Source organism: Giraffa tippelskirchi, chromosome 14 (genome assembly GCF_054371585.1).
Source record: "Giraffa tippelskirchi isolate mGirTip1 chromosome 14, T2T-mGirTip1v1.2.pri, whole genome shotgun sequence".
Taxonomy (NCBI): Eukaryota; Metazoa; Chordata; class Mammalia; order Artiodactyla; family Giraffidae; genus Giraffa; species Giraffa tippelskirchi.
In genome coordinates, this window is record NC_137288.1 from 34,347,194 (window position 1) to 35,262,012 (window position 914,819).

General features: G+C 42.2%; 7 protein-coding genes, 16 long non-coding RNA genes, 2 other non-coding genes and 3 pseudogenes across 58 annotated transcripts; 13 read left to right on the forward strand and 15 right to left on the reverse strand.

Annotated features, from left to right (window-relative positions):
* Window positions 1–67,088: 67,088 nt before the first annotated feature.
* On the forward strand, window positions 67,089–67,195 carry LOC145534996 (U6 spliceosomal RNA). Its single transcript, XR_014075163.1, has one exon. It is a non-coding gene; the product is annotated as a U6 spliceosomal RNA (small nuclear RNA).
* A 102,452-nt stretch (window positions 67,196–169,647) lies between these two features.
* LOC145534590 (uncharacterized) lies at window positions 169,648–211,094 on the forward strand. The gene is made up of 3 exons (XR_014074781.1): window positions 169,648–170,062; window positions 207,794–207,923; window positions 209,817–211,094. It is a non-coding gene; the product is annotated as an uncharacterized LOC145534590 (long non-coding RNA).
* LOC145534591 (uncharacterized) lies at window positions 173,987–183,213 on the reverse strand. Its single transcript, XR_014074782.1, has 5 exons — window positions 182,981–183,213; window positions 182,252–182,286; window positions 181,578–181,919; window positions 177,957–178,122; window positions 173,987–177,191 (listed from the first exon to the last, which is right to left on the reverse strand). It is a non-coding gene; the product is annotated as an uncharacterized LOC145534591 (long non-coding RNA).
* On the reverse strand, window positions 205,833–324,142 carry GALNT1 (polypeptide N-acetylgalactosaminyltransferase 1). Of its 3 annotated transcripts, XM_081562426.1 has the most exons (13): window positions 295,516–296,144; window positions 287,600–287,685; window positions 270,373–270,515; window positions 260,723–260,897; window positions 238,748–238,914; window positions 232,814–233,021; window positions 227,895–228,065; window positions 225,661–225,778; window positions 224,021–224,201; window positions 222,859–222,998; window positions 214,078–214,176; window positions 213,472–213,606; window positions 205,833–207,213 (listed from the first exon to the last, which is right to left on the reverse strand). In XM_081562426.1, the coding sequence occupies exons 1-13, from the start codon at window positions 295,519–295,521 to the stop codon at window positions 207,067–207,069; spliced, it is 1,776 nt and encodes a 591-aa protein (XP_081418552.1). In that variant the 5' UTR covers window positions 295,522–296,144; the 3' UTR covers window positions 205,833–207,066. The 3 variants fall into 3 exon arrangements, with proteins under 3 accessions (XP_081418552.1, XP_081418553.1, XP_081418554.1); XM_081562427.1 differs by lacking the exons at window positions 287,600–287,685; window positions 295,516–296,144 and adding an exon at window positions 323,990–324,142; XM_081562428.1 differs by lacking the exons at window positions 287,600–287,685; window positions 295,516–296,144 and adding an exon at window positions 323,990–324,102 and having other exon boundaries at window positions 260,723–260,891.
* Window positions 324,143–342,783: 18,641 nt separating this feature from the next.
* On the reverse strand, window positions 342,784–384,919 carry LOC145534604 (uncharacterized). Of its 2 annotated transcripts, XR_014074792.1 has the most exons (3): window positions 382,336–384,919; window positions 382,102–382,228; window positions 381,064–381,188 (listed from the first exon to the last, which is right to left on the reverse strand). It is a non-coding gene; the product is annotated as an uncharacterized LOC145534604 (long non-coding RNA). The 2 variants fall into 2 exon arrangements; XR_014074791.1 differs by lacking the exon at window positions 381,064–381,188 and adding an exon at window positions 342,784–342,963 and having other exon boundaries at window positions 382,102–384,919.
* On the forward strand, window positions 353,968–359,501 carry LOC145534613 (uncharacterized). The gene is made up of 2 exons (XR_014074801.1): window positions 353,968–354,197; window positions 356,903–359,501. It is a non-coding gene; the product is annotated as an uncharacterized LOC145534613 (long non-coding RNA).
* Window positions 384,920–408,488: 23,569 nt separating the features above from the next.
* LOC145534601 (uncharacterized) lies at window positions 408,489–411,729 on the reverse strand. The gene is made up of 2 exons (XR_014074788.1): window positions 411,189–411,729; window positions 408,489–410,114 (listed from the first exon to the last, which is right to left on the reverse strand). It is a non-coding gene; the product is annotated as an uncharacterized LOC145534601 (long non-coding RNA).
* On the forward strand, window positions 411,526–434,332 carry INO80C (INO80 complex subunit C). 3 transcript variants are annotated; one of them, XM_081562462.1, is made up of 5 exons: window positions 411,526–411,715; window positions 425,827–425,937; window positions 427,169–427,280; window positions 428,208–428,275; window positions 433,943–434,332. In XM_081562462.1, the coding sequence occupies exons 1-5, from the start codon at window positions 411,560–411,562 to the stop codon at window positions 434,072–434,074; spliced, it is 579 nt and encodes a 192-aa protein (XP_081418588.1). In that variant the 5' UTR covers window positions 411,526–411,559; the 3' UTR covers window positions 434,075–434,332. The 3 variants fall into 3 exon arrangements, with proteins under 3 accessions (XP_081418588.1, XP_081418589.1, XP_081418590.1); XM_081562463.1 differs by lacking the exon at window positions 411,526–411,715 and adding an exon at window positions 411,819–411,869; XM_081562464.1 differs by lacking the exon at window positions 411,526–411,715 and adding an exon at window positions 424,901–425,643.
* Window positions 432,441–434,076, reverse strand: LOC145534606 (uncharacterized). The gene is made up of 2 exons (XR_014074794.1): window positions 432,976–434,076; window positions 432,441–432,840 (listed from the first exon to the last, which is right to left on the reverse strand). It is a non-coding gene; the product is annotated as an uncharacterized LOC145534606 (long non-coding RNA).
* A 4,264-nt stretch (window positions 434,333–438,596) lies between the features above and the next one.
* Window positions 438,597–449,863, reverse strand: LOC145534598 (large ribosomal subunit protein uL23 pseudogene; annotated as a pseudogene). Of its 2 annotated transcripts, XR_014074785.1 has the most exons (4): window positions 448,796–449,863; window positions 446,959–447,734; window positions 440,369–440,782; window positions 438,597–438,885 (listed from the first exon to the last, which is right to left on the reverse strand). The product of XR_014074785.1 is annotated as a large ribosomal subunit protein uL23 pseudogene, transcript variant X2 (transcript). The 2 variants fall into 2 exon arrangements; XR_014074784.1 differs by lacking the exon at window positions 448,796–449,863 and having other exon boundaries at window positions 440,369–443,391; window positions 447,025–447,752.
* An 11,204-nt stretch (window positions 449,864–461,067) lies between these two features.
* On the reverse strand, window positions 461,068–462,459 carry LOC145534608 (uncharacterized). 2 transcript variants are annotated; one of them, XR_014074796.1, is made up of 2 exons: window positions 462,376–462,459; window positions 461,068–461,737 (listed from the first exon to the last, which is right to left on the reverse strand). It is a non-coding gene; the product is annotated as an uncharacterized LOC145534608 (long non-coding RNA). The 2 variants fall into 2 exon arrangements; XR_014074797.1 differs by having other exon boundaries at window positions 461,068–462,001; window positions 462,376–462,453.
* An 89-nt stretch (window positions 462,460–462,548) lies between these two features.
* On the forward strand, window positions 462,549–472,225 carry LOC145534602 (uncharacterized). Its single transcript, XR_014074789.1, has 2 exons — window positions 462,549–462,643; window positions 470,649–472,225. It is a non-coding gene; the product is annotated as an uncharacterized LOC145534602 (long non-coding RNA).
* Window positions 472,226–485,277: 13,052 nt separating this feature from the next.
* LOC145534612 (uncharacterized) lies at window positions 485,278–501,691 on the reverse strand. Its single transcript, XR_014074800.1, has 3 exons — window positions 501,577–501,691; window positions 497,813–497,914; window positions 485,278–486,573 (listed from the first exon to the last, which is right to left on the reverse strand). It is a non-coding gene; the product is annotated as an uncharacterized LOC145534612 (long non-coding RNA).
* Window positions 501,692–507,269: 5,578 nt separating this feature from the next.
* Window positions 507,270–507,342, forward strand: TRNAE-CUC (transfer RNA glutamic acid (anticodon CUC)). The gene has a single exon. It is a non-coding gene; the product is annotated as a tRNA-Glu (tRNA).
* Window positions 507,343–508,957: 1,615 nt separating this feature from the next.
* On the forward strand, window positions 508,958–516,685 carry LOC145534610 (uncharacterized). Its single transcript, XR_014074798.1, has 5 exons — window positions 508,958–512,113; window positions 512,378–512,484; window positions 513,205–514,053; window positions 514,990–515,105; window positions 516,441–516,685. It is a non-coding gene; the product is annotated as an uncharacterized LOC145534610 (long non-coding RNA).
* A 5,518-nt stretch (window positions 516,686–522,203) lies between these two features.
* On the reverse strand, window positions 522,204–526,644 carry LOC145534596 (uncharacterized). Its single transcript, XM_081562461.1, has 2 exons — window positions 523,843–526,644; window positions 522,204–522,374 (listed from the first exon to the last, which is right to left on the reverse strand). The coding sequence occupies exon 1, from the start codon at window positions 525,024–525,026 to the stop codon at window positions 524,394–524,396; it is 633 nt and encodes a 210-aa protein (XP_081418587.1). The 5' UTR covers window positions 525,027–526,644; the 3' UTR covers window positions 522,204–522,374; window positions 523,843–524,393.
* ZNF24 (zinc finger protein 24) lies at window positions 524,683–561,877 on the forward strand. Of its 4 annotated transcripts, XR_014074783.1 has the most exons (5): window positions 524,683–524,769; window positions 526,638–527,136; window positions 527,371–527,518; window positions 529,379–533,184; window positions 534,589–534,976. XR_014074783.1 is itself a non-coding variant. In XM_081562451.1 (4 exons), exons 2-4 carry the CDS (start codon window positions 526,717–526,719, stop codon window positions 560,610–560,612), a joined length of 750 nt encoding a protein of 249 aa, XP_081418577.1. In that variant the 5' UTR covers window positions 524,683–524,769; window positions 526,638–526,716; the 3' UTR covers window positions 560,613–561,877. The 4 variants fall into 4 exon arrangements, 3 of the variants coding, with proteins under 3 accessions (XP_081418577.1, XP_081418575.1, XP_081418576.1); XM_081562451.1 differs by lacking the exons at window positions 529,379–533,184; window positions 534,589–534,976 and adding an exon at window positions 560,431–561,877; XM_081562449.1 differs by having other exon boundaries at window positions 529,379–534,976.
* Window positions 532,366–547,314, reverse strand: LOC145534819 (small ribosomal subunit protein uS2-like; annotated as a pseudogene).
* On the reverse strand, window positions 552,319–599,146 carry ZNF397 (zinc finger protein 397). 7 transcript variants are annotated; one of them, XM_081562430.1, is made up of 6 exons: window positions 599,092–599,146; window positions 597,336–597,829; window positions 596,936–597,077; window positions 593,402–594,442; window positions 554,082–555,163; window positions 552,319–554,000 (listed from the first exon to the last, which is right to left on the reverse strand). In XM_081562430.1, exons 2-6 carry the CDS (start codon window positions 597,747–597,749, stop codon window positions 553,422–553,424), a joined length of 3,258 nt encoding a protein of 1,085 aa, XP_081418556.1. In that variant the 5' UTR covers window positions 597,750–597,829; window positions 599,092–599,146; the 3' UTR covers window positions 552,319–553,421. The 7 variants fall into 7 exon arrangements, with proteins under 7 accessions (XP_081418556.1, XP_081418557.1, XP_081418558.1 ...); XM_081562431.1 differs by lacking the exons at window positions 593,402–594,442; window positions 596,936–597,077; window positions 597,336–597,829; window positions 599,092–599,146 and adding exons at window positions 562,039–562,220; window positions 563,043–563,109 and having other exon boundaries at window positions 552,319–555,421; XM_081562432.1 differs by lacking the exons at window positions 593,402–594,442; window positions 596,936–597,077; window positions 597,336–597,829; window positions 599,092–599,146 and adding exons at window positions 562,039–562,262; window positions 563,043–563,109 and having other exon boundaries at window positions 552,319–555,421.
* ZSCAN30 (zinc finger and SCAN domain containing 30) lies at window positions 563,227–590,990 on the forward strand. 10 transcript variants are annotated; one of them, XM_081562439.1, is made up of 6 exons: window positions 563,227–563,312; window positions 569,137–569,368; window positions 577,101–577,623; window positions 577,898–578,036; window positions 585,700–586,627; window positions 589,310–590,990. In XM_081562439.1, exons 3-6 carry the CDS (start codon window positions 577,219–577,221, stop codon window positions 589,353–589,355), a joined length of 1,518 nt encoding a protein of 505 aa, XP_081418565.1. In that variant the 5' UTR covers window positions 563,227–563,312; window positions 569,137–569,368; window positions 577,101–577,218; the 3' UTR covers window positions 589,356–590,990. The 10 variants fall into 10 exon arrangements, with proteins under 10 accessions (XP_081418565.1, XP_081418564.1, XP_081418570.1 ...); XM_081562438.1 differs by lacking the exon at window positions 569,137–569,368; XM_081562440.1 differs by lacking the exon at window positions 563,227–563,312 and having other exon boundaries at window positions 569,350–569,746.
* Window positions 599,147–599,279: 133 nt separating the features above from the next.
* Window positions 599,280–685,367, forward strand: LOC145534599 (uncharacterized). The gene is made up of 6 exons (XR_014074786.1): window positions 599,280–599,550; window positions 600,715–600,978; window positions 602,287–602,369; window positions 664,977–665,137; window positions 672,598–672,716; window positions 684,316–685,367. It is a non-coding gene; the product is annotated as an uncharacterized LOC145534599 (long non-coding RNA).
* Window positions 628,860–629,554, reverse strand: LOC145534820 (high mobility group protein B3 pseudogene; annotated as a pseudogene).
* Window positions 685,366–893,899, reverse strand: MAPRE2 (microtubule associated protein RP/EB family member 2). 8 transcript variants are annotated; one of them, XM_081562457.1, is made up of 10 exons: window positions 893,627–893,899; window positions 892,666–892,758; window positions 828,158–828,219; window positions 821,301–821,372; window positions 756,915–757,042; window positions 725,794–725,939; window positions 722,842–723,055; window positions 700,452–700,591; window positions 694,784–694,942; window positions 685,366–686,899 (listed from the first exon to the last, which is right to left on the reverse strand). In XM_081562457.1, exons 5-10 carry the CDS (start codon window positions 757,033–757,035, stop codon window positions 686,825–686,827), a joined length of 855 nt encoding a protein of 284 aa, XP_081418583.1. In that variant the 5' UTR covers window positions 757,036–757,042; window positions 821,301–821,372; window positions 828,158–828,219; window positions 892,666–892,758; window positions 893,627–893,899; the 3' UTR covers window positions 685,366–686,824. The 8 variants fall into 8 exon arrangements, with proteins under 8 accessions (XP_081418583.1, XP_081418586.1, XP_081418581.1 ...); XM_081562460.1 differs by lacking the exons at window positions 892,666–892,758; window positions 893,627–893,899 and adding exons at window positions 856,492–856,555; window positions 858,020–858,048; XM_081562455.1 differs by lacking the exon at window positions 821,301–821,372.
* Window positions 701,268–705,990, forward strand: LOC145534611 (uncharacterized). The gene is made up of 2 exons (XR_014074799.1): window positions 701,268–702,802; window positions 705,739–705,990. It is a non-coding gene; the product is annotated as an uncharacterized LOC145534611 (long non-coding RNA).
* Window positions 774,725–778,997, forward strand: LOC145534605 (uncharacterized). The gene is made up of 2 exons (XR_014074793.1): window positions 774,725–776,331; window positions 778,277–778,997. It is a non-coding gene; the product is annotated as an uncharacterized LOC145534605 (long non-coding RNA).
* Window positions 774,726–791,126, reverse strand: LOC145534600 (uncharacterized). The gene is made up of 2 exons (XR_014074787.1): window positions 787,212–791,126; window positions 774,726–776,417 (listed from the first exon to the last, which is right to left on the reverse strand). It is a non-coding gene; the product is annotated as an uncharacterized LOC145534600 (long non-coding RNA).
* Window positions 791,508–800,860, forward strand: LOC145534603 (uncharacterized). The gene is made up of 2 exons (XR_014074790.1): window positions 791,508–792,459; window positions 800,184–800,860. It is a non-coding gene; the product is annotated as an uncharacterized LOC145534603 (long non-coding RNA).
* Window positions 842,068–856,118, reverse strand: LOC145534607 (uncharacterized). Its single transcript, XR_014074795.1, has 2 exons — window positions 849,636–856,118; window positions 842,068–843,693 (listed from the first exon to the last, which is right to left on the reverse strand). It is a non-coding gene; the product is annotated as an uncharacterized LOC145534607 (long non-coding RNA).
* Window positions 893,900–914,819: the final 20,920 nt, after the last annotated feature.

Consider the following 914,819-nt stretch of genomic DNA (forward strand, 5'->3'; position numbering starts at 1 on the left):
GAAGCCCTTCCTTCCTCTCCCTCCCTTATCCCTTCCCCTCCTTCTCCTTTTTCTTACCATATTTTAATTTTACCTTTCCAGAATTTCATACAAACCATATAATAAACACTTTTCACATAGATTAGTTATGACTTTCTAAAACTTCACATTAATGGAAAGAAATCGTATGTGCTTCTTTTGTTGCTTATTTTGCTGGGTTATATTCCATTTTATTGTTATTCTGCACTTTGCTTATTCATTCACCTGTTGATGGACATTTGACTGTTTCCAGTTTTTGTCCATCATAGATAGAGCTGTGATTAACATTCTTATACAAGTCTTTTTGTAGCCAGTGTTTTCACTTTTCTTGCATAAATAAGAGTAGAATTTCAAACAGCATGTTTAACTTTGTAAGAATGGCCCAAACGTTTCTCCAAGGTATTTGCACCATTTTGAATTCTCATCAAGAGAGTATGAGGGTTCTATACAGTTCTGCTAATATTTGGTGTTGTCAGTCTTTTAACTTTTGAACCATTGTAATGGATGTAGAGTAGTATCTCTTTGTGGCTTCAGTATTCACTTGACTGGTGAATAATGATACTGAGCACTTTTCATGTGCTTACTGGCCATCGGTATGACTCCCATTGTGAAGTGTCTTTTCAGATCTTGTCCACTTGAAAAATTATCATTTTTGTTATCAAATTGTATGAGTTTATTATATATTCTTAATAAAAATCTTAACTATTTTCTTAATGGTATCTTTTAATGAACAGAAGTTTTAATTTGGATGAAAGCTAATTTGTTAATTTTTGTTATTTTTTTTGTATGGTTATTGCTCATCTAGCCCTAAATCATAAGATGTTCTCCTATATTTTCTTCTAAACAGTTGGTAATTTCATTTTGATGTTTAGATCAATGAGCCATCTCAAATTAATTTTTGTGTAGTATGAGGGAGGGGTGTTAGTAGTTTCAGCAACATTTGTTGTAAAGACTTGCCTTCCTGCATTGACTTTATCTAATACCTTTGTCAAAACTAATTTAATCATTAGCTGTTGGTATATTTCTAGACTTTCTAGTCTGTTGTATGGATCTATTTGTCTACCCTTATGTAGATACCATACTGTCTTTTTATTTAGTAGAACACATAGCTTATTTATTTATCTTTATTTATGTATGTATTTATTTAATAACTTTTGGCTGTGCTGTATCTTTGTCACTGTGTGCGGGCTTTCTCTCATTGCCATGAGCAGGGGCTACTCTTCATTGTGGTTCACGGTCTTCTCATTGCAGTGACTTTCTTGTTGCAGAGTAAAGGCTCTAAGTGCACGTGCTTCAGTAGTTAGAGTTGGCAGGCTCAGTAGTTGGCAGCTGGCAGCTGGCAGCTCAGCACACAGGCTTAGTTGCTCAGCAGCATGTGGGATCTTCCTGGACCAGGGATTGAACCCATGTCCCCTGCATTGGCAGACGGATTCTTATCCACTGTACCACCAGAGAAGTCCACCATACTGTCATAATTTCTATAATTTTGTAATAAACTGAAGTTAGGTAGTGTAAGTGCTCCAGCTTTGTCCAGCTTTTCCAGCTTTGTCTGTTGCAAATCCTTGTCTTTTCCACATACATTTTAGAATTGTCCTGCCAATTTCTAAAAGAAGCCTATTTACACTGAGTTGTAGGAAGATCATTGTGGGGAGAATTAATATCTTAGCAATATTGAATTTAAATCCATAAATGTAATCTATATCTCCATTTATTTAGGTCTTTAATTTATTTTTGCAATGTTTAGTTGTTTTCACTGTACAGGGCTTACATGTCTTTTATGAAATTTATTCCAAATATTTTATGCTTTTGATGGTATTGTAAATGAGACTATTTTAAAATTCACTTTCCCAATATTTGCTGTTAGTAAGTTAGTATGACTTAGTTAAACTCACACATTAGTTTTTGAGAATCAGAGTTAAACTCATAAATTAGATCCAGGTTGTTTTTTGTAATTGATTCCTTAGTTTTTTCTGTACAAATGATCATGCCACCTGAGAATAAGGGTATATACAGTTCTTCCTTTTCAACTTATGTGCCTTGTGTTTATTTTTCTTCCATTATTGAACTGGCAAAGACCTCCAGTACAATAAAAGTGGCAAGAGAAACGTACTTTCTTTCCAATATTAAGGAAAATATGTATAGTGTTTTACTATTAAGAATTAAGTAGTTGTAAATTTTTTACAGATACATGCAATAAAATTAAGCAAATTCTCCTTTGTTCCTCATATGCTGAGGGTTACATTTTTTTTTTCATAATGAATGGGTATCGAATGTTGTCAGATGCTCTCTTTGCATCAGTTGAGATCGTCTTTTTTTTTCTTTACTACCTGGATATGGTGGGTTACACTGATTGGTCTTTGAATTGTTAACAAACTTTGTATTCCTGGGATTAAATCATAGTTTTTCATGATTTATTTATGTATAGTTTAATTTAATTTATATTCATATAAGGTCTTTGGCATTAGGGTTATGCTGGTTTCATAAAACAAGTTGGAACTGTGCCTTTAGCCTTTGTGTTCTGAACGAGTTTGTATAAGATTGGTATTATTTCTTCCTTAAATGTTTGATAGAATTTATTAATGAAATCATCTTATGCTGAGGTTTTCTCTGGGAGTTTTTGATAATAAATTCAATTAATAAATATAAAGCTACTCCAATACTCTACTTCTTTTTGTAAGTTGGTATTAATTTTGGTAAATTGTATTTTAAACTATAATTTGTTAAAGGGCCTTTTCTAAGTAAAAAAGAAAAGGCCATAGTAGAAAAAAGAAAATATATATATGAAAAAAACCTCACTGGTAAAAGTAAAAAAATAGTAAAGGGAGTGGACTAGCCACTTAAAAAGCCAGTATGAAGGTTAAATGACAAAAGCAATAAAGTCAGCTATAACTACAATAAGTAGTTAAGGGGTACTCAAAGTTAAAGATGTAAAATAAGACATCAAAAACATAAGATGTGGTGGTAGAGTAAAGATTTATGGTGCTTTTAGAATGCACTCAAAGTTAAGGACTATCAGCTTAAGATAAACCACAATATATATGTCAATATTTTGGAACTTTACCCACTCCAGTATTCTTGCCTGGAGAATCCTGTGGACAGGGGAGCCTGGTGGGCTGCAGTCCATGGGGTCGCACAGAGTTGGACATGACTGAAGCGACTTAGCATGCATGCATGCATTGGAGAAGGAAATGGCAACCCACTCCAGTATTATTGCCTGGAGAATCCCAGGGACAGAGGAGCCTGGTGGGCTGCCGTCTATGGGGTCGCACAGAGTCGGACACGACTGAAGTGACTTAACATGGTAACCATAAGTCAAAAACCTTTAATAGATACACAAAAGTAAAGAGAAAAGAACCCAAAACTAACACCAAAGAAAATCATCAAATCACCAAGGAAGAGATCAAGAGAATAAAAGTACAGAAAAGAGCTACAAAACTACCAGAAAATAATTAACAAGATGGCAATAAGTACATGCCTAACAAAAATCACTGTGAATGTAAATGGACTGAATGCTCCAGTCAAAAGACATAGGATGGCTGAATGGATAAAAAAGACAAGACCCACATATATGCTGCCTGCAAGAGGCTGTCTTCTTATCTAAAGACACACAGAGACTGAAACTGAGGACTTGGAAAAAGATATTCCATGCAATTAGAAATGAATGGAAAGTTGGAACAGACAAAGTAGACTTTAATATAAAGTCTATAATAAAAGACAAAGAAGGACATTATATAATAATAAAGGGATAAATATAAGGGGATATAGTATTCATAAACATATCTGCCCCTAATATAGGAACACCTAAATATATAAAGCAGATGTTAACAAACATAAAGGGAGAAATTGACAATAATACAATAATAGTAGGGGACTTTCACACCCCACTTGCATCAATTGAGAGATCATCTACTCATCCAATAAGGAAAACTGTCCTTAAATGACACATTATACTAGGCAGAATATATAGAATATTCCATCCCCAAACTACAGAATACACATTCTTTTCAAGTGTACGTGAAATGTTCTTATGGATAGAACACATGATGGGCCACAAAACAAGTCTCAACAAATTTAAGAAGATTGAAATCATATCAAGCATCTTTTCTGACCACAATGATATGAAACTGGAAATCATTTAAAAGAAGAAACCCCACAAATATGTGGAGACTAAATAACATGCTACTAAACAACCAGTGAGTCAACGAAGAAATCAAAGGGGAAATTTAAAAATACTTTGAAAATGGAAACAACTTTCTAAGATCTATGAGACACAGCAAAAACAGTTCTCAGAGGAAAGTTCCTAGTAATACAGACCCACATCAAGAAACAAGAAAAATCTCTAGTAAACAATCAGATTTTATACCTAAAGGAACTAGAAAAGAAAGAATAAATAAAGCCCCCAAATTAGTAGAATGAAAGAAATAATAAAGGTCAGAAGTAGAGATTTAAAAAGTAATAGAAAAGAACAGTGAAACCAAGAGCTGGTTCTTTGAAGAAGATTAAAAAAAAAAGATAAACTTTTAGACACACTTATCAGAGAGAGAGAGGCCTTAAATAAATAAAATCAGAACAGAAAGGGGAGAAATTATAACTGATATCACAGAAATCCAAAGAATCATGGCACTACTCTGGACACCTGTCAACAAACTGGACAACCTAGAAGAAAGATCAATTCCTAGAAACATACAACCTTCCAAGACTGAATCAGGAAGAAACTGAAAATCTGAACAGACCAATTACTAGTAATGAAATTGAATCAACAATTTAAAAAATTTCCCAACAAACTGAAGTCCAGGACCAGATGGCTTCACAGGTAGATTCTACTAAACATTTAAAGAAGAGTCAACACCTATCTTTCTCAAACTACTGAAAGAAAATTAAAAAGGAAGGAATGCTTCTGAACTCATTCCACAAGGCCAGCATTGCCAAAATCTGACAAGAACACTAAAAAAAGAAAGAAAAGAAAAGAAAATTACAGGGCAACATCCCTAATGAGCATAGATGCAAAAATCCTTAACAAAAGATTAGGAAGCTGAATTCAATAATACATTAAGATAATCATACACCATGATCAAGTGGGATTTAGTCCACTGATGCAAGGATGATTCAATATCCACAAATCACTCAACATGATATACCAATTAACAAAATGATAAAAAGTATATGATTATTTCAATAGATGCAGAAAAGTCTTTTGACAAAATTCAACACCCACTTATGATAAACTCTCAGTCCAGTAGTATACAGGAAACATATCTCAACACAATAGATGCTATTTATGACAAACCCATAGAACAATCATACTTAATGGTAAAAAACTGAAAGCATTTGCTCTAAGGTCAGAATCAAGTCAAGGATGCCCACTTTTGCCACTTTCATTCAACTAATAAGTGCTAGCCACAGAAATCAGAAGAAAAAGACATAAAAGGCATCCAAATTGGAAAAAAGAAATAAAATTGTCACTGTTTGCAGATGAAGATATGTAGAAAACCCTGAAGACTCCACCAAAAACTATTAGAAATAATAAATTACTTCAGTGAAATTGCAGCATACAAAATTAACATACAGAAATCAGTTACATTTCTATACTAATAATGAACTATCATAAGGAGAAATTAAAAAAATGATTCCATTTACAATTGTATTAAAAAGAACAAAATACCTACCCAGAGTGGTAAACACATGTACTCAGAAAGCTACAAGACACTGATGAAAGAAATTGAAGATGACACAAACAAATGGAAAGATATGAGACTCATGCATTGGAAGCACTAATATTATTAAAATGATCATACTACCCAACACATCAATAAATGCAATGCAATTCCTATCAAGATACCAAAAGCATATTTCAACAGATCTAGATGAAATCATCCTAAAATTTGTATATAACTCAAACAGACCCTAAATAGCCAAAGCAACCTTGAGAAAGAAGAATAAAGCTGCAAGTATCACACTTCCTGATTTCAAACTATACTATCAAGCTATAGTAATCAAAAAATATGGGATGACACAAAAACAGACACATAGATCAGTGAAATAGAATAGAGAGTCCAGAAATGAACCCATGCTTATATAGCCAATGCAAAGAGTTGGACACGACTGAAGTGACTTAGCAGGTGTGCATGCAAGCTACAATGCAGGGGACAAGAATATAAAATGGAGAAAACATAGTCTTTTAAATAAATGGTGTGGGAAAACTGGACAGCTTCATGTTGGAGAATGGAACTAGACCATTTCATCATATATAAAAAATTAATTCTGCGTCTCCATTAATTCTACATCTGCCTCTCTATTCCTGCCTCGTGAATAGGTTCATCTATACCATTTTTCTAGATTACAGATAGTTGGGTGAGATGGGGGGTTGGGAGGGAGGTCCAAGTGGGAGGGGATATATGTGTACATTTGGCTGATTTGCTTCATTGTACAGCAGAAACTAATACAACACTGTAAGGCAACTATACTCCAACAAAACAAAACAAAGTGAGCCATAGAGCTTCATTTTACATAGAGGCAACTTTGAATTTAATATATTTGAGAGCCAAGTGCTAACAGAATGACTGGTTCTTCTTCTGAAAAAAAAAATCAAAATAGATTAAAGACTTAAATATAAGACCTGAAACCATAAAATTTCTGAAGAATATATAGGTAGTATGCTGTTTGAAATCAGTCTTAGCAATATTTTTTGATATGTCTCCTCAGGCAATGGCAACAAAAGCAAAAATAAGCAAATAGGATTACATCAAACTGAAAAGCAGAAATAGATGTTTTTCTGGAACTCTCTTGCTTCTTCGATGATCCAGCGGATGTTTGCAATTTGATCTCTGGTTCCTCTGCCTTTTCTAAAACCAGCTTGAACATCTGGAAGTTCACCATTCATTAGGCAAAAGCAAATAAAAACCACAATGAGATATCACCTCACACCTCTCAGAATGACCACTGAAAAATATAAGTGTCAAGTAAGGATGTGGAGAAAAGGGAAGCCTTGTGCACTGTTGGTAGTAATGTGATTTGGCATATCTGCTGTGGAAAAAATATGGAGTTTACTCAAAAAATTAAAAAGAGAACTACTATATGATCCAGCAATTCCACTTCTGGATATTTATTCAAAGAAAACAAAAACACTGATTTGAAAAAAATACATACACCCCAATGTTCATTTATCATTATTTACAATAGCTAAGATATGCAAGCAAACTAAGCATCCATTGATAGATTAATGAATAAAGAAGATGTGGTATACACACAGACGGACACATACACATACATGCAGTGGGACATTGAAGTGAAACGTCGCTCAGTCGTGTCCAACTCTTTGCAGCCCCATGGACTGTAGATTACTCAGCCATAAAAAGAATGAAATCTTGCCATTTGTGACAACATGGAAGGACCTAGAGGGTATTATGTAAATGAAATGTCAGACAGAGAAAGGCCAATACTGTATGATTTCACTTATGTGGAATCTATAAAACAAAACAATTGAGCAAATATAAAACAGAACAGACTCATAGACTACGGAGAACAAACTAGTGGTTGCCAGAGGGAAGGAGTGAGGAGATGGGTGAAATAGGGCAAGGGTTCTGAGAGAGATACAAACTTCCAGTTACAAAATAAATAAATCATGGGCATGTGATGTACAGTGTAAGGAATACAGTTGATAGTATTGTGACTGCTTTGGTGACAGATGGTAACTAGACTTATAGTGGTGATCATTTTGTAATGCATAAAAATATGGAATCACTATGTTGTACACTTGAAACTAATATAATGTTGAAAGTAAATTATACTTCAAGAAAAATATATAAAGCTATTCAGAGATTCCATTTCCTTTTGTGTTACTTTTGGTAAGTTTTCTCTTAAGCAATTTGTCTATTTCATCTGAATTGTCAAATTTATTGGCATAAATTATTTAAAGTAGTATGTCTGATTTCATGTGTGTAAAATCTGTAGTGATATCCTCTCTTTAATCTTTACTATTGTGGCTCTTGTTTTGGGTAAGGATCAAGCAAGCACACTCCATTCTGTGCCTCCACTGAATGTTACTATAAACCTAGACAGAATGCATGGAGCACCTATAGGAAGACTGAAAGTGAATGTGCGTGTGCTCAGTCACTAAGTCATGTCCAACTCTTGGCAACCCCGTGGACTAGTAGCAGCTAAATGGAGAAGACGGCTTGAAGCACCAGTGCACTAGATGTGAGTTTACCATTTTTGTTCCTTTGTTATTTACTAGCCTGAATGTATGCCTGGGATGTAGTATGGAGTGCATGTAGAGAGAGCTCCAGGGAAGCACTTTAGTTCTGGCTGATCATCAGGAAACCCCCAACACCCAGAGAGAGAGAGACAGGATGTGGAATTCTCTCTGTTTTACTTCTTCTCCCCATTTCCTTGAGCCCCAGCCCTCAAGCCTTCCTGTGGTGACAACAGCAAAGGCCATGGCAAGAGCCAGCAGAAGCTAAAACTCTGAGGAAGGGGAACATTCCTCCCCAGTTTGACCGATCCCTGTTGCTCCTGTCTTCTGCCACTTGACCAAAGATGGGAGCAGTCACGGAAGTCACCCAGTGAAGTCACTTTCTGGCCATAAAAGTAAAAGGGGAAACCATAGGTAACTGGAAAATACTGAGGAGATTGTGGAGAGAGGAGGCACTCTTTCTTAATTTTATAGGAAAATCCCATAAAGTTGTATATGAAATTCTGGGTTCACCACTGGGCTCTGCGTGCATGGGTCTGTTCAGTATACCTGTGACTTTGAGAACTGAACTAATATACAATCAACCAGGGTCCAGATGACCTCTGAATGGTACATAATCAGGATCTATCCAAATGGTACTGCAAGGGCTTTGTAAACTGAATTTACATTTGAACTATAACCCATGGAAGGCAGAGTGAACTTGTAGCCCAAACATAAGCAAGTCTTTTGCCTAAGACAAAAAGAGGTCTGTTCTCCATAGAATTTAAGTAAGATCTAGAGTCTCATTACATAATATTAAAATGTTCCAGGAGGCAATAAAAAATTACTTGATATATTAGAAAACCAGGAAAATCGCAACTCACAAGGCGAAAGAGATCAACAGACTTCAAAACTGAGATTGGCATAGATGTTGGAATGATCTGAAAACAACTTTAAAGCACCTATAGTACAAATGTTCCAAGAAGCAATCACGAACACTCTTGAAAAGTAGGAAGTTAGCAAAATTTCCCATGAAGGGCTAGGTAGTAAATATTTTTAGGTTTTTCAAGCCATTTGGATCTGTTCCATCTGTTCAGTTCTAGGAAAACAGCCATAGAAAGCCATAAACAGTACATAAACAAATGGATGTAGCTATTTTCCAATAAAATTTCTTCATGGGATTTGGTCGTAGACTATAGTTCACCAATCCCTGCACTATAGCATTTTAAAGATATTCTATATATTTACTGAGCTTTTGTGTCTAGTTCAATCAATTATCAAGAGCAGACTCTTAAAATCTTTCACTGTGATGGTAGGATTGCTTATTTCTCCCTTCAGGTCTGTTAGTTTTGCTTGAGGTTATTTTGAAGCTCTGATATTAGGTGCATAAAAACTTGTAATTAGAAGAACAGGCAAGAGCAACCCTTGGACCAACAAGAGTCTGTGCGCCCCTGCATCCTGGTGTCCAATACCTACATCTCACTGCTGTCGCCACTGTGCCCAAGAGAAAGGCTGAACGGGATGCTAAAGAAGATAAAGCTAAGGTGAAGGATAATCCACAGAGAAGATCTGTAAGGTTATCTGCTAAACCTGCTCCTCCAAAGCCAGAGCCCAAGCCTAAAAAGAACCCTGCAAGGAAGGGACCCAAAGTGAAAAAGCGGAAAGCTGGCATGGATGGGAATCAATTCAGTTCAGTTCAGTCACTCTGCTGCTGCTGCTGCTGCTAAGTCGCTTCAGTCGTGTCTGACTCTGTGCGACCCCATAGACGGCAGCCCACCAGGCTCCCCCGTCCCTGGGATTCTCCAGGCAAGAACACTGGAGTGGGTTGCCATTTCCTTCTCCAGTGCATGAAAGGGAAAGTGAAAGTGAAGTCGCTCAGTCGTGTCTGACTCGTAGCGACCCATGGACTGCAGCCTACCAGGCTCCTCCATCCATAGAATTTTCCAGGCAAGAGGACTGGAGTGGGGTGCCATTGCCTTCTCCAGTTCAGTCACTCAGCCGTGTCCTACTCTTTGTGACCCCATGGACTGCAGCACACCAGCTGCAGTGTCATATCTTTTTGCCTTTTTTGTACTGTTCATGGGGTTCTCAAGGCAAGAATACTGAAGCAGTTTGCCATTGCCTTCTCCAGTGGACCACGTTTTGTCAGAACTCCTCACCATGACCCATCCGTCTTGGGTGGCCCTACATGGCATGGCTCATAGTTTCACTGAGTTAGACAAGGCTGTGGTCCATGTGATCAGTTTGATTAGTTTTCTGTGATTGTGGTTTTCATTCTATCTGCCCTCTGATGGAGAAGGATAAGAGGCTTATGGAAGCTTCCTGATGGGAGAGACTGACTATGGGGGAAACTGGGTCTTGTTCTAATGGGTGGGGCCATGCTCAGTAAATCTTTAATCCAGTTTTCTGTTGATGGGCAGGGCTATGTTCCCTCCCTGTTGTTTTGCCTGAGACCAAACCATGGTGGAGGTAATGAAGAAAAGGACAACCTCCTTCAAAAGGTCCTGTGGATGCACTGCCACACTCAGTGTCACCGACCCCGCAGCAGGCCACCGCCGACCCACGCCTCCACTGGAGACTCCTGGATGCTCACAGGCAAGTCTGGGTCAGTCTCTTGCGGGGTCACTGCTCCTTGCTCCTGGGTCCTGGTGCACACAAGGTTTTGTTTGTACCCTCCAAGAGTCTGTTTCCCCAGTCCTGTGTAAGTTCTGTAATCAAATCCCACTGGCCTCCAAAGTCAAATTCGCTGGGGGTTCTCAGTCCCTCTGCCAGATCCCCAGGTTGGGAAATCTGTTGTGGGTCCTAGAACTTTCTTAACAGTGTGATAATTTCTTTGGTATAATTGTTCTGCAGTTTGTGGGTTGTTTGCTCGGCGGCTCTATGGTGGGGTTAATGGTGACCTCCTCCAAGTGGGCTTACACCACAGGCTGTGTGACCCACAGCTCTGTCCCCAGATCCCCTACCCCTGCGGCAGGACATTGCAGTCCTGCACCTCTGCAGGAGACTCAGAGTTCTGGCTCAGTCTCTGTGGGGTCTCTGGGTCCTGGTGCACACAAAGTTTTGTTTGAGCCCTCCGAGCATCTCTGGCTGCTATGGGGTTTGATTCTAAATGCTATTTCTCCCCTCCTACCATCTTTCTAGGGCTTCTCCTTTGCGCTTGGATGTGGGGTATCTTTTTTTTGGTGGGATCCACCATTCTCCTGTCGATGGTTGTTCAGCAGTGAATTGTAATTTTGGAGTTTTCACAGGAGAAGATGAGCACATGTCCTTCTACTCCACCATCTTGCCCGTATTCTAGGATGGGAATAAGCCAGCAGAAAATGGAGATACCAAAATAGATCAGGCATGGAAAGCTGTAGGTGCTGGAGATGCCAGGTGAAGTGTGTGCATTTCTGATAACTGTACTTCTGGTGACTGTACAGCTTGAAATACTATTTTTTAAATCAAGTTTTATAAAAAATGCAGAATTTTGTTTTACTTTTTTTTTTAAAACTAGGTTGTTAGCACACAGGACACTCCATTGGTTTTTTGGGGAAGGGCACATGTCACTAACAGAAGCTGGATTAACATGGGGAAAAAAAAATCTTTCCCATCTAGGTTTGGGAGACTTCCTCTTGGTTCCCAGGAAAGAGCAATTCCTTGATGTTGACACACATTCGATACCTTGGTATGAAGGCCTTATGGTGTGGAAAATTTAAATCAGTTTTTATGTCCTCTTCTCCCTCTCCACCTATAGCGTAGACTTGACTCCCCTAAACCCAGAGACCTATTGGAAGCCGACCCTTCCCCAAATTGGTTAACAGTACACCAGGCAGTCTGGACTTTCCAGTGGCACCACTGAAGTGGCCTCACTCGAAAGGGCAGTGGTTCCTTTTTTAGATTGTGGATCCTCAGATTGATACTTTAGCCATTTTCATTCCCATTTCCTGAAAGTCAGGGTCAGCTTGTGAAAAGTTGTTAAACAACATGCTAAGTGTAAAATGTCAACCTTCACTCTAAACTCTCCTTGTTCAGAGCATCAGATGAAGATTTCATTGGGTTTTATAGTGGCTTTCTGATTTTGGTAGTCCACTGAAAAATGGAGTTTGAAAGTTGTTGTATACTGTTAGCAGTTGTCTGCCTATGTCCTGTTTGAAATACTGTGATTGTTAATGAAAAGTATCTTTAAGCTGGATACAGTTTGGCTTGGGAAAATAAACTTATAATTGTTATATTGTTCTGATGGATTGACCACTTTTTAAAATGGAAATATAGTTGAGGTACAACATTATATAAGTTACAGGGATACAATATAGTGATTTGCAATTTTTAAAGGTTATACTCCATTTATAGTTATATTGGCTATATTTCCTGTGTTTTACAATATCTCTTTTTTGCTTATTTTATACATAATAGTTTGTACCCCTTGAAAGTGAAAGTGAACGTCGCTCAGTCGTGTCCAATTCTTTGTGACCCCATGGACTATACAGTCAATGGAATTCTCCAGGCCAGAATACTAGAATGGGTATCTTTTCCCTTCTCCAGGGGATCTTCCCAACCCAGGGATCGAACCCAGGTCTACCCACATTGCAGGCGGATTCTTTACCAGCTGAGCCACAAGGGAAGCCCAAGAATACTGGAGTGGGTAGCCTATCTCTTCTCCAGCAGATCTTCCCAACCCAGGAATCAAACCGGAGTCTCCTGCATTGCAGGCGGATTCTTTACTAACTGAGCTATGAGGGAAGCCCCTTGTATCCCTTAATTCCCCTGTATTACCCCTCCCCTTTCCTTTTCCCAGATTATTACTACTAGTTCTCTATATCTGTGCATCTGTTTTCTTTTTCGTTACGTTCACAAGTTTGCTATATTTTTTAGGTTCCACATGTAAGTGATATCATACAGTATTTGTCTTCCATCTTCCTCTGTCTGTATTGACCTTTCTATTATTATGAAATTTCTTTCTTTATCTCTAATAATATTCTGTCTTAAAGTCTATTTTGTCAAATATTAATATAGATACTTCTGATTTCTTTTTTTGGAAGGGTGGGTTAAAAAACCCATAACATTAAATTTATCATCTTAACAGCTTTTAAATTCAATCGTGTTGAGTATATTCACATTGTGCTACAGAGCTCTAGATCTGTTTCATCTTTCAAAATTGAAACTCTACACACATTAAACACTAATTTCCCTTCCCTTCTCCTTTGCCGTTGGAAACTAACTTTCTACTCTCTGTTTCTATGATTTTTGACTACTTTAGATATCTTATATGATTGCAAGTATACAGTATTTTGTCCTCTTGTGACTGGCTTATTTCAGTTAGCCTAATGTCCTTAGGGTTCATCCATGTGATGGTATGTTACAGGATTTCCTTTTTCAAGGGTGCATAATATTCCACCATGTAAACCACACCAGGTTTTCTTTTTTTTTTATTGTTAATTTATTTATTTTAATTGGAGGCTAATTACTTTACAATATTGTGATGGTTTTTGCCATACAGTCACATGAATCAGCCATGGGTATACATGTGTCCCCCAACCTGAACCCCCCTCCCACCTCCCTCCCCATTCCATCCCTCAGGGTCATCCCGGTGCACCGGCCCCAAGTGCCCTGTCTCATGCATCAAACCTGGACTGGCAATCTGTTTCACATATGGTAATATACGTGTTTCAATGCTATTCCCTCAAATCATCTCACCCTTGCCTTCTCCCACAGAATCCAAAAGTCTGCTCTTTACATCTGTGTCTCTTTTGCTGTCTCACATATAGGGTCATCATTACCATCTTTCTAAATTCCATATATATGTGTTAATATACTGGGTTGGTGTTTTTCTTTCTGACTTACTTCACTGTGTATAATAGGCTCCAGTTTCATCCACCTCATTATAACTGCTTCAAATGCTGCATAATATTCCACCATGTAAACCACACCAGGTTTTCTTTATATATTTGTATGTTGATGGACACTTGGGTTGCTTTCACCTCTTGACTACTTTAAATAATCCTGCATTGGACATGGGTATGCAAATCTCTCTGAAACCTTGCCCTGAAATCTTCTGGATATACACTGAAAAGTGGGATTGCTGAATCATATAATAATTCTAGTTTTCGTTTTTTGCGGTACCTCCATAATGTTTTCCAATATAATTGCACCATTTTATAGTTCCAACAACAGTGCACAAAGGCTCAAATTTCTCCACACATTCACTAACACTTGTCATTGTCTGTTTTTTTGGGTTTGTTTGCTTTTTAATAGTGATCATCCTACTGGATGTGAGATGATATCTCATTGTGACTTTGACTTTCGTTTGTCTTATGATTAGGGATATTGAGCATCTTTTCACATGCTTGTTGGCCACTTCAGAGTTCTTATTCTTTCTGTTTGCATAGTGTATTTCTTTCTATCCTTTTACTTTTTTATATGCTTTTATTTATTTATTTATTTTTGGCTGTATTAGGTCTTTTTTTTTTTCTACATGGGCTTTCTCTAGTTGCAGCAAGTAAGGGCTACTCTTCGTTACGGCGTGCAGGCTTCTCACTGCAATGGTTTCTTTTGTTGTGGAGCATGGGCTCTAGGGTGCTTGGGCTTCAGTAACTGCAGCCCAGGGGCTCAGTAGTTGTGGCTCCTGGGGTCTAGAGCACAGGCTTAGTAGTTGTGGTGCATGAGCTTTGTTGCTCCGAGGCATGTGGGATCCTCCGGGACCAGGCATTAAACCCATGTTTCCTGTATTGGTAGGGGAATTCTTGACCACTGAGCCACCAGGGAAGCCCCATCCTTTTACTTTGAATCTATTTCTTTGTAAAGTCCTTTTTTTTTTTTTTGGTAGTGAAAGTGATAATCACTCAGTCGTGTCTGACTCTTTGCAACTTCACGGACTGTAGCCTGCCAGGTTCCTCCATCCGTGGGATTTCTCAGGCAAGCACACTGAAGTGGGTAACCATTTCCTTCTCCAAGGAATCTTCTTGACCCAGGGATTAAACCTGGGTCTCCTGAATTGCAGACAGACTCTTTACTGTCTGAGTACACAATTTGGTCTTGTATTCTTTAGTTTTTAATCCAGTCTGACAATCTCTGTCATTTAATTGGCATGCCTAGTGTATTTATAGTTAATGTGATTATTGATATTAAGAAAAGCCATCTTTGAAGGATTAGAGGGCAGACTGTCCTAGGTGGCATAACGACCCCTTGAAGATGTCCATGTTCTAATCTCCAGAACATGTCCATATGTTACTTATGGCAAGAAGGATTTCACCGATGGGGTTAAGTTTACTGACCTTAAAATGGGAAAATTATCCTGGATAATCTGGGTATGCCCAATCCAGCTACACTGTGAAGAGTGTGAAAGGGATTGAACTTGGAGCTGCAGGCTTTGAAGATGGAAGAAGGAAGCCTCAAGTCAATGAACGTGGCAGTGGAACTGGGAACAACTCTCAGCTTACAACCAGCGGCAAGGCATGAACCTTAGTCCTGCAACTGCAAGGAACTTAATTCTGTCAAAAACCTAAATGATCTGGAAGTGGATTCTCCCCCACATCCCCAGGAAGGAATGCAGCCTGTCAATATATTGATTTTGGTCCAGTGAGACCTGCACAGGACTTCTGACCTCCAGAACTGGAAGATAATAAATCTGTGTTGTTTTTAATTCACTAAGCTTGTTGTAATTTGTTGTGGCAGCAATAGAAAACTAATACAACACATATTTTGGAGTCATCCTCTCCAAGATTCCTTTCTGCATTCCCCTCTAACCTTGCAATTCTTCTACTGGCCTCAAACTCTGTTTTGTGTCTCCTTCAAGCCAGTGTATCCTTTGTGTCTCCCTCAGGCTGCAGCACTCTTTGGCTGGAGTTGCTCATGGATTGCGAGTTTTGCCCTCAGGATAAAAATTCACATCCTCACAAATCTCAACAACTTCCATTCATCTTTCAAGTGTACTCTCCTCTCCAGCTTCTGCTTTCTTTTGGTCAATCCCTAAGCCCTTCAAATAATTTTTTAAAATCTTTCGCTCAGATTTTTGAAATTTTATCTTCAGGAAGATTAGCCCACCTTTACCAAAAGCTAGAACCTCACTGTGCTCTTCTGCATCTTTTTAAGTTTGTAATTTTCTATTATTAGAAAAAAAGGACACAAAAGGACTGCATGGAATATCTTAATTTTTCTTATTTGCAGTAATTCAAAGGCCAAAAATTATTTGCCTCCCCTTAATATGGCACTTAAAATACAATAAAATTAATAAAAAGGAAAGTTTTCAAAAGTTTTTATATGGTAGGGGTGGGAGCTGGGGAAGAACGATCTTCATTTCTATCCCATAGAAGGAAATGCAAAACTACAGCAAAATTGCCCTCACTTCACATGCTAACAAAGTAATACTCAAAATTCTCCAGGCAAGACTTACACAGTACATGAACCTAGAACTTCCAGATGCACAGCTGGATTCACAAAAGGCAGAGGAACCACAGATCAAATTGCCAACATCCACTGGATCATAGATAAAGCAAGAGAATTCCAGTAAAAATCTACTTCTGCTTCATTGGCTATGCTAAATAAAGCCTTTGACTGTGTGGATCACAACAAGCCGTGGAAAATTCTTGAAGAGATGGAAATACCAGACCACCTTACCTGCCTCTGAGAAACCTGTATGCAGGTCAAGAAGTAACAGAACCAGACACAGAACAACGAACTGGTTCCAAATGGGAAAGGAGTACAATAAGGCTGTATATTGTCACCCTGTTTATTTAATTTCTATGCAGAGTACATCATGCAAAATGTTGGGCTGGATGAATCACAAGCTGGAATCAAGACTGCTGGGAAAAACATCAACAACCACACATATGCAGATGATACCACTCTAATGGCAGAAAGCAAAGAGGAACTAAAGAGCCTCTTGATGAAGGTGACGAAGGAGAGTGAAAAGGCTGGCTTAAAATTCAGCATTCAGAAAACTGAGATGATAGCATCCAGTCCCATCACTTCATTGGCAAATAGATGGGGAAAAAGTGGAAACACTGACAGATTTACTTGAGCTCCAAAATCACTATGGATGGTGACTGCAACCATGAAATAAAAAAATGCTTGCTCCTTGGAAGAAAAGCTATGACAACCTAGATAACATATTAAAAAGCAGAGACATTACTTTGTTGATAAAGGTCCATATAGTCAAAGCCATGGTTTTTCCTGTAGTCATGTATGGATGTGAGAGTTGGACCATAAAGAGGTGACTAAGCGTGGAAGCACGTAAGAATTGATGCTTTTGAACTGTGGTGTTGGAGAAGACTCTTGAGAGTCCTTTGGTCAGCAAGGAGATCCAACCAGTCCATCCTAAAGGAGATCAGTCGTGAATATTCACTGGAAGGACTGAAGCTGAGGCTTCAATACTTTGGCCACCTGATGTGAAGAGCCAACTCACTGGAAAAGACCCTGATGCTGGAAAAAATTGAGGGCAGGAGGAGAAGGGGACGACAGAGGATGTGATGGTTGGACGGCATCACCGACTTCATGGACATGAGTTTGAGCAAGCTCTGGGAGATAGTGAAGGACAGGGAAGCCTCGAGTGCAACAGTCCATGGAGTCGCAGAGTCGGACGCAACTGAGGGACTGAACAAGGAGGGAAGAAAACCTTGTTTATGGGTTTAATCTACCACATGCAGTTTCCCACAGTCACCAGCAGGGGGAAAAAGTAGTTTCCTTTTTCCGATGGATCCGGGCTCCTCGAGGCTAATTCCTTAACCGAAGGGAAAGAAGGGAAGAGCGCCGGGGAGAGCTCGGTCAGTGCTCGGAGGGGACTGGCCTAGAGCGGTCACTCGAAAGGCGAGGACCTGCGAAACCGAGTATACATATTCCCAGCAGCTCTGTCTTTCCAGGCACACGGAGTAAGTTGGCTGGAACTCCCCGTGACCGCTCAGCCCGGCGTGCAGGGCTGAGGCAGCGCAAAGCCTGCTCCAGAGCGGCCGCAGCGGCGCGGGCAGGAGGGGTACCCAGGTGGGGCCGCGCGCCCTCCGCGGGGGGACAGGTGAGCCCACCCCCGAGTCCGAGAGGGAGTCAGGTGAGCGTCCGCCCGGGTCCGCCGGTGACCAGGTGAGCCCACGTCCAGGGACTCTGGGGTCTCGGTCAGAGTTGGGTCGTAGGACTCAAGCAGCCAGTAGGCAAAATGGGTTGAAACGGAGAGCGAAGCCGGCTGGTGATTCGGGATACCTGTCTGGGCACAGTTGTATCTTGCAGGGCGGGGGTCAGGGGGTCGGAAAGGACAGTCTTCTGCCAAGTGGGTTCACAGTATTAACCTTAAAAATAAACTCTACACCTGAGAGGCTGTGTGTGAAAGGGACCTGAGTGTGGTCATTTGATTAGCGCTGCATGTCCTGCCCTCCAGGACCTTGGCTAAAGTGTGTGTGTTTAGTAACCAGTTGTGAAACCTGGGTCTGTGCTCCAAAATAACCGCGTGGGCAGGTGATGAGCTGCGGCCGAAAGGAAGCAGCCTCACTTTAGGGGTCTTTAAGATTGAAAGTCAGAGGGTGCTGAAGCAGCGGAGAGCGACTGGAGACGGAAAGCCAAGAACAGAAAGATGAGCAAAGATGTGGGCAAGCAAGAAAAGGAACCGCGTGCAAACAGCCGGGTGGACACCCCAGCTCGGGGAGGCGCACGGGTTAGCCGTAGGAGTGTGTCAGGACTGACATGTGTCTGTCGAGAGCCTGACCCTGGACAGACGATTGGAGTCAGAGGAAGGAGGTCTTTGGTTAAGAACTCACTGGTTATTGCTGGTGATCATGGTAGGAATAGAAACGTGTGCACCTTGTCAGCAGCAAGTTTTCTTCTGACAGATAATCAAATGTACAGATTTAATTGGATTAGGAGATAAACTGCCAGGTGCTGTGTGTTTCTACACCCCGATGAACATTCAAAGAGGACTCTCTGGAAATGCCTTTCATGTAAATAATAATTAGAATTCAAGATTAAAGTGTTGCAAAACAACATAAAGATTTTTTATTACTGTCTTAATAATATTGCATGTAGCAGCAGTAGTACTCTAATTATATTTTAAAATATTTCAAGAATGTGTTCTTTTTAAGATAGCTAATTACAAGTTTAAAATAGACAGGATTCTAAAATATTCCAATCCTTTGAAATATATGCAAAAAGTCAAACAAAACATTTGCCAAGCTCTACATGAAATGAGTGAAATCATAACATAGCCAAGTTCAGCTACTTTTCAGAAGAGATGTATTATGCTACAATGCAGCCATTTCCCCTATCCTTGTATTTGAGGGTGGAGGGTTGTATTTGTTACTGCAGATTTGATCAGTGTGCCCTAGTCAGGCCTGCGATACCTGTCTGTCCTTCCCACTTCTCAATTTACTAGTCCTAGGGTCCTCCTATGCACAGCTGTTAAAAAACAAAACAAAACAAAACCAGTCTTGTGTTTTAAAACTTGCCTGTTTGCTTGGCATTTAAGAAAATTTGGAACAGGGAGGAAAGGCTAATGAATCAACCTCAATTATTGGCAAAGGGATCGTTTGACTGAAAAAGCGGGCTTGGAGGAGGATGTGGTGACCCTATTCGAACTTTACATACTATTTCTTCCTAAATGGTGAGGAATTCAGGATAGGCACTCAAGCATCGTTTTGACTGAAAAACATTAAAGTCTTTTCTCAGGAATGGTTTACATGGAAGTATTGATATCAAAGAACCTCTTAGCACTTTCTCATAAGCCCCAGTGAGTGATGTCTAGTACCTCTGAGGCACAAAGTGTTTGTCACTAAACCTTTGCCTTGAATCTTGCCTGAGTATATCTTATACGGCTATAATGGAATTGGGGCTTCCCTAGTCCGGAGAAGGCAATGGCACCCCACTCCAGTACTCTCGCCTGGAAAATCCCATGGACGGAGGAGCCTGGTAGGCTACAGTCCATGGGGTCGCTAAGAGTCGGACACGACTGAGCGACTTCACTTTCACTTTTCACTTTCCTACACTGGAGAAGGAAATGGCAACCCACTCCAGTGTTCTTGCCTGGAGAATCCTAGGGACGGCAGAGCCTGGTGAGCTGCCGTCTATGGGGTCGCACAGAGTCGGAACGACTGAAGCGACTTAGCAGCAGCAGTACCGCAGTCGGGAAAGAAACTGCCTGCAGCACAGGAGACGTGGGTTCCATCTCTGGGTCGGGAAGATCCCCTGGAGAAGGAAATGGCAACCCACTCCAGTATTCTCACCTGGAGAATCCCATGGACAGAGGAGTGTGGTGGGCTAAAGCCCATGGGGTTGCAAGAGTCGGACATGAGTTAGCAACTAAACCACCATAATGGAATTTAGTGATTAATCAGATTGTGTGCTATAAGTTATATTAAAAAAATTAGAAATATTGTGTTGTGGACTATGTGATTTCTTCTGTTAGTTGTTCCCACTGAGCCTGTGTCACTGAAAAAGCCAAATAATCATTGCTTAGGTAAGATAGAGGTCTGTCTATTTTTTGATGTGTAAATATTCTGGAAGTCGGCAGTCTTTGGTTGTTGTAGCAGCTCTGCTGTCTCACCAGGGACCTAATGTCCTTCTTTCTTTCTGTTTTCCTCAGTGTGTAGCTTGCATTTGCCAGGTTGTCTCATGGTTGCAAGATGACTGCTAAAGTTCCCGTTGTCACATCCACCTTCTAGGCAGGAGCAAAGAGAAAAGGGAGAAGGGCAGACGGCACCTGGTAGCTAAGATTCGGCAACTTCCACTATTTAGTGACAAGTATCTTGCCTGTCTATATTTTGTGGTATATGGTCCACAAAGACGGCTGCCAATAATTCTTGTATGCTCATGTCACCAGGCTTCCCTGGTGGTCCAGATGGCAAAGAATCTGCCTGCAATGCAGGAGACCCAGATCCGATCCCTGGGTCAGGAAGATCCCCTGGAGAAGGAAATGGGCAACCCACTGTAGTATTCTTGACTGAGAAATTCCATGGACTGAGGAGCCTGGCAGGCTACATACAGTACATGGGGTTCCAAAGAGTCAGACGCAAACGAGGGACTAACAGTTTCAGTTTCATGTCACTTTGCCCATCAAGGAGTGGAGTCTATTTCTTTTCTCCTCATGTGAGGGCTGGTGCTGTGACTTGCTTTGACCGATAGAATGCATTGAAAGGCCTTACTACGCCTTGTTGTTTCTTGGGATCCAGCTGCTGTGTAAAGAGACTTGGGCTAGACAACTAAATGATGAGCAATCACTTGAAAGGAGGCCCGGCCAGTCCCCAGTTATTCTATCTACTCCAGCTGAGGTATCGATCGTGTGCATTAAGCCATCTTAGTTGTACCAGCACCAGCTTAGCTCTAGCAGATACCACGTGGAACACAAGAACCACCCAGCTAAGCCCTGCCAACCCACAGAATTGTGAGAAATAATAATCACTGCTGAATTCTGAGGAAACATAATTAGCTGGCCTCCTATCTCCAAATGCCAGGATGGCCAAGAAGTGAGGTTCATTAGTTGGGTCCTTGGCTGCACTGAACATGGTAGAAGTCTGTTATCATAGACGAAGGGGATGGCTAGCCCGGTGGGGGAGGGGAGGGAACAGTTGTCCACAGTCACCAGTTGCCTGGTGGCAGCTTGGGACAGAAAAGCCATCGATGGGCTCTCAAGAGCAAGGTCCTATGGGATCATTACTCTGAGACTTTGGCATAAATGGGATTGAACCACATGGGTGGGCTCTGCCCCTGTGTTTGGCCTCGACCCTCTTTCTCTGCTCCAAAGCTCCTGTCCTGAATGATGTCAGGCTGCCCCAGCCCCCTCTCTGTGCACCTTGTGAGCTGGCAGCTCCCCTCTACTGGCAGACTGCCTGGCTCCTGTTCTCAGAAAGGAGGTCTGATGGAACCAGATCTCCGTCCAGCGAGGCCACTGCAGAGTCACTGCTGTCCTCTGAGTTGGCTGCCCATCCTTTCCCCCAATCCCTCTATCCCTTACCCAGTCAGCCTTGTCAGGAGAGGGCCATGGCCCTTGAGTTCTAGAAGAACTGGATCAAGTCCTGGCTACACACTTTTCTGGCTGTGTGATCCTGAGCAGGCTTTATTGCTCTACCTCTGTTTTCTCACCTGTGAAATGGGGTTAATGGTACCTGCTTCATAGGGTTATTGTGAAAATTAGAGAGAGTGCATGGGAATACTAACGTGTGCTCAATAAATGGCAGCCATTACTGTTGTCTTAACTTACATAAGCTACTGTGTGCTCCCTGTGTGGAATCGATGATCTTGAAAAGTTGGCTATTGATCAAATGATACCGTCCCATAGATGTCTGTCATAAAATGAGGATCATTTTCCACTGAAAAGTTTATTTTTAATGCTTTTACTACATTTAAAAACTTCTTTTCAAAACTTTTTTCAAAATCATGGATTGAGAGGAACATTATCTAATTATATACCAGAGTTAGCCCAAAGTCTCCCCATAATGTATTGTCTGTGCCTGGTTTTGCTCTGTCGGGGGTAAGTGGAGAGGCTGGAAGTGTGGGGTGTTTGTTCCTCTGTGTTCTATGTCACGTGATCCCCCAGTGCAGCTTTCAGGTGGGGCTTAGACTGCCACCCTGGGACAAAGGCAGCTTGAGAGAAAAAACAGCGATATCTGGGTGCTCTTGAAAACACACTTTGAATTTGTTTTAAGCTGTGCCTTAACCAAAGGTATGCTGTGATCTTCCGTGTGGGGAGGGTCTTAAAAATATTGTAGAGTGGATTTTCTCATAATTGCTGTGGGCAGGGATGCTGCAGGTTGTTGATGCATGTTTTGATATTTTTTGTAGCTTTTATAGTGAGGACAGGCTTGCCATTCTGATTCTGATGGACCTTTAAAATTACTGCTTGCATTATATATTACTTCCATAAAGACGAATTCCTCACAGAGGACTTTTTGCCCTTCCTAGATTGTAAAACACTATATAAATGTAAGTATCACTATAATTCTTTAAGTTAGACACACCTTTACTTGGTTATGACATTTCTTTTTATAACACCTGAGGGTCAGGTGGTACCACACGTAGAAACTGATGAGTAATTTTGTGAGCTTGAGGCTAACGTGGGCTCTATAACCGCTAGGCAGGGTATCCATTCAGACCTTAGTGCAGTATATTGGTATGAGGCAAGGAAAGCAATTGCTTTTCCTAAAACAGTTTTTAACTTATTTATAAGCTAATCTACTCATATAAGGGTCAGACAGCTCAGGAGGGTATAAGACCTCCCTCCTAATACCGCCCCCCACCGCCCACCAGAGGTAGGCATCCACTAAGAGTCTCATTCTCCAATTAGCAATTTTCTGTGTATTAACAAACATATACATGCATGATTTATTTCTATTTTAACACAAATGGTGTCATGCTGTATGTATTGTTTTGTCATCTTTTTCTTATCTCTAGGCCTGGAATGTGTTTCTACTACAGCATACATAGCTCCATTTCATTCTTTGTAACTGCTCCTTAGCATCCCCTTGAATGTCAGGACCACAACTGATCAATCCTATATGATAGACATTTCCAAATAGGCTGTATCTAAAACTAAATAAACACTTCACTAGACTTTTTAGAGTGTTGTTAAAATAATTTTTACTAGACTTTATTTTTTACAGCAGTCTTAAAATCACAGCAAAATTGAGCAGAAAGTGCGGAAATTTCCCTTATAACTCTGTCCTTCCCTCCTCCCACTGACGCCCTCATTATCAACAGCCCTCACCAGAGTGGCACGTTTATTACAATTGATCAACCTACATTGACACATCATTATCACCTGAAGTTTGTAGTTTACAGTAAGGTTCATTTTTGGTTTTGTACGTGATGTGGGTTTTTACAAATATATAATGATAAGTATCTGCCACTATAGTATCATACAGAATAGATTCCCTGTCCCTAAAATCCTTGGTCCTCTGCCTAGTCATTTCCCCTACCCTTCAGTTCCTGACCACTACTGATCTTTTTACTGTTTATAGTTTTTCCTTTTCCACAATGTCATATACAGCAGTCTTCCTTATCAGAGAGAGATACATTCCAAGATCCCCAGTGCATACCTGAAACCTCAAATAGTATCAGGCTTCTACTAAGTTTCCTCCTGTACTGATGGACTGGTCCCACGTGCAATGTGGGTACACTAGTCCAAGGGTGATTCCCATCCCAGGAGGACAGAGCAGGAAGACATAAGTTTTCATCACACTACTCAAAGCAGCACACAGTTTAAAACTTCACCTCATTTGGGTAAAATAACAAGGAGTGCTAGATCATTTGGTAAGGGTATGTTTGGTTTTGTAAAATAACTGCCAAACTATCTTCCAAAGTGTCTCTACCACTTTGCATCCCCACACCAATGAATGAAAGTTCCTATTGCTCCACACCCTTGGTAAAATTTCTTATTGTCAGTGTTTTGGATTTTGGCCCTCTAATGAGCATGTGGGCTTCCCTGGTGGCTCAGTGGTAAAGAATCTGCCTGCCAATGCAGGAAACTCAGGTTTGATCCCTGGGTCAAGAAGATCCCCCAGAGAAGGGCATGGAAACCCACTCTAATATTCTTGCCTGGGAAATCCCATAGACAGAGGAGCCTGGCAGGCTATAGTCCATGGGGTTGCAAAGGAGTCAGACACAACTTAGCAACTAAACAATACCGCTGCCAACATGAGTATGTAGTGGTATCCTGTTTCCATTTGCAATTCCCTAACAACATATGACATTGAGCATCATTTCATATGCTTAATTTCCATCTCAATAACTTCCTTGGTGAATTATCTGACCATATCTTTGGCTTGTTTTTTAATTGGGTTGTTTATTCTTTTATTGTTGAGTGTTCTGTTTAATAGTTCTTTACCAGATAATATCTTTGGCAAATATTTTCTCCCTGTCTGTGACTTGTCTTCTCATTTTCTTGACTAGAATTTTTTTAACTACTGAAAAAATCATGTCCATTGTACCAAGTGTTACAAAGCAGAGATATAGTCAGAAAAACTCAATAATCATCCCTGTCTCTAACTGTGATATTGGCAGTGACTAATCTGAACAGTTCAATTTGTAACCTTCTCCCCCTTTCTCTTTGCTCAAATGTGTTCGTGTATGTGTGTTTATGAAAATGTATGTGGGTTTCCCCTATATTTTTGTTCAAGAATAAGCCTCTTCTCTATACATTTCTCCATAATTTTCTTTTATCCCTTCCTGCTGAACAAATTACCACTGGTATATTTCTTGGCAAATATGTATAAATTTAACGTTCTTTTTCATGACTGTGCAATATTCATTGGTACAGATATAATGTAGTCAGCCATTCCTCTAGTGTGGATATTGAGGATGTTTCCAGTTTTATTTTTTTTCCAGTATAAACAATGTTGGCACTTTTATTCTTGTAGGATAAATTCCCCAAAGTGAGTCTCCTGGGTCAAAGGTGATTTGTATTTGTAATTTTATTGGATATTGCCAGAGAACTTTCCAAATGATTATAAGGATCTATACCCTCACCAACAATGTGTAAGAAGTGCATTCCCCCACATCCTCAGTGCTGGATGTTAGCAGTCTTTAAAAAACTTACCCATTTGTTGGTATTGCTTTAATTTACATTATTTTTATAATTAGTGGCCCTGGGTAGCTCAGGACAGGTGTGTGGGTTGGTTGTTCATATCCTTTGCACATGTGGTTAATAGGCTTTAATGTTATTGTTGTTCAGCCGCTCTGTCGTGTTCGACTCTTTGTGACCCTGTGGATTGCAGCCCGCCAGGCTTTTCTGTCCTTCACCATCTCCTGGAACTTTCTCAAACTCATGTCCATTGAGTTGGTGATGCCATCCAACCATCTCATCCTCTGTCGTCCCCTTCTCCTCCTGCCTTCAATCTTTCCCAGCATCAAGGTCTTTTCTAAAGAGTCAGCTCTTTACATCAGGTGGCCAAAGGATTGTAGCTTCAGCATCAGTCCTTCCAATGAATATTCAGGATTGATTTCCTTTAGGACTGACTGGTTAGATTCCTTGCAGTCCAAGGGACTCTCAACAGTCCTCTCCAACACCATAGTTCAAAAGCATCAATTCTTCAGCACTCAGCCTTCTTTATGGTCCAACTCTCACATCCATACATGACTACTGAAAAAACAATAGCTTTTACTATACGGACCTTTGTTGGCAAACTAATGTCTCTGCTTTTTAATATACTGTCTAGGTTTGAAATAGCTTTTCTTCTAAGGAGCAAGCGTATTTTAATTTCATGGCTGCAGTCACCATCCATAGTGATTTTGGAGCCCAAGAAAAGTGGCCTTTAAAAAGCTGGAGTAGAACAGAGCAGGCAGTACAGGCACCAAATCTGTGGTGTCAAAGGGTAGAATCACATCCTCTGGGCAGCTGCCATTATCACAGTAGGATGGTGATGTCCACCATTAGCACCTCCTCCAAAAGGTCCGTATAGTCAAAGCTGTGGTTTTTCCAATAGTCATGTATGGATGTGAGAGTTGGATCATAAAGAAGCCTGAGCACTGAAGAATTGATGCGTTTGAATTATGGTGCTGGAGAAGACTCTTGAGAGTCCCTTGGTTTGTAGGTTTAATTGCAGATTAAACCAATCAATCCTAAAGGAAATCAACCCTGAATATTCATTGGAAAGACTGATGCTCAAGCTGAAGCTCCAATACTTTGGCCACCCAATGCGAAGAGCTGACTCACTGTAAAAGACTCTGTTTCTGGAAAAGATTGAGGACAGGAGGAGAAGGGAGTGACAGAAAATGGGATGGTTAGATAGCATCACTAATTCAATGGACATGAATTTGAACAAACTCTGGGAGATAGTGAAGGACAGGGAAGCCCGGCGTGCTGCAGCCCACAGGGTTGCAAAGAGTCGGACACAATGGAGTGACTGAATGATAATAACAACAACAACCACCACCTACCTGTGTCCCTGGGTCACCTCTAGGGCTTCTGGGTGGCACAGCTCCAGGGGCCATGTTCACCTGGTGAATGGACAACGGTGGGGGAGTGAGAGTCCCCCAGGCTCCCAGGATTGTGCCACTGAGCTGTGCATTGCCAGCACTCAAGAGGTGCACCATGACCTCCGTGTGATTGTTGGTTTGCCGTCTTTGCAGACTCCATGCTTACTAAACTTTGATCCTCAAAGCCTAGTATAGTGCCTGGTACATAATGGGGCCTAATTGAAAGTGCCAGCTGATGGAATGAATAGAAGTGTCTTCAAGGGCTGACAGGCCCCAGAAAGTGCTAGGTGAAGGTGATGGCTTGTGAGTGTGTCTGTACATAAACATCAGGCATGCGGGCCAGCCTTCAGGTAGGGACTGCTGCTCAGAAGCCCAGCCCGGGCATGGAGAAGTGCTCCACAGGCCCGAGGACTCCACCCCCCGATGTTTTACTCACTTCTATCTAAGATGTGTGTGTGGTCAGTTGCTCAGTTGTGTCCGATTCTTTGTGACCCCATGGATGACTGTAGCCTGCCAGGGCCCTCTGTCCATGGAATTCTCCAGGCAAGAATACTGGAGTGGGTTGCCAGTCCCTTCTCCAGGGGATCTTCCTGATCCAGGGAGCGAACCTGGTCTCTTGCATTGCAGGCAGATTCTTCACCATCTGAGCTACCAGGGAAGCCCCCATCTAAGACAGTGGCCCCTAAGACCCCTCTCCGTTGTTCTCTCTCTTTCTGACTTTCTGTAGGAGTCACTCTCCTTTCCTGAGAACACCTTTCCACCCACAGCTCGATGGCTTTTTGTACACAAGGTCAAGGATTGCATTACAGGAAGCCAATTATTCCCCAGAGTATTTCTCCCAGGGACTGTGGGTGTGCAGACCAGCCATTGACTTATGTGTGGTTTGAAGGAAACTGGCTGAACCCCAAAGACCGAGCTCAGAACAGTCACGATAAGCTATTATGGGAAAAGGAGCTAAGTGTGTACAGGTTGGTGGGAGTGGGAGAAGTGCAAGGTGAGTGGGTGGGGGTGGGGATCAGAAGTTGAATGGACAACAAAAGTCATTTAATTCATTTGTTAATTTTCTCCCATTAATTCATGCAACAGATTTTAGACGCGTTCAGGATTCTCAATCTTTTGGAGGTTAGGAAATTCTCTTGGAATTGGGTGAAAGGTATTGACATCTCCTCTCTTGAAAGCACCCCCTATATACACAAAAGGCTTATATACAATTTGCTGGGGGTGGGAGGGCTTCATCAACTGCCAGAGACCTCTAAGTTCCTTGGTTCTTTGCCTCTGGTCCCAAAGGAGGAAAGCTATCCTAGAGGTATCTGACTTCTTAAAGGACTATTACCACATTATAATTACTTTTCTTCCCCCAAAGCTAATTAAAGCTCCCACAAAGCATTGAAATTTACTGAGTTGAGTCACGATGGAACCATAAGGAGGCTGAGGATAGAAGTGTCTGTTGCCAGAAGCATATGAATGCCAGGTGAATATTAGAAAAACCTTATAAGAAAGATAAAAGGCAGGGTTTTCACTTTGAACTTGAAAAACATCCACCCTGCACAGAAGTAAGTGGCCGGAGTCAAACCTGACAAAAACAAACAGAATTCAGAACTATAATCGTAGGGGTTTAGAGATGTGAGGGCTTCTCATGAGGTGAATGATCCATTTACCCTCAGGGCCCTTGTACATTTATTCCATGCTTTTGTCATGTTTTCCTGTCGTGAGCCTCAACATCCTCTTTATCGTCATTTGATAGGAAAAGACTTTGCAGGGCACCTGTCCCCAGAGGCCAGGAACCCCTCTTGTGAAGGCAGTGAGCCTGAGGCTGGTACAACCACGAGGCCAGAAGAGGTGGCTGGGAGGTTGGGGTAGGGTCTTCCTCTCCATGGAGGGACCTTGGTTTCCATCCTAAGGTTTTCAAAAAGTCTTTCCACTCACAGGCCTTGACTGTGAGTGCGACTCTTCTCACAGGGGTCATTTCCCAAGGATTTGATTTTCTTTTCTCAACTGTCAGAAACACCTTGGGTATCCAGGGTCTCTAAACACGAGTTTCCTAGATTAACAAAGTCAGTCCTTTACACCCATGGCTTCTGTGCCTTTGAACAGAAATCATTCCAGAAACACATGTTCTCTCCTTACTCAACTGAATGGACTGTCTTGTTTCGAGGGGATAGAGAGTGACCCCGGCAACTGCTGTATGTTAATTCCCTGGGAAGGAGCTCAGGTGGGCTTAGAAGAATTCCAAGCAGTGGCCTCCTTGCCACGTTGCCTCCTCACCGAAGAGCAAACGCAGGTGTGGGGCTGCAGACCTGGAGGCAATTTAATGTGCCTCCTCTCTTCAAAATGTGATGTGCCTACTCTCTTCAAAAAGGCAAAAGCAGTCTTTTCCTATAATGAACAGCACTTTTTTTTAAATTCCCCGACCAGGAATTGAACCCCAGACCCTGGTAGTGAGAGCACAGAGTCCTAACCTCTGGACCACCAGGGAATTCCCAAGAGCACTTTCTTCAGTACCAGAAAAACCCACCTTTTCCTTTTTCTCTGCCATTATCCATGACCTTAGATTTTCCGCTGGTATCCCTGTCTCTTGTTTATGCCTCTACCACAGCGCAGCTCTTCAGCCCACCTCACTCCTATTGAAGTGGCTAAAATATGCAGGAGAGGCATCCCTCACAGTCGTCAGGTTTTATCCAAAGCTCACCTTCTGAGCCGAGCACACTTTTGCCGACATACACAAGACTACAGATCTTCCGCAGCTTCCTCCATACTTTTTTTTTTTTCTCACTGAATTCCAAGCATAGGGACTATTAGAAATTGGGGCTTTAGCATTCTGAGGCTGAAAGTCTCATGGAGTGCTGTGTCAATTATTAAGCTGTGGTCTCTCAGCTGCAAACCCATGCTGTGCTGGATGCTGGGGCAGGGTCCCTGCAAACTGCGTTCTAGCTTTTCCTACAGACACCCAGTTCAGCTCAGTTCAGTTCAGTCACTCAGTCATATCCGACTCTTTGCAACCCCATGGACTACAGCACGCCAGGCTTCCCTGTCCATCACCAACTCCTGGAGCTTGCTCAAACTCCTGTCCATTGAGTCAGTGATGCCATCCAACCATCTCATCCTCTGTCGTTCCCTTCTCTTGCTGCCTTCAATCTTTCCCAGCATCAGGATCTTTTCCGATGAGTCAGTTCTTTGCATCAGGTGGCCAAAATATTGGAGTTTCAGCTTAACATCAGTCATGCCAATGAATTCAGGACTGATTTCCTTTAGGATTGACTGGTTGGATCTCCTCGAAGTCCAAAGGACTCTCAAGAGTCTTCTCCAACACCACAGTTCAAAAGCATCAATTCTTCGGTGCTCAGCTTTCTTTATAGTCCAACTCTCACATTCATACATGACCTCTGGAAAACCGCAGTTTGGACTAGATGGACCTTTGTACGCAAAGTAGTGTCTCTGCTTTTTAATATGCTATCTAGATTGGTCATAGCTTTTCTTCCAAGGAGCAAGCAAGCATCTTTTAATTTCATGGCTGCAGTCACCATCTGCAGTAATTTTGGAGCCCCCCAAAATAAAGTCTGTCACTATTTCCATTGTTTCCCCATCTATTTGCCATGAAGTGATGGGGCCGGATACCATGATCTTAGTTTTTTTGATGTTGAGTTTTAAGCCAGCTTTTTCACTCTCCTCTTTCACTTTCATCAAGAGGCTCTTTAGTTCTTCTTCGTTTTCTGCTATAAAGGGTGGTGTCGTCTGCATATCTGAGATTATTGATATTTCTCCCAGCAATCTTGATTCCAGCTTGAGCTTCATCCAGCCCAGCATTTCACATGGTGTACTCTGCATATAAGTTAAATAAGCAGGGTGACAATATACAGCCTTGACGTAGTCCTTTCCCAATTTGGAACCAGTCTGTTGTTGCATGTCCAGTTCTAACCGTTGCCTCTTGACCTGCATACGGATTTCTCAGGAGGCAGGTAAGGTGGTCTGATATTCCCATCTCTTTAAGAATTTTCCACATTTTGTTGTGATCCACACAGTCATAGGCTTTGGCGTAGTCAATAAGGCAGAAGTAGATGTTTTCCTGGAATTGTCTTGCTTTTTCGATGATCCAATGGATGTTGGCAATTTGATATCTGGTTCCTCTGCCTTTTCTAAAACCAGCTTGAACATTTGGAAGTTCAGGGTTCAGGTACTGTTGAAGCCTGGCTTGGAGTTAGGCTCTGCCAATAGGGGGCACTAGATAGAAAGAGCAAGGCTGCAGGAGGAAGGGGCTTGCTCCAGCCTCTTTCTCTCTGTTTGTAGTTCCTGTGAACCTCACTCCAACAATGGTTGGTCACCCTGGCAGTTACAGTTCCTTCCAATGAGGATCCTGTTTGATCCTGTTTGTAGTTTTCCCAACACTTGCAAAGACAGACTCATCATACCCGTTGGCAAGATTCCAGCACCAGTGTCTCCTCCAGAAATCTGAGTTTCAGGGACACTGGGCCTCCACCCAAGCACACAGCCTCCAGCACCAACTGATCAGAGCTCCCTCCTCAGAGTTTTGGATCCCAGCTCTGGATCTTATCCTTCTCTGAGCTGCTCAGAAACACCAGTATCAGTGGAAGCAACTTGCCCTCTTGTATCTGAGGAAACTAGTCTTCCCTTTCCGGAGAACTTATTCTTTAATAGCACTTTATTTTCTAAATAATGGTTTGGACCATGATTTTCACTGAGGTAGGAGTGATGGATTAGTGAAAGTTGGTCAGTCGTGCCCAACTCTTTGCAACCCCATTGACTATACACTCCATGGAATTCTCCAAGCCAGAATACTGGAGTGGGTAGTCTTTCCCTTCTCTAGGGGATCTTCCCAACCCAGGGATCGAACCCAGGTCTCCTGGGTTGCAGGCGGATTCTTTACCAGCTGAGCCACAAGGAAGAGTGATGGATAGGGGGAATAAAAGCTTAGACCCTTTTCTTGCTCAGGGGGAGCCCCATGTCTCTTCTAGCAGTAGACTCCTTTGCTGTCTTCAGACAGACTCCTGGTTCTGCAGTGACCATTGGATACAATGGCATACATTGAATGCAGTCATGAAAAGTCTCTTTCTCAGTGCATTGGTTCAGGTTTTGCAAAATGTGACACTTTTGAGAACCTGGAGAAGGTTAGGTTTCTTCCCAGTCACCAACATTTTTCTTTCTTTATTCTTTTTTTAAAATGAGTGCCCATAGCATTAGAATATGCAAAAAGAGTCAATGTGTCCATTTATTTCTGCTTCAAATCAGGGGCACGCACTCCACTTATGAGGAAACTGGCAAGTGACACTAAAAAGATCCATTTTATCATCCTTGTACAACTGCCCTAGAGAAAGAGTGCTTTGAAATGCATTTATCTGAGAACACCTCACGTTGTCCACTGACTCCATGGTCTGATGATTCCTGTCACGACTCACTTTGAAATGGACAAGTCAATCTTCAGAAAATATATAGTGTAGTCAGACATATTTGTCCATTGAAATCTTTGCCTTTGGCTGTGCACTGAGCCAATCCATCCCTGAAAACCTCTCTCTCCCAAGCAGGGCAGTGGTCAATGGCTCTCACAGTGAGAGGCTGGACCTGCGAAGAATTTGATGCACTGTCCTTTCCAATCTTTGATGCCTTCTCTTGCTTAAGTTTGCTTTTTAGCAGAGCCTGAAACAAAGACTTTGCAGCAGACAGTCGATTTGGGAGGTGATTCTGAGAGAGGAGAGAGTGAGTCAGAGAGGAGTGGGAGTTCTCTGTCTGGGTAGAGGGCTCAGTTCTGTTTCAGTGCCTTTCAGAGCTGTCTGTGAGGGCCAGAGCCCAGAGCATTTCTCCACTGGCTCCTGTTGCCCAGTGGTTGAAAGCTCCGTGGTCTCTTCCCTGTCTTGCATCTCTGGGTTGCAGGTAGAATGGGATGGTGTGGGGAAGTGGAAAGGTGTGGCATAAGCCAGAGGGCTTGTCACAGCTTACTTGAAGCTATCCCCTGCAGCTGCAACTCCAGTTAGAGGGGATGGATGCAATGGACATGCTCATCAGAGGTGAGCAGCTGTCTTCACAGCCAGAACACCTCAGATCAGATTCCCAGCTCCATCACTTATTAGCTGTGGGATTTTGGTCAAAAAGCCGAACACCACTTTCATCATCAGATGTTCTTGTCCCCTTGGAGATAATAATAGTATTGTTACTGAATGCAAGTTCATATGCCCAACACACAGTGAGGCCAACAAAACTGAAACATAGGCGTTTGGAGCAGAGAAAGGTTTATTGTAGGGCCACACAAAGAGAATGGGTGACTAGTGCCCCAGAAAACCCCAATCTCCTAGAAGGGTTTCAGCAAAGCATTTTAAAGACAAAATGAGAGAAGGTCGTGGTTGGTGATTGCAACCTTCTTGGTGTTGGGATCCATGGTTCTTGCAGCTGTCCTCATAGCTCAGGTCCAGATGTTCCTGTAAATTTCTAACAAGACAAATATTTTGCAACTGTTTTGCAACTTCTTATCCGTATGAATGGGAAGGGTCTCTGAATGACCTTTATGACCTTAAAGGTCAGAGCCTTGAGAATGGGCTCTCCTGTATATTACAGGTTATAGACACTCTTCTTAACTCCAAGCAAAGGCAATAAGAATACTAAAGTTAAAGTAGAAGAAACTGATCTAATATGGAGTGAGATTTGTTCTTCCCTGTTACGATGCTTTACCTCATGGAAGGTTGTGCTCAATAAAGATTAGCTATGGTTACCCAACAACAGTCTCCTAGTCTAAATCGTGTCCAGAGTTCCCTTTTCTCTTTCAAGGTGAGCACAGCCTCTCCGTGTTTCCATTATTTTTCTTGGGAACTGTGGAGCCCTGTGTCAGCACAAACTGATGAAACACACCTTCTGTCTCATGCCGCATTCCTCAGGGTCTTGCAGCTTAACTGCGTCTCCAAAGACTCCCACGTGGCCTCCCTTCTGCTTTCCCATCCCTCTGCTTCTCCACCTTACTGCCATGTTCCTTGTCTGGATACAGACGGGCCTCTGAGCTCAAGCCCTCCATGTGCCCTCCTGCTGCTGTTGGCTGCACCCCTGTGGGGCTGGTGTCACGTTGTAATTTCTTCAAAAATTCCCTGCAACTCCCTGTACTTTCTTGCAAGTGCTGATATAAACCTTTCTCTGCCAGAATCTGGTAACATTCTAATACTGCCAGAACTTAGATTAGTGTCAACACTTCTGTTGACCTTCTAAAGACAGATAAGCTGAAGTGGTTCAGCTAATGTCAGCTTTCAGGGGCCTAAACTTTCCAGATTGATGCCACCACTCTAGAGTTTACTTATTGCTAGGAAAAAATGTCATATCTTCTGGAAAACAGTGAAGTTTTTTCAGATGGTAAGAGTCATGTAAAATTAAGCTACTATTTTATTTTTACTTTGTTTGCCAGGATGCTCTGAGTTTGTTTGTTTGTTCCAGTGTAACATTATACTTCATTGCTGTTTTCTGGTATATCTGTATTTTCCCCCGGTAGGTCTTTGTATTGTAAGCTTACTCAAATCCTGTTAGAAGCAGTGTGTAAATAGAAAGTGATGCATGAATTGTTAGAATTGTCCCCATTAAAATATACAGTTACTGTTGGTTGTTTGGTCTTCCTGCGTATAGCACCTTTCAAAACCAAGATTTCTAAAGTCTGTTACACAAGATGCAATAGTTTCCATTCTATCGATTGTTTAATAATTCAGAAGACACATGACATTTTCTGCTGGTTATCACGTCTAATGCACAGGCTCCAGCATTAAGAGGAGACTCACTGAGTCTTGTGACTCAAGTGCTTGTTGAATTTCTGGTGTGATTTGATCAGACTTCTGCTGATGGCTCTATTTCTGCTAACTTATGTGCCTCTGTGTTGGCTTTTTCTCTAGGCTGGCTTCCTTCAGCAGGGGTAGGGGCTGCTGGTTGCCTCTGATCGGGCCCTGTGCTTTACTCTGCTTGGGCCACACCCAGAGGGAGCCTGTTCCTAAACCAGAGAACAAGGATATTCTAACTGGCCTGGACTAGTCAGACCCTGCCTGCAGCTGTGACCCCCCACAAAGTCCCCAGGAGCTCCACAGCAGGGTGGGGGTGGAGTGGAAGACAGAGAGGGAACTCTACTGCTTACTCCATCTGACAGGGCCAATGAAAAGAGAACAGGGGAAGGACATTTACCTACTGTGAGAAGAGCTACTATAAAACTGTGTGCACATGTATTTATTTGGGATGAACAATGCTAGATTGTACCTTGACAGATCTTGTAAGTTCTATCAAAACTCTCCCACTCTTGTTGGCCTCCAGAAAAAAATTTGTCTTGAGATGCTTTTAGAATGGGGCAGGTGGAGAACTTCCTGCAATTATGTTTCTTGCATATGTCATTTCTCTACCAGACATTTGCAGTTTTGTAGGATCCATCAACCAATTGATAGTGGGTTTGAGATGTAAGTTTACTGTGTCAGAGAAGGAGAGGTGGGTTCCATGTGCCCTGGGAATTGACTGGTGCTTGGCTCAATGTGTCCACCAATTGCTTTACAGGAGAAAGATTCTTAGAGGAATTAATAGATTTCTGCAAAGAGGGCTCAAAAGGGTTCTGGATACTTTTCTTTTTAATTAATCAAGGAATATTCCACTTCTTTATAGAAATAACCATTTTCTCTCCCAGTTCCTATATTTTCTGGTATCTGGTTATAATTTATGTCTGAAGTAGGCGATTCATAGAGGACCATCAGAATTTATGGAAAAGAAGAAATGCTGTGAGTGCACACACAAGGACACACACACCCTGACCCACAGGCAACTTTCCTTCACATTAAGCATCTTTTTCATTGCTGGACTGTGGGTAAAGACAATGGCCTCTGTTAAAGGCCTTTTCCTGGAGAAGCACTGTGACTTTCGAGTTCCCTTGGCCATATGCTGCAGCATACGCGTGTGTTCTTTGGGGTTTGAGAGTAAAATGACTTGAGGGTAGAGCGATGGGCATGTTGGCTGGGGGAGGATGGAACAAGCTGTGCCATTTCTTTACCCAGATGTCCTGAGAACCTGTTCACTGCTGCGTGAGGCCAGGGGCTTGGAGGGAAGTACAAATCATGGTGGCTTTGTCTTCAGCAAGGAAAACCAGGCCAAGGTGGCCCGAGGTTCTCTCTGTAACAGGATCGGTGTGTGTGTTATTCTAGGTGTTGCTGTCATCCCTTCAGTAACTACTGTCAACCACTTAACACCTCTCCCCACTTGTCTTCACTTATACCTCAAAAAGCAGAAATGAGAAACTTGAAAAGGCCGTTTGTTGAATCCAGTGTGTTTCGGGTGATGACACGAGTGAACAGGACTGTTTCTTGCCTTGAGAAACACTGCTGCAGTCCTGTGTCGATGATAAAGGCAAATCTCCACTCAAGTGGAGCCAGTTGGTGAAGCTGTGCGTGGGCACTTCTGTGAGTTTACCAAGGGTGGTGCCGAGGAAGACAAGGGGAGGACTAGGAAGGGCAGGCTGCGGCTGGGGGGCCAGACACATAGAGGGCTCACTCTCAAAGGGAGTGGTCAACCGTTCACACGACAAGGTGCCAAATATTGCGGGTAGCTCTGGATTGACTGGGCTGGAACATGACCTGAATCTTGGTTGAAGCTCTGGTTCTTGGAACCCAGCCCCAAATCAGGGCCTTGTTTGTTTGGTTTCTTTAATATTTATTTTATTTATTATTTATTTATCCAGCTGCACTGGGTCTCACTTGTGGCACGCAGAATCTTTGGTCTTCATTGCAGCATGTGGGGTCTGTAGTGGCGGCATGCAAACTCTTTAATTGTGGCATATGGGATCAAGTTCCCTGACCAGGGATCGAACCTGGGCCCCCTGCATTGGGAGCACAGAGTCTTAGCCATTGGACCACCGGGGAAATCCCCAGGGCCTTGTTGATCAGGGCCCTGAGGCAGAAGCTTCATCATTAGAATATTGTGACTACTAGAATTTCTAGAAAGACCTTCGGGTAGGGAGATCTGCCTAGGAGAGGAGTTTTAAACTTAGCACAGTCTGGTCTTTAGCAAAAGCTGGAAGATTACTCAAAGGCTGTGGAGTACACCCACAGCTCCACCTGCCAGAGATTAAGCTGGGAATGTGGGAATGCTGGTCCCCAGACCCAGAATGGGGCCAGCATCCTGCAGCGATGCTTTCACTTGACTGTAGTCTCAAGGTCGGGCTATCACCCTGATGTTGATGAGGGCATTCACAGCCCTTGCTTTACAGGCACCCTCAGGAGAAGTGTGACCTACTTGAAAAACAGGAAACTGGCACTTCTCAGCATGAGACTTATTTTTGTCTTAAGGACTCTGTGAATCAGGTAAGCTTCTTGCAGTGTGGGAAGTTTCTTAAAGTTAAATGTGAGTATTCAACCTGTGTCTAGGGCTTTGTAGTATACATTTTCATGTTTACTAATTCCTGGCTCTCTTTTACTCCTTTATGCTTGTTTCATTACTTCTTTTTCACCTACTTTTGCTTATGTTACCTTGATGCATTTTATGTACACTTTTATGTTGCCTTCCAGTGATGTGCCGGAACATTTGTGGTTGTTAAATATTTCGGCATTTTATGAGCCACAGCTGATAGCTTGCAATATGCCATAGTGGGAATATTTACACCATGGATATAGGCAGACACTACAAATAGGCCTTTCTTTGCTTCCAGGGAACTAGTTTACAAGCATACTACTGTTTATATCTTATCTAGAAATGGTGGAATCTTAATAAATGTGTTTTAGGACCTAGAGATGGTCATACTAAGTGGAATGTCAGATGAAAACAAATATCATATGATATTGTTTATATGTGACATCTAAAAAAATATAAAAATGAACTTATTACAGAACAGAAACAGATTCACAGATATAGAAAACAAACTTATGGTTACCAAAGGGAAAAGGAAGGGAGGGATAAATTAGGGGGTGGGGATTAGCAATATATAGCAAGTATATTTTATATACTACCGTATATAAAATCAGAGAAGGCAATGGCACCCCATTCCAGTACTCTTGCCTGGACAATCCCATGGATGGAGGAGCTGGTAGGCTGCAGTCCATGGGGTCGCTAAGAGTCAGACATGACAGAGCGACTTCACTTTCACGCACTGGAGAAGGAAATGGCAACCCACTCCAGTGTTCTTGCCTGGAGAATCCCAGGGACGGGGAAGCCTGGTGGGCTGCTGTCTCTGGGGTCTCACCGGGTCAGACACGACTGAAGCGACTTAGCAGTAGCAGTATATAAAATAGATAAACAACAGGGATCTACTGTATAGCACTAGGAACTAAATTCAATATCTTGTAATAAACTATAATGGAAAAGAATCTGAAAAGGAATATGTATGTATAACTGAATCACTTTTCCATACACCAGGAACTAATACAACCTTGTAATCAAGTATATTTCAATTAAAACATTTACTATGTTTTTAAAAAGTACTATGAAATTATCTATCTTATTTAAATATTGCATATGTTGGGACTTCCCTGGTGGTCCAGTGGTTAAGACTTTATCCATTCATCCACAACTTGGGGTGCGGGTTTGATCCCGGGTAGGAGAACTAAGATTCCTTATGCTACACAGCATGGCAAAAAAAATAAACAAATTTTAAAAAATATTGCTTTTAATTTTAAATCTTAAGAACAGTGGCACTGTTTTGGGTCCAAAAATGTTTCTAGGGTAAATAAGTTTATGAGGTTGTTTTTTATTGATGGCGAGGGAAAAATGGGATTCATCCAAAACATGCCTTCTACTCAACTTGCCTGTGGTGCAGCTGTTCTGTAAAGGAGGATATTTATGTACATGGATGTGGTGACAGCTGTTTACATTTCTATTTGTCACATTTTGAGTTGTACTCTGGTAGAGCTAAGGTTTTGGTAAATCTAGCAGCATTAGAAGCAAGTTGATATCCCATTCAATGTGCAATGGTTGCTAAGGGACCATTCAGTGCAAATTAGAAGTAATAATAGCTCTGGTTTAAAAGGGCAAAGAATTAGGGCTGGGAAGGGAAAATGACTCCCTACAGAGGACAAGGGTTTTGCAGTGACAAATGTTGGCCGCCTGCTCAGTTCAGGGACAGAGAGCCGAGGAGTGGGGACAGAGCAGGGATGGGGACAGCTGCATCACTCCTGGCAGGTCCCAGGCTCCTCTGGTCTCCGTTTGCCTTGGAGTAAGTGCAAATAGCTGCAGAAAGCATGTTTGTTATGTAGAGTTGACAGCCCAGCAATTGCAAACCACAGCGACAGCATGAAAGATAAGAAGTTCTCTGACAGTAAGATGGCAATTCCTGGGCCACAAACAATGATACCACTGGAAAACACCCCCAAAGCTGAAGCTCTCCCAGAGGCATTGCAGCAGGACAGTTCATTGACCACAGTAGAGCTGACGATGTCTGCGCGCTGACTGCCAGGTACAGGACCTTGCTGGTAAACACTTCCTTGTATAGCCTATTCTCACAACAGACTAAGAAACTGGCACAAAGGTGGCTGAAGTCACTTGCCCAGGGTACTCAGTGATGAAGAGAAGGAGCCAGGATTTGAGTGTCTGCTCTCAACTGCTCAGATCAAATAGAAAGAAAGATTTGCATGAATAATGATGGTCTGAAATGTGGTGATCAGGGCACAGGGAGCAGGTAAGTGAAGAGGGAGGGTGTAAGAAAGGTAAAAGAGAGAGACCAGTGGCAGACTGATGGATGGAGACAGAACTGGGCCCAGTTCCCAGCTCAGGAGACCTAGAGCCTTGAATCAGAAGGAGACAGAACCCACATAGAAAACCTAGACAGATCTGCTCTCTACTGGCCAAATAGCACCATATATCAGGCTGTTGCTGAGGCTATATACTGTTAAAGGCAGCCATGGATGTAGGAATTGAGGGGTTACTTTGGTTTAGAGCACTGTAGAGGGGACCATGCATGCTGAGCTGCATGTCTGGAATAATGACCTGTAATCCAAGAGGTGGATTCTCATCACATAGAGGACTTTCTTGAGCAGGAGAATGGGACAGGGATTCAAAGATCCTAAAATAGGAGCAAACCTAGAGAAACACTGATCTTACCCCTAAGGGAGCAAATGGGAACCTTTATGTCACTGGAACAGAGTGACTGCCAAAAATTGATTTATATGAACTCTATCTTTGGGTCTTGCTGCTGCTGCTGCTGCTGCTAAGTCGCTTCAATCGTGTCCAACTCTGTGCGACCCCATAGATGGCAGCCCACCAGGCTCCCCTGTCCATGGGATTTTCCAGGCAAGAGTACTGGAGTGGGTTGCCATTGCTTTCTCCTTTTGGTCTTGAGGACCATTATTTCTTACCAAAGAGCAGCAGACACTGGACTCTTTACCAGCTGATAAGAATCTTTGTGGCTTGCTGGTCAAGTAGTTATAGATTAAACCACCACACAAACACACTGGGGCTAGACTTTGGTTGAGGAGCTCTTGGCTGCACATTGGACAGAACCCTGACTTTTGCTCGATGTCTTTGGTGTTTCCAGATCCAACAGCACCAAAGGCAAGTTCTGGCTGCCAAGAAGGGAGCTGCAGGGTTGAAGCATCCTCTCCCAGCCTCCTCCCACAGGACCAAGTCCTCACCAAACAGTTTTCTCTCTCTTTAAGAAACAATTTTTTTCTTTATATATATATATATATATATATATACACACACATATATATATTTCATTGAAGTATAATTGACTTACAATGTTTCAAGTGCACAGCAAGGTGATTCTGTTATAAATATACACATAAACTAAATATACATATAAATATACACATATATTATTTTTGAGATTATTTTCCATTATAGGTTATTATACGATATTAACTGCATTCCCTGTGATATACAGTAAACTTTTGTTGCTTGTTGCATATCTATTTTTTAAAATTAGAAATCTAGCAAGGTATCATTTATATGCCACAAAAATGTACCTGTTTTAAGTGTACAATTCAATGGTATTTAGTACATTTAAAGAGTTGTACATATACTGTGATCTAATTTTAGAACATATCCATCATCCCCCCAGAAAGAAGCCTCCTGCCCATTTGTGTTCACATCCAATTCTTACCTCCAGGCCCAGGCAACCACTGATCTGCTTTCTGTCTGAACAGTTTTATATGCAGATGAAATAGGGGATGTTTTCCAAACACAGCATCTGCCCTGCACTTGGGATGAAGCAAAACACAGACCAGTTGACGATTTTTCATAGTCTCAGAAAAATAAAAAAATTCAGTAACTTTAAGGCATAATAATTTAATGTGTTAAAAGATGCAATAACCTACTGCTTTTTGTCTTTGAAGATACTCTGTGAAAGATCAGTTGAGAATTGCTGGCTGACTTGAAGGTTCAAACTTTCATGTTGCGGGATGATCATAGCGCTGCCCTGGAGACTGTAGGGTGCGTGCCTAGATTTGTTTGTTCCCATTTTTTCTCTGAAATTCATATCATTCATTTAACTTGTATTCTGGGGGGCTTCTCAGAGTAAGAACTGCTATTACAAGGCAGATTTCTTGAGGAAGTTGGCCCAGTGTTTGAACCCCTCAGAATCGGGAAGCTAGAACATCACAGCCACATTTGAATCTTGCCGTGTGTCCTGTAGGATCGGGTGGCTATGTGTGGACCCTCCCTCTCCTTTCTCTGATAGACTCTTTCTTTCCTCCTGCAGTTTCTCCTCTCTCCCCTGTGCTGTCGAGTTTTCCCTCACCGTTTGTATCAGGATGCACACCTGCCACAATTCTTTCCATTTACAAAACCCCTACCTTTGACCTGGCTTCCTCTTCAGGTACTGCCCATCATCTCTGATTTCCTTTTCAGAGAATCATTGAATGGAATTGTCTAAGATAGTTATCCCTGCTTCTTCTTCAATTCCCTCTTAAACTCATTCTGGGCAGGGCTTTGCATCTGACTTTGGGCTTCCCTGATAGCTCAGTTGGTGAAGAATCCACCTGCAGTGCAGGAGACTCAAGTTCAATTCCTGGGTCAGGAAGATCTGCTGGAGAAGGGATAGGCTGCCTACTCCAGTGTTCTTGGGTTTCCCTTGTGGCTCAGCTGGTAAAGAATCCACCTGCAATGCACGAGACCTGGGTTTGATCCTTGGGTTAGTTAGATCCCCTGGAGAAGGGAAAGGCTAACCACTCCAGTATTCTGGCCTGGAGAATTCCATTGATCTATAGTTCACGGTGTCGCAAAGAGTTGGACACAACTGAGCGATCCTTCTTTGCATGTGACACTCCACCAAACTGGCCCATGGTGTCATTGCCAGTGACCCTATGTGGCTGACCCCATAATTTACCCTCAGCCTCTCAATGCAGCTTATCAGTTGCATTGACACCTTGATCCTCACCATCCTGAGGTTCTCTCTTCTTCTAGACCCTGGAACATCTCTGTCACTTGGCTTTTCATGTGCCTCAGTGGTCCTTCCTGTTCAGTCTGCTGTGTTGGCTGCTGCTCCTCACATCTCCAGCATATCTGTGGAAGAGTCCCAAGGCTTTCTTCTCCTTTTCTCTCCTTGGCTTGGAACCCTCTTGAGGTGATCTCATGCAGGATGGTGGGTACTTTAAATACTATTGCTCCTGACTTCCAAACTTGTATCTCTAACCCTCCCATCCTAAAATGATGGGAGTTCAAGAGAATTGTTCATGGAGATGCTAGAAATGTGAGAGGGCTCAGTGGACCATGTTCTTGGACCTCATCTCTTCTTCTTTGTACTCCCTCACTTGGTGCTTTTATCCAGTCTTATAGATTTATTTTAATGAAGTCCAGCTTATCAGTTTTTCTATCATGGATCATGCTTTTGGGGTTGTAAAAACTCATCTCTAAACCCAGAGTCACTGTAGATTTTCTCGTATGTTTTCCTCTAGAAGTTTTGTGGTTTTGCATTTTACATTTTGGTCTGAAATCCATTTTGAGTTAATTTTTGTGAAAAGTGTAAGGAAGTCTGTATCTAAGTTTATTTTTTATATTTTGACATTCAATTGTTCCAGCAATTGTTTTTGTTGAAAAGACTATCCTTTCTCCACTTAATTGACTTTGCTTCTTTGTCAAAGATCAGTTGACTATACTTGTGTGGGCCTGCTTCTGAACTCTTTATTCTCTTCCATGTTTCATAACTTTAAATATCGCTGCTGAGGCTCTTCAATGTATATGTCTAACCTGGACTTCCTCTCTGGAGTCCAGACATATGTATTCACTGCCTTCCTGTACGTCCACTTGAATGCCTAACAGGCATCTCAGACTGGCCATGTCCACACGTAATATGATCTCCTTCCCCACCATCCAGTCTGTTTCTCCTCTCATCTCCATGGCAACTCCATCTTTCCTGTTGCTTCCATCAAAAATATGGACTTCTCTCATCAAATAGGTCAAGAAATTCTATTGTTTCTACTTCAAAATGCATCCTGAATCCAACCATTTCTCATCATCTGCACTACTACCATGCTGGTGCAAGCCACCATCATCCCTTGCCTGGGTCACTACAGCAGCCTCCTTACTGGTCTTCCTGCTTCTGACCTTGCTTCCCAATAGTCTATTATCCACAGAGCAGCTGCAGGGATCCTGGTAAAGTCAGATCATGTCACTCTTTTCCCCAGGCCCCTCCAGTGTCTTTCGTTTGAATTCAGAGTAAATTCCAAAGACCTCATGGTAGCCCCTATGGTCCTTTATCACTAGTACTACCCACTCATGTCTCCCACCTCACCTCCCACTGCTCTCCCTTGTTCACTCTGCTCCTGCCATCCTGGCCTCCTCCCTCTTCTCCGAACATCCTACAGAGGCTCCTGCCTCAGGGCCTTGGCATCAGTCTCTCTACCAGGTATGTTCTTTTCCAAGAGAGTCACAGGGCCTACTTCCTCACCTCGTTCAAGACTTTGCTCAGAAGTCACCTTCCTTTTTTAAAAAAATTATTTTACTGAAGTATGGTTGATCTATAGTGTTGTATTAGTTTCTGGTGTATAGCAAAGTGATCCATATATATATGTGTGTGTGTGTGTGTGTGTGTATGTATGTATGCATATGGGCATGTAGGTGTGAGGGATCTCGTGGAGGCCAGAGCTGGGATGGAGTTGGAAGAGTCTGAATGGGGCAAGTCTGCTAAGGGTTCAGGTGAAGGAATACTGAGGGTACCCTGCAGGCCACTGAGGAAGCCTCTCCCAGCCCTCAAGACACCAGGGCTTGGATGACCCCTCAGAGGGCATCAGCAGCTAGCAGGGTTGACCTTGAACCCTCCCACTTGTCCAGCTCCGTCCAGCCTGTTCTTCTACACCCCACCTCTGCCCAGTGGAGACCCAGAACCAGTGGAGGGAGGGGAATAGGTGCTCCAGGCAGATGCCTCCCCATCCCGGGAGCCTCGAGCGAGCCTGGCCAGACAGGGGAGGAGGGGGCCATGCTGGAAGTTGTGAGGTGGACTAAGCTAAGGGCAAGGCCTGAGACATACCAGAATATCACCGAGGGAGGGAAAAGAGCCATTCCACCGAGCATGGCTGACAGCAGTGGCTACGGGAGATAACAGCGTGTTATGTGAGCTCAGTAAAACACCTAAGGGAAAAGAAACAGTGATCGAAGACTGAACTTGCAGATCTAAATCCATGTACAACAGCATAGAATCACCTTTGCTTCATGAGATAGCTTTACTTAAGATAAAGGGAGATAAAAAAGCAGAAAACTTAATTCCCTAAAAATATTTCAGATGTTGCTCCAGCTTTCTTTAGGACAAAATTTAAATCACTAGGCGGATTATTTAGTGGCTCAGATGGTAGAGAATCCTCCTGCAATGCAGGAGACCCGGGTTTGATCCCTGGGTTTGGAAGATCCCCTGGAGAAAGGCAGGGCAACCCACTCCAGTATTCTTGCCTGGAGAATCCCCATAGACAGAGGAGCCTGGCGGGCCACAGTCCATGGGGTTGCAAAGAGTCAGACACGACTGAACGACTTAGCACACACAGGTGAATTTGTGCTCAGAAACATGTTGAGAAGCTATAGATCTTGGTCTCGTCACCGTGTTCTTTGGTTTCCATGGGCACATTCTGCCCATTAAGCAGAGACCTTGCTCCTGACCTGAGCTCCCATCTCATTAAAGGAAGCTTCTCAGTCCCAGATCATAAAATCATAGTTTTAGAGCTAAAAGGCATGGATCGGTTTATGATGCACAAGAAGTGGCAAGCTCAGAAAGGTGGATGGTTTGGTTAGGCTCACACAGCAGGTTGGGGATTGTGGTAAGCAGAAAAACGGCTCTGAAGATGTCCACATCCTCATCCGCAGAACCTGAGATGATGCTCCTTTTCAGGGCAAGCAGGACTTTTCAGACGTGATTAAGTTAAGGATGTTGAGATGCAGAGAGAATCCTGGAGTACCCAGGTATAATCACAGGGGTCCTTATAAGCAGGAGGCAGGAGGGCCAGAGACAAAGAGAGGGATGTGGTCATGCAAGCAGAGGTCAGAGTGATGTGGCCATGAGCCAAGGAATGCAGGTGACTTCTAGAAACTGAAAAAGGCAAGGAAACAAATTCTCCCCATCACCTCCAGAGGAATTGCAGCTCTGCCAACACCATGATTTCAGTCCCACAAGACTCATATCAACCATCTGACTTACAGAACTGAAAGATAGTAAATCAGTGCTATTTTAAGTCATTCAGTGGGGTGGTGTTTTGTTAAAGCAACATAGGAAATGAATCCAGTAGTAAAGCCCCATTAAAGCACCCACCTCCTAAGCCCTGTTCTCCTGGCCTTCCTGCCGCAGTTCTGAGCTGGTGATGAAGCAGGTGATTCCTTGAGCAGATGGAAAGCCCCACAGGGCCCTGGCTTGAGCCCTGTTCTGTGACAGAGGCCTGGCAGGTGATGGAGGGTCTACTGGGTGGGGAGCCTCTTTCCAACGGATGTGGCCATTTCAGGTGTGGTTCAGACAAGGATAGTTGCCAGAGTTTTGAGACCTAGAGTCCAGGGTGGTCAATGCTTGAGAGTTGCAGAGGCCACTGAGGGTTCTGTGCCTATGTGGACTTGGTGTCCAGAGGCACCCTGGAGTTGAGGAGCAGGACTTCACTGGACAGGGCTCCTGGGTTGGAGCCAGGGCAGGAATGAATGGGGTGTCTGGTGGGAGGGCCAGATCTGCAAGGATGTGTGAGTGCCAGTGATGGTCACTGGTGTTAAAGGCAGCAAATGAGACTTGGGGGATGAAGTGGTCAGTGTAGGCCACTCAGCCTGGGCTAGGCAGGGAGGCTGGATGACCAATCACTTCCCTTTCCAGCTGGGACTTCTTTAAGAACTGAGGTGGGGCTGGTAGGGATGGAGGAACGGGATGTCAGTGAAGGGAGCTTCTGGAAGTTGACCAAGACAGGGGCAGTGGAATGAGACAGACCCATTATTCTGCCTACCACAACCCCCAACTTGCCATGTGATCCTAACCAAAGTGCCCAGCTCTCTGAGCCTGCCTTGTCTTGTGTATCATAAAGAATGGATGGAGGCTGACCTTTCCCGCCACTCTTATAGACGAATTTAATGGTCACAACAATATACAGCAAATTCAGTGTCCTGCTGCTGCTGCTGCTGCTGCTGCTAAGTCGCTTCAGTCATGTCCAACTCTGTGCGACCCCATAGACAGCAGCCCACCAGGCTCCTCCGTCCCTGGGATTCTCCAGGCAAGAACACTGGAGTGGGTTGCCATTTCCTTCTCCGATGGGTGAAAGTGAAGTCGCTCAGTCATGTCCGACTCTTTGCGACCCCATGGACTGCAGCCTACCAGGCTCCTCCGTCCATGGGATTTTCCAGGCAAGAGTACTGGAGTGGGGTGCCATTGCCTTCTCTGAATGTCCTGCTATGGCTGTAAAATAAGATCACATTTCCTTTTAACTGTGACCCTTCAAATTTCCTTCAAATTCCAATAGCTCAGTGGCCCCAGTCTTACCTAGATACTGGAATAACCCGGGGAGCTTTGGGCAAGGGCCTGTGGGCCACCCCACAGGGGTCCTACCCCTGACGACTTGTCAGGAGGCAGCCTGGGCACTGGAATTTGGAGAAGAGCTTGAGGGCCCTGCTAGTGTAGCCCCGTGAGCTTATCACCTGTAAGCTGATCTCTCCAAGGATCCCCCAGCTGTGTCCTGGGTTCCCCTAGGGCTTGGGGCAGGGCCCCCACAGTTTCTAGCACAGCCTCCTGACCATGCCGCTGGGCCCCTGCCTGCCACTCTGGGAATCTTGGCCTCAGGAAATGGTGCTCTCCCTAAAGCTATGGCTCCAAGTGTAAGACTGGCCCTCTTGTGAAGTGGGGCGGGGCACCCAGGCCTTCCCGAGGCCCTGGGACAGTGGATGGGAAGCAGCCAGGATGAGGTGGCTGGCAGGGCCCAGGGGGCCAGGCCTGTGCTCGGGGACCCTCACAGGGCCACTCACTCCCCTGCCAGAGGGACCAGGCTGTCCCCTGTCCAGCCGTGCTCTGGATATCACCAGCACTCACAGAGCAGATCCCAGATCTGTCAACCAGCTCTAAGGTCTGACCCGAGCCCCACCTTCAGCCCCAGGACAGCGGGAAGTACACTCTCTGGAGGGAAGCCCGCCCTCACCCACAGTTCCTGGTGGCCTCCAGAGACATCTGACAAATGTACAACTTCTGCCCTTCCAGGTAGCTGGGCCTCAGGAGTCTGAGTACCCTGTAGGACAGTCTCCTCTGGCGGTGAGCAGAGGGCAGGATTCAGGACTGTTTTCTTCACCAAAGGACTGCTTGCTTGGGCATCCCATGTGGCCCAGTGGTAAAGAACCCGCCTACCAGTACAGGAAACATAATGAGACATGGATTCAATCCCTGGGTCGGAAAGATCCCATGGAGAAGGAATTGGCAACCCGTTCCAGTATTCTTGCCTGGAGAATCCCACGGACAGAGGAGTCTGGTGGGCTGTCCACGGGGTCGCAAAGAGTTGGACACTACTGAAGTGACTTAGAATGCAGGGAAGCCAGAAAACAACCACCCCAATAGCTCAGATGATAACAGGCAACGGTTCACAGACCGAGTCCATCCAGACAATGGCCATGTATTTCCCAGAGAAAGTCTTCAGGAAGGAGCCCTTTCTTGTGGGTGCAAAATACTCACAAAAAATGAATATTTATAGAGGATGAGAAAAAAAGGACAACAAACTTCAATTTTAAAATGCTGAAAAATGCCTTCAAGAGCGCCAAGTCCAGGGAAATGACCTAATATTTTTGTTGACAGCCTGATAAATCTCTATGTTTTTCCCTATTTTTTTTTTGTGGCTGCATGCTCTTTGATCACCCATCATATTCTCTGGAGAGAATCAAAAGATAAACACGTTCTGTTTGGCATAATTTCACATTAGCATAATTTCCTTCAGCCTGATTGATCAAAATTCATTGCATCTGGAATGACAGGCTTGAGCAGGGCAAGATGTGTCCGATACTTCCAATGGGATCTGATATGTTGGGATACAGAAAACGTGTGACTTCCATGGAGATGTACATGCTCAGTGTTGGGAGTATTTACAGGTTTTTGTCCTAGAAACACAGAGGTTCTGATAAAAGTTTATCAGAAAAGAGAGAAAAAAACATGGTATGTTTATAATTGTCTGCACTTTAGTCTGGAGACTGTTCGTGACAGGAGAGAATGGCCGTTCTGATTGCTGTTGATGAGAGCTGAATCTTCTGCTTGTAATTCTACACATCTGGTGAGGCAAGGAATTTTCCAGAGACCAGCTCCTGGCTGGGTACATTTTAAACCTTGTTTATCCTTCTCCCCATAGTGTTCTGTTGCTGGGTGCCCGAGACATATTCTTGTTATAATATGGCCCTGGGTCCTCAACGTTCGTGGCCAGGCCTGAGGAGCCTGCCCAGAGGATGGCAAGACCCTTCTTGGGGAACATTCTTGTGCCAGGGCAGTAACTTAGCTACACATGGAAATGACTGCAAGCCACCACCTAAACTAAATGCCTCCCCAACCTTATTTCCCATGCTGGACCCCCCAAATGCCGTGGCCGTTCCTCTGTCACCTGGCCTGTAGGAGAGTATGACATAGGGGATTTTGGAATGCACGTAGGGAGTGGTCTTATGCAATGATGGTAAAATATCTTAGTTTAAAATATTTACAGAAACATATGACTGTGTTTCCAGGGTCTGCAAAGTGACCTGGCGAGAGAACGGCCCTGAAGCTGGAGCTTCAGAGGTGTTGTTGGCTGAAGGCACTGCCCCTGTGCTGTGCACATGGTCCTCCAGACCTGAGCAAGGGGGACTTGTTTTATATTTGAATAGCCAATAGGCTATTAAGAATGTTTTCCCTATAACAAGGGACACTGCCTCAAAACTTAAGCCTCTACTGTTTGGTAGCCAGAAAACTATTATACTTGAAAATTTAAAGTTTTTTCCAGTGTCTAGAGTCCCTTGGACAGCAAGGAGATCAAACCAGTTGACCCTAAAGGTAATCAACCCTAAATATTCACTGAAGGACTGATGCTGAAGCTGAAGCTCCAATACTTTGGCCACCTGATGCAAAGAGTCAACTCATTGGAAAAGACCCTGATGCTGGGAAAGATTGAGGGCAGGAGGAGAAGAGGGTGACAGAGGATGACAGAGGTGACAGTTGGAAGGCATCACTGACTCAGTGAACATGAGTTTGAGCAAATTCCGGGAGATAGTGGACAGGGAAGCCTGGTGTGCTGCAGTCCATGGGGTCGCAAAGAGTCAGACATGAATTAGTGACTGAACAACAACAATTCATTAAGAGTTAATTTTTTTTTCATCCAGAACTAGCCATTTCCCTTTTTATATCCTTAAGGACACCTTGCTGATATTTTAGTTATCTGATGTCAGTCACTAAATGAGTGTTTTGCAAACTGAAATCTATAAGTCCTTGAGAATTTTAAAATGCTTTGTTGGGTGAAGTGGTAAAAAATTCTGGGAAGGTTTGGTGGTTTCTTATAAAACTAAACATGCAATTACCCTACAATCCGGCACTCTCACTTGCAGGCTTTCATCCCAAAGAAATGAAAATTTATGTTCACACAAAAACTTGTACATGAATGCTCATGGTAGTTTTATTTATAATATTCCCCAAACTTGAAACAAACCAGATGTCCTTCAACAGGTGAATGGTTAAACAAACTGTGTTGCATCCATACCACGGAATCCTAGCCAGCGATAAAGAAAAGAACAAACTCTTCATACACACTATACTTTGGATGAAGCTTAAGGGAATTATATTGAGTACAAAAGCCAGTCCTAAAAGGCTGCATACTGTATGGTTCCATTTACATAAGACTCTCAAAATGACCGAAATATAGAGATGGAGAAGAGATCTGGGGTTGCCAGGGGCTTGGGGATGGCGTGGGTACAGCATAGAGGGGCAATGTCTGTGGTTATAAAAGGGTAGCTCCAGGGATCCTTGTGGTGGTGGGACTGGTCCCTGTCTTGACTTTGGTGGTGGAAGTTGCTCATGGGATAAACTTGCAGGGAACTAAACACACACAAAAGTAAATGCAAATAAGTGAGTGCATGTTAAACTGGGTAAATCTGATTCAGATTGGTACTTTGTCATAGTTGTTGTCAATGTCAGTGTCCTGGCTGTGATGTTACTATAGTTTTGTGAGATGTTGTTACTGCTGGGGAAACTGGGTGAGGGATGTGTGGGATCTCTAGGTATTATTTCTTTTCTTTTTTCTAAAAAAATAATTTTATTTATTTTGGCTGTGCTGGGTCTCCATTGCCCTGAGGGCTTCTCATTGTCATGGCTTCTCTTGTTGTGGAGCGTGGACTCTGGGGCACTCGGGCTCTAGTACTTGCAGTGCGTGGGCTCAGCGGTTGTGGCTCCCAGGCTCTGGAGCACAGGCTCAGTTGTCGTGCACAGGCTTAGTTTTTCCGTGGAATCTTCCTGGACCAGGGATCGAATGCATGTCTCCTGTTATTGGCAGGCAGATTCTTTACCACAGAGTCACCCGGGAAGCCCTTGGTATTATTTCCTATAACTTCATGTGACTCTGCAATTATCTCAAAACAAGTTTAATTAAAAATTATGTGAATATTTCAATGGTAATAAAAAGACAAGTATCAGTACATTCTGGATGATCCGAGTGACCCCTTTATAGCCTTATAAGCTAGTTCCCCAGTGGATCATCAGTGCTTTCTTTGGAATGAATGTTTATTGCTAGTCACTTTGCACAAGTAACAACATCTTGGCAAGAACAGAATCAATGACAAGCCTCCCCAGTGAGCAGGCCAAGTGTCAGAGAAAGATTTTGCAAGGCAGAACTGAAAAACATTCTTATTGGCTCCCTAGGGTTGACAGTATTATTGTAATGCTAGTTAAACATGCAAGCTCATATACAGATTTCTAACTGAATATAATAAAAACTACAAAACCAATAAAATTCAAATTAGTGCCATTAATTTACTGTGATGAATGATGCTGCTGTGTTGAAACTAACTGGTTGATTACAAAGTGGCGATTATACACACACTGCTACAGGGCTTGCCTACTATTTTTTTTCAGAACTGGTGCTCCTTTGCTTACAACTTGAACTTCCTAGGGAGCCAGGGCGCATGTTGGAAAAGGCCTCAGATCCTCTGGGATAAATATAACAAGGGCCATTAGTTCTTAATCTTCTTAACAGCACACTTTCGTGCTCAGACATATCCTGGTCCAGCTTGGTTAGCTTGTTTCCTGGCCTTAGCAAATACGAGGATTATTTCTTCAGGCTGTCCCCTCGTGAAATGACCACAGAGAATCTGACAATCATGGGAAGATTGGGAAATTACAAAAAGCAGATACAGAAACGAAATATTTTAGCGATTGCGAGGAAAGGGCACAGAACTTCTGAGAAAATCACAGTCCGACTGCCCAGCACACTGAATAACGTTCATTATAATGATGCTTAGTGATGGATGGAAGGCTGAGTTAAGTCGAGAGTCTCACGCTTGGGAAGACTGGGTGGTCCCACCTGGGAAGACTGGGTGGTCCCACCTGGACCCTCATGTGTATTGGAGTTCTGGTCCTTGAACAAGCACACTTCTGTCTTCCGCAGACCTGAGCATCCATGGGCGACTTGTTCCCAGCAGGGAGAAGGCAGACTCTGTGGGCACCTGTGCTTGAGCTTGTGTGTTGGGATGGGATGGGGGAGGGAGATGGAATTCTATGACATGCAGAACAAATGGCCTCACATGTGACTAATTGTGCCCCCTACTTCCTGGGCTCTCAGGGCTGCTGATGATTGTTCCCCATTTCAGGATTTCAAGGTGGCACATCCGACCATTCAAGCTTTCATCTTCACACCTCTTCATGCCTCTTATGACAGATAATTACGGCTGAGGATGAACACCAACAGGAAAGCAGACCTCTTATCTTCACGTTAGGCACTTCCACCAACATTTTAAGACAAATTATTAATAACCGTGCTCGAGAAAATGGTACCAGCAGAAGCTTCTGAGATATTGAATTGTTTTGTGACTGTGGAAGAAAGAGGGCCATTTCCATGACAAATAGGGGAACTTTTATGAAGTGATTAAATATTAATTTATCCAACAAATATTTATTACATGCCTTCAGTGTCCAAGATACCTTATTAGGGACCACAGGGTACACAAAGCCATACATGATTCAGTTCCTGATCTAATGGAGTTTATAACTTGGGAGTTTAAAATAAGATTTATTGTTCCAAAGTCCTACCATATAAAGACATGTCAAAAATGTAGGTCGGTGACTTCCCTGGTGGTCCAGTGGTTAACCTCTGCCTGCCAATGTGGGGGACACAGGTTCGATCCCTGGTCCTGGAAGCTCCCACATGCCGAGGGGCAACTGAGCTGGCCTGTGTGCCATAACTACTGATCCCACGCTCGCAGCCCATGCTCTGCAAAGAGAGAAGCCACCACTAGGAGAAAACCGCAGAGCACAACAGAGAATACCTGCCACTTGCCGCAACTAGAGAAAGGTCCACGGGCAGCAGTGAAGACCCCCAAATAAACACATAAATAAAATAAAAAAGAATTAACTATTAAAAAAAAGAATTAGCTATGCAAAAATGGAGTTCAATCTTAGTGACTGAGGAGGTGAGAAGCGGGGATGTGTAATGACAAGGCACCCCTGAGCTGCCCCAGGAGGATGAGCAGTGCAGTAGGGCAGGAATGGGCAAGGGCATGCCCCATGGAGGGCATGGTGTGGGCAAAGTGGTAGGGGTAGGCGGCGAGGAAGCAGTGAGTTTCTCTGGACAGTGAAATCCTGATGGGGGAGTAGCTGGAGATGGGCAGAGACCAGATTGTAAAGCACTTTTAAAATACCAGGCTAAGCAGTTAAGCTTTATTCTTTGGGAAGTAGAGTGACCAGTAGAGGTAGTATTAGTGCCTGTGTGACAGGCCAATAAAGGGAAAGACAAGTTGCTGGGGCAAGGGATAGCGACTTTATTTGAAAAGCCAGCAAACCAAGAAGATGATAGACTTGTGTCCCCACAAAACCGTCTTGCCTGAGTTAGAATTCAGGCTTCGTTTATACTAAAAGGGGAGGGAGGAAAGTGAAATATTTCCTGGGTCCCATCAGCCACCAGAGGGGGTGTGTTAATTTCCTCCTCCCTGCAGTCATTCCAGGTGGGTCTGGTCAGGTTGTTTACTAAGCAAAGGTATTTTAGCTTAATGCTCATTACCTGGGGAGGCAGGTTTCCCAGAGATGGGCCATTATGTATAATTTAAGCTTATAGGCAACATCCCTTTAGTAATTAATTTATAGCAGAATATAAAGGTTTCTTCCCTATTACCTTTTGGAACTAATGTACTAAATTTATCTTATCTGCAGGTTGACTTTTCACAATTTTGAACTGATCCTATGTAGTTTCATGAGATGTGCCTTGAATCTCCCCAGAAGGTAACCCACACCTGTCGGTGAGTCTCAAACCTATTGCTAGAGTTGGTCAGGACCCTAACATTGTGCCTAGCGCCCAGTAGGAGCACAGCAAATGCAGATGTTTATAACCGGGGTTCCTATGAAAGACCAAGCTCAAATCAGACCTTCCTTTATTGGTTCATTAACTTGGCCAAGTATGCTGAGCCCTACTATGTGCAGGAGCCAGGCCATGTCTGTGGCTGTCAGCCTCCATGACCTTCCCCTTCTGTGAACTCCTCTTCCTCTCCCTTGTTTTCCTCACCAGTAAGTTCTTCCTTCCAGAGGTGGAGGGAGTAGAGGTTCCCCTTCTGGGTGGGATCTGGATTGACCACCAGCAAGCAGAGGATTGAGGGTCACCTTTGTGGGGAGTAAGCCATGATGTCTAAACGTGTCACCATGAATGAAACACCATCGCTGGTGCATATGACAGCAACAGCAGGTACTGCATCGGGAAAAGGGGAGAGGGGGGCGTGGGGAGGCCTGGGGAAGCCTGGTCTCTCTCTGTGCCAGGCACAAGTTCTTTACCATTTCACCTCATGCCCGTCATGGCCTTCAAGTGAACGCGGCACTATCACTCTGATTTTAAAGATGGAGAAACTTGTTTTCACAAGGACTATGTAATGTTCCCCGGTTACACAGCTTGTGAGCTGGATTTGAACCCAGAACATTCTGGCTCCAACGCTCAGGCGCTGGCCCAGCCCACACTGTTAACCTCTTTACTGTACCTTAAAGACAGATAACATCCGACCACCATGGCCTGAATGGGTACGCGGTTCACCACCTTACTTCCGGTGCTTAGCACAGGATCAGGCACACACTAGTGAGCGTGTTAGTCTCTCAGTCGTGTCCGAATCTTTGTGACCCCACGGACTGCAGCCCACCAGGCTTCTCTGTCCATGGAGCTCTCGAGGCAAGAATACTGGAGTAGGTAGCCATTCCCTTAAAAACTCACGAAGTGTTCGTAAAATGAATATATAAGAATGCATAATTTCCTTAAACAATCATTCTACGACTAGCTTGCAACAATGTCATGTTTTATTGTTAGTGCTCACTCAGATTTCAGGGGTAACAAATATGATCCTATCCTACTCTGCCTGTAAAAATGACCCCATGCAAAGGCCAGGACAGGTTTAATAGCCCCATTTTGCAGAGAAGGAAACTGAGGCTTAGGAAGTTTAAGTGACTTGTCTGAAGTCCCAGCGTAAGGGCATCAGGATGTAGAATTCAAACGCCTTGTTTTTTCTTTTCTTACTTACTTCTCCACAGCTGTGCCTCTTCCTCTAGTAATGAGGTAGAAGCCAAGGTGCAGAGTCTTTCTTTCCTCATTAGCATTCTTTCCAAAACAGGCGCCAGTGGGCCCATCCTATAAAATGCCATAAAGCAGACTCTTCCGTCCTGCTCTGGAAGCATCTGTGAGTTGTGCTCTGGAGGCAAGGGGAGAAAATGTATTAGGTTCTCTAATATGATAATAATATAAAAGAAATTTATGGTGCCCCAGAGGGAGAGAATTACAAATGGATGAAAGGTGACTATTTAACGTAGAGGCTTTATTTTAAAGGGGTATAAAAATAAATAGAAGAAAATAGAGTGCAAGTAGAACCTGCAGAAAATGGAAGGTGGATGGGCCTTGTTTCACGGCGCTCCTGCTGTCCCTGCGTAATGATGGCCATTTTTAACATTTCCAACTTCATCATTTTTCAAGTAGCTCCACCATCTCTTGCTTATTTGCCAGTCCTCAAGAGATTTCAAGAACTCCAGGAGTGCATTTGGGGCTGTCTTCCTTCCCTTACTTCACCACCTCCCTTAAGGTTCTGTGGTTCTTCCTGAAGTCAGACCCCAGGCCAGGCCTGTGAATGGCAACTTGTGCGCCTCCGAGTCCATGATGCTATGACATCTGCATGACCAGCTGGGGGCGCTCTGTGGGCAGGAGCCATGTCCCAGGGAAGCCAGGATGTTGCAGACCCTCACTTTACCTGCCCTGGTCTCTGGTGCCTCCCCTTCCCTTCTACTTCCCCTCCCTCGCTCCTGGGCAGGTTGTTCTGAACTCTTCCTCTGCCGGGGGATACCCACGGGCCTGCACCCCGGAGGCACAGCCAGGGTGGGGTTCTGCCCACCACCGTCTTGTTGCAGGCCTTAGTCTGCTCTGCTTGACCCATCTCAGCCCTGCCCTGGGGGGAAGCTGCCAGGACTCTCTGAGCAGCCATGTCAGCCCTGAACTCCAGCTGCAAATTCTGCTCAAGTTTCCTCAAGTCCTGCTCCACTCCAGACTTCACTGTCCTCAGGAGGCCACTAATCTTCCACCTACAACAGTCTCCCTGTCCCTGGTGGCTCAGATGGTAAAGAACCCACCTGCAACGTGGGAGACCCAGGTTCGATCCCTGGGTTGGGAAGATCCCCTGGAGAAGGGAATGGCCACCCAGTCCAGTATTCTTGCTTGGAAAATTCCACAGACAGAAGAGTCTGGTGGGCTACAGTCTGTGAGGTCGCAAAGAGACATGACTGAACGACTAACTCTTTCACAACAGTGTCCACCTGCTACAGCTGCTCTTTGATCAAACTAAAGCATCTTTTCCCCTTTATCCTCTGTCTGCTGCCCTCTCAGCCTGCTGGTTTCAGGGTCCCCCATCCTGCAGGTGTTTTGAGAGTTTTGCTCTCAGCATTTTTGACTCCTGTCTTCACTTTGACCTCTTGTTGACGCAGACAAGCCAGGCAGCCCCATCTCAGCATGGGCGTGGAGGAGACGGTGGTTCGGGCCGTGAGGGGTGGGGTGAGGATGGAAGGGCCCAGGCAGTGAGGAGACAGGAGGCTGGTCTTGTCTTCATCTTCCTGCAACATCGCCCCTCTCCACTATTCAGGCCTCCCCTGCTCCTCCTGCCTGGACTCGCCCTCCAGCCCAGCAGGGCCTGGAGATTCCCGCAGGCCCATCTCCTGTGGTGGTCTCCTCTCTCCCCTGACCAGGGTGGGGCCCCTGCCTCTCTGCTGTTCCAGCTGAGCCCCCACGTGAGACAGGCTTCTGACTGGGGGTGGAAGGCCTGGCTCAGGGCACCTGGAGGATGTGCCAGGGGGCAGGTGCAGGGGCTTCTGTGGACTGAGGCTCTGCCTCTCCTTGGCCCACACTTTGGTGGCTGGTTCGTGGGGACCAGCTCTCCTAGCAGCCTGCAAACAGGCAGGGCGTGGCTGCAGCCACCAGGTCTGTTTCTCGGGGTCGCACAGAGTGGCCTCACCCCCTGCCGCTGTCCTGCAGGGCTGGGGTTTGACCTCCCCATGCCATTGCCTCACCACAAGGCTTTTGCTTCAGGGCTCGGCCTGCCTCCACGTCCCTTAGTTTTTCAAAATACTCCATAGGGTGCCACACATGCTCACAGTCAGACATGTGGATAAGCACTGGGAAACCTTCACTTTCTTAAAACAGAACTCTAACGCAAACTCACTTGTGCTGTTTTTCAAAGACCAGATTGTCGTGTACAGAATTTCCATTTCTTCTGAGTTTAGCTTGAGCCTGGCTGCAGGGGGACACGGCTGACATGGGGTGTCTGGACTTGCTGGGGTGGGGGAGCTTCTCCCAATAGCCGGCAGCAGGCAAGGCCTGGGCTCCCTGACAGGTCTCTTTTCTCAGAGGCCCTGTCCTGGGCCCCGAGAACACAATGAATTCTTAAAAGGTGAATGATTCCAGGAGATACAGGACAGAAAAGTGAAAGGAGTTTGGGAGAAAAACTTATTTGGGGAACGTTTGCCTTCGAGGCCCCTGCACACATACTCAGAAACAATGGTGAGAATTCAGGTCACTTGAAAGAGCCCTTGTGAATTTTTTAGGTCCTTTAGGCAGGAAAAGGGATTTTTTTTTTTTCCTTCAAAACTATTCAATCTTAGGGCTTCCCATGTAGCTCAGTGGTCAAGAATCTGCTTGCCAATGCAGGAGACCCAGGTTCGATCCCTGGGTCAGGAAGATCCCCTTGGGGATGAAATGGCAATCTACTTCAGCATTCTTGTTTGGGAAATCCCATGGACAGAGGAGCCTGGTGGGCTGCAGTCTGTGGGGTTGCAGAGTCGGACATGACTTAGCAACTAAACAATTCAGTTTTGTTTCTGTGTAAAATGTGGGCATAATATTGTTATTTCTTTTCCTCCTATTTGGGGAATCTGTGGGATTCTTGTCTTCTTTCATTGACAGAAAACCATGTCTTATCGAATTTCTACAGTTTTACTTAATGTCTAAACTGCGTTCAAAGCCTGTTGCCTTCTTGAACAAGGCCGATAGTCTGCATTATTGGAGCAGAAGTAGAATGAGCAAGGCCTCAGTTTATTCTCGTGACAATCCATGATTTCTGCAGAGTTTAGCCGTCAGGGGGTCTGGAGGAAAAATTTCAATAGGTCACCTTTGGGCAAATTGAACTTGGGCCCTTTTAAAAAAAAATTCTAGACAGACCTCATTTCATTTTGTAAGAAAACCTAGAAATGATTCACTGAAAAGAATCCACATAAAAATGATATGTAGGAGTTTTTGAATAAAAATAAGCCATAAATAAGTAATAAATCCTCGATAGGCCCATTGAAAATGGATAGCAATAATGTTGTGTTTACTGCCTCATTCCCAAAGCACAGATATTTATTATAATTCAGGGCAATTCATTGTACTTGTCTGGCATTTATAAAATTCTCTTCATAGTATTAGAGTAAGAACCCATTTCCTAGGAAGTATTGTTGTAATAAACTGTAATTAGTGGCTTGTAAACAGCCGTAATTCATTTTTGGAAGGAAAAGGCATGTGGACAGCTAAATATTTGTGAGCCGGTCTGCTCTCTCGAGCATTTCCATCAGCTGCACGCCCACCTGGACGCTCACCTGGAGCGCGGGCTCGTGCGGGACGCAGCCGGACTCCTCAGCTGCAGTCTGCCTTTCACGGAGACCACTGGTTTTTCCACTACTTCCCCGGAAGACGGCCCCCGGTCCCAGCGCTCCATCTCGATGCAGCCTCTGTTGTTTTACAGCGTGCTCGTCCGGATACCCAGCGAGAGGCACTCTTGGCGACCTACCTGGAAGAGGAAGCGGGGCAAGAGCCCACCGGCTGGGCTCCCCACGACACGGTGTGAGACCTCGGGCTACAACACGGGACCCGGGCGCTGCTCCGACCCCTCGTGTCTTGTGTTGCAGCCGGAGGGACGCAGGTCCGCAGCAGAGCCTGCTCCCCGCCCGCGCGGGACTCAGCAGCGGGAAGGAAGGTGGGTGTGCGCTCTACAGGGTGGCCTGGGGGCTGCCCCGCTCAGACCCCTTCTTGGTCCGCGATCAGTCTCCGTGCAGGGCTTCATTCACCCCTAGTCCGCGTTGGGTCCCTCGTGCCGTTTGCCTGGGGCGCGCAGCCTGCTTCGATCTGGGCTTTGACGCTTTCTGCTCCTAACACGCAGCATCACCCAACCCAGCTCCGGTGACCACAATGAGGCTTGAAGGGCCTCAAGAAAGTTTCTCCCCCAACTTCTCTCGCATTGGTGGGAAAGCCCACCGTTAAACCCGCGTTCCCATCGGTGGACAATAGACATTGCTTTTTTAGTTGTTTCTTAAATGTATTTTTCTGCAAGGTGGTAGATTAAACCATTGCAGGCATCAGCTGAGTTTCATTGATTACATTCCTCTCCAACATGGCAGGGACTTGAGACGGAAATGGAATCTGATGGTGGATTTCAATAGGGGAAAAGCTCCAACAGAGGACCCTCCAACTGGAGGTGGGAGGCATCAAAGGCAAGCGCCTTCACCATCTCAGCACAGGCTGGAGCTGGGGACACGGGGTCCAGAGAGTGACTCCTGCCTTTACAGCTGGGGTCTGTGGGTCACATTTCTGCAATGCACCTGCCCCCCCCCCCCAAGTAGTGGCTTTCAGCCAGATCTGAATCAATCCCCCACCCACAACTGGGTGTGTTTCTTCCACACCCACCCAGTCCTCAGTACAAATCATCTGTTTATTCCTTCACTCTTTTGCTGGCCTCACGGTGCTCATAAAGCCATCTATTTTAGAAGGAGCTTACTAGGTTTTAAATGTAATAGGTTCTGTATTTTTCCTTCTCTTGACTGATTTGGAGGGCAGTGGAATAAAGTGAGAGACTATACTGAAGGGGAAACCAGGTGGCTGAGAAGGTTGAGATGAAATGGTGGTTTTCAGCTGGTCCTGGAATTCTTCCCAGGCAATGCGTTTATTTAGGAAAATACCTTGGGATGGAAAGTGGTTTGTTAGACATCATGGAATCAGTAGAAACATCTAGATTGCCTTGTATTAGCAATGAACAATTCTTTGGAGGTGGGAAGAACAGAAAAGGAAGGAGAAGCAAAGAGAATAGGTCACATGGAGGGGGTTTTATTGTGCAATCTGAAGTTGTTTGCATGGCTGAAGAAGAACCCAGCCTGTATCCCCTGGTGTTCACTAATGTCTGTTACACCCGCAAAGGCCTCGTCTGAATGCTGTTTTCTGTTAGTTTCTTGGTTTTGTTGGAACTTGGCTCAGTTTCACGTTCATGGCACATGTGAGGTGGCCTGCTGATTTGTAAACTGAACTAATTTAGGACAGATGTTAGTTTGGAGAGGCATGCTCATCCTTTGAGAAATTTAAGAAGCCTTAGTGGGGAGGCATGGTGGTTCATTTTATGTGTCAACTTGGCTGAGCAGCGGTGACCAGATATTTGGTCAAACGTTATTCTAGAAGTTTCTGTGAAAGAGTCTTTGTTGAATGAGATTAACATTTAAATGCATTGACCTCGAGTAAACCAGTAACCCTTCCTAGGGTGAGTTAGCCTCATCCATTCCTTGAAGCCTTACAGAACAAAGACTGACTTCCTTTGAGATGGAAGGAATTCTCCCAGCAGACTGCGTTTGGAGTTGAATGACAGCTCTTCTCCGAGTCTTCAGTTTGCCAGCCTACCCTGCAGATTCGGAATTTATTAAGCCTCTACAATCACATGAGCCAATTAAAAAAAAAATCTCTCTCTCTATATATATGTGTGTGTATACACATCCTACTGGTTTTCTTTCTCTGGAGAGCCCTAACACAGGAGAGGATATCAGATTTCCATAGATAGAGAATGAGGGGGTCTGAGACAATCTTACCTAGATTATTTGTGACAGGAAGACTCTGCTGATGTAGAGGTGAAGACTTATTTTTTTCTTAACTGATTTCCAGTTTAATTCCATTGTGGTCAGAGAACATATTTGGTCTGATTGCAGTGCTTGAAATTTATTGACTTGTTTAATGGCCCGATAAATAGTCTGTATTAGTGAATATTCCATGTACACTTGAAAAAATATGTTTTCTGCTGTTGTTAGGTGGGGTGTTGTATAAGTGTCAATTAAGAAAGCTTTGTGGATGGTGTTTTTCATATTTTTTGTATGCTTATTAATATTTCTGTCTGCTTATTCTAAAGATTACTGAGAGAAGAGTGTTGAATACCCAAGTAAGATGAAGGATTTGTTAGGTTCTGTCACTTTTTTTTTTTTTTAGCTATTTGTATGTGAAAACTTGTTGGGTGCATATATTTAGGATTGTCATGTCCTGTAAAACCGATCCTTTTATCATTATGAAATATTCCTCTTTCACTGGTGATTATCCTTGTCTTGAAGTCTACTTTGTTATTAACATAGCTGCACCTGCTTTGTTCTGATTAGCATTTGTGTAGCATGTATCCTTCAACCTGTGTCTACTTATATTTAATGTGTAACTCTTATAAAATATATTTGACTCCTTTATTAAAAAATACAAATCTTCTATTAGAGTGTCTAGTTCATTTACAGTTACTATAATTACTCATATGGTTGGTTTAACTATTTTGTTCCTATTTTCTATTTGTTCCATCTGTTCTTTGTTTCTTGTTTCATGCTTTCTCTTGAATTAATCAAGCTCATTCTGGTGTTCCATTTTGTCTCTTTTATTTGCTTTTTAGCTATACTTCTTGGCAGATAGATAGTTAATTTAGTGCCTGTTCAAGGGGTTATAGTATGAAGCCTTAAGTTATGACAATTGATCTTGAATTCAGTCATACCACTACACAAACAATGTAAGAATCTTACAACTGTATTTAACTTTATTTCTTATTTAGTGCTATTTTTGTTGTATATTTTACTTATATATTTGTTATAAACCCTCCATACATTGTTACTGCTTTACTTTAAATAGTCAATTGTTTTCCAAAATCTTTCACTTTCGAAATAGTTACAGACTCACAGAAAGTTGCAGAAGTAGTAGAATCCTGTGTATCCTTGACCCGTATTCTTTTAGTGGTAACACATTACCTCTACACAATATCGAAACCAGTAAATTGATATTGGTACCATACTGTTAACTTTGCCTAGTTCAGATTTCACCAGTTTTCAATAATGAGTTTGTATGCATGTGTATGTATGTTTCTATGCAGTTTTACCACACGTATAAGTTTGTGTTAGTGTATAATCAAGATATAAAGCTGCTGCATCAATACCAAGGAACTCCCTTGTGCTACCCCTTTTATAGACACACTCCCCCTCTCCATTCTCTGTTGTCTGGCAACCATTAATTTGTTCTCCATCTCTGTAATACTGACATTTTGAGAATGTTGTATAAGTGGGGTCATACAGTATGTAATCTTTTTAGATTGGCTTTTTCCACTCAGAAGGATGCCTCCAAGAGCCATGCAATATGCATCATATATCAGTAGTTTACTCCTTTTTATTGCTGAGTAGTATTTCATTTCACCAGAGTCTGTTCCCTGTATACCCGTTGAAGGACTTTTGGGCTATTTCCATATTTTGGCTATTTTGAATAAAACTGTTATGAACATTCACATACAGGTTTTTGTCTGGGCATAAATTTTCGTTTCTCTGGAATAAATGTCCAAGTGTGTGACTACTGGGTCAATATAAGTAGTGGGTCAAATAATAAGAATATATTTAGTTTTATAAGAAATTGCCAAACTGTTTTCCAGATTGGTTGTCCCATTTCACATTCCCAGTAGCCATGTATGAGAGATCCAGTTTCTTCACTACCTCACAGCACATATTATTTTTATTTTAGTCATCCTAATAGATTTGTCGTGATGTTTCATTGTGGTTTTAATTTGCATTGCTCTAATGGCTAATGATGTTAAACAACTTTTAATGTTTGCTTGCCATCCGTTAATCTTTTCAGGGAAATTTTTGTTAATGTCTCTTGCTCATTTTTCTCATTGGATTGCTTACTTTATTACTGTTGGGTTTGTGAGTTTTTAATATGGTCTAGATACAAGTCCTTACATAGTTTGCAAATATTTCCTTCCAGTCTGGGGCTTGCCTTTATCCTCTTATAGCTCAGTTGGTAAAGAATCCGCCTGCAATGCAGGAGACCCCCGTTCGATTCCTGGGTCGAGAAGATCTGCTGGAGGAGGGATAGGCTACCCACTCCAGTGTTCTTGGGCTTCCCTTGTGGCTCAGTTGGTAAAGAATCCACCTGCAATGCAAGAGACCTGGGTTTGATCCCTGGATTGGGAAGATCCCCTGGAGAAGGGAAAGGCTACCCACTCCAATTCTGACCTAGAGAATTTCAGGGACTATATAGTCCACGGGATCGCAAAGAGTCAGACACGACTGAGCAACTTTCACTTTCACTTTTCATGGTCTTTCATAGAGCGAAAAAGTTTTTAATTTTGATGAAGTTTAATATATTAATATGTTCTTTTAGGAATTATAGTTTTGATGTCATGACTAACCACTAGTGATGCTGAATTTAGCACTAGGTTCCAAAGAGTTTCTCCTATGTTTTCTTCCAAAAAATCTTACAGTTTTACATTTAAGCCTATGGCTCATTATGAACAATTTTTTCTATTAGGTGTGAGGTTTTGATCAAGATTTTTTGTTTTGTTTTGCCATTTGCTCCAGCACCATTTGCTGACTAGACTGTCCTTCCTCCACTGAATTGCACTTCGACTTCTGTCAGAAAATGTTGGGCACGTTTGTACGAGTCTATTTCTGGGTTCTTTATTCTGTGTCATCAATCCTTGTGTGCATTCCTCCAGCAGTACCACACTGTCTTGGTTACTGTAGCTACATAGTAAGTTTAAAAATTCCTCCCACTGTATTCTTCTTGTCAAAACTGTTCTGGTTCTTCTAGGCCCTTTCCTTTTCCATATACATTTTAGAATAAGCTTGTCATCCTTTGTTTTTAAAAGAGAAAACGTAAAATAGTCTTTTATGTTTACCCATATCTTTACCATTTCCAGGACTACTTCCTACAGGTCTAGGTCTTTATAGGATCATTTCCTTTTAGCATTTTTTTTTTTTTTTTTTTTACAGTGTAGTTCTGTTGGGATAAATTTTAGTTTTGTCTGAAAATGTCTGTGAGTTTCCCAGGTAGCTCAGTGGTAAAGAATCTGCCTGCTAATGCAGGAGATGCAAGTTCAGTCCCTGAGTTGGGAAGATCCTCTGGAGGAGGAAATGCCAACCCACTGCAGAATACTTGCCTGGAAAATCCCATGGACAGAGGAGCCTGATGGGATACAGTTCATGGGGTTACAAAGAGTTGGACATGACTTAGTGACTGAGAGCACACATACACACAAGTCTCTCTGATTTATTTTCATGTTTGAAGGATATTTTAACTAGGTATAGTGTTTTAAATCAACTAATATTTTCTTTTAGCACTTTGAAAATGTTCTACGGTCTAGTGGTTTCCATAGCTGCTGATGAGAAGTTAGTCATTATTGATATTGTTCCCCTGAATGTAACATGCCCCCATCCCCACATTGACTGGGTTTTTTTTAAATTAGTTTATTTTCTATTTTTTAACTTTACAATATTGTGTTTGTTTCACATTGACTGTTTTAAGATGTTTCTCTTTCTCTTTGGTTTTCTGAAGTTTGACTATAATGTGTCTCATCCTGTTTGGGTTTCACTTAGATTTTCATATGTAGATTGACATATTTCATTAGTTTTTGAAAAATTTCATTTACTATCTCTAAATATATTTCCTCCCCATTCTGTCTTCTTCTGGGCCTCCATACATATATATTGGACTGATAGTGTCCCCAGAGGTTCTTGCTTCTTATAATTATTATTGTCTCTATGTAGTTCATTTTGGATCCTTTGTATTGACATATCTTTGGTTTCACTGATCAGTTCTTCTGTGTCCAATCTTCAGCTAAACTCTCCAATGAATTCTTTATTAAGATATTGCATTTTCAAATTCTATAAAGAATTATTTGGTTCTTGTTAAGAGTTTCTCTTTCTCTTTTGGAATTTGCCATCTGTTCACCTATCTTATATATTTTTCTCTTAATTTGTTAACATATTTATAGTAGTTATTTTTAAGATCCTTATTTAGTAATATGAGGATCTGAATCATTCATTTGTCTGCTTGCTGTTTTCCCTCTTGATTATGGATCACATTTTCTAGTAATTTTTTCTGAATGCTGAATGTTGTAAATGAGCCATTGTAAAGACTCTGGGCTATATTGTCTTTACCTAAAGATTGTTAAGTTTTATTCTGTCAAGCAGTTAAATTACTTGCAGAGTCAGATATTCTTGATCTTGTAGTGCTTGGTGTTAGGAAAATATGTATCTGTTCTTATTTTGGGAAAGAGTAGAGCAAGTCCTCAGGAGAAGGAACTGGCGCCCCCTCTCCAGTGCTCTCGCCTGGAGAATCCCAGGGACGGGGGAGCCTGGTGGGCTGCCGTCTACGGGGTCGCGAAGAGTCAGACACAACTGAGCGACTTCACTTTCACGTTTCACTTTCATGCACTGGAGAAGGAAATGGCAACCCACTCCAGTGTTCTTGCCTGGAGAATCCCAGGGACGGGGGAGCCTGGTGGGCTGCCGTCTACAGGGTCGCACAGAGTCGGACACGACTGAAGTGACTTAGTAGCAGCAGCAGAGTAAGTCCTCAGGACCAACAAAGAATGCCAATTTTAGGGTCTAGGAGCTCATATGGATGTAGTTAAAAAATGGTATAGACACAGGTTTCTGTGAATTTATCGAAAGAGGATCTCTTCCGATTCTAGTCTAATTCCAGTTATTTTAGATATTAAGAATGTTCTGGTTAGAGGTCTGAAATCTTGACCTGTTCTGACACATCTCATTAGTCACTTCAGGTGATTCTCACCATAATTCTTAAATCTTTGTATCACAGGTTCTTGTATTACAAATGAGAAAAGCTTGCAAATAAGTTATCCACAAAGATGTTTGTTGCACCATTGTTTATAATACCAATAAAAGGGAAAATAACCCAAATTGCTGTCAGACATGATCAATTAAATAATTTAACCATAAATTCTATACAACAGAATGCTGTACAAATAATATATCTATATTTAAGGGCAAAGGAAATGTGTCCATTCTATATTATGTGAGAAAAGTTTACTAAACAGAGTGTGTAATATGATCCATTGTCCATTAACAAAATATTAGAATGTATAGAAAAAAGTATGCATATATACACATATTTTTTAAATTTTTTATTTTATTTTTTAAGTTAATTTATTTTAATTGGAGGATAATTACAATATTGTGATGGTTTTGTCATATGTCGACATGAATCAGCAATGGGTGCACATGTGTCCCCCCATCCTGAACACCCCTCCCTCCTCCTTCCCCACCCTATCCCTCTGGGTTGTCCTTGGGCACCAGGTTTGAATGCCCTGCTTCATGCATCGAACTTGCACTGATCATCTATTTTACATATGGTAATATACATGTTTCAGTGCTATTCTCTCAAATCATCCCACCCTTCCCTTCTCCCACAAAGTCCAAAAGTCTGTTCTTTACATCTGTGTCTCTTTTGCTGCCTTGCATATAGGATTGTCATTACCATTTTTCTAAATTACATATATATGCGTTAATACACTGTATCAATCTTTCTCTTTCTGACTTACTTCACTCTGAATAATAGGCTGCAATTTCATCCACCTGACGCAAATGTGTTCTGTTTTATAGTTGAGTAACATTCCATTGTGTATATTAGCACAGCTTCCTTATCCATTTGTCTATTGATGGATGTTTAGGTTGCTTCCATGTCCTGGCTATTGTAAACAGTGCTGCAATGAACATTGGGGTACATGTGTCTCTTTCAATTCTGCTTTCCTCAGTGTGTATGCCCAGCAGTGGGATTGCTGGGTCGTATGGCAGTTCTATTTCCAGTTTTTTAAGGAATCTCCATGCTGTTCTCCATAGTGGCTGTACCAATTTGCATTCCCACTAACAGTATATACACATATTTTTAAGAAAACATTATCTCAAGAAGTAAGACAAGTGCTCGCTTCGGCAGCACATGTACTAAAATTGGAACGATACAGAGAAGATTAGCATGGCCCCTGCACAAGGATGACACGCAAATTCGTGAAGCATTCCATATTTTTTGTATGCAAGACATCAAAAGAGACACAGATAAATAGAACAGTATTATGGACTCTATGGGAGAGGGCAAGGGCGGGAGGATATGAGAGAATGGCACTGAAGCATGTAAATTATCATATGTGAAACAAATCACCAGTCCAGGTTCGATGCATGATACAGGGTGCCTGGGGCTGGTGCACTGGGATGACCCAGAGGGATGGGATGGGGAGGGAGGTGGGAGGGGGGTTCTGGAGGGGGGTTCTGGAGGGGGAACACATGTACACCCGTGGTGGATTCATGTCAATGTATGGCAAAACAAATACAATAAAAAAAAAAAGAAGACAATGAAATATTTTAACTTTGTTGTTGTCATTCAGTCACTAAGTTGTTTCTGACCTTTGCGACCCCATGGTCTGCAGTATACGAGGCTTCCCTGTCCTTCATTATCTCCCAGAGTTTTGCTCAAACTCATGTCCATTGAGTTGATGATGTCATCCAACCATCTCATCCTCTGTTTCCCCCTTCTCCTGCCCTCAATCTTTCACAGCATCAGGGTCTTTTCAAATGAGTCAACTCTTTGTATCAGGTGGTCAAAGTATTGGAGCTTCAACTTCAGCATCAGTCCTTCCAATGAATATTCAGGACTGATTTCCTTTAGGATTGACTGGTTTGATCTCCTTGCTGTCCAAGGAACTCTCAGGAGTCTTCTCCAGCACCACAATTCGAAAGCATCAATTCTTTGTCACTCAGCCCTCTTTATGGTCCAAATCTCACATCCATACATGACTCCTGGAAAAACCATAGCTTTAACTATATGGAGCTTTGCTGGCAAAATGATGTTTTCACTTTTTAATATGCTGTCTAGGTTCGTCATAGCTTTCCTTCCAAGGAGCAAGTGTCTTTTAATTTCATGGCTGCAGTCACCACCCACAGTGATTTTAGAGCCGAAGAAAATAAAGACTGTCACTGTTTCCATTGTTTCCCCATCTATTTGCCATGAAGTGATGTGATCAGATACCATGATCTTAGTTTTTTAATGTTAAGTTTTAAGCTAGCTTTTTCACAGTCCTCTTTCACCATCATCAAGAGTCTCTTAATTCCTCTTTGCTTTCTGCCATTAGAATGGTATCATCTGTATATCTGAAGTTATTGATATTTCTCCTGGCAATCTTGATTCCATCTTGTGGTTCATCCAGCCTGGCATTTCACATGATGTACTCTGCATAGAAGTTAAATAAGCGGAGTGACAATATACAGCCTTGACGTACTCCTTTCCCAATTTTGAACCAGCTGGTTATTTCATGTCCGGTTCTAACTGTTGCTTCTTGACCTGTATAAAGGTTTCTCAGGAGACAGGAAAGGTGATCTGGTGTTCCAATTTCTTTAAGAATTTTCCAGTTTGTTGTGATCCACATGACCAAAGGCTTTAGTGTAGTCAATGAAGCAGAAGTAGATGTTTTTCTGGCACTCTCTTGCCTTTTCGATGATCAATGGATGCAGGCAATTTGGTCTCTGATTCCTCTGCCTTTTCTAAATCCAGCTTGTACATGTGTAAGTTCTCAGTTTACATACTGCTGAAGCTTAGCTTGAAGGATTTTGAACATTACTTTGTTAGCATGTGAGATGAGTGCAATTGTACAATATTTTGAACATTCTTTGGCATTGCTTTGGGGATTGGAATGAAAACTGACCTTTTCCAGTCCTATGGCCATTGCTGAGTTTTCCAAATTTTCTGGCATATTGAGTGCAGCACATTTACAGCATCATCTTTTAGGATTTGAAATAGCTCAGCTGGAATTCCATGACCTCCACTAGCTTTGTTGTAGTAATGCTTCCTAAGGTCCACTTGACTTCACACTCCAGGATGTCTGGCTCTATTTAAAATTTTTAACTTTAATTTTTTAATATTTTCATTGAGGATCCCCAACACCGTACATTGTTTAATGATTCATTAATAGGATTCACAGAGTTCAAAAAAGAAGTTATACTCATGGTTATAGTTTATTACAGCAAAAGGATACATATTAAAATCAGCCAAGGGAAAAAGCACACAGGATGGAGTCCAGGAAAAACCAGGACAAGCTTCCAGTTCTCACCCAGTGAAGTCACACAGAAAGTGCTTAATTCTCCCAGAAACAAGATGCGACAATGCATGTGCAGTGTTACCAACCAGGGAAGCTCATAACTGCGTAAGATCGCTGAGTCTTGGTGTCATGGGACACCAAGGTCCTGGGGCACATAGGTATGCAGACCCCACATCCCATAATCACATTGTTAGCATAAATGATCTGGTTTGGCCCAAGGCTTCAGCCATATAAAGACACTCTTATCAGGCAGGGTACTCCAGAGGCTGAACAGACCAACTCTAAGAACTGGGCCAAAGGCAAGTCTTGAAAAGCTTGAGAATGTGTGGGTTTGAGCAGCCCAAGTCTGCTGACTTAACGCTTTTTAAAAAATAATTAATTAATTAATTTGGCTGTGCTGAGATCTTTAGTTGCAGCATGTGGACTCAATTGTGGCATGTGGAATCTAGTTCTCTGCCCAGGGATTGAACTTGGGTCCCCTGCATTGGGATCTCAGAGTCTTAGCAGTTGGACCACCAGGAAAGTCCCCTGCTGAGTTAATTCATTAGTGCATGATACTTATCTTGTTTTCAGTGTTTTGCAATAACCACACATTGCTTTTATCTTCACAAAGTAATTAATTCCATTCTGCAAAAAAGGAAATACATCAGAAATGTTTGTTGCTGGCCTTCTAATATTGTTTGATGTCACCAAATTCAAACTCATCTGTAACAACTTTTTGAGCTGCCCAAAGTGACATCTCAATGACTATAGATGAAACATATCATTATGAATAACTTTCCTTGCCAAGAATGATCTGAACTTTACAAATAGTCTCATGAATTTATACCAGAGAAGACTAGGAACCAACTCTCTTACTTCATTTAGAAGAAAACCTTAGTCCACGGTGCCAAATGCTTGGAAAATCACAAACAGCTACTTAGGAAGGTGATTGAAAGAAGTGTTTGTCTCCCTAGCTACTGGAAACTCATAATTTAAAACCACTTAGTTCTGGTGACTGTGTTGAGAATTTAAGGATCAAGGATTTCAGAAACCTGGCTCACTGAGAGACTTCATTTGCAGACCATTTTGATCATGGACTCAGATTGGTCATGAGCAAAAATACTCTCTCATCCTTTTCAGTCATTGCCATGTTTTCCTGGCTAGAAAAGAATAGAAGAGATGCTTACTGGAGGCAAAGTTCTGTGCCAAACACTTAGCTTATATTCAACCTTCACAACAACTTTGTAGACTTTATGTTAATCATCCCCACTTTATACAGAAAGAAACCGAGAATCTGTACAAGTCTCAGGACAGGGACAATGGGACAAAAATGAAATAGAGTTCTCTTTGTTATGATGTTCAGTTGAAGAAATACCAGTAAAGCTACACATTTTGAAATTCTCACAACCCAGCAGGAGTGGCCATTTGGAAACTACCTCTCATGTCCAACTGTCATGTTTCACCATCACGGAAAGGACATAAGCATATCAATATTTTAGGATAAATTTTTTTCTATCTCAAATAGAGAAAAATGGCATAATCTAAAGAAAAGTCTTAAAAAAAGAGAATAGTACTAAGAAATATTCTCTTAGTGCTTGACAAAGTGTGAAGTTGACAGTGCTTCCTTAACATTTTGAATTTAAATCTGATTGTGAGCTAAGTTTCAAGGGGGTGACAAATTCTGAACAAGTCGATTGAAACTCAGTAAACAGTTACTCCATCCGACTCCCCAGCAGTTAATTATAGCAAGAACCCTGCTTCCACGGAAGTGTTATTATAATAAATTATAATTAGTGGTTTGAAGCAGATACTTTTCCCTTTAAAAAAAAAATGTATGTACCAGAGTTAAGAACTTTGTTGGAGCTGTACCTTTTGAGTTAGAAAAGAGTTATGGGAGAAAATTGGTTATTCTTTTGCCAGCCAAGAAAACCTGTCAGTCAAGACTCTGAGTCAAGAACTCCAAATATTCGAAAAGGAGAGAATGAACCTGGTAGAATGTTCAGGGGTGGGAAAAGCCCTTGGCGCCTTGGCAAATGTTCCGCCTTGCTTAATACCGAATGCTAATTGATGGATCTCTACTGATTGCTGTTGGTTTTAAAGCTGCCTTCAGATTAGGCTTTCTCTGCCGCAGAAAATGTGGTAATTAAAAAGTGCTTTAATATCACCGAGAATGGGCCCAAGAGCAGCATAGACGGCTCCATGAGCTCCAAAATAACAACAGATATGGGGCTGTGGAAAGAGCTCAAGGTAGGTAAATGGCTCCGCACACCAAGTTTTAAACAAAGGCTCAGAGCTCAGCAGAGGATAATTTGACAGCCGGGAGCTTCCTCCACAAGGCTCCTCTCTTCCCTCCACGCAGGCTGCCTTTTCTCCCTTCCTGTTGCCTTTCTTTCCCTTTGCTCTTGGAACTTCCTTCCATTGCTCTCCTGGAGCCCTGGATTCTACTGTCGCTAATGGAAACTTTCTGCAGCACCATACCCGCAAAGAGCTTGGCCAAATCCGATTATTTCTAGAGTGATGGGAAATAGGAGTAACCCAAGGGTGGGTAGGGGCTGGGTATTTTGTTGGCTCTACCCTTCCCTCCCATTCTGTGCCCTCAAAGCCTGGCTTCTGACCACTTCTATAGGGTGTATCAGCTGTTGTTGTTACAGTGACTTAACAGTCACTGAGTCGTGTCCGACTCTTTGCAACCCCATGGACTGCAGCACGCCAGGCTTCTTGGTCGCTCACATTCTCCTGGAGTTTGCCCAAGTTCATGTCCCTTGAGTTGGTGATGCCATCCAACCAACTCATTCTCTGTCTCTTCCTTCTCTTCCTGCCTTCAATCTTTCCCAGCATCAGAGTCTTTTCCTGTGAGTTGGCTCTTCCCATCACATGGCCAAAGTATTGAAGCTTCAGCGTCAGTCCTTCCAATGAATATTCAGGGTTGATTTCCTTTAGGATTGACAGGTTTGATCTCCTTGCTGTCCAAGGGACCCTCAAGAGTCTTCTCCAGCTCCATAGTTCGAAAGTATCAATTCTTCAGCGCTCAGTCTTCTTTATGGTCCAACTCTCACGTCCGTACATGACTGCTGGAAAAAGCATAGCTTTGACCTTTGTCAGCAAAGTGATATCTCTGCTTTTTAATACATTGTCTAAGTTTGTCATATCTTTTCCTCCAAGGAGGAAGCATCTTTTAATTTTATGGCTATAGCCACCATTTCAACAGTACATGAACTGTGAAGAGAATTCCAGAAAAATGTTTGCTTCATTGACTATGCTAAAGCCTTTGATTGTGTGGATCACAACAAACTGTGGAAAATTCTTAAAGAAATTGGAACACCAGATCACCTTTCCTGTCTCCTGAGAAACCAGTATCAAGAAGCAACAGTTAGAACCAGACGGGAATAACAGACTGATGCCAAATTGGGAAAGGAGTACATCAAGGCTGTATATTGTCACCTGGCTTATTTCACTTCTATGCAGAGTACATCATGAGAAATGCTGGACTGGATGAAGCACAAGCTGGAATCAAGATTGCCAGGAGAAATATCGATAACCTTAGATATGCAGATGACACCACAGTTATGGCAGAAACTGAAGAAGAACTAAAGAGCCTCTTGATGAAAGTGAAAAAGGAGAGTGAAAAAGTTGGCTTAAAACTCAACATTCAGAAAACTAAGATCATGGCATCTGGTCCCATCACTTCATGGTAAATAGATGGGGAAACAGTGGAAACAGTGACAGACTTTATTTTGGGGGGCTCCAAAATCACTGCAGATGGTGACTGCTGCCATGAAATTAAAAGACGCTTGCTCCTTGGGAGAAAAGTTATGAGCAATCTAGACAGCATATTAAAAAGCAGAGACACTACTTTGCTGACAAGGGTCTGTCTAGTCCAGACTATGGTTTTTCCAGTAGTCATGTATGGATGTGAGAGTTGGACTATAAAGAAAGCTGAGCGCCAAAGAATTGATGCTTTTGAACCGTGGTGTTGGAGAAGACTCTTGAGAGTCCCTTGGACTGCAAGGAGATCCAACCAGTCCATCCTAAAGGAAATCAGTCCTGAATATTCACTGGAAAGACTGATGCTGAAGCTGAAACTCCAATACTTTGGCCACCTGATGGAAAGAACAGACTCATTTGAAAAGACCCTGGTGCTGGGAAAGATAGAAAGTGGGAGGAGAAGGGGATGACAGAGGATGAGATGGTTGGATGGCATCACCGACTCAATGGACATGAGTTTGAGTAAACTCCGGGAGTTGGTGATGGATAGGGAGGCCTGGCATGCTACAGTCCATGGGGTCACAAAGAGTTGGACACGATGGAGCAACTGAACTGAACGGTTACCATCTGCAGTGATTTTGGATCCCAAGAAAATGAAATCTGCCACTGAATCCCTTTTGTTGACTCCACTCTTCCCTTGCATTCTGTGCCCTCAAAGGCTGACTTCTGATGACTTTTATGGGCTGTGTCAGCTGAGTGTTATCTTATTCTCTGGCTTCTGGTGATATCAGTCAGTGGATGGCAGTAGCAGCAGATTAGAGGATGAGAGGGGGAAGTGGTGGAGGTATTTATTCTCTGCCCTTGGCCCAACCCAGCAGCTCAGCTCCCATCAAGCAAACCCTCTGCCATGGCTGCAGCTCTCATTGGGGTCTGGTAACAGTCCCCTCCCGTTGCCTTTTGAGGCTTGGGGATTTAATGCATCTCCTCTATGTCCCTTGGTTCTTCTCTGTGCTTCTCAGTTCCCTTAACTCTCCTGTCTGTAAATAGTCCCTTCTTTAAATTCTCTTCATTTGGAGCAGCTGTCAGCTGACAGGACCCTAACACATGCCTGTAGTAACTTAGGGCCTTGCTGCAGAAGCGATTAAGGCAAGCATCAGGTACCTTACTAGAGAAGGCAATGGCAACCCACTCCAGTGCTTTTGCCTGGAAGATCCCATGGATGGAGGAGGTGATAGGCTACAGTCCATGGGGTCGCACAGAGTCGGACATGACTGAAGCGACTTAGCAGCAGCAGCAGCAGCAGGTACCTTACCATGTGGGAGGATCAGTGGTCACCTGACTCTCCCACAGCCAGGTGCTGCCTTCTGCTGCCATGCTTGGGTTCCAATGAGCCTGTCTTCCTGTAGCCTTCCCAGGTTCCAGGTTACGTATATCATGGGGCCATGATCTTGGAAAGGTCGAAAGGAACAAACATTTGGGGTAAAGAGAATCTTGCTACAGCCCTGTTTCTTTCTTAGTCTGGTAAGCTTCTGGCTTGTAAGTGTTACCCACCAGACCTTGGTTTTCTTGCCTCCTTTTCAATCCCTATCTCTGTTCCATTTATTACCTTCAGAATTGCTCTACCGAAACTCATTTTTTTAAAGTCACCAAGTTCTAGGTCACAAAATCCAGGTAACACAGTCTCCTTAAGGCTGGTCTTTACTCTCCCTCCCTAAGCTCTAGATAAGTTGTATATTGAATTCCTGATTCCTGGCTTTGTGTGTGTGTGTGTGCACGTGAGTATGTGCATGTATGTTGTGGAAGTAAAGGTGTATGTATTTCTTTATTGTTCTATATCATATAGTGGTCCCTGGTCTCTTTGCTCAATTTTGACTTACTCTGGGGGCACAATGAGGCCTCAGTACTGTTCCTTATATATAATAGGACCTTATGAAATGTTGGATCCTGGGGGGCTATGGTCCATAGGGTCTCAAAGAGTCAGACACGACTGAGTGACTACATATGCATGCACCCGATGAAATGTTAGTTGACCTCTGTGTCAAGCAGAATAATGCTCCCTCCAAAGATGTGCACTTTCTCATCCCAGGAAGCTGTGACTATGCTATATTATATGGCAAAGTATAATTAAAGTTGATGGAATTAAGGCTGCGGATTTGGTGACCTTAAAATTGGGAGAGTATTATGAATTATCTTAGTGGGCCTGATATAATCACAAGGGTGCTTAAAAGTGGGAGAGAGTGGCAGAAGGTGAGAGTGATGTGATGTAAGAGGATTCAACCTCTTTTACTGACTTTGAAGGTGGGGGAAAGGGGCACAAGCCAGTGAGTGAGGGCAGCTTCCAGAAGCTGGAAAGAACAAAGAAATGGATTCCCCTCTAGAGTCTTCAGAAAGGAATGTAGTCCTGCTGACACCATGATTTTGACCCACTGAGAGCTGTGTTAGACTTCAAATTCTCAGTATTGTAAAATAATACATTTAGGGACCTCCCTGTGGTCCAGTGGCTAAAAATCTGAGCTCCCAATACAGGGAGCCTGGATCCAATCCCTGGTCAGGGATCTAGATCCCACAGGCCACAACTAAAGATCCTGCATGCCTCAACTAAAACCTGGAGCAGCTAAATAATAAATAAATAAATGAATAAATATTTTTTAAAAAAGAAGATAATACATTTGTATTGTTTTAAGCCGCTAAGACAGTGACAATTTGTTATAGCAAAAACAGAAAATAATACAAGCACCATGCAGAACTATGCACAGGACAGGAACTGGCAATAAGGACCAAAATGAATCAATCATGGGCTCAAGTCAGGGTGGGCTATCATGTGTGCAGTGGCAGGACTCAGCTCAGCCTGGGGTTTTGGCCAGAAATACAATGGGCAGGGGGTCCTTAGACACTCACAGGGCAGGAGTTTAAGTCACTCACCCAAACTTTCTTCAGCCTGAAGGGAGCATCATGGTGGGTGAAATGTGGTTGTACGTTCATGCGTGGGGTGTGGGTGAGCGTCTGAGGTGGATATACTGAGAGGGCTCTTCCTTGGAAAGACTCCCACACCCATAGCACTTGTAAGGACACCTTCCACGCTGGCCTTATGGAACATGTCACCCCTCATCACAGGCCCCTCCTCTGCTAAGGCGGGATCGGCGCATAGCTTAAAGCCACCAGTTTACATACTCTCCATGACTCTGGTGTGACATTGATAGCTTACGGTGAATGATGTTGGATTCACGATCTCTGAAGGAGAAGATTTAGCTTCGGGACCAGGGACCAGACTTGATCACTCAAGAGCTTTTGTATAGTAGAGTTTTATTAAAGTATGAAAAGAGACAGAGAAAGCTTCTGACACAGACGTCAGAAGGGGGATGGAGAGTGCCCCCTTGCTAGCTTTAGCAAGCTGTTTACGTCTGTTAGAAAGTTATTGATCAGATAAGAGAGACACCTCAAGGCTGACAGAGTTTCACCGGGCCCCTCTCCCACAATATACATTTTTGAGATAGGATGGCATGAGGTGTGTCATCTCCCAGCCATAAAACAATTGATATGAGGACTCGTTTGTCGAGCTATTATCAGCCCAAGGTTTGAGAAAAGAAACCAGGAGGAACCATTTTGAAGAAAGGCAAATTCCAAAGCAAATACATAGTTTCATTAACACAGCTTAAGAAAAAATCATTTCCATAGAGAGCTTGTTCCCTCCTGCCGTTTAAGGGAAAGATAAAAAAATATATGACACTTGCAGCCTATTTCCTCTGTTTGGAGACCCCTGGCCTTCCTGCCTGTTACCCGCTCATTATAATGTAGGGAGAGGAACTGGGCCACAGACTGTCTTTCCCAATGACCTGAGCTAAAATAACACCAGGGGTTGGGTAGGGGGCCACAGAGGAGGCGAGGCCATGGCAGGCTTCACCATGTAAGCCAAAGAGGGAGCTAGCATCAGGAGGGAGTTGGGGGTGGGGGATGGTCGGTTATGGACGGAGGGATGAGGAGAGACTGAGGCCCACAAGGCAGTAACAGAGAACAACAGCTCCTCTGCTTCCTCAGGACCCAATGGCTCCCACCTCTATTGCCTGGGATGCCCAGATGTGCCTCAGCGTTTGCTCTTAAGTTCCTGTAGGATCACTGTCTTACGTGCCAGCTATACTCTAAATAGCCTGTGGTTTAACAGACCAGTATCGTGTAGCTGTTGGAGCTTTACAATAAAAGCAATTCTGGGATGGTTGGATGGCATCACCAATTCAATGAATATGAGTTTGAGGAAACTCCCGGAGATGGTGAAGGACAGCAGAGCCTGGCATGCTGCAGCCCATGGGGTCATAAAGATTCGGACATGACTGAGTGTCTAAGCAACAACCACTAAACTATGTGTGGGCCCCTAAAGTTGACAGCACACTTTATTTGGAACCTAGAGACCAACAGCAGCCATAAGATGATTGGAGACAGAAGAGAGGAAGTGGAGGAGGAATGGGGAAGTTCCCCCACTCTGATCCCTTTTACAACCTTTTGTCCACGGTTTCCAGAATGAGAACTGGGTGTCCACTGTCCTTTCCCCTTGGATTTAGTAGTTCCACAAAGTCTGATGCCTGAAGGCCATGGTATAATATCATGATCTGGGGTTATAACTGCCTGGGTCTGAATTCCAAATCTTTAAACCATGAGATGTGGAATCTTGAGCAAGCTACCTAGCTTCTAGCATAATTTTAATTTCTTCATTTGTAAATGGGCAAAAGAATAGCAACTATTCATAGTGTTGCTGTGAGTGAAAAATGGATTAATCCATATAAATGGTTCATCACAGCAGCTGCCATATAGGATGTGATCAGTGTCGTAGGTTGAATTGTGTCCCCCAAAGATATATGTAAGTCTTAATCCCTGGTACCTGTGAGGGTGCCCTTATGGGGAAATAGGGTCTTTGCAAATGTTCAGAATCTTAAGGTAAGACCATCCTGAATTTAGAGTGGACTCACTGTCCAATGACCAGTATCCTCAGAAGAGAAAGGAATGGGAGATGAGGGACACAAACATAAGACTTTAGAGATACAGGGAAGAAGGTCATGTGAAGAAGGCAGAGATTGAATTGATGTGGCCCCAGCCAGGGTCTGCCAGAGGCTGTCAGAAGCTGGAAGAGACAAGGACGGATTCTCCTCGAGAGCCTTTGTGACACTGTGACCCGGCCATTATTTATCTTGATTTTGGACTTCTTACCTCCTTAACTAAGAGGGAATGGATTTCTGTTGTTTTGAGCTACCTGGTTTGTGGTAATTTGTTACAGCAACCCTAGGAAACTAATGCAACCAGTGTGTTTTCTTTTGCTATTTTAAAGGGAAGCCATGTCCATACATGGAAGAACGATAAAGGTGGTGTTCAGCTGAGTTGGTAGCAGTGTCTTGATTTCCTGATGTCCTGTGTTCATTTACAAGAGAAGGATGACAGGCAGGATAGACAGATTCACCAAATTGGTCTTACTTTGCTTCTTTTTTATTGTTAATATATATTTTTTCTAGTTTTATTGAGCTATAATTGACATACATCACTTGCAGAAGTTTAAGGTATACAGAATAATGGTTTGACTTACATGTATTGTGAAATGATTACCTCAATAAATTTAGTTAGCATCCATCATCTCATAAAGATACAATAAAAAGAGAAAGCACATAAAATTTTTTTCCTTGTGTTGAGATCTCCAGGGATTTATTTTCTTAACAACTTTTGCATATGTCACAGCAGTGTTAACTGTGTCGTCACGCCATACATGACTTGTCTGTGTGTATTTATCTAGTAATTGGAGGTTTATCTTACTTTGATTCTTGTCTTAATTTGATTCCTTGAAGAAACAAGGAAAATGCCATAGTAAGTATTTTGACAATGGTATCACTTCATGGGAAATAGATGGGGAAACAGTGGAAACAGTGTCAGACTTTATTTTTTGGGGCTCCAGAATCACTGCTGATGGTGACTGCAGCCATGAAATTAAAAGACGCTTACTCCTTGGAAGGAAGGTTATGGCCAACCTAGATAGCATATTTAAAAGCAGAGACATTACTTTGCCAACAAAAGTCCATCTAGTCAAGGCTATGGTTTTTCCAGTGGTCATGTATGGATGTGAGAGTTGGACGGTGAAGAAAGCTGAGCGCCGCAGAATTGATGCTTTTGAACTGTGGTGTTGGAGAAGACTCTTGAGAGTCCCTTGGACTGCAAGGAGATCCAATCAATCCATCCTAAAAGAGATCAATCCTGGGTGTTCGTTGGAAGGTCTGATGTTGAAGCTGAAACTCCAATACTTTGGGCACCTCATGCGAAGGGTTGACTCATTGGAAAAGACCCTAATGCTGGGTAGGATTGGGGGCGGGAGGAGAAGGGGACGACAGAGGATGAGATGGTTGGATGGCATCACCAACTCGATGGACATGGGTTTGGGTAAACTCCGGGAGTTGGTGATGGACAGAGAGGCCTGGCGTGCTGCAATTCATGAGGTCGCAAAGAGTCGGACACGACTGAGCGACTGAACTGAACTGAGAGTAGGTTGATTCACCCAGCACTTCCACGGAGGCCAAACTAGAAGACTGGACGGAATAGCAGAGACATTTATTTGAAGGTAGAACCTTCAAATAAATTAGTGAGGTTAGTGAGATTTTTATACTGTTTTTATAACTTAATACTGTTACAAAGTTAGTGAGTTCAGTAGACTCAGTAACTAGAAGGAACAAAATGGGAATTCAGATTCTGTCAGAAAAAGATTCTGCTCAACTCCAAGATTTTGGCATGAACTACATCCTGGGAGTAAGAAGGAACAAGAAATATATCAGTCAGCATATCAACTGAAACCATGTCAAATCCTCTTAATCTTTTTTTGGATTAAGATGATCTGAAATTGAGAGTGCCTCTTAACTCCCTACCAGGAGCAAAAGTAAATCCTCTTTGGAGGAAGATAACAGTATCCAGGCCTCAAGTAATATCTGATTTTTTTTTATATAACATGTCTAGTGCTTAAAAATAATTACTTGGATACAAGAAATAAGACTATATGACCAAAAATAAGAGAAGCAATGGACAGTAGAAACAGGCCCACAGGAGATTCAGATAGTTAATACATCAAATCTTGGATTTAAAATAACTCTTCAAGGAGTTAAAAGATGCTATTGAGAATTCTAGGTAACCCAAGAAAAATGGCAGATGCATATATCCAAATCATTGCATATATCCTCCAAAAAAGTATGCAGATCAATAAGAAGAACAAATAAAACCACATGTAACAGATACCTTTAGGGTAAGCAGTAGACAGAAAAACATGACAAACTTCAAATAATCTGTCAGTATAAAAATCAACCCTAAATTCCACCAGAGCCATCTCCCTAGGTTGCACCACAATCCTCTGAGGGAAGTGGTTTGGGAGAATATTTAATAATGGGTCATTGAAGAAAGGCAGAAAAATGATCAAGAAAATGAAAATAAGATACCAAAGATGTAAAGGAGATCATGGAGAAAGTGGTTGAAATAGAAGACAGGCAAAGCAAATCTGACATAGAGTCCCCAAGGCAGAAAAACAAACATTATTATAGAACAAATGTTTAAACTATAATCCAAGAAAATATTTTAGGGAAAAAAAAGCCCGAATCTACATGTTGATAAATGCTACTGGGGACCTTGGAAAATTCATCTAGATGGTAGATTCCAAGAAATAACAGTGAACTATTAGACTTCAAAGATTAAAAAGAGAAAAAATCATCAGGGTCTCCAGGCAAAAAGACTTTCAAGAGACTTAGACTAGCATCAGACTTCTCAAGAGCAACGTACAAAGCAAAGCAAAAAAAGGAAGGCACTTATAAGAAATTCAAGGAAAGAAAAGTGTGAATCAAAAATTTTACATCTTCCCAAGCTTTCTTTCAAGTATTAAGGCTATAGAAGAAGAGTTTAAAACGTTCAAGAACCGGGAGAATTCTATATTCAACGAACCCTTGCTGATTAAGAATGAGCTATAAAGGGATCAATGGCAACTCACTCCAGTATTCTTGCCTGGAAAATCCCATGGATGGAGAAGCTTGGCAGGCTACAGTCCTTGGGGTCACAAAGAGTTGGACACAGCTGAGTGACTGAGCACATAAAGGGATCAAGTATATAAAGATAAAAACAAAACCATGCACTTATTAGAAGAAAGTATGGGTATTTATAACCTAGATATAGGGAAAGACTTTCTAACTATCACTTAAAATATAGTATAATAAAATAAATGATTGATTCATTTAACTACATTTAAAAAGAAAAAGCAAACTTTGCATGGTATAAACACAAAAAACATATAAGTAAACAATGAGTTACAAAGTGGGAGAAGATATTTCCAACATTTATTACAGATAAAGAGTTAGTAGAGAGTTAGTCAAAGAAGTCAACAGAAAAATAGACTAAAGACAATTCACACACAAAAAAAATATTCAAAATCACTCATAATTAGAGGAATGCAAAACTACTATGAGTTACTGTTTAATTGGCAAATGCTATCAGGTTGGCAAAAATTAAAAAATATAAAAACATACTGCTTGTAATGATGTGGACAAATAGGAATATTACTAGTGTGAGTGCAAAAGCTTGCACCTTTATGAAAGAGAATTTTGCATATCTCACAAAACTACACATGAGTTTGCTTTGTATCCAGCTGTCTCACTCTGTAAATTTACCCTAAGGATACACATTCAATAATTTGAAAATGCATATATAAAATACTATATATTGTAGCATTGTTTGTGATTATAAATGTTGGAAATAACTCAGGTATGTAGAGAAGATTGGTTGAATAAATATAGGACATCCATACAATGGAATAATGTACAGCTGAGAGAAAGAGGGAGAGAAACAGAATATCTTCAAAGAAAGGAGAATCTGAATTGCCTCAGGATTTCCAAAGACAACTTGGATGCTTAACTCAGTAAAACCAAATTCTGAAAGAAAATAATATTAGATCTAATTTTATATCTAGCCAAGCTAATATTTTAAGTTTTGAGAACAAAAATAGAGACATAGTTTAGCATGTAAGAAATACCCTTAGGGACTTCCCTGGTGGTACAGTAGAGAAGAATCTGCTTGCCAGTGTAGAGGATGCACATTTGATCTCAGTCTGGGAAGATTCTACATGCCGTGGAGCTAGTCCATGCACCACAACTACTGAGTCCATGCACCTAGATTTTGTGCAGCAAGAGACGCCACCACAGTGAGAAGCCCAAGCACCATAATGTAGAGTAGCCCCCACTCGCCACAACTAGAGAAAGCCCACACACAGTAACCAAGACTCAGAACAGCCATAAGTAAATAAAATTTGAAAAGAAATACCCTAAAACTACTTCAGAAAAAAATACTCAAGTTGTTTTTTTCAGCAAAATAAATAAGTTAAGAAAATCTGAAAGAGCCAGGAAATAGAAGCAAAGGAGCCAATGAAGATTTATTTTTTTCATTTTTAAAAAATGTTATTGATACATTGATCTGCAATGTTTTGTTAATTTTTACTATACAGCAAAGTGATTCAGTTATACATAAATATGTATATACACATACATTCTTTTCCATTCTGGTTTATCACAGGATATTGAATATCCTATACAATAGGACCTTGCTGTTTATTCCTATAGAGTAGGACCTTGCTGTTTATTCATCCTATATTTATTAGTTTGCATCTGCTAATTTTGAGCTCTCAATCCTTCCCTCCCCTACTCCTCTCCCTCTTGGCAACCACAAGTTTGTTCTGTTTGTCTGTAAGTCTGTTTCTGTTTTGCAGATATTTGTGTTGTATTCTAGATTCTACATGTAAGTGATATCATGTGGTATTTTTCTTTCTCTTTCTAACTTACTTCATTTAGTATGATAATGTCTAGTTTAGTTACATCCATGAGGCAGACAGCATTATTTCATTCTTTTTTATGACTGAGTAATATTGCATTGTGTGTATGTATATATATACACACACAGACACTACATCTTCTTTGTCCATTTAACTGTTGATAAGCATTTAGGTTGCTTCCCTGCTTGGCTGTCGTAAATAGTGCTGTTGTGAAAATGGGGGAGGGGGGTGCATGTATCTTTTTAAATTATAGTTTTGTCTAAGTATATGCCCAAGAGTGGGATTGCTGGATCATACAGCAACACTATTTTTAGTTTTTGAAGAACTTCCATACTGTTTTCCACAGTGACTGCATCAATTTACATTGCAATCCACAGTGTAGGAGGGTTCCCTTTCCTCCACACCCTCTCTAGTCTTTGTTATTTGTAGTTTTTATTTTTTTTCGAGATCACTTACACTTTATTAGAATTAGGAAAGAGGGTTTTTTTGAAACTTTTTTTGCCATTTTGTGTAGCTTTTTTTTTTTTTTTTTTGGTTTCTATGGAGTTTTTTTTTAATTAATTTATTTTGTAACTGAAGGATAATTGCTTTAGAGAATTTTGTTGTTTCCTGTCAAACCTCAACATGAATCAGCCATAAGTATACATATACCCCTCCCTTTTGAACCTCCTTCCCACTTCGCTCCCCATCCCACCCCCTAGGTTAGTACAGAGCCCCCGTTTGAGTTTCCTGAGCCATACAGCAAATTCCTGTTGGCTATCTATTTTACATATGGTAATGTGAGTTTCCATGTTACTCTTTCCACACATCTCACCCTCTCCTCCCCTCTCCCCATGTCCATAAGTCTATTCTCTATGTCTGTTTCTCCATTGCTTCCCTGTAAATAAATTCTTAAGTACCATTTTTCTAGATTCCATATATATGCGTTAGAATACAATATTTATCTTTCTCTTTCTGACTTACTTCACTCTGTATAATGGGCTCTAGGTTCATCCACCTCATCAGAACTGGCTCAAATGCATTCCTTTTTATGGCTGAGTAATATTCCATTGTACCACCATTATATTCCAATATACCACAACTTATATGCAGAGTACATCATGAGAAATGGTGGGCTGGATGAAGCACAAGCTGGAATCAAGATTGCTGGGAGAAATATCAATAACCTTAGATATGCAGATGACATCACGCTTATGGCAGAAAGTGAAGAAGAACTAAAGAGCCTCTTGATGAAAGTGAAAGAGGAGAGTGAAAAAGTTGGCTTAAAGCTCAACATTCAGAAAACTAAGATCAATGCATCTGGTCCCATCATTTCATGGCAGATAGATGGGGAAACAGTGGCTGACTTTATTTTTGGGGGGCTCCAAAATCACTGTGGATGGTGATTGAAACCATGAAATTAAAAGACGCTTATTTCTTTGAAGGAAAGTTATGACCAACCTAGATAGCATATTAAAAAGCAGAGACGTTACTTTGTCAACAAAGGTCCATCTAATCAAGGCCATGGTTTTTCCAGTAGTCATGTATCGATGTGAGAGTTGGACTATAAAGAAAGCTGAGCACAGAAGAATTGATGTTTTTAAACTGTGGTGTTGGAGAGGACTCTTGAGAGTCCCTTGGACTGCAAGGAGATCCAACCAGTGAATCCTAAAGGAGATCAGTCCTGGGTGTTCATTGGAAGGACTGATGTTGAAGCTGAATCCAATACTTTGGCCACCTGATGTGAAGAGCTGACTCATTTGAAAAGATCCTGATGCTGGGAAAGATTGAGGGCAGGCAGAGAAGGGGACGACAGAGGATGAGATGGTTGGATGACATCACCGACTCAATGGACCTGAGTTTGAGTAAACTCCTGGAGTTGGTGATGGACAGGGAGGCCTGGCGTGCTGTGGTTCATAGGGTCGCAAAGAGTTGGACACAACTGAGCGACTGAACTGAACTGAATAATGAGTGAGTGATGTTGAGCATCTTTTCATGTGTTCATTAGCATCTGTATGTCTTCTTTGGAGAAATATCTGATTAGGTCTTTTCCCCACTTTTTGATTGGGTTGTTTGTTTTTCTTGTATTGAATTATATGAGCTGCTTGTGTATTTTGAAAATTAATCCCTTGACAGTTGTTTCATTTGCTATTACTTTCTCCCATTCTGAGGGTTGTCTTTTCACCTTGCTTATAGTTTCCTTTGCTGCAAAAGCTTTTAAGTTTAATCAGATCCCACTTCTCTACTTTTGCTTTTATTTCTGTTACTCTAGGAGATGGGTCATAGAGATCTTGCTTTGATTTATGTCATTGAGTGTTCTGCCTATGTTTTCCTCTAAGAGTTTGATAGTTTCTGGTCTCACATTTAGGTCTTTAATCCATTTTGAGTTTATCTTTGTATATGTTGTTAGGAAGTGTTCTAATTTCGTTCTTTTACATGTAGCCGTCCAGTTTTCCCAGCACCATTTATTGAAGAGGCTGTCTCTGCTCCATTGTATATTCTTGCCTCCTTTGTCAAAAATAAGGTACCCATAGGTCCATGGGATTATTTCTGGGCTTTCTATCTTGTTCCATTGGTCTATATTTCTGTTTTTGTGCCAGTACCATACTCTCTTGATGACTGTAGCTTTGTAGTATAATCTGAAGTCAGGAAGATTGATTCCTCCAGCTTCATTCTTCTTTCTCAAGACTGCTTTGGCTATTCGGTGTCTTTTTTGTTTCCATATGAATTGTGAAAGTTTCTGTTCTAGTTCTGTGAAAAATGCCGTTGGTAATTTGATAGGGATTGCATTGAATCTGTAGATCGTGTTTGGTAGTATAGTCGTTTTCACAACATTGATTCTTCCTACCAAGGAACATGGAATATCTCCCCAACTGTTTATGTCATCTTTTATTTCTTTCATTAATGTCTTATAATTTTCTGTGTACAGTTCTTTTGTCGCCTTAGGTAAGTTTATTCCTAGATATTTAATTCTTTTTGTTGCAATGGTGAATGGGATTGATTCCTTAATTTCTCTTTCTGATTTTTCATTGTTAGTATATAGAAATGCAAGTGATTTCTGTGTACTGATTTTGTATCCTGCAACATTGCTATATTCACTGATTAGCTCTAGTAATTTTCTGATATTATCTTTAGGGTTTTCTATGTACAGTATCATGTCATCTGCAAACAGTGAGAGCTTTACTTCTTCTTTTCCAATCTGAATTCCTTTTATTTCTTTTTCTTCTCTGATTGGTGTAGCTAGGACTTTCAGAACTATGTTGAATAATAGTGATGAAAGTGGACACCCTTGTCTTGTTTCTGATCTTAGGGGGACTGCTTTCAGTTTTTCACCATTGAGAATAATGTTTGCTGTAGGTTTATCATAAATGGCCTTTACTATGTTGATGTAGGTTTTTTCTATGCCCATTTTTTGAAAAGTTTTAATCATAATTGGGTGCTGAATTTTGTCAAAGGCTTTTTCTGCATCTATTGAGATTATCATATGGTTTTTATCTTTCAATTAATACACCATTAATATGGTGTATCACATTGATTTCCATATATTGAAGAATCCTTGCATCCTTGGAATAAACCCAACTTGATCATGGTGTATGAGCTTTTTGATGTATTGCTGAATTCTTTTTGCTAAAATTTTGTTGAGGATTTTTGCATCTATGTTCATCAGTGATATTGGCCTTTAGTTTTCTTTTTCTGTGTTATCTTTGTCTGGTTTTGGTATCAGGGTGATGGTGGCCTTGTAGAATGAGTTTGGAAGTGTTCCTTCCTCTGAAGTTTTTTTGAGAGTGTTTTAAAAGGATAGGCATTAGCTCTTCTCTAAATGTTTGATAGAATTCTCCTGTGAAGCCATCTGGTGTGGGCTTTTGTTTTTTGGGAGATTTTTGATCACAGCTTCAATTACAGTGCTTATAATTGGGTTGTTCATAATTTCTATTTCTTCCTGGTTCAGTCTGGGAAGATTGGAACATTGAACTTTTCTAAGGATCTGTCCATTTCTTCCAGGTTATCCATTTTATTGCTATATAGTTGTTCCTAATAGTCTCTTATAAAATCCTTTGTATTTCTGCATTGTCTGTTGTAACCTCTTCTTTTTCATTTCTAATTTTGCTGATTTGATTCTTCTCTCTTTGTCTTTTGATGAGTCTGGCTAAAGGTTTGTCAGTTTTGTTTATCTTCTCAAAAAACCAGCTTTTAGTTTTATTAATCTTAACTGTTGTTTCTTTCATTTCTTTTTCATTTATTTCTGCTTGGATCTTTATGATTTTTTTCCTTCTACTAATTTTGGGGTTTTTTGTTCTTCTTTTTCCAGTTGTTTTAGGTGTAAAGTTATGTTGTCTATTCAATGTTTTTCTTGTTTCTTGAGGTAGGATTGTATTGCTGTAAACTTCCCTCTTAGAACTGCTTTTGCTGCATCCCATAGGTTTTGAGTTGTCGTGTTTTCATATGTAGTTTTTTTAATGATGGTCATTCTTACTGGTCTGAGGTGGTACTTCACTGTAGTTTTGATTTGCAGTTCTCTAATAATTAGTGACGATAAGCATCTTTTCAGGTGCCTATTGGTTATCTGTATGTCTTCTTTGAAGAAATGTCTATTTAGGTCTTCTGCCCAGGTTTTGATTGGGTTGCTTGTTTTTTGTTACTGAAATTATATGATCTGTTTGTATATTTTGGAAATTAAGCTCTTGTTGGTCATATCATCTGCAGATATTTTCTCCTAGTCCATAGTTTGACTTTTCATCTTATTATGGTTTCTTTTGCTGTACAGAAGCTTGTAAGTTTGATTAGGTCCCATTTGTTTGTTTTTACTTTTATTCCTATTGCCTTGGAGGACGGTCCGAAGAAAACATTGGTATGATTTATGTCAGAGAATGTTTTGCCTATGTTTTCTTCTAGGAGTTCTATGTGGCATGTCTTATTTGTAAGTCTTTAAGCCATTTTGAGTTTATTTTTATGTATTGTATGGAAGTATGTTTTAACTTCATTGATTTACATGTGATTGTTCAGCTTTTTCAACACCACTTGCTAAAGAGACTGTCTTCCCCTATTTTATAGTTTTGTTTCCTTTGTTGAAGATTAATTGTCCATAAGTGTGTTTTATTTCTAGTCTATTATGTTCCATTGATCCAAAGTTCATTTTTGTGCCAAACCATGCTGTTTTGATTACTGTAGCTATATAGTATTGTCTGAAGTCTGGGAGGGTTATGCTTCCTGCTTTGTTCTTTTTCCTCAGGATTTCTTTGGCAGTTCTGGGTCTTTTATGGTTCCATATAAATTTTAGTATTATTTATGAAATATTATTCTGTGACAAATGTCATGAGTAATTTGATAGGGATTGCATTAAATCTGTAGATTACTTTGGGTAGTATGGCCATTTTAACAACCAATGAGACTTGTTAAATTTAAATAAATGTTGAGGAATAACATTAATATAATATAACCTCTACTATTATTTATATTACTTTAGAAATTAACATAACTTTGTGTATATCTCATAAACATGTTGGTAATATTGGAAGAATTTATGCTTCTACATTGTGGAATGGAGTAAGTTATTTCATAACTATTAGTTTCATTTGTTATTACTAACAGTATTCATGGGCTTCCCTCACAGCTCAGTCGTAAAGAATCTGCCTGCAATGCAGGAGACCCAGGTTCAATTCCTGGGTTGGGAAGATTCTCTGGAGAAGGAAATGGCAACCCACTCCAGTGTTCTCACCTGGAGAGTCCCATGGACAGAGGAGCCTGGCAGGCTACCATCCATGGAATTGCAAGAGTCGGACACGACTTAGCAGCTAAACTACTACCACCAAGAGTATTCATATTAATGGAACTGACAATTCCAGACAATTGGGACATGAGTGGTGGCAGGGATGAATAAGAGGAAAAGAGAAGCTTGTTAAATTTCTTTTCCATTTCAGGGGATAAGTTAAAGATACTAATGAACAGAAATATACGTATAAATATGTGCTTTAAGTTTTAAAGGAAAACTGCTAAAAGAACAAAATGGAATACGCAAAATCCAATCAATCTTATAAAAGGAAGGAAAGGAAAACATACTAAAAAATTGGGGCTTCCCTGGTGTTATGGTGGACAAGAAGCCACCTGCCAGTGCAGGGGACGTGGGTTCAATCCTTGGTCTGGGAAGATTCCACATGCCGTGGAGCAACTCAGTGAGTGCGTCACAACTACTGAGCCTACACTCTGGAGCCCACGAGCCGCAACTACTGAAGGCTGTGGGCTTACACCTGCGCTCCACCACAAGGGAAGCCACTGCAGTGAGAAGCCCATGCACAGCAACCAAGAGTAGTCCTGCTCACTGCAGCTAGAGAAAACCCCCACACAACAACAAAGACCCGCTGCAGCCAAATAAATACATTTTTTAAAATATTAAAAAATTATAGTAACTTTGAAAGAATGAAGCAGAACTTTTAATTAATATATTAAGTATGAATATAAGGCAAGAAGCATTGTCTAGGATAAAGTTTTTTCATATTGATATGTTACATTTCAATAAAAAGATTCAGTAATCATATGGCTAAAGATACAGTTTTAAAATATAAAAACCTGGTAGATTTGGAAAATGCAAATCAAAACCATAACCAAATACCATTTCATACACGATAGGATAGCTATAATCAAAAAGACAATTACAAGTGTTGGTGAGAATGTAGAGAACTTGGAACCCTCTTACATTCTTTGGTGGGAATGTAAAATGGTGCAGCTGCTTTGAAGAACAGTCTGGCAGTTACTCAAAAAGTTAAATATAGGGTTACCATATGACCGAGCACTTTTACTCCTGGGCATATATCCAAGGGAAATGAAAACATATGTCTACACAAAAATTTGTGTGTGAATGTTCATAGTAGCATTATTCATAATAGCCAAAAAGTGGAAACAACCCAAATGTCCATTAGCTAATGAAAGATAAATAGGAGATAGTATATCCATATAATCAAATATCATTTGGCAACAAAGAAGAATGGAATACTGATCCATGCTCCAATATAGATGAAACTTGAAAACATTATACTAAGTGAAAGAAGCCAGAGTGACAAAAGACCACATGCTGTATGATTCCATTTATACAAAATAGCTGCTGCTGCTGCTAAGTCACTTCAGTCGTGCTCAACTCTGTGCGACCCCATAGATGGCAGCCCACCAGGCTCCCCCATTTTCTCCAAGCAAGAACACTGGAGTGGGTTGCCGTTTCCTTCTCCAGCGCATGAAAGTGAAAAGTGAAAGTGAAGTCGCCCAGTCGTGTCTGACTCTTAGTGACCCCATGGACTGCAGCCTACCAGGCTCCTCCGTCCATGGGATTTTCCAGGCAAGAGTACTGGAGTGGGTTGCCATTGCCTTCTCCATACAAAATAGCTAGAACAGGAAAATCTGTAAAGACAAAAAAAAAGTAGATTAGTAGTTGCCTAGAACCAGAGAGGTTGAAGGGAAGTACAGAATATGGACAATGGAAATATTCAAAATTTAATGTGCTCATGGTTTGCACATCTCTGAATTATACTAAAAGCCATTGAAATATACACTTTAAATGACAGAATTATATGGTATGTGATTTGCAGTTTAACAAACCTCTTATAAAAGCAAATCCTAAAAGAGAAATATAAAGAAATATTGGCAAAAGTACAGATAAAAAAGCAGTTGTATTGCAAATGTTTAATCATGCATGCACAGTAAATTATTCGGTAGAGCATTTAATATGTCCATATATGTCCACTCATGCTGAAGTGGGGCCTGACCTCAGCAGCTTTAATATCACTCCCACTGATAGAGTTCAAAGGCTATGGTTCTTCCTTTTTTAAAAAAATAAATAATTAATTTTGGGGGCTGCGCTGGCTCTTTGTTGCAGCCAGTGGGCTTTCTCTAGTTGTGGTGAGCAGGAGCTATTCTCTAGTTGCGGTACTTGGGCTTCTCCTTGTAGAGGCTTCTCTTTTTGTGGATCTCAGTCTCTAGGATGTGTGGACTTCAGTAGTTGCAGCATGTGGGCTCAGTAGTTGTGGCATGCAGGCTTAATTGCCCTGTGGCATGTGGAATCTCCCTGGACCAGGGATCAAACCGGTGTCTCCTGCATTGGAAGATGGAATTCTCAACCACTGGACCACCAGGGAAATTCAAGGCCATGGTTCTATTCCCAAATTCTGATACCAGTTTACTCTGGGCCCTGGGGAGAATCACTCTACCCCTCTGGACCTTATTTTTTCACTGGTAAAATGAGAAGGAAAGAGACCTTCCATAATGATCTTAGTGGAAGCGACTTTCTTATTGATCATTTAGAAGCTTCTGTTCTCATATCCCATGAAGACCTGCGAGTTTCCCTTGATGTGCTGTTTCTCATCAACTCTGTGACATTGGCACAAGTCCTGACTTCTCCCAGTCAGAAGTTAGAGCCCCATGCAGCCAGCAGCAAACATCTGCACTGTGCAAAGAGAAAAGACAAGACAGTCTGTTCATTTCACTTGGTAGAGGCCATTGTCAATCTGGACCTATAATATGTTCGTTTCCATTTTTAAGGGATAAATTTGTCTTCTAATTAAGGCATTGTCTTTGTGGTTACATTCAAGAAATTTGACTCTTACCAGTATTTCCTTATTTGCATTTTCCTTTCTAAGGATCCTAGGAGTTCTTTCAAAAAATTGTAAGCCACTTTGATCAAGTAGGTAAAGCCATAAGGGAATTTGTTACTCTGCATTTAACTCTGACCAGTCAGGCAGAAATAGGGTGACAAGGTGGAAACTGGAAAAAATGAACTGAAAGGTCAGTGTTGTAGCATAATGGAATGAATGTGCTATTCAGAATCAGATCTGGATTTGAATCTCAGTTCATCTTGGTGAATCTCGGTTCATTCTTACTAGATGTATGACTTTGGATCTGTTCAACAATCTCTTTGAGCCTCAGTTTTCTCAACTGTAAAATGGAGATAATATTCTTTACCTTACAGAATTGTAAGAATTAGAGATAATAATGGTAACTGTTACCATTTCCAAGGACTAAATGCAGGAGCCACTTATAACAGCTACTTACTGCTCAAACGCACGGTGCTGAGGCACACTCTCTACAGCATGAAAAACCATGTATTTGTGAATACCTCTGATTGCTAAAAATTTCATCCTTCTGTCTAGATGAAATATTCAGTCCTTTAACCTTCATCTGTTGTCCTGGTTTTATTGTTTGAATCATTGTCATCCTCGTAATAGACTTTAGATACTAAAATACATCCCACCCCTGACACAAAGTGTGCCATTGGCTAAGTACTCCCACCCCTGGTACCAAGTGTTCTCTTGGCTAAGTACTCCCCATGGTCTCCATTTTTCCTTGTAGGACAAGGTTTCCAGATTCCCCACCATCCAGGATGTCAGCTTGGTTGACAGCCACTGTGATTTCCAGCTGAGACCACTGGCTTAAAAATGGTCTGATTAACACATGATTAAGACTGTTTCCTTTCTTGGTAATTCTCCCGGAGCCTTGAGTGTCATTAGCTTGTTTAGCAGCCTAGTCGTATCCTTTGTTCTTATTGAATTTGCTTTTATTTGAAACCTGTTAAATTTTTCAGATGGACTTTTTTCAGAGTCAGGTGCTTGGTCCTTTTTTTAACCTACAGTTAGTTGTACACACAAACATGCACACACATGTGCATATATACACTGACTTTTTCCTGCATTTTCAGATGAGAAAACAGAGGTTAAATAGTTTGTGTAAACATATATATTTCTAAATGTATGTGTATATTCATTATATTCATTTAGATGAAGAGTTACAGAAAGTACTAAACACAGCATTAAAATAACATTGAAATTTAATATTTAAAATTTAATATTTATTTTAATATTAAATTTAATATTTATAACATAAGTTTAATAATTTTATAATAATGTAAGTTTAATATTTAATATTTTAATATTAAATTTAATATTTAACATTGAAAATTTGCTATGAATCATCACTGACTTTTTATCCCATTTTCAGAGGAGGAAACAGAGAGGTTAAAAAGCTTGTGCAAATTTTCACAGCATGTGTGTGTTGGAACTGGAGCCCAAGCTGATACTCTTGACCACTGCTCTATACTGACTCCTGACGTGGCACCAAGCTCATGCACACACACAATGGTACCACTTCCATCAGAGTTGAGGATGCCACTGAAATGCAGGTCTTCTTTAGGTCACAGTCTTTCCAGGTCCTTATCTGTACTGTGTCTGGTTGGGTTAGAGGATTTCTTATGTTCCTCTCAGCTCCAGTATTCTGCATAAATCCACCAAGACTCTAATCACAGTGTGGAAGAGAAGTTAATTTTTAAATTTTCTTTCCCAGAAAATTGCGTTGAGCTCACACACAGAACCTCACATTTGCCCCTATTAAATTTCATCTTATCAGATTTGTTGGGGGTGATAAGAGCTTCTGGAATCAGTGTTTCCATAGCAGCCACATTGCTGGCCCTCCAACTTGACAGCAGCATCTCTGGGCTGATGCTCAGATTCTGTTGGCCTTCTTCCAAATCACTGGTCACACATAGCCGCCCACACTGGCCTGCCAGGGCCTTGCTTGGCCATTAGAAATGCTTCTGGGACATGGGGACAATTCTGCATTCTTCGGTCTCCAGAACTGTTTTAATGATGGGTCCCCAAATGTTCTTTCCTGGAATAACCATCTAAGATGCAAACCCAGAGGAACCAGGACAACAGTCTCTGGGTCACAGTGACCCTGAGCAAGTCCCTTTACTCTCTGACTGTGGCCAGTGGGATCAACTTTGAGGAGATTGTGTGTGCTCCAGGGAAGAGGTGGGGTGATGTTGAGGGGACAGGAGAAGCTTGCTTGCACCCCACCCCGCCACCCTGTCCTCTGCAAGTTCAACCCCACGATGACCGTGTGGGACACTTTCCCTTCCTCAGCAAGTTCCTTGTGCCATTAGATCAAAAGCGTCACTTCTGGTAAGAAGAATATGTGGGGACTTTTATTCCTGGCCTTCTTTCCTCCAAACCTGAGCAAGAACCTTGTCTTTTCTCTGTCAACACATATTCCTTGTCTGCAAGGAAAAGAAAAATTCTTTTCATCATCGGATCTATTTTTTCGGTCATGCCCTGTCTCTGGAATACAAACGCAGACCAAGCTGATGCAGTGTTTGACTGATAGAGAAACTCTGGCACTATTTTGGGAAAGCTTGGAGAAAATCTCTTCTTTGGTTCTGGAGATTTTTCTTTCTCATTGACATTAGATAGAATGAATAGAACAATTGTCTTTTTCTTAAGTGATTATTCAGTGGAAATGTTCATTTCCAGGACATGTGCTGTGAATCTGCAGCAAGGAAAAGTACATGCAGTTGTGCAAATTTCCTCTTAATTTCCCCTTTTTGTTTTGAAATGATGCTTGCTTGTTGAAAAACGTTTGTAGTCAAGGCTGGGGGGAAGCTTGTCTCACTGTGTCTCACATTGAGGGAAGAGCATTGTGATTAGATGTCACCTTTAACCTAGAATTTCTGCCTTAAAGACAGAGGTAGAAATAAGATGGGATTCCTTGCTCCCAAGAGAGGTGGTGGAGACCCAGCCTCTGTTAGAGCCCTCTCTGTTTTCTTTGGGGGTAGGATGGGGTGGGTGTACTTAGTTGCTCAGTTGTGTCCCACTCTTTACGACCCCATGGACTGTAACTGGTCAGGCTCCTCTGTCCACGGGGATTCTCCAGGCAAGAATACTGGAGTGGGTTGCCATGCCCTCCTCCAGGGGATCTTTTTAACCCAGGGATTGAACCCAAGTCTCCCTCATTGCAGGCGGATTCTTTACCGTCTGAGCCACCGGGGAAGCCCTTTTGGGGTGGGGGGAGGTGTTTGTTTTGTTCTCAAAGACAAGTAAGCCAAGACATTTGCACATTCTCACATTCAGACAGAGGAAGCTGTAACTAGATAATGTGTGAATTTTATAGGACTTGCCTTCCACAGAAAGTCAGAGCTAGATACCCTTGGTCTGCCTTCTGTCTCCCAGAAGCCTGACTTTCTATCCCCTTGTGATAAAAAGAATGAGTGTGTGACCTGGCTCAGACACGGATGACATCCTTAATTTTGACAAGTCCTAAAATAAGCACAAAGAGTTTATGTGCCTTAATGAGGGTCATGCAATACTGAGGTCAACTCCTGACTCTAAATCCAAAGTTCTTTCCACGTAGTCTCAAGGGCCAGGTCTCCTTCAGGTTAAGAGCAGATAGAAGCCACTCAGGTCAGGGTTTCCAGGAAAGGCTTCCACTGACCTCAGGTTTCCTCTCTAGCCTGGGCACCCAGCCTCAAGGGTTCTGGGGGAGAAGATGAATGAAAAAAGATATTTGTGCCGAACACGCCAGCTTTGAGCTCGGTGTAAGCAATACTGTTTTTCCTCTTGTAGCGAGGATAATAAAGAACCCGAGGTTCGTTTTGGGCAGCCTGTCTCTCTGGACATCTGTGACCAGCCACTGCTGAGAGCACGTCTTCCATTTGCCATCATGTTGCTCTCAGTACAAAACAGATTCCGTTCCAACTTAGTGAACTGTGGTGACAGCAGTTATTCTGGTTTTCGAGCTCTCTTTGGTTCATTTCTTCTGTTGATTGATCTGTCTTTCATCACTGGACCTTCCTTCAGCTTTGCCTCCCTCTTGGTCCGGTGAGGACACCTTCTGGAGCAGATCAGTTCATAACCCTGTGATTGCCCACCCCTTGTCCCTGACTCACCACGCAGATGTCTTGCCCATGCCTGGCTCTGACCACAGCAGGGCATTCCCACCAGATGTGCTGTTGATCAAGAGGCCCCCAAAATGAATCATTTGGAAACCTTTTGAGCTGGAATCCCTGGCGAGGCACTGGGGCAGCCATACTTCCTCACACCCTTGGACTGACCACAGCCCAGCCTGTCCAGCTGCTGCTGGCGGCAAGCCTAGGGAGCCCATTTTCCTGGTGACAACGGGACTTGGAGACCAGCATTCCCTGAACACTGTTTCAGGTGTAAGAATAGGTGTTCCTGAACTGGTTGCCATCTGTGCTCCATATTTGCAGGCGTTTTTACCTTGATCCAAGAATAAGTCATTTCCTCTGCTTGATCTTACTTTTCATGGTAAATACAACCCTGGTGAGAGACTGAACATACATATAGATAATGGCCAGACCAAACGCAGCAATGGAACTCTGACCCACAACCCCTGCAGCAGAAAGGCCAGCCCTTGGACGTGATGACAGCTTCCTTTTCTGTTGTGGTTGTTGTTGAAATCACCACTCCTCTTCACCCTACCCCTACCCTCCCACTCGGGACCAACTCAAAACAGCCAAATAAGCTCCCCCAACAAATCCCACAGGACGCCCCACTTCTAGTTTGCTGCCTCCAGCTTTCCCATGCCAGCAAACTCCAATTAGAGTGTACCTGAAGCCTTCCAGTTTTTCCACTGTAAAGCTTTCCCACTCCCCTGCCTGCCTTTGAGTCTCTGCCAAACCCAAGAGATGGTGGCTGACTGACTCCCTTGCCACGGCAAGCTCTGAATAAATAGCCTCTGCCTGTTCTCTTTCAGGAAGCCTTTGTTTATTTCCACTCTGGGTAAGCCATCCAGCTCTCCAGCTCCTGCCCCCTCCTACCCTTGACTGCTCAAAGGGAAGATATCCTCTGTAATGGAAAGGGAGTGATGTTATGGTGATGGGCTCCATTTCCCTTAAAAGAACACAATAAAATGACAGCAGAGGAACAGAAAAGCATCTTTTCTCCCCCTTAGTGTTTAGCTTTGTCTCTGCATTACCCACGCAGACGTTAAAGGAAAGTAGCCACCCTGGGGCTGAGGCTCCACTGAATGGAAAACTCAAGGATTGAGTTTGAAGGATTTGAAATCCCCTGAAATAAGTGCCCTTTTGTACTTAGAGCTGCAGCCCCACCCCATCCCCCATGTCACCCACCCCCTCATTTTCTTTTCGGATACCTTTCTTCTAGCGCGGGATTCACGCCTATGGAGAGCTCCTTGGTCCCTCTAGAACCTCCGATTAGCAGCAATTAAAAAAAGGTCTTCCAGCAACTTGACACTTTTTGAAATGCTAATTGATGCTAAGCAGAGCCATCAGGCTGTCGTTCACACCTACTCAGTCCCTGCCCCCAGGCTTTTTTGCATATTTGAATCAATAAGTTTCTAAACCAAGGAAGTGTGAGATATGCAAATAGAGTGCTCCCAACCACCCTTGCTGCGACTGGTACCCGTGGAGACCAAGAAAATCCCCGCAGCCCGCCCCTCTCCCCCGGCAGTGCTTTAGCTTCTTGGAGTGGAACGCTCCGAGCTTCCTGGGCGTGACCTCTGTCCTTTGTTAGAGCTTTGTTCCAGTATTTGCATAAACTGGTTGACAAACGCTTGGTCCAGTTGCCTGAGCAATGAAATGGTTTAAAATGACACCAGTGTGTACAACGTGTGAAAGAAAGGACGCAGAGATGAGACTGCTGAATTAGGTACAGAACTAGTTGATGTCCCCAGAGCAAGAAAACCCTAAGATGGCAGAAACCATTTATTAGTTGTCTGTCAGTGGGTATATAATGTCCCACTGTGATGACAGAATGCCAGAAGTGTGCCAAACCAGGTTACATTTCTTAGAGCAGCAGGTGACCCTTAGGCCTGTCAGACAGTGATCCTGTTAGGGGAAACACACTGACTGAAACCACCCACCCCCACCCCCGGCCAAGCACCGTAGTAACCATTTGCCTGAGTTGTTTTACAACAGGAGGTCCTGGAAAGGAACACGGAACTAATAAGCCACCACCAACTGGAAGAGTTTGGAAAAGGTCAAAAGGAGACACCACGTGTCTGACCACCTCCCAGAATCCTTCTCGCTGGCATCCATCTTGGCTGAGTAATGCATGTGCCACCAGGAAGGACTCTTGAGTCAGAATGAATGGCCAAAGACAACCCAAAACTGACCCCAATTACCATAAAACCCGAGGCTGTGTGCCACGTGGCAGAGCACTTCTCCTGGGTTCCCTTACCCTACTGTTCTCCCCCCAGGCACCCCTGCCCAATAAAGTCTCTTGCTTTGTCAACATGTGTGTCTCCTTGGACAATTCATTTCCAAGGGTTAGACAAGAGCCCACTTATGGGCCCTGGAAGGGGCCCCTCTTCCTGCAATAATCCCATAGGAGTTTGAAGGGGCATGCAGTCATCTTTTGCCCTTACTTTAAAATAGTTCATGCTTTTAGAGATGGTCCTTGAAGGGTAGCTATTCCCAAATAGGCTTCTTTGGCATAAGGATAATTGGGAACTGATTATTTTGGAGAAAAGGCAGATACAGAAGAAGCTCTAAAAGCAGAGTAGAGGACTTCCCCGGTGGCCCAGAGGTTGAGACTCTGCACTTCCAGTGCAGGGGACCTTGTTCCATCCCTGGTCAGGGAAGTAAGATCCCACATGAGCCCTGCACACCCAGATGTGTTTTAAAATTTTTTTAAAAAATGAAGGTCAGAGTAGAACGTACTGTTTGTACTGTTTTGTACATTGATGGGGGAAATCTCCATTTGTAAGAATGTCCCCCTCTCTGTATCAGGAAGAGAAAGACTAAATCACAAGAAGCTCTTACCAGTGTGACTTAAATCTGCGTAACAACCTTACCCATGTTTGCTGTGTTTTTCCTAGGAACCTCCCATAACTTGTCTTCTACCCACCATCATCTTTCTTTTGTCGGTAGCTGAAGATGGTATTAAGGTGGTGGTTTGGGCCATTTCAGGGGGTTTTTCCCAGTTTTCCTGGGTATCCCCCATTATACATTTGGTATCCATGTTATTAAACTTCAGTTTCTCTTTTTAATCTGTCCTTCATTACAGGGAGGGATCTGTCTCAGAAGCTAGAAAGGAAGATGAAAAATTACTTTTCTCCCCTACATCCCCACCCCAGGGCAGCCCAGCACCTGCATGAAGCTGTCCTTATAACCCGTCCTTGCAACTGGCGTTGCCTCCGGCCCTGCAGGCCACAAGCTCCTCTCTCCTGGGCCTTCTTGTTCCCAAGCCCTAGTAAAGTAGTCCTTCTGACAATGATGGTCCCCTTTATCAAACGTTACTAAGGTTCCTGTAAGCCCTCTTCTCAACTAAGCCTCAACCCTGGCCTTCTGAGTCCTTCCTTGGGAGTCACCACTAAGTCAGTTTAGAGAGAATACCCTACACCTGATATTCAATCAAGTTCTCCATCCTCAACCTTTGATGTTCCAAGTCCTTGGCCTGCCTTTAACAAGGATCCTGTTAGCTCAATTTGATTTCGGGTGCTCTTGGCCTGCAGTGGCTTGGAGCAAGGCTTGGGTTCCCAGCCAGAGACTGGGAACAGGTCACAGCAGTGAAAGAACCAGATCCTAGCCACTCAACCAGGAGTCAGTGACAAGGGCCCTGGCCCTTCAACTTTGCAGAAAAGAATTCCCACAGAGACAGAAAGTAGTGAAACAAGTAAAGTTTATTAAGAGGAAAAAAGAGTATAGTACGTGTGGATAGACACACATGCAGACTCAGAGAGAGTCTCTTAGTCACCTCGTGGCAGTGTGAATTACTTTCATGGAGCATTTCTTCTGGGTTTCCTTTGGCCAATCATTTTTGATTTGTCTGGTTCACAATCAGTATTTGGTATTTCTCAGGATCCTCCCAGGTATGCGCATGCACCTCTTAGGCAAGATGGATTCTACTGAAGAGGCCTGTGGGTAGCCTGGCATTAGTTAGCATCACTCCCCTTTGACCTCCAAGGAGCTTTTCTACTCATGTGTGGGTTGAGAAGGTCTCCTGACTTCGAGAATGAGAAATATGTGGCCTGGGCAGGGCCCAGCCTCCTCCCTTAATTGTCCTGCTATTCTCATCTTGGAGTTCCGGTCCATAGGGAATGAATCTTCAATCACTTTACCCTAGAGGTGGCCCATCTACTTCCTGCCTCATGTTTAGCAAGAATCCCCCACCCTTGATGTCTCCTCTTAGTAATTTTCTGCCCACTGGCCCCTTCCCCTGCTTCTTGGCTAGAAATCCCCACTGTATTTGCTGGCTATGGAGTGGAGCCCCATCTCCCTCCCTCCCTCCCTCTCTCTTATTGCAGTAGTCTTGAACAAAGTCTTCTTCACTGCTCTAACAAGCATCAGAATAGATTTTCCTTTATCTCTTCTACAGGGCAGAACTCCTTCTGCTGGGACTTGGTATAGGTGGCTTTTAGGGCTTATAACAGTACTCCCCAGCTGGCACCCTGGGATAGAGGAGAATGGAGCTATTGCCTTTGATCATCACAGTCTCCCCTTCAGCCCCTCTTGATAGTGCCAGCCCCTCTCCTTGGCACAGGATTCAGGCATGGGCCATTCCTTGGACACAAGCTTGTCCACATGTGCTGGTCCTGATATATAGACAGTGGCAGAAAGAAGTCTCTTCTGTTGAGGTTGCCAAACAGGGAAGATGCTAAATTGAGGCTTTGTCTCCATCTGCTCAATGGGGGAATCCCTCCTGCGGTTGACCAGAATGAAGCTGAGATGCAGAGGGCAGGAGGGTACCAGAGGGAAAGGTCCTGAGGGTGTCCAGCTGGCCCGGGACATTTCTGAGGCCAGGCCATTCCCTTTGGGTCTGACTTGGGATTTTTGTCACTAGTAGCTGGAAGCCCCGAGAACAGCAGGGCAATGGTTCAGTTACCGCTTTGTACAGTCCCCAAACTACCCTCCTACACCTTACTCATGGGGCCCCAGAAGCACATCCTGTGACATTTCCTGGCCCCTCCCAGGTGGCACAGGGGTGAAGAATATGCCTGCCAATGCAGGAGATGCAGGTTTGATCCTTGGGTTGGGAAGATTCCCTGGAGAAGTGGCAACCCACTCCAGTATTTTTCCCTGGGAAATCCCATGGACAGAGGAGTCTATGGGCTATAGTCCACGCGGTCACAAGGAGTCAGACATGACTGAGTGAGCATGCAAACACGCTTGTACTGTCTGAGACAGACTTGACACTGAGCAAGTCTGAGCAGGCCCTGGCTTTCCTTTTCTCTTTACAGCTGCTCTGTGCAATCTCTCATGATAATACACCAAGGCAGTGTTTTTCAAATTTGAGCAAAGAACAGTCCCCATGCAAAGAAAAAAAAGAAAGGTAACAGACCCCCTGTATGAATTTAAGTTATTTTTATACTAAGTGTAAACATGTAACATATGCCCATGGCTATATAAAACCAAAATAAAATTTCAACTATAAAACCAACAAAGCTCATTAAAAACAATAATTTAACAACAGATTATACTTTGCTAAAGCCACATTGCTAATATTGAGTTATTATTAGAAAATGCACTCCATTTTGTTAGTCCTGATTTTAGATAGGAAATAAATGGTGGGAGAAACTCTTGGGCCAATTTCTGTTTCCTAGCATTGTAACATTTCCATTTCATTGTGATCTTCCAGAAGGAGGCAGGCACATCTGGATCTGAGATGGGAGTTGACTCCAGGTTTCCCTTGAGGTTCTGAGAACCCAGTTTGGAAACCCTGGATTGTGAGGTGCTCTAGTGAACTGGGTGTCACTGATGAGGCCCCTTGAGAATGAGGGAGGAGGCCTGCCAGCAGGCACATGGCCCTGGGCTCCTAAAACTCTTGCTTCTTTGCATTTTGGTCCTAGGCTGTGCTGTGCATAGTTGCTCAGTTGTGTCCAATTCTTTGCACCCCATGGACTGTAGCCTGCCAGGCTCCTCTGTCCATGGGGATTTTTCAGGCAGGAATACAGAAGTGGGTTGCCATGCTCTCCTCCAGGAGATCTTCCCAACCCAGGAATTGAACCCAGGTCTCCCGCATTGCAGGCGGATTCTTTACCGTCTGAGCCACTGAGGCAGGCAGGTGTAAATGCCCCCTCACAGGGCATGGCTGCCCCACATCCCATTGGGAGAGCAAGAGGGTTCTTGTGATGATGCAAGTGCTCTCAGCATTTTGAATGGATAATGGAAGAATAGGAACATATTGAAAAAATGTGAAATAGTGGAAAAACAGAACAATGTCTTTTTTCCAGAACTGTTAAAAAAAAAGAAACTACTGAGAAGAAACAGGCCTGAGGTCCTAGGAAGGAAGATAGGTGCAGAGAGGGGTTATTCCAGCACCCCAGTCCCCAGCCTTGAATCCTCTGCCTTCAGCCCCCAGAACTCCCAGTTCCTAGATCCTTGGGCTCCAGATTTAAACTCCAGCCCCAGCCCCCAGCAGTCAACATCCCCATTACTTTCTGTATTCTCAAAAACTTTATCCTATTATAAAGGACTTAAGCTTCATTCATCACCAAACACACTTCTTTTTTTTTTAAGTCCTTTTTTTGTAACAAAGGATATGTATGATAACTGCAATTAAAAACTTAAAAAATTTTCCTGTAACCATAATGCCTTCTTCAATTTTTCTGAAAGAAAATAATGAAAAATAACATTTTGGAAGTGCATGTCTTAGTTCTTCTATGTTTAATAATCACTTATGAAAATTTATAATGCATAGTATGATATATCATTTGGATAAAATACATACTACTCATCATTGTAATCATACTCCAATTCAGAAATGTTCAAGTTTAAGAAATATTTAAATACTTGGAGTATTACTGACATAGGAAATTTTTTTAAAGTTTTAAATTTCAGTTATTTGATGATATATTCCTTTGTGAGTTTTGACATAAAGTCGGAAGGAGTCCAGAGCATTGAGTGAATTGCTGTAACCAATCTCCTCCCATTCCTATTTACTTATTGATATGAATAAGAGTACTTACATCACTGAAAATGAAAAACAGGAGTAAAATCTTTGCTGAATTCTATCTCATTCTAGTCTTAAGTACTGTGAGGGGCCACTTCTGGCAAATGTAAGATCAGACTCTCTTTGAAGCCTCTTTCCTTCCCGCCTCCTCTCAGTAGAGTATTATTGCTCTTTTAATTAAATCAGTATTCAGTGTTTGCATTATTGCATGTGTGCTCAGTCATGTCTGACTCTTGCGACCCGATGGACTGTAGCCCTCCAGGCTCCTCTGTCCATGGGATTTTCTGTGTGAGAATATTGGAGTGGATTTCCATTTCCTACTCTAAAATATTATTCATGGCTGAACCAGCAGTGGCTATGCTTATATTTCCTTTCTTGCGCAATATTTGATTTTTTTTTCTATTTCTTAGTCTTCTACATGCCTAGTCCTAAACTCTGCTATGGAATGAAAAGTCTGCTTTCAGCATGATTAAACACATCACATGTAACCACAGTTTCCCTTTTTTCTTGGACATATTCTCCAAGATCTCCCCGCTCTAGTATGGACTTTGCTCCTTGTATCTGTTACTCAGCAGTCACCAGAGACTAAGGAGGACTCACCTCCATGTTGTCTGGGAGAGCGTCCTTGTCTCTCTCCTGAGCTGGATCCCAGGTCTTTGGTCTACCTTTATATTCAGTGGAACCCATCTTCACTGGCTTCCTGGGAAAGCATGTCAAATAAAGTCCTTATTCTTCTCTAGGTCCAGATACCAATGTTAGGTAGTTAGAATAGGAAAAAGGAGTCCAAAATGGTGGTGGCTAAAAGACAAAGAAAGGAAGAAACCTGTGAAAATGAAACAAAAGAAAATCCGAGGACCGGAGAGAGAACCTCAGGTGAAACTAACGGCCCTCTGTCTAGCCCAGTTTACATAGGGCAGGCTCAGGGGGAGGAGACAAAACATTTAAAAGAGGAGCCAAGAGGGACTGAGGCCTCTCCTTTGTGGTTGGCCTGCCCTCATGCCTCGAGGCTGTACAATCCTTTGCTTGCTGAATAAAACTGAGCTGTAACACTGGTCTGCCATTTCAAATCTTTAGTGTGGCAAGGCAGAACTGAGGAAACTACACACTCCCCCAATACCAATATTCAGGAAATAGAGAGGACGGAGAGATTATTGACATCATAGAGATGCAGTCGGCAAAATGAATCTAGAACATGGGCAACATAAAAAAACAAGTCATAAAACAGGTCATACAACCAGTTGTTTCAAGAAATAAATTTCAAGAGGGAAAAAAGCTTTTGCAAGAAAATAATCTGTACAGAAAGTAGAGGAGAAAATGATAGATTAAAATATTTAAAAGAAAGTTTGCAATATGTGGATCTTACATGGATCCTGATTTAAACCAACTATATTTATAAAAAGTCTGTGACATCTATGAAGCAACTGGAAATTTGAACATTGGATTCTGATGATAGTGTTCAATTTTATTTTAGATGTAAGTTATTCTTATATTTTGAAGTGCTTATCTTTTAGAGAGGCCCACTGATAAGCTTCCCTGGTGGCTCAGATGATAAAGAATCTGCTGCATTGCAGGAGACCTGGGTTGGGAAGATCCCCTGGAGAAGGGAATGGCGACCCACTCCAGTATTCTTGCCTGGAGAATTTCATGGACAGAAGAACCTGGCAGGCTACAGTCGATGGGGTTGCAAAAAGCCAGACACGACTGAGTGACTAACTGATAGAATAGGAGGGTGAAACGTGGTTAGGGTATCAATGAAGCAAGAATGACCATGATCTGATCATTACTGAATCTGGTTGTTAGGGTAAGATGGGAATTTATTATATTGTTGTCATCTATACTTTTAAATATGTTTGAACTTTTACACAATAAATAGGTTTTTTACAAAGAGTCACTGTTTTTTCCCCCAGACTTAAGTGATACCTCAGCTGGATATGAATGATAAGATAGAAATTCTTCTTGCTCAGAACTGTGGATGGGTTTCTCCACTGTGAGCTTTCTAAAGCACAGTAAGGTTGCTTTCTGAGAGGTCTGATGTTTCTGTGAGTCCTGGGTTGTTTAAAGTCTATTTTTCTCTCTTTCTATTAGTTTTTAAGAGCTTCCTTTTTGTTTTAAGAGTTTCCTGTTGATTATTTACTTTTGTTCTATAATTTCTTAATCATATGACTTAGTATAGGTCTTGTTTCTCTCTATTATACTAAGAATTCAAAAGGACCTTTCAATCTGGAATGTTTTGATCAAGAAATTGTATTTTTCTTTGATAATTTTTCCCATACCATTTTCTTTGTTCTTTCTGAAATTCCTATTATTTAGACACTGATCTGATGCTATTTTTATTGGGATCACATTAAACATAGATAAAATTAGGAGGAATTGACACTTTTATATGGTAGATTTTTCTCATCTCGTAAAAAATGTGTCTCCATTTATTTAATTGTGCTTTCAGTTTTGTCAGTAGAGTTTAAAATTCTTCTACATACTGCACATTTTTAATAATCTTATTCTTAGCAACTTTTCCTTTGTTTCATGTCATTTTGAAATAGAATCTTTTGTTCTGTTATGTTTGCTAGCTAGTTATTGTTGCATGTAGGAAAGTAATCATATTATTTAAGTTTTTTAACCAGTTTTCTTAATTCTCTTATTTCTAATAGTTTTAGTTGATTATATTGGTTTTTTCAGGGATACGTCTATATCATCTCCAAATGAAATTAATTTAAGCTCTGCTTCTTTTTAAACCTCTTTCTTTCTTTTTAGTCTTTAAAAATAGCTGCTGACAGTGGGGTATTATTATTATTATTATTCTTTTTGGTGTGTTGCTACATTTCCTTTTCTAGTTTTTCATTTTGGAGTATTCTTTCACTGTTGATAGGTGATAATGAATTCTGTTGGTTATAGTACAAAGCAACATGTTCCTCTGTCTTCTGCATTTCTTACAAATTGACAGCCAGAGGTAGAAATTGGACTAGATTCAAGTTTAATTCTTTCAGCACGACAGCAGAAAACACATAAGGTCTGGTTGTCTTTCTTTTTGTGATCATAGCAGTCACTAGTGCTCAATGCCTGTATTCATTCATTGGAGTATTGTGAAATGGTGATAATTCTGACATTCCTTTTTAAATATTTAAATAGACTCTTAACTTTAGAATTGTTTTAGATTTACAAAAAAATTTTTCAAAAATAGTAGAAGAATTCAGTGTACTGAGTTTTCCCTATTTTAACATTGTACACCACTCTGATACACTTGTCACAACCAATGCATCAGTACTGATGCATTATTAGCGTCCATACTTTAGTCAGATTCCCTGGGTTTTTTCCTAATGTTCTTTTTCTGTTCCAAGATCCGTTCCGGAATATCACAATACATGCAATTATCATGTCTTATTCTCTGCTAGTGGGAATGCAAAATGGTACAACCACTTTAGAAGACAGTCTGGCAGTTTCTTATGAAACTGAACATAGGCTTACCATATGATCCAGTGATTGCACTCCTTGGTATTTACCCAGATGAACTGAAAACATATCCATATAGAAATCTGCACATACTTATAGCAGCTTTATTCACAATTGCCCAAAATTGGAAGCAACCAAGATAACCTTTAAGAAGTGAAGTATAAATAAATGATATATCCTTACAATGGGGTATTATTCAGCAATAGAAATAAATTAGGTACAAATTCATAAAAAGGCACAGAGAAAACTTAAATGCATGTCTGGCTCTACTCAGTTGTGTCCAACTCTTTGCAACCCTGTGGACTGTAGCTCACCTGGCTCCTTTGCCCAGGGGATTTTGTAAGTGAGAATACTGGAGTAGATGGGCTTCCCTGATAGCTCAGTTGGTAAAGAATCCACCTACAATGCATGAGACCCTGGTTTGATTCCTGGGTTGGGAAGATCAGCTGGAAAAAGGATAGGCTACCTACTCCACTATTCTTGGATTTCCCTTGTGACTCAGCTGGTAAAGAATCCTCTCCTGCAATACAGGAGACCTGGGTTCGACCCCTGGGTTGAGAAGATCCCATGGAGAAGGGAATGGCTCCCCACTTCAGTATTCTGGCCTGGAGAATTCCATGGACTGTATAGTCCATGGGATTGCAAAGAGTCAGACACGACTGAGTGACTTTCACTTTGACTGGAGTGGGTTGCCTTTTCCTTATCCAGCCAATCTTCCCAACCCAGGGAAGCCCCCTTAACTGCATATTGCTCAGTAAAAGAAGCCAATCTGAGAAGAATATATGTTATATAATTCTAACTATATGACATTCTGGAAAAGGCAAAACTAGGGAGACAGTGAAAAGACCAGTGGTTGCCAAGGTTCAGAATGAGGAAGGGAGGGAAGAATAGAAGGAACACGGGATTTTTAGGGCAGTAAGGCTATTCTGGTTGATATTGTAATGGTGGATACAATTATTGCATATTTGTCGAAGCCCATAGAATGTACAACACATAGAATGAACTCTAACATAAGCTATAGACTGTGGTTTATGAGTCATATTGCCTTATAAATTGTACCACACCATTACAAGATGTTCAGAATAGGGGAAGCTCTGTGTCTCTGTGTGAAATATATGGGAACTCTGTAACTTTCTGTTCAGTTTTCCTATAAACCTCAAGCTGCTCTAAAACAGAGTCTATTAATTAAAAAATTTTTTTCATCATTATCCTAATTTAGTTAATTAATCAGTTACTTTATACCTATATGGATTCATAGAGTCCTATTTTGTCCCATAAGTTATGTCATTATTATTGAGAATGAAAATGGCATTCCTGAGTGCTGAGAACTAGTCTGATGTTTACAGCTGGGCGTCAATGTAAAGCTGGCCTGGTGCTCACATCTAGGCTGTGTATCCTCTTCTGTCGGACACTAATAATCTCACAGAGACTAACATCAGACAAGGCCACTTCGAGACCATAGCAAATTGAGACAAAACAAGGCCACTTCATAATTTTATCTGCTGTTGCTGCTGCTAAGTCGCTTCAGTCGTGTCTGACTCTGTGCGACCCCATAGATGGCAGCCCACCAGGCTCCCCCGTCCCTGGGATTCTCCAGGCAAGAACACTGGAGTGGGTTGCCATTTCCTTCCCCAATACATGAAAGTGGAAAGTGAAAGTGAAGTCGTTCAGTCGTGTCCGACTCTCTGCGATCCCATGGATTGCCGCCTACCAGGCTCCTCCATCCATGGGATTTTCCAGGCAAGAGTACTGGAGTGGGGTGCCATTGCCTTCTCCATAATTTTATCTAGGCAAATACAAAAACAAAATGCAATCCATGAAAATACCAAATATCCCTGTCTCCCAGCTAATATAAGTGACTGCTGCTTTTTGACTATTACAGCCTTATCCCCACTCTAGTCTGCCCTCCCCAAGGAAACATTTGTTGAGGTACCAATCATAGAAACGTCTCCACTTCCTGACAGTGTGCGATCCAGAGTGAATCCCATGTTCTTGGACACTTCCCAAGCCCTCCAAAACAAAAGCCAGATCCTGCAGTAATTTCTTCTGACATCCTCTAATTGAGATACGCCATGTTTACTTATAGGCTTCCCAGGTGGCACTATTGGTAAAGAACCCACCTGCCAATGCAGGAGACATAAGAGACGTGGGTTCGATCCCTGGGTTAGGAAGATCCCCTGGAGGAGGAAATGGCAACCCACTCTAGTATTCTTGCCTGGAGAATCCTGTGGACAGAGGAACCTGGCAGGCTACAGTCCATAGAGTCACACAGAGTCGGACACGACTGAAGTGACTTAGTACACACGTATGGTTACTTATGCTGTGTATTCACCCTCACTGTAATGAGTAATAAAACCAACTGGTTCAACTATAGGCATTGGTAGCAACTATCATCTATTTTAACGCTTAAATTGTCTCAGGTTTGGCCTATAGGCCAAAGTCCTCTTGACATATCCTTATTGTTCTTTGAAGGGAAGCCCTGGTGTCTCAGAGGTAAAGAATCTGCCTGCAATGTAGGAGACCTGGGTTCTATCGCAGGGTTGGGAAGATCCTCTGGAGAAGGAAATGGCAACCCACTCCAGTATTCTTACCTGGAGAATTCAATGGACAGAGGAGCCTGGTGGGCTACAATCCCTGGGGTTGCAGAGAGTCGGACATGACTAATCGACCACTATATTGTTCTTTGAGCACTTCCCTACTATCTGGCACAATCGGATGTTCCAGACTCATCTTGTAGGTTCCCTGTCCCAGCTCTGGAATCAGACATTACTCTAAGGAGCCCTGGTTTCTTTCAGTTGGGAGTGGTATTTAAAAGCCAAGATCTGGGAGCTAAGTGTGCTCATTGCTTTTGGGGTGCCACTGCTTCCAGGTGTGGCCAGAGTTAGGGAATATGTGTATCTGCTTTTATGTAGATGCATAAAGACATTTGCATCTATATTTCTCTCTGTGTTTATTTCTATATATATATATGACAAAATGAGTTCACATTGACACTATAAATTTCAGCACCACAGGATTCATTTTATTTTTTCCTTCCTTATTTGTAACTTACTTTTCTGTCAGTGAGAGACCTGAATTCCATTTCCCTTAATATCTATGTATGTATATAGCTGATCTCCCCCCTCTGACTTCCCTCTGACACCCTCCTCTTCTCACCTGGGCTCAGAAAACCCGTGCCATGCTGTCCCCCCAACCAGACATCCTCCCAACCCCAACTGGGCTCTTGGACACTGCCCTGAGCCACCATGACTTCCTCCCACCTTGCTCTGCCCCAGTTGTTGCCTTTAAGATTGAATTGGCAAGAAGGCAATGAGGAAGAAGTGAAGAAACACTTTTATATATTATCTTTAAAGTTAAAAAAAAAAAGAAGAATAGTGTCAGCCAATTTGTTCTAGGGAAAAAAATCTGCCTAGGATAATAGGCAGTGTGTGAGTGCGTGTGTGAGTGCCAAGTGGCTTCAGCTGTATCCTACTCTGTGCAACCCTATGGACTATAGCCTGCTTCCTCTGTCCATGGGATTCTGCAGGCAGGAATACTGGAGTGGGTTGCCATTTCCTCCTCTAGGGGATCTTCCTGACCCAGACATCGAACCTATGTCTCTTAGTGTCCTACACTGGCAGGCAGGGTTTTTTTTTTAAACGGCTAGCACCACCTGGAAGCCTGACAGCTTGTATATTAAGCATTTTATTTTACTTCGCACGTTAGTTAAAGCATATGTTTATATTTTATTTTAATGTATGTTTGTGACCACCTTTAGTGTTTGTATAGTATAGAATATATTTCAGGGATAGGCCCCAGTTTGCAGAGACAGGTTCACTGCAGTGGCACCACCATAAGAACTCTGAAGTGCTGGTGCAGAGATGGAGAAGTGCCTTCATCTGAGAGAGCAGCATCGACCTGGGGCCCTGCTGGGGCCAAACCTACAGGTGTGGTCAGAGGGGAAGGAAATGCTTATGTTTAGGTGGTGGTGATTACAGGTGGGTCTGGAGTGGGGAGGCTGGTGGTCCTGATAAAGAAAAAATTCTTCATGATATTTGTTAAAGATGGTAAAGCAACTGTTATTTGGGACCGTGATGATAGATGACTTCGCTGGTGGCTCAGTGGTAAAGAATCTGCCTGCCAATGCAGGACACATGGCTTTGATCCCTGAATTGGGAAGATCCCCTGGAGAAGGAAATGGCAAACTCCTCCAGTATTCTTGCCTGGGAAATCCCATGGACAGAGAAGCCCAGTGGGCTGCAAGTCCATGGGGTTGCAAAGAGCTGGACACGACTTAGCGACTGAGCACAGATACGCATACGCATGACCACAGGTATAGGGACCACCGGAATGGGATTCTGCAGTGGAAAACAGATTGGACTTAACTCTGAGTACAGCTCAGGTAAGTGGAAATTCAGGGCTTCTCCAGTGGCTCAGGCAGTAAAGAATCTGCCTCCAATGCACGAGACCCAGTTTCGGTCCCTGGGTCAGGAAGATCCCTTCTCCAGGCAACCCACTCCGGTATTCTTGCCTGGGAAATCCCATGGATAGAGGAGGCTGGTGGGCTACAGTCCATGGGGTCGCAAAGGGTCAGACATGATTGAGTGACTAACACTTTGACTTAGAAGTGGGAACTTATAGCCAAAGAGCAGAGTGGGAGGCAGTGCCTGGAAAATTATTAAGAGGAAATATCAGGGGTAAGAGGGGACTCGGAAACCCGCCTAACAGAATTCTTGCTGAAGGCAGGCCAGGGTGATCAGACGGCACCTGGGAAATGAGGGGGATGAGGAACCTGATCAGATATCCAGATTGGGGGTGTCTCTTGCTAAAGCTGCATTTTAGAAAGAAGTGCCGAGATGGGCTTGGAGAAAGTTCAGGAGCCTGACTAAAGTTTGGTCAAGCAAAGAATTTTTGTCAGCGCTCACTGAATCAGTCTGGCCCACGAAGCCTGTCATAAGGGATTGTTCCCCAAATTCCCACCCGCTCCCACTCCCACCGCTGAGCCACTATGGTCCCACCTCACCAAGAATGCCTACGGGTCACCATTTGATTGTTGATTCAGTCAGATGAAGCTCAGATTCTTCCCTGCCAAATTCAGCAAAATGAATACTGATAAAGCGTGAATTAGCTGGTTCGCTGACAAAGCTACCTCCCAGTGCGGCATCCCAGACACACAGACCTACTGTCCCCAGAACACTCTTGTGGTCCCACCTCTGCCCCTTTGCTGAGGCTCTGGCTCCCCCGGGCCAGAGTTCTGTGGGGTTTCTGGAGCCTTCTTTCCTCTGTCCTCTCTTTCTCCTTCCTCTAAGAACTGTAGTTTCTTTTTCTGAGTGGCCATTGTCTTGACAATAGACAGAATTGCAGAGCTATTGTGACTGCCGCAGCGGGGAGGACCGAGGGGGTGTGAATCTGCTCTAAGGAAATAAAAGCCTGTCCTAAAGTTATGGCTGAGAAGTCTACTGGAATCTGAGCAGGTTCCTCAAGGAGCCATTCATGTTGCGAGGAGGCTTAGAGGAAATTGTGTATTTTATTGGCTGCTCTGGATACCCGCTTGGGTGAATTAAGGGCTGACCCACACCTGTTACTTTTACTGTTATTTGTCGGACTCATCCCCTGGCTCTTGCCTCAGAGCTCAGGCCTCTCTTGCCCCGTTTCCCCCCTCGCCTGTCTCCTCCATTCCCGTGTGCTGGTCCCCCAGGCCTTGTGGGGTGTGTGTGAGTGTTAGTCACTCAGTCGTGTCCAACTGTCTGTGACCCCATGGGCTGTAGCTCACCAGGCTCTTCTGTCCGTGGAATTCTCCAGGCAAGAATACTGGAGTGGTTTGCCATGCCCTTCTCCAAGGGATCTTCCTGACCCAGGGATCAAACCGGGGTCTCCTGCATTGCTGGCAGATCCTTTACTATCTGAACCCCATGGTAGCCAGTAGTAAACCTGCTCCCTTAGCCATCTCTGCCCTCCCTGTGTTCCAGTCCAGCGAGGCCCTCCCAGCATCTCTGCTGCCCACAGAGGACAAATGGGCACCCATGATGTTTGGAGAGATCTTTCCATTACTAGAGGCATGCTGACTGTTCCTTCACCCCACCCAAACCCCAGAGCACCCAACCCAGACTCCTGGACAGTGAGAAGGTACTTCTGGGTTCCCCCTGTCTCTACGAGGGCCTTTCAACTTTCTTTTTTTCAACTTAACAGGATTTCCAAGGGCATATGAAGGCAGTAAATTTTGCCAGAAAACATACATTCTTCTGATCTCACTTGCTTCTGGGACTGTCTTGACAGGCTGTGATTTGTTTTTTTGTGACTAAGGAGCCACAGGCTGGGAAGGCGATTTGCCGTCTGCACCCAGCTGAAAGGGCAGTGCAGGGAGCCTGTTCTTTGCTGTGACCTTATTGACCCACCCAGGGGGCCTGTGGGCAGGTGGTCCTCACAGGCTGTGAGTGTTCTCCTACCCACAGACCAGTGCCTCCATTGTTTGAGCTCTTTCTAGGAGCCAGGCTCTGTGCTACGTGTTTTGTTGCTAAGTTTGCCATCTCACATAGTCCTTACAACAGCTCTGTGAGGCGAATGTCAGCAGCCCCATCTTCCAGGAGAGACCTGAACGTTTAGATAAGGTCCACAGCCAGGACTGTAGGCTGTGTTGTTGGACTCCGGCTCAGGTCCACCTGGACTCATAACCAGTAGGTTAGCCCAGCTCACAACAGCACAACCACCACCAGCCTTACAAAGTGGGAAGACAATTTGGTTATAGTGCAAAGCATTAGGGGTTCAAATGACAAATAGATTGTTGAATGCAAGCCCATGATATGGTTTAAAAAATCACCTTCACACAGAAGGTGTGACGCTCCCATCTAATTTCTGTCCCTTGGCTGTAACATGGACTACCTCTAGCCCAGATTCTCTAATGGAATTTGAAGGTTTAAATTTCTTCTGCTGTCCAGGACACCATCTCATAGGCCCCAGAATCCATCCATCCTTAGGAGTCCAGCCCGAACAAACTCTAATTATGACCCTCTCAGCCTTCACCCTGGGATCTCCCAGAGTCTTTGTAGGATCTTCTTTCATCCCCACCTTGGAGCATATTCTTGTTCCTCCTTCTGATCTTGATGGGAGTGCCACTGGGTATGGCTGCTTGAAGCAGGATCTTAGTTCCCTGGCTGGGTATCAAGCCCAGGCTGCCTAGTGAAAACCAGGAATCTTAACTCCTGGACTACAAGGGCCAGTGGACTTGAAACAGGACCTCAGTCCTTGTCTTCTTTAAAGAAAGAATTCAGCAAAGAGAAGGTAGTGAAACAACTAAAGCCTTTATTTGAAAAAAAAAGGAGTGAGCTCAGAAAGAGAGTCATGAGCTTTGGGGGGTAGCTTAAATTGTTTATTTGGGGGCAGCTTTCCAGATTCCCTCTAGCCAATCATCTTGCTTCATCTTGCTTTGTGGTCATATTTGTGCGTCGCTGGTGGCTCAGATGGTAAAGAAGCTGCCTGCAATGCAGGAAACCTGAGTTCAATCCCTGAGTTGAGACGATCCCCTAGAGAAGAGAATGGCTACCCACTCCATCTTCTTGCCTGGAGAATCCCATGGACAGAAGAGCCTGGTGGGAAAGTCATGGGATCACAAAGATGCGGACACAACTGAACACCTAACACTTGGTCTGACTCAGAGCCCTCTCACTGTGAGCACACATCTTTTAGCCAAGATGGATTCCAGCACGAGAGTGTCTGGGAGGTTCGCAGGACATATTATGGGCTAATGCCCTCTCCCTTCTTTGACCTTTGAGGAACCTTTTTTTTTTTTTTTTCTCATGTTTAGCTGGGGAGATGTCCTTGACCACAAGATTGAAAAATGTGTTCATCTTATCTTTTCACTCAAGCAGAGCTCAGCTCCTCTTTGCTCCTGTCTTTATCTTTCCCTTGAGGTGTCCGCAGGAGACAAGCTCCAGCAGCTCAGCCTGGGGCCCCACCGTCTCCTGTCTCACTTCCAAGGGTGTGATGGTGTCAGAAGGGCTACGCTGGTGCTTCCTGTGGGATCACCATCTAACTTCTCGGTCTTTACCTTAGTCTTCCAAGACTGTAACTAAAGACTATACACACTAACTTCCGAGTCTTTCAGTCTGTGAAAAACGAAAGACTGGGTGCCAAATATGCCGCAAATCCACCCCAGCTTTTCCTCTGCTCCTATTTTGATCATAGGGAACTACATTTCATGGGCTTCTTTACCAGTGACCTCTGGTAGGCTTGCCAAGGGAGGCCTGGCAGAAAACTGAAGGGAGGGGAGGAAATTCCCTATTGCTTTCATCCCCCTCCCTCTCTCTCTGCTCTCGAATCTCAGCAGTGGCTGTGTTCCCTTTGGGGTTCCAGCTTCTGCTAGGCAGCCCCTCCCTTTTGGTCCCAGCTCCCATGGGGCCAGCTCACAGTTTCAGCATCTGTGGGAGATCTGGTTTTTAGCCCCTGTTTACACCCTCTGCTCTCACGGGCCTTGGCATGTTTGTGGATTCCTGCTGTGGCTAATCTCTGCTTTTCTCCTGTTTTCTGTTGAATTTCTCTGCACTCCTGTAGCTTTATCAACTGATTCCCTGTATTAAATTCTTCTTTTCAAAGACCTAGACAGATTTCTGTTTTTGTGGGCAGACCTGACTCTTACCAAGTGCTTCGTGAACCACACTGCCTAGACAAAGAGGCTCTTGTTCCTCTGCTCCTCTCTGCCCAGCTTGAAAGTGAGAAGGAAGTGAGGCTCATTTCTTTCTTTTTGAGATCTATATTTTTTATGATTATAGAAGTTGTCTATTAATGAGAAAGGCTCTGAGCGTCAGTAATGAGACCCTCCACTCAGACACTTAGGACTGTCTCCCTTCCCCCAGATCCTCAGCTTTTGCACAAGAGGGTCAGGTGAACATCTGCAGCCAACACAGTTCTTATTCCCGGATGACAGCAGCCTGGCTGGGAGATAGGCTGCAAGCCCTTCCTGATGAGGTCATGGCTCAAAGCTTCAGTTCACTGGGCATGAGCTGCCTGGAAACACATGAATGCATCAAACCAGGCGCTGGCAGCGAGAGGTGGGTGGGGGATGGGGCAGAGGGGAGAGTCCTGGGTGGAAATGTGCAAATGCCATTTGCTAGGATGAAGACTTTGTCTCACAGGGTCTCTGGGAAGCAGGGAGGGGATGGGTGATGGAGAAGAGAGCAAGAGTGTGATGCAAATCAGCCTTATAACCCTGGAGACCCGTGCAGTTGGTGCGTTCAGCAAACAGGGAAGCCTTTCCTCTATGTGTTATTTATTTCTTCTAACGTGTTACTATAGTTGTGATACTTTGTCAAAAAAAAAAAAAAATGCTACGTTTGAAGGGGAAATTCAGCCAGTTCTCTAGCAGTAGGAGAGAGGAGAATGATGTTGAAAGAAGAAAATCTCCTCTTAAAATCTGGCAGGTACTGTTGAAGGTGGCTCTCCCCATGTTACCACAAGGCTTCTTTCCTGATGCTCAGATGGAGAGAACTGAGCTGTTCCAGTTCTTTGATTCTTTGTGTCAGAGGAGTGGAGCTAATTATAAAATATCCTTCCATATACTCTCTGTTGAAGGATGACACTCTGTTTTTCTCTTCTCAAAATGCAGACGCGGCTGATCCATTTCATTGCCTGCCCCAGCTGTGAAGTGCACATTCTGGATGCTAAATGTTATGTTCTGAGATCAACTTTCCTTTGAGAAAAACTTTTCCAAATAGTAGATGATGCATCCTTCATGTTTAAGAAAGTGACATGCAGCAGGCAAAGATAAACTGGGGCTGAGAGAATTCTTTTCCTGCCCTGAAACCCTGAGACCAGTACTCTGAGAAGGGTGAGCCTTCTGCTTCTGAGTTCTTGAGGAAGGTGGGAGGGAGAGAGGGGTCACCTTCCTAAGAACTGCACTCTGGCCCAAGGGAAAGAATCTATATTTCAAAGCCCTGACCCAGACTTGTAAATTGAATCTCTTAGCTGTTTGATAAGGGTTGAGAAGGAGCCTCTTCCTTTGTGCCCTGGGCATGGTCTGGACAGAGAAGAATGGGCCAAAGGGCCCAGCTGGTGCTCAGCACAGTGATGAAGAGACCCATGGGAAACACTATCCACCCCCACGCCCCTGCCCCCCGTCTGTTGCTATACTGTTTTGCTTCTGGAGATTATTACTCATCACTGGGAAGTGTGTGTGTGTGTGTGTGTGTGTGTGTGTGTGTGTGTGTGTGTGTTGGGGGTGTGGAGTATTACTGCCCAAAGACTGTTGCAGGGAACTGAGTGAAGTGGGGTCAGCGGCTCAACCCCACCAAAGCCATGTGTGATAGACATAGTGTAGCGGGGGGGGGCAGCCGTCCCAGCGGCACGTCCAAGCGGCAGTCCCCGGTGGAGGAGCGGAAGGCCATGGGGGGCTTAGAGCCACATAAAGAGGCACCAGCATAGTGAGGCTGGACCATGGTCTGTGTGAGACCAACATCTCTTCTTTCAAAACGTTCTGTAAGCTCTGCCTGGTGAGGTCAGTGTACAATTGCCACAAGTTCTCCTAGAATTTAATGAAGGGCTATTCTAGAAGGGTCCATTGGTCATGATAATTAGGAGGCATTTCCCCCCAAAACCTATGCTATTAAAGTGAGTTGATATAATAAGTAACTACTTGGAATAGAAATCCTCCAAACCCACACTATCAAGAAAGTAATTTACATGGCAACGGAGAGTAAAATGGTGATTGCCAGAGGTGGGGTGGGAGAGAATGGGAGATGGTCAAAAGATACAAGCTTCCAGTTAGAAGATGAGTAAGTCTTGGGGCTCTAATGTACTAGCATGGTAACCATAGTAACAATGCTATGTTACATACTCAAAAGATGCTGATAGATCTTACACATTCTCACAGCACACATAAAAGGTAATCATGTGAGATGGTGGAGGTGCTAACTAACCTTATTGTGGCAATCATTTGCAATATATATATGTATCAAATCATCACATTGTATACCTTAAACTTATACAAAGATATATGTCAATTATATCTCAATAAAGCTAGGGGGGAAAGAAAATAATTAATAAGAAATTTCCCAAACCCATGCTATTAAGAAAGTGAGTTAATATAATAAATAACTACTTGAGGAAAAGTCCCACCCCACATGTAGCAAATCATTATTTGGAAATTTTGGAGTGTGGTGAAGAAAAGAAACTCAACAACAAAATTTAAAATCTTAAAGGACCTCAGGTTATGATGGACTTTAATTCTATGAGCTAGGAAATACAACAAATTAAAATCTCATTCGTGGGATTTATTAAGAACCTTGTCCAGGAGCTTAAAACTAGCCCAGTAATGAAATGATCATCCACCCAAGCAAGAAGGACGATCGAACTGTTTCACAATTAACTGAGGGCTCTGGCATCAACCACTTCGATTTCCTATCAGTATGAAATTCTGTGCCAGATGATAATGCTACAATTGGTCTTGTGGAAAGGACTGAGGCCTTTGTGGGAGGAGGAGCATCAAGGCAATCAGGACAACAGGGAGCACTTGAAGAGCTCAGAGAGACACATTTACCAACCAAAGTGGAAGTATTTTAATGTTTTGACAACCTAAATGCCCATGTTGTTATGTATCATCTTGGCCCTGCATGCATCTATTCAATAATCCATCATATCTGTTCATCTTCCACCCACCCACCCATCCATCCATCCACTCATTCAGTGTTCCATCTGTCTATTCAAAGCCTGTCCTAGAGATGTTTCCTCAGGGGATGTGGATCACAGTGGATAATCAGATGAGTGGGAATGATTCTTATCCTTGAGGCGCTCACAAGCTATTCCTGTTATTTGTGGGAAGCATGTGTTTTAGCTGCTGCCATGTATCCTACTGTGATAGAATTATGATGAATTTTCATGGAATAACATTAAATTTATAACATTTCACAGAGCTTGTGCTTATCATTTTATATTCCTAGCTATCCTATGAGATGAGTGGAAGCACATTTTATAAACAATGGCACTTAGATACAAAACCATTAGTGATGGCCAGAGGGGTACAGAGTCAGGAATTTGGCCAGTGGACTTTTATCATAGGTGGAAGTGTGTGGAATCATTGCCGAGTGATGGTGGCTTCAAAATATGAAATCTCCTGTCTTAACATTGCTGCTGTCTGACAAACTGCACAGCCAAGAGTGGATGATCTCAGTTTTTGTGGTTGAGTTGACACTCCGGCTCTGCAATTAGCCAATGTTTGGCTCATGGCTGGTTTGATACAGTAAGAAGGAAGGAAAGGAGGATCCATTGAAATTCAAAAGTTCCCTGTGGTTTGAATGACAAATTTTCATATAAAATACAATGCAACAGCTTCAAATGAAGAAAGGGCTTCTCAAGTTCTTTCAAGAACCTACTGAACCAACATAGATATCCAGTGTTCCCACTGGCGATTTGTGTGTACTATGTCACTTCAGTCATTGTCCAACCCTTTGTGACCACATGGACTGTAGCCCAGCAGGCTCCTCTGTCCATGGGATTTTCCAGGCAAGAATACTGGAGTGGGTTGCCATTTCCTTCTCCAGGGGATCTTCCTGACCTAGGGATTGAACCCATGACTCTTAGGTCTCCTACATTGGCAAGCAGGTTCTTTACCACTCACACCACCTGGGTATTTTCTTTTTTCTTTTTCTCCAAGTCAGGAAGAATGGCTACTTTTCAGTCATCTGAATCTTTCTGTACTAACTGTGACAGACTCTCACAGATAAAGTGGCTGCCTCTGGCTTTGAGGGTGAATGGAAAAACACGTTCTTGTAGCTGAGTGAAAGAATACTTCCCAGAAGTTGGTTAAGCTTGAGTCTATTTTTAAGTTGTCAGTAGGGAATAACCTATAGAGTATTTATAAGGGAAAAATAAGATTTACTGTCCTCCTTTCTCCCTTGAACTTCACTGAAGGTTTTGGCTAGAGAAGAAGTAACTGCAAGAAGTGTGTCCTGTCCTGGGGAGATTTACAACCAGAACCTGACCAGCAGTGAATTAAGCTAAAAGTACCTGGTCAAAAAGCAGAAGAGTTCACTTGGGTTATTGGTCATTCAAGAGGTGAAATAATAACCGAGAATTATGACTCCCCTGTCACACCTCCCTGAAATGGGTCAGTACCTCCTGTACTCAGAGGAAAGGCAGGTATATCTTTCTACCAAAAATAAAATAGGTTCCGATATTGTTTATGATGGCTGAACCCACAGAAAGGTCTGTGAACAGAATAGATTGTTCGTGCACAGACCATCAGAGGCTTTCATTGCCTGTGAGAGATGTTAGCTGAGAAAAGGTCCTGGGATACCTGCCCTTGCCCTGCTGCCTGTCCAGCCAGGAGTGGACCCTGGGAAATATGGGACATCGTGGTCTGTAACTGGGAAGCAGCATAGAAAAGAGGCAGCACCAGGCTCAAACAGGAGATGGTTCCACCAGCCCTGTCTGCTACGTGTACGTGGCCACCTTGGGCCTCTGAGGTCCCCACTGTCCCTTGTCCTCAGGTTGTCCTGGTTAACTCCCTCACATTCTTCTTACTTCCTCCACTTGAATCCCATAAAGTCAGGGTCTTCTACCCTAGAAGGAACCTGAGGTTATATGAACCTTAGGCATTACAAAGCATTCTTATTACTTACATATTTCTGGTTTTAAAACCATCTCACAACTTAGAGGCTTAAGACAACTATTTGCCCATGATTCTGTATAAGAATAGTAAAAAGTGGCCCCAACAGCTTGCAGCTAGAAGCTGTAGTGTGCCTGAATGTATATAAATAATTTTCACAGCATTTAAACAATACTCAGACAAGGCCATTCATTGGCCATGATGCAATAATATAGAGCAAGACTATTTTGTGATCATGCCTGAAACTATACAGAGGCAAGGACATTCTGCAACTCTAAAGTAATTAAATATCTCCTTCTTCTAGCCGATAATGAGTTACCACTGACAACTGTAGTCCTACTTTAATCCTCCTGCCCCCTGATAAAAATTATTAAGAGATCCAGTCACAAAGCTGGCCCCATTTTCTGAAAGCACCCAATCAAAAACTGGCTTCAGCTTCCCTAAATGCTTTATGAAATCACACAGCTGACACCCAAATCCTATAGTAAGCTCCTACTGCTTCCCCTTCCTACGTCCTCTGGTGTACACTATCTCCTGCTATAGTGCTCGAGATAAAGCTAACTTTGCCTGACAACAAGTGTGTTTCTAGTGGTCTGTGACATGTGGGTCAATAATTTGGGCTGGGTTCAGCTGGCTGATTCTTCTGCATCTGGAATCTCTTGTATGGCTGTGGTCATCTGGCAGTCAGCTGGGATAGGATGATGTGAGATGGCTTCACTTGCATGGCTGGTGGTTGGGCTGGCTGACAGCTGAACCATACATCTCCAGCAAGCTAGCTTAGGCATCTTCACATGGTAGACTTATGTGGTATAAAAGGCAAGTCCCAATGCCTGATATGCCCCTCTGCTCAAACTATCCTTTCTCATGTGCCATCAGTCAAAGCAAGTCACATGGCTAATCCCAGAATCAGTGTGGGAGGATACCACCAAGGGTGGAGAAACAGGAAGAAGTAATTGAGGGCCCATTTCTGTAATAAACTACCATAGCACTGAACACACAGTCTCATTTAGTCCTCACAAATGATGACACTATTATCCTAATTTTACTGATGAGAAAATTGAAGTTTAGAAAAATTTGAATCTTGACTAAGGCCATCAGGCTAATAAATTTCAAGGCTGAAGCCCAGAACCAGATTGCTGAGTTGTATTTCAGAGTTCCTCTCCCCAGAGTCCTCACTGCAGAATTGCATTGTTGCTTTTGTTCTGCAGGGCCCTTTGAGTACACTTTGTGACTGGCTTTTTTCACTTATTGTAATGTTTTCAGCTTCATTAATTCCTTTTTCTGGCCAAATAATATCTCATTGTATGGATATATCATATTTTGTTTATCCATTCATTAGCTGATGGGCATTTGTTTTGAAGCCAAAAGGAGGAGACTCAGCAAGTTAAGCTGTGAACCTTACGTAATAATGTCATGTCAACCCATTCATGCATTTTACTGGGGCACTTGGGTAGTAAGGCTTAAACATCTCAGTCTGCAAACTGCCTTCTCTCCTCCAGTCTGAGGCGGAGATGCATGTCCCAGGAGGCAAGGACAGTGAGTGGGGGCGGCGAGGTCATGAAGGGCTCTATTGTATGGGACCTCCCCCAAGTGTGAAGCAGTGTTGTTCCCACATTGAGGAGTTTCCCACAGGACCCCGTCTGGGGCCAGGCTCTCACTTCAAGGGCACAATTTTATTGCCGGAACATCTGGACATAGCACATTGAATCAATCAGGAATTTCTTCTGCCACCAGATCAACAACTATGGCCCTAATACAATTAGGAAAAGATTTTCTAAAAATACAGATTTGATCAGTTTCTGGTTTTTGTTTTTGAGTTAAACAGAAAAAGCCTAGAGTAGGGGCTGAGAAGGAAGAAAGGAAATAATCTCTATCCCAAAATTATTCCATGGCAGACAGCAGGAAGTGTTAGGTGTCTATGAGAACTGACAGGGCTGCAAAAGCTAAGATTGATTGGAAGTGGCAGAAACTAGAGACAGTTCTTTGAAAAAGATTATACAAAGCAAAATAATCATGCATTTAAAAAACATATGTTCCTAGAATTAATTGTGAAAGGTAGTGATGAAAATGGCTGTCAGGATGTGTCCTGAGGTCTTCTTGCTGAACTGTGCTCCAACCACAGGGAGATCCCTGAGTTCAGTCACCCCCATAGGGTTCCCCAGAGGTATCAGAAGTGTCCCCAGAAGCTACCATCTTAACAGGGTCCTGAGTGGTCTGAGCATCCCATTTCCAAATCATTGTCCTAGAGGCCACCTCAGTTCTGCCTTCTTCTGATGACAGTGTTCATTTCTGAAAGTAGAAGTCACAGGAGAATGCTTTGGGAGGGAAATGGATTAGTCCTCACCTAACGGGAAAATTTGACACATTTCACTTAACACGTTTGCCCAATTTAGGTCAAAGGATATCAGTTCAACTTGTTTGAGTTGCAAAGCCCTCCAAGGAGGCAGAGTTATACCATTTCTACTGGAAACTAAGGGATATTCATAGGTTGACTATGTTATAGTGTATTAATTTCCCTGAGAAATAGAGCCAACAGGATATATATGTAAAGAGATTTATTATAAGGAATTGGCTTATATGATTATGGAAGCTAAGTAGTTCCAGTCCAAGTCTGAAGGAGGAGAGCTGATGATATAACTTTCAGTCCACATCTGAATCCAAAGGCAGGAGAAGACCAGTGTCAGCTCAGAGAGAGATGGAGCAGTTTTGTTCTCTTCTAGGCCTTAATCTGATTGGATGAGACCTACCCACACTGGGGAGGGCAATCTGCTTTACTTCTACTCATTCAGATTGTAATCCCACCCAGAAACACTCTCACAGACACATTCAGAATAGTGCTTAATATTTCTAGTCATCCCATGGCTCAGTTGACACATAAAATTAACGATCACGTATGCTATTTCACATTTCAAAATAAAGCAGATCTAAACGTATTCGGTTCCTCTTATTTAGTTAAATCTGGTAAAGAACCCTCAGGTATAGAAGTCTCTGAAAAGACACCTCAGTGCTGTACTTTTTCTTGGGTGGGCAGGCTGGTGATCCTGGTGTTCCTCCTCTTTCTCACCATGGCTACTCTGCTTTGTAACACTACAGCTTCTTCACATGAATGTCTCCACCGTCAGACTGTGAGTTCCCAAGGCCAGGAGCCTGGTCTATGCTGTTTACTCAGAATCACTAGCCTGGTATGGTGCCTGTCACATAGAAGGTGCTAGAAAGTACACAATAAACTCTTTTGGAAATTGAACTTGATCTTTGGCCCATGATATTGGTATGTTTGAGTTGACTTCCCCATCCCCCACCACATCTTGGCAGGACAGGTTTATGGCATTATGTGAGCTTGGTTTGACAAATTAATATGAAATACTAAGTGAAACTATTGACATTTTATGACAGAGAAAGCATTAGAATGAAATGAGACTATAAAATAAAATTGTAGCAAATGACTAATAAAGAAGGGGCTCAATTTAATAAACAATCTTTCCACAATTTCTTTTGTTCTGGTGAATTGTGACAGCAGCTGCTGATTTACAACAGGCTGATTCTGACCAAATCTAGCTCAGCTTGTGATGAAGAAACATAACTCAATATTACGTACAAGATATGGTTCATTGTTTTTTGTTTTGCACCAAATGTCACTGAGGCATTCAGAAAAATGTTAAAATACCTTTCATGGATGATTTTTCTCCAGTAAATTTTTAATCACACCAAATAAGCAATAAACAAAATGCAGTTATTTCCTCTATAATTAAATTGACTAAATTCACAAGTTCATCACATTAATTAAACTAGCGCTCACCCAATTGTAAAATTACAAATGCTGGCTTTCTCTTGAGCTTTAGATGGTAGCTTTTATTAGTTCATATATTTACACATATACAGGCTATCATTTGCCCTGAACTGCTTTAGATTTGTTAATTTTGCAACAAATCCTTTGTTAGGAAAAGAGTGAAATTGAAGTAATGTCTGTTCTTTAACTGAAGTGCACAGCCAAACCTGTTGCAGCATTTTTTTTTTCAGTCAAATGCCAGCTGTGTCCCTATAAATAAAGCCAATTTCAAAGTCATAGGTAACCTTGAACTTTTAGAGAAAAAGTATGTATATTTTAATTCATTTGAGCCTGGATATAAATGATTTCATGACATAATGATGCAAAACCCCAATATTCCCAGAGACTGATTATATTTGATTCCAAAGACCCAATGATAATACGGCGTAATTAAACACATGGGGGTGTGAGTGTCTTTGAAACACATTCTCTGCAGGGAGGACGAAGAGAAAAGAAATAGGATTTCTGTTTTTTAAATGAGACTTTAAGAATGTGAATCTGCTTTTCAAATGTTTGGCCAAATCATTCTCTTATCTCCCTCTCAAATCCCACATGAAGTTAGTTTCATAGACTCAGATTGGGAAGCTGAGTGTAATTCCCAACTTAGAACCAGAATCTTCTTTGTATTGCTCTAATTGCAGGCAGCCTCTCAAGGCAGCCTTTCCTCTATTTGAAGGTCTGATTGCTGGAAGCATTTCTTTATGTTGTTAGAGCCTTAAGCTGTAGGGTCCCTGTAGAGCCCCATAATCATTTGACCTTGTTTGGTCTTGTCTCTGTAATTCAGAAAAAGCCCTTCTCACCCCTAGAAATGACTTGAATCTTGCTTGTATGTTTTTCAGACTACTTCTCTCCATTCTGTATATCATAGCCTTGGCTGACTCAAGCTTGTCAAAACCAGTTTTAGAATGTAAGTCACAAATTCATTTCTACAAAATTACTGAGTAGCATGTGTCAGGTTTTTGCTTATTATAAAGAGGTCATTCATAAATGTGTAAGACGATAGCTCAGCCTTCCAGTAGTTTCCAGTTGGGAATAGAAAGATTCTGCATATTTCTGCAAGCTTCTTTTCCATGCTACCCCTGTCTCCCTCTAAGGGGAAAGTTGTGCCTGTGGTTGAGTGGATCCCAGGTTAGTCACTGGAACCTGTTTTACCAGAGGGACAGGTGGCTGAGACTTAAAAGATACCACCCATTTGTGGTGCCCAGTCTGTCTTCCCCATGGCAAGACTTGGAGCCTAGTGACAGGCCACCCATCCACTGTTTCTCTGTTGTGTTCACTCTGGTAAGTAGACTCTGCCCTTTTGAGCCACTCCATTTCTCTCTGTCTGTCTGTCCATCTGCCTCTCTCTCTGCACTGAGGTGTAGGTGGGAAGAGCAAGTGTCCCACTTTGACAATGAACCAAATCTGCCTACTACTGAATTTTCTTAGTGGGTTCTACTTTGTAGAACAGAAGCATTGGTTCACATTTAATCCTGGCACTTTATTCTCATTCTGCTATTATTCTTTATGCAGAGATTTCTCAGCCTGGCCCTGGTGAGGAGGATGGGGGAGGAGAAGCCTAATACAGACTTTCTTGGGATGCTGTGCCTCATTCCATCAGGTGAACCTGAGAGCCCCACCCAGAAATCCCAACACTCACACATCAGGCATGATAGGAGTACATATCCTTAAAAGGAGAGCAAAAACAGGGAGTTTCCCAGGTGGGAGATTGAGAGTTGAAATAGAAGTGGTAAGGTGAGGGGAAGGAAAGGCTGGAACTTTCAGCAGCTGCAGCTGGAAGACTGTGGAGGGAGATGGCAGCCTGCGAAGGGGTGGGAGAAGCTGGAACATCCTCAGAAAATGGTAAGATCTCAAGTTCGGTTGAAACATGAAGGAGAGAGTGGGGAGAAGGAGGCCGGAAAGAGGAGATGGCCAAAACACAGAGCACTTGCGTTCCAGGCCAAAATTTTCTGCATGCCTTGGTAGGCAATGAGGAGGTGGTGATGGCTAGGGTGTTGGGATGTGGAAGTGGTCCCCTCACATATGATGACAGAGCTGGATGTGCGGCCAGAGAGGAGGGAAAGGGGAGGCTGAGCAACTGCGAGCCCAGTGAAGAGGCTCTCACATGTAACACCCAGATGTGGTGGTCCATGGAGAGGGCCATGCAGAAAGAGTTGCTGCAAACCCAGGTTGGACTCATCTGTTTAGCTGCCATGTCAGACTCTTGGTTGACATTGGGTCTGGCACTGACTGAGATCATCAGGTCTCGTTTATCACAGGAATTCTTTCAAGTCTTCCCACACTCATAATTTACAAGTGACATGGAAGATGTCTGTGTAAAGTCTGACCTTCACTGAGTTGTGCAGATTCATCTTTTTTAGTGTTAACTTGACATTCCTGACTCCCAAGATAACTCTAAATCTTCACTCTGTTGTCTATCACTTTATCTCTTTTTCCCAGCTCTGTTTTGTCAGAAAATGGAATAAACATCAAAGTTATTGCTAAAAATATTGACAAGATAAGCACAAAGACAGACACCTGGAGCTCTATTTGGAAGCCTCTCTAATAGCATCGTGGACTTCCATGGTGGCTCAGACAGTAAAGAATCCACCTGTAATGCTGGAGACCCAGGTTTGATCCCTGTGTAGGGAAGATCCCCTGGAGAAGGGAATGGCAACCCACTCCAATATTCTTGCCTGGAGAATCCAATGGACAGAAGAGCCTGGCAGGCTACAGTTAAAGGGGTTGAAAAGAGTCAGATACAACTGAGTGACTAACACACTAATAGCATCAAAACCATTGACCAACAGACTGCAGGAGCCTTGCTTTCCTGGAAGCAAATCCACCACCAGCCTCATCATGCCCAGGTGTTAATCATTTCATTCCATAAAAGACTTAGAAGTGACATCAAAGACCGTGCATTCTCCTGGTTTCTGGGCTCGCTAACACCAACAGTGATGAGTGAGAATAAGGGTCATGTGACACTGTTGTTCTACTGCTTTTACAAAGCTGCTCTTTCTTTTTTTTAGGATATTTTCATTTTTCATACAAGTAGAATTACTAGATCATATGGTAGTTTTCCATAGTGGCTGTATCAATTTACATTCCCACCAACAGAGTACTCTTGTTCTCTTTTCTCCACATCTTCACTAAAATTTGTTATCTCTTGTCTTTTTTATAATAGCCGTTTGAATAGGAGTGAGGTAATATCTTTTTGTGGTTTTGATTTGCATTTCTCTGGTGATTAATGATGTTGAGCACCTTTTCACGGAACTGTTGACCATTTGTATGTCTTCAGAAAAAAATGTCTGTTCATTTCCTCTGCCCATTTTTAATTGAATGGTTTGGTTTGGGCATTTTTTTGCTATTGAGTTTGTGTGAGTTCTTTATATTTTGCATATTAACTTTTATCATATATTTGATTTGTAAATACTTTCTCCCACTCTCTAGGCTTCTTTTTCATTTTACTGATAGTTTCCTATGCTGTGCAGAAGCTGTTTAGTTTGATGTGGTCCCATTTGTACATTTTTGCTTTTGTTGCCTTTGCTTTTGGAGTTAAATCTAAAAAATCATTGCCAACACCAGTGTCAGAGAGCTTATCCCCTAGAAGAAAATGCAGAAGTTTTATGGTTTCAGGTCTTTTGTTCAAGTGTTATTCAAATTTGAGTTGCTTTTGTGGAGGAAATGGCAACCCACTCCAGTATTCTGGCCTGGAGAATCCTATGGACAGAGGACCCTGTCGGTCTACAGTCTACAGGGCCGCAAAGAGTTGGACACAACTTTGTGACTAAACCACCACCACCACCACCATGGTATAACATTTATTGTTGTTCAGTTGCTAAGTTGTGTCTGACTCTTTGTGATCCCGTGGATTGCAGTGCACCAGGCTCCTTGATTCTTCACTTTCTCCTGGACTTTGCTCAGATTCATGTTCATTGAGTAGGTGATGCTATCTAACCATCTCATCCTCTGCCTCTCCCTTCTCCTTTTGCCTTCAGTCTTTCCCAGTGTGAGGGTCTTCTCCAATGAGTTGGCTCTTCACATCAGGTGGTCAGAGAATTGGAGCTTCAGCTCTTCCAGTGAATGTTCAGGATTGATTTCCTTTAGGATTGACTGGTTTGATCTTCTTACAGTCCAAAGGACTCTCACGAGTCTTCTCCAGCATCATAATTCAAAAGCATCAATTCTTCAATGCTGTCAATGGTCCAGCTCTCACATTCATACATGATTACTAGAAAAACGGTAGATTTGACTATATGGACCTTTGTCAGCAAAATGATGTCTCTGCTTTTGTATACGCTGTTTAGGTTTGTCATAGCTCTTCTTCCAAGGAGCAAGCATCTTTTAATTTCATGGCTGCAGTCACTGTCTGCAGTGATTTTGGAGCCCCCAAAAATAAAATCTGTGACTGTTTCTACTTTTCCCCCATCTATTTGCCATGAAGTGATGGACTGGATGCCATGATCTTAGTTTTTTTAATGTTGAGTTTCTAGCCAACTTTTTCACCCTCGTCTTTCACCCTCATCATGATGCTTTTTAGTTCTTCTTTACTTTCTGCCATTACAGTGGTATCATTGGCATATCTGACCTGGAGCTGACTGCGGCTCAGATCATGAGCTCCTTATTGCAAAATTCAGACTCAAATTGAAGAAAGTAGAGAAAACCACTAGGCCATTCAGATATAACCTAAGTCAAATCCTTATGATTATACAGTAGATGTGATGAATAGATTCAAGGGGTTAGATTTGATAGACAGAATGCGTGAAGAACTATGGACAGAAGTTCATAACTTTGTGTAGGAGGTGGTAACCAAAACTATCCCAAAGAAAAAGAGATGCAAGAAGGCATGGTGGTTGTCTGAGGATGCTTTACAAATGGCTGAGGAAAGAAAAGAAATCTAAAGGCAAGGAAGAAAGGAAAGGTAAATCCAACTGAGTGCAGAGTTCTAAAGAATAGCAAGGAGAGATAAGAAGGCCTTCTTCAATGAACAATGCAAAGAAATAGAGGAAAACAATAGAATGGGAAAGACTAGAGATCTCTTCAAGAAAATTGGAGATATCAAGGGATCATTTCATGCAAGGATGGGCGTGATAAAGGACAGAAAGGTATGGACCTAACAGAAGCAGAAGAGATTAAGAAGAGGTGGCAAGAATACACAGAAGAACTATATAAAAAAGGTTTAGTGACTGGGATAAACATTATGGTGTGATCACTCACCTAGAGCCAGACATCCTGGAGTGTGAAGTCAAGTGGACCTTGGGAAGCATTACTATGAAGAAAGCTAGCGGAGGTGATAGAATTCCAGCTGAGCTATTTCAGATCCTAAAAGATGATGCTGTTAAAGTGCCACACTCAATATGCCAGAAAATATGGAAAACTCAGCAGTGGCCACAGTGAAAGGTTGCCGCTGCAAGCCGTGTGCTATGCCAGGATTTGTGACCTCCAGAGGAGAGGATTTCAATCTGGCGACAGAGACCAGGCTTGACCACTGGGGTTTTTTGCGTAACAGAATTTTGTTTAAGTATAAGAGAGATAGAGAAAGCTTCTGATTTAGACATCAGAAGGAGGCAGAAAGAATCCCCTCTTGCTAGTTTTTGGCAAGGTGTTATATGTCTGTTTGCAAGCTATTAATCAGATAAGAGAGACACGTCAAGGCTGGGGAGTTTCCCGGGCCCCTCTCCCACAGTATATGCATTTTTGAGATAGAACGGCACAAGGTGTGTCATCCTGTATGATAAAGCAGTTGACATCAATACTGGTTTGTTGAGCCATTATCAGCCCAAGGTTTGAGAATAGAAAAAAAGTTAGTCTTAGGTGAAACCATTTTGAAGAAAGGCAGATTCCAAAGTAAGTACATAGTTTCATTACCATAGCTTAAGAAAAAACATTTGCATAAGAAAAGTGCATTGGTTAGCTCAAGGCAGAACCAGGTGTCCTCAACACAGAATTAAAAGAAGCTTCTTTTAATTTTATGTAGAGAAGGAGAAAACATCCGCCATTTGCAGTTTATTTCCTCCTGCCACTTGGGGACCTCTGGCCTTCCTACCTGTTACCCTCTCAACAGGACTAGAAAAGCTCAGTGTTCATTCCAATCCCAAAGAAGGGCAATGCCGAAGAATGTCCAAACTACCATACAGTTGCACTCATTTCACATGCTAATAAGTTTATGCTCAAAATCCTTCAAGCTAGATTTCAGCAGTATGTGAACCAGTATGTGAACCAGTACTTCCAGATGTACTGGGCTTAGAAAAGGCAGAGGAACCAGAGATTAAATTGCCAACATTCATCAGATCATAGAAAAAGCAAGGGAATTCCAGAAAAACATCTAATTTTGCTTCACACAGGCTTTTGACTGTGTGAATCACTTACAAACTGCGCAAAATTCTTAAAGAGATGGGAATACCAGACCACCGTATCTGTTTCCTGAGAAACCTGTATGCAGGTCAAGAAGCAACAGTTAGAACTGGACATGGAACAGCAAACTGGTTCAAAATTGGAAAAGGAGTATGACAAGGCTGTATATTGTCACCCTGCTTATTTTACTGATATGAAGAGTACAATCATGTGAAATGCTGGGCTGGATGAATCACAAGCTGGAATCAAGATTACTGGGAGAAATATCAACAACTTCAGATTTGCAGATGGTGTAAGATAGTGGTTTAGTTTCATTCTTCTGCATTCTTCTTTTGGTTTTCTTAGTACCATTTATTAAAGAGACTATCCTCTCTGCACTGTATATTCTTAGTTCCTAATTCATTGACTATACACACATGGGTTTATTTCTTGGCTCTCTATTCTGTTCCATTGAGCTATTTGTCTGTTTTTATGCCAATACCATGCTGTTTTCATTACTATAACAACTTCCAAGTGCCTCTCATTGAATTCATCTCAAGTAGCAGGAAATAGACAGTTTGGATTTGTTAAACTTACATGGTGAATTGTGTCCAATATGTCCAATGTACCACATTGCAACACATACCGTTTTCAGTTTAATTTGGCAACTAAAATCTAAAAGAGTGTAAAAATATGAGACGTTTAATCATTTGTTTCTTTTTATGACTTGTTATTTTTTAAATCAAGCTTGCCTATTTTTAATTTAGCAAATGATTAGTTTAATTAGGAAGCTAGCAATCGATTCATTTATTAACCCTATGTTACTTGACCCTGTGGTTCAATGACCATAGCTTGATACAGGGAGGAACTGCCTCCTATACAGAAAACTAACCCACAGAGCACATAAAGCCAGTAAAGAATTTTTCACTGTAGTGTATGTAATGCACAGATACGTTATTGTGGTAATTCTAGTATGTGTGCAATTTGAACATGATGGTGATATGAAGGATTCTTTTTAACTTCATTGCCAATAAATACAACTAGCTCTGAACTGTATAAAATTATGAAAGAATATACTGTCAACAAATGTGGTTTCAAGTTTGTTTTGTATAGGAGAGCGTGTTCTAATAGCACAGTTGCAATGATGGAAGAATATTTTGGAGCAGTCACCTGGGTTAAGGAGCTTGTGAATTAATGCACTGTTTCCTTTATTGAGAAAGTCTTGTTATCAAAACAAACAAAAAATCAGGTGACCTAAATACTGTACTTAATAACTAATTAAGAATCTGTAAATTACATAAATTCAAGATGCATTAACATGGAAACAACTTAAATGTCCATTGATAGATGAATGGATAAAGATGTGGTAAATGTATATTATGGAATTCTACTCAGCCATAAAAAAGATCAAAATAATTTAAGTCAATACTGAAATGAAAGTGAAAGTGTTAGTCACTCAGTTGTGTCTGACTCTTTGCGATCCCTTGGACTCTAGCCCACCAGGCTCCTCTGTGCATGGAATTCTCCAGGCAAGAATAGTGGAGTGGGTTGCCATGCCCTTCTCCAGGGGATCTTCCTGACCCAGGGTCTCCTGTGCTGCAGGCAGATTCTTTACCATTTATCTAAGTCATTCTACTTTTATGTGATGTATGGATGTGGAACATAATCTTTTACTGTATGCTGAGGTACAATGTTTGTTGTGGGGAAAATTCTTTTGGAATATAATGCAGAACAAATTCATCATTTTCTTATAGATAAGGAGTCAGTTTGAGCCAGTGTTTAACGATGTAAACTAGACTCCAGACTTGCTGAGTTGTCTGATCTCTTAGAGGTTTTTAATGATCTTAAAACTTTTACCCAAAAAGAAATGCAACAAAGAATCAAAACTCAGAAATAAATTTAGGATTTCTGTGATTTTTATGACCTGTCTCAACAACAATCAGGAATGTAGGTGGTAGCCTATTACTGCACACTCATGCTCCTATGAAATTTATTTTCCACCAAAAGATAATGTACAGGTAAGAATCTATGGTTCTGGAATCTTTTTTTTCATCGAAACATATGGATAATTTAAATTGAAGTACAGCTTTACAGGATAAATTGATAACACTGGCTAAGATTGAGGACTGAAGATGAATCTTGAAAATACATCATTATTTGCTTCATTTTGGATACAAGTTAGAAATGAATAATTTGAGTCTGCTAAACTCTTCTGCCATTCACACCCCTGTGAGTCTGCTTTCTCTATGAGAAGTATCATGGCAACAAAGCAAAAAAAACTTTCGGGGCACATTATCATCTGTGAGTAGTGTTGCCATCAGTCCAAATGAGGTTAGATAAATTAATAAAGAAGAAGCAGGCTGAATTGTCACATTAAAAACTTTAAATATTGATGTCCATGATTTTTGTTCAAACTGTGTGCTGAGGCATTTAATATGGGGAATCACTATCTCACTGACAACTTTCTGATGAGTTGTGATTATGGAATACAAAAAGTTATTAAAGTAATAGCAATTCTCCACATTCATCACTTATATACACACATTCAGTGAAAAACAGCCATAGTTGAAAAAATTATTTTCACGTTCCATATAGTACATTTGTTTCTACTGTGTATATTTCAATGTAATTGTATATGCATGGAATCCAAGGAAAAATTTACACTTATATGCTGTTATGTCTGGTTTTGTATCAGTTAACTTTTTTGGTAATTCACTTTTTTTGTATTTTACAAAAGTATTGGTCAACAATATATTGGAAATTAAAAAACCAGTCTTCTCTCCCACGTAGATGAGAAGCTAAACAGGTATAAAACTTCAAGGGCCGACATCTTTTTCCACAAAGACCCACTTTTCAGCATTCTTATCCCAATTTCTCTCCCATTTATATTTTTTGGCTGGTTATAATGTTATATGCAAATATTTCAATATATGTCTCTAACCATAATGACTTAAAAACTTTAACCGTAATATGATATTCAATAAAATAAGACAAAAGTGAAAGTGTTACTTGCTCAGTTGTGTCTGACCCTTTGTGACCTCATGGACTGTAGCGCATAAGGCTTCTCTGTCCATGGAATTTTCCAGACAAGAATACTGGAATGGGTTGCCATTTCCTTCTTGAGGAGGTCTTCCTGCCCAGGGATCAAACCCAGGTCTCCTGTGTTGCAGGCAGGTTCTTTACCGTCTGAGCCACCAGGGAAGCCCAAGTAATCCCTACTATTAATAGTATCCAGTACCTGGTTTGTATTCACTTTTCCCTGATTATCTTGAAAACATATATTTGTAGTTGGTTTTTCAAATCAGGATGCAATTAAGAGCCATATAACGCATTTGATTGCATTGTCCCAAGTCTCCTTTAATCTAACAGTTGTCCTTCTCTTTTTTAAAACTATAAGCTTATTGAAGAAACTGGGTCATTTGTCCTGTAGAATTTCCTGCATTTCTGAATTTGGCTTATAGCTTTCTGGAACTATCTGTTAACTAACACTGTTCCTCTCTCTTTGATCGTTTCCTTTCCTAGGAGTAGAGTTGAGGGCTTGATCAGACTCAGGATTCTTTTTCCATCAAAATTACTTCTTAGGTGGTGCTATGTCCTTCTTATTGCATCACCCCAAGAGACAAGGTTCTCCACTTTCAGTGACATCAACTCACATTGCTCTGCAGGTTTCGTTTTTCACCCGATTCATTCAAATACATTCCATTGACTTTCTTTTTTTTTTAATAAGAAAGTTTTTATATTTAAGCTTTATTTCTTTGCTTATGAATAAATAATAAGTTCAGACACTCCAGAATTCCAAAAGGACAGAAAGGTAAGCCAAGAAGAGATTTTCTTCCATATTCTCATCCAGCCACCCAGCCACTTTTCCCAAAGGCAACAGTGTTATCAGTTTCCTGTATATCTTTCCATAAATATTTTATTTGTAAGCGTATATATATTTTGTTTTCTTTTTCTTTTTTTACACCCGCTGCAGATCCATGTCAATGTATGGCAAAACCACTACAATGTTGTAAAGTAATTAGCCTCCAATTAAAATAAATAAATTTTATTCAAAAAAATAAAATAAAAGAATTTATATCAAGGCAAAAAAAAAAAAAGAAAACACTGACTTTCACTGAATGGTTAGCAGCCATTAATCATTGCTACCTATCCGTTTTTCACTGGGGATTTGCAAAATGGTGATTTTCTACTTATCTCATTGCTTCTTCATTTGTTAGCTTGAATGGCTTTCTGTAGAAATAAATTTTGTTTCTTTACTTGGTTATCGTGAAATATAGCCTGTAGAGAAAAGCAGGATAAAGCTCAAGTCTTTCTCATGCTTTATTGGTTTTCAGAATAACAAGTTTGTGCCTTATCTAAGGTGATCAACTAGTTTTGGGGTTTTTCTGGAATATTAATATGAACTCATGGATTTTAATATATTTCATGTCTTTTGAAACATTGTCATTATTCAGATGGTCACATTTGGGCCATGGGAGCCTTTTCAAGTTGGCCCGTGCGTCTTTGTTTGTCATGATGCTTTGAGATCTGTTTTCAAGCAGGACAAGATGGCCCAGGCTCATCTTATCCACTTTTGGCCCCGGATCTGAAATCAGCCATTTCTCTAAGGAATCCTGGTTCCTTTTAGTGGGAGTTGGCATTTTAGGGCCAAAGTATATGTTTTACATGCCTAATTTCTTTAAACACTTTTCTTATGGAAAACTCACCAGGAACGGAATATATTGCAGTTTGTGGCTGAGGCCGAGGCTTTGCTTTGTGAGTCAATGTATATGTCACCTTCAGGGGCCCCCCAAGGAGAGAAACCTGGGTCTCCTGACCTGAGGCCAGAAAATGACACTTGTTCTGTTCAGTTCAGTCACTCAGTCATGTCCGACTCTTTGCGACTCCATGGACTGCAGCACGCCAGGCTTTCCTGTCCATCACCAACTCGTGGAGCTTGCTCAAACTCGTATCCATCGAGTTGGTGATGCCATCCAACCATCTCATCCTCTGTCATCCCCTTCTCCTCCCACCTTCAATCTTTCCCAGCATCAGGTTCTTTTCCAATGAGTCCGTTCTTTGCATCAGGTGACCAGAGTGTTGGAGTTTCAGCTTGAGCATCAGTCCTTCCAATGGATATTCAGGACTGATTTCCTTTAGGATGGACTGATTGGATCTCCATGCAGTCCAAGGGACTCTCAAGAGTCTTCTCCAACACCACAGTTTAAAAGCATCAGTTCTTTGGCGCTCAGCTTTCTTTATAGTCCAACTCTCACATCCATATGTGACTACTGGAAAATCCATAGCTTTGACTAGATAGACCTTTGTTGGCAAAGTAATGTCTCTGCTTTTTAATATGCTGTCTAGGCTGGTCATAGCTTTTCTTCCAAAGAGCAAGCGTCTTTTAATTTCATGGCTGCAGTCACCATCTGCAGTGATTTTGGAGCCCCCCAAAAAAGAAAGTCTCTCACTGTTTCCATTGTTTCCCCATCTCTTTGCCATGAAGTGATGGGGCCGGATGCCATGATCTTAGTTTTCTGAATGTTGAGCTTTAAGCCAACTTTTTCACTCTCCTGTTTTACTTTCATCAAGAGGCTCTTTAGTTCTTCACTTTCTGCCATAAGAGTGGTGTCATCTGCATATCTGAGGTTATTGATATTTCTCCCGGCAATCTTGATTCCAGCTTGTGCTTCTTCCAGTCCAGCGTTCCTCATGATGTACTCTGCATGTAAGTTAAATAAGCAGGGTGACAACATACAGCCTTGACATAATCCTTTCCCAATTTGGAACCAGTTTGTTGTTCCATGTCCAGTTCTAACTGTTCCTTCTTGACCTGCATACAGATTTCTCAGGATGCAGTTAAGGTGGTCTGGTGTTCCCATTTTTAAGAATTTTCCACAGTTTGTTGTGATCCACACAGTCAAAGGCTTTGGCGTGGCCATTTGTACCACCCCTGAAACATCTAAGTGACTTCCTTCATTCATCCAAGGAGTACTGTGATGATTGCCTATTATAACTATTGTTTCAGGTGCCAGGGAGGTCTTTATCCTTGCTGCCATGGAGGGTGACATTCTGATGAAGGGACATTCATGTGCTGGGGTGTGGGGCTGTTTTTCGTACAGGGTGGTCTGAGAAACATTGAAGCAGGGTCATGCCAGAAGTGAGGAAGGATGCCAGGCACAAGTCTGGTGGAAAAGTGTTAGGACAGAGGGAACAGCCAATGCAAGGCTCTGAGTCAGGTGTGTGCTGTCCGTGATTTCTAACACTGGAGACACTGACAAATTCCTCACTCTCCAAGGTTTCAGTATTTATCAGTTGCAAATACTTTGTCACAGTAAAAACTTACAGCTTGCAGCTTTCAATAGTGATCTTTTTATTTATTTGAAATATTTTTTTAATTTATTTTTTAATTGGAGGGAAATTGCTTTACAGTGTTTAGTTTGTTTCTGCATGCAACAACGTAAATCAGCCATAGTTATACACATATTCCTCCCTCTTGAGCCTCCCTCCCCTCTCCCCATCCCCACCTCTATGTTATCACAGAGCGCAAGGCTGGGCTCTCTGTGTTATGTAGCAACTTCTCATCAGTCAGCTGTTTTACACATGATGGTATATATGTCGATGCTACTTTCTCCATTGGTCCCACTCTCTCCATCCTCCACTGTGTCCACAAGTCCATTCTCTATCTGCATCTCCATTCCTTCCCTGCAAATAGGTTCAACAATACCATTTTTCTAGATTTCATATAATATATGTGTTAGTATATGATATTTGGTTTTTCCCTTTCTGACTTAACTTCATTCTGTATAACAGGCACTAGGTTCATCCACCTCACTAGAACTGACTCAAATTCGTTCTTTTTCATGACTGAGTAATATTTCATTATGTATATGTACCACATCTTCTTTATCCATTCATCTCTAGATGTACATCTAGGTTTCTTCCATGTTCTGGATATTGTAAATAGTGCTGCGATGAGCATTGGGGTACATGTGTCTTTTAGATTTGTGGCTTACTCAGGGCATATGCCCAATAGTGGGACTACTGGCCCATATGGTAGATTTATTCCTAGTTTTCAAGGAATCTCCATACTGTTCTCCATAATGGCTATATCAGTTTACATTCCTACCAACAGTGTATGAGGGTGTCCTTTTTTCCACATCCTTTCCAGCACTCATTGTTTGTAGAATTTTTGATGATGGCCATTCTGGCTGGTGTGAGGTGATACCTCATTGTAGTTTAGATTTGCATTTCTCTAATAATTAGCAATGTTGAACATCTTTTCATGTGTTTATTGGTCATCAATAGTGATCTTTTTTATGGCAACTTTTCTGCCATCACATCTTGATGTCTTGCAAGATACACCATCTTTCCCCCTCCCCCAATACTCTTATTCCTAAAAACAACTGATCTAATTCCAGAAGTCATAGGTGTTTGTGGCAGAACAATAGAAAGCCCAAAGAGAACATAGAACAAAATAAAATTAAAACAAAACAGGAGTCATCTGTGGCCCTCCCCCCACACCCCCGCCCCGCTCCTGCTCAGAATTAACCTCTGTGATACAGCAGAGGTAGCCATCCCTTCATTCTTTAACAGAAGCGCATCCAGTGGTAAGTTCTGGAGCCTGTCTTCCTACATTCAGACGTGGTCTTCCATAGCTGTAGAGATTTCTACCTATTAACCGCTTAATACTTCTTTGTCAGAGCACAAGTTTCTTACTGAGCTTATAACCAGCTGGCTCAAATTGTCCCTTCAGGCCTAGGGGGGCAGTCCCCATGTGCCCCATACCCCCAACCTTCCCTGTCTCCTGCGGCCATGCCACTGGGTCCTGCCATTTCCACATCACCAACTGGTTCTTGCTTCCTGGTCAGACAGAAGTGACGAGGAAAGTCTGTCCTTAACCACCATCATTTCCCCTTCCTATGGAGAGAGGCCGTGGGGGAGGGGTGGGGAGGCAAGCAATATTTCAAAGGTAACAGTGCAGCCAGGATTTAATCAACTCTTCTTAAAAGAAAAGGGTTCATTTCAGCGTAAAGTGGAATTTTCATTTACTGGGTTTGCTTTCATCACCCGAGGCTGCATGTGGTATTATCACAGAGGACCTGCTCGTTTGCTACGTCTCATCCCAGTTACCTGAATGCTGGTCCATGTGCAATATTCTTAACAAATTTAGACACATGTGGAAGAAAGCAAAGAGCACCCAAATGAGCACAAACAGGCCCCAGGTGTTAAGATTACCGCAAATCCTTCTTGGGGAAGCAATACAACCCACAACGGGTACCTTGATCCTAAAAAAAGAGTACCTTTTTAATATGAAAATGTTTAAAGTTCATTCTCTGTCTTAGGTAGTGTGCTGGATATAATATATAAATATATTGTTGTTGTTTTAGTCACTAAATCATTTCTGATTTTTTGTGATCCCTTGGACTGTAGCCCGCCAGGCTCCTCTGTCCAAGGGATTTTCCAGGCCAGAATACTGGAGTGGGTTGCCATTTCTTCCTCCAGGGGACCTTTCCGACCCAGGGGTCGAACTCAAGTCTCTTATGTCCCCTGCGTTGGCAGATGGGTTCTTTACCACCAAGCCACCAGGGAAGCCCCCACTGGAGCAGGTAGCCATTCCCTTCTCTAGGGGATCTTCCCAACCCAAGGATCAAACTCACATCTCCTCCCTGGCAGGCAGATTCTTTACCACTCACTGAACCCCCAGGGAAGCCCCAGTATAAATATGTACTATTATTTAAACTTACACCATCCTATTTCATAGATTTTTATGAGATTGACTTTAAGGTTTAGAATAATGAGGTTTTTTGTTTTTTTAATTGAAGGGTAATTGCTTTAGCAAAAGAATATTTCTGAGAGACAGCACAGAAAGTGGTTGGAAGAAGGATTCTGGCACCACATTGTCTGGATTCAGCCTCTGGCTTTGCTGCTTGTTAGCTCTGTGAGCTTGTGGAAGGCAATAGGCAATCTGTGCCTTAGTTTCTGCATCTGTGAAATGGGGATGATGCTAATAAGAGGACCCTGTGATTGAGCAGAGACAGACCTAGCACGGTGCTAGCACAGAGCAGGTGCTCAGCCCACGGTGGCTGTGCTGAGAAATCTGAGCTCTTCATGGGTATTAACCTTGACCTTCAGAACAACTCAGTTAAATGTGTACTATCACCACCCCATTTTACAGAGGGCTTAACTGAGGCACAGATAGATAACTAGCCCAAGTCACACTGGAATGTGACACAGCTGGCATCCAAACCTGGGTGGCCCCATTTCAGAGCTCGTCTACAATTTCTGATATCATTCAGTTCAGTTCAGTTCAGTTCAGTCGCTCAGTCGTGTCTGACTCTTTGTGGCTCCGTGAATCACAGAACACCAGGCCTCTCTGTCCATCACCAACTCTCGGAGTTTACCCAAACCCATATCCATCGAGTAAGTGATGCCATCCAACCATCTCATCCTCGGTCGAACCCTTCTCCTCCTGCCCCCAATCCTACCCAGCATTAGGGTCTTTTCCAATGAGTCAACTCTTTGTATGAGGTGGCCAAAGTATTGGAGTTTCAGCTTCAACATCAGTCCGTAAAATGAACACCCAGGACTGATCTCCTTTAGGATGGACTGGTTGGATCTCCTTGCAGTCCAAGGGATTCTCAAGAGTCTTCTCCAACACCACAGTTCAAAAGCATCAATTCTTCAGCGCTCAGCTTTCTTCATCGTCCAAATCTCACATCCATACATGACCACTGGAAAAACCATAGCCTTGACTAGATGGACCTTTGTTGGCAAAGTAATGTCTCTGCTTTTAAATATGCTATCTGGGTTGGTCATAACCTTCCTTCCAAGGAGTAAGCGTCTTTTAATTTCATGGCTGCAATCACCATCAGCAGTGATCCTGGAGCCCCCCAAAATAAAGTCTGACACTGTTTCCACTGTTTCCCCATCTATTTCCCATGAAGTGATGGGACCAGATGCCATGATCTTAGTTTTCTGAACGATGAGCTTTAAGCCAACTTTTTCACTCTCCTCTTTCACTTTCATCAAGAGGCTCTTTAGTTCTTCTTCACTTTCTGCCATAACTGTGGTGTCATCTGCATATCTGAGGTTATTGGTATTTCTCCCAGCAATCTTGACTCCAGCTTGTGCTTCTTCCAGCCCAGAGTTTCTCATGATGTACTTTGCATATAAGTTAAATAAGCAGGGTGACAATATACAGCCTTGACGGACTCCTTTTCCTATTTGGAACCAGTCTGTTGTTCCATGTCCAGTTCTGACTGTTGCTTCCTGACCTGCATACAGGTTTCTCAAGAGACAGATCAGATGGTCTGGTATTCCCATCTCTTTCAGAATTTTCCACAGTTTATTGTGATCCACACAGTCAAAGGCTTTGGCATAGTCAATAAAGCAGAAATAGATGTTTTTCTGGAACTCTCTTGCTTTTTTGATGATCCAGCGGATGTTGGCAATTTGATCTCTGGTTCCTCTGCCTTTTCTAAAACCAGCTTGAACATCTGGAATTTCATGGTTCACGTATTGCTGAAGCCTGGCTTGGAGAATTTTTAGCATTACTTTACTAGCGTGTGAGATGAGTGCAATTGTGCGGTAGTTTGAGCATTCTTTGGCATTGCCTTTCTTTGGGATTGGAATGAAAACTGACCTTTTCCAGTCCTGTGGCCACTGCTGAGTTTTCCAAATTTGCTGGCATATGGAGTGCAGCACTTTCACAGCATCATCTTTGAGGATTTGAAATTCAGCTGGAATTCCATCACCTCCACTAGCTTTGTTCATAGTGATGCTTTCTAAGGCCCACTTGACTTCACATTCCAGGATGTCTGGCTCTAGATGAGTGATCACACCATCATGATTATCTGGGTCATGAAGATCTTTTTTGTACAGTTCTTCTGTGTATTCTTGCCACCTCTTCTTAATATCTTCTGCTTCTGTTAGGTCCCTACCATTTCTGTCCTTTATCGAGCCCATCTTTGCATGAAATGTTCCCTTGGTTTCTCTAATTTTCTTGAAGAGATCTCTAGTCTTTCCCAATCTGTTGTTTTCCTCTATTTCTTTGCACTGATTGCTGAGGAAGGCTTTCTTATCTCCTTGCTATTCTTTGGAACTCTGCATTCAGATGGGAATATCTTTCCTTTTCTCCTTTGCTTTTCACTTCTCTTCTTTTCCCAGCTATTTGTAAGGCCTCCTCAGACAGCCATTTTGCTTTTTTGCATTTCTTTTCCATGGAGATGGTCTTGATCCCTGTCTCCTGTACAATGTCACTAACCTCTGTCATTACCCACTGCTTAATCTACCTAGTGTCCCTGCCAGACCCAGGAGCCTGCTTCTTTTGAATACTTTTTCTCCCTGTGTGTTAAACTCAGACATGGATACAGTTCTCAGTTTAAAATGAGGCTTTCTCTGCCCCCTCAGTCCTCTGGGGCTGTGGCCCCCTGTCCTGGTCTGCGTTCATTTCTCCAACTCCCCAGACCTCTGGCTTTCATGAGAGACTCCCTGGATGCATCCTACCTTTGCCTCCATGCAGGAAGCTGCCAGCAAGAGTTAGGTTATGAAATGGGTGTCTACACAGAGAATGTCTTCCCTGTCTGCCTGCCATCTGTCAACATTTGCCCCTTCTTTGCTTTGTTCCTTTTCTGGAAAAATACTCAGCCCTAGTGCTAATGACATCATCCTTTATTTGTATCTGTAAGAGATGGCCCCTTTCACAGAGTTCTTACCCCAGGTGCCCAGGCTCCTGAGCCAGAGGATTGCACAGGGACTGAGCATGGCAGTGCCTGGTCACAAAGGAAAGATGCCTGGCTTGGCATCAGCTTTGTTTTGAATGAATTTATCCAGAAGCTGCTTTGAGCTGGGACTGGGAATAAATGAGGAAGTTCCAGCCTGCTTTTGCCACAGTTGCATAGCAGGATCCAGGGTACAATGCAGGTGTCATAGTGGAGGGTGTGTGGAGGTCAGGGACGGCTTCCTGGAGGAGGGGACCTGAGCTGAGTCAGACCCACGTTTGAAATGAGGCTTCATTGTTCCCTGACTGTGTCACACTGTCAGCCTCTCCGGCCTTCTTTCCTCACCCCGTAGATGGGGCTGTTGTGAAAATGAGACGTGTTCAGTATGCGGCACACAAGGGTCATCTTATAAATCACAGCAGGTGGTGCTGTTGTCAAAACTGTTGTTCAGTTGCTCAGTCGTGTCCGACTCTGCAATCACATGACTGCAGCACTCCAGGCTTCCCTGTCCTTCACCATCTTCTGGAGTTTTCCCAAGTTCATGTCCATTGCATCGATGATACTGTCCAGCCATCTCATCCTCTGATGCCCTCTTTTCCTTCTGCCCTCAATCTTTCCCAGCATCAGGGATGTTTCCAATGAGTCATCTGTTCACATCAGATGACCAAAATACTGGAGCTTCAGCATCAGTCCTTCCAGTGAATATTCAGGTTTGATCTCTCTTAAAATTAACTGGTTTGATCTCCTCGCTGACCAAGAGACTTTCAGAAGTCTTTTCCAACACCAGATTTCAAAGGTATCAATTCTTTGGCATTCTGCCTTCTTTACATATCTGCCATCAATGACACTGGTCATTTTCTAATAACATGCCTTCCTCATATTCTATAGGGCTTCCCAGGTGGCAGTAGTGGTAAAGAATCTGCCTGTTAATGCAGGAGACACAAGAGATGTGAGTTCAGTCCCTGGGTTGGGAAGATCCCCTGGAGTAGGAAGTGGCAACCACTCCCGTATTCTTGCCTGGAGAATCCCATGGACAGAGAAGCCTGGCAGGCTATAGTCCACGGGGCCGCAAAGAGTCAGACACAACTGAGTGACTGAGTACCTCATGTTCTATGCAGAGGTTATGTTCACTTCCAATATCAAATCCCAGTCTACATGCAAATACAGCTCTTTAAAAATACATTATATACAGAAAAGCAAGGTTTTAAAGAGTGTTGTAAATGGATTTCACCACAGACCATTTCACACAGTCCCTGCCTCACTGACCTCTTGACAAGTCTGTCAGGAGCCCCGTTAAATGTTTGAGGATTTGCAGAACAGGAATCAGACTTTCTATCCCTGGTTCCAACTTCCATCTTGAGCAACAGAAAAGATATTCCCTCCACCTTTAATGTATTAAAGTGATGTGTGATTATGACCATGGTGGAACATTCTTGGTTCCCTGAGATCATATCCTAGCGTTGATTCTTTTATAATATCACCATTATTTCTCCACCGAGCCAAGCCAACTTGCTGAGATGCATGGTATAAGCATGTCATTGCATTAAACAGACGTTTTCCCCCTTGGCCTTCCATAATTTATATCTTAAAGAAGACAAGTAGCTGTCCTACCAGCTAATTAAAAATACCGGGTCTCACAGATGAGACTTAAGGTTTTTATTAAAGTGTACATTTGCTACCTTGACAGTTTCTAAGAAGCAAACATTTCTACTGCTGCAGATCTAAAGAAACAAAGTTACTCGGCTGTGGGGAATACACTTTGGAAACAAATGAATCCATGAGTCTCCCCCATGATGCCACTGTCCTTGGTACAGAATCAGATGATAAAGTAGGATGATTGCAGAAAAAATGCAGATTTTCATTAAATGAGGGAATTGGAAACTTCTTGATCTCAGTATCAGCCTGTGGTCCACATATTTCCCCCAGTTTATCAAGGAGGAAATTTTTTGGACTTAAGTACCAGCCATCCCCTCATTAAGTGCAGAAAGACTTCACCGAGCAGTTCTCAGACAGAAGCCCGTCCCAGACAGAATCCTGACATGACTGACAGTTACAGACACTGTGGGGGTGCAGTCACACTCCGCTGTTCTGTCCCCAAAGTCCTCTAAAGACAGTAGAGAGACAACAAAAAGGCATAAACCCTAAAAGGTAAAGAGACTAGGCCAAGAGATCACAGCAGCAAAAATTTGGAATCCATTCTCTGAGTGGTCACTGACCCAGCAAATGCAGGAAGCTGCAAGCTAGCAGGGAGCAAGCTGAGAAGCCAGCCTTGTCAGCCCAGAGCCTGCGAGACTCACAGGAGAGGCATCAGGAAGCTGAAAACACAGATGTAGCTACAACTGGAGAAGAACAAAAAGGCCCCTGACAGCCGGGAGCTGGCCTGGCCCTCACAACAAGGCCATGATATTCTCCTGTTAACAAAGACAGTTTCCTAGGACACATCTAGCAGACAAGGCCACTGGATGATGTGACAGATGAAGATAAAAACAAGGCCATCCGACAGCCACGCCTGAACATCAACAAAAACAAGAACAGCCAGGACCTGAAGAATGTTCCAGGACTCCTGTTGTGGCTCAGAAAGTGACTAACAAGGTCATCTAACAGTGACGCCTGAGCATCAACATAAACAAGAACAGCCAGGACCTGAAGAATGTTCCAGGACCCCTCTTGTGGCTCAGAAAGTGACTAACAAGGTCATCTAACAGTGACGCCTGAGCATCAACATAAACAAAAACAACCAGGACCTGAAGAATGTCCCGGAGACTGGTCTTCTGGCTCAGAGAGTGATTGAAACTTCTTTACTGTTTACAGTGCTAGCCCTCCTCCTGACTCCCACGTAAGGCTCATTAAACAATCACAGGATTGCCCCTCCTGTCCAGACAGCATGGGATCCGGAGCAAAACGCACTTTCCTGAGCCCACTTCCAAATCACCCATCTCAAGTCCAAATCATATTCTAAGTTCTTCCTGACACTCTTCCAGAGAGCCCCCTCAGTTTTCCACCTGTCAGTCTCTCTCGTTTCAACAAGACACTAAACTCAACTCTGTTTGACTTGTAAGTGTCCTCCTGGTGGTCTTTGATGAACATCAACAGGCCCAGACCCAACTCTCTGTGCCATTTCAGGAAGCCGGGGTGGCTGGGTGCCCTGGAGAGACTGGACCCCAGGGAACTGAGGCTAGGGGAGCGTCAGACCCTTCTAAAGAAAGGGCTGATTCTCTAAAGTGGGCCTTCCAGGACTGATGACAACATAGCAAGACTACCATGGCCCTCCCCCAACCTGGTTCCCAGAAAAGACAAAGCAAAGAGAAAAATCAGAAATCTCACAGGAAACAGAGACAAAAAGCGAAAAACAGAATGTCTAAAGCTGGAGCATATTCTTCACAAAATAAATTACATGGAAAAAAGAGTCAGAAGGAGAGTTATACATTAAGAGAGACTTAAGCGCTTTATCAACCAACAGGGAAGTGTGGTGCTTACGTGGAATCTGATTTAAACACACCGTAAAAATAAAGCCATTGATGAAATGTAGGGTTCAGAACAAACCTGTCCCAAACGTGCCATTTTTGCATGAGGATTCCTTTGAGCTAAAGGCAATCACAATCCTACAGGTTCAAAAGAAACTACTGCCCCTCCCTTAAGCACCTGGAAGAATTTAAATTGGAAATTTTTCCCAGAAAAGAGTCATCACCAGCAAGAAATTTTATCCAAGTGTTCCCATCTATGTGGTAGAGCAAACATCGAATTACCAAACACATGCTCCTCTTATTGTTTTGTGAGTGAGCTTCCAGTCTCTGGAAGCCCCATTCCTTAGTGCCAGATGGCACATACCTCATTTTACCTGTCTCTGAACCTCTCATGTATGTGTGGTTGAAACCAAGTAGGACACTCTGGGGCCCTCCTGGGTACAAAAAGCCTTTCTGCATCCCGTGTTTCTTGTCTGTCAGAAAAAGGTTTCAGCCTCCCAGACCTTCCCTGAATTCCAAAGGGCAGATTCAGTCAGTTACCAATAGGGAAGTGAGGGAATGCAGAAATGAGGGGAAGATGGTCAAGAAACTGAAGTGCGGCAATACAGCAGGGTCCTAGCTCCTCCTTAAGGGAAGTACAGAGCCATCTGATACACGTCTCTTGAGTTCTTCTGTAGGAACAAAGGTCCCCACCCAGGGGGAGAGTGGTAATTTCAGGCTGAGCTCAAGCACCTGGATCCCAGATTGGTCAGAACCAAAAGGCTCATGAGTGAGATTCCTGAAACACCGCCCTGTTACCTCACCACCAACCAATCAGAAGACAGTCCCACACTTGCATCCCTCACCCCAAATGTCGCCTATAAAAACTCTTCCGTCAAAGCCATGCGAGAGTTTGAGTCTGCAGCATGAACTGCCTGTTCTCCTTGCCAGACCCCACAGTAAGCCTCTCTCTGCTCCAGACTCCAACATTTTGGTTTGTTTGGTTTGTTTGGCCTCACTGTGCATCGGACACACGAACTTGGGTTTGCTAACAGGATCTCTGACCCTCTTGTGTATGTGAGTTTCTGTATGTACAAAATTAAATTTTTTATTTTCTCCTGTTAATCTTTTTCACATCAATTTAGTTCTTAGACCAACCAGAAGAATCTAGAAAAGAATCTGGGAAAGTTTTCTTCCTCCCTGACAGAAACAGTCAGGGAAAGATGGCTATTGACAGTGTATTTGATATTATGAGAGAATTATCATCAAAAGTTTCTAGATGTAGTCATTGTATTGTGGTTATAATGACATAAAAGATTCCTTATCTTTCAGAGATACATATGGGAATATTTATAGGTGAAACACTTTGAATTCTGAAATTTGCTTAAAAACAATCATCTGAGGATTGGGGTAAAGATGAACCAGGACTGGCAGATATGGAACTGCCAAAACTGTATGGGAGATACTAACAGAATGATAAACGTCTGTACATCTCCCATACAGTTTTGGCAATTCCATATCTGCCAGTCCTGGTTCATCTTTACCCCAATCCTCAGATGATTGTTTTTAAGCAAATTCCAGAATTCAAAGTGTTTTGAATTCTATAAATATTCCCGTATGTATCTCTGAAAGATGAAGAATCTTTTTGGAGGAAATGCAGGTGGCAGCTCTGGGTCAGATCTGGCCTTGGAGGGCAGGGGGGTGGCTTGCCCTTGATGCAAAGGAGCCCTCTGGTGACCCAGGTGACAAGTGGGAAGTGTGCCCCAGGACAAGGGAGTGATTCCTTTTGTGGCACCTGAGTTGCTGGTAGACTGGAGGGTGGGGTTGGAATTTGACTCCTGGAGGCAAAACCTGGAGCTCAGGGTTTTCTCTAAGGGCTGTTGCTTAAGGGTCTGTGACTTAAAACAACTCCCTGCAACGACATTAACTTGATGTGATTCTTGGGGGAAGAAATTCTTCATCGTAAAGTTCACTCAGACCCAGAGGCAGCTTGAAACAGAGAGCGTTCTTTTTTATTCGCCAGGAAATTTCCAAGGGCTCTACTGCTTTTGAGCAACTTATCTTGTTTTTCATATTTTTGTGAGACTTGTTGCTTTAAGCCTCTTTGATGTATGATATTATTCCATCTTAGTAATAGAGTGTAGAACCTTTATGCTTTACAAATAATGGGCTTCACCAAGTACGCGTAACTGGGGACTCTTTTAATGATGGCTGGATGGAAAACTGGCTAATAAAGATCTGTTTTCTAAAAACAGATAATTACCAAGGCAATTGATTCACCAGGAAAGGGCGCAGCAAGACAGTCCTGAAAAATAGGCACAGGCCAGAGTCACATCTTCTGAGCTTTCTGGAGTAACGGCCCCTTCAAGAATCTAATGGAAGATATGAATGCCTCGGAAAAATGCACAAAATGCTCACTCACACGTATTTTATCCAAAATCTTAGAAGGTTCGCAAGCTGGAGGAAAGCTCAAGAACAAGAACACAGAGCTGGGAGGAGGCGATGGATCATTTACATCACAAAAGAACTCTGCTCCCAAAAAAGATTTGCTCTGGGCTTCAAAATACCTTCTGGTGTATTCCAATTGGTTTGTTTGCTCTGCAAATATTTCATTTCTATGAGACTTTACAGTAAGACACTATTTAATGAGTTCAAGCCTACTTCCTTCACAGATCCATTAACGGAACAACAAATTCTTTTAACAAGTGTTTATTGTGTCCCTTTTCTGTGCCAGGCCTGGGGGCCACAGAATAGATGCAGTTTCTTCTGTCTTGTGGAGTAGGAGAGCAGCTGAGCAAGGGAGTGAGTCTGGATTGTTCCTGGCTGTGTCTCCAGCACCTAGGACAGCTCTCAGTACTAGTGATCGGATCAATGTAGGAGTGAATACAAGGGCTTCCCTGGTGGCTCAGCTGGTAAAGAATCTGCCTGCAATGCAGAAGACCCCGCTTTGATTCCTGGATCAGGAGTTTCCCTGAAGAACAGATAGGCTACCCACTCCAGTATTCTTGCCTCGAGACTCCCCATGGACCGAGGATCCTGGCAGGCTACAGTCCCTGGGGTTGCAAAGAGTGGGACATAACTGAGCCACTAAGCACAGCACAGCACAGGAATGAATATAAAGCTAAGTACAAAATACCGTGAAGAAAATGAGTGCTAGAGTGGTGGTCAAAGGGTGGGGGTGGAAGGCAGAAACCTCAGTGGAAGGAGGTCAGGAGGAGTCAGGGAAGGGGTCCCAAGAAGGAGGAATTTAAGCTGAGCCCTGAAGGATGAGACCTGGGGCAGAGCATTTCAGAAGGGAAGACCAGTGTGTGCAAAATCTCCAGTCAGGAGAGGTGTACCTTGGTGAGGACACGTGATGGGCCTGGACTGTACGAAGGACCCAGAGGACTTCCCTGGTGGTCCAGTGGTAAAGAATCCGCCTGCCAATGCAGGGAACCCGGGTTAGATCTCTGGTCTGGGAAGACTCCACATGCTGCAGGCAACTAAGCCCAAGTGCCCTAAAGTCCCTGTCTGCAACAAGAGAAGCCACCACAATGAGAAACACACATACCACAACTAGAGAGTGGCCCTTGCTCACTGTGACTAGAGAAAATTGCCCACAGCAAAGACCCAGCACAGCCAAAAATTAATTAATTAATTAATTAATACATATATGCTCGGCCGCTCATTCATGTCTGACTCTTTTTGGCCCCATGAACTGTAGCCCACCAGGCTCCTCTGTACATGGGGATTCTCCAGGCAAGAATACTGGAGTGGGTCACCTTTCCCTCTTTCAGGGAAGCTTCCCAATCCAGGGACCGAACCCAGGTCTCCCACACTGCAGGCAGATCCTTTACCATTTGAACCACCAGGAAAGCCTAAGAATACTGAAGCGGGTAGCCTATCCCTTCTCCAGTGGATCTTCCTGATCCAGGAATTGAACCGGGGTCCCCTGTGTCACAGGCAGATTCTTTACCAGCTGAGCTACCAGGGAAGCCCCACATCCATCCACGGTGCCCCCAAACCACAGATGACATGAATAGAGCTCTTTAGGTGCCCTGCTGGAGCCCCTCTCCATACTTGAGGGGAAGGGGACCCCTCATACTAAATCTTGGCCCTTTTTATGTCCTGGATGAGGTGTGGGTGGGAGAGTCACAGGGCTTCTGAGGTTGTCCTGCATCATGGGCTTGTGTCCCACCCAGGAACATGGGGCAGCTTGTGAATCTGCTGCCTCTGCACTACCTTCGATCATACTGTTACATGTGTATTTACGGCCCTTTGTTGTTGTTGTTTAAATTGGAGTATAGTTGATTTACAATGATGTGCTAGTTTTAGGTGGACAACAAAGTTAATCAGTTATGAGTGTGTGTATACATACACACACACACACACACACACACACATACACACATATATATATCCTTTCTTTTTCATTTCATTTCTTTTCCCATGTAGGTTATTCCAGAATACTGAGTGTAGTTCCCTGTGCTATATAGTCGTTTTTTCAGTCAGTTTATCACTCAGTCATGTCCGACTCTGTGAACCCATGGACTGCAGCACACCAGGCTTTCCTGTCCATCACCAACTCCTAGAGCTTGCTCAAACTCATGTCCATCGAGTTGGTGATGCCATCCAATCATCTCATCCTCTGTCATCTCCTTGTCTTCCTGCCTTCAGTCTCTCTCAGCATCAGAGTCTTTTCCAATGAGTCAGTTCTTCAGATCAGTTCGGTTCAGTCGCTCAGTCATGTCCGATTCTTTGCGACCCTGTGGACTGCAGCATGCCAGGCTTCCGTGTACGTCGCCAACTCCCAGAGCTTGCACAAACACATGTACACCGAGTTGGTTATGCCATCCAACCATCTCATCCTCTGTCATCCTCTTCTCCTCCTGCCCTCAATCTTTCCCAGCATCAGGGTCTTTTCAAATGAGTCAGTTCTTCGCATCAGGTGGCCAAAGTATTGGAGTTTCAGCCTCAGCATCAGTCCTTCCAATGAATATTCAGGACTGATTTCCTTTAGGATGGACTGGTTGGATCTCCTTGCAGTCCAACGGACTCTCAAGAGTATTCTCCAATAGCACAGTTCAAAAGCACCAATTCTTTGGTGTTCAGCCTTCTTCATAGTCCAACTCTCACATCCATATGTGACTACTGGAAAAACCATAGCTTTGACTAGATGGATTTTGTTGGCAAAGTAATGTCTCTGCTTTTCAATATCCTGTCTAGGTTGGTCATAGCTTTTCTTCCAAGGAGCAAGCATCTTTATGGCTGCAGTCACCATCCGCGGTGATTTTGGAGCCCAAAAATGGAAAGTCTCTCACTGTTTTCATTGTTTCCCCATCTATTTGCCATGAAGTCATGGGACCAGATGCCATGATCTTCATTATATGAATGTTGAGTTTTAAGCCAACATTTTCACTCTCCTCTTTCACTTTCATCAAGAAGCTCTTTAGTTCTTTGCTTTCTGCCATAACTGTGGTGTCATCTGCATATCTGAGGTTATTGATATTTCTCCCAGCAATCTTAATTCCAGCTTGTGCTTCATCCAGCTCGGCATTCTGCATGATGTACTCTGCATATAAGTTAAATAAGCAGGGTGACAATATACAGCCTTGATGTACTCCTTTCCGGATTTGGAACCAGTCTGTTGTTCCATGTCCAGTTCTGACTGTTGCTTCTTGACCAGCATACACATTTCCTGGGAGGCAGGTAAGGTGATCTGGTATTCCCATCCCTTTAAGAATTTTCCACAGTTTGTTGTGATCCACACAGTCAAAGGCTTTGGCATAGTCAATAAAGCAGAAGTAGATGTTTTTCTGGAATTCTCTTGCTTCTTCTATGATCCAGTGAATGTTGTCAATTTGATCTCTGGCTCCTCTGCCTTTTCTAAATCCAGATTGAACATCTAGAAGTTCACAGTTCACATACTGTTGAAGACTGGCTTGGAGAATTTTGAGTGTTACTTTGCTAGCATGTGAGATGAGTGCAATTGTGCAGTAGTTTGAACACTTTGGCATTGCCTCTCTTTGGGATTGGAATGAAAACTGACCTTTTCCAGTCCTGTGGCCACTGCTGAGTTTTCCAAATTTGCTGGCATATGGAGTGCAGCACTTTCACAGCATCATCTTTGAGGATTTGAAATAGCTCCCCTGGAATTCCATCACCTCCATTAGCTTTGTTCATAGTGATGCTTCCTAAGGCCCACTTGACTTCACATTCCAGGATGTCTGGCTCTAGTTGAGTGATCACACCATTGTGGTTATCTGGGTTATGAAGATCTTTTTTGTATAGTTCTTCTGTGTATTCTTGCCACCTCTTCTTAATATCTTCTGCCTCTGTTAGGTCCCTACCATTTCTGTCCTTTATTGAGCCCATCTTTGCATGAAATGTTCCCTTGGTATCTCTAATTTTCTTAAAGAGATCTCTAGTCTTTCCCATTTTATTGTTTTCCTGTATTTCTTTGCATTGATCACTGGGGAAGGCTTTCTTACCTCTCCTTGCTATTCTTTGGAACTCTGCATTCAGATGCTTGTATGTTTCCTTTTCTTCTTTGCCTTTTGCTTCTCTTCTCAGCTATTTGTAAGGCCTCTTCAGACAACCATTTTGCCTTTTTGCATTTCTTTTTCTTGGGGATGTTCTTGATCATTGCCTTCTAACAATGTCATGAATCTCTGTCCATAGTTCTTCAGGCACTCTGTCTATCAGATCTAATCCCTTAAATCTATTTCTCACTTCCACTGTATAGTCATAAGGGATTTGATTTAGGTCATACCTGAATGGTCTAGTGGTTTTCCCTACTTTCTTCAACTTAAGTCTGAATTTGGCAGTAAGAAGTTCATGATCTGAGCCACAGTCACCTCCCAGTCTTATTTTTGCTGACTGTATAGAGCTTCTCCATTATTGGCTGCAAAGAATATAATCAATCTGATTTTGGTATTGACCATCTGGTGATGTTCATGTATGGAGTCTTCTTTTGTGTTGGAAGAGGGTGTTTTCTATGACCAGTGCGTTCTCTTGGTGAAACTCTGTCAGCCTTTGTCCTGCTTCATTTTGTACACCAAGGCCAAATTTGCCTGTTACTCCAGGTATCTCTTGACTTCCTACTTTTGCATTCTAGTCCCCAATAATGAAAAGGACATCTTTTGGGGGTGTTAGTTCTAGAAGGTCTTGTAGGTCTTCATAGAACCATTCAACTTCAGCTTCTTCAGCATTACTTGTTGGGACTTATACTTGGATAACTGTGATATTGAATGGTTTGCCTTGGAAACGAACAGAGATCATTCTGTCGTTTTTGAGATTGCATCCAAGTACTGCATTTTGAACTCTTTTGTGACTATGAGGACTACTCCATTTTTTCTAAGGGATTCTTGCCCACAGTAGTAGATATAACGGTCATCTGAGTTAAATTTACCCATTCTAGTCCATTTCAGTTCACTGATTTCTAAAATGTTAATGTTCACTCTTCCCATCTCCTATTTGACCTCTTCCAATTTACTTTGATTCATGGACCTAACATTTCAGGTTCCTGTGCAATATTGTTCTTTATAGCATCATTTACTTCCATCACCAGTCACACCACAACTGGGCATTGTTTTGCTATGGGGTTTGATTCTAAATGCTATTTTGCCCCTTCTTACATCTTGCTGGGGCTTCTCCTTTGCCCTTGGATGTGGGGTATCTCTTGGTGGGATCCAACATTCTCCTGTCGATGATTCTTCAGCAGCAAGTTGTAATTTTGGAGTTCCCACAGAAGAAGATAAGCACACATCTACTCTGCCATCTTGTTCCCAGCCCATAGTAGCTCTTTATTAGTTATCTATTGTATATACAATAATGTGTATATATTAATCGCAGTGTCCTAATTTATCACTTCCTCCCACATTTCCCCTTTGGTAACTGTAAGTTTGATTTCAAGATTTGTGAGACTGTTTCTGTTTTGTAAATAAGCTCCTTTGTATACTTTTTTTTTTAACTAGACTCCACATATAAGTGATATCACAGGGTATTTATCTTTCTTTTTCTGCCTTACTTCACTTAGTATGATCATCTCTAGGTCCATCCGTGTTGCTGCAAATGGCAGTGTTTCCTTCTTTTTTCTGACTGAGGGATATTCCACTGTATATATGTACCACATCTTCTTTATCCATTTTTCTGTTGATGGACATTTAGGTTGCTTCCACATCTTGGTTATGGTGATCAGTGCAGTGAACATTGGGGTGCATTTATCTTTTTGAATTATGGTTCTCTCCAGATATATGCCCAAGCGTGGGACTGCTAGATCATATAGTATTAGACAGTATCATATAGTATTAATGGGGCTTCCCTGATGGCTCGGAGGGTAAACAAACTGCCTGCAATGTGGGAGAGCTGGGTTCGAGAGGAGTTGCTTCCCAGGTGGCACAGTGGTAAAGAATCCAGTGCAGGAGAGTAGGTTTGATCCCTGGGTCAAGAAGATTCCCTGGAGAAGGAAATAGCTATCCACTCTAGTATTCTTGTCTGGGAAATCCCATGGACAGAGGAGCCTGATGGGCTGCAGTCCATGGGATCACAAAGAGTTGGACATAACCTGGTGACTGAACATGAGCAAAATAGTAGAAAAGAGAAACAGTGTTGGCTTTCATGTGCCCTGCCCAGGTGCAGGATTTAGAAAGGGAATAGGAGGAGGTGAGAGCAAATTTGAACCCCAGGATACCATGGGGCAGAAAGCTCAGGGAATTGGCATCCAAGCAATTTCAATGATTCTCATTTTGATAAGAGGATATTTTGCCTTGGTGATGTTGGAATGGGCAGATCACACACAAAGATATTAGTTCCTTGCTCCCTCTCTGAGCCTCATTCTAAGGAGTGAGTTTGAGGGTAGATTTTGGGAGTAGTGTGGAAACTTAGAGCCAGGGAGGGGAGTTGACCAGGGTTGTGGCAGGTAGTAGGCAGCCAGCATAGGTGCTAGAGGAGAGGAGGAGCATCACCAGTCCCATGATAGGACCGTCTGGCAGGTGGGGCAGGGCTGAAGGCTGAGAAATCAGTGAGATGCCATTCCTGCCATCCAGGTGGGAGGCAGGAACCTTGGGGTGTCCTCAGGATCAGAGGACGGGCTGGGCCTGAGGGCCCAGGGAAGTCTGTTTGGGGGAGTTTCTTAGAGCCGAGAGAGGGAAGGCATGTGCAGGCAGCCGGGCAGGCCTCTTAGCAGTCTTGCTCACTGCTTTCTTTGCTACTTGGGACTCATCAATACAAGCATCGTGTAGGCCTTGGACACTGGCCCAACCATCTCAGGAGGGCAGAGAGCCGCCCTTCTAGGAGTCTTCCCAGCAGCATCCTGCCCAGGCCAAGAAACAAGACAGGAAGGAGGCCTGTAGTTACTCTGGGTCATGCGGTTATCAGTGGTGTGCTGGTACAGGTTAGCAACCAGCTCTTTGAAGAAAAAGGTTGGGGGTGGGGGTTGCTGGTTTGCTCCCACCAATTTCAAGCATCAGCGTAACCTTACTAAACACCATTATATTGATTGTCCTTTCACCTGTCCATAAAAAAAAAACAATCAATAGGCAATCTAAGAAAGAAATGGAAAATTTTATTCAAGCCAACCTGAGCATTATAACCCGGAAGACAGTCTTTCAGAAAGCTCTGAGGAGTGTTCTACCCATTGGAGTTCAAAGCACAGTTATAAGGTTTTTGAGACAAAGGATTATATGTCAGGTGATATGTTGACAGTTTGCAGAGAGCTGCACGTACAAGGTGACTAGTGGGTCATCTACATCTTAAGATCAAGAAGCAAAATGAAAAGTGAAAGTGTTAGTCGCTCAGTCATGTTCAAGTCTTTGCAACCCCACAGACTGAAGCCCTCCAGGCTCCTCTTTCCATGGAGGGCTGGTTAATGCAGATACACAGCACAAGCTAGAGGAGAGGGAGGAGGCCTGAACGCATATAGCAAAAGGTTGTGTTTAAATTTTTCTTGTCTTGTCATAAAACGTACGTTTTATTTCAACATCATGGATGTGAATGACCTCAGGGACATAGCTGGTATTACCCGGGCCAGGTCTGTTGGTCGGATGCGCAGCAAGTCAAATGCTGAGACACCGAGGTTCACAGCAGAGAAAAGGTTTATTCACCAGGCAGCAAGTGAGGAGACTGGAGAACAAATCCCAAGTCTGACTCCCTGCAGGCAAGGGGCCTGGGATATTAATGAGATAAACCTGAATGTGGGGAGTGTGGGGAAAGCTAACTGGAGCTGAGAAAAAGGTGAAGTGAAAGTGAAAGTTGCTCAGTCGTGTCCGACTCTTTGTGACCCCATGGACTATACAGTCCATGGAATTCTCCAGGCCAGAATACTGGAGTGGGTAGCCTTTCCCATCTCCAGGGCATCTTTCCAACCCAGGGGTTGAACCCAGGTCTCCCACATTTCAGGCAGATTCTCTACCAGCTGAGCCACAAGGGAAGCCCAGAAAAAGGTGAGGTAATGGTCATTTTGCGCAGGTGAAATAAGCTACAGACTTCTCCATGGGAAGTGTTCAGAAATCGGTATGGTCCATACTCTCTGGGGGTGGAATTGGGGCCCACTGACATCAGAAAGTCACTGAGGGGCTTCCCTGGTGGCTCAGTGGTAGAGAATCTGCTTGCCAATGCAGGAGACACGGGTTCTATTCCTGACCCAGGAAGATCCCACATGCTGCAGAGCAACTAAGCCTGTCAGCCACAACTATAGAGGCTGTGCTCTAGGCCTGGGAGCCGCAGTTACTGAAACCCATGTGTCCTAGAGCCCGTGTTCCACAACAGAAGAAACCACTGCGATGAGAAGCCCTCACAGCACAGCTGGACTATAGCACCTGCCTGCTGCAACTAGAGAAAAGCCTGCACAGCAATGAAGACCCAGCGCAGCCAAATATATAAAAAAGGTCACTGAGCTGCCACTTGCTCCTGTCCAGATGAAGCGTCAGTGGTCTTGGCCAATCTTCACTGGCTCAAGCTCAAAGTGGACATAGCTGAGTCCAAGTTTCTGCAATTACAACTTGGACCAACATTGTCTTGTTGAGGCTACGTGAGGCTTGGAGGATGTGCAAAGTTTTGTGAAATCAACTAAAGAGAGCTTGATGAGCGAAGGCAGGTTACAGGTGTGATGCATCTAACTGATGACTACCCTCTGTTTCAATAGTAATACAACAATCATGCAGTAATGAATTTTAGAGATTTTTCACTTTCATTTTTAGGATGTGTTTACTTTTAGGTTTACATAATTTAAGTTTTAATAATAACTGTGGAAGAACTGGCTTCCCTGGTGGCTCAGACAGGGAAGAATCTGCCTGCAGGAGTCCCAGGTTAGGTTGCAAGTTTCCAGAAAATTTAATAATCAGACCTTGAGAGGTGGTACATGCCATTTCTGATACACCACTGCTGATGCTGAAGACGGGTCCTAGTTCTTGGCATTAAGAGCCCTTTTCCCTGGAGCTTTCCTGCAACACACACAGCTTTCCACCGTGGGGAGGCCTTGTTTCCACCGAGCAAAGCTGCAGAGGGCAGGAGATACGGCTGGGGCACTCCTAAGAAGAGCTCAGAGCAGGGCCAACCAGACGGGCCTGCGAGAGGAGCATCTTTCCTATAACACAGGTCCAAGAATTGTCAGATTTTTAACCAAAGAGAACAGGAAAACTCATTTAAAACTTGCATTTGTAAGTGTCATTTGAGCTGGAATGGCTACGATAAGACAATGTATTGGTGCTAAAATTAAAGTGAAAATTAAGCACACGCCTCCCTATTAGTCAGCAACTTTTAAGGCTATCTTATTTTGAAGTTCAGAAAAAGAGCTAAAGAATCTATTTAAATGCAAATGTGCCATAAAACCGACTAACAGCAATGCATCTTCAAAACGCTCTCAGCCCTTCTTTCAGCAGGCTCTGCTCATCATACTGTTGTTATTTTTCCAATGTAGAAAATAATCTCGCTCAAGAAGGCGGGTGTCATGGCAGAGCAGCTGGTGTCATTACCTGGGGTTTGGGAGGCCCTGGCTGGGGGGCAGGGAATCTGGGGCCTCTTTCGGGAGTAGTATCAGCTCACGTGCCCCTGTGTCTTCTGGGCTGAGCAGTGCAGAAGCCAGGCAGAGCATCCACCTGGCAGGGCTCTGGACTCCGGGGGTTCTTCTGCCTGAAGTTTCCTCCCCGTCCTTCCTAATTACACTGCTGCAGAGGAGCCAGCCCTTACCTCTGTGCTCCATTCAGTGGGAGGATGTGGTGCCTGGACTCAAGAACTGAATCAGACTCTGCCCAAAGGGAGGCAGGCATAGCATCTGACTCAGAGGAAGCCACCTGCGGATGCTGACCACGGGCCCACGGGCCCAGTGCAGGAAGGAGTCCAGGAGGTGACTGACCATCACTGTACATGAAACCTGTGTCTCCTGCGGGGCCCTCCTGGACACCAAAGTCCCGCTGTGCCCCCGTTTCTTGGTTTGTAGAAAAAGCGTTAGTCTCCGAGCCCTTTCCTGAATTCCAAAGGACAGACTCAAGCAGTTACTAGTTAGGAAAGTAAAAGAATGCCGAAACAAAGGAAAAGCAGTGAAGAAACAATAATTCAGTGATAAAATGGAGCTTTAGTTCCTTCTCAAGGCATACGTCATAATCTGACACGCATCTTTGCGTCATTCTTTAGGAACTAAGATGGAAGGCGGTGCCTACATGTTGAGCACAACACTCTAGACCCCAGACCCTGAAAGGCTGATGATGAATAGGATTCCTGAAACATCATCCTGTTACCTCACTACCAGTCAGTCAGGGTAAAGTCGTGGTCTTTGCAACCCTCATCCCAAATGTTGCCTTTACAAACCTTACACCCTACTCAGTCAGTGAGGTGGATCTGAGGCAAGCCTGTTGGTGCCGTCTTGATCAATAACTCTTTCTTTTGCTCCAAACTTTGGGCTACCCTAATAGCTCATTTAGTTAAGAAGCTGCCTGCAAGGAAGGAGACCCTGATTCTATTCCTGCGTAGAGAAGATCCGCTGGAGAAAGGATAGGCTACCCACTCGAGTATTCTAGGGCTTCCCTTGTGGCTCAGCTGGTAAAGAATCTGCCTGCAACGCAGGAGACCTGGGTTCAATCCTTGGATTGGGAAGATCCCCTGGAGAAGGAAAAGGCTACTCACTACAGTATTCTGGCCTGGAGACTTCCATGGGCTATATAGTCCATGGGGTCACAAAGAGTCAGACACAACTGAGCGACTTTCACTTTCATACACTCTTGGTGAGAATTTATGACTGCTCTGGAAAAGTCTGACTGTTTCTCAAAAAGGTAAGCTTAGAGTTACCATGCTGCTGCTGCTGCTAAGTTGCTTCAATCATGTCGGACTCTGTGCGACCCCGTAGATAGCAGCCCATCAGGCTCCGCCGTCCCTGGGATTCTCCAGGCAAGAACACTGGAGTGGGTTGCCATTTCCTTCTCCAATGCATGAAAGTGAAAAGTGAAAGTGAAGTTGCTCAGTCGTGTCTGACTCTTAGTGACCCCATGGACTACAGCCTACCAGGCTCCTCCATCCATGGGATTTTCCAGGCAAGAGTACTGGAGTGGGTGCCATTGCCTTCTCCGAGAGTTACCATATGATCCAGCAATTCCACTCCTAAGGGTATATGCAAGAGAAATGAAAATGTACGTCTGCATCAAAACCTGTACACAATTGATTATAGTTATTCATAACAGCCAAAAAGTGGAAACAACCCAAATGTCCATCAACTAATGAATGACTTAATCAAATGTGATGTATCTTTATAATAAAAGATTGTTTGACCATAAAAAGGAATGAACAAAAAAAAAAAAGGAATGAACAATCTGCACATGCTTCAACATGGACAGACCTTGAATATATGATAAAGAAACCAGTCACAAAGACCGTGTACTATATAACTCCTCTCATATGAAATGTGCACTACAGACAAATCTGTTGGACAGAAATTACATTGATGGTTGCCTAGGGCTGAAGAGTTGGGAGGAAATAGGAAGTGATTGCTGTGATTGCTAATGGATTCAGAGTTTCTTTTTGATGTTTTGATGCGTTCTAAAATTGATTGTGGTGATGGTTACCCAACTCTAAATATACCAAAATCTATTGAATTATATACTTTAAATGAGTGACCTGTGTGGTATGTGAATTATATCCCAATAAATCTGTTACATTAAAAGAAAATACTTTGAAAATGAAAGCAACAGGGCTTGGAGATTTTAAAGTACAGCTTTAAACTACAAATTCAGTTCTTAAAATTGTTGTAGGACTGACTTATCTTTCATGTGGTGGGTGAGTTTGGATAGCTTGTGGTTTTTGAAGATTTGACCTATGTCATGTAGTCTGTCAAATTCATTTGCACAGAAACATTTTTATTTTAAAATCTGTGAGGTTTAGAGTTGTATTCACTTTTTCATTCCTGATTTGGTAATTTCTGTCTTCTCTGTTTGGCAGTCTGACTAGGGGTACGTCAGTTGTATTAGTCTTTCAAAGAACGACCTTTCGGTTTCACTGATTTTTCTCTGCTTGTCTATTTTCAGTTTCATTAATAACTGATTCTTATTATTCCCACCTCCAACTTACTTTGGGTTTATTTTTCTCTTCCTCCTTCCCACCTCCTCCCTCATTTTTTTATGGAAGAAGCTTAGATGGTTACTTTAAGATATTTCTTATTTTGTCATATAAGCATTTCAGGCAATAAATCTCCCTCCCACTTTAGCTACATCCTACAAATTTTGATATGTTATATATTGGTTTTCTTTCATTTTAATGTAGTTTCAATTATTTAATTTTCTATTTTAATTAATTTAAGTTTCAGTTAAAGTATTTTCAATTTAATTTCCTTTGAGATTTCTTTTTTATGTGTGTTGTTTCTTTGGCAGTGTTTGGAAAATTTTTAGTTATCTTTCTGTTACTGATTTCTAATTTAATTTCATTACAGTCAGAAAGCATAGTTTGTGTGATTTCAGTCCTTTTAAATTTGTGAAGGTTTGATTTGTGACTCACAATACAGTCTGTCTTGGTAAACACTCAATGTGCGCTTGAAAAGACTATGTGGAGTGTTCTATCAATAACAATTAACTCCAGTTAGTTGATGGTTTGTTCAGTTCTATCCTTGCTAATTCTCTGTTTATGTAACATGTTACATACAGAAGAGTGCTTCTCTATGTAACACATAAAAAAGTAGACAGAGAATTCTTGCCTGGAGAATCCTATGGACAGTGGAGCCTGACAGGCTACAGTCTATGGGGTCGCAAAGAGTCACACAGGGCTGAGCAACTAACATTTCACTTTTTTCAGAGAAGAGTGCTGCAGCTTCCAAGTTTAATTGTGGATATTTCTCCACTCACTTGAAAAGACCCTGATGCTGGGAAAGATTGAGGGCAGAAGGAGAAGGAGTCGACAGAGGATGAGATGGTTGGATGGCATCACTGACTCGATGGACATGAGTTTGGGTAAACTCCGGGAGTTGGTGATGGACAGGAAAGCCTGGCGTGCTGTGATTCATGGGGTTGCAAAGAGTCGGACATGACTGAGCGACTGAACTGAACTGAACTGAACTGCCACTTTTCTGCTCTGACAGTTTTTGCTTCTTATATTTTAAGCTCTACTCTCGGGTGTTTATACATTTAGAAGTGTTTTCTCTTCTTGGTGGATTGATTCTTCTAACAATTGTAATGTCTCTCTTTAACTCTGCTAATTTCTTTGCTCTGAAGTTTACTTTGATATTACTATAGTTACCCTTCTTTGGTTCGTTGGGGTTTCCAAGGTATTTTGTTTTTTGTTTTTTTTATACTTTCTCTTTTTAACCTACCTATATTATAATAGGGGCTTCCCAGGTGGCACTGGTGGTAAAGAATCCACCTGCCAATGCAGGAGATGCAAGAGACATGGGTTTGATCTCTAGATCAGAAAGATCCCCCAGAGTAGGAAATGGCACTCCACTTCAGTATTCTTGCCTGGAAAATTCCATGGGCAGAGGAGCCTGGCAGACTTCAGTCCATGGGGCCACAGAGGCAGACACGACAGAGCTCACATGTGAAGAGAGTTTCTTAAAGATAGCAGGTACTTGGGTCATTTTAGAAAAATCCATTCTGCCAAACTGTTTCTTGAATTGACGTGTTTACCTTATTTACATTTAACATAATTATTAATATGCATGGATCCCAGCCTCCCCTTTTCGTTTTCCATTTGTGCCCTCTATTTTTCATTCTTCTGTTCCCCTTGCCTACCTTTGTTTAGGATACTTAAATTTTTTTGGCTGTGTGGGTGGGATGTGGGATCTTAGTTCCTGGACCAGGGACCCAACCCCTGCCACTTGCAATGGAAGCAGAGTCTTAACCACTGAACTACTAGAGAATTCCCTTAAAATATTTTTAGTATCCCATTTTAAGTTATCCAATATATTTTTGACATTATCTCCTCATATAATTTTTTCAGCGTTGGGAGAGACAATTTTCTCTGAGCTCCTTGCTCTCCTACATCTTTTACTGGGCGTGCAAAGACTGCAAAGCCCTGGCCCCTGTTTTGCCTGGGCCATTTCTCCTCACTGGGTTGGACACAAAGGGCGGAGGATGCTGGTGGGAAGATGGTGGCCTGCGCGGAGGAAGAAAGAAACCCTTGGGCCCACGCACCAGGCGCCAGTCGCTGGGAGCAGTAAGTGGCAAGCTCAGGTGTAGACCCTGGAGGAGTGGAGACAGGAAACTGACCGTGTCTCTTTCCTGCTGCTCCCACTGTCCACCGGTGGGAAGGGCTAGCTCCACTGAGCGCCCAGCCAGGGGGGAATGAGGCGTCCTGGTGTAAGGGACTCCCATCACTGTATTCCCTGCCTCGTGTGCGGGTGAGACTCCTGGGTCCATGTTCTCCTGGAGTAAAAAGGCCTCCGAATGCAAAGGACAGGGTTCTGGCAAAGTTTGCAGAGGGGCATGAAATACTCAGTGGCCGTGTGGGCGAGGTCCTGTGGGTCAATCACTGTCCTGTGGTTGTGACTTCTAGCACGGAACGGAGGGTCAGAACCGAGGTGTTCTAGTCTGCCTTCCCATTGGGTGAGTGAGGGAGGGGATTCTCCTGCCTGGGGTCACCATGTGTACAGGAGTGTTAGAGGTACATCTAGGCTACGTCCCGGAGAAGGCAATGGCACCCCACTCCAGTGTTCTTGCCTGGAGAACCCCAGGGACGGGGAGCCTGGTGGGCTGCCGTCTATGGGGTCGCACAGAGTCGGAGACGACTGAAGCGATTTAGCAGCAGCAGCAGCAGGCTACATCCTCCCCTCTCTAAACCATCCGTGGTGGTCCAGCAGAAACAATACAGAATTCCAGCTATTGGAGAAAACAGTTTTAAAGATTTAATGGCTGCCACACTATGCAGAGGCATTTCCTAGTATAACAGTGCCACCTGCTGGACAAGCTACATACTACACTTTTTGTTTTTGGATTTGAGGATGTAACTGTACAACTGCGCTCAGTTGTGTCTGACTCTTCGTGTCTGACTCTTTGTGACCGCATGGACTGGAGCCCTACAAGCTAGGCTTCAACAGTATGTGAGTTGAGAACTTACAGATGTACAAACTGGATTTAGAAAAGGGAGAGGTACCAGAGATTAAATTATCAACATCCACTGGATCATAGAAAAAGCAAGAGAATTTCAGAAAAGCATCTACTTCTGCTTTATTGCCTATGCTAAAGCCTTTGACTGTGTGGATCACAACAAACTGTGGAAAATTCTTAAAGAGATGGGAATACCAGATCACCTGACCTGCCTCCTGAGAAATCTGTATGTAAGTCAAGAAGCAATAATTAAACTTGGACATGGGACAACGGACTGGTTCCAAATAGGGAAAGGACAACGTCAAGGCTGTATATCGTCACCCTGCTTATTTAACTTATATGCAAAGAACATCATGCAAAATACCAGGCTGGATGAAACACAAGCTGGAATCATGATTGTTGGAGAAATGTCAACAACCTCAGATATGCATATGATACCACCCTAACAACAGAAAGTGAAGAGGAACTAAAGAGCCTCTTGATGAGGGTGAAAGAGGAGAGTGAAAAAGCTGGCTTAAAACTCAACATTCAAAAAACGAAGATCATGGCATCTGGTCCCATCACTTCACGGCAAATAGATGGGGAAAAAGTAGAGACAGTGGCAGATTTTATTTTCTTGGGATTCACAATTACTGCTGATGGTGACTGCAGCCATGAAATTGAAAGACACTTGCTCCTTGGAACAAAACTATGACAAACCTAAATGGCATATTAAAAAGCACAGACATTACTTTGCTGACAAAGGTCCATGTAGTCAAAATTATGGTTTTTCCATTAGTCATGTATGAATGTAAGAGTTGGACAATAAAGAAGGCTGAGTGCTGAAGAATTGATGCTTTTGAACTGTGGTGTTGGAGAAGACTCTTGAGAGTCCCTTGGACTGCAAGGAGATCAATCCTGAATATTCATTGGAAGGACTGATGCTGAAGTTGAAGCTCCAATATTTGAAGTTGAAGGCCACCTGATGGGAAGAGCTGACTCACTAGAAAAGGCCCTGATGCTGGGAAAGATTTGGGCAGGAGGAGAAGAGGGCAGCAGAGGATAAGATGGTTGGATGGCATCACTAAATCTATGGACATGAGTTTGAGCAAACTCTGGGAGACAGTGAAGGACAGGGAAGCCTGGCGTGCAGCAGTCTTTGGAGTCACAAAGATCAGATACGACTTAGTGACTGAACAAAAAGGACTGTAACCTACCAGGCTCTTCTGCCCATGAAATTCTCCAGGTGAGGATACTGGAGTAGGTTGCCATTTCCTCCTCCAGGAGATCTTCCCAATCCAGGGATTGAAACTGCTTCTCCTGCATTGTTAGGCAGATTCTTTACCACTGAGCTATCTGGGAATCCTATTCACATCTCAGCAGAGCCCTAAATGAGCCTCTCAACCGCCCTGGAGCCTCAGGGTCCTTATTGATGTTCAGTCATTAAGTTGTGCCCAACTCAGTGACCCCATGAACTGCAGAACACCAGGTTTCCCTATCCTTCACTATCTCTCTGAGTTTGCCCAAACCCCTGTCCATTGAGTCAGTGATGCCATCCAACCTTCTCATCCTCTGTTGCTCCCTTCTTCTCTTGCTCTCAGTCTCTGCCAGCATCAAGATCTTTTCCAATTAGTCAGTTCTTTGCATTAGGTGCCCAAAGTTTTGGAGCTTCAATTTCAGCACCTGTCCTTCCAATGAATATTCAGGACTGATTTCCTTTAGGATGGACTGGTTGGATCACCTTGCTGTCCAAGGGACCCTCAAGAGTCTTCTCCTACACCACAGTTCAAAAGCATCAGTTCTTCAGCACACAGCCTTCTTTATGGTCCAACTCTCATATCCATACATGACTACTGGAAAAACCATAGCTCTGACTAGATGGACTTTGTTGGCAAAGTAATGGCTCTGCTTTTTAATACACTGTCTAGGTTGGTCATAGCTTTTCTTCCAAGGAGAAAGTGTCTTTTAATTTCACGGCTGCAGTCACCATCCACAGTGATTTTGGAGCCCAAGAAAATGAAATCTGACACTGTTTCCACTGTTTCCCCATCCATTTCCCATGAAGTGATGGGACCAGATGCTATGGTCTTAGTTTTCTGAATGTTGAGTTTTAAGCCAACTTTTTCACTCTCCTCTTTCACTTTCATCAAGAGGCTCTTTAGTTCTTCTTCACTTTCTGCCATAAGAGTGCTGTCATCTGCATATGTGAGGTTATTGATATTTCTCCTGGCACTCTTGCTTCCAGCTTGTGCTTCATCCAGATGTACTCTGCATATAAGTTAAATAAGCAGGATGACAATATACAGTCTTGACATACTCCTTTCCCAATTTGGAACCAGTCTGTTCTATGTCCAGTTCTAACTGTTGCTTCTTGACCTGCATACAGATTTCTCAGGAGGCAGGAAAGGTGGTCTGGTATTCTCATCTCTTTAAGAATTTCCTACAGTTTGTTGTGATCCACACAGTCAAAGCCTTTGGCATAGTAAATAAAACAGAAATAGATGTTTTTCTGGAATTCTCTTGCTTTTTTGATGATCCAATGGATGTTGGCAATTTATCTCTGGTTCCTCTGCCTTTTCTAAATCCAGATAGAACATTTGGAAGTTCATAGTTCACATACTGTTGAAGCCTGGCTTGGAGAATTTTGAGCACTACTTTGCTAGCATGTGAGATGAGTGCAATTGTATGGTATTTTTGAGCATTCTCTGGCATTGCCTTTCTTTGGGATTGGAATGAAAACTGACCTTTTCCAGTCCTGTGGCCACTGCTGAGTTTTCCAGATTTGCTGGCATATCGAGTGCAGCACTTTCACAGCATCATCTTTGAGGATTTGAAACAGCTCAGCTGGAATTCCATCACCTCCACTAGCTTTGTTCATAGTGATGCTTCCTAAGGCCCACTTGACTTAGCATTCCAGGATGTCTGGCTCTAGGTGAGTGATCACACTATTGTGGTTATCTGGGTCATGAAGATCTTTTTTGTATAGTTCTTCTGTGTATTCTTGCCACCTCTTCATGGCATCCTGTCCCATCACTTCATGGGAAATAGATGGGGAAACAGTGGAAACAGTGTCAGACTTTATTTTTTTGGGCTCCAGAATCACTGCTGATGGTGACTGCAGCCATGAAATTAAAAGACGCTTACTCCTTGGAAGGAAGGTTATGGCCAACCTAGATAGCATATTTAAAAGCAGAGACATTACTTTGCCAACAAAAGTCCGTCTAGTCAAGGCTATGGTTTTTCCAGTGGTCATGTATGGATGTGAGAGTTGGACGGTGAAGAAAGCTGAGCGCCGCAGAATTGATGCTTTTGAACTGTGGTGTTGGAGAAGACTCTTGAGAGTCCCTTGGACTGCAAGGAGATCCAATCAATCCATCCTAAAAGGGATCAATCCTGGGTGTTCATTGGAAGATCTGATGTTGAAGCTGAAACTCCAATACTTTGGCCACCTCATGCGAGGGGTTGACTCATTGGAAAAGACCCTAATGCTGGGTAGGATTGGGGGCGGGGGGAGAAGGGGACGACAGAGGATGAGATGGTTGGATGGCATCACCGACTTGATAGACATGGGTTTGGGTAGACTCCGGGAGTTGGTGATGGACAGAGAGGCCTGGAGTGCTGCAATTCATGGGGTCGCAAAGAGTCGGACACAACTGAGTGACTGAACTGAACTTCTTAATATCTTCTGCTTCTGTTAGGTCCCTACCATTTCTGTCCTTTATTGTGCCTATCTTTGCATGAAATGTTCCCTTGGTATCTCGCATTTTCTTGAAGAGATTTCTAGTCTTTCCCATTCTATTGTTTTCCTCTATTTCTTTGCATTGATCACTGGGGAAGGCTTTCTTATCTCTCCTTGTTATTCTTTGAAACTCTGCATTCAGATGCTTATATCTTTCCTTTTCTCCTTTGCCTTTTGCTTCTCGTCCTTTCATAGCTATTTGTAAGGCCTCTTCAGACAACCATTTTGCCTTTTTGCATTTCTTTTTCTTGGAGATTGATGGTCTTGATCCCTGCCTCCTATACAATGTCAAGAACCTCCGTCCATAGTTCTTCAGGCACTCTGTCTCTCTGATCATGGCATCTGGTCCCATCACTTCATGGCAAATAGATGGGGAAACAGTGGAAACAGTGACAGACTTTATTTTTTTGTGCTCCAAAATCACTGCAAGTGGTAACTGCAGCCATTAAATTAAAAGACGCTACTCCTTGGAAGAAAAGTTATGACCAACCTAGACAGTGTGTTAAAAAGCAGAGCCATTACTTTGCCAACAAAGGTCCATCTAGTCAAAGCTATGGTTTTTCCAGTGGTCACGTATGGATGTGAGAGTTGGACTATAGAGAAAGCTGAGTGCTGAAGAATTGATGCTTTTGAACTGTAGTATTGGAGAAGACTCCTGAGAGTCTTTTGGGCAGCAAGGAGATCCAACCAGTCCATCCTAAAGGAAATCAGTCCTGAATATTCATTGGAAGGATTGATGCTGAAGCAGAAACTCCAATACTTTGGCCTCCTGATGTAAGGAACTGGCTTATTTGAAGAGACCCTTATGCTGGGAAAGATTGAAGGCGGGAGGAGAAGGGGACGACAGAGGATGAGAAGTTGGATGGCATCACTGACTCAGTGGATGTGAGTTTGAATAAACTCCAGGAGTTTGTGATGGACAGGGAGGCCTGGCGTGCTGCAGTCTGTGGGGTTGCAGAGTCGGACATAACTGAGCGACTGAACTGATTTGCCATGAAGTGATGGGATCGGATGCCATGATCTTCGTTATTTGAATATTGAGGGATTTGGTCTAAACAAGCCCACCCTATTACATCCGTAGGTATTTCCCCCAGAGGGTGCTTTGCTCACAGAATCCGGCACCTTCATCTTGCATCTCTGGCGGGAGTCACCTCTGGTGAGAAAGACTCCATGAAACACACAAGAGCTACCTAGGTTTGTGTAACGTGTAGTTTCCCAGACCTACAGGGCTGTCCATTTCCCGCAGAACACCTTTTAAGATGCCATGATATCCAGGCTGGGAAACTCCTTGATGGCCTTTGTTCCATTCTAGCCTTGTAGGGTTGGGTCCTTTCCTGCCCCCTTCTCCCGGCCAGGCTCTGACTCCTGGGACCCTAAGCGCATGGTCCCATGGGGTGTGTGCAAGGGCTGGGCTGAGCCTGAACCACCATGGCCTCCCCAGGAGCCTAGATCAGCTGCTCAGTTTTAAGCTAAGGCTAAACCTCCTCCCCCAGGACAAAAGGGATGTGGGGAGTCTGATTTCCATAAAAGCAGGGTATAGTGAATGCCATCGAGACGGTTAAACGCATTTCTCCAGGACCTACTGTGTGCCAGGCACTGACTAGGTGGTCACTTTGGGGCACATTTTCTCCTCGAAGAAGTTCTCACTGCTTTGGAAGGTGCAGTATTGATCCAGGAAGGACATTGCCCTGTCTGGCTCATCGTTTCTGTGGATCAGCCACACCTGGGGGCTCATTCTCCAGCACCTCCCTCCTCAGGTAGTGCAGGACAGGGTCTGAGCCAGGCTGAGTAAGGACAAACACAGTGGCACAGGGGGTGGGGTGAGGGTGGGTGTTGGAACTTGGGAAGAGAGGTGACCATTCACTGCTGTCCTGGTGTCTGCCCCCAGCCCTTGTCTGTCTCACTGAGGTCCTGCTAAATCACAAAGGCTGATTTCTCCAGAAGCTGTTGTCTCCTAGCTTCTCACTGTTAAAAATAGGTGGAGAGCTGTAGAAATCCAACAACTTGAGATTTGAGAGACAGTTCTAGTCATTTGGCACATACACGCTACTATATACAAAATAGATAACTAAAATAGGGACCTACTGTACAGCATAGGGAACTCTACTCAATACTCTGTGATGGACTATATGTGAAAAGAATCTGAAACAGTGGATATATGTATATGTATAAATGATTCAACTTCCTGTATGCCTGAAATCAACTCAACATTGTTAATCAGCTATCCTCCAACAAAAACTTTTAAAAAATTGATGTATACCATTGATGCTTCTGAACTGTGGTGTTGGAGAAGAATCTTGAGAGTCGCTTGGACAGAAAGGAGAGCAAACCAGTCAATCCTAAAGGAAATCAGCCCCGAATATTCTTTGGAAGGACAGGTGCTGAAGCTGAAGCTCCAATACTTTGGCCACCTGATGCAAAAAGCTGACTCATTAGAATGCTGGGAAAGAGTGAAGGCAGGAGGATAAGGAGATAATGGGGGATGAGATGGTTGGATGGCATCACTGACTCAATGACAGGAGTCTGAGCAAGCTCTGGGAGATGGGGAAGGACAGGGATGCCTGGTATGCTGCAGTCCATGTGGTCGCAAAGAGTCGGACACGAATGGGTGACTGAACAACAACTAGTCATTTGGATAGATATTTGCTCTAAAGACCTGTAATGTCTGTCATAATTAAAGTCAGGTGTTCCCTGGCAGATTCATTCCTGTTAGAAGCAAATTATTTCACAGACTTCAAAAAAATAAGTTGCTTATTTCCAGTGGGTTTGGAGGCATTCAGAGATGTTACTACAAAGTCTTGAGGATCCTCGCCACTGGAATCCAAATTCCTTGTTAGGCTGACAAGCAGCATGCAACTAGGGGTGGGGTGGGCTGCCAGAGTCTCTCCCACTCATCAGGAAGGGTGATGTGGCTAGGTTTCCAGGGTTAACTCAGAGCCTTGGGCCTCGCTCTGGAGTAACCAAATTCTGCTGGGGTTCTCAGATGTAGGGGAAATGTATTTTTCACTTTGGGATTATCTCATTCTGGCCTTTTTTCTTTTCTTTCTTTTGCCAAAGTGTTATCTTATAACTCTGTAAATCGTAGATGATAATGCAAAATGATTCCTATCTAAAGACATGCAAATAACTTTTCATGTTATTTGGGAGCTGGAGAGAGAAGCTCCCTTCGCCCCTCACCCCTACCTCAACCCGGGAGAATTTTGGATCCACTTGCAGGTTAATTTCAATGTTATAATATCCCTCAGGGGGGGCCCCCAACCTCACTCCCACCATTACACCCCCAGCAGCAGCGCTGGCAGAATCCTGGGGTGGTGGGAGGGAGGCGTGGGAGACACGGTGTTTTTTCCGGCTTCCTGCGCCCACCTCTGCGGAGCTCTTGGCAAGGGGTCCCCGACGGGGCCTGCCGATGTTCAGGGGAGCCGGGCTTGGCGCCCTAGAGGGCGGGCGGTGAAGACCTTCGCTAGTGCGCCCTGCTGGGTGGGTAGCGCCGTCCACCTACCCAGCGCCAGGCAGGGCCCTGGGCCGAGGCACCCCTGCCCGGTGAGTCTGAGTTGCGGGGATGAAGCGCTGATGAGAACTGGGGTCTGGTTGCTAGGTGGCGTGAGGGGGAGTCCAGGAGGAAGGACCTGCAGGAGGGCACCCAGGTGTTTCCATTCCAGGCCCTCCCGCAGGCACTTTGATCTCTCGAGATTCTGCAGGCACTTTGCTCTCTCGAGATTCTGCGGGATCCAGCTTCCTCTGGGAAGACCGGCGAAGGTAGCCGTGCCTTGGGCAGGACTCTGGCCTTCTCTGAGCCTCCCTCCGACCTCGCTGTATTCCAGCCTGGCCTCTGCCTCAGGACTCCACTTACAACCGCCAGCAACCCCTCCTTCACCAGGCCCACCCTTGGCCCTCAGGTGACCTTCGTGGTGTTCAAACGCGAGAACATTCCCTGATGGAGGGGCCTGGGTGAAGGGACCCGCTCTCCCCTCGCAGAGTGCTGGCTGTTGGGCTGGTTTTTCAACGAGAAAGCAACACGCTGAGGCTATTCTTCAGAGGAAAGACTCCAGAAGTAGGAGTGATATCTCCTGGGACGAATTCGAGACACCTCACAGCTGCCGGCAGCAACAACTGACCCCAAGGATGTGGGTGAGTGCCTGGGATTCTTTTTTTTCCCCGCATATAAGTGTGTGTGTTTGCACGCGTTTGTTTCTTTTTTCCCCCTAAAAGCTACTGCGTGAAGTGCATTAAAATGACTAATCCCTAGCTTTTCCTGGGTAAGAGCGTTCAGGATGGGCAGCCCAAGGTGCATTAGCGCCAGCTGTAACTTGTGTACTCATTAGTATGCCTTGGGTTCTGAGAGTAAGTGCCGTCTTCCCCTTGGGACTGGCTTGTGCTATGATGAAGGAGATTGGCTGCAACTGGATGGTGGAGGATGGCCAAGGCTGATAACCCCGGGTATTTTTTTTTATCAGGTGGGCTCCCATTCAGTTCTTCTGAATTCCTCTGCCAACCTGACATACCTTATTTTTTGATTTGAGAATTTGGGGTTGCTGCAGACATTGGCATTTCCAGATATAGGCTTTGTGCCCCTGTAACGTGTGCTGGTATCCTAGGCTTTGGTCCCTGGGTCTCTGGGCATCCTAGAAAGTGATAGGCTCCTGGTATTCATGTATGAAGTTCTTTCCCCTGACTGAGCATCGCATGATCCTGCCCTTGCACCTCCTTTGGGACGAAGCCTGGTTCCTCCTTTCTGGGACTCTGGGAAGAACTGCCACTGCAGTGTGGCTCTGATAGGTGGCATGAGTTAGATTCTGTACTGAAGAGTCTGGGTAGAGGCACCCAAATGCCTCGTTAACTAGTTATCTGTTGGCGCTGTGCTTTACTTAGCTTCTTGCTTTAACATACCAGATCAAGAGGTCATCTTGTTAACAACTTGTGGCAAACTTGCTTTGACATGGTGTCCTAAGATTGAGCAGGAAAAAGTGGGAATGTGAGGGTGAGAGGGTGGTGGATCCTGATTTGATGTGACACAGCAGCCCACGTCTAACACTGAGATTAATTACTCAAGTGGGATCAGGTTTATAGGCAAATAACAATTACAATAGTAATTATAAATATTATGCATATAAATTATAATTTTAAATTATAAACAGTATCATAAATTGTGCATGTATCTAAAAAGTAAACAAGCATGTAAGCAGTAAAAAGAGAACAATAGAAAAATTATACAACCTGAACAATAGAGAAAAAACAGATTAAAAAATAATTTATAAAACCCTTATGGACCTGTGGATTATATTAATAAAAACAGATCAAACACTTGTTTAACTGGAGCCTCAGAAGATGAGAAAGAGTGCAGGGTTGAAGAGGTATTCAAAAAAATTATAGCTGAAAATGTCCCAAATTTGAAAAAAAGATAGTCTACAGATTCAAGAAACTGAGCAAGTCCCCAGTATGATAAGCCCAAAGAAAGACAAACCAAAACATATCACAATAAAAATTCTTCAAGCTAAAGACAAAGACTTCTTTATCAATTACAGAAAAATGACCCCACATCCATAAAGGAAAAATAATTCAAATGACAATGGATTTCTCATTAGAAATCAGAGGCCAGAGGAAGTGGTACAACATTTTTCAAGTGCTAGAATTGTCAACCCAAAATTCTATATCCACTGAAAATATCCATTAGGAATGAAAGGTAAATTAAGATATTCTCAGATGAAAAAACACTAAGAGAATCTGTTACCAGTAGAACTACTCTAAAAGATTGGCTAAAGGAAGTTTATAAAACAGAAAGTAAATGATAAAAGGAGGAGTCTTAATACCTACTTTATATCTTACACAAAAATTAAAAAAAAAATCAAAGAGTTACAGTTATGAGACTCTTATCTGTGTGACCTTTAATCTGGCAATGATTTCTTTCTTTTAGTTAGTTTTTTAAAAAATTTTATTGGAGTATAGTGTTGTGTTAGTTTCAGGTGTACAGCAAAGGGATTCAGTTATGCATATACATATTAATTCTTTTTCAGATTTTTTCCCCATGTAAGTGATTATAGTATATTGAATAGAGTTTCCTGTGCTATATAATAGGTCCTTGTTGATTATCTGTTTTATACATAGTAGTGTGTGTGTGTCAGTCCCAAGCGCCTGATTTATCCCCCCTCCTCCACATTTCCCCTCTGGTAACCATAAGTTTGTTTTTGATATTTGTGAGTCTGTTTCTGTTTTGTAAATAAGTTCATTTGTATCATTTTTAAAAATGAGACTCCATATATGAGTGGTATCAGTTATTTGTCTTTCTCTAGCTTCTCTTAGGGTGATAATCTCTAGGTGCATCCATGTTGCTGCAAATGACATTGTTTCATTCTTTTTTATGGCTGCATAATAGTCCATTGTGTATGTATGCCACATTTTCTTTATCCATTCCTCTTTCAATGGACATTTAGTTTGCTTCCATGTTTTGGCTATTGTAAATAGTGCTGAAGTGAACATAGGGGTGTGCATATTTTTTTTTGAATTATGTTTTTTTCCCCAAATACATGCCCAGGAGTGGGACTACTGGATCACATGGCAGTTCTATTTTTTTAGTATTCTAAGGAACCTTCATACTGTTCTCCACAGTGGTTCTACAACAGTGGTTGTACCAATTTACCTTCCCACTAACATTGTAGGAGGGTCCCCTTTACTCCACATACTCTCTAGCATTTATGGTTTGTAGACTTTTTGATGCTGGCCATTCTGACTGATTTGAAGTGATACTTCATTGTAGCTTTGATTCGCATTTCTCTGATAATGATGTTGAGCATCTTTTCATATCCTTTTGGCCATCTGAATGTCTTCTTTGGAGAACTGTCTATTTAGATCTTCTGCCCATTTTTTTGACTAGATTGTTTTTTGACATAGACTTGCATGAAATATTCATAAATTTTGGAGATTAATCCCTTGTCAGTTGCATCATTTGCAAATATTTTCTCCTATGCTATGGGTTGTCTTTTTGCTTATGGTTTCCTTTGCTGTGCAAAAGCTTTTAACTTTAATTAGGTCCCATTGTTTTATTTTGTTTTTATTTTCATTACTTTAGGAAGTGAACCCAAAAATATATTTCTGTGATTTATGTCAGTGATCTGCCTATGTTTTCCTATAGGAGTTTTATAGTGTTCATCCTTTAGGTGTGTACTAAATGTATGTTTATTTCTGTGTATGGTGTTAGAGAATGTTCTGATTTCACTCTTTTACATGTAGCTGTCCAGTTTTCCCAGCACCATTTTTTGAAGTGACTGTCTTTTCTTCATTGTATATTCTTGCCTCCTTTGTCAAAGATAAGGTGTGTGGGTTTATTTCTGGACTTTATATGCTGTTTCATTGATCTACATTTCTGTTTGAGGGCCAGTACCATATTGTTTTGATGACTGTAGCTTTGTAGTATAGTCTGAAGTCAGGGATACTGATTCCTCCAGCACCATTTTTCTTTCTCAGGATTGTTCTTCAGGATCTTATGTGTTTCCACACAAATTTTAAAAAATCTGTTCAAGTTCTGGGAAAAATTCCAATTGGTAATTTTATAGGGATTGCCTTGAATCTATAGATTGCCTTGGATAGTATAGTCATTTTGACAATATTGATTCCTCCAGTCCAAGAGCATGATATATCTTTTCATCTGTCTGTGTCATCTTCTATTTCTTTCATTAGAATCTTACTGTTTTCAGAGTACAGCTCTTTTGCCTCTTTAGGTAGGTTTATTCCTTGGTAGTTTATTCTTTTTGATGAGATGGTAAATGGGACTATTTCCTTAATTTCCCTTTCTGATCTTTCATTGTTAATGTATAGGCATTAAAGAGATTTCAGTGTATTAATTTTATATCCCGCAGCTTTACCAAATTCATTGATGAGCTCTAGTAGTTTTCTGGTAACATCTTCAGGATTTTCTGTGTACAGTATCATGTCACTAGCAAACAGTGACAGTTTTTAGTTTGTCTTCTATAATAAGTCTTGTTCTTTTCCAATTTGGATTTCTTTTTATTTCTTTTTCTTCTCTAATTGCCATAGCTAGGAATTCCAAAACTATGTTGAATAAAAGTGGCAAGAGTGGCATCCTCATTTTGTTCCTGATCTTAGATGAAACACTTTCCACTTGTCACCATTGGGAATGATGTGAGTTTGTCATAGATGACCTTTATTATGTTGAGGTAAGTTCCCTCCATGCCCACTTTCTGGAGAGTTTTTGTCATAAATGGGTGTTGATTTTGGTCATAAGCTTTTTTTGCATCAATGAGATAATCATATGGCTCTTGTTCTTCAGTTTGTTAATGTAGTATACCACATGAATTGATTTGCAGATATTGAAAAAAATCATTGCATCCCTGGGATAAATCACACTTGATCATGATGTATGGTCCTTTTAATGTATTGCTGAATTTGGATTGTCAGTATTTTGTTGAGTATTTTTGCATCTATGTTCATCAGTGATATTGGCTTGTAATTTTCTCTTTTTATGCTTTCTTTATGGTATCCGGGTGATGGTGGCCTCATAGAATGAGCTTGGAAGTATTCCTTCTTCAGCACTTTTCTTTGAAGTGGTTTCAAAAGGATAGGTGTTACTCTTTTCTACAGGTTTGATAGAATTCACTTGTGTATTCTGGACCTTTGTTGGAAATTTTTAAGTCACTAGTTCAATTTCAGGACTTATGATTGGTCTGTTGAGGCACTCCTATATCAGGTGCATATATATTTACAGTTGTTCTGTCTTCTTGGATTGATCCCTTGATCATAATGTAGTGTCCTACTTTGTATTTTGTAACAGTCTTTATATAAAAGTCTGCAGTGTCTGATATGCTCCAGGTTTCTTTTGATTTCCGTTTGCATGATATACCGTTTTCCATCCCCTCACTTTCACTCTGTATGTATTCCCACTCCATCCTGTATGAGTCTCTTGTAGACAGCATACATGTGGGTCTTGTTTCTTCGTATCCGTTCAGCCAGTCTATGTCTTTTGTTTGAGGGTGTTTAATCTGATTACATATAAGGTAATTTTTGATATGTATGTTCTGACTGCCATTTTGTTACTCATTTTGAATTTGATTTTTGTAGGCGCTTCTTTTTCCCCCTTCCTGTTTTGTTCTCTTCTCTTGTGACTTGATGACTGTCTTTACTGTTGTGGTTGGATTCCGTTTTCTCTTTTGTGTGCTTTTCTACGGTAGATTTTTGGTTTGAAGTTACCATGAGGTTTTAATATAGCAGTTTATACACAGAGAAGATTGTTTTAAGTAGCTAGTCTTTTAATCTCAAATGCATTTTTAGTAATCTGTATTTGTACACTCCTTCTCTCATGATTGCTTGTTTTGGTATTATATTTGTGTGTGGATGTTTTCCTACCACGTTTACTTTATGTTTGCCTTTACTGGTGATCTTTCCCATTCACAGTTTTCCTATTTCTAGTTGTGGCCTTATTTTCCCACCCAGAGAAGTTTCTTTAGCATTTGTTGTAAAGCTGGTTTGGTGGTACTGAATTCTCCGAGTTTTTACTTGTTTGTGAGACTTGACTTCTCTGTCAAATCTAAATGAGAGCTGTGCTGGGTAGAGTATTCTTGGTTGTAGGTTTTTCCCTTTCATCGCTTTAAATATGTTTTGCCACTCCTTTCTGGCCTACGGAGTTTCTGATGAGAAGTCAGCTGGTAACCTTATAGGGATTCCCTTGTATGTTATTTGTTGCTTTTTCCTTGTTGCTTTTAATATTTTTACTTTGTCTTTAATTTTTGTCAATTTGATTAACATTGTCTCATTGTACTCCTTCTTTAGTTTATCTTGTATGGGACTCTCTGTGCTTCTTGAACTTGAGTCAGTGTTTCCCTTCTCATGTTAGAGAAGTTTCCAGCTATAATCTCTTCAAATATTTTCTCAGGCTGTTTCTCTCTCTCTCCTCCTTCTGGAACCTCTATAATGTGAATGTTGGTGTGTTCTATGTTTTCCCAGAGATCTCTGAGACATTTCTTTTCATTCTTTTTTCTTTATTTTGTTCCACAGCAGAGATTTCCATCACTCTGACTTCCAGCTCACTTATTGGTTCTTCTGCCTCATTTATTCTGTTATTTCTTTCTTTCTTGTGTATTTTTCATTTCAGTTATTGTTCTTTTCTGTAAGTTAGTTCATCTAGGTCTTTACTAAGGTTAGTTATTCTAGGTCTTTATTATTTCTTGTGTCTTCTCAATCTGTGCCTCTATTCTTTTCCTGAGATCTTGGGTCATGTTTACCATTACTACTTTAAATCATTTTCCGGTAAGTTCCCTATCTCCATTTCACTTAGCTGTTCTTGTGGATTTTTACCTTGTTCTTTCATCCGAAACATATTTCTCTGCCATCTCATTTTCCCTGACTTTCTCTGCGGTCTCCTTTCCACAGGCTGCAAGATCACAGCTTCTCTTGCTTTTGGTGTCTGCCCCCTGGTGGGTGAGGTTGGTACTGGTGCTTGTGAGGTTTCCAGTGGGCGGGACTGGTCCCTGCCCACGGGCAGGTGGAGCTGGGTCTTGTTCCTCCTGTAGGCAGGGCCGTGTCAAGGGGTGCCTTTAGAGGTAGCTAGGTGCTCAGGAAGCCTGTTTGTGATGGATAGGGCTGTGTTTCCTGTCTTGCTTGTTGTTTGGTCTGAAGCATTCTAGCATTGGAGCTGTCAGGCTATTGACTAGGCCAGGTTTTGATGCCAAAATGGCAACCTCACACCAATCAATATTCTCTGTGGCCTCTGCCACCTGTGTCCTTGGCTCCCCCCTACCGGTAAGCCACAGCTGACCCCTGCCTCCCCAGGAGACCCTCCAAGACTCGCAGGTAGGTCAGCCCAGGATCCTATGGAATTACTGGTTTGTGTGGGGACCCAGCATACATGAAACCTTGTGTGTATCCCCAAGAGAGGAGTTTCTGTTTCCCCCCAGTCCTGTCTAACTCCTACAGTCAAAACCCACTGGCCTTCGAAGCCAAATGTTCTAGAGATTCCTCCTCCCTATGCCAGTCCCTCAGGCTGTGGAGCCTGATGTGTGGGGCTCAGGACTCTTACTCTTTTGGCGAACCTCTGTGATATAATTATTTTCCAGTTTGCGGGTCACCCACCTGGTGGGTATGGGATTTGATTATGTCACAAAAGCGCCCCTCCTACCATTTTGTTGTGGTTTCTTCTTTATCTTTTGAAAATCTCTTTTGGTAGGTTCCAGTCTTTGTTCAGTCATGAGTTGTGATTTTGGTGTTCTCCTGAGAGGAGGTGAGCTCAAGTCCTCTTCCTGCACCATCTTGTCTGGAATCAAGGGGCTGCTTTTAGTTTGGGTACCTGCTGCCTCTTTCCGCAGGGTGTGCTGGCTGTTATTCCCTTCATCTGGGGTGTGCAGGAGTGGTGGCCCTTGCACACCCTCAGGACAGCAGGCGTAGCACTTGGCACCTCCTTGCAGGCCTCGCACAGGCAGCTGTGGCTCACACACTCCCGGGCCAGCCTCTGGATCCTGCAGTGGTGGTGGCGACTCGCGCCTGCCCCCAGAGCTCCTGTAGGCAGTGTCTTGTTGCTTGGGAGCACTCATGGGGAAAGAAGCTCTTACAGTGGTCCTACCCCTCTCCTCATACACCCCCCCCCCAGAATGGCACCCAGCCTCTCTGGCAGGCCCAGACCTCCCCCGAGTACACCCTCAGTTGTGACTGTCTAGCCTCTTCAGGCTGTTTCTGGTTCTCTTCCCAGTACTGACCTCTGAAGCCTGAGCTTCAGCTTCCAGCTCCCATCCACCCCCAAAAGATGAGCATTTCAGTCTGGGGAGCGCAGGGCAGTGCCAACTGCCCAGGCAAGTGCCAACCTTGTGTGCTGGTTGCTCTCCATAAACCAGTTGCTACGCTCCCCTCCTAGGCTCTGATGTTCCCTTCCATCCGGGTTGATCTCCCCACTGGTGAGGGGACTTCCCAGGGTGTGGGAACCTTCCCTCCTTCACAGCTCTCTCCCTGGGCTGCAGGCCCTGTCCCGGTTTCTTTCTTTTTCTTTTTCCTTTTGTTCTACCCAGTTATATGGAGGTTTTCTTACCTTTTTGGAAGTCAGAGGTCTTCTGCCAGCATTCAGTAGATGTTATGTATGAATTGTTCCACTTGTAGATGTATTTTTAATGTTTTTGTGGGAGGAGGTGAGCTCCACCTTCTACTCTTCTGCCATCTTGATCCCACCACTCAGCAGTGGTTTCTTAAACATGACACTAAAAGCATAAAGACCAAAAAAAAATAGATACATTAGATTTTATCAAAGCTTTAAACGTTTGTAGTTCAAAAGGTACTATCAAGAAAGTAAAAAAATAACCCATATAATGGGAAAAGATTTTCAAAGTATACAGCTGATAAGGGACTTGTGTTTATAATATAAAGAACTCTTCCAATTTAGTCATTAAAAAAAACCTTAAAAATGGACAAAAAATCTGAATAAACATTTCTCTGAAGAGGATATACAATGGGCCAATACTCAGCTATAAAGAGTGTCAACATCATTAGTCATCAGAGAAATGCAAAGTAAAATCACCATGAAATAGCACTCCACACTCACTAGGATGGCTGTTATTAAAAAAAGGCAGATAATAGCAATTGTTGATGTTGTCAAGAAACTGAAAAACTCATACATTGCTGGTGGCAATGTAAAATGGTGCAACTTCTTTGAAAAATAGTTGGCAGGCACTCAAAAAAATAAACATTGAATTATTGTATGACCCATCAATTTCACTTCTAGAAAAATGTCCCACAAAATTTTGTACATAAATGTTCATAGCTGTATTATTCATAATAATCAAAAGTGGACTCAACCCAAATGTCTGTTAAACTCATGAATGGGTAAATCAAATGTAGTATATCCACACAATGAGATATTATTTGGCAATAGAAAGGAATGAAGTACTGACACATGTTAGAGCATGGATGAATCGTGAAAATGTAAGCGAAATGAAAGAAGCCAAGCAGAAAACACTGTATACTGTAAGATTCCATTTATATAATATCTTCAGAATAGGCAAATCTGTAGAGAGAAAAAGTAGATTAGTGGTTGCTTAGGACTTGAGGAGCGATGGCTAAAGAACTTGAGATTTCTTTCTGAAGTTATAAAAATATCCTACAATTGTGATGATGGTTGCACAACTTTGTTAATATATTAAAAACTAGTGAATTGTATACTTGCAATGAGTAAATTGTATTATGTGAATTACATTTCAATAAAGCTGTTACCAAAAGAATAAAAGCATCTTGGAACATCAGTAAGGAAGAAAGAAAAACAGAAAGAGTAAAACTATGGGTAAATACAATAGATTTTCCTCTTCCTCTTTAGTTTTCTAAATTATGTTTGGTTGTTAGAGCAAAAATTTTTACATTTGCTGATGCTGTTCTCAGTATATTTAGAGAAAATAGCTATGACAATCAAAATGTAAACGGGAACAGTAAAAGGGATCAAAGGGAGGTAAAGTTTTTTTTGGTAAGCAAATCACATGAATTTCTCAATGTTCCTATAAAGGTCTTGGACTCCAGAGACTGAGAAATTAATATTCAGTAAACATGGAGAATGTTTGTTTTCACTTCCCTCAGAAGCTAGCTCTGCAGGCATCTGTTTCCTTAGTAGTAGAGCTAATTGCTTCCACCCAACAGCCTCCTTTTATCCCCCCAGGAACAAAAAAGTTACATTTCAGGATAAATATCTAGGTTTGAGCATTGTTTTTTCAGGTAATGGCTTTTGAAATTTCAAAAGGGATGAAACCCAGGACACACAGACATTTGTACATTGTAAAAGTTGAGAACTGGGCTTATTTGGATCTTTGAGATATTTACTTCAAAGTGTAAGAGTTAAGACATTTCCAAGGAGACTCTCTTAGAAAGGGAGAGAGGTAGCTGCTCTTTCTGCATGTTAAATGGCCAAAATTCACACCTCTGTGTTTCTCGCTTATAATGTAGACTTTGAATGTGTCTTAGTATTTGAACTGGCTCTCATCTTATTGACCTGACTCTCATTGAGGATACAGGAGAAGCACATGCTTGTTATTTTCTGTAAGGTCAATAATAAGAAATCTAATCCTGATCTAAAAATCTCATGTGTACATTCAGGACACAATTAAAGAGGATGAGTGTTAAAAGCATAATGCTTCACTTGAACTGAAAAATGTTAACCTCAGTAGACTGATGTTATATACATATAAATAGTATAGTATCTTGAGCAAACTGCTTAAAAAATACCATACAAAGAAGTGCATTAAAAAACTATAAGAAATTAAAAACTCTAGAAAAGCAGAGACGTTACTTTGCTGACAAAGGTCCATCTAGTCAAAGCTATGGTTTTTCCAGTAGTCATGTATGGATGTGAATGTTGGACCATAAAGCTGAGTACCAAAGAATTGATGCTTTTGAACTGTGGTGTTGGAGAAGACTCTTGAGAGTCCCTTGGACTGCAAGGAGATCCAACCAGTCCATCCTAAAGGAGATGGGTCCTGAGTATCCATTGGAAGGACTGATGCTGAAGCTCCAGTACTTTGGCCACCTGATGTAAAGAACTGACTTACTGGAAAAGACTCTGATGCTGGGAAAGATTTAGGGCAAGAGGAAAAGAGGGTGACAGAGGATGAGATGGTTGAATGGCATCACCGACTCAATGGACATGAGTTTGAGCAAACTCCAGGAGATAGTGAAGGACAGGGAAGCCTGGCGTGCTTCAGTCCATGGGGTCGCAAAGAGTTGGACATGACTGAGTGACTGAAGTAACAGTGGAAGTCTAAGACCTACAGGATGGAATTCTGGTTTCCAGTTCCACATGCAAGGAGCTTGAAAGTCACCATCCATTCTAACAATGTATAAAAAGCTGAACAGACTGGAAAATCAACACTTCTTGGATCCATAGAAGGACGAGGACAGGGCAAACCACTGCCCCAAGATTGAACAGTCAAGTGAATACAGGAAGTTGCAGTTTACCCCTGCTTACCAGAGGAGTAGACTCATGAACAGAATTCACTGCGGGAACCGGTGACAGGATAGAAAAATCTGAACTGTGATTGCTGGAGGCTCGGGGTGAACAAATCTAAGAGTTAAAAACTCCAGGGCACCCAGGCACAGAGGGACCTCCACAATACTGTGAGATTTACCCTCAGGAGCTCAATCAGATCCCCACAGTAAATATCAGAGAAAAATTACCTCAGGGCATCTGGCACAAGGGGAAAAGAAACCATTTTGAAATATGCCAAGAAATCTGTTCTTCTTAACAAGACCTACCCTCAGGGGAAACTAACAAGTTATTTTGTGGCATATCAACAAGCTGATTCTGAAGTTCATATGGAGAGACAACAGACTAAGAACAGCCAGCACAAAATTGAAGGAGAAAAACAGGATCACAGGGGACTGATTCCACCTGACTTCAAGACTTATTATATAGCTACAGTAATTAAGACAGCGGGATATTCGTGAAAGACAGATGGATAGATCAATAGAACAGAATCAAAATTAGAACCCCATAAGTATGGTCAACTAATCTTGGACAAAGAAGCAAAGGCAATACAATGGAGCAAAGAGAGTCTCTTCAGTAGTTGATGCTAGAACAACTGGACATCTACATACAAAATAAAATGAACCTGGACACAGTCCTTACACCTGTCACATAAGTTAACTTAAAATAGATCATAGATCTGTTCTATTTTACTTATTTGTGGCCATGCTGGGTCTTCGTTGCTGCGTGGGCTCCTCTCTAGTTGTGGCGAGTGGGGTTGCTGTCTAGTTGTGGTGCGTGGGTTTCTCATTGCAGTGGCTTCTTCTGTTGTGGAGCTTGAGCTCTAGGGTGCGTGGTCTTTGGTAACTATAACACGTCGGCTCAGAAGTTGCGGCTCTCGGGTTCTAGAACATAGGGCTCAATAGTTGTGGCCCATGGGCTTCGTTGCTCTGTGGCACGTGGGATCTCCCTGGATCAAGGATTGAACCTGTGTCTCCTTCATTGGCAAGCAGATTCTTTCCCTTTGAGCCACCAGGAAAGCCCTGGGTCATAGATCTAAATGTAAAATGCAAAACTGTAAACCTCCTAGAAAATAACATAGAAAACCTAGATGACTTTGGATATTGTGGTGCCTTTTTTAGATAGAACAACAAAGACATGATCCATGAAAATAATAATTGATAAGTTGGACTTCATTAAAGTTAGAAACTTCTGCTCTGTGAAAGACAGTATCAAGAAAATGGGAAGACAAGACATAGACTGGGAGAATATATTTGCAAAAGACACATCTAGTAAAGGAATGTTATCCAAAATATAGAGAGGGAATTTCCCTGGTGGTCCAGTGATTAAGACTTTGCCTTCCAATGCAGGAGGTGTGGTTTCGATACCTGGTTGGGGAGCTGGGATCCCACATGCCTCATGGCTGAAAAACCAGAACATAAACAAAACAGACAGTATTGTAACAAATTCAATAAAGACTTTAAAACATATCTTAAAAACATAGAAAGAACTCTTAAACTATACACTGATAGCACACAGAAAAAGAAAACCTGTATATCAATATCCCTCATGGATAAAAGTTCCAAAAACTTTTAACAAGACATTAGCAAGCAGAATTCACCAATCTGTAAAAGAATTCTACACCATGACTAAATGGGATTTACTCTAGGGATGGAGTGCTAATTAAATATCTGAAAACAGTGTAATACACCATTGTGTTTGTTTCTTATTGCTGTCATTCATAACAACACAAACTAGTGGCTTAAAAGCACAGATTTGTTGTTTTATATAGCCCTAGAGGCCAGAAGTCCAAAAATGGGTTTTACTGGCTTAAAATCAAGGTGTCGGTAGGGCTATTTTCCTTTCTGGAGATTTGCAGGAATAATTTTTTTTCCACCTCTCCTAGCTTCTAGGGGCTGCTGGCATTCTTGGCCCATGGCCCCTTTCCATCTTCAAAGCCAGCAATGTCCAGCTGAGACTTTCTTACATTGCTCTAACACAGACTGCTGCCTCCCTCCTTTGCATTGAAGGAGTCTTGTGATTGCATTGGGACTACCCAGAAAATCCAGGATCATTTCCCCATCTCAAGGTGAGCTGATGAGCACCCTTATACCCACCTGCAAACTTAATTCTCCTTGGCGAAGCAAGTGAATATAGCCACAGGTTCCAGGGATTAGGACATGGTCATCTTTGGTAGTCATCTTCTTGCTTGCCTATAATTAGCCTTCTCATTGCCTGCTTTTTGGGCCTGTCCTGGGCTTTTTTCCTTCACCTAAGTATTCCCTGTCCACGCTGCCCTGCTCATCAGCTCGCTGACCTTGTTTCTCTCCCAGGGCCTCTCCCACTGCCCGCTTGCCCCGTGGCTTGCTCTTTTGTACCTTTCAGGCTTTGGTCAAATACTCCTTTTTGAGGTCAGCTGACCACCTGCTGTTGGATGGCTCCTTTTGCCCTGTCACTTTGTCAGCTCTTTTAGTTTTCTTCAAGGCACATTCTTTATTTTGTTTCACTTGTTTTTTTATCTGTCTCCCAACCTCCCTTCTCTTGTGAGTTCTGTGAAGGTGGGGAGTTTGCATGGAGTCCCTGAATGGTGTGGGACGTAGATGAAACTCTCAGTGTATATTTGGTGAATTAACAAATGACAATCATCTGCAAACCTTGAGAACAAATTGCTGTTCTTGATGACATTCTTGCCTCCTTTCTGTTTCATGTCCTAATGTATTGCCAGAACTTCCGGAACACTGTTAAGTGGTAATGGTGATAGCAGGCATCCTTCTTTTGTTTGATTTAAATAACAAAGTCTCTAGGGTTTTATCATTAGATATAAATTTGGCTTTTGGTTTGGAAACATTTAAGTTAAAGTACAAGAGTACTTCAAACCAAACATGTTAAACACTTGTTTTGCAACAAGTGTTTGGCTTACTAGTAATGTTTTATCAGCCATCTACTGTCCAATACATTCATAGCTTTTCTCTCAAACCTTAGTTAAATTTTGAGATAATCCCAACTAAGTTGAAATGAATGCTTCTTTTAATATAATGGTGAATTCTTTCCGTTTATCTTCTGTCTAGGAGTTTTGAATCTGCAATCATGAGGGAGATTGGCTGAGAATTTTCTTTTCTCTCTTTTGGTTCCCTGTTTCAAGTCCAGCTCTTTGTCACTAAAGCTGCCTGTGGCCTGTAGATCAGTCTTTTCTGGAAGCCACACACTCAGGGTGCAGGGTAAAGCCAGGTGGGCTGGGCTGCGTAGAAGTGCTAAAGAGTAAATACTGACTTGTTTCTTCTCACTTTTTGCAGTTTTATTTTTATTTAATTAATTAATTGACTTGGCTGGGCTGGGTCTTAGTTGCAGCATACAAACGTTTAGTTGGAGCATGTGGGGTCTAGTTCCCTGACCAGGGATCAAACCCAGGGATCCTGCATTGGGAGCTCGGAGTCTTAGCCACTGGACCACCAAGAATGTCCCACTTTCTGTAGTTTTAAATGTTTCTTTGCTAGAGTCAAATCAAGTCAGGCATTGGTTAAGGAGGACCAGATTTCCATTCTTCTGGACTGGGTCCTCTTCTAGCTGCCTTGTACACTGGGTCCTTGGTGTGGTCTGGCACATAGCTGGGTGCAGCTGCCCCCACCACAGGCTTCAGTCCCAGCAGAAGCAAATAATGAGTGCTAATGAGTGCAGCAGAAGGGAAAAATCATTTGTTAATGCCGTCTCTGTCGAGGTGTCTTAATTCCCCAGTGAGGCAGGCAGTGCACATATGACAAGACAGGCCCACAGAGATGAAGGGCCTTGCTAAAGGTCCCTCAGCTGATAAATGGCCCATTTTGAATTTTTTTAAATTAATTAATTTATTTTAATTGGAGGCTGATTACTTGACAATATTGTAGTGGCCCACTCTGAATTTGAACCTGTGATTGCTATGCTGTGCTTAGTTGCTCACTTGTGTCCGACTCTTTGCGACCCCATGCGCTGTAGCCTACCAGGCTCCTCTGTCCATGGGGATTCTCCAGGCAAGGATACTGGAGTGGGTTGCCATGCCCTCCTCCAGGGCGTCTTCCCAACCTAGGGATCGAACCCAGGTCTCCCACATTGCAGGAGGATTCTTTACCATCTGAGCCACCAGAGAAGCCCGTGAATACTGGAGTGGGTAGCCTAGCCCTTCTCCAGGGGATATTCCTCATCCAGGAATTGAACCAGGGTCTCCTGCATCCCAGGCAGATTATTTTCCAGCTGAGCTACCAGGGAAGCCCGAACCTATGGTTATCTGACCTCAAAGCCTGTACTCTATCCACAAGGCCACTGTCTCTTTTCACAACTGACCCTCTCACTTTGGCCATACAGATGTTGTGAAGAGACTGTGTCCCTCACCTTCTCCGCTCTTCCGATGGCACATGCAGTACAATATTGCCTGCTGTCCTGAAATCTGGCAAAGGCCCAAAGCTGAGGACAGAAAGCGAAGATTCTTTCTGGTCCATGAGGCAGGAGCTGAGACCATCAGTCTTGCAGGGAAGTTTCTGTGTGTGTGACCCAGCCCTTCTTCCTTGGGACCTTCAGTAGCTCAGCTCCAGTGTCTGAGGGCGGGGGCGGGGGGTGACTTTTGAGGGATGTCAGTCTCTCCCTCTCCTGAGTGTGTCCCTCTTGGGTAGAATGGGGTGCTTGCCTGGAGGGGAGCAGGGCAGTAGCCCAGCACCCTGGGCTCATCTGCTTAGGCAGGGCCTTGCTGGGGTTCCCTCCGCCACCTGAATAACAGAGAGAGTGTATGGTGAGAGCTGCCTGGGGAAAGCCTACCTGGGGGGTCCCTAGTTCCTAAGAGTGAAGAAGCAAGACGGCAAAGGAAGGAACCCACCACCCCGGGTGGGTTCCCCTATGCATGCAAAGCCTCCAACATCACTCACCAGAGTGATACACTTGTTACCAAGGGTGACCCTACATTGACAAACCATAATCACTCAAAATCTATAGTTTACCTTAGGGTTCACTCTTTAGTGGTGTATATTCTGTGAGTTTGGACAAATGCATAATGACATTTATTCATCATTATAATATCATAGAAAGTATTTTCACTGCCCTTAGAGTACTCTGTGCTCTGCCTGACCCTCTCCCTGTCAACTACTAATGTTTTTATTGTCTCCATAGTTTTGATTTTCCAGGATGTCATTGTATTTGGAATCCTACATGAGGTAGCTTTCAGATTGGCTTTTGTTCACCTAGTAATATGCATTTAAGGTTCCACTATGTATTTTTTTTTAAGGGCTGAGTAACATTCCATTGTTTGAATGTACCAGAGTTTATTCATTCACTTTGGTTGCTTTCAAGTTTTGACAATTGTGAATAGACCTACTGTAAACATCCTTGTGGGGGGGTTTATGTGGACAAAAGTTTTTAAATCCTTTGGGTAAATACCAAGGAGAATGTTTGCTGGATGGTGTGTTAACAATATGTTGAATTTTATAAGAAACTGCTAGACTATCTTCCAAGTGGCTGTACCATTTTCATCTCTCAGTGTATGAGAGTTCCTGTTATTCTCTCTACTCCCAGGATTTGGTGCATTCATTTGTGTGTGTGTGTGTGGAACAAAACATAAAGTTTACCATTTTCACTATACTTTAGTATTAAGTATATTCACATTGTTGTGAAAATCCCCATTAAACAGCAACTCCCTTTTCTCCTTTCCTCCAGCCCCTGGTAACCACAATTCTGCTTTCTATTTCAGTGAATTTGACTACTTAGGTATCTAAGTGGAAACACACAATATTTGTCTTTTTGTGACTGGCATATTTCACTTAGCATAATGTCCTCAAGATTCATCCTTGTAGCAGGTGTCAGGATTTCCTTCTGTTTTGAGGCTGAGTAATAATCCACTGTGTGATTATGTCTACATCTGTATCTGTCTCACATTTTATTTATCCATTCACATTTGTGTTGTTTCTCTCTCTTGGCTATTGCTAATAGTGCTTATATAAGCACGGGTGTGCAAATGTCTTTCTGAGTCTCTGCTTTGTTTTGGATATATACCTATAAATGAAACAGCTGGATCACATGGTAGTTCTATTTTTATTTTTTTTTGAGGAATCTCCATACTGTTTTACATAAAGGTCACACAATTTTACAATCCCACCAACAGTGCACAAGTTCCAACTTCTCCACATCCCTGCCAATACTTGTTATTTTCTGCCTTGTTCATATTACCCATAGTAATGGGTGTGAAGTGATATCTCATGTGGTTTTAGTTTGCATTTTTATGATGATTAGTGATGTTGAGCATCTTTTCATATGTCTGTTGGCCATTTGTATGTCCTATTTGGAGAAATATCTCTTAAAATTTGTGCCCCGTTTTAGTTAGGCTATTTTATTTTTGATTGATTTGTAGGAGTTCTTTACATATTCTGGATGTTAACCCCCCCTTTTCAGATAATATGCTTTTTTACAGATGTTTTTTACTCTCACTCCACAGTTGGCCTTCCATTCTGTTGATCTTGCCCTTTGACACACAAAGTCTTAAAGTTTGATGTAGTCTTGTCTGTGTCTGTGTTGTTGTTTGTTCTTTTGACGCCATATCCAAGAAATCATTGCCATGTCCAATGTCATACAGTTTTTCCTGTTTGTTTTTTTCTAAGAGTTTTAGGTCTAAGTGTTCCAGCCAAGGTTTCCAATATTATGTTGGAAAAAAAAGTGGTAAGAGCAGATATCCTTGACTGTTCCTGATCTCACGGGAAAAACTTTCAGTCTTAGTTGCTGTGGCTTCTCTTGCTGCAGAGTGTGGACTCTTAGCATGCGGGCTGCAGTAGTTGTGGTGCACGGGCTGAGGTGCTCCACTGGATGTGAAATCTAGAATCTTCTTGGACCAGGGATCGAACCTGTGCATTGGCAGGTGGATTCTTAACCACTGGATCACCAGGGAAGTCCCTCTCTTTCATTTCTAATTTTAGTTATTTGAATCTTCTCTTCTTTCTTAGTTAATCTCACTAAGGATTTATTAATTTCATTGCTCTTTACAAAATCCAACTCTGTTTCATTGATCGTTTTCTATTTTTCCATTCTCTAGTTTATCTCTGCTCTAATCGTTATTATTTTCTTCCTTTTACTCTTTTTGGAGTTTTATAGGTTGAGTCATTTTAGGATTCCAGGAATAAATCCCACTTAGTCATGGTGTGTAATCCTTTTAAAGTTCTATTGAATTATGTTTGCTAGTATTTTGCTAAGAATTTTTGCATCAGTATTCATCCAGGATATTGGTCTATAGTTTTACTTTCTTGTAGCATTTTTATCTGGCTTTGGTATCAGAGTAATGCTAGTCTCATAGAATGAACTTGAAAGTGTACCCTCCTCCTAAGTTTTTGGAAAAAGTTTCAGGAGAATTGGTATTACTTCTTTAAACGTTTGGTAGAATTCACCAGTGAATCTAGATGGTCCTGGGCTTTTCTTTTTGGGAGGCTTTTGATTACCTCTTCAGTCCTTTTACTCACTGTTGGTTTGTTTAGATTTTCTGTTTCTTCATGATTCAGTCTTGTAAGGTTAAGTGTTTCTAGGATTTTATTTTTTTCTTCTGGGTTACCCCAATTAGGCACAATTGTTCATAGTTTTCTCTTATAATCCTTTCCCCCTGTGATTGTCATGCCCTCTTTTTTCATTTCTTTTATGTATTTATTTATTTTTGGCTGCACTGGGTCTTCATTGCTGTGCATGGGCTTTCTGTAGTTGCAGTGTGCTTCTGGCTGTTTCTCCCTTCAATTCTATCAAGGTCTGCTTCATATATTTAGGAGTTTCAAAGTTTGGTACATAAACATTCATATCTGATAAATCGTCTTGGTGAACTCACCCCTTTTATGATTGTTCAACATCTTTCTTTGTCTTTTGTAACAGTTTTTAAAAATTTATTTTTAATTGAAGGATAATTGCTTTACAGTATTGTGTTGGTTTCTTCCAAGCACTGACATGAATCAACCTATCTTAAAATTATGACTGTTTTAAACTGATAACATCTTAAGTTGCAACTCTATTCCTTTATAGCTTTACCTCACACATTTTGTATTACTGATGTCACAATTTACATGTTTAAATATTGTGTACCTAGTAATATAGATTTATGGTTATTTAAATTTTTGTCATTTAAGTTCTCTGCATTAACATTACAATATTAGAAGTTACTGTATTTGTTTATGCATTTAGCTTTATTGAAGAGCCTTATGATTTCCTACAGCTTCATGTTGCTGTCTGTCTCTTCATTTCAACTTGAAGGACTCTCTTAGCATTCCTTATAGAGCAGTTCTAGTGGTAATGCAACTCCTCAGCTTTTATTTATCTGGGAAGGTCTTAATTTCGCCTTCATTTTGAAGGACAGTTTTGTCAGATGCAATATTCTTGGTTGAGTTCTTTTGGTACTTCAAATGTATCATACTACTTCCTTCTGGCCTTCAGATGTTCTGCCAAGAAATCTGATAATCCTATGGAAGCTCCTTTTGTATGTGATATATTGCTTTCCTCTAACTGCTTTCACGATCTTCTGTCTTTGTTGTTAGACAGTTTGATCATAATGTGTGTTGATGTCATCCTCTTTGGATTTACTTTAGTTGGAGTTCTTTGAATTTCTTGAATATCTATCTTCTCAGATTTGGGAAACTTTTGGCTATTATTTCTTCAAAGAAACTCTCGGCCCCTTTCGGTCTCTCTCTTCTCCTTCTGAGAATCCCTTGATGTGTATATTGGTCACCCTGAGAATGTACCATAAGTCCCTTAGGCTCTCTTTGGTTTTCTTCATTTCTTATTTGCTCCTCCGACTCAATACTTTCAAATGAACTGTCTTCACACTTGCTTGCTCAGTCAAGTCTGCTCTCAAACTCCTCTATTGAATTTTTTAGTTCAGTTATTGTATTTTTCAGTTCCAGAATTTGTTTGCTTAAAAAATGGTTTCTATCTTTTTGTTAATATTCTCATTTTGTTCATTAATCATTTTCCTAATTTAGTTGTTTGTGTTTTCTGTTAGTTCACAGAGTATCTTTATAGCAGTTATTTTAATTTTTTTTTTTTTTGGTCAGGGAGCTCATAGATCTGCATTTCTTTAGGGTTGGTTTCTAGAGTTTTATTTTGTTCCTTTGGCCCACATTTTCACATATCTTTGTATACCTTATACTTTTTTTTCTGGGATTTGAGCATCTGGAAGAAAAAACCACCTCTCCCAGTCTTTGTATACTAGCTTTGCACAAGGTAAGGTCATCACCAGTCAGCCTTGCTGTAGTTTCTAGGATCTCTCAGTTTTTATCTCTTGCTCCCCTTGGTGTCTTCCTGCAAAACTGCTGCTCTAATAGGTTGCTTGCCTTCAGTTTCAGCATCTTCCAAATTCTGGTACTGATCCTGTTAATGCTCTGAGTCAGACAAGAGAAACCAGTCCTTCAGATGCCCCCAAGCAAGATGGAATCTTGGCTACATAGTCGTAGTAGCAGTGTTAGTCGCTCACTCACGTCTGACTCTTTGTGACCCCTTGGACTGTAGCCCACCAGGTTCCTCTGTCCAAGGGATTCTCCAGGCAAGAATACTGGAGTGGGTAGCCATTCCTTCTCCAGGGGATCTTCCCAATCCAGGAATTGAACCCGAGTCTCCTGTACTGCAGGCAAATTCTTTACCATCTGAGCCACCAGGGAAGCCCCAGTGGCTACATGGCCCACTCTTTTGTTTTCATCCTGAAGGAGGAGCAAGAGTTTCCTCTACGCCACGCTACATAAAGGAAGGGGCGTGAACAGGTGCATCAAATGAGAATTTTCCTATCCCTTTTGCTGGCGTTCCTTCTTGATCTTACAGTAGTCTGGGTTCCGTAGCTTCTCAGTTGGTCTCTAGAGTTCTCACAGAGGTTCTCTGGTCTATATACTATTGTTAACTCAATGTCTTTGTGGGGGGAGGTGGGCCTGTAGGTTTCTAGTCCACTCTCTTGCTGATGTCACTCTCCAGTAGTTGATTCTTTTTTATGAATAATATTCCATTGTATGGAGATACATTTTATTCATCCATTTATCGGTTGATGGACATTGGGTTGCTGCCATTCTTCGGCAATTATGGATAATGCTGCTATGACCATTTATGAACACATCTTTGTGTAAGCATGTTTTCAGTTCTCTCAGGTATAAACCTAGGAATAAAATTACTGCATCTTATGATCATTCTATGTCTAACTTTTTAAGGAACTTGCCAAATGTTTCCCATGGTACCTGAACCATTTTACATATCTGCCAGCAATATGTGAAGGTTCTGATTTCTCTATATCCTCAGCAGAACTTACTGTCTTTTTAAAATAGTCATCCTAGTGGGTGTGAAGTGGTATTTCGCTATAGTTTTGATTTGCATATCCCTGATGGCTAATGATGTTGAGCATCTTTTCATATTCTTATTGGCCATTTTAATATCTTTTTTGGAGAAATGTCTATACAAATGCCTTGCCAATTATTTAATTTGATTATTTGTCTTTTTATTGTTGAGCTGTAAGAGCTTTTCATAGATTCTGGATAAAAGTCCCTTATTAAATATATGATTGACCAATATTTTTCCCATTCTCTGGTTTGTTTTTTACTTTCTTGATGGGGGCCCCTGAGAACACAAAATCTTTATTTTGATGAATTTCAATTTCTGTATTTGTTTTAATAGAAATAGTGCTTTTAATTCATACCTAATAGATCATTGCCTAATCCAAATTAATGAAAATTATGCTTATGTTTTCTTTTAAGAGTATTATAATTTTAGCTGTTACATTTTGGCCTTGTATCTATTTTGAGTTAATTTTTGTATATAATAAAATATATTGGTCAGACTTCCTTCATTTGCATATAGATATCCAGTTGTCCCACCACCATTTGTTTAAAAAACTACTCTTTCTGTTAAATTTTCCTGGCACTCGTGTTACAAAATCAATTGACCATAAATGTAAGAGTCTTTTTGAATGGACTCAATTCTATTTCATTGATCTACTTGTCTGTCCATATGCTAGTCTCACACTGTCTTGATTACTGTAGTTTTGTAGTAAGGCTGAAAATCAAGAAGCTTACTATTCCAACTTTTGTCCCTTTTTTCAGGATTACTTTGGTTATTCTGAGTCTTTTGAGTTTCTTTATGAATTTTAGGAAAAGCTTTTTTCTGTCAAAAAAAAAAAGGCACTTGGAATTTTGGTAAGAACTTACTGAAATTGTAGCTCAGTTTGGAAAATAGCACCGTTTTAATAAGTTTAAGTCTTTTGATTCATGAATATGTGATTTCTTAAGGTCATCTTTTAGGTTTTTGTCTTTAAAAAGTTTTCAATGTATAAGTCTTGTAATTTTCTGTTAAATCTATTCCCGAGTGTTTCTTTTTGATACCATTTTATTTTTTTTTTTGATACCATTTTAAATAAGTTGTTTTCTTAATTTTCTTTTTGAATAGTTCATTGCTACAGTATAGAAATACAACTAATTTTTGACTATTGATCTTTTATCTTGAAACCTTGTTGAACTCATTATTTCTAATATTTTTTGGTGGACTCCTTAGAGTTTTCTGTATACAAGGTCATGTCATCTGCAAATAAAGATAGTTTTAATTTTTCTTTTTTAAGCTGTATGCTTTTTCTTGCTTAAATGCATGGGCTAGAATCTCCAGTACAACGGTGAATAGACATGGCCAGATCAAACATCCTTGTTTGTTTTCCTGATCTTAGGGGGAAATCATCCAGTCTTTCACAGTTAAATATCGTGTTAGCTGTGGATTTTCATAGAGGCCCTTTGTTATATTGAGGAAGTTCCCTTTTATTCCCAGTTTGTTGAGTGTTTTTTTTTTTTATCATAAAAGGTTGTTCGATTTTATCCAATGCCTTTACTGCATCTATTGAAATGACCATGTGGTTTTTGTCCTTTTTTCTTTTAATATGGTGTATTATATGAATTTCATATGTTGAACCAACCTGTGTTCCTAGGATAAATCCCACTTCATCATGGTGTGTAATTCTTTAAATATGCTCCTGAATTTGGTTTACTAGTATTTTATTGATATTTTCATTGATAGTCATCGTAGATATTGGTCTTTAGGTTTTTTACTTTCCTTTTCTTGTGATATCTTTGTCTGGATTTGGTATCAGATTAATGTTAGTCCCATGGAATGAATTGAGCTGTTTCTCCTTCTTCTTTTATGGGACAGTTTGTGAAGGATTGGTGTTAATCTTTCCTTAAATGTTTAGTGGATGTACTGATTTTAAATTGTGTTTTCCCAAAATTCATGTCTACTGAGAACTTCAGAAGGGGACCTAGTTTTGAAATAAGGTCTGTGTTAGTTTCCTGGAGCCGCCTTAACAAATTCCCACACGTTGTGGATTCCTGGTGGTCCGGTGGCTATGACTCCATGTTCTCACTGCCGAGGGCCCTGGTTTGATCCCTAGTTGGGGAACTAAGATCCCACAAACCTCATCGTGCAGCTAAAAACAAAGAAGCAAAAACCCTTAACATACCACACACTGAGTGGCTTAAACGATAGAAATCTGTACTTTGTGGGCTTGGAGGCTAAAAAACCCAAATCAAGGGGTTGGCAGAGTTGATTCTTTCAGAGGGTGGTAAGAGGTAGCCTGTTCCTTGCTCCTCTCCCTGGCTGTGTTACCCTGAGGCCCTCCTCGGCTTGCGGAGGGGGTTCCCTGTGTCTTCTGCGGAGGGGTTCCCTGTGTCTTCCCACGCAGAGGGGGTTCCCTGTGTCTTCCCACGCGGAGGGGGTTCCCTGTGTCTTCCCACGCGGAGGGGGTTCCCTGTGTCTTCCCACGCGGAGGGGGTTCCCTGTGTCTTCCCACGCGGAAGGGGTTCCCTGTGTCATCTCACGCGGAGGGGGTTCCCTGTCTCTTGCCACGCGGAGGGGGTTCCCTGTGTCTTCCCACGCGGAGGGGGTTCCTGTGTCTTCCCACGCGGAGGGGGTTCCCTGTCTCTTCCCACGCGGAGGGGGTTCCCTGTGTCTTCCCACGCGGAGGGGGTTCCCTGTGTCATCTCACGCGGAGGGGGTTCCCTGTGTCATCTCACGCGGAGGGGGTTCCCTGTGTCATCTCACGCGGAGGGGGTTCCCTGTGTCTTCCCACGCGGAGGGGGTTCCCTGTCTCTTCCCACGCGGAGGGGGTTCCCTGTCTCTTCCCACGCGGAGGGGGTTCCTGTGTCTTCCCACGCGGAGGGGGTTCCTGTGTCTTCTCCTGCGGAGGGGGTTCCCTGTGTCTTCTCCTGCGGAGGGGGTTCCCTGTGTCTTCTCCTGCAGAGGGGGTTTCCTGTGTCTTCTCCTGCGGAGGGGGTTTCCTGTGTCTTCTCCTGCGGAGGGGGTTCCCTGTGTCATCTCACGCGGAGGGGGTTCCCTGTGTCATCTCACGCGGAGGGGGTTCCCTGTGTCTTCCCACGCGGAGGGGGTTCCCTGTGTCTTCCCACGCGGAGGGGGTTCCCTGTGTCTTCCCACGCGGAGGGGGTTCCCTGTGTCTTCCCACGCGGAGGGGGTTCCCTGTGTCTTCCCACGCGGAGGGGGTTCCCTGTGTCTTCCCACGCGGAGGGGGTTCCCTGTGTCTTCCCACGCGGAGGGGGTTCCCTGTGTCTTCCCACGCGGAGGGGGTTCCTGTGTCTTCCCACGCGGAGGGGGTTCCCTGTGTCTTCTCCTGTGGAGGGGGTTCCCTGTGTCTTCCCACGCGGAGGGGGTTCCCTGTGTCTTCTCCTGCGGAGGGGGTTCCCTGTGTCTTCCCACGCGGAGGGGGTTCCTGTGTCTTCCCACGCGGAGGGGGTTCCCTGTGTCTTCCCACGCGGAGGGGGTTCCCTGTGTCTTCCCACGCGGAGGGGGTTCCCTGTGTCTTCTCCTGCGGAGGGGGTTCCCTGTGTCTTCCCACGCGGAGGGGGTTCCTGTGTCTTCCCACGCGGAGGGGGTTCCCTGTGTCTTCTCCTGTGGAGGGGGTTCCCTGTGTCTTCTCCTGCGGAGGGGGTTCCCTGTGTCTTCCCACGCGGAGGGTGTTCTCTCTGTCTTCCCATCCTTTTCGTCTATGTCTCTCTCTGTTCCAGTCTCCCGTTTCTAGTAGGACATCTGTCATATTGGATTAGGCCCCCCCTGATAGCCTCATTGTAACTTGATTGCCTCGGTAAAGACACTGTTTCCAAATAAGGTTGCATTCTGAGGTGTTGAGGGTTAGAGTTTAACATATCTTGGGTGGACACGATTCAACCCATAACAGTACCTTTGCAGATGCAGTTAAGAGGTCAAACTAGATTAGGGTGGGCCCTCAGTTCAGTGTGTATATATATAGATATAGATATAGATATAGATATATAGTGTCCTTATAAGAGGAGAGACAGTCCCAGAGTATGATGCTATGTGTAGAAGAGGGTAGAAATTGGAGTGATGCATCTATAAGCCAAGGACTGCCAGCAAGAATAGAAGTGAGGAGAAAGGCATGAAACAATTCTCCCTCAGCCTCTGTTCTCTGTCGTACCTCCTTCTGAGTATCAAATGCATGTATGTGATTATCATGACTTTTCCTCTTTTTAAAAAAAACGTGATTTTATTAAATGATATATATAATTTTTATAATTAACAGATTCTTTATTAAACGGAACCACATAATGAAGAACTAAGAAGAAATAATTTTTTATGCACATTGTAAATTTGTTACAGAACAATAGAAACAAATAGCAATTACTGGTTTACTCTTTCAACAAGTACATATTTATTCTCTATGTTCTAAGCATTGTATTTGTCATTAAACACTATCAGTGATGTTTGGGGACAGGACTGGAAAAGGTCAGTTTTCATTCCAATGCCAAAGAATGTTCAAACTACTACACAATTGCACTTAACTCACACGCTAGCAAAGTAATGCTCAAAATTCTCTGAGCCAGGCTTCAACAGTACGTGAACCGTGAACTTCCAGGTGTTCAAGCTGGATTTAGAAAAGGCAGAGGAGCCAGAGATCAAATTGCCAACATCCACTGGATTGTTGAAAAAGCAAGAGCATTCCAGAAAAACATCTACTTCTGCTTTATTGACTATGCCAAAGGCTTTAACTGTGTGGATCACAACAAACTGGAAAATTCTTCAAGAGATGGAAATACCAGACCACCTGACCTGCCTCCTGAGAAATATGTATGCAGGTCAAGAAGCAACAGTTAGAACTGGACATGGAACAACAGACTGGTTCCAAATCAGGAAAGGAGTACATCAAGTCTGTATATTGTCACCCAACTTATTTAACTTATATGCAGAGTATCTAATGCAAAATGCTGGGCTGGATGAAGCACACGCTGCAGTCAAGATTGCAGGGAGAAATATCAGTAACCTCAGATATTCAGATGACACCACCCTTATGGCAGAAAGTGAAGAAGAACTAAAGAGCCTTCTTGATGAAAGTGAAAGAGGAGAGTGAAAAAGTTGGCTTAAAACTCAACATTCAGAAAACTAAGATCATGGCATCCAGTCCCATCACTTCGTGGCAAATAGATGGGGAAACAATGGAAACAGTGAGGGACTTTATTTTTGGGGGCTCCAAAATCACTGAGGATGGTGACTGCAGTCATGAAATTAAAAGATGCTTGCTTGCTCCTTGAAAGAAAAGTTATGACCAACCTAGACAGCATATTAAAAGGCAAAGACATTACTTTGCCGACAAAGGTCCATCTAGTCAAAACGATGGTTTTTCCAGTAGTCATGTATGGATGTGAGAGTTGGACCATAAAGAAGGTTGACAGCCAAAGAATTGATGCTTTTGAACTATGGTGTTGGAGAAGACTCCTGTGAGTCCCTTGGACTGCAAGGAGATCCAACCAGTCCATTCCAAAGGAAATCAGTCCTGAATATTCATTGGAAGGACTGATGTTGAAGCGGAAACTCCAATACTTTTGCCACCTGATGTGAAGAACTGACTCATTGGAAAAGACCCTGATGTTGGGAAAGATTGAAGGTGGGAGGAGAAGGGGACAACAGAGGATGAGATAATTGGATGGCATCACCGACTCGATGGACATGAGTTTGAGCAAGCTCTGGAAGTTGGTGATGAACAGGGAAGCGTGGCATGCTGCAGTCCATGGGGTCTCAAAGAATCGGACACAACTGAGCAACTGAACTGATACAGCTTATCATTTAGTGGTAAAATAGGGTAAATCCCCAGATAATTAAATGATCAAACATTTTGCTAAAGCAACAAAGGAAAAGATTCTAAGTGAATTAAAGGGGTGCCTATTTGGAATTGGCATGGTCAGTTTAGGAAAGCTTGATAAGGAAGGGGCATTTATTTAAGATATGAATAATAAATGGAAAATAGCTGGCAGATGTAGGATTTTTTAGTATAATAAAGGCACAGCACATGTAAAAGCCTTCATGTGAAAAAGCTTGGTTTGTTGGGCAAATTGAAAGACCAGGGTGGCTGGATCATAGTGATCAAAAAGGAAAGAAGCTGAAAATGATGTTGAAGAGAGTGATAGGCTTTTCTGTAGATGATGCAGTTTATTATTAACACAATTGGAAGCCACTAATTTTTTTAAAAGAATATTTTAAGCTGTAAATTTTATAAAAATCTAGCTCTTCCTCAAGTTTTAAGATTTAGCTTATAATTTTTCTTTTTATTTTTCTATTTATAAGTCCATCAAAAGTCTATCAGCTCTGGGAGTTGGTGATGGACCAGGAAGCCTGGCATGCTGCAATCCATGGGGTTGCAGAGTCAGACATGACTGAGTGACTGAACTGACTGACTGATGCAACTTTAGCAATCTTTTTAAGGGGCTTTTGGATGATGAGTGTTTCATTTACAAACTTAAACATCTTCAAATATTTAAAATGTCATTTGATACACATAATATTTTATTTTAATGGAATTATATAGTTGATTTTGCAATATTATTTTAGTTTTGGGTGTACAGCATAGTGACCCAGAATTTTTATAACTTATATTTCATTTAAAGGTATGAATTTTTACTGTATTCCCTGAGATGTACAATATCTTTGTGGCTTATTTCTTTTGTAAATAGTTCTTTGTACATCTTAATTCCCTATCCCTTTTGCCCTTACCTCCTTTTCTCTCCCCCGCAGTAACCACTAGATTGTTCTGTATATCTGTGAGTCTGTTTTTATTACATTCATTTGTTTATTTTTAGATTCCATTTATAAGTGTGTGCTTGCTTACTTGATTCAGTTGTGTCTGACTCTCTGCGACCCTATGGATTGTAACCCACCAGGCTCCTCTGTCCATGGGATACTCTAGGCAAGAATACTGGAGTGGGTTGCTATGTTCTCCTCTAGGGGATCTTCCCAAAACCTGCATCTTTTGCATTGCAGATGGATTCTTTACCCATTGAGCCACCTGGGAAGCCTGTTTATAAGTGATAACATACAATATTTGTCATTTTTTGTCTGACTTTTTCATTAAGCATAATGCCCTCCATGTCCATGCATGTTTTTGCAAATGGCAAAATTGTATTCTTTTTGTGGCTGTTGTATTCCTGTGTGTGTGTGTGTTCATGCACAGACACCACAGCTTCTTTATCCATTAATCTGTTGATGTATACGTAGACTGCTTCCATAAATTGGCTGTTGTGAATAATGCTGCCATGAACACTGTGATGCATGTGTCTTTTTGAAATTAGCGTTTTTGTTTTCTTTGGATTAGATTGCTTATTTCCAGCTCATTTAGTTCTTCTGGGGTTTTATCTTATTCCCTTGTTTATGTTCCTGTCACCTTGTTTTGCCTAACTTGCTATTTTTATTTCTGTGTATTTGGTAGGTTAGTTACTTTTCTTGACCTTGGAGAAGTGGCCTTTTGTAGGAGGTATCCTGTGGTGTGTCCCAGTGGGGCACTACCCTCTCATCACCAGAGCTGTATGCCCTGGGGGTGCCCTTTATGTGGGCAGCTGTTTGGCAGAACCAGGTCAGGAGGTGGCTGGCTGCTGCACTAGCGCTGGCCCACAGGTGGGCCGAACTGGGTTCTAGCATGAGAGACTGTGGGACTGGGGCTCCAGGATCTAGTAGTAAATGCCTTTTGGTGGGTGGGGCCAGGTTCTGATATGGTTGGCTGCAGGGTTCAGGGTGTTTCAAAGCTGGTAAATTATTCATCTCTGTTTCATTAGGGTTTTTTTTTTTCTTTCAGATTTTTCCCCTTAATCTTTTGTTTGCAACACATGCCTCTGTATCATTATTCTAACTTTCCATGTCTCTATGAAATTAGGTGAAGCAGTTACCTATCCTGGCCTTGAAGGTGTGTCCTTTTTAAAAAATATATGTGTTTGTGTAGATATATATTTGGCGGCACCAGGTCTTAGTTGCAGCACGAGGGTCTTCATTTTTTGTTGTGGCGTGCAGGATTTTTAGTTGTGGCATGTGGGATCTAGTTCCTTGACCCGGGATCAAACCTGGGCTCCCTGCATTGGGAGCGCAGACCTTAACCACTGGACCACCAGGGAAGTCCCCCTGAAGATGTGTCTTTATATGGGGAACATCCTGTGCAGTCTACATGCGCCCAGTAGCTTTGGTGGAGAGCTGGTTCTCAGGTGAGCCTGGGCTGCCTCTCTGCTCAGGGCGTGCTGGGAGCCACCCCTTCGGTGGGAGCTGAGACTGGATTTGGAAGGGCTAGAGCTAGAGCCAGGTGCCAGCTGGGGCTCCTCCGATGCTCAGTGGCCGTCACTGCCCACTTGGGGCCAGGGCTGGGACCTCTGGGGATGGAGCTGGAGCCCCAAGGGAGATGGGTTTCTCCCAGGTGTGATGGCAGTCTCCATCTCAGTTTAGGACATGCCTGAGAACTTGAGGATACACTTCTGTACTTGTTTCACTTCTCCCCTGCTGTGCATGCCTTGGTGAGAGGCTGGGCAGAGGAAGGAGGGGTTGATGCTGCACCACTAAGCTGGCTCAGCCCCCTCCCATGTGTGCCTGAGGCACGTGCTCCAGCAATGCTTGTCTCTGCCCTGGAGCTAACTTCACTCTCTCCTGTGTGTGTGTGCCAAAGGCTCACTGGCAATGGCTGTCTCCAGTCTGGTCAGAGGTAGGGCTGGGGTCTGAGCCGGCCCCAGTTATCTCCAAGTGTGCATACGCTCACTGCAAACGGCAGCTTCTGCCATAGTGGGGAGCCACATCAGAGGAGGAGGGGCTGCAGCAGGAGCCCAGTGTGGGCTTGGGGGTGTGCTGGGGTGGTTCCTGAAAGCTGACCAGCACCCCAGTTCTCCTTCTGCAGCCTTCACACTGTGATCAGGAATAAGAAGTCCAAGTGTGTGCTCTCTCAAGAACGGGGATCTCCCTTTCCTGTAGTCCTCAGCTAACTCCTGTGGTGTTCAGACCAACTCAAAGGGCTTATCTTCCTGGTGTCAGACTCGAGGGCTGGGATGCCTATTATGTGACTGGAACCCCTCACTCTCCAGGGAGGTCCCCTGAGCCTCAGGTCTCCCCCCTCCTCTTCTGTGCCCCCCACTAGGGGTGCAGGTCTCCACCAGATTGCCTCTCTTCCCTTCTTACCAAGCTCTGTGTGGGCTTTCTTTACAGCCTTGGTTGTAGAGGAGCTGTTCTGTTAGTACCCAGGTTGATTTCAGTGGGAGTTGCTCTATGCTACTGCTAAGTCACTTCAGTCGTGTCCGATTCTGTGCGACCCCACAGACGGCAGCCCACCAGGCTCTGCCGTCCCTAGGATTCTCCAGGCAAGAATACTGGAGTGGGTTGCCATTTCCTTCTCCAGTGCATGAAAGGGAAAAGTGAAAGTGAAGTCGCTCAGTCGTGTCTGACTCTTAGCGACCCCATGGGTCTGCAGCCTACCAGGCTCCTCCATCCATGGGATTTTCCAGGCGAGAGTACTGGAGTGGGGTGCCATTGCCTTCTCCGAGTTGCTCTATATGTAGTTGTAATTTTGATGTGTTTGTGAGAGGAGGTCCAGCAAAAAACATGTTTAAGCGTTCACATTGAGGGCTTTTCTCTTTTTGATAATGATTTCATAATGTTCGGGAGGGGAGGGGATTGGATTTTTTTCAAACAGACTTGTATTCTAATGATTTCCAGCAAGTGCCATAAATCTACCTCACATGACTGTGTCATTAAACTGCTGATCTATGTAAAAGCAGGCCTCCTTAAAGAGATGGCATCGTCCTCTCACCGTTTACACTTGAAGGGACAGAATCAGTCAATTCCCCTTTGATTTCCTTCACAAGGCAGCAGACTTCCTTACCCTCCCTTTTGCTTGTAGATGTAACTCCTGTGACCATCCCAGCTTTATGCAGATCTTTAATTCTCCAACTTTGTTTAGGCACAAGACCTAAGCTCCCACTCCCCAAACTATTAGGTTGGTGCAAACAAAATTGCGGTTTCGGGCTATAAATTTTGAATCATTGTAACTAGGCTCAGACACACCTATATTAATCAAAATAGGAACCATTACAATCAATACATTTTTGCCAATGAGAAGTTTATTCTTGTAGCATAAAAATCTGTGCTTCGGGATTCAACGAACTCTTGGAAAGCATTTTCTGCATCCTGCTGGTTGTGGAAGCATTTTCCCTGCAAAAAGTTGTCAAGATGTTTGGAGTGGTAGTCGATTGGCAATAGGTCAAGTGACTATAGCTGATGAGGCAAAAGCTGGTAGCCCAATTTGTTCAACTTTTGAAGCTTTAGTTGTGAGATGTGTGGTCGGGCATTGTCATGGAGATCGGGCCCTTTCTGTTGACCAGTGCCAGCTGCAGGTATTGCAGTTTTCAGTGCATCTCGATTTGCTGAGCATACTTCTCAGATGTAATGGTTTCGCTGGGATTCAGAAAGCTATAGTGGATCAGACGGGCAGCAGACCACCAGTGACCATGACCTTTTTTTGGTGCAAGTTTGGCTTTGGAGCTTCTTCTTAGCCCAACTACTGAGCTAGTCATCACTGGTTGTCATAGAAAATCCACTTTTTATCGCACACATCACAATTCGCTTAAGAAATGAATCGTTGTTGCATAGAATAAAAGATATTTCAAAACAACTTTATTTTCACTCAGCTCATGAGGTACCCATTTATTGAACTTTTTCACCTTTCCAATTTGCTTCAAATGCCGAATGACCATAGAATGGGCAACACTGAATTCTTTGGCAACTTCTCATGCAGGTGTAAGATCAGCTTTGATGACTGCTCTCGGTTGTTGTCAACTTTTGATGGCTGGCCACTACGCTCGTCTTCAAGGCTGTCATCTCCTTTGCAAAACTTCTTGATCGTCCACTGTACTGTACATTCACTAGCAAATGTTAACGAATTACATACAGGGCCAAATGTGTAGTTGATGTTGCGAGTTGTCTCTGCTGCTTTAGAAGCCACTTTGAACTCAAATATGCTTTTTGTCTAACGTCCTTTCCATAGTCTACAATACATATAAAATAAACAGCAAGTAATGTCATTAGCAAAAAACATAAAACAGGAAATGTGCATTAAAAATGATGTATAACAACCACATTTATTTAAGAATGTACTCCAATATCAAATGACAAATTTCAACAATGCAAAAACCGCAATTACTTTTGCACCAACCTAATACAGTTCATCCTTGGAGAGGAAGGACCTTCATATGCAGCAGTATATTTGTGGCTCAAGTTTATGTATCCTTTTCCCCCCATTTTTTCCCCCAGACTTTAGGGGTTTTCCATATTTTCTAATTTACATGTAATAAAAGCATATAAATATATAGCTCAATAAACTTTGAATATTTATGCATATTACCATTATGTAAACCAATTTATAGAATAGTTCCATCATTCTAGAAAGTTCTCTATTGCTCATTTCCACCCTGTGCTCATCCAGAGGTTACCACCCTAGATTTGTTTTGCCTGTCCTTGAACTTGATATAATGTAATGTGTCTAGCTTTCCTTGTTCAATATTTTTTAGACTTATCCCTGTTCTACCAGAAATTCACTTTTTAAAATTGCAGACTGATACCTCAGTGTATGTTAGTTGTTAAGCTGTGTCCGACTCTGCGACCCCACGGACTGCAGCCCCCAGGCTCCTCTGTCCATGGAATTCTCCAGGCAAGAATACTGGAGTGGGTTGCCATTTTCCTCTCCAGGGGATCTCCCCAACCCAGGGATCAAACCTTGGTCTCCTGCATTGCAGGTTGCTGCTGCTTTACTGTCTGAGCCACCAGGGAAGCCCTTAAATATACCTTTATTTTGATTATTCACTACTTTGTGGATGGATATTTGAATAGTTTCCAGTTTGGAACTATGAGAATATTCTTGCACAAATCGTATTGTGGGCACAAGCCTTTGTTTCTTTTGGTTGTCTCTGTGGAAGTGGAGTCAGTGAGTAAGCATATATTTACCTTTATGAGGAGTTGGTAAGCTGTTTTCCAAGGTGACACTATCAAGACACTTGCACAGTCACTCCGCATCCTCACTATTCAGGTGTGCAGCGCCATTTCCTTCTGGTTTTGTTCTGTGTTCTCTGACGCTGTGCTTCTTTTCCTGTGCTAATTGTACATCAGGACAGCTTCTGTGAAGTATGTATTCAAGTCACTACTTTTTATATTGTGTTGCTTTTGCAGTGGCTTTTAAAAGTTGTTTTCCTGTGTACAAATCCTTTGTCATTTGTATGTATTACAAATATTTTCTCCTTGGCCATAGCTTGCCTTTTCACTTTAATAGCATCTTCTTGATGAGAAGGGCTTAATTTTGGTAAAGTTTATTTTTTTGGTCACACTGAGTGGCATGTAGGATCCTACTTCCCCGATCAGGGATGAAACCCATCAGTGGAAACACAGCCTTAACCACTGGACCACCAGGGAAGTCCCATAATTTTGGTGAAATTTATCAGTTTTTATCTTTTATGGTTAACATCTCTTGTGTCCTGAGATATCTGCCTATTCTAAGAGTCATGGAGATGTTCTGTTTTCCTCCAGGAGATTTGCTTTACCCTTCTCATTCATTTAGATCTATGATCCACTCTGAGTAAGTGTAGGTTGTGTGAAAGCATCAGTGTCTGGTGTTTTCTCATTATCTCATGGGTATCATTATTCCAGCTCCAAATGTAAACACTTCCCCTTACCGAATTGTTTGTTTGTTGAAAAGTCAGTAATTATGTGTGTGTGGATCTATTTCCGGACTTGGTTCTATCCACTGATCTATTTGCCCTAACTTTAGTATCACACTCTCTTAATTTCTGTAGCTCTAAAGCAAGTCATACAATCAAGTAGTATGAAGTATTCCAACTTTTTTTTCTTCCTTCTTCATGGTTTTCTTGGCTCTTTTGTGTCTATTCCATTTCCATATATATTTGCCAGTTTCTACAGGAAAGCCTCATATTTTAATTTCGTTGACTCTATAGATCAATTTGTGGCCAACTGAGATCTTAACAGTATGTAGCTTTTCAATCTATGAACATACTGATTACAGTTTTCTGTAGAAACTATTCTAGTTTCTCTCAGCAATGTTTTGTAGTTTTATGGGTAGAAGTCTTGTACATCTCTTGTTAATTGCTTTTGAGGTATTTGACATCTTTGATGATAAACTGCATATTTAAAGTTTAATTCTCAACTGTTTGTGGCTAGTGTATAGACAGTACAAATGAGTTGCCTCAGGTCCTGCAAAACTGTTAGTTCTGGTAGATTTATCAAGCACACTTCAAGAAATCAGAGAGGATGACCAGTGTCATAAGACATCTGATTTTCCAGAGTAAAAAGGGATTCGCCCTTTGTATACCTTTTTTCAGTTATCACCTCAGAAACACTACCTTCTTTCTGATTTCCTTCTCCTTTGAAGAACGTGTAATTCTGGAGTTAAATTTTTTCTTGGTATAGTTCTTGAAAAATGGAGACAGCACCAAATCTTTATAGAGGAACCTTTGTTTTTCAACTGAATGTAGAACAGGGAAATGAGGACATGGCCTACATGCTGCCTCTTATTTGCAGAATGGTGAACAAAGTACTATTTTTCAAGATCCCAATTAGACCAGAAAGACATATTAAAATGGGTTGGGACTGAGTAGGGTGAACAGATTTGTGAGATTCGAATTATCCTTAACTGTCACATTTATGAATTATTCCCTGGTCAATAATCAAATCTTTTCATCATCTTTTTCATTCATTCCTTTCTTCTCAATTTAATTTACAACAGTGAGTAGCACACTGCCTAATCTACAAATAGCTATAAACAACAGGGATCCATTTTTAACTTCAAATAAAACCAATATAAGGCACAACTATTCAGGAATATTTTATATTTTCAAAGTATTTAGGAATTCTTTAATTAGAAAAATAAAGGCAATGGGATTATCTATCAGGTTCTAAAAGTACCCATGAATGAAATCACTCACATCCCCCTCTTAAAAAAACACAACAAAACCTTAAATCACATTGTTGGTAAGTTTTCTTACAGTAAGAAATAAGACCAACCTACACTAGGTACAAAATCCTGAAATTCTGAACATGAAAATAATTTACTGATTAGACACCTGGTTTATTCAAGCATAAGGCCTACCAAAGATAGAATGAACACAGCTCATGGAGTAGGGAAAAAACCCCATCCAGCTCTTGCTTTGTCTTAGATTTCCTGGGGACAGAATTTACGCATTCTGTACTACAGCTTCACGCTACAGCAGCCACGTGTGCTTGATTTTAACTTGAATATGGTATGAGAAACTTCCTGTACACTCAACTAGGCAAGTATCATTAGTGATGCAACTTTCAGAAACAGTCTTAGGCACAAGAAATAGCACTGCCTGCAGCGAGAGTCTCTGATAAAGAAAATAATATGATTAAATATAATCTTACAAATAGGAAGGAAAATACACGTAATTTTTGCCAATGGATTGCCTCACATATCAGGAAAAATGTTACAATTAGATTTTCTTTCCATGAGATTAAAACATTAATTGATATTCAACTTTTAATTGATCCTCAGGTTATCTTGTATTTAAAATCAGAACAAGAAAACCGATTTACCCTAAGTGGAATTTAGGGAAGAAATGCAGGCCTAATAATATGGAATAATAGCTGCACTTCTTTGGCTAACTCATTAAAAAATGCCAATTAAAAAAAAAATGCCAATTAAACATTTTCAGTCGGATTTTATTAAAAAAAAAAAAGCAGCAGATCAACATTACAATTCAAGAACCTAATCTAAATATGCACTTGACAATGAAGCACATCCGAATATGGAGTGAAAAAATTTTTCCAAAAAACCATCAAACATATCATCTCCAAATACCCAAATTATAAATCACTTCTGCAGGCCTTTTGTTGAGTGGAATCATAAACAAAAAACAAGATTTATTGCTGTGAAAACAAATCTGTAGTACAGTAGTATGAATCTTGGGTGTTAAGTAAGCATAATCAGTTGAATCAAGTTAGGAAGTTGAAACTCTAATAAGAAATTTGTGTGTGTGTGAGGAAAGTCTGTAAGCCAGTTGACCCAAGAACAACTGAGATATCTAACTTGTTCGGTGAGACAAGATACCACTTTAAATCTCCATTTTTTGAAGGCAATTAAAAATTACAATTCCAACAGCCCACAAACCAAAAAAAAAACAAACTGTAGAAAGCAATTAAAACTACGTTCAAAGAGCCACTTTTTTCAGCTCAATTTCAGCACCCCAAGGAAAAAAAAAACATCCATGACTATCACAGATGAAAACAGAATGAATGTCATTGGAATCAGTTATTTTTCCCCACTGAGGTATAAAATCTATATAGAAATTTGATACTATACTATAACAAATTGTACTTTTCATAGTTCTGTTTTAATTTCCTTTAAACCCTGTTTAATATAGTTTGTTTTTTTAAATTGTTGTAAAAATGTTTTCATGATTTTGAATCTGGTTCCAGTTCTTTTTCATTTATTTTTATATCAGTATTTAATGTACTGGCTACCAGTTCTAATCAGAAAAAAAACTTAGACATCTCTTCATTATGACTGCACATTCAGCAGAAATCACCGATGTGCAAGCAAACCATAAAAGGTGCAGCTCTCTGGAAAGCACATTTCGTAGATTGTTTCAGTCTGAGTATTCTTTACGATGATTCTTGATGAACGACTCTTTCAATCTTGTAAACATCAGTGTGCACAGTCTCGCTACTACGTAGTTGCACGTCCTTGGACAGGAAGGCTGGTTCACAGCTAGTGGAAGCGAGGGCAGTCTATAAAGTTTTAATGGCTGATAAACCTTACATCCTGCAGAAGGAAAGCACTTTTCCTTTTTTTGCTACTTAAGAATGTGGCAGAAATGTATGCTGAGGTAGCCCAGTCAGTCCTTACGTTTTCCTTTTTTGTGTAAATTTGGTCTCAGAATATTTCTGGAAGGGTGACGTTTCGAAGAAGCCACTGCTGGGACCGGCTTCCATTGCAGTCTCTGATGCTGGGCACCTGGCTGTCCTCGTCTGTGGCTTTATCCAGGCACTGGTTACTGTTCACATGCTGCAGGGTCAATTTCTGAAAGAGACAGGATAGAAGTCTTAATGTGAAAGTGGAAAACAGAAACCAAAGCACCTCCAACATCATACTTTTTGTGATTATGAAGTTCCTCTGTAGAAAGGTGTTTTGTTTTTGCAATATGAAATACAGATTATTTAAGACATTGGAGGAATGTATCTATGTAAAGACAGCGACGCTGGGGGATGGCACAGGGACTATAGTGTATTACGCTAGAGTTATGATCAGATGACCTCAATTCTAAGTCCCAATTCTGCCGTAAGCTCTGTAATACTGTGAGAAAACCCCTTTTTGTGCTTTGATTTCCTAAAAAAAAAAGATGTTATTAGTGATTCCCAATTTAGGATCCTCAGCATGTTTTCCAAAAGGTATTTCAAAACTGCTTCATTTTCCCATGAGAAGCCTGTTCAAATTAACTCTGATTCCAAACTTCAAGTTCTTGGAAACTCAGGTCCTTCTGAAGTCTTGAACTCATAAGGTTTATAAAACAGTCCTTAATAAGTGGCTGACAGATGTGGCTATGTATCTTCCTCTCTACTTGTCTGTGTTCCAAACCTGATGCTGTCATGTTGATTTTTAGGAAAATTTAAAAAAAGCAGGACAGATGGGCATTAAGAGACACATACTGACCATACTAATGAATATGATACCAAGCCCTGGTAAGCAGAAGAACTCCAACTATGTAGGAATCTGCATTAAGTGTTGTCCTAGTAAGTATATAAAACTATAAGGAAATGTGTTTATTAACACATCTGTACTCACAGCTCTTTTAATATAATTCTTTCACCTGGAACATCTCATTTTCACAAGGCCTCTGTTTTTTAAAATTTATTTAATTGGAAGCTAATTACTTTACTATATTGTGGTTTTTGCCACACATTGACATGAATCAGCCACGAGTGTACATGTCCCCCATCCTGAACCCCCCTCCCCACCCCATCCCTCTGGGTTGTCCCAGTGCACCGGCTTTGAGTGCCGTTTCATGCATTGAACTTGGACTGGTCATCTATTTCACATATGGTAACAGACATGTTTCAGTGCTATTCTTTCAAATCATCCCACCCTCGCCTTCTCCCACCGAGTCCAAAACTCTGTTCTTTATGTTTCTCTTGCTATCTTGCATATAGGCTGTCATCATTACCATCTTTCTAAATTCCATATATATATGCGTTAATATACTATATTGGTGTTTTTCTTACAAGGCCTCTTTTGTACCTGTTTGAACTTCAAACAAAGCAAAACCTGATGACTGTCTACCATACAGCTACCTTAGCTTTCAGTCATTTCTTCTTCTGTGTTGTGGCCCAAGCGGAAGCTGACAAAGGGCAGTGCACACTCGCAGATGTCACAGTTGACTATCAACGCTGACTTCAGCATTAGATACTTAATCCTTATAAATGCTTCAGAATAAGACGTGGAAGAGTCAGCATGGCTGTGGCTGGTTTTACTTTTTTGCACATGCCGTGTAGTTTATGTGTTGAGGGGATGGGCTCTGCAGTTAAGACATTTCTGGAGTGAACCCCAGATTTGTCACATATCCACAACATGCCTCAAAGCAAAAACCTGAGCCCCAGGTTCCTTATCGATGAAATGGGGAGACATACTTCTCGAGGCATGAGGAAACATTAAGACAGTGTGCAGAGTGCGGCCAGCTCAGAGGCACTCGCTGTTGGAACATTCCACAGCGTCCTGAGCAGCTGCGAACGGTCTGGCTGCTCCGAGCCGAAGGTCCCGACGCATACCACTGCTGCCAAGGCCTTCGGTTGTGTGTAGGACGAAAACAGAGCACTTTAAAAAGAACCCCTCAAACATTCCATAGGCCCTTCAAAGCTTCTCTGGGTGGCCACCTTCATCAGGCCCATTGTCAGTATTAATGAAAGTAAAAAAATGCATTATTTCACTTATTTAGAATCATTAAAATAAGCTTGTTAACAAAGAAGTTACTGATCCATGCTGGGTATTTAACTGCTCAAAATTAAGACAGAATCCCCATAATTTCAGGGGGCTATCCTCCCTTCAGGAGACCTGGCTGCTGACTGCAGGGCAGAGTTCTGGGGCTCGTGACCCTGTGGGGACTGTGGTCACTGTACACAGCAGAGGTTCTGCCAGCACTGACCAGCATCTGCACAGAAGAAGGGTTATGAAGGCAATGGTAATTGTAACCTCTGAAAGGAGGCTAAGCTATAGTTATCATCATTGCATAAAAATTTGCTGCCCTCTGCCTCTAAATGTAACTGTGATAAAATGTACATTTTCATTCCAGAAAGGACAGCTACAAGCAGTCAAAGCAAAAGAGCTAAGTATCATAAACTCTGCAATATGTAATAGAAACAACTTAAAATATGTAAGAATATACACATTTAATAAAAGATAGTATGGCATTGTGCAAAGGATCCTTGTTCAAGAATCCCAAGTCTGTCTGAGATCTGGTAACACTGTTTACCTGCTCTGTGACCCTGGGAAATTAATTTCTCTTCTGGGCTTCAATATTTACATGTATTAAACAAGGTCCTGAATTTTATTTCTAGGGTTCCTTTGAAATCTAAGATTTCACAACTTTAGGTTTAGATGATACATTACTGATGTAAATGTTATTTTTCCAGAGTGCTATTTTCGACTGGAGGCAGCAGAACTCTGATGGGCCGTCCGAAGCTCCCTGTGCAGTAAGCCAAGTTCTGAGACCCCCAATGCAGCCTAACTCCTCCTCTGCCCAGTTCTGCCATCTCCCTTTTCACAGGTGTTGATCTAAAGGGTGCTCCCTAATAAACATCCTGAACACTAAGCTTGACCTCAGAGTGGAGCCTGCCTCCAGAAAAACCCAGCCTGCTTGCAAAATGCTCCAGGGGTTTTAAAACCTTACACTCGTAACTGGTTCTTTCAAAGTATCCTAAATCACCTCAAGTACCTTAACTTCTAATCATACATTTGCTTTTTGAAAAACTGTTTTGGTAGACTATATAGGTTATACACAGTCTGCCAAAAGCCATTCCCCCCACTGCCTCTCGGCTACATCATACCATAAAGACTGGAAAAGCAAATGCCTGCCTTCCCAGCCTCCCGTGCAGCTGGGGGATCACTCAGAAGTAGTTCTAGCTCATGAGACCTAGCAGAGACCGCTGCAGAGGATCCAGGAAAAGCTTTGGCTTTCCTGATAAAGAGGAATTCAAGGAGCAGTGTACCAGTTGTCTTCTCTTCTTGCCTTGAGTTGGGAGTGATGGTGACCACTGTAGCCACCTTCTAGTGGCCACAAGAAAACGGCTGAGAATATTGCTGCAATGTTATCCCTGACAGCACTGTGTCACTGAATCCACACCAGAAGCCACTTACCTCCAGACTTAAGGAAAAAAACCCATTACTTGTTCATGCTACTATAAATAGGTTTCTGTTACCTATTTAAATATACTGTCATTTTTCAATATACAATTGGGAGGCTTTTTAAAATATTTTGGTTTCATAACAACTGTTGGATGCCACTGATATTTACTGTGTAGAGTCAGAGATGCCATATATCCTGTACTACCTAGGGCAGCTACACCCAACATGGCAACAGCATACACCATGGAAAACTCCAGAATACTCAGGCCACTTTCAACAGGCATATTAACTGAGCTAGTGCATGCACACTCTTTCTCATACATACATATACATGTATGTATGTGTGTGTGTGTATATATATATTATCTGTAGCTTGATACTGTGAAGGGAGACCCAGGATTTATAAAACATGGTCTCTGCCCTCTAGGATCCAAGTAATAGAGGAGAAAAAGACTGGTAGACAAACATTAAGGTTGGTGCAAAAGTAACTGCAGTTTTTCATTGTTGAGCTCTGCTATTTGTTATTAGAATACAGTCTTAAATAAATGTGGTTATGTTATACATCATTTTAAAGCACATTTCTTGCTTTGTTTGCTAATGACTTATTACTTGCCGTGTATTTTATATTATTCTAGACTAGGGAGATGACATTAGACAAAAAGCAGATTTAGGCAATTTTCTTATTCGAGTTCAAAATGGGTTGTAAAATAGCACAGACAACTTGCAACATCAACAATGCATTTGGTCCAGTAACTGCTAATGAACATACAGTGCAGTGATGGTTCAAGACGTTTTGGAAAGGAGACAACAGCCTTGAAGATGAGTGCAGTGGCCAACCATCGGAAGTCGATAACACCAATTGAGAGGATCATCGAAGCTGATCCTCTTAACAACTACACGAGAAGTTGCTGAAGAAAATATTGACCATTCTATGGTTGTTCAGCATTTGAAGCAAAGTGGAAAGTTGAAAAAGCTCGATAAGGGGTGCTTCATGAGCTGATCACAAATTTAAAAAAAGCTATTTTGAAGTGTCGCCTTCTCTTATTCTATGCAACAACGACAAACCATTTCTCAATCAGATTGAGAAGTGCAATGAAAAGTGTATTTTATATGACAATTGGAGATGACCAGCTCAGTGGCTGGATCGAGAAGAAACTCCAAAGCACTCCCCAAAGCCAAACTTGCACCAAAAAAAGGTCATGGTCACTGTCTGGTGGTCTGCTGCTGGTCTGATCCACTACAGCTTTCTGAATCCCGGCAAAACCATTACATCTGAGAAGTGTGCTCACTCAGCCCATGATGAGATGCACTGAAAACTGCAACACCTGCAGCCGGTACTGGTCAACAGAAAGGGCCCAATTCTCCATGACAATGCCCGACCACATGGCACACAACTAAGGCTTCAAAAGTTGAATGAATTCAGCCACCAAGTTTTGCCTCATCCGCCATATTCATCTGACCTCTCGCCAACCAACTACCACTTCTTCAAGCATCTCGACAGCTTTTTGCAGGGAAAATGCTTCCATAACCAGCAGGAGGCAGAAAATGCTTTCCACGAGTTTGTTGAATCCTGAAGCATGGATTTTTATGCTACAATAAGCTTATTTCTCATTGGCAAAAATGTGTTGATTGTAATGGTTTCTATTTTGATTAATAAAGATGTGTTTGAACCTAGTTGTAATGATTTAAAATTCACGGTCTGAAACCACAATTACCTTTTCACCAACCTAATAACTAGAGAAGCACAAAATCACAGGGGTCAGAAACAATTATAATTAAGACAGAGAGATCTTAATTTCTGGCTGGGAGTGATGTCAACTCTGGGCCCTCAAGAACAGGTAGGATCTGTCAGGCAGAGGGAATAGTATGACCTTAAATATAAAGTAGGAAAGAACAGGATATGGTCATACAATAGCTGGTTGAAGATGAAAGTAGACCAGGATGTGTACGTGACACAGCCAAAGTCAAAACTTGGTTTGGATCTCGTTTAAGGGGTAGGATGAAGCCATAGAGTGAAGCAAGCAGAAGAGAGAAAGCTATGAGAAGAAACTGAACAGTAGTGCATCTACAGGCAACAGGTGAAAGGATTTAAAAAAGTATCTGCTTAGCAGTCGTAAATGCTACAGAGAAGTTAAGGACAAGAGATGAGAAAGCTCTGGCTTTGCATCCAGGAGCTGTTTCTGCAGTGTCAGGCCAAGGCAGGAACCAGGGGTGAAGAACCAGAGGCCTGAGTGCCAGCCATTCACTCGCTGCCACACAACACAAGAGAAGAGTAGGATGGTATGTAGAAAATGAAGTAGCAACAAGTCTGTCCCAACGTGAAGAAGAAAGCCAGTGCTGGAAGCAGAAGAAAAAGAACCAGAGAAACACATCCTGAAGATGCTGATGTTGGCTCCAGAACAGTAGAGCACAAGCATCAGCTGGGAGGTTAGTCAGGTATGAGGAGAGGAAGGAGGTTTACTGGAGAGGCTCTGAGTCCTCTCTGTGAGCACCACACACGGGCCGTGGGGAGGCGGTGCAGCTCCAGAGGAGAGCAAAGATAAAGTTACTGAAAAACAGAAGGAGCTAGAGAATTTCATTAATGAAACCTACACGTTTAATTCAGTAATTTTAAAAGCCTACTTACTGTTCCACTTCCACCAGACTGGACGGCAAAGCTTGAGGACATACAGAGGGAAGAGTGGCTGTGTAGTAACACCAGGACCCAGGGACTGGAGTCAACACTAATTACTGGAGAGATTACAACGTGTGTGTGTGTGTGTGTGTTTTTAACTTATATTGCTTTTCCTGTCAATTTTAGGAGTATAAGAACAATTTCATCTATAGTATGCAGACTCCATAAGAATTCATTCTTTTAGGTATACAGTAGTTTAAATAGTATACCCTATAACACACAATTTTATTCCTATATTTATTCCTATTTTCAACTGGAATATAACTTACCACCGGGTCATACTCCCAAAGCTGGTTGCCTTTTAGGTGGTGGCATTTGAGCATTGTGACTGGGCCATTAAGTTTGGAGACATCCAAGCAAAGGTCATCTGTTCTAATTTCTTTGTTGGCAGTGTAAGAGAAAACCTGATAAACAAAAATGCACATATAAGCTTTAGTAGCAAAGTAAGTTTTATGTGCCCAAGGATCTGGCAGGGAAAAAACAAGTGTTGAAAATAAATGCTTTTTGAACTTTTATTAGTATAATAGAGAATAAACGACTCAGAAAAGCCACCACTGTTTTCACAGAGGAGAAGAAAAAATGACCTTAAGTTCCTGTATACACTGAGTTTATTGTTAAGGGTTGTCATCTGTTTGACTAAAAAGGGCAAAATAAATCTCATGTACAACAATGTAAATATGGTTCTCACAAAGGGCCGTTTACAAATGTTTCATTTTAAAAACAGTCATTATATTGAAGGCTCCATTCTTCTAAAGGTCTTTATTATTTGCTCTTTAGAGGTAGGAAAATATTTCCTGAATGATGTCATGAGACAAAAAGGGAAGATTAAAACAAATCCAAAAAGTATCCCTTTAAAGCTTTACTAAAATACTCACCTGATTACCTCCCATACCGTGACAGTTAAAAATCCCAACTTTTTCATTCTCTTTTCTAGCCATGTTATCTAGACACTGATTTGTTTCCACATTTCGTATCTAGGGGAAAACGAATAATGAAAGCACCACGAGTTAGAGACATTCACTAGACAGACCCATACAGATCTACACACACATTAAAACTGATCCACACTTCCCACTAAATCCTTAATTCCTGAGGCAAGATCTATGAGTTGGGGGGGAACATCATGGCCTAAGATTCTGTGGTCTAAAAACCTCTTAACTATTTATACAATTTATATAATAATTTTTGTGTTTCAAGGAGAAATCCTTTAAGTTCTTTTATCCCAAGCTGTTCTGGGATTTGTATTTAACTCAGTAAGCTCCACTTTGCCTAATAATTTTAAAGCAACCAAACAACTCCCTGTGTACACTGTCTGCCACCATGATAAGGGGGCAGCACTTCTGATAACTACTTTGATGACTTCTTAGGAGACTTAAGGTGGATATTTTCTAAGCAGAGAACCTAGAACTTGGCTTAACTGGGAAGCTTAAGCATACTGCAGTGCAAACACCACTCTTCTGTTAGATATTTGTCAATTACTGTAAAAAGCTGAATCAGTCATCAGAATCAGGAAGAATATTTTAAGCACTGTTCCTTGATATTTGTTTCCCTCTGAACCACTGTAGTTTAAAAGCATATGGCATATGACCCAGCAATCCCACTGCTGGGCATACACACCGAAGAAACCAGAATTGAAAGAGACGCATGTACCCCAATGTTCATCGCAGCACTGTTTACAATAGCCAGGACATGGAAGCAACCTAGATGTCCATCAGCAGACGAATGGATAAGGAAGCTGTGGTACATATACACAATGGAATATTACTCAGCCATTAAAAAAATACATTTGAATCGGTTCTACTGAGATGGATGAAACTGGAGCCCATTATACAGAGTGAAGTAAGCCAAAAAGAAAAACAACAATACAGAATACTAATGCATATATATGAAATTTGAAAGATGGTAACGATAACCCTATATGCGAGACAGAATAAGAGACACAGATGCATAGAACAATTTTATGGACTCTGAGGGAGAAGGTGAGGGTGGGACGTTCTGGGAGAATAGCATTGAAATATGTATATTATCATATGTGAAACAGAACACCATTCCATGTTCGATGCATGAGACAAAGGCTCAGGGTCGGGGCAATGGGATGACCCAGAGGGATGGGATGGGGAGGGAGGTGGGTGGGGGGTCCAGGAAGGGGAACACATGTAAACCCATGGCTGATTCATGTCAATGTATGGCAAAAACTATTACAATATTGTAAAGTAATTAGCCCCCAACTAAAATAAATAAATTTATTAAAAAAAAAAGTAAAAAAAAAAAAAAAAAGCATATGGCAAATTAACAGACATTTGTAAAGCCCCAAATCTGTTCTCATGCATTATCAGGTAAGCCAGAAGAGAAATGTGTGACAAACTACATGCTATGTAGATGGAAAGCAAGTTGTGTGTGATAGATAACATGGCAGTAAAGCTAAAACCACAAATAACTCACTTATTTCAATAAACTTGTGCTGTCTGCATATTATTCTATTTTAATAAGGCACTAACAAGTCCAGATGCATTTTTTTTTTTTTCATATAAAGATACAATAGTCTAAGTATGAATAACTATTATTCCTAGAGGGTCAGAATAAGAACTGGGGCTTTGGCCTAAGAGGGGGCCTGTTTAAGTCCAAATGATCCAGACTCTCTGAGGACAATTTCCTAAGAGTGATAAGTCAGCTCTATGCTGAGGCTGGTTGAGACAGGGCATCCATGTACCTACTCTGGAGTCCAGCACAGAGTAGACTCAGAAACAGTAATAATCTGCACTGTTGACTTATCACCAGTCACCTCCATCTAGCTATTCCATCAAAACCTCCAACTCAGTTCAAGCAAATACAGGATTTTCCAAGTCTTTAATCCTAACATTTCTTCACCTGAACATTTTAACATAACCCTGCCACTCCTGACCCTGAGGAGACTCCTGGGTATAACATATCACATCAGTCTCCAGGAATTCTTTTACTGCGTAATACACATCATCTTTTTATCCATTATTTTAAAGCAGAAACCTATTACCTCCTAAGTACATTTTATAAAAGGTTTTATACTTAGATACAAATATGCATGAAAGACACCTTTCTGCACCTCAGTGGGTAGTCAGTTAATACTTGATGATCATGGCTCTCTTAAGTGACAAAAATTTAGTTCCAATTTTGACAAGATGAGTCTTTATCTCATATGTCCATATAAAACGATTATTTCCTTATACTGTTGAAAAAGTTACCAATTGTTAGTCTTACATTTTCTTCAATTTTTTTTCCTTCAAATATAGATGTAGAGGTTTCTGAAGACAAGTGGTAAATGTCACAGAAATGATTACAGAAAAACCAACGTTACTGTCAGCTTATCCCTCTCACATGGAATGATCTTTTGGTAAATACTTACCTTTTACCAAACTGAATATGAATCAAAATTTAAAAAGTACAATTCTCCCCAAATGTAACTGGACTTCCTGTTACTCTGTAACTATTTTATATATCAACTTTAGCAATTCTGTTACCATAACTGATGTTGCTAACAATTACAGCAAATAAAGTACACTTACTCTACAATAGGCGTTGTTCTGTGAGTTTTACCTGTAACGTCTTATACTATTTTACATATTTTACATATTTCTAAGAACAATTCTGGATTGTTTTCTAACATGAGAGATCTGAGCCTTCATCCCTTGAGGATACTACTAACAACTAGATGTGAGAAGTAGAGTTCTCCAAGGATTGCAAACCACGGCCTCCCAACACCTGTCTTGGTGACAATGAACCCTGATCAGCAAGAAGTGGCCCCACTAAGACGGCTGGTCAGGGACTGAGGGTCAGTCCTCTACTGGGGCTTGATGGCACTGCTCCAAAGCACAGGGAAGCCTGGGGAGAAGCCCCGCACACTCAGTGAGAAAGCACTCCTGTAGAAGGGCAGCTGTGATGCTTGGTACCTGGGCAGAGAGGATTCTGTCTGGCTTAACATATAAGTGGCATCTCTTAGCTGCTCTCCCAAGCAGTTTTCCCATATGCTGATTGCTAGAGAAGACACTTTTCAGGGAATATCCTCCTCCTTTGTAGGAATACATGTGGGCTACCTCACCTACGGAGTGTATGAGATGATTTTTTGAGGACATGAAAAAACCAGGATGACTAGGGGAGAGTTTTGGGAACAGTTCTATCCTTTATGATGTCAAGAGGCAGTAGATCATTTAATAGGTGGTTTGGTGGGAGTTAATTTTGGAGCCTTTGGAAGAGGAAAAAATTAGGGACAAACATTTTTAAAGAAATGTTGGATTAGATGTTCAAAATTGTAATTCTATATACAGCCTTAAGACTACGTAACCAATCACCTGCTTTCCAGTGAACTATGGAAGATAGAAATGGTGGTGATATATATTTGTTTCAATGTTCATGCTGGAATGGAAATAGGTACCAGACTTGTTTACTCAAAATATGACACTTAAAATCATAATGATATCTGAAGTATGCGGTCTGGGGCAATGGCCACACTTTCAAGGTGCCTGGAGGCAGATGGGTAGGCGTGAGAGCTTAGGGTCGGGGGACGTGCAGGGCTGGGCCTCATTACTAGCCACGTGACCTTGGCAGGTCAGTATTCTAAGACAGTGATTCCCAAAACTACAATTTACACAACAACAGTATTTGCCACTAAACAAAGGATTTTGTGATCAAGTATGTTCGGGAAATACTGGATTAACATCACCAACTCAATGGACGTGAGTTTAAGCCCTGGGAGTTGGTGATGGACAGGGAAGCCTGGCGTGCTGCAGTCCATGGGGTCGCAACGAGTCAGACATGACTGAGTGACTGAAATGGATTAAATTTAAATAAATTTTCTTTACTGAAAGACTTCTCAAAGCCTTTTAATAGACTCGTGGTAGGGGTGGGGACTGAGGTACAGAAGAATATAAGGCAATAAAGAGCAGCATTTCCCAAACATTTTTGGCCATAAAATCCACCTCTCCTCCCCTAGCCCTTGCCTTTCTAACGAGCACCTTGAGAGACATCAGACATCAGCAGGAGAAGTTGCTGTAAAGTCTCATTTTCTCATCTGTAAGTGAGGTAACAGACACAGACCCTGCAGAAACTGACACCCAGTAGTAGGCCCACAATAGCCACTGATTTTCCTTCCTTAGCTTAGGTGTACACAGCTGTCACTAAAATGTTATTTTCTACCTTACAAGTTGATGATCATGAATGTGAATGAAACCAGGCAAGAAATCAGAGCCTCAGTTTCTTGGTTTCTGCTATAGTCTCCTCCAGAATTCTGGCACCTCATTAGGGGGGACAGTGTAAGCAATTAAAGGTATTTTGGGATCTACTTCTAAGGAACCTAGACTTACTTTTTCACTCTCTGCCATCAGAGTCATGAGAGTAATATGGCTAGACATGAGAAAAGAAAGTATGAGTATCAGTGGTTATGAGCACAAGCTCTCAAGCCAGACTGCTGTGTTCAAACCCTGTCTCTTCCATTTTATGGTTATGACCTGAGCCATGTTGCTTAAACCATTTTTTTGTGCCTTAAAGAAATGACTTACACGTAAAGTGGGGGATAATAGCACCTTTCTCAAAGTGTTGGAAAAATGAGTTAATATTCATAAAGCACCAGACTGGTGCTTGACATAAAGTTCATGCTCAGAAAATTTTAGGGTGGAAAAGCAAATGATCAGTCCTTAAGACTGGTTAAACTATAAAAGACTGGATTATTTGCTTTCCGTGGCTATTGTTTAGACAGTTCAACTCCGGGATTAACAATGATTAGATATCACAATGAAACACATTTATTCAGTTTCAGGTCCTACCAGAGCTATAATTACAGAGCCAGATTTCATGAACCCAGACACACTAAGTGTACAACTTCTGATTTCTCTTTCTGCTCTAAAATCCTTGACTTCAGGTTTCCTTGGGCCCTTACAAGATGACAAGTGATCCTTGATGGGCTAAGTTCTAGTCTCTGGGGAAGGAAAGCTCACACATGAGGAGCTATGATCACAAGCACAAGCTCCCTGGCTGCACTGTGGCGGGTGATTGTAAACAAGCCCAGTCCCCAAACCAGCACTTCACCCAGGACAGCGTGGCCTGGTATGAAGGGCATAAGTGCTTAAAACCAGCTGTTACTAAGGCAATAACAAGCAGGCCAGAGAGGGTAAAATCTGTTCTTTATACACAAAGCCAGCTGGCAAGAGGCAGGTAAAGGGCAAGCTTGCCTTGGCAATCAGCTACTGTGGGTTAGACAAGTGGCTCTTTGTAATACGCCTGTATTCTGACCTAGCTAATAATGCCTAAGTGTTGTCCAAAACTGGGTCAGTTCAAAGAAAGAAAATAAAAAAGCTCCTCAATCTTTATTCTAAAGGTGCTGTGCTGTGCTAAGTCCCTTCAGTCATGTCTGACTCTTTGCCACCTTATGGACTGAAGCCTGCCAGGCTCCTCTGTCCGTGGGATTGTCTAGGCAAGAATTCTGGAGTGGGCTGCCATGCCCTCCCTCCAGGGGATCTTCCCAACCCAGGGATTGAACCCTAGTCTCTTACATCTCCTGTACTGGTGGGCGGGTTCTTTACCATTAGTGCCACCTGGGAAGCCCCATTCTAACGGTAAGCAACTGCTATCAGTCTTCCCATGGCACACCCATGCTAGTCATTCTTTGACTGGATGAGGCTACAGCAAAGGGAGCAGGTGCTCACTAAGGAGGCAAGGAACTCCGCATACCCCTCATGTGTTTGAGGTGACTTCCTTAAATCACAACAAAGTTCAGAGGCAGGGAGCTCACTTCAGCCCTGAAGCAGCCTGGGTAACTACCAAGGACAGACACGGGCGTCCACGCTTGCCCTGGCTCTGGAGATGCTGTGACCAGGCAGCTCCTCACTGCCCTGCAGCTCCCCTGTGATCTATTTGCTCCACCGTATCCTATTAATCCTTTTCTATTTTACGTCTTCCCCTCTTTCCCCAAACCCCCATCACCAACAATCCCCCTTCACTCTCAGCCAACACTCTTGTGTTCAGCTGAAGAATCAAGTCACCAGACAGCTCTCTCTCATGTCCACCTCAAAGTTCCAGCTTCCAGCCCTCAACCCACAGTTCACCTGACTTGGGCCCACCCCTCTACCTTCCTTCTTGGTGCAGTGGAGGATTGCCTTCTCCCCTCAACCATGTCCCGACTTGTGCATCGGAGCTCACCACAACCCCCCTCCATGTGACTCCAGCCATCAGTGGCTCTTTTCTAGCATCTTCAAATTATCTCCTTTGTATCACTGCTATCAGAACAGTTTCATCTTAGTAAAAATAAAGAGAAAAACCCTTCTTTAACCCCATTTACCCCTCTGGGTACCACTCACTTCTCTGTTCAGCTTTACAGCACAATTTCTTGTCCACACTTCTCATCTCCACTTCTTCTCCTGATCTCCTGTGAAGCCATCAGAGATCCTGTCCCTCCCAATCTCCAGGGGAACCCGCCTGACACAGTGAGAGGGAGCTTCTGGACAACGTCTCCCTCACCAACCCAGTGGCCAGTTCTCAGGACTCGTCTTCCTCCCTTCTCTGCAGTGCTCCATACAGTCGATCTCTTCCTCTTTCTTAAAGCAAGTCCTTCACTTACTGGCACATCATGCTCCTGGGTATCTTCCTATTTCAATGCCTGTTCCTTCTCAATCTTCTTAGCTGATTCCCTCTCACCTTCACAATGTCTAAATTGTAGAGTTTTTTAATGTCTTATTCCTCATTCCTTCCCTCTTGTCCATCTACACTTACTCACCCCAAAGTGCTCTCATCAAGTTCTGTGGTTTTAAAAACCACTTATACACTGACAACCCCTAACTTTAGATCTCCATCCCAAACTTTCATCCAAACTGCAGGTTTTTTTTTTTTTTAATGCAACTACCTACCTAAAGATAGGAAACCATAAACAAAACCAAAAGACAACCCACAAAATAGGAGAAAATATCTGTACATGATGCCATCAACAAAGGATTTAGTCTCCAAAATTTATAAACAGTTCATGAGGCTCACTATCAAAAAACTGACTCAATAAAAAAATGTGCAGAAGACCCAGACAGACATTTCTCCAAAGACACACAGATGGCCAAGAGGCACATGAAAAGATGCTCAACATCACTAATTACTAGGGAAATGTAAATCAAAAGTACAATTAAGTACTACGTCACGCTGGTCAGAATGGCCACCATTAAAAAGTCATAACAAGTACTGGAGAGGGTGTGGAGAAAAGTGACTCCTCGCTATACTGGTGGGAATGTAAACTGGTATACTACTGTGAAGAACAGGATGGAGATTCCTCAAAACTAAAAATAGAGTAGCCATATGATCCTGTAATCCCACTACTAGTCATATATCTGGAGAAAACTATAATTTAAAACATGCACCCCAATGTTCACTGCAGCAATATTTACAATAGCTAAGACCTGGAAGTAACCTAAATGTCCTTCAACAGATGAACAGATAAAGAAGATGCAGTAGATATATACAATGGAATAAAAAAGAATGAAATAATGCCATTTGCAGCAACACGGACGGATGCAGAGATTATCAAGCCAAATACCAAATGATATCACTTATATGTGGAATCTACAATATCACACAAATGAACTTATCTATGCAACAGAAACAGACTCACAGACACAGAGAACAGATTTGTGGTTGCCGAGGGGAAGGTATAGGAGAGGGATGGATTGGGACTGTGGGATTAGTAGATACAAACTATTATATATGGAATGGATAAACAACTGTAGAGCACAGGGAACTATATTCAATATCCTGTGAAAAACCATAATGGAAAAGAATACGAAAAATAATGTATATATACATATATGTATCACCGAATCACTTTGCTAAAATGGTAGAAACTAACACAACATTGTAAATCAATGATATTTCAATACATTAAAACAGAAACCGTCCACATCTCCTGGTGCTTAGGAGAAAAATTCCTGCTAGAAAGAGACTTGAAAAAGTAACAACCGGTCCTCCCACAGAAAAAGGTGAGAGACTGAAGTACTAACATCAAAACCTCAAAAAGGCAAAACTGTCAGGGTTGAGGAGACAGAGACCCCTCCGTGCAATTACTCAGAAGCTTTGAAAGACCAGGCCTGAGAAGCATACCTGAGCTAGAAGTGAACTAAGTCTTTATACAACTGCAATCCAGCCCCACTGAGCTCAATCTCTGTTACGGACTGAACTGTATCCCCTCAAATTCACATGTTGGAGTCCTAACCCCCATTACCCTCAGAATGTGACATCATTTGGAGACAGGTTCTTTACAGAGGGAGTCAAGTTAAAATGAGGTCATTAGGGTAGGCCTTAATCCAGTATGATTGGTGTCCTTAGTAAAGAGGGAAGATTTGGAGTCACATGTGTACACAGGAGAACGCCATGTGAAGATGAATATTTCAGTTTGTTAAAGTAAGTCTATTGAAGACACCAATATAACAAAAGTCTAACTGTGAAAGGTGAGAGGTAGAGCCTTATTTTAATAAAATGTAACATGATAAATTAATAAGACTTCAGGTTATGAGGCAGACTGCATCAACTAACAAGGACTTTTCCCATACTTGAGTTTAAATAATTTTAACATACAAGTACTCCATTGTTAGAAGTTTAACCTCTATTCTTTTTTTACAAATCAGTGAGAACCACACAGAATACATTTTTTTTTTTACCTCTCCCAAAGAGAAATAGTGACGTGGAATCTGAGAATCAGGATAAATATTCTCTAGGTACCAAGAGAATGGTCTGCATTGGAGCTTGTGCCTTAGACCAAGTCTTGATGCTATATCTCCATAATCTACCTTTGTAACACCTGGTAAAAGAAATAAGTCACTGAATTATTAATGTTCTGTCAGGTAATACATTTCTATTTATATATTGCATCTAACAAGCCAAACAGGAAAAGCAATATCATTTTGGTGACATACCACAAATCTACCTCCCAAGGTATAAAACAAGAAAATAATGTTTTTCAAAGAAAAATTAAATTTATATGAGAACAGTTTACATGCCACTAACAATACACACTACTGTAAGTTACCTGGGATCACAAAACTTTAATATTTACTAAGGCAAAAACAAAGATCAATTTTGCCCAAATATGAAGCAGATGTTAAACAGAGCAATTGTTTCCAGTCAGGTACTTCTCACATAGCTCCCTAAATTGTGCACCCATCCCCCTCAACCCTCACCCTCGCCCCGGACAGTCTCGTGGTGACTGGAAGAGGATAGAATCATAATGTCAGGGAGATTTACAGCTGATGGAACAGCTGTTGCCAAAACTCTGAAGAGCAGATAAAAGCTCCTGGGGCTTTGCACTGGCCTTGAAATACTTGACTATTTCATGTAAATGTTAAATGTTGTGGTTAGGTTTAAAAAAAAAAAAAAGAACATGAAAAGCACCTGGACTAAAACAGTAATTTCTGCAATACTGGATCATGTATTATTATTGTTCCTTTGTGTGTGCTATGTCGCTTCAGTTGTGTCTGACTCTTTGCGACCCTATAGACTGTAGCCCACCATGTTCCTCTATTCACGGGATTCTCCAGGCAAGAAGACTGGAATGGGTAGCCATTCCCTTCTCCAGGGGATCTTCCTGATGCAGGGATCGAACCTGTGTCTCATGTCTCCTGTGATGTAAATATTATACCAGGCTTTTGTTAAGCACTTTCTATACTATATGTAATTTCATTTATTCTTTACAACAACCTCTGAGGTTAAGTGTCTCGCCTCTGCTCAAAGCTTCTTTTCCACCCCTTCTAACCCCTCCTTAGAATGCATTAGGATCAGACCAAGAAAGTTTGTCTTGTGTTTCTAATGCAAAATAATGCTAACCTGGAGAAATTATATAGAAGAAATTCTTGAACTCATCCATCCACACTTCTGCAAGTCGTCTGTTATTTTTATTGATAATCTGCCCTGTGCCTCCTGGAAATGTGTAGGGTGTAGCTTTCCGAAAAACATGGCCAACATGTGAGCAAGTAACAATCTCCAAAGTTCCTCCACACTGCCAAATCTGGAAACAGCCGCAAAGAAGACCCGTTTTAAACACCAACAGTTAAAAAAATGTTCACATCTACTGAATTTCATGGCTGGAATTTCACAGAATCAAGGGTGTATGTACAGTGGAGCTCCTGCTACATGGTCCCAGAGTCAGTGCTTCCTCAATTTTTGGTTCTGATCAAACCAGAAGTTGAAGGTTAAATTCAGAAAAGACCTGAGGTCCAGAGCAGTGTTTTTTCTAACTGCAGTCCATCAATCTTATAAGGGTCATAAAATTCAAATTTGATGAACTGCCACCAGCACTTGGCAACAAGGACATACTGTTTCATGAAATGTTTACATTATGGGTTGTGTGTATACTGTATTTATTAATATGGTTCATGGTCAAAAAAGTTTTGACCATGGAGTGTTCAGCCGGAGCCCAATCTGTTCATCCTTCTCCAAACCTGTGTCACAACCTACACATTAAACAGAACCTAGAACTCTCAACTTGTGGATTACTCATGAGTTACTCAGTGGCCAGTGAGAGCACAGTCTAGTGTCTTTGTGAGCATAAAAACAAAAAAAGGGGTAAAAGAAAGATCATTAAGTGTGGTTTCACATCTTTAATCAATTATCCTTCTACTCCTTTCAAAATACATTTTTCTGTAAGTTAAAAGTCTATTTAACTGTAGACTATTTTCAATTACAATACTTTTTGAAAAGTCTTGACTTTGTTAAATACTCAGTGTGCCTACTTTAACGCTTTCCCAGGATCATAAAGTGATACAGCCAAACAGGATCTCCAAGATGCTCTGGAGTCCAAACTTCTCCTCTTATAAACAGCAAGGTGATCCACCAGGAATGCAGTGAGCTAGCAGGGTTAGACTTCTACAGTTCACTGTGGTTTTCACAATAAGCCATGTGTCTAAAGTTCATTATTTTCAGAAATACACATCATTCTAAAAATAAGTTGATTTCTGTGAACATGAAATGCATAAGACTTAAGGCTGACTGGATTAAATTAGACTAATTTCAAAGTTCTTTTGCCTTTTTCTTTTTATTGAAAAACAGAAAGCTGGTAAAGTGGCCAGGTTTAAATAAGAGAGAACAATTCTCAGACCAGAAGGACACAGCATATTAAAGAAGGTAAAATTATGTTTTTGGCAGTTAAGGAACAAAGTAGCATTTACGAACTACATGTTATTTTTATTTACTTTTAGAGTTTGAATTACTTCCTTGAAAGTAAAGACAACTGGGGAATCCTGTGTAAATTTTACAGGTGGACTACTAATATAACTGAATTATTTGCTTAAAATACTTTAGAATGAACCTTTAATACTATCACCAAACTTTTTATGGGCTGAAGGCTACGAAGTCTGATTAAACTCATATTAAATTCACTTTTTATTTTTTCTTTAGAGAGAACAAAAATATTCAAAGCATATTCATATTTGAGGTTATACAGGTTACTTTTTTCAAAGGGAACTTACCCTAAAGGAAATTTCTAGGTTTTCTCCTCCCCAAATATCCATTCCAGCATCATATGTTCCAATTTCCTGAAAGTAATCTCTGTCTATTGAAAAAAGGCCTCCTGCCATTGTAGGTGTTCTGAAATTCAATCATAATACTATACTGTTAATTGCAACAATTTAAGGTTTACTATCAGTTTTTGTTTTTAAAAGTAGTTTCATAACTGTTTATAACTATGGAATAAATGCCGATTCTCACATTCTTCAGAAACTTTTCACAGGCCCCAAGGGCTTTGTTTTTATGCTGAGTTATTTGGTTTCCAGATATGACCTGCACCCCAGTCACGCTCTCACAGCTCCTGCCTGGACACCCTTCCCTGCCTGGTCCCAAGGGCTCTTACTGTCTTCAGTGCCATTCTTGATCCTCAGGTCCTGACTGAGCTTCCACCCTAAACTCCTTAAGTTGAAGCTATTTCTTGTAATCTTCATCTGTCTGTGACACACTCCAGAGTTTCGAGCAACTAAAAATGTAGTTGACCATGTTAACCAACCAGACTCACGTCAGCAGCTCTAGCACACCAGGTTTTAAAGGGTGGCAAATACTGCAAAGATGTACGATTGAACAGGACAAAAACAGTGCAGCTCTTTTCCTGAACTTTAAGGGAGGAAATGAAGTACAGAATAAAATCAATATGTTCCTCCTAAGGGGATCATCATCCTGACCAAGTACAGTAAATTCTCTGCCACAAAACATGGCTCAGGTATGCGGAATGGGTGGGAACAGGTTGAATTAAGCAGAGAAATGATAACAAAGGAGGATTTAAATAAATGAATACCAAGTACTGGTTTACCTGAAGAATGAGTATGAGAGAAAAATGGGTTCCAACTAGGGAGAACGTAATTAAATTCTAGGGACAGAGGATATATGGAGATACTAGTTTAGGATGAACTGGCCACCTACATAACCCCAAAACATACTCATTCCATGCACTGGTGAGGGAGGTAGCATTTGCTTTTACAGAAGAAATAGTTGTTTCCACCAAGAAGTTAGGACTTAGTTTGATTTTAGAAGACAAAAAAAGAACGAGAAAGCCTAGTATCTTAGGAGTTAAAGAAAATAGGCTGACACCCAGCATTATCCTTCAGTGCAGGGGTTTCCTGACCTAGGTTTGACATCTAATTTACCTAGAACTGTTATGCAAACCCGTCTGTTTATGCATGTAAAACAGGCATTTATACAGGTATCCCTGCCTACCGCCCTACCCCCCAGTTTAGGGAAGACTCCTAGCTTTTATCAGGTTTTTCAAAGAAGTCTATCATTCATGAAATGTTTAGCAGCCCTTGGTTTAGATGCTGATTTGAACTGTCAGCCAAAGAGTGAAAAAGTCCTTTACTGGGAAAGTAGGAGAGAACTTGGGCTGACTAGAGACAAAGAGCATAGAACTAGTGAAACCTCTCTCCAGCTGTCAGAACTAGACTCAATTCAAAGGCAGACAGATCTGGGAAGCCTAGGAGAGGAGAAGGCTAAAAAGCAACTCTCAATTACTACAGAAGCAATAGGCTGATGCAACCAGAATAAATCCTAGGATGGCTCAGAAGGCTCAAGGTCTCTCTCTAAAGGTCCTCAATAGCATGAAGCTTTTTATCCCTTTCTGGAAAAAAAAAAAAAATCTATATAAGACCAAATATAGAACAAAAGAAAAAGCAGAAATGCATTAATGGGTATCCCTTTTATACTTTTGTCAATTCTAGTTATTTTTATACTTGAAACAAGTTTTTTCTAACCTTGTCAGATGGTAGATATCTGAATTTAAAGTCTTACATCTTATTACCCAGTTTTAGGCAATATTTTCACATCCTGGCACTTATAATTACTGAAGGGATGGTTTAAGTTAAATATTATTATCCCTAGTGACTGAATTAAAGCATAAATTACAGATGTGCAAACTGTTGTTCATATAGGAATGAAAGAACATATGCATGCCACTATTATTTCTCACAGGCACTAGATTTATAGAAATGAAAAATTTGAACTTATTTTTTTACTTAAAAAAGAAATCCGTCTTTGAAATAATGACATTATTTCAAATAAATAATAATGATATTATTTCAAATAAATGAAAAATGGCTCTTAACTTCACATATGGTGAACAAATCCTTTCAAAATACATTTAAAATCCTTCTAATGTGATTCCTGAAGCTTCACAATCCCCTGCCAGTAACACTTTGGGGAAAACGTCTGACGAATCAATTACCTCACAGGAAGAGTTCGATCACCTTTCCTTCTGTCCATTTCTCTTTGGGGAACGGGATACCAGCGAAAGTTGAGCTTCCAGTTGAACCCGCCATAGGTCATGTCAGAACCTGCCATGTACTCGAAAGTGTCATCACTGATTACATCTATGATGGGACAGACCACTGTCTTCCTGGAATCATAAAAGCAGATGAAAAATCTTTGAAAACTTTCCTTTTTGAGGTCTGTCATAACAACTACATAACAAGTATATACTAAGTGTTTTTAAAATAAAAATGCATTCTGTAATGTTAAGGACAGTGGTGAAAAAAATCCCCCACTCTATCCTACTGAGCTAGCATCATTTATCCTATTTATTTATAACCCATTGAAAATAACCTTCCACCCCTTTTCCATTCAGACTTTTACACTTCTTGCCACATGAAAAGTACTTCAAATATTTCTACAGTATTAAAAAATAACACTTTTAATGACTACATATTTAACAGTTTTAAGCTAATAACTTTCTTAAAAAATAGACTTTTGGACATTTGTGTTTCTTATAGATTTCTGCTATTAAGAAACTAAGGGATCATGTTCATATATATATTTTCACTTTTGCTTGAAGAGTAAACTTCTAGGAGTGACACTAGTGAATTAGAGGAAAGAATTTTTTGTGGCACTGCTCATTACTGCTTTCCAAAAGTGTTTTATGTATAGGTATATACAGCTTTCTTATAATGTCATCAACTTTGGATGCTATTTTCTTGCAATTGTGTAATTATAATAATGTTAAATAGTATCTCTGGGTTTAAAAAATTTATCTTTTCTAATCATTAGAATGAGTACTTTTTATTGCAGTTTCTATTTCTTCATATAAATTGTCTGATCATACACACTAAAAGTTTTTCCTTTTGGTTACTGTGATTTTTATGAACCTGAAAAACCACACATGGCCACAGCTCCTTCTAAGGAACACTGCCCCTCTCAGAGCCCTTGGGAGCCACATTTTAGAGTATCCTCCCCATCTGACTGGTGTCTTATTTAAGAAATCTTTCCTTACTCCCAAATCATATTCTCCTATATTATCTTCAAAATGAATTACATTTTTGCCTTTCACATTTGTCTTTAGCCTTCATGAAACTGATTTTGGGTTTTCATGCAGCAAGTATCCAACTTTGTTCATTTTCCTTATGGGTGACCAACTGTCCTAGTGCTACATATCTCAGTCTGCTGTAATCATAAGGGCCAGCTCTGTCATAAGTCAAGTTTTCACCATAAACACGGACTGGCTCTGTTTCACTAGTCTAATCCCTGCATCAATACATCACTGCCACAATTAAACAGCTTTAAAATAAGTCTTGATAGCTAGTAGGACAGGCCCAGCTGTACTTGATTCTTCTTTTTCACAGGTATTTTAGCTATTTTTTAAAAAAATATGTATTTCCATATAAATATCAGCATCAGCCAGTTTCTCCCAGAAAATTCTGCTGAGATTTCAATTAAGAACACAGTGAATTTACAGATCAATGTAGGGAGAAATGACATTTTTATATTGACTTTTCTATCCATTAACATTATCCTTCTCTCTGCTCAGATTATTTTCCAGTGAATTTCAACAATTTTCAATTTCATGCATCATTTGTTAAACATATTTCTAATCAGAGCCTATGATTCCCATTGCTATTATAAATGGTATCATTTCGTTTCTTCTTTTTACATTATATTTTCTAACTATTCCTGCTGGTATGGAGAAAGCAACCGACTTTTCTATGGTGATTTTATATTTGGCAACACTGCTAAATTCTTATTATTTCTACTACTTTGTGTATAAATTACTTTTCTTTGTAAAAAAAACATCATTTGCAATTGATAGCACCCATTTTTTTCCTTTCCAATTCTTACACCTTTTATTTCTTGTATTATTGCAAAATCTAAAGCTTCTAATAATACCGAGTAATATGAATAATTCAGGGCATCCTTATCTTGCGCAAAACACTTTCAACATTTCTCTGTTATGTTTGCCAGTTAACATGTGTGTGTTTAGCTATCCTTTTTAAAATTTGTAAATTTCCATTCTGTAATAGTTTACTAAGTATTTTAAATCATAAATCAATGTTCACTTTAATCATAAATGAACATTTTTTTTCCTGTATCTACTAAAGTGATTATAGAGTTTTAATGACAGGGTTTTAATCACAGTTTCAGAACTATGTTAAAAGGGTCTACTATGTGAATTGGTTTTGTAATATTAAACTAAACCAAGTAGTAATGATATGTTATCTATACATATATACCGATATGTTATCAGTGGTCCCCCACTTTTTTGGCACCAGAGACTAGTTTCATGGAAGACAATTTTTTCATGAAACTGGAATGGGGGAAGTGTGGTTTGGGGATGATTCAAGTGCATTACATTTATTGTGCACTTTATTTCTATTATTATTACATCGGCTCCATCTCTGATCATCAGGCATTAGGTCGTGGAAATTGGGGACCCTTGTGTTATATATATACATATATATATATCGGAGAAGGCAATGGCACCCCACTCCAGTACTCTTGCCTGGAAAATTCCATGGATGGAGGAGCCTGGTAGGCTGCGGTCCATGGGGTCGCGAAGGGTTGGACATGACTGAGCGACTTCACTTTCACCTTCCTGCATTGGAGACGGAAATGGCAACCCACTCCGGTGTTCTTGCCTGGAAAATCCCAGGGATAGGAGAGCCTGGTGGGCTGCTGTCTATGGGGTCGCACAGAGTCGGACACAACTGAAGCGACTTAGCAGCAGCCTATACGTATATATTGATATGATATTAATAAATCCCAGTTGGACTCAGTTTGCTGGTGGTGTGAGATTTTCGTATTAGGGTTCACCAGTGGGTTTGAATAATTTTCCATGTACTTCTTTTCTGATTTCCTATCAAGGTTATACTAGTTACATAAAACAAGTTGAACTGGTATCCCCTTTTTCTGTATCCTGTTTACAAATTCTTAGAAGAGATCTGTTTTCCCTCCTTCACCCCATATCAAGGTTGAAACAGCCAGGTTGCCTTTGGTGTGATAGAATTCACTTCTCATTCTAACCCAGAAATACAGACAACAGAAGCTTAGCTTTATGCAGATATTTGCCATTTGTCTTCACACTGTAGGCAGGGCCCTGGCCTTGGCTCCTATCCTCCCATCTGTTTGTCTTTCAAGGTAGAAGATCCATATCCCCTAAGTTCAGCAGGAAACCCTACAAGTGAAAGCTGGCTTTAGTGTCTGGACTACTTACTTGTATGCACTTCGTTCTGAGAGCTGCAAAATTTCTTACTTTAGTGCCAACTTGGTTATGCACTTAAAAATGTGTTTTGTATTTATCCAGAATTCAGCTTTTTCAGTTGGAAAAGTTATTCAGGATACCTGATCTACCAAACAGCCCAATTGGAAGTTGTTGTGGTTGTTATTTCAGGCAATTTCCCTTTCATATTCTGTCATCACTTCACACTGTTTTCTCCAAGGGTCTAGGCTTCCTGCTTCATAAAGGTTACAGACTGTCTTTACACAAGAAAACACTTCCTGAATCAGTCATCTGTTATATACAGAAAACAATTTACAGATATCCTATGTCTTCTTCAGGCAGTGTTCTCCTTCCTAAAGCTATTGTATCTTCTCATTGCCCAGTTAATTCATCTTTGAAAGGGGAGAGATGTAGGTCCAGTATTTGCTTACAAACAGAATAGATGCAATGACAAGCTCCCACTATGCTCAACTTGGGGGCTTCCCAGGTGGCACTAGTAGTAAAAAACCTGCCTGCCAGTGCAGGAGACATAAGAGACTCGCATTCAATCCCTGGGTCGGGAAGGTCCCCTGGAGGAGGGCATAGCAACCCACTCCAGTATTCTTGCCTGGAGAATCCCATGGACAGAGGAGCCTGGCAGGTTACAGACCATAGGGTCACAAAGAGTCGGACACAACTGAAGCAACTTAGCATGCACACACGCTCAACTTGACTAATAAGAGTTTACCCTGCTGAAATCTAAATCTTAATGTTAAGTTGACACAGCCAGCCTCTGGTTCAAACTGCAATGACAAGCAGAAATGCAACAAACCTAGGTCCTGCAGAATGAAGTTAGGTTTTTTCTTGATGTCTAGGAACTAAGCCAGAGCCCAGCAGTAGGCAATTCTTTGAAAACTGCATCATGAAAGACTACAACCATGAGCTTGCACTGCTCCCAATGTTCCACCTGTATTAGCCGAGATTACAGTGCTTATTTTCATATACAATCAAGCATTTCAGGGGCAACATGTATCTCATCACCCCCTTTAACTCTGTGCTACAGGCTGAGAGATACAGCCTCAGTAAAGATGCAGACAGAGAGGAGATGATCTGCCCGCACCCTCGTGTCAGCCTTAGAGAGCAGGGATGAGTACAGGGCTTTATCCTACCGCCCCTGAGATAAGTGTCTATCTGTTCTGCTCCTGTTCTGTGAAGAGAGCAGACAGGAAACATCCTAACAACACGTGTCCTAACCCATCCTCACTAACAAGGCAGTCTGCAAACAGTGCTTCCAGGCTTTAGAATGTGGTCTTCACATTTAGTCTAGAGCACTCTTCATAGGGCTGCTCAGGTGGCTCAGTGGTAAAAGTCCAGCTGCCAATGCAGGAGACGTGGGTTCGATCCCTGGGTCGGGAAGATCCCTTGGAGAAGGAAATGGGAACCCACTCCAGTATTCTTGACTGGAAAATCCCATGCATAGAGGAGCCTGGTGGGCTACAGTCCGTGGGGTCACACGAGTTGGACACAACTCAGGAACTGAGCACAAGCACTCTTCATAGGTATTTAAAAGGAAAACTCAGATGAAAGTATTTTTATATTTATTTTAAAACAGAATTTTGCAACTTACCATAGTTTAACACAAAGGCACTGAAAACAATTTATAAATTCCATAAAATTACCTGTCATGTTTGATCCTGGCTAAGAGAGGCTCCAGCCACCCCACTGTGCACTCACAGTGTGCGTCTAAAAAGGTGATCACTTGGCCTTTAGACACAGCAGCACCTTTTAACCTAGCTCTGATCAATCCAGACCGCTGTTCCATTCGAATGACGTGAATGGGTACTTTTAATTTTTTCACGTAACTCTCTAGAGGTCTTTTTAAAAAGTCTGAAAAGAAATAAAACAAATTAAGAAAATAACACGCAAACCTGTAAGCTGGCATTATCCAGGTGGAAAGCAACTTTGGATCGCAGTATTCATTCCATGTGTATTTACTGAGCACTGTAAGTGAGGCTCCCTGACTCTCAAACCCAGTTCACCCAGGAAGGCTTTTTATCTCCTGAGAGAATGTGCCAGAACTGCCTCTCCTTTGTTACGTGAGGAATTAGGGGAGAGCTTCTGGGCTCAGGTTCAGTCAAAGGCATGTTACCACATTTCTTGAAGGAGCCTTCTGTCAGCTCAATTCTTTTTTAATCACGCTTAAGTATCAGGAACAGAAAGAAGGTAGTTCAAGAGAATTAAACCCAGACCTCAATAGAGAGAAGGAACGAATACACAATAGCTGTTAAGAATTCAGAAAACTGTGTGGTTTCTTCAAAGACAGGAGCGAATTGTCTTACAGACTGTCACAGTCTCTGACTATGCAGTTCTTGCAGGAGGTGGGGAGTGAGGTCAAGCTAGAAGAGAATGCTGGGCTGTAGCTGCAAGACCAAACAGAAACCTTAACAGACAGTTTGGTCCAAGTAAAAGAGCTTTCAAGACGGAAGGGCAACTGAAGAGAAAAAGAGAAAATCAGCAGCTATCCTGCAGAGTTCAGAGAGAGGCTGTGCCCTTAAGTCAAAGATTTCCTGCCTCCAGAGTACATAACTGACTTTAAACAGCAGACAAGGGGGACTTCCCTGGTGGTCCAGTGGCTGAGACTCTGCACTCCCAATGCAGGGGGCCCAGGTTCACTCCCTAGTCAGGGAACTAGATCCCACAAGCTGCAACTAAGGATCCTGCATGCTGTAAGGAAGACTGAAGATCCCATGTGCAATGACTATAACCCAGTGCAGCCAAATAAATAAATTTTAAAAAGAAAAAAGCAGAAAAGTTTCCACTTCCTCAAGGCAAAGAGAAGTCGCAGATCAGGTTAGTTTGTGGTAGTTATGCCAGAGAAGCAACGGGTGGTGGGCAAATGTCTTTCCAATTTGTCCCCATACAAGAAGTACAAGGACAATCTCTCCAGGGAAGGAAAATCTTGACATGGAGCTACCAGGATGCCTATGACTACCTCTGTCCCATGGGATCTCCATAAGGGCAGTTGGGTATATTAAGGGGGTAAATTCTAAATGTGGGAACCACATTTAGGAAGGGCTTCCTACATACTGGAGAGGGAAAGACAAATAGGAGTGAAATGGTTCTTGCTCACTGTAAGTGGTAAGACCTGACTGATTCAATAATGGAATAATCAGGGCTGTGAAAACAGTGAAAGAGAAAAAAGGCCTCTATGTCCACTACACCAGAAAACCTATTGTTTCCATGTCTGCTAACACCTTTTCTAAAATATCTGGGCTAAAAAGAGTATCTGAAAAATACGGGGAGAACTCCTGCCTGATAACTATGATTTTATGAACCAGAAAGCTATAATTTGATTCTGAGTAAAAAGGTGAGGGTGGTGCCAATCCCGATGAAAAGCAACATTTTACAGATGTCTGTTTAGTATAATGCCAGGCTCTTTACAGACTTTATTTCATTTAATCCTCATAATGACCCTATGAGATGTTATTAAACCTATTTTAGACATGAAATTCTAAGGCTCAGAATATTAAACGAACTGATCAAAATGACACAACTTATTAAGGGGTAGATCCAAGAGTCAAATCAGGTCTGCCTGACTTCAAAGCCCATCTTTTCACCCACAGCAAGAAATCCTACAAGGGAACAACCAAGGGAACAATTCAGGACTGTGGAATTGCCCGACCTGATACACATTTAAATTGCTTTATGTTCAGAGTTTGATGAATCACATGTGATGAGGTATGAGTTATATTCTAGTACCTTAGACCAGTCAAGTGAGACTGTGTCACAATGCATCTCCCAGAAAGTCTTTCTTCCAGAACTAGACAGTTTGAAGTGCTTCTTAAGAATCAAAGCAATCTAATCCCTAAGTCCTGTATCTTTGAAAGTTATGATACTCTGTCCTGTCTGTAACTTAAATGAAAAATGCATGGTCTGGTAGCTCAAAAAAGTTGCTATTCAACAACTTTTCTTGGCATTTTATTTGACATCTTTGTGGCTCTCATGCAATATGGCTACAAAATAGGTGTCTTCCTAACAGCTAACAGAGAATTATGTGCTCAGGACTAGGTGGGGGATTAGAAACTATTTATTCAAAACTGATTTTATGAAAATGAAGCCATGGGGGTTAATTGATTATGATTAGAAGATACAACATTATCTAAAAATAAGGGAGAGTGTTATTTATTAGATATCTTTACAGCTATTAGTCTATAAATGGATCCCAAGCCATCTCTACCTCAGGCAGTGCGAGGGTGGCAGAGTAAAGGTCAGGGAAAATTTCACTGCTCCCAGCAACAACTGAGAAATCTTAGCCAGAACTCTAAAGAGCAGTAGAAAGAGCAAGGAATTTAGAGTGTAATATTAATAAACCTGACTCCTAATCCCTACTTAAATAAGAACCTGTTTCCTTTTGAGTAAAATGAGAAAAACAATAGCCATGTCAGACTAAGAACATTGTATCAATTCTAAGTCTTAAGATACCCTTCTGAGAGGACAACTGCATAACTTTGAACATGAACTAGGGATTCATCCAGACTTCGTCTTTATTACAGATCCTGTAATAGTAAAGTTATGACAGACACGAAGTACATAGCAGTTAAGAGGTTTAAGCCCTAGGTTTATGGTTAAGTCTCATTTTGCTCTAACAATAAAATAGGGGTAATCATAGCACCTACTTCATACTTAATAAATGGAGTTGCTGATGTCTCAGAAGGTTAACTGTGAAATCCAGGGCCCTGAGGCCATGAGCAGACTACACATGCTACACAACCTAGTCAGGAACTCTCTGTAGACGAGGGGAAAAGACAAGGATTTGATTGGTGATTGCTCTTTCCTTCCTTCACTGAATATATCTGGACTGCTTACTATGTACCAGGCACTGTGGACACTGGGGAGAAAATGGTGACAGACAGTCCTTCTTGATGGGAGTTACAGTGCCTGCCTGGGGGGTGCTGTGGAGGACCGAGTGTTCTGAGAGGTGTTCAGTGGGACATGACCTGGTCTTGGGAGGTCAAGGAAGGCCTCTCTAAACGTAACTTGGCTCTGATGAAACATCTGAGCTGAACTGTGGGGACAGGGTGGGCAGGGGAATTACAAGATGAGACTGGAGATGCAGGCAAAGACCAGGTCATGCAGGCCTTAGAGGAAAGCTGTTTGCTTGTTTTTAATTAAAGTATAGTTGCAGGCCTCAGAGGAATGATTTTTTTTTTTTTGAAAGTATAGTTGATTTACAATGTTTTCAGGTGTACAGCAACTGATTCAGTTACATACATGTTCTTTTTCAGATTTTTCTCAATTGCAGATTATTACAGGATACTGATAAAGTTCCCTGTGTTATATAGTAGGTCTTTGTTTCAAGGAAAGGTTTTCATCAGAGAAGTGATGTGGTCTGGTCTGCATGTTTAAAAGCTTCCTCCAGGGAGACAGTGTTTATGGGGAGACTAGTCTATTTCATCAGCCAGGTGAGAAATAATGGTGCCTTGGCTGGGCCTCTTGAGTAGGAAGGGGCAGACTTAGAGAGCTGGCTCTGGTTCTTAGGCCCATAGTTACCACCTAAACAAGAAGGTCAGACCATTCTCAGTCTGGGCAGCAAGACTGCAGCTATGACCACAACAGCACAATGCCCAGTGGTTCCCAAATATCAGAAGTGGTGATCAGAACACCTGAGGCTTTCCAGGCAAGAAGATACAGAAGAACCAAGTTCTTTGTGAGGGCTGTGCAGTGACACTCAGAGACCTGCTCAGTGACTAAGAGCCCGGCGGAGCAGGGAGGCAGACACCTGCCCACGCGTTTCCAATTACAGGTTTACACAGGCCATGGTGATTCACAAGGGCCTACATGAGGGAGGAAAAAATAACTGGGATACGTGACTTTCTTTGCCACTTCAGGTTGTGGACACATGGATCTTTCTGATTAGGCTACATCCCACAAAAACTTACTATTTCACAGCCTTCTCAGGCCTGCAACAAAATGATGGAGAAAACAGGGGAAAATGTGAAAACAAATCATCTCATCTGAGGAAAAATCTCTCTCCTTGAGGAACATTTAATTTCACAAGTTTCAACATATAAGTAAGTCACTCGGAGGACAGAGATGTTTTTATATATCGCTGCTAAATTACTTTGGTTAGTTTTCTAAAGTGAAGTCACTCAGTTGTGTCCGATTCTTTGTGACCCCATGGACTGTAGCCTACCAGGCTCCTCCGTCCATGGGATTTTCCAGGCAAGGGTACTGGAGTGGGTTGCCATTTCCTTCTCCAGGGGATCTTCCCGACCCAGGGATCGAACCCAGGTCTCCTACATTGTAGGCAGATGCTTTACCATCTGAGCCACCAAGCTCCCTAACCCTGATTTTCTAAAAGAGGGATTAATTAATTCCTAGCTAACAATTATTCAGGTGAAATTTATATGTCTACTGTCAATAGTAATTATTTAAGTATGGAATTCTTAATTTATAACACTCTCATTCATTTTGACATTAATTATAGTATATATTATTATTAAATGTTTTATGTAATTATAAACTATCTCCTTGATTAGATTAAGAAAGTAAGCTACAAGGCCCTTGAGACAGCAGGGCTGTAACTTATTTATTTTTACCTCTACAATCTGGCAAAGGAAGAAGATTTAAACTGTTATCAATGTGCAAATTAATCCCAACAGTTAAGACAGGAAGTAATTAAATTTCATCATGCTTAAATGTATATGTTTAGTGTGGGCACAGGAAGGAGAAGGCATAATACTTGACTAAACTATCTTAGCATATGCAATGAGAGATTAGGTGAGAAAGGTGGAGATAACAACAAAAAAAGGTTGAAAAGATGAGTCATGAAGTTTCAAGCTGCTTAAGGAAGAAGAGCCATTTTCTGTAGTTTCCTCCAAATTTTTCTCATGTGAGTATAGGAATATTGGGGAAAGCACATGACACCAATGATCCTAAACAGCTGTGCTGTGAAAAACAAAAAAGCCCGTGAAAAATTCTGAGATTTGTGGAAGAATGTCCGGGCCAGAGCCATTGCAGAGACTCGTCATGAGGTCAGAGACATACTATACACCACTTTCCCACAAGCCCCTTCATCACCCTTTTGTTCACCCTTTTATAGACCACGCCTGACCTTGGGAATGGAGAAAATGGGAAGACCTAGGAAGAACCTGGAGAACCTGGACTCGCCCAGCTGAGGCTCTGCTCTGCTGGCAGGGATGCTTCCCACTGTCCATGCACTAAATCTCTCTTCATGGTTCTAAATCAGAGCCAGTCTTTCTCCGACTCCGGGCTGAGCTTCCCACAGAGAAAATCCTGACAAAATTAAGTGGTTTTTTTTTTCTCCCCCACTGTTTTGCATAAATTTTTACACAATTATCTCTTTTTAAAACATGATTAAGATGTGACACAACCAAATGCTAATTAAAGTAATATTTTAAGTTTCACAAGGGTGTAAATTGTTTGCATATGTGAATGAGTCCAAATGTCATAAATAACTTTTAGGATAAATTAGAAGCTTGTATAAAATTATTAGGTTAAACTGATAGCAACTATCACTGATAGCAGCTAGCTTTATAAGCACTAATGACAAAAGGTGTAGTGTATTATTGGCATTAAAATGTAAAATTTACCTCTTTCACTGGCATCATCTACTAGAACAATTTCTTCTAGCATGTGTCTTGGTGAGCGATTAATGACGCTATGGACAGTTCGCAGAAGTGTGCTCCAAGCCTCATTGTGGAAAACAATCACCACACTGGTTGTAGGAAGGTTATCTGGATATACCTTTGTTTTACACCTGGAAACAAAGCAAATGCCTTTGTAAAACTGTTAAGGCAGCAAAATCAAGCAACTCAGACTAGGAGGGGTGACAGAGGAATAAAGGCAGTTGGCTCTAGTGGTGCAACTCTCAGTAACTTCTCATTTATTTAGGTTTTGGTTAATGTTGCATTTAATAAAACAGTACCTAAAGTTATATATGCTTAGACTAAAACTATTTTAAAGATGTTAATCATATTCTTAAAATCAGGCACCTCTCCTGATATGTCTTCTGTTGATTCATTTTAATGGAGAATGTACTAAGGCCATATCACTAATCCTAAAGTGAATGGGTCTCAAGAATCCCATTAGACAAAAAATCAGAACCACTACAGGCTAACAGTTGAATAATCTAAACAAAAGATTCCCTTCCACAAAGGAAGTGAACTAATATTTACTGAGTATCTACTAAGTACTAGGCACTGAAGCTTCCTAATAGTTTTGTGAGGTACTTGGAGCCACAATTCACAGATGAGAAGCCAAGGACGGACCCAGGGAGGGAGTGGCAGGGCCTGACTGTGAGTTTCACAATCCTGATGCTGCTGTTGCACAACGTAATTTCAGCACACATCTTGTTCAGTATAGACTGTGTCTAGAAATGTAGTCATCAGAAAAGACCCAACACACCCAAAATATCTGCACACAGAATCAATAAACTAGTTCTACATGGTCTTCTCTTTCAGTCTTGTGCTAGATGAAACCACTAGAAACAGACTACCCAGCACAAGTAACCAGACATCAAGGCATGTGTTTCAGGACATTCTAAAGTCGCTTAACTGAATCATGTTAAGTCATAAGTCATATTGTTTCACAAACTAATTCTACTTATTATTATGAGAATTAGGAAACAGAATACAGCCATGGTGACCACAAAGCTAGCTTACAGAAACAACAAATGGAACAAAATCCAGTGAGACTCAGAGGATGATTAGGTAAATCTGCCATATACAAACAGTACTGCTAGCTGGGACGCCAACTGGGTGCACAACCGGGAAGCCAACAGGAAGATGGTGGAAAACTCGGAGGTGCCGGCTCTGCAGAAGAGGAGTGGTAAGTCAGATTTATTACCAGGATGACAGGTTAAGGAATTAAATTCTGAAGTTGTATGGAAAGGAAGTAAGACTACGGAACACTGGAAATAAAGAAGACTAAAATGGAAATCATTCACAGCAGGATGGAAGAAGCAGAAAGCAGAGTGAGTTTTAGGACCCAGAAGAACAGATGACAAGAAAGGTAACAATTTCCTAAATCAAACAACTGAATTTAATCATTCAGAGAAATACAAACTCACAAACATTCTCCCAGGACTCCCTGGTGTTACAGTGGGTAAGAAGCAGCCTGCCATTGCAGGGGACATGCGTCCCATCCCTGGTCTGAGAAGATTCCACATGCTGCAGAGCAACTAAGCCCATGTGCCACAACTACTGAGCCCATGCTCTAGGGCCTGTGACCACAACTACTGAGCCTGCGTGCTGCAGCTACTGAAGTCTGTGCGCCCAGAGCCTGCGCTCTGCAACAAGAGGGGCCACCGCAGTGAGAAGTCTGCACACTGCAGTGAAGAGTAGCCCCGCTCATCACAACTAGAGAAAGCCCTCCTGCAGCAGTGACGACCCCATGCGTAGTAAGTAATGAGTGCATAGTAAGGAAGTAGTAAGACCCCCAAATAATAAAATAATAAATAAAAAAATAAACGTTATTAAAAAACCCACATGATTTCATTAAAAAAAACAAACAAACAGAAAACAGAGAACATATGGGAAAATCTTTATAAATGATCACAAACATGTAAACACACATACACACATACTCCCCTCTACCTGGGAAAGCCATAAAGCACTTAAGGAGAGTAACCAGCGACCCAGAGAGGCTTTCAGCATTCCAACTAAAGTTTCTCCCCTGAAGGGGCCACCTATCCTTGTGGGGTTGGAGGGAAGGTAACCCTTTGGGGGAAGGAGACACCGAGCTAAGGTTGAGCACAGGCTGTGTTATGAAGCTGTTTTCTTCCGCTGTGTCCCAACTGAACCTTTCACCCTTTGGGATGAAAAGGCACGAGTGGAAGGCTATGCTACCTTAAAAGGAAACAAAACAGAAAGACCACACACAGTCTTAACAACAGGGTGTGGGTTAGGAAGAGAGGGAAAAGAAGAGTCTTAACTTTTTACTGAAATACATAAACAAGTTGACAACTGTAAGTATACAGTTCAATGAGTTTCTACAAAGTGAATGCATCAAGGAGTCAGCACCCAGAAGAAGAAATAGACCATTACCAACCCCACGGAGGCTCCCACTGCACCCGTTCCCAAGGTGACCACTCCTCTGGACCGCTAGCATTACAGATGAATTTTGTCTTTTTTTTTTTTTAACAATTTTATTTAAAAGGAATAATACAGAGCAGTGGTTCTCAGGGCTTCCCAGGTGGGCTAGTGGTAAAGAACATGCCTGCCAATGCAGGAGATGCAAGAGATATGGGTTGGATCCCTGGGTCGGGAAGATTCCCTGGAGGAGGGCATGGCAACCCACTGCAGTATTCTTGCCTGGAGAATCTCATGGACAGAGAACCTGGGGCGGGTAACAGTTCATGGGGTTGCAAAGAGTTGGACATGACTGAGTAACTCAGTACACACATAAGATATGGGAGCAACCTAAATGTCTACCAATAGATGAATAGATAAAGAATATATATAATGGAATATTATTCAGCCATAAAAAGAATGAAATAATACCATGTGCGCCAACATGGATGGACCCAGAGATTATCATTGAGTGCTAAGTTGCTTCAGTCATGTCTGACTCTTTATGACCCTATGGACTGTAGCCCACCTGGCTCCTCTGTTCATGGGATTCTCCAGGCAAGAATACTGGAGTGGGTTGCCATGCCTTCCTCCAGGGAATCTTCCAACCCAGGCATAAAACCAGTGTCTCTTATGTCCCCTGCATTAGGAGGCAGCTCTTCACCACTAGCGCCACCTGGGAAGCCGAGAGATTATCATACTAAATGAAATAAGTCATAAAAACAAAGACAAATACCATATGCTAAGTCGCTTCAGTCGTGTCCGACTCTGTGCGACCCCACAGACGGCAGCCCACCAGGCTCCGCCATCCCTGGGATTCTCCAGGCAAGAACACTGGAGTGGGTTGCCATTTCCTTCTCCAGTGCATGAATGGGAAAAGTGAAAGTGAAGTCGCTCAGTCGTGTCCGACTCTTAGCAACCCCATGGACTGTAGCCTACCAGGCTCCTCCATCCATGGGATTTTCCAGGCGAGAGTACTGGAGTGGGGTGCCATTGCCTTCTCTGGCCATATAATATCATTTATAAGTGGAATCTAAAATATGATACAGATGAACGTATCTACAAAATAAAAACAGACTCACAAAATAAACCAAATAAATACCAAAGAGGAAAGGGGGTGAGAGAGGGGTAAATTTGAAGTTTCGGATTAGCATATACAAACTACTATATATAAAACAAACAAACAACAACATCCTACTGTATAGCACAGGTAACTATATTCAATGTTTTATAATAAACCATAATGAAAAAGAATACTTATATAAAACTGAATCACTTTGCTGTACAACTGAAACACAACATTGTAAATCAACTATACTTCAATAAAATAAAATTTAAAAAGAGCCATTTTCATATGGACCTATTTCTGAGCTTTCTATCTTATCCCACTAATCTACATATCTATCTTTTTGCCAACATCATACTCGATTACTGCAGCTTTATAGAAAGTCTTTGAATTGGGTAATGTATTTCCTCCAAATTTATTCATCATTTTCAAATTTATTTTAGTTATTCTATTTCTTTTGCCTTTTCAAATAAAAATTTAAATCCCTTGCTCAGATTCTGAATGGAATTTCACCAAACATCTATTGAGGGAGAATTGACATCTTTTTTTGATGGGTTACTCTGCATCTATTTAAAAAAAATTTATTTATTTTTAATTGGAGGATGACTGTTTTACAATGTTGTGTTGCTTTCTGCCATACAACAGTGTGAATCAGCCATCAGTATACATATGTCCCCTCCCTCTTGAACCTCCCTCCTATCCCCCACCCTGATCCCACCTCTCTAGGTTGTCACTGAGCACTGGGTGAGCTTTCTGTGTTATACATCAACTTCCCACTAGCTAGCTATTTTACATATGGTAATGTATATGTTTTAATGTTACTCTCTCAATTTGTCTCTCTCTCTTCTTCCCCTACTGTGTCCACAAGTCTCTGTGTCCTGCATGTCTATGTATGTATCTATGTGTTCCTGTCCTGTAAATTAGTTCCTCAGTACCATTTTTCTATATTTCATATATATGCATTTATATATGATATTTTTCATGCTGACTTATACTTCACTCTGTATAACAGTTTGCAGATTCATCTTCCTCACTAGAACTCAGATTTATTCCTTTTTATGCCTGAGTAATATTCCATTGTACACATACACCACAACTTTCATCCATTCATCTGTCAATGGACATCTATGCTTCCATGTCAGGATATTGCTTCCATATCCCGACTATTGTAAATAGCGCTTCATTGAACACTGGGGTATATGTGTCTTTTTGAATTATGGTTTTCTCAGGGTATGTGCCAAGTAGTGGGACTGCTGGGCCATATGGTAATTTTATTCCTAGTTTTTTAAGCAATCCCTATACTGGAGAACTGACATCTTTTATGTTGAGTCTTCCAACAGAGCTAGAAAGTGAGGCTTTAGTTTCCTCTCTCTGCTGCACATTTCCCAAGACTGTATCTGTGTTTCAGGTCAAACTGTGGGAAACAGAAAAAGAAAAGCAATGGGAATTCTACACATGCTCTGGAGACCAGAGTTCTTCTAGTCAGATGATTTCCCTTCCTCAGATGTTTAGTTGCTTCCCTGGCCACTACTGTGTGTGGCTGTGTGCCTTGACAATATCGCCTAGGGGCTGAGAGTATAGGGAAGATTAAAAAAAAAAAGTTAAAAAAAGCGACCCTTAGCAGACCCTCTTTTTGTATCTCAGACCTGAGAGGGCTACTTCTGGGGCTCTCTTCCTGTACCCACAGTGCACTTCTGAGTTTTGGACTAGTACAATTTTGAGAAGAAGTGGAGAGCAGGCATCCTTTGCTTGCTTCTGACTTTAGCAGGGAGGAGTCCAGTCTTGTTCCATAAAGTGTGATGTGACATTAGAAGCACAATCCATAAAAGAAACAACTGATAAATATGATTTCATCAAAATTAAATTTTTTTGTGCCAATGAGCACATTCTGTACCTAAAAGTACCATTAAGCCATTAAGGAAATGGCAAACACAAGCCACAAACTAAGAAAATATTTGGAAGTCACATGTCTGATATTTATAATTTGTCCTGAATATATAAAAAGTTCTTGCAACTCAGCAACAGGAAATCAAATAATCCAACTTACAATGGGCAACATATTTGAAAAGACATTTCATTAAAGATAAAAAAATGGCTGATAAGTACATAAAAAGATCCCCAGTATCATTAGAGAAACCCCAATTAAAACCACAATGAGGTTATCACTTCATACCCAGTAAAATGACTATAGTAAAAAAAGACAGTAAAAAAGAAGCATCGGTAAGGATGTGGAGAAACTAGAACCCTCATACACTGCTGGTGGAAGTGTAAATGGTGCAGCTGCTCTGGAAAATAGTTTGCCAATTTCTTAAATAGTTAAAGAGTATCATAAGACTCTGCAATTGGGAATTTGCCCAAGAAAAACAAAAACATATATCCACACAAACTCCTGTATACAAATATTCTTAGTAACGTTACTCATAATAGCCAAAAAAGGGGAACAATTCAAATGTTCACCAACTGGTGACAGAAGTAACACCCACACAGCTGAATAACACTGGGCAATAAAAGGAACACAGGAGACATGCCACAAATTGGGAGAATCCCAGAAACACTATCCTCAGTCAAAGAACCGAGACACAAAGACTTCACATTATGTGATTCCATTTATATGAAATGGCCAGAGAAGGCAAGTCTATATAAATAGAGCACATTAGTGATAACTTGAACCTGGGGCTGGGCGTGGGAATGGAGCGTGACTACAAACGCACACCGGAGACTTTTTTGGGATGAATGGAAATTTTCCAAATGAGTGCAATTGTGTGCTCATTTCACGTGCTAGCAAGGCAACGCTCAAAATCCTTCAAGATAGGTTTCAACAGTATGTAAACCTAGAAATTCCAGATGTACAAGCTGGATTTAGAAAAGCCAGAGGAACCAGAGATCAAACTACCAACATCCCCTGGATCATAAAAAAAGCACGGGAATTCCAGAAAAACATCTACTTCTGCTTCATTGACTATGCTAAAGCCTTTGTGTGGATCACAACAAACTGTGGAGAATTCTTAAAGAGATAGGAATACCAGACCACCTTACCTGCCTCCTGAGAAAACTGTACGTAGGTCAAGAAGCAACAGTTAGAAAGGGACATAGAACAACAGACTGGTTCCATATTGGGAAAGGAGTACATCAAGGCTGTATGTTTCATCCTGTTTATTTAACTTATATGCAGAGTACATCATGCAAAATACCAGGCTGGAGGAAGCTCAAACTGGAATCAAGATTGTCAGGAAAAATATCAATAACCTCAGATATGCAGATGACACCATCCTAATAACAGAAAACAAAGAGGAACTAAAGAGCCTCTTGATGAAGGTGAAATAGGAGAGTGAAAAAGCTGGCTTAAAACTCAACATTCAAAACACTAAGATCATGGCATCTGGTCCCATCACTTCATGGCAAATAGATTGGGAAACAATGGAAACAGCGGCAGACTATTTTCTTGGGCTCCAAAAATCACTGTGGATGGTGACTGCAGCCATGAAATTAAAAAGAGTTTGCTCTGTGGAAGAACGGCTATGACAAACCTAGACAGCATATTAAAAAGCAGAGACACCACTTTGCCAACGAAGGTCTGTATAGTCAAAGCTATGGCTTTTCCAGTAGTCATGTATGGATGTGAGAGCTGGACTATAAAGAGGGCTGAGTGCCAAAGTACTGATGCTTTCAAACTGTGCTGGAGAAGATTCTTACGAGTCCCTTGGACAGCAAGGAGATCAAATCCGTCAATCCTAAAGGAAATCAGTCCTGAATATTCATTGGAAGGACTGATGCTAAAGCTGAAGCTCCAATACTTGGGCCACCTGATGCAAAGAGTCGACTCACTGGAAAAGACCCTGATGCTGGGAAAGATTGAAGGCAGGAGGAGAAGGGGTGGCAGAGAATGAGATGGTTGGATGGCATCATGGACTCAATGGACATGAGCTTGAGCAAATCCAGGAGATAGTGAAGGACAGGGAAACCAGGTGTGCAGCAGTCCATGGAGTCGCAAAGAGTCGGACGTGACTGAGCAACTGAACAACAAACTTTCTTAGAGCGGCGATACCAGCATAACTCTGCAAGTTTACTAGTTATTAATAAATACTTAAAATCACTGCATCATACCCTTTAAATGGGTATATTTTCTGGTTCCAGGAAAGATGGAGGAGGTGCGCTCCACTCTGTTACTCCCAGTGGGTGGAACCGTAACTCCTGGACAGAACGCATGGAGCAGCTGTTTGAGGGGACACCGGAATGTGAATGGCAGCAGGTCAACTGGCAAAGGAGATGGGAATTTGAAGCTCCATACAACCAGTGGTGAGTTTTCCCTTTTTTTCCCTCTGGTATTGGCCAGGCTGCACTCAAAGGCAACTCCAGAACTGGAAGTGTGCACGAGAATCACAACGAAAGAGCCCTAAGAGAAGCTCTTTCTGGTCTGAGAGTTACCCCATCTGTAAACTAGGCATACTACCCACCAGGGTAGTAATGTGCACAGCCCATTACATAATAAACACTCAATAAGTGGTATTATTGTTAGTTCTTAATCATCTGAGACTAATTATATAGGATGAAATTGCCAAATTAGATGCCTTGAAATTGTATTAATCTTCTTTCCTAAGATTACACATTACAACAGTTATTCTTTGACTGTTAATTCTATTGAATTCTTCTTGACACTGGAACAATGTTCTTCTTTGCTACAGTTGCCTTCAAAAACGTGTCCTTGGAGATCCTATAAGGTGGTAAATAAAGGTTCTGCTGCAGGGTGACCTGATGCTCCAGCCATACGAGGAGTTAAGCCTACAGCTCAGACAACCAAGGCTTTTCTGGATTCAGATAAAGGGGCGAAAAGGCTACTCTCTAGGCGCTGCCCCACACTACTCCTCTTCCACCTCTGGGGAACTGGTCTGAAAAGCACCTGTTGGCCAGCTGTGTCCAGCTCAATGGAGGGGTACTTAACTATCAGTCTGATAGTTCGCATTTAACAGTGCACTGCGAACACACTTGAGAAGCCAGACAGTGAAGAGTAAAAGAGTGAAGATGGAAAAGCATGCTTCGAGTCACCTTTTCCTGAGAATTGCACTGGGATGGAGAGCTCATTTTCTGGACAGAGACCTTCTCTGCATCCTAGACCAGCGAGTATTCAAAGCACTAGAGTCTTCCAACAACCCCTCCCGTTAGTGTCCTGACTGTACATATAAGGAACCTGAGGTACGGAAAGGTCAAGGAACTTGTCCAAAGCCACAAAGCCAAAAAACAGCAGACCCAGATGTTGCCGGTATCAAGACATTTATGAGAAATTCATCTAGATACAATTCAAAAAGTGAGAAAAACTAACAGTGTAGATTAAGAAGTTCCTAGTATATGCACAGGAGCAGTTCCACAAGGACAGATTGGAGGGTATGGTGACACAGCAAAATTTGAGATTACAACTGGAAATGTCCTAAAAGTGAAAAATAACATGACTGTTTGGATCAAAAGGACACTATATACACTGAGCACATAGATAAATTTACACCTTGACAGACACTACAATGGGCCCAGATCTAAAATAAAATTCCTGGGCCCAGGAATAAAAATAAAACTTGCAGCTTCCAACCAAGAGACAGAAAGACATGAATACTAAAAATTTTACCAGTTGAAAATGTAGCAATTAGTATTGCAGGAAAGAAAAAAATAAAGATGATAAGCAAAATATGATTTATTATATTGAACTTTTTATAAAGCTATCATTTCTGTAAGTCAAAAATGAATGAATATCAATTTTATTTGGTTCAACCTTAAAGAAGTCTAAATATATCAATAGTCACAATAAATGTACATGCATCAAATTCAACTATTAAAAACAAAGATTATTAGAGTGATTTAAAAATACAAAATTCAGCCATTTAATAGAGGTACACCTAAAATAGAAATCATACAGATGGCTATAAATAAAAAAGGAAAAAAAGAAAAAAGATGCACCAGGAAAATGTTAAACTAAAAGTGACATAACAATATCAAAATCAGGAGGAAGAAAGTCAATAAAGATACAGTGAACACTAAGTTTAAAAAATACACATGCATACGCACACACACATACACACAGTAAATTGTCTTAAATGCATCCAATGCAGCAACCTTGAAAAATAAACTAATAGAATGATATAGAGAAACTGTCAAATCCACAATCACAGTGGAAGTTTTTAATACAACTTAAAAAAATTGCACTTTCTAGATCACAAAGGAGGTTTCAACACATTTAAAAAAAATCATCTTTATGTACAGATCATTAATCTAGGAATCAATAATAAAAATAATGAGAAAGTCAGAAGGCAAAAGGAAATGTACACAGAAAAATTTTAATGTACTTCTAAGTCATCCTGGGTTAAACAGAAATCAAATGGAAACTACAAACTACTTGTAAATGAATAAGGATGAAAGAGCTGGCCACAAATGAAGCAACTAAGCAAGCAGGCACTACACATAAAACTAGCAGGATGCACTGACTTGATTCAAAGATGTAAATTTAGTCTTTAATGAATCTATTAGAAAACAAAAACGTTTTAAATTACCAGGTTAAGCGTTTAATTAAGGAACTGAAAAAACAGATTAAACACAAAATAGAAGATAATTATATAGAGAACAAATTTTTAAAAACTGGATAAGCAAAAAGGAAAAGCCACTCCTCTTTTAAAACTTAAAAAAATTCAAACCACTAACAAGACTTCCTAAGGAAAAAAGAGAAAAACAAATAATATTAAAAATGAGAATAGATACATAATTACAGATCTAGTAAAAATGTTTTAAAATCATGAGGTACCTAAGATAATGGTATGAACAAAACAAAAAAACCAAGCTTTCCAGTTCATCGTGAATCACCCAAACTATAATTGTGATTTGGCTAACTAAAGATCATAATCTGTAAACCTTTCCAGTGTTCTCTGGAATTCATGGTTACTGTCATTAGCAAAATTCCTTATATTCACAATCTCTTCATTGAATATTCCCACCATATTCTACACTAATTAAAATATCCCCTAAGAATATTGTTTCCTGAGTGTTCTTTCAAGAGAAGCCTGGCCTTTTTCAACACTGTTGTACCACTGAGTCTGGAGGTGGGGGGTAAATATCTCCCTTGTTCCTCACTGCTGTTTCAAGAGTATGTTTCTCCCTCCTCCTGAAGAAGTTTCAGGTCCTTTTAAGACACTGCTACCAGAAGCTGCCAACCCACCCTTGTTCAGTCATCTGTCACGTTCCTGACCAACTCTGTCACTAGTCTTGTCATCATACTCTTGGTCATTCTAGTTTCCACAAAGTTGATTTTTTCAATAGCTGGCCTCTCAGATCTGTGCTCTGCTCTGCTCTCCTCCACCGTATCACCCACTTACTTTCAATGCTATTCCCTTACATCACATCATTACTGATACTCTCCATTTTAAGCATCCCAATCTCTGGTCACCACTGCTCTTCCACCTCCCATCCCCCCTCCCTTCCCCTGACATCCAGGCTTATTCCAACTCAGTTACTCCAATAATTCCAGATCTTTATCTTCCTTCATTGGGATCTCCAATCCAGACCCTTCCATCCTCTCACTCGCTGTTACCCTCTTCATGTTTTCCCTTTATTATAATCATCACCTTGTATCTCTCCCTATTCTATCTCACTAGCTTGGCATTATCCCAATCCTCGCTAAATCCAACTTTCTGCTGATTTTGTACCTGCACTGGGGCTGCTGAATTAATACAGAAAACATATGAGCATGGTGACTGGTCTCATTTTCAGTTTACAAACACAAACGTCAAGTAGGCTCCTGGCACTAGCCAGTATTCCCACTACAGTTCCTAGTTAACCCCTTCAAGCTGCTGATCTCCAGAGTCCCAATACCTTTCCCACCCTCCTCACACACAGGTGTAACACTTGTTTCTAATTTCACTGAAAATGCCATCAGATGAGGATTTCCATACCCTCATCAACACACTGACCATCCTGTAGGTATCTGTGATCATAAACATTGAGCCTCTTTCCTGTTATACGGGGAAAGTCTGAATTATCCCTGTTCCTTTCCTGTCTGAAACCAATTACATGGCTTCTCATCTACTCAAGTTCAGTGCTCTTGCCATAACTCTCCCAAACTTCCCTCAATGGGATCATTTCTATCAATATAGAAACATGTACTATATGCCCTTGATTGCATGATCCCCCCCAGCTTACTGCCCCAATTCTCTTCTTCCAACTACTACACCTCAAAAGGGCTGCTGTACTTGCTGTCTCCACTGCTTCCCCTCCCACTGAGTTTCTCCCACTCTTTTCTCATGTTGATTTTATGTGAAGAATAACAGTGTAAAAAAAACAAACATAAATTTAGAGCGAATGAGCTATCACAGAGCAAATGCTCATGTAATCATGACTCAGATGAAGAAATAGGAACACAGTGGGCACCTCCCAAGTCCCTCTTGCTCCTGATATCTTTTCTTTCCTCTCAAAAGCACTCTTTAGTTTCTCAGAATATATCTTCCAGATACAGTAGATGCCTCTAGGTAAGAGTAGCCTCCAACCTCTAAGCTCATTTCTCTGGGTTTTTATCTTCTCTCAGATTTTGGCTCTGTAATTCTTCATTACCTTCTAATCTCTGCCTTCTAACCTCTGGACATTTTCAAGCACATGATTTTTATGTATTTTTTCCCAACTCTCTATATGTTCTCAACTGGAGAGTTGGTCCAGACCACCAGCCACTATAGAAATTGAAAGTCTCCCCATTCTTTTAAATCATGATTTCATTCCTATTACTCCAAAGGAACAATTCTGTCCAATAACCTCCACACACTGAAATCCACTGGTCAATTTAGATGTCTCACCTTACTTCACCTCTCTCAGTAGATTTAACATAGTTGGCCAGCTCCTCCTTGAGACATTATTTCACCTCTCCTCAGCCTTTTGCTAGATCTTCCTTCTTTTCTCAATCTTTGACGGCTGGAACCCTAACCTCTTTTTCACCTCATCCACTCCTGGTGGATAATGGCTGGATATCTCAACCAGTACCGTGTCTTTAAATTCTCTTGTTCCTTAGTGACTCCAGCTGCAACCTCTCCCCTGAACGCCAGGACTTTATAAATATGTGCTAACAATTCTTGATTTCTATTCCCATATTTCTACTCTCCTCTTCTTTCCATCTTGGCAAAAAATTATCACTATATGTAAACTATCACTATAATTCAGATAGCTCATCAGGTCTGTTTTTTTCTTTTGCTCCACATCCAATCTGTCAGCATTGACAGCTTCTGTCTTAAACATACAATCAGAATTTGAAAAGTTGTTCACCTTGACCATGCCTCTATTAATCTTACTCATGCCACTCCTATACTCTGCATGAATATCTCATCCACTGCAGCTGGAAAACATAAACTGGTGAAACCACAGTGGGAGCAATCTTTAAAAACATCCTATGAAACTTAAAGTGCAGTCCTCTCAGCACAATTATTTCCTGTCTCTGTGAAACTGACCATAATCCATGGTAACAAATACATTTTATGGTAATCCAAAACATATATTCTGAAACAATGATTAGTGAAAAATAAACTTATTACATGAAACATACTCTGATATGTTCTATTCTATTTCACTAATTAAAATGCTAACAGGTACTCACGTTGTGTATGAAATACCATTAAAAAAAAAAATTAAGGCCTAAGGTTTTCTAAATTGAACTCATATCCATTAATAGCTGAAGGGTCATGACCTGCAATTTAGGTTTTTTTATTTCTTTTAATTTGCTTTATTTTTTGGCTGTACCACACAGTATGTGGGATCACAGCTCCCCACCCAGGGATTGAACTTGTACCCCCTACAGCAGATGCTCTGAGTCTTAATCACTGGACCACCAGAGAAGTCCCACAACCTACATTTGGAAAGCCCTGTTTCAGAGAAAACTTTCACATCTGTACAAGAGATGTAATAACATGTTGGCTTAAAAAGGATATTTACAGATACTTTGTAACTTTAAAATATATACACTTAAGTTAAAGCACAATCAGTAAACTGTGATGCATATTCACACAATGGACTTCTACAAAGCAGTTAAAATGAATAACCTAGAACTACATGTAATGACACGGCCAAAGTTCAAAATCAACACTTAAACAAAAACAATTTTAAAGTTGTAGAAGAATATGTAAATATGCTGTACTAGCATTTGTTAAAACTATGAAACTATACTATATATTATTTAGGTAGGTAGGTAGACAGAAAGACATGCAGCAGTGATAAATGCAAAATATCAGACCTACAGTTACAGAGGAATGGAATATAACTGGGGAGGGATACACAAATGGTTTCAACTGTAGCTGTAAAGTTTTACTGCTAAAAACAAAATACAAAGAGAATATGGCAACTTATTGAGATTCAATAAAGTTAGTGGTTGGTACAAAGCTTTGTTATCTCCTACAGCTTTCTGAATATTTAGACCATTTCATTCAAAAAGATTAATAGTTAAGAGACCACCAGTAAAACTGGAAAATGCAAAAGAAAAAACTTCAAGATAAGTATTTTAAAACTTTTTTTTTTAACTATATCATGTATGTCTTAGGGCAACAGATAAAAATTCAGGGAACTCACTAGACTTGTAAAACAAAAAAATTTACATTTCATGAAATGAAGTGAAGTCGCTCAGTTGTGTCCGACTCTTTGCGACCCCATGAACTATAGCCTACCACGCTCCTTCATCCATGGGATTTTCCAGGCAAGAGTACTGGAGTGGGTTGCCATTTCCAAGTAGAAAACCACACTCTAAGAGGATACAGATACAAAGAATAAGATTTGGGACTTCACTGGTAGCCTAGTGGTTGAGAATATGTAGGGGATGCAGGTTCAATCCCTGCTTAGGGAACTAAGATCCCACATGCCAAGGGGCAACTAAGCCTGCATGCTCTAGAGCCCACTCATTGCAGTGAAGACTCAGCACAGCCAAAACAACAACAAACAGTAATAATTATATTACAATCCTGTTTACAAAATTTTACTTAACTGAAACAAAATATACATTAGCCTTGGAACTATTTATAGAATTATAACAAAGCCACTGCAAACACCTGAAAGAATACAAAACTGTAAGTCTTAAAAATTGTAAGCAGAGCAGTTTTCAGAAGTTCATCAAAATCATCTGAAAGAAACTTATCTGAAACGGGAAAACAGAATTCTGTAGATTTTGATCTGTTTCCAGAATTTTATCTAATATTAGAAGGAATAGTTAACAAAATGAGAAAAAAAAATAACTTTCAGTAATTAGGTCAAGAAAGAAGGGAATAAGAAGTCAGAAGACCTAGATTTGAGCCTGATTCAATCGTCCTGGGCTACAGCAATCTCTCTGAGGCACTTACCAGCAGCCTGCAGCATGGGACTAATAACTTTTTAAACCAAATTAAAATTACTTTAAAAACTAGAAAGATGAAAAGGCTATTGTTATACTAAACATCTCACAACTATTTCTGTGAATAAAAAAGTAAATTGCAGGGTTTTATGTCTATATTTTTAAGAAGTCAGAAAACAATGGCAAGCACTTAGTACTTAAAAATTTAACAAATAAAAGAAATTCAAAAGAATAGCTGAAAGACAGCCTAAGAGTTCTCCCTGGAAGTAGAACAGAAAGATGAGAAAAGATAAAAATAAAAGGGACTAAGAGAATCAATGCAGGTAGTCCAAAGCCTGGCTAATAGGAGTTTCAATTCGAGAACACAGACTGATGGGACATATCACTTGTATGCTTAGTAGCTTCTGACTCTTTAAGACCCTTTGGACTACAGCCTTCCAGGCTCCTCTGTTCATGGGATTCTCCACGCAAGAATACTGGAGTGGGTTGCCACTTCCTACTCCAGGGGATCTTCCCGACCCAGGCACTGAACCAATATCTCCCAAGTCTCCTGCATTGGCAGGAGGATTCTTTACCACTGAGCCACCTGGGAAGCCCAATGGGACATATAATAGACCTGTCTAATAAGCCACAACTCACTTGACTTCAAGGATATTGGTACAAAACACCTTTAACTTACCAATCTACAGGGAAGAGAGGAACAATCAATGGTACCAGTGATGCAATTAGCAAAATGCAGGCTCAGGAAGGACATAAGGCGCTGTGAAAGTGAGTGAGTCACTCAGTCATGTCTGACTCTCTGTGATCCTATGGACTATACAGTCCATGGAATTCTCTAAGCCATTATACTGGAGTGGGTAGCCTGTCCCTTCTCCAGGGGATCTTCCCAACCCAGGTCTTCTGCATTACAGGCTGATTCTTTACCAGCTGAGCCACAAGGGAAGCCCATAAGACACTTTACCTGGTCTTCAAATAATAAACCATGAGGGTAAAACAGAAGAGGGAACCTACAGACTGAGAAAGACTTGAGAGAGATACCTACCAGTTGCAATCCTGATACAAACACTATTTAAAAAGGCAAATATATGACATAACTAGGAAATGTAAATACTAACTGGGTATTTCAGGTTACCAAGGAATCACTCACTATTAATATATTTTGAGGTATGAAAAATGGTACCATGATTTCTCTTCTTCCCTGATTCTATGAGTCCAATCTTTCAGAGATACATACAATAATATTTACAAATGGTATGTCTTTGTCTGGGGCTGGGGAATCTGCTTCTCATCTCACTCACCTGATTGATCCCCCAAATCCACAAACCATGTGGGCTTCTCCAAAGCACCACCCCTCTCATGTCAGCTGGCTGACCCCAGAGTCAATGATCCAAGTGAGAATAACAGACCAAACTGGAAACCACAGTGTATTTTATAACCTCTCCTTCATGGATCACAGCTTTTTTGTGGCAAAGGGGCTTGCATAACTCAGTGATGCTATGAGCCATGCCATGCAGGGCCACCCAAGACGGATGGGTCATAGTGAATACTTCTAACAAAATGTGGTCCACCGGAGGAGGAAATGGCAACCCAATCTAACATTCTTGCTGCAAGAATTCCATGAACATATGAAAAAGCAGAAAGATATGACACTGGAAGATGACACTCCATCACTTGTACTGTGTTCTGCTGATCATACAGACCAACCCTGGCACAACATAGAAAGAGACATCCAGAGAGTAAATACCAGGAGATGGAGATTGTTGCAGGATATCTTAGAGGGTATAAATGAGGCTACACAATAGAACTTTCAGGAATTATTGAAACAAGGTGATGAATACATTAGGGTTCACATTATCTCTATTTTGTATATATTTGAAAATTTCCATAACAAAAAGCTTTTCAACAAAGCTTTTAAACAAAGAATAAAGGCACACAGATGGAATAAGGAGGTTTAAGGAAAAAAAAAAGGCTCTTCAGTGGTAGTAGTGACTTTGTGCCACTTCTACCTGGAAGCAGCCTAGTCCCACAGAGACCCAATGGTTGCCAGAAAGACTGTTTTAGCAGCTGGACTAGCAATCCAGCACAAAGCAAGAGTTTTTCAAGTCCGAGAGTTCTCATTAAGCCCCAAACTTGGTGTACAAGCATAAGTATCACATCATTTAAACACTGATCTCCATAGCATAAAGTTGTTCACTCTGCAAAAACTAGTGCTTATAATACAATTAAAAACTACTCATTAATAAAAGTATCTTCAAGAACCACATAAAATACTTTTAAAAAACACTTAATAAAATGTATTGATAGCAGTGATGTATTTAGGGGAATTATTAAAGTACAAAAACCCCTCTCCTATAAACCCTCTCGTAATAGTTAAGGTTCTTTTAAACATCACTGAATCTAACTGAGACTTTCTTGAGAAACCTACCTTGCTTCAATAACTATTCAATTATTCAGAAAGTACAGTTTGTGAAAATCTAAGTTTATAATGAAACTTCTTTTGACTGATGTCCACTTAACCAGTTTGCTATATGAACAGATACTCTCCATCCCCTTAGTTTAATTTTTACAGGCACAGTCTTCAATGGTTTCCTTATTCTGACTTTATTCAAACCCGTGCCACGTAATGATAAACCATGACTGCCTTCTCTGAACAATTTTTAAAAAAATTCTCCCTGGAGTATCTTTTCATGTGTTTGTTAGCCATCTGTATGTCTTCTTTGGAGAAATGTTTGTTTAAGTCTTTTTCCCACTTTTTGATTGGGTTGTTTTTCTGGTATTGACTTGTCTGAGCAGCTTGTATATTTTGGAAATTAATCCTTTGTCAGTTGTTTCATTTGCTATTTTCTCCCATTCTGAGGGTTGTCTTTTCACCTGGTTATAGTTTTCTCTGCTGTGCAAAAGGTTTTAAATTTAATTAGGTTCCACTAGTTTATTTTTGTTTTTATTCCCATTACTCTATGAGGTGGGTCATAGAGGATCCTGCTGTGATTTATATCATAGAGTGTTCTGTTTTCCTGTAAGAGTTTTACACTTTCTGGTCTTACGTTTAGGTCTTTAATCCATTTTGAGTTTATCTTTGTGTATGGTGTTAGGAAGTTCTCTAATTTCATTCTTTTACTTGTAGCTGTCCAGTTTTCCCAGCACCACTTACTGAAGAGGCAATCTTTGTCCCACTGTAATATTTTTGCCTCCTTTTGTCTAATATCCTTGACTCCTTGCCTCCAAAAATATGGTACCCATAGGCATGTAGATTTATCACTGGGCTTTCTATTTTGTTCCACTGGTCTATATTTCTATTTTTGTGCCAGTACCATACTGTCTTGATGACTGTAGCTTTGTGGTATAGTTTGAAGTCAGGAAGGTTGATTTCTCCAGCTACATTCTTCTTTCGCAAGATTGCTTTGGCTATTTGGGGTCTTCTGTGTTTCATTATGAATCGCAAAATGAAATTCTGTGAAATTCAGTTCTGTGAAAAATTCCATTGGTAATTTGATAGGGATCACACTGAATCTGTAGATTGCATTTGGTAGTATAGTCATTTTCACCATATTGACTCCCTGGAGTTAATGACTTTTTTTCTTATGATGGTTTTCTATGTAATTATTACTAATTTTTCATTCCCTTCTCCATGTTTTGTCAGAACTCTCCACCATGACCCAACTGTCTTGGGTGGCCCTGCACAACACGGCTGATAGTTTCACTGAGCTACTCAAGGCTGTGATCCATGTGATCATTTTGGTTAGTTTTCTGTGACTGTGGTTTTCATTCTGGAGGCCATGGGATTGCAGTTCTTGCTTTTTCTGTCTGCTCTCTGATGGATGAGGATATGAGGCTTGTGCAAGCTTCCTGATGGGAGGGACTGGCTGTTGAGAAAACGTGTCTTGCTCTGCTGGGCAGGGTCATGATCAGTAAATCTTCAATCCAATTTTCTGCTGATAGATGGGGCTGTGCTCCCTCCCTGTAGTTTGGCCTGAGGTGGACCAGTCCTGGAGTCTGCAGTCTCCATGACAGAGATAGAGGCTCTGTGATAGGGCTAATGGCAACAGGACTTATGTCAACACGGCATGCATCCCAGGACTGCTGCTGCCCATACCCCTGACCAGGAGGCAGGCCACTGTTGGTCCATGCCTCCGCAGGAGACAAAACATGGTCCACTGGAGAAGAGAATGACAAACCACTTCAGTATTCTTGCCCTGAGAACCCCATCAACAGTATGAAAAAAAGGTAAAAAGATATGAAACTTGAAGATGGGCACCGTCTCTGCAGGTTAGTAGATGTCCAATACTCTACTGGGGAAGAGCAGAGAAATAGCTCCAGAAAGAGTGAAGAGGCTGAGCCAAAGTGCAAATAATGCCCAGGTGTGGATGTGTCTGGTGGTGAAAGTAAAGTCTGATGCTGTAAAGAACAATACTGCACAGGAACTTGGAATGTTAGGTCCATGAATCAAGTAAATTGGATGTGCTCAAACAGGAGATGGCAAGAGTGAACACTGACATTTAAGAATCAGTGAACTAAAATGGATGGGAATGGGCAAATTTAATTCAGATGACCATTATATCTACTACTGTGGGCAACAATCCCTTAAAAGAAATGGAGTAGCCCTCACAGTCAACATGAGTGCAAAATGCAATACTTGGGTGCAATCTCAAAAACAAGAGAATGATCTTGGTTTGTTTGCAAGGTAAACCATTCAACATCACAGTAATCCAAGTCTATACCCCAACCACTAACGCCAAAAAAGCTGAAGTCGAACAGTTCTATGAACAACTACAAGACCTTCTAGAACTAACAGCAAAAAGAGATGTCTTTTTCATTATAGGGGACTAAAATGCAAAAGTAGGAAGTCAAGAGATACCTGGAATAACAAGGAAGTTTGGAGTACAAATGAAGAAGGTCAAAGGCTAACAGAATTGTGCCAAGAGAATTCAATGGTCATAGCAGCACCCTCTTCTGGCAACACTAGAGACGACTCTACACATGGACATCACCAGATGGTCAATATCGAAATCAGAATGACTATATTCTTTGCAGCCAACAATGGAGAAGCTCTATACAGGCAGCAAAAACAAGACCTGGAGCTGACTGCAGCTCAGATCATAAGCTCCTTATTGCAAAATTCAGACTTCAATTGAAGAAAGTAGGGAAAACCACTAGGCCATTCAGGTATGACCTAAATCAAATCTGTTATGATTATTCAGTGGAAGTGACAAATAGATGCAAGGGATTAGATCTGATAGACAAGAGTGCCTGAGGAACTATGGATGGAGGTTTAAAACACCGTACAGGAGGTGGTGACCAAAATCATCCCCCAGGAAAAAGAAATGCAAGAAAGCAAAATGGCTGTCTGAGGAGGCATTTCAAACAACTGAGAAAAGAAGAGAAGTGAAAAGCAAAGGAAAAAGTTAACTCAACTGAACACAGAGTTCCAAAGAATAGCAAGGAGAAATAAGACAGCCTTCTTAAGCGAACAATGCAAAGAAATAAAGGAAAACAATAAAATGGGAAAGACTATATTTTCAAGAAAATCAGAGATACCAAGAGAACATTTCATGCAAAAATGGGCAAAATAAAGGACAGGAATAGGACCTAACAGAAGTAGAAGAGATTAAGAAGAGGTGGCAAGAATACACAGAAGAATGGTACAAAAAAGGACTTAATCACTATGGTGTGGAGACTCACCTACAGCCAGACATCCTGGAGTGTGAAGTCAAGTGGGCCTTAAGAAGTATTACTACGAACAAAGCTAGTGGAGGTGATGGAATTCTAACTGAATAGTCAGTCTTCGCTTCTTCCAAGCTGCTTAAAGTTCTGAACTACCCTTTCCATGTTTGAGAGTTTTCTGTGATGTCTAGTATTTCTTGGTTATCTATCATTAAAAATGAAGGCCAAAAAACTGACTGTAAGCTCTAAGTATGTGAGGCTTTCTGACTATAGGTCTCCTTCATTGGAGTGATCAGGCTACTGTCATTAAATTGGAGAGTCTCTGATGTCAGTGTCTGCAGTTGTTTTCCTTTTCTCTAGGGCTAGTCTAATTCTATTGAAAAAGACCCTCCAATCTCTTGCCTGGAGGGAAAAAGTTCAGCTGCTGGCATTACTGTGAGCCACAGAAGGCAAGGTGGCCAAGGTGGTCTCAACAGCTAGAATGTTCACTTTTTCCACCTTTCTCTGTACAGTTCCCTTGCTTTTAACAGGGCCTGTTGTCCTCTAGTCCAGATACTTTGTATCATATGGCACAGCTGGGCATTAGGTGCTGGTAGGAGTGTAAGTTGGTACAACCATCTTAGAAAAATGTGCTAAAGCTATGTAAGTGTATACCCTATTCCTTTCCCCAATATATACACCAAATAGAAATGAGAGCCTAGGTCTTCCTAAAACATTCACAGAAATATCACCATAGCCTTTATTCATTATAGTGAAAAAGTGGAAACAATCCAAATATCTATCAATGTGTAACTTATGGTATATTCACATAACAAATCACCACACTGCAATGGAGAACAATAAGTTTCCGATATATGCAACAACATGGATCTCAGAGACACCAGAATATAAACAGTATAGATTCATCTATAAAAAGGTCAAAGAAAGACAAAGCTAATCAATGTTTAGAGATCAAAACAATGGTTTCCCCTGAGGTTGGGAGTACTGACTGGAAAGGAACATAAGAGAACTTCTAGAGGTGATGAAAATGTTCTATAATTTGATTTGGACGATGATTAGACAGGATAACATGTATGTAGCAATTCACTGATCTGTATGCTTATGACTGTATACTTCATTGTTTTAAGATACATACAACTTAAAATGATCCTTTATAAAATTGATTATATAAATGCTTTGATAATAATGAGATTTAAAATCCCTACTAAATCCATCAAGATAAACAATTATCTTTCAAAGCCTAAAACACATGGTCCCAATGATCTCTAGAACTTGAGATATTATTTTATCAGCATTTAATTATTTAAGTGGGGGTTGGTGGTAAGAAGTAACTCAGCAATGTAACATTCATTTCAAGAATAGTCAACACCAAAGTGCAATTTACTGAGAATTCAGAACATACTTTTCATTCATATTAAATACTATCAGGACCACACTAGGTACTTACCCTTCTAACCTAACATCTGGTAAAGATCTGTTGAGTGCAATCATCTCACTTGCCATTAAATTGAACTGATTGATTTTAAACATCTCTTTCATCTTTTCTTGATCCTCTTTAGGAATGACGACTGGTTTCCCCATTTCTCCAGGACCTTCATGAGGCTTTAGTACTGGCTCTAGAACTAAGAATAAGGAGGAAACTTAACATTAATTTTATAGCAATTCAATTAATTCATGTTTCTGCTGAATAATATTTATGTTTAAACTATGCCCTCAACGACCAGAGCCACCTCTGAGCCCATCCTCTACCAATCTGGGACACAGCCTAGGGGCTGCCCTGTCCCCTGCTTCCACACTGCGTCCTGACTCCAGACCTTGTCACCATGCACCACTCATGTGAATCACTGCATGGCCTTGGCACTCCCATCTCGAATATTGTGGCCACAGTAACTTCTCTAAAGCATAGTCTTCATTGTGCTATTCTCATGGTCTCTGGGAGTCAAATCTCTATAATAAGAAATTTAAGTTTCCAAACCTACCACTTGCTGTGCTCTCCACTTGCCAGCCCCCATATGCTCACCCTCCCGTCAAGAAGCACCTCCTGCTCTCCTCTCTGTGCCTCATGTCTATTTGTGCCGGTGCCTTTGCTCACACTGGCCTCCTCCCTTGGCATCTCCCACCTCTATCTGTGCAACACCAAACCCACACTAGTCCTTCAAGGCCCAGCTAAGACGGCTTCTCTCCTGCAGCTCTTCTGCATCTCTCTCGAGTGACTGCTTACTACTTTTGATCACATCATTTCATCCAGGGCTCTATGTCTCTAATCAATTGTTGTTTCTGCTTAGTTGCTCAGTCATGTCTGACTCTTTGTGACCCCATGGACTGTAGCCTGCCAGGCTCCTCTGTCCGTGAGATTTCCCAGGCAAGAATACTGGAGTAGGTTGCCATTCCCTTCTCCAGGGGATCGTCCTAACCCAGGGATCAAAACTGCATCTCCTGCATCGGCAGATTCTCTATCACTGAGCCACCAGGAAAGTCCCTCTAATCAACAGCTCTCCCTAATTATGATTGCTAAACATGCCTATGACACCCCACCTAGCTAGATTATGATTTCTTTTTTAGCTGGAATTTTTTGTTCATTCATGTACCTTCTGTGGAGTTTAGCAGTGTTTAACAGGCACTTTATAACTATATGCTAAATTAATACATGAGTACAAGTGTTATTCAAAATAAATCAAAATGAAATCCTAGAATTAACAATAGAAGACATTATAATAAGCATTATGCAAGGTGGAACATCAAGAAATGTAATTCTAATCAGAAGTAATGTTATCTCTTAACATAGAGTTGTTCCTCAGTATCCATGAGGGCCTAGTTCCAAGACACCCGTCACTCTGCCCTGGATACCAAAATCTGCAGATGTGCAAATCCTTTATATAAAAAGGTATGTGGCACAATCACCCCTCCGTATAATCCACAGATACAGAGGACTGGCTGTATTAGTAAAAAGAAGACTATTTCTGACCAGCAAATCCCAAATCTTGTTCCTAGTTATGTACTTTTGAGATAATAAAGTGTTCGAAGAAAAACATGTTCTAGAATATATTAAATTTGAAAAAATTGTGTTCAACATCTCACCTAAAAGGGATGGATGGAGAATGAAGTGAGGGTAAGAATGGGCTGAAACTATCTGTTTATACATTACTGATTTTTTAAGCTGAAAGTTTTATTCTCCTGCAGTGTGTTTTTAAGGCATCCCTCAAAAGTCTCTGGACAGAAATGTCTGAAGACATCAAGGTAGTAAACGAACCAGCAGTTCTCTTCAGACAGGCTTTGTCTGACTGAGAACAGCTCTTGTCTGCAAAGCTGGCTTACAGGATGACTGTCCAGAGCAGGTACAAAGCAACCTATCCATACCAGAGCTGCAGAATATTACTCACTATGCCTTCAACGTAAAACATAAACAGAACATAAAATCTGTTTTAAAGAACTATCAAGGAAAAAATTGTGTATAATAATTTTCCCTATTCTCAGAAGCTCAGAAACTGTGATTTCAGGAAGTTAAAATATTAGGAAATAACTTGAAAAATCATAGGAAACTCCTGTAATACAATTTTAAAAAACAAATCCAATCTAGTATTTGCCAAGTAAGCTCTTTAAATATAAGAATTTAAAAAAATTTCTCAGCGACAAAAATTTTCAATGACAAGGATAATAAAAACTATAAGTACAGAAGCATAATGCCCATATAAACCTTTAAAACTTAACCATAAATTATTAAACTCTCAGAGTCAATTGCTACTTACCTGTCTCTGAAAATAAAGAGCAATGAACAGATTTGGGGATTGGGACACTCAGGGGTCAGTACAAAGCACTGGAGTTCTGGAAGTCACACTTACCTTTTGTGCATGGCACAGACAAATAAAGAGTAGGTGGGAGACATCTAGTGGGCCTGGTTATAAATATCCTTCAGTTACCTGCGCCCTATTTTAGTATAAGATGATGCTTTAAAGAAAAGTTAAAATGGAAACATTCTCAAACTGCTCAGTTTTTAAATGTTTAATTGAGTATTAAGTTATACAGAACACCATCTATAACATATTTTTGCCTGGGGCAAGGTGAGGTGGAGTAGATTCTGAATGTAATCAAGCCCCTGGACCCACTTATCAATTCACAGGAAATACTACTGGGGACAGAGGACATGATTAAAAAAAAAAACAAACCATTCAGTTCAGTCCAGTTCAGTCGCTCAGTCGTGTCCGACTCTCTGCGACCCCATGAATTGCAGCACGCCAGGCCTCTCTGTCCATCACCAACTCCCGGAGTCTACCCAAACCCATGTTCATCGAGTCGGTGATGCCATCCAACCATCTCATCCTCTGTCGTCCCCTTCTCCTCCCGCCCCCAATCCTACCCAGCATTAGGGTCTTTTCCAATGAGTCAACCCTTACGGAACGCAAATCCTGACTGTGGAAAACTGGAGAAAAGAAAACAGTTTCTTCTTCTTCAACAACAACCAAAAAAGTGGGGTGGGGAGGACAAAAAAAAAGAGGTACCATGTATCTATGCCACAAGACTAGCTTTGCATTGACAGCTGTTGAAGACATGATAAGTACGTGGAAGTCGCTCAGTCGTGTCTGACTCTTTGCGACTCTATGGATTATCCAGTCCATGGAATTCTCTAGGCCAGAATACTGGAGTGGGTAGCCTTCCCCTTCTCCAGATGATGGGTATATGGGAGATCAATTTTCCGTTTTCTCTAATTTTGTTTATGTTTCAAATTTTCCATGAGGATTGGGAGAGTATGAAGAGGCACTCAAGAAATTACAGTAAGAACTAGTAAGTATAAACTTGATTGGTTATAGCCTAAGAGACTGTATGACCAGAAAATTAAAATCCTGCCCCATCCTAGTGAACTCCAGCCTGGAAGTCTTAAAGAATTGGGCAGAACTGTACAACATACAAAATCTTCCTGGCTGCAATACTTTACAAATTTGATCAGCTGGTACTTATTAACAACCTGAATATCTAGTGTAATACCCACATTACATACTTTAACCTACTGATACACGTGAGTTTTCAGAGTCACATTTAAAATGACCATTAATCAAGTCTTGTAACTACTACTTACAGAACCCACCACAACACCTGAATTTAGAAATTATAATATCCTGAAGAATTAAAGGCAGACCAGTAAACTAATTTTCTTTGGCAAAGGTGCCAGGATAAAATGCAACTAGTTAATGAATATTTTTATTACTAACACACTTGTAGTATTAAAAAGCAACTAACAAAAAAGATGGTAAGTATTAACTTCTCTTGTTTTCTACTTATCAGTCTTTCATGTAAATTAAAAAAAGAGATCAGTGAAACTTGTTTGAAAGCAATGGAAATGGGTTTGGATATTATCATTTTCCTGAATTGAAAAAACAAACTTTCTTTGGCCTAAAGTTTTATATGTAGATCATTTCTAAGAATCAAATCAGCTTTGACAAGGGGGTAACTAAGTGTTGTTCTGAAGTATTATGTGAAAACACAATAGTAACATTTTACTGTATACTTCAGTTAAAATTCATCTACATGACAAGGTAGAGAAGTTTCATTTCTTAGAAAATTTAATTATCAAAAAAACCACAAGTTCACTCTGACTGCTGCCAAATGAGACTTACATATACAAACCACATGACATACCTTAGCTTTAACACATCTTACAAATTTCTACAATTTGTATTTTCTCATGAAAGTAGAATAAACCCTGGTGGCTCAGTCATAAAGAATCTGTCTGCAGTGCAGGAGACCCAGATTCGACCCCTGAGTCAGGAAGATCCCCTGGTGAAGGGAATGGCTGCCCATTCCGGTATTCTTACCTGTAGAATCCCATGGACAGACGAGTCTGGTGGGCTACAGTCCATGCGGTCACAAAAAGTCTGACATGACTGACTAACATTTTTACTTTTTCAAAGTTACATGATATCCATTTGGGAAAATAAAAGCTAAAAGCATTTCTCCCAAACAATTTTCTTAGATGATTATCATTTTTCCTGTTTTTATGCACTATATTTCACTTACTCCAAAATATTTTTCCCGTATTTTAATATCTCTGAAATTGAGACCTGGCTTACAATAATAATTGAAATGTTTCTGCTTTTTTAGTGTTATATAAAATAATAAGTATTATATAAACAAAGCAAATTACCTAATTTTTTAACGTCAAAATATTACTGCATATAACAAAATTCATTGATAACTCTCTGCTACCTCAATACCTGTCAGTTTCAACCCTTATTCCAATTTTATATTCAATTCATTTGTAATGTGTACAAATAAAACTCTAAATACACTAAAAGTCTGTAATAGTTTCTGAAAGCCTTTACTAACAATATTTTTAAGTTTTTAATCATCTAAAGTTTCTTCTATAAAATATGTTCTCAAAGTCTTCCTAATGTTTGACAACTGAAATAATTCTAGCATAAGTATGTAAAAACTTGAATAATCAGTATTTTAGTAATCTGAAAATCACATACCATGCTGACACAAAGGATTAACTCCTACTTGAAAGTGTATCGGTAAAAATACTGAATGTTCTATGCAACATCCAAATCCATAAACTGAATGAGTTAATTCTAACAAGGCAGAGGAGTTGCAAAAATACTCCTAAGACATAACTTGTATTAATTTTATTTTTCCAAGGGGAATTTTATCTAATTCTCTAGCAAAAGAAGAATTTTCCTATTCTCAGAGAGTCTGGGGTATAAAATACAAGCAAATATAAAACTATGAGAGAGAACTGCTCAAGAATAGAAAATAAAACAGAATAAAATCAACCCTGTGTAATCACCAGACAGGCCTGCTTGTACCTGATATAGGTAAGTAACAAGTACATGTAAGACCCTAGGATAATCTGATGAGCATTATCATAGGGATAATGAATCCATTCTGCTTAACTGCACACAACAGTATAAAGAACAGAATTTGGTAAATTTCACCAAATTGGCGCTCTAAAGCAGCTCAAAGCAGTTCAGAATGCAGGTCCTTACAATACTGAGACAACTGCTCTGGAGTGTCACATCTGCTCATTGTTTAATTTGGTTTTTCAAATGCCACAGAGAACGAAGATCCTGGAGACCTTCTGTGTTCTAACAGAAGAGACCTATATTCTTCCAGATCACTGACTGTACCTGCTAATTCCACTAAGAAGGTCTACATCCTTGATGCCACCGCCTGTCAACCCTCTCCCAACTACTTTAGTGAAAGATCTCTTCATCGGCACCACAATTTCTCAGCAGCCGAATATTGAGAGCAGTAACAACCTTAGGGTTCCTACACTACTTGGGACCTCCTAGCGCCCACTGCACTGAAAAGTCCCATCAGAGCAGATTTTTCAAACTGTTCTTGCTTGGCAGCCATTGTCCCCCTTCCCTTAGTCATTTCCCCACTCTTTCCCTTCAATCCCTTGAAACACAGTTTGAAAAATGGATGCTCTAGGGCCCCAGTCTGGAATCACTGGCCTCTCATAAGTCTCTCCCTTCAGCTATTAACTCACCTCCTGGCATCATACTGCTCAGCTTTCTCTCATCACCACTGCTGACCTCTTTCTCAGTCATCCACACCATCTTGCTATTTCCACATAGTAAATATCAAGTTTCCTCAACACAGAGGTCCCATCCACCAGACGTAAAGCCGACTCTCCCACAAGGCCCACTAAGCTCACAACCCTCAGCCGCCTTCATTCTCCTTTTTTCAGGAGGTGCTGTTGTCTCTCATGGCGCCACACTGCACTCTCAGACCATATCTCCTTTATTCTGTACTTCGATACTTTGCATAAAAGCTACTCCTTTTCTCTGATGCTCATGTCACTAGTGGTTTTCAGAAGCGCACTAACCTTAGAATCCTCTTCAAGGATAAACTTTTTCTTATGGTTTTGATACCCCACTGTCTCCTCTGCCGAGAATTTGTTCTTTCAAGTATTACTTCATTCCTTTATATTTTAAACCTCTTCAAAGTGCATAAAAAATACGTCTGTACACAGAAAACCAACTTTTTTCCATTCCTTTCTTCTAACTATTGTACTCTGTGTGTGTCAAAGCGTCCTAAAAGAATAAGCTACACACCAGTTAATATGAAGTCTACTGGCACTGAAATGGCACTTTCTAGGGTAATGAGAAACCCCATTAGGAAATGTATCACAACCACTTCTTCATCTCAGGTGAAATCCCTGAACAAACATCCATCACTCCTGGATTTCCATGACCCCACTCCCTCTGGACTCTCTGCTGCCCCTGACTTCCAGAAGCCTTCTCTCCCCTTGCTGGCCCTCCATGATCCTCTCCAACTCTGCCTGTCTCTCCCGCACACTCCGGAGCCCAGTGCCGTCCCCAGGCTCCACCCCAGCCACTCTTTGCTGCAGACCCCCGCTCCCAGCAACTCCATGTGAAATGCTCCAAACACAACTCGTCCTTCTGCCTTCCCACTGGAGCCGCTCTGCCTCTGGGGCCCCTCCTCATATCAGTTTACCCAAAGATGGAGACCTGAGAGTCATGGGAGACTTTTCCCTTGCCCTATTACCTACATTCAGTGACTCTCCCTGCTGTGTGAAGTCCACTATCTACAAACTTCCCATATATTTCATTTCCTCTCCACCTCCAGTGCCATTTTAGTGTGAGCCCCAAGAACTTTTCCAAACTTTCCCAGCAGTCTCACAACCAGTCTCAGATGTCTCATTCTCTCCCAGTACATCAGCCAAGTGGCCATTCTGTTCTGAAAGTCGGGATCCCATCAGGTTACTTGTTCCCCTCTTTAAAATCCTTCGATGGCATGCCTCGCCTACAGGCTGAAGTGCAAAACCCTCGGCATGTTATAAAATGCCTTCTGCGACGTGGTCTCTGCTGACCTCCCAGCCTCGTCTGTGCTCTCTCCTCACGCTTTCTTATCCATCAACTCTGTTCTCACATGTGCTTATTTATCTTGTGCATGCCTTTCTCCTTTGCTTGGGATGTATTCCCTTCACCCGTCAAACCTAACAAACAACCGTGCACCCTGATACTTTAGCCTGAGTGTTACTTCCCTGCAGCACCTTCTCAGAGGCCCCATGGTGTTCCTTTCCTCCCACACACCTCTAGTGTGCTATCTACCATATCACTGAAAGTGAAAGAGAAAGTCACCCAGTTGTGTCCGACTCTCTGCGATCCCATGGACTATACAGTCCATGGAATTCTCCAGGCCAGAATACTGGAGTGGGTAGCCTTTCCCTCCTCCAGGGGATCTTCCCAACCCAAGGATTGAACCGGTATCTTCTGCACTGCAGGAGGATTCTTTACCAGCTGAGCCACCAAAGAAGCCCAAGAATACTTGAGCGGGTAGCCTATCCCTTCTCCAGCAGCTCTTCCTGACCCAGGAATTGAACCAGGGTCTTCTGCACTGCAGGTGGATTCTTTACCAACTGAGCTATCAGGGAAGCTAACGTATCACTATTTGTCTATCATTCTTCCTCTCCTGTTGGATTGGGAATTCCCCAAAGGGAAAAACTATTTTGTACTGTTGAAACGTGTATCACTAGCACATAGCACATTGGCCAGCACACAGCAGAGTTTACAAAACATTCACAACAATTGGTGAAGACCAAGTGTGTCTTGTCCCACTACAGAGGTCCCGGTCTGTCTTATGATTGTGCCTTTGCATTTAAGATAGAACACCGTGAGTTCCCACTATAAACAGCAACAGGTTAGGGTGGAGTGAGGGGAAAGTTAATCTGTTCCATTTGGGAATATCCTGGTTTTTTAATGGTGAATAGCAATACCCACCCTCTGATTTAAATGTCGACAGTTACAGCTCTAACATCAGTTACAGAGGCAGGGTCTTGTCACACAACAAACTTATCAAGCAGCAGGGCCTTAAAGGAAACCAGGAAAGTCAACAGATAGGCTGATCTTGTATAGAAGTATATCTTATTAAAAATTATGGGGAAGATAAAAATTAAAAAGTTAGGGGTTAGCCTAGGTATTACTAAAGTTCAGTGTTAGCAACTGAGACTAATTTTAGGCAAATTTCCCATAAAATAAACAGAACTGGTTACATAATGGGGACGATAAAAATTAAAAAGTTAGGGGTTAGCCTAGGTATTACTAAAGTTCAGTGTTAGCGACTGAGACTAATTTTAGGCAAATTTCCCATAAAATAAACAGAACTGGTTACATAATCCCATCTATAAAAATTATAGTACGTAGGCAAGTAAGTTTTACATTAGAAATTTTAAGGGACCAGGTACCTTCATTATAAAAGTGTAAGATACTTAAATATGGCTGTATATTCAAATAAAACATTTACATATAATTCCTAAAAATAGAATTATTGTTTAGCCAGATATTCTATAACTAACCAGACAGAGTGCATGGCCCAGAATAGCTAAATTACTGACTTACAATGCAAAGTCATTTTCATTTTGTTTAAAAATAAGTAAATACAAGGAGGCATTTGTTTTTTGGTTTAAATACAGAGTCTAAAATGGAATTTTTCAGGTGTCTCCTTCCTTTTCCATGCCAGAGACTGCAGTGTTCTCAATGCAGCACTGATTTTATAGTCTGATCTTTGCATAAGCTCTCCCTAAAAGTGCTAACTGGAGCTATCGACAGCATTAACAAAATGAACTCACCAGACCACATCTACCTAAAATACCTTCTTCTCTTAGGACTGAGATAGGAGGGCTAGAGAACTCTCTCTCATGCCTGATAATGCAATTTTAACACTCCATTCAGCATTATGACATTAGGCTAATCTCCTGTGCAGTTTTGGTAGTCCCAGCTATGTGATTCCCTACATTATTTGGTAATACAACTTCCAGAAAATTAACTACGTTTAACACTGAACACACGAATTTAGCAATTCTATACATGACACTTTAATACTGTTAGAAGACCCCACCGGAGAACTGATAGGAATATGATTATCATACATAGAAAGCCGGGGATTACTATTAATCTAAAGAATGTCAATGTATGGCAAAAACTATTACAATATTGTAAAGTAATTAGCCCCCAACTAAAATAAATAAATTTATAAAAAAAAAAAAAGAATGTTAAAATTCTATAGTTCCCAAATTAGTTAGTACAAACAAGTAACATATGTATCAAAACAGGCCCATTATTATAAAATGTCACTCACCATCCCCAGCAGGAAGTCCTCTCTCTTTTTTTTCATCACATTTGTTGCATTCACTGAAGTAAAGCAGCAGGAACATATCCAAGAGTACCCAAATCAAGGAGGTGGCTAGGACCACCTTGCAGTATGCAAATTTTCTCATGGCACTTTAAGTCAAATGCAAAATTTTAAAATATATATATATAAATATACAAAGATCATGAAAATTATTCCAATCCAGTTTCATCAGAAATCACTTTCATAACCTACAGACAGAAAAAGAAAAAAGATTAACTAAAAAATTCAGAACCTAAAGCACAATCGCAAGATTAACTTAATATTAATATGAAATTTTACTATGAAGAATAAGTTTTAAATCACACTTCAAAAAATGCTTGTAAAATATTAAAAATTGATAGTATCAAAAACATGCAAATAACTCCTACAAATCAATATACACAATAAAACAGAAAAATGGGTAAATGACGCAAACAAGCACTTTGCAGAAAGGAAACCGGAAGAGCCAATAAACAAGTAAAAATGGGCTCGATTCACTACAATTAGGAAAATGCAAATTAAAACAGTGAGTGACTATCTCATATCCATCAAACACGTGGGGCTTAACTGCGTTCTATTCAACTGCTATATTAAACGCTCAAGTAAAAGCTAAGCCACTAACCGCCACAGGGGTTTAAGAAATCAGCAATTCCCAGTCCATTTCAAACACTCCCACTGAGTTCGCATGGTCTAAGGATTTATATGAGCTCTCCCAGTACCTGTACTACAGCACTTTAATTGGAGTGATTCTTGTCCCTCTGTTCCACTGAATCCCATTCTAAAAATGCTAGTCACCAGCCATTCAGCAACAGACTCATGGAAAGCGTAAAAGGGCATCGAGAGATCTGAGGCCTGGACTTGGCTCTGACAGTAACTGCACAGACTTCCCCGAAGTTTCGTTTCTATGTGCCCCACCCCCACCCCAATCTGTTACAACATCTTGGGTAAATGACTGGAGGGACGGTCACCAAATCTGGGACAGCTAGATCGGGAACACTCCTGGCACGTTGGCACTCGTCTGGGGGTGCACTGGAGCAGTCCCAGGAACCTCAGACAAGGAGTCATCGCATGGAGCCATGGGCACCAAGGCTCAAAGGTGCGTGTCAGTGCTGACCGGGAGACGGAAGGACCAAGTGCACTTCGGGTGGACGGAGGAAACACTTGGCACAGTTGCCCCCCACTGAAAGCCAAGTGCAGATGCTCTGAAGGGCTGGGGTGTTACCAGGGAAGCCCAGGAGCTTCTTACAAGGGCAGTTTATGTAGCATGAACCCGGGACAGACCAGAGAGTTTATCTATGAAAAAGATAACGGTTCTTTCCCACCTCACGAAGGGGCTAGCCAGCAACCTGAAAAGCACCCCCAAAACACTAAGTGACACTTGTAACTGTGAAGTGTTATTTCTGCTCACCTCTCTGGGGACTCGGATCTCTTGCCTATCGGCCTCCTTCCATCAAACCAACACTTCCCACTTGTACCCTGAGAACAGGGGTGCCACTGTAGGATTCTTGCCTCAAGTCCCTCACACGTGGTGAGCAACCACTACTAACTCTAGTGACTGGGGTGAGGACAAGGCCAAAAGGATTACAATGCGCAGTGTCATGAAACAACAGCTCTCTCCAGGGAAGCTGATATACCGTGTATTTCAAGCCACTTCACATGCAAGGCTGCCTCTCTTGGTCACTAGCAGAGCAAGCAGCCTGCCTGCTGGTGCGCTCTCCAGGACGCGAACGTGGCTCTGTGTTCTCAAACTCTGCTGAGTGTTATTTCTTTCAAAGCTTAAAAGCAAGTCTTTATAACTCTGTACCCATCCCTGTTTAATTTTTCCAAGGCAGCACAATTAGATTCTAAAATTGAAGATGAAATGCAGTGGGTGTGTGTGTATTTGGAAGGAGAGCAGTACAGAGAAAGCAGGAGGTGCAGGGAGAAAGGAGAATAAAGAGGAGGCAAAAACCTCTGAAACCTTGGGCCAGAGATTCCTCAGATACTAATAATAAAATGCACAAATCATTAAAAAAAAAAAAAGACTGGAAGTTGGACTTAATAAAATCTGCTCTTCAAAAGACAGTTAAATAAAAAACAAGTCACATATGGGGAGAAAATATTTACAAATGACTCATCTGATAAATTACTTGTACCCAGACCACATAAAAAACTTTCCAAATACAGTGTTTAAAAACCCTAATCCAATACAATGGGCGAAAGGTTTGAACTGTCACTTCACCGGCACAGCAATTCAGGTGGTAACCGAGCACAAGAAAAGATTTTCTCAACATTGTTAGCTATAGCGTGTGTGCACTCAGTCAGATCTGACTCTTTGCAATCCAGGGACTGTAGCCTGCCAGGCTCCTCTGTCCATGGGATTCTCCAGGCAAAAATACTGGAGTGGGTTACCATTTCCTTCTCCAGGGGATCTTCCTGACCCAAGGATCAAATCCATGTCTCTTGTGTCTCCTGCAGTGGCAGATGAATTCTTTACCACTAATGCAACCTACTAGGGAACTGCAAATTAAAAACACAATGAAACACCATTATGCACCAATATAAACAGCTAAAGGAAAAAAGAAAACTACCAAATGCTAGCAAGAACAGCTGTAACTGGACCACTAACAGACTGCCAGTGGAATGCAAAATGTACAGTCTCTCCGGAAAACAACAGTTTTTCTCCCATAAGAATCTTACTTAAGAGAAAGGATAATGTATGTCCACACAAAGACTTGTACACAACCTTTATATCAACTTAATCATAACCATCAAAATCTGGAAACAATCCACACGTCTACCATCAGGTGAATGGATAAACAAATTGTGGTACTCTAAACAGTGAAGAAGTCTACTTCAACCCAGAAATCCAGCAATCAAAAAGAACTCTTGATGTACATGCAACAGCACTGATGAATCATAAGCCTTATGCTTAGTGAAAGTGGTCAGTAACAAAAGGCTGCATTTTGTATACTATATGATGCCATTTATACGAGACAGAAATCAGATCAGCCATTTCCAGGGGCTTGGAAGAGTAGGGGACTGCCCTCAAAGGACAGTGAAGAAACTTGTGATAATGGGAAACACTCTACTCCCAGCTTGTGGTGGTGGTCATACAACTGTGTCCATTTGTCCAAACGGGTATGACTACACTTAAAAGGGTGAATTTTACTGTACATAATAAATTCAACCTCAATAACCTTAAAAATAGGTAAATATAGAAGAGGTGAGGATCCTTCAAAAAAAACTACTTAAATTTTAGGAGGATAACTGTTGTATATTTCTTCAAGTACCTTAAACACTATCACCAACGGGTTAAGTACCCTCCCAGTCATTCAGAATAAATCAGTGGTATGTCATGTCTTTTTTTTTTTTAAGTAATTGTATTATACCTACATATTCTCAGAACTTTTGGAATGAGTTCTGGGTACATGATTATAGTTTTACAGAACCAAATAAAAATTTTTATACTATTTATTTATTTTTATTTTTGCCTGTGCTAGGTCTTCGTTGCTTTTCGCAGGCTTTCTCTAGTTAGGGTGAGTGGGGGCTACTCTGCAGTGTCCTCCCTTGCTGAGGTGTGTGGGCTCAGTAGTTGTGGTGCACAGGCTGAGTTGCTCCAAGGTGTGTGGAATCTTCCTGGACTAGGGATCAAACCCATGTCCCCTGCATTGACAGGCAGATTCTTATCCACTACACCACCAGGGAAGTCCAGGTATATCATGGTTTAAAGCAAGTGTAACATCTGCTAAGCTGCTGCTAAGTCGCTTCAGTCATGTCCGACTCTGTGCGACCCCATAGACGGCAGCCTAACAGGCTCCCCCATCCCTGGGATTCTCCAGGCAAGACACTGGAGTGGGTTGCCATTTCCTTCTCCAAGTGTAACATCTATTTTGACTCAAATATTTTAATGTCTTAAATGTCCCTACAGGAGGAAAAGACTGAAATGTTCGTGACCATAAAGGGGTAACATGAGAGATCTCTGTGGTAATGCTGCTGAGATTTTTTTTAAATTAAACTAATATGCTCAACAGACATTCTAACCTCTCTTTCCACCACAACCACCAAGTATACTGTCTTAGACAACAAATACCTTAATGATCACTTCAAAAAAGGCCTGATATCCACAAAGCTGTCAGAATGCCACATATTGTTTTACACTCGGAGAAGGCAATGGCAACCCACTCCAGTACTTTGCCTGGAAAATCCCATGGACGGAGGAGCCTGGTAGGCTGCAGTCCATGGGGTCACTAAGAGTCAGACACGACTGAGCGACTTTGCTTTCACTTTTCACTTTCATGCATTGGAGAAGGAAGTGGCAACCCACTCTTGTGTTCTTGCCTGGAGAATCCCAGCGACGGGGGAGCCTGGTGGGCTGCCATCTATGGGGTCGCACAGAGTTGGACACGACTGAAGCGACTTAGCAGCAACTCTTTAAAGAAGAGACAGAAAATAGATACAGGCTGAGGTGGCTTCCTGGCTCATGATTCTGACTCTTGCTCTGCCCACCCTACCCCAAGGACTTCTGCTAACAGACCTAGTCCCATGGGCAGAGGACAGCCAAATGACCTGGCCAGGCCAACCACAGGCCCTCAGCCCTTCACTTCCCGTCACAGAACTGGAAGCCCGTGCTGACCTAATGCTGCAGTCAGCTACGCTGCCCATCATGGACAGAAAGCCAACCTGCAGTCCAAGAGTGTGAGCCCAAACAGAGGCACGCAGGATGGGAGGAGGAGGGTCCTGTAGTGACTGAGCCCCTGTCTCTTCTTTGGCTTTCATGACCACTCAGGAATCCTTCTAATAATCCCCTTTCCCGATTATGCGAGTTTGAACGGGGTTCCTGACACACACCTGGGATGCAGAAGTGGAGGGGGCGGGGGGCAGAGACAGAGGAAACCTATAAAGTCAGACAGGCTCTGGGGCACTTGTGAAGTTCCTCTCTACTAGTCAGAACAATTACACATTATGAGGCACACTATGCTACTTGAAAGGACACTGAATCGCTTATAAATGGAAAAATCTGAGACTTGCTTTTCTTCTAACACTACATTCCTCCAGCCCATTCACGCTGCATGCGGTTGTCAGCTCCTTTTCACCACTGTGTACTACTCAGTTGGCTTATATTAATGTGATCATACACTATGGGGCTAATCACAGTTTATCCCTTTCATGCTCAATAGGCATGAGGCTATTTCTAGGTTTATGCATGTTTCCTGGTACACATGTGCCAGGGGTCAGCAAACTTCTGCAAAGGGCCAGACAGTAAACATTTTAGGCTCTGTGGGACATAAGATCTCTGTGGCAACCACCTGAATCTGGGGTTGTACCACAAAAGCAGCCATGGTACATAACCAAGTAAGTGTGACAGTATTCCAATAAAACGAAGCTTATTTATGGACATTAAATTTGAATCTCATGTAATTTTTAAATTATGAAATTATTTCTTAACCATTTAAAGATGTTAAAAATCTTTAATCCGAGTCGTCACAACCCTGATCTAGAGTACATACCTAGGGATATTAGGTCATGAGACTACACATATTTTCAATATGACAACATATGGCAAACTTGCTTTCCCAGATGTCTAAAGCAAAATGAGAGCTCTGGATGTGTTATGTCCTTGGCAACACTTATTGATGCCAAACTATTTAATTTTTTGATAATCTGGTAAGTGTGTAATTTAATTTGAGTTTCCCCACCATCTCTGACATTTCCATTTCCTCTTCCTAATGTCCCCTCTGAAATTTATTCTACTGGGTGAAGTTGTTTTGTCTTTTTCCTATTAGTTTGTGAAGATCTTTATACAGTCTGGATTCTAATCCTTGTCAGTTACATGTACTACAAGTATCTTTTCCCAGTTTATAGTTTATCTTCTTAATAAGAGGTGTCTTTTGTAGTTCATATTTTCCATGTCTTAAGAAATTTTTCTCTACCTAGAGATCATTAAAAATATTTTAATGTCTAGAAGTTTTAAAGTTTTACCTTTCCAGTGTAAGTACAGATTCAATGTTATTTTCTTTCATATGGATAACCAATTGTCTCAGTACTGTTTATGGAAAGTTCAATCTCTCCCTAAAAGTGTGCAATGCCAACTTTGTCATAAGTCATGTTTCTGAGGTTCTACATTCTGTTCCACTGGTCTGCTTATCCCTACCACACAGCATCTTAATTATAGCTTTACAACAATTCTTGGTACCCAGTAAAGCAAACATTCTCACCTTTTACTAGTTGAGGAGTGCCTTGGCTACTTCTGACCCACTGGCCTTCCTTAGCTATGCTGACCATTTAATTACTTAAAATGACATTCCATCTACTGCAAAAGAAATCCAGTAGTTAAAAATGCTTACATGTCTATGGTGGAATAATTTTACTGTTCTGAAAAAATAAACCAATTAAAAATTCATAGAAGTCATAAAAAAAGAAGTTGGTGATGAAAAGAGGAATTAAATGCAAGAAGTCAAAAGAAAAGTTCTAAAAATGTTCTTCAAAATGACATTATTAAAATAAATGTATGGTATCTAACCTTTATGTCTACTACATTGTTATTCCTTTAAAAAAAAAAAAAAGACCAGTATTTTAGAGTCCCAGTCATTCCATGCTGCCTGGATATTTACTCAGTCTTGGCCAACTCTGTTCTTGATACCATGTCAGACACTGTAGATGGTAGAAGCATGAAGGCAATGATCCACACCATGGAAACTGTTATCACACTATTAAATACCAGGGTAAGAGACACACCATTCACATTACAAAAGAGAAGCACCAACTCAGGAAACCTGGCAGGAAAAAGACATCCAGATAGGGAAGTTTCTAAACAGGTTTTATCAGACAGTGTAAGATACTAAACTTTGCTGCAACAAGGTCTTCTTAAATTTTTTCTACAGATGTTTTGTTTCTCTTTCTCCTTTAGCTAAAATTCTTTAAGGGCTTCCCGATGTCCTGCTGTTTTGTTCTGAAGAACACCATTTGTAGGACTCATACCTTACAGTTCTCACTAAAGAAATCCCATGATCAAGTAAGTTAGGGAAATGTTACTTCCTCGATTTGCTCTGAGAGATTCATTCTGTATATTACTGCACCAAAGGTTCTATGAAGCCCTGCATTGAGGGAAGCTGTGTGATTCTGTTAACTCAGAACTTCTCAGATTCAAGCATGGAATCTTCCCCAACTACTCTGTCTTCCTCTTCTGCATAACACAAAGCAGTTTTCAAATAGCAATAAATAAACTAGTGGAGACTGGCTTGAAATCCCGGAACCAGGTAACTTTTAAGCTATGAGTTATTTTCTTTCTGTAAAACTATTTCTGAAAGCTGCAAAATGACTAAAAAAAAAATAAATCCCACTGTGTTTAAAAGCCTCTCATGAGGCTGACTTTCACAGAGAGGTCAATGTGTAATTTTGTAACATATTAATTTAATATTGTTAATTTTGTGATATTTTGATTTAACATAACATGTACCTGTATATAGTACAAATGAAAAGTGAAAGTGTTAGTCGCTCAGTCATGTCTGACTCTTTGCAACCCCATGGCCTGTAGTCCACCAAGCTCCTCAGTCCATGGAATTCTCCAGGCAAGAATACTAGAGTGAGTTGCCATTCCCTTCTACAGGGGATCTTCCCGACCCAGGGTTCGAACCTAGGTCTCCTGCATTGCAGGCAGATTCTTTACTGTCTAAGCCATCAGGGTTTGTGGACAAAATGGGAAATCCAAAAGTCACCATTATATATAAATCCCTAAAAGAAAAGAATCTAGAAGTGAAATTCCCTTCAGGTAAGTGAAATTTGTTAACTATTTCTACTATCAATTTTTTTTTCAAGTGTGGAGTATCATATTCTACAGAATATATCATCATTAAATTTTGCATTCAGCAAATGCAACATTATTTTGTGTGGAAGTCTGTGAGGAAAGAGTTAACACAGCATGTGTCTTCTACCCTGTCCATGCTAAGCCCAGGGGGATGCCTAAGGCCATGGCAATGACCCCTGGCCAAATGCTGAGAAAGAAACTCCTGGAATGTTATCGGTTATTTGTTAAGGATGTTAGAGATGGTGAGTCAGGATGTACCAGGCTGTCAGCATTGTTTAAAGAAACCATCAAGATTTATGACGTGCACCTGGTATCTGGTCTGGGGCCCAAGTCTCAGTTGCCAAAGCCGGCCACATGGCAGGAATACGCCTACGTGACCAGCTGGCTACCAACAGGAACTCTAGGCTGTAACACTCATGTGCTTCCTTGACCAGACACGTCTTGTACATGTCTCTATCATTCACAGCTGGAGGGGAACTCGTGTTCCTGTGATCCTTACGGAGGGAAGACTCAGAAGTACACACCTGATCTCTCCAACATTCACCTGTTTATATCTTTTTTCTGCTGTTCTTGCACTGTATCTTTGGCTGTAATAAAAATACAGCTGTGAGTAAAACACTGTGTTGAGTTGTGTCAGTCTTTCCAGCAAATCAAACTAGTGGGCAGTCACAGGACCCCCAAAACCAACACCATAATACCTACTTCTCTCATTCCTTTTCAGAAGCTGCATGATCATAAGGACGATATCCTTGAATGAATAAATCAGTGTACAGCATAAAATCTAAGACATAGACCTGAGATTACTGTCTTTAAAAAGGTCTGGTTGCAATGTTAGTCCTTGGCTGGTGTTTGGGAACTTGAGTGACAGACAGTATCCTACGCTGATATAAATCTTACCTTAAATGATAAGCGGGCCTCAGTGTGCTGAAACTGCCTGTACAAACAATATGGTTTATGCAAAACGTCTCTTTTCCTTTGGGAGCCTGAAATTTTGGTACATGCTAGGCAGAAGGTGCCTCCATTACCAGGTTCGATAAAAACACTGGCATTGAGTCTAATGAGTTTTCCTGGTTGACAACACTTCATATGTGTTGTCAAAATTCACTGCTGGAGGAATTATAAGCTTACTCGGTGAGATTCCACGGGGAGAGGACTCTAGGAAGACAGTAACTGGTTTCCTCCAGATTTCACTTCTTCCCTTTGCTAACACCACTTTGAATCCTTTTGCTGGAATAAATCTTAGCTATTATTCAGAGATCATATGCTGAATGCTATGAATCCTCCTAGGCAATCACTAAACCTGGGGATGGTCTTGGGAACATTCAACACAATCAGCATTTTAAAACAGAAGTGATGGTCTATTAGGCCAAATGCTGAAATTCACATTTCAATTCCAGAACGTATTAATATCAGTAATGTGCTTCTAGAAATTTTACTTTATTTGCATAAACCTGGGCCTCTTTATTCCTTGAATGAGAAAAACATTCCCACGTCACAGTCCCTGAATTAAATGCAGTAATGCACAACACACTCACAGTAAACACTCAGTAAATATTAAATAGTAATTCTAAAGGCTCTTTCTTAGATGAAACAAAAAAATCAGGGACATTTTACATTTGTACTGATGCATCTGGAGTCCTGCAAAGAGCAGCTCAGAGACAAACTTGAACCTTCCACCTTCCTAACACTGGCGCCATGAGTACTTTCCAGTCCACACGTCAGGATTACTGGTTGAACAAAAGCAGGTTAAACCCTATATAATAAGTATCTTTCTATTTCTAAACCTGGTCTTCATTTAGCCTTCAAACTGCTTTTGTGAATGAGAAGTCAATGTGCTAATTAATTAGTACCACACGTGGCTATGCTTGATGGTTGTATTTCTCAAATTACTATGCTAGGATTTTAGTACAAGCCACTTTCTGGCATGTATATGAGGCATCAAGTCCAATCAGGGTAAGTCTGAACATGCGCCACTGTAAGAGCAAATCCCAATGTAAAGAGAAGTCCAACCCTGAAGTCATTTACACCCAGCGATCAACTTACCCCAAAGTGGCTTTTCAAATGAATTCACATCCCAAATCCACATGTCCCACATCTCCTGCTGAAAAATAAATTTCCTAAAATCAGTTTATTACAGAATAACTCTATTCTCCCCGCTTTACTTCAGCCACCCTATTCCACTGGACTAAGTGCCAGCCACCACCTGAGGATGAGGACCAGGTCTTACTCAGCTACTTACCCCGCGCTGAGCACAACACCTGGCACAAAATGTGTGTTCAGTTAATGGTTATTACGTGAATAAGTGAGTCAATGAGTACAGTATTTCTGAGATCCAACACCAAGCTCAGTGGAAATATTGTAAAAAATCTTTCCTCCTCTTGGAAATGTACAAGGATATTAACTTCCCCGGTGGGAAGGCCAAGGACTCACAGATAGTACCTGTGGCAGACACTGTTCCATATCCCACCCCCAACTCGTGTTTTTCATGGCATTAGACCTCTAACTGAATTCAAGTGATCATTCTCTGCTAGACTACCTATTCTTGACTGGTCCCAGCCAACTGTGACTGTTCCACTCTTCTTGCCAATGTAAATAACCACATCTCCACCAGTAGGATCTGAGGGGAAATCTGTTGGGAAGCATTCAGGAAAAGTTACGCTCCCTCATAGAGAAGCGGAAGGAGACACTATTCTGCCTTTGGATACTGTTCGCAGAACATACTGAGAAGTGCTGCAGCCATCTTGGGGGCCTGACGGGAGCCAACATCAACATGCTAAGGATGACAAGGTGAGAACACAGAAAGCAAAAGGGACCCTGACTGTCCCCCGGGGCCACTAACAGACTAATCCTGAAACTGCATAGGGCTGGACTTCTTGTTACCAAAGGGATAAAGCTCTGACTGTTTAACTGGATATTCTGCAATACTACAGTCAAAAGCATGCCAATACATCACTACGCAACCTATAATTATTGATTTAGATAGCTATGTAGCCTGTGAAGAAAAAAATGAAATGTAAACCAGTGGAGGATCCAAATTAGGGAATCTACTTTTAAAGGAGATTCCACAGAAGGAGAATTTCAATATAAATATAATAGCTGCAAGATAGAACCTGGTGTGTTACATACCCATTCTTAACAATCCTTAAGCCTATCAGAGAATCACACATCCCTAATTCATTCAGACTTTAATAAATAACAAGGATGTACAAGACAAACACTGAGTAGTTTGACGTACATAAACACGAAAAGGGCTCAGTTTCTGCCTTCAATGAGCTTGCAGTTCAGAAGGACAGATACTATTAGTAAGTTTGTATGACACTTCACAATTGACAAACTGCTTTTCTATTTCTGCAACAGGTGCCAAGTTACAAGGAGCTACAGCGCACCAAGGAGAGAAAATGGTGAAGGAGAACGACTGGGGATTTGGAGTGAGTTAGGAAAAGGCAAAAGGATATTTCAGGTGGGCAAAACAATATGAGTTAAAATAGGGAGGCAGAAAAATCAAGGGACTTCTGGGGACAATGAACAGAAAAGTGGGGAGATGTGGTTGTGTGTTCAGAAAAGGGAAATCTCATTCTATTTGAGACATCAAGTAGAACGAGTATAACAAAGAGACTTGTCTTGGTAGTTAGCATATTTGGGTGATGTCCTCTCACGCTAAGGCGTTTGAAGAGCAATGGTCAGGGGATGTTTCCCCATGGTTTTAATTTTATCTGTTGAATTCAAATGCCAACTCATCACAACAGAACACCGTGGTTTCAGAAAATTTATATCTTTCCTCCTGACCATGAACTCAGATACAAGGAAATACACTGCCACCATCAGCAATGGAAAAACCAGAGATTCTGGAGAGGAGTTTCTGGCAAGTAACGGATCTAGGAGAAACCTCCTCCAGCCCAGAGGCCCACTTTATCTCCTGGCCACAGAGCCCCCAAAGTCTCCAAGGGGAGTTTTGTTTCACATTTTTGCCAGAACATCCATCTTAGCCCTGAGTTCCGCAACGCTGCCCTCTTCCCTTCAAATTATCCCTCTCTCACTCTACTGTTTCCTTTACTACCTTCTGTGCAACAAGTCTTCACTTTCTGTGTCTAACTTCTCAAATTCGCAACCCAATGTGGTCTGGCTTCACATCAATGAAACTTTTTTTTTTTTTTTAATCAAATCACTACCAAGGTAGTTAGTTGGTTCTAACTACCAAGACAAGTCGCTTTCTTATATTTATCCTACCTGATGTCTCAGCCTCTTAAATTATTAATATCTGGGGAACAGACAAGCTGTAAATAGAACCAAACTTCTTCTTGTCTTGGTTCCAGGGTCACTCCTTGCTCTCCCACTTTTCTTAACATGCTCTGCAGTCTTCTCTGGCTCATCCCCCTCTACCCTGGATGTGTCTGCAGGCTGACACTTCACAGGTCCCTGGGGAATCCACCAGAGGTGGATCAAGTTTTTCATATTTAAGCTCTAAAAATCTCATGAAATGTCTGAGGACAACAGAAACTCATATACAAAATAGCATCTGCACTAAGTCATTCTTTATTTTGTCCTAATGCTTTCCTTTCCATTCTAGCACAAACACTAATTTACAATGTAATATGTATTAATTATCTTGTAAGCCTCACAAGAGCAGAGACTTTATTTTAATGCTATTACTATAGCACCTGGAATAGTACTTGGCACATGGCAGAAGAAGTTAATAATTACTTGGTTAAATGAACAAAAATACCAGAAAGCAACAGCATGTAAGAAGGAATAAAGGTACCTGAAATGAAAGCATTTTAAGGATGCTGTGTTTAGGTTTAGGGCAGAGATATTTGATTAATTTAAGGCCTTTACGATTAATATTTTTTAAATTAAAAGATAACTAATGAAGTAAAAACAGCATGTATAATTAAAAACCAAACTGAAAATAAGGAGAAATAATAAAACCAGTCAATTTAGAATAAAAGAAGGAAATTTAAAATGATTTAAAAAACCCACAAATATAGAAAGCACAAAATGGCACAAATAAATCCCCATACATAGGTAATTTAAATAAAGATAAAAAGCCTAACTGTATTCATGCCTAACTGTATTCATTAAAAGTTATCAGATTGGATTTTTTTCAATAAAAGCTATGTAAGGATTCAGAGCAGTTTACAGAGCAGTTAAAAGTGAAAGCAACCTTACCAAAGATATACAGATGGCAAACAAACATATGAAGAGATGGTCCATGTACCAGTAAAATATAATTCAAACAACAAAATACCTCTATACATGAACTACAATGGCTAAAATTCAGAACATTGACAATATCAAATACTGGCAAGGAACTCTCATCCAACAGGAACTATCATCTACAATGAAGTTTGCGGTGGCTGTTCGGTTGCTAAGTCGTATCTGACTCTTTGCGACCCCATGGACTATAGCCTGCCAGGCTCCTCTGTCCACGGAATTTTTCAGGCAAGAATACTGGAGTGGGTAGCCATTTACTTCTCCAGAAGATCTTTCTGACCCAGGGATTAAACCTGCGTCTCCCGCGTTGGCAGGCAGATTCTTTACCACTGTGTCACCAGGGAAGCCCTTCCATGAAGTTTCCATCTGAGAAACTTATGCAGAGAAAGATATGCAGAAAAGTATACATAAAAGTAAGAACTGAAAATGTCCACAGCTTGTGGAAAAGAGAAAACTGCAAATCTGAGTTCAGTTAACCCCAAGCAAAATACAAAGAAAATACAAAAATACAAAGAAAACCACAACGAGAGCACATCATATTCAAACTGCTGAAAACTAAAGATTCAGAGAATATCGTAAACCAACCAGAGGAAGAAAAAAAAAGACAGCATCACATACAGAGAAAAAAATGGATGACTTCTCGTTACATGAAACAAAGGCATTTTCAGATAAGAAAAAGCCAAAACAGCTCATCTCTCACAGACCTGTATGCAGGCCTGTGAGAGATGCAGAAGGAAAATGAAACCAGATGCAAACGCAGACCTGTAAGAGAAATGAAGACTATCAGCAACGGTGAATACCACTAAATATAAAAGCCTGTATTTTCTCCTCTTGATTTCTTAAAAGAGATGGTTGATGAAAAGAAAAATTCTAACTTTATATTGTACAATTTATTAACATACAGATGAAGTTTAAGACAAAATTAGAGCAAAGGACAGTGGTGGGAGGAAATGTAACTATATGGTTGCAAGGGACTTACCTTTTACACTTAATAATACAACCTAGCATCTATTCATGATATTTAAAACAAAAACAAAGAAATGGTAGGAAACTAGAAAAAAGAATGAATTTTGTTAACCTGATAAGGTTATCTGCCCTAAATCTACAGTAAACAAAACGCTTACTGGCGAAGTGTTGGAAGCATTCCCTTTGAATGAAGTTAGGAAAAGGTCAAAAATGCCTTCTATCACTTTTTCCTCTGAACAATGTACTGGAATTCCTATTCAGAACAGTAAAACAAGAAGAAATAAAGGATTTAAGAATTGGAAAGAAAAAAACAGAGCAACTACAAAGGAAATGACAGAAAAATCCAAAAAAATAAAAACAATTAGAAATAATGAGAACTTTTACCAAGGTTGCTGGATTCAAGAATGACATACAAAATTCAACTAAAAATTCCAAGAAAATTTCTTAGAAAGACCTTTTAAAATATGAAGATATAGCATGCTCACAAATGGAAGATTTATTAGAGAAGTAAATTATCTCAGCATTAATCTACATAATTAATACATTTCTAAGAAAAATCTCAATATAGTTTTTCAAAGAACTTTAAAAGCAGATCCTAAAATCAAACTGAAGGGCAAAGCCACAAAAGATTTTGATTTTTTGTGGCCAATAAAAATTTTGAACAGCAAGGCAATGGAACTCTGACTGCTACATGTCAATCAAGCTATAGGAATGAAGTCAGTGTGATCGTGGGCAGAGGCAGATTAAAAAATTAATCAAATAGAACAAAGTCCAGAATCAGACGCCCTTGAGCATACAAATGGTACATGACAGAGGTGGCACCACAAATGTATGAAAGGGATGGACTATTTAATAAACGTTCATCCACATGTAAAAGTAAAATTCCTACCTCAAACTTTAAAAGAAAATGAGGCAAAGTATCTGTAAGTCCTTGGTTACAGAATAATTTTTAAATGAACACTCAAAAAGCACAAACCATAAAAGAAAAAATAACTACTTTATGGAAATTAAAAATTTTTAATACAACTGAAAACATCACAGACATTTAAATGATAAGCCAAAGACTATGGGAAAATATCCACAACAGAAATAATCAGCAAAAGATTAGTGGTGGTGGTGGTTTAGTCACTCAGTCGTGACCGACTCTTTGTGACCCCATGCATCGTAGCCCACCAGGCTCTTCTGTCCATGGGATTCTCCAGGCAAGAATACTGGAGTGGGTTGCCATTTCCTCCTCCAGGGGATCTTTCCGACTTAGGAATCGAGCCGGGGTTTTCTGCATTGTAAGCAGCTTCTTAATCGGAATGTATTTAAAAACTTCTCCAAATCAAAATAAAAACACACAAGTGAAAAATGGCCAAAAGGTATGAATGGGCAAATCACAGAAAAGGAATCATACATAGCCAAAGAACATGAAAATATACTCAACCTCAGTAGTATTCAGGGAAATGAATTTGACTTCAACAGATTAGCAAAAACACAAGTTTTGTTTTTGTAAGGTAAGAAAGGTAAGGGGAAGAAAGGTAATAACCTAAAAATGCATCAAGAGGAAAGTGGATACATGAACCGTATAACAACACTACACACAGTTCAAGTAGAATTATATGTATCAATTGGGTAAATAATGCTGAATGAAGGGAAAAAGTAATCTGCAGGATATGCACAGAATGTTCCACTTATACACAGTTTTAAAAGATACTAAAATAAGACACTGTTTATGCACACAAACATATAATGTAAAGACAAAATAATATGCATGAGAATAATATACCACATTCATATATGGTTAATTCTAAGGAAGAAGGGAAGGGCTTCAACTATAATGAACTTTTTTTTAAAGGTAAGAGACCTAAAATTTTGGCAAGTTGCTAGATGCTCCCTGAATATCTGCTTTCCTCTTGTCTCTTTTCAAACTACTGTACTGTGACTGGCAATTTACATATCCTGGCCTGCCACACAGATTAAGGTAGCCAGTAAGGATTAATTTTGGAGAAGGAAATGGCAACCCACTCCAGTATTCTCGCCTGGAAAATCCCATGGACAGAGGAGCCTGGCAGGCTACAGACCATGGGATCACAAGAGTCGGACATGACTTAGTGACTAAACCACCACCAAGGATTAATCAGAAATCACTGGGCGGGGTATGGGAAACGTACTGAAAGGGAACTGACTTCACTGCCCAGAATGTAAACATGAAGAACGGAGCTAAACCGAATATTAATACTAACTGACACAGAATCAAATAGCGAAAAATGTAAAGATAAGACACAGGGAAAAGGTGAGTTCATGGCTGTTCCTTGTCTTCTGCTACTGTACTTTTCTGTATGTTTAAAATCTTTTATTTAAAAAATATCCTTTACTTCTCAGATATTAAATAGGGATTCTTAAATGTCACCCATAGGCAGATGTTGACCCACAGATCAAGCCAAAATGCACAGGCAACATGTATACGCTGAGGTGGCCAAGCAGAGTGGATAAAGAATTCACTAGAAACTGGCCAACCAACCACACTCCAAGAACGCAGACAGTACTATGCTATTACCACCAGCACTGCTACTGCCAGTTTGGATAACAAACAAGACTGTAAGATCCCAGAGTCTCTTGGCTCTGGACCTGGGATGAGAAAAACCAAAAACATTTGCAGAGTAAGTGGAAATCTCTGTTGTCATTCCCTTTTCCTATTTTTCCTTCTCCCATGCATTCCCCAGAGCTCAGTGCCATACTTTTCCTCCTCCTCCATGGAATCATCTGGAAAGAGAGAAGGGGGGAAAAATAGCAAAGGACAACAGAACCCTCAAATGAAATCTGGCTTTTATGACTGCAAACATGAAGAGGCTTTTAAGAATTACTTCACTTAAAACACTGTCTGATGTTACTTGGATGTTAATTTTAAGTGACCTTTTGAAATCGAAAAAGTTTTAAATTTGCTCAACAGACCAAAATGGAAATCTGGGATGGAGGTAGGCATCAGACCAAGATAATGGTCTGAAATATTTAGTTACCATTAAAACAAAACAGGAAAACAAAAACAAAAACAATACCCTTTGTTAATCTATTACTGTGTTACAGAAAGATGGTATTCCAGTTAGTCATGAATTCTACTTCACAGATTTATTCCAGGTCCACACATTACAGGACTTCCCTGGTGGCTCAGTGGTAAAGAATTCTTCTGCCAATGCAGGCTTCTTCTTGGGTTGGGAAAATCCCCTGGGGAAGGAAATGGCAACTCACTCCAGTATTCTTGCCTGGAGAATCCCTGGGACAGCGAAGCCTGGCGGGCTACATAGTCCATGGAGTCGCAAAACAGTCAGACACAACTTGGCGATTAAACAACAAGCACCAGAGATTATAAGACATGCTCTTCAGATTCTCCCCTTAACCAGCCAGCAATGTGGTATATCAGGTTTTGTGGGGAATTTTTCCCCCAATCTGGTTTCTCTCTAACGCCACTTAACCTCTTTGTTGCTTATATTGTTTCTGCATTTTCTCTTGCTGTTTTTATTCAACTCTGGCCCTTTGCCTTTTGTTTCTGTGAATAGCTATTTTCTACCTCACTCTCTTAATTTAGTCTTCTAGTTTCACATAGCCTCTGCACTGATGCTACTTAAGATCCACACTAGGAGATAATACCCCAAGTGTATTTTCTTGTAATTTTTTTCAGCTTTTTGGGAGCAAACACAGGATTTGCTTTCTGCTCTCAGAAACCCCCAAAACCACTGCAATTAGGATATTAACCATTTAACAATACAATAGAAAGTTAACAAGGAAATTGTTGAAAAAGTCCCTGAAATAACTCTTTTTAATTCACATCAAGAACTCAAAACATTACTTCTGCACTATTTTTTAAAGTTCCACTTAATTCTCAAAATTATATTCTACCAAAACCTCTAAACACTTGAGTCATCACTCCTTTCCTTATGATACACACTGAACAGTTACACATTTTTCTTTATTATTGACAAAAATATGACCAAAGGTAAATTTTCTACAGATGATATTTCTCCATGTCAGAACTTAAGAATTAAGTTCATCAATAAGTAGAGTTTTCCAAACATACTATGTTACTTAAGCCTAGATTTAGCTTCCTCCTTACAATCATAAATTCAAGAAAAATAACTATAAAATATTTAAGATATGTTTAAACATTATCTAAGAACATAACTTTTAATGAACATAAAATAGTTTTATAGGCTTAATGAAAAGTCCTAACAGTACTGCAGGAAACAGTTAAATTTAACAGCTTTCAGTCTGCATTTTGCTGTGCTGTTAAGGATAGTACTGCCCTGCACATGCTAAGTGATTAACCAAAAAGAACAGCAAAGTAGTCTTAAGGGAGATGAACCCTTTACCTAAAATTGCAAAGATTTTGGTTTTATTATAAAGGACTCTAATCTTGAGAGAGCATAAAGAAAAGAAAAGAAAAGAAAAAAAAAGGAGGGGGGAGAGAGAAATAATAAAAACTAGGTATTGCTTTATTTCTTAAGAAGGGTTTTTTTCACAAAAACCAAATGTAACGTGTGGATCTGTTTGACTTATGAATCAACAAGCCAACTCAAACGGACACTAAGGGACCACTGGGGAAATCCGACCATGGACTGGGTAAGATGATATTAAGAAATTGTTGTTAATTTTATTAGGAATAACAGTGATACGGCTAGATGTAAAAATATTCTCACTTTTAAAAGATCCACTATGAAGACTGTTAGAAGCAAAACAGCATGATGTCTCGTATTGCTTTAAGATACTTGGGTTTCTAATGCAACATCTTAAATCAACTGTGCTACGATAAAATTAATTAAAAAAAAAAAGATCCTTGGGCTTGGGAGGAGGGTGGTGGAAAGAATTGAGAGGTGAAGCACACGTGGCAAATCTTAACTTTTGCTGAATCTGGAAGATGGAAACCAGTGTCAGGGGTTTGCTTTACTATTTCCTCTACTTTTAAATATATTACAATTTTTTGAGATATAAAGAAACAATTTTTAACTTTGTTTCAGATAGCTAAAAGCCGATTTAGAGTTATGAATAGATTTAAAATCCTACTTTGGCAGGCCAATTATCGAAACACTGGTGTTTTGTGAACAAAATCAAGTCATGAATACATTCATTCACTTAACTTCAATATAATAAGCACCTATGTACTATATGCCAAGCATGTAACCAGACCATGCGAAAATAAAGGTGAGTTAGGCCATGTCATTATCCTTAGGGAGGAGACAGCTAACATGAACATCTGTGATCAGGATACTGATGGTACGAAAGGAGATTACAGAGAACAGAAGCCACAGACACAAGATTGAGGGGAAAACTGTCTGAATGGGTTTTATCATTTTTCAGCTGAAAAAGCTGATATGTCATGAGTTTCAGGGGTGAGCAACATTTAGAGAACTGAAAGGTCTAAGAGGTCAGAGAAGAATCTGGAGAGTAGAACATAAAAGCAAAAGATGACAGAGCTCTGAGAAAGGAGTTCCCACAATGCTACATGCTACAGAGGATGGTTAAGTGATACTGGAAGCTGTTTTTGTCACGTATTTAGCAAGTTACACCAAGTCTGGTGATTTAAACATGACACTAAAACATCAGAGGGTCTCACAAACTGTGCCAATTAAAAGAAATTAAACCTTACTCAGCACTTCAGGTAAGGCTATCTCAAACCTTGCTATCAGCCACATTAACCACATGCTGTGCAAGGCTAGATAAAAAAAATACCTCAAGTTCCCAAAGCAAGAAAGGTTATCCTTTCTTTTAATGGAAATTTAGGTTGTAAAAGGAGAATGAAGGCAGAGCCACAGTTACTGAACTTTTAACTTTGTGCTAAGCACTTTCAGGACCACTATACAACAAAATCCTCCCAACAAGCCAAAGAGCTAGGAACCATTAAGCCCATCATTGAACAGGTAAGAAACCTGATGCTCTAAGGTAGGTAGGTAATTTGGCCAACACAGACTCTGTTAAAGGCCAGAACTCAAAATCAGTCAAGTCCCAGTAAACATGGTAAACCCATACATTTATATTCTTTATTGTCCACCTTTGGAAGGTACATTCATGGAATCACATGATAATGTCTTTTTTGCTATCTTAGTAATCTAGTTTGTGAGATCTGTCCATGTTGATTTATTAATAGTTCATTACCTCTGGCGCCACAGAGCAGAGGTTGGCGAAACACTATTTTTATAAATAAAATTTTGTGGAAACACAGCCACACCCATTCTATTTGTTTATGTATGGTTTATGGCTGCTTTTGCTCTACAATAGCAAAGCTGAGCGATTACAACAGAGACTGCACAGCCTGAAAAGCCTAAAATATTATCTGGCCCTTTATAGAAAGTTTGCTGACCTTGGCCATAGAGCATTACAAGAGTATACTGCATATTATTCAACTTTTATAATTTTGTCAATGTAATTTTAATTTACATTTCCCTGTTGACAAATATTTAGTGGCTATTCATTTTTTTAATATGAAAAGCTTTTCCTCTCTATTGCTCATTTATCTTTTCACATTAACATGTATGTGTGCTGACATATATACATATATATTACTGCGACAAAAAAAATCTGTTAGTTGTATGTGTTAGAAATAACTTCTATTTGTGCACTTGTGACTTGTCTTTACACAGTTTTTTGTTCTTTTAGTTTATTTATTTATTTGGCTGAGCCAGGTCTCAGCTGCAGCATGTGGGATCCCGTTCCCTGACTAGCGACTGAACCTAGGCCCCCTGCACTGGGAGCGTGGAGGCTTCCCCACTGGACCACTAAGGAAGTCCCAACACACTGTTTTCAACAAGAAACAAAAGATCTTAGTTTTAATACAGCCCAATTTATTAACCTTTTCCTTCAACAGCTGTGCTTCTGGAAACTAGTTAAGAAAGCCTGAAATCATAAAGCACCCTCTGAAGGCTTAAGTTTTGCCTTTTACAAGTTTTTAATCCATCTGGAATTTTTTTTTTTTTTTAATATGGTGTGAAGTAAGACACTATCTCCCCTCCTCACTAATTTCTTGGCTTTTTTTTTTTGGTGCCATTCCGGTAGCGTGAGCTCCAACCCCAAGCCTGGTGAAGAGTGGACGTGTGGTTATCATTTCCCAGGGAGGACCGCTCACCCTTCCAATGAAAGACAACCTGAGACGGGCAGTCCTCCTTGCCTCACATCTACTGTCCCCACCCATGCACTGTGCCACAGGTTTTTTTAGTTTTTTCCTAGTTTATCTACCAACATCTTTTAGGGAATTTCAGCTTTATACAAGGGTCTCTGGACCTAACTTCTCACTTTGCTTGATCCGGAGACTCTGTCTAGACAGTTTCCCCATGGTCACCCTGAAAACCCAAAGCTCCAGGCCTCCAGGGATCTACAGATACCAGCACCCCGGCACAGCAGCCATAATCTCATTAGCTTACCTCCCTGGATTCAAAATGTCTTGTTTTTGGCTTCTGAGGAGTTTTCCTTACTTGCTTGTCAGTTCATCTACACATTTAAAAGGCACTCTGAATATCTGATTCAGTATTTGTAATGTTTCATAAGAGGAAACATTCTTTTTTTTTACTCTCTAATTTGCCACACTGCCAGAAACTGAAGCCTCTATACATTTTGAATAGTTTGTTGCTGAGTATCCTCCCCCAGCCAAGAAATGTACCTCTACTTCTAAAACCCAAAAGAAAAATGATTCATTTGATTAACAAAAACATACCAAACACTGTTCTACACACTTGGCATATATCACTAAATAAAGATGAACGCATTCAAACACCCTAAGTGGGAGGAGAGGTACAGACAGTAAACAGTAAAACAAGCAAACTGAACTGTATCCCAGGAGCAATGGAGAGAAGAAATAACAATCCTTAAGAAGGATCTAGAGTAAGGTGGGGACTTCAACCTTAAACAAGGTAGCTATTACTAAAACATTAAGTATTTCCACCACATACCACCAATTAATTTTTACTAGACATACAATTATAAGAAATGAGTATTTTCCTCTTCTCTTGATGTGAAGTAGGATGCTAAGCAGCCTACAGATATGTTAATATTACACAACTGGATCCACTTCAAAGAAACAGAGGTACACTCTAATATTAATAGTACACTCTAATATCAATAATTGGAGATGCTGCTTAACAAGTTATTATGCTACCTATTCAAAAAATTAAAGTAAATGAAATTTAAAAATAAACTTATGATATCCAAGCAAAATAGACACTTTAACATTTACTGAGAGAATGGTTAAATGAGAATCATCCTTCATACTTCTAAAGATAATTAGGAATCAATTGCTATCACTAATTAGGCAGTTCTTCTGAATGTTAAACCTACTAAAGAAAGGAATTTGCCCAATTATATTTCATTCTATCTTTTATGGAGATGTGCCCTATTTACAACTCTTTAAAACAGGTTTTTCTCTTTTCATAAGAAGAATCACATATAAAGTTGAGTCAGTAATTAAATCACACCTTTAAACACTGAACTGCAAAACTGAGACTGTACTTTCCAGTCCTGTAATTATCTTCATTGCTGTTCTCTGTATCCCTCAATCTTCCCTTCCATCTCCTAAAAGGTAGACAATAAAGCTAGAGTTTATAGTCTATATAAACACTGTATTATAATTATAAACAATGGATGATCTCCTTTTTAATGATACTGGTAATAATGATGGTAATGGACTAATGTTCCAACATGGTCACTTTACTTTGTCTGTCAGAGAAAACTCCCAAAGGACAGGATCTACAAAACAGAGAGATGGGATTTACTTGTAAAAAAGAGAAGCTTTAGAGGAACCTGTAATCCTTCTTTAAGATAAAAAATACTAGAAACAGTTCCACATAATAACAAAACAGACCAACTTGAGAATGTTTCCTGAGGCAAAGTGAAAGTTGCTCAGCTGTGTCTGACTCTTTGCAACCCCATGGGCTGTAGCCCTCTAGGCTCCTCTGTCCATGGAATTCTCCAGGCAAGAATACTGGAGTGGGTCGCCATTCCCTTCCCCAGGGATCTTCCTGACCCAGGGATTGAACCTGTGTTTCCTGCATCGCAGACAGACTCTTTACCATCTGAGTTACAGGGAAGCTCCTGAGTTACAACAGCATTTTAAACACAGCAGTATAATAAAGCCAGCTGATGGTGATGCTGCTTATAGCACTGTCCAAGGCTTTCCTGATAGCTCTGTTGGTAAAGAATCAGCGTGCAATGCAGGAGACCCCAGAGACCTCAGTTCGATTCCTGGGTTGGGAAGATCGGCTGGAGAAGGCATAGACACCCACTCCAATATTCTTGGGCTTCCCTTGTGGCTCAGCTGGTAAAGAATCTGCCTGCAATGCAGGAGCTGGGTTCAATCCCTGGATCGGGAAGATCCTCTGGAGAAGCGAATGGCAACCCACTCCAGTATTCTTGCCTGGAGAATTCCATGGACAGAGGAGCCTGGCAGGCTACATTCCAAGGGGTCACAAAGAGTCAGACATGACTGAGCGACTTTCACTTTCACAAGCACTTGCTGGCCTCTTGCCAGCTGCCTCTCTCCTCCAGTCTCCCGACCATGAGAATTTCTCCTGTATTTGGCAAGTAGAATTAGGTTATGTTACCTTCTCACTTTGTCTGATTACATATTGGGCCCTGATTGAATTTTATTTTACCTACTCTTAGATGTATAAAGAAAGCAACTTGTTTTTTAAAAACCTGGGTTAGGTAATGTTTAATGGTATACATATTTCTATAAGGTTGCTGCAAATTTCAGTAAAATTTCTTATTATTGGAAAAGTAAACCTAAGAAAATAAGGTCTCTAGTTGCAATTAATCTTTTTTTTTTTAATAAAAACAAACCAATGATCATGTATTTTAGGGAAAACAGCCTTTATAAAATTCTAGTAGTGCATGCTAAAACATAGTAAGCTATGCTACATTAACAGCCATTAAATAAAACACTGACATTTAACTATGGTACCAAGTGGTTCAGAGCAAACACACTATGCTCACTCTCTTCACACAATGTTCTCATTCTGGAGGTATCAACTCCTTGGCCAATTTAGCAGCTTAGCCACGGAATGAGAAAGAAAGTGAATTCAGGGGTCCTGGGACCTAACTCCCAACACAGATGCACTGTTCTACACACTTGCTATATATCACTAAATAAAGATTAACGTATTCAAAACCCCTAAGTGAGAGGAGAGGTACAGACAGTAAACAGTAAAACATAAGCAAACTGAACTGTATCCCAGAAGGTAGTAGGAGCAATGGAAAGAAGAAATAACAATCCTTAAGAAGGATCTAGAGTAAGGTGGAGACTTCAACCTTAAACAAGGTAGCTATTACTAAAACATTAAGTATTTCCACCACATACCACCAATTAATTTTTACTAGACATACAATTATAAGAAATGAGTATTTTCCTCTTCTCTTGATGTGAAGTAGGATGCTAAGCAGCCTACAGATATGTTAATATTACACAACTGGATCCATTTCAAAGAAACAGAGGTACACTCTAATAACCCATACAGTAACCCATACAGCTGTAACCCAACACTGTAACCCATACAGCTCTCTTTATCTATACATTGAAGCTTGGTTGAAGATAAATTTGAGACACACTCCTGCTACTAAAAAGTTACAAAACCATCCACCTACAGCAGCAGATCTTAAAATGGCAGCAGTCCAGGGACCCCATCTGGGGTGGGGGTCCTCAAGATCCTTTCAAGAAGTCTGCAAGGTTAAAACTAACTGAATACTAATATCAAGTCACCATTCTCCTTTCACTCTCATTCCACCAGATTATATAGCTGAGTCCAGAGGATAGGGGACATATGATATTGTAAAAGACTGAATAGGGAAGAAGATCGGAGAATCCGGCTGTGAGAAGCTGGACAATGAGATGTGCACAAATGTAACACTTTCACACTTCTCATTCATTTTTTGCTTTGGAAGACAGTTATTTTTTTAATACATTTACATTAACATGCAATTGGTTTATTATTTTAAATCAATTAATGTCTTTAAAATGTCTAGGTTATCTTTAATACGATAAACATTAAGAAGTATAATCCACAAAAGAAAAAAATCTTTGAGGTCCTCAGTAATTTTTTGGTATAAAGGGGTCCAGAGAACAATAATATTGAGAGCCACTGGTCTACAGAATAAAATCCAAAATTTATAGTGAAACATTTCATACTTACATTCATTCCACAAACACGCAGCAGATACCAGCTGTATGCTGGGCTCTAGGTGCGAGGGACACAGCAATAGACATGACAGACCGGCTCCTGGCCTCACTGGAGCCAAGTGTCGGGACACAGATTACAAATAAAAAATACACAAAAAGCGTCAGCTAGTAAGGAGCGCTCCGAAAATAAATAAAAAGGATAGGTGCTGTGTTAGCAAGGGCCTGAGCAGTTCCTCTCTGCCGGGTGACCAGGAAAGGCTTTCCTGCGGCACTGCCACTGAGGAGGAGACCGGAAGCCACAGACGCGCCTGGAGGAGCGCTGGGGCCCCTGCCCCGCACGAGCTGGCCCGCGTCAGCCCCCAGTCCGCACCTCCCTCAGGGGCCCTGCCTGCCACCACGCCCAGGCTCCAGCGCCAGGCTGTCTCTTGCTTCTCCGTCTCCACGGGTTGACTCCTCTGTCTGAAACGGCCTCTGCCTGTCCATCTGCCGGATTCATACACCACTCAGGACAGAGCTCCGTGAAGGCCGAGGGTTTGTATTCCTGGGACCCAGGCGGTGCCTGCTGACACACGGCTGGGGCTCGAGGAACGGCTCCTCAACCTCCTCACACCTCCCGCTCCGCACACCTCTGCTGACGTCATCACGCAGGTGTACGTTTGTACGTCAAGTCCAGTCTCCGACTGTGGGTCCTGGCAGGCACTTTTGAACTCACAGTGCGGAGCAGCGTCTGCTTCACCGAGCTATGGAACAAGTGACTACATCACTGAATCAACTTTTAGTCTAACTATAGTTTTAGGTCTTATCTTTAACTACAGCAGGAATTATGCCTTACCTTTCTATCATCTACAGAATCTAACACATCACACACACTCCAAAAATGTTCACCAGATTACTGAATTTCACCTGCAAAGCACTTTATGAACTTCAGAGCCACTCTGTAAAAGGCAACACTCTCAAACAGGCATATCATTTCCCTTATTCTGTTTTTACCCTAATGTGCAAGTGGTATCCACGACACGGGTCTCAGCTCCTGGCTCAGCGCTTAAGCAAAGGCTCTTTGTTAAGACACCAGACTGTAGTAAAAGTCAGCCAAAAACGGAAAGTTGAGTAAAGTGGATTCAGCATTCTAGCTGGCAACTTCACAGAGCAATCAAAACAGTAAAAGATGACCCCCAAATTATTCAGTTTAGAAGGGTGTTAGGTCTTATTGTTTCTCATCAACTGAGCTGATTTCTGTTATGTGAGCTGAGAGGCGGCTCCACGAAACGGCAGCTGTCTGCATCACAAACCCCCTTAACCCCACCATGTTCCTAAGTTTGTCGTTTGTTTGCTCATGAACTTTTTTAGTAGTTCTCTTCAGTTGGCTATCCAATGTATTCTACAATGATAGAAGAGCAGGTCTACTTCACATTATATTGTCTATCAGTTTTATTAAAACATCATTTAAAATTGGCTAAGCTAATGAAACAAGATATAAAAATGCTGCCTGAAGTAGCTATCAGAGCAACATTTAAGTTTTAAAGTGATGTGACCAGCCATCATGCTCAAGAGGTAGCTGGTTCCATTTATTTCCATTAGCAGTCATAATTAAAGGGATTCTCCAAAACCGTTTGATTACTAGTTAATAAAAGTATTTAATTAAAAAAAACTATAGTGACAGGGATGTATACAGCAGACTTTCAGAAACTAACACATGCTGGGAACTTCCCTGGTCGTCCAGTGGTTAGGACTCCATCCTCCCAATACAGGGGCAGGAGTTCAATCCCTTGGTCAGGGAACTAGATCCTACATGCCACAACTAAAAGTTTGTATGTTGCAACTAAGACCGGGTGCAGTCAAATAAATAAAGTAAATATATAAAAATAAATAACAAACACATGCTGCCTGTTCTTCCATGTGCCCCACAGCAATGGAATATCCACAACACTGACACAGGCACATTCTCAGTTGTAAAGGGCTCATTATCTACACTGTAGGTTATAAATGTCCTCTGCTTCTTTTCAGTCCCTTTCCTGTGAGGCCTTTCAAGGCTCATTAGAACTCTCAGGGCATTTCCAGGAGAATAAAGAAATTTAAATCTAAACTAACAAAATTTGCAGCAGGACAGAAACTATGACAAAGATTTAAAAAAAAAAAAGAGAAACCTTGCTGGATGGAAAACTGGGAAACAATTTAGGATACAATTTTCTGGAATCATTTATTTCCCCTATCAATGCCATTATTTTTATGACCACTATGAATAACTGATAGCAGTTTTAAATTACACTGACTAAATACGCCTAGAGAAACCTTCAGAAGGGCAATTTTTAAAGGTTGAGGTTTTGGTCCTGCTATATGGTAACAATGTATCAGCATCTCATTGCATATAAATGCTATGTATTTTCATTTGTAACAGGAGGAGCCTGTACTAAATGTACACTAAGATTTCCTTGCAGGGCAAGCTTCACACACCTGTGACCTGTGGAGTCACATGGGGCCCCACACTTGGAAGGGCTCCACATTTGGTTTAATGCTCTGCTTTCACAGTCTTGAAATTCTAAATGGTTTTTAGTAAGAGGCCCCACATTTTCATTTTGCACTGGACTCAACTCACATTATATAACTACTGCTATTCCTTGGTGGTGTTAGTGGTAAAGAACCCGCTTGCCAATGTAGGAAACCTAAGAGACACAAGTTCGACCCCTGGGTCAGGAAGCTCACCTGGAGGAGGGTACAGCAACCCACTCCAGTATTCTTGCCTGGAGAATCCCATGGACAGAGGAGCCTGGTGGGCTACACAGTCCACGGGGTTGCAGAGAGCTGGACACAACTGAAGGGACTTAGCACACATGCTATTCCTTTAAATTCTAATACTCCATGAAAGTACACCTCTACCATTCCAGGCACAATGAAGATTAAAAAACAAACACAAACAAAAAAACCCCTGAAGTTACCTATGTTCTATTAGTTTCAGAATAATGACCTTCAGAATAATTTTCTATCTCTATCAAAAAGAATCAAATGTACACTGAAGATAATTCAAATGCTAGGGACTCATTCCATTTTTAAATATAAAAAATGTTAAGTATTATTTGAGATGTCATTATTACAATGTACTCCTTCAAAGAGATAATCTTAAGGGATTAATATAAGCAAAGAGTAAGCAGCTGATTATAATCAATATAAAAAATCAATTCACTTTGTCTCTTAGTCACTGCTCTCTCCCAAATGCTTCTGACCATATCTGTTTTTTTCACCTTCCATATTAAAAAGTAATTCTGAGGAAAAAAATTTTAACAGTCCCAACAGCACTTATGATTTCAAGAATTAAAATTTAGTTATAATTAGTCTAAACAAACTATGATGTATAGCAGTGTTTTCAACTTATAAACCTAACGCATAATCTAACAGAGCAAACAGAGAAGAGTTCAGTGAAAGCAATGACAGGTGCCAGGTAAAATCATCAAAGAGAAAACACCGTTTCAGAGAAGAGGTCTGAAAAACAGCTATTTCCAGATCCCATGAGATAGGCTGCAGGAGCAATGCTGTATTAATCTCAAGTTATCCCCTTTATCTGATAAGCTGACAGCACTTTAACTGATCTGAATTTTTTTGTATAAAAATTCCATTTCAGCCTAAGATTACTGTGTATTCCCTGGAGCACCACTAATTCCGATCAAAGATAGAGAGAGGCAGGCAAAAGGTAAGTAAGAAGATTTAAAGTAAAACAAAAACACCATCACAACAAACAAAGACTATCACATAGATAATGTCCAAAAGAAATCTTAGTTTTGCTAAAACTAGGTAACTGGATTTCTGGATAACTGAGGTTTGTAGTGAGAAGGCTATATGACATAAAGCACTGTACATACAGAAATATGTATATTATAAACTGTGTATATATATTGCTCTTTACTTTCTTTGCTTTTAAAAACCTTTAACTCTGCACACTAACAGGAAAGCACTGGGAAGTTCTTACAGGAAAGAGTATCTGAATTTGCACAGATGGTGCCCCTACCATGGTAGCACTTAGTTAGGGCGAGGGTGCCGGCCTTCATTTCCTGTATCTTGACGGAAGAAAAAAGCGGGATGATGCAGCCAGCAGTCCTCTCTGCCATTCTAGTCAGTATACTTCCTATCTTCAACAAGGATCTTCATTACTGCATTTATCACACAACAGTGCTACTATTCACTTACATCTCTCTCTGCCAAATTGTGAGCTCCTTCAGGGCAGGAGTCACATTATTACTCCATTTTTGTGTTTTCTCAATACCCAGGACGGTACTTGAAGTGGGATGATGATTAAAAAACGTTTTAGTAAACAGACACATGAATCTTTGTTTAGTTTAGCTGAAACAATTAGTGGAATAGGGACAAATAGGCATGAAACGAAAGGACATTCTGAGAGGTGACTTACTTGCCTTTCATACCAAGGCATCATGACAGCCTTAAGCAACAGAGTTTACTTTCAAGATACACTAAGCAGATCGTGAGGGGTCCACTGTTTGAGTCGCCTTCTGCAGTTACAGAACCCCCATTTTTTGCAAGGCACATGGACAGCTAGAGTATGGATACCTTTCCCAGTCTCCCTGCAGTGAAGTTCTAGCTGATATAAGAAGTCTTGTGCACCTTTCCTGAGGTGTCCAAAAAGGACTGGAGCTGAGGGCAGGAGAAGGGGGCAACAAAGGATGAGATGGTTAGACAACATCACCAATTCAATGGACATGAATCTGAGCAAAAGCCGGGAGATGGTGAAGGACAGGGAAGCCTGGCGTGCTGCAGTCCATGGGGTCAGACACATCTTAGCAACTGAACAACGACAACATGCATCCTCTTCTATTCTTCCTCCATCCTGCTTTGTGGAATATGAATGTGACAGCTCAGGCCACGAGGATGAAGACTAGACCCCGGGAAGGCAGAGAAGAGAGCTGGAGCCACCAAGGTCCCAGAGACCCATGGAGCTGCCACGCCTACCAAGAGCTGTCTATGCCCGGACTTGGACCCGAGAGAGAACAGCTTTTCTTGCCCCAGCTACTCTTGTTCTGGGTCTTTGGGACAAATACTCCTAACTAATTCTATCCTACAGGATATGCAAGGAACCCAGGACTCCCAAGCCAAGCAAAACAGAAGTGACCAGAGAGCTAGGCACACAGAAGCAGAAATGCAAAGACCCTCGGCGGCTAGAATTGATCTAGTCTCTTTTCTACTCTATTCTGGCTTTGTAATAGGCTCAGAGCCTCTGACTCAGTCTTGGAGGTTAAATCCTCCAGAATAGAGAGGAGCTAGCTGGTCTCACTTATCTTTTCAAGCCAGGCCTCATGGAAGCCTTGCTGCCTTGCCTTGGTCTGGTGCACATTCCTGAAGGCTATAAAATCATGACCAACCAAGAGCACCTTGGAGCAGAGACTGGAGGGGATCACACAGTTTCTTCCAGAAGATGATATAAATATGGCTGGTGCTATGACTGACAGGACTCATATGGCATGGTCAGAATCTAGCAAAAGACATAAACAAAAGAGATCTGATATAAAATCCTGAACCCCAGTTGAAACATTCTAGGGGTCTGAACCAGGATTTTACCCATGTCAGAATTCAAATCCAAAATGTTACTTTTTAAAAGATGAGGGAAAGGTCTTCCTCTAAAGAGAAGTGAAGCACCTACAACTATCCTGCCCATTCCCTGACCCACCATATCACCTGAGAGGCTACAGTTACCCTGCCCATCCCCTGACCCACCACATCAGCTGAGAGACACAGAAAATCTGTCTTTTCCAGAAACAGCCAGGGATCTGATCTCAAAACTGGAATTTCCTCTCTTGAGGACTTTTCCTAAATAACTTGTCTGAAAGTAGCTTTTAAATAAACAAGAGCTAAGAAAACAATGAGGTTAATTTTAATATCATGACCTATACTTGTTCCATGAGAGGAAACAAGTTTTGAAGCGTAAGCTGTTACATATAAAGCTGAAAGGCAGAAGAGATTTTCTATTTGTCTCAATACTGTGATAATCATTTAGTGCTATCCACTAAATACTTCTGGTTCCCTTGGCAGGCAGCTGGTAGGTTTGCAATTTTCCATCCCCTCAAAATATGGGTTAGCCATATAACTTGCTCTGGCCCCTGATATGTGAACAAAAATGACGCAAAGAAGCTTTAAGAGACAGTGCACAATTTGCCAGCTCTCTTCCTTCTGTGACAGTGCTGGCAGCACTTAAGACAGTAACTGCTCCCTCAGCTTGGCTCCCAGAGAGGGAGAAGGCAGAGTCCCCAGCCAACTAATATATAAGCCACTGAGATTTGGGGGCTGTACATTAGTACAGCATAACTCATCCTACCGTGACGTGTACAAATACAAATGCTTAAACAGTCATAATTGTTTGGACACAGCTGCCAACAGAAAGATTTGTTTTCACAGTGCTATAACTTCTTTTGATGCTTAAAAAACAGTATTAAACAAACAAATGCAGACAACTGAAACCTTAAAGCAAGGGAGACCTAATTTAGCTCCAAAGTTTAGCTGGGAAGAAAAATCTCTACTAGAAGAGCCAACTATAAGCACTTAAAAAGCTACGGCTTTAAGACTGTCAAAATGTTGGTAATTACTGAAGTGAGAAGATGAATATATGGGAATTCATTATACTATTCTACTTGTGCATATATTTGAAATATTCCACAGTAAATGTTAAAGAGAAAGAGAGATGGTGGCGGGGATACGAACAATCTGAAGAATCTTAAAAAAAACTCCAACAAATTTTTTAATAAATAAAAGTGCTACTGGTTTTAAGCCCTTGGAGAGTTGGGGTGGGTGGAAGAGTTTTTAAAACACTGTTAAAAACTTTACTGGTGCTATGTACATACAAGCCACAGAAACACAGAGCCTCGGGGCTACTAGACTATGACAGAAATCTAAGATGGCTCACTGTTTAAAAAAAAAAATCCTCAATTCCTAATTAAGTTTAACTAGATACTTTTCATGGGCCCCAAAATAGAGGATGTTTGAGATGGAAAGTACTTGGCAGCTTGTTCAGGGCAACTTCTTGTCACTGCTGACAGGAAAATTTAGTTCTGTGACATCCGTGCGTGTGTGCGTGCATGCTCAATCGCTTCAGTCGAGTCCACCTCTTTGTGACCCACCCCATGGACTGTAGCCTGCCAGGCTCCTCTGTCCATGGCATTCTCCAGGCAAGAATATTGGAGTGGGTTGTCATGCCCTCCTCCAGGGGATCTTCTCAATCCAGGGCTCACACCCACATCTCCTGCATTGCAGGCAGATTCTTTACCACTGAGCCCCCAGGGAAACCCGTGACATAGGTACTTAAGGGCAAAGCACAAACTATAACTCAGGTCCTCTGACTCTAATTGATGCTATTTCTTCCTTCCCAGGCTAGCAGACCAGCCTGGTTTAACAGTATCACGATAGTTTTACTTTGAACATCCAGCAGAAGGAATCTTGTTATCTCTTCCCATTGCAATTCTGCATTATGACATCTGCCGAGATGCCATTAGCTGCAAGTGAACAGAAATGACACCTCAAACTGCTTAAACGTAAGGAAAATTACTGGCTCACATAGCTGTTATTCCAGGGGTAGGGCGGAATTCAGGATTGGCTTAGCCTAACAACTCCTGCTCCATTCCTCTGCAATTCTTTCAGCCACGTTCTAGAGCTGGTTTCCTCGAGTTTGATGACAAGATCGCTTTAGCAGCTCAGAGCCTCATAGTCAGATCTGACAACATCTACACAAAGAGATGGGCCTCTTCCCCATGCCTTGGACAAGGAAAAAAGTCTTTCCCAGAAGCGTCTGCACACTTTCCTCAGCATAAAAGGGGAACGTGCCTATTTCTGAATCAGTCCCTAGCAAGGGGTATGGGACTATTATGACTGCCTTAGATTACTCAGGGCCACTGACAGCCACACAGTGAGGAGACAAGAAGCCATGACCGGGAGAGAACTGCGCATCAACACAGGCACAGCCAGTGATTCCTAATCTAGAGCCAAGCAGCCTCGGGAAGCTGAAGAACTCCCTCACTAACTTCCTGAACACATTATATAAGTGGTGTGTGCGTGAAAGAGAGAGATATATGGTATCACCTTTTAAAAATCTGCACATAAAGTTAATAAAACTCAATTTTATTTAAAAGCATTAACTCATTCATAATTTTTTGAACAGCACAGAGGCGAGGCAGCACACACTACCTGGGTTTGTACCTGGCTCTTGCACGTTTTATCAGGGAAGTTCACACAAGTGGTTACCCACATTACAAGACTCTTGTGATGATTAAGGAAGCAGCATGTGAAGAGCTGATATCAGACGGGATAAACTGTATTGAGCAAAGCACTAAATAAATTCTAGCTATTATTTGTCTCCTACAAGTAAGGTACTACAATGGGAAGAACTGCAAAAACATTTCTGAGGTAACAATGGTTTGTAACATAAATTTTACGTGTATAACATTGTATCTCTACCTCTATATACCCTACAGGGTGCTCACCACCAAAATTTCAGCTTCTATCTGTCACCATACAGTTGATCTCCTTTATCCATTTTGCCCTCTGGTAACCACCACTCTGTTCTCTGCATAAACGTGTCTGTTTTGTTCATTTATTTTGGTTTTCTGTGTTTTTTAGATTCCACATATGAGTGAAATCAAACAGTATTTAGTCTGACTTATTGCACTTAGCATAATACCCTCGAGGTCCATCCATGTTACTGCAAATGGCAAGATGTCATTTTCTTCATGGCTGAGTAGCAATCCATTGTGTCTATATACCACATACTCTTTATCTGCACAGCTGCTGATGGGCATTCAATTTGTTTTCATCTCTCGGCCATTGTACATAATGCTGCGATGAATGTAGGCATGCATATATCTTTTTGAATTCAGTTCAGTCGCTCAGTCGTGTCCGACTCTTTGCGACCCCATGAATTGCAGCACGCCAGGCCTCTCTGTCCATCACCAACTCCCGGAGTCTACCCAAACCCATGTCCATCGAGTCGGTGATGCCATCCAACCATCTCATCCTCTGTCGTCCCCTTCTCCTCCCGCCCCCAATCCTACCCAGCATTAGGGTCTTTTCCAATGAGTCAACCCTTCGCATGAGGTGGCCAAAGTATTGGAGTTTCAGCTTCAACATCAGACCTTCCAATGAACATCCAGGATTGATCCCTTTTAGGATGGATTGATTGGATCTCCTTGCAGTCCAAGGGACTCTCAAGAGTGTTCTCCAACACCACAGTTCAAAAGCATCAATTCTGCGGCGCTCAGCTTTGTTCACCGTCCAACTCTCACATCCATACATGACCACTGGAAAAACCATAGCCTTGACTAGACGTACTTTTGTTGGCCAAGTAATGTCTCTGCTTTTCAATATGCTATCTAGGTTGACCATAACCTTCTTTCCAAGGAGTAAGCGTCTTTTAATTTCATGGCTGCAGTCACCATCAGCAGTGATTTTGGAGCCCAAAAAAATAAAGTCTGACACTGTTTCCACTGTTTCCCCATCTATTTGCCATGAAGTGATGGGACCAGATGCCATGATCTTAGTTTTCTGAACGTTGAGCTTTAAGCCAACTTTTTCACTCTCCTCTTTCACCTTCATCAAGAGGCTCTTTAGTTCTTCTTCACTCTCCGCCATAAGGGTGGTGTCATCTGCATATCTGAGGTTATTGATATTTCTCCCGGCAATCTTGATTCCAGCTTGTGTTTCTTCCAGCCCAGCGTTTCTCATGATGTACTCTGCATATAAGTTAAATAAGCAGGGTGACAATATACAGCCTTGATGGACTCCTTTTCCTATTTGGAACCAGTCTGTTGTTCCATGTCCAGTTCTAACTGTTGCTTCCTGACCTGCATACAGGTTTCTCAAGAGACAGGTCAGATGGTCTGGTATTCCCATCTCTTTCAGAATTTTCCACAGTTTATTGTGATCCACACAGTCAAAGGCTTTGGCATAGTCAATAAAGCAGAAATAGATGTTTTTCTGGAACTCTCTTGCTTTTTCGATGATCCAGCGGATATTGGCAATTTGATCTCTGGTTCCTCTGACTTTTCTAAAACCAGCTTGAACATCTGGAAGTTCACGGTTCACGTATTGCTGAAGCCTGGCTTGGAGAATTTTGAGCATTACTTTACTAGCATGTGAGATGAGTGCAATTGTGCGGTAGTTTGAGCATTCTTTGGCATTGCCTTTCTTTGGGATTGGAACGAAGACTAACCTCTTCCAGTCCTGTGGCCACTGCTGAGTTTTCCAAATTTGCTGGCATATCGAGTGCAGCACTTTCGCAGCATCACCTTTGAGGATTTGAAATAGCTCAACTGGAATTCCATCACCTCCACTAGCTTTGTTCGTAGTATATTTCTAAGGCCCACTTGACTTCACATTCCAGGATGTCTGGCTCTAGGTGAGTGATCACACCATCGTGATTATCTGGGTCGTGAAGATCTTTTTTGTACAGTTCTTCTGTATTCTTGTCACCTCTTCTTAATATCTTCTGCTTCTGTTAGGTCCATACCATTTCTGTCCTTTATCGAGCCCATCTTTGCATGAAATGTTCCTTTGGTATCTCTAATTTTCTTGAAGAGGTCTCTAGTCTTTCCCAATCTGTTGTTTTCCTCTATTTCTTTGCATTGATCGCTGAGGAAGGCTTTCTTATCTCTCCTTGCTATTCTCTGGAACTCTGCATTCAGATGGGAATATCTTTCCTTTTCTCCTTTGCTTTTCGCTTCTCTTCTCTTCCCAGCTATCTGTAAGGCCTCCTCAGACAGCCATTTTGCTTTTTTGCATTTCTTTTCCATGGGGATTTTCTTGATCCCTGTCTCCTGTACAATGTCACGAACCTCTGTCCATAGTTCATCAGGCACTCTGTCTATCAGGTCTAGTCCCTTAAATCTATTTGTCACTTCCACTGTATACTCATAAGGGATTTGCTCTAGGTCATACCTGAATGGTCTAGTGGTTTTCCCTACTTTCTTCAATTTAAGTCTGAATTTGGCAATAAGCAGTTCATGATCCGAGCCACAGTCTGCTCCCGGTCTTGTTTTGTTGACTGTATAGAGCTTCTCCATCTTTGGCTGCAAAGAACATAATCAATCTGATTTCGGTGTTGACCATCTGGTGATGTCCACATGTAGAGTGAATGTCCACTTTTTGAGTGATGTCCATGTGTAGAGTGAATGTCCACTTTTTGAGTGAATGTCCACGTGTAGAGTGATGTCCACTTTTTGAATTAGTGGTTTTAATTCTTTGGGTAAATACTCAGAAGTGGGAGAGTAGATCATATGGTAGTTCTAGCCTTAATCTTTTGAGGAACCCCCAAACTGTTTTCCATTTCCACCAACTGACATTCTCACCAACTATGTATGAGGGCTCCCTTTAAGAAAATCATGAAAAATTTTGATATTGAAAAGGAGACATTTCTTTTTAGCTGTCTAGCATCCATCCTAATTTCCTTTTGGGAGAATTACCACTTCCTGCCTATATAATCTTGCTGAGACTATAGCAGCATATGTCTACCTCAGGTTCACTGCTGATCTCGATACAAAAATATAAAGGGGCAGACCTCCCCCCTCTTTGTTTCTCTGGTGGAAACCTTTTTCCCTAGTTCTGCACACTTTAGCATTTAAAAGGTTCATGTTCATAATGAAACTCTATTATAGCTCAACAGTATGTAAAGTTGAGTGAAAGTGTTATTCACTCAGTCATGTTTAACTCTTTGTGACTCCATGGACTGTAGCCCACCAGATTCCTCTGTTCATGGAATTCTCCAGGCAAGAATACTGGAGTGGGTTGCCATTCCCTTCTCCAGGGGATCGTCCCAACCCAGGGATTGAACTTGGGTCTCCTGCACTGCAGGTGGATTCTTTGCAGTCGGAGCCACCAGGGAAGCCCATAGCACGTAAGGGCAGAGATTATCCAAAGGTAGGAGAAAAGTATAAGTTATCCAGATAGGTTGTTTTAGGTTTAAAGTCCTCAACAAATTTTCCTGGAATTCTACTTTTACTATGCTACTCTACATCACTAGATTCCAGGCTACTTTGATCCATCTTCTTATTTCCACCTTCCTGCCCAATCTGAATCTCGCTCCTGTATTTAGCTCCCATTTTGAGTCTGTGAAGAAAAGAAGTTTTTAAATTTCAGGGCTCAGAGAAACCCATGCTAAGTGACTTTGTGCTGCTTTCTGCTCTGACATATCTATCCTAACTTCTATATCTAACATCCAGTGTTCTAAGTTCTCTCCCAAACCTCTCCTGTTTTCCCAGGTCTCCACAGCACCCTCTCTCTCCAAAATACACACTTCTTACCTTCTTTCATTTCTCTAAATACAACCCAAATTAAACTTTTTAAAAATGCCTACTGAAAATCACATGCAACTGGGAGTTTCTTTCCCCTACAGCTTAGTTATTATGTCTCTCTGTAATATTCTAATTTACAAAAAGAAAGCTAAGGCAACTCTCATCTGACCCAGAAACATCTATGACTTCTATCTGCAAGTGAAAAAAAATACTGGGGCGAAAGAATTACTTTTCATTGTATAACTTTTGGTCCTGTCAGGATATTTTACTATGTAAACGTTAACTTCTATTCAGAAAAAAAATTTCCATTACTTAATAATGCAAAAAAAAATGACTTTAGTCTCATTACTCTCCAAGTAGTATTTTTATGCAGGAACATGTGGACATCAGATGGAGAGAAGAAAGCATCCCTAAATTTATAATCATTTTTGTTTAGTTTTGTTTGGAGGGTGCCAAGTCAACAGGCAGCAGCTTGTTGCCATAGGCTTATGGTCCAGTTACTAAGCCAGCCAATGGTCTTCTACTGCTGGAAGTTTAAGGGAAATCTGGAGACCTTCACTGAGCCCCTGACCTTGCAGAAAGTGATACAGGCAAGGATTTCTAGGTGTCCAGGTGATAGCCTGACTGGGTTAGTCACTGCCACTTCTCAAAAGTCTGGGAGCTGCTAAGAAATGAGGACAGAATAGGTCAGGGCTGGCAATCAAGCCTCGCCGACAGTGTTGGTAAAGTGAATCGCAAGTGGACCCCATCAGTCTGCCCTAAGAAAATGGATCAGTCCCAACTTTCTTACATGTTATTTTTTTACATTCTTTGTTATACATGAGAGTATTCTACGTAAGACATTTGCCATATTATTAAAAATAGTGTATTGTAATTGTTAAGCTTGAACTGTGGATTAGTCAAAATCTGTTGCTTCATTTAGGCCCCACCCCCGAAGTATCCTTATATTGAGACTGATCTTCAAGACACCACTTAACCTTCCCCAATGGGTTGAGTCAGCACTGGATTCACTACCCACTTCCAACCCCTCCATCTTCTGTTGCTTGCAACACTCAAGTTGCCTTCTAACACTGTCTTCCTCATCAACTTCTATCCTGTGATCTGTCTTCTGTCTCAGAGCCTGACACCAACCTGCCTATTGATATCTTACATGATGCGTGTGTGTGCTCAGTCGTGTCCAACTCTTTTGCAACCCCATGGATTGTAGCCTGCCAGGCTCCACTGTCCATGAAATTCTCCAGGCAAGAATACTGGAGTGGGTTGCCATTCTCTTCTCCAGGGGATCTTCCCGACCCAGGGATCAAACCTGGGTCTCCTACATTGGAGGCAGATTCCTTACTGCCTGAGACACCAGGGAAGCCCCTACCTTACACGATCCTTCAGCCCAAACCAAACCCAGACACAGACCACACCTGGCCACACTCTCCCCATCTGGTGCACACACTCCTCAATCCTCCAAACCTGCCCTTCTCCACCCGCCCCTGAGCCACTTCCTCTTCCCCCATCCCACTTCCCACATGCTCAGCTACTAGCCTAGAAGTCATACAACCTTTGTAATAACACCCTCCTGACACAAAAAATCCCTCACCCACTGGACCTTTCAGCTTTTCAGTCCAAACCCCAGGCCAGCACCACTGTTTCATTCTGCTACGACTTCCAGGATATTAACATTACAGAGAAAGTCCTGACAACAGGCTGAGTAGGTCCACTGTAAACCCGCCTCACCAGCCCGGCCAGCCATGTGTGCACACCCTCTTGACCACGTGTGCATATGTCACGCCCACGTGTGCACAACCTCACATCCATACGTGCACACCCCCTTGGCCACACCAGGTAGCCCCAGCCCTGACTCCACAGTCTCTCTTCCCGAGACTCACAGCCCTCTGCTCCACTCAGAGCCCTCCCCACCCTCAAGGGCCGTGGCTCTTCCTTGGCACACTTGACTGCTTCCCCTCCTACAGCCTCAGAAGCCTTGTTCCACACACTTTCCTCCTGTCTCTCAGACTCACCAGCCCTTTCTCCTGAGGTAACTGTCAGAGGTGATGGCTTGGTCTCTCCCCAATAAAACAAGATTCTAAAAAAAAAATGAACTGTCATTACTGAAAAATCAGGACTTTTCACTTAAAAAGATCAGGATTCCTGGCTTCTGTGGGAAAAGAGAGCCCTCTGCCCGAAGGTGGGGCACACCCAAAGAGCAAAGTCCTTAGAGCTGACGACTGGCCGACCAGGCGCCCTGTTCTGCCAGGCAGCCGCCGCCTCCTTCCTTACCCTGTCAGCCCCGGGCGGGCCCCTTCTCTCACAGGCCACCCCACTGCTTACACACAGGCTCTGCTACCCACCCCCCACCCCGGTCCTAGAGGTCACCCCACCCAGCTGCCCCCATCTCGCTTCCTTGGGGAATTGGCTCCCCTTGCGGCCACCACTTCTCACCGTGTAATGGGATTTCTGCTGTCACCTCTGCTGGAACCGCAGAGAGGCTCTCTGGGTCCTTCCACCCAAGAGCACCGGAAACCGAGCACTGGACAGTCGCTCCTCACAAGGCCGCCCCCATGGCTCTCCTGACTTTGTTCTGTTTCTCCTCCTGACCTTCCAGTGATCGGGCACCTGGAAACACCTCTGAGTGCCATACAGACCCCACAGTGAGCACGCTCTCCCCGTAACACTGCCACTGGCCAGCCCAGGCCTTAGAGTGTCTCTCAGGGAAAAACTCAATCCAAACCTAACCACAGTCCTGCACCTCCAAAGGTTCACACGCGAACCTTCGTATTCAGCATTACCGCTCACTTAAGAGACCAATAACTGAAGGTCCCTACCTCTGCTTAGGAGGTCACAGTCTAGAGGGAATACAGATGGATAAACTGAGCGTCAACACGACATAACGTGACAGAGATAAAAGCAGCATGAAGGGGAAGGCCAAGGAGGGCCCGGGCCACCTGCTGAGAGAAACACTAGCGCCGTCCTCGGCCTCACACACACCCACCACCACCACTGCAGCCCAGGCCTCCTGCAAGTCTCCTCACTGGTTTCCACGCCTCTCTTCCACCCATCCTGCCTCCTGCTCAAAACCACGCTCCCCACTGCAGCAGGGTGATCTGCCTAAAATCTGAAACAGAGCTCTCTCCTGCTCAAAGCCTTCCAACAGCACTGGGATTAACATCCATCGTCCTATCACCCAACACCGATTTCTCTCCCTGTATCTCACCTTCCTTTCCATTGCACCAGTGGCCCTTCAGCTACACTGATCTTTCAGTTCCTTAGGGTGAGCTCTCTTCTGCTGCCTGACTTCTGCACACACCATTCTTGTTACCTGGAACCCTCTGGCCCCCACTCTCTGTACTTAAATCTTTTCTGACATCTGGATCTCAACTGGAACGTTATTTCCCCATCATTTAGTTTGTTTTGAAAACTCTCATAATTCACTTAATTATCTTTATTTTTCTCTATCCCATTAGATTGTATGATCAACAAGCACAGAGATCATGTTTTTTTGTTCACTGTGTATTTACAGTATCTGGCACTTAGCAGACAATAAATATTTGCTCAGTGATGATGTAAAAGGCTCTTTCCTTCTCTGAAGTCCCAAATGTAAGCATCCCCTTGGGTTCGTTTCTCAGCCCTCTCTTCCATTCCCTGTTTTCATTATCTCCATGCTGCTCACGCTCATCTGTACCTCCAGAACTGACCTCTCCTGCCAAGATCAAGCTCCACAATTATGATGCCCGCAGGACAGTTTCAGGAGTCCCTCTCTGGCACCTGCAGCTGAATGTGTCTCAAGACACACTCAGCAACTATCCTCAGACAAACTCTCCCATCTTTTTGCATTTCTGTTAATGATGACAGAGGTCCATCTAGAGGTTAATGATCTAGAGGTCCAGTGACTGACTTCTCTCTTTCCTTCACTCACTGACAAGAACAACTGATTCCACCTCTGAAAATGCACCTATATGTTCCTGTACACATGGTCAACTAACTGATGCATTAGCCTCAGGTCCTATCTCTGGTCTGAAAATAAAAATTACCCAACTACACACATATCAAAGTTGAATTCTGATGTCAATAAACAGTCCCATCAAAATCAATGGCTCTCTACTGTTCTCCAAATAATGCGATCTTCTTCTGCTTGGCATTCTTGTCTGCACTATCCTAATCAGGCAGACTACCGAGAGTTTACTGGTTAAGACCATCAACTCTGGAGCCAGACTGTCATGTAAAGGCACAGAAACAGGGATGAGTGCAGACCCCAGCTTCACCAACTTCCCTGGGCTGTAGTCCCTTCATCCTTCATCTGTACGATGGGATAATGAAAAGAGTATTCACCTCCAGGCTCTGTTACTAGATGAATTACAATGAAAACGAAGTAACAGACAAAACAACAGATTAAATGAATTAGTATACATAGAGCACTTAGAGTAGTGCCTGGCACTGAGCAGTGCTGCAAGCATTGTGCCCCGTGTGTGTTTTGTAGCACCGTCTCCAGCTGTCAACAGCCTACATCCCAGTCTATCTCAATCAACTTGCTGTTCCCCTGATACTCCCCAAGCTTCCCCTCGTGAGGTGAGAGCCCGCAACAGCAGCTCATCAACACTGGCTGGTAAGCCGCCAGCACCGCACCCCTTCCTCCAACTCAGAGCATTTCCAGTCAAAAGCTCCTACCACCAAGCCCCTTTCTCTCCGGGGCGTCCTTACAGTTCAAGCCCTGAAATGCGCCAGAGGCTGCTTGTCGTAGGGCTCCAGCTCTGCACAAAGACGCCCTACCAAGCAAAGACGTCTACCATTAACCATCTTCTTCGTCCCTCTCCTTTCTCACCCCCCTCCCAAGTTTCACATCAGAGACCATCTTGCAACCCTTCTCCATGCTGAGTGGCAAAGCTGTCTTTGTTCTCTCATGCCCCTGATTCTGGGTAAAAGGTGAAATTCTCATGCCTGCTGTCCTTGCAACAGTCCTATTTCATTAGGATGTGTTCTCTTTGCATGGAAACACTTAAAATAATTAAAACTAATTCTGCAGTCTGACTATGAGCAGAATATGGACTTCTCTCTGAAGCACTCAGATCTCACTTCACCCTCTACAACACCTGCACACGGACTTGTAAATACTAGTAAAATGTTTATTGATAACTCCCTAATTCCAAGAGTGGAAAAATGAGATTACTAGAAAATTTCACTCACTCTTTAACCTTAAGAGAAACAATAAATTATAAACTGCAATGTACAATTTCCAAAGACCAATTCAATAACTTAGCATGTGGCTTTACCAACAAATGCAAATTCTACTTCTTTTTATAACTAAACTGATACTTAAAACTTTTTTTTTTTTTAACAAAAAGGAAGTCATAACTGCCGAGGACACAAAAATCCAGCAAAAACCATGACATCTAAACCTAAGGAACGGTTTGCACTTCAAGGCTCCCCAGAAGGCTTTATCTAGTGTCCCTCAGTGTTTGTCCTATAGCTAAGGTTGTCGACCAAAAGACTACATACCAGAAACCTATGCTTAGACATCTTTACAGAACCCAAAACAATCATACATTCTCCATGTAACATTAAAGTTACAATGACTGTAAAGGATTCTTATAAACACACATAAGAATTTATTCTATAACTTAAGACATTTTATAAGAACCCTAAAAGTTAAAGGGGAAATAAGACATGTAAAATCAGAGATGCACTCTGAACTCTCACTGCTAATGCTACATCTGCCCTAAAACATTCCTTCTCCTTAAGGACTAAAAGGGTTTCACATTGAAGATGTCCCTACAGAAATACAAGGAAAATGGCAGAGGAGAGCCTGAACTGAATGACTGATCACTGACTTCTGATTTCAAAAAGAATCAAGTAGTGATACCCTAGGCAATGCTAGTCAGTGCGGTCCTTAGACAACAAACTGCTTGTACATACTCCACGAGGAGTGAGTACAGAGACTGAGTAAAGACTCAGAAACTCGAACAGCAACGTTATAGACCTTTACATCTACTGAATCTAAAACTACAAAATTGGAAGTTATATATTGTACATATTTTATTTCATTTTTCTTGTAATACATTTTTTACATATGTTAGAAAAGAACTGGCCCAGGACAAAAGGAAAATGTTAAAAAACTTGTCATCAGGGACATTTGCTTCGGGGAAGAAACAAACATAGTAAAACCCGTAAATGAGGAGAGAAGGCAAAACCTCAGTCCCTGAAGAACAACACAATGGCGAATACCCTGGGTCTTATCTTTGCCTCGTATATCCTGGACTTGGAGCTGAAGGAGCTGGCCAACTGGAAATGCTAACAGGCACAGACCAAATAAAAAAAAAGAGCCTAACAAAAGCTTGCTCTCTCTAGCCAAAGGACCAGAAAAGGGACATCCTAGCAAGACAGAAAACTCTAGGGGGAGAAAAAAAAAGTCACTCTACTTCAGACAAACACCGTAGAAAAAACTGTGGCCCACCCAGGCCAACAAAGGTAAGTTACAACAAGCTCAGACTTCCATATACTCACCAAGCTGTAACAAGGCACCCCAACCCCCTCCACAATGGAGTGGTGCTGAGAAGGCCAAGTAGAGAGCCCAGGCTTTCATCTACATCAGCTGGTAACAAGGCACCCTTTCACACCATGTTCCCTGAGAATCCTGGACCTCTAACCCCACCTGGCCGTAACAAAACACTCTACTTCTTAGGTCAAGGGAAGTCAAGCGGGGAGCCTGTACTTCTACTACACCTGGCAGTAACAAGGCAGCACCACATGGCACCCCCTACTCCTGATGGAGAGGTGTCAAAAAAAAAAAAAAAGCCAGCTAAAATGAAGGCTTAAATAAGATCCAGAATTTCATAGCATATTGTGAGAATTTCCAGGTTTCAATTAAAAAAAAAAAAATCACTCACAATACCAAAAGCCAGGAGGACCTTAAACTAAACGAAAAAGACATTAGCAGACACCAACACTAAAATGACAGAGATAGCTGGATTATCTGAGAATGATTATAATGCAGCTATGACAGAAATGCTTCAACAAGAAATTTCAAGCATGCTTGAAATTTAAAATAAATAACCTCAACAAAGAAAGAGGAGATACAAATAAGAACAAAATGGAAATTTTAGAGCTGAGAAATACTGAAATAAAAAGTTGATGAACTCAATAGCAGAATGGAAGGGACAAAACTAGAAGATACAGCAATAGATATTACTCAATCTGAACAGTGGAAAGAAACTAGAGAAGGACTGTCAGCCTTAGGAACCCGTGGGACCATAAGAAAAGATCTAACATCTAAGTAATTAAGAGTTTAGAGAGAGAGAAGAGAGTGGACTGAAAAAGCACTCAAATAATGGTGGGACTTCCCTGGTGGTCCAGTGGCTAGACTCTGAGCTCCCAATGCAGGGGGCCTGGTTTCAATCCCTAGTCAGGGAACTAGATCCCGCATGCTACGGGTAAAAAAAAAAAAAAAAAAGATCCTGCATGCTGCAATCAAGATTTAAGATCCCAAGAGCTGCAACTAAGACCTGGTACAGCCAAATAAATAGATAAATAATTTTTTTTTTTGATAAATAATTTTTAAAAAAGAAAAGAAATAATAGCAAAAACTTACCGAATTTGGCAAAAGACATAAACCTACAGGTTCAGGGAGTTGAGTGAATGAAAACAGGATAAACCCAAAGAAATCCAAACCAATATGTACTGCAACTAAACTGAAAACTAGAAATAAAGAAAAAGTCCTGAGGATGGTGAGAGATAAATGATAACTTAAATACAGAGAAAAACCTGCAAACAGAGGGTTTCTCATTAGAAACCATGGAGCCGTATGACTTCCCTGGTGGTCCAGTGGTTACGACTCCATGCTTCCAGTGCAGGGGGCATGGGTTCGATCCCTGGTCAGGGAGCTAGGATCCCATGCTGCACGGTACGGCCAAACAAAACAAAAACAAGAAAACAGTAGAATAAAAAAGGCTATAATTTAGAAAGACAGGAAGGAAGGAAGAAACCATAGAGGTCAGAGGTAAATGGTACAATAGCTTTTAAATGCTGAAAGAAAAGATCAACATGGAATCCTGGGCTTCCCTGGTGGCTTAATGGTAAAGAATCCACCTGCCAACGCAGGAGTCACAGGTTCCATCCCTGATCTGGGAAGATCCCACATGTTGTGGAGCAACTAAGCCCATGTGCCACAACTATTGAAGCCCGAATGCCCTAGAAGCCATGCTCCACAACAAAGAGGAGCCACCACAATAGAAGCCCGTGCTCCGCAACTAGAGAGTAGTCCCGATCTCTGCAACTAGAGGAAAGCCCACACAGCAACGAAGACCTAGCACAGCCAAAAATAAATAAATAAAAATTAAAAGAAAAAAAAAAAAACATATAGTCCTATACCCAAAGAAAATATCCTTCAGGAATAAAGAGCAAAATCGAGTCATTCTCAAATGAAGAAAAACTAAGACAATCTGTCACCAGCAGACATACCCTTAAGAAAGGCTAAAGAAGTTCTTAAAAAAGAAATAATAAGGGAAGGAATCTTGAGACATCAGGAGAAAACACATACGCAAAAATATAGAAAAACAGGTTTCCCTTCTTCCCTTGAGTTTACTCGTTTATGTTTGTGAAAGCAAAAACTATAACAGTGTCTAGGGTGCTTATAAATGTTTTGAGAAGAAATGTATACAATTGTATTAAATGAGGGCAGATAAAGAGATGTACAGGGAAGTAAGGGTTCTGTGCCACATTTGAACAGGTAAAAGGATGACACCAGTAGACAATGATTAGCTACATATATATAATGTAATACTTAGAAAAAATATACCAGTAAAAACATTTTTAATTAAAAAAAAAAACATACAAAGAAATACACTCAAAAAAACAGTATGTGTGTGTGTCCATGTGCTCAGTTGTGTCCAACTCTTTGTGATTCCATGAACTATAGCCTACCAGGCTCCTCTGTCTATGGGATTTTCTAGGCAAGAATACTGGAATGGGTTGCCATTTCCTTCTCCACAAAAACAGTATAGATAAATTAAAATGGAATTCTTAAAAAAAAAGCTCAAGTAACCCACAGGAAGCTGGGGGCAGAGCAGGAGGGGGGCAATACTCAGAGAAACAAAAAAATGGAGGGAATAAACAAAAAGTTAAATGTCAGACTTAAGTTCTAACATCAATAATTACATTCAATGTAAATGGTCTAAATGCCTCAATGAAAAAGACAAAGATAGCTAAAACCAGTTAAAGAAAAACGACCCTACTATACACTGTCTACAGGACACAATTCAAACAAAACAGTTTAGGCAGGTTGAAAGTAAAAGAATGGAAAAGGATATATCATCCAAACAATAAAAGGAAAGCAATAAAAGAAGAAAAAAGAATAGTGGCTATGTTAATATCAAAGTAAAATTCAGAGCAAAGAGAATTACTAGAGACAGAGAAAGACGTCATCCAGTGACAGAAAGGGTAAAGCCACCAAGAAAACACAGCCACCCTAATGTGTATGCACCAGAGAACTGCAGAATATGTTAAGCTAAAAACTGATGTAACCTAAAAGGAGAAACAGACAAGGGCCTTCCCTGGCAGTCCAACAGTTAAGACTTTACCTTCCAATGCAGAGGGTGCAGGTTCAGTCCTTGGTAAGAGAGCGAAGATCCCACATACCTCGGGGCCAAAAGACCAAAACATAAAACAGAAGCAATACTGCAACAAATTCAATACACACTTTAAAAATGGTCAACGTTAAAAAAATAAAAAAGAAACAGACAAATCCAAAAATATAGTTGGAGACTTCAATACTCCTCTCTCAAGAGCTGACACAACACGTAAGCAGGAAGGTACAGAGGAACTCAACACCATCAACCAACAGGATCTAATGAACATTTATAAAACACTCCAACAGCAGAAAAAACATTCTAGTCAAGTGTCCACAGAACATATACCAAGATGGAGCATACTCTGAGTCATAAAACAAGCCAAAACAAATTTAAAAGAACTGAAACATACAGAGTTTGTTCTCCAACCACAACAGGATCAAAGTAGAAACCAAAATCAGAAAGAAAATAGTACCATCTCCAAACACCTGGAAGCTAAACAACATACTTCTAAATAGTCCATGGGTCAAAAAAGTTTCAAGGGAAATAAATACATACATTGAACTGAGAGAAAATAAGAATACAACATAACAAAATTCATGAGACACAACTAAAACAGTGCTTAGAGGAAAATTTACAGTGCTAAAAGCCCCCATGAACATAAAGCCAAAAAGTCCTTTACAAATCATTAGTAACTAGAATTAAACAACATACAAAAGAGATAAAAAACCAAGTGGGATTTATCCCAGGAATGCAAGGCTGGCTCAATTAAAAATCAGTCAAATTAATCCATCATATCAATAGGCTAAAGAAGAAAAATTACATGACCATAAAAGTCAATGCACAAAAAGCACTTAAAGAAATTCAACACCTATTCATGACAAAAACTCTCAGAAAGACAGGAATAAAAAGGAACTTCCTCAACGTGGTGAAGAGCATCTATAAAAACCCTACAGTTAACACTAAACTTAACAGTGTGTAGCATAAATGCCCAACAATCAGCTTTTTTGGTTATACAATATAAATGCCTAGCATTAAGCTTCAGATTGCATCTGAAGACATCCATCTTGAATAAATACACTGCCAGATATACAAGATAAACAGCCAGGCCACCTCACCCATAAAATTCGGTTTTTTGGTTTTTTCTTTAAGAGAACTGTGTAGATTAGATAACTGACCATTTGACGGTTTGCTTTTCCCTTCCTGTGTCCTAATTCTTGCTCTTACATTTTACATTCACCAACAGAGAACCCACAAAACCCCAGGAACCTCAGCATCAACCACAGTGAAAGCAGAAGCCCAGTCAGCACTCTCTACCCGCAATCCCACTGTGAGGCTTCAGGCGGGCCATGCACCCTCCTCCAGGACCTGTAAGTAATAAACCTTTTCCTTTCCAAGTTCCTTGATGGTTTTCACTGAGGTGTGTCTTACAATCATGGTAAGAACCACCAGGGCCAGTCCAGACACAACCCTGGCTCCAAAAGGGGAAGAGTCTGGGCGGGGTCTTACCAGAGGCCCAGGTGAATGCCCTCGGTCATTTCTAGCCATTGGCATCACTATGGACTGGATGAGACTGACCCAAAACATAGCGAAAGACTGAATGCTTTCTCCCTAAGATCAGGGACAAGGCAAAGATGTCTTCTCTTACTATTCTTCTTAAACACAGTACTGGAAGTTTTAGCCAGTATCAATAAGAAGAGAAAATAAACAGCACATAGATGGAAAAGGAAGAAATAAAACTGTCCCTATGTAGACAAGACATGGTTGTCTATTTAGAAAATCTCAAGGAATCTACCAAAAAACTCCTAAACTAATACACGGGTTCAGCAAGACTGTAGCATAGAAGATCAACATAAGGAAGTTATAATAATATGTCTCTATACTAGCAATGAACACATGGATCCCCCAAAATTTTAAACAGCAGTTGCTCAAAATACAAATACTTATACATAAGTCTAACAAAAACCCAAGAAAATTTAACAAAACATAGACTTGTATGACAAAACTACACAATGCTGATTAAAGAAATCAAAGATCTAAATAAGTGGAAAGACATACCATGTTCATAGATTAGAAGAGACAACATAGTTTTTCCCCCCAAATGATATACAGGTTTAATGCAATTCCTATCCAAATTCCAGTAAGATTTTTTTGTAAATATAAACAAGATTATTCTACAATTTATATGGATAGGCAAAGGAATGAAAAGCTAATACAACTTTGAAAAAGAAGACTGAAGTGGGAGGAATCATTCTACATCTACTTAAGACTTATTATATCCCATGGTAACCAAGACTATAATACTGGAGGAGGGACAGACACATAGATCAATAGAACAGAATAAAGAACCTAGTAACAGACTCACACACATATACTCAACTGATTTTTTTGCAGATACAAAAACAATTCCATGGAGGAAAATGTTGTCTTTTCAACCAACAGTGTTACAATAGCCAAAACCGGAAACAACCAGATGCCCTTCAACAGGAAAATGTTTATAAGAATCAAAAAGTACATCCATATTATGAAACACTACGGAGAAGGCAATGGCAACCCACTCCAGTACTCTTGCCTGGAAAATCCCATGGATGGAGGAGCCTGGCGGGCTGCAGTCCATGGGGTCGCTAAGAGTCGGACACGACTGAGCGACTTCACTTTCACTTTTCACTTTCACGCACTGGAGAAGGAAATGGCAACCCACTCCAGTGTTCTTGCCTGGAGAATCCCAGGGACGGGGGAGCCTGGTGGGTTTCCGTCTATGGGGTCGCACAGAGTCGGACACGACTGAAGCGACTTAGCAGCAGCACTCAGCAATAAAAAGGAAGCAACTATTGATATACACAGTACTTCTCTTAGTCTCCAGAGAATTATGCTGGAGGGTAGGAGGGAGAGGTGAATTCTAAAAGGTACTTACTATATGATTCCATGTATAAAACATTTTTGAAATGACAAAATTATAGAAATGAACAGATTAGTGATTGTCAGGCCTTAAGGAGTGGATAGAGTTGGGAGGGAAGAGGGTATGGTTATAAAAGAACATGCAGAAACCATGCAGTGTTGGAAATGTTCTCTATCTTGACTGCATCAATGACACCGTCACAGTGGCTGATACTGCACTACAGTTTTACATGATACCACTGGGAGCAACTGGGTAAAGGGTACATGGGATCTTTCTAGATTATTTCTTGTAAATCCATGTGGATCTGCAACTACGCCACACACAAAAAAGTTTAATTTAAAAAAGCCCAAAACTGGACCTTCACTCACTGCTCTAAGATTCATTACCCAAATGTCAACACTTCAGAATAGGTCTACCTTTGTAACAACCCCTTATCAACCTTGGCTTTGTGGTCGACTGAGGATGCATAGTTATAAATGTAAAACATTACGCCTACCCTCAAGCACCATACACTCAAGTAGCAAGACAAACACAGGCATAACTCAACAGTGAAAGACTTCATAAAGGAGATGGGATTTGAGCAAATCCTTGAACAAGAGACAGTACTTCCACAAGTGGAAGTGGAGAGGGGGACATCCTGGGAAGAAGAAATCACATATAAAGATGCGGAGCTAAAAATAAGCACAGTACCTATGGAGAAAGGGACGTGTGCATTGTGAAATAACAAAAAAGATGAATAAGCAGTGTGGGGTAACAATGGAAGGCTCCCAAAAGCCAGAGCGAGGAATGCAAATGTCACTTACTGAAGGAAGACTTCTTCACCAACCCAGCCAACCAAAAGCAGCAGCTCCATCCACTCCCCCCACCCCCCCCGACCCCCCGCCCCAGTCTCTCCGGCATCCTTCACCTTTTCTTTCTAGCAACCAGCACAAGTTGTAATTATCATGTATTTACCTGCAGGTTCATCTAATGCTGTCTCACTCCAGTCATCTTGAGAACCTAGCAGCACTGGATCTGATACACAGTAACTGTCTAGTACATATTAACTGAGTCAATGAACCCACAGTAGGTACTTACTCCTAGTCCTCTTCTATGCAGCTGCCTGTCTTCTTTCCTCCATTATCTGTCCCTCCATGCAGCTTGGTCCCTCTCTGACCGGCTACCTCTTTCAGCACATCCCTCCTTTTTCCTTGCTCCACCTCAGCCCAGTTCTCAACCCATCATAAAAATAAAAACAGTATATTTTAAAACAGGGGTTCACATTTGCAATGTTATTAACACTCTTTTGAATCTCAACCAATTAAGAACCTATCCCAAGAATCTGCTACTGAAAACAAAGTACTACAGTTACAGGTTGTTACAGAAGCATAACAGATTCATATATTACATAAACAAACAAGTAAGAGCTGTTCCTGTCATAGCCTTACTTTCCTGAATATGAGAAGCTTTGCCCAGAACTGATGATCCTATCTGGTCTATGGAAAGCTGTCCACTGAAGACAGCCAGGACAGTACTCCTCAAAGCTACCAAGGTTATACAAAACAAGAAAACCTGAGAAACTGCCACAGACCAAAGACTGAGGAGACATGACTTGAAATGCAATGTGGTGCCTGGAGCCTGGAACAGAAAGAGGGTATTAATGGAAAAATTGGCGAAATCCAAATACAGTCTGGAATTTAGTTTAAAATCAAAAGATACATACACACACACACATGCATATATATATGGTATCAACATACAATTAAGATTCAGATTTATAAATATTATATTATTAAAAAGAGAAAGAGATGGGGCACGCAAGTAAACCAGGAAATGAAGCTTAGGTCAGGGTAGCTAGGGGCTTGGAGCTGAAAAGCTGTATGTAGGTCCACCCTCATTTTGCTTCTGGTGTTATGCTCTTACCTGATGCCCTGAAAATTACTTGGCCTGAAACTGCTTGGAATTAACTAGTTTTGACTTCAGAATAGGCTCATTAATATACGCAACAAGCATTTATTGAGTGCCTACTGTTTACAGGCACTGTAAAGTCTTTGGGAATACACGGCTAGAAAAGACACAGAAACGGAAGACAGCCTCTTTGCTCTCATAAAAGCTGACTCTAAGGCAGGAGCCAGGCATTTAACAAGTATCTGTGTAAATGAGGAGTGTTCCCAAGCCTTTCAAAGTTGGCTTAGGAGTCCTACCAAACAATCCATCAGGACGTTTGCTAAACCCAGTTATCACTGGTGTTCTGAATAAGGCCTTCAGTGTGAAATCAAATCACTTGAGATCTGTTATCTGTATCACCTGTGACCTGCTAAATCATTTTAACAGATACTCATTCAGCTGATGTGGTTTGTGACCTGAGATTCAGCATTTCTTCCAAACTCTCAGGCGACAGAGATGCTGCTGGATCACAAACCACACCGAATTAGCAAAGCAGTGAAGGTACCACAGAAAACATCCCTCAAACTATCATGTAAAATGCAAGCTCCATAAAGCCAAGGACATTTTGCCTCTTATTCACCACGGTATACCTGCTGCTGCTGCTGCTAAGTCACTTAGGACTTAAAAAACTGTGCCTTATACACGGATAGCACTCAATAAATATTTACTGAATAAACAAATGGATATATGGTCTTAGACTAGTTCAACAGTAGCCACTGGTCACACGTGGCTACTGAACACGTGTAATGTGGCTCATGAATTTTCAAAACTTCAATTTAAATTAATTTAAATAGCCACATGTGGTTAGTGGCTACCATAATGGCCAATCTAGGTCTAGATACAGATGTGATGTTAAGAGCCCTTGTAATAAGACCTAGGTGTGAATTCCAGCTCTCCTGCTTTAGCTTGTGACCTGGGAAGTTACAATTTCTCAGGGCCTCAACTTCTTCATTTGTGAAAGGAGGACAAAATACCCACCCCACCACCCCACCCCACCTCCAGCCTCTCAGGGTTCTTGGCAAGAATTGTTACAGGTCATTGTATTAAGCATAAAGTATCGTCTCTGCCCTCTAGAAACACTTCACAGTCACAAAGACTACTCTGACCATCGCCCACACTTGCCAGAAAATACCAAGCTCGCTTGGTTAGCTGAGTGGCTCTGTGAATGAGGCCAAGGTCATAAGTTCGGAGGAGGGGGGAGGTTCACGTAGCAAGGTTGACCAGGTAAGAAAGGCAATGACACTGCAAATCATCACAATTCCTGGCAAATCTTAAAATGGGCTTTGTATTCATTATGGATGAGTAAATGACATTTCATTCATTCATTCTTCCAGGAAGCGTTGCCACATTACCTAAAGCCCGCTACTTCCCATCCACAGACATTTGCTAATTCAGGGCCGGGTCCTCTTCGCGGGTAGAGGGCCGGGAAGCCCCCACCTCCGGCCGCCCGCGTGTCCTCCCCTCCTCCGTCGCGCCGGCCAGGCGAGGGTCAGCCTGGCACCGCGGCTCCAAGTACCACACCGCCGGACCGAACCAGGGGCCATATTTAGCTGTATTTTTTGGTCAATAAAACAAACTTCCGTCTTCTAAAGAAAAACGGTCCCAACTCAATGTCAAACTAGGACGGAAACTCGCTGCTCGCCGCAGCTGCCAACCAGAGACGCCGCGTGTCCAGCAGCCCCCGAGTCCCCGACCCGGACCCCGCGCCTCGCGCGCCCGCGCCCCGGCCACGGCCGCGCCGGCCACAAAGGGACGGGAGACGCGGACGCGGCCGGGCCTCTCCGCCTCCGCCCGCCCCGCGCCAGCGGCCGCGGCTCCGGGACGGCCCGGGCGCGGGCGGACACTCACCTCGCTCCGCGCGCGGCGGCGGCGGCGGCAGCGGGCGCTCCTCGGGGCCGGCCCCGGCGGTCGCGGCGCGGTCCCGCGGGCCGCAGCGCGGGCGCTATTCTCGGGCCGCCGTCCGCCGCGCCGCCTTCTCGGCCACTGCCGGCGGCTCCCCCGGCGGGCGGGCGGGCCCGGCGCGGGCCCCGCCTCCGCTGCGCCCGCCCCCGCCTCCGCGCCGGGCCTCGCGGGCTCGGCGCGCTACTCCGGGCCGCCCCACATGCCGCCGCCGCTGCCGCTCGCTCGGGGCCGCCTCAGCGCGGCGGGCCGGGGCCGCAGGGCCACCCGCGCAGGCCGCTTGGGCGCGGTCCTCCCCGCGCGCGCGGCGTGCTCGCGGCGGCGGCGGCCCGTGCGGCTGCGCGGGGGAGGCGGGGGCGCCGCGCGCTCACCCGGATGCGCCGCCCCCGCCCCTGCGGCGAGCCCACCCCGGGGCCGCGGCGCTTCCCTCGGGGCCCTGGAGGTTCCGGCCCTTCCGCGCCTCTGCCCCCTGCCGGCTCGACCCGCGGGGACGCGCGGAACCCGGGCCCTGGAGCGAGGGGTCCCTGGGCGAGAGGCTGGGGCTGCGACGAGCTCGGCCGTGCCGTCCGGTCCGGTGGTCTCCACCTGAATCTGGGCACGGACAAAGGGGCCGCCCCCGCCGCCCCAAGTGAAGCACAACTCGGGTCGTTTCACGTCGAGCAGATCGCGGGGTGGGAGGAAAGGACGGTGCCCTCACCGCGCCGACGAGATCCGCGGACCGACCCCGGGCCGAGCCCAGGGCTGCTCCTGACCCGCGAGCGGCGGAGGACTCAGAGCTGGAGGACGGTCAGCGGCCCCTCGGTCCGGCCGTGCTGAGCTCTGCGGCCGGCGCGAGGGATGCAGGAGGTTCTGGACCCAGGGTGGGCGGTGAGAGGGAGGCCCCAGACCGGCACAGCCGGAAGAGGCAGCCAGGCCTTGGGGGTACTGAACAGCCGTGGCCCCCCGCAACTCGGGTAACTGGGGCAGTGTCTCCCGCGTGGTGTTGAGAGGGGCCCTTCCACTTGTGCCCCCCTGGGAACCACTCCTCCTTGGCACTAATTCCAGTACCTTGCTGTCCCTTAATCTAGAGAAGACGCAGCCTGGTCCTCTGTCACTCATAGACATAATAAATTTTCTACTTGAATCATTCAGAGGTTTTTGTAAAGTCTTGCTTGCCAGCCAAGAGTTGGAATGATGAAGCTAATGTTTATACTTTTTATTTTTTAAATAAAGGTATGTTCACAGAAAGAACCAAAAGGCTGGAAGCGAATAATGTTACGGAAGATTGTCTCTGGAATTTACTATCCTATTTTGTGCTTTATCTACATTTTCCAAGTAGTCTAAAATAAAAGTTTAAAGTTGCTTTTTAAAAGTACTTACATAATATTTTGAAACGAAGTGAATCATGATTGGTCTGTTAATGTACCACAAGGAAACTTCACTTTGAAGTTTGTATCTTTTTTAAAAATAACCGTATTAAGGGAAAAAAAAAAAAACTATCCCCCCGGGCAAAAAAGAGTTGCAAATTGTGTATCTGATAAAAGAATTGTATTCAGAATATATAAACAACTCTTATAACTTAATAAAACTAATAATCAAATTTTAAATGGACAAAAGAGTGGAATAGGCATTTTACCAAAGAAAATATTTAAATGGTCAACTATAGCATGAAAAGATGTTCAACATCATTAGTCACTAGGGAAATGCAAATCAGAACCACAATGAGAAAGCTCCTCACACCCACTATAATGACTGTAATAAGACTGAAAATAGCAAGTGTTGGTGAGATGAGAAATTAGAACCCTGATCTACATTTCTGATGGGTATGTGAAATGGTGCAGCCACTTTGGAAGTTGATTTAAAAGATTCTTTAAAAATTATACATAAGAGTACCACATGCCCCAGTGATTCCACTCCTAGGTGGAAAAAAAACCTGAGAATATCTTCATATAGCAAGTTGTGTATAAACTTTCATAGGAGCATTGTTCACAACACCCGAAAGGTGGAAACAGTCCAGATGTCTGGCAACTGGTGAATGGATATGCTAAATGTGGTATATGTATACAGTGATTGCTATTCAGCAATAAAACAAAATGAAAGATACATAGAACATACATGGAAGGTACATACATCTCAGAGGAACCTCAGAAACATTAAACTAAGTGGAAGTAGCCAGGTGGGTGGCGATCATGGGTAAGGTTAGGCAGTAAGCATATGTCAGCATGGTGAAGGCAGTCTTGGGAGTGGTTAATGGGGATCATAAGCAGTGGGGAAGTTGCCTTGCTTTGGATCTGGTGAAAAGAGCAGTACATTTGAAGCATTTTGTAAGGGGCATGGGCAGGTTCAGTTCAGTTCAGTCGCTCAGTCGTGTCTGACTCTGCAACCTCATGAATTGCAGCACACCAGGCCTCTCTGTGCATCACCAACTCCCGGAGTCCACCCAAACCCATGTCCATCGAGTCCGTTATGCCATCCAACCATCTCATCCCCTGTCGTCCCCTTCTCCTCCCGCCCCCAATCCTACCCAGCATTAGGGTCTTTTCCAATGAGTCAACCCTTCGCATGAGGTGGCCAAAGTATTGGAGTTTCAGCTTCAACATCAGACCTTCCAATGAACACCCAGGATTGATCTCTTTTAGGATGGATTGATTGGATCTCCTTGCAGTCCAAGGGACTCTCAAGAGTCTTCTCCAACACCACAGTTCAAAAGCATCAATTCTTCGGCGCTCAGCTTTCTTCACCGTCCAACTCCCACATCCATACATGACCACTGGAAAAACCATAGCCTTGACTAGACGGACTTTTGTTGGCAAAGTAATGTCTCTGCTTTTCAATATGCTATCTAGGTTGGCCATAACCTTCCTTCCAAGGAGTAAGCGTCTTTTAATTTCATGGCTGCAGTCACCATCAGCAGTGATTTTGGAGCCCAAAAAAATAAAGTCTGACACTGTTTCCACTGTTTCCCCATCTATTTGCCATGAAGTGATGGGACCAGATGCCATGATCTTAGTTTTCTGAACTTTGAGCTTTAAGCCAACTAATTGTTGTATTAGTTTATTGATGTCTATATCCAAAAGCCCCAAATGCTGAGAGCTTACATAGTTCCTTTCCGGCCTGCATTCTGTGTCCTTTAGGGGGTGGCGGTGGGGGTGGGGGACTTCAGCCCAGGCTGAAGAAGAGTCCAGAACAGCACACAGTTCCTCTTTGGTAGAGACAGTAGAAGGGCACATGGCAAGTTGCACACGGTCTCCTAACATTTCTCCCAAGTGTCATTTTCATATATGTGTTTCAATGGCCAAATCAAATGACCTGTCATATGTAACTTTCAAAGAAGCAGGGAAATGCAATAAATCCCAACATTGTCCCCAGAAAGCAGAGAGCTGCAAAAATCTGGATTATAATGTTAATTACTATCGTAAGTATCAAAATTGGAGGATAACATTTTTTAACCTTTTATTTTGAAACAATTATGAATACATAAGAAGTTGTAAAAACTGTACAGAGACACACTTCATACCCTTCACCCATTCCCCCCAATGGTTTCTTCTTATAACGGTTTCCTCTTATAACTTATAAAAGCTATAAACTTTTAACTATACTTAAATATCAAAACCAGGAAACTGGCATTGGTACAATGTGTGTGTATGGTTGTGTACCATTTTATCACATGTGCAGATTCTCTAACAATCAAGATACAGAACTATTCCATTACCACAAAGATCTCCTTCACATTCTTCCTTCATAGTCAACCCCATCCCTCCCCCACCCACACCCGCTAACCCCTGGCAACCACAATCTGTTTTCCATCTATAATTTTTTTTATTCAAGGATGTTATGTAATAGAATCATACAGTATGCTACCGCTTGAGACTGGCTTTTTCTTTTTTGTCTCTGCCAGTTAAGGATGGACTGTGGGCCCTCCATGTTGCCCACAGCCTTCTATTTTTAAAAAAATACTTTTTATTTATTTATTTATTTGGCTGCTTCTGGTCTTAGTCATGCCATGTGGAATCTTGTGTGTGGGCTCAGTAGTTGTGGCACTCGGACTTAGTTGCCCTGGGACACGTGGGATCTTATTTCCCTGACCAGGGATCAAACCTGCGTCTCCTGCATTGGAAGGCAGGTTCTTAACCACTGGACCACTAGGTAAGTCCTATTTTTTAATGTATTTTTTTAAACAGCATAATACACTTCCATAAGTTTCGGTCATTTTGTTTCTTTTTGCTTGTCAATTGGTCTGGGGTGAAAGTGCTGGCTCCTCACGTGGTCTTCTCTAACACCACCCCAGCAGTGGGTAGAGGGGTCATGAGTGGTGCCTTCTAATGTTAGGGTGAAGGTAGGACTCCCTCTGTTCAGCCTTTGGTTACCTGGGGCAGAGGTGAGGTCACTTCTTTTTTTTTTTTTGCTGCAGCCTTTGGCTAGAATAGAGTGAAATGAAAGTCGCTCAGTCGTGTCCGACTCTCTGTTACCCCATGGATTGTACCCTGTCAAGCTCCTCTGTCCATGGGAATTCTCCAGGCCAGAATACTAGAGTGGGTAAGCTTTCCCTTTTCCAGGGGATCTTCCCAACCCAGGGATCTAACCCAGCTTTCCCGAATTGCAGGCAGATTCTTTCCCATCTGAGCCACCAGGGAAGTCACAATAGGGTAGTTCCTGGTGTAAACGTTTTCTACATTGCTCCTTTCCTGGTCCTTTGGCTAGTGAGAGCAGGCATTGCTTTAGTTCAGTTCAGTCGCTCAGTCGTGTCCGACTCTTTGTGACCCCATGAACCGCAGCACGCCAGGCCTCCCTGTCCATCACCAACTCCAAGTCCACCCAAACCCATGTCCATCGAGTCGGTGATGCCATTCAGCCATCTCATCCTCTGTCATCCCCTTCTCCTCCTGCCCTCAATCTTTCCCAGCATCAGGGTCTTTTCCAATGAGTCAGCTCTTCGCATCAGGTGGGCAAAGTATTGGAGTTTCAGCTTCAACATCAGTCCTTCCAATGAACACCCAGGGCTGATCTCCTTTAGGATGGACTGGTTGGATCTCCTTGCAGCCCAAGGAACTCTCGAGTCTTCTCCAACACCACAGTTCAAAAGCATCAATTCTTCGGCGCTCAGCTTTCTTCACAGTCCAGCTCTCACATCCATACATGACCACTGGAAAAACCATAGCCTTGACTAGACGGACCTTTGTTGGCAAAGTAATATTTCTGCTTTTTAATATGCTGTCTAGATTGGTCATAACTTTCCTTCCAAGGAGTAAGCATCACCATCCTCAAGAAAAAGAAATGCAAAGAAGCAAAATGGCTGTCTGAGGAGGTCTTACAAATAGCTGTGAAAAGACGGGAATCGAAAAGCAAAGGAGAAAAGGAAAGATATACCTATTTGAATGCAGAGTTCCAAAGAATAGCAAGGAGAGATAAGAAAGCCTTCCTCGGAGATCAATGCAAAGAAATAGAGGAAAACAATAGAATGGGAAAGATTAGAGATCTTTTCAAGAAAATTAGAGATACCAAGGGAACATTTCATGCAAAGATGGGCTCAATAAAGGACAGAAATGGTAGGGACCTAACAGAAGCAGAAGATATTAAGAAGAGGTGGCAAGAATACACAGAAGAATTGTACAAAAAAGTTCCTCACGACCCAATCACGATGGCATTGTTTAGGGTTTTTTGAAAAATAGTTCTGTTGTGCTCCTGGGTTGCCAGCTTCTCCAGTCCAAGATGTACAGGGCAAAACAAACCAACAGAAAACAACTCAGGGAACTTATTATCTTGTCATTCCTTGGATCCCAAAGTCCTTAGTCAATTGCTTTCTCTCTGCCTTTCAGAGTTTTCTCTTGTTTGTTTCATATACAATGTCCAGGGCTTTTACCTGTTCTTAGTGGGAAATGCACTCCAATCAAACTATGAGACAGGAACCAGAAGTTGAGAATAAAGGTTTAAAACCTAAATTAGAGCAGATTGCAGATTATTCCTATTAAAAAAAAAAATCACTCCCAGTTTCTTGCATTTCAGTAGGCTTTTATGAGTCAGAGAGAAAAGGCAAGATTTATTGCTGGTTTATTAGGAATTCTACACATATACTCTGGACATTTACGTGGGCTATAATCTCATATGAGAAATAATAGAGGAAATCTTGAGAACTGCCAGATCATAGACACAGTGGAGTCTGAGGTCAGCAAGCATGAAGGAATGGAAAAGCTGAGACAGCCAGTTAGAAGAAGCAGCTGAAGTTTCTGCAAGTGAAATAGGCCTTGCACTGAGAAGCCTCAGAATATGCCATTTGGGCACATAGTCAGTGAAGGTGAAGAAATCAGTGACAGAAATGAACCTAAGACACTGAAAATAAGAGTCAGACAAGTCATCAATATGATTTTTTTAAGGTTAAGGAAAGCAGGAGACAGGTTAGAAGCTAAAACCAAAGTTAGAAACAAAAATCATCAAGGGCAATGGGAGCAAGTCAGTTGACAGTAGATTTGAGTGGGCAGCCATCACTTGAAAGGAAATCAAATGGAATGAATCTAAAAGGAAGAAAAATTGAAAAGACGATGGATTTTCCATTCAAAAGAGCTAAGTAGAGTAAAACAATCCAAGTTTTAGCACGTGTGAATTCATGGTATTATTAGATGACATTATCATCTAACGTTATTGTTAGATGACATGAGAAAGACTCAGTGGAAAAAAACTTGATAGCTAGCACATAGTGGAGGAGGAGACTGCAGGTCTTTTCCAGCTAAGAATGGCTTTGATAAATTTATAAAATGCATTTTTTTGGTCTCTTCTTTCCCCCAGTCATAGCTTGCCAGTCTTGCCGGGGATCAGTCAACCTGGAGAATTATTTACACATTTTAGCAAAGGACTGAGGCACTGCTTTTATAGATTTAGATCCAAAGGATGTGGTAACAGAAGCTTAGTGACTAATAGCAAAACCCTCACAATATGCCACACCACCTGGCTAAGTGACCCTTGAGATAGTTTCTACTAGCTCGGAGGATTCTGAATACAATCCGTCGTACACTGCCCTGCCGTGTTGGTCTTCCTGAAACACCAAGTTCATAAAACCGCTCTGTCCACACACATATTACTCAAGCCATCCAAGCCCTTCACAACCTGGCTGATTTCCACCCATCCCAGCCCTCTTGCCCGCAGCTCACTCATAAGTATTCTCTGCTGCAGTCACACCAGCCAGCTCACTGCTCCCTCTCTCCAGATTTATTATGCTCTTGATTTTTTCCTTGCCTTCTTTCCTCCGCCTATCTTAGTCCCTAAGGATTCTTTTCCAGTGCAATCTTCTTTACCTTCTACCTCTTCAGTAGAATCAATCTTCTCTCTCTCTTTCTTTTTGAATTCCTATCATCTGGGGCATTTTTTTTCCCCACGCAAATTAGCTGGCTCATGATATGGTATCTGTAATGTTTTATGTGTTTGTGGTTTATATCAGCTCCTAGACAGTATGCGCTATACTTGGCACATTTTAAATGTGAAAGTAATATATACATATATAAGATATATACATATGATAAAAAAATTCAAATAGGATAGAAAGATATGAAACAAAGGCTCAAATTCTTTCGGCCCAACAGCATCCTCAAAGATAACTACCTTTGACTGATTCTTTCTGGTGGTGGCCACCCAACCTCTCCTGATGGAAATCTCCCCTACTTCTAAATAATATAGTTCAAATTCTTGATACATCAACTTTAGACAATTGTGTTTATCAACTCTTGTGGTCATACAAATAATCCCCAAATAGTGGTTTACAACAAACACTTACTGCAATCTCACAAGTCATTGGTTACCACCATGCTGGACTTAGTTTGGCTTGGCTTAGTAGTGGGTCTTGGGCTAATGGAGTGTCATTGATTATTTGGGATATGATTTTCCCATGGCAGAGGGCCATAGCTGAAGAGAAACAGCTGAAACACGTGTTACTTCTGAAAGCCTCTGTTCAGAGCTAACCACTGTCATCTCCACCCACATTCCATTGTTCAAAATAATTCACATGGCCAAACCCAGGGCTCATGGGGATAAAGGAGAAACTGTATGCCCTTCAATCTTTCCCAGCATCAGGGTCTTTTTCAATGAGTCAGTTCTTTGCATCAGGTGGCTGAAGTTTTGGAGCTTCACCTCCAGCATCAGTCCTTCCAATGAATATTCAGGGTTGATTTCCTTTAGGATGGACTCGTTTGATCTTCTTGCAGTCCAAGAGACCCTCAAGATTCTTCTCCAGCACCAAAACTCAAAGGCAAAAGGAGAAGAGGGTGACAGAGGATGAGATAGTGAGCTAGCATCACTGACTCAGTGGACGTGGATCTGAGTGAACTCTGGGAGATAGTGAAGGACAGGGAAGTCTGCTGTGCTGCTGTCCACGGGGTTGGAAAGAGTCAGACGTGACTTAGCGACAGAATAACAGCATACACGCCCTGTGAGGTAGCATGACAGAGAGGGTGGATGCATAATCCACTACATAGAAGGAGCAAAAATTTGGAAACAACAACATCTAACACATGCAAGTTTTTATTGATTTCCACTTATCAAAGATTAGGAATTGGGCCTATTAACCCCATCTCTGTCCCCCTCCTCTTTTCAATACTTTGTTAGTTGTGTTATAAGTACTTCTTCTACTAGCTTACTTTATAAACTTTAATTACAAAGAGAAACTGCTTTCTGGATCACTCAACTTCAGGTAGTGTCTCACAAGAGTCTTCATTATAAAAAAAAATGAGGATATGTACACACTTATACTCTTATATCCTCTCTTCTCTTTACATCTCATAATAATTTACATCTCTAAATACATTATAAAGGTTTATAACATTTTCCTTCTGTTCTGGAACTATAAGTAAATCTTCCATGCTTTGTGTATAAATTGATTTAAAAAACTAAAATCCAATAGACAGTGCTTGAAATATAAAATTGTGTACATATTATTTTCTGTAGAATCAAGAAATCTAAGTAGACCTGTGGAGAAGGAAATGTACGTACACTTTTCCTAAACATGTGTAGCTTCAAAAATAATATTTCAAAAACCAAGATTGAATATTTTATTTTCATTACACTCCATATGCTAGTGAGAATCATGTTACATTTGTTTTATATAGGCTGTGATTTTGCTATGGAGATTTTTTTAGAAAACTTCCGTTTGCCTTACTTTTCTCTTGTTAACAGAAGAAACAATCACTGTCACTCTATCAGTAAGTTTATGTAACTTTTAAAATAATACTTGTTTCTTAAAGTGAATTCATTTTCTTATCGAATGCATTTGTTTGAAAGTCTTACAACTAGTTAAATAGTTAAAAGTCTTCTATTTTATTTTGAAACGATTATCTTTATACCTGCTGTTCAACAAACAGCCTAGGGATTCTCTTTATTGGTGTTCTGAATTGTGGCCATTATTTTTTGGATTTCATATCTTCATCTTTTTTTTTTAAATTGGAATGTAATTGCTTTACAATGTTGTATTAGCTTCTGCTAGACAACAAACTGAATCAGCTATATGTATACATATACCCCTTCCCTCTTGAACCTCCCCCACACCCCTCTGGGTGAGCTGAGCTTCCTGTGCTATATAGCAGCTTCCCAAAACTAGCTAGCTATTTTGCACATGGCAGTATATATATGTCAATCCTACTCTCCCAATTCGTCTCACCCTTCTTTTCCCTCCCTCTGTCCACATGTCTGTTCTCTACTTCTGCATCTCTATTCCTGCCCTGAAAACAGATTCATCTGTACTATCTTTCTAGATTCCATACATATGCATTAATATACGATTTTGTTTTCTCATTCTGACTTACTTCACTCTGTATGACAGACTCTAGGTCCAACCACATCACTACAAGGACCCAATTTCTTTCTTTTTATGGCTGAGTAATATTCCATCGAATATACATACCACATCTTCCTTATCCATTCATTGGTCAATGGACATTTACATTGCTTCCATGCCCTGACTATTGTAAATAGTGCTGTAATGAACACTGGGGTACATATATCTTTTTGAATTATGGCTTTCTCGGGGTATATGCCCAGTAGTGAGATTGCTAGGTTTGATCTTTATTTTCTTAAAGTATATACTCAAGTGATTTTTTTTCCATAAAGGGAGGCAAATGTTGAATTCTTTCAGTGTGGCTTGCAGACTAGTAAACTGGCTAGATATAGAATTCTATATTCCAAATGACTTTCTGTTAGCATTTTGAAGGCATTGTTCTACTGTATTCCAGCCTAAGCTGAAAAATCTGAAAGCCACATGTGAAAGTAAAGTGAAAGTTGCTCACTTGTGTCCGACTCTTTGTGACCCCATGGACTATACAGTTCATGGAATTCTCCAGACCAGAATACTGGAGTGGGTAGCCTTTCCCTTCTCCAGGGGATCTTCCTAACCCAAGGACTGAACCCAGGTCTCCTGCGTTGCGGGCAGATTCTTTACCAGCTGAGCCACCAGGGAATCCTTCAGCAAATGAGTTGTTTTTGCTCTCAAGAAGCTTCCAGAGTTTCCTCTTTAACTTAGTACAGTCAAATTTCATAAGAATATGTGAGTCCACAATAAGTGCTGTTCAAAAAGCAGTCAACTGTTTAACCAACAAGCATTTTTGATATCCTATTACATGATCAACAGTGTTAAAGACATGTGCAGCACGTACAAGAGAAACACAGTTATTTCTCAGAGAGCTTCAATGCATAGGAGTACGTTTGTGGTCGGGCATAAATTTTACACGACTCTTACATAATGGATTCTTAAATAAGCCAAGTTGCATTCAGTCATTTATTTTGTGTTTGATGAGGCTGTGTACAATAAAACCTATTTATTTTTCCACCTTTTGGTAAAAATATTAAATTCTGTGACTTTGTGAGGAGGAAATAAAGTTAGCCATTCCTTTGCTCTATTGCCCCCTTTGGCTGAAAGCTACCTTTTATTTTCCTGTCTAACGTTCCCTTTTCTTCTAATCTTCTTCCATTACTGTCATTTAAAAATAATTATTAAATATGTTAAATATTTAGTAAATGACTATACAGTTGAAATTCATTCTTTTTATTCCCTCTTTTTGGCTTCTCCTGCAACTTGATCACATTTATAATGAGCTTCTTGCTGGCTTGGTTTTTCTATTGCTAATACTTTCTTACAGGATCATAGCACTCACATCCCTTAACCTAGGTATCTATACCAGCAAAGAAAACAAAACCATGACCATTTCTTTCCTTTTCTTGTGGGTATATTCCTAGATCACTTAGACCAGTGGCCCCCAACTTGTTGGCACCAGGGACTGGTTTTGTGGAAGACAATTTTTCCACAGATTGGGAGTGGGGTGGCAGGGAAGGCTTCAGGATGATTCAAATGCATTACATTTATTGTGCATTTTATTTCTATAATTATTACATCAGCTCCACCTCAGATCATTGGGTATTAGATCCTGGAAGTTGGGGACCCCTGACTTAGACCATGAAGGCCAGATTCCTGCCATTACAGTGAGTAATGACATGATCTCCTTTTAAAGTTGATGAGAAAAAATGAAATATGATTGGAAAAAAAGGCCCAAGATTGTTTTTCCTCAAAATAAAGTGAGAACACTACCTTCAAATATCTTTAATCTGTGTCACCAGTTTTTTTAAGAAAAGACAACCAAAGAATATTTTAAAGAAATAGATACTAAAAAGCATGGAGAAAGAACTCACTTCTTTTATACTAAAGGCTTGAGGTATCTTGAATTCGTATTTCTCAATCATTAGTGTGATTCAGACTCCTCTGGAGATGCTTGTTAAAAGTAGGATTCTCTGGGTCCCACTGCCGGAGTATTGTGGAGCAGGAAGAGCAGCGTCTATCCACTCCAGATCTGGACATCTTCCAGGAAATTTTTTGAGATTTTTAGGCTAGATCTTGACCTAGCAGTTTAAAACCTGAAGATCTGTATTGCAAAAGAACAGCTGAATGCTATTGCCAAACAGTTGCCACCCACCCCACCCTCAAAATGTGTTGCGTATTCTGAAGACTTTGCCATGTTTATCTTTCTTTGCATATCTGTTAGTGACTCAGACAACTAACTGTTGTTGACTAAGTGAGACAAGGTAGGACGTTAATATTTTCCTTGGGGAGTTTTCTCAACATCCCTTTCAGACAAATGATTGGAAGACAAATCTTGAAGCAGAGGAGGTTGAAGCCTGAACAATGTACACATGTGTCTTGTTGTTGTTTGGTGACTAAGTCGTGTCTGATTCTTTGCAACCCCATAGACTGCAGCATGCCAGGCTCCCCTGTCCTTCACTATCTCCAGAAATTTGCTCAAATTCATGTCCATTGAGTCCGTGACACTATCAAATCATCTTATCCTCTGCTGCCCCTTTCTCCTTTTGCCTTCAATCTTTCCCAGCAGAAGACAGAAGAAGGCAGAGGAGGCAGGAACAGATTGTGCTGTGCTTAGTTGCTCAGTCGTGTCCTCCTGTTTACAACCCCATGGACTATAGCCCTCCAGGCTCCTCTGTCCGTGGGATTCTCCAGGCAAGAATACTGGTGTAGGTTGCCATGCTCTCCTCCAGGGGATCTTCTCAACTCAGGGATCAAACTCAGGTCTGCCACATTGCAGGTGGATTCTTTACCGTCTGAGCCACTTCACTCAGTCATGACTGAGTCTTTGTGATCCCATGGACTGTGGCCCACCAGGTTCCTCTGTCCATGGAATTTTCCAGACAAGAATACTGGAGTGGGTAGCCATTACTTTCTCCAGGGGATCTTCCCGATCCAGGGATCAAACGCGGGTCTCTTGCGCTGTAGGCGGATTCTTTACCCTCTGAGTCACCAGGAAAACCCTCTTTCCCAGTATCAGGGTCTTTTCCAACAAGCCTACACCCACATAAATTACATTCTTATGAATGTGCAACAGACTTTTTACTTTAGAGATTAGGTAAAAAGGAGATGAGACAGGAATGTAGGAGCTTCCTTCTAATACATGACTAATCAGAAAATCTTCTAGCCATGAAAAAATAAAATAATTTGAAAGTCAATGGGAAAAATCAGATAAAATATTAGGATTTTGGTATACAGAGAAACTATATGGTCATCAAATTCCTACCTTTCTGGATGTTTTATTAATAATGTCCTCCCTAACACATCTACCAAGAGGTCATCACCTCAGACTTTAATTTCACAAAGTATTGAGAATTCAGTGACTCCAGAAGTCACTCATTCCACTTTTGTTATAGCTCCCTTAGACATTTCTGGCTTACACTGACAGAAAATCTGTGTCCTTTAGTTTCACCTTAACATCAATTTTGTCTGACATTAAAACAGTTACACTATCTATTTTTGTGTTTTGGATATTTTTTTTCCTGTCCTTTTGAGACAGGAAGGGGACAAAACACATTTAAAAGAATGACATGGCCCAAGGATATGACATAAACCCATTAAAAGCAACTAGTTCCAGGATGGCGGATGAACTGAATTTCACTTGCCCTTGAGCCTCAGTATACCCTCATTGTAACACATCAGCATGCTAAAAGACACAGCCACAGGGGCCATGGGCACAAAGGTCAAAAAGTGAGCAGTGGCCGGATTCCTGAAAATCCCCACCCCTTTCCCAAAGTAACTGGAATACTCCTCCCACTCATCAGCCTGTGAAATTACCCACCCCTACAAAAACTGACAACCCCATACCAAGGGGCCTCTTACCTCTCTTGCCTTCCCTCACTCTGTCTATGGAGTGTGTTTCTTCCCTGAATAAACCTTTCACTTTACTGTGGCTCACTCTTGAATTCTTTCCTGCCCAAAGCCAACAACCCACAATTGGCAGCCATCCCATGGATTCGGACATGGCCTGGTATGTGACCATCCATCCTCTCCTGCCCCACTCTTTGCTGCACCACTTTAATTTTCAACTTTCTGTGTCTCATGTTTTAGGTATGCCTTTTGAAAATGACGTATAACTAGAGTGTAAAAGTAAGCAGCAAATTTTGTATTCAAGACTGAATTTATTCTATTTAGAATTATATTTGAATCTAGTCCTACTTTTATTTTATACTTTCTTGTCCTATTTTCCTGATTTTGTTTCTGCTGTCCTTTTTTTGTCTCTTAAAAAAATTCATTCTACTTTTCTCCTGTCACTTATGTTTACCCATCTAACAGTTTAGAGATTATAATACAATATTTCTATTTCTTTTAGAAAGTCTAACAATGTTTAGATTCACTGATACTTTTACTGATGTATCTCTGAGAAATTTCTAGCCAAATCCTTTGCCCAAATTTTAAAACAAGGGTTATTTGCTTTTTTATTATTGAGTTGTAAGAGGTTTTTACGTATTCTAGATATAAGTCCCATATCAGATATCTGATTTATAAATATTTTCTTTCATTCTGTAGGTTTCTTCTCACTTTCCTGGTGGTGTCCATTGAAGCACATTTTTTAAAGGTTTTGATGAAGTCCAATGTATCTGCTTTTTCTGTTGTCATGTGTGGTTTTCATGTCATATTTAAGAAATCATATAACCCAAGGTCACAAAGACTTACTCCAGTGTTTTCTTCTAAGAATTTTGTATTTTCTGTTGAGATGATTATGTGGTTTTGTCTTTTATTCTATTAATATAGTGTTTTACATTGATTATTTTTCATATCTTAAGCCAACCTTGCATCCCTATGAAAAATCTCGGTTGTTCATGGCGTATAATCCTCTTTATATGCTGTTGAATTCAGTTTGCTAGTATTTTGTTGAGGATATTTGAGTCTATACTAAGGGATTTTGTCTGCAGTTTTCTTATGATGTCTTTGCTTAATTTTGGTATCAAGGTAACACTGCCCTTGTAGAATGAGTTGAGAAGTGTACCATCTGTTCTAATTTTTGGAAGAGTTTATTAAGAATTGGTGTTAATTCTTTCTTAAAAGTTGGTAGAATTCACTAGTGAGGTCATATGGGACTGGATTTTTCGTTGTGGAAAGTTGTTTGGTTGGTGTTTTGTTTGTTTTCTTTTTGTTTTTGTTTCACTGATAATTCAATGTCTTTACTTCTTATAGTTCTATTCAGATTTTCTCTTTCTTTTGGACTCAGTTATGATAGTTTGTGTCTTTCTAGTAATTTGTTCATTTTATCTAGTCTATTGACTTTTTAAAATTATTATGGTTTTCTAGATTTATTGTTCTCCTGAATGCCTGGACTTAAGTGATAGAACATTCTACATTGTATTCCCTTATAATCCTTTTTATTTCTGAAAGATCAGAAACAATATCCCCACTTTCATTCCTGATTTTAGTAATTTGAATCTTCTCTCTCTTTTCTGTTTGACAGTCTAGCTCATATTTTGTCAATTTTTTGATATTTCAAATAAAAAAACCTTGTCATTTTGTTGATTTTTCTCTTTTGGTTTTATATTCTTTGTTTTATTTATATTCTCTCTAGTTTCTATGATTTTGTTCCTTCTGCTTGTTTTGGGTTTAATTTGCTCTTCTTTTTCTAATTTCTTAAGGTAGAAGATTAGGCTCTTGATTGAGATTTTTCTTTTTTTTAAATATAGATGTTTGCAGGTATAAATTTCCCTCTAAGCCCTGTTCTGTTTGTGTTTCATTTTTACATTCATCTCAAAGTATTTTCTAATTTCTCTTGTGAAATTTTCTTTGACCCATTGGTTATTTAGGAATATATTATTTAATTTTAATATGTTTATAAGTATCGTAAATTTCTTCTGTTATTGATTTCTAATTTCATTCTACTGTGTTCAGATAACATTTTGTATGATTTCAATATTGATTTCTATTATTGAGGCTTGTTTTATGCCTAGAATATGCTCTATTCTGGAGTATGCTCTATGTGCACTTGAGAAGAATATAAATTCTGATGCTATTAGATAGAATGTTATACACATGACTATTGGGTCTACTTGGCTTATAATGTTATTTAAAACATCTACTTTTTAACTGATCTTTTGCCTATTCTTGAAACTATTATATTTTTCATTTTCTAGAACTTCTTTTTGGTCATTTAAAATTATCCTTGGTTATTTTTCTTATTGCTCTTTTTCTATAGTCATATTTCTCTCCCCTTTTTATTTCTATATACAAATTAAGCAAATTTATTTTATAGTTAGTATATGATACTTCCACTTAACAGAAGTTTTTGTAGATTGAGTCTTCTGTCTGCTCTCACTTGGGTTGCCTTGTTTTCTTGCATATTCTGTAGTACTTGAGAGTGAGCTTGATCTGGAAATTCTTTAAGGTCTGACTTCACGTTTTCACAAAAGGTTTGACTTGTTTCTCTAGGTGCCTGAAATTACTTTAACTTTTTAGACTAAGATTTTTTAGAACCTTGTAGATAGTTGCTGCTGCTGCTGCTAAGTCACTTCAGTCGTGTCCAATTCTGTGTGACCCCATAGATGGCAGCCCACCAGGCTCCTCTGTCCATGGGGGTTCTCCAGGCAAGAATACTGAAGTGGGATGCCATTTCCTTCTCCAATGCATGCATGCATGCTAAGTCACTTCAGTTGTATCTTACTCTGTGCAACCCTATGGACAGTAGCCCACCAGGCTCCTCTGTCCATGGGATTCTCTAGGCAAGAATACTGGAGTGGTTTGCCATTTCCTTCTCCAGTAGATGGTTGAATACAGGACAAAACTCATATGAGGCTGACTGAGACAGACTTACACACTGTACCAGACAGACTTTTACCAGGTAGACTTACTTCACTACTTACCAGGTAGACTTTTCTCTCTCTACCCAAATCCAAAGTCAACATGTCTCCTTGTTGTCTTTTTCATTAGGGTGGATTTCTTTGTAATTTATCATTTTATCAATGCTATGTTCCTTGGGGGTTCCCAACGTTACACAGGGTGTCCTTTTAGATTCTACACTTGGTCAGGCCTTGGATTTTGGCTTGTTTTCCTATCCTGAAGGACTACCTATTGAAAGATCAGGGTCACTTGGGCTGCTGGTCTCAAGGTAAAAGCCAACCTCAGGGCTATCTTCCCTCCCTGGATTTAACTTTCATTTCATTTTTGGCTTGTGAAGCATTTTTCCTGCAAGTTCAGTAGTGCATTTTTAAACACATGTATTTTAAAATTATATTCAGCAGTTTTAGTTGTATCTTTGGGATGGTTATTTAAGGTATGTAGTTCATCATACTGCCCCATATTATCCATTAAGCCTTAGAAGCACAGCAACTTCTACACTTCAGAGAAAAGAACATATTAAAAAGTTGTTACTTACGGGAATTCCCTGGCATCCCAGTGGTTAGGACTCCATGCTTTCATGCTGAGGGCACAGGTTTAATTTCTGCTGGGGAACTAAGATCCCACAAGTCGCACAGCAAAGCATTCCCCCCCGCCCCCCTAGAAAGTTACTGCTTTTAACTACCTTCTGGATGCATCTCACAATCTGAAAAGACACTGCTTTAAGGGGAAGTTCTTGGGACATAACCAGTCACACTGCTCACCCTTAGTTTCTCCACTCTTGTGTCTACCCAGTCTCCCTGATATCAAGGTCTCAGGTCAGAAAGACAGTTCCCAAAGCAGAGAGCAGCAGGATGAACCAATATGTGAGGTTAAGCAACAGTAATAGACTGGCAAGCGGAGGGTCAGGAGCAGGGTGATAGTTGTATAAATGTGAGTGAAATGTGAGCATCAGAGTGAGGGACCAGGGCCATGGCTGTGTACAGTTAGGATGCCACAGGAGAGCCCTCCAATATTTGAGATCAGTTTCATGTCTCCTCCACTCCTTCAAGCCATGCCTCTATTTACACATCTTTCAAATCATGACATGAGAACTGCCACTATGAACATTGCTAACAGAACCATATCCCCCCATGGCAGATGCTGTCACCCCATTAACAGAGTCAGCCAGGACTGCCTGAGTTTTGCCCTGTTGATTCATTTAGAGCCATTATCTAAAAATACTTAATAATAATTCATATCTCCCCCATTTCTTATTGGATGTGTTTTTTTAAAAAATCTGAGTATATAAACACACATTTATCACTTCAATTTGTTTGTTTCATCCTTCCAGTCTAGCCAGCAAGAGCTTTTAGTTCTGATTCTGTCTTCTTTAGTATGTACTGTCTTTCTTGTCATCTGCCAATAGGATGAGTACTTCACTGTCTAGTCATCCAAATCACTGATAAAACATTAAGCTAGATCAAAGCTTACCTCTTGAAATTTCCTTCCAAACTGATGTTGACACATTACTCAATACCCTTTGGGTATGATTGTTCAACTGATTATTAATCCACCTAGTTGGACCCAGAACAAGTCTGCATGAATGCCACATATGTTCTTGTCAGTAGCCTCATTACAGGCACACATTTTGCTGAGCTACCAGTACAATAAACATCTTGAAAGAGTGAAACAAAACAAGTTTAACAAAATTTGTTCTTGGTGCAACCATGTCCAAGCCTAGCAATCTGTGTTGCCTTTTTAAGTGACTCACCAACATCATTTTATTAATCCACTAGAAAAATGACCCAACACTGTCATCAAATTTACCAGTTTGCAGTTTGTTTAGACCTTCTTCCTTATTTTGAAGATTAAAAAAAAATTATTTTAATTAAAAAAAATTTATTTATTTGGCTGTACAGGTTCCTAGCTGCAGCACATGGGATCTCCAATCTTCATTGCAGCATGCAAGATCTAGTTCCCCAACCAGAGGTCAAACCCAGGCCCCCTGCATTGGGAGCATGAACTTTAAGCCACTGGACCACCAGGGAAGTCCTTCAAAAACTCCATTTATATCCATTTAAATCATTTAGCTTGCCTGGTTGAGCTCCTGTATACTGTATTATGTAGAAAACTTTAAAATGAGGTCTGAAACATCAGCTTATGCAAAATTGAAATTTATTTCTCTCTTACATAAAAGCTGAGTAAGCACCTCTGGTTGTTATGGCAGCTTCATAACAATCAGGAGCTCCTCGTCCTTCTCTCCTGTTTCCGTGGCATTCTTAACCTGCAGCTTCTATTTCACGGATTAGGATGGGCATGCCTGCTCCTGCTCTCACTTCTTCATTCGAGCCAGTGGGAAGGCAAAAAGGGAAGAAGGAGGGGAGGACATGTTCTTTCCTTTAATGTGAATACTCCAGAAAGTTCAGACATCACCTTTGCTTTATGTCGCTGGTCATAACTTAATTGCATGGCCACATCTAACTGAACAGGAGCCTGGGAAATAGCCATCTTCATTTTTGATGGCCAAGGACCTCCCTAGGTTTACCAAGGTCTTTTCTAGGAAGTCCTGCATCCTAGGAATCCCTGCAGACCTGGGAAAAAAGAGAGGCCTGGCCACTCTATATCTAACTAAAACTCGGAGATTCTAAAGAAAGAAGGTGTGTGCGTGTGCTCGGTCAGGTCTGACTCTTTGCAAACCCATGGACTGTAGCCTGCCAGGCTCCTCTGTCCATGGAATTTTCCAGGCAAGAATATTGCAGTGGGTTGCCATTCCCTACTCCAAAAGACCTTCCTGACCCAGGGATCAAATCTGTGTCTCTTGTTTCTCCTGCATTGGTTGTGCTTAGCCACTCAGTTGTGTCTGACTCTTTGCTACTCCATGGACTGTCGCCGGCCAGGATCCTCTGTCCATGGGGATTCTCCAGGCAAGAATACTGAGTAGGTTGCCATTTCCTTCTCCAGAGGATCTATCCGACCCAGGGATCGAACCCAGGTCTTCCGCATTGGCCGTGGGTTCTTAACCACTGTGCCACCGCGGAACCCCAAAAGAAAAAAGGGGGAGATGATTACTGGTGGACCACTAGGTCTCCCCCTCACTCTCCAATTTGTTTTATGGATCCACTATTTCTTCCTATATGTAGCCTGCCTTTCCTTCTTTTAGACTGCAGATTTTCCCCTGAAATAGAAACCTGAAGCAAAATAAGTGTTCAAGAGTCTGCATTGTCCTTATTATCCAGCAACACCGCATCTATGGTCCACTCTCCCTTCTCTTCCTCTGAACATTTGTGTAAGTTCCTTTAACTGATCTTGGCATTAAAAAAAAAAATCACTCAGACAATTCACTAAAGAATTTATTAAAATGGCAAAGAAGGGCATGAACAGATGATTCACATCACTAGTCATCAGGAAAATGCAAACTAAACCCACAATGAAACCCCACTATACACCCCCTAGAATAACTAAACTTTAAAAAGACAGATAGTAGGGACTTCCCTCCTGGAGGAGGGCATGGAAACCCACTCCAGTATTCTTGCCTGGAGAATCCTCATGGACAGAGGACCCTGGAGGGACACAGTCCATGGGGTTGCAACGAGTCTGACATGACCGGGAGACTAAGCACAGCTAAGCACAGACACTTCCCTGGTGGTCCAGTGACTAAGACTCCATGGTCCCAATGCAGGGGGCCTGGGTTCAATCCCTGGTCAAGGAATTAGATCCCACATGCTGCCACTAAGAGTTTGCCTGCCACAGCGAAGGTTGAAGATCCCACGTGTTATGACTAAGACTCACTGAAACCTAAATGACTAAATATATTTTTTAAAAAGACTGATAACAGTAAGGAGTGGTGAGAATGGGACACACCTGGCCTTCTCATACATCACTTTGGAAGACAGTTTGGCTGCATCTTAAGGAGTTAAACACACACAGTATGACCCAGCCATTCCACTTCTAGATATTTGCCCAAGAAAAATGAATGCTTATGTTTTTCCAAAGACTTGATCATGGATGTTCACAGCAACTTTGTGCAGCTTTATTTGTGATAACCATAAGCCTGTAAATAACCCAAATGTCTTCTGTCAGCTGGTGAATGGATAAACAAATTGTGGTGTAGCCACGCAATAGATGCTACTCAAGCAAACAAAAGAACAAACCACTGACTTTTGAAACAACATGGATGGATCTGAAAATCATTACACTGAGTGAGAGAAGACAAGAGTTAAAAAAAAAAAAGAATATATGATCCCATTTATTGTAGGATCTCATTTGTATAAAATTCTAGTAAATACAAATAACATAGTGACAGAAACAGATCAAAGGTAACCTACGGACAGGGATAGTGGGAGGGATGGGTGACCAAGGGACATAGGAACTTTTCAAGAGTGACGGAAAGAAATGTTCAGTACCTTGACTGGGTGTTGTTTAATTTCACCGTTAAATATGTTCAGATTATACCTGAGCAAAGCAGTTTTAAGAAAGTGAACTATTTTTGGCAAAAATAAGATTTGGTGTTAGAAGTTAAGATAGCAGTTAGCCTTAGCCAAGCATTAGGGTTGGGGTGCTTAATGATTAGAAAAGCCACGAGGAGGTTTCTAGAGGTGCTGGCTGTATTCCGGTTATTTTTTAATCTGGGTGCTGGTTACATGGATGTGTTCAGTTGTGAATATGAATGAGTGATACGGTTGTGATTGTTGTGCTTTGGGGTATGCATGCTGTTGTTCCATAATGTTTACTGAGGGAAAAAAATCAAGCCCTGTCTCCACTGGGGCTTTGTTCTTCCTGATAGTGTTCTTACACATCTGTCTAACCGTGCAGTCATCCTTGGCTCTGCGTCCTTCTTTCCCTCTTCTGTGTGTATGTTTTCAAAAAGACTGATCACAACTCAAGAGTTCAGTGAATTAACACAGCTTTCTTGCAGGTACGTCCTTATTTACCCACTAGAACAATGTGGGATTATTTATACCTGGATGAGGGCTTCTCCTGGAGAAGGGCATGGCAACCCACTCCAGTATTCTTGCCTGGAGAATCCCCATGGACAGAGGAGCCTGGTAGGCTACATGCACACATACCTGGATGAATTCAAAAACCAATTTGAGATCATGGACTATAAGCTTCTTGAGTGCAGGTGTTGGATTCCAATATCCAGAATAGCTCCTGAAAGATTATACGTGCTCGATGAATACACTGATTTCATGAAGGTTGCTATAAATTTTCTTGATACGTAAATACATGTTTCTTTTGAATAAAGTAAGGTCTTCCATCACATTCTACTTTTGAATTTCAACATATCAGTCTTAGTTAACTAAAATTATGAATTTACCTTATTGACCATTTCCTCCACATTGGGGAAACTGAGGCCATAAGCATTTTGCTTCTCAACCACTTTCCTCGTGAGAGTCACTGAGAACCTCTTGCCTGCTTAGTCTTCTTTCCATGTCATATTTATTTTCTTTCCCTCCATCCTCATTCATATTTTGTATAAAAACCTCTCAGGTACTATTTGAACTTTACTCATAAGTGCATAAGTTATTGTATCTATTCATTGTTTAAAATTAAGATTTATTCTGCCCAGTAAACTTTTGAATCGTTATTGTCTTTATTACTGTGTCTCTTTATTTTTAAAAAAACTAATAGGCTTAAAAAAGAACAAAATAACTACTAGGCTTTCCTTTAGAATCTTCCTGAGCAGGTCAGCTAGTCTCTGGGCAAGACTGTTCTTCTCTATCTTTGTGGGGTCCATTTCCCCTCTAGTTAGAAACACCTCATCCCAGCTGTTTATGTGAAGGTCCAGAGTGCCAAATGGGCTCATACTATCTGGTAGAAAACCACTTTCACAATAAATTTCTCTCCCAAAATCCCATAGACAGCTTGTGAGAAGTAACAACAATACCATGCATATTCCTTAGGTCTTCAGTCTCCTGCCTAATCATTTATAAATATTGAAAATTCCCTCTGACCTCTTTTAAGCTGGGCCACTTGTTTTTCTGTAAGTTAGCTGATGTGGACATCTGTGAGTGGGTCTGAGATGATATCCACTCAACTTGTGCCATCTAGGAAGATGCCTTGGTCATGCCTGGATCCATTCATTCATATCTGTCTATCTATTCTGTGTTTGTTTCTGAGGAGGTCTTATAGCTTCTCACTCAGTTTCTCGGGTACTACCCTGGTTCTTCACTTTCTTCTCTGTTGCCTTTTTGTTCTAGTCAACAATACTTTGATTCCAGCTTCATTTCCATTCACTTTCTCAGGATCTTACATTTTCTAGTCTCTTTTCTTTCTGGACTGTATATTATTTCTTCCAATGATCTAGGAATTTTACCTCTTCTCTCAAGTGGCATCAGAATAATATTAAATTAGTCTTTGGTTATGGAAAATATGAATTTAGAAATATGAGCATCCCTTCTAAAAAGGGGATTGATGTTTGCTGAAGGAGAAATAAGGACGCAATCTCAGGAACCTTTGTTTATTCAGGTGCAGTACGGAAAATTGCCTCTGCTCCAGCATTTTTCCAAAGCTCATGAGTTACACAGCTCATTTCAAAACCAGCCCAGGTGGACTCAGATCAAAGGTCTGTGCAGACAGCTTCTGCTGTGCACTGGTTTTCCCTCCTGACGTCATTCACTTTTTGCTTATTGTCACTCAAGTTCTGAGGAGATAAGAACGCTTTCAGATGTGGCCTTTATCTTACAAAATGAAGCCCTAGCTCCCATGCATGCATATGCCTCTAGGCTTGTGAACACTAAATAACCTCACAGAGCCACAAGCACAACTTTGGAGAAGACAGAGGAGTGCCTGCCCGGCTGGAACCCTGAAGCACTAGCTTCAGGTGTGCACACTAGTGTGAGAGAATGAGTTATACACACGCAGAGCTGAGATCTGAATGGAGAGAGAGCACATTGATGTTGTCTCTGAGGCCTGCCCCACCCAACTTCGTCACTTATTATTTACTCTAATGGAGAGAGCGCACATTGATGTTGTCTCTGAGGCCTGCCCCACCCAACTTCGTCACTTATTATTTACTCTAACTGAAACTTTCTTAAGCTTCCTTAGACTATCTGTGTTTCAGTCTCTAGTAACCAAAAGAGCCTTGGTCAGTACATGTGCTCCCTACACCAGTGGGATCCTAGATGCCCACAGGCTTTGTCAGTAACTAGACTTCTGGGAGGCGGGGGTTGGATCTAGACCTTCCAAAAGGAAGCGGGGGAGAGAGAAGAGGGTGGTTCCACTAACAGGTCAGACATGTGGCTTATTCTTCCATATTCTGGCCCAAGGTCAACCTGGTAAACCAAGTGCTGGGTAGCACCCTGCAGACCTGCAAGGCCTGTGCTTTCCCAGGTTCAAGACCGAAGAAAGAGCCTGGAGTCAGCAAAGGAGATACCAGTGGTTTGATGGATGGGGGGAGCTTGCATGTCTGAGCAAGGTCTTGCAGAGACACCCCACCATGTATGGAGGATGACAGGCAGGACGTGGCAGCAGTCAGCTCCCAGGGGGAAGGGGAGATTACCAGTTATAGGGGAAATGATGTCAGGTGGGTTCATTAGTCACCAGAGAAAGTAGCAGAGGGGCCTGCCCCTCACCGCCCCTCTGATAAGAACAGTCACCAGCTGAAAGCAGGCAGGAAGGTTGGTCAAGTGAGTAGGGTATAGGTGAAGCAGGCACTGGTCAGGTAGGGTATTTACAAAGACCAAGAGAACAGCTACCTTGAGTGGCCTGACCACACACCAAGTAATCAACATCTACAAAAAGCAAAATGAGAAGTGTTCCCAAGCTATAAGCAGAACTTTACCCATCTTTTCAAAGCCCATTGTCTTCCCATTTCTAGGGGAAGTACCCTACAGAGGTGCTGTCTGCTCCAGCCATGAGGGACTCACCTTCCCCTCTTCATCTCAATAATAAACTTCTTTGGGGATTTCAGGTACTAATTCATTCTGTTGTATTAACAACACTGTGAGGTCCTCCAACCCAGTGGCTCAGACAGTAAAGAATCTGCCTGCAATGAGGGAGACCCAGGTTCAGCCCCTGGGTTTGGAAGATCCCCTGGAGTAGGAAATGGCAACCCACTCCAGTATTCTTGCCTGGGAAATCCCATGGACAGAGGAGCCTGGCAGGCTACAGTCCATGAGGTCGTAAAGAGTCAGACTGGATTGAACGAGTAACACACACATGTGAAATAGTAAAACCAAGCAGCACCCTGTGGGGCTCCAGGGAACAGAAGTCTTTCTGTCCCCCATTTTCTGCTTGCAGGGGATGGACTCCAGCCTCCATGACCTTCCTTGACTTCTAATCAAGGGAGGAGCAGCCAAGAAAGCACCTGAGGCTAGATTTAAGGAACTAGAGAAACTCATCAAAGGTCTGTTGAGTTCAGTTCAATTGCTCAGTCGTGTCCAACTCTTTGTGACCCCATGGACTGCAGCATGCCAGGCTTCCCTGTCCATCACCAACTCCTGGAGTTCACTCAAACTCATGTCCATTGAGTCAGTGATGCCATCCAACCATCTCATCTTCTGTCGTGCCCTTCTCCTCCCACCTTCAATCTTTCCCAGCATCAGGGTTTTTTCCAAAGAGTGAGTTCTTCACATCAGGTGGCCGAAGTATTGGAGTTTCAGCTTCAGCATCAGTCCTTCCAATGAATATTCAGGACTGATTTCCTTTAGGATGGACTGATTGGATCTCCTTGCAGTCCAAGGAACTCTCAAAAGTCTTCTCCAACACCACAGTTCAAAAGCATCAATTCTTTAGCACTCAGCTTTCTTTGTACTCCAGCTCTCACATCCATACATGACTACTGGAAAAACCATAGCTTTGACTAGACCTTTGTTGACAAAGTAATGTCTCTGATTTTTAATATGCTATCTAGGTTGGTCATAGCTTTTCTTCCAAGGAGCAAGCGTCTTTTAATCTCATGGCTGCAGTCACCATCTGCAGTCATTTTGGAGCCCCCCAAAATAAAGCCTGTCACTGTTTCCATTGTTTCCCCATCTATTTGCCATGAAGTGATGGGACCAGATGCCATGATCTGGCATCATCGAGGCTATCTGAGAACAGATTAGAGAATTGCAGGGCCTGCCTACATCCTTATCTTATCAGCAGCCTCCATCAACCTTGAGTATTCATTGGAAGGACTGATACTGAGGCTGAAGCTCCAACACTTTGGCCACTTGATGCGAAGAGCCCACTCATTAGAATATATCCTGATGCTGGGAAAGATGGAGGGCAGGAGAAGAAGGGGACGACAGGGGATGAGATGGTTGGATGACATCACCAACTCAATGGATATGAGTTTGAGCAAACTCCGGGAGATGGTGAAGGACAGGGAAACCTGGCGTGCTGCAGTCCATGGGGTCACAAAGAGTTGGACACCATTGAGCAACTGAACAGCAACAACCACCCATGAACTGTTGCTATAAGACTCCTCATCAAATCCTCTCAGGTTGGGGACACACAATTTTGAGGGCAAGAGCCTGCTATGTCCTCCTTTGCCTGGCAAAACAATAGAGCTATTCTTTTCTGTTTCACCCAGAATTCTGTCTCTAAGACTCAATTCTGCTCCTGTGCAAAACGGCCAAGATTTCAGCATCAGCAGTACTATTACAGTACCCCTGTTGCATAGGTAAGAAGAAGTGAAGTGAAGTGAAATTGCTCAGTCATATCCGACTCTTTGCGACCCCATGGACTGCAGCCCACCAGTCTTCTCCATCAATGGGATTTTCCAGGCCAGAGCACCAAGAAGGAGTTGCCATTTCCTTCTCCATAGGTAAGAAAACTAAGGCATGATGAGAGGCAGTAACATGCCCAGGTCACAGGACTGCTGACTGGGGACTGGGATAGGAGCCCTGCTTTGGAGCTGGCCTGGCAAAGAGATTCAACATGTCACCAGAAGCCCCTTCTGAGCTTGCTGTTATCCTCTCTTTGTGGATTCCTTTTCAAGGCCCTAAGTGGCAGACTAGTCTCAGTTACTGAACTCCACTTCCCCTAAAATCCCACCAAATTATAGTGTACAAATAAGGAACGTGTCCACCCATGAGGAACATTAAAGACAACATTGGATGAGAAATTTGAACACATTAAAAAAAAAAAAAAGATTAACAGAAAGGGGAAGGAGAATTGATTTAAGAAAGTTCAGAGAGACGCTGCTGAGGGGAGGGAGGCCTTGCTCAGAAACCCAGCAGGCACCTCTTAGGTGGCCTCAAAACCATGAATGAGGGGGTGGCGGGCTGCCTCCAGGCCAGGGGGGCCACCAGGTTGATTCTTCCCTTAATTGTCTCCATCCTACACCACTTCCCTCAAATGGGCAAGGAAAGGTTACTCTTTTGAGAAACTGTACCACAAGGGCTTACCTACTTCATGTTCCTACAACTTGTGGACAGTCCGCTGTGCTGTGTTGAGATTCTCTTTTTTTTTTTCATTTTTTTAATGTTGAGTAAATCCCCTCATTCAACAGAGTCAAAGAAAATGTTCATTCACTCTCATAAGCCAAGACACAAAGAATTCTCCTTGCCTGGATGTTTTAAACACTTTTTAAAGCCTGGCCTTTTGGGGACTGTGTTTCTTGTCAGAAGTTTGAATACAAAGGTTTAAAGACCAGATTTGATGTTATTACCACATCAACCTTTGTATGATTTAGTTCGTTATCCCCACCACGGGTACTTTGTTTTTCAGCTTTATAGAGATATAATTAACATACAACACTGTGTATTGGGGCTTCTCTGGTGGCTCAGATGGTAAAGAATCTGCCTGCAATGAAGGAGACATGGGTTTGATCCCTGGGTCAGGAAGATCCTCTGGAGGAGGAAATGGCAAACCACTCGAGTATTCTTGCCTGGAGAATCCCAAGGACAAAGGAGACTCGTGGGCTACAGTCCATGGGGTTGCAAAGAGTCAGACACAACTCAGCGACTAACACACACTGTGTATGTTTAAGCTGTACAATAACTATATATATATATATACAGATACATGTATACATTATATATGACAAAGCGCTTACCACAGGAAGGTTAGCTGACACATCCTTTCCCTCACATAATCCCCATTTTCTTGTTGCTAATGGTGAAAACATTAAGGCTCTACTCTCACAGCAACTCTCAAGTAACACAGTTCAGTATTGTTAACTGCAGTCACTGTGCTGGATCTTGGATCCAGCAACATACTCATCTTATGACTGAAAGTCTGTACCGTTTGACCAACATCTCCCCTTTCCCCCCATGAAATTCTGACTAAATTTTGAACCTGGGCTCTGCATTTTCATTTTGCACTGGTCCCCATGAACCAGTGGTTGGTCCTGTGAACCGCCAAGGCTCAGGTGTTGGGATGCAGGGTGCGGTGGTGGCTGGAGGTCGCCTGCAGGCCTGGCCACAGGCGAAATCAAGTGGCAGTGAACACTGAACTATGAGACACATACACTCCCCTCTGCCCTGTCTCCACAGCACAGACAACCACACATTTAATACCTCTCTTACCCTAATTTTTCTCCTAAATTTCCCCACCTCTTATTACCTTATTTAGGTTAAGAGAATTCTCAACGCCCCATCATTCATGTCACCTTGTTCTTTGATTCCAGTAATCCCTTGACTGCCCATTTTCCCCATTCATTTCATTCATTTCTTGGTTGGGTTTGTCAGCACAACTCTTCCTTCCTTGATGGAGTCTCTTCTGGAGAGTCTGCATGACCCAAAGGAAAGGCTTCTAGAAACTTCTAGAAATTTTTGACAGTAACCCCTAGAAAAGCCCCACTACTCTATAATAAAGTTCATGCTCTCTGAAGTTGTGGTTAAATACAAGTAGCACCTTCCACTCAAGATCACCAGATACTTAAGGAAGCCCTCAATGTGAGAGTCAGATGGCAAAACAAATAGGAGGGAAAAGAGGAGCTCAGGAAGTTTATCATGACATCTCAGAGCATGTGAGATGAAGAGAAGATCTAAATGCTTCCAGATTGGTGGGGGAATTACACAGAAAGAATCAGGAAAATAGAAGTGGACTTTATAAAAAGGTAACACTGAGACCTAGGAGAAAATGATGCTGTTGCTTGTGTTGTTCGGATAATTTTCATCATCATGGATCTTCTGGCCATTTGCTCTGTCATCACTGAGAACTGAGAACTGAGGTCCCCACAGCACTTATGAACATGACCCCTCCTTTCTGCTCCAGCAGTGTTTGTTTCATGGAGTTTGGACTTCTGTGGCTCAGTCCATATTCATTTAGAATCCTTTCATATGTTTGGATAAGTCACCTCCTTATCATTATGCAATACCTCTCTTTATCCCTAATATTATTTCTTGTTCTGAAGTCTATTTTATCTGATATTAATAAAGGTACTCCAACTTCCTTCTGGTTACTGTTACATGCTTTATATCTCTCCATAGTCAAGGCTGGATATTGTCACCCTCCTTATTTAACTTATAAGCAGAGTACTTCATGCGAAATGCCAGGCTGGATGAAACACAAGCCGGAATCAAGATTGCTGGGAGGAATATCAATAACCTCAGATGTGCAGATGACACTACCCTTCTGGCAGAAATTGAAGAGGAACTGAAAAGCATCTCGATGAAAGTGAAAGAAGAGAGTGAAAAAGTTGGCTTAAAACACAACATTCAGAAAACTAAGATGATAGCATCTGGTCCCATCACTTCATGGCAAATAGATGGGGAAACAGTGAGAAATTTTATTTTGGGGGGCTCCAAAATCACTGCAGCCATGAAATTAAAAGCCCTTTGCTCCTTGGACGAAAAGCTATGACCAACCTAGACAGCATATTAAAAAGCAGAGACATTACTTTGCCAACAAAAGTCCGTCCAGTCAAAGCTATGGTTTTTCCAGTAGTCACATATGGATGTGAGAGTTGGACTATAAAGAAAGCTGAGCCCTGAAGAACTGATGTTTTTGAACTGTGGTGTTGGAGAAGACTCTTGAGAGTTCCTTGAACAGCAAGGAGATCCAACCAGTCAATCCTAAAGGAAATCAGTCTTGAATATTCATTGGAAGGACTGATGCTGAAGCTGAAACTCCAATACTTTGGCCACCTGATGTGAAGAACTGACTCCTTGGAAAAGACCCTGATGCTGGGAAAGATTGAAGGTGGAAGGAGAAGGGGATGACAGAGGATGAGATGGTTGGATGGCATTACCAACTCAATGGACGTGAGTTTGAGTAAACTCTGGGAGTTGGTAATGGACAGGGAAGCCTGGCATGCTGCAGTCCATGGGGTCGCAAAGAGTCAGACATGACTGAGTGACTGAACTGATACCTCTCCATCTAAGCACATTTAATGTGATTATTGATATAAGGTGATTGGGTTAAATTCTATTTTGTTAGTTGGCCTATTTTCTGACTGTTCCTTGTTTCCTTTTTCTTCTTTTTCTGCTGCCTTCTCTGGGGTAATTTGAACACTTTTTATGACTCCATTTTATCTCTTCCATAGAGAAGATTAATTAAAAACATTTAGTAGCCACTGTAGAATCTAATGGGCTTCCCTAGTGGCTCAGACAGTAAAGAATCTGCCTGCAATGTGCGAGACCTGGGTTCCACCCCTGGGTTAGGAAGATTCCCTGAAGAAGGGAATAGGTACCCACTCCAGTATTCTTGCCTGGAGAATCCCCATGGACAGAGGAGCCTGGTGGGCTACAGTCCATGGAATCACAGAGTCAGAAATAACTGAGTGACTAACACCTCCACCTAGAGTCTAATACACACATAAATATATACATGTAAGTATGTGTGTGTATATATATATATATATACACACACATATAGTGGACTGTATACACTTATATACATATATATATGAAATTAATCATCATTTACTTTGGAATAATAATATAGCACTTCATAATTAATATAATGACTTTATAACCATATATTGTCAATTTTTTCCCTCCTATTTTTTGTGCTATTGTCATACATTCTACATATATTTTAAACATGTAATACATTACTATTTTGCTTTAGGTAGTAAGCTATACCTTAGAGTAATTAAAAATATGGAAAAATAATTTTATTTTACTTTATTTATTTCTAGATCTTCTCGTTTGTTTCTGTAGATCCAGTTTCAGTATGATATATTTTTTTGACTGAAGAATTTCCTTTCATATTTCTTACAGAGTAGATCTGCTAGCAATGAATTTTCTCAGGTTTGTCGGAGAAAGTATTTATTTTTCCTTTTATTTTTTGAAAAATACTATTGCGGAGTATATACAATTCTGGGTTGGAAGCTTTTTCTTTCAGCACTTTGACAATATCACACCTCTGTTTCTTATTTTCTTATGAGAAGTCGCCTGTAACTTTTATTTTTCTTCCTTTGTAATGCTTGTCTCTGACTGCCTTCAAGATTTCCCCTTCGTTTATGTTTTCAGTAATTTTAATATGATACGCCCTATGTGTGTGTGTGTGTGTGTGGTGTGCATGTGTGTGTGCTTTTTGTTTGGATATTTATCCAATTTGGTGCTCTCTGAGGTTTTTCAATCTGTGATTTAGTGTTAGTTGTTAATTTTGGAAAATTCTCAGCCATTGTTTCTTCATATATTTCTTCTGCTCCTTTCTCACTCTCTTTCTTCTTATTCTGGAATTCCAATTATGCATAAGTTAGAATGTTCTATAATGTCCCACATGTCCTTGAATGTTCTGGTCCTCCCCAGCCCCTACTCACTACTCTTTTTGTCTATTTGTGTATCAGTTTGGGAAATTCCTAGTAACCTATCTTCACGTGGACTGCTTATTTCCTCAGTGTGGTTGAGTCTACTGACAAACCATTATCACTGGTTTTTACTGCTGCTTTTCCTTTTAAGCATTTCTATCTGATTCTTCTTTATAGTTTATTACAGTTTCCAACTCTGCTGAAATTATTCACTTAAACTTGCATGTTCTCAACTTTTTCCATTAATCATATATTAATCAGAGTTATTTTAAAAGTCCTATTCGTTCCAACTTCTGTGTCATTTCTGAGTCTGGTTTTGATCATTGCTTTGTCTCTTGGGACTGTTTTTTGTTTTTTTTCACACTTTTTAATATGCCTTATAATTTTTTGTTGGAAGCTGGACATCCTGCACAGAAAAAAAAAGGACTGAGGTCATCATTTTTATGCCTGGCAATGGGCATGTCTTTCCTTCAGCAAGGGCTTTAGTACAGTGATGAGAAGCCATGTAGACAGGCGTTGGACTGGGTTGGGGATGAACTAGGGCTATGATTACATTTTGCACCACAAGCTGCAAATTCCAATAAGGGACTTTGTAGTTTATGGGTTGGTTTACCAGAGGAAAGTCTGTTCAAGTCTGAACTTTAGGTCTTTCTTTTATATTTTGCCTCATTTAAGAGGGTCTGTTTGAACATTTCATTTTTTTCCTGTCCCTCTCCCAGTAGTTGCTCTAGCATGCATGGGTGCATGCTCAGTCATGTCTGACTCTTTGCGACCCCATGGACTGTTGTCCGGCAGGCTCCTCTGTCCATAGATTGCCATTTCCTTCTCCAGATGATCTTCCCAACCCAGGGATTGAACCAGTGTCTCCTGCGTCTCCTGCATTGGCAGATGGATCTTTTACCCACTGAAGCACCTGGAAGCCCCAGTCTGCTCTAACTTATTATTTAAAATTTGTTAATATAAAAGAGAGAGTGTATTCTAGGTTTCCAATGCTGGTCTAATTGGGCCTCACAATCAAGCATGTACCAAATTCCTGGAACTAGGGTGGAGGAGTGGCCTTTCCAGTTTTCCTGCCCTCCCCCTGGTGGAGTCGTGGGCCCTGCACAATCCTCTCCTCCCACAGGAGGGTCCCTGTTCCCAGCTGCAATGAGTTTTCACTGGTGCCCTAAGGAAGCAGTGCTTGTTGCCCTCCTTCCCCTTGCTTCCTGTAGACACACACACACCACAGATTATGGCTTTGATTTTATTTGAGATATTGAGAGGGAAAGGATCTAGGCCATTTTTTGCCTCTCCCATAAGGGCTGTTATAAAGGACATTATCAGGTCAGTGGAGAGTTCCGATATGTACTGTAGATTAAAGTATTTCGTCAATGTTAAACTTCCTGAACTGGATAACTGTACCACAGTTACATAGGAAAAATTACCTTATTCTTAGGAAATCTACACCAAAGTATTAATATTACTAGGTAAAGCAGTATGAGGCCTGTAACCTCTTCTCAAATGATTCAAAACAGATGCTAACTGCTGCTAAGTCGCTTCAGTCGTGTCCGACTCTGTGCGACCCCATAGACGGCAGCCCACCAGGCTCCGCCGTCCCTGGGATTCTCCAGGCAAGAATACTGGAGTGGGTTGCCATTTCCTTCTCCAGTGCATGAAAGGGAAAAGTGAAAGTGAAGTCGCTCAGTTGTGTCCAACTCTTAGCGACCCCATGGACTGCAGCCTACCAGGCTCCTCCATCCATGGGATTTTCCAGGCAAGAGTACTGGAGTGGGGTGCCAGATAGATCAATATTAATAGATGGAGAATAATGAAATAAACATAGAAAAATGTTTTTTTTAAATGGGTGAATTAGAGTATAAGATAGTTGTCTGCATCACTTAATTGCAACTTTTTTGCAAATTAGAAGTTATATTTAAGTTAAAAGTTTTTCAGAAGAATCAGTTTGTTCCACACAGGATGTAAAGGGCTGGGTGCAACATCACTCCCATCCTTACAAAAAAGAAGGGGGGCATGCTTGAAATGCAGCAGGACCCTATGGTCCTTGCCCCTCATCTCCTCAGCCTACCCTTTGCCTATGGAATAACTTTAGCCAAAGAATAAGTTTAATCAGAGAAGTGAGAAAATGTAGAAACAAAGGAAAACAAAGGAGATCACATAATAAAAATGTAGTCATTAAGCAAAGTCAAGGATGTTTAGTTCCTTCTCAAGGGCAATAGATAATATTCTGAGCCATATCACTTGAGCTGTCTTACAGATACTGAAATGCTCACCGGGTGGAAACAGCTAACTACATGATGACTAGACTGTAGCCATGACATAAGCTGCCACAATTCCAAGAATTGGCCTCAAGGAAATGAGAACAAACTGATCATGGAACTGCAGATTATCTGTACTTGAAGCAATCAAGATGATGCCAGTCAAACCATCGATGACCAATTTCAAGATGACTGTCAGAGATGAATGTGCTGTTTCTGCACGTAGCCCCCTCTGTCTGTCTATAAATGCTCTGGCCCACTGATTATCAGTGGATGGGAGTTGGCCTTTGGACAGCTGTCCACCCTCCCCACCCCAGCCCCAGTTGCTGGCATGCAAAATAAAGCAAACTTTCCTTTCTACCAACATGGCCTCTTAATTGGCTTTTGAGTGGCAAGCAGCCGGACCCCACGTTTGGTTATAGGCTAACTTCAGATTCACAACTTTTTTGAAGTCCGTTGGAGAGCTGAGGTTGCACAATAACCATTTGACTCAATATCCAAGCAGAGACGTCCACCTGCAGGGAGAGAGGAGACTCAGCCATGCACTTACCTGGGGTGGATGGAATTAGAAACAGTAGTCAGAAGAGTTCAGCTTGAATGATTGATGTGTTGAGGAAAGGCCAGATATGAGTTGATGGGACAGTGCTTTCTGTTATTGGTTTTGTTTTGTTGCTGATAGTGATGTTACACACTTTATGTTTATCGGTCATTAATATTTTTTTCTTTTGGGCATCATCTTTGTCCATTTCTCATTCCAGTAATCTTGCCTGGAGAATCCCATGGACAGAGGAGCCTGGCAGGCTACAGTCCATGGGGTTGCAAAGAGTCAGGCATGACTGAGCAACTATCACTCACTCACTGTTTTACAAAAGCTAGTCATTTCATCATAGATAGTCAGCCTTCAACGTTGCAAATACTTCCTCCATCTATCACATAATTTTGTTTTTTGATGAAGAAAAAAATTTACTTTGCCTTATATTTTATTTGTATTTCTTTTCCTTCATGTTACTTTCTTCTTTGACTTTTGTACTTAGACAAACTTTTCATAATCTGATATTATTAATATTTGTTCATTTATTTAACAAATATTTTCTGCTTAGCTAGTATATCCTAGAAGCTTTCCAAGGCACAGGGGATAAACAGTTAAGAATCCTGCCTTCTTGGAGCTTGTATTCTAGACAGTAAACAAAATAATAAAAAACTGATATAACATTTTAGGAGTATGGTTGATTAACAATGCTGTTAGTTTCAGATGTACAGCAAAGTGGTTCAGTTATAAATATACATGCATCTATTCTTTTTCAAATTCTTTTCAATGTGGTAAAGCTTTCTGTCATTCAGGTGAATCTCTCAGTCAAGGTTCCAGGGGAAAAAATCCAGTTAAACCACAAAGAACGATCTAGAACTCTGAAGCTAGAAACAGCAGGTGCGGTCACTCCCCTGAAGGGACTCTGTGATCAGAATCTGGAGATGAAAGGAATGTGGTATAGCTGGGAGGAGAGAACTTTTTAAAAAACATCTAAGCATACAATGTTTCAGATGTACAGCAAAGTGATTAAGTTATAGATCATTATGTTTCAGGTTCTTTCTATCATAGATTATTACAAGATACTGACTATACGTCCCTGTGTTATACATTAGGTCCTTGTTTATTTTATATATAGTAGTGTGAATCTGTTAATCCCAAATTCCCAATTTATCCCTCCCTCTGCTTCCCCCTTGGTAATCATAAATTTGTTTTCTATGTCTGTGAGTCTATTTCTGTGTTTGGGTGTTTTTTTTTTTTTGAAGTATAGTTGATTTACAATGTTTTGTTAGTTTTAGGTATACAGTATAGTGATTCAGTTATGTGTATATATATATGACTTTTTAAGACTTTTCCACTTATAGGTTAATATAAAATATTAAGTATAGTTCCCTGTGCTATATAGTTGGTCTTTGTTGGTTCTCTATTTTATACAGATTAGTGTGTGTATATTAATCCCAGTCTCCTAATTTATTCCTCCCCAACTTTTTCCCCTTCAGTAATCATGCTTGTTTTCTATGTCTGTGAGTCTATTTCTGTTTTGTAAATAAGTTCAATTATATCTTTTTTAGGTTCTACATGTAAGTGATATCATATGATATTTGTCTTTGATTTATAATAATTACAAATATTTATTTATTACAATTTTATTTATATATAATAATATTTAAATGATAGTTATATAATTATTATATAAATATTATTAAAATTATAAAATAATTATAAAATATTATTTAAATATTACACTTACTATAATAATCTCTAGACCCATCTATGTCATCTGAAAATGGTGTTACAGTAAGTCCCCTACATACAAACCTTCAAGTTGTGAACTCTCAACTTTCAAAGATGTGAACATATGTTTGCACGTCCAGTTACATAAGTTAGTTCACATGTCTGGTGTACATTGTTACCTGAGTGCATCCTCTGCAAGTAATTGTGCTTTTCTGTACTTTACTGTACAGCACTGTATAGAGTCCAGTAGTAGAGTATCTTTATTTCAAGTCCAGGATGTCCAGAAGCAGGTATAAAAACAGCAGTGATGTGGCTGGTACTGCTAAGAAGTGTCATGAGATAACAATGGCAACAAAAATGAAAATAATTGATAGAGTGGAGCAAGGTGAAAAGATGGAATTGGAGGCCTAGCAAAAGGATGTAGAGAGACAAGAGCAAGAAGAAGTAACCGAAGAACCAAAGAGATTCACGACACAGGAAATGGCAGGAGGATTTTCTTCATTCGAGGAGGTACTGTTAGCTTCTGAGGCACAGGAATCGAATATAGAATGGTACAGGAAAGTTTGCATATGGCAGCTGTTGAGAATGCAATCCAGTGCTACTGTGTCACCCATAATGAGAAAAAAAGAACTATGACCCAGTCATCACTGGATCATTTTTTCAAGAGGGTAGATAGAGTTGAATCCAGCAACGAACCAGAACCTGTGCATCAATGCAAGGTGTGTGTGAAATTGCAGCTTGATTCCATTTCCTGTTGCTGACAATCCTTCAGCTCTGCCATCTCCCACCTCCTCTCCCTCCTCCAGTCAGTAACTCTTCTTGCCTGTTCACTCAATGCCAGCCCCTGTATGCCAGCTATTGTACTGTACAACTTATTGTACTTTTCAAGGTACTGTACTGTAAGATTAAAAATGTTTTCTTTATTTTTTGTTTGTTTTTTTTGTATTATTATGCACAAAGACATTACTAAAATGTTTAGTTTTTATATATTATTCTCATGAAAAGTAATATAAACCTATTACAGTACACAATTCACCTGCCAATGCAGGAGATGCAGCTTCGATCCCTGAGGCAAGAAGATCACCTGGAGAAGGAGAAAGCAATCCACTCCAGTAATCTTGCCTAGGAAATCCCATGGACAGAGAAGCCTGGTGGGCTACAGTCCATGGAGTCTCAAAAGAGCTGGACATGACTTCGCAACTAAACGACAACAACAGTAGTATGGAGCCAACTGTATTAGTTGGATATCTAGGCTAACTTTGTTGGACTTACAGATTGGACTTATGAACACACTCTAGGCATGGACCCTGTTTGTATGTGGGGGAATTAAAGTACTTCATTCTTTTTTATGGCTGACTAATATTCCACTGAATATAAGCACCACATCTTCTTTATCCATTTGTCTGTCAGTGGACACTTAGGTTGCTTCTGTGTCTTGGCTATTATGAACATTGCTGATATGAACACTGGGGTGCGTATCTTTTCAAATTAGTGTTTTCTTGTTTCCCAGATATATGCCCGGGAGTGGAATTGTTGGGTCATATGGTAACTGTATTTTTAGTTTTTTAAGAAACTTGCATACTGTCTTCCGTAGTGGCTGCATCTATTTATATTCCCACCAACAGTGGAGAAGCGTTTCCTGTGAAGGAGAGAACTCTTGATGGGAACTGAGATTTTCTGTCTGGAGCTGCAGCCTGCTGAGAAGACCCATAGCGAAGGAACTTGGGGGAAAACACCTAGAACTCAATCTTTCCCTTCCTCCCATTAAACTCATTCTGACCCCTCCCAGTTGGCCGAACCCAGGGAGCCAGGGAGCTGGTCAACACAGGCTGCCTCCTGGGGCACACAGCATGGGGGGGCAGGCTGGGGGTGGAGCCAGTGGAAGCCGTACTGCACCCACCAACCTGGCAGGTGGGGGCCAAAAAGCACAGAAATTAGAGGATGTTTTGGGTCTTGAGCGTTTCTAATTAATCACATGCCTTTGGACAAACTCCTCTTTCTCTCTCTGATTCTGTTTGTGCATTTATAAATGCTGATACCACTGCTTTCCTTGCAGAAAAATTGTGAGTCTTAAGTGAGATAAAGTATGCACATAAACTACTTGCCCTATAGCTAGTTTTCAGTAACTGAGACCTTTTTTTAAAAAAAACTGGAATAATCATTATCCTAAGAATAACGGTTAGTATATTAAAATATCAAACTCTCCCTGTAAATATGCCAGAGGTGGGTATCCTACAGCAAGGATGGCTGGTGAGGTTAAAGTGGGAGAGACACTGTTTACCAGGAGTGTTCAGTTCAGTTCAGTCACTCGGTCGTGTCCGACTCTTTGTGACCCTATGGACTGCAGCACACCAGGCTTTCCTGATCATCACCCACTCCCAGAGCTTGCTCAAACTCATGCCCATTGAGTCGATGATGCCGTCCAACCATCTCATCCTTGGCCCTCCCCTTCTCCTGCCTTCAATCTTTCTCAGCATCAGGGTCTTTTCCAGTGAGTCAGTTCTTCTCATCAAGTGCCCAGGAGTATTAACACGCTCCAACCTTTGTGTGTGTGCTAAGTTGCTTCAGTCGTGTCCGACATTTTTCGACCTGTGGACTATAGCTCCCAGGCTCCTCTGTCCATGGGATTCTCCAGGCAAGAATACTGGAATGGGTTGCCTTGCCCTCCTCCATGGGATCTTCCCAATCCAGGGATTGAACCCAGGTCTCCTGTGCCTCCTTGTATAGAATAGGCATGAAAATGGAACCTGTTGGATGTTTCTTGTAAAAATGAATGCAAAAACTTAATGCAGAGGCTGGCTCCCATAAGACAATAAGTATCCACACTTTTACTTAGTAGTGGAAAATAGGGTGAAAAACTAAGTAGCTAAAAATAGAAAAATGGCGAATTCATGAAATGAAATATGAAGCCATTAAAAATGATGTCTTATGAGAATATATTCATGATCTTTTTGCAGACAGAGATCTTTTAAACAAGTCACAAAAAGCTCAAACCAGAAAAGATGGATATATTGAACTTCATTAAAATTAAGAACTCTTATTCATCAAAAAATACCATTAAGAGAGGGAAACTGCAGAGTAGGAGACTCATATCCATTTTATAGAGCTTCCCAGGTGGGGCTAGTGGTAAAGAACCTGCCTTCCAATGCAGGAGACACAGGAGATGAGGGTTCAGTCCGTGGACTGGGAAGATCCCCTGGAGGAAAGCCTGGCAACCCACCCCAGTATTCTTGCCTGGAGTATCTCATGAGGAGTCTGGTGGGTTACAGTCCATAGGGTGGCAAAGAGTTGGACATGACTGAAGTGACTTAGCATGCACATATGCATCCATTGTATAATATATAAAGAAGTCCTACAAATAAATAAGAAAAAAGCAGGCAAACAAATAGAAAAATAGTCAAAATATCTGACCACGCACTTCACAAAAAAGATATCTGAATTGAAAAGGTGCTCGAATCCTTAGTCATCAGGGAAATGCAAGTTAAAATCACAAAGAGAAACCACGCAGGAGAATGACTAACATTTAAAAGCCTGATCATACCAAGTGTTGGTGAGAATGGAAAAAACTCTCATATGATGTAGGTAGGAGGGTGAACTGGTATATCGCTTTACTATATAGTAGGCAATATCTGCGAAAAATAAAACACACGATTGTCAGAGGATGTAGAGATTCTACTCTGGGATGTGTAACCAAGAGAAACAGGTGCTTATGTCCAGAAAGAGACAGGCCCAAGAATGTTGATAGCAGCTTTACTTATAATAACCCTAAGTAGGAAAAAACACAGATATCCATCCATAAAAAGATGAGTAAGTAAAGGTTGATATCTTCAAACAATGGGATTCTGTACAGCAGTAAAATAAATAAATAAATAAATAAACTACTGGAATAGTCAGAAACATGGATAAATCTCATAGAGCTAATATTTAGTGAGAGAAGTCAGCTACAAAAGAGTACCTCTGATATGGCTCCACTTATACAGCAAGATCAAGAACAGGCAAAATTGAATCTGAAGAATACATGTATATATGTATATATATCTGAATCCCTTTGCTGTAAACCTGAAACTAACACAACACTGTAAATCAACTATATATCAATAAAAAAAAAAAAGAAAAGGCAAAATTTGAGGGGGCAAAAAGGAGCCTTCTAAAGTGTTGGAAATATTTTATATAGAGGTCTGGATGATGGTTATGTGGGTTTATACACACATCAAAGTACCTCAATCTGTACACTGATTTGCGTACTTGTTAAATATAACAAATACATCAATAAAGCAGTAAAGTTCACGTTATTGTACAGCAGAAGCTAACACAACATTGTAAGCAATTATCCTCCAATTAAAAAAATTTTTTTTAAAGAAGAGGAAAAACTGATATTTACAAGAAATTCTAATGATATGGGGGAAAGATTTGGTATAATGCGAAATTAGAATCAAAATACGACAGAGAGAATAAAAATTTTAATGCACAGCTGTAAGAAAATACACTGAAAGTTTGCCTATAGGTCTTTCTGAGGGTGGGATTAAATATTTTCTTCATGCTGTTCTAGGTCTGCAAAATTTTCTTCAGTGAACATGAAGAATTTATAATTGGGAAAAATTATCTTAAAGAATTGAAATGCCTTTTTAAAATTTGCAAGGCAGAATGGAAAGGAAAGAAACAGCTGGCAAAACAGCATTTATGCTAAATGCTTTAATATAGCTGTAATTGCCTGATTTCCAGGCTTTAAACGTAATTTTAAAATAGGTCATATAGTCAATAACTTTGAATTGGTTAATTTTTTTCTTATTCTTTCACCTCAGAGGCAAAACTCAAAGGAATAAATGGATCTATAGCTAAGTAGATAAATGTATTTGAGACTGAAAGGATTTTATTGTACATTTTTATTGCAGCTATTTTCTCCTTTCATTTTGGCTATTAATGTGCACAGCTGAATTGAAGTCTAGACCTTTTTGGCTTTTAAATACTTCAGCGGAACTCCCAACTGTTAATAATAGCCCAGGTCTCTCCCTCATCTTTGAAGGCATGGGTTCTGAGTACTCATTCATTTGAGGTTAAGTGGGCGATTATGATTGGAGAAAAATACCAAGTGTGGGGAATGCAGGAAGCTGTCAGGCCTGGCTGGACCTCACCTGGGGCAATGTACTCAGTCTTGTCGCCCTGTCTTTGTGGTCCTAGTTTAGTAGTCGCCAAGTCATCTCTGATGCTTTGAGACCCCACACACTGTATTCTGTCAGCTGCCTGTCTTGCTTGCTACTAAAGCCATGTTCTCAACAAATCAGAGCACATGATGGAGCCTGCCAGAACTGTGGTGGCCAAAAACCCAACCAGATGCTGAGCTGCTTGCATTGTTTTCCTGCTAAATGTGCCCCAACAGACTCAGGCCCCTAGGCTAGATAGAAAGGACCTATCTCATTAAAACTACAGCAAGAAGACATTGGGGAAAGGGGAGAATTCAGGCATCAGGGTCTTGCTGCCCAACTGCCATTTTAACGTCATTGATTCATTAAAAAAACCCACTTATTAGACACAAGAAGTTCAACCTAGTACTCTGTGACAACTAGAAGGGTGAGATGAGATGGGATGGGGTAGGGTGTGGGAGGAAGGTTCAAGAGGGAGGGGACATATGCATACTTATGGCTGATTCTCATTGTTATATGGCAGAAAGCAACACAACATTGTAAAGCAATGATCCTCCAATTAAAAATAATTTTAAAAAAAAGGTTTATTAGAGCTCCTCTATTTTCCAGGCACTGGATGCTGGGGATAGATCAGTGTTAACTCTGTCCTCCCCACCCAATTCATAAATGAAGTTCTAACTCTCAGTGCCTCAGAATGTGCCTTGTTTAGAGTCAAAATTCCTTTACAGAGGTGATTAAAGGAGGTCATTAGAGTGGGCCCCAATCCAATATGAGTGATATGCTTATAAGAAAAGGAAGATTTGGATATAGACATTGACACCAAAGGAAGATGGTATGAAGACGCTGGGAGAAGACAACTATCTATGAACCAGGGAGAGGCCTGAACGGATCCTCCCTTTATGCCCTTTGGAAGGAACCGAATCTGCTGACACCTTGATCTTGGACTTCCAGCCTCCAGAACAGTGGGAAAATACATTTCTGTTGTTTAAGCCCCAGTCTGTGGTACCTTGTTAGAGAAACTAATACAGAAGGAGGAAGATACAAGGCCCACATCCTATTGGAACTCACTTTAAAAAAATTACAGAAAACAAAACTCTGGGAATTCCCTGGTGGTCCAGAGGTCAGGACTCCATGCTTTCACTGCAAGGGCCAAGGTTCAATCCCTGGTCAGGAGATTAGGATCCTGCAAGCCTCGAGGTGCAGCCAAAAGGAAAAAAAAAAGAGAGAGAAAACAAACCCCTTTCTATTATGGACATCTTCATTCTACATAAAGTAGAGAGAATGGTACAATAAACTCTAAGGTACACATGGCCCAGCTTCAGTCATTATCAGCACACGACCAATCGTCTTTCTTTTCTATTTCCCCATTCCCTCTGAATCTCTATCTATTATTTTAAAGCAAATCCCAATTACTGTATGACTTCATCTGTAAATATTTCCAAATATGTCTCTAAGAGATAAAAGCTCTATTTGAAAAACAGAACAATACTATCATCATACATTAATATTAATTCATTAATATCATCTAACATCCAGTGTTCAAATGTCTCTGATGGTCCACAAATAGGGTTTTTTTTTTTTTCCCAGTTGATATAATGAAGTCAGGATCTAAACAAATTCCATCTACACCAACTGGCATTTTACATTATATGGCATTTTTAATTTCCCCTCTGTGCGTACTAAGTCACTTTACTCGTGCCTGACTCTGTGTGACCCTATGGACTATAGCCTGCCAGGCTCCTCTGTCCATGGGATTCTCCAGGCAAGAATACTGGAATGGGTTGCCATGCCCTTCTGCAGGAGATCTCCCTGACGCAGGGATCGAACCTGTGTCTCTGACGTCTCCTGCATTGGCAGGCAGGTTCTTTAACACTTGCACCACCTGGGAAGCCCTGCCCCCTTTTTTTCTTGCTATTTACTTATTGTAGAAATGTTTTTTTCGGTAGAGTTTCCCAGATTCTGAATTTGGCTGCCTGCATCATTGTGGCATCGTCTAACATGATCTGTTGCTTATCTTTTACAAACTGGTAGCAGGTTCCAGAGTCTTGATGAGACTCAGGTCAGTTATTTGACAAGAATACTTTGAAGGAGGTACTCTGAGTTTTCTGTTACATCCCATCATGAAGCATATAGTGTTTTGGGTATCTAGGTTTTGGATTGCCCTCACGGCTCAGCAGTAAAAAATCGCCTGCCAACGCAAGAGACTCGGGTTTGATCCCTGGGTTGGGAAGATCCCCTGGAGAAGGAAATGGCAACCCACTCCAGCATTCTTGCCTGGGAAATCCCATGGACAGAGGAGCCTGGAGGACCACAGTCCACGTGGTCTCAAGAGTCGAACAGAGTGACTAAACCGCCACCACCACGACCACCACCACCCCCCCCCACACACACACATGCTTATTGTTTTTAAAGTAAAGAGTAAATTAAAGTCTGTTGAAGTTATTAGTTATTGTCAAGGGAGGAAATGGGACGGAGAGAGACAAGGGTGGAAGCTCGACCTAACCATGGTGTCTTGTCTTATGGTTTTGACTTTGGTACTGTGCACACCTGCACACTGTTTAGTTCACTTAACAATATATCCTGGTGATCAGTCTAGAACATTTTATAACGACCCTCTTCACCCCTTTTTATAGCTCCAGAGTGTTCCATTGCATAGATGTACATTCTAGTTCTCTCTTGATAGAATATTGAGCTGTTCTACAGCAGAAACCAATAAAACATTGTAAAGCAATTTTCCTCCAATTAATTTTGGTGTGGACTATTCAAAAACAAGATTAAATTGTATAATTTATTACAGAAAATAAATTTTTAATAAAGCGAAAAAGAAAATTGAGCTGTTTTATTTATTACAGTGTCATAGTTAATATCTTTATACAGATAATATTTTTTATTTCTGCCAGTATATCTGTGTGAAAGATTCTCAGAAGAGGGTTTGTTGTGTCAAAGGGTAATTACAGGTGTACTGTTGCTAGATATTAGTAACCCCCACCCCCTTCATACATTTTTTTTGCACACCAGTCAGCAGAATGAGTCAGTTCTTACATTGCTTCGTCAACAGAGTATCTTTTCCACTATTTAGATCATTTGACAGAAATAAATCTGACAGGGAGAAAAGTTATCATGATTTTAATTGGTAATACTGTTACTATGGGGCTTCCCTGGTGGTTCAGATGGTAAAGAATCTGCCTGCAACGTGAAAGACCCAGGTTCGGTCCCTGGATCAGGAAGATTCCCTGGAGAAGGGAATGGCTACCCACTCCAGTCTTCTTGCCTGGAGAATTCCATGGACAGAGGAGGCTGGTGAGCTATAGTTCCCGGGGTCCCAAAGAGTCAGAAACGACTGAGCAACTAACACTTTCACTTTCTGTTTTCACTTTTCTGTTATTGTGAGTCGGACTGGACATCTTTTCAAATATTTAAGGACATGGAACATTGAAAAGACTTTCTCTCTGTGAGCTGCCTTCATAACTCTATCCCACCTTTTCTATAAGATTATTGGCCTTTTTTTCCCCTTAATATTTTAGAGTGAATTTACTTTTGAGAAAGAAGGTAAACAAATAAATGTGATAGATAAATAAGAGGAATCTGGCTCAATAAATTGATAAATTCTAAGAAGGAAATGAATAGACAGAGAACTGACAGAGTGGAAGGTGGTCCTTTAGTTGAAGAGGTCAAGAGAAGCCTACTGGGGAAGGTGACTTAAAAAAAAAATGATGTGGTGAAAAGGGAGGCAGTATTTGAGCATTTACTCTTTACTTATTTATTTTTGGCAGCTGCTGTAGCACGTGGGATCTTAGTTCCCCCACCAGAATTGGAACATGCACTCCCTGCACTGAAAGGGCAGACAGGACCACCAGGGAAGCCCTGGAAGGTGACTTTTTAAGAGAAAATTAAGAGAAGCAGGTACATGAAGAGTAGATGAGCCCAGAGGTAGATTAGTGAATGAGCCAGGCAGGGAGAACATCATATGTCAAAAATCCTGAATTAAGAAAGAATTTTAAATGTTCACGGAATAAGCAGAAAGCCAGATTGTTTAGCATCACCCTTGTTGTTCAGTCTCTAAGTCGTGTCTAATTCTGTGACTTCCACGGACTGCAGGACACCAGGCTTCCCTGTCCTACACTGTCTCCAGGAGCTTGCTCAAACTCATGTGCGTTGAGTTGGTGATGCCATCCAACCACCTCATCCTCTGATGCCCCCTTCTCCTCTTGCTTTCAGCATCACCCTTGGGAAAAGTGAAAGGAAGGAGGGTGAGGGGAGATTCTGAAATTCTAGGGGTTTCTGTTTTATGAGGAGTGTTGGTTATATGTCTGTGTTTATTTTGTGAGAATTCATTAAAGCATACACTTAGGATATATATCATAAATCAGTAAAAAAGAAATTCCCAAAGAAGAAGCTGAGGGAGACAGAAAGAGGACTCAGTGAAGCAAAAGCCCATTGAATGAAGGAAGAGGGGAGAATGAAGTTGGAAGCAGAGGGAAGGGCTCAGGGGATGCAGGGCTTTGGAAACCAGAGGAATAGTTTAGTTTTCTTTTCAAGGGTGGAAATTGAGAGGTTTCAAACAATAGACTGCATGTGGAAAGTAACACAGAACTGAAAAATCAGGGCACCAATTTTACTTCAACCTTCTGTTTTTGAAAGGTAGCCTTCGGTCCCTTTTCGTGATCACTGCCTCCACAAACTACCCCCTGCGGATATGACACCTGAACAAAATAGTGAGATGGGATTCTTGAATGTTTCACAAAAATAAATTTTTCTCCTGTTTGGGATGTGCAGCTTTACCTGTGCTGAGAGATCCCCTGACTGTAGGATAAAGGGCATTAAACTCTGGGTTGTGAGGCACTGGTCCAGTGCTCCATATGGGAAGGAGATGAAAAACTACATCCCCATAAGGAGAAAAGAGGAAAAATACTGTTTTTAAAATTAATTTTGATACCACTTTTAAATGGGAACAAGTGGGAAAATGTCTTTATATATTAATGTATTATTTTTGGCTGCACTAAGTCTTTGTTGCTGTGTGCAGGCTTTCTCTAGTTGCGGCAAGTGGGGGCCACTCCTTGCTGTGGTTTCTCCTATTGCGGAGCGTGGGGTCTAGCTGCACAAGCTTCCGAAGTTGTGGTGCACGGGCTTAGCTGCCCTGTAGCATGTGGGGTCTTAGCTCCTGCCCAGGAATCAAACCGATGCTCCCTGCATTGGCAGGCGGATTCTTAACCACTGGACCACAAGGGAAGTCCAGGAGAATGTCTTTTTGAAAAAAGACATTCATCCTTCATTTCTTAAATTTATATTCAGTAAAATTGACCTCTGTGTGTATGAAAGTTGAAAGTGGAAGAAGTTGCTCAGTTGTGTCTGACTCTTTGTGTCCCCATGGACTATACAGTCCATGGCATTCTCCAAGCCAGAATACTGCAGTGGGTAGCCTTCCCCTTCTTCAGGGGATCTTCCCAACCCAGGGATCAAACCCAGGTCTCCTGCATTGCAGGCAGATTCTTTACCAGTTGAGCCACTAGGGAAGCCCAAGAATACTGGAGTGGGCAGTCTATCCCTTCTCTAGCTGATCTTCCTGACCCAGGGATTGAACCGAGGTCTCCTGCCTTGCAGGTGGATTCTTTACCAGCTGAGCTATCAGGGAAGTATATATAGTATATATGTGTGTGTGTGTATAGTATGAGTTTTAACATATCTGTAGATTCATGTAATCACCAAAACAATCAGAATACAAATAGTTCCATTACCCCTGAAAACTGGCTCTATGGCTCATTTGTCCACCAACCATTCCCCTTATGCCTCAATTCCTGCAGCCACTTTCCTCTTATTGTAGTTGGCTTAATTCCAAAATGGCCTCCGTGAACTTCACCTCCGGAGGTATAACCTATATCATCTCCCCAATCTCGGGTGTGGGAATGACCTGTGACTTACTTCTAGCTAGTAGAATACGGCCAGGATTATTGGATCTTGGTCACTTTCTTGGTTAGGTTGTTATGTAGCAAAGGTCACTCCCACGATCACATTATATTATATAACAGTTCTTTTTAGCAGATTGGAGCAAGAGACACTCTTTTACAAGAGACACACTTCTACTTTAAGTTTGCTTTAAAAAAGCAAACTATCCTGCACGACTGTCTGGGAGGAGGGCTACGTGGCAAGAAACCCAGGACCTGAGGATAGCCTCCAGCCAACAGCCAGTAAGAAGCCAGCACCCTCAGTCACAGAGCTGCAAATGAATTCTGCCAACAACCTGAATGAGCTCGGAAATGAATGCTCCTTAGTTGAGCCTTCACATAGGACACAGCCTGACTGACATGTTGATTTCAGCCTTGTAAGTATAAGACCTGAGTATAAGACTCAGCTAACCAGAACTCTGACTCCTGACCCACAGAAACTGTGAGATAATTATGCATTGCCTTAAGCTACGAAGTTTGTGGGCATTTGTTAGGAAGCAATAGAAAACCAATAAACTTCCCTATAGTGTTGCCTTTTCCAAATGTCATATAAATGAAATCACATGATATGCAAATTTGGGGACCAGTTTTTTAAATTCAGCATAATACTTTTATGATCATTCTTTTTATTGCTAAAAGGTATTCTATTACATACAGACACCACAGTTTTTTTTTTAATCATTTACCTGTTGAGGACATCTGAGCTATTTCTAATTTTTGGCAATTATGAAAAGAGTTGCTACAGACATTTGTGTACAGGTGTTTGTGTGAACATTATTTATTTGGGGTAAATATGGTTGCTCGGTCATAAGGTAAACATGTGTTTAACTTTATAAGAAACTTTCAAACTGTACGTGCCTATACCATTTTGCATTCCCCCTAGCAAAGAATGAGGGTTCCAGTTAATCTTTATTACCATCGGCACTTGATATTGTCTTTATTTTTTTCAAAAGCTGTCCAAATAAGGGTGCAGTGGTTTCTCATTGTGGTTTTAATTTGCATTTTCTTAATGTTATTGGTGTTGAACATCTTTATATGTGCTTATTTGCCATCTTCACATCCTCTTTGGTAAAATGTCTAAGTCTTTTGTTCACTTTTTTATTGAATTGTTGAAATCGTCTTTCACCATTGTGATATTAGATACGGTTTTTTGTTTATTTTTATAGATGCTTTTTAACAATTTAAATAATTTGCCTTCTACTTCTACTTTGCTCAGGGTTTTGTTTTTTTTTTTCATAAAAAGATATTGAACTTTTCAAGTAGTTTTTCTGCATTAACTTATATAATTGTGTGTGGTTTTTCTTCTTTGGCCTGTTCATATGGCAGATTATGTTAAATGATTTTCAAATTTAAACCATTCTTGCAGTCTTGAAAATAATCCCATGTAGTTGTGGTGAAGTATTCTTTTTATTTCTGGAATCAGTTTGTTAGTATTCTGTTGAAGATATTGTTTCTATGTTAATGATGGATGATAGACTCTAATTTTCTTCTCTTTTTCATTGACTCAAGAATGAACCTAGACTACACATTCAACTTTATGGTACTGCTTCCTTAAGTTTCTTCTTTACCATGATCTCTGTGACATTTTCTGGTCCCCCGGGACCTCTACTGGTCTTGTGACTGGAAAGCTGGAGTTTGCATTTCCCTACTCTATGGCATATTTGGGTCTTCCCTGGTGGCTCAGATGGTAAAGAATCAGCCTGCAACGCAGGAGACCCGGGTTTGATCCCTGGTCAGGAAGATCCCCTGGAGAAGGGAATGGCAACCCACTCCAGCATTCTTGCCTAGAGAATCCCATGGACAGAGGAGCCTGATGGGCTATAGTCCATGGGGTCACAAAGTGTTGGACACGACTGAGTGACGAACACTAACTTATCCTATGGCATAGTTCTGACTGTGTCTACCTCCAAAGCCAAGCAGGAGGAGCGAAGATAGAGATAAAAATCAATGCAAATGATTCCTATGCTCTTGGAACTATGGTCCCTTTGGTCAGAGAGAAGGATTCTGTTCCCTCGTAGTTTTAGGTGCCTGTTCAGCTGCTGCTGCCATTGCTGTCACTATCACCAACATAGTGATGCCTTTGAATTTTGGTACCTAGAGGTTTAGGTGGAAAAGACAGAAATAACTAAAAACATGGGGGATTCCCCCTAGTATCTCTGAGCTTTATGGGTCCTCTTACTCCCTCTCAAACAAGAAAGAGAGAGAGTCTTTTAGAGATCTTTTTTGCCACCCCTAGTACACAGTTCCAGGTTTCATCGCCTTTAATTACAGACTAAGGGACATTGGAGTAAGAAAAGATACAGGAAATTCATCCATGAATCTATCTTATTTGGAGTTTTTATTTTCTTATGCAATTTTCCTATTTTTTTCCTCCAAAATCTTTAATAGCTCCTCCATATATTTTTTCTGTCATTTTTAGTTGTATTCAGAGGAAATAACAGAGCAAAGTGTGCTTATGTCATTTTAACTGAACTAGAGTGGAAAATGGCTTTTGATATATATAGTAATTTATTCACAGAGTGGTTGAATCTGCTGTGATGCTTCCATTAATTGAAACACTTCCACCTTGGGGAATTCTCTCTTTAAGAGATTCTAATGAATTCAAGGATGGTTGAATACCTACAAACCAATCAATATGATACACCACATCAATAAATTTAAGAATAAAAATCTTATGAACATCTAAATAGATGCAAAAAAACTCTTGACAAAATTCAACATCTGTATATGGTAAAAATTCTCAACCAAGTGGGTATCAAAGGAACATTCCTCAACATAAGAAGAGCCATATATGACACACCCACAGTTATCACCATACTCAATGATAAAAAGCTGAAAGCATTTTCTGTAAAATCAGGACCAAGACAAGGACCCCCACTCCTGCCATTTTTATTCAAAATATTGGAAGCCCTAGTCACAATAATCAGAAAAGAAAAATAAATAAAATGAATCCAAATTGGAATTGAAGAAGGAAAACTTTCACCGTTTGTAGAGGACATGATGCTATGTATAGAAAACCTGAAAAACACCACTAAAAAAAATTATTAGGACTAACAAATAAATTCAGTAAAGTTGCAGGATGCAAAATTAATATATGGAAATCTTTTGTGTTTCTACATTAACAATGAACTATCAGAAAAAGAAATTAATAAAGCAGTCCCATTGTATCAAAAAAAATAAATAAAACACCTGGAAATAAGCATAACCAAGGAGGTAAAAGATCTGTACTTGGAAACTATAAGACACTGATGAAAGAAGTTGAAGATGGCATAAATGGAAAGACAGATCATCCTTGTGGATTAGTATTGATATTGTTAAAATGACCATACTACCCAAAGCCATCTATAGATTTAATGCAATCCTTGTCAAAATACCACTGGAACTTTTTTCACAGAACTAGAACAAATAATTCCAAAATTTGTAGACCCCAAATGCCTTGAGAAAGAAGAACAAAGCTGGAAGTATCATGCTCCCTGATTTCAAATTATGTTACAAAACTACATTCTTAAAAACAATATGGTGCTGGCACAAAAACAGCCACATAAATAGAGGCAATATAATAGAGAGCCCAGAAATGAATCTTCACTTATATGGGCAATTACTCTATGATAAAGGAGGCAAGACAATATCTTCAAAAACTGATGCTGGCAAAACTAGACAGCTGGATGGAAAAGAACCAAGTTGGACTACTTTGTTACTTCATACACAAAAATAAACTTAAAATTGGTTAAAAGCTAAATGTAAGACCTGAAATCATAAAAATCTTCGCAGAAAATATAGGCTGAATACTCTTTAACCCTAGTCTTAGCAATATCTTTTTGTATATATCTCTTCAGGCAAGGGAAACAAAAATAAACAAATAGAACTACTTCAAGTCAAAAAGTTTTTGCACAGGGAAAGAAACTATCAACAAAATGAAAGCACTGCTTACTGAATGGGAGAAGATATTTGCAAATGATATATCTGATAAGGGATTTATGACCAAAATATACAAAGAACTCATACACCTCAACATTTAAAAAAACCACACAGCTCTAACAGAAAATGGGCAGAAGACCTGAATAAACATTTTTCCAAAGAAGACATACAGATGGCTAACAGGCACATGAGAAGATGCTCAATATTACTAATTATTAGGGAAATACAAATCAAAGCTACAATGAGATATTACCTCATACCCAGTGGAATGGCTATCATCAAAAAGACCACAAAGGATGTGGAGAAAAGGGCACCCTCGTGCACTGTTGGAGGGACTGTAAATTGGCATAGCTACTATGGAAAACAGTATGAAGTTTTCTCAAAAAGTTAAAAATAAAACTACCATATGATCCAGCAAGTCCACTTTGGGGTATTTTTTTCAAACAAAACAAAAACACTAACTCTAAAAGATACACGTACCCATACGTTTATTGCAGCATTAGCCAAGATATGGAAGTAACTTAAATGTTCATTCTTGATAGATGAATGGACAAAGAAGATTAGATAGATAGATAGATAGATAGAAGATAAATATACAATAGAATATTACACAGTCCTTCAATCCTATAAAAGAATGAAATCTTGCCATTTGCGGCAACATGGATGGACCTAGAGGATCTCATTCTAAGTGAGGTGAGTCAGATAGAAAAAGGGAAATACAGTACGCCTTCATTTACATGTGGAAGCTAAAAAACAAAAGAAATGAACAAATATAACAAAACAGAAATAGACTAATACGTACAGAGAACAAAAGGTGGTTGCCAGAGGGGAGGGGAAAAGAGAAAAAAACAAACCCCCAAGATGGTAACTATAGGAGGTAACGATGTCTAATTAGCTTGATTGTGATGATCACTTTACAATGTGTATTTATATGAAACAACCATGCTGTACACCTTAAATGCATTTTTTTGTCAATTATATCTCAATAAAGTTGAAAAGCGAAAAAAAAAAATGTATCCTTCACCTGGATTAAGCTCCTCTCTGCTGGTTAAGATCACGCTCAGTTAGGAAACACGGAAGGGGTGAGGATGGGTATGGATGACCAGCTTTTTCTTCCTTGTCTCCTCATCTTGTTTCCCTCTACTGCACTGTCCAGCCTCTACCTTCTCCTGGTTGACTCAAGGAGAGAGGAAGATAAGGGGAAGAGAGGAGTTTTTACTAGATCTGTCCTACTGTCATCTGGTTTGGTGCCCTGTGTGTGTGCGGCTCATGTTCAAATGCTAATCCCCACATCCCCTACACATAGACACAGGTCTCTTCTGTGGTTTGCAGTTTTCTGCCCTGGACTGTGCTTCCTCCAGCAGGAACCTATGACTCTTTCCTGGTTCCAAAGTGCACCCTACATAAACCCTCTGTTGGGTTATCTTACTCCCCCGGGATGGCCTCTGGGCAGAGTCCTGTTCAAGACTGTGCTTCCTCTTGGGAAGTTCAAGGCTGACCCATGGTGAGACTTGAGTTTCTTTGTCTCTGGAAGTGCAGCTGGTTTGCCTTCTTCCTCCACCAGCGAGAAGTGAAGTGAAGTTGCTCAGTTGTGGATGACTCTTTGCTATCCTGTGGACGATAGCCTACCAGGCTCCTCCATCTATGGCATTTTCCAGGCAAGAGTACTGGAGTGGGTTGCCATTTCCTTCTCCAGCGGATCATCCCGACCCAGGGATTGAACCCAGGTCTCCCACATTGAAGGCAGATGCTTTACCCTCTGAGCCACCAGGAAAGCCCCAGGAGAAGCTTTGACTACCATGTCTCACCCTTAGATTTTTCTCAAACATCAGCCCCTCACCTTTCAACAGACATGTGACAAATTCTCTGTCCCACTCTCTGCCACCACTTGCTGGGAAATAACTTCCAAAGAAAGGGCTCCCATTAGTTTTACTTGATCTTCTCTTATAGGTCCTAGAAAGAGGACTTGGGCTAGTGGCTTCTTTTGTAGGTATAGTCTCTTAGTATGCAGAGCACTGGTGATGCAGCCTCTGTTGTTACTGATGTCAGGAAATGTCTCATTTGCCTTCCTCGTATGCACTCAACTTAAGAATCTTCTGCATGACATATTTTTCAAGTTGAAGGTTCAAGGCTTGGACCCAACCCCACACTCATGGGTCCTGTTGAATTAGCTCAGGTCCAATCCCTATCTGTGTGTGCTCAGCCTTCTTTCCTGGGCCTGAGCAAGGATCTGGGTTTCTCTCCCTTACACTCTTCTGGCCCTGGCTCTTGGCCTGCCTACCACACATACCAGCAGGTCTCCAGTGGGCCAAGGAGAGGAAGGAGGACCCTGAAAGCAGCAGCTGCATGGTTCCTTTGCTGGGTCAGTTTCCACCTCATGATGCTTGGACATTGCTTTTGTAACAGCATCTAATGAGACTTGGTGCCTTAGCTTCTCATTAATGCTTATATCCTCAACTTCAGAGTGTTCAGACCATGATTTCTGGTCTAGTTAGCAGTTGTGCAGCCTGATTATTTGATAACCTTGGTATCTGCTTCCTGTGCTCAGCTTTGAATCTCAATGCTGCCTCAGAGGGTTTTGCTCACGATAGTAACTAGAATTCAGCAGTTACTCTCTGTCGAGTGTGTGCTGAGAACTACTTTAGGCCCTTTTATGTACACTAGCCCATTTATTTCTCCCAAGAACTTTGAAAGATAGACTACTGAGATTCAGAGAGGGTAAGGAACCTGCCCAAGCTCTCACAGCACAGCTAGCTCATTAACAGACTTGAGAATAACACTTAATTCTGCCTGATTTCAGAGGGCATAGTCTTTCCTTTGCACCAGATTCAGGACTTTTTGTTCAGCAAGGGGTTGGAGAGGAAGCTGAGTTCTGGGTGTTTTCTTAGCTGTTTTCACAAGCTCCCCCTGATCCTAGTGAGTGGGACAATTTCCTTAGGGTAGGTGTCTGGTTTGCCCCTGCCTTGCCTCTGGGGCGCTAACAGTCCCACCTGAACCACTTCTCAACTCAGTATTCACAATTCAGCTCTTGTCAAGCCCCTTGCATAAGGACAAGTTCAACTTGTCCACATTTCACTAAGTAAGCCAGGTATGTTCCATGGAGAACATTGTACTGATGTATTTGGAATTACCTAACTTGGTGAGAGAAGGTGCTAACAGAATCAGAAGAGATTAAGAGATTTAGAGGTGTGCTGTGATTGTGCTTAGATACTCAGTCGTGTCTGACTCCTTGTGATCCCGTGGACTGTAGCCCTCCCGGCTCCTCAGTCTGGGGATTCTCCAGGAATACTGGAATACTGGAGTGGGTTGCCATGCCTTCCCCCAGGGGATCTTCCCGACCCAGGAATCGAACTGGGGTCTCCTGCATTGCAGGCGGATTCTTTACCAGCTGAGCTACCAGGAAAGAGTGGTGGCAAGAACACAAAATGGTACAAAAAGGTCTTAACGACCTGGAAAAAGCACAATGGTGTGATCATTCACCTAGAGCCAGACATCCTGGAGTACAAAGTCAAGTGGGCCTTAAGAAGCATTATTACAAACAAAGCTAGTGGAGGTGATGCAATTCCAGCTGAGCTATTTCAAATCCCAAAAGATGATACTGTTAAAGTGCTGCATTCAATATGTCAGCAAATTTGGAAAACTCAGCAGTGGCCACAGGACTGGAAAAGATCAATTTTCATTCCAATCCCAAAGAAAAGCAATGCCAAAGAATGTTCAAACTACTGTACAATTGTGCTCATTTCGCATGCCAGCCAGTTAATGTTCAAAGTCATTCAAGCTAAGCTTCGATAGTACATGAACCAAGAACTTCCAGACCTATAAGTTGGATTTAGAAAAGGCAGAGGAACCAGAGATCAAATTGCCAACAAGTGTTGGATCAAAGAAAAAGCAAGAGAATTCCAGAAAAATATCTATTTCTGCTTCACTGACTACACTAAATCCTTTGACTGTGTGGATCGCAATAAACTGTGGAAAATTCTTTAAGAGATGGGAATACCAGACCACCTTACCTGTCTCCTGAGAAACCTGCATGCAGGTCAAGAAGCAACAGTTAGAACTGTACATGGAACAATGGACTGGTTCAAAATTGAGAAAGGAGTATGTTAAGGCTGTATATTATCACCCTGCTTATTTAACTTATATGCAGAGTACATCATGCAAAATGCTGGGCTGAATGAAGCTCAAACTGGAATCAAGATTGCTGGGAGAAATATCAACAACCTCAGATATCCACCCTATGGCAGAAAGTGAAGAGGAACTAAAAAGCCTCTTGATGAAAGTGAAAGAAGAGAGTGAAAAAGCTGGCTTAAAACTTAACATTCAGAAAACTAAGATCGTGGCATCTGGTCCCATCACTTCATGGCAAACAGATGGGGAAAAAGTGGAAACAGTGACAGATTTTATTTTCTTGGCCTCCAAAATCACGGCAGATGGTGACTGCAGCCATGAAATTAAAAGATGTTTGCTCTGTGGAAGGAAAGCTATGACAAACCTAGACAGTGTATTAAAAAGTAGAGACATCACTTTGCTGACAAAGGTCCATATAGTCAAAGCTATGCTTTTTCCAGTAGTCATGTATGGATGGGAAATTTGGACCATAAGGAAGGCTGAGTGCTGAAGAATCGATGCTTTCCAATTGTGATGCTGTAGAAGACTCTGGGACAGCAAAGAGATCAAACCAGTCAATTCTAAAGGAAATAAACTCTGAATATTCATTGGAAAGACTGATGCTGAAACTGAAACTCCAATACTTTGGCCACCTGATGTGAAGAGCAGACTCACTGAAAAAGACCCTGATGCTGGGAAAGACTGAGGGCAGGAGGAGAAGGGGACGACAGAGGACGAGATGGTTGGATGGCATCACTGACTCAATGGATATGAGTTTGAGCAAACTCTGGGAGACAGTGAAGGACAAGAAAGCCTGGTGTGCTGCAGTCCATGGGGTTGCAAAGAGCCGGATACGACTTGCTGTTCTTCAGTTGCTCAGTCGTGACTGACCGTTTGCGACCCCACAGATTGCAGCACACCAGGCTTCCCTGTCCTTCACCTTCTCCCAAAGCTTGCTCAAACTTATGTCCATCATGTTGGTGATGCCATCCAACCATCTCGTCCTCTGTCATCCCCTTCTCTCCCGCCCTCAATCTTTCCCAGCATCAGGGTCTTTTCCAGTGAGTCAGCTCTTAGCATCAGGTGGCCAAAGTATTGGCGCTTCAGCTTCAGCATCAGTCCTTCCAAAGATTATGCAGGGTCTATTTCTTTTAGGATTGATCGGTTTATCTCCTTGCCATCCAAGGGACTCTTCAAGAGTCTTCTCCAACACCACAGTTCAAAAGCATCGATTCTTTGGACACAACTTAGTGACTGAACAACAATATCCAAAAGTATTCAAAATACATCAACACAGTGGATACAAAAGAGATGTGGCTGTTTAAAAACACAGACGTTGGAGAACCTGGGGCTGGAGTTTTGCTCAAACAGGGCAAGTGGGGAGGAATGAGATGTGGAATGTAGATTTCCTACGAAAAGTGTGGGGGAGAAGTGACTTTGCTGAAAAACCTTGGTAGCTGTGGGTAGCCATGGTAACGCAGAAACGTCGTCTGAATTATGAGGAAGTTCCTATAGGTTGGACTTTACCAGAAGGAAAGGAGATGGCAAGTGAAGGGGGAGGGGAGAGGAGGTGAGAGGGAAGTGCTGGGCTGAGAGGAGAGGGAGGGAGAGAAGCGGCTTGTGGGGGTTGGGGCTGCGACCAATGGAAGGGAAGGGCTGGGAACCACATCCAGGTAGGGAGCCATCTCCAAGGGTTTTCTCTTATTCTTGAAAAATTTCTATAACTGAAAGTAGAAAAGACTGGTGTGGTCCTGGCAGGTGAGGTTGCGTCCTGCCTCTTGGATTCAGACTCTGTCACTTAATCAGTGGCAACTGTGGCCATGTCTGCATGACAGGAGCTCCAGCAAGCCTCGCAGATTCTCCCCAAGTCCCTTGCAGCCTGGTGCTGGGCTGGTGTCAGCTAAGCGCTGACCGAGTTCTGGAAGGCTCTCATTCAGAAGTTGCCTGGAGGAAACAGGTCAGGCTCTCTTATTTGTTTTGAGCTTCAGCTCAAGCAAATAAAAAATAAACCAAACAGGAAGTAAAGTGCTGTGTCAGAAGTACTTCCAACCCTCTAAGAGCAAAACAGCAAGAGGGCACTTGCCACCTGCAAGGAAGTGCTGGGCTGCAGGCAGGCTGCTGTCCTGGCGTGGGAGGGAAGGAAAGGAGACCAGGGACAAGCAACAGTGCTGTCAACAGGCCGGGTCTGAAGCGGTGCAGGCTTTACCAAAGATAAAAACAAAAACACTGAGGTCAAGCCCCAGAGCTGCCACTTAATAGCTATGTGGCTTTGGGCAAGTTGCTTAACTCTTTCGTGCTTCCGTTTCCTCATCTGTAAAAGAGAAATCATAGTAGCTCCTGTCTCACAGGCTTGCTGAGAGAATTGCAAAGAATAGAGTGTTTAAATAATAAGCACTCGATACCCAGGGATCCATGACTGGGTGTGTGATTACTATAACCCGCCTGAGGAACCAAGGTCAGGCCCTTGGCTATCAGGCAGGGTGTCACTGAACATTTGGAGTATCAGGCATTGCTGCCTTTCATTCTTCTACTGTGATCTGAGGCCTTGATATTGGAGTATGTGGCACCTACAACCCAGCTGCACAGAGTTTTGTTACATCTGGAGTTAGATAACTATACCATTGCATGCTAAGTCGCTTCAGTTGTGCCCAACTGTTTGTGACCCCATGGTCTGTAGTCTGCCAGGCTCCTCTGTCCATGGGATTCTCCAGGCAAGAATACTGGAGTGGGTTGCCATGCTCTTCTCCAGGGGATCTTCCTGACCCAGGGATCAAACCCACGTCTCTTAAGTCTCCTCCACTGGCAGGCAGGTTCTTTACCACTAGTGCCAATGGGGAAGCCTGATTATACCATTAAGTCCTATTAATTTTTACTCATTTTCTTAAGAAAAGTTAAATTTGGTTAAGAAAATGTAAACTTAAAGACTTGGGCTTTCCCTGGTGAGACCTGGGTTCGATACCTGGGTTGGGAAGATCCCCTGGAGAAGGGAAAGGCTACCTACTCCAGTATTCTTGCCTGGAGAATCCCCATGGACAGAGGAGCCTAGCAGGTTACCATCCAGGGAGTTGTCAAGAGTTGGACATGACTGAGTGATTAATTACACATATGCAAACTTACAGACTTGGAAAAATGTCTATCAGTTCCCACAAGTGGAAGAGCTAAAATAGTAAAATGGTCAATTTTTTCAGAAAGATGAGCCCTAGAACAGGAGCTCATTTACTCACCTCTCTTCTTGTTGAACTTGAGCCAGGAGATGGTCAGACCCAGAGCCCCTTGAGGGCCAGGATCAGACTGGTTCATTTCCTTGGTCCCCAGCGCACCACCAGGCACGTGGTGAGAGCTCAGTAAACACTTGATAAATGGAAGGAAGGAGAAAATGTGAGAGCTCACCCCCACAAGCTGCATCTCTCTTCCCAAAGAGAACCCCTTCCTGCAACTCCATCAGCTGAATCCAGCACCTGTGGCCAAGTTAGTATACAGCTAAGGTGTCCTGCAAGAGAAGGGAATTTCCTGATATGTTAAGTATGTTAACACGAACTTTGGTAATAGCCAGTTGGCTCAGTCCAGGTTTTAAGCTTGAAAATCAGGCACTCCCAAATCTCCATCCTCTCTGAAGGCTAGGCTTGGCCTCCTTCAGTCTCCAGCTCTCAGAATTCTTTTTTTTTTTAACCAATTGTTGTTGTTATTGTTGTTTTGGCCACACCATGTGGCTTGTGGGGTCTTAGTTCCCCAACCAGAGACTGAATCTGGGCCCTTAGCAACTGAAGCGCTGAGTTCTAGCCACTAGACCACCAGGGAATTCCTCAACATTCTTTTTTTTTTTTTTTTAAATATATCTTTTTTTTTTTTTTTTAACATTCTTTATTAGAATTGTTATCATCAGAAACAAACATTCATTGAGGACCAGCTATCAGAAGCAAGACTGGATTCCGAGGATTCAGATAAGGTGGTCATAGCTCAGTACCTGACCTAGGGCATTTAGAATCTTGTGTTTGTTAGCTCGTGCTGCATAGCAAACCATCCTAAAATGTGCTGGCTTGTAAAAATAAACATCTACTGCTTGTTCACAATGAGTTGGCTGGGATAGTTTTTGTGACCAGGACAGCTTAACTGGGGCTGGACGATGTAGGATAGCCTCGCTCACACATTTGGCAGGCAGGTTGGTCTAGGATCGCTCATCTTTGGTAGGTCAGCTGAGGGATCCATCTCTTCTCCTTGTGTTTTCTACCCCTTAACTGACTAGCCCAAGCTCCTCACATAGTAGTCTCAGGATTTTCTAATGTTCCATTGGCCAAAACAAGTTACATTTACATTTAAACTCAGACTCGAAAGAGTGAAGACACAGACTCTGCCTCTTGGAGGTAGAAGTGGCCAAGGCAAGTCACATGGCAAAGGGGCAACATCTAGGCAAGGGAGAAACTATTGTGGTTGTTTTGCAAATTATCTACCACAGGTCTTATTGGGACAACAAGGGTGATTCTTGAAAACATAAATAAGAATATGAAATAGCACAGGATATCTGCCAGGAAAACTGCACAGAGGAACACAGACCTGAGTTGAAAGGAGTGATAAAACTGAGATTGGATGGAGGTCAGGGAATATTCCAGCTGGAGGGAGGAGCATGGATGTGCAAATGCACTTGACCTATTCAGGCGGGCAGTGAATGTCCAGCTGTGGCCACAACGGGGAGCTCACTTAAGAAAAAGGGAAGAACTAAGGACACCAGTGTAGTCGAGACAGAGTCTCAGCACTGGCCAGGGTCTTGATGTAAGGCATTCGGGCTCCATTCTCTAAGCAGTAGGGAGTCATGCAGGGTTTTGATCCAGGGCCAAATGACACTCTACTCTGGAAATGGTGTGCAGATGGAAAGGAAGTTCTCTGATTTTGCCATCCTGCACAGATGCACAGCATGCCACGTGATCAAGCACCAGAGGGACTTTTCGGCAGTGGGTGGAGTGGAGTTCTTTGTCGTCAGGTTTTGCTTTGTTGTTGTTATTGTTTTTTACTCTATGTGTACCTGAGTCACCCCACCATCAAAATGAAAACACTCCTATATTTACTCTCTAGGGTTATTTTAAGGGTCGAATACGAGAATGTATGTAAAGTGTTCGGCACAGTGTTTGGGTTTTGGTAATGATACAGAGCAGAAAGATTTGGAAAGGGAGTCATGATGGGCAGGAGAAAAGCTTGTGTGTATTTGGGGTTACTCCCCTCAGAAGATCCCAGAAACCCTCCATCTACACAGGGGAGATCCAGCCTGTCTGCCTCTCTAGATAAGCTTTCAGCTCTCTTCTGGGTGGAGGGGCAGGCCAGGGGGTGGGGAGGGAAAGGGAGAACCAGGGAACTGGAAGTGCCTGGGAATATGGGTGGGGGGGACACAAACAGTCTCACAGAGCACCAACACCAGGAAAGACCACTCTGAGACCATGACCAAGTGAGACAGCACAGGCCACTTCATCCCTGTGACCAAGCACAGGGAGCCCAAAGTCACCGTGCCACCCACACACTTCCAAAACCCCCTCTTGGCTAAAATGAGTGACTGCTGCAACTTTGCCAAGCACAGCTTTATCCCCTGCTCTAGTCAGCCCTCCCTAGAGAGAAGATATTTGTTGAGAAAATCATAGAATTGTCTCACTTTTTTGTGCAATCCATTGCTTTCTCGGATCCTCCCTGATCACCATCGAAGCCCAAATTCTACAATAGGTTCTAACACCCTCTTATAGAGATATGCCACACTCCCCATGGTGTACATGTTCCCTCAGTGTGTGTCCCTGGGGGATTTTGGCTGAAGTTCACTGACATACTGTTCATCGTTATGAACACTTTCTGTCCTAACTGCTCTTTTTTTGGATACACTGAGTGCATTAGTTACAGTTCTTTGGAGAAGCAGAAGCAATAGGAGATACTTACATTGTATATAAAACACAAAAATACATAGGTAGGTAGGTGGGTAGACAGATGTGTGTGTGTGCGCGTGCACACTCAGTCACTCAGTTGTGTCTGTCTCTTTGCAACCCCAGGGACTGTGGCCTGGCAGGCCCCTGTCCATAAGATTTCCCAGACAAAAATATTGGGGTGGGCTAGCCATTTCCTTCGCCAGGATCTTCCTAGACCAGGAATGAAATCTGCATCTCATGCTTAGAAGGCAGATTCTTCACCACTGAGCCACCAGGGAAGCCCCAAACACATAAATACAGAAGCTTATTTTAGATAGATACACAAGAAGGTAGGTAAGTAGTTAGATAGATAGAGGAAATTTATTATAAGGAATTAGCTCATGAGAATATAGAGGCTGACCAGTCCCACAGTCTGCAGTCAGCAGATTATCTGCAGACAGCAGGTTGGAGACCCAGGAGAGCTGATGGTGGAAGCTCTAGCCCCAAAGCCAGCAGGTTCCATACCCAAGAAGAGCTAGTGTTTCAGTTTGAGTCCAAAGGCAGGAGACCAATGTTGCAGCTCAAGGGAATCAGGCAGGATGTGTTTTTTCCTTTGTCATGAGAGGGTCAGCCTTTCAATTCTCTTCAGGCCTTTGATTGATTGGGTGATACCCACCCATACCGGGTAGGTGGGGAGCCCTCTGCTTCACTCAGCCTGCTGAATCCAACATGAATCTCATCCAAAAACACCCCCACGGACACACTCAGAGTGTTTGACCGAGTATCTGGGCATCCTGTGGCCCAGTCAAATAGACGCATAAAATCAACCATCACACTGGGGTTTAATGTTGGCTAAAGACCTAAAGAAAGGCCCGCATGCAGCCAGTGTGCTGAAGGGGTGGACCAATGAACAAGCAGATGCTGAATCAGGCAGGACCCAGCGTGACCACCGCAGACATGTCTAATGCCTTTGCCCCAGGTTTCCCAGGTGACAACCTGCCTGCCAGTGCAGGAGACATAAGAGATGTGGGTTCGATCCCTGGGTCAGGATGATCCCCTGGAGGAGGGCATGGCAACCCATTCCAGTATTCTTGCCGGGAGAATCCCATGGACAGAGGAGCCTTGTGGGCAACAGTCCATAGGGTCGCCAAGAGTCAGACACAACTGAAGCGACTTCAGACGCATGGACTGTGTTCCTATGTTTGAAAGTTTGTCATAGGGGAAGTTTTGTGCAGGCACAGTGTTAGATAGAAAGCACATGCTGGTTTAGAGACTGTCTGCTTAGCCAGATAGTCATGGGGCCCTGGAGGCAGAGGGTGTCTCTGAGGCCAGGACCCAGAGGAGCCTTCCTTAGGGGTATCTCGGTCCACACAATGGAAGAAGGCTTAACGAAGACACCTGGGAAATTTGGACAGGAAATGGGACATGAGCTGGGAGGGTCAGGGTTGTCCAGCAGGTAGGTGCCACACTCAGGGCCTGCGTCCTGAATGTGTGACCTGTGCAGTAACACAGTAGAGGTGCCCCGTGCTTGATTCAACGTTCTGCTTCTCTGGGTTAGAAACTGGCAGTTGAGGACCTGCTACTTTCTCTTTTTTTGATGCAGTTAAATTATCTCAGTAAATTTAAAAGTAGAAATGTCAACCCCTCCTCCCGCTAAACGGTAGCACCTTGTGTGTGGCTCTCATCCTTGTCAGAGGTGGGGGAAGCAGACGGGGAGGTATGTTGAGGGTGAGGCAGAGCCAGGAAGTGGCCAGTGGACACAGACGGTGGAGGAGGCCTGGCTCCGGGAAGTTCTAGGGGAGAAATGTGTGGGTTGCTGAGACTTGCCAGGAATTCCATCACAATTTTCCACATCCCCTCCTTGTTATATCTACTTTATGCACAGAGCAAGGCTTCAAGACACAGGAAATGGCTGCATTCAAGCCCCAGTGGAGAATTTTTAAGTATCTGGACTTAAACTAGTCACTGTACCATTTACTTGGTCAATTTTAATATAATATTTTTCCATTTGGCTTTGTTACCACCTTGTGACAGTATTGTTTTCCACTAGTTGGACTGCATATGAATCATGGATTTGTTTTAGCACAGTTTTCATGTGAAACTGAATTCTGACAGCCAACTAACCAACCTGCAAATCTACTTTTGGAACACAACTTGTTTGTAAGCTGAGACTGTGTGTGTTTAAAATTAGTAGAATACTGTATTGCAAAATCGCAAAGACAGTTACAAAGCAAGAATGCCCTAAATATATCCTTGGGAGAATTACAGAGGTAAGCAGTCTCCAAATAGGCCTCAGTAATTGGCAATGGTGACGACGGGGGCACTTTTGGGTACAGGGTGACTTTGTGCAATTTTCAGAGTTTCTCTTTTGTGTAAGGCCATGATATCGTATTTGATTCCATGCCATTTGGTGAAGTCACTGGAACCAGATTTTAGTGTCTATTTTGACAGTTGGGAAAACCGAGGTCTTGGATAGAAATTCCCCTGGCTGGTCCACAGGCCAAGGGCGCACGGGAGCTGAAGGAGCTGTGAGAGCTTTGCCCCTTAAGGATTTCAGGAAGCCAAGGATGCCTCCTTGCTCGAGCAGCCCTCTTTTCCACTCTGATCTCTGATTTTTGCTTGCTTTTGACTGGTGTGTCTGGGCTAAGATTTTTTGAGAGTAATCTGTACATATTCTTGGTATTATTGTTCTCCAGTCTGTGAGTAGCCCTGCGAGTGTAGGATTTGATTTTATCGTAATTGTGGCCCTCCTGCTGTGTTGTTGTGGCTTCTCCTTTGTCCTGGGATGTGAGGTAGCTTTTCTGGTGGGTTCCAGTGTCTTCCTGACGATGATTGTTCAACAGCTAGTTGTGATTTTGGTGCTCTGGCAGGAGAAGATGAGCGCACGTCCTTCTACTCTGCCATCGTGAACCAGTCTATCTACACACTTGTAAATCCTTCCTATATTTTCCCTCTTTCCGGTTTCTCGCTTGAGCTGGGGTTGCCCTGTCCTCATTCCCCTTGGGAAGGATGCAGTGGACAGGAGAATAGAGTAGCTTCTAAGACTCTGTCTTCCAAAGGTCTGTGCGTTCAGGTCAGACCCAGATTGTCTAGAATAAAACACAAAGTGTGTATTTCCCAGGTAGACAGAGTCTCCTGGGGCTGGAGAAAGCTGATCTGTTTAGTAGCTGAACCTACTAGGCCACAAATTGGAAATGGCTTTACTTTACCTTTCCCTGTCTTTAAACATATTTAGCTGAATTTCTTTCCTGGCTCCTTAACATCTCAGGCTGACTTTTTCTTGGAGGGTGGTAAACGTCTAGGGCCAATTTAAAACAACTGAAAATGCCAACCTCCCTTCCCCCGCATCTAATCCTAAATCTCTTGCTCAAGGCTGGCATCCCAGCATCGCAGGGAGAAAGGGGAGTGGGGGAGGTCTCTTTGCACTCCTCTCCTCCACCTCTCCATCAGCTTGAGCAACTAAAGGCGACTTTCCTCTCTGGTCACTGGTAATTCTCTTTCAATTGACTGTCCCATTTGAATGTCCGTCCTTCTCTTTCATCGGGATATGAGGGGCCAGTTTACCTCTCTAGTCGGATCTGCAGAGATGCCCTTGAGGATGCGCGTGTGTGGCAGGGAAGGCAGGAGAGATGAGGCGATGCACACACAGGGCTCTGTGGGGGCCTGAAACCAGCGAGAGCTGCGCTGAGATGCTCAGCATCCTCTGGAGGTGAGGCTGTGCCCTAAATATACCCTTAGGAGAATTACAGAGGGAACCAGTATGTGCAAGGTTTGCACCTTCCCTGCAGAGTAAAGGCTGGAAACTGGAGACCACAAGCCAGACCTGGTTGTAGAGACATCTTGGTTAGCACGGTGCTGTGAGCAACTTGAATGTCACTCCAGTCTGTCATCAGCCCATGTTCTTCAGAGTCCAGCTCAGTGGGCCCCACTCAGGTCCACTCACAGCCTGGATCCTGAAGGCTTAGAGCCTGTGACCTTGCTTGGGAACCAGGAACACAGGCTGCTGCGGCCCAGATGCCACCCTCCGAGGCACCCTGGGAACAGATGCTGCAAAGGAGCCCAGGTCCTAAAGGGCCCATCTGGGGACAGAAGACGAGAGCCGGTTCTCCCCCACCATACACACCCTGGTACTGTGTAACCCGGGATTAGGACATTCAGCAAGGACAGCTTGTGTTCTCCACCAGCCAGGAAGATCTGGGGCCAGGAGCCAGCAAGTAATTAATCACTTCAATCAAGTAACTTTTCTTTGCTGACTTGAGTTAGTGAGAGAAAAAATTAGAAGGCAAAATTAACAATTTATCAAGTTATCTTATTCCTCATGCCGAATGTCACCCATCCATTCAAACGTCTATCTTTTGTGGTCATCTTCACCATTATTTAGTCTTTGCTTTTAATGAATGAACTCATTGATCCATCTGTTCTTTCATCCATTCATTAAAACCAAGCACTCACGACCTGCCTGTGATAAGGACTTGGGATAAAAACAAGCAAACCACCAAAAAATAAAAATAAAAAATGAGAAAGCACCCCATCCATGGTTGAATCCACAGCCAGAGGGAGGAGAAGGTACGAATCTCAGAAACACGCTCATCTCCTCCATAGGCAGACACATCCTAAATCATGACCATTCTGCTTCTTCATCTAGAAGTTACTTATTTATTAGCACCTCAATGTGATGGGAGCAAACCGGGCTTCCCTGGTGGCTCAGATGGTAATGAATCCGCCTGCAATGCAGGAGACCCAGGTTTGATCCCTGGTCAGGAAGATCCCCTGGAGAAGGGAATGGCAACCCACTCCAGTATTTTTGCCTGGAGAATTCCAGGGACAGAGGAGCCTAGTGGACTACAGTCCATGAGGTCTCAAAGAGTTGGACACAACTGAGCGACTAACACTTTCAGTTTCACTGTGATGGGGCGAATCAGTCCAATGGCCACTATCTCTGACCTCCAACTTCCCATCAGAGGGACATGGGGTGGAAACGATTGAATCGGAACTGGTGCCTTTCTGCCTGAGCAAGAGAGAGCACTGCGGTTAATGGCTGGTTGCATGTGTGTATGTCTGTGAGAGTGTGTGTGTGTTATGTATGTGTAAGTGTGTAAGAGTTAGTATGTTATGGGTAATTGTGTCCATTGTGCACGAAGTGTGTATGAACATACACGTGTTATGTGTATAGAGGTATTTATGGATTGGGTTGGCCAAAAAGTTCATTCAGATTTTTCCATTAGCTGTTACAGAAAACCCAAACTTTTTGGGCCACATATTTTTGTGTATAGAGGTATTTATGGATTGGGTTGGCCAAAAAGTTCATTCAGATTTTTCCATTAGCTGTTACAGAAAACCCAAACTTTTTGGGCCACGTATTTTTTGCATGTATGTGTATCAGGTGTGTGTGTGTGTGTGTGTGTGTGTATTTTTTGCATGTATGTGTATCAGGTGTGTGTGTGTGTGTGTGTGTGTGTGTGTGTGTAAGATATTAATACAATGCCAAACCCAGGGACAAGGTGGGTCATGGAGTGATAAAGGCTTCTCAGCTCCACAGCACAGAAATGCAGCCTAGGGTGGGGCTGCAGGTTCGGGTTTGGGTTAGGGAAGGGAATGGTTAGAGTTAGGGAGGCTTGGGTTGGGAGCATCTTCCTCTCTCCTCTGGTGGGGTCAGCTCCAGGGGCCTCCGAGAACGTGGTTCCTTCTCTCTGTGCAGCTCATGTGTCCCTTATGGGCTGAGGCCCGGCTCACACACTCCTGGAGGTCTGGCCTGATCGAGCCTGAGTGCCCTGCATTCCATAGAGCACCGTTGGGAACTTGGGGTGGGAACCCTGACTGTGGGGGGCTGCCTGTTTCCAGAGGTGATTGGGTGCTCCTGTGGGTAGGCTGGCCCAGGTCAGAGGGCAGGGCAGGCCTGGAAAGGTGGCCCCCCCACCCCATGGGGCTGCTGGAACCTCCAACTTCGCGTCTCCTTCACTGGGACACCATCTGAGACTGCCTGACTCATAATAAGAATGCTCACAACACCTGCCATGATGCCGTTGGGGGGAAGCCTGTTCTCCAGAGTTCAGGGCTGTGAAATACAGGGCCAAGTTATGAGGAAATAGCCAGGGAATCGGGGTGGCCTGTGAAGCTAACAGACAACTGCTGACCTGGCTCAGGTCTCCACAAGTGCAGTCCTGGGTCAGGGGAGGGGCCTGGCAAGGGGGAGGGTGGCTTGGGAGGGGCAGGGAGCTCAGCCCCGCACAGCGGCTCCTGTGAGGTCACCTTGGTGGTCTGTGACAACGGGAGGTGGGAACAACCCCAATCCCTCCATGTAGGAGAGACAGTAAGATCCTATTTCCTGCTTGCTCCCTGAAGTGAGTCACACTGTGGAAGTGAGAAAGAGGAGCACACATCTCTCCAGACACTGTTTTCCCTCTATGAGACTCAAAAGTTGGGGCACCAGGCTCTGAGAGGCACATGATGTACGGGCAAGGAGGAGTGGCCGGGCATTGAAGGGCAATCCCAGGCTCATAACCAGGTCACCTCAGCGGGTGAGGTCACACTTAGGAAGACCCACAGGAGCTATTAGTGGCATCCCCTGGATGTTTCCTTTCAAGTGATCGCTGTCTGCTGGCCTGGCGGCCTGCAAGGACATCACGGAACTGGGGAGCCCAAAGCATAGCAGGGGCCTGGGGTAGGTGAAGGAGAGAGACCAGCAGCCCCATCCCAGGGCTGAGCTGAGGATGGCTGGGACGCTGCACGTGACATGCTGGGCGCAGACCTGGCATGCAGGACATCCTCAGGATATAGAACCCCTGGAGACTCTGCACATTTGGTTCTCAGGCTGAACCCACGCTCCTCTACACTTCACCAACTGGCTGAGCAGAGTGAAATGGAGTTGTGTATTCTGGTGGCATAAAATCACAACATAACTTACCCTGACATAGAGAAACAGGGAAAGAGTTTAAGGTTGCCAGGATTCCAAATTTCAGGAGTGATTCAAAACACATTTTAAAACAACGTTTATGCTGTTTACTTTTTCCTAGTAATTTTGCTATCTAAGATGTTTATCAGTTCCAACACAGGATTTGCAGTGATGGAGCCCTGAGTTATGGTCATTACAGGATGGCTGCACTAAAGAAATGCTGTATTTGAGATGCAACTTTCTTGAGTGAAATCAAAAGTTTTCTCACCCAGGCTCTCATTTGAGTCTGTCACTTTCCTTGGATATGAGATTATATCTAGGTGTCTGCATCCAAATGTGGTATGATATTGTCAACCAGCCATTATCTCTGAATGAGGATTTCAAACACTTTTCCAAGTCTTTCCGCAGGAAATCAGTGGCACACTTGAGTTACGAAAAACTCATGAAAAAGGTCTTCCCTCGTAGCTCAGTTGGTAAAGAATCCACCTGCAGTGCAGAAGACCCCAGTTCGATTCTTGGGTTGGGAAGATCCCCTGGAGAAGGGAAAGGCTACCCATCAGTATTCTGGCCTGGGGAATTCCATGGACTGTATAGTCCATTGGGTCGCGAAGAGTCAGACATGACTTAGCGACTTTCACTTTCACTTTCATGAAGGATTCAATAAAGGAAGAGTTTAGAGAGGAGTGGTTGGGTGTCAGGAAATCAGAAGGGAGAACACAGTTCCAGGGGCTGTTTCTGAAGGAGAAAGCCTCACAGAGCAGGCTTCCTTGAGGGGACCTGGTGTTGGGGCCAGTGTGAGGAAAGCAGGAGAGACTCCATCTTGAAGCCTGTCATCCATCTTAAAGACAGGATGTGAACTGGGCCTGAACCCTGCCCAAGAGTGAGGAAACCATTGCTAGTGAAAACCAAGTCTCCTGGAGACTTCCCTCCCTGCAGATGACAAACAGATTGCAGTTGAGGTCAGGCTGCCCATGTTAGATTAACCATGGAGACATCCCCCCTCGATGTATAATCATTTTTCCCCATCTTTAACCTTAATTGTTTGTTCTCCTAGCACCTACTTGTAAAACTCAATCATATACAACAAAGAGGTTGCTAACATGTAACCAGTCATGTAGTGGGGGGTATAAAACTGGGCCTCTCAGAAACATCAGGGTCCTTGTTGGGAACTGATTCCCTTTGGATCCGCTGGCATAATAAATTGTACTCCACTGTCCTGAGTGTCCTTCAAGGTGTGTTTTGTGACTCTGGATTCCACAACACTGGGTCCTCTAGTTGAGAGTTATGACCTTGCCCTGAAGGAGCTAAGGGAATAAATACCCAACATCACTCTCCCCACCTACCTCCTGCTCAGGATCCCCGTTGGCTAAACTCACCTGGGCATGAGAGGGCTAGAGAGAGAACCCTTGATCTGGGTCAGGCACATCGGCAGAAGGCAGGAGGAAGAAGAGTAGAAGACAGACTTGGAAGATCATCAGTCCTACGAGGGTGTGTTTTCCAATTTCAGATGCACCTATTTGGGATTAACATATAAAGGGGGTAACATCTGGAGAAAAACTGAAAAAACAACCTGAGTGGCTGGTGAGCTGAAGTTGCAAAAACTTCAATGTTGGACTTCTAAGGCTAAAGTGTTATTTTATCTCAAACCAGATTTTGATCTTGTTGCTGTTCAGTCGCTAAGTTGTGTCTGACTCTGCAACCCCATGGACAGCAGCACGCCAGGCTTCCCTGTCCTTCACTATCTCCCGGAGTTTGCCCAAACTCATGGCCATTGAGTTGGTCAAAAATATAATCACAAAAAATTCACATCAACACAATGTCAGTTAACTAGCAGTATGACCTGGTACCCCCTGAAGTTGGGGGTGGGTGTATGAACTCATTAGCTCTGACACTTAGGATCCGGGGTTCAGGGCACCTGCTGTATATTATCCAGTCTTAGGCTGACAGTTGGTCTCCAGGGATTAGGTAAGAAGGGAGTAATACACAGACACACAGTTGTGCTTGATCCCTCTGGGACGAGAAGTGAAAATGCAGTGTCTACACGATACAGGGCTGGGCTCTGTGGTTAAGGAAGTTTCTGAGAGTCACTGTCCTTTCTGACTCCTGATTGCCAAGAACTGGTGGGACCTAATGTCCAGTCAGCCCAAGTTACGGCAACAATAAAAGAATGAGGAAGGCGACAAAGAAAGGCAAGAAAAGGGAAGAGAAAATAAATAGTCAGGAGCCCCGGGCCAAGGCAGAACCACGAGCAGAAACAAAGAGACACTTGAGACTGTATACCCAGAGAAACGAGGATCAGAAGAATGGGGAACTGGAAAACAGCGAGACAAGACGGTATTTAGAGACTTCCTGGGTTTTGGTGGTAAACGTGTTTATTTTAACAATTGCTAATAGCTTGGGTTTGGGCCATCAGAATCAAAGTTCTCTGCCCTTGGAAATGCTGACAAACTCTCCAATGATGGGAATGACTATCAGCTTTACTATTTATTTTTGAAATGAAGGCATATTTTATTAATGAGCTTTGATTAATGAGTTCTAAAGATTTTAAAAAATAAAATGTGATGAAGCAAATAAAAAGGTGGTTTTGGAAATTTACATTCTAGTAATTAATTCAGCTTGGGGACGGGAGTGGATAGTTTTCGTGTGAGGCTATGTCTGAATTAGACTCCAGTGGATTTCCAGGTCAAGGGCACGATGTGAGGCCTGGGGCATGGAACAGTACAGGGTTGGGCCCAAGGAGTGAGAGCCGAGGCCAAGCACAGAGGGGGCAGGACAGGGCCAGGGCTTGTAAAATATGAGCATGAAACTTGCTCTCTCCACCTCATGGTAGAGTATAATGAAAAGGAGGCAGACAGGCTTCAGATATTAAGAGATACTAACTTCAGTCATCTATGCTTTTAGAGTAAAAAATCAAGCCCGCCATTTTGCCAACAGGAAAACCCGGCAGTGTTTAGGAGATACGCAGAACCGACATAGAACGCGTGCATTCATTTATGAGAGCAAGTTGTACATGAAAAGATGTTTTCCCTCGTATTTGTCTCCTGGTAGAATCAATGCTGGATGAGCAGACACTGTGAAGTAAGAAATTCGTATGCCATTTACTAGGATGACTAGCCCTAAATCAACCTTCCAGCAGGTGCTTGAGGCAATATAAGATAAGTAGTTTATAATATAGTTAGAGAGAAACATATAGAAAAATCATGAGAAGATAACACAAGGCAGAATTTCACAAAGGGCTCAGCTGTGTAGCTCTGGCTGTCAGGGTGGCAGGAATTCAGGCAGCCTCGGGTGGTGTTGACAGATTCTCAGGGAAAGCAAGACAGATGCCAGCTGGGCCTGGAAGGATGGAAAGAATCTGCACGATGTGACAGAGAGAATGTAGTGCTTGAGGGGTGGGGGCAGCGAGGCCACAGAGGAAGGTGTGCGAACCAGCTGCATGCAGGGCTCAGGCCTGGCTGGAGGTCCTGTATAGGGGGCTGGGGGTCAGCGTCTGGAAGAGTTAGTACTAATTCTCAGAAGTCATTGCTTTGTGCAATGTCTGGGTCAAATCAGAAAGAGGCTCTTGGTGACTTCAGCCCCATAAAGTACCATTAGAGCATCATTCAGATGTCAGTTTCAATCTTCCTGGGAGCTGGCAGGGATGATAAACAAAAAGGATATTGTCTGCTGTCGGTGAAGATGCTGACGCCAACATTAGCAACCGGGATTGCCTGTTGTCAACATTTTCTGTATTGTTATTTTTTTTTTTTTTAAATCACCACCCCAAAGCCTCAAAATAGCCACAGACAGTTTCACTGGTGAATTCAATGAAACATTTAAGGAATAAATAATACACAAAGTCTTCCAGAAAATCGAAGCGGAGGGAATACATTTAAATCCAATCTGAGGTCGGTGTTACCCTAATACCAAAACCAGGCAAAGACATGACGAGAAAAGAAAGTAGAGACGAACTATGAACACAGATGCAAAACTTCTTAACAAAATTTCAGCAAATCAAATCCAACAATATACTAAAAGGATAATACATTCCCACCAAGTGGGATTTAATCCAGGAATTCAAGATTGGCTTAACATTCAAAAAGTACTCAATCTAATTCCTCATATTAACAGACTAGAAGAAAAACTGTATGATGACCTTGTGTTGTGTTGTGCGTGTGTGCTCAGTCGTATCCAACTCTTTGCGACTCCATGGACTGCAGCCCGCCAGGCTCCTTTGTCCACAGAATTCTTCAGGCAAGGATACTGGAGTGGGTTGCCATTTCCTCCTCCAGGGTATGATGACCATAATAGATACATAAAAAGCATTTAATAAAATCCTACTCCCATTCCTGATTAAAAACTCTCAGTGTACCAGGAATAGGAGGTAACTTCCTCAACTGATAAATACCCCACAGCAAACTTCAGACTTCATGATCAAAGACAGTTTCCCTCTGTGATCAGGAATGAGACAAGGATGTCTGTTCGCATCCCTTCTGTTCAGTATTGCACTGGAGATTCTGATCTGTGCAATAAGCAAAAAAAAAAAAAAAAAAATTAAAAACTTGACTGGCTCAGGCCTGACACTGGGCAGGGCCCCAGGTCCTCCGGGAACGCCTCTAATGTCCTCCAGCACATGACTGGATAAGATGTTCACTCAAGCCAGCTTGACCACTATGTAGCTGGCCCCCTTCCCCTATCCCATTTTTCATTCTCTTGGAACTTCAGTTTTCTAAGGGATGGAATGGGTATATTAGCACTCCCCTGCAGATCTATCATGAAGACTACATGGACTAAGTATGTAAAAGTAAACCGCAAAGGGCCATTCCAGTGTCTGTTTTTGCTACATTCATGCTGAGTGCTGGGGAACTACGTGATCTGCTAAGAATGCAGGCAGGTACATGTGGGGGGTTGGGATTTGAGGAGCAAAGTGTAGAGAAGGAGGGGCTGGGGCTAGAGGTGTGGGCCCTCGCCTAAGCTGTAGCAGGACAGAGCCAGACAGGAGCCGCGCTGGGGCACTGAGCTGGGCTGGGCCTCTTCTCCTGGGGGGTGGGGTGGGGCCTGAAGGCCAGTGGGAAGAGAGGAGGGGGCTCCAGAGCCCTGGATCAGATTTGTTTAGGGGTTCTCCTCCTTACTGCTTGACTCCCTTTGCTGACCTTCAGAAGCTCCCTTCACCCCTAAAGAGTGAGGTGAAAGCGTAGTCACTCAGTCATGTCCGACTCTTTGAGACCCCAAAGACTGTAGCCCACCAGGCTCCTCTGTCCATGTAATTCTTTAGGCAAGAATACTGGAGTGGATTGCCATTTCCTTCTCCAAGGGATCTTCCCAACTCGAGGGATCAAATCTGGGCCTCCTGCATTGCAGGCAGATTCTTTACCATCTGAACCACAAGGGAAGCCCACCTCTAGAGGCTCCTCCTAATTCAAAGGAAAGTAATCTGATGAAAATAATCCACAGTGGGACACCAGGGGCGATGACTCAACACTTGACCTCTTTTGGGAGTATGTCTTTTAAAAGAGCCCAGGACAAAGGCGGCGCCTAATGTGACTCACCAGGAGCCTGGGGAGGGCTAGGGCCGGGCTCCTGCCCAGGAGGTATTTTAGGTCACAGTCTCTTAGTCTTCTGCACCAGAGTCTCCTCCTCTCAGACTGAGTTGCCTGCCTGCCTGCCTGCCCTGCAGCAGGGGTGGGGGGAGACCTCAGGAGAGGATGAGGCCACCTTGCCAGAGGAAGCACCAGGAGTGGGGGAAGGGTGAGGATGCGGAGAGGATGGACAGATGTGGCTAGTTCACAGCTGTTATTGGTAGGGTGAGGCGGACTAGGCGATACAAAAGCAAGCCAGTCTGAAACAGTTTGCCACAGTGAGTCAGTTCAGTCATTCAGTTGTGTCCGACTCTGCAATCCAATGGACTGCAGCACGCCACAGACTGGGACTTAAAGCCAGCCTAAAACCAGTTTGGGACTCGAACCCACATGACTGGGACTCAAACCCAGCCAAAACCCTGCTTGGGACTTGAACCCACGTGGCTGGGACTCAAACCCAGCCAAAATCCACCATACCTGGTTTCAGGACCTGATGAAGCTCAGGTTCTTGATGTCTCATTGAAAAAATAATTCAGTGATAGACAAAGTGACAGGTAAAAAGTGGATTTATTCAGATACAGAGAGAAGCGCACTCCACAGACACAGTGTGAGCCATCACAGAGGGTGACTGTGGCCGTGAAATGTGGCAAGGTTAGTTTTTATAGGCTGGGTAATTTCACATGCTAATGAGTGGGAGGACTATTCCAACTATTTTGGGGAAAGGGCAGAGATTTCCAAGATTTGGGCCACCACCCACTGCTTGGACTTTAAAGAGTGCCTTGGAACTGTCATGGGACCTCTGGGTCTGTCATTTCACTTGCTGATTCAAGATCAAGGTCTAGTCTTGTCAGAATTGTGGCCACATTTGATTCTAATCAGTTTATGTTGTGTCCTTGGGCTATGTCATTCTTTCAAAAGTTGTGCCCTGCCCCTTTCCCTCCTGCTACAGGTCTGCCCAGCCACAGGAGAGTGGCTGGGAGGGCTGGGCTGGGGGCTAAGGAGGGAGATACTGGCATGTGTGCTTTTGTCAGTTTGCAGCTGTGCATCTGGGCCCAATGGGAAGAAAGCAGATCTCCATCGCTCTCAGAATGAGTACCTGATTAAGTCCTTGTGTGAAGGAGTTGGTTTGTTAAGTCCTGTCTGACTCTTTGTGACCCCATGGACTGCAGCACACCAGGCTTCCCTGTCGTTCACCTTCTCCCAAAGCTTGCTCAAACTCATGTCCATTGAGTCAGTGATGCCATCCAACCATCGCATCCTCTGTCGTCCCCTTCTCCCACTGCCCTCAATCTTTCCCAGCATCAGGGTCTTTTCCAATGAGTTAGCTCTTTGCATCAGGTGGCCAAAGTATTGGAGTTTCAGCTTCAGCATCAGTCCTTCCAATGAATATTCAGGACTGATTTCCTTTAGGGTTGACGGGTTTGATCTTGCAGTCCAAGGAACTCTCAAGAGTTTTCTCCAACACCACAGTTCAAAAGCACCAATTCTTTGGCACTCAGCCTTCTTTATGGTCCAACTCTCATATCTGTACATGACTACTGGAAGGAAACAAACTTTTAATTGAGGAATTGTGAATTACAGAGCTCCAGGTCTGGGAACAAACACTTGTCCTGTTAGACAGCTTCTTCTGACAGTGGGGAGCTGTAGGGCCTTGATTCGGCCACCACTTGGCTCAGCCAGTCCTCCTACATACCTTGCATGGTTTTGAGAAGCTGTGTCACTTCTGAACATGTGGCAGTTGTGGAGTGGATCTAAGGTGCAGATCCTGAAGCTTTAACTTTAGAAAACAATGAGGAATAAAAGAGTGTCTTAATCCTCTTTAGTTGTGATTAAAAAAAAAAATCCAGGAAGGATGACAACTGATCATCGCTCCAGCTCTTGTTATCATCAGTAACAACATCCTAGTAGTACCACTCAGGTTTAGGGCCCCCTTCCCTCTACAGAAGCTGAAAATGCCAGGTCCTAATTTTCCAAGTCTCTTTTGCAGCTGGGGTCTGAGCACAGCCAAAGGCTCCATCAAGCCAAAGACTAAGCCCAGAGTTTGATGCAGTGGAGCGTTGAAGCAGAAGGCGGGCAGCCACCTGCCTTGTCTGGCTGGGCACAGAGGAGGTGGGTTTGTGTGGCCAAGCAGTGAGGTGACTTGCCTGCAATGGCTCAATCATTGCCTCCTCCTTGGCACCTTTTGGACTCGGACCATTTATTCTGGTAGCTCAGACTTGCTGCCTTGAACATAACGCCACTCTGGACCCAAAAACTCTTCTTGCAAATTTCTTTCACCCACTCTTCCTAAGCCCTTCAGCAGTCAGCATCCTTGCTCCAGGTGAGCCTCTGCACTTGAAGCCAGACACCGATGGCCCACACGTATACATCTGTTGCTTAGTGTCCACCATGCCAGAAACTATATAGCAAAGGAAGCACTTCTTACGAGAATCAGAAAATGAGCCAAGAGAGTTAAAGATGAAAGTGATCTTAGAGATTAGCTCTACTTCAGAAATGAGGACTTCATGGTCCAGAATGATTTCACGCTTTGCTTGAGGTTTCCCTTTATCATGATTTCTGCCACACTCCACTGCCTCTCGTCTTACTAGGGGCATTTATTTGGCAAACGCAGTAACTTATTGTAAAATTCAATGAAAAGTTCCTTGATCATTTGGAGTAATTGAAACTCTAATTTGCTGCTAGTGGGAAGGTAAATTGGTACAATCACTTACCAAAACTATTGGCGAGATTTATTAAGCCTATTATTAGCCTATGACCTAGCAATTCCATTCTTGGTATTACCAACAGAAATGTGTGCATGAGTGCATCAAAAGATGTGCACAGTGTTCATAGCAGGGTAATCCAACAGAACCCCAAAACCTTGGAAACCACCTAAATGCCCAGCAGAAGGATGAACACATTGTGGTATACTCTCGCAATGGAAAAGTATACAGCAATGAAAATGAAGCACAGCTGCATGACTGAAATTTTGAGTAGTGGGGAATAGAAGGGGTTGGCAATGGGCATAAAACAGAGGGCTTTTAAGGCACTGATGATGCTCTACTTCTTGAACCAGATTGCCAAAATTCATCTTGCTGTACACTTATGATCTGAATAATTTTGGTATGTGAGTTATGCTTTAATAAAAATGTTTATTTTTATTTTAATCTCTGAAAACTCAGATAAAAAAGATTGGCTAATTCATTTTAGAGATGAAGTCAAAAAAAGTTACAAGACTTAAAAAAAGAAAGTCCTTGATTCACCAAACGAAATCTCCAAAGTGCATACACCGAAGCACATGCCCTGGCCCATGAATGCTCACCCAAGGCCTCACGCACGGGCATCTGTGATGATTTTAGACATACTTCTAACACCTTTGGGGATCTGTCACTTTAGTCCACAGCATATTAAAAAGAGACAATCTGCTAAGCATATGGATGTGCTAGGAGAAAAATCTAAAGCCAACTCTTTAATGGCAGAAGTGAAAAACAGAAGGCGAGCACTCCAAGTGAGTATTGGTACAGGGCCATTCAGTACAGGGCAAACGCCTTACACACCAGCTCCAACTCACAAGAAGTTCCTTGTCTTAGAGTGGCACACAAACGTTCAGATGCTCCATTCACACAGACGATTCCCAATCCTTACAAAAAGTTCAGATCCTTAGCGCAAGTAGGTGGGGGATCAAATGGATCATTTCAGAAACTGCCCCACAATGGGATCAGAGTTGCAAAGGTGAACGTGCCAAGGGCTAAGGTGAGAGGTCAGGAGCCATTCTGCACTCAGATTCAGGGATAGATTCAGAGCGGCCATGGCAGGAGGTGGGGTGAAGTGGGGTGGCGGGGCTCCAGGAACCCTGAGATGAGCAAGATGGAGGCCAGGGCAGCTGGACTTGGTCAGCACACATTCAAGTGTGGGCTCAGGATGGGAACATATGTACACCCATGACTGATTCATGTCAATGTATGGCAAAAACCACTACAATATTGTAAAGTAATTAGCCTTCAATTAAAATAAATTAATTAAAAAAAAAATGTGAGCAACATCACATGTTCCATTTCTGCTCTTCCAAATAACGGCAGGTGGAAACCCCATCAGCTCTCAGGCTTCCTTGGGCAAGGTGGGGGTGGGGGCTTCTGTGCCCCCACAGCTCTTGGGGCCTCCCAGTACCCCACCAAGGAGGAAGGTGGCTGCTGCTGGCCCTTTGCCCGGAACGGTCTCCCTTCCTCAGCTGGCCAAGTGCTCTTCTGGCCCTGCCCCCGTCCCCAAGCTGGGCACACTCTGGGAGCCGGGCTGGCTGGTTCACCGGGCTTGGAGCAGGAACAGCAATGTCTTGTGAGGACGTGGAAGGAAGAACACCTGGGAGGAGACCTCAGCTCCTTAGAGCCTTCTGAGGATTTCTTTGCAAGCTTAGAAAATGAACATCTCTGGGCCTCTGTATCATCACTGTTTTATTCTACAACCAACTGTCCCCAAAACTTTTGGACTGACTGTCTCCACTGCTACCTCAAAGTACAAGTACAGCTGATTCTGACAGAAACAAAATGTCATGGGTGAGTAAAAACAAACAAAAACCAACGACGTCACAGCAGAATTAGGAACCATGACACACAGGGAAAACTGAAGCGGGCTGACATTAAGAAGGCAGGTGTTGCCACAGCCCAGGGATTAGCAAATTTGAGGTTTGCAGAGAGCAAAATAGGGAGGCAACCTCAGAGACACAGAATTATAGTAATCACAATTGTTTTCTTTCTCTATAATATGCACAAAGAGTAAATGTTAAAATGCTAAGTAATTCATTTTAAGTAATGGGTGGGGCCTCTGGTAAGAGACGAGGGCAGGACCAGTGCTCAGAGAAGGGGTATGGGGCTGATCAGGATGAGAAAATATCATCCCCGGAGCGTGACACTAGCCCTCAGAACTAAAGGGAAGAACCCCACTATTTGGGGAGACATATGTCAGCGTTTTGGGTCATATTTGCAATGTCAAATTAGTGTTTATATAACATGCATGGGTTTAAGGAGTAATTCAAGAAACCATGCTGTTGTTGTTATTTAGTCTCCGAGTCATGTCCGACTCCTTGTGACCCCATGGACTGTAGCCCGCTAGTCTCCTCTGTCCATGGGATTTCCCAGGCAAGAGTACTGGAGTAGGTTGCCAATTCGTTCTCCACCAGTAAACACAGGGGCCCTGAAAACTATTTTCTCTCATTCAGACTTTGCAAAGCAATATTACCTATTGAGGTCAAAATTCAGAGAGGAGACTGCATGAGCCTGGGGCTGCCAGGTGTGACTGTGTGACAGGTGCAATGCCTGACTAGAGGGGTTGCCATCATATCATAGTCGATATGAAAGGTGCATCCAGAGTTGAGCTGCGTGCAGCCTGCCCACGGGTACATGGCAACCCGGGCAGGCCCACAGGATGCCGGTATGATAAGGCCCTCAGCAGATCATCACTGCGGGGCGTGCAAAGCTCTGAAAACACTGATGGAGAAGAAACTGTTTCTGTCCAAGTGGGCCTAAAATCCACACTACACAACGTGTCCTGTGATGGAAGAAATAGGCGGCTGGGAGCATGTCCTTCAGGGACATCTCACTTGGTTTAAAGGTGGGAACAGAGAGATCAGAGGTGATTCCTGGGAGATGACGTCCAAAGAACAAATCCAGATAAGGCCATGACCCTCTCCAGGGGGCTCAGACTTCTGGGAGCCCTAGGTTATTTTGGCCTGCACACCTCTATAGTCTGGGACAGGCACTGCACGCTCTGCTCCTCTCCTGGTGGCTGGGAGTTGGGGATTTTGAGGGTCTTGACTGAAACTTCAAGATTTGTGTCAAGGAGCAGCCAACTGGAGCAGCCACTGACCATACAGAGAGCAACACCCATCGTACTTTACACAAGTTATCAAGAGAAGACAGACAGCGTGTCCTCCATCCTAAGCATGATCCCAACACCCACCATTCTTCCTGAGATTGATGAGACGATTGAGTAGATAACATTACATCTCAGGTGAGCTGTGGCTTAAAAGCTCATTAAGTTGAGCCTTGAACAACATGGGGGCTGGGGAGGAGGAGGGGAAGGGGGAGCCCACCCACGTGCAATTGAAAATCTGCCTATAACTTTACAGGAAGCCCTCCAGATACACAGAAGAACTGTACAAAAAAGATCTTCACGACCCAGATAATCACGATGGTGTGATCACTCACCTAGAGCCAGACATCCTGGAATGTGAAGTCGAGTGGGCCTTAGAAAGCATCACTATGAACAAAGCTAGTGGAGGTGATGGAATTCCAGTTGCGCTATTTCAAATCCTCAAAGATGATGCTGTGAAAGTGCTGCACTCGATATGCCAGCAAATCTGGAAAACTCAGCAGTGGCCACAGGACTGGAAAAGGTCAGTTTTCATTCCAATCCCAAAGAAAGGCAATGCCAAAGAATGCTCAAACTACCGCACAATTGCACTCATCTCACACGCTGGTAAAGTAATGCTCAAAATTCTCCAAGCCAGGCTTCAGCAATACGTGAACCGTGAACTTCCAGATGTTCAAGATGGTTTTAGAAAAGGCAGAGGAATCAGAGACAAATTCCCAACATCCGCTAGATCGTCGAAAAAGCAAGAGAGTTCCAGAAAAACATCTATTTCTGCTTTATTGACTATGCCAAAGCCTTTGACTGTGTGGATCACAATAAACTGTGGAAAATTCTGAAAGAGGTGCGAAAACCAGACCATCTGACCTGTCTCTTGAGAAACCTGTATACAGGTCAGGAAGCAACAGTTAGAACTGGACATGGAACAACAGACTGGTTCCAAATAGGAAAAGGAGCACCTCAAGGCTGTATATTGTCACCCTGCCTATTTAATTTATATGCAGAGTACATCATGAGAAACGCTGGGCTGGAAGAAACACAAGCTGGAATCAAGATTGCCGGGAGAGATATCAATAAGCTCAGATACGCAGATGACACCACCCTTATGGCAGAAAGGGAAGAAATAAAGAGCCTCTTGATGAAAGTGAAAGAGGAGAGTGAAAAAGTTGGCTTAAAGCTCAACGTTCAGGAAACTAAGATCATGGCATCTGGTCCCATCACTTCATGGGAAATAGATGGGGAAACAGTGGAAAGAGTGTCAGACTTTATTTTTGGGGGGCTCCAAAATCACTGCTGATGGTGACTGGAGCCATGAAATTAAAAGACACTTACTCCTTGGAAGGAAGGTTATGGCCAACCTAGACAGAATATTGAAAAGCAGAGACATTACTTTGCCAACAAAGGTCCGTCTAGTCAAGGCTATGGTTTTTCCAGTGGTCATGTATGGATGTGAGAGTTGGACGGTGAAGAGAGGTGAGTGCCGAAGAATTGATGCTTTTGATCTGTGGTGTTGGAGAAGACTCTTGAGAGTCCCTTGGACTGCAAGGAGATCCAACCAGTCCATCCTAAAGGAGATCAGTCCTGGGTGTTCATTGGAAGGACTGATGTGGAAGCTGAAACTCCAATACTTTGGCCACCTCATACGAAGAGTTGACTCACTGGAAAAGACCCTAACGCTGGGAAGGATTAGGGGCAGGAAGAGAAGGGGATGACAGAGGATGAGATGGCTGGATGGCATCACTGACTCGATGGACATGGGTTTGGGTAAACTCCGGGAGTTGGTGATGGACAGGGAGGCCTCGCATGCTGCGATTCCTGGAGTCGCAAAGAGTCGGACACGACTGAGCAATTGAACTGAACTGAACTCCAGATACATGGTTCCACATCTGTAGATTCAATCAGCCAAGACTGTATTGTTTCGTTGTTCAGTTACTAAGACGTGTCCGACTCTTTGTGACCCCATGTATGGCAGCACACCAGGCCTCCTTGTCCATCACCAACTCCCGGAGCTTACTCAAACTCATGTCCATCAAGTCAGAGATGCCATCCAACCATCTCATCCTCTGTCGTCCCTTTCTCCTCTTGCCCTCAGTCTTTCCCAACATCAGGGTCTTTTCCAATGAGTTGACTCTTCACATCAGGTGGCCAAAGTATTGGAGCTTCAGCTTCAGCATCAGTCCTTCCAGTGAATATCCAGGGTTGATTTCCTTTAGGATTGACTTGTTTGATCTCCTGGCTGTCCAAGGGACTCTCAAGGGTCTCCTCCAGCACTGCAGTTTGAGAGCATCAACTCTTCAGTGCTCAGCCTTACTACTGTAGTATGTATTTATCAAAAAAAAAAATTTATTGTGTAAGTGGCCCCACACAGTTCAAACCCATGTTGTTCAAGGTCAACTGTATTTATTCTTTTTATTTACCATTTACTAATTTGGCTCTGCTAGGTCTTAAGTTGTGGCACACAGAATCTAGTTCCCTGATCAGGGATTCAACCCAGGCCCCCTGCATTGGGAGTATGGAGTCTTAGCCACTGGACCACTAAGGAAGTCCCAACTGTATTTATTCTTAATTATTATGTCTTAACTGGGATCAAGACTCTGACTAAAGATACTTAATTGGCAGCCACAGTGAGGGCACCAGCAGCTTTCACGAAAGGAAAGGTGGCATCAGTGAGGGACACAGTAGCCATGGGTACCAGCAAGAAGGCTGCAGAGGAAGTCCATAGAGAGGTCTCACGCTACAGCAGATGTGCCCTGCAAGTTCTCTGGAAAAACTGGGGAGGGGGCTTAGGGAAGGCTGAGGCCGTGCCTCCACATGAAAGCTAGCAGAATACGGGTCATCAGTGTTCACATATCTCCTCTCCAGCATGTGTGAGCCACATCCAAGGGCTTCCCAGGCAGCTCAGTGGTAAAGAACCCACCTGCCAAAGCAAGGAGACATAGGTTCAATCCCTGGGTCAGGAAGATCCCCTGGAGGAGGAAATGGCAACCCACTCCAGTATTCTTGCCTGGAGAATCCCACGGACAGAGGAGCCTGGCCAACAACATTACATAGGATCGAAAAGAATTAGACATTACTAAGCACACACAGGAGACACACCCCTGGCAGGGCGTGGAGTCCCTGCATGTGCCCACGGTGTGCAGTGATGGCACTGCCAAGGTGGACGTGGAACAGGTTTCTCTCCAGCCTGAAGCTTCCACTCCCTTGAGTGTTTGGGCTCCTGCATTTCTCTCCCTCTCCTTGTTCCTCATCATTTCCTGCTGCTTGGCCTTGAGATCCTTGAGAGCTCTAGACATTGCCACAGACAGCTTCTGCCTGACTGAGAAGACAAATCTAATGTCTCTGTTCCCCAGCTAGACTGGGGGCTTCCTGAGAGCAGGGACTACTCTGTTTTGTTTGTCCTTGTCTCCATCCTCAGGGCTGGACATGTTACAATTGCTTCATAGATACTGGATGACTAAGAGTGATGGGGAACACAGAACAGAGCTTTTAACCAAGCCAGAGAGATGGGGAGGGCTAAAATAACAGAATGTCAGCCAAGACAGGAAGGGTGAGTGGAAAGAAATGAGGGTGGGGTGGGGAGAAAAGCAACTTCCAGGCAGAAGTGGTAGCAATGTGGGTGAAGGCCCTGAGGGAGGAGGGAATACAGCTGATTGGTGGAAACGACGAAAGTGAAAACTGGACTGGAGAGTAGGGAGCTGGTGAGAGGCAAGGTTGGAGAAGGGGGTAGCTCCCTGAAGGCCTGTTAATCCATGCTGTGGACACTGGACTTCACTCTAGGGACCAGGGGAAGCCACCAAAGGGTTTCAAGCAGAGGGCATGATAACACATGCACATTCTACTGTACAAAAGGTCAAGTGGAATTGCAGGCGGGAACTGGGTTGGAGGGACCACAGGAATCCAAAAGATAAAAGGCAACGTGGGAGTCCTAGAGAGAGAGGATGGTGGCTGGAGTGGGGTTACAGTGCGGAGGTGGCCGAAGGGGCGGAGTCAAGATGATGTCCAGGTTTCCAGTTTGAACAACTGGTGGATAATGGTGGCATTTATTGGGATAGGAAACAGTAGGGAGGAGTGTGTTTTGGAGGAGCAGGGATTAAGACAAATTCTGTTTTTGCCATGTTGACTGCGAGATGACTGTAGGCATCTGAATTCATATCCAAGTGGGGAATTTTATATCTGGATATGCATCTTTGGAGAAAGACCCAGATAAGAGATGTAAATCTGAAAGTCATCTGCATTTAGATGGCACCTGACCCACTGTGAGTTGGTGAAATGTCTGGGGAGAGTACAAAGTGTGGAGGGCAGAGGGCCTTTAACCAAGCTGCTGCTGCTGCTGCTAAGTCGCTTCAGTCGTGTCCGACTCTGTGCGACCCCATAGATGGCAGCCCACCAGGCTCCACCGTCCCTGGGATTCTCCAGGCAAGAATACTGGAGTGGGTTGCCATTTCCTTCTCCAGTGCATGAAAGGGAAAAGTGAAAGTGAAGTCGCTCAGTCATGTCCGACTCTTAGCGACCCCATGGACTGTAGCCTACCAGGCTCCTCCATCCATGGGATTTTCCAGGCAAGAGTACTGGAGTGGGGTGCCATTGCCTTCTCCGTTAACCAAGCAGTAAGGAACTATTAATATGTAAGGACTGAGCAGGAAGAGCTGATTCCAAACCTGACTAATCTCTAGAATCACCTGGGAAATTTTAAAAACCTATCTTTGGAGGAGGAGTATGTCTAGTGTGGTGTATGTGTGTTCAGTTGTGTCTGACTCTTTGTGACCCCAAGGACTGCAGCCTGCCAGGCTCCTCTGTCCATGGGATTCTTCAGGCAAGAATACCTGAGTAGGTTGCTATTTCCTTCTCCAGGGGATCTTCCCAACCCAAGGATCAAACCCATGTCTCGGGAGCCTTCTGCACCAGCAGGCAAATTCATTACCACTTGGGCCACCTGGGAAGTCCAGGGAGCATGTCTACATAACCTATATTCTGAAAAAAAATATAGTGTGATTAGAACCCATTTGGTAAAAGAAAAAAACTGTCAAAGAATCAGTGGTTAGAAAATAGGGGGAAAAAAAGGATGGTGGTGTTTCAGAGTCCCAAGGGAAGGAATTCAGGAAGAAAGGGATGAGACAAAATCAGGACTGAATTTTGTGCTGGGAAGCCAGATGGTAACGTACACACTTGTCTGACTCCTTGGAAGCAGGGGACAGGTGTTTGAAGTCAGTAAACATTTATGATTATGGGGATTATGGGAAGGTGCCCAGCAGAGCACACTGTGCTCAATGCCCTTTGGGAGGCATGCACAGGGTGGGCACAAGGCAGGGGGAGGAAAACGAAGGGGCATCAGGTGGCAGGGAGCTTTTCACTGGAAGTAGCAATCTGAACTGCAGCATTCTTAGGAAATAGTGGAAATGAAACTATGAAGAATTATGACAATGAATGTACACTCTAGGCAAAAGTTAGACCAGGCCAGAGCACAGAGAATTAAATGTTCAGTATGAAACAAGAGAAGGGGGCAGAGCCAGTTATTAAGAACCGTATGTTGTTGTTCAGTTGTTCAGTTGTGTCCAACTCTTTCCAACCCCATGGATTGCAGCACGCCAGGCTCCCCTGTCCATCACCAACTCCCAGAGCTTGCTCAAACTCATGTCATCGAGTCAGTGATGCCACCCAATCATCTTGTCCTCTGTCACCCTCTTCTCCTCCTGCCTTCAATCTTTCCCAGCATGAGGGTCTTTTCCAATGAGCTGGTTCTTTGCATCAGGTGGCCAAAGAATTGGAGCTTCAGCTTCAAAATCAGTCCCTCCAATGAATATTCAGGACTGATTTCCTTCAAGATTGACTGGATCTCCTTGCAGTCCAAGGGACTCTCAAGAGTCTTCTCCAATACCACAGTTCAAAAGCATCAATTCTTTGGTGCTCAGCTTTCTTTATGGTCCAACTCTCACATCCATACATGACTACTGGAAAAACCACAGCTTTGACTAGATGGACCTTTGTTGGCAAAGTAATGTCTCTGCTTTTTAACATGCTGTCTAGGTTGGTCATAACTTTTCTTCCAAGGAGTAAGCATCTTTTAATTTCATGGCTGCAGTCACCATCTGCAGTGACTTCGGAGCCCAAGAAAATAAAGTTTGTCACTGTTTCCATTGTTTCCCCACCTATTTGCCATGAAGTGATGGGACCTGATGCCATGATCTTAGTTTTCTGAATGTTGAGCTAAGCCAACTTTTTCACTTTCCTCTTTCACTTTCATCAAGAGCTTCTTTAGTTCTTCACTTTCTGCCATAAGGGTGGTGTCATCTGCATATCTGAGGTTATTGATATTTCTCCTGGCAATCTTGATTCCTGCTTGTGCTTCATCCAGCCCGGTATTTTGCATGATGTACTCTGCATATAAGTTAAATAAGCAGGGTGACAATATACAGCCTTGACATACTCCTTTCCAAATTTGGAACCAGTCCATTGTTCTATATCTGGTTCTAACTGTTGCTTCTTGACCCGCATACAGGTTTCTCTGGGGCAGGTAAGGTGGTCTGGTAGTCCCATCTCTTTAAAAATTTTCTATACTTTGCTGTGATCCACACAGTCAAAGACTTTGGTGTAGTCAATGAAGCAGATGTTTTTCTGGAATTCTCTTGCTTTTTCTATGATCCAGTGGATGGTGGCAATTTGATCTGTGGTTCCTGTGCCTTTTCTAAATCCAGCTTGAACATCTGGGAGTTCTCGGTTAATGTACTATTGAAGCCTTGCTTGGAGAATTTTGAGCATTACTTTGCTAGCATGTGAAATGAATGCAGTTGTGTGGTAGTTTGAACATTCTTTAGCATTGCCCTTCTTTGGGACTGGAATGAAAAGTGACCTTTTCCAGTCCTGTGGCCACTGCTGAATTTTCCAAATTTGATGCTATATTGAGTGCAGCACTTTCACAGCATCATCTTTTTGGATTTGAAATAGCTCAGCTGGAATTCCATCACCTCCATAAAACCTTATATGACAAAGTAGAAGGCCCCTGAAGAACACAGGTGATGTGATTAGCTCTGTGATCTAGTTAGACCATTCTGGAAACCAGTATGAAGGGTGGCCTGCAGTCAGGGTGGTATCGGAAAAGACAAAAGTTCAAACTGACATAAATATGTCACAGATATGGCTGTGTGACATAACAGTGTAAATCCAATATAAAATAAAAAATTAAATTAAAAAAAAAAAAGTTAAAACAAAACAAAAAAAAAGAGTGTGTGTGTTGCAAGGATCCAGATGAGAGTCAATGGATTCACCACGATAGGAACAGAAGTGAGGGGGTCGTTACCCAGAATGAGAAGAGAGTGGACCCAGGAGGCCAGGATCACCACCTAGGTTCTGGCTTAGGTGACTAGCTGGTTGGAGGTGTTAGTTACTGAAACACGGCATAAGGAAGACTAGATTTAGGTGAAGAGGGGGTGGAGATTGGAGCACAGAAGAGAACATTTCAACACTGGTAAGCCATTCTTTTCTCTAAAGGAGAAAAGACATTAGTAACATTACTACTAGTTTCCTAACTGTTCTTTCTCTCACCTTTAAGTCATTCTGCAGCCTATTTCTTTCAAATATCCAGATTCACAAATACCCCTTTCCTGTATCAGAAAACAGCAGCTTCAACCAGTTACTACAAGTTCATTCATTTTTTATTTACTTCATTACAAAAATGGGTATACTATAACGACGACTTGCAAGGTACTTGTGAACCTGGGAAAGAAAAGTGAGGAAAACATAACTGGTTTCCCCTCATACAGCTTATGTTCCAGCACAGGCCAAATAAATTAGCCTACCAATTATAAACCAGGTAACTTATGCCACAAAACTTTGAAGAAATATAAAGATAGTACATGGCTAGTAACTGAGGGGGAGGGGGGGGTGTTCCACTTAAGTTTATAAGCAGGTTTTAGCCCATCTGTGAACTTTTTAATGTTTGCTTGTACACTTGCAGGAGGAAGTGCTGAGGGGGAGCTCAGATGCTCAGTGGGGCCGGTGACCCCTACAAGGTTAGGAGCCACTCTACCCTTCAAGTTTATCTGGGCACCATGAAACACAAACTTCTGCGCAACAAGGCTACGACTAAGGGGAGAGCCAGGAACCTGGCAGTACTGGTCCACAGACAATGCCCTTACTTGTATACTTACAGACAACAAAAGGGATCGATCTTCTGACTTGAGAAGAGACAACGTGATGATTAACTTTTTAAAAATCCACTTAATCTGAACAGATCGTGGGATGGTCTAATCCTCCATCCCTGGGGACGTCCAAGCACGTGCCCGGCGTCGGAGCGCGGGAGGAGCTGCACTCGGCCCTGGCAGACGCGGTCCCACCCGGAAGGAACAGACTGCTCCGAGCTCCGCCTTTTAGATCTGGCCCAGAGAGAAGTAACGCACGCTTTCCGAGTCCGGGCCGGGTTTTCAAACCATCGAGACGGAAGTAACGGCGGGCCGGAAGTTTCAGGGCCTGCACCGGGACCCGAGTGGGGAGGGGGGGAGGAGCGAGGCTCAGGGTGGGAATGGCGGCTCAGATTCCCATTGTGGCCACCACGTCCACTCCGGGGATAGCCCGGAACAGCAAGAAGAGGCCGGCCAGTCCTTCCCACAATGGCAGCAGCGCCGGGGGCTACAGCGCCAGCAAGAAGAAAAAGGTGTCCGCCTCCGGCTTTGCGCAGGTACGCTGTCGCCTAATCTGCGCGTGCGCGGAAGCCCACCCCCCTCCCCCGCCCGGCCCAGGGGGCGGGAGGGCGCATGCGCGGGCCCGAGTGGGTGGGGCTCAGCGAGGCTGGGCGTTTCGTGTGGGCGGGGCCGTACGGTCACACCTCTTTGGTAGGTGCGGTCTCTCTCTGTTACAACTGAAACTTTTTTCCCCACCCTCTTACTTTGGCTACGTGGGGTTTGATTAAAGAACCACCCGCGTTGCATTGTCCAGAAGGAGAACAGGGGAGGTGGGGAGGCTGTTATTGCCTTAATCGTAGGGCCACCTCTTCCCGTCGAAGTCTCGTTTGGAGCGAGGCTCCGGACTTGTTAATGTGAGTTTCAATTAAGCAGAAGTTCGCGTGTGTCTCACCTTGGTCCAGTCTTCAGACATTTACCAGATGCCTCTGAGGTGCAGAGCGCCCTAATGAACCGTGTGGAGGAATATAAAGATGTATTGCTACGGATGGTTTCCCTCATCCTCAGGAAAGTGCTTTTTTGACCTTTAGTTTCCCTACCCCAGACTGGGTTTGGTCTTACCTCATGGGGTTGTTATGAGGATTCAATGAGATCATGGTCGTAAAGCTCTTGAGCACAGCGCCTGGCACGACTTCACCGCATCTGGGCGATCCGGGCTCCACGATTGCAGCACAAGAGTAGTTTGGTTAAATAAGTGTTTTTCTTGGCTCCCGTATTTTATTTAAAGCCGTGAGCGAGCAAAGATGGAGTGTGTTACTTTGTGCTCTCCAACACAAGGTGTAGCATCCTTCACCCAGAAGGATAGTCTAGCTATATTAGCTGTCTATGGCTTTCTCCATTGGTAATTAATGGTGCACTTTTTTCCTTTTAAAATATTTATGTATAATTTGCATACAGTGAAATGCCAAAATCTTAAAAGTATAGACCAGTGACTTTACATATGTACCCACCTATGTGGCCACCATCCAGATTAGGATAGAGAGCATTTCTAAGAGCCCCAGAATATTCCTTGGTGACCTTTCCAGTTGGTACTCTCTTCCCTCCCAGCTGAAGGTAATTGCTACTCTGACCTCTCCCGCCATAGACTGACTTTGTCTTTTTGAGCAGAATATAAATGGAATCATACAGAGCATAGGGCTTCCCTGGTGGCTCAGACAGTGAAGAATCTGGCTGCAATGCAGGAGACCTGGGTTCGATCCCTGGGTTGGGAAGATCCCCTGGAGGAGGGCATGGCAAGCCACTCCAGTATTCTTACCTGGAGAATCCCGTGGACAGAGGAGCCTGGTGAGCTGCAGTCCATGGGTCACAGAGTCGGACACTACTGGATGACTAACACTGTTTCCTTTCTTACAGAGCATATTCTTTTGTATGTGTTTGGATTTCTCTGTGAAACAGTGTTTCCCCATTTCCTTCTCCAGGGGATCTTCCTGACCCAGGGATCGAAACTGAGCCTTCTGCATTGGCTAGCGGGTTCTTTACCACTGAGCCACCAGGGAACTAAAGTATAAGAGTTCTTTATATATTCTTGGCTGGAAGAGGAAATGGCAATCCACTCCAGTGTTCTTGCCTGGAGAATCCCATGGACAGAGGAGCCTGGTGGATTACAATCCAAGGGGTTGCAAAGAGTCGGACCCGACTGAAGCGACTTAGCATGCATGCACTAGCACGCATGGAGTTCTTGGCTAGATATATGCATTGTGAGTACTTTCTCCCAGTATGTGCTCAGTGCATTTTGATATCCAGCTGTGCCAAGACCAAAGAATGTAGTCAGTACCTATTGAGAGGAATGATTGTCTTGACCCAAGGTAGCACTGCTCATCAACTCCCACCACCACAGCAAGCTTCAGAAAGTGGATGAACACCTTCAGGATGGGGGGATTTCCAGTAACCCCACTGGGTGGACATCACAACCTTGCTAGTCTTAGAGCTGTCAGTAATGGGAGGGGCTGCCTAGGTTCTTCCTGTGGGTCTCCCCCATCTCAGCAGCCTCAGCCCACTCTCGGGCTGGAAAGAGAAGGGCATTCCCTGGAATAGTGACTTCTTTGTTCACCTCTTCCCCGCTGGCATTTAACTAATGAGGTGTATAGCCAGTTACCTGACTCCCACCCTCAGCATCTCACGAAGGAAAAAAAAAATTGTCTTCTGTCTCCAGAAGTCTTAGATTTTCCCCCTGTTCTAACATTGTACTAGGGCTTCCCAAATGGCTCAGTGGTAAAGAATCTGCCTGCAAGGCTGGAGACGGGTTCAATCCCTGGGTCGGGAAGATCCCCTGGCGGAGGGCATGGCAACCCACTCCGGTATTCTTGCCTGGACAATCCCCATGGACAGAGGAGCCTGGCAGGCCACAGTCCATGGGGTCGAAAAGAGTCAGACATAACTAAACCACCACCAACAACAACATAGCATTGCATCCTTGTTCCCTGCTGCTGCTGCTGCTAAGTCGCTTCAGTCTTGTCTGACTCTTAGCAGCCCCATGGACTGCAGCCTGCCAGGCTCCTCCGTCCATGGGATTTTCCAGGCAGGAGTACTGGAGAGGGTTGCCATTGCCTTCTCCTCCTCGTTCCCTGGTGCACAGCAAATGCAGGCGTTAGCATAGTGCTGCTCTGAGGGCTGCCTTGAATCTTCCTAAATTGTCCTCAGCCTTCAGTTGTGTTTCTGTTGAGTTCAGTCAGCAAGTATTTATATCTGTTCTGTCTCCAGCAGTATGCTTAAGTTATTTCAGTGGATTATCGCTTGTCTCTGCCCTCCCAAAATCCTTCCAGGAGGAGAGAATGACCTACATATATTGTAGTAGTTTTCTTCTGCTATTGTAACAGATGACCACAAACTCTGTGGCTTAGATAACACCTGTTTATCAGTTCCTGGTTCTGTAGGTCAGAAGTCTAGGCACAGTGAGATAGGTTTGGTTCCCTGTTCCCTGAAATCCGAGTGTCGCCTGGGCTGGTTTGTTGGGTGGATGCTCTGAGGGAGAGTCTTTTTTGAGCCTTATTCAGATCATTGGCAGAATTCAGTTCTGTGCAGTGGTAGGACTGAAGTCCCTGTCTCCTGGCTGTCAGTTTGTCCCCGTCCACGTTCTTTGCCACATGGTCTCCTCCATCTTTGAAGCCAGCTGTCGAGAATCTCTTTTGTGTCTAATCGCTCTCACTCCCCAAACGTATCTGACTTCTCTTGTCTCTGACTCTGAGCCCAGCTTTAAAGAGCGTATGTGATTAGGGCAAGCCCACCAGGATAGTCTCCTTTAAGATCAGCTGACCTGAGACCTTAATTTTATTTCAAATGTAAGATATATGTTGCATTTCCCTTCAATATATCACAGATCCCTGCACAGTGGTACATACGTTAGCGTTTGCCTAAAAACGGGGTCAAGGTATGTATACACCAGAGACCTGGAATCTTAAGGGCCACCTCTGAATTCTATCATATATCTGAAACAGGAAAATCTCATCATTTCTAACCATGTCCCAAAGCCAGTTATGGTCTTGGTGCCTCAGTGGTGGAACACAGGAAGATGAAGACTCAGAGCCAGAGATGGTCACCAGAGGAGGAGAGGTGGAGAGAAGAGGGACTAGAGGTGGCCTTTGAGGAGTGGATGGTTTGACTAGGAAAGGCCTTCCAGGGTCGGAGCTATGCACGAGTGTCAGAATGCTCAAAGCGTTATCAGTGGAAAATGAGTGTTTTTCTATATGAATGATCATAGTCCTTGAGTTAAAAGGAACTTTACAGATCTTTCAGTATCTTAAATTTCCCTACTTCAGTCATTTCAGCTATTTTGTGTCTTACAAAAAAAAGTGTCTGTTAACCTTTCATGGGATTTAAAAATTTACAAAGGACACTCACATAGACATTAGAGTGCTTTTTGAAATTAGTGAAAATAACTTGATGGATTCTTAAGGTGGGTTTTACTTTTCCGGAAGGTGCATGCTTTTACTGAAGTAAAATTGAATGAATGGATGAAATTTAAAGGGCTTTCTGCTTGGAAATCCTCAGGGGTTGAAGAGAATATTTTTTTATCTAAAAGTATTTGGAGCAAAGCATTTATAGATGTCTCATTTATGTCAGCCATGTAAAATGATATTAAATACTTTGAGTACTAAAACAATTTTGTTTTATTATTTCATCAAGATGAATCTTTAGTTCAACAGAAATCATTAGTGTTTGTGTTTGCCAAGTAGTACATCTGTCACAAAACTATAATTCTTCTGTTTGGATTTAGATTTTCAGTGTAACTAATGTATTTATTGATTACTTACATTATAATTTGGAAAGTGCCACCTCCCATCCATTCTGGTCCTGATACTTTGAAAATGACTAGTGTTAAGTTGGGTTGAAAAACAGATACACTGTGCTAAAGTGAAAGAAATTGTGATAAATAATAATAGAAACATTTATTGGGCACTTACTATGTATACCAAGTACCCTTCTAAGTACTTTCTAAGTGCTATCTCATTTAATTCTCAGAACAACCCTCTGAGAATCGTTATTCTACAGATAAAAAGACAGAAGCATAGAGAGGTTAAGTAACTTTTTTGTGGTCACACAGCTGCCAAGTGATAGAGTCAGTGTTGCGACACAAATGGACTACCCAGAATCTACATTCTTTTTCTTGACTGCCTCTCTTACTGCTCTCCATCTTAGAAGATGTAATTAGATCTCTAATATAACCATATCCCAGATGCAGAGAAATGCTTTGGGGGTGGTGGAAGATTTTATTAGATCAATACAGGGCATTTTTTAAAATTGGAGGAGAATTGCTTTACGATATCGCCTTAGTTTCTGCTGTACAACAGTGTGAATCAGCTATTTGTTGTTAAGTCGCTTACTGGAAAAATCATAGCTTTGACTAGACGGACTTTTGTTGGCAAAGTAATGTCTCTGCTTTTTAACATGCTTTTTAATCAGCTGTAAGTATACATACATCTCCTCCCTCTTGAGCTTCCCTCCCACTCCTTCCCCCATCTCACCCCTCCATGTCATCACAGAGCACCTGAGCTGAGCTCCCTTTGTTGTACAGTAAATTCCCACTAGATATCTATTTTACATATGGTAGTCTATGTGTGTATGTGTGTTAGTCACTCAAGTCATGTCTGACTCTTTGTGGCTCCATGGACTGTAGCCTGCCAGGCTCCTCTGTCCATGGGATTCTCCAGGAAAGAATACTGGAGTGGATTGCCGTTCCCTTCTCCAGGGGGATCTTTCTGACCCAGGGATCCAACCCAAGTCTCTTGCATTGCGGGCAGTTTAATACCAAGCCACCAGGGAAGCCCCATAGTAGTCTATATATATGTCAATGGTACTCTCTCGATTCGTCCCACTCTCTCCTCCCTCTGCGTCCGCAAGTCCTTCTCTATGAATACAAGGCGGTTTATATTTTCCAAGTGGCTATTCAGGTTAATAAAATCTACAGAGAAACCTAATTGACCTATAAACTAATAGGTTACCTAATTAGGTAATAGGTTACCTAATAGGCTGATTTATGATGGTGAAGCAGTTATCATAACATCTATGTAAGTTGAGAGGCAACAGTTGCTTCTTTAGAAGGCTAGTGCAGAGTACAGGTGACAGTAGACTCTTCTGTCATTGGAGGCAGCTTGAGAACACTGTACTGACTTGATCTATTCATTTAGAAAAGTAACCATTCTACCCCACCTTTTGAAAAACTCATATTGTTAGTTTTCCTTTTTTCTATTTTTAAAGTGGCCATAAAACACCAGCCAGTCTTCTTCCTCCACAACTATGATAATTTGTGTTTTCTACGTGTAGATACAGGTTTTCATAAACCGTATTTGGTGTATGACATTGTGGGCCCTGCTTTCAACTTAGCATTGTTTTCTGGCCCTTTCTCTATGTTGACAGTCTTCACAAGGAATTAAGTGCTGTTACTTAATTGCCTTGATTGTATGTTAGATTGCATCTCATGTTTTTGCTGTTTCAAGTAATAACCCTACAGTAACCCTGCAGTTGTAGACTAGGCTCGGATGTTTGAATGTAGGTTGATATTAGATAGATGTAACTGAGCATTGGGTTCTTACATGCTAAGACAGAAGACATTTGTCTCTCTCTGTGTAACCACAGAGAGAAGGCCCCAGTTACCCTTTGGTCTGAGTCAGGACCCTGTGAGCTGCCCTGGAGACACGAAGCTGGGTGATTGGGATCTCCAGTCAGGCAAGCTCAGGCCTGGCTGATTCTGGAGTCACTTAGGAGCCATCAGGTGTTCCTTTGTTGGCAGGCTGGGTTTCTGTTCCTTGGGACTTCAGTCCAGTTCAGTTGCTCAGTCGTGTCCGACTCTGCGACTCCATGGGCTATACAACACACCTGGCTTCCGTGTCCATCACCAACTCCCAGAGCTTGCTCAAACCCATGTCCATCAAGTTGGTGATGCCATCCAACCGTCTCATCCTCTGTCGTCCCATTCTCCTCCTGCCCTCAGTCTTTCTGAGCATCAGGGTCTTTTTAGCTCTTTTTGTGCTGCAAAGAGTGGACACCCCTTAGGGCCAGGCGTCACTTCTTTCCTGTTCGCAGGGTGTCATGTCTTCAACAGTTCAGTTCTAAAGTCTCTTAGCGTTAACAGTGGTCTAGTCATATGGAAACTATCCATCATTTTGAAGCGTATTCATCACAGCCCTGCCTCATGGACTCGATCCTCTCCTGGACAGAAGGTCTCTCCCTCTCATCTCGTCACTAACAGACCCAGGCATCCAGCTTGGCAGAAGCCCAGGGTAAGGGAAGACCAAGGGTGGAGTACCACAGAGGGTGGACTTAAAGGGGAAAAAAAGGCAGAGCACCCAGCCCTGGGCCCAGAGCCATGTTTCTTTTGCACCTGCTCAGAGAGGGAAGCCAGCGGTCGCTGTTTCAGGGGCAGGAAGCGGCCCCGGGTTGACAGTGGCCCAGTTGGTGTCAGGATGGTGGCCTTTCCTGTCCCCTCCTCAGCTGCTGGAGATCTGGCCCGTGGACGGGGAAGCGGTGAGGATAAGATGATCAGACAAACAGGAGGGCTCGGTGGTTCTAGAGTTGGTGCTGGAGCGCGGCATCATCAATCCCTTCCTGCTGCTGGAGCAGCCCGTGCAGAGGCCCCTGCCCTCTCCTCCCACCACCTCCCTCCCTCTGGCCGCTGGCCGCCTCCCAGGTGGGGTCCCTGCCCTCCCGACCCACGTTGGCTGCAAGGCACCTCCTTTTCTCAGCAGCCCAAGACCAGCGAGGCATTCCTGCCACATCCTCCTGGGCCTCCCAGGACCTGGGAGCAAACAACCCATATCAAAGGGATGTTCTGTGTTCCCTCCCGGGATTTCACTGTGCACCCAGCACCTCTGAGCCTCCCCTCTTAGGAGTCGGGGGCTTCCCAGGTAACGAACCCCGCTGCCATTGCAGGAGATATGAGAGACTCAGGTTTGATCCTTGGGTTGGGAAGACCCCTGGAGGAGGGTATGGCATCCCACTCCAGTAGTCTTGCCTGGAGAATCCCACGGACAGAGGAGCCTGGCGGGCTACAGTCCACGGGGTCGCACAGAGTCGGGCAGGACTGAAGCAGTTTAGCACACATGCACGCACTAGGAGTCAGAGAAGAGCCGACACAGAGGGGAGGCACGCAGGCTTCCAGCAGTTCTGGTCCAGAAGAAAAAGCTGACGCATCCGCTGAGGACGGTGCCCTGCGAGCCAGGCATGTTCCGTGGATGGTTCTGGAATCACCAGCAGAGCCCTCTGGGTCTGGTTCTTCATTGCCCTCTAGTATCTCCTCTTTGCTTCTGAGCAGTTCCATTTGTTTATTTTCTCCCAGGTGGAAACAGCATTATGTAAGCAGTATTTTCTTTATGAAAAACGCAGTGAAGTTGAAACTTAAAGTGAATCTGGCCCCAGGAAACCTCTTTCACATTCCACCTGTTTTTCTCGAGTTGGTCCCAGCTGGCTGGGCTTCTCTGGTCTGACCTGCTGCTCACTGCGTAGTTCTTAGAGTTGTTTTTCTGTCTCTCCCTTAACATGGGCCGCCCTATAGGCCCTGTGTCCTGACAGTCCACACCCACCGGCCTGCTCCTCGCTGGTGTCATGACCCCCAAAAGCAACGCCCTGCTCATTAGCAGCCACTCCCCGGTCCCCTGTCCTGCCAGCTCCTGACAACCCCTGACCTACGCTCCATCTCTGTGAATTTGACTACTCTAGGTGCCTCAGTTAAATGCAGTCATACAATAGGTGGCCTTTTGTGTCTGGCTTCTTTCAGTTAGCATAATATACTCAGGGTTTATCCATGTTGTACCATGTATCATTACTTCGTTCCTTCTTATAATTGTAGAATATTCCACTGTATGGATGAACCTCATTTTGTTTATGTGCTTATTGGTTGATGGATATTTAGGTTGTTTATACTTTTTGGCTATTATAAATAATGCTTCTATGAATATTTATGTATGAGTTTTTGCATAGACATTTGTTTTTAATTCTCTTAGCTAAGTACCTAGGACTTGAATTATTAGGTCATATGATAATTCTATGTTTAACTTTTGAGTACCCACCAGACTGTTTTTCAAAGTAACTGCACCTTTGTACATTCTCACGAGCAGTGTGAGGGTTCTAGTTTCTCCACATCCTCACCAACACATGTTATTATGCCTTTGAGTAGAGCCATCCTGGTGGGTATGGAGTAATATTGTAGAGCCATCCTGGTGGGTATGGAGTAATATTGTGATTTTGATTTATATTTCCCTAATGACTAATGATGTTGAGCAAATTGTCCAGGTTTGGCTAGTGGGAACCTCTTCAAACTGACTCACGTGTCTTTTACTTTACCTCTGTCATTTTTCAAGTGCCATAATGGACTGAACGGTGTTCATTCAAGATGCCTTTGTTAAAATCCTAACCCCCAGCATGCCTCAGAAAGTTACTGTATTTGGAAATAGGGCCATTAGGGAAGTAGTTAACATTAAATGAGGTCATAAGGGTGGAGCCCTAATCCAACTTGACTGGTGTCCTCATAAGAAGAGAGGCGTGTATACAGAGGAAAGAGGGCACAGTTAGAAGACAGTCATCCAAAAATCAGAGATGTGTGTCAGGAAAACCCAGCCCTGCTGCCATCTTGATCTTGAACTTATAGTCTCTAGAAACTTAAGAAACGTAATTGCTCTTATTTAAACCACCCAGTCTGTGGTATTAATATTTTGTTACACAGCCCTAGCAAACTGATTCAAGTGATTTCTTACCTGCCGGCACCAAAAACTCATGATATACTTTCTTGCCCCAGTCCTGGAATCAGCCGTTTCTTCAAAGATCGCTTGTTCTTGGAGAACAATACTTGGAAACCGGGATCTGAGCACTGGTGTGCCTGTTGTTTGTTGACTAAAAGAAGATGCACAACGTGAGAGTTGTGAGTTAAGTTTTATCTGGGGCAAAATGAGGACCGCAGCCCAGGAGACAGCACTTCAAATAGCTCTGAGAAACTGCTCCAGAGAGGTAGTGGGGAAAGGTCAATAAATAAGATTTTGGTGAAGAGGAGTTCCATGCAATCAAATGCTTATCTTATAAAAGGTTTTCCGCTAGTTAAGAGGAGCTGATGTCACCATGAAGGGATTTAGTGCTTTTCTAGATATGAGGAGGTGCAAGGATTGGAACCATGAAATCAGTTCCTGAAAAGATGTATCTAAGGAGCTGTCCACCAGTCTTCCTGGAGCACAGAAGGCCTCATTGCTGTTCTCCACCCTGAACTCCCTTCAGGGCATGTGCAGCCGCAGCAGCACAGGATTCAATCCTCTGCAGAGGCAGATGGCAAATGCCCTTGGCAAGCACCAATTTGTGGTTGACATGTTCATTGTTTCTAGCCGTCTCCATGGAAGAAATTAGGAAATGTAAGGGGTCATGTGTGTGAGCGTGTGTATGACTGTCCCCCATGCCTCTGTATCCATTTCTTTTTATTATTAGTATTTTTAAAAAAATTTTGGCTGCCCCGGGTCTTCATTTCAGCATGTGAACTTTCTCCAGTGGTGCGCAGGCTTCTCTTATTGCGGAGCACGGGCCCTAGAGCTCGCAGGTTTCAGAAGCTGCAGCTCGCGGACTCTCTAGCCGTGGCACGTGGGCTTAGTCACTCTGGCACGCGGGATCTTAGTTCCCCGATCAGGGATCGAACTCACATCCCCTGCATTGGAAGGTGGATTCTAAACCACTGGACCACCAGGAAAGTCCCCATTTCCATGTTTATCTTTCTGTGTCTATGTTAAACCCATGAATTCATATCGCCAACCTGTGATTTCAGTCCAGTAACATGCGGTTCATTCTAGCTGTCCCTCATTCCTTATTTGCCTCATCTTAGAACTACTTAGAAGTAGTTTCGGAACTATTGACCTGTACTCTTGGGAGAAACAAACCTCCCAATTGTTCATGGTTCTTTTTGCCTCTAACCTTGAGTTATATGTTCGGAATACTGTGTTCATGTCACTAACATTATTTCTCCCTTCCTCCCTTTTAGTGTGTCTGTGTTATTCATTCAAACCTCAGGTTGATTTGGTTTCTTGTTTGCATTCCATTTTTTCTATCTGCTTCCCCACGCTTGTTGGATTTGTCCGTCTATTTCTATGTGAAACTGTAACATGGCTCAAAAGGTGAAAACTACAGACAGCTATACTTGGAGAAGTTTACTCCTCTCGTACTTCCACCCTGTTCCCTTGCACCCACAGGTAACCAAACCCAGTCATTTCTGAATTAGCCTTCCTGTGTGTCTTTGGGTTTGGCCGCTGCTTCCCATCCAGAGGCGATTCCTTACAATGAACCCCTGAACATTTATGTCTCAAAAACGGATGCTGGCAGAGTTATGCTGTGTGGTCTTGTTCCTTAACTCCAATCAGTTAATCAGCCAGTGATTATTTGGTGCTTCTCTGTGCTAGGTGCTTGGTTAGACGCAGGCACGGAAGACTGGGCCAGATGGTGAAGCTGGATGTCTAGGCCCCTGTGCCTTCTCACTCTCAAATCTGCCCCTCTCCTCATCTATTCACCTCTTTCCTCTGTGTCTCCTTGTTCCGGTCTGTTGTTCCCTGCCTGTTTCACAAAGCTGCTGGTTTGTTTCACTGACTACTTGCATGCTGAGTCGCTTCAGTCATGTCTGACTCTTTGCAACCCCATGGGCTGTAGCCCACCGGGCTCCTCTGTCCATGGGATTCTTCAGGCAAGAATATTGGGGTGGGTTGCCATTTCCTACTCCAGGGGATCTTCCCAATCCAGGAATTGAACCCAGGTCTCTTACGTCTCCTGTGTTGGCAGATAGATTCTTTACCACTAGCACCACCTGGGAAGCCCTTCATTGACTAAGGAAGACTTAAATACAGCTGTTAATCATGTATCCAATTTATGATATTACTCTTACAAATAGTCAACACAAAATAGCATTGACAACTGGCCAAAACTACACGAGGTAATGTTGGTTACTGATTAAATATGATGGGAAAAAATAAATCTGCATCAAATTGGGTCTCCCAAGACACTTATATTAATACCTGCGGAAATTTTATGACCATGAAGGAAAAATCACAAGGTTAATAGAAGTTAGTTACATACAAAATGCTAGATCTAGTCTTTCATGTAAAATTAAAACTGACATGAGCTAATCCCGATGGAAATTTTTATGAAGCATAAATAAAAAATGGAAAACATTGAAGACTGTTTATGCTGACAGAAAATGACTCCATGGGTTTGGGGACCAGAAAAATACAAAACACAGGAGGGAGGCGGAGGGGGAGGCTGGAGAAGAGGCCAGCATTTGCGCCTGATCCCAAGGGTGGTGGGAAGCCCTGGGCAGCTGTCAGCAGGGGACAGACATCAAACGTACGTCTATCAGTGTGTCGCTGAGTGTGCTGCAGAGAACGCAGGGGGCCTTAGGCCTCCTCTGAACCCCAGAGCTGAGGAAGGGCCAGATAAAGGAAGGACCGCGGGAGGGAGGGGTGGAAAGGAGAAGAAAGAGAGCGAACGATGGCTACAAATGGTGAGGAAAGGATGAGGAATCGGAAGGATCTTAGTTCTTAGAGAGTGGACATCTTGGAGGGGAGAAAAGTTAGAAAAAGCCGTGAATGGGGGGTTAATGAGGGGAGGGGCCATCCGGATAGCAGAGGAGTCGTGAGCAGAGGAGAGGTTGCACAGGCCAGGGCTAGGGGGAGGGACCAGGGAGGGGAGACCCTGGAGAAGAGACTGGGAAGTGTCTGAGGAGAAGCCCTTCAGGGGACTATGGCAGCAGAGTGAGTGGACCCCGTCTCCCCTGCCCTCCTTCCCCCACATGGAGGCCATTTTAGGGGGGCCGGTAGGGGTGGAATCTACACATACAACCAGAACTCTCGTACACTGCTGCTAGGAGTGTGAAAGAGGGCAGCCCATTTGGGAAAGTGGTGTAGCAGTTCTTATCCCTGGGTTGGGAAGATCCCCTGGAGGAGGAAAATGACAACCGACTCCAGTATTCTCACCTGAAAAATCCAGTGGACAGAGGAGGCTGGCAGGTTACAGTCCAAAGGGTCACAAAGAATGGGACAGGACTGAGCGACTACACACGCACGCACGAGTCAGTTTCTTATAAAGTTAAACACGTACTTACTGTGTAACCTGACCATCCCACATGTGGGTGTTTACCCAGGAGAAATAAAGACATGCATCCATGCAGAGGCTTGTACAGAATGTTGCTGCTAAGTCACTTCAGTCGTGTCCGACCCTGTGCGACCCCATAGATGGAAGCCCACCAGGCTCCCCCGTCCCTGGGATTCTCCAAGCAAGAACACTGGAGTGGGTTGCCCTTTCCTTCTCCAATGCATGAGAGGGAAAAGTGGAAGTGAAAGTGAAGTCATGTCCGACTCTTAGCGACCCCATGGACTGCAGCCTACCAGGCTCCTCCATCCATGGGATTTTCCAGGCAAGAGTACTGGAGTGGGGTGCCATTGCCTTCTCCGACAGAATGTTGACAGCAGCTTTATTTATAATAGCTGAAGGCCGAAAGCAACCCACATTTCATCAGCAAGAAAATGGTTAAACACACTGTGGTACATCCATACAGGGGAATACTACTCTTAAGAGTGGTATACAAATTCTGTGGAACAAACCACCAGTCCATGCTGTGATATGGATAAACCTCAAAAAACTTTATGCTGGGCTAAAGAAGCCAAACACAGCAAGCAGCACATGCTGTCAGATTCTACTCATAAAGTTCTAGAACAGGCCAAAGTAACGTGGGATTCAGAACAGCGATGGACCCTGAGGGTGGAAGATACTGACCAGGAGGGGGCCTGAGGGAACTTTCTGAGAAAGATGGAAATAGTCTGTCTCCACAGGGACCTGGGTTACACCAATGGAAACATTTGGCAAAACTCATGAAACCTACACTTAAGATCTGTGCATTTCATTGTATTTAAATTATGTATCCATTAAAAAACAGTTTATTGCAGTCTGGGAAGATTGGAAATTGCAATACAAATCAGGAGTGATTTTTGCTTTGGCTTGTTTTTTTTCTTCTTGATTCTTAGCTTAAAAGGCTTTTTGTTTTGAAGTCCGGGAGCCTGCTTGTCAGGGCACTCTCTGCCGCAGCAGCTGACCCAAGGCCCCCTGCCTCCTCTCCGTCTATTCTCCTTGCTCAGAATGCCCGAATTCTATCGTGCCCTGAAGCGTACCAGCACCGGCCTGGGTTCTCCGACTGGAGACCCTTCAAGGGACTGGATCTTTTCGGTCTTAATGTCTCAAGACACAATTTAACAAGATCAGAGGAGTAGGGGCCACGCGTGGTGTCACAGGGATGGTGGGGCTTTGGCATTGGCCCCAACTGGATTTGAATCCAGAGGCAGTCACTGTGGGGCCTTGAACCTATCCACCTGAGCCTCAGTTTTCACCTTGTTGTGGCAGGACACCTGTGCTTGGCACACAGAGGAGCCGGGAGGTCTGCCAGCTGGGGTCACAGCTGCCTGCACTGTGGCCTCTGCACAGACAGGTGCGGTTGCCAGTCTGGCAGGTTCTCCCCCCGACCCCACCCCATGCAGACCACCCACTGGGGCTCTAGACGCACTGTCTCCTCTTGTATGTCTGGTGCTGTCATCTTACATCTTGTTGAGAGCTGAGTTAGGGAGCTCAGCTAAAGGACACTGACCTCATACTGTTCTTACTTTGTTTTAAGGGTATCAATATGGACGGTGTGAGTGAGAATAAGATGGTGCCCTCCGATTTTAGCACAGGACCCATGGAGAAAGCTGCCAAACCTTTGCCATTTAAGGATCCCAACTTTGTGGTAAGCATTTAAAGTGAAAGTGTTCCTTGATCAGTCGTGTCCGACTCTACCACCCCATGGATTGTAGCCCACCAGGCTCCTCTGTCCGTGGAATCCTCCAGGCGAGAATACTAGAGTGGGTTGCCATTTCCTTCTCCAGGGTTTCTTCCCAACCCAGAGATTGAACCCGGGTCTCCTGCACCCTCAGGAGCGTCACTACACTCTGAGCCCCAGGGAAGCCCAGAAGCATCTAAGGTGTTTTATAAATGAAAAACCAACCAACCATGCCTCAGCCTCTGATCTCACTCGGTTGGTCTGCAGCCCGGGCAGCGCTGGTGGCCTTTCTCCTTCAGTCTGCATCACCACACGCTCTGCCGGGGACTGTGGTTTGAGGTCTAGGGGCAGGAGAGCCCTTCCTGTGGCTCTCCCAGTTCCCAAGGATTTTGTGGAATTCATTCAATGATACTGTTTTTAGGGTGTCATTTCCAGGATGATTGCTTGCCTGCCTTTTTTCATGAGATTTAGATGAGGCGTGCAGTAATTAACTAAAGGAGGAATGCTCCTCATTGGTTTCTTTAGGTACTTCTAAGGTCCTGTGCTATCAAGTAGATATAGACACCTCATCCTTCTGTTCTTGAGGGGTAGGATAAATTACATGATTCTGATTATACCATTACAGTTTATTTTTCACTAATTACCTTTGAAAATATAGCGTTAATAGTGCCTGTAACTTTTGTGTTCTTTCCATTTCATTTTGTCATCTTCACAAGACAAAAAAGAAAAAATATTTCCAGAAGGCTTGCTGTGTCATGAAGGAGGCTTCCTTGGGTTTTCCTGGAGCTCCAGTAATTTACAAGGCGGGGACTGGCCCTCAGAAGGGAATTGAGAGATGTAGTCGTGTGTTTAAATCTAACTTTGTAGTAAACTTATCTTAAATTTGTGAGAAATTCATGAGTGAATTCCATAAAGTTAGACCCAATAAAGGATATGATTTTCTATGTGCATATTAAAAGAGTAACCCTTTATTTCTATTCCATCAGCGACTAACTCGTGTGTTTTAAAAATCCAAAAGCTGTGTTTTTTTATGAGTAAGATTAAGGTATATGGTGTAATACTTTTTTTAAAGCCTTAGGGTACACTGACTTGATTGAATGAAAGGTTTATTACAGTTATGAATAAGCATAAATGTCAGATTCTGAAATGATCGTCTCCATTGATTTTTGTTTCTTCTAATCCACACTTGCGCCTCGAGCATTCTGGCCATGGTGGTGCAGTGGCTGGCAAGAAGAATAGAACCTGGAAGAACCTGAAACAGATCCTGGCTTCTGAAAGGGCATTGCCATGGCAACTGAATGATCCCAACTGTGAGCTGTCTAGACCCTCCTATGTGTTCATAATGTTCAGACTAGGAAACTTCTTATAACAAACCCACATTATCTTATTGTGTTTGCATTCATAGAGAAACACTTTCTAGCTTAGGAATTTTACGATGGTATCAATATAGGGAGATTATGTGTGTATTTCCTCATAGCTTTATACTCTGTGTTGAATCTGTGTGTGTTGGTATTGTCATGGATGTGTGGTTTTTAGTGTCACTGTTAACATTTCAATCTGGAGAAGCAAGTCCAGATATGATGATATGGGTGTTGCTGTTAGACAAACTGCTTATTCAAAAGTCTACTCTTAAAATGTATTTGCAAGTAAAAGGTTGCCCAAGCTTTAGGAGGGTTTCTCATCACCAGCTTAAATGCCTGCTCTGTTTTACTCTCTGAGCCAGTGTTTTTCAGAGTTAACGCTTTATACTACAGTATTTCCGAATGTCTGTTGTATGTTCTGCTCAACTTTAGTGGAAAGTACAAGTTCAAAATTCCTTCCATCTCCTGCTGCACGGCATGTCTTTCATGGGGGTGACTCAGATTGATGACAAATGAGCTAGTCAGATGCCTGGGTGTGGACATTCCGGTGTCCGGATGCTCAGATCCAATTAGTGGGTTGTTTGACACCTCATCACCGTCAGCCCGTGTAGCCGGAGACTGTGAAAGCAGCTGGTGGGCAGATGAGCTTTCTGGTGGTTCTGCTGGAGTGGGGGTTCCCCGAGGACAAGGCAGAGCTGTACTTGAGGCCTGTGCTTGGCCTATGGCATCCTGTATTATTTCCCCAGAGAATTCTCTGAGCAGTTAATCACAAAGTAAAAAGTTTGGGAATATTATCAAGCAATATTTTTAGGGAAAAAGGGGAAGGGACCTGAATGCTTTAAAGCCAGTTTAGTTATCTTCTTTTTTTTTTTCCAGACTTCAGTATTGATGCTCCTCCATCCTTTAAACCAGCTAAGAAGTATTCTGATGTTTCAGGTCTTCTTGTGAGTATCATCATACCTCTATGTCGTATGACACTGAACCGAAAAGGAGATTTCACTGTACCCTCTATTTAGACAGTGTTGAATAGCGACACGGAGAAGGCAATGGCGCCCCACTCCAGTACTCTTGCCTGGAACATCCCATGGATGGAGGAGCCTGGTAGGCTACAGTCCATGGGGTCGCTAAGAGTCAGACACGACTGAGCGACTTCACTTTCACTTTTCCCTTTCATGCACTGGGGAAGGAAATGGCAACCCATTCCAGTGTTCTTGCTGGGAGAATCCCAGGGACGGCACAGCCTTGTGGGCTGCCGTCTATGGGGTCGCACAGAGTCGGGCACGACTGAAGCGACTTAGCAGCAGAATAGCGACACTGGTCCTGCCTGGAGCCCGTGTGCTGGGAACAGGTGATGGGTTTGTACAGAAGCGTTTATGCAGTTATTTAAGAGTGGCAGCGACCTAGAGTGGGGACTTCCCAGGTGGCTCGGTGGTAAAGAATCTGCTTGCCACGCAGGAGACACGGGTTCGATCCCTGGGTCAGGAAGATCCCTGAGAGAAGGACATGGCAACCCCACTCTGAGTATTCTTGTCTGGAGAATCCCATGGACAGAGGAGCCTGGTGGGCTACAGTCCATGGGGTTGCAAAGAGTTGGACATGACTTAGCAACTAAAAGGTAGCAGCAGCAACCAGGGGCATCTGTGTGGGCAGCCTGGAGCAGGCATTGCTCCAGAAAGCAGGAGACCTGAGTATTACTTTCCTTTCCTCTCCTTGTTAACTGTATGAGATAACATGAAAGAAACATTTTTTTTTTTTGGCTGAAGTGTAAAAAATTCCCTGCATCTTAGAGATGATTGGACTTAAAAAAAAATATTTAAACTTCTCTAAAGAGGCACTACAGTAAAGATAGTGATTTTCATATTTATTTTTAAGCATCAGAATCCCTTTTCCAAATGAAAGCTTTTACAGAATCCCCTGGAGCCCACCTGCTCACTGTGGCCCCCTGTGGATCTGGTCCTCGGTCCTTCTGCCCACTCCCCACTGCAGGGAGCCCTGTGGTGCTTCTAGGGGACACAGTTTGAAAACCAGCAGTGTGGTTCGATGAGTGGGACTTGGGCAAGTCCATGAACCTCAGTGTACCGCAAGAATCTTGTTTCCTTATTTTCAGAATGTGGATGAAGTATAGAAGTTTCTAGAACTTCTTCATGCTCTTTAATTATTATTAAATTTGGAAGGTGGGCTTCCTCTCATAACTGTGGAAATAATGAGACACTTCATTTTTTGAAGCCCATATACCTCATTTAAGTTCTTTACTTTTTTATGAAAATATATGACTCCAACTTCTGTAACAAACTAAATTAACGATACACGTTTTACACTAGGAAAGACTTTTTTTTATTAGTTTTCCTCTCTGGGTTAGTTGTATGTTTTTAGCTTGTCTTCCAGAGAGGAGCATATACTCTTCAGACTTGTTAACATAGACCTTAAATATAATGAGCCTAAGAAACAGGGAGAGTAGAAGCGTGTGGGGGGAGGGGAAGGGAGTGGTGTGTGTGGGTTGTGTGTGTGGTGGGCTCTTTCTTTCGTCTGCTCATGGGCGTGTATCTCTTCCGAAAGTTCCCCTGGGGAGCTTCCATTTGAGAGAAATGTAGTTTTAGGCTATCTCTTGTCTCCTGCTAGAAAATAGTTGCCTTGTATATTTGACCCATTTTAATAGTTGTTTATGGAAGGAGAGCCAGTCTTGCACAGGTTATTCTGTTCTGGCCCAAAGTGGAAATTTCTCCCTGTCCCATTTTGTGCTGAGCTTGTAGCAGCCATGGTTTATGACTTGGAGGGTGGTGCCTTAGAACATAGCTTTGTCCTCACCGTTACTAGGCAGCTCATCTGCCAGTGCAGTGGTTTTTACACGTTAGGAGGCATTTTGTTCATGTTGAAAAGCATTGTTCCAGGCCCCTTTATGCCATTGGCAAAGGACTTGTCATGTTATACATAACCTTTTGCTTCACTGTATGTAAGAATTAAGACATTCTGAATATACAAAGAACCCTACCAAATCACTGAGGGGCTTCCCTGGTGGCTTAGATGGTAAAGAATCTGCCTGCAGTTTCGGGTTCAATCCCTGGGTCAGGAAGATCCCCTGGAGAAGGGAGCAATCCCATAGAATAATCAGCTAAAAGATTATGAATAAACAATTACAAGGAGGAAATGCAGATGTTCAGTTTCACTGAAACTGATAAATAGATGTTTGGTTTCACTGATAGTTAGAAACAAGACCCATTGGATAGGGGAGAAATGAAGACATTTGGTTCTATGCCTTGTCACCAACATACAGAAATGGAAGTCCTCCTATATGGTTGTTTTGAGACGGGAGTTACATTGGCGCATATTCTTGGGAAAACAAATGGCACTACCTAGACAGAAAAGTAGAGGCCTATAATGTAACAACTTGTCTTCCAGCCAGTGCCCTGGAGAAATAGTGTGTACAAGGAGCTTCATGCAGAAATGCTTACGAGAAAACATGCAAGCAAAACATTGGAAACAACATAAAGGTCACCCAGGCGGGGTCAGGGGTGAGGGGGCCTCCCAGGTGGCGCTAGCGCTAAAGAACCCACCTGCCAATGCAGGAGACTTAAGAGTCTCGGTTCAACCTCTGGGTCAGGAAAATTCCCTGGAGGAGGGCGTGGCAACCCACTCCAGTATTTCTTGCCTGGAGAATCCCACAGACAGAGGAGTCTGGTGGGCTACAGTCCATAGGGTCACAAACACTTGGACACGACTGAAGTGACTGAGCACGCATTCACTGTAGGATTGGGGTCAGGGGTTCATCCTGTTCTGTGAGGTTGATATATAGGTAAAAACATGGATAAGCTTTTAAGATGTGGTACAAAGCAGTGTAAGTGCACAGTACTACCTAAGTAAGTAAGCGCCCTTGGAGTAGGTGGAGTGGGGGTGGGTGCAGTCTGGACCTGTGGCCTGCTGCCCTGAGGCGTCAATACCCAGTCACTGGGCACTTCTCTGGCGTGTGTGTGTGTGTGTGTGTGTGTGTAAGAGTATATATATATATAAAGTCTGGAAAGGTGCCCACCTAGCAGTGGTTTCCACAGGGGAAGATAAAGGACTTCTTGTTGCTGTTTGGCCACTAAGTCATGTCCAACTCTTTTTGACTCCATGGACTATAGCCCCCCAGGCTCCTCTGTTGATGGGGTTGCCCAGGCAAGAACACTGGAGTTCTTGTTGCCATTTCTTTGGTGATCTTCCCAATTCAGAGATCGAACCCAGTCTCCTGCTTGGCAGGCAGTTAGAGATGTAAAAGGAGACTTTAGTCTTATTTGCAATGTTTTTCTATGTTTTTTTTAAGAGGAGAATATGTTCACCTGCTACTTGTATAAATTAAACTTACGTAATTAAAAAATAAAGCCGGGCTTGTGTTTACACTGACCCGTCTGTACCAGTGAGGGGCTGTTTCCTTGTGTGGGGGCCTGGCTGGAAGGCCCACAGGGTCACACCTGTGTTGAGCCCTGGTTACAAGGCTGTGGAAAGTGCTTTGGCCCTGGGGGAGGTGGGGGCCAGCGTTTGCTGCCCGGCTCCCTGCAACAAGGGAGGCGTTAAAGCCGCTTGCTGCCTGCCCTCCGGGAAGGGGGCCTTGGCTTCATTCAGGCTGGAGGGACGGAGTCCAGAGGAGGACAGACCACAGGAGTCCAGCTCCCTGCTTGTTCATCCCTGAGGGGTCACCGGACTCCTTCCCTCTGTTCAGAACACTCGGTCAGGTCCGGTCTGTGCAAGTTTACATCAACCTTCCTGTTGGTGCAGCAGTACCCTGAGTCCCACAGTAGCGGTTCAGCAGCCTTCCTGGCAGTGAGGCCTGAACTTGGGCGGGCCGGCTCGGCATAGTTTGGTGGTGGGAGTAAGGCAGCCGCAGAGATGGAGGCAGGCCAGGGCTGGTTCATCCGCGAAGGCCAGATGATCAAAGCCAGATGCACTCACCGGCACCTCTGCTGGGAACTGCGGGGCAGCCTTCCCTGCCAGTCAGTGCATCTCACTGCCTCGTGGTCCCTCTGAAGGGACCCGCTGCTGTTTTTCTAGTTAAGCCTTCCTTTACACAAAGGAAGCGTCACTGAAGGAAATGTGGTAGAGAGAAGCAGTCGCTAGATTAAGCCAAAGGATCAAAGGTTTGTTTTGCATAGAGCTTTAATTAATCTTAGCTTTTTAGGAATAATCTCAGTTTCCTGATATGCAGACTTTAAACACCTTAGGAAGCTCCCCGTGGTGGAACTGAGACTTTTTAGACATTGAGAAACCCATGACTCAGTTCTCTTCAGCTTGTTGCCTCTTCACCCAGCCTCCCTCCCTCCTGAAATCATAGCATCGCTGGGCGTCTGGGTCCACACAGTCAACCAGCGCTGGCACAGACAATCCACACTTGAGTAATTGGCTGTTATCTGTCTAGACGTTAGTGGCATCTTTTCTAATTTCTTAAAGGAACTTCAAATGACTCACCTTCGTGTTTTCTGTTTCAAAGTCTGTAGGAGCCGTGTGCCCTGAGGTAGACAGTAAGTGAGTATTTTCTCCACTTTGCATATGGGGAGAACAGACCAAAAGAGAAGTTTGATATGTCAGCGGAAACAACGTCCCTTTTCCATACTTGTCCCGATCATTTGTTTGTTCGTTCACCCACTCAGCCCTCATTCATGGGACGAGCACTCACCGTAGGCCCACTGTGTGCTCTGCATCGTGCCGGGAGACAGTGCAGCTAGGATCCGGTGATAAGCAAACCACGGGGTTCTTGCCTCGTGGAGCCTCATAGCCTAGACTTCAGTCAGAGTCACGCAGATAATAAATGTAAAAGCAACAGAGATAAGCATTCCACCGGAGACAGAAGTGCTGAGATGAACACCAGGGTGAGGTCCTGACCCACCTACAGGGGCAGGCAAGGCTTCCCAGATGATATGACTTTGGGGGCTGAGCCCTGAAGGTGATTGCTGAGCAAGGAAAGGGCAAATGGACAGGACAGGAAGGAAGGTCTCAGAGCCAGGGTAGCTGGAACCAGAGAGTGTGGGACACGTGGCTGAGGAAGAGGCTCGGGAAGGGGGGCGTCCCAGGCAGTGCCTGAGGAGCCTTGCTGTGGACTTGGGCCTTTGTCCTGAGAGCAGAGGGAAGAGCTGTTGAGAGATTTCATGAGAAAAGACATGATCAGAATTGCAGGTTGTGAAGATGCCCCTGGCTGTGGGTGAAGATGGCAGTCCCTCCCAGTGGAAGGGGGTTGGGTGGCCATCCCAGCCCTGCAGGGGAGCCCTTCGGGGAGCCTTGGGAGAGGCCTGGGGCAGGGGGGCAGCAGGAGAGGAGCGCCCTTGGAGTAGGTGGAGTGGGGGCGGGTGCAGTCTGGACCTGTTGCTTGCCACCCTGAGGCGCCAAGCAGAAGAGTCCCCCAGTGTCTGCTGTGGTTATTCCCCTTCCTTCCTGTCTGTACCCTGAAGCATCTCTCAAGTCTGGGAAGATTAATGTGTCTTTCCCACAGTGAGCGATTTGGCGTTCTTGGTGACAGAGTCAGACATGATGAAGATACATTGATGGCACTTTGAGTAAAAACCAGAAAACTAGTTTTTAACTTGAACTTGAATCTCACTGCCAACAGCACCTTTTCTGCCCTTCTCTCTGTCTGTTTTCTCACCTAGGCCAACTACACGGACCCGCAGAGCAAGCTGCGCTTCAGCACCATTGAAGAGTTCTCTTACATTCGACGGCTGCCGTCCGACGTGGTCACGGGCTACCTGGCCCTGAGGAAAGCCACGAGCATCGTTCCCTGAGCCTGGAGAAATGGAGATGAGGTGGAAAACCATTTCAAAAGGCAGACTTTGGGCTCAAGATTTTGTTTTATGGAAACAAACTCCTGCTGTCAATCTGGAAATGTCAGTGCTGTGCCTTGGAAAGAATGTTTGGCTTTCATTGAAGGAGGTTTTTTTTTTTTTTTTTCTGTTTTCCCTCCAAGTGTGATATTTCCTGTTGAATTAAATTATACTTCAGTTATTGCCTCAAGTAAAGTTGTTTGACAAGAAAGTAGAAAATTGTGCTTTTAGTTTAACCCAAGTAAGTCCTCCAATTTTGGCTTCAAAGCTATGGAGTCTCTTAGAACACATTTAAAGACTCTACGATGCATCCTGACAATAAGGCTGGATTATCCCTGATTCCTGTGACTCCAGCTTTGAGTGCGTTCATCTCTGTCTCTGATCAGAATGCTTGGAAGAGGTCCAGAACTGGGGCTGGAGAAGAAAGCACAGAGGAGCTCGCCCTGCCGCACTGGCTCAGTCCTCACCTTGGGCCTTGGTCTCTGAATCAGCCTCTCTTCTCGGCCTCCAGAACCTGTTGGTTAAGCCACTGACTGATCTGCGGCATTTAGAGCAGCCTGAGCCGACTAAAACACTAGCCTTGGCCTGTTTCTGGAGGTATGAGGTGTGACCCTCGTCACCCCTTCCATGAGGGCGTCTGTCCGGGCACAGGAAGCCACCCGCTTCCCCTCCTCCGAGAGGAAAGCACTCTGGAGCCGGGAGGAGACGGGCTCCGAGCCCCATTCCCCCAAGTATCTGTGGTGGGACAGTGGAACCAGGCCTTGGGGCTGGCTCTGCTTTGGAGGTTAGGTCCCCAAGTGCCTTTCCTTTCTTAGGGAAAGCCCCTCTGGGTGGTGGTGTTTTTCAGTTGCTAAGTTGTGTCCAACTCTTTGCAGCCCCATGGACCTCAGCACGCCAGGCCTCCCTGTCCATCACCAGCTCCCAGAGTTTGCTCAAACTCGTGTCCATTGAGTCGGTGATGCCATCCAACCATTTCATCCTCTGTCGCCCCCCTCTCCTGCCCTCCATCTTTCCTAGCGTCAGGGTCTTTTCCAATGAGTTGGCCCTTTGCATCAGGTGGCCCAAGTATTGGAGGAGAGAAAGGAAAAACAAGGCCAAGAGTCAGCTGGGGGCTGCCTGCGGGGCTGGCGGCAGCTGCCCGGAATCCTGTGTCATTCAGCCCCTGCCCCGTAGCTGGTGGTGGTAGGGGGGAGGGGTGCTGTGTGCTTCCCCCTCCCCCATGAAAAGGGACTGGCTGACGGCCAGGAGAGCAGGGACCTTCCCTAAGCCTGTGAGCCCTGAAGCACTCAAGGCTTCACTGAGGCACTCAGTGCTAACAGAAGCATCTGAGGCCTCACCACCCCCACCCCGGCGAGCCCTAGTGTCTGAGCCATAGATCAGGGGTGGGGCCCGAGAATCTTCATTTCTAACTAATGAGACTGATGTTGCTGACCCAGAAACTGCACTTTGAAACCTGCCGCCGACACAGTTCTCTGCAAGGCCAGAGGCTGCTCCCTAGGTTCCTGCACTCAGCCTGGGAAACCCACATTTCTGTTGAACACAAGGAGCCAGTGAGTCAAGGGACCTTCCTGCCCCACTTCCACTGTCTGTGACACACAGAACACCTGGGGCAGGTGCACTTCTTTTCCAGGAAGATCCCCCATTTGGCTAGTGGCCCACTATCCAGTTTTAACCACGTCTAGAAATGGCAATTCTAATCATTTTTAACCCTGCTTGCTGGCCGCTACCTCAGTCCTGACTTCAGACTCCTCTGGGCCACGTCCAGGAAGAAAGAGGACCCCCACCCGGCACATGTCCATGGTGGGGGCCACAGACCCCTGCGGGCCTCTCAAGCTTGGGGATGGGCAATGGATGTGTGCCGCCAGCTCTCTGGAAGTCACCTGGACCCGTTAAATACAGATTCCTGGGCTGCATCCTAGACTTCTAAGCAATGCAGGGACTGGGGCCCGGGCATCCGCATTTGACCAGTATCCCGTTGTGACTGTGACGTACAGGAGAGTGAGACGGCCTTCTTCTGCAGCCAGAGGGGAAGCACGTGTGCCGGACACCTGGCTCCCTTCTTTCCTGTTCCCCTGCCAGGTCTTCCTTGCCAGCCCTTATTTTGGCCAGAGAGCTGAGTTCTGAAGGTCAGGTCACTTCTGTCACCCCAAGCAATGGTGATACAGGCTGAGCCAAACTAAGCTTCGGGCTGTGAGCAGCTCCAGGGAGGAGTCCTCCTACCAGTTCTGAACAGGCAGGTAACCTGGTGCCGAAACAGCCCTCGCTGTGCACGCCTGGTCCAGTGTTCTCAGTCCTGCTGTATGTTAGCATCACCTCTGCTGTGGGCAGGGGTCAAAGTACACAGGGATTGGGATTCAGCTGTTCTAAGCCAGAGGTAGGTAATACAGGAGGAGGGCTGGGCATGGCGTTTATTTTAAACTCCCCAAATGAGTCTGTTGTGCAGCCAGTGTTGAGACTCTTGCTGCAACTACAAAGAGAGTATTTCCCATGAGATATGTTTTCTAATTCAGATCAGCCGTCTCTGTGTACCCCAGGGCCATGGGCGGTTTGGAAGGGGGTTCCTATGTATGTGTGTGTGTCTGTTCAGGATTCCCAGTCAATCCTCAAGGAAATCAACCCTGAATATTTATTGGAAGGCCTGATGCTGAAGTTGAAGCTCCAATACTTTGGCCACCTGATGCAAAGAGCCTACTCGTTGGAAAAGACCCTGATGCTGGGAAAGATTGAAGGTGGGAGGAGAAGGGGATGACAGAGGATGAGATGGTTGGATGGCATCACCGACTCGATGGACATGAGTTTGAGCAAGCTCTGTGTGTTGGTGATGGACAGGGAAGCCTGGTGTGCTACAGTCCATAGGGTCGAAAAGAGTCAGACACAACTGAGCCACTGAACAACAACCAGCCCTGGAGTCAGAAACTTGAATGTCACTAAAGATTCCTCCCTCTTCCATATTTATTCCTCATGTTCAGCTTGGACCCAAACCCTGATCCTTTTCTCACACTAATCCTTTCTCTTCTATCAGCTCCGTTCCTACCCAACATCGCCTGTTGCCTGGACATTCTTGGTATCCTTTTAATTGCTTTTTCCAATAGTCTGACCCCCACCCCTCTGCCCGCAGAGGGCTTTTCCACATCTTTGGATGACATGTGACTTTGTGCATCACGGCACATCCACTGGTGATCAGTCTGAGATACCTTGTCAGTTCTGGCGCTGGCCTGTAGTGTTCAAAGGATGAACTCAGTCCTTTAAAAGAGAAAACAAATAGCTGAGAAACCAGGTTGTTTTCATAAAACCAACCTGAGGTCCAGTCTGCTCTAAGTTTGACTCTTCCCGGTATCTGACACTTTTCTTTGAGAGGAGAAGAAAGCCGTCTATTACTGGACACAGTTTAGAATGACCTGGAATGTTGGGCAGATGCTTTCCAGAGCTGGGGGCAGTCTGTGTGGATGAGGGGTACCCATCTCCCAAGTAAAAGCACGCATCATTCTGGATTTTGGATGTGTTTTGTAATTGGGCCAAAAGTATTATCAGTGAGATATCTGTCCCTTCTGAATCTGGGGCCATCAGAAAGCAACATGAGCACTAAATGCTGTACCCAGCAACCTATAACTGTGAGCTGGTCTTAACTTAGCAAAACTGAAAAGGAAGGAAAGAAACTGGGAGAGTACAGAGTAAAGAAACCAGAACAAAGAGGACAGATACCCTGGGGAGAGACTGAAAATGTTGTCCTCTTAGAAATGTAAGAAATGATTAGTAATATTTAAAATAATGTTCTATCTGGTAGGAATGTGCAGGCCTTATTTGGATTCTGATTCAAACAACAACAAAAAGATTTTTGAGACAATTGGAAATTTGATATTTAATAGTTTTTAGGAACTCATGACGGAGAAGGCAATGGCACCCCACTCCAGTACTCTTGCCTGGAAAATCCTATGGACAGAGGAGCCTGGTAGGCTACAGTCCATGGGGTCGCTAAGAGTGGGACACGACCGAGCGACTTCACTTTCACTTTTCCCTTTCATGAACTGGAGAAGGAAATGGCAACCCACTCCAGTGTTCTTGCCTGGAGAATTCCGGGGACCACGGAGCCTGGTGGGCTGCCGTCTATGGGGTCGCACAGAGTCGGACACGACTGAAGCGACTTAGCAGTAGCAGCAGGAGCTCATGAATATTCTGAGTTGTGATTATGGTCTTGTAATGTTAAAAGAAAGGATTCATATCTTTTAGAAACACATACTGAAATATTTATGGGTGGAATGATGTGCTAGCTGGGATTTGCTTCAGGATAATTCAGGAGACAGGAAGGGGATGGGAGTAGTGTTGAAAGAAGATTGGCCAGGAGTCAGTAACTGTTGGGGCTGAGTGGTAGGTACACCGAGGTTCATTATACTATTCAACTTTCATAGGTGTTTGAATTTCTTTATAATGAAAAGTTTTTTTAAGAATGACATTTTTATTACTAAAAATTGTGATGATTTCTTACCTAAATTGGTGGTCTGCATGAGCATAAAGGGGCTTGTGGAAACTGAAAGTTTGAGAAACTCTGCTAAATGCTGTACGGTCTTGAATAGAGGGAATACCCAGTTCCCAAAGCATTTCACAAAGGATGGATTGTAAGAAAAGAATCACAAGTCAGAGGAAGTTGTCCTCAAGATGTTGTTAATAGAGGTCTTCCTTGTGGGTTCCGTTGGCCTGGAAGGCTGTGAGAGTATTTCCCATGTAGGGGCAGGCGTGGAAGTGGAGAAATGAAAGACATCAGCTTCTTGATTCTTCTAGGGAATAAATAAAATATACCAGAATGGGTTTGGGATGTGTTAAAATGACTATGGTTTGAGAAAATAACTGTTGATAAACTTCCTGGTAGACTCTGCAATGTTTAGACATCCATACAGAGATAGAAATTAAATCATCAGAGAACTAAGCACCTGAACAATCTGTTTTAGTTGAAGGAACTACTTTCACAGAATTTTAACGGCATTTATGCTTTTGTGCCTGTATTTAGGAATTGTACTGAAACAGGTGAGGAGACACAGTCCTACCAAAATCTCTATTGCATCTGCTGCAGAAATATCCCAAGGGCCCCCCACTGCCTTGTGGGGTGAGCTTTCTAGTTTGGCCCCCAAACATGGAGCCTCATAGTCTGGGTTTGAATCTTATTTCTACAATTGACTAACTCTCTGGTCTTGGGCAAATTACTAACTTATTCTCAAAGTCTCAGTTTCGTTATCTGATCATTGTCATCCACCCAAAATGATTACCAGATCAAATGAGAAAATGTCAGACGAGCATTTAACTCAGGGATTTCCCTAGTGGTCCACTGGCTAAGACTCCACGATCCCAAGGCAAGGGGGCCTGGGTTCAAACCCTGGTCAGGGAACTAGATGTCACATGCCACGGCTGAAGAGCCTGCATCCCACAACAAAGATCGAGGATCCCAACTGCCACAACTAACAGCTGGCGCAGCCAAATAAATACTTTTTTTTTTTTTTTTAAAAAAGAGCATTTAACGCAGCCCCTGGCCCACATGCCCCGCTAGTCTGAATGCTGGTCCTCACCTCCCCCTGGTCTCTGCATTAAAAAGGTGAATCTTTTCCTGACTTGTTGTGTACACTCTCTGCCTGATTCTTCTGTCTCTTTTCTTTGGCTGCTAGGACTCCTGGACCCAAATTTGCAGCCTGCTTGCAGTAACTGAACAGCATCATCTGGTAGACATTCCTGTGTCTTCATCTTATTATTCCTCCATCACTCTTTTCCTTGTTCTCTTCATTGCCTATCTTGGTCACTTCTTCCATCCTTTATTCTGTGTGTTTTTATAAGCTGGCTTAGCTTTTTAATGGAGCAAGGGAAGGTGTAAGTAACTAAGTAAATAAGTGATCTGTGGCTGAGGCCAGGAGAGAAGAGGAGTCATGGGAAGGGGGAGATGGAGAGGACTCTGAAGGGCCAGCTCCTCCAGATGGGGCAGGGGGCAATAAAAACCGCCCACTGGACCACTTTGAAACCATTCTTGCTTTATGCCTTCCCTGGTATTCACCATGTCTGCTATCAATGTGTGTTGTAATCCTGGGCCAGGAAACCCTTAAAAACAAAAAGGGGGACTTCCCTGGCGATCCTTCAAGAACTTCATTCCTTCCAGTGGTTAAGAATCTGCCTTCCAATGTAGGGGAATTGGGTTCGATCCCTGGTCAGGGAACTAAGATGACACATGCCGTGCGATGCGGCCAATAAAAAAAAAGGGTAGGGGGGCAAGTTGCCTACTTGTTTTAGGATTCGGTGGGAAACTGCGGGCATCTCTCTTCCCACTACAGACACGGAGCCCTGGATTCAGCCCGGTTTTCTTCCATGACTCGGTGGCCTCTGTCCACTGGTGATCCTGTTCCAGCTGCAGACAAAGGCCTTCCTGGGAAGAGGCAGCGTTTTCCTGGCCAACAGGATGCTGATTGCTGACAGGCACACAGTGTGCACCAAACATGCCGCTCTCCTCCGCTGGGGCCAGGAAGATGAGTCAGCTCCACTGGCCCCGGACCTCAGAGTCTTGGGTCTTCCCAGTGAACTCGGAGGGCACAGCCTGGGCTTTTGCAATGTGGAATATTGCAGGGGCTTTTGTTTATGGGATCCAGCTGAGGCCTTGGTGACTGATATCTCCCCTAATAACAACTGGGGAGGAAACTGCTAGCGAGAGATAAAGATAAGAGAGCTTCTGGTGTTTTCAACACCAGACCTTGAAAATGAGGTGTCCCCAAAGCTCCCACTAGCAGAATTCCCCCAAACGCTTTGCTTGCCCCCCTAGAAGTTTCTGTTAAAGAGACAACAACCTAAGTATTAATATTTGTGCCCACTCATTACCATTCTCTCTGAAATTTGATGCTGTAGTTTCTAGGCTTATGGAGTGGCAGGCGGCCAACCTGTGCCTCGGTGTCAGTGGCACACGTGGGTACAGGGTCAGAGGAGGAGGGTAGGGCGGGACTCCAGGGAAGGAAGGTGTACGTGGGGACTGGGGGTGCATGGTGGATCTGGGGGGCAAAGGCAGCCTTGGCAGTAGAACTGCCCAGCCAGGGCCCTCTGCAGAGAACACTGTGGACACTCTCTCAGAAAGCTAATGTCATGTGTCTACAGGGAGGTTCGTCCTTTATTTTGTAAAAAGCCTTTTTATTTAATTTACTTCCCCCCCTTTTTATCTTTTTTCTCTAATTTAATGAGTAAGGGGGGCAAAAACCCCCCTACATGGGCTTCCCTGGTAGCTGAGCGGTAAAGCATCTGCCTGCAATGCAGGAGATGCAAGTTCAGTCCCGGATCAGAAAGATCCCCTGGAGAAGGGCATGGCAACCCACGCCAGTATTCTTCCCTAGAGAATCCCATGGGCAGAGGAGCCTGGTGGGCTACAGTCCATGGGGTGGCAAAGAGTCAGATATGAGAAACCATGCATGGTATATTGCTAAGTGAATTTTAAAAATCACAAAGCCATAGACAAACCCTATTTTAAAAAAATGATTTATTTTTGGCTGTGCTGGCTCTTAGTTGCAGCATGCAGGAGCTTTAGCTGTTACAAGTGAATTCTTATTTTCGGGATGCGGGATCTAGTTCCCTGACCAGGAATGCAACCCGGGCCCCATGCATTGGGAGCACAGAGTCTTAGCCATGGACCACCAAGGAAGTCCCCAAACCCCATTTTTATAGTAACAACAGAAAAAAAAAGTCAGTGAGAAAGACTGTGAAGTGATTCATGCCAAGGAGTTGACAGCTGCTCCTTTGGAGAAGGGAGTGGATTTGGGGGAAGGAGTGATGAAGGAGGGGAAGTTTTCACTCTGAAATTTAGGGATTTTTGGAGAGAACACAAAGTAATTTTATTTTTTATTTATTTATTTTTTTACATAGTGAAAACTTTTATATTTGGAATTAGCCAGCTGGACTCAGTTTAGATGATCCCAATTTTGTTGGCAACATCCAAAGCATCATAGTCAGGAGCCAGTCGAACATATGCCTTCTTCTCTCCATCAGGCCTGATCAGAGTATTGACCTTAGCCACGTCAATGTCATAGAGCTTCTTCACAGCCTGTTTAATTTGGTGCTTGTTAGCCTTGACATCCACAATGAATACCAGTGTGTTGTTGTCTTCTATTTTCTTCATGGCTGACTCAGTGGTGAGGGGGAATTTGATGATGGCATAGTGGTCAAGTTTGTTTCTCCTAGGGGCGCTCTTCCGAGGATATTTGGGCTGCCTCCTGAGCCGCAGTGTTTTGGGCCGCCTGAAGGTGGGTGATGTCCGGATCTTCTTTTTCTTGTGGCTGTGGACACCTTTCAACACTGCTTTCTTGGCCTTCAAAGCCTTTGCTTTGGCTTCAGCTTTAGGAGGGGCAGGGGCTTCCTTTTTCGCCTTCGGCGCCATCTTCATGAAAAGGCACAAAGTAATTTTAAAAGGGCAAAAAACTCAATTTAGGAGCTCTGGGTGGGGAGAATTCACTTTCCTGCAGAACTCAGGTTCATCCTGGAGGTTGGACGCTCCTTCCCAGGCTGCCTTGATCCACAAGGAAAGCCCCCCTCCCCACCTGGATGACGCAGGACCCTCTCTGCCCCCACCCTCTACTCCAAGGCGGGGAATGCTGGCTCTTTCTCACAGCACAATGACTGTACCTAACAGAGTGCAAATGTTATTTCCATTTAATGCCCACGACAATACGATAGAGATGCCACAATATGCCACGATAGAGAAGAACGCCCACTTTACACTGAGGAATCTGAAGTCCAAGATGAGAAACTGCTCAGCTACTGGGAGTCAGCAAGGGCAGTGAGCCAGGCTCCTCTATCCACATGCAGGGTCCTTTCAGCCCTGCATCCTCTGGTAGGAGAAGGTTGGCCTGGAGCTACCTGAGGAGGGCAAAACGGAGCACAGAGACTGCCTGGGTGTACCACCAGAACGCAAAATGACCAGGCCAGGACTGTTCTGTGGTGATTAGCTCTCTGTGTAACATGCCTCAGCCACAGGTGTGTGTGTGTGTGCACGCTCAGTCATATCTAACTCTTTGTGACCCCATGGAGTGTAGCCCAGCCAGGCTCCTCCATCCATGGAATTTTCCAGGCAAGAATACTGGCATGTGTTGCCATTTCCCCCTCCAGGGGATCTTCCCAACCCAGGAAGCAAACCCATGTCTCCTGTATCTCCGGAATTGGTGGGCAGATTCTCTAGCACTGAACCACCCGTGAAGCTCTCAACCACACTGCCCAGATATTTAGTAAAACAGCAGTCTAGATGTCCCTGTGAGGATATTTTTCAGATGAGATTAGCATTTAAACCAGTGAACATTGGATAAAGCACTTTACTCTTCATAACATGGGCTTCCTCAGTTGTGTCTGACTCTTTGCGACCCCACGGACTATACAGTCCACAGAATTCTCCAGGTCAGAATACTGGAGTAGGTAGCCGTTTCCTTCTCCAGGGGATCGTCCCAACCCAGAGATTGAACCCAGGTCTCCCACATTGCAGGCAGATTCTTGACCAGCTGAGCCACCAAGGAAGCCCAATCAGATGAGGCAATTCCTTAAAATCAATCTCTCTCTACATATACATACTTACACCCCACTGACTCTGTGTCTCTGGAGAACCCTGACCAACACACTTTCTCTAAAGGAGACTGGGTGGACACACGTCTTCTAAACTACCTTCCACGGGCATCACCACACCGGCAGTGAGGCTTCTGAGACTCACATGCTTCATAAGTGATTGAGTGAAAACCAACAGTTATGCTGAAAATGCTCGATGGCTTTGCTGGATAGGATATTTATTTAAACTATTGTTTTGTTCCTGTCTGAGTCACTGAATCTAATGGAAAGGAACAGAAATCATCTTGATTAAATCAAGGGTGGGTGGGTAGGAGGGACGAGTGGTGAGGTGCCTTCCTTTTCTGAAAAGTCTGTGACCCAGGATTATTCCAGAAACTATACCTTCTGTTTTGTCTTTTAAATCAGAGTAAATGGGGACTGCTGGGGCCAGCAACACAGCTCCAAGGCTGGCACTGTTTCCTTTCACCTCCCATCCTAGGTGCAGTTTCCTTCTGTAAGGAAGGGCCCAACCCCATTCTGTCTACACACCCCTCACCGCAGGCAGAAGCTTCCTGTTGCCATGTACACAATGCTGAGACCAGCGTGAACACATTTAGCTACTTAGCAGAGTTTGCATTTTATGAGAGTTGGGAGAAGAACCCAGAAACAGCTCCTCATCAGAGAGCATCACTGCTTCCATTTTAATTATGATGGAAACTGAGGCCCAGGGACGTTGGGCTATCTGCCCAGGACTACACAGGAGTCATGGTCTGAGCTGGTCAGAAGGCTGCCGGGAAGAAGAAGGGGATCTGGGAGGATGTGCCCTGGCTTCTCTGGAATCGCCACTCACCAAGCCTCAGCCCTTCTCAAGGAGTAGAGCCTGATGGAGGGATGGAGACTGGCATCCTGGCTTCTCCTCAAAGCTATGACCCAGATATGGAAGAGTGCTTCTTAATTCTCATTTGGATTTCCGGCCTAGTGTCTCCTTTCAAAAAAGTTGAGTTCAACACCACATTTCATTTCTCACAACATGGTGAGCTCATTCCTTGTCCCCTACGGCAGTGGTCCCCAATGATTTTGGAACCAGGGGCTGTGCCAGTTTTTCCAGGCACCAGGGTTGGAGATGGTTTTGGGATGATTCAAGCACATTACATTTATTGTCCACTTGATTTCTATTATTATTGCATCTGCTCCACCCCAAATCTTCAGGTGTGAGATCCTGGAGGTTGGGAAGTCCTACCCTATGGGTTGGAGAGTTCCCTTATCCCTCTGCGCTCAGCTTAGCAGTTACCTCCCCCAGAAAGCTTCCTTGTACCTTCCCTGCACCCACCCTCCACAAGTGCCCCTTGGAGTCCTGGCAGCCCGTAGGCTGAGCCCTTTCAGGGCACGGAGGCTGACACTGAGAGCATCTGACACGTGGTAGAGCTTGGTAAATATCTTGTTGGCTAAATCATGGAGATAGTAGAAGTAAATGCACCAGGAAATATTTCCTTTTAGGGAAAAATGACTAGAAATTCCTACTCATCTTGCCTGATACATAATGGGCATTCAATGTTTATAGCCTAATTCTCAAAAATGAGAAGGCTGTGTTCAGAATAAATAGCCTCTGACTTCAGCTGTGTTGTGGGGATAATAGGCAGTCTCACTGTCATTTCTGGGTAAAAACGTCAACGGCCATGAAGAGAATGCTTTCAATTTTAAGTTTTCCTTCCATACGTTTTCTAAAACCACCATAATGCCTTGTTGCTTTTCTACAATCTAGTAATTAGCATAAAATTTAGCCCCCAAATTGGAGGGTATTACAGGTATTTTAAACTTTAAATTCAATATGGCAGGATTCCGGGGGTCTGCCAATTATCTAGAAAAATAAGATCCACCTGGTCTCAAATTTTCCAGTTAATTCAACAAATTCAAAACCACTTGGTTTACATATTAGGCAACACCGTGTTTGTTCCCTTTTCATTCATTCATCCGCTCCCGTGGGGAATGGAAGTCCCCTGCTGTAGGAGGGTTGAAGGTGCTCAGGAAATAAGACATCAATAAGCAAGGAGGAGAAGGTCAGAGGACTTCTCTGATGGCTCAGTGGTAAAGAATCCACCTGCCAATGCAGGAGATGCAAGAGATGCGGGTTTGGTCCCTGGGTCAGGAAGATCCCCTGGAGTAGGAAATGACAACCCACTCCAGTATGCTTGCCAGGAAAACCCCACGGACAGAGGAGCCTGGCAGGCTACAGTCCTTGGGGTCACAAGAGTCGGACACAACTGAGCACATACTCACTGATGGCCTATATGGGATCTCTCACCTCAGAAATTCAGAAGTCCACCAGGGGGTGGATACAGTGCACCAACCAAACCTAACAGCATAGACTTTCCATCAAATGGTGCCGTAACAGTCAAGGTAACCCAGGTCAAAAACAATACAGATAATGCTATGATCAGGGGAGGGGCCCAGTAGGGATGGGATAGGCTAGATCTTGAGAAGGAGGCAGAAAGGGAAAAGGGCTGCCTTAAGTATGAGAGATTTGCTTTGGCTAATACCTGCCATTCCATACAGGCTGTAAGAATACATCTGCAGTATTCTTGACGAGTGAAGGCTCAAGCAACAAGGTGGGATGGACAGGGGCTGGCCCCTAGGCCAAGCAGGAGGAAAGGCAGCCCCGGGCCTGGGGCTGTGACTCAGACAAGAGGAATGCCGCTCAGGCCGCCTGCAGCTGTGATAAGGAGGACAGGATGGGGCACAGCAGGGGACATCCTGGAGCAGCCTGGGGGACCTTCCAATTGGGGGCGCACAGGCACAAGCCCAGGGCCAGAGAGAATTCCGGCCGGCGTGCCAGGCAGAGGCCTGGAGGGCAAGCAAGGGAGAAGAGTGGAGATGGAACCATCCATCACCCAGGTGCAGTGGACGAAGGGAGGGAAGCGTCGCTGAGGCCCCGTGTGCTGTGCCTGCAGCTTCCTTACAGACCTGCTGGCTCCGCCTTCCTGCCCTGGAGCCCCTGAGCTGCCCCGGACCCTTCCCAGCCTGCCCTCGGATGTCCCCCTGCTCTGCGCCTTCTAACCCTTGGATCCAAATCTCAGGCCTGTTTCTCCTACCAGCCATGTTTGTGCCACATCTTTGTAATGCTTGTGCCTTAATTTACTCCTTTCAGTGGGCTCCCATTTTAAACATGGCCTCTGCCTGCTAAGCAAATACCCTTGTTCGTAAATTACTCCCACCTGAACCACCTCTCCTTCCCTCTCCACCCTCAAACTCCACACAGAGGATCCCGGGCTTCCTTGCAGCATGATCAAAACCCTTCCTGGGCATCCACTTACCAGAGCGCTGGTGAGACCAGGCAAAGTGTGCAACTTCTTTCCCCTAGGAAGCAATCTCATTAGTAGGCAGTTTAAACCACTTATGAGGGTTTCCCAGGTGGTGCTAGTGGTAAAGAACCCATCTGCCAGTGCAGGAGACATAAGAGACATGGGTTCGATCTCTGGGTCGGGAAGATCCCCTGGAGGAGGGCATGGCAACCCACTCCAGTATTCTTGCCTGGAGAATCCCAGGGACAGAGGAGCCTGGTGAGCTATAGTCCACAGGATCACAAAGAGTTGGACACTACTGTAGTGACTTAGCACGCGTGCATGTAAACCACCCATAGGCCCCTGCTTTGTCAGGGTTCTCTGTGTTTTTCCTTCTGTCATGGAGTCTGATGCTCAGACCCCTTCCCCTTCAACCTCTCCTACAAATGCCTGGAGTTTCAGGTTCTGGCCCATCCTCCAGTGAGTTCCCTGCTTCTCCAGAAAAGGAAAATATCATCATGTTAACACCCATGGTGGTAAGCCATGTTGATAGTTTGTACCTTGATGTATGTGATGAGAATAACACTTCACCTCTGTCGTTTTCCTTCCAAAACCCAATAAGCTCAGTCTAATTATGAGCAAAACCTCAGACAAATCCCAACTGAGCAACACTCTCCAAAATAACTTACCAGCACTCCTTGAAACTGTCAAGGTCATCAAAAACAAAGGAAGTCTGAGAAATTGTCACAGTCAGGAGGAGCCAAAGGAGACATGATGATGAAATGTAACATGGTGTCCTGAATGGGATCCTGGAGCAGAAAAGGACACTAAGCAAAAAATTAGGGAAATCTGAATAAGGTTTTGCTGTTCAGTCACTAAGTCATGTCCGACTCTTTGTGATTGCATGGACTGCAGCATGCCAAGCTTGCCTGTCCTTCACCATCTCTCTTAAATTTGTTCAAATTCATGTCCATTGGGTTGGTGATGCTATCTAACCATCTCATCCTCTGTCACCTTCCTCTCCTCTTGACTTCAATCTTGCCCAGCATCTGGGTCTTTTCCAGTGAGTTGGCTCTTGTATGGAGTTTAGTTAATAATAATTCATCAGTATAGGTTCATTAATTCTAGCGAATATATATAAGTGTAACATACAAAGTTAATAATCAGGGAAACAGGGTGTGGGCTATGTGGGAACTCCTGATCTTTGCATTTTTTTCTGTGAATCTAAGACTGTTCTAAAAGAAAAAGTTCATTTTAAAAAAAGGCTTTTTTTGAAAAGTCATTCTACAACCCCTAATACAGCAGCAGCTGCTGGATCCTTTATTACTAAAGTGAATCTTACTTACTGATCCTAAATGCTGCCTTTCAAACTAGATACTTTATCATGCCTATATCAAAGGTATGGTTTTTCCAGTAGTCATGTATGGATGTGAGAGTTGGACCATAAAGAAAGCTGAGCACTGAAGAATTGATGGTTTTGAACTGTGGTGTTGGAGAAGACTCTTGAGAGTCCCTTGGACTGCAACGAGATCCAACCAGTCCATCCTAAAGGAAATCAGTCCTAAATATTCATTGGAAGGACTGATGCTGAAGCTGAAACTCCAATACTTTGGCCACCTGATGCGAAGAACTGACTCATTAGAAAAGACCCTGATACTGGGAAAGATTGAAGGGAGGAAGAGAAGGGGACGACAGAGGATGAGATGGTTGAATGGCATCACCGACTAAAGGGACATGAGTCTGAGCAAGCTCTGGGAGTTTGTGGACAGGGAACCCTGGCATGCTGCAGTCCATGGGGCCACAAAGAGACGGACAAGACTGAGGGACTGAACTGAACTGAAAGTATCACTAGTACTAAATGAAAACTCACCCACTTTAGCCTTATTTGTTGTTTAGTCGCCAAGTTGTATTCGACTGTTTTGCGACCCCATGGACAGTAGCCTGCCATCCTACTCTGCCCTACTCAGCCTGTTCATGGGATTTCTCAGGCAAGAATACAGGAGTAGGCTGCCATTTCCTTCTCTAGGAGATCTTCCTGACCCAGGTTTCAAACCTGCATCTTCCACGTTGGCAGGCAGATTCTTTACCGCTGAGCCATCAGGGAAGCCCTTAGCTTTCTTTACTTCTATTTTAGGTATCTACTATATACTCCAAAAGAACTATTATTACTATGTCCTTTAAAAATTCTGGTTAGACTTATTTCTGATTCAGAAAGTAATATATTACTTGGTAAGACTTGAAAAGAAACTGTTGGCAAAATTGTTCCTCCCATAAAAAATAGTACTATTTGCAAACTTCTCTTAAAAGTATTTTTGGAAATGACTCAGAATGCTTCCTGACTCCACCACATTCTACCTTGTAGAAACTGTGATAACGAAGCAGTAATTTCCAGTAATAGCTAGGTGGCTTACATCCCAATAAGATGATTCCATATCTTGTGCAAATTTGAAATCTGTTCTCTTCTTTCTTGGAGCAATTTGTGAAGTTATGAAAGCATGTTATTCTGATTTCATCCATCATATACTTCTTTCGCTGTTGTTGTCTTATGGAGAATGGGAGGATTTGAGAAGGGGAGAGAGGTGTTATCAAGTTGAAATTTGGGGAGAAGCTTTTCTTGTTCTCTGAAGAAATATCTCGAACATAGTATTAGTGCCTTGGTTTGCTCAAGAGTCCCTTGGACTGCAAGGAGATCAAACCAGTCAATCCTAAAGGAAATCAGTCCTGAATATTCATTGGAAGGACTGATGCTGAAGCTGAAACTCCAATACTTTGGCCACCTGATGTGAAGAACTGACTGATTGGAAAAGACCCTGATGCTGGGAAATATTGAAGGCAGAAGAGGGCAACAGAGGATGAGATGGTTGGATGGCATCACCGACTTGATGGACATGAATTTGAGCAAGCTCTGGGAGTTGGTGATGGACAGGGAAGCCTGGTGTGCTGCAGTCCATGGGGTCGCAAAAAGTCAAACATGACTGAGCGACTGAGCTGCTTGCCTATGTGTGTCACAGAACACATTATGACACCACCATGAGATCAAGTTATGAAAGGCTCTGTAAGATAGAAAATAAATGGGCTGGCAAATGCCTTTGAAAAACTGCAATATGTACTATGAACCCTATCATTCAGTCCTGCCCCATCACTGAAATCCCAGCTTCTGCTGGTTTTGTTTTACCTGCTATCTTTTCAGCTTTCTTGTCTTTTGAGCAGTTTGCTCACGTCCCCTCCACTGGTAACTAGTGATCAAAGGAGTCCCAGTTTAAGTAAAATCTGACCAGTCTGCTCATATTTGGAGTTCTTAGCACTGCTTACTTTCATGAAACAAAATCTTCAGTCGCCCAAAGCCTTTGGCAGCTCCACATTGGCTGCTTACACGGCACAGGGTCATCCCGAGACAGGCAAGTTGCCTGCTTGGTTTCGCCACCGTTCTGTAAACTCTGCCAAATGTTTGCACACAGATTCACTCCCATGGTGATCAAGCAGAGTGTGTGACTAGGACTATTTCCACCATGTCTCAGCACCAGGCCTGACACAGAAGTGAGAAGTCTAGACTTGGAGGCTGAGGGTCGGGGTCTGAGCTTCACACCTTTACCTACTAGACAGGGGAAGGACAGGTTACAGGAATGCTCAGAAACCTTAATGTGCTCATCCGAAAATGACGGTTATAATCCCTGTGTGTTGCGGAGCTTGTGTGCAATTTTACATAATTGTGCTTTGTGAAGTGCTACAGATATGAAATGCCTTTAGTCTTCACAGTGTAAAGTCTACACAAGATGCTTCCTGAGCAAGCTGAGGTAAGGTGCAAGCAGTTTCAGAACTGTCAGTTTCATCACGATATTAAAAATGTAATTCTTCAGGCCTTTCATGCCACTTGGCTACCAATTGAATATTAAAAAGGAGCTTGAGAAAACCATAGCTGATTGGCATTTGCGGAAATGTTACTGAAGACGTAGGCTTCACTGTTAGGCAAGAAAGCTCTTGAATTGGTGGGCCAGACGCAAACTTCACAACCTGTCCACCTATCCATCTAAGAGAGAGAAAAGATGGGTGGGACTTGACAAGCTCTTTCAAAGGTCCAAGCCTTTGGGGCAGGAGAGTTGGAAGCTAGTAGAAGTGGCTGGGCCCCTCTGCCACTAACCAGTCTGTGGTTGTCGCCAGAGCTGTTCAGTCTTTTCATTCTCTGAATGGTATCTTTCAATGAACTGAGCTTTAATTTTGCTTTTATTGATCTTTATTTTTCTTGTACAGTTAGCAGGGTTTTGTGTGGGTGTGTCCTTAGAAATCTTTGCCTACCTTGAAGTTATGAAGGTATTTTCCTATGCTCGCTACTAAAAGCATTTTGGTTCCCTTTTTTGTTTAGATTTGTTATCATCTTGAATTATTTTGAGTATGACGTTGGGGTTTAGATAAATGACATGTACACATCATTATGGTATCACACAGAGTATTTTTGATGCCCTAAAACCCCTCTGTGCTCTGCCTATTTGTCCCTCCCCTCCCCCACAACCCCTGGCAACCACTGGTCTTTTTTAATGTCTCCACAGTTTTGCCTTTTCTAGAATGTCATACAGATGGACTCACATGCATTATGTAGCCTTTTCCAGGTTGGTTTCTTTCACTTACTAATATGCATTTAAGGTTCCTCCATGTCTTTTTTTTTTTGGCTGAGCTGAGTCTTCATTGTGGTGTACAGGCTCTCTTTTTTTTGCTGCACACAGGCTTTGGTAAAAAATTATTTAGCCATCCTAGTGGGTGTGAAATGATAACTCATTGTGGTTTTGGTTTGCATTGCTCTAATGACTAACAATGCTGAGCACTTTTTCTTTCGCCCATTGGCCAGTTGTATATCTTTGTTGGGAAACGTCTGTTCAAGTCCTTTGCCCATTTTAAAAATTGGGTTCTTATCTTTTTGTTGTTGAGTTATAAAATTCTTTAGATATTCTGGTTGCTAGAGTTTTATCAGATATATGATTTGCAAACACTTCCTCCCATTCTGTAGATGGTATTTTTCCTCTCTTGATAATATTCTTTGGTGCACAGAACTTACAAAATTTTGATGAAGTTCAATTTATCTCTTTTGTTGTTGATACGTGTGTTTTGGTGTCATATCCAAGAAATCACTGCCAAAACCAACATCACGAAACATTTCCTGTATGTTTTCTTCTAAGAGTTGTAAAGTTTTAGCTCTTACATTTAGGTCTTTAATCCATTTTGAATTAATTTTTGTATATGATGTGAGGTAAAGGCCCAACTTTATTCCTTTGTATATGGATATACAGTTTTTCTATTGCTAATTGTTAAAAGGGCTTCCCTGGTGGCTCAGTGGTAAAGAATCCTCCTGCCAATGCAGGAGACGCAGGTTCAATCCCTGGGTTGGGAAGATTGCCTGGAGGAGGAAATGGCAACCCACTCCAGTATTCTTGCCTGGGAAATCCCATGGACAGAGGAGCCTCGTAGGCTACAGTCCACGGGGTCGCAAAGTCAGACATGACTTAGTGACTAAACAACAATTGTTAAAAAGCCTGTCCTTCAGAATAAGAGACACAGATGCATAGAACAGTCTTATGGACTCTGAGGGAGAAGGTGAGGGTGGGACGTTCTGAGAGAATAGCATTGAAACATGTATATTATCATATGTGAAACAGAACACCATTCCAGGTTTGATGCATGAGACAAAGGCTCAGGGCTGGGGCAATGGGATGACCCAGAGGGATGGGATGGGGAGGGAGGTGGGAGCAGGGTTCAGGGTGGGGAACACATGTAAACCCATGGCTGATTCATGTCAATGTATGGCAAAAACCACTACAATATTGTAAAGTGATTAGCCCCCAACTAAAATAAAAAAATTAATAAAAAAATTAAAAAAAAATAAAAAGCCTGTCCTTTCCACATTAAAGTGTCCTGACCCTTGTTGAAAATCAACTGACCGTATATGCAAGGCTTTGATTTCTGAACTCTCTACTCCATCCATTGGTATACATATCTATTCTCATGTCAGTGCAAAACTTTTGATTTCAATGGCTTTTTATTAGGTTTTGAAATCAGGAAATGTGAGTCCAGCAACTTGACTCTTATCAAGATTATTTTAGTGAGTTGGAATTCCTTAAGAATCCATCTGAACATTCAGCTGCATTTCTACTTCTGTAAAAAAAGAAAATGCCATTGGGATTTTAATAGGGATTGCATTGAAACTATGTTGCTTTTGGGGAGTACTGTCATCTTAACAATATTAAGTCTTCCAATACATGAAAATGAGATATCTTTCCACTTATTTAGGTTTTTCCTTTCTTTCGACAATGTTTTCTAGTTTTCAGTCTGCAAGTCTTTTGCCTCCTTGGTTAAATTTATTTCTAAGTATGTTATTCCATTTTATGCTACTTTAATGGAATTGCTTTCTTCGTTTTATTTTCAGATCTTTCATTATTACCATCATAAACATGATTCCAATACCCCCATAAACATAATTCCAACATCTCTCAATCTGACCCATTTTGTCAAATGGTATTTTTTAATTTCATTAAAAAATTTTTGCACCATATAGAAATACAATTTATGTCTGACCTTGCCAAATTAGTTTATTATTAATTTATTGTGGTGTATAGGTTTATTATTTATTTATTATTAGTTTATTATTAAATTATTACTTTGACCTTGCCAAATTCACTCACTAGTCCTTGACAGCGTTAATTCTTTCTTTCCAGTTTATATGCCTGTTATTTTTTTGCCCCACTGTCCCAGTGAATACTGATCTCCAGTGCCATGTTGAAGAGAAGTGGTGGGAGTGGACAGCTGCGCCTTGCTTTCCCTCTTAAGGTGAAAATTCCAATATTTCATCATTATGTATGGTGTTAGGTATAGGACTTTTGGTGGCAATAGTGGTAAAGAACCTGCCTGCCAGTGCAGGCAACTCGAGAGACATGGGTTTGATTCATGGGTCAGGAAGATCCCCTGGAGAAAGGCAGGGCAACCCACTCCAGTATTCTTGCCTGGAGAATCCATGGACAGAGGAGCCTGGCGGGCTACAAAGAGTCAGACATGACTAAGACAACAGCACACACGCACATCAGCAGTCAGGCTGAGTTTTCTTTTATTCCTTGTGTGCTTAGAGTTTTTATTATGAATAGGTATTGAATTTTGTAGACTGCTTTTCCTGTATCTACTGAGTCAGTCATATGATTTTTCCATTTTATTCTGATAATATGATGAATTATATAAATTAATATTTTAAAAATAAATAACCTTACATTCCTGGGGGGAAAAAAATCCTAGTTTTTGGTCATGCTGTATTATCCTTTAAAAAATGCTGGGTTTAGTTTGCTAATATTTTGTTAAGGATGTTTGTGTCTATGTTCAAGAGGAATATTGGTCTGTGGCTTTCTCTTCTTATAATGTCTTTGTCTGGTTTTGGTATTAAAGCTGCCTGGCCAAAAATTTTAAAAATTGGGAAATGATTTTCTCCTCTATTCTCTGAAACAGTTTGTGTATAGTTGGCATAATTTCTTCCTTACAAGTTTGATAGAATTTACCAGTGAAACCATCTTTGACTGAAGTTTTCTTTACAAAAGGTTTTTAATTGCACTTTCAACTTTTTAAATCAACATCAGATTTTCTATTTCTTCCTGTGTCAGTTTTGGTAAGTTGTGTTTTTCAAGAAATTTTTTCCTTTTAATCTAACTTAGTATTTGCTAGTGATAGCCCCTCTTTATTCCTGTTGTTTGAAATGTGTGTTGTCTCTCTTGTTAGCCTACTCAATCTGGTGTTATTTTCTATCAGCCTCGAGGAAACTGTTTAGCATTTCCTGTAGTGTGAATTTGCTAGAGATGACTCAGCTTTTATTTATCAAAAAATGCTTTCATTTTGCTTTAATTTTACAAGATATTTTAGTATAGTTTATAATTCTAAATTGCAGGCATTTTTCTTTCAACACGTAAAAGATCTTGGTCCTTTATCTTTTGGCCTTCATTATTTCTGATGAGATGTATAGCTTAATTGTGTGTGTGTATCATGTGTCTTTTTTCTTCTGGCTCCTTTTGAGATTTTTTTCCCTTTAATCTGTCGTCAGCATTTTGATTACAAAGTGACTGGGTGTGACTTTCTTACATTTATTTTGCTTGTAACTTGCTCAGTTCTTGGGTCTGTGGGTTTGTATTTGTTTTCTTTTGTTCAGTCATTTAAAGCCTGGCTGCCTCCTGCCCACATTGTCTTCCTCTATTGTGGGTCTGCTCGTCTATCTCCAACACCAGACTAGGCGTTTGCCTCAGCTGGGGCTATCGGTTCAAAAGTGGGGGTAGGGGTTCATTCCTACCTGAAATTCAGTGAATCAGGGCTTCCTTGCATCTACAACCTATTCACCAAATGATTCTTTGCTCATGTAGATTTATTTTGCTCTAACCATGGTAATGAAGGCCTTTTGCCTTCTCATTCATCATAATCCTGAAAAAAAATTCAGGGTTAAAAAAATAATTTAAAAAAATTATTCCTATTCCCTCATTCTATATATTAATACATGAGAGATGGTACTTCCTGCCTCATAGAAGTGACGTGTGGCCATGTGACTTGACTGACCAATGAAATGTGAAGTGTGACTGTTTCTGGGTAGTATATTTAAGTCTGTGTGTGACTGGACATGGCCACTGCCCTCTGTGTGGTAAGCTGAAGGATGCCCCTTTCCCGCAAAGATGTCCTCTTAGGGCCCGCATGTGTGCTGTGCCTGCAGTCACTTCAGTCGTGCCGCCTGACTTTGTGTGACCTTGTGGACTGCAGCCCGCCAGGCTCCTCTGTCCATGGGATTCTCCAGGCAAGAACACTGGAGTGGGTTTCTATTCCCTTCTCCAGGGAATCTTCCTGACTCAGGGATCGAACATGCAACTCCTGTGTCTCCTGCATTGCAGGCGGATTCTTTACCACTGACAACCAGGGTAAAGAATGCCTGGGACGTGTGAATATATTACCTCACAGACGGAAAGGATCTTGCAAGTGTGATTAAGGTAAGGATCATGAGATAAGGAGATTATCACAATGTAATCACAGGATCCTGAGGGAGGCAGGAGAGGCAGAATGGGAGAAGACGTGATGACAGGGCTGAGGTAACAAAGAGACTTGAAAATGCCCCACTGCTGACTCAGAAGACAGAGGAAGGTGCACAGGAAGCCTTGAGGAGCTGGAAGGGAGGGAAGCAGACGCTTGCTCTAGAGTCTTGGGAAGATAAACAGTCCTGCCAACCTCTTGATTTTTAGCCCAGTGAGACCCATTTCAGACTGTGACCTTCATCACTGTAAGACAATAAATTTGCATTGCTTTCAGCCACTCAAGTTTCTGGTAGCTGGTTATAGCAGCAATTCCCAGATGGCTCAGTTGGTAAAGAATCTGCCTGCAATGCAGGAGACCCCGGTTCAATTCCTGGGTCAGGAAGATCCGCTGGAGAAGGGATAGGCTACCTACTCCAGTGTTCTGGCCTGGAGAATTTCATGGACTATATAGTGCATGGGATCACAAAGAATCGGACACGACTGAGCGACTTCCACTTTCCAAGAAACAAATACATTCTGTCCCAACTACAGCAACGCTCCAAGTTGAGGAGGCTGTCAGCCTGCTTTTCTGAGCAAGTGACACAGAGCCCAGCAGAGCCCCAGCTGATCACAGCATGTCTGGAGAAGGAGCAAGAAGTAAAATTCTGTCCTTTTAAGCCTCAGAGTCTTTGCAGATATCTACTTTTACAGCAGAGCTGTGTGTCAGGACCAATCCCACTTAAAGAATGTAACTCTGTATGGTTTTGCTGTGGGACTTGAAAAGTTTTTTCAGTGGGGCCTGTGAGTTTAGGCCGCAGGAAGTGATGAAATATTGGGACTACTCCGATGGGAACGTCAGGAATGGTTTCGAGTTAGTTCTGCTGAGGACCTAGTTATGTCGTGGCTCCTTATACACAGAGGACACACACCGAGGTTCAGAACGCTCTGCTGTTTCTCCAACAGAGAGTAATTGAAAGGAAGATCTCTGTAGGCAGGAAACCCAGGGGACAATACAAGGTGTGAATGCAAGTGTACTTCAGGGAGTTTTGGCAACAGCCAAGAAAAGTGACTACGGGGGAAGAAAACTGGTGGAGAGAATATAGCCTCTTTCAATCAGTAATGAGTTTTGCTGGATGATGCTGTTCAGAGGCAGAGAGAGCTGAGGTCTTCACTCTGCTTTTGTAAGAAGCAGTCAAACGACAAGGGCAAAAACAAAACACAAGCTGAAAGCATAGGCTTCTGCGAGCAGGTATGTTTCAGGGTCTCTCCTGGGACCCGCACACATATAACCTGATAATCCCTTTGCTTGTCTGTAGACAAGGACAACAAATGTTCCCTAAGAGCAATTCCAAAATGTTAGAATTCTATACTGTGTAATGTAAATTATGACTCTGCAGTTTGCAGAAAGGATAAAATGTGTCTACTACATCAGTTTCTAAGGACATCAGTTTCTAAGGCCGTAAGGAGTGTATTATATTTTTAGAGATTTCTCTTAGGGTCGAGGAGTACCAGGCCTTGAAAATATCTAGTGAACCATCCAATCTAATGCCCTGTGAGGGCAGGATCATCTTGACACTGACTCTGGGTCTAGAAGGAACCCAGGGGTGGGAGTGTGTTTTCTAGGTTCTGAAGTGAAAAATTCGAGGATCTGGACTGAGTCTAGAGACCTTTCCTAGAGGTGGGGTTGAAGGCAGCCAAGCAGGGTGTAACTAGAAGAGTGTGAACCAAGACCCTCAAAGGGGAGTGAAGGGTAAAACAGACACAAAGGCAGAGAACCACCGTGATGGAGAAGGGATGAGCCACTGAGAAACAGACGCTTGGGACTAAAAATAGGAAGCTGGAATCCAGCCTGGAGACTGAGTGGGGCGCCCGGTGCAATAAAGCCCATTTTCATGAAGTACTGGTCTCCTGGCCTGGGGCTCAGAAAACCAGAGTTGAGGGGACTTCTTGAAGATTAGTTGGAGGAGGACCTCGATCCCTGTGGGCATCTGTCGTCTCTCCACTCTGCTTGTGGGTCCCTGAAAACTTCATCCATGAACTCTTGCTTATCTTATCTGCCTCAGGGCCTTTGCACTGGCTCTTCTTTCTGGTGAGAAGGCTCTTATCCCACTTTCAACTTGACCCTCTCCTGCTCTTCTGCCTTTTCTCAGTGTCCCTTCCCCCAAGAAGCCTTCTCTGACCACAGTTGTAACCTGCTCCACCCATCCTATTACTGCCCTTCTCGCATTTTCTTTCTTTTTTTCCTTCTTTGACACCTATCTGACATCTGCTACACAGTGCAATTCACTGATCTACTCTGTTAGCGGCTCATGGTCTATTTCCTCCTGCTTAAGTGTGAGCTCCATGGATGGAACTCTGTCTGAGTGGCTTACTGATGCATCTCTAGTGATGTTCTGGCCCAGTGCAGCTGGGGGTTCTACGGATACCTGTTACATGGGTGCAAGGGGCTTCCCTGGTGGCTCAGATGGTGAAGAATATGCTTGCAATGCAGTTCGATCCCTGGGTTGGAAGACCCCCATGGAGGAGGGAATGGCAACCTGCTCCAGTATTCTTGCCTGGAGAATTCTATGGACAGAGGAGCCTGGAGGGCTACAGTCCGTGAGGTCGCAAAGAGTCAGACGTGACTGAGACTAACACGTCCACTTCCACATGGGGGAAAAGGACATTTCCAAATATTATCCTGTTGACAATAGCATATTCCAAGTCACAGGTCATTTAGGGCCCAGCTCTGCCTTATATAACACACGTTAAGGCTGCCAGCACTAAATGGGAGCGTTCTGATGCCCATTTGTGGCCTCCAGCTAAGTAATTTTTAATCTCCTTTTAAAATACCGTGACCTTCTCCCGAAGCATGACTCCTTTTGCCCCTGTCCCGCCAGGGGCGGAAGCAGAGGCCCACTTCCGTGGCGGGGAGAGCTGGCTGCAGAGGGGCAAGAGCAGCAGGCCTCTAATTTTTGTCACAAGGCACTTGATGACTCTTTCAGAGTCTAGGTTTAGAGACAAACACCAGGGAGGCATAGTGCCAGAGAGAGAGAGATGGCTGCAGGGTGGCCAACCCAGGGGCCGGCTACGCCAGGGGCCGGCTACCCCAGGAGGCACACAGAAAGGTGGGGAGGTCAGTCTCCTCGCACCCCTTCCTCCTGAGAGCTCCTCCCTCCTTCTCGGGGCTCCACCCACGTGGGCATGTGCAAACAGCACACAACCTCATGGGTGCCCAGTGCTCACTGTGTATCCTCCTTGTATGGGCGTGGGAAGTGGGGAGGGGACGCCTGGCTTCTCACAAGCAGGCCAGTTGGCTGTCTGAGATACACCATGGCCTGCGCCTCCCTCCCATCCGGCTTGCTTGGCTGAGGATGAGCACACAGCTCCTGAATCTGCACTTCAGCTCAGTTTGGAAGGAACTTGTGCACCATAACTTGCCCTGCTGTCAGCTGAGCTTTTGTCTCGACAGGGCACTCAGGGCACACTGATCCCTTTAGGGCCCCGGCCCCCACCCAGAGCAGCAGACACGCTTCCTGAGCAGACATGAGCCAAGATGATGCTGGAGAGTCCTGGCCTTCTTCCAGGTTGGGAAGTGGGACACCAGTTCCTGAGGTGCGGCTGTGACTGAACTGTGCCCCCCCCCCAAATTCATATGTTGAAGTCCTAACCCGCCATGTGATTGTATTCAGAGATGGGACCTGCGGGAAGGTACTAAGGTTACATGAGGTCATGAGGATGGGTCCTGATCCCACAGGACTGATTTCCTATATGGAGACACACTAGGGAGCATTTCTGTGTGCATGCACCGAGGAAGGGCCATGTGAGGTCACAGCAGCAAGGTGGCTGTCTGCAAGCCAGAAAGAGAGCCCTCACCAGAAACTGACGCTGCTGGACTTTGATCTTGAATAACTGGCCTCCAGAACTGTGACAAAATAAATTTCTTGTGTGTTAAGTCATCCACACACTGGGTTTCTGTTACGGCAGCCTTGGGCGGACTAATACAGGAGCCACCATGAGACTGGCCCAGAATAGCCTGATCCAAGGATCCAGGCCCTGGGGCCTCTGACTCTGAGGACAGCCGTCCTTCCTGTGGTTCCCTGACCTAGCGCTGCAAGCCTGGGCAGGCACTTGCCTGTTCTCCTTTCCATCACTTGCTGTGTTCACTGAGAATTTATATTTTGGTCTTTGAAGACTCTCTGGAGATTAGTTTTGCTTTTCTCCCACAAGCTGATAATCATCCCTAGAGATCATGTTGCAGCCTGCAGTAATACCTTCCTCACAACCCCTCCTCCACCCCAGGACACTGTTAGGAGACCAGAGTGCTCATCTCCTGTGGTTGTCCCTCAGGGACCCTGAGCAAGCTCAGGGCGACCAGGTGGAACTTACAGGGGGTGGGCTCGGGCAGGGGCAGGCTGGTCTGCTTGGAGAAGAACACTGAGGACTGCACCCTGGCACAAGCCATGCCCAGGGCCTCCACACCGCCTTCCTGTTGCCCAGGGCAACTGGGGAGTCGCAGTTCCCAGGTGAGGAAGGCAGATTACCTGCAGCTGTATTTCCATTATAGACACTTCGGGGCTAAGGCCGAGTTGGGTCAGTTGGTTAAATGAGTTGATTTAGCCTATATTGAGGGGAGGAGAGGGAAGAAAAAGAAGGATAAAATGGAGGAGGAAAAAGGGTCAGGAAGAAAAGTGGGGACTAGGAGTCGCAGGATCAAAGCAGATATGTCAGATCCTGCAGAGCCAGGCAGGGAGGGGACAGAGGCAGCTCTTGGACAAGTGACACCAGAGTCACCTCTCCAGGTGACACTTTGGATGACAAGACATGAGTTTCCAAAACTCAAGAGCTGCTACATTCCCAACCCCCTTGTGGACCTAGTCGCGCAGGAGGATATTTATGGAGGAAAAGTCTTTGAGAGCCTGGACTCATTTTGGATTGTTTGTGAGGGTTTTTTTTTTTTCAGCCCCCTGTGTTTTTGAGAAAGAGGCACAATAGTCAGGCTGACATCATCTGGTGTTAACGAGAACACTATAAACATTTCCACTTTGAGTCAAGCCAAAGCATTATTTTACAATACTACTTAACCATTTCTTCCAGCATTCACCTGATCAGTACAGATGTCAAGCGAAGGTTCAAAATGAAAGAAACCAATGTAGTAAGAAAGAAATGAATTTATGGTGATGATAACAATAACAACAACCTCCCGGTCCGGCTAAGTACACAAGGTTCTGGACTTCTTCCAGGGGCTTCCACAGAGCAGAGGAATGTTTTTGCTGTTCACTTACACAGCTGAGCTGGCCCGCTGCCACGACAGTCAGCTTTGTTTATTTGGTTTTCACTTTTCAGGCTGAAATACAGTTCTGTCTTGCTTTTCCTGCCTCTCGGGCTCTCTGATGTTTTTAACTAGACTCCTTTCTGCTCATTTGCAGTAAGACTCCTTCCCCTGGGACTGGTGATGCTGAGAAGCGCTGCTGGGGGGGCCAGGGCCTGTATGGACCTCAGGTCTGCTTGGTCAGGTCATAAATCAACAAGAGTTTCTAGTTAAAACTTTGCCTGCAAGAAAGTTTTACTTCTGGAGAGCGCTAATTTGTGTTCTGAGCTCGATGTGATTTGCTTGTAAGCCCAGTGGACTGCTTCAGCTGGGGAACGTGCACCCGGTCAGCCTCGTCATCACAACCACGTTAGGCGGTTCGTGGTCTCACTGGCCTCTGTATGCCCTCAAGATGTCAGTGAGCTTTCCCCAGTGGAGACAGCCAGTCGGGGAGCTGACTTCAGGTCTGTACCCACACGGGCGCTTCTTGGGCCTGCTCAGGCCCAGAACAACACTGGGGGGGAGGGGATGGGTAAGACAGATCAAATGCAATGCATCTAATAAATAAATAAGCCCATTATACTACCTGGGAAGCCCTGGTGGCTCAGCTGTTAAAAAATCCACCTGCAATACAGGAGATGCAGGTTCGATCCCCGGGTCGGGAAGATCCCCTGGAGAATGAAACGGCAACCCACTCCAGTGTTCTTGCCTGGGAAAATCCATGGACAGAGGAGCCTGGTGGGCTACAGTCCACGGGGTCGCAAAGAGTCAGACAGGACTGAGCGAATAAACAACAGCAAATGTTACATTAGAAAGAGAACTGCTGTGGAAAAGATACAAACAAAGCAGGGATAAAAGGTGTTGGATGTTTTGGGTGTGAGGAGGGAGCTTATAGATCAGGATAGAATGCCAGTTTCTTTAAAACTTAAACATGCAATTAATACGCAATCTAGGGATTGTACCCTCAGGCGTTTCTCCTAGAGAAATGAAAACTTGTGACCACACAAAAACCTATCCATGAATCTCCATGGTAGCTCTACTTGTAAGAGCCCCAAACTGGAAATAACACAGTTGCCTTTCATCGACTGAAATATCAAATGAACTGGCGCTTCCTCACTTTGGAACACTACTTAGCAAGGAAAAGGGACTAACCATTGATACCCCCAGGCACCCGGAGGAATCTCCAAAAATTATTCTGAGTGAAAAAGTCAATCCCAAAAGGTTACATACTATACAATTCCACATAAAGAACATTCTTGAAATGACAACGTTCTAGAAATGGAACACAGATGAGTGGTTTCCAGGGATCTGGAGGGGGTGAGGCCAGAGGGGAGTGTGTGTGGCTATGAAAGGGACAGCAGGAAGATCCTGGCAGGGCCAGAGATGGTCTGTACCTTGACTGTCGATGCTGGCGTCCCAGGTGTGTAAGATGTAGGTGTGTAAGACATCACCATGGCAGGTAAACAGGGTAAAGACACAGATCTTCCTGTATGATTTCTTGTAACTACAAGTGAATCTACAATTGTCCCACAATAAAAAGTTTAATTAAAAAAAATAGAGTGGCCCCAGTGGGCCCACTGAAAAGGTGACATTTGAACCAAGACTTGAAAGACTCGAGAGATGCATTTATCTGGTGGACACTCTCTCTGGCAGAGGCCCTACTGCAGAAGAGAATGTGGCATGCGGGGGTAGAGGGCAGGCCCCAAGGGACAGGGTACAGAGGTGAGTCAGAGAGGGAGCTAGGGTCTGCCGGGCACGGTGAGGTCCCGGGCTTTCACTCCTGGTGGTCAGGGGAGGTTTGGATGGTTCTGAGAAGCAGAATGATGTGGGCTAACTTCCCCTGTAATCCACTCCTCTGGCTGCTGCGTGGAGACTAGACTGAGGGTTGTGGGGGGAGCGCAGGGAAGAAGCAGGGAGGCAGTGAGGAGGCTGCTGCAGACTCCCTGGATGAATCTGGTGTCTCCCCTGCTCTGGCGGGCTCTGTCTGTGCCTCTTCTGGTCATGTGTACATGCAGATCTTTGGTAACATAAGTAGGAGCTTCTTACGTTTCTTCTTAGAAAACCCCAAGTCTGCACTGGGAACCCAGAGAGCATGTTGACAGTGGAGGATGAGAATCATGTGGGTAAAAATGAGGGGCCGCCTAAGGACAAGGAACATCAGGCTGTAACTTAATCATTAGCCTCCAGGGCCATGGGAGGCAGGTCTGGGAGCCTGGCAGTTTAGAACAAAACCCCCCTGGATGGTCGAGTGTCTGCATATATGTCCCTGAGGTAGGAATGCATTCATTTAACAGGAGGTTTTGAGGACCTGATATGTGTGGTGACCAGTGCTCAATATCAGAGGTAGAGCTGAGGAATAAAGCAGGCATAGCTCTTATACTCACCGTGGCAAAAAAAAAGTGAGCAGATGAATAAATAAAATAGAGACAAATCATAATGAAAGTTATGAAGCAAGTAAAGAATGGGGGAGGTAGCATCACTGACTCAATGGACATGAATCTGAGCAAACTCCAGGAGATAGTGAAGGACAGGGAGGCCTGGCCTGCTGCAGTCCACAGGGTCTCAAAGAGTCAGACATGACTGCACAACTGAACAACAGCAAATGTCAGATAAGAAGGTGACACCTGGGTTGAGACACACAGTGGGATTGGCAGCTAGGTAGAGTCCCCAGCAGAGGGAGCAACCTTGCGAAGGCCCTGCATCAGGGAGGTGGGACCAGATCCAAAGACGCCAGCATGACACCATTCAGCCCGGTCCCCACCTGGCCTCTCCCTGGAACAGCACTCCGTATCCAGGACACCAGCCATACACTCTTGCCATTTCTCGTACACAGGGTGTCAACTTGGCCTGGCTAGTGCTTCAGTAGTGCCCGAGAAACAGCTGTAATCTCACTGTGAGCATGACAGATACTTTCCTCTGTAACAGACCAGATGCTGGGAAGTGTGCGAAATTGTGGGAAAAAATAAAAAGGCTGTCTTTTAAAAATCCAAGTCTATAAAATGAGCCTGCTTCCAAAGCCACTGACCCACACATGGCACGACCATGTGGCCCAGGAGAGAAACTGGCAGCCAGGCTGGTGTGCCAGGCTGGAAACAGGCGTGGGAACTGTGAAGACAGAAGCAAATTTGACCAAGGATCCACACCGCATTTATCAGTTTCCTAGGGCTGCTGTAACCAAGTGCCACAAACTGAGGGGCTTAAAACAACAGAACTTTCCTCTCACAATTCTAGAGGTTAGAAGCCTGGAATCAAGTTGTCAGCGGGGGGTTTTTCTCTCTGAAGTCTCCAGGGTCGGATCCCCGCTCGCTTGTCCCAGACCCTCATGGCCCCAGGTGTTCCTTGGCTCCTAGGTAGCAGCACTCTGCCTCTATCTTCACGCAGCTGTCTCCCCTCTGAGTCTGCCTGTCCTGTGCCTTCACACGGTGTCCTTCCTGTGTGTCTATCTTCACATCGTCTTCCAGTCACATGGGACATGTGCGTGTGTGCCAAGTCGCTTCAGTCGTGTCCGACTCTTTGTGACCTCATGGACTGTAGCCCTCCAGGCTCCTCTGTCCATGGGATTCTCCAGGCAAGACTACTGGAGTAGGTTTCCATGCCCTCCTCCAGGGGATCTTCCCGACCCAGGGATCAAACCTGGGTCTCCTGCATTGCAAGCAGGTTCTTTACCATCTGAGCCACCAGGGAAGCCCCTTGTGTAAGTAGTAGGGAGCCATTCATTCCTGAGCAGGGCAGTGAAGTGGGAAACAGAGAGTGTCTGGGACTGGGCAAGGATGAAGGGCACACAGCAGGAGTCATCTGGAATCGAAGTAGAGGGGAAAGTTCAACAACAGGGACTCACTGGACTTCCCTAGTGGTTCAGTGGTTGAGGATCCGCCTGCCAATGCAGAGGACACAGGTTTGATCCCTGGTCCGGGAAGATTCAACATGCCGTGGAGCAACTACGCCTGGGCGCCACAACTACTGAGCCTGCTTCCTGCAACTACTGAAGCCCAAGCACCCTAGAGCTGTGCTCCGCAAGAAGAGAAGCCACCGCAATGAGAAGCCCGAGTTCTGCAACAGAGGAACCTGCTTGCCATAACTGGATAAAAGCTCGTGCAGCCACAAAGACCCAGCGCAGTCAAAAATAAATAAATAAATAACTTTAAAAGAAAAGAAATAAAAGAAAAAAGAATAGGGAATCCTCGATGTGAGGCTGCAGATCATCTGATGGTCTGAGCCCGGGGAGATGAAGATGAACCTTGGAGCTTCTCTTTAGGAGAGACTAAGACTTAAGGAAAGATGAGTTGGCTGGTGATGAAAACAGGAGCTTAAAGGAAAACCAGGGAAGAAGGGGATGGTCAATGGCTTCAGACTTCGCTGGGGACAAGCTTGTGGTGCTTCCAGTAGGAAAGCCTTTCCTTCCAGATGTCCCCTCATCCTCCTGAGGGATGACTCTTTGCCCTGCTTCCAGGATCCCGGAATGCCTCAGTCTGCCCTGAGGACATTGTGGCTTCTGAGACCAAGGCTGGATGTCCCCCAGGCCCTCTTCCCTTGTCCCCATCCAGAACAGGGTAAGAGGAATGGGCTGAAAAGGAGGAGAGCTGGAAAGGACCCAAGGAAGGTTGTCAGACTGAACACCTGAAATGGCCACAGTCCTGGTCCACAGGCTGACCTCCACATTCTCCTGAGACCATAGAATCCATTTAAAAGAGGATAGCAAGTATATAAATCATGCCTGCCCTCACAGGACACCTGGAAAATATTTATATTAAGCCTCAATAACAATCAAGTCAGGAATACATTTAGACTTCTTCAATTTAGACTCCAGTTCATTCATATGCTTGTTGCTAAATTAAAAATTTCAAATAATTTCCTGCTATAAAAATATGAGACATATTATTCAGAGAAATTTTTCAAATCCAAGAGTTGAAAACTTAGGAATTATTTCAAAATGTCTTTTGCAAAACTTTTCTGTTTCTGATCATATTAATAAAATGTCAAAGTCACATTATTGTGAACTATTATTTTCCTACACTTGATCTTAGCCAAAAGATCAGTTTTTCTAAATTTGATTTTACTTACTAGCACTGATTCATAGTCCAAATGATAATATATCATGCTTAAAAATACTAAAATGCATTTCTTTAAAAATAATTGTATGTGGTTATACTTTCAGCTACAAAGGAGTAAAGAGATCAACAAAACTGCCCCACTAAAATAAACCATAAAACTGGACACAACTGTAAAAAACCCCATCATTTTGGGGCTCTGAAAATTTAACCACAGGCAAACATGCATGCTATGTCACTTAAGTCATGTCTGACTCTTTACGACCCTATGGACCATAGCCCACCAGGCTCCTCCATCCACGGGATTCTCCATGCAAGAATACTGGAGTGGGTTGCCAAGCTTTCCTCTAGGGAATCTTCCAGAGCCAGGGACCGAACCCGCATCTCTTAAGTCTCCTACATCGGCAGGTGAGTTCTTTACCACTAGCACCACCTGGGAAGTCCAAGCACACATGCACATAACTATGAAAAACTATGGAGACACAGATAAAAACAGTGAAGCTACCTGGCCTTCTTGCCTGGAACTGACTCCATCCACCATCCCAACCCAGTCAGCCTGTTCTTCCAGGATAGTAATGGCCTTCACTTGATCTGGAGTAGAGTAGAAACCCACAGTCCACAGCAAATGGGAAAAGTCTGCAGATCTCCTAGCCTGAAAACCTGCGGTCTTGGTTGGGATGAGTTTATAAGACTGGCCAGAAATTGAATAGGAAAATCCTGGAAATGAGATAGCTACTGAGATCCTGGTAAGCATTTGACATAACCCTGGCTGTCTGGTAGCCTGTGTGCATGCACGGTGGAGACCCAAGAGGGCCTGGTATTAAAGTAACAGCAAGGGTAGAGTTGAAAATTGACAAATTTGAATACATCCCCCAATTCAAACACAGATCTACCAGCAGAGGGTGGTGTTTAAGCACAACTGCTGACCAATCATTGAGTGGCCATTAAGCTATACAAACACAGAGGTGACCCCAAAGAACCCAGACCCCCAAAGGAAAAAATACAAATAAGAATTGGAAAACTGAACTGAATTGTCAACTGATGCATACTGTGGGGTAACAGATTCTGCAGATCAAGTTGCATGTTACAAACAAAAAGCAGTACAATTAAGAATCTCAGAAGATGAAAAGAAAACCTAATCTAGATTTCTTATAATATCTGTAATATCCAATATTCAAGAAAAAATTTACAAGTCATGCAAAATAACAAGAAAGTGTTACCCATACTTCGAGGAGAAAAAAAAGTCAACGGAAACTTTCTTTGAGTGGCCCAGATGTTGGATTTAACAGACAAAGACTTCAAAGGTATTTTAAGTATTTAAAAAAACTACAGGAAACCATATTTAAAGAATTTCAGGAAAATATTATTAAAATGACTCAACAAGTAGGAACATCAATAAAAATAAATAAATTTTTTTAAAAGGCCAAATGGAAATTCTAGAGTTGAAAAATAGAATAACAAAATGAAAATTTTATTATATGGGATCAGCAGTAGATTTGAAACATCAGAAGAAGAAATCAGTGAATTTGAAGATGAATCAATAGAATGTTATCCAATCTGAAAAACAGAGAAAAAAGATTGAAGAAAAACAATCAGTCTCAGAGACCTATGAAGCAACATCAAGCATATCAACTGCAAAATGGGAGTCCCAGAAAAAGAGGAAAAAGAAATAGGAGCAGAAAAAAAATTGAAGACATAATGGTTGAAAACCTCTCAAACTCATAGATCGTAACATACCATTGAATCCCAAGGAGGAAAAACACAAAGATATCTTCACTTAATCACATCAAACTCTTCTAACCAAAAAACTAAGAGGAAATCTTGAAAGTAGCAAGAGAAAAACTAATCATACATAGGGGAACAGCAATACAAATAATGGCTAAATCTCATCAGAAAAACTGGAGGCCACAGAGCAGCAGGATGATGTGTTTAAGGTGCTGAAGAAAGCAACTGTCAGCTGAGAATTCCATACCCGGCAAAACACACTCAAAAGTGCAAGTGAAATGAAGATATTCTCAGAAACACAAAGACTGAGATACTGTGATGCTAACAGACTTAAATTACAAAAAATACTAAAAGAAGTCCCTTAGGAGGGAAGAAAAGTACTTCAATTGGTAGCTTGAATCCACAAGAAGAAATGAAGACTAGAAATGGTAAAAATGTGGGTAATTATAAAAGACTTAATGAATATATATTGTCTTTTTTCTTCTATTATTTCTTTAAATGAAATAAGATTATATAAAGCAAGCGTATTTTGCAGTTTATAATGTATATAGTTGGAGCAATATATATGTAACCCTAACAGCAGAAAAGTGAGGTAGGGAGAAAAACTACATTAAAGAAAGTTGCTATATTTTACTAGGTTGAGTTAATATTAACCTGAGGTAGGTTGTGCTATGTTAAAATGCACATTGTGATTCCTACAGCAAATACTTAGACAATAACTGAAAAGTATACTTTTAAAAAATCAACCAAGAATTAAAACACTATACAAAATTCTTTGTTGAATACAAAAGAAGGGAGTAAGAAGAAATAAAAAAGACACAAGGCATATAGAAAACAAAGAGGAAAGTAACACACATACAAATTCAACCATATTAGTAATTACAGTAATAATAAATATTCCAGTCAAACATCAGAGATAGTTAGACTGAATAAAAAGCAAAAACCAACCATATGTTGTCTATAAGACACAGGCTTTCAAGTCAAAGTCAAATAAGCTGAGAGGAAAATAAGCTGAGAGGAAAAGGATATCTGTTCTCAGCATAATAATGAAGGTTTTAGCCAGTACAATGAAATAAGAAAGATCAACCAAATGTACCATATGCACATTGGAAAAGAAAAAGTAAAACTGTTTTTTATCCACAGACAGCATCACTCAGAATGTAGAAAATCTCAGGATACAAGATTGATATATAATATATTAATTTTTCCTATAAACTCACAATGAACAGTCCAGAAAGTTAAGAAAATCCCATTCATGACAGCATCCTAAAGAATAAAATACTTAACAATAAATATAACTCAAGAAGTGCAAGACTTGTACACTAAAAAGGGAATTTAAAGAGAATACAGGAGAATTTAAAGATATAAATAGAGATATATTCCATCTTCATGGACTGAAAGAAGCAATATTATTAAGATGGCAGTTCTCTCCAGACTGGCCAACAGGATCATTATCTAAATCTCAACAGAATTTCTTGTAGCAAAAACAATTTTTTAAGAGGAGAACAAACTTGAAGGACTCACACTACCTGATTTCAAAACTTATTACAGAGCCACAGTAATCAAGAAAATGTGCTATTGGCATGAAGATCAACATACAGATAACAGGACTAGAACTGAGAATTCAGCAATAAACCCTTATATTTATGTGTGCTGTGCTTAGTCGCTCAGTCGTGTCTGACTCTTTGTGACCCTATCATCTGTAGCCCGCCAGGCTCCTCTGTCCATGGGGATTCTCCAGGCAAGAATACTGGAGTGGGTTGCCATGCCCTCCTTCAGGGGATCTTCCCAACCCAAGGATCGAATCCAGGTCTTCAGCATTGCAGGCGGATTCTTTACCATCTGAGCCACCAGGGAAGCCCTTATGTTTATAGTCAATCAGTTTTCAACAAAAGTACCACAGCAGTTCTGTTCAGAAAAATGACCTTCAACAAATGTTGCTGAGACAACTGGATATCCAAATGGACAGACAGGAACTTAGATCCTCAATTCATGACACATGCAAAAATTAACTCCCCAAATTAATTACATGCTTAAAGTAAAAGCAAAACCTATGACTTCTAGGACAACATTGTATGAAATCTTTGTGACCTTGGGTTAGGTAAAAGAGTTCTTAGATGAGCTTAGTCGCTCAGCCGTGTCCGACTCTTTGTGACCCCATGGACTGTAGCCCACCAGGCTCCTCTGTCCATGGGGATTCTCTAGGCAAGAATACTGGAGTGGGTTGCATGCTCTCCTCCAGGGGATCTTCCCAACCCAGGGATCGAACCCAGGTCTCCCACAGTGCAGGCGTATTCTTTACTGTCTGAGCCACCAAGGAAGCCTAATTAGACTTCATCAAAATTGAAAACTTTTGCTCTTCAAAAAATACAATTAAGAAAATAAAACAACAAACCACAATCTATGGAAAAATAATTGCAATCTATGATAAAAAAATTTTTATCTAGAATGATATAAAGGAGCTCTAACAATTCAATAAGTCAAAAAACTCAATTAAAAATGAGCAAAAGATTTTAACAGATATCTCACCAAAGAAGAATTCAAATAATTAATAAGCACATGAAAACATACGTCTAACTCAAAGACTTGTACGTGGCTGTCTCTAACAGTTGGGTACCAAGGGGCTGACTCTGCCCCTGTTCTTGCTTCTAGGGCTTCCTGAAAGGAGAATAGCATCCGGATGTCCTGTCCCTGAATGGATCTGACCTACACAAACTAAATCTGTCATGAGTCGTGGTCGTAACAGTGACAAGAATGACACTCTTACATAATCTATTTATTCCTGGCAACCATGGCATTCTACCCCAGTACAGACTGCCATTGATGATGTGCCATTGATGTTATCTGAGACTCATTCACCCAGTGGGTAAAATTCTCCCCACAACTGGTCTCCTCTGGCCACCAAGTAAGCTCCTCACCTCACCTGCATAACCCAGCCACTTTCTCACAGTCTGACAACATCCCAAGTGGAAATGGCCTGAGCTACCTAGTCTGTCATTCCCGGGAGGAAGCATCTTGAGTGGTTGAGACTCAGCATTCTACTCTCCTGACCTCTGTCTTTGAAACAAAAAGATTGATATCATATCACCCTGATGTGTCTCATAAAGAGAAGAAAGGAGAGAGAAATGAAGCATTTGCTGTGACTGGAACTCCACTGCCTGGGCTTATTAAAAATCAGTGCAAAACCACAGTAGCTGAAGAGTGGGGAGAAATGTGGTATATGGAGCTTTGCTGAAAAGAAGGAATTTCTCTCATGGGACAGCTTGCTTGGAAATAGAGGGAGCTGGAGTTTAGACATGTGATTCTCATTACCAGCTCCATCCTTTCAGACAGCAGGCAGATATAATTGGATCCAGTTCTATTTTAATTATAATTCTTTGGCTTTAAAGAACTCGCCAGTGGAAATCTGCAAGCCACCACAAACGCCGCCATTTCAAATTCCCTGGATTCTCATGTGGCCTGGACGGCCTTCTGCAAGGCTGAGGCCACCCGCCACAATTGATGTTTGTTGTTGTTACTGGCCTAAGGTTTTCTCCCAAACAAAAGATGAACTGATGCCTTCCCTTTTTTCCGCCCTTGTTCTATTTTTCCTTTCGAAGCGAAGAGAGAGACTTTTCAGAATTTGCTAACCCTTCCCCTTGGGAAAAATAGGAGACAGAAGGAAAGCTTTTGTGATGAATGACAGCAGAGGCGGTGCCCAGGGCTTCTTTGGCTCCTCCTGGCTGCCAGAGGGACTCCCCTCCTCCCTAGAGCCCCGGTTTCATGAGGAAGCACAAGCTGGGAGCAATGCTTGAAGCTAGACAGGCCCGTCCTCAAGTCAGACGGAACAACCAACACTGAAACTCCTGGAGTGAACGCTCAGTTGAGCTGCCTCCCACTCACTTTCTTTCCATCAGTCTCTGCCTCATAGACGTTCTTGGCAGAGTTGGGCAGGAACCCTGGCAAGATGGGTCCTGAGGGAAGTGCGGAGGGTGGAGATGCCCACACAGCCTCCAAGAGGGACCCCTCCTCCCATGTCCCTGAGAGAGGAGCCTGCAAGTGTCTGGGGTCCTTGTGTCTGTCTTCTGAACTGGTCACAAGGAAGGTGGGTGGCTCGTTGAACATGGCCTGCACGTGGCAAAGGCGGGACGAGCCTTTCTTTTAAAGCTGAATAAATCAATATAGGGAGCACGACCCACAACTGTGGTTGCAGCCACAGCTTTATTTTACAGTAAAATTAAGATAAAACAGTTATGAGTCTGCCTCAATGCTTTGCTTGCTCTGATTTGCCCTGCACTCAAATGTCTTACTCAAACCCCCAATAATATAATTCAACAAGCCTTAAAAAGTCACTTTGGGGTGAAAGCAGAACAGTATCTGGTGTTTCCTTTGTGACTGGTTGGTTCCTTTACATCCATGCACAGGTAAAAGTGTGCAATGTGTACACACACACAGAGAAACACAAAGGACAAAGCACTGCTAGTTTAATAAAAATGCACAGGAGAGTTGCACATTATTAATAATACAATTTTAGAAAAAGAAAATATGAGTGAGGAATACTAACGTGATAGCATTTGGAAATGGTTTCCAAGTTAACCTCCTGTAAAACCTCAGGAGGTTTTACAAATAAACAACAAGCAGCAACCAGCAGGTGTGGATCACCATGTGAGCATACACGAGTCAGCAAATTCTGGCAATCGGCTATCTTGAAGAAAGGAAAGTTTACAGGTAAACTCTGGTTTACAAAAATGCAGTTAAGGCCTGGAAACGATGTGTAAGAGACAGGTGTGAGCCAAATGAAAACAAGATTTTGCTCTTCTTTTTGTTTTTTATTTTTAAAAATTTTCCCTCTTCCATGCAACCCCTAATAAATCTGAACAAATGAAGCCTGATATTCCTTAATGTTTCAAAAGAACAGATAAAATGAAATCATCAACACCTCATTCAAAAATATTTTTTTCTTGGGTTTGTGCTCTTGTTCAGACCAGTGTGATTCACATCCAAGTCAACTGGCCTCTTTGTAAGTTGACTCCCAGTGGGGGACGCTGGGGTCCCTCCCCTCATCCTGATGCTGTTTTCCCTCCTGGCCCCGGGCCTTCCTGGCAAAGGCACATGAGCAACACAGTGCCAGCCACCTCACCTGTGGGCCAAAGACCTATCTTTATCATGGGTTTACAGTCCTATAATTTTTAAAAGTTCCACGGTGACTTTTCCTATCACAACTAAATCCCTGTTTAGAGAGAAAAAGGGAGGATTTCACCACCACCCTTCTACTCCAAACATACAGCCAAGGCTGGCAAATCACACAAAGGAACTTCTCAGTTTTCCTTGCATCTTTCATATCTCTTTCCTTATGATTAGGGGTACTGGAAGACTTTTCCCTGAAGCTTCTTATGTATTGCTATACGTGTTCATGTTCAGTTGCTCAGAAGTGCCCGACCCTTTCGACCCCCTAGACTGTTATCCTGCCAGGCTCCTCTGTCCACGGAATTACCCAGGCAAGAATATTGGAGTGGGTTGCCGTTTCTTACTCCAGGGGATCCTCCTGACCCAGGGATCAAATCCAAGTCTCCTGCATTGGCAGGAGGATTCTTCACCACCGTGCCAGTATTGGGTTGGCCCAAAAGTTCATTCAGGTTTTTCCAAAACGTCTTAGGGAAAAATCGAAACAAACCTTTTGGCCAACTCTATAGAACTTGAATTCCTTCCAGATATTGCTATTATTTGCTTCTCCCGGCTGCTGTCCCCAACCACACACCTAATGGAGGAAGGGGCTTATGGTAAGCCAAATAATGGGCCCCTAAAGATGTTTGCATCTCAGTTTATCCCTGGAGTCTGGGATGATGTTAGGTCCGTGGCAAAGCAGAATCAGGTTTGCAGATGAAACTAAGGTTGACAGTCAGCTGACCTTAAAATAAGGAGATCACCTTGGATTATCCTGGTGGGCCCAGTGTAATCTACAGGTCCTTAACAGTGGAAGAGAAAAGCAGAAGGGACAGAGAGGGAGATATAGCCACAAAATAAAAAATGGTCAGAGCCATGCAACATTTCTGACTTTGAAGATGGGGGAAGGGTACCATGAGACAAGGAATGTAGGTGGCCTCTAGAAACTGGATGAACCAAGGACAGATTCTCCCCTAGGGCTCCAGAAAGGAAGGAAGGCCTACGGACACTTTAACTGTGACCCACGAACACTGGTTTTTGGATTTTGACCCTCAAAACTGCGAAGTAAGGTAATAAATTTGTGTGGTTTAAAGACACTAAAGTTCTAGTTATTTGTTACAGCAGCAACAGGAAACTAATACAGAGCTAAACACTTTACTTCTAGTCTTTCCCCTCTAATTCCACCTTGTAGCTTCATGCCTAATGGTCCACTTCAAATTCTTATGAGTGTGCTAAGTTCCTTCCGTCGTGTCTAACTCTTGTGACCCCATGGAGTGTAGCCCGCCAGGCTTCTCTGTCCATGGGATTTTCCAGGCAAGAATACTGGAGTGGGTTGCCATTTCCTTCTCCATCAAATTCTTATAATTTTATTTTAAGATGTCATGTTATAATAATAATGCCAAAGGAATAATTTCTTTAAAAATAATATCCTTGTTTAGTGGAAAGGCGCACCCAAGTATTTAGAGGTGAAATTACATGGTGGCTGGGGTTTGCTTTAAAATATTCTCATGCAAAGACCAAGCTGTGAGGAAACAGATGAAGCTAGATTATTGTTGATGATGGTTGAAGCTGGATAACACATTGGCACTCATTACATTGGTTTCTCTATTTGTTGTATGTATTTTCATATTCCCATAATAAAAACTTGAAAATATGTAGATGGAACAAAATTTAAAATCCACCTTCATAGGTAGCTATTTTATTGTAAGTAAGCTGGTGGGGTTTTCAATGGTTTTTCACTTACAGTTTAGTTCATGCATGCGTGCTCAGTTGCTTCAGTCCTGTCTAACTCTTTGCAACCCTGTGGACTGTAGCCTGCCAGGCTCCTCTGTCCATGGGATCCTCCAGGCAAGAATACTGGAGTGAATTGCCATGCTCTCCTCCAGGGGATCTTCCTGACCCAGGAACCGAACCGGCGTCTCCTGCGTCTCCTGCATTGCAGACGGATTCCTTGTGGCTGAGCCACGAAGGAAGCCCTATTTTATGAGATTCCTTTATTAAACTTCACCTGCACTAGAGAGGCATGGAGAAGGCGATGGCACTCACTCCAGTGCTCTCGCCTGGAAAACCTCATGGACGGAGGGGCCTGGTTGGCCGCAGTCCATGGGGTTGCTAGGAATCGGACACGACTGAGCAACTTCACTTTCACTTTTTACTTTCATGCATTGGAGAAGGAAACAGCACCCCACTCCAGTATTCTTGCCTGGAGAATCCCAGGGATGGGGGAGCCTGGTGGGCTGCTGTCTATGGGGTCGCACAGAGTCAGACACAACTAAAGCGATTTAGCTGCAGCAGCAGCAGCAGCAGCAGCAGCAGCAGAAAGGCAGGGCATGGCTCTGGGCTCTTGATTTTGACCTTATTTCTGAGCAAGAAGAGAAGATATTAAACCTAAGGCACACAACAGATACAATGTTACTGTCTTTCTCCTCTGGGCCAAAAGGTGTGGAGGGCTCTGATAGTCAGAGGAGTGAGGGCAGGGCCAAGGGAGTCAGGGGGAGCAGGTAGACAGGCCATCCTCAGGGCCTGGCACTACTCAAGCCATCCCTGGCATCTTTCTTCCTCCCTTCTTCAGGATTTGTTTTGGCCCTGAAGACTACACACAATTTAATCAGTTTCAAACTCATCAGTCAATTCTAATGCAATCTGTTCTAAACTCCAGATTCTTTTTCACATTTAGTATTTATAAAGTAGGGGTGCATTTCATAATCGATGGTATATATATGTGTGTGTGTGTGTGTGTATGTATGTATATATATTTGTTCCTGTTCTTGAAATAGGCATCTGGGAACATAGTAAAGCCCAAGACTGAGGACATAAGGGTTTCCTTCCTACAGAACTTACAGTCGTCTCAATTTGTTGACTGTTCTTTGACATTTGCGTAAGGCTCTGTGGTAGCCTTGTATTGATGTGGTAGCAAATTATCACAAACTTCATGGTGTAAAACACAAATACGTAATGATTCTGGAGGTCAGAAATCTGATATATGGTTCCTCCTAGGCTAGATAAAAATCAAAGCCTCAGCAGGCTGTATTCTTTTTTGGAGGTGTTAGGGAAGAGTCCATTTCCTGCTCACTTGGCTCATTGGCAGAATTCAGTTCCCTGCAGTTGTAGACCCCAGGCCCCTGTTTGCTTGCTGGTCATAAGCTGAGGGTTGCTGTTGACTCCTATAGGCCAGCACCTTCCTCCTCTTGGGGGCTCCTTCTTCTGTCTTCGTCTCTGAGAACAAACTGACAAAGGACTTGGCGTTTTCCATGATTCTGTGGTTGGTAGCTTCCTACAGCTGCAGAATCAATCCTGCAGGGTGATCACTCAGCGACTGGCCCTACAGATGGTGTGGTCAGAGTTACAGCCCCAGCTGTAGGTAGGGTTTAATCACATCAAGTCATCACCCTTCTCTTGAGAGGAATCTGACATCCTGGCTTCATTAAGGACATTTGGAAAAGAGAAAAAAAGATGCACTGTGTGTGAGACAAAGAATCTAAAGACAGCCCAGAACCAGACAGACGTCAGACTTGTCAGCAGCCTCTACTGACAGGAGGATCATGGAATGATGATTTTGGAAGTGTTGTGGAAAAAGAGCTTTGAACTAGAATTTTATGTCCAGCTATATTGCTTTTTTTAAAAATATATTTATTTATTTGGCTGCGTTGGGTCTTAGTTATGGCACGCAGGATTCTCCTTGCAGTGCCTAGGCTTCTCTCTAAATTGTGGTGGGTGGGCTTAGCTGCCCTTCATCATGTGGGATCCTAGTTTCCCACCCAGGGATCAAACCCATGTCCCCTGCATTGGAAGGCAGATTCTTAACCACTGGACCACCAGGGAAGTCCCCTATATTACTATTTAAATGAAGTAAAGATATCCCCAGACTCACAAAGTCTACAGAGTTTTACTAGATTTAAAACAAAGCAAAACAAAAAACCCTTTTGACAGCAATCTTGGAGGAGAAATTTTAGCAAATAACTAAATATAGAGAGGAACTTTGGAATAAGTGGCAGAAGAGTGAGTGTATGATTTGGTGAAGTTAACTGTTGTAAATGTAAAATATACTATTGTGTAAAAAGGCAAGAGCTTCCACTTTGCTTTTAAATGAATATCCTCTTAAACATGAATGAGAAACCAGAAATCACCTGACAGTTGGAGACAGCCTTTAACATAAATACTGGAAATCAAATAAACAGATAAAAAAATAAAAGCTGGAAATAAAGACAATGCAGAGAGCAGAATAAGTTTTAGAAAGAGGGGAGAGTGAGAACTAAGGGAAGAGAACTATTAAAGAAACAATTCAAGAACGTAAAAGCTACTTATGGGGACTATTTAAAATCCCAAGTTAAGAAAATAAAGGAAGGAACGTTTGCTTCCACTCAAGGTTAAGAGTAACAGAGACTAGATTCTATACTCCTGTCTCAAGCCAACAAACCAAACAAGACACAGTGTATGAAACAACAGGTTTAAAGACTACAACCAGACCTCAGACAACGAGGAACATTAACCCGTGAGACAAGAAGCAAATCAGGTGAGCCCTGTGACTGTCCAGCTTCCTGCCTGGAGAGAGTTTCCAGGCTGCAGTGCAGGGAGAGGGAACCCTGGCAGCATCTAGCAGTCTCCCTGAGTCCGGGAGCTGAGACTCACAGGGAAATCAAGGTGCCTGGAGTGCTTAGGACAGAGAGAATCCCAGAGATCTGCAGAGGGTCACCCTTGGGTATTCAGCAGAGAAATGACCAGCACAGGATTCAGAGAAAACTATCTAAGGCTGGGGGACAAACCTATCTGAAAGGATTGGAGAACAGCAGCTGGCACTGGCACCCAGCAAGGAACAGTACTGATTCCCACCAGCCAGACTGGAAAAATTCTTAATTACAGAGCATTGAGCAGAATACTCAGGAAGGCCTTGCCTCAATAAGGGGAAAAATTAGCCCTAAACTAGGCACCTTTCCTTTTGCCTTCAATCTTTTCCAACATCAGGGTCTTTTTCCAGTTGGCTTTTCACATCAGGAGGCCAAAGTATTGGAGCTTCAGCATCAGTCCTTCCAATGAATATTAAGGGTTGATTTCCTTTAGGATTGACTGGTTCAACCTCCTTGCAGTCCAGGGGACTCTAAAGAGGGTGGCAGAGGGTAAAATAATAGATGGCATCACCGACTCAATGAACATGAGTTTGAGCAAACTCCAGGAGATAGTGAAGGACAGGGAAGCCTGGCGTGCTGCAGCCCATGGGGTCACAGAGAGTCGAAACCACTGAGTGACCAAACAACAACAAAACTCAGCACGACTCTGGACCTACAAGATTATAAAACTAAGACTTGAAAAGCTCAGACTTTTTCTAAGAAATACAACTGCATCCCAGACAAATGTTACCAATATTCACAGAACAACAATGACAACAACAAAATATGTAGCACCCAACAAAGTAAAATCCACAATGTCTGGTATCAAAACAAAAGTCACCAGATGATGAAAGAATCAGGAAACTACAAGTCACAATAAGGAGAATAATATATCAGTTGAAACCAACCCAGAACTGACAGCTGTTATATTAAGCAGATGAAGATACTAAGACAATTATAACTGTATTCTGTATGTTCAAAAAATTAAATAGAAATATGAGATATATTTTTAAAAGACCTAAATCAAACTTTTAGATTAAAAACTACAATGTATGAAATGAAAAATGCACTGGATAGTATTAATGGTGGATTAGATTTGACAGAATAAGAAAAAGAAGACCCTCAGTGAACAGTGGGACAATTTCAAGCAACCTAACATATGTAAGTGGAGTCTTCACAGCAGAGAGGAGAACGGTTGGGTCAAAAAGATACTTGACTTAATCATGTCTGAAATTTTTCCTAATGTTTTGCAAACTAGAAATCCAAAGAGCCAAGGAACTCTATGAATCTCAAGCATAAAAAAAAAATGAAGAAAATGATACCAAGTCACAAAATATTAGGAAAAAAAATAGGGATGAGAAAATCTTAAAGGTAGCTGGGGCAGGAGGTGGGCAAAAGTTATGTACAGAGAGACAGAGTAAGAACCACAGAATTCTTACTGAAAACAACATAAGCAAGAAGACATGGAGCAGTATCTTTAAAATACTGAAAGAAAAAACTGTTGACCTTAACTTCTACATCCAATGAAAAAGTATCTTTCAAAAAATGAAGGTAAAATATAAATGATTTTAGACATACAAAAGCTGAAAGATTTCATCATCAGACTTGCACTATAAAAAAATGTTAAAGGACATCCTTCAGACAGAAGAAAAGTGATGTCAGAGGTAAATCTGGACCTACACAAAGGAATTAAGTGCACCAGAAATGGTAACTACATGGGCAATTATATAAGATATTTCTTATTATTTAAATTTCTTTAAAAAACAGTTGATAGCTTAACAAAAGTAATAACACCGTGTTGTGGGGTTTATAACAAATATAAACAAGTTTTAAACAAGTATAAATTGAATGACAAATGCTAGGAAGGGAGAAGCATAGGTATCATATGTGAAAGGATCTAGTATCACTACAAGACAGATTGTAATAAGTTAAAGATATATGATGTAAACCCTAAAGCAACCACTCAGATATTAGAGGAGACAAGATTCATGAACTTGAAAATACAATAGAAACTATCCAAAATAAAACATATAAGAGAAAAAAGCCTAAAATGAATGAAGAAAGCGTCAATGAAATGTGAGATAATGTTGAGGGGTCAAATACACACACAAGTCGAGTCCCTGAAGATGAGGGGATAGAGGGATTGGCAGAAAAAAAACTCTGTAAAAATGATGGCCAAAACTTTCTAAATTCGATAAAATTATAGGCCTGCAGAACTAAGAAATTCAATAAAATCCAAGCACACACAAAAAAGAAGTTACACCAAGGCACATCATAATTAAATTTCTCAAAAGCAATGATAAAGAGGGAATTTTAAAAATAGCTAAAGGGAGAAAAAAGACACATTACACAGAGACAAAGAATGACAGCAGATTTCCCACTGGAAAAAAAAAATCAAGATAGAAGACAATGTAGCAACATCTCTAAAATACTGAGGAGAAAAATCCATCAACCTAAAATTCTTTACTCAACAAAAGTACCTTTCAATAAAAGAAGGCAAAACGAATCCTTTTCCAGACAAACGAAAGCTGGAAGAATCTATCACCAGTAATCTGTACTAAAGAAATACTTAAGGAAGTCCTTCAGGCAGAAGGACAGTGATAACCAGATGGAAAACTGGATTTATTCAAAGGAATGAAGAACATCAACAGTAATTGTATGGGTAGATACTGAAAAATGTTTTCATCCTTTAAATCGCATTATAAGATAATTGACTGCTTAAGCAAAAATAATAACCATATAATGTGAAGTTTAGAAATAAAATATATGACAACAAAGGCACAAAAGCTGGAGGGATGATATGGAAGTATACTTTGTTTCAAGGTCATATAATATATACGAATTAGTATAATATCACTTGATACATTAAAGATGTCTACTCTAAACCCTAAAGCAAGCTCTAAAACACATGACAAAGAGTTATAGTTAGTAAGGCAACAAACAAGATAAGATAGAATCATAAAAAAAAAAATCCTCATTCAATCTCAAAGAAGGCAGAAAAAGAACAAAGAACGAACGGGACAAATAGAAAACAAATATCAAGATGAGAGACTTAAACATAACCAATAATTTACATGAAATGTAAATGTTCAGATTCTTTGGATAAAAAAGCAAAACCCAGCCCTATGCTGCTTCTAAGAAAAGGAATTATATTAGAAATCAGAGAAAGATCTCAGGAAAACCCAAATATCTAAAAGCTAAATAGCACACTCCTAAATGACCCATGAATCAAAAAGAAGTCAAACAGAAAATTAGAAAATATTTTGAAGAGAATGAAAATGAAAGTATAGCATATCATAATTTGTGGGATACTGCAATAGGAGTAATTAGAAGCACTAAATACTGGTATTCGAAAAGAAGAAATGTCTCAATTCCGTTATGTCCGCTTCCAACTTATGCAACTACAAAAAGTACGTTAGAGGCCCTAATTTGTTCATCTTATAACTGAAGTTTGTACTCTTTCCCCAATAGCTCTTCTTTCCCCCAACTCCCCAAATCCTGGCAACTAGCACTCTATTCTGTCTCTCTGAGTTTGACTTTTTAGATTCCACATATAAGTGATACTATACAGTATTTCTTTTTCTATCTGATTCATTTTACTTAGCACAATGCATTCAAGTTTCATCCAAATTGTCAAAATGGCAGGATTTTCTTCTTTTTCACAGCTGAAAAATATTCTATTGTAACTTTTCTGGGTCATATAAGACTCTATTTTTCCATCTCTGTGTTTAATATGGAAACAAAAATAAAATTAGATGAAAAATGTATCAGTTCATCCATTGGTGGACACTTCGGTTGTTTCCATATCTTGGCTATTGTGAAGAAAACTGCAATGCACATGGGAGAGCAGCTATCTCTATAAGATCTTTATTTCAGTTCCTTTGGAAATATACCCAAAAGTGGAACTGCTGGATCATATATTGGTTCTATTATTTTTTTGTGGAAACTTCATACTGTTTTCCAGAGAAGGCAATGGCACCCCACTCCAGTACTCTTGCCTGGAAAATCCCATGGACGGAGGAGCCTGGTAGGCTACAGTCCAGGGGGTCGCTAAGAGTCGGACACGACTGAGCGACTTCACTTTCACTTTTCCCTTTCATGCACTGGAGAAGGAAATGGCAACCAACTCCAGTATTCTTGCCTGGAGAATCCTAGGGACGGCGGAGCCTGGTGGGCTGCCGTCTATGGGGTCGCACAGTCAGACACGACTGAAGCAACTTAGAAGCAGCATACTGTTTTCCATGTGGCTGCACCAATTTGCATTTTTACTAACAGTGCACCAGGGTTCCCTTTTCTCGGCACCTACTTCTACATTTGCTCTTGTCTTTTTGACAATAGCCATTCTAGGTGTGAGGTGATATCTGATTGTGGTTTTGAGTTGCATTTTCCTGATATTTGTCATGCTGAGCACCTTTTCATGTACCTATTGGAAAGCTGAGGAATCTTAAAGGAAAGAGCTGAAAACAAAAAATCCCAAGAGATACAAGTGGAAGAAAATGGAATGTAAAATTAGAGTTTAGTCTGTAGGTCAAATTATAGGATTCTAAAAGCAAGTGTCATTGATGCAATTAAAGTATACATAAAAGATCACCATAGGGACTTCCCTGGTGGTCCAGTGGCTAAGATTCCACACTCCCAATGCAGGTGGGGGTGCGGTGCCCAAGTGAGATCCCTGATTAGGAAGCTAGATCCCACATACTGCAGCTTGCATGCCACAATTAAAACTTCCAATTGCCACGACTAAGCCCAGGTGCACCCAAATAAATAATTAAAAAAAAAAACCCCACAGCTTTTGAAGATTAATGAATTATGCAGGTATGTACACTAAACATATGAGAGTTGGAAGCTGGGTTGGGGTCAAATGCGAGTGGCGCTCAGAGATGGGACTAGACAGGAAAAGCAAAACGGAGCTTATGTAGACTGATGAAGACAATATGGGTTTATAAGGAGTGTCTCTGCCCTTCTGAAGACAGGGAGAGAAAGGTTAGGCCTCTAAGAAATGCAGTGCTTAGAAAATAAGAAAATAATTCAAAAGGTCAGCCATGTGGAAACAACTTGAAAAGGGAACTTCTTTATTTTCTCTTCCCTCCCTGCTTTACTGTCTCGCCCGGCACGAAGGGAACAAATCAAAGGGGAAATAAGATTCATTGCAATTGGATTATTTTTAAATGGTAATTTAATAATATTTCCTCTCAAGGGAGTAAAAGTATAGTGCAGGCTGAAGCTGGCACTTATCTAAATTTCATTTCACTCATAGCAAAGTAGCAAGAGACAGCATGATTTATATACTTCTATCAGAAAATTGTGAGAAAGCCTTTTAGCAGTAGCATCCTACCAAGAAACAAAGCGAGAATGCCACAAAAGCACCTTCAGTATTTCCTTCATTTGTAGGATGAGGTCATTCACCGTCTAGCTCCTACTGACCAATTTCAGGCTCAATTTCTATCCCACCCATGGTGAAAGCAAAAGTGAAAGTCGTTCAGTAGTATCCAACTCTTTGCAACTCCATGGACTACACATTCCATGGAATTCTCCAGGCAAGAATCTTGGAGTGGGTAGCCATTCCATTCTCCAGGAGATCTTCCCAACCCAGGGATCGAACCCAGGTCTCATGCATTGCAGGCAGATTCTTTACCAGCTGAGCCACGAGGGAAGCTCAAGAATACTGGGGTGGGTAGCCTATCCCTTTTCCAGTGGATCTTCCCGATCCAGGAATCGAACCGGGGTCTCCTGCATTGCAGACGGATTCTTTACCAACTGAGCTATCATGGTTACTTAACTTCACCCATCAGACTGACTCATTTTTCCACCAATAGACCTTGAGATTTCCTGACCATCTGCCTGCGAAACATCCCTTGAGTGGGAAGTCCACCCAGCAGCGTCCTGCTCGATCCGTACCCATCTGCTGTGATCCTGTCATCTGTCTCTTATCCTAAGTTAACGTCTCATTTATGAACTGCTGGAGCATTTACTTTATACACCGTCCTTTGACAGACAGTTATTTCCTTTTAACATCTTGAAGATATCATTCCATTGTCTTCTCGATTCCATTGTTTCTGTTTAGAAGTCAACTATAAATGTACAGCTTAATATCTTTCATTAATTTTTGAAAATTCTCAATTATTAACTCTCCAAATACTGCTCTGTCCCCCACATCCTCTTCCTTCCTTATGAGACTCCTCTCTGTAACTTTTTGTCTTTTATCTTCACGTCTCAATACGTTATTCTGGATACTGTCTTTCAATCCATTAAAAACTCAATTAATTCTCTCTTTAGCTCTCTATGCCACTGTTAAGCCCATTCACTGACTTAACTAATGTGATTGTTGAATCTATAGTTCTAGAATTTCTCTTTTTTTTTGAAGATGCTCAGTAAATGTTTATCAAATGAGTTGAAAGGAGATTGCCAAACTCCACACGATGCCACAGATGTAAAAATGCGCAGAAAAACACCCACAAACGAACCTTCACAGTGTCTTTTCCACATACTTCTTTCACTTATATACTTAATATTTTGTAATATTTACATTTGTTTTCAACAGCTTTTGTACTTTTATGGAATAAAATGGATTTCCCAAAACTTTATAAAGTGCACATACAAGCGTATGACCTCCTAATGGCTTAACTTTTGATTATTTCCTGGGAACCAATCAGGTCCAAGATCAGAAACCCTCACATAGAGAAGAACCTGGAGCAATGGACAACAAAACATGGTTGCTTTTTTTTTTTTTTACAGTTTATATTTCTCTGTCAAAATTCTCAGTTTCATCTTTCATCTCTTAATGAACACAGCAAGCATAATTATTTTTAAGTCTGAGTGTTATAACTATATCCTCTGTGAGTCTCTGCTTTCTGCTGGTTGGTTTTGTTCCCTTGTGTGCTTGGTTAGTTTTTTTTTTTTCTTTCAGGTGAAATTAACATCAAAATAACCATTTTAAAGTATTCAGTTCAGTGGCATTTAGTACATTCATAATGCTGTGTAATCACTTCCTCTATTCAGTTCCAAAATGTTTCCATCGCTCCAACAGAAAACCCTGGGCCCACGGAGCAGGTGCTTTCATTTCCCCTCCCCCACTGTCTGGCGACTACCCATTTGCTTTTCGTCTCTATTTATGTCCTTATACTAAATGGATTTCTTACTGGCAGCGTGGAATTGGGTCTTGCTTTGCTTGGGTCCCTTTCCTTGTACGTTCATCTGAAAATTCTCAAAGCAATGTCTTACTTAGTCGCTCAGTTGTATCTGACTCTTTTGGACCCCATGGACTGTAGCCCACCAGGCTTCTCTGTTCATGGAATTTCACAGGCAAGAATACTGAAGTGGGTTGCCAGTTGCTTCTCCAGGGGATCTTCCCGATCCAGGGATCGAATCCAGGTCTCCTGCATTAGCAGGTGAATTCTTTACCACTGAGCCACCAGGGAAGCCCCCTCAAAGCAATAAGCTGGGGCAATCATTTGTTTCCTTTATCACAGGGATCACTGTCCTCTGTTGCCTGATGTCCAGGCTCTTGGCAACCATTGTTTCATATATTTCATCCATTTTTCCTTTTTTTTTGGTTGTTTCAGGTAGGAAAGTAAATACAGTCTCTGCCAGTCTACCTTGGCTAGGGGCAGAATTCTGCTGCCTTTTGAAAACAAAATTTATGTGCTTTGGTTCAGCAGTTAAATTCATTCTATTCAATTTTAATTTTTGTTTTGAGGCATGCTGTCATTTAATCACGTTTTAACAAATCCTGACATTCACCATAGCTTGTATTGTTATAAAATATGCCCAAGTCTTCCACGTTAAGCTTCCTTGCCCGCAACCAGCAAATGCCAGTCTCCACACCCTCTCTTCCCTGGGAGCTAGAACAAACAGCATGTGTTCATGAACTGCTGAAGGTGTCCCTAGTCATCAGATACACTCCTACTTTAGCTGGCCACTCTCTAAAATTGAGACCATCACCCTCACCAACGCTTAGGATGTCCATAGACCCCTTGGGCTCTAGGCAAGCCCCTTAAAGCTCTGGGGCAGGGAGGGGGAGTTGATACTCATTTTTAAATCCAACATAGTTAACTTTCATGTGTTAGTAGATTTTTAAAAATAATTTCCATTTATATGAAGATTTTTTGAGTTTTTTCTCCTCTTTCCTAATCCTTGAAATTATTTTTTTTCCACCAGCCTATAGCACTTCTAAGTAATTCAGATGCTGTCCAATCCCACCTACCGTTCCTGGGGTGGAACTTCATCTCAGAACCACTGGTGCTGTAACATACATGTGATCAGTTGCCATTACAGTCTGGTCAGAGGTAAAACTCCATGAGCGTCCCTACTTACAGGCTGACTAGATATCACCCTGGCTTTAACATGCTATCACCAAGGGGCATTTAAGTAAAAAGTAGGCTTTTAGTCATGCACCCACCTTAGAAACACCTTCCTTGGAGCTATTTCTCCATCTGGTTACTTATGAGTAACCAAAGATCCTCTTGTCGTGGCAGGTCTAGTAATTTAAGTTGTTGTTGTTGTTGAGTTGCTCAGTCGTGGCCGACTCTTTGCGTCAGCCAGCGTCAGCCAATCGTCTCATCCTCTGTCACCTTCTTTTCCTCTTGTCCTCAATCTTTCCCAGCATCAGAGTCTTTTCCAGTGAGTTGGCTCTTCGCATCAGGTGGCCAAATTATTGGAGCTTCAGTTTCAGCACCAGTCCTTACAGGAATATTTAGTGTTGATTTCCTTTAGGATTGATTGGTTTGAGCTCCTTGCTCTCAAGACTCTTCTCCAGCACCACAGTTCAAAAGCATCAATTCTTTGGCACTCAGCCTTCTTTATGGTCCAACTCTCACATCCATACATGACTACTGGAAAAACCATAGATTTGACTATAAGGACCTTTGTCAGCAAAGTGATGTCTCTGTTTTTTAATAAGCTGTCTAGGTTTGTCATAGTTTTTCTTCCAAGGAGCAAGTGTTTTTTAATTTCATGACTCCAGTCACCATGTGCAGTGATTTTTGGAGCTCAAGAAAATAAAATCTGTCACTGTTCCCACTTTTTCCTTATCTATTTGCCATGAAGCAATGGGACCAGATGCCATGATCTTTGTTTTTTGAATGTTGAGTTTTAAGCCAGCTTTTCAACAACAATAATAAAAACTTTAAATTTCATTCTTGGGCTGGGTTTCCCATCACACCTGCAGGGGGAAACATTCTAATGCTTTTCTCTTTTCCCTCCAACCTCTTTTATGACTTTCGCCCCACCCTTGGCTGTGACCACTTGCAGGGTGGAGGGGAAGGAGTGGCAGGAAGTGCTTGTACAACTTGGAATTTCGTGATGCTCTGACATCAGCCCTCCCCATGAAGCAAGTCCTTTCCTCCCTGAGGTATTTTTGTGGATTCTTCAAAGATCTCCTAGTCTCTGGGGATCTCTTTCCAGTCTGTCACTCAAGACTCCTTCCTCAGCCTCTAGGTGTCTGATGGAGCCTCAGAACAGTGGGGTTCTGAGCGTTGGGGAGCCTTCTCGTTTGGGATACAAGCTGACCCCAGGCCAGCTTTCTCATGTGAGTGGCTGAGCCTGGCTGGTCCTTAGGAAACACACACGTCTTCCCTCGGTCATTTGGGAAAATAGCACCTGGGTCCAAACTGGGCTGACTGACGGGAGCCCTCTTCTCGGTCCTGCTGCGCTTCAAGGCACATGCAGTGTGTGAAGGGTTTACTCATGGCTGCTTTGTTCTAAAGCAGGAAGGCAGCAAAAATGCCAGGAAACAGAAATGTCTTAAGGGGAAGGGACAACCTGACCAGCTGGACACGTCAGTGAAGGTTCGGCCTCCCTTCCGGCCCAGAAACGCTGCCCCATCTTAGGCTGAGAAAGATTTTGTTCCAGAATAGAAATGAAAACATGTGTATACACCAGGTATACACCTGTATTCATATCTAGAAACCCGAATGCGAGTAGAGGTCGTGAGGACTCCTCTGGACACCACTTGCCTGGGGCTGACTCCCCAAATGGCTAAGCCACTGCACCCAGAACTGAAACCACTCAGAGGAATTTAGCACAAAGAGCTGTTGACCAGGTGTCGCGGGGTGGGGTAGGGTGGGGTGGGGTTTGCCAGAGGAGATAAACAGAAGAGGGAAGTTATCAGGATTGAGTCACTAACCCGCCCAGCGGGTATGGCAGGTCATATCTGAGAAACTCAGAGCTTGCAAGAGCCTCCTGGAGATGTTCAGTCTGCCCTTGGCAATCCCACTTGAGTGTCACAGATGAAGAAAAAACAGTGATAATAATAATGGTGGGGATGGGGGTTTAGTCGCTAAGTCGTGTCTGACTCTTGGGACCCCATGGACGGTATAGCCTGCCAGGCTCCTCCGTCCATGTAATTTTCCAGGCCAGAATACTGGAGTGGGTTGCCATTTCCTCCTTCAGGGGATCACCCTGACCCAAGGATTGAACCTATATCTTCTGCATTGCAGGCAGGTTCTTTACCAACTGAGCCACCAGGTGAAGCCCCAATAATAATAATACCTGCATTTTTTTTTAAGCACTTCCTTTTAGTGTAAGCTATTTCCTAGGTGCTTATGAAACACTGTCTTATTTGTTGTTACCTCCTTTACTTCTCAGGACAATCCCACGCGGTAATTGCTCTCATTGGCTTCATTTTACAGATGAGAGCACGAAGACTCCACGAGGTCCTTTCACTTCCCCAGGTGCCAGGGCAGGAAGGGCAGCACCAGGAGGCAGGCCTGTGCACATGACCCTGTGATTCCCCCACACCAACACACTGTATGGCAGAAGAGCTCAGTTGGAACCAGGTTTAAGATCTGCAAGGGCAGTGCAGACCTTTGCCACACTTCAGATTCAGAGTCCATAAGCAGTGTCGTTGCTTTGGAAATATCAGATTGAAATGCCCAGGGTACAGTGTGAAGATGAGGCCACCAAGGGAAAAGTAGAGGTGTGAAAGCGTGCCAGCCATATTCACCAGAGCCCCAGGGGTCCTGCAAATCAGTCCTTTTTGAGAAATGGAATATTTGCTGCCATAACAGGAAACAAAGATGTCACAGTCGTCAACTCCAGTGTGAGTTCCTGGGGCCTAAGGGCACTCAGGGCAGAAGATCCCCTGGAGGAGGTCATGGAAATCCGCTCCAGTATTCTTTTTTTTTAATTATTTACTTTAATTGGAGGATAATTACTTTACAATATTGTGGTGGGTTTTGCCATACATCGATATGAATCAGTCACAGGTACACATGTGTCCCCCTATCCTGGACCCCACCCCACCTCCCTCCCGTCTTCTTGCTTGGAGAAAATCCCATGGACAGAGGAGCCTGGCAGGCTATAGTTCATAGGGTCCCAAGAGTCGGACACGACTGAGCGACTAACATTTCACAAAGCACCTTTAGATCTCCTTATATTAGGGCACCAAGAATATCTGATTCCATCTCTGAGTCAGATTCCATTACACCAGTTAAGCTGTTTCCTATGCCTAAAAACTAGACTCTATCAATCCCTTCCACTATTTAACACTCTGGGTGGTTGTCATGATGGGGAAACATCCCTAAACCCAGGGGTTGTGTTCATGAAGGAGGAAACAGACAGAGCTGGACTCCATCTTAGGCCAGGCTGAGAACATTAGGCTACATGCATGGTCACCCTCCCAATGGACTCTGAACTTTGTGCCCAGTGTCTATAGAAATGGCATAACAATGGAAAAACAGACCTCCCCTCCCCCACCGTATAAAACAGCCTTAGGACTTGTACTTGGACTCTCCTTTGCCTAAAAGAATATGTTAATTATCTCTGTAACAGAACAAAGTCATAAATTCCATTATGTGTATCAGGATATGACCACATTGATAAATGTCCACTGTTTATCTAGTCTTATAACACAGGAATGATGGGGTTATTGTGATTGTATTTACCCTTCCTTTGTTTATGTAAGTCTCAAGGAATTTGGGGTGGTGGGTTCAGACACGTGCATGTGAGGTATAAAAGATTTTCACAAAAAAAAAAAAAAAAAAAAGATTTTCACAAATGCTGGTTGGGGTCCTTGGCTAAGGTAAGACTCTGCCTTGGGCCCACCAGTGTAATAAACTGCACTCTACTACCTGCATTGTCCTTCTGAGTGAGTTTGTTTCCCAAAACGCATGGCTACAACATTCATAGTAGGGTTAGTAAAACACACACACACACACACCGTGACCCACACCACACGTGCCCCAGACCCCAGGGGGCCCTGGAGGATGGGGGTGAGTCCCAGAGGAGGATGATCACATTGCAGGTTGTGACTATTTTTTAAGTCAACACTTAGCAGGCCTCCAGAGGGGGAGCTGACCGGGCCGACAGGTGTGAGACCAGGGGGAAGAAAGACGACAATCCTGGCATTGAGGAGGACGGGCCAGGAGAGGAGAAGAGGTGAGAGACCAGGGAGCAAACCCGCGGAGAAGCGGGAAGGCCTGAAAGAAAGCACCAGTCTCTGGGAGGGAAGGGCTCTGGACAAGGAAAGGCCTCCGTGAGGAGAGAGTGAACTACACCTGAGAAGGTCTTGGGTTGTGGGGTGGGTGGGGGGCAATGGGCAGGGGGCTGACTGCGTGAAGGTCATGGGCCTGTTAGGGGAAGCACACTGGTTGAAAACACCCACCCTGGCCAGACACCATAGTAACCATTCGCATGAGTTGTTTTATGACAGGAGATCTTGTTGAGGAATACGGAACTAATAAGCCACCACCAACCAGAAGAGTTCGGGAAAGGTCAAAAAGAGACACCGCGTGTCCGTCCACTTCCCAGAATCCCTCTTGCTAGCATCCATCTTGGCTGAGCGATGCGTGCGCCACCAGGAAAGACTGAATTGGAATGATTGGCCAAAGACAACAGAAACTAATCCCATCACCATAAAACTCGAGACTGTGAGCCACGCGGCAGAGCTGTTCTCTTGGGTTCCTTTACCCTACTGCTCTCCACCCTGGTGCCCTTTCCCAATAAAATTTCTTGCTTTGTCAGCACATGTGTCTCCTCGGACAATTCATTTCCCAGTGTTAGACAATAGCTCAGTTTTAGGCCCTGGAAGGGGTCCTCCTCCCTGCAACAGGCCCTTGAGGGAACAGAGCAGATTTCAAGGGACAAAGAAATGTGAACAGACCTCAGAAACTGCCCAGTGTTTGCAGGCAGAGTGTTGACTACGGCCTCGGTTCTGCTGGTGTAGAATTTCCTACATTCTCACAGCAGCCCCCACCGCTTTCCCCACCCCCGCCCTCAGTGCCCCCACAGTTGATGCGCAGTCCACGCCACCGCTTGGCCGCATTCAAATACACCACCCCCAAGCGTTCCAACCTCTCCGAAGGAACACCCCAGCTCATCGTCTGCAGGACTCCTTGGGCCGATAGCACGCCCTCCAAATGGGTTATTTTTGTTCCCTCTCCCAGTTTGTGTTCCCATGAGATTGTGAGTGCTTAAATCATGACTTCTTCATTTGGTATCCCTCCAACAGCTCCCTGACCCCAAAGACAATTGTTTAGATATTAGCAGTAGTAGTTTGTCAACTCGACCAAGATGGGAGTAAGTGGTCATCCCTGGCCACAGCCAAAGGCACGAGTGAAACAATGAATTTGAAAATCGTATTCACCTTGCGCCCTCTTGTGGAGAAGTAGACAAAAAAACACTGTATTACCACCTTGGACCATTTCACCTTCTCCTAATTATAGTGATAATACAATATTGAGTTAAAATATATTTAAATACAAACATGGGCTTCCCAGGTGGCGCTAGTGGTAAAGAACCCGCCTGCCAATGCAGGAGAAACAGAGACCCGGATTCAATCTCTGGGTCAGGAAGATCCCCTGGAGGAGGGCACAGCAGCCCACTCCAGTATTCTTGCCTGGAGAACCCCATGGGCAGAGGAGCCCGGTGGACTACCATCCATAGTGTTGCAGAGTCGGACACGACTTAGGCGACTTAGCACACACACAGAGAAATACAAATATATCTTTCAATATTTAATTTTAATATCATCATACATTTAAATGATGACTCTAAATATAGGTATAATACAAAGTTAATCATCTTCTCCATTTTATGATTTTGTAAGTATTGTTCACAGGTGAGCCAGAAACTATTATATATTTTCCTTCTGGCGATATCCTTGTATGTTTTTGCTCTTGGAAGATCATTACATAGCTTCATTTTTTTATTTGCTTAGTTTTCTAGGTGTTGTCAACATGAATGGCCAGACTCTCTTGATGAAGCTGTAAGGGTCTCTCAGTATATTGTTAAACAAACATGGAACCTTCAACAATACTATTGTTACTGAAACTGAGTAGGAAGGTGGGGAAAAATAGGTGAAGGGGACTAAGAGGTACAAACCTCTAGTTACAAAATAAATAAGCTACAGGGATAGAATATAAGGCATAAGGGATATAGCCCACAATTTTGTATTATCTTTTTGTGAGGACAGATGGTTACTAGATCTATTGTATAATCATTTCATAATGTATGCAAAAGTCAAATCACTATGTAGTACACCTAAAACTAACATAACATGGTACCTTAACCATATTTCAATAAAAGTTAAAAATAAATTAAAATTTTATTTTTTTATTAAAGTATACTTGATTGATAATATCATGTTAGTTTCAGGTATACAGCATAGGAACTCAATATTTTTGCAGATTATATTCCATTATAGATTATTACAAGATAATGGATATGCTAAGCAGTATATCCTTTAAATTAAAATATTTTAAAATAAAACTGACTGGAGCTATCCTCAGTGCTACCACTTAAAATGAGATTATTAACCCATCATCTGGTGCACAGTTAAAATCCTGAGATCCCACACTGGCTTACTTTTCACTCTTTTGATGAATAGAAATTCTGAATTTTAATAAGACAAAATTGTCATTTTTTTTTCCTTTTTTGGTTAGTGCTTTTAGTATCCTATTTTTAAATTCGCTCCCATCTCCTTACCTTGAGTATGTTTTCCTATGTTATATTCCAAAATCTTCATAGTTTTGCTCTTCACATTTAGGTCTAATTTCCAAGGTCCTCTACACTTGGAACTCTGCATTCAGATGAGATGCATCTGAATGCAGAGTTCCAAAGAATAGCAAGCAGAGATAAGAAAGCCTTCCTCAGCGATCAATGCAAAGAAATAGAGGAAAACAACAGATTGGGAAAGACTAGAGATCTCTTCAAGAAAATTAGAGATACCAAAGGAACATTTCATGCAAAGATAGGCTCGATAAAGGACAGAAATGGTATGGACCTAACAGAAGCAGAAAATATTAAGAAGAGGTGGCAAGAATACACAGAAGAACTGTACAAAAAAGATCTTCACGACCCAGATAATCACGATGGTGTGATCACTCACCTAGAGCCAGACATCCTGGAATGTGAAGTCAAGTGGGCCTTAGAAAGCATCACTACGAACAAAGCTAGCGGAGGTGATGGAATTCCAGTTGAGCTATTTCAAATCCTCAAAGATGATGCTGTGAAAGTGCTGCACTCAATATGTCAGCAAATTCGGAAAACTCAGCAGTGGCCACAAGACTGGAAAAGGTCAGTTTTCGTTCCAATTCCAAAGAAAGGCAATGCCAAAGAATGCTCAAACTGCCGCACAATTGCACTCATCTCACATGCTAGTAAAGTAATGCTCAAAATTCTCCAAGCCAGGCTTCAGCAATATGTGAACCGTGAACTTCCAGATGTTCAAGCTGGTTTTAGAAAAGGCAGAGGAACCAGAGATCAAATTGCCAACATCCGCTGGATCATCAAAAAAGCAAGAGAGTTCCAGAAAAACATCTATTTCTGCTTTATTGACTATGCCAAAGCCTTTGACTGTGTGGATCACAATAAACTGTGGAAAATTCTGAAAGAGATGGGAATACCAGACCATCTGACCTGTCTCTTGAGAAACCTGTATGCAGGTCAGGAAGCAACAGTTAGAACTGGGCATGGAACAACAGACTGGTTCCAAATAGGAAAAGGAGTCCGTCAAGGCTGTATATTGTCACCCTGCTTATTTAACTTATATGCAGAATACATCATGAGAAACGCTGGGCTGGAAGAAACACAAGCTGGAATCAAGATTGCCGGGAGAAATATCAATAACCTCAGATATGCGGATGACACCACCCTTACGGCAGAAAGTGAAGAAGAACTAAAGAGCCTCTTGATGAAGGTGAAGGAGGAGAGTGAAAATGTTGGCTTAAAGCTCAACGTTCAGAAAACTAAGATCATGGCATCTGGTCCCATCACTTCATGGGAAATAGATGAGGAAACAGCGGAAACAGTGTCAGACTTTATTTTTTGGGGCTCCAAAATCACTGCTGATGGTGACTGGAGCCATGAAATTAAAAGACGCTTACTCCTTGGAAGGAAGGTTATGGCCAACCTAGATAGCATATTGAAAAGCAGAGACATTACTTTGCCAACAAAGGTCCGTCTAGTCAAGGCTATGGTTTTTCCAGTGGTCATGTATGGATGTGGGAGTTGGACGGTGAAGAAAGCTGAGCGCCGCAGAATTGATGCTTTTGAACTGTGGTGTTGGAGAAGACTCTTCAGAGTCCCTTGGACTGCAAGGATATCCAACCAGTCCATCCTAAAGGAGATCAGTCCTGGGTGTTCATTGGAAGGACTGATGTTGAAGCTGAAACTCCAATACTTTGGCCACCTCATGTGAAGAGTTGACTCATTGGAAAAGACCCTAATGCTGGGTAGGATTGGGGGCAGGAGGAGAAGGGGACGACAGAGGGTGAGATGGTTGGATGGCATCACTGACTCGATGGACATGGGTGTGGGTAGACTCCGGGAGTTGGTGATGGACAGAGAGGCCTGGAGTGCTGCAATTCATGGGGTCGCAAAGAGTCGGACACGACTGAGCGACTGAACTGAACTACACTTGGAAATTATTTTTGTGTATGGTGTGAGGTAGGGACAAAATTTTATTTTTTCTATGTAGGTAATTAATTGATCCAACATCATTTATTGAAAAGACCCCTCTTTTCTCACTGTTCTGCAGTGCTATTTATGTCATCATGTAACCATGTATGTGTGAATCTATTCTTGGAACTTTTAATCTCTCCCATTAATATGTTTATCTATTCTTACATTAATACCACACTTTTTTAGTTACTGCAGACTTTAAATACATCCTAGCAGCCAACAGAACAAGTCCTACCACCTTATTCTTCTCCTTTGAGTGTCTTGGCTCCTCTTCAAACAATTCAACATCAAAAAAACAAACAAGCCAATTAAAAAGTGAGCAGGAAAAAAAGAAAACAAATGAGCAAAAGACCTCAACAGACCTTTTCTCAAAGAGGACATTCAGACGACCAACAGACACATAAAAATATGCTCAATGTTGCTAAGCATCAAGGAAATGCAAATCAAAAACACTATGAGATATCACCTCACACCTGTCAGAATGGCTATCACCAAAAAGAACACAAATAACATATGTTAACAAATGCTGATCAAGATATGATCAAAGGGACCCCTCATACACTGTTGGTGGGAAGGTAAACTGGTGTAGCCACCGTGGAAAGTAGTACGGAGCTTTCTTTAAAAACTAAAATCAGAACTACTATATGGAATGGAGAAAGATGGTACTGATGAACCTATTTGCAGGGCAGCAATGGATAGAGATGAAGGCAGAGAACAGACTTGGGCACATGGTGAGGGGAAGGAGCGGGTGGGGCGAAAGGAGAGAGTAGCATGGAAACGTTTACATTACCATATGTTAACTAGATTGCCGGTGGGAATTTGCTCTATGACTCAGGGAACTCAAACCGGGCTCTGTAACAACCTAGATGGATGGGATGGGGTGGGAGGTGGGAGGGAGGTTCAAGAGGGAGGGACCGTAAGTAAACCTGTGGCTGACTCATGTTGATGTATGGCAGAAACCAGTACAATATTGTAAAGCAACTATCCTTCAATTAAAAATTAAGTTAAAAAATAGAACTACTGTATGACCAAGCAATTCCACTCTTGGGTATATATCTGGAAAAAAAATCACTAATTCAAAAGGATACATGTACCCCAATGTTCATAGCAGCATTATTTATAATCGCCACGGCATTGAAGCAAACTAGGTGTCCGTCCACAGTGCCATTTGCAACAACATGGATGGACTTGGAGAGCATTATGAAGTGCACTAAGTCAGACAGAGAAAGACAAATACTATATGCTATCACTTACATGTGAAATCTAAAAAATTCCACAAACTAGTGGATACAACAAGAAAGAGACAGACTCACAGATACAGAGAACAAAGAAGTGGTTACCAGTGGGGAGAGGGAAGGCAAGAGGGGCAAATTAGGGGGGGTTAGAGAGTAAGAGGTACAAACTGTTATGTATAAAGTAAGCTGCAAAGATATATTGTACAACACGGGGAACATAGCTAGTATTTTATCACTATGTGTAGAATATAATCTTCAAAAATTATCAGTCAGTATACTGTATACTTGTAACATATATTACTTTGCCGACAAAGGTCCATCTAGTCAAAGCTATGGTTTTTCCAGTAGTCACATATGGATGTGAGAGTTGGACTATAAAGAAAGCTAAGCACTGAAAAATTGATGCTTTTGAACTGTGGTGTTGGAGAAGACTCTTGAGAGTCCCTTGGACAGAAAGGAGATCCAACCAGTCAATCCTAAAGGAAGTCAGTCCTGAATATTCCTTGGAAGGACTGATGCTGAAGCTGAAACTCCAATACTTTGGCCACCTGATGCGAAAAACTGACTTGTTGGAAAAGACCCTGATGCTAGGAAAGATTGAAGGCGGGAGGAGAAGGGGACGACAGAGGATAAGATGGTTGGATGGCATCACTGACTCAATGGACATGAATTTGAGCAAGCTCCGGGAGTTGGTGATGGACAGGGAGGCCTGGCATGCTGCGATTCATGGGGTCTGAAAGAGTCGGACATGACTGAGCGACTGAACTGAACTAAACTGAACTATATCCTCAAAATTCATCCAGGTTGTAGCATGTGCCAGAATTCTCTCCATTTTTAAGGCTGAGTAACATTCCATTGTATGTTTATGCCACGTTTTGCTTATGTATTCATGTTTGTGGACACTTGTTTGGCTTCCACCTTCTGTGAATAATGCTGCTATAAACATGGATGTACAAATATCTTTTTAAGACTCTGTTTCCAATTCTTTGGGGTATAAAATCACAAGTGGAATAGTTGCATGATATAGCAGCTCTATTTTTAAAATTTTTTGGAACTATAGCATGTTATTTTAATTCTTATATTATTATTTTTAAGTAATGGGGAAAAGTTATAAATATTACAGAGTATATCTTGAAATAATTTTATGGTACAATATATTAATCCAAAACAAAGTATTTTATATAGATCCCTGCTCTATATCAAAATTGATGAATTTTTTTTTAAATTTCCAGGTAATTTTGAGTAAATTTAACATGTTAAGGTCAAAGGTGATCTCTAGTCAGAATAGGTTGGGAAACATTGGATTAGCTGAAATACTAAATTTGGAGCAAGAAGCAGATAATCAGTGCAGCAAGTGAGGAAGAGCAGTTAATCAGGATATATTCATTGCGTGAGTATTCGTGTGTGTGTTTTTGGTGGATGATGCAGAAAAGGAGCCTGGTGGGCTGTGGTCTATGGGGTCGCACAGAGTCGGATACGACTGAAGTGACTTAGCAGCAGCAGCAGCAGCAGAAAAGGAATGAGACATAGTCCTAAAGGAGCTTAGGATCAAGTGGATTGGGGTGGTGGAGGAGCCATGTAATGCATCAAATATGGAAAGGAAATTTCCACTCAGAACACAATCAGGGCTAAACACTTGCTACAGTCAAGTTATTCAGAGACATGAGAAGAAAACATCACCATAGAGTAGGGAGATTGGAAGAAACTGTGTGGTGAAACGAGCTGTGTCTCAAATTTGAGAATATAAGAAGAGACACTTAAAGGCTCAAAGAATAGCCAAGCAGTAGCCCAGTGATACAAGACAGGAGAGACCTCTGGTTCTTCCGCTTCCATGTGCAGCCTTCTACACAGCTTTGAACTTCCATACATCAATGAAAGAACTCTAGTTTGTCCTGTAACAAAATATGCTTTTCCATCTTAAAATTAAAGTTCTTACCTTTCTCTCGAAATGTGGAGGTGCATAGTTTCAACAGGCACTGTGTCCACCACTGGTTGTATTAACCAGTCCTCAAATTCAGGCAGAGTCTCAATGAATATTCTGTGACCATAAGAATAAATTGTAAAATTTCAATTACCTGTATGTAAAATAAAACTAGAAAGGAGATAGGAGAACAACATAGTGTATTCAATAAACACACATATATGTAACAAGAATTTGTATGAAGCCATTCATTGGGGCTTCCCAGGTGGTGCAGTGGTAAAGAATCCATCTGCCAATGCAGGAGAAACAAGAGACGTGAGTTCGATCCCTGGCTCGGGAAGATCCCCCAGAATAGGAAATGGCAACCTACTCCAGAATTCTTGCCTGGAAAATCCCATGGACAGAGGAGCCTGGTGGGCTACACTCCATGAGGTCGCAGAGTATGAGCACACACACACACACACACCTGCCGTTGTTTCTATGCTTTGTCATGAGGCTGTCAATGGTACCCATCTCTTCGTTCTTCCTTTGCCCAGTCCACATCATATTTTCCCCATCTTACGCCAGAAATTTAGCTGGTTGAGGCTCATTACCTACTAGAGGGATCCAAACCTTTACTTCCAAGAGGGTTTGAGTCTTCAGTCCTGCCTTTCCTGGTTTCTATAGTTTTCCAGTACCTTTCACTATTAGGCGAGGAAGTACTAAGAAGCAGTCTCAGATAACTCCCTGGGTTTCAGACACAATCCTCCTTGCCTGCATTGTGTAGTAGGAGCCTACGCTCAAGCACCTCATCTAGAGTAACTCCTTCTCCCCCTTTTTTTGGTCAGTTGGTGGCTAGTATAAAAGGTTCATAAAGAAGTCAGAGTGCCAAAGAATTGATGCTTTCAAACTGTGGTGCTGGAGAAGACTCTTGAGAGTCCCTTGGACAACAAGGAGATCAGATCAGTAAATCTTAAAGGAAATCAACCCTGAACGCTCACTGGAAGGACTGATGCTGAAGTTGCAGCTCCAAAACTTTGGCCACCTGATGCAAAGAGCCGAGTCACTGGAAAAGACCCTGATCCTGGGAAAGGTCAAAGGCAGAAGGAGAAGAGGATGACAGAGGATGAGATGGTTGGATGGCATCACCAGTTCAATGGACATGAACTTGGGCAAACTCTGGGAGACAGTGAGGGACATGGAAGCCTGGCATGCTGCAGTCTATGGGGTCACAAAGAGTCAGACATGACTTGGTGACTGAACAACAAAAACAAATAAGAGGTCCAAGCTGTCCAGGAGGCAATCTCACTTTCCAGTGGAACCATTCTCCACTTTCAACTGAGCCATTGTATCTGTGGTTGGAAACATCCCTCCACTGGGACTAACGACTTCCAAACCAGCATTGTTCAAAGCTTCTGGGGAAGGAAGATCATTTCTGCAAATGGGTTATTGAGTTTAAGAGTGAAAGGAGCCACTCCCACTTCCACCCCTTGATACTCACATCCATGTGTTCTGGCTACGGGAGAGAGAACAGCACAGAACAGTCACTGATTCAAAGCGTGAAGCCTTCCTTGTAAGACAGAATCCCATTGTTCTGGGGTGTTGTCTCCCAACTGGCACCACAACTGAATCTCCATTCCAACTTTCAATCAGACCAACCGCTCCAGGTGATAGGGTGTGGTAAGACTATTTGATTCAATGGGAATAAGCCAATTATTCTATTTCCTTTGCTGTGAAATGAGCTCTTTGACAAGAAGCAAAAGTGCACAGAATATCAAAGTAGATAAAGCATTCTATAAGTACACAGATGGGGCGTGGGGCTCAAGTGCTATGTTCAGTTCTCTGAAGGCAAATCCATATTCAGGGTCATGTATATTCCTTGGCAATGAATCTGCCTCCTCTATGAAGAAATGAGTCCAGGGTAACCACAGCCCCAGGGTGGCTGGTTGGTCCCCCAAGGGTAGGGATGCCATCTGAGATGCTTAGCATTGACAGCATTGCTGTCTCACTGTCGACACATTAAACACTCAGCAGTAATGCTTGCCAGGTCAGTCTTGAGTAGGTACGGTCTGTGTTTTTGAGCCCACACTTGCTTTGGAGCATGCACTGGGGTGACTGGGGTAAGCGACCGACTTATATATACAGATGTCATTTTGTCCCGTTGGTTATTCGGAGCCTCCTCTGCGGTGCAGTCATGACTCACTGTATAGAGAGGAGATGCGACACCATGGCAGTGGATCTTGCTGGAAGGCTTCCCTCTATAGAGTGCCACGGAGTCCCTCACTGGAGGCAGTGTATTATGACCCTGCCCTGTGCCCCGGGGGGTGCAGGAGGGTTCTGCTACAGGGTGAGCCACAGGCTGAGCCAGCACCCCAGGACCAGGCAGGGAAGCCTTTCCTCTGTCTTACAGGGAAGCCCTTCCTCCAGCGCCCCCTACTGCCAAATTGTAACATCATATTTGCAGATAAAGGGAAAATAGAAGGCCAATGTCAGGTTTACAGAGCAGGCAAAGAAGGGTGATGTCAATAAAACTGCTGTATGGCAAAGGTATTGAATCAGGTTGAATAGTGTCTTCCAAAAATCGTGTCCTTCCACCTGGAAGCTCAGAATGTGACTTTATTTAGAAATGCACAATTTTTGCAGATGTAATTAGTCAGCATGAGGTCATATTGGATTAGGGTGGGCTTTACATCCCATGAAAGCTTTGAAAGGAGATGAGACAAGAAGCTACGCTTAGACACAGAAAGAAGAAGGCCATATGATGACAGGCAGAGATCAGAGTGCTGCAGAGATCCAGCAACCATCAGAAAGTAGGAGAGGCAAAGAAGGATTCTTCCCTAGAGCCTTTATAGAGTGTGACCCTGCCAACACCTTGATTTCAGACTCTAGCCTCCAGAACTATGAGATAACAAACTCTTGCTGTTCATAGCACCAAGTTTATGGTAATCTATTATGGCAAACCTAAGAAACTAATACAGCACCAAATGTCCAGTTTCAGTTTGTGGAGAACCAACTCATAAATAAATACTTGGAGCCCATGCCTAGGGAGAGTGGCGAGAAGCAAGACTCCATGTCACATAAATAGTATGCTAAACACCCAAGGTCACAGCAGGCTCTGAAGCTCTACCATTTATCTCCCTGTCACAGGACTCTGCAGTCTCCCCAGATATGATTTTCAGTCCTGTATGAAATGTATTGTCTTCATCTCTTCACATTAAACTGTCATAAAGCCATTATGCTTTTATTCCAATGTATGTACCTGCAGCAACTCTCCGACCTAGTGCGCTCTCCTCCTCGTGATTACCTGTCTTCTCTGGTAACTATGCCTTTAAATCTGTCTGAACAATCTTTGCTGAATTTCAGATTTAGCATTTTGGCTGTGTCCTTCATCTCCTTCAGATCTTACCACCCTGGACTCCCACAACCAGTATACATCATATTGCATATCATTTCCAGTCCACTCTCATAATCTCATTGCTAGCAGGAAACTGACCCATGTATCAATGTGATTCTCTTCTTTTTCACTCATGTATTAATGGAGCATGAATGAAGTAGAGATGAGTGTCCCAGCTACCATAAAGGGAACAAAGGGCACAGGGGAAAGGGAAAGGGAAGTCGCTCAGTCGTGTCCGACTCTTTGCGACCCCGTGGACTGTAGCCTACCATGCTCCTCCATCCATGGGATTCTCTAGGCAAGAATACTGGAGTGGTTTGCCATTTCCTTCTCCAGGTCACAGGGAGCCCAAGGGTGAACGGGACACACACCTTGCCTGACATGTACAGGAGTGAAGTCGACATACCTTGGAAGATTCCAGCCTTCTCCTGGGGGATGGCTGAACGGCGGTGACAGTCCAGGAAATAAGGAAGGAAAAAGGGCGAGAGTGAGAGGACTAACTCGTGTTTAGTTTAACGTGCCTGTGAAAGAAACAAGCAGTGATGTTTGATAAGCACTCAGCTCTGTGAGGAGGAGGCTCAAGATATAAATTGGAACTGATTAGCTTAGAGATGGCGTTTGAAATCTCAGTAGAAACAGATGAACTGGCCCACAGAGTCTACAACATGAAAAGTGCAGGAATCAAAGACAGAACAATGGGGAACACTCTTAACACGTGCAATTGCAGAGCAAGAGGAACCACTGTAAAGAGTGTTCAGAAGAAGGAAGAGAACCTGAAGAGAGAGGAGCAGTGAAAATGAAGGGCAGAGAGTTCAAAGTGGAAGAAGTACCATAGTTAATAATGTGAAATGCTGAGACGATGAGAACTAAAGAAAGTAAATTAAATTTGGCAACAAGGAAGATGAATGAGGGAGTGAGGGTGGAAGCCTTCATACAGAAGGCTTAAAGGGGAATGGGAGGTGAAATTATATTTATTCTCTATGACTGATGTCATAATATACATCATACACAAATTGGTCTACAAGACCTAGAACGGACAAGGGCAGTCTCTTCCCCAGCCCCTGCACCCCAGGAATGCATCCACCTTCAACTCTTACAGCTACTTCTATGGGATTTACTTATGCTTTTAAAATAACCTGTTAGCACGGATATTTCCTTTTTATATTTCATGTTAAGTATTATTGATTAGGGGCTTCCCGGTGGCTCAGCAGGTAAAAAATCCACCTGCAATGCAGGAGACACAGGAGATGCTGGTTCGATCTCTGGATTGGGGAAGATCCCTGGAGAAAGAAATGGCAACTCATTCCAGGATTCTTGCCTGAAAAATCCCACGGACAGAGGAACCTAGAGGCCTACAGGCCCAAGGGTTGCAAAGAGTTGGACACGACTGACTAAGCACACACACACATTCCTGGTTAAGTTCACATTATGGAAGACAAGGACTTAGCTCTCTTCTATATCCACAAGCACCTTCATCACACAGAATTCCCCTCCCTTCAACCCCAATCCTCCCATATACTTCTAATACATTTTGGTTAGATCAGAATTCAGGGCTTACATTACTATGACTATATAAATATTATCCATAGCTAAGCCTTCTAATATGCTATAATCAAATTTCTTGTGTACCATTTTGTCTACCTGGATCTAATGATAAATGATAACATTGTTTTCCCCTCTCTGCTTAGCCTTCTATCTGCCTATCACTAATTCTTCTCTGACTTTCAGCCAGAGGATAAATCTCAGCACTGGGACATATCAAGACAAACACACTCGGTATCCATTGCACCCCTTTCCCCCCTTGAGGGCACATTCCTTGAGCTCTCCATCCCTCAGCTTCTTGACTCCAGACTGCCACCTAGGATCTCCTTTCATCCCCTCTTAGGAATTTCCTTAATTTCACCTATGTTAAATTCCCTAGCCGTATCTTCTTACTTGGTTTAGTCTCTTTTTGGTAGACTTCCAACAGTCTCCTGAAAAAGGATGCATGGGAGGTAAACTTTTTTTATATATATTTAGCTTGCCTGAAAATGTCCTTTTTCTCACTTTGAATAATGATTCAGCAAAGTGTTTACTTATTTTAATTTTTTATCATTATTATTATTTTAGCCACATCACTCAGCAAAGTCAAGACCTTTAGTTCCTTCTCAAGGGCTATCGATATTCTGAGCCATCTCTTGTGAGCTGTCTTATGGATACTGAAAGCCCTACCAGGTGGAAGATGTTAACTATGAGATGACCAGACTGTAGCCATGACATAAACTGCCACAATTCCAAGAATATGTGTCAAGGAAATGGAAACAGACTAACTGTACCTAAAACAATCAACATGATGCTGGTCAGACCACCAGTAACCAATTTCAAGATCACTGAGCCGACTGCTGTTTCTGCATGTAGCCCCCTCCCTCTGTCTATAAAAGCTCTTACTCCCTGTTTGTCAGGTGGGAAGTTGGCTTTTGGATAGATGTCCACCCTCTCCTTCAGTTGCCAGCATCTGAAATAAAGCAAATTTTCCTTTCCACCAATCTGATCTGTTTATTGGCTTTTGGGCAGCAAGCAGCCAGATCCCACCTTTCAGTAACGTATCCACCACTCTCTGGAAATCACAGTTCCACTGTAAGCAAATTCCTTTTTATTTCTACAGCTAAATTTCTTGACCTAACCCTTATAGAAATATGGCAGCTTGTCTCTAACACACCTGGTTAAGGAAAAAAGCAGGTATGTTCACAGATAGAAGCAGAGCCATACCACTAAAATCTCCTAACCAGGTAGAAAGCAAATATCCTGGGATGAAGGACTGACGTGATGAAGGAGAATAGGAGGTTGAGGAGCTGCTGCTGCTGCTAAGTCACTTCAGTCGTGTCTGACTCTGTGCGACCCCATAGACGGCAGCCCACCAGGCTCCGCCGTCCCTGGGATTCTCCAGGCAAGAACACTGGAGTGGGTTGCCATTTCCTTCTCCAATGCGTGAAAGTGAAAAGTGAAAGTGAAATCCCTCAGTCGTGTCCGACTCTTAGCGACCCCATGGGCTGCAGCCTACCAGGCTCCTCCGTCCATGGGATTTTCCAGGCAAGAGTACTGGAGTGGGGTGCCATTGCCTTCTCCGGGTTGAGGAGCGACTGTCTCTAAATGTTACTATAAAGGGATTGCTCTCTTCCCTCACTGTGTTTCAGTTCAGTTCAGTTCAGTCACTCAGTCGTGTCCGACTCTTTGTGACCCCATGGACTGCAGCACGCTAGGCCTCCCTGTCCATCACCAACTCCCGGAGTTTACTCAAACTCATGTCCATCAAGTCGGTGATGCCATCCAACCATCTCATCCTCTGTCGTCCCCTTCTCCTCCTGCCTTCAATCTTTCCCAGCATCAGGGTCTTTTCCAACAAGCCAGTTCTTCGCATCAGGTGGCCAAAATATTGGAGTTTCAGCTTCAGCATCAGTCCTTCCAATGAATATTCAAGACTGATTTCCTTTAGGATGAACTGGTTGGATCTCCTTTCTGTCCAAGGGACTCTCAAGAGTCTTCTCCAACACCACAGTTCAAAAGCATCAATTCTTCAGCACTCAGCTTTCTTTATAGTACAACTCTCACATCCATACCTGACTACCGGAAAAATCATAGCTTTGACTAGCCAGACCTTGGTCAGCAAAGTAATGTCTCTGCTTTTTAATATGCTGTCTAGGTTGGTCATAGCTTTTCTTCCAAGGAGTAAGTGTCTTTTAATTTCATGGCTGCAATCACCATCCGCAGTAATTTTGGAGCCCCAAATAATAAAGTCTGTCACTGTTTCCACTGTTTCCCCATCTATTTGCCATGAAGTGATGGGACCAGATGCCATGATCTTAGTTTTCTGAATGTTGAGTTTTAAGCCAACTTTTTCACTCTCCTCTTTCACTTTCATCAAGAGGCTCTTTAATTCTTCACTTTCTGCCATAAGGGTGGTGTCATCTGCATATCTGAGGTTATTGATATTTCTCCTGGCAACCTTGATTCCAGCTTGTGCTTCCAGCCCAGCATTTCTCATGATGTACTCTGCATATAAGTTAAATAAGCAGGGTGACAATATACAGCCTTGACGTACTCCTTTTCCTATTTGGAACCAGTCTGTTGTTCCATGTCCAGTTCTGACTGTTGCTTCGTGACCTGCATACAGATTTCTCAGGAGGCAGGTCAGGTGGTCTGGTATTCCCGTCTCTTTAAGAATTTTCCATAGATTGTTGTGATCCACACAGTCAAAGGCTTTGGCATAGTCAATAAAACAGAAGTAGATGTTTTTCTGGAATGCTCTTGCTTTTTCAATGATACAACAGATGTTGGCAGTTTGATCCCTGGTTCCTCTGCCTTTTCCAAATCCAGCTTGAACATCTGGAAATTCATGGTTCACGTAGAGCCTGGCTTGGAAAATTTTGAGCATTGCTTTGCTCTTTCTCGTGTGAGATGAGTGCAAATGTGCAGCAGTCTGACTCTTTGTGGCCCCATGGACTATACAATCCATGGAATTCTCTAGGCCAAATACTGGAGTGGGTAGCCTGTCCCTTCTCCAGGGGATCTTCCTGACCCAGAAATCGTACCAGGGTCTCCTGCATTGCAGGCAGATTCTTTACCAACTGAGCTATGAGGGAAGCCCTCACTGTGTTTATCAGTAGCTTATGAAATTTACAGGGAGTTTAATATATTTACACAGGAGAATCATTCAGATACAGAGTACATTTGATATTTGTTTTCACATAATCTCACAAAATGTCCAATTTTGTGCTATATGATTGTATAGTATTGACTAAAGCATCTCATTCAGCCTCACATTCAGTCTACCAAAAATACCCCTCAAATGTCCACATAAGCCACTGTCAAACCTACTCATACTGTTTCTTTTTTTAATTTCTCCAGTGACACACTATCCACCCTTGTCAACATATCATGCAACAAACAGCAGCCTTCCAAATGTTTCCTAAATCTGCCTCCATCCTCTCCCCCTCTACATTTGTTCATTCCTCCATCAGTTGCAGCCTGTATCCTTGCAAGAGCTTCAGAGCTGGTCACAGCACCTTGAGTTTGGTCTCCCTGCAAACTATCCTTCACATTGCCATCAGAGAGTTCTATCTGAATTGTAGATATGCGTGAGTCACCCACTCAAGACCCTACTTAAAATTTTACCTGGCCTGCCAAGTCTTTAAAAACTAGATCTCTGCTGATTTCTTCATCCACACCCTCAGTCGTCACTCATACCTTAACATCCTTGAATCCAACAAATCTAAACATTCTGCTTAAGGGACTTTCATGGTGGTCCATAGGCTAAGACTCCATGCTCCTAATGCAGGAGGCCCGGATTCAATCTCTTCTCCTTAATTAGTCTACCAGTTACTAAAGAGAAAGAATCTGTATCTTAAAAAAAAAAAAAAAAGAATGTATATATGTATATAATTGAGTCATTTGGGCATAACATTGTAAAGCAACTGTACCTTAATAAAAAAATAAAAAGAGTCTGTATCTTACACTTGAATTCCCAGTGTTCACCATGCATCTGGTGAACAGATAGTTAATGCTTGCTCTACTGGGACATTGCTCCTGTTCATTTCTTTCCACTCTACCTCCAAATGTTAAAAAAAATAAAAGGCAAACAACAACAACAAAAAAAAACCCTATCAAATAAACTATTATCAGCAATCTTTTACATTTGCTCCTTTTTTAAAAAAAACTTTAGCTTCTTGGATCTGGCTATTTGGTAGAATCCTAGCTGATGAACTCACAGCTGACTTCCTGCCAAATCATATGGTTTTTCACAGTTTCTTCTTCTCCTTGCAGCTTTTGACTGCTGCTCATTTTCTCCTTAAGCCACCTTCTATGACTTCACACTATTGCCAAGCGCTGCCTTTGAGGAATTGATTCAGAGTCCTCATTGCCTTGAGTTATTTAACCTACCCTCCACCACGATAAATACATCCCCTTGTACACTTTTGGGTTGTCTTTCTATTTGTGTTAGCAGTTATCTCAGCAAAAATCTTATCCCCTGAAATAACCCTGGAGAAGCAGGAATTTCTTCCAAAACACAATTCTTCAAAATTAATATCACAGTAGGTTAATTAAAATGTAAGTTTCAGAAATTCCTTGGTGGTCCAGTGGTTAGGACTCTGTGCTCTCACTGCCGAGGGCCTAGGTTCGATCCTTGGTCAGGGAATTAAGATCCTGCAAGCCCCATGGAGCAGCAAAGAAAAAAAAAAAGTAAAATTTTCCCTAAACCCCCTAGATTTGGTATAGACTGAGTAAACTAGCCTTCTGTCTCATCACTTCAGACTCCAGTACTAATATACCTTTCTATTTTCTTTTTATTGGCAGCACCAAAGCCACTTGTGGATCTTAGTTCCCTGACCAGGGATTGAACCCAGGCCCTCGGCAGTGAAAGCCCAGAGTCCCAGCCACAGGACAGCAGAGAACTCTCAGGTTTGTTTATTGTAATTGTTGTTTTCCTCATACCAAAAGGTTTTTTTTTCCCGTTTTTGTCACTTATTTTCAAGCATTGCTGCCCTCTCTCTAATCCCCCACTTCCTTCTCCAAGTATATTTCCAAGAGTCCCTACAGCAACTGGGTGGAAGAGGGAGCCAATATGTGGGACTATCACCTTGTAGCTCATTTAGCCTGAAATTTATTTTTAAATTTGCTCAGGATCACCTGAGGAAATATATACATATATATTGATGCCAAAATATGTATGTGTGTGCACAGGTTCTCACCTTTTCAAAGGCTATTAGGTTCTCTTGTCAAAGTGCTACCTGGTGAGGCAGGGAATACAACTTTATTCAGAGAGCCAGCTGACACAGAAGATGGCAAACAAATGTCTCAAAACAACCATCATGTTGACGTCTGAATACCAGGTTCTTTTATAGATCAGAGATTGGGGGAGGTGAGGAAACAAAGTGAAAAGGCCATTAATCTTGCAAATATTTCCTAGAAGGGCAAGTGTCAGGCAGGGGATGTGTGAATTTCTTCCTTCCTACCACCTGCATATGGACAGGGATCTGAACAAAGGCCCTTTAGTATACAGTCAGGCAGAGGGGCTATATTCTCTGAGGCAGGCCATTATGCATGATTATAATAACAATTGCAAGGACAAACAAGTCAAAGAAACAATTCGAACATGAAGTCAGAATTGGTTCTTCTCTGCAAACAAATACCTGGAGAATCCCAGGGACGGCGGAGCCTGGTGGGCTGCCGTCTATGGGTCGCACAGAGTCGGACACGACTGAAGCGACTTAGCAGCAGCTGCAAACAAAAGCCTAGGGTTGGGGAGTGAGGCCAATCAAACCCATTCCTTACCAGGATACTTTGGAGAAGGGCATGGCAACCCAATCTAGTATTCTTGACTGGAAAATCGCATGGACGGAGGACCCTGGAGGGGCTATAGTCCATAGGATCGCAAAGAGTGGGACACGACTGAAGCGACTTAGCACGAACCCACCAGGATACTTGGAGCGCAGCCAACCTCAGGGGTGCAGATGGCATTACAGAAAGTTGTGCATAGCGGTGGAACGCACAGGAGTCTCCTCCGTGACCTTGGCCAAGTCACGGAAACTATAAAATGGGAATAACCCTACTGGGTTATTGAAGAGCAAAGGATATGATGTAAGTAAAAGTACTCTAAGAAGTAATAATGCTGGTTTCTTTGAACGGGAGTCCAGAGCAGCTGGGTTCCCACCTGTTGGGCGTTTTGCTCTTCCCTCTCTGGATGAGGGAGGGGGCGGCCTTGGCTTGTTTCCATGGCAACCACTCCGGATCCCGAGCCTCACCCCCTGTCCACCCCGGGGACCGGAAGCAATCAGTCGGGGGCTTCCCCGGCTTCTCCCCCAAAACTCAGGGCAGTCTTTCCCAGGCCGGAAGTTAGAGTTGAGGTCTCTTCGCGCTTCGAGGGCTCGAGAAGAAGCGACCATCACGCAGGGGGCGGGGAAAGGTCGCCCGCGGGCCTTGGCGCACCACCAGGCAGCCCCCCCACCCCTCCCACCCGCTCTAACCGGTCACCCCCTCTTCATACCCTTCACAGCCCAGTATCCTCGACTACCCCTTCTTCACGCCGCCCTCGCTTCCCCGGGGCCCCCACCGCGTCCCCGCACTACGGGCCTCCCACCGCGCGTCCGCGTTCCCCCTCTTCTTGTCCTCCCCCGGCACCCTGGGGCGCCCGACCCCCGACCCCAAAGCTAGATCTCCTCGCATCACCCCCCGCGCGCTTACCCGCCTTCCCGCGCACCCCTTCCCCCCGAACCCCCTCGTGTGACCTCACCGAGTCGGTCCCCGGGGGAGGAAGGTGTCCGGGGATCGTCAGGAGCCGGTTCATTAGAGGAGCTATTTCCAAGAGAGTGCCTTCGAAAAAGATCCCCGGATGTGGGGCTCCCGGCGCAGCCTGCCCTCCAGGCACCGGGTTCATTAGGGACCCTCGCGCGGTGCTGAGGGTTTGGTTTCCTGGGTGGAACTGAGAGCAACTGTGGCACAGATTCGGCTCCAAGTGCGGGAGACGCGGGATGCGTCCCAGTGGCCACGCCTGCGACTTCCAAAGGATGCTTTAAGCTTAGGGCCTTCCCCTAGATGGCTCCTGACACGTGGCCTCTAACCCCTCCTGTCGCTCAGGTCTCCACCCGATTCTGTTCCAGCCTAGTATCATCTGGGTCTGCTGCTCCTTCCCTTCACCAGGACCCTGGCCATCGCTGGCCGGCGCAGCACCGCAGAAAGTGTGGATGGCCTGAACTCAGACCCCAGCCCGGCTCCTCTGCTTTGGTCTCTGTTACCTACCTAAGCTTGCCCTGGCAGGTTCCTCACCTACCACATGGAGATGAAAAGAACCTTACAGGGCTTTTGTGGGGATTTAAATACTGTTGTTGTTTAGTTGCTAAGTGGTTTCTGACTCTTTTGCCATCCCAAGAATTGTAGCCTGCTAGGCTCCTCTGTCCATGGGATTTTCCCGGCCAGAATACTGGAATGGGTTGCCATTTCCTTCTCCAGGGGATCTTCCCAACGGAGGGATGGAACCCAGGTCTCCTGCATTGGTAGGGGGATTCTTTACCACCGAGTCACTGGGAATTTAAATGAGTTGGTTATTCGTTAAGATTTATTAGAAGAGTGCTTGGCACCTAGTAAATTCTCTGAGTGTCATTGTTACCCTTTGTGGTGGGGCATCTCACTGTGTAAGGTTGTATCATGTATTTGGTAACTTCCTTGTCTCTTTCCTGCTCGAGTATAAGCTTTATCTAGCCACACCAGGGCTTTGTTCAGGTGACTGCCATAGCTTGAGTGCCTGGAAGAGTTTTCAGGTGAAGTGGGGAAAAACTGGTAAAGAGAAAATAGGGGCACATATAACATTTCTAATTAGTCATCAGTTACTAGTGATACATATACTAAAATGCTAAGGTAAGTGTCTCCCTACCCTCTTCCTGCTAACAAGCTAGTGATACTTGGAGCAACTGTTGCTCCCCATACATCACTATGTTGCTGGCGACTTTGTGATTTGATGCAATGTTTTCTATAATTTATTTGATAATAAATTGCGAGATATTTTGCTGCTCTTTTTTTGACCCCAATAAGTTGAATCCTTGGGACATCTTTAAAGGAAATAATTTGAAAATTAGCATGTTTTATGGAAAATAGTCTATTTTTCTGAAAATGTGCTTCCAAGCATTGTTTATAATAGTAAAAATTAGAAATAATCTATAATAAAGAGATTAAGTAAATAAGATAGATATTACAGATGAGCAGTAGACATGAACATGAACACATGGAAATACATTAAGATGGAGGAATATGCTTTTTTCCTCTGAATGATTCCTTTAATGCCAAAGTAATATTGTTTTAAAAGTTAGTAACATCGAAAAAAAAATCCATGCAAAAGTAGTCTCATGAGTCTGTTCCTTAGCACTCCTTGCAGCAGGCTAAAAATAATTAGTTGGCCCTTTGAGCCTGTCCCAGAGTCATAAATTTCCTCAGGCTTCCCTTATTTCTCTTCTCCAGGAGTTCCTCTGCAACTCTGACTGATCTCTTATTGTAATATGTAGTCAGCCTCCTGGGCATGATTTTCAGAATAAATTGCAAAGTATTCATGAAAGTGAATGCCTCTGAGCCCTTTGATTCTCTTAAATAAGGAGGTATTCTTTGAAAGCGTGGCTTCCGTTAAGATTAAGGATACTTTGGGTACAATCTTAACATTTCTAGTCTTAGCTGTGTTCTGAAAAGCATTTGTCTTGTTTCCACTTGTCTCTTGAATCATATTGATGGAGTGTCTGTAAGGATCGGAGAAGGCAATGGCACCCCACTCCAGTCCTCTTGCCTGGAAAATCTCATGGATGGAGGAGCCTGGTAGGCTACAGTCTATGGGGTCGCTAAGAGTCGGACGCGACTGAGCGACTTCACTTTCACTTTTCCCTTTCATGCACTGGAGAAGGAAATGGCAACCCACTCCAGTATTCTGGCCTGGAGAATCCTAGGGACGGCGGAGCCTGGTGAGCTGTCGTCTATGGGGTCGCACAGAGTCGGACACGACTGAAGCGACTTAGCAGCAGCAGCAGCAGCAGCTGTAAGGATAGTTTCACCTCCTTGAAGATTAAAGCCTAGCGGTCCCCGAGCTATTCCCAGTCCAGATGTCTGCAAAATTGAGAGTCGTCAAAACTCCTTCCACAAACTTCAGGGGACCCTGACTGCCTTGTGTTAATGAAGGCAGACCTGTAATATGGCCTCCGGCCGCCGCTGGAGCAGCTTCTCCGGGCCCTGAGCCGGCTCCTCGAGCTTTGCCGTCAGTGGCTGAGGCCCGAGGTGCGCAGCAAGGAGCAGATACTGGAGCTGCTGGTGCTGGAGCGGTTCCCGGCCATCCTGCCCGAGGAGCTGCAGACCGTGAGTAACAACCAGAGCACAGAGAGGACGCTGTGGAGATGCTCCAGGAGCTGGAAAAGGAGCACGATGGGGAGGCTGAACAGGTGAGAAGGCGGCGGTGGGAGTGAGGGGCGAGGTGCAGTCAGGAGCCCGGGCGCATCATTGAGGGTCGAGCTCCCAGACCGTACTCCACTTGGCACAACCCAGTGTATAGTGTGGAGAATGGACTCCCGGCTGTGCCCGAAATCAGGACGTGTCTCTATTTTTTTCCTTCCCCTTTCCAGTGTCCCAAGATAGTTTCTTCATTTTATCCTCAAGTCCCAACCCGATTCCCTTCTTCAGCCTTGGCTATATCAAACTGTTTCTAGGTCTTTTTTGGACAAAAGGAGGACATGCTTGCAAGGAAACTACAAACTTGTGAAATCGCTGAGGAGATACCATGTCACCAGCCCAAGTCTGCAGAAAAGCAGCTGCGGTGGGCGTTGAAGAAGCTCTGCCCCTTCAGACAAAATGGCGAGGGGGGGTCGTGGCCCCATCATGTGACTAAGTCATCATTCTAACTTTTGTTTATTGATACTTGTACTAAATCTTGCTTATTGCTACCCAGTACCATGTTGAATTCCTCTCCTTCAGTTGCTCCTCTGTTCTCCAATAATTTCTTGTCTTTTAGGACTCTCTTTTCTTCCAGACTTTCCTCAGTCTCTATCTTTTTACACCTACTCACCATTCTACCTTTTGCACAGAGCTTTTCATCTTGATCGTTGACTGCCTCATCAGTATGTAAACTTCTTTTGCCTTATGATCTTCTCAGTATTTTCTGCCTTACCCTCTCCATCCTCTAAAATCTCAGGTGGCTCCGTGGTAAAGAATCCGCCTGCCAATGCAGGAGATCTAAGAGACAGGGGTTCCATCCCTGGGCCAGGAAGATCCCCTGGAGAAGGGAATGGCTACTCACTCCAGTATCCTTGCCTGGGAAATCCCATGGAGAGAGGAGCCTGGTGGGCTGCAGTCCTTGGGGTCACAAAGAGTCAGATATGACTGAGCACGCATGCACAGCACCATCCTCTACATTGATGTTATATTGCAAACATGCTAGCTCAAAAATAATCTGTGTTCCACTTAAATCATTCTATTTCCTTTTCCTTCCCTCTGAACAAAGAAATGATTACATTTTCTTTTCTATGTACTATTTCAGATAGAGACACCAGAACTAAAAATGTGAAATCTGCTTTAAGACAAAAGACTTCTTCAGGCAAATAACTGCATTATAAAGTTTCTAGAATTGATACTTTTGAACTGTAGTGTTGGAGAAGACTCTTGAGAGTCCCTTGGACTGCAGGGAGATCCAACCAGTCCATCCTAGAGGAGATCAGACCTAGGTGTTCATTGGAAGAACTGATATTGAAGCTGAAGCTCCAATACTTTGGCCATCTCATGCAAAGAGTTGACTCATTGGAAAAGACCCTGATGCTGGGAAGGATAGCGGGCAGGAGGAGAAGGGGACAACAGAGGATGAGATGGCTGGATGGCATCACCGACTCGATGGACATGAGTTTGGGTAAATTTTGGGAGTTGGTGATGGACAGGGAGGCCTGGCGTGCTGCAATTCATGGGGTCGCAAAGAGTCGGACACGACTGAGCAACTGAACTGAACTGAACACTCTTCAAGTGAATGCTCCCCAGAGTTTCACATTTAGAGGAACCTGTGAACAAGACAGAAAATTTGAAAGAAGACAGGGAAACTGTCCTCGAAAAAAACAACACAACTGTGGGGAATGTGGCAAAGTCTTAGTCAGAGCTCAGCCCTTAATCTACATCAGAGAATCTACAGTGGAGAGAACCCTTATACATGTGAAGTGTGTGCAAAGTCTTTCAGACAAAGTACAGTCCTGATCCAGCATCGAAGACTCAATACTGGGGAGAAACCCTGCAAATGTCATGAATGTGGGAAAGCCTTTAGTCAGAGCTCAGCTCTTAATCTACACCAGAGAACCTACAGTGGAGAGAAACCTTATACATGTGAAGTGTGTGCAATATCTTTCAGGTGAAGTACAGTTTTGATTGAGCATCAGAGAATCCATACTGGGGAGAAACCCTTCAAATGTCATGAATGTAGGAAATCCTTTAGTCAGAGCTCGAATCTTCTCATTCATAGCAAGAAACTTGCTGGAGAAAAAGTTCCATCCATGTTGTGAGGGAATCAAAGCATTTATTGAGAAATTTTTCTCTGAAGGGAGAAGACACAAGGCACTTATACTCTTTTAGTATAAATTGGTAGTTTCGGTGGGCACCAGTTTCCTTTCAAGGGTTATTAAAGCCACAGGAGAGAATGTGAATATTTTCTGCCAGCAATGTTTACTTCTCTGCTTTTCAGTACAGTGTCAAATCAGATGTCTTGAGATTCTCAAGCTATACAGTCCCATCCCTCAGTTCAGTTCAGTTCAGTTCAGTCACTCAGTCGTGTCCGACTCTTTTGACCCCATGGACTGCAGCACACCAGGCTTCCTTGTCCATCACCAACTCCTGGAGCTTGCTCAAACTCATGTCCATTCAGTTGGTGATGCCATCCAACAATCTCATCCTCTGTCATCCCCGTCTCCTCCATCCCTAGTGCAGCTCTTAAAAAGATACTCTCAGACACATTCAACTGTTTACATTATTAATACAAATAATAAACTAGTATGTTCCTTTTTAGACAAGTACATTTTTCCCGTTGAGAAGGAATGTGTGAGTTGGCATATAAATGGATATTCTCCATTTTATTACTTGAACATTGGAGCTGTCAGACCAAAGATTAAATTAGTTTTTGAAAAAAATTTCCTGGGAATTCCCTGGCAGTCCAGTGGTTAGGATTCATGTTTTCAGTGCCATGGGCCTAGGTTCAGTTTCTGGTCAGGGAATTAAGTTCCCACAAGCCACACTGTATGGCCAAAATATAAAATAAATGTCCTATTTTATATTCTGTTTTTGAATTGCTCAGTCATGTCCAACTCTTTTTGACCCTATGGACTATAGCCTGCCAGGCTCGAGGAGACCAAAAAGAATGTGTACCTCAAGACTTAGGCTGAAACGTCCAGGATCATTGTTAGGAAGCAGGTGAGTAAAGGGACTTTAATCATCTCTTAAGGAAATTCACAAGAACCTACATACTGTTTTGTTTGCATTTTTTAAATTTAGGTATAGTTGATGAATAATATAAAGAGCCTACATACTGTTTATGATACCAAGGGGTGCTAATATGCTAATTTTTTATCAAGTTTAGCCCAAGTCATATTAATTCTCTGGTTAGATAAACTAGCACCTCCTACTTATTAGGAGATCTATGTAAGTGCAAGATAACTCAAAGTATCCAGCAACACCCTTTAAGGATTTGTTATTCTAAGATAATATAATTCACATCACTGTTGGGTGGAGAAGTTCCAAGTATTCACAATGAAGAGAATGTAATCTTGCAAAGTCTATGGCACAACCAAGTGAAGGACACTTGCCTCAGAATACTTGATTAGAAAAAAATAATTGTGTAGAATTAAATATTTTTCTTGTGTAGAAAAAAATAATTATCTCCTTTACCATTTATATTGGAAATATCTCAGTGGAAGTATTAAGATAGTGTTACATGTCATCAGGGAGTGGTATAACCATAATAAGTGTTCTAATAATGAACAGTTTTCTGTGTGTCTAGAGATTGTTGAAAAGCAGAAGATCTGGAAGATAAAATCCAGACAAGTATCTGGTGAAGGGACTGACAAAGAGTCTTCTCTTTGCCACTAACACTTAGGACAGGCCGTGATGAGACTGTCCCAGCAGTCCTAGAAGAAGATTTGTTTTCACTTTTTTGGCCACTCTGTGCGGCATGTGGGATCCTAGTTCCCCTGACCAGGGATTGAACCTGTGCCCTTGCATTGGAAGTTCAGAGCCCTAATCACTGGAGCACCAGGGAAGTCCCAGTCCTAGAAGGTCTAAATGGATTATATAAGCAATAAGTCCTGGATGGCTAGTAAATAATATTATTTTATAATTTCTATCTTGGATTCAACATGCATCCTTTTATAAAGCTATTTGCTAAATAACTATAATTACTATTATATGCTAATTATTTGGGCTTCCCAGGTGGCTCAGTGGGTAAAGAATCCACCTCCAATGCAGGAGATGCAGGAGACGTGGGCTCAATCCCTGGGTCAGGAAGATCCCCTGGAGGAGGGCATGGCAACCCATTCCAGTATTCTTGCCTGGAGAATCCCATGGACAGAGGAGCCTGGTGGGCTACAGTCCACAGGGTCAAAAAGAGTCAGACACGACTGAAGTGACTGAGCATATGCTAATTATTTACTTCATTGATTCCTGACATTTTAACCTCATGGATGTGTCTTATTATCTGGATCTCTTACTCAAGTTCAAATTGAAGGCTAAGATTAACTTGTTTGTCTTCAGATGGAGGACTGATTTTATTCAAAGTCTACAATGACATGGGGTGGCAGCTAAAATAAGGAACTCTACAGTCAGAGCTAATGATCAGCTGGATAGACATCTGCGGTCTTTTCTTATACAGCTCTGCTGGCTCCAGTCTATTGAAGAAGGACTTGTCAGGATTGTAGGCAGAATATCTCCACTTGGACATGTCAGTGAGGCTGCATCAGAACTGAATTAGTCCATTAAATGTTGCTTTTGATTCCTTGGCTTTTAGCAGTCTTGCAACCCAGGTGGTTTTACAGTTTGATTTCTTGATAGTCATTCAACCAGAAATGATTAGGATAGGCCAATAATGATAATTCCACTCCGCCTGGAAGTAATTTTGATTTTGTGTTGTTGCTCAGTCCCCAAATCATGTCTAACTCTTTGTGACCCAATGGACTGCAGCCCATCAAGCTCCTCTGTCCCTGGGATTTCCCAGGGAAGAATACTGGAGTGAGTTGCCATTTCCTTCTTCAGGGGATCTTCCCAATCTAGGGTTCTGAAGCTACAACTCTTGCATTGGCAGGTGAATTCTTTACCACTGAGCTACCAGGGAAGCCCAGTTTTGATTTAGGCACTGGCATATCACTCAATTTAGGCCAATGAGACATTAGGGAAAGCCTGCTGCCTGGCTTCTGGAAAAGTTTGCTTTCTTCTAAAAAAGAGACATAAAAAAGAGATGATACTTTTCAGTCTCCAGATGTTCTTGTGACTGGTTATGTTAGCAGGCAGTGCTGCAAGACCTGGAAGATGCAGCTGACCCAGGTGGAAGGAAGAGGTAAGAATACTACAGATAAGCAGGACTAAGCCCTGAAGTCCCACTTTTCATATACTTACACTAGAAGGACGAAAGACTCTGTCTACCTTAAGAAGTCAGGGTAAAAATCAGAAGATCAATTTAAAACCAAAATAAGTAGAAGAGAGAGAATGATAAAAGTAAAAAACAGAAGCTCTGGTTCTAGGCAAGATGTAGTAAGCATACTCCAACCCTGTCCCTTTCCAAAGAGAGAGTCCCACAGTTGTTGTCCAGTTGCTCAGTCGTGTCTGACTCTTTGCTACCCCCTAGACTATATAGGACACCAGGCTCCTCTGTCCTCCACTATCTGCCAGAGTTTACTTAAATTCAAGTCCACTGAGTCAGTGATACTATCTAACCATCTCATCCTCTGCCACCCCTTTATCCTTTTGCCTTCAGTCTTCCAGAGCATCAGGGTCTTTTCCAATGAGTTGGCTCTTCCCATCAGGTGGGCTAAGTCCCAGAGAATCCTGGACAAAGATCACAGAGTAGCTCCCTGAGGACCTCTCAAAGTGAATAATAGAAACCAGACTAGGGAAGAAGACTAGAATTTCAAGTTCCACTGAATTTACCCTTTTTTTTTCCTTTTTGGTATCACCTGGCCTAGACTCAAAGGAAGCCTGAAACCCAGAAGTGCCCACAGAGAACCCCAAGGGATGGGAAACGGGTTCTTAAGGGTCAGAGAGCATAAGGGAAGTTCCATATCTTTTTTTCTTCATTCAACTTCTCTCCCTGTGACAGTGGCAATGATAGCAGCACAGCAATGACAGAGGACATGGGGCAGGCACTTTAAGAGAGAGGGGAACACTTCATTCTGCTCAGAGGAGCTTTGGTCCCAGAAGCTTGGTGCCAATCCTCACTGCTTTTATTTATTTTTAAAATATTTATGTATTTGACTGTACTGGGTCTTGGTTGTGGCACACAGGATCTTCGATCTTCTTTGGGACATGTGGAGTCTTTAGTTGCAACACGTGAACTCTTAGCTGTGGCACAAGGGATCTAGTTCCCTGACCAGGGATCAAACCCAGGCCCCCTGCACTGAGAACTCGAAGACTTAGCACTGGACCACCAGGGAAGTCCCAAGGAATAAAATTTAAAAATGGATAAATTGGAGTTCATCAAACATTTTCCTCTGTCAAACACTCTATTAAAAGAATATAGAGAGATATAATTTTTAATCGTGATTTTCCAGATTCATTCTTTATGTACCAAATTTTGGTTTTAGCTCAATATTTCTTTAATTTAAAAATTCAATTTATTCAAACTAAAAAAATCATATATATTAGCTCCAGCTGCTATAACAAAATATCATACACTGGTGGCTTAAATAGCAAGTTTGTTCTTACAGTTCTGGAATTTGGAAAGTCCAAAGTAAAGGTGTTAATTTGGTTCCCTGTCACCCTGCTTATTTAACTTATATGCAGAGTACATCATGCAAAATGCCGGGCTGGATGAAGCATAAGCGGGGATCAAGATTGCTGGGAGAAATATCAATAACCTCAGACATGCAGATGATACCACCCTTATGGTAGAAAGTGAAGAGGAACTAAAGAGCCTCGTGATGAAAATGAAAGAGAAGAGTGAAAAAGCTGGCTTAAAACTCAGCATTCAAAAAACTAAAATCATAGAATCTGGTCCCATCACTTCATGGCAAATAGATGGGGAAACAATGAAAACAGTGACAGACATCATTATCTTGGGCTCCAACATCACTGCAGATGGTGACTGCACCCATGAAATTAAAAGATGCTTGCTCCTTAGAAGAAAAGCTATGACAAACCTAGACAGCATATTAAAAAGAAGAGACATTCCTTTGCCAACAAAGGTCCGCCTAGTCAAAGCAATGGTTTTTCCAGTGGTCATGTATGGATGTGAGAGCTGGACTATAAAGAAAGCTAAGCACCAAAGAATTGATGCTTTTGAACTGTGGTGTTGGAGAAGACTCTTGAGAGTCCCCTGGACTGTAAGGAGATCAAACCAGCCCATCCTAAAGGAAATCAGTCCTGAATATTCATTGGAAGGACTGATGCTGAAGCTGAAACTCCAATATTTTGGCCACTTGATGCAAAGAACTGACTCACTGGAAAAAAACCCTGATGCTGGGAATGACTGAAGGCAGGAGGAGAAGAAGAGGATGACAGAGGATGAGACTGTTGGATGGCATCATCGACTTGATGGACATTAGTTTGAGCAAGCTCTGGGAGTTGGTGATGGAGAGGGAGGCCTGGTGTGCTGCAGTCCGTGGGGTCTCAAAGAGTCAGACACGACCGAGAGACTGAACTGAACTGAATTTGGTTCCCAGGTGGGGGCTCTCTTCCTGGCTTGCAGATGGCCATCGTTATGCCTTGTCCTCACATGGTAGAGAAACAGAGGAAGCAGCCCTGTGTGTGTCTTTTATAAGGGAACTAATCCCACCCTCATGACCATATATAAACTTAATTACCTCCCAAAGTGCCCAGCTTCAAATATTATTACACTGTGAGTTAGGGCCTCAGCTAGTGAGTTTGGGAAGTGGGCACAAACTTTCAGTCCAAAAATTATATGACCCAGCAATTCCACTTCTAGATATTCACTCCAGAGAGATAAAAACTTATGATCACAAAGCCAGTCCACTAATATTTATACTGTGCACGTGTATTAGTCGCTCAGTCGTGTCCAACTCTTTTGCAACCCCATGGAGTGTGACCCCATGCAATCCCAGGCTCCTCTGTCCATGGAATTCTTCAGGCAAGAATATTGGAGTGGGTAGCCATTCCCTTCTCCAGGGGATCTTCCTGATCCAGGGATCAAAGCCAGGTCTCCTGCATTGCATGCAGATTCTTTACTGTCTGAGCTACCAGGGAAACTCTATTTAAAATCGCCCAAATCTGGAATTAACCCAAAAGTCCTTCAATGCTTAACTGGACAAACAAACGATACCTACAGTAAAATCCTACTCAGCAATATGCAGCAATAAAATGAAATGAACAATTGAGACACGTAACAACGTAGATGAATCTCAAAGTTATTATACTTAATGAAAGTTATGTAAAAGGTTAAATACTTTATGATTCCATTTATATTACACTGTGTAAAAGTCAAAACTATTTTGATGGATAATAAACCAGTGGTTCTGGAGGAGGGCATGGCAACCCACTCCAGTATTCTTGCCTGGAGAACCCTATGGACAGAGGAGCCTGGTGGGCTACAGTCCAAGGGTCACAAAGAGTCAGACATAACTGAGTCAACTTGGCATTCACACATGCAAACCAGTGGTTGTCATGGGTTATGGAGTAGAAAAGTTGTAAGTACATCTTGAGGGAGATTTGTGGAATGACAGAACTATCATATATTATGATTTTGGTGATAGTTTCATAATTTATACATGTATTAAAACTCTTAGAGCTATCTGCTAAAAGCAGAACTAATTTTACTATTAATTTATTTTAAAAAGAGAAGAACCCCATGAAATAAAAAACAAAATAATAGAGCAAATAAACAAAACCAAAAGTTGTTTCCTTTAAAGATGAATAAAATTGATAAACTTCAAGCAACACATATACAGAAAAATAAACAAGACTACCAATTTCAGGAATGAAAAAGGAGACATCACTACTGACCCTGTAGACAGTATATTAAGGGAATATTATGAACTTTATGCTAATACAGCTGACAGCTTATATGAGTTAGATAAATTTCTTGAAAGACACTTTTCTTTATATCTCATTGAGATATAAATGAGACTACTTTCCCTTATATCCCATTGACCATGAACTGAATCATATGACCATTTCCAGCTAGGCAAAGTGAGTTCACAGCAAAGGGAAACAAATAAGTCATGAATTGCTTAGCTCAATCACAACTTATTACCTATGGCTGAGCACAGTGTTGTTGTTCAGTTACTCAGTTCAGTTCAGTTGCTCAGTCATGTCTGACCCTTTGTGACCCCACGGACTGAAGCACGCCAGGCCTCCCTCTTCATCACCAACTCCCAGAGCTTGCTCAAATTCATGTCTATTAGAGTCAGTGATGCCATCCAACCATCTCATCCTCTGTCATCCCCTTCTCCTCCTGTCTTCAATTTTTCCCAGCATCAAGGTCTTTTCCAGTGAGTCAGTTCTTCATATCAGGTAGCCAAAGTATTGGAGTTTCAGCTTCAGCATCAGTCCTTCCAATGAATATTCAGGACTGATTTCCTTTAGGATGGACTGGTTGGATCTCCTTTCTGTCCAAGGGACTCTCAAGAGTCTTCTCCAACACCACAGTTCAAAAGCATTAACTCTTCAGCTTTCAGCCTTCTTTACAGTCAAAATTCTCACATCCATACATGACCACTGGAAAAACCATAGCTTTGAGTATATAGACCTTTGCCAGCAACGTAATGTCTCTGCTTTTTAATACGCTGTCTAGGTGTGTCATAGCTTTTCTTCCAAGGAGAAAGCATCTTTTAATTTCACAGCTGCAGTCACTGTCCATAGTGATTTTGGAGCCCAAGAAAATAAAGTCTGTGACTTTTTCCTTTGAAAGTGAAAATGTTAGTCAATCAGTCGTGTCCGACGCTTTGTGACCCCATGGACTGTAGGCTCCTCTCTCCATGGAATTCTCCAGGCACGAATACCAGAGTGCGTAGCCATTTCCTTCTCCAGGGGATCTTCCTGACCGAGGAATCGAACCTGGGACTCAGAGGATGGGGTTTCAAAACCAAGGTTGATAGTCCCTGCTCTCAAATGAGTAAATTAGAGAAGAAAAACTCATTGTGATTTTATTTACTCTCTCAGAAAGAATTAGGAATGATAGAATGAATCCCAGGCAAAGGGTTTTGTTAAATTTTAACATTTTTAATCTGTTCAAGTACTTCTGTTTGATGTGTATGTTTTTAGTTTCCCAGCATTAACTAGATGTAAAAACACTTAAAGCAAAACAAACAAACAAACAAACACTTAAAGCAAGACAAAATAAAAGAAAAATGCCTTGAGCTAGCTTTTATTTATTTATTGCCTTTTAAAACTTTACTTCGACATAGCTATACTTACAGAAAACCCACCTGCCAGTGCAGGTGACATAAGAGATGCAGGTTCAATCCTGGGTTGGGAAGGCCCCCTGGAGGAGGGCATGGCAATCCACTCCAGTATTCTTGCCTGGAAAATTCCATGGGCAGAGGAGCCTGGTGGGCTGTGGTCCATAGGGTCACAAAAAGTTGGACAAGACTGAGGCGACTTAGCATGCATGCAAGCACACTTAATACATACAGAAATACACTCATATTGGTTAATAGAATGCAATTTAACTTATCCTACACAATTTGGGCCAAAGAACTTGGTACATGGCTTGCTTTTAAAAAGAAAGAAAAAGGATTTTCAATCTGGTTTATTTTTTATCTATTACAAATGTATATACAAGATCCTCCATCAAATGCTTCTAAAGCACACAGCATGAACCTTGAGAAATTAAATTTTGGCTTGTCTCTGAAAAATAACATGAGCTAGCTTTTAGAGTCACCAAAGAGAGAACGGTTGGGAAGAGCAGCCAAGTAGGTTGGTGGCAATAGCCAAGTAGGAAAGAAAAAAAGTGAAGATTTTAGAAACTTCCTAAATGAAGAGAGATGAGTCATCAGAAGTAGCAGGGGTATTGGGGGGCAAAGCTCCAGTCAGAGAGTAGAGGAGTACTATACCATCAGCTGCTAACTCGTGAGCTCTCTCATTCACCAGTCCAGCAGACTGAGGGCTCTTTGCAAAGGGAACTTTCCCGAAGAGGCAGAAAGCTGAAGCCTGAGGATCTTGGAATGCTTCTGAAAGGCTGGACCTGCACTTCTAACACAGACCTTAAACAACAGGGCTCTTTCTTTGTGGTTTCTGAGGCCTGACATGTGACCTAGTAAACGCAGCAATCTGAGCAACCCACACTTTATTCATTTAATCAACAAATATTTACCGAGTTCTCTAGTCAATCCTAAAGGAAATCAACTCTGAATATCCTTTGGAAGGACTGACACTAAGCTGAAGCTCCAATACTTTGGCCACCTGATTCAAAGAGCCAACTCATTGGAAAAGACCCTGATGCTGGGAAAGATTGAAGGCAAAAGGAGAAGGGGGTGGCAGAGGATGAGATGGTTGGATGGCGTCACTGACTCAATGGGCATGAATTTGAGCAAACTCTGGGAGATAGTGAAGGACAGAGGAGCCAGGTGTGCTGCAGTTCATGGGGTCACAATCAGACCCGACTTGGCGACTGACCAACAACCATGTACCAGGCAGTCAGTATCCTGGGATTAATATGTGGAGATACCGTGGTGAATAAGACAGGCAAGGTCTCTGCCTATATGGATCTTATGGACAAAAGCAAAACAAACAAACAAAAAAATAGAGAAGTGAATAAATGAGATCACTTCTACCCAGCGCTATGAGAATGGGGAGGCTTCCAGGAGAAAAGGTGGTCAGGAAGGCTGAGGATCCAGACCACAATGAGCCTATAGAGTTGGAGAGTGGGGGTGGGGGCAGGGAACAGACTAGTGGGGTCTTACAGGAAAATGTAAGGAATGCCATAATTAAGGCAGTAGGGGAAGATTCCCCTGGAGGAGGAAGTGGCAACCCACTCCAGTATTCTTACCTGAAAAATCCCAAGGACAGAGCAGCTTGGCCAGATACAGTCCATAGGGTGGCAAAGAGTAGGACACAACTGAGCAACTGAGCACAAGGAGGAGTAAGGTGGTTAGGGATCCATCAGATGTCTTTAAATAGAGGAATGAAGTTGTCTGATTTCTGTTTTTAAACGATCACTTTGGCAGCTGCTTTGTAATATAAACTGTCAAGCCTCAAGTCAGAAAATGACCACGCATTCTTCAAATTCAATGTGAGCTCACTGCCAAAGCTCTTGGTTAAGAGTCTCATCTTGTTTCCCTGACAAGTAAACTGGTCATAATAAAGTTCTGTGGCATAGCAAGTAGGAGGCAAAGGTGAGTGTCATGCCTTGGTTTCAAATCTTGCTTCCCGCTTACCAGTTATGAGCACTCGGCAAGCTATTTACTTGTACCTCGATGATCTCAGCTGTAAAATGGGAATAACAAAAGTTCTTACTATCTCAGCGTTGTTGTGAAAATGAAATTACATGTAAAGCACGGTGACAGTGCCTGGTACAATGTAATTAACATTCATAAATATTCATAATACTTCTTTCAGAGAACTACTGTGAAGATCACATGAGATAATGCGTGTGAAGAGGCTTATGAAACCGTAAGACTGTCTTAGTGGCAGAATTCTTTCTTTTCCTTGTCTTTCAAGCGGAACCCAGAAGGCTAGGATACCGGGGGAGGGAGGCGCGAGGCCAAGCGCAGCCTCAAAGCAGTCATTGTCGTTGGACAGCCCTTCCCCCTTCCCGGAGCGCATCTCCATGGCAACGTGGGGCTTCGCCTCCCCCCGCCTCCTGGGGCCCACAGACCGGAAGCAGTCCGCGCCGGGGGCTGCTGGGAAACGGCTTGTTAGCGGCGTTTCTGCGTCGGCCGAAGACAGCGAAGCGGCTGTGGTTCCCGAGCCCGAGGTTTGCGCGAGTTGGGGGAAGGGTGTGAGGGGGACGCTGGCCTGGGGGCTGCAGTCTGCTTGGCAAGAGTCAGCGAAGAAGCCTGGCGGGAACCTTCCTCGGCTTCTTCCAGAGGCGCGGGGGACAGGCCGCGGTCTCCGTGCCCGGCAGTTGTGGGACGGGCAAGGGAAGACAGAAAGCCAGATCGGGCCTTCAGCACCCTCGAAGAGTCCTCCATCTCTTGTGTCCTTCGCGACCCCCGACTTCCCCTCCCCCATCGGCCGGTTTTGTTCTATTTCGAGGCCCTGGCATCTCGCGGAGAGTTCTGGGATTCTTTTCGGGCGGAGGTGGGAGTGGGCGGGTCTCGCGCGGGGCCTGCCGGGACTTGTAGTTCAGCCGGCCGCGGGCGGAAGTGCCGCGGCTCGTTTGCTGTTGTGGCCGGGTGGCATTCGGTCTGAGGAAACCCGCCTGCTGCGAGTGCGGGGAAAAGGGGCTGACGTCGTTGGGGTGGGGGCGCGGTTCGCAGCAGCACTCTGCAGGAGTGCGTGGGGAGGTCACCTGGGTCGGGAGTCTCCGCCCAAAGACGGTCGGGACCGCGGGCCTGCGCTTCCCGCACCTCCTCACATCCCACCGCCAGGGTGCTGTTTGAGAACGTGAAAGGAAGAGAAATTTCTTTTCTATAGAATGCTTGAGCCGTAGTAAGGTAGGGTCTTGGAATAGAAACAGATCTATAGGCCAAAGCTACCTGTTTATAAGGCCGCCACACTCCAGAGTGTTTAATTAAACTTGTGTGTATGTTACCGATAAGGTCTTTTCTGATTCCTAGTTTTGGTAGGGTTACAGGAAGATTTTGGAAATGATTAGCTTTCATAACCTGGGGCCTGAATGGGTACACTGAGCAGCTGCGTGGCTCATTCTTAACGGGTTGTAGACAATGGCATGGGCATGACTGTGCAAATACCAAGGAAAGGATCAGAAATAGCACAAGGTTTCCATGAAGGTAATAGCTGGGGAGATTGTGAGTCATCCAGTGTCAGCGGAAGAATCTGCACCACAAAGGTGTTTTGAGGTGCTTTTTTTCCCTAGAATTTGCTGATTAATGCCTGTCGTTCCTAATTTAAAGGTATTTATGGTGTGGAGGGTAACTGAAAAATAGTTAAATTTTATGGCACATAGTGGTTACTTTTTTCCAACATTATTATCTGTTCCTGAGCAAGTGAATTTTTTTTAACGTATATTTAAAGTCCTAGGAGTTCTTAAACATTTAAAAAATAACCCTTAAACGTTTTGTGAAAAAAAATTTTTAAACAGATAATAAAAAAGCAGTCCCTGCTTTTGAGATGACCTAAGTATGTCAAGGAACACCAGTACTGAATTGTAGATAATGTGTTCAAGGGTCAGATGCATTTGGGTAACACTGAGAAGGGCTGGTTCTTAACTTGGATTCTTTTGATTGTTGAAATAGGTTTTGTTCATCATAGATTGGCAAACTTGATCTCTAAAGGACCAGGGTAGATATTAGGTTTCTCGTGCCCTATAGTGCCTACTGCAAGTACTCAACTCTGCTATTGTAGTGTGAACAAATGAATAAAATTATTTATAGAGACAGACGATTTAATTTCATGTCATTTTCACATGTCATGGAGTGTTCTTTTGATTTTTTTCCAACCATGTACAAGTGTGAAAACTATTCTTAGTATACGCATTGTATAAAAATGGGCAGCAGGCCAGATTTGGCCATGAGCTGTAGTTTGGAAACTTCTGGTTCAGGTTATTGATTGGAATTTTTAATCTAGTAAAAGAATACATTTTTATTTCCTTTAATCAGTCTGTGTCCAGGTTCTTAGAATATTTAGTCATTTATATATTTTTCATTTCTTGTGCCTCAGGAGTGCCTGTGAAGAAAACTGGGTATTTCCCTAAGGTATCTTGCCTTGATTGTCTTTCCTTGAAGTATTATAAATCAGGATGTCTGCACAGTCAGTGGAAGAGGATTCAATACTTATCATCCCAACTCCAGATGAAGAGGAAAAAATTCTGAGAGTGAAGTTGGAGGAGGATCCTGATGGTGAAGAGGGGTCAAGTATCCCCTGGAACCATCTTCCTGACCCGGAGGTTTTCCGCCAGAGATTCAGGCAGTTTGGATACCAGGATTCACCTGGGCCCCGGGAAGCTGTGAGCCAGCTTCGAGAACTTTGCCGTCTGTGGCTCAGGCCAGAGACACACACAAAAGAACAAATCTTGGAGCTGGTTGTACTGGAGCAGTTTGTTGCCATCCTCCCCAAGGAGCTACAGACTTGGGTTCGAGAGCATCATCCAGAGAATGGAGAGGAGGCAGTGACAGTCCTGGAGGATTTAGAGAGTGAACTAGATGACCCTGGACAGCCAGTAAGTTTCCCGTGTTAGGAGCACTGGCATAGCAGTATTCACAGCTTCTTAATTAGTTCCACTCAACTAAATTAGAATTGTGTTTATGCTTCCTCTCCCCCACCCTTCATTATTTATGCTGCTTTGCCCTCTAGGCCTCTGCAGCATATGTTTTCTATGATTTCTCTGGTATGTGTTTTAGTTTTGATTCTCACCAAATTCCTTCTCAACTGAACCAATTCCTGTCATTTCCAGGTTTCTCTTCGTCGACGAAAACGGGAAGTGTTAGTGGAGGAGATAGTATCCCAAGAAGAAGCTCAGGGATTACCAAGTTCTGAGCTTGATGCTGTGGAAAACCAGCTCAAGTGGGCATCCTGGGAGCTCCATTCCCTAAGGCACTGTGGTGAGGACCAGAACTCCCTGTGGGTTGGAGAGTGAGAGTGTGGACCTTTTGTCCAGAACTCTGCTTATTTTTACTGGGAGCAGGGAGGGGGAATAATCACCTTCACCTGATTGCTTAGACATAGACACATTGTAGCATTTCTTTTCTTATGTGATAACAGTTGGTTTGCTAACCTTGGGTCTTTTATTCTTCAACATAACATCATCAACCTTTTCTTTGCTTTTATGTCTTTCTTTGAAGGCCTGCCCATTTCTGGTGGACATTTGGCTTACTCTGAGCCATAACCCACCTGTAGACCAGGTCCCTCGGTATTGTTTAGTTGCCACCTGTTTCATATCCTTCCAGTCTCCTACCTAGTCCCCCTGGTATAATAAGCTTACCTCTTCAAATCTAGTTTTTTTGTTGGTTATCACCAAAATCTTTTTGAATTTTCAGCTTTTTTGTTTTTTCTTCAACATAAGTACAGAAAAATTAAATGGAAAGATCATTCACTAATGCCATTCTTTCCCAGCATCTTGGCAGTTAATGCCACATACTTATTTATTTTGATACAATCCCGTATATTCCTAAAACTGCTAGATTTCTTTTTCATATTTATATGAATTAAAATGAAAGTTTGTTTGCGACTGCTTTGGGCATCATTTCTGAGGTAGTTGAAGGTAATGCTAGTGTGAGCCAGATGAGTTCTGAGTAGGCTGCCTCTCTGAATTATAGGGTGTTCTTCTGTGCAGTAAAGTTTGAGAACCAGTATCTTTGGTTGTTGGAGGTGGCATCTTCCTGGGTAGCAAACTTCTCCCTTGCCTGAACTGTAGAATAGAATAATTCTCACCTCATTTTAGCATTCTGGTCTTTACCACACTTGGGAACTCAATTCTTTCTGTGCCATTTGTCTCCTTCACACTCACTTCTCTGTTATTCAGATCTCCAGACCTCACTAATCTCCTCTGACTCTTCAGTGTCTCTTTGTCAGCCTTCTTTTCTATCTGTCTCTTTTCTTAACCCTTTGTTACAGACTTGCTCACTATGTACAAGTTTTTTGAGTGCTTCTGCTCACCCTTTAGTAACTGTTTATTCATCAAAGCTTGAAGTTTCAGGAACGTCTTAAATGAGACTTGCTCATACCACTCCTGCCTACAGGTAGATTCACTGTGCACGTCTAACAGGGCTAGAAGTCACAGCTTTTCTAAATACCATGACAGATACCAAATACAGCAAGTTATTTTTACAGGAAAACTTCAGTCATTAAAAGAGCCTTGAATTTGTAAGTGTCGTGTCCCAAGTTAACACAGGATGCTCCCAGCTTACCTTCAGCTGCTTCTTGTCAAGACTGCTATATTCTTGTAGTCTAATCTTGGCTTTGACCTGCATTGTCTTGCTCATTTTAGAAAAATCACTGCCTGACAGATTGGTTACTTGCACTTTGTATTTTGATGTAATCTCTCCCTTTTTCAAAGCAAAACAGTGTGATTTCCTGATGGCAAATTTTGATTTATTTTTCTGACCTTAGCTGCATCTCTGTGTCTCCTAACAAACTTAGACTCTCTGAAACAGCTGCGGTTTTTCCACCCTTCGATTTTTGACCACCACTGTGTAACCCACTCCCTGTGCTACCACTCACTAGGGTGCAGCATTTTAATTCCTCATATGTTCTCATGCTCTCACCTCATTAACCTCATAATGAGTTGTTTTCATTTTTTTCTTTTTTGAGACTAGGCAGTATCATCACCAGTTTCATAGTGCTGTTTATAGACATATACAAGCTGTTTACTTCCAGTTCATTTTTTTAAAACTTCTTTTTTCTTAAGTTGTCTGTCCTCCCAGAATAGGAAGTGAGTGATTTACATTTTCTGTTTATTTCAGATGATGATGCTAGGACTGAAAATGGAGCTCTAGCTCCAAAGCAGGAGATTCCTTCAGCAGGAGAATCTCATGAAGTTCCCGGCACTCTCAATATAGGTGTTCCTCAAATCTTTAAATATGGAGAAACCTGTTTCCCTAAGGGCAGGTTTGAAAGAAAGAGAAATCCCTCCCGAAAGAAACAGCATATATGTGACGAATGTGGGAAACACTTCAGTCAGGGCTCAGCCCTTATTCTTCATCAGAGAATCCACAGTGGGGAGAAACCCTATGGATGTGTTGAGTGTGGGAAAGCATTCAGCAGGAGTTCCATCCTCGTGCAGCACCAGAGAGTCCACACTGGAGAAAAACCTTACAAATGTCTTGAATGTGGAAAAGCCTTTAGCCAGAATTCTGGGCTTATCAATCACCAGAGAATCCATACTGGGGAGAAACCTTATGAATGTGTTCAGTGTGGGAAGTCCTATAGTCAGAGCTCAAATCTTTTTAGACATCAGCGAAGACACAATGCAGAAAAACTTCTCAATGTTGTGAAAGTTTAAGAAATTAAAAAAAAAAGTCAGCACTCAGGTCTTTTTCTTCTGAAATGAAGACAAAATTAAAAACATGAAATGACATAGTTTTCCTATAGACTATTAGAAAATCCACTGGGAAATGTAGAAAATCTTCACCCACTATTATTATCTTGAAAGGAATGGTGTCATACCTGCCTAGAAACTGAAATTTTAAACTTAATTCAGGTGTTAATGCCTAATCTTCCATGTGATATTTCTTATTATTTTTCCTAATGATGAACTACCTGATCTTTGTCCCTTTGTTACAAAGTTTGCTTCTTAGATATATTATTTGTGTTGGTCATCGAAATGTTCTTTGCAAGGATACATTCCCTTCTACTTTGAAAAGCAACATAGGAATTACAAAATCTGAAAACTGAAATCACTTTTTCCAAATTTACCTGTTTCCTTTTACCTAATTTGAATATGCATTTTTGAAAATAGAAGATAAAAGGTGACCAAAAACCAGAGTGAAATGAGCCTTAAAACTCAGATAAGAAGTGACGGTTGATAAAACATCAAAAAGTGAATGGGACACCTAGATTGGGGAAGACTGACAAATACTTTGATCCCAAAATTGAAGTGTATCAAGAATTTGTTCTAGGTATAATTATCTGCCTGCTGGAAAACTCAAAAATAGCTCATCCTACCTGTAATTGAGAAGCAACCCACTCATGAAAATAATGTCCTCTCATGTATCATTAGAAAGTGAACAGTCTAAACAAACAGTTGTAAAGCTATGAAGGTAGAAATTATAACACTAGGGGAGGATCTGTAGTGAATGGCAGTGTTGAAGGGCAAATGTAAACAAGAGTAATGGTCTGTCTTGGCTTTTAGAAAACAAAAGACTTGAAGATCCAAGTCACTGTTATTTTTCTTTCATTTTTGTTGAGGACAGGACAATCCCTGATAGGTGGGGAACAAGGTATCAGGTTTTTGATTTTACTCTTTTGGTACAAAAGGGTTGAACACCAAGCTAACAGAGCAGCCATGCGTTTATTATTAAATTTTCTACCGACAAGGCACTGTGCTAGGTACTGTAACCCTGCCATGGGTAGGTAGGTATTCTTCCACTGTAAATCACTGGGGGTTGGTATAAAGCTGTTTCCTGTGAGTTATCCTCTCCCCCCTCCCTCCCAGTCTAAGCAGTCCTGGGATGGGGGGTCACCTCTGAGACTTCCTAGAGCCATAGTTCTCTTACCAGGGTGTTGTATTGGGGAAAGGAAGACTCAGCTCAAAGAGCTAGCCAGCTCGTCAGCAGTCTTCAGAGGTGAGTCCAAGATAACTATCACAGTTTGGAAGTTTATGGGTCTTTTATAAAAAAAAAAATAATAATCTCGAGTAGTATTGAGGTTGTACTTAACATATTAGGTTGAATAGATTGTTCTATTTAAAAAAGAACTAGGCTGTTAACAACTAGTTTATTATCAGAGTTGGTGGAGCTTTTTTCTTTAATTTTAAGTCTTAACACATTTTTTAAAAAATGTATAAAAGTAATAACATTGTAGTAGTAGGATTATATACTCCTTGGTTGAGAATCCCAAATACTGTGGTTCTGTTTAGTGGAAAACTCTGAAAGTTAAAAATATATAGAATATATGAGAAAAGGCTTTTTTATAGTGGGCATAATTGTGTGGAAAATGACCCATGTGAATAAAAATATTACATATTTCCAGAGTTTGGGGTTACATCTGGTGCTTGGATCAAATTAAAAAACAGAAGGTGCGATTTGCATGAGCCTGTTAAAAAGCAGAGTAATAAATGCAAGGCTCTCTGGTGGAGAAGTGAGGCGGAATGGAGCTTGTTTATAGATTTTTTGATAACAGTTAATTATAAGAAATGTGCTTTATAGATTAAGATTTATTGAAGTATAAATATGTAGTAATGATATAATGTATTTTAAGTTATACAAGAATATGTAGGGACTTTTGTTTGGGTCTTTATCTCTTTGTGGCTGAGAGGAAACAAGTCAGTGTCCAATAAAGCTATGAATTCCTCTGCTCTAAGATAAAACAGTCTTGGGTTGATTGATTTATTTATAACTGGCTTCTTTCCAAGTAGGTTCTGAAGTGGCATATTTGGAATACTGCTGGGATGACAGAATTCTTTTATCAGAGTAGGTAAGAAGGGAGTAACCTCTTGGTGGCTCAAGTTTCATGGTTGTTTAGATCTTCTGCCTTTCCTGTATACAAAGAAGCTTCCCTGTGATACATTTGTCATAAATGCCAAAGATGTTTGGTGTAATGTGAGAACTTAGAAAAAGGTATTAGAGTTGGCAAATGTGAGTTTGTCTTATCATCTCTGATACCTGTGTGTTGTTTCAGAAGGATTCTGAGACTAAGGCAAGGCTCTGGGGGAAAATGGACTGGACCCCAGAAAACTGGGTGACGATACACATTAAAAGGAAATGATTGTCTGTGTACTCCCCATCTCTGGTTATCTCTTCAGTGCTTTGTGATTTCGTCCGGACTTTGGTTTATGTCCACTCAGATGTTCATAGTTGGCAATTCTGGGGGGTGCCCAGCCTTTGATGAAGTGGTGATCTAGCATTGCCAAGCAGTGGCATCTGTTGGGTTAGCAAATGAACAGTCATTATTAACGGCAAGCAGACTGCTTATGCCTGTCCAATAGCCACTGAGCACTTGCTCATTACTGCGAAATTTTCTTGTGGTTTTCTTGGAGGTTGAACTCTACATATTCACACCCAGTTGGCACTTGATCATTTAGCAGTAGGTCTGTCACATTTGTGTAAGTTGCAGGGAGGGTTCTATGTACTGAAATAATCTGCATGCCAGTCATTGGGTTAGACACTACCCATCTCCCTTAGATTTGTAGACTAGGAAAGCAAGATTTAGAGATCACGTGACTTTGCATGTGGCCAGTTAGAGCTAAAACTCAAATCTAGTTCTGTGAACTCCAGGGATGTATTTTTTTTCACAATGCAATGAATGATGGCTATTAAACCTTGATTGGTAAATTTTATGCTTTTATCTTATGGTTAACAAATACAAAGGCTATTAAAACATACTTGTTTGACTTTTCTACAGTTCAGAAATACAAAATGAAAAAGGACATTTCTTTTTATGGTCTAAATTGACAAGTAATAATTATTTGGTTTGCTCTTCTTCCAGACTTAGGCTTATACATAATTAAGCAAAAATGTGTTAATAGCTGACACTTGTTACTGTACACAGACACTGTTGGAAGCGCTTTACCATGGATTAACTCTTAATCCCCACACCAAGACCATATGAGGTAGGTACATACCCCCATTTTACATGTACTGCACTGAAAATTGCCTCCTCACCCTCCCACTTGGATGTAGACTTTTATTTTTTTATGGCTACATACTAACCCATTGCATCAATATGCTATAACTGGGACTTCCCAGGCAGTCCAGTGGTTAAGACTAGGCACTCCCAATGCAGGGGGCACAAGTTCAATCCCTGATTGGGGAACTAAGATCCCACATGCCACACCGCGCAGCCTAAAAAAATATGCTGTAACTTATTAGACAACCCCTATTGGTAGGTAATTTCATTAGTTCTTTTTTTTTTTTTAATTACAAATAAAAGTAGAGTTAACATCCATATATATTTTGCTGCCTGTGGGTATTTCTGTAGCGTAAATAGCCAGAAGCGGATTTATTGGGTCAGGAGATGTACATATTTAACATTTGGAGAAATACCATGAGAAAAATTGTACCACTTTGCAACTCCATCACTAGTTAGAGCACCTCTTTGCCTACACTCCACCAACCCTGAATCCTTCAATGTGTTTGCCACTGTGATAGGCAAAAATACATCTTTTTTGTGTTAATAAGGAGAATTACCTTTTTATACTTTATTTGCAATTTGCATTTCCAATTGTGAATTGCATTTTCCCATTTTTAATTATGAAAATATAAATGACTGCCATCTCAGTGTACAAAACTTTTATATATGAGTGAAGAGAGACCCTTTTCTCCAGCATTTCCTATCACATTCCACTGCCCACAGTTTAGTATGCATTCATCTAATCTTTCCATAATTCCCATGTGAATATGCATATACATATAAATGCAATTTTTACATAAATAGGATATATATATGTATTGTTCTGCAGCTTGCTTATTTTTGTCTCGAAAACCAATCCTGAGGTCTTTAAATCTCCTTAATGGTTGAATAATATTCAATACTATGAAAATACCATTATTTAACTGTTCCCTTATTTTTTCTTTTGCTATTACATTGCCAAGTAAACATCTCTTTAATATTTTTATGCATGTGTGTGAGTATTTTTTTAGAATGGAGTAGAAGGTAGATTGTTGGGTCTATCAGATTGTTATCAGATTGTCTATCAGAGAACAATCTGATAGTAGACCCACCTTAGCCGTCCCAAAGGCCTTCATGACTTTCTGTTTTCACCAACTGTGTGGAAAGTGCTCATTTTCCCATAAAGCTTTACCTGCACTTGATAATTTTTATCTGATGGGCAAAAAAGAGAAAAAGGATCATTTTACATTTTCCTGATTAATGGCGAGGTTGAGGTTATTTTCATATATTTATTAGCCGTTTATAGTTTTATCATGGATAGTTTGTATCCTTCACCTGCTTTTCTGTTACGTGTGGATATATGTTGTTTCTGTTCAGTATCTCTTTCCCCATTTTGTGATAACAGAATAAATATTGTGGGGAACCCGTTCCCTGTGGCTTAGGTGAGTACATGACCAGGTCAGGCCTTCCTGAGTCCCACAGCTCCTTAGCCACAGTGATTAAAGAATGGACATGTAACCCAAGTCAGGCTAAAGAATGCCCTCAACGGAACTTCTGCTGGAACTCTTGGAAAGAACGCTCGACAGAGATCCCACGAACTAAGGACTGTGTAAGCCTGAAAATTTGTTCTTTGTGGAAAGAGTGAGGGGAAACTCAGAGGCTAGCAGAAAGGAATGAGAGCTAAGTTCTGATGTCATTTTTCTGGAGGCCCTAGATCCAGCTGTGCCTAAAGCCTGCCCTACCTCTGGACTTTAATGTTTTGTGAGCCAATAAAGTCCCTTTCTTGTTTAAAATAATTGAATTGGGTTTCTGTCCTGATTAATATAGGTTATTTGTATTTTCTTACTGATTTGTAGAAAACCTTTGTAATTTTAAATTCTAGACTTATACTTTATGCACTACCTAAGTTAATAAAATTAGCATGGCCTTCCATGATTTGGCCTCTGTCAACCTCTGCCATTGGTTACTCTACTCTTGTCTACACCACACAGCACATACATATACTTTAAATTCCAACAATAACTAAACACTGATGTTGGGAATGTCTGTAGATAAAAAAACATCACACAGTCAAGTCCTTGGCATTTCTCTTCCCATCCTTCTTACAGATTTATTAGCTTGGGACCCAGACTGGGGATTACACTGCTGAGTCTATGCTGTACCCACTTCCAGCCATCACTCTTAGGGAGTTCCCCTCAAGCACCCCCTGTATGTGACTTGGAACTCTTTCCCATGTCCTCCATTCCCCCTCCTCCCCCCGACGTGGTTTTCTGGGGTCCTTTTTTTAAATTTTTCAGGCCTGTGGGTTTGAAGTTGCTCAGGCCCAAGACTGCCCTGGGGTTTTATCTATTGCTTTTGAAAACTACAGATGGCAATAGGAAAAAAAAAAAAAGCATGTGATGAATGGTAAGGAGAAAATAACTAGGAAAGAGGAGACCACAAAACATCAAGCAGGAAATGGACTGCAATTTAGACAGGTCGTATAGGGAAGACTTCATGAATAGTGAAGTTTGAGAAAAGATACAAGTAAATGTAAGGAAGCACTCTGAGACTAGAGGAAAGATGTTCTAGGCATGGGAACAGCAAGTGTGAAGAATTTGATGTAGGAGCAGTGCCTGATTTGAGCAAGAGACAAGGCCAGTGGGGCTGGAGCAGAGTGAACATGGGTGGATGTAGTGGGTGAAACCAGAGAAAGGAGGTACGGGTGGAGAGTAGGGCCAGAGGGCCAGAGGGCCAGATTGTGGAATACTTCGTTAGCCATTGGCGAGAACTATGAATGAGATAGAAAACTATTAGAGGTTTTGGGCAAAGGAGTGTAATGAGTAGGTGCTGAGAATAAAGTGTCCCAACTAGTTTCTTTAAATTCATAAAAAGTGTTCTCTACATGTGTTTATGTAGATCTATAATATACTATTAATATAAACTAATATATAGCTACATGAGAAAAGCTTAGAAATAAAAAGCATTCCAAAAGTCTTCCATGAGTCCACAATCCTAGTATTATCCCATTAACAGTTTTACGTTGTGTCTACACCTATAAAAATGCACTCTGTATACCTGTCCCTGTCTCTACCTATTGTACTGTGTTTACAACAGAAAGAAAAATCTAGAAAGCAGTAAACAAAGTCCATATCTTGGTTTCTTAATCTTAGTGCCACTTTTCCTCTTAACTGTGGATCAACTGCTTCTACCTGAGGCTGCCCTCTCTGTTGGGTCTAAGCCACCCTCTCAAACCTACTGAAAGGCATACTCCAGCAATCCTTACTTCTTGCATTATAAATTTTTCCTCTCTTTGAATTTTTTGAATTAGCATGCAAATATCCTTTTATAAAACCATTACAAAATCCTTCAGACCAAGATGACTAACCTGCCTGAGCAAGTACAATATTAGATAAAATGTATCAGAAGCAAAGAATAGGAGACAGGAGATCCCTGAAATGGGAAATGCAAAGCAAATTTGGGGCTTCCCTGGTGGCTGAGATGGTAAAGAATCTGCCATGCAGGAGACCTAGGTTCAACCCCTGGGAAGATCCCCTGAGAAGGGAATGCAACCCACTCCAATATTGCCTGGAGAATTCCGTGGACAGTCCATGGGATCCCAAAGAGGGACACGACTAAGCAACTAACACTTTTAATTTTCACTGCCTGTGGCCTTCCAGGCCACAGCACAGGGAGGGAGAACTCAAGCAGAACCTGGCAATCTCCCTCAATGAGAAGATGGAGCAGGGGGCTCTGACAGGTTAAGGGGCTAGCTTTTGCAGGGTAGAGTACCAAAGAGGAGAACTAAACGTTGGAGATCTGCACAGGGTCCTTCACAAGCATTCAGCTGAGTGGAAACTATCTGAGGTGGAGGAAAGAACCATCCAGAAGAATTAGAAGGGGAATCACTGGAACTCACAAATGGCCAGAAATAGTACCATCAGGCAGAGCATAAAGCCTTAAAAGTGACAGGACATCTGTTAGACCTGTGGTTCTCAAAAGAGGGCAGTTTTGGCACACACACACCTTCCCTGTCCCCCCACCCCGCAATCTTACAGGAGGCAATTGGTGATTTCTGGAGACAGTTTTGGTTTTCACAGCCAGAGGAGATGAACCTATACTGGCATCTAGTGAGTGGAGGCCAGAGATGCTGCTAAACATTCTATAATGAATCATCTGGCCTTAAATGTCAATAGTGCTGAGGCTGAGAAACTGTGGGTCCAAAATGTAGTCTTACCTCCACAAGAGAAAAATGAACCCTAGACAACAGTGCCTGAAAGATACTTAATAGCAAGACCTAATAGGATAAAACTGTTTAAGTAATTTAAACACATCCAAGAACAAAGTTCAAGAATATATATATATTAAAAATACTTAGCACCCAACAGCATACAATACACAATGACTGGCATCCAATAAAAAATTGGGGAACTCATGTCATGCAGAGAAGCAGGAAAATGCAACCATAATAAGAAAAACCACTCAAGTTGATCCAGAAGTGACAATTAGACAAGCTCATTAAGACAGTTATTAAACTATTCCGTATGATCAAGAAGCTGTGGAAATACAGAACATGCTCAGTAGTGACATGAAATCTAAGAAAAACAACCAAGCTTTTGGAGATGAAAGCTACAATATCAGATTTTTTTAAAAAACACAGATGGGATTAATTGTGGATTAAACACAATAGAAAAAAAAATTACCGTAGGTAAGACATAGCAAAAATCAATCAAAATGAAAAAAAAGGAAAAGAAAACACTGAGAAAAAATGAACAGAGCTGCGGTACAATATCAAGCAGCCTAGTATGTATAACGGTAATTAGAGTTCCCGAAGGTGAGGGGAGAAAGGAACAGAGAAGTATTTCAACAAATTATTTCTGGGACACAGTTTTTACAGGTAAATTTTTAGCCATGAAATATATTAGAAAAAAAAGTCTCGATTTAATTACTTCAGCTTCCACTTTAAGAAACCAGAATAAGAATAAATTAAGCCCAAAATAAAGAGAAGAAAAGAAAGACTAGATTGGAAATCAATAGACAACAAAAATAAGAAATCAATTTCTATACTCTATTTCGACCAAAAGCAACTTTTTAAAAAGAACAAGATAAACTTCTAAGTCAGACTGATCAGGGGAAAAAAAAAAGATGCAAATTATATCAGGAATGAGAGGTGTGACATTACTGAATATTAAACTAATTCTCCACATAAAGAGTAGTAATCAAGTTTGCTAAACTCCATATGCTGGTTCCAATACTAACTTATTGTTTGAGTTGTCAGCAGTATTTTGCATAATTGACATTTTCATTTGGCTTCAGGAACAACACGCTTGGTTTTTCTCTACCTTGTGGGACGTTTCTTCTCAGTCTCAATGCTGGTATTTCCTCAACTCTCTAGCCTTCAGTATGTTGGAGTGCCTGAGGGGTCAGCGTTCACGTCTCTTTGGTTTTCCACCTATGTTCACTTCTAGGATCTCATCTGGTCTTAGGTCTTTACAATTAGTACCTAGGACTCCAAAATCTATATTCCAGCCTTGACCTCTTCTCTGAATTACAGGTTCATAAATCCCTTTGCCTACCAGATATCTCCACTTTGATGCCTACTTTAATCTGGGTTCCCAAGAAAACAGAGCCTAAAATTAAACCTTATTGTTAATTCTTTATTGCATGTGTGCGTGCTCAGTTATGTCTGATTCTTTGCAACCCCCTAGATTGTAGCCAGCCAGACTCCTCTGTCCATGGGATTTCCCAGGCAAGAATACTGGAGTTGGTTGCCATTTCTTCCTCCAGGGGATCTTCCTGATCCAGGGATGGAACCTGGATCTCCCGTGTCTCCTGCATTGGCAGGTGGATTCTTTTCCTCTGTTGGAGTGGTGCAATCTCAGAACATGATGACTGAAGGTAAATGGGTAGTGAGGCAGGGAAAAAGAAAGGTACAAGTGGGTGTTACTGTGTCTACAGTCAAGGCACAGCTGTTTGCATAGTTTCACTATCTTCAGAGTGCATGTGGTATGAACTAGGTCATCTCACCATGGCGTAGGAGGAGGGAGATGACTTTTCTTCAGGCTCCCCTCAGTTTCCACCATAGAACATCAACTCCACACTCCCAGGTGGTATCAATGAGCCCCTCCAGCAGCAGCCACTGGGAAGTCAGGATCCAAGACAGCACAGGGGGAATGGCGGGCCAGAGATCCAGGGGGAGTCTGGCGCTGCAACCTCAAGAGTGGATGGTGCAGGCAGTCTTCTTAGAGGGTCATCAGTATCAAAGAGCAGAAACCCTGGCCCTGCAAATAGGTTTATAAGTGGAGCTTGGAACAGTGATTCATTAGGCATCTTCAACCTAAGATGCCCCAATCAAACATTTAATTTCTCCCCAAACATGTAGTTTTCTTGTATCTTATATTGCCATCTTATAAAGTGGCAATTTTATCCTCCCAGTTGCTAAGGCCATAGCCTCCCCATCTCCCTGCTTTACTCAGTTCCCCACAAGGCAGCCAGATCATAGAAACCAGACTATACCATTTCTCTGCTCAAAATCCTGTTTCTCCTTGCTCTGTTTGAATGTCAAAGGAACATTGTGTCTGCAACTTCAGTTCAGTTGCTCAGTTGTGTCTGAATCTTTGCAACCCTATGGACTGCAGCACGCCAGGCCTCCCTGTCCATCACCAACTCTTGGAGTTTACTCAAACTCATGTCCATTGAGTCGGTGATGCCATGCAACCATCTCATCCTCTGGCGTCCCCTTCTCCTCCTGCCTTCAATCTTTCCCAGCATCAGGGTCTTTTCAAATGAGTCAGTTCTTCCCATCCGGTGGCCAAAGTATTGCAGTTTCAGCTTAGCATCAGTCCTTTCCATCCTCTTAATTTCATGGCTGCAGTCACCATCTGCAGTGGTTTTGGAGCCCCCCAAAATTAAATCTGTCACTGTTTCCACTGTTTCCCCATCTACTTGCCATGAAGTGATGGGACCAGATGCTATGATCTTAGTTTTCTGAATATTGAGTTTTAAGCCAACTTTTTCACTCTCCTCTTTCATTTTCATCAAGAGGCTCTTTAGTTCTTCTTTGCTTTCTGCCATAAGGGTGGTGTCATCTGCATATCTGAGGCTATTGCTATTTCTCCTGGCAATCTTGATTCCAGTTTGTGCTTCATCCAGCCTGGCATTTTGCATGATGTACTCTGCATATAAGTTAAATAAACAGGGTAACAATATACAGCCTTGATGTACTCCTTTTCCTATTTGGAACCAGTCTGTTGCTCCATGTCCAGTTCTGACAGTTGCTTCTTGACCTGCATACAGATTTCTCAGGAGGCAGGTCAGGTGGTCTGGTATTCCCATCTCTTTAACAATTTTTCAGTTTGTTGTGATCCACACAGTCAAAGGCTTTGGCATAGTCAATAAAGCAGAAATAGATGTTTTTCTGGATCTCTCTTGCTTTTTTGATGATCCTATGGATGTTGGCAATTTGATCTCTGGTTCCTCTGCCTTTTTGAAATCCAGCTTGAACATCTGGAAGTTCACGGTTCACATTACTGTTGAAGCCTGGCTTGGAGAATTTTGAGCATCACTTTGTTAGCATGTGAGATGAGTGCAATTGTGCAGTAGTTTGAGCATTCTTTGGCATTGCCTTTCTTTGGGATTGGAATGAAAACTGACCTTTTCCAGTTCTGTGGCCACTGCTGAGTTTTCTAAATTTGCTTGCATATTGAGTGCAGCACTTTCACAGTATCATCTTTCAGGATTTGAAATAGCTCAACTGGAATTCCATCACCTCCACTAGCTTTGTTTGTAGTGATGCTTCCTAAGGCCCTCTTGACTTCTCATTCCAGGATGTCTGGCTCTAGGTGAGTGATCACACCATTGTGATTATCTGGGTCATGAAGATCTCTTTTGTAAGTACTTTTGTGTATTCTTGCCACCTCTTCTTAATGTCTTCTGCTTCTGTTAGGTCCATATCATTTCTGTCCTTTATTGTGCCCATCTTTGCATGAAATGTTCCCTTGGTATCTCTAATTTTCTTGAGATCTCTAGTCTTTCCCATTCTATTGTTTTCCTCTATTTCTTTGCACTGATCATTGAGGAAGGCTTTCTCATCTCTCCTTGCTGTTCTTTGGAACTCTGTATTCAAATGGGCATATCTTTCCTTTTCTCCTTTGCCTGCAAAGTAAGTTGTCTGCAACTTACTCCTAAACAATCCAGGAAAAAAATTGAAATATATATAGAGATATATCTGGGTAGATAGAGTAGGTAGGTAGATAATAATAAAGCAAATGTGATAAAATGATATTTGGGGAATCTGGGGGAAGCACATATAGGAACTCTTTGTACTCTTCTTGCAATTTTTCTGTAAGTTTGAAATTATCTCAAAATTCAAAGTTAGAAAAAACCATAGCCCTGAAAGGGAGAGAGCAAATTACTAAAAGAAAGTCAGGTAAGGTGCTGTTACTGAGAAATTTTGGGGCAGGGAGAGGGAGGAGGAATATTGAGAAAGCAATTATAAATATCCCTTACAGCCATATTTAAAATGAAGATGTAGAGCTATGTTTATGATATAGGAATATTTCTGGTACAACAATGGAAAATTTTTCATTTGCCACTGTCAATATGATTTTTAGAACAAAGTACACATACATGTAATATGGCACTCATCAAAATACTCTTGGTCTACTCTTCTCATCAGGTGGCCAAAGTATTGGAGTTTCAGTATCAGTCCTTCCAGTGAATATTCAGAGTTGATTTCCTTAGGGTTGACTGGTTTGATCTCCTTGGAGTCCAAGGGACTCTCAAGAGTCTACTCCAATACCACAGTTCAAAAGCATCAGTTCTTCGGTGCTCAGCCTTCTTTATGGTTCAACTCACATCTGTACATGACTAGTGGAAAAACCATAGCTTTGACTCTACAGACCTTTGTCAGCAAAGTGATGTCTCTACTTTTTAATATGCTGTCTAGGCTTGTCATAGCTTTTCTTCCAAGGAGCAAGTGTCCTTTAATTTCATGGCTGCAATCACCATCCTCAGTGATTTTGAAGCCCAAGAAATTGTCACTGTTTCCACTTTTTCCCCTTCTACTTGCCATGAAGTGATGGGACCAGATGCCATGATCTTAGTTTTTTGAACGTTGAGTTATAAGCCAGCTTTTTCACTCTCCTCTTTCACCCGCATCAAGAGATTCTTTAGTTCCTCTTTGCTCTCTGCCATTAGAGTGGTATCATCTGCATATCTGAGGTTGTTGATATTTCTCCCAGCAATCTTGATTCCAGCTTGTGATTCATTCAGCCTGTTTAGTGTAAGTGTTAAATGATATTGTATAGATTCAGTCTGCCTGCCAGAGAACTGGATTCCAGTTTTTTGAAAGAAGTTGCTTTTAATGTGCCCTGGAGGCTCAGCTGCAGCTCCTTGACAGCTGGAATGATCAAAAGCCTGAAGGGTGTTCTAGGGAGATGTGGAGAGATGGGTGTGTCAACATCCTTGGGAAAGCTAGCCTCTTGTTCTAGTTTAAGAAAGGAAATCTTCCTCTGTAAGGAACATAATCCACAGCTTCCATAAAATTAGTTGGGTAATGTATGGTCTTTTTCTATTACCTTGAAGAGATTGTGTGAGATTGGTTTATTTTTTTTCATTTACTGTCTGGAAGTATTCCCTGCTGAGATGTCTGGTTTGGAATATTCTTTATAGGAAAAATTTAAATTACAGATAATGTCCTTAATAGACATAGAGCTCTTCAAATTTTATATTTCTTATTATGTCAATTTTAGATTCATTTTCTTATCTTCAGGTAAAATTATTAATCATATCCTTCATATTACCCCTGTAATGGATGTAGATCTGTGCTGATGGCCACTTTTGCATTCCTTACATTGACATACAGGACTTTTCTCTCTTTCTTGATTGGTTTTGCTGGGAGAATATCAAATTTATTCTTTTCCAAAAAATGAGCCTTTGGCTTTATTTTCTTTTTAAAATGTTTGCTTTCTAGTTCATCAATTCATGCTCTACTATTTCCTTCCTTCTCTTTTTAAAAATAAAAACAACTTTATTTTCCCTAAACTTGATTTCCATTTTCTGTTTAAAGTCTATGGTAGAGTGGTTTAAAACCACTCAGTGGTCTTCCTTGCCCATTCCAGAGCAGTGGGAGCTGCAGACCAGTCTTCAGTGTCGGGCTGCATACTCCAGTCTTCAGGAGGGACCTGCTGAGTAGGCACCCAGGGCACCTGTACACCGCAGACCAGTCTGGGATCTCAGGTTGAGCAGCAGTAAACTCAGGAGCTAGAGCTGTCCATTCACACTGAAATGCCTCCTTGGTCACAGCCTTTTCAGCAGCAGCCTGCTCCTCCTTTTCAATCTCTTCTGGGTCTGTGTGGAAGCTGAGATCAGGTGTGACCTCCTGTGGGTGTTCACGAGAGATGGTGTACGAACGTGCACAACTTCCTAGACCAGCACCCATCACCTCAGACCCACTGAGTGAGCTCCCCTGTTGTTGGAAGGAATGGCAATGCCCGCAGAGCGCAGAGTTGAGTCTGTGTTACGCAGAGCAGTGGTAGGCAGGTTAACCTAAGAGGTCTCTGTAAGAGGCTGGTGGGCAGCCCTAGGACCAGTAACCACCGGAAGTCTCCACTCCCAGAAGACTGCCTGGATCTGGTGAGTGAAATCTCCAGGAGTGACACAGTCAGCAATAGGAGTGGCCTCAGGGCAGCAGCAAACTTCAGCACAGCTTGGTGGCCAGTATGTCTGGAGGACAGGACACTGACATTAGCTGAGTTTTCAGTGGCATCGACGGCATGGCACAAGCTGCCAGAACTTTCTCACAGATTCTCTTCAGATTTATGAGGTAGACGCCATCACTTTTGCCTTTTGTAGATTCACTGTTCCATTTGGAAGTCAACCTAAGTTTCTCCTAAGTGGGTTCCTTATGTAAGGAATTTTCTTTTTAAAATAGTTTAATTAATTTATTTATTTGGCTGCACCAGATCTTGGTTGCGGTGGCACGCAGGATCTTTAGTTGTGGCATGTGAGCTCTTAGTTGTGGCATGTGGGATCTAGTCCCCTGACTAGGGTTTGAACCCAGGCCCCCAGCATTGGGAACATGGCATCTTAGCCACTGCGCCACCAGGGAAGTCCCTATGTAAAGAATTTGAGGACCTCTTCTTCCTTCTTTTGCAGGACATAAAGGGCTCTGGATATTGTGAGTATTTCTCTTTAAATTATGATGAGAAACCAGAACAACCCATATGAATCTCTCTCTACTTTCCCTCGGGGCTTCCCAGGTGGCTCAGTGGTAAAGAATTCACCTGCGAAGCAGGAGATGCAGGTTCAATCCCTGGGTTGGGAAGATGCCCTGGAGAAGGAAATGGCAACCCGTTCCAGTATTCTTGCCTGGGAAATCCTATTGGCAAAGGGGCCTGGCAGGCTACAATCTATGGGGTCACAAAGCGTGACTAAACAGCAATAGCTACTTTCTTTAGATTTACTTGATATTCTTTTTCTAACTTCTGGTGATGGAGACTCAAATCACTAAATTTTAGCCTTTTCCTCTCCCCCTAATACATGCACTGAATGCTATACATTTCTGTTTAATCAGGAGGGACCAGGACTTTAGTTGTATCTTACTTTATCTCTGTGGATAAAGTTGTATTTCATTTTATCCAGATAAAAATACATTCTAATTTCCATTGTGTTTGTTTCTTTTACCCATGGGTAGTTTAAATTGTTTTTCTTCATTTCCAAAGATTTGGGAATTTTTTAAATGTTTATGCTGTTGATTTCTAGCTAATTTTATTGTTGTATGAAAACATATGCTAAGGCTATGCTAATAGGTAGTCACTAACCAGATGTAGCTATATAAATTAATTAAAATTAATACAGTTCATTAGTCACATAATTTAAGTGCTCAGTAGCCACATGTGGCTAGTGACTACTGTATTGACTCTGGTGTCTATTGTATTGAACAATTCAGATGGAGCACAGAAAATTCTGTTGCATAGCCCAACTCTAAATGATTTCAGTCTGACAAAATTTGTTGAAGCTTGCTTCACAAACCAGCATATGCTCAGTTTTGGAAAATGTCCTCAGTGTACCTAAAAAGAATCGTTTCCTGCCATTATTGGTTGCACTGTTATCTGTATGTCCATTAGGTAATTTTATTAATCATATTGTCCAAATATACTATATTCTTAGACATTTTTTCCTGCTTGTTCTCTTTTACTAAGAGATTTGTGTAAGTCTCCTACTAAGATTGTAGGTTTACCTTTCTCATTTTAGTTTCATCAATTTTAACTTTATATACTCTGAAGCAAAATTGTTAGGTGTATACACGTTTAGTGTATTTCTATTTTCTTGGTAAACTGACTCATCAATAGTCTTCTGGGAGTGGAGACTTATGGTGGTTACTGATCCTAGGGATGCCCACCAGCCTCTTACAGAGAGAGGCCTCTGTCCATTTTATCTCTAGTAAGACATTTGCTTTAAAGTCTGCTTCTTGTCTAATATTGGTACAGCTATTAGCAGGTTTCTTTTGGTTAATGTTTGAATAAAATGTGTTTTTCTGTACTTGTATTAATATTTTAAATTTCCTGGATTTTGATAGTTTTGCCTGTGTGTGTGCTAAGTTGCTTCAGTTGTGTCCGACTCTGCAACCCCATGAACTGTAGCCCTCCAGGCTCCTCTGTCTATGGAATATCCCAGGCAAGAATACTGCAGTGGGTTGCCATGCCCTCCTCCAGGGGATCTTCCCAACCCAGGGATCGAACCCCGCAGTGTATGTCTCCTGCATTGATAGGCAGGTTCTTTACCCACTGAGCCCCTGGGGATCCCCTTGATAGTTGTATCTCAAGTAATATGATTAATTTAAAAAAATTCTAGTCAAGAATCTTTGTCTTGTGTCCACTTGCATGTAACATGGGCTTCCCAGGTGGTGCTAGAGGTAAAGAAACCAATTGCCAATGCAAGAGACGTAAGAGACGTAGGTTCAATCCCTGGGTTAGGAAGATCCCATTACTTGTCGGGAGCCGCGATAGGCATTACTGACAAAATGGAGGCATGGCCCCAACCCCCTCTCCTCATCCCACAGGCACGGTCCCGGGATGAAGGAGTTAGGTCTTGTGATTCTGACTTGTCCTTTCTTTCCTCCGGTTGAGTTGGCTGGAAAGAATGTTATAATCCATAAAGTTAACTATTGACATTTGTTCAAGGATCTTTACAAAGAATGCTCCAGGATGAGCACATAGGCTGCAGCTTGAGACCATGGGAAACATTGTTATCTGAAACCTGCCTGTAAGGGGAATGTTTATGGCAAAAGAAGTTTGCTGAGGTTAGAGGTTAGGAATAATTAAGAATAGTTAGAAGCTAAAAGTTTAAGGTATGTTGTAGTGTTGGCATATTTTACTATAGCCTATGGAAACTAGGTATTTTAGAGATACTAATAGCTAAAAGCCTTTTTAGGAGATGATGAGCTTAAGTTACTAGGGGATAGCAGGATTTAAAGAGATAAGAAATAAATGAGGAATGTAATATACAGCCCAGAGACAAACTTGAGTTACAGTGTTATCACAAGGACACTTAAGAGGGAACTCTGAAGGACAATGATTTATGGAGACAGTAAATATGGGTGAGGGGAAACTGAAGATGTCATACCTCTGACCTAATGCTTTTGTAAAAGTATAAAAGAAAACCTGGGGCTTCCCTGGTGGTCCAGTGGCTAAGACTCTGTGCTCCCAATGGAGGGGGTCCAGATTTCGATCCCTGGTCAGGGAACTAGATCCCACATGCTGCCCTCACACTGCAACTGGAGAAGGTTATACACCACATCGAAGACCCAGCACAGCCTAAATAAATAAAGTAAAAATGTTTAAAAAAAAAAAGAAAAAAGAAAACCTGATGCTTAAAATAAACATGCAGCCCAGTGCTTTGAGCGAGAGACTGCATCATTTTCTCCGCCGACACCGTCCATCCTGAGGGAACCCCTGGACCAGCTGGAGCAGGACTCCGGCAATTACTGGTGTATTTGGGCTTACACCTATCATGTTCCTGTTTGTTTTCTATTTATATTCTTTTTCTCTTGCCTTCTTTGAGATTAATCAATAGTTTTTATTACTCCATTTTACTTTTTGTTAAATTGATAGTTATATTCCTCTTTTACTCTAGAGATCACAACACGCATCCTTGGTTTATTGGAACCTAATATAAATGAGTACTTCTACCATTTCCCTGAGAATGTACTTAGATCCTGACTTTAGGCATTCTTACCTTTTCTTATAGTCAATATTTGTTTAGATTTACCTTCAGATTTATACTTTCCATGGCTCTTCATTTTTCCTTAAGTGTTCTCTTGTGCCTGAAGAGCTTCTTTTAGTATTTTTTGTTTGAGTCTGTGAGCAATGAATTCTCTCCTTTTTATTTGTCCGGAAATGTCTTTACATTGTCTTTACTTTTGAAAATTATACTTCCAAGATATCTCATTATCTTCCGGCTTTATGTTGAGACGTTAAGCCTCAGTCTATTTGTTGCTTCCTTGAATATAATGACTTCCCCCCTTCTTAATATTTTCTCTTTTCTTTGGTACTATGTTAGGCATGATGATATTCCCAGCTATACTTTCTTTGTAGTTTTTGGTGTCTGCGGTGCTCCTTTAATGTATGACTTGATTATTCATGAGTGTTGGAAAATTCTTGACCACTCTTTCTTTAAATACAGCCTTTGTTCCATCATCTCTTATTTCACTGAGATTCAAATTTTGTGTATGTTAGGCCTTTTTGATGACTTAGTAGCTAGCTCAGTTCATTCGCTCAGCCGTGTCCGACTCTTTGTGACCCCATGGCTTATAGCTAAGTTGTGTCCCATCGGAAAAGACCTTAATGCTGGGAAAGATTGATGGCAGGAGGAGAAGGGGGTGACAGAGGATGAGATGGCTGGATGGCATCACCAGCTCAATGAACATGAGTTTGAGCAAACCCCAGGAGATATTGAAGGACAGGGAAGCCTGGCGTGCTGCAGTTAGCAACTGAACAAGAAGGTTTGTTTTTTTACCATAGCAGGTATGATTCCTATGCTCTCTTCTGTATCTTCTATAACATGTTTTTCTTCCATGTTTCAGTCTTGGTGTTTTCTACTTATGCATCTCTCACTAACTAACATTTCAGTGTATCCAATCTGCTGGGTACATCATGTAAGTGGGATCATAAGATATTTGTCCTTCTGTGTCTGGCTTATTTCACTTAGCATGATGTCTTCAGTGTTCCTCTATGACATAGTGTGTATCAAAATTTCCTTTCTCTGTAAAGCTGAGTAATATTCTATTGTATTTATATACCATATTTTGTTTATTCATTGTCTGTCAATGGACATTCAGATTGTTTTCAGCTTTTGGCTATTGTCAATCATGCTGCTATGATTAGTGTACAAATATTTGAGTCCCTTCTTTCAACCATTTTGTGTATGTACCCAGAAGTGGAATTACTGGATCATATTGTAATTCAGTGTTTAATTTTTTGAGGACCCACCACACTGTTCCTACAGTGGCTACACCATTTTACATTCCCATCAGCATTGTGCAAGGGTTCCAATTTCTCACCAACAATATTATTTCCTTACTTCCTTCTATCCCTCCTTCCTTTCTTTCTTAAATAATGGCTATCCTAATAGGTATAGAATGACATCTCACTGCATTTGGTCTGCATTTCCCTAATGATTCATGATATTGAATATCTTTTTATATGCTTTTTGACCATTTTTATAACTTCTTTGGAGAAATGTCTATTCCAGCCATTTGACCAATTAAAAAATCTGGTTAGTTATTGTTGAGTTGTAGTGATTCTTTATATATTCTGAATATTAATCCCTTATCTGTAAATCTATGGCTGTTTCATGTTGTTTGGTAGAAACAAATGCAATACTGTAAAGCAATTATCCTTCAATTAAAAATAAAAAAAAAATTTTAGATCCATCTGTATATAATTTGCAAATATTTTCTCAAATTCTATGGATTTCCTTTTTCATTCTGATAATAGTGTTCTTTGATGCATCGAAGTTTTTAATTTTGATGAAATCCACTTAATTCTTTTGTTTCCTCTTACGTTGTCATATCCAAGAAATCACTGACAAATCCAATTTACTCCATGTTTTCTTCTAAGAGTTTTGTAGTTTTAGCTCGTATGTTTAGGTCTGTGATCCATTTTGAGTTAATTTTTGTACATGGTGTAAGGGAAGGGTCCAAATTCATTCTTTTGCTTGTCTATATGCAGTTTTCCCAATGTCGTTTATCAAGAAAACTGTCTTTTTACACATTGAATGGTCTTGACACCCTTGTTGAAAATCATTTGACTGTTTATGGGAGGGTTTATTTCTGGGCTCTCTATGCTCTACACTATTCCATTGGTCTATGTGTTTGTCTTTATGCCAGTACCACACTGTTTCTGTTACTGTAGTTAAGTTTTGAAATCAGGAAGTGTGGGATTTCCAACTTTGTTCTTCCTCAAGGTTGTTTTGGCTATTGAGGGCTCCTTGGTATTCCATGTGAGTTTTAGGATGGATTTTTCTGGGTCTGAAAAAATTGTTGTTGGGGTTTTGATAGGGATTTCACTGAATCTGTAGATTTCTTTGGGTAGTATTTACTACTATCTATTATTTAGTGTATTTAACACCATGGAGAGTCTTCATTTATTGGTGTCTAATTTCTTTCAGAACGTTTTGTAGCTTTTAGTGTATAAGTTTTTTGTTTCCTTGGTTAATTTTATTATTTAATGTACTTAATACCATGGGATGTCTCTTCATTTATTGGTGTCTAGTTTCTTTCAGATGTTTTGTAGCTTTTAGCATGTCTTTTGTTTCCTTGGTTAAGTGTATTCTTAAGTATTTTATTATTTTTGATGCCACTGTAAATGGAATTGCTTTTTTTCAAGTTGTTTATTGTTAGTGTATAAAAACACAACTGATTTTTGCATGTTGATTTTGTACCCTACAAATGTGCTAAATTGATTTCAGTTCTAACAAGTTGTGTGTGTGAGACTTTAAGTATTTTCTGCATATAAGGTCATGTTATCTACAAAGAGATATCATTTATATCCCTCCTTTCATTTATTTTTCTTCCTAGTTGCTGTGGCTAGGAGTTCCAGTGCTATATTAACATGGCAAAAGCAGGCATTCTTGTCCTCTCAGAGGAAACGTTTTCAGTGTTTCACCACTGAGTAGATGTTAACTATGAGTTTTATATGTATGGCCTTTATTATTATCCAGGTATTACTCCTAGATTGTTGAGTGTGTGGGTTAAGTCATGAAAAGGCGTTAAATTTTGTCAAAGAAAATTTTTTTTGCATCAATTGAGATGATCATGTAGTTTTTACCCTTTACTCTGGTAATATGATGTTTTACATTGACTGATTTTCATATGTTAAACCATCCTTGCATTTCAGAAATAAATTTCACTTGGTCTTGGTGTATAATCCTGTTAATGTGCTATTGAATTCTGTTTGGTAATATTTTGTTGAGGGTTTTTGCATCAATATTTATAGGAGATATTGATTTGTAGTATCTTTGTCTGGCTTTGATATCAGGTTGATCCTGGCCTCATAAAATGAGCTTGAAAACATTCCCTCCTGTTTTTTGAAGGCGTTTGAGATGGATTGGTGTTTCTTCTTTACATGTTTGGTAGAATTCAACAGTGGAATCATCTGGTTCTGGGCTTTTCTATGTCAGGAATCTCCTTACTAGCTATGGTTATATTCAGATTTCCTATTTTTGATGATTCACTTGGTAAGTGTGTGATTCAGACTGTGATAGTGGATATCTGAATCTTCCAGTGTCCTTTGGTTAGATTTCTTGGCCATTTGCCTTGCTAGCTTGAGCATCAGCAAATGCCAGGGGAATCAACTGGCATAAAATATCTAGCCTAATTCTCTTTCCCTTCCCTTTTTACTTTATATACTTCACTATTGTTTAAATTTTTACCATAAGTAGTGTTATTTTTGTAACTCAGAAATGACCTAGTGAGCAAGCAGATTTAGAAAACTGGGGGAGAATGAGCAGTGTAGGTTGGCTACCAGTTATTTTATCTGGATGGCAAGGTGTTTAGTAAGGAATTCAGGACGATGATATCATGAGTGTGTCAAGTTTATGAATTTTAAGTTTACCTGTAGGACACTAGATAGTAATGTGTAGTAAGCAGTTGGCTCTTAGTGTTTATCCTCAGGAGAAATAGCTAACCTTCAGATATAAATTTTATCATTGTATTTTTCTTAACTTTTAAAATTCCCCCAAAACAGACGATAATCGATTATATGCTTTTCCCCTCCTACTCACTTCTCACTTCACCCCTACTCACTTCTCAACCTATCGTCATGTCTATGCCATTTAGCTCCTCTACTTCTGGACCTCGTGATTTTATTTCTAGACTTCCAAAATGGTTTTCCTTTCTGCTCTTTCTTCCTTTTTAGACTTTTCTGAAAGCAAGATGATGATCATGCCATTCCCTGATTCACAGATCTTAACAGCTTTCCACTACTTTGAGAACAATATGCAGAAATATGAAATCTATTCCAACCATACCTAGTACTTTTGTTTTACAGATGACACTAAACTCCAGAAAGTTGAAGTGGTGTCTGCTTATTTAGCATCACACTTAACTGGCTTTTCTCCTACTTCATTTTAATTTCCACTTTATTCTTACTCTTTTAAGTACGTTTCAGTCATTATTTTCCTTAACACTTAAGCACAAGGGCATCATTATTTCTTCAGTAGCACTCAATGCAGTGTCTGACACTGAATATTTATTGAATTAGTGACTAAGCACCATACTCTACATCATTTCTTGTATTCTTTCACTTCTGTGCCTTTCTTGACTATTCCCTCCCTGCCCATATGCCTCTACTCCCATCTTCAAAATTCAAATCTTGAGAACTCCACAAAGCTTTTCCTTTCTTTCCAATCACAACTGAACCCTACCTCCTGTGAGCTCTTATAAGCATCTTGTCTACCTTAATGATTCTATTGAGCCATGTTTTCTGCATATGTCAGCCTTTATCACCATACAATTCATGATTTCTGGGGACAGTGTATTCTTTGTGTATACTACAAAACCTAAAAAAAAATGTCTTGCACATAATAATTTAACAATGTGTATTAAAATATTAATTGGATAATTATGGCGGAGTCAAAGTAAACGACAGTAGCAGAATTTTAACAGATGTTTAATACCAGAAAGACAAGTTTTCTTACTTTTAAAAAACTGTTTTTCAGGTTGAAAATATCAAGTACACACAGCCTATTATCAGTATGTATGTCAGAAATCAACAAACAAAACAAAGTCTGATGAATGTTGCCATTAAAAAAAGATCAACAGATTTTTTTACTTGTAGACAGAATATGCTATATGAATTAGTCATGAAGTTTGTTACTTTAGCTAACATTTTGTTCAATCTACAGATGACAAGAAAAACATAGTAGTAATCTTCATACTTTAATATATGGAATTTAAAGCAATTATTTTATATACTCAGAAGCTGAAATTAAATGGTAGTGTTGACGTAATTTCAAACCTCTAAAGTTTATGGATGGGCTGCGTTATTAAGAGCAAAACAAATTCATGTTTGCTGTGAACATCACAGAAACTTGAAAACTCATGCCCACTAGGAAGAACAAAACTTGGCCAAAAAAAAAAAAATCTTTCAGAAAATGGGGCAGTAGAGTTTTGTAGTTAACAAGTTTAATACCAGACTAGCATAACATGTTCACACACAGAGAATTTAATAGCTAGAATTAGCATAAAGTAGAACTCTCCAGCTGTCAGGAGATAAGTGGTATGCCAATTATCAGAGTGAATGAAAGATAAGGGAAGGGTTTAAGTTTTCCCTACATTCTCTAAAATAACTTCTCTGCCACTGGTGATCTGGGCTCACTAAAGGTGTGAGATTATAACACTAATACATTTCTTTTTGAGCTCTGATTACACACACCACCACACTGATTTTTACAATATCTGGTTAACATTCTGCATTAACACTGTTAGACATTTCTTATAATGATAAAAACTTTCCTCTTGTGGATTGTATTTGGTTAAAAGACTAGAGCTTTTCTTACATTATAGCAGACAGAAATTTTTTTCCATTGTTGATGACATTCAGTAAAATTTTTTTCACATTAAAGATTTTTCCTCTACCCACAGGATTTGTTCTCAGAATTTTTCTTTGGTAATGTCTGAGCTCTGAGTTAAACTTTTCATTACAAAAATTGAATTACTATGTTTTCTCTCGTATGTGTGTGTGTGTGTGTGTGTGTTTAATGTCGCATGAGAGCTGAACATTGATTAAAACCTTTTTCATAATCAATAGCATTCTTAAGATGTTTTTCTGGCAGAACATCTCCAGTACTGAATAAAGTTGGTGTATACACTAAAGGTTTTCCAACATTCAAAGTGTCTTCCCCAGAATGAATTTTCTCATGATGATTAAGATCAGAGAGCTGGCTAAAACTTCTACTGCACTGAACGCACCTGTGGGGTTTCTCTCTCACGTGGATTCTCTGGTGTTCAGTAAGATCAGTGCATGTGCTGAAGGCTTTTCTACACACATCACATTTATTTGGATTTTCATTTGCGTGGATTCTTTGGTGGTTAATGAGATCAGAGCGCCGACTAAAGCCTTTGCCACATTGATCACATGGGTATGGTTTCTCCCCAGTATGGATTCTCTGATGTAGGACGAGAGCTGAACACTGACTGAAAGCCTTCCCACACTCATTACATTTATATGGTTTTTCCCCAGTGTGGATCCTCTGGTGCTTGATAAGGTCTGAGTTCTGACTGAAACTTTTGCTGCACTGTGTGCACGGATATGGTTTTTCTCCAGTGTGAATTCTCTGATGAAGAATAAGGTCAGAACTCTGACCGAAAGCTTTCTCACAACAATCACAATGATAGGGTTTTTCTCCAGAGTGTACTCTCTGATGTTTAGTGAGGTCTGAGCTTTGACTAAAACTTTTATTGCACTGATTACATGTGTATGGTTTCTCTCCAGTATGTATTCTTTGATGTTTCACAAGGTCTGAACGACGACTAAAACTTTTAGTACAATCACTACACGGATAGGGCTTCTCTCCAGTGTGGATTCTCTGATGCAGAATAAGGTTTGAGCTTTGACTAAAGGTTTTCCCACACTCATCACACTCATAGGGTTTCTCACCTGTGTGAATTCTATAATGTTTAATAAGGTCCGATCTTCGACTAAACATTTTACTACACTGGTTACAGGGGTAAGGCTTCTCTCCGGTGTGAATTCGTTGATGATTAATAAGATCTGAAAGTCTACTGAAGGTTTTGCTACACTGATTACATGGATAGGGTTTCTCTCCAGTGTGAATTCTCTGATGCAGAATAAGAACTGAGCTCTGATTAAAAGCTTTCCCACATTCATTACATTTATAGGGTTTCTCTCCAGTGTGGATCCTTCGATGTTTAATAAGGTCTGAGTTCTGACTGAAACTTTTGTTACACTGATTACATGGATACGGTTTCTCTCCAGTGTGGATTCTCTGATGGAGAATAAGATCTGAGCTCTGACTGAAGGCTTTTCCACACACATCGCATTTATATGGTTTCTCACCAGTGTGGATTCTTTGATGTTTTATAACATCAGAACTCTGACTAAAATGTTTGTTACACTGGCTACATGTATAAGGCTTCTCTCCAGTATGGATTCTCTGATGTTTAACCAGGTCTGAGCGCTGGCTAAAACTTTTACTACAATGACTGCATTGATAGGGTTTTTCTCCTGTGTGGATTCTCTGATGTATAATAAGATCAGAGCTCTGACTGAAGGCTTTCCCACATTCATCACATTTGTAAGGTTTTTCACCAGTGTGGACTCTTTGATGTTTAATAAGGTCTGAGCTTCGACTGAAACTTTTAATGCACCAACTACAAGGATAGGGTTTCTCCCCAGTATGAATTCTCTGATGCAGAACCAGGGCTGAGCTCACATTAAAGGCCCTTCCACACTGATCACATTCATAGGGTTTCTCCCAGTGGGTTCTTCGATGCCTAATAAGGCCTGTACTACAAGCAAAGCTTTGCCCACATTCATCACAGTTATGCTGTCTTCTTTTAAAGAGGTTCTGATCCTTTTCATTGAATTTATCCCCAAGTCCAAAGAATTCTCTGCATTCAGAATCCTGGAGAACATCATTTCTGGGGTTGCCAGACTCTTGAGTCAATGGTTCAATTTTTGCTGTAATTTCCTCCTTGGAAGCCATCTCTCCAACACTGGCCTTAGTCACACCATCTAAAACAATAAACAAAATATAGATGGAACATGTTCTCCATACTGTAAGAAATTTTAAAGTGAAAAAGATTAGTATTTTTCTATGAAATGTCACAGTATAGGAGTGCTCCAAAACACTGAAAATTAATAAATAATGAATAACTGATTATTAAAGTGGCTTCTCAGATATGTTCTGCATATGTTTGTCACAAGAAGAGATCTGTGAATACTGAAATCTAATTACAGTAATTAGGAAAGTTTGACTATTTAGAGCTAATACATAAGCAACTTACTGATATAAGTAAAGTATGCAGTATGAATGAAAACTTCAGTGAGGGAGCTGGAGGGAAGTAAAAGGGAAAAAGAGAAGGAGGAGGCAGTGGCAGCCAGGCGGTCACTGTGAGTGTATACCAACCAGGCTGGTCACGAGCTGTCCAGGGGAAAGAAAGAAGCATCAAGCCCAGGAATGGTTGGGAAAGAAGCCTGAATTTTCAAAAATAGGTCTATGTAGTTCTCTACCTCTTTTGTCTTGATTATTAGAAGAAAGTGACCAAGAAAACATGATCCTTTTGAGAACAGCTATATTCAGTGACCAAACTTCCTTACTAAGGTGTGTAAACCAGAAAAAGATTAGGGAGGTAGGATCAGAAATCTCTTTTGAGTTGATTTTTTAGGAAGTTATTCCTATGCTCAACAATACCAGATGTCTGTAATGGTAGAGAACATGACAGCTCCACAGAAATTCTTGAGACTATCAGCCCATTCTTAAGAGGCGTTTGCTATAAAAGGTACGTCACTGTCAGACTGCAAATGGTCTAGATAGCTAAAAACATCACAGAGATTAATTTCAAGGGCTAAAATCCAAAATCCCAAGCCTCCAAGTGGAGGTTTATCCTCTTTGTCAGAGGCAAAGGGTACTGGAAAAAATAAAGTATTGGGGTAAATCTCAACGGGCATGAATGTCTCATGGAGTTTACAGTATATATGTAGAATTAAAATATATGGCAAAAATAGCATAAGAGGAGGAAGGTAAATGTAACCAAAATATTACAAGGTCTTTGGATTATCCTAGAAATAGTAAACTAAGATAAACTGTAATAAATTAAATATGTATGTTGTGATTTCTAAGGCAGCCTTTTTCAAACAGGGTTCCACAAGAAAATATTATGAGTGACTATTTTCTTAATTCTCCCAAAGATGGTAGAGAGCTAGTACATCAATAGATGTATAGGAGAAACATTAATATGTTACTTACAGTGAATGCCTTAGAGCATTTTGGCTTAATTGTCTCACAGAATCACATTTGAGAAAGCCTATTAGTGAAAGCTATAAGGTGACAGGTAAGTAATAATACAAGGATGTATAAACAATAAGCTGATAGAGAAAAAAATGGAAAAACAAAAAACTTGATAATGTAAATAAATCAGGCACGTGAAGAGAAAAAAGAGAAACAAAAAAGAAACAAAAGATGGGATCAAATAAAAACAAAAAATAAGATAGTACATTTAAATCCTAACATCAACTATGTTACTTGTAAATTAACTACTTTAATAAAAGGCAAAGAAAAACTAATAGCTAACAGCATACTTAATGGTTAAACATTACATGGTTTTCTCCTGGGAAGAAGGAAGGAAAACAAGAACATGTTATCACTTTTATTCAACACTGTACAATTTCTATTCACTATTCATAGACAATGCAAAATAACATGAAAAATAAATGAGATATACAAGAAAGAAGTCAAACTATATTACAGATTATGCAATCATGTATACAGAAAATCCTAAAGTGTCTTTAAAAAGTTACTAGAACTTGTAAAAGGTTTTAGTGCAATACACAAAACCTGATTGCATTTCTGTATACTAGCAATGAATAATTAGAACCTATAATTAACATTTTCTCAGTTGCACTAAAAAATGAAATACTTAGAAGCAAATTCAACAAGGTATGTGCAGTATCTGCATAATGAAAACTATAAAACATTGCTAAGAGAAATTAAAGACTTAGAAATATATGCCATCAACTACAGACAGGAAGATTTTATATTGTTAAGATGATAAATTCTTCCCAAAGTGATCTGTGGATTCAATGCAACCTCAATCAAATTCTCAGCAGGCCTTTTTGTAGAAACTGACAAACTGATTCTAAACTCTGTGTAGAAAGAGAAAGGTCTAAACAATTTTGAAAAAGAACAAAACTGGAGAGCTTACACTACTTGATTTCAAGCTTTACTACAAAGCTATAGTAATCAAGGTAGTGAGATACTGGCAAGGATAGACATATCCATTAACTGAATAGAACAGTCTATAAACAGATCAAAATATGTATGTACAAATGGCATTCAACACAGTTGCCAAGGTAATTCAATGGTAAAAAAGTAGTTTCTTTTCAAAAACAAGTGTACAAACAAGTGTTACAAGTGGATATCATAATAACAAAAATTAACTCTGAGTCTGTTCTTTACCTATTGAGCCACCAGGGAAGCCCTTCCTTATACTATACACAAAAATTAACTAGAGGGGCTTCACTGGTGGCTCCGTGGTAAAGAATCTGCCTGCCAATGCAGGAGACATAGGTTCAACCCTGATCCAGGAAGATCCCACATGCCATAGAGCAACTAAGCCCGTGCATCACAACTACTGAAGCCTGTATGCCTAGAGCCCATGCTCCACAACAAGAGAAGCCATGGGAATGAGAGGCCCATGCAATGCAACTAAAGAGTAGCCCCCACTCACCATAACTAGAGAAAAGGCTGTGCAGCAACGAAAACCCAGCATAGCCAAAAATAAATAAATAAAATTATTTTAAAAATTAACTAGAAATGTAATATAAACCTAAATATAAAACCTAAAGCTGTAAGACTTCTAGAAGCAAAGTAAAGCATAGATGACCGAAATTAATACACACAACTGAGAAAATAAATTTGTGTTGTTTAAGCCACCCACTCTATGGTTTTGGTATGGCATCCCTAGCAGCAAATACAGCATGTTTTTGAACTTTATACATTTATGGAATCATATCACATATATTCTATGACTTTTTTGCTCAACATTATGTTTGGAAGATTCACCCACAGTGCATTCATGTTCACTACTGTAAGGTGACATATACCACAAGTGATTTATCCATTCTTCTTCAATGGATAAGAACATTTTGCTATTTCAAACAATGCTGATATGAATATGCTGGTATGTCTATCCCGGTATACATATACAAGTGCTTCCCTTGGTTATATAAATTTAGGATCAGAATTGTTGGGTCTTCAACTAGATTTTTCCAAAGTGGTTAAGCCACTTCACACTTCCCTCAGGTGTATATAGTTCATATAGTGCTATATTCACATAGTGCTATATTCTAAGCAACATAAAGTCTGGTCCTTTTTTAACTCACTGCCATCAGGCTTTTATCTCTGTAACTCCACCAAAACTGTACTTATTAAAGCCCCTAATATGCTCTATCTTAACAAACCCAATGGTCAATTTTCAATCTTATTCTTGATTTATTTGACATAGTTGATTACTCTCTTAAATCATTTGCTTTCTTTATGCTAACTTACTTTTCTCCTATTCTCCATATAATCGTTAGAGTGATCTTTACATGGTATCCTGTGTAGAGTTCCACTGGTTTCCTATTTCACTGGGGATAACTTATGATCTGGTCCCTTTTTTTTTCTCTGTGCCCTCATTTTATTTTACACCACGCCTATTACCTGTCTACCCCAGGCTTGCTCTGTTCCTGCTATATTTGTGGGGCTCTGACTTTTGCTATTCCCTCTTCCTGGAACTCTTCTCTGTCACATGGCTTATTCTCTCACTTTGGTTATACCTCTAACCAATTCTTACCACCTCAGAGAGGCACAATGCTTGGTGGACCTGCATTTTTTAGGGAACAGATACCATAGTAAATGAGCTGAAATGACCAATCTGAGTAATTTGTAAGGTTGCTACTTTTGAGAGAGACTCAGTACTCTTGCCTGGAGAATTCCATGGAGAGAGAAGCCTGGCGGGTTACAGTACATGGGGTCGCAGAGTGGGACATGACTGAATGACTAACAGTATAATAAAAAACAGTTCTATAGTAGGACCATGTTGCAATGCAAGCTGTCCTGTCACATGACCTCATTAACCAGGATAACCAATGGTATTGGAAGTATCAGGAGCAGTCACGGTTGCTGTATGGAGACTCTTGAAAGCCTCTGTAAGAGAACCACAGTGAAGGGACTTCCCTTATGGTCTAGTGGCTAAGACTCCATGCTCTCAATAAAGCGAGTCTGGGTTCAATCCCTGGTCAAGGAACTAGATCCGACATGCTGCAACTAAGAGTTTGCATGCCACAACTAAAGATCCCACATGTCACAACTAAGACCTGGCACAGCCAAATAAATAAAAATAAATATTAAAAAAAAAAAAGAACCATAGTGGAATAAGGCCATACTCCTTTCTACCAACAATTTTCTAAGTGAAAAGTAGATCTTGGCTTGCTCTTGAGCACTATTAGAGACTTAATGCTTGACCACAGGGTACCAAATAACTATTACAAAGTGACCACTGTGTACTAGTTGTTATTTGATCCATCAATTCATAGAACTGAACATATAAACCAGTATTCCATTATAAAAGCAAATCTGAAAGACAAGTAAATTCCATGTGCTGGTAACTCAGATTCCCATACCTGTTCCTATTGCTCCACTACCACACCCCCTCAACCTATATTCATGGTCCCATGGGATTTGCCTATTACCAGTTAACAGAGGAGGAAAATGTACAGATGGGCCTGCCCAGTGTATGGGCACCAGCTTACACCTCTACTCAGGGGTGGCCTCAAACACGCTGGTAAAGGCAAATCCTTCCAGTGGGCAGAATTTCAGGTATATACATGGTTGTCTACTTTCCATGTCTACTTAGGCAACATAGCCTAAGATACATGTATTGACGATTCATGGGTAGTAACTGATGGGTTATCTGATTACTCGTTATTGTTGTTGTTTAATTGCTAAGTCGTGTCCAACTTTGTGACCCCATGGAGTATAGCCTGCCAGGTTCCTCTGTCCATGGAATTTCCCAGGCAAGAATACTGGAGTGGGATGCCATTTCCTTCTCCAGAGGATCTTCCCGACGCACCGATCAAACCCGCATCTCCTGCATTGGCAGGCGGATTACTGGTGAGCCACCAGGAAAGCCCATCTGATTACTTAGGCACCTGGGAAGAATAAGACTGAACAAGATGAGAAATAAAGATTCTGGAGGAAAAGTATGAAGATGAACCAAAGCATGAACCACTAATATGTTAGTGGCTCATGTGAATCCTACCAAAGGGCATCTTCTGTGGAGAAGCCTCTCAATCAGATGGACATGGCAATCCATATTATGATGTCAATCAGCCTTTTTACCAATGCAGTGTTTGCCCAACGGATTCATGCACAAAGTGGTCACGGCAGCATGGACGGAGGCTATATAAGGGTGCAACAATACGGACCTCCACTTATAAAGGTTGATATGCCTAGAATCATTTCTATGTGCCCAAGAGGCCAACTGCTAAGGCCCTAATAAGGTACCATTCTCTAGAGAGAAACTAGGTAGCCACTTGGGGACAGATTCACTATACCTAACCCCTTTTATTATGAAGAGGGCAACCATTTGTTTTAAAAGGACTACATACACAGTCCAGATAAAAATTTACATTGACTTAAGAGAATGCTGTATTTCTTATCACAGTATTCTATATACTATTACCTCCAAAGGAGTCATTTTACAGGGAAGGAAGTTCAGCAGTGAGCTCATACACATATAACTCATGGGCCTAGACTAGATGAAGAACTCTGTGCCACTGAGATGCTGGCAGAAGATAACAGCGATGTGGAATGGGTGACAGAAGATAGTTCTATCAGCTTAGACTTTGTGTAGGCTCTTCTCCATCCCTTGTTGATTTCTATAATCCTGCCTAGCCTCTTCATGAAATCTGAATTATCCAATTTGAATGAGCCATCTGTTTCCTGCCATAATTATGATACATTCCCCATAACCATTATCAGTATCTGATACTATACTGTGAAAGTGAAGTGAAAGTGAAAGTTGCTCAGTTGTGTCTGACTCTTTGCGACCCCATGGACTATACGGTCCATAGAATTCTCCAGGCCAGAATACTGGAGTGGGTAGCCTTTCCCTTCTCCAGGGGATCTTCCCTACCCAGGGATCGAACCCAGGTCTCCTGCATTGCAGGTGAATTCTCTACCAGCTGAGCCACAAGGGATACTTTACTGTATATTTATATATTTCCTTTCTCCGCAACTAGAATGTAAACTCCTTGAGGGCAAAGGCTTCTTTGATTAGTTCACAGGTAGTATCCCCAGGGGAAATACAGAATACTGACAGCTTGGTGGTGAGGTGATTATAATGGGAAAAATGGAGGAGAGGAAGGAATGCCAGGAGAATCTGATTGCAAGAATGTACAATAAAGCCATGAGCTTGGAATACAAAAGAATGTTTTTTCCTTTGTGAAAAAAGAGGTGGCACTGCCTAATACAGGGAACGGTATTGGCAATGAGAAACACTAACAGCACCAGAAGATACTAACATAGCAAAGTAACCCCAAATTGCCCCCTCCCCCAGCCATTAAAAAAGATACACACTACTTCTCACCTGATAGGTGTTCTTAAGACTCATAACTGAACTGAGTCTCCATAGACTGCAACTGGACATGACATCTCAGGGAGCAACTGAAGAATTACCATTTCCTCAGTGAGCTTTTCTTGTTCACATAGAAGTCTGGGGCCTGGAGGCAACTGGACACCATTGGACTTGGAAGGGAATCACTGCAGAGACTGAAGATATAATTTCTGAGACTAGACCAGCAAAAACATCCTCTGGATATAAAAGACGTTAAGGAGAAAGTAAAATCTCATTTAACTTTCAAGTGCTTTTCTTTCAAATTTACTATGCTTCCTCCCTCATCATCCAGCAGACAGGGTTAGTTAGGGAAGTCCCCTTTGGACTTCCTTTCCATATAGGTTACCACAGAGCATTAAGTTGAGTTTGCTGAGCTATACAGTATGTTCTCATCATACCTAATTTTTTTATTATCCATTTTGCACAGTGTATCAATAGTGTATATCACCCGTCTTGGATATGTAGTCTCCATTCCAAGTCTAGAGATTTTAAAAAATAATCCAAGGGTTAATGCTACCAAAATAAGGATATAACGGGAAACATAAGGCAGGGGAGGGAATTTCAGAATTCTGCCTAGCTGTTAGCTCTGTTATTCACTGCCCTTCCTACACCCAAATGACACTACTGATACATCATTATCATCACCTGTTCCTCCCTCCTTCTGTTCTCACACTCACACCTTCGTCGGCTGATTAGTGCGGCTGCATCCAAGCTTCTGGATTCCACTCGCTTCCAAAGTTTCTAGCGTTCATTCAGTAGAGCCCAAGGCCGGTCAACGACTGGGTACCCAAACCACACCAGGCCAAGCACCGACCAGCTCCCAGTGCCCAGGAGCCGCGCCTGGGGGCCACGGCGGCAGCCTCGACTCCCTATAGACTCAAGGAACCGTACACGGTTCCCTGGCGGCGCTGCAAGGCCGCTGGGCAGCCCATATCGCCCGAGTTCCTCTGCCATCCGTGAGCCGACATCACCCATACCTTGACGCGTTCTCCAGGTCGCCGTCAAGCCTCCCCCGGGTAAACCAGCCGTAGCGCCGTCCGCTCTAGGAATCTGGGAGGCTTGCTTAGCTCTATGGCCCGAGGCCTCGCACGCGCGCACGCGCGAGGCGGGGGCGGCGAGGTGGGATGGGTGGGGGCGGGGAGTTGCCGAGATTTAACCCCTGAACATCCGCGGAACTGGCCTCAGCTAGGGGCCCGGCTGGCCCTGTCTGCCAGTTCTTGACGTAAATGTCGGAAAACATCTTTCGAGTAAGTTCTCTGGGGCAGGGTAGGTTTTCTGACTACATAATGAGTTCTTTAATTATCTCTTTCTCCTTTGTTAATCTGTCTCCCCCTACCCCACACCCTGTCTCGAGTCCCCAAATCTGTCAATCAGATACGCACTGCGAGCTTCCAATCTAACTTTCTTCCTGTCTCTCAGGTTCCCCCGCCCCAGAACACTGACAGGCCTCTATTAAATTTCTAATTGCTGGGCCACACCCGTTTCCGACTCAGTAGGTCTGCCGTGGGGGCGCATGTTCTCAGGTGATCCTGGGGCCACACTTTGAGAACTACTACCTTAAAAATAGACAGTGCTCAGAAATTCATCCCTAACTTGCTAGAAAGCTGCATTTTCATCTACTTTGCTGTTAAGAAAGGCCATGAGGGTCTCTTTCTAAACTGTTTGCTTGCCAATACACTCCTCGTCGTGGCTAAAGGATCAGGGTGAGAAGGACCTAAAAGGGGGCGGGAAGAGGGCATCAGGGTAGGAAAGGATATTGCTGTGTCCTTGGAAATATCTTGGGAAATAAGAGTGAGGGTGGGAGGGGGTGGATACAGAAATAGGAAATAATAGAAGTATTGAGACCGGTGAGACATGTGAGTTAAGATGTCGGAAGAAAAGGTATAGGTTTGGGAAAATGGTGGTTGGCTGAAGTGATGATTGAGGTAGAGGAAGAGGACTTTGTCTTTCAGCCCTAGAACCTGTTCCAATTTATGAAATCTTAGGGATGTGAATGAGACCCTGATGAAATGTAAGGAACATTATGTAAAAACAAATGTAAAGACTCCTTGTTTGGGTCCAGCACTTCCAAGTAGGGAGTGCATATGCTTTTTTTTTTTTTAAACACAGTGAGGTATAACAAGTATACAGTAATCAGCAAATATTTAAAGTATACAATTTGGGGAGTTTTGTCCTATGTATACAACTGTGAAACCATCACCATAATGAAAATTATGAACACATTCTCCAAAGTTTCCTCCTTCCCTTGGTAATGCCTCCCTTTGTTCTCAGAGCCCCCAACCACTATTCTGCTTTCTGTTATAGTTAGCATTTTCTAGAGTTATTTTATCTAGCATTTTCTAGAATCTAGAGTGGACTCAAACCGAATGCACTCTTTTTTGCACTCAAACTTCTTTCACTAAGCATTATTATTTTGAGATTTAGCTATATTGCTGTATCAGCAGCCCACTCCTCCTTTTTGTTGCTGAATGATATTCCATTGGATGTACACACCACAGTTTGTTTATCCATTCACCAGTTGATGGGCATTTGGGTTATCTATAGTTTTTTTCACTATTAGGAATAAAGGTGCCATGAACATTTGCGTACAGGTCTTTGTATGGACACAATCTCTTCAAGGCATCCTAGACTTGGTATCATCAACCTCAGAACTCCTCCAGCTTCTGATCATTCCCCAGTTTGAAAGCCACATCTACATTTTTAGGTGTTTGTTCAGCACCCCATTTCTAGTACCACAAACTGAGTGGCTTAACCCAACAAAAATTTATTCTGTCACAGTCTGGAGCTTAAAACCCAAAATCAAAGGTGTTAGCAAGGGCCATGATCCTCTGAAGGTTCTAGGGAAGGACTGGTTCCACCCCAGTCTCCTAACTTAAGGTGCTTGCTGGCATTCCTTGGCCGTGCCATGCAGCATTTGGGATTTTAGTCCCCTGCCCAGGAATGGAAGCCATGCCCCCTGAAGTGGAAGTGCAGAGTCAACCCGCAGACGGCCAGGGAAGTCCCAGTCGTTGGCGTTCTCTCCCTATAGAGATTGTTGGTAGAAATATGGATATTAAAGGTGACTCTGGCAAGGGCTCAGCAGGAAATGAAAAGCTCAGAAGTGGAATCCTCTGTTATCTTAGAGAATACATATATTGTCACGAACAGAGTTTTGCTAGAAATAATGAGCATTAAAGATACTTCTGGTGGGGGCAAATTCTCTGGTGGTCCATCCGTTAGGACTTGGCACTTTCACAGCTGGGGCCTGGGGTTCAATCCCTGGCCTGGGAACTAAGATCTCATAAGGCATGTGGCATGGACAAAAAAAACACCCCAAAACAAACAAACTTCTGGTGACATCTCAGAAATGAAGAAAACATTATTGGAAGCTGGAGAAAAAGGTGATACTTGTTACAGAGTAGCAGGAACTTGACTGAATCATATTCTGCTGTTGGACAGAAAATAGAACTTGTAAGTGATGAGCTTGGGGAGTTAACTGGGGATATTATCAAGCAAAAGGTGTAAAGTATAGCTGGATGATTTCCCTTGCTGATAATAGTAAAAATCTGAGAGGAAAGAGATAAATCGAAAAGGAGTCAGTACTCAAAGATTTGGAAGATTCTCAGCCTACACAGATCGCATGCTCCGGAGACAAGGCCATTGGTGTAGCTGGACAACCTTTCGGTGAAGAGGTTAGATGGGTGATTCATGGACCCAGTCAACCATCTCAACAGAAGCCAGGAATAGAAAGGGGGCTATCCATAGGGAGGATCCACGGAACAGCCTTGTATCCAGCTGTGTGCATCCCTCTGATATACACAGAAGACCAATATGGTTCTCACCAGAAACACTGCCAGCTTGGACTGAATTTGACAGAGACAGGACAAAATAAAGAAAGACTGTCAGACTTTTGGGATTCTATTGGGATTCTACACACAGACAATGGAGTGCCCAGGGGGTCTACACACAGACAATGGAGTGCCCAGGGGGTGGGTCCACTACTGAGGGTTGAGAAACCAAGACCACCTCAACTGAGAGTGGCTCCGAGGCCAATGGGACCTATGTGGCCCAGAGACTGCAGTTGATAGGGATTCCACTGGCCCAGTAGCTCAGCAGGTAACTCAGCTGGTAAAGAGTCTGCCTTTAATGCAGGAGACCCCTGTTCGATTCCTAGGTCAGGAAGATCTGCTGGAGAAGGGATAGGCTCCCCACTCCAGTATTCTTGGGCTTCCCTGGAGACTCAGCTGGTAAAGAATGTGCCTACAGTGCGGGAGACCTGGGTTCAGTCCCTGGGTTGGAAGATCCCCTGGAGAAGGGAAAGGCTACCCAGTCCAGTATTCTGGCCTGGAGAATTCCATGGACTGTACAGCCCATAGACTCGCAGAGTCAGACACAACTGAGCGACTTAACTTCTCTTCCACTGGCCCAGAGGGCATTTCAAGCTACAGAGTAGTTTGGAAACTCTAAGATATTTGGAAATTAAACAACCCATAGAAACAGCCTATAATTCAAAGAAATCACAAAAGAAATTACGTTTTATACTGAATGAAAATGAAATGCAACATTTAAAATTTTGTAGGGTGTAGCTAAAGCAGTGCTTAAGAGGAAATTTTTTAGCTTTGAAATGCCTATATTAGAAAAGAAAACCTTGTATCAGTAATATAAGCTTCCATCTTGAGAAACTTGAAAATGAAGAGCAAACTTAACAGCCAAAAGAAGCAGAAGGAAGGAAGTAATGAGTCAAGTAGTAATAAAACCGAAAGCAGGAAAAAAAAATCAAACCAAGGGACTTTCCAAGTGGTTCAGTGGTTAAGACTCTGCACTGCCAAAGCAGAGGGCCCGAGTCCTATCCCTGGTCAGGGAACTAGATCCCTTGTCCCGTAACTGAAGATCCTACTCCATCAGAGAGCCTGTGTGCCACAACTAACCAGGGTCTCCTGCATTGCAGGTAGATTCTTTACCAACTGAGGTATCAAGGAAGTGAATAATCCTTCACAATCTCTCCCAGAAAATAAAAAGGGCCATTAATTACCCTGATACCAAAGTGAGACAAAAATATCACAGGAAAAGAAAACTACAGATGAATATCTCTAACAATATGGGCACAAATATTCTCAATCAAATATGAGTAAATTAAATACATTAATATATTAAAAAATTATACATCACGATCAAGTGGAATTTATCTTAGTAATACAAGGTTAGCTTAACATCCAAAAATAACGTATTTAGAGAGTTAAATACTTTACTCTCAATAATTTTCACCAATAATAGAATGTGTGAGTATTGGCATAATCACACAATATATTCTTACTAGAAATGAGAATGTACAGTGTACATCTACAGAAAGCAATATGAATTTCACACACAGTGTTGAATGAAGGCTGAATCAAGAGAGTGCATATTGAGTTCCATTTACATAAAGTACAAAAATAGGCAAGACTAACCTATCACGTTAAGGGTTTAGTGTATGTATGCTATGGTCACTCAGTCATGTCCGACTCTTTGCAACCCCACGGACTGTAGCCTGCCAGGCTCCTCTGTCCATGGGGATTCTCCAGGCAAGAATACTGGAGTGGGTTGCCATGCCCTCCTCTAGGGCAGTTTCTATCTTTTAGGGCCAGAGGAGGGTAGCGGCTTGAGGAGACTGCAGGAGGCACTTCTGAGGATGGATAATACTGTTTCTTCATCTGAGTGCTAGTAACACAAGTGTGTTCAGTTTGTGACAATTCAGTAAACAGTGCACTTATTTACTTGTAAGATGAGCATCACCTACTGATACTACTTGGTTGGTCTACATTAAGAGCATGACAACATAGACTAAATGTACCATTTTTTATTGTAGGGTTTCATCTTCCTGAGACCTATCCAGTCTTAGTCTCTCCCCATCAACTATTCCTCTATTCTTCTATCTTCAATTTTTCTCCCCACTCACTCTTTACCTTTATTCTACAAACATAATTAGGTTTCTGATCTCCTTAGAAAACAAACTCCTTACAATCCTGTTGCCTTGACCAACGAGTTTCCTCTCTTTTTCCTTCCTGCATTATTACATCTCTAGGAAGGAATTATTATCTATTCTCAGGGCCTTACCATACACTTCTTAACCCCAGGCAAGGACATTCCGTAGGTAACATCTCTCTGGCCCTTCTTCTGCCCTTCACCTTAATTCTAGCATCACCTTAGTTAGCATCTTCTCCAGCTCTCTGTAGCATCTCCAACTCACTTGTTCCCTTTCCTGAGAGCTCTCCTGGCTTTTATGATGTTTGAACTAGCTGGGCCCAGCTTCTCTGAGAAGCTCCTCTTCTCTACCAGCTCTACCCCTTCCTTCCCTCATATACTACTATTTTATAATTCCTTGTTTCTTTTTACACAAGATCTTCCTTGGTAATGTCTCTTCCCTATCTTTAGTCATATTTTCAGATACTCGCAAATCTTGCTAAGCTTACATTTTTAACCGCCTGTCCTCTTTTATCTCTTTTGTCCTTTAATCCTGTCTACAAAGCACTGTCAGATACTGCCGCAGAATCACAATTCTGGCCATGTCACACGTAAATGGCCTGCACCACTAACTGAATGCATTCCTGATTCCTTAGCAGGGCATTGGAAACTCTCCAAACCTGATCCCAACCCATCCCTTAGCCTAGGATCCGGCCAGCCAAGATGCTGGGCTAATTCCCGAGCGGGCCCTGAGCTTCTCACAGCTGTGCTCTCGCTCCTGCCCCTCCCTACCTGTTAGGAAACACTGCACTCCTAAATCTCCATTTTACTCCGTCGGCAGCAAGGCTCAGCTTGAGTACCGCAGTCTGAGAAAATTATTGACCTTCTACTGCTGGGTCCCGGATCCCCACGCCCTTGCAGTCGACGGTGGGGTGGTTCTGCACTTTACACTCGCGCCACGCTGGGGTAAGACCCCTTCCCCTACTCTCCGCCCTGTAGCTTCGAGAACTGTCCTTGCAGACAGCGTGTTCGCGGTGTGTGAATGTGATCTGGTCCTCTGCCCCAGATTTACAGATGGTCGGTTCTATTTTTAATCTCCTTGATGCTACACTAAGCTCTATCGCTATTTCTATCTCTGTTTTCCTCTTACAGTCTCCCGTCAACCGTTTTCGACCTGGGGCGGTCCCCACCAGGTCCCACCCAGAGACCCGCTCCTTCTTTCCGGCCCCCTCAATGGTCCTCTGAAACCCGCCGCGCGCCCGCCACAGAGCTGCAGTCCTCCGGGCGGCCTAGAGGGGCGCGCCGCCCTCACTTCCGGCGCACGCCGCCAGAGGTCATTCTGCCCCTCACCTGGGGTCAGTCCCCGCCGCCGGCGGAGCGAAGGGTGAGTGAGGCGGCGCGGCCCTGAGGCCCCGGGTTCTTCCCAAACCGCCGCTGTCCGGCCTCGGCCTGCCTAGGCCCCAGGCAGAGCATGCGGCTCTGCCAAGTGGCCGCCCCTCATCGGTGCCGTCTGGCCGCCCGCTCTTCTGTCCGGCGGCGTATCCGCCCGTCGGTCCATTCTTTCATGCGTTTGTCCGCTTGCGGTTCATCCACCCGCCTTTGCATCCCAGGACTCCGCGAGCACCAACCGGCGCTTCCTGTGTGCCTGGCCGCTGACGGAGGAGTCGCAGGGGCACAGATGGAATCCTTCCTCCCGTTTCACTCGCCCAGAGTTCGTTCTTGTGTCCTATCTCAGCCGTCCTTCTTGACTTCCCCAGTCTAGGTTAGATTTCTAGGTTAGATTTTTTTTTTTAACCAGCCACTCTCAGAGCACTTTCTACTCTCCCCTTTGTAGTTCTTTCACGATTAAATCAGGTAATTCCGTGCTCTTTTTTTTTCCCCTCTTTTTTTTAACATCTGCCTCTCCCTACTGTTTTTAAGTCCCTGGTGGCTCAGTGGTGAGGGCTCCATCTGCCAATGCATGAGATGCAAGAGACGCTGGTTCCTGCATCCCCTGGAGATCCCCTGGAGGGTTGGGAATATCCCCTGGAGAAGGAAATCTCGTGGATAGAGGAGCCTGGAGGGCTACAGTCCATGGGGGAAGGGGGTGGTCACAGGAGTCGCAAAAGTCTGACACGACTTAGCAACTCAACAACCACAATGCAAGGACGTTGTCTCGCTTGTAACTCTTTGCTCAGTACCTGCACAAAGTAGGAACTCAATAAATATTGTTAGAGAAATGTATGAAAACACAGGCTCTCCTCAAAAGTGCAGTTGGTTTAGTGGAGAAGGCAGATGTGAAAGGGCAGTTCAGCAGGGTACCCATCTAAGAGTATGGACTCTGGAGTCAGACCATTTGGTTTCGAAACAGTCCAGACTCCTTAGTAGCCTTGTGACTTGAGACAAATTACATAAATTCTCTGTTTTTCTTCTGTAAAACTGTAGAATATAGGGTACTATAAAGATGAAATGAATGAAGACATTTAGAACAGGTAGCCGATTCTTGACACTACAGTGAAAGCTCAATTAGTGTTTTCTGTTACAGTTCAAGCAGACAAGGTAGATACTTTATACTGCAGTAAGCAGGAATGTCCAAAAGTGCCCTGGACGTCCTTGGGTTTCGTGGACTAAGAGCTACCTGAGACCAGGATCTCATCTCCCAGAGGTGCTTCCGATCTGCAACTGGGTCCCTTAGACAACTCCATAAACAGCTGACACTTAAATTCACACTTCTGGTCCAAAGCAGTCAACTTATGCCCCTTGCTGACAAGGCTGCTTTCTCATATTTACACTGTAAGAATGTAGAAGGAGCACTCCCTTGAATTACCTTCCGTCAATTCCCTGGTGGTTCAGTGCAGGGAGCATGGGTTGGATCCCTGGTCAGGGAACTAAAACCCTGCATGCTGCACACAGCCGAAAAAACACAAAAAACAAAAGCGCAAAACGAAAGGAGGAAAAAAAAAACAAAACACCGGAATTCCTTTCTATGGGATAATGGGAGAATCAGGGGACATATGCTGTTTTTACTCACCACTCGGTAAGTTTCCCCAGTAAAGCCTATTGTGTAACCCATGCCTTCGGACGTGAAATCTGCGTTTCCCTTATTCACTATGTGTTGAGTGCTGTATGCACGATGTGTTGAGAATCTCCTCTGGGCCAAGTGTTTTAAAATGCAACTTTTATTATTATTCAGTTATGGGGAGGTCAACAGATCAGGAGATGATTGGCATGAAAAGGTAGTTTGTTACAGGTCCCAAAAGAGCAGGGGCATGCCTGGCCCACAGAGCCACTTGGGGAAGCACCAGGGTCAGTTAGGAGGTGATATGAGCGGAAAGTGGGCAGGAGCCTTTATTGTGTCGTGTGGCAAGAAACAGGGCAAGGTCATCAGGTTTAGGATTGGCTACTTTGAATAATTTCAAAGTAGGGACAGGGCTCTGAGGCATAAGGATTTCCCTGATTGATAACCTGGTCCTGAGGTGATTAGGGCAGGGGAATGGTGGTCCTGGATGAGAAAACTCCCTGGAAGAGGTGGTGGTGTGTGGGCTCTGGATTGGTTGCTTGGTATGTAAAAGGCATACCTGCAGGCAAGTTTGCTATCTCTTGAAATCTGCCAGCCCTGGAAAGGGCAGTCCCTCCAGTGTTGACAAGGCCATGGATGTCAAAGCATCAGATTAAAAAAAATGCTTAATATACCAAGCAAAACTCGAAATGTTTATGTTATTTCCAATTCCTGTAATACCTCTGTGATGAAAGCATTGTTGACTCCATTTTTAATGGAGAAGAAATGGAATCTCAGAAAGGTTTAGAAAAGGAGTACGTCAAGGCTGTATATTGTCACCCTGCTTGTTTAACTTATATGCAGAGTACATCATGAGAAACGCAGGGCTGGAAGAAACACAAGCTGGAATCAAGATTGCTGGGAGAAATGTCAATAACCTCAGATATGCAGATGACACCACCCTTATGGCAAAAAGTGAAGAAGAACTAAAGAGCCTCTTGATGAAAGTGAAAGAGGAGAGTGAAAAAGTTGGCTTAAAGCTCAACGTTCAGAAAACTAAGATCATGGCATCTGGTCCCATCACTTCATGGGAAATAAATGGGGAAACAGTGGAAACAGTGTCAGACTTTATTTTTTTGGGCTCCAAAATCACTGCTGATGGTGATTGCAGCCATGAAATTAAAAGACGCTTACTCCTTGGAAGGAAGGTTATGACCAACCTAGATAGCATATTTAAAAGCAGAGACATTACTCTGCCAACAAAGGTCAGTCTAGTCAAGGCTATGGTTTTTCCAGTGGTCATGTATGGATGTGAGAGTTGAACGGTGAAGAAAGCTGAGCGCCGAAGAATTGATGCTTTTGATCTGTGGTGTTGGAGAAGACTCTTGAGAGTCCCTTGGACTGCAAGAAGATCCAACCGGTCCATCCTAAAGGAGATCAGTCCTGGGTGTTCATTGGAAGGACTGATGTTGAAGCTGAAACTCCAATACTTTGGCCACCTCATGCGAAGGGTTGACTCATTGGAAAAGACCTTAACGCTGGGAAGGATTGAGGGCAGGAGGAGAAGGGGACGACAGAGCATGAGATGGTTGGATGGCATCATCGACTCGATGGACATGGGTTTGGGTAAACTCCGGGAGTTGTTGATGGACAGGGAGGCCTGGCATGCTGCGATTCATGGGGTTGCAAAGAGTTGGACACGACTGAGCGACTGAACTGAACTGAATGTCACATAGCTTGTAAGAGGCTGCATTATGATTCCACATTGTGGGGTCACTGGATTCCAAAGCTGGTGCTTTTCCTGTGGGCTAAGTCATCTCCCTGCAGTATGAGAAATGGGGACTTTTTGAGACCTAATTAGGCATTTAACAATGTTGACCACTGCCTGTTTTAAACTCTCCTTTCTTAACTGTAATGACACTCTTTCTTTTATATATGTAACACCTACTATGTACCACACATTGGATTGGGTGATGGAGACACAGTGGGGAGCAAAAATTCTGTCATTTTTGAGATTGCACTCAAGTACTGCATTTCGGATTCCTGTTGAGTAGGAGGGCTACGCCATTTCTTCTAAGGGATTCTTGCCCACAGTAGTAGATGTAAAGGTTATCTGAATTAAATTCGCCATTCCAGTCCATTTTAGTTCACTGACTCCTAAAATGGCGACTTTCACTCTTGCCATCTCTGCTTTGACCACTTTCAATTTACCTTGATTCGTGGACCTAACATTTCAGGTTCCTGTGCCATATTGTTCTTTATAGCATCAGACTTTACTTCCATCATCAGTCACATCCACAACTGGGTGTTGTTTTTGCTTTGGCTCAGCCTCTTCATTCTTTCTGGAACTATTTCTCCACTTTTCTCCAGTATCATATTGGACACCTACTGACCTAGGGAGGTCATCTGTCAGTGTCAAATCTTTTTGCCTTTTCATTCTGTTCATGGGGTTCTCACAGCAAGAATACTGAAGTGGTTTGCCATTCCCTTCTTCAGTGGACCGACCACATTTTGTCAGAACTCTCCTCCATGGCCCGTCCGTCTTGGGTGGCCCTACATGGCATGGCTCATAGTTTCATTGAGTTAGACAAGGCTGTGATCCATGTGATCAGTTTGGTTAATTTTCTGTGATCTGGTTTTCATTTTGTCTGCCCTCTGACAGATAAGGATAAGAGGATTGTGGAAGCTTCTTGATGAGAGGGACTGGCTGTGGGGAAATCTGGGTCTTGCTCTGATGGGCGGAGCCGTGCTATTTGTAAGGCCTTTATGTAAATCTTTAATCCAATCTTTGTTCATGGTTGGGGCTGTATATATACTGACAAAATGAGAGACGTTCTCTGAGGGAAAGGAACATGATTCTCTTTCATGACTTCCTGACTGGCCCAGGGTTCTCAAGCCTGCCTACACATCAGAATTGCTTGCAGACTGTTTTACAGATCTAAAACCCCACCCACGAGGTTCTGGCTCAGGCTGGGGTATGGCCCAGGAATCTGTAATCTGTCTTTGAGTGTAATCAAAGACAGGCTCACCTTGGCTTAAGGGCTTTGGAGATTTTTTGTCTTTAATTTTTATTTTATATTGGAGTATAGTTGACATAGGACTTCCCTCATAACTCAGTCAGTAAAGAATCTGCCTGCAATGCAGGAGACCTGGGTTTGATTCCTGGGTCAGGAAGATCCTCTGGAGAAGGAAATGGCAACCCACTCTAGTATTCTCGCCTGGAGAATCCCATGGACAGAGGAGCCTGGCAGGCTACAGACCATGGGATCGCAAGAGTCGGACACGACTTAGCAACTAAACCACCACCACCATAGTTGATTAGTGGGCTTTCCTGGTGGGTCAGATAATAAAGAATCTGCCTGCAATGCAAGAGACTTGGGTTTGATCCCTGGGTCAGGAAGATCCCCTGGAGAAGGGAATGGCTACCCACTCCAGTATTCTTGCCTGGAGAATCTCATAGACTGAGGAGCTTGGTGGGCTATAGTCCATGGGGTCACAAAGGCTCAGACAGGACTGAGTGACTAAGCATGTATATATAGTTGATTAAAAATCTCGTGTTAGTTTCAGGTGTACAGCTAGGTGATTCAGTTACACGTGTTTGTATTGTATTTCAAATTCTTTTCCCATTTAAGTCATCATAGAATATTGAGCAGAGTTCCCTGTGCTTTACAGTAGGTCCTTGTTGATTATCCGTTGTTTTTGTTTTTACTTTTTAAAAACTAGTCAGGGGAACAGGATCAGATCTGCAACTTGAAGAAGTCACTGTGGTTACATTAGAAACAGACTGGGTTCTCGTACAGTGTGTCAAGGATAGTTGCTGAAATGAAGGTGGTGCTGGTGGTGATGGGGAAAGGTAGATTCTGGAGATAGGAAATAAAATCAATAGGACTCAATTTGAATTAAATATAGGAAGAATGTGTTAAGCATGCCTCCATGTTTCTGGCAGTACAGCCAGTTGGTTGTTCCTGCTTTTTGAGGGGGATCTTCCTGGGAGAGGAACAGGTTGGGGTGAGAGGAATCATCAGTTGATCATGGATGTGCTGAGTTTGAGGTCCTTTTGAGAAATTCAAGAGGATTTGTGATGGATGTGAGTCACAATGGGCAAATAGAACTGGAGTTCAGATGGGAGGCCTAGACTAAAGGTGGATGGTAACTGAAGGTAAGGATGAGATTGCCTGGGAGAGACTGAGAGCAGTGGTGGTGGGCTGAGGGCTGACCTGTGGAACTCTGATGTAGAGGAGGGTGGACTTGTGAAGGGGATGGAAAAGGAACAGTGACAATGCTTCAGCCACACAGTGGAGGACAAGTTGGTGAGGTGTAATATTTGTGCATTGTCATGGAATTTCTTAAATGTCAATTGTAAGAAGAACTAAAGAAATGTATTTAATATTTTCCAAATACCACAAAATTAAGAAGGAAGATATCCCTAAATTTCTCTTTGTTGAGGTCTCTCCTCTTTCAGTATTCCTTATTTCTGCCCAGGCTCTGATCCAGGACTTTTTTCCCTGGCTGCACATCAGAAGCATCTATGGCACTTATTGGAGTCTCACCCATGGAGATTCTGATTCAGCAGATCTGTCCTGAGATCTGTGCTCCATGGTTGATTCTGAGCCACAGCGCGCTGAGCCTGGCCTTTCTGAATCACCTGCAGTTTCCTCAATAGGCCACATCCTCTTACACCCACTGCTCCTTGCTTGAATGACCTTCTTCTACCGCTTTACCCAGCTCACACATGTCAGGCTACGCTGAGACGATCTGCCCAGGCAGGCAGTTCTTCCTGGTCTTGGTCATCTTTCCGGGCTACCTTGTCTGCTTCCCTCGATCCCTGGATGTATTGCACTGTGTTTGTCTGTCACTTTCCTGTACTAAACTAGGAGTCCTTGAAAACAGACCTTCGTGCCCTGAGAATGCTGATCAGTACACTGCCTAGCATATAGCTCAAGTATTGTTGAGATAATGGATGAAGGAATGCATTCCTCTTTTCTTTGTGCTGTCTCAGAACCTTGTGACTTAAAGTCAAGGATAAACCTTCCTTTTCTGTGCATCACTGTGGCCATTCTCCATGACCTTTCCTTAACAGATTCACCCTCGTTCTTAATTTATAGTATCAACCTAGATTGTCCTGGGCATTAACCCATTCTGTAATTTTAAAAAGCCAGTGCATCAGAGTTGGGCTACTCCTAGGTTCATGTCTTGACTCTGCTGTATACCAGTTTGGGACCTTGGGCAAATTACTTAGCTTTCGTGAACCTCAGTTTCCTCATCTGTAAAGTGGGGATGATAATGCATACCTATTAGTGTTATTTACACTTCCTGATAAAATTGTATTTGTAAAGTGCCTGGCCCAAGGTAGGTTTATTAAGTGTAGGTTCCCTTCTTTGGGAAGTTGTTGTTTAGTCGCTAAGTTGTATCCAACTCTTTGTGACCCCATGGATTGTAGCCCGCCAAGGCTCCTCTGTCTATGGGATTTTCCAGGCAGGAATAAATGGAGTGGGTTACCATTTCCTTCTCCAGAGGATTTTCCCGACCCAAGGATTGAACCCAAGTCTTCTGCATTGGGGGGCAGATTCTTTACCACTGAGCCACTCAGGAAGCCCCTCTTTGGGGAGACCCCATGGCTTAATAGAAAGAGCTAATAAATACTCTGGTTGCTGAGCACAGTTGTGCTGCTTGCTGGCTGTGTGTCTTGGGTCCCCTTAAGATTCTCACCAGCCTCATTTGGAAAATGGGCACAATTATGATTGTCCTTACAGAATTCTTAGGGAAGTTATATTAAATTTATGTTAAGTATCTAGCAGGTGCTTGGCATCTAGTAGGTGCTCAGTAAAATGGTGCTTATTATTCTGAGAAGTAATAATACACTAGAGTGTTTTTTCCTGCTTTCCATGATCTGTGAGCACTACTTACTGTCCCCAGTGTTGTCTCTAACATGGTCACCAAAAGTTGAATTTATTTCAGTGATACTTAACATTTTCCATTTCACATCCTGAGAAAAATCCTGAATCATCTATGAGTGTATCATTTATACGAAAGTTCCCTTCTCGTCAGTTTTCTTTAAGGTGCTATGCTCTGTGGCACCTGGTCTAAAAACTGCTGAATTTATATTCTAAACACATTTTTTCCCCCTGTGTGACATTAGCTTCATCCACCTCAGGAGCTCCCTGGAGAATCAGAACTCAGAAGAAATCTCATAGACACAGACCTCCATCTGCTCACCGCTTTGGCTAGGCAGCCTTTTCAGACTGTCTTTGCCCAGAATGGCAGGGAAGTCTGCAGCCTTGGCCTACTGTGCTCCAAAAGGGCAGGAAAGACTAATCGTGGTGAAGGTCAAAGAAGACTGTGTTTGGGGGCAGGACTTTGGCCGTCAGGGAAATGCCTGTAGCCAGGAGGCCTTCCGCCAGCGGTTCAGGCGGTTTGGCTACTCTGACTCCGCAGGGCCCCGGGAGGCCCTGAGCCGGCTCCGCGAGCTTTGCTGTCAGTGGCTGAGGCCCGAGGTGCGCAGCAAGGAGCAGATCCTGGAGCTGCTGGTGCTGGAGCAGTTCTTGGCCATCCTGCCCCAGGAGCTGCAGGCCTTGTTCCGAGAGAACCGACCAGAGAGCGGAGAGGATGCCGTGGAGATGCTGGAGGAGCTGGAGAAGGAGCTTGACGAGCCACAGCAACAGGTGAGAAAGTGTTTTGTTGGCTTGTTTAACTGTTTGTAAGTTAATGAGAAAGCCATTCTAAGTGACTTGACTGGGCTACCAGAGAATGATAAAAATCTTTGTCTTATGGTTTATTATTTGTCCACTAGGATCAAGTCACTAGCGCTTTTGCCTTATTGTTCTCTATCTAATCATTTGATTGAGTTTCTGACTCTGGCTGGCCTGCCCTATTGTTCTAGGGGTTTTCCTCTTGTGTGTCCTCAAAATCATAGTGTTGGTACTTGATTACTCCTAGGACACAGCTCATGGCCAGGGAATGACCTGGAAGGAAATGACATCTGTGGGAGCACTGAAGTCACTGAGTATCCAGCTCCAGCCCTTGGAAAACCAGGGCAAGAAGGAGAGTCAGGAGCGCCAGGCTTTCTGTGAGAGAGGTGAGGAGCCACAGTCCATGTGGGGTTGAGGATGGAGGTGAAGCTTTAAATGCGTGGCATGGGGCATTTTCTTAATGACTGCTGCTTGTGACTGTCATTAAATGTTGTGGGAAAGCCCCCTTACCTAGAAATAGTCTTCCTTTGGCTCTGCCTGCTGCTGTTGCTGTTGCTGTTAAGTTGCTTCAGTCATGTCTGACTCTGTGCGACCCCATAGACGGCAGCCCACCAGGCTCCCCCGTCCCTGGGATTCTCCAGGCAAGAACACTGGAGTGGGTTGCCATTTCCTTCTCCAATACATGAAAGTGAAAAGTGAAAGTGAAGTCGCTCAGTCGTGTCCAACTCTTCGAGACCCCATGGATTGCAGCCTACCAGGCTCCTCCGTCCATGGGATGTTCCAGATTCCAACATAATTTCTAATTCTGGGTTAAGAATTAAGGTCTCAGGACTTCCCAGGTGGTCCAGTGGTTAAGAATTCGTCTGCCAATGCTGAGGACACGGGTTCCATCCCTGGTCAGGGAAGATGCCACCTGCTTCACCTAAACCAGTCTGCTACAACTACTGAAGCTCATGCTCCACCACATGAGAACCACCCCAATAAGAAGCCTGTGCACTGCAACTAGAGAGTAGCTCCCTCTCACCACAATGAGAGGAAGCCTACATACAGCAGCGAAGACCCAGCATAATAAAAAAATAAATAAATAAAAAATAAATAAACTTAGAAAGAATTAAGGTCTCTAATAAAAATTCTCCAATAATACCCATAATATTCAAAGACCAATATTCTGTTTTTTTAATATTATGGTCCTACTGTCAAGGGAATCCCTAAGATGGAGAAGAATAATGTATCAGTAAGAGAAATTACATAGTAGCTTGAATAGGGAAAGTTTAGCATTAAGAATTATTAACTATGACGGGATAAATTACTAATTAGTTTCTAAAACCCCTATTAAGTATACAGAAATAACACATGTAGGGAGTCTCCAGGATTGAGGTAGAGCACCCCAGAAAGGAACCAGTCTGCAAGAGGGTGCCACATCCTCTCCCTCCCCTGGCAGAGCTGAGGTCCAGACCTTGTTGAAGGGGGCACAGCTGTGGCCCACTGAGATGTTCCCAGAAGTGCTTGCTGGCAGGCTTGCTGGGAAACTGCTCTTTGGGGTTCAACGACAGCCATTCACAGGTTGGGGGAGAGTGTTGTGTTCTAGGGGGCAGAATTCACTGAGATGCCACCCTTTTGAGTGCCAGGAGCCCCCCATGGGGAAGTGCCATGACACGGAACTTGCTTGAAAGCCACCCTGAGGGATGGTGCCCTGCACATTGCAGGGAGAAAAAGAGAGCACACCAGAACCAGGAAGGGAAGCCCTTCCTCCTCCAGTGTCTGTTTGGCTCCCTCTACTGTTAAAGCTCACATCGTGTCAGCCTGCCAGGGAGAAGTGTGTCACAGGCAGGGCATTGAAGGGTGGGTTTGAAGCTGACCAGAGGGCTTTGATTATGTTATTGGCAAAGTCATCCCTATGGGCAGCACATACATCAGGCTTATTAACTTGTTTTCACAAACAAGTTTATTATACTCACCTACCCTTCCGATTTCATCTTTACCAAACAATCTTATTAAGTTCCCATGAAACTTAGCTATAATAAAAGAGTGCATTAGTCTAGTCTGGTCTGTGTGACAGTTACATTACTCATTCATTCTTTTTTTTTTAAATTTTTTTTATTTTTTATAAATTTATTTATTTTAGTTGGGGGCTAATTACTTTACAATATTGCAGTAGTTTTTGCCATACATTGACATGAATCAGCCATGGGTTTACATGTGTTCCCCTTCCTGGACCCCCCACCCACCTCCCTCCCCATCCCATCCCTCTGGGTCATCCCATTGCCCCGGCCCTGAGCCCTTGTCTCATGCATCGAACATGGAATGGTGTTCTCTTTCACATATGATAATATACATGTTTCAATGCTATTCTCCCAGAACGTCCCACCCTCACCTTCTCCCTCAGAGTCCATAAAATTGTTCTATGCATCTGTGTCTCTTATTCTGTCTCGCATATAGGGGTATCGTTACCATCTTTCAAATTCCATATATATGCATTAGTATACTGTATTGTTGTTTTTCTTTCGGGCTTACTTCACTCTGTATAATGGGCTCCAGTTTCATCCATCTCAGTAGAACCGATTCAAATGTATTTTTTTTAATGGCTGAGTAATATTCCATTGTGTATATGTACCACAGCTTCCTTATCCATTCGTCTGCTGATGGACATCTAGGTTGCTTCCATGTCCTGGCTATTGTAAACAGTGCTGCGATGAACATTGGGGTACACGCGTCTCTTTCAATTCTGGTTTCCTCAGTGTATATGCCCAGCAGTGGGATTGCTGGGTCATATGGCAGTTCTATTCCCAGTTTTTTAAGGAATCTCCACACTGTTCTCCATAGTGGCTGTACTAGTTTGCATTCCCACCAACAGTGTAAGAGGGTTCCCTTTTCTCCACACCCTCTCCAGCATTTATTGCTTGTAGTAAATCTATTCATTGTATGATGATAAAGTTAGGTTTATGAGGCCACAAGGTCAAGGGCTAGCTCTCAGTTTTTGGCAGTTCACCAAAGGAATTCATGCGTGTGTACATTGAGACCTCCTGGGAAACTCCCTTCCAGGTCCTCTGACACATCATTTGCCAAGTGAACCATCTTCTGCATCCAGTAGGACTACATTCAAGTGGATATTAAAAATCATCTCCTTGAGTCCTCTGCCTTAAAGTAGGTAAATATCTAAATCAGTTAGAGTAGATTATTTCTATTTTAAGGTCTTGAGGAATGAGACTGTCTTGTAATTTTTTAAGTCTTTCTTGGTTTTTTCATTCCGATATTTATTGTGGGCTGAATTATGTCCCCCTGCCCTCAATTTCTGTGTTGAAGCCCTAGCCTCCAGTACCTCAGAATGTGACTGTGTTTGAGATAGAGCCTTTAAAGAATAAGTTAACATGGGATTGTTAGGGTGATCCCTAATCCAGTATGACAGTGTCCTTATAAGAAGAGGAGTTTGGGACATAACACAAATTGAGGGACAACCATATAAGGACACAGTGGAAAGAAAACCACTGCAAGCCACAGAGAGGTAGACCTGGGGGCGGGGGGCGGGGAACCTGTCAACACATTGATTTTGGACTTCCCACCTCCAGAATTGTGAGAAAGTAAATTTCTGTTGTTTAAGCCATCCAGTGTATGGTATTGTGTTATGGCAGGCAGACCAGCCAACTAAAACAATCTTAAACTTCTTCCCTGGGTCAATATGAACTACTTTCAACTTTAATTCCATTTTATTTTATTTGTTCAGCAGAGTCCTCATAAAACACAACCTATTCTTGAAGGCAATGAGTACACCGCCCTTTAGCTTTGTTTTAACTAAGTGTCTCACTGCCTCTGATTCTGTGTTCCATCTGTCTGGTTATTCCCCTGGACATGCTTCAGGTTCTCCACATTCATTTGAACTACAGGGATAAAAAAATAAAATACTCTAATGAAGATCTGATTAATTTATAAGGTAGATTCACACCCCTCTTATTTGTTGCACTTTGCAGCTTTTTATTGTTTGCTCTTTCACAGTGGTATTACACTGTTGACTCAATCAACTTATAGCCACAGTGATTCCATCTTCTAGCCTTCTTCATCTTCCATTAATGCCTGGCCCCTAAGTATATGGCCTTGAATGGCCTTTACTGGATTCCCAGTGAATCTTGTTATGCTGATCTCTTTTTTAGTCATGAGGGTTTCACCTCCACTTCTGAAGGATTAATGTGGATCATTTCACATCTTTCACCTAGATCCTGAGGTCTAAATCATTGGAGGAATCCACTCTGACAGGATTTGTAAGAGTCACCACGTCATTTTTACAACCTTACACCCTTTGTTATATAATATATAATGTAATTTTCCTGTAGCTTCTTCATTAGCCTAATAGTATGTCTTGCAAGAAGAAAAGTCTGGGATGGAGATTTGAGTGCAAGTGGTTTGCTGAGAACATGTTCTTCAGAACTCTGGATGGAGTGAGAGAGGTAGGGTTGCTGCTGCTAAGTCGCTTCAGTCGTGTCCGACTCTGTGCGACCCCAGAGACGGCGGCCCACCAGGCTCCCCCATCCCTGGGATTCTCCAGGCAAGAACACTGGAGTGAGTTGCCATTTCCTTCTCCAATGAATGAAAGGAAAAGTGAAAGTGAAGTCGCTCAGTCGTGTCCGACTCTTCGTGACCCCGTGGACTGCAGCCTACCAGGCTTCTCTGTCCATGGGATTTTCCAGGCGAGGTTAGGAAGGGACAAGATCAAGAAACCTAGGCTTGGCTTAATCCATGTGATGGGGCTTTGGAGGGATCCCCCTGGAGCATAATTGCACTGCTGAGTTGTCCCTTCTTGAGTTGGGGTGGAGGACGGTGAGGGTGGAGTAATTTCCTAGGCCGGATGGCTTTCATCTGCCAGGGCAAGTCTCCAGAGAAGGGGGCAGCTGTAGCTCATTAGGAGCCAACAGTTGCAGCAGCTGAGGGAAGGAGGCACCATATTGGTGATGGTGATTTGGGTGGGCAGTGGAGCATCATCTTTATAGTGTTACCCTGTGCAATTAAGTCTGAGTCCCTAGGTAAGAGGATTTTAGAACATACAGGGCATTGAAAAGGTAGGGAAGTAGTGGGGTGGGGTGAGTGGATGTTATATAGAAGAGCTTTTCTACAGGGAAACCTATGCCTTATTTCTCTTCCACAGTGCCTCCTATAATCTGTACTCTTCCCTCCAGCCTCTGGACTTTGGGCTTTATTGTGAATTATCATTCATTCTTGGGAGATATTAATTAGATTATTTGGCTTATTTTTGTACAAATATTTCTAAATATTCAAGTAGTCATTTGTTATTCTACTTTTAATCTTTCATTTCCATAAATTATCCTAGTTAAATGTTTATCCTAATATTTTTATATAATGAACATATATAGTTGAAAGAATAAAAGTCTTGATATTTTCCTGATCTATACATCTAAGGTCAGGATCTTTCACTGGTCTCATGATTTGACTTCATGTAATTACAGAACTTGAAGAGATATTTTCAGTTCACTTCAGTTCAGTCGCTCAGTCATGTCTGACTCTTTGCAACCCCATAGACTTCAGCAAGCCAGGCCTCCTTGTCCATCACCAACTCCCAGAGTTTACTCAAACTCATGTCCATTGAGTCAGTGATGCCATCTAACCATCTCATCCTCTGTCGTCCCCTTCTCCTCCCACCTTCTATCTTTCCCAGCATCAGAGTCTTTTCAAATGAGTCAGCTCTTCACATCAGGTGGCCAAAGTATTGGAGTTTCAGCTTCAACATCAGTCCTTCCAATGAATATTCAGGACTGATTTCCTTTAGGATGGATTGGCTGGATCTCCTTGCAGTCCAGGGGACTCTCAAGATTCTTCTCCAAAACCACAGTTCCAAAGCACCACTTCTTTGGCGCTCAGCTTTCTTTATAGTCCAACTCTCACATCCATGCATGACTGCTGGAAAAACCATAGCCTTGACTAGATGGACCTTTGTTGGCAAAGTAATGTCTCTGCTTTTTGATATGCTGTCTAGGTTGGTCATAACTTTCCTTCTAAGGAGTAAGAGATATTTTAAATCCTGTAAATTATGTAGCTGTTCTAATTTTCACAGCTCTAATTTTGTCCCTACAAAATTTTATTGCCACTTTATACTCTTTAATAATTTGATCTATTTACTACTTTCAGAAAATTTCTCGTTGGGTTGTTACTTCTCTGACTTTAACCAAGTTGGTGCTTATTATTCTTCATCCTTTTTTATATATTATGCTTTTATTTATAATTTTTCCCTTTTTGAACAAGCACAGGCTTGATTAAGTTTCTGTCTAAGATCCAAGAACAGTGTGAATTTGAGTGTTCCATCCTAATCTAAGAGGCAGTGTCATCCATCTGTGATTTCTGGTGAGGAGTGAGGGAAAGGGAAGCTGGATAGCCCTCTGCTTTGGTCAGGTAATCATCATGAGACTTTATTGTTGTGTTTGAAGTATCATGAACTGCAAGAATATCAGAAAAGGTATTTATTTTCATATAAAAACGTGCTTTTTTACAAAAATAGAACACAAATGTTTTTTAAATTATTTTTTTTCTCAGTGCAATTATAGCCATACTTCCTTCCAATAAGGAAGGCAGATAATGTGGAGGGAAAACTGCAAATGTTGATGTGAAGCATCTTTGGTTGAATCCTAACTCTACCAGTTATTAATTCTATGACCTTACATCGGTGACCTTCCTTGGTGGGTTAATGATAAAGAATCTGCCTGCCAAGAAGGAGACCTGGGTTCCATCCCTGTGTCAGGAAGATCCCCTGGAGAAGGAAATGACAACCCACTCCAATAATCCCATGGACAGAGGAGCCTGGCGGGCTACAGTCCATGGAGTCGCAAAGAGTCAGACACGACTTAGCAACTAAACAACAGCAACAAGACATATCAATGATATAGCCTCTCTGAGTCTTCATTTCCTGATCTGTAGAATGTGTATAAGTTTAGAGGACTTTGGGGAGGTGGAAAGTAACTTAACAGTTTTTCAGATTTTCCCCATGCAAAAAGCTTAACAGTTTTTCAGATTTTCCCCATGCAAAATAATTCAAGTTACCTCAGCCATCATTTAGTAGCCTCCTGTTTTGAGTTACCAGAAATCTAGAAACAAGAGGGCCGTGTTATGTGAGAGCTGAAGGTTTGGCCCCAGGCAGTCGTAGCTGCCTCTCCTTTCCAACCTTCTTTGACCGTTTATCAATAAAAAAAGTGTACATGGAAGACTCCCACCAGACTCCTGAATGAGTCAGGAATTCACAAGATTCCTTTTATTATGCTCTGCATATCGTATTTTATTTGCTTGTAATTATTTGATAATTAAGAACTTGACCAGAATCTGCCATTTACCTTTGCACCACCTGTTTGTGCGTGTGTGCTAAGTTGCTTCAATCATGTCTGACTCTTTGCGACTCTATGGACTGTGACCCTCAGTCCATGGGATTCTTCAGGCATGAATACTAGAGTGGTTTGGCGTGTCCTCCTCCAGGAGATCTTCCCAACCCAGAGATCAAACACGTGTCTCCTGCATTGGCAGGTGGGTTCTTTACCACTAGCGCCACCTGGGGAGCCCTTGCACCACCTACCTCTGTTCAGTTCTAAACCTTGAAGTGTTTTCTAATTGTATCTTCTGCTCTCCTGTTTTTCTAGGACTAGATTCAAGACTCAGGCATCTTTAGCCTAGTTGTTCTATCTCCTCTTTTCCTTTCCCTCATTACCTAAAAACACACCTTCTCCTGAACCCAGGACTGTCTCCCAGCTTCCTGCTCTCTCACTGCTACCCCTGTTTACCACTATCTCCTTTAGCTAATGTCTTTCCCTGTTCACTATCTCTCCTTTCACAGGCTGACTCTCATTCTAGTCTGTATTACTCTCTGCGGACGGGCACCTCTCACTACCCCAAGTCACTTCTCTTAATTCTAGATTTGGAAGCTAATTTTTAAGAGTTTTCCTTCTAATAGGTAAATACCTATTTCACTTGATTTCTTTTCTATTTCTATTCTCGCTATAGTAAGTTTTTTTTCTTCCAGCATGGGGAGCAAATGACACTTGCATTTTCTATTCACATTTTTAGATGGCAAACTGGTGGCTGACAGAGTATTGACAGCAAAGCAAGAAATTATTGAATGTGTTGCATCAGCAACCACAATACCTCCAAGACGACTCCCTGGGGGAACTCCTTCAGGACAGATAGTTGAAGAAGCTTTGGGAGGTCTGGACAATTTTGAGAAGCTGAAAGGAAGTGCCTCTGGGGATAAACGGAGTCAGCCCCCTTCCCAGGAAATACGTGTTAGCCTGGCAAGCTTCACCAAGGAAGTCTCCACAGAAGACAGCCTCTCGGAATGTAATGAAAGTATAGGAAGTCTCAGCCTGAACTCAAACGCTGTAACACAACCGAGAATTCTCGCTGGGGGTAAGCTCTATGAGTGCCTGGACTGTGGGAAAGCCTTTTGCCAGAGCTCAAAGCTGATTAGACATCAGAGAATTCATACGGAAGAGAGACCTTATGCATGTCAAGATTGTAGCAAAACCTTTAGTCTGAGCTCAGACCTTGTTAGACATCGGAGAATTCATAGTGGTGAAAAACCCTATGGATGTTGTGAATGTGGAAAAGCCTTCAGGGGCAGCTCAGAGCTCATCCGGCATCAGAGAGTTCACACTGGAGAGAAGCCTTATGGATGCAGTGAATGTGGGAGAGCTTTCAGCCGGAGCTCAGCCCTTATTCAGCATAAGAAAATTCACACTGGAGACAAAGGCTATGAATGTACTGAATGTGGTAAGGCTTTCGGTAGAAGCTCTATACTTGTTGAACATCAGCGAATTCACACTGGAGAGAAACCTTATGAATGTAATGCATGTGGAAAATCCTTCAGTCAAAGCTCAGCCCTCACCCAGCATCAGAGGATCCACACTGGGGAAAAGCCTTATGAATGCAGTGAATGTAGGAAAACCTTTAGGCATAGATCAGGCCTTATGCAGCATCAGAGAACACACACCAGAGTGTAAGTCTTTGGGTAAGAACTGTACAATTGTGAAATACTAGGAATTCACTTTGGGGGTGAGACTCCACAGAAGATAAAGGTTTTCTGAGAGCAGAATTCTTGTCCTTCCAGTGCAATGAACTGTTGTAAGAGTAGATCCACAGAAGGATGTTTGTTGAAGTATTGAATGGGTACCTTCACAGTAAACCTGGGGTTAGGGAAGAGATCCTGAGAGAGCTCCTTATAAGATGGTCTAGGAGGTGATGCCTCCAATGGCAAGGATCCCCGCCCAGGCAAGAGCATCTGTATTTGGCAGGTGAAGGCACATGCTGAGAATTATCCAGTTCTCTGAAATGTTGCACTGTTAGGTTGTGAAATGTTGAATTATGTACTTCCTGAATCAGTTTAGTATTATCTGGGGAATGGTGGCGCATTCTCCTCCCACATCGGTTCTCTCCTCAGCCCTGGCCTTCCTGCTGAGGTCAGTTGGGGTCTGCTTCTTTACTGAACACCTGGTATTTATCATTCATCAGGGGTAGACATGGCCATTGCATCTCGAGTTAAGGTCTAGTGAGTTTTATATATATATACACACATACATACATTTTATATATATATATATGTGTGTGTGTGTGTGTGTGTGTATGCTCAGTTGCTTCAGTCATATCTGACTCTTTAAGACCCCAAGCTCCTCTGTCCATAGGATTCTCTAGGCAAGAATACTGGAATGGGTTGCTATTTCCTCCTCCAGGGGTTGTTCCTCACCCAAAGATCTAACCTGCATCTCCTGCAGCTTCTGCATTGCAGGCAGATTCTTTACCACTGAGCCACCAAGGAAGCCCTATATACATATGCATATTCAGAAATATAAATACACACATATATATTCATATATGTGAGTATGTGCGTGTATGTATGATTCTGTTGAAATGCATGGATGGCAGGGGATACCTAACCTGGTCCATGAGTCACCAAAGGCTTCCTGGATGTAATGAAATCTCAGCTGAGACAAAAGGTGGGGTAGAAGTTAGCCAGATCAAAGTGAGAAGGAAGAGAACGTTACAGGCAGAGGTTATCATATGTGCGATGGCATGAAGAGAGGATCTTGAGACATCTTTTCTTCTGGCTCTTCTCCCTGGCAACAATTTGTTCTCCTGGCCCCTGGTTCAGAAGCCAGGAGAGGTGTTGGTTCCTCTCTTCCTATTTAGTCACTGAGTTGGGTGGCCAATCCCAATCTCTTGAAGTACTCAGAGAATTAGCGTGATGGGAGACTTGGCTGCAATGCATGAAAAAGGCATATTTGTACACCAAGGAAGAAGTACATATGGGACACTAGAGGGACAGTATGGACTGGAGTGTTTGTGTCCCATGACCTTGGGGCCCAGAAATGGGAAGCCGACAGGAACACGGGAGTAGGAGGTCTGTCTTCCCAGGCTCCACTATGTCTCATTCCCTGCTTGCCCCCCTCTTCCTCAGACTCACAGATGCTAAGCTACTTGAGGGCAATGGATATTTGTTGAATCACCCTCTCAGATTCCTCAAAACTCTACTTCTCTAATTTTTGTCAGTTTTAATTAACTCACAATTAATTGTTGAGGGCAGTTAATACCTAAGAGAAAGTCTGAGTCCTCTTCTAGGATACCCTGATTTCCTTTCCTGACGCTGTCACTTCTGAAGAAGACATGGTGATCAAAGCTGTTGTGGTAACGGGAGGTGGGACTGGGGGGATGGCCTTTGTGTCCAGGGGCCGTAGGATCACCAGTGAGGTCAATCAGATATCTAAAGATTTTTCAGATGGATAGAGCTGCCTTTTCCTGTAGGTGACAATCAAATGATTTCATGTTTTTAATACAATTGAATATTTTTTCCTGATTGTGAATTGTAAATGTTGATACTACAGAAAATGAGAAAGTATAAATCATCCAGGATCCCATCATCCATAGAAACATTGCTAACATTTTAGGGTACTTTTTATTCATTTTTTTTAACCCACCAACCCTACTATATATAATATACACACACATGTATTTTTTCTTGGTAATAATCTTGTCTGGTGAATCATTCTTAGTAACTGATTTTTAACATTTATACTTTTGAATATATACTTCAACTGTTCGTTAAAAAATTTCTGGTAGTTGATTTACAATATTGTTAATTTCTGCTGTACAGCAGTGATTCAGTTACGTATCTATATATTCTTTAAAATACTCTTTTCCATTATGATTTATCTCAGGATATTGAATATAGTTCCCTGTACTGTACAGTAGGACCTTGTTGTTATACTTCAGCTATTTAGTATGAGAATATAATGCAAGATGTCTAGTAATAAAATTTTTGAGTTTTAAGTTTTACTTTGAAGTTGATAACTCAGTAATAAGAAGCACAATAAGACAAGTGGAGATGTGCTGGGGGGACAGGGGAAGGAGCTGTGGAAGGCTGGGAGCTGGTGATCTCAGCTTTGATTCCATGGCCAAAACGTGTCTGAGATGCTAGCTAGTCCCTGGGGATGCAGTTCACCAGGTGAAGCCACAAAATTGAGGGGACATCTGGAGCTACACTGTGGTTGAAAGAACATGGAAATCAGAGCAAGTCCCCTCTGTGAACACACATGCCCTGGATCCACCACAATCAGGACACTTCCCCACCCCCCTTGGGAGCAAGAGTCTGGGAGAATGCCACAGCTTTCCCCTCTCCTCTCGGCAGGTCCTTAACAGAATCACATGGGAAGGAAAACCCCATGACCCTCTAGATCTGCCATCGTTCGTGCCTGCCAAGGAGACAGCTGTGAATGATAAAGTTACTGAGCAGCAGTGTCTGGTTCTGGCCCGTCAGAAAGCAGGGGGTGGGTCTGGCTACTCACCCTCCCTCTTGACTTTGCAGAAATGTTCTCCAGATGAGTTCCTTCTGCACGGAAATGACTGGCAAGTCTCCCTGCTCTGAGGATTCACTTTAAGGGGCAAAAGAAGCAAAGCTGTTCACAGGGAAGCTAAGACCAAGGTCAGACGTGTTTAAATTTCTAATTCTCTCATCTAGACAGTGTTAACTAGCCAGTGGACGGGAGGGAGAGGTAGAAAACTGGTATTAAGCACTGTGCCTACATTCCACATCTTTTAAAATCCAAGAATCTGTGCAGGATCCATTTAGGGTAAACAGTGGACTGCCTCTCCACCCCAAGAAATGAGGGCTCTGAGCAGAAAAGAAACAAATGGGTTACTTTTCCTCCAGCAACTCTGGTGAAGGAAAAAACAGTTACCTTTGACATCTACCTTATTTGGTACCCATCCCCCCCATTTCATGAACATAAGACTGTTGAAGCTTTAACTCTTAAAGAGATCACCTACTTCAGCTCCTTTGGACTGCGGGTCCAGAATTATGAGGTGACTTGCTTGTGGTGCAGAATTCATGGAAAAGCACCAATGAGAACAGAAGTCTTCATGTCAAGGCTACTGTTCTTCACAGAAATTTATAATTTGCAGACTTTTTTGTACACTACTGAGGTGAATACATCTGCCATTGTCATTTACCAGTGAGGAGTCACAGATAGTTAATGAATTAACTAACCTCCAGGGACTCAGAAGGCACAAAGATGCTATAGAAAGCATGTGCTTTTCTTGGTGTTTTTCAACTATCCTGGGCCTCCATTCCCTTTTAAACTTTTTTTCCCTCCAACTTTAGAAGTTTGAGATACTTATTATAGGAAACGTTGGAAGACACAAGCACAAGAAAAAAATCCCCTATAATCTTATTACTCAGATATAACCAGTATGGCAAATCAACTTATATATATTTCCAATATTTTTAATGCGTGTATTTTTAAAATGAATCCTATTGTACACAGTCTTGTGTTTTTACTTAAGATATGCTTTGTCATTTATTATTAATCAGCATCACTTTTTTAAACAACTTTGTATACATTCATGATGGTTTCTAAAACATGTTTCCAGGTAGAATTTTAACAAAAGGCAACATTTAAGGCTTCTGGTGTTGATTGCCAGACAGCGTCTAATTCACACCTCACCAGCAGCATCAGAGTCCTAATTTCCCTGAACCTTTAAGTTTTACGAGGGGAAAAACAGTGCCACCTCAACTCTTGCTTTAATATACATTTTTAATTCTAGCAAGTCTAACATTTATTGTCCGTTGGCATTTATACTTTAATGACTTGCCTATTTAAGTACTATTTTTTCTACCGGGACCTTTTCATGGGGAGATGGTACACAGAAGTGGCTCCGTGGATATGTTCTGGATTCCTACTGCCTAGGTTTCCAGTCTGACCTCACCACTCTGTAGCTACCTGATTTTGAGTAAGCCATGACCCTAAGCCTTCATTCATCTCATCTGTAAAATACAGGCTGTCTGAGAAATAAAGCATCTATACAAAGCCTTTGCACGTACCTATTATGTTTCTTACCAATATCCGTTAAGAACTCTCGAGTATCTGACTTTTGTAATATACGTTGTATCAATTCCTACTTATCATTTATTCTACCCGTTTCAGTTTGATTGGGTCTGCCTCTGTGGAAGAGGAACAGTTGAATCGCTTTACCATGCTATTCTGTTACATGTAACTGCTCCTTTTTTACATTCTTTCCAAGCCTGGGCTGTAGCCCTCCCACCATTCTTACTGGTTAGTACAAGCTCCTGCCCCAGTAGGAGCATTGCTGCTAAGTCGCGTCAGTCGTGTCCGACTCTGTGCGACCCCAGAGACGGCAGCCCACCAGGCTCCCCCGTCCCTGGGATTCTCCAGGCAAGAGTACTGGAGTGGGTTGCCATTTCCTTCTCCAGGGCATGAAAGTGAAAAGTGAAAGTGGAGTCGCTCAGTCGTGTCCGACTCAGTGACCCCATGGACTGCAGCCCGCCAGGCTCCTCCGTTCATGGGATTTTCCAGGCAAGAGTACTGGAGTGGGGTGCCATTGCCTTCTCCAGTAGGAGCATTACTTCTCTATTTATCCTCATGAAAACCCTTCTTCCTCCTATGTACAGGACACAAGATTCCCAAAGGTTTGTATTTTCGGTAAGGTGCGTGATGTGGTCAGTCACATCAGTTGTGTCCGACTTTGTGACCCTATGGACTGTAGCCTGCCAGGCTCCTCTGTCCATGGAATGCTCCAGGCAAGAAGACTGGAGTGGGTTGCCATGCCTTCCTCCAGGGAATCTTCCCTGACCCAGGGATTGAATCTGCATCTCATAGTCTCCTGCACTGGCAGGCAGGTTCTTTACCACTAGTGCCACCTGGGAAGCTGTTATACCTCCAACCTATCAGAAGTTTTAAATAACATGTCTTCCTGTTGCTGACTAAACTATATACCCTTCTGCATTGCGCTGAGAAGCACCTGTCTGAGGAGACATTTCCTGCTGGGTCCCTCAAAAGAGGGCAGTCTCTGGATGGACCACGACTGGTACTGTTACTTCCCTTTGGTGTGGTCTTTGACAAACTTCCCAAGACTTTGAGATACTTCTGATAAAAAGACAGAACTGAACACACGTGAGGTGCTTGGAGAAGAAAAAAAGACCCAGCAACGGACAAATATTTTTTAGCCCCTGAGATGAGTGCGTGCACTATTGTGGAGGCACAGCCCCAGAGACAACAGGGCAGCATAGCAGCTTCTGACCCAGAGCCTTGGGACTTAGACGCTGAAGAGGTCTGTTCCAAGAACCAAAGGAGTCCTTATGCCTGCAAGGGAGAGATCTGAAACTCCAGGACTCTTCTAGACCGGGCTCTTTCTGGCCCTCCTGCCCTCCCCCACATGGAAGGTCTCGCCTCCAGGATGGACAAGGAAACTACCTATTAACCCTTACCCTGGGATCACACAAACCAATACAAAGCTCCTTACTGCCCTGTGTTCCAAAGACTCCAGGTTTTGTTTATTGACAAACTTTTCCACTGGTTCATGTTTTAACTACAGGCACTGTAGTAAACAAGATTCTGGCTACATCCATGTTTCTTTTATAGTCAGGAAATCTACTTCAGAAGGAACTCAACAGCCATGCTCTACATAACACAGCCTTTTCCTTTTCTCAGATGTGCCAGACTTTCTTCCTGGTGGCCTGCCTCCCTGGCTAACTCCCACTTATCCTTCAGGTGATTTTCTCCGGGGCCTTCCCTGACCCGAGGTTGGGTCAGGTACTCGGTACCGTCACACAAGCGCTGATGGAACCAGGATCACTGCCTGTGTGCTTTGTCCGTGAAACTGCAGACGGGCTCACTGTCCTCTGTGCCCCTTGTAGCAGCCACTCAAAAAACAACGGCTGGGATAACTTAACTTGTATTTTCTCTTCAGTCTCACTTCTGGCCTGCCCTGGGCTCAATAAGTCACTGATGAAACTGTTCCCGTCTTGCTGCCCTGCCACTGGTCTTAACTGGTCAGTAAAACCTTTTGCATTCCTGAGAAAATGTCCCTCATACTCTCCATGCCATCCCCCAAATCTGGCCCATGGATCATCAGATGCATTGACACGAGTCTGGGTTGTTGTGCCCTCTTTGTTACGTTCTCATAGAAAGTGAGATTTCAATGTTATAATCCCATCTCCCGCATCTCCTGAGGATTCCTAATGGTAAGAGAAAAGCTGGAAGCAACGATTCTTCCGCCTGCTGTTCTGATTAGTCACAGGAAAAGCTTTCAGGGGACAATGTGCACACTGGGAAGTGCTGTACAGTCAGATGACTTGAGACCTGGCACTTTATAACCACCTCTGTGGAGTTCTACTCCAAAGTAAATGAAACCCTTCTGACCAACAAAGATAGAAGCCTGACTGAAATATTTACAGTATTAAATGTATTCACAAGTCACTTTACAGTGTGGACTCTCTGATGGCGCATGAGGACTGATCTGTGCCTGAAGGCCTTGCCGCACTCACTACATATGTAAGCCTCTTCCCCGGAATGGATTCTCTGATGCTGCACAAGGGCTGAGCTCCTTTTGAAGGTTTTGCCGCATTCGTTACACTGGTAAGGTTCCTCTCCACTGTGAATTCTCTGATGTCTGATGAGGTTTGAGCTCAGGCTGAAGGCTTTTCCACACTCGTTACACTCATAGGGCTTCTCTCCACTATGTATTCTCTGATGAGTTATCAGCTCTGAGCTCTGCCTGAAAGCTTTTCCACACTCGTTACATTCGTAAGGTCTTTCTCCTGTATGAATTCGCTGGTGTCTGATAAGCTTTGAGCTTTGGCTAAAGGTTTTCCCACACTCATTACACTCGTAGGGTTTCTCACCAGTGTGAATTCTTTGATGGATAATGAGATAGGAACTCTGACTGAATGCTTTGCCACACTCATTACATTTACAAGCTTTCTCACCGGTGTGGATTTTCCGATGTCTAATGAGGGCTGAGCTCTGGTTGAAGGCCTTCCCGCATTCGCTACATTCATAGGCTTTCTCACCGCTATGGATTCTCTGATGAATAATAAGATAGGACCTCAAACTAAAGGCCTTCCCACACTGGTTACATTTGTAGGGCTTTTCTCCAGTATGGATTCTCTGGTGTTGTGTTAGAGAAGAATGCTGTTTGAAGCTGTGCCCGCAGATGTCACATCTGTAAGGTCTCTCTTCTGTAGGAACTTTCTGATACGTTACAGAGTTTGTGCTTAGAATCAAGTTTCTCTGGGGCTCAGGATGGTCTCTGTTTCCTAGAGATTTGTGTGTGAAGATTACTGGACTAAAAATGCCCCCCTGGGAAAGGGATCTTCTCAGTGTCTCCCCTGGAGCACTCCCTTGCTGCCACTCTAAACTGCTTTTGTGCTCACTGACTCCTCCAAATGAAGGCTCCTGGGAAAATCTCTGTGATTTCTCTCCTGAAATGTCCTTCTTTGTTGCTGATTCATTGTTCTCACAACCTGAAATGGTAATAGCAAAAAATAACTTATTTCTCCAGTCACTTTCAATACTCCCTTTCTAAGTTAGAGAAAATAGATGCTCCTGCCCTCAAAGATATAGCTGTCTGCATGTACCTTTTCTTTCTGGTCAAAATAGGGTCCCTCCTCCTCTCTAATACTAAGGCCTACATCCACAGTTTGAAATTTATCCTTTCCTGCCTCCTCTGAGACTTCAGTAGATCAATTATTCACTATTCCGCTCCTACTGTTCTGATCTCTTTCTCCACTGACTCCTGTTCATCAGCACTTAAATAAATTCAAGTCTCTCTCATCTTTTTAAATCAAGCTCCTTGCTTATACATCTCCCTCATGCAACCTCACTCCCACCCAGAGTAAAGCTTCTTCTAACAGCAGTCTGTACTCATCCCCATTCTCTAATCTGGTGTCTGCCCTACCTGTGCACTCTCCACCATGCCCTCATCAAAATCACCAACTTCATAGCTGCTTAACCCAATGGCTACTTTCTGGATCTTGGCTGGCCTCTCTGTAGCACTGACACTGTGGACCACACCTTCCTTCCAGAGACACTCTCTTCCAAACACATTAGCCTGATTTCTATGGCTGTTCCTTCTCAGATTCAGTGTCAGTCACTTGGACATGAGTTCCTCAGAGTTCTGTTCTGAGCTCTCACATATCCTCAGTCCACCAACTACCTTCTCAGAGTCAGTCACTGCTTAGGCTATATGTTAATGTCTCCCCAGATCCCCAGTTCTAACCCAGTTCTCTTAAGCTCCAGACTCTCATATCCAATGCTAGTTGGCGATGTTACTTATAAATATTTGACAAACACCAAAATGTCCCAAATTAAACTTAATCATCAGATGTATTTTTTCAGCTGTGATCCTCCCCATCTCTCACCTCATCCTGATTTATTCCCTGTGGCCACTTGGATACAACTGTCTCTAACCAGACTCTGCATTGCCTTCCTCAAATCCATTCTCCCCTCTGCAACTGAGTCCTAAAACACAGATCTGATCATGTCACTCCCTCATCTAAAACCCTGCAGCTGTACCCCACTGCACTGTACAAACCAGTTAGGATGACAGACACATTTTCACAACCTGTGTGCCAATTTCCCCTCTAGTTTCTCTCTCTCTTCCCTAGGAATTCTCTCTTCAAGTTAAATCGAATTCCCTGCAATTCCCAGAATGGGTTGTGTTCTCTCATCTTTAGGACTTTGTGGTCCTTGCTTGTGTGACACTGTAATATGGTAAATATGTATTTGGCCTCACCCCCAGTTCCTGGCACAGAGCTTTTAAAATCCCTGCAGTTTCATCTGTGGTGGAGAGGAGAGGATACTGGAGCTTATGCTAATGAGTTGACTCTTGGAGGGCAAGGGGGGCTGGTTCCCAAAGGTTCTCCAGTTTGACTGGAGGGTCAGAACTTTCAGCCCCACTCTGAACATCAGAGAGAGGGACTGGAGATTGAGTTAATTAATCACCAATGGCCAATGATGTAATTAATCATGCCTAACAAAACCTCCATAACAACTTAAATAAAGGGGTTCAGAGAGCTTCAGGGATAGTGGCGCATCCCAAACTCCAGAAAGAGAAGCTCCTGTGTTCATGCCCCTTCTGGACCTTGCCCTGTGGGCCTCTTCATCTGGCTGGTCATCAGTATCCTTACAATGAACAGGAAATGGTGAAGAAGGTGTTTCCTGAGTTCTGGTAGCCATTACAGCAAATTATGAAACCTCAGGATGTGGTTGTGGAACCTCCAAACTGCAGCCAAACTGAACAGAAGTGTGGGTCATCTGGGGACTCACTACATGTGAGACTAGTGTCTGATGGAAGGCAGGGGAGGGGGCAGTTTCTTGGGAATGAAACCTTAACCTGTGGGATCTGCACTGGTTCTGCAGTTTGTGTCAGAAGAGCTTAACAGGGGGGAAGACCCCACATATCCAGTGTCAGAAGTGTTGTGAGCAGAGAAACAATTTTTTCCTTTAGTGTGGAAGCTCCTCCTCCCACTTATTTACCCAGCTTAGCTCTACACATAGTTCATGTCTTAGCTGAGATGTCTCTCCTTCCAGGAAGTACTCCTTGAACCTCTGAAGTTGACTTGGGTCCCTTTATATGTAGTAGGACCCAGTATCTACTTTTATTCTATAATTTACTACCTGGCACTGTTATTATAATTGCCTTTGTGCTTGCCAACCACCCCATCTAGACCCAAAAATTCCTCGAAGATAGAGAACCACTGCTCACCACAGTACAACACGTATTAGCACCCTATTAAGTTATGTAATGAAGGAGTAAGTGAATAAAGAACAAACTGACACAAGGAGGGCTAAATGCAATTCACCAGGACCACTGAATACAAAGCTGCAAAAGTGATCACCTCCTTTCTAGAATAATAAAGGTGAGGTTCACCTGGAGTGTGCTGTAAAATGTAGCTAATTCCCTATCCTCGAGCCCAGAGGCCTGATAAGTTTCCAGATGAGTTTCTATTTCTTACCACTCTTGGGGGAAAGGCAAGGTTCCCAGGGCTTCAGCTGTTTCTTTAAAGGCTGGCGTTGAATATGTGTAAACTCTTGGGCTGCTCCAAGACAGGTCAAATCCTTCCATGGCATTGCTGGTCCCTGTGGACTAGCTGGGACCTGAAATTAGTAAAATATGGTTAGCTTTGTGAGAAAACCCCTAGGGAAAGTGCTTAAGAGGTTAACAAAGATATCTCCAGGGATGATGAGGGATAGGGACAAAAGAACTATTAAGGACAGAAATGGGTATGGCCCTACTAGTCACTTCAGGGTTATGGTTCAGTGGAGATAAATTCTCATCCCATTCTTATGATGATGCCACATGCTCAAGTCTGTACATTCCTTTCCCCACAATGTATCACATCTCCCTGTTCCCACCTGCTGCCCGGGATCATCGAATTCCCTCTCCAGATCCTCCAACAGAGTCACAGCTTCCTCGCCGCTCTTTGGACTATGCTGCTGAACCCAGATCTGCAGCTCCTCGGGCAGGATACTCAGGAACTGCTCCAGCACCAGCAGCTCCAGGATCTGCTCCTTTGTGTGCAACTCTGGCCTGAGCCACTGATAGCAAAGCTCCTGGAGTCGGCCCAGCGCCTCCCGGGGTCCCGGTGTCTCCTGGTAGCAGAACTTTCTGAACTGTTGGCGAAACAATTCTTGGCAGGATCGGGTACTCCCATTCTGCTTAAGTTTCTGACCCCAAGAACGGCTTTCTTCTACTTTCACTAGTATCAGCTCTTGTTCCTGAGAATTCTGAGGTACTGGGGTTGAAACTGCTCTGGATTCCACAGCCATTGTGGGCTGACACAGCTTAGCGTGAAGCTCACCAAAACTGGGTACTGTACTTCAGAGTTTCTTTGGGTAATCTCTTCTTTCTTGAGGGATATAAAACCACTGTTAACTTACAGCAATGAAAAAAAACCTCTAAGAACTTGTAATAATAAAGATCAGTCATTGGAGTAACATATGGAGTGGGATCAGGGTGGAGACCGTAATAAACAACTGACAAAACTAAAAAGCACTCAGCTCATTCAATGTCTCTCGGTCTGTAGAATTCCTACTACATTTATACTATGAGGAATTATTTTAGAGGCAAAAGCAAGCAGCATTAACTTGAATCACATATTGGGAAATTTCCTCTTCAATTCTCTTTCAATCCTGATCGCATCAGGGAGAACAGCCTGTCTTTAACATCATCTGTAAAACTTGTGAAATTCTCCTTAAAATACAGGCTTCAGACTTCCATGGGTAACCGTATCTAGCTAGGATTTGATATGCTTTTTAAAAATGTATTTTTAGTTACCTTCTACTTATGGCAAATTGTGGTGCTTTTCATCTTAGGTAGTAATAAAACATTTTTTAAAATTCACATTAAACACGAGTTGATTTTAATGAAAACATCATTGGACATTTGCCATTTGATCATATTTAGTATCTGATGCACTTCCTCAACAAACACTGAGGCACTTGTTATGGGCTCTGTCCTGAGCAAGGTATTGGGATACAAAGGTTTTCACTCCTCAGTAAGAGTCTACCCAGGAATTAACCAAGAAGTATTTGTTAAATGCTTACCATGTGCTCAAAAACACGTCAGATATTATGAGACACAAAAGCAAAAACGTTAATCTAAACTCTCAAAATGCTCAGAACTCACTGGGGAGTAAACATTTTAAAAAGTGAAATATGGCAACTAATACTTTGCGTTTTAAATTTCATAACGATCGATCATGATCTGATTTTTGGATGGGAGAATTTCGATGGAAGGGTATGCCCTTGAATTAGTTAGGACAGATCAGTACAATTTAACCCTAATCTAACCTACAGTTAACTTTAGAGATCAGATTATTTAGCCTACAAATCTGTAATTTACCAGCCCCGTCGCACTAGCCTTTCTATTTTTATATCTTGCGTAAATCGCAGCATCTTAAGAGTCACAGCGGAGGGGGAATAATTGCCCTTTCGGGGCTAGATTGCTGGCCTCCCCTGCGTCCCCAGGACACTCGGAGATGCCGCCCCGACAAGATGCCGAGACCCCGGGATGCTCAGGCGGAGCAGCGGGAACCCTCCGCCCCGCGCCCGCCGCCCCAGCCGAGCGCCCTCCGCGCCCTCCCTCCGCCTCGGGTCCCACGTCCCTCACCGCGAAGCCCAGGAGCGGCCAGAGCGCGAGCCGCGGACCTGCAGCAGAGAGCCACAAAGACCGGAAGTTCCCGCCCGCGGCCTTCCGCTCGCGAGTCCTCCCGAGCCTCCGTCCGCCCCGCCCCGTGCTCACAGGCAGCCAATCAGTGCGTGGATCTGGTCCTCCCACCGCTTTCCGGTAATGCCCTCGGGACCCGAGGAGCGTCGACGCCCGGGCAAGGATGCTCTAGGGGCGGGGGTCCCTGTGGGAAGACGCCACAGCCCGAGGGCACCGCTCGCCGCCTCGGTCACCTCCATACTAGATGTCTTGTCGCTCCCGAGTCATCTCACCTCCAGTTTTTCAGAAAATAATTGGAATTTTCCTGTAATTCCTGTGCATTTCCAGTACTGCCGACAGAAGCGAACGTGTGAATGAACTGGGCTGAACAAAAAGTAACAACCATTTATAGTGCTCTTCCCTGTGCGTATCGTGTGAGCCTTACAAGTGCTTTGTGCGGTAGCTGTTTATGCCCACATTACAGCCATAGACTCTGCCCTAAGTCAGGGAGCTGGTGGCCAGAGACGCCGAAGTCGCTGTATTTCAAGGACAGGGGTCCCAGACTTGGCGGCTCTAATAAGGAATTTTTTCCATTTTTCACTGGCTTTAAGTCTTAGTGTTTAAGTTTTTCTTTGGTTATTCAGTAGATTAAAAAAATGCCTCCTTGTTGATGTTTGGTAGAAACCAGCACAACACTGTAAAGCAATTAAAAATCCTTCAATTAAAAATAAATTAAAAAAAATACCCCTGGTTGTTTTCATTTGCATTTCTTTTAAATTAGTGAGCTTAATGTATTTTCCTTATATGTGTAGTGACCATTTATGGTTCTTCAAAGAAATGGCTTTTCCCATTTTTAAAACAGGTGTTGCTATTTTTGTTTCCTATTTGTGAGAGGATATCAACTCATTTGTCACAAATAGTTCCCCTTTGAATTGTATTTGTTTTGTAAATGTTAGTACAAAGTGATACATGGAGAGAAACAACTTCTCTTTTGTGAGCTAAGACGAAACACATATTTGAAGAAAAAATATTCATTAGCTTGCAGAGTGGCTCGCTAAATAATTCCTAATCATAGTGCACAGACTAGAACAATTTTACAAAGCAAGAGAACAAATAATACAACTTTATACTTCAGCTGTTGCTGCCTAACAAACCACTCCAATACTTAGTGACTGAAATAGCAGGTGTTTTATTGCTCACAATTCTGTGGTCGGGAATTCAGACAGGGCTTAGCAGAGATGCTTTATGAGGTGTCAGCCCACTTAGCTTAATTAGGACTGGAAGGCCCAGGATGATGTCACTTGCCTTGTTGGGTCTTGGTGCTGCCTTTTGGCTGGAGTCAATTGATTCTTCTCCATAAAGATTCCTTGCAGTGGCCCATCATTTGGGAGTTAGCCTAGACTTTCTTACCTGGTTATAGAGAAAGAGCAAATTAGCCAAGATGGCAGTGATCAGGCTCTCTCGCCCCACGTTTTGTAAATAATAACTTTGCATGTTTATGTAACAGCTGAAATTGTTTGTAGCACTGCACGTGTGCCTCATGCCTATATAAGCACCACCTGAAAAAGCCCTTGGCATGCATTACAGCTGGTCCGCTGGGTCAACCATGAGAGAATGCAACATGTCTGCTGCTGCCTTGCTGCTGTCGTGCCAATTAGGAGAGAATAAACCTATCTGCAGTTCCTACGACTCCTCGCATCTTCTTCCAGCTTTCCCGTGCCTTGCCGATCGTGTGTTCAGCGAACAGCGAGACAGGGGTCCTGGTTTCCAACAGGAAGGAAGGAAGGAAGGCACGGCTCCTTCCTGTGAAGTGAAGAAAGAAGGCAAGATGCTTGCTCTCTTAAGACCTAGGTCTGGAACTGACATTATATTATGTATTCTGTTGGCAGGACTAGACGCATGGGAAGGCTCTTGAAATAGACTCTGCATTTTAAGAGGAAGAGTAGCTAGAACCTAGGAGGAAATATAGGCAGTTATCATTGCATTGTTATGCATACTTGAGAAGCCTACTATTTAGGAGGACAACTATTGAGAGAGAAGAAATACTCTGTTGCAGTGATAGAAAACCTTACTAAATGTCCTTAATGTTTAAGCCTTTTTATTATCTAACTTAGCTAGGTGCGTGGAGGTCAGGTCATCCACAGGGTTGGTTAATTCAATGGCTTGACAACATTGTCAAGGACCCAGGTCCCTTTCTTCTTTTTGCTCTTCCATGTTTAAGTGTGTTCGCATGCTCTCCAGTCTGGCTTCCCTTATGGTCCTAAAGTGGTCTCTGTTCCAGATTACAGGTGACATCCAGGGGCAGGAAAAGGGGTCACGCTTATATTTTATCTTTTTAAGACTAAGGAAAACCTTCCACCCCACCAGCAGATTTTCGCTCATGTTACATTAGTTAAAATTGCTTCACCTGTCTATGCCTATCACTAACAAGAGAGTGAGGCCTCCAAGATGAGTGTATACATGCTAAGTTGTGTCCGACTGTTTGCAACCCTATGGACTGTAGCCTGCCAGGCTCCTCTGTTCATGGGATTCTCCAGGCAAGAATACTGGGGTGGGTTGCTATGCCCTCCTCCAGGGGATCTTCCCAACCCAGGGATCAAACCCGTGTCCTTGATGTCTCCTGCATTGGCAGGCAGATTCTTAACCACCAGCAACACCTGAAGCTTGAGCCCTCCAAGATAGGCTTGGCCAATTGAGATTCATGTCCTAGAGCTGAGCAGAGGGCAGCCTCTCCTGAGAGACACAGTCTGGGGAAGGTGAGTGAGATTAGGTTTATGTTAAAAAACAGAAAAAGGGGACAGATAGATGAGTGATGACTACAACAAGAACATCTACTTTAGTAGATAATCTTATTATAAGTAATGGGCCTTTATTGGTAAGAAAGTGAGACCCTAGGGAAAAAATTCAAATCCCTGTCATTCCTTACAAGATGGCACAGACATTTAAAATAAAAACCATTGACTTAGTTGCAAGAGATGTAGGCTAAAGATTTATAAGAAATTCCCAGGGTTTGTTTTAAATGCCCAGTGGGATGGCATCTGATCAGTTTAAGAGCTTTGGTGGACAATCTCCACTTACATGGTGTCTTAATCCATTTTGCTGTAACAAAAATACCATAGACTCAGTGGCTTATAAACAACAAAAATGTACTTCTTACAGTTCTGGAGGTTGGAAAGTTATGACTGCAGCATCAGCAGATTCAGTGTCCTGTGAAGACCCACTTGTTCACAAACTGGTGATTGGTGAGTAAAGCTATTCATTCAGTTAAGTCCAACTGCTTGAATTATGTGTCATTTAACAGTACTATACTTTGTGGTCTTCATCAAGTGAGATAAGCTTAACTGTAAACCACTCCTCAGTCATAAAGATAGAGAAAATGGCTTCTGATGCTTAAAGGAAAATGGATCATTCTTTCTTTCAGCAAATAATTATTGAATATTATTATATGTGAAACACTGGTAAGACAAGTGAGAGATTCAAATGAAACAAAAGATAAGCTTCCTCACTTCACTTATAACTGTAACTCTTAGAGTATAAACTCAGTGAGGGCAGGGGTTTTGTTTTTCCGTTGTTGTCTCGTCAGTAATGACTAGCATAAAAATACGCAAGTATAGGTGCTGGTTAAGGTAATTAAACAGGGATTTTTAAATTTGATTAGGTGGTGTTTGACTGAGGTGGCTCTAGTGCCTTGGCAGCCTATATAAGCAAACTAAAACCTAAGCCAGAGTTTATTTCTGTAAATGCCTCAAGATTAAGAAGCAAACTTAAGAACAACTAATCACAGCCAACCAACTAGGCTTTCTCACATGAGGCCATCACTTAAGCTTAAGCATCAATTTCCATGAGTTGCTTCCACATCTGCTCTTAAGCTCCCAGCCATTTTCAGTTTGGTGCTGCCCGATTTGCTTCGATGTTTGCTCAAAGAAGGGCTTCCCTGACAGCTCAGTTGGTAAAGAGTCCGCCTGCAATGCGAGAGACCTGGGTTCGGTTCCTGGGTTGGAAGATCCCCTGGAGAAGGGATAGGCTCCCCACTCCAGTATTGTGGCCTGGAGAATTCTAGGGACTGTATAGCCCATGGGGTCGCAAAGAGTCAGACACAACTGAGCGACTTGCACTTCACTTGCTCAACGAAACTCTTCAAAATTTTCATGAACCTCACTCAGCTTACCTTTTAACAATACCACAACTAGTGATAGTAATGGAAGGATTCAAAGACATAGACTGTTCAGAGAGGAACATTTTGAATAATGTACTTGGGCTATTTTAATCCAAGATTTATTTTAGTCAAGTTTTGACAGACATACGGACAGCAACCGTTGAAAGAAGAGTTTACTGCTCAGACACCCAGAGGACGGGAGGCACCGCATGCCACACAGGCCCACATGGGGTCGCTTACAGGGAGAAGTGGAGAGAGCTGGGACTAACCCTTGTTACGGTGCTGAGAAGCAGCCAGCTAGGTGGGGATGTCTCCTGTTGCTAGTGGGAGTGGTAAACAAAACACAAAGTTGATGCTCGTGATTGCAGGATTTGTGATAGATTTCCAGCTGCCTGATGGTGGAGCTGTTTGTTAAAACCTTGGGTTATTAGTGTGGCTCCATGACTCCAAAATGCCAAATCATTAATACAGAATATCCAGAATAATTGTTGCACTATTAAATTCTATTACTGTTACTATTATATCACCAACTTAGCGTTGCATTCAGTGTTTTTTAGAGACAGATAACAGATGGATTAACAGAACAAGACAATGCTTATTTGTAGCACCCAAGACAGTAAACAAAAGCCTTATTTACTGAGTTGTTTCTCTTTGCCTCGATGTCAAAGCCCTTGAGGTTGCTCATGAGGCGCATTCTTGCATTTACCATGCCCAGAACAGAGTTCAAGTCATAGAAAGGCTCTTACTATTGTTTTACCTTTGTTTCCCTTTATGAATCAGCCACAAAGACAAATCTCATCCTAGCTCTTAATCCTGCCAGCCACTTCAGGAGGATCTTCCACCAGGATTCTGTTCTGCCTTAGGGATAGTTCAACAAAAAAAGATACATTCTAAGATTAGGAAAGAAAAAAGAGCAATGATTTTATAAATGAATGGATTCAATTCAGTTCAGTCGCTCAGTTGTGTCTGACTCTTTGTGACTGACGCTGACTACAGCACACCAGGCCTCCCTGTCCATCACCAACTCCCAGAGTTTACTCAAACTCATGTCCATTGAGTCAGTGGTGCCATCCAACCATCTCATCATCTGTCGTCCCCTTCATCTCCCGCCTTCAATCTTTCCCAGCATCAGGGTCTTTTCCAATGAGTCAGTTCTTCGCATCAGGTGACCAAAGGATTGGAATTTCAGCTTCAGCATCAGTCCTTCCAGTGAACATTCAGGACTGATTTCCTTTAGGATGGACTGGTTGGATCTCCTTGCAGTCCAGGGGACTCTCAAGAGTCTTCTCCAACACCACAGTTCAAAATCACCAATTCTTCAGTGCTCAGCTTTCTTTATAGTCCAACTCTCACATCCATGCATGACTACTGGAAAAACCATAGCCTTGACTAGATGGACCTTTGTTGACAAAGTAATGTCTCTGCTTTTTAATATGCTGTCGTAACTTTTCTTCCAAGAAGCAAGCATCTTTTAATTTCATGGCTGCGGTCACCATCTGTAGTGATTTTGGAGCCCCCCAAAATTAAGTCTGTCACTGTTTCCCCATCTATTTGCCATGAAGTGATGGGACTGGATGCCATGATCTTAGTTTTCTGAATGTTGAGCTTTAAGCCAACCTTTCACTCTCCTCTTTCACTTTCATCAAGAGGCTCTTTAGTTCTTCTTTGCTTTCTGCCATCAGTGTGGTATCATCTGCATATCTGAGGTTATTGATACTTCTCCCAGCAATCTTGATTCTAGCTTATGCTTCATCCAGACTGGCATTTCACATGATGTACTCTGCATACACGTTAAATAAGCAGGGTGACAATATACAGCCTTGATGTAATCCTTTCCCAGTTTGGAACCAGTCTGTCGTTCCATGTCCAGTTCTAACTGGTGTTTCTTGACCTGCATACAGATTTCTCAAGAGGCAGGCCAGGTGATCTGGTATTCCCATCTCTTGAAGAATTTTCCACAGTTTGTTGTGATTTTGGAGTCAAGAGCTTTGGCATAGTAAATCAGAAGTAGATGTTTTTCTGGAACTCTCTTGCTTTTTTCAATGATCCAGCAGATGTTGGCAATTTGATCTCTGGTTCCTCTGCCTTTTCTACATCCAGCTTGAAAATCTGGAAGTTCAGGGAGTAACTGAAAGGACAAGTCTGCTAAAGAAGCTGAATGAAATATTTTCTAATGGTTTTGTGGGTAGGAAACTTTAGAGTGAAGGGGAAGCTTTTCTTTTTTAAAGCTGTAAGAGTTGGGTGTTAAGACGTTCATGTCATTTCATTATAACCATTATCTGTGTTAAACTGGATGTGTTTAAAAATCTAATTTGGTTGTCTTGAACTTGTATTATTTGCCTAAATTCTTTTGTTGTTGTAGTAACCATGATTAGAAAGAAATTGAGGGTTTAATTGAATTTTTTTTACAGAGTGGTGAACTTCTTGAATATTCATTTTTCATGTGTGTGGCAACATCTAATGATAAGTTCATTTCTTTTAATCTTGTTAGGCAGCATGGTGGGAAATGACTGATTTATACACTACCTCTGGGGAGGCTTCCCAGGTGGCTCAGTGGTAAAGAATACACCTCTAATGCAGGAGATGCAGAGATGAGAGTTCAATCCCTGGGTCAGGAAGATCTCCTGGAGCAGGAAATGGCAACACACTCCAGTATTCTTGCCTGTAAAATCCCATGGACAGAGGAGCCTGGCGGCTCATGGGGTCTCAAAGAGTTGAAAACAATTGAGAGCATGGCGTGCACGCGCACACACATTAGCTCCAGGCTTTCTGAGCACGCGCACACATTACCTCCAGGCTTTCTGAATGCCAAAATATACCTTTATGTTTAAAACATTTTCAGGAGGTGCAATTCAATTTGCTTACTTCTAGGTTTGTCTTGCTTTTACAAATTCATTATTTTATGGGATTATACCACTGCAGATAATATTACTTTCCTTATAAATGGCTATTTTGTTTGGTTATACTAAAAAGGCCAATTGAATACCTTTTGGTGGAACTGTCTTTATTTTTATAATATATCAGTTTGAGATTTGCGGTGCAATGGTAAAGAACCTGCCTGCCAAGGCAGGAGATGCAGGAGACCTGGGTTTGATCCCTGGGTTGGGAAGATCCTCTGGAGGAGAGCTTGGCAACTCACTCCAGTATTTTGCCTGGAGAATCCCATGGAGGGAAGAGCCTGGCAGGTTGCAGTCCATGGGACTGCAAAGAGTAGGACATGACTGAAGCGATTTAGCCCATGCACATACAGAGGCTACAAGCTGACTTTCATTTCTGGATTTGGACGTGTTACCCAAAGGACACCAGCACTTTGGGGAGTTTGGGACAAGTAGGTGTGTGCAGAAGAATGTAATGGTTATGAATTCAGCTTCTGGAGTGAGACTGGGTTCAAATCCCTGCTCTCTCAGTGATTAACTCTGTGACCTTGTACAAGCTTTTTAAATTTTCTATGCCTCCATTTCCTTTTCTGAAAAAATGGTTGTAGTTATATTACCTACCTCATAAGGCTGTTGGAATACATTTAGAACAGTGCTCAGTGAATGTGTATTGTTGGTATTTGGGGAAGGAGAGACTGACTTGATAAGCAGTATGGAAGCTGGCAGAAGAAACATTTCTGCAGGTCTGGATTTGCCTGTTTTATGTTTTGGTTTTCTTGACCGTGAGGCGTGAGGGATCTTAGCTCTCCGATCAGGGATCAAGCCCGAACCCCCTGCTTTGAAGGCAAAGTCTTAACCACTGAATCGCTGGGGCAGTCCCTAGATTTGCCCGCTGGTAATAATTATTTAGGGTCTTTGTTAAAAATACATATTACTAGGCCTTAAATTAGAATACCTCAAGATGATTCAGGGTGCTAAACCTTGTTTGGATTCCCAGGTGGCTCAGTGGTAAAGAATATGCCTGCTAATGCAGTAGATGTAGAAGACATAGGTTTGATTTTAGGGGGAAGATCTCCAGGAGGAGGAAATGGCAACCTACTCCAGTGGGTTGGAAAATCCTGGAAAATCCCATGAACAGGGGAACCTGGCGAGCTGCAGTCCATGGAGTCACAAAAGAGTTGGACATGACTTAGCGACTGAGCACACGTGCACAGGGATGACTCAATGAATTTATATTTTTGACAAATACGCCAAATGATTCTTATTATCAGACTAGGTTGGGAAATTGTGATGTGGTAGATAAGAGTGTAGACTTCAGAGTCAGCCACATGTGAATTCTGATCTGTTCATTAAAGAACTGTGTCCAGATTTCCACCAGGAACTGTTTTAGTTTCTGCGTGTATAGCAGAGGCTAAAACCAATGAAAATCTCTGTTGATTTTTGTTCTTTTAGATCCTAGAGTCTATTGGGATTCCTACTGTAAAATGTCAGCTGGGGGCCTGGCTGAGTGACTTGAATGAACAATTTAAACAATAGAAGCTTTCCTATCCCTTGTCACAAAAGCATTATGAGTTCATTAAAGGAAAAAATAAATCAGAAATTATGAACCATAGTCCAGTGAGCTCATGTTGGAGAGGGAAATCCTTAGCTGTGCAGGGGCCTAATGTTCATATTAAGTAAAAGAATTTAGAATAGAAAAAAACAAAAATGGTGGCATTGGTGGTTTGTTGGTGGTAAAGATGTCCAAGTGGTCTTACCTTTAAATGGGAAATTGAGCCACTTAACCACAGAAAAGCAATTATGACCAGATAGAGTTTCCTTTGATTTTGGGCTTCTCTATGTATTGTCTGGTTGGTTAGTTGCCAAGCCTAATAGGTTGACAAATCTCTTCAAAATTGCCCTTTGAAAGGGAAATTATGGCAGCTGAATCTGAGTTTTCTTTCTCTAGGACAGTATGATCAAGCCCAGGAATATTTTCTCTTTGTTGAAGGCTTCTTGTAAGAAGACATATTTATCCTTGAAAATAGTTCTGCTGTCCTCATGTCAGGGGATACCAAAAAGTACTTGTCAGTGGTTTGAACTGGAGCTTGATTTAACGCAGCTGGTGGCCTGTCTCCCTTTAGGGTCAGGGCAGAGGCAGGGACTCTATTTTGTTTAGTTTGTTTTTCAGTAATATTAAAGAAAACTAGGGTTATGACTCATGTAAAAATGCTATTTACTTCTGTTTTTAAAAAAAAACATATTAAAGGTGAAGTATTGCTTTCTTTGAATCTCTTGAGTGTCTGTGCTTTTATCCCTTGATTTTCAGGTTCTGCATTTATCCTACAATGGACGAAGTGGCTTACTACTCTTTCTACTTTTTGTATTTATGCTTTATGTACAGTGTAAAAAACAAACACTGAAAGCAGAAATACATTTTGGACATTACTGTTGGGACAATGGGGGCATTCTTTCCAGTGACATTTAAGACCTCTTTAAGAGCCGAAGTTACCACATGTTTACACATCCTAAATGTGTTGCACATTACCATAACCACTGAAGGAGGTCATACTGAAGAATTTTAAAGCTGTAATTTACTTTTATATTTAAAATATTTATATTTAAGTACAATTGGGGGAATTATGGAAGCGTGGAGATAAGGATACATACTTTTTATTTATTAATCCCAGTTTTCTCTTACCATTCCCATGAAGTTGAATCTTAGAAGATAGTGATCTTATAATCACCGAATTCAATGTCTTCTCAATCCTTAACTTTCCTGAACTCTAGTATTTTGTCATTAAACCCTATCCTTCGGAGAAGGCAATGACACCCCACTCCAGTACTCTTGCCTGGAAAATCCCATGGATGGAGGAGCCTGTTAGGCTACAGTCCATGGGGTCACTAAGAGTCGGACACGACTGAGCGACTTCACTTTCACTTTTCCCATTCATGCACTGGAGAAGGAAATGGCAACCCACTCCAGTGTTCTTGGGACACTCCAGTGTCCCACTCCAGGGACGGCGGAGCCTGGTGAGCTGCCGTCTATGGGGTCGCACAGAGTCGGACATGACTGAAGTGACTTAGCAGCAGCAGCAGCAGCAGCCTATCCTTGTTTGTTTTTTTTTTCCAGTTTCTAGGACACTATTTTTTCTCTCCTGCTCCAGCCACACTGTGCCTGGTTGGCTCCGCTTCACTGCCTGCTTCCTGCCTCAGGCTTCTGCTGAGCTCCTCTTCATCACTTTCCATGTATATCCCCTTTGTTGGGGGGCTGATTTCACTCTTCTCATACATAAATGATCCCCTGATTTGTATATGCATTCCTGTCTTGTTTACTAAAGGAAAACTGTTTCTCCATTCATAACACTGTTTCTCCATTCATGACACCAAATGTATGGGTTTCCCATACCAAGCAGTTCTCCAGTTCTCTGCGAACGTAAGTTATTAACAACTAATACAATGTAATTCAGTTCTGACCCTAACTACCCAGTCGGCACAGACCCCACAGGTTAAGGGTTGAGTCCCACAAGACTGACCCCAACTTGAGACAACAAGTTTAGTGGGTTCCCAGCTTATCCACATTTCTGTCTGACTTGGCTATAAATTAGAGGTTTGCACAGCTCCCCCTCAGGTTTAATAATTTGCTCTAAAAGCTCACAGAACTCAGGGAAATACTGGTTTATTATAAAGAATACAAGTGAACAACCAGATGAAGAGGTATATAAAGGGAAGTCAGGAAGAGTCTTGAGTGTGGGAGCTTCTGTCCCCATAGAGGTTGGGTTGTGTCACCTGCCAGTAGCTCTCTGATCCCATCATTTAGGGTGTTTATGGAGCTTCCATTATATCAGTCAGTTCAGTTGCTCAGTTGTGTCTGACTCTCTGAGACCCCATGGACTGCAGCACACCAGGCTTCGCTGTCCATCACCAATTCCTGGAGTTTGCTCAAACTCGTGTCCATCGAGTCGGTGAGGCCATCTAACCATCTCATCCTCTGTCGTCCCCTTCTCCTCCCGCCTTAAATCTTTCCCAGCATCAGGATCTTTTCCAATGAGTCAGTTCTTCACATCAGGTGGCCAAAGTATTGGAGCTTCTGTTAATAGGCACAACTGATTAAGTTATTGACCACTGACAGTTGTTAATAACTTAATCCCTAGTTCCTCTCCTCTCCCTGGAGGTCACTGGGTGAGGCTGAAAATTCCAATCCTCTGATCATGTGGTTGGAATTAGCATAAACTCAGGTATAGTTGAAAGGGCTTATTATGTAACAAAAGGTACTCCTCTCACCTCACCACTTGGGAAATTCCAGGGCATTTAGGCGTTCTGTGCCAGAAACTGGAGATGAAGACCAAACATGTATTTCTTATTATATCACAAAATTATATATATGCTGTGCTTAGTTGCTCAGTTGTGTCTGACTCTTTGCAACCCCATGGACTGTAGCCCACCAGGCTCCTCTGTCCATGGGATTCTCCAGGCCAGAATACTGGAGTGGGTTGCCATGTCCTCCTCCAGAGGATCTTCCCAACCCAGGGATCAAACCCAGGTCTCGTGCATTGCAGGCAGATTCTTTACGATCTGAGCCATCAGGGTAGCCCCAATACTGTATCAATGCCCCAAATCTTTTTTTTTAATATTTATTTACTTGGCTACGTCTGGTCTTACTTGTGGCACACAGGATCTCTCTTACTTGCAGAGTGTGAACTCTTAGTTGTTTCATGTGGGATCTAGTTCCCGGACCAGGAATTGAATCTGTGGTCCCCTGCTTGAAGAGCAGAGTCTTAGCCACTGGACCACCAGGAAAGTCCCAAGCTCCAAATCTTAATTTCCAACCTGTGAGGTGTGAGGACATCTGTCGTGGACAGTTCACCAAGGCTTCTACATTCATACAGCCAAATCAAATTGGACTACCTTCCTCCATTTTTAATCTTATTAAAATTAATTATTGTGGAATTTTTATAGTAGAATAATTACTTCTTGCATTTTTTACCCTCACATATCATGAGGAAGTAGAAATTTTAGGGTCAGTGGAAGGGACTAGGAAAAATCGGTCATTTAAAAACTTTGGTCATATTGACTCATCATTTGAAATAGCTCAGATTTGTCATCTTTTCCTTTTTACTGTCTTAGTTCAAGCCTTTATTATATTTCTAGTAATAGCTTCTTAATTGATCTCCTTGACTCACATCTGCCCTCTTATTCCCATGCATCTTGCAGGTTGCTGCCAGACTCAACATGAATCTGATGATGTAATCATCCTCTTAATTTCTTTTTAAAATTAAAAGTCCTTATTTTTAGAAATGATCCTTAAAAGGAAGTTTTTATTACCCTTTATTGCTTTATCTGGTAAATTTCCTTTTTTTTTTTTTTTAGCGAGCCAAGCTAGCATCATCACTATGGTCATCATCACTTTGACAAACATGTAACATGTCTAGACTGCTTGCATACAATTAGGGTGCAGGAAGATTTAACAATTGGTCCTTCACTCACTGACTCAGGCAGCTGTATAGTAGCCCTGGAGTGATGTTGTGTGATTGTACTTCTTCCAGTTCTGGGCTACCATACAGTCCACAGTGAGTCTGAGCTGAAACTGCACACAGGAAGATAGTGTGCCACAGAAATCTCCAAGTTTCACATGAAATTCAAGTTCTAACCTGCCTCACACTTGACACATTTCTAAGCTTACTGGCTACCCCCTTATATAATTTTAAACAGGTCTCAGGTCAATTTTGCAGTTAAACAAGTACAGTCAGTTTAGCTTTGTGTTTAAATAGCAACAGATTTCTTAGTCTCCTAGGAAACTGGGTGGTAACTAGGAACTCAAATAATAACGCTTTAAATAGAGAGCATGTCAGGATCTCTTAAATCTTTAAAAGCAATGACAGTTAATTACCAACTTATGTAGGTAAACATGATGATGACATTGCAGAATGAAATAAAGTCTGCTGATTACTGAATCTAACCAAACCAAACCCAAACAAATAATTGTTTATCCTTATTATCTAACTTGCCCAATACTTTTATCATAATTTTATTATTCTATAAAAGGGTCATATGCTAGAAACATCCTACAGGTATAATAAAATATATGAAAATGTTGAATGTCAAACAGTACTTATGCTATGGGATAAATTCTTCTGTTTTTACCAAGTCATATACTTGTACAAAAAATGAGTAGTACATCAACTGACCTTAAAACCCTCACTAGTTGTTTGCAGTTGTTTGATCATATTATTATTGTTAGTCTCTGTGTTAACAATATGGTTATATAAAAAGGGTTAGTATCATAAACTGTAAAAATTTATCACATATTAATCATGTTTATTATTACAGACTGAAAAGTCATCACAAGTGTTTATAAGAGCTGTTCCAGAATACTCAAGCATTTTTCGATTTCTTTTATTTCAATTTCTTTCCCAAGCTCCCTTGTTCCTTTACCTCTTTCCTCTCTGGCTTGGCAGGAACCTTGCTCGTTTATGTTGTGTTACACCTATTGTGAATTAACAAGCAGGTGATAGTTAGCAACAGTGGTAGCACTGGATCTAGCTGTCAGATGGTTGAAACCATCCAATGACCTCTACCGTTTTGGGCGTCCAGTTGGTTGGAACTAATAAAGTAGCTAAATCTTTGTTTACTCTGTCTCCCGTAAAGTTCTTCAGTTAGTCAGTCAGTCAGTTCAGTCACTCAGTCATGTCCGACTCTTTGTGACCCCATGGACTGTAGCACGCCAGGCCTCCCTGTCCATCACCAACTCCTGGAGTTTACTCAAACTCACATCCGTCGAGTTGGTGATGCCATCCAACCATCTCATCCTCTGTCATCCCCTTCTCTTCCTGCCTTCAATCTTTCCCAGCATCAGCGTCTTTTCAAATGAGTCAGTTCTTTGCATCAGGTGGCCAAAGTATTGGAGTTTCAGCTTCAGCATCAGTCTTTCCAGTGAATATTCAGGACTGATTTCCTTTAGAATGGAATCTCCTTGATATCCAAGGGACTTTCAAGAGTCTTCTCCAACACCACAGTTCAAAAGCATCAATTATTCAGCGCTCAGCTTTCTTTATAGTCCAACTCTCACATCCATACCTGACTACTGGAAAAACCATAGCTTTGACTAGATGGACCTTTGTTGGCAAAATAATGTCTGTGCTTTTTAATATACTGTCTAGGTTCATCATAGCTTTTCTTCCAAGGAGCAGGCGTCTTTTAATTTCACGGCTGCAGTCACCATCTGCAGTGATTTTGGAGCCCAGAAGAATAAAATCAGCCACTGTTTCTACTGTTTCCCTCTCTATTTGCCATGAAGTGATGGGACTGGATGCCATGATCTTAGTTTTCTGAATGTTGAGTTTTAAGCCAACTTTTTCACTCTCCTCTTTCACTTTCATCAAGAGGCTCTTTAGTTCTTTGCTTTTGGCCATAAGGGTGGTGTCATCTGCATATCTGAGGTTATTGATATTTTTCCTGGCAATCTTGATTCCAGCTTATGCTCATCCAGTCCAGCATTTCTCATGATGTACTGCATATAAGTTAAATAAGCAGGGTGACAGTATACAGCCTTGATATATTCCTTCCCTGATTTGGAACCAGTCTGTTGCTCCATGTCCAGTTTTAACTGTTGCTTCTTGACCTGCATACAGACTTCTCAGGAGGCAGGCCAAGTGGTCTGGTATTCCTATCTCTTTAAGAATTTTCCACAGTTTGTTGTGATTTTGGAGTCAAAGGCGTTGGCATAGTCAATGAAGCAGAAGTAATGTTTTTCTGGAACTCTCTTGCTTTTTTGAGGATCCAACAGATGTTGGCAATTTGATCTCTGCCTTTTCTAAATCCAGCTTGAACATCTGGAAGTTCACGGTTCACGTATTGCTGAAGCCTGGCTTGGAGGATTTTGAGCATTACTTTGCTAGTGTATGAGGTGAGTGCAATTGTGCGGTAGTTTGAACATTCTTTGGCATTGCCTTTCTTTGGGATTGGAATGAAAACTGACCTTTAGTAGTCCTGTGGCCACTTCCGAGTTTTCCAAATTTGCTGGCATATGGAGTGCAGCACTTTTACAGCATCATCTTTTAGGATTTGAAATAGCTCAAGTGAAATTCCATCACCTCCACTAGCTTTGTTCGTAGTGACGCTTCCTAAGGCCCGTTTGACTTCTCATTCCAGGATGTTTGGCTGTAGGTGAGTGATCACACCATCGTGGTTGTCTGGGTCATGAAGAACTTTTTTGTACAATTCTTCTGTGTGTTCTTGCCACCTCTTCTTAATATCTTCTGCTTCTGTTAGGTCCATACCATTTCTGTCCTTTATTGAGCCCATCTTTGCGTGAAATGTTTTCTTGGTATCTTTAAGTTTCTTGAAAAGATCTCTAGTTTTTCCCATTCTATTGTTTTCTTCTATTTCTTTGCACTGATCACTGAGGAAGGCTTTCTTATCTCTCCTTGCTATTCTTTGGAACTCTGCATTCAAATGGGTATATCTTTCCTTTTCTCCTTTGCCTTTTGCATCTCTTTTTTTCATAGGTATTTGTAAAGTTCTTCCTTGGTTCTAAATACTCAGGAGAAATAGACAGGGGATTTTTGAGACACTGTCCTGTTGCATGCTGCCACCTCTTGGCCAGATAAAGTAGGGCAGCTTTTGTAGGATCACAGAGGAGTCTGCCTTGACATTTCTCATTCCCACTAACATTTAACATTTTCTGAATATAGTACTTTGGATTTTCAACATCTAGAGGATTCATCAAATATTTTAATTATAAAGAAAAATCTTATAACATCCAAGAGTGAAAGTAAGAAACCAGATAATCTGAAATGCTTTCCATGGAGTTATACAAGGATGCTGTAAAAGAGTAAACTCTGAGTTATATAAACAGAAAGAGAATTAGCCTTGGAGAATTTTACAGTGAAACTCTTAAGCTTCAATTTGTGCTATGCTTATTCAGTCTTACAATTTGTAATCTCTTTTTAAAAGTCATGGATACATAAACCCAAATGACTTTGGTCTAAATGAAAGAGTGGACTATGTAACAAGATCATTAATATAGTGAATTTGTGGTACAACACCTAATTTTTTATATTTAATTAACAATGTTTATTAATCATCAGCAAACCAAACACTTTACTAGATTCTGTGTAACTACTGTAATGAATAGAAGATACAGGGTCCTGCCTTCTGGAAATCTGTCTAGAGACTGGTGTAGAGACATCAACAGAATTCTAGAACCCAGTAAGGTGCAGTAAACCAAGAGTATTTGGGGAGCGAGGAGGAGGAACTCTAAATCCCAACTTGGATTATGGGATATAACAGACAAAACAGATTAATGTAAATATTCTTTTATCAGTGTGCTAGTTTGCAGTTGACAAATACAGGCTTAAATTTATGTCTGCATAACAAAAAATGGTTTAACCCCCAGTTTTAATGTATTATCAGATTTCTCTCCAAAGTGTATGTTATTCACTGTAAATTTTCCTTCATTTTCTTCCCTCAAGGAAAATATTTAAATTTGGAAAAATTGTGTACTCTTTCCATAGTTAAGATGTAAGTCATTTAATAACTAACACTTAGCCAGAAATGAATGACTAGAGGCTATGAGAGTGTTGTATACTTATAATCTCTCTGTTGTTGTTTTAGTCACTCAGTTGTGCCCGACTCTGCAACCCCATGGAGCCCGCCAGGCTCCTCTGTGCGTGGGATTATCCCAGGCAAGAATACTGGTATAGTTTGCCATTTCCTTCTCCAGGGGATATTCCTGACCTAGAGATCAAACCTGTGTCTCCTGCAAGTCTTCTGCATTGTAGGCAGATTCTTTACTGCTGAGCTACCAGGAAAGCCCTATAGTCTCACTTGCTTTAATACTTAGTGTTTTAGGAATGATCACTTTTTTATGATCGTGCTGCCCTTCCATTTTATAATTTAGGTTACTGTTCTGTTAAAAACCCCTTCTTTAAATTGATTTTTAGCTCTATAGGTCTGTAAGCTTTGAAAACATCATGCCTTTCAGCCTTTTTATTTATGTGGCTGCCCCATGCAGCTTGCAGGATCTTGGTGCTCCGACCAGGGATTGAACCTGGGCCCTCAGCAGTGGAAGCAAGGAGTCCTAACAGGACTGCCAGGGAATTCCCTCCCTTCAGCTTTTAAATTTATTTTGTTTAGAATGAAAGGACAAGTTTTGCCAGTCCAGAATGAATCGACAAGTCAATGACTGAATGAATGACTGAATGAATGACTAAATAAGTAAATGAATAAATAGATAAATAATCCTGCACAGTACATATGTATATAGACAAAAAATTGGTGGAATATTTCTCTCAAATTTGAGTTTGCTGCTGTAATGAACTGGAACTCTTTGGTATTTCCCACTTCTTATCTTCTATTGCAAAAGCTGCTTCCCCCCTCTGCCAATTGCCTACCTTCATTGTTGTCTTTTTAAAAAATATTTGTCTCTAAATAGTGTGGCATTTCTAGACTTCAGAATTTTATAAAATTCAGTTGTTCATGTCTTTAAAATTTGCTAAATACTTTTATTATTGTCCCTATTTTTTTTAATATTTATTTTTATTTATTTATTTGACTGCGCCAGGTCTTAATTGCAGCATGTGGGATCGAGTTCCCTGACGAGGGATTACACCCAGGCCTCCTGCATTGGGAGCATGGAGCCTCAGCCACTGGACCACCAGGGAGGTCCCTATTGTCCCTATTTTAAAGTAAATTTAATTTCTTAGACTGAGTGGGAAATGAGTGTGACATCATCTTTTGGCACTTTGATTCAGGGGCTGTTGGTAGTATCTTAAGACTCCCAGTCTCTGATTAGGTGTTTATCAGAATATTTTCAGTCTATATGAGTTGCTTGGGATGCTTGTTAATGGAGGTTAAAATGAATAAAACAATCCTTTCTGAGTCTGCTTAAGAGTTGTTTTTAATCCAATATTTTGAACAGATAAATTTTTGAGTGATTCAAAGCAGTAGCAAAAAGTATAAAATGAAAAATTTTCCTTATCTACTCAGTTCTCACCTATCTGCCTACCCTCTGGATAGCCAACATAAGTGGTTTGTTGTATGATCCTGGGAAGTATTGAAGGCGGGAGGAGAAGTGGACAACAGAGGTTGAGATGGCTGGATGGCATCACTGACTCAATGGACATGAGTTTGAGCAAACTCTGGGAGATGGTGAAGGACAGGGAAACCTGGTGTGCTACAGTCCATGGGGTTGCAAAGAGTCAGACATGACTGAGCAACTGAAAAACAACAACAGTGTCTCATTACAGAGTTTCTTCATATACATATAAGTATATATGTATACTTATACATACATATACATACATACTTATACATACATACATATACATATATGTATATACATATACATACATATAAGCAATATATTTCTTATTTTACCCCTTTTACTCAAAGGAAACATACTGTATATTCTGTTTTCACTTTGCTTTAAAAAAAAAACTAATACTAGTTTTAATAATATTTTTCCGTATTATTTAGCTAAAGAACTTTTTCCTTTTTCACAACTGCATAATATTCTGTCATGTAAAAATGTACTGAACAACTTAATCAGCTTTCTACTGATGGACATTTAGGTCATTCCCAATATTTTGCTCTTACAAACTGTGCTATAGGAATAACCAGATATATTTTTAAATACAATTTTTGATCTTATTGTTTTCTGTGAATATTTTCCTTCATTTACTCTTCTTTTTTTCGAGTTTTTTTTTTATTTTGTTTTTGCCATGCAGAACTTTTTGATTTTATATAGTCAACTTTGTCAATTGTTTCTTCTGTGGCTTCTTTGGCATCATGGTAGGGAAAGCCTTCCACACTTCAAGGTTAAAAAGAAGTTTCTATTTTCTTCTAGTACTCTCATTGCTTTATTTCCACATCTAAGTCTTTTATCCATTTAGAATTTTCCTGATATAAAATGTGGATGTAGCCTTTTATTTCCAGGTGCCTGTCCAATAGCTACAGCACAATTTATTGAATAGTCCGTCTTTCCCTAACCAGTTTCTGATAACATCCTGTTCATATACTAAATTTTCATGTGTATTTGATTTATTTCTTGACTCCCTATTCTGTTCCTCTGGATTTGTCTGGCTACATATGTGTCAGGTTTTCTAACTGGCTTTTGATTAATTAAACTACGTTTTTTCCTTTTATTCAGTGAATAATGTGCTGTGCTGTTGTGCTCAGTCGCTCAGTTCTGTCCAATTCTTTGCAGCTCCATGGACTGCAAAGGCTCCTCTGTCCATGGGTTTTTCCAGGCAAGAATACTGGAGTGGGTTATCATTTCCTTCTCCAGGGGATCTTCCCCACCTAGGGAGGGATAGAACCTGCATCTCTTGCATCAGCGGGTGGGTTCTTTACCACTAGTGCCACCTGAAATAAGATATTTTTCTTTTGATCAATGAATAATATGGACAGTAAACATCTTGTGCTTTGGGAGGTATATTTGGATTCCCCAGGTAGACTGAATAAAGTCAGAGGATAGATCTGTCCATGCCTACCCTTGCTTAGTGTCTAGTTCTTTTGCTTTCATCCTGCAGGCCAATGTTTTCTTAGATATGTTGATGAGATGCTTAAAACATTTATTTTATTAGTCATATAGGCTTCTTAATAGTAGCTGTATAATTTGGACATGAAGTAGATCATGTAAATAATCAAAGATAAAAAGAGGACTTGATCTTGCCTAGCTCTACAACAAAGGAAAAATCAGAAATATGTGAATAATCACTTGGTACTCATACAATAATTTTTCTTACAATGTATTGTTTCAGTTATTTCTTGCTGTAACTTGGTAGATACCATTGTTGCATTTTTGGATGAACAAACCCAAGGCACAGATTGGTAAGATGAGCTCAGATTCATACAGGGAGTGGTGGAGCCTGGATTTGAATTTAGGTAGAGCTTTTTCTTTGTTTTGCTTTTGAGATAACTAGATTCACAGGAAGCTGCAAAATCATACAGAGAGGACCTGTGTACCTTTTACCCAATTCCCTCCAATGATTACATAAGATGTAACATTACCACTGGGGAAACTAGGTACATATATTGTGTTTTACACATATATATTTTTGAAACAAATTGAAGGTTTGTGGCAACCTTGAATTGAGTAGGTCTATTGGTGCCATTTTCCCAACAGCATTTGCTCACTTGGTGTCTCTGCATCACATTTTGGTAATTCTTGTAATACTTCAGACTTTTTCAGTATTACTGTATTTGTTGTGGTGATCTGTGATCAGTGATCTTGATGTTACTATGGCAAAAAAAAGTTACAACTCGTTGAAGGTTCAGATGATGTTTAGCATTATTAAGCAATAGAGTATTTTTTAAATTGAAGTATAGTTGATTTACAATGTGTTAGTTTCTGGTGTACAGCAAAGTGATTCAGTTACATATATACACATATTCTTTTTGATATTCTTTTCTGTTATGATTTATTACAGGATGTTGAATATAGTTCCCTGTGCTATACTATAGTACCTTATTGTTTATATACTTTATATATAATAGTTTGTATCTGCTAATCCAAAACTCCTAATTTATGCCCACCCCACCCTCTTTCCCCTTTGGTAACCATAAGCTTGCTTTCTGCGTCTGTGAGTCTGTTTCTGTTTCATAAATGAGTTCATTTGTGCCATATTTTAGATTCTATACATGTGACATCATATGGTATTTGTCTTTCTCTGTCTGATTTACTTCACTTGGTGTGATAATCTCTAGGAATATCCATGTTGCTGCAAATGGCATTATTTCATTCTTTTTTTTTGCCAAGTAATATTCCATTGTATATTTGTACCACATGTTTGTCCATTCATCTGTTGATGGATATTTAGATTATCTCCATGTCTTGGCTATTGTAAATAGTGCTCCTATGAATGTTGGGGTGATGCATCCTTTTGAATTATAATTGTCTTTGGATATATACCCAGGAGTAGATGTGCTGGATCATACAGAAACTTTTATTTTCAGTTTTTTAAGGACGCTCCATACAGGATATACCAGTTTACATTCCCAACAACAGTGTTGGAGGATTCCTTTTTTCCACGCCCTTGCCAGCATTTGTTATTTGTAAACTTTTAAATGATGGCCATTCTGACAGGTGTGAGGTGATACCTCATTGTAGTTTTGATATGCATTTCTCTAATAATTAGCAATGTTGAGCATTTTTTGGGTGCTTTTTGGCCATCTGTCTTCTTTGGAGAAATGTCTGCTTAGATTTTCTGCCCCTTTTTTGATGGGTTGTTTGGTTTTTTATTATTGAGTTGTATGAGCTGTTTGTATATTTTGGAAATTAAGCAAGCCCTTGTGAGGATCATGGGTTGAAAATATTTTCTCCTAGTTTATAGGTTGTTTTGTGTTTTGTTTATGGTTTCCTTTGTTGTACAAAAGCTTATAAGTTTGATTAGGTACCATTGTTTATTTTTGCTTTTAGTTCTATTACCTTGAGAGATTGACCTAAAAAAAACATTGGTTTGATTTATGTCAAAGAATGTTTTGCCTGTATTCTCATCTAGGAGTTGTGCAGCGTCATGTCTCATATTTAAGTCTTTAAGCCATTTTGAGTTTATTTTTGTAAATGGTGTGAGAGTGTGTTCTGAATTCATTGATTTATGTGTGGCTGTCCAGCTTTCTCAGCACCGGTTGCTGAAGAGACTCTCTTCATTGTATACTCTTGCCTCCTTTGTTGAAGATTAATTGACCATAAATGTGTGGATTATTTCTGAGCTATCTATTCTACTCCATTGATCCATATTTCTGTTTCTGTAAATAATAAAGTATTTTTAAATTAAGGTGTACATTAAAAATAATGCTGTTGCACACTTAATAGACAACAGTAGGGTATAAACATACCTTTTATATGTACTGTGAAGCTAAAAATTTTGTGATTGTCTTTGTTGCCAGTATTTGTTTTATTGCAGTGATCTGAACCCGGGTCTCCTGCATTGCAGGCAGATACCTTGCCGACTTAGCTATGAGGAAAGCCTCAAAAGCTAAGATTGATAGGAAGTGGCAGAAACTACTGGTGGTTTTATGTAACCATAATATGGTATTAAAACTAGAAAACTGACAGTGGTACAATGTGTGTGTACAGTCCTATACCACTCTATAACAGGTATAGATTTGTGTAACCAGCACTACAGTTAAGATACAGAACTATTACGTTGCCATAAAGACTTCCCTCATACTGTTCCTTTACAGGGAAGATCTCCTGGAGAAGGAAATGGCCACCCACTCGAGTATTCTTGTCTGGAAAATCCCATGGACAGAGGAGCCTGGTGGGCTACAGTCCATGGGGTAGCATCCCTTTATAGTCACACCCACCCCAACCCTAACCCTGGTAAGTGCTAGTCTGTTCTCCATATTTTTAATTTTGTCATTTTGAGAGTGTAATATAAGTGGAAAGATAGAGGATGTGAACTTGAGGACATTTTTTTCACCCAGCATCATGATCTTGAGTGCCATCCAAATTGTATGTAGTTTTGGTCGTGGTTTTTATCTACTGTGCCAATCTCTGTTTAAGTGGTGAGTTTAGACTGTTTTCATTAATGTGACTGTTGATATGTTAGAGCTTAAGCATTCCATTTACCTTTCATTTTCTGTTTGTTCTCTGTTTCTCTGTTTTGCTTTCCTGTGGGTTGCTAAAACATTCTTTGGAATTCCATTTTAATTTATCTATGGTATTTTGAGTGTATGTGTTGGTATAGCTTTCTGAGTGCTTGCTCTAGGCTTTATATTACATATACATAACCTATCATGGTCTACTCTTACTGGCCTTTGTAGTTTGAAACCTTACCTCCTCTGTTATAATGTAATTGTCAACTATTTCCTCTACTTACATTAAGAACCACATCAAATAATGTTATAATATTTTTGCTTCAACCATTAAACACAATTTAGAAATCTCAAGAGGTGAAGGAACATCTATTGTATTTACCTAAATTTTTATTCTTTTTTGTTCTTCCTTCCTGATGGTCCAAGTTTCCTTCTTTTATCATTTCCTTTCTGATTTAAGAACTTCTTTTAGCCAACAAATTATCTTACTTTTCTTTCATCTGAGAATGTATGATTTTCCCTTTATCTTGAAGGATAGTTTCATGGATATAGAATTCTTTTCTCTCACTACTTCAAAAATATTTAGCATCTTTTTATATGTTTTTTTTTTTTTAATATATAATGGCCCAGGATTTTAGTGGTGCTTAGCAGAAAGAATAGGGAGAGGTACGTTTATGCCATCTTGTCCACAACCAGAAACCCATGGGACAGTTTTTAGCATTTAATATTGTTTGTATTTGAATTTGGAAAATGAAGACTTCAGGAGTTACCCAACATGTAGTTGATTTTTTTCAAGTATTCTAGAATTATTGTCAGTGATATTAAAGTTGTATCTCCTGAAGCCACCGGAAAATGATGTCGAGAACAAAGCTTAAGATATTGGATGCAAGCTCTAGGTGCATTTCTAGGAAGTGTAAAATAATTTATTTACCAACAGAAAAAGACACTAGAGTACAAATAAAAATGTCAGCTGAATATGTCCAGTGTTTGTCGCTTATTCTCTTTTGGACTGAGTACTTTCTGGGGGCTTAATGAAATAGCCCTTTGTGAACGGAAAGGACTCCTTTCCAAAATTACACGTGCAGGGTTTTAGTGAGACACACAGTCATTAGTGTTGATTGCAGTTTTGTAACTCATATTACCCAGGGTATTTAGCTTGCTTTGTTAGTGTCTAATCTAGTGCCAGACTCCCCAAAGGCCCCGAATTTGGCAAGGCCACAGTAAGATGAAATGCATAGCTGTTTCTTAAAAAAAAAAAAAAATGAAGTCCAAGCTGTTCTCTAAGTTTTAAGCTTAGATTTAATCAAGTCCAGCCAAAATTATTCCACCCAGGAGCTATTATCACATTCTTCCTTTTGAAAGCATCTGAAACCACGGAATTGTTGGCAATTGCATCCAATCCTTTAGAAACAAAAAATTCTTATAGCCTCCCAATTCGTAACTCCAACTTCCTTTTCCTGTTTAACGTCTTTATGGAGTTATTTAGGAAAAAATAAAAATATTTGAATTTTAATTTGTAAACCTTCAATTTAATGCAAAGTAACTTTCTGCTAATGAAAAGGATACTGAATCCACAAGATACAGTAATTGGAAAACTGGCTTATAAAGGATTAATACGGATTTCTCTCTCTCTATTCCTCTGTCTCTTTAGTTAGAAAAAGAAAACATAAGAATGAAACCCCAAGACATAATGGCAGCAACCTCAGACTGACTTTAAGAGCTATCAATTTTTATATAGTTAAATGTTTTTTGAGTTGAAAAACTTAAAGTTGGACTAAGCCATAACCCCCCTCCCAAATCCATATCTGTTTCTTCACTTTTTTAGAAATAGATGTTTACATGAAAAAAGAAACACTTAAAGATGTATATGTTCTACTTAAACCTTGTCAGAACTATACACGGTGTTGTTTGAGATCTCTTTCTGTTTTATGGCCACCTGCAGCCTAGTAAACAGATACCTTTAACTTGGTTGGACAGTTCCTATTAGGGAAGACCTTTTAGAGCTGATCGTGAGTGGTACAGGATGTGCTTATTCTAAACAAAGTTGAGAAATACATGGACACATGCCTTTGGCTCCGTGTCACATCAGTACCATTTCTCTTTCCTGAGTTCACCATTTCTACCTGTCCTGAGGCCTGGTTCTGCTTTCACATGGCAGTGAACAGAGTTTTGCTAACATTGGCTTAAGGTGTATATACAAAATGATTTAAGTAGGGTATGATTCCTCCCAATCTTTTTTGCTTTTTAAACATGATCTTTGGAAGATAAAAAGATGCTCTTCTTCTTTGACTCTGCCTGCCTGAGGCTGATGGAAAGAGTTAGTTGGCACGCCATGTTGAAGGAGTGTGGACTCCTGGTCTGTGCTTGTTTGGTATACACGTTAGGCATTTTATGAATTATGGAAGCAATTCTGGGAGGAGAAGGGCTCTGACCTGAACAAATCACTGGAGTGCAGCCATCCAGGGGTCTCAAGGGAAGAGCTTAAGCTAAAGGCCTTCCCTAGTTGGGCCATCAATCCAAATCAAGCAGTAAATTGCAGGTGGCCATCTGCTTGCTTAATCATGGGCTTCTTTTTTCCTTTGGGTTGGTTATCATTGTCTGGTCTGACCACTTTTACTAATTAGCTGAAGCTTGATCATTAGGTGAACCACGGGTTCATTTTATCCTGAATGGAATATGGGTTTAATTATTCTTCCATTTGGTTTAACCACTTGAGGGAAAATGTTATTTAGAATCTGGGTTGATAGTTCACTTTTGCTGAGTACATTTGAATACTCCCAAATGAATTGCTTTATTCCTTTTCTAAACTTGACAGTAAAATGGTCATGTTTACAGTTCCTGTTTTTTTTAGAGCTAGATAGTATACTTTGATGTTTATTAAGTTTATTAAATAATGCATGTATATCATAAAGGATCTAGTTATATGGTATAAAGGCAAAGTTTAGATAACTGGTGTTAAGAGTTTGGTTTTCACCCTTTTACTATGTTTATACAAATATGAGTATGAGATGAACTCAGAATTTAAATGTAACAGATGAAGCTCTATGGGAATATTTCTATAATGTGTTGGGATGGAATATGGGAGTGAAGAAGGGGAGCTTCGAAGGCAAGGTGGAAAACCTGGAAGCTTAAAGTCAGATTTGAAGTGCATTAAAAGTTGAAATTTCTGAAGATGATAACCAGTTTGGGAAACTGTTTATAGTTTTCAAACAATTAAAGGTTTACTTCACTAAGCATGGAGTTTTCAAGGTCCATCCATATTGTAGTGTGTCTTATGCCATTTAGGAAAGGAATTCCAGGGTCATGGGGACCTGGAATTATTCTAGGATGAGGATGCTTTGTGTGAAGCTAAGTGGAGAGGAGGACCAGAGTTGGGGCTCAGGGCGTGATACGGTGCATCAGGAAGGGCATTGTGTTACTTATTGAAGCGAGTAATTAGAAATGTTGAACTGCCTAACAATAGAGGGAAGGTTGAGTGTCTCCCCTTAATAAGAAGCCGTAAACCACTGAAAAGTTTAACCTTGGAGGCTATATAGCAACATGGAAAATGTTTATTGTGTATAAAATCCAGTGTGACGTGTTCAGGTTGTAAAATTGAATGGACGCTATGACTTTAACTACATAAAACATCAACTCAAGAATATCCATTTCTAGGAATTTATCCCATCAATATACTTTCATATCTACATAAAGCTGATACCAAAATGTTTGTTGTGGCAGTTTGTAGTAACAAAAAAGAAAATGCAAGCAAGTGACTTGATATTTTATAGGGACTGGGTAAATTATGCTACATCCACACACTGAAGTAACATGCAGTCATTAAAAAGAATGAGACGGCTTTAAATACCAATACGAATGCATCTCCAAGAAATATTTTAGGTGAAAAAAAAAAGCAAGGTGTCAGGTTGTGTGCAATGATTTTTCTTCATTTTTCCAAACATTCTTTAGTGATTTTGTAACTTAAAAGGAAGACTGAGGAAATATGAATGCCTAAGCAGCCCTGAGAGGGAGGTTTCATAAGCTCTAACCACCTCTTCTTATGTTGAATTCTGGCACTCTTTAAATTTCAGCACACTTGTTCATATCACAAGAGTTCACTGTCCCTGTTATGTTCAGAGGCAGAGTGCTGTGATTTGGCTTCTATGAATACAGTCATTTAAACATTGACCATGTCTGTACATTATAAAATGATGAAAAATATAGTTTCTGAACCTCATTATTGGATTGCATGATACAGCTACACTCAAGAGAGAAGACTGAATTGTAGTGAAATCTCTGGCTTTGGCTAAGATTTCCCAAATGATTCATTTCTGTTAATGATTTCTGGCACAGTCTTATGAAAAAAATGAAGCACCTGGATGCTTTTTTTGGCTTTTCTAACTGAGTCTTAGCTTGCAATGTTTTACCTATTGATATTATACTTCCTTTTATACCAACCTTTCTGACTCTTGATGGCTGCTGCTGCTGCTGCTAAGTCGCTTCAGTCGTGTCTGACTCTGTGCGACCCCATGGACTGCAGCCTACCAGGCTCCTCCATCCATGGGATTTTCCAGGCAAGAGTACTGGAGTGGGTTGCCATGTCCTAATAGAAAAATTAAGGCAGATGATTCCTAAAACAGAAGGATCTGGGATTATTTTGAAGAGCCTGGGATATTGAGGTGATAAAATCAATTGAATCTTCTGAGTTTCTTCATTCTCTGTGTTCTGGAAGATTCAGCAGACTCATAAATATCTATCATTGGTCTGCTGGGCTATATAGGGCATTTCAAGGGCTAAGCTGGTACCATTTCTTATTAGGAGCACCTATGGAAGTGTCAAATTATTAGTCCATGTTAGATATCCAGTTTCAATTTCTCCTAGTTCTTGCATTTCAGTATTTTTTATTTTTTCCAAATTCTTGATAATAATTACATAAATTACTTTTTCTGCACAGATGAAAAGGAAATGACCCTAGATTGATTAAATTTTATTCCAGGGACAGGCAAATTGTTTATGATTATAGTTTCCTTAATTGGCACATAAACTAACTTTTAACTGTGGCTTATCTCCTAAAAGATATGATTCATTAAAATTGGAGAAATTCCTTTGATTTATGCATGCAGGTTTCATGTGCTTTTTGCCGGTGCTTCAATCAAATTAGCAAGTAATCTAGTTGCTAACGTATGCTTACTAATTAGAACGGTGTTCTAATTAGTTTGGGATGGCAGCTCCTGCATATAAACCCAGATAATAAGCTGGAAAAAGAGTGTTATATTTTTGAATTGAATTGTTGTCTCAGACCAGAATTCTGTTGTATTTTTTACCTTCTATTTTTTGAATTTGAAATCTTTCTATTCTAGAATCAGTACATTCTGTATATTTAATCTGCAAACTTTGCCATTTTCCCCCTCCAGGAGGTTGTCTGATTGATAATGGAGAGAGTAAGACAATTTTATAAGCAGAGTTCCTGACTGGTTTGAAAATTATGCCTTTTCCCTTGTAAAATTTGGCAGGCAGCAGAGTATGGTAGAAAAAACAACAGGGATTTGAAGTTAGGCCAAGGTTGGAATGCTAATGTACTAATTACTAGTTACTTTCACACAAGTTACTAGATGTGTACATTGGCAAATTAAAGCTTCCTAACACACAATTGCTTCAAATATAGAGTAGGCTTATAATCTTTGTCATGCTAGGAAATTATGAGACATAATAAGAGAATACATGAAATTCTGGCATCTGTAATTTTCAGGTTGGCCTTCATTCAATAAATAACAAACTACAATCTCAATATCTCTTAAAAATAAATCTTCTTGATGACTTCTTATTAATTTATTTTTTACTGCTCCACTGCTACATGAAAGATCTTATTTCCCCACCCGGGGATCAAACCCATGCCCCCTGCAGTGGAAGTGAAGGGATTCTAAACACTGAACTGCAAGGGAATTCCGCTTGATGACTTCTTAATAAAAGGCTACATCACAGAATATTGTGCTATAGTAAAAGAATAATTGATATTTTATCATCTAAAACCCCCTCTTATTCTGTATTTCTGCTTATCTATTATATAATAATGATGATTAATGGTTATTTGTGTAACCCTGAGTCTAGAGGATTCTCCCAAATTATTAAAAATAGGGACTTCACATGATTTCCTCTTTAAGCATTTTCACTATGTTCCAATTCCTTAAAAATAAGTAATCCAGTTGATTGGGTTTCCTTTTGGTTTCAGGCAAAAATTCCATGGTTTAATACTGCATATTTCAACAATGATAAATACATATTTGAAAACTATCTGTTGATTAGAATATAAACTTCCATAATTGTGCCAGATTTATTGAAATTGTGCCAGTTTATTGAAAAATACTAAGAATAATATAGTAATATCACCTATTATCCAGTACTTACTATATGCCAAAGTCTTGCATGTTTCTTTTTTTTTAATGTAATGTTGTTTATTTAACTTCAAAAACATTTCAGCATTCTAAACATACCCCTCCCAAAAATAACAGAACGTTGCAGATCGTGTTTAGTACAGAAGGTTCTTGAACTTTCACTGGTGCAGTGGCTCTTGGCTTTGCTGACAATGAAGAGTTCTATGGTTTTTTTTTTTTAAAAAAAAAAACAAAACAATTTAAAACTACCACACTTCAACTAAAAAGGATCCAAAACACTTCTCATGCCAGCTGTCTCCATCCCCCCTTTTCCACAGCTAAGAATGGCAGTGGGATGCTATGTCACTATATACAAAAACAAGACAACCCAAAGCTGAATGGATGCCCACTGCAGTGTCCACAGGTCCAGCCCCACCCTGCACGCCCTGAGCTACGGCCTCTCCGGAAGGCATCGCCCCCACAGCCTCCACACCAAGCAAGGAGCGTCAGGAGTGTGTCTCGGTTGCTCTGTTCTTTTTACAAACTATAGATATGTACAGTTGAGAACTTGGGATTTCTAGCCAATGACCATAAAATTAACACACCACCTTACAAATTGAAAGAAAAAATTGCCAGAAACATCTTTAAATGCCTTGTCACACCAACAGCAAAGTGCACAGAGTGAGGAGAACACGAGAGCCTTTTCGTTTTAAAAATGTTTGGAAATGTGTACAGCTTTGATACAGTTTCCGGGTGCTCCAGACACCCATGGCCACTTCCTGTAAACCACTGACAATTGCTAGAGCGCTTTGAGAGACTACGATATGATCATGATCCAATTGGGTAATTAAACCTAATGAGGGCAACAGACATGTGTCGGGTGAGAGGTGTGTCAATCACGACGCTCCCTACCCTAAGGTATTCACAAGGAGACAGATCAACAGTTTTTTTTTCCTCCTCCTCTTCTTCCTCCTCATCCTCTTCGTCTTCCTCTTCCACCTTTTTCCCAGCAACTTTAGCAGGACCCTTGGCACCATCAAACTTCCCTCTAGACTTAGAGTCTGCGACATCCTTCTCATACTTCTTCAGCTTCGCTGCCTTGTTGATGTGTGGCTGCTTCTCACTGTTAAGTTATTCCACATCTCACTCAGCTTCTTTGCCACATCTCCAATAGAGATGCCAGGGTTTGTAGACTTGATCTTGGGGTGGAATTCAGAGCAGAATAGGAGAAATCCAGACAGTGATCTCTTGGGGGCCTTAGAGTCCTCCTTCTTGCCTCCCTTAGCTGGTCCATAATCCTTCCTTTCCCGTTCATACCGCACTTTATCCACCTTTACCATTTCATCAAATTTAGACTTCTCTTTCCTGGACATGGTCTTCCACCTCTCAGAATTTCTTGGAAAATTCAGCAAAATTGACAGGGGCCTCCGGGTTTTCCTTCTATGTTCCTGTCTGCACGTCTGCACAAAAAAGGCATAAGCACACATCTTGCCCTTTGGTTTCTTGGGATCACCTTTAGCCATCTTGACTGTATTATTCGCTAGTCTGGGCAGTGCAGGGCACGATGCGCGGCTCAGTGCTCCCCAGCCTCGCCCTAGCTGCCTCCACTAGAGCCCAAAGTCTTGCGTGTTTCTTAATCTGATCTCAGCATCTAATCTTGGCATTAACTTGGACACTAGAGATGTATAGTATTAGACAGTTTCACAGATTAAGAAAGTCAGAGAGGTTAAACAAATTGTTTAAGGTCACACAGGAAGTGAGTGGCAGAACAGACTTGAACCTACAGCTGTCTTACTTAGCCACCTTACTCCAAAGCTTGGGCTCTTAACCTCCATGGAACTCCAGACTGCCTTTTATAACTGGCTTCTCTGCAGTCTTTTTCTTATGCCTTGTGGTCAAGCCCCATTCTCTGAATGATTCTGCGTAGGAAAATGAATTGTGGCTTATTATTATGTGAAAGACCCTGATGCTGGGAAAGACTGAAAGCAGGAGGAGAAGGGGACGACAGAGGATGAGATGGTTGGATGGCATCACTGACTCAATGGACATGAGTTTGAGTAAACTCCGGGAGTTGGTGATGGACAGGGAAGCCTGGCGTGCCGCTGTCCATGGGGCCACAAAGAGTCAGACATGACTGAGCAACTGAGGTGATTATGTGTTCTCATATGCAAGTCAAAAAGACTATTTCAGCAGGAGGGAAAATGTACTGGCAAGGAGCAAAACTGTGCCACATCTCTGAGCTGATGGGTACAAAGGCCACACCATCTTTAACATCACTGTTAAAGACAAAAGGTACTCAAAAGTGTGGAAAGTCCGCAGTGAGTCATTTCCCTTTATCAAGGCCAGAATGTAGTAATGGGAACAGTACCTTTCACACTCAGTAGAAAATAAAATCAAAGAATGGGAAGGCTTGCTGCTAGTAACTGCAGAGAGATGACCTGGCAACATGAGCCTGTGATGGAGAAGGATTCTAATCTCTCAGTGGAGGTACATTTCAAGTCGACAGCCATCTAGAATGTTGTACATGTGGTATGTCCTTTTTTTCCTGGGCAAAGGGTCCAGCAGCATTGTCAAATTTTCTATGGTATTCATAATCAAAATACTGTTAAGAGTGAGCTCATCTAAATTTAGCCTTACAGAAGTGATTTTTAAAAAGATATAAAGATGGAGTTGAAGATACTTTCTGGGGATGTAATTATGTATGGTTTTATGTTCACCACTCCAGATAAAGAGCTAAATTAGGGAATATTGCCTAATGTTTAAGAGCAGTAAGTTTTGGAAATCAGTGAGTGGGTTTGAATCATTGTCACTGTCCTAGCCATTTTTAACTTCTGAGGCTCAACTTTCTCATCTGTAATGTGGGAATAGTAATATATATATACATATATATATATTTAAAAGTAATATATATATATATATATATCAGTGAGTTGTTATGGATATTACATGAGGAAACTTGGATTATCTATGCAAAGAAAAGTATGAACAAAATAGAGCAAACAGGTTCTATACAGGTTCATAGATATTCAGTAAATGATTATAGTCAGAGCCCCACAGCTTTTATTTTAAAACTTGAAACAGTTTAGTGAATCCAGCCAGTGTCCAGAACACAGGAAACAGAACAATAAGAGTAACTTAGTTTAAGTCAAGGGAAATGAGTTTTCAGCAAAACTGAGGCAGGAGGCGTGAGAGAAGGCAGCGGGTTTGCTGTGCTTGAAGCAAATCTCCAGGTTACCATGGGAAGGCTGGGTGGAGGACTTAGGAGTCATCTGATTGAGCAGTTGCTGGAAATACGTGATGCAGCTTTGCAGTTACTTCAAATCCAAGAGTGGGTCACACACCACAGTAACCATGTTCAGATGCTTCAGGGTTTAATTATGTAAACAACTTCTTGAGGGGATATCCCAACTGCTTGCAAAGCCATGCCTCATTTATTATTGTCATGAACACACACGAGTCCTCATGTTGAAAAATATATTAGTTTATAATTGGGAGGTAGGATGGGAGATGGAAACAAAAGGCCTTGGTAGCTGAAAATGCTCCAGAGGTTCCATTGCTCTTACAACAGTTATAAGACAGGCAGGCACAATCCTTCAAGCAGTAACGAGGCTCCTTCGCAGGTCAGTTTTCCTCAGCCTGCTTTTAAAAGAAGGTGTTAAGTATAAAAGAAAAGTGCCTGCGCAATAAAATTTAAAATTTCCCAACAGAAATTGAAAAAAGAGAAAATATTTTTTTTTAAGAGAAAATATTTTTAACGACAATTAGCAATCTGGAAAACTTGAAGTTAGTAACTAAGATTTTGCTTCCCCCGTGACTTAGCAATAGAGAACCCACCTGCAAAGCAGGAGAGCAGCAGGAGCCGTGGGTTTGATTCCTGGGTCGGGAAGATCCCCTGGAGAAGGGAATGGCAACTCACTCCAGTATTCTTGCCTGGAGAATCCCATGGTCAGAGGAGCCTGGTGGGCTGCAGTCCATGGGGTTGCAAAAGAGTCAGATATGACTTAGCAACTAAGCAGCGATTAATATTTTAAATTAGTTATTTCCTTGATGTAGTAATTTATATTAAACTTCCTAGCATGGAGCATGGTATATAGTAGGCTTCACATGTTTTTCTTCTCCTCTGCCTTTTCATATCTTTCCTGTTCAATGAAAACTTCAAAGCTGTTAAGGACCCCAGTCACAATACCACAGTGGTGTCTTATGTGATAAAATATCTTTTTTTTTAAACTCACAAATATATCCTGCCTAAGATTTGTGTGTCCTCTTCAGAGCTAAACATTCTTTGTTCTCCCAGGGTATGAAATCTCTTAACAAATAGAAATAGGACTTTTTTCCTCTGCAGTAAAGGCCATAGAAAAGTTTATGGAGTTGTCCTTGGCTTTTATGAATGGGATGTGAAAATAGCCACTTCCCTTTCCCAGAGGGCGTTTCAGAGAAAACCTCTTTTCTCATTCTACAATACTTACGTTCTAAATCCTTACACAAAGCTATTAATTTATATTTGCTGATTTGACTGAATGTATAATCTCAGCCTTAAAGCATTTCAAGTTCTTTTTGGCAACCACAGGAAGTTTCCATGTTCTGAAAGGGAATGTTCAGTTTACTTTTTTAATTATGTGGTTTTAACCCTATCAAAAGAGGTAAGTTTTGATTGAAAGGAAATCTAGACAATATGATGGGAGGGTGAGGGAGAAGCAAATGCTGAGGATTTTTTGGCAAGCAGCAAGTTAAACTTGCCCTCCCGTCCTTGGTGGTATCAGAACCCCAACAGCCAGGATGTGTTTACTTCATTCAGATTTAAAGAGGTAAATTCCAAACCTCATAGTAGTATCCTATTACTTATAGTGACAAACATCATCACTTTTCATCCAGTGAACCTGTAATTTTGTGTTCTAAGAGAACTTTGGGGTAAATTTTTATTTCTGTAGTCATTAATTTTATATGAAATATGATAATTTTCTAGTGTTTTCTCTTGTTTTTTTTAAACAGCAAATTTTTGTAGCACAGTATTGTCACAAATTATCCCTTAGAGGACACAGTAACTTCTAGGCTTATAGCAAATTGGGAAAAGATGCTGGATAAATATCCAGAAAACTTCATAAGGTGTCTGAGAACATCCAATGCCAGCATGGAGTTGGGACCCTCAGCGTCTCCCCGTGTTTCCCTTGTTAGAAGCCTCACATAGGACTAGAATGAACCTAGGATCCACTCGGATGAAGACTAGCAAGAATAATCTGCTCTGGGTACCAGTCAGACTTGCGGAGCTTCCGGAGTCCCTGAAAGGGTGGATGGGTTTTTTTTTTTAAGAGTTCTTAGTACAGTTAAAACCTCACAGGAGTGGGTGGCAAGCTGTGGTCTCTGTGGTCAGACTGCCTGGGTTCAAGTTCTAGTTCTCTGGTTGTACAACCCTGGGAAAGTTGCTCAACGTCTCTGTGCCTTAGTTTCCTCATCTACAAAATGTGTGTGTGCGCGCTCAGTTGTGTCTGACTCTCTGTGACCCCATGGACTGTAACCCTCCAGGCTGCCCTGCCCATGGAATTTTCTGGGCCAAGGGTACTGGAGTGGGTTGCCATTTCCTACTCCAGGGGATCTTCCTGACCCAGGGATGGAACCTGCATCTCTTGTGTCTTCTGCATTGGCAGGCAGATTCTTTATCACAGTGCCACCTGGCAAGCCTATCTATAAAATGGGAAGGTGATAATAGCAGAGTTGTTTCCAGGATTAAATAAAATAATTTTTAGAAAGTCGAATAGGACCTGGGACATAGTAATGGTGCATGTTTAGAAAAGAAAATACCAGAGAAGGGGAAGATCAATGTAGTCTAGAGCAAGAGGTGATAAATTATGATCCATAGGCCAAATCTGGCCTGCCTACCTTTTTTGGTCAATGAAGTTTTATTGGAACACTGCTATAGCTGTTTATTTATGTGTTGTCTGTGGCGGTTTTCATGATAAAACAGCAGAGCTTAGTAGTTGTGACAGAGACTTAATGGCCTGCAAAATCTAAAATATTTAGTATTTGTCCCTTCACAGAGAAAGTTTGCGGGCTCTGAACTACGGTCTTCATTCTTTCATGTTAGTGCATTTCCCTTATTCAATAGTAAATGCTTTCGCCACAGATCCAGCAAAAGTACTTCCAGCCACTCTTCCTCTCTCCAAATGCGTGAGAGTCTGTAGGTCATGAAACTCCCACGAAGCAGCACATTATACCAAGCCGCCAGGCCGCCCATGTCACAGAATGAATTGTGACTGGCTCTTTTGTGGTGGTACTGTGGACCATTGAGGCTAATATGACAATTACCTTCTGAGTATTTATGTGAGATAATTTAATTTTAGAGCTCATAAACAAGATCAGAGTTATGTGGTTTAACAAAAGGTCTCCTTATGTGTACTACTCTTGCCAAAAACATGATGAAATCCTGAAACATGGCAAACTTAATGTGCACTTTTAGATTTACATGTGGCAAACAGAATTGAGTAGTGTATCTGTTCATAAATGCTCCTGCTGCTATTGGGAGGCACTTGGGAAACCTGGATAGTTCTATTCAATATGAACATGATTTTCTCCCTCCATGGGGGGCCCCCTCCCCATAAATACACTCATACCAAAACCCTGCAGGCCACTTTTCTGTTTAAAATTTTTATGTTCCATGGCAAGTATACTCGTCTTTTCTCAGCATCTTGCCTATTCATTTTTACCTGACCTTACTTATGCAGTCTGCTTATTCTGATAAGAAATCCTGTCTTCTTCTTGTTGTTGTTAATTAATTAATATTAATTTTTGGCTGCACTAGGTCTTCGTTGCTGTGCGGGCTTTTCCGTAGTTGTGGGCAGCGGGGGCACCTCTTTGTTGCGGTGCATGGGCTTCTCATTGGAGTGGGTGCATGGGCTTCTCATTGGAGTGGCTTCTCTTGTTGTGGAGCATGGGCTCTAGGGAGCACAGGCTTTAGTTGTTGCTGCATATGGGGCTAGTGGTTGCTGCTCACGGATTTAGTTGCACGAGGGCATGTGGAATCTTCCTGGACCAGGGATCGAACTTGTGTCCCCTGAAGTGGCTGGTGGATTCCCAACCACTGGACCACTAGGGAAGTCCTGAGCTTGAGGCTGCCCTGATGCTGTGTCTTCCAGAGGCTCCCAAAGCACAGCAATATACAAGAAAATTTAAGTTTGTACTGGTACTGGGTTAAAAATTAGATTTGGTTTATTTACCAAGATTTTCAAGTAACTTTCAAATTAAAAACAACCTTTTTTCCCTTTCAATCCAATTTGAAAACACCAGGCTCAGTCATGCCTATTTGTCAACGGGAATAGAACTAGTAGAGGAAAATGTGTTCGAATTAATTCATAGTTATTGAGAGATGTACAATCACTCAGCAATGCACTGGTGATTAGGAGCTAGGTTCATTTTTTTTTTTTTTAAGGGGCTGGGTTTATTACCTTTACTGATATACAGCAAATTCCACAAGTGATAAGTTTCATTCAGCAAGTACTTGTTTAAAACAGATTCTGTGCAAAGCTTGTGTGGCCATACTTCTTTCTAAAGATATTTTATTATTTATTTATTTATTTTTGGCTGCAGCAGGTCTTAGTTGCAGCATGCTGGATCCTTTCTTGTGGCGAGGGGCTTCTCTCTAGTTGCAGCATGGGTTCCAGAGCTCACAGACTCAGTAGCTGCAGTGTGCGGGCTTAGTTGTCCCATGGCATGTGGAATCTTCCCAGACCAGGGATTGAACCCGAGTTCTCTGCATTGGAAGGTGGATTCTTAGCCACTGGACCACCAGGGAAGTCCCATACTTCTTTAAATCAATTATATTGGAACCAATGTTTTAAGTACCTGACTATAGATTTGAATAGACATTTTAACAACTTTGATTTTAAAATAATACATATATAAGCACTTAATCACTGTAAATATAATAGCATGTATGAAAAAAGGGTAATAGTCATCTTATGAAAAATGCATACTGTATAAGACCTCACTGATAATTAAAAGAACCAGACCAAAATAAGGTATTTTTTTTTACTGACAGTTTGGCAAAGATGAAAAAAGTTTGATCATATTCCATGTGTTGGATGTGAGGGGAAATGACTACTCACACACACTGTTTGTGGGAGTTTAAATTTGACAGACTTTTTTGGAGGGCAGTTTGGCAACAGGTACAAAAATTTATTCCTTTGACTCAGCAGTTCTGCTTCTAGGAGTTTATTCTATAGATATACCTACACGTTCAAAAATATGGGCAAATGATATTCACTCCAGCATTGTTATAATAGTAAAAAGCTAAAAGCAATGAAGTTTATGGTGTGTCTCTTCTGGACTGAATTATCCCCCCCAAATTCCTGTGTTGAAGTTCCAACCCCCAGTATCTTAGAATGTGACTCTATTTGGAAAAAGGGCCTTTAAAGAACCAATTAAGTTGAAATGAGATTATAAGTTGTTGTTCAGTCGCTAAGTCGTGTCTGACTCTTTGTGACCTCATGAACAGCACGCCAGGCTTCCCTGTCCTTCACTGTCTTCTGGAGTTTGTTCAAATTTGTGTCCATTGAGTCGGTGATGCTATCTAACCACCTCATCTTCTGCCACCCCCTTCTCATTTTGCCTTCAGTCTTTCCCAGCTTCAGGGTCTTTTCCAGTGAGTTGGCTTTTCACATTTAGTGGCCAGAGTACTGGACCTTCAGCATCAGCATCAGGCCTTCCAATGAATATTCAGGGTTGATTTCCTTTAGGATTGACTGGTTTGATTTCCTTGCAGACCAAGAGACTCTCAAGAATCTTCTCCAGCACCAGTTTGAAAGCATCAATTCTTCGACGCGCAGGCTTCTTTATGGTCCAACTTTCACATCTGTACATGACTATTGGAAGAACCATAGCTTTAACTAGATGGACCTTTGTCAGCAAAGTGATGGCTTTGCTTTTTAATATTTAGTCTGTTTGTCATAACTTTCCTTCCAAGGAGCAAGCGCCTTTTAATTTTGTGGCTGCAGTCACCATCCACAGTGATTTTGGAGCCCAAGAAAGTAAAATCTTTCAGTTTCCAATTTTTCCCCATCTATTTGCCATGAAGTGATGGAATCAGATGCCATAATCTTAGTTTTTTTAATATTGAGTTTCAAGCCAGCTGTTTCACTTTCCTCTTTCACCTTCATCAGGAGGCTCTTTAGTTCCTCTTTACTTTCTGCCATTGGAGTGGTATATCAGCTGCGTATCTGAGTTTGTTGATATTTTTCCCAGCAATCTTGATCCCAGCTTGTGAGTCATCCAGCATTTCACATGATGTATTCTGCATATATTAATAAGTTAATAAGTTATATAAGCAGGGTGACAGTATATAGATTTGTTGTACTTTCCCAATTTGGAACCAGTCTGTTCCATGTCTGGTTTAACCGTTGCTTCTTGACCCACATATAGGTTTCTCAGGAGACAAGTAAGGTGGTCTGGTATTCCCATCTCTAAGAATTTTCCACAGTTTGTTGTGATCCACACAGTCAGTGGCTTTAGCATAGTCAATGAAGCAGAAGTAGGTGTTTTTCTGGAATTCCCTTGCTTTCTCTATGATCCAATGAATGTTAGCAATTTGGTCTCTGGTTCCTCTGCCTTTTCTAAATTCAACTTGTACATTTAGAAGTTCTTGGTTCATGTACTGCTGAAGCCTAGCTTGAAGGATTTTGAGCTTAACCTTACTTGTATGTGAAATGAATGCAATTGTACAGTAGTTTGAATATTCTTTGACATCATCCTTCTTTGGGATTGGAAAGAAAACTGACCTTTTCCAGCCCTGTGGCCACTGCTGAGCTTTCCAATTTTGCTGACATATTGAATGTAGTCCCTTAACAGATCATATGGGTGAGGGAGCTCTAATTCAATATGACTGATGTCCTTGGAAGACGAGAAAGACCAGGGGGCACGCACAGAGAGGAAGGGCCATGTGAGGGCACAGTGAGAAGGCAACTGTCTGCAAGGTAAGGAGAGAAGCCTCAGGAGAAACCAGACTTGCTGGCACCTTGATCTTGGACTTCTAGCCTCCAGAACTGTGAGGAAATAAATTTCTGTTGTTTTCAGCCACCCAGTCGGTGTCATTTTTTTATGGCAGTCCTTGCAAATAAATGCAGCCTCCATCTAATGAAGTACTATGCAGTTTCAACATAAAGCATATTACCCTCCCATTTATTGGATTCAAACTTTTTTTTTAAAGATACACTATGGTATGCTTGTCTGGAGAAGGGAATGGCAACCTACTCCAGTATTCTCTCAGGCTCCATGGACAGAGGAGCCTGTGCAGCTACAGTACATGGGGTTGCAAAGAGTCAGATATGACTGAGTGACTAACACACACACACATTATATGCTTGTATATCCATAAGCATTTTGTAGTTGTTTTGGGGGAAAGGCCTCCTAGTGGGGCTTGGTGAGAGAGACTTTTAGCTTTCATTATATACCATTTTCAACTGTTTGAATATTTTTATAAGAGCTTATAGGTTTTATAATAATAAAGCATCTGATTAAAATAAAAAAACAGCATTCTGCCTAGAATATGAATATTATCTGACAAATGAGGGATGGAGTACAGACCTTCCACCAACATACATAGTTACAGAATAATGTTTGTTTTGTTGTTTTTTTCCCATTGAAGTTCGGCATCAAGGAATTTATCCTAAGGGAATGACTAGAGATAGGTAAAATGGTGGGTGTCCTAAGGTGCCCACTGTAGTTTTGTTTATGAGAATGAAATACTAGGAATTTAAACAACAGGGTGTGGTGTAAGACCTAGGGTTAGGGTTCAAGAATAGGTGCTGCCTTGACATCTGAAACTGGATGTGGGGAGGGGCTTGATGGCTTAATTGCAGGTCCCCTCCCCCACAAATTCTGTTCCCTGGGATAAGGTACATTGGCCCAAGCCCTTCCTTATCACAGGGCCAGGCACAGTGCTGCTTATCCCTGAATAGTGGGCTTCTTCAGTTCCCCGCCAGTGTGCAGAATTGTTCAGACAAGTCATTGACACCCCCCTGCAGAAGCCATGGGTCACCTCACCCTCTTGTTTCTATGGAGCTTGCTTCCCACAGACCTCGCTTGTTCACTCTGTTTCTGCGGGCAGCCCCAGGCAGTTCTGCATGGTGGGCACCATGTTCCCTGAGGCTGTGAGTGTATAGGGCTGATAAACTGCTGTCCATCTCATCTGTCCAGTGTCAGGCATCACATATCCCGCCATCCCTCTCACCCTAAGGCAGGAATCCTTCCCTCATCAGTGGAGCAAAGAGGAGATGAATAAAACACACAGGACTGATGAAACAAAGGACACTACACCCCAAAGCAAAAGGCTATACAGTCATTAAAAATCTTGTAAAATACTTGAGAGTTGCTCAGTCATGTCCGTATCTTTGAGACCCCATGGACTATACAGTCCATGGAATTCTCCAGGCCAGAATACTGGAGTGGTTAGCCTTTCCCTTCTCCAGGGGATCTTCCCAACCCAGGGATCGAACCAAGGTCTCCTGCATTGCAGGCAGATTCTTCACCATCTGAGCCACCAGGGAAGCCCAAGAATACTGGAGCCCAGTATTCAGTATTTCATGAGCTATCAGGGAAGCCCTACTTAATAATATGTAAAACTGCTTATAGTATATTGGGCTTCCCTGGTGGCTCAGACGGTAAAGAATCTGCCTGCAATGCAGGAGACCCGCTTTGGATCCCTGAGTTGGAAAGACCCCATGGAGAAGGGAATGGCAACCCACTCTAGTATTCTTGCACAGAGAATTCCATGGACAGAGGGGTCTGGCCAGCTACAGTCCATGGGGTCGCAAAGAGTTGAGCACGACTTAGCAGCTAACACACACACAAAACTGCTTATAATATAGTAGGCTTAATAAGTAAACATTTTGAGATTTTGTGTCATTGTCAATATCTTGGTGGTTTTGAGAACTAAGTGGACAGAGGAGGCAGTTCGTGGAGGAGCAAGAGAAAGCCCCCAGGACTCTGAGAGTTTGATGAATGGTGTCAGACTCTTGAACTGAAAATCCACGGAGGTCACTTCTTGCTCTGATGCATTGACTCATCTGAAAAATGAAGGGGTTGGAACTCTTCCTTTTTTATCTCTAGGGTCTCTAGTAGGTGAAACATTGTGGTTCTTTAAGATTATTTTCGAGGAGAATTGCATTCCAAGCTGCAGTGTTAGAGGCACGATGCAGTTCCTTGAGTATAGTGACTGTACTTCTTGCATTGACACAGGGACCAGGGCCTCTTTTAGGACTGCTTGTGTATGTAAACACACACCCAAGGACACATGAACAGGCTCTTTTCAATTCTCTCTTGGTCTAGGAGAATATAATTACCTGCACACTAATATGCCTAGTCAAAAATTGGCTCCTGGGTCTCATGAAACCCCAGGACCATCATTACACGTGTCAGAGCATTCCACAGTGTTGATCGGGAAATGGTACTCTAGGAATACAGCTTCAGAAATAAGCCCCAGCTTCAGGTGACTCCACAGGGAGGAAGCCCAGGGAACAAACAGTTCAGCCTTCGTCTCTTTCCTCCCGCTGACCTCCTGCCTCAGCTCCATGGGCTGAAACAACTACCATCCAGAAGGCAGGGAAGCCCACTGGTGCAGCTCAGAGGTCAACCACCTGGGTGGAAAATTGGCACAGTTTATAAAATTGGTGCAGAGATTAGGGTGGAAAGACGACCTGGAGGGGCAGATGAAGTGATCCAGAACACAGACCCATCTGAGTTTGGGTGGAGGCCTTGCTGTTTCTGAGCTGTGTACCTTTGGGCAAGTTATTCAGTCGACATAAACTTCTCTCCCATGTGTAAATAAGCTATCCCGGAGTTGTTGTCGGGTTTAAATGAGCTAATTTACATAATGCTCTTTGTATGGTGCTTGACTTGTAGAAACCAACGATAAATGCCAGCTATTTCGTTGTCATCACCATATTATCATTGTCATCCTTCTCCAAAGAGCATGTTTTTGATGCACGACCACCCTGGGTTTGATTTCAGGGATCTATTGACTGACACAAGGATCCCTTAGGAGCTGCTCTGATTCCTTGCAGAGGGAAAGCAGCGTCTTGTGCTGTCACTTGGCCCAGCATTGTCCCAGTCAGCTAGATTTGGGAACCCCAATTTGATTCCTATCAGAATCTATCAAAATGATCCTATCACAAAAAGATATTGCTCACTTTTTTTTTTTTTAAATAATTAGAGGAGAACCAGGATTTCTAAGCCTCCTAGCAGAGTACATAAAAGCCTTTCACGAAAAAAGATTTTTATTTCATCTCAAGCCAGGGGAACAGAGTTATTGTCAAAATGATCTGATGTTTTAGATATAAAAAGTTAATTTTTTTCTTGTGATGAGAACTTGTAAGATCTATTCTCTTAGCAGCTTTCAAATATGCAATGTGGTGTTAACTATAGTTGTCGTGCTGTACATTACAAGTCACCCCCAGGACTTGTTTATTTTATAACTGGAAATTTATATCTCTTGACCCCCTTAACTCCCCTTTTTGTTTTTTAATTTTTCTTACACAAATACATAACGTTTCAGAGTGTGATAATCTCTACTGTCTGGTAATAAATTTGGCAAGTCCATCAGATGCAAAATGTCCCCATAGTTGGAAAAAGGATGATCACTTTAACACATTAACTACCACAGTCTTTGGAATAGTTTCTGAAAAACTGTGTGTGAACTTTTTTTGTGGAGCCTGTCGTGCAAGTCACTTTATTTTTGTTTAAAAGTGTGATTTTTAAACTTGTCTTTAGAAAAGGTGTCTGTGCATCTCACAATAAAGCGTGAAGTGAATAAAACATGTACATTTCATCTGATGGGAAAACATTACCTTCCTGACAGTGAGTAGAGCTTAAGTCATCACAGAAGGAAGGTGTGTGAGAGAATTTTTTAGAGTAACATGTCTTCATAATTATGATTTCTTGGATTGTGGTTACTTTTATCATAACAACCATATACTGAAACCTCAGTCTTGGACCATGTGAGATGAGCCAGTGAAAAGTCAGGTTTCTGAGCCTCCAACTGAGCTGTCCTCCATTCAGAGGTTGGCAACTAAAGTTCTTGTTACATAACCCCAAGCTTCTGTAGTAGCAGCATCCCATGATCTCTCCATGTTCCCTCATAGCATCAGGAGTTTATGGAAAAGAACTGCAAAAAAGCAAAATGGCTGTCTGAGGAGGCCTTACAAATAGCTGGGAAAAGAAGAGAAGCGAAAAGCAAAGGAGAAAAGGAAAGATACTCCCATCTGAATGCAGAGTTCCAAAAAATAGCAAGGAGAGATAAGAAAGCCTTCCTCAGCGATCAATGCAAAGAAATAGAGGAAAACAACAGATTGGGAAAGGCTAGAGATCTCGTCAAGAAAATGAGAGATACCAAGGGAACATTTCATGCAAAGATGGGCTCGATAAAGGGCAGAAATGGTATGGACCTAACAGAAGCATAAGATATTAAGAAGAGGTGGCAAGAATACACAGAAGAACTGTACAAAAAAGATCTTCACGACCCAGATAATCACGATGGTGTGATCACTCACCTAGAGCCAGACATCCTGGAATGTGAAGTCAAGTGGGCCTTAGAAAGCATCACTATGAACAAAGCTAGTGGAGGTGATGGAATTCCAGTTGCGCTATTTCAAATCCTCAAAGATGATGCTGTGAAAGTGCTGCACTCCATATGCCAGCAAATCTGGAAAACTCAGCAGTGGCCACAGGACTGGAAAAGGTCAGTTTTCATTCCAATCCCAAAGAAAGGCAATGCCAAAGAATGCTCAAACTACTGCACAATTGCACTCATCTCATATGCTAGTAAAGTAATGCTTAAAATTCTCTAAGCCAGGCTTCAGCAATACGTGAACTGTGAACTTCCAGATGTTCAAGCTGGTTTTAGAAAAGGCAGAGGAACCAGAGATCAAATTGCCAACATCCGCTGGATCATCAAAAAAGCAAGAGAGTTCCAGAAAAATAGAAAACATCTATTTCTGCTTTATTGACTATGCCAAAGCCTTTGACTGTGTGGATCACAATAAACTGTGGAAAATTCTGAAAGAGATGGGAATACCAGACCATCTGATCTGTCTTTTGAGAAACCTGTGTGCAGGTCAGGAAGCAACAGTTAGAACAACAGACTGGTTCTAAATAGGAAAAGGAATACGTCAAGGCTGTATATTGTCACCCTGCTTATTTAACTTATATGCAGAGTACATCATGAGAAACGCTGGGCTGGAAGAAACACAAGCTGGAGTCAAGATTGCCGGGAGAAATATCAATAACCTCAGATATGCAGATGACACCACCCTTATGGCAGAAAGTGAAGAAGAACTAAAGAGCCTCTTGATGAAAGTGAAAGAGGAGAGTGAAAAATTTGGCTTAAAGCTCAACGTTCAGAAAACTAAGATCATGGCATCTGGTCCCATCACTTCATGGGAAATAGATGGGGAAACAGTGTCAGACTTTATTTTTGGGGGGCTCCAAAATCACTGCTGATGGTGATTGCAGCCATGAAATTAAAAGACGCTTACTCCTTGGAAGGAAGGTTATGACCAACCTAGATAGCATATTTAAAAGCAGAGACATTACTCTGCCAACAAAGGTCCGTCTAGTCAAGGCTATGGTTTTTCCAGTTGTCATGTATGAATGTGAGAGTTGGACGGTGAAGAAAGCAGAGCGCTGCAGAATTGATGCTTTTGAACTGTGGTGTTGGAGAAGACTCCTGAGAGTCCCTTGGTTGGACTGCAAGGAGATCCAACCAGTCCATCCTAAAGGAGATCAGTCCTGGGTGTTCATTGGAAGGACTGATGTTGAAGCTGAAACTCCGATACTTTGGCCACCTCATACGAAGAGTTGACTCATTCGAAAAGACCCTAATGCTGGGAAGGATTGGGGGCAGGAGGAGAAGGGGACAACAGAGGATGAGATGGTTGGATGGCATCACTGACTCGATGGACATGGGTGTGGGTGGACTCCGGGAGTTGGTGATGGACAGGGAGGCCTGGCGTGCTGCGATTCATGGGGCCGCAAAGAGTCGGACACGACTGAGCGACTGAACTGAACTGAACTGTTGCACCTGGGGACCCAGGGATAATATGTTTCCAAGACTTCCCTGCTTTAGGAAGGTCAATTGAGAAGAAAGTTTTCATTTCATTTCATTTTTTAATTTGAGAGAGTACTAGTTATCCCACTGCCTTTGTTAGAACTGCTGAGGGATACACTGCCCTTTCCTTTTTTACTTTAGACAGTTAATAACAGAATGATATAAGGAAGAAAGTAAAGGTGAAAAATGAAAGTATGTCAATATTGCATATTCTAAGAATTCAAAATGCTTTTCATAATGTATAATAATTTCATATAATATCAGATTTAAAGTGATACGCAGATTAGTCCCATTCCCTCACCCCCCCCCCACACATAAATACATATAGCTCATGTGCCAAAAGGAAAACCAGTCATAGTCCTTAGAAATGATGGTGGTTTGGTTAACTAAAAACCCAAGTACGTCTCAGGTCTCAAGCATATTCAGTGGCAAAACTGAAATGCTGTGGAAAATCAACTCCAGGAGAGCATGAGAGATAGTTCCTAACTTCACCACAGGGTTTTTTTGTTTTTTTTTTGTAATGGAAATCTATAGTAGTGATTCATACAGTCTCCAAATTGCAAATTGATTTTGTTCCAAAAGTTCACTTGTAAGGCAGTTGTCATCGCTCAGAACTCATTTTTCCATATAAGCAATGTTATCCTGTTAGTTCCGTTCCCAGGCTGATTCCTGAAAGCTTATGCAACATGTGTGCAATTAATTAAACAGTGCAGCTCTAGACTCCCAGATTATCAGTACCTGAAGGGTCTTCAGAGATCTTCAAGTTGAGTAAAAACATGAACTCATACAAAGGGTGGGAGGAGGAAAGTGACTTGTTTGGGTTTATCCATCAGAGTCAGGACTGGATCCACATCTGACTTCCAAGCTGTGACCTTTCCAGTATCCTCTAATTTATAAAATTAGGCCACTGCTTAGCTGCTGTATAGCTCTAAACAGGTTGCTTCTGAATAAATATATGTCACTAGATCACTTAGAAAGTGCTCTCCCTCCTAGTAGACTCACAAAATCTTCACCACAATCCTGTGAAGATGGTAGAGCAGATCATCTTCCCATTTTAAGGGTAAAGACATGGAAGCTCCAAGAGGTGAAATAAATTGTCTTTTGACACACAATTAGCAAGTGGAGGACTTGGCACTCCAACTTTTCTGAGTCTGAGGCCAGTGTCTGCTCCTCCGTTGATGTTGTGGCAGGAGTTTGGCCCAGGGTTTGCTTGTCCAAAATATGTCCTGAGCTGGGAATGTCCTGGAGCTGAGGGGCACCTGCCAAGGGAGGCTGCAGGGTTGATACGGCAGCAGAGAGAAGGAAAGGGAATGGGAGGGGAGGCCAAGGGCTCTGGTGGTTTTATCTGTTCAGTTCAGTTGCTCAGTTGTGTCTGACTCTTTGAAACCCCATGGACTGCAGCACGCCAGGCTTCCCTGTCCATCACCACTCCTGGAGCTTGCTCAAACTCATGTCCATCAAGTCGGTGATGCCATCCAACCATCTCATCCTCTGTCATCCCCTTCTCCTCCCACTTTCAATCTTTTCCAGCATCAGGGTCTTTTCAATGAGTCAGTTCTTCACATCAGGTGGCCAAAGTGTTGGAGTTTCAGCTTCAACATCAGTCCTTCCAGTGAATATTCAACTGATTTCCTTTAGGATGGACTGGTTGGATCTCCTAGCAGTCCAAGGGACTCCCAAGAGTGTTCTCCAACACCACAGTTCAAAAGCATCAATTCTACAGTGCTCAGCTTTCCTTATGGTCCAGCCCTCACATCTACATGTGACCACGTGTGGTAGTTGTGTAGCTCAGGGTGGTTCCCAGTGCCATGGTGGAATGTAGGTGGTCCTTGGTGGCTAGAGGTTGAAATAAATGGCTGAGTTGTGCTTGTTGATCTGCTTGCTTTCCCTTAGGAACTGCCTGTATGTAAAGATGACCATTAATATGTGTGTGTGTGTGCTAGGTCGCTTCAGTCATGTCTGACTCTTTGTGACCCTATGGACTGTAGCCCGCCAGGCTCTTCTGTCCATGGGGATTCTCCAGGCCAGAACACTGGATTGGGTTGCCATGCCCTCCTCCAGGGGATCTTCCTGACCCAGGGATTGAACCCACACCTCTTACATCTCCTGCATTGGCAGGTGGGTTCTTTACCACTAGTGCCACCTGGGAAGCCAGACCTTTAATATATCATCCAGCATATGGCTGACAGTTTAAGTTTTTCAGGTTGTGTGGATTAGGCCATAGCACCTTGATATAATTAGGCACTTATTAAGGATTTTATGTAAATCCTTATTGAATTAACCTAACTGGAATTAGGTGAATAAGCTGAAACTCCAATACTTTGGCCACCTCTTGCGAAGGGTTGACTCATTGGAAAAGACCCTAATGCTGGGTAGGATTGGGGGCGGGAGGAGAAGGGGACAACAGAGGATGAGATGGTTGGATGGCATCACCGACTCGATGGACATGGGTTTGGGTGGACTCCGGGAGTTAGTGATGGACAGAGAGGCCTGGCGTGCTGCAATTCATGGGGTCGCAAAGAGTCGGACGCGACTGAGTGACTGAACTGAACTGAACTGGAATTAACATAAAACTTGTTTATAAACATGAAATGGCTACAAAGTTCTTTAAAAAAAGAAAAAAAAACACCAAAACCAATCCCCCTTTAAAGAGCAAGTGCTTATTTGGGCAATATAAACTAATATGTTTACTAAGTCTCCCTCTGCAGCTTTATGGATTTTTAGCCTCTACCTTTTTAGAAAGAAATATTTACCTATAGAAACAAACCTGATGAACCTGGAAGAAAATTGATTGCAGCTACAGGTTTTTAAAAACTTGGACATTTTTTGCACATTCTGGATGTAATTTTTAAAGTTCCTTGAAAGGGGGAGAGAGAGAGAGAAAAAAAAAAAGACATTCGGAAGAGTGTGTGTTTCCTATGGTGTGTGTTATGGCTGCTTGCCACTCACCCTTCAACCTGCTGGATAAATAAAGGTGTTGGCAGATGTGGGTGTGGTTAGGGGTATGTTTGTGAAGCTTCGTCCTGCTTGTTCAGTAGTAAAGATGGGGTCAGATTCCAGTCTACAGTGGTGGACTGGGGTGGGGGGAGAAATAAAATCTGTAATAGCAGCCTGTGGTCTGGAGGCTCGCTGCAGACCTGGAAATGGTTCCAGAACAACGTCGTGTTTCAATGCATTTCTAAGTATTATGTCATGTCGGAATTTAATCTGCATTCCTCAGTGCTTAATTTTCATTGCGAGGGTCTGTTTGCTCACTGATGCTTTCAATTTATCACCCTCCTCTTGCAAAATGTAGCACTCAAAGTTGCCGATCCTGTTAATGTCAGAAAAGGGAGGGGAAAGCCCACATGGCAGGATGTGGAACTAATTTATGAACTGATGGAAGGCTGCCTCTGCCTTCTCCTTAATGTCATTTATTTTATACCCCCTGCTTCTCTGTCCCACTGTTTTCCTCTAATTTTTAAGTTTTTCCTGTTCTATATTCCTTTTACTTTCTCTAACTCTTACCTTTCTCTGTCTTCAGACTTCACCTCATCTCCTAGTTCTCTTTATACCTCCTTTAGGTATAATCCTTCCTCTCTCACTGTCTCTTCTTATTCTTTAAACCTCAGGATTCTTTCCCATTCCTTCTCCGGAACTCACTCACAGTTAGCCCCGCTCACCTACTATCTTTGGTTTACTTCTTTTCTTTTCTTTGTCCATAGTAGTGCTCCTTATTTTTAATTATGTCTTGTACTCTAGGAAAGAGATGTTGGTTCTACCTTGTGGGCTCTATCCTAAGAGGCCATTTGAGAATAGGGGATAATCTTCACAATCTCTTGGTCTAGGATTACTAAACCATCTCAAAGACAGTAGAAAAAAGCGGTATGCATCCAACATGTTTGCCACACTTGTATTATAATTTCTGCTAATAATAACTATGTAATGATGAGTTACCCCTACTTTCAGTCTTCCAACTTGGTTATATACTAGTTCAAACAAATGTCATAGTTTCTATTTTGGAGAGGCAAGGCAGCACAATATTATGGGAAAAGCATGGACTTCTGAGTTAGATGTGAATTTAAATTTTGGTTCTGTCCTTAATTAGCACTGTAACATGGGCAAATTATTACCAGCATTATTGTTTTTTTTAATTATGAAGTATTTGAAGTTCAGAAAGCTGTGTATACAATAACATGTTTAGCCACCATTGTAATTTTGTCAGATCTTATCATTGTGCCATACGGTATTAATCTCCCTTCTTTTTTGTTAGGAAATAAAACGTTATAGCAATTACGTAGTCACTCTGATTTGGAGTTTCTTTTACTCTGAAATGAGTCTAATTATATCTCTGTCCCAGACTTGTGAGAATTAAACAGCATGACATATCTAAAGTGTCTGCCATATTTTATGTACTTAAAAACATTAGCGTTCTTATGTTGACAATAAATCACTTTAGTGGCTTTTTAGAAACTTAATATGCATTTCTTTTTAAAGACAGCATAATTTTGCTAACTCTGTGCAGTCCCTAGGGCCTCGCTTGTTGCTCAGTGGTAAAGAATCTGCCTGCCCAATACAGGAGACTTCGGTTCAATCCCTAGGTTGGGAAGATACCCCAGAGAAGGAAATGGCAACCTACTCTAGTATTCTTGCCAGGAAAATCCCATAGACAGAGGAGCCTGGTGGGCTATACAGTCCAGAGCGGTTGCCAAAAGAGTCAGACTTAGTGACTAAACAACAACAACAGTAACAGGTAGTCCCTAGCCTTGATTTTGTTTCAATAAAAATAAAGCTGATTTTCTCTATCGCTGGTTTAGAAAAATAATCCCTATTTAGTATTTCCTGAGTCTAAGTGTTTTTTTTTAAATGTTAAAATTTCACAAGTATTTAAAATTTAAAATACCAACTAGTTCCTCATTGAATGCATTTTTAAAACTAATACTTTATGGTCACTTGGCTACTTTGTAAAGAGTGACAAAGTGATTTTTCCTGGCGCATGAGGGTTGGAAGACTTTCTCAGTGAGTTCTCCAGATGTTGGGATGAGAAGTGCTTCCTTTGGTAGCTGGTTGTTCTGCAGAAGCTGCTGCCCTAAAATAAGGGCAGGCAGATGAGGAAAGAATGCCCCAGTGCAGGAGAGGATGGCACATCAGTGAGGCATGATTGCCAGGGACCCTGGAAGATCCCTGCCGAGAAAATGCCCAGGCTGTGCGAACCCAGCCAAGCAGTGGAAGCACTGCCTTGATTTTCCTGGATTCTAAATCCGGTCCTGATATCTAGCCTTAGACTCCTACTCCCTTAAGATAGTCTCCCTCCTTTGACCTTGATAGTTCAGTTCCATTTATTCCTGAGCTCTTGCTAAGTATCCGGCTCCAAAGGAACCATGCAAGGTGCTGAAATTCAAAAATGGATTAAGCAGACAAAAAACAAAACAAACAAAAAAGAAAAAGAGATTTCCGCGGCAGTCCCGTGGTTATGACTCAGAACTTCTAATACAATGGGTGTGGGTTCGATCCCTGGTGGGAAAATTAAGATCCCACATGCCTGCCGCATGGTGTGGCACCCCTCCACCCCAGTTAAACATGTTGCCTGCCCTGATGGAGCATATTAGTCTGGTAGGACAGCTGGTCATACGAACCTGCAATGAGGATTCTGTATGATCTGGTACAATAATAGCAGACTGTTGGCTGTCTAGAAGAAGCACGTTTCTGCCCAGGAACAGGGGTTCAGTTCAGTTCAGTCGCTCAGTCGTGTCCGACTCTTTGCAACCCCATGGACTGCAGCACACCAGGCCTCCCTGTCCATCACCAACTCCTGGAGTTCACCCAAACTCATGTCCATTGAGTTGGTGATACCATCCAACCATCTCATCCTCTGTCCTCACCTTCTCCTTCTGCCATCAGTCTTTCCCAGCATCAGGGTCTTTTCAAATGAGTCATCAGGTGGCCAAAGTATTGGAGTTTCAGCTTCCGCATCAGTCCTTCCAATGAACACTCAGGACTGATCTCCTTTAGGATGAACTGGTTGGATCTCCTTGCAGTACAAGGGACTCTCAAGAGTCTTCTCCAACACCACAGTTCAAAAGCATCAATTCTTCAGCGCTCTGCTTTCTTTATAGTCCAACTCTCACATCCATACATGACTACTGGAAAAACCATAGTCTTGACTAGATGGACCTTTGTTGGCAAAGTAATGTCTCTGCTTTTTAATATGCTGTCTAGGCTGGTCATAACTTTCCTTCCAAGGAGTAAGTGTCTTTTAATTTCATGGCTGAAATCACCATCTGCAGTGATTTTGGAGCCCCCCAAAATAAAGTCAGCCACGTTTCCACTGTTTCCCCATCTATTTGCCATGAAGTGATGGGACTGGATGCCAAGAACAGGGGTACCAAAACCCATTTCTGGACTCAAAACCACCTGTACCTGCTGTAAGATTTCTCCCTTGAGCTGCTAGCCTGCCCACCACTATTCTTCACTCTGCTTTTACAGGACTGACCCATCAGTGGCCCTAAGTATTCTTTCGGGAATCTGGCTGCTGTGTTTTGTCTGGTGCCTCCACTGGCTTTCTCTGCTGAGGATTTAAACTGTGTAGCCTGCATCCCTTCCCTCTGTGCCCTCTCATCTCACTCTGACCTCATCTGTACACTACTTCCTAGTCTCCATTCTTAACACGGAAAATTAGCCCATGTAAGAGTCAAGGTTATGGTCTTCCCAGCGGTCACATACAGTTGTGAGAGCTGGACCATAAAGAAGGCAGAACACCAAAGATTTGATGCCTTTAAACTGTGGTGCTGGAGAAGACTCCTGAAAGTCCCTTGGGCAGCAAGGAGATCAAACCAGTCAATCTTAAGGGAAATCAACCCTGAATACTGGTTGGAAAGACTGATGCTGAAGCTGAAGCTCCAATAGTTTGGTCATCTGATGCAAATAGCTGACTCACTGGAAAAGTCCCTGATGCTGGGGAAGATTGAGGGTAAAAGGAAAAGAGGGTGACAGAGGAGAAGACGGCTGGATGGCATCACTGATGCAATGGACATCAACTTGGGAAAACTTCGAGAGACAGTGAGGGGCAGGGAGGCCTGGCATGCTGCAGTCCATGGGGCCACAGAGTCGGACACGACTGGGCAAATGAAGAACAACAACAACAAAGAGTCTCAAATCTCTGTCAGGATTTGCATCCAGTGTCCTGGAGTCCCTGCATAAGAGCTCCTTCCATGAAAGCTCCTGGCCACATATTTGAAAGGATGATGAGGAATCTGCATTTTTAATAAACACAGTATGGTGATTTAAAAAAAAACATCTGCAAATTCTTTGACATTCATCCCATCGAAAGATGGAATCTAATCCCCTGCCATTTTTCATTTGATTTGAGAGAACAGAATGTGGTAGAATGGCAGTGTGACTTAAAAGGCTAGGTTAGAAGAGGTGACATAGCTTATCACTGGCTCTCTCTTGGGATGTTGGTGTGTATGACCCAGATGCCATGTTGTGAGGAAGCCCAGCCCACACAGAGAGGCTGTGTGGCTGTAGCCCAACTAAGGTCCCAGCTGACAGCTAACTTCAGCCAAATGAGCTGTTCCTGTTGAGTCCTGATCAAATTGTATTTAAGACACGAGCTTTTGCAGTGGTTTTCGATGTAGCACTAGATCATCAGGGGACTTCTCTGGTGGCCCAGTGGTTAAGAATCCACCTGCCAATGCAGGGAACACAGGTTTGATCCCTGGTCCAGGAGCTATGATCCCACATGCCACAGGGCAACTACATCCACGAGCTGCAACTACTGAGCTCCTGTGCCACACACTCTGGAACCCAGAATAGTCCCAACTGGCCGCAATTAGAGAAAGCCCACACTCGGCAATGAAGAGCCTATATGGAGAGACAAAGAACCAGCACTGTTAAAAATAAAAAAAAATAAAACTACTAAAAAGTAGATCATCAAAACACATAATAAACAAAATTACTGACCATGTTGAGTTATTTGTAAGATAGCTGAAACTTTCATTTTGCATAAAGAAGGCAAAGAAAGCAAAACTCTTGCTTCTTGGCCTAGAATTGGTTGATCATCTATGAATGACACATATTTATAACATTCCTTGCTTTGTTTTTATTATTTAAATTTTTATTTATTTTATTATTATTTACTTACCATTTTTTGCTTTCTTTAAAAATTTATTTTTAGTGGGAGGATAATTGCTTTACAGTGTTGGGTTGGTTTCTGCCATACAACAATGTGAATCAGCCGTAAGTACACCTATGTCCCCTCCCTCTTGAACCTTGCTCCCAACCCCGCCCCACCCCTCTAGGTTGTCTTGGAGCACCAGGTTGAGCTCCCTGTATTATGCAGCAGCTTCCCCCAGCAATCCACTTTATATGTGATAATGTGTATGTTTCAATACTACTCTCTCAATTTGTAGAACATTCTTTTGAAGAACCAAACCCTCTCAACTTTTGTATAGAACTGACTTGTCTGTTTGCAGTTAGTCATACGTCTCTGTAAAAGTGACATAATTTCAGTAGGTTTGAGTATAAGGAGTCTCTAGTTTCTTACATGTTATTTTTTTTTTGAATAGCTTTTTGAGGTATAATTGACATTCGATAAGGTAGTATCGATACATTTTGACATATGTACACAGTGGTGAAGTCATCATTACAATCAAGATAATGAACATATTCGTCACCTCCCAAAAGTTTCCTTATGACATTTTGTAGTCTCTCCCTCCTGAGAGATGAGGCAGCCATATTGATCTGCTTTCTGTCACTGTAGTTTAGTTTGCATCTTCTGCTGCTGCTGCTGCTAAGTCGCTTCAGTCGTGTCCGATCTGTGCGACCCCATAGACGGCAGCCCACCAGGCTTCGCCGTCCCTGGGATTCTCCAGGCAAGAATACTGGAGTGGGTTGCCATTTCCTTCTCCACTGCATGAAAGGGAAAAGTGAAAGTGAAGTCGCTCAGTCGTGTCCGACTCTTAGCGACCCCATGGACTGTAGCCTACCAGGCTCCTCCATCCATGAGATTTTCCAGGCAAGAGTACTGGAGTGGGGTGCCATTGCCTTCTCCGTTGCATCTTCTAGCATTTCACATAAATGGAATCACATATATTATTTGTCTCTCTTCATTTAACATAATTAAGATTCCCCCTTTTTGTTATGTGTATCATTGCTTCGTTCTTTTTTATTGCTCAGGAATATTCCATTGTATAGATATGTCACAATTTGACCATTCACCTGTGAATGGGCATCTGTGTTGTTTCTAGTTTTTGTTTATTACACAATAGAACTGCTATGAACATTTGTGCACCATCTTTTTTTTTTTTTTTGCCATTCCATGAGGCTCATGGGATCTTAGGTCCCTGACCAGGGATTGAACCCTGGACCTTGACAGTGAAAGTGTGGAGTCCTAACCACTGGACCACCAGGGAATTCCCCACACCATCTTTTTTACTGTAGCTTTAGAACTCTTAAAATCAAGTAGTGTTAGTCCTCTAACTTGGCTGTGTAAAAACACTTTTTCTATTGTTATTCTAGATCCTTTTCAGTTCCATATGAATTTTAGAACCATCCTGTCCTTGTCTGCAGAAATCCAGCTAGGATTTTGATAGGATTGTGCTGAATCTAGAGATCAATTTGGGGAGAACTGCCTTCTGAATAATTGACTCTTTTGACCTATAAACAATGAGCAGACCTCCAATCATTTAAGCAGTCTTTAAATTTTTCCAGCAATGTTTTATAGTTTCAGTGTATGCCTCTTGTCCATCTTTTTCTAGATTTTTTTCTTATTTTTGATGCTCTGTAAATTATATTTTATTTGACATTCAGTGATTCATCACTAGTCTATAGGCACATAGAAATACAACTGATTTTATATATTGTTTATATCCTTCATATTGTTAAATTCACTTTTTAATTCTAGTAGCTTAAAAAATTTTTCTAGGATTTTCTACATGGAAAATTCTGTCATATGCAAATGAAGACACTTTTACTTTCTCCTTATTAAGCCAGATGCCTTTTATTTCTCTTCTTGCCGTATTAGCCTGACCAGAATCCCCTTGGGCATCCCATAGATGGCTTCTCCTTCAGTTCTCCCCGCCCCACCCCCTGTGCCATGGTCTAGGATTTCTCCAAGTCAGTATGTGAGGTAAATAACAGGGCTCACCTCATTCGCTTCCTGTTCGTCAGGCATCACTGTCTTCCAACTGTCTCATATCCAGATCTTGAAAACCATTTTCTCATGTATTCTGTCTGTTTTTTGCTTTTATTTTTGAACCTTTCAGGTGGAAGGGTAAGTCCAATCCCTGTTACTCCATGATGACTTGATATGGATGTTCTCATATGTAAAAAATTCATTTTCAGGGCTTCCCTTCTGGCTCAGTGGTAAAGAATCTACCTGCCAATGCAGGAGACACAGGTTCAATCCCTGATCCAGGAAGATCCCACACACCGCAGAGCAACTAAGCCCATGTGCCAAAACTATGGAGACTGTGCTCTAGAGCCTGTACCCCACAACAAGAGAAGCTACCACAATGAGAAGCCCATGCCCCGCAACTAGAGAATAGGAGAGTAGTCTCCACTTGCCCAACTAGAGACAGCCCACCCGGCAATGAAGACCCAGCACAGCCAAAAATAACCAAAAATAAAATTATAAAAAATTCATTTACAGGCCTTTGATTGTGGAGTTCAGTATTCAGTTTACTTATCCTAAAATTTATCTTCTTTCCCCCTTCAGACACCAGACCTGACATTGCTTTCACTAAGATAGTGGAGTGTTGTAGTTAAGAGCTCAGATTTTATTTCTTTTCATAGGACTTAGCCACCTTCTGATATACTATATGATTTGTATTTATTTAATTTGTTTCTGTCCTTCTCCCTCCCAATGAGTGCTGGAAAGGAAAGGAGTTTTATCTGGTTTCTACTGAGAGTCAGATTCTTGCTTTGCCACTTTTACTAGCTGGACAATATACTTAGCCTTTCTCTACTTCACATTCATATAAAATGGGAAAAATAGTGCCCAGCTCCACGTGCTGTTCAGAGGATTAAGTGTGTTATGTATGGCATTTAGAACAATGCATGGGATATAGTCAGTCATTGTTCTTAGAGTTGTTTTGGAGTAGTCCTCGCTAGAGATTGGACAGGTAACAGGAAATGACAAATGCAAGCTCAGCTGTCTCAGGTCAACCACAGGCCAGTACATCGGGTGTGCACTGGAATGATGCGCTTAAATACACTATTAGATTACACGCAGATGTAATAGCTATCCTTTTCTGAATTAAAGAAAAATTGAGCATTGACTATTAAATTAGTAAAGGGGTTCTGATGACCTAAAGGAAGTGTGCAAGAAAATTGTGTTGTTTGTAACTCTCAGTTTATCATCAGAAAACTGGAGATATCTGAAATTCTGGTGCCCAGGTATGTTTTAGAATTCAGTTATTTTTAGATTTTAGAAAGAAAAAGGTGCATATATATTTTATAACACATAGTATTTTATATCCCAGTGGAGCCTGGGGTAATGCCCCCAAATCAAACATATTAACTTATTTTGCAGCAGAATGTATGAATGCTCACACTAAGTGGACAAATAAAGATTGTAAAAAAAAAACAACAACCCAAAAACCCAGTTTTGGTTCAGATTAAGTTTTGCCACCAAAAGAGTTTCCTGTAAACTTAGGAAAATGCATTTGGGTTTTCAGAACCTTAAAATTTTAGAATTGTGGACCTTTCATCTTAAAATTTGGGGGAGGATTAAATATATAAAGCACCTGAAACAGGAACTCCATCTGTGTCCAACTCTGCGACCCTATAGACTGTAGCCCTCCAGGCTCCTTTGTCCATGGGATTCTCCTAGGCAAGAATACTTGAGTGGGTTGCCATTTCCTTATCCAGGGGATCTTCCCAACCCAGGATTGGACCCCGGGTCTCCTGCATTGCAGGCAGATTCTTTACCGTCTGAGCCACCAGGGAAGCCCCCAATTATCACCATTGATATTCATTGTATCAATATTATTAGTAGGATAATGTTGCAGTAGGATAGTAGTAGTAATTATTTCAAGACTGTAAAAGTCAAGGCCTGTTAGAAATATTACCCAGTTCCCCTGATCCCTCAGGCTTGATTGAAACTGTGGATGATGTTTTAGGGATGGTTTAAATAGAAACAAAGGGACTGGGAGGCTCATTTTTTGAGGTCTTTCTATATGTTCACTGGGGGATGAAACAGAGAGGCTGGTGATAAGTGCAGGAAGTGGAGGTGAGTCGAGCCCTAGGTAGCACTGGTTCCACAAAAACTGTTTCCTCCTTCCCTTTCCCCTTCTCCTTCTCCTTCATTGACTCAGTCTTGTGACTATCATCTCATAAAACAAAGGAAGTTGCTTCAACCATGGGCTAGAGGTTGAGGTTCACAGGTGGGGAGTGGAAGCCTTGAACAGAGGGTTTTTGATCCGCTGAGTAAAGAGAGCATTCATTAGAGCCTGTACTGGGGAAGGTGAGACAAACTGCTTTAGCATGTTGATGCTAACACAGCTTTCCAGTTACATTTCAGTCATTTATTGATTCGGAAGCACTTTGTTTTACTTTTCTTTCTGGGGTTTAGGTAATGAACAACTGACCAACATGGGGGTTGCTAGGTTAAGGTAGATTCCTAAGGAAACCAGTAGATTTGCTATTATTCTAGGAGTCATCTTGCCTTGATTGAGGGTAAGATGGTATCTGAAGTCTTTCCCCTGACGCCCGGTGCCTCAGAAATGTCATAGACTTTGGAGTATTTTGTATCCTCTCTCCTCATTTGTAAGTACGGGCAAGTCATTTAACCTCTCTGAGCCTCAGTTTCATGAGACATAAAGATGAAAAGAACAACAGGGACTTCCCTGCTGGTCCAGTGGCTACAAGTCTATGCTCTCAATGCAGATTCCTGGTCAAGGAACTAGATCTCACACGCCACAACTAAAGAACCTGCCTGCCACATGGCAGATCTGCAACTAAGACCTGGTGAGACCAAATAATTAAATAATTGATTAATTAAAAAAAAAACAAAACAAGCCAGCTTCCTTAGAGTTGTGAGGGTTAATTGTCCAAGAATGTACCTAGTATATTCTCCACTGCATAGCGTAGGCCCCATAAAAAGGAGCTATATCATCTGTATACTTTCGTTTTTTTAGAAAATTTCTATTTATTAAAATTATTTTTTTTTACTGTGCGAGGTCTTCATTGCTGCACCTGGGCTTTCTACAGTTGCAGCAAGCAGGGGCTACTCCTCTAGTTGGTTTGCATAGACTTCTCACTGCAGTGGCTTCTCTTGTTGCAGAGCATCAGTTCTAGGTGGGTGGGCCTGATAAGAACATGCTAATAGAATGATCATTTGAAGATTCTTATAGGTTAAAAAATGATGATGAATTGTAACAAATATATTGCTCTGGTGGAGGATTTTGGTAATGGGGGAGCCTATGCGTGTGTGGGGAGAGAGGGTGTAAGGGCAATCTCTATACTTTCTGCTCAATTTTGCTGTGAACCTAAAACTGCTCTTAAAAAACTAAGGTCTATAAAAAAAGTAAGAAAATTATGATGATGTGGTAACTGCAATAGCAGCTATAGAGATAGTCAGCATTGTATGGTAAAACAGATTATTTCTCAAATAATTTAGAACATGATGCTGCTGTGGAAAGAGCCTGAGACTCAGTAACAGAATACCTGGCTTCCAGCCCGGGTTTTACTAGTTGTATGATCTTGAACAAGTCACTTAATCAGATTTATTTTTATTGTCAGTAAAATGAGGATTAATGATGTAGACTTTGTCTACCTCCCAGGACTGGTATGAAGATCAAATGAGGGAAGCATTTTGTAACACTCTTAATATGTCGGAGAAGTGACATGGTTTTGTAAACTGATTCTTCTCTTTGTCTTTTTGGCAAAGAGACCTGGGGTTTTGATCCAAGGGAAAAGAGTTAATCACAGGGTAATAGCCTGCGTTCCATAGGAGAATCCTTCTCCTCATCCTACCAAAGCAACTTTTTGGTTAGAGGCAAGGGAATACTATCACTGGAAGCAGTGGGGAGACAATAGGCAGGGAGGGGCCTTTAAAAACGAAGTAAAATGAATAAAACACAGAGAAATTCCCTATTTTCCCCTTTTTCATTTAAGACCTAGCTCATTCCTCGCAGAGTATACCTACTTCCCTCCACCTGCTGGGAATTTCATTTATGTAAATTTTTAAATTTCCATTTCAGTTGAGTTCAGTCACTCAGTCATGTCCAACTCTTCAGACCCCATGGACTGCAGCACGCCAGGCCTCCCTGTCCATCACCAACTCCTGGAGTTTACTCAAATTCATGTTCATAGAGTTGGTGATGCCATCCAACCATCTCATCCTCTATCGTCCCCTTCTCCTCCCGCCTTCAATCTTTCCCAGCATCAGGGTCTTTTCCAATGAGTCAGTTCTTCGCATCAGGTGGCCAAAGTGTTGGGAGTCTCAGCTTCAGCATCTGTCCTTCCAGTGAATTTTCAGGACTGATTTCCTAAATTTCCATTTATATACATCAAAGTAAGAGTGTCATTGTTTGAAAAATAGAGAATGCTTGTTGCTCTGTGCACTGACTGGGCAAATTTCGCTATTGTAAGCCCAAACCATAGTTTTTTCTTCCTGTACTATATTGTCAAAGTATTTTATCCCAAGGGCTCTCCTTGTTATAATAGGCCCTTGGAAAGGTAGCTTAGAGTTTCAGTGACACTGCATGCTAAGTCACTTCAGCCGTGTCTGACTCTTTGCGACCCTATGGACTCTAGCCCGCTAGGTTTCTCCATCCATGGGATGCTCCAGGCAAGAATACTGGAGTGGATTGCCATGCCCTCCTCCAGTGAATCTTCTTGACCCTGGGATGGAACCTGCATCTCTTATGTCTCCTGCTTTGGCAGGCAGGTTCTTTACCACTAGCACCACCTAGGAAGCCCAATTTGACTTAATTACTGAAAGGACCTGAGAAAGGTGACCTGGTGTTGACTTATAAAAAAAAAAAGCACAGTGTGAGAGCTGCGAGTTAAGTTTTACTTGGGCCAAAATGAGGATGGCAGACCAGGAGACAGCACCTCAGATAGCTCTGAGAAACTGCTCCAAAGAGGCAGGAGGGAAAGTTCAGTGTGTATGTGATTTTGGTGAAGGGAGAATACATGTGATCAAGCACATACTTTTCCCGAAGTTTTCTGCTAGTCTAGCGTAGCTTTCTGCTAGTCATGAGCAATAGTTGTCAGCATGAAAGATTTTAGTGTTTTTCTAGATATGAAGAGAAACAAGAATTAGGCTCATAAAATCAGCTCATGAAAATATCTAACTAGCTGAAGACTTACTCTGCTAGTTTTTCCCTGAGCACAGAGTGCTTCATTTCTGCTCTCCACCCTGAACTCCTTTCAGAGGATGTTGAAGGTCAGCAGCTGAAACAGCACATGATTTAATCCTTATAGAGGTAGATGGCAAGTGCCAATGGCAAATGCCAATTTGTAGTTGACACTGGCGCAGTGGCAGGAGCACGGGTGTGGAGTCATCAGACCTGGCTTTGAATACTGGCTCTGCCCCTTGATAGCTTTGTGACATGAAAAGTCAAGTGACCTGTCTGAACCTCACCTTCCTCACATGGGAAGTGAGGATAATACCCTTCTGCTTTTTAGGGTGGTTTATAATGGGTATGAATAGCTTAGGACAGTACTCAGTACAGGAATGTTATTTTATTATTATTTAGAGGAAAGCCTTTGGAATTTGAATCCAGCTGTGGGCTAGTGGGCAAGTCATTTAACCTTCCTGAGTACCAGTCCACTCAGATGTGACAAGGGGATCCCAGCAATTCCTTCTACCAGGGTTATTCTGAAAATTACAGATGATGGAATTAAAGTTCTAGGAAGTGGTGGGAACTGGCTTTGTAATGCTACTTGTTCAGTGGCTGAGTTTGCAGCCAGAAGAACCTGGGTTTAAACTTTAATTCTGCCACTTAGCCCATTTGAACTATATTTTCCTTTTGGAGAAATGGAACATATTCCCAGCATAGTTTTTGTGACGATTAGAGATAATGTATAGAAAACGCCTGGCAGTTTGGTAAATTGCTCAGTAGATGCTAGGATTATTACTGTAATATACAGTATAAGGAAATCACTAGGGTCTGGTTTGCTAATTGGGATTCTTCCTTTGCTGGAAAATATCCAGTAACTGACAGGGAAGTCTAAATTTTAACTCTTTCTGGACTTTTGAGCACTGCAGCAATGGAGAAAGTGAGTTCTTGACATTTAGCTCAAGGAGGCCGGCAGATGGCCTCCGATCTGGAGGCTCAGTGGGAAGAAAACAACGCAAAGGTTTTCAAGCTCATGTGACAGTGGGCTCTGTTCTCACCCTCACACCTAAGAAAGGTCCGATAACCTAGAGGTTTATATTTGAAGGTTTGTATAACCTGAGTTTATATGTGAAGTATGGGGCTTCCCAGGTGGCACTAGTGGTAAAGAACCCGCCTGCCAGTACAGGAGACTTAAGAGATGAGGTTCGATCCCTGGATTGGGACTATCCTCTGGAAAAGGAGATGGCAGCCTACTCCAGTATTCTTTGCTGGGAAACCCCATGGACAGAGGAGCCTGGCAGGCTACGGTTCATAGGGTCACAAAGAGTTGGAGACAACTGAAGTGAATTAGGGTGGATATCTGAAGTATAAGCTTTAAAAGAGTGGCTCTTATTTTTTCCCTTTTAGAATATGGTTTGGGGGAATTCCCTGGCGGTCCAGTGGTTAGGACTCTGCACTTTCACTGCCGAGGGCTTGGGTTTGATCCCTGGTTGGGGAACTAAGATCCCAAAAGCTATCTGGCAGAGCTTAAAAAAAAGGAAAGATTAATTGTATATTGAGCCAGAAAGCTAGACTGTTGGTCCAGGTAACTCAAACCAGACATTTGTCTGAAATCTGAGCCAATAAGATTGAATTTAGTCATATAATTTTAATGGTTTTCCAAACTGTTTTTCTCTCTGTGGAGATCCAATTCAAATATATAATTGCCAGTTAATAGTGCAGAATGTTTTTTGACTTGCAGTTTCACAGGCCAGTTTGCCTGTGGAAATTATTCAATATAAGGCCACTGTGTGACCCTCTCTTATACTCATAACAGAGGATCTTTCTGATACCTGAGTAGAACGACAGTTAGTTCTCTTATCCCCAACTGACTATCTTATCAGTGAAATGATTGTAAAGTGATAATTACAAAGTTCCTCTGGAATCAAGACAAACAGTTAAAAACTCTAAGTTTCAGGATACATCATTGCAACCTGAATTATTTGAACATGTGAATATTTAACAAGACCTCAGCTCAATTTACTGGACCCAAGTAATGGGTCTTAGGGTTGCTGTCACAACATATCATAAACCGGGTGGCTTAAAATAACAGAGACTTCAGTTCAGTTCAGTTGCTCAGTCGTGTCCAGCTCTTTGCAACCCCATGGACTGCAGGATGCCAAGCTTCCCTGTCCATCACCACTCCTGAAGCTTGCTCAAACTCATGTCCATCAAGTTGGTGACGCCATCCAACCATCTTATCCTCTCTTGTCCCCTTTTCCTCCCACCTTCAATCTTTCCCAGCATCAGAGTCTGGAAAAGTGAGTCAGTTCTTCCCATCAGGTGCCCAAAATATTGGAGCTTCAGCATCAGTCTTTCCAATGAATATTCAGGACTGATTTCCTTTAGGATTGACTGGTTTGATCTCCTTGCTGTCCAAGAGACTCTCAACAGGCTTCTCTAGCACCACAGTTCAAAATCCTCAATTCAAAAACAGAGACTTACTGCCTCACAGTTCAGGAGGACACAAATTAAAGTGTTGGTGGGATCCTGTTCTGTCTGAAGGCCTGGGGAAGGGGTTGTTCAAGGCTTGTCTCTTCACTTCTTACAGCCTCAGGCATCCGTTGGCTCCTGGATCGTCACTCCAGTCCTCTGTCCTCATGTGGTTTTTACCCTGTGTGTCTTCACAACATTTCCCTCTGTGTATGTCTGTTTCTGTGTCCAAATTTCTCCTTTATATAATGATGCCATTCATGTTGGATTAGGGCCCACCCTAATGCCTTTGTTTTAATTTGATTACCCCTGGAAAAACCCTATTTCTGGAAAAAAAAAAACAAAACAGCCACATTCTGAGATACTGGGGGTAAAGACTTTGACATCTCTTTTTTGGGAGACACGATTCAACCCTTAACAATGGGCTTGGGTTTCTTACCAAAAAGCTCATGAACTTTTCACTGTTTACCCTGTGACTAAGAGGCTCTCTAATAATCTCTCCCTCTTCATCAGATGCATCTTTTGAAGGCATGAAACACTCACAAATTTCATAGGCTATGGTTCTTGCAGAATTTTTTGTAAAATAACAGAGTTCAGTTGTATGCACGCATATATGACTTAAAATTTGGGCTTCCCTGATGGCTCAGCAGTAAAGAATCCGCCTGCCAATGCCGGAAATGTGGGTTTGATCCCTGGGTTGAGAAGATCCCCTAGAGGGGGAGGGCATGGCAACCCACTCCAGTATTCTTGCCTGGAGAATCCCATGGACAGAGACTGCTGCTGCTGCTGCTGCTAAGTCGCTTCAGTCGTGTTCCACTCTGTGCGACCCCATAGACAGCAGCCCACCAGGCTCCCCCGTCCCTGGGATTCTCCAGGCAAGAACACTGGAGTGGGTTGCCATTTCCTTCTCCAATGCATGAAAGTGAAAAGTGAAAGTGAAGTCGCTTAGTCGTGTCCAACTCTTAGCGACCCCATGGATTGCAGCCTACCAGGCTCCTCCGTCCATGGGATTTTCCAGGCAAGAGTACTGGAGTGGGGTGCCATTGCCTTCTCTGGGACAGAGACTGGTGGGCTACAATCCATGGGGTTGCAAAGAGTCACACAACTAAAGTAACTGAGCACACGTGCATGACTTAAAATTTACGAAGTTGGCAAATGTGAAGATGCTAATGCAAATTATTTTGTTGACTAAGTTCATAAAAATCCATGGTCAATAGAGCAGAGCTAATGTAGAAAAGATTTAAGAGGAGGAGGATTTAAATTGGAGCTTGATGTGAGGAAAAGAGGTATTTACATTGTTAGAGAGATTGGGGAAAGCAATCTAAAAAGGAACCATGACGTGGATTTTAGTCAATAAATATTGCCCTGTGTGTCTATAATCTAGGCACTTAGAATATCTCAGTGAATAAAATACAAAAATCGCTGTCCTCATGGAGTTTATATTCTTGGGTGTGTGTTTGTGTGTGAATGTGTGTGTTGTGGGAGGACACAAAATAAACAAGTGAGTAAATTTAGAAGGTGATAAGTACTTTAGAGAAAGAAAAAAAATGCATGAAAGGGGAAAGCGGACTGGGAGTTTGGGGAGGAGGTGGTTGCAATTTTAAGCAGGCATTCAGGCCTCACCAAGAAGGGAACTGTTGAGCAAAGACTTGAACCAAATGAGGGAACCCTGTGGCTCTCTAAGGGAGGAACATTCTAGAAAGAGAAGCACTGATGCAAAGGACCTCGGGGAGTAATGTGCCTGCGATGTTCAAGGAACAGCCAGGTGGCCACTGTGATTGGATCAGGTTGTGCAAATGGGGAGAAGAAGGAAACCAGTCCATTGTGAGGGCTTCTGTTTTTATCTGATTGACATGGGAAGTCTGGGTAGTCCTTACAAAGTTAAAGTGGAGGAATGAAATGATATGACTGATGTTTATGGAGGATCTCCTTGACCCTCCAGGAGGCAAGGTTAGAAGCAGAGAGAGAATTTAGGAGGCCATTAGGTAACCCAGGTAAGAAATAATGGAGCCTGGATCAGTAGCTCTAAAGTGATGAGGAAGCAGACTGGTTTCTGGATATGCTGTTTCTTGATGGCTTTCTCACAGCCAATAGGATTTTCTGACAGATTGAATGTGGCAAGTGAGAGTCAAGTGTGACACTGAGACTTGTGTTGAGCAACTGGAAGGATGGAGTTGTCATTAGCTGAGAACAGGAAGCCTTGTAGGGGCAGGATGTTTGTGGGGGTGGGGTTGGGAGAAACTGGAGCTTCCATCTGGGACCCAGCAGCTTGAGATGTCTACTAGGCATCCAAATGGAGATATCAAATAGTGGTGTATAGAAGTCTGGAATTCAGCAGAGAAGGCGGAGCTGCAAATATAAATTCGAGAGTCACTGGAATATATAGATTGGATGAGCTCTCCAAGGATGTGAGCAATGATGAAAAAGACATCCAAGGACTCAGTCCTGGGACCTTCCAAAGTTAAAGGGAGAAAGCAGAAAAAGAGGCTGAGGACGAGGAACCAGTGAGGTAGGAGGAACAGCAATAGGATTTGTTTGACTATCTGAGGGTTAATAAATAATCTGTGGAGACAGGACAATGGATAAAGTGATAAAAGGTGTTGAAGACCAAGCACAGAACCTGGATTTTTTTTTTTTAGATGCTGAAACTGAGGCACAACTTGACAAAATATTTGTCTAAAATGACTTCATGGCAAATATCTCCTTCTAATCTCAGTCCTTTGATTTAATCAGAATCTTCATGGTTGAGAAAAATTTCATAATGTACAAGGTTTAGAAATATGCATCTCACTCTACCATGGAATCTGGTAGGAGAGGGAGTTTCATCCTGAGTTGTTTAGAATAATAGATTCTCCATCTATTCTGTGTGTATGTATTTCTGATCAATGGTGGTTTAGAAAAGCTTCCACAGAGCCACCAAAGCTCACAGGTCAGTATTACTTTCTTCAAACATAGTTTTACTCATCAGGTTGATAAAGGAATGGCTGCAGGCTTGAAAGCCAGACTTAAGGAGAGAATTTCCTGAATACTGTTCCTGATCTCATGCTTTTTGGGTTTTGTTGAGATACTTTGTGTTTGTTGACCTTTGACTCAGGACTTTGGGTTTTCTTTTTGCAGTACGAAATTAAAGGCCAGTAGATTCCAAAGGAGACTGAAATATCTTCAGAAATTCAAGTGTGATGTGACAGAGGAAGGCATGGAAATTCAACAGTGTCCCTCAGGAGAGATGAAGACTCAGAGATGGTGGTTTGGCACCTCCTTGGGCACACAGATCTCAGGTGGGTTATCCCGAACTTGGAAAAAGACTTGAGCCTGGAGTATAACTTTCACTGATTTTTGTTTGTGGCTCTTGGATAATTGGGAGAAGGAAATGGCAACCCGCTCCAGTATTTTTGCCTGGAGAATCCCGTGGACAGAGGAGCCTGGTGGGCTGCTGTCTGTGCGGCCGCACAGAGTCGGACATGACTGAAGTGACTTAGCAGCAGCAGCAGCTTGGATAATTTGGAGAAGGAAATGGCAACTCACACCAGTATTCTTGCCTGTAGAATCCCATGGACAGACGAGCCTGGCAAGCCCCAGTCCATGGGGTTGCAAAGAGTCAGACACAACTGAGCGACTAACACTTCACTTGGGTAATTGCTTTTTACGTTGGTGCATCAAAGAAGTAACTAAGAGTTGGCATTTAATAGCCTTTGAAACTTGTTTTTAGATATTTTTTGGGCCTATTTCTCTGTTGCTTTTTTGATCTAAACTCTCAAACTCTTTCAGAACTGAAGCAGGAAATTTAGATTTAACCTCAAGAGGCAATGTTTTGTCTTGTGTCTCCTCTAATATAATACAGATGTGAGGATGGCTGCATTTTACTTGAACACTTATTGAATTTCTGCCTTACTCCTTTCTCTTTCTAATGGGAAACAGTCTAACTCCAGCCCTCATTAAACTCAGAGAATCCAAGTTGTAATCTTGAGAATGTACATGGAGAGAAGACACATTTAGGTTATTTACTTAGATTATAAAGCCTTAAGCTGCCTCAGTATTTGAGGAAAAAAATCTCCCATCCAAGAAAAAGACACTGAGAAACAAAGAAAAATGTTAAAGGCTGAAAAAGTATTCGTTTAAGAACTGAAAAAGTGGCCCTCCAAAATACTCTTCTTTGGCTTGAATGAGTGTCAGTTCAGTACCTGGACAGTCTGTCATGTGATGAGATGTCTTTTTGAACACTCTACATTCTAGAGTGACAATGCCTGTATTTTCTATCTACAAAGTTAGTTCTCCCAGATTGCGCTATTCCGGAAAATTGCACAGACTGTCCGAATATTTCAGCAACTTTGAGGTTGCCATCTCAGCTCTCTGCAGCATATACCCTCTGTAAGTCAGCTGGGCAGAGAAGAGCCAAACATATCCAGTGACTGTGGTATGGACATGAAACCCTGTTCCTTTCGCCATAGTACTACACTTAACTATAGTACTGATCCAACAAGCTGCAATTTTTTTTTTTCAGGTTGGTGGCAAATGTATTTAAGAGGGAAAAATTACTTCATTGTTTAGTTGCGAAGTCCTGTCCAACTCTTTTGTGATGCCATGGATTGTAGCCCACCGGGCTTCTCTGTCCATGGGATTTTCCAGGCAAGAACACTGGAGTGGGTTGCCATTTCCTTCTCCAGAGGGGTCTTCCTGACCCAGGGATCAATCCTGCATCTCCTGCATTGGCAGGTGGGTTCTTGGCCGCAAATGTATTTAAGATGAAAAAAAAAAATACTTCATAGTCTGGATGTGTAATGTGAGTTCATCTATATGGTTTAGGAATGGTTTCTTCAGTGGCCCAGTGACCTGAGCTGCCTCATCTAGTCTAAACATGTGTCACAATTATGCTTGTACCCGATTTGGATGTACTCAATTACAGGCTTTCTTGTTGACTTGTGTTATGGAGGAAAATAAGCATGTATCCACATCCTCAGACCAACTGCTGGTTTATTACTCTGACAGTTAACAATGAATCATGAAACAGAGCTGTCCAAAGACAGAATGGTGGTCTTTCCTGGGATATAGTGAGCTCTCGGTTGGTGTAGCCAGGTGACAGATGTGACTTTGGCATGCAGCCAGGTGATTTCATGGCAGAGGTCTTAGAAAGAGACTCATGACTGAAGGAGCAGTCCGTCTAGATGACTTCTATGTTCCCTCTCACTCTCAGGTGCTTTGATCAGTGTATTTGATTCAGTCCTTTCAGGATTGACAGTATCTGGTTATTAAATGAACACTTTGGGGTCATGTTTACATCTGGTCCATTAGGAGCCAGTGAACCAGCTAACAATTACATGTGTGCACTTGGCCGTGGTGTGTAGAATCAGTCTTCTGTGGGAGGAATATTTAAAATCACTTTTTGGTTTGGCATTGACATTTTCTTTTAAATTTAAATTTTCTATCATGTGCTCGTTAGAAATGCTGGGCATCTGGTTTAGAAAAAGTCCCAAAACAACCTGTGTTAGCTGGCACTTCTAAAGTAGTAGAAGTTTATAAATATTGGGTTAGCCAAAAAGTTCATTTGGGGTTTTCTTTCTTTTAAAAAGTATTTATTTGACTGCACTGGGTCTTAGTTGCAACATGTAGGATCTTAGTTGCTGCATGTGGGATCTAGTTCCCTGACTAGGGATCCAACCTGGGCCCCCTGCATTGGAGCTCTGAGTCTTAACCACTGGCCCACCAGGGAAGTCCCCATTTGGGGTTTTCCATAAGATGTTATGGAAACAAACAAACAAACCAGAGTGGACTTTTTGGCCAACCCAATATATGACTACAATAATAAAACCAATGGTCATGTGCAGTACCACTACTGTGGCAGAATGCAGTTTGGTGTATCTGGTCAAGAACTACATTATCTTCTAATAAGACAGTACAATATTTTTATTATTGTCACTATGGTACACCTTATCATTGTGGAATTATATCTTTATTTTTTCCCTCCTCCTGATCCTGCCACCTTTATTTTTTCCCTCCTCCTGATCCTGCCACGTGTTCCTTCCTTTTCATAGACTTTGCATAACATTTATATGTAAATTTAAGCCTAAAAAGGGGAACTAGAAGGCGCTAGAGGAAAGAGTACAGGACTGTTGATTCAGATTGTTCTGAGTTTGAAACTCTGCTGTGACACTCAACAGCTATGTACATAGTTTCCAATTTCTTCTTAGATTCTTTAGGAAAAAACTCTGGGCTTTATGAGATTCTGCTTGATAGAGGTCCAGAGAGACATCTTTCATATGAGGGACTGATGTTCCCAGCTGGGCCTGGGGGTCATTAGTGAGAACAAGGCACAACAAAGTATTTGAGAGGCCACACATCCTTTGGCATCTGTGTTATTGTCTTGTCCCTTGTTTAGTGTTTGGTAAGAGATCAAAAGTGGAAGAGAAACCAGGGTGTGCTCAACAACACAGATCTTGACATTCTTAAAAGATAGTATTTAGCTCAAATACTTCTGTGTGGCAAAGATGAAAGCATATTAGAATTCTGAGAATTTTTGTGATGACCAGAAAGTTTTCTCATAGATATTTGTTTGTTTTTCTTTATATCTCAAGAAAATCCCTAAGAAAGATGTTTTTTTTTGAAGCTTTGCTTCTTTGGGTGTCTCCTGCCTCCTTTTCTTCCTTACTCCAAGGGCAGCCTTACTCCGTGTGACACTTTGACCAGGCAGCCCAGACTCCTTACGCTCACATCTGGTGTTGCCTTCTCCATTGTGTCTGTAGCATCTCAAGGCCTCACTAGTGTGGTTTCCCTGCAAGGGCTCTTCCAAGGTGGAGGTGTGAGTTCTCGAACCAAGCTTGCTCTGACCAAGTCAGTTATACATATACTGCACATTTAGTAACTGCCCATCTTTTGAAAAAATAGCTTCAGGCTTCAGGTGCTAGGGATGGCCAAAGTTCTTTCAGGATGTCCTTCCCATATTTGATAATCCTGTATTAAGATTTGGAGCTTCAATGGGTTTGTGTATAGAAAATTCTCAAAACTAAAGCTCCTGGATGCAAGGAGCTTGAATTTAAATCATGTGGCTTGTGTGTTTTGACATTCATGCCTGCTAATCATCACAAATCGTTGTGTAAGTTTACTTACGGAGGACCTAGCAAAATATACTCTGAATCATGTGATGTTGCTGTTCTAATTTATAATTAGTTTATCATGGTATAATATGAAAGTGAAAGTGTTAGTTGCTCAGTTGTGTCTGACTCTTTGCGACCCCACGGACTATAGCCTGCCAGGCTTCACTGTCCATGGAGATTCGCCAGGCAAGAATACTGGAGTGGGTTGCCATGCCCTCCTCCAGGGGATCTTCCCAACCCAGGGATCGAACTCAGGTTGTCCACATTGCAGGCAGATTCTTTACCATCTGAGCCACCAAGGAAGCCCGTAAGTCATACAATTCACTAGCAGCATCAGAAGGGCCCTTATGTATGTGATTGTTTTTGTCAGACACACTGAGCTAGTGAATTCTTTGGTGTCACATCACAGCGGGAAGCTCAGTGCTGTTGGAGAAGGCCTGTGGTTAAAACTGATCTGTATTCAAACCATTCCACTTGATGGGCAAGTGGCTTGGAGTTGCGAAAACTCCCAGGGGATCCTGGGGCTGGAGGTGGATTCAGAGGAAGGGCAGGGCTGGCCTGGCCCTTGGGCTGAAGGGCACAGAGCCTTAGGAGGTTGAACGACAGCATCTAGACCAGAGTTCAGGTGGGGTGCCAGACTAGGTGAAGGAGCAAACCAGAGGAGAGAGAGGAAAACTGGGCATGAGGCTACAGCAAGGTATCTACCTGAGGCCACTAAACCAAGCAAGTGGGGATACAAGGCAGGCAGGAGGCAGAGCACAGATCACAAGGGCCCTGGTCGGGGTCTGACAACCTAGCTAATTGGACAGCTGTGTGTAGCCAGCTTACCCCTTAAGACAATGAACATGTCTTAAGGCAAATGCCAGAGAATTGATGCTTTTGAATTGTGATGGAGAAGACTCTTGAGAATCTCTTGATCAGCAAGGAGATCAAACCAGTCAATCCTAAAGGAAATCAACCCTGAATATTCATTGGAAGGACTGATGCGGAAGCTGAAGCTCCAATTCTTTGGACACCTGATGAGAAGAGCCAACTCATTGGAAAAGACCCTAATGCTGGGAAAGATTGAGGGCAAGAGGAGGAAGGGGACGACAGAGAATGAGATGGTTGGATGGTATCACTGACCCAATGGACATGAGCTTGAGCAAACTCCGGGAGACAGTGAAGGACAGGAAAGCCTGGTGTGCTGCAGTCCATGGAGTCGTGGGGAGTTGGACACAACTTAGCGACTGAACAACAACAAGGCAAATGCACTATGCAGAAGGTTGAATCACTGGATACCCTAACCTTGAATCCTTGGGATCCCTGGGCTCCAGATCTGACTATTCTGATTTTGGGAGAATGAGCCCTGAAAAGTGATAAGCCTGGCTTAGCCCCAAAGAAGCTGGGAAAATCTGACCCTTCTCAACTCTATCTTCCCTCACCACCCAAATAAATAGCATACCTCATAGCAGGTCTCAGGGATTGTCATGGTTAATGGAAAATGCTGGAAAAGAGATAGGAAACTTTGGTCTTTTACAACTGGTTTGAAGCTTTACAATCTGGCAGCTAAAGAAAGCATTGAGTCTACATTCCCTGTTATCTGCTTTTACTATTTGGCCCGCAATATAATGCATTTAATGCATGTCTACTCTTGAATTTTGGTGAGGGCCTCTAAATATTAGAAGTTAACAGTGAGGAGGACAGGGGCATTTTAGTGGAATAAGTCACTAGGTGGTCTTGGTTTCCAGTCTCATTTCATTAAATGATGGTCTGCTCATTTTAATTTGTAATACAAAGGAGCTATTGAAGCAGAGGAATGTTTTCATGTTCTCATATCAGAGCCAAATGAGCAAAACATTAACAAATAGCAGTAGTTCAAATGGTTTCCTAATCAGAAAAAGTCATAATTCTCTATAATTTTCTCATTCTGATTCCTATTTATATTTTCTGTGGAGGCCAATTTGTGGTTGTCATAGCAATTCCTTTTTTCTATATGAAACTGACATTATGATTTTTATTATTTGTACATTGTAGCAAGTCAAGATCTATGGCAATGTAATTTAAATATTTTCTTTTAAATAATCAGAATAGATCATTTAACCTTCATGTCATTACCCTTAATGTCTTTTGACCTCTGAATTATAGGATTTCTTAGGATTCTCTTTTGATGGAGCAAAAAATAGTCCCATGGATAGGGTGGTTTGAAGACAATGAAAGGCTGTGAGTCGTGGTAGCCACCATTCTTCCCTTTGCTTTTAGCATCTTCAGCGGCTCTGAAGCCATTGGGTATTCTGATCATGGCTGTACACAGGTGGTCCTGGTTAAATACCAAAAATATTTGCTGGATTTTTTTCCCTTTTCTTTTGCCCATTGTTTTTATTTCCTTCCTTATGCTTTCAGATTTTTTCCATTCAGTTTTCATGTACTGTTTTGATTCCACTAAAATTTTTCTATTAGAAAATCTTGTTTGAAACAGGCAATGATCCAATTCTTATCTAATCCATTAGCTTCTCAGAATTTACTATATGTATCTTTTCTGTGGCTTTGATAATGTTGACCAGTCAGTCCTCCTTGAAGCTGTCCCCTCTGTTTTCTTTTTCTTTTTTTCTCTTTTTTGTCCTTCCATTTTCCCATGCATCCAATACCTATGTCATGCCCAGATATTGTGCAGGGTCGTGCATTGTTCTGATATCTGGTTGGGCCTTTCCCAACATCTCCTAAGCTCTTCTTTAGTACCTGCTCCAAAAAGGAGCCCCTCATCCCAGGGTCTGCCTTGAACAGCTCCAAGTTCCATATTCACTTCCTGGGTGAACAGCTCCGGGTGCCACATTCACTTCCTGGGTGAACGGCTCCAGGTTCCACATTCACTTCCTGGGTGAAAAGCTCCGGGTGCCACATTCACTTCCTGGGTGGGCTTATTCACCCTCTGGATGCCACCTGTTACTAGAGAGGGCTAACACTCAAATCCGTACCACTGGTTTGGACTGCTCATCTCCACTGCAGTTCTCTGTTTCCAAAGAGCAATGGAGACAGTGCAAGACTTCTCCACTTTCAGGACCTGCCATCTCACACTGGGTTCAAACCTTCTCCCCCAGTTCCAACATGGCTATTCTCGACTACCATAGACACTACTCTCCTGCCAGTTGCCAAGCCTAAAGCCTTTAAATCTTTACTCTTTTTCATTTCCTATATTCAGTTTCATATGAATTGCCACTGCTAACTACTTAACAATACGTTTTTGATCCCAGGTTCTATTTTTACTGTCACCTTCTAATATTATAGGTGAGGCCATGGAGCTTAGAGTACTTGCCCTCTTCATCAGTTGCCACATAGAAAAGCTGAGACCTGATTTTCTGATTCAAATGCAAATCCCTGGTTGAAAACCAAGGCTCTAGAACAGTAGTCCTCACACTTAATGGTTTTAGACCCTCACTAGACTCATAAATATTGAAGACTCCAAAATACTTTTATTTATATGGGTTATAGTGATATTTATCATATTAGAAACTTAAAATTGGGAAGTTAAAAATCTCAATTCTTTTAAAAAAGCAATAATAAGCATTACATATGAATGTAGAATGTTTTATTCAAAAGCACCTATTTTTTTTCAGAACAAAAACAGTGAGAAAAGTGGTGTTTTACATTTTTTTTTTCCAAATCTTCTTAAGGTCTGACTTAGTAGAAGACAATTGGACTGTTAAACCTGCTTCTCCTATGACATCATACATTCTGTAATACCCTGCTCGCTGTACACTGACTGGTGAAAGGATGGGAGTGAGAAAGGCAGGTAATGTCTTAATCTCATGATGGAAATGATTTTGATCTCAAGGACTCCCTGAAATGGTCTTGGGGATCTCCAAGTGTCTCACGACCACATTTTGAGAATCATTGGCCTAGAGGGTTGCTAAGTCTTTTTCTGACTCAACATTTTCTTGTTCTTTTCATGACATTGCCATTTTGGTTTTGAGGTTTATATAAAAAAAATTCCAAGTCAAACACAATCACATAACTAGCATCTAATATATTGAGAAAGTCAATCTCTGAAAGCTTGGAAACACATATTATGAAGTGGTAGTTTTTTAAAACTCATGATGTTAAATTTCCACGCTCATGACCAAGAGGTCACATTTCATTGTCTTCTCTAATTCTGTGTTCCCATCTCTCTAGTCCTTATGACCACCTGGATTGTAATTTTAATATAAACCTAAATTTTTGTTATTTGTGTAAATGGAGATCAAAATGGATATATAGGAAATAACTCTAAACTGTACTACTGCACTTTTCCCCTTCTTTATTTGGTAACCAACCATGCCTTGAATTTTGCTCTGTGCTCAGACTGTTAGATGCTGGGATATTAAATTTATAGACATGATGTCCCATCCCTGAATTCATATGATATGAACACAAGCTTAAACACCAGTGATCACAGTGTAATGTATTAAAAGACCTAACTCCTTCAAGAGAAACCTGTGATGACTGCCTCCTTCTCAGGAGAACAGAGAGAGTATCTCCTATTCACATCAAAATTCAGGCATGATTGAGAGACATACCACCGCCACCACCACCACTATGGCTGTTACTACTACTACAAATTGCAGCAGTCAACAATGTACTGAGTACAGGCATACCTTATACGTATTCTGGGTTTGCTTCCAGACCATCACAATAAAGTAGCTACAGCAATAAGGTGAATCACACACGTTTTTTGGCTTCTCAGTGTATGTAAAAGTTAAGTTTATACTACATTGTAGTCTATTAAGTGTGCAACAGAAGTATGTCTAAGTAATGTACATGCTTTAATTAAACATATTTTATGGCTAAAAAATGCTTACCATCATCTGACAAGGTTGCCACAAACCTTCAATTTGTTAAAAACTCAATTATCTGCAAAGTGCAATAAATTGAAGCACAATAAAATGAGGTATGACTATACTGATTATGTGCCAGGGACAATGCTAAGCTATTTGCATGCATTATTCTATTGATTGATTGAAGTATAGTTTATGTACAATGTTGTATTAATTTCTGCTCTACAGCAAAGTGATTCAGTTATATGTATGTATTATTCTTTGTTATTTTTTTCCATTATGATTTATCATAGAATGCTGAATATAGTTTCCTGTGCTATACAGTAGGATCTTGTCATCTATCCATCCTATGTATAGCAGTTTGTATCTGCTAATCCCTAACTCCCAATCCATCCCTCCCCTACACCTTTTCCCCCTTGGCAACCACAAGTCTGATATCTGTGTCTGTGAATCTGTTTCTGTTTTGTAGATAGGTTCATTTGTGTCATGTTTTAGATCCCACATATAAGTGATATCATACAGTTTTTGTCTTTCTCTGACTTCACTTAGTATGATAATCTCTAGATCCATCCATGTTGCTGTAAATGGAATTATTTCATTCTTTTTCACAGTTGAGTAATGTTCCATTGTATATATGTATACATATATATGTATATTCCATTGTGTATATCTACTTTATCCACTCATCTATCAATGGGCATTTAGGTTGTTTCCATGACTTGGTAATTGTGAGTAATGCTGCTATGAACACAGAGGTACGTGTATTTTTCTTAATTATATTTTTGTCCAGATATATGCCCAGGAATGGGATTGCTGGATCATATTTTTAGTTTTTTGAGGAACCTCAGTGCTATTTTCCACAGTGGCTGCACCAACTTACATTCCCACCAACAGTGTAGGAGGGTTCCCTTTTCTCTACCCTCTCCAGTATTTGTTATCTGTAGACTTTTTAATGATGGCCATTCTGAGTGGTGCGAGGTGGTACCTCATTGTCATGCATTATTTTATTAAATCTTTATAACAACCCTCTGCAGAGGCAATTTTCACTCACCAATAAGTGTATTATATACCTTCTATGTATCACTTCAGGGGGCAAGATGCTAGGGATGAAATGTTGAGTCATACAGATATAAGTCTATGTGGTCATGATACATGGAGTTTAGTAGTGACAAGGTTAGTTCAGTTCAGTCACTCAGTCGTGTCTGACTCTTTGCAACCCCATGAACCACAGCACGCCAGGCCTCCCTGTCCATCACCAACTCCCAGAGTCAACCCAAGCCCATGTCCCTTGAGTCGGTGATGCCATCCAGCCATCTCATCCTCTGTCGTCCCCTTCTCCTCCTGCCCTCAATCTTTCCCAGCATCAGGGTCTTTTCAAATGAGTCAGCTCTTCGCATCAGGTGGCCAAAGTATTGGAGTTTCAGCTTCAACATCAGTCCTTCCAATGAACACCCAGGACTGATCTCCTTTAGAATGGACTGGTTGGATCTCCTTGCAGTCCAAGGAACTCTCGAGTCTTCTCCAACACCACAGTTCAAAAGCATCAATTTTTTGGCACTCAGCTTTCTTCACCGTCCAACTCTCACATCCATACATGACCACTGGAAAAACCATAGCCTTGACTAGATGGACCTTTGTTGGCAAAGTAATGTCTCTGCTTTTTAATATGCTGTCTAGGTTGGTCATAACTTTCCTTCCAAGGAATAAGCATCTTTTAATTTCATGGCTGCAATCACCATCAGCAGTGATTTTGGATCCCAGAAAAATAAAGTCAGCCACTGTTTCCCCATCTATTTGCCATGAAGTGATGGGACCAGATGCCATGATCTTAGTTTTCTGAACATTGAGCTTTAAGCAGACTTTTTCACTCTCCTCTTTCACTTTCATCAAGAGGCTCTTTAGTTCTTCTTCACTTTCTGCCATAAGGGTGGTGTCATCTGCATATCTGAGGTGACTGATATTTCTCCCAGCAATCTTGATTCCAGCTTGTGCTTCCTCCAGCCCAACGTTTCTCATGATGTACTCTGCATATAAGTTAAATAAGCAGGGTGACAATATACAGCCTTGACGTACTCCTTTGCAAATTTTGAACCAGCCTCTTGTTCCGTGTCCAGTTCTAACTGTTGCTTCCTGACCTGCATACAGGTTTGCCAAGAGGCAGGTCAGGTGGTCTGGCATTCCCATCTCTTGAAGAATTTTCCACAGTTTATTGTGACCCACACAGTCAAAGGCTTTGGCATAGTCAATGAAGCAGAAGTAGATGTTTTTCTGGAACTCTCTTGCTTTTTTGATGATCCAGTGGATGTTGGCAATTTGATCTCTGGTTCCTCTACCTTTTCTAAAACCAGCTTGAACATCTGGAAGTTCACGGTTCACGTGTTGCTGAAGCTTGGCTTGGAGAATTTTGAGCATTACTTTACTAGTGTGTGAAATTAGCCAAATAATTTCAGTGATAAATATACAGAGGTGGTTATACACTGTGCTGAATGCTTACGTATGTAACTATTATTTATTGAGCACCTATGGTATGCTAGGCTGTGGGCATACAACAGGGCTACCATCATTATCCCTGTTCTAGATGAGCAAACTGACACAGTTCAGTTCAGTCGCTCAGTCGCGTCCAACTCCTTGCGAGCCCATGGACTGCAGCACGCCAGGCTTCCCTGTCCATCACCAACTCCCAGAGCTTGCTCAAACTCATGTCCATCGAGTCAGTGATGCCATCCAACCATCTCATCCTCTGTTGTCCCCTTCTCCTCCTGCCTTCAATCTTTCCCAGCATCAGGGTCTTTTCCGGTGACTCATTGGAATGAATCACTGGAAAAGATCCTGAGCAAACTGAGTAAGTTTCAGTAAATATTAATAGCTGGAGAACTTACTAGACTTCAAAGATGGGTTCTTGCACACTGCACTGCTAGCTGAGGCACTGAGTGCATGTAGGGGTGTCATGGAATGGACCACCTGTGGGGTCCCCGTCTTTGCCATGGTGTCATCAGGGGGGCTAAGGCAGAATGTGCTGGTGGGTCTCACCAGGTGGTTGAAAGCTAAGATCATGAGGGATGTGGCAAGGCTAGGTTTTCTCCCTGGACATTCAGAAGTTGTGAACACGGAGAAAGGTAGATAGTATGATTTCTATGTTGAAAGGCAAGAGCGAGTCCAGTGAAATATGTTTTTAAAATTATCTGAGCTATTTTTAAAACTGTATCCGAAGCATTTCCCGTAAACCTTCCTTTGGAAATAGCCCAGGTTTTCTCAGTATAAGGAAGGCAGTTTCAGGAAAAGGAAGTTTGGGGGAAAGAGCAGCACAAGAATAGGAAACTTTTAGAGATAATGGTGACTTTTAACAGCTGCCTGCTTACCTGGACACAAGCTCATTTGTTAATTTCGACAGTGGAGAGTGACCATCACGTCACTGTGATGGTGCGCCTCTCTATGGCTCTGTTTCCCCTAACCCACGGTCCTCTGTGCATTACAGGGCTTCCGGAAAGCCAATAGGAATTGACACTTGTCCTGTGCACGATGTCAAAAACTGTCATGGGACTTCCCTGGGGGTCCAGGGCTAAGACTCTGCGCAGGGGGTCTGGGTTTGATCCCTAGTCAGGGAACTGGATCCCACATGCCACAACTAAGGGTTTGCATGCCACAACTAAAGATTCCACATGCCACAACTAAGATCAAAGATCCCGAGTGCCTCAACTAAGACCTGGCGCAGCCAAAGAAATAAATACCTATTAAACAAACAAAAAATGGTGTCATGTCCACTGCAGAAGGTGGGGTGAGTATCTGATCATTTCTTTGTTATGAGTGAAAAGAAGTACCAGTAGTGAGGTGGAGGTGGTGAGGCCACGCCATTACTGTTGAGAGGGGGTTTTTATGAAAGTTGGGTGTTGTATGTAAAGGGGACATCCCCATGGCCTCTACTTGCTCACTCGCCCTGGGAGGGAGACCCTGAGTGGTGGCAGGGTGGGTGGACAGGTCCATTGGCTGGAAAACTAATAAAGGAGAGGGCAGGAGGAAAACAGAGATCATTGTTTAACTTGTGTTGAAAATTCACTTTGAACCTGTATGCATTTTGTTGTTGTTCAGTTGCTAAGTCATATCCAACTCCCTGCAATCCCATGGACTGCAGCACACCAGGCTTCCCTGTCCTTCACTATCTCCCAGAGCTTGCTCGAACTCATGTCCATTGAGTCAGTGATGCCATCCCACCATCTCATCCTCTATCGCCTCCTTCTCCTCCTGCCCTCAATCTTTCCCAGCATCAGGGTCTTTTCTAATGAGTCAGTTCTTTGCATCAGGTGGCCAAAGTATTGGAGTTTCAGCTTCAGCATCAGTACTTCCATTGAATATTTAGGACTGATTTCCTTTAGGATTGACTAGTTTGATCTCCTTGCAGTTCAAGGCACTCTCAAGAGTCGTCTCCAACACCACAATTCAAAAGCATCAATTCTTCAGTGCTCAGCCTTCTTTATGGTCCAACTCTCACATCCATAAATGGCTACTGAAAAAAACATAGCTTCGACTATACAGACCTTTGTCAGCAAAGTGATGTCTCTGATTTTTAATATGCTCTATTAAAACATTGACTCTTCCTTATGTCATTGCTTAGGAAGTGATCTCAGAGCAAATAAGCAAGTGAGAAAAAAGCAAATTAAGTCTGAATATGCATGAAAGTGACATTTCAATGCCAACAACATATTTTGGACACTGACTAGCAGTCATGGATAGCAGCCTCTAAAAGTAGAGTTTTATTTCACATTTGACTTTTCTCCACTTGCCTCCAAGTTAGGAAAAATATACCTAGCTCTGGGAACTATCCCTGCAGGGAGATGGGTTTTTGCTTATTTTTTGGGAATCAGAATTTTTAAAAAATATTCATTATCTTATTTATTTGGCTGTGCCCAGTCTTAGTTGTATCATGCAGGGTCTTTAATTGTGGCATGTGAACTCCTAGTTATGGCATGTGGGATCTAGTTCCTTGACCAGGGATTGAACCCGGGTCCCCTGCATTGGGAGTGTGGAATCTGAGCCACTGGACCACCAGGGAAGTCCCGGGAATCAGAATTTTTTAAGAACCAGATTGGGCTAGCTCATAGTCAGGCCACGTGGTCACTGGCAACCAGAGGCTGAGTGCCCCTGGGTTAGCTGTCTTCCGGGAACCCTCAGCTGAGGTTGGGCGGGGGCGGGATCCTGTGGTCTAACATACAGCTTCTGGGGTTGCCTCTGCAGGGGTGATGGGAGCAGTGAATAGTGAAATGTCTAGTACCAGGGCGGCAGTGCTACCGGGTCTGTGTTACCTCCCTCACAGGACCAAAATCAGCAACACTATCGGTTAACTCCCCACCATGTATAAGGTACTTTATACATAACTCCAGGTCACAGCATTTTCAAAACCTGTTCTCTTTCTTCTCTATATGGTTATTTGTGAAACTATTTTGCAACCTGTGAAAGGTTTTATAGATCCAGTTAAGATTTTTATTAAAATGTTATCCCCCTTTTCCCTGCAGACTTATGTTTGGACTTAGTCCACAGACAGATGGTATGTTTCCTATCTCCAGGATCATTCTGAGGGTATGGGAGTGTGGGACAGCCAACCGTTTCATATTTGCAATCTACACTGAAAACTGCCCTGTCAGTAATTTGTCAAGGATAATCGAAAAAAACAGAAACTCACGTGTCAGATCTCACAGTGCTTCTGAGGGAAAACCGTAACACCCGTGTGCTGTTAGGAAAAGGACTGGGTCCTGATAAGAGCGTTCACCTGTCCAGTGCTGGTCAGTCACACAAGGTCACGCTCTCTGCCTTGCAGTGTCTGCCTCAACTTCCATGGCAAAGAGTTGAACCTGTAGCCTTCCACCCTCCACCCTCCATCTGTTCCTCTGGATACTCTGCATCCTGGGATGAAGCCCAAAACTCCGGGAGCTATTTCCACCCACAGACAGTAAACTAGTTTTTGGTCCTCAGTAAACTAGTTTTTACTGAACCGAGCCTCAGCTTTGTGTCATTAGGGCTAGTCCTGATGACTAACAGGAACAGACCAGTAAGACCATTACTGTACTGGCTGGGAGATGCTGTGAAGATCAGGTTACCTGCATCGTTAATTTCTTAGGAGGAGGAGCTATGGAGAAATTTCTCTCAGGCCTATGTAGCTGTCCTCCTAAGCAACAGATTTGTTTTCAGCTTATGGACACTTTTTTTTTTTAATTGGAGGGTAATTGCTTTACCATACTGGATTAGCTTCTGTTGTACAACAACCTGAATCAGCTATACGTACACATATATCCCCTCCCTCCCACCCCCATCCGACCCCGCTAGGTCATCACAGAGCACCGAGCTGAGCTCCCTGTGCTACACAGCAGCTTCCCACTGTCAGTTTTTCACATGGTAGTGTGTACATGGGACAAGCTACTCTCTCGGTTCATCCCACCCTCTCCTTTCCCCGCAGTGATATGGATACTTGTGAGTAACGATTACTTCCTCTCTGTGCTGGCAAGTAGGAAGATCGGAGGTATTTTACCCCCTTGGCCCTAGTATAGAAGACCTTGGGGCATGTGTGAGGCTACTGACAAACTTCTGGCTGCATTGTTCTCTCCTTCCCCCGATATCTTCCTTAGGTGTAATATACTGCTTTAAAAATACGTAAATGGATTCAGTTTACTGTTTATGGGCTGAGGCAGGTGTGGATTCAGAATGCCTCTTTAGAGTAACCGAGGGACAGTGACACGATATTGTAGTAGTAAAAAGTCACTACTGACTGCTGCATTTTGCCCACGGTTAGTGCTCAGTTTTTTCAAACAATTAAACTGGAGGAGAAAAACGAAAAACTCTTCCCTCCCCACTGTCTTCTTTTGGCTTAAAATTTTCTTTTGGTTAATTCTGAGGTAGAATTACCAGCTTTGTTGGATTTACGTTTTACATTTAAAGAGAGGCTGTGTTTGGTAACTTTTTCTTCCCCTGAGGAGACAGGTGAGTGAGTCTTTGAACATATGCATCTTTCCATTTAAAAAATGTGACCAGGAATAAACAATCTTTCTGTGCAGCAGCAGCCACTTCCTTCTCTGGTTTCCAGGGCATTGTTTCTCCAGAGGACCAACATTAGTAGGTCAAATTACCAAAGGTCTTCATGACCAAAGGTCTTCAAATGACCACAGGCTTTTTGATGGTGTCTGTGTCTATAGGACAGGAAGGTCCCTGAACCTGTCTTTGACAGAGCTTAGCCTGTAAGAGACAAAACCGAAACTCATTCTCTGTGGTCTTTCTCTGACATAACTTTCATGCTGGTAAAAAAAAACTGTTCCATTGGTAGGAGGTCACATTTCATCCATATAATATATGTATCAGATTGGAAGAGAGTGTCCTAGTAGTAAGCTGTGAACTTGGATTAGGCTAAAATTCTGAATACATGGTATGGAAACTTTTCATTACTTCTGTAATTTCTAAAGTCTCATTTAAATGATCAGATCTGACCAAAACATTTAGTGAATAACATAAACATATCTTACAAAATTTTTTAAAAAGTTATAACATACAGGTAACCTTTAAGACTGAAAGGAATACTGTAGTGTAAAACATGAAGGACTCTTGCTACACGGAAAAAAAAAATGTCTACTTTTTTATTTTCTGAAAAAGAATACGTTTAGCTACAGGGCTAGTTTCTAATGAATAGTATAAATTCAAAGGTACATTAATATGCTGGGTGTACATGTGTGTGCTCTGTCGTGTCTGACTCTTTGCGACCCCAAGGACTACAGCCTGCCAGGCTCCTCTGTCCATGGGATTTTCCAGGCAAGAATACTGGAGTGGGTTGCCATTTCCTCCTCCAGGAGATCTTCCTGACCCAGGGATCAAACCCTGCACTGGCAGACGGCGTTTTTACTGCTGTGCCACCTGGGAAGCACACATTAACATGCTGTTGCCCTTTAAGGTCAATTTACACCCCATCTTGATAAAATCGTTACAAACTACAAAGAGAAACCTGTTTAAGAAATTAAAAACGTGGCAAACTAGAAAAGGTTCAACATTTTCTGTCAGTGGAAAGAGAGAAAAAGGCATTCAACAAATTGGCTCCAGCTGGGCCTTCCATTTTTGTTCGAATCATAAGCCCAACACAGGAGACAAGGCCTTAGCAAAAGCACGTTCTGTGTGAACTCCACTGATCACTGATCCAGGTCACAGCTTGGGAGAGGGGTCTGCCCTTGAGCAGTCTCATGACCGGAAGCCTTGGTGCCATCTGAGGGTCCCCAGGGGTTCAGTGGACTTTACACTTTGCCATGTTAGGCAGTGAAGCCAGAACTCTTCCAATGAATGGAGAATAGTCTCTTATGAGTTCTTGGTTTAGTCAGACAGGAGCTGTTAGACATCCAGGGAGAAGGTGTTCTTACACTTGGTGCTGTTTGGTGATACTGTGTCAGGGCTAAGTTGGGTCAGTGAATATTTACTTGTAATAGCAGCCTCAATGGTCATGGTGGCTCTGTTCTATCCATTCAGAGGAAGAATGAGAAAGGCCAGACATGAAGGTGTGTTTAATTTTAGAGAACCAGCATCTTGTGGAGTGCATTAACTTTTTTCCCTTCCCTCTGGACTCATGGGCTTACCCATCATACCAAGTAGGAACACCTCAAATTTTTATCCATGATCTCAGATTTAATAAAATGGAGCAAATATGTTATTTTACCACTTTTGAACTGTTTAGGGGCTTCCCTGGTGGCTCAAATGGTAAAGAATTTGCCTGCAATGCAGGAGACCTGGGTTTGATCCCTGGGTTGGGAAGATGCCCTGGAGAAGGGGAAGGCTACCCACTCCAGTATTCTGGCCTGGAGAATGCCATGGACTGTCTAGTCCATGGGGTCGCAGAGTTGGACACAACTGAGTGACTTTCACTTTTCACACACGTGCTCTAAGCATGTGTTTGACTCAGTGGGTAAAGAAGCCGCCTGCAAGGCAGGAGACACAGGAGACACGGGTTCAATCCCCGGGGTCGGGAAGATCCCTTGGAGGAGGAAATGGCAACCCACTCCAGTATTCTTGCCTGGAGAATCCCATGGACAGAGGAGCCTGACAGGTTATTTGTCCATAGAGTTAGACACAACGGAGAGACTGAACACAAACAAACAAGCAAAACCCCATTTCCCAACCCAAGTAACTATGGCTCAGGCTTCCATCACAAAAGTACCCTGTGGAATAATGTGTGAATTGAGAGCAGTGGTGATAGCTCTGTGATTTTCCTGCTTCAAGGGCCTAAAGGCAAATGAATGGGGAAGAGTTGCCAAGGGCAGTACAGACACAAAACTGGCCTCTAGGTGGTGCTTGAAAGCAGGGTCAGGAAGGCTGGCATCCTTCGGGATGAACTACAGTAATCTGCAGGCTCCTGGGCAAAGTCTTCTACAGACTGTCACCTGTTCTACAGGGTATCCAGGGGGGCACCAGGCCAGTTTGAATACATTTCTTCAGTTATTCCTGCAAGGTGTGTATTCCATTTATGTCTGTCAATCATCACTGTTAAAGTCAGCAAACTGGAGGAAATACACTTAATCAAATAGCCTTTGCCAATTGCAGGTCATTTTGCCACAAAGCTTTACTTCAAAACATCTACTTGCTTTTGCCCAGCCCCTGTGTTGTCCAGATGGGAATGAAGCTTTTGTTGGCTTGCAAGTGGAATGTTTCCTAAAGGAGGATTCTTAGTGAAAGTCGCTCAGTCATGTCCAACTCTTTGCGACCCCATGGATTGTAGCCTGCCAGGTTCCTCTGTCCATGGGGATTCTCCAGGCAAGAAAACTGGAGTGGGTTGCCATGCTCTCCTCCAGGGGATCTTCCCAACCCAGGGACTGAACCCAGATCTCCCACATTGCAGGCGGATTCTTTACCATCTGAGCCACCAGAGAAGCCTGTTTTTTAAAAAAAAAAATTGTAGAATTTTAAAAAGGTAGTATAGCTGCTACATTTGATTTAAATATTAACCTGTAATTCCCGCTAAAACATTTGCCATCAATAAAAACAAGCCACCCCCTCCCCATGTAAACCATGTGGACTTTGTGAAATTTACATAAAGAACCTGTTAGTATAAACATGCTCACTCAAAAGGAAACCTGTAGCGTAAAAATTTAAGACTCTATAGAACCAGGCTGATTTTAACATATACTTTTTTTTATTAAATATGTAAAAAGATAAACGCAAGTCAAGTTATTCACATATTCAGAGACAAAAAACTATTCTACCATGCGACAATAGATGGGTAATGTAAAATGAATGTGATACATCTGAATAAGACCTTTTCATCTATTATGTCATTACTTATCTATATTTATAATTAACAATACATATGTTTACATTCCTTTCAGTTTACATTTAATATATAACAAAAGCTTTATGGTGTACTATTTAGTAAAAGTAATCTGAATGCATATTAAACCTTAATGGAATAATGGAAATACTCACCAGGGAAGGGAGGAGTTCCTGGTTCCCTTCTGGAGTTTACTTCTCTCGGGTCAACGGGATGTGTCTTTTGTCTTTTCTTTTTCTGCTTTTCTGCTGTTTTCTCTTTACCCCCTGCTTCAATCACTTCCTACCTGATATGAGCAGTGGACATACTATAATCAGCTGTGGCGAGTGTGAAGTGGACACTAAGACCCAAGTCCAGCGGATGCTTCTCAGCCCAGCATGAGGATGTGTGACGAGGGCGGGGGACATGGAGGAAAGCCCGCACTGGCTGCTGAGATGAATGATGGGGTACAGTCATCGGGGAGAAAGGAGCAGTCCTGGGAAATGAGAGGTGAGCTGCACAGAAGCTGGGGTGCAGCCAAAGAGGACTGAGAAACTTAGCTGTCAAAGACTCTCCGAGGCATCAGTGATGTCCTGTGCAGTGGAAGACATCCCAGATGGAGACAGGGAAGTACATAGCTCCTCTCTAAGGAAACCAAGAGTCTGCCCCGAGACGCCGGGAAGGAAGCGGAAATAGGATGACTGGTCAAAGTGATCTTTGCCAGGTATCTGGCCAGTATGTTAATAGGCGAGAAAGTCGGGGATTTAGGGAGGAATGGAGTGGCTGAGTGTCACTGGTGAGGCTTATGCACACTACCCAGTAATCACCCTCATGATGGGAGTGTGGGTCCTGCCCTACCTGGCACTGGGTGTTACTGACGTGTCCAGGGCAAGCAAAGAACCGCCCGGGAACCACTGAAGTGTCACCTGCAGGGAACTACTTACTGTGCCTCTTCACCAGAGCTGTTTAAAAAGAAGGAAAGTCACTCATTGAGTGCGACAGGCTTGGGAGAGGACACGCCGTGAAGCATGATGCTGCGATGCTGCGTATAGCACGACCACGCCCTGCGACCAGGTGTGGGAGGACGTCACCGCAGAGAGCCAGGCCGGATTCCAGCCTGAGAGAAGCGAGCGGTTGCTCAGGCGCAGAGCAAGCAGGAGAGAGAAGAAAGGGAAACCAAGCCCCGCGGAACAGCTGTCCACTTCTGCAGCGTCCTGGAACAACCTCAAAAATACAAGCAATCCTTTTCACGTGTAACTCGATAAATACCACTCTGCTGCCAAAGATCTGAGAGGACTCCTTTTGGTGGAAAGCTTCAAGGCTAGAATTTAGAATTCATATTTCATCAGTTAATAAAGAAATGTCAAAGCTTTATGAGACATAATTCAGAAATTTATTTGAAGCTTTTTCAGTTAAGAGGAAAGTAGGGGGGCACACACTTGTTTGTTTTTTGTTGCACCTGCTAAGTCAAATACCAAGTGAAATGAATGATCCAGGGAGGGAAACCATCTTTCAAAGGAGTGGTTGGGGGGGTGGGAGGGGGGGAGGCAAAGATTTGGTAAGATACTAAGAAAATGTGCAAATATTAGTTTAAAAAAAATAAGGAATGCTTTTAATCCATTCATGTTTCCTCTATTTATGAATTGCCACGGTTTAGCGAAGGTCAATGACAAGAAGGGCCATCGTACTGAAGAGGGGGAATTCCTTATTCCTGAAGGCATTGGGAGTCAGATTTTTCTGTGCTGTCTTTCCAGTGTCAACACCAGACTTCAGAAGCAGGGTTCTCCCTTGGGCTTACACTCCTATCATAAGGTCGTCACTCCAGGCCTTCCAGCAAGTGTGTGGCACGCCCAGGGCTGCACACCCTGAAGTCATTCTTTAGGAGGAACCCCCTAGTGTGGATGACAGGGTTGGGGCTAAATCCCACACGAAGAGGCAGGAAGGACCTGTGCCCGTGTAGACCCCCTCTGACTGCAGACACCCGATGACAGCTTTTGGGGAGAGTGGCTGCCCACCAAAGAGGACCCTGAGAAAGAAAACAGCATGAGAACCTGGGTGGGGGGAGGAGGCAGGGCAGGGGAGGGAGGGGCAAGCAGTTGGAGGGCCAAGTCAAGATGGTGTTCTCCTTGAGTGAATGTCTTTCAAAACTAACAACATACTGTGTGGTTGTCTAACATGCTGATGGATGAACACTGCTAGGCCCTGAAGTCCTAGTTTTGATTCTTTTTATCTTCCCTTTCGTTTGTGAGTGGAGGGAGAAACTGACTCTCTGTTTTTCCCCATGAAACAAGTCACTGTCATATGGCTTTCGTATCAAGTTATCTCTTTCCCTTTGTTCCAATTTATCATTTGACCAAATTTATGTTCACAGAGGTTAGACTTGCAAACATCAAAGCACCACAAATGTGTGTGACATCTAGTGACACTGGGTTGAGAAATGCCAATATAAATACCATATATCAAATTACCATTGTTTCACACCAGGATAAGAAGGGAACGGTGGTGGTGGTGGTGGTGGTGGTGGTAGGGTTGGGGGGAAGTTGTTCTGGAAAGAAATGCAAAGAGCAGAACCAATCTCAAGCAGCCAAGTGGGGAAGTTGAAGGTATGTGACCCCCGGGACGTCTTGGGGAGGCCGCCCATGGCCGCTGCTAGTGTGTCTTGGCAAAGGAAATGGGAACCGAGCGCAGTGCTGGCGTGGGCGCTGGCGCGATGATGTAACAGCAGACTGGGAACAACTGGTTTCTGATGAGCTTGAGGCCACACGTGTTCCAATTCTCCGGAAGAGAAGTTCCCACCAAAACGCAAGTGTGGAGAGCTGCTGGGACGGTTCAGTACTCTTCCTGCTGCTGGGGCTGCTGTTCGTGGACTTGCTCCTCTGCTTCCGGCTCCTCTGGGTGGCCCTCCTGTGGAGGGACAGGGGCCAGGGGGAGGTTTCAACTGATGGAGCTCATGGCTGGCGGCCCCCCCGTGTCCCCGGCCCCACCGTGACTGCGCGGCACGGCGTCTCCATGGCGTGAGCTACACGGAGCCTCCCTGCTCCCAGGAGCCGAGGCGCACACAGGGACGCCTTCCCGTCCCCCGCCCCTTCAAAGATTGGACCCTTCTAGAGCACAGCCAGCAGGCTTTGTGCACTGCCTTTTCCTTCTATCCACTTTGGAAGCACAGCTTCACAGAACGCACGACATACTTCCCCACCCTCCGTAAGAGAGGGAACCAAAGGACCCAGGAGTGTTATGATAACCAGGGGTGAGGCTGCTGTGACAGGGCACTGACCCCGGGACCCCGAGGGTGACTGGGACTTCCTGTCTCCTGCCCTGCTCTGTCTTCCTCCTCACCTGGTAGCGTGTCTGCTTGAAGCAGACCCTTTGTTAGAACCTGTTACTCCTCTGATGTGGAGAAGCTGCTTGTCAACAGTGATTAGGTAAAGAAAAGGGTGACAGCCACGGTTCCGGGCTGCCCCCGGCCAGGCGGTTTCTCCATCAAGGGAGTGCAGGAGTTGAGCTCCTTCCGACCATCTATTTTGGGTACGTGAGGCGTTTTTTGCTTACTTTTGATGGTTGAGGTGTTCCTCCACTTGGTTCCAAATGACCTACTTACTACTTGCCTTTAACCCAGGGAAATACATCATGAACACCAACTCGGGGGAATACCAATCTTGGTCAACCATACCTGTAAATCTTTTAATTTTCTGACCTCTCAAATAATAATCAGCTCTTTGTTACTCAAACAGAGGGAGTGCAGCTGATCAACAGGGCCGACTGTTGCCTCCAGAATGCACAATGCGGGAGCGCCCACTGGGACACACAGACACACTCGTCTTCTCTCACACTTTGCATACCTCCTTCCTGTCTGGCCCTATTCCCTTTAGCCCAGGACACATCTCTCAAGATACAACTCAAATACAGCAGGATCATCTCCCCAGACCCCAGAGCCAGGATTCTTTTTCCTTCTTCCCGCAACATTTTGCTTATGCCTTGGCTGTAAAACATCAAAGTTTTACATCAAATTGTAATTTTGCTTATCTCAAGCCTTGTGGCCTCATCCAGTGGATCCTGAGGCTCCATAAGTTGGGACAGGGCCTCATCATCTGTCAGACCTCACATGTGTGTACAACTCTTGTGCACATGTGTCAGGAGGACATCAGAGAGGGTGCCACAACAGATGAGCCAGACTATCAGCCAAGTTCACGTGCCACTTATCTTCTGAGAGGCAGCGTTAACGTCAAGGTTATAAGCATGGACCTGGAGTTCATCTCCCAGATCCATTATTTACAAGCTGAGTGACTTTGGGTGACTTAACTGCTGGGTGCCTTGGTTTTCTCATCTGTAAAATGGGCGACAGACCAAAAGTGCCCATTTAACAGAATTTTCAATGAGTGTCACTGGTAAGTGAATCAATGGAGTCACTCAATTCGACAGAGGGCTCTGAGTTAACATAGGTAAAGTGCCTAGAACAGTGTTTGGCACATAAGTGTGAGCTGTGATTATTTTTTTCTTGGAAGGAGAAAACTCGTTGGAATATATTTTAGAAGTAAAAAAGATTTTTTAAAAAGTAATCTTTTCTACAACAGGAGGAGAAAATGATGCTGTATTGAAGACTCAGGTTCAAATCTAGCACCATCCCTTGCTGGACTGGAGTCAAGATGCACATGAAATATTTGGTCTCCCTGCAACCACACCTATCATCACACCCAACACGGCTCCACCTCCGAAGACCCTGATCCTCCTCTCTGCCCACATCTGCTGTCCTTCGGGACCCCTCGGCTCCTTAATCCCTTAACTGCTGCGTCCTTTGACCTCAGAGCCCGGAGCCCTCCTTTACTCCAGGCTCTGCCAGTTTGTCCCCGGGCCAGCCCCACAGCATCCTCCACATGCCTCTGTACCCTCCTCTCTGCACAGAGTTAGAGCCTCACGGGCAGAGGCGCCCTCCCGGGAGCAGAAGAGCATCTCCTGCTGGGATGGGACAGGGAGGCCGCCACTGGCCGCCTCCAGCCCGGGAGCAAAGAAGGGAAGTCCTGCTCCTGGGAGCTGACCGGGGGTGGTGGACCAGGGACCCACGTGTCGGCTCTGCTGCACGCTCCTCCCCATGCCTCTCTTACTGCCTTCACCCCAGAACAGGTTGCTCCTCTGAGCTTTACATCCATGACTCATGCTTCCATCAGGGTACACACTGCAGCTCTCTGTGTCTCTGTGTGTGTGTGTCTGTGTCTCCGTGTCTGTGTGCACGCCTCCGCTGTCTGGCTACAAGGCTGACTTGAAGACTCAAGCTGACTCTACTTGACGTCTCCAGCTGGACTCTGAGCCTCTGAGTCCCCCAGGGGTTAGAGATGTTGTTTGATTCATCACCCTAACTTTAAAGAGTTAGCTTCTTCCATATCACATTGCCCAGACTTCAGCTGGTGTGAAGTGTGCTTTTCTTATACAACTGTTTTTGTGTGTTAGGCAGTTGGTGGGAAGATTGCAGAAATGAGGCTCTATCTGACAGTTTACAGAAAATCCTGTCTGCTCACACCAGGACTGGGAGTCAACTGTGGGATGACGTATTTAATCCTGGACTGGAAGTTGGAAGAGGTGGATTCAAGGAACCGTGGGCCTGTCACACCAGCGGCAGGCCCAGAGACCCACTCACTGGGTTAGGCCCCTCCCCAGGCCTGCTTTCCACACTTGCTGAGCAAGGGGGTGGGTGTGATGTCCCGGCCGAGGCCTCGGGTCTCCAGCTGGCTGGGGGCAGCCCCTCACTCACGGGGCGCCCCTGAGAGGTCACACATCTCATTGGCAGGAGCCTTGGACCCCAGAGCACTCTTCTTACGGGGTAACGCGGGTGTAAAGAGCAAACATCCTGCGCTACCAACGGATTGCTAACGCCTGGGGTGCAAATGAAGGTGCCCTGAAGGCCTAGCAGGACGCACCGGTCACACATCACCACGGGGAGCTCCCAGCCCGCTGGGCCATGGAGGTGCTCACGCTCAAAGAGGATCTTTCTCTTCTGCCCCATGAAAGAGGGAGGAACTTAAACGCACAGTCAAGGAGGCAGCCAAGCGAAACCTAGGCCAGATATGTGACTCAAGCACTGGGGCGCCACCTACTTAATTAAGTCTAACACTTGCATGTCAGTCCATCACCGCCTCCTAAATGATGAGCTGTCAGCGGCTGCTTTGGAGTTCCTTCTTCTTTCAATGATAACAGAAGTAGAAGGGAGCCACAAGTCAGCCCTGGAGGGGGCTCCAGGCTACTGTAGGCGGGGCGAGAGCGGGGGCGCCTCCCACCTTCCTAGATGGAGGCTCAGCCGCCACCCCTACACCAGCGCATCCGGCTGTTCTTTCCTCCGCTTTGTTCGTGCTGTTTCCTCTGCTGAAAAAACACTCCCCCGTCCCTCACATTCCTTGTCATCTTTCAACGTCCACCACAAATGTCATCTTCTCTGTGAAGTCCCGGCTTGTCCCTCCAGGCTGTCTTTATGTGCACCCCACACAAGTTTATTTATGTCTCCATTACCGCATTTATCACAGCCTGACATATTCCAGTCGGTGGTGTCCACGTTCTGCCTCTCTCGCCAGGGCGGCAAGCTCTGCGAAGGCAGGGGCTGTGTCTCGCCTTCTACATACCCAGTGCCCTGTCCAGTGACAGAATGCAGGCTGAATCCAAAACACGTGGGCGGAGGTGGGGAGGTAGCTTAAGCCATTCTGCCCAAAGTGGCTTCCGGGACAGGACCGCAGGAAACACGCGCCTCTGTATTAGCAGGCGACCCTCTGTTGACAGAAGCGCAGGGCAGCAGCTACCCAAGGACTAAGCCTAGATACCTGTGGCCCCAAGCCAAGTATTAAAGATTATGAGAATCATCAAGACAGGAACTGAACAGCTAGCTGGCCATCTGCTCTGGAAACTTCCATGAGGTTTCTACGACTACAAAGTGAACTGCCTCTGTTTACTTCTACACTCAAAACTCATCTGCATGTCTACATCTTCCAAACATGTTATTCGAGGATCGGTTGATTATGAGAATCAAAGACCAGCCAAGGTGAAACAAAGACTGAGGGAGGAGACCTCTCCACCTGCAGTGCCGACGCAGGGTCCGTCTGTGGTTAACTGCAGAGCAGACCCTCAGCGCAGCCTCGGATTCCTCAGCACCTCTCCCACTTCCAGGAGGAAGGCAACCAGAAATCTCCGCCTCTCGGAGGTGCACAGAAGTCAGGCCAGCGGCAACAGGAATAAAGTGCTGGCATTTTTTTCCCTGACACCATACGTGGCGTGGCTGCATGTCCAGCCAGGACTGAAGTGTGTGAATGGCCTGAAAACAGGACGCAGTGTCAGGGTGAAGCACAGTGGGGAAAAAGGAGCTTTCTGGAGCTTTCGGGGTGGGTGCAGTATATTCTAAACAAGTATATTCTAAACAAGTACATTCTAAACAAGGACACCTGGGATATTCCAGTGGATCCTCTATAGAACACTCAGCATAGCCTGTTTCTTTTGGAGCTGTCCAGACCCAGAGTTGCATGAGTTGTTGTCCTGGAATGAGAAAAATTAAGGCAGCAACTGTGTTTGAAGTTGCTGAGCACATTGTTCCCCAAGTGACACCTTTCCTGGGCAAGGGTTGAAGCTTTTTTTTTTTTTTTTAAATTATTTACTTTTGGCTGTGCTGGGTCTTTGTTGCTACGTGCAGGCTCTCTAGTTAAGGTGCACAGGCTGCTCCTAGTGGTGACTTCTCTTGCAGTGGAGCAGGAGCTCTAGAGCACAGGCTCAGTAGCTGTGGTGCATGGGGTTAGTTGCTCTGAGGCAGGAGGGGTCTTCCCAGATCAGGGATCGAACCCACGTCTCCTGCATTGACAGGTGGATTTCTTTACCCCTAAGCCACCAGGGAAGCCCAGGTGGAAGCTTTTTAAAGGCTCACTCCCTTAATGGTAGAAGCTGGATAAGCTGGGAGGTGGCCACAGAAACAGGATTTGTTATGCTCAGGGAGGGAGGCAAACCTCGGTGGGTCCAGGGTGTCTAGATGGTTCTTTAGGAAGAGAAGCAGAGAGCAGAGCAGGATGACCACTCCTGAGCCCCTCCCCGTCCACTGCTAAGAAGCGTTATGTGTATACGTGTGTGCAGTAAGGAAAAACCCTGCAGTGTCCGGGCACCCAGCAGTCACCCCCATCTTGCTATACAGAAACCAACGTTTTTTTTAAAAATGGGTCTTGTCACATTCTAAACGAGGACACCTGGCATATTCCAGCTGATCCTCTATGGAAAACTCAGCACAGCCTGAAGTGTTTCTTTTGGAGCTGTCCAGACCCAGAGTTGCATGAGAAGTTATCCTGGAATGAGAAAAATTAAGGCAGCAACTGGCTTTGAAGGTTTTGCCCTGGTCACCCACACACGTAGTTTGTGTTGTCTGTCTTCTAGACTCCAGCAGCCTGGTTACTGCCTCTAAATCTCTTCCTGGACTTTGGATGCTCCTCAGCACACACCCAGAGAGGCCACCGTCTCTCTCTCCTCCCAACCACGTTTCCCTCTCTCTCCTCCCAACCACGTTTCTCCCTCTCTGACAACATCATCATCGCCTCAGCCAGAACAACAAAGGTGGCTTTGGTGATGCTGCCGGCCAGAAGAAAATGGACGTTTTCGATGGATGCTGAATTATCAGGAAGCCCAGCGGCCAGGACAATACTTTTGAAGGTGCCAAACAACCAAATGAGATGAAGGGAGTTGTTTGAGAAAACCCAGGGAGGAATTTGACTAATTCCTGCTTCACATACAAAACACGGGCAACTCAATACTGTCAATTAGACAAAGTCTATCCTATAGTTCTCCTGTGTGGTAGTGCCTTCACTTTTGCCCTCCCCCACAGCACCCAATATACTGAGAAGCGGGAACACAGTCCTTAAGATTTTGGGGCTCTGAGTTAGCAAAATCTGGCTAGTGATGGAGCGTACTAAGGTGGATCACTGGACAAGTAATTTTATCTGTGATGCAGAGATAAGTAATACATGACGTAAAAGGATGTGGTGAGAAATGTATTTAGAACACGAATGTAGTATCTAGCATGTGCTAAATGTGCAATGTCAGCTATCACTACTGCTCCTATTTTAAAGGCGTTCCTATTTAAAATATTCCCTGTTTAAAAGGTGGCTCAGGTTTGCAGAAGGGAGGGCATGAACTCAGTGCTCGAGTTCAAAGGCAAATTATGATGCTTACTTGCTTGGGAATGTTCTTTAATCTCTCTGCCGCCTTAGTTTCTCTCATCTGTAAAATGGGATAACACTTGTATCTACTTAATTCTCTGGAGAATTAAAGGAGCTGACACATGTAAAGCCCTTGGCTCCTCCCCCTCATCTCCTATCCCAAGAGTTTGTGGAAAGGCCCTGCTAATAAACCCATTAGTCTCAATGACTGATGATGTGTTGAAATATTACTTCTTTGAGGGAAGGCAGGGTATGTGTTCACTGCCTATGCAGAATGGCTCACTGAAGCCAGACCTCAGCAAGTTGGTGCTGGTGTGTATGCTGGAGGGGTGGTGGTGGTAGAAGTGGTCTAACAGAAGCTGAGTATGTAGTCATGGAGGAAGACACCCCTGAACTCTCTCCCTGAGCCAAGAGCTCTTGCCTGGGGCCAGCCCTCATGTCATTAGCCAGGAAGTCGGAGGCCCTGCCAAGCCTTAATTTGGAGTTTGCTTTTGGTGCTCCTACACAAGGACCCCTTCTTGGGACAAGATCTGGCTGGAGGTCAGGAGCAGAAGGCTTTTCCTCCTGCTGGCAGCGTGGTGGGAAGGTTGCATCCTACAAGATGCCCTGCTCCTGTGAGCGGGCACCACCCTGGATGGCAGCCGCACAGGTCACTCCTGCTCACGGAACCACACAGACGTCATCAGGTTCTGCCTCAAACAAGCTTGTGAAGAGAATAACCACAATTCATCTAACGCCTGATGCACGACAAAGCAATCTGTACACACAGAATGTCATGGAAATGCCACTCTGGGTGGTGCAGAGACACTGGCAGAAGGACACCTGCCACTGCCTGGCTCCCCTGCCGTCCACTGCGCCCAGAGGGGCCTGGCTCCCCTGCCGTCCATGCCGCCGCCCTCCGGAAGGCGAAGCCCCACTGGGCTCCCAGCCCCGCTGCCGGGGCTTCTCCTGCCCTGTGCAGGCGGGTGTGCGGTGACCTGCCCTGGGCACTGCCGTTCATCCTGCCCCTTCCCCACCTTGTTCCCGAGACTACTGCTCCTCCGCTGCTTCGCACACCTGCTTCCCATCCCTGGATGGAGCCACCGCCTGGGTCCCCCCCTCAGCACATTCATTCATGGGGAGCAACCCTGGGCCTCCCCGCGGAGGAGGCCGTCCCACGATGCTGCTCGGCGCTGGCGATGAGTAACCAAGACAACCAGCCAGGAAGGCAAAACCAGATGGCTGTGGGGGCTGACTGGGATGGGAAGAGCATCGAGATTAATGTTTCCTTTCACCACGCCCTGCTCTGTCATGAAGAAAGAAGAATCTCTACACACTTACTGCTCATTTGCTCGGGGAGCTGAAAACCACTTGAGGCTGCGTAAGCCTGTTTCTCTCGACCGAAGGCCCCTTGGCCCCTCCCCCCATGATCGGCGACCGTCCACTCCTCTCTTCCGGGATTTAGGAATACAAGTCCCCTTGACAGGGTCAGTGGGTGAGGGTCGTGCCGAACCCTCTGGGAACATCGCAAGCCCCAGCCAAGCTCACTGAGCCCCAGGGCGGTCCCTGAGGGTACAGCCATCACTGCGCCATGACCAAGAGCATCACTCTAGACCAAGAGCATCCGCGCTCTGCTCACACTCACGTGTTCGTCCGAAGCGTAGAGGACGTCCATTAGTCGCTGCACGAGGTCGTCGTTTTCCTGCCCGTGTTCCTGGCAGAGGAGCTCAATCTCTCTCAATTTTCCGAAGTAGAAATCCCTTTCTTTTTCCACGCCTTCCAGGGCAAGTTTTAACGAATGTACCTGGCAAGGGTGAGGAAGGTGGAAAAGAAAACCCTCAAAAAAGACAGCATTAAGAAATAAGTGACCAAGCATGCCTGCGTATAAGGATGCGAAGCGTGAAAGACAGGCAAAAATGACGGATGTGCAGGTCCGCGGAGAGACAAGGGGCTGCTCCTGGAGCCCGAGCCTGGGCCCGGGAACCCAACTGCAGCAGCACGTCTGTCACTCCTGTCAGCTGAGCGCTTATAATGAGCGCTCAGGCCTGGGGATCCTTCGTCTCGAGACAGTTCCACCTGGGCTCCGGGTCAGCCTTCCTTTCCCGCTGACATGGGCTGGGGCACACCTTCCCCCCAACTCACTGGTCCGCTACAGGGAGGGGGGATGAGAGAGCAGGGGGAGGGGGCAGGCTGCCGACCCTCCTTTCTTTCTTCACGTCACTCACATGGAGAGCCGCCCTCAGCTTCGAAGCCCCAGTTCGTAACCCAAACTGGACAAATGCTTCTACGGGGAGCCAGGGGCTTGGCTGCACAGGGAAAACTGGGCGAGATTAACAGCAGGCTGAGTGGATCTGCCTCAAGTCCTCTAGGCCTCGCTTCGAGCTCATCACAGGAAAGGTGATAGTGTGGAAGCCCCATTCCCTCAGCAGAACAGTCCCCCATTCCCTTTTTTCTCCCTTGGTGCTGGTTCAGGGGCCTCCCAGCTTCTCACGGTGGTAAAGGGAAGGGGGCAAGTTATGAGGCCGAGTCTGACAGAGCCATCACCTGGGGTGAAGAAACCCGGAAGGGCGTGCAGACAGACCTGGTCTCAAATTCCAGGCTGCAGGCCCAGCAGCCTCACACAGGCCCAAACCATCACCCTTTCCTGTCCTTAGAGAATCCCTCAATTTTTTTTTGAATGCTTTGAGCAGTTATAAATTTATGCAAAGAACATCTGTAGAAGTAAAATAGGTCTTTCACGGTCCTCCTCAGGTGTAACCTCTCTCTCACTATATGAAAAATCACCTTTAACAGGTTTCCAAAGATAATACTTGGAGTGGAAAATCTCTCTGTTTCTAGTAACTCCAGGCCTTTGTATGTGCTATTTATCTGTCTGGAGTTACTGATTCATTGAAACAGATCCTCAGCACATGCAGTGGCCCTCTCCTCATGTACTTGGCAAACCTGAATCCATCCAGCAAGACTCAAGGGTACGGGTCTTCCTCAGAGTTAACCCCACTCACTCCCTCACGCAGCTGCTCACAAAGCAGAGGAGGAGGGACTTCCCTGGTGGGTCCAGTGGCTAACACTCCATGCTCCCAACTCAGGGGGCCAGGGTTCGATCCCTGGTCAGGGAACTAGATCACAAAGGCCGCAACTAAGAGTTTAAATGCTGCAACTAAAGATCCTGCATGCGGCAACGAACACCCAGTGCGGCCAAATAAATAAACAACGAAAAACAAAAAGGCAATGGAGGATCATCAGCTTCTGACTTTAACTCTTCTTTCTGATAATACTATGGCATTGTGGCTCATGCTCAGTCGTGTCCGACTCTTTGTGACCCCATGGACTGTAGCCCGCCAGGCTCCTCTGTCCGTGGACATTTATAAAAACTGAAGGTAACCCAGTTGCCTGAATTCCAGGAAAAAAAAAAAAGAAAACCCTCTTGACTCTGGCATCCTCCTCCCCAGACCTGATCACAGGTCCATCTCAAGCCTGCACTGGTGTCAGCGGACGGGTCTGTGGAGTTCAGGAATCTGCTGACTGCCAGGTCCCCCTCCCTGGACCAGGCAAGAAGGGTCTCTGGATGCCTCTACCCCATGGAAACCATAGGCTCGTCTGCGTCTCGACTGGTGTGGTCTGCGCAGTGAACCAAGAGCTGAGGCTCAGCAGAAACACCCAGCCCAGGTCGGCCTATGCAGCGATTCCATGTGCATCAGGTTATACGAGCAGCTATAAACATTCCCTGGTAAAAACAACAGGAGTTAAAATACCCGGTGAAATGTCAGTTGGCAAAGGGGATGCCATTTTCACAGTCCCACTCCAATGTGTCAGAGCAGGAGCCTAAACGGTAGAGGGGCCAATGCTAGGGATGCAGCCTGGAGAAGAGTCAAGTTCTCTTCTCCCGATTCTCCACCACCCAGGTGTCCACATACTGCCGATCTGCCCAGCCTTCCAGTCTGAGCCACAGACAGGGTCTGCGAGGGCTAACCAGGCCCACTCTCCTCGCCCCGCGGTCCCCAAGCATGGCAGGGACCCCACCCCACGGCCCCTGATTATTTCAGTCAGGTCTTTTCCTCCCCTGATTCATTTCTATCACTGACACTGTCTGGCACAGTGGTGCTTTCAGAGAATGTCAGTGGGGACTGCCCACATCAAGGCACGACACCGAGTACCTGAGAATTCTTAAAGTCCATGACGCTTGTCACCTTGTCTATTACCACTGCTATTCGCTCTTTGGCCTGGGCACTGTCACTCAGCCCTTCCTTGTCTTCCTGTCCTCAGTTCCAACACAGTGATGCCTGTGTGCGGCTCCCCACCAGCTTCAGGGGGGCACCTTGTAGGCTTTCGGGACAGAAAATGGAGGGAGCACTAACACAGCCTTGGAAGTACAGCTGGAGGAGGTGCTCAGTAAGCAGTTGGTGAAAGAAGGCTGACAAGGTAGGATGTATCCGACCTTCCCTCCGGGGGACAGACGGAGGTATGGACACAATACTCCTCCATGTGTGTGCATCAGGGGCAGCCGGGGGTGAGGCCTTTGGAAGTAGTGGAGGAATTACAGCCGGGGGAGGAAGACCACTGGAACATACTTCTCTCTGTTCTGTCTTCTTGAGAGTGGTGGTATGGATAGAAGGACAGTTTAGTTTCCCTGGTGGCTCAGCGGTAAAGAATCCACGTGTCAATGCAGGAGATGTGGGTTTGATCTCTGGGTCGGAAAGAGCCCCTAGAGTAGGAAATGGCTACCCACTCCAGTATTCTTGCTTGGGAAATCCCACAGACAGAGGAGCCTGGTGGGCTACAGTCTATGGAGTTGCAGAAGAGCTAGACAAGACTTAGTGACTGAGCATGCACGGTTTAGCTGAAGCATCGCAGACGGCATGGGCCCTCAGGGCTCTGGGTGAGCTATTGGGAGCCTAGAACCAGCCCCAGGAGAGGAAGTGGGGCTGTTAGGTGCACGCTGTACAGCCAGAGGGGCAGGTGGGATTCAAGGTTCCCAGGCAGTTCTACTTTGGGTTAGAGGGTTGGGAACCTGGGTGTGGTAGAGGTAGATGACAATGAGGAAGCATGAGATAATAAAGCTATCAAGAGAATCTGAGTCCCTAAGGAGAAAGGGGTATAAATCTAAGGTATTACAGACCCATGCCTGACCCTCTTCGCGTAGAGCCTCAGGCATGTGGCCCCAGGCTAATTAGCGCTGGCCTAACCACCTCCTATCCTGGAAGAACTCGTTAGGGACATGGTAGAAGGGCTCAAACTGAGAATCAGCAGGTAATCAGAACTTTCCACAGTTTCAAAACCAAAGTCCTACTCACCGGATGACTTAAGGTTTTACCTTTTTCATTAAAGTGTTCAGAATTGTAAAGAAACACCCTCATTAGGCAACTGCTGGCTTTTTAACCAGATCCTTGTTTGCAAATATACAATTATCTCAAAAACTGTTTCCAGACTCTTGCTGGCTCATCAAGAATCAGATTAATCACTGGGATTGGCCCAGTGAGTGGCTGGGAACAGCCTGAGGACCTGGAATAAAGGCTCCGTCCCAGCAGTGGGGGTGGGCTTGTGTGCTTAATCACTCAGTCGTGTCCAACTCTGTGACCCCATGGACTGTAGCCCACCAGGCTCCTCTGTCCATGGGGATTCTCCAGGCTAGAATGCTGGAGTGGGTAGCCTATCCCTTCTCCAGGGGATCTTCCCGACCCAGGAATCAAACCGGTGTCTCCAGCATTGCAGGCAGATTCTTTACCAGTTGAGCAACCAGGGAAGCCCAGGGATGGGGGTAGCCGGGATAAAAGACTCTCCTCCCAACTCAGGGCGAGGGTGGGTGTTTTCTACACTGGATCTTGAGCTCCCAGTTGTCATATGACTTTTTTGTTTTGAAGTTTGCGATTAGAGTAAGCTATTTTTTTTCTTTCTTTCTTTAAATTGGAGGATATACTTTACAATGCTGTGATGATTTTTGTCCTACATCAGTATGAATCAGCCACAGGCATACATGCGTCCTCCCCCCACCCACCACCACCACTTCCCTCCCAACTCCATCCCTCCAGACTATGAGAGCACTGGTTTTGGGTGCCCTCAGTGGGAGTTTGATGTATGTCATAACTTTTAAACTATGTATGCCATCCTGTGCTAAGTCGCTTCAGTCATGTCCGACTATTTGCGACCCTATGGACTGAAGCCTGCCAGGCTCCTCTGTCCATGGGATTGTCCAGGTGAGAATACTGGAGTGGGTTGCTGTGCCCTCCTCCAGGGGATCTTCCTGACCCAGGGATCGAACCAGTGTCTCTCCTGCGTTGGCAGGCGGGTTCTTTACCATTAGCACTATCTGGAAAGTCCCTTAAGCTATGTATACACTTAGGCAAAGTTAGCTACTGTTGGTTAGGAAGCATATGTAAGCTTTCATATTGAATATTTCAAAGACAGCAGAGCTCGGTTACTGCAATCCCAGGGATAGTAGATAAAAAAGAAAAGTTCCAATTCACTGTGGCCTTTCTGAACCCCCTCTCCTGGGTTCAGTGCTCCTGTGTACTTTCACTCCTGTGGGAAGGGCTCGGTGTTTGGCTTTTGCTGGTGAAACAGCTGGTGGGTGTGTCTGTCTGTCTGTAGGTTCAGTGAGGGAAGGGAAGTTCTCTGTCTTGCTGTCACTATACAATCAGCATCAAACACAGTGTCTGTCACACCGAACAGGCTTAACTGATAGTTGCTGAAAGAAAGGAGGAAGGGAGGGAGACTAACCCTTGATGCCTGTAACACAATCTAGACTGGCTCAAAGTGGCCATGGTCTAGCCTGGAGCTCCTAACAGCACTGAGGTGTGTGTTTGTTGGGTGGGGATGGGTGGCGGGGGGTTGGTTAGCCTGCCCGCTTGCATTTACCTGAGGCTGCCTCATCTGTCCTCCTGTCTCAATGTATTTTTGTTGTTGGTAGTAACTCAGTTGTGTCTGACTCTTTGCGACCCTATAGACTGTAGCCCGCCAGGCTCCTCTGTCCACAGGATTTCCCAGGCAAGAAAATGGAGTGAGATGCCAGTTCCTTTTCCAGGGGATCTTCCTGACCCAGGGATTGAACCCACATCCCCTGCTTGGCAGGCAGATTCTTTACCACTGAGCCACCTGGGAAGCCGTTCTCTCAATGTGCAGCTGTGAGATTTGTGACTTAACATCTTTTATTGACAATAGGCCACTGATTTTATCCACCCCACTAGTTCCTTTCATTCTGACTCGATTGAAGCCACTGGTTCCCTCGCCTCCCCATCCCAGGCCCAGAGGGGTCTGCTCATCTCGCCCTCACACCCCCGTCACTGCTCCCACAGACTGGGCAGGGGATGCTGAGTTACCTGTTCATTAAGCTGTATGACCTGCGTTTCTAAGTCTTTATCAGATTTGGATGCTGAGCCGCTGGACGAAGCCCTTTTGGCTGATGAGGGACGAGAAGGTGTGGATCCTGGTTTAGATGCTGGACTTGATTTAGCCGCACCTGAAAGTAACCAGAATAAATTATGAGCACTGGCAACACGAGAAATGCTTTTTCGGTTGACAGCAAAACTATGATAACAAAAGGAATTTACTAAAACATACAAGAGATAACCGCCAGCTATCCCTTCCCAGCACAGTATGTGGATGCTAAGTCGCACTGGTTGTGTCCAACTCTGCACGATCCTATGGACTGTAGCCCGCCAGGCTCCTCTGTCCGTTGAGATTTTCCAGGCAAGAATAGTGGAGTGGTAAAGAATCCGCCTGCCAAGCAGGGGATGTGGGTTCAATCCCTGGGACAGGAAGATCCCCTGGAGAAGGAAATGGCAACCCCCTCCAGTATTCTTGCCTGGGAAATCCTGTGGACAGAGGAGCCTGGCAGGCTACACTCTATAGGGTTGCAACGAGACAGACACAACTGAGCGACTACCAGCAACAACAAAAATACATTGAGACAGGAGGACAGACGAGGTGGCCTCAGGTAAATGCAAGCGGGCAGGCTAACTACCCCCCCATCCCCACTGAATGAATACTGAAAGGCCCTTCTCCAGGGGATTTTCCCGACCCAGGGATTGAACCCGCGACTCTTACATCTTCTGCATTGGCAGGTGGGTTCTTTACCACTCATGTCACCTGGGAAACCCCTCCCAGCACAGAAGTAGCACAAACACACTTAGGAAGAGTGTACGCGATAAAATGAGAGAGTCATCCTGGGCAACTTAACCCTTCTGAGCAGTTTTTCCCTCAAGTGACATGAGATTAATGCAGTTGTCCTTTTTCCCTCCAGAGAGATAAGAATAACAAATACAAAGGGATTTCAAGTTTTTTTTTTTTTTTTAAGAAGGAAAGATTCTCTGATAAGCTCCAAGCATAATTGAATTTCTAATACAGATCTTATAACAAAGTAACACTTCAGGAGAGACATCAGTGCAAATGTCTATTTTTTCCCTTTTTTAATGTATACCCTAGTTTCAGCCATTAAACGACTCTAGGAGCCATGACATCTCTGTAGCAATGGGCACTCCTGGTGCCCAAGTCTTGGTTTCTAAATGTTATTCTGCAATAAAAGGGCTTCTTGAGATATGGCTGACTCCAGGGGTGGGCCTGGAACATCTTATGTCAAAGAGCAAGGATGTGCTCAAGAATTTCGGTCAAGGAGACAGGGGCCAGATGGAAGGGGCTCCGAACTAGCCACACTCAGACCATTTTGCAAGCCAAAAAGAATAATGGCTGTAATTGTATTACAATATACTGAATAAACAAAAATCTAGTCCATGTTGAGGGGAGTGGAGAGGAAGGATCTAAAGATCTTTACAGAACACTGACAGCTAGGAAATTGCTAAAGAAATGCTATAGAAAAATCACCATTTTGCAGTACACTTAACAGATCCAGGGAAGTTTCATCAACTGACTCTTAAGACATTGAGAGGTTTTTGGAGAACCAGATAGCAACACATGTCAAGTCGTTATCCTGTAAGTTGCTTATAACGGGAGAAAGATATGCCTTTACAACAGAGAAGCCTAGGGGTTAAGACAGTAACCAAGTTATTCAGTAGCATCACTAATAATGACAGAAACTGGCAAAAATAAGACCACAGATGTCCGGCAAGACCTCATCTACCTGAAGCTCAGCTTAAAACAGGCTCTCCCTATCTAGAACTTGACAGACATAGAAAATGGCTTCTGCAGCCAAAACAGAAGGCACAAGGTAAGCAGTGAAGTTTATACACTTCACGGGTTTAGAAATTCAGAGTCATCGCTGAGGACCAGCCACTCCCTCTTCCTCTGAACAGCTCAGTCTCGGTGCTCCCACTGGCCCAATTCTCCACCACAGTCCACCCATCCCCTGGCTCTTGGGGGGCAAGAACTCATAACTCTCCACTCTGTAGGCTCTGCGCTGATCACAATACTTGGCAGAACATATATTTGGTTAAGGAACAACTGTTTAAATAAATACAGGAACAAGTAAATAAAACCTGGTTATATGGTTTCCAACTTTACATTTTATTTCCAACTTTACAGTTTATTGGTACCAAGAGGTGAGAAAAAGGCAAGGGGTTATACAGCAAGCTAACAGCAACAAGTTTCAACCAATCTTCTAATTACAAAGTAGCAAACAGGGAAGACTATAAAATTCCTATCTGTCTGTCTTCAGGTGCCGGAAGTCATCAGTGAGAGGTGCCAAGTCATACACACCCTCGAGAGGGCATTGACGGTAACATACCCTTTAATATACATGCCTGTTATAAAGGAGAAAAAAAGAATTTTCTTCTAGAAATACAGGGAAATGCCTAATATGCTGAAAATGAGAATGTTTAAATTAGGTATGACTGAAGAAGTTTGAGTATGCACACCTTTAGTTACCTGGAAACCTCACTTATGCACAGGACCTTCCCAAGTGTAGATAGTGGACGGCCTGGTTTGTGATTCACCAAAGCTGCGAGGAGCCTTCATCTCGGTGGAAGCCCAGATAAAACACTCTTGGACATGGCTTCCATGTCCCACTGACCAGGTTCTCTAACTCCAGGCCAAGCCAACAGGGTAAGGAACGCAGCACAGAGAACAGCAGGGAAGGCAGGGCAAGGATGCATGGACCTGGCAAAGAGCCTTCTCCAAGGGCGGCCACCAGCCAGCCTCGCTGGGGAAGTTGCTGTTGACAAATCAAGTTACTGCAGATCTTTTCATGAGCTGTGTGTCATATTTTAATATAAGGAAAGTCTAACAGAAAGCAGCTCAAAGACTGTCCATGACCAACCCCTTTTATTACCAGATACAGACTTTCTAAGTGCCTACCATGAGCCTTGTGCTTCTTCGATGGCTCAGTGGGTGGAGAATTCACCTGCAATTCAGAAGACACAAGAGACCCGGGTTCGATCCCTGGGTCAGGAAGATCCCCTGGAGGAGGAAATGGCATCCCACTCCAGTGTTCTTGCCTAGAGAATCACATGGACAGAGGAGCCTGGCGGGCCACAGTCTATGGGGTCGCAAAGAGTCGGACATGACTGAGCAACTGAACACCAGAGTTATGAACCCTGTATTGGAGGTCCCTGCTCTAGAGGAGCTCATAATCGCATGGGAGTGATCATTTAAGAATGCTCACAGACAGAAAGACAAATAGCCTATGTCATCACTGACATGTGGAATCTAAAAAGTAAAGCAAATGAATGTATAAATATATTAAAAAACAAAAAACTGCCCAGGCATGGCCACTCTTCAACGTTCTCAAGAACAAGGCAGTGTTCTAGACATGATCACAGTGTGACTGGGCTGCATTCCCTCTGCTGAAACTCCTCCCCCTTCTCCTTTGAGTGACTGAGTCGAACATCCTTCGGGTCTCAGCTTAAATGTGGCCGTGCAGGGAGGCAACAGGACCCAAACACCCTCCACACAGTCCCCATCAACTAGAGCGGTATAGAGTGATTTATTTAATGCCTGCTTCTCCCATTAGAGGGCTTCCAAGGTGGCGCTAGTGGTAAAGAATCCACCTGCCAATGCAGGAGATCCCTGGGATGGGAAGATTCCCCTGGAATAGGAAGTGGTACCCCACTCTGGTATTCTTGCCTGGAAAATTTCATGGACGGAGTAGCCCAGTGGGCTACAGTCCATGGGGCTGCAAAGAGTCAGATATGACTCTAAGCGACTGAGCACTCCCATTAAACTCCAACAAGGTAGGAGTTGCATCTGCTTTGTGTTCTCAGGGCCAACCACAATGCCTGATCCAGAGGAGACACTTGATAGTTAAGCTTTTGTGACTCATGACAGGACTCCTGGGAGAGGCAGGTATCCAGAGGACAGGTCCCAGGGGAAGCTCGAGGAGCTGATGGCAACTTCAAGATCACTGACAGCAAGAGCCAGCACTATATGAAGGAAACCAAACAAAACCCACCAGCCTCCCAGAGACAGAATCTCTGACTGGGTTTCAAGGTCACCTTCTATCATCACTTAGGCCCTTCAGAGATGGAATCAGGACAGCAGTTCACCTGGGTAAATTCAGTCAGTAAACAGTTAACTCTGAGTAGGGAGGAGCAAGGTGGTTTGTGCTGGGCTGTCCAAATCTGCCATGTTCTCGTCCATGCCTCTCCTGAAGAGAACAGCCCTGTGGAAGGGGTTTCCCTAGAGAGCGACTGACCACCCCAGCTCTCCCCCTGCCAGGCAGGCGTCCCTCAGCAGGTCAGCACCTGGGATAAGGCTGGTTGCAGGAGCTGAATGAGGTCCGTTGGGACACACGTTCTTCTACTCCATCTTACCAGTCTTATGTAAATTTTAAAAGAAAAGCACAAAAGGAATAGAAGTCGGTTGCTTGTAAAAGAAGGTTGTGTGTGCTTGCGTGCTTAGTTGCTCAGTCGTGTCCGACTCTTTGCAACTCCACTGGACTGTAGCCGGCCAGGCTCCCCTGTCCATGGGATTTCCCAGCAAGAATATATTTTCGGGACATCATCAAATGCAGCTTGCAAAAAAAACCCTGAAGTGTCCGATAAGAAGTTAAAGTAGAAGACATCAGGGTAAGCCAGAGCCCTGTAGAAGACCAAGTTATCAGGGAAGAAAAACTAAAAATAAGCAGAGGGAGCAGGCTGGGAGGGAAACGGGGTCATGGGAGATGCGGGCGGCTCACAGCAGAGGCCAGAGCGGCTGCCGTCACTGGCGCTGTCCCAGTTCCAGCTTTTTCCTGAGGAAACACATCGCTTGCTGCTGACAAGAGTCCAACTCAACTGTGGTTCACAGGTCTTGGCACTCAAGTGCCAGCTGTGATTCACAGACCCTATAAACTGGCCCAGTGCATGCAGCCTGGAGGTCTCTGAGATGAAAAAGATGAAGGCAGTGAGAGTCAGACCTGGCATCCCCCTGCTGCTGGGTGGGGAGGGGACGGTGGAGAAGAGGGGGCTTAGTCCACGCCCCACTCGCTGTACTTGCTTCCGGGGGGATGGGAGCAAAGCTTCTGCCTCCACAGTCCAAACAAAGTAAAGAAGGGAAAATAAATTCGAAAATGTAAAAGCTCAATTAAGTAATTAATACTTGAAATTTAAAATTACAAGGGTTTTGAATTCTGATTTAAGTTGTTTGGCAAGAAACTGATAATAGAAATAAACGTCTGATGAATGAGGATACATCCATGAGGTCGGCACCAGTTAACTGTACATTTCTACCTTCCAGTGAATAAAGGCAAAGACATGAAAGAACGGGAAAGACATCGGGAAGATCTTAGCATCTTCAGAGGTTAAAAGTTTTTTTAAAAACCACACAATTAAAGCTCATTTTCAAAAGGATGTAAACTGAGCTCTTTAAATCCTCACAGGCTGCAATCTGATATGGATGTAACTGACCCCTCATGGCTACCACGTGATCAACACACACCAAGAGACACTAAAGGCTAAAATACTAAAGTTTATAAAGATGAAAACGAAACCTTGTGTTCGCTGTGTTTAATGCTTTCATGGTTTAACTTTTTAGAATAATAGTAGACAATATCCTGTGTTATATCACATTCATTAGACAGTTAAGAACTAGGTTTTTGTTTGTTTTAAAGTCTTGCTACCTTCTATCATCTTCTGGGGTGTACTCAGCTTGTGGGGTGACAGATATTCTTTTCCTGGGCTGCAATAAGGATGTTACCAGAAAACTGTACTGCTATCATTAATACTAAATTTCACACTGTTACAATACTTTTATGTAAGCTAACATTCATATTCCATTTTTGTAAAGTGACCCAAGGATGTCCTTGATAAGCATCCAATCGTGGCTTTAGACACAGGGGTTCTCAAATGCTCCTTCATGCTTCCTCAAATGCCCCCAAGTCCACTGCTGACTTCACTTCTGTGCCTTCCCATGCCTCTCTGCTCAGTGATGCTTACATGGAAAACATTTACATAATAGCTTTCAAAGAGAGTACAGCTACTTCGGCAAGAATACAAATACAGATTTTTTTTTTTCTTGCAGCTATCAGACATTTCAATTTTTTTGTGAGGCTGCATTTGATGATGTCCTGAAAATATAATGAGAGGTAGCTTCATCTTACAAGAATCATTTTTCCCTCAAGCTTTTTTCTGTCTCCTTAATTTCCCCCTTCAAAATAGAAAGGAGTTTCAGAAGTGGAGGAAACTAGACATAAATTCTGTACAAGTCCCTATAATTCTGATTTGACCCACTGGATAGGGATATGATTTACAATGCTAGTCTTTGAGCAGTTGTGTCTTAATTAATGCCTTTAGGAGTTGGGGTATAAATATGATTCTAAGACATTTTAAACCATAGTTGTAAAAAACAAAGAGTGGCCTGATTCACTGTCTTAGTGAAGCCAGAACATTGCTGTGTCTAAATGTCAGTAATTAGTAGCTTGCTTAATGTTTATGGAAAAATGCTCCAAAATTTTAGGCCTATGAGGCCCAATGAATTCATAACTAAGAAGCAAATAAAAGCACTTTATCCTTCTTTATACTTGGCTTTATCCTCTGTGGCCGGGGCTCTGGTGGAATTTAGAAATTCTTCTCACATAATCTGCCATATTCTTTCTGCCAAAATCCTAAACAGAGGAGCTAAAAATATGACATTAATACTGTTGACAAGAACCACAGAGACAGTAAAGAAACACACCGTCACTCAGGAAGCAACCACTCTCCTGTTGTCCCCAACTTCTTCCCTAACTTGTGAGCACCCCCCCAACACACACACACACATCCACTTCCTTCTCACTTAATTAAAAAGCCCACAGAGGCGGGGTGCAGATGCAATGGGTTCAGGGAGTCAAAGGTACAAGCTTCCAGTTATAAAAAAAGTCCCCAGGATGTAATGTACGGCATTAACTATAGTTATTAATACTACAGTTAATAATACTGTATTACATATTTGAAAGATGCTAAGCGAATAGGACTTAAAAGTTCTCATCACAAGAGGAAAACAACTTGTAACTCTATGCAGTGATGGTTGTTAGCTAGGCTTACTGTGATGACCATTTCACAATATACACAAACATTGAGTCATTAACGTTGTACATGTGAAACTAATATAACATTATATGTCAAATATACCACAAGAAAAACAAACCCAAACCCCACGGAACAACTGAAACATGACTGAAGCTATCTCGTACCGACACTGATTAATCGTTTGTGGATGAACCTGACATCACTTCCTTATTCCCTTTAACTTTGGCAAATAGGTGTTATTGTTTAACTGAGATAATGAACCTGGTTAAAATAAATAATTAGGCCACTGCTGGGGGAGATGGCATGGGGTGGGACTGATTGAAAACAGAGGATCCCCACAGGAAGAGGATCTCCCAAGTGACTAAACTGACACCAGAGCTGTCACACTGTGGAACGACTAACAAGCTCCCACGCAACCCTGACCATCGCAAACACAAGATCTAACACTTTCCTTCGAAAACGCCTCTACACCTCCACTTTGTATGTTCTGTAATCTGCTCGGCCCTAAGGGTGAAAAAAAAAAAAGCACCTCAGTGGCCAACGTTTTGTCCAAATGGAACCTTAATAGGGGTTCTGGGGTGCCCTGATTCATGAGATCATTGACAGGTTGGTTCTTTTACTCTCCAATGAGTAGTTCAGAGGCCTTACGGCTTCTGTCCCACCAGGGCAGCCAGTGGCAAAACTGGGCTTTTCCTTTTTGCCACTTTGGTGTCAGCTTCTAAAAGTTGGGTGGCTCCACCTCTAAGCAGCCTGGGCCGAGGCTCCACAGAGCCAAGCCTGAAACACGTCAATCCTGCAGAAGGAAGACCTGGTATGAACACCATGTCCTTCCTCTTGCCCAGGGAGGCGGTGGTTAAGAGCTGGGGCGGGGGCCCTGCATCCTTCGGAACAACCCTGGCTCCGCTGCCAGCTCACTGGCAGGACTTTCGCTGCCACCTGGACTTCTTTCTGTCCTACACAGTCAGTAGCAGTCCCTCCTTCCCAGAGCTGGGAAGAGTACCTGGGTTAATCCGTGGAAAGTTCCTACCCAGGAGCCTGGCACACAGTAAACCAACACACCCTATTATTATTATTATTACTCAGCAAATGAGGCCTGATTCAACTAATGACGAGAAAGCACACAGGCTTCCCACTTCTAGATGCCAGCAAGATAAAAACTGAACTGCTGAAATGATAAGGAAATGAGACTCATTTTATCTAAAGGAAATCTTTATGAAAACGGGTTTAACCCATAACCCACCGGTGGGCTCCCAGGCCTAGGTTCCCCCATTCTGTATTCTGTCTTGAGAAACAGTAGACCAGAGCCCAAGTCTCTGTGCTCCTTCTGAAATTACCCCGATTCATGCATTCCTGTCACAAATATTTACTGAACCCTGACTGCGTTTCTGGCAAGCTACAGGCACTTGGGATAAAACAGGGAATGAAACACAAAGATGCCAGTCTGTGTGGAATTCACATTCTATCAGGGGGAATTTGATAATAGACGATAATGTTAATAAATTAGTAAGTGACATGATAAACCAGAAAGTAAATGCCACGGGAGAGGCAGGGCCAGGCAAGAGTAGGGAGTGCCGGGTGGGGCTGAGAGTGTGGCAGTTCTGAACAGAAACTTAATAGAAGGCCTGAAGTTCAGGATTATCCATCGTGTAGTCCCCTCCAGTCTCAAGCCCTTGCTCAGACCCAGAGGACCTCCCTGAGTCCCTCCAGAAGGACAAGGGTCACAACCCCAGTCCCCTAGCTGGCAGCCCAGTAGGGATGCCAGGGGGTGGGATCCACACTGGGCATGCGTGGGGCTCACCTGGGCTCAAAGCCTCCCTCCTCTCCGAAGCTGACGTGTGTTTGGAACAGCCCCTCAGTTCAAGCTTCCGGGATCCCTGGAAGGGACATGCCACTTGCAGGAGTCACCCCGACTTCTTTAAAGCCCCAGTGGGAAAGTGCAAGCTGAGCAAAGACCCGAGACAGGTGAAGTTGGCTTTCCAGGACAGCCAGGAACAGAACATTCCAGGCGGAGGAAAGACCCAGCCTCACCTGGAACGGAGGGAGTTGGGGGTACTGTGGGAGGAGGGAGCTCGAGAGGGACTGGAGGGCGGCCGCCTGACCTCAGAGGTTACCGGCAGGAGGCCGGCTTTTGTTCTGAGGGAGAAGGGCAGGGTCCTGGGCGTGACGTGGGTTGCAGGCGGCTCTCTCCACCTGCCGTGTGGACAACAGACTAGTGGGGCTGAGGGTGCACAGAACCAGGTGGGCGGCTACTGCAGTCACACCTGGTGTGAGTGGTGAGCGCCCAAGATGAGTGTGAGTTTGGGAAAGCATTCACAATGCGACAGTTTAGAAAACCCTTTGATACAACCTAAAGCACCAAACATCTGGCCATTGATCACAACTTAGGTTTTCCATCGTTCAGTTCAGTCCAGTCGTGTCCGACTCTTTGCAACCCCATGGACTGCAGCATGCCAGGCCTCCCTGTCGATGACCAACTCCCGGAGTTTACTCAAACGCATGTCCATTGAGTCAGTGATGCCATCCAACCATCTCATCCTCTGTCGTCCCCCTCTCCTCCCGGTTTCATCATTAACAACAACTAAGAGGTCTGGGATCAACAGCATCTGCTATTGGCTCCACGGGGAGGGTAGAAGGACAAGGCGGCGGTGACAAGAGCCATGAGTCAGCCGAGGTCCCTCCCGGCCCACTGCTTGGAGCCATCCCACAGCGTGCTAACCGGCTCTGCCCTGGGAGATTGTGCCGGGGGACAGCGCCGACAGCCCGGGCCCGAGCCCCAATGCCCAAGGCCTCCTCGACCAGTGATCACCAAGAGGGGCGAGCAGGCCTGACTCCGCCGGGAACGTCCAGCTAGCATGAGCATTCACAAGCTGAGTTACTTCTGCCCTGGTTACTGTCCCTGCTGGAGAGGATGTGCTTATTTTTAGCCATCATGTGATTCTCCAGTATTTTCCAGGCTCTGCTTGAGTCACTCCGGTTTCGGAGAAATTTTCAGAGCAGGGGGGAAAATGCAGGAACGCCTCTTCTTGAAACAGCTTCAATAGTAAAGATTCTGACTTTATGCAGTTATTTGAGCATGGTATATATTTCTTTTGATAAGCTGACTTTTCACATCCCTCACATCCTGGTAGAGAATTAAATGTGCTTTGAAATGCATAAGGTGCCAATCAATTACTATCTTATTCTAACAAGTTCAAATTCTTGTTTTGAAATTGTTCTCAGAGCAATTTCTCTCTAGAAGGAGAGAAGCTCCCTTACCCCTGTGAAACAACATGCACCAGCATTCCGATAATAGTTGAGGGGAACATTCCCTTGCTTGTTTACTGCAGCAATAAGGAACGCTGGTGGCTGAACGAGCCCAACAACCCCAGTCAGCCCACTGAGAATAAAGACACATGGTGTCACCATGACAACTGCAGTGTCACATGCACTCCTGGCATACAGCAATCATTTAAGCCAGAAGCTTACAGACTAAGATGGCCATTCTGGGGAACACAACTACTTATGTTCATTCTTTATGATGTTCAGTCAGCGATCTATTGGCTCCACTGACAAGACCAAGCGTTTCAGGTTGTCTTGTTGATGGTGATAAGTTCACTGTGCTCCATTAACACCATCTTACTGGGACTCTCTTGCAAAGACAGAAACAGACTGAAGCCACAGAGCTGCAGGAGCTCAGGGAGGTGAGAACCAGAGCGGAGCTCCACTCTAATCACCTATTCTCCTCCATTCCATTGATTCCTGCTCCAGGTCAATCCTAAAGGAAATCAAGCCCGAATTTTCATCGGAAGGGCTGATGCTGAAGCTTCAATACTCTGGCCACCTGATGTGAAGAACCAACTCATTGGAAAAGACCCTGATGTTGGGAAAGATTGAGGGCAAGAAGAGAAGTGGGTGACAGAGGATGAGATGGTTCGATCACATCACCGACTCAATGGACAAACTCCAAGAGATAGTGAAGGACAGGGAAGCCTGGCGGGCTGCGGTCCATGGGGTCACAAAGAGTTGGACATGAATGAACAACCACCAGGTTTTTGCTTCTACCACCCAATGACCAAGCCAGAAACCTGTGCATCATCTATCCTTGGCTTCCCCTGTTCTTTATTTCTCATATCACATTACCATCAAGTTTTGTTGATTAAACCTCCTTAAAGTCTCTATAACCCACATGGCTATGACTTCTGTTCAGGCCACCCTCCTCTCCTACATGGTCGGCTGCAACAGCTTCTTGGGTGTTGTACTTAAAACCTTTCAATGACTCCCCAGAATCCTCATAATAGACTGTAAACATTTGTGACTATAGAACTTCAGGCGACTGCACCACTGTGCTCTTTACCTCCTGGCATATCCACTCTCCCTGAGAGCATGGGTGGGACCTGTGGCTTGCTTTCGACCAGCAGAATATGGGAAAGGTGATGGAATGTCACTCTCATCACATGGAATCCCATAGGATTCTCTCTCTAACTCTGTTTGCTGGCAGGCACACTAGAGACTCACCCTCCTGGCCTTGAAGAAGTCAACCTCCACCACAAGCACCCATGTTGGAGAAGCCCACGGGGTAAGGAACTGCAGGTGGCCTATGGGAACTAGGAGTAGCTGCCAGCAAGGAACTGAAGCCTCATTTCTGCAGCCTCAAGGAAGCTGCCAACAACACAAGGGAGTTTTCCCTAGTTGAGCCTATGATTAGACCACAGCCCCAGCAGATGCCTGGATTGCAGCCTGGTGAGAACCGAAGGCAGAGAACAAAACAAAGCTGTGCCTGGACATTAGAGGCTGTGACACAATACAAGAGTGTTGTTTTAGGCTGCTAAGTTTGTAGTAGTTCTGCAGCAACAGGACATGAATACTGCCTCTTCACACATGATACAAGGGCCCTGGCTCACCTCTGTAGCCGGCCTCACATCTCAATGTCCATATGGAACAACATGCACTTCACTCAATACAGCATGTTCTTTCTTTTAAAAAAATTATTTATTATTTATTTTTGGCTGTGCTGTGTCTTTGGTACTGGCTGCCCATGGGCTTTCTCTACTTGCAATGAGCGTGGGCCACTCTCTTTTTGCAGTGCTCCAGCTTCTCACTGCAGTGGCTGCTCTTGTTCGGAGGCTCTAGGGTGCACAGGCTGGGTAGCTGTGGCTCCTGGGCTCTAGAGCGCTGGCTCAGTAGTTGTGGCGCAGGGGCTTTAGCTGCCCCGCGGCTCGTGGGATCTTCCCTGATCAGGAATCAAACCCACGTCCCCTGCACTAGCAGGCGGATTCTTAACCACTGAGACAACAGGGAAGTCTGAGCATGCTCTCTTTTGACTGCAACATTCTATTCTGTTTGTAAGGCTCTTTCCCATACCCTTCACCTGGCTAACTCCTACTCATTCGTTAAGTGTTAGTCAAACCTCATGTCTTCCAAGAAGCCTTCCTAGAGTACGCTAGGCCAGCTCACGTGGTCTTCTTCCTACACACCCTGACTGCACTTACCTCACTTTAATGCTGTTGTCTATTTAGCGCCAGACTTCCTCATAGGCTGTAACTTCCTGATTCCCTGTCTATTTCCAGAACCTCTCACAGTGCCTTAAATAGCTGTTGAAAGACCGAATGAGAATTCAAGTAGAGCTTTCACAAAAGGGCAAGGAAGCCAACAAAAAGAAACTGTTGTTTAAGAACTATTTCTGAGCTCCTGTGCAGGGCACTATGCCATTTTCTGAGCTACGGTGTCAGGGGCTCCTCAAGTGATGGAGATGATTGGCGAAAATGTCCAAACAGCCACGTGCTGGTGTAAATGCTGCATTCTCCTTGATCCACAGGGACACTGGAGTGGTTCAGTTTAAATCAATTCAACAAATTCTACGTGAGAACCTTCTATGTGTCAAGCAATGTGGAAACAATGATTGAACAAGACAGAACTGGTTGATAGTTTGGTTCACCCAATTCCATGGGGATCGAGAGACTTCTTCAGGTCAAAACCGTCTTCAGTTCCCACCCAAAGTACCAAGGGACAAAGAAAGGCACCAGTGATGAAGAAAAATAGGTTCACTGGTGATTTGTGATATTCTGCTCATGGAAACAAACAAATGCTAAGTCACTGCCTTTTGAGGTTTGACAAGCTTTCCTGTGAGGCTGAGAAGCCAAGCGCCAAGTTATTTATACCTGAGGAGAGAAAAGGGATGATCCATCACGGAAATGTGTGGGGCTGAGTTCCAGAACTGATGAGTATTTCAGCACGTACAGGGAGCAGCTGTGTAAGAATGACCCAATGCTGGTGATGAAAGGACCCAATACTGTTTAAAATGGGGCCAGGGAAGACCACCCTGGTGGTCCAGTGGTTAAGACTCTGTGCCTCCACTGCAGGGGGCATGGGTTTGATTCCTGGTTGGGGAACTAAGATCCCACATGCCGTGCTGCACAGCCGAAAACAGAAAAGGACCAGGATGGTCTGCTTCCCAGATGAAGATGGGGTGACAATGGAGGCCCTCACCCCCTCCTGACAAGTTCCATGTGAGGCCACAGAGTGTGACATACTGAAATTCGTGCTGGTTTTGTCCAAGGGGCTTACTCTTCACTTTGAAGTCACCCAGATCATCTGCTCAGAGAATTATTTGAAGGATCAAGAAATCAGAGATTAGTAATCCCACGAACCTAGCGCTCAGTTTTCTGGGCTTAATACACATTTCTGCTTTGGGGTTGATAGGAGGCCTGGAACAAGTAGCTGACTGTTTGTTTCCTGCATTTACAAAAGTATATAAAATATAGTAACTCTCATCCCAGAGCCTATTCCAAGGATGAACAGTAATGTTTTTGAACTTTTAAAAATTATTGCTGTTTACACTGTTTACAATAGCCAGGACATGGAAGCAACCTAGATGTCCATCAGCAGACGAATGGATAAGGAAGCTGTGGTACATATACACAATGGAATATTACTCAGCCATTAAAAAGAATACATTTGAATCAGTTCTATTGAGATGGATGAAACTGGAGCCCATTATACAGAGTGAAGTAAGCCAGAGAGAAAAACACCAATACAGTATACTAATGCATATATATGGAATTTGAAAGATGGTAACGATAACCCTATATGCGAGACAGAATAAGAGACACAGATGCATAGAACAGTCTTATGGACTCTGAGGAAAAAGGTGAGGGTGGGACATTCTGAGAGAATAGCATTGAAACATGTATATTATCATATGTGAAACAGAACACCATTCCAGGTTCGATGCATGAGACAAATGCTCAAGGGCTGGGGCAATGGGATGACCCAGAGGGACAGGATGGGGAGGGAGCTGGGAGGGGGGTTCAGGATGGGGAACACATGTAAACCCATGGCTGATTCATGTCAATGTATGGCAAAAACACTACAATACTGTAAAGTAATTAGCCCCCAACTAAAATAAATAAATTTATTTAAAAAAAAATTCATATGACTATTTAAAGCAGCACTGCCTAATAGGAATATAATAGGAGCCATGTAAGTAAACTGCTTCTGGTAGCCACATTAAAAAAATCTTGAAATTAATTTTTAATACATGTAGAATATACACAATATATGCAAATTATCATTTCTACATGTAATCATTATAAAAATTATTAAGCTAGTTTTGTATTTTTCCCATACCAAGTCTTCCAAATTCAGCATGCATTTTATACATACAGCACATTTCAAGGTGGAATAAGCACACTACAAGTGCTCAAAAGCCACTGTATAATACAGCACTGATTTAAAACAAAAGTTATAACATTGTCTTGTGGCATTTATAATGTATGTATGTTTATAGTATAATATGTATGACAGGCAAAACAAAGAACACTGGAGGGAAGGGTTGTCAGGGTTCCACATTTTACATAAAATGGTATAAAGTACACTGTGAAAAGGCAAGAATATATACGGTAATCCTTAAAGCAACTACTGAAAAAAATTAATGCAAAGAGATACTGTTAAAAAGGCAGTAGATAAAATAAGGTGAAATACTAAAAAAAATTTTTAAAATTCAGAAGACAACAGGAAAAGAGAAACAAAAAAACAGAGGGGACAAGCAGAAAACAAATGATAATAAGGTAGCTCTAACTCCAGCCAAATCAATAAGTACATTAACAATGGACTGGACACTCCAATGTCCACAGACTACCAGAATGAATAGAAAATGCAAGACCCAATTACATGCTGTTTATAAGAAACATACTTTAAATATCAAGACAAAGATAGGTGGAAATTTACCTATATGGAGAAAGATACAGCAGGCAAACAGTAAGCATAAGAAAGTTGGAGTGGCTATATTAATATCAGATAAAACAGACTTTAAGACAGAGATATCTTTTACCAAAGATAAAGAGGGGCACCTCATAAAATACAAAGGTCAATTCATCAGGATGACTCAACAATCAGAAATGTCTATGAACCTAACCACAGAGCCCTAAACACAGGAAACAAAAACTGCTCGAATTAAAGAGCTGCTGCTTAATATTCCATTGTGTATATGTACCACAGCTTCCTTATCCATTCGTCTGCTGATGGACATCTAGGTTGCTTCCATGTCCTGGCTATTGTAAACAGTGCTGCGATGAACATTGGGGTACTTTTGGGGTAACATTGGGGAATATTACTCAGCCATTAAAAAAAATACATTTGAATCGGTTCTACTGAGATGGATGAAACTGGAGCCCATTATACAGAGTGAAGTAAGCCAGAAAGAAAAACAACAATACAGTATACTAATGCATATATATGGAATTTGAAAGATGGTAACTATAACCCTATATGCGAGACAGAATAAGAGACACAGATGCATAGAACAATTTTATGGACTCTGAGGGAGAAGGTGAGGGTGGGACGTTCTGGGAGAATAGCATTGAAACATGTATATGATCATATGTGAAACAGAACACCATTCCATGTTCGATGCATGAGACAATGGCTCAGGGCTGGGGCAATGGGATGACCCAGAGGGATGGGATGGGGAGGGAGGTGGGTGGGGGGTCCAGGAAGGGGAACACATGTAAACCCATGGCTGATTCATGTCAATGTATGGCAAAAACTATTACAATACTGTAAAGTAATTAGCCCCCAACTAAAATAAATAAATTTATATAAAAAAAAATAAAATAAAAATAAATAAATAAATAAATAAATAAATAAATAAAGAGCTGTTGCTGTTTAGTAGCTAAGTTGTGTCCGACTGTGAACCCATGGACTGTAGCCCTCCAGGCTCCTCTGTCCATGGGATTTCCCAGGCAAGAACACTGGAGTGGCTAGCCATTTCCTCTTTCAGGGGATCTTCCAACCCAGGGATTGAACCCACATCTCCTGCATTGGTAGCTGAATTCTTTACCACTGAGCCACCTGGGAAGCCCAGAATTAAAAGGACACATCGATAATTCCATAATTAATGTTAATGCTCTCTGCAGCAACTATTAGAACTTGATAACCACTAAAAAGAAAAAGCAGTAAAAACATAGATGATCTGAATAACACCATCTACTACCTTGATATTGATATTTCTAAAACACCATACAACCAACAACTGCAGAATGCATATTCTTTTCAAGTGACAGTGACCAAAACAGACCACATTCTGGTCCAGAAAATCAAGATCAGAACAGGGATTTTAAAAAACCACTGTAAACTGCTACATTTCACTGCTCCTCCTAAAACAAATTAAATTTTGTGGGAAAGTAAAAGCAACTCTTCTTTACCCAATGGTGACTGGTGATGCTTACTTAGATTACAGGTACTCAAAAAATATGCAAACACTGGTAAATAAACACAATCGCTTTGTTAAGGTTGTATCAACAGCCTTCAAGAACCCCAAATTAAAGATAATTGAGAGTGAGAGTATTCAAATACTCAATACAGTTTCTGAAAAATGCTGTTCGGATTTATTTAAATCTCCATTTAGGAATTTAATTATGATCGTTCAAATGCTTTATTCTATTCTATGTCTTAGGTTGCTTCCTTTTTGAAATCATTTTTCTAGTATTTCTGTTTAATCTTATTTTGAGGCTGGAATGCTAAAGTCCCTAAGGAAAAGAGAAAGCTCAGAATCAATTTCCATAGAAACTCTAAATCCATCACACTATATTTGTATATGGGAGTTTGATTTAAGTACATTAATATATGTGGATTTGCAACATGTCTAAGCTGTGGTTGCTATAGGAACCGCAACTTCAAATTTCCTTTTAAGTTTAGTAAGTGCTCACACATAAAAACTGATCCCCTGAAAGATATCTCAAGTTACAGATACGGCTCACAGCAATAAATTTATAAACATGACTCACGATGATATATGCACTTAATAGATATCTGTCATTATGAAAATGTGCATTTTAATACACGTTCCTAGTTGGTAGACCAAAAGCAATTCAAGATGCAATTTCTCAGGATGGAGATAGAGTAAGACTTTGCCAGGCAGCCATTCATTCTTAGCAAAAGCCTGTGCCATGTTGAAGCTTTCTATAGCCTAGCTAAGTCATCCAAATACACAGACACCAACAAGCTCTATAGCTTCTCTGAATCCACAGAATATCCTGTTGTCTGTACTGAAATGACAAAAAAATCTGGCACATTCTCACAGAGACAGAATGCAGCGAGCATCTGAAGTGCATCTATTTTGCACACAAGCAAATAACCTACGGTGCATGGCTGTGTAAGTGCTCTGTATGATGGAAAAACATCATTTTTTTCTTCCCATGTAGACAGTCCTTTCTTAATTATCAGTGTGGATAATCCATCCCATGATCACTTTTTCCAATCCTAACATGGCCTCTTTGCCATAAGGCACACTGTGGCGGCTCCCACATACTGCTCTTCATGTATGATAGTCAGGACCTGCACGTTAGCTTTAATATTAGCTTAAGGAAGTATTTAGAGAGAGATAAAGCCACTATAAAATGGACCAAATATTTCAAAGCCAAAGTGAAAAAAAAATAATAAAGACCATCTCCTATTTTCAATTATACCAGACATTGCTTGTTTTCACTAATGCAGATAATTAAGAAATGACCAAGGCTTAGAGGTGGAAACAAATTACTTCTGAGTGTTACTAACCTGGCATCACTGTGAAATAACTGATGTAGGTAGGTGAACTTCCCAGACAGCTGGGGGCCCACCTCATCAAGCAGTTTAATTTGTCTTAATTTTTTTTTTCCTTTCTGGCCACACAGCACAGCTTGAGGGAATCTCAGCTCCCTGACCAGGAACTGAACATGGGCCATGGTAGTGAAAGCCCAGAATCCCAACCACTAGGCCACCAGGGAACTTCTTGTCTTACATTTTGGATGGACAAAAATCAGACTTACGTACAAGAATGGCTTTGAATGGCTTTAGACAAGAGGCAGAGAGGCCAGTTTAGAGATTGTAAAACAGTTTATGGGAGAGATGACTATCAAGAGAAAATTAAAACTTTAAGAATTAGAAGGGAACCAGTACATGCTGGTATTGTGCGGATCCTGTGGACGACGGACACATGGCACTCTGTGATTCAGCAATAAACAGGCTGCTGGACCACTGAGAACATCCTAAGTTTTTTTTTGGTCTCTTCTTTTACTGATACTCATACTTTCTATTGCTATCACTGTACCCCTTGCCCTAATAAGGTACGTACTGAGAAACCATACCCCTATGTTTGTTATAATTCTATCCTAATTAAGAAAGAGCAAATAAAGTGGGTCAAGAAATACAAATTTCCAGTTATAAAATAAATAAGGCATGAAGTTATAAAATACAGCATGGGGAATATAGTCATGCATATTGTATTAGCTTTGTATGGTTCAGATGGTAACTAGAGTCACTGTGGTGATCACTTTGCAATGTATACAAATGCCAAGTCTCTATATTATACACCTGAAACTAATATAGTGTTGTATGTCAATTTAAAAAAAACAAAAATCAAATAAATAAATGTAAAAGAAAGGGCAAACACTCTGGGTAAGTATTCTAAAAACTCTCCCTTTCTAAAGTATATGAACTTGATAGCACAGATTCTATACCTATTCTGATTTTTTAGAATATTCTGGCTTACATTTTCTTGGCTGCTTTCCCAAGAGTTGGACACATGACCCCTAGGGGAAAAAAAATGCTCTCTCACTGTATTTATAGGAGTCTTTCTCCTATGACAGCTTTTAAAACAACGTTCTACCTGTCCATGGTGACGTATACATGTGACATATACCTGGGCTATCATTTTTTCAGTGTAGTTTTACTACCCCTCCATGTCCAAGAGTCAGGACATGGTTCATAAAAAAGGGGACGGCTGGTCTGATTCCTGGAAATATCCTTTCTCCTTGATCAGGACCAGTGAGGTGAATGTGGTCAAGGCATCAGGAACACAAGTCTGAGGAATACTGCCTTCCCGAACATGAGAAACCAAATTTACCATCTGTTTCCCGAGCTTTGTCACCCGAGAAGTTAAGCTCTGGAAACAATATTATTTCTCTTCCAGGTTCACGGACATTCTTTCTATCAAAATGGCAGAAGGTTCTCTGTGGCTTTTGTGAAAGACAGATGAGGGAGTTCCTGGAAAGCAAGGCCAAGGCAGCACAAGGACAATTCTTTTGTAGGGGGTTGGGGGTGGGTAGGGGGTTGGTGCCAGTTTAAGGACACGTCATGATTGCAGAAGAAAAATGTTTTGAGGCCTGTCCAGTTCCACTGCTGAAAACTTGAAAAAGTAGCAGCTGTGATTCAAGATGAATCAGTACGTCATTAGCAGTTGCAGAAAAAGGGCCTGAGGTCAGCACTACCAGCTGCTCTTGGTTTTCGCACCTCCTTGTCCCCCCAACTCCATCTGCCTGTGTCTCCCCGGCTCCGGAGGAGACACAGCACTTCCCTTCTCGATTCTGGTCCGAGAAGAATGACAGCCTCTGATCAAAGCTGAAGGCCAATTTAAACCACCATATATTTTGGTTCCCCAGTTTCCCTGTGGCTTCATTTTTACCCAACCTCTTCCAGCACTTCTGTCCCTCCAAAAGGTAAACACATTCCTTTCCTCTCCAAACCTCTTTCGATGGCCCTGACCCCACTTTTTTCCCTCCAGCCTCAGGGTCACGCTCCACCAGCTTCCCCTCTAGTGTCCTACTATAGTCCTTCTCACAGAACCTTTCTCCCCTCTTACAAATCTGCGCCTTGTGCCTTGTCCGAAAAGCAAACAAAATCAAATCGAGGACAATACCATTCTCCCCTCCAGTCTAACTTTCTAAAGCATCTGTCAGCTCTTCCCCATCAAAATAGGGAAACATACCATCAACATGTTTTTATTTTCCTCCACCTTTTTCCTGACCTTTTGGTGAAGGCAGAATCTCCTCTCTGCACATCCCTTTCACAGCTGTGTATACCACCCTTGTTAAGCCACTGCCATCGAGGTAGATGGAGTCAGCATTTCAACAGACCGATTTTGCTCAAGGACAATTAATCACCTCCCAGGAGCCAGATTTCCTCAACCTATTTTCAGGCTTCATCCTATTTGAGCTCTCTGCAATTGATACTCAGCGCTGTTGGTGGTCCCTCTTGCTAGAAATGTCCTATTGAGCTGTTTTTTTCCCCTGATGTTCCTCCTTTTCTCAGTTTCCTCTTGTTTTCTTCTTGCCCTTAAGTGTATGTGTTCCCAAAGGTCCGTGCTTCATTTATTTATTTACGGCCGCGTTGGGTCTTCGTTGGTGCGGTGAGCAAGGGCTTCCCTTCGTTGCGTTGCTCGGGCTTCCCACTGCAGTGTCTTCTCTTGTGGTGGAGCACAGGCTCTGGGCACATGGGCCCTGTAGCTGTGGTGCACGGGCTTAGGAGCTTGGAAGCATGTGGGATCTTCCTGGACTAGGGATTGAATCCATGTCCCCTGCCCTGGCAGGTGGATTCTTAACCACTGGACCACCATGGAGGTCTCTTGTCTTTTTTTTTTTTTAAGCTTATTTAATTCTATGGCTTCAAAGTTGGGATTTTTATGCTGTCTCAATTTCCTTCCTTCGATTCCTTTAACCCATTCCTGGACCCATCACTCCACTAAGAGACCCCCAAGTTGAAACATCCAGCGGACCCTCCCAGTCCTCAGTGTACTTGACTCCTCAACAAGTTTAGACACTGATAACTGTTCTGCTCCCAGATGCATTATTTCCTCATTTCTTTCCATCTTTCTGGCACCTTCTCTGCTCCCAGGTGAGTCCCTCCTTTTCTACCCAAACATTAAATGTTCAAGTTCTTCGGGGACTCCCCCCTTCTCACTCAGGACTAACTTCCAGCCTCAATTACCTGGATGTGGGAGACTCGCCAAATGTTTACACTTCTTGAGATCCAGATGCCTGTGCACACTGTTCAGTAGTGCACGCACGCATGCTCAGTTGCTGAGTTGTAGCAACCTCTTTGTGACGTCATGGACTACAGCTCACCAGGTTCCTCTGTCCATGGGATTTTCCAGGCAAGAATACTGGAGTGGGTTGCCATTTTCTTCTCTAGGAGATCTTTCCGACCCAGGGATTGAACCTGTGTCTCCTCCATTTCCTGAATTGGCAGGCGGATTCTTTACCACTGAGCCATCTGGGAAGTCTTATTATAACCATTTTTAATCATTCTGATTAGAGATTGGGCATAAATAAGGAATTTGCATTCTGACAAAATGAAGGTTACTGAATTAACAAGTGTAAATGCTGGTTTTCAAATGGAAACACATGGTTTCTGAGGGGTTCATTGTTTTACTGTCCAGCACCACAGCTGGTGTTTATAATAATGACCCTCATTTAACAGGAACACATTCTGCTTGGTAAAGTCTGGTTTTTTTAGGCAGGAATGTTTGTAACATGTTTTAGAAAGATTTTTCTCTAGAAGAGTTAAAACATTTTTTAAAGTTCCAGGTATTTATCATTAGTGACTTCACTTTTGGGCAAAGTTGGCTAAGTGAGGTCTTGCTGAACATGGTCCCACAAAAACTGGCACTGCCCACACAGGAGACAGGATGGATTTTTCATGAATTTCCTCTGAAGGATTATAGATGATGATCCATATTTAAAAGTGTTAACAAGTTCATATTCTAGACTCTACTAGCAGCAATTAAACAATAAAAATATGTCAAAATCTAATCAGATTACTTGAAATTTCTCAAAAAAATAAAAAAAGGAAATGCAATCTATCCTTGAAGTTGTATAGCTTCAGTGACATCAAGTAAATAGTTCTGCCTTTTTAATAGTTTAAATCCTGATTGTTAGACTTATTACTAGGAAGATAAATGCGGTCAAACAGACAACAATAAAAATCATCCAGAGGTGTGAAAATACTAACTGCTGGGAAGAACCAAGCAAACACAGGACAGCACAGGAGGGCCTGAGGCATTTTCCAACATGAAAGTGACTCTAGAATGACACTGTTCCAGTACCTGCTGTGGGGGAGTTGGCATGGTGGGACTTCTTGGGCAGGTTGAAGATCTGTTCGCCGGGGTCGGGAGGAGGAATTGCGTCTTGCCCTTGTCGTGCCTCTACGGGGTCATACTCCTTCCCATCGTAGTTAGCATCGTAGAACTTCTTAAACCACTGGATAAAATCCAGGTTGTCCTGGAAACGCCCTTTCACTAGCTTCTCCACAGGAATTACCTGCAATATAAAAGCACTGGGTGAGTCACAATCCCCAGGCTGGTTTGTATTTAACACAACTGAAGAGCTCCCGAAACAGAACTATTTCCCTCTGTGTCTGCAATTCACATCTACTGGCCTCTGCCCTAGCGTCTTAGCCAGTGGTATCCCAAAATTCACAGAATTTTTCATTATACTAAAGAAAATTTAAAATGGTGTAGCTGATTCTCCTGGGATGTTTAATACATCTGAACAAACCATAAGTTAAATTAAAAGGTTGTAGCTAATTCGCCTGGTATATTTAACACATCTGAACAAACCTTCCAAAACAAGGAATACCCTGAGATGTCAAGAAGGGCGGAACCTCTTCATTGAATGTTTATTGCCAGAGCATCTCCCCCTAAAAACATCTGCGTCTGGGATGTTGTGCTGTTCCAACACACACAGCTCAATGGGTTTTCCTTATTTCTTTGTAACACTTGGTCCAGTTGTGTTGGAATAAGCTCTTAAACTGACTATAACTATTAGAGAGTACCAATGAATAGGAACCCAAGTCAATGAAAACACACACTAATCTCATGGTTCTTCTGAAACAAAAGGAGCTTTCATGGAACTTATTTACAATGTAGAGACACAAGCATAAAATAAAAGCAACTAACCACAATACAGGGCACAGTCATTCATGGGCTACACAGGAGCACAGTTAATGTGCCATGGGTGGGTGGGGGTGCAGAGGAAAAGAGAAACGGATTCAGGTGAGGGGAGTCACAGAAGGCCTCCTAGAGGAGGAGACTCAGCATTTATGTCAATTTCTGAGACGAAGCTAGCTTTTCATGGAGTACTTTCCTATTGGTAACCTAAAAAGCCAATCAGTATTACCTTCAGAGGTCTTTTCATTGTACTATCTATAAATATTTTCTATTAAAAATAAATATTGTACTATTAAAATAAATAGTGTACTATTTATAAATATTTTCTAACTTTTGTTTATGCTAATGCTGTGATTATTTTAGAAAGTGCCTTCTTGGAGCATAAGGGCCTTTAATTAACATGCTACTGTATTTTGCTTTCTGCCAAACATGAACACGTATCAACAGTTTTAGATGCTGTTGCTGCATTAGCCAGTCAAAGCAGGCACTTAGTTCTGTTGACTTAATTTTGCATTTCCTATCAAAATGAAAGTCCTGAGGTCATAAGTCCAAAATCAGAGGTGACAAGCAAATATCTGTACAGGTACTTCTCCTGTGCTGTCACAGGCTAGGACCAACACGGACAGGGACACTGTCTCTACACCAGGACCTTTGGGTAGAATCGTAGCATATGAAGCTGGAGAGGCCAACGAAGGTCATCAAGGTCACTGTCCCTCCAGTGACAGTGTTTAAGAATTTTATCTTCAACATGCTTTTCTTTTTAATCTTCAACATTCTTACCAATGGCTAACCCGCTCTCTGTGTGAACACTTCTACGGATATGAAGCCCCAATTTTGTTACACGGCAAGTTCCGTCAATAAACCCATGAATGGGTGTCTCTTTTCTTTTCAATCCAGAAACTCGTACACAGAAATAGTACAGAACTGTACAGAGAAATGATGCTAATGAGGAAAGAGACCCTGCACAGCTGTTTTTTTAACTTGCTATTTTATATTGGATTATAGTCAATTAACAATGTTGTGATAGTTTTAGGTGCGCTCTAAGCTCTAGTTTTGAATAAATACACAAGGAGCCAAGTTGCAAATTAACCACAGCAAAGGTCATAAACTTGAAAATGATTCAAGAGGTTGAAATGTATAAGAGAATATATGTTTTGCAATAATGAGAGGCAAAAATTTTCTTAATATTTTGATAAGAATGCTTTGATTATATGCTTTGAAGACACTCATTGCATTAAATTAAAAATATATACAGTTCAGCAAACTTAGAATTCTGTTTTCTTTTAACCTCTCTTATAACCCAATATTTAATTTTTTTATTTTCATAGCCTATTTATTACTATGCAAAGAAAAGTTTTCCATTTCTCCCTTGCTTCTCTCTTTTTTCCTTATTTAAAATTCATTTCTTTCCAACTTATTCCCTCCAAGAGCTATATCCTAAATAAAGACTATGAATTTAATACGTATATGAACTGAATGGGCTTCAGCAATAGTCCTTATGAGGGGAAAAAGGACTCTAGCCTAACTTCATTTGTATCACGCCAGGACAAAATTTTTAAAGTTCAAAGGGGGTAAAAGAACATTTTATGGACAATGAGTGAGAATCTGAGTACATACACGGGACACTTGGGACAGGTAGTCCCTCACTTTAACTTCATAACCACAGGGACTGGGGTTCCAATCCCATTTTACAGATGGGTATACTCAAAGACTTTAAAAAACTTGCTCAAGTCATGGTGCTAAGATTCAAAGCCATGTCATTTCTATGGGATTTCATGATTTCTTTAAAGAAACAAAACATACGAAGAGCCACAGTGGCATCTGGCAAACATGAAAATTTCTCACCAGCATGTGAACACAGAATAACAACATTTTATCATTCATAATTTCTGCTAGAGTTTTTTTGTTGAATGGCTACAAGTTTAGAAATCTCCTTAGATGAAAACCTCAACCAGGTATGAAAAGTGAGGGTTGTGCTTTATGCTGTATGTACAGAACTCAGCCTACAGATATCAACATACAGCCCTTTGAAATGTTTTTGGATTTTTGCACAAAAAGAAGTTTAAGCAAAGATGATGCATTTTACGGAGGTAGAAATCTGTCTCCTACCTTATCAACATTCATTCGCTTGAACGATGCTTGCAGAAGCTTAAAATTGTGAATGTACTCATGCTCCAATTTCGCTTGAAATTTTACTTTCTTCAAACTAATGCAGCCTGGGAAGAGCATGTCCATGAACTGGCAGTAGGCTGCTCCTGAAGAGAGACAAGGACAAGATGGGTGTGAGTCTGAGGGTACCACGTGTGACTGAGGGGTGCTGGGCAGCAGGGAGCCCCACATCCTCAGCCCTCCTGCTATATGCTCCTCTCCTCACTGCACCCACACCTCCTGGTCCACCAGGGCTGGGTGCTGGAGGGCAGGGATGTGTCTGGATGCAGCTCCTCCACTTCCTCACCCCTAACCACTGTGGTACAGACGCTCTTCACGACAGCAACACCAGATTCCATGAACAATGAACAGAACTTCATTCTTTAACATGTAAGGAAATCAGGGTAAGAACAACTCTTCTTAGCTTCTCTCAGAAAAAAAGGAGCATATTTTTCCTTCCATCGAGCTGCTACTGGCTCCAAATCATTAACATATATAAGAGAAAAACAGCCGAAAATGTCTACATGAGCAAACTACAGGAAATATGGAGCTCAGAAAAAGAATATGTATACGACACCCAAGCTGTTTTATATCCATCCTGCAAAAGGTGAAACTGTTTAACTAAGCCATCTAATATCAAAAACAGTTGTGTACTGATTTAATCCCAGTCCAGAGCAATGGGGTTCCTATATTAACATGAAGGATGGAGACATGGAAACTCTGGAACTTACAGAAGTTCAGAGTCATGCTGTTTATGACTGAGAAATGAAAATAATAGACATGTCTGATGAGTCCCCTGAGGAAATAGTCATAGAAAAAAGGGTTCATTAGTAAATCTTTCATATACATCTGTATGTACATTTTTATGAAGAACTCTTAGATCATGACAATTTCAACTAGAAAACTGCAGAAAGATCACACATACTAATTCCTATCTTCTTACCAGTAAAGGCTAAAGGCATTTAGTAAAAAAATTCCAAGTCAGAAAGATTATTTTTCTTTCACAAGTAGGAAAAGCAATTGAGTGGTGAGAATGGGAACAAATGGCCATTTATGAGTTCTCTTTGCTTCTGCACTTCTCCAGATCTCTCAGTCTGTTCCTATAATATGCCAATGATATGCCTTTTTGAACATAAAGGGCTCCCCTCCATCCACTGGTATCAAGGTTTTGTAAGAAGCCTTTCACTCTGTTTGAGAAACTCTCCCTTACACATGAAGAGACCACTTGGTCTCCTATGTCAAATAGAGGCTGAGCATCCTTTACTGAGATAGGAATCCAAGAAAAGAGGGAAGCACAAAATGTTAGTTGCTTAGTCGTGTTCAGCTCTCTTCGGTCCCATGGACTAGCCCACCAAGCTCCTCTGTTCATGGGATTTTCCAGGCCAGATACTGCAGTGGGTTGCCATTCCCTTCTTCAGGGGATCTTCCCGACCCAGGGATCGAACCCGGGTCTTCTGCATTGCAGGCAGATTCTTTATCGTCTGAGCCACCAGGGAAGACCTATCAAGGATCTAGGGGCTGCTAGATACAAAACAGTGAGGCAACTCATTATTTGTAGGTAAGACTATAAGGTGGTAAAATAGAGGCCACAATAAGTTATCACCTCCAGAATCTTTACATCTGTGATGCCTCCTTGAGACACCAATACCCCGAGTACAAAACTGGGATTCTGTAGTCAAGCAGATGGGTTCTCTTAAAAACAAGACAACATAAAACAAACCAAAACAAAATACACTGGAGGAAATAAGCATCATGACCCTGAGGTGGGTGTTCTTACAGCTGTCATCCATTATCTGGGTTTTCCTTTTAACGTGCCACCAGATGGAGCCAATACCAATAGCCACTCAACATGATTTTTATAGAAAAGGGTATGTCTAAACACAAGTGTCTCATTACCTGCTATTTAAAGAGTTATTTTCACTTCTGTAGTGTTTAGCATAAAGTTTACTTATGGAGACATCAGTATCCATGCATTCTTACAAACCTATCAAGCAAATCACTCATTTTCCAAATTCGAAAAGTAACAGCAGCTTTTGAAGGAAAAAAAAAAAACAACTTGCATACAGAGTGTGAAGCAAGGAATGAAAATCATCTCCATCTCATCATCCAGAGAAAACCACTGTTAATATTCTGGCACAAACCATTTTATTTTTTTTAAAAAAATCTAACAGACCATGATTCCCTTTCCGGATCATTAAATATTCTCTACTGACATTTTTAATGGCCTTCTGATTTTTATATCATGCTTAGCAACCTTCCCAAGCCAAGATTACATAAATATGCATGTGTATTTTCTTTAAGTACTTTTATGGTCTCAACTTTTACATTTACATTCTGAATCCATGTGGAATTTATTTTGGTCTATGATGTAAAGGATGGTTCTAATTTTAGTTATTCCAAATGTTAGTGAAAATGGCATTTTTGGCTCCCCAGCAATTGGACACCTTCCCATCTGACTGGATGCAACAGGGCCTTGCCTCCCACCACAGCATCAAAGGTGGGCGGACAGTCCTTTCCCCACACCCAGCCTGTGACTTAGGCTCTGTCTTTGGACGCTCTTGCCTGGGTTTCCGAATCTTGAGGGGGTGAGTGAAACATGCAGGTGAATTTGGTCATGGTGACCGCGGTGGGATCTAGCAGAAGCTGGAGCAGCCCAGCATCACCCTGACCATCCCAGGCCAGTGGCTTGAGCGAGGCTCTCTTTCTAGTTTCTTAGCATCTTTTGCTTGCTGTCATCTTCTGAGCTTGGTTCCCCAATGACTCTGACCTGCCCAGTATCGTTTCTGTAAATCTGTCTCTGCTTCAACTTGCCACAATTATTTTCTGCCATTTTCCAACCCCAAATGCTGACTGATAAAGTTAGGGAGGTATTGAATACCATCGTTTCATAAATAATATATACTCTTCCCCCGGAGGAATAACTGTTTTTGCTCTCTATGACTTTTCTAATACATGCTCTTAAAAGTCTCTTCATAGTCTTTTTTTTTTTGGGGGGGGGGTCCTGTCCCTGTGATAGTTGCACACTCTTCCTGGTGGCTCAGTGGTAGAGTCCTGCCAATCTGTCTGCCAATCTGTCTGCCAATGCAGGAGACCTGAGTTTGATCCTTGGGTCGGGAAGATCCCCTGGAGAAGGAAATTCCCAGTATTCTTGTCTGGGAAATCCCATGGACAGAGCCAGGGGTTACAGTCCATGGGGTCACAAGAGAGTCAGATATGACTTAGTGACTAAACAACAACAATCACATGTATTACTACATGTAGAATAATTTCTCCTCTCCCTTTCCTCAAAAATTTCTCAAATTCTGTTATGCATTTATTCTTTCTATTTTTGAATTTGTCATTCACAGCACGAAGAAAATAGATTTTCTTTTGAAAGTAGTCATTCATTATGTAGTGACAGAGCTTTATTGAAATATCATTCATATACCGTGAAGTTCAATCTTCTAAAGTGTATAATCCAGAGGTTTTTAATATAGTCACAGAATCATGCCTCTATCACCACTTTCTAATTCCAGAAGATTTTCAAGATTTTCACCCGCCAAAAAAACCCCAGTCACGTTAAGGCCACTCTTGACTCTCTCCTCCCCCAGGGCCATGGTAATTAAGCACTAAATCAGTTTTCAGTTGCTATGGACTTGCTTACTCTGGACATTTCATATAAATGGAATCACAAAGTATGTGGCCTTTGTATCTGGTTTCACTCACTTAGCAAAATCTTTCCCAGGTTCATCCAGGTTGTGGTATGTGTCAGAACGTCATGTTCTTTTTCTGTGGCTCAATAATACTCCATTGTATGAATACAACATATTTTATTGATTCAATCATCAGCTGATCAACATTTGAGTTGTTTTCATTCTGGGGTTATTATGAGCAATGCTGCTACAAACACTCATGTACAAGATTTTGCATGAACACAAGTTTTCAATTCTCCTGAGATATACCTAGGAGAGGAAAATGGCACCTTTGTGTTTAACATTTTGAGGGACAGCCAGACTGTTTTCCAAAGCAGGTGCTCCATTTCACAATCCCACCAGCAATGTATGAGGGTTCCAGGTTCTCCAGATCTTCACCAACATTTACTGTCTTTTTGATTCTAGTCATCCTAGTGCATGTACATTTTTGATTTCCCTAAAGACAAATGACGTTAAACATCTCTTCCATATGCTTTTTGACTATTTGTATATCTTCTTTGGAGAAATGTTTATGCAAATCCTTTGCAAGGGGTGGGGTTAGTTGCTCAGTCATGTCCAACTCTTTGAGACCCCATGGACTGTAGCCCACCGGGCTGCCCTGTCCATGGAATTTTCCATGCAAGAATACTGGAGTAGATTGCCATTTCCTTCTCCAATGACAATCCCTTGCTCATTTTTAAATGAGGTTAAATGTCTTTTATTGGTGAATTTAAGAGTTTTTTCCTACATTTCAGAAACAAGTCTTTTATCAGATATTTGCTTTGCAAATATTTTTTCCTGTGTATTGTCTTTTTCTTCCTTTTTTAAAAAAATATTTATTTATTTAGGCTGCATCGGGTCTTAGTTGTAGCACACAGGATCCAGTGGGATCTTCGATCCTTGTTGTAACACGCAGGATCTTTAGTTGTGGTATGGAGAATCTTTAGTTGCGGCATGTAGGATCTAGTTCCCTGATCAGGGATTGAACCTGGGCCGCCTGCATTGGGAGTGCAAAGTCTTAGTCACTGAACCATCAAGGGAAGTCCCTGATTGTCTTTTTCTTGATGATATCCTTTGAAGCACAAAATTTTTTAACTTTGATGAAGCACAATTCATCCATTGTTTCTTTTGGTAATTACTTGGCTTCTGTCATATCTAAGAAATCACTGCTTAATCCAAATGCATAATGATTTCACTTACTTTTTTCTAAAGTTGTTTAGTTTTAGTTCTTACATTTAGGTCAATGATACATTTTCAATTATTTCTTCTATATGTTGTGCAGTTTGGATCCAAACGTCATTACTTTGCACATGACCATTCTGCTGTCCCAGCACCATTTAATTATCTTGGCACTCTTGTTGAAATCAATTAATGATACACACACACACACACACACACACACACACACACACACACACACACACACACACACACACACACACACACACACACACACACACACACACACACACACACATATGGTTTAGTTCTGAGCTTTCAATTCTATTCCATCTATATACCTATCCTTGGGCCAGTAACGCCGTCCTGATTACTACAGGTTTGTAATAAGTTTTCAAATCAAAAGTAGAAGTCTTCAAACTTTGTTCTTCCTTTTCAAGATTCCTTCAGCTATTCTGGGTTCCATGAATTTACCTATTAATCTTAGAATCAGCTCAATTCCTGTGAAAATGTAGTTGAGATTTTGACAGGGACTAAATTGAATCTAAAGATTAATTTGGGGAGCAATGCCATCTTAACAACATTAGGTTTTCCAATCCACAAACAGGAGATGTCTTTCCACTTAAGTTCCTCCAACGATGTTTTAAAAGTTTTTAGTGTATGTCTTACAATTCTTTGTTAAATTTCTTCCTATTGTATTCTCTCTAATGCTATTTTACATGGAACTGTACTCTTAATTTTATTTTCAGATAACACTAATAAGGTTGATTTTGGGATACTGATCTTGTATCCTTCAATTCTGCTTATTAGTTTTAACAGTTTTTTGTTGGTTCCTTAGGATTTTCTATATACAAGATCATGACTCTAGTTTTACTTCTTTCTTTCCAAGCTGGAATGCCTCATTTCTTTTTCTTTCCCAACTGCCCTGGCTGGAACCTCTAGAAAAATGTTGAATCAAAGTGGTTAAGAGTGGACCTCCTGTCTTATTCTTGGTCTTTGTGGGGGAAACATCTAGTTATTCACTTTAAGTATGATAATCTTTGCAACCCTAAGGACTGTAGCCTGCCAGGCTCCTCTGCCCATGGGATTTCCCAGGCAAGAATACTGGAGTGGGTTGCCATGCCCTCTTCCAGGGAATCTTCCTGACCCAGGGATTGAACTTGCATCTCTTATGTCTCCTGCATGGGCAGGCAGGTTCTTAACCACGAGCATCACTTGGGAAGCCCAAATATGATAATAACCACGGGTTTTTCATAGGTGACATTATCAGATTGAAAAGGTCCTTTCTATTCCTAGTTTTAGTGGTTTTAATCATAAAAGGGTATTAAATTTTGTCAAATTCCTTTTTTAATATTCACTGAGACTATCATGTGGCTTTTGTCCTTTATTAATACTGAGTACAACATTACTTTTCATATGTTAAGACAACCCTGCATTAACCCCATTTGATCCTAGTATATAATCCTTTTTGTATGTTGCTGGATTTGTTCTGCTAGCATTTTGTTGAGGATTTTTGTGTCTATATTTGTAAGAGATACTGAGCTATAGTTTTTGTGTGATTTTTTTTGGTTTTGGTATCAGGGTAATACCTCACAGAATAAATTGTAAAGCATTTCCTCTCTTATTTTTTGGGAGAGTTTTTAAAGGATTGGTGTTAGATTTTCTTTAAATGTTGGTAGAATTCAATGTTAGTTAGTTCTCTGTGGTTTTATTGGGAGAAATCAATGCATAAAATAATGCATTTGTTGTACCATGTATATATGTATATATACATAAAGTATAAAAAAAATATATACCAACTACCTTTTCAACTACCATGGAGATAACAAAAATGTTTTCCTCCTTTGATTAACATTAAGTTTCTTCAATCATGATCATTGATTTCCTAATGTTGAATCATCTTTGAATTCCTGAACTAAGTCCTACTTGGTGTTCACAAAGTTTTCATTACAGTGCTGGCTTAGATTCACAAACTCTTAAATGAGATTGTGTGCAACATTTTTTGTGCACTTTTGTCTTCTTTTCTTATGGTTCTTTTAAGTTTAAAGAAATAAGTTAAAACTATGGGAAACGGTCCACATTTTTGAGGGTCTAGAAGCCTGAGCACTAAAGTTAAAAAAAAAAAAAAAAAAAAAGATCTGGTTAGAATCCTTACTGCACATCAGCTACTGGTACATCCTTGGCTTTTCACACCTTCCCTACTCATTTCATGTGAACAGCAAAGAAGCTGACTAATTTCTTCAATAAACAATGAATTAAAGGATAGATTACATTAGCATTTGCAGTAAGTTCAAGTTATGTTATATGATCACTTAGGTATAACATAGTATGTCATTTTCTAGAGTCAAAGGAGGCCCTGAGAATTTTTTAAAACTATCTTACTGATTTTGAAAATGTTGCTAAAGAATTGTTGCTACTGCCTCTGGGTATGTCCATTTGGATATTTTCAACTTCCATTCCTCAAATCTCTAGTGCTTAAAAGAGACGTCATGAAAAAGATACCTTGACATTAACTGTTGCTGCTAAGAAGATCATCAGTGGTTCTTGTGGGGCAGGAAACCACACTCTGGCATAACTTAAACAAGGCTGTCATGTTCTGATTCCCATCAAAGGTCACCCCTCCATCTGTGCTCTGGATCCCATCTCCCCTCACCTTCTCATGGATGTCACTACTGCAACTTTCCTCACTCTCCTGCAATGTCAATTTCTCTCCATATGGCCTTCGTTTTTTTTTTTTTTTTTTGATGTGGACCATTTTAAAGTCATGTCCAACTCTTGTGACCCCATGGACTGGAGCCCACCAGGCTCCTCTATCCATGGGATTCTCCAGGCAAGAATACTGGAGTAGGTTGCCACTCCATCCTCCAGTGCATCTTCCTGACCCAGGGGTCGAACTTGGGTCTCCTGCATTGCAGGCAGATTCTTTATCAACTGAGCTATGTCTTTATTGAATTTGTTACAATATTGCTTCTGTTGTACATGTTGATTTTTTGGCCATGAGGCACCTGGGCTCTTAGCTCTCCAAGCAGGGACTGAATTCACATCCCCATCACTGGAAGGTGAAGTCCTAACCACTTTAGCGCCAGCAAAATTCCCTGACTATTCTTAATGTGTGCAAACATGCTCTAGTGTCATATGATTTTGACAAAATAAGATTTTAAAAACCTCCTTAATTCCATAAAATCTGTTAGTTTGTTGTTGTCTAGTCCCTAAGCTGTGTCCAACCCTTTTGTGATCCCATGAACTGCAGCTTGCCAAGCTCCTCTGTCCATGGGATTTCCCAGGCGAGAATACTGAAGTGTATTGCCATTTCCATCTCCATAGGATCTTCCCCACCCAGGGATTGAACCCATGTCTCCTGCATTGCAGGCAGATTCTTTACCACTGAGCCACCAGGGAAGCCCCAATCTTTTAGCTACTATGCCATTTATTTCCTCCTATACACCGCAAAACTTGACAAAATTGTCTCTGTTTTCAATGTTTACCACTCAAACCAATTCAATTGTCTTCCAATCTTACTATAGACGTTACCAAGGTTATCAATAGCATCTCTGTTACTGAGTCTAATAGTCATCTTTTTTTCTTCATCCAGCTCAACCTCTGAACAGTAGTGGGCTCTGGTGACCAGTACCTCCATCTTGAAAGTCTGTATTTTGTTCCTTAATTAGACAAAACAGGTACCAACTAACTTGAAAATTCAGGAATCGCTGCCATTGTCCTAAAAGTCTAGCCAGCCACAATTTAGGATGTTGCTCACCTTATTGACAGGTGTAGAGATTTGGGGGTCATTTCATTCATCCCACAATAATGTGGCCTACATTTTACACAGATCTCACTTTCATCAAATTATGCCAAGGTTGCCATGACTCATGTACTGCCCCTTGCTAAGGATACACCAGTGGTTCCTGTGAAACCATCACAAAATCCAAACTCTTTCCCTGGCCTGCAGTGCCCGGTGACCAGGTCTCTGTCCACCGCTCCTTGGAAGCTCCTTTCTCACTGGCTTCCTTGTTATTCCACGTCCTTGCTATTCATAGCAAAGCTTAGAGGTCACCTCCTCAGAGGCCATCCCTGACCACACCATCTGAAGTGACCCCTGAGTTACCTGACCACCTCATTTAGTTTTATGTCTGGTATTTTATGGTTAACTCATATGTTGGTTTGTGGAATGCAAGTTTCAAGAGAGTCTGCATTTCAATCTGGCTGGGTCCCCTCTGTATCCAAGCCTTTAATGTGGTACCTTGCACAGTGTGAGTGTCAATAAACATCTGGTTAATGAATGAAGGTCTACGAGTTGTAGCAGCTGAACCACAACAAGGGCTGGTAAACAATAAAATTCTAATGTTACCAAAGTCCCAGATAAGAGGCATTACTGGAAGAGTTGCTATCTATTTTTTTTTTTAAGAATTGATGGGGTATAAATATATTAAAGACCAAACAAAAACCTAATCAAAACAAGAGCTACTCTGGAAATCAGTCTTCAGAAAAGTGAAAAATGAGCTTTAAAAGGCTAAATATTAGCTATCACACCAAGGTAAAAGCAATACAAACTGTAGGATGCTGTGCTTACCAAGACATTAATTATGATGGGCTTGCTCGAAGCCCATTGGCTCAAGGTGCTACTGCAGTTTTATGAAGGTCAATGAGACTCTGGAAATAATCAGGAAAGCAGAATAAAGGAAAATATTCTGCCTTTGTACAGTGCCATGCTATGCCTGCACCTACAGCCCTAAGGATAATTTCAGTTGCAATATATCAAAAGTGACATAATGGAGCTGAAAAATTGGGGAACAGGAATTCAAAATGAACATCTGGGGCACGGTATGAAGGCAGAACTCAAGAATGAATATTCAGACTCAAAAGACTTGAGGATGTATAATTTAAGTCTATGAAATCATGAAGAGCATGAGAAGACAAACAATCTCATTTTTACCAGATCCCAGGAACCTAGCAGAAGAATATCAGAATAAACTGACATTTTTTTAAAAGGAAAATTTCAGATAACGAAAGAGAAAGGAAATATTATTCAATAAACTTATGGGTTGTATTATGTCAAGAAATAGAAGGAAAACACCTACATTTGTGTAAAATCTGGAAAGCTTTCCTATCTATTTGAAACCTTCTGAATCCCATGGAGGTAAGTATTTTAAATTATCATCATCCTATTTTATATATTTGGGAACAGGCTCAGAAAGTCACTCTGCTAACAAAAGTAACACAAGAGGAATTGACAGTCTGCTCTGAACTCCAATTAAAAAATTTTTTCTTCTTTTCTATGCTGCTTCTAAGAATTATAAAATTTAAAGGTTCAAAGAGAGCTTAGAAAACTTGCTAGATTATTTTATAAGGAGTGACAAAGGAAAGAGAACATATGAACGAACCTTTCAGACTGATGGGAGGGGTGTCAGCTGTGTTTCCTCATAGGAGGATCTTGGGCTGGACAGATAGCTCATTAATCTGCCCCAAAGCCATGATTTTATATTTTAGTTTTTATATATTTTATATATTTAGATTTGTATATTTATTTATTTATACATACTCCTAATAACTTTATTTTACATATATAGTGTACACACGTGTGTGTGTGTATATATATATCTCCTCTCCCAATAATATATTACTATTCACTTTTCTGCACACCTGTAACACAACATTGTAACTCAACTATTCTCCAACAAAAATTAAATGAATAAATTTCTATAGTCCTTGAAAAAAAAAAAAAAACATTATTGCTGTCAAGATTTCACAGTACTTTCCCAGAAATGGGACACAATCTGTGGAGAAGACATCAAGCTATATTTGGTTTGGCCATGAACAGCTACTCAAATTGCCCATCTGATTTTCTCCCAGGCCAGGAACCCTTCTACAGAAAAGCCTATGTTACTGAGGTATTCAGTTATCACTTTCCACAATCTTACTTCGTATCGATGGTCAGAAGCAAAAAAAATGACATCTATTTAATGGATACATCTGTGCAATTATACCTTTAATTACAGAAATCTTTAAAAAGCTTATTTTCTCAAATTACTATCAGTGAAGACAGAGGAGGGGGTGGGAAGGATAGAAAACCAGACTATTGGTCCTTGGATCAAAGCCTCGACCATCCTGAACGGACTGTGACATGTCATCACACCCTTCTAAGTCAACAGTATTCCTAGCTGCAAAATGTCTGGTCTGGACAGATCTCTAAGTCCTAAAATTAGATGATTCTCTAATTCGCAGTCCATCACCAACTTGTCTTTTAAGGGACACTTTATATTTCTGCTAATTAGGAGACAATAATGTGTTTCATCCTCATATGACTAAGACTTTTGCCAGCGTGCCTGCTTATAGCCATTGCCATCTTTTGCTTGGTTGCTATAGGAGACAGGAGTATGTAGCTGCATCTGCAGGATGCTCCCTGGAGCACCCACTCATGTCCTTCCCATCCAGGTACCCTTCTTTGAGCTCTTGATATTGATACACTCAGCAACATAATCGTAATTTCTGTCATCTTCTGCAGCTGACTATTAAATATCTTTCCCATTAGAATACTGTTTTTACACAATAATCACAAAATCATCCCTGCTCTGTTTCTGCATTCAGCCCATCTTTCCTTGAACTGATCTCACCGCAGAACTGCATCGGTTACCAAAGCCCAAACCTCATGCTGGAGGCAGTATTCCCTTTGGGAAATCAGGGCTTCCTAATGAGCAAAGTGAGGCTGCAAAACACAGGGTTACAGATTTCCATCACATCAGCAGAAACCACGCTACCTACACAAACAACAAGGCTTGAAGACTTTAATGGGAACTATGACACAATGCTTTGAAATGTGAACATTTTAAAGGAATTTAAAGTTCCCAATTTCAACTGCATTTTTCTAATCCAACAAAAATGTGCTGAAATTGGTAGTAGCCCCGTGCTGTTTTCATAGGCATCTTTCGCATTCCTGGCATGAACAGCAGCTTCATAGCTTCAGTTACATGGTATTATTTAACTCTGTGAAAGTGAACTTAGGACACTGTCTACTTCACCTGCCCCGAGTCACAGATTCACAATTAGAGATCCGGAATTGAGAAACTTGGTTTCAACTGGGTTTGCTCCCTGGAATTCTCAGGGTCCTCAACTGAGCTTCCTGCTTCTTCCTTCTGCTTGGAGTTATGTCAGAAAGTTTTAATTCATATTTTAAACAAGCCTCCAAGACAAATAACTTTCAAACCGATTCCTTGAAGAGGAAAAGGAGTTGGAACCAGCAGGAAGACTTCAACTCCCGCAGACAGAGATGGAGAAGGCTTCTATGACTTACGCTGGGTGCTAAGAGCACTCCATCCATGCCCTTCTCCACTCAGGAAGCTGTCAAAGGATATTTTCATCTTTTCTTTTACAGAAAAAGAAATAAGCCAGCAATCATTATGCCAACAGATGGATTTTTAAGAGTATCATCAGATATATTAAAAATCCTTATCAAACCATATCATTGGGCTTTCATCTGATACATGTCCTCAAGTTTTACTGATTCCTATGATATAAAACCTTTTTAAGAATCTTATAAGGCTGCAGAAAATAGCAGTTAAAGATACCAAAGCGCTTTGTCTACAACCTGCCTTCAAAAAACAGGAGTAGTTTTTATAAAGTAACTGTTGTATTAGTCGCTCAGTCGTGTCCAACTCTTTGTGACACCATGGATGGTAGCCTGCCAGGCTCCTCTGACCATGGGATTCTCCAATCAAGAATACTGGAGTGGGTAGCTGACCCAGGAATCAAACCCGGGTCTCCTGCATTGCAGGCGAATTCTTTACCATTTGAGCCCTTTTAAAAGTGAAGTTGCCTTTAAATCAGATTTTTATTAAGAAACTTGCAGAACAATGTTAAAAGCTACACTCTCCATAGAGATAATCAATCAGATATTAAGATCAATGTGTGTGTGCGTGTTTAGTTGCTTAGTCTTGTCCAACTCTTTGCCACCCCATGGACTGTAGCCATCAGGCTCCTCTGTCCATGGGATTCTCCAGGCAAGGATACTGGAGTGGGTAGCTATTCCTTTCTCCAGGGGATCTTCCCACCCCAGGAATCAAACCTGAGTCTCCTGTGTCTGAGGCACCAGGGAAGCCCCCCAAGATCAATGCAGTGAGTTGATTTAAAAGTGGTTCTTCATCAAAAAATCATGGAAGAATGAAGACTGTTTTCTTCTTACAGTAGGAAATTTCAATACAGTAAAAATCTACATTTGGCTTCCCAGGTGGCACTAGTGGTAAAGAATCTGCCTGCCAATTCAGGAGACTCGAGTTCAATACCTGAGTTGGGAAGATCCCCTGGAGTAGGAAATGGCTGCCCACGCCAGTATTCTTGCCCGGAAAATCCCACAGACACAGGAGCGTGGCGGGGTACAGTCCATGGGGTCCCAAAGAGTCAGCACAAATGAGCCACTGAGCACAGCACAAAAATCTACACACCAAACAGCACTTGATTAAGACTTAGGTACCAATATTTGCATTTAGAAGTATATTTTAGAGAAATAGATTATGACAGATAGAAATATGTAATACTCAGGATAGAACTGGTATTTTAAGAGTGGTAAAATAAAATCATGAAAATAATTTTCATAGACATTAACTGTAACTCTCAGTTGAAAACTGGATGCAAAGAATGCTAATGTCTAACTGGACTATTTTCAGTTGTTTTATTCAATGAAATCATAATTACCCTGTACCTTACCATGTTGCACTTGAATGCCTTAGGGAAAAACACAAAACTTCAAATCTGCCTACTGATGCAGACAAGGACTCAGTCAACTGACACAAGAAAGAAATGGCAGGTGAAGAATCATCGTGTTGGTATAAAAGGTTTCCTTTTACGACGACCTGGAGCTGGGTGCTTGGTTTCACTTCTCGTTTCTAACACCAGTGACTTCCTTTAGGGTAATGCACTCATCAAATTTTATCCAAACAAGCTGTCTGACATAAGCAGCTTCATACCATAAGCTCTGGCCTCTACATGGGAATCAGGAATGCAGGAATAGGAGAGGCACTCGGAGCGCAGGCAGGAATGGTGGCGGGACAAAATGTCACCAGCCCTGAGATACTGAAAGTGGCAGCGTGACGTCCCTAAGGCCAAAGGCCGAGAATAGAGCTGAAGTTAGAATCTGGCATTCCAGACAGGGGAGGAGAGGCAGCAGGAAAAGCTTTTATTACAAATGAAAAACAAGGTAGAAAGATACACGTGAAACCCATTCTGAAGGGGTCACTTTTCTCACCAGGGTAATCAAAACAGAAAGTTTGGTAAAGCTGTAATATCAGAGGATACAGTTTCTCTGACTGTGCCCTCATCTATTTTCACACATTTGTTTGTACTACGTCCTCTAATGGACAAAAAAAAAAATTTTTTTTAAGTACTGAAATGACATGAGTGACTATGTAAAAGGGCAAGATTTGTATTTTTTTAAAATAGAATATTTTAGTTAATTTATTTTGGGGGTTGTGCTGGGTCTGTCTCTAGTTGCGGAGAACAGTGGGCTACTCTCTAGTTGCGGTGCACAGGCTCCTCATTGCGGTGGCTCCTCTTGTTGCAGAGCACATGCTCCAGAAGCAGGGGCATCAGTAGCTGCAGCAACAGCTGTAGAACGTGGGCTCAGTAGCTTCGGCTCATGGGCTCTAGAATACAGTCTCAGTAGTTGTGATGCATGGGCTTGGGTGCTCCATGGCATATGGAATCTTCCTGGACCAGGGATTAAACCTGTCCATGTCCCCTGCTCTGGCAGGTGGATTTTTACCCACCGGAGAAGTCCAAAAGGCAAGATTTAAATTAAGAAAAGATTTAGGAGGTAAGAATCTGAAAAGCTGGATTTCTTATCTAATTTCTGTGGTTACAAAGAAATGCCCATCTGGAAGGTGCTATAGACGGATGTCGCTTGATTTTTTAATCAATGAAAAAAATCAATAAACCAACAAATACTTATTGAGGAATATGATTTTACTCTTAAAGGACCAAGAAATTTAGTTTTGAGAGACCAGAGAAACATACATGGAAATTTTAGCAAAAGTACAAAACAACTCTAAGAGTTAAACTATACGGCAGACACACAAGGATTAAAGGAATTAGTTCAAAACGTCTGTCCAACTGTTAATGTTGTTCAGTCACTCGGTCGTATCCAACTCTTTGCAACCTTATGGACTGCAGCACGCCAGGTCTCCCTGTCCTTCACCATCTCCCAGAGCTGACTCAAACTCATGTCCATAGAGTCAGTGATGCCATTCAACCATCTCATCTTCTGTCGAACCCTTCTCCTCCTGCCTTCAATCTTTCTCAGCATCAGGGTCTTTTCCAATGAGTCGGCTCTTTGCATCAGGTGGCCAAAGTACTGGAGCTTCACCCTCAGCATCAGTCCCTCCAATGAATATTCAGGACTGATTTCCTTTAGGATGGACTGATTTGATCTCCCTGCAGTCCAAGGGACTCTCAAGAGACTTTTCCAACACCACAGTTCAAAAGCGTCAATTCTTCAGTGCTTAGCCTTCTTTATGGTGCAACTCTCACATCCATACGTGACCACTGGAAAAACCATAGCTTTGATTATATAGATCTTTGTAGGCAAAGTAATAATGTCTCTGCTTTTTAATATGCTGTCTAAGTTGGTCCTTTTCTTCCAAGGAGCAAGTGTCTTCTAATTTCATGGCTGCAGTCACCACCTGCAGTGATTTTGGAGCCCAAGAAAATAAACTGCTCAATAAACTCCCCCAAAAGAGTAATCAGTATTATCAAATAGATGAAGTCAAGTCAAACTTGCACAGTCATGTCCAGACCTCAAGGACCTTGACTTCCAATGCTGAGGTTACCGGTACTCAATGACCTTAAGACTTTAAGAACACACACATTTTGCTGAATGAATAGGCTGGAAGGTAGCATTGGGAATGGTCCTCAGAGAGGCATTTCAAGCAAAAATTGGGAATTACAACAGCTGGTCAAAGTTTGGGCCAACGTAGGCTATGCGGAGGGAAGTAAAGGGGGAAGATGCTGGGAAGATGGATTGCAGCCAAACTATTCAAGGCTTTAAAAGCAGCAGCTTAAGTTAATTTGGTAGATAGTAGGGGAACCAATGCTTATTTCTAGGCACAAGTTTCTTCAGAGGAGAGTCCCTTAAACTGTGCCATTTTTAAGCTCCAATTTTAAGAATGTATCTATTTTAGGGGCAAATGAGATTAAGGATAAGTGACCTAAAGCTGTCCAATGACAGATGAATGGATAAAGAAAATATGGTATATACAATATCTATACAATGGAATATTACCTGGCCATTAAAAAGAATGAGATTACCACACTAAGTGACAAGATAGATAGGATATCACTTATATGTGGAATCTAAAATACAACAGAAATGAACTTATTTATGTAACAGAAACAGACTCATAGACATAGAGAACAGACTTGTGGTTGCCAAGGGGAAGGGAGTGTGGAGTCTACTGTACAGCATTAGAGAACTATATTCAATATCCTGAGATAAGCCATACTGGCAAAGAACATGAAAAATCATATATATATGTATAACTGAATCACTCTGCTGTACAGCAGAAATCAACAAAATACTGTAAACCAACTATACTTCAATAAATACTTTTTTGAATCCCTAAATCTTATAAACCATCCCAATTTCTCAGGAAATTTCTATTAAACTATTGCTCATATTGGTCTATCAACAGTACCATATGCAGGCCACTGTGTGACCTCCATGTGTCATATTTGATGAAGAGACTTTTAGTAGGTGTGAACAGACCAGCACAAACCCGCAGTCCATTTCTACACTATGGATCACTCACTATGGATCAATGTCAAAAAGGTTGCCTTTTTAATGGCTCAAGTCACTGTCCCTGGGACTGGGGCCTGCAAGGTTCTTCCCAGATCAAAGCCATTTTACCTCCTCTCCTAGGCTTGCAGCTGAGGGTTCCTTCCCTACTGCCAGCCCCCCTCATTCAGTCCACAAGCTCTCACCAACACCAATACCATCATCGACACCAACACCACCCTCTCCTTTCCAGAGGTGACAATCTTCCCCATAGCTCCCTGAGAAGAGGCCTGGAAGCCAGAGAGAGCCCAAAAGGCCAAGGTGGTACCAAAGGAAGCCCCCAGCATTGCAGAGGAAGTACCATGTCACATTCACGCAGACCGTGATACACAAGACAGTATTTTTCTATAATACACTGCTTTCTGCATATTTCCCAGGTTAATCCTTTTCCAGGCAGAGGAACCAGATCAAATTACCAACATCCGCTGGATCATAGAAAATGCAAGAGTGTTCCAGAAAAACATCTACTTCTGTTTTATTGACTACACCAAAGCCTTTGACTGAGTGGATCACAATAAACTGTGGAAAATTCTTCAAGAAATGGGAATACCAGACCACTTTACCGGCCTCCTGAGAAATCTGTATGCAGGTCAAGAAGCACCAGTTAGAACTGGACATGGAACGAAAGACTGGTTCCAAATTGGGAAAGGAGTACGCCAAGGCTGTACATTGTCACCCTGCTTATTTAACTTATATGCAGAGTAGAAATGTTGGGCTGGATGAAGCACAAGCTGGAATCAAGATTGCTGGGAGAAATATCAACAACCTCAGATATGCAGATGACACCACCCTTATGGCAGAAAGCGAAGAAGAACTAAAGAGCCTCTTGATGAAAGTGAAAGAGGAAAGTGAAAAAGTTGGCTTAAAACTCAACCTTCAGAAAACTATGATCATGGCATCGGGTCCCATCACTTCATGGCAAATAGATGGGGAAACAGTGGAAACAGTGACAGATTTTATTTTCTTGGTCTCCAAAATCACGGCAGATGGTGACTGCAGCCATGAAATTAAAAGATGCTTGCTCCTTGGAAGAAAAGCTATGACTAACCTAGACAGCTAGACAGCATATTAAAAAGCAGAGACATTACTTTGCTGACAAAGGTCCGTATAGTCAAAGCCGTGGTTTTTCCAGTAGTCATATATGGATGTGAGAGTTGGACTATAAAGAAAGCTGAGCACCAAAGAATTGATGCTTTTGAACAGTGGTGTTGGAGAAGACTCTTGAGAGTCCCTTGGACTGCAAGGAGATCCAACCAGTCCATCCTAAAGGAAATTAGTCCTCAATGTTTACTGGAAGGACTGATGCTGAAACTCCAATACTTTGGCCACATGATGTGAAGAACTGACTTACCGGAAAAGACCCTGATGCTGGGAAAGATTGAAGGCAGGAGGAGCAGTGTTCGACAGAAGATGAGATGGTTGGATGGCATCACCAACTCGATGAACATGAATTTAAGCAAGCTCCGGGAGATGGTGATGGACAGGGAAGCCTGGTGTGCTGACTGAGCGTCGCTAAGTCGGATACTACTGAGCGACTGAACTGAACCCTTTTCTAAGCACAATTCTTGTATTATGCTGCTGCTGCTGCTGCTAAGTCACTTCAGCCGTGTCCGACTCTGTGCGACCCCACAGAGGGCAGCGCACCAGGCTCTGCCGTCCCTGGGATTCTCCAGGCAAGAATACTGGAGTGGGTTGCCATTTCCTTCTCCAGTGCATGAAAGGGAAAAGTGAAAGTGAAGTCGCTCAGTCGTGTCGGACTCTTAGCGACCCCATGGACTGTAGCCTACCAGGCTCCTCCATCCATGGGATTTTCCAAGCAAGAGTACTGGAGAGGGGTGCCATTGCCTTCTCTGCTAGTATTATGAGGATCCCAAATTAGTATGAGGAGTGTACAAGTATTTACTTCTGAGATTCAATCCTAGAAGAAACTGAAAGAATGAAATTTAATTTTAAAACAAAAGAAAAAAAGGCAAGAAAGAAGTTTTCTTTAAAAACATTCAATTTTTTAATATTACACTTAACTGTAATTAAGTGTAATTTTAAAGTTGACATACACCGTGAATTGTCAAACAAATTTATAATCTAAAAGAAATCAAAGTGGAGAAGTGATCTTCCTTTGGGGAATGCTAGGAGAAACTGTGGGAAATTTTGCCATCACGAGTTTCACATTGTCAAATTGGGACATTTTGTCAAATTTGACAAAATTTGTCAAGTTTCTCATTGTCAAATTGGTCTAGGATAAGACCAAACTCTTGGATAAGAACAAACTCCTGACCCAATCTGTGCAGTGATGGTTATTACTTGGATAAGAAGGAACTCCTGACCCAGTCTGTGGCGTGATGGTTATTTTAAGAGTTGCCAAACAATCCTTCTGTGTCTAGGTATGTCATTCTAACATGTCCAACATGCCCAAACATTTGATGATGACTTCTGACACTCTTTTTTTTTTTTTAATAGTGTCTACATGGCTGATAAACTGTAAACTTAACAACAATTCAGGGAAAAACTAGGTTAGAAAAAATATTTTCCTTTGAAGAACAGTAGAACTTGAAGACGCATGGCTTGATCATCTCAGCTGTGGAGGAACTGGATGGTCTACCACTGCTTCAGATATGCAGAGTTCAGACTGCTCATTCATGCTGTAAGGCCGTCCAGTGGTGACAAGGGCTGGATGGCCACCACTTCTGTCCAGGGACCTTGCTTAACCTTTGCTTTGTACTCAGGAAAAGCTGAGAAAAAAAAGGAACGTAAATGCTCCGGATACAAATGTGTCAAGGAGAACTTTGGTAGTAAAGGAATGGGTCCTTACTAGGTATCATCTGCCTTCTGACACACTATAGGCACTCACTAAATATCTGCTGACTTTAGGAATACATAAAGCGATATGTTAGAACATCAAAAAATAGCTAAATAGTCATTGTTGTTCAGTCACTAAGTCGTGTCTGACCCTTTGCGACCCGATGGACTGCAGCATGTCACGCTTCCCTGTTCTTCACCATCTTCCAGAGTTTGCGCAAGTGCCTGTCCATTAAGTCGGTGATGCCATCCAACTATCTCATCCTCTGTCACCCCCTTCTCCTCCTGCGCTCAATCTTTCCCTGCATCAGGGTCTTTTCCAATGAGTTGACTCTTCACATCTGGTGGTCAAAGTATTGGAGCTTCAGTTTCAGCATTAGCATCAGTACATTTACTCAAAACCCCCAACTTTCTCTTTTCAACCTGAACCTAGCTTAGACAGCGTTTCAATTAAACTCCATTTCAGAAGCATTTATTAATCAGCCACTAAATCCACATGGCTGTTTGTCCAAAGATTCAAGAAGCTTTTTTAGGCTGACATACCCTGAATATTCACTGAAAAGACTGATGCTGATGCTGGGGCTCCAATACTTCGGCCACCTGATGCGAGGAGCCGACTCATTGGAAAAGACCCCGATGCTGGGAAAGACTGAGGGCAGGAGACAGGGGCGTCAGACATTTTCTGCCTAAAATATCCTTTTGCCACCTTTTACATTTGATCAGAAATTCCTTTTTCATTAAGTTTAGCCAAGCATCATCTTCTTCATGGAGTTTTTCTGTTCCCAGTACAGAATTAGCTGTTTCACTACAATGGCTATGAAAGCCAAGTAGTAAGTTGGACTTGCATTTTAATTAGCCATCTCTCTTAGCTGATTGCTGGGTAACTCTTTACCAGCTCTTTAAAATGGGGGATGGGGTCCAATTCATCTTTCTACTGTGCTGCCGCAGGGTCCACTGTGACTGTAAACTACTGGCAGCTCTAGAGTTTCCTTTATAGAAGAGGTTTAGGGGCTGCAACCTGGCTGGAAATGGGAAACAGATATGAAAAGAGGCTAGAACTGCGTGGAGACAGATGACTATTCTTTTTTTTTTTTTAATTTTTATTGGAGTATAGTTGCTTTACAGTGTCGTGTTAGTTTCCGCTGTACACCAAAGTGAATCAGCTGTATGTTTTTATATATCCCCCCTTTTTTGGATTTCCTTCGCAATTAGGTCACCGCAGAGCACAGAGTAGAGTTCCCTGTGCAGGTTCTCATTAGTTATCTATTTCATACATATTAGTGTGTACGTGTCAATTCCAATCTCCCAATTCATCCCACTGCTCCCTCCCGTCCCCCTTGGTATCCATATGTTTACTCTCTACATCTGTGTCTCTAGTTCTGCTTTGTGAACAGGACGATCTATTTTCCTAGATTCCTCATATATGCATTAATATATTTGCTTTTCTCTTTCTATTTCACCCTAGATGACAGTCTCTAGGTCTATCTACATCTTGGCAAATGGCACAGTTTCAGACAGCCATTCCTAAATGTTGCACCGGCATGTCCCTTTTGTACAGGGCTAAGCAAACATCAGCTTTTCATAAGAAAGGAGCTGGAGAAGGACTGACAGGCGCCCAGCACAGCTACAGCAATACGGGCTCAGTGAACAGAATGAAATGCATGGGAAACAGTGATTCCTTGAGTCACACATCCTTTGAGGGACCCAGTATATATATAAAAAATTATTCTAGAAGATGTTCTTTTTCTCACTGAGGAACTGAAGATGTTATTAGTAAGTATCCTCGCAGCTCCAAGTTTATTAAAACAAGCCTGGGTCCAACATAAAGGAAGGGCTACATGCCTGGGCTTCAAACGTGCATGTGTGTGTCTCTAAGGAGCCATTACTCTGGTTACCGCCCCACTGACCAGGGATTATCCCAAGAGACCTGAATCAGAGCAGGTGGCAACATGTCAGAGCCCTCTAGCCTTGCTTAGAGGGCAAGAGAGTTTAGAGCAGGAGCAGAAGAAAGGAGACCAGGTAGGGAAAAGAGGCACCTCCTCCCCCACCCACTCTCAGCAGGCAGAGTAAAAAGGAATTTGAGGGACTTCCCTGGTGGTGCAGCGACTAAGACTTCGCACTCCCAATGCAGGGGACCCGGGTTCAATCCCTGGGCAGGGAACTAGATCCCACATGCGGCAACTAAGACCAGGTGCAGCCAAATAAATAAATATTAACAACAACAACAAATCCCAACCCATTTTTTAAAAATTCTAAGATCGAGAGCAAAAACTTGTGCGTTTCTACTAGCATCTCACTACCTTTGCTAAGAAAGTTCTTGATAATGATACCAGGTCACAGTGTACAACCCGCAGAATACCAGCTGTGTCTCATTTCCTCAACTAGTAACTGAAAGGGTGAGGACATGAACTTCTAACTACTCTGTTCCTAGAGCCGATCAGTGGGCATCTGATAAATGGATATGTAAAAAAAATCAGAAACATGCACGAACACACACACACAGACACCCTCTCCCACTTCTACAGCAGCCACACACTTAACAAGAAGAGAATAAGATGGTGATTCAGGGAGGTTCCAACCAGCATCTGCCGTAAACACTTGGCTTCTTTGGGCTTTTATCCTCTTATATAAAACAGGAATAAAAAAGTCCCATTGTTCTTCTGCACACAGTTGTTACAAGAATTAAAACAGACAATATATATAAAAGCACAATGAAAATGCTGAAGAACGATACATAAAAGTTGAGGCCTTATGACATCATTTTGTCCCTAACGTATAAAACCATGCATTATGTGGCTGGTTAAAAATAATAGGAGCTATAAAAATGAATAGGATGGAATGGAGTTGTTTCAGCTATGAAATATGAATCTCCAAAATGCATGTTTTAGACTCAAAGGGCAAAGAATCAAAGAACAAAATGAGGTCCTTGGCCTCCTCCTAGCAAAGTAAGGGGATGAACACATTCCTAAGATCCTCGGGTTTATCTACTGAAAAACATTCAAGGGCTTCTCCAGTCCTTAAGTCTTTCCCCAGATAAACATACGAGGTGCTTAAGTAATCACAAATTCATTTATAAAAGGAAATGACTATTTTCCCCCAATTTTATACTCTTCCTGTTAAAGTCTTTAGATGATTTAAGCTGAAGAGGAGAAAAAGGAAAGAAAAAAAAGCAATATAAATATAAAATAATTTTTCATGAAGACTACATCCATCATATAAGTAATTACCATCTTTAGGAAAAATCAACATAACTTACAATATGTTAGAACATACACTTTTTTCCTTATGATACTTGTTTTATAGATCTTGGTGAATGATTTCAAAATAAACATATCATTATGCTGAGCATCTTATCGTAAAGCAAAGACAAAAATCAGAGAAGGGGCTCTGAAGGTTTCTGAAGTCACAATTCTGAATCACAAAACTCACCATCTCCTTGGGCTCTAGCACTGAGTCCCATACCCTTCACTAAAATTTCTGGGGACTCAATACTGAGGGCTCCAGGCTTAAAGCTGATGAAGTCAGTGCTAGGGATTTGGAGGTTCATTCCTCAGTCGAAGCACTCTCCTCTCATTGGTATCACCTCCATCACCTGACCCATCCTACACCTCTTTTGATGACCTGCCCACGGTACAACAATTCTCATCTCTAGACTCACACCTATGGACCCATTCATGGTTTCTGAGCAGGTGAAACCCAGCAGTCTTAACTACAGTCAATTAAAGAAAAAGATCTGTACCCAGGGGGAGATTGCATGATAAAGTTTGCGAGTTAGCAATATACTTACTAAGAACCCAGAAGACTGTATTCATCTATGACATCTGGGAATTTTCTCAGATAAGGGAAAGCAGTTAAGAGATGAAAGCATAGGATTTAATTAAGGGTACTGCTTTATACAAATTCCTACAATTATTAAATTTTGTGATATTATTGAGAATTCTCAAAGGCAATCATGAGCTAAAATTTCTAATAACATGTCACCGATTTGCTTTGTTCTCGTTAAGGCACTATATTAAGTTCATAGTGATTACATGTTCCTTGATTTTTTTGGTTAGTATATAAACAGCCAGCCTTCATCCCAGGTGACCTGTCTGCCCTGTCTTACCTTCCCTAGTTGATGGTGTTCATCTATACCTAGGAGGGACTCCAGGAGAAAGGGATAAGAACTGAGAGGACACATGTGTACCTACGACCCTCTGGAAAATACTAATGGAGTGGCCTGACACCTCTCTAGTTAAAGATCTGAGCAGTTACCACTGGCTTCCTGGAACTGAAAATATTTGTTGCATTTCTCCCAAAGAAATGAGCAATTCCACGGTTTCCTGAGAAAATCCCAGATGTATGCAGTTTCTTCAAAGAAACAGAGTAAAAACAACTTTCAGATACTCATATGACATCATCAGGAAAAACTCTACATTCCTCTTAGAGAAACAACACCCTTCATGTATTTAAGGGCTGGACCTAATAAAACACACATTATGCTACATCCTGGTCACTCCACGTGACTCAAGAGGGAGGGTTTCTGAGGTGTTTCCCAAACTTTGGCCATTCTAAGGCGTCCAGGCAGCACCCACTTCATCCCAAAGAACCTGAAGGAAGGTGCATCTCCACAGACTCACTGCGTCCCGCCTCTCCTTGGCAGGCTCAAAGCTCTTCCAGAACAGGATGACTGCGTGCGCTCTCTAGTTTTTTTAGGGACAGTGCCCTGCTGTACTGAGCCCTTAGTGGACCACGACTCCATCTTATTAATCCAGGTCCCGGGGGCCTAGACCAAAGAAGGGCTCACAACATGTGTGTCAAATAAAAGAAACTGGGTCATTTGTGGAGATGTGAGTGGACCTAGAGAGTGTCATACAGAGAGAAGTAATTCAGAGAGAGAAAAACAAGTACCGTGTGTTAACACACATGTGGAATCTAGAAAAATGGTACTGACGATCTCACTTGCAGAAATGGAGACAGATGTACAGAACAAATGTAAGGGTACCAAGGGGAAGAGGGGAGTGGAAGGAACTGGGAGACTGGGATTAACACACATACACTACTGATACTATATATAAAAGTGAAAGTGAAAGTTGCTCAGTCATGTGTGACTCTTTGTGACCCCATGGACTATACAGTTCATGAAATTCTCCAGGCCAGAATACTGGAGTGGAGTAGCCTTTACCTTCTCCAGGGGGGGTCTTCCCAAGCCAGGGATTGAACCCAGGTCTCCTGCATTGCAGGCGGATTCTTTACCAACTGAGCTATCAGGGAAGCCCAATACTATATATAAAATAGATAACTAATGAGGACTTCTCAGGTGGTACAGTGGTAGAGTCCATCTGCCAATGCAAGAGAAACAAGAGACGCAAGTTCGATCCCTGGGTCGGGAAGATTCCCTGGAGTAGGAAATGGCAACCCACTCCAGTATTCCTGCTTAGAGCATTCCATGGATAGAGGAGCCTGGCAGGCTACAGTCTATGGGGTCACAAAGAGTCAGACATGACTGAACAACTGCATGCTCACACACACACACCATGAAATCACACCATATAGCACAGGGAACTCTGCTTAATGCACTGTGGTTACCTGAATGGAAAGGAAGTCCAAAAGGGAGGGGATACATGTATATGCATGGCTGATTCATTTTGCTGTAGAATAGAAACTCACACATTGTAAAGCAACTATAAAAAAAAGATGTTGGAAAAAAAATTGTCAGAACTGAATACCGTAATGAGACAAAGAGATGGCCGATTGCTTTCAATATCAATACACATGTACGCGTGTATGTATGTACACACATACACACAACTATATCATCCATCTACGTTTGGGGCAGCTGGATAAATAAAGTTGAGTGCATACACACTTCCCACTGCGGTATTTAGCATTATAAAATGCAAGGAACAGAAAAGCCCAACAAAAACACCAATTTATGTTTATTTTTGGTAACAAAGGATCAAATATATATATATATAAACAAACACATTTAGAAGGAAAAGACACTACTATATTCCATATTCTGCTCAAAAAATAAACTCCTTTCAAGTGGCACATTAGTGGAGACATGGAGTGCATTACCCACTGCAGCAGCTAAACCCTACTCTGAATCTCCCTCCCCTGATTTTTCAACTCACTTTTTGGCCCCCTGCTCTCCAATTAGTTAGCTTGCTGAGACCAAGTAAACAGATTTTAAAAACCATCTTCAGCCAAATAAAATCAGAGAAAAACTATGGGCAAAACCCCTAAAACTCCACCTCTATGTAATACATCACAAATATGAATAATATTCCACTGTAATACAATGACATCTGCAACAACAGTTAACACAATCCAAGATGACTTAACTTTCTGAAAGCAAGTAACAAGCAATGATATTCTATAAAGCTAAGCAAGCTCTGGAGCTACCAGACACCGACAAAATATCCTTACTTGGTTTCAGTTCAACGAGAGGAGGTCTACTAAATTTAGACTCTGAGCTGATTTCATCAGCAACCTGTCCTCCTGACAGAGGTCTCTGCGGACAGGAGGGAGAAATACCGCGGTGGGATTGACTTATTTCATAGGCACAGACTGCAGCCCAAAACGGTCACAAAGCGCACAGGTCCTGGGCATGGCTGACAACCACACCTCTAAATCCTGCAGTGCTGCTATAAAGTTCAGTCCTTTCCGGGAGCCATCAAGGACTCAGAATGGTCAGTGTGACTATGACACAACCAGCTGGACTCAGGAGCTTTCCTGGAAGAAGTAAACACCCAACACTTGATCCAAGACAAAGCTGGAAACCATCTAGAGCGAGAACACGAAATGAAACTGAATCAAATCCTGATCATTTTTCTGTCTCTTTTTAAAAAAAACTGCTAGTCAAGAGAAGACCTAAAATTTTTTCATTCTAAAAAATGGTTTAATTCAAACTACACTTTATTCAAATCCTATAATGCTCAGGGAAAATAACTGAGCTGTTATACCCAGCCTGGGGACAGGCTTGGCATCTGAGCATCAGCAGTTTGCTTGTCCTGTGGAGGGAGAGGGGAGGAGACAGGAGATGGGGGAGAAAGAGAGGACAGTCTGCAACAGACCGGGGCGAGGGGGTGTCGCTGGTCAGCTGCTGGCTGGCCGGGATCGGGCAGTGACTCGGTCGTGGACCCAACAGCTTGGCTGCCTGCGTCCCAGTTGAGGGGACAGGACTGGGGCACAGAGAAATGGCTGTCAGAAACAAGTCTCAAAAGGAATTCATGTGTCAGAGCAGAGGATTGGGGGGGCGGTGAAGAGGAAAAGGAAAGGGGCATTCCTTTCACTCCCAACCACCTCCCTGCCTCATTTCTCTTTGCTTTTCTGCTTCAGACAGTTCGCTACCTCCTCTATCTTCTCCAAAATGGTATTTCTAGTTACTAAAGTGAATTTCATGGCTTCTTAGCACCAGACTGTCCATCTTTCTCTTTTTTAAATAAAATTTTTTTTTAATTTTCTGTCTTAAATATACACCCATTCTCTCTCTTAAATCCCTTATAAAATTCTATCCAACTGGTTTGAGCCAGTACTAAGTAAAACCAAAATGTGTCACTCTGCAAAAAGCCCTAGAAATTTTATAAAGCAGTTGAACTAAAACAAACAATATTTTTAAGCCAAACTAATCTGGTATTTCATGTGGTTCAATCCCCCATCCCAACATGGGAAATCCACAAATATTCGTTTTCAAATCAAACGTAGATGAGCCATATACTGTCATATTATTAGGCCGTATTCACACCCATTGACAGTCTGTCCTTCATTAATTAACGTAGTCCAGCTTTTCACTTGAAACATAAAGGTTGCTGCTCACAAGACATGACGCAAACTAAAGATGCATATGACTATATAACCCAGATTTCATGTTCAAAGTCAATTTCATAAGGTTACATCCCTGGGATAAAATAACAGGAAAAGAACAAGTCCTTTTCATCCTTTTGCAACTTACTACAATGTGTTTTAAAATGTTAAACCTCACACCATCTCTCCTTTATTAAAGCTTTAAAAATGCTTAGATGGAAACAAATGAGATGATATAAAGGTAGAAAATTCTGCAGAAAAAAATGCACACATGTGAAGCATTATGTCAGCTAATCATGAGCTAAAGAAAAGATGAAGTTAGTTTTAATGTTAGCTGGAGGGAGAGCTCTTAGCTGGAAATAAAAAAAGAAATAGGAGATAATGCAAATGGGGAAAAAAATGCCAAAGGGGGACTGACAGTATTGGAACATACGTCTTTAGGAAAAAGAGTAAGGGACAATTTTACTGAACAAGAAAAAATATCAGTTAAAATATGTGAAGGTATTTTGTGTGTTTTTCCACAGCTTATGACTAAAATAAAATTATACATAGTAAACTAAAGTGAAAAGTAAAAGAAAAAGATATTATCCAAGAAATCGGACTACTCATAATAAGTGTGCTGAGGACAAATCACTAAGGTCACCAATATCTGGTTTTGTTCTTATCCTAATGACACTGTCCTCCCTGCCTGCACTGTCTTCTAGGACAAAGAAGGATATAAATAAATAAGTTCATAAATAAATAAAATGATAGAATTTCCTGCCAAATGCCACTGTTGAAGACAAAATCAAAGACTAAATTATAAATAAGGAAATTGTGCCAGGTAAATTTTGGATATCTTTACTGCTGGTGGTTTGGGGTTCCTCTAAAATGCACGGCAAGCTCTTAGCTGCAGCCCAGAAGTACTTGGGGTGCTTGTTGGCCGGCACACTTTAGGCTTTGCACATCCAGAGATGCTGATTTAGAAAGTCAAGGATCCCAAAAACTGGCATTCTTAAGCAGCTCCTCAGAAGATTATAAATGCCCTTAGTCCCCAGCTTACACTTTGATGAAACTACTGCCTAAAATCAAACACCTGCTTCTCTACTATGGGGATTAACATGTTTGTTTGTTTGCTTTTTGAGGAAAAAGATACAACATATTTGGTAGCCAGTGAGTTACCCTAATGAAAATTATCTGTTCTCATGATCAAAATGGTTTCCACAGGTTTCATCAAGCCACACTGGACGGCAACTTAACTATATATGATTAGAAAACGCACACCAACCCTTTAATTAACTGTACAAAAGCCCTTCACAAATGCTGCTAAAATTTTTACTGAATTTGCTTTATGAGAAATTTAAAAGATATGCAAAGAAATTATATATACATATACAAAGAACAGCTAGATACACAAACACACACACATATATATACACACACACACACTCCAGCATTTACTACTACTGTATCTAAAAATTCTAATTTGTTTTTCATTTCATTTGTCTGCAAAAACTCCCACAAATGTGTTAAACAGGAAGCTCCTCTTGGGCCCCTTCAACACTTTAGACCCATGACTGGCAATTTTCTCTATGACTGTTTTTTCTTATCTCCTTCCTTCCCTGTGTTTCTTTGTTCTGGATAACCAACCCCATGGCCCTTATCCACAGGTACACGCAGCCACTTTATGGGAAAGATACACAGTTCTGTCTTTGCTCCACAGCTGTTTCAAACTGATTTTCATTCATCCTAATATGAGCACTTCTGAGGGAAGAATATGTGTCAGGCCCCGTGGAGAAACGGACCCACAATTACAAATGTAAAATGGCCTTTGTTATTAATAGAAAAGGGATGGCTGATAAAAACACTGTTGTTGTTGTTTCTTTTTACCTCCAGCAAATTAAAAACAAAATATTAAGACTTCCCTGGTGGTACAGTGGGTAGGAATCTGCCTGCCAACGCAGGGGACACGGGTTCGATTTTTGGTCTGGGAAGAGCCCACAGGCGGCCGGGCAACTAAGGCCCTGTGCCACAACTACCGAGCCCATGAACTCTGAGCCCGTGCTCCTCAACAAGAGAAGCCACCGCAATGAGAAGCCCACACACCACAAGGAAGAGGAGACCCCCCACTCACTGCAACTAGAGAAAGCCCACACACAGCAACAAAGACCCAGCACAACCAAATACATACATAAATACTTTCTTTTAGAAATAAAATAAAATAGCAGGGTGCTCCAGAACACAGAGCAAGAACAGCACCAGAAAATCTGAAGTGGAGATCTGCAGCTGAGCAGGATGCAACAGGGGCCATTTCTGTCATTGCTAGAGTCATTTCAATAGCCGAACAACACATTCTGGGGCGTCATCATAGTCTAAGTCGGCGTTTCTCTAGATTGTACTAAAGGGTAAAGAACTGCTCGGTTTGCATCCATTATTGACCTCACAAATCAGAGAACTGATGCTTGAAGCCTGGACACAGAGCGGGTGGGTCAGGCAAGGCTGAGGTTCTGGATACCCTACTGTCTTGCTCATGAGAAAATGACGATGGGAGAAGAGGTGTCAGTAAAAGGGAAGTTTGTATGCTAGTTGACTCTGATCCAGCCTAGATGCAGAGAAGCCAGAGTGTCCTCTCTGGTGGGGGCTGACGGCCCAGCATGAAATCTGTCTACACACGACTCACAGGATGTCCTGCAGTGGCCTCAGCACCGCTGCAGCAGCTCCACCTGAAGACGCTTCTGTATCGATCATGTCTCACGGGATTTCACACGAATCCATCTCGGGAATATTTTCTAGTCTCTAATACCATTTTGGGTCAGAGCCAGAGGCAGAGAGGAAATCTCTCACCTATTAGTTCAGAAGAAGAAAATACTTCCTGTTCTGAAAGGAAGACTATGTCTCTGCTAAATACTCTAACCTAAGGACAAATTACTTCACTAGTGACATGTTCTTTAACAAGCCTCCACTTAATCACTGAAATCAAATGTTTTTTCTTTTTAAAAAAGTTTAGCTCTACATGTACTCCTTGCACACCTACTTCATAGTAGGCAGGGTGCTGCCTCAGACACTTGACAAAGAATAAGACACAGTCCTGCCCTCAAGGGCTCTGGGTACCTCCAGGGGAATAAGAGCTGGACCTTCTAACACAGCGTGGTAGGCATTATTCTGGAAGGGTGGTGGGAACGGTGCTCCAGGAACACCATGAAGCCTGGGAGGTCTGGGGAACCCTTCGGAGGGGATGACAATGGAGATGGACTTTAAAGTGTGAATGAGATTTTACTGCAAATGAAGAGAAGGGGAAAGACCTTCTTGGCAAAGGGAGCATGAAAAAAATCCACGCGATGCAAAAGGGAAGGAGTCTTTGGGGACAAAGAGTATCGTGGGGCAGAGGCGCAGGGCAGGGAGATGTGGACCATGAAACCGAGGAGATAAATGGCAGCCAGAGGGAAAGGACCTTATCAGTCACGCAGAACAGCACATTTTATCCTGTAGGAAGGACAACATGGCAGCGCCCGGAAGGTTTATAAGAAAGGGTTTTGCAAGATCCAATCTGCATTTTTAGGAAGAGATGTGTGGTGGCTTACCGGGGGAGAGGGGGTGACAAAGAAAAGGCTGGGAGACCAGTTACAGAGCTTCAGCGAGATCATTCATAACACATTTTAGGGTGGCTCGATGCTCTTTGGTGAACATCATCATTTTCCCCCATATGTTCTTTAATTATACGTGAGGTTTTCTCCTTAAATTATCTATTGAAGCTGACATATATTCCTATTCCAAATACATCATCTGTGGTTTATAAAATCACATTCCACATGAGTAAACGTTCAGGTAAATACTTAAAAGAATTCTCTTACCTGAACAAAGCTGTTCCACTTTCGTGTAGTTTAAAGATACTATGTCATTAACCCAAGCGATGATGTCATGTCTGCTCATAGTCTCTTGGGTTATCGAGGTAGAATACACATTGACCGCCATTCCCCAACTAGAAAAAACAAACAAATAACATTTATTTACCTACAAGGGAAAAAATGAACTCAGAAAGATGACAGACATCCATTCAAGGTCTGGATCCCTGGCAGAACTCTAATACAGTTAAAATTCATACATGGTTCATGCATCATCATTTTATACCTCCCTCAACTTGACTCAAATGTTGTTCAGGCTCTGAGATTCCTAATCTCTCATGTAATTTAGTGTCTCACTTAGAAGATGAGTTGGGAACAATTTTTTTTTTTAATATCAGCTTTAGAGAAAAGGAAATTTCCTTCAGAAACAGGATACATACATGTTTCATTAGAAATAAAAAATCTTCACCAGATAGTCTCTATCCCTAAAAACTTTGGGAAAAAAAAATTATACAGAAAGTATTTGGAACTGACTGCATGAGTCCTCCCTTCATCTCTGACTGTTAATACTCTCCTTCTGACCATTCCATGACACCTACTATTTCCCCCAACTTTTCTCTGGAGGGGCACACAGTGGCTGCAGAAAAAGTTAACAGAAAAGGTTTGCTTTGCTTAAAATACTTTGATAGCTATAGTTTGGTAAAATTGGTTTCCTCTTTCTAATTAATAAACAATATGTTTAGGGTAGCTTTAGATTCACAGCAAAACCGAGTGGAAAGTAGAGTTTTCTCATATACCCCCTCATCTGACAATCTCCCTACCAGCTGGTACATTTTTGTTACAATCGGTGAACCTACACTGATGCATTCTCATCAGCCAAATTCTACAGTTTTCATTAGGTTCACTCTTGGTGTTGGATATTCTCTGGGCTGTGACAAACACACATTGACATGTATCCATCACTGCAGTATCACACAGAATCCTAAAAAAAAAAAAAAATCCTCTCTGCTCTCGATTCATCCTTTCCTCCCACCATTCCTGGCAACCACTAATCCCTCTTACTGTCTCCATAGTTTAACCTCTTCCAGAAGGTCGTACAGTTGGACCCATACAGTACATAGCCTTTTCAGACTGGCTTCTTTCACTAGTGCACATTGAAGGTTCCTCCATGTCTTTTCATGACTTGTGAGCTCACTTTTTTTTGCACTGAATAATACTGCACTGTCTGAATGTATCACTCACCTACTGAAAGACATCTTGGTGGCCTGTAAGTTCTGGCAAATATGAGTAAAGCTACTATAAATATTCACGTGCAGGTTTTTGTAAGTTTTGATTCATTAGGATAAATACCAAAGAGCACAACTGATCTGGGTCATATGCTAAGAGTGCAATTTTATAAGAAACTGCCAAACTGTCTCCCAGCACGGCTGTACCATCCTGCATTCTCAAGAGCCATGAGTAAAACTTTCTATTGCCCCATGTCCTCATCAACACTTGGTAGTGTCAGTATTTTGGATTTTGGCCATTCTAATAGGTGTATACTGGAGAAGGAAGTGGCAACCCACTCCAATACTCTTGCCTGGGACCCATGGGCAGAGTAGGCTGGCGGGCTATGTCGTCCATGGGGGTCACAAAAGAGTCAAACGTGACTTAGTGACTCAACAACAACAACAAAACCCAACTCTTTAGAGACTTCAAAGTGATATTCTGTTATCCTTTTATTAAATTCAAGTCTAGTTGACTTACAATGTTGTATACATTAAAGTGATTCAGAGATATATACACACATACATATATATTCTTTTTCAGATTCTTTTCCATTATAGATTATTGCAAGGTATTGAATATAGTTTCCTGTGCTATACAATAGGTCCTTGTCATTTACTTAATGTATTCTAGTGTGTATATATTAATCCCAGACTTCTGATTTATCCCTCCCCCAACTTTCCCCTTTGGTAACCATAAATTTGTTTTCTATGTCTATGAGTCTGTTTCTGTTTTGTAAATAAGTTCATTTGTATTTTTTTTTTTAAGATTCCACATGTAACTGATACTATACAATATTTGTCTTTATCTGTTTGACTTATTTCACCGAGTGTGACAATCTTTAGGTTCATCCACGTTCCTGCAAATGGCAATATTTCATTTTTTTAATGGCTGATAATGTATCTACCACATCTTCTTCACCCATTCATCTGTCAATGAACACTTAGGTTGCTTCCATGTCTTGGCTATTGCAAGTAATGCTGCTATGAACAATGAGAAACAGGTTACCTTTTTGAATTAAATTAGAGTTTTCATCTTTCCTGTACATATGCCCTGGAGTGATATTGCTGGATCATATGGTAACTATAGTTTTCTTTTTTTTTGATCCTATGGCTTGTGGGACCTTAGTCCCCCAACCAGGGATCCAAATCTATGCCCCCTGCAGTGGAAGCAGGTCCTAACAACAGGACCAGCAAGAAGTCCTTATTTTTGTTTTTTTTAAGGAACCTTCATACTGTTCTCCATAGTGACTGTTCCAATTTACATTCCCACCAGCAGTATAGGAGAGTTAGTTCCCTTTTCTCCACAGCCTCTCCAGCATTTATTATTTGTAGATTTTTTGATGATGGCCATTCTGACTGGTGTGAAGTGATATCTCATCATAGTTTTTACTTGTATTTCTCTAATAATTAATGATGTGGAGTATCTTTTCATAGGTCTACTGCTCACCTATATATTTTCTTTGGAGAAATGTCTATTTAGATTTTCTGCCTATTTTTTGATTAGGCTGTTTATTTTTTGATATTGAGCTGTATGAACTGTTTGTATATGTAGGAAATTAAGCTCTTGTTGGTTGCATCGTTTGCAAATCTTTTCCTCCATTCTGCAGGTTGCATTGTTTATGGTTTCCTTTGCTATACAAAAGCTTGTAAGCTAGAGTAGGTCCTGTTTATTTTCGCTTTCATTTCTACTACCATGGGAGACTAACCTAAGTATTGCTACAATATTATTTCAGAGAATGTTTTGCCTATGTCCTCTTCTAGGAATTTTAAAGTGTCATGTCTTATATTTAAATCTTTAGGCCATTTTGAATTTATTTTTGTGTATGGTTTAAGACTGTTCTAACTTCATTGATTCACATGTGGCTGTTCAGGTTTCCCAACACCACTTGCTGAAGAGACTGTCTTTCCCCCACTGTGTACTCCTGCCTCCTTTGTTGAAGACTAATTAGCCACAGGTATGTGGTTTATTTCTGGGCTGTCTACTCTGTTCCACTGATCCATATGTCTGGTTTTGTGCCAATGCCATGCTGTTTTGATTACTGTAGCTTTGCACTATTGTCTGAAGTCTGAGAGGGTTATGCCTCCAGCTTTGCTTTTTCCCTTCAGGATTGCTTTGGCAATTCTGGGTCTTCTCTGGTTCCACATAAGTTTTAGGATTATTTATTCCAGTTCTGTGAAAAATTTCACAGGCAATTTGACAGGGATAGCATTAAACCTGTAAATTGCTTTGAGTAGTATGGTCATTTTAACGATATCAATTTTTCTAATCCAAGAGCCTGAGCTACCTTTCCATTTCTTTGAATCATTTTCCATTTCCTTTATCAATGTTTTATAGCTCTTAGCATGTAACTCTTTCACCTCCTTGGTCAGGTGTATTCCTTAGTTTTTTCTTTGATGTGATTTTAAAAGGTTTTGAACTTTCCCCTTCTGATATTTTATTGTTAGTGTAAAAAATGCAACAGATTTCTGTATGTTAATCTTGTACCTTGCTGAATTTGTTTATTGGTTCTAATAGTTTTTGTGTGGAGTCATTAGGGTTTTCTATAAAGAGTATCATGTCATCTGCACATAATGACAATTTTACTGCTTCCCTTCCGACATGGATACCTTTTCTTTTTCTCATCCAATTGCTGTGGCTAGGGCTTCCCATATTATGTTGAATAGAAGTGGTGAGAGTGGGCATCCTTGTTGTGTTCTAAAATTCAGCAGGAAAGGTCTCAGCTTTTCACTGTTGAGTATTATGTTGGCTGTGGGTTTCTGATAGTTGTTATTATGCTGAGATCTGTTCTCTTTATACTTATTTCAGTGAAATATCATGAATGGATGCTGAATTTTACCAAATACTTTTTCTGCATCTACTGAAATGATTATTTGATTTCTGTGTTTTCTTTGTTGATATGATATATCATATTGATTGTTTTGCATATGTTCACCATTATTGTGGCCCTGGGGTAAACCCAACTTGATCATACTGTGTGATCCTTTGTTGAGGACTTTTGCATCTGTATTCATCCAAGATACTGGCCTGTAATTTTTCTTTCTGGTACTATCTTGGTCTGGTTTTGGTATCAGGGTGATGGTGGCTTCACAGAATGACTTTGGGAATGTTCCCTCCTCTTCAATCTTTTGGAAGAGTTTGTCAAGGACTGGTGTAAGTTCTTCTTTGGATGTTTGGTAGAATTCCCCAGTGAAGATACATAGGCCTGGAGTTGTGTTTGCAGGGAGGTTTGTTTGTTTGTTTTGTAATTACAGATTCAATTTCACTTCTAGTGAATTCTATCTATCCAGATTATCTATTTCTTCTTGATTCAGTTTTGGTGAGCTGCATGTTTCTAGAAACTTGTTCATTTCCTCTAGCTTGTCCAATTTGTTGGCACATAACTGTTCATAGTATTCTACTGTGACTTTTTATATTTCTGTGGTATTGGCTGTTATTTCTCCCTTTCATTTCTCATTTTGTTTATTTGGGTTTTCTCTCTTTTCTTCTATTTATTCTTGATTTATTAGCTAGAATAATTCTACAGAGAGAAATTTCCTGATATTGATCATATAAGAAAGGCAAGATAGATGCCTGATTCTTTCCCTATAACTTCAGATTCTCAAAACAAAGAGGTAAGTTTCCTAATAGTCTCCAAACATGACCAATGAGGTTTTTATTTCTGAAGTGTAATTATGAACTTACAGATTTAAACACATTTTATACATAGTTTATATCACTGGCTTCTGAGTTTTTTCTGACAAGGTTCTAGTAGTCTTTGCTAACTTCCCTGCCTTCTGGTATGAGAAAAAGCTTCAGGCTTAACTTGTACATTTGCTGCCTTAGACCTAAAAGCAGTCATTTCTCCAAGAGTTCCTTATTCCTTTGGTCACAAATACTAGAGACAATATTTTTAAGCACAACTATATACAATAGAAAAATATAGACATACAGATTTTACACAAAAATCTACACATTATTAAAGTTGTTTTTGAAATTCTTATTAACTCTAAAGCAACAAAAATCAGCTTTCTACTTAAAGTGCTAAGTGACAATTTTATTTTATAGGTAAAGTATAAAAATAAACATCCATCCATCTTCAGAAGCACCCTCATCTCTAAATTTTCTTCCCCTGAAGATGTGAAAAAACTTAAGACACTGGCATCCCCACAAATGTGACCACAGTTACTGCCTTTCCACAACATTATTAAAAATGCTTTTAATTTTTTGCTTAATAACTTCTATTGTTTTCCTTATTATTTAGCATACAAACCATTTGCTTTTAATTATTAGTCAATTTAAAAAAAATCAACCATGTAAATTATATAAAACTTCAGTAAAAATAATTCAACATTTAAAATGGTTTGGAATGTCTGGTATAATTTTCATATACCGGCATAATTTTTGGCAGTCCATGTACTTTTCTAATGGCTTTGCCTGCACGTAGTAGGGAGAAGCTTTTGCTTTAAGAGGCAACGTACTACTGGAGGATGAGGCACCAAGGCCCAGAATTGTGCCAGAGGGCGAAAAGCCAAGTTGGGATGAAATTTTTGCTCTAGATGATTTAAACACAAAATTAAACGCAAAGCAGGGGACACACAATCAGATCTGTGTTTCAGAAAGATTATCCACAAGTAAGTGAGTAAAGATGGTCTGTGGTTACATAACAGAAAGAAATGCAGAACAAAAGGACAGGTTGAAGAGTTATGATAGCTTTTTAAAAAATCCATAAGAACGGAGAATCAAGTCATTTGCTACAGGTTCTGTCAATGAATCACACTCTTTTCTGCGTCTTTATCGACAACGTTCACCAAAGGACAACAATTCTTTTCTACTGAGACATCCGGTGCACAAGAGCAAGTAAAGCATTATCTGCCTTCAAGGAGCTCATTAAGATGACTAGGTTCAACAATAGAATAGCAGCTGATTTTTGCTTTAGTAAAACTTCAGTTAATTATTTACTAGACTCACACTCTAACCTCAACCACATCCCCATCCCCACCGGACACAACAGCAGTCCCCAGAAACCCTGAAGTAAGAACATACATGTGTTGAGGGACCTGTGGGCAAACACAGACAGAGGACAGAGCAAGAGTACGGGTGGAGCAGTCAAGGTTAAGAGTGTTTTCTGACATTTTCTAAAATAAAACAGTAATGATGCATCACTTTGCCGACAAAGGTCCGTATGGTCAAAGCTATGGTTTTTCCAGTAGTCTTGTACGGATGTGAGAGCTAGACCATTAAGAAGGCTGAGTACCGAAGAATGGATGCTTTCAAACTGTGGTGCTGGAGAAAACTCTTGAGAGTCCCTTGGACTGCAAGGAGATCAAAGCAGTCAATCCTAAAGGCAACCAACCCTGAATATTCACTGGAAGGACTGATGCCGAAGCTGAGGCTCCAATACTTTGGTCACCTGATGTGAAGAGCTGACTCATTGGAAAAGACCCTGATGCTGGGAAAGATTGAGGGCAGGAGGGAGAAGGGGATGACAGAGGATGAGATGGTTGGATGGTGTCACCGACTCAATGGACATGAGTTTGAGCAAACTTAGGGAGATAGTGAAGGACAGGAAAGCCTGGCATACTGCAAACCATGGGGTTCCAAAGAGTCTTTGCAACTTAGCAACTGAACAACAATATACCTACTTCAAACTAATACCAATGGAATCAACATAGTTCATTTCTATTTACCATCCATGCTGATGGAATATTCTTATAATCTATCTTCTCCATATTTTACCAAGATACTTCTAAATTCATTTCAGTTTGTGGTTATCTTTCACCTCCTCTATTAGTTCCCCATTCAAATGTGTGACACCTTTAGATTCTGCAAGGGAGAGATTGAGGTCCAGATTTCCTCTGTGCAGGGAAGGCAGCTGAAGTAGAAAAAGAATTCTATTTCTTCTCTGCCAGTCACTCTTTTCTCCCCCTAATTCCTTCAGAAAAAGAAAACTTTCTACAGGTGCAACTTCAATACCTTTAAGCTGAAATTATTCATCTGACTCAACAATTCACAAATGAGAATTTATATTTCTCCAAAGGTTAAACTCAAGGCTGGTGGAATTTAATAGTCTTAGCTCTTAGGTAAACATCCACTAAAATCTGAAGATTTCATTATAATTTCTTAGATGCCAATCTATATTACAATATCAAGGTGAAAGTACTGGTATCTACTTATTCATCAGATATGTTGTATAGATAACAAAGGAATTTTTCTATCATTTTATAGTTAAAGTGGTTCCCTGCTCCCATTTTGACTCTTGAAAAAAAAAAATCCTATGAGGGGAGCAGGGCAGGAATTGTATTCTTTGTGGCTAAACGTGGACTTCTAGTCTTTTTGAAGGACAATTCAAAATATTAATTTTCAAAATTTTACTGAGTAATTTGCAAAGACTCAGGCAAGTAAAGTAAATGGCTAAGAAAGGTAAGATAACATTGAATGCTACAGAATAAAGAACCAACGTACTGTGCAGGGTTTATTCTGTTTGGCTCTTCAGCATGCCTGTTCCAGGGAAATTACTGTTTATTCTTCGATGACCTGACATCTGGTCTCTAGGACAAGCATTTCTCTCTGTGTCACCCTTGTAAAAAAGGAAGTCCAAGCCCTGTCCTCTAATTTGCGGCTTTCAGTTGGTACTTTAACTAGATCACTATGTGTTTAAAACCTGGTAAGTACAACAGCACTGAAAGTAGTAAGTAAGAGACAATTTCCTAGCACGTCGGTCTCTGGGTCACACATTTTGATATGGCATTAAAATTTCATTTTAAAATGAACTTGCACAGCAGAAATTAACACAACATTGTAAACTAACAATATTTCAATGAAATAAATTTTTAAAAAATGAATTTGCACCCACTGCTCCTTCTTGAAAATAAACGAATAATCACCACATAGTTTATACACAGTGTATAGTTTATATACTGTTTCTGGAAACGTTCAAATGCCTTTCTGGGAAACTGGCACTATATATATATATATGCGTGTATATATATAATCTATAATGTTATATATTATATTATAGCAGCTAGTATATAATATATATATAATATTGTGTACACACTATATTATATACATATTATATATATGTGTGTGTATATATATATATACACACACATATATACATACATATATATATATTTTTTGCAAGTGAGAGAAAGAAAAACACACAGAAAAATGAAAATCCCTTCCAGCAGGTGAAGTCACATTTCTGGCTTGTCCATGGATAGTGATCACTGACACATGTGCCTTTGGAAAAAGGCCAGCCTTAGCCTGAGGGCCAGTATGTTGATTTTGCCCCATTTCACCCTTATGCATGGGCTTCCCAGGTGGCACTAGTGGTAAAGAACCCACCTGCCAATGCAGGATACATAATGAGATGCAGGTTCAATCCCTGGGTCAGGAAGATCCCCTGGAGAAGGAAATGGCAACCCACTCCAGTATTCTTGATGGAGAATCCAATGGACAGAGGAGCCTGGCAGGCTCTAGTCCATAGGGTTACAAAGAAGGGACACAACTGAAGCAACTTAGCATGTATGCACCTTGTATGCAGCATTTGGGGGTGGTGGCAGGACAAGTGCACTAAGTTTATGCTCTGCAGCAGTCACTCAGCCACACAAATCAGAGACTGCATTTCTGCTTACTGAAACAAAAGGAATTTTATGTAACTAAGTGGGACTTGAGTTTGCCTACTGAACAAAGCCTGGATAAAGATTTGGCAAGCCCCAAACTATGGAAACCAAAACATGGATTCTACCCCCTCACCAGTGATCGGCTCCCAAACCAATGACAAAGTAGTCCAGAATTTTGTCCAAGAACAAACTGGGCCAGGTTTGTGAATTATTCCAGAGGAGGGCCTCTTCAAAATGTGACAAGCATATAAAATGTCACAGCTAACAAAAACTGGAATTATTTCTTACATAATTCATTCTGTCTCTGTACCCCGCACTTACAAACAGACCACTTGTATACATTTGGAGGAAAACATGGTGTTTTTCCAGCAAGGCTCACAGTAGACCAGGTGTCCCAAGATTCTGGCTCTAGTGCTGCTGTGGGTGTGTGGCTGTAGGGAGAGGGGCTCAAGAAATTAATTTTGGGATTGAGGCATGTGGAACCTATTTTGATTTTGATTTTTTTTTTTTCACAACTACCATCTGAGTATGCCAGGCTTCCCAAGTTTAGATACGACCATCTGCAGAAGAATTGCTTTCCTTAAGTGGTTAACTTCTGTTTGCCGCTCTGTAAGAAGGCCCAGTTTGGCTTGAAAGTGAAAGCCACTCAGTCATATCCAACTCTTTGTGACCCCATGGACTATACCGTCCATGGAATTCTCCAGCCCAGAATACTGGAGTGGGTATCTTTTCCCTTCTCCAGGGGATCTTCCCAACCCAAGGATCAAACCCAGGTCTCCCGCATTGCAGGCGGATTCTTTACCAGCTGAGCCACAAGGGAAGCCCAAGAATACTGGAGTGGGTAGCCTATCCCTTCACCAGCAGATCTTCCTGACCCAGGAATCGAACCGCGGTCTCCTGCATTGCAGGCAAATTCTTTAGGAACTGAGCTATCAGGGAAGCCCTGAGATTTACCCCCAAATGTGTTTTGAAGCTGGACATTTAAAAGCCACCTACCTCTCCCACCCTGACTTAAGTTATTTTCTTTATTTCATTCCCTGAGGGAGTCTATACACAACTGGAAACTTTGTGTTCAACATAACATGTTCTGTAAACTAAGCTCCCCGTTGCCATGGCGATATACTCTGTTCACACAATTTTGCACTGAAAACTATACTCATATCTGTGACCGTCTTTCTTCACTCTCTCGTAACAATCTGTATTTTCAACATGCTTCTCCATCACTGGGGGAAGTAATCCACCTCCACCAGCCTAAGATCAACACACGCAATCCACCCTTTACCCACGGACAAAACAAAGGAAGTGAAAGTGATGATCGCTCAGTTGTGTCTAACTCTTCGCGACCCCATGAACTGTAGCCCACCAGGCTTCTCTGTCCATGGGATTTTCCAGGCAAGAATACTGGAGTGGGTTACCATTTCCTTCTCTAGGGGATGTTCTTGACCCACAGATCAAACCTGGGTCCTCTGCATTGCTGGGAGACTCTCTACAGTCTGAGTCACCAGAGAAGTCCAACAAAACAAAGAACAGATTGGAAAGGATGAATGAAGAAGTGGTATTTTCCTTTCCCATGAGAAATACTTCTTTGAGCTTGGGAACATGAGGATTTCTGAAGTCCATATAATAATCTAGAACCCAAGGGGTCGCACAGAGTCGGACACGACTGAAGCGACTTAGCAGCAGCAGCAGCAAGTGGTTTCTTAAGTCATAAGGTACCAACGGTTCATAGGAAGCCATGTCCCACTAATCAAAAACAGCTCTGACGTCTCCACATATGTCAAGGTGGGAGAAGCTCCTGTGAGTCACAAGAACACTTCCTTTACTAATCACTGGACTTAAACTTGGTCAAGGTCAAGGCCTCACCCTGAATTCCCATTCCACAACGTGTTCTCTAGTTCACATTTTTAGGATGGTCAAGGTTGGCCTATTCTGACATGGCAGGTAAAGGGAGGCGCATTATTTCAAACACACTTATCAATCATGATTTTTTTCTAAGAATCTTCTTGGCGTCATCCTAACAGAAAACAGCCATCTTGCAAACGCTTCTACGTACCCACAAGTAGATCAAGACAACTGCTGATACAAAAATGAGTATTTCCTTCTCCTACAAGTGCCCTGTTTCTAAAATACAGTAAGTTCCCAACATACACGCCTTCAAGTTGCAAACTTTCAAAGATGTGAACACGTGTTCTCATGTCCAATCACATAAGTCACTTCTCATGTCTGGCTTACATGGTCATGTGCGTGCATCCTTTACAAGTGGTTGCACTGTTGTGTACTTTACAGTACAGTGTGGTATAGAGTATGGTGGTACCGTATCTTTGTTTCAAGCCCAGGATGTCCAGAAGCAAGCGTAAAAGCAGCAGTGATATAACTGGTACAATTGTAATTTTCAAAGTACTATAAGATTAACAATGTTTTATTTTTTGTGTTGGTTTGCTTTTTACGTCATTATTTATGTGAGAAGTATTATAAACCTATTACTGTACAGTACTGTATAGACAGTTGTGTTAGTTGGGTACCTAAGCTAATTTGTTGTACTTGTTTTGTTCAGTCGCTCAGTCGTGTCCGACTCTTTGTCACCCCGTGGGCTGCAGCACACCAGGCTTCCCTTTCCTTCACCATCTCCCAAAGCTTGCTCAAACTCATGTCCATTGATTTGGTGAAGCCATCCAACCATCGCATCCTCTGTCGCCCCCTTCTTCTCCTGCGCTCAATCTTTCCCAGCCTTGGGGGTCTTTTCCAATGAGTCAGCTCTTTGCATCAGGGTACCTGGGCTAACTCTGTTGGACTTGCAAATAAACTGAACTTATCAAGGCGCTCTCAGAATTCCTTCGTGTGTAGGGGACTTCCTGTAAGCTGAAAACATACACTGAAGAAAAGAAGTGTATATTTATACCCACTGATCAAATACTGAGACAAAGGAAGAAACTCCAAATGCTGTTCATCAACCTGTCGGGGCTGAAGAGCTTGGGTCCCCCGGCAGACATTCACTTAAATGTACGTGTTTTCCTCTGAAAAGCCTTGTAACAACAGACCTAGACTCTGCCTGAGTGCCTACTTCCTGGCTCCCTCCTCACAAAAGGCTGATGTGGAATCCCCTGGGCTGCCCCAGACAATGAACTGGGCATCCATCGGGAGTGACTTGTAAACGTGTCCCCTGAACCAGAAACTTCCCAGCCTTTGAGCTGCATACAATTCATTCTCCAGATTCAATACCGTCGTGTGTGTGTATGTGTGTGTGTGTGTGTGTGTCTGTGTGTGTGTGTGTGTGTGTGTAAACGTTTCACCAAGGAAAGACTATCTCCAGATAATTCTCAATTCATCACTTGCTCTTTATTTGTGACCCAGAACATGGTGAGGGGTGGGGAGGAATAGGGAGGCAGTATTTGGCTGGGGAGGGAGAGCAGGATGGAGGGAGTCTGGAGTCACAGAGGGTCTCCGAAAGACAAGCCTTGACAAGGTAAGAGGCATTCTGGAAATTGTACTGGGTTTCATTGAAGATTGGGTATTAAGGCTTCCATTTAATTTGTGGAATAATTGATGGCTGAGTGGATTCCAGGGCTGGGAGGGGAATTGAAGAGGTCGTGTATTGTCTTCTTGTTTTATTGTCTTCAGGTAATAATAACATGCTGAAGCCACCATGGGCAGATGTAAATGTTTTATATTTACAGGGCTCTACTACTCTCTTATGGGATAAGATAAAGAATGGAAAACTAACTCCTCCAGGCACCAAACCTGAGCGGGGGAGAGGCCTGAGGGCAACGCTGACTTCAGACAAGGATGGCGGAGAAACATCAAGGTATGCCCACAATTATACGACGCACAGACTGGATTAAAACACAGATACTGAAATATACCGATCTTTCCTCAAAATTAGGCTATTCACAATTTAGAGCTTTTTTTAAAAATTGTGAATAGCCTAACTTTGAGGAAAAATCGGTATATTTCAGTACAATTTAGAGCTAGTGAAGAAAACCAGTGTAAAAGAATTTTAATACTAAGCTGCTTAGAGAAACATTGGCAAAAACATGAGTTTTATCAGAAGGCCCAAGAGCCTGCTCTTGATGTCAGGCTCTTTTAGACGCCCTACCACTGCGATTATTAACATGCCCTTCATTATCATTCACTGTTTGATGATGCTTTTCACGTGGGCACAAAGCTCCATGTCATCGCAGTATATGCCTACTCCAGCTAATAACTGCCACCTCTCTCAGCAACAACGGAACAGAGAATAATACTCTTTTTTCAGGGTGTCCATCCCATTTACCACTAACTGTTCCTTTTTAAAACAGAGATTAAGCTCCTTCCTGCCATATCACCAGATATTCCAAGGGCAATTTTTAAAAACTAGGATATGATTAAAACACACAGATTTCCCCAATCGTCTGCAAAATGAGATTTTCTACTAGCCTTGAAAATCAACCTCCATTTTAACAGCCTTGTCTTTACCTGGGTGAACCCCATCAGGTACTATTCAGTACATGGTTTCTTAGCTTGGCTACCCCCCAGTAACTGCAAAAAAAATGAAACAGAAATGCAACTTTCAAAATAGCATATACATACATGCATAACTGAAGCACTGTGCTGTGTATCTGAAACTAACACAACACTGTAAATCAACCATACTTCAATAATTAAAACAAAAACAACCCCAAACCCACTCCTCCTTGGCTCCAGCCTCTAAAGTTCAGAGAGTGATTGTTTAGCTTGATGGAGACTTTGAGGTCAGGCTGAAGGACTGCAAGACAGAAAGCATTCGTGTTCATTTATTCAGTCAATGTGTGAAAATTGCATGCTAAGTAAAATTTTAATTTTGTTTTTTTTTAAAAAGCACATACATGTTTTGGGTTTTTAAATTCATAATTAACAGTCAATAGCTATGGCCTTGAAATGACTTGGAAACTTGGCTCTTACCCAAGGAATGAAGAAATTTGGGAATTCTTAAAAAAGTTCTTTGTGGCATTCATAATGTTCATGGCCATGAATGAAATGTAACTGCATATAATGGAAGCAAAGAAAGTCTAAGGCCTTAAACACACCACACACACGGCATTATTTCTTCATATGGTCAGAAATGCAACTGATTATAAGGGATTACATTTGCCTAAATGTCCATCTGTTTCTAACAGTGGGTGGCTTGGTCCCTGCTCTGAAAATAGCTTCCATGACCTGCAGCTCATTCCCATGCCACAGGCTTGGCTGGCCTCCGCAGGGCACCAACTTTTGCCCAGTCCCCCCACCTCCCCCTCAACTTGGCTCTCAGTACATCCACTCGGTCTTGACCATATGCCTTCTGTTTACTTTCCCAGTCCTACTTGGCCCTGTTCCCTCTCCCCCTGACCTTAGCTCTCTCCCAGAATCCTAAGCGTTTGCAGTCAGGTCCCCAGCCTGCCTACCCAGCATGACCCTGGGTCCACCATTCAGGGTTGCTGCCACCATGGGGAGGGGCGGTCATGTTCATCTGTTAACACTCCCCTGCCCCTCCCACCCTCCCCACATAAAACTGGGTGCATCAGACATAGCAGAAGCAGACTGAAGTAAGTCAGAAAGAAAAACACCAATACAGTGTATTAATGCATATATATGGAATTTAGAAAGACGGTAACGATGACCCTATATGCAAGACAGCAAAAGAGATACAGTTGTAAAGAACAGACTTTTGGACAGACTTTTGGAGAAGGCAAGGGTGGGATGATTTGAGAGACTAGCATTGAAACATGTATATTACCATATGTGAAGTAGATCACCAGTCCAGGTTTGATGCATGAGACAGGGTGCTCAGGGCTGGTGCACTGAGATGACCCTGAGGGATGGGTTGGGGAGGGAGGTGGGAGAGGGGCTCAGGATGGGGGACATATGTATATCCATGGCTGATTCATGTCAATATATGGCAAAAACCACTACAATATTGTAAAGTAATTCGCCTCCAATTAAAATAAATAAATTAATTTAAAAAAAGGGAGATGTAGCAGGAGAATGTGTGGTGACCACATCAACACGCCACCAATGCCAAGCAAAGTCGGGTGTGGGGCAAATTTTGTTAGACGTGACCTCCACCTCCTGGTTCTCAACTATTTTGTGCTCTTGGTGGTACTGGCTCCTCCTAGGGTACTTACCATTCTCAGGTGCTTCACTTCCCTAAACCTCCTCATAATAAAAAAAAAACAAACGAGGGATGACAGCTTCACATTGTCCCTAATCCTTTGGGATAACTGTGCTCAAGGTCTTACTTGAAAGAAGAGGCCGTTCCCAGCACTTGGCACGCTGGGCTGCATCGCATGCTTCAGGTTCAGCTCAAACGTCCCCTCCTCAGTGAGCCTTCCCTGACCTCCCTCTGAAGTGGCCTCCTCCAGGGACCCCTCCACCACACTGTTCTTTCCTCCATGGTACTAACACAATCTGTTGATTCTTTTGTTGGTTTACTGTCTCTCCACGACCTCGTGCCCCCATAAGGTTAGCTCTACGAAGGCAGGTTCTTTACAGAATCTATTCTGTTACTGTGTGCCTTCTATGTCTAGAGGAGTGCCCGGCACGTACTGAAAAGTGCAAGTGAAAGCATTTGTCGCTCAGTTGTGTCCAATTCTTTTGACTGCATGGACCATAGCCTGCCAGGCTCCTCTGTCCATGGGATTCCCCAGGCAAGAGTATTGGAGTGGGTTGCCATTTCCTTCTCCAGGGGATCTTCCCGACCCAGGGATCGAACCCACATCTCCTGCATTGCGGGCAGATTCTTTACCGTCTGAGCCACAGTGTCCTGTCTTGAGGCATGCCAAGCACATAGTGGGTACACAGGAAGTAAAACCTGAGTGGATGCATGTGAGGAGGATTTCGTGGGGAGGAGAAAGTTACACAGTTCCTGATATCATACCAGGTAAACCCACTGTTCATACATGTGTCTAGTGCTGTGTGACATGGTCAGGAGAGGAGAAATCCTGAGTGGATTAAATCCTTGAGTGGATTAAAGGTCTCTGTTGTCTGATGTCTAAAAGAAAGAATGCAACAGAGAAACATGCCATTCTTCATGCCTCCAGTATGAAATGCACACTCACTGTGTGTACATATTTCAGCTTCATGAGAGCCCTGATCAGGGGCACTGGCTGCCAACCCCAGAGCTACCACCGACCAGTCAGGTGAACTTGTGCACAGGTGCCTCACTTCTTTGGCTCTCCTTTCCTTCTCAGGAGTACATAGCTAACACTCACCTTCTCAGTCTTCACAACAACGCTATGTGACGGGGACAGAGCTTACGCCACGATGCGGAGAAGTTACACAGACAGGGGGAGGGAGGGTGAGTCACTCCCCTGGTCACAATTATCAAACTCAACAGCTGGGATCCGGGCCGAGGGCTGATTCTAGGATTCCTGCCCTCAACCAAGTCCCTTTCTGCTCTCGAGTTTTATTATGTCACGAGAGTTAAGTGAGAAAAAGACAGACCTCCAAATGAGAACACAGTTGTGGTCTTTCCCTGCCACCATTCCTGATTTTATTTATATTTTTAATTGGAGGTTAATTGCTTTACAATGTTGTACTGGTTTCTGCTTACCACAACGTGAATCAGCTGTAAGTATACACATAGCCCCTCCCTCTGGAGCCTCTCTCTCACCACTCCCCCATCCCAGCCCTCTGGGTCATCACAGGGCACCGAGCTGAGCTCCCCGTGCTATACAGCAGCTTCCCCCCAGCTATCTGTTTTACACATGGTAGTGTACATATGTCAATATTATTCTCTCGGTTCATCCCACCCTTTCCTTCCCCTGCTGTGTCCACAAGTCCATTCTCTATGTCTGCATCTCTATTCCTGCCCTACAAATAGGTTCATCAGTACCATTTTACCAGATACAATCGTGGCCTTGAATAAAACTATTTTTTTCCTTTTTTAGTGTTACCAAGGCCTCACTGTACATTTTCCCTTTAACCAAGATGATTTTTTAACATAAGTTTCCCTGAAGAAGAGCTTGAAATGGAGAGATTTGGTGACTAGCTTTACTCAGTTTAATGCTGGGAATGGTTTTTGGCTCAAAAGCCTACCAGCTCTAACATAAAAAGCATGCTAATATTTTAGGAATCACCATCTTTTACATTTCTACTTACTGCACATCCTGGACTCAGGTCTCTCAATTTGCTTTCTGTGGTAGCTTAGACAAAATGGATAGAGGCCACATACACGATTGCTGCTTATAATTTTTTTCAACTAATAAAAGATTTCAGATGGATGTCCTGACTATGTGTTTAGAGAAATCAATCTCTTAAAAACAAACAAAAATGACAAATCTCTTGGTATCTCACTCCTAGAGATCGGTGCCTATCCAAAGGTTTGTATTTACATTGTGGCAAAATTTGTTTTTAAACTCATGAGAACATTCTGAAATGCAAAGTGAAGTACCAATAAAATTAAGCCTAAAAGAAGGAGGGAAGTACAGGCCACTGTTCCAATATGTCCCAGTGAATTTAATTCTAAAATGGGTGATGTACACTCACATACCCCCAACCCTCTTCATGCCACCCATTCTTAATTCTTTCCTTAAGTTTCTTAAATATGACCTTTGGTTGACAAGGTACGATGGGCTTCTACCTCAAACCCACTCCACAACCCCAGAGGACATCCTGTGAATTACGTCCAAGACGGCTGCAGGTCATGAGCACAGGAAATGGAAATGTTGGTTCAAGATTAGTAAAGTTCAGCCAAACTGGTGTAGCGGTGGGGAAATACCATCAAAACTAGGAACACTATTTCATCACTAGTTCCCCAAGCCATCATTCCCGAAACTTCCCTTCCCAGGTGAAATGATTCATTTAGGCCAGAGAATAGATTTCCCACTTATCGGTCCACAGCTCCACCCCAGAGTCAGAGTTCATCCTTCTCCCCCCCGCCCCAGTTTCCTGCTACTCTTGTCTGGGCAACCAGACACCAATCCCATCTGTCTTGTACTGGAGTAGAAGAGGGTTTTTTTCTTTTTTTAAGGCAATACCATTTATTTATGGGAATGAAGAAAGGGTTGATAGACTTGCATCAAAAGACCCAGAAGCCCCTGACAAAAATCAGTTTGTACACACACACACACACACACACGCACACACACTTCATTTGCAATACCTCTCCGCTTTCTTGTCTGCTGTCCTGACCCAGGTCAAAGGTGAAAACATTTCCAGCATCAGTATAGAACCACTGTAATTCTCAAAAGGAAGTATAAAACACTGAGCATGTGCATAAAAAGTGGCTAAGAAGTGTGCCATGTCCAAACTGAATCCGGTACAGAAATACCAGAGGGACAGACATGGTCAGACCTCTGGGGCTGGGAAGAGTGGATGCATAGCAGTTTCTTGAACTAGAGCTTCCTTTTTTTTGACTCTGCAGTACTACGCTATGAGGACTCACGAGAGCAAAGGACAAAATTTAACATACTGTTGTAGTTTAATAAATGTGTGGGATTCCAGTCTCTGCTGAATTTGGAATGTTTTGTTAAACCTGGGATAAAAATGGAAAAGTAACAGCTGATTAATGAGCATTCAGAAATAATTAAGGAAAAGGAAATTACTTACAAGACCATATAAACTACTTGACTAAATAACCAAAGATGTTACTGGAGACAGGAAGGTCTAAAGGCATTTGGTAAGTAGATGAAATTAGTGCTACAGTGAATATGTGTTAAAAGTTACCCAGTATATGAGTCAATGTGAGGTTTTCAAAGTGCCTCCCCATTCTATCTCAAACCCTAGTTTCTAGGTTCCTAAGATTAATTTAACTTAGAGACTTTGAAATATATTTTAAAAATTAATCTGAATCAGCAGTTGAATGTAATAATCACTTCTGCAGGGGGCAGGGGGCTCCCCAGGCGACTCAGTGCTAAAGAAACGACCCGCAAATGCAGGAGACGCAGGTTCAGTGCTTGGGTTGAGAAGATCCCCTGGAGTAGGAAATGGCAACGAACTCCAGCATTCTTTCCTGGAAAATTCCATGGACAGCAGAGCCTGGCGGGCTATAGTCCATGGGGTCCCAAAGAGTCAGAGACGACTGAGCACGGCAGAGGGCACACCTAAACCAAAGACCTGATACTACACTGGCTGCCCCAATGTCTCAAAGACCGGTTTACTTTACATTACTTCAGTTTTAGCTCTTGTTATAATGTAACAAGCATAATAAACATAATTAATATCATAAAAATATTGACTCCATATATTTTTGTGTGTATATACACTACAAGGGAATAATCCCTATTTTAAATTAAGGTTTAAAAAAATCATAATAGTTTGGTAAAACAAAACAAATTCAAGGTAGAATGCTCATTAAAAAAAACTATTTTTTTTAAAATAGTCAAAGTGTTATTTTAAAAAATATTTTTATGTTGAAAATCAGTACCTTTTTAGTAGAGAAAAAGTAGAGACTAAAGATAAAAATTAAAGACCTTTTAAATGAGAGAAGTGAGTGTGTGTATTTTATACATGTACATTTATAAAAATGATTACACATGCACACACACACATGTGTGTTTGTGTCTGCTCAGCAGTAAAGAATTCACCTGCAATGCAAGAGACTCAGGTATGATCCCTGGGTTGGGAAGATCCCCTGGAAGAGGAAATGGCAATCCACTCCAGTATTTTTGCCTGGAAAATCCCATGGATAGTGGAGCCTGGCAGGCTACAGTCCGTAGCCTTGCAAAGAGTCGAACACAACTGAGTGACTGAGCACACACATATACCCTAGATTGAATAGCATCACCCCCTCCCCTAGAAATCATGCCCACTCAAAACCTCAGAACGTGATCTTATTAGGAAATACACTTTGCAGATTTAATTAGCTGAGATAAGGTTAGAGTCTTAAATTCAATGACTTGCATTCTTTTTTTGTGTGTGTGCGTTAAGTTTTATCTGGGGCAAAATGAGGACTTCAGCCTGGGAGACAGCACCTCAGATAGCTCTGAGAAACTGCTCCAAAGAGGCAGGGGAGGAAGGTTAATATATGTGACTTTGGTGAAGGGGGACTTCAGAGCAATCAAGCACTTATCTTACAAAAGATTTTCTGCCAGTCAAGAGGAGCTGATGTCACCATGAAGGGATTGAGTCCTTTTCTAGATATGAGGAGATGCGAGGATTGGGAACATGAAACCAATTCCTGAGAATATCTGACTTTCTGAAGACCTGTTCCACCAGTTTCCCTGGAGTACAAAGTGTCTCATTCTCGACCCTGAACTCCCTTCAATGGCATGCAACGACTTGTATTCTTACGAGAACATTGTGTGGAGACACAGAAAGACACAGACACACAGGGAAGGAGGTCACGTGATAACTGAAGCCACGCGGCTACAAGCCAAGGAACGCAGAAGGAGACCCGGCAGGAAGAGGCAAAGAATGATTCCCCCTCAGGGCCTTCGGAAGGGAGCACAGCTCGGCCAGCACCTTCATTTCAGACTTCCAGCCTCCACAACTGTGAAGGAATGCATTTCAAGCCATCAGTGTGTGCCACTTGTTAGGGCAGTCCTAGGACATCAATACAATACTTACACACTTTTGTACTCATCAGCTTGTTTCTCTTAACACATTGTGAGCATTTTCCATGTCTTCTCTGTGTGTAGCATCCGCACTGATATGTCAGTGTTCAGATATCTCATAATATACCTGATTTCAGATTTTCTGTTAACATATTTAATTTCTTGAACTTATAGTTTGGTCACTTCCTCTCTTTTTCAGTTGATTATTATTTCAAGACAACAGAACTGATGGTCAGTTAAATGCTAACCATGATCAAATCATTGGTGACTCATGTAAAAAGACTTGGAAGTTCTTCCATGTTCTAAAATTCTTTGGGTGATTCTGGAGTGAGCTTTAGCTATTTGCTAGTTATTGTTCTTAAAGCCGAACGGACAGCATCAGTTCTGGGTTCCCTTGTTAACAGGAAAGGAAGCAAGCAATCATCTCTTTAAAAAAAAAAAAAAAAAGGCATGTCCTTGGCCATCGTAAACTAAGGGAATCACAGGATGTCCTGTCAAATGGTATTTGGCTTCCTTTCAAGGAACAACCTCAATGAAAGCAAAAAAGAACCCTCTCAACTCTCAACTGATACTCTGGTGGCTTGTAACTTGCTCAGTCCTAAACAGAACACAGAAAACAGTCATCTATGACCAAGAAAGCAAGAGATTACTGCCATTATGGAAGCTGTAACTCATCTGAAATCTGGCCTCATGGTTTTGCAATAAAATGAGTAAGTGATAGATGAAAGATGTTGCACTCAAAATTTACTAGAAGACCTAGGGCATTTGTGAAATCATAAGTGACCTTTATTTCATGGTATATTTGGATTTTGAAACATATGTGGTTAAGAAATTTGGTTTTTGGCTGCAAAGATTCGGGAAGCCAAGCATTCCCTTTTAAAAATACAAGGGTCCTCAGCTGATCCTTTCAGGTAAATCTAGGACCTTACTGAGCTTATGGGGCTTACCTGGTGACTCAGATGGTAAAGAATCCACCTGCAATGAAAAAGACCCTGGTTCAATCTCTGAGTTGGGAAGATCCCCTGGAGAAGAGAATGGCTATCCACTCAAGTATTCTTACCTGGAGAATTCCATGGACAGAGAAATCTGGTGGGCTATAGTCTATGGGGTCGAAAAGAATCAGACATGACTGAGTGACTTTACTGAGCTTTAGCTTCCTAGTTTCTAAATTCTATTGCTACTTGAGGCAACTTCTCCTTAAGGGTTTTGAGAAGTCAGGAGCCAGTCTGGGCAACAAGAACAAAAAACGTCAAATGAGACAGAATGAGGAGTGAGCAAGAGGTGGGGGAATGTTAGCCTAAGAATTTAAAAAGGGGGGCAGGGAATGGCATGTAATGCTTTGATTATCCTGAGCAAAATTTATGAAATACGGAAATGGTTCCTTGCTACCTTTAAAGAGGAAGACATTTCTACCCACATCTTCCTTTTAATTTCAATGGTGTGAAATTTGATACGGTGTTAAGTACAAAGAAAAGACTATCTACAGAACTATAAGGTTCACAGAATTAAAAGAGGATCTCATATATGTCAAGACCTTAAAGAAAATATAGCTTCAAAATTTAACTCTTTCATATACACTTTTAAAATGGCTTTAGTAGTTTTCCCCTAAGTTAAAAATAACTTATTCAGTTATTATTTTGAATTTTATTTTAATATAATCATTTAGTATGTACTCACTGAGAACTGGACCTAATTTCCAGAAAAAGTGTTGTGGATAAAGAACAGGTAGAAACACTGACTCCTTTTCTTAAGAGGTCTATATTCAGGTTAAGAACACAGGACTCAAACTCACTGAAATCTAAGTCAAGACCATATTATAGTAAAATAAACCACCTAATCTTTTTTTATTAAAATAGGTAAAAGATCTGAACACACACTCCATTATGAATGTACACAAATGGCCAATAAACACACAAAAGACACGGATTATCGTTAATGATCAAAATATAAATTAAAATCTCAGCAGGATACTTGTCCACATCTGTAAGGATGGCCAACTTTAAAAGACTAACAATGCCAAGTGTTGACAAGGATGTGAAGCAACTGGAACTCTTCTATGCTTCTGGTAGGAATGTGAAATGGTACAACCACTTTGGACAACTATTCCTTAAGTTGCCTTAAGTTTCTTAAGTCTCTTAAACAGCAGTTATATTGCCCAACCATTCCACTCCTAGATATTTATTTCAGAGAAATGAACACATTTGTTCCACAAAGATTTATACATGAATATTCATAGAAGTTGTATCCATAATTGCTAAGAACTGAAACTAGCCCAAATGTTCACAAGCTGGTAACTGATAAAATATGGTATAGCCATTTTACTTTGCCTACAAAGGTCTGTATAGTCAAAGCTATGGTTTTTCCAGTAGTCATGTAAAGATGTGAGAGTTGGACAATAAAAGAGGCTGAGCGCTGAAGAATTGATGCTTTTGAACTGTGGTGCTAGAGAAGACTCTTGAGAGTCCCTTGGACAGCAAGGAGATCAAACCAGTCAATCCTAAAGGATATCAACCCTGAATATCCATTGGAAGGACTGATGCTGAAGCTCCAATACTCTGGCCACCTGATGCAAAGAGCCAACTCATTGGAAAAGACCCTGATGCTGGGAAAGATTGAAGTCAGGAGAAGGGGACGACAGAAGATGAGATGGTTGGATGGCATCACTGCAATGGATAAGAGTTTGAGCAAACTCCGGGAGACAGTGAAAATCAGGGAAGCCTAGTGTGAGGCAGTCCACGGGGTCACAAGCAGTCAGACATGCCTGAGCAGCTGAAGAACAACAAAGCCATACAATAGAATACCACTCGGCCACAAATCAGGTGGCCAGAGTACTGGAGCTTCAGCATCAGCCCTTCCAATAAATATTCAGGGCTGATATCCTTTGTGGCCAAGTCGTATTCATCCACGCTGGATCAATCTCAAAATCATTATGCCAAGTAAAAGAAGTCAGACACTAAAGAGTACAATCCGTATGATTTCATTTATACAAAATGTAATGTAATCTAGGGTGACAGAAAGAGCAGTGGTTACTTGGTGCTGTGGACAGTGGAGCTATGAACTGCAAAGGATACCAGGAATCTTTTGCGAGTGATGGCTTCAAGGGTATACATACCACCAATACTCACTGAATCATTATACCTTAAATAGATGCAGTTTACTGTATATAAAATCAATTGATTTTGATCAATTCTTAATCAAGTTGGTAAGGTGGGGAGATCACAGTATAATTTGTTTGAATTTTTTCCATACTGAAGTTGGACTTTTAATGAACAACTGCTATGTGTCAGGTATTGTAAGAGGTACTGAGGACACAAAGATCACAGTTTATGCAGACAGGGTAAAAGAGTACACTGAAATGACAAACAACAATACTAGCTAATATTCTGAAAGGCATTTACTTTGCACCATTCAACTGCTTAGTATACTTTATGTTCTGCATCTCATTTAAGTCCTCATTAAGAACTGTGAAGTTGATGCTATTATTATTTCCATTTGCACATTAGGAAAATGAGGCTTAGGGAGGCTAAAAAATTTGCCCTAGATGACACAGTTTGAAAAGGGTGGAGCTGGGATGGAGAATAAGTCTGAGGCCAGAGCCCAGGCTCTGCCTGCTACCCCTTCCTGCTTCTCTTGAGCAGCAATCTGGGACTCCGAGTGCCCCAACTGGTCCTAATGGGAGGTAGACCACGTTCTGAACGGGAGGTGAGGAGGCGGTGACCCTCAACACACAGGCTGGAAGTATGTTCAACTGTTACTCACACTGACATCTTACAGTCGGTGATCCGACAATGCTATCTTTCTGTGAGAAATTCCAGGGAGAGGGGTACTGGCTTCCCAAACACCAAACCTGCTTTCCCATTTATTGCTGTGTTGCCAGCCCCGCTAAGGGATGTTGGAAAGGCTGACTCTCTTGTCCTCAGCCTCCTTGCCTAGGGGGCTAATGACGCTCATCTCTCTTTCCTTCTCCCTGGAGAAGACGTGATCGAGGGACAGATGTACTAGGTTCCCAGAAACAGAGAGAGCCAGGGAACCAGGGGGGTGGAGGTGGGGCTGACTCGTCCCCCCCAAGACGCCCTCATCCTGCGCTCCCCCCCTACCCACACAGCACCCACCAATCGCGCCCTCTTCCGCTTCCTCCTTCTCTAGCAGAGCAAAGGCTCCACAAGCTTTCTGTTTCATGGTTACTGCCAGTGAGCGGCAGGTCCCGATAGCTGGGATAATGTATTCAAAGCTCTCCTTTTGTTTATTCTTAATTGGTCAGTCTCCCTGCCATCCACTCAGCCTTCACCCAGATGGGAGGGGGAGGGGCAGGGGCTGGGGCTAAGGAGGGCTTGTGAATGCAGATGGCCTGCTTCCTGGCTGGCGTCTAGCACCATCACGGGTTGGGGTGGGGGCGGACATCAAGGCCAGATATCACTCAATAACTTCCATAAGGTGGGGAGTCAGACTCAGAAGTGGGGGCAGGATGGGGGTGGTGTGCAGAAAACAGCAGTAGAGTGCCTAAAAAAAATAGCCAAAACCTGCAATCGCACACTTAAAGGCCCCTGCACAATACCTGAGACACACCAGGTGCTCAATAAATGAGGAGAAAAACATCCAAAGATTGACAACGATCTTTACAGAGGATTATTTTGCAGTCAGAGCAAGATTCATGTGGCATACTAAGCAGACTGGCCACATCACAAAAAACACCGACTGCAGCTCTGACAGACTCTGGAGAAAACGAAACAAAATATGGACTATGCATTGGCTCCGTGTGAAACCTCAAGAGGCGGATGCCGCAGCCGCGTGTAAGAATGGTACTTGGGTCAGGCAAATCTTTATCATCATCCATGTGATTTCAGCAAGGATATTTTGAGATGCTTCCCAATACCTTTCTGCATGTAAAACTCAACTGTGAAAAATCAAAACTCATTTAATTTTCAAACTGCCACTAAGGGGTTAAGTGAAACACCACTGTTTGATTAGGGAGTGCATTTTATATAGTTTCCCAATTTTTTTTTTTCAAACATAGAAAGGGACCCAGGGACCCATCATCTGTCCAGTTCCACTGTGACATGTGTCCAGTTCCACATGTGTTAACATTCTTCCATTTTCTGCATGCCCATTAAGGAAATATGAATATAAACATTTTCTTTACATAAAAGTTAGTCTACTGCACTAATTTTAACATAGTGATGCTCAATAAAAATACCATAAAAATTGGAGGAGCAAAAGAGATAAGCATTTTATTCTTCCTCAAGTGAAGAAGGACCACGTATGTCATTCAACAATGCTCAAACCTATGCCACGGGGCTGTATTAAAACTTATACAGAGGTCATAGTAGGGAACACACACACTCAAACATGGTTTTTATCTACCGATGCCATTACTGAAAACTCCTGAAAACTGTGGTGGTGGTTTTGTCGCTAAGCTGTGTCCGACTCTTTGAGACCCCATGGACTGTAGCCTGCCAGGCTCCTCTGTCCATGGGATACTCCAGGCAAGAATACTGGAGTGAGTTGCCATTTCTTTCTCCAGAGGATCTTCCCGACCCAGGAATCGAACCCAGGTCTCCTGCACTACAGGCAGATTCTTTACCAAATGAGCTACAAGGGAATTTTGCCCTTGCCAAGTTATCAGAACAAGACTCACAGAATTACTTTCCTGGGGTTGGCGGTACCTTTCCATCTCAGATTCCTCCAGTCAAACACTGCCTTCCTGCCTGTTGTCCCCAAGACCTAGAGGCTTTTCAAGAAAGGGCTATGCATGATTTATCTTTTTTTTTTGGCTGTGCCATGTGGGATCTTAGTTCCCTGACCAGGGATTGAACCTGTGCCCCCTTCAGTGGAAGCATGGAGTCTTGATCACTGGACCACCAGGTAAGTCCCCTGTGTGACTTGTTTTTGAATTCAAGCGCCCAGCTCAGAGTATAACATATAGAAGGAACCTGGTGAGTCTGCTGAAAGAACAGATTTTTAGATGACTGGAATTCTGGCTTAAATTTTAATAAAGCTGCAACTGTATAATTATTTACAGAGTGGAAATTTAAAAGATTTTATTATCGGCAACCTGAAAACACGCTCTGGCTTTCTAAAATGACAAAAAGGAAGTAGACGTGGGAGGGGGAGAGGGGCCCATGTGAGTGGCTGTGCTTTCTCCTGATTTGAAAGTGAAACTGTTAGTCCTAAGTCATGTTGTGTGTGACTCTCTGTGACCCCGTGGACTGTAGCCCACTAGGCTCCTCTGTCCATGGGTTTCTCCAGGCAAGAATACTGGAGTAGGTTGCCATTCCCTTCTCCAAGGGATCTTCCTGATCCTGGGTCTCCTGTATTGCAGGCAGATTCTTTACCGTCTGAGCCACCAAATTCGAGCCTTGCAGGGAACCACGCAGAGGGCTCCTGGATGAGGGGATACTACTGTTTGTCATCAGAGTAGAACTGTGACATTAAGAACGCCTCCCTGAGATGTCATTGCCACTGTGATTTTAGACAAATTATCTCTCAGGGCTTTGCCAGGGCAGGCTGACTCTTAAAAATGAAAAATTAATGTTATAAAAGAAAATCAAACATGACTTCTAGGAAAAAATAAAACGGATCACGGAAACCCAAGGTGTGCCTCGTAGGAAGAGCACTGTCATTTTAAGAATGACTTAACACCAAGTGCTGGCCATAAACCTTAGGACCAACTCTGTGCGTGAGATCCCAAGTTTCATAGACTTCTGCCAATGTACACTAAATATTTACAATGCTTACTCTTCATTTTCAAGCCTCTCACCCTATTCCTCTTCTGTTTCAAGTCATGGCACAAACCTGGCTCTTTAGCACATTTACCTGCTCAAAGCAAATGAGGTCTCTAAGTAACAAAAAGACTGAGCTCTCATTACATTTCCTTTATGAGATAATTACACAAAAGCATCTATCACAAAAAGCAGTCATCACGTTGACCATCCTATGCACCTATCACCACCTCTCGATCTTTTAGAAAAAGAAATAATGCTTTAAATAAGTGTGTCCTGGTTCAAGTGAGTAAGATCCTAATTAGGCTGGGGAGATATGACACTGAAAATGTACAAGTATTTTTCTCAGTAACCTACTAAGAAATTATTTCTTGGTGGCCTATAAAACCCTGTTTCATCTTTACTGCAGTAATGAGTTATTTCCATTAAAATAAGTTATCTTTGGGGATGCATCTAACAAAAACATGTTTAGGAGCCATGTCTCTGATAGATGCTATGAGGCAAAAGCACATAATTTCAGTTTTTGCCTATGTGAACTGTAGGCTTCCATTTTGCATTCTCTCAACATAAATTCCAAAGGTCAAAAACTAGGAGATGAACAATCAGAATTTTCAAGTGAGCTAGAAATGAGGTTCCTGTGATACCAATGGGGGGTGTGTGGAGTGTTCCAAGACAAAAAGTTGCTGGAAGAGTGCTTAAGATACTAGATGAGAGACATAAACACTCCTGGGTATATATTAGGAAAAAGCAAACACTAATTCAAAAAGGTACAAGCAACCCAGTGTCATAGCAGCATTATGTACAACTGCCAAGACGTGGAAACATTCCTCTGTCCATGGACAGAGGAATGGATAAAGAAGATGAGGTATACACATACAATGGAACAGTACTCAGTCATAAAAAGGAATGACATTTTGCCATCTGCAGCAACATGGACGGACTTGGAGGGTATTATGCTAAGTGCGAAATACTGTATGGTATCACTTATCTGTGCACTCTAAAAATAAACTAGTGAATATAAAAAAGAAGCAAATTCATAGATACCAAAAACAAACCAGTAGTTACCACTGGGGAGAGGGGAGGAGGAGGGGCAACATAGGGGCAGGGGGCTGAGAGGCACAATCTGTTAGGTACAAAATATGCTCAAGGATAGATTGTACAACACAGGGAATATAGCCAATGTTTTATAATAACTATAAATGGAGTATAACCTTAAAAAATTGTGAATCACTATATTATCTACCTGTAACATATGTAATATTGTACAGCAAGTATACTTCAATAAAAAAGGATACTAGATGAGTATGACACATCCACTTTAGAATTCTAGAGGTTGGTATCTGAAATATAGCCTGAAGTCAGAAAGAATGGAATTATTCTAACATACATATCCTAACAAATTTCATTGTGGAAAAGACACTGTTCACAGGAGAGGAGTAAATCAATTCCTTTAAAGTAAAATTGACAAAATTCGAAAGTAAAGCAATCCACACCATCTGGGTTAAACTCTCAGTCCGTACCAGAAACTGCCATCGAAGGGATCACTTTCCAGCTGTAAGAAAAATGGCACCGGAGCCCTGAGGGGTATTCTGAGCAGTGTCATCAGCTGGCATTAAATGACTCCTGAGGATCCTTCACAGCAAAATACCAGACACTCTGCCTCTGAGTTTGGGAGGATTGAAAGAGTGTAAACTCTATACAGCAGCCACCCTTTTAGCCTGGTAACTGTGAAGTTGGCATCTGTATAGCAAGAAGCCACCATCTGACCTAAGTACCAATGCTGTTATGGGAAGAAGCTGCACTGATTGCTTCTACTGAGGGAAAATGCCTTGAGCCAGGAACATCTGCCTACCTTGTCCTGAGCCCTACAACAGAGCCGGAGAGGTCTCTCTGTTAGAGCAAATGAAGTGTTCCCTAGGAATTCTGGACACTGAAGGGTGGGCCACTGGAGGATTCCATTTTCCCTTCAACTCTCACTGCAAAACAGGAGCTCGATTCCAGCATGAGCTCGATTCCAGCATGCACTTCCGTTCTTATTACGCTGTCTTTCAATCAACATGCTTTCAATTTTCAAGTTCCGGTCACCCTGCCTGCCTACCAATGCTCCTATCCCACGGGAAAATTCTATCCAATGAAAATTCTGATTCTACAGCCTCCACTCCTTTCACCCAAATAGCTTTCTCCAACAGGATCTTTTAGCTTCCTACAACATACTGGCCTTGAGGGTATCTTTTTCTACTTTGAGTCACTCTGGGCTCAGAAAGCACAAACCACTTGTGCTATCAGACCAAGCCAAACATTCACAACAAAGTAAACCTGTTACAGAATGAGTGGCTCAGACATCTGACTTTGCTACAACTCAAGGTCCTTCGAGGGGCATCTGGCAGAGAGCGTGGCCAGAGTGAGATTCTCAAGCATTTGTCAAATTAATCCTCCAAACCACACAGAATATTTAGATTAGTCCCACTATTTCCCCCTCCACTAATCTGAGGGATTATTCACTGCAGCTTCAAGAGGTCTCTGTGTATACAGGAAAGATACTGAATATGGAAATCAACCTCCTAAATTCAGAGGACCATCTCAAACCATTGTTCTGCTAAGACGATGCTCCCGTAAACAGATGAGACCAGTGGCAACCACTGCTGAGCAGGGGTGAGCCTCTCACCAGCGGCACCCGGAGGACCATCTCCTTTAACAGACTCTCCGACAAAGGACCCTGAAAAGAAGTTCAAAAAATGGGTGCCTAGGGCTTCCCTGGTGGCCCAGTAGTTAAGAATCCCCCTTGCAATGCAAGGGACACCGGTTGATTCCTGATCCAGGAAGATCCCACATGCCTCAGAGCAACTAAGTCCATGCATGCCACAACCACTGAAGCCTGTGTGCCCTAGCGCCTGTGCTCTGCAACAAGAGAAGTCATCTCAAAGAGAAGCCAGAGCACTGCAACTAGAGAGTAGCCCCCACTCGTTGCAACTAGAGAAAGCACGTGCACAGCAACGAAGACTCAACACAGCCAAAAAGAAAATAAATACACTGGGCACCTAATAATTCAGGCAGTTTCCCTGGTGGCTCAGTCAGTAAAGAATCTGCCTGCAAAGCAAGAGACCGCCTGCAATGCAGGAGACCTGAGTTTGATCCCTGGGTTGGGAAGATCCCTGGAGAAGGAAACGGCAAACCACTCCAGTATTCCTGCCTAGGAAATTCCATGGACAGAGGAGCCTGGTGCACTACAGTCAAGGTATCTAGTAACCCTTTAAAAATACTAAGAAAAACATTAAGGACAAAAATCATTATTTTCAAAAATCTCCTAAGACAGAAGTAAACCCAGATGATGCTAACAAATACCTAATGGAGATGCATGAAGGAGACTTCTGCAGTCGCTGTTTGGGGAAATGTGACCTGAAATCTACATTCTGGTTAAAACGAGGCGTGTTACAATAGCTTCTATTAAACAGAACATGCTTTTGCAACTATCTTCTGCACACGTATTTGTGGGCACATACACATATATCTCTTTTTGTCTGCCCTACCACGAGCTCATTTTTCAAAACTAGCAAAACTGGATGTCAGAGTCAAGGTCTTAGGCTTAAGTTTTCGCTGTGTTTTTCTTTATAGTCCATTGCCTCGGGTCGAGTAATTTTTTTAAGAATTCAGAAACATATGCTACTGTAGTTGCATGTTCAAATATCCATGTGGAACTAGTCCTCTGGACTTATACATTCATTCTGAAAAGCCTGGAGTATGCAAACAAAGATGCGATGCGGTGGGCAGAAGGCCAGTTAATAAATCTCATCTATGAGCATCTGCATGAAACAGCGCTATAGGGAGTCGCCTCTCCAGGGAGCGCAGAGCACAACTATTCGCTCTGTGAATTAAACAGCGTCACCTCAGATGGCCCACGCCACATTTATTTTTTAGGCCGCTCTTAAAATATATGGATTTCTAGTGTTCATAAATGCAGTGAGGAATGCAAGAAGGCAATCAGACAGGAGTGGTGGACATGAGCCACACAAACACATCCACCCGGCTCTGCTGAGCCATCTTTGCACTTGCTCTTTTCAACTGAAATTGCTAATGGAAGGGTAATTTTCTAAAGGAAACTTGCTCTTCTAACCAAAGTGTACTCTGTTTCAATAATGATTTACCACTCCTTCTGGTCCAGGCTGTAAAAACAGGTTCTGTTTATACCAAGAGATACCTGGATCAAGATATCTGGATTGTGAACCATATTTGATCCTTATTTATAAACAGTCTGGTGCAAACGTTATGACAATAATGTCTCCTGCTGGGAAGAGTGACCACTTGCCTTCTGACTGTGCTAGAAAGAACGGCCTTGTTCTCTGGGTTCTTCTCACCCGTGCTCCCAGCCAGGTGAGGGGTGTTCTTATCCTGGAGTGCCTGAAGAGGTCCCGTTCAGTAACAATAGCTTTCTTCTTATATTTATAGATGGTTTTTATATTTTAAGATGGTTTTTGTTTTAAATATTTCAGTTAGCCTTACAAAGACTTTTATAAGAAAGCAATGAAAGAGTCTATATGCAATGAGCAAATGTAGAAAATAAAGCCAAAGCCGAACGACCTGCTGGGACTACTGAGAAGTCAGTAAAGGAACCAGAAAGAGAATTCCCTGGAAATTCCCAGAAAGAGATCACCCCAGGGCTCTGGGCTTATCCAGGCCCCTCCATGGTACTCAAACAGAACTCTCTGGCACACCTCATTGATGCAGACCAGACTTAACCTACAACCTAAGTAAAACTTATGTGGTTGAATCTCTACTCTGGCTTTCAAACTGCCTTCCAAGTTTCCTCAGCAATTAAATGGCAATATTATTCCAGCCTCAGGATGCCAAAATAATTATGGAACACTTACTGGATAGAAAAACGTGTCACATTTTTCCTTTCCTTCCTTTCCTTTCCCCCAAAAAATAAGTGGCAGTTGTACTACACTGGTCATCCACTTTGAAAGAAAAGCAGACCAAGGAAAACAAGTGTGCCTGTCTCCTTGTGCACCCTTTGTATAACACAATTCAAAAGCAATTTTGGAGTCTTCTTTCTTCATTTAATCTATGGCATCTCTCACTATAGGGACTAATAATCCTATTATATAAAATGCAAAGGCCACAATGCTCTTAGTGAGTTAAGATTTTGCTCCATCAGATCTTTATTCAAATTCAGTTTTGTTTCTCACATCATATCAAGTACCATACCAGGACTTGGACAGCAAATTGGAAATAGTTCAGGAAATGGAAAAAACAACTTGGACTCAATTTGAAAGGTGAATAAATTTTTACTGTAAAGCAATAATTCATCAACAAAAGGTAGCATTTAACCTTTCCCCCCAAGTGATCTTTCCATTGCCATTGCAAGTTAGTTCACATGACTAATAAAACCCAACCAGGCAACTGCCTTCATTCAGCCCATGTGGTAAAATTCGAACTCTGCTTAAAAGCAACTGCTACCTATATGGCAGAGATGAAATCACTAAAAAAAATAAATAAATAAGGGCTTCAAATGTATTACCTATAAGAGCAGTTTAAACAGTGAAGGTTTAAAAGCAACTCAGGGTTTTTGTTTTTAAATTCTATTTTAAGCTTTGGAATGCTCACAGAGAAAGGTGAAGGAGGAAGGCAGAGAAGGGACCCAATGTTCCAATCACATGGGTCTCCAAAAGCAGAGTCCCAGAGGTTGTGGACCAATTTTGGTTTATATTAAGAGAACAACAAGCACTTGGAATCTCTGAGGATGTCATGTCAACATATTACTTGGAACCATAGGCATGAGATTTTAGTGACCTCATGGGCACAGCCAAAATTAACTCCCAGTATTTATGTAACTGCCAGGGATGACAGGGCAAAGATCGCTTATAATTTTTTTTTTTTTTGAGTCAGCTAATAGTGTTTCTTTGGTCAAAGAGAGAGGAAGTGAGGGTACTTTCGGCTCTATTTTTTAAACATGCAGCATTTATATACATAGACTATTCTGCCCATAACACCATCTGAATGTTTAGATGAAGGCATTAAAAAAAAAAAAAGAGTTATTTCCTGTTGCTCCCTAGCTGAAAGGATGCGTTTTAGGGGTATATGTGCTCTGCCTCAGACCAAAAGCATTGTTAGTGGTTATCAAGGTAGTATTTAAAAATAACTACCCCAGTACAAAAGAACTTCAGAGGAAATATGAGCGAAGCTATCAGTCTCCCTTCAAGTCTGGCCATGAGCTGCCTTAGACTCGAGCTGCATTCTCCATTACATTGTTATCCTTATCAAACAATGCAAACAATTTTAATGAGCTTATCTCCTAGAACATATTGCCAGATATGCTAATGTAAAAACGATGCCAACCGTACAGGCCGACTCATTAATCAAAAAGCTCACAATACAATGACCAAGATCAGTCTCATCCTCACATCAGACCTCAGCAAAATACCAGGAATTACCTTCCTACTGTAAATAAGAAGGGCGGGCTCCCCCACCCATGCGGAGGCCATAAACTCCTAAGAAAATGCATAAGGGCACCTAGTTCTTTTCAGGTCCATTGCAGTCCAATCTCTTTCTAATAAACCTTGGGTTCTATGGAGAAAATTTTGGTGAATGTCTGACACCGTGACCTCTGCTGTCAATCCTTGCACCAATCAGCGAGCAGAATTCTTACAAAGCTCCATCAATCTGGCGGTTCAACATCACAGACTGCAGCTTAATCTAGAGGATTCCATCTTTCCTGCACACACATACACACACACACACCAGGGCAAGCGCAAACCTTTTCCTCGCCCTCCTCCTGGTCTTTAGGCATAGCCTACCTCATGGTTCCTTTAAAATCTAAAAAGGAAGGAGGAAAGGAAGTGCTCCTGCTTGTGTCCCTTTGGAGAAGAGGGGAAATTTTGCTTGCATTTTGAAATCAATGTGGAAGGGAAAAGAGATGGAGGGAGACCCCTTGCAGGCAGTAAACCTATTCACAAAATGCTTTCCATCTGCAATCTGGCAGCCTCCGTGCACACCCAACATGACACATGGAAATAGACAGCAAATAACCACAACCGCCTTTGCAAACGGCCGTCTGCAGCCGGGGCCGGGGGCAGCGTCTGCTCCATTATATAACGGGCGGGTTTCCGCGCGCCCGCCCGCCCGCCGCCGCTCCCCGGCCAGCCCCATTACCTGTAGGAACGCTCGCCGCGCACTGTGTGCTTCCGGAAAGGAATGATGGTCCCGTTATCCTGGATGATGTCGTTGTTGTTCTCGCCATTTGGGGACAGGGTTTGGGTCGGCCCGGGCATTGGCGCACTCCCGAGATTGGGAACAAACCGCTGTGGGCTGGCTGGGGAGGAAGGTGGCTGTGTCTCGCCTTCCCGCTCGCCCGCTCCTCGCGCAGACCGCGCCTGCCGCCTGCTCGCTGCTCCCTGCTCGGCGCTCGGCTCCCGCCCCGCCCTCTCGCGGCCCGCCCTCCCGGCTGCTGACGTCAAAGCGCCGGCAGCAGCACCCTGGTCACGTGGCCCGGCTCGTCCCCATAGCAACCCGCTAACTCATCACCTCGCCTGGAATCGCGCTGGGCCGCTGCGCGACCACGCCGGCGGCTCCAGGCAGGCACCCGGGCCGGCCTACATCTGGCATGTAAAACCCCAGGCCACCCCTGGCCCCCCTCACTGACTCGCCTGGGTCTGAAAACCAGCTCTTCCTCTAACCATTTCCTTTCCAGCCCGAGCTCCCACTGCAGCTGTGTACACAAAAGAACGATTCAGGCAGAGGGGTGTGGGAGACCCTTTAACTCCTTCCATACCAGATTCTTGTTCCATGAAAATTAAACTCGATCTGGTTTCAGAAATATATAAGACGACCTTGTAGCCTGCTTCAAGAAAATTTATCAGACTAAGGGGTTAAAATTTCCAGGTTCCTCCCCCATTCTCCAAACAGCAGCAACCGCCTCCCCCAAAGCAACCCCAAACTTGAAAACCGAATAGGAAGCTCCATTTCCTTCTAGTCAATATACCTTTACATTAATAATGAGAAAATCAAGAATTGCAAATGAAGATTCTCTGCACAAAAGAATCCCCAAAGGGAGTTTTTTGGTTTTTTTTTTAAAGAACCACCATTTTAGAACATCATGGTTACCCAAGACCTCTCAATTCAAATTCTTACACTGCCTCCTGATACAGATAATTAAATCCTTGTCATGTATTTTATTTTCTTTGAATTAAACAAGTGAACATCCAATTTAGTATTTGGATGGAAACTCTCAACATTCAAGCTGCTCTGCATCATTGCTATGCATCTTTCAAATACATTGGCTCTGAGAGAGGTCCTATTGTTATTATCATCCCTAATTTAGAGATGAGTATACTAGTGAGATGAAGTAACAGGCACGGTGCTCAAGGTCACACAGTCAGGAAGCAGTGAGCTGGAGCTTCAAGATGACATGCGTTTTATCAATGTGATTGGACAGTGGTGATGTGTATTTAATGTGAACTCGTAAATGTTACAGATCAAGGTAAGAATCAAGTACCTTATATACTCTCAACAGTGAAAGGACAACTGTGAATAGAATTGCTAGTGCAGTGCAAAGTCTATGGATTAGATTATAAATTCTGAACAGATTCCAGATGTGTCCAGTGCTTTCCTTCAGAGAGAAGAAGAGTTTGCCTTCAGCTCTTATCAGAAGTGGTTCTCTGCTTATCAGAAGTGGTCTCTGATGTTTCCTGGGGTGGATAAAAGAATAAATATATGTAGCAGAAAGTACTAGGCTCATGCCTTCATATCATTGTACAGCTTACCAGCTTTATTATTTTGTGATACAGATATTAAAACAAGTAAAAACGCTGTCATTCCTGACAATTCTCCAGCATATTTCCCTGGCAATAAGTTATTTCTGGCATCAAGCTTCTAGAATTAGAATCAAACGGTTTACAACACAGATGGTAAGGATAATCTCAAATAAGGGGGGCATTTTTTCCTATTCTATAGTCTCCTTTTGAACTATATTTTAATAATTTTATTTTCTACTTTATCTAGTGAATTCACAGTGTACAAGTTGATTCCTTCATCCATATCTCAGCTTACATGAGTATTTTTTTTATATATAATAAGGACCCAGTTCTGACCTAAGTCTTAACAAGGTACATCAGATAAATATCTAAGTACAAGAGATACACAGCAAGCCTCACATTGCACAATGAACTAAAAGGGCATGAGAGTGTAGTTACTGCTACAAAGACCAAGACTTCCTTCTACTATTTCTGTTACTTGACCCACGGCTGTCAATTTCCCTACTAATTAATTCCCCTTCGCAAAAGCTTCCCCTTTCTTTGGGGACAGTTTGAAGTTAAAAGGCAGAGTCTACAAATCAAATATTTAATGTTTTCAGCCCTCTCACTTGGGTGCCTTGAGGATAGCTTACTTTTCTATGATCCCATGTTTGAGTAACAGGTCACATGATTGGTATTATCATAGGGACTATGTTGGTCAGAATTCGAATGTATTATAGCTCATTCCACCAGGTAATTTCATGGAGAGAACTCTCCCACTGTTTCGAGGCTGTTGAGGCTGTTCTTGAAGGAGAGGACTATGACCAGGAATTTGGGGGGATGGGCTGAAAGGGGAGGGGTAGTGAGGCAGGTGGAGGAGGTACCTAAGAACCCTTGTAAATCTTCCACCGGGGCAGCTCTGAACCACAACACTATAAAGGGCCCCAGAGAGGCCCCAGAGATTTGTGATTACCCTCCAAGACGCAGGGGTGACAGGGGTAATAATTTGAAAATATTGAACAGATGTGTTTTCATTCCCCTCCCCATAAATCAGGTTACCTGGCAGCCATTCTCTTGTTTAACCCCAGGAAGAAGGGGAGCGCACATTCCACTTTGGGAGGGAGATTGCTGGGATACAGGGAAAGCACAGACCCAGCAGGAAGAGGGAGGGGAGAGTACCCCCAACCCCAAGGCTGGAAAGAAGCAGGTGAAAGTGAAAAAAGCAGCATCTCCCGTTTTCAGCTCCCTGAAGGGAGCCATTAGAGAGCTTTTGGCATTGTTCTCAGCCTAAGGGACTTTCTTGTGCCTAAAGAGGCAAATGTCCCATTTGGGACCCTGGGAAGAGATGGCTTTTAAAAAGTGTCTCCCCAATACCTTCCTTTCCAATCAAGCTGCGGCCTCATCACACTAGAAAACTCAGTGGTTTGGTATGGTGAGGTAGGACGTGAGGACATCTAAAAGACTGAATATCCACCCAAGAGATGGAGTGCTCCAAAGATGGACTGAATCACAAGAGGCTATACTGTGAACTGGCAATTTCAAATAAAACCTTTCGTTTCTCGTCTCCCTCGGCAGGGAAAAGAGAGTCATACAGATTACAGAAAAAAGTAAACTAAAATGTCTGTGTACATCTGACTATGGTTGAGGTTTTATCTTATGTACACAGGTGTACCAAAAATAAAGTATGTGCAGGCCTAAATCTGCAACTGCCCCATGGAGAAATGGCTCCTCTTACCAAGCCCTGCGGATTGAAGCTGGGGCTCTGACAGACCTGGGTCCCCAGTTTGGTTTCACCACCTGCTGACTATTTGACCCTAGCAAGTTACTCTGCATCTCTAAGATTTAGTTTCCTCATCTGTGAAGTAGGTGTAATAATACTGCTTTCACAGTGTTGCTGTGAAGGTTAAATTACATAATATATTATATTTGAAGCAACTGACACAGTGTTGGGCCTATAACAAATGCTCTTTAGTGGTAGGTGCTATTTTTAAACAATAAGTTAAGCATATTCTAAAATATTCATTCACTTAACACTTATGACTGGATTTCTTGCATACTGGAAGCTGGTAAAACAAAAAGAAAAGTCCCAGGCTCTGTACTCAGGGAACTCAGAGTTGTGGGTGAGCAAGATAAAAATATTTGCAGTTATGACACAACGTGATGCCCTGATAATGGTATCAGACAGGCTGATATAGGGCCACAGAAGATGAGGGAGTGGAATTCAGAATGGAATTCCATTCCATTCAGAATGGAAACTGAAATAGGCCTGAAAAGTTTCCCCAAGGAGCTATTACCTAAGCCTTGGATGAGTAATAATTATGACCTTTTTTGTTCCCTTTCTCTGTGCTAGACAGAATGCATACATGTGCTCAGTTGTGTCCAACTCTTTGCGACCCCAAGGACTGTAGCCTGCCAGACTCCTCTGTCCATGGGATTTCCCAGGCAAGAATACTGGAGTGGGTTGCCATTTCTTTCTCCAAAACAGAATATAAGATCCCTTAGGGAGGATTCTTCAACTGTTTTGTTCACTACTATATCTTCAGTGCTTAGAATAAGGCCTAGCATGCAGTAGACACTACATGAATACATAATTCATTTATTCAACAAACATCTGATTTGATTCTTACAATAACCCTAGAGATGAAGTCAAGACTCAAATAGTAAATGCATCTTATCCAGGATATCTTGGCCCCAAAGTTGACATGCTTCTCCACTAGGCTATACTATCATTTAAAACAGGAATGGCAGGACTTCCCTGGTTGTCCAGGGGTTAAGAATCCACCTTCCAACTCCGGGGATGCAGATTCGATCCCTGGTCAGGGAACTAAGATCCCACATGCCTAGGGGCAACTAAACCCATGAGCCACGAGAAGAGCCCATGCACTGCTACGAAGACCCAGCACAGCCAAAAAAAATTTTTTTTTAATTTTTAAAAATTAAAAGAGGACTGGCAGTGTAGAGGGGGAGACTAAGGGCTCCTCAAGCAGATATGCTTAGATTTACAGGTAGGAAAGGGTGTGATACCCCAGGGAGACAGCAAGTTGTTTGTTTAGTGGGGATGGGGAACAGAGTACACAGTGACAGGGGCCAGGGTGGGATGCAGGAGGGGCTGTGGCCAAGCTAAGAAGCTTGACCTTCACTTTGAGGATGTTTTGGAACCATGAAGCGCTTGAGGAAGGACCTTCATGGTGACATGTGCATATCAAGCAAGTCTAATGTTACAGCAGCATAGAAGACATGTTGGAGATTAAAATACATCAAACAGTGACCAAGGCCTAAACTTAGGAGCCAAGGGGCTGCAGAAGCAAGCCCAGATTTGAGATATTCAGAGGGAATAACTGCCGTGATTTGCCGGACTAACTGATGGCGGGCATGGATGTTAATGAGGATTAAGGGTGGGCTGTGAAGGAGAAAGATATTTCAAGTGAATCCTAAGCTTATGGCTTAGGCGACCAAGTGGATAATGGTTATCGTTCACCAAGATGGGAAATAACAGATTGAATTGTCCTCTGGAAGAGTCTCCTAGTGTGTTTTGGACCTAGAGAGGTGCCAACAGGACATCTGAGTGGTGACAGTGAGGGGTCACGAGGCTTTACACACAGCGGGTGTTCACTATGTATTCTTTTTTTTTTTATTTTTAATTTATTTTTTTATTGAAGGATAATTGCTTTACAGAATTCTGTTGTTTTCTGTCAAACCTCAACATGAATCAGCCATAGGTATACATATATCCCCTCCCTTTTGAACCTCCCTCTCATCTCCCTCCCCATCCCACCCCTCTAGGCTGATACAGAGCCCATTTGAGTTTCCTGAGCCATATGGCAAATTCCCGTTGGCTATCTATTTTACATATGGTAATGTAAATTTCCATGTTACTGTTCCCATACATCGCACCCTCTCTTCCCCTCCCCCATGTCCATAAGTCTATTCTCTATGTCTGTTTCTCCATTCCTGCCCTGTAAATAATTTCTTCAGAATCCATTTTTCTAGATTCCATATATGTGCATTAGAATCCAATATTTATCTTTCTATTTGTGACTCACTTCATTCTGTACAATAGGTTCTAGGTTCATCCACCTATCAGAACTGACTCAAATGTGTTCCTTTTTATGGCTGAGTAATATTCCATTGTGTATATGTACCACAGCTTCTTTATCCATTCATCTGTCAATGGGCATCTAGGTTGCTTCCATGTGCTAGCTATTGTAAATAGTGCTGCAATGAACAATGGGATACATGTGTCTTTTTTAACCCTGGTTTCCTCAGGGTACACTATTCTTGAATAAGGGAACATGTGGGCCTTTGACATATATGTTTGACTTGGAGATACAGATGATCTGCAGGAAATGATCTTATGGGTGATCACTGAAGCTGAAGATGTGAATGCCCTTCACTCAGGGAGAGAGACAAGGCCTCGGATGGCACTCTGTAAAAGCTGAGTGATGAAGAAGAAGCCTGCAAAGAGATGGGAAGGGGTTTTGCCTGGTGGGGCCAATCCCAAGAGGGAGTGGTTTCACTGAGCCCAGGGGAGAAGTGGGTATCAGAGAAGAAGGAGGTGACTCTAGGGCCAAACATCACAGGAAGTTTGAAACAGATAAGGGCAGAGAAGTGTTGACTGGATCTGATAAGGCATTCTCAAAGGTATTTTTTTAAAGAGGTTGAGTTTCAGATCAGACCCATCAAGGATTACTGAAGAAAATAAAGAAATCTTCAACAAATAGAGAAACCTTAATTGTTGGCAAGATCGATAATGAGGTGATATTAAATTAAGGATCATGTATTGAATATCAGCAACTAGCTAGCATCAGCAAGTATTTGCACTAAAAAGCTCTCATCAGTGTTAGAGGGGCCGATGTGTTCATTAATGAGCACTTGTTAGGCACCAGATGAACTGATCCTACCTCGACCCACCCTCCCCTCCAAAAGGCAAACAAATATTTCAGATGCATGTTTGGAGAGCAGGATTACTAAGGCAGACCCAGCAGACACAGCCAGAGCAATGAGCAAAAAAGGAAACCAGCCGCTGTCCCGGTCCACAGGCCCAATCAAGGAAGATGGAGCTGGGCACCAACCCAGATTTTAATTTTCCGAGCTCCTGGGTTATAGCACAGCCCCATTTCTCTTGAGAGTTAGGCCAGCAAGCACCGATAATTGCATCTTGGCAGAAATCATTGTCTCTCTACTTCTCCAACATGTGAGATTCATCTAAAACAGGGACTTTGCATTGCCTTGGTTTTGAGAAATCCAACAGGAGAGAAGATATGAAATCATGAACCAGGAATCCCAATACCATCCCCACAGTACCTACTCATCACAAATGCCTTTTCTAAGTTAAAATGTGTTCAATGAAGCTGATAATCACTGCTGTCAAAGGCATTCACAGCTGTCACACCACCTTTGATGGGGGGGCTTTCTTAGATTGTTATCACCCCTGAATACAGACAGAAGATTCCACTTAGCAGTCACCACTGCTGCCCTGGGACAAGTAATTTCTCCCATGTGTATGTCTTGGGATCTTCCAGTAGGGAATGGCAGGGACAGGTTATCCATCGGTAGCTTAAAATACATTCCACACCCAAATGACAGCAGTGAGTCAAGACATGATTGGCTAGCCAGTGGTGCTGGCCCTGAAATTACATTGGTGGCTTAGAGGTGTACTTGAGAGTGGTTCTTGCTTGTTACTTTAACCTTGAAGCATAGAAGATTTTATTCATTCTTCCTTTAGATCTGATGAGAATTCTATAATATGCCTATGCCTCCTGAGTTTTAGTGATAGCATTTTATTTAAGAAAATTTGGTAACTGTTTTTCCCCCAGATGAAGAAAGTCCTCCTTCAAAACCAACCTGAACAGGTGGGCTCCTCCAGGACTGACTTTGGAAGTTACATGTCTTTGCAGATTAATTATCAGCCACACTGATAGCTATGCCGATATGCTCACAAGGCAGAATTTTGCAAGTCTCTTTCCTCTTTGCTAGTAAAATAGTGAGGTTTCTGTAATGTCAAAACACAGAAGGTGCCGCTGCTTAAGAGAAAATTTGTGTGTTGGAATTGCTTCCTCATTTGCTTTTCCTTGGATTTTCTCAAGGTTGGATTTAATTGTTATGGAATAACTCATAGAACATGATGGGAACTCAATTTACAAACTTGCAGAACATTATGATTTCTGTAATCAATCAATCAAATCTGTGCAATGTGAGGTTTCAGTCTATTAAATAAAAATTTGCTTTTGAATTATACCATCTGGTTAAATTTAAGAGCTTTAAATATGTTTTCTATAAAAATACAATGTGAGAAATGTTATAATTGAAGAATGTATTAAGTATCACCAGAATATAGAAAAGAAAGCAACCTTGCCTGGAGAGACAGGGCAAGCTTTACCAAGGTAGTGATATTGGTATTGGGGTTCAAACAGTCAGTTAACACATTTACTGAGGACCTACTATGTGCTAGGAACGACAGGTGCTTGAGAGACAGAAATTAACAAAAGTTAGCAAAATTCTCTGCCCTTGTGAATCTTATCCTTGAATGCATTTTGTTGGGTAGTTGTAGGAGATGAGGTCAGAAAGATCACAGAGGGACCAGAATGTACAGAGCTTTGAACAGCCATTGTGAAGACTTTGGCTTAAAACCAAAGTTAGAAGCCATTACTTAGTAGTAAGGTTCACAATATCTGTTGACACAGACCCGGAATTCTCTCCAATGACAATCACAACAAAAGCAGCAATACCTAATGTTTATTGGGTACTTTTTAGCAACCAAGTGCTATGTTTTAATTGGGTGGGTATTTTAATCCTTACAGAAACTTGTGAAGAAGGGGCAATTTTACATCTCATTTGTCAGAGGAGGCAGCCAGTTAAATAACTTATCCAGATCACCAGCTAGGAAGTGGCAAAGCTGGACGTGGACCCACCTGCCAGGTGTCCATGCCAGCATTCTTATTCAGGAGCTCAGGCTGCCTTCACTAGGGTCTGATAAAATCTAGGTGCAAAAATGCAGAATCTAGGGATGAGCCAGCAGAAGGATGTAGAAGCAAGGGAAGGTAGATAGCTGCCCTGAAGGCAGTTCAGTCTAGGGAGCAAGGAGGTAATGGTGGAAAAGCTCAGAGGCAGAGAAAACGGCGGTGGGGGGGTGGGGTGGATGGGGGGTTGGGGGGGGGATGAGAGACAGGACTCGAGAGCAGTATTCATGGGAGGAAGGGATGAAAGATGCGGAAGGATAGGAGTTGTAAATTATGGTTAAGGAAAAGGAAGAGGGAGGGGGAGGGAGAGAGACCCGAAGATTAGGGGTTAACAGTGTATGTGATTAATAGGGGAAATGAATTTTCTTCCCCTTTTTTATAGCAATTTTTTTTTTTCTGAGTAAACCTCAGCTATCAATATACACTTCTCTCATATCTTTGGATGGGAGAGGAGACCATAGGCATTTTTTCTTTTTGTTTCCAAAGCTAAAATCTGTTTTCATTTTCCCTAGGCTAAGACTGATAATTCAACAGTCCAGCTCCAGACAAGCCTCTTTGAATGTTCTCACTGAAATGTGTCCATGCTCAAGTTCATGCAATTCCTTTATTTCCTTCCTCTATTTTATTTCCACATTTGAACAAAACACATCTTGTTGAACTGACTGGGTAGCACAACTGAAAAAGGATAAAAGTCTTTTCAAGCTCAGTTGAGTGGCAAAGGAAAGGGAGAGATGCTAACTACAATTTAGCAAGTAAATTATCTTCCAGAAGGCTCACGAGCTTTCAAGAGATGATTTGCTTAGGGCTCTCAAAAGTCAATGAACCCACAGGGCTTTATTTCTGACTTTGATATTAACAAGCGGCAACAGAATAAAGAGACTCCTCAATATAAATACAAAGCCAAGGTTGAGGGATGGGAAGACAGGAGTTCCAACGATTGGCCTCCAGAGTTTCAGAGCCACTTGGGACTCAGGCCACCAATGACAGTGGTATGGGGAGGGAGGGTCTTCCTGAGTCTGGGGGTTTTCTGTCAAGGCGGATGGACATGGGGGCAGAATGACGGCTTACGGGTGGTTCCTCAACAATGTGTCAAGGGAACATGAGGCCAACAGCTGGGAAGCAGTGTGAGTAATGGAAGAGAAATTCCCCCATTTCTGACCTCATCCAAATAAAATTTTTAAAAAGAAAATTAAAGAAGCTTGCTTCATTAAAAGAGAGAGAGAGAATGCAACTGGAAATCATGAAATAATATTTAAGTTTCCACCAGAAATGTTTTAATTAGCACTTATGTTCTGTTTACTCCAGAGCTCATAATGCCAAGTATCTTCATATCCGCAATTCACGCTCACTATTGGATGTGTGCATGAGGGGTCCAGTGACAGAGGATAGTACATGAAAGCATAAAGGATCGCCTTCAAGTAGAGTCCATTTAATTTCTGGGTGAAGGACCCAGACCCTTAGCAAATCCAAACGGGTCCTACTCTTAACATACAGGGAGCCACAATGAATTAACAGTCAGCTGAGAGAGCTAGATCAATTCTTGCGATTAACTGCTCACATAGCCTGCTTTTCACACCCTCCCCCAAAGCCGCATCTCCAGTCTCTTCAGTGAGGATGGTATCAGCCTTCAAAGAGGCAGCAATGGAATCAATGTGAATGAGACATAATGGCACGCTGTGCAAAAAGCATGTCTAGTGCATTTTTATTATTTCTGTCTTCCCCTCCTTCTTCTGGGAACTACTCCTTCAAACCTTGTGATTCTAGTAGAGCTTGCCAATTATAATATTCCATCCTCCTGGACCTAAAGATTGGTTCAGAGTTAGGTCTGTGACCCAAGCCAGGTCACTGAATAGATCTCTAGGATTTAAAAAAAATTAGAGCTGCCGTATGTATGTGTTTGAGGAGGGGTTGGGGAGATGGTATCTTCCTTACTGAAGAGAGCACTTGAGAATTAATACAGTGTATTGTTAGGCAATAAAAATAACAGGCATCCAAATCAGAAGGGAAGAAGTAAAACTGTCACTATTTGCAGATAGCATGATATTGTTACCTGCTTGATAGCATGATATTTGACTCCACCAAAAAACTGTTAGAACTAGTAAATTCAGTAAAGTTGCAGGATGCAAAATCAATATACAAAAGCCTGTTCGCATTTCTATACATTAATAACGAACTGTTTAAAAATACAATCCTATTACAATTGCATCAAAAATAATAAATAAAGGAATACATTTAGTCAAGGAGGTGAAAGATGTGTACATCGAAAAGTATGATAACAGAAATGGAAAGAATTAAAGAATACACAAGTAAATGTAAAGATATTCCAGGCTCCTGGATTGGAAGAATATTATTAAAATGTCCATACTACCCAAAGCAATCTACAGATGCAATGCAATCCCTGTCAAAATTCCAGTGACATTTTTCACAGAAATAAACAATCCTAAAATTTGTATGAAACCACGAAAGATCCAAAATAACCAAAGCAATCCTGAGAAAGAAGAACAAAGTTGGAGGCATGCTTCCCAATTTCAAATAATATCCCAAAGCTATAGTAATCATGGCGTGCTACAGTCCATGGGGTTGCAAAGAGTCAGACATGACTTAGACACTGAACAACAACAAATAGTAATCAAGACAGTAGAGTATTGGTATAAAAACAAATTCAAAGATCAGTGGAAGAGAACATATAGCCCAGAAATAAACACATACATATATGGTCAATTAACTTACACAAAGGAGCCAAAAATACACAATAGGGAAAGACAGACTCTCTTCAATGAACAGTCTTGGGGAAACTGAGTAGCTACATGCAAGAGAATGGAACTACATCATTATCTTGTGCTATCAATTAAAATTAACTTAAAATGGATTAAAGACTTGAACCTAAGGCCAAAACTATAAACTCTTAGAAGAAAACACAGGCAGTAAGCTCCTTGACATTATTCTTGGTGGTGAATTTTTGAATTTGACTCCAAAAACAATGGCAACAAAAGCACAAGTAAGTGGGACTGCATCAACCTAAAAGACTTCTGCACGGGAGAGGAAACCATCAACAAAATGGAAAGGCAACCTACTGAATGGGAGAAAATACTTATAGATCAATATCCAAAATGTATACAGAACTCATACAACTCAACAGAAAAAAAACAAGCAATATGGGTTTAAAAAATGGGCAGAAGATCTGAAAAGACATTTTTCCAAAGAAGACATACAGATGACCAAGAGGTACATGACACAATGCTTAACATCACTAATCATTAGGGAGTGCAAATCAAAACCACAGTAAGATATCACCTCACTCTTGTTAGAATGGCTATCATAAAAATAAGAAAGTGTTGGTGAGAATTTGGAGAAATGGGAACCCATGTGCACTATTGGGGGAAAAGTAAAATTGGTGCAGCCACTATTATAAACAGTATGGAGTTTCCTCAAAAAATTAAATATAGAACCACCATGTTTCATCCATGCTAAGTCGCTTCAGTTGTGTCCTACTCTTTGTGACCCTTTGGATCGTAGCCCCCCAGTATCCTCTGTCCATGGGGTTCTCCAGGCAAGAATACTGGAGTGGTTTGCCATGCCCTCCTCCAGGGGATCTTCCTGAACCAGGGATAGAACCCACATCTCTTTCTGCTCCTGCCTTGCAGACAGATTCTTTACTGCTGAACCACTGGGAAAGCCCCAGAACCACCATGTGACCTAGCAGTTACACTCTGGGTATTTATCTGAAGGAAACAAAAACACTAACTCAAAAAGATGTGTGCACCTCCATGTTTACTGCAGCATTATTTACAGTTGCCAAAATATGGAAGTAACCTAAGTATTCATCAACAGATGAATGGATAAGGAAAACTGGTACACACACACACACACACACCAGCCATAAAAAAGGAAACTTTGCCATTTACAACAACATGGATAGACCTTGTGGGCATTACGCTAAGTGAAATAAGTCAGACAGAGAAAGACAAATGCCATTCAATCTCAATTATATGTGAAATCAAAAAGTAACAACCACAAATCCAAACTCATAGACACAGAGAACAGATTAGTGGTTGCCAGAGGTGGGGGGTACAGAGTCTGTAAAATGGGTGTAGGGTGTCAAAAGGCACAAACTTTCAGTTGCAAAATAAATAAGTCCTGGGGATGTAATATAGGACTTATTTTATGCGTAATAACGATGCACATAGTTAATAATACTGCATTGTATATTTGAAAGCTGCTAAGGGAGTAGATCTTAAAAGTTCTCATCACACACAAAAAATTTGCAACTGTGTGGTGATAAATGTTAACTAAATCATGTCACAATATGTACAAATATTGAACTGCTATGTTGTACACTTGAAACTAGTATGTCAACTATATCTCAATTTAAAAACAAAGTGTAGCATAAATTGTACATTTACTAGATTTTGCACAGAAGTGAAAAGTGGTCATGGTTTGGACTAATATAGACTTGGATTTGAAATCAGATCAGGTTGATCCAGTTACAAGTTGAGTAGCCTTGGACAATCACTTTTCCCAGCCTCAGCTTCTTCATCCATAAATTGGGGTACTAAGATTTACAAAGCGATATTTTGAGGTATAAAGCTCTGAAGGTTTCCACTTTGTCCACTGGGACCATAATTTATGACACTCTTCCCTTCCAGAGGTTGGATCTATTTCTTTTCCTCTTGAATCTGGACAGGGCCTGTGGCAGCTTTGAGCAATAGATTTTGGTAAAAATTATGCCAACCAATTCATAGTCGAGAACTTACAATGACACGCAGCTGCTGTCTTGGTCTCTTGGAAGCCAGATGCCCTGTAGAAATGAAGTTCGGCTACCCTGGCACTACCATGCTGTGGGAAGGACAAGCCCTGTGGAGAGGTCCCAGAGGAGGAGACCATGGGGAGGAGAGGGGAAGGGAGTGACAGTGAACCTGCAGAGTTCCATGCCCCCAAACATGTGACTGAAGACACATCCTTCAGGTCCAGCCACCACAGCTAAAGGTGATCCACTGTGTGGATCAGAGATAAGTTGCCCAGCCAAGACCTTCCTTAATTCCTGATTCATAAAACCATAAGCTGTAACAAAATGGTTAAGTTAATGAGTTTGGGGGTAGTCTGTGACAAAGTAGTAGATAACACCATCCTGTTGATTCTCTATTTCTGCATAAGGAGTCACCCCAAAACTCAGTTGGTTAAAACAACAGCAATCATTTTACTATCTCCTGTTATTCTGGAGGCTGACTGGGCTCAGCTAGGTGGTTTTAGTCTCTCTCATACAGCTGTAATTAGAAGCTGACTACTGAAGTCATCTTAGTACCTCCTCAGTCTCACAATCGGAGGTTGATATTTCAGTTGGGACCTCAGCTGGAGCTCTGGCTGAATACCCACACAGATTCTTCACGTGAGCTGGGCTCCCTCACAACACAGCGGCAAGGCAGAAGGTGATGGCAGTTTTTAGTCTTCTCACGGACCATAACTTGGTCATACTTCTCTGGTCAAGGCAACCAGTTAAGTTCATCAAGATTCGAGAGGAAGGGATATTGACTTCACTGATACACTCAATGGGAGAAATGTCAATATCACACTGTAGGGAAACACGTGGATGTAGTGTGGCAGCCAGCTTTGGGAAAGGCATTTGGCCACACAGACCCTGCTTCACTTTCTTACCCCCCGTTTCCTCAGCATGGGGTTGTTACAGCAGGAATTCCAGGGAAGAAAAGAATCAGGGTTCAAGTACTCAGTTTCAAAATAGACTTTTAATCCTACGGCAGACAGGATAACACAAACTGAAGAAGTTTGTGAACCTCAAAAGTCTGGTTTTCAACGATCAAAATTTCAAGACCCTTGAATAACTCAGAGCCTAAAGTTCATGCCATCAGCCATCAGACCCTGTGACTAGTTGGAAACAGCAGAGGTGGAGGCTGGTGAGCATCCCTAAGAGGAATCCTGTCCTCTCTCCTTTCCCCAGCCATACCCCAAGCCAGACTGGGAATTTACAAAAAGAGGGAAATTGTCCCTTCTCTTTAAAAAAAAAAAAATTTTTTTTTAATTAAAAAAAAATTTTTTGGCTACACCACAAGGCATGTGGTATCTTAATTCCCAATCAGGGATCAAACACATGCCCCTTGCATCAGACATGAGGAGTCTTAGCGACTGTACCACCAGGGAAGTTCCCAGACTGTCCTTTTTCATACCTGGAGGCTTGAGGGATGATAAAGCCACACAGAGGTTCCTAACTCACTACAACACAGGGACAGGAGGAGACAGATGCTGGTGAAGGGTTTGGGGTGACACCAACATTTCTGCAAAGCTGCCAAATATTTCTGGGGAGGGAGGGAGAGCACATCTGACCCCTTGCGGGTAGGGATGGGAAGATCAGCAGAAAAGAACAGGCCTGTGTACTGACCAGACAGTTTTCCTGAGGACAGTTGCCCTGAGAGCAACTCAAAAAACATCAAATCTCCCCTCAGGTTTCCAGAAGTACCTCGTAAAACTGTGGTGTGGTGTCTACATCCTCGCCGCATTCTCTCACTTACTCCAGAAGGCAGAAGCAGAAATTAGGTTGGTGCCATTGGTTTGGACAGTTTACAGTGCGTTTAACCAGGAAGATTCTCCCCTACTGTGCTCCCTCTCTTTCCACATCTTCTGCTTGAACTGGACCCAAATCTAGCGCTGAGTTTTGAGTCCTCAGCATCTGCCCACCTTCTTGCCCCGACTCTCTGATGTAGTCATTTACCTGTTCATTTCACAATATGTCGCGTGTGCCCCTCCCTCTCCTCTCCCACTCCCGACACTCTACTGCAGACATCACGCCTGGCTCGAGAGACTCTGTAGGCGTTTTCTTGCTTCCTGATGCTCCTCTCAGTGCTTCTGACAAATCTCCATGAGATCTATCTTTCCGTTCTTCTTTTTCAAAAACCTTCAGTGGCTCCCTATCGCTTTCAGGATGAAAATTCCACATTTTACTTTTGTCACTTAAGGCTCTATTACCCCGGGAAATATGTCCACCACCACATATGGTGAGAGTGGAATTTAACCTGGTTAACTTTAACTGGAAATTCTAGTTCTGCCTTCTGGTATCAGCAGAAAAAAAGACTTCCTCTGCATGAAATTAGCAGAGAAGCATGTAAATGTTCTGATGGTGAATCCTTTACAAATGTTCCTATAGAAACAGATTTTTCCATCTGATTATCGTATTGGACTAGGTTCAGTGCAACTGCGAGACCTTGAAACTACCACTTTAAAACAACTCAGCTTGCTTCATCACGGAGCTCAGAAAGAGGAGAGAAGCTTGGTCAGATGAATTATGATGTCAATGTAACCGTATCTGAGTTGTCCTTGCAGAGTCCCTATCCATCCAGGACAAGGAGAGAGAGCCAGGAACACTCAGCTACTGCCATCTCACCCTCACAACTGCTCTATTCAGATTACATCATTAACATCCAAATCATGGCTTTCAGCAAGTCAAAATATCAGCTTAAAAAATTCATGAGGCCATTATTGCTGAGAAGAAATAAAGAGTCGTAGCATTGCTGTTTCCTACCACTGGTGAGAACAGTTTCAGTTCCTTGGAGGATAAGTTCTGAGGCTGGATGACAGGTCCAAAAAAAGTCTCTCTGGCTGGTCACTTACATTTGGACACAACCTGTTGAACAGCAGCCTCATATTCTGCACGCAAAACACTCAACTCAGGGCGAAGTAAATCCTTCCACAAATGGCCTCCTCCCACATTTGCAATACTTGGGGAGAGTTCCTACAGTTTGGACACAGAGTTGTGGATCAAAGCCAGTAAACTTCACAGCAGTTATGAAACAGCTGCAAATCCATGCTTATGTCATGCGTTGTACAAATACTACATTAAGGACACTCAGATCAAGAGAAGAAATATGGCTTTGCTAGTGTTAAAGCGAGATGCTTGATTTCAACTCAGAAGGCTTTTAAGAATAACCTCCAATGTTTCCTAATTATGTGGTTCTAAAATGTATTATTAATCTGAATTACTTTTGTTTTCTCCATTTCCCCTCCTCCAAGCCAAAGAATCATTTCCTTCCATCCTTTAAATTCATCACCCTAGCCATTTACAAGATGGAGGGGAAAAACCCAACTGTAACCAAAACAAAAAGAAGCTGTTCAAACTCTCAGAGCTTCTTCAGACTGATTTTACCTGGAAAAAGACAGTGCCTGATAGTGATAAGTGATGCTGCTGTCCATAATATTGCCTGTGGTATAAAGCAATATACCACCTTGGCCTTCCCAGGTGACTCAGTGGTAAAGAGTCTGCCTGCAATGCAAGAGATGAGGGTTGGATCCCTGGGTTGGGAAGATCCCCTGAAGAAGGAAATGGCAACCCACTCCAGTATTATTGCCTGAGAAAACCCATGGACAGAGGAGCCTGACAGGGTATATAGTCCATGGGGTTGCAAAAGAGTCAGACATGACTTAGCGACTAACAACAACATCAAGAAAGATACAAAATTTACTGAAGAGACCTTTTCCTGATTCCTTTCGAGTGTCAGTCAGGAAAATGTAAGAGCCAGATTTTCTGCATGATTTTGCACATGATTATAATTCTCTCCAAAATGGGAAATGGAGGTTCAGTGAACTTTTGGATCCTGTCTCACAGATCTTACTTAGTAAATTTCATTATCTTAAGATTCTTGTTTCCATTTGCTAAAGAAAAGCACGTTACGTGGTTATCGGTAGAACCGAAGTATGTTTATTTGTATAAAATGCTTTGTTCTACTGCAGTCTGAAAAAAGTGGCAATTATAGTCAAAAGCTTTCAGTAAATAATTGTAGTGGATACTCCACAAGTGAGGGGTGAGGTCAGAATGTGAATGAAGAAAGAGAGACCTAGAGAGTTCATAATTTACAAAGTAGTTTGAAAAGATCTCTGTCCTTCCCAGCTTCACGTTAAGCAAAGGTTTAAAAACCTTTAGTAAATAGGACCAAGCCTAGGCAGATGCTAAAATCCCAGTTCATGGTAGCAGAGCAGGATTAGAAACTTGTTGAAAACTGAACAAATATTCTGAGTCCTGGGACTTTGAGAGCTTCTAATGCAACAATGGCAACCCACTCCAGTACCCTTGCCTGGAGAATCCCATGGATGGAGGAGGCCGGTAGGCTACAGTCCATGGGGTCGTGAAGAGTTGGACATGACTGAGAGACTTCACTTTCACTTTCATGCATTGGAGAAGGAAATGGCAACCCACTCCAGTATTTTTGCCTGGAGAATCCCAGGGACAGGGGGGCCCGGTGGGCTGCCATCTATGAAGTCACACAGAGTCGGACACGACTGAAGTGACTTAGCAGCAGCAGCAGCAGCAATGCAACAAAATGTGAGCACTTTCTTTCTGCCACAAATCAAATCACTGAAAGAAATATGATGGAGCCAGTACACACACTTCACCTGATGCATCAGTTCTTGGCTGTCCATAGGAAAGTTTTGACCAAAAAGTGATATTATTCATTACTGCAGCCTATATGGGCTCTTTAGTGTAATATATTTGACGTTTATGATTAAATAAAAATATTTGAGTTATATTTTTATGATAAATATTTCACCATATTATAAATATCACCAAATAAAATGCTACATTTTCACTTTTCAGCTAGCCTGGAGACATACAACTGGGTAAGAAACAGCAAGGTAACAGTAAGTTTAAAATAAGTATATCATCCTGGATACCATTTTGTCAGTAGCTTCAGTATATATTACCTTGTGAAGTGTGAAAATATTATATATCTTTGCTTCATTCCTTTTTAAAAACCTGTCCTGTTCAAATAACTACCCAACCATCAAACCCTATCAATTCTTCTCAGATTGCCTCAACTTTTTGTTTGTTTGTTTGGGTTTTTTTTATTTGTTTCCACCAAATTCATATTACTTGAGAGGTAGAGAAATGTAATAGCTTCTGGGAGTCTTTCTGGCTAAGCACTTTCTTTCCAATCCATTCACTCACTCTCTCTCTCTCTCTCTCTCTATATATATATATATATATGTAGGTAACTGTAGTTTATGAAAGTAGTATATACATGTTTAGAATCTGAGGACTACAGAATATATAATATTAAATGTGCAGTTAATTTTTTTTAAACTATGCTTAATTTTTGTAAGGCCACAATTCAACATAGTATCTACTTTCTACTATAAAAGAAATTCAACATACTTCTATCAATTTTCTCCTCTCAATTACTGTTAATATTTAGTTATTCCAGTGGTTACCTTTATAACTTCAAGTCCTAGTTTTAAAATTTCTTGACTTACTCTAAGGAATGTCACCTATTAACACTTCATTTTACGTTTCTCCTCAACTTTCCTCTTTTAATTTGCATAGTTTTACTATTATGTCTCCTTTATCCTTTATATTTGCATTATGTTCTATGACTGTAGTTGAGGCTTCTTTGTTTTGACTATAGATTGCTTTTAAATTTGAAATCTAGGAAATGGCATTTATGATTATGCAATTTCTTATTCTCTCCAAACTCAAGTGGTATTACCTTTCACAGAGAAATAAATGTCATTATATCTTCCAATCACAATAATAATATAATATCAAGATCAAATGAATCTTTTTTTCTACAGGCTATTAATTATTCCAAAATATACCTCATTTTAAGAGTGAACTTGAATTTCTAACAGATAAGTTAAATATGTAGATATGTTCTCTATATCTCTACATTTCTATACCTATATAGTTGTTTTTCCTAGAGATTTTAACTATTTTGGGGGGGCAGAATAAACATATATCATGTTATGATTAAAAAAATACTCAGATTCTAAGCCTAAATACATATAATAGAATGACCTTTTTTTTGTGCAAGACATTCATCATGGAATCCACTATCTAATTTGGACCAATTGCTGTGATATTACTGCTGGCATCTTGATATTTCTTGTAACTGGACACTTCCAATATTAGTTCCATAGTTTTTTGGCTGTTAATGTATCCTTTCTTTTATTCTCTTTTATTTTCCTAGACTACATCTTCAAGTTGTTTTGTTGAGAGGCTAAGAGAAGTTTTAAAGTAAGAAAATGTCTATTTGTTTTCATACTTTATTCATGGTTGGGCTGAGTACAGAACCATAGTTCCAAACTCAGTCCCCTCTGGACATTGAATGCATGGGTCCACTGTCTCCCAACCTGTAGTATCATGTACCAAAGTTCATGCCGTATAGGCGACCCCTCTTCTGCGGGTAATCCTCTCATTCCACCTCAGACGCTCTCAGTTTCTTTTATCCTGAAATTTCACCAATGTGGGTTTGGGATTTCTATGTTACTCAACAGTCAGTGGCCTCTCCTAATCTGAATTGTTATGTCTTTTTTCCCCTGCAATGTCTTTATTTTTCCTTTAAGGACTCTTTTTAAAAAATGCTGGAACTTTAGGATCATCTTTCCATATCACCAATACATTTTTTACCTTTTCTATCTTCTCATGTTTGGCTCTATACTCTGGAATAGTCTTTAGCTACATTCAGGAAGTCTTTCTCTTGACTTTACTGGTTTGCAAGAACTCCTGTTTTCTAACTGCTTTGTGTGCATAACTATTCTTCTTTTGAAAAGAGGGTAGTGAAGTTTAATGGATGCAATAGTTTTCATACTGTCTAAGGAGAGTAATTAGATTTTTTCATTGTTTTCTTCTATTCTCAGAATTATTTTATTTGGATTATAATAATTCTGTGGATCATTTCATCTGTTCTATTTTCATTTTTATTTAGATTAAAAAATTAGCAAGCAATATAATCCTATTTCTTTCCATCTTGTAGATGTTTGTCAATTTCTGGTCCTCATTCATGTTTCCAGAATGGGCATGCCTTTATTCTTTTAAAATTTTATTCAGTTAGCCAAAAATTTGTTCGGGTTTTTCTGTAAGATGGTACAGAAAAACCCAAACAAACTTTTTTTGCCTACTTAATATTTCAGTTGGAGATGTGGAGAGAGGAGAAACAACTATATAGACTACCATCTTAAAAACTCACTTTCCTATAGAGTATTTGCACTGTGTTCAATATTTCCTACTACCTAAAATGTAAAGCTTAAATAACTTAGTCTGGTATTTGGGACTGGATGCAGTTAGATCTCAGCTTGTCTTTCTTCTTAATCCTCCATTTATCATATTCAAGAATCAGTTATCCCCCTGCTCCACTGAGAGGGGCTATGCTCTGTTCCCTGCATCTTCTGACTCGTGCCTGTAATGTCCGTTTTCTTCTTTTTTACCTACTCACATTTTACAAAGGTAGGTTGGGCTCAAAGTCGCTTTTCTGAAGTCTTTATGAGCATCCTAAGATGGCCAAAAATCTGCATTACTTAAAAACATTTGAGTTCTGTATGCTGGTGCTGCTGCTAAGTCACATCAGTCATGTCTGACTCTGTGCGACCCCATAGATGGCAGCCCACCAGGCTCACCCGTCCCTGGGATTCTCCAGGCAAGAACACTGGAGTGGGTTGCCATTTCCTTCTCCAGTGCATGAAAGTGAAAAGGGAAACTGAAGTCACTCAGTCGTGTCTGACTCCTAGCGACCCCATGGACTGTAGCCTACCAGGCTCCTCCATCCATGGGGTTACCCAGGCAAGAGTACTGGAATGGGGTGCCATTGCCTTCTCCAAGTTCTGTATAAATGACTGTCTTTTGAGCCAGCAATGTCAGTTTTTTTCCAACCAAAATTTTACCTACCATATTTATTCTGAAACCAAAAATAATTTTACCTAAGTGAATCTGCCTGCAATGCAGGAGATCCCGGTTCAATTCCTGGGTCAGGAAGATCCGCTGGAGAAGGGATAGGCTACCCACTCCAGTATTCTTGGGCTTCCCTTGTGGCTCAGCTGTTAAAGAATCTGCCTACAATGTGGGAGACCTGGATCTGATCCCTGGTTTGGGAAGATCCCCTGGAGAAAGGAAAGGCTACCCACCATGTATTCTGGCCTGGAGAATTCCATGGACTGTATAGTCCACAGGATCACAAAAGAGTCAGACACTACTGAGCGGCTTTCACTTTCACATTCACTTTCAAGTGGGATAAACTTTTAAAGGCAAATGTTTCATGTTTTGATATCTTACTAAACAATGCATGCTAAGCTGCTTCAGTTGTGTCCTACTCTGCAACCCTATGGACCACAGCCTGTCAGGCTCCTCTGTCCATGGGATTCTCCAAGCAAGAATGCCAGAGTAGTCTCTTAAGTCTCCTGCACTGGGATGTAGATTCTTTACCACTAGTGCCACCTGGGAAGCCCTACTAAACAATAAACATATCAAAGTGTTGATGAGATGCAGCTTAAAAAAATAGTCTGCCTGAGTTAGGCAATTTTCATTATAGATTGTTTTCTTGATCAGGACACGAGAGTGGTTAGACATTCTTATTTCAAGAAAGCTGCATAGAATTGTTATGCCTGGATGGAGGTAACAGTATCATTATACAACGTTCCAAGCACTCAATTCATATATTTTGACAAACCAAGCAAAGTTTCTAAGCCAGGCACTGGAAAAAGATGTGCTTATGGCTCAGTCCAACTTAGAAGCCAGAGTAATGTTGCGTGAGTGGCATTACCTCACACAGATCTGAAAGCTCTCTCTCCCAAAGAGCGAAAATAAAATTAGAGACCAGAATCCCATGAGAGAAACTCTACCAGGCAGATATTCTATAGCCTAGTCATTGCCTTGAGAAATAACAGAATGACACATCAGTATTTGGAAACGTCATGGTCCAGTTAAGGCTTGACACCATATCCCAAAGCAGACGTATGAAGTATTGGAAAATAAAATATCCTCATGTCCTAGGTTAAGCCCTTTAGGCAGGCACTCTGAAGCTTATTCCTACCTTGGCTGTTCGTGTTCCCTAATATGGTTGACATCAACCTGATAATCTGTGATTCATTTGAATGGCTTTCTTGAAGACTCAAACATGACTAACTTTAGAACAGAGACAAACACGTCAGTGCATGCATTTTAAGCAGAATGATATTTGAAGTTAGAGATGCTGAAAATCTGTCATCTACAAGTCACTGGGCAACCTGATCCCAAGCCAGTTTTATAGATATGTACAGAATTCAAGAAGTATATGCATGCGTGCTAAGTCATTTCAGTCATATCCAACTCCTTGTGACCCTATGGACTGTAACCTGCAAGGCTCCTCTGTCCATGGGATTCTCCAGGCAAGAATACTGGAGTGGGTTGCTGTGCTCTTCTCCACAAGAAGCATGTATTAAGTACCTAATGTCTAGGAGTCTGCTCAGTCATGTCTTGACTCTTTGTGACCTTGTGGACTCTAATCCACCAGGCTCCTCTATCCATGGAATTTTCCAGGTAAGAATACTGGAGCAAGTTGCCACTTCCTACTCCAGGGGATCTTCCCAACCCAGGGATCAAACCTGCATCTCCTGTGTTGGCAGGCAGATTCTTTGCCACTGCACCACCTGGGAAGCCCCCAAAGTCTGGGAGAGGGGATGATAGTTAAGATAGACTGCATCGTCTATTGCTCTTGAGAATATAATCTTTGGAAGTTAAAAATTACGTATGTGAGGTGAAAGTCGCTCAGTCATGTCCAACTCTCTGCGACCCCAATGACTATACAGTCCTTGGGATTCTGCAGGCCAGAATACTGGAGTGGGTAGCCTTTCCCTTCTCCAGGGGATCTTCCCAAACCAGGGATCAAATCCAGGTCTCCCACACTGCAGGTGTATCCTTTACCAGTTGAGCCACAAGGGAAGCCCATATGTGAAACATTTATTTAAAATCCAAGGCACTATCCAATCAGAAATTCTGTAGTATTATAACTATTCACAAGGGATGTGAAAACACAGAAGAATGAAACTTCCAGTCAGGGGTATCAACCAACTGGTTATGATCTACAAGTGTAAAACCTTCTAAAGTTAGTTTTGAAACAGATTCCACACATCAAACAACAGGAGGGTTGGAATAATAACGGTAAGCTGACTCTAAAGACTAGCATAGATATTAATACTACAATCATGAGGAGGTGTGGCAGCATGGAAACTGCTCGTGACAACATGAAATAAAAGGCAGTATCCTAAAGTATGTATAGGGGCTCCCTGGTGGCTCAGCCGTCAAGAATCCACCTGCCAGTGGAGGAGATGTGGGTTCGGTCCCTGGGTCAGGAAGATTCCCTGGAGAAGGAAATGGCAACCCATTCCAGTATTCTTGCCTGGAGAATCCCATGGACAGAGGAGCCTGGTGAGCTACAGTCCATGAATCTCAAAAGAGTCGGACATGATTTAGCAACTAAACAAAAACAAACAACATACTGCACAAGGTATGCTTACAACTATGTCAGATTACATGAAGGAGGGCATTTGTAGGATGGGTAGGATTATAGGTGTTTGCTTTTTATGATTTCCACTATTATTTTCAATAGAGGAAATTTTAGAAATGCTATAGAAGAAAATATACAGATAAGAGACAGGTTATCAGGCAGGCAGCCTTTGAACTCCAGGAAATGTTTGATTAGATGATAGTAAGTGATCTAACATACCTCTCATAAAACATATCATGAAAGAAAGGGAAAGTCGCTTAGTCATGTTTGACTCTGCAACACCATGGACCATAGCCTGCCAGGCCATGGAATTCTCCAGGCCAGAATACTGGAGTGGGTTGCCATTCCCTTCTCCAGGGGATCTTCCCAAACCAGGGATTGAACCCAGGTCTCCCACATTGCAGGTGGCTTCTTTACCATCTGAGCCACCAGGGAAGCCCAAGATACATCTTAAGTTATGTAAATATCAAGAAGTTTGAGACTTCGCCATGATGCTGACCAAGATGCTGGGACCTGTCTTTATTTCTTGTCATTTTAGTCCAAATGATAGTACATCTATGATACTAATAGTTGTATTTCCACGGCGAGGTACCTACAATCAACACAACTGAAATGGTAGGGCGCAAGGTGGGCAAGAGAGGTGGAATACAGGTACAACTTCTGTGATAATCGGCTTACACACACACAATTAAAGTCATTTGCCTCCTATTGCCTCCACTCTACTTCCAATCCCACCCCAAGGTGTTCTGCTGCTGGGGTAGTTCTGAGCATGAGCATCTAGCCGTGAGTACTGCTTGTGGAAATGACTTTGGATTCACACCTGCCAGCATTCTCATCTTGCCTCTACCACTGACCAGCTCTGTGACTTGAACCAGCTAGTCACCACTCTGAAACTCCATTTCCTCCTTTCTAAAAAAGCATAAGCAAGTTTCATAGCGCACATCTAAAGATGAACAAGATGGTAATGAGTGTGAAGCTGCTGGCAGAGTATTTGTACCCACTTGGCATTAAGTTTGTTCTCTCCCCCACATTTTCCTTTGTACACAGGACTCTGGTGTTCAGGTATCAGAGACAAAATTCAGGCAGAAAGGAAGGTGACTCCCCGTTAGCAGTGGGTTGTTGGTAGAGCTTGCTCCCTCCCCCATGCTTCCCCTCCCATGGGTCAGCATTCCTAGGCTATATCTGACTTGAAGGCAGCATGAGATCAGGCCAGACTTGTTTGGACATCAAAGATCAGAGTGAATTTCCTGGGTTGGCTCTATTTGTAAGCTGTATTTAAAACTTTGGTTCTGTCTAATCTGGCTTTTATTTATTTATCTGTTTTGCCATGAGGCATGTGGGATCTTTGTTTCCTGGCCAGGGATAGAACCCATACCCTCTGTGTTGGGTTCTCTGTATTAGGTTCTCTGTGTTGGAAGCACACAGTCTTAACCACTTGGCCACCAGGCAAGTCTCTAACCTGCCTTTTAGAACTGGCTGTCCAATACAGTAGCCACTGGATGCATGTGGCTACTTACACTGAATTAAAATGAAATAAAGTTTAAAATGCATAATAAATGTTCCTCCATCACACACCTCAAATAATCAATGGGCACATATGGCTAGTGGCTACCAAATTATCTGGCATAGACAGAACATTTTGATCACTGCAGAACATTTAAAACTCCACTCTGGGTTCTGGGGGTATCGATGGAAATAAGAAATGTCATAGGCTTGTATATTTTGGAAATGAATCCTTTGTCAGTTGTGTCATTTGCTACTATTTTCTCCCATTCTGAGGGTTGTCTTTTCACCTTGTTTTTTAATGACGTTCAGCCCAAAAAGATAAACTCAGATAGTGAAGCAGGGTAGAAGAAAAACACATTTCTTGATTAGGGGGGCTCAATATACACAAGCGTTCTAGGCACCAGCCCATGAGAGACATCAATAGTCTTCTCTCCACATACCACAAGCCACTTGCAAAAACACTGTGATAAGATATGTCAACATCAGTAATTTAAGTGACATTTTTGCTAGCACAAATGAGCACTTCTTAACCAGATCCTGGTAGTCTGTGCATAAGGCAGAAATCTATAGGGATATACAATTTGTTAAAGGCTTGCCAAGCAGTTGGGAAGTTTTATTTCTTCACACGAAGGCAACACTTGCCTCCAGCACCACAAGTACCTGTGACAGGCAACACAAGCTTGTGAATGGGAGGTGCGACACCAAATGACTTGTTACACTGTCCAAAGTTTCATTCTGAATCAATCGCTCATTAAGGGTGGCCCTCAACAACCTGTTCTGTCAACAGGGGACTCTAGTGAGTTAGTTACAACCCCTGTACAAATGTCAAACTCATAAACCAAACAGTATCTGCAGCTCTTACCGCAATCACTGGGCGCCTGCAGCATTTTCAAAAGAATACAGCATTCGCCCCCTTTAACATAACCGTATTGTCCTTGAGATCAATTTCATGTTTCCCTCAAAAGGAGCCCTTATGAAGTTTTCATCTACCCAGGTACATATGCCTCATTTGAACTTCTGAACCCTTTTGGGGGTGTGGGGGGAAAGGCGCCCTGCCTAGAAGATGAGCACAACTGTAAGTTCATGGCCTCCAAACCCAAGTGGGTGTTAGTGCTTCCAGAGCACCCTCCGCTTCCTAGTCGGCGGTCTGTCATTATTCGTGAACCAGTCATTTCAATACTTAGTCAGTTTCTTTAGATCTCTGACCCTTCCACCTTTCCTCCCTGAGCAGATGGTCTTGTCTGGGACTTCAGAGGGTAATTGAAGCCATTAGACCAGCATTTAACTTCCTGCCGCCAAAGCTACACGTTTACCTGCAAGGCAGACATCTTATTCTGTTTCTTGTTTGTTGCAATGAAGAGGCGTGTCCTGGCTAGCTGCCTCCTGCTCTGTAACCTTCTACCAGAGCCTTCCTTACACGCCGCTTCTACTGGCTCCTTCCCAGCGGTATTTGAAGTGGTCAAATCTCTTCCATTCACTCTCAATCAACCCTTCTTCCCTATAGGTCTCTCTTTCTCTCCGCATCCTTAGAGCCAAATATCTCAAGGCTTATCTAAAGCTGCCCTCTCCATGTCCCCCTCTCTCCTCAACTTGCATGCTGGATCCCACTTCCACCATGAGATTGAAATCATCATCATCAAGATTACTAACAACTATTTTGCTGCTGAATCAGTAGGCACTTTTTAGGCATTATCTCCCTTAACCTCTGTGAGGCATTTGGGTTTATCAGTCCTTGGCTTTTTGCTTAGTCTCCCATCCAAGTGCTAACCAGGCCTCCTGCTTAGCTTCCGAGATCAGACGAGATTGGGCGCATTCAGGGTGGGGTGGCTGTAGACTTACTCAGTCTCAAATGGTATTTTCCCCTGGCTTCCATGAGAGCATACACAGCTGGTCTTTCTCCCATGTTTCTGGCTAATCACTATCAATCTCTCTCATTGTAAAGAATCACACAGAGAACTTACCATTTTAACCATTTAAGTCAGCAATACATTCACACTGCTGTGCAACCATCATCAGCATCCTTCTCTAGAATTCTTCTCATCTCACAGAATCAGAATGCTATATCCATTAAACAATAACTTTCGAAAAACAAATATAGTAATATCATTTATATGTGGAATCTAGAAAAATTATGCAGATGAACTTATTCACAAAGCAGAAAGATACACAGATGTAGAGAAAAAACTTACGGGTGCCAAAGAGGAAAGAGCAGGTGGAATGAATTGGGACATTGTGATTGAAAAATATGCTCTACTATGTATAAAATAGAAAACTAATAAGAACCTACTGGATAGCACAGGGAACTCTACTTAATGCTCTGTGGTGACCGAAATAGGAAGGAAATCTAAAAAAGAGGGATATATATATACGTGTTGCTGTTGTTTAGTTACTTAGTTGTGTTCAACTCTTTTGCGACCCCATGAACCTGCCAGGCTCCTCTATCCATGGGATTCCCAGGCAAGAATACTGGAGTGGGTTGCCATGCCCCCCAAGATCCAGGGGATCTTCCCAACCCGGGGACTGAACTCACATCTACCACACTGGCAGGTGGAGTCTTTACCACTGAGTACCAGGGAAGCCCATATATATGTACACCTGATTCACTTTTCTGTCCAGCAGAAACTAGCACAACATTGTAAAGTGACTATACTCCAACAAAAATTCAAAAACCAAAAAAACAGTAACTCTCAGTTTCTCCCCCTCCCCAGATCTTGACGAGCACGATGCTTGTTTCTGCTTTATGAATTTGGCTGCTCCAGGTATCTCACGTAAGTGGAATTGTATTCTCATGTAAGTGGAGCTTTTCTTTGACAGATATTTCACTTAACATCCTCAAGGTTCATCTATGCTGTAGCATGTAATAGAATTACCTTCCTTATTTAAGGCTGAATAATATTCCATTGTATGTATATACCATATTTTGTTTATCCATTCATCTGTTGATGGGCACTTTGGGTGCCTTTGGGTATTGTGAATACTACTACTATAAACATGAATGTACTCTTTTTTTTTTCCCTTAAGCTACTTCTTAAATATTGGTGATCTTCAAGGTTGTATCCTCCTTGGGCAGTTTTACCCGTATTCATGGCTTATTGTTTACATGCTAGTGACTCCCAAAACTACCGTGGTTCAATTTTTCTGTTTGGGGATTCATATCCCTAATAGGAACATATATCCTCCTGGATGACTACCTTTTACTTTGGCATCCCTGAAGGGGGTCCCCAAAGACCAATTTGCGCTGCCGCAGAAGATGCTGCTCCATTAATCCCCTCTTGATACACCTTGTATTCCCTACAGCCCTTACCTGACTTTTTCTTCTCAACACTGAAATAGGGTTACCACATGACAAGCACTCAATAGATGTGCTGAATGAATGAATTAGACCTTGACCTCTCACTTACCCAACCCTGTCTATTTTGCTTTCTAAACTGTGCTCAAGGTTCTCTCTACCCTCTTCATGCTAAGTCGCTTCAGTGGTGTCTGATTCTAACTTCCAGGCTCCTCTGTCCATGGGGATTCTCCAGGCAAGAATACTGGAGTGGGTTGCCATGCCCTCTGCCAGGGGATCTTCTTGACCTGGGGATCGAACCCACGGCTCTTATGTCTCCTGAATTGGCATGTGGGTTCTTTATCGCTAGAGCCACCTGGGAACCCCTGCTATCACCATCACCTAATCCAGATGCTCATCAACATCTTTCATTTTGTGTCTCTGCTTCTAATCTCATCCCCTCCTGATCACTTTCCATACAGAGTGACCATCCTTAGAATAAAACGATAGAAGTTTTTCTCCTCTACTTAAACACCTCAACCATCCCTTTGAAGATAAAACCCAGAGTTCATCATTGTTCTTCCAAGGCCCTTCCTGATCTGCTTGTCCATCCAGCCCTCCCTCTCTCACTGTCACTCTGATGCTGCAGCTCATTATTGAACTTCTTTCAATTTCGCTAATACACCATATGCTTCTCATATTTTCTTTCCAGGTCTTTGAAGATGCTACTCTTTCTGCCCAAACAATCCCTCGTTATCTGCAATATCCCTCTGATCAACACCTGCTAGCTTCTCCTTTTCCTTCAGGTCTTAGATAAGGTGTCACTGCCTCTTGGAAGTCTCATCCAACCTCTCTGTTCCAGTCGTGGCTTTGCTGTCACTGCTAGGAGGATCACAGGATGCCATGGGAGCCCCTACCATAGTACTCAGCACCCTGAAGAAGAAGCTGCCTGTTTTATTAGTGTTCCCTATGGTGAGCCATAGCTCCATCAGGGCTGAGACGCTTTCTTACCCAAACATACCCTCTGCACCTCGCACAGAGATGGGGCCATGGTAGAAGCTTAATATTTAACATGCAATCTTCCAAAAATAATTCAGCCTGGGACATTTCAAACATTCAGGAAAGCAGAAAAAATTATAAAATTTTTATAATAAAAGTTATAAAATTATAACAGCAATAACATACATCATACTCACAAGCTATATTTTGTAGTTAACATTTAGCCATCTTTTCTTCATCTAATCATCTTACTCTATTTGACAAATCATTTTAAAGCAAATCATAGAGAAAATGAATCAATTCTTAAATCTTACCAACATGTCCACAGACCATATAAAATAAACTACTGAAGAAGAGGATAAAGAAATAGGAATAGAAACCTTTAAACCTCTACCTAACTGCAGTTAAGTGAAATTCAGAAATGAGAATGTTAAGCTGTGCACCAGATACTTTTATAAATGTACTCTCACTCCATCGTTTAATTCTCATGAGCCTTACAAGGTCACCTCATTAATAAACAAAAGGAACTCTGTCAAGAACCTGTAGGAGGCAAGGAGAAAGAAAATAAACATTTGCTGAGCGCCCATGATGTATCCAACACTTACGTTATTGCCAGCTACTCTCACAACAAACTCAAGATGTAAAAACTCAGTGAGGTCAAGTTATTGGCCCAGAACCTAAGGGAGGAAAATGGCAGATGTAGGAATTTGTTCCAGGTTTCCCTCTCTTTCCACCACTATTCATTACTATTTAAATTACAATTTAAAATATATAAAATAAATTTTTTTTTTTTGCTGTGGTCCAAGATGACTAAAACACATATTATTGCTTCTATAGGCACAAGGAATTCCTAGGCTAACTTTTTAGTTCTTTCCAGCCCTGCGGTATAGTGGGCTTCCCAGGTGGCTCAGCGGTAAAGAATCTGCCTGCCCATACAGGAGACAGAGGCGACACGGGTTTGATTCCTGGGTCAGGAAGATCCCCTGGAGGAGGAAATAGCAACCTACTCCAGTATTCTTGCCTGGAAAATCCCATGGACAGAGGAGCCTGGCAGGCTACCATTTATGGGGTTGCAAAGAGTTGGATGTGACTGAGCATACACATACACAACCCCTTTGTGGTATAGATGAGGTAGAGAAAATTACAACAGTGAATATAGAACAAGCAGCACGTGAGATCAGAAGCCAGGGACCTGGTGGCCCTGGCTTTGTCACCAAATGTCTGACATTAGGCTAGTCACCCAACTCTCTTCACCCAACACCGTTCACCTGTCAAACTATTGAGCTGGATGATTACTGAGGTTCCTTCCAGCTGTCACAAAACAAAACGCCCAGGAAACTGTGCTTCTTAGTGCTTTGCCTCAGTCATCAGCTGGGAGGGCTGGGATGGAGGTCTTACTGATCCCAGTCCTAGGTTTTGTGCACTCATTGCATGTGCTCCCTGGGGCAATGAACAGTAAATGGAGGCCGCTGTTAACTGGAATGTTGGTCAGTACAGGCAGGATAACCTTCAGACTTCCAGAAGCATATCTCCCACTGATTCTAGCATGGTAACTGATGATGAAGACAGTGCCAGAAGAGGAGCCGGGGAAAAGCCCCTGCTCAAAGAAATCCCTAGTTTCATCCCTACCACCTTGTATCCTCTGCTAGATGAGCCATCCCACTGATCACACTTTTAAGTTTTTTTTTTGGTACAGAAAGTTTTATGTATTTATTTTTTTATTCATGTTTATTGAAGTATACTTGCTTTACAATGTTATGTTAGTTTCTGCTGTACAGCAAAGTGAATTGGCCAGATGCTTACATATATCCCCTCTCTTTTGGATTTCCCTCTCATTTAGGTCACCACAGAACACTGAGTAGAGTTCCCTGAGCTACACAGTGGGTTCTCCTTAGGTATCTATTTTCTATATATATATATATATATATGTATTTTATACACAGCATCAATAGTGTATATATGTCAATTCCATCTCCTAATTCATCCCACCCCTCCATGCCCCCTGAGCATACAACTTTCTTTTTAAAGGCTGTCTACCCTACTAGAGAATAAACTTTAAGAGCTCTGGCTTTTCCCCTTTATATTCCTAGCTTGTAGTAGGGGACTTGGCATGTACTTGGCAATCAAGACATGCTTACGGAATGAAGGGCAAATCTTACCACCTCCAAGCATCCCAATGCAACTTATGTTCAAAGTTCAGCTCAGACACCATCTCTACCTCCCCTCATCCCTTCCAAATGTCCATCGTATTGTCACTGTGTTTCTTCCATGATGTGTCTCATCTTCTAAATTTTATTACAGTTATTTATGTGTGTATCTTAACTCCCTAATAAGATCAAATTCACACAGAAGCTATCCTCTTCCCACCATTAAAACCCTATAATACACAGTTCATACTTGCTGTTCTTCAGTTGCCTAGTTATGTCTGACTCTTAGCGACCCCATGAACTGCTGCATGCCAGGCCTCCCTGTCCCTCACCATCTCCTGGAGTTTGCCTAAGTTCACGTCCATTGTGTCAGTGATGCCATCCAGCTGCCTTCAGTTTTTCCCAGTGATAGTTCATAGTAGGTGCTCAAGAAATATTTGTGTAAGTAGAATGTCATATATATACATACAAACATACATTCACATACACAAAGTAACTGTCCCAGTTCTTTAAATATAGAAGACATTAATTACTATTGAATTAAGTACTATTTCTTATAAAGTTGTTGTGAGGCTAATACCCTCAAATTGCAAACACTTGTAGAATACTCCAAACCTTTTAAGAAAAGATATGGTAAACTAGACTAAAAGTTATAAAACTGGTCACATCCTTGGATAATATTACTTCTTGGATATTGTCCTAAGGAAAAAAACAAACCAAACCAACCAAAACAATAACAAAATGTACAAAAAAAGTTAGTATAGCATTTTTTAGTGAAAAATTAGCAACTATTATGGGACAATGATGTAATATAATACTATTTTGTCCTAATGACCTTTCTGATTATTCATGAAAGATTCTTGTGACTAATGCTAAATAAAACACAGAGTTCACATGCACTGTTACCCACTCTAGAAAAACAGAAATACTTATGGGAATAGCAAATATGCACAAAAAAGAAAAATAATTATTTTAAAATGGTGTTGGTAGATATATTTTTTCCTCAAAGTTTCCTTTAAATTTATTGTTTTTATAATTTAAAAATTTGGTAGAGTCAACATTAACCTTTCTCTAACGTGGCTATATTTCCCTTAGACAGCTATGTAGTGAGGGTCAAAGTGGCAAGCCACTCCAGTATTATTGCCTGGAGAATTCCATGCACAGGGGAGCCTGGCAGGCTACAGTCCATGGCGTCTCAAAGACTAGAACACGACTGAGCAGCATCATCAAAGCAACATTAAAATGTCTGCTAATAGCTATCACTCCAATATTTAACTCTAGCACTCAAGTGGTACTGAGTAAGGATGCTATTCTGTGTCATGAATACAAAGCATAGGCATGGTGTGCAGACACAGAAACAAATTTGGATGAGAAGCAAGAAATTAGACCCAGCAAGGGAATCTCAGGAACCACACAAATAAGGATGAGATCACTCACTCAAGGAAACTATTCATACTGGTTTCTGAGGGGTTAAATGAGGAAGCTGCCCCCCAGCAGGGGTATGAAGAGAAGGGAGAGGAGTGAAGGATTGCTGTCTTCTTGAATCGCCACCATCTCCTGTCCTGTGACCATGTATTATCTCACATTAAAGCTGTAAACCTGCCAGTCTAATGCCACTGGCTGCCTGTATTTGCCAATAAAGTTTTATTGGAACCCAACCAGGTCCATTCACTTACATTCATTATGTTTTCATTCTACAAGTTGAATACTTGTGACAGAGACTGTATGATCGACCCACAAAGCAGGAAAGTATTTACAGTGTAGCTCTTTACAGGAAAAGAATTTGTTATATAAGCTATATAAGGAGATTCATACACAGATGCCCAGTTTAGGGTCATTTTTTTCTATTTTTTTTTTCTTCAAACATGCCAGCTTAGAAGATAAATTATATGATTACCTTATTAACCAAGCAGAATTTTGAGGGTGAAAGTGAGTGCTAAGTGGATACTATTCCAGGACAACAGAAGTTACCTAGGACAGTCTTGGACATCAGATCTATGGGCACCCTCCTGGGGCATATGTGTATGTGTGTGCTTAGACGACTGAAGCGAATTAGCAGCAGCAGCAGCAGTGCTTAGTTGCTTAGTCATCTTTGACTCTTTTGTGACACTTTGGACTATAGCCTGCCAGGTTCCTCTGTCTATGGGATTTTCCTGGCAAAATACTGGTGTAGGTTGACATTTTCCTCCTCCATGGAACCTTCCTGATGCAGGGGTTGAACCCGAGTCTCCATGCCTCCTGCATTGCAGGTGGATTCTTTACCCACTGAGCCAAGAGCAGGTTTCAAAGGGTATTCAATGCTTGTCCAGAGACTACTTTTCTTTTTTTTTGAATGAAGTATAGCCAGACCACCTTACCCGCCTCCTAAGAAATCTGTATGCAGGTCAAGAAACAACACTAGAACTGGACATGGAACAATGGACTGGTTCCAAGTTAGGAAAGGAGTACATCAAGGCTGTATACTGTCATCCTGCTTATTTAACTTATATGCAGAGTACATCATGCAAAATGCCAGGCTGGATAAAGCACAAGTTGGAATCGAGATTGCCAGGAGAAATATCAATAACCTCAGATATGCAGATGACACCACCCTTATGGAAGAAAGTGAAGAGGAACTGAAGAGCCTCATGATGAAAGTGAGAGAGGAGAGTGAAGAAGCTGGCTTAAAACTCAGCATTCATAAAACTAAGATCATGGCATTCCGTCCCATCACTTTATGGCAAATAGATGGGGAAACAGTGGAAACAGTGACAGAGTTTATTTTTGGGGGCTCCAAAACCACTGCAGATGGTGACTGCAGCCATGAAGTTCAAAGATGCTTGCTCCTTGGAAGAAAAGCTATGACCAACCTAGACAGCATATTAAAAAGCATAGACATTTACTTTGGCAACAAGGGTCCATCTAGTCAAAGCTATTGTTTTTCCAGTAGTCATGTATGGATGTGAGAGTTGGACCATAAAGAAAGCTGAGTGCTGAAGAATTGATGCTTTTGAACTGTGGTGTTGGAGAAGACTCGAGAGTCCCTTGGACTGCAAGGAGATCCAACCAGTCCATCCTAAAGAAGATGAGTACTGAATATTCATTGGAGGGACTGATGCTGAAGCTGAAACTCCAATACTTTGGCCAACTGATGGGAAGAACTGATTCCTTGGACATGACCCTGATGGTGGGAAAGATTGAAGGCAGGTGGAGAAGGGGATGACAGAGAATGAGATGGTTGGCATCACCAATTCAATGGACATGAGTTTGAGCAAGCTCTGGGAGCTGGTGATGGACAGGGAAGCCTGGTGAGCTGCAGTCCATGGGGTCGCAAAGAGTCAGGCCCGACTGAGAGACTGAACTGAACTGATAGTTGATTTATAATGCTATACAGCAAAGTGATCCAGTTTTCTGCCTATCTATACATTCTTTTTTTAAAAAATATTCTTTTCTATTATGGCTTATCATAGGATATTGAATACACTCCCTTGTGCTATATAGTAGGAGCTTGTTTATTCACTCTGTATAATAGCTTACATCTGCTAACCCCAACCTCTCATTCCCATCCTCCTCAACCGCCTCCTCCTTGGCATCCACCAGTCTGTTCTCTATATCCATGAGCCTGTTTCCATTTCACAGATAGGTTCATTTGCCTATTTTAGATTCCACATATAAGTGGTATCATATAGTATATATCTTTCTCTTTATGACTTATTTCACTTAGTATGGTAATCTCTCGTTGCATCCATGTTACTGCAAATGGCATTATTTCATTCTTTTCATGGCTGAGTATTATTTCATTGTATACCCCATCATCTTTATCCATTCCTCTGCTGATGGTCACTTAGGTTGCTTCCACATCTTGCCTATTGTCAACAGTGCTGCTATGAACATAGGGGTGCATTATCTTTTCGAATTATAGTTTTGTCTGGATATATGCCAGAAATGGAATTGCTGGATCATATGGTAATTCTATTTTTAGTTTTCTGAGGAAACTTCATCCTCTTTTTTATAGTGTAGCCGCTTACATTCCCACCAACAGTGTAGAAGGGTTGTGTTAGGGGCTGCTTTTACGTGCATACAGAAAGCTCAGGCGGCTCCTCTTAGTGGTTCTTCTATTTCCATTGCTCTCAGGTGCCTTTCTACTTCCTTTCCTCTGTCTCAGCTCTGTCTTAGGTTCAGCTCTGGTTCTTAAAGAGCCTAGCTGTTTGGGCACTACTCAGGGTACACACAGCATCTCTACTTCCATTAGAGTAAATGGGGCACATTTACTCATCCTATTTAAATAAACTTTGATCATTTCAAATCATTGCAAATAAGAATTTTGTATCCATAAATTTCACTTGGTTCAATAGCTAGGCAACTCCTTAAAATTTTACTCTTAAGAATTTTCAGTTTCTTTTATCAAGTAATTTATTTAAAAATGACCATCAACCATAGCGTTTTATCCCAAAGAGATCCCAAGACAAACACAGTATATGACCCACTGATTTGAGCTTTTAATACTCACCAATACTGTTTGGAAAATTATTGAACAATGAAGTTTCTAATTTATCCTTTCAGAATGATACAAAATAAAACAACACATACTCCACCCCTCCCACCCCCAAACACACACATCTATCCCTCACCCTCTGTAAAAGTTTCAATGCTATGGGCGAAAAAATAAAACCAAAGATCTTTAGAGCACCCCGAATGAAGTCTAGAATGTTACACTGGGTGAGACTATTCCCTGTGCGAACAAAAATAGCTCACAGCTTTGAAATCTCTCAGGATGGCTTTCCAAATATTGCCATCTGGTGGAATTTCAGTTAATTGTTCCTTTGTTCTAGTGAGCTCTCGGAATATTAGATAGAGCACCAGAGGGAAATAACAGGTCAAATGATTACATCTCAACCACAAATCCCAAACTGAAAAAAACACGACGCTTTCTGAGCTTTCATCTCCTTTAAGACGTCCATCTCTATTTTAAAGTCAGTGGAGCAGTGGCCTGGATTTTTAACAAATAATCCCTTCTTCATAATCAGAAATATCCTGAGGTATCTTGGTATTTTCTCACTTCACTTCTCACCAGGAAAATCTCCAAAATTAAACTTTAACTGGCTTGAGCATTTTTAGAGGAATTGCTGATAACAGCTAATTAGCTCTTGATACACATGGGAAATGGAATGTTGTTTGAAAAATAATGTTTGAGTGGAGCATGTTTACTGGAATACTCGCTTTAACTGTATAATGGAATTTCGAAAGTAAATTTGTTACAAAGGCATCAATAATATGCACTCCAATTTAATCTGTAAACAGGAAGTCACGCAACATAATTTATGTTGACACCTTACCTTGAGCATCCAGGCTCTCTCCCTGGCTGTCGAGATGAAATGTTCCTCTGAGAAACGGGATACTGGCATAGAACAAATGAAAAAAAAAACACAGAAAAAAGCATTTAATGTGATGAAAACATAGGAGCAGAGAGTTATAATTTAGTTCACTGGGTGGTGGCCAGCAATGGAAGAGAAAATCAAAAAGTGCACAAAATATCCACATTCAATTGATTATATCATATGAGAGAAAGTCAGCCAAACACTAGGTTTCTCAGCTACATTATTATACCAATCCTTGGGTTGATCGATTATAGTTTGAGAGTATTTATATAATAACAGTCCTATAAAGGGAATTTTTTTTACCTTCCCCCACCCTTATAGCCTGGTGTGATGGGAATCATGTGTTAGCATATAATCTGAGGAACCAGGGCCCCCAGTGAGGATCAAATGCCAATATCAATTAAAGTACTGACTTTCCCAAAGTTGGGTTAATTTGCAGATTTTATATCTAGTATCAACACAGGCTTATTCACCTAGTTAAAAGATGTGCTTAATTTTAACAGGATAAGCATTATAAACAATGCCAGGATCAAACTTGTATATATATATACACACACACACATATATATACACACCACCAAGGAATTACTTTCTTTTATATGAATTTGCTGTTTATATTCAAATCATGTTTTGACTAAACGATAAATTGATGAAAGATAGATCCGATTCCAGAGGCTGAGAAAGGCTTGTGAGCTCTGGGTTTTGGGGATCCCAGGTGGGGGTGATGGGAACTGGGGAGGCTGCTTGTGGCTGAAGCAGATGCTACTAAAAAGGACCTGAGATGCAGATGTGTGGGAGCTGCAGGGGTCTTCCCTCTACCCCCAATTAGAAATTATCCCTCTCCACCTGCCACCTAAGCCTTCGCCCCGCACATTGCTTGTCTATGTTTTCTGTATGTGGCCATTTCGGAAAAGCCTTTGGTGCTTGTTTAGTTTAAAATCAACTGTACAAAAATAAAATATTTGTGACAGATCCAACACAATGTGATTAATCCCAGACACAGTTCTGCAGATGTCCCTGGGAGAAAGATTTTAAGCAAGAGAAAAGAGGGACTTCCCTGGTGGTCCCGTGGTTGGGCATGTGCCTGCCAATGCAAGGGGCATGGGTTCGATCCCTGGTCCAGGAAGATTCCACATGCCGCAGGGCAACTAAGCCTGGGCACCACAACTACTGAGCCCATGAGCCACAACTACTGAAGCCTGTGCACCTTAGAGCCTGAGCTCTACAACAAGAGAAGCCACCATCCTGAGAAGCCCGCACACTGAAATTAGAGAGTAGCCCACGCTCACTGTAACTAGAGAGAGTCTGTCTGTAGCAATGGAGACCCAGCAGAGCCAAAAACAAATAATCGATCTTTTTTTTAAAAAAAGAAAGAGAGGCATTTGGCATTTTACATTTTTTTTTTTTAATAAGGGAAAGAGGAGATGGTGAAAAGGGAAAAAAAAATGCAAACAAAATGGTAGGCGCTGAGATGACAAGCAATGGCAACAGCTGAATTTTCAGTGTTATACCATTCAATAAGAGAGTTCAACAGTCATTTATATAATTTGGCTTGTATAAAAATCAGAAAATTTAATGTGAATGGTTTCAAGAACTGACCTCAGGTAAGCTAATTTTTCTCCCCTTAATAGAAATTCCTCACATACTTCATAGAATTTAATTTTATGAGTGTTTCCTATCTTTCCCATAATTTAACAAGAGTTAATAAAACTAAAAAAGTCTGGTTTAAAAAAATCTGTTCCCATCCACATCAGTTCCTTTTCCTAAGTCCTCCTATCTTTGAGATATTTTAACTGAATCAGAAAAAAATTTTCAGTTGCCGTCTTTATTTAGCTAGTACCAGTAGCTATGTTACTAGGCAAAATGCTGGCTACGAAGCTAGGAAGCAAGAGTGGAAGAGTCTTAGTTTTTCTGTAAACCAGATAATTAGCCCTTAGAAAAGTCAAGGTCAGCTGTACACAATTGGCCTTTTTCTGTTCAGACTACAACAGCCCATTGCGAATTTTTCAACAGCTGCAATGGATCAGTTTGGGGAAGAATGAGACCATTTATTGAATACCCCTGCACAAGTCATTTGACAAATCTATCTTATTAAAATGAAAAGACTGAGGCTAGGAGCAGCGGAGCAGTCTCTCAGTATGACGCAACTAGAGTAACAAGTCCTAATTGAGTCTAACAGACTCTGCTGTTAAGTCCACATGGCATCATTGTAAAAGCCAGGCCTTCGCCATTGATTCAGAACTCCTGGAGAGTGCTGGGTACAATCCTGGGATATAGGAGATGCTCAGTAAGGTATGGCCTTGTGAGGGTGGAGAGCTAGGTGGGCGTGGCTGGTCAGCTGAACGTTTTTTCTCTGGGCTGTCTGGCGCATGTAGACAAGTTATTGCCTATCAATTTCACACTTTTTAAAAAGATGATCTCAAAATAGATCACTGTGTAAATGTGAAATGCAGAACTATCAAACTTTCGGACAAACTCTAAAATAAGAGAAAAGCTTTGGGATCTAGGGCCTGATGAAGAGTTTCATGTTTTTGACAACAGAAAACAATCCACACAAGGGAAAACTGACAAATCGGACTTCACCAAAATTGAGAACTGTTGTTCATGTGAAGCAGATACAAATATAAGGTATAAACTAGGAGAACATATTTGCAGACCACACATCTGACAGAGGACATGTATCTAGAATAAGAACTCTCAAAACTCAGAAAATAATTAGGAAAAAGGCAAAAGACACTGACAAGACATTTCACTGAGGAGGATATACAGATGAGCACATGAGATGATGGTCAACATTATTAGCCAGTAGGTTAGTGAAAAAAATAAAACTGTAATAGGATATCACTAGACACTTATCAGAATGACCAGAATAAGAAATAGTAACAATCTGAAATTCTGATAGTGTTCATGGGATTCTCAAGGCAAGAAAACTGAAGTGGTTTGCCTTTGACTTCAATCTTTCCCAGATTGAAAGCAGGTAAAGATTGAAGGCAGGAGGAGAAGGGGACAGCAGAGGATGAGACAGTTGGATGGCATCACTGACTCGACAGACATGAATTTGGGCAAGCTCCAGGAGTTGGTGATGGACAGGGAAGCCTGGTGTGCTGCAGTCCACGGGGTCGCAAAGAGTCGGACACGACTGAGCGACTTGAGCTGAATTGAACTTGCCTTGGACTTCAAGGAGATCAAACCAGTCAATCCTAAAGGAAATCAGTCCTGAATATTCATTAGAAGGACTGATGCTGAAGCTCCAATACATTGGCCACCTGATGTGAAGAACTGACTCACTGGAAAAGACCCTGATGCTGAGAAAGACTGAAGACAGGAGGAGAAGGGGACGACAGAGGATGAGATGGTTGGATGGCATCTCCAACTCAATGGACATGAGTTTGACCAGTAGTTGGTGATGGACAGGGAAACCTGGCGTGGTGCAGTACATGGAGTCACAAAGAGACACAAATGAGTGACTAAACTGACTGAAATTCCGATGAAGATGAGACGAAACTAGATCATTCATATATTGCCTGTGAAAATGTAAAATGGCTCAGCTACTCTAGAAAATATTTGACTGTCATAAGAAACAAAACCAAACCAAAAATGAAACATGCAGCTACCATACAATCCACCCAAGGTACTCTTGGCATTTTTCCAGGAAAGTTAAAACTTTTTATTAGTGGATTTATTCATGGTAGCCAAAATAAAGACAACCCAGATGTCCTTTGACAGGTTAACAGTTAAACAAACTGATATATCCATTCCATGGAGTACTACACATCAAGAAAAAAAAAAAGACTACTGCAAAACCTGGTTGGATCTACAGAGAATTATGCTGAGTGAAAGAAGTCAATCTATAAGTTTGATACTGGATGATTCCATTTATCTAACATTTTTAAAATTAGAAGACTACAAAAAGAGAGCACAGGTTAGCAGTTGCCAGGGGTTGAGGAGGAAGTGAGGGCTGGAGAGAAGAGGATATGTTTATAAAAGGGCAAAACTAGGTACCCTTGTGGGAACAGAAACTTTATGTACCTTAAACAGGTATCAATGTCCATAACCTGGTTGTAACCTTGTACACAGAGCTGCAAGATGTTACCACTGATGGGGAAACTGAGCAGATCTCTCTATATTGTTTCTAACAGCTACATGTTAATGTACAATTGTCTCAAAATAAAGTTTAACTTAAAAAAAATCAGGAGATTGGACAGCAACTAGAATTGAGCAAGATACCTCTTCTTCTTTTTTTTCCCCCACCTTTTCAAAGAACAAAAGCCCCGAGGCAGCAGGCCAGATGGGGTCAGGAATTTGCTCCATGTTGTGCAGATCCAAGAAAAATAATCTTCACCCACAGTTTTAGCATTGAGAACCCACTGCCAAGCATTCACTGTCCGATCTTGCCTGTCTTGGAATTTTCTCCGCTGTTATCTCCTCTTTCTCTTACATTTACCTTCCCAGCCAAAATGCTGACACAAATACACACACCGCAAACCAGAAATGACTTTTTAAAAATGTATTTTTAATTGGAGGATAATTGCTTTACAATGTGCTGATTTCTGCCGTACAACTACGTGAATCAACCATAAGTTTACATATGTCCCCTCCCTCCTGATCCTCCCTCCCACCCTCCACCCCAGTCCACCCCTCTAGGTTGTCACAGAGCACTGGGTTGAGCTCCCCGTGTTGGGAGGAATTGAGAGAGTAGCACTGAAACATCATACATTACTATATGTAAAATAGATAGCTAATGGGAAGTTGATGTATAAAACAAATGACGTCTAAATGGCAGTGTGATACACTCTGCATTTTCGAAATGATCTCTCATACTTTCAAGTTCATACTTTCCATAAAGTTCCAAAATTCCCACGTCTTATTTGCACAGGAATAGAATTTCATCCTTTGTGGTTTGTGGATGACAAGGCAGGTGTTCTGTATTCTAACCTGGGCCACACACTAAATAAGGGTCTAACTGTAATCACCCTCGGAGAAGGCAATGGCACCCCACTCCAGTACTTTTGCCTGGAAAATCCCATGGGTGGAGGAGCCTGGTGGGCTACAGTCCATGGGGTCGCTAAGAGTCAGACACCACTGAGCGACTTCACTTTTACTTTTCCCTTTCATGCACTGGAGAAGGAAATGGCAACCCACTCCAGTATTCTTGCCTGGAGAATCCCAGGGACGGCGGAGCCTGGTGGGCTGCCGTCTATGGGATCGCAAAGAGTCGGACACGACTGAAGCGACTTAGCAGCAGCAGCAGTAATCACCCTGGGCTTCCCAGGTGGCACCAGTGGTAAAGAGCATGCCTGCCTGCCAATACAGGAGACATAAGAGATGCAGGTTTGATCCCTGGGTTGGGAAGATCCCCTGGAGGTGGGCATGGCAACCCACTCCAGTATTCTTGCCTAGAGAATCCCATGGATAGAGGAGCCTGGCAGGCTACAGTCCACAGGGTCACAAACAGTAGGACACGACTGAAGCGACTTAGCACACACACATGTAACCACCCCACAAAGAGGAGCTGGTGGGCTTTCCCTTCACCTTAGGAGGGACACCTTGTTGACTCTTCTCATTTTGAGCATTAGTCAGCCACCCCAGAAATGAGTGGCCGTAAACCAGTTACTTTCTCCTGGCCTGTCTGTCGGATTTGTTTTACTTGAAAAGACCAAATGTCTTTGTTCGGAAGAGAGTCAAGACATGGTCAAACTCTTTCAACAAAGCACATTTTGTTTTCCCCCAACCTCTGGAAATTTCAAATCCTTTCTTTGAACAAACTCAGAATTCTGGCATCTCATGGGTGGGGCACAGCACAACTTCCATCCTTGTTCCAAATTCCCCCAAAACACTGCTTCCTTGTCTAGCCATAAAACCACAGATATATAAGCGATATGTCAGAATGAAAAAAGGGTTGTAAAAACATTGCCAATTGTGCCATATTGAAAGGAAGAGTTCTCTCTTTTTTTCAGTGCTATTGGGTTAACCAAAAGGTTCAAGTTTTTCATAAGATGTTATGGGAAAACCCCAGTGAACTTTTTGACTAACCCAATATACCTGTGGCTTCTCAGGCAGTGCTAGTGGTAAAGAACCTGCCTACCAATGCAGGAGACATAGAGATATGGGTTCGATCTCTGAGTAGGGAAAATCCCTGGAGAAGGGAATGGTTACCTATGCCAGTGGGGGCTTTCCTGGTGGCTCAGCAGTAAAGAACCCACCTGCTAACGCAGGGGACGTAAGTGACTCGGGTTCAAACCCTGGGTCAGGAAGATCCCTTGCAGGAGGGCATGGCAACCCACACCAATATTCTTGCCTGGAGAATCCCATGGACAGAGGAGCCTGGCGGGCTATAGTCCATAGAGTCGCAAAGAGTCAGACACGACTGAAGTGACTACATACACAATATATATCTAGCCACCGAGGTTTCTGCTCAAGGCAAAGTTAAAGCAGCCTCCTCCTACAGAGAGGCAGTTATTTCTGCCTCCCCAGCTGCACCCAGCTTTTTCGAGAAGAGAACCCTGCTGGGACCTGAACCTAGGTTTTCTTCCCATGACTTGACTCAGCTATCTCTGCATCTTCAGAACGAGCTGTATCCTGAATTCCAAATTCCCTGTAGCTGCTTGGAGACGCTGAATCACTCCAGTTGTAGATTACATTCTTTGGTGTGGGAGGCCCATCACTTTCTAGGAATCAAGCAGTTTGTAAGCATGAGCGAAAGGTCACAGATCCTCAGAGCCCTCTTGATGTCAGCCTTCCTGAGCGCCATGTCTCCACTGAGCACTGACTCAGTTAGTGGCCTTGGGTTGGGCTCAGGCCCTCCCAGGGCACCAGAGGGAAGCCCAGAGACTGTCCAGTTCAGCTCTCTCGGGGGACCAGAGGCATGACTGCCAGGAAGCAGAGAGCTGAGCTCGCACCAGGGAAACCAAACCCAAATGAGGTTATCTGGCAAGAAAGGGCCAAATTACACTGAATTTTTGGTATTGAGTATGGTACAATGCATTCTTCTCCTTAAGAAAAGCAGACCGCAAATATCCCATATTGCACATTAAAAGGCTTTTGAAAAATTGTAGCTGGTTGATAAAGAGATTTGAGTGGGGGAGATTAAGCGTGGTAATAATGCTATAAACTTCTTATGGTCGTGTGATCTGGGCTTCTGTAAAAATAAGATAATCCGAAGCAACCATTTTATAATTAAATAAAAAATTCAGTTCTTTTCATACAAACTGAGGCTAACCCCTCTTCTAGAATCCTCTTTTATCCATCTGCTACTAGCCATAGAAGTAGACAGATTGACCTTTTTATTCTAGAATATTCATGTGCCAATATATAAAAGGGGGCTTCCCTTGTAGCTCAGTCTGTAAAGAATCTGCCTGTAATGCAGGAGACTTGGGTTTAATTCCTGGGTTGGGAAGAGCCCCTGGAGGAAGGATAGGCTACCCACTCCCGTATTCTTGCCTGGGAAATTCCATGGACAGAGGAGCCTTGTGGGCTACAGTCCAAGGGGTCACAAGAGTTGGATATGACTTAGTGACTAAACCACTAACAAGAAATCTGTAAAAATAATGAGACAAACTAAGTATGAGAAATACCACATTTGCTGTATTTCTGTGAAATATTCTTGATCATTATTTTTCACTCATCCTTTTATCCATTTTAAATAGAGGGGTTGGAATAGAACAGCTTCTTTGCTCATAAGTGTGATTGATAAGGAAATGTAGCAGAATATTTACAAAGCAGAAAAGCAGCATGGAAAACTGTGTCAGGTTCACTTCCAGTCCAGGGTTCAAGTTTATTGGTCAGGTCATAGTGGAAACTAGAATCCTGCTTTACATGTATCTTATCTATAGCTTGTCATTCCTTCAACCACCCAAAGAAGGAACCCAGTAACATATTAACTGTGTAAGAAAGATAATGTGAAATCTAAGACTTTGGGAATAGCAAGAGGGTCGCTACGATCTCTCTCAAAAGATGAATTACCATTGTCCAACTTGCGCTGTGTGGAAATCTTTTCAGACTCTGACATTTCCATCAGAGTCTGTTAGAAGCGTTGGTAAGTGGACAGAACTTTTTAAAATGTGCAGGTATGGACAGGGAGGTCTGGCATGCTGCAGTCCACGGGGTCGCAAAGAGTTGGACACGACTGAGTAACTGAACTGAACCAGCTAGTAGATTAAGCACCTTATAAGCATTATCTTCAGTTTTACAATGATCCAGTTTTGTTATCCCCCCTCCCATTTTACAAGTGAGAAAACAGACACTTACTAACACTGTTACTCTGAGCCACACAGTTAATAAGGGAGGTAGGATTTGAATGTAGTTCTCTTTGACTCCAAACCCCATGCTTACTTCTTCTTAAATCACCGCACTGCTTTTGATGTAGGAGGAATATTTCTGAAAGAAGTGGGGAAAATAAACTAGATTTCTGAAAAAAAAAAAAAAAAAAGTGCAGGTATGTTTGTATGGCCTTTGCCTGTAAGTTTTTTGTTGGAGTCATGTGGACCCTAGAACGTGATGTGACACCAACCAACACTGCTTGTGGGGTTTGATTTACCAAGGAATCTAACTTACAAAAAGTTCCAGGGTTGTATTAGTAAAGAGATTCCTTGATGGAGAAATTCATACTGAATTCCACTCACCTGGAAAATAATCTAGTGAAATTCTAGAGAAGAAGCTAATTTTCTTCATAATTGTTTTTTTCCCCTAATCAATCTATTATAGGAAATAAATCCAGGTAAAATATCCAGCTTGAAAATGTTTACCACACAGTTCCAGGATCATCCATGGATACCAAAAATCCACAGGTGCTCAAGTCCCTTATATAAAATGGCACAGCCAGCCTTCTGTATCATAGAGTTCTGCTTCCAAGGATCCAACGACCTGCGGAATGAATTTGATCTAGAGAACCATTCCTTAAGAGTCTTTTCTTTCCATAATTATATGTGTCTACAGCTCTTAATTTTGCAATATTCTTTCACCTATGACATCACACCTAGATCTTGAAATCATAGTTCTCTTACAACTAGAGGTTCTCTCTGCTTGCCTTTTGGCTAGCTGCTTTTCTCTCCTTTATATCTTCTCTGGTACTCCCACATGGTACTGAGTCAGAGCCAAACTTCTAATTCAGAGTTTTTTCATTGTCACTTCCCTTCCTCACCACCTGTCCACAGGGAGCTTTTAAAGATGTTTTCTACCCCCAAGAAACTAAATACTTATTGTTGTTGTTCAGTCCCTAGGTCATGTTTGATTCTTCACAACTCCATGGACTGCAGCACATAAGGCTTCCCTGTCCTTCACTGTCTCCCAGAGTTTGCTCAGACTCATGTCCATTGAGTCGATGATGCCATCCAACCATCTCATCCTCTGTCACCCCCTTCTCCTGACTTCAATCTTTCCCAGGATCAGGGTCTTTTCCAATGAGTCGGCTCTTTGCATCAGGTGGCCAAAATATTGCAGCTTTAGCATCGGTCCTTCCGATGAATACTCAGGGTTGTTTTCCTTTAGGATTGACTGGTTTGAGCTCCTTTTAGTCCAAGGGACTCTCAAGAGTCTTCTATAGCACCACAATTCAAAAGCATCAGTTCCTTGGCACTCAGTCTTCTTTATGGTCCAGCTCTCACAACCGTACATGACTACTAGAAAAACCATAGCTTTGACTATACGGACCTTCATCAGTGAAATGATGTCAAATGAAATACTAAGGAACAGGATTTTGTTAGGGTTGTGTTTTGGAGGGCCACAGACTATTCTAACATCCAGTTTTCATCATGTTGACATGGCACACTCTAATTCAATTGAGGAAACATTCATTATGGAGTATCTCCTAGGTACCAGGGCTGTGCTGAGTGGTAGGGATACTCTGTCAGTTACAAAAACTTTTTTTTTTTTTTTCTAGAACTTGAGGGAAAAAAAGAGGATCATTGATCCCATTCTCCAGGTGAAGAAACTGAGGCTTAGGAGCTTGTGTGTTATAGGCTCCTGTGCTAACACACAGGTAGCAAAGGACAGAGCTGGTATCCAAACTCTGGTCTCCTGATTCTGAATTGCATGCTTTCCTGTGGATCCATCATGACCCATTCTACCTTTTTCTTCTCTTATGTCAGGCTTCCTCTGCATATTATTTTAAAATTTATTTTCATATATTTGGAGCAATAGGGCACCAAGTTTTGACATTTGTAAAAGTGTTTTTTAAAGTTTCTATTCATTCATTTGCTCAACATTAATTGAGCACATAACATCTACCACTTACATGCAGCTAAGGCACGCTATTCTGGGCATCAGGTGCTGGGCTATGTTTATTATATGTATCAGGTCATTTACTCCCAATAACACTATGAGGAGGGCTATTTTTATTCCTATCTTATAGGTACATGAACTGAGGTTTGGGCAGGGCTGGAGTTCAAACTCAGATGTTTGGACTTCAAAGCTAGACCTCTTGAGTGCCACTGTACATCTATTTAATCCCAGACATCAAGGGGGCTCTAATACACAGTGCAGCCTCCTGCTTACAGACACACAAATTAATTATATCATAGAGCTGTGAATGCAAAAGGGAAAAATCTTATGACTGCTGTCCTCTTGGATAGAGTTTGTAAGAGTTTGTAGAGTTTGAAAGAGTTTTTCAAGGGTCACCTGGGAATCTTGTTAAAATTCAGACTATGCTTTGATATATCTTGGGTAAAGTCTGAGAGTCTATCTTTCTAAAGCTTCTAGGTGATCTTCCCTGGTGGTTCAGTGGATAAGAATCCTGCCAATGCAGGGTTCGATCCCAGGTCCAGGGAGAGTCCACATGCCGGGAAGCAACTAAGCTCGTGTGCCACATCTACTGAGCCTCCACGCTGCAATGAGTGAAGCCCGTGCACCCTAGAACCAATGCTCTGCAACAAGAGAATTCACTTGCAATGAGAAGCCCGTGTACTGCATCAAAAACCAGCCCGCGCACACTGCAACTAGAGCGATAACATGTGCAGCAACGAAGAACCAGTGCAATCAAAATGAATAAATACTAGGTGATGCTGATACTGCCAATCTGGGGACGACACTTTGAGCTGCAACGCAGGTGGTCTCTCCACTTCTGAGTTTGAGGTTTTCCTGGTAGAGTGGCTTTGGGCATGCCATTTAAACTCTGGGCCCTAATTTTATGGTTTTCTGTAAACTGCAGCTACTTAGAGTGTGGCTGCTATGTGTAAAAATTCTTTACCAACTGTAAATTTCCAGGAAAATGGAAAATACTTATGTTTATCATATCACTATTAAATAGCTGAATTTGAACACATATCCCTCATCAACTAGGTCTGAGTATTAATTAGACAGCCAGGAAATATGAAAATAAAATCAACTCTAGGGAAACTCAATAGCTTAAACGGAATGGAGGAGAACAACTGAATGAAAAGGATCTTGTCGTGGTCTCCATGAAAGGGATATGAAGGAATCCTTAGAGCAGGACACTTACTGGCCCGTCTGAAACCTATTTCACTGCCTTTTGGGGGAGGGGCTGTAGTCTGTGATGTCAACAACCCCACAATTTTGACCACCACCTAAAGTTGGCAGCCAAGGGGAAAAACGCAAAAAATTTAATCTTTTGAGCACAAGTGGAACTTTTCCTGTTAGCTAGAGTAGAACTCTCACATGTCATACGACTGCTGGGGAGATTTCAGGCTTTGTAGTTATCACTTCATTTAATGCAGTGTTTAACAGTCTGAAGTCTTTCAAGTCTTTTGGATCCTAGAGATGCTTATTTTTTCTGCTTTCTTATTCCTCCCCATCGCACACAGTCCTTCCCTTCTGCTCCTCGAGGTAACAGCCAAGGTTGCGCTGTCAGTTGAGCACACAGGAGGACCATGTGCTTGAAAACCAGGAGGTTGCTTAGATGACCCAACAAGCACTGCCAAATGCAAACAATGAGCTGAAAAAAACCCCTTTAGGACCCTAAAATACTAAGTTTTTAGTAGGAAAAGTTTCCAGGCCTCAGTTTTTCATCTAGAAAAATGGGATTCAATGAGATGACCTCCAAGGCTGCATGCAGCTCTAAAAACACAGTTGACCCTTGAACAAGGTGGGGGTTAATCCAAGTATAATTTACAGTTGTCCCTCCACATCCACGGTTCTTCTGCATTCAAGGATTCAACCAACCAGGGTCCATGCAGAACTGTAGTATTTACTATTCAAAAATCTGCAAGTGGACCCGTGCAATTCAAACCTACATTGATCGAGGATCAATTGCACTGTGATACTCCTTGGCGTAAAGAAAAGCATACAGCGAGTTAGGCACTGATTTTGTGAGATGATCTCTGCTGGAACACACTGATGATGCCAGACTGAAAGATGTGTGGAACACACCTGCCTGTGTTTGTTCCCACCAGGAGTGGGAAGGCATCCCAGGGCCGTGTCTCCAGAGTCCAGTTGCAGTGACACTACGGTCCAGTCAGGGGAAGGCTTATCATAAGCCCCTCTGCAAACACCATCTGGCATTAACGATGGTACCAGGGCCACATGATAAAAACAGCAATGATTCTTACCTCCGGTCACAAGTGTTGATGTTTGGCCTTTTCGCATTTTCTAGCACTCGGCTAGTCTTGTAAAAGGGAATGCCCTTTGCACCATGGGATGCAGGCTCTCTTGTCTTGCCTGTACTGTATGTGTGGGCAGCACAGTACAACTCACTGCTGGACCGGGTCAGAGGTTCTGCTTTTCCCATGTCTTCACTTCTGTCTAACAGGATGCAGTATATGACATCTCTGCATCTCAGCCCAAGCTGATTGGTGGTGAGAGATGACTCAGTGCCAACCACGGGCACAGGGGAAAGTGAGCAGAGAAGGGTTTCTGAGTGCATCCTTTATAAAATGCATCTGCTCTGCTAGAAATCCCTCTGCTTTCCTATTTTGACCAGCAGCAATGGCATTCTCCACATATTAAGTGGAAGTGTGAATCTTATCACCGCTTCTGTCTGTTACAATCTAACTCAATTAATTTGATGTGCTAGTGGGTTATCAAAACTATATATTTTCCTCATGTTTTAAAGAATGTATGAATTCTCCAGAGGAGGAGAAACACAGTTCTCAGTGCCTTTTCTGTTGTACTTTATTCTGAGAAAGCTGGATTAACAACCAGTTTTCAGTGCACTAGGATGTCTTGTGGGAAAAGGATAAGCTAAAAATAAAAACCCCTGCTTTATTGATGAGTAGGGGCCACAGGTGAGCGGAATTGTTTCAATCACTCTTTGAGCAGAACTGGGATGAGAACCGCTCCCTGGATAATGTTTCACATGACTGATCATTGGGACTTCTCTGGTGGTCCATTAGTTGGGTGTTTGCCTGCCAAAGCAGGGGACACAGGTTCGATTTCTGATTTGGGAGGATTCTACAGGCCACAGGGCAACTAAGCCTGGGAGCCACAGTAACTGAAGCCCATGTGCCTAGAGCCCGTGCTCCACAACGAGAGAAGCCTGAGTGCTGCAACTAGAGAGTAACTCCTGCTCACTGAGACTAGAGAAAACCTGCACGCAGCAACAAAGACCCAATGCTTGCCCAGAAGTAGATAAATAAATAAAAATTTAAAAATAGAATGACTTATTATTAATAAAAACAATAAGGACGAAGTTATGCCTAACTTGCAGAGTTTTAAGAGAAGATCCTTATTCGAATAGGAGGCTAATTAGAGACAACTATTTTTTTTTGCCTGGTGGCTCAGATGGTAAAGAATCTGCCTGCAATGCAGGAGACCCGGCTTTGATCCCTGGGTAGGGAATATCCCCTAGAGAAGGGCATGTCTACCCACTCCAGTATTCTTCCTGGAGAATCCCAAGGACAGAAGATCCTGGTGGGGTACAGTCCATGGGGTTGCAAAGAGTCGGACACGACTGAGCAACTAACACTTTCACTTCCACGTTTTTTTTTTTTTTTTGTCTTAACTCATTTACTTTTCTTTTGAATGTTTTGGGAGATGTTGCTGCAGACTCTATCATCTCTCCAACTCTTCACATCTGGAATAATTTTAACTGACTCTTTTAACGTTTTCGTCTCTAGAACCTCTACTCATGAGCATTAGTAACAAACATCTGCATAGTTTTTCCCGATGGAGAAATCAAGGCATAAAACTCAACCAAATTCCTACAAAATTATTAATATAGAAATGTCCAAGGTTAGTAAGGTTTTTTTTTTAACTTTTTAAAACAAACACCCCAAATGTGAAAAACAAACCACAAAAATGCTTTCAGATTCTAAGAGCAACACTTAGAACACCCCTAAGCCTCCCAAGAATATATTGTTAAAAAATCTCCACAGGGATGGGCCACAACCCCCACAGGAAAGTATGACTCAAATGGACTTAAGCTTGATGTCACAGCATGTAGAACACACAATTGTTCTAGTCATCCCGCACGGCTCACCTGCGTCAGGTTGCTCAACAGGGTACACTCTGCAGGCGTCAAATGACTTGCAAACTCCACCCAAGGTCCAAAGTCTGGGCAAACTACCACGAATAGTATCACAGACACTCAGATAAACAGTTTAGGACAGAGAGACAACCTTGTACACACTTCCCCAAGGGATAGACCTGACTTAGACTTAGGATTCCTCTGCAGTTGGTGTCCATGGTGACGGGGAAGTATAGTGGTAGACTCCTGGGGCTGGGGGACTGGGAGTCACACGCTCTTGAATATAATTATACTCTTGTGATCTGTGTAGCTAATTGTAAGAGCTGTTGGTAAGCAGTACCAGGAGCCTCTTGTTCTTTTCAGATATGAGGAACAATAGCCCTGCAGGACAGATGTTTCTTGTTTCTGGGTACAATCTGATTCCAAAGCCTTAATCAGTCTCCCGCGACTTCAAAACAGCAGCCTCCAGGGCTCAGCCTCCCTCCAGCAGATTGCTCATCCCCGAGATCACAAAACACTCCTTCCACAGTGAAAAGACTTGGTGGTTCATGAATACAGTGAAAGCTCCCTGTGATTCAGGTGTTGCTTAGTTTTAAGGTGAGTTTAAAAGCATCAGTATCAATGCACCTGCACTTTGTCTACAAGTTAAACACACACATTTGAAAAGAAAAATCAGTAGCAGGTGGATGAAATTTGTCACAGATGAGATGCAGGATGGGGGAGAAAAGTCCATCCTGAGGTTTTTTTTTTTGGCCACACCTTGTAGTATGCGTAACTAGTTCCCTGACCAGGGATAGAACCCCCCACCCCCAACCCCTGCCGCAGTGGAAGCGCAGAGTCTTAACCCCTGGGCCACCAGGGAAGCCCCATCCTGAGATTCTTACAGATCCAAAAAATGTGTATGTTTTTTAAATGGAAAAATGACCAGTGGTATGAGTCAAGACAAAACTATTGTTAACACTAGTCAGAATCAGAAGTAGCTTTGCAGTGTTCCACTATTTGTCTTTCCTAGCACCTACTGTGGGCTTCCCAGATGGCGCTGGTGGTAAAGAATACGCTTGCCAACGCAGGAGACATAAGAGATACGGGTTCGATCCCAGGGTTGGGAAGGTCCCCTGGAGAAGGAAATGGCAACCCACTCCAGTATTCTTGCTCGAAAATCCCATGGACAGAGGAGCCTGGCGGGCTATGGTCCACAGGGTTGCAGAGAGTCAAGCATGACTCAAGCGACTTAGCGCACACACACACAGCACATCACCTGCAAGTGTTTCGTATCTCCTCCCAGCAGATAATCACTATTTCTGTCTCTCTCTAAACACTGACCCAAACCTGCTGGCTGCTCCACCTTCACACCGAGTGTAAAGCACCGTTCCTCTCAGAGATGTTGGTGTTTAAAAGGTACCAACATTTTAGGCAAAAAATGTTCCAGCAGTAGACTTTTAGAAAGTACTTGCAGAGAAGCATCACCCGCCCCATGAGTTTTCCGTCATAAAAACTTGCAACAGAAACAAACTGAACAGAATGGGAACCTCCGAACTGCAGGCCAATGTCCAAGAGAGTCCTACCTGAGCACCCCGTTTCCCAGCAGGAAGAAAACTTGTCTTCTGCATTTCTTCATCTATGAAAGCAAGGGGGCTGGAAAACGATGAAAATTCCAAAGAGAAAGCTCTTACGTATCAAGAGCTGCTCAAGGACCCAGGGACTGGAGATGACTACAAGTCCACCACCATCTCCAACCAGAGATAGGGGTGGGGTTTAGGGGGAATGAAAAGGCAATCAGAAGGATCCACCTATCCTACCCTATCCTGGATGGGCGGGCCGGTGGGAAGGGGTGGTTAGGAGATTAGGGAAGGCCTTCCTGAACAAGGCTTACTCATAACAACCGACACCTGTGGATCTCATTAAAGGACAGATTCTGATGGAGAATGTCAGGGGTGGAGCCTGAGCTTGGGCACTTATAAAATGTTTCACTGGTCCGTGGAGCATACTTGGAGGGGTGGGGCCCTAAAAGGATTAACAGCTGAGCTAAGACAAAGGCTAAGCATAAATGACTGTCATCCTAGGAACAGAGCAGTGCAGATATTGAAGCTAGAAACACTGTTGAGTATGGGAAACAGCATTCAACATGCTAAGGGAAATTTTTATGCGAAATATTGTTGAATGCAAATACAGACAATAAGAGCTCCATGCAAACATACAAATAGATTCACGAGAGTTGCATGAAGGTGGTTAGATGAGGAGTGTTTCCCCTCACGCCCCTCCCTCATCTTTTTCAAACTGTCAGCAATGAATTTATTAAAACAACAAAACAACTGAATTTCTCCTCCATGGGCTGGGTAGAGGGGAGAACTCTGCCCTGGGGTGTCTTAACAAAATGACCATGAAGCTTCTTTCTATCTGGGATTATGTGATTGTTTCAGATACAGAGCTATTTAATAACTGATAACCACAATTATAGAATGAATGTGCTAATAGTGACATAAAAACATGTTTTTGAAGGAATAATATTTTATTTAAAAAACTAATTAAAAATATTAAAGCATGTTTTTTATAACCCATTAATACATTTTTCCTGGGAAAAAGTGCAAGAGGATTGTATAGAATTCAAGCAGGAAAAAGCCTCGGATCATTTGATTTCACAGAGCCCTGAGTGGTAAGCTGCTGAGGAATTCATTGTTCGGTGCCCCCAGGACACACTGCTGACCCCAACCAGGAGGAAAACTTTCAGTTTCTGAGGTACAGAGGGGAGAGTTATGGTTGCCGAGGTCATAGAGCCTCAGGTTGCATGTCTATGAGATGTGTGTGCAATGGCTCCGAGGACGGGATTGTTAAAATTACTGTCATCTTTGTTCCAAATCAAATGGGCTTCCCTTGTGGCTCAGCGGGTAAATCTGCCCACAATGCGGGAGACCTGGGTTCAATCCCTGGGTTGGGAAGATCCCCTGGAGAAGAGAATGGCTACCCACTCCAGTATTCTGGCCTGGAAAATTCCACGGACTGTATAGTCCATGGAGTCGCAAAGAGTCGGACACGACTGAGCGACTTTCACTTTATTCCAAATCAGGCATGTTGCGAGAAACCACATCATGTAATCTTCAGTCAACTGCCAGCCCTAGCTGAAGCAAGACACAAAACAAATCTTAAGACCACACTGCTGTACACAACACAGTCATCACAAAGGCCCTCCCCCCACATATTATCTGGGGTAAACACACATACCAGGTGATGCTAATGCTACAGGTCTTGGCCCTCACTTGACCAACAAGGCATCCCTGGGACCACCTGAGATTGAACTTTAATCATCAGTGTCCTGTGGACATGGTTGATGGGTTTTTCCCATTACTCTACTTGAGCTAACAATTTACCTGTTAAATTGGTAAGGTCTGTGAAAGAATAGAAAGTACCTTAAGATATCTTAAAAATAAGATACCTTTCAAGATTCTTATAAGAATCTTGCGAGACAGTTTCAGACTCCACTCTATCTGACAGCTGAGAAAACTCAATTTGAGGGATGTGATGAAGGATGTTAAAGTCTCCCAAATCACCTACTTGGTCAGCCACAGAACTGGTTGTACGCATCAGGCCTTCTGATGTTCTCACACCAATTCCAGAATTCTTTCTAGCATACAACCCTGTAACTTGTAAAAAACAAGCAGGCAACTATATAAAGGGAGGTTTTTGAACTCAAGAGGCATTAAGATCTATGAAACCTTTTAAATTACTTTTTAAAACTTAGATTTTCAGAAGAGTAGTTTGGAATTTGCCATAGGCCCAAACCACATGTCCTTTGTTCAGTTTTAGAGAAACCTAGGGATACTATGAATGTATGGTGTTGGCATATAAATATTCTTAAAAATTTTTTTAATTGGCGTATAATTGTTTTATACTGTTGTGTTAGTTTCACTGTACAAGGAAGTGAATCAGCAATACGTATACATATATCCCCTCCCTCTGGAACCTACCTCTCACCTTATCCCCATCTCACCCCCCTAGTTCATCACAGAGCACCAAACTGAACTTAAATATTCTTATGTAAGTTGTAGTATATGAAGTAAAAAGGCACAAAAAGATTTGCTGGTGATTTGTAGGTTCTTAAAGACAACCCAGAATGTTATAATAGGTTGTTGAATTAGTTTTAGTGAGAGACTTTTTTAAACTTACATTTATCTTATTTTGTTACATATGCTCATTATAAAACAATATTAGGAATGGTTATTTAGGATTTTCATATGAATAAAATAGAAATACAATAGTTCCCTATCTTGAAGATACTGGATCAAAGGAAACTATTCCTAATGTGTTAAAAGATACAGTTTGTTAAGGATTACTGCAACATGATATTAAACATAAAGACCAATTTATGGTGAAAAAGTGGATCCTTTAGTTCAGGACTTCTCAAACTTTAGCCTTTCAAGATATCCCAGGTGATGCTGATGATGTAGGACTTGGGACCTCACTTTAGCACCTGGAATCACCTGAGGGTGAACTTTGACCAGCAGTGTCCTGTGGATGTGGCTGATGGGTTTTTTCACGTTACCCCATGTATCTATTAAAGTATCTATTAAGAGGTTTGTGAAAGAATAGAAAGTACCTTAATATATCTTACAAATAAAAAATGTTGCTGACTTCCCTAGTGGCAAAGTGAGTACAAGTTCACCTACTAATGCCGGGGACACGGGTTTGATTCCTGGTCTGGGAAGACCCCACAAGCCGAGGAACAACGAAACCCAGGAGCCACAGCTTCTGAGCCTGGGCTCTACCCCGCATGCTGCAACCACTGAAGCTCAAGCACCGAGAGCTGGGGCTCTGCAGCAAGAGAAGCCACCGCAATGAGAAGCCCGAGCACTGCAGTGAAGATCCAGCAAAGCCAAAAATTAAATAAATAAATAAAATTATTAAAAAGTTGCTAATTTTCTAGATCTGGCTTTACTTTTTATTTCCCTTCTTAAGTAAGCAAAACGTGCACAAAACTTCTGATAGTGGCTTGATTTTTCTCTTTAGGTGAAGGCAACTCAGATGTTTTATTATCCTCAGAAATATAGTTGCAGATCACATATTTTACAGACCAGGAAAGCTAATCATACTGAGATTATGGGATAAAAGTAGGATTGTAAGATTTAGCAAAAAAAAAAAAAAAAAAAGGAGAAAACAAATAAAACAAAACTTCAATCAACCATCATCAAAAAGATGGGATACCCAGTTAAATCTGAATTTTACATAAAATATTAATGTTTTCAGTATGAGTATATCCCATGCAATATATGGGATATACTTAGGCGAAAAACAAAAAACAACCTTGTTCATCTGAAAATCAGACCTAACTGGGGTTCCTGTATTTTATCTGGCAACCATTGCTAAAAACATACCCTAGATTCTAACTTACATGTAAGTGCTAGGAGAGCAGATGCTGGGGTGGAGAATTAACAGACCCAATGACAGTGTTGTTTAAACATCCCAGCTGCACAGGGAATTGCTTTCTGGACTTGCCAGTACCCGTTGGAGCACTTGGCTATTACTGCCTTGATTTATGGAAACTTCTTTTGGGAGATTTGTGCCCCGAAGACCACCCTTTAAAAAATTATGATATAGGGTAAGTTGGAAGTTAAGCTAACAGGAGTCTTATATCAATAGCTTCCTTTCTGGGGAAGAACTAGGTGGCACAAAGCAGGAAGGTTTTGCTTCTAGTTCCCTGTCTTTTCTTCTTCTGGAGATGCTCAGTGGGAAAGTGAAAATAGTGGTTCCTTAGACTCACGAGAGGTGATTCTTAATACACCACATTTTGGCAGGTTGATTGGATTTGAGATTATCTTTGAAGGAAGGAGCTGTAAGGTGGTTGCAGGCACTCTTGCCACTCTTGCTTATTGGTTGCTGAAAGCTGACTTGACTAGCTTTTAAAGAGGGTAATTTAGTCTTCTGATTTCACTTTTATGTATGAGAGCCAATAAAAAGTCTCAAAAATTTTACCAAAAAATCCAGAAATTGCCTTATTTTCCAGTTGCTTTTTCCTTCTTATTTTCCCTTCTACTGACTTCAGATACCAACAGTCATTCCTGCCATGATGTTTATAATCAACTCTAAGTCAGAACCAAGGTCTGCCCATCACCAGAATGTTTTTGAGTGTTTTGATACTGAAAGCTCAGCTTCTCTGTACACTGGTGCCAAATCGAATCTTGGAGATAGTTTTTAGTGAAGTAGAGAAGAATAGCTCTATTGCTTTGTCAGGCAAAGAGGGCCACAGTGAGCTAATGCCTTCAAAACTATGTGTTCCAACTTGGGGAAGATAGTGGGAGGTTTTATAGTAATTGCTCAAAGAGGGTGTGATCAACTTGTAGACATTCTTCTAATGGGTTGGTGGTGAGATAAGTTGGCAAACTTCAGGTCCAACTGGTCTGGGGTCTATATGCTTATGGGCAGCATACCATCATCAATTGTTAACTTCTCCACCTGGAGGGGTTTCGGTATCTGCAAAACAGCTCAAACATATTGTGTGTATCCATTGATGGGGAAACAGGATCTTGCCCCAAGGCTGCCCTTGACTGTTTCTCCCTGGTGTCACATCCCCTCCCTTCCCTAATTAACAACTACTTGAATTCACCCATTGAACTCGGGGAAGGTTAAGGAAGCTGAATGAAAGCTGCTTCCTATAATCAAAGAGATGGGGGACACAGAAAGGCCTTGGGCTCAGGAGCCCCACAGAGCCCTGGCAAGGTATCAGTTTTGCCCCTGCTTAAGCATTTGACAATTATGAATTCCCTATTCTGGTAAAAGTACAGTAACCAATTAATTCCTAATTTTAGGAGTTACTTTGGAGAGAACTACTAGTGATATATGTATGCATGCTAAGCCGCTTCAGTCGTAGCCAACTCTGTGCGACACTATGGACTGCCGTCTGCCAGGCTCCTCTATCCAAGGGATTCTCCAGGCAAGAATACTGGAGTGGATTGCCATGCCCTTCTCCAGGGGATCTTCCCAACCCAGGGATAGAACCCAAGTCTCCAATGTCTCCTGCATTGGCAGGTGGGTTCTTTACCACTAGCACTACTTGGGAAGCCCTTATATATATATATGTATGGCAGACACTTATCAAACAAAATGTATTTAGTGAAAAAAAATTTAGTGAAAGCTAAATTATGATAAGGTAGGAAAGCTAATTTCACTTGAACTAGTTCCTCACCCAGTCAGCATAGGAGTTATACAATCTATTAATATCTTCCATTGTCCCCTCCTCCTCTTCCCTGATTATTCCATTAGGAACACTAATGTGTTATGTTACCTTGGAAGTTAGTTATCAACAAGCCGTTACTACCCATAGTCCTAGGATGGGATTAAATACATTTACAATTTGTTTTTGTTTTTAGAAATGATTTAGCTGATTTCAGATACCTCAAAATACACATTATTTATAGTGCAGTGTTTGATTTTTTATCTCTAAATTTCAAGTGTTCTGATTCTGGAAGAGATGAAGAAGACAAGAGTTATACATAACCCTTAAAATTGCTCTAGTAATCTAAGTGAAACTCACTTGGAAATGGTCTGTGGCATGAACAAGTCATCAGAAAGAGGAAGTTCTCTTAACTGAAGGAAATTTTATGAGAAGCAACGTTTACAGTAAAAAATTACAACAAGTCCCTATCAACACAGTTGTCCTTTCAAATATTTCATCTGGACTCAGGAGTAATCTATTCAACTTTGAGAAGAAGGCATATAATTTGAATTTCTGGATCCTAATCTGATCTATTTTTCAATTTGGAAATTTCAAACTAAATTGTTCCCAGCATACTGTCAGTCTTTGGTGATATAAGTGATTATCTGTACGAAGTGGAAGTGAAGTGTTAGTCCCTCAGTCATGTCCAACTCTTTGCAACCCCAAGGATTGTAGCCCACCAGGCAAAAGTACTGGAGGGGGTAGGCATTCTCTTCTCTAGGGGATCTTCCTGACTCTGGGATCAAACCTGCATCTCCTGCATTGCTGGCAGATTCTTTACTGTCTGAGCCACCAGGGAAGCCCAATTATATGTATATTTGCTTATTCTCTAATGACCATTGCCTTGGTAAGTAGCAAGCAATTTATTAATATCTTAAGTGTATACTTCCAAATAGTGGTGCAATTTGCCAAAGAAGCAAGTTTCTGCATCAAGTTTTAAGTGTATGAAGTGACAGCCAATGAAAAATGTCAAAATCTGAATAGATCCTCAAATTATGCATTCATATACTGAAACAAGTAAGACTGGAAATGCCCTCATAGGATGGCATAACAGAAAGTTTCTATGACTAAAGAGCTGAAGCAAGTGTGACCATGGCCTTGCTGTCAAGGGTGTATGTTCCCATTTGCTAGACCTCTGGAAACAGTGACAGCTCAATCTAAGTTAGTATTTCACTGTTTGGACTGTTTAGGTTCAGAAGTTTTATGGTTGACCATGTCACTAAAATTCCTTTTTTAGAAATATCCTGCTTCTGAAAATATCCTCAGTAGGGGAATTGTTCATTGGTCAGTTGATAAGTCATGTCTGACTCTTTGTGATCCCATGGATGGGATCCTCTGTCCTCTGCCTCTTCTGTCCTCCATCATCTCCCAGAGTTTGCTCAGATTCACATCCACTGAGTTGGTGATGCTAACTAATCATCTCATCCTCTTCCACCCTCTTCTTTTGCCTTCAATCTTTCTCAGCATCAGGGTCTTTAAGTCAAGTGGTTCAAGTATTGGAGCTGGAGCCAGCTTCAGCAACAGTCCTTGCAATGAATTTTCAGGGTTGATTTCCTTTAGGATTGACTGGTTTGATCTCCTTGTTGTCCAAGAGACTCTCAAGAGTCTTCTCTAGCATCACCATTCAAAAGCATCAGTTCTTCAGCACTCAGCCTTCTTTATGGTCTAGCTCTCACATCTGTACATGACTACGGAAAAATCATAGTTTTGACTATATGGACCTTTGTCAGCAAACCGATGTCTCTGCTTTTCAATACGCTGTCTAGGTTTGCCATAGCTTTCCTTCCAAGGAGCAAGTGTCTTTTAATTTCATGGCTGTTGTCACCATGCACAGTGATTTTGGAGCCTGAGACAATAAAACCTATCACTGCTTCACTAAACTGTCTATAGAGATTAGCTGACCTATGCTTGGAAACAATTTTTTTCACCTTCTTTGGGAATTGATGCTTTTGAACTGTGGTGCTGGAGAAGACTCTTGAGAGTCCCTTGGACTGCAAGGAGATCCAACCAGTCCATCCTAAAGGAGATCAGTCCTGAGTGTTCATTGGAAGGACTGATGTTGAAGCTGAAACTGCCATACTTTGGCCACCTCATGCAAAGAGTTGACTCACTGGAAAAGACCCTGATGCTGGGAAGGATTGGGGGCAGGAGGAGAAGGGACGACAGAGGATGAGATGGTTGGATGGCATCACTGACTCGATGGACATGGGTTTGGGTAAACTCCAGGAGTTGGTGATGGACAAGGAGGCCTGGCGTGCTGCGATTCATGGGGTCACAAAGAGTCGGACACGACTGAGCGACTGAACTGAACTGAACTGAAAGGAGATAAAATGCTGAAAAAATACTAAGGTTTTCAGTGAGCAAATCCTCATTTAAAATGGAAGTATATCGAGTTGGAATAAACCCAAGGTCTGCAAACTTTGTCTGTAAATACTCAGTAAGTATTTTAGGCTGTGTGGCCCTTATAGTCTTCAGCGCAACTATTCTACTCTGCTGCAAAGGCACAAAAGCAGCTATAGACAAGATCTAAGTGACCAAGCATGACTGTCATCTAACAAAACTATTGTGGACACTTACATTTGAATTTCATGTAATTTTCAAGGTTCCACAACTATTTTTCTTCTCTTGCTACATTTTCAATCCTTAAAAAAATACAAAACCTGATCTTAATTCATATAAAAAGAGACACTGAGTCACAGTTGGCTGGTCCCTGATTGAATTTGCTGATCTATGGTTCGAGTTTGGGCTTCAACTCAAGCTTAATGCCATTGCGTGAAGTTTGTCAGTAGTCATTTCTGAAGTGTGTCGATTACCAGGCTTGTTGGAAGCATGTGTACCAGTAATCCTATTCTGTGAGGCTCTGGTGTAACAAACCACAGTTTGGAATACTTCTCTTAAAATCTGTGCTTGCAGATTTGGAGCAGCAAATTCATGCAATTAATGGATTTGAAATACTAGAGCCAGACTGTCCTGATTAAGGAGAATTACATTCACTTTAAACACTTAAGATGGTTGCAGGTGAACATGTGAAAGAATTGGATTTGTTCTTTGCAGTCTCCAGGAGGTGAACGCTGCTCAGAGCCTCCTGGGAATGGAATGTGGCCCAGGAAGACACGGAAGCACCAGGTAAAGGACTATTTAGTAAAGATGCTGTACAGGGCATTTAATTTTTAAAAATATGTTTTGGAGTGATATTAGTTTTTCTTTAATGTTCATTGATTTGGCTGTGCTAGGTCTCTGCTGAGCCTCATGGAATCTTCGATTTTCATTGTGGCATATGGGATCTTTAGTAGTGGCATGCGGGATCTAGCTTCCTGACTAGGGATTGAACCCTGGCCCCTTGCGTTGGGAGCTTGGAGTCTTAGCCACTGGACCACCAGGGAAGTCCCAGTGCATTTAACATTTGCTGGATGATGTGACTAACATTTAAGGGCCCTTATACAAGTTAAATGGAGAAGGAAATGGTAACCCATTCCATATTCTTGCCTGGAAAATCCCATGGACAGAGGAGCCTGGTGGGCTACAGTCCATGGGGTCGAAAAGAGTTGGACATGATTTGGGAACTAAACCACTACCACCACCATACAAGTTAAAAATTCTTTGCTTATCTGGATAAGAAGCCAACGATGGCTCCAACTGTTTCAGGTTGGCCTAGGCCAAAGGTGGATAATTTGAAAATAAATGAGAGCATGATGTATGTGAAGAGTTTCCCCCTTTTCCAGGAGGGAGGAGATAATTAGAACTGAGCTTACCTACCCAGAACCTCCAGGCAAGATTACATCAAAACCTAGTCAAGGGACTTCCCGGTGGTCCAGTGGAAGACTCTGTGCTTCCAATGCAGGGCGCCTGGGTTCAATCCCTGGTCAGGGAACTAGATCCCACACGCCTCAACTAAGAGTTTGCAAGCCACAACTAAAGATCCTGTGTGCTGCAACTAAGACCTGGTGCAGCCAAATAAATATTAAAACGAAACAAAAAACCCTAGTCAAGAAACAGCAGGGTGATAGAATAGACCCTGGTAAAGAAATCAGGATTCCAGGTTTCTCCCCACTTTGCCAGATCATTTAACAACCTGTGCTGTTTGGCCCATGGGAAAATTATCTACCCAGTTGTGTTTAGGTTAATAAGATCAATGGGCTGTGTATATTTAAGATAATAAGACTGGGTGGTTCTCATCTGTTCTCAAAAACTTCAGAGCTTCTAAAGTTGAGGTGACACCCTTTCTTTGCACCTCGCCCTCTTTGGCCTACTTGTGACTATCACAGAGCTAGGTTTTTAGCATCCTCTGATGAACAGTTTCTGATTAATCTGGATTAGTTTCATTTTTCTAGATTGTATTTCAGCCTTTCAGTATCTTACAGCTTCCCCCAAAGGAGCTGAAATAACAGAAGTGTATTCTCAGTGACTTTTCTCCACTACACTGAAATGAGAATGGGTGCATTTATGTCATCTGACCTCTGGAAATTCTGATTAACATTTATTTTGCATCCAGCAAGGAATACACCCAAATTTCCACTTTTAAATATTCTGGCTATATAGATGTTTTTGTGCTATTTTTAATGTAGGTGGAAGCCTACAAAGTTTTATTAAAGCTGTCTAACTATTAACCTACCATTTATCCTACTCTGAAATAACTCTCCTAACTTAATTAGTTCCTTTTGGCATCCACATAGTTAAATGTGTGTGTGTGTGTGTTTTCTGATAATAAGTGGTAGAGAGTGAAACTTTTGTGAAGTGAATCTTTGATCCATGAGAGTATAGTTAAGTAATAGGACAATTATTAGTTATGCTCAGGACGCTAATTTTATTTTCAGTTTTTGGCCATACCATGGGGCATGAGGGATCTTAGTTCCTCGACCATGGATCAGACTCATGCCCCCTGTAGTGGAAGCACAGTCTTAACCACTGGGTCACTAGGGAAGTCCTGATGTGAAATTGCTTTATATAAAGATGTAAGTGAACAAAGTGCTACCATCTTATGGTTCTTAAGAACTGTAACAGAACTTTCGCTCCTACATATCCAGGATATCTGTCTTGGAAAAAAAATAAAAATGAATGTACTCAGGATGCTTTGCTTAAAAATATCTTCCGCACCTTCTGATAATGTTCAGTATGAATACTTACAAAAGGTCTGCGTTCTGTGCTATAGGAGTTGTAGACATTAAAGGCCCCTTCCAGTTAATAGAATACCAAGCAGGGTACATAGGGTCAAAAAAAGTTCAATAGCTGATGATATTGAATGCTTGCTATGTGCTAGGCATGGTTGTTCCCCCATAAAGAAACTGAGAATGGGGAAGAAAACGTTTAGGCAAGAGAGTTATGATGATATGATATAAAGAATAATAAGGAAAAGAGACGTATAAAAATTGAAGTTAATAGTAATAAAAATAAGTATTTCATAAACTGCATACATCTTTAAATAGGCTATCTTACTAGGATCATGCCTTGAAGATGATTCTTTTTAAAACAAGAAATTTTGGGATAGTAACATAAAATCTAACATAATCTAACATAACATAAAATGTTAGATGTAATCATTTCTATTTAAACAGACCCTTTAATTTACCCCTGAATGTGTCATCAGTTATTTGATTTTTTTGTATTCAAAATGTATGTACTGCAAATTCATCCTCTCTAATTTGCATAATTGAAATAACCCAAACCACTTTGCCAACATTTTTTTTTATGCCTCCCACGAAGGAAATTACAAGACATCTATCTAGTTGGCTATATGTTTCCTCTTCTAACAGAAGACAGCATTATAGGAAGCAGGTGGAATAAGGTGGTGGAAAATCGAGAGCCTGGTACAAGCAGACAGATCCTGATCAGATATTCAAATGAGCTTTCGAAGGAGTGGAATAGTGCGTGTCAATAAGCTACTGGATGTAACTATTTCCTACTCTGGGCTCTGACTTGGAGTATACAGCCTGCTGACTCACGAAGCTGCTCAGAGTTAGTTTCTGCTGGGTTTCCCCACTGCCTGCTACTCGTGAATCACTGCTGGAATGAAGTTTCTACCGTATCCTTAACAACCGTGCACAAACCAGGCACTGACAGTGAACTTCAATCTTTCCAGTAAGAACCAGACTCTGGGTTAAGAGGGTGAAAAATGATGTGGCAGGTACCACCGCTAGCCAAGCTGCCAGATGACAGACTGCCCCCCTCCTTGTCAGTAGCCCCTCAGTTTCAGCGTGGTTTCTCCCACCCAGCCAGGTAGTTAAACTGGTATCTTGTCTGCCAGCTGCTGGTCACTGAACTCTGCCCTTGCCTCACTGGTTCTCAGGTTTGGCTACACAATGGAATCACTTGGAGATAAACACATGTGGACACACACACACAACACATCAATAACAACAAACCCCAAACCGGTGCCTTGCTGTCATGTCCATAATGTCTAATTTAAATGGGTTAGGATGAGATACTTACATTAGGATTTTTCAGAGCTCCCCAAGCACAAAATTTGGAAGCATTGGTCTTCCTATGCAAGTGAAACCTGTCAGTTACTCTTACCTAACGACCACCTGCTGGACTCCTCCAACCTCCTATCTTGCTGATCTACTAACAGTCCCTAACTGGTATCTCAATTTGGCAGCAAAGAAGGCTGGCAAACCAAGGAGCATTTCTAGAAGTGACGCTGGACAGACAAGCACCCCCTCCCTGCTCCTTGCTAAAAACTTAGCTAAATTTGGCGCTTCAGCGAAGTATCTCAAACGCTGTTGTTCTTTCTGTTACCTTTTGATCTCTGTTCTGTTTCATTCCACAGTGTCTTGTTCGGCAAAGCTGGAAGGCTCGGGTCCTTCGGATTAGAAGCAGGTACTGCTGAGTCAAACCTCAATCGAGACGCGACTGCACGCTTCACCTCGCTGGGACCGACCGGCCGCCTCGCAGTGCGGCCGCAGGGCAGATACTATGCTAATCAAGAAAGTTCTTCCGTCTCCTCGCTGGCGGGCGGGTGCAGGTTTGAACACTTAACCCTTGGTCTTACGTGACTGCGCTATAGTGCGCTTAGTGACCGCCTCTTGCCTGGCGAGTCTGGACCACGTTCCATGTTTTTGGAGAAGGAGAAGACGTGCGCAAGTGATGGAGAAAGCCCGCAGGGAGGGGACAGAAGCGTTGGCTGGCGCCGGGGAGAAGGGACGGCTAATGCTCGGAATATTAATTACTCTACGCGCTGCTGACCCGGCGAGGACTAGCAGAAGGGGACCGGGGGTTAAGACAAAGACTCCTCCTGATCAAACGGCAGCTCCCCTGCCTCCGAGGTTACAGCTCTGCCCTCTCTCTGCACTGGGCGGCTCTTGGCACGGGACTGGCCAAGTGACTCAAGGGGGTGACCGAGTCCACTGGCCCTTTCGGGGTCTGAAAGTCTGCGTGACCGAGCACTGCGGCTTCAGAGGGAAGGGTCTTTCTGTGCCACCCCCCCTGCCCGCTCTTTGTGGGATTTCTGGTCACGGCCCAGCCCTTCGACGAGTGGACTGAAGAATTTCTTAAGCAAACACAGTGAGGAGTCGCTGAGTAGCCCCCGCCTTGCGCTCAGGGTGCTCCTTGCAGAAAACCTCTTGGGATCATAATAATAACCCGCTCTCTTTCGCATCCATCCAGTTCCCGCATCCTGGGGGCCCGGGAACCCCCGCGGGAGCCGGAGTGGGAGTGGAGAGAGGTGGGGCTGGTCTCTGTGGGAGGAGAAGCCCCGCGGGGGGTGGGGGTGGCGGGCGGCAGCTGGGCTGAGGGTCTAGTGTTTGGTCCCCAGCGGGCGAGACCCCGCGCGCTCCACTTCCTGGTCTGCTCCGTAGCGCGCAGTCCCTGCCAGCGCCCCTAGTTCTCGGTCCCTGCTCCCCAACTCTGGCGCCTAGAGGTCCGCGCGCTCCGGGCGCGCACTCCCAAGACCCCCTCCTTCACCAGCGCCAAGTGTCCCTGTCCTAGCCAGCCCGGCCATCAGCCTCGAGCCGATCCACTTTGCCTCTGCCAGCGTGGCAGCCCTGATTCACCCCCCTTTTCCGGGGTGCGAGGCTCTGGGACCCCGAAGGAGGGATGTGGCCCGCGGGAGAGCGCCGGTGCATACCTAGGGGGCGCGACGCCGACCCGGGCACAACTTCTTGCCTGGCTCAGAGACCCCGGGTCCCGCAGGCTGCGCAACGGGCGGACTGCAGTCCCCCGGCGGCGGGAGGATGCGCGGCTAGCGCCCGGCCTGGGAGGGACTGAGCCAAGACTGGGGGTGTCGGGGTGCGCCAGGGCGGTACCGCTTTAAATGCACTTGACTCACCTGCTCCGGCGCTGTCGCCTCCTTCCTCTGCTGACAGCTGGGGGCTTTGTTTCCTCCACCCACCCGGGCGGCCGCGCTCCGCCCCCACCGCCACACGTGACTTGCCGTCTGCCACTGCGGCCGCCTGCGGGGCCACCAGGGGCACCCCGGCCTGGGCCACCCCTTCCCGGGGTGCAGGGTGCAGTTGGGGACCGCCGTCCCCTAGAGGCCCTGGGCAGGTCGGAGGCCACCCGCCGGCTTGTCAGTTGGAAGGTGGCTTGAGGGTTAGGGCTCTAGGAAGCTAGGGTGAGTTGGTGACAAGGAATAAAGTGGCAGCGGGTCAAATGCGCAGAGCTTTGGGCCGCACCCAAGAGGGCGGAGACCGGCGCGGCTCCGAAGGGCGGCTTAAGAGGCGATGCCGCACCCCGAAGTCTGTGCCTGTAACTGGGGGCCTACCAGCCGCCTTGCATCTACTTCCTAACGCCAAAGATTTATACTCCTACCTGGCGAACAATAGATACTGCGGAGCAAACTAGTTTTGTCCTGAACGTTATTAATTAAACTAGGCAACTCTAAGCTGAACTATATGATAAACAGTGTAATCAATAATAGCAAGTTCTACTGAGGTTTCAAATCTGCTGCTTGTTGGTGCCGCTTGATACTTGGATTCTATTTGGAAAATGGATACCAGGCTGCGGGCGCAAACTCCAGATTATTGAGGTGGGCGCGCGTCCATTTGGAACAGCACCAAGTTTTAATGAAATGAATTGAGAAAATGTTCTGGCCTCAAGACCCAGCTGGGTCTCTCTCGCTTTTGGAAGTGGTCCCCACCCTTGCTGATGGCCAGTGCTTGAAACTGCAGGAACCTGTTGTCTGAATCCTTCCTTTTGACCTTGGAGGACACACACATACCTTTGTTCTCCCCAAATTACAACTCATTGGAAATCCTGTCCCCATCTCCCCAGCATCCATTAAAGTGAAGTCTGCATAGACTTTGCATTGCGCTTCCCAAAGTGATGTGCAGAGGCATCACCACCTTGTCAAAACCAAATTCTGATTGCGTGCGTCTGAAGTTGGAACTGGGTTCCTGTATTTTTGCAAACTCTTAGGTAACATCAGGGGCTTACCAGGTGGTGCCAGTGGTAAAGAACCCGTCTGCCAATGCAGGAGACATAAGAAATGCGGGTTCGATCCCAGGGTCAGGAAGATCCCCTGGAGAAGGGCATGGCAGCCCACTCCAGTATTCTTGCCTGGGAAATCCCATGGACAGAGGAGCCTGGTGGGCTACAGTCCATAGGGTTGCAAAGAGTCAGACATGACTGAGAGATTTAGCACATGTAGGCAGATAACATCTGGGCTGCTGGTGTAAGGGCCACACTTTGAGTAGCAAGGCTCAGAGCACCCTTTTGGCATTGACCAGCCTATTTTCAGTCCTAACTGCACCGATTCATCACTTTGTGACTTCAGGCACGTTCCTTAATATATTTAAGCCTCTACAGCTGTAAAAGAACTATGATCCAAATCAATCTTGAAGATTAAATGAGAAAACCCATTTAAAGTACCTAGTATAGTCCTGCCACGCAAACCTGTATGTGCATGCTCAGTCATGTCTGACTCTTTGTGACCCCATGGACTACATCCCACCAGGCTCCTCTGTCCATGGGATTCTCCAGGCAGTAATACTGGAGTGGGTGGCCATGTCTTCCTCCAGGGGATCTTCCTGACCAGGGGATCAAACCTGCGTCTCCTGCATAGGCAGGTGGATCTACCACTGAGCCACCAGGGAAGCCCCACACAAAAACCTAGGGTTTGACAAATGTTAGCTAATTAGCTCTGGGGGTGATCCTTGCAGGAGCAAAGTTGGCACAAAGTCCAATGTACCAGCAAGGGGAGCAGTGTGTGCCATGGGCTCAGGGTGAGGCACCCTGCCTGAAAGTCTGTGCTCTGTACCCAGAGCACCTAGCATGGGCCAGATGTGCAGAATAGATTGTTAAACAAATGAACGACTACAATGCACAGCAAATTATATGCATTTAAAAGTTCTGTTTCTTCTGCAGAACTTTAAATCTTGATAAATGGGTTCTGGGATATTGAATTAAAAAATCATTTTGCTTTTTATTACAGATAATGTCCAGTTGCCTGTCGGATGGGTAATCTATTTTAATATCCGAGAGAGTAAATGGATTGTTAAAGAGTAGTACATTTTTAATCCTTGTTAAAAACCTTGAAATTTAGATGGAAATGAATTTATTAATGAAGATATGTATTCTTAGCTCTCAAAATGAATGGGTATTGTCATCATAGTTCTCATATTTCCCTTCTCTCCTCTCTCTGCCACCCCTCCCAATATTATTGTTTCCTGAGACTCTTTTCTTGGCTTTTTATTTTTCTCACTTTCTGCCATTTCCCTTGGAAATTTTATTCCTATCTTATGTTCCACTTCCAAATGTGTGGAGATTACTTCTGAATCTATGCCCACATTCTTGACCAGTTTCCAAGCTCCATTTCTGGATTACCAATTATTTGCTAGGCATTTCCACTAAATTTCCCACTAGCCTAGAAGTTTCAGTGTATTCTAAATTAAACTCCTCTCTCCTCTCATAAAGCTGATACTTTCTTGGTAATAAATCAAGATGATTATTTGTGTTGGAAAGCCCTCAGTGCTAATTCAGGGACGTGGCTGGGGTGTGGTTCAACAGCATGATTGTTCCAGCTACCTCTGGCTGCTCCCAGACTATTCTGTGAGACTTTCCTTCAACAAGGACTGGGGCCAACTCATGTATAAACACAATTTACTGATACGACTCTTGAGAGTCTTGAGAGTCCCTTGGACTACTGCAAGGAGATCAAACCAGTCAATCCTAAAGTAAATCAACCCTGAATATTCATTGGAAGGACTGATGCTAAAGCTCCAATACTTTGACCACCTGATGCAAAGAGCTGACTCATTGGAAAAGACCCTGACACTGGGAAAGATTGAAGGCAAAAGGAGAAGGGCACAGCAGAGGCTGAGATGGTTAGATAGCATCACCAACTCCATGGACATGAATTTGAGCAAGGTCTGAGAGATGGTGAAGGACAGGGAAGCCTGGCGTCCTGCAGTCCATGGGATCACAAAGAGTCAGACGTGACTGAGTGACTGAACAATAACTGGTATGACAGCCACATAGGCAGCTGTGGGCTGTTACATAAAGGATGATCAGGGTGGACTGAGAGGCTCAGAGGCTGCATCTGTTAGGGTGGGTTAGATTACGCTGCTGTGATAAGCACCACTAAAGTCTTAGTGGCTTCCTACAACAAAAATTGAGTCCCTGCTCAATGCAAAGTGTCCAGGGCAGCTCTCATGATGACTCATCATTCATGTGCTTCATTCCTGTGCCATCTTCATAAGCACAATGACAAGGGAAGAGGATATGGAAAGCTGTGCACCAAACATTAAATGATTTCATGCAGTCAAAGGAAGTGGCATGGTCTTTACCCAACTTTCAGGGAGTATGTAGGCTTCCCAGGTGGCTCGGTGGGTAAAGAATCTGCCTGCAATGCAGGAGATGCAGATTCAAATCCTGGGTTGGGAAGATCCCCTGGAGGAGGGCACAGCAACCCACTCCAGTATTTTTGCCTGGAGAATCCTATGGACTGAGGAGCCTGGGGCGGGGGCTACAGTCCCTAGGGTCACAAAGAGTTGGACATGACTGAAGCGACTGAGCACACACCGTAGGGAGTAGGTACTCAGAAGGAATGGGAAAGTGGAAATTTTGGGGAGCATGAATGACATCTAACATAGGGGCCCATTCTACATAGGAGGGTTAGGGATAAGATTAAACTGAAAAGTCAGTTATAGTAGAGGGTGAGCGTAGATTGCCAGTTTGAGGCAGTTGTAGATGAAGTCTTTGGAGAAACATCATTATTGCTGTTATGATACAATAGTATTATGTAGAGAAATTCTCTCTCTCTGCTGGCCAGGGTCACCTTATGATTTAGTCAAGGTCAGTCTTTCCAGGCATTGATCATGCAAACTGTTCTGTCACACAAGAGCCGGGAAATATCTCGCATATTGATTATACATTGGAGAACAGACCAGCCATTAAAAGTAAGATTACATTGACACAAGCAAATTTGCTAATTGTGTTGACTTTGATGGTTATTCTCTACTTGAGGAATGAATATGTATCCTAAAGAAATATTTTAGCAGTTTCAAATTGTCTCTTGTTTCTCCTATGAGTGACTAAATTAAGACCTTGACAAAGAATGTTTTTATCTTCAAGGGAATGTTGAAATGTAGCCCTGATAATAAAAATCAGTCCATATGCAAGGGGAAAAAAAATCACTCATCAATGTGAAAAAATAAAATCATAGCTTTCAATAAGCTTTCGGGCTTCTTTCTCTAAAAAGCAGAAATCCTGTCAACTAAACCTACCTCCTACATCTCCCAACACATCATGTGCTTAAAAAAGATAAAGCATGGGACTTCCCTGGTGGTCCAGTGGTTAAGAATCCACCCTCCAATGCTAGGGATGTGAGTTCAATCCCTGGTTGGGGAACTAAGATCCCACATGTGGGGCAACTAAGCCCCTTGCACCACAACAAAAGACCCTGTGTGCGGCAACTAAGACCTGATACAGACAAATAAATAAATTAAAAAAAAAAAGATAAACTATTTATGAATGCTGTAGGATCTAAAATGCAATACAGACATAGGATATTGTAATATGTTGTTGGGCACTGAATCACAACAATTTTATATTGTCTCTGTCTACATTCATCAGTGATATCCCTTTTTAAACCTCTCAAAAAACTGTTCCCAAATAAATATTTTTATGTAACACTGGTATCTTCCTAAAGCTATATTCTGAAAGCTTCAATCACACATTTCCACAAATATCTAAAGTGGGAGATTAAAATGGACAGAGTTTATCAGTTAATATTTTAAATTGTTTTCTCAAATTCTTTTCATTTTAACTTGTTTATTTTTAACTCTGAGTCCTCGCTAAGCTGTATACTGCTTTAAGTATAAATCATATCTTCAAGAGATATGCTGCAGTAAACTAGTTATAAATGTTTCAGTGACAGCATGTAAAACGGAGATGGACGTGTTCATCACCAAGATATAATAGCATTTACCAAGATGAGCAGTAAATGTGGCACAGATGGCAGCTTCACAGGGATCACTGCCTTGTGATGACTCTAGTGTCTAGATACAGCATAAATGTTGAAATAAAAAACAATATTACCTTAGAAGTATTGTTTGAGCTCTTATGAGTAAATATTTGTTAGTTAGCTAAAAAGCATCATTATTTATATATGAAAGTAAAGAACTTAAATGACTAACCCAAGTCCTATTTTCTAGCCATGTCTGCTAGCAAAAACTGCTGCCTCCTTAAGATAATACAGAATGGCAGAGAGAAAATATGCTTATTATATAATATATATAGTTGTATACATCATAAGCTATGTTTTTTCTTAAATTTTTATTTATTTATTTATTTAGTTTTGGCTTCACCATGCAACATGTAGGGTCTTAGGTCCCCAACCAGGGATTGAACCCATGCCCCCTGCAGTGGAAGCTCAGAGTCTTAACACTTGGACCACCAGGGGAGTCCCTAGACTAATGTTTAATGTACGTCAAAAGGAACAAAATGTTACCTTGGCTCATGCAAAGCCATTGTGGAGTAGAGATGTCTCTTTATGCCACATTGAAAAAACCTCATACACAAAGAAATAAGTTGGACATGTAAATTTCTATATGCTGCTTAGAACAACAGAGAAGGCAATGGCACCCCACTCCAGTACTCTTGCCTGGAAAATCCCATGGATGGAGGAGCCTGGTAGGCTGCAGTCCATGGGGTCGCTGAGAGTTGGACACGACTGAGTGACTTCACTTTCACTTTTCACTTTCATGCATTGGAGAAGGAAATGGCAACCCACTCCAGTGTTCTTGCCTGGAGAATCCCAGGGAAGGGGAAGCCTGGTGGGCTGCCATCTATGGGGTCGCACAGAGTCGGACACGACTGAAGCGACTTAGCAGCAGCAGCAGCAGCTTAGAACAAATTAGAGCAGATATAGAACAATTGTAGAAGAATCAGCTGTAATTAGTACTTGATCACAGCACAGTTTGGCAGCAGCAGACATAATTACTCTGTTGATTACTGATGATCCCGTAGGGCTTCCCAGGTGGCGCTAGAGGTAAAGAATCCACCTGCCAATGCAGGAGACGCAAGAGATGTGTGTTCGATCCCTAGGTGGTGAAGATACCCTGGAGGAGGAAATGGCAACTCCCTCCAATATTCTTGTCTGGAGTATCCCATGGACAGAAGAGCATGGTGGGCTATGGTCCATAGGGCCGCAGAGTCAGACGCAACACAGTGACTGAGCACACACACACACAATGATCTCTTAAAGGATAAAGTCTGAGGCCAAGAAATGAAATCTGTTTAATTTTCTATGACAACTCTGTAGAACTTCTGGGGGCCAGTGGAATCATCACTTTGGGATCCCTTGGAAGACAATTTTTGTTGACTTGAAAGTTTGTTTTGATTTATTAAAGGCTACCTTGCCAATTGTATTTTTGTTTTGATTCTCCCATGTCCTGCCTATGACTTGGTCAATCAGCATGAGAATTATAGGCAACCGATTCCTTGTGTCTTCTCAGAATCTTCTTTCTATGGTTTTCGATCCTTCAAAAGAGATTTGCTCTTCTTTGTCTGTTCTAATTTGAAAGTTGCTTAAATCTCACTAAGTTGTAATTTATCCAACAAACAGTTTTGAGATGCCATTTACTGGGCAGCCTTTGATTTAGGTGCCTGTGGTTACCCAAATGGTCTACTGTAAGTCTCAAGGGACTTGCAGTCTAGGGAAACATGGAGTGTGCATAGTCTGGGTTGAAGAGTGTTAAAGGTATGAGTAGAATGCTAAGAGAACACTGGATAGTGAGGAGGAATATCAGAGAAGGGCTTACATTTGGGGTGTGTCCTGAAGAATGAAGTTGAGAGCACCAGGTGAGGATGCTTGTAGTTAAGGCAGAGTGTGTGGACAGAGTATTCCAGAGATGGAATGTGAAAGCAAAGATCTGATCAGAGATCGATCAGAGGATGATGATAGCTTCAATAGTTCAATATGGCTGAAGGCCAGGGTGTGTGAAAGGGTGACATCAGTGGGGTAGACTAGGAAAGGCCTGGGGTGCCCAGCTGAGATATCTGGATCAATACTTTGGCCAATGGTCTCCAAAGTGGGGTGAGAACACACTAGGATTATGTGAGCTCATATACCTAAGTGTGGGAAGGAAGTGTGAAAACTTGTGTGTCTATCTGAAAATACGAGAAAGGACTTAGTAACATATGAGTTAACGTGGTGCTCTTGCATGTTTATAATGTCAGACAGGGGCTTATCAGGTGCAAAGAATACCGAGTAAAGGGTTGAGATCCACAATCTTAAATGGGTGTCCCTACACTCCTTCCTAACTCTCGAAGCAACTGCAATTGATTAGCATTTTATGTGTGCTTGGTTAAGTGGATTTATGTATATTCTCTAACTTAACGGATCTAGGGGGCTTCCCTGGTAGCTCAGCCGGTAAAGAATCCACCTGCATGGAATGGATAAATGGACTTAAAAAGATTGACGATAACATGAGTAATATAAGCATTAGTGAAAAGTCCTTGCAAATTGGTGAATGATTTTGAAAAATGAGTATCATAATCTCAGAAGCTCACCCAATGATACACGTCCTCCATTTATATATGGGGCTCTTTATGAAAGGTATTTAGCAGCTCTGACAGCCATCAAAGTAAATATTGAAATGAAGCGTACTTAGAACCAGATTTTAAGTTGCTTTATCACAAAGTGATAAAACATTATAGAAATTATGAAACATAGTCAACCACATTACTCTCACTAAATAACATCTTAATAATAGCGAATTATTTTATCTACTACTAATAAATAGAATATAAAATCAAGTATGTTGCATCTTTTGCCCTCTGAATTTCTAATTTTTATATTATATTTTCTTATGTGTACAATATATTAATATAGTAGTTATATATCAATATTATTTACAAATGAATATGTACATGAATAGGCTTCCCTTGTGGCTCAGCTGGTAAAGAATCCGCCTGCAATGGGGGAGACCTGAGTTTGATCCCTGGGTTGGGAAGATCCCCTGGAGGAGGGAAAGGCCACCCACTCCTGTATTCTGGCCTGGAGAATTCCATGGACTGTATAGTCTATGGGGTCACAAAGAGTCGGACATGACTTTCACTTTCATGTATATGAATGAATTGTTGTATATCTATATTACTTACAAATAAATACGTGTGATAAGAAATGTTTTACTTGTAGGAATGGGCAGGCAATAAAGTTTTTAGAGCAAAAGGTGCCTATGGGTACTTCCCTGGTGGCCCAGTGGTTAAGACTCCACACTTTCAATTCAGGGGGGGTATGGGCTCGATCCCTGGACAGGGAACTAAGATCCCACATGATGTGTGACACAGCCAAAAAAATCTAAAAAAAACCCCCCAAAACCCCCAAAATCGTGACTATGCTCAGGTTTGTTCTTAGGAAAATGACTTGGGCAACATCATGGAATGGTGAATGAGAGACCAGTGTTCAGAGATTAACCAGAGAGCTAGTGCTGTGATCCAGAGGAAAACTGATGATCAAGAAGAAAAATGACAATGATTATAGAGAGATCACCAAAGCGTAAGGTATTTGGTAAAAGTGTGTGTGTGTGTGTGTGAGAGAGGGAGAGAGATATTCCCAAGTTTGTAGCTTGCGAGTCTGAGTGGATGGTGGAATTGTTACTTGAGATGAAGAAATGGGACATTGAACAAGTTACAGAGTTCAGTTTAGGACATATTAAGTCAGAGGTGCCCAAGGGATTCCTGGAAGATGACCAGTGGGGGTTTTAAATATAATTCTGAAGCTCGGGAAAGCTTATATAGACTTTAGAGTACTTTTAATTTCTGAATCCATAGCCCTTGCTATTGCTGCTGGTCTTAAAAATATTCCTTCACCTAGAGACAAAGTAACACAACAGCTTAACACATAGTTATTTATAATGAAATGAAGATGATTAAGAATCAGTATACCATTGCACATGGGTAAGATGTCATCACTGAACACACAGTCTTCGAATTTAAAATTGACATTTAGGCTAGTTCTGCATTCTACTTAATCTCTTTAAAAGTGTACTTCCTTTACTGAATTTCCGTGTTTACTCTTTTTGCTGTTTGGTTACTTCTGAAGTGTTATTGAGGCTGTAGTTTATTGTAAGATAGTCACTCTCTCTTATGCCCATTTTGTTTTTGTGGCGGAACGTAAGCTCCGGCTCTCCTACTTCACCATCTGCATTTCCCTTTAGTCTGTACCAGATTCTGTCTTTTCACACCCAAAACCTTGTAACTCAAGCCAGGCATTTTTTTTCCTTTATTATACCGTAGAAATTGTGAATGTTATCTGATTCTACTATATACATGTACCTTCTTCAGGAATCTTGAACATTGTGAAACCCTGGCGTGATGTTCTCTGTCATCTCCATGTTATTGATTAAAAACTGTCAAAGCATGTTCTTGCTAAGTTATGAGGATACCTTCCATACGATGCCATTTCCCCCAGTTCCTTACCTTATACTTACTAAGAATCTTCAGATAATTGACCACTTTAATTTTCAAGTTTCATACAATTATATTTTCAACCTCATAAATAAGATTCTGTAATTAAATAATGGCAAATGAGCATTTATTTAAAATGCAAAATTTCTTATGTTGTGGTTTTGTGGCATTTTCATTATTTAACATCTCAAGCTCTTATGTGCTCTCGTCTTCATCAAATTGGAATTTATTTTAATCCAGGGACATGTCTCTCTTCACTAGAATGTAGGCCTGATGAGGGCAAGAATTTTTGTCTGTTTACTGTTCTATGTATGTCCAACGTATTGAACTGTGTCTGGGATATGATGGATGATAAATAAATATTTTTGAATGAATGAACATATAAATAGATAAAGGAACAGAATAGATTCATAGATATGTGTTGATTCAAATTATTTCCCTTCTTTAAAAAAATCTAAATCTTCTTTATCGTACTGTATTACTTATCTGTAATCCACTTATTATTTATTTATTTTAAAAATATTTATTTATTTATTTTTGGCTGTGCTGGGTCTTTGTTGCTGTGCATGGGCTTTCTCTAGTTGTGGTGCGTGGGCTTCTTGTTGCAACGGCTTCTCTTATGGCCTGAAGGCTCTAAAGCTCTTGGGCTTCAGTAGATGTGGGGCTGGGTTTTGTTGCTCTGTGGCATGTGGGATCTTCCTGAACCAGGAATCGAACTGGTGTTGCCTGTGTTGGCAGGCAGACTCTTAATCACTGGACCATCAGGGAAGCTTTCCATTTATATTTTTAAAAACTCAGTTTAAGTTTATATTACTTTTGATAATACAACGATTTTAATCTTTCAGCATCTAGGAGAGTTTTCTTGAATTTTCTTTCAGCTGACAGATATACTAAAGACCTCACATTTTACATGAGTCCCAAAGCTCAATATTTAGGTAGGAGAGTTAATTATAGTCTTAAAAGTAAAACCTAGCATACAAAAGCAATAGTTATCTCTAGAATATGGCAAATAAATAAATCAATTAGAAGGAAATTCACAAAATGTATTAAAATAATAGAACAGGAGAGCTGGAAAGCAGTTTCTTAAAGAAACTCTATCAGCATACGCTACAGTTCAAAGCCTTGCTAAAACTGCACTTAACTACAGCCACAAATTAATTGTTGTCATTACCCTGACCATTTCACAAAATGGTTTTCTCCCTCCATCTAAAGTCGGAGAAGAGTAATTGGAAAAAAATGCCACTTAACTGTTTCAGAGGAATCCAGCTGCTGGGAGCTGTATGTTGGCCCTGGGGACTTGGACCAGGCCCTCTGTCAAGGAGGGTAATGGATGGAGAGTGAAGTGTGTGGTGGAGGGAGAGTCAGGCCCAGAAACTCCCCAGTCAATTGTGCTTCGGAGAAATGCTGGTGCTGTCTGCCAGGCAGCCATGTGTTCCTTTGTTCTCCAAGAACGTCCATTCTGTTCGCCGCTCATGAGCGCACGTTCAGTTTTCCCTCATAATTAGGAGTGTAAATGAGTAAATATATGATACAGAATATGTTCTTACTGAGATTCCACACAGGCCCATTCATAACTCCTCTTCCTCCCCTTATTTTCTTTGTTGTTTTTTCATTCTTATGAAGATCTTGCAAGAGGAAACAAATTAAGTCAAAAACATTACTATGTTACTTGAAAACAAATGCATGCCCTTAACAGTGATGATGACTTAGAAGGAGGGACCAGGGGTCCACATCATTGCCCCTAAGAGCTTCGAGGTGGGTGCAGATGTTCCTGGTGATCTCTGGAAGTGGTATTTTTTGATGTCAGGTTGGAATCACTCTGGGCTTCCCAGATGGCGCTAGTGGTAAAAAAAATCCACCTGCCAATGCAGCAGATGAAAGAGACATGGGTTTCAATCCCTGGTTCAGTCCCTGGATTGGGAAGATCCCCTGGAGGAGGGAATGGCAACCCACTCCGGTATTCTTGCCTGGAGAATCCCGTGCGCAGAGGAGCCTGACGTGCTACAGTCCATGGGGTTGCAAAGAGTCGGGCACAACTGAAGTGACTGAGCATGCACAATCACTCTGGCTAAAGGCTGAACTGGCAACACACTCTTTATTCATAATAAGCTCTTGTTGGCCCCAATTGAAACACTTTTCACTGACATACAAAAAACTGTATATATTTAATTTACAAAACTTGATGAGTCAGGAGAGAGGTGTATACCTGCCAAGTGTAACGCTTTTGCTCCTGACCTCTGAAGGCCTCAGATTCCAGAGGTGGCTCCTAGCTGGTTTTGCACATCAGGAGAGAAATCTGTGTATTTAAAGAATAAAATGAAATCATCCAAAATCCCAGAGACAATCATACAGTTAAATAGATTATAGTTTAGTTACATGATGGATTATTTGGTAACTGCTAAGAAAAGTCATATTAACATATTTAAGGACATGGAAAAATGACCATTTTGACAAGTGACAAAAGCCAGATTCAAAAGCTTGGAACTTCGTACATCCGGTATGATGTCATTTGAGTACAATGTTTCCATATGTTTCTATGCATGGAAAAGTAAATAAATAAAGTTGGAGAAAATATTTTAAAATGGTATTCCTACTTGGGTGGGGGAGTGGGGCAGAGAGAGAGATTAAGGAATTGGCTCCCATAATTGTAGCATAATGATAGGATCTGGCAAGTCCAAAATGTGTAGTGCAAGCCAGGAGGCTGAAGACACAGGTAAAGTTGATGTTTGGAAATTCGTTTCCTTTGGAAAACCTCAGTCATTTCTGAGGCTCACTCATATTATGCAGGGTAATCTACTTTAGTCACATCTTAAAAATACCCTCACAGCAGCATCTAGACTAGGGTTTGGCCAAGCAACTGGGCATCAGAGCCAAGTTGACACATAAAACTAACCGTTACAGCTTTCAAGAAATTCCCCTGCTTTTTCTCCTTTCTTTTCCCCGCCTCGTAATAGGCAGATTTTTCTGGTTGGGTATCTCTCCCTTCCCCATGCCGTCTGGGTACTTTTCATGTATATTTGCATTTTTCCAGCAACAGTTACAGCTCAGGGGAGGTGAGATGACTGAGATGGTCTCAGCAGTACAGGTTAATTTTAGAATTCTTGCTTGGAGTGCCAGAATAGAAGCCCTGCCTCCAGGGTAGAGTGGGGTGCAGATAAGCCACCTGGAACCCATACCATCAAAGAAGCTTGTTTCGGAAAGGCTGACACTATGGAAGGCAGATCAGAGGGGTGGAAAGAAACCGCCCTTGAGACAGCCTTCAGACCCTAGTTAAACCAACCCTAACCTCTGTCCTTCCTTTGCATTTTCCATTACACAAACTCTTATTTAATCTAGTTTTTCTGTTCCTTGCAACCACAGTCTGCTAATATGCAGCCTTTTGCCATTTTTCAACAAATATGGATTTCTTTTATAATAAGACTGTTGATTATATCCATCAATTCTAAGACAAACTTTTTTTTTTCATTTTAAAATCTCTGGAATTGGAAGGTGTTATGGCAGATCATAGTTTAGTAGAAAATTTTTTGTAGTATATATTAAAAAATGGTGTATTTCAAACTCATAATGATTTAGACTTGATGAAAAATGTGATGTTTCATATTTGATAGAAGTTATTTTTAAGAAAAATGGAATGTAAATGCTTAGGATACTTGGAAGGGTATGGCTTATACTTGTATTACTATATGGTGACCTGGATGTCCCTGTATTTTTGGAATGGTTCAAGAAGAAATTAAAAACTAGAGCCTGGTTTTGTTGTATTGCTTAAAACTGATGTAAACCAGACTGATATAGAACACTTAGTTCCCCATTTTGGAAATGAGAGCAAATCTTTTCCTTTCAAAGAATCTGTAGATCACTGCATGGAACGGCCTAGCAATAATTAGATGACTTTTCAACGTCTATTTTTCTTTTTCTTGGGCTCTATCTTTTTTTTCATATTTTAGTTTCAGATGGTTTCAAAATCGGTCCCCTCTTATTTAACTATTCTAGGCTCTTGCACACATGAGTATTAATAATAATAATATAATACATTTCCTCTATGTAGAACTAAAAAAACTTTCAAACATGTTTTTGAATCTATTATGTGATCTGATTCCCATAATCTTTCATGAGTTGGGCAGTGTGTTGTGATCCTTTTAGTATTTAAGAGACTTGTGTGCTGTCGCAGGGTGGTTAGTGGTAGAAGTGGACTTCCACCGGCCTAGAAAGAAAGGGCTGAACTGAAATGAAGTTTTATTGTATGAAGTTATGATCTGTGTCATTAGCAAAGATAGAACACAATTTTAGAGTTTTTGAACCCTGGATCAAGGTTTTATTTATCAATTCATGACCATCTTCAGTTTACATATATATTCCTATCACTAAAAATGGTGATTGGTGACCTAAGGTGGTTGTGATTCACTAGTTTTTTAAAAGCCCTATTTATTTTGTGCTAATTCACACCATGTTGCAAATAATTCAACAATGGACTATTCTAGGAATTGTGGTCTAAGCACTATTATAATTTATTAGACTGATTTGAATTTTAAAAATGATTTGGAATATGTCTTACATTTACATTTTCTAAATAGGATTAGGAGGAAGATAGGAGAATGATCCTAAATTAGAAATTAGGAGGTAGTTAGAATGAATTCAGGGAAAAACCTCTGATAACTAAATTTTTTACTTCCAGTTGCTTTTTACAAAACTACTGGTCTTGTGAATTACAGTCTCATCTCATTCAGCTACACTTACTATCTTTTTTAAATTTATTTTTTCTCACATCCTCTTCACTAGGCAATGCATTTCTGGAAGGCAGAGACTGCATCTTAATTTTTCTCCCAGGTATATTCTTTCTAGCATACTGCCTAGTGCTTCAAGACCTGTCAGCTGAATATCTGTGCAAGAAAACATAAGAGATGGCCTTTATTTTCTTGGTGAAGTAAGTGGGCTCATGTGCTGATACTTAAGGAGTAGGATCAGATTTGAGAACTGGAAAGCACGAAAGCAAAATTTCTCAGTTTAAGGCACATGATTTCTGAGCAACACGGAGATTCCAGATGAGGTTGGCAGCCACAGGACTTGGGCTTGGATTTGCGGGGAGGCAGATAGGGAATTCTCGACTGCCGGCTGCTTCCATTTTATCTAAGAGTGGCAGTGAAATAGATAGATGGGATATTGGGGCCTTTTAGCATCAACTTCTAACTGATTTATAGCAGTGAACAGTATACAACATTTTTAAAAGTTTGAACATTTTACTATTTTTTTTTTAAAGAAGCCAATTATGTAAAGCAAATACAAACATTACTATTCAGAAGTCCCTAGAAAAACAGGGCAATGAAGTACCTAGTTTTATTGACCTGGACGAAGGCCTGTAAATTTTCCAGTAAATTCGCTGAAGTGAAGATTCCATCTAACAAGGTAAGAAAAGGTTTTAGGTAGGCATTAAAGTAAAATATAGAAGACAAACAAAAGATCCCCTGTACGCCACAAATCCTGAACATAAAGTAGTTTTATATATTTAAAGGAACTGATACTTTCAATTTGTGTACTGAAATTTCAGTTAATTGGGACAACAGAGATAGACAAGGTCATTATTATAATTATTATTATTATTTATTATTATTATTATTATTTTTTATTATAATTATTTTAAGAAGGAGGAAAAGCAGCAAAGAAGATATAAAGATCCCATACGGTTTAACCTGTGGATGGTTGAGGTGCAGAGAATGTCATTAGCATGGCTATTTGTAACTGTGGATCATAGTTGCAGAATTCTCTTAGAGTTCCTTTGACTGTCTCTGAGATTGTGATCCTGAGAGAAAGACTATTAAAATAATTCCAAAAAGAATCAGGCAGTAGATAGAGGCAATTCAGACAAGACAGTGAAAGGGTTGAAAATGCAAATCATTGAGAAAGAACTTGTAATTGAGGGCACTTGGGGTTTCTAGACTGACCCCTTTTAAGATGCTAATGCTAAGTCGCTTCAGTCGTGTCCGACTCTGTGCGACCCCATAGATGGCAGCTCACCAGGCTCTGCCTTCCCTAGGATTCTCCAGGCAAGAATACTGGAGTGGGTTGCCATTTCTTTCTCCAGTGCATGAAAGGGAAAAATGAAAGTGAAGTCGCTCAGTCGTGTCCGACTCTTAGCGACCCCATGGACTGCAGCCTACCAGGCTCCTCCGTCCATGGGATTTTCCAGGCAAGAGTACTGGAGTGGGATGCCATTGCCTCCTCCGCCTTTTAAGATACAAAGTCCTAAAATAAAGATACAAAGTCCTTAGTGGTTGTAAACAGGAGTTCACTGCATCCCACTCCTGAAAGGGTGAGTCTTTTGGTTGTCCTTGAAAGCAGGACAATTTATACTTTTTTTGATTTTTAAAAAAAAATTAATATTCAATTTGTGAAAGTTACAAATCCAAATTCTAGTTCTTTCCTTCATTTAAAAATTTAAACTTATAATTATTCTGTTTATGAATCTAGTCTATTCAAAAAATTAATTTTAAGGACTATATATAAACTTGACATATTTGATTTTTAAAAAGCAATTACATTATCAGAACAAACACCTTCCCAGGCATTTAAATTACTCTTATAATCTATTAAATTTTATAGAGAAACAGGAGGATTCTAAACATACCACTTATCCTGAATGTTATTAAGTGCACAATTCTTTTATATATTTCCATTTAAAATCACAAATCTAAATGAATTACCTAATTGCATATTTAAAATAGCAATCACAAGAATCATCTGATGGATCTTTTATTCTCCATTATTATACTCAATGCCAATTATGGGTATGTTTTTTCTAACATGAAACACAAGAATATTATATATTTGATTTACTTTTTCACTTTTCTCTTTAACCTAAGTTTTTCCTGGGTTGAGGGGAGCGTGTCTCCCATAGCAGACCCTGAGACAGGACTAGAGTTTTCTTTTTAATTGATTAACTTATTTGGCTGTGTTGGGTCTTAGTTGCAATACATGGGCTCTTTCGTTGCAGCACGTGGGCTCCTCTCCAGTTGTGGTGCTCCGGCTTAGCTGCCCCATAACATGTGGGATCTTCATTCCCCAACCAGGGATGAAACCTGAGTTGCCTGCATTGAAAGGTAGATTCTTAACCACTGGACCACCAGGAAAATCCCAGGGGTGGGGTTTAAGTAGGATGTAAAGCAAATTGGGAAGTGAGACAGGGAAGGAAGTTAACTATCAAGGAGTGTATTATCATCTAGTTATCACTGTTGGCCACTGGAATTTAATGCCAATGAAGAAACTCTGGGAGCCACTGTAGAACGTGCATCTCAGAGACATATCTTCCAAGGGTGAGGGAGCTGGGGTATATATACACCAATTCCTATTGCTTATGGGTTGAATGCTGTTCCTGGGGGTCAATAATTCCCAGCACTTTCAGCCTACTGCACACAAGGGCAAAATGGCTTCAGTGGTCAAGAGTGCCCTCAGGCAAAGGAATATAGCAGCTGAGTTGGTAGGAGCATGAGTCTGCTTGTCATTTTCTTCCTTCAGAGCTTCAATTGCACTCAACAACAACAAGCCAATTTTATCGTTCTTAATTACTGTTACCTTTGAATCTTCCAAATGCTGGAGAAAATTGCATCAACCAATATATTCCTTTCCATCTGTACCATGCCCCAGTTCATCCTAGGTGAATGTCTTCTTAATTGGGTTGCCACAGCATGTCTGGGACCATTTCAACTCTACTCACCACCAGTAATGGGGCCCTCACTGTCTGTTTGCTGTGAGTCATTCAGTTCTAGAATCCCAGCCTGAGGATCTGCTACTCAGAACCTCTTATCTCACCGACCATCTTAATTCAAGCTTTTACAGAAGTAGATTCTTAGAAAAAGACTGTAGTGCAAAAAGTTTATTTGGGAGTTGAAGCAAACCTCAGTAGGAGAACCGGGCAGTAAGACAGAGAAGACAGCCAATAAAAAGGTACATTGTCTGGCTAGATACCACTACGGGCTGCTGGTGCAATCCCACTGGGGGGTCTTTGGGAGCCCTAACACACACTTCAGTGTTATTTGCTCCCCTCCAGGGTAAGGGATTTGGGGTGTTTACTAATTCACATTAGTGGAGAGCTTCTGCAGAGGGCTGCTAATTCCTTGGTTTTGTTGATCTGCTGCCTAGTGGCTAGAAAAAGCCCACAGGGAAAGGAACACAGGTGCTGGCCACAGGCACCAAAGTGGTAAGCGCAAGGCGATATTGACAAGGCACTCACCAGCATCCCTGACACCACTGTTTCCCACTCCTTAAGATTTTTGCTCTAATTTGATATTAGGTATTTATATAAAATAAGAATATTTAAAGATTTTTAAAAACTAATTAAAATTTCCAAAATTGCCAAAGCTTTTCAAATAACAATGAGGCATTTCCAGAGGGCTGGGTAGTAGGTGTGATTTGCAGGAGAAGACAGATTTGCTAAACTGAACCATTTAGTTAAGCTATTGATTTTTACTTCTGCTAATAAGGCTTCCAGATGTAGATGTGAAGGAACAGAATAAACATGTTTCTTGGATCACTAGAGGAGGGAAGGAGTATGACTCATGTGTGCAGAGACAGACGGCGATTTGTTTAGAGAGGCATTACCACTGCTGGGCATTAATATACCTGTTTTATTTTTACTTTTTAAAATTTATTTTATTATTTTATCACATATATATGCATGTGTGTATATATATATATATATAGTCTGCCAGGCTCCTCTGCCCATGGGATTCTCCAGGCAAGAATACTGGAGTGGGTTGCCATGCCCTCCTCATATACATGTGTATATGTATACATATACACACAGATACATATTGTGAAATGATTACCACAATCCACTTAATTAACACATACATATATTCCCTCCCTTTTGAGTCTTCCTCCCACCCCTCTAAGTACCCCTCATCCCACCCCTCTAAGTACCTATTTTAGAATAAGTAAATGAACTAGCACTGAGTGTTGAGACCCTTCTGGTACCACATGATACTAACAATGGAAATAGGAAAGTTTTATTTTAATATTTAGCATTATTAAATTAAGGTTTTTTTTTTTTAATGAACATGTTTGGTAGAGATTAATTATTGGTAATACATGAACCAGGCCTGGTTGTGTGTTAATGTGATGATCATAATGAAACTTCAGGTTATCTAAAATTTTGTAAACACCAAAGTCTAAAGTGAAGAACATAATATCAGTTGTCAATAAAAGTTCTTAAAGCAAAATTTTAAGTCTGAGGCACTTTCTAATTACATATATATTCTGAAGATGTAGGAAGGAAGTGCAATTACTTGTGGTTAGGTATTTGGACTAAATAGTAGCTGTAACAATACAAATAATTTTTTTGTGTGTAGGAAAAGCAGAACCAGTCCTGATTTCCAAAATCACTTAGCAACTTTCACTGCCACATGTCAAGCATAAGGTTTTTAATTTACTGAAATCTATACTGTCATTTGGCACCTATTATGTGCAAAGCGTTCTGCTGGGTACTATGGATAATACAAAGTCAAGTTCCATAGTTGCTGCCTACAGGATGGCTATGGATCAATAAGAGAGAAAACTCAACTCAGTTAGTTATGAAACAAAGGGGACCTTCAGACCTTTGTAGAAAAGTGGTGTCATTTGACTTCAAAGGTGGGACTAGTTGACTCCACCATAAAACTAGGTCCTGAGTGAAGTTATTGGCTGCTGAAAGAAATGATTGGTCACTCATGGTTAGAAATCTGAATGGGAACTCAGAAGAGCTTCTGAGTGGTCCTGTAAAATATGAAGGCTGCTAGATAGACTCATCCTAAGTGGAATCCTCTTAGGCAGGCAGTGCTCCCATTTGGAAAGAAGCTGTCCTCCTCTTTGTGGCATCTCTCCGTGGCTGCAGACGTAGGGTGGAGATCTCTAGGAATACTTGGTACACTGAGTATAGTTTGGCAAAATAAATTCTAGGAAAGGAGTTGAGTCTCTGCTAGACTCTTGGTCTGCATGAAGTCAATTTAGAGGAGCCATGAGCTGTGATTACAGTTGATTGCTCTGGCCTACTTGCACGGTAGTAAGTACATAGATCTGTGTCATTATCCACTTTGTGGAATCCCTGGAGGGTCTGTAGTCCTGTCCAGCTCTGCGTGTCACAGCATTAAGTAGGTGGACAGCCAGCTGGGGGAACTTCCCCTCACTGTCAGCACAGCCTCCCCAAACCCTCTCCTGAATGTAAGTCTGTCTGAGGCTTACCCTCATTGTCACCTCCAGTAGAACTGCTTAGAAATTGGGGAGCAAATGAGTCCTGTTGAATATGCCTTCAAAAAGAGCAGTACACAAAGCTCAAGCTGATTTGAAGGCAAAGCTAACATTTCTTTTGGTTATCTAGCTGGGTATGTATTTTTTTTTTTTTAAGGCAAAAACAAAACCCAGACCATCATCTGTATTTGTGCCTTGACTGTTAGATGAAAATGGGTCAATCAGCACAGTCAGGGCAGGAGAGACACACTATTTAACTGATGAGTCTCTTACTCAGAATAAATTGGTTGGAATGAAAAAAAAGGCCTGAATGTAGGACAATAGTCACTGATAAAGAGAATCAGTAAGTATTTATATTTTAAAAGCAATTTGTCTTAAGTGAATGTTTTGTTAAGAAAAAAACATTTTATTTAAACCTGAGGCTCTATAAGTTCAATATCACATTTTTAAATTGCAAAGGCTCCCCAGATGTTGCAGTGGTAAAGAATCTGCCTGCCAATGCAAGATCCCCAGGAGATGCGGGTTCAATCCCTGTGTTGGGAAGATGCCCTGGAAGAGGAAATGGCAATGCACTCTAGTATTCTTGCATGGGAAAGCCCAAGGACAGAGGAGCCTTGTGGGCTACAGTCCATGGGGTCGCAAAGAGTCGCACATGACTAGGCATGCACACGTTACCATTACATATTATACTGGAAAGTGATCTGATTTGCAAGATAGCCTGATAGTTAGACATTAGACATTGTTTACTATACTGTGTTTTCCTGCCAGGCACTAGCATCAGCCCCTGGACTTACTCATCTGAGCTCCAAACTTTGGAGGATAGTGAATTCGCTTAAGGAAAACAAAAGGCTTTATCCAAACTCCTTTTAATAATCTCTAGAGCTGGTCTGCTTGAGTGGCTCTGTGGTAGCCTTTTTGAGGTCAGTTGAGATCATGGGTTATCTTCTTTGAAGAGACGAGAGGTCATTTTATAAAACCAGCCCATGTTTTGGAAAAGCTAGTTATTTCTGCTTCAGAGAAAGTGGCAATGGAGAAAGTCTACAAGGTATGAGGAAAAGTACAACATGACAATACACTGCCCTTTTATCTCACTGTATGCATATTTCAGTGCATCTGTCTTTGGAACGTGGTCTTCCCCACTTGAAAGATCAAAAAGTTTAAATATCAGTGACTCAGCATCTTACATACTCATGGCTTTTAATGTTGATTTAAAACAAACATTTATAAAACATAAGGCATGTATGTCAGACTTTCCTGTATGTAAAGCATTATATTAATTAAAGGTCATAGCCACATCATTCTGTACTTCAGGAATTTAGATAATGATTCTCCTCTCGTATCTTTTGTCTGCTACCAATTTTAATGTAGTCCAGTGATGAATGTTTAAGAACATGTGCTTGCAGTGTTCTGATAAAAGTGACTATCAAATGTGAATACAATCCATATTTCCTACACATTCCATCAGTCATTAGTGGAGGAAAAATATGAATAATTTATTGGTGACAAGTTAGAGTTAATCTGCTGACAACTTAAATCATGCTTAATGATTCCTAAGGATGTGGGGCTGTGGGGAAAAAAGGGCATGCTCTTTGTTATTAAGAAGAATAATTCCTTGAAGGATCAAGAAAATAATTTCACCTTCTATGGAAAAAGTCAGCACACAATTATCAAATCTGTTTCCTCATAGTATAACAATCTTAGGTAAATATTTCTTCTTTCATTACATTTATAATTGATATTTCTAAATATAACAATTTTATGTGGACTCATCCACAGATATATAATAAGGTAATATTTGTTTAAAATTATTTTTTAAGTGCACTTATTTTTTTCAATTGGAATATAATTGCTTTACAATGTTGTGCTAGTTTCTGCTGTACAACACCATGAATCAGCTATACCCGCTCCCTCTTGAGCTTCCCTCCCACTCCCTGCCCACCCCTCAATCCCACCCCTCTAGGTTAGCACCGAGCTGAGCTCCTTGTGCTATACAGCAGCTTTCCGCTAGCTATCTACTTTACACATGGTGGTATATGTATGTCAACGCTACTCTTTCAATCCATTCCCCCCACTCCTTACCATACTGTGTCTACAAGTCTGTTCCTATGTCTGAACCTCTATTCCTACCCTGCAAATAGGTTCATCAGTACCTAAATGCACTTATTTTAAAAAGATCCATTTTAGATGATTGCATTTGAAAAAAAAATTTTTTAATACTTAAATTAAAAATAAAAATGAAAATTATTAAAATGTGCAAATTATATAGAATAGCAGTCTATACAGAGAAGGCAGTTGGTAACAGGGCTTGAAAGGTAATGAGAGAACATTTTTGACAATAAGGAGAGGAGAAGATAAAAGAATTGAGATACCTTGAGAATTGCCCATTTTAGGTAAAATTTAGGTGAACTATAATGACACAAAAAGTTAAAATGGACCAAACACTTATCATGTTATATGTGCAATGTTTTCCATTTCATTTGCAAAATGATCCCTCAAAATGAATGCTATGGTTTTTGCTCTCTTCAGATGAGGTACAGATTTGTTTCTTAAGGTCATAGAGCTTTTAAGGTTTTGCGTCAGTGTCAGCCTGAAGAAGATGGGGTTCATGCTTTTGAACACTCTGCTGTTTGGACTGTTGCTCCCCTATCTCTGGGTTTGCCCAGTGTTATTCCACTCTGCAGGGCCATTTTCCAAGGAGATAGCTAGTTAGATATTTTCCAGAATGATCTTCCTTCATTGACTGCAGTTTCTCATCTTTCTTTCCCTGATCAACTCAGCAGACTCACCACTTTTTATAAAATAACTTTGTATTTTGAAACAGCCCAAGATTCACAAGAAATAACAAAAATAGGGGCAACCCTCATAGTCCAGTGGTTAAGAGTCCACCTTACAATGCTAGGGACACAGGTTCGATCCCTTGTCTGGGAGGATTCCATGTGCTGCATAGTAACTGAGCCCGTGTGTCACAGCTACTGAGTCCGCATGCCCTAGAGCCCATGTTCGGGAACAAGAGAAGCCACTGCAGTGAGAAGCCTGAGTACTTCAACTAGAGAGTAGCCCCGCTCTCGAGGCAACTAGAAAAAGCCTGTGTGCAGGCATGAAGACCCAGCACAGTCAGAAATAAATAAATAAATAAGTAGCAAAAATAGTGAAAGAGTTGTTGGTATTATTAGTATTTTTTATTTTAGCCATTCTAATAGGTGCATAGAGGTATCTCCCTGTAGCTTTAATTTACATTTCCCTGATGGCTAAAGATATTGAGGATCTTTTCATATCCTTACCTGCCATTCATACACTGCCTGGTAAAATATCCGTTCATCTTTTGTCAATTATCTAATTGGATTGTTTATTTACTGTTGAGTTTAGAGATTTCTTTATACATTTTGAATACAAGTCCACTGTGAGGTATATAATTTGCAAGTATTTTCTCCCAGTTTGTGGCTTGTGTTTTCATCACAGCAAAAATTTTAATTGTGATGAAGTTCAATTTGTGGATTTTATTTTCATAGGGATCATGTCTTTAGTGTCATGCCTAAGAACTCTCCTCCTAACTCCATGTCGTGAAGTTTTCCTCTTATGCTTTTATCAAAAAGTTCTATGATTTTTGCATTTCATGTTTAGATCTGTGAGCTATTTTGAATTGAGGCAAGGGTCTTTCTTACTTATTTTTGCTCATGAGTGTCCGATTGATCCAACCCCATCTGTTAACAAGACTATCTCTCCTCCCCACTAATTTCTAAAAACTGCCCTCACCATTGTTGCTAATGGCCTCTTACTTTCCTAATCAAAGGAACAGTGGCCCATAACAAATTTTAGCTAGGTAGTACTGGTGTTGATGGTGAGTGATAAGAGTGAAACCAGGAATTCACTCCCCTAAACGTTGAGAGGATGGAAGGGAGTGCTGGTCTACCAGCCACCACGTTGAAGGAATGACACATGTTCAGGGATGGTGGGAGCAGTCATGCTTCTGTACAGGTCCCTCTCAGGTAGAAGAAACCAGGTCCCAAAGCACAAATATTCTTTTCCAAACTGTGGTAGAAAATGATCTTTCCAGAATATTTTCATCTGTACTTCTTGAAAATAAGAAGACAATATTGTAGTTTTAATTTCTCCTTTCAAAATTATTTTTTTCCTGTTGCAAAATTGATATATGCTCATCGTAATATTATACATCTGGAAACATTAAAACACTTCTTCTTCTTTTCTTACCATCTCCTCCTAGTCCTTTTTTTTCTTCTCCAGCTCCATCTCTTCTAATTTCTCTCCTTCTCCTCATTCATGGGGATGATACACATAGATTTTATTTATTATTTTTTAAAAATTATGTATTTAGTTTTGGCTGCTCTGGGTCTTTGTTGCTGCATGCAGGGCTTTCTCTAGTTGTGGTGCACAGGCTTCTCATTGTGGTGGCTTCTCTTGTTGCAGAGCATGGGTTCTAGGGTGTGTGGGCTTCAGTAGTCGTGGCTTTCAGGCTTTGTTGCCCTGTAGCATGTGGAATCTTCCCAGACCAGGGATCGAACCCATGTACCTGCATTGGGAAGGTAGATTCTTAACCACTGGATCACCAGGGAAGTCCCGTATAGAATTTACAAGGGTGTCTGCTTCTGCAGAAGAAGAGAAAATAAGAGTAGTAGTTGAAGCGAATATGATAAAAGTTGACATGTTCAATCTTGGTAGTAGGGATATGGGAGTCTCTGTCTTTTCTATTCTGATGTGCAGGCTTGAAATGTTTGAGGACTAAAATGAAAATGAATAAAAGCCCTCAAGGCATTTACTTTTGGGTTAAGAGACACTAAACATCTATGACCTTTATTATTAAAATGGACTGACCGAGAGGTCAGAGGCAAAGCATTCCCACCATCTCGCAGATGGCTGAATGCTGCTCTTTACTATTTAAAATGTGCCAGGACTGTTATTAAATGACATGAAAAATAAGAGAGTGTAATCTATTCTGGACGCTGGAGGAGATGATGGATGGGAGATGGACGAGATTTTCTCCTGGTCTCTTTATAGGCTTGCTATTTCTTGGTAAATGTGACAGAATGAATAAATGACCTGTATGGCAATTTTGGGAAAGTTCTTGATGTGTTAAGATAATAAGAACAGGCAAGTGAGCTGACTGCAAGCTATTAGCTCAGCAGGTCAGAACTGCCCTTCAGAGTCAAGTCACAAGTTTTATAGGTTTTCTGGGTTTAGTTTGCTGATGGGTCTGCTGCATTTGAATATGTTTCTTTTTGGCCCTAATCAACCACCTGATTAGATTCTGGAGACTTCATATTGAACATTAATAGGTTCTAAAGATGGAGGCGTCTGTCTAAAAGGTGTAGCATTTTTCATTCATACTGTATAGTGGTGTCCATGTATTAAAGTGAAACAGAGAGTTAGGGCAATCATTTAGATGATTCAGGAAAAAAAATTCACAAGTCTCCAGTTACCCAGACAGTTCTGGGTAAATCTATTTTTGCTACAAAATATTCAGAAAGTTACTTAATCTGTATATATCTATGCAAAATGATGTCAAACTGGGCTTCTTTGCCTGTCCCTAAACACATAAATTTACAGATAATGCTGTTTTTTCCTTTGGAAAAATGAGAGCAATACTTTGCTTGGAAAAGTTTCCTAATGTTGGAATCTTTTCTCACCTTGGACAAACCTCTTACTCTTCCTGGATCTCCCCTTCTTTGGCTTTAGAATGAAGGGTTTGGACTTTATGAACTTTAAGCTACCTTTTATCTTCATGCTTATAAATAAAAACCCTTATGAGTTCCCTCTCCCGTTTAAAAAAATAAAAACAATTTTTAAGAACAGTTTCAGGCTCACAAGAAAATTAAGAAGGCACAGGGATTTCTCCTGCCCCCATGCATACATAGCCTCCCCCCACTATCAACATCCCCCACCAGACGGAGGGGGCAGTTATAGGTTTGTAATGTGTTACAGTTGATGAACCTATATCTACACATCATAATCACCCCAAATCCATACTGTACATTAGGCTTCACTCTTGGTGTTACACATTCTGTGGGTTTGGACAATATATAATGACTAGTATCCTTCATTATAGCATCATTCAGAGTATTGCACAAAAGACAGAGTATTTTCATTGCTCTAAAAATCCCCTCTACTTCACCTATTTATCCCTCTTCCTCCTCCCTGCTCCACAAAATCCTTGGAAACCACTGATCTTTTTACTGTCTCCAGAGGTTCGCCTTTTTCAGAATGTCATATAGTGAGAGTCAAAGTGTTAGTTGCTCAGTCGTGTCCAACTCTTTGCAACTCCATGGACTACAGTCACATAGTGGGAATCATGTAGTATGTATGCAGCCTTTTTCAGATTGGCTTCTTCCACTTAGTAATATGCATTTACGTTTCCTTAATGTCTTTTCATGGCTTGATAGCTCATTTTTTTAGCACTGAATAATATTCATTGTGTGGATGTACCAGTTTACTCACTGAAGGACATCTTGGATGTTTCCAAGTTTTGGCAATTATGAATAAAGCTGCTGTAAGCATCTGTGTGCAGGTTTTTGTGTGGACAAAAGTTATCAACTCCTTGAGTTAATACCAAGGAGTGCAATTGTTAGATCATATGTTAAGAGTAGGGCTTCCCTGCTGGCTCAGCAGTAAAGAATCTGCCTACCAATGCAGGAGATGTGGGTGTGATCCCTGGATGAGAAGATCCCCTAGAGAAGGAAATGGCAATGCACTCCAGTATTCTTGCCTGGGAAATCCCGTGGACAAAGGAGCCTGGCAGGCTACAGTCCATGGGGTTGCAAAAGTATAGGATATGACTTAGCAACTAAACAACAACAACAAATTTACTGTAGAAGAACAGGCACCATAATTTTAGGTTATGATTATTTTCAACTAAGGCAACATAGAAAAATGAGGTTTAAAAGAATATTTCATGGGAACTATTATATAGCTTGTTTAAGAGAGAATAGCCTCAAAGTAATATTGTTTTCTCCAATCCCTTAGCCCAGCATCTAAATTGGATGTGTGGTGGCAGAACTATCATTTTCAGGTAAGAAGTATGTGTTCCTGATACTAAACCAAATTGCTTATATGATTTTCAAGCACCAGGCCCTATATTGTATTTTTGGAGTCATCTATTTAGCAGTAATTGACAATTATTTATTGAGCACTTTTTAGGTGACAGGACTGTTAAATACATAATAACGAACCACAATAACGTGCGGTCAGTGACATCAAGAACCTTTCAGCTAGTGCGATATACAAGCGAAGAGGAAATTATGTTTCATCGTGATGAGGGCTGCAATGATTTGCATAAGGAGTTTCACACCCAATTCTGGAGGTTACATGGATAAGAGAACTTGACTGTCACAATATTCTTGGAAACAGCAGACTGGGAGGGGTGTTCTAGGTGGTGCAAAGGCCCAGAGAGAAAGACTACATAAAACTGCTTGCCAATTAATATCAAAATATCTATTCTGTCCTATGTTGTCTTGTATTTTCAAGACCAGTGCTTGGTATGGTTGCTCTTACAGTCAAGGCTGTGTGAAGCCTTATGGCACAGTCATCATAGCTGTAATAAAAATTTTAATGTCAATACTTCTATAAATTACATTTGTTATTCATTCTTCTAAATTATTACCTGTTCCCCTTCTTTTGATTGCAGTTAAATTCTATTTAAGTTTTGAATGGTCATAAAATATAAATAAGCTGTTAACTTATGGATGTTTTGGGCAGAAAAACAGAGACATTTTTCTACTGTGAAAACATGTTGAAAACTCACAAAGATGATTTAAGAATATATTTTGTCAGAGGAGAAGGATTTGGGGTAAATTTTTCATTTAACGTCTTTAGTTACTTTTCTAAAGTGATTTTTCATAATCCTTGGGCATTTTTTTTGGTAAGCCAATATTTTTGTCCCAAGTAAAGTTGTTAGAAAACTTTCACAAAATAGCCCTTCAACTGAAGGATTCTGGCCAAGTTTGGCATTATAAATCCATATATTTTTTGAGGAATAGAACTTTTCTATAAATATTCACTCTGGATGAATACTCCTCCTTGGAAATGTTCTTTATTTCAACTCAAATAAATTTTACATTGGTTTATGTGTCTTTTGTTTATTGAATAGGAGATATAAGTAGTTTCAGATGTGATGGAAATCCTTTTTATTCTTCAACTGACTTTTATTTAAACACTATCTATAAAATACTTGTTTACAACTAGAGTCTTTTTTGCTTGAGGACAGCTTAAAACTGCTGAAATATACACAGACTCATTCTTTGAAAACAGTTTGGGGCTCTTTAGAGAAATGTACATCAGTTGCAGGTCATATATTTCATATTAAATTATCCATTTTCTTGGACTGTGGACTGGAAGTACGTTGCTATGAACAAATAGAGAACAGTATTTTAAGTATATAGCCAAACTACATTTGTCAGTACAGGAGCTTGCTAAGGGATCTTGCATAATATTAGCCGTCTTTGAGAGTTTATTGTTGGTTTAAGGACGCTCTCATTGTGAGATTTTTTAAAAAGACAAACTCACTGAATCCTTAGAATTTCTGCATAAGAATGTCATAATCATAAAAAATGTGTTATTTATGTCAGTCATTTTTACAGTGTCTCTGTGGTTTCAGTTGGATGTCATAACAGTGATAAATGAGCATTGGGATACTATTTCTTAAAGTCATTCAATTGATATATCTGAGCTGAGATGCTGTTTCTTTTCCTGTTCTGTTTGTTTTGTTTTGTTTATTTTTGGAGCAGAGAAAGGTTTATTGCAGGGCCACGCAAGGAGAGGAGGTGGCTCATGCCCTGAAAAGCCTCAAGCTCCCCGAAGGGTTTCAGGAAAGCATTTTTAAAGGGCAGGTGAGGGACGGGTCACAGGATACATGATCAGCTTGTGCACAATTCCCGTTTGCTCTTTAAAGTAGATGCAAATGTTTGAGTTGTTGGTAGAGAGCAGAGTTACTTAGTTTCAAGGGGGTGAGTGGGATATTCTTTAGTGAAATAAATTATTTAAAAAATGGTTTCAGTAGAGGAGAGAGAAACACTACTGAGTTAGCAACTTGATTTTAGATGTGAATTAAGTGTCTGAGTATGGAAAGTTTATACCACAGAATCACAGCCAAAAGAAAAATTATATTTGCTTTAGACTAAATGTAGTAAGAAAATGAGTTTCAGGAATGTTCACTAAGGCTCACCCAGAGCAATCATTCCCAACCTTTTCTCTGTTGAAATATCCTTGATGTTCACATATGTGATAGATTCCCTTGGAAATATCCAGATGTTGAAGGAATTCTCAGTATTTTTTCACACATCATAGTGTATAACTGCTACTTCTATTAACACTTACTGACATTGTGGTAAACTGTGGACTGCTATTCAGGGTTAGTTGCGGTTATACACAGTTCTCGTATATTCAAAGTAAATGAATGAGAAAGACATAGGATATGCTTGAGTTCACCCTGTATCATATTTTAAAAAAGAAAACAATTTAAAATGTTGATACTTTATTTTCAGCAAACACACTACAGCATGCCTCATGCTTGAACACTGTATGCTAGTCTATTTGATAGCATATTTGATGACTACTCATCTCGAGGACACTGGCTATGGAGAATTATGAATTATCAAGATTTCACTGTTACTGTTGGGAAGAGGATTTCAAGACCTGAATTAACTGTGACATACTGATTTTATTGAAGGGAGCTGTTCACCAACAGCATTTATTGATTATGTTTCTAAGAGAAACGCTTTGATGGAATTTTGAAATCAATATGTATGTGTATTTCCATTAGGACTTCAAATCAATTGTTGTTTTTATGGAGATGATGATGACCCACCTGGGCATTAAAATTGATGAATTATGGATAAGAATAATGAATGCACTTCATTTACATCAATCATGATTTTTCAGAATCTCTGGTTGGGTATCATTTCTGGAGGGCTTGTGATACTGACCAGGGTTCTTGGCCTTCTCCAATTAATAGAAATCGACTACAGGCCAGATAAGAAATTCAGGCAAGGCTTTACTGGGGCCCCTGCTGCAGCGGGGCAGGGTGAGAACAAACAACAGATTCCCTTGCTTGCTCAGTCCCTGAGGTGGGGTGAGTTTGCTCCTTAAATGGGGTGAGAGTAGGGATGTGTCCAGGGGTCAGGCTGGTGGAGTGGCTTAGGTGGGTTTGCCCACCCCTCTGGTGGTGCTGAGTGCAGGGGGCATGTTCAGTACCCTGCTTCTGCTCTCAACACCCTGTTTTTGCTTCGGGCTTCTCAAAACTGACAGTTGGTCTGTTTATATCTTTTGTCCTAACTGTGCAAGCACGCAGTTATGTTTAGTGCCATACAGTTTCTTTATATTTTGTTGCTTGAGTAGGGGTTCATTCCAGGTGTAAGTATTACAGCACTGCAGCAAAGAGTCCCAGGTCCCAGCCTGTCTCATATGGAGAATTAGAACTTGGACATATTTGAATAAATATTATATGCCTGTTGTTGTGCTTGGCCAGGTTGTATGTGTTTTTGTTAGAATTAACCAGATTGCTTTTCTGTGACATGCTGTTTAAAGGTTGTAAAGGCACAAGTACATGCAATGACATCATTTACAAGATCTGAAAAACAGACAAGGTAAAGACATGGAGAAGAGTGGCTCTCAAGTTTTTCTCCAGTGGAGAAATAAGAAATTATACAACAAATATATAAAGAATACTTTGACAAAGAAAATATTTGAAGTGGAAGAATGCTGTTTTTATCTTAAGAACAGCTGTTAAATATTTTCCTTTAATATGAATTAAAATTTTACATAAGCAGAGTAATATATAGAAAAAATAATGTAAGCTTCACTTTTTTTTCCCTTATAAAACATCTTGAGGGCAGCAAGAAGACTTTAGTGAGATACTAAGAAAGAGAAAGGAAAGCCCTTGTGTAGATAAAATGGAAAGGGATGGGTTAGGTGAATGTGTACTGTAGACACACGTAGTGCTGGCTTATTTTGTAAACAGTGCAAGACTTGAGTCAATTTGTCTGCTGTTCCCTCAGGTGAAGAAGCAACAGTTAGAACTGGACATGGAACATCAGACTGGTTCCGAATTGGGAAAGGAATACATCAAGGCTGTATACTGTCACCCTGCTTATTTAACTTGTATGTAGAGTACATCATTCAAAATGCCAGACTGGATGAAGCACAAGCTGGAATCAAGATTGCCGGGAGAAATATCAATAACCTCAGATATGTAGATGACACCACCCTTATGGCAGAAAGCGAAGAAGAACTAAAGAGCCTCTTGATGAAAATGAAAGAGGAGAGTGAAAAAGCTGGCTTAAAACTCAACATTCAAAAAACTAAGATCATGGCATCTGGTCCCATTACTTCATGGCAAATAGATGGGGAAACAATGGAAACAGTGAAAACAATGGAAACTTTATTTTTGGGGCTCCAAAATCACTGCAGATGGTGACTGCAGCCATGAAATTCAAAGATACTTGCTCCTTGGAAGAAAAGCTATGACCAGCCTAGACAGCATATTAAAAAGCAGAGACATTACTTTGGCAACAAAGGTCCATCTAGTCAAAGCTATGGTTTTTCCAGTAGTCATGTATGGATGTGAGAGTTGGACTATAAAGAAAGCTGAGCACTGAAGAATTGATGCTGTGGTGTTGAAGCAACTCTGGAGAGTCCCTTGGACTGCAAGGAGATCCAACCAGTCCATCCTAAAGGAGATCAGTCCTTGGTGTTCATTGGAAGGCTTGATGTTGAAGCTGAAACTCCAATACTTTGGCCACCTGATGTGAAGAGCTGACTCATTTGAAAAGACCCTGATGCTGGGAAAGATTGAGGGCAGGAGGAGAAGGGGACAACAGAGGATGAGATGGTTGGATGGCATCACCGACTCAATGGACATGGGTTTGGGTGAATTCCAGGAGTTGGTGATGGACAGGGAGGCCTGGCGTGCTGCAGCTCATGGGGTTGCAAAGAGTTGGACAACACTGAGCGACTGAACTGAACCAAACTGATAGCTGAGCCATTGTGACCAATTGTACAGAAACATCACTCTCCAAATACCCATGTACTCCTGCAAATTCTCTAACACTCACATTGTTAAATACGCTCATGTGACTAGTTATGGTGAATGAGTTGTGAGTAGAAGCAGAATTGATGTGGGTCACTTCTAGGGCAAAGCATTTATTAACAGGTGTGTGACTCTCTGGTTCTCTGTTTCTTATTGTGGTGACCTGGGAGCCATGTGTTTCAGATGGCAGATCTATAAGGGGGAATTAGACTGGGTCTCCAAATCACCACTTGAAGGGAACTGTCTTGAAGATACTCTAGACTCATGGCAGACTTGCTGTGTGTTAAACTACTGAGAGATCATCCTTGTTGGTTTTGCAGCAGAGCTTACTCTATACTGACTAATCAATAGCCAATATCTCATATTCCATTGCTGGTGCTGGTCAATGTTCTGGAATGAAATTCTTAAGCCCATTGACTTTGTTCTAAAGGAACGTGAGTCCCCTAACCTTTCCCTTCTATTCTCCAATGCCTTTGTTTATAAATTAAGTACAGAGCTTTGACCATAATCTCTTCTATCTCTTTCTTTCCTTTATTACAAAGTTTGTATTTAAGGCTCAGTGCTTTTAGCTAGATAAAGAAAGATACTTCATGTTAGACTGGAGTAGGCTAGGTGATTGTTATTCACGCTCTGTTTTGGTGTTGCTAGATTTTTATTAAATAGAACCTTTGAGACTTGAACCTATTGACGATATCAGTGATGTCAGCACAGCTAATCTCACCTAAAAGAAACCGGGGCTTCCCAGGTGGCACAGTTGGTAAAGAATCTGCCTGCAAGGCAGGAGACGTGGCAAAACTGGATTCGATCCCTGGGTTGGGACGATCCTCTGGAGGAGGTCGTGGCAACCCACTCCAGTAATCTTGCCTGGAGAATCCCACGGACAGAGGAGCCTGGAGGGCCAAACGTGACCGAGGCAACTGAGCACGCATGCAAGAGAAACTGGGGCTGACAACCCCTATCGTCTAGATAATGATGATGGTGAAGGTGATACTGATATCAGCTAATATCTCAGTGGCACTCTGCACCAATCAGTGCTCTAAATCCTTTCTATATATTAAATTATTTAGTTACTTTATAATGAATGATTTTCTCCCTATCCCTAATTGCTGTGAATACCAATCTCATTTTACCACTTTGTGAAATCTCTCCCGACTTCTGCAGAAACAAATTGTCACTCTTCTGAGCTTCCTTACCTCTTTATACATATCTATATTAAAGCCCTGATAACATTATATTACAATTATTTGTTGTTGTGTCTGGGTCAAAACATACTTCACAAAGGATGTTTCTTGTTCAGTTTTGGATTCCCAAAGCTTAAATATTGTCTGTAACATCAATAAATGTATGATGAATGGTTGAATAAATAAATGAACAAATGAATGAATAAAGGAATGAAATTTTATGAGGCTTTTGTTTCTTATGGTTAAGAGAAAATAGCTAACTAAGAGACTAGAGAAATTTTTTTACAGTTAAAACAAAAATTTTTTCACAGCTTTAAGGTAACCCTAAAATTTCATTAAAATAATTCTAGGCTTTTTCTTCAGTGCAACTTTAATCTTCCTTGGCCTAGCTACTGAGATGTGACCCAAAGGGGAATGACATAAGCATTTTGAAGGATTTATTTTTAAGAAGAATTTTCTTTTATGCTTAGAAAGTGCTATTTCAGACCCTTGGAACATGGGTATAAAATGACCTATGGTTCTCAGTAAGGGTCTGCTGCTGCTGCTGCTGCTAAGTCGCTTCAGTCGTGTCTGACTCTGTGCGACCCCACAGACAGCAGCCCACTAGCCTCCCCTGTCCCTGGGATTCTCCAGGCAAGAACACTGGAGTGGGTTGGCATTTCCTTCTCCCAGTGATGGTCTAAGGACCTAATTTTTCTTAAGAAGGAGATATTGGATCTCTTAAGTAACTTGAAAGCAAGGATATAGAAACTTAAAACCTAGCAGCAGAACAAAAGTACTCCTTGATGCTTCACTAGGTTACTAGTCTACATTGTTATTATACACTGTTTTTTTTTTTTTTAAATTGGAATATAATTGTTTTACAATGTTGTGTTAGTTTCTGCTGTACAACAGTGAGAATCAGCAATGTGTATACATATATCCCTTCCCTCATGAGCCTCCCTCCCACCAACACCATCACACCCTCTAGGTCATCACAGAGCACCAGGCTGAGCTCCCTGTGCTATACAGCAGGTCCTTACTAGTTATGTATTTTACACATGGTAGTGTATAGATGTCAATGCAGCTCTCTCAATTGGTCCCCACCCTCTGTGCCCACAAGTCCATTTTCTATATCTGTCCCTCTATTCCTGTCTTGCAAATAGGTTCATCAACACCATTTTTTCTAGATTCCATATATACTATTATTACTACCAAAAGAAACCAATAATGCAGCTGAAGGTTTTCTTTAAGTTTAGGGAATATCTGGAGCTCACTTCTGAGAGTGTTTCACCACAAGTGGTTGGATCATATGTATATTTTTTCAACAGCTCTTAGGAGTCCATAAAGAATATATCATTATAGAGATTTCATCTTTGTGGTAAATATATGTAAATAGGAACTCTTAAACTCTGACAACCAATTGATTTGTACCAATATTCATAAAAATAATAGATTATGTTTCACAACTGAATTTTGATAATATTTATACAATCTACAAAGTAATTTTACTAGTGTAAAGTACTTATTCAATGTATAGAAACAGTTCCTGAGGCACATTGAGTGGGTGTTCTTATTATTAATTCTTATTTTACAGATGAGAGGAAACACACTCTTGGTAGATTACTTAACTTGACCAAGACACAGATGACTCACATTTTATGTTCTGGCTTAGATCTCATGGTCCCAGTACGACAGTACTTGATCCTCCTCCCACTGATCCAGCTCCACGGCCAGCCTCATTAGGATCTGGAGGAGAGTGGCAGGAAGTGGAGATGGGGGCTAAGAAACATTCTGATAGATTATTTAAAGTTTACTCATGGGACCTAGAAACTTCAAGTGTCAGAAGCAGAACTGACATCAGAGCTTACGGTGTGGTTGTCGATAAGCTCTATTCATCTGGCCTAATGACTGAGTTTCAGATTTCTCTCTCTCTTTCTGTCTTTGTCTCTCTCTGTCTCTTCCTTTCGGCAATTTGTTTATCTACAGAGACATATGATTCATTCAGTAAATACTTACAGCGCTCTCATCCACTTCCCTGGAAAAATTTCCTCCCTGATGTCTGCCTGGCCCCACTGGAGTCTCACAGCAGCTTCTGAAAGGAGTAAGTTCAGCACTGCTGGCTTCTTTGCTGACTTAATTGGCATTATAATTGGGAGCAAAAAAGATCACATAATTGTACACAAGCTACAGGTAAGGGCCTATGTAAGATATTTGGGGTGAGGAGAAAATGCAATAAAACACTCCTCAAGGAGTTTTTAACCTAGTAAAATAGTTTCTAGGCCTACAAATCATGTGTCAGCTTATGGTTTTTCCTCTCTTAATCAACAGAGATATTTCAGTATTCAAGACTCAGTGTAACTAGGAACAAAAAGACGAATTCATTTATTTAATAAATAGTGGGTGGCTACTATGATCAGGTGACATCCTAGGCCCCATGGGTGCAACGCAGCCTGAGACGACCTTATCCCCTGCCTTTCCTCAAATGGGAGAAATCATTTGAAAGGAAGTAAACATACAAATAAATGGTGCAAGTTGTGTTACCTGTGATGAGAAAACAAACAAACAAAAAACCCAGAGGGCTAAGAAATGGAAAAACACATCTGAATGGGATTACCTTCAAGTAGGATGTTCAGAAACGGCATCTCAGCGGAGGTGGCATCTAAACTGAGATCTAACAGGGGGACAGGAGACAATCTTACGGAGAGAGAAGGGAACAGTACATACAGGAACTCAAACACAACCTGGTGCAGGCAGAAGGGAGTTTTTGGCTATGTGAGCAGGAAGTCCAGGTGTAGATCTCATTTCAGGGCACCCTGGAGTCAAAGCCTTAAATGATGCCGTCAAGAGTTGGTCCTACTTCCACCTGGCACCTTTGCTTTCCGTGTGTGACGTCATTCTCAGGCGCCTCCTCGGCAGCTCACAGCCCGCCTGGAGCAGCGCTCATCCCTCTGAACCCAGTGGACTGATGGCGGGTGGAGGTTTATCCCGAGGGGAAAGGCATTCTGGTTTAGTATAAACAGTGGCCCCCTAAACATGAAAAGCCTTGAATCCTGAATCAGTTCAGAACATAAGAGAGAAGATGAGAGTGGCCGATGCAGGGGTGGCAATGGGAGAAGCAAAGATTGGGTGGGGGCGGTAGCTAAGGATGCATCGCCCAGGTGTTAGAGAGAACAGCTTGAACTGCGTACTCGGAACGTTGGGAAAGCTGTTCATGGTTTTGAAATGGTAGTGATATAATTTGATTTGTCTTATTTCACAATTTCTAAGCTATTTCTTTATACATAAATTACTTTCAGATTAGAAATAATTTCAATTTATAAAAACGTTGCAAGAATAAAAATAGCACATACATATCAATTATTTTATTTTATTATGCTCTATAAAACTGTGAAAATAAAGAGAAAAAAGAAAGAGTAAGTACATAGGACACCCATGTGCCCACTTTGCAGATTCAACTGTGTTAATATTTGGTCTCCTATGCATTGTATTCTTGCCAGGAGAATTCCATGGACAGAGAAGCCTGGTGGGCTACAGTTGATGGGGTCGCAAAGAGTCGGACACCACTGAAGTGACTTAGCATGCACGCACGCAGAGATTGATTTTTGTCTCCTATGTGCATCCATCTCTCCTCCCCCTCAACCACATAGAAAACAGACAAAACATACACATATATCTACATATATAACGTATGGTATATATAATATTTCTGAACCATTTTATAGCAAGTTGCACGTATTGGAGTGCATTACCTCTAAAAACTTTCATGTGTATTTCTTAAGAATATTCTCTTCTAAAAACCACAGTACAGTTAGCAACTTACGTACATTTGTTATCAATATATTTAAGCCTCATCTAACATCTGTATTTCAACTTTTTCAATTGACCTAATAATGTCCTTTATAGATTTCTCTCTTAGGACACAGTAGAAGATCAGATATTGCATCTAGTTTTCATGTCTCTCTCTTTTTTTTTAATTATTTTATTGGAGTATAGTCTTCTTAAAATATTGTGTTAACTTCTGCTGTACAGCAGAGGGATTCAGTTATACATTCTTTTTCGTATTCCTTCCCATTATGGTTTATCACAGTAGGACCTTATTGTTCATCCATTCTATATGTAATAGCTTTCATCTGTTAACCCCAAACTCCCAATGCATCCCTTTGCCCTCACCCCTTGGTAACCACAGATCTGTTCTTTATGTCTGTGAGTCTGTTTCTTTTTTGTAGATATGTTCACTTGTGTCATATTTTAGATTCCACATATAAATCATATCATATGGTATTTGTCTTTTTCTTTTTGAATTACTTTGCTCAGTATAATCTCTAGGTCCATCCATGTTGCTACATATGGCATTATTCCATTCTTTGAAAATACTAGTATATTGCCTTATTTTGTTTTTGAGATGTTTGATGCCATTCTGTTTCTATTTCTTTTGTAAAGATAAATGAATTCTCAGTTTCTGCTTATTTGGGATCATCCTTATTTCATCTTTATTTTTGAAAGATAGTTTTGCTAGATATAAGACTCTTGACTGACAGTTTCTTTCAGTACTTTGGTTATTTATCCTACTGCTTCTGGTTTCTACTTTTCTAATGAGAAGTTTTCTGTTAATCTTATTGGGGTCCCGTGAATGTGACAAGTCATTTTTCTCTTCTGCTTTCAATGTTTACTCTCTGTATTTTTCTTTTAACAAAGGTGTGTTAGACTGTCAATGTCTTTGTGTTTATCTTGTTTAGATCTTATTTTTACTTCTTTCTTAATCTCAGTTTTTTTCTCTTGATGGTTTTCTTTCTTTTCTTAAATTTGCATTTGAATCTTCTCTTAAGTACATAGTGGTTTAATACTCATTTCTGATATGATTTTCATCTTTTTTCTTCCCTTGAGTTCAGTCAACTCATTCACTATTCCCTCACTCCTTCCGTTTCTGTTCTTAGTTTTTGTATTTCTGATTCAAGGTATTTTTTTCACAGTTATAAATATTTATGTGAAAATATTTAACTCAGTTTGGAGTGTTGTTTAAAATTTCTTTGGCATTATGGTTGATTTGGGGGGAGAATTTTTATCAACTAAAATGACTTAGTTCACATTTTCTGAATTTTTATAATAGTTTTCTCTGGATGTGGTGCTTTTTCCGTTTCTGTGCATTTTGTGGTCCATACTCCTAGCTTGATAATTCTCTGTTCTGACAGTTCTACCCTCTTCTTCTTATAAGAATTGTTTTAATAAGTGTTCTTCTTACAAGAGTGTTGCTCTTAGAGTGCTGTTGGTAGTGTCAGAAAGGCAAGAGAGTGGTTGTGTATGTTTATTGTTTCCTTGGTTATTTTATTTGATTTAATATAAAGTATTTAATTTTCCTTTTTTACTTCTTTCTTTTCCTTCACTGCTACATTTCCAAGGATTACATCACCTTCTTACCATGAGCAACATTTCTCAGAGACTTCTGCTTCTAGTCCAGCCACCTATAAGCCCCATAGCTGGTGCTATGAACTACCAAGTTCTAACCTGTGGTCAGTGTTTACTGTTGAATTTTCTTTTCCTGGGGATAATTCCATCTATACTATAAGTCTAGTGCACCCCTTCAGTGTCTTCATGGAGTCTATTAAACTCCCCTCCCCTATTCCCTGCACCCTGGCTGCACAGAGTTTGGATGGAATTTGGTTTATTTCTTACCAGATAACTTTAGAACCATGATATTCTCTGCCACATAGTGTTACTAAAGTAGTGAATTATGTTTAACTTTATTGGCTGCCTTTGTTGGTTTATGTTTTATCAGAGGGTGGAGGGTGAGTGAGTTGATTAAAAAATCAGCCAGTTGCTATTATTATTTTTTCAAATGTTAACATCTCTGATATAAAACAATACAATAGATGTAATAAAAAACTATTGTGTCATAGTCCAAGCAGTATGGTTTTTTCCCCTTTATATGTAAGTTGTATGTAAAAAGTGAGGGCTTCAGAGATTTGATAAAATATGCTGTGCTGTGCTTAGTTGCTCAGTCATGTCCAGCTCTTTGCGACCCCATGGACTGCAGCCTATCAGGCTCCTCTATCCATGATAAAGTATAGTACATCTTAAAAAGATGAGTCTTGCCATTCCTGGGAAAATGGGTTGTAAGGGGCAAGTGTGAAATTAGCTAACCTAATTACGAAATTTCTAGAGCAATCCAGGTGAGATAAGATAGTGGTTGACATTAGAGAAACAGCAAGTAGATAGAAGTGGACAGAAAGAAGACTTTTTCTGGGGAGGCTGTGGTAAAGTTAGTAGTATTTATCAATATGAAGTGAGGGGAAGAAGGAGTAGAAGTGATTCTAAAGTTTTGAATTTGAGCAAGTGATACCATTTGCTTAGATGACAAAGTTATATAAAGGAAGATTCACAAAGGAACAGGTGTAGGGAGGGAAAATCAGGAGTTCTGTTTTGACCATGTGAAATCTGAGCTATGTATGGAGTTTTCAGATGGAACTGTCGAGGAGGTTTGTGGTATGTGGGAGTATAAAGCTCAGAAGAGCAGCTTGGACTCCAGATACGGTTTTAGGATTCTCAGCCTACAGCCACAGGAAAGGATAAAATTGTCTAGAGAGTGAGTATGATGAGAGATAAGGTTTAGGACGGAGGCCTAAGGTACTGCAGTAAAAAACGTTTAGGTAGAGGTTGAGAACTCAGCTAAGTGAACTGAGAAGGGGCAGTGAGCAAGTGGGAAGGCCAGAGAATGCCATGATGTGGAAGCCAAGAAAAAAGATCATTTCGGGGGCTCAGGGGTAGGGCTTTGTCAAAAGCTGCTAGAGGGTGAGAACGGTGGACACAGAGACATAGAGATGTGTGCTCTTACAGCTCTATCCATTGAAGATGGATTCCAATATAGGAAGCACAAGTAAGTTGGTAGATAGGAGGGAAAATATCTTGTGGGGTTCTCCTTCTCTTGAGCCATTTTCAAAGCATGTTAACATTTGCTGCTGTATCCTTTACCATATTCCTGTGGGGTAGCAGCTCAGTTATTGTTATTATCATTTCACAGATGAATAAATAGAGCTTCAGTGTGGCAGAAATATTTATAGCTGTGGATGTAAAATTCGTGCTCTCCCTGGCTGCCCCGTGTTTCTCAGTCTAGCTCCTGTCCTTGCAGACAGATGTGGGCAAATGATGAGTTCTTATTGTTGGAAACTGAGGGAGATGAGATGTAAGCCAGACTATGACAAAGGGGGTGGGACTTCTCCATACCCTTATTCCCTTTTGACTAGCATGTAGCAGAGGCTTTTGCTGTCCTCATGAGTGAGGACAGCAAAAAAATAAACTAAAATAAGAAGACTCTGGATCCCTGAATCATCATGGGAAGGAAAGTTGCCCGCTGACCAGGAATATCTGCACTGAACTGTCCTTGAGGCAAGAGACAATCTGTTATCAGCAATGACATTTTGGTGTTTGTTACACAGCTAGCGTCATCATACTAATATATTGGGGAATATTAACTGTCTTCCCCAATATCCCATAGTAAGTTAATGGTAGAGTGATGAATAGAACCCTGATTTCTCTCTTTATTTATTTTTTAAACTTATTATTTATTTGTTTATTTAGCTATGCTGGGTCTTATTTGCATCACTTGGGATCGTCAATCTTCATTGTGGCATTTGAGATTTTTAGTTGCAGCCTGCAAACTCTTACTTGTGGCATGTGGACTCTAGTTCCCCATCCAAGGATTGAACCCATGCCCTCTGCACTGGGAACTTGGAGTCTTAGCCACTGGACCACCAAGGAAATCCCTAGAATCCAGACCTCTTAACTCCTTGTTATGTTTACTGAAAGTCTCCATAGCAAAGGCACCACGGGATCTGGGAACAGAGAATGAATTTTCTAGAAACCTCTAGAAGCTGATAAGTAGATAGTTGCACCATATGCTCATTTAAAAAATAATATTTTAGATTTCTGAAATAGGTAAAGCTAATATTCCTATCCTGTGTTCCTTATACATCTGTGATTTATCAAGAAATAGTTTCTATTAGCTGCATATATCATATTTTTTTTTTGTGGTAGAAAACTAAAATACGCTTCTAACAGTGAGACACCAACAATGTAGATAACATTTTATCCCAGATGGCTCTCTCTTTTGCCAATTTTTATGTGGAAATCAACAGCTTGTCTGGGAGAATGCCTAAATACCCTTTCCAGGTCGAAGTTCTCCTTCCATAACAATACATTACTGTGTTTTTCTCTAAGAAGAGAGCTGCACTGTAAGGCTAGAATCATTCTAGACTAAAGTATGATTAGCAGTGTAAAAATTCCTGTTCTAACAAAAGTATGAGATTTCATTATCCAGGGGCTGATGATTCCATTCATGGATAATAATCAAGAATTTATTGTTATCAGGCTTTCAGTTAGTACTATTTCTAGTATTTTATTCTAAATATTACCAGTCATTGGAGGAAATGATGCCAAAACTTGTCAAGGGGCTTGTCGTTTTTAAAAATAATTTTCCTGTTGGCCGTTCTCTGTCCGTATCGGCAGTTTGCCGCTCTCTAGTGCATAGCACAAAACCATTCCTATCTTGAATCCAATCCCAGGAAATGAAGTTGGAGTTTTTCTTTTTAACTTGAAAAAAACCTCTCAGCGGTTTTTCAGGGTAAATGTGGTAACTTGGAGTGTTGTTAACAGCACAGAGAAAGGGTGGGTGCACAGGGTGAGGCAATGCAGTGCCTGGGGCAACTTCCAGAAATGCTCTTGCTCAGTCTGAGAAATGGAGTATTTCCTGCCAGATTAGTAAACAAAGAATGTCATAGTCAACAGCAATTGCAGCCACCATGGATGGTGTGCTGGTGAGCTTGGAGGGAACTCAGGAAAGAAAAATACTTGCCATCTAGCAGCCACCAGACTGCAGCCACTCATTATGGTGAGTCCTGAGGAAATTCAGGATGTGAAAACACAGGGTTCTGGCCCCAGATAGCTGAGGCGCATATCAAAGGAATGATTTCAGTGAGCCCAGACTATTGCATCTTCCTATACATACAAAAGGACTAAATTCCTTAACTTGGGGTATCTGGTTTTCTTTAATTTACGATAATCTTTTGATGTTCTGACTACTTGCCCTTTGTTGCAAAGCTTCTATATAACCTGGTGCCCCCTTGTATCCTCAGAGCAGTTCTCTCAGGGTTATTTGAGATGCTACCTCCAGACGTAAGTCCTAAAAATTCCCAACGAATAAAACATTACTGTCAACATTTAGGTTGTGAATATTTTTTAAGTTTATAAGTCCTATACAGAGACATACTTGCCATTCTTCCTGGACTACTGACTCCTCTGTGGCTATAGGTTCTTTTAAGTGCAAAACTCATCTTCTCTTTGTTATATGAGATGAGGTTTTCTTGTGTCCAGAAAGATTCTGAGTGATGGGCAATATGTATGACCCCTCCCAGGGAGTAGAGGGAGGCTGAGGCACATTGTATTGGGTCCTGATGTGTGTCCACCTCTCTGAGGTTAGAAATGAAAGCATACAGTGCAGGAGAGTTAGTTAGGACTGAAAGGACAAGTCAACTCAGAGAATCCAAGAAAGCTTAGAATGAAGCTAAGATCAAAGATGGGCATTGAAGTTAACAGTACAAAGCAAGTGCTCAGAGGAAGATACAGAATAAAAAGAGAGAGATCAAGATTTAGGCCATTGGACTTCTCTGGTGGTCCAGTGGCTAAGACTTTGTGCACCCAGTGCAGGGGGCCTGAGTTCAATCCCTGGTCAGGGAACTAGATTCCACCTGCTGCAACTATAGATTCCACATGCTGCAATGAAGATTGAAGATCCCATGTGCCCCAACTAAGACCTGGCATAGCCCCCGCCCCCCCCAAAATGAGGTAAGCTATTGTTTAAGCCACTGATTGATTCCCAAAGTTAACTGTGTCTATTTTGGGGAACAAAATTTCTTTAAAATAACAGAGTTCATTTCTAGTCTTAGTTTATTGTGTGTGTGGGTAGGAAGACACTTTCAGGGTTCCAGTGTGAGATGATAGAAAACACTCTGCTTGCCACAAACAGGGCCAGAGTTTGCTCGAATATCCTTGCTTTCTACTCTAGGCAGTGGGACCAGCTTAGGAAGCTGTAAAGCAAATCACTGGGGATTTGGGAATGTGGATCCTGCTGGTAGCTGAACCCAAATTTTGATCAAAGGAATGCTTTCTGTGGGTGAGGAAGCCCTAGGAAATTGATGTGGAGGAACCTCTCTGAAACAGAGAGATGTTTAAAGAAGGCAAGTAGTGAGATAAGGGGCTTCCCGGGTGGCTCAGTGATAAACAGCTGCCTGCCAATGCAAGAGACAGCAGATGTGGGTTAGATCCCTAGGATGGGAGGATCTCCTAGAGGGGGAAATGACAACAGACTCCAGTGTTCCTGTCTGGGAAATCCCATGGACAAGGGAGCCTGGGTGGGCTACAGTCCATGAGGTTGCATAAAGTCAAACATGGCTGAGCACACACATACACACACACACACACACAAACACAGCTAGATATGAGCAGAGAAAGGTGGGTATGGGAAACCATGCTTTGTAAGCAGCAGGGATCCTTGAGCAGGCAAAGAAAATCAGGAATAGACAAAGAACAGACAAAGGAACAGACAAAGAAAATCAGGCAGACAGGAAATCACACATTTTGGGATGATAAGTGTCCTGGGGACAGATAAAGAAAGGAAGAGAAAGGCAGCAATCTCTGGCATCTGAATGTAACCTCTTGCTCATTATGCTCATATTACAGTAAAATTAGCCTTGCAGATAAGTTCCCATTATACAGCTGTGCCATGAACTGCCAATCAAGACTAAATAAGGACAAAACCCCCTCTTACTCTGGGAAGGTGGAGCTGCAATGAAAATCAGGAAATATGACCCCTGAACTTTCCCTTCCCAATGAACTTTCTGCTCCTTCCTTTCTGCATCCTACATAAGTGGCTTGCCAAAGAAACCAGTGCAGCTATTCCCCTGAGACACCAGCTCTCCCCTTGAGAGTGTGGAAGTGTTAGTCGCTCAGTCATGTCCGACTCTTTGCGACCCCATGGGCCATAGCATGCTAGGCTTCTCTGTCCATGGAATTCTCCAAGCAAGAATACTGGAATGGGTTGACATTCCCTTCTCCAAAGGATCTTCCTGATCCAGGGATCGAACCCTAGTCTCCTGCATTGCAGGCAGATTCTCTACTGTCTGATCCACTAGGGAAACTCCTTTGAGAGTGTCATATTGCTTAAACGAATCCTGGCTTTACTTTCTTGACCTCTTAATCTTGTCTCTGAATTCTTTCTGCAATGAGACAAGTACCTACCCCCTAGGAAGAAGACTACAAAGTGCAAGGTTAGGAAAGACAAGAGATTTTGAGATTAAAATTTGAGATTGCTTTGCTGGGGGTGGTATTTAGGGAAGGAAATGTAATTAAAAGATCATAGTCTTAATTATTTTAACTCTCTTATATGGCTACCCAGAGAGAAACATTTTGTCTTATTTAACTAAAGAAAAAAAAATCAAACCCTCTATATGTTTCTCCCAGATTTTTGGCTAAAAAAAATATTCAGTAGTACCTGACAGAGCAACCCAGAGCAAAAGCAGAGGCTCACTTTAAAGATGATGGTAAGGATGGTACCCATGGGTTGGGTTCATAGACAAAGAGGGTGTGAAGAGGATGGAACATGTAGGGATTTCAAAAGAGAATTTCTAAGAAAAGAAAGAAGAAAGATAATAGGAAACTACTGCAAGCACAGAATAAAATACAAGCGTCCAGCGGGGAACTTGGGAAGTTTGTGTTCATCACCAACCTTCCTCTCCCTTGATTTTTGAAACTATTTACCGTCAAGTTGAATTTAATTAGAATTTAGGTTATTGTGGGGACAAAAATGAGGTTAGTTGTAGAGGGCTCTGATTTTCCCTTTTTTGCATGAACACTGTTCATACAAACAACACAAACTGAATTTACACATTAGATCTGTGGGAACAGTTTTGGAAGAGATACATGTTGACTTTTGAGGGTATTTTTTCACCTCAAAATGATACATCAGTGATATTTCTTGCATTCCTAAATGAATGCTGTTCTCCTCAAAATATCCTCTATTCTTTGTTTGCACTTTTATATTTTCTTTAGTAAGTACAAAAGTCATAGTTCCAGAAATGAACAAAATTAGGCTGAGTCTAAAAGAAAGTGTTAAGGAAACAAAGAATTCTAATAAAAAAGAAAATTTAGATTTCATCAATTTTTTCCTTCTTTAGACTGTTGATGTCAAGGCTGAAGTTCTGAGTTGTTACCCTACCCTGTTAATTATAGGCCATGCAGAAGGAAAATTTTGTTTACTTATTAAAGTTTTCTAGGCCCAAATACATATTAAACCTGTATTACCAATGATGACAAGTGTAGCAAATATTCAGATTTTGTTTTCTCATCCTCTCCTGACATTTTGTTTTGAAAACTAGAGTTTTATTTACAAGTAATCATTTTTTCCTGCTCAGACCTTTGAACACAATGACAACTGAGGAATCCTAGCTCATGGCTATGGTTTGGAACCTGCAGCTTTCTTTTGTTCAGAAAATACTGCCTGAGAAATAATTAACAGAGTATTTGTAAACTATACACAGAAGAGGAATTTGGTTGTCAGTGAAGCTCTGGTCCACAGTTCACTAGATGCATGTAGAAACTACAGGTTTCCTTTAATTTCACCAGATCCAGAGTTTAGTTTGGGTTTGCACAGAGAAAGTATAGCATGTGTAGGTAGAGGATGCACATATTTTAATAACAGCAGCTTTTAATTTCTGTCTTTATCTTCATGAACTTAATGTATGGATATAAAAAATTTCTAACAGTAAATGATCTCCCTAATGAAACCCTTCATTTAAGGATGTAGTGAGCTGAGTTTTAATTAGGCAGGATGCTGTTTTTTTTAAAAAAATATTTCAATGTAATTTTGATGCATAGCATTTGTATTTGTATTCTTTGTATTTGTGAAATGAATTATTACGATTCTACCACAAATGCTGAAAGAAGTGGTAGAATTATAAAGAATGCCTTCTTTAAAGCGCATTTAACCTCTTTAGAACTAGTGAAATATTTTTCAGTTTAGATTAATATGAGAAGGACAAATATCAATATATTCCATTGAAACAAGCTATGGGACTTTCCTGATGGTCCAGAGGTTAAGAATCCAGCTATTAATGCTGGAAACACTGGTTTGATCCCTTGTCTGGGAAGATTCCACATGCCTTGCAGCAACTACTCCCATGAGCCACAACCACTGAAGCCCGTTCACCCCAGAGCCTGTGCTTTGCAACAAGAGAAGTTACCACAAGGAGAAGCCTGGAGACCATGACTAGAGAAAGTCTGTTCAGCTATGAAGACCCATAAATAAATAAATAAGTATTAAAAGAAAAGATGGTGACTGCAGCCATGAAATTAAAAAAATGCTTGCTCCGTGGAAGAAAAGCTATGACAAACCTAGACATGTATTAAAAAGCAGAGACATCACTTTACTGATAAAGGGCCATATAGTAAAAGCTATGGTTTTTCCAGCAGTCATGTATGGATGTGACAGTTGGACCATAAAGAAGGCTGAGTGCCGAAGAATTGATACTTTTGAACTGTGATGCTGGAGAAGACTGTGGAGAATCCCTTGAACAGCAAGGAGATTGAACCAGTCAATCCTAAAAGACATCAACCCTGAATATTCATTAGAAGGATTGATACTGAAGCTGAAGCTCCAATACTTTGGCCACCTGATGCTAAGAGCCAACTCATTGGAAAAGACCTTGATTCTGGGAAAGATTGAGGGCATAACAAGGGGACATGAGGGCATGAGAAGAGGTTGTGATGATTGGATGGTGTCATCGACTCAATGGACATGAGTTTGAGCAAACTCCAGGAGAGGTAGGACAGGGAAGCCTGGCGTGCTACAGTCCATGTGGTCGCAAAGAGTTGGACACGACTTAGCACCTGAACAACAACAAAAGAAAAGAAACAAGCTATGGATGACTGTAAAATTGCTTACAACGTCATGGGTGCTAAGCGTCATGTTAATTTTTGTTAGTTATCCTTTACAACATATTTGAGAAGTGGCTACATTATTGTTTCTTATACTTTAAGTGTTGTCCTGTTTTATCAAGTTTGCCAAGATTGATAGTGCAAATAAGAGAGAAAAAAATTGCTCCTATTACAAATAAGTGAATAAATAAACAGAGAAGTAAAAAGGCAAATAAGTTGAATAAATGAATGAATGAATATATAAATAGAGTGTACACTGAGAATGACCTCTTTAGATAATTCTCACAGTAGCTCAGCTCTCATAATGTGAAGAAGAGGAGCTATAGTTTGGCACAAAATAGTTGCCTGAACTTGAAGAAGAATAAATGTGCTCTTTCTGAACCTTGATAGGATAATACTATGTTCGGCTCTACCAAGTGGATGGAAACACTGTTTTTATCCCTTTTTCCTGTTATTCACATAGTGTGCTCTACCTCCATGAACATTAGATAGAGTGAGGTGACTTGGCTTGAACATAATAAGGCGACTTGGGCTTGAATCACAGTTTTTCCACATTATTAGCATGGCTGTAGTAAATCACTTCATTCTTCTAAGACTCAGTATTCTTATTTGTAAAATGGAGATTATGGTAATCCCCATAAGGAACATTTTGATGATCAAGCCTAATAATGTTTATTAAGGTATACTGTGAACTGCAAAGAACTATAGGAACAGGAGGAATTGTCATGTGTTGTAAATATTACTTTGTTCGTACAGACAAAATGTGAGGTGCCAGATTAAGTGGGTATTAAGTCCATTATTTTATTCTATTTTTAAATTTATCAAATTATTTATTTATTTTTAATTGAAGTATCGTTGACTTACAATGTTGTGTTAGTTTCAGGTGTACTGTATACATATATATGTGTATATACATGTATATCTAAAGAATATGTATATTCTTTTTCAGATTCTCTTCCATTATAGGTTATTAAAGGTATTGAATATAGTTCCCTGTGCCATATATTAGGTCTTTGCTGTTTATTTATTTTATATACATTAGTGTATATCTGTTAATCCCAAACTCCTAACTTATCCCTCTGTCCCCACTTTCCACTTCGGTAACTGTAAGCTTGTTTTATATGTCTGTGAGTCTATTATTTTATTATTGTTACAAATTTGGAGGCAATAGAAACCTTATAATAAATGCCACTGTGTTTATACTGAAATCATTTCTCTTAATAACTTGCTAAGCTTATCTAAGCAACTAATTAGAATGAGAGATTATGTTATAGAAATAACAATAGCTAAAATATTAGTGTAAATTTTTGAATCCAATTCTCCCCCTTGAGGTTAAAAATTAGCAAAGAGAATCCTTTGTATTATTAAAAGGAAAGAGTAAGAAATAAGTGCCCTCAGTATTTATGTGCTTCTACTACACAACTTTGAAACCTTGATGTGGAGCTTCAAAATAGGCAATGCTTGGGGAGGAGGAGACATACCTGACCTGCCAGCTTCTTATTTGGATGACTGACGTGATTGCACTGAGACACACACCTGTGTAAATACCTGAGACATTTACTCAGTCATGGAAGAGAAGTGGAGGACTGTTTCAACTGCTGGATGGCAAAGACAGTAAAAAGCCCACTGAATCCATCTACTTAAGTCAACTATTGCTACCATTAAGTGACATAAAACCAACATGATAAACACTGATTTAAAAACAGTTAAACCTGTTTAAACTGATACAATGAATTAATGAAGTGGATAAATCCTCCACTCTCTCCAGCTGAGTCCCTTAAAGAGCTCATGATTAAGCTACTGTTTCCCAAACAAGTAGAAACCACGGAGCACCTCCCTCATCAAACTACCCTGGGGCTTGGTCTGCAAATTCCAAGTTTCATATACCACTCCTCTTTAGTTTCAATAAACAAATCCGTTTGCAGCAGTGGCCCAGGAGGGGGAAGATGGCCTGCTCTCAAACCCAAAGGGGATACTCGCTCTGCCTGTGGAGCGAACTGGGTCGGGGTGTGGCAGAGAAGGCTCTGCTCAGTGTCCCAGCATCTGGCTCAGAAACACTGAGACCATTGTCTTTAGAGGCAACAAAAAGGGTTGTTGAAAAACCAAGCTTTAGTAGAAAGCCAAAAATCTGTGCTTGTCATTTTGTGTTTATTTGGCATTCAAGTATGGCAGCCATTCTCAGCTCTTGTCGCTGTTTATGTTTAAAGGAAGGCTCATAGCCACGGAATGGGAGCCAGCTTTCAAAACCTCACTCTGAAAAAAACAAAAACAAAAAACCCTCTATCGTTTCTACTCTTGTGTCCTTTGAGTTACTGTTGAAACTTTGGGACTAGTGAGTGACAGATCAGCAGGCTCTTTACCTGCTCACCATCCTGGACAATTCTCTCACAATAAGATACACATTTGTGTTTACTTGGAGCAGGGAGACAACATTCCTTTACCATTGGGTCAGATTTTCCTGTGCGCTTTCTTTTTTGTGGTTCTAGTTGGGCTGTGCTGTGCTTAGTGGCTCAGTCGTGTCTGACTCTTTGCAACGCCATGGACTGAAATCTGCCAAGCTCCTCTGTCCATGGGGATTCTCCAGGCAAGAATAATGGAGTGGGTAGCCTTTCCCTTCTCCAGGTCTAGTTGGGCAGTTCCTGTCAAATCACAGGAAGACAGGGAGTGTAATCATTGTGCAGTTTACTTCAGCTTCTTGGTTCACAGTGACATGGGGCCCCTGATTTATGGGAAACCAAGCTAACGTAATCTTGAACATTAGAGGAAACTGCTGCAATTCTATAACCTTTAGCCTAACTGCTTGAATGAATGAGAACTGGAAGGGAGAGTCCGGGGTGGGGCTGGTAACACGACCGTAGGCAAGGATCACTACATGTTAATTGGTGTGTGCAGAGCAGACCCTGTTTTACTATGATTATCAGTTGAAGAATATTGTCGTCTGTTGAAATGAACCAGTGCTCTTGACTTCTTAGAATAGATGAAGGGAATTGATCACAGTTAAGTTCTCGGAGTGTAAAAAAAATTCAGATAAACTGCCAGGACTGGTGTGTGATAGAAATACGTTATAGTCGCTCAGTCACGTCCGACTCTTTGTGACCCCATGGCCTATACAGTCCATGGAATGAATTCTCTAGGCCAGAACACTGGAATGGGTAGCCTTTCCCTTCTCCAGGGGATATTCCCAACCCAGGGATCGAACCCAGGTCTCCCGCATTGCAGTTGGATTCTTTACCAGCTGAGCCACAAGGGAAGCCCAAGAATACTGGAGTGGGTAGCCTTTCCCTTCTCCAGGGGATCTTCCTGACCCAGGAATCAAACCGGGGTCTCCTGCATTGCAGGTGGATTCTTTACCAACTGAGCTATCAGGGTAGGCTACCTTTTTTAAATAATACTTTTCATTCATATTACTATAAATTACTGCATGATTATATTTATATTTTATAATATTACTCTATTTGATCACACAGTAAATCTATAAAGATATGAAAATAGGCATATGTACACTTAATGAGAATTTGTTTCAGAATGAGATGGTAAGTGAGCTGCCTAGCGTTAAATACCCCAGACTGATACCCTGGTCTCTTGATTCCCAGAGACACTTAATTATTTTTCAGTGTATCATCTGACATCATGTAAAGTTGACAGCCAGCCAGGAGATAATGATTCAACAGTTGGAATACAATAAAATGACACATGTCATCATGAGAAAAGTCTCTAATGAAGGTCCTGGTTCAACTCAACCCAGTTCTGACCTGGTAAAAGAACAAATGCTGGGGAGTGAGTGTCAGCACTTCTTCCTGTGGGTTCCAGTAATGACACAGGCTACATTCCTCTCTATGCTTCCCCTCCTCCCTCTTTGCTTTTGGCTATTAAGACTGATTTTCACTTGACTTCAGTCAAGCCCTTCACTTAATTCTGTTTTGAATCAACGTAGGGTAAAGTCTCTCTTCTCCATCAAACCCTAACTTCAAAAGAGCTACATTTCCTTAAGCCACTGTTTTGTAGGTGACAACTAAACCCAAATGTTATCTCTTTTCATTCTTATTAAAAACATTCATGGTAATGATTTTTTTTTTTTTTTCATGGTAATGATTTATCTCATTCAAAAGTGGTTGTTGGAATTCCTAGCCCAGGTTGTTGTTGTTGAGTTGCCCAGTTGTGTCTGACTCTTTGCAACCCCGTGGACTGCAGCACATCAGGCCTCCCTGCCCCTCACCATCTCCTGGAGTTAGCCCAAGTTCATGTCCACTGTAACAGAAATGCCATCAAGCCATCTCATCCTCTGACACCCTCTTCTCTTTCTGCCCTCAATCTTTCCAAGTGTCAGGGACTTTTCCAATGAGTTAACTGTTCACATCAGATGACCAAAATACTGGAGTTTCAGCTTCAGTATCAGTCCTTCCAACGAGTATTCAGGGTTGATTTTCCTTAATCAGATTTCTTTAGATTTCATGGCTGCAGTCAACATCTGCAGTGATTTTAGAGCCCAAGAAGAGGATGTCTGTCACTGCTTCCACCTTTTCCCCTTCTATTTGCCATGAAGTAATGCCTAAGTAGCTCATTCAAAATCCTTTTTTCACCAAATTTCTGAAGACTCAGTGACAGGTGCTGAACAGAGTAACTAACAATAGGATCCTATGAAATCCCAGTTAGCCAACGAGGTGTCTGAAGTGTAACTACTGTGTGAATAACATAGACATGTTTTGGGTGATGAAGAGACTAGTGGCTTCTCACAACTCAAGGGAGTTATTCAGTAAATATTTGTTGATGGTAAAGAGCATGACTGGAAATGTTTCTCTTTGGAATTTTCTTTTCTTTTCCCAAACATCTTTACAAACGGATATTTTGTGGGATGTTGACTATAAATATTTAAGAGACTCAGTGAAAGACGAGTTCTGAGCACTTTCGACTTCCAAACTTTTGTCTGTTTTCCAGTGAGAATATACAGTAATCCATTTCAAACTCTGGCTTTCGTGGATTTAGACCAGGCTCTCGTGGAGGTAGGAATACCAGGGCAAGAATGAACCAGATTGTGATCTTTGTGCCTGGCAGTCTGACATCACTTGTAAGCTCTGCCAAAATTCCTTTGGAAGCAGATGTTCCTAGAGGGGGAATGGTAATCATTTATCCTCTTACATTTGTTCAGTAAATGCTGATTTGTGGGAAATACAAGGATTTAGGTTACAGTTACGAATAATTCACAAAGGATGTATGTTTTTTAGAGAGAATAAACATGATTATTCCAACAATTTTTTCCCCCTCTTTCCCAGAATTTCTCATATTTTACTGCAAGCTTTCCCATCCAATTACAGTCAAGGGAGGACTTGTCATATATTTCTCTCCCTTCCCCAATGTAACAGCTCTCATGTCAATCTGTGGGTAATTTACAGATCTTAGTAATATTTTAGTAATATTTTCTAATAGCTAGTCCCACATTGAAATATAAACTTCAAGCCCTCTTCTTTATATTGTAAATGCTCTCTTTCAACCAAAAAGAGTAAAATTAAAACATAAAGCTCCAAAAGAGTCAAGTCTGTTGATTTACAAACAAAGAAAACTGTGGGTTCCTTGTAAGCGCTGTGATTACAGTGGCCTTTGGTTGCTATTAAGAGGCCTTTGGCTGCTATACAGTGGCCTTTGGGGCTTCCCTTGTGGCTCAGACAGTAAAGAATCTGCCTGGAATGCAGGAGACCTGGGTTTGATCCTTTGCGGGGAAGATCCCCTGGAAAAAGGAATGACCACCCACCCCAGTATTCTTGCCTAGAGAATTCCATGGACAGAGGAGGTTGGTGGGCTACAGTCCATGGGGTCGCAGAGAGTTAGACACGACCGAGTGACTAACACTTTCACTTTGGTTGCTATAATGAATGGGTATGTATCTATATATGTATCAGAAGACTATCTCCACTGATACAAAAATATCAAGATTTTTAATATTTTTTTGCATTCAAGGAATACATACTATTTGTACATAAAGCTAAGTAAAACTGATGTAAGACTGATTTGTATTTGTGTAAGTCTACAGCCAAAAATTTCTTTATTGGCAGTTGCTATTGCTCTGAACGAGTAATCGACTACTAGTGAGGATGAAAGTTCAATCAGAGGTGAATTTGAGGTAACTGCTGAAGCATCTCACACAGGAAGTCGTGGGGCTTTTCTTGTAATTTGTGGTGTGTTCTCAAGTTCTTCTGGGTCATCAGAAATTGCTTACTATATATTTCAAAACTTCAAATATTTAGAGAGTTAAAAAGAGTATATGTTAGAACTAATTTCTTCCAGAAATTGTAGGCTAGGACCGTTCTATAATAATACATAGAGCTTCCTAGGTGGTGCTAGTGGTAAAGAACCTGCTTGCCAATGAAGGAGACATAAGAGATGCAGGTTCAGTCCCTGGGTTGGGAAGATCTTCTGGAGGAGGGCGTGGCAACCCACTCCAGTATTCTTGCCTGGAGAATCCTATGGACAGAGGAGCCTGGTGGGCTACAGTCCATGGGGTTGCAAAGAGTCGGCCATGACTGAGGTGACTTAGCAGGCAGGTGACATGCATAATGATATCTAATTTCTGCTCCATGTTCATAGCTATTCTAGAAATATTGAAGTGGTCCTTTTTATTATTTATTATTATTTAAATTGAAATATAGTTGATTTACAATGTTGTGTTAGCTTCTGGAGTGCAGCAAAGTGATTCAGTTATATGTATGAGGTAGTGATTTTTAAGTTGAGAACACAAGCTTTTACAGCTTGTACCTGATTCAATAAATAGAAAAATCTCTAAGAGGCAGATTGTATGTTTCCTCTGTACAGTCCAACCTTATATGCTTGTTTCCAGAGTCTGTTCCAACACTCACATCTCAGTGGAGAGAAGGGATAGAACAAAGAAATGGTGAAAACAGGACTGCCTTAGGCCCCTCTCTCTGAACTCATGTCTAAAGAATTTGATTCTGCTTTTAGATGAACTGAAAAATATCCTCTCTTCAAAGAAATGGGAGGTCAAGTTAAAGGCCTGGTCAAAACCCATGGGGTTGCTAAGAGCTGGACAACTTAGCAACTACACAACAACAACAAAAAAGAGTCAATCACTGTCTTAATAAAAAAAAGAAGTTCACTGTCAGCTATGCCCAAATTCAACTTGATTTTTGCAGACTCTCCTTAGCATCTGGATGTTTGAACAAGTCTTATCTGTAGGTCATCTCATTTCAGAAATCCCCAAGGTGAACACACCCATGGGTGTTCTCACTGTAGTGAATTCTGCAGCTAATATTATCCTGTGGAGCATCAGAAGGTTCCCCTAAACATGAAACTTTTGATTAGAATGGGGCTTCCCTTGTGGCTCAGTTGGTAAAGAATACACCTGCAATGTAGGAGACCTCAGTTCGATTCCTGGGTTGGGAAGATCCCCTGGAGAAGGGAACAGCTACCCACTCCAGTATTCTAGTCTGGAGAATTCACAGTCCATGCGGTCCCAAAGAGCTGGACAGGACTGAGTGACCTTCACCTTCACTTTTGATTAGGAAGGTACATTCATGGTAGGAAGGTACATTCATGGTAGATAAGCCTTTTCTGTTCTCTAAATGTCCCACAGTAGGAGAATATCTTACTTGCTTTACGATGCAGAATTCCCGGGGACTTGTTGCTGCCTGATGCATGAGTGGTCTCTTTACTTGCTTTCTTGGGAGACCAGTTCCTCCGTTTGACTGACACTGAAGCGTTTCTCAGGACTCTAGGCTTTCAGTGCAAAACTGGGTCAGTCTCAGGCAAACTGCTGACTCACTTTCTGAGAGGAGTCCTGGCTCTGTTATCAGGTCTTTTTGAAACTGTGAGGTTGGAATACAAATCAGTGCCTCCACTTCTCAGAACCGAGCATCACAACCACCTGGCTTTGGAGCACAAGCCTGGCCCCCTCAATCTCCTACTTCTGGTGCTTACCAGCATCTATTCCAGATCAATTTTCAACTCTTTCAATGTGTCTATTAAAAATCCTGGCCGTGACTACGGATAATTGGGAGAGTAGCTTGAGGAATGGTGTGTCTTCCTTATTTTTAAATATCTTCTGCATTTATTGCCCAACTATTGTACTTTTTGCTTGGCATTGGGTCCAGTGATGTTCCATACTAGTGCAGGCTTTGCTCACCACCACTGTAGAGTCAGGAAAGATGAATAGCCAAGCAATTAAGTGGGACTGGCCAAAAAGTTTTTTCCAGTTCTTCCATAATAAATTTGTTCGGCCAACCCAATACAAAGCTTAATCCTTTCACCAGGCCAGGCTAGGAAGAGGCTATAGTGTTGGAATAAATTCTGTTAGTTTTACACTTCTCACCATCACAGATTGCAACTTAGCTTTATGCTAAGTAGTAATATGAAAAACAACTGCATGCTTAAAAATTTTTTAAAGGTTATGCTCCATTTACAACAAAACATCAGCTATATTCCCTGTGTTGTATAGTACAATCTTGTAGCCTATTTTACTCCTAGTAGTTTGTAACTGTCATTCCCCACCCCACCTCCCCATATTGCAACCCCTCCTCCCCACTGGTAACCACTAGTTTGTTCTCTATATATGTGAGCTGCTTCTTTTTTGTTATATGGACTCGTTTGTTGTGCTTTTTAGATTCTACATGTAAGCAATGTCGTATAGTATTTGTCTTTGACTTATCTCTTTTAGTATAATGCCCTCCAGCTATGTTGCCACAAATAGCAAAATTTCATTCTTTTTATGGCTTAGCAGTATTCCATTGTATATATATACACCACATCTTCTTTTTTTAAAAAATTAGTTTATTTTAATTGGAGGACAGTTACTTTACAATCTTGTGGTGGCTTTTGCCATACATTGACATGATTAATCAGCCATGGGTGCACATGTGTCCCCCCATCCTAAACCCCCCTCCTACCTCCCTCCCCACCCCCATTCCCTCTGGGTTGTCCCAGAGCACCAGCTTTGCGTGCCCTGCTTCGTGCATCGAACTTGCACTGGTCATGTTTTACCTGTGGTAATATACATGTTTCAATGCTGTTCTCTCAAATCATCCCACCCTCGCCTTCTCCCACATAGTCCAAGAATCTGTTCTTTGCATCTGTGTGTCTCTTTTGCTGCCTTGTATATAGGATCGTCATTACCGTCTAAGTTCTGTGTATATATGTTAATATACTGTATTGGTGTTTCTCTTTCTGACTTACCTCACTCTGTATACTAGGCTCCAGTTTCATCCACCTCATTTGAACTGACTCAGAATGCATTCTTTTTTATAGCTGAGTAATGAGTAATATTCTATTGTGTATATGTAGCACAACTTCCTTATCCATTCACACATCTTCTTTATCAATTCATCTGTTGATAGACACTCTGGTTGCTTACATATCTTGGCAGTTGTAAATAATACTGCTGTGAACATTGGGGTGTATGCATCTTTTTGAATTAATTAAAAAAAATATGCCCAGGAGTGGAATTGGTGAGTCATATGGTAGCCCTATTTTTAGTTTTTTAAGGAAACTCCATCTTGTTTCCCATAGTGGCTGCACCAATTTACATTCCTACCAACAGTGTACAAGGGGTCCTTCTTTTCCACCTCCTGACTTGGTGGTATTTTAGAAAAAAAAAAATTGAAGACTGTCCTTTATACCACTAATGTTCATAGTACAGAGACCCTCACAATGGTTTGAAAAATGTCTTTGCTGTTGAACAAGCATGGTTATTTGTAGTGAACATTGAGAACAAGGAAGTTAGGTTGCATTTTACACGGAGTTTTCAATATTGTATCTTAGCCTTGGTTTAGGTTTTTTGGTAAAATTATACTCTTCCTATTATCCTGCTAAAATATTTGAGCCCT

Excerpts from the sequence above, each read along its gene's own strand:
- GALNT1 (XM_081562426.1), bottom strand. Across the intron at positions 214,177-222,858 it reads ACTATTTCTCTTTGGGAGAG|ATACGAAATGTGGAAACAAA; the intron begins GTAAAAAAAAAA and ends GTTTTCCCCTAG. Across the intron at positions 213,607-214,077 it reads ACGGTATGGGAGGTAATCAG|GTTTTCTCTTACACTGCCAA; the intron begins GTGAGTATTTTA and ends TTTGTTTATCAG.
- INO80C (XM_081562462.1), top strand. The coding sequence starts at position 411,560 with ATGGCGGCTCAGATTCCCATTGTGGCCACCACGTCCACTCCGGGGATA. Across the intron at positions 411,716-425,826 it reads CCGCCTCCGGCTTTGCGCAG|GGTATCAATATGGACGGTGT; the intron begins GTACGCTGTCGC and ends CTTTGTTTTAAG. Across the intron at positions 427,281-428,207 it reads GCAACTGAATGATCCCAACT|ACTTCAGTATTGATGCTCCT; the intron begins GTGAGCTGTCTA and ends TTTTTTTTCCAG.
- LOC145534596 (XM_081562461.1), bottom strand. The coding sequence starts at position 525,026 with ATGGGGGAGGGGAAGTCGGGGGTCGCGAAGGACACAAGAGATGGAGGA.
- ZNF24 (XM_081562449.1), top strand. The coding sequence starts at position 526,717 with ATGTCTGCACAGTCAGTGGAAGAGGATTCAATACTTATCATCCCAACT. Across the intron at positions 527,137-527,370 it reads TAGATGACCCTGGACAGCCA|GTTTCTCTTCGTCGACGAAA; the intron begins GTAAGTTTCCCG and ends TGTCATTTCCAG. Across the intron at positions 527,519-529,378 it reads CCATTCCCTAAGGCACTGTG|ATGATGATGCTAGGACTGAA; the intron begins GTGAGGACCAGA and ends TGTTTATTTCAG.
- ZSCAN30 (XM_081562439.1), top strand. The coding sequence starts at position 577,219 with ATGGCAGGGAAGTCTGCAGCCTTGGCCTACTGTGCTCCAAAAGGGCAG. Across the intron at positions 578,037-585,699 it reads CCAGGCTTTCTGTGAGAGAG|ATGGCAAACTGGTGGCTGAC; the intron begins GTGAGGAGCCAC and ends TCACATTTTTAG. Across the intron at positions 586,628-589,309 it reads CAGAGAACACACACCAGAGT|GTCCTTAACAGAATCACATG; the intron begins GTAAGTCTTTGG and ends TCCTCTCGGCAG.
- ZNF397 (XM_081562430.1), bottom strand. The coding sequence starts at position 597,749 with ATGGCTGTGGAATCCAGAGCAGTTTCAACCCCAGTACCTCAGAATTCT. Across the intron at positions 555,164-593,401 it reads CCATCAGAGAGTCCACACTG|GGGAGAAACCCTATGAATGT; the intron begins TAAAGTGACTTG and ends GAAGAACCCACT. Across the intron at positions 554,001-554,081 it reads ACCTCACTAAACATCAGAGA|AGAATTCACACTGGAGAAAA; the intron begins GTACACTCTGGA and ends ATTCTTCATCAG.
- MAPRE2 (XM_081562452.1), bottom strand. The coding sequence starts at position 856,515 with ATGAAACAGAACAGAGATCAAAAG. Across the intron at positions 723,056-725,793 it reads AGCGAATGAATGTTGATAAG|GTAATTCCTGTGGAGAAGCT; the intron begins GTAGGAGACAGA and ends TTTATATTGCAG. Across the intron at positions 694,943-700,451 it reads TCATACAGCTTAATGAACAG|GTACATTCGTTAAAACTTGC; the intron begins GTAACTCAGCAT and ends CACCCTTGCCAG.